A 1,153,433-nucleotide genomic window follows, 5' to 3' on the forward strand; every position below is an offset into this window, starting at 1 on the left:
CTTCAAGGAAAAGGTGACAACAGGTGGTACCAGACATCTGAGCTGCAGAACAAAGATGGTTGTAAAGTGCACAGAACTGTTACAAAGCCTTAAGAGCTACTATAATCCATGATTATTAAATAACACCACATACTATTTCAATTAGCATTTGCCAAGCTTGCTTTCCTTGTCATTGGATTAAAAATTATACCCGGATTTTCAAGTGTATTCTATTTGTGACAATATGCATTGATAATTTCTCTCCTCACACTGCTGCACTCTCACCTCCGTTCCCAGATTAGCTCCTGGAACTCGAGATATTTTTGTGGCTAGAGATTGCTTTCTTAATGTTAGATTTTCCTTACAATTCCATATATAGTCAAGCATTCCATGCATGGTAGTTAATTGTTTGCTTAATTTGGCAACTGGGATATTAGAATTATGTATCATTAGGCAGTGATATTTTTGTAAGGTTGTTTGCTAGATAGATCCTATTTCATTTATATTAAGTCTTGGGAAGATAAACTTTATTTTTCCAGAGCCTAGCAGTGACTGACACATATTCGAATGAATGAAGGTAGATAGAAAATGTCTATATTCATTTACGTAATGATTAGTTAAGGAGAAAAGTACTTCCCAGCATAAAGATTTCTGGCAACCCTTTGCTTATTTGACTTTTCCCTTCAGGCAAGTTCAAGGCTTGTGAAATTCCTAGAAAGGCGAGGGGAGAGAACGCGTGACACAGAAAGGGGCCGGAGTTCGGGACCCTACGCAGTTTTGGGACGTTATGGGCATGGAGGGAAATGTTTGCTTTGGAGGCTTTGGGTAAGCTAGGGATCCGACAAGCCCTGGGCGCAGGGAGGAACGCTGCCCTCCGGCCTCCAGTCGCGCTCCCCGAAGCCCAGCGCCAGCGTCGCGCAACCTGCCGCAGGGGCGGCTCCCGGGCCAGGCAGCCAGGCGCGCCCTCGCCCCACCCGGGAACGCCAGGCCCGCGCAGGGAGGGGCGGGGCTCCATGGCGGCCCCGCCCCGCCGCCCGGAGGGTCACAATGTAGGGTTAGGGCGGCCGGCGGGCGGGGCTCTGCGGGGGAGGAGCCGCCGGGCGGGGGCGGGGATGGCGCGTGGGGGAGGGGAGGGAGGAGGACTCGCGGAGGGAGGAGGACAACGCCATTCCGGGCGGCCGCTCCCTCCGTCCCCTCTCTCCCTTCCCCAAAGCAGCCCGCGGACCGGCAGCAAAGGAACGTGCGAACGCGTGACGCCGCCCGACTGGCTCGCGCTCTCCCGTGCCCCGGCGTCCTCCGCCCGCTCATGGCCCGGGCCGCCGCGGACGAGCGGCGCTGAGGCGGGCCGCGTGGAGACGTGAGGCGGCCGCCGTGGCCCTCACAGTCGGCGTTTCGCCGCCTGCCCGCGGTGCCCGCGCACGCCGGCCGCCATCGCCTTCGCGCCTGGCTGGCGGGGGCGCTGTCCTCCCAGGCCGTCCGCGCCGCTCCCTGGAGCTCGGCGGAGCGCGGCAGCCAGGGCCGGCGGAGGCGCGAGGAGCCGGGCGCCACCGCCGCCGCCGCCGCCGCCGCCGCGGGGGCCATGACCGTGGAGCAGAACGTGCTGCAGCAGAGCGCGGCGCAGAAGGTGAGGCGAGTCCGCCAGCCGGCGGGCCCCACTTCTCCTTCCGACGGGCTGTCCTCTCCCGCTGCGGCCGGGCGCCCCGGCCTCGCCGCCGCCGCCTTCCCGGGCTTCCTCCCCGGTCACCCCCGGCCCCTGCCCATCGCCTCGGGGGCGTCGCGCCCAGAGCCCAGCTGCGTGTGGGAAGCAGAGTGTAGTTTGCGGGCTTCAATCCACTTCCTTCTGCCGATTGTTTTCCCGTAGCAGACGGTGCCAGGTATTGAGAGCGACCCTCACATTCCTACAGTGCTCTGTGTGGCATCTTAATGAAACTTTATTCTCTCCCCTTAAATGAGAAAGAATAGCTAGTTGTCATCCTTTCTGAACCGATTTTGTCTTTCAAAGGTAGTAGTGTACCAGGCCTGCTATTTTGCAAAACGGTCTCCACCAAAATCGAATTACCTGCCTCGCGGGGCAGGCGTGTTGACCAGGTGGACTCTAGAAGTAGGTGGTTTGCTTGGTTTCTTTTCCTTTTAAGGTTTCCCTTTCTTCTTCTTCTTTTCTGTTTTTTTTTTTTTTTTTTTTTTTTTCAATATAGAAACTGTCCCTAAGAGAGGAAACCTTTCTGGCCATGTTATTCCAGGAATCTTTTGTCCCCTAAGTTTGACCTTGTTCTTTCGTTCACCCTTTACTCTTGCATCAGTCACACATTCAAATGGTCACTCACTAAAGAAAACAATTAAAAAACTGTTTGTGAAACTTTATATCTTTAAAGTGAATAGAGATCATTCTGCTATTTTAGATTTTGCTTTCAGAATCTTAAGTGCACTATCATGGCTTGCACCATGTTCTGAAGAGTAGTTGGCCATGATTTAACTTCTTTTTTTAATTTTTAATTTGCGTGAAAAGCATTTTGGGCAAAAGAGTAAACCGTGCCTTAGTTGTGTTGGTATTACGGGGACAGTTAGGGTTTACTGTGATCAACCACCAGAGTTATGTTTGGTTTATCTGGGTGAGTAATGAATGCCCCACCCTGTTGTAGATTTGGTGTAGATTGCAATATTCTACCTGTGCTTGACTTTAGAATAAGACCTGTTCTAAAATGGGCTGTCTACATACAGCCTGCTAAATTTTTGCTTTGAGATTATTTTTAGAATTTTATGATACTGCTTTAAAGTAATCGAAGATACTCAAGTTTGGAAAGCAAGGATAGTGCATTGTTATTTTAGGCACGTTGGGAAAGTTGTTTTTGAGACTTGTATGTTAGTTGATATTATTGGTAAAGTTAGAAGGATATTGCACACTGCACTTTATTTACAGTGAAATAATTCAAGATTTAATAATGAGAATTTAAAAGAGTTTCCTTCCTAATCCTCCCTATTCTATTTTGAATACCTTCAAGTTCAATTTTTAAAGACTTAAGGCTTAGGAAAGAGCACATGGTCATGTGAACGCTAAGCAATATTTAATATGTATGGTACCATTTGTTTATAATTGTCTTCAGTGTTGAATATTAAAGTCTGTTTCAAAGTGAGAAATACCAATTTTTCACTTCCTAAGTTTGAACAATGGGAAGAACTTTGTAAGTTTAGGATTTTTTTATTTTCATTTGATTTTGACTAAACTGTATTAAATAACTATGCAGGCTCTATTGTATGGTTCAGAGGTTATGCATAAAATTGTAGAATCAAGAATCAAGTTAACGAAAGTGATCTTGGCTGTCGAGTCCAATTTCCTACTTTAATGAATCCCCTCCACACACAAAGGGAGTAGTAGTTAATTCAAAATATTATCATTATGATGCTACTTTTAGTATGGCTGTGTTTTAGATCATTTCATTGTTATTGGGGATTTTTTTTAGAGAAACTTTTATACTTCCATAATATTTAGATTGTTTTACAGAAGAAACACTTAAATGTGTTTGCTTTCCGTATTAATACACGATTACTTTGTTACTCATATTAGAACTATTTAAAAATATTTATATGGATACAAGTAAACCATCTACCTCGATAAGTTGACAGATTTAAATCCGTCAAGCTAGTAACCAGGAAGCGGACTTAAAGCTGGTAACTAGGAAGTGAACTTCACACTTAGAAGAAACAAAAGTGAAAGTCTGTTTTTACTCAGACACTTTATGGGTTATCTAAAAGGAGAGGTGTGTAGTGTATATTGCATAGCCAACATTTTAGCCAGTTTTCTTCTCACCTTAAAAAACTGTGTGTACATATGTGTTTTTAAATTTTAAGTATTTACTATTTAAAATTTAAGTATTTACTATTTAGCTATATTATTTTCAAGATTTTTAAAACTTTTATTTTGCAGATGGATGTAAGTTTTTTTGTTGTTTGCAGCACCACACTACACAAAACTTTCATGATTTTTTGGTTCGCCTATAGAATTCATTAGTCTTTGTCACAATGTAGTATGATGAGGCAAGAGGCTGCCTTTCCCTTTTGATGTGTTCTTTGCTTGATTGCTGGAGTTTGGCCAACCCAGGGACTTATGAGATGTAGTAAAACTGCAGAAAGCTGCTTTTCTGAGGTTTAGGTATTTCAGGTGAGGTGCAGTTGGCAGCAGATGAGTTAAATTCTGTGATAATTTTGGTTTTGGACATATATCTTCAGCCTTTGTGCTTCATGTTTACCAAAGTGTAGGAGCCTTAGATCTCAGAAATTTGATACATAGATTCAAGTTCCAAATGAGGATACTCCACGGCGCCCCCCCCCCCCCCCCCAATCTATCTAACCCGATGAACCAAGCTAGGATTCTTTAGGGCAGTTATTATTGGGAGGAGTTTTGCTCCCAGGGACCAAATTAATTTACAGAGTGAAATGAACAGGATACTATTTAATTAAATGTATCCTTCTGAGTTGAATAAAATATATTGTTTCACTCTAGGGCTTAGAACAGTTCTTTACACATAGTAGGACTCAGCAAATATGTGATGAATGAAATAAGTGACTGGTTTCCAAAAGGAGTGTAGTACTTTGTTTCCTAACTGAATCTTGGAATTTAAAAATTATTGAGAAACAATGAGGCTGGGCATGGTGGCTCATGCTTTAATCCCAGCACTTTGGGAGGCTGAGGTGGGAGGATCACTTGAAGCCAGGAGTTCAAAACCAGCCTGGGCAACAAAATGACACCTGCCAGGAGTGGTGTCTCAAGCCTGTAATCCCAGTACTTTGGGAAGGTGAGGCAGGCGGATCACGAGGTCAGGAGTTCGAGACCAGCCTGACCAACATGGTGAAACCCAGTCTCTACTACTAAAAATACAAAAATTAGCCAGGCGTGGTGGCACATGCCTGTAATCCCAGCTACTCAGGAGACTGAGGCAGGAGAATCGCTTGAACTCGGGAGGCGGAGGTTGCAGTGAGCCGAGATCGCGCCATTGCACTCCAGCCTGGGCGACAGAGCAAGACTCCATGTCAAAAAAACAAAAAACCAAAACAAAACAATGAAAGCTTGAAAAACTGTGCGTGCTCATGCTAGGAGAATAGGCAGTGGTACTGAAAGACAGGATGTGGGATAGATCTCAACCACCTTTTTGTCACCTTGGGCAAGTCATTAAGTGCTTCTGAAGGTTCTTTCAAAGCAGTAATATTAGTATGTTAACAGTAGTATGTTAAGGCTTTAAACTTTAGCAACTTCTTTAGATTAGATTGTTTAATGGTCCTAAGCAAGTGTTCTGTATAGGGAGAATAAAAAAGAAACAGTATAGAATGGAAGCAGAGGAATCTAACAGATCTACAGTCAACTTTCACTGAATTCCTCCAAAGATGAGGGTTAGGTGGGAAGGTTGTCATAGATTAGCCAAGTTCAAGAGTTAAAACTTGAAAAACAATGCAGACTGGATTCAGGGTAAATTTCTTACTTAAAATAACATGTATTTTCCAATTTAGGATTATCTAAGGTTATAAAACTATACCATGCAGCATTTGATAGTTAACATTACTTAAATCACTTTAAATGTTACTTAAAGGAGGCATTCTTTATTAGGAATCAGTTGATTATCTTATTATTAGTATAAGACTTGATTTGGGCAGAGAGGTTTCCAGCTGTTTATTCCTTTTCTTATTCTTTCCTTTTCACACCTACTTTTGACTTGTAGACTCACATTGTATCCAGTCTTTTAAATGAATTCACATCATTTCTAATAAATATTCTGTTGATTTTCTTCAATATTATATGTATACAGTCCATATCCTTTACAAATACTTAATATTCTGACCTCTTTCTTGTCATTATTTTTACCACTTATTACTTTAAGATGACAGAATGCTACTACAATTTATGTTAGTTTCTATTATATATTGTTTCCTTATAATATGGAAATTTTCTTACATTCCTAAGTTTTATAAATGTTTCAAAACTAGATTTAGATGTTGACTGTCATGTCTTTTTCTTTGCAGTGAATGATATTTTATGTCAGTAACATAAGAACCATTTGTACATACGATATATGAATATTTACTATATAATCCGTGTAAGGCGCTGTGCTGAGCCTTCTTACAAACTTTTTTCATTTAATCTTTCCAACCACCTTATGAAGTGAGTGCTATTTTTCTCCTTTCTTATTGAAGCTGAAGAAACAGTATTGGAGAACTAAAGCAACATTTCATCTCTAGTATGTATTAAGGGTTGGATAAACTCAAAAGTCATGTGATACACAAGCCCCTGCTCTTAACCACAATGTTGTATCGTTTTGGCTGTCCTTGAATTCCTGATAAAACCCCATTTGGTCATGTTGCTTTACTATTTTAAATATGTTTCTATATTTAATATAATAAATTTAAACCTAGAATTTGGTATACAATTGGCCTTCTGTATCCACAGGTTCTGAATCCATAGATTCAACCAGCTGTGGATTGAAAATATTCTGGAAAAAAAAAGCATTGTTGCATCTGTACTGAACATGTACAGTCTCATTTTGGTCATTATTCCCTAACAATACAGTATAACAACTATTTATGTAGCATTTACATTGTGTTAGGTATTATAAGTAATCTAGAAATGATTTAAAGTATGCTGGAGGATGTGTGGATGTGTAAGTTACATGCAAGTATTATACCATTTTATATAAGGGACTTTGACATTCGCAGATTTTGGCCTCTGGGGGTCCTGGAACCAGTTCTCCTTGGATTCTTTAATGAGATTGCTTACAAGGTTTGGTGTGCCCATGAGGGCTATTAAGATAAGGTTAGCTCATAAAATGATTAGAAGGCTTTCTGTGTTTTCCTGTGCTTTTGGAATTGTTTAGTGTAGGATTATGTTGAGTCATTCAAAATTGGTGGTGTATGATCTTTTTTGATTTGAAAAATTAGATAGCGTTCAACTGAGGTACTTGTTACTTTGAAGATTTGGTGAACATGACTGTATCAGGGCTGAGCTGCTCATTTAGAGCAAATTTTAGGTAAAGTTTCCAAATTTTGCTTATTGTCTTTTAAATTTTCTATCTTTTCTAGGGTCAAATTTTAAATTTTTTTAGTTCTAGAAAATTCTAAATTTCATTTAGGTTTCTGTATTTATTGGTCTAAAGTTTTGTCCTAAATCTGTGTGTGTGTGTGTGTATGTGTGTGTGTGTGTGTGTGTATGTATGTACATATATATATATGTATGTAGACATGCCATTTTTTTTATCCCTGCTTGTTTTGTCGTCAGTAGTGTTTGCCAGATGCTGATCTTATTTCCTGCTTTTTTTTTTGAGACGGGGTTTTGCTCTCTCACCCAAGCTGGAGTGCAATGGTGCAATCTCAGCTCACTGCAACTTCTGCCTCCCAGGTTCAAGCAATTCTCCTGCCTCAGCCTTCTGAGTAGCTGGGACTACAGGTGTACACCACCACGCCCAGCTACTTTTTGTAATTTTACTAGAGAGAGGGTTTCATCGTGTTGGCCAGGCTGGTCTTAAACTCCTGACCCCGAGTGATCAGCCTGCCTTGGGCTCCCGAAGTACTGGGCAGTTTCTCTTTGTATTTCTAATGGATTCAATCCAAACTTGTGTTTTTGTCTTTTAGAATTTAACCATGCACATGTGGTGATAACTGATAAATTTAATCTTTTTATTGTCATCTGATTATCCATTTATTAGTCTTGTTTTCTCCATTCAGTTTTGATGGATAGACCAAATTTTCATTGTATCACCACCCCCACCCTTGTCTTTAACGTTTTCTTTTCAATTTTGGCTCTTTTAATTTTAAACAAATATATTTTTATAATATAAAATTTTGATAATATAAAACATTAATAGCTTTTTTCGGTAACATAAAAAATTAACTTTTTTCTCCACCCATTTGCCCCAAATTAGGTAAGACATTTTAGCATGTTTTTTCTTATGGTATTCCTAGTTTTGTTGGGATAATATAGAATTGTAATTCTAGGTGATGAATTTTCTTAGTGTTGCAGATGCATTATTAGTAGCTAGTTTTTTTTAATTAACTATTTAATTTTAACTGTGTTTTTTGGTCTGTTGTATAATGCTTTTTGATGGTTTGATGCCACTCTGCTTTTTTTTTTTTTCCAGATAAGTTAACTCTCTGTGTTACCTTGTAAGATTTTACTCTTTGTTTTTAAGAGTTCAGAAATTTCACTTGCGTGTGTTTATGTATGTATCTTTTTAATGGTCCTGCCTAGGATTTTTCGTCTGAAATCTGTGTTCTCAGGAATTTTTCTTCCACTCTTTTCCTCATCTTCATTTAAAACTACATTATTTGGATTTTATACGTCACTTATCTTTCTTCCTGGCTTCAAATGTTTCTTCTCTCCCATTTTGTCCTGTATGCTGTGGTAACTTTTTAGTTTGATTATCTAGATTATTATTTTTGTAATGCCAGTTCTGTATTTACTACCCTTATATGTGGTCAGATAGTTTACAAAGAGTTTGTTTTTAATAATATATATTTTTAGTTTGGTTCTGAAGTACACATAATTGAATTAATTTTGCCAATTTTCTCATGATCAGCTCTTCCTGCAAATATATTTTCATTTATTTGTTAAATTGCTTATTTTAAATAATAAACACACACGAACCCCCTATTTAAAACAAAAGCTGGAACTTCGATAATAACCTATATCCCTTATCCTATCCCTTTACTTTCATTTGAGTGTATCATCTTGAATCCTCTGTTCATCTTCCTGTTGATTTATTGCATCTATATCAATGGCTGAAGGTATTTTTTTTAATGTTAGTTGTTTTAACTTAAAAATTTTAAGAACTTTTCCCTGCTACAATATCTAGAAGGTAGTCGTCTGTATTTTTAACCAAGAGTTTTAAAGTTATATTTGCAACATTTTATACTCTTTTTCATCTGTGCTTGAGTTTTGTATATGGTGCGAGGTAGGGATACAGTTTTATTTTCATCATATACAGATTGAATCTCTCATATCCAAAATGCTTGGGACCAGAAGTGTTTTGGATTTTGGACTTTTTTTTTTTTCCCTTCAGATTTTGGAATATTTGTATTTTGCTTACCTGGGTTGGGTAAATATCCGAAATTTGAAAATCTGAAATCTGAAATAAGCCAGTGAGCATTTCCTTTCAACATCTTGTTGGTTCTCAGAAAATATGGAGTTTTCAAATTGTGGAGCATTTCTTATTTCTGGCTTGGAGTTTTGGGATGTGCAACCTGTAAATGATTTTAAAAAGTTCTTTTGTTATCCTTGCTTTATTGAAAAGTTAATGCTCTCTTCTACTGAATTGATAGGCCATCTTTGTCATATATGCAAAAGTTTAATGCAAAATTTTTTTCCCTTTCCTTGACTTTCATCATTCATTTTGTGAATATCATCCTGTGTTCATTGTTGTTGCTTTAAAATAATCTCTCATACTGGAAAAGAAAGTTCTTTGCCTTTGTTCCTTTTTTTCAGAAGTAACACTTGACTTTTCCTTAGAAATTTTAGAATGATCATACCAAGCTCTCTCAAATCCTCTGTCTTTTTGATTAATTTGATTGAATCTGTAGATCCATTTGGGATTATTAAGATCTTTATGATACAGGATGAGCAGGATATACTATTTTTATTAGGTCGTGTTTAATATCTCTTGTATGGTTTATAATTTAACACAAAACTATTGTACATCTTTTGTTTCAGGTAGTTGATAATTTCTGATAACTGTTATATGGCAGTGCTTTTAAAAATTTGTTATTGGTGTATGCAAATGCAGTGGTCTTTTGTATGTTAATTTTATACCTAGCCACCTTGCTAAATGTTTCTAATACCTTTTCCAGAGACAATTTTGTACTTTCTGTGTAAAAGATCATATCATTAAGGGAGGAGACCACGCCTCATATTGTCTTATGCCCAATTTCTGCCCTCAAAGAAAGAAAAAGTAAAAACTAAAAGGCAGAAATGAAATCCACAAGCAGACAGCCCAGGGCCACACCCTGGGCCTGGTAGTTAAAGATCGACCCCTGACCTAATCAGTTATGTTATCTATAGATTACAGACATTGCACAGACACTGTGAAAATCCCGATACTGTTTTGTTCAGATCTAATTACCGGTGCATGCAGCCCCCAGTCACATACCCCCTGCTTGCTCATTTGATCATGACCCTCTCACACGCACCCTCTTAGAGTTGTGAGCCCTTAAAAGGGACAGGAATTGCTCACCCCGGGAGCTCGGCTCTTGAGACAGGAGTCTTGCTGATGCCCCCAGCCGAATAAACCCCTTCCTCCTTTAACTCGGTTCTGAGGAGTTTTGTCTGCGGCTCGTCCTGCTACATCATGATTAAAAAGTTTTATGTATAATTTCAGTTTTTGTGCCTGTACTTTCATTTTTTTTCCTGTACTAGCAAATACTTCCAATAAATATTGATTAGAAGTGATAACAATGAGTATTTTTTTGTTCTTGCTGATCTAAAAAGGCAGTTACCTACTTTTGTACCTCATGCATTTCTGAAATATTTACATGTGTTAGTTGTGCAGATTTACAAAGTAGGTTCTGTTTAACTAAAAGATATTGTAGTATTTTCAGTCGTGATGCTTGCAGGTATTTTTTCTTTGGGTACTGGTGACCTTTGTTTAAGCTTTCACCCTAGGTATCCTGGGTGTGGTGGTGGAGGGGTGCTGGTAGTTTGTCAGTCTCTTCTCTGTCATCCTAGGAACTGTGAAGTCAGGCAGGGCACTTTTTTTTTGTATTAGTGGCCCTCACTAATTTCCTTCTCCAGGGGCCACTCCACAATTGATTTCTGCCCTGATGTGCTTAGAGTAAGGTGTCTACAGGGTCTTTCTTCCCCTGACACTGGCATAATTTTACTCTCTAATGTCATAGAATTGCTTTAAGCACTGACCTGCAGCAGTGGCCTGCCTTTTTCCTACAATATAATCACTGATTTTTGTTATGTTTGAAGGACCAAATTTGGCTTGTGAAAGTGAGTTTAGGAATGTCACTATATAATGTGAGCAAGTAGATGATGTGAAAGTTGAATTTATAAAAGGATGAGGCCTTGCATTTATTTTGGCAGACTTTAATTAATTTCCAAGGACATCATCCTTGTCATGACATCTTGTTTTATGTATGTAGTAAGTAATTTTTCAGTTTTTCTCTTTTTTGCCCCTTGATTAACTCTGCTTCAGTACAGACCATCTGCTTTATTTTTAGTTTTTGGTTCTCTGAACTGCTGGATATTTTAAATGCCCAGCAATATTTTCCTTAGTCTTGTTACTATAGGTTTAGATCAGTTTCGTATAATATGGTTTTTATGGACTGTCTTAATTATCTGTAGTGCTTGCTAAAAGTGCAGACTTCTGTGCCTCACCCTAGACGTATTGTTTCAAGATGTTGAGGGTTGGGCTAAAGCCTGCTTAATAAGAATCGCAGATTATTCTTCTGCACTTAATGTTTGAGGATCACTGGTTGAAGTTAATTAGTATTCTTAAAGGTAAAAGTGCCTTGAGCACTGTGTAAATTGACTGCAGGGGTCCTTTAGGGATTGAATTATCACAATACACCAAATTTAATATGGAAGCAGGGTCTTTGAACGGACATTGTTTTTTTTTGTTTCAGGTGTTTCTCTCCATCAGTGCAGCAACATGTTTCCTTGTAGAGGAGCTGTCTCCTCCCTCAGGCTTTTCTGGCCAACATCTCTATGGAAACCCAAAGCTTCAGGTGGCTAGGTGGGATACTTGCCCCTCTTACTCCTGGAGGCACAAATAAGTTGAATCGATGGATTAAGGAGTTGGAAAGTGATTGTACATGCTAAAGTTGTAATCTTCCTGTTTCTTTCTGGCTGTTTTTTTTTTTTTTTTTTTTTTTTTTTTTTTTTGGTATGTGCGTGTGTATTTGTGTATGAATAATTCCTATAGGATTTTTTTGTGGGGGCTAACCATAGCATATGAAAACTTATGTACAACTTAAATATATTAAGATTAGTATTCTTTGTACAATTTTAGACATGAAATAGAATATCTTATTGTCCTGGAAATTTCCTTTGTTCCTCATTCATACTGTCCCTCTTTTCTACACCACCCCCCACCCCCACACTACTGCTATCTTGACTTTTTTCAAGTTAATGTTATCGTGGTATGATTTACACTGAAAGTGTGTAATTTGATGAATTTGGCCATACAGAACATTTCTGTCACTCCACAAAATTTGTCCTGTATCACCTTTCTCATTAATTATCAACACCGTCATTATTTCAGGCAACTGTTGATCTGATTTTTATTACTGTAGATCAGTTTTGGCTGTTCTGGGTCTTCACATCGATTTGTTTATACCAAATTTTTTTTTTTTCTCGCATCTGACTGCTTTTGCTCAGCAAAAAGCTTTTGAGATTCACCCATGTTTTATTGCATGTATCAATATGTTTCTTTTTACTATGGAGTAATATTATATAAATATTCTCACATCTGTGTATTCATGTACCTTTTGATGTACTTTTTTTTTTTTTTCCAGTTTTTTGACCCATATATAATGTTATGTGTACATTTGTAAGCAGGTCTTTGAGACGTATTTCTATTTCTCTTGGGCAAATACATAGGTGTAGAATTGTTATAGTACTAAATTGTTATCCAAATTGATTGTATCATTGTACATTCTCATTAGCAATATAGGAGAATTTCAGGTGGTCTACATTTTTGCCAACACCTGGCATTTTTAATCTTTTATGTTTTAGCCATTTGGTGAATATGTGGTGTACCTCATTGTGGTAGTAATTGTATATTTCCCTAATGACTAATGATTTTGGATGTCTTTCAAGTGCTTGTTGGCCAGTTTGAGGATGATTTTTTTTAACATTGCTTCTCATACATTATCCAGTTTTAACACTCCTACACGATAGGAATCACAGTAGCTGCATTCTTCCAAGTCTTAAAATGGCAAAAATGTCAGAGATGTAGCTAAAGGTAGAACACTCCAGGACCAAGTGCTAATATGTTCACAAAACAAATTGAGATTGCACAATTTTTTTTGTTTGCTTGTTTAAACTAACACCTGATAAAAAGGTACATTGCTGAAAAATGGGAACTCATTTCTTCATCATGCCTCAAAGTAAATATTAAATTTATCTCTTTAACAATTAATTGCACACATACATGAGAAATCTTTATGATACATATTTTATTACACCGTGTACAAAAATAATTTCACATTTTAGTTGGGTTGGAAGTTTGAAAAGAACATAGTGCAGTTGCAGGGGTGGGATGAACTGTGGTGAGGTAAGTAAATTGGACAGAAATTGGGCAGAAAGATACTTCCTTTTTTTTTTTTTTTAACAGTTTTTTATCTGTCTGAAGACAGGGAAGAAGAGGAATCTGAATTGGAAAACCCCCACTATATCTGTTGGGTTTTTGTTGTTGCTGTTCAGTCTGGAAATGGGTGGTGTGTGGTGAGAGGTCATTAGGTCATCAGGGCAGAATTGTTTGCAGAGCTGGGAGCTACATCCTCACGGAAGTGGGATAGATGTGCTGGGGAGGGGTGTGCAGAGAGGAGCCAGGAATGATGTACCATTAGTGGCCAGGGCTTGTTATGGTAACACCAATGTTGAAACCAACTGTGCATTCACATATACAAAAGTTTTGTGTCTTAATTCATGCCAGAATACATGCATAATCAAATGTCTCAGTTAAGGTGGAGCTACAGAAACACTGGGCTGAATGAAGTTCTGGGGTTTTCTTTGTCTTCGTGTGAGGCCTCTGGGCTGGGTCTGGGTGTCTGATCAAGAATGCCCTGAAGTTTTCCCATGGGGCTTTGGAGAACGGCTTTGGAGCTGGGCAGAGCTGAGGATGAGCACAGAAGAAAGGAAACGAGAAATGGTCCACTACCTGAGGTTTAAAATCCTCAATTTTTGGAGGGAAGAAGTGACACAAGATTTTATCGGTGCCACTTCACCAGCAAGAAACCTCTAAGGCCAGCAGTGCCTCTGCCCAGGCTTTGCTTACACTCACTGGGCTCGCTCTGCCTGCTCGGCCCAGCAGGGTGCTCTCAGCTGATCCCCAGCCCAGATCCCACGACCACTGCCACTCCGTGCTCAGCCCATGGCGGGACTGGGTATACCGCATGTGGCTTCCACAGCTGGACTCCAGCATTCAGATGAGGGGAACGTGGTGGAACCCAGAAACTCGGAGACGGCAGCAACCGTGGAGCCCCAAGGGGGTGTCATAGCTTCTGCCTGGGGAGTCCCGAGGTCTGAGCCACCAGGGAATGCCACAGCCCTCTCTTGTTCCTGCCGCTCACAGCTCCCTGAATGGGGGTGTGTTAGAGCTTGTTTATTCCTGCTGCGCATGGCTTTGTGAATGGGGGTGTATTATGGTTCTAGTTCGAGGGGTCCTGATGTTTGGGCCCCCAGAGGGGTCGCGGCTCATCACTCCCATATTCCAGCAATTGGGAGTGTGTAACAGCTCTTTTCATGCCCACTGCCCACAGCTCCAGGAGCCAGCCAGGTGCGTGTTACAGCCGTTCTTTGTTCCCACCGTTTGGCGAGTTCTGGGTTTTTGTCCAGTGACCAAGAATAATGAGGTACGTGGACACCAGAGAGTGAGGAAGGCAGAGAAGAATGTTATTGAGCAACAGAAAAGCTCTTGACAATGAGAGGGGACGTGAAGTGGATAGCCCTCTGTGTGAGGGGGCCCCAAAAGCTGGTAGCCATCTTTGCAGTTGAGTCCAGGGTTTTTTTAGGTTTGGAATGAGGAGATGTGGGCTGGAGGTAGCCTTGGAAAAGGCAACATTCAATTGGTTTAAAAGCATTATTCGGAAAGAACCAATTGGGAAAGAGTAGGCAAAAAGAAAAGTTTTCACTCCAGCTGTGGACTCTATCTATATCTAGAACAGGCAGCTTGGTAGGCTTTAAACTGTCTTTGGTTTGAAGGTCAGGTTTCACCAGGGACCTGTCCCTGCCTGCCTAGGAGTTGGTCTACTGTGGCGCCTGCCTAGGAATTGGTCTACTGTGGCGCCTGCCTAGGAATTTGTCTACTGTCCCTGCCTGCCTGGGAATTTGTCTACTGTGGCTATCAGAAACAGCTCTGCGCAGGCCTCCTGGGGTCAGTGGACACTCTCTTTACCAATTTTGGTAGCATCATGCAGATTTGCAGAACTGGCTTCTAGGCTTCTTCCCAAGTGAGGCAGGAATTGAAGTCACTTAGAACAGTGGAACTTACAGAACTGACAGTGTTTCCATTCTTGCTGGGTGGCGCCAGGAGGAGAGCACCAGTGTACCTGAGCATGTCGAACTGTAGCAGAGTAGCTGAAAGCAGCATATAAGATGACCCTGGTCAGCTCTGTGGTTTCTATGGTGTAAAGTGGGTAGGGGTTTCAGGCCTTTGGGGTTACAGAGATCAGAGCCACTCCCTCAGGTCATGGGGTCCTGTGCTAGGAGGTGTGGTCCTAGGGCTGTGTGAACATTGGTGGGGTTTGCCATTACTTTATTTTTGTCCATCTTGGTGTTGGCTTAGGCAAACCTTAGGGTCTGCGTTTTTTTGTTGTTGTTGTTATTTTTGAGACAAAGGTCTCACCGTGTCACCCAGGCTGGAGTGCAGTGGTGCAATCTGGCTCACTGCAACCTCTGCCTCCTGGGTTCAAGTGATTGTCATGCCTCAGCATCCCACATAGCTGGGACTACAGGTACACGCCACCAGGCCTGGCTAATTTTTATGACGGGGTTTTGCCATGTTGGCCAGGCTGGTCTTGAACTCCTGACCTCAAGTGATCTTCCTGTCTCGGCCTCCTAGGGTCTGCAGTTTTGTTGTTGTTGTTGTTTTGGGGCAGAGCTTCGTTCTTGTTGCCCAGGCTGGAGTGCAGTGGTGTGATCTCAGCTCACGGCAGCCCCCACCTCCCAGGTTCAAGCGATTCTCCTGCCCCAACCTCCTGAGTAGCTGGGACTACAGGTGCCTGCCACCACACCCGTCTAATTTTTGTATTTTTACTAGAGATGGGGTTTTCCATGTTGTCCAGGCGAGTCTTGAACTCCTGACCTCAGGTGATCCACCTGCCTCAGCCTCCCAAAGTGCTGGGATTACAGGCGTGAGCCACCGCACCCCGCCGGGTCTGCCGCTTTTGAATGAAAGTAAATGCTCTTCCAAGCATTTCTTGCATGAGCAGAAGAGTGTGTAGAATTCTCTCGGTTTGCTGTCTAAAGCAAGAGGGCTGACTGACCACTTTAGGGCCACGGCCTCCATCCCCGCCACTTCCCCTCCCTTCCCCTCCCTTCCCACTCCTTCTTTTCCTGAGTGCTGATGTTGTTCTGCCTTAAGCTTCTAAGCAGGGGCATCTTTTATGGTCGGGGGGAGGGAGGTGTGGGAGGCAGGCAGGGGATGTTGCAGGAGAGCTACTGATAACCCAGGGCCTCTGTCTTTTCCTTATTGACCATTTTTATGTCTTCTTTTTAACATGTTAAGATTATTTCCCAATTTCTTAGTTGGGTTATCTTCTTGCTGTTGAGTTGTAGGAATTCTTTATATTTTGGTTGTCTTTTATCATGTATATGTAATTACAAATACTTTCTCCCAATGTGTGGCTTGTATTTGCATTTTCTTAACAGTTTCTTTGAAGTTGAAGTATTTTAATATTGATTGTTTAATTTACTTTTATGGTTAGTACTTTAACCATTTTCTTTTTCTTTTTCTTTTCTTTTTTTTTTTTTTTTTTTGTGACGGAATTTCACTCTTATTGCCCAGGCTGGAGTGCAATGGCATGATCTCACTCACTGCAGCCTCCGCCTCCCTGGGTTCAAGCGATTCTTCTGCCTCAGCCTCCTGAGTAGCTGGGATTACAGGCATGCACCACCACGCTCAGCTAATTTTTGTATTTTTAGTAGAGACAGGGTTTCACCATGTTGGCCAGCCTGGTCTCGAACTCGCGACCTCAGGTGATCCGCCCGCCTCGGTCTCCCAAAGTGCTGGGATTACAGGCGTGAGCCACCACGCCCGGCTGCTTTAACCATTTTCTTGAAACTTAGTTTGTAAATTTTTTCTCCCTGTGTTTTGTTCTAGAAGTTTTGCCATTTTAGGTTTACGATCCATTTGGAATTCATTTCTGTGTGTGTTCTGAGGTGTCACTAAGTCAAGGTTCATTTATTGCATGTGGAATCTAGTCCCAGCACCTACTTTTGAAAAAGCTGTCCTTTCATCATTGAATTATATTGGTACCTTTATGGAAAATTAATTGATCATGTATGAGTGGGTTTATTTTTGAACTCAGTTCCTTTCTATCCTTATGTGGTGCCGTTCTTTCTTGATTACTGTGGCTTTGAAATGTGCCTTGAAGTGGGTGAATGTAAATTCTTCAACTTTGTTCTTGTTAGAAATTTGTTTTGGCTATTCTAGAATTTTTTGTATTTCCATATACAATTCTGAGGTACTTTGAACAGTTGGACAAAGAGCCTTCTGGGGTTTCTGAGTAGGATTGTGTTGGATGTATGGATTCTTTCTGACTGTTTGGACATCTTTACAGTATTTTAGCCTTTCAATCCAAGAACACATATATTTCTCCATTTATTTAGGTTTTGTTTTTTAACGGTTTAAAGGTCTTTGCATATCTTTTGTTACAGTTGACTTTTTTGATGCTATTGTAAGTGGTATTTTTTATTTTTATTTTTATTTTTTTTGAGACGCAGTCTCACTTTCACTGCAACCGCCGCCTCCCAGGTTCAAGCGATTCTCCTGCCTCAGCCTCCCTAGTAGCTGGGACTACAGGTGTGTGCCACCACACCCGGCTAATTTTTTGTATTTTTAGTAGAGATGGAGTTTCACTGTGTTATAGCCAGGATAGTCTTGATCTCTGGACAGCATGATCCACCAGCCTCGGCCTCCCAAAGTGCTGGGATTACAGTTGTGAGCCACTGCACCCTGCCAGTGGTTTTTAGTTTTTATTCCAATTGTTTTTTGCTGGTATATAGAATGTGGTTGATTTTTCTGTATGAAGCTTGTATCTGCGACTTTGCGAAATTCACTTATTCTAATAAATGTATTTACCACTTTTATTCATTTTAAAAATTGTGCTTTTTGGGGTATTCTCTAAAATGTTTAATAGAAGTGGTAATGACAGACATCTTTGTCTTGTTCCCGATTTTGTATGGAAAGCAGTCTTTTACTACTAAGTATGGTTTTAGTTGTTGCACTTCTTATTTTGTTAAAAATGTGTTATTGTTAATTTATACTTCTAGATATACTACAGCTTAACCATTCTACAGTTAAACTATTTGTTTATATATCTTTTTATATATTTATGGTCCACTGTGATTCTTTTCTGTGAAATTGACATTTGTTTCTCTTGCCTGTTTTTTCTTTTGGGCTATTTATCTTTTTCTTTATGATTTGAGGTAGTTCTTTATGGTTTAGATACTACTTTTGTTTTTCTATTTACAATAGTCCACGTTTACTCTCATGGAATGTGTTCCAAGACCCCCAGTGGATGCCTGAAACTGTGGCTAGTATTGAACCATTTATAGAGTATATTTTGAAAGAGACTACATTCACATAACATACTGTATATGTTTTCAAAATATTTGAAATAGTATACCATATATAGTATGGTTCAGTACTATATAGAATATAGTATATATAGTTTTTTCTTATCTATATATACCTGTGATAAAGTTTAATTTATAAATTAGGCACTATATAACTATATAGTACATATAGTTTTTTTCCTATATATAGTATCTACCTGTGATAAAGTTTAATTTATAAATTAGGTAATTTATAAATTAGTAGAGACTAACAACAATAACTAGTAATGAAATAGAACAACTATGATAATATAATGTTGTGTGAATGTAGTCTTTTTCAAAATATCCGATAACTGAGATGGCTGCTGACTACTAAGTGGGTAGTATACACAGTGTGGATATGTTGGACAAAGGGAAGATTCATGTTGTGGGTGGCATGGAGTGAGATTTCATTATGCACAGCACTCAGTCAGAATAGTGCACAATTTAAAACATCGTTTCTGGAACTTTTCATATTTTTGGACTACGCTTGATCATTGGTAACTGAAACTTCAAAAAGTGAAACGAGATAAGGGGAAACTACTGTATATGTTTTGCAAATATTTTCTGTTTTCACGATGTCTTTTTATTCTCTTTATGTACTTTCATGAGTAGACATTTTTATTTTTAATTTAGTTTCATGTATAATTAGCTTCCTTTAATATTTGAACTTCCATGTCCTGTTTCACAAAGATAGTCTCATTTATTGCCCTCTAAGTGTTTTCTTAATTTGTCTTCATGCAGGGTTTAAGTTTCATTCCACTTGGGTTTGATTTTTGCATGTTGTTTGAGTAGATGTCAGAATTTTTCCCCTCTGGAGAACCAGCGACTTTATTGAACAGTTCCTCCTTCCCATTAATACTCTGCCTGACAACAGTATGTATACTTTTTAAATTCTTCAGTTGGGACCATTGTAAAGAAAAACAGGTGTCAGGAACTTTCGCCCTTGAATTAAAAAATATATTTTTGAGACAGAGTCTTGCTCTCTTGCCCAGGCTGGAGTGCAGTGGCATAATCATAGCCTGCTTCAGCCTCAAACTCCTGGACCCACACTATCCTCCCTCCTCAGCCTCCCAAGTAGCTGGGACTACAGGTGTGTACCATCCACCCAGCTACTTTTTAGTTTTTTTTTTTTTTTTTTTTTTTTTTGTAGAGATGGGGTCTCGCTCTGTTTCCCAGGCTGGTCTTGAATTCCTGGTGTTAAGCAAACCTTTCACTTTGGCCTTCCAAAGCATTGGCATTACAGGCATGAGCCACTGTGCTCAGCCAAATTAAAATATTTTTATTATGGTTTTACTGAAACTTGTTTAAATATAAACTAGGCATACATTTATTATGTTCTGTTGGGTAGCTCTTATGTAATAAGATGAAAAACCAACTACTAACTTAAAGGTAACCAAAACTACAAAACTGGAGAAATTCAGAATAAAAAGGTTAGCTTAATTTGACAGATGGCAGTGTTTTGCAGAAGCTAATTTGGCATTTGTGGCTTCAACTAAGGAAATCGGTATATGTATTTCAGGATATTGTAATATGTTAAGCTTTTGGAAGTAAATTTTATTTCTGTTGTCAACTATACTGCATTTCTGACTTGATACCTAATTAATAACCATTATTGTAGAGTGAGTGGTATTTTTGGTCTTTTTATTGTAAAACTGTAACAGATATGCTCTCAAGTGTGTTTTTTTTTTTAATTTTTTTTTCTTAAGCTATAGCTCAGTAAATGCCGATATTTCCATGTTGAACTGAACAGGTTGTGTGATTTAATGTAGAGCAGGATACACTTGCTGTGAATAAGAGGTAACAATTATAGCTTACCTATAAGTTAGCGCCAAATAAATATTCATCAGAACTTGTGAGTACTTTGCCTTGTGTACATATTTGAGTGCCTGGGCAATCAAGAGAGTGACATACTATGCAGCGTGATAACTGCTTTTGTAGACATTGTGAAATAGTATTCTTATACTGAAGTAATAATTGTATTCTAAATATTGCTTTATTGCTAGTATGTGTTTCTGCTTATCTGTGGGAATTTTCCAAGGTTTGTCTTTGATTTTCTGATTTCTTTGCAAGCTTTACCTTTGAGAGATTATATATTTTCCGAGTCATATATGTTCATTACTATCAAGTATGTGTATTGAAAATAAGTGTAATGTTACATCTTCACATAAATTCTAGTTTTAGGTTTTCAATTGCATGTGTACATTTCTGCTTAGTCATCACTCAGTATCATGACCGTTCATTTATGTATTCTTTGTTTTAAGCAGACTGAGAAATAGATAACATACAAAAAGCTTTTAAATTGGTAGTGGCTAGAGCCAGAGGTGCACAGATAATATTGAAAGTTAAATAAAGTATTTGTAGGTAGAACTAAGAGGATCTAGGAAGACTAGGAAAGATCTTATAAAGGAGGTAATAGCTGAAATAAACTGTTGAAGATTTGTAGGCAGGTCGAAGTGTTATTCCAAGTAAAGAGAAGTCTATGAGCAAGGGACAAATCTTCAATGATTTAGTGCCTTCTGTTATCTACACATGGTTTTATTTGGCTGAGTGTGATATAATAATAAATATTTGGTCTTTTTCCCTTGTTCCTGGCATGGAGCCCCTAAAGCCTTTGGAATTTACTCTCTAGTCTGTGCTAATCAGATGAGTGGCGTGGGTCTGGGTGTTTGGGGAGGAGAGGCTGTGTAGCTTCCACTTCAGGGTGGGTACTCTTTACCACTGTAGTTAGAGGGTGAGAACTTTCAACCCCAGTCCAGCATCCGGGGAGGGAAGAGGGGCTGCAGATTGAGCCCAATCACCAATGGCCAATGATTTAATCAATTATACTTTAATGAAATCTCCAGTGCCGTGTGTGTGTGTGTGTGTGTGTGTGTGTGTATGTTTTTTTTTTTTTTTTTTTTTTTCCTTGAGACAGAGTCTCACTCTGTTGCCCAGGCTGGTGTGTAGGAGTGAAGTGGCACAATCTTGGTTCACTGCAACCTCCGTCTCCCTGGTTCAAGCAATTCTTCTGTCAGCCTCCTGAGTAGGCTGGACTACAGGTGCATGCCACCGCGCCTGGCTAATTTTTGTATTTTTAGTAGAGATGGAGTTTCACCATATTGGTCAGGCTGGTCTTGATCTCCTGACCTCAGGTGATCCACCCGCGAAAGGCTCCCAAAGTGCTGGGATTACAGGCATGAACAATTGTGCCCGACCCCTTATATCCTTTTAATAAGTGTTCAGTAAATAGTAGTTCTATGATAATGCTCAGCGTATATGGTTAACTTTTTCCCCTAATTCTTTTTTTTTTTGAGATAGAGTCTCGCTCTGTCGCCTAGGCTGGAGTGCCGTGGCGTGATCACGGCTCACTGCAAGCTCCGCCTCCCAGGTTCACACCATTCTCCTACCTCAGCCTCCCCAGTAGCTGGGACTACAGGTGCCCGCCACCACGTCCGGCTAATTTTTTGTATTTTTAGTAGAGATGGGGTTTCACCGTGTTAGCCAGGATGGTCTCAATCTCCTGACCTTGTGATCCGTCTGCCTCCGCCTCCGCCTCCGCCTCCCAAAGTGCTTGGATTACAGGCATGAGCCACCGCGCCTGGCCCTTTTTTTCTCTTAAAACTGTAGAATTATATTATTAATACACTGTTAGTATACAGAAATTGTTTTCAAGGAATTTGTTTCAGGGTCCAGTGAGGACAAAGAAAGGACAAAAAGTAGAACAAAGGAGATTTGGTGTAAAGAAGTATTGACTAGGAACAGATGATTGGCTGCTAGAGGGTAAAGAGAACTCTAAAGTAAGAAATGAATTTGGGAGAGGCCCTTCAGAAGCCCCAAGACTCTGAGAGATTGGGTTCTTGTTGGAGAGGTTGTGAATGGAGCCCACTGGATGGCAGAGCAGTTTATAGAAGTGCTGTAGCTTGGGACATTCCTGCCAGTAGCTCTTTTGAAGTGGTGTAGAGTATGTGCTTTATCGTATCTAGATGAATGGAGTTTCCAAGAGACCATAGGACATATTATATAAGTAATTAGCATGACCAAAAACTGTATTTGCTTTAAAGAATTGTGACAAATATAACTGCTAGGAATTATATAGTATTCCAGTTTCAGAGTTCTACTTAGAGCACGTTTATTTTGTTTTATTAGTATAAGGGAGTTTATTTTTGGATTATAAGCTAATTAGGCAAACAAGTACAGAAACTAGAGATGCATAAAGATTTAATTGGACAAGAGAGCTATAATAGGAATCTGATTATTAGCATCAACAAGTTAAATACATATTTTATTTAAACTGCAGACATAGTGATTTAAGGATATGATTTGATTCATAAAAGTTTTGTTTACCTACTTGTTTTCCAGAATATAGGCACTCTAATTTAAAAACAGACTGTGTTCCAAAAGATTTTGCAAGTTGGGTTTTTGGAACTGAAAATACATGTTCCCATAGAAACCATGTTTCCTGGTGGTGTGTTCTTATTTAGAAATGTAACTCTGTGTGAACTTAGCTTATAGTGCTGAGTAACAGTATTTTTTGGGAGAAATACATTTAGAGTTTCTACTCATGATGTATTTATTTTATCTACTAATTAATAGGGATGGGGAATACTCTTTTACATTGTAATTAAAAAAATTTTTTTTAAGACAGAGATTTGCTCTTGTTGCGCAGGTTGGAGTACAATGGTGCAATCTCAGCTCACTGCAACCTCCGCCTTCTGGGTTCAAGCTATTCTCCTGCCTCAGCCTCCCGATTACAGGGATTACAGGCATGCGCCACCACGCCTGGCTAATTTTGTATTTTTGGTAGAGATGGGGTTTCACCATGTTGGTCAGGATGGTCTCGAACTCCTGACCTCAGGTGATCTGCCTGCCTCGGCCTCGCAAAGTGTTGGGATTACAGGCGTGAGCCACTGCACCCTTTTTTTTTGAGATGGAGTCGCTGTTGCCCAGGCTGGAGTGCAGTGGCGTGATCTCGACTCACTGCAACCTCCACCTCCCGGGTTCAAGCAATTCTCCTGCCTCAGCCTCCTGAGTAGCTGGGACTACAGGCGCCTGCCACCATGCCTGGCTAATTTTTGTATTTTTAGTAGAGACTGGGTTTCACCATATTGGCCAGGCTGGTCTCGAACTCCTGACCTTGTGATCCACCCATCTTGGCCTCCCAAAGTGCTGGGATTACAGGCGTGAGCCACTGCACCTGGCCCAGATGGGGAATACTCTTAAGGGTCATAAACATGATGCAGATATGGTTGAAAGGTTGGGTGACAGGTAGGAAAAAGGACTCTGTGGCAAGGGAGGATGGAAACCATCATTTATCTAGGACTAACTATATCCATTGTTCTTTGCTAGCTATTTCTCATAAAGTATCTCATTTCTTTTTTCTGGATTGCATGAATGCTTAATGTTTTAGCTCTGGAATTCTATAAAAAGTAGGAAGAGACTTAAAATTTAGAATTCTTGGCATTTTTAAGCTTTAATGGAAAGGGTATACCTTCAGATTTATGTGCCCATAGAGGTATATGAGTAATTTATTTTAATGCTAAAGTGCTGTTAATCCAAAAAGATTGAGAAAAACTTCAATCTGTGACAGTAGGATATGCAGCATACCTGAACCATTTGTTACCCGCCAAAAACTTGAAAACCAGGATTAGTTGCCTGGTGAGTAATAAACAACTCTTCAAGAGAATGCAGGTTTTGGTCAGTAGGAGTTTTACTACTTGTCACAAATAAGGAGAATACTTGGAGTATTCTTTAGGGCATTGTTGCCTCTAGGGAAAGTGACAGGGAGGTTTTATGGGGTGATGGAGAGGGGAGAGGGTGTGACATCACATGTAGAGGAGGGGTCCCAGTGGTGCAAATGCAGTGAGTCACTATGTCAGCAGGTAGGTCACGTGTTATGGTAATGAAGCTGTAGTTCCCCCCCAGGGTGCTGACTTTAGCATGATAATGAGGAAAGTTCACTTGGGTTCATCTGCATGTTGCGAGGGTCTGTCAGGAGCTGGCTCCAACTGACTAGGTGAGAGCTCATTCCTCACAGGGTTTGGGAAAAAACAGGTGGCAAGGTAGGAGGTTGTAAACAGGCCAGTTACTTAAGTTGATTAAATTCCTATAGTCCCGGGGGACCCTCCTTGTCTGCTTACACATTCATGGGACTGTCATATAGATTATTTGCAATAGGGAATTTCAGTAATATTATATTTTATACAAACCTTCAAGTGAGATTGACAGGACCAGAACTGGGAAATTCTAGATGGAATGTAGGAGTGTAGAAAGTTTGCTTAGTAAGTGGGCCTGACTTATGTCATTTAGAAGAATTCTTCAATTTAGAAGAATTAGAAAATGTGCTTATTAGTTGGCCTGATATATGTATGCTTCTCGTTCCTGTATGAGAGGGAAAAAAAAAAAAAGGCTTCTCTTTACCTTTCTAAGTTCTTTGGCTGGACTAGAAATTAAATTGACAAGAGGCAGATTAACAGGAGAAAACCCATTTTAATTACATAGGTACTTACAGGAGTCCCACAAAATAAGAGACTTGAAGAAGGGTCACATGATTGAAGCTTATGTAGCATCCAGAGCTACAAAAAGTGATAGGGGTTTGGGGCTTCTGGGAGGGGTGGCAACACAAGTTATGAGAGGGTGGGGGAGGAAATGTATGGTGAATAAAGGGTGTCTTGTGTAGATAAAAAGTCACTCAAGTAATAAAAGTTGTTGCAACCCTCTTGCTGATACAGATACTTTTTCTAATGTAGATTTCCTTTAAAAATGGATTTTTTTTCACAAAAGGACAGTTTTTCAAGGTTACTCTTGTGTCCGCAGTTTCTCAAAATAACTACCTCAAAATATGCCAAAGAAGTATATTTTTGGGTGGCATATTCTAGTCGCCTGCAGTCTTATTTGGAGGTGGTGTGTCCTGAGCCCCAGCATTCCCATCTCCAATAATTAGTTAGTGCCTCTTTTCTGTGGGATAAGCTTGTCTTGTGATATGGCTTGTTCCAGCTCACATCTGCAGGCTCTGCTGTATTCATTTATTCAGTCAATGTTGATTGCTTGCCATGTGCCAGGCATTATATGTATGTACCAGGAGTACAGTGATGAACGAATTATGGTCTCATTGATAACTTTGAAATGATTAACATTTGGTGCCTAGCAGTGCTTTAGTGCACGTGCTTCTGAAGTTTAAGAGTTCTTGTCGTCTTTGGATTTACCTTGTGATTAACCATAGTGTATTATTATAATTTGTGGTGAGTCTCACAGAAGGCACCTACATGTGCAGAGACCTTTGCATTATGAAGGAGAATGGTGTTCTGTAGACCCTGAATGAAAGAGAGGGAAGAGGAATGCCAGGGGGAAAGCAAAGCAAGTTAGTGCTGGGGACAGAGGTAGGGACTCTAGCATGCAGAGGTCCTTTAAGCTGTGAGGACTATACTATAGGAAAATTCCTCAGACAAGTCATAGAATATTACAGTTGAGGGAAATGAAAGATCCGGCTTACACATTAACAAGAAAAACATGACTCAGGAGATTTTTTCTTCTTCTTTGCTTTCTGGCTATTTAGAGACTGGTTTGGACTTACAAACATGAAGGATGTGTTATGTACTTGAAATTCTTGGACAGTGAGTATTAGAGGTTTCTTATGGTAAGAGAACATGAGCTAGAGCAGTGTAGTGTTAGCAGGTAGATGCAGAGGTTTTTGCAAAATCAGGTGTGTGTGTGATTACTCACTTTAAAGACAGTATAATGAATTAATCTTGTCATTGACAGGTAACTTTGAAATGCCTACATTTGGTGCTTAGCAGTGCGTGTGATTCTGAAGTTTAAGAATGTCTTTGGAGTTTCTATCAGTTTTTTTTTTTTCCTCTGTTCTTAGAAAATTTGGAAGGTTTTTTTAGAGGTCATTCTAAGAGTTGCGCCCCCCGCCTTACACCTATCCCCAAGGATGGAAACCTTTGACTTTCTTTTCCTGAACCAAGTTTCATTTATATTTGGAAATTTAGCTGAAGGAGCCAAGGACTGACTTAATGAGTCACCCACCGCTTAACACAAACTGTTTTTCTCCTTTGTTGTCAGTGGTGCTTTAGTTTTCTTTTACCATTTTATAAGTATTTTACATCAACATAATAGTGGATTTTTGCACTGAGTTTTCATTTTTTATTGAATCTTTAATCTCCAATGTTAGATATCCTAGAGTTGAGAAAATATGGCAAGGACATGGAATTTGAACGACCAAGTTTCAACCCTGTCTCTGCACTTACTAATGTCTTGAAGTCTGTGTTAGCTATGAAATGAGAGTAACTTTCTAGAGGGTGTGTGGGTATGTCTGTATTAAATGAGAGTATATATTGGAAACATTGGAAACAGTCTGGTATAGGGAAGTTTAAACCTTCACTCTGAAAGTTCGATTAATTGAGTGCTGAAATAAACTGACAGTAAACAGATTAGCAAGAGAAAGTGCATACAAATTTATTGACATGGAAGCATGGGTGGGAGCTACAAAAAAAATATGAGGCTCTAAAAAGGGCCAGATGATTGAAGCCTGAATCCCCTCTTCATAAAGGGAGAAGTGGAGGATGCAGGCAATTTTAGAGGAAGAGTAAATGATTTCAAGGGGAGATGAGTGTGCCTGAAGAGCAGACAATGACCTGGAACAAAATTCTTCCGGGCTCTGGGAGAGATGGTGGCAATTTTTTGGGAAGGTGAGGGGCAGAACTGTACTGCAAACAAAAGTTGTCTTTGTTATATAGATAAAGTCTCTGAGGTAAGAAATAGCCCTTAGAAGAATAGTCAAAAGAATAGGTGAAAAGTCTGTCTGGGTATGGTATGCCCAGGTGCATGGCAATTTTTAGTTTTCTTTCCTGCTATAGGAGTTAATCTTCTCTGGTTTATATAGATTCCAGGGAATTATCCAAGACAATTTCGTTCCTTCTGGATGAACGTCCCTCAGTCAGATAAGGGAACTTCAGAGAAAACCTCTCCCTGTGCTTTGGAAGGGAAAACGGGGAGGCAGGAGAATGTTGGAGAGAGACCTTGCTTCTGAGTCCTTTCAATTGCTTTTGTTCAGAGCACTCAGCAAGCCAGAATGCCATACTTTGGGGCATTGTTTTCGTAACCTCAACATTGATATACAGCAAGAGTATAATAAATTCATATTTTCTTGCCTTGTCTTGGGCCAGTGATCCCTTTTTTTGCATCCTCAAAAAGTTATACTGATGTTAAATATGCCCTCTTTACTGAAACAGATTTTAAAAATACCCAGCATTAAGTGGGGTCACCTGAGAAGGGAAAGAATTTCTATGAAACTCTCAGGTTTTTAATTTATATTGAAATTACCAATATTTCCTTATATCTGAAGTGCATAGTACTGTATTTTGCACATAGTAGACACTTAAGGATGTTATTGTGCAGTAAAAATAACAGGAAGGAATCTGAAGACTTGTAGGTAATCTTGACTTCTTTGCTTATTAATTTTTGTGGTGTTTGCAAGTAACTGAATCTCTTTGGACGTTGCATCTTGCCCCTTTGGTTTAGCAGTGGGAAGAGGTTGAACCCACCTCCCTGTACTTAACTAGAGAAAAAAAATCCATACAAGGAGCATCTCAGAGCCCAGAAGAGGAGCTCTAGATATGGAAGTGGATTGGATGGGAACCACCTTGGATTTGGAATTGCTGGTCAGGGAGAGGACCATATTTAGGACATTTCCAGTTGAGGATCAGGGCGTATCACAGGTCAGAAGTTTCATAAATGGGAAGGTACAAACCTTGAAAAACAGACTAGGGTCTTAATCACAACAGAAATGGCAACAAAACCCCCACATAATTGCAGGAAATGAAGGTTCAGGGTTTCAAATACAGGAAAAACACAACTGGAAGATGCCAGTAACAAAGGGAAAAAAACTTTGCAAATGAGGTGGCTTCTCTAACTTAAACTTAGGATTTTTCTCATTGCTCACCTCTTCCCATTTCTCTCTACCTAGGTTTAGCTAAGAAAATTCTTTCACTTTTTTTGTTTTCTTTTCCACCTGGCCTTCTCCCCGATCACCAGTTCTTTTCATTGTTTCATTTTCAGTCAAGATTTATGAAAACATGAACCATACTAGAGATACACCTGATTTTTTTCTAGGATATTTGTCTGAATTTATAGTAAAAGATAAAACAGCAAAATAACAGTTTCAAAGACCTTGCTCTTCTCCATAATATACTCAGTATTCTTATTGCACTTTATCAAACCACCATAACAAACCACCTCAAAACCCAGTGGCATACCAAAATATTGTCACTCACACTCACAGATTTGCTGGTTGGCTGGGTTGACTTTTTTCACATGTGCCTCATTCTTCTTAGGCAAGTGGGCTACCAAGTCATGTTCTTCTTAAGCAGGTTGCAGAAGTTCAACTGGGCTAGCCCAGCGATGCAGGTAGTTTCATGTCTGCTTGCATGCTGGCTGCTAACATGCCATTGGTCAAATCCCATCATCCATGACAAAAGGAAATACATCATGTGTGAGGAAGTAAAAGTGGCAAAGAGTATGAATACAGGGATGGGAGAATTGGGAGGCTAGCATAGGCAGTGTAATCTTTTCTGGGATTTATATTCGTGTTTGTATTTTACTTTGTGGTTATTAATTTGTGTATATACTATTTTGTATTCTGCTTTAGCGTAATGTGATTTTGTAAGGAAAACTTCTGTATAGATTATATATTTTTCACTTAAATAGTTGTATGTGTAACTGAGACTCTGCTTCTAAGTTGATCTGCATCAAAATCATTTGAAGTGCTTATTAAAATGCCGATCCCTAGACCTTAACCCAGACCCTCTGGAATCAATCTCTGGGGATGAGGCCTGGACATCTTCATTATTAGCAAACTCATGGAGTCATCCTTCTGTACATTAAAGTTTGAGAACTACTTTCTTAATGGAAGGACATGCATTTGTATTAGTCTGTTCTCACGCTGCTATAAGGACATACCTGAGACTGAGTGATATGGTTAGCCTTTGTGTCCCCAACCACATCTCATCTTGAATTGTAGTTCCCATAATCCCCATGTGTCATGGGAGGGACCAGGTGGAAATAATTGAATCATGGGGGCAGTTTCCCCCATCCTGTTCTCATGATAGTGAATAAGTGTCACAAGATCTGATGATTTTATAAAGAGCAGTTCCCCTGAAGATGCTCTCTTGCCTGCCACCATGTAAGATGTGCCTTTGCCCCTCCTTCACCTTCAGCCGTGATTGTGAGGCCTTCCCAGCCATGTGGAACCATGATTCTGTTAAATCTCTTTCCTTTATAAATTACCCAGTGTATTAGTCTGTTCTCATGCTGCTAATAAAGACATACCTGGGACTGGGTAATTTATAAAGAAAAAGATATTTAATAGACTCACAGTTCCACATTGTCAGAGGCCTGACAATCATGGCAGAAGGGAAAGGAGAAGCAACGGTGCATCTTACATGGTGGCAGGCAAGAGAGCATGTGCAGGGGAACTTTCCTTCACAAAACCATCAGATCTCATAACCCTTAACTCACTATCACAAGAACAGCATGGGAAAAACCCGCCCCCATGATTCAATTACCTTCTACCAGGTCCCTCCCATGACACATGAGGATTATGGGAGCTACAACTCAATGTGAAATTTGGGTGGGGACACAGCCATTTTTAAATTTTTATAATTAATGGCCATCAACATTTGTACAAATGACTGATTTCCTTGGGTACTAAGTAATTTTTCTCTGAGCCATGATTGAATAATTTTCAGTTGAGGAAAATAATACTTTATATATGAAATCAGATTTGGAGTGCTGGTAGCAGTGACATTACAGACTTATAAAAATTATAAAGGATTTTATATTAACTAAATGAAGACATTGAATTGAATAAAGATAATTTCTGTAAAACTTTTATGCCTTTAATTCGTAATGTTGGGTATTGCATGGCTTATTCATGATTCCATTGCTATTTATTAGTAATTTTCTAAATGAAAGTAGTATAAACCAAAAAGTATCTTAAGACAAGTCTCAATCAATTTAGAAAGTTTATTTTGCCAGGGTTAAGTACGTGCCTGTGACACAGCCTCAGGATGTCCTGACAACATGTGTCTAAGGTGGTTGGGGTACAGCTTGCTTTTATACATTTTAAGGATACATAATATATCAGTCAATTCATGTAAGATTCACATTGGTTCAATCTGGAAGGGAGGGACAACTCAAGGTCTGGTCACAGGGTGGCTTCCAGGTCATCGGTAGATTTGAATATATTCTGATTGGCAATTGGTTGAGTTATTATCAATAGAAAGGAATGTCTGGGTTAAGATAAGGAGTTGTGGAGACCTAGGTTTTATCATGCAAATGAAGCCTCCAAGTTGCAGGCTTTAGAGAGAGTAGACTGATAATGTTTCTTACCAGACTTAAGGTCTGTGTTTATGTTAATGCTGGAGAGGTATACTGAGGCATGTCTACCCCCCACTTCCAGTCATGGCCTGAACCAGTCTTTCAGGTTAAATTTTAGAGTGCCTTGAAGCTTCAGATTTTGTTTTTGGTTTACGGTATAAAAACTGATAGGTTTAAAGATAATTTTATTTTTCTCAATTCGGCTCTGTAAATTTGGCAGTTTATTCATCCATTTTGATACTTCCTGGCATTTTATATGACTTTGTTTGTGTACTTTATTATGTATTTTATTTTTAGGTAGCTTGGTTATCTCAGCTCTGTAAAACCATTTTTATGGAAGTGAAATTCTTTGGTGGCATGGCAGACACTGCCAATGCCTATCCAATGAACATTCTTTTCTTTTTGATAGCAGAACCCTGATTTCATTTTCACAGCAGCCTTTGCCCACCCAAAAAATTCATTTCCCAATCTCCTTTGCAGCTATGAGTGGCCATGCAACTGTGTTGTGCTTTGTGAGGCTTTTGTAAGTGGAAGTTTGTAGGTGGGGCTTGTTAAAGAAGTCTCATTCATTTGGGAGACACCTTTTGTCCTTTGCCCTTCTCTTTATCCTACCTAGAACTTGGACAGGATGATGGAGGAGGAGACCATGCAGTGACAAACATTCTGATGCATGTTCCACTTTAAAGACTTGATGTTGGGTGTCCCTACTAGGTCTGGACTGCCCATTGTGTCTTCTAAGTTAGAAAAGAAAGACACTCCAGAGTATTGAAGCTGCTGTTTAGTTGGGAATCTGTTACATGTAGCTGAATATAGTTTCTATCTAATACATATGATTTCTGTAAAAGATACTTGGGCTGCAATATCTCTTAAACCTTTCATGTAATTTGTTTAGGACTTTTTAGACTTCTGAAAATACATATTTTATACATAAATTGTCAAGCATGTTTTGAAATGCACATTTTACAATTTGATGTCAACAAAGCTGAATGCAGAACATTTTAAAACTTTTTATTTTGAAATTTCAAATTTAAAGTTGCAAGACTTAGTACACAGAACTTCCATAACTTTTTTTCTCCCCAAACCATTTGATAGTAAGTTGCAGGCATCATGCCCCTTTAGCACTTAAATTCTTCAGGATATATTTCCTAATAAAAAAGATACTCTCTTACTATACTGGAGTTATCAAATTCAAGAATTTAATATTAATGAAATGTCATTACTAAGCTGTGCATATTTATATTTCTCCGGTTGTCTCAATATCCTGCATAACATTTGGTATGGGATGCAGTCAGTTCCCCCTTTGGCTCACATGCTTCTTTAGTCTCCTTTAGGGTGGAGACTTCACCTGCTTTTCATGGCATAGACATTTTTGAAGATGATAGAATAATTATTTTTCACAGTGTCCTTCAGTTTGGGTTTGTGTGATGCTTCCTCAAGATTAGATTTCGGTTGTGCATTTTCGGCAGGGCTATCTCACAGATTATAGAGTGTCAGGAGGCACGCACTGCCATTTTATCCTATTATTGGTAATACTAACTTTGATCTCTTGGTTAAGGCAGTGACTGTCAGGGTTTACACTGTTGTTACAGTAGGTAGCTAGTCAGACATGAGCAGGGCAGAAGGGGGCCTCCCCCCCAGGAATGTCAGGCAACCATTAGGCGGTGGTCAGGCTGTTATTAACCATCTCTCTGAAATAATAATTGGTCGCAGCCGGTGCCAGGGAAAGGCAGTCTCCCAATAGATAGAAACACCTGAAACTGGTGATTAGCAACTTCCTGATAAGATTCCAGGATTTGAGTGAATGGGCTCAAGCATATATGCACTAAGAGGCAAAACGGTGGAGTTTAACTGACATATGACCTTTGTTTAGGAACACCCAACTGGTAAGGGAAAAACGCCTTAAGTGAGCACATGCACAATTTCAGTAAACACACTGTGCGTGCAGCCCCTCCCCAGTGCTGGCAGGCCACTGCACCTGTGGACAGCCATCCTGTAGGAGGAATCAGGGGAGAAGAAATGCAAACCCTGGAAGCATGCCAGTGTATAAAACCCCAAGTCAAAGGTCAGCTGTTCACTTGATCTTTCAAGTTGCCCGCTTGGCCCCCTTCCAAGTGTACTTTACTTCCTTTCATTCCTGCTCTAAAGCTTTTTAATAAACTTTCACTCCTGCTCTAAAAACTTGCCTTGATGTCTCTCTCTGCCCTATGCGCCTTGGTCAAATTCCTTCTGAGGAAGCAGGAAGTGAGCTTGCTGTAGACCTGTACGGGTTCGCCACTGTTAACACAATAAAGTTATTCTTTCTCCCTTTATAATTTGTGGAAGAGAATTTAAAATGATGTAAATATTCTGTTCCTGATCAAACTTTCATTCAGTAGTTTTATCATCCATTGAAGATTCCTGACTGAATTATTGCTGAGATAAATGTGAAACATCTTTTTAAAAAAGATTTCAATAGATCCTATTCTATTGACTAGGTTTGCTTTTCCTATCATATCCATTGTGATTTTTTATTTCATGGTACTGTTCTATAGTGTTGGGAACTTCAAGAAATACAGAGATGTAAGGAGGAAGTTGGTTTTTATTTAAGGGCCATCAGGGGAGAGTTTGATAGTGAAATCCTATCTCTCTACCTCTTTTCCCTTCCAGTACAATGCAGTCAATTTTATAGGCCAATAGCATATAAAGAACTGAAGCAAATGGGGGCAAATGATCTATTCAATTTAGAATCTTTTATGACAGATTGGACAGTGAAATGATCTTCTTTTTAAAGTAGATCTGAAGATCTCCGTGGTATAATTACCCACCGAGTTATGTCTTGCCGAAAGCATGTCTTTTCCAAAGGTGTTTCTCTCCTTGTGCTTACCATCATGGATAAGGCCCCTTTTCTTGTTAGGTGGCATAAATGAGGGGATGAAGAAAAGGACAGAAACTGCTAATTCAGTAAGACTTATTGGGGAGTAATGTAGAGAAGTTACCTTTTCGAAACGTGAGAATGAAATAAGGGTTCTCCACAGCATGATTCATTCTTTCTAAAAGAATGAAGTTGTTTGGCCTTTCTCAAGTTCTTTTTCCTTTTTTACTCTAGTTTACTTTATTCTGTTTTTTGTTTGTTTTGGAAAACCAAAGGTGATTTGTTTTCTTTTCCTAGTATATTTTCAGAGTTGAGAATATAATGATTTTGGGTTTTTCCTCCCTCTAGCACCAGCAGACGTTTTTGAATCAACTGAGAGAAATTACGGGGATTAATGACACCCAGATACTACAGCAAGCCTTGAAGGTATGGCCTCTGTTTTATGATATACAGTTTGTGGTATATGCTCATCTCTAGTGCGTATTATATTTGATAGTTGATTTTTTTTTTGGGGTATACCATGTGGTAGTTTTAGAGATACAGGAATGGACTTTGTAAAGTAAAATCCTCAGTTAACACACTGCGGTTTTGAGGATGTTAGCTTTCAGCAGTCTGATGTCCATGATACCTTAGAGTGACAGATAACCTCTTTCTATATATGAAATGCTTTTTGTGCAAGATAGTGGGATGTGAATCCTAATTCTAATGGATGGTTTTACTTACGAGCTGTGATTTTAGAGTTTAAATGAGGGTTCAAGGTGGGGTGTATTAGAGGATGAGGTGTAAGAGAAGGGAAAAGTAGAAAATTAATAGAAGTCTGAAAACTTACATTTTTCTTCTCCTGAGAAGCAGAGATATAAATTTGCACCCATTCAGCTAATTACACCCTAAGTTAAACATTCAATTTCAAACTCTTCAGTATAGGCAACAACTAAAATGTATCATTTTGGTCATATCTTAGTTGGACCTTCAGTTTCACATCGACATCCAAATGAGTCATATCATATGGATACTCACATTGAAAAAGAGTGAATGAAAGCTATTTAAGAACCAGAACTGTACAGTATTTTAAGCTTATTTGCATATTACTACTATAGGCTAAAAACAATATAGCATTTTTGCCACTGCAGTCATATACACAGCTCCAATCCTTTGGAACTTGATTTCAAGCCTAGAGTTCTTTATTTGTTTTTAGAAATAATCTATTAGATGATTATAATAAAAGTCATTATAACAATAAGTAGTACCGATTAAACATTTAGTACTACCAGGCAGTATTTTAAGTACTGTATGTGGGCTAGCTCATCCTAATAATAAATAACTCTATGAGATAAGTATTAGTTTCATCCCCTTTATGAAAAGATGAGCAACAGAGAGGTTAAAGTAACTTGCCCAGGATCACACAGCCTGTATGTGGAGAAGCTTGGAATAGAAACCAAGGCAGCCTGATCCCAGGTGCCACACTTAATTTATGCTTCTTTTACTAGAAGCTTTGCTTCACCTTATTCCCCCATCAGGAAAATCATGAAATAGTAGTGTTTAGAGCATTAATGCGGGGTGTATGAAGCCACTGTAAGTATTTGGAGAGGAAGCAGAAGTGCTATACCTCAATTTTTATGATTATGACGTTTAGATAATTGCTAGTCCCTTTTTATTCTGATAAATATCATTACTAAATTCCATGTTTGTTTTCAGAAACTGCCTTTTTCATTATGTATTACTGAGTGTGAGACCATAGCCTATCACCTTGCCAGGGTAAATTTGGGGAATTTGCTTTTTTTTTTTTTTTTAAACTTAGAAAATATGTAGCTCGAATGAAGTCTTATCCACATTTCCTTTGATAGAGGTTGTGTGAGCATAGGTATTTTTAATTTTCCAAAATTTTTGTTTCAGTTACCAGTAGCTAGGGGAAAAGAGTGTATTTAAACCTTAATTGTTGCCCATTATAAATACTGACGAGAAGTCTACTTTTGAGCACTGTAATGTCATTGATTAATTTCAGTACTTTTAATTTGAGAACATATTTTTAGCTCTAAAAAGTAAATGAACTTCAATTTGTGTAAATTCCTGCTGTGTTGTTTTAAATTATTATATGAGGTAATATATGAAAAACACTTAGCACATTTCTTGGCATATAGTAAGTGCTCAATAAATGTTAGCCATCATTATTGCGCTTTATTTTATTGTTAGATTACTTATTTAACAATAGTGTATCTTACATTTTGGATGAGTCACTTAGGAATCGTCTAATGATCATGACAGATAGCATTTTTGAAAGTGGTGGTGCCTTTGAAACTGCATCCTTACTCCTTTTGTCACTGACTGCTACAACTGGAATTGGGGTAGGTCTTGGGGACTTTATTCTGCCAGCTGCTCAGTCCTTAAATTTTGGAATCATCCTGATCCTACTTCTGTCATGTCCCACATTTAATAAGATAGCAATAATATTGGATGCTGTCTTCTGCCCTTTCTCTCCTCTAGTCTATTCTTAATACATGGAGTAAACTTTTTAAAATGTAAGTCATACTATGTCATTCCTTTCCAAAACACTCCACTGGCTTCTTATTACACCCGTGTGCATGTCTAAGTTCTTAGGGAACCTACAGAGCCTTCCATGTTTTGGTTTTCTGTTACAAAGATAGCTTCGTTGTGAATATCTGGGTTTCCTATGTTGTTTTGGTTAACTGTTTTAGAGCTAACGTTTTACTTGCTGTCAGTTGTGCAGAGAATATAAAGATGTAACTGGGCAAGTCTCTTCTCATTTTGCTGTTTTAAATTAAAATTCTTATTCTGGCATCTGCTTTCTTCTAAATAAACTTTAGAATAATTTTATTCAGCTATACTTTTGATGAGAACTATGCAAAATGTATCTATTTAATTTGAGCAGGATTGTCATCTTGACAGTATTGAGTATTTCTGTCTAGAGTTCTGTGTGTCTTTCCATAATTCCATATTATCAAGCCCTTCAGTACATTTTGCCATTTTCTTCCCATGAGTCCTTGACATTTTGCTTAAGTTTGCCCCTAAGTATGTATCCAGCACCCAGATTAAAAGGAATATCTTTTATTGTCCTTGTTTGTAGAAGTACTAATTTTAATACCCATTTTGCACTCTTTCGTATGGCAAGTTCCAGAAGACCTTTTTTAGTTTATTTGTTCAAAAGTATAAGTTTGTGATTCACTTTTATTAAGCAGATAGGAAAGTAATGAAGACTAAGAAATTAGAGATGGATTTTTACATTGTATCAGTAGTTTTAATTAGTAAGAAAGGTATTACTATTGATATAGTATACTTTATGTATGATGCATTTACACTATAAAATTAGAATCACATATAGATTAATTGCAAATTTAAAGCAATTTTGTTCTAGAGAGTTATGGAGAATATTGTATAACTTTTTTTGATGGATAAAATTATTTCAAAACACTTGATACTCCTTTCTTGATATTTGAAGGATAGTAATGGAAACTTGGAATTAGCAGTGGCTTTCCTTACTGCGAAGAATGCTAAGACCCCTCAGCAGGAGGAGACAACTTACTACCAAACAGCACTTCCTGGCAATGATAGATACATCAGTGTGGGAAGCCAAGCAGATACAAGTAAGTTTTCTTTCTTTTCTTATTATTTTAATAGAAACATACTGAAAAACTTTTCTTGGTGTAATATATTAATGTTGCTTAAGGAGAGGTAAAGAACCAAAAAAGAACTCTATTAACCTTGGTTCTTTTTAATGTAGTTGAAAGGAACATACATTATCTTTTTCAGATTATAAGGAAAAGATTTTATGTAAGTTATATAGTTTTTCATAGAGCATTTCATATAGAATTTATTGTTTTGAAATATGGAATAGCTGCAGATATATTCATAAAAGGAAGAACTAGAATTTTTAGTGGGCACAGTTATTTTGCAGATTTTAAGTGCTGGTAGAGGCTTTAGTATTTCTTTTGAGGTTAAAGTATTATTTCTAATTACTGATAGGTTTACCATTTAATAAAATTTCCCTTCCCTTTCCCCCTGCTTCCAAATAAAGCTTTGGCAAAGAAGTTTATTATTGTGTAATGAAATTGCCTTTCATCCAAAAGAAAAAAAGAAAAGAAAACTTGGAAAAAGTGTTTTGGAGATACAAATACGTACATGTGGAAGATTCTATGTGGGACTTAAGTTTTTCTTCATAATATGAATACTTTATACTTATGTAGCGCACAGTTTTTCAAACTATGTTCAGTTACCTTCATATCTCATTATAGTTTAATAATTGTACTACATAAAAATAGTTACTTTTATGCCTTATGGATTTGCAAAGTTTGATTATTAACATATATTTGGAGAGAATTTCTTATTTTGTTTATAGACATTCTCAAAGTTAGGAAGCAACCAGAAAAGAGTTCGTTTACATAGATGTTTATTAATGTTTATTGATAAAATATTTTAATTTTTAGTTTTCAGGATAATCTTAGCATTTTTGCTACATAGATGATCTTGTGTCAGAGAAAACTAGAATACTCCTGTCTCACTTAGTTAATAGGTGATGGGAGAATGTTTGTAGCATATATAAGATAGACCTGTTTACTTAACGTCTAAGTTCAAGGCAAGCTGTGACTGGGCCCCCATCCACATTTCTAGCCTCATTTTCCACTGTTTTCCTCCTGTCATTCAACACTGTGATAATACAGAATGGCTTGAAGTTCTCATGTACTCAGTGGTATTTAATTTCTCTGTCTTTACATTTGCTGTTCCTTCTGTTTGAATGCACTCTGGCCTTTTCCTCCCTAGCCTAATTTGTTCTGGTCTTGAAAGATTTAGCTAAAGAGCTGCTTGCTGGAGAATGTTTTTCCTGGCCTCTAGCTAGGACCAAGTGTTTCTCCAGCATCCAGGGCATGCTTCTGTCTTAATGAATACTCTGTTATTTTGAAATTATTTGCTTGAACATTATTGGTGCTCAAAAAATGTTCACTGAGTTATGTTTGATAATATGTGCAGTAAAGCTCTTTCAAAACCAATGAAAGGGAATGAAGTTGAGAAGCTTGTTGCAAAAAGTTGAAAGAGAAGTGGTATAAAGGTCAGAAAAATGAGTACTTAATAATATTTTGGATATTTCAAAGTTCCAAGACTCGAGGGGAAAAAGAAACTAGATGGGTGATAAAAGGGAAAAGGATAATTTTGACTAAAATGCTCCTGGTTTAAGTGAAGCAAGCAGGAAATTGACTAAACAGAGATCATTGTTGTTAGTTGTGAACTCTTAATATAGATGGTATACTTGGTGACATGACATGGTATATTTATAGAAAAGGGGAAAATTAGGATTATGTGTGTCCTGCACAAAAGAAGATATTTGCTGTGCAAAGTGAGAAAATACTGCATAAGGCAAATGGTTACACCTGTTTACGATTTTAGATAGGGAATAGTGAAAATATTATGGAGGACAAAAAAAAATTTTGAATAGGTTCCCTTAGGGAGAAGGCAGCCTAATTTCAGGAGGCACGTGTCTCATTTGCTGATAATTAAAACTTTTTTTGTGTGTTTGTGGATCTCTTGAAAAATATTCACGAGGTAATTTTATTTTCCACTTGAAATAATGTAGAGAAATGAAGTTTCTGATGTCATCTCAACCGATTGTCATATTGAGTAAATTGCTTGCTGTTGTGGTTTCTTTATCCATAAAACACATAATACGTAATATGTATCAAGTGCTTTCCCTCTAATCAGGGTGCCAATTGAGATAGTGTGTCCATAAAGTTGGTTAGAGGTTATTGACAGCAAACAGTTGTAGGAATTTAATGTGGCAATTGTACTATGATAGTATCAAACCAGAAAAAAATTAACTGTTGGCGTAACAGTAATACTTTTCCATTAAACATTCCTGCCAGTAGTGTCATAATGCAGTGTTACTGGTTTAAAACTGAGAAAGTGGGGAGATGTCATGCATTTCAGCAGGTATTAAAAAAATACTCTTTAAGTGACTGTGCAGTTACTGTTGAGAAGAAATGAAGTCGTGTATTTTTAATTCTTGGAAGATGTGGTAAAACATGAGGGAAGGAAAGACAAAATAATTACAAATGGATATACATTCAAATGCAGGCCTCTATTTAAAAAAATCTACCTAACTGCTGTAGGAATGTAGAAGAATAGATCAGAGTGTGAGTTTTCAAGGGATTGTTGTAGATATAAAAACCCTTTTTGAGCACTTTCTCCATTTTGTGTGAAATACATTGTTATTTAAAGGTTGACCACAGTTTCACTTAATTCTTTCAAATATGGCAGGGATTTTTATTTTCAGTTTTTTTCCATTCTTCTTTTTGAGGTATAAAATCTCTTAAAACCAGGGCTAAAGCAGAAACAAAGTCATGCTAACTTTAAGTGATACACTTGGTTGCAGTGCTGACAAAACGTCTGTCTTCTGAAATCGAAATCTCTAATACCAAATACATATACCTCTTTGTTGATATTAGCTGGAATATCACTGTTTACAATGGACTGTTTCTTTTAGAAGGAATAAATTTTTTTTTTGCTGACTAGAAAAATTTAGTTTTTAAACTAATATCACATGGAAGTTATATTTGGGGCATATGGAGAAATTTTTGTTTATGCATACCTGGTGTGTCAGAGGCTAAACTATATTATGTCACTGGATTTGAAAAACAATTTGTGAGCCTTCCTTTAATATTGAAGAAGTAAATATATTTTCAATAGTTAGTAGGACAATTATATGCCTTTTTGGTGTACTTTTTACCTTTCACTTTTGAGAGAAAAAGGAGACATATCAAAGAAATCTTGTGCTCTGCATAAAAAAGAATTTAGAAGTCGTACACCTCATGTCTTTACTTGATTACATTCCATACTGTAATTCTGTTGAATTCTGGAAAAAAGCCCAAATCATTTGTACTATAATTAGCAAACGTACTAGGTAACATTTTTTATTATTTGGACCTCTGTTCAGATCAGATCAAATATTATAGATTGTCAAATGAGTGCCTGTTGTCCCTGGCTTAAATTGAGAATAAAATTGTTTTGGAGTTTTGCTGTCAAAAACACAAATGAAAATGAGACCAGGACACGATACCCGGTATTGAGCATTATAGGTGTGATTAATAGTCAGAGGAGAGATTCTGCCAAGTTTTTGTGTCACGGCAAACTCTGTCATAGACATGACCATACAGCTCTTTTGCCCAATTTGAAGTCTAATAGTAATACTTTTTATTTTGTGACCATTAAATTCTTTCGAACATTTTTAAAACAGGAAAAAAACAGTATATGCTCTCCAGAACAAGATGTGCTACAATTGAGCGATCAAAAGATAAGAGGGATTTGGGTAGGTAATTTTAACACAGAAAGTAATGCCACATATTGACTCAAGTTTTAGAGAAATTGGTATAAGACTTGAAATGAGTGACAGGTGGTAAGACTCTTCAAAAATTTATAAGCCGTTTTTTTTTTCTTTTTTTCTAAAACACCTTGAATTTGAAAAGATGGCATAGAAAGGGAGAAAAACCTTGAGGTTCTATCCTAGAATTCTAGTTATGGCTATCTTGCTTGGCCACAGTAATAGTGATTTAAACTGTGATAAATAGATCCAATTCTAGTGCTTTTATTCTTAGGATAATTCTCTTATGCTAAACAGTTTAGGATATTGTTAATTGAACACTGATACTTTTCCCATTGCCCAAGTAACTTCAGTTTTTCCCTAGAAATTTCTAATATGTAAAACGATTTTTGATGACTCACAGAAAGTCAAGATGAAGCCTAAAAACTGAGATGCTAAATGGTGTGAAAATTAGTTCCAACTGATGGGTGCAATTAGGAGCTTCAGATTGATTAGATGCATTTTATTAGATATGAACTGTAGAATGACTTGTATAACTTGATGAATTTTCTTTAGTTTTGGGTTAGAATGATAGCCATGGTCTTTGTACTTTTGTTGACTAACATGGGAGATTAATTTTACTTTTTTTCACAATAAAAATTGAAAAACATAGTAGAATTAATGACAAAACTCTGGAATGACTCCCTTACTACTTACTCATTTTCCTTGCTTACCACTGCTGCCACTGTGATTTTAGCAGCTATTATTAAAAACAGAACTAGACCATTTAAAGCTGAGCTGTTCAATATAGTTGCCACTAGTCACACATGGCAATTAAAATGAAATAATATTGAAATTCAGTTTCTCAGTTGCACTTTAAATGTTTAATTCTGGTGGCTACCAGATCAGTGCACATAATGCTACATTTCCATTATCACAGAAAGTTCTAATTTACAACACTCTTTTAAGAGAATCTGAGTTTAACAGTGAGAATATTGAAAGAATAGGAACATCTGAAGGAAGCTGAAAGCAAGGGAAAATGGGAGAGTGGAGTGGGAAACAATTTATATTGTTTATGTCTTCTGGCTTTTAAGATTCTTGCAACATGATACCTTACTATGCTGTCTGCCCTTTCACTTGAAAAAATTTTGAATATATAAAAGATATGTTCTCATCTTCTAATTAGTGCCATTATGAAGATGACTCACCAGTTTTTATCTCTATTCTGTATTTCTTTAACAAATATTTATTGTCTAATATGTAGCAAGTACTTTTATAGACCATTAAGAAAGCATGCAGAGCCTCAGTTTACATAGAGGAAAGACAGTACACAGTAAACAAACAGTATCAGATAGTAATAAGTCGTTCATGAAGAACAGTAGACCTGGATATAGACAAAGAAGTGATGGGGGTGTGCTTGTGGGCTGGGCATAGGATAATATGTGATTTTAGGTAGTGTGGAAGAGCTCATATTTGAGGAACAGTAGACCTGGACATAGACAAACAAGTGATGGGGGTGTGCTTGTGGGCTGGGCATAGGATAATATGTGATTTTAGGTAGTGTGGAAGAGCTCGTATTTGTACAGATACCTGAGCGAAGTGTGAGCATGAACTTTTGGCTCTCTGAAGGTTGTGCGTCCCAGACCAGGGCCTGATGGGGCAGTGTGCTGGCCCTCGAGATGAATAGTGAGGACACAGCCTTGTTGAAGCTGAATGAGCGAGGGTAGGAATGGCAGTATTCTCGTTTCTGATCTCTTGCTGCACATCCTGATGTTCATATTTGCCTTTCTTTCTTAAGGGTATTTCCATTCTTCTGGTGGTCCAGGGTATTTTTTTTTTCTTTTTTTTTCCTTTTAATAGCTCTTCTGTCAATCTCCCAAAACAACCATTTGGTTTGCAGATCTGTCAGTTTTTGTATGTAGACTTTTCCCTTCAGTTACTCCTGCCCTGCTACATATTCTTATTGCAACGCTTCTCAAACTCTTCACTACCCAGTTTTTTTCTGTCTTGCACTCCCTTGCTTAGAAATCTTTGCTGACAGTAAATATAAACTTGGCTTATTTTTTTTAAAAAAAGTATTTCCTCTTGGTTTAGCCTGTGTAGATAAGGAAAAACAATGGAAGAACTCTTTTTTTCTTCTGAATTCAAAATATTTACATATATAATAGTTCAGCTAGATTATGGGCCAACTAGGCTTTTGTGAACTTACTTAGAAACCTGAGGTTCAAGTAAGATTCACTTACATAATTCACGTTCCTATTTAATATAATATTTTCATGGGAAAGTGAATTATGAGTTATAAACAATGCATATATTTTGTTTGAAGTCTAGTTCATTGATAAGTTGATGACTAGCATATATTTTGGAGTTAGCAGAGAAATGTTTGGTAGTTGGTGTATAAGTTTTACTCATGGTATTCCTTTGTAAGTGAAAGATTTAGTAGGATGAGTATCACGTTTTGATATATATTTCTCACTTTACAGGAAAAATGTTTTAATTTGGACTCTCATAAAAATGTAGATTACTGCTTAGATGCATTTGTAACATGATTTTATACAGTGGCACCCAGCTAACTGTTCCCATGTGTGTGCTGTTGAATTGTATTCACGCTAATACTAGAGGGAGAGTTGGTTAAAAATAATGTTTTTAGTGTTTTACCAAGGTCTTGCCTTGACACAGATATGAGAATATTAATAATGCTCTGGCATTGAGATGGAAGTTTTACAAAGGCTAATTTTCTGTAACTGACTTTTACCAGTTAGAAGTTGTTTATAGCCAAAGTTATTCTGTTTCTTTTGTAAGCATGTGAGAATATCTGAGCGCTAGTTTTTATTATAAATTGATAATTCGTTACATGTTTTACACAAATCATTATTCCACTAAGTCCAGAAAAAGAATAAATTGGGTTTAACCAGTCTGTTGAAATAACATTTTATTTTCTTTTACTGGTCTTAAAATCATGTGAATTTGGTATGTGAGGTATCTTTCAGGATTGCATTTGATATGTGAGGCATCTTTCAGGATTGTATGTGTGGACCGTATGTGAGGGATCTTTCAGGATTCAGCTATCTTTCAGGATTGTCATATTGTTCTAAAATACCCTGTGAAAAGAAGCAGTTTTATGGATTAATAGGAAGATCATGGAAGAAAATTGTTACAATTACAATGAAATTAAAATAATAAGTAAACCTCCTCCATTGCTTAAAGGAAAAAGTCCCAGCTTTTCAGTTAAGGATTGTTAGTCTCTGGTCTCAACCAACTTTTCCAGCATTAAGGACTACTATTCCTCTATACCAGGGATTGGAGGCTCAAATTCCCAGCTGGGGTACAGGTGTGCCTATATGCTGAACCCTCCGCTATTGGAGATGCCTGGAGTGGCTGGAGCCATTTAATATGGTCGTTCTAGCCACAAGCAGCTTTATTCTTTTACACCCATGTGAGGTACAAGATATGCGAGGATGCAAGGGCAAGGAAGGTAATGTGAATGTGTGTGGCTGGCCAAGTTGGGGGCGGGGGCAAAATGAAGAGTGAATATTCTATCTAAAGAGAGCTGCTACTACTACTTTTATTACACTCTGGCTTTGTCACAATGATTATTGCCATGCAGGAATCGTGTAACCAGGTCTTCTGGTTTTTTTTTTTCCTCCCAGAGCGTGAGGGAAGTAATACCTATTATTGTACACATACAATCTCCTAATCTTTATCTTTTGCCAGTTATTTCAAAAAATTTTGAATGACATTGTAAAAACCAAAGAAAACCATTTTCAATTATGATTTGTTTCATAAAAAACATGTCTAAGAACATGGAGTAGATGGTGATTCTTGTTATTTTTGCTCTCAGGACCCCTTTACACTCATAAAAATTATTGAGAACCTCAGAGCTTTTGGGTACATAAAATTTACTATTTTAGAAATTAAAACGGAGAAAAGCTTAGGCTATTAGTTCATATTAAAATGTCAGTCTATTATGTTTGAATAACATATTTTATGAAAAACACATTTGCTGAAACAAAATGGTTAGAAGATTACGTTGCTTTACATTGTTGCAAGTCTTGAATGTCTGCCATATTAGAGGAGAACTAGAGTCTCCAATGTGCTTCTGAAGGTTTGCATTCTATTGCAATAAGTTGTTTTGGTTGAAGTTTGTGAAGAAAATCTGGCTTTACCCAGATAATAATTTAGAAAAGGGAGGAGTATTTTAACTGATAATCAGATAATAATGGATATTCTTTTTAATGCTATACCCAAACTTAACAGATGGTAATTTCTTAAAGATTAGTTGCAATGTGGAATTCGAAATCACATCAGTTATTCTATGGTGGTATCAACAACCTTTTCATGTTATGTTGCATTAAAATCCATTAGTGTTTCTTGCTTTTTGGATGGATCTTTTACCCATGCATGAGTTTGTAACACTGTGCATTGGTAATTTGAAAAGATTTCTTTTTAAATGCTTGAAGAATGTCTACTATAAGAAAAAGTTGAATTTGTTAATATCACCACTCATATACAAGCCTTTAAGTATTGAGAAGATATCAAGCTCACAGTGGTAGAAACAAGTTTTTCAAAGTTTAGATTTTTGCTTGAAAATTCCATATTAATCATTGTCAACAGATACATTTGTTTTCCTTAAAGCAACAGGCTCACTTTTTTTTTTCCAGACAACATCTGCCAAATACTGAAGTCTGAATAATTCTAGTTTGTAGTTTGTTAGTTTTTCTTTTAAATAAAAATTGCATTCCATGGGAAAAATCAGTTTAGCTTGTAACTCATTTTACACTAGTTGTTAGCAACAGCATACTCTGGATATATCGCAGAAGTACTTTATGTGTACTTCTTATGTTAGAATTAAACATAAATCAAGGTTTGAGGTTTAATAAAATTAGGTTTAATCTTTTCGCCAAGAACATAATTCTAAAAGAAACTGGCTTGGCTTCTGTTTAAAACAGTGAGTGTGTATATTTGTGACTAATACAATGAATTATGCAACTTGGTGCTGCTGCCTTGATTTGTGCTAAGATGCAGCAGTTTTATTCAATATCGTTTTGCATCATTGGTGCAAATGTGGCTACAGTACAAAAGGCAAATAATATCTGAGTAGTATTATTTTTTTATTTAAGGACTTTCCTCCCTTTTTTCAAAGGGGCCCTGGGGACCCCAAGGATCAATGGACCATATTTGAAGAACTGCTAGTAAGGCAGAAAGACCACTGGATTTAAGAGTTAGAAGACTTAAATTTTGAAGCCTGTGCACCATTCTCGCGTCTTATGATGTGCTTCATTTCTCAGAATTTCAGTGATTTCATTTATAAAATATATTTGGGGAAAAAACATCTTGTTTTTTGCTTTTTTGTTGCTTGAATTACAATTGATGAATTAGGAAAAGCTGTAAGTGTAAGTTGTTGCTATTTTTAAATTAGTTTCGGCTATAGCCCATTTGTTTTACTTGTCAGTCATGATACAGTAAACATTCTAGAAATTTTCAAATAAGGAATTTAATACAGGGGATTAGGTTCTTTAAAAAATCACTGGAAGGACTGGAGGAAAGCTCTAGCTCAGACTTCTGAAATGACTCCCACATCATTGCAGGACTGACCAGTCAGGGAAGCGACCAGTCAGGGAAGCGGCTACTTCTGTCACAATTAGGAAAGCGGCCTCTTGGACTACTGAGTTCAAGAACATACTTCTATAGCTGCAGCCCAGGAAACAGGAAGCCAGGATTAGGTACTGCCTCTGAGCTATGCCTGGAAATTGGAATGCAAAGTCTAGTTGCCGCTTATATTCCATCTCTTGACATTCTTAAAGCTGGAAATTGGAGCCTGGAATACTGTGGAACAACTTAAATCTTTTCAATCAAGCTAGAGAAAACAGCCAAAGGCAACAGGATAATGGTTGCCACCCCCCCCCCCCCCCGCCCCCGCTGCACTCTGCCTTCCATGTCTCGTGTTAGTGCATTCTAATGGATGAGGCCTAAGTTTCATCCAAAACCCTAACTGCCAGTGAATAAGGAAGATAGTTTTTCTGTTTTTTTTTATGTTTAGTTTCTATAATTGAAGAAAGTAAACTTAAGAGAACGAGTTAATGGAATCTGACCGCTAATTAATCACACACCTAAACCCTGTTTTTCTGCTTCTCTGTGATTTTCAAATTTTTTCCACTTTTCATTATCCTTTCTCTACTTAGACCTAAGTTCTAGCCATTTTAATAACCAAGATAGCTTTCATTTTTATGAGGCATTCCATACCTTTTTAATCCTCACTGCTTCATCAGTGTTTATGAATGTTCAGTTCTGGGTTACACTCATCTTCAGCTGTGGTCTGGGTGGACTTGGATTTTGTAACCAGACTTGTAAAACCTTTGGCCTGCTGTTGCCTGTAAAGTGATTCACCATTTCAATTACTATGCTATATAAATCTTTCACATTTTACTTGCCTGTATTTTTGGGGGGCCCTACTTAATACACTTTTGTGAGGTTTTATTATACTCTCTAAAGACATTAAAAAAAACACCACCACTTCCTTCCATGATCAGGTATTCTTTCTCATATTTTAAATCTTCTTACAAGCTACTATTTGGAGAACGTGTGGATAAAAATAGAAGTAGACTCTGGAAAATATCAATATACATTACTTTTTTTCATTAAATATATAATATGCTTTTCTAGTATTTATGTAAAACCTTATAGCCATATGGTAAAATAAAGCCACCTTATCCTCCCCATCCTCTATCCTGTTTGTTTTTTTTTTCCTCTTCTAAAATTGTATGATTACAAAGAAAATATTTTTAACATGTCTAAAATACACCAACCTGGGCAAGACGCAAAACCTTGTATCTACAAAAAATTAAAAAGAAAATTAGCCAAGTGGTGCATGCCTGTAGTCCTAGCTACTCTGGAGGTTGGGGCGGGAGGATCACTGGAGCTCAGGAGTTTGAGATTGCAGTGAGCTGTGATCATGCCACTGCCCTCTAGCCTGGGTGACACAGTGAGACACTGTCTCTAAAAAATAAAATTTAAAATAAGCAAATAACTAAAATGAAGGCAAAACGTGTCCAAAATACAAATAAGCATAATCCCAACCATGCAAAGATAATAACAGATAGTTTCTCTTTCTGATCATATTATTTTGTAACCTGTTACCACTTCCCTACTTAGCAATATACCATGGTTTCTATCACTGTTGAAATGATAATGGGAGTATTTATCATTGGCATCATCTGGGTTAGGGAAATTGACCAATATATATTGGGAAATTGGATTAAAAGTCATTTTTATTGAAGGCGGTATTAGTTGTAACCTTTTTTGGAAAAAGAATTAATACTTAATAGCATCAAGGCTATTTTTTATTAGAAGAGGGCTTGTTTCATTCACTTGTATATTTCATTTTTGTGAAATGAGAATCTTGTTTTAAATTAAAAGGACTGCATATTTATTAAGCAATTCAGATTGTATAGAAGTATTTAAATAGAAAGTGAAAGATTCTTATACTTCTTCCTCCTATAACTCCTTTCCTCAGAGTTAACCACTGTTAATAGTTTGGCACATTCTTTCAGAATTTAAAAAATGTATGTGTAAATGTACATCTCTGGTTAGTTTCTGAAACATCAGTTTTTAAGAGTTCACTGTTAATTATTGTAATTTGATAATGTCTAGATGGTAGTAGTATGGACAGAATTTAATACGTATGTAATCGGGTTAACTTCAGAAAGCAGAAATGTCAATGTTTAATTGTATTGATTTCAATTTTTGTTGATAAACCATTCTCAGCAGTCTTTCTGCTTATTAGCTTTTAATAAGAGACCTCATAGTAAATACAGAGATTCTTCTACAGTGAAATATATTTCTGCTTACTGCTTTAGGTATATTTTATCAAAAAAATCATTGAGTTACTGAGTATGACCAGTTAAAAATATGTTTGCATTTATTTTTAGATAGGCTTTTAGAAATACAAAATTAGTTGGTACTGACTGGTTTAAAGAGTATATTGGATATAAAATCTCCATAATAAAAATCCTTTCATTTTGTTTTACTTTTAATTTTGAGAAAGATAGTTTTGCTTTTCAGATGTGATTGATCTCACTGGAGATGATAAAGATGATCTTCAGAGAGCAATTGCCTTGAGTTTGGCCGAATCAAACAGGGCATTCAGGGAGACTGGAATAACTGATGAGGAACAAGCCATTAGCAGGTAAAAACATAATTTGTATAAAGCAGATATAAGTACTTTTAAAAATAGAAATCATTAATTGGGTTAAATTAATTTTAAGAGGTAATAAGATATACTTTGTTACTCTAAACTAGTAATATGCTTGTGTATTTTTAAATTTTATGTAACCAAAATCTTCATATTTAGTTTTGATTGCAATTGGGTTTAGATTTTTAAGATTTTGGGATGGTGTTATGAGGGATTACATTTAGGTGCATATTTTAATATTTCTTTCATTTTTTTTCTTCCCCTAATCTTTTTTGGATGCACTGTCCAATTTGCAACAATTTATAGCAAGGGTCAGCATCCTTTTTCTGTAAAGGGCTAATAGTAAATATTTTTGGCTTTGTTGGCTATAGGGTTTCTGTTATAGCTATTCAGCTCTGGTGTCATAACGCAAAAGCAGCTATAGCTGATAAATAATATAATGAGCTTGGCTGTATCCTAATAAATCTTGATTTACAAAGGCAGCCAGTTGGTTTTGTCCTCTCGGCTGTGGTTTGCTGACTTCTGATCTATAGCATGATAATATGTTTATATATATTGTTCAAATAAATGGGCAGGGCTCCAAGATGTGTGCTAGAATGCAGTTTTTCATTTAATAACCAAAACTTTGTAGTTTGAAACAGTTTGATTCATCTAAGGACTAAAAAATACATTTGGTTTTCATAATACCTCTAAAAATGGAGATATAATAATTTAATAAGCCATAAAGTTGTAACTAACTGTAATCCTCTAAACAACTATTTGAAGGCAGTGGTAACTCTATGTTACTGAAGAAGAAATTTACTTGCAAGAGGTTAAATGTGCTTTTTCCAAAGGCACACAGCTCAGATGCATCTTAAGACTTAAATGTTCTTTTCCTTTAACATAGTCCTTTGGTAACAGAATGTACCAAATTTCTCAGGTAATTTTTCTTGGCACAATATCAATAGGAGATTTCTTTCCAAATAATCAGAGATTACTATATGGTAGGAAATGTTTCAAAATGCTATGTTTAGCAAAGGCATATAATTTTTTATCTTAGTGCGACTTTTTAATGTCTTTAAATGTTACTTTGGAAACTACTTTGTAAGACATTATATTATGTAAAGACTTAATTAAACTCTATTGTCCCCCTCATTAGTTGTGGCTAATATTTATTGCCAGGAACTTTAAATGAAAACCAAAAAATACGTAGTTAGGCTTATTTTCTGAAGCATTTGAGAAATTATATGAATTGGGCTTTTTCTTTTTAAAACGTGTATTGCAATGCATAATTGTCTTGAATAATTATGAAACAACAATACTTAAACTTTGAGAAATATTTTAAATACAAAACACATGAGTTGGATTTCATATGTAAGGGGCATGGTTTTATGTGAAAAGGGTTATAAAAAGAATGTATACTTGATACAAATATTATTTTTAAAATTATATTTTTGTTTATATGAATTTATATGAGTATATGAATATAAAATATATGTGAGCTTATATACCCAATTAGTATCAGTCGTTCTATTATGTGTTTTCTAATTAAAACAACAGGTACTAATTATATAATAAAAGTAAGGTAATATAAAAAGGGATGAAGGCTGTTCCTAATTTGATATTCAGTTCAATGTATATGTTATATTATTGTTTTGGATAGTTGTTTTTATCCAAAATGGCAAAAGAAAATCTCTTCAGATAATGCTGTTTTTTCATTCTAGGTCTTTTACATTTTAATATAATTTAAAAATAGTAAATATTTGGTAGATATTATTATTGTAGATGACATAGAGATTCGGCATAATGTAACATGCCATAAAGCTATGCTCCCTAGAAGTAAAAGAGTCATATTAATTATGTGTAAATTCAATAACCCGCAATGAGCAAATGGGTGTTCAATGCAAAATATGCATTTAATAAACTTATATGTAAATCATATTGTATTAGGAAAAGAGGATGTGGAGAGTTCTAGCTAAACATTATCAGAGATATATTTGCTCATATGGGTTTATTAAGGTATAGAACTCTAAATTCAAAAGAGAAAATGATGCATTTTAAAGGAAGACATTTATATATTATGCTTAAAAGTAAATTAACTCCTTCTTCATTACTGAAGTTGATATAGGGAAAATCTTTGCAAATAAAATTCCAGAATCATTTGCTTATTATATTTTAGTAGACATAATTTAATGTGAAGTTACACATTAGGATACTACATTGTGTGTAATTTGATGAGATAAAGCCTGTCTTTTTACGTCTTAGAATCCTGTGTTTAGGCATTTATACGTTTCATGCTAAAATTTTTTAAGTAGAACGTTTTTAAAGTATTTCTTTATACACTTTTTAGTGTCAGAATTGGGTGTATTTATTATCTCTTGATTATCACTGCCAGGACACAAGTGGAGTATGGACAGTTGAAATTTGTTAATAAACTACATTGTGACTGGTTTGTGTCTATGGCATATTTCTTGTGAAAATGGCTTGCCTCATGAAATAACTTTGAAGTGCCTCATTAGAAGATAGTGCTAAGTTTTCTAGCTAAAATTGTTACAAAGAGCACGCACCTTCAACAATTTCAAGAAGTAGTAGACTACAGATTCTTTTTTTCCTCATTACTTCTGTGTTTCAACTAGTTATTTCTTGTTATCTTCAGCCTGGAGTTGCCATTGGGGAAAGAAAGAAGGATCATGTCCAGGAATAGTCAGGGTGGAATTCTGAATTATTAAAATAGGTCTGTATAACTCCTACATTTTTTATCCTTATCATTACTGAGGAAGCAGCTGTGAAGGGGAACTGTCTAAAGATGGTGTGTGAAACAGGAGTGGATGAGGGAGGCAGAGTTAGAAATCTTTTAAAATTGATCTTTGAGGAGGATTTCGGTGCTCAATAATTCCAGATACTTGTGGATGCTAAGGAGCATGGAAGGGCCATCGAATAACCATCAAACCATTTAAGGTGTGTTATGTCAGATTATAGATGATCTGGAAAAGTAAGAAATATGACACAGATTAGTTTCCTGGGCTACAAGGTTGTGGCTGCAGGTGACTGATGAACAGCAGCAGTGTAACTTGAAAAAGTATCAGCAACAGTGAGGTACCACTGATATCCCCAGGAAGAGGGATCAACTGGTCGATGTAGTCAGGCTGTCCGTGTGGCAGGAGCCACACCCCATGCAATGTGGGCTCTCCTACGGCCAGATACACAGGTCAACTTTTGGTAGGAATCACATGTCTGACAAGTAGTGGTAGCTTCTGTGTTAGAAACGTAGAGTTCCTTAATTTGTACTCTGTATACGATTGTGGATGTGATTCCATTTTGGGTATTGTGATTGTGGCAGTGGTGGTGATCTGGGTTGTGCAAGTTTGATCAAAAGCTTTATTCTGTTCATCTCATTGAAGAACACATTAGAGCACTCATCCATCACAATGGCTAAAATTAAAAAGACTGATGGGAAGTGATGTCAGCAAGATCGCCAACTAGAGTTGCTTGGCTATCATTTCCCTCACAAAAAAGGAACCAAAACAACGAATAAGTTTATTTTGTCTGGAGTGACTGAGGAAATGCCCTGGAGAGTACCAAGAGAACAGCAAAGTCCCTGTGGAGCATAGAGTCAAGAATAGCTCCACAGGGAGGAGACCAAAGTATCCTGCCTCTGCCATACTGTCTCCCCTGCGAGGATTGAATCAAAGCCAGGGGGTTCCTCTTCTTATAGGAAGAAGGTAAGCGGAGAATCATCAGTCCTCATCACCACCACAGGTGCCAGCAGTCACTGCTACAAGAGAGTTCCCCAGTCCTCACAGGTCCCAAGTCCAGCATGAACAGTTGCTGAAAGTGCATGTGGCTACATTCCCCCACAGCAGGAACCTCTTTGACACCCTGCACCCCTGCAATCCAAGCAGCTAAGGGATGACACAACTGTGAAACCAAGCCCACATCTGGAGTGCTTCCTGACCTGGAGGCCAGTAGCCACCCTGTATCCCAGAGGCATTGCCCTCATTCCACAAAGTTCACACAAGTGCCTCTAGCACTAATACCTTGGCTACTTGGAGCCTAGGCTCAAAGGCACAACTGGGGCCCTGATACCTAAACCCACAAGGCTCCCTATTACCCAGGGAAGCAGGTGGGCCTGCATGGCCGGGCAGCCCCATGCGGCCACCAGGCTAGTGTACATCTGTCCCTGGCTCTAGCTGGCCTGGAGGTGGCCCCACCCCAAGGGAGAGAGTAGTATACAGCCAGTGGGCCTGTGTGAACTTGCTCCCAGCTTGAATAGCTGGCCCAGAGGTTGTCTGCCTGTACCACTGGAGGATTGTGCACAGCTGCCGGGCCACAATTTCCTGCCTTTAGTCCAATAGCTGGTTTGGAGGCACTCTTTCCGCAGCTCAACCCTACATCACCAGAGTCATGCACAGCCTCCAGACCTGTGTGCATCCACCCCTGGCCTGATAGCCAGCCCAGCAGTAACCCTGCTGCCATTCAGGAGAGACAGTCGTACAACCTTTCTGGCCTGCTGCATCAGCATGTGCCTGACCAGCAACCAGCTTGGTGCCAACTCCAGAAAAACCATGCCACCACAGTCATGGGCTTCTGCATACTAAGTCACTGAGATAATCACGGACATCGCAGGTGAGGATTCCAGCTGAATAATCTGTTTGGACACCACAATACTGAGTCCACCCTGAACCAAAGCCACCACACGCCATTTCCAATCAGCACCCTAGGACCCATCAACAGGAAAAAACCTCTTCCTATGAAAGCTGCTCGTTAAAATTGGAAAAAGCAATTGTCCATTACATGCACAGGTACCAACATAGAGACAGAAGAATCATGAAAAAGCAAGGAAACGTGTCACCCCCAAACCTGGCACCACAATGCATCTTTAGTAATGGAATCCAAAGAAAAGAATATTTATGAAATGCATGAAAAATAATTCAAAATAATGACATTAAAGAAACTTTTGAGTTGTAAGAGAATACAACAATTTAACGAAATTAATAAATTCATTAGCTGAGTGAGAAATTGAACAAAGATAGATATTATGGAAAGGAACAAAACAGGAATCTTGGAGCTTGAGGAATTAAGTGAATGAAATTAAAAAAAATACAATTGAGAGCCACAGTAACAGACTAGAACATGCAGAATAATACATTTCTGAACTTGAAGACAGATCGTTTGAAATAACCCATTCAGAAGAAGAAAAAAAAAAAAGAATAACAAAGTATGAAGAAAGCCCATAGGACTTATCAGACACCATTAAGCAAACCTATATTCATATTATGGGAGTGCCAGAGAAAGAATAAGTGAAGAGAGGCATAGACCACCCATTTGGTTAAATAGATTGCCTGTGTCCTTCTGCACTTCTTGGAAGGAAGTCTTGGAAGTTATGGACATCTAGGAATGAAAAGATCCCCAATAAAATTCAGCCCCTCAAAATCCTCTCAAAGGTACACAATTCTAAAAGCTGTAAGACAAAAACATTACGTCACATATATGGGAATTCCCATTAGACTGTCAGTACATTTCTCAGCAGAGACTGCACAAGACAGGAGAGAGTGGGATGACATATTCACAGTGCTGGGAAAAAATAAAAATAAAATATAAAAATAAAAACTGTCAGCAGAGAATATATCCGGCAGTGCTATCCTTAAGAAATGAAAAAGAAGGGCCGGGCGCAGTGGCTGATGCCTGTAATCTCAGCACTTTGGGAGGCCAAAGCAGGCAGATCACGAGGTCAGGAGATCGAGACCATCTTGGTTAACATGGTGAAACCCCGTCTGTACTAAAAAAAAAAAAAAAAAATACAAAAAATTAGCCAGGCATGGTGGTGGGTGCCGGTAGTCTCAGCTACTTGGGAGGCTGAGGCAGGAGAATGGCGTGAACCCAGGAGGCGGAGCTTGCAGTGAGCCGAGATCGCGCCACTGCACTCCAGCCTGGGCGACAGAGCGAGACTCCGTCTCAAAAAAAATAAAGAAAAGAAAAAGAAATAGAGACGTTTCCAGACAAGCAAAGGTGATGGAATTCATCACCACTGGACTGGTCCTACAAAAACACTTAGAGGAAATAATAGGAAATGAAAGAATGATTAATACCATGAAAATATGTGAAAATACAAAACTCATCAATATAGGTAAATCCATAATCATATTCAGAATACCCCAGTGCTGTAATGGTGCTGTGTAATTCCTTCCGTCCTCTAATATGAAGGTTTAAAGTTAAAAATGTCAGAAATATCAACAGCTACAATTAGTGGCTAAGGAACACATGAAAGATAAAGATGTGGCTGGGCGTGGTGGCTCACGCCTGTAATGCCAGCACTTTCGGAGGCTGAGGCTGGCGGATCATCTGAGGTCAGGAGTTTGAGACCAGCCTGATGAACGTGGAGAAACCCCGTCTCCACTAAAAATACAAAATTAGCTGAGCATGGTGGTGCATGCCTGTAATCCAAGCTACTCGGGTGGCTGAGACAGGAGAATTGCTTGAACCCGGGAGGTGGAGGTTGTGGTGAGCCGAGATCACGCCATTGGACTCCAGCTTGGGCAACAAGAGCGAAACTCTGTTTCAAAAAAAAAAAGATAAAGATGTAAATTACAGCAATCAAAACACTAATCATGGTGGGGTAGGGGAGTGAGGGGAAAAAGTCTAGATTATTTTTGTGTGACCAAAGTTAAGTTGTTATTAGCTTAAAATAGTCTGTTGTAACTGTAAGACTCTTCATGTTAGCTCCATGGTAACCACAAGAAAAATTATAGTAGATAGACAAACAAGAAAGGAAACAAAGCTTAGCATTATAGAAAACCACCAAACCACAGAAGTAAACAAGAGGGAAAGAATCAAACGAGGAATCTTCATAATATTGAGAAAACAAACTAGCATGAGTAAATTATTACTTATCAGTAGTAACCTTGAATGTAAGTGGATTAAATTCCCCAATTAAAAAATATAGAGCAGCTGGATGGATTGAAAAAAAAAAAGACCCAACTGTATGTTGCCTACAAGAGACACACCTCATCATTAAATATAAACATAGACTGAAAGTGAAGGAATGGACAAAGATATCCCATGCAAATTCAAACCAAAAATGAGCAGAAGCAGCCATACTTGTACTAGATACAATAGACTTTAAGTCAAAAACTGTAAAAAGAGACAAAGTCATTATGTAATAATAAAATAATCAATTCACCAAGAAGCAAAACTGTAAATATATAAGCACCGAACACCAGAACATCCAAATATATAAAGCAAATATTATTAGATTTAAAGGGGGAAATAGACTCCAGTACAACAATAGTAGGGACTTCAGCATCCCACTTTTAACAGTAGACAAATGATTTAGAAACATGAGACTTAAACTACACCATGGACATTTACAGAACATGAACAGCCGCAGAATACACATTCTTTTCAACTGTGCATGGAATATTCTCCAGTAAAGATCGTATGTTAGAGATGGTATCAAGTATTTTACCAGATCACAACTATATAAAGCTAGAAATCAACAACAAGAAAAACGTTAGAAACCAACAAATACATGGAAGTTAATATGCACCTTAATAACCAATGGGTCAGTGAAGAAATTAAAAGGGTAATTAGAAAGTTCCCTGGGACAAAGGAGCGTGGAAACACATACAAAAACCTGTGGGACACAGTGAAACCTGTTCTAGAAGTTCATGGCAATAAATGCCTGCATCAGAAATGAGGAAAGATTTCTAATAAACAGATTAACTGTGCAACTCAGAGAAACCTGAAAAGCAAGAACAAATTAAACCCAAAATTGGTAGGATGGAAATAATAAAGCTTAGAGCAGAAGTAAACAAATAGAGACTAAAAGAGCAATTCAAAAGATCAGTGAAATTTTTTTGAGAAGATAAACAGAATCAACAAACCTTTAGCTAGACTAAGAAAAAAGGAAAAAAAAAAAGACTCGAATAAATAAAACCAGACATGAAAAATGAAACATTACAAATGTATCACAGAATTGGAGGATCACAAGAGACTATTATGAACAACTGTATACCAACAAATTCTAGAATATAGGAAAAATGGATAAATTCTTGAACACACACAACCTACCAAGATTAAATTGAGAAGAAATGGAAAAAATAAGCAGACCACAACGAGTGGGAGAATTGAATAACTGCTAAAGCCTGACATAAAGATCCCTAGTTTCTGATGGCTACATTGCTGAAGTGTGTCAAACATTTAAGGAACAACTAATATTAATTCTCAAACTATTCCAGAAAATTAAAGAGGAGGGAATACTTCCAAACTCATTTTATGAGGCCAGCATTACCCTGATTCAAAAACTAGACAAGGACACAACAAAAAGAAACAGGCCAATATCCCTGATCAACCTAGATGCAGAAATTCTCAACAAGATTCTAGCACGTCCGATTCAACGGCATATTAAAAACATCATCCACTATGATCGAGATTCATCCCAGAGATGGAGGGATGGTTCAACATACACAAATCAATAAATGCGATACATCACAGTAACAAAGAGAACGGAAACCATATAATTTCAGTAGATACAGAAAAAAGCACATTACAAAGTTTAACATCCCTTCATGATAAAAACTCTCAAAATAGATATAGAAAGTATGTACCTCAACACGGTAAAGACCATAGTTGAGAAACCCACAGCTAGTAGTATACTGAATGCAGAAAAAAATGAAAGCTTTTCCACTAAGATCAAGAACCTAACAAAGATGCCCACTTCCACCAATCCTATTCAACATAGTACTGGAAGTCTTAGAGCAGTTAGGCAGGGGAAAGAAATAAAAGACATCAAAATTGGAAAGGAGAAAGTAAAATTGTCTCTGTTTCCAGATGATATGATCTTAAATATAGAAAGCCCTAAAGAGTTCACCAAAAAACTGCTACAACTCATAAGTGAATTCAGTAAAAGTGTAGGACACAAAATTAACACACAAAAATCAGCACTTCTATATGCTAACGGTGAGTTATTTGAAAAAATAAGAAAACAATTTCATTTACAAGAGCTACAAAAAATCTAGATACCTAAGAATAAACTTAACCAAAGAGATAAAAGATCTCTACACTGAAAGCTATAAAACATTGAGGAAAGAAATATAAGACACAAACAAATGGAAGTAGATCGTATGTTCATGGATTAGAAGAATTAATGTTAAAATGGCCATACTACCTGAAGTCATCTCCAGACTTACTGCAGTCCATGTAAAAATTCCAGTGACCCTTCAGAGAATTAGAAAAGACAATCCCAAAAATTCATGTGGAACCACAAGAGAGCCCAAATAGCCAAAGCAAGCCTGAACAAAAGGAACAAAAGGTAGAGGCATCACTACTTGACTTCCAAATGTACTGCTAGAATATAGTAACCAAAACAATGATATTGGTGTAAAAAACAGACACATAGACCAGTGGAACAAAATAGAGAGCCCAGAAATGGACACACCTACAGCCAACTGATTTTTGACAAAAACTGTTAACTGGAGTAAATCTAAGAAATGTACAAGAACTTCCAGGAAGAAAATGATTAAATATCATTAAGACACATTAAAGAATACATAAATATTTTGAAACATTCGCTGTTTCATGAATTGGAAGACCATTGTTAAACTGGTCGGTTCTTCTTAAATTGATTTATGGGTTTAGTTTGATCCCAATTAAAAATACCGTTAGTTTTGTTTTTGCTTTTTTAGGAAATCAAATGAGATGTTTCATTACCCGCCGCCCCCTTTTTTTTTCTTTGTAGTTGATCTATACAGCTTAAAGTGTATGCATGTTTCTCAGTGAGTGTAATACTTCCCAAAAAGGGGCTTAGGTGAGCTATGAAGTGGGATATTTTCAGTATTACTGCTATAGGCAATTTAACAACACAAAAACAATAAAATAATAACACCCCCTCACCCCCCCCCCAAGTAAAACCACCGTGTAATAAAATTTAATGGAAACATGATGATCTACCATATGTAAATGCTTTAAACATTTAGCGTAGTGTGTGGAAGGAAAAGACGCAGCAAAACATTTTGTCGTCTTTTTATATTGCTTACTACCAAGGTCATGACCAATTTTGAGAAGATAAAGCAAGGTGATAGGTCAGACTCGTTTTTGGTATGTGGCTTGCGAGTTTACCCTTCAAACATTTTGTTATAGGCTATCTCTGAAATTTGCCTTTTTTTTTTCTCCTCTACCAGCTGGTAATACCTGGATTTTAGCCACTGCATGTCTTATACTTAAGAGCTTGGGTAGTATCATTGGAAAGGCCAGGGGAGGAACCCTTATGCAGGATTTTGCTTTATAAAAAGTTTGGATTTATGGTGCCAGTACTAGATTATAGAAGGGGATCAGGTGGAGCAATAGAGCAGTATTGGAGCTAGAGATTGGCTTTTGCAATCAGTCAGTCAATCAATAACCAAGAAGTAGCAGCATTTAATATCTTCATCATCCATTTACTTTAAAAACGTGTTTATCACTCATTTATAATGTTTGCTCTAGAGGTAAAGCAAATTCTTGTTTCTACTTTTCAGACACTGATTGGAGACACTGGTTGATATTTTTGGCACAGTGTTAAGTGTGTTTATTAAGTTCTTTAGGAACCAAGAGGAGATGGTAGGAGGAGACCTACTGAGGCATGCTGTAAAATTCTGGTGATAAAATATGTTTAAATTAAGAGGGTCAGGAAATCATGGCATTCCCCTTTCACCTACATGCTTTTTTTTTGCACCACAATTCTACCATGTGGTATGGTTAAGGTGTATTGTGATAAACCCATTTCTTTAAAACCCATACTTTTGTTAACAGTGAATGACAATATCTACCATATGACTGAATTGAGCTACTTGGGAAATGGCTATTATTTTTAAATCTTAGGTGACTTTGAGGAGCAATCATCAATTACATGTATCTCTTGAACTTTAATCAAAGTTGTTACACTTTGTGCCTCATTTGATCTCTGCAAAGAAAGTTATATAGGAGTGCTGGGAAGATGTTGTCTTGGTTCGTATCCCTAACTTTCTTGCCCTTCCAACTTCCTTTTTGGAATGGTGTGACAAATGGTTCAGGCTTTACTTGCTCCTAGAAAGTACATTTGAGGCCACACATTCTTGCAAGTCCTGTGTGGGGAGAGAGAAGGCAAAGGAACTAAAAAGCTTACATTATCTCAGTATATCAATGTGATGTTTACATTAAATATTTTGTATGTAAACATGCCAATCAAGTGGTGTATATTTTTTGGTAGAGCAGAAGACGGGCGTAAAGGAATTGACTATACTTAAAACATTTCAAAAGACCTTCCTGGGGTTTAGTAATCTTAGCCCAGATCTGGAATGTGAAAAATGTACTTAGGGTGTATTGTGCAGAAATCAGATGTCCTCAAGTTTTCTGTAGCTGATGTATGTATGAACCATTTCCTGCTTATTGTGATATGTGTGATCTGCTCTGTTGACATTATTAAGAAGGATTTGTTTCTTGTTATAATTAGTAGTTAAATATAACGACAGATGTTCATATGCTATAGATTCAGGATTACGTCTGGTTCTTTTAGACTTTTGAGCAGTTTATATTTTAGAATATGCTGTAGAATCCTCTTTTTACATATTGTCTGTCTGCACTGGTACTAGTCAATTGCTGGGTACCTCTTCTATCTCTTATATAGGATCACTGGTACTATTTGTTTTATGGTATCGTTTTTATCTGCCTTTCCCAGAACTTATTCCATGTTTTAGTCTATTTATTTCTGACTACCAAGATACAAATAAGTTTGCTGTATCTCAACGTCTAAATATACATATATATTACAAAAGGAACAAAATTTTCAAATGAGAATACTGCCATTTATAAAAGTCAATAAAAAGTTAAATATCCCCTCTATATAGGGCAGTCTTTTGTATTACAGTTACTTTTTATATACTGTGCATTAACCTTTCTTTTTTGAGCATAAACCAGTCTTGAACAAATTCAGTTTGTTCAGGTTATTATTATTCTGCTGAACTGCAAAATTTAACTGTTAGAAGGTCTTTAGGACCTCCTGGGTCTCCAATAGGAGAGTCAAGTTGACTGTCTTTCTATCTCTCCCTTGTATTCTTGAAAACTTGCTTTCTGGTAACAGTAGAATGTTCTAGATATTCTTTGGTTTTCCTCTGCCCCAGTTCATCTAACTAAATGTCTTTCAAGGAGTTCTATGTCTTTTCGTGAAACAAGCCTAGAGTCTGGGGTTGCCTGTGGGAGTTGGTTTTTGGGCAGAGAGTAGTGCTGGCCAGTCGGGTCACTCTTAAGTGTGACAGAAGTAGAAACTGTTTACTTTTCACTATATGAGTTTACATTTTAACATATCATGTTGTTACCAGTTTTTCAAAAATGTGTGTTTTATTGATTCCCAAAGACTGACTTCTGTATTCACATGGATATTTTAGATTTCCTTGTATCTAATGTCTTGTGGTAAATATTGCTGTTAAGGATAAAATAATAATATTTTGACATTAATCTGATAGGATAAAATCTTTAGGATAAAAATGGTGTGAAATGAATGAGATTTTCTTGATAAACCAAAAAGTTGAAAAAAACTAATCTTTACTCAGGTTCTGGTAATTAACACAAAGTGGTTAAGATACCTGAATGTTATTTATGCTGATTTAGAATAATAAGTAACAAGTTTCTTTTTTTTTTTTTTTTTGGCTGAAGCCAAGTAGCAAGTAACACATTTCTTGAGCAGGCAAAATGCTTGGTTAGATCCTATGTGGGAACCAGGGTTTTCCAGTTATGATTATACTTATGTTGTTGCATGCTCAGGAGCAAGAAACATCATTAAAGTAGCATTACTTTTGCCATGTTTAGATATACTTAAGATATTCATAGGTGAGTTTATTTTGGAAAGGTTAACTATCTTTTGTTATTCTAATATGTATTCTAATATTTATTTCATTAAATTTTCCCAAAGGCAAACTTTTGGGCAAGGCAGTGAACATACAGGTTTTCTTTTCCTTTACTTGGCTCTCATAGAGGCATAGATCTCAAGAATTGAAAGGAATCATAAAGTTTAACTCACTGAACTTTTTTTTTGTAGAAGAAGAACTAAGTGGTCGGTGATAAAAGTGCAACTTGTTCAGTTTTTAATGTTTTCTTGATTCAGAGTAATTGTTATAAAAAGTGGTCATCATGTTATATTGTAAATATGTACTTTAATTGTTATTTCTCAGAAAATTCATCTAGATGGTATATTCCTGGTACTAATATCTAATTTGTTGAAATGTGATTTATTGTACTTTCTATTATATAAAACTGCCATTTTATGTTTGAAATTTCATTTTTCTTAGGAAAAAAGACTATACTTCTCTATGTATTAGCATTGACACTGCTAAAACGTGTATTTGAGTAAAGTTAGTATTAAATATTATTTCTTCAAATACATTATTGAAATCTTATGTAATGAAAATGCTTTTAGAATGTGTGATATGCCTGGGATATATACCATTATATAATGCTGCATTTTTTTCCACCATTGATTAAGAGTTCTTGAAGCCAGCATAGCAGAGAATAAAGCATGTTTGAAGAGGACACCTACAGAAGTTTGGAGGGATTCTCGAAACCCTTATGATAGAAAAAGACAGGACAAAGCTCCCGTTGGGCTAAAGAATGTTGGCAATACTTGTTGGTTTAGTGCTGTTATTCAGGTAAGGATTTTTCTTTATTCAGTTCTTATTTGATGTGTGTGATAGCAATGGAAAGTGAGTTGGTTGTGTTTAAGTTGTGTACTTTAAAGATAAGTACAGATAAGTTTTTAATATACTATTTTGTCTAATAAACTAGCTTGGGGATTGAAGTATCCTCCCATCCCTCTTTGTTTTTCATTTCTAGTATGTATTTTTTAACAGTAGATCACTACTTATGCCTTTCACTTATTTGGAATCAATTTATCCTTTCCTTCTGCTTTTAGGAATTGTTGGGGTGGAAAGAGTTTTGTATATATTTCCCTGCAAATTTATGGAAGCATTGTAACCAAGTTTGAAACTAGAACTGGCTTTCTGTGGGTCAGATCAGATTTATTTGTATATACTAGACAGTGTTATTTATAGAATTATAGACACTTAGTATTTTTAATAAGCATTTTGTTTGAGGTTGGTATAGATTTGCAAATCTGAGTTTGCATGTGAAATGATGTGATGAATAAATATTGATAAATCAAGAATAACACATTGTCTTTTTTTACTAAGAAATCCCTTAATGATACATTTCTTGATCTGCTTATTCTAAAATAAGAGACATATGTATGTGTAGATATCCCTCTTTTCAATTTGGAACAGTTTTCTTTTACGTGTTTAACAACTGTTATCAAAATTCTTTATCATTCTCGGTTGACATTGATAATGTTATCCATCAGATTGCAAAACTTTAAAACAATTTATGAATAATATGTCCTTAATTTTTATTACTCCTTAGGAAAGTTAACTAATGTTTTGTGTTCGTTTTTGTGTGACAGTTGAATTATAGCTTATTATTTCATGTTCGTGATGAATGCTTTTTCCTTCATTGGACATGCATGCTATTTTTTGTATTCAAAATATATCTTCATTTTGTAACTTTCCAAACCTGTGTGTATGACAGCTTAAACTTTCATATGATATTAAGGCAACTAACAGGTTATTTGGTTCATTTTCTACAAGTTAATTGTTTTTGCTAACTTGTAATTTTAACTTTTTTTTATATACTTCAGTGCTAAAATTTTCACCGTTTTCTCCCTTTTTGCTTCTGGTGCATAATATCATATAATTTGATTTTCTTTGTTTTTCTGGATTTACCTCACTTTTTAATATGCTGTGGTGCATCCTAATAAGTAATATGCTATGTTATTGGCTTTCCCAGGACATGAAGATGCTAAGGAATACCTGGATTAACATAAATCTATAGTAGTATCTTTGCTTCTAGCCTTGATTATACGTTGTTTACTTACATGCCAAAAAGCAATATCTAAAATATTGATACCTTAGAGATTCTTAGATCATCTTAATAGGCTATCTCACTTTACTTGCGCTATCTATTAAGAAGGTTTGTGCATATGATAATTTAGACATAATTTTAAAATATTAAGTATAGTTTTAAGGCTCTGAACTGAGTGCTCATGAACATGTTTTGCTGCCTGTGTTTGGTCAAGTAGATGCTATCTCAGCACTATTATGGCAAATACATGAGGGTCATTGATTAGAAGCTTTTCTTAGAAAGGTATAAGAAGAAAGAAAGTATTTGTAAATAATATTGTTAGAATAGTTGCTTTTTATTTCTCTATCCTGTATGTGTAGGGAAGTTCTGTTTGAAATGATAAATGCTGATATAGGGATAATGACCTTTTGTTTTAGTAGGATAAAACTTCTTTCAGCAGCTCAGTTTAATCTTGATACAGTTACAATCTGTTTCTACCCTAAGTTTGCTAATCTTAGCTTTTCTAGCTTTTCTTTTTAGCTTAGATTTTTTTTTTTAAGAAGGAGGGAATGGGCTAGAAAAAAATTATCTTTTAAAAAAATGCCTAGCTTATTTAAAAACTAGTAATTGTACTAGTTTTAAAATTTTATCTAAGTTTAGTGGCTGCTTAACTCCTAACATAGGCAAGTATAAGAGGGCTTGAGTTATTTATTTTTTCTTTTGGTGAAATCTAAACATCTAGGAGAAGTAACCTATAAGCTTAAAAATTCAGGTTATAATGGCCTAATAAGATAATGGCTTTTGAGGGAGTAGAAAACACTAAGCATCAGATTGTGGAAAATGATGAGTGGGCAGAAAAATTTGGCTAGAGATCACCTGAAGTTTTATTTTTTATGGTAATTTTAAAATCTATCAAACTATTTTAAGTAGCTTTTAACTTTTATCTTTGGTAGAGTCTTCTTAAAAATTTTCTACCATTATTGCTTAACTCTAAGCTATAAACTGAGATATAATACTTGGCCATCATAAATTGACTTTTTACTTGTGAATGAAAAGTTGGGCCAAAAATCTACCATAGTGTTGGAGGTTTTGTTGTTTTCCACAGTGAGTTGGAACTTACTCAAATTGTGATGTAAATGTACTGTAAAGTTTTGATTACAAAATTTTCTCGGGGATGGAATTTACTTAGTAGGACTAATTTGAAACATCTGGGAATTCTTTTTCTTGTAAATATATTGACCAGTTATAGAAGTTTGCTAGTAATATCACCCTTTAACTTCAAAGTATATAGCTGGGGTAGGCTACAACAGTTATAGATAGCTTTGCATACTTATTATTTTAGATACTGAGACCAATATTTTGGTAGAAAGGGGGAACAGAATGTAAGAAAGGGAATATAAACAAAGAGAAGATTGTACAGATAATGGCTTAAATAATCTTTTGGCTGCTGGCAACATTAGCCTGTCTTTAGGTTAGACATCAACCCCACAGCTAGTCAGGATTATTTTTGTCCTATTCACTTGGTACTTTTATGTAGAAAGTACTGATTGCAGCTGTTCCCCACTAGGGTGTCACTGAATGAGTTAGCTATTTGGAGGTGTATGTTCTTCTCTGTAGCTCTGGGACATGTCGTTGAAGTGGTATGGGTGCTCATGATGATCCTTAGCCCCTTAGCACCTTTCCATTTGGATGCCGAGAAGTAAGGTGCTCATACTTCTCAGTTTGCTTGTCATAGTCCCTTTTACTCCTATTGTAGATCTGTTGGCACCTGTCACTTAGTCCTAAAGCCCTGCTGTGTATGATGGTAAAGTATGTGGTTACCTTACTCATAAATCATATAACTGCAGGTTGACTAAAATACAGGCACCCTGAGGGCAGAGAGCACATTTAGGGTACTCTATATTATATATATAATACAGGGTCTGGCACATTGGAATAGCCCATCAAGTAATTATTGCATGAATGGATGAATGAACCAAAAGGGAGCATGTATGGAGTATCTAAAGTAGTACGTGAGGATATTTTAAAAAATGATGCATATTGTCAGAACATTTCAGGATATAATTTAAAATGCTTATTCATACTCCTTGCTCTTCTCTCTTTAATTTTCATCAAAGAAAAAATCATGTGGCACTAAAATGCTTAAACCTGTCTGCTTCCTAGTCCTGCCCCTTGAAAGAGACCTGTATCTAATCCATTTCTTCTCTATCTTCATTTTTCTAAATGACATGCCTTCCCACTGAGATAGATGAGGAATTTGCTCTTTCAGTTCACCTGCCTAGAATTGCCTTTTGTTTCATCTCTCAACATGGTTATAATACAAATTAAAAATAGTAGGTAGTCAGTATTTTCATTTTTTATAACTTTGTAAATGTTACAGTGATTCACTAGGTCCTCCCATCTATAGTACTTTGTTATCCTGGAGTTGTCAATTGCTACCTTTTTCCCCTATTTTCTATATACTTTAATATTTTCTAAATGCTTCAACATGTTTGTTATGGTCTTAATAATATATTCTGTATGCCCACACATATTTGCTTCATTTTTTTGTTTGTTTGTTTTTGGAGTTCTGTCCCATAGACCATTTCTCTGTTTCAAATTTGGGGTGAATTCTGATTCTTTGTGGTTTAAGCATGATCACTCGCTTTCTAAAAGTAAGTCTAGAGAAATGGGATTGGTCGATGTGGGTATCAGTTTACATGTTTTTACTTAATCTTGCTGTTTGTAGCTCTCAATCATCTCTCCTTTGTACTGTGACATACAATTTGACTGATTTTTCTGAACCTGAGTCATTTAAGATCTCCAAAGACTAAATTTCCTATACACCCACAGAGGGGAGGCAATTGTCTGAATGTGCTGGGTCTGGAAAGCACATGGGGGTTTAATTGTTCTGTACATAGACTTGTGGTTTCAATAATGCCATCTATTTTTCAATCCCTGCCTCACCATGAAACTTATGTGATACCATGCTAATTTTTTTTTAATCCTCCGAGGAGAATTTATCACGCTTCTCAGTCTTCTCCACTGTAGGCAGTTTATGTTTCATTTCCTCTGCACTCTTGCCATCACTTCTTTCTTTTTCACAAATTATTTGAACTCTTATCCCCCATTATGTCTTTGTTATTAGCAAGAATCTAACCAAACTTCATTTTCGTAAGTGCTTTTCAAAATTCACATATTAGCTTTGGACTGAATGAAAGGATGGTTATTTTCAGGTGCATTAATCAAAAACACTCTTCAGGCAGTAAAAGTTACCCTTTCTTACCTCTTTTGAAGGAATACATTGGACAGTCCTCATATGACTTTGGTGAAGGATATAGGGTCTTTGGGACTTGAAAAACTTAATTTTTATGATTTGTTGTGATAATCAATGGTGATGAGTTTCACTGAGTAATGGTAGATGAGGTTGTTTTAGACCATCTGCCTTGTGATGTTTTGCTGGATTCCAAAACAGAAATAAAACCAACCTTTTGAGGGCATCACAGAGTACTAAAGCAGTGAGGAATTTTGAGTAAAGAAGGATAGTCATAGAGTGAGCTTGTTATTTTTGATGGATTTTGTCCTTTAGGCATCTCCAGAACTGACTGCTGCGTAGTTGAGGAACTAAGAAAATTTTTGCACAAAGTTTGAGCCCTAGTAAAACATCTTAGACTGTGAGTTGGAATTCTAAATGGTTAGAATGTAGCATTAACTGAGAACTGAAAGTTAAGACAGGCTTCCTAGTTTCTGAATTATATAGTTTTAAGTTATCTCAGAATTTATTGGATTAAGGCGACCTGAGACTGTGACTCTAGTCTCCCTGCCTGCCAGAGCAAATGTAAATTCTCTCTTAGAAGATAGTATTATCTGGAACCTTTCCTCAATTTTTCATACACAATGTCTAGTACTCAGGTCAGTCATACCAGAAAATAAGATGTGTGTGAAAACTAACACAAAAAAATGGACAATAGAAAACAGCACAGGGAAACTGGAATACTTGTCTGCCATAATAATAATTAATATGTTCAAGGAATTAAAAGCAAGATTGCGAGTCTGAAGAAAACTAAAAACTGTAAAGAACAAAATGTAAATTTCAGAATGGAAAAATATAAATGAAACTAAGAAGTCAGTGGATAAATTTAGCAGCATTATTAGACACAACTGAAGAGATAATTAGCCAACTGGTAAATTAATCTGGAGAATATTTTTCAGACTAAAGCTATGACATAAAGATGGGAGCATCAAAGAGATACTTTGGATATGGTGAGTAGTACTAACAGTGTATTTGTAGTTCCAGAGGGAGAGTAAAAGGAAATAGGGCAAAAGCATGTTTGAAGAGATTACTCACAATATTCCAAACTTGAGAAAGATCAAGCCATAGATTCAGGAAGCAATAGGAATCAAATAGTATAAACATAAAGAATACTGCACCAAAGTACATCATAATAAAACAAATAACTATAGACAAAGAGAAATCCTAAAAGTTGCAAGGTGGAAAAAGATACACGTATAAAGGAGCAAAAACAAGACTAATAGCTGACTTTGATACCTTTAAACATCAAGTCACACATAAGCAGAAATAATGTCTTTAAAGTGCTAGAAATAAATAACTGGCCATCTTGAATTTTATACCTAGCAGAAGTCTTTAAAAATGAAGAAAAACTAGCTGAAATAATTCTTCACCAGCACACCCACACCAAAGGAAGTTCTAAGTATCCAGGAACAAGGAAAATTCTCTATCTACAATGGGAGCTCAGAGAATAGAAGTGGGATTGAAATTCTTCTAACCTGCCAAGATTCTCTTTCCTCTTTAAATTCCTCAAAAGAATAGTCCATGGTTTGTCTCCCCTACTTAACAGTAGTCCCCCTTATCTTTGGTTTCACTTTCTGCTGTTTCAGTTACCTGCTGTTAATTGTGGCTGAAAATATTACAGTACTGAGAGAGAGAAGGAGAGGGAGAGAGGGAGAACACATTCATATAACTTTTATTACAGTATGTTTTCTTTACAATTGACCTATTTTATTATTCGTTATTGTTGCTAATCTCATACTGTGCCCAATTTATAAATTTAGCCATTATAGGCATGCAAGGAAAAAAAACATAATATATATGGAGTTCAGTAATATCTGTGGTTTCCGGTATTCAGAGGAGATTTTGGAATGTATCCTTTTTGGATAAGAGGGTGCTACTCTGTACCCCATTTTCCCATTATTTAATGCCTCTGTTCTTCCTCTACCACTCCACTGCAAACATGACTTTGCAGTTGCCAAATCCAAAGGTTATTTCTCTGTCCTTAATTTATTGGAAGAATGTGGCAACCTTTCATGATATTGCTAATCTTGTCCTCCTTGAAATGTGCCAGCTATTTTTTGATGTACAGCAGAATCTTTTGTGGAACTTTGTATCTTTATTGAGAGTCCCCTGACACAGCTATTTTTTAAAGCTCCGCAGTTTATTAGAATACACAAGTATGTTTGAAAGCCCTTGTTTTCTCCACTCGTTTTTCTTCTGTGATTTCCCTTAGTATTCCTTTCTCTTTTTCAAAACTCTTTTTCTTTTTTCCTGTGATTTTTAAATGGTGCTTTCTCCCCAAGGTTCTGATCTTGGCCAACTGTTAATGTATTCATATCCCTTCTGGTTTATTACTTCTACTCTTACTGTTTTAAAAAGCAGTCACAAGACTGTAATCCCTACAAGGGCAGAGACTACCTTCTTAGTGTCTGGCATATAGTAGATGCTCCATAAATATTTGTTAAATGAATGAATAGATGATTTATTTTATGTGCTTATATTGTTGAATAAATCTTTCTAGATCACAAGATAAAATTTTTTTTTACAGTTTCTGTTACCAGCTTTATGGTTTTACCTTTCATATTTAGGTTGTTAATTGATCTATGTAATCTGGCTCTATTTCTTTATATGTAGTTTTCTCAATACCCAACTGTTGATCAAAACCTTGTTTCCTCATTGATTTGTGGTGCCACCTTTACCTTCTGTCAAGTTGGCTGACTCACCTTTTCTAAGATTTGAAACATTATCACTTCCTGTATAGTAATTTTCAAACTTTATAAACTGTGACCCAAGAAAGGAATATACTGTATATTATAAAACATTTTACACATACACAAGTGTGTAAAATATCTACAATGAAAATTTTGCAAGAAAATACTCTGATGTATTTACTGAGTATGATACATTGTGATATTTTCCATTGTATTTTATCTCATTTTAAAGAAATGTTCAGTATGATGATAGTAAATGGTTGCAAACTACAGTTTAAAAAACATACTCCAGGAAGCCTTTCCATGGGCATCCTGCATATGCTCCATTAGATTCTTGTGTAATTATTATCACTGCATCTTGAAGTCACGACATTTCTATTACATGTCTGTCTCCTTTCTAAATTGTGTACTTCCTTGAGCATTGAGATAATATGTAATTTCTTTGTGTCTCTATTACCTAGGATCTGATGAGTAAATTTATTTGTACTCCATTTTTCTAGTATTAATGATACATCTAGATAATTCATGGTAAACATAGCAGGTCTAAAAAGTTTTGGACTTGACATTTGCATACTCTTTATTTTGAGGAAACTGCTTAAGTGCATATAAAAAGAGCTATTAATAATGAGTAGTATATTTAAAAAGTTGTCCAAATATAATCTTGTGCACTATCAAGTATCAAGAATGGTATGTCAAATAAAAGAAACTTGACTTTTTCTCAGAAGTATGTCCTCCTTGTGCCAGTTGCAATGATTCTGAGTATAAGTAGTACACAGTTGTAAAAAATAAACCTCCAAGACTAGTCATTTTTACATTCTGCTAATGGAATTTTCCCTCAGGTTATGTTAAATTGTTGTTCTTTTTCAGTCATTATTTAATCTTTTGGAATTTAGAAGATTAGTTCTGAATTACAAGCCTCCATCAAATGCTCAAGATTTACCCCGAAACCAAAAGGTAAAATTCAAAAGATTTTTTTAAGCAGTATATATACTCTATATGTTCTCTTATATGTGATTGATTTTTGGGCATTTACTTGGCTCATCAAATCTGAAACTGTCAATTTGAATGTCAATTCATTAATCTTAGTTACCATAGCAAGTTCTTATCCTTTGTTAATATATTATAAATACGACTTTTTTCCTTTACCTGTCACAGTAATATGCCAATTTTTGGTGTCGCTTTAGTAATTTTTTTGGGGGGGACTGTCAAATTTCAGTAAACTTTATAGGCTATAGTTTACAATTTAAGGTCTTTCCTCAGTTGTCTCCTAAAAAATTTTGTGGAAATCGAAATTTCTTTTCAATTGATCGTCTTGTGCAGCCCTTTAAAAAATGCGTTTTGCATTCATGTCTTTGCAGTACAAATCTGTATCTTTCATTTTGGAAGTGACTGTCATAGATGGGTAATATAAAGTGACAACACACACACCAGGGCCAGATTGCGTGGGTTCTAGCTAGGGACCTAGAGCTGGTTACTTGATTTCTCTCTGTTCCATTTACTATCTGTAAATCATATATAATAATAGTAATTATTTCATAGAGTTGCTGTGAGCATTAAATGAGGTAAAACATGTAAGGGGCTTAAAAGTGCTTGGTACATAGTAAGTACTAGGTGTCAGCTATTGTCAGTTAAACAATAAAAAAAATTAAAAAAAAAAAAAGACTTATTTTAAAAAGAACCAGTTTGCACACAGAATTTATACCTAATGGAAAAAATTACTTATGGAGATGATATAGTTGCGTGTAGGGCTTTAGTGGTTGATCTTGTCATAAACAATCTGTAGTCCTAAAGTGGACTTATTGCCAAGGCAAGGGAGTTAGTTTTAGGTTTCAGTAAACTGCTGAACTTTTTTGACCTATTTTTAGTAGGAGTGATGAAATATTAAATTATGTTTTCGTTTTAGCGTTTAATTTTTAAAACCACTTTTTCTTTTTCTGTAAACACGTGAAACATTTATAATGCATGCTAGTGGGAAGATAACTTGATTTATAACCAGCTTTTCAGGTTATAATCTCTGGGCTGTAGAGTGTCAGGCTGATAAACAACCCATTTTCAAAAGGGAGTCAGGATCGTCTGACAAACTCTTATGTCTCCAGAAAAATTAAGGAAAACCCTTTCAATCATTATGGTTTTTACATGGAACTTTCTGAACTATTGCCTCTGTCATTGCAATTTGTTAATATCACAGTTCTTCTCTCTTCTCATATCTCAAAGTATATGTATAATTTGTGTGAAATGGTTGAGAATTATCATTTCTAGTTAGGTATGCATGTATGTATATGCATCTTGACCATTTATGGTCCTGGATTTTAATGTTTTACAGAGCTTTAATTTCTTTTGTTCTTCACAGAGTTGAATGAGGCCATGTTAGTTTGTATTCTTATTTAAAAAACAGTTGCTATATTTATGCTTATATATCAGAACGAGTTGTGAATACTAGAGAAATGTGTAATTCCAGTCTTCAGCACCTTTCTAGAGAAGTTTGTTTCTTGCAATGGGTTAGCCTCTCCAGGTGTCCCTTTAGCTTAAGGAAATAAAAGAATTTCTCACTTCCATTCTGAGACAATTACTTAGAATACTGTGCAATTTTATATGATTATTCCACAAATGTGACTCTAATTTAGTATAGTGACAGCAGTACACACTATACCTTGACATCTTTGAAGCAAATGGATTTATAGATAGTTATCAGCCACTGAATGGTCCTATATTCACTTGAGATGGTGACAGCAGGTTTTTAAAAAAGGCGTGAGTGTAACTTGTCACTTATTTAATAATGAATTTACCGCCAACTCGTGACATGTCTACAGCTACATTCAATTTGAACACTTTGTCTTAAGTTGCAGAATACATTTGGGATTACTTTGATCACATCACAGAGATGCCATTTGTATGCACTTTTAAACAGGATATTTTTTGCTAGCAAAATTTGCCACAAATATTACATACATATTGAGTGAGATTTGAAAGAAATCTAGTATTTGAAATTAGTATGTATTTTAAGTAGACTTGGCAATTGCTTGTAGAAATTGAAACTAATTTTAGACACTCAGGTTTCTTTGAACTGTTGGTAATTTCAGTGTCTAGGAGAATTGTGAGGTCCCTGGAAATATAATAATAGATCCTTGATGTAATCATCCCCTCTCCCCTCACACAGATATACATTTGGTTTAAAATGTTTCAGACTGATGGCAAAGCATATTAAATGTTGAGAAAACAAAGATGCACATGTATAATATTTAGTGGAAATCATCATGTAAATAGCTAAAGCCTTATTAATTGGAAGGTTATATTATTTAAAGTCTTGATTTAGGACAAATATTTCAAAATAAAGAAATTTATCACTTTCCACTACTTAAAGTGAATGTCATCAGAAGGAAATGGGTTTAGTTGAGTACCATACTGTATTCCTGGAGCAAATACCTGAAGGAATTTTGAATTTTACAAATAAAAGGGGCATTCTGAGATTTCTGCCATTAGTCATGAAGAAGTAACAGGAGCTGGATTTATAAGTCTCAGTGCATCTTAGAGGATTCAAAGCATACAAAATACCTTTTCTGATGAAAATGGTAGAAATCAAGGTAGAAATCAACAACAGAAAGATATACAGAAAATCCCCAGATAGTTGGAAATGAAGTAATTCACCTCTAAATATCCCAAGGGACAAAAAAACAAATCAAATGAGTAATGTCAGAATATTGTAAGCTGAATGAAAATTAAAACATGACATATCAAAATTTGAGGATGAAGCTAAAACAGTGATTAGTGGAAGATATCTTATAAGAGACATCTTACCAGACATCTTATTAGAAAAGAAGAATGGTTTTCAATTAATGATAGCAGCTTGCATATCAAGACATTAGAGAATAAAGGGCACGTTAATCTCAAAGCAGAAGTAAGGAAATAATAAAGGTAATAGCAGAAATCTGTGAACCAAATATCAGAAAAACAATACAGAAAATTATGGAACCAAAAACTGCTTCTTGAGAAGATTGGTGAAATTGATGAACTTCTAGGTAGACTAAGCAAGAAAGAAGAGGGAAGACATATATTACAAATATAAGGAGTGAAAAAGGGAAACATCACTACATACTCTGTAGACACTAAAGGGAGAATAGTGGAATATTATAAACAGCAGACAAGTATCTTGAAAGTCACAAGCTATCAAAGCTCACTAGTGAAGAAATAGATAACCTGTGGTAGCCCTACATTATATTAAAGGAACTGGAACCTGTCCACCAAAAAATTCAGCAGCTAAATAGTTTTACTTGTAAATTATATTAAGCATTTAAAGAACAAATGATAACAATTCCCTATAAATTTGTACAGATACTTAAAAAGTAAAACTTCCCAACTCATTTTGTGAGCTAAGCATTACCCTGAAATGAAAAGTAGGAAAATACATTTCAAGAAAAGCAAACCACACACCAATATTTCTCATGAATTTGGAAGCAAAGAATTGTAGCAAATTTTTGAAAAATTAAATCCTGCAATTATATATAAAGGATAATACCTCATAGAGAAGTGGGGCTTATCCAGGAATACAAAATTGGTTTAGCTTTCAAAAATAAATCAGTATACTTCACCATATCAACAGACTAAAGAAGGAAAACCATATTATCATCTCTGTGGATGAAGAAAAATGATTTGACCAAAGCTAAAATCTCATTTATGGTAAAAATCTTCTAGAAACTAGGAAGCAATTTACTTTTCAAATATGCTTCTCAGCAGAATTCCACTAATTTCCAAAAATTATTACTTCCAATTTTGTTACTGGGAATGTCTCAAAAAACTGCATTGACTTAGGTGCGGTGATAAAGAAACTGATCTCAGGAAATTAAGGGTACTTTTGAAAGTAATTTTGTGGATTAAAGCTCATAGTCTTTATACTTTTAAAACCTATGTCTGAGGGCATATTTGGAACCAGTTTTATTCCCTCTTACCTATTTCTCAGGACTCTTTTTTGGAATCTATTCTAGAAGCAATTCTTTCTATGTGGGTTATACTATTTTGGGCAGCAACTATGTAAAGATACACCCCCATCCCAGACCCCTAGAATTTTACAGTGTTGAGAATGCCAACTGTGTAAATTTGGAAGAAAATTTTCATGTTTAATATCTAAATTTTTTCCGTTAAAATTGTTATTATAAGAACTAAATATTATAAGAATGGCTTGCCTGGTTTGTTGTCATGAAACATTTCACTAAGTTATGTGAATTATGTTATTTTTTAAAATTTCCTTCTTGTTTTAAAATACATTGTTAGTGATTGGTAATGTGGGTTGTTTTAATTTCTTTCTGGAGATTTTGCTTTAATGAGCCAGTAAGAATTGAATGCTTTGTGTAGTAAAAAGTTGGGGAAAAGATATAGAAATTCTTGTCTTTGAGAATCTTATAGTCTTATTGAGAAACAAAAGTAAGATTTCAGAGGAATATTAGGAGGGTGATATATTAGTCTCCTATTAGGATCTGGTCTAATTATTAAATTAATAAAATTAAATAAATTTAAATATTGTGATTGAATTATATTAAATATAATGTTCGATAACTTTAGATATAAAATAAATGAGTATAAAATAATTTTATAAGTAATTTTTATTAAATATAAAAACAAATATTAAATTTCTAATAATCGGGTGAGGTTCTAATATTAGTCTAATAATTAAGATTGTCACACCACAGTGACAGTCGGTGATTCATTGCTCAGTGAAAGGCATTTATTTCAGTAGATGTGGAATTTGAAGGTATCGTTGACTTGAAGGAGTCTGGAAAGGCTTCATGGAGGAGTGGAGATTTTTGCTAAATGGGTTTATTGAGATCAAGCACTTAGAACAGTGCCTGGCATGTAGTGAACACTCATTGAATGTTGGCTGTTATTATTGCTCTGAGCAGCAGCAGCTGGGCCTTGCTGAATGGGAAGTATTATGAGAAGCAGTCTTGAATGAGGAAGATATTCTTGGCTGAGTAATGACATGATTTGCTGTGAATATGTGGCATTCATGCTGAAATTGTGAGCCTATCCTAGGTCTTCTGCCTTTTTGTGCTGGACTTCTTTGAGTCTCTTAGATGGCACCAACACTCTACTTTCTTCAATTATGATAGAGTGCTAATTCATCCCTAAACTATATTGGCTAGTTTAATTTTTGGTTACTGTTAAAATGAATATTTATTAGTAAAAATTTTCTTAATCTTCAGTTAAGGTGTTTTTGTTTTTGTTTTTTTCCTTCAATAGGAACATCGGAATTTGCCTTTTATGCGTGAGCTGAGGTATCTATTTGCACTTCTTGTTGGTACCAAAAGGAAGTATGTTGATCCATCAAGAGCAGTTGAAATTCTTAAGGATGCTTTCAAATCAAATGACTCACAGCAGGTAGTTCTGTTGCACTGACTTGTTCATTAACCATTTGTATTTAATCTGAACAATATTAAGCACCTTTCCCAAGAATATGAGACTATTTGAGATGCATGATTCTGCTTTATTAAAAATAACCTGGAACCATTTAAAACATTTGGGAGACTTTTAAGAGAAAAGTGATCTTGAAGGTGTTAAAATAAAGTTTTAATTTATATTATGATTGAAATGAAAACGATGGATACAATTAAGATTATTTACAAATACATAATTAAACATGTTCACAAATGTGTGATAACAGAGGATCATTATAGTACACATGCTTTTGATATTCCTGTGTTTGCTGGCAGGGAGTACTTTTCCTTAATTACCCAGAAATGGTTTTTGAAAGATGTTATCTTTGTTATTGTTGCTTTTGTCTTTTATTCTTTATATAGTGTATTGTGGTAGATTTTTATCCATTACCTTAAAAGAATATTGGTAATTTTCTTATAAAAAATACAAAATATCTATAAACAAACCAGTATTTTCACATATAATTGGAAAAATCAGAGAAATTAAAGAAGGAAAACAGAGGAAAAAATACAGTGGCAAAGAATAGTAAGTGTTCAAAAAGATAGCGGCAATGTGTAATGGCAGAAGTTTCAAAAAGCCACTAAGCTTGCAGCGTTGTTTTTTAAAGTACATACTTGGATGTGTCTCTGTTTTGTGATGTATGGAGAGGGCGTTTGGAAGAGGAAGGTCTGAGATTCTCTCACCATCTTCCTTGTGCTTTTTGTTTCTGCTTTACATTTACCTTGTATGGCAAATGTGAATGAACAAAAAGGGCACTCACATCAGAGTTTCTTTTATATGTTGTTGCATTTTTAAAAAAAATTCTAACAATGCTCCAGTGCCTTTTAGGCTTAGTATCTACTCAGCTTTGTTTCTTACTCGCTCTGTCATGGTAACACTAACACAAATCAAAAGAAAGAGAAATAATTTTACAGTTGATTCCAAACCATCATTTTCGGGCATTCAGCATTCCTTCTGGTTCTAAATGTGTTTTACTTTTTTTTTTCTTCTTTAGTATGCATAGTATCTTTTCCAGTGATTCTGAGTATACAATTAAATTTTTTAAAAGATTACTTCTGTTCTCTGACTTATCTTTCCTTCTGGATGGCTTTTTCCTTGTCTTTTTTCTGGTTTCTTTTTTTTTTTTCTTTCTTTTCTAGAGATTCATGTTGATTTTGGGGTATCTTTTCACATTTAAAGATGAGGCAGCATAGACTTTGTCTGGAGCCATGTATGTACATAGGTGGGCTTTTCAGTTTGAGTTAGAGTTGAAATGGATACAACTGGCGGTTAAGGCCACAATATAAATGCTTTTGCTTCAGATTAGCAGTGTAGACTAACTTTTGAAATTAGTGATTCTTTTTCTTTAGAGGCCTTTTAAAGTAGATGTGCATCAATTAAGGTTGATAAGTTTGATTCTCTTCTGTTCCCTAAACACTTGAATTTGAAGTCTACAGGAGTAATTTAGTGAATCTGTAAATGTAAGCATCATGATTTTTTTAAAAGTGAATTTATATTTTCATTGTATCTTCTTCCTAAATATTTCAAATACATCATCTTTTGAAGTACACAGGAGTCTTTTGAGACACCCTTTGGTATGTGATACTGTTAGTTTTTTCTTTTTCTTTTCCGTGTTTGTTTTTTTTTGAGACACAGTTTTGTTTTGTCACCTAGGCTAGAGTACAGTGGTATGACAATGGCTCACTGCAGCATCAGCCTCCTGGGCTCAACCCTTCCCCAGACCTCAGTCTCCCAAGTAGCTGAGACCACAGGCACATGCCACCGCGCCTGGCAAATAATTTTATTTTATTTTTATAGAGACAGGATCTCCCTATGTTGCCAAGCCTGGTCTCGAACTCCTGGGCTCAAGCTATCCTCCTGGTTTGGCCTCCCAAAGTGCTAGGATTATAGACATGAGCCACCACACTTGGCCCCAATTGATACTGTCAATTTTAATCATACCTTTAATTGTTTTATTTTATAATTGTCAATTTTAGATTGATTTCTAAGAAAGATAGGGATTAACTTCTGAAAAATATTGTGTTAGCTAGGAAACCTTATTTTTTGTTGGATGTAATGTTTAAGTGAATTAAAGTTATACAAAAGTATGAAAAGTTGTTTTAAGGTGTTACAATAGTTCCTAAGGACAGTCGTAACAAATTACAACAAATGGAGTGGTTAAAAACAAAAGGTTATTCTCTAATAGTTCTAGAGGGCAGAGGTCCAGAGTAAAGGTGTTGGCAGGGCCACACTTCCTCCATTGGCTCTGAGGGAGAATCCTTTGCTTCCACCGTACTCTGGTGGCTGTTGGTGTTCCTTGCCTTGAGGCAGCATAGCTCCAATCTCTGTCTTCCTCTTCATGTGGCTTTCCCTCATGTGTCTGTCTGTCTTCTGGTTTTCTGTTTCTTACAAGAACACTCACCATTGGATTTAGCCCCAGCCCTAATCCAGGCTGATCTCATCTCAAGATCCTTACCTTAATTATATTGACAAAGACCATTATTCTAAATAGTGTCACATTTTGAGGATCTAGGTGGACATATATTTTTGCAGGCTACTATTCAACCCGCCACAGATGTTATGAATGTTTACAGCTGGATTTTTGCGTTGCGTTTAGTCCTATTTAACTCTACAGCTTTGGAGCAGTTTACTTAAGCTTCCCAGACTTTAGTTTCAACATTTTTTTGAGGTTAATATAAAGTTGGCCTACATGCTCTTTAAGAAACTGCTGGCTGAAAAAATATATGATAGTAAGTTTGTTTTGTATTTGGGGCTATTTTGGTAAGTAAGGACAAATTGCTTACTACTGATTCATCTGCCTGTAAGCAGCCTCAGTAGAGTTGATTTATTGTTTTTCCCTTATGTTCTATTTATTATTTTCTGTGTTCCAACTCACGTTATTGAAAGAATTATGGTAGTTGATAACACAACTGCCACAACCTATTCCTGTTTTTCCGTGTTGGGAGAGCAAAGACCAAAGGCATGGTGAAAGGTGATAAATGGGCTGGTTCTGAATGATAGTAAAGGTAGATATGGCTTAAAAAGTTGTGTGTGTAAGTTGAATTAAGAAAAGTGAATTGTGGAAAGAGACTAGTCTTCCTTCTAAGAGAGAAGCCAGTCATAATTCTTTATAAAACGAAGAACTGTTTGCTAAGATGATTTCTTCATTTTATAAAGATTCATTACAGAGCTCTTTGGGTGGGGAGTAATGATTATTTTTTAAAAATCTCATTTGTAAGTTTGGTTTTTGATTGTGTGTGTGTGTGTGTGTGTGTGTGTATTTTAAAGTGAAACCCAATAATTGATTATCATATAATGCTTGTTTTTTCAAATATCTTATATCCTGGTTAAATTATAAAAGTTTCTTGCATTTCGTGTGAAACATTTCACTTGTTATCTTTGTAAGGAGTTGGTAATTATATATTTCAACAACTGGCTCTAGGTTTGATGTTACAACATCTAGTATTTTTTTTTTAGTAGGCTCAAATATCAACAGGCTTTTTTCTTTTCACAGCAAGATGTGAGTGAGTTTACACACAAATTATTAGATTGGTTAGAAGATGCCTTCCAAATGAAAGCTGAAGAGGAGACGTAAGTTACCGTGAAGTTTAGCAATGGGGTTTTAGGAATTCATTAGATAGCATGTATTAAATGTCAACAGAGAAATAAGAAATCAAGACAGACTTATGGGAATCCCAGTATTTTCTGTATTATTGACAAGCTGTTTAGAATTTGCAGGCACAAATAATAGTGTAACCAAAAAAATCTAAAAAGTGATCCCTGGAAGAGCTAGTCTTACATGCCCAGTTCCTTTTCTTAGATTCAATAATCACTTTTCATGACGAGGAATGAATTTGCGGTGGAGAAAGATGTCAGGAATGTGAATTGTGACAAAATCCTTTTACGTAGAAGCATGAAGACAGGGATATGAAGTAGCAGTGCATGTGAGCAAGTGGCTCTGTTTTATCTGTTCACTCAGGGCCCCGAGGTCACCTAGGTTTCTGGGATCTTGCTGGCAGTGAAAATTATACTGTGTCTCTAAGTTTCTGCCCAGAGGTGACACACATCACTTCTGCAAACATTTTGTTGGGCAGAGCTATGTGGCCTAACTTCAAAGTGAGTAGGAATATCTCACACTAATTAGGATGGCGGCTACGAAAAAAAACGAAACACCCCCCCCAACCCCTACTGACCCAAGAAAATAACGAGGGTTGGCAAGGATGTGGAGAAATTGAAACCCTTGTGCAGTGTTGGTGAGGATATGAAATGGTACAGCCACTGTGGAAAACAGTATGGGGATTTCTTAAAAGATTAAAAATATAATCACCATATGATCCAGCAATTCTGCTTCTTGGTGTATATCCAAAAGAATTGAAAGCAGGGTTTCAAAGAGATATTTGTACACCTGTGTTCATAGCAACGTTATTCACAATAGCCGAAAGGTGGAAGCAAACCAAATGTCCATTGATAGGTGAATGGATAAACAAAATGTGCTGTATATACATACAGTGGAATATTATTTATCCTGAAAAGCACAGAAGTTCTGACATATGGTGTAACATGACCCCTTGAAGATATTATGCCACGTGAAAGAAGCCAGTCACAAAAGGACAGGTACTATAAATCACTTATGTGAGGTATCAAGAGTTATCAAACTCTTAGCAACAGAAAGTAGAATGGTGGTTGCCAGAGGCTGGGGGGAGGGGGAGATGAGGAGTTGTTTAATGCATATAGAGTTTCAGTTTTGCAAGAGGAAAAGAATTCTGACATTGGTTGCACAACAGTGTGAATATACTTAACATTACCGAACTGTACAGTTAAAGGGTTATGTACATTTTATCACAGTTTTAAGAAGTGAGTAGGACAGTGTATCTTACCATGCACCTGAACGTGAAGGGCCAGAATTTTTTTTCAGTAGCATTAAAGACTGCTATACTACCTACTGGGGTTCTTGTAAGAATTAAGAGAAGTACTTATCAACATTATTCTAAGGATTAAATGATGACCCATTTATCAAGAGAGATGGTATCCCCTCTCTCCCTTTTTAAACAATACTTCACAAATCAATTAATATAAACACAAATTAATACAGAAAAATCTGTACACAATTGTGGATACAACGCATTTCTATACAGTAAGGCAAGGATAAACTTTGTCTTTTTAGGTCACACAAACCATAAAAAGACAATTTAAAATTTTCAACTTTTGTTTGCTCCAAGCAGAAAAGAAAAAAATGAATTTTGGTATTAAATGACTTGGAAAATTTGTAGATGACTAATTCTACCAGCAGTGTGAAACTTCACAAAAGAATGAAGTAGCTGTTCAGCTACTTTGGGTGAAAAACTGGTACCTCGTTCCCTCCCTGGTGAGGGTTGTTGTTTTTGGATTTTTTTGGACTCTTCCATGTAAATACAGGAAATAACCTATCAAAATTTTGTAGAAATGTATTCTGATTAAAAGTGGCTTTTCTTCCTTCCCATGTCCAAATAAACGTGCACTACACAGAGTATGAGATTGAAATGTGTAATGATGATAGGAAGAGCAGGCACTTTGTGCACAAACTGTGTCAATTTCTCTTCCAAGTTCATACACGTAGTAGCTCATTTTAACTCCTATGAGAGTCCTGTGGGTGCAGCTATCATAGTTATCCGCAGTTGACAGGTAAAGAAATGGAAGAATAAGTACCTTGTGCAACGTGGCACTGTAAATAACAGAGCTAAATGCAAGTGCGTGATAGCCACATAAGTGTTTTTGTCTTGTCATATGTTATAGTTCTTTAATATTTTCTCTATTTATAGGTCCGAAAATTGTAATCACATTTATATTTTTTAACATACTTTAGGGATGAAGAGAAGCCAAAGAACCCCATGGTAGAGTTGTTCTATGGCAGATTCCTGGCTGTGGGAGTACTTGAAGGTAGAGTTATACATTTACTTTTTATTGCAAGTGAAGAGAGATTATTATTCATTCATTCGTCTCGATAGTTACTATTTTTTTAGTGGACTTTATTTTTAATTTGATATATTCTGTCTAGTAATTTTTGTTGGATTGCTACTGTTATTCACATAAAGCACAGAATTGAATGAAGGAAAAGGAATGTACAGAGTGCATTATCACATACTAATTAATACTTTATTTTATCCTCATGTTTTTTCCAGTGAGAGGGCTTCCATGATACAATTATGTTGGAATACAGGGATTAATGGGATGGTTGATAGATCCTTTGAAGATAATATTGGAGTTAAATACTGGGCTTGATATGATGCTCACTTTCTTTTTCATGTTGAAAGCTGAATTTAGCAACTTAGCATAGTCAGGGTATTATAGAGTTCTCACTTTTTCAGTGATTTTAAATGTAGATATTAGTTTTCAGGAAAAGATTGTACTCTATCTTTTGAAAAATCAGTGAAGAGTGATACTACTCCATTTAAGCTAAATACCTGTTTCTTAAAATTTGGCCTAAGTAGTTTCTGTTTGGGTTCCCTAACAAGGGAGGAGACTCTTTAAATGTAACTTCATGTAATAATATTAGGTCCCAAAGCATAAACTTTTGAAAAATTGTTTTTCTCACATCACCCAATGCATCAACTTTTGAAAGTTATCTTTTTCCAGATCAGCTAAAGTGTAAAATTTGAAAAAATGCTTTTTCTTCACGATCTTAAGTAGTGGATTCCCTGAAGTTCTGTTTGAACGTAGGTGGTTTGGGATTCAGAAAAAGACAATACTAACTCAGATGTTGGCCCTTTAAAAAGTCTTAGTGACATGTTCGTACGTTTTTGTTTGTTTCAAGTGGTAACAACTTATATATAAGTTGTTTTATATATATATGCACATATATATGAGTTAATATATATAAGTTTATATATATATGTAGAATATTTTACATAGTACATTTACGTTGGGTCATTCATCTTAATCATTCTGATTTTATTTGAAGTAGAACACTATCTGATGCAGCGAGTAGGTCTCATCAGGTCATGACTAGGCACTGTTTATAATACCCTGCATGAGCATTTCTACCTGTATTATATTGATTCCTAAAATTGATTGTTATTAAAATATTTAATTTGTTGGCTGGGTGCGGTGGCTCATGCCTGTAATCCCAGCACTTCGGGAGCCCGAGGCTGGTGGATCATGAGGTCAGGAGATCAAGACCATCCTGGCTAACACGGTGAAACCCTGTCTCTACTAAAAATACAAAAAAAAATTAGCCAGGCGTGGTGGCAGGCGCCTGTAGTCCCAGCTACTCAGGAGGCTGAGGCAGGAGAATGACGTGAACCCAGGAGGCGGAGCTTGCAGTGAGCTGAGATCGGGCCACTGCACTCCAGCCTGGGAGACAGAGCGAGACTCCGTCTCAAAAAAAAAAAAAAAATTAATTTGTCAATCCAGTGTTGAAGTCTTTGTACTTGGTATTAGTAAGTTGCTTTAGTGATTGTGTTATATAAAGGTGGCCTTAATACGTTTTCACTTGAACTATGTGTTTGCTTCAGTAAAAGTAATTTATTTCAGAGTACTTTCTTATCACTTTTTACATAGATCTTCCTAATACTTTCTTTCAAACCAATGGTTCTTCATTAGGGATGATTTTTAGTTTGTTTGCCAAAGTACCCCCACTGCAAAAGTCCCTCAACTTTTTGAGAACTTCTAGTTCATTGTCCCCTCTCAGCCCTTCTCTGTACTTCACTCCTTCCTTTTTCATCTAAAACCTAAAACTCTCTTTCCCCCCTTCCCTTCTGGCACCCCCTCCCTGTTCTCTAACCTTCATTAAGCTGTTCATCTTTTCTGTGTCTGTACTGAGTACCTGAAGATTGCTGGCAAAAAGTCACAGAAATGGGCTAACTGTAGTGGATCATGAATTTGAGTGATACTGAGCTTCCGTGCTCCCAATCCTATAACCCAACTTGTTCTGTGTAATCACCATTCTTTCTCTCATTTACTGCAATAAATATTTTCGTTTTTTCCACTCATTTCAGATCTAACTTATCTCTTCATTCTCTGAGAAAATCTTTACCTCAGATTTCATAGATTTACTGTCACATTAATGAAACTTAATCACAGGTTTTGCCCAGTCCCCGAATCTAATTTTACATTTGTAGTTTTGTATCATATTCTAAAAACACAACATTCCCAAATATATGAGCCTCAGGCTCCATAACCTAGATCTATCACTACCTCTACTATATTTTTACCTGCTCCTACATATAATAAAGGAATTACCCAGTTTTATATCAAAAGACTGTTCTTTATACGTGCTCAGAATTCCCTCCCTTCATGCTTTTACTCAGACCTTACTTCATTCGTTTTTTCTTGGCTTTTGAGCTTCTCCCACTCTTTCTTTCTCATCAATATTTACACATTGTCTGGTATCTCAAACCTTAAAAATTAAAAACGTTATCCCCTCCCATACTCTTTTTCAGTTAATACCCTCTCTTGATTCTTATTCAAAATTAAGCCCCTTTAAAGAGAGGAGTTAGTTTCAACTGATTACTCCCCATTTATTAAACCTAGCCCCAGTTTAGTTTCTGGCTTCAGAACTTGTCTAAAAGGGATCTTGCTAAGGTTATTGATTTTCTACATGTGGTTAAATCCATTAGATCCCTTTCAGTTTCTGATATAGTTTGGTCATGTCCCAAACCGAATCTCAACTTGATTGTATCTCGCAGAATTCCGTGTGTTGTGGGAGGGACCCAGGGGGAGGTAATTGAATTATGGGGGCTGGTCTTTCTCGTGCTATTCTTATGATAATGAATAAGTCTCCTGAGACTTATCATTTATTAAAGGCACTTCTTCCATGGCGGCGACAAGAGAAAATGAGGTAGAAGTAAAAGTGGAAACCCAGGATAAACCCTTGAGATTTATCTGGGGTTTCCACTTTTACTTCTACCTCATTTCCTCTTGCTGCTGCCATGTAAGAAGTGCCTTTTGCCTCCTGCCATGATTCTGAGGCCTCCCCAGCCATGTGGAACTGTAAGTCCAATTAAACCTCTTTTTCTTCCCAGCCTTGCCTATGTCTTTATTAGCAGCTTGAGAATGGACTAATACAGTAAATTGGGTCCGGTAGAGTAGGACGTTGGTGAAAAGATACCTGAAAATGTGGAAGCAACTTTGGAGATAGGTAACAGGCAGAGGTTGGAACAGTTTGAAGGGCTCAGAAGAAGATAGGAAAATGTGGGAAAGTTTGGAACCTCCTAGAGATTTGTTGAATGGCTTTGACAAAAATGCTGATAGTGATATGAACAATAAGGTCCAGGCTGAGGTGGTCTCAGATGGAGATGAGGAACTTGTTGGGAACTGAAGCAAAGGTGACTCTTGTTATGTTTTAGCAAAGAGACTGGTGGCATTTTGCCTCTGCCCTAGAGATTTGTGGAACTTTGAACTTGAGAGAGATGATTTAAGATATCGGTGGAAGAAATTTCTAAGCAGCAAAGCATTCAAGAGATGACTTGGGAGCTATTAAAAGCATTCCATTTTGAAAGGGAAACAGAGCATAAAAGTTCAGAAAATTTGCAGCCTGATGATCCAGTAGAGCAGAAAACCCCATTTTTTGAGGAGAAATTCAAGTCGTGGCTGCAGAAATTTGTGTTAAGTAACAAGGAGCCAAATGTTAATCCCCAAGACAATAGGGAAAATGTCTCCAGGATATGTTATAGGTCTTCCTGGCAGCCCCTCCCATCATAGACCCAGAGAAGCCTAGGAGGAAAAAATAGTTTCGTGGGCTGCCCGTGGTACTCATGCTGTGTGCAGCCTAGGAACTTGGTGCCCTGTGTCTCAGCTGCTCCAGCTTTTGCTAGAAGGGGCCAAGGTGTAGCTCGGCCCATTGTTTCAGAGGGTGCAAGCCCCAAACCTTGGCACCTTCCACGTGGTGTTGAGCCTGCGGGTGCACAGAAGTCAAGAAGTGAGGTTTGGGCACCTCCACCTAGATTTCAGAAGATGTATAGAAATGCCTGGATGTCCAGGCAGAAGTTTGCTACAGAGTTGGGGTCCTCATGGACAACCTCTGCTAGGGCAGTACGGAAGAGAAATGTGGGGTTGGAGCCCACACAGAGAGTCCCTACTGGGGCACCACCTAGTGGAACTGTGAGAAGAAGGCCACTGTCCTCCAGACCCCAGAATGTTAGATCCACTGATAGCTTGCATTGTGTACCTGGAAAAGCTGCAGACACTCAACACCAACCCGTGAAAGCAGCCAGGAGGGAGGCTGTACCTTGCAAAGCCACAGGGGCGGAGCTGCCCAGGACCATGGGAACCTACCTCTTGCATCAGTGTGACCTGGATGTGAGAGCTGGCATCCAAGGAGAGCATTTCAGAGCCTTAAAATTTGACTGCCCTGTTGGATTTCAGACTGTAACCCCTTTGTTTTGGCCTGTTTCTCCCATGTGGAATGGCTGTATTTACCCAGTACCTGTACTCCAATTGTAACTCTTCTCAGGAAAAAAATCAGTCAGTGTTACAGTTTTTAGGTTCAGGTGAGAATCCTTACATAATCTTAATTTTAGTAGCCAAAAGGCCATGTTGAGGATCATTAATTTTCTCCCTTCTTATAGGGAGTAACTAGCTTGCTTTTGATATTACAGGCTTGTAGGCGGAAGGGACTTAACCTTGTCTTAGATGTGGTTTGGACTGTGGACTTTTGGGTTAATGCTAAAATGAGCTAAGACTTTGGGGGATTGTTGGGAAGACATGATTGGTTTTGAAATGTGAGGACATGAGATTTGGAGGGGCTAGGGCTGGAATGATGTGGTTCAGCTGTGTCCTGATGTAAATCTCAACTTGAATTATATCTCCCAGAGTTCCCACATGTTGTGGGAGGGACCCAGGCGGAGGTAACTGAATCATGGTGGGGCAGTCTTTCCTGTGCTATTCTCATGATATTGAATACATCTCATGAGATCTAATGAGTTTATCATGGGTTTCCACTTTTGCTTCTTCCTCATCTTCTCTTGCCTCTGCCATGTAAGAAGTGCCTTTTGCCTCCCGCCACGATTCTGAGGGCTTCCCAGCCATGTGGAACTGTAGTTCCAATTAATCCTCTTTTTCTTCCCAGTTTGGGATGTGTCTTTATCAGCAGCGTGATAATGGACTAATACACTTTCCATATTGAATTCTTACCAGTTGTTAATGCTGATGACTCTTAACCTCTTCTTCCTCCTTTTTCCTATTCTTTCCTTAAAAACACATTTCTCTGGCTTTTGTAACACCATATTCTTGTGGCTTTTTTCCTGCCTCAGTGGGTACTTCTAAGAAAAGTTGTATTTATAGTCTCTTTTTGCATATAAAGGTAGCAGAACCTTAGGACTTTGTTTAGGCCCATTTCTTCTTCCTGTCCCATCCCCTAGGCATCTCATTCAGTGCCTTAATTTCCTGCTGTCAATAAGCCAGCAATTCTATCTTTATTCCAGAATGTTAATCTTAGTTACAGATTCATATTCAACTGTCTTCTCAAATTGAAATCTCATGGATCATAATGAACCAGTGATTTCCACTGCTACCTCAAAACTAAAGAAAAAAAAAATCCTGTGTTCTTACTTAAGTGGTGCCATTTTCAGTCCATAATCTGCCAGGCATGATGGTTCATGCCTGTAATCCCAGCACTTTGGGAGGCTGAGGCAGGTGGATCACTTGAGGTCAGGAGTTCGAGACCAGCCTGGCCAACATGGTGAAACCCCACCTCTACTGAAAATACAAAAATTAGTCGGGTGTGGTGGTGGGCGCCTGTAATCCCAGCTACTAGAGACGCTGAGGCAAGAGAATTGCTGGAACTCAGGAGGCGGAGTTTGCAGTGAGCCGAGATCACACCACTGAGCTCCAGACTGGGTGACAGAGCGAGACTCTGTCTCAATAAAAAATAAAATGTCATCATCATCATCATCTAGTTGTTCAAAAAAAAAAAAATAGTAATCATTATCATCATCTAGTTGTTCATGCCAGAATTCTGTTATTCTTGATATTTTCCTTCTTACCTATCTCTTATCCTGCTCAGTCAAGTCCTGTTGGTGCCCTTCCTTGCATATATGTATAAATGTATATGTATGTAATTTTATCTCTTTTCTGTATTTTTACTTTTAACAACCTTCATCCATGCTACCTTTATTTCTGGATAGATTCTGCAATAGTCTTTTAACAGATGACCACCCACTTCACACAGGGACTTTAAAGGTGTTTCAGAGACATAAACCTGAGCCTGTTATTCTTAGATTTAACCATTCAGTGACTGTATTAGTCCATTTACATGCTGCTGATAAAGACATACCCGAGACCGGGCAATTTGCAAAAGAAAGAGGTTTAATGGACTCACAGTTTTACATGGCTGGGGAGGCCTAACAATCATGGGCTGGGGAGGCCTAACATGGCAGAAGGTGAAGGGCATGTCTCACTTGGTGGCAGACAAGAGAAGAGAACAAGAGCCAAGCCAAAGGGGAAACCCCTTATAAAACCATCACATCTCATGAGGCATATTCACTACCACGAGAACGGTATGGGGGAAACCGCCCCCATGATTGAATTATCTCCTGCTGAATCCCTCCCACAATACAGGAGAATTATGGGAGCTACAATTTAAGATGAGATTTGAGTGGGGACACAGCCAAACCGTATCAGTGACTTTGCATTATACCCAGAATGTGGTGGGGAAAAAAATTCTTAATAGGACCACAAGACCTTGTAGATTTTAACTCACTGCCTGACTTTTCATTGTAATCTCTCCCTTGGTTCCCCAAGCTACACTAACCTCCTGTTAGTTCCTAAACATATCAACTTCTTTACTGCCTTAAAGTCTTCATCATGCTGTTCCATGGCCAAGAATACTCTATAGTCCCCCAGCACTCTGGCATGGCTAACTCCCACTCATTATTCAAGTCTGAGCTTAAATGTCCTTTGCCATGGAGGTCTTCCCTGCTCTCCCCACCACCTCCAAGACTAAGCTCCCATTTTTATACCTCTCACATAATTCTGTCTCATCACAACTTTCTTTTTATAACAATTGTAATATAATTATTTGTAATTATTTGTTTATAAATATATGTGAAGTTAATGGGTATAATGTTTTTTAAATGAGGCTGAGAATTTTCTCAGCTCAGGGACCATATCTCTCTTGTTCACTGCTGTATATATTCCCAGTGTTCAGTACAGTATCTTGCCCTTAGAAAATGCTTCTTGCGAGAAAAAATATACATACATATGTGTGTATATAATTACATATATGTGGATGTGTAATATCTATGGCTGGGTATAAATGTACATTTGCACATGTGTATAAACCAACAGGAAAATTAACACTAACACTTCTCAGGAATGAAATCAGTCAGTGTTACAATTTTCAGGTTCAGGTGAGAATCCTTACGTACTCTTAATTTTAGTAGCCAGAAGGCCATATTGAGTATTATTAATTTTCTCCCTTCTTATAGGTAAAAAATTTGAAAACACTGAAATGTTTGGTCAGTACCCACTTCAGGTCAATGGGTTCAAAGATCTGCATGAGTGCCTAGAAGCTGCAATGATTGAAGGAGAAATTGAGTCTTTACATTCAGAGAATTCAGGAAAATCAGGCCAAGAGGTGAGTTTAACATTTTCATTGTCCCCTTTCTTCCCTAGGTCTTTCTTACAATGCTATAGCACAATGTAAGGTTCTAATTATAGAGCTACCTAATAATTGAGAGAGAATACTCAGAGAGTATGTTTGGATTTAATTGGTAATTTAGACATTCAGGAGACCTGTCCAGTCAATATGGCCTATAATCTATGTCAAATTCTCACTTAAATAATTTATCTCAGAATTTTAAAATCTTAGGACATTGTTCAGTCTTTTTAGACCTTTCAATCAAGGTACCAGCCATTAGCAGCATGCTAGTTCCTCGATATAAAGAAGAAAAATCCTGATATTACAGTGGATTTTAAAACAGATATATGCTACTTATATCAACTGTTATTGGAATTTGTCCACGATGCCCAGATTCCTTTTCTTGTAAAATTGCTATGTGATTGCATAAGGTCAGATGGAAGAACTTCCCTTCTCAAGGAAGAAATCATTTTTATAAAATATTGTTAACTTATATGTCTACCTCAACTAGTTTCTTTCTTTCCAGCCATCTCTGTTTCTTTATCCATCTCTGTAGCTGCATCTGTGTAGCCATTCATCCATGCATTCATCTGTCAGGGAGTTTTGGCACTGTAATAGTAAGCAAAGGACATACGTGCTTCCCCAATCAGTTACTGTTAAGAAATTGCTGATAGTTGTCTAGCTGTTAAACTCCATGAATGTGGCTAGAGGTCTTTATCTGTGTCATTCACTATTATATCCCTAGTGGTAATATGGTAACTGCATACATAATACTTATTGAGTGAATGAATGAAATGTCTTGGTGCTTATCAAACAAGTTTCTGAGGTCTTTATACTGAATAGGTGCTTAATAAATATTAAGTGATACGATGTCTCTGTGTTTATCTAAAAGGAGACTTTGTTCTTGTGTTTTTGAGAACAAATTGCTTTTGTCTAAATTTTAATTTTTTTTTCTTAAAGATGCAGTTAACCCTTTCCTGTTTCAAGTGCATACTCATTTTTTTCCTCTTCCCCCCCACATACATAAACAAACAAAAATATGCTTTTCCTGTTAAGAGGAAGAGATGTATTTGAAATAGTCTTTCTCTCTACATCGTAGATCATCTATTTCAGTGATTCTCAATAGAGAATAGCCAGACTTCAAAGTTATCCAGGCAGGGTCTACGATAGGGATGTGGTATATGGACACAAGAGCTGCACAAGTAATTCTGATAAAAACCTCTAAATAAGAATGTTTAAATTCAGCTTATTTTATTGATTGGGAAACAGATCTCTTAAGAGTGGGACTTTACCAGTATCCCACAATGGAATAAGAAAGCAGACTCTTAAAATCCGATCTGTTTGCTGTTAAATGAAAGGATGATTGGGGTAGTAAGGCAGGGATGGTACTTGTTTTTATATTATCAGAGTAGCTGAAATACACTATGGTTTATTGGTAATCTTTCTCACATATTCCCAGCTTTTAAAAATTTTTATTGTACACAGAATTGAAATTTTATTGTTTATTTAAAATATCTTAGATTTGTCCTCCATCTTTTTATTGGTTTTATACTCTGAATGCCCCTATGTTGCAATATAAATGTTCTGCCTAGGTTTTTTCATCTAGCCTAGGGAATATAATGATTTATGATGGTTCTCTATTTTAGCAGTTTCTAATCTCCACTACTGTGGCAAATTTGATTGCCTGTGATTCCTGCTACCATTTTTCTAGATTTGCTGGAGGCTATAGTTTCAATAATAATTCAGCTTGATTTAAGAGACTGTCACTGACTAAAGTATAGTATCAGTTTTTAAAAAATAACATATTTAAATTATAGTCTTATTATATCCTTTAGAAAAAGTATTCTTGAATCTCTAAAAGCCAGTAAGTAACATTACAGACTATTTCTAAATTGGCATAATCCCTGATAACAATAGCTTTTTCCTCAATCTATTAAAAATTGTTGATTTTATTTTGGCCCAGAGAACATCTTATTTGCTGAAATAGCTGTGGCCAACTAATATATAGGAAGACCTCCAGTCTTCCAAGCTAAAACATCCAATTGGCTATAAGAGTTTAAATTTTGTGGATGATATACTAAGAGACAACTGAATAAGTTAAACATGATTATATCCAAAATAACTGCTTAAATATTTTTTAAATGATACATTTTAACTTTTAAATGGTATGCAATTTGTAGATGAGTCAGACTCTCCAGGAAACATGGAGATATTTTTTGATTGTCTGTTGGAGGAAAAAAATTTCAGATAGTAAATACTTCACTTGTAGTGTGAGTATTCACTACTACCAGTGTGTGCTGTGTGTTCTTTTAGACTATTGCTATGCACATATAAGTATTTGCATCTGTCCACACTGCCCCGAAAGTTGCATTTTTCACTCAGCAGTATATCATGAGCATGCTTCTAAGTTAGTGTAGAGCTTTACGTCAGTGTTTTTAAAATCTACATAGTGTCACATAGTCTGTATTTATAAAATTAAATTGATTTAATTATCCTGTAAGGCAGTAACTCGAAAAAGAACTATTCTGAAGAATGTCTTTGTATAAATACCCTTGCGCACTTAGGAATGAAGTATAGTTAGAAGTAGAATCTTTGGGTCACAGGGCATACTCATTTAGATGTGTTGGCACTGCCAAATTTCCCTTCACAAAGTTGTACCAAGTTATAATAAAGTGCTAGAAGGAGTTTTTACAAAGCTTTAAAAACAAAATTAGAGAAACAATATCGACATGTACCATATTAGACATCTGTAGAGGTTATATGGGGAACTTAACTTTTGAAATCAAAGGGCAAATGAGTCAAGGCAATTAAATGACTGGAGCTAATTTTTTAACTGGAATAAAAAGTTTTTGCTTCTTGTGCATAGTTTACATCCTGGCTTGGTTTGATATTCCGTGGGGAATTTGAAGTGATAGGTGTGTTTTTTCTGTTGTTTTTTTCTCTCCACATTTGTGTAATCCTCTCATAAAAGCAAGGTATCTTATACACTTTAATAGAAAACCAGCTATTAAAACTCATAAAAATGACATACTCTTTAGGAACTACTTTTGTTAACAGGTGAGATTTCTAGAATTGTGATGAATTTAGAAGCACTTGTGCTGCCAATACTGATTATGTAAGTTCTTTATTCACTAACTGCAGAAATCTATTCCTCCTGTAGTTTCATTATCTAGTAAAATAATAATATGTTTAGAGATATGGAGAATGACCTCTGTCTCACAAGCATGGCATACTAGTTAGATTGTAGACAAGTAGATATAGTTTTTTGTTGAATGGAAATATTTTTTTGAAAGAAAAATTTCTCATGTTTCGTATTATTTAAAATTCAAATTATGTACTGCTATACTACAATCCAAATATTGCAGAGCTAGACATACCATTAATATTTTAAAACATGAATTTACAGAATGTCTGGTTATCTCATCTTGTCCCCATCAGCTTTAGAATGAGAAAGTGAAATCCTTCCACTCTTGTAGTAGGAAAAACCTGCCATCGCTGATAGAGGAAAATGCATTCATAACAGAGACATATTACATAACATTTTTGAACATCCTTTTGTAAGGTATGGAAGCTATTTATATTTCCTGGACTTTTCATGGTCTACAGAAAAGTGTACCCCAGTTTGGGTCATTTCATTTCTTGTGGCCATTGTAGATTTCCATGAATTAAAATATGTAACTATTTAATTTTAATGGTGACATTTAAAGTATTGCAATAAAATATGAAAGTGATAGTTCTTGAAATCTACTTTCTTGTTTGAGTATCATAAAATGGAGCAGAGAATATTATCCTAAAGAATCAAAAGTGTTCTTTCTGATGTGTCTGGGGTAATGTTTTAATTCTTAATAATAATTTTATATGTGGATTAGAACTAACTCAAAAATTCTTGCCAGTTCCATGTGAGATCAAAATGAGTAAGCAAACTTTGCTAATCAAATTTTAAAACTTGAGATGTTTCTTATATTTTTCATAATTTTATTTAATCCGTTTCAGGTATTATCCATATAAAACAAATTCCTTAAACTTTAGCTTTCAGTAAAAGATAACCATCCAGCTCAGGAAATCTCAGTTCAAGTAATTATAGCATTTTGAAAGAGAAATAGTATTGAATACCATTTGCTTTTATTTGCTGTAGAGAAAAGTAGCAACTTTCCAGATCCTCCTCAGATTCAGTTTGCCAGATGTGTGCCATTCATGCTTTTTTTGGATGTTCAAATTTAAATTTGGTATATTCTTAACTTATTGACAGATGTGTGGTGGCATTTTGTGACACTTGAAATTATCACACACAATAGATTATGCAGCAGTTTCGCATATTGCAGTTTATAATAAGCACTTCAGAACTATTTTATACTTCTGTTCTTTGTTGATTTACATACAATCTTTCTTTCTCTTTAAATACATATGCTTATGTATAATTTGAGGTTGTATATGAAAATAATTTTCTTTTAAAAATGTTGAATTTCATGCTTAATTGAACAGTTACCAAAGCATGTATGGGGATTAGGGGCTGGGGGTAGGGGAAGGAAATTACGGCTATACTCATTATCAGAATTTGGCTCATAGCAATGAGACATTCAATTCTTTAAACACTAGTTATTTTAAAAGATTTTAAGTAAATTACTCTAAGTATTAACTTTTTGTTAGTGATATGTCTTTTTCATAAATTAGTATGAAATCCAGCAGAGGAGCTAAAGCTAAAACAGGAAAACACCATTTTTTCATTTTTAGTATGAGAGTTGTGACGATTTATGATATAAATTTTTTTTTGAGTACTCCCTCTCATAAGTTATTTTATCACAGGATTTTGATGCTTTGGTTAAGTATAAGTGCCATTCAACATCACGTTGAAGAAGACAGAGAAGACTTGAGCTACTAAGTCATGGTTTTAACCAGTGTCTTTTTCTTTGGGCTAGAAATTCTAATGTAAAGAATTATTTTCGAAGGATAGTTGTGAGATTTCTTTTTTTCCTGATCATATATTATACCCACTCTTGGAATTTTCAAGAGGTGTGGAAAACTTTTAGAAAGAGGTTGAGTTTTAACTAAACTGTGTACCCAGTTACTTGTCAGGTCCGCATTGTGGTGATACATATAACAATGTCAGTGCCCACATCCTGTGCCTAAGATTGCAGTGAAGAAAACAAAGGTGGTATTAAAGTTTTTGTTATTGTTTTATTTCCTTTCAGCATTGGTTTACTGAATTACCACCTGTGTTAACATTTGAATTGTCAAGATTTGAATTTAATCAGGCATTGGGAAGACCAGAAAAAATTCACAACAAATTAGAATTTCCCCAAGTTTTATATTTGGACAGGTATGGTTTGATATACTGCATGACTTAGTTTGAAACAGTTTAGTAAGGGAGAAAATATTGTTTAGAGGAAAATTCTGCATAATTTTCTTAGAATTAATTTCTACTTTTGCATAATATACCTAATACCATTTGTCAAGGTAGATGAAATTTACTTTGTATTAGAAAAGTATAGTTTTTGGGAATAATGTTATAAGGAAATTTAAAAAAGATGAATTTTGTAATCTTAAAATTCAGAATTTTAAAAAATACCATTTTGTATTATCTACCTTACATCTTATACAATTTTGAATGAATTGATGCTTTGTGGTGATGTCTGTACTTAATATTGTATCTATCTATCTTTCTGTCTTTCTTTCTGTCTCTCTGTCTTCCTGTCTTTCTGTCTTCCTGTTTTCCTGTCTTTCTTTCTTTTGTTTTTTTCTGTCTGTCTTTCTGTCTATCTTTCTGTCTTTCCTTCTTTTTTGTTTTGAGACAGAGTCTTGCTCTGTCGCCCAGGCTGGAGTGCAGTGGTGCGATCTTGGCTCACTGCAAACACCATCTCCTGGGTTCAAATGATTCTCCTGTCTCAGCTTCCCGAGTAGCTGGGATTACAGACACCCACCATCGTGGCTGGCTAATTTTTGTATTTTAGTAGAGACGAGATTTCACCATGTTGGCCAGGCTGGTCTTGAACTCCTGACCTCAGGTGATCCTCCCGCCTTGGCGTCCCAGAGTGGTAGGCCGGGTACGCTGGCATCTGGCCATATTGCATCTACTTTCATGATATTCGGAAATGCTAATGATTACCTTTTTCTGATAGATACATGCACAGAAACAGAGAAATAACAAGAATTAAGAGGGAAGAGATCAAGAGACTGAAAGATTACCTCACGGTATTACAACAAAGGCTAGAAAGGTATTTTAACTTTTATGAAATTAGGAGATAATTATCAGAAACCATGTATTTGGTGACTAGATTTTTAATTTCAAATTTGCTTTGAGTGATTTATAATTTTAGGAGTAGTTAATATTGTGTGAATAGTTTTGAGTTTTGCTTGAAACTAAAAATCTATAGTAGACTTTAAAAAATTATTCTAGTGTTTAAAATTAAATATCTCATTGTCAACAGGTAATGTTCCTACTGCTGAAAATAGATACAAAGTTAAATGAATATAGTTTTGACCTTCCTTTTTGCATGAAACTAAAGATTACTCTTGAGATTTTCATTAAAATGAATGGTATCTGAGTTTTTCTCCTTAAAACAGGATACAAACTCAGCTGCCTACCAAGTCTTCTCAGCAGCTTCGTAAAGGAGGAAATTGTGTCAGGTGTAAGATGGTATGTGCCGGGAGCCTAGAGAGCAATCTGTGTGTACAGGGAATGAATGCCATTCCATACCAGTGGATGGTACCATGTATGAGTATGGCCTCACTGTTGTCTATTGATTTGGATCATTTCTAAAAGACGTCAGAATCTGGACTGAGAAATGTTCTACAGGCCAGACAGAAATCTAAAGGCTGAAATGTCACAAGTCATTTCAGTTTGCAAACCCCAATCTGCTCTGCATTCCCCTATTTTAGGAATTTTCAAATTAGTAGTCTAAAACTTCTTACATCAAATAGTATATTGTATTTTAATGATTTTTATTCTTAAAAAGTATGAATAATCATATTGAAACATGATTAGTGGTAAAAGATAGGAGGATAGTACACATCACTGTCTTGATCATGAGACCAGATGCCAGATCTAAAAATAAAAACAGTCTCAGGAGATGTCAGTTTTCATCTTCCTATTGAGTTACAATTTAGAACAGCATTTACAGATTATAACAGTATATACTCACATTCAGTCCCAATCGGCCTTGGTTTCCTGTCTTTGGGGAACTTTTAATGTTTTTCTTAAGTGTATATTCAGTTTTACCATCTTCGTTTTAAAGCAAATGAATTTTATTGCTGAGGAAGTTTTATTGAAGTATCGTATCACGTTTTATAATAATAATAAAGGCCCAAATATGCTGTATATAGAAATAAAAGCATTTGTACATTTTATGATTAACAGATATTTAAGCTATGGTTCCGGTCCCAAACGATTCCCCTTGGTAGATGTTCTTCAGTATGCATTGGAATTTGCCTCAAGTAAACCTGTTTGCACTTCTCCTGTTGACGATATTGACGCTAGTTCCCCACCTAGTGGTTCCATACCATCACAGACATTACCAAGGTAAAAAGTAATCCTGATGCAAGAGACAGTTGTTACCTTTATTACACAATAATGTAACTGCTGCCTTTAAAGACAGTTTCTATAAAATGTATGCTTTGATTTACTTCAGTGAACTCCTAAGAGTAGATTCACTTAGAAGACTGTATGTCCTCTGGGAGTTTTTTTATTATTTCAGTAGATTTTATGGTTATGGATTAAAATTTTAATCACATTTTTTTTCAGTTCAGAATTATACTTTAGCATGTTTTGGTATGTACATATATAAGATTCAGCATTTTATGATCCATAAAAATAGTACTATCAAATTAGAATTTGTTTCTGTAATGTAAGCTGATAAGCCAGGGAAAATAATATCACCATGCGTAAGATTTTCTTGTTTTTTAGAAATAAATATGATTAAGCTGTTTTAACTCTAAAGCTACAACTTCATCTTATAATAATTTAGTTCTTATGTATTAAAAATCTCATTTGGATGTTAGATCAATCCACATATTTCTTTAAGATTTTTTCTTTTGAATTACAAGCCAATTTAATACTGTGGGTTTGGCACGATCTTTGTCAAGAGTTTCAGCTTGAAAGGTTAATAAGAAATACTCTATGCTTTGATACAGCACAACAGAACAACAGGGAGCCCTATCTTCAGAACTGCCAAGCACATCACCTTCATCAGTTGCTGCCATTTCATCGAGATCAGTAATACACAAACCATTTACTCAGTCCCGGATACCTCCAGATTTGCCCATGCATCCGGCACCAAGGCACATAACGGAGGAAGAACTTTCTGTGCTGGAAAGTTGTTTACATCGCTGGAGGACAGAAATAGAAAATGACACCAGAGGTAAGAAGTGTCTCATAGCATGGTTACTGTCACCTCAGATGGATATGTGTAATGTTAATATTGAGAAGGGAAATCACGTCTGGATTTTATATTTAAATATTATAGTCATTTTTCTTTTCCAGAAAGGGTTTTAAGATAAACTAGTTTGGCTCCCCATTTTTATAATCTCAATATCAGGTTCACAGGGACCAAAAGATTTTCCCTGGATTGCTTAGCTGATTAATGACATAGCAGATGGCCTGATTTTCTAGTTTGCTGCTCTAAATTTATATCAAACTGGTATTCACAGTTACTCCATTGGAGAAATGTCATACAATATCAATGTTTGTACATATCAATTAGGTACTAAATCTAAGTTTGCACAGGGAGTTCCGGTGATTAAAAAATTTTCTTTGGGCTTAAGAATTAGAAATGTGAATTTTAATTTTTAATAGCTCTAACAGATTTATGAGTATCTATGATCCCATTACTAGTCTGTAACAGAGTTTTTACTGGCATGCAGCAAAATAAGAAAAATAAGGACAGTGCTCTGGGTGGGGTGTGTGCACTTGTGTGCGTGTGCGTGTGTGTGTGTGTGTGTGTGTGTGTGTGTGTGTGTGTGTCAAGTTGCCATCTGTCCTTTCTTGGAAGGAACTCTCTTTTATTCTTTTCTATTCTATTTTTTCTTTTTTTTCAGAATAAGTTATTCTGAACTTTTCTCTTTCCTACTTTGCTGCTGTTAAAGTGTACTTAAAAAAATGGATTATGGTAGATTTTATTACATTTTTTTCCTTAAATGTGAAAATATAATTCCCTATTATCATTCCCCAATTTTATGCTGATTTATTGATTTTTGAAAAAAATGAACTATGTGACATGGTTGGAATTATATTGAACAATATTGATTGTTGGATATTATATGACCAACTTAACTCTTTATAGACAATATTTGAAAAAGAATGGCCCTAATTTAGTAAGAAGTACATAAGGTATGATGGTGACTAACAGCATTAGTAGCTGTCAAGATTTTCTTTAGTATTTTTCAAATAAGAGGGAATTTTTAAAAATATTTGAACTCATTAACAAACATTAATCAAGCAAATAGTGTTGATGAAGCACTATATTAGGCGTTGGGTAATTTTCTACTCCTCATGGCAGGTTGTTTTTAAAAGATTACATTCAGAGGAGTGGAAGCTAGGAAGCTTTTGACACCTAAGTAGTGGCATTGAGGGAGGGAAGAAGTGAATGTACTTAAAATACTCTTTGGAGACAACTGACAGATGTGGGTCATTGGCTAGAGGTAAGAGAGAGGGACGAATCGAATGATTCTCTCAGTTCATAATGGTATGAATAACCAAATAGAATGTATTTTGGAAAAAAGGTAAAGCAGTGGGCAAAGAGGTTCCCACTCAGGGGAGGAAAGAGAAATATGATGAGTTCTCTTTTGGCCATTTTAAGTTTGAAGAGCTTTTTTGAGACGGAGTCTCGCTCTGTCACCAGGCTGGAGTGCAGTGGCATGAACTCGGGCTCACTCCAGCCTCTGCCTCCCAGGTTCAAGCGATTCTCCTGCCTCAGCCTCCCAAGTAGCTGGGATTACAGTTGTGTGCCACCACACCCAACTAATTTTTGTATTTTTAGTAGAGATGGGGTTTCACCATGTTGGCCAGGGTGGTCTCAATCTCTTGACCTTGTTATCCGCCCACCTCAGCCTCCCAAAGTGCTGGGATTACAGGCGTGAGCCACCATGCCTGGCTGTTAAGATTTTTATATGTAATACTATGGATCAGGAAAGAAGGTTTTCCTCAGGATATTTTTTTTCTTTCTTTCATCCATATTGATGTTAGCAGTTAGCATTATTTTGTAAACTATTGTGTAATATTCCAACACACGGGTATGATGTAATTCATTTAATTCCCATATTGATATTTCCTAAATAGTGCTGGTCTTCGATATACATATTTATACACTTCTGTAAGTAGGATATGTTCTTTTTTATGTTCAGGGGTACATGTGCAGGTTTGCTATAAAGGTAAATTACATGTCTTGGGGGTTTGGTGTAAGATTATTTCATCATGCAGGTAATAAGCACAGTACCTGATAGGTGGTTTTTCCATCCTCACCCTGCTCCCACCCTCCACCCTAATGTAGGCCCCAATATCTGTTGTTTCCTTATGTCCACCATTTCTGGTTCAGAGTGTGTATATTTTAAATTTTGACGACTGTTTTAAAATTGTCACTCCAAAACATTAAACCAGTTTGCATTCCCACTGTGTGAGAGAGCCTGTCTCCCAGTATCCTCCCTAGCCCTGGACACTTTTTAGTAGTTTTTCACAATTGAAAAACTGGTATTTTAGTGTTTTGATTTGCATTCCCTTAGCTTCGAGTGAAGTTGGATATTTATATTGTTCTGTAAATTTCTTGTTTGTGACATTTGCCCATTTTTTAAGTATTGAGCTATTTGTATTTTTCTTATTACTTAATAGAAAGTTTAATGTATTGTGGATATTAACACTTTACCTATAATATCACATATGCTGCAGATATTATTTTCCCAGTTTTTCATTTGATTTTATGTTGGTTTTGTTTTCTTTTTATAATGTAGATTTTTTAAAGTGTTGGGCAGGGAGGATCTTATCTTTTCCTATAAGGTTACTAGTTTTCTGACAGGCTTAAGACAGGTCTTTCCCCACTCTAAAGTTAGCCAGTTTCTTTTATAGTTTTTCAAGGTTTCTTCCTGATTGGTTCAGCAGCTTCACAATATGATGTGGTTACAATCTAACCGTTTCCTTATTGACAGATATTTAGGTTATCTCTTTTTTAAAAATTATTGTGGACAATATGACTGTGAACATCCCTATCTGAACAATTTTGTAGGATTATTTTCTACTAGAAGTAGAAATAATTGTCATGGGAGTGCCATAATTTTATTTTCACTGGTGATTATAGTCGATTTTTATTCAGTTATGTGTGTGTACAAGATATGTGGTGAACATGTTTTACTTTGTTCTTAAGTTTACTTGTGTTATAGCAATATGTAAGGAAGCTTAGCTTTCATTTTCATTGAAACTCTCCTTTATAGATTTGAACAAAATTCACTTTTATTGGCTCTGCACATTTTCTAGATAAATCATATTTGTGTTGTTTTTAAAGTATGCATTTGTACTGTGTCTTTTATTAAGAATAACTATAATTCATTTTCTACAGATTTCAAATGGTAATGTTTTTTAAGAAAAGTTTTAGGAAAATTTTCCTATTCCTCTAACATGTTTGTAGGAAAAACATTAGTCCTTATCTTATAAGTAGAAACACATTTGCTGTTAATCATTAAATGACACCTTATATCCTTAGATTTGCAGGAAAGCATATCCAGAATCCATCGAACAATTGAATTAATGTACTCTGACAAATCTATGATACAAGTAAGTGAAATTTTGAGCTAGTAATCATTGTCAAAATTATTTACATATATTTTAATTTACCTTTACATTATCTTAATCTAATTTTTCTTTACATGTTTTGTTTTAAAATTTTGGCAAATCTTATTGTAAAATAATAAGGGCTTGCAATATGTACAATGTGACAGTTCATCTGAATGGGGAAACTTTTATAACAAATTTATAACAAAATTCATGACAAGTTTTCCCCATTCAGTTGTATTTTCACACCGTATGTGTTGTGTACCCTTACTATTTTACAGTAAAATCTACCAAAGTTTTTCAAAAGGCTATAGCATCTTTAAAAAGTCTTATGGGAGAAAATCTATGGTTGTTAAAGGATATTAAGATTTGGGAAGAAACTTAAGGACTCCATTACATTTTAACTTCTGGTGTATATCATATAATCTATTTTGTTAACCGTCAATTTAGAATTCTGAAGATGTAGACACATTTGCTATATGTAAAACTGCCCACTATAAGCTTTTTATTCAAATAAACAATTAGGCCAATGAGTATGTACACAATAAATACATTTTTAGTTTTTCAAAAATCATCTTTTTAATCTATCAACTTTGCATATCTTTAGCTTATTCAGATTCCGTCTTTTTAAAGTTTTATAGTTTAGTTTTTTTCAAACTTTTAAGCCCAGCCAGTTCTCTCTCATTTAAAAAAAAAAATGCTCTTATGGTTTTCTCCAAACAGGTTGTTTGTGGGTTTCATGGAATGTGGTATATAGTAAACTACATAATTGCAGTTTAACTCTTCTTTTTTTCACATTTAGGTTCCTTATCGATTACATGCCGTTTTAGTTCACGAAGGCCAAGCTAATGCTGGGCACTACTGGGCATATATTTTTGATCATCGTGAAAGCAGATGGATGAAGTACAATGATATTGCTGTGACAAAATCATCATGGGAAGAGCTAGTGAGGGACTCTTTTGGTGGTTATAGAAATGCCAGTGCATACTGTTTAATGTACATAAATGATAAGGCACAGTTCCTAATACAAGGTAAGAATATATAGGGTGGTGTGTATTTTTAAATAGTCATAAAAGTGGCTCTGGTATGTGGTGTGATTAGTTAAGTGTAATTCACTCAGACGATGAAGGATGTGGTTAGGAAATGCTACTGGGTTTTGACAAGACTGAATTGAAAAGTAATGTCGTCAGGGCTAAGAATTCGTATATATTTTGTATTCCAAGTCAACTATTAAAGGTAAATATGACCTTTTTCGTCCTTGCTAAAAATGCTTTAGTGACTGTTCCACAGATTGACTCACATTTAATATTTAATTCCTTAGCCTAACATATATGGCCTCTGTTCTTGGCCTCTGATTATCTCCCCACCTTCATTGATCACCAGTGTTCCTTTTGAATTTATATCCTTACTGAACTTCTTGCTGTATCTGCTCATATCAAACCATTTCACACATTTATGTTTGCATGTTCGTATATGTTTTATTTTTTGCTAGTAATTCTTTTGCCTAATTCTTGTTTATCTGTCAAGATTCAATTCAGGTGTCATTTCCCCTGCAAACTATTTCTTGATCTGCCAAAAAGTATCTCTCCTTATGCTGTCCTGGCATCTGTCTACTGGGCATTTACTGTTGTGTATTGGAACTGTGTGATGACTTGTCTTGCACATTTCTCTCTTATCTGCTCAGAGCCAGAGATCATGTCATACTATGTCTGAATCTTTTTAATGCTGATATTCTGATATATGCTTTGCATATAGAAAATAATAAAGGTTTATTGAAACTGATAAAAATAATCTTTTTATATTTAGTCATTCAGAATCAGCTAGGCAGTCCACTTCTGACTAAAAAAATGAAGTTATTTTTCTGTGTGTGTAGTAGAAGTTCAGTAATTCTTCTGAATACTCTATTGTTTTTAAGATCTTGCTATATTAATTTTCATAATTGCATATTTAAGTCTACTTAATTTCTTCATATGACAAACAATTTTCATTTTATTTTGAGCTAATAAGGTTAACATGATTATGAGTTGTTTACATTTTGTGAAAAGTTTTACTTTTTAAGTGATCAAACATCTGGTATTTTCCAATAGTGGCAGAAGTAGTATTACATCACTGTTAGAGTAGCAAAGAAAAAAAAAAATGGCCGGGCGCGGTGGCTTATGCCTGTAATCCCAGCACTTTGGGAGGCCAAGGTGGGCAGATCATGAGGTCAGGAGATCGAGACCATCCTGGCTAACACAGTGAAACCCCATTCTACTAAAAATACAAAAAAATTAGCCGGGCTTGGTGGTGGGCACCTGTAGTCTCAGCTACCCGGGAGGCTGAGGCGGGAGAATCGTCTGAACCCGGAAGGCGGAGGTTGCAGTGAGCCGAGATTGTGTCACTGCACTCCAGCCTGAGTGACAGCATGACACTCTGTCTCAAAAAAACAAACAACAACAGCAACAAAAAACTTGGCTTTGGCTTTGTATTTTCTGTCACTTCTACTCTTAAGATAAAAAAAAATCTGAGACCATTACCTATGATGGATTATCAAATATTTTCATCATTGTTTTTCTGAGCATTTGTTTGAGTTTTAAAAAGTTTTGTAGATAATAATTATTTGCTAAGCAATAGTAATTCTTAAGTAATATGATTGGCTGAGTGGTAATAATTCATAGTTTAAATTCTATTTGAAATGCAGTCTATTTTGAGCTTTGCATTTTCCCTTTAATTCTTAATTTTATACTAGTTTTTGAAATATGATTTGCAGAGGAGTTTAATAAAGAAACTGGGCAGCCCCTTGTTGGTATAGAAACATTACCACCGGATTTGAGAGATTTTGTTGAGGAAGACAACCAACGATTTGAAAAAGAACTAGAAGAATGGGATGCACAACTTGCCCAGAAAGCTTTGCAGGAAAAGCTTTTAGCGTCTCAGAAATTGAGAGAGTCAGAGACTTCTGTGACAACAGGTTTGTCCATTTTTATTAAGTTGTGTTTGATTATCAATATTATTTTTATAATAAGATATGCTCATTATTAAAAAGTTTTAGCTATCTTAAAGTGTGAGGAAATCAGTAGAAATCATTTCAAATTCCATCACTCAGATTATCACAGTTAACAATTTAGTTTACCTTTTTGCCAGACACCACTGTATATATTTATATGTTTTTCAAGATAAATGAGATAATTCTGTTGACTTTCCCTCTACCTACTCTGCCTGTGTTGGGTGGGCTTGAATTTTCTTGGCAAGTAGCAGAGAAAGCTGTGAAATCAGCAAGAAACCCAAACCAATTCACTAAAGCTATCAAGAGTATCAATTCAATAAAGCTATCAAGAGTATCAATTCAATAAAGCTATCAAGAGTAGTAATTTTAAATTTGGCCAAAATAATACTACCGGTATATTCATATATACTTTGTGCAATAGTAAAATACTACCATTAATAACTATTTGATGTTTTTCGGAATTCTTAAGATTAAGAGAAAATTGACCAAAACTATTTAGTATATCACAGGTAAAAAGTAAGTGTATAGACCTGTAAACCAAAGATATAAATGCATAAACATATAAATATTTAAAAACATTATTCTGAAATGAACTATTAGCTGATGAAATCAATAAGTCAAAGTAAACACTGTATAGGAATTAAGAAAATAGTTTCTAGTAAAATTGAAAATATATTGTCTTTTTATTTTCTTAAAAGATTACTCTTCACTGAGTTGCAAATATGTTTTAGGGCAACATGTTTTCTGGTATAGAAAATGCTATTTCTCAGAGAAGCTATAAATTAAGCGCATATATTTTCCTCAAACTCATTTGTCTCTTTTTATAACTGCTAGTGGATATTATTGAATAACTTTTTTTTTTTGCAAGATCTGCATGTTTTGTGTTTTAAGGAAGTAGTTCCAGCTTTTGTTTGTTTAATTTCATCTTTCGCAGACAGAGGTTTCCTTGCAGCATTACCTGGTTGGGCTTCAGCATTATCATTTGAACTTTAGAAGGAATTATTACTTCAATAGAAGATTGTTTTACAGTGCTACAATGTAGTATTGTGACTGTCGCAGGCATGCACAAATCTGTCCAGATACTTAACTTATTTTCATGTAGATCAAATAATTGTCGTTGATTTTGATCCTGAGAGGCAGATAATTCAGCATTTTTTAAAAAGATAATGGTATCACAGCAACATTTGGATACTACAGTGCTATGGAGAATACCACCATTATAGTGGCTGGTGAACTCTACCATTATGTAGGGCTGCACTTTTCCCCCACGTGTACAAGGCTACCGCGTAGAGCAGGTGAAGCTATGTGGGTCCACAACAATGTAGTTTTTAGTAGATGTCAAGAGGTATCTAAGCTCAAATCACAGTGTAGTAACTATATTATAGTTCCTTTCATTTTTAAAACATTTCTGTCCCTTTGTGATTTCATGCTTTGCATTCTGTACATATTCTTTCCAAATCACTCCTCAGAACCTGCCCCAAGATGGAGCTACTGTGTTATTGTTCCCTTAACATTTACTTATTCCATTCACATGTGACTATTCTTGTTATTAGTGGGAGGAAGGGGCTGCATAGTGTACTATAAGCAGTTGTGGTACCTAAGCTCCCAGACACAGGTGAATCCTCCATTCATTGGTTAAGCTCCAGTTTTATTCTTGGCTCACCTATATTTTGTGATACCAAAATATTAAGTTCTATATATCCTCCTCCTCTTCATCCTGTCTGTTTCTCATCTCTCCAAATTTTCAGAGTTAACATATTTTATTTCTGCTTAGTCAAACGAATACATATTTCCAACTAATATTCCTATCTATTAAGGACTAGCCTTGCCCCATCCTCATTTTACATTTGTCATCTTTTTTCTTTCTCTGTGAAAAGACCATGTGTGCATAACTGCATCCATTTTCATGATCAATACATCTGACCATACACTTTACATGGTGTTTTGTAATTTTTAAAAAATGCAGTACTAGGTATTGGACATATATTTTCATGTCTGTTTTTACCATGCAAAATAATCTTAGAATGTTGATATATTTCTGGGAGGAACCAGAATAAAAGATGAAGAGATGGAAATGGTCAATTCCTATTCCTAGATAACTTTTATAGTTACCTTTCAGCGTGGGTTATTTAGAAAGCAGTGGTAATACTACTTCTGTAGGAAACATTGTATCCTCCATAGACTTGACGGAAATATGCACTTGGTTTGAATTAGTAGAAGTAGAACATGCCAAGTCCATAAATTTACAGAGTGAGATTGTTGTTTAAAAGATTGGTTTCTATTACTGTTATCTTTGAGATTATATTAAGAAATTTGTTCTCTGTTGCAGGATAGTTTCACATATCATAATTGAATAAGACTAATGTTTCATTAGAACCATTTATTCCCTATTATTAATAGGGAAATTTTATTTTAATGTCCATGCCATCCTCTTCTGATTCTTCTCATGGTTTTCAAAGTAAGTAATTTAATTTGGTATAATACTTCCAGGATCTCAAAGCAAATCTGTATTTTAATCTCTCAGGTGTTCACTAGTATTACCAGTGACTAGTGGAAATAATAAAAGGAAATCTTGTTCATAAAATCCAACAGAATGATTTTTTTCCTCCCTGCAAAATCTTCTCGTTAAAGCTGAAACATAAGACCTCATAAAATTCAATTTCTACTGAGTGATATTCCAATTAAGAGTACTAATTCATATTATATTAATCAAATTAGTATTTGTTCCTCTTCTGCTAAAATGTGATCGAGAAATTCATGCGTATCAGTTCACCAGCACCATTCGTTCCCTACTGAGATAATAAATGATGGGAAAGTATTTTTTGGTTCATTTCATGCTGCTTCCCTAGATCTGCTTACTGCAAAGGCAAACTTACCTGAATACTTTTGTTGAGATTTTCAGCCAGCCATTCTTTGCTGTCAGTGTGGGGATCAGAATGAGTAGGGGAGCAAACTTACCTGAATACTGTTGTTGAGATTTTCAGCCAGCCATTCTTTGCTGTCAGTGTGGGGATCAGAATGAGTAGGGGAGCAAACTTACCTGAATACTGTTGTTGAGATTTTCAGCCAGCCATTCTTTGCTGTCAGTGTGGGGATCAGAATGAGTAGGGGAGCAAACTTACCTGAATACTGTTGTTGAGATTTTCAGCCAGCCATTCTTTGCTGTCAGTGTGTGGATCAGAGTGAGTAGGGGAGCAAACTTACCTGAATACTGTTGTTGAGATTTTCAGCCAGCCATCCTTTGCTGTCAGTGTGTGGATCAGAATGAGTAGGGGAGCAAACTTACCTGAATACTGTTGTTGAGATTTTCAGCCAGCCATCCTTTGCTGTCAGTGTAGGGAACAGAGTGAGTAGGGGAGCAAACTTACCTGAATACTGTTGTTGAGATTTTCAGCCAGCCATCCTTTGCTGTCAGTGTGTGGATCAGAGTGAGTAGGGGAGCAAACTTACCTGAATACTGTTGTTGAGATTTTCAGCCAGCCATCCTTTGCTGTCAGTGTGTGGATCAGAGTGAGTAGGGGAGCAAACTTACCTGCATACTGTTGTTGAGATTTTCAGCCAGCCATCCTTTGCTGTCAGTGTGTGGATCAGAGTGAGTAGGGGAGCAAACTTACCTGAATACTGTTGTTGAGATTTTCAGCCAGCCATCCTTTGCTGTCAGTGTGTGGATCAGAGTGAGTAGGGGAGCAAACTTACCTGAATACTGTTGTTGAGATTTTCAGCCAGCCATCCTTTGCTGTCAGTGTGTGGATCAGAGTGAGTAGGGGAGCAAACTTACCTGAATACTGTTGTTGAGATTTTCAGCCAGCCATCCTTTGCTGTCAGTGTGGGGATCAGAGTGAGTAGGGTTTTTTTTTCTGAGTGTGAACAGCACACCCTACCTAAGGCCACTTAAGAGACACTGGAGTCAGAATCTCTGGAGAAAGGATCTGATACAGTGCTATCTTAAAGAGATCTTCAGATAATTCTGAGGTTAAGCAGCATGGCTCTAGGCTGTATTTATAAAACAGAAATTATGCTGGAGAGAAGAGCGTTGTCCGAGTTACTATTTTACTTATATTACTCTTGTCTTATCCAAGAAGTATCTGAAGTCCTTACAATATAGCACACCCAGATTTCTTTAAAAAATAAGGAAACACTAGTGAAGATTGGAATGAAGTGTATTGCGTAAGGTTTTATAAATTTCTCTAGAGGAAGCAGGCAGAGTTGGCTCTGGAACTTCTCTACACTGTCTACAAGTTAAAAATAAGCTGATGTTCCAGGAGAGTACGGTTGGATCCTGAGAGTAAGACCTGGTAGAATAAACAGTATCGTCAGTGTTCTCAGATTCCTTGAAAGCAGGAACTAGGTGATATTCTTTTTTTTTTTTCTGAGACAGTTTCACTTTGTTGCCCAGGCTGAAGTGCAGTGGCATGATCTTAGCTCACTGCCTGCCGGGTTCAAGCAATTCTTGTGCCTCAGCCTCCTGAGTAGCTGAGACTACAGGCATATACCACCACACTGGGCTGATTTTTTTGTATTTTAGTAGAGACAAGGCTTCACCATGTTGATCAGTCTTGAACTCAAATTCCTGAGCTCAGGCAGTCCTCCCACCTCAGCCTCCCAAAGTGCTAGGATTACAGGCATGAAGCCACCATGCCAGGCCTGGTGGTGTTCTTATTTATATCTCCAGCATCTAGTATAATAAACGACATATGATAGATGTTCCTTGAAAGTTTTCTGTTAATAAGTTCATTCCCTATGGAGATTTCCAATAATGAATTTCTTAGGGGTGATCCTCAGTGTAGGAGAACATAAAATTTTAAAGTAGAAACAAAATAGTCACACAATAAGGAGGCAGGCCAAATACATGGGGTGAGGATGTAGCTCTTTGTCCCGGATAAATTTATGGTTTGACTCTGGTTTCTAAACCTCTCTCCCCCACACCCCTCAGACTTTCTTCGGAATGGGGCCCAGGAATCTGAAGTTTCAAAAATTCCACCAGCGATTCTATGCAACCACCTAAGCGTGGCTCTTTGTAGGCTCTTACAGGGTATTGTGGACTTTTAAATACATTTCTAGAAATGGATGCACTGTGTATCTCTCAAGCAGTCCGCTTTAAATCTTCTTCAGTGTGAACGTAATAAGTATTGACTTACTAGTAAGTCAAAAAAATAAAGACTTCTGAAAGATATCAGAGATGTTGGTCTTATTTTTATAGTTAAGAGCAACCCTTACTCTTTAATAGAAAGCCAATTGGTGGTAAAGTTGACCTTCTTAAAAGATTGAAGACCATAACCAGGAAATATGCATAAGTAAAGCACCCCCAAACCTCCTCAATAGCCTGTTTCAACATGAAGATGGACAAAAGGAGCAGACTCAGAGTTCCCTCAGAATGTTGAGTTGTCTTCTATAACAGCTAGAGAAGCATGGCCGGAAAATCACTCTGTGGAGGCCAGTCATTTGAAAATCCTAGAGAAATACCCATAGAACAGATGAGTGATTGGAGAGAGACTTTAGGAATAAGGATATTATTTACCTCCATAGAGAACTGGTCATTCATGGTGAAATGAGTGCATTTAAATTTTTTGTTTGTTTGTTTCCAGTCTCCCAGGGTTTCAAACCATTGTGGGTTTACCTACCGTGACTACAACACCACTCATCTAAGTTCCCTGGGAGGTATATACACAGGGAAAACCCTAGAGAAAATTGTTCTGTATGGCATTTAGGGAATTTATAGCTGTGGGCCACTAGTGATGGGGTTTTTAATAGGGTTAGAGGATGAACAACAATTGTATTATATGGTAAAAGCCGAACTTGTTCTGCTGTTGTTCCTAACACAGAAATAGAAATTACTAAAGTGTATGGTAGGGTATTAGTTGCGTGAGCCTTCCATACAGAACAACACAATATAACCAGTACATGTTACATTGAATAGAGAGTAATTCTTTTTGTTTAAAAATATGAGTAGGTAGGTACAGTCTGGAAATAATGTATCAGAAATATTAATAGTGCTTATCTCTGAGTAATGCAAAGAGTTTTAAATTTTCCACATTTTTCTTGTTTGTTCTAGTAAACATTTTTATTCTTTGGTTTGATAAATTGAAGACAAAACCTCTTTTTTTGTCTTCTTTGACAGTTTTTTTATACGGACTTTATTTTATAATCTGATTCCCTTGTAATTCTTCTAAGACCACTTCCCTGTGAGTAGCCTGTGTTTCATCTACACCAGATTACTCATCGTTTCTATTGCATATAGGAAATTTTCCTGTCATTATGGCATGTTCATGAAGTATCCTTCATCTTAAAAATGTTCTTTTATCTTTAGTGTTCATGAATTTTTTCATATTCTTTAAGATCTTCCTCATATCCCAGAGTCTTTGTGAGTTTCTCTGAGAGCACTTCTCTAGTAGCTATTGTCTTTTCCCTCTTAATTCCAACCTTTTCTTACTACCAAATGTATTATGTTCTTCTCTATTGTACTTATATTTTGGCTTGCCTTCCAGTGTAGAGTCTCATATATAGCAGGGATTTTATGAATCTTTGATCAGACCTTACAATGTGCTATTCCTTCTGCCTGGAATCTTTTCTATTCTTTTCTCCAAGATAATCCTCTACAAATCCTTCAAGACTCATCTAAGTTAGCACCTCTTCTAGAAAGTGTTTCTTAACAGGCAGCATTATCTCAAGTATGTGTATTGGGTCCACAGTGCTTTTATAAAACCTTGTGCGTAACTTTTATTGAATTTAGCACATTGTATTATAATAGAATGTATATTTATCAGATTTTACTCAGAGTTCCTTAAAATTAGTGAAGTATGTAATCTTTTTTGTTTTTTATATTTTTAATACCTAATATAGTACTGAAAATGGCACAGGTTCAATAAACATGTTGGGAATGCAATTTGAATTTTTTGTTTCCAATCTCCCAGGGTGTCAAATATTGTAGGTTCAACTCCCGTGACAACGAAACCACTCACTTAAGTTCCCTAGGAGGTATATACATAGGGCAAACCCCAGAGAAAATTGTTCTGTATGACATTTAGCCAGAAGCATTCAGTGTTACTCATAACGTTTTTGTACTCAAACTCCTTTATGGAAGGAAACCTTGGCCCTGGTGACCTAAGGTGGATTTGACATGTGTTGATCAGATAACATTACTCTTGGTCCTAAGAACCAATTTTACAAAGATTCTAGGTTTCAGTGGGTCATTAGACCAATGTCAGACCAGATGGATTTATTGCTTTAAGTTCACATCCAATTATTAACCGTTGACATTATCTGCTATGGTGAAGAGAGGAAGAGTGCCAAACACAAGGAAAAGTTTTATCAACAAGGAGTTTCTCTCCCAGCCCTAAAGCAGCTGGCATGAGCCACCTATCATGAAGTCTTCCAGAAGCAGAAGTATTGCTAAGCTGATGGTAGCCAAAGATTTTCTTTATCTATTACTCATGGGCATTGAAAGGCTATTGCAGTCCAAAATCAGGAAATGATTTAATGAGGACATTAAACTTCTTTTAACTTCTCTCCTTCCTTTTTGTACACATTGTAAGCATCCTCACCTCTGGTTTTCCTTATCACATAGTTTTACCTCCATGATCTTAGTTAACTCTGTCAAAAACTTGGTGTGTTCATGTGCAGTCTCCACACCTTTGTGTCCAAAATATGTCTTGATTCTAGCCAATTTTGTGTCCCCCTGTTGCTCTCTCTCTTAATCAGAAAGCACATTTATTTCTTTTTCATGTTGCTCTACTGCCTTCTATTACCTTCACCGATCTCTAGTTTTACTTTCCTCTCTAATTCGTTCTTCACAATATCCCCAGAATAATTTTTTAAAAACTGCTATGTTGCCATTATATTATGTACTATATTATATACCTGCATCATCTCTTGCCATTTCTCCACTCTCATACTGTAGTCCAGTCATATTATTCTTTTTTTTGAATGTAGTCCATGCTTACTGCATGGACTCTCCATTCTTCCACCTGGAAAAACAGCTCATTCATTATTCAGCTTAATAGGTCACTTTAGGTCACATCCAAATTGCTCACATCACTTCACTGCCATTGTTCCCATATAAAGTGTTATAATATTGTCAAAATTTATATATATGATTATTTGGTTAGTGGTGTTCTCCACAGATGACTGTGAGCTTCATGGAGACAGAGACTGGCTGCTTTGTCAGAGACTCACTGAGATAAACCCTTTAGGTCATGTAAGGATTTTGGGCTTGTCTCATCTAGGGAACACCCAGTGGATGTTCATTGTACATTGTTGGATATATAAGTCTGGAACTCAAAAGATGGATAGGAGATATCGTGAATTTTTATTGGTACCAGTTTGCCTTTCCTCTGACAACACTCAGCTACTGGGGCAAGTACAGAAAAGATGGAAGGTTAGGTTCATTCAGGGTTAAGATTTTGTCAGGAAGTGTGAAGGAAGATGCTGTGGCCAGAGAAAAATAGCTCCTGTGCACTCTATGGAAAGTCAGCCCAAGATTGCTGTTCAAACCAAATTCTTTTGGTAAAATGCTGGCAATTTTCCAAAATGAGCTTTTGTTATTTCTCATGGCAGAAAAATTTACTGTGAATTCCTTACCATAAACTATAATGAGAGCTTTCTTTCATAATTATTGGAGTACTCTTAGTTCTGGGTTTTTGTTTTTTAATAAATTCTGGGAAGAAGTGCTATACGTGGAAAGATATATTTTACTTTGAATGGAAGACTAAAATTGGTTCTTACATAACTTCAGACATAGAAATGAATAAAAGATTTATCTTAGTATAGACTCTGTGGTTTATATTAGATATATAATTGATTCTTTTCTCATGAAGCACAAGCAGCAGGAGACCCAGAATATCTAGAGCAGCCATCAAGAAGTGATTTCTCAAAGCACTTGAAAGAAGAAACTATTCAAATAATTACCAAGGCATCACATGAGCATGAAGATAAAAGTCCTGAAACAGTTTTGCAGTCGGTAAGAACTTTTCTTTTGGCTCTCTGAACATAGCCATGGTCACGACATTTCCTCCAGTATAGTGGAGAGGGACCTGTCAGGGAGTCAGGAGAGACGGGGCCCAGTGATGGCTCTGCCATGGGCATGATCAGTGACCATGGGCAAGTCATCTCATGCCCAGGCTGTGATTTCCTCAGCTGTGATTTTAAAGACACTTTTCTCTTAAGTTTCTGTCTTTCTGCTAGAGAATTCTAATGAATCATAATCATAGATTAAATTGACCATTTGATCTGGAACTTAAAAAGAGAAGTGTAAAATTTAGCAGTATTTCTCCTGTCTCTCACCCATTCCTCCATCTGTAATCTGATTACATGGGAATAGTTGAGAATTTAAGACCTAATTGTCATAATTTCATGAAATGTGTTTAACAATAAAACTACTAGATACTGTAGATTAGAGTATTATTTAAAACTACTAGATACTGTAGATTAGAGTATTATTAGAAGGATAAGTAGGATGTTGCAAAACTGTTTGTGAATATTTTAAGAACGTCCTGTGCAAAAACGTCATTAGGCTACTCTATTGTAGTTTTCAACTACATCTTTTTATAGCGGTAAATTGAGCATGTTTGGTGTTATACTGTGTTATCAGTGAATATGGCATTCTGAGAGAAGCTATTTCAAGAATTTGTTACTACTAAACCTTTTAGTTCCTGTAGTCATTTATCTTTTATTAGTGAGCATAAGCAGCTCTAATGCAGATTTTGTGGTAGTTCCTTTTAATATTTGAAGATTCCCCTTGACAACTAAAAAGAGTACGACATATCATAATTTTACAACACGTAATTTTCTGCTTAGTAAGTGAATTCAGTGCCAGCAATAACCTGCTAATTGCAATGAGGCCTTAAATATATAATAAGACTTCCTTTAGCCAAAATGTTCAAGAGATATGGTACTCTGTTAATTTTGTTTTGATGAACTAAATAACAATACAAATTATTTTTTGTTTGAACAATTTTGAAAATGTATTAATATATCATCTTATTAAAATGTATTAATTTAAATAGATATTTGATGATTCCAAATTTTGCAAATGCCTTAGAAGCTTTAAATGAATTTGATGTGAACATCACTAACTCTAAAGCTTTTCCTGGAAAATGCTTTGTTTAGTGGATCTGGGATGTCTGCTTCTTGGGTGATGGTAAGAGGAAAACCTAGGGAAGGAGAAAGAACAGAGGAGTAGGTACAAGGGGAAATAGTTTTGTCTGACAAAAACTGCATTTGCAAGGCCTCTGCTAATTAGAACTTTTATTTGTTAAAGGCCTAAATTATGATTAATGAGTGTCACTTTTTAAGCTGGTATTAGAAAACCAAAAGCATTACTTAGCTTAATGTAGAATCCTGATTTTAAGTTTGGAAAATCATATGGAATTTAAATTTGCAGAAGTCAGCTAAATTTTGATTGCTCAGCTTCATAATATGGATATCGTCTTATAAGGTAGCAACCTACTACCTCATCTTTACTTCAGAAAGGAGGATGACAGGGAGACTATATGATATAGACAAATACACTATTTGTCTATTCATTTAATTGTTTTCTGGAGTGGCATCCACAGTTAGCCCCATTGCATATGTAAATCCTGAAGCAAGTCTGAGAATTCATTAACCGTGGCTTGATCTTACAGTCAGTTGCTTAGCGTCATGGTAACTACTTCATAGCGGTTTTTTTCATTTAAACTTAGCGTACACTAGAAGCTAAATTGCACAGGTGAAAAGTATCTTCAGACTTTGGGATTAAACATTTCTGGATTTTGGAATATTAGTTTTATTTATTATGAATGCAACCTTGAATAAATTGCCAAATTTCTCCAGATAGACCTCAGTCTTCTTTTCCATAAAATGAAGGTAATTGTAGGATTAGTCAAGAGCATTATTTGTAAGTGCCTGGCATGGCATGTAGTAGGCACTGAGTAACTGTTGGTTTCCTTCTGTTACATCAGTCCTAGCCGCTTTTCAAATATGCAATATATTAAAATCAACTTTAATATAAGAAAAATTTCCTGGAAAGCGTAGAATCATGGAAATTAGAGAAAGTCTTCAAGTGTTTAGGCACCCTGCTTTTTAGAAAAATGTCTTTAATTTTAAATGGAATACTTAGGATATTTTCAATATAGAAGAGTAGACCCTGAGAAAAAGTCATGCATAGTCCCACTCACTACTCATAGTTAATTATTGTAAATATGTTGGTATTTATTTCACTTTTATTTTAATATGTAGATTTGGGATTTATTTTTATAGTTGAGTTGCATACAAAATTTTGTGTTGCCTTCTTTTAATCACTTACCTTTTATAACCATTTCCCCATGTTGTAAACTCAGTGAAAACATTTAGTGGCTGAGTATTATTCCATTGAATAATTAACTTCTTGTTTATGTATCTGCTACTCAATCGTATATTTGTGTCTACTTTTACATTATAAATAGGCTGCTAGAAATGAAAACTTTTTTCATATTTCAGGTTATTTCCTTAGAATAGATTTCCCATGCTAGAAATGAAAACTTTTTTCATATTTCAGGTTATTTCCTTAGAATAGATTTCCCATGGTTGAATTACTAGCTTAAAAGGTAAAGGCACATTAATGTGGCCGTGGACTTAGATAGCTTTTTTGTCACCCTTCTTATGAGACCACTTTTTAAGAAGTCATATAATTAATGGATTTCAGGCAAGTCATAAAAATCTTCGTATTTTAATTATTTTTGCAGCATATTAACTGAGAAACTTATTTTTAACTCTTTTCAAGTTTAGCCTTTGTTAATGTATTCATATAAGACCTGAAAACAATAGAAAAAGATAAATAAACATGTATTTTACTCTAGTGAGCCCTTAAATTCTTTACATGGAAAATTTTTATGGTACTTTGGGATATCTAAATTTGGCAAATGATACTACAGAATTATTATATGTGGCAAAGTTTCTTCCCCCTTTCAGCTTTTACCCATGTATTTAATCAGCATTATGCTGTTGAAATTCTTCAATAGTAACTGAAAAGGTTTATAAAACATTTATGTTCCCTAAGTGCAATTTTTTTCCCCCAAAGGGAATCTGTTTTGTAAGGATTAATATTCTAAGTGATAACCATTTGCTTCAAATTTATATTTTCTTTTCCTAAGATAGAATTGTTTTGGATTGGTTTGCTAGTGAGAAATCATCACCACAAACTCCGAACAGATTTCTGAATTTACCTGTTTATATTTCACTCTTGTGTACAGAGACCTAGCACAGTTCGTCTCTTATATGCTAGAAAGATTAAAAATCCTTAATTAAATGTCATGGACCAAGCACATCTCTGTAGAATGTGTGTGATAGTAGTATTAGGTTAAAATTATTCAAATATAAACAATTTAAAGTAGCACAACAAAGTAGTACAATGACTCATAGCTGTCATTTTATAGAACAGCCGTTACATACCTGGTGTTGGCTTAGCTGCATATTATCTCTCATGATCATGATACCTGTTCATGCTGATCATTTCCTGTTGAAAAGTTGTGGATTTTGATAAATTAAGGATAAGTTGTGGATTTTGATATATGTGTGTGTGTGTGTGTATATATATATATATATATATATATATATATATATATTTTTTTTTTTTTTTTTTTTTTGAGACAGAGTCTTACTCTGTAACCCAGGCTGGAGTGCAGTGGTGCAGTCTCAGCTCTCTGCAACCTCCGCCTCCCAGGTTCAAGCAATTCTCATGCCTCAGCTTCCCAAGTAGCTGGGATTACAGGCATGTGCCACCATGCCTGGCTAATCTTTGTATATTTAGTAGGGACGGATTTCGCCATGTTGGCTAGGCTGATCTCCAGCTACTGACCTCAAGTGATACGCCCATCTTGACCTCCCAAACTGCTGGGATTATAGGTCTAAGCTACCACGCCATGCCAAAAATAGTGTTTATTTTAAAAGGGGCAGTACCAGTTGCAGCTATTGGTTTTGTTTTGTTTTATTGTTCAGTTAAACTCTTTTTCTATATATGCTTCCAGGAAGCCAGGAAATGTTCACATTGCTAAAATTTACCCATATTTCTAATGGAAATGAAACCTCTTTAATTGCTGTTATAAAAATGTTTTTTGTAATATCAAAACAAAAGTTTATCTTTGTGTATGAAAACTTATGCAATTCAGTTACTTAAGTTGTTTTCAAGCACCTTCAGTACTTTTGGCTTTTTTAATAGGTAAATAGTGGATATGCTAGTTATAAATATGTTGAATAAGATAAATAAGTATGTAAACATCTGTATGGTATTTTGAATGAATCATATTAGTGTCATGAAGTTTTGAATGAAATTTTCTGAATTTTACACTGACTTCTGTATTAGTGTAGATTACTGAAATACATAGAATTTGTTAACAATAAAAAGAAAAAAAGGAATAAATCTGATTGAGTTGTTAAAAATGGGTATCAGCTTCCAACAGCTTTTTCTTATTTTCAGCAGGTGTTTGTTGAACACTTAAGATATAAATATACTGGAGCCTCATAGGCTGTATATAATAAGTTAAACAAAATAGAATATGGATATTAACTGGATACACAATTGATTACCAAAAACAATAGAAGGATAAAATTATAAGGAAAAAAACCCTACAAATTCTGATGAGTTTAGAGGAGGTCATATCTTATTTTGGTTGAGATATCAAGAAAGGTTTTTGGGAGCTATTGGACTTTTTAAAAAATTGTCAGCTATACAGACAATAATAGAAAATACAACTCCACTATTTTTTATCTTAAGTACTTAAAGTTCTAAATACTTTCAGGGAAAAATGTAATGATATTGGTAATACCCAGTTTGAGGATGTAAAGGGAAAACTGCAGATTTTGTATTACTACTTGATGAATGCATTTGCTTCTGATGTTCAGTTTTAAGTGGTTTCATTTGATACCAAGTCAATGCAGGTATTTTTAAAAGATTTAAGAGTATGTGCTTAAACAGTTTAATAGTGCATGTGCGTTGGAACTTTTAAAAATAAGTCATATGGATACAGGGCTGCTGCTTAGGGATGTGCAGGTTATACAGTTGTGCAAGGATGCCATTGTTCTCCACTGTTCTCTTTTCTAATGTTTATATTAATGATTTCCTTCTGCAGAAACCTGAAAATACTACAAGCCAACCACTTTCTAATCAGCGAGTTGTAGAGGTGGCGATCCCTCATGTAGGGAAATTTATGATTGAATCAAAGGAGGGGGGGTATGATGACGAGGTACCTTTTACAGCCCTCTGCACCATTGCTACTTAACTTTTGCTATTTAATACAAATACTTTGGGCATGCCTGCACCCTCATACTTAATGTCTATTGCCACATAACATACAGCTTTGCCCCCTCATAGTCCAAAATTACTTTACCAATTATTAACAGAACTTTGAATTTCAAATGAAAATTTAAGTAGAAAACTTATGGAATTTGTCAAAAGAATTTTCTGTTTGTGGAGTTAATTCTTTTATGCAGAAATAGTACCAGTTTACTTCCAGGTTGGCAGATTACAATAAGATTTGTTTAATTAGTACAAAAATTTTTTGCATTTAAAAATAATTTTTTATATTCCATTCTTGTTTTACTGGAATTACTTATAATCCTTTTCCCACTATCTCCTGCCAGAAAATCCCACAGCATGATTGCAGGATGGATAATTGATATTTTTGCTTCTACAGCCTCTCCATGTGACTGTGAGTGGAGTAAGTCATCACCGTTACTGAGTGCCTACCGTTAATAGGACCTCCATGTTTATTCTTATCTCTTCACTGTTAATTCTCATTTACTTAGTTTTCCAACAGTATGGAGGCATTTTTGTTTTTCATGATTTAGTTCTTTGGAATCCAGATGAAAATGATCTATTGTCTTATTCTATCAGATGATTTTCTCCCCTTTTCCACTTTTCTCTTGAGACACTTAATATTACTCTTTTTGAGGAACGGCCAGTAAAGCTGTTTTTGAACAGGAACACAGAGGAGGCCGTAACTATTGGGTAGTGGGGGAGGGGGGTGATTTGGAAAAATGCTTGTTGGATTCTAGTTTTTGTGGGTTTGTATAAGAATTGCATTTATGTTAAGTTTTTTTTCACGTAACTTTTTTTCTGACTTACTCCAATGTTACTATCATGCTAGAGTTAATCACCAAAGTCAGAAGTGTCATAAAGACATATCACTGTACCAGTGTAAGAAATCACACGCCATAAAGAGAATAAGCAGATTTGTGAGATAAACTGGTCAGAGAGTTTTCTCAAGCAGGTGTTAGATATATTGCAATTCTCAGTATATAATCCAAAGTAAATACAATGAGTAATAGGTTCAGTGAATCAGAGGTGACGGAGGCAATCTCTTGATTTCTGTAAGATAGCTTCATAGGGCTTTGAGTAATTTCACTTTGCAGATATTTTAAAATGTAAACAGCTAAAAATAATAAGCTATTATGAAAACAAAAAAAATGCTTAAGTATTTGTACTTAATGGCTCTACATTGTTCTAGTTAACTATTTTATAAACATGCTGGCTCTTGAAAATTATGGGAACTGGCATGTTTTTAATAAACCTATCAATTTATTGATTAAGCAGTTAAGTACTTGTTTTAGGATGTGCCCTCTCTCATTTAAAAAAGTTGAATTGTGATTAATCATTTAACACTATCTTTTTTGCAAGTGCTTATGTGACAGAGTTGTGTGTTTTGTCGTTTTTTAAAATTTATTGCAGTGACAGTTTAACAGTGCATGTGCATTGGAACTTTTAAAAATGAGTTGTTATGGATACAGGGCTGCTGTTCAGGGATGTGCAGGTTGTACAGTTCTGCAAGGATGACTAGACAAGGGGCAGAAGTGGGAAGCAAATTGAGTTCATGATGAGCTCTCTGAGGCTTGAGGAAGAGGTACCTTTTTTAATTGGTAAAAAGGGATGTTGCTTTTTCTAAATAGTTCACTCAGAGGATAGCACATTTTTCTAATTTGTTTGTCTAGAAGCAGGGTGCCTTTTTCAAATTCTCCAATTCAGAGAGGATGCCTTTTTGCAGTTTGCACAAAGGCTCCGTATGAGCCAGCTGTGCCCTGTATGGATGATCTTAAAAGGTGCTTACATGCATATTGGATTAAATTTGGTATTAAAAGTGCAACATTTGATTTATAAATATGGAAAACAAAAGAGTTTCAGCTTGCATGTGAATAAATTATTTTAGTTTAAAAACCTTTTTTTAATGTTAACTATCTTCTGTGGCAGATCATGATGACACCGAACATGCAAGGTATTATCATGGCGATAGGTAAATCCAGGAGTGTATATGACAGGTGTGGCCCTGAAGCAGGGTTCTTTAAGGTACAATGAACATTTTCATTTTCGTGTCTTTTCTTTTTCAAAATTAAACTTCTTAAAATATTTTATTTCTTTGAATTCAGTTTGGTTTTCTGTATAATTTCTCTTTTCCTATCTTAGTTATGGCCACCGGATATCCTAGGGTTTTATTTTATGTATTAATTAACCTAATACTGATTGTTTTTCTCTTAATCCAGGTAATTCAAGAAAAAAATCTTTTTATTTGAGTCACTCTAATAGTGTGCTTTTGATTTGTCAGCAGAAATTTGAATTGTATTTTTTATTTGAAGGGAATGAGGACATTAATGAACAATAATAAGAACTGAGTAAATTGCCCTGGTAATAGTTTATTTTATCTTCATTGTTCATATTATTGGTCAATATCATAATATTCTTTAATTTTATTATCATTAGGTACTAAATTGCTTTTTCGTTTATAAAATGATTTATTTATTATATTATTTTTGTTATGTTTCCCCATAATTAATTTTTGATAACCTAGTCAGTTCAAGACATGTGAGAACATCAAGCTGAACACGATTCCATGATTTACCCACATCTTTTTCCCTCTAATATCAGAGCTTTACAATGTTTTGATTACAATTTTTTCCTTTTACAGATTTGAAAGATGAAAATACCATGTATGTTTTGTCATTTTATTTACATTAACTGAAAATCTTCAAGTTTTTTTTTTTTTCACTCTTTTCAAACCCTTCTTAGTGGTTTTAAAAAGCAGCTTTTTTGAGGTCCAGTTTGCTACAGTGAACTATGCATTTCTTTCTTTTTGACATTAAAAATCTAACATTTTTCATTTTCTGTATTTTGCCATTATCCAACTTGGTCTTTCAAAAACTGGTTCTTTTTTCACTGTTTCTTTCAGTATACAGTACAAAACAAAAGCCTTGTACATAGTAGTAGACCTATCAATAAGCATTTTTGAGTTTGCTAAGATTAGGGTGACTAACTCTCCTGATATGCCCGGGACTGAGGGATTTCCTGGACTACAGGATTTAAAGTGCTAAACTGGGAAAGTTCTAAGCAAACTGGTCCCAGGACAAGTTGATCACCCTATTATGATCCCATAAGAAAGGTTGAAAATCTACTTCTAAAAAAAGAAGAAAAATGTATTTTTTATAGTTTTCTGTTTTAATACATTTCTTTATAGTTTCTAGGTTTCTAACTGGCTTCCTAATTTTTACCATTAGAAATTCCTTCTTATGCCCAGATAGTCTACATTTTCTTTTCTTAAAAAAAAAACACTGAATATATGTCCTCTAAAGTATTTATTTCTTGTGGAAAAGTTATTTATGATTTACAGTGCCATTGTCATTTCTGACCAGATTGGGTCTTCTTATGTTGAATTGCAAATCTCATTTTTATTAAGTTAATATCTGCATATAAATAATCACCTAATTGTATATATTACAACAGTTAGTAAGCCCCCAGTGGATAATGACTTTCAGTTATTTAATCTGTTTGGCATTAATTCATATCTTTAAATAGAATATTTGGGTTTTTTATTCACAGTTTACACATTACCTGTTGAATTTGCTTCTGTGGAATATGAATGATGAGCTCTCTTTCTTTTCCTGCGTCGCATACATACACTGAGAGACACAGCTCCTATCCCCCATACACACACACACACACACACACACGTAAAATCTTGTAATTTTGATTATATCAGAATTCTGCATTTGTAATATTATTATGTATGCTATATGTGATTGAGTTATATTATAAATATTACTACTTTCTGTTTTTCCCTTAACTTTTGTTTTCCTTAAACTTAGTTGTTTTGTTTTTTGGTTTGCTTAGTTTATGTGTATTACTGATTTAGTTCAAAGCTGTCCACTGCTTGTTTAAATCTCCTCTCATTCTGCCTTTACCAGTTTTATCTTCTTGGGACATCTATTCTGGAGCTTTATGACCTGCCCCAATCTGTATTGGTTTTTCTTTTCTCCTGATCCATAACTAGTAACTTGAGATCTCCTTTCACCATCATTCTGGGGATTCCCTTTGCATCCTTTCCTTTGTGTATTTTCCATATTTCATATATTTTTCTTTATTGGTTTGCTCTATGATTTTGATAGTACAGCAAGAAAGCATGGGCAAGAATCAAGTTTGTGGAAGAGGGACAGAGCATTTTCTTAAATAAGTTATGTTATATTGCAACTCTCAGCACATAATCTAAATAAATACTGTGGTTAATAAACTTCAGTGAATCTGAGGTAAAAGTTTTCAAGTTGCTTTGGAGATTGAGTCGAATTTGACGTTTTACTCATAGCATAAGGAAACTGTGCTCTTTGTCAGATGTTAAAAATAATTACTACAGAATTTCTATTTCACTAACCATTCTCCTTACTATCATCATACTCCCTTTCTTGCTTTTTTTTTTCTGCTGGAAAAACACTTACAAGAATAGTGGGAATGTACATTAGGAAGGAAGTAGTTTATATGTTGATATTAGCAGCCAGACTGCCTGGGCCGACTGCTTTCTAGCTTTGATTTTGGGCAAATTATTCAATCTTTGTATCTCAGTTTCCCGAGGTGTTAAATAACTATTTATTTTATTGAGTCATTGTGAGCTTTAAATAAATTGTATCAATGTTACGCTTTTAAAGTAGTATCTGGTTGATAGTAAATGCTCAGAATTTAGCTGTTATTGTTGTTAGTATTATCACGAAGCTTATCTTATGTGTCCAGTTCTGGTCCACATATAGTCGGAGATGAAAAATGAGAAAAATGAATGTGCCATATCTGTGTCAAGGACCTTTATTTGCTAATAGAATTTTTTTAACTCATTTGTTAGAAATTGTCAGTACCATTTTGGAGTAACAAAATTAGCAGTTTTGTTTGGCTTAACCTAATAATTACTATCATAAAACCCTCTTTCTACCTTTTTATGTCTTTAGTGTGTGTATATGTTTATAAAATTTCTGAAGTTTGTGTACATTTGCACCTATCTGTGATTGAGTAATACATGAGTGTAACCCCTTTATGTAAACATACATCAAGTTGTTTCTAATTAATGCATGTTTTTGGTAAAGGTAGAAGCATTTGGACACAACTCTAGCTGATAATATGTCACCTTAAAAATTTTTTCGTATAAAAAATGAAAGTAATGTATACAAAATGCAGTTGTATTCAGTAATATAGAGGTGTCTAAAATAAAACTAACAATGACAGTCTCTGCCACTGCCATGGCCCTATTGTAACCATTCTTAGCACTGTGTATCTTGTTTTTTTCTTTTTGTTTATAACAATGCACATATACAGAGACTTAAAATTTTTTTAATGTAGATTTTACTGTTCATAATATTTTGTAACTTATATCACTCAGAAATCTATTGTGGGCTTAAAGTTTAGACAGTATCACATTATCTTTACTAGCTGTCTGTATACACACATACACATGTGTACACATGTGTACACACAGGTACACACATGTACACGCACACGTGTACACATACATGTACACACACATGCACACATGTACACCCACACAGTATTCCATGCTATAGATATATTCTCATTTCTTGTATCTTACCCTCTTTATGGACATGTGTCCTATATTTTCTCCCAGTCTACCATTTCTATTTGAATTAGTTTAGAGTACTTTTTCTTAAACAGGTTTTAAAATAGTATGTTCGTTTTCCTACTTTATGGATTTTTTTTGCCATATTAAAAGATCTACTCTTACCCAAAGTTATATAAATTTTCCCACTACTTACTTAAAATACTTTTCTTAGTAAATTTTTATTTTTTAAATTCAAATGCTTACTGTTTAACTCATTAGCATTTTATTTGGGCTTTCTGCGTTCTGTATTAAATGAATTTGGTGTTTTTCTATTTTGTGCTGTCTTCATCAAGTTTGCAATTAGGGTTATGTTAGCTTTGGTAAATGAATTTGAGAGCTTTCCTGTTTTTTTTAATACTTAACCGTGTTAGCGTTGGAATGATCTGTTCTGTTAGTTAGAACTCACTCGTAAGATCATACGAGCCTAGCGCCTTCTTGCGGGGTAGATCTTTTAACACATTTTTTTGGTTCATTCCATAGTTATTGGCATGTTTAAATATTCTTCCTTTTTTTGATTGATTCTAATCATCATCATCATTCAGTATTAATTCATAAAATATGTACACACCATAGAATCTAACATATGGTTGCTGCTTCTGTCTTCCTGTTTCCCCTCAATTAGATATAGTATTTTTAAATTTTTGTTCTTTTTTGTGCTTAGTGTATTATAAATTGAGGGAAAAGTTGTTTGTTTTGTTTTGTTTTGTTTTGTTTGAGGCAAAGTCTCACTCTGTCGCCCAGGCTGGAGTGCAGTGGTGCGATCTTGGCTCACTGCAACCTCTGCCTCCCAGGTTCGAGCAGTTCTCCTGCCTCAGCCTCCTGAGTAGCTGAGACTACAGGGGCCCGCCACCACACCCAGGTAATTTTTGTATTTTTAGTAGAGACGGGGTTTCACCATATTGGCCAGGCTGGCCTCAAACTCCTGACCTTGTGATCTGCCCTCTTCGGCCTCCCAAAGTGCTGGGATTACAGATGTGAGCCACCACGCCCGGCCGTGTTTTTGTTTTTTTTTAATATCTCTTCTGTCCTGCCACGTCCTGAAAAAATCTTGGTCGGGTCTATTTTACATTAGCTTTTTGGCTATGAAAGAAAGCTTTTTAACTCTGTGCCTGTTTAGGTACTTCTGAATATGGATTTCCTTATGTATTATGATTAGACCAACTTTTTAATACTCTGAATGTTTGCTAGTGATAAGAATAGTGATGCCACTGTCAGCCTTGTTATAAGAAACTTAGGTCTGAGTAAGTGGACTTGCTAAAGTTTAACCTCCGAATTAGGAAGTTACCAACCCAGTCATAGGAACTCTTTCAACCACAGGCCATCATCCCACGTGAACGTCTACCCAATAAGAATGCAGTATGAAAAAGTTAATAGGCAAAGTTGATCTGGAAAAAAAAATGCAATGGGCTACACTACACTAACTTGAGTCCTTCTTCAAATTGACTTTAATGGTTAAAACTAGTTTCTACTATAGAAAATCCCCAAATAATAGTGGCTTACGGAGAGAAGATTCTGTTGTGTAAAAATGAAATTCAGAGGAAAGCAATACAAAGTTACTATGATAAGCAAAAATAAAAGCCAGAAGATAAAAACAAAATATTTTCAAAGTACTCGTTGCTTGTATATATGTGTAGAGGTGGGAGGGTCATATTATAATTACAATTATGGGATTAGTGTAAGTTTTTTCATTTATTTTAAAAGACATTAAAATTTCTTTTTTTGTAAAAATTTTGTCGGTATCAAAGTACCCTTAGGGTTTTATTGAAGTAATACTTTTGTATTATAAAAATTTTTTCTTAATAGTTGTTTCATTGCTTCATAATAATGGTGTCCCTACTTGCCGTAACTTTATCACCCTTTTTTGCTTTTGAAATGTCTCTTAATCACCTTGTTTATTCAATAGATATAAAAATGTTTATTAGAATATAAAACATGTTGAAAAGTACAACTCGGTGAATTTTTTTTTGAGTGATACTTTCCTTATTTACATGGCCTTTAAGGAATGTGAAGAGGAAGAATTATTTATCAACATGGTATTAATGAAATCTTGTTCCCTAAAGGTATACGCAGGCCTAAATCGTTAATGCAAAAAATATACTTCTCCATGCATCTTGTTAAATTCAAGACAGCGGTCCAACATTTCCATGCTTAGCCAAAGAAGACTCTTTTCCTCTTGGTTGTGTACATTTGTAGCCTGAGTTTTAAGTGCCACATCTTTCAAGTCAGTTACACATCCTGCCTTTAGGCTCTCAGACTTGTACTTCCAACTCTGGGTTATCACAGTGTGTGTTTACCCATGTGACCACCAACTAGGCCAAGAGGTAGAACAGGAGTACTCCAGAAGTACCTTTTTTCCGCCTTCCCATCACTACAGTCTGTCCGTACCCAAAAGTAGCCATTATCTGGACTTCTAACAACATACGTTAGTTTTCTTGTTGGCCTTTATACACTTGGCATCTTTTACTCTAGGTCCTTTTTTGTCTGACTGCTTTTACTCAACAGTGTGTTTGGAGCTTCATCCATGTTATACAGTTGTCATTTCTTCCCTCTCATGGTATTTTGTTGTATGACTATAATTTTTTTCTATCCTTCTGTTGATGGACATGCTAAAAAGGTATTGCCTGTTTATATGCAGGGCATTGTCCTAAATCCAGGGATGTAGCTGGGATAATGATGGACTGAGTTCCTACCTTAATGAACCTCATTTTCTGCTAGGGAAAGAAACATTAATTAGAGTTATTAGTATGATAAAGAACCAGTGTAATGTGGAAAAAGAACATAAAATAAGAAAACAGAGCTAGTACCTAGAGGGCTTCTTAGAAAAAGTGACTTGTAAACTAGTAATACATAATCCAAAATGTAGAATGTAAATGTTTTTCTCTCACTTCCTAATTCTCACTCCACAGTGAGCATCTATTCATTGTTTCTTGTATATCCTAGAGAGATAGATGAGACTGGCTTACATTCAGGCATTCATCCTGTATTTATAATTTAAATAAAAGTAGGAGTATACTCTTTCTTTTTTTTTCTTTTTTTTTTTGAGACGGAGTCTCGCTCTGTCGCCCAGGCTGGAGTGCAGTGGCGCAGTCTCGGCTCACTGCAAGCTCCGCCTCCCGGGTTCACGCCATTCTCCTGCCTCAGCCTCCCAAGTAGCTGGGACTACAGGTGCCCGCTACCACGCCCGGCTAATTTTTTGTATTTTTAGTAGAGACAGGGTTTCACCGTGTTAGCCAGGATGGTCTCGATCTCCTGACCTCGTGATCCGCCTGCCTCGGCCTCCCAAAGTGCTGGGAGTACAGGCGTGAGCCACCGCACCCGGCCAGAAGTATACTCTATTTGCTTCTTTTTCTTGAGTTTATTTTTCATGTATATGTAATTATTCATATCAGGATTTGTAGATTTATCTCAGTATTTTTCCTTTGTTTCCTAGGGTTTATCAAAATTTATTTAAATATTCTCCTAGAATAGGGTATTCATGTTACAACAAATTTGAAGAAAGTTAATACATTTCCACCCACCATAGAGGCTGATGGGAGCAGTATGTCAGCACACTGATAACTTACTCATACTCTAATTTAGGAAACTGTCTCCTACTAGCTGTTACCAGCAAGGTCTCCATAGTCCTAGGTTTAAATCCTAACATTATCATTTAATAATTGTGACCTCAGGCAATTTATTAAATTATCAGAACCAGTTTATTCACTTATATGAGAAGTTATCTTGAGAATTAAATGAGATAATTCACGTGGAACTCTTCAGGCAGTGTCTGTCACATAAAGAACACCTAAGTTGTTACCTATTCTTATTAAATTTATCAGCATTGTTGTTGCTGAATATTTGAGTTATTTTCAATATCGTGAACATTTTTGTGCATATATTATTGAACACTTGCGTGAACATAGCAGAGTTGACAAGTCAAAGTGCTTGCAAATTTTAAATACTAGTATTATCAAATTGCCTACATGTAGTTATATTGATTTATTCTACTATTGATATTTGCCTAAAAAAAGACATTAAAAATGTAATCTCATATTTCAAAATGTATTTCTTTGATCTTTGTGAGGGTCAGTTTTTTTCATAAATATTTTGGCAATTGGTATTTATGTTGACTGTCATTCATCTTTATACGTTTATTACACTGAGTTTCTTTTAGTTAAGTGAACATTGATCTTCTAAGACAATTGATTCATCTGTAATTTGCAAATTATATTTTGTGGTTTATAATTTGTCTTTTAAATTTATTTTTTGTGTCTTACTATACATAATTTTTTAGATCTTATAAAATACAGCAACTCTTTTTATAGATTTGGTCCTGTGATCACTTATAAAATTATGCAAAATTTTAATTCTGCTGCTTTCATGGTTTTATAATACTTTTTGTTTTGATTACAGGATAGAAGATTTTAGTTTTCTCTGAATAGTAAAATATCCAGATAGTCTAAACATAAAATACTGACTAATGCCTCCTTTTCACGCTGACTTGACACATATACTAAATCATACCTATACTAAATCCCTTATCAGGGATTTATACTTAATGATATACTAAATCCCTACTTATAAGTAGCTCTAACTGGGTCTCTGTATTCCACTGATCTAGTTTTCTGTTTTTGGACAATACACTGAATACCAGTGATCTTATTGTAGATCGTTTGTAATACACTTTCACATTTTGTTAGAAGAACACTTAGTAATTTTTGTTCTTTTATAAACAGGAAGTTTGGCAAGCCTCATTTTTCTTCTGATGATTTTTAAAATCAATTGCCACTTCCTTTCCAAATCCTTTTAGAATTGTATTTATGTATTAATTTAACATGAAGCAGATAATTTTTTTTTTAGTATTTTGAGTCTTGCCCAAAAGGAACATGATACGCCTTTTCACTTTTATTGTCTTCTGTTGTGTTCTTTAGTGAGGTTTTATAATTTTATTTCATAATAGTCTTATGTCCTTTTGTTTAATTTATTCCTACATAATTTTTTTTGCCTTTATGAATAGGGTCATTTACTTCCATTTTTTTTTTAACCAGGTTATTGAAAGGGTAGGTAACGGGATAATTAATTTTACATGTTTATGTTGTATTTAGTTAACTTTATTGAACTCTTTGTTTTCTAATGGTTTTTCATTTTATTTTCTTGATTATTTCAGTAAACTGTCTCCCAAAAATTATTTTCTATATCTTTATTTCTTATTTCATTTCTGGTTTTATTGCGGTGATCAGAAATTTTTATTACATATTCTCAATATTGAAATAATGGTAGTAGGTGCCTTTGTCTAGTTTCTGATTTTAATGTCTCCAGTGTTTTAGTATTATGTATAATGTGTAGTTTTGGTTCCGCTTTATGAATTTTAAAATACTCTCAAATTAGTAGATAAGGGTTTCCAGCTAAACTGATTGGTATTGAAATTTAGAAATTTTATAATATACCTATTAAGATGCTGAATAGATTTCTCCTTCTTAATACTTGTAAACCCTTAATTCTTAATAATTGTAAAGGTGTTAACTTTGATCTATGTTTAAAAAAATTATTGTAAACACTTTTTGTTATCTCATATATTTTTTGTACACCACACTGTTTGTTTACCAAAAGTGGGTGTGGGTGTTGGCATCTGGGTACATAGACAAAATTGATCTATAGTTTCTTTCTTTATATTTGTCAATTTTGGATATACAAATTATATATATATAATATATCTATATTATATAGCCTTTTATAACCATTAAGGAGGCTTTCTCTTGTTTTGTTTTGTGTTTTTTTTTTTGAGACGGGGTCTCGCTCTGTCGCCCAGGCTGGAGTGCAGTGGTGCCATCTTGGCTCACTGCAGGCTCCGCCTCCCGGGTTCACGCCATTCTCCTGCCTCAGCCTCCTGAGTAGCTGGGACTACAGGCTCCCGCCACCACGCCTGGCTAAGTTTTTTTTGTATTTTTAGTAGAAATGGGGTTTCACCGTGTTAGCCAGGGTGGTCTCAATCTTCTGACCTCGTGATCTGCCCATCTCGGCCTCCCAAAGTGCTGGGATTACAGGCGTGAGCCACTGCGCCCGGCCGCTTTCTCTTGTTTTTCTGGCTCTGTGGCAGTTTAGATATCACAGAAATTATCTGATCCTTGAAGATTTGACATAACAGCCCAGCTCGAAAACATCGTGGGCTTGATATCTTTCGTGTTACCAGATTTCTAGGGCAAACTTTTAAGTTTTACAGAGTCTGTTCAGTTTTTCTGCCTCTGAAAGCAGTTCTGGTAGTTTATATTTTTCTAGATTATTATCTGTTGGGATACTGTAGTCTATTAACAAAGTTATATGTGTTATTCTTCAAGAAATTTTAAAACATTTTTTCTGTATTATCACCTTTCTTATTTCTACCGATGAGTTTTCTTCCCCTTTTTGGTCTTCCATCCAACTTTTTGGAAAGAAAAAGCCTTTGACTATCAAATTGTTACATTATATTTTATTTCTCCTACTTTATATTTTATTTTTCTAAATTCTTGAAATCTTTTCTATATTTAAATTGGATATATATATGTATATATATATATATATCTATATTTTTTTTTTTTTTTTGGATGGCGTCTCGCTCTGTCGCCTAGGCTAGAATGCAATGGCACAGTATCGGCTCACTGCAACCTTTGCCTCCCGGGTTCAAGTGATTCTCCTGCCTCAGCTCCCAAGCAGCTGGGATTACAGGCTCCCGCCACCATACCCAGCTAATTTTGTTTGTTTGTTTGAGACGGAGTCTCACACTGTTTCCCAGGCTGGAGTGCAATGGCATGATCTCAGCTCACCACAACCTCTGCCTCCTGGGTTCAAGCAATTGTCCTGCCTCAGCCTCCCGAGTAGCTGGGATTACAGGCGCCCATCACCATGCCTGGCTAATTTTTCCTATTTTTTAGTAGAGACAGGGTTTCACTGTGTTGGCCAGGCTGGTCTTGAACTCCTGACTTCAGGTGATCTGCCCACCTTGGCCTCCCAAAGTGCTGGGATTACAGGTGTGAGCCACTGTGCCTGGCCTGGAAATTTTTTTGACTAACAGCCCAATAGGTTTTGATATCTGATATTCCCATATTAGTATAGTTTTTTATTTCTTTGGCTCAAGAATAATTTAGAGCCATATTTTAAATTTTCTAAGTATTTAGGTTGGAAGATATCTCTATTTATAATTCCTATTTGTATTACAGTGTGGTCAAAGAATATGGCCAATATTATTTCAGTCCTCTGGAATTTGAAGTAAGTTTTCTTCATTTCTTGGCACTGTCAGTTTTTAAAAAATAGCCCATAAGCATTTTAAAATACACATAAACTCTCTTAACCAACTTTATTTTAGAGATAAGAGCAATCAGACTTAGAAGATTATGTGCCTTATTCTATGTCACAATTAATTATAAATGATGTATCTAGCTTTTTGAATTTTAATCTCATCAGTTTCCCATTAGATTTAACTGCCTCCAGAATATAAATGTTTATATTTTTGGTATCCACATACTCACATATATATATATTTGGTATCTTCATATATATATATATATATATATAGAGAGAGAGAGAGAGAGAGTTTACATAAAAAATTAAGTCCATAAGAAGTTATAAATTTAGAATATGGTTTTACAGTATTACTTAGAAAAGTAGAAAAAAGTCTAGGTAGAAATTATTTGCATCTTTAGAACTGAACAAGGTCTCAAAAGCATGACTTAAACTAATTTTGCTGATGGGTCATCTGTAGGTAGATGGGGAATGAACAAGAAAGGATATCACACATATGGAGAACTTAAGAAACAAAGGCATGTGTGCATTTGTGAGGAGACAAGCCTAACCTAGATAGGAGGGAGATCCTTGTTGCAGGATGATAGGAAATAAGATTGAATAAATGGCATTAAGCCTGATTAAAGGTCTAGTGAAAAAGTTAAAAAAGTTAAAAAAATTAAATAGCAGTTCTGTCATCTAATGACTAGTATCACATTTCATTTTGCACATGCGTGGTGATTTCATTGCAGTGTCTGTGATAATTAACTTAAAATAATTAGCATAGACCGCCAAAAAATATGGGCAAATATAATTCTAGAACAGGATTCTGAGGAGGTAGTATGAGACAAATATAATGTTAATTTACTCATAATGGCAGATTGTGTAGAACTCTGCTAAATATACTAGCATGGAACATCTGTTGAGAATTTGAATAAATATGATTCCAGTATATTTTAAAAGCCAAAAATTTCTTAAGGAAGTGTGTAAAAAATAGTTAAGGAATGCATTTATGCTAGTGAAAATGTTTTTTTGTATGTTTGAAAAACAGCTTCTAGAAATTTAGAAGGTAATTTCTTAAGAAGGAAGTGTATAAAAAATAGTTAAGAATTGCATTTATGGTGGTAAAAATGTTTTCTTGTGTGATTGAAAAACAGCTCCTAGAAATTTAGAAGTGTCTTTCTACCTCTGCTGGTTTAAACACCTATATACTGAAAAATACTGTGACTTTGGCAATTTGCTTGTGAAAATTAGGAGAGTCTTAAATTCAGCAAAATCAAGAGGTGAACATATAATCTTAGAGTATAAGAGGTTATATATTTCAGTTCTATAATAGAAATCTGCTATTTATTAAAACAGCTTCTATTTTGAAAGTAGGTAGGGGAATGATGACCATTTAGTGGAATCACTCCGTGCATGTAAACCTGCAATATTAATTTAAGAGACTCAGTACAAATTTGTTTTATTTTGGTCATGCTATTTTGTACTAAAGTATGATATACGAAATATTTGAATATTCTAAAAGTCTATTACAGGTTGAGTATCCCAAATCCAGAATTCAAAATCTGAAATATTGCAAAATCCAAAACATTTTGAGTGCCAACATGATACTCAAAGGAAATGTTCATTGGAGTATCATGGATTTTGGATTTTTGGATTCGGAATGCTCAACCAGCATAATGCAAACATTCCAAAATCTGAAAAAAATCTAAAATTGGAAACACTTCTGGTCCCAGGTATTTCAGATTAGGGATACTCAACCTGTAGCCTGTGACAATCATTATCGAAGGTTCATATCAACAAGAACAGTAATTGAATTGTTAATGTTTTAGATTTATTCTCAAATTCTTCCTACTTTGATTATTATGTTTGGTCTCCCCCCTTCCCCGTTTTTTTTTTTTTTTCCGAATTTGGATAATAGGAAGATTTTTAAAGAGCTCTAAGAGAAGCTTATGTGTGCTACCTAGGCACACAGTAAGCGTTGATAATCTTAAATATTAAAATACAGTTGATATTTATGGCTGTTATTTATTCACATAAGACTTTGGAATGACATGTATATCCTCAAAAAAAAAAAAGTCAGTTTTTTCAAGGGAAAAGTATTTTAAAATAATTTGTTCTCTTATTCTATTTATAATCTTATGCTGCATAGAAAGAACATATTAGCCTTCCTTTTTAATGAGTATGATATTACATAACTAGAATATTTCATTTAATGTTTATCAGTTATTTTTTCTCCCATCTGTACAATACAACCATATAGATCATAACATCTAGACGTCAAAGAATTACTTAAGAAAGGCATGCATTTTTTAAATTAAAAAAACTTTTTAATTGAATGGATTTTTTGTAATCTTGCCTGAAGCCCAAAATGTTTATGCTTATTAGAGCTAGAATTTACATATAAGTATAATATAAATGAATATAAAAAGCTTTATCTTAATCATATGGTCCTCTTGTACATAGCAATATGTACAATATGTGTAAATCTATACATATTTCTATATGGTCAGATATTTTCTAGATTTTGCTTGTATATTAAAACATGCATTAGTATTTGTTATTTCCCATTATTATTTGTATATTATGAGGTATTTTTGTTTATAAAGAAAAACTAAGTTTAAACCTTAAGGTAATAATAGTGATAATATATTATCATTATTATTCTTACATTAATAAAATGTACGTACTGTTGGAGCAATAAATACTTCTTTTTGTGATAATTATAACCCCGGGGCTTGATGTTGCATTCCTTATTTGTGGGCTATTCAGCTAAAAGTTAATTGCAATAATACGACTATGCATTTAAGAACAATTTTCTTTCAGATTTGAGTATTGTTGGGAGCTATATATCAACTCTAGAATTTTAGTGTTCAAACTGATGCTTAGAAAGGTAAAACAGAACGGGAAAACTTACCATCTCCATCTTATGATGTCTGTGAATAGACTTTGACTAGGCTCTGATAAATTTTACAGAATTACTCACATTGTAAGTTTAGACATATTTTACCGCTTTCATGTGTGGAAGCAAAAAGAACGTTTATATAGTGAAGGGATAAAGAAGGGCCTTTGTGGCCAGGCACGTGGCTCACGCCTGTAATCCCAGCACTTTGGGAGGCCAAGGCGGGCGGATTATGAGGTCAGGAGTTTGAGACCAGCCTGGCCAACATAGTGAAACCCCATCTCTACTAAAAATACAAAAAATTTAGCTGGGCGTGGTGGTGGGCGCCTGTAATCCCAGCTACTTGGGAGGCTGAGGCAGGAGATTCACTTGAACCTGAGAGGTGGAGGTTGCAGTGAGCCGAGATCACGCCACTGCAATCCATCCTGGGGGAGAGTGGGAGACTTCTTTTTTTTTTTTTTTTTTTTTTAAAAGAAGGGCCTTTGTGGTCAGTTATTCAGAAAATTCCTTGAGTCTATGGAACATGGGACTGTGTTCTTAGTTGTACTGCCTTGTTTGTGATACTTTAAAAGCCAAAAAAAAAAAAAAGATTTAAATGCAAGAAGAATTAAACTCATAATATTGAAGGATTTTTTGGTGTTCAAATAATTAACCAAAATTATCATTTTCATTGCATTTTCCAGGCAATTAAGTTGGAATATGCAAGGTTGGTTAAGTTGGCCCAAGAAGACACCCCACCAGAAACCGATTATCGTTTACATCATGTAGTGGTCTACTTTATCCAGAACCAGGCACCAAAGAAAATTATTGAGAAAACATTACTAGAACAATTTGGAGATAGAAATTTGAGTTTTGATGAAAGGTAATTTGAAAGTATAAAATTCATATGCTCAAATCGTTCTTTTTTTTTTTCCTGCAGATTCCCAGGATAATTTTTTGAGTATTTATTTTATATATGCATGGGCACATATTTTAATAAATACGTAACAAAATTTGAACTCAATGTGACTAGTTGCTGGAGTCTGTGGCCTTTTGAAGTTTGAACTGAAAATAACTTAGATCATTTTAATAAATTTTAATTGTGAATCAAGTAATCACTGCACTTATTACACTCAATATTTTAGAAACAAAAATGGGCTTCTCAACCTCTGTACTATATAGACAGTTTAAATTAGATAAATCTTTGTTGTTGGGGCTGTCCTATGATTGTAGGATATTTAATAATATCCCTCATCTCTTCGTTAGATGACAGTAGCAGCTCCCAAGTTGTGGCATACCAAAATATCTCCAGGTATTGCCAAATAACTCCTAGGGGAGCAAAGTCACCCTTATTAGAGAATCACTGGAGAAAAGTTTTCAGTCTTGCAGATAAAATAATTAAACATTCTTTGACATAAAGAGGAGGCTTAGAAGGGTTAAATTAGATTCACGCAGACATATTTTCTCTGGAAAGAGAAAATATTCTATAGAAATTTCTGTAGAATTTCTGTAGAATATAGAAAATATTCTATAGAATATTTCCAGAGAATGTTTTCTCTAGATTATATTAGTAGTTTTATAAAGAATTATTCAGAAAGTCCTATTAAACTACTAATGTTAAAAATCACAATTTAATTAGAATGAGTGACACTAGAAAATAATTTCAGGGCCCATGTGAAATTTTAGAGTATTGAAAGTTATTTTCATATATAAAAACATTTATGCTGTTGCAGTTCATTGTAATTTTAATTCTGAAATGATCATCCTTTTATGAGTGTCTCAAAAATACTGAGTTAAAAGTGTATAGCAAAGAATATGAGGGGAGGCAAAGCATCTGGATTGATCCTACCTTATTAGATATGTGCCGTGAAATGTAGGATTCTGTGCATAATACAAATAAATAGTTGTGAACAATATCTGATAGGTGGTTGAATGCTCAGTGAATGTTGGCCACTACTGTTTATATTAGTAGCAGTGTGGACATCATTTATTTTGATACATGCGACTGCAGAGAGTTCAGAAACAGGGTTGTTGTGACCCTCGTTATCTGTGCTATCAGTGTACTGAGTTCCATTGGATCTATGCTGTTTAATTTGGAGAAGATATTAATGGAGTAATCACATTGACTTTTCAGTCTTTTGCAGTTCTCTGACTATAACTAGTTAATCTGTTTTGATAACCTGACTTGTGCTTGAAAGACAGAGTTATGCACATGTGAATAAATACATTTCGTGAGGATTTCTTTATCACTGATTCTGATCATAAAATCCAGTGGGATGTTTCCATTTTTACCTGAGATGATAGGCACGTTTTAGACTCTTTAGTATTTAAGAATAAATAATACCATGTGGGGGGAAAAGAAGATGCAGTGTCTCTTGAGCTTGCTTAATAGATGCACATTATTTTTTAAAAGTTTCATTTTTTTCCTATGCAAACTGTGTTAATTAGAATGTAATTTAAAAGCCATATATCAATACAACACAGTAAATTTGAATTAGAATTATTGCTCCTGTCTTCTTTGTAATTCCCCAACATTGGTCCCAAAAATGTTTTTCACTTAAGGTTATTTAGGAGTTGTTTCTATACAAAAGTACTGCTGTTTTTGCTCAGTGTTTATGGATTTTGCTTTTGATTTACAAATATATATATATATATATACACACACATACACACACGCTCATATGTATGTGTTTTTTTTTAAGGTGTCACAACATAATGAAAGTTGCTCAAGCCAAACTGGAAATGATAAAACCTGAAGAAGTAAACTTGGAGGAATATGAGGTAATGTGCTTTCTTAGAGGTTAAACTACAGATTTAGGGATTCTGTAATTCACTGATATTCCTTTCGTTTCAGCCCAACTGAAGTTGAATTTGTTATGAATGATGAGTAAAAAAATTAAGTTTCCAAGTCAATGCTCAAGTAATTAATAATTTTATATGTGATTTTAGGATTAACATGATATGATAGCATGTAGACCAAAAAGTTTAAAATCAAAAAAGGAAGATTTTTGGTTTTTTATTTCAATACTAATTCTCAAGTACTTTTTAAATGAACTTTTCTAGCTTAAAAACAGAATAACAAATGCATTGTTAATTTTGAAATCAACTTAGAAATTGCTGTTACATAATACCAACAAGTAATATTTATCAAGACCCTACTATATGCCAGGCATTTGTCTAAGCCCTTTACATATATTAACTGATTTAATTCAGACAGTAACACTGTAAGATAGGTAGTGTTCTTATTCCCATTTGACACACGAGAAAATAAGGCATAGAGCAGTGAAGTAACCTGCCTAAGGTTTTCACAGCCACAAGTTTACAGCTTGGCTAATAGAACCTACATTCTTAACTGTTGCACTACACTGTGCAACTGTACCCTGTGGGCTGTATTTTTTCCTTCACTTTGATTCATCAGATATATTTTGGGGAAGTTAATTCATTTTAGTCCCTATATGCCATATATGTTTGTCATGAGACAGTGTTGTGTGTGAGAGAGCACTTACATAGGTACTTGTACATGTGCTTGTGGGATTTTTTTGTGCACAAAATTATTTTTTGTCAACTTTGGCTTTAAAATATTCTTTATTTTAATTGATGAATTCATACACCTAGTATTTCTTCACATTTTTAAATTTAATCTTATGCATTGTCTTTTTTTTAATTTATAAGTCTAGTAAATTTTAAGTTGTTTTCTTGGGTGCCTTTGCTTAATATTTAGTTCCATTTACAAACTTAATTATGGTACTTTAGATTCCCTAAATAATTAGTGTAATTCACTACACAAACAGGGAAGAGGAAAGAGAGAGAAAACACTCATTATTGATGAAAACCTTAGCTAGTTTGGCGTATAAGGTAACTACCTTAATTCACTAAAGAGTGTCTCTAAAAACAAAAATAGGAAATAATAAAACTGCAGCAAATATATAGAATTGTGAGCACTGAAAGCTTAAAATTTTTGTTGTCAAAAGCAAGGCAATGAAAATAAGCGAAAAGTAAAATACTGGAAAAGAAGAAACAAAGACATCATTATTTGTAGTTTTTTTTACCTTGAAATTCAAATAAAATCTACAACTGATGTATTAGAACTAGTAAGACAGCTTTGCAGCATGCAAACTTGTGTCAGACATCAATTTTATTCCCTTTTGCCAGTAAAAAAAGTATGAGAAAGTATAAAAGTGAGACCATTTACAATAGTATCTGAAACTATGGAGTATATAGAAATAAATTTAACAAAAGGTGCGTGTGACTTCTGTGGGGAAAATTATAAAACTTATTGGGAGACATTAACAAAGACCTAAATAAATGGGCATACATATGGTATTTGGAAAACTTGATATTATTAATATATAGATATCACTTTTCCCCCAAATGCTTTATAAATTCAGTGCAGGCTGTATGAAAATTCCAGCAAGATGTTTTATGGAGCTTGATAAGCCAACTGAAAAATGTTACGGAAATGCAAAGATCCCAGTCCACCTCCCATCTCTGACAAGCAAGTTAGTGAACAGTATAAAGACTTTTTAATAAATGGTTCTGGGAAATAAATAAAATTTGATTTCTTCTTTATTCCATATGCAAAAATTCATTTCAATTGTGAAAGACTCCTGTGTAAAGCTGTTTAGAAGTCAACATAGGTAGAAGCCCAAAGACATTCATTTATCCATAAGAGGCACTCACTGACCAGATATTTTTGACCAGGATATGTAATCTAGAGCCAGAGAAATTCAAAATTTGTTTTCTCTTGACCCTGAGGAGCAAGTCAAGTCATCTTTTAGCTAATAATGACTCCAAATCTGTGCCCTCCACATTGATTGAGAGCTCTTCCCTTGTCCCCAAGATTCGTGTTCATGGAACTTGATTTTTAATTGTGACTTGATTCTGCAATGCTTCCTTCAGTTTGCTTCAACAGATTGGACTCATTATGTTTTTTTTCATAAAATCTTCTCATATTCTAACTGCAGGGCTGTTAAATCATACAAGTATTTAAATGACTTGTTTTTAGATTCTGCATATTCCTCCTATCTTTGTCTTGCTCTAAGTTCAGGGTTCAGTAAACCATAGCCTGCAGACCAGCTTACCACCTGTTTTTGTAAATAAACTTTTATTGGAACATGGCCATTTGTATACATATTGTCTGTGGATACTTTCACACTGCAGTTACAGAGTTGAGTAACTGAAGAAGATGAGGCTTGCAAAGTCTAAAATATTATCTGGCCTTTTACAGAAAAAGTTTGCCTACTCACAACTTCTAAGGTGATTCTAATGACAACAAGGAATGACAGTTTGAATACCTTCCCCAGAAAAGCTAACTTCATACTTGCAGGACAAATTTTACCTTTATTTGTTATGAAGATCTACTAATAGCATGAAAATTATGTCTTGAAAATTAAAATTAAGACTGGATGTGGTGGCTCATGCTTATAATCCCAGCACTTTTGGAAATCAAGGCACAGGGAGTTGTTTGAGGCCAGGAATTTGAGACCGGCCTGGCCAACATAGCAAGACCCTGTCTATACAAAACAGATTAAGTAATTAACTGGAACTGGGAGCATGCACCTGTAATTCAAGCTACTTGGGAGACAGAGGTAGGAGGATTGCTGGAGCCCAGAAGGTCAAGTCTGCAGTTAGCCGTGATCGTGCCACTGCACTGCAGACTGGGCAACTGAGTGAGACCCTGTCTCCAAAAAAAAAAAAAAAAGTTTATATTCAAGGAGAATATCGTTGGCTAATAACTATGTTTCTTATTTTTGTTTATAATGTTTATATAAAAGCCTTAACACTTTTGTTATCAGTATTCACTTTCCAATTTATCCTACATTGAATTTCAGTTATTTTTCTTGAGTCAATTATTATAAAGTAAGCTAAGAAAATCTTGACTTTGGTATCACCTTAGAATTATTTAGTCCTATTACATGCCCTATAGTTGTTTTGGGGGTGGGGAGGGGCATTGAAATGTGAACTGCAGTTATTCTTTTACCATATCTCATGTAAATAAACTATTCGCCTACACACTTAAAGTCAAATTTACCACATATTTGCGAAGTTAAAAGGTTAAATAAATCTAACTTTTTTTAGTTTCTTAAAATTATGTATTAAGTATGTGTCCAAGCTTTGATTCATACTCAGCGTAATATTTCATTTTCTTCCATCAGTTGATGTAGATATAATAATAGTTCAATAATATGATTTTATACTGATGAATTTTTGAGATGACCTGATTGATTATCCTGCCTTTATATTTCTGTTATCTGCTAGTAAAATCTTTATTGTTTAAAACATTTCATATCCATGCCTAATAATTTTTAGATTTAATGTTGTATTAATAAATAGTCTTGTGTGCCAGAAAGTAAAGTCTTGTTTTAGTTCTGATGTATCTTCATTTTGAACTCTTTATTTCTATTAATTCAGATAGTAGCGAAACAGTGCATTACTTTTTGTACAGTTTCATAGTACTTTTTAAATCTTACTCTGAACATTTTTAATATTTTCTTTCACCTACAGGAGTGGCATCAGGATTATAGGAAATTCAGGGAAACAACTATGTATCTCATAATTGGGCTAGAAAATTTTCAAAGAGAAAGGTAAGGCAAAGTGGACAAATATGAAAAGAGCATAATTTTTGCACTTAATTCTATTCAGGTGTGACCTCATCCATGGAAAAGATTTTATTCATACTCTGTATTTTTAATAAATGTTTTATTTTAGATCAGTTTTAAATTTACAGAAAAATTACACAGTTGATATAGAGACTTCCCATATACCCCACATAAAATATATTTTCCATTTAAAACTCCGTAAGGTTGGCATTAGTGTCTGTGTTTATTAGCTCTCAAACACTACCCTTGAAGCTGAGTCTGATCTTGATATCAAGTCAGAGATAGTGTTTGCAGTCTGTCTTTGTGAACTTTCAGGTTCTGTAAAAAGTGTAGCTGTAGAAAATTTTTGTGTACTGTGACTTTAAACAAATTTTGGATTAATTTTCATTTAAATTAAGGATGGTCTTAAAGGAATATCTACTTATTTAATTATACTATTATTTTAATTGTTATTAAGAAGAAAGGATACATTTTGCTTTACTTACATTTTAGGTTATTTACTAGTTTGCATGTATTTCTCCACATATTTCTTAATGCGTGTTGTTGAACATTAACTTCCCTAGTGATTGTTTTTTGAGAAAATGCTTTATTTTCAATGCAGTGTATATTGCAGCCAAGTAAAAGGGATATTGAATTTTTCCTTTCTTTTTTGTTTTATGAAATTTAAGAAGCTCCCACTTAGGTAATGATGCTTCTTTTTCAAAAAAAGAAACAAAGATCAGTGTTTAATTCTGGAGCTATGCTGTCCAACATAGCGGCCACCTGACAAAACTTAAATAACTAAAACTTTTAAAACCAAAGTTCAGTTCATCGGTTACACCGGCCACGTTTCAGTAGTTCAGTAGCCTCATGTGGTTAGTGGCCTCTATTTTTAGCCAGCACAGAACATTTCCATAATCACAGAAATTTCTATTGGACAGTACTATTCTAGAGGACAGTACTTTCATTTTTATATTAATAGTTATCAAAATTTTTAGTTATCACACAAAAGGAAAAATTAATGTTTTACTTAACAATTTGTCTTAAGTACTTAAGTACAAATTATTTAAAGTCCTAGTCATTGTGCTATTTATAAGATAATTTCACTTTAGTCATTGATGTAGAAAACTTACTTTGATCAATACCTCCAATTTATGAGTTATGTCAATCAAGATTTTATTTCTTTAATAGGAATATTCAAATGTACTATTAGAATTTATATTTGTGCTGATTTGAGAAAAATAATGTGATCGTATAATTCAATAGAGTGAGATATAAAAAGGCATTTCAGTGTTACAGATAAAGAAATCAGACTTCACAGAGATGTAGTAACTTTGTCAAGGTCACACAGCTAACTAGGAGAAGAAAAATTAAAATAGAGACCTCGTATTCTTGTATAATTTAATGAAATCATGTAAGTACAAAATGTATTCATTTATCTCAATAAGAATTAAAAAGATGAAACTGTCACTTTGTACCTATCCGGATAGCTTCTGTATTAGTTGTTCCCAGTTAACATACATTAAAGGAATTTGAGATATAACTTGGAAATATGTTTAAATATTACAATTTGCTTGTCAGTTTTCAAATACATACTTATTCAGAAAGTTAATATTCTAGTATAGTAAATACTTACCAAATTAGAAGGATTAACTAGAAAATCAATAATGGTGACAGATATTACTTGTGGAATATCTTTTAAAGAAATATTGGTGTGTGTGCGACTGTGATCCCAGCTACTCAGGAGGCTGAGGCAGGAGAATCACTTGAACCCGGGAGGCGGAGGTTGTGGTGAGCCAAGATCGCGCCACTGCACTCCAGCCTGGGCGACAGAGCGAGACACTGTCTCAAAAAAAAAAAGAAAGAAATACTGTTTTTTTTTTTTTTTTTTTTTTTTTTACTTTAAATCTTTAAATATAGCAGTTATTGTAGCTAGCTGTTTGTAAAATATTGCCAAAAGATTCTGTCAAAATTGTTTTTAATGAAAATGTAAACATTTAAAGGCTTGAATGAAATACTGATGGACCCTTGTGAGTCCTGAGAACAGTGAAGTGAAATCATGGTTGCAAGAACCATAATTTTATAGAGTGTACCAGGCTACATGATCTTATTTTATCTTAGATAAGAATATGGTAATTGGACTGCTAAATCTTATTCTAAATTTATTTGAATATACATTCGTAAGCACTTTAAAGTTTGATAACATATGGAACATTTTGCGTACCTCAGTAGAGAATTGGAACAAGGTCATGGTTTCAGAGCAATTCTCAAAGAGGTGACTCAGGTCTAGAAAGCCAGATGTCAGTGTCATTCAGGAGAGATCTTCTTAACAGGAAACTCAGTAGCTATAAAGGAAAAGATAGATGTGCTAGTTACTTATTAATTAACGAACTACTACAACTTAATGTTGTAAAACAACTTTTAATATTATCACTTCCTTCGTTTTTCATAAATAACATCTTTAACTGAGAATATGTTTATTAACCTAATATCATTTCAAAATAAAATGTTATACTTAATCTCAAAAACAAATTCCTAGAAAGCCGTTTTCAAAAAATGTATAAAATAGACCTATTTATCATGACACCTTCAGGTGTGTAATTTGATTTGCCATGAATGTATACATTAATTTTTAAATAATTTTACATTTAACATTTGGGATGTGGAATGGATTTATTTTGTATCTAAGTACATGAATTAAGTAATAAACAGTAATTATTGGCAGGAGCGTCTAGAGTTTAAAATTGTGTTTCTTTACAATATTTCATTTTTTAAAATATATTTTTCCATATTAATCTGTGAAAAAATATATTAATGAAAAACTGACGCAAAGGAAATATTTTAAAATAATATTTTTTATTTCAGTTATACAAATACTTGGCTAGATATAGTTTTTATTTTGACATGTTAGAAGGATAGTTTTGAGGTAAAAGTAATTCTTTATTAAATATTTTTTTCTTCCATTTTTGTTTTGTTTTGTATTTTTGAGTTGGGGTCTTGCTCTGTTGCGCAGGCTGGAATGCAGTGGTATGATCATGGCTCACTACAACCTCTTACCTTCTCAGCTCAAGAAGTCCTTCCTCCTCAGCCTCCTGAGTAGCTGGTACTACAGGCATGTACCACGATGCCCAGCTAATTTTTTTTTTTTTAATGTTTTTGTAGAGATGGGGGTGTCAACTATGTTGGCCAGGCAGGTCTTGAACTTCTGGCCTCAGCTGATCCTGTCACCACCACCTCCCAAAGTATTGGGATTACAGGCATGAGCGACTGTGCCTGGCCCCTTTTCTTCCCTTTTTAAAACCTAATTTGAATTTCATAATATCTAGACTTACATTAATATAACACATATGCCTAATTCTATCACTTCTTTTTTTTTTGAGACGGAGTTTTGCTCTTGTTGCCCAGGCTGGAGTGCAGTGGCGTGATCTCAGCTCACCTCACCCTCCACCTCCCGGGATTCTGCTACCTCAGCCTGCCGAGTAGCTGGGACTACAGGCATGTGTCACCATGCCCGGCTAATCTTGTATTTTTAGTAGAGGCGGGGTTTCTCCATGTTGGTCAGGCTGGTCTCGAACTCCCTACGTCAGGTGGTCCGTCTGCCTCAGCCTCCCAAAGTGCTGGGATTACAGGTGTGAGCCGCCGCACCCGGCCTCTATCAGCTTTTTTATGTTTGCAGGCTTTTTGTTTTTGCTTTATTCCACTAGGTTTCCCAGATTTAGAAGAAATCTTTCATTGTCCACTTCCTCTATTTCCTTTAGATATTCTTATTTCTATTTTTTTTTTACATTTTTCTCAGTAACTAAAACTGTCTGCACATAGAAAAGAACCTGTCTAAGTTGTCATTGAACAAACCAAATGATGTTTGTGATCATTTACTTCATATAAATGTGACATTGCGTTAAACAATTAGATTGTTGGCTTTCACATTAGCTCCAATTTTGAGTTTAAATGGAAGACATCAGGAAAATAAATACCAAGGAAAACAGAACTATCTGACTTTATCAGTTATTGCCTCTTTTCCCAGATTTTTTCTTAATTTATAGCTCTTCTTTTTTTACTTTTAAGATAACTATCTCTGGGTTTCAGATGTTGCTGTTGCTAAAAAGGCGCTCTCAAGCATACACTGCGTCAGATGATATTTTTTATTATAATGTAGATTATCAAAACTTAAGCATATACTTAAAATGTTTCATAATTATAGCTGACTTTGTTTCTACAAAGGTGAAATACTAATGTTATATGTTTCTTTTTAATTTTCAAGTTATATAGATTCCTTGCTGTTCCTCATCTGTGCTTATCAGAATAACAAAGAACTCTTGTCTAAAGGCTTATACAGAGGACATGATGAAGAATTGATATCACATTATAGAAGAGAATGTTTGCTAGTAAGTTGAATGCATATAGTATGATCTTATCATTTTGTCTGACATTGGGCAAGTTTTCCAGACTCATATATAAGTGATTGACTCCATAAACTCTGAGGGGATAAGAACATGATGATGTCTATAAACTGGTTCTAGTCCCTTCAGATGGAAAAGTACACTCAGTACTTTATTCTTTTCTCTTTATGAATCCCAAGTACTATAGGTGATAAATGAGAAATGTTCTTAAAATAGCATCAGTTTGTTTACATTTCTGTATTTAGATTTCGTCATCACACTACCACTCCTTTTTTTGGTGGGAGAGGAAGGGATGCATAGATAAGCCTTAAAAAATGTTTTATGTAAGTCTATAAGAATATGCAGGCTGGCGCAGCAGCTCATGCCTGTAATCCTAGCACTTTGGAAGGCTGAGGCTGGTGGATCACAAAGTCAGGAGATCGAGACCATCCTGGCCAACGTGGTGAAACCCCATCTCGACTAAAATACACAAACACAAAAATTAGCTGGATATGGTGGTGTGCGCCTGTAGTCTCAACTACTCAGGAGGCTGAGGCAGGGGAATCGCATGAACCTGGGAAGTGGAGGTTGCCTTGAGCCAAGATCGCGCCACTGCATTCCATCCTGGCAACCAGGTGACAGAGCAAGACTCTGTCTCAAAAAAACAAGAATATACATAGAATGTATTAGAGTAATTTGTTTAACTTAAAAAATTGAATTTTCAGGTACAAGAATAGTATAGCTGACTTTAAACATACATAGAACCAAAACCTGATGGTTCCTCTGAAACCTTCAAAAAATGGTATAATGTTTCTCATCATTTTTTGTAGTAACCCAGCCACATTTGGTTATTTGTTTTACATAGGAATTGAAATGAAACCTCGTCAAGATTACTTTAGTGTTCCTTTCAGATTTTTTCACGTTGTATATTTACAAAGTGTCAGGTTCTGAGGGATACAAACATGAGTAAGATGTACTTCCTGTCCTCAGAAAACTCAGTCTGGTAGGAGACATAATTGTTTGTTCTGGAATAAGTGCCATTATGAGAAATATGCACAATGATATGCCTGAAATATTTGGGAAGAACCTTAAGAGACAAGGTAAACCTCGTCTGGATCTTGATGGATAAATAGAAGTTTTATTCATGATAGAGAAGGGAGAATATTCCAGTACACAACAGAAAATCAAGATAAATTCACTGTGGCTATCCAGGTTATGAGGAAGTGGGGTAAGGTGGAAGTGATGAAGCTGACAATACTTGTCGATGTCAGATGATGAAGAAACTTAGATGACATTCAAATGAGTTTGCACCAGTGTAAGTTTGATTAGGTTTGGCATAATGAGGTTTGTTTTCAGAAAATAATTCTGGTAATAATAATAGCATTCTAGAGGATGAACAGGAAAGAAGTAGATTGAAGTCAAGAACCTTAGAGGGGAAAGTCAAGGGACGGAGAGTGAGGACCTCAACTCATGTAGTACGGTAGGTATGATGGTGAAGGAAATGAAATCGGCATGTCATAGCTGTTGGGTGAGTGGGAAGAAGGAAATGGAAGAGTCAAAGCTGCCAAACTTACTAGTTTTTCGTTTAATATTAGGGAGTCTAATAGGAGGAACAAGGTTGGCTTTGAACATGTTTTATTTAAGAGATTTCCAGGACATTCTTTGATTCAGTGAACTTAACATTAAACTTGTCATTAAATTTTATATATCATTTAATGCATACTTCCAAAAATTGTAGTAAATACTTGAAGATTTATCTCATTTTATTCTCTTAACCCCTATGGTTGGAAGATAAAATACCCTATTATTAATATAAAGAAAGTGAAGCTAACAGATTTAGCTAATCTGTTCACGATTGGTGTATTAGTCCGTTCTCACACTGCTATAAAGATACTACACAAGACTGGGTAATTTATAAAGGAAAGAGGTTTAACTGACTCACAGTTCCACATGGTTGGGGAGGCCTCAGGAAACTTAAAATGATGGCGGAAGGTGAAGGGGAAGCAAGGACCTTCATCACATGGTGGCAGGAGAGAGAAGTGCAAGCAGAGGAAATGCCAGATGCTTATGAAACCATCAGATCTCATGAGACTCACTCCCTGTCACAAGAACAGCACTGGGGAAACTGTCCCTATGATCTGATCACCTCCCACCAGGTCTCTTCCTCAACACCTGGGGGTTACAATTCAAGATAAGATTTGGGTGGAGACACAAAGCCTAACCATATCAATTGGGTAATTGATTCATGGCCAAGTTGGACTTAATAGCACAACCATCTTTCCAAAATCAAAATAAATTGCATAAGAATTATGTGGTGTAAATCTAAATATATAACTTTTTTTATTTGAAATTCAGCTTAAAAGTCATGTTTATCATGCTGTAAACATAAGATTTTAAATAAGAACCCTTAAATATTATAGGTCTTATACCTGTATTTATCTCTTATGTTTCTTATTGCATGGATTTCTCTGTTCTACTAGATCAGTGATCAGCACACTATGGCTTGTGCTCCACCTACCACTTGTTTTTATAGATAAGTTTTATTGAAACATAGCCATGCACATTCATTTATATATTGGGTATTATTGTCTTTGTACTACAATGGCAGAGTTGAATAGTTGCAACAGAAACTTCATGGCCTTCAAAGCCTATAATAGTCCTCGTCTGGCCCTTCACAGAAAAAGTTTGCCAATCCTTGTACCAAATTGTAAGCTCCATGAGAGTTTTCTGTATTAATCACTTGAGTGCCCCTGCATCTGCAGAAATTTCTGGCACGTGGTGTTGACTCTGTAGGAAGTTTTTGAAGGGAAAAGTGAATTGATTACCTTTATATTTCTGTATCAAGGAATACAATAGTATATATTCAGTTGCCATTAATGGAGATGAGTTTTTCAAAAATTAATATGGATTCTGAATTTCTTTATTTTTAAAACTATTTTGAGTGCTTATACAATTTTATAATTTGGGGAAGTTAATCTCTAGAGAAGAAAAAATGGCCCCTGTGTTGATGATCGGCATAAGCCAAACATGACTGAAAAACACAATAATGTTTTCTCCACCGCTGTTGCTTTTGTTTCTGTTGTTGCCATATGCATAGCTTTTTCTAAAGAGAGATTTTCAGTTCTAGATAGGTTGAGATTGTTTTCTCTAAATACCGTTTGTTCTAATACTGTTTGTGAACATATTTATGTTGTCTTCCTTATTAATACTTACAGATCCTTAATTTAAAAAGGAAACAAAAACCTATTCTTTTTTTTTTCCTGCATTGCATTAAGAAATTAAATGAGCAAGCCGCAGAACTCTTCGAATCTGGAGAGGATCGAGAAGTAAACAATGGTTTGATTATCATGAATGAGTTTATTGTCCCATTTTTGCCATTATTACTGGTGGATGAAATGGAAGAAAAGGATATACTAGCTGTAGAAGATATGAGAAATCGATGGTGTTCCTACCTTGGTCAAGAAATGGAACGTAAGTTTAAACAATGGTAGTAGGCACCTGAGATGTCCGGATTAAATGCAGTTAGAATTAGATGTTATTTATTCTTGCCATTTTTTATATTAAATACAATATTAAGTATTAATATTTTCACATTCACATGATTACTCTTTTTCCATATTGATGAACTAAGCTGTGTGCATTGCAGTTGCCATTTATGTTTTTGTCTCCCCAAAATGGCAATTATCTTACCTATTAGAGTAAGTTAATATTAGTAAATCATGTTGACAATGATCGTGTAATAATTTCTATCTTTAGTTAGATTTAATTGTTTGTATTTGCAGCACACCTCCAAGAAAAGCTGACAGATTTTTTGCCAAAACTGCTTGATTGTTCTATGGAGATTAAAAGTTTCCATGAGCCACCGAAGTTACCTTCATATTCCACGCATGAACTCTGTGAGCGATTTGCCCGAATCATGTTGTCCCTCAGTCGAACTCCTGCTGATGGAAGATAAACTGCACACTTTCCCTGAACACACTGTATAAACTCTTTTTAGTTCTTAACCCTTGCCTTCCTGTCACAGGGTTTGCTTGTTGCTGCTATAGTTTTTAACTTTTTTTTATTTTAATAACTGCAAAAGACAAAATGACTATACAGACTTTAGTCAGACTGCAGACAATAAAGCTGAAAATCGCATGGCGCTCAGACATTTTAACCGGAACTGATGTATAATCACAAATCTAATTGATTTTATTATGGCAAAACTATGCTTTTGCCACCTTCCTGTTGCAGTATTACTTTGCTTTTATCTTTTCTTTCTCAACAGCTTTCCATTCAGTCTGGATCCTTCCATGACTACAGCCATTTAAGTGTTCAGCACTGTGTACGATACATAATATTTGGTAGCTTGTAAATGAAATAAAGAATAAAGTTTTATTTATGGCTACCTATGTGTTTGTAAGCAGGTATATTGTATATTAGTGTATTAGTAATACTAGATAAATGAATTTTGTCTGGGGATTAAGATTGGATAGTTAATAGATTAATACAATCTTTTAATTCTGCTCTAATGCTAGCAAATTGGAAAATGTTTAAGTCTTTGACACTTAAATTTATCTATATTTTTAACAAAGTTCTTGAACTTAGTATGGCACCGGAACCTGTTTTGAATTCAGTCAGGTTTTTACTCAAGTAAGTGGTTGATTTTTTTTAAGTCAAACTACACTGAAACTTTTATCCTTTTCTTAGATTAATCTTACTTTTTAAATGTATTTACAATATACAGCAAGGTGATTATTTCAAGAGAATCCCAAAGTACTTGAATAAGGGCTATTGTAAAATTTAAAAGAAATATTTATATATACACATATATACACATACACACATGTATATATATATTCTTCATAATGGAGGACAATGTTTTGCAATATATAAATCATTCTATTTTTGTAAATTGTATATCACTTTAATTGAAAATGTTCTCTACTAATTAATACTGTGAAACAAAATTGATGTTGTTTAACTAGAAGTTATGAGTATCTTAACTGCCTTTATTCCTTTTCAAAAAGGAAAAAGCTGTAGAACATTTTGTAGATGAAACTACTGTTTAAGATTAATGAATTAATATTGTGAATGAAAATCAAAATCCATACTTTAAAGGTAATCATGTTACTAACAACCTATTTTTGAATTCATAAAAATTTCTTTATAAATGATGTTTTGTGAACATAGTAAAATAGACCATTATACTATGTGTATGTTTGATACAGCGTCGCCAAAACTAGTGTTCTTTATTAGTGCCTCTCACAAAAGATCCTGGATGGAGGAGTAAGATGAAATATTATGCTATTATATGATGCTGTTTGTAAAGGTATTAATGTACTAGTAAGGTGTTAATGACAAGGAATTAGTACTATTCCTGTTGTAAAGTTAGATTTTGCATATTGTATCTATCAAAATATGTTTGGGTTTAGATTTTAAGTTGTCTACTGAGCAGATTTCTGCATTGGTTTTCCAGTCCTGTTAAAAGTTTAGAAACTTCATATGTGTCATCACAGCTTTTGTAAAGAAAGTATCCTTAATATTTTATGACATTCTACCACAGTGGTAAAGTTGTTTGTGTTTGTGTATAATTGACTGCTGAGATACAAAGTGCCCAAACACTATATGGAAATTATTCCTTCAAAGTCACATCCAGAGAATCATGTCACTCTTGTGCTGAAGGTAAGTATTATAATTGTATTTACTATGTACTTAAAAACCAGATTATTTATTCCTAGTAATGAATTTGAAATAACTTATTTAAAGAAAAGTGACCTTTTTCAAGACCTACAGAAACAACTTATTTTAATATTGGTTTTTAATCTAATTGTAAGGTTTAGATCATTGAAATTTCTTTTTTTTTTTTTTTTTAAATTTCCAACTTTTAAGTTCAGGGGTCCATGTGCAGGACATGCAGGTTTCTTACAGAGGTACATGTGTGTCATGGTGGTTTGCTGCACAAATCATCCCATCACCCAGGTATTAACCCCAGCATCCACTAGCTATTCTAACTGATCCTCTTCCTCCTCCCAGCCCCCACCCTCTGCCAGACACCAGTGTGTGTTGTTCCTTCCACCATTGAGTCCAATATGTTCTTATCGTTTAGCTCCCGCTTATGAGAACATGCAGTAGTTGGTTTTCTGTTCCTATGTTAGTTTGTTCAGGATAATGATCTCCAGCTTCATCTGTGTCCCTGCAAAGGACATGATCCCATTCCTTTTTATGACTGCATAGTATTCCATGGCGTATATGTACGTTTTCTTTATCCAGTCTATCACTGACTGGCATTTAGGTTAGATTCCATGCCTTTGCTATTGTGAATAGTGCTGCAGTGAACATACACGTGCATGTTTTTATAAGAGAACAATTTGCATTCCTTTGAGCATATATCCAGTTACGGGTTTGCTGGCTCAAATGGTATTTCTCTCTTTAGGTCTTTGAGGAACCATCACAGTCTTTCACAATGGTTGAACTAATTTACACTTCCACCAACAGTGTAAAAGTGTTCCTTTTTCTCCATAACCTCGCTACCATCTGTTGTTTTTATGACTTTTAATAATAGCCATTCTGACTGGTGTGAGGTGGTGTCTCATTGTGGTTTTGATTTGCATTTCTCTAATGATCAGTGATACTGAGCTTTTTTTCATATACTTGTTGGCCTCATGTATGTCTTCTTTTGAGAAGTGTCTGTTCATGTCGTTTGCCCACTTTTTAATGGGTTTTCTTTTTTCTTGTCAATATCATAAGTTCTTTATAGATGCTGCATATGAGACCTTTGTCATATGCACAGATTGTAAAAATTGTCTCCCATTCTGTAGGTTGTCTTTTTTACTCTGTTGTTAGTTTTGCCATGCAGAAGTTCTTTAGTTTAATCAGATCCCGTGTGTCAGTTTTTGCTTTTGTTGCAATTGCTTTTGACACTTCGTCATGCAATCTTTGCCCATTCCTATGTCCTGAATGGTATTGCCTAGGTTTTCTTCTAGCGTTTTTATAGTTTTGAGTTTTAAATTTAAGTCTTTAATCCATCTTGAGTTGATTTTTGTATATGGTGTAAGGAAGGTGTCCAGTTTCAGTTTTCTGCATATGGCTAGTCAGTTCTCCTAGCACCATTTATTAAATAAGAAATATTTTTCCCATTATTTGTTTTTGTCAGGTTTGTAGAAGATCAGATGGCTATAGGTAGGTGTGTGGTCTTATTTCCGAGTTCTCTATTCTGTTCCATTGGTCTCTATGTGTCTGTTCTTGTAACAGCACCATGCTGTTTTGGTTACTGTTGCCTTGTACTGTAGTTTGAATTTGGGTAGTGTGATGCCTCCAGCTTTGTTCATTTTGCTTAGGATTGCCTTGGCTACTCAGGTTTGGTTTTTTGTTTCGTTTTGTTTTGTTTGGTTCCATATGAATTTTAAAAGTTTTTTCTAATTCTGTGAATAATGTTATTGGTAGTTTAATGGGAATAGCACTGAATCTATAAATTGCTTTGGGCAGTATGGATATTTCTACAATATTGATTCTTCCTATCCATGAGCATGAATTTTATTTTCCATTTGTTTGTGTCCTCTCTGATTTCCTTGAGCAGTGGTTTATAGTTCTTGAAGAGCTCCTTCACGTCCCTTATTAGCTGTATTCCTAGGTATTGTATTCTTTTTGTGGCAGTTGCGAATGGGAGTTCACTTGTGATTTGACTCTTGGCTTGCCTGTTTTTGGTGTATGGGAATGCTAGCACTTAGTGCACATTGATTTTGTATCCTGAGATTTTGTTGAAGTTGCTTATCAGCTTAAGAAGCTTTTGGGCTGAGATGGGATTTTCTAGATACAGGATCATGTCATCTGCAGACAAAGATAGTTTGATTTCCGTCTTCCTATTTGAATACCTTTATTTATTTCTCTTGCCTGATTGCTCTTGTCAGAGCTTCCAATACTATGGGGAATAAGAGTGGTGAGAGAGACAGCCTTGTCTTTTACAGGTTTTCAAGGGAAGTGCTTTCAGCTTTTGCCCATTCAATGTGATGCTGGCTGAGGGTTTGTCATAGGTGGCTTTTATTATTTTGCAGTATGTTCATTTAATACCTAGTTTATTGAGAATTTTTAACATGAAGTGATATTGAATTTTATCAGAGGCCTTTTCCACATCTATTGAGGTAATCATGTGGTTTTCGTCTGTAGTTCTGTTTATGCAATGAATCTCATTTATTGATTTTTGTATGTTGAACCAACCTTGTATCCCAGGAATGAAGCCTACTTGATCGTGGTGGATAAGCTTTTTGATGTGCTACTGTATTCAGTTTGCCAGTATTTTGTTTAGGATTTTTGCATCAGTGTTCATCAGGGATATTGGCCTGAAGTTTTTGTTGTTGTTGTTGACGTTGTATGTCTGCTAGGTTTTGGTATCAGGCTGATGCTGCCCTCATAGAATGAGTTAGGGAGGAGTCCCTCCTTTTCAATCTTTTGAAATCGTTTCAGGAGCAGTGATAGCAACTGACCCTTCTTTGTACCTCTGGTGGAATTCATCTGGGAATCTGCCTGGTCTTGGACTTTCCTTGGTTGGTAGGCTGTTACTACTGCCTTAGTTTCAGAACTCATTATTGGTCTGTTCAGGGATTCAATTTCTTCCTGTTTCAGCCTTGAGAGGGTGTATATGTCCAGGAATGTATGATTTTTTTCTAGATTTTCTAATTTATGTGAATAGAGGTGTTCATAATATTATCTGACTTGTCTTTCTATGGGGTTAGTGGTAAGAGCCCACTTATTTCTGATTGTGTTTATTTGAATCTTCTCTCTTTTCTTCATTAGTCTAGTGGTCTCCTAGTGGCTCACGCCTGTAATCCCAGCACTTTGGGAGGCCAAGGCGGGTAGATCACGAGGTCAGGAGATTGAGATCATCCTGGCTAACACAGTGAAGCCCTGTCTCTACTAAAAATACAAAAAAAAAAAAAAAAAAATTAGCCGGGCATGGTGGCGGGTGCCTGTAATCCCAGCTACTCGGGAGGCTGAGGCGGGAGAACGGCATGAACTCGGGAGGCAGAGCTTGCAGTGAGCTGGGATCGTGCCACTGCACTCCAGTCTGGGTGACAGAGCGAGACTCTGTCTCAAAAAAAAAAAAAAATTAGCTCCTGGATTGTGTGATTTTGATTTTTTTTTGAAGGGCTTTTTTTTGGGGGGGTCTCTATCTTTAGTTCAGCTCTGATATTGGTTATTTCTTGTTTTCTGCTAAGCTTTGGGGTTTGTTTGCCCTTGGTTTTCTAGTTACTTTAGTTGGGATATTAGGTTGTTGAGATCTTTCCAGCTTTTTGATATTGTCATTTAGTGCTATAAATTTCCCTCTTAACACTGCTTTAGCTGTGTCCCAGAGATGCTGGTATGTTGTATTTGAAATTTCTTTATATAATTTACCATGTTAAATATAACTTATAGCTAATAACTTCGGAATTTGAACCTCATAGAACTGTAGTCCATAGCAGATTTCATTTGATTTAAATGACTCTTATTTTGGTTACTATGTTATTCCTTCCTACCCCAAAAAAGTTACGTTTTGAAATAATTCAGGGTAGAATTCATATAGATAGAACTTCAGACATCTCAGGAGACCAGTACGCATGAATGAACATGTAGGGACCCCTCTAATACGTTTCACATCCATTATGATACAACAATGACCATACACTTTAGTAGTTCTCAGTGTGTGTTCTCCAGATCAGTAGACAGCTTCAGCAGCTTGGGAACATGTTAGAATTGAAAATTTTTGAGTCCCACCTCAGAGCTGCCAGTTCAGAAACTCTTCACGTAACCTGTGTTACAACAAGTCCTTCAGATAATTTTGATGTTTACTAGTTTCAGAGCCACTGCACTAAATGAAACTATTGGTAGCATTTGTGCACTGTAAATTGATGCTGTTTAATTTTCATTCACTTGTGCTCTGTTGGAAGCTTTTTTGTGTTTCCTTCACTTGGGATTTCAAGGAAGTATCTAATTTTTTTTTTTTTTTTTTTGCTCAATTACATGTAATTGAGAATAAGATAGGTATCTGATTCTCCAAAAGTTCAGCATCTTTATTTTATGATTTAAACTTGTCGAGTTATGCCTCTGGGTCCTGTCATTCTCCCAGCGAATAAAAATGTGGATGCTTGGGGAAGTGGAGGTGGATGGTAAATGGGAATACTCTTGTTTGAATTTTTAAAAATTTACATTGTAAATAACATTAAATACCATTTGTTGTGCCCATGATAACTTCATCCAAAATATATATATTAGTCTGCTAAGATATGCCATAACAAAATAACACAGGCTTGGTGCCTTAAACAACAGAAATTTTTCTTCTGGTTCTGGAAGCTGGAAGTCTAAGATCAAGCTGTTGGTGGATTTGATTTCCCCTAAGGCCTCTCTCCTTGGCCTGCAGACCACCACCTTCTCTCTGTGTCCTCACCTAGCCTTTTCTCTGTGTCCTCACCTAGCCTTTTCTGTGTGCTGCATCCCTGGCCTCTCTTCCAGTTCTTATAAGGACCCCAGTCACATTGGATTTGAGCCCCATCCTTATGAACTCACTTAACCTTAATTATCTCTTTAAGGGCCCTGTCTCCAAACACAGTCATGTTAGGGGGTTAGGGCTTCAATTTATGAATCTGGGGGACAATTTAGTAAAAAAAATAGTATGTGACAGCCCAGTTTATATACCTGCTTTCCAGAAACAAGAATATGGTTGTTAATGTCTTCTCTTTAGCCTCAAGATACAGTGCAAATATCTGTAGTTCCGTTCTTACGTAAGCTTTATTTTACTTTTTCTAAAAACTATATTGAAAGTATAGCAATCCGAGTTAGAAATTGCTTATAATGCATTCATCTAATCAGCTCAGTGTTCTTACTGAACAAACTTTTATTTCCATGTTTACTCATGTTTATTTCATCAGTTTCACCTGACATTATACCATGAATATATTTCTGTTTTGCTAGTGTTTTTATTCTTACTGATCACATGTCCCTTTTTCGTCTTCCATACCACTCCCAGCCTAGAGTTAATGACCACTAACCACCGTAGCCACATACTTTTCCATGTTTGGATAACCTTATGCAGCATATACACCTAAAGGGTGGTGGTTTTTTTAGGGGGTGGTGGTGGAAGGGGGGAGACGGTCATTGTTTTTACAAAAATTAAATTTCATCTATTTTACACATCCTTTCCCCTGTCTTCCCCTTGTACTTTCCAACCTTCAGTTTCTTCTTTTTCTAATTAGCTTTGTAGGAGTGACTTAAAATATAATAAAGTGAAATAACATAGCAGTGATAATAATAGAATAAAAATAAACGAAACGTGATTGGAGAAACTGCACACATGCACACCAAGATTTCAGATATTCTTATTCCTTCCATGTACAGTTCTCAGTGGGTATTTCAGACCTTCACTCCCATCCTCAGCCTCTCCTATTCAGTGCCAGCTTCTGTAACGCTGGATGATCTTTTCTTTGCCTAACGAAGAAAACTGGAGATGTTAGGTATGATCCTCCTTTCAACTTTTGTGCCTCCTATCTAAATTAGTTGTTAACCAGCTTGTAATGAAGGGATAAACATTGATAACCCAATATTATTTAGAAAATAGAAATAGAATCAGAATATACTATGAAATGAGCTTACAAATTTCAACAAGTGTCCACTATTTTGGGAGTGTGTTTGCTCTTCTCCAGCAGTAATCCAGAAAGCTCACTTTTTCCCCCGAGACTATCTCATACAACATGTTTGCCCTGTAGCAAACAGCTCCTTATTTTTTCAGTAATGTAGAGCTAGACCAGTATTCTTCTGTTGTTTTTATTTTGTGGAGTTTTTGTGTGTATTTTTAGTTTTTTGAAACAGGGTCTCGCTCTGTTTCCCAGGCTGGAGTGCAGTGGTGCAGTCTCCTCTCATTGCAACCTCCAACTCTCTGGCTCAAACAATCCTCCCACTTCAGCCTCTGAAGTAGCTGGGACTATATGTGCAAGCCACTGTGCTTGGCTAATTTTTTAATTTTTTGTAGAGATGAGGTCTCACTATGTTGTCCAGGCTAGTCTCAAACTTCTGGACTCAAGTGATCCTGCCACCTCCGCCTCCCATACCCCTGCGATTACAGGTGCAAGCTACTGCACCTGACCTAGACCCATATTCCTAACCTAGTTCGTCAAAAGCATATGAGGAACTTTTTTTTCTTTAAAGTGTCCAGATGTTATCTCTCATGTGTATTACAGGGCTTCAAATGTGAGAATTGGAGTTTAGATAGTTGTTTTTCCAATTTTAATTTAAGATTTGCCTGTGGCCCTACTATGTGATTGAGCCTAGCTAAAGTAGTGTGGAGGAATTTGCTTTTTACAGTACTGTATGTCACATGAAAGGGCAGGGGTCTTCAGATTGCTGATGTTCCCTCAGCCATAGACCATGCCCACTTTTGACGTGCTCTAGCCAAAGCTGCATGAAAATATTTTTCAGTCCCTACTGGATTTTTCTCTTATGAATGGTTAACAGTGCAGGTTCTGGAACCAAACTACCTGGATTCAGATTCTGGCTCTGCCGTTTATTCGCTGTGTGTTGACCTTGAATGAGTGATTTAACTTTTCCGTGCCTCAGATTCTTCATCTATAAAATGGGCATTATGACATAACACACCTTAGAGGATTTTTTAAAAGATTAAATGGGTTTCCAGATATAAAACGTTTAGAAACTGTCTGCCACATTAAGTATTCAATAATTGTGAGCCCTTTTTATAGTTTGTCAGTATTGTTTACTCCTGTTCTGGTTTTGAGGATCTTTAGCTTCCATCCTCTACCTGCATTCCTAGTGTTTTTTTTTTTCTCCCTACTTCTTAAAGTTGTGCTCAAGGTTTGGTACTTGGCCCCTTCCTCATGCTTTTCACTTTTTCTGGTTGTGTCTGTTAGTTTGTCTTCTTATTCTGCCTCCATGAATCACAGGTCATTGTTTTCTAATCATACCCATGTGAGTTCTAAACCAATACATATTTGCAGTTGTCTTTTCATCACATATACCTGGATGTTTCGCAGACACTTTCGACTTGGCACATCTGAATTCATCACTTTTTCCCAAATCTGATTGTCTCATACTCCCTTGATGAAATGATGTAATAATCCCAAAATGAATTATTCTCAATTCTACTTTTACCTCCCATTGATTACCAAGTGTCAGCATGTCAGATTTTTTAATACTCCTTAGTACTATGGCTGATGAGGTCCGTCATCTCTTAGTTTGACTGTTAGATTTGTCCCTGAGTAGCACTGTCTTTGATTTTGCCCCTGAAATTCATCTTCACACTGTTGACAGAATAATCTTTTAAAGTGGTTTGTTTTACATGTCTGTCTTCCACTGCTGGACTGAGCTCTTAACAGGAGATTGTATCTCTTGTTTTTGTAATCCTAGCACCTGTTAAAATAACTAGCAACTTAGAGGTGCAGTCTTGCAGGTTTTCTGACCCTCCAGTCACCCTAGACCTGCACTGATACAGTTTTCGTTAGCCATTTAAATTTAAATAAAATTGAACATTCTGTTAATTAGTAATACTAGCTATATTTCAAATGCTCATAGCCACATGTTACTGTTGACTACTATATTGGACAACATTTTAGAACATTTCGATTATCATAGGAAGTTTCATTGGACAGAGCTGCCCCAGCAGACCTTTGCTGATGTGGATGTCTTTCTGTATTAACATCCTTTTAACATTCAGACACCTCCCAAATGCTAACCTTAATAGATTGGCCTTCAGCATTTATGTCTCTCTATCTTGATCCTGCAATTGATGACTTTACTATGTCTGCTCTGCAGAGAGCACCACTACCAGCATGTGTCCAATCAGGAAAGCCGACACTACATATTTCAACAGAGGAGATGTGAGTACAGAGGCATTAGAGAGTAACCCGGGGATCACAACTGTAGGATGCAGCTACTAGTCCTAAGGGTAAGAAAACAAATGGGAAAAAATTGGGGCTGCCAGAGCCTTAAAGCTCCAAAAAGGGTCATCATGGCATTAGTGCTCAGACCCCTGAGGAGGCTTACCACCTACCTGCTCATGGTAATTCTGAGGGGTAAAGTAACGACAGTTCTAGAAGTTTCGAAGTAGTTGAAGGCTGGAATTTGCTGCCGTTATTACAAAGCTGATAGGACTAGCCATCAGAGATGAACTAGATCTTTTTTCATCTTCCTGCCAACTTCCCTGTAGTACTTCCTACTGGCAGAACCTAATAAGCAGCAGTCAGAGGGGTCAGAGAAGTGTAGTTTGCAGAGTCCCGGCCTCAGCACACAGAGCAGAGGACAGAAGGGTGGAATTGGAGCTGAGAAACAATAGATGAAGAACCAGCACACTGGTTTCCTTCAAAGACTCATTTTTATCTAAAGGTATTAGTCCCTAAAACGCCAGATACTCAGGAATTTGTAGAGAAATTCTGGGCCCTCAAGAATAAGTGTACTAGTTCGAATTGAAATCTTGTTACTCTTTTCTGTTAAACGAGACTGTAATGCTGCTATATAGTGCTTAACTTTTAAAATTGACAGTGGATGAATCTGCATATTATAGTCAGGTGTTCATGTCCATCCATTCATTTATTGAGTGCCTACCACATGCCACACAATCTATCAGGTGGTATGTATATAAAATAAAACTTAGATAATAAGACAAAAGTAATAATTCACCCAAATTCATCTATAAATCCAGACTTAGGGACTGTTGACATTTTTGTGTTCGTGCCTGTGGACATCTTTCTGTGCATATGCATGTACACACATCACAATATCATAAAAAGTTTATAAATGCAGATGTTTCCAAGAAAGTGTGTATTCATCTACCTCTCTCCTGCTGTATAGTATTTGATTATAAGGAGAATGCTCCATTACTATTTACCTGTGGACATAGAGCATAGGCTGCTACATATGTCTCTATATACTTTATGCACTTTGTCTTTCCACTAAAATTTCTCAAGGTATAATTTCTGTCTGGGTCACTGAATATGTAGATTTAAAATTTTGAGCTACATTTTTCAAACTGCCCTTCACCAAAGATGTTACAGTTTACACTGCCACCAATAGTACATGAGACTGTTCTTTCATACATTCAATAACAGAATATTATTGACCTTTAATTTGTTTGATAGCCAAAAGTGTGTTCTTCGCATTTCAAAATTTTTAGTGAGAGCATATTCCAATATGTTAATTGACTATTTGTATTTCTTGTATAGTTAACTACCTGTTTACATCCTTTACACTTTTTCTTTTGGGTGTTTATGTCTGTAACTTGGCAGTAGCTCATATTAGGAATCATTATTATACACGTTGCAAATATTTTTACAATTAGTTTATTTATTATTGCATTATAACCATGCTTACGTAGTGGTGCTCTACTATTTCTGCCTTAGGTATAATGTTTAGAATTTTCTCTGGTCAGGGTTATAAAAATACTCATGTTTCTCCTGATATTTTTATGATTTCATTTTTAGATCAGTCTTTAATGCAGTTGACAGTTACATTAAAGTAGTGAAATAGTCAACATTTTCTGTCAGTATTATCTGGTTGTCATAATACCATTTATAAAATAATTCCTGCTCTTCCTCATTGATCTAAAATGTAACTTCCACTAGATAATCATATTTATGTTTGATATTTACAAATACTATTCAGTTCTATTTTGTCTGTTCAGCTACTTTCACTGATTTAATTATTGTTGCTTCTTGTTTGACTATATATTTAAAATATTTGTTTTATAACTAATACAAGGTTTCATACCTAATAGGTCAAGTATTACTTCCCAACACATACACCCTTATCTCTTTCATAATTCCATACTCTTTTACAGATAAACTGTAGAATTATTTAATCTTCCTTCAAATACAGGTTCTATTGGTATTCTGATTATAATACAGGATACATAGATACATACGACATTGCATGGGTCACATAAATTGTGGCACCTTTTCAATATTAATATTCTTATTCATAAAGAATATTGTTTGTCCTATTAGGTTCATATGCCCCTCAGTAAAGTTTTTAGATTATTTTTCTTTAGTCAGGTATCTTAATGTGTTTTAATGTTCTTGTATTTATGAATGTGCTCCTTTTTTCTCCCCCTTTACAAAAATGTTTTCTAATTGAATATTTTCATTTTTTAAATCTCAGAACCTCTTCACACAAATTAGTAAGGGCCTCAGAGAACTTTTATGTTGGCAGGTATGTCTGCTAATATTTACCACTTCAGAAATTAAAAATGTAATTGAAAAGTGACATGTCTATGTAACATTTATGTTAGCATAAATATTTTAAGTGAAAAATGGCTAAATTTTTTGCCTAGCCCTTCTTTTGGAGGCTTGTAGGGAAATAAAATACTGATTATATCTGTCCCTGTACTCACACTTCAAGAATAACACATAGAATTAACTTGGAATTTGGACTAGCAAAGACTGAATTATTGATCATCTTAAAAATGGATGGAAATCATTTTTCATGGTAGTCGTATGATTTCTTGGCAATTAGCTAATTTCTCAGGAAAATTAAGGGTGACAGTGTGGAAGGTAGGCATCTCCGTCAGTGTGGAAATACCACCCTCTAAGACAACTGCTTTATGCGTGGGTTGTACTTCCCTTGCCGCATAGTTTGAAAATGTCTCCAGGAAGAAAGTTTACCGGGTGTGCTTTACTGCTCTCAAGTATTGCAGCCTTGTGCTATCCATTGTCCAGACACTGAAAAGAATTGCTTCATATATTTTTACCCAACTTTGATTATTAATGGCAGGAAAGTTATTCAGATACCAACTGTTCCATGATGGTTAAATCTCAGAAATCTATAATTCTCATAGAAGATACCATAGGAGAGTATCTTTAAATCTTGGAATAACAATGGGTCTCTTCATACACACACACACACACACACACACACACACACACACACACACACACAAATTAAACATGGTGGAAATTTTTGACAAATTTAACCACATTAAATATTCTGTCCATTAAGATTCCCCAAAGATGGTGGAAAGATGGCAGGTTAGTGGGAGAAGATATTTGCAGCATGCAAGGCAAGATGACAATGCACTAATAACAAAATTTCATAAAACAATGGACTTGGGGCTTGGGAAAAATAATTATGACATGCTTTCTGAAGTGTCCCCAGATAGTTTCATAAAAAATGGAGCAAATAGGCTAAAGAAAAACCCATAGACATCATGTTCAAAAGAACTGATGACAAGGCATGTTCATAACCCATAAAATACAAGTGGATGCAGCTAAATAACTGCAATACTTTTGAAAGAGTTTGGCAGGTTTCGAAGATGTGAGGAGCTACAAAGCAGATTAAAAAAAAAAAAAAACCTACCACACATACATTTAAATCAATACAAACATGCCTGATAATTAAAACAAAAAAGGCTTGAACAAGCACTTTACCAAAAAAAAAAAAAAAAAAAAAAACAACGAAAAACTAATCAACGTGGAATGGTGTTCAGTCTTATTAGCAGCCAGGAAAATGCAAGTTAAGGCCACAAGGAGATAACACCAAACACATGTAAAACTGAAAAAAAACATTTAGCCATCCTCACTAGCAAATGTTGGTGAAGATGTATCTGTAGTAGTGGGAACACTCATTATACTGGTGTGTGTGTAATTCAGTCCAACCACTTTGGATTACTTTAAAAATCTGAAGTTATGAGTATATTCAGCAATTCCTAAGTATTTTTTCTAAAGATATCTAGATACATGCGTATCATTTTACATGTACAAAATGTTCCTGGAAGCGTAGTTTGTATTAGCAAAAACTGGAAACAAATATCCATCAACAGTAAGCACATATTGCACTATATTCATATAATGGAATACTGTACTGCAATAGAGAGCAAACCACGGTGCATGTATCAACAGGAGTGAAATAGTATTGAATGAAATAAGACAAAAGCACATATAGTGTAATTTATTTAATGTTCCAAAAAACCTTAGGTAAACCCAAAACATACAAGAATGCACTCATGTATAGTAAAACGAAAAAGACAGAAGGATTGCCATGTAAGTTAGATTAATCATTACTTGTAGGAGGGAGGAAAGATGTATGGTTTGAAAGGGACATTTGGGAGTGGCTATACTTGCTTCTAATATTCGATTTTGTAATCTGTAAGTTTGCAATTGAAGTTATACACTTGGGATTTAGAGTAGGATTGTCCCTTGGAGATATAAAGTTAAATACAAATATAAATCATCAGCTCTGAGATGCATTTATAGCCAAGGAAATTCATGATACCATGTAATGAAATGATAACGAAGAGAAGGGCCTACGACGAGTTCTGAGGAGCACTGAAAGGTTCTATGTTGGAGGGAAAATCTGCAAAGGAAATAGAGACGAATATTGAATGAAGTAGGAAAGTCTGTGTCTCTCAGGAGAATTCTTCCAAGCATAAGAAGTAGGCACCTGTGTGAAGTGCTTCAGAGTAAAATGAGGATAGATGAGTAGGCAATCTTGACAAGGGTTATTTCCGAATGATGGGGACCAAGGCTCGTCAGAGTGGCTTCAAGAGTTCAGTGGGGACTTCTTTTCCCAGAAGCATGCATCATACAGCTGGAAAACACTCCCGTTAACAAGACACAGGATTGAAAAAAGTATTAATATTGAAACAGTTTTCATGCATTCCTCAGACTAAGAAGGAAGGAAACAATATTCTTAGTGGCCAAGAATCAAGGAAACCTGAAATCATTTTGACCAACTGATCTAAAAGGAGGAATAAATTACTTTTCCAGTCTCCCCATAGGAAATTTTACAAAATTATTAATATGTGAAGGGGTGTGGCCCAAAATGAATAAAATTACAGAGACTACTGGATTTAATGATATTTATTGGTATTTGTCATATTTTTGTAATTTTAATTTTCATCCTAAATAACTTTCTTCACAATTTTACATTTTAAAATTTAACAACTTGTCCTCCCAGTATAGATTGGATCGTTAGGCCATGAAACATAATTCTGGTGAGTAAGCAGGGGAAAAAAAAAAAAAGAGCCTAGGGCCCATGCAAAAGGCAAAATTATCAGGAAAAAGGGAGAAAACTTTCTCCCCCAAAAAAGACAAGAAAACAACTTGCGTTTTTTTATAATTTACTCTAGATGAAGGGAGCAATTCATACAAGCTGAGTATTTGGTTATGTGTGTTTGAGGCTAGAGTTGACATTGCATAGATTATCTGAAACATCTCAAAATGAGTACTTTCAAATGGCTCCAGGTTTGTAGTGATCCCAGGAACCTGGCAGTAACAAAATTAAATCCTTTGTGAGTTTAATTGTTAAGTGTTGGCTTTGAGGAACATAATATTTTATTTTATTTGATATATATAAGCTGTGACCAAAAGGTAAATATAAACATTTGTAGAAATTTACCAAAAAAAAAAAAAATTATTTCAGATGTGGATGGTGTAAAAGAATTGACAGAAATAGCATGATAAATATAATCATGTTTATCAAATTAATCATCCCAAAAATGGGGCCTAAATTATCTTTAGAGCCTCTCTCTAATTTCATGGTGAGTTGGTTTGGGAGAGGAATCTCCCAGATCCCCGTTCAAGGGAGCGTTTCCTGCTGGCACATCCTTCAGGGTCTACCTCAGCTGCAGAGGGTCACTAGAGGGCTTACTTTTCCTGCGGTCTCCCACATCTTGGGCCCATGGATGCATGAATAAGTGGTCAAGCCACTTTGGCCCAATGCAGGGCCACGTATGCCCTAGAGTCCTTCACTGGGTTGACCATGCCATTGATCATCATAGTTGTACTTCTCTCTCTACCCAATCCTAACTTTCCTAATTCTGTCCACAGATGCTGATTGATCTAATCTCGGCTTGTGGAGGACGAACCTCTTGCATACACTTACCCAAATAATTTACTGTGATTAGGTTTCTTAGGTATACCGATGCAAAAACAGAACGAAATTCATCTTGCAAGCAACTGTCTCTCATTATAGGTTAGTAAATGAGTGTTTTGTTTAATAAACATATCTATTAATTTTATTAATCCAAACTAGTTCACCTAATAGTACTCAAAATAGCAAAGATAAATGGTTAAGCTAGAGGCTTCCCTAACATGAAAATTGACTAATAATTTTGTTAAATGTCTCTATGCTGTCACCAGTGTGTATATATTGGCCATTCTTTTGATCACTTTATTGATATATTTTGCTTGCAGTTGAAAAAAAGATAGTTATACTTAGATAACTTGATTGCTGTCTTCTAAATTCCCAGTAGGTGGTGTCATAATACTGTATTTAGGGATTTTTTTTTATTTATTTAATAAAGTGGAAAAAGAAAGTGCAAATGTGTTTACTTAAGTATATGTACTTGCATTTTAAAAGTGTTTTGGTTTTATTATGAGATGACACTGTTATAAACAACTTAATTCCTTATATGTTTCTTCAATTCACATTTTTACTAGAAAATATGTACTGACAGTTTTATTCTTTTATTCTCTAGAATGATACAAAACTACCTAGTCAAAAGAACAAGATGGCCACAATGTTTACAGAAATATTTTCTCATGATCTTTTTTTACTCTCATATCTTAGACATATGAAAAAAAAAAAACCGTACTTGTCTTGGAAGTCAAACCAGGATCTGTCATTATAATTATTGTAACCTTATTTACACTCAAAATATTTTCTATTTTTGGCTACACTTTTCAAAAACTCTCTACATCATAAATAATTCACCTTTTTGGAATTTTGGCTATTTCTAGTTGAGTTGTAAGTAGTTCTAATTTTTCTACCTTACATTTTAGTAATCTTTATATGTTTACTTTCACAATACAACATGTGCTCAGATAGTTACAACTCAGATAGTAGTGTGGCCTCTATGCAAGGATGACTCTCAACATTCCATGAAACATTCCATGTTTTTAATGTCTTCCCAGCTGGGTCATAAGCCTTTTGAGTGTGTGGCCCGCAAATTAGTAGGTTCTTTTGTTTTTTGTTTTGTAATCACCGAAATGCCTATATATAGTAGTGTTTGGTAAATACATATTGAATAAATGTGATGCTATGTAAGTTTAAATAATTCTCCTTGACTCTCCCTGTACTCCAGAGATTAGGTGACTTCAGTGTGAAATCTATTGTTTTGCTAATTTAATGCTTGTGATACTTCAGTAGTCAAGAATCTGAAGATCTGTACTCTCCACGGGTTGATTTTTAATGGAATGATGTAAATTGTTTTGAGTAGAAAGTGAAACTAGGCTGAACTTGGCTGATGCCCACCTATGTTGGAAATATTTAAACCAGCCCTAGCCAGAGAGAAATTGCCCATCTGGTGGTCAGAACTTGAGTTCTGGCAAGACTCGCTGCCACAAGCTAAAGTGCTCTGGTGCCCTAAATTAACTTGAAAGGCAGTCTGGTCTAGGTGAATCCAGGTGCTGAACTGGCCTCAGAACCACTGGACTTGGCGGTGGAGGGGGGCATGTAACTTACTGAGACACCAGCCAGGATGGCTAAGGGAGAGCTTGTGCCACCACCCCCCAAACCCCAGGCAGCACAGCTTGTGACTCCAAAAACCCCTTCCTTCCACTTGAGGAGAAGGGTGTGGGGCTGTAGTAAGGAGAGCTTTCTCCTGCATCTTGGATACCAGCTCAGCCACAATAGGATAGGGCACTAGTTAGAGACATGAACCCTCATTTCCAGGCCCTAGCTCCTGGGTGACATTTCCAGACACAGATCAGAAGGGAGTCTGTTGCCTTGAAGGGAAGAGCCCAGTCTTGGCAGGATTCATCACCTACTAACTGAAGAATGCTTGGGCCCTGAATAACCAGCAGTAATACCCACGTAGTATGCTGTGGGCCTTGGGTGAGACTCTGAGACTTGGTGGCTTCAGGTACCAGCTTGGCCACAAGGGAGTAGTGCACCAAATGGGCTCTTGGAGATCTCTGATTTAGGCCTTGGCTTTTGGACAGAATGTTTGGACCTGCCCGTGAAAAGATAGGGAAGAGTGAGAAGAACTGCATCTCATTGTTTGAGTGCCAGCTCAGCTGCAGTAAAATAGAATTCCAGGTAGATGTCTCAGATTTTTGACTCCAGTCCCTGGCTTCTGGATGGCACCTCTGGACATGCCCGAGGCCTAGGGAGCTCACTGCCCTAAAGGGAAGGACACATGCCTGGCTGGCTTTGCCATCACCTGATTTGTAGAGCCCCAGGGACTTGAGTGAACATAGGCAGTAGCCAGGTCGTGGTTACAGTGGACCTTGCATGAGACACAGTGCTGTGCTGCCTTCAGGTCTAACCCAGGGCAGTCCCAATAGTAGTGGCGACAGGGGTGCTTGTGTCACCTCACCTCCAGGTGGCTCAGAATGGAGAAAGACTCTTTGTGAGAAAATAAGAGGACAAGAGTCGCTGTCTAGTAATTCAGAGAATTCTACCAGATCTTTTCCAAGACCACCAAAGTGCTACATCTACAAGTCTGCAAGAACCACAGCATTACTGGGCTTGGGGTGCCCCCTAATGCAGATATGAATTAGGTCACAACACCCAAGTCCTTTTGAATGTCTGGAAAGCCTTCACAAGAAAAATGGGTAAACAACAAGCCCAGACTATGAAGACTATAATAAATACCTAACTCTTCAATGCTCAGACACAGATGAGCATGCATAACCGTAAAGACCGTCCAGGAAAACAACCTTGCCAGATGAACTAAATCAGGCACCAGGGATCAATTCTGGAGAAACAGATATGTGACCTTTTGGACAGATAATTCAAAATAGCTGTGTTGAGGAAGCTTAAAGAAATTCAAGATCACACAGAGAAGGAATTCAGAATTCTATCAAATTCAACAGAGACTGAAATAATTAAAAGGAATCAAGCAGAAATACTGGAGTTGAGAAATACAATTGGCATACTGAAGAATGCATTAGTCTTGTAATAGCGAATTGATTAAGCAGAAGAAAGTGAGCTTGAAGAGAAGCTATTTGAAAATACACAGAGGAAGCAAAAGAAAAAAGAAAAACAACGAAGCACACCTACAGGATCTAGAAATAGCCCCAAAAGGGCAAATCTAAGAGTTATTGGCCTTAAAGAGGTGATAGAGAAAGAGATAAGGGTAGAAAGTTTATTCAAAGGGATAGTAGAGAGCTTTTCAAACCTAGAGGAATATATCAATATCCAAGTACAAGAAAGTTATAGAAAATCAAGCTGATTTAACCCGAAGAAGACTACTTCAAGGAATTTAATAAATCAAACTTCGAAAGATCAGGGAAAAAGAAAGCATTCTAAAAGCAGCAAGAGAAAAGAAATAAATAACATTTAAAGAAGCTTCAGTACATCTGCCAGCAGACTTTTCAGGAGACAGTAGCATGATATTTGTAAAGTGCTGAAGGAAAAATTCTCTTACCTTAGAGTAATACATCCAGCAAAAATATCCTGTAAACATGCAGGAGAAATAAAGACTTTCACAGACAAACAAAAGCTGAGGGATTTCATTCACACTAGGCCTATCCTACAAGAAATGCTAAAGGGAGAACTTCAGAAAGAAAAAGACATTAATGAGCAACAAGAAATCATGTGAAAGTATAAAATTCACTGGTAATAGCAAGTACACAGAAAAACACAGAATATTATAACACTGTAACTGTGGTGTGTAAACCACTCTTAAGTAGAAAGACCAAAAGATGAATCAATCAAAAATAATAACTACAACAATTTCCAAAACATAGTACAATAAGATATAATTAGAAACAACAAAAAATTTAAAAGTGGGGAGACGAAATTCAGTTGTAGAGTTTTTATTTTCCTTTTTCCTGTTTGTTTATGTTGTTACATAACATAAACTTAACAGTGTTAAGTTGTTACCAGCTTAAGATAATAGGTTATAAAATAGTATTAATATTTGCAAGCTTCACGGTTATCTCAAATCAAAAAACATAATGGATACACACGCATAAAAAAACAAGAAATTAAATTATACTACTAGAGAAAATCACCTTCACTAAAAGGAAGACAGGAAGGAAGAAAAGGAAGGGAAGACCACAAAACAACCAGAAAACAAATAACAGCATGGAAGGAGTAAGTCCTTACTTATCAATAATAACATTGAATATAAATAAAGTTTCCAATCAAAAGTGGCTAAATGTATTTTTTTAAAAAAAGATTCCATGATCCATTGCCTACAAGAAACTTCATCTCTAAAGATACACATATACTGAAAATAAAAGAATGGAAAAAGATATTCCATGACAATGCAAACCAAAAAAGAGCAGGAGTCACTATACTTCTCTCAGACAATTAGATTTCAAGACAAAAGCGATAAGGAGAGACAAAGATTGTCACTGTATAATGAAAAACGGGTCAATTCAGCAAGAGGATATCACAATTTTAAATATATATGTACCTAATGCTGGAGCACCCAGATACATTAAGCGAGTAGAGGTAAAGAGAGCGATAGACTCCAATACAGTAATAGCTGGAGACTTACCAACACTCCACTCTCAATATTGAACAGAGAATCCAAACAGAAAATCAGCAAAAATGCATCAGATTTAATTTGTACTGTAGGCCAAATGGACCTAATAGATATTTACAGAATATTTTATCCAATGGCTGCAGAATACACATTCTTCTCTTTGGCACATATATTATTCTCAAGGATAGACCATAGGTTAGGTCACAAAACAAATCTTTTTTAAAAAATTTGTATTTTGGGTTTGGAGGTACATGTGAAGATTTGTTACATCGATAAACATGTGTCATGGGGGTTGTACATATTATTACATCACCCAGGTATTAAGCTCAGGATCCAATATTTCTCTTTTCTGTTCCTCTCCCTCCTTCCACCCTCCCCTCTCAAGTATACCCCAGAGTCTATTGTTTTCTTCTTTGTGTTCATAAATTCTTACAATTTAGACAAAACAAGTCTGAAAGCATTAAAAAAAGAAATAACATCAAGCATCTTCTCTGACCATGATGGGATAGAACTAGAAATTAATAACAACAGAAATTTTGGAAACTACACAAATACATGGAAATTAAGCAATATGCTTCTGAATGAACAGTGGGTCAATGAAAAAAATTAAGAAGGAAATTGAAGAAATTAAGAAGGAAGCATATGTGCCTACATCGAAAAAGAAGAAAAACTTGAAATAAACAACTTAACGATCCATCTTGAAGAACTAGAAAAGCAACAGCAAACCAAACCCAAAATGAGTAGAAGAAAAATAATAAAGATCAGAGCAGAAATAAATTTGAAATTAAAAAAACACAAAGGATCAATTAAACAAAAAAGTTTTTAAAAAGGTCAACAAAATTGGCAAACCTTTAGCTAGACTAAGAATAAAAGATTCAAATAAATAAAATCAGAGATATACAAGGAGACATTACAACTGATAGCACAGAAATTTAAAGGATCATTAGTGGCTACTATGAGTAACTTATGCCAATAAATTGGAAAACATAAAATAAATGGACAAATTCCTAGACACATACAACCTACCAAGATTGAACCATGAGAAAATCCAAAATCTAAAGAGACCAATAACAAGTAAAAACAAAAGCCATAATAAAAAGTCTCCCAGCAAAGAAAAGCCTGGGATTCAGTGGCTTCCCTGCTGAATCCTTCAAAACATTTAAAGAACGATCAATCCTACTCAAGCTATTCCAAAAAAATACAGGAGGAGGGAATACTTCCAAACTTATTCTACAAGGTCAGTAATAACCCTGATATCAAAACCAGACAATAACATCAAAAAAGACAACTATAGGCCAATATCACTGATGAATATTGATGCAAAAATCCTCAATAAAATACTAGCAAACCAAATTTAACAACATATTATAGATAATTCATTATGTCCAGGTTGGATTTATCCAAGGGATGCAAGAATGGCTCAACACATGCAAATAAATTAATGTGATACATCATATCAACAGAATAGAAAACAAAAACTATATGGTCATTTCAACTGATGTGGAAAAAGCATTTGATAAACTTCAACATCTCTTCATGATTTAAAAAAACTCTCAAACAACTGGCTATAGAAGGAACATACCTCAACATAATAAAAGGCATATATGACAGACTCATAGCTCTTATCATATTGAATGGGGTGAAACTGAAAAACCTGTCCTCTAAGATTGGGAACAAGATGAGGATGCCCACTTTCACCACTGTTATTACACATAGTACTGGAAGTCCTAGCTAGAACAATCAGACAAGGGAATGAAATAAAGGACATCAAAATTGGAAAGGAAGAAGTCAAACTATTCTTGTTTGAAAATAATATGATCTTATATTTAGGAAATCCTGAAGACTCCACCAAAAAACTATTAGAACTGATAAATTCAGTAAAATTGCAGGATACAAAATCACCATAGAAAAATCAGTGGCTTTTCTATATGCCAGCAGCAAACAATCTGAAAAAAAATTCAAGAAAATAATCTCATTTACAATAGCTACAAATAAAATAAAATACCTGGGAATTAACCAAAGTAGTGAAAGATTTCTACAATGAAAACTATAAAACATTATGCAAGAAATTGAAGAGGATGCAAAAAAATGGAAAGATACTTCATGTTGATGGATTGGAAGAATCAATATTGTTAAATGTTCATATTACCCAAAGGAATCTACAGACTTAAAGCAATCCCTATCAAAATACCAATGATGTTCTTCACAGAAATAGAAGAAAAAAATCATGATATTTATATGGAGCCACAAAAGACCCAGAATAGCCCAAGCTATCCTGAGCAAAAAGAACAAAACTGGAGGAATCACATTACCTGACTTAAATTATGTTATGGAGCTATAGTAACCAAACAGCATGGAACTGGCATAAAAACAGACACATAAACCAATGGAACATAAGAGAGAACCCAGAGATAAATCTATACATCTACAGTGAACTCATTTTTGATAAAGGTGCTAAGAACATTCATTGGGGAAAGTCTCTTCAATAAATGGTGCTGAAAAAACTGGGTATCTATATGAAGAAGAATGAAACTAGACCTCTATCTGTCACCATGTATAAAAATCAAAATGGATTAAAGACTTAAATCTAAGATCTCAAACTATGTAATTTCTATAAGAAAACATGAGGAAAACTCTCCAAAACATTGGTTTGGGCAAAACTTCTTGAGAAATACCCCATAAGCACAGGCAATCAAAGCAAAAATATACAAATACAATCAGGTCAAGTTAAAAATCTTCTGCACAGCAAAAGATGCAATCAACAAAGTGAAGAGACAGCCTACAGAATGTAAGAAAATACTTGCAAACTACCCTTCTGAAAAGGGATTAATAGCCAGAATCCATAAGAAGTTCAAATAACTCTTTAGGAAAAAAAGTCTAAAAATCCAATCAAAAAATGGGCAAAAGATTTGAATAGACGTCACTCAAAAGAAGACATGGAAATAATAAATATAAAAATGTGCTCAACATCATCAATCATCAGCTAAAGTGCAACTCAAAACTACAATGAGAGATGTCTTCTCACCTCAGTTAAAATGGCTTGTATCAAAAAATCAGACAATAACAAAAGTTGACGAGGATGTGGAGAAAAGGGAAACCTGTACACGATAGGAATGTAAATTAGTACTACTATGGAAAACAGTTTGGAGATTCCTCAAACAACTAAAAATAGAGCTACCATACAATGCAGCAATCCCACATAACCCAAAATAAAAGAAATCATATATTGAAGAGTTATCTGCACTCTCATATTTATGGCAGTATTATTCACAATAGCCAAGATTTGGAATCCACCTAAATGTTCATCAACAGATGAATGGATAAAGAAAATATGGTACATATACATAATGGAGTATTATTTGGCCACTTAAAAAGAATGAGATCCTGTCATTTACAACAACATGGATGGAACTGGAGGTCATTATGCTAAATGAAATAAACCAGTCTCAGAAAGAAAAACTTCACATGTTCTCACTTATTTGTGGGAGATAAATATAAAAAAAAAAAATGAACTCATGGAGATAGAGTAGAAGGATGGTTACCAGATGTTGGGAAGGGTATTAAGGAAGGTGGGGTTGGTGAAGTGGGGAGGGTTAATGTGTATAAAAAAAAATAGAATAAATAAGAACTAGTATTTGCTAGCCCAACGGGGTGACTGTAGTCAAAAATAATGTAATTGTATATTTTAAAATAATTAAAAGTGTATAACTGGATTGTTTGTAACACAGAGGATAAATGCTTGAGGTGATGGATAACCCATTTACCCTGATGTCATTATTATACATTGCATGCATGTGTCAAAAGATCTCATGTAACCCATAAACATATACACCTACTATGTAGCCACAAAAATTAAAATTAAAAATTTAAAGAAAACTATATCCTCTGTGGGCAAAGATACATCATCCAGACCCCAGTATGGTCTCTTCAAACCCTACACATTCAAGCAAAACAGACAACAAACACTAGTGCAAGAGAAGGCATGACTTTGAATTAAAAATGACAGTCATTTATAAAAAGATGCATTGGAGATCCAGATCAAAAGTCAACTTTAAAATAAGTGTGATAAATAGGTTCAAAGAACTAAATGGCCAGACAAAAACTTTATCAGATCACTGTAAAATAAAGAATCAAATGGACCTTGAGGAACTAAAAATTACAGTTACTAAAACCATAGTGAATGGATTTCATTGTAGAGTAGACACAACTGCAGTGAGCAGTAGTGGATTACAAGACAGTTGAGAATAAATGTTCTGATTGAAACAAAAACATACACAATACGTTTTTTTTTAAATACAGGAAAGGTTATAAAAAGCATGGGATTTAACAAAAAAGGCAAACATACATTTAATTGGAATACCAAAAGAGGAATAGAGGCGAGAGTAAATGAAAAACAACACTTGAAGAAGTAATTGTTAAGAATCTTTTGGCCAGCACGGCGGCTCATGCCTGTAATCCCAGCACTTTGGGAGGCCGAGGCAGGTGGATCACGAGGTCAGGAGATCGAGACCATCCTGGCTGACACGGTGAAACCCTGTCTCTACTGAAGATACAAAAAAATTAGCCGGGCGTGGTGGCGGGCGCCTGTAGTCCCAGCTACTCAGGAGGCTGAGGCAGGAGAATGGCGTGAACCCGGGAGGCGGAGTTTGCAGTGAGCCGAGATCGCACTACTGCACTCCAGCCTGGGCGACAGAGCGAGACTCCGTCTCAAAAAAAAAAAAAAAAAAAAAAAAAAAAAAAAAAAATCACTTTAAAACTAATGACAGAGATAAAGACAGATTTGAAAGGCACTACAAACACTAAGCATAAATAGAAAGAAAATCACGTCCAGGCACAATATAAACTGCAGTGAACAACAAACGTGAGAAAATCTGAAAAGCAATCAGAGAACAAAAGGCAGAGTATCTCAGAAGCCAAATAAGACAGGTAGCTGCTTTCTTACAATAAACTCTAGAAGACAGAAATGATATATTCAGACTGCTGAAAAAAAATTAAGTACATAATTTAATATAAAGAAAATATACTCTTTGAAAAGGGAGTGAAATGAAAGCCACGTTTAGACAAAAATATCTGAAAAAAGATTTTGTCATCAGAAGATTCACACCAAAGGAAGTATTAAAGGATATTAATCTTCAGGGTGCAGGAAAGTGATCTTAAACGACAGAGGTGCAAGGAAGAATGAAGGGCAAAATAGTCTATGGGAGAAGAAACATTTCTGGAATGATAGCGTAAGGACCTCTGAAAATCTTTTTTTTCATAAAACACTGGAAAAATTATCAAAATCAACTTCTTCAGAACTCTGGAAATTAACCAAAGGCTCGTGAAAATCTGATGAATGTTTATTCAAGAAAAGTTACTAAATCTAAGTAAGAAGAGCAAGCTTTGTGGGATTTTAATTTGCCTTATTTGCAGTCCCCTCTCCCAACTATATGGTAGCTCTGAAAACCATGGAGATAAAGATCCTTTCAGTCTAGCAACCACTGATGGAGTCAAAATGGATTTGGTGCTTCCCCAAAAGCTTCATCTCCAGATAATTGTTACTTTTTGACTCGTCTGTCAGTTCACAAGGAAAGTCCAATTCACAGTGTTTATCTTTATTGAACTGACTCAGAACATGTTCAGTGGGAAAGGTCCTGTTACAGTAGGACACACTGCGCATGCTCGCCTCCCAAGCGCAAGCCTGGAACTGTGCACGCAGGCAGCTTACCCTAACGGAAAAATCAAGGGAAAGCCGGTGAAAGACACTGGAAGTGGGCCACCGTATAAAATCTTAGGTTCAAGGTCAAACAGGGCACTTGACCTCCAAGATGCCTGCTTGGACCTCTTCCAAGTGTCCTTTCTTTTTTTTTCATTCCTGCTCTAAAGCTTTTTGATAAACTTCCTCTCCTGCTCTAAAACTTGCGTTGGTGTCCTTTTTCTGCCTTATGCCCCTCAGTCAAATCTTTGTTCTGAGAAGACAAGAATTGAGGTTGCTGCAGACTCATACGTATTCGCCACTGGTAACCCGGATAACTTCCACCGCTAATACTATGTCCAGGGCATTTGTGAAAACCAACAAACAAAAAACAAAACAAAACAAAAACAGCAGCAGTTATTTAACACCTAGCCGACTGAGCTGGCAATACTAGTTAGGGCAAATAAGAGACTGGCCAGAAAACATCAAAGGAAAATTTTGAGTGGAGTTTTTATTTCTGGAAATGGTATAATCAGTTATTTCAGAGTAATACTCTGAAAAACAACAAAGACACAGGTGTACAAAATAAAGTGCATTTATCAATTTGAAGGCATTAGAAAACTACCTAATTGGAGAATGAGATGTCCATATGGGGCTTATCAAAACCTCTGATATATACCGGGGGATCTACAAGACCATACACGTGGGTATGTCTGTGGCCCGACCAGGACAGACCTAAGCCCTTACTCTCTCACAGAAAGGAACACAAGCAGAGTGTGGTGGCCTTGTTAGCTTGAGAAGACAGAGATTAGAGCACAGAAGCTGAAGGGCTGGAGATTGTGCTGAAGAAAACTCGAGAGGAGGGAGCCATTATCATGTGTTCAGGAGTTAGAGATGTGGATATGGAGTTTTTTCTCTGGCTTCTTCCCTTTCAGGTTTTTTTTTTTTTTTTTTCCTACTTCAGTGGTATTTTTCTCGAACCAGTTTTCTGGTTCCTCAGGTAGAAACACAGTGGGATTTTTCACAATTACTTCCCACATTGCTGGGTGGCCTCAAAGACTAATTAACCCTAGGCTAAAAAGTCATGAAAAAATAGAGGTGCTTAATGTTTACCACTCCACTGCCCTGCCTGGAGGGTGTATCCTCATCTGAGCCTGTCTGCTTTCATTCCTTCTTCAGTGCCTTTTGGTATTATGTCTAAATTTTAAAGTTGCTTCCTGATAAGTGAGTGAGTGCTCTGATAGGATCTTCCTCCATCATTAGTAGAATCTTTCTGACTGGTTAATCTCTAGAGTTGCGAAAAAAGTTGATACTGATAAATACCTGTTAGAAACTTAATTTCTAAACATGTAACATCTGTTCTACAAATATTTACTTTAAATCTAAAGGCGATAATAAGTTTGATGTAAATATGAACCAATAGAATGTAAGATAGACTGGGTGCAGTGGTCTGTGCCTATAATCCCAAAACTTTGGAAGGCCAAGGTGGGAGAATCACTTGAGGCCAACGGTTCAAGACCAGCCTGGACAACATAGTGAGAACTAGTCTCTCAAAAACAACAATAAAAAAATTGAATGTAAGACATATCAAATATGCTCCCATCTCTAGTTGGCATGTAATGCCTAGCCTGCCATTCCCTGGACAAGAACAACATTATAGTCTCTGCCTCTTTCTGGAGTACACTGATCTTGCTGGAAATAGTTAAGTGAAGTTACTGTGACCGCCTAACACAGGATGGGATAGAGAATTCTTGCGAACAAAGGGTCAGCTGGGAATAAACAACAACCTAAGGAAACAGAATGACCAAATAATAGCATAAGGTAGGACATCCCATCCCTATCAGCTGTCATAGCTTGTTTGCTTAATTGATTGATTACTTAGCTTGTTGAATGAAAATAAATATATTTTATAACAAAAGATTGTGTTCTTGGACATCTCATTTAATTGACATCCTCAACCAAGTCTTAATTGTAGCCCGAGGTAGAATCTAACTTAAAAATGTATGCTTACATTTAATAACTGGCTGTTGCCTCAAATACAACAGTATTGCAACATATGTACTCTAGCCATCCAGTATTTTAGTTCCCTTATTTTTTTAACATCCAAAATTAGATATTACTATTATTAACTTATACAAGCAACTTGTTTTATATTTATATATGTATTTTATTTTACCTGAGACAGGGTCCCACTCTGTCACTCAGGCTGGAGTGAACTGGTATGTTCACTGGTATGTTCACGGCTCACTGCAGCCTTGACTTCCTTTGGCTCAGGTGACCCTCCCACCTCAGCCTCCGTAGTAGCTGGGACTATAGGCACACGCCACCATGCCTGGCTAATTTTTAAAGTGTTTTTTTGTAAAGATTGGATTTTTCCATGTTGCCCAGGCTGGTCTGAAAACTCCTGGGCTGAAGTGATCTCCCTGCCTTGGCCTCCCAAAGTGCTGGGATTACAGGTGTGAGTCACAGTGCCTGGCCCATTTATTATTTTATTTGTTCAGTATTTCTTATGTCCCAGCTGTCTTCCTGTACTAAATTTTCTTTTCTGATGTACCTCTGAAGTTCATTTAGTTGAGATGATAAACTTTCAAAGGTTTGGTTTCTGAAAATGCCTTTACTTCACTCTTGTTCTAGAAATAGAGTTTGGCTATATACACAATTCTTGGGATATGTATTTTCTCTCAACACTTTAAGAGCTTTCCACTCTCCTCTTGCTTCCTTTGTTACTCTTGACATTCCTTTTTTTTTTTTTTTGAGTCAGGGTGTCGCCAATGGTGTGATCTTGGCTCACTGCAACCTCTGCTTCTGGGGTTCAAGTGATTCTCCTGCCTCAGCCTCGCAAGTAGCTGGGACAATAGTAGGTTCACCACCACACTCGGCTAAATTCTGTCATCTGTCAATCATCAATCCATCATTAATTACCTATTATGCCTTTATAGATGGTCTGTCTTTTGTAATGATTTTAAGATCCTCTTTACGGTAGTTCCTTGTTATCCATGGTGGGGATATGTTCCAAGACCCTAAGTGAATGCCTTAAACTGCAGACAGTACAGCACTCAGTTGCTGTCCATCAGAACACACTTCTGATCATCTTTTCTTCCACCTGCAAATTTAATTCCTTTTTCCATAACTAAACACTTATCATGCAGTGTGGTTGTAGTTTTTTGTTTGAGATGTGAGAGCAAAAATAGCATGACTTTTCTTTCTTCACAATCCACAGATAAAAGATTCTTTCTTAACCAGACATGTTAGAGCCCTCAACATACAATTTTTTTCCTTTACGTTAAGAACTTTCACTTTTCACTTGAAGGAAGCACTTACAGCTTCTCTTTTCATGTCTAAAATGCCAGCATCATTAATCTTTTTTTTTTTTTTTTTTTTTGAGACAGAGTCTCGCTCTGTTGCCCAGGCTGGAGTGCAGTGGCGTGATCTCGGCTCACTGCAAGCTCTGCCTCCTGGGTTCACGCCATTCTCCTGCCTCAGCCTCCCAAGTAGCTGGGACTACAGGCGCCTGCCACCATGCCCGGCTAATTTTTTTTTGTGTGTGTAATTTTAGTAGAGATGGGTTTTCACCATGGTCTCGATCTCCTGACCTCGTGATCCGCCCACCTCGGCCTCCCAAAGTGCTGGGATTACAGGCCTGAGCCGCCTTGCCCGGCCCAGCATCACTAATCTTGCCAAATAAGGTAGAGCCAAGTGAGGTTACTTGAACACAAGCACTGGGATAAAACGACAGTCAGTCTGATAAGCAAGATGGCTGCTAATTGACTAGTAGGTGGGTGATGCAGTATAGTTACCCCGGACAAAGGGATGATTCATGTTCAGAGTGAGACACAGGCAGATGATATGAATTTCATCATGCTACTCAGAAGAGTACACAGTTGGAATCTTATGAATTATTTCTGGAATTCTCCATTTAATATTTTCAGACTGTTTTTGGCTGTGGGTAACTGAAACTGTGGAAAGTAAAGCTCTGGATAAGGGATAACTATTATATTTCTTCAATGTTTCCATTTTCACCAAAATGTTTCTAGATATATGTTTCTTTGTATTTGTCCTGTTTGGATATGTTTACAGATACCTTTTCTCCATGTAATTATTGACGGACTGTTTTATACAATTGTTAGAATCAAAATGAAGTCTCTGGTGTTAAAAACTCTGACAAATAGAGCCAGGGAAGGCCATGGAGTGAGTGTTCTTACACACAAATGCCTAACAAGGACTATCACAAAAGACAAGTCAAAATCTTCAGCCCAATATCTTGAGCAGTAATATAAGGTATCTCTAAAATGTTTCCCCACCTGCTTTGACTAGTCAAGCAAACCAAACTTGCAAACAAAATAGCAATTTGTTACTGAAAAATTCAAGGCTATTTGCAGACTTTCTTTTTATTCTACAATTCAGCCAATCTTAGCTAAAATGTAAATATTTGAATATTTAACTCTAAACTTTTTAAAAACTAAAAATGGAAAAAGGGGTAAAAGGAGCTTATTTCAAACTGCTATACTTTATTCAAAATTTTGGTCCACAGTTTTCATCAGATTACCTATTGGAACAAATAAAATGTTGTCATGTGAACAAGTCTCATTTTGTCAGAAATTTAACTTGGATCCAAGCATCCTTGTATAAACTAGTGAAGTTGTATTACCAGGTTATACTGTCTCATGACTAAAATTCTATAATGAAAGCTATCTTTATTTGTGTGTGTATTTATGTGTGTGTTTATGCACGTTTTAAGTTGTGTCTACAAGGTAAAATCTAGCAAAGTTGGTTAGAAATCCCTTAAGAAATTTTATTCACATTGGCCTAGATAAATAAGTACTCATGAAATAAATAGCTGTTAAGCAGAATGACTTTTAGTTCCTGCGACTTAATAAATCTTTGATAATAATCTGGTTTTAAATTTGATAATAAAATACAAATAGAAATGTCTTCAAAATTGTCAGCATACATTTTTGCCTGGTTTTTATGGCCAGACAGTTTTATATTTGTCTCTGTTAGATATAAATGATTTAACTGGTTTAACTATAAACATAGCCTAAAAACAGAATAATCTTTGTGTAATAATATTAATATTGTTGGTTTAGTTAAAACAACTGTGTCTTCTGAGTTATTGACAAAATACCCATATATTTAACTTTCTTACTTAGGAAAACACTTGATATTCACAGGCTGTCAAAGTGCTTAAAATTATGACTAATTTTGTCTAATATCTCAGTTTTTATAAGTAATCTAGGTATAGTTAATAAAAATAAAAAATTAGACATTAAATTTCTTAAACGTTTATAAATAACTTTATGTAATTAAATATCTTAAATTTATGTTAAATTAAATGTTAGATACTCATTAAATGTCTGGGTCATTTTCAAATCAATAAAATGTTAAATATAAATTACTGAACATAAATATAACTGTGTCCTTGGCTTCTTAAATGTTATAAAAGGCTATATTTGGGTCAATTAACATGAAAAGTATGTTATAATAAACATGTTTCTAAAGTTATAAAGTGGTTCTGATATATAAATTATTGACATGTAATAAGCAATTCAAATTTCTTTGTTCTTATGTTTTTACTAAAATTAGAATTACTGAGAATTAAAAATTATAATTAATATATAATTCTGCATACAAAATGTAACAAAAACTAAAATGTTTTTGTTTAAAACATTATAAAAAGACAGATATATGTTTTTTGTTGAAAAATAGTTGTATCTAAATTCAGCAGTCCCTAAAGGTTGTTGCAAACTATGGAATTAGGAAAAAATAAAAACAATAAAAAAACAGTAAATAAGTGAGAGAGATGTTTAAATAGCTATACATAAAAAGATTTGTTTTTGATAAAGAATAAAAAAGGTTGAAAATTTTTGCATGAAAAAAATCTTCTATGATAAATTTTTGTCCCCAACTAAAATGACTGGTTATTTTAAGAAAAATAAAATACAGGACACAACAAAAGGTCTAAGCATGCTGTGAAATGTCTAAGTAATAAAAAATTTTGTGAAAAATAAATTTGCAAACAAAATTTTGCATGTGATCAATTTGACTATAATTTAAAAAATTATTTGTCTTTTTAAAGATTAAGCTTTGGTAAATGTACATGCTGATTTAAAACTAAACATTTGGTCTCTATATTAGAACAACAAAGATTTCATAAAATATTTATTTGCTTGTAATAAAATTTACAAAAGGTTTTGATTTTATTTGAGATCTGTTTCTTTAAATTTTCTTTTTTTTTTTTTTTTTTTTTTGAGATGGAGTTTTGCTTTTGTCACCAAGGCTGGAGTGCAATGGCACAATCTCAGCTCACTGCGACCTTTGCCTCCCAGGTTGAAGCGATTCTCCTGCCTCAGCCTCCCAAGTAGCTAGGATTACAAGCGTGTGCCACCAAGCCCAGATAATTTTTGTATTTTTAGTAGAGATGGAGTTTCACCATGTTGGTCAGGCTGGTGTCGAACTCCTGACCTCCAGTGATCTGCCTCGGCCTCCCAAAATGTTGGGATTACAGGCGTGAGCAACCGTGCCAGGCCTATTTTTTTAAATTTTCAATCATCCTCTGCATGGCAGCTTTACAATTTAGAGAAACGTTTTCCCCAAGTAAAATTTAATTCTGCATATTTAACTTTTCTTGTCTGAATCATTCTTTTCTTTTTTTTGTACTTTTATTTTTTTATTATACTTTAAGTTCTAGGGTACATGTGCACAACGTGCAGGTTTGTTACATAGGTATACATGTGCAATGTTGGCTTGCTGCACCCATCAACTCGTCATTTACATTAGGTATTTCTCCTAATGCCATCCCTCTCCCAGCCCTCCATCCCTCCGGCAGGCCCAGGTGTGTGATATTCCCCACCCTGTGTCCATGTGTTCTCGTTGTTCAATTCCCACCTATGATTGAGAACGTGTGGTGTTTGGTTTTCTGTCCTTGTGATAGTTTGCTGAGAATGATGATTTCCAGCTTCATCCATATCCCTGCAAAGGACATGAACTCATCCTTCTTTATGGCTGCATAGTATTCCATGGTGTATATGTGCCGCATTTTCTTAATCCAGCCTATCATTGATGGATATTTGGGTTGGTTCCAAGTCGTCTTTGCTATTGTGAATAGTCCGCAATAAACATACGTGTGCATGTGTCTTTATAGTAAAATGATTTGTAATCCTTTGGGTATATACCCAGTAATGGGATTACTGGGTCAAATGGTATTTCTAGTTCTAGATCCTTGAGGAATCACCACACTGTCTTCCACAATGGTTGAACTAATTTACACGCCCATCAACAGTGTAAAAGAGTTCCTATTTCTCCACATCCTCTCCAGCATCTGTTGTTACCTGACTTTTTAATGATTGCCATTCTAACTGGTGTGAGATGGTATCTCATTGTGGTTTTGATTTGCATTTCTCTGACGACCTGTGATGATGAGCATTTTTTCATGTGTCTGTTGGCTGCATAAATGTCTTCTTTTGAGATGTGTCTGTTGATATCCTTTGCCCACTTTTTTGATGGGGTTGTTTGATTTTTTCTTGTAAATTTGTTTAAGTTCTTTGTGGATTCTGGATATTAGCCCTTTGCCAAGTGGGTAGACTGCAAAAATTTTCTCCCATTCTGTAGGTTTCCTGTTCACTCTGATGATAGTTTCTTTTGCTGTGCAGAAGGTCTTTAGTTTAATTAGATTTTACTTGTCTATTTTGGCTTTTGTTGCCATTGCTTTTGGTGTTTCAGTCATGAAGTCTTTGACCATGCCTATGTCCTGAATGGTATTGCTTAGGTTTTCTTCTAGGGTTTTTATGGTTTTAGGTCTTACATTTAGGTCTTTAATCCATCTTGAATTAATTTTTCTATAAGGTATAAGGAAGGGATCCAGTTTCAGCTTTCTGCATATGGCTAGCCAGTTTTCTCAACACCATTTATTAAATAGGGAATCCTTTCCCCACTGCTTGTTTTTGTCAGGTTTGTCAAAGATCAGATGGTTGTAGATATGTGGTGTTACTTCTGAGGCCTCTGTTCTGTTCCATTGGTCTATATATCTGTTTTGGTACCAGTACCATGCTGTTTTTTTAAAATGTAGCCTTGTAGTATAGTTTGAAGTCAGGTAGCATGATGCCTCCAGCTTTGTTCTTTTTGCTTAGGATTGTCTTGGCAATGCAGCCTCTTTTTTGGTTCCATATGCATTTTAGAGTAGTTTTTTCCAATTCTGTGAAGAAAGTCATTGGTAGCTTGATGGGGATGGCATTGAATCTATAAATCACCTTGGGCAGTATGGCCATTTTCATGATATTGAGGCTTCCTATCCATGAGCATGGAATGTTCTTCCATTTGTTTTTGTCCTCTTTTATTTTGTTGAGGAGTGGTTTGTAGTTCTCCTTGAAGAGGTCTTTCACATCCCTTGTAAGTTGGATTCCTAGGTATTTTATTCTCTTTGTAGCAATCGTGAATGCGAGTTCACTCATGATTTGGTTCTCTGTCTGTTATTGGTGTACAGGAATGCTTGTGATTTTTGCACATTGATTTTGTATTCTGAGACTTTGCTGAAGTTCCTTATCAGCTTAAGGAGATTTGGGGCTGAGACGATGGGATTTTCTAAATATACAATCATGTCATCTGCAAACAGGGACAATTTGACTTCTTCTTTTCCTACCTGAATACGCATCATTTCTTTCTCTTGCCTGATTGCCCTGGCCAGAGCTTCCATTAATATGTTGAATAGGAGTGGTGAGAGAGGGCATCCTTGTCTTGTGCCGGTTTTCAAAGGGAATGCTTCCAGTTTTTGCCCATTCAGTATGATATTGGCTGTGGGTCTGTCATAAATAGCTCTTATTATTTTGAGATACATTCCATCAATACCTAGTTTATTGAGAGTTTTTAGTATGAAGAGCTGTTGAATTTTGTCGAAGGTATTTTCTGCATCTATTGAGATAATCATGTGGTTTTTGTCATTGGTTCTGTTTATGCGATGGATTACATTTATTGATTTGCTTATGTTAAACAAGATTTGCATCCCAGAGATGAAGCCGACTTGATCATGGTGGATAAGCTTTTTGATGTGCTGCGGGATTCGGCTTGCCAGTATTTTACTGAGGATTTTCACATCAATATTCATCAGGGATATTGGTCTAAAATTCTTTTTTTTTGTTGTTTCTCTGCCAGGCTTTGGTATCGGGATGATGTTGGCCTCAAAATAAGTTAGAGAGGGTTCCTTCTTTTTCTATTGATTGGAATAGTTTCAGAAGGAATGGTACCAGCTCCTCTTTGTGCCTCTTGTAGAATTCGGCTGTGAATCCATCTGGTCCTGGACTTTTTTTGGTTGGTAGGCTATTAATTATTGCCTCAATTTCAGAACCTGTTATTGGTCTATTCAGAGATTCAACTTCTTCCTGATTTAGTCTTGGGAGGGTGTATGTGTCCAGGAATTTATCCATTTTTTCTAGATTTTCTAGTTTCTTTCATAGAGGTATTTATAGTATTCTCTGATGGTAGTTTGTATTTCTGTGGGATTAGTGGTGATATCCCCTTTATCATTTTTTATTATGTCTATTTGATTCTTCTCTCTTTTCTTCCTTATTAATCTTGCTAGTGGTATATTTTGTTGATCTTTTCAAAAAACCAGCTCCTGGATTCGTTGATTTTTTTGAAGGTTTTTTTTTTGTGTCTCTACCTCCTTCAGTTCTGCTCTGATCTTAGTTATTTTTTGCCTTCTGCTAGCTTTTGAATTTGTTTGCTCTTGCTTCTCTAGTTCTTTTAATTGTGGTGTTAGGGTGTGGATTTTAGATCTTTTTTGCTTTCTCTTGTGGACATTTAGTGCTATAAATTCCCCTCTACACTTTGTTTTAAATGTGTCCCAGAGATTCTAGAACGTTGTGTCTTTGTTCTCATTTGTTTCAAATAACTTATTTCTTTCTTTTTTTTTATGGCTTAACATATTTTTAATACGTTTAGGTGAAAATAGTGTTTCGTTTCTATGAGGCTGCATCTGTTTTTTGTTTTTGTTTTTGTTTTTAATTTTATTATTATTATACTTTAAGTTTTAGGGTACATGTGTACAATGTGCAGGTTAGTTACATATGTATACATGTGCCATGCTGGTGTGCTGCACCCATTAACTCATCATTTAGCATTAGGTATATCTCCTAATGCTATCCCTCCCCCGTCCCCCCACCCCACAACAGTCCCCAGAGTGTGATGTTCCCCTTCCTGTGTCCATGTGTTCTCATTGTTCAATTCCCACCTATGAGTGAGAATATGCGGTGTTTGGTTTTTTGTTCTTGCGATAGTTTACTGAGAATGATGATTTCCAATTTCATCCATGTCCCTACAAAGGACATGAACTTCTCATTTTTTATGGCTGCATAGTATTCCATGGTGTATATGTGCCACATTTTCTTAATCCAGTCTATCATTGTTGGACATTTGGGTTGGTTCCAAGTCTTTGCTATCGTGAATAGTGCCGCAATAAACATACGTGTGCATGTGTCTTTATAGCAGCATGATTTATAGTCCTTTGGGTATATACCCAGTAATGGGATGGCTGGGTCAAATGGTATTTCTACTTCTAGATCCCTGAGGAATCGCCACACTGACTTCCACAAGGGTTGAACTAGTTTACAGTCCCACCAACAGTGTAAAAGTGTTCCTATTTCTGCACATCCTGTCCAGCACCTGTTGTTTCCTGACTTTTTAATGATTGCCATTCTAACTGGTGTGAGGTGGTATCTCATTGTGGTTTTGATTTGCATTTCTCTGATGGCCAGTGATGATGAGCATTTTTTCATGTGTCTTTTGGCTGCATAAATGTCTTCTTTTGAGAAGTGTCTGTTCATATCCTTCACCCACTTTTTGATGGGGTTGTTTGTTTTTTTCTTGTAAATTTGTTTGAGTTCATTGTAGTTTCTGGATATTAGCCCTTTGTCAGATGAGTAGGTTGTGAAAATTTTCTCCCATTTTGTAGGTTGCCTGTTCACTCTGATGGTAGTTTCTTTTGCTGTGCAGAAGCTCTTGAGTTTAATTACATCCCATTTGTCAATTTTGGCTTTTGTTGCCACTGCTTTTGGTGTTTTAGACATGAAGTCCTTGCCCATGCCTATGTCCTGAATGGTAATGCCTAGGTTTTCTTCTAGGGTTTTTATGGTTTTAGGTCTAACGTTTAAGTCTTTAGTCCATCTTGAATTAGTTTTTGTATAAGGTGTAAGGAAGGGATCCAGTTTCAGCTTTCTACATATGGCTAGCCAGTTTTCCCAGCACCATTTATTAAATAGGGAATCCTTTCCCCATTGCTTGTTTTTCTCAGGTTTATCAAAGATCAGATAGTTGTAGATATGTGGTGTTATTTCTGAGGGCTCTGTTCTGTTCCATTGGTCTATATCTCTGTTTTGATACCAGTACCATGCTGTTTTGGCTACTGTAGCCTTGTAGTATAGTTTGAAGTCAGGTAGCGTGATGCCTCCAGCTTTGTTCTTTTGGCTTAGGATTGACTTGGCGATGCGGGCTCTTTTTTGGTTCCATATGAACTTGAAAGTAGTTTTTTCCAATTCTGTGAAGAAAGTCATTGGTAGCTTGATGGGGATGGCATTGAATCTATAAATTACCTTGGGCAGTATGGCCATTTTCATGATATTGATCCTTCCTACCCATGAGCATGGGATGTTCTTCCATTTGTTTGTATCCTCTTTTATTTCATTGAGCAGTGGTTTGTAGTTCTCCTTGAAGAGGTCCTTCCCATCCCTTGTAAGTTGGATTCCTAGGTATTTTATTCTCTTTGAAGCAATTGTGAATGGGAGTTCACTCATGATTTGGCTCTCTGTTTGTCTGTTGTTGGTGTATAAGAATGCTTGTGATTTTTGTACATTGATTTTGTATCCTGAGACTTTGCTGAAGTTGCTTATAGCTTAAGGAGATTTTGGGCTGAGACAATGAGGTTTTCTAGATATACAATCATGTCATCTGCAAACAGGGACAATTTGACTTCCTCTTTTCCTAATTGAGTACCCTTTATTTCCTTCTCCTGCCTAATTGCCCTGGCCAGAACTTCCAACACTATGTTGAATAGGAGCGGTGAGAGAGGGCATCCCTGTCTTGTGCCAGTTTTCAAAGGGAATGCTTCCAGTTTTTGCCCATTCAGTATGATATTGGCTGTGGGTTTGTCATACATAGCTCTTATTATTTTGAGATATGTCCCATCAATACCTAATTTATTGAGAGTTTTTAGCATGAAGGGTTGTTGAATTTTGTCAAAGCCCTTTTCTGCATGTATTGAGATAATCATGTGGTTTTTGTCTTTGGTTCTGTTTCTATGCTGGATTACATTTATTGATTTGCGTATATTGAACCAGCCTTGCATGCCAGGGATGAAGCCCACTTAATCATGGTGGACAAGCTTTTTGACGTGCTGCTGGATTCGGTTTGCCAGTATTTTATTGAGGATTTTTGCATCAATGTTCATCAAAGATATTGGTCTAAAATTCTCTTTTTTGGTTGTGTCTCTGCCCGGCTTTGGTATCAGGATGAAGCTGGCCTCATAAAATGAGTTAGGGAGGATTCCCTCTTTTTCTATGGATTGGAATAGTTTCAGAAGGAATGGTGCCAGTTCCTCCTTGTACCTCTGGTAGAATTCGGCTGTGAATCCATCTGGTCCTGGACTCTTTTTGGTTGGTAAGCTATTGATTATTGCCACAATTTCAGAGCCTGTTATTGGCCTATTCAGAGAGTCAACTTCTTCCTGGTTTAGTCTTGGGAGGGTGTATGTGTCAAGGAATTTATCCATTTCTTCTAGATATTCTAGTTTATTTGCGTAGAGGTGTTTATAGTATTCTCTGATGGTAGTTTGTATTTCTGTGGGATCGGTAGTGATATCCCCTTTATCATTTTTTATTGCGTCTATTTGGTTCTTCTCTCTTTTCTTCTTTATTAGTCTTGCTAGTGGTCTATCAATTTTGTTGATCCTTTCAAAAAACCAGCTCCTGGATTCATTAATTTTTGAAGGGTTTTTTGTGTCTCTATTTCCTTCAGTTCTGCTCGGATTTTAGTTATTTCTTGCCTTCTGCTAGCTTTTGAATGTGTTTGCTCTTGCTTCTCTAGTTCTTTTAATTGTGATGTTAGGGTGTCAATTTTGGATCTTTCCTGCTTTCTCTTGTGGGCATTTAGTGCTATAAATTTCCCTGTACACACTACTTTGAATGTGTCCCAGAGATTCTGGTATGTTGTGTCTTTGTTCTCGTTGGTTTCAAAGAACATCTTTATTTCTGCCTTCATTTCGTTATGTACCCAGTAGTCATTCAGGAGCAGGTTGTTCAGTTTCCATGTAGTTGAGTGGTTTTGAGTGAGTTTCTTAATCCTGAGTTCTAGTTTGATTGCACTGTGGTCTGAGAGATAGTTTGTTATAATTTCTGTTCTTTTACATTTGCTGAGAAGAGCTTTACTACCAACTATGTGGTCAATTTTGGAATAGGTGTGGTGTGGTGCTGAAAAAAATGTATATTCTGTTGATTTGGGGTGGAGAGTTCTGTAGATGTCTATTAGGTCTGCTTGGTGCAGAGCTGAGTTCAGTTCCTGGGTATCCTTGTTAACTTTCTGTCTCGTTGATCTGTCTAATGTTGACAGTGGGGTGTTAAAGTCTCCGATTATTAATGTGTGGGAGTCTAAGTCTCTTTGTAGGTCACTCCGGACTTGCTTTATGAATCTGGGTGCTCCTGTACTGGGTGCATATGTATTTAGGATAGTTAGCTCTTCTTGTTGAATTAATCCCTTTACGATTATGTAATGGCCTTCTTTGTCTTTTAGGATCTTTGTTGGTTTAAAGTCTGTTTTATCAGAGACTAGGATTGCAACCCCTGCCTTTTTCTGTTTTCCATTTGCTTGGTAGATCTTCCTCCATCCTTTTATTTTGAGCCTATGTGTGTCTCTGCACGTGAGATGGGTTCCTGAATACAGCACACTGATGGGTCTTGCCTCTTTATCCAATTTGCCAGTCTGTGTCTTTTAATTGGAGCATTTAGTCCATTTACATTTAAAGTTAATATTATTATGTGTGAATTTGATCCTGTCATTATGATATTAGCTGGTTATTTTGCCAGTTGGTTGATGCAGTTTCTTCCTAGCCTCGATGGTCTTTACAATTTGACATGATTTTGCAGTGGCTGGTACCGGTTTTTCCTTTCCATGTTTAGTGCTTCCTTCAGGAGCTCTTGTAGGGCAGGCCTGGTGGTGACAAAATCTGTCAGCATTTGCTTGTCTGTAAAGGATTTTATTTCTCCTTCACTTATGAAGCTTAGTTTGGCTGGATATGAAATTCTGGGTTGAAAATTCTTTTCTTTAAGAATGTTGAATATTGGCCCCCACTCTCTTCTGGCTTGTAGAGTTTCTGCCGAGAGATCCACTGTTAGTCTGATGGGCTTCCCTTTATGGGTAACCCAACCTTTCTCTCTGGCTGCCCTTAACATTTTTTCCTTCATTTCAACTTTGGTGAATCTGACAATTATGTGTCTTGGAGTTGCTCTTCTCGAGGAGTATCTTTGTGGCGTTCTCTGTATTTCCTGAATCTGAATGTTGGCCTGCCTTGCTAGATTGGGGAAGTTCTCCTGGATAATATCCTGCAGAGTGTTTTCCAACTTGGTTCCATTCTCCCCGTCACTTTCATGTACACCAGTCAGACGTAGATTTGGTCTTTTCACATAGTCCCATATTTCTTGGAGGCTTTGTTCATTTCTTTTTATTCTTTTTTCTCTAAACTTCCCTTCTCGCTTCATTTCATTCATTTCATCTTCCATCACTGATACACTTTCTTCCAGTTGATTGCATCGGCTCCTGAGGCTTCTGCATTCTTCACGTAGTTCTTGAGCCTTGGCTTTCAGCTCCATCAGCTCCTTTAAGCACTTCTCTGTATTGGTTATTCTAGTTATACATTCGTCTTAATTTTTTTCAGTTTTCAACTTCTTTGCCTTTGGTTTGAATTTCCTCCTGTAGCTTGGAGTAGTTTGATCATCTGAAGCCTTCTTCTCTCAACTCATCGAAGTCATTCTCCGTCCAGCTTTGTTCCGTTGCTGGTGAGGAGCTGCGTTCCTTTGGAGGAGGAGAGGCACTCTGCTTTTTAGAGTTTCCAGTTTTTCTGTTCTGTTTTTTCCCCATCTTGGTGGTTTTATCTACTTTTGGTCTTTGATGATGGTGATGTACAGATGGGTTTTTGGTGTGGATGTCCTTTCTGTTTGTTAGTTTTCCTTCTAACAGACAGGACCCTCAGTTGCAGGTCTGTTGGAGTTTGCTAGAGGTCCACTCCAGACCCTGTTTGCCTGGGTACCAGCAGTGGTGGCTGCAGAACAGTGGATTTTCGTGAACCGCGAATGCTGCTGTCTGATCATTCCTCTGGAAGTTTTGTCTCAGAGGAGTACCCGGCAGTGTGAGACGTCAGTCTGCCCCTACTGGGGGGTGCCTCCCAGTTAGGCTGCTCAGGGGTCTGGGGTCAGGGACCCACTTGAGGAGGCAGTCTGCCCGTTCTCAGATCTCCAGCTGCATGCTGGGAGAACCACTGCTCTCTTCAAAGCTGTCAGACAGGGACATTTAAGTCTGCAGAGGTTACTGCTGTCTTTTTGTTTGTCTGTGCCCTGCCCCCAGAGGTGGTGCCTACTGAGGCAGGCAGGCCTCCTTGAGCTGTGGTGGGCTCCACCCAGTTCGAGCTTCCTGGCTGCTTTGTTTACCTAAGCAAGCCTGGGCAATGGCAGGCACCCCTCCCCCAGCCTCGCTGCCACCTTGCAGTTTGATCTCAGACTGCTGTTCTAGCAATCAGCGAGACTCCCTGGGCATAGGACCCTCTGAGCCAGGTGCGGGATACAATCTCCTGGTGTGCCATTTTTTAAACCTGTTGGAAAAGCGCAGTATTGGGGTGGGAGTGACCTGATTTTCCAGGTGCCATCTGTCACCTCTTTCTTCGACTAGGAAAGGGAACTCCCCGACCCCTTGTGCTTCCCGAGTGAGGCAATGCCTCGCCCTGCTTCAGCTTGCGCATGGTGCACTGCACCCACTGTCCTGAGCCCACTGTCTGGCACTCCCTAGTGAGATGAACCCCGTACCTCAGATGGAAATGCAGAAATCACCCATCTTCTGCGTCACTCACACTGGGAACTGTAGACCGGAGCTGTTCCTATTCGGCCATCTTGACTCCAGCCCCCATAACTTATTTATTTCTGCTTTCATTTTGTTATTTACCCAGTAGTCATTCAGGAGCAGGTTGTTCAGTTTCCATGTAGTTGTGAGGTTTTGAGTGAGTTTCTGAATCCTGAATTCTAATTTGATTGCATTGTGGTCTGAGAGACAGTTTGTTGTGATTTCTGTTCTTTTACATTTGCTGAAGAGTGTTTTACTTCCAATTATGTGGTCAATTTTAGAATAAGTGCATTGTGGTGCTGAGAAGAATGTATATTCTGTTGATTTGGGGTGGAGAGTTCTGTAGATGTCTATTAGGTCTGCTTGCTGCAGAGCTGAGTTCAAATCCTGGATATCCTTGTTAACCTTCTGTTTCGTTGGTCTGTCTAATATTGACAATGAGGTGTTAAAGTGTCCCATTATTATTGTGTGGGACTCTAAGCCTCTTTGTAGGTCTCTAAGGACTTGCTTTATGAATCTGGGTGCTCCTGCATTTGGTACATATGTATTTAGGATAGTTAACTCTTCTTGTTGAATTGATCCCTTTACCATTACGTAATCGTCTTCTTTGTCTCTTTTGATCTTTGTGGGTTTAATGTCTGTTTTATCAGAGACTAGGATTGCAAACCTTGCTTTTTTTTTTTCTTTCCATTTGCTTGGTAGATCTTCCTCCATCCCTTTATCTTGGGCCTATATGAGTCTCTGCACGTGAGATGGGTCTCCTGAATACAACACACTGATGGGTCTTGACTGTTTATCTAATTTGTCAGTCTGTGTCTTTTAATTGGGGCATTTAGCCCATTTACATTTAAGGTTAATATTGTTATGTGTGAATTTGATCCTGTCATTATGATATTAGCTGGTTATTTTGCCAGTTAGTTGATGCAGTTTCTTTGTAGCATCGATGCTCTTTACAATTTGGCATGTTTTTGTAGTGGCTGGTACCGGTTGTTATTTTCCATGTGTAGTGCTTCCTTCAGGAGCTCTTGTAAGGCAGGCCTGGTGGTGACAAAATCTCTCAGCATTTGCTTGTCTGTAAAGGATTTTATTTCTCCTTCACTTATGAAGCTTAGTTTGGCTGGATATGAAATTCTGGGTCATTCTATGTAACCAGGAAATTTCCTCTTATTTTACTAAGAACCATGACTTTCTCTGCTTAAGGTGTTACTTGTTTTTTCCCATAAAATATGGTATACACTCATAATCTTGAATACGTGCTTTTCCTGTGTGATGAAATTCAAGTACCTTTTAATCAGCTTTGACTTCTAACTTATTTAAATTAGCTTCCCAGGAAGGGAAACAATAACACTGGAGAAACTTTTTTTTATCTTTGTGGTAAACGGCCTAAAAAACAAAGACTTTGCAGTTTTATCAGATAATTTCCTATGTTTCATGTTCTCTTTGTTGAGTTTTTTGATTAGTTAAGAAAACTGAGCTTTAAAAAGTTTAAGTCTTTTTTTTTTTAACATCTGTATAACTTTCCGTATTGCTTTTAAAGTATTTCATTATCACTTTGGGTAAAAAAATGACTATAATTTTACAGATACCTGTTATATTCTCTTGATAGGGTGTGTTTTAAACCTTTTGTAATCTTTGACAGGGTTTCTATGTATTAAAATAACTAAATTAAGTCTTTCTGCCTTAAAATTACTTTGGAATATTTCAGTTGGGCCCCTAGAGAGGATCAATGGACATATCTCTCATCTTGTACAGATATTAAGTGATTAGGTTTATTTAGTAATTGTATAAAGAAAGTCAAATGATAAGTGATGTTAGATCTTTTAATTACATTTACAGGTATGTTATTGATATGACGATCATAAAATTATATAATATTCTTAAAAATCTAGTATGTCATTAGTCATAATTCTGGTTATTATATTGAATGCCACAAAATAACCGAATTTCCTTGTCTACTGCTTCACTTCCATCAGATTTTTAACTATGGCTATTCTAAATCTCTGTCATCCATAGTTTTTACTTCCTTGAATGTACACATAGTTTATCATGGGACTCTTATTTCCATTGCAATGCCTTTTCCCAAATATTATTTTTTAAAGAAAGTCTTTATTTCTGGTTGTTATTTGGGTTGACAGTTTCATCCATTTTGTTGTATCTCTATGATTTCCTTTTCATATTATTAATACAGCCAGCACAAGGGAAAAGAGACTGTTGGGAAAGCACACTAGCCTCTTAAATTATTTGGCCCAATGTGACATACACCAATCATTTTCACTCACCTTTCATTAGACAAACACTAGTCACATGGCTACCTCTGGGAGCTAATGGGGCTAGGGAAATGTACAACCTGGTTGGGCAGCTGCTCTATAGCCAATCCTTTTATTTTCAGCCATAGAACACATTTGCCCTCTACTCAAGGAAAATAATGCAAATTCTCATTCCCTTCTTATATCCAGAAAAACAGTCCAAGCTCTCTGGATGATGTTCAGTGTAGTAGGCTGAATAATGGTCACCCAAAGATATGACATCCTAATTCCTGGGACCTATAAATGTTACTCCATAAGTAAAAAGCAACTCTACAGATGTGATTAAGGATCTTGACATTGGAGATTAGCCTGGATTAGCTGAGTGGACTTTAGATGCAATCACAAGTACCCTTAAAAGTGAAAGGCAGAAAGAAATTTGAGACAGAAGAGAAGACAGAAAAGGAGAAGGCCACGTGAAGATGGATGCAGAGATTATAGGATTTGGATGCAGCAAAAGTATGCCATTTACCACCCAAACTGGATGAGATAAGGAATGGTCTTCCAGAGCCTCTGGAGGGAACACAGCCTTGCCAACACCTTGATTTCAGCCAAGGAAACTGATGTTGAACTTCTGACTCCAGACTATGAGAGAAAACATTTTTGTTATTTGAAGTCACCAAGTTTGTGATCATTTGTTACAGAGCCATAGGAAATGAATGACTGACAGTGACTCTTCATGATCATTTGAGCATGTTTTTGAGTGGTCCTAAGGACAGTTAAGCAATCAGTAGATCTTCTTTTTCCTTCTTGGAAGGGGAAAAGGACTTTTTAGCAGTGGATACCACATTATCATCTCTGATACTTTTGGTCTGATGAGATAAAGATTGATATTAGTTCACGGTGAGAAAAGCACTGGAAAACATACAAAGATGGTCTGCCTTTTCAGAATCTGCTTTGGTGTTTCCACAGTCCTCTTTTAACATAGATACACAAGAGACTATGTTTATCAGAATTTCACCCATTACAATCAATTACTGTTTGTGTGTATTCCTTCTGTGTGCCTTACCTGTTATCAGTGGTGCTTAAGGAATGAGAGACTTGACCTAAAATATTTTCGTGGTGACAAGATTTTTTGATCACCCTATATCTTTTCACCCCACTCCAGCTAATATCATCCTGATTTCTATTGGGTTAGTTAACTCTCCCAATTTTTTAGATTAAAACTACAGTGCTCTTGTCTTCTCTAAGCAAGGAATAGGTATATGACCTAAGCTTCAGATATTGGGCTTACCTTCCAAGGACTTTGACTTTTAAGCAGAAGAGTGGTAAAGACAGAGAGTGTTTGGATGTCATTACTTTCTGCAGTTATCTTTTGCAGGATGATCAAGTTGTGCCTGCTGCCTGGAACTCTAGAACAACTCTTGATCCAGATTTTTCCTGAAGTTCTCTAGACTTTCTGTCAATCGTGTATGCTGCCCAATAGCATCAAAATAAATTTTTTTCTAGTTTTTTTCTTTAAAAATTTTACTTAAAAATTTTCCCCCAATCATCAGAACCTATGAATAAAACAAATTTTATACTTGCTTAGGTTGGACATTGATATGGTTTGGCTCTGTGTCTCCACCTGTATTAGTCCATTTTCATGCTGCTGATAAAGTCACACCTGAGACTGGGCAATTTACAAAAGAAAGAGGTTTAATTGGACTCACAGTTCCATGTGGCTGGGGAGGCCTCAGAATCATGGCAGAAGGCAAGGAGGAACAAGTCACGTCTTGCATGGATGACAGCAGGCAAAAAAAAAAGAAAGTTTGCTCAGGGAAACTCCCATTTCTAAAACCATCAGATCTCATAAGACGTATTCACTATCAAAAGAACAGCATGGGAAAGACCTGCCCCCATGATTTAATTACCTCCTACCAGGTCCCTTCCACAACACATGGGAATTCGAGATGAGATTTGGGTGGGGACACAGAGCCAAACCATATCGTTCCGCCCCAGCCCCTCCCAAATCTCATGTCCTCACATTTCAAAACCAATCATGCCTTCCCAACAGTTTCCCAAAGTCTTAACTCATTTCAGCATTAACTCAAAAGTCCACAGTCCAATGTCTCATCTGAGACAAGGAAAGCCCCTTCCACTTATGAGGTTGTAAAATCAAAAGCAAGTTAGTTACTTCCTAGATATTATGAGGGTACAGGCATTGGGTAAATAGAGCCATTCCAATTGGGAGAAAATAGCCAAAACAAAGGGGCTGCAGGCCACATGCAAGTCCAAAATTCAGCGGGACAGTAAAATCTTAAAGCTCCAAAATCATATCCTTTGACTCCATGTCTCACATCCAGGTCACGCTGATGCAAGAGATGGGCTCCCTTGGACTTGGGCAGCTCTGCCCCTGTGGCTTTGCAGGGTATGCACCCCTTCCTGGCTGCTTTCATGGGCTGGCATTGAGTGTCTTTGGCTTTACCGGGTGCACAGTGAAAGCTGGCAGTGGATCTACCATTCTGGGGTCTGGAGGATGGTGGCCCTTTTCTCACAGCTCCACTAAGTGGTGCCTAAATAGGGACTCTGTGTAGGGGTTCTGATCCCACATTTCCCTTCTGCACTGCCCTAACAGAAGTTCTCCATGAGGACCCTGCCCCTGCAGCAAACTTCTGCCTGGGCATCCAGGTATTTCCATACATCTTTTAAATTCTAGGTGGAGGTTCTCAAACCTCAGTTCTTGACTTCTGTGCACCCATAGTCTCAACACCACATGGAAGCTGCCAAGGCTTGGGGCTTCCAATCTCTGATGCCACAGCCCAAGCCGTAACTTGGCCCCTTTTAGTCACAGCTAGAGCTGCTGGGATTCAGGGCACCAAGTCCCTAGACTACACACAACATGGGGACCCTGGGCCTGGCCTTTCAAACCTTATTTTCCTCCTAGGTCTCTGGGCCTGTGATGGGAAGGGCTGCCATGAAGACTTCTGACATGCCGTGGAGACATTTTCCTTATCATCTTGAGGATTAATATTCAGCTCCTTGTCATATATGCAAATTTCTGCAGACGGCTTGAATTTCTCCTCAGAAAATGAGATTTTCTTTTCTATCATATTGTCAGGCTGTGAATTTTTCAAACTTTTATGCTCTGCTTCTATTATAAAAATGAATGCCTTTAAAAGCACCCAAGTCACATCTTGAATGCTTCTGCTTAGACATTTCTTCTGCTAGATACCCTAAATCATCTCTCTCAAGTTCAAAGTTCCACAAATTTCTAGGGCAGGGGCAAAATGCCACCAGTCTCTGCTAAATCATAACAAGAGTCACTTTTGCTCCAGTTCCCAGTAAGTTCCTCATTTACATCTGAGACCACCTCAGCCTAGATTTCATTGTCCATATGATTATCAACGTTTTGGTCAAAGCCATTCAACAAGTCTCTAGGGAGTTCAAAGTTTCCCATGTTTTCCTGTGTACTTCTGAGCCCTCCAAACTGTTCCAACCTCTGCCTGTTACCCAGGTCCAAAGTTGCTTCCACATTTTTAAGTACCTTTTCAGCAATACCCCACTCTACTGGTACCAATTTACTGTATTAATCCAGTTTCATGCTGCTGATAAAAACATATCTGAGACTGGGCAATTTACAAAAGAAAGAGGTTTATTAGACTTACAGTTCCACATGGCTGGGGAGGCCTAACAATCATGTTGGAAGGCAAGGAAGAGCAAGTCACACCTTATGTGGATGGCAGAAGGCAAAAAAAAGAGCTTGTGTAGGGAAACTTCCATTTTTAAAACCATCAGATCTCATGAGACTTAGTCACTCTCACGATAACAGCATGGGAAAGACCTGCCTTCATGATTCAATTACCTCACCAGGTTGTTCCCACAACACGTGGGAATTCAAGATGAGATTTGGGTGGGGACACAGCCAAACCATATCACCACCCAAATCTCATGTTGAATTGTTATCTTCAGTGTTGGACAGGAGGCATGGTGGGAGGCAATTGTATCATGGGACTTGATTTCCCTCTTGCTGTTCCTGTGATAGTGAGTGAGTTCTCATGAGATCTGGTTATTTAAAAGTGTGTAGCACTTTCCCTTCTCTCTCTCTCCTGCCACCATGTGAAGTCGTGCTTGCTTCCCCTTTGCCCTTCCTCCATGCCATGATTGTAAGTTTCCTGAGGCCTCCCCAGCCATGCTTCCTGCACAGCCTATGGAACTGAGTAAATTAAACCTCTTTTCTTTATAAATTACCCAGTCTCAGGTAGTTATTTATAGCAATGTGAAAACTGACTAATACAGACATCATAAATGTCTGTTGTTTGCAACTAAATAATCTTAAATCTACAGGAAGTGATGAAAGTAAGTTCTGATATCTCGAGGGAATTTTCCACTTGGAAGAGAGGAAGGAATAGCACAGTTAAATGGATAATTTATAAAAAGAAGTGTTGACCTACATATTTATTTAGGTAATGGAAATACCTTAATATCTCTGAAAATTATCTAGTTATTTTGACCTATGTGCTTTTTAAAATGTCCATATTGATGATAAGGAGTGGCTTTTCATTCCGGTAAATTCATTCTGCTTTGAATTATGTAATTTAACATGTATTCAAATTACTTCTATTTAAAAGTACACAAATTGATCTCATTTTCACTTGGCATTTTAATTTATCAATACCTGTGTGGATATTTCACAGTATTTTCAGTACAGGAAATTTCCTTCCAAACAGTAGAGATTAGATACATGTATTGTATAAGATGGTATATTTATATTGCCATAAATGGATACGTTAAAAATAATGTCTACTTCAAGAAAGATTGTGGGACTTTATTTTGTTAAAGTAATATTTTGGATTTCCTACATTTTTATGTCATTATTTTGAAACAAATTTATATGCGTACCATTAATTATTATTGAATTTAAAACTGCTTGAAGATGTATATCATTCTGGGATCAATTAGGATACAAGACCCACATTGTAATTTTAACAGAGAAAGTTTAATATAAAAATTAATAACTATAACCTACCTACGTTACCAACCAAGTGAAAAAAGAACTCTAAACAATAGTGGAATTGTAGATATAGGAAACAGCCATTACCTGTGGGCCTAAGGCAAGAGCATCAAAGGAAGAAACAAATCTGGAGTAAGTACCCTTCTCTGCCATTTGAGAGGCTGGGGTCACGGCCATGGCCCATTGATTAGTGGAAAAGTTCTCTGAGGAATATTGCCAGCAGAAATTGCTAAGAAGTTGTCTTCTGGGATGCTTGGGAAACTATCCACAGGGGCAGTTGCTTCATGGAATTTGCTAGTAAGCTGCTTGAAGGGAGGCTGCCCTCTGAAATGCCAGGGGAAGCTGCCCATGCAAAGGTGCCATGCAGCAGAGCTCACTGGAGGGTGGCCCTACTGCATTTTCCGTGCCCTGCTATATGCTGTGTACCACAGGAGCAAGCAGAGAAAAACACTGGAAACAAGCCCTGTTTTCCTTCAGTGTTTCCTAGAGCCATCTGCTGACAACACGAACATTGGGCATCTGACAGAGGAGAAATATTTATAAGGTTTAGCTCCAGTATCACAGGCAGAGCAATGGAGGATGGATTTGGAGCTGCAAGGCAATAAACTGGTAACTGAACAAAGTAAGTAGAATTGCTTTTTTTTTTCCTAAGTGAAAACAAGGGGTCTTGCAAGACTTGGAATTCACAGATTTATCCAACAAGGGAAAACAGTAAAATTTTACATATGGCTTCATATAGTTGTTTAAACTTCATAAACAAGAATCTAGTTAATGTTTAGTTTTTGGAATATTCCTTTGAAATATTTAAGTGCATTTATGCAGTGAAAGTGTCAGAATTCTCAGTTTTAGCCTGTGAATATGCTCTATTGGAGAATTTTTTTTTAAATAAAAGATACTGCCTGGTCATAAACAGTTCATTCCCTAGGGGGAATGTCTGTGGTTTCTTAAAAATTGAGTTGGGGTAGTATTTGCATGGTTCAAGCCAAGCTGATTTTGGTGTATTGCTGAATCATCCAAGACACGGAGTTGTATTCCATTTAACCTGATTGGATAGAAATAAACATACCATGTGTTGAGGTTGCATCTACAATACATTGTAAATTGTAAAGTGCTATGTAAATCTACTCTAGAAGTATTTCTGTTTTGACTCTACTTTTTCTAATGTTATATAACTTTTATAACGTTTAAAAAATTCTCTTTGTAAAATCATTCTTAACAGCTGTTGAAGTGATATCACAGAGCTCATCAGAGAGACCAATTCAAAATACTATTTATAACTCTCTGTGACTGTAGGAGTTTACTATAAAATAACAGCTTCTAGATGTCATCTAGAGGAAAACTAACTCTTTCCCAAGTGGGCCTGAACGTTATTAGAACTTCAGATAGCTGTCACCCCTTAGGCATTTCTGCAGAAATACCGTCATTTCATATTACACTTGTAATGTTCTGAATCTTTATTGTCCAGAGTTTGTTTTGCAGTGGCTGTAGAACCAATCAAAGAGGAATGAAATTGAAGTAATGGCTTGCTATTTCCCAGTGTATTCCACAGAAATATGATGAAATCCTATCATCAGAATGAATGTTTTATAAAATTGAGTTTATTTTTGTGCTAAGATTTCTAGAGTTTACCTTCTAACATAAGGTTCCAGCATATCCCGAATTTAATTTTAAAAGGCTTGGGAGTTTCCAAATATCATTACCATATTTTCCAATCATGCACAACCAATTTGTAATTTAAGCAGAAAAGAAAATAGAGCATGAGTAAGGCTGAAGTGTTTGCATCTGATACACCTGCCTAAACTGTGTAGCTGAAAGAGTGGATATTTCAGATACCACAGGGTGGAGCATGGGCCACTCTGTAACTCTATTGTAGAAACTGCTTTTTAAGTTTTCTGGAGTAGAGTTGTTATTTAATTAAGTAATATAGATCCCCCTCTAAAAATTAGTCCCCTCCCAAATTCCTCATCTCTTAATTACTGTAAATACTGGTTTCATTTTGCTTGCAAGTAGTTTTCTGCTTCCTACATTTTTGAGGTTTACTAATTTGGAAAGAATTATAATTTGTGTACTCTACCTCATATAACTCGGTAATACTACAGAGTCCATGGTAGAAAAGTTTCATTTTCCGTGTTTTGGTCAATTTTCAAGAACTCTTATTCATAACATAGTCAGTTTTATTTGCTTTATAAGACAATAATTTCTTACAAATACAAGAATGTTAGAACTGCCATTTAAGAGAAAAAAGCTTCCTGTCTTCCTTTATTTAAATATTAAAATTAGAAAATCCCTTTTGCCTAACAACATTCATCCCTGAGATTCAGATACCTTCAAATAAAACCAATAAAGGTGGAAAGTGACACATTTATCCTTTTACATTTGATTTAATGGAAAAGTTAGTCATCCACAATTTTTTTTCTCTTGAAAATAAAAACCAGACGAAAAAATCATGTTAAGGCAAATGGCCACACAATTTCAGATATTCAATGGTTTTGAAATCTCAATGGAGTCTTTCAATTGTTGCTTTTAAGAGAGAAAGGTTTACAAGAACTTTTATAGTCTTATCTCACAGGGAAAAATATTCTATAAAAAGGCTTATATTGCTTTTGAATCATGCCATTATCTCATAAATAAAGACTCAATAAAAATTGACTAAAAAAGAGAGAGAAAAGAAACAGTATTTAAAGTGAGATGGTATATTAAAAATGATCAAATTCAATAAAACCTTTTTGGGCTTGTTTTTCAAATAACTAGATACTAAGAACTCATTAAGGAAGAAAGGTAGTTCAGAGCAACTAGAAAATTAATTAACTATTTAACTTAAAGTTTGATGGGCACTTGTCTTTAAGGGTTCCATTCTCACAAATAATATTCATAATTATGTTTGACAATATTTGAATAATCCTGATTTACAAGCAATTAGGTATATAGGCACTTGTAAATGATTATGGGATGTATGTACAGGGATTGTAAGGGATGGTGAAAGAAAATATGCAAATGATTGTGGACAAATGAACCCCAATCCATAACACAGCTGACAATAATTGGTATACATGGAGTAGAACACATACATTTTTGACCCTAATTCTTAAGTTTTTAACCTACATTCCAGTCTCATGTTGTAAAAAGCCATTATTAATTGCTGTCATTAACTTTTTTTTTTTTTTGAGATGGAGTCTCACTCTGTTGCCCAGGCTGGAGTGCATTGGTGCTATCTTGGCTCACTGCAACTTCCGCCTCACAGGTTCAAATGATTCTCCCACTTCAGCTGCCTGAGTAGCTGGGATTATGAGCGTGTACCACCATGCTTGGCTAATTTTTGTATTTATAGTGGAGACAGGGTTTTACTATGTTGGCCAGGCTGGTCTTCTAACTCCTGATCCCAAGTGATTCACCTAACTCGGCCTCCCAAATTGCTGGGATTACAGGTGTGAGCACTGCATCTGGCCTGCTGTCATTAACTTCTTAGTGGTTGGTGCTGGGTGACCATTTGCATAAATACATTTCATTAAATGGGAATTATAATTCATTAGCTATATTGAGCTGTCCCACTTCACCAACGTTTATAGTAAATCTGATACATAATAACGACTATTAAATTCTTTGTCAGATAACTCCATCTGTGCCAGTTTGTTCTTGGCATCTATTGATTGTTTTTTACATCGTTCAAGTTGAGATTTTTCTGGTTCTTGGTAAAAGGATTCATTTGTGACTGTATCCTGGACATTTTGTGTGGTACGTTGTGAGACTGGATCTTATATAACTCTGTTCCACAGGTTCCTCTGAGGCTGGCAGGGGATGTGACAGGATCTCTTCATCACTGCCATGTGAAAACCAAATCCAGGTTCCCCACTAGGCCTCTGTAGACACCATGCTGGAGGGAGGTGGCAGGGAGGGGGTACCTCATTACTTCTGAGTAGGGTTGAGAATTTAGGCTTCCTATTCAACCTTTGCTGACACCTGCCTGGCTGGAATGCCTTCTTATTGCTTTCTTCACAGCTTCCACTGACACCACAGGGCAGGAGTGGAAGTGGCCTCACCCTTCTGCGGGCAGCGGGGAGAGTTTGGACTCTCCACTAGGCCTCCTCTGACGCCACTAAAGGGTGGAGGGGAAGATGCTTTAGTGCCACAGCATGAGGGTGTAAGTCCAGGCTCCCCATGTGCTCTTTGCTGACACCTGCAGAGTGGGGTGGGGTTTCTTATGTTTGATGGAGATGAACTTCCCAAATTCCCACACAGCCTTCTCTGACCACCCAGCAGGAGTGGAGTGTGCAGAGTGCCTGAGCAGCTGGGTCAGAGTGGAAATCTAGTCTTCCTACTCCACATTTGTTGATCTAAGAGGGGGTGAGACCACAGTTTTTTCTGGCCTATTTGTTTGGATGTGAGCTGTTATTTTTTAGTTTCCTTTTTTCTTATCCTTTTGGTGGAGAAAAACAGGCTTTTGTAGAGCTCTACTGTTTGTGACCATTAGCATTTCCTGATTGCTGGCATCTTCAGTTTCCAATCTGGAAAATATGAGGCGGATCTATATAATATATGAGACTCAGGTGTCTCACCATAGCACCATTCTTTGGGTCCATAGTCCTTAGCTAGTCTGTCCTCTCTCTGCCTTTGAGAGCCTTCTTATTTTGATTTATATATGGTGTTGAAGATATTTAGCTTTACTTAGTGGGAGAAATAAGGAAAAGTGCCTCTCCATGTTTCTAAACTGAGAAAGAGTTTTCAGTGATCCATAGTAGAAATAATAAAAGAAAATAAAGCTTTAGCTATATGGGAATAGGATGGAAGAAAGGTACCAAAAAAGGCAAAGACAAAACAAAAAAGGGGGAGGGGGATGGCCATTGATTTGACTGAATCTGGTTAAACTGCACTTTGGCAATGATAACAGCATGTTCCCACAACAGTATTTTCCAACCTCGGCCACACTGTCCTCAAATATGCAGACTTACCCCATGCTATCCCCCAGGATTGTGGCAGGCCAGGTTTCACTAACGCAGGCCTCCGTGACAACTGTTTCAGCACTGACTGAGTGGTTAAGTTAAATATTAAAAGCTAAAAAAGCCAGTGCCCTTATACAAAGGCTGGAATGTAACAAAAGCCCATTAAGAGTTTTTCCCAGACCTTTCCTGGGCCTTAAAGCGTGACAAAATAATGAAGGAATTCCTAACAGTACCCATTTAGGTTTAAACACGTTTTACTGGGGGTCTGAAGAAACTCCCCAAACCTCCGTGATTTAGCAGGAGACAAGATAAAGGTAATCACCCCAGCACCTGGACCCATTTAGACTAAATTTACTGAGGCTCTAGAAGCAGGTCTTCAGGCCTCAGACCTTAGTTATAGATGAAAAGAAGTTAATCACTTATGTCTTTAGATGAATGCACACTTACACGTAGACATATAGCTTAGAAGGTATATAAGCTCTGAAAAGCTTTGTAATTTTGAGTTGGTCTGGCGATCATTTCCAGGCCTTCTCCCTGTAACTGGTTACAGAAATAAAAACTCTTCCTCCCCATTTCATCTGCATCTTGTTATTGGGCCCTGAAAAACAGCAGCCCGACCCTCAGCTTGGTCTGGAAACAGGATGATAGGACATGAATGCCCAAATCTTTGGGGACAAACTGGCTGAACGATTGACTGTGGCTCACCGAATCTTTCTCCAGCATTTTTGCATAAGTCCTGGGTGGATCTGGCTTGCAGTGTGACTGCCTGCTTTTATGGTTGTGTGATAAACAAACTTCATTTGTTTATTTTCTTTTTTCTCTACCCATGCGCAAACTTGGCTTCTCTCATTATGGTTTCAGGCAAAAGCAATGTAAAGCTTGGTGTCACCAGAAATTTCATTCAAGACAGAATTTTGTGGTTTGACTAGACTTGTGAGCTCTGAGATTTTTTTTTCTTTTTTTTTTTTGAGACGGAGTCTCACTCTGTCACCCAGGCTGGAGCACAGTGGTGTGATCTTGGCTCACTGCAACCTCCGCCTCCCAGGTTCAAGTGATTCTCCTTTCTCAGCCTCCTGAGTAGCTGGGACTACAGGAGCGCGCCACCACGCCCGGCTACCTTTTTTTTCTTGTATTTTTAGTAGAGATGGGGTTTCACCATGTTAGCCAGGACGGTCTTGATCTCCTGACCTCGTGATCCACCCACCTCAGCCTCCCAAAGTGCTGGGATTACAGGCGTGAGCCACCGCGCCCGGCCGAGCTCTGAGATTTTGTTAGCCCACTGCTTGTAGCCTCAAAATATCCCAATCCAGCCAGGTGCAGTGGCTTATGCCTTTAATCCCAGCACTTTGGGAGGCTGAGGTGGGAGGATCACCTGGGGTCAGGAGTTCAAGACCAGCCTGGCCAACATGGCAAAACCTTGTCTCTACTAAAAATACAAAAATTACCCAGGCATGGTGGTGCACACCTGTAATCCCAGCTACTCCGGAGGCTGAGGCAGGAGAATTGCTTGAGCCCGGGAGGCGGAGGTTGCAGTGAGCTGAGATCATGCCACCCAACTCCAGCCTGAGCATCAGAGCAAGACTCTATCTCAAAAAAAAAAAAAAAAAAAAAATTCCAATCCATGAAAATTAAGTTGTTTTTAGAAGGACATTTTCAAGAAATCTAAAAATCCCCTATCCTTCAACTTTCCGATGTTCTGGCATCAAAGTCACAATTCCCATATTTGTTACATTAGAATCATACCTGATATTCATTTCATGCTCTCTCAATTTACCCAGCTGGGGTGAGACTTTGGGAAATAAGATTGATGTTTAAAAACAAGATAAAATCATGACAGAGAAACCAGTAAATACTTATTTTACAAAACTTAACACCCAACATACTACCTTGGATCAGTGTTGGAATTTACTCCGCATATTCAATCAGGAAACTATAGTTTATTCAACCATGTGCCAAGTCTATAGTTTCAATATGTGCTTTTTTGCTCCACTTTAAAAAGTGAGGCAGGCCCTGAAAGAGTTCGAGGCAATTTCATTCACTATCTGTGTCCTATATCACAAAACCTTGTGAATACTCTCTGCAAAGGGTGCTGAGATAAGGGAAAGTATCTTAAGTCAAGATCTGGACTGGAAAGGCTCATGATATTAATTTATTTCTAGTAGCAATGCAAGGAGAACTACACTTATCTTTTCACATATGAGTTGGGGCACATCGGGAACTTCATGAGAACATTTGTGAACAACTTCAGAAGCTTGCAATGGTCTCTGTCTAGTTTTACCATCTCAGTAGGGGTCATGCTTGAAGGACGAGGGTTACCTCCATTGAGTATTTGCATTTTGGAAGAAAATAGAGATAATTGGTATCTCATTACATTTTAACACCTGTATCAGTGATTCGCACATAGTAGGTATTCAGTAGCATTTGTGCATTGACTAAATGCCTCATTATAAAAAATAATGGTCATTTTCAAGCATCACAGTCCCTAAAATACTAGATAGGACTCAAGCTGCTTACTGAGACCCTAAGAGATAACACAGCTCTTGGATATTTGGTCCAGTTGACAAACAACTGTAAAAGTCATGGGGTAATATTATGAAATATTAGAAGATGAGAGAGATTCCCTCATCGTTGCTTTTCTTTGTACTCTTTGCTTTTCACCCAATTAATCAACTACAATATTACTTATATCCTTACTTATTTCCCAAATATTAAATTACTGGCATTTTAGTCTCTTCCACATGTTTTTTTTAAAGAGTATTTTATGAGTAACACAAAACTGTCTGCCTGTCTATCAAAGTAATAAAGTTTCCTGGAGCTGAAGAAAAGAGATGAGTAAGATGGTGAAGCAACAAGTGAATAAATAGTGGGAGTCCCTTAGAGAAGGGAAACTTCACCTCTCCCGCATGAGGGATCATTCAGACACTCCAGATAGGTTTAGAGGATTGTAACAGAAGGAGTGCCTCATTTCCTTTCCTGTGTACAGCCCATGCAGGCATCAGTCTTACAGAATAGAAACCATTGTTTAACATACTTAATCAGATGGGTCTGTATATTACTTATACTATACACTAGCCCATAATAACAGACCCAATCTAGTAATGGCTAGACAAAAAAGAGAAGTTTATTTCTTGATCAGCATCAGTCCTATTGGGTGTTCCAGAAGATGGCTTTCTAAATCATTCAGGAAGCAAGGTCCTTTCCAGCTTGTACAGCTTGTGTCTCTGCAACCTCGAGGGCTTTTCTTGTCTGTGTCATGACAACAGAAGGGGAAATAACACAGAGTAGTGTGGGTCGGGGTGTGGGGCCAGGCCTGGAAGTGGTACCAGTTATTTCTGCTCATATCTCATTGGCTAAAACTCAGTTACCTGTCCACACCTCCCAACAAGGAAATATGGTATCTTTGTCCAGGAAAAAGACAAAATGGATTTAGATGGACAACTATCTCTGCTAAACGATTTGGGCAACGATCTCTGCCAAACTTAAGATAACACGCTTTCCTCACATCCCAGCATGATACCTGAGAAGTACGAATATGCCCTGAAACTAAGAGGAGTAAGGAAACAGCGAGAGATTATAGATAGCCTCATCTTGTAAGTCTCTGGCTGTGTGATGAGGAACGGGAGGATGATCTCATGGGAGTCAGCACTGAGAGAGTGTACCTGAAGAAACCCTGTGAATGGGGGACCAATGACTTAGCAGTGACCTGTTTGGACAGAAATCTACAGACCAAAATGAATGGTGGATTTCTCAGCAGATCTCAGGAGATGCAAGTACAGATTATGACATGAGGGCCAGATGCCCTGCTCCTCTCACCCACCCCAGCATTTGAAACCCAATGGTAAGGCCATTCAATGGATATCAAATTGTTGTGATCTAACTGCTTGGAAGCTGGTAATAGAAAACAAACTAAGTATAGAAAAATAAAATTGTATTATGTGCACATCTGAATTTTTATACTGAGTTTTGCATCCACCACACGTATCTACTTATTATTTAAATCATATTGCAAAAGCAATTAAGGATCTCTTATGATTTACTGCTTTGAATACACTAGTCTTCTAAATGTCTTTATTAGTTTTTAAGAAATTTAGCTGCCATAAACATCCTTGAAATTGCATAAAGTAGTTATAGACCTTGATGTACAGATGTTCCTTATTTCATAATGGATAAGGATAAAAGGCTCCCCACTTCCACTCAAGACTGATTCTTAGGCATATTATGTAATAACTTTGTGATTTGGGGTGAGTTACAATATTTTTCTGTGCTCCAGTTTCCTTATCTGTACAATAGCAATATTGAACTACTTAATTCTTAGGATTAATGTGAGAATTAAATATGGGAATATATTAATGTGTGTTCTATTTGTAGCCTCAAATTACCACCTCTTACTCCTACTTCAGCCTTTCTTCCACCTGAAATTATTATATTTATTAATTCTCCATGAGAATATACCATCTTGTTTTCAAAATGAGACAAACACTCTCTTGGCTTGTAAGTTTTGACAAAAATATATACCTGTACAAACACCAATCTTATCAAGATATAGAACATCATCCACAAAAGTTCCCTTCTGTTCCTTTGCAGTTAATTCCTCCCCACCCACCCCAATACCAGGTAGTCACTAACTTGCTTTCTGTCACTGTAGATTTGTTTTGCTAATTATATAATCTCATGTGAATGGAATCATACAGTTCAAATACAAACATTCAGGCCATAGCATCTGTCTTATTAATCAATTTTATAGGTTGTATAGGGCTAGCTCATTAGAGTTTCAATTTGCATCATTTTGATGATTAATCATGTTGAGTATTTTTTTATGGGTTTATTAGGCCATTTATATATATTTATTTGTGAAGTATCTTTTCAAATTTTTACCTTTTAAAATATTTTACTTTACTATTGAATTATAAATGTTCTTTATATATTCTGGATGCATGTGATTTGCTGGATATATGTATTGCAGATTTTTTTCTCCTAGCCTGTGGCTTTCATATTTATTTTTATAATTGTATCTTTCTAGGAGAAAATGCTTTCAAATCTGATGCAGTCTTTTTACGTTTATGTCTGTGATCCATTTTAAGTTCATTTTCCTGCATGGTATGAGATGAACATTGAGAATAATTTGTCCAAAACTGATATCCAGTTGTTTCGGCCCTGTTTATTGAAAGAACTATCCTTTCCATGTTGAATTACCATATGCATTAGTCAGGGTTCTCTAGAGGGACAGAACTAATAGGATAGATGTACATATGAAGGGGAGTTTATTAAGGAGTACTGACTCACATAATCACAAGGTGAAGTCCCACAATAGGCCATCTGCAAGCTGAGGTGCAGGAAAGACAGTCCAAGTCCCAAAACCTCAAAAGTAGGGAAGCTGACAGTATAGCCTTCAGTCTGTGGCTGAAGGCCCAAGAGCCCTTGGCAAACCACTGGTGTAAGTCCAAGAGTCCAAAGGCTGAAGAACTTGCAGTCTGATGTTCAAAGGCAGGAAGCATCCAGCACAGGAGAAAGATGAAGTCCAGAAGACTCAGCAAGTCACATCCTTCCAAGTTCTTCTGCCTAGTTTATTCTAGCTGCGCTGGCAGCTGATTAGATGGTGCCCACCCAGATTGAGGGTGGGTCTGCCTCTCCCAATCCACTAACTCAAGTGTTATTCTCCTTTGGCAACACCCTCACAGACACACCCAGGAAGAATTCTTTGCATCCTTCAATCCAATCAAGTTGACAATATTAACCATCACACCTTGGTATATTTCTTGAAAATCAATTGATTATATGATATATGAATCTATTTTTAGACTTTCTATTTATCTGTTCTTTCAGTTCAACATTCTAACTATGGTAGTGTATTATAAGTTCTGAAATCAGGTATAAAACTCTTTCAATTTTGTTTCATTTAAAAAAATTGGTTTGGCTATTCTATGCCTTTTACATTTTAATACTAACTTTTGAGTCTTTTCAATTTCTGCTTTCCACCTCAAGTTATTTTCTATTTGGGATTATGTTGGATCTGTGTATTAATTTGAGGAGAATTGATGTTTAACAAGATTTATTCTTCTTATACACAAACATGCTATATAGCTCCACTTATTATTTAGGAAATCTTTAATTTCTCACGTCATAGTTTTATAGTTTTCAATGTTTGAATTTTGCTCACGTTATTAAATTTTTCCTGAAGTGTTTTTGTGATAAGTACTTCATAATACATTATTACTATTTTTGCTTTAACCAGTCAATTATCTTTTAAACAATTTTAATTGTGATAAAATACACATAAAAATATTCTGTGTTAACCATTTTTAAGTGTACAAGTCAGTAATGTTACATATATCACATTGTTGTGCAAAGAATATCCAGAATGTTTTTATCTTGCAAAACTGAAACTCTATACCCTTAAACAACAACTCCTGATTTTCCTCTCCCTTTAGCCCATGGCAATGACCATTCTAATTTTAATTTCTATACATTTGACTATTTTAGATATCTCATATGAGTGGAATCATACAGTATTTACCATGGCTGGCTTACTTCACTTTGCATAACGTCCTTAAGGTTCATCCATGTTGTAGCATGTGACAGGACTTCTTTCCTTTGAAAGACTGAATAATATCCCATTGTGTGTGAATATATATATATGTATGTATATATATATGTGTATATATATATGTATGTGTATATATATATGTATGTGTATATATATATGTATGTATATATATGTATGTATATATATGTATGTATATATATATGTATGTATATATATGTATGTGTATATATATGTATGTGTGTATATATATGTATGTGTATATATATATGTATGTGTGTGTATATATATATATATATATATATATATAACATTTTATTTGTTCATTCATTCATTGATTGACATTTGAGTTGCTTATACCTCTTGACCTTTGTGGATAATGCTTCAATAAATGTGGGTATGCAAATATCCCTTCAAGATCCTTCTTTCAATTCCTATGGATAAATACCTAGAACTGGGATTACTGGATCATAGTTGATAATTATCTTTTAAAGACATTTTTAAAATAGTAAAAGAAAATAAATTGTAATTATCTACATCTTTAGCATTTTTGGCAGCTTTTATTCCTTTGTATAAATTCTAGTTTTCATCTGATATTATTTTCCCTCTGCCTGAAGTAGTTCCTCTAATAATTCTCATTGTGTGTATCTGCTGGCAATGAATTCCCTAAACTTTTATTGTCTGAAATATTTAATTTTGTATTTATTTTTGAAATATACTTTTGTATAGAGAATTCTAGGTTGATGTGTCTTTATTTTCTTCTTAGAATGAGATATCAGTGGCTATTTTGTTTCCCTGGTTAGCTCTATAAAATGTGGAAGAGTCCTACACAAGAATGTAAGTACCAGAGAATGAGATCTTTAGAAGTCATATTGGAGGTTGGCTACAAACAACTATCTTTTGGTTCCCAAAGAGCCACATCCTCACCATATGCAAAATACAGTTGTGCCCTGCTAAAGCCTCCCAAACGTTTCATCCATTGCAACATTAGCTCAAAGTCCAGAATGTCACTATATAAATCAGATCTAAGTGTGGATGTGTCCCTTAAGATGTTACTCCTTAAGAACAGCTCCTCTTGTACAGTTCCTCTTTATCTGAACTAAAGAGAAGTTACGTGAGCCAAATGTACCAAACATACTGTGGCTGGAAAGGCACAGAATATTTGCTATTGATCCTCCTGTTCAAAAAAAGGTGAAATTGGAGGCATATAGGGATTACTAGTTATAGAATTTCTAAAATCCAGCATGGCAGTAGTTGACTGCTACTTAAGACTCAAGGCCTGGGAATAATATGCCATAGCTCTTAGATCCACATTCTTGGCTCTTGGTTGGCCTTCGGAATCATCCTTCCTATGCAGTAAAAGGTTTCTCATATTTTCAGCAGAGTAGTTTTTTCTGCCTGCTTTCTGCTTGTAGAAGTCTGGGAGTCCAAAAGCCTCTATTCGCTTTGTACTGTTTCTGTGTCTTTCAGTCCACACAAGCAGTGTTTGTCAATAAACATCTTAAATATTTTGTTCATTAGATAAAAGCCACATCCAAAAATCTCTTTGAATTAGGCCATTCTCTACCTTGAGCTTCTGGTGAGATTGCTGAAGGACAATGCCCTTAAGATTTTTAGACTTCCTGTTATCTGACTGAATGGTTCTTCAAGTCATAATCCTTAGGCTTCCTAAGGTCTTAATAAAGAATTTTACAGTTATACTTTGGCCTTGTCTTTTGACCATATTTTATTGAGGGTGTCCTAGCTTTGGTCTTTACCTGGAAGCCTTTTCTTCATTTTATCATCATTTGTCCTCTGGATATTCATATGCAGCAATTCCAGGATCTTTTTTGTTTAATATTGTTTTCTTTAAATTATCTTTCTCCTCTCACATTTTAATTTTAGCAGTAGGAATAAAGAAGGTAACACTTTCCAAAAGAATCCAGTGATACCTTCAAGACTATCAAATAAGATTGTCACTTAATATTACTATCCAAAAACAATCAGCTATAATTATTGCTTAATTAAGGGAGAACCATAATGCTCAATAATAATTTTGATGAATAAAGTAAATTGTTGAGCTTAGATAGAGATTTTTGAAGGGTTTGTTTTGGGATATACTGATGACAGAGGCAGGAAAAAGTTATCTTTAACATTAGCAGCTTGTTTTGTGCTGATTACAAAGGACTGATCATTAAAGTGAGGTTTCAGTCAGTGGTTAAACAGGTTTAAAACAAGTTCTAGAATATTTGTTATTATAGATTTTATTTTCAAACTATGTAAGCTCTAAAGCCTTTCAAAGTCATATTGTCAGTATTCTAACTTCCTTATTGTTAACAATTTGATTTAAATCCCTTTACTATCGTACTGTTTCTTTTTAAACGTTTATCCTTTCCTTCATGCACCCAGGCAAATTTCTTTAAATTCATAATATCATTAGACTATTTTTATTCACTTTTCCCAGTTCTTTTTTTTTCCTACCACTCTTTATGAAACAAACAAAATCCATAGTAGGTCTTTCATTTATTTGGTTTCGAGCAGCTCAATCCATGATCCTTCTTCTTCAGCTCTGAAATAAGTTTAGATAGGTCTATGGGTCACCAGACTATATTTTCAAAGATGAACATCATGCTACGACAATTTGCTTGAGAATAAAAATGTGATTCTATTAATCACATACTTCTAAAGTTTTCAATATGGATATAATACAGGCCAGAAAAACAATACAAAGAGACAAAAACAGGGGTCACCAAACTTTCTGTAAAAGGCCAGATCATAAATATTTTAGACTTATAGGCCAAGGGAAAAAATCTAGGATATTATAAAAGCACTTATATAACACTAAATAAAAATATTTATGAATTATTTCATTGATGAAATTTAAAATATAATAATGATTTAGCAAACAATTTTGTAATGTAAGTTTACTAATGGGAGGAATTGAGTTTTTTTGTTAGGGGAGCCACCACTTCACTTAACTGAGTTTTGATGTTAGTGTTTCTGCCTTGAAAATTGATTGCAAATGTTCATCTGTTAATGCAGATATGTAATGACATTTTATGTATTTCATCTTTGGAAAGATCTTTTCAGACAGATAGTTACTACCAAATACAGATGTCAATCCACAAACATTATTTTAATTGAGCATATTCATCATTTGGAATGCATTCAAAAAATTCTATTAGATTCTTCTCTTAATATTTACCTTTTAGCATGTCATTATAATTACTTCCAATTGAAGATGATATGGAAATTCCTCAATTGTACAGCTGGAGTTGGAAGTATGGAAATTACCTTTGCACAGATATTTAAGGTCAGAAAAACACTCCTGGAAATGTAGATTCAGTTTGGAAGTTATACATGTTGCAAATTTTTGTGTGCATGGAGGTCTCACTTTTTTTTTTTTTTTTACTTTTGGTAAATGTAAAAAACAGCTGGACATTATTCGTGATTCAAACAAAGTTAGTTGTTATTAAAATAATTGTACCACACTATAAGTGTTTCATAGAAACACTGTAATTTTAGATTGAATTCATTAAGACACACTATGAAGTCTGCAGCAAAAGCTACTCTCCAAAGCATCCAGTATTTGCTAATGGTGGTTAAGGGTGGTCCTCCTCATTTAGAAATATTTCAATCTCAATCCTCACCTCAAAAATTCACAATAAAACTTTACCACCATGAAATTATCAAACTGATGTGTGGTAGGGAAATCGGGATATTCGGTTCCTGTTTGTGACAAAAGTTCACAGAACCGATGATGGCTATGAAAGCAAATGAAGTTCACAATTGAAACTACTAGTCAGTAACATAGGATTGACTTCAACATCTTCTGCAAATTACTGGCTGTTGACTAACACAGTACACATCCAGAGTCTTTAAGTACTATACATTTTCACAAGCTTTGTAAAATTTTCTTTCTCCACATATATTTTTACCAATGTTAGTGGGTAAAATTTGCAGATTCTGCTTCAGTTTGTACCAAGTTAATGTTTTCTCAAATTATTTGAAAATATCATTGCCAGTATTTGTTCCACATAGACTATTTGTATAGGCTGTTCTTTAGTCACCTCAAAGTCAGCATGACTCATCCAGTGAACAAGGACTGGACGGTGTTCATAGTCTTTGCCCATTCATCAAGAGCCAAAGAAAGTCACTCAAAGTCATTTACATTGTTTTTAAACTCAGAATTGATATTGCTCCCAGTGTTCTTCACTCTTTGAGCAAATGTTCTCACCTAAAGTCTAATAGTCTTAATGTAAAACCATTTAATGGAAATGCCATTCTTAGCTCCCAGGCTGTACAATAATAGGTGATCTCTAGGCAAAAATATTTACCAAAGAAATCTCTTTTGATTAAAATGCAGCCAATTACCAGGTTCACAGTCCTGGAAGAATATAGTTTAGATCAATGTGACTAATCTTTTTTAAAAATAGTTACATCTCTTTAAAGAAAGAAATACATTCACAATCTCTGAGAATTGATTTATAATGTTGTTTTCATGATGCTATTTATGTACAGTAATCAAGGGAGGCATACATTCTTACAGTTCTTCTATAATTATGAAATCCAAAATTTGGCTGGAAATTAAATGGAAACAATATGACAAAGCCAATGATATTCATATAAAATTAACTTAAAAGTGACAGACGATTTCTTTTCCTGAAACTAAAATGTTGCTTGTTATGAGAGTATAATTCTAACTCCTACAGTATATTAAAAAAATATTTAACATGTCTTCATTTCCATGATAAACAGATTCTCCCAAGGCCCTTCTCTCTTTTCAGAAAACTTAATTCATATGGTATAACTTGATATAATTTGGCTTTTACTTTGTGTGAATGCATCAGTTAAGTATTATATGGGTATCTGTTTTCTCATGAGCTTACACAAGTAAGGTGGTATCATTAGAGCTTCCATATAAAGAAATACAGACCAGAAACCAGTATTGGTGCTTATGCAACTGATGATTTTTAGATCATGATCAATATGATAATAAAACAGTTAACAATCTAAAAACAATATTCAGAGCACACAGAGTCTCTGATGAAAAACTCATGTAGATTGCATTAGTGTCAATTATACATAGAACAATATAGACCATCATTTCAAAAGGTAGTTATCCATATTTGATGGTCAGTTTTTCCTTGTATTGAGGTGACTCTGAAATAGACCAATTGCTTGGTAAATCAACTATTTTATTTTATTATTTTATTTTCCATAAGTTATTGGGGTACGGGTATATTTGGCTACATGAGTAAGTTCTTCAGTGGAGATTCATGAGATCCTGGTGCACCCATCATCCAAGCAGTATACACTGCATCATATTTGTTGTCTTTTATCCCTTGCTCCCCTCCCACTCTTCCCCCCAAGTTCCCGAAGTCCATTATATCATTTTTATGCCTTTGTGTCCTCATAGCTTAGCTCCCACATATCATTGACAACATATGATCTTTGGTTTTCCATTCTTGAGTTACCTCACTTAGAATAATAGTCTCCAATCTCAACCAGGTCATTGCAAATGCTATTAATTCATTCCTTTTTATGGCTGAGTAGTATTCCACAGTTTCTTTACCCACTCCTTGATCAATAGGCACTTGGGTTGGTTCCACGATTTTGCATTTGTGAATTGTGTTGCTATAAACATGAGTGTGCAAGTATATTTTTCAAATAATGGCTTCTTTTCCTCTGGGTAGATACCCAGTAGTGGGATTGCTGGATCAAATGGTAGTTCTATTTTTAGTTCTTTAAGAAATCTCCACACTGTTTTCTGTGGTGGCTATACTAGCTTACAATCCCACCAGCAGTGTAGAAGTGTTCCCTCATCACTGCACCCACGCCAACATCTCCTATTTTTCTATTTTTTGATTATGGCCATTTTTGCAGGAGTACGATAATTTTTTGACTATGACTTTTTTGCAGGAATACAGTGGTATCACTTTGTGGTTTTGATTTGCATCTCCCTGATCATTAGTGAAGTTGAGCATTTTTTCAAATGTTTGTTGACCGTTAGTTTATCTTCTTTTGAGAATTGTCTATTCATGTCCTTAGCCCACTTTTTGATGGGATTGTTTTATTCTTATTGATTTGTTTGAGTTTGTCGTAGATTCTGGATATTAGTCCTTTGTCAGATGTATAGATTATGAAGAGTAAATCAACTACTGACCCTTATTTAGGCAGTGTGGTTTATATTCTGAAAATGACTCACAGATTTTGAAAAAATTACATAAAATTTTTATAATTTTATAATTTTATTTCCGTCACACTTTCTCTGCATTTTTGCCATAAAATTTTCTTAAACTAAATGAATTTGAATAACTGCCCTGTGATTTACTTAGGAAAATTGCTTGTGTATCTGTTTCCTCATTTGTAAAATAAAAATAACAAAACCTTGTTCTTAAGATTGTTTAAAGGACTCAGTGAGAAACATTTGAAAGTCCCTATAATCTGGCAGATGTCAGAAATATGAGTTTCCTTCCTTTCTTGACACCAGTGAGTGTAACAGAAAAGTAATAGAAATAATGCTTTAGTTAATTTTGGTTAGAAATAACCATGACTTTTGTCTCTACAGATCCTTGAATAGATGAGTTTTAAAGTCTGATTCATTCTTTAAAGTCTTTATTAATTCAATGGCATAATAAAAACCTCACAGATAGAAGCCATCTTTTTATATCTCGCATTTTGATACCGTATCAAACCATTTTCCAGGTACCATTTAACTCACTCAATTGAGAAAGACTGCATGCCTAGATTGCTGAAGACTTTTATTCCTTTCACAATCAGTTAACATTGGGAAGAAGTGCTTCGCAATAGTATACATGATGTAGTGTAAGGTAGAATAGCACTTAACCATGGCATAAATTCAATTATAATGTGTCTTATATTATAAGGTATAACTAGGCAAAAATTAGATTCTAATTTTAGTTTATATAATTACTGTGATAAAAGATGTATTATAATGTTTAAGTACTGAGATTTTTTTTCTGGGTTTTTGCATTCCGATTCTCTATTATAGTTTTTTCTTCCCGTGGTGGTTTTCTGTCCTATCCTCCCTTTATAAAGTTGCAATACACATTTTAAAATGCAATTTCTGCATAGTTCCATTTTCTATGAAAGAGCAAACAGTTCAGCTAGGAAAAGAGAACAATATCAGCCTTTAGATAGTGTGGGCAAAACTGAGAGTCACTTCCCTTTCAGCTCAGCTTTGATTTCAAGTTACTTAAACTCTACCTGAAAACGCTTTTGTGTCATATACTTGTACGATGTAAATATCATCCAAATTAAAAATGTTAAAGCCTCAATGTCTTCTTTAAGTATTTATGAAAATAAAACAAGAAACTATTTCTGATTATATTATCAATATTGAAAAGGAATGGTCAGTAAATATATGACATTTTATAGTCTTTGATCAAGAAAAGAGGAAGGTAATTTGAAAGTGTTTGTGTTGTATTTCTAACCTTATCTGCTGGAATTTATGTGTTATCTGTTGGAATTGCCAGCACATATAAGGCTATATGTTTTAAATAGCTGATTTGTTAAAGAGCCATCGAAAATATGAGTTTGAAAATAACAAAGGAATTTAATACTACTTAATAAATATTTTAGGGTTAAAAATAAGTGTTACATTTTCTTTAGTGGCATATTTAAAAAGTTTCATCTCTTATTTATATCTCACAGTTTCAACACTTTACTGCAAACTTTAAATACTCATGGCAGGAACTTAGCATGAACAAAACAGTTTGCATGTCCTTATTTCCATGATAAACAAATTTTCCCAAGGCCCTTCTCTCTTTTCACAAAACTTAATTCATAGGGTATAACTTGATATCATTTGGCTTGATATCATGTTCTATGTTTATCTTTTGTGAAGTTCCAGTCATATCTGAGTAAACATTTTCTCTCTTTTTAAAACCATTTGACAGAATTAAATGCACTGGGTTTTTATTCCTTCAATGTGTTATCACAATCTTTTTTTAAAAACTTATTCGATATCTAAGATCTGATGTACTTTAAGAAGTTCTTTTATTTGTGTTTTTGGTCATCTGTTTGTGTGTGTGCATGTGTTTTGTTTGGTTGTTTGTTTTAGCAAAACCTAAAAACTTCTTTGACTAAAAGAAACTTGCCTTGACAATAAATAAAAGATTATTTAGCTCTTATTCAAATTTTAAAAAACAAGTTTTGAAGTCAGTCCTTTTTATTCTGTTATTTGGTAATTATAGTAATACATTAAATTAATTCAGTCTTTATTTAGATTTTAGAGGACTCTTAGAAGTATTCCTTTTTTAAAACATGCACACTTTTTATGGTCATTATGGCTATTTTGTAATAAAGAAATGAAAGTGTGACTTGTTTGTAGTTACATAGTCCTGATTAGTGGAAAACCGGTCCTCCGATTCTCAAATCACCTCTTTCCACAAGACTTCACTGCCACGTCTGACCTCCAACTTGTTTTTGTTGCAAAATTTCCTTTTCATGTCGCCGGGTAAGCAAGGGTAACATAGCTCTCTGTGTTTTTGCAGCTTAGGGAAGTGAAATGAAGGGGTCATCAGAGTCAAGATGACAGTGGGATACTTAGTGCTTTCCTCATCAGGCTGCAGGTTAGCCCTTTCAGCCCTGCTGCCTTTGAAAACACACTTGAAAGTAACCCCTTCCACTCCAAGTGTTCAAAGATGAGCAAATCTTGTGGCGTTTACTAAACATAAAGAGTCATCAGCTTTACATGGTCAGTTTGCAAAGAGAAAAGGGTGTGTAAGAGAAAAGAGTGTGTGTTAATGTGTCTCTTATGGCTTTGAGAATGTGGTGAAAAAGAAAACATGTAATCACAAGTAATTAATAAATATCTATGCAGATAAAGGAGATAACAAATGGATAAGGGGGTGATTAGTGGTTACCCTGTTTTCTTTTGTCTCAATTATTAAAAAAAGTTTTTTTCATAAATAAATGGAAGAGCATATTAAAATTTCTCCACAATTATTTTCAACCCTCAAACTGTATTGTTAGGAAAGTATTTTTATAAAACCAGTAAAGGCACTAGAACTTGTTTACAGAACTAACCTATTTAGAATGAATACTACAAAAACATGCAAAAGAAATGTGTATTGTTCTGAAACTAAAGCTCAGGAACAATATAAATGAAGAAACATCAAAGTAAGAAATGTTATCTCAACCAAATATGAGTCACTTACCATAACTTTGCCTATTGGATTTTAAAACTAGGGTTCTCTCACGTGTGGGTAGCAATTTAGAAAGCAGCACTGTGTCCCAAAAGATTTCCTTTCCAGAAAAATATCATTAAAATATGTCTTCCTAGTAGAATCCCTGCTAATAAGATTAGAATACACCAGATAATTGTAGTAACTAATAAAGTCATGTTTTATATGGATACTAGCAGATTTCAGTAACTAAAGACTCATGTGCAATAAATATCCTAGGCAATTGAAGTCTTGTAACTGTAAACTCATGCATCTTTTCAAAGAAAATTCTAGCGTAAAGTATTGATTTTATAAACAATAACATCTTTATACACATTCATGGCATTGCAATTCAATTTTTTCCATATGTAATATTTTATTTGCTGAACTGTCAGAGTTTAAGTGCTGTGCAAAGCAGACATTTTCTGAAATTCACTTTACAATTTAAGATAAACTTCACTCCTCTTCTTCCCCACTCTTGTATCCATCTATTTTTGTCCAAATCATTCAAATAAAAACTATTTAGACTGAACTAAAGTTAAAGAATAAAGGAAGAATGGGTATGGTTGACAAAGGCAGCCTCTGTCCCATTATCATTATTCCTCTAAGTCAGCTTTTTGTACTATCCTTTACTCAGATTCCAAAAGTACAATTCCTGGATCCTATGTTGGTTACAGGTTTAGTTCCATTAACAACTGCCAAACTGTTTTAAAGAGTGTTTGTGTGTTTTTTACATTCCCATCAGCAATGTATGAGTGATCCTGCTTCTTCGCATGCTTGTTAATATTTGATGTCACCATTTTTTATTTTAGTCATTCTGAGAGGTATGTACTGATATTTCACTTTGATTTTAATTTTTATTTCCCTAATTGCTAATGATGTTTTCCTATACTTATTTGCTCTCTCTACATGGGATATACATACGTATCTATATATTCATATCTGTTATCTGTTTTCTGATTGGGTTGTTTTGTTACTGTTGAGTTTGAGAGTTGTTTATATATCCTAGATACTAAACCTTTATTGGATAAGCAGTTTGCAAATACTTTTGCCCAACTGTAGCTTGTCTTTTCGTTCTAACAAAGTTTCTTAACATAGGAAATGTTTTTAATTACAATTTGGTCTAATTTTGTTTTTATCTTTCATTTTTAAGTTCAGGGATACATGTGCAAGTTTGTTACATAGGTAAAGTTGTGTCATGGGGATTTGTTGCACAGTTTATTTCATCACCCAGGTATTAAGCCCAGTACACATTAGTTATTTCTCGTGATCTTCTTCCTCCTTTCACCCTTCACCCTCCAATAGACCCCACTGTGTGTTGTTCTCCACTATGCATCCATGTGTTCTCATCATTTAGCTCCCACTTATAAGTTAGAACATTCAGTATTTGGTTTTCTGTTCCTGTGTTAGTTTGCTAAGGACAATGGCCTCCAGCTCCATCCATGTTTCTGCAAAGGAAATGACTTTGTTCTCTTTTGTGGCTGCATAATATTCCATAGTGTACATGTACCATATTTTTCTACTGCAAAAATGTTCTCCCATTCTGTAGGTTGCCTGTTCACTCTGGTGACAGTATTTTTGCTGTGCAGAAGCTCTTTAGTTTAATTAGATCTCATTTGTCTTTTGTTGCCATTGCTTTTGGTGTTTTAGTAATGAAGTCTTTGCCCATGCCTATGTCCTGAATGGTATTGCCTAGGTTTTCTTCTAGGGTTTTTCTGGTTTTAGGTCTTACATTTAAGGCTTTAATCCATCTTGAGTTAGTTTTTGTATAAGGTGTAAGAAAGGGGTCCAGTTTCAGCTTTCTGCATATGGCTAGCCAGTTTTCCCAAAACCATTTATTAAATAGGGAATCCTTTCCCCATTGCTTGTTTTTGTCAGGTTTGTCAAAGATCAAATGAGTGTAGATGTGTGGCATTATTTCTGAGGCCTCTGTTCTGTTCCATTGGTCTATATGTCTGTTTTGGTACCAGTACCATGCTGTTTTGGTTACTGTAGCCTTGTAGTATAGTTTGAAGTCAGGTAGTGTGTTGCCTCCTGCTTTGTTCTTTTTGCTTAGAATTGTCTTGGCTATTCGGGCTATTTTTTGGCTCCATATGAAATTTAAAGTAGTTTTTCTAATTCTGTGAAGAAAGTCAATGGTAGCTTAATGGGGATAGCATTGAATCTATAAATTACTTTGGGCAGTATGGCCATTTTCATGATATTGATTCTTCCTATCCTTGAGCATGGAATGTTTTTCCATTTGCTTGTGTCCTCTCTTATTTCCTTGAGCAGTGGTTTGTAGTTCTCCTTGAAGAGGTCCTTCACATCCCTTATAAGTTGGATTCCTAGGTATTTTATTCTCTTTGTAGCAATTGTCAATGGGAGTTCACTCATGATTTGGCTCTGTTTGTCTATTATTGGCATATAGGAATTCTTGTGATTTTTGCACATTGATTTTATATTCTGAGACTTTGCTGAAATTGATTATCAGCTTAATGAGTTTTTGCGCTGAGACAATGGGGTTTTTAAACTATACAATCATGTCATCTGCAAACAGAGATAATTTGACTCCCTCTCCTCCTATTTGAATACCTTCATTTCTTTCTCTTGCCTGATTGCCCTGGCCAGAACTTCCATTACTATGTTGAATGGGAGTGGTGAGAGAGGGCATCCTTGTCTTGTGCTGCTTTTCAAAGGGAATGCTTCCAACTTTTGCCCATTCAGTATGATATTGGCTGTGAGTTTGTCATAGATAGCTCTTATTATTTTGAGATATGTTCCATCAATACCTAGTTTATTGAGTGTTTTTAGCATGAAGGAGTGTTGAATTTTGTCGAAGGTATTTTCTGCATCTATTGAGATAATCATGTGGTTTTTGTCATTGGTTCTGTTTAGGTCTCTAAGGGGTCCAGTTTCAATTTGCATATGTTGAACCAGCCTTGCATCCCAAGGATTTGCATATGTCAAACCACCTTTGCATCCCAGGGATGAAGCCAACTTGATCGTGGTGGATAAACTTTCTGATGTGCTGCTGGATTTGGTTTGCCAGTATTTTATTGAGAATTTTTGCGTCAATGTTCATCAGAGATATTGGCCTGAAATTTTCTTTTTTTGTTGTGTCTCTGCCCAGTTTGGGTATCAGGATGATGCTGGCCTCATAAAATGAGTTAGAGAGGAGTCTCTCTTTTTCTATTGTTTGGAATAGTTTCAGAAGGAATGGTACCATTTCCTCTTTGTACCTCTGGTAGAATTTGGCTGTGAATCAATCTGGTCCTGGGCATTTTTTGGTTGGTAGGTTATTAATTACTGCCTCAATTTCAGAACTTGTTATTTGTCTATTCAGGGATTCAACTTCTTCCTTGTTTAGTCTTGGGAGGGTGTATGTGTCCAGGAATTTATCCATTTCTTCTAGATTTTCTAGTTTATTTTCATAGAGGTGTTTATAGTATTCTCTGATGGTGGTTTGTGTTTCTGTGGGGTCAGTGGTGATGTCCCCTTCATTATTTTTTATTGTGTCTATTTGATTCTTCTCTCTTTTCTTCTTTGTTAGTCTGGCTAGGGGTCTATCTATTTTGTTGATCTTTTCAAAAAACCAGCTCCTGGATTCATTGATTTTTTTGAAGGGTTTTTTGTGTCTCTATCTCCTTCAGTTCTGCTCTGATCCTGGTTATTTCTTGTCTTCTGCCAGCTTTTGAATGTGTTTGCTCTTCCTTCTCTAGTTCTTTTAGTTGTGATGTTAGGGTGTCAATTTTAGATCTTTCCTGCTTTCTCCTGTGGGCATTTAGTACTATAAATTTCCTCCTGAACGCTGCTTTAGCTGTGTCCCAGAGATTCTGGCATGTTATGTCTTTGTTCTCATTGGTTTCAAAGAACTTATTTATTTCTGCCTTAATTTCATTATTTACCCCGTAGTCATTCAAAAGCAGGTTGTTCAGTTTCCATGTATTTGTGCGGTTTTGAGTTTCTTAATCCTGAGTTCCAATTTGATCTCACTGTGGTTTGAGATGATGTTTGTTATGATTTCTATTCTTTTATATTTGCTGAGGAGTGTTTTACTTTCAATTATGTGGTCAGTTTTAGAATAAGTGCGATGTGGTGCTGAAAAGAATGTATATTCTGTTGATTTGGGGTGGAGAGTTCTGTAGATGTCTATTGTACACACTTGGTCCAGAGCTGTGTTCAAGTCCTGAATAACCTTGTCAATTTTCTGTCTCCTTGATCTAATATTGACAGTGGGGTGTTAAAGTCTCCCACTATTATTGTGTGGGAGTCTAAGCCTCTTTGTAGGTCTCTAAGAACTTGCTTTATTAAAAATAGTCATTCTGACTGATGTGGGGTAGTATCTCATTGTGGTTTTGCTGTGCATTTCTCTAATGATCAGTGAAGCTGAGCTTTTTTTTCATATGATTGCTGATTGCACGTTTTGTCTTCTTTTGAAAAGTGTCTGTTCATATCCTTTGCCCACTTTTTAATGGGGTTGTTTGTTTGTTTTTTCTTGTAAATTTGTTTAAGTTTCCTATAGAGGCCGGGTATTAGACCTTTGTCAGATGCAGTTTGCAAAAACTTTTTCCCATTCTGTATGTTGTCTGTCCACTCTCTTGAGAGTTTCCTTTGCTCTGAAGAAGCTCTGTAATTTAATTAGATCCCATTTGTCAATTTTTTCTGTTGTGGTAATTTCTTTTGGTGTATTCGTCATGAAATCATTGCTGATTCCTATGTCCAGAATGGTATTGCCAAGGTTATCTTGCAGGGTTTTTATAGCTTTGGGATTTACCTTTACATCTTTTAAACCATCTTGAGTTTATTTTTGTATATGGTGTAAATAAGGGTCCAGTTTCAATCTTCTGCATATGTTCATGTCTCCCACGATTATTGTGTGGGAATCTACATTTCTTCGAAGGTCTTTATGACCTTGCTTTGTGAATCTGGGTGCTCCCATTTTGGGTGAATATATATTTAGAGTAGTTAGATTTATTTTGTTGTTAAATTGAACTCTTTACCATTATGTAATGCCCTTCTTTATCTTTTCTTATTTTGTTGATTTAAAGTCTGTTTTGACAGAAACTAGGATTTCAACCCCTGCTTTTTAAATTTTCCATTTGCTTGGTAGATTTTTCTCCATTTTTTAAATTTTGAGCCTATGTGTGTCATTGCATATGAGATAGGTCTCTTGAAGACAGCATATCAATGGGTCTTGGTTCTTTCTCCAACTTGCCACTCTGTGTCTTTTAACTGGGGGCATTTAGCCCATTTACATTTAAGGTAACTATTGATATGTGTGGATTTGATCCTGTCATCGTAATATTAGCCGTTTATTTTGAAGACTTGTTTATGTGGTTTCTTTATAGTGTCACTGGTCAGTGTACTTCAGTGTGTTTTTGTAGTGGCTGGTAATGGTCTTTCCTTTCCATAGGTGCTTCCTTCAGGAGTTCTTGTAAGGCAGGTCTGGTGCTAACAAAGTCCCTCAGCATTTGCTTGCCTGAAAATGATCTTACTTCTCATTTGCTTATGAAGCTTAGTTTGGCTGGATATAAAATTCTGGGTTGGAATTTATTTTAAGAATGTTGGATATTGGCCCCCTGTCTCTTCTGGCTTGTAGGGTTTCAGCTGAGAGGTCCAGTGTTAGTCTGATGGACTTCCCTTTGTAGGTGACCTGTACTTTCTCTCTAGCTTCCTTTAACATTTTTTCTTCCACTTTGACCTTGGAGAGAATCTGATGATTATGTGTCTTGGGAACGATTCTGGTGCCTGGCTGGAATTCCAAGCCAATGGGTCTTACCCTGTGAGGTCCCATGGAAGTGGGCCCTGCAGGCTGTTGCTACTCAGCCCCCTGGATTCAGCCTCTATCTTGAGAGCATGTATGGGGGTCTACCATCCTGCTTTGGTGAAGTTGCCACTAGTTTAGCTGGGAAGCATGGAAAACCAGAGTATCTAAAGCTCCTGGGTCTCTTCACATGCCTGAGTGGCTGCTCTGTTGAGACTCCATGTAGCTCTGCGTGTCCGACTGAAGGCTTGGGTTCATGAGGGGCTCTCCAGACCGGACAGTTGCAAAGATCCATTGGAGAAACATGGGTTCCTGAGGATGCACATTCACCCACCACCTCCCTGGGTGGGGGAGGTCCCCTTGGTTTTGTGTCACTCTCAGGTGGGCCATTGTCCTGCCTTGCTTTTCTCCACTCTCTGTAGGTGTAGTCATTTCCTTGATTAGTCCCAATGTGAGTACCTGAATGTCTCAGTTCAAGATTCTGTATTTTACTTACTTGCCCCTTCTGTTCCTCTCCATGAGAGCTGTACACATTAGCTGCTTGTAGTCAGTCACCCCAATTTCTTAATTTTTCTATTTATGGATCATTCTTTTGGTATCAAGTCTAAGAACTCTTTGTCTAATTCTGGATCCTAAAGATTTTCTTTTATTTTATGAAAGTTCTATAATTTTACATTTAAGTTCCTGATCCATTTTAACTTAATCTTTGTATAAGGTGTGAGATTTAAGATAAAGTTTAATTTTTTTTCCTATGGCTGCCCAATGTTCTAGCACCATTGTCAAAAATGCTTCCTCCATTGAATTGTTTTTGCACCTTTTCATAAAGTCAGTTGGGCGTATTTGTGTGAGTCTATTTCTGGATTCTCTTTTGTATTCCTCTTTATCTCTCAACCAATATTATACACTCTCTTGATTACTATAGCTATACGGTAGGCATTAATATCAGGTAGACTTACTCATCATATTTTATTCCTTTCTTATTATTGTTTTAGCTATTCTAGGCTGCATGTGCCTGTCCATATAATTCTTTTTTTTTTTTGAGATGGAGTCTTGCTTCACACATGTTGGAGTGCCATGGAGTAATCTTGGTTCACTGCAACCTCCGCCTCCTGGGTTTAAGCGATTCTTCTGTCTCAGCCTTCTGAGTAGCTAGAATTACAGGTGCCCATCACCACGCCTGGCTAATACTTGTATTTTTAGTAGAGACCAGGTTTTGCCATGTTGGCCAGCCTGATCTTGAACTCCTGACCTCAGGTGATCTGACTGCCTCAGCCTCCCAAAGCATTGGAATTACAGGTGTGAGCTGCCATGCCTGGCCCCATATAAATTTTAGAATAAGCTTGTCTATGTCTACAAAAGGCATTACTGAGATTTTGATAGAAATTACATTAACCTATGGATCAACTTGAGCCCATTGATTTTGTTTTTTACTTTTTAAAGAACAGTTTCAAGGAGATATAATTCATGTAATATACAGTTTGCCCCTTTAAAGTGTACAATTACATATATTTTCGTGTAGTCATAGAGTTGTGCACCATCACCACAGTCAATTTTAGAACATTTTTATTGTCCCCCAAAGAAACCCTGAACTGACCAGTAGTCATTTCCCATTCCCTACCCACAATCCCCTCAGACCTAGGTAACCACTCATATACTATCTTTCTCTAGTTTATCTGTTTTGGAAATGTAATATAAACAGAATCAAACAATATGCAGTCCTTGTCACTAGCTGCTTTAACTTAGCATGATATTTTCAAGGTTCATCCATGTTTTACAATATTTCCCTTTTTATGACTGAATAATGTTCCATTGCATGTGTGGTGGTTAATACTAAGTGTCAACTCGATTGGATTGAAGGATGCAAAGTATTGATCCTGGGTATGTCTGCGAGAGAGGTGCCAAAGGAGATTATCATTTGTGTCAGTGAGCTGGGAAAAAGGCAGATCCACCCTTAATCTGGGTGGGCACCATCTAATCAGCTGCCAGTGTGGCTAGAATATAAAACAGGTAGAAAAACTTGAAAAGACTAGACTGGCCTAGTCTGCCAGCCTACATCTTTCTCCTGTGCTGGATGCTTCCTGCCCTTGAATGTAGGACTCCAGGTTCTTCAGTTTTGGGACTTGAACTGGATGTCCTTGCTCCTCAGCTTGCAGATGGCCTACTGTGGGACATTATGATCATGTGAGTTAATACTTAATAAACTCATATATATATATATATATATGTCCTATTAGTTCTGTTCCTCTAAAGAACCCTGACTAATACATCATGGATATACTATATCTTTTTATCCATTTATAAGCTGATAGACATTGAGTTGTTTCTGTATTTTGGCTCTTACAAATAATTCTGCTGTGAACATTTGTGTGGACATGTTTTTATTTCTCTTGGATATATACCTATGAGTAAAATTACTGGGTCATATGGGAACTCTATATTTTACATTTCAAGGAACTGCCAAACAATTGGCTGTACCATTTTACATTCCAACTAGCAGTTTCCGAGTGTTCCTGCTTCTCCACATCTTAATAAATATTATTATCTGTCTTTTTTATTATATTAATGGCTATTCTAGTTAGTGTGAAATGTATCTCATTATGCTTTTGATTTGCATATATCTAATGGCTTATTATGTTTAGCATTTTTTCATGTGCTTATTGGTCATTAGTATATCTTCTTTGGAAAATTGTCTGTTTAATCCTTTGCCCATTTTTTGCTTGGGGTACTTGTCTTTTTATTATTGAGTTATAAAACTTCTTTATATATGTTGAACTTAATTCTCTTATCATATATATGATTTGCAAATATTTCATTTCATTCTGTAGGTTGTCTTTTTACTCTCTTAATGATGTAGTGTGCAGCACAAAAGGTTTTAATTGTTATAAAGTCCAGTTTATCTGATTTGTCCTCTATCTCTTGGGCTTTTGGCATTGTATCTCTAATTAGGTTTCGACTAATCCAAAATCATGATGCATCCTATGACTTCTTCTAAGAGTTTTATAGTTTTTATTTTTAAACCTAGGTCTATTGTCTGTTTTAAGTTATTTTTTATGTATGGTGTAAAAAAATTTCAACTCTGTGTATCTTGCATGTGGATATCCAGGTGTCCCAGCACCATTTGTTGAAAATACTTTCCTTTCTCTATTGAATGTTATTGACACCCTTGTTGGAATCAACTGACCATAAATGTAAGAGTTTATTTCTTGATTCTCAATTTAATTCCATTGACTTTTATGTGAATCTTGAAGCCAGTACTGTAGTGTTATGATTAGTGTAGCTTTGTAGAAAGTTTTAAAATTAGAAAATGTGATTTTTTCCAACTCTATTCTTTTTCAAGATTATTTTATATATTCTGGATTCCATGCAGTTCCACATGAATTTTATGATCAGCTTGTCAAATTATAAAAAGAAAAATAGCTGGGATGTTGGTAGGGATTGTGTTGAATCTGTAGATGAACTTTTAGAGTATTTCCATCTTAACAATATTATGTGTATCAATTGATTTTTGACAAATATGCCAAGATAATTAAACTGGGAAAGTCTGGTCTTTTTAATATATGGTGTTGTACCACAGACTTAAATACCATAGCTAAAACTATTCTACCTCTAGATTAAAACACAGGAGAAAATCTTCATGACCTTGAGTTAACCAAAGACTTCCTAGATATAACATCAGGAATATAATTCATAATAAAAAATTTGATAGCTTGGTCTTGAACAAAATTAAAAACTTTTGATCTTTAAATTATACCATTAAGGAAGGAATAAGAAAAGTGACAGTTTTGGAAAAATTATATCTGAACTTTTACAACTCAATAATATAATAAAACACCCAATAAAAATCCTTGGTAAAATATTTGAGTAGATATTTTACCAAAGAAGATATGAAAACATTAAGTAAGGAAAGAAAAGCAGTCCCAGGCTTCCAAAGATTGGAGAGAGTGGGTAAATGGATTTATGGGGAAACTAACGAAGTTAAGTCTGTTTGCAGATTCCTCTGGTGCCCCTCTCTGAGCCTGTAAGCATTGTCTGCAGTAAAGGAAAATTTACATTCTGTCCTTAGGTAGGAAAGGGGGAGAGAATAGAAAGACCTTTTATCGTTGTAACTTTCTGCCCAACATTTAGGCTAACAGAGGGAAGGCTAAGAGATCCCCCTGCATCTTGTCTTCAGCTCAACTATTTTTCATATTCTAGCTTCCTTCAATATTATAGCAGCATTTCTTCATACTATCCATCAAATAAAAAAACCCAAATGTCCAACAATTATTGTATGGATAAATAAAATGTAATATATCAATACAGTGGTATTTCATTATTTGCCAATAAAAAGGAATACATACAACAACCTCAAAAACAATATGCTTAGTGAAAGAAGCTGAGCACAAAAGACTACTTACTGTGTAATTTCATTTTTCTGAAATTCCAGAAAAAGCAAAACTATAGAGACAGAATCAGATTGGTTTCAGCCTGGAACTAAGGCAAGAGCATGGATTAATTGTATTCTGGCATGAGGGACAATTTTGGGTTAATAGAATGGTTCCAAAACTGGATTGTGATGATAATTGCACATCTATATAAATTTAATAAAATTAAACCTCAAAACAATAAAGAACGGAAATATTACAGAACTATAGCTTACAATTTATAGGAATTTCAAGTAAGCTGTTTATTTGCTGATATCAGTAAGCAGATCTTCCTTTTGGATGTCTCTGTCTCTGTCTCTCTCTCTCTCTCTGTTTTACCTCCTGAACTTTGCTAGCACGTGGGGAGTATTCTGTTCTTTATCTGCTTCTTTATCTGTTTTCACTTATGGATTCTGGGTTTTCATTTAGTATCCCTGAATCAAAAGGAAGTCTAGTTCCTTTTTATTGACTGTTGTTTAATTATCTCACTATTTTGTGTTTTAGTCATTTACTATACTTCAATTGATCCTCTATCTGTATGTTCTTGGGAGACTCTTCCCCGTGAGTTCTTATAACAAAGATTAGTTTAATATTAGTGTTTAAGCAATGTTCAACACAGCTGTAGCCTAGCCCCTTAAATATATCCTGATACACACACACACACACACACACACACGCACACACACACACTCATATATATATATATATATATATATATATATATATTCTATTTTTTTAATGATGAGCATGGTTTGAGAGGTAAGTGTAATGTGTATGTTAAGATCAGGTTATAAAGGCCGATTTTCATAGATGAGTGTTATGTTTTGGATTTCAGCTGTACTTCTTCTCCAAATACCTGCCACTATAGTCACTATTCAAGTGCCCATCTCTTTTGGAACATGCCTCCTGGGCACATATTTTGCCACAGGCTTTGCTTAAAACTACAGCTCAATAAAATTTCTTATAACTACAGAACATTCAGTTCTGTTGGCAACAGTTATTTTCCACCTATTTTGTATTGCTTGTGACTGAGTTCCAGCAAATCGCTTCACATTTTTTTCTCTGTTGTTATACTTACCCATTTTTATTCTCAATGCTAGATGTGATATTTATCTTACTGCCAACATTTTATACGTCCAACTCCATAGTTTTAAGTTGTTTTCAGACGAGCAGCTACTTAGTAATAGTAGACCAATAATGACAATATTCACAGATACTCAGAAGGAGCTGCAGACTGACATTTTTCTTCTCAATAAGCATTAAAAAAGCACATATGTAAACTATACGTCTTTTATTGTAGTCTTATGATTTAAGATAAATTCATAAAATAATTTAAACATCTTAGCTGATTTCCACTTTAATTTTATGTTTCATTTTGGAGGTTAGTCCTTAAAATGCTAACTTTACATGGCAGGAGAGTGCCATGGCTGTGGCTTAAGGCAATGGCAAGATTCCAGACGGTGGCTCCTGGTTATAGATTATTTGCTGTATCTAGGATGATCATGATAGTGAATATTATGATGATGATAAGGAATATGACAGTGATGATGAAGATGGTTTTTGCTGTCAGAGAGTGGTGATATTCTTGACTGCCATCTTGAAAACTCCTCTTCGGAATTAATGAGGCCAGAAAAATATGCTGCTAATATATGTATAAATTAGGCACTCGTCACCAGAATAATGAAATGTATGCTATATATTTTAGGTTTATTGCTTTGAATGGTAACATTTTAGTTCTGTCTTTATATATGTCTCTGTATAATAAAATTAGCTACATTAAATTTTTGCCAGGCAATTAAGTCAATGAACACTGCTATCCTACTGGCTTTGAAATGAAGGCACACCCCTTCAGAGTGTACCCTATCAGAAAGAAAGAAGAGGAAAAAAAATTATAATTATTAATTCATGATGCTATGCAGGTAAATTCTCTACCTTATCATTCTGCCACCCAACACTTGACTTAGGGTTTGAGCGTCATGACAGATGGTTTCTGTTGATGGTACAGTGATTCAGGCACCTTATTTTTCTCCCTTAAATCACTTTGGGTTGTGAATACTATAAAAACTTCAGTGTTTGCTTGATGAAGAGAAAATATATATTACAATGAAAATTTCCAAGATATGGCATTTCTTACATGTGATTCTTTTTTTTTTTTTTTTTTTTTTTTTGAGACGGAGTCTCGCTCTGTCGCCCAGGCTGGAGTGCAGTGGCTCCATCTCGGCTCACTGCAAGCTCCGCCTCCCGGGTTCACACCATTCTCCTGCCTCAGCGTCCCGAGTAGCTGGGACTACAGGCGCCTGCCACCTCGCCCTGCTAATTTTTTGTATTTTTAGTATAGACGGGGTTTCAACCGTGTTAGCCAGGATGGTCTCGATCTCCTGACCTCGTGATCCACCCGCCTCGGCCTCCCAAAGTGCTGGGATTACAGGCGTGAGCCACCGCACACGGCCCCATGTGATTCTTACATGTAACAAGTTGTTGAGTATTTTGGACTCTTGTTAATAGTTACTCACTGAAATACATGAGCTGTTTTTAACTAAGCTCGAAAAGGTAATCCATTATATTTAATATGCGAAGATTGATTGTGGTGGAACATATTATGAGATTTTGTTTTGTTTTGTTTTTGAAAAAGAAATATTGAATAGAACCATAGATTTTTTACTCTGCTTTTAAAAGGTATGATTTTTGACTAAAAACAAATGTTCTCAACATATTCCCTTCCCTTCCCTATGATGGTGAATGTGTTGGCCAGTTGAGGTGGGACTAAGATTTGGGTCCCAAAACTAATGAGCTTGATTCTTGTGTTTATTCACAGTAAATGATGTTGACAATGGCCATACATCATAAAACAGGCTAGATTAACAAAATAAAGTTACAGTGAAAAAATACTAACCCATATAGTGGATAATTATTATAGAAAAGTCTTTCTACTTAACAATAACAATGAAAAATCTACCCTTTTTCTTGTATTCTGATCACGAATACTTCATTATTGTGCTATCATATTAGGTGGGGGTATAACTTGAGTCCCATAAATGCATACTTATTTCCTTAACAAGCTGTTGCTATGAGAAAGGCTTAAACCAGTAAATTACCTTAGATGATGAGGCTTTATGAAATCACAAATACCTAGTAATTAATTTTGAACAATCACAAATTTTTTATAACTTTAATATTGTGACATTGTAAAAATAAATATTCATTGTAGAATATTTAGAAAATGAAATTAGGCAAAATAAAAATCCCTAAAAATCACTTATAATCCTATTACCTAGAGACAACCACTATCAACCATGCCTTCTATATTATTAAAGTTTAAAAGTAGGCACCTAATCTCCTCTAACAAAACTGGAATTGTAGTGTATGTGTTATTTTATATCCTTCTTAGAAAACAAAAATCAAACTTTCATTAAATTCAGTTATCTTCAAAAGTCGTTTACTTGTGGGTGCAGATGTGAGTGTGGTAACCTCTCTGATTTTTCTGGCTTTTGCCTTCACCTTCTGGATAGAACTTCAAGTCCTGTTCAAATGGTGACAAAGTTATGTCTGAGAATAGTCTAATCGTTACTTCATTAGTTCTCAGTACGTTCTTTTGTGTTCCCTGCCACGTAGTCCTTGGTGTCACCATATCCTACTGGTGCTACCACATCCCACCAGATTGTGATGGAATGTTGCTGTGCCCACCAGGCTTCATTGCCCCACTGGGCATTACCACTAACATCCTGGGAACTCATGGGGCAAATTATGCAGGCCATTTAATGGCACAGTGGAAAAGCCTGCCTTTGCCCTCTTTGTGTTATAGCATGTTAGAAGAATGCTAAAAGAATACTTTTATACCCAATGTTACAAAAAGGAAATAGTAAAACAGTCCAGAGTAAACACATTGAATAAAATGAAGCCACTTAAACTGATACTTACAAGGACTATGTTTTATATAATATTAACAAGGCAAACCATGTGTATCATCAGGCTTTGTGAGGTTGGAGGTAACTGCTATTGAAGAAATGCTTCAGGCCCTGGTCAACACAACGAAAGACAATGAACAGAAATCGCCATTTGATGTGAAGAGTGACTGTAAAGGAAGACAAGAAGAAGGCACAAGGAGATTTGCTCCAAACTAGTTCTTCCCATAAAATCTCTGCCCCGGCCAGTTGCAGTGGCTCACGTCTGTAATCCCAGCACTTTGAGAGGCCGAGGTGGGTGGATCACCTGAGGTCAGGAGTTTGAGACCAGCCTGGCCAATATGGTGAAATCCCATCTCTACTAAAAATACAAAAATTAGCTGGGCGTGGCGGCGGGCGCTTGTAATCCTAGCTACTCTGGAGGCTGAGGCAGGAGAATTGCTTGAACACAGGAGGCGGGAGGTTGCAGTGAGCTGAGATCGCGCCATTGCACTCCAGCCTGGGCAACAAGAGCGAAACTCTGTCTCAAAAAAAAAAAAAAAAAAATCTCTGCCCCATCCTCCAACATTGAGTAGCCCCTGTGTCTCTGACCACTCCCTTGTCCTCTTGACCTTTTTTGAATTTCTGTTGATGCATTGAGAATTTTAGGAGAGACTTCAGATTGTCCTACAATTTACTTTGATTAATGCAGACCTTAAACCTTGCAGTTCACATTAAATGGTATTTTTTTCCAGGTGTTTTCCACAGATCTTTGCTAAAGCCTTTATATAGTGACATTATCCTCCCAGATCAGGTTCCTGATGATAAGTATTATTGAGTTTCTTTTTTTTTTTTAATTTTTGTGAGCACATAGTAGGTATATATATTTATGGGGTATATGGGATGTTTTGATACACGCATACAATGTGTAATAATCACATCAGAGTGAATGATGTATCCATCACCTCAAGCATTTATCTTTTGTGTTGTAAACAATACATTACACTCTTTTAGTTATTTTAAAATTTTTGGTTTAACAATACATTTCTATGGCTTTTCTCTGAGATTGGTGCATCAGTAGGTTGGGCATGTGTTAGGAAGCATTCTGAGAGACACTGATTATTATCAAGCAAGTTTAGAAAACATTGTCTCACAATTCTCATTACCTTCCCTTTTCTTGTAGACCTCAATTTACAGCTCTGGGCTTTAGAACCATCTGGACCTCACTCCCAGAAATGCTAGTTTAATTGGTCTGTGTAAGGGCCTATGTGGCAGTGATAATTCTAATGCTCAGGGTTGACAACTACTATCTTAGGCAAAAAATCAGATGCTTTTGTAATCACAGCAATTGTTCTACTATGAGTATCCTTTGAAGTATCTAATATTCATTTTTCAGACTGTTAAGATTACCTTTAGAAATGAAATTTGTTGGGTGAATTTGAAGCTTTTTAAAATCATTTTTCATGCATTTTTGAAATAAATTGCTGTTTTTCTTTCCTCATGCCTAAATATGTTGGATTTCAAACTATCTTTGCTTATCTGCTGTGCTTCCAGCTTTTTATAGGAAAATTGGTTATGTTTGCTTATTGTGCTGTTAGATGGGAAATTATGTGATTAGATTCATTTTAGGATTTTTAGGATGAAAACATGTCTGAAATAGCTGTTATTTAGGTTGCAGCAGCAGGCATAACTTAAAACATGCAAAACCACAATGAGGTGATTTGAGGACTGATTTTTTTCCACTTGCTGTTGTTGGGATCAAGTCAAAATTTGTCAGTCATTGAATGGGCCCTGTGGACATATTTGCTCTGGCATTGCTAACCAAGTGAAGTCTACTAGTTTGAGCAAAAAGCTCACTACATTTATTCTTACTGGTTGACAGTTTTATTTGTGGTCTCTGTTTAAAATGGAGAAATTGAGCCCAGCCCTTAAACTTTTGGCTTTGGCAAAACTGCTTTGGACAACATACAGAAAGCTAAAGAAGGAGCAGCTGAAATTTTTTCCTTAATAAACCTTTCCTTTATAAAGTTGGCAAACTGTAGACTACTAAATGGACAAGTTTAAGCATGTTGTTCGATGCCAGCATGACCTAGAATTTCTTTACCGGTAAGCACACTAGCTCCTTGTCACAGACAGTGTTGGTACTTTTCAGCCACATATTCCAGAAAAAGTCCTTACACTTTTGAAGTTTTATAAATATCAATTTGTGGCCTTGGCGCACGTTAGAGGAGCAACGTGTGGCTTTGTAAGTGCTTAACAGCTATTTGCAAGCTGTTTTCTTCTTGGTGCAACTTAGAATAATCAATCAGCAGTTAGAAAATGTTAAATAATAATCTCAAAGTGAACAACTTGTATTTCTAACAATGAGAAGGTTTTCTCTAATTTTTACTACTTTTCATCTCTGCATTTCTGGCGTATGAACACCAAGGTAAAAATGGTTTCAGTAAAAAAGACAAAAATGTTAAGTCACGAACTGAAAGTTTTTTCAGAAAGGAAGTGGGAGCCAATGGAATGGCAGTAGAGAAGTAATAAATATTTCATTCAATTAAGCATAATTTTTATGACTTTTCAAAACATAAAGGGAGAGTTGGGGAAAGGAATTTATGAGTGAGACTTATAAACTGTCCTATTTTCTTTTAGGAATTTGAAAGGTGTTGATTTTTGGTAAGATTTTATAAGATTTTATAAATACAAGATTGACCTCATTTCACCAATACCTATTGAGCAATACTTTCTGTATTTCCAGACCAGTCCAAGAAGATTGTATATAAGAGACACCTGATAATTTCAAAATCCTAGGCCCACTTCCTGAGCTGAGCAAGGTAAATTGTGGACTTTTTAGACCTCCACTTTACACAGACACCCTCTGTGTTCTATCAGACTCTATCTTATGAATAACTTTTGAAAAAATATGTGGTCTTGATAAGATTAATTCAATGCTTTACTGATATTGATAATGTATCTATTTACTCTGAGCCAAGCACTGTTCTGAGCGCTGGGGATTCAGACCAAATCAATGAAACTCACTTTCTTGTGAAGATTATGTTTAATAGGGAAATAGAGTGACAACACCTAACAAATATAATATATTCATCAAGTATAGTAAATAAAAAATATAGGAGTTGCAACATTAGAATTTAGCAACATTAGAAGTTGCTAAATGTTATAGAACAGAAATTGTGCAGAAACAAGGGTGATTAAGAATGCAAAAATGGTGGTAGTTCTCAATGTTCAATAGAGTGCTCAAGAGTAGGGGTCTTTTAAAGAGCAAAATATGGCAAAGACTAGAAGAAGGGGAATGAGAGAGCCGTCTGGATATCTAGGGATGCTGTGTTTTAGACAGAGGAAAAAGCCATACTTGAGGTATGAAACTGCAAGTTCCAAGTTTCAATGGCATGAAAGGAAATCAAGGGCTTAAAAAGCAGCTGGTTTTATGTCTAGCTGGGTCTTAGAGGACAAGTGGAGAAGGATAGGCAGAAGCCAGATGATTGAACACTGTGTATGCTCTGTTAAATTGTTTACACCTTATCCTATAGAGGTCAGTTTATCTTTCACACAGGATAGATTCATAGATAAGGTACTCTATCTGCTGAAGACCTTAGGATATAGGAGATTATCAATAAATGTCTAATGAATTATAACATGCTTGATTTTAAAAAAAGCTTCTAGTAGTATAATAGTGGCAAGAATTATAAGAAATAGTTCTTTTTCACAAAAAATTATATGAGTAAATTTTATCTGTAATAGTTTCCTATTGCCGCCATAACAAATTACCACATTAGTGACAACACAAATTTATGATCTCACAGTTGTATAGGCCACATGGCCAGGATTGCTTAACAGATTTCTTTGTTCCAGCTCTCACAAGGCTGGGATCAAGATGTCAGTGGTCTGGACTGTTATCTGGGGAAGAACTGGCTTCTAGGTTCTTTCAGGTTGTTGACAGAGTCTAGTTCCCTGGTTTTAGGACTAAGGTCTCCATTTCCTTGCTGGTTGTCGCTGGGGTTTGCTCTTATCTCCTAGAGGCCCTTCTTAGGCCCTTGCATGAGGGCGCCTGTATCTCAGAACCAGCAACAACTTGAAATCAAATCCTTCTTGGGATTAGATTTGTTCTGACTTTCTCTTTTCTTCCTCTTTCCCCATTGCTCCATCTCTTTAAACTGATTCTCTGCCTTTCTTTTCTGATTTTAAAGGACCATGGAATTTCACTGAGCCTACCAGATAATCCAGGATAAGCTCCCTATTTAAGGTGATTAGTAACTGTGATGTTGTGAAATACATATTTGGTCTTTGTCCTATTTCCTGGCATACAGCTCCTAAAATCCTTAGAATCCTCCAGAGTAGTAAGAGTGTCCTTTTTATGCTAATGAGACGCCTGGTGGCTGGGGCCATCTAGATTGCCTCATGACTGGGGCTGGTCATAAGAAAGACCAAGCCATGACTATGGGGTTGGAACTTTAATCCCATCCCCAACCTCCAGGTTGGAAGAGAAGATAAAGGATAAATTGATCACTAATGGTCAGTGGTTTAATCAATCGCACCTATGTAATGAAACTTCCATTGAAAACTCCAAAGGACTGAGTTCTGATGGCTTGGGGATAGCTGAGCATTTGGAGGATTTGGGAGGGTGGTGCACCCATGGAGGGCATGGAAGCTCCGTGCCCCTTCCCAAATGCCTCACCTTATGCATCCCCTGCATCTGGCTGTTCATCATATTCTTTGTCATATTCTATTTGATATTATTGTAATTTTATATTATATAATATTGCAATAGCATATTATAATATTACAATATTATTTGAAATATTCTTTATAATAAACCAGTGTATTTGTGTCCCAGAGTACTGTCAGTTGCTGTAGTATATTAATAGAATCCAAGAAAGCAGTTGTGGGAAGCTAGTTCGTCAGAAGCAAAGGTAAAACAACCTGAGGCTTGTGATCGGCATGAAAGGTAGCGGCAGTCTTATGGGACTGAGTCCTCAACCTGTGAGATCTCATGTTGCTTCCAGGTAGATAGTGTCAGAATTGATTTAGAGGACACCCAGCTAGTGTCTGCTGGAGATTCATCTGTGGAATTGCTTGGTGTATGTGGGAAGTCCCCCCGCCCCTTGCCCCGTCGCATTGGTGTCGGAAGTATTGAATGAGTGAATGATAATAGGAAAAACACTTCAGATTTCTGCATTCTTACAGTAACCTTAATTGTATCTGCTAACAGTGCCTAGATTCATTTTGAATAACTAGAGGATGGGGATCTTGTGGGAGACATCTTTAGAATTGTTGCCTACCACAGTGCCATGTCTTGGGATGACTCATGCTCAAATAATGATGTTTTTTTTTTTTTTTTTTTTTTTTTTTTTTTTTCTACAGCAGGATACAGTAGAAGGGAGCTAGGTGGTAGCACAGAACCTATTCTCTGGGGAAGAACTGACATAGGAGACGTGACTAAGTTGCAGTTGACAGTAAGGGGGTGGTGAATTGGGGGGCTCAATTTTTGAGGAGAGTTGCAGTCTAATTTTCAAGGCAGAAAAAAGTCATTTCCAGTTAAGTCCATAGTGAGTAAACAAGAAAGCAGGGGATACAGAGAGCCAAGTGGACGGTGATTATCATTCATAGAATTGATCTGTCTGTAGGCGTAGGTCTCCTTTGCTGGGTGGGTTCAGGACAGGGCTTCGGTCTTCAGGTGGTGAAAGACGATGGGGTGATCATGGGGTTTTAGGCAGAGGACAGGTCAAAACTAACTTATAGGGTTAAAATAAAACAAAAAGACAAAGAAAGCAAATGTGGAACAAGGGCAATTTAGGGACAAGAGCCAGCTGCATGCAATCCTTGATGATGACAATTTCTGGCACTGACTTGATGTAAATCATTTTTACAAAGAAGCCTAATGGTTTATCAATAGTGCTGTATAAATACAAATGTCTAGTCTAAATCCTTCTGCCTTTAGAGCATGTCCCATTTCTCCTCTTGTAAATGCAGTGGCATAGCTGACAATATATAACAAGAGTCGGTAGCTTACTATGTTTCAGAGGTGGAAGCGGGCAACATTCCTCAATCGGCTTTTCCTTTGTTCTATAGATTAAATATATATATATTTTTTGCCAGTTGGTTTACTTTTAGCACATGTTACAAAGAACTTTAGAGAAGAGAGACAAAATGTGAACGCAAATAGACATTTACAAAGATTGAAAATAACCTTTTTTCCCTTTTCCTAGTTTTAAATACTTTAAAAGATTTGTTTTTGGTCTGAGAAAAAGAGAATATTTCTTGGTAACCTAGAAGGGTTCTTGGATCTGAAAGGAGAACCTTAATTAATCCTTTGGGGAAGACATCATTGAGACCTAGGGAAGCAAAGTGAAGATTTTCAGAGTGTTTTTAGAGCTCTTTCCCAGGCTACATTTGCTGGACTCTGCCTGTTGTCTTGTGGCCAAAGACCTTCATGCCAGATAGCCATTTGCTATTAGATGTGAGTGTATGTGTGTCTGGTTGGGGAGAAGTTGGGGGAAAATGTAGTAATTATTGACTAGCATTACTCTGGTTTTAGTCAACTTGCACCTCTATAATAAGCAACTTTCTGCTTCACATTTTTCCTCCATCTAGCTGACCTGGCTAAAACTGAACCTAGCAGATGATTGACCATGGCATTAGCCGACACCATACTGCCTCCAGCTTCCTGTCTTGGGTTTCCTCTCCTGGGTTTGTTATATTTCAAGTCTGGTTCTTCTCCAACCAGTTCACTATCCCAAAGATTGCTTTAGTTATGACATGAGTGGGCTATATGTGAGTTAAGTGTCAGAAAGATGAGAAATTCTTCCCTTTATTCATTCACTGATAGTCTTTGCAAGTTACATAACCATCTGTATTTGAATCTATATATTTGTTCCACGAAAAGGGAAAATAAATGCTTTAATTGGTATGAACTAATCTTTTAGATCATCATGCAGATACAAAATGCTGTGCATTTTGCTACAGATTATCGATGTTTTTGCTAAGACAAACACAATGGCTATGATTAGTGTAGCAGGTATTTGAAATAGAACACAAACAATAGGAAAAAGGCAATGATTTATAAGACACTGAAGGGGAAGTGGGATCTCATCATTGTCTCAGGACATGATCGGGATTCCTGGAGAGTGTGTGGTACATGATGGCCAGTTATCTGGCTCGGGTTGTTTTTGCTAATCTGACTCCCACACTTGGACTCTGTATAGATTTCAATGAAGAACAGCTTCATCTATCATTGGGAACTACTGTGTATTCTTTTTGGGGGAATGATGGGTGAAGCAATATTAAGGTCATGTAGAGGAAAAGTATCTCCTTTTCTCTTTGTTCAGTTATCATCATCATCATCATCATCCACCACATTGTGAATTACAAGTGGTGAGGAGTGTGCCTACAGTTTGAATAATGGCATGATCAATTCCCTTTACTTTTTCCTCTCAAAGTCTCTATATACTCCTTGTGTAGGGATAGAACAGAACCTAGATTACTTGACTATAGAAGCTTTCATACCTATAGAACTTTTTGTAGAGAGAATGGTGTATTCAGGGGAGAGCCAGCATTCAACTAAGGTAAAAAGAGAGTTTATGCCAAGTATTTCAACATGCGGGAGGGTTTTATTTTAGATGAAAAAGGCAAGGAAGCATACTTGCAAGAGAATGCATCTATAATATTTGGAAAGGCAGAGATAGGATATGCCAGATGTGAGGGAGTGGGTTTGGGTCAAAAGTATATGTAGCTGAAGAAGGTTGTCTTCTGTTATATGATAAAGTCCTCAGGAATAAGAATTATATTTGGGATGACCGTGGCATGCTACAAAATAATTTTAGTGTTAAATATTTGCCCAACATTGGCAAGTAAATGATGACATGTATTATATCATAACTTGACAGAAAACAGTTTGAAAGAAGGATGTTTTAATATGGTATTTTTCTATGTTTGAAGATTGGGGCAAATGATTTAAAATTCTGCTTTTGAGAGTTCTTAATTTAGAAAAATAAGTTACTGTGCTATAGGAGTTTATTTTTATTCACTTTGGAATTTATATTTTAATTCACTTTGGGATTCACATTTACTTAAAATAACTTCTTGACATTCATTTGAAACATGAAATGTAATAAATAATTAAAATTTCAAGAGAGGATTTGATAAGTAAGCTTATATTCCAGCTCTAAAAAATTCTAGTATTCCCCAGCTAATACTGGAAACCATCTGTGATGGTTAATACTAAGTGTCAATTTGATTAGATTGAAGGGGATACAAAGTATTGATCCTGGGTGTGTCTGTGAGTGTGTTGCCAAAAGAGATTCACATTTGAGTCAGTGGGCTGAGGAAGGCAGACCCACCCGTAATCTGCTGGGCACAATCTAGTCAGCTGCCAGCGAATATAAAGCAGGCAGAAAAACGTGGAAAGGAGAGATGGGCCTAGCCTCCCAGCCTACGCCTTTCTCCTGTGCTGGATGCTTCCTGCCCTTGAACATCGGACTCCAAATTCTTCAGTTTTGGGACTCAGACTGGCTCTCTTTGCTCCTCAGCTTGTAGACAGCCTATTGTGGGTTTGTGATCGTAAATACTTAATAAACTCCCTTATCTATCTATCTAATGTATCTTATCTATCTATCTATCTATCTATCTATCTATCTATGTATCTAGCCTATTAGTTCTGTCCCTCTAAGAAAACCTTGACTAATACAGCATCATTTTGATTTCTTTTAGAAAGTAGGTAACTTTTTTCCCCCATGTTTTATATTTCTTTCTTTCTATGTATGTTCATGAAAACAATGTCACTTTTATTTTTATGCTAATATTTGTAATCTGTTATTATACTTTGTTTTAGATATAAAAATATGAGGCATTTAGCTGAATCTACTCTGACCCTGAACTTCCTTCTTGAATAAATTCCTCATTTGAACTTAGTTGAACTTCATCTTTTCATCAGTAAATGACAGAATATTTAACTTCGTGATCTGTGAGCAATACATAGTTAACTGAATCAAAGGATGAAACAAACTTTATTAAGCCTGCTTTTTTAGAATCAGAAAATTATGATAGTCACTGTTTTGGTCAGTGTCCTTTGACATTTTATCAGCATTCAGCATGTTATTATTTTAGCAAGAGTAATTGCTTCAATCACCTAATCAACCTCACTAGCTTCATAGTAAAGGAGGTATAAATCATCATCCTGCAAAGGTTTAAGACCTTCTCTGTAAAGAATGTGAGAAGTCAGGTTTCTTTTTAAAAGTATATGCAGTGCCTACATTTCTGTTTTTTGTCTCCTGGGATTACTGTGATTCTGGTATTTCACAGTGCCAGATTTCTGAGTTCTACGTGGATATGTGAAGTCTTACTGCCTAGAAAACTGTGAGCTGCTAGATCATCACCTTAACAGGGAAAAGCTAGTTTCTATGAAACCATTTTCCTCACTTGATCATTTCAATTAGAAAAATGGAAGATCATTCTTTGAAAATAAATATTTTTAGGGGGTTCCATCTTCATTTTCACATTTAGAAAGATAATTGAATGTAATTTTTCATTGCATATTTTACCTGTAAAATTTTTAGTTATTATTATATTTTACTCAGATGGAAACATAATAATACTACAGATAGCATCCAATTTTACTAAATACAAGCACCTTGAAAAGCCAACACCTTTAATGGTACATGAAGGAGTGTGTCAAATTAAAGAAAACAAAACTTTATTATTGTTCTCTTTTTTGTTTTTTACAGCATGCAACCTCAAAGAGAAAAGTTTGAGGAAATCACTTCAAGGACAAAAAATTGCAATGTAAAGAGAATTATTTATCTCCAAATTCCAGATTACCCCCCTGCCCAACCCCTGCCAGCAGCACCGTCCACATGGTTTCTCATTTAGTTTTGTGTTAGTTTAACAAAGTAGACTCTGCAATCTGGATAAAATAGTAAGTCACCTCAGGTAGGTGCCAATAGGATGCTCCTTTGGACATTGCAGATTTTAAGTACTGTCTTTTTATAATACAGGAGGCATGTACAAGTCTGTCATATGTGGAAATGTTGTGAACCCATCATATATACAATGTGCTGTTTTAGAAGATAGATTGTCCATTTAGGTGTGTTATAACAACCTAGATGGGAAGTTACTTTCCGGTGTGTTCAAAGTTCCTTATCTGATTCTGCAGAGGCTGGGATCTGAGCAGGTCACTCTATCTCTGGAGGCCTGTTACTTGATGATAAATACTAATAAACATCTCCCGTCAGACATCTCATCTTTTTGTGGATTCCTGTAGTACTCTTACCCTTTCTACAAACATGTAAATACCATCCATTGATATAATTTTTTTTTTTTTTTCTTTTGAGAGAGAGTCTCCCTCTGTTGCTCAGGCTGGAGTGCAGTGGCACGATTTCGGCTCACTGCAAGCTCTGCCTCCCGGGTTCGCGCCATTCTCCTGCCTCAGCCACCTGGGTAGCTGGGACTACAGGCGCTCGCCACCACGCCTGGCTAATTTTTTGTATTTTTAGTGGAGACGCGGTTTCACCGTGTTAGCCAGGATGGTCTGGATCTCCTGACCTCGCGATCCGCCCGCCTATATAATATTCTTATTTAACCCTTGGTTAATATATTGGCATCAGTTTGTTTTAACAACAATAACATAATTATCCCTAATAATCAGCATTATAAAAGCTATCATAATCGCTTACATAACTACAACTATTATCTAGACAATAATAGGTTAGATTAATAAGAATTCAGTGTTATTCAACACATTGCTAAAATGTTTCCATGTACTTTTATCTTATAAGCTAAATCTTAGGAGCTGTTACTCCTGGAATAGAACAATATTTCATTAATATATTTAAAATTTTAAATTAGTAAACATTTTTCTGAGAGATTCTGATTCTATGGAGAAAAAATAATGTGATCAAGAATTTCTATTGCTGGAAACAAACTAACAAATCATTTAGTTCGAAAGCCCCTCTTACAAATGCAGGAACTGAGCTGATTGACTCTTCATTTAATGATAATACTATTAACAGGTAATGCAGTTTTGAAGGAAAGCACAGGCTGAATACAGAAATCTCTTTCCAAGAGGTGGTGAGTCTTTACGACAATTGAATACGTGTTATTTTTATTCACTAAAATTTGGCTAAGATTGAAAGGGTAAACTTTGTGGGTCTTTCAGGAGATCTTTTACTAAAATAAGTAGGGCCTTAATCACTGCTGAATGAACTTTGTACAGAATGGGCCCACAGGCCTCATCTGTTGTAGCTGGGATTGCTTTGAGAGAAGTGGATTTGTTGAAAAGTGGATGGAAGAACACAGGATTTAGAATTGGCATATTTGACTATAGCTTCTGCATCCACCTATCTCTGCGCTATAGAAATGATTAAAGAGAAGTGGGAAAAATTCATAAACTTTATGATTATTTTTAATTTTAAGGAGGACATGGGACCTTTATTAAAAAAAATATTCCCATATATGAAAGATTCTTATTTCTATAATGGGGAAATGGCGAGACTATGAAAAAAAAAAAACAAATATGTAATTGAACTTTAATGTATAATACCAAAATAAACTATAGGTCACCTTTGGCAGTATATATGTTTAAAAATAATTTCGACGTTTAAAATGCCTTAAGAGAGGACCATTAAGGTCAGATTGAGAAGATAAAAGAATTGATCTTTTAGGGTGCCATTCTACTCTATAGCTCTGTAATTTCTATGGTTATGATGGTTCTCTTTTGTTAAATAAGGACTTATAGAAATTATTTATTTTATCTGTTTGTATTTATTTATTTGCCTGTTGGTACTAGTCAACTGCTTCCCCTTACTTCCCTCCACTTGCTACAACTAATCAAATGTCATATTTTAAGATTATTTACCAAGGTTGCTTTAAATTTTTGTCTCCTTTTTAAAGTGTGAAAATTATTTATTTTAAAGTTAGCATTCATTTCATTATTCCTTCTTTAATAAAGTATTTATTGGCCGGGCACAGTGGCTCACACCTGTAATCCCAGCACTTTGGGAGGCTGAAGCGGGTGGATCACAAGGTCAGGAGTTCGAGACCAGCCTGGCCAACATGGTGAAACCCTGTCTATACTAAAAAAACAAAAATTAGCTGGGTGCAGTGGTGCACCCCTGTAATCCCATCTACGCAGGAGGCTGAGGCAAAATCGCTTGAACTCGGGAGACAGAGGTTGCAGTGAGCCGCGATCACGCCACTGCACTCCAGCCTGGATGACAGAGCGAGATTCTGTCTCCTCCGTCTCAAAAAAAGAAAATAATAAATAAATAAATAAATAAATAAATAAATAAATAAATAAATTCTTTATTGAATGATGGAATTCATGTACTTCCAAAGTTCTGAGAGGCAAAACATGGTGATGGCTGATTCTTTGCCTGTAATATCTTGCTATGTTATCAAAGCAAGTCAAATATATAATTATAATATAGTTTAAGAAGTGCCGTAATAGATGAACAGTACTACTATGGGAATTCTGAAGAAAGGAATGCAAATCGGACAGGGGGAAGAGAAAATGTTTTCTGTTTCTGAATAGCCAGGGATATTTATGACATTGGACTGATAAATGCAGAGATCTCATTCATGCCTCCCTGAGCTAACATGTATGTTTCCCTTACTACTATGCAAACTTCAAGAAGGGAAACGTTTTCTACAGTATCTAGAATAGTTTTTTGCATAGAGTAGACATACATGAAACAATGATACACATTAATTACTTTCTCAGTAAGCTTGATAAAATGGAAGATGCTCAATAACAGTTCAGTTTCTTGTCCCTTGAGAAGTGGTGCATGAATTGTAGCCTGGGTAAGTTTCATGTCTTTGTATGCTTTTGTTTCTTTTTTATGTCTAAATAGTAAATCAGGAGGAATTTCTTGGATATGCTGGTGGTTAAGACTTGATTCTTTGGTTTTAATAATGTTAATATATTGAGGTTTAGTTGTGACTGAATATAAAATTCATTGTTTTTAACTTAAAACTTTAAAATCAAATTGCAGAAGCCTTGGCCAAGGAATAATTGTATAAAATACAGTGTCTGAACTTGCAAGCTGTTCTTTTATCTGATTTGTGAACATTTATTAACATGACCTTATGTATTAGAATGTCCTATACAAACATGTCAAACAATCAAAATTCAAAGCTTTTCATTTTCAAAAGCTGCCTAAAATGCCACTCTCTCTAGACAATCACCCTGGAAGTAATGGTCTCTTCTCTGAACCATCATAATTCTCTGGTTCTTTCAAGAAAGAGTTAAATGCTTTCCAGTAGTTTCTTTCTGATCTTGATTGTTCTCAGGGGTCTCCTCAGAGTTATTTTATATATTTTCCTTGAAATTTTAAAGAGTTATTTGTGGATGAATTCTCATAGAATATATTTAATTATGGAGGTTCTCATTATGCTTCATACATGGGAAGTAATTCTGAAACAAAGAAAGTAAAAGGCCGTAAACTCTCTATGGGCTGCTTTATTAATCAAAGGAGATATAGAATTAACCCATTAGAAGTACTCTACTTTCTCTGAGGGGAACTTCTTTGTTCTGTAGATTGGTATATAAATTGAAATGTAATTATTTGCTCAGTTTTATTAACATATTTAAAAAGTAATTGAATATTTGCAGATGAGAGAGAAAGAAGCAATAAATCAAGCTACTAAGCATTTATTGAACATAGACTTGCTCCTTTAAAAAAATTACATTCCAGTTTATATAATGAGAATGCAGAAATGTTCCCCATCTTTCCAAGTCTTCTTCATCCTTCAGTTTAAAGGAAAGACATCAAGTTGACATTTTGGGAAGATGGAGGCAGTAGCTTACATTTTGATTCTCCCTAAGTGTTTCTATTATGCAAATACAGAGGAAGAAAACCAACTAGAAAGTATGGCAGTTTTCTGAGAATAGCACTCAAAGCTGGATCTCAAATAGCACTCAAATTAGATCTCAGGATCTAATTTGCTGGTTGGTTCATGGAGACCACAGTAAGATATGGATCCTAAGAACTCTCATACTATAAATCAGAAACTCTTATACTATAAAACAGACGCTCTCTTCCAGGTCAAAGCTTTGAAATAGGAGACACTTTTTGGACTAGAATTCATACTGACCAGGATAGTGACAGCAAGCTCAAAGGAAAATGTTGGTCCAGGAGTCAGGAGTTGGCAAACTTTTTCAGTAAAGGTCCATAAAGTAAATTTGCAAGCTCTATTGGGGTCCACATATGGTCTCCTGTATCTCTTTTCTCCCTCTCTCTCTTCTTTCCTTCTCTTTTATTTTTAACTCTTGAAAAGCCTAAAAAATATTCTTAACTTGTGAGCAATGTGAAACAGGCCCAAGGTTCATATTTAGTCCACAGGTTGTAGTTTGCTTGAACTCTGTAGAAATGAAAAAGGGAAGCAGAGGAAGCAGGTCTCAGAAAGTAGGGCTCCACAGAGGGCGCTTTAGAGCCACAAAGTTGGAAATGCTGAAAGGGCTCATCACTCTTTTCTAAAAGGACATGAAAACTTATTTTACTTAAAACAGAGCAATAGAAAAAGGTGAGTCAAGTCTTATACCAATTTAACATTGGGAAAAAAAGAATAAGGAGTACCAGAAATCCTTATAGATTAAAGAATACTTGAGAGACATACTCTCAAAGAAATAAACACTGTAACCTAATATTTGAAAACAAAATATGTTAAGAATATGATAAAAAGTGTGAGTGACCAACGCACATTAGAATAATGAAAACACAGAAATGTACTAAAATACACTACTCTGAAGAAATGTTTGCAAAGTTTTTTTGTGTATATGCACGCATATATAAAATAGGTTTATTGAATGAATGCTGATTTCCATTGTCAAATGTGAGCCTAAAAAATTAACCCTCCCTCTTTATGCTTTTGCATCTAAAAGAGGTTCTCTGGGTTTTATAAAGCATATAATGAGATACTGTCTTAATTCTCTGTCTCTTATCAGGTATTTTGTCTGAGAGAATTTCCTGATTTTTGAAGCCATCTAATAATTGGAGTATGTACTAAACAGATAGGAATTTATTTTGTGAGAAATTTTATTGAACAGGTACATGATAATAGAAATAATGTTTGTAAGTTCAGAAGTTAGAATAAATTAACCCTATTTTCAATAAGCAAATTATATGAGTGAGATGGATATTTTCTTACATTCATTTCTTCATTATTGTTTTGATCGAGTCTCAAAGGATGATTAAATCTGTTGAATTTTATCAAATTTATCATTTATCTGAAAGATGACCTTTTCTAAACTACATAGTGCACTTTATGAATGTGCACCATTCTGGGAGGAGAGGATTTCCACTTTTCTAATATTACACTTCTTGTAATCAATGCTGTTCTCTGGAGGATTTTTGTTTCATGGACTAGATGTTCTTTGTAAATTCTCAACATGACCTAATATAAAAATCAATACATCTTTAGGTAAGTTCATTTCTATTATTAGATCTGGCTGTAGCTTCACGCTAACGTGTTTCGAAATATAAGCAGCTCCCTACCACAGGGCATGGCTTTTTCCCGGTAATGTATTAAATTTCATTATGGTAGAAACCATTACAACAAAAATAAAATCCACTACAGTCTCCCAGCTCTAGCAGATTGCCAGCAATGTGTTTGCTTTAATGTTCTCATTACAATATTTATCTTGATTAAGGCAAAAATGCTTTTGTCCAGGTCGTATCTCTATTAGTGATCTCTCTCCACAACAACAGAACATGGGGTTCCTGGCTTAGCAAGGACTGAAGGAAACACTTTACCGTGACACTTGAGTGAGGACAGACAGGTAAACGACTGGGAGCTTAGAGCAGAAGGAAGGAAAGCCATGCACACAGCACTAGTTACAAGATAGATTAGCATGAACAATGTATTTCACAGACTAAGAAAATGATGATTAATTCTACATTTGGCCTATTCTTGAAGAAACTTGCCCAAATTGAACAAAAGGTGCCAAAAGAAGCCCTGGGGACATTTGAGGTCTGCTTTATTTTATTCCCTTTTTGACCAGGGAGGTGATTAAGTAAGCTCCAACTTGGTTTTTTTAGCCATCATTAGAGCATTCCAGCACAAGGAAAGAATTTAGAGGCTCTTTGAAGTGGTTGTAGAAAGATTTGCATTGAACTATACTCCTCCTAGAATTGAGAGTATTTGGAATACTTTAGTGACTGAGGTTTCTATTCATCTTACTCTTCCATCAGAGCACAACTTTTTGTAATTCTTATGTGTATTTGGATGTGTGTGGCTTTTTATTGGTCACCCACATTTTTCATTATCTATTAAAAATCTCATTCATATTCTAGCTTCTTAATGATGTGTTTGATTGAAATAGTCAGGCTATGTTTTTTCAAGTTTAGCATAGTGAAAAGAGAGATACTTTTGAAGCAAAATTATTATGCATATGCAAGGGAGCTGTGAGTCAGCAAGTTAGCAGAAATTATTGGGGCCTGATCACAATGGCGGTGTGAGAGGTGTTCTCCAGGTGAGTTGGAAAGGGGCAAAAGGGCAGTTATAGGACACGATGGAGAAAATCAATCTTCAAAGCTTCATGATAAAATTTCAATATTTAGTTTGAATTATTTCCAGAATAATAGACGTGCTCAAAATAACGACACTAAAAATAGTCTTTAAAGACATGTAATTCTTGGATTGTCTGCAAGTTGGGTTAATAAGAACTGTTGTGTCCTTTGATAAGCACTGATAATTTTATTCCATTGTTTAATCTAATTCTCATGTTGGTGTCCCATCATTAAGATTTTGTAACATCACCTTGAATCTTAAAAGCAAAAGTATTCAAGATGGGTCTTAAAATTCCATTGCTGTGTGCCATGAGCATTTTTTTTGACATTTCATGTTCTATGATGCTTAAGGGGAAAACATCATGAAAATCATTACCCTAATATTATTATCCAACATGGCTGCTCACAGGTTAGGAGGAAAAGCTCCAGGATTGTTGCAAGGGGATGGGGACTTACCTAGTGAAGAAGTAGACTAAAAGTTGAGAGTTGTTTTTTTAATCTCTTAAAGAGTTCTTTTTTTCACTCGCGTCCACGTGAAAAGACCGCTGAACAGGCTTTGTGTGAGCAACAAGGCTGTTTATTTCACCTGGGTGCAGGCGGGCTGAGTCCGACAAGAGTGTCAGTGAAGGGAGACAGGGGTGGGGCCATTTTATAAGATTTGCATAGGTAAAGGAAATTACAGTCAAAGAGGGGTTGTTCTCTGGTGGGCAGGAGTGGGGGTCACAAGGTGGTCATTGGGGGAGCTTTTTGAGCCAGGATGAGCCAGGAGAAGGAATTTCACAAGGTAATGTCATCAGTTAAGGCAAGGACTGGCCATTTTCACTTGTTTTGTGGTGGAATGTCATCAGTTAAGGCAGGAACAGGCCATTTAAATTTCACTTCTTTTGTGATTCTTCAGTTACTTCAGGCCATTTGCATGTATACGTGCAGGTCACAGGGGATATGATGGCTTAGCTGGGGCTCAGAGGCCTGACATTCCTGTCTTCTTATATTAATAAGAAAAATTAAAATAGTGTTGAAGTGTTGGGGTGGCGAAAATTTTTGGGGGTGCTTTGGAGAGATAACAGGCGATGTTTCTCAGGGCTGCTTCGAGCGGGATTAGGGGTGGTGTGGGAACCTAGACTGGGAGAGATTAAGCTGAAGGAAGATTTTGTGGTAAGGGGTGATATTGTGGGGTTGTTAGAAGAAACATTTGTTGTATAGAATTATTGGTGATGGCCTGGATATGGTTTCGTATGAATTGAAAAAAGAACGGAATAAGACAATGAGAAAAACAGGTAGTAAAGGACTAAGAATTCGGAGGACCTAGAACATCCAATTAGAGAGTGTCTAAGGAGGTTCAGCATAGCCCTGCCAGCAAAGATTATTTATTTACTTTAAGAGGGAGTTAAGAGTGGTGGTTTGGGGATAGCACCAGGAGATACCAGCTGTGATGGCTTGGAGAAACAGTGTAAACCGGCAGTGTAAACAAAAGCAGGGCATTTATGAGTAGTTGAGAAAGGTGAATAGGAGTATGACTAGACAGAAGATAGTAGGGATGACAAGTTTTTTTTTGGGGGGCTCAGTCCAAGTTGGTCTGGTGTCTGGAATGAGACTGGGGCCTAATAAAAAGGAGCGTCTATACAGGAGCTCAAATGGGCTGTACCTTGTAGCATTCTGAGGACAGGCCTGAATTCTGAGAAGGGCAAGTGGTAAAAGTATTGTCCAGTCTCTTTTAATTGATGGCTGAGCATGGTGAGGTGTGTTTTAAAAAGACCATTAGTTTACTGAATACTAAGAACCTGAGAAACTACTTGGGTGATTTGACTAATAAAGGCCGGTCTGCTATCGGACTGTATAGAGGTGGGAAGGCCAAACTGAGGAATTATGTCTGACAGAAGGGAAGAAATGACCGTGGTGGCCTTCTCAGACCCTGTGGGAAAGGCCTCTACCTATCCAGTGAAAGTGTCTACCTAGACCAAGAGGTATTTTAGTTTCCTGACTCAGGGCATGTTGAGTAAAGCTAATTTGCCAGTCCTGGGCAGGGGCAAATCCCCGAGCTTGATGTGTAGGGAAGGGAGGGGGCCTGAATAATCCCTGAAGAGTAGTAGAATAGCAGATAGAACACTGAGAAGTTATTTCCTTGAGGATAGATTTACACAATGGAAAGGAAATGAGAGGTTATAAGAGGCGGGCTAGTGGCTTGTACTATAGCATAGCCTACCTTTGCTGGTGTGTGGCAATTAGGCCTGGTGGAACTGCCATCAATAAACCAAGTGTGATCAGGGTGAGGAACAGGAAAGAAGGAAATATGGGAAAATGGGGGTGAATGTCAGATGTATCAGAGAGATACAGTCAGGAGGGTCAGGTGTGGTATCAGGAATAATGTGGGAGGCTGGATTGAAGTCTGGGCCAGGAACAATGGTAATTGTGGGAGACTCAACAAAGAGTGAGTACAGCTGAAGGAGTCGGGGAGCAGAAAGTATATGTGTGAGGTGTGAGGAAGAAAACAGATTTTGGAAGTTATGAGAACTGTAGAGAGTGAGTTGAGCATAGTTTGTGATTTTGAGGGACTCTAAAAGTATTAGGGCAGCGGCGGCTGCCGCACGCAGACTTGAGGGCTAGGCTAAAACAGTAAGGTCAAGTTGTTTGGATAAAAAGGCTACAGGGCACGGTCCCAGTCCTTGTGTAAGAGTTCTGACTGCATAGCCCTGCACTTCGGCTGTGGGTAATGAAAAGGGTTGGGATGAGTCAGGGAGAGCTGGGGTGGGGGCAGTCTCTAAAGCTGTCTTCAAGGAATGGAAAGAGAAGTGGGGAAAGGAATTAGGATCTATGGGGTCAGCTAGGTTTCCTTTTGTGAGTTTATATAATGGTTTTGTTAGGATGGCAAAACCAGATATCTAAAGTATCCAACCACGCCTAGGAAGGAAAGGAGTTGTTGTTTTTTAGAAGGTGTTGGGGTTTGAGAGATCAGTGGGACATGATCGGCAGGGAGAGCACGTGTGTTTTTATGAGAATTATGCTGAGATAGGTAACAGATAAGGAAGAAATTTGGGCTTGACTGAAGTAATGGGAGCTGTCTGTGAAGCCTTGTGGCAGTACAGCCCAGGTAATTTGCTGAGCCTGATGGGTGTCAGGGTCAGTCCAAGTGAAAGCGAAGAGAGGCTGGGATGAAGGGTGCAAAGGAATAGTAAAGAAAGCATGTTTGAGATCCAGAACAGAATAATGGGTTGTGGAGGGAGGTATTGAGGATAGGAGAGTATATGGGTTTGGCACCATTGGGTGGATAGGCAAAACAATTTGGTTGATAAGTTGCAGATCCTGAACTAACCTGTAAGCCTTGTCTGGATTTAGAACAGTAAAATAGGGGAATTGTAAGGGGAGTTTACAGGCTTTAAAAGGCCATGCTGTAGCAGGCGAGTGATAACAGTCTTTAATCCTTTTAAAGCATGGTGTGGGATGGGATATTGGTATTGAGTGGGGTAAGGGTGATTAGGTTTTAATGGGATGGTAAGGGGTGCATCATTTGTCACCAAGGAGGGAGTAGAGGTGTCCTATACTTATGGGTTAAGGTGGGGAGATAGAAGGGGATGATGTGAAGGAGGCTTTGAACTGGGGGAAAAGGCAGCAATGAGGTGTGGCTGTAGCCCAGGAATAGTCAGGGAAGCAGATAATTTAGTTGAAGTGTCTCGGCCTAATAAGGGAACTGGGCAGGTGGGGATAATTAAAAGGAGTGCTTAAAAGAGTATTGTCTAAGTTGGCACCAAAGTTGGGGAGTTTTAAGAGGTTTAGAAGCCTGGCCGCCAATACCTACAACAGTTATGGAGGCAAGGGAAACAGGCCCTTGAAAAGAAGGTAATGTGGAGTGGGTAGCCTCCGTATTGATTAAGAAGGGGACGGACTTACCTTCCACTGTGAGAGTTACCTAGAGCATCTGTGATGGTCCTGTAGGCTTCTGAGGCAATCAGGCAGTGTCAGTCTTCAGCTGCTAAGCTGAGAAGATCAGGGAAGGAGTCAGTCAGAGAGCCTTGGGCCAGAGTTCCAGGGGCTCTGGAAGTGGCTGCCAGGTGAGTTGAACAGTCTGATTTTCAGTGGGGTCCTGCACAGATGGGACACAGCTTGGGAGGAATCCTGGGCTGTGGGCATTCCTTGGCCCAGTGGCCAGATTTCTGGCACTTGTAGCAAGCTCCTGGGGGAGGAGGTTCTGGAGGAACCCCTGGAAGCTGTGGTTCAGGCGTTTGGAGTTCTTGTGTGCTGGAGATGTGGCTGGGGTTTGTCTCACAGTGGAGGCAAGGAATTACAACTCAGAAATACATTGCTACTTGGCTGCCTCTACTCTATTATTGTACACCTTGAAGGGAGGTTAATTAACTCTTGTTGTGGGGTTTGAGGGCTGGAATTTAATTTTTGGAGTTTTATTTAATGTCGGGAGCAGATTGGGTAATAAAATGTGTATTAAGAATAAGACGGCCTTTTGACCTTTTAGGGTCTAGGGCTGTAAAGTGTCTCAGGGTTGCTGCCAAACGAGTCATGAACTGGGCTGGATTTTTATATTTTATGAAAAAGAGCCTAAATGCTATCTGATTTGGGATAAAGAAAAAGGAGCATTAACCTTGACTATGCCTTTAGCTCCAGCCACCTTCTTAAGAGGAAATTGCTGGGCAGGTCGGGGAGGGCTAGTCTCGGAACGAAACTGTAAGCCAGACCGGTGTGAGGAGGGGAGGTGATAAAAGGATTATAGGGTAGGGGAGCGGAGGCTGAGGAAGAATTGGGACCTAGCTCAGCCTGGCGAGGAGCAGCCTGGGGAGGAGGGGAGAGGTCAGATGGGTCTGTAGAAAAGGAAGACTGGAAAGAGGAAAGACTCAGCGACGCTTGGGGTTGGGACTGAGGGGACAGATGGGAGGGAAAGAAGGAAAATTTGGACAAGTTGCATTGGGAACAGAGACTAGGGAGGGACCCATGTGTAAAAGAATGCCTGGACATCAGGCACCTCAGACCAGACCGTTTGCCTATTTTATGACAAGAATTATTTAGATCTTATAGGATGGAAAAATCAAAAATGCCATTTTCTGGCTATTTGGAACCACTGTCGAGTTTGTACTGGGGTCAGGCAGCATTGCAGAAGAAAATAAGGCGTTTAGGTTTTAGGTCAGGTGTGAGTTGAAGAGGTTTTAAGTCTTTGAGAACACAGGCTAAGGGAGAAGGAGGAATGGAGGGTGGAAGGTTGCCTATAGTGAAGAAGGCAAGTCCAGAGAAAAGAGAGGGTAGAGACATGGAGAGAAGGGGTGGGAGGTGCTTGCCCCCCAGGAAAGTGGAGAAGGGGTAGAGACATGGAGAGAAAGGGTTGAGGGGTTCTTGCACCCTAGAAAAGCGGTACTTGCCGCAAAGGGTGAAGGACCAAGGCAGGCGTCCCGGCGTGGTCAGACACCTTTGAAATGTGGGTGAATGATCAGGCAGGCATCCCTGCGTGATTAAACACAAAGGAAAGACTGTCTTCCCGAGTCTGTGAATGGTGCTGGAGTTTTGGGTCCACAGATAAAACGCATCTCCTGTCTTTACGAGAAAAGGAAAGAAACTGAAATTAAGAGAAGGGAGAGATTGAAGTGTGGCGCCAAGATTGAAAGGAGAAAGAGATTGAGGGATAGTGAGAGAGGATGGAGAAGAGAGTAAAAAGAGGCCACTTACCTGATTTAAAATTGGTGTGATGTTCCTTGGACTGGTTGGTCTGAGGACCCGAGGTCATAGGTGGATCTTTCTCATGGAGCAAAGAGCAGGAGGACAGGGGATTGATCTCCCAAGGGAGGTCCCCCAATCCGAGTGACAGCAGCAAATTTCACTCGTGTCCGTGTGAAGAGACCACCAAGCAGGCTTTGTGTGAGCAACAAGGCTGTTTATTTCACCTGGGTGCAGACGGGCTGAGTCTGAAAAGAAAGTCAGCCAAGGGAGATAGGGATGGGGCCATTTAATAAGATTTGGGTAGGTAAAGGAAAATTACAGTCAAAGGAGGTTGTTCTCTGGAGGGCAGGGGTGGGGGTCACAGGGTGCTCAGTGGGGGAGATTTTTGAGCCAGGATGAGCCAGGAGAAGGAATTTCACAAGGTAATGTCATCAGTTAAGGCAAGGACTGGCCATTTTCACTTGTTTTGTGGTGGAATGTCATCACTTAAGGCAGGAACAGGCCATTTAAGTTTCACTTTTTTTTGTGATTCTTCAATTACGTCAGGCCATTTGCATGTATACGTGCAGGTTACAGGGGATATGATGGCTTAGCTTGGGCTCAGAGGCCGGACACTTTTGTATAAAGCTTATTTTTCTGAGGAGTGGTGAAGATTGTAATGATGGTCCCTTCTTGTACTCTTCCCCAGTTTTGCATGACAATTGGCTAGCAAATTTGTCAATATGGTGCAATTAGTCTTGATCCTCATGAACAAATAAATGAGAAATAAAAAAGAATATTGAAATATAAATCCATAGACCATGCAAAACTGAGAACTATGGCCCATCCAGTGAGAGACCTAGATGCTACAGGACAGATGACAGTAGCTACCTAGTTGAGGGAAACTTCTATTCTGTGGAAAGAAAGTAAGAGTAGCCTTTAGGTGCCCAGTGATATTAATCCTAATCTGCCAATTACCAGTGACATGACCTTGAGAAAGACCCCCAAGTTTTCTGGATCTTCATTACATAAATGGCAAAAAAAAAAAAAAAAAGGATTTCTCAGATGACATTTCATTATAACACTCTGTGAATGGTTTTTATTAATTATATTCTTATAAGGTTTGTATATTTTGGTTTATAAGGAAAGATCTCATTTTTATGTTATGCAATTAACCTAAGGAAATACATAAAGAAAGGAAGACACAGCCATAAACAGTTCTGAAGGGTCATTTCTGTACGTGTCTCTTCTGGATTCTTTATAGATATATTTAAGAGAACAAAAAGAAAAGATCAAGAAGAAAACAAAGACCAATGTTATTTAGTTACACATCTTTCAGTGTCAAAGAATTATTTGACATCTTGAAGATATTTTTCGCTAGGATTCTTGATTGGTCAGAGAATGTTGTTAAATACAAGATTTTTCTGGGAAAAGAATGACTTTTATGATAATCAATGTTCTTTGTTCAATTCCTGGACAAAAATCTTAGCCCTTCAATAACGGGCTTTTCTAATTCTGTTTTGTAATTGCAGTAAAGCGTCTTGGAGGATTTATCTCTAGTGATACAGGCCAGCAGTATGTGGCCTTTTCTTGAACCCGTCAGAACTGTGACTTTTCTTTGAACTCTTGGCTGCTTGGTGCTACTGACCTTGTTGCTCATTTATAACTTGGGTGCCATTTATCACTCCCAGACTTACAGATATTGTTGTGGAAAGAGACTGAATGCAATCATTCATGCCATTGCCTCTTTCTGGTGGTGCCTTCCAGCTTCCTTCCTTACAGGATAACTGATAGGGAGAGATTAGTGACAAAGCTGTAATTCTATTGAGGGATTGTGATGTAACTGTATCATAAACCATGAAGTGAGACTCCAGAGATTTGAGATCACCAGAATGCTGAGATTAAGTTACAGCAGCCACAGTCAATCTCTGTCAATATGTGTTTTGTGAGGGTTTGTAATCTGCCTGTAAAATACTAGCTACCTGTAGAAAATTCCTCTTTTTATAGTATTGACTTTATATAATTTCTGCAATTTCAGAGCTTAAAAGAAATATTGATTTTTATTTTTACAAATACATACAGACATTTTAAAGACCATTAAGAAAGCTTGCTCTGAGTTGGTAATGTATGTTTTAATTCTGTGAAACTTTTTGTTGGTTTCTCATATGCCACTTGAAATATTTAGGTTTTAATATTTTGAAATGAAATCTTTTATGTATGTATAAAATTTTAAAAACTAATTTATTGAGGTGAAATCTACATAATAAACGATTTTAAAGTAACAATTTAATGGCATTTCATGCATTCACAATGTAGTAGAACCATCACCCCATCTAGCTCCTAAACATTTCCATCACCCCAAGTTAAAACCTTGTACCCATTCAGCAGTTTCTTCCCACTTGTCCCTCTTCCTCATCCCATGTGTGAAATTTTCAAATTAAAAATAAATGAATTGACTTGATATTTTCTTTACTTAACACTTAAAAGGAATTAAAGACATTATGTTTGATTAATCGTTTCAGTAAACTTATGCCTCTAGCCACATTTTCATAAGCCATTTGTGGGGTGGGGCTTGACCAAGTAATACAAGTCTTTGGAGGTTTTAATAGATATGATGTATTACCTTTGCCAAAGAAACTGGAGATGCTAATATAAACAGATTTCCTTACTGGAGGATTTTTTGTAGAAACCTTTCATGTGTCAATGAACTCTCCTTCTCTCAAGTCTACAGCCACAGTGTACAGCACTTCCTGAATTAATTGCCTCTTTTTTCTGGAGTATTCTGAGTCTACTGCTAAGACTCATTCAATGTAAAAAAAAAATAATAATAATCTAGGCCTAATTATGATATTGTTGGAGGATAGTACCAGGAAATAGGAGCTTTTTACTAAAGGGATTTAAGAAATCTGAATCTGACTTTTAAAACTAGTATTCACATTATATTCTTTGTTAAAAAGAGCAAAAGTCCTGAGATACAGGGTTTCTGAAATTTCATCTAGTAAATTAAAATAGTGGTTAATATTTTGTTTTTTTAATTTTGTTTTATATTATTTTATTTTATTTTTAGAGATAGGGTCTTGCGTGGTTGTGGTTAACATTTAAAAAACTTTCATACATTATCTACATTTCTATCAGTAACCCTGAAAGCCAGGATTATTGTCCCAACTTTATGGATGGATAAACTGAAGTGCATGAGTAAATTAACTAACTACATCAAAATATCTTCCTCTAGGGTTAAATGATTTGCCCAATATCCATCCCACAGTTCTAAATGGTGGAGTAATGATGTGGATTCAGATGCCTGTGCCTCCAAATCCTGCAGTCTTTCTTTGTACCCTGCAGCACTGCTGTGTAAGCATGAGTTTGGACTCTAGTTTTCTGGGACTTCGTTTTCATATTTATAAAAATGAAGAAACTGAATCTTCTCTAAGGTCTCTTCCAGGTTTGAAATTATATCACTTAAACCCTGTACTATTTCCTAGTCTGTTTAGAGGCTTTAGAGAAAAAAAAAAATTCATATATCAAGAATCCCAAGATCTCAATAAAAAGGTTAAACTACATTCTTGAATAAGTGAACAATTACAACAGCTGACCTTTATGTAAACCTCCCAGAACTCAGAGTGAATTATAGAATCAAAGGAGGAATTCTGCTCCATTTTTATAAATATAGTTAAGACCAACATAAATACATGACTTGGCTTAAACACTAGGAATTCTTAGACATAGGTTGAACTTGCAAAGAAGGTATGTGTGTGTTAGCCTCTGCCTGGCCATCCTTTATCAGATAAAGAGTTAATACTGGAGCCTAGGCCTGTGTTCAGGTGGGAGGGGAATATTAATATAAATCTACCACCTTTAGAACAGCACAGTTGTTATTTTATTAGAGGAAAAGGTGAGAGTGAATAGATGTGGTCAAATGGATTTTGTTATTTTTTCCTTTCCTACCAATAAAATATATATTTTTTCTGTTTATAAAGACCAGGCTTTTTTCCTCTTTTTTAAAAAACCTACATCTCAATTCCCAAATTTTCCTTCTTTCTGATTGTGGTAAACCCTGTTAAAATCACTGTATCATATACATATTACCACCTATGAAAAAGATTTTATAGCTTTATTTTCTGTGGTTTGTATTATTTATTCCTATGGAACTATGAAATACTTTTTGTGTGCTTTGGAAAATTTCAAATCTCATACTAAATACGGTTCTCAAACTATATATCTCCCTTTTCTTCATCTTTTACCCTGATATTCTGCTATCACCTCTCAGCCTTGTTCTATATTTCAAATTGTGGTTAAGTGAACTCCTTAGGCTATAAAGTAAAAGTTTTGTTCTCGCTTCATTTTCGTAAGAAGGACTCCTCTCCATTATTGAATGAGGAAGCTGAAAACAGGAATTCTGCCTAGGGGAGAGTTATCTGGTAATTAAATTTGCTGTAGGTTATCTGGATCATGAAAGGAAAGGGAATAAACCCTCAGCAGATTCTATTGTTTTCAATATTTATGGCTACTAAAAACAACAGACTGCTTTTGAAGACCCAAGTGGGCTTTAACTTCACATGTGACTTTTATAATTATGAAGAGAATCATATTAAAAAAAATGGAAACTTCATAACTTTTCCCCAAATCCATTCTTAATCTTTTGATATTTAGCATTTGCTTTTGAGGCAATTGTCTTTTCTTCAGTAGTTAACTAGAGTAAGCCAGCTAAATTTTTCACTGCCAGTTTCTGTCCATAAAATAAAAACAGTCCTCCAAAATCACTTTCAAGAACTTTATGAACTCTCACATCTTCTTCATAATTTGTAATTTCACTTAGCAATCAATTTCCACTGTCAGATTTTTACAACTCCTGAGGAGAAACTGATAGACAGGTTCCATTAGGTGGTTGATATGATGAGCAGGAATGGAAGTTAGCATGAGGTGGAAAGGAAAGTTTCAGTGAAGTCTAATTGGTTAAGACATAATATTTATGTTGAATTTATTTGTATGATGTGGCTTCATGACAGTGGTGGGCCAGAAAATAAATATACAGGTGTCACAGACCACTTTAAACACCATAGCCTTCTGGAAAAATAATTTTATGCACTATAGTTTGTTCTTTGTATTTGAACGTTTTTCTCCTAATAAAATTGATTTTCTTCTTAGATGTATCACCACCATCCAGATTAAGCATTTGATTCCATTTGTAAGCCTACCCACATTTATCCCTTGTCCATCCACAAAGAGAGAGACATGAGAAGTGAGTATAGAGTTAGCGTCACCTATAACTAGCTCTCCTAATATATCCCAGACAGCTTACTAACCATAGAATAGGTCAAATTCTTCCTATAGATAATCTTGGATATTGACCCTCCTGTCAATGGACAAGCGGCTGCTCAACAGCACCTGGAGGTCTATGAAATCCTCTTAGGAACATGTGGCTTGTTCTGACACAGCAAACAGATCTATGCAAGGACTCATAAAATCTGACTGATTTATCCTAGGCAAACACTAGGATATTGCCCCCTCTGGTCCATTCTATGTGGTGGGGGCACATAACAGGCTATTCTTGCTTTTCATCAGCGATGTTCATGGAAATTGTCATGACTTATTTCATTGTCAAAAAGATTGATTTTTCCCATAGGAACAACTGTAATAGGTGGTAGATGTTGTATTTCTGACCAAGGAAGGGAAAAGCATACAACTATAAAAGTCTGCAATAATTTAAACTAGCAAAATTGTGCTCAAATCCATAGACTGGGGAGGAATGCATTAAACATACCAGTTATATAAATAAAATTTTGTTATAAATTTGATATAGAAGTATAGTTGTGATAAACACTTAACTAAATGACTGTTTTATTTGCTTTCTTAGAAATTAGAATGTTTTTGAAATGATTTGTTTTTTTTCATCTAGCTTTACAAGCTATCCAGGAAAACTGAGTCAATGTCTTATTTTTTCTTTCTACATATTTTTCTGAAGCAAGCAGATATGTTTTGCAAAAATAATTTACAGGTTGTATTTTATTTTATTATTTTTATTTTTGCCAAGCCTGTGTATCATTATGTATTGAGTGAGACTTCCAAGAGTGTCAAAATTGAATAGTTAGTGGTGAAATTTACCAAACGCAGTTAGCTGATGGACCCTGAGGGCCTCAAATAAAAATATCCAAGGAAAACCTCTTGAAGCGAACTTTTGTGTTTCTTCATGATGGATGTGTTCTTTGAGTATGGCATGTTCAGGTTTCCAGAGCCCTGTCTGAAGATGAGGAGACTTAAAGAGGCTACCAGGTTAATCCCTCCCTGTAGGCCTTGGCATTTCTTTCTCAGACCTCCTCGCAGTTGAGCATGTTGGCACCATCTCAATGCCTACTTCCTTCCCACCTCAGGCTGGATTAGAGAGGATTCTCTGTGATAGACACTCATGAGCCACAGACATTCTTCTCTTCTGGTCCTTCACTGCCATACCTCTTTCTAACGCAGAAACATGTGTTCCTTGTCTAGGCCAAGAATCTGGCTTATTCAGTCAAATGTATGCATTCTAAAGAAAGAATTGGTACACAGTAAATGAAGTGGGAAGTGTGAGTTAGCTTCAGAGATCATTTTACATGTTAAGCACTGAAGCATGGAAAGAATGAATGTGAACTTAGAAGCCTGCGTGAAGGATAGGACACTAGCCTAGAACTCAGGAAAGGTGTGCTACGGATGGTTCTGCCACTTATTTGCTGTGTATATTTGAGAAAGTGTTTAAGCTCACTGCATTGCAGTTTCTTAGCTGTAAAGAGAACCAACTTTAACATTCCCGATTGTATGTTTATAAATGAGGTTTGCCTTTATTCCTTTCTGCTATATCGGAACTAGCAAATACCAAACATACAGACCAAATAAATACATAGGAATATTCAATTAACATGCTCATCTTAACTAACTTATAAAATTCTATCTTGTTTATATCTAGTTGTATTAATCAGGGTTCTCCAGAGAAACAGAGCTAAAAAAGTTCAGAGAAACAGACCCAATAAATCATACATAATGTGATTAATATTAATATATAAAAAATCATATAACATATCATGATATATATTAATATATTTTATTATATATTTATATATCATTATATATTACTATATAATAAATCATAGTATATGTAATAAAAAATTATATATTATGTATTATATAATATAGTATATATTATAAATCATATAATATATGTAATTATACATATAGAGTATAGATGTTAATATATGATATATATACTGTATATAATTATATACATACTATGTACATACTCTATATTATAATTATATATAGTATATATGTTTATATATGATATTATATCATAATATATACCAAATATGATACTACATAAATACTATACATTATTGTAGTATAGAGTATATATAATATATATATCATAATATATACTATATGATTTATTATAAGGAATTGGCTTAGATTGTGGAGGCTGAGAAGTCCCAAGGTATGCAATCATCAAGCTGGAGACCCAGGAATAAAGATGGTATAGTTCTCATCCAAAGGCCAACAAGCTCAACACTCAAGAAGAGCCCATGTTTCAGGTTGAGTCTGAAGGCAGGAAATGACCAATGTTTCAGCTCAAGCAGTCAGGCAGGAGCAATTCCCTCTTACTCACAGAAAGGTCAGCCTTTTTGTTTATTCAGGCCCTCAATGGGTCAGATGAGGGTCACCCATACTGGGGAGGGTGACCTGCTCTCCTTAGTCTACTGATTCAAATGTGAATCTTGTTTAAGAACGCCTTCAGAGACACACCCAGAATAATGTGCCACCAAATGTTTGTGTACCCTGTGGCTCAGCCAAGTTGATGCATAAAATTAACAACTCACTACTCAGAAACGGAGATATGTAGGAGGTATGTATTTGTCTCTAAGCTTTGGGGTTAGCTACTGCTGTTTATTTTCCAAGGGGCTTTAAAGATGTTTGAGAAACTAAGAACACTAGAATCATATGGCTCATCCCAAAAGCTCATCCAACTCAGGAGCCTCCAACTTTCATAGGACCATTCATGTGGGGGGGGTGGCAGCATTTTTCTTTGATGTGTGTCACAAAGAGTAGAGATTGAAATTCAAAGGTACGACTTCCTTTTGATAAGGCTCTCTCATCTATGAAGTCATCTACAGTTTTCTTGAAACTCTTTACTTTCATCTCTATTACCTTTCAGGGGTTTCAAGCTGATGAAGTCCATTGAGTAGAAGTATGCATTCATTTTCCAAAAAATGTTTTCTTCAAGTTTCAAGGACATGCTTCCTTTTTGGCTCATCCTAGATTTGAAAATGAATATGTCCTTCATGTTTATGTATTCTTCTCATGATCTGTACTTTTACAAATGAAAAATCTTAAATTGCCTTTATTCTATTTTCATCTAGAACTTTGTCTTCATATGGATTACTTCAATTGCCCTTGTGTTATAATAACTACAATTGCTACTGGATATGAATAGGTGAAAATAGGAAAATGGGGATACTGGATAACTAATGGGAAGAGAAAGATGGTGATGTCTTTTTGTCTTTTTTTTTTTTTTTTGAGACAGAGTTTCACTCTTGTTGCCCAGGCTGGGGTGCAATGGCGTGATCTCCGCTCACTGCAACCTCCAACTCCCAGGTTCAAGCGATTCTCCTACCTCTCAGCCTCCCGAGTAGCTGGGATTACAGGCATGCGCCACCACACCCAGCTAATTTTTTGTATTTTTAGTAGAGACGGGGTTTCTCCATGTTGGTCAGGTTGGTGTTGAACTCCTGACCTCAGGTGATCTGCCTGCCTCAGCCTCCCAAAGTGCTTGGATTACAGGTGTGAGCCACCGTGTTTGGCCGGGTTTGAACTTTTGCACAAGTTCTTGCCCACAATCTTCCTTACCTTGTAAATACTGAGTTACTTTCTCAAAAGTCAGCTCCAATATTCACCTGTCTTATGAAGCCTTCCTTCATCTTCCACAGGCACAGATTTCCTTTTCACTTTTCTATAGAATAAATGCATATTTATTATGATGCAAAAGATAGTTCAATTGCAATTCGTTATGATTTGAGTCTCATTCTACCCATTGTAATTACTATAGTGTTTTTGAGATAAGACTAAGGGGAAATTATTACAGCTGCAATTTGAAAATACTTTTTGGAATGTTTTGATACAACACATAAGAAATTATAGATTCTTGATTGAAACGTATATTTTAAAAAGTGAAACAAATTTACAGAAAAATTAATTGAGCATGAAACAAAAGCAAAAAAGGTCAGGAATAAATTTAATTAGTTTTTTTAATAATGAGAAGCAAATTGCATCAAAACATGTTTAAGTCATAACTAAACTAATAAGTCATGAAGAGAGAGATTTATTTTTTCAGGGTAATAGAACTTGAATGCTAGAGTATTATTAGATAATCAAATTAGCAGAAAGGAATGAGTCATCTGAACCCATGGAAAAAGACTTAAATTTATTGCTGATTAAATGTGATTATTGACTTTAATGAGGATAACATGAAACTCCTAATGACATCAAAGCAATGAAGAGATCTATGACAAACAGGCTAATAAGTGTTGTCAACTCAGCATGTTAACTAAGTCAACTTAGTTTCATACTCATATACTGTGACATTTGGCAACTCAGTCGACGTGCAGGAGGAACATTTGCAATACCTGAAATCTTATTTATATGAAAGAAACTCGATAACTTTGCCAAATTGGAGAACAATCACAAAAATTTTCATAACTACCAATAAGTTGTGAAGATGAAAGTTTCCTAAACTATCAATAATTTTTAAGTTTCAAATATTATGCTAAAGAAAAGACGGAGTTTGTTGATATTGTGATATTTTCAGCTTTTTAAATTTCAAAATTTTTATGATTTTTTATTCTAAATATTCATATACATGAGTAACTTTATATTTAGTACGTTTATATTCTCTTTCTTTCTTTCTTTCTTTTTTTTTTGAGACGGAGTCTTGCTCTGTCGACCAGGCTAGAGTGCAGTGGCGCGATCTCGGCTCACTGCAAGCTCCGCCTCCCGGGTTCATGCCATTCTCCTGCCTCAGCCTCCCGAGTAGCTGGGACTACAGGAGCCCGCCACCACGCCCACGTAATTTTTTTGTATTTTTAATAGAGACGGGGTTTCACCGTGTTAGCCAGGATGGTCTCGATCTCCTGACCTCGTGATCCACCCACCTCGGCCTCCCAAAGTGCTGAGATTACAGGCATGAGCCACCGCGCCCGGCCATATTCTCTTTCTCAAAGAAGGTCTTTTAAACTGAGTAAGTTTCAGGCCCAACAAAACTTGGACCAAACTGCAGAACACACTTTGCAGATATTAGTAAGCATTTATTTTATTTATTTTGTAGTCTGTTAATTCCTTATAGAAGGAAACCAGGATGTTTATCTTTAAAACCTTTGGGCATAGCACAGTGCGTGATATGCTATAGTGGAAATTGCTTAGTAAATGATTATAGGATGCATAAGTATCTAACAGACCATGAGATATAAGAAACCCTCTCAGGGAGGTTCTGAGTCCCCTCTTTTACTAGCAAAATGCTTGAACTATTCAGATGAAAACTATTATATGATAGCAATTTATCATTTCAGAAAATTTGGAAAGTACTACTTTGAGTAGTCCAACTATCCAGTGAAAGCATAGCATCATTTGGCTTAGAAAAAATGTTTTCAAAGGTGTCTGATTCCATCTTTCCCTAATTGTGATTTAAAACACAAAATTTATCCCAAAAGTAATGATGACCATTTTGAATGTCAAAAGAAATTTCTATCAGAAAAAGCCTTACACTTTAACTTTCTTTCAACTTTGAGTGCAAATTATAAGTAAAATGAACTCCAGTCAGATCTTCATTTAACTTAAGAGTATGTTTAGAGGTAGCTATTATTAGTGCTATAATTGATTTTTCTCCCTTTTGAATATATCTGGAGCATATAATTGGATGGATCAATACTTTTAGTTATGGAAAGTTAAGGAACAAAACATGAACTAAAGACTCTGACTCTTGTTTCAATAAAGATGTGATACTTTCATTTTCAAAGAGAAGAACAGTCATACTGTGAATAAATTTAGTTTATTCTGTTGCAAGTAAGTTTTAGGAAAGGAATGATGATAAACTCAAATATGTTTGAGCTTCGTTATTTTAACAGAATGATCATATTTTATACTGCAATGAGTAATAAAATATGAATTTTTGTTGTAGATGTATAAATAAACTAAATGTGTGACTTTTCTTGTCATTTTCTTAAGATTAGACATATAAATAAAATGAAGATTCTTTGAAATTTGTCATGTACAAAGTTATGTCTTTTTATTTTCTTTAAATACTGTGATTTAGAGTATGCAGTAAAATGATGTTTCATAATAGGTATTTTGTAGTTTGTTTCTCATTTTAAAAAATATGAAAATAAAATCCTAAAATGAGAAATTCAGGTGAAGGCTTTAGGGTAGGTTCTCATTTACTTGTGCAGACTTTAATATGCTTCTGCCCTTAAGTGAGACTGCTAATTTCCTAATGGTCCTATAGAGGATATGATGCCTTTTGCAGTTCCCCAAGGAACATCAGAGAGAAGAAGAAAAAAATACTGCTTGGGTTTCAAGATTGAAGAGTGAAAAATCTAAAAAAGCTCTCAATAGCCTACTGTAGAAATAATCCCCAGTGGTTCAAACTGCTTAGCTAGATGTAAAAAAATAAACATTCTCTTTCCCAGCATGCCTGCCACCCTGCAAATTATTTTATACAAGTCTCACTCATTTGGTCGGTAAATATTTATTGAATAACTAACTCTGTGAGTGCCAGGCATCATGGCATATTATCATGAGGATATGAAGAAACAGATTAAAAACTTAACTTGCTCTTGATAAACCCTTGGTCTAATTTGAGAAAATAGATTATGAAAAATGGTCATGTTTTCAGCAAGTATAGAGTGCTGTGGGAGCAAGGTGGGGCAAGGGACTATTAGAATCATAGAATTCTAGAACTGGAAGGGGGTTTAGAGATTATTAACCCACATTTGGACACACATTTTTTAAAAAAGATTAAAGAATCAGTGCAGTCAAAGGTGAAACTTTTCATTGATTTAGTCAACGAACAATTTCTGAGTAATATGTGCCCAGCATTGTTCTAGATGCTGGGGTTAAGACGGTTAAAAACAACAGCAAAGGCTGGGCGTGGTGGCTCACGGCTGTAATCCCAGCACTTTGGGAGGCTCAGGGAGGCGGATCATGAGGTCAGGAGATAGAGACCATCCTGGCTAACACGGTGAAACCCCGTCTCTACTAAGAATACAAAAAATTAGCCGGGCGTGGTGGTGGGCGCCTGTAGTCCCAGCTACTCAGGAGGCTGTGGAAGGAGAATGGCGTGAACCCGGGAGGCGGAGCTTGCAGTGAACCCAGATCGCGCCACTGCACTCCAGCCTGGGCGACAGAGCGAGACTCCGTCTCAAAAAAAAAAAAAAAAAAAAAAACAACAACAGCAAAAATTCTTGCTCTCATGGAAGTTACATTTTAGTGGCAGTGAAAGTCGCACAACTAAAATTGATCTAAGACTAGCATTGAGAACTACGTAGGTAGAGTAACTAGAAAATAATTAAAAATGAAGATCATGAAATGCACCAGGTTGTAGATGTTTTTACATCTGTGTCTCCGCACAACAGAAGAAAAAGCATGACCACTGATTCACTGAAATATCTGCAAAGTAGCAAGTGCGGCTCATTTAATTTCAAAAGATAACCAAATAAATAACATTTATTTTCATTATAGTAGATTTCAAGATATTTGCTGAATCCTTGCAGATCAGAGAAGAGTATTTCTAAAGAAGTAATAGGCAAGTAAAAAGTCAAATCTTCTGGAAAACTATTTTACAGTAGGGAAATTAAATGGAAAGCTCTTTATTTGGAAGACTAATTAGAATAAAGGAGCACTATACCTGTGTTATAAATGGACTCTCTTATGGAAAAGTTTTTGTAATTCTATATAATACTATAATTGTATGGAGTATATGAGGTATATTTGTATAGAGTATACATTTGTATACAATAAATTTGTATAGAGTATACAATGTGTAAAATGCATAGTGGTACTATAATTGGTTAAGGATTAGCTACACTTCGGAGGAGATCTAGTTTACAAAATGACCAGATTTTGTCATTAATCCTTTTTATAGAAGTGCTAAAACCTGGGCTCAAACACAAAACTTGACCTCCAACTCTGAAACCTTTGCTCTGCAGAATTGTTGGCTCATCTCAGTAAGTGGTAGTTGAGTACACAGGAACTTACAAATAATTATGAAAACCCTTAACTTCTCAGAGTTGCTGAACAAAATGGGATTCTTAACTCCTCTACATTTGTGAATAAAAAAATTCTTCATATTATGCAAAAATTAATATGCCATAATTTTAAAAATCATAAGGGTACGTTGGCTTTCATCAGCCTGTAGCTTGCACATAGTTTATGAATCTAGCAAAGGTCATGTTTAATCTGTGGAGTTGCTAGTTTTCATACATGTGGGAGGGAAATATTCAAAGGTGTTTGAATCATTCAAACTCTAGAGATCAATTCTGACTATTTTCTGGAATGTTTTTTCTTCTTCTAGTTGAGTTTTTCTTCTCCTTGGAAATATCCATTTCACAAGGGCATTTTTTTTTCTCTATAATGTTCAACTATTCCTTTCTTTTTCCGTTCTCTTCTCCATTTCCTTTTTATTCTCTATTTCTCCGTTTTTGTGGGGAGAATATTTTATCCCTGCTGTTTTCTGTTATGCATTGAGGTTCACACTGTAATAGTATGTGGCAAAATCAATTAACTGGTACTAAAACAGCTTTTTAAAAATGAAATAGAAGGGAAATAGGAGGATAATACCAGATTATCTACTGTATGTAATAAGAACAGACATTTTTTAAATGAAACATTATGAATCTGTTGTGTGTGTGTTTATATATATGATACTAAATGAATTTTTTACTGGGAGTCATAGTAAAAAGTTAAAAAACCACTGGATTAATGAGTGTTAAGGACTTGATAAAATTGTACAGAATTATTTCAAGTAACATATTTTAAAAACTGAACAGAGCATAAGCCATAAGCCAGGGCTTATGACTGTTTTCCCTATGGTGATTATTTGTTTTAAAATTTTTGTGGTAGCAGAATTTGGCCCTGTTAACATTTACTATAATGTTCATTCATATTAAATATATTCAGGTTGGAATGGATTTACTTCACAGAACAATCTGGCCCTCAGGAAAAAGGTGAAATGAGGGGAATTTTTTTTTTTTTTAAATATTCATACCCAGGATCCCAGACAGCTTTCTCTTTTGGGATTTGCCTTACGCCTTCCTATCCAGTATACTCTTCCACATAAGATTTATCTTAAAAGTCATTTTCCTCAAGAAACATTTTCTTACCAATAATTCATGTACCAACTTACTAATAACACACTTAACATAAAAAGGACAGATGTGGTCTTCTATTAATAAAATGAGAGACTTGCCTGCTCTTGTTTTGGGATTAAATGTTTTATTATTTCTTTTTTTTCAATCATTCTTTTACAGTAATTGTGTGGGAACAAAAGTGATAATGATTTGTAAAATTCTTATTTATATTTAAGAAATCCATTTCAGAGTTCTGTCTGAAGTAAAAAGAGTAAAAGCTCCACATGCCAAATAATTACTTGGTTATTTTTAAGCTAGTATAGAGATTAATCAAGAAGTTACTGGGAACTTACTGTTTGAAATTTATAGATGTGTATTCCCCATTTGCCCTGGTCGACCATTCCCATTCGCTACCAACCTTATAAATCCTTTGAATATGTACTCGCAATGAATAAACATAATGAATTATTACTCTGGGGGTACTCAAAAAATTTTGTTGGGAAAATGGACTTCTTGTGCCAAGACTCAATCAGTGTTAGCAGAAACCACAGAGAGACACAGAATATTTGAGTTTAAATGGCCTCAGAGATCTTAACTTAGGGATTTGGACTTTGTGACCAACAGCTCACAGGTTCAGGGCCTATCCACGGCCATGGACTCAGAGGAAGAGTGGTCCTCAAACCCAGGACTTCTGAGTTCAGTTAAGGACTAGTTCTAATAACAGTTGTTTCAGATCTCCCGAAATACTCTCAAACAGGCTGTGATAATGTACCCCCAAGATAAGAGCACAGCCAGGTGTGGCTAGCCACAAACACAACTATGTAGACAAATATTCTACCACGAAAGTTTATACAAATGTGCACATACTTAATGGTGTTTCTAGATACTTTCAATTACATAAGATTAGCTAAATCTTAGATGCCAGGAAAGTGGATTGTAATTTTTTTCTGACTTAGTGAACCCCCAGACACATGACTGCGTAACTCTGTGAGTGTGTATACGCAGCACCCATTGGTAACTTAACCTCCTGGTGTTGAGAAAGAACAGGCAGAAAATGGGTCATCTCCCTTTATTGCAAGATGATACTTATTAGGTATAGTACTTAAAATGGAACATCCATTTTAATGAGTGTCTAATCCTGATAATCTTGTAATATGTGATGCTCTTAAACTTGTGCTGGATCATGTTACACCAAATTAAATTTTTAACTGGTTCAGTATACTTTTAAAAGTATATTTAATTCATACTTTACCTTCTACCTATTTTTCAGTTGCTATATTCTCACTCTCTCTTGATTTCGGGGAACCAAAACATATTTGTATGATTTTCTGAATCTCTAATAAACTCTACTTTGGGCGAACACATCTATCAAAAGAGATGCCCTTTCAAGATTGTATTGACTTGCAACTATCTGTAGCAAGCTTTGTTTGTAAATCATCACTAACCTTTTTCATGTTTTAATTTTTTATGAACTGTTTTTAGTGTCCCTCTAGGATTTCAAATATTGCAGGAGAACAAATGAGTTATGATGTGATTCTCCGGGCTAAGAAACAAAACATACTTTTCAAGGTTCTGTCTAAAGTGTACTCTTAAGCCAAATCGTAAGAACCTGAGTCTTTTAAAAATGTTTCCAAAACTAAGTACTCACAAAATGTGCTGTACTTGTCCTATCTTAGCACTTGTCACACTTTATTGTACAGGTTTCATAATAGTGAGTGTCTTGTAAGAAACTTTACAACCTATGACCTTACCAGGAGCATGTTTTTCCACTCTACCATTTGCACCTAATATAATACCAAGCACATTACAGGTATAAGACAAATGTTTTTAGGTTAATGAGAAGTGGTTTGACTGTTGATAAGATTTTACTTAATATTGTGTGTATTGTTTGTGACATAACCATTATTTGAGAAGCAGCATATTTAGTAATTAAAGACAATAACAATATACGTGCATTTTTTTAGATTTCTTATTGCATTACTTAAAAAGCTCTGAAAATATATGGTGTCCAAAGCACATAGCTAGCTCTACTATCAGGTGGATCACTGCTCAACAAATACCCTGAATAGGTAAGATCTTCTAGGACCCTTACTGATACCAGTGGGACATGCACTTAAGAATACATACAACATTGATTTCATATATGGTATTCAAATTTACATCTCTAAAAATGAAAATATATTTTCTTACTACTTAATGTTAAAATTTATGGTAGATAAAAAGGAACGAGATCATGTGCTTTGCAGGGATATGGATGAAGCTGGAAGGCATCATCCCCAGCCAACTAACACAGGAAGAGAAAACCAAACACCGCATGTTCTCACTTATAAGTGGGAGCTGAACAATGAGAACACATGGACACAGGGAGGGGAGCAACACACACTGGGGCCTGTCAGAGGGAAGTAGGAGAGGGAGAGCATCAGGATAAATATCTAATGCATGTGAGGCTTAATACCTTGATGTTGGGTTGACAGGTGCAGCAAACCACCATGATACACGTTCACCTATGTAACAAACCTGCGTGTGCAGAAGTACGTGTGTCCCAGAACTTAAAATTAAAAAATAAAAAAAAATTTATGGTAGAACATGTGTGTAATTTTCAAATGAGCATAATATATTGGGGAAATGATTTTTTTTGACAAATATGTGATTTAAAAAAATTGAATATTACTGTTTACAAGACCATCATTAATATATATCCAGAATACTATGACGATGCAAAATATTGAATGATGGTTCAGGAACATGTTTACTCTTCATTGACATAAGTGCAGATGATGTAAACAATGCACTGTAAATATGCACATATTTTAAACTACCATTTGAGATCACATTATAGGAAAATTCTGGAAGTTACAAGCAAATGACAGATAAATAGAAACCAAATAGAATTGAGGAACTTGAAACACAGGTGAAGTAGAAAGCCAATGAAAAAGTGAAATTGCCTAGCAAAACTGCAAAAAAACTACTCAGACTGGCATTAACAAGAGCTTGGCTAGAGTAGTCTATGAGGTTGTTGGCAGGATAGTTTATCGCTAAGCTGCAAAGCTGGGCCAGTCAGAATGGCCAGTTGGGATGTGATGGTGAGCAGTATCATCAACAATGGAAGCTAGAAATAGGAGAATATTATCTTCAAGTAGTGAAGGGAAATAATTGTTCATCTAGAACTTTCTGTCTCCAAGCCTTTAAAAAAGAAGGACAAACTCAAGATTTTTGCAGAAAAATAAATATAGTGGGCATTTCTCATCAGCAAACCCACATAAAAAATGAAATGACTTCAAAGGAAGTCTGAGATGCAAGAAGATATGGTGAGCAAATAAAATAGACACATGTTTGTAACCGTAAGGAAACATTTACCAGGTAAAAGAATTACAACATTTTAAAACTAATGGGATAAAAATCAAGAAAAATAAATGTGAAAGAAGAGAATATAAATTGAGAAATGACTGATGAGATGAAAGCTTTCTGAGTTCCTTTCATTATTCAGGAGTAGTGTAAAGAGATTGATTAGGCTGGGCGCGGTGGCTCACGCCTAAAATCCTAGCACTTTTGGAGGCTGAGGTGGGTGGATCACCTGAGGTCAGGAGTTCAAGACCAGCCTGGCCAGCATGGTGAAACCCCGTCTCTACTAAAAATACAAAAATTATCCAAGCATGGTGGCGGGCGCCTGTAATCTCAGCTACTCGGAGGCTGAGGAAGGGAGAATTGCTGGAACCCAGTAGGCAGAGGTTGCAGTGAGCCCAGATCCTGCCATTACATTCCAGCCTGGGCGACAACAGTGAGACTCCATCTAAAAAAAAAGAGAGAGATTAACTTTAATATGTAAGTGAAACATCATGTTAAATTTTATAAGAAAACAGCTAATAGAACAGAAACAATGTTTATATACCAAAGCATAAAGAGAAAAAAAAAAACCTTGGATTTTCAATGAAGTGATTTAATAACTATTTAGTTAAAGATGCAAAATTAAAGTACTGACAGTAGAGGGCAGGGTATCCCTGATGCTGTGCTGATAATTTCTTGAAATTGCAGAGTATCTCATGTTATCCCTAAAGTCATATATTTCATGTATTGAGCCAGATATTAAAGATTTTATGTTTAAAAAATACTGATAACACAATTTACTTTTTATTAAAAACAGAGATCTTGATATGATCTGTGTAATATGAAGACCTAGCTTCTAGACAGGAAATGGTATATTTATTTTCATTCTCTGGATTTAGAAAATTTATTGAGTTTTGCTGATACATTTTGAGAGTCATTTTTTTTTTGCATTGAAAACAATTTTGAAGTCTCTTGGTTAAAAAAGAAAAAAGAAAAAAAGTAACTATACAACAGGATAGTGACCATCCCAATATCCAATCTCTAAATAATGGCCAATATTATTTCTGGATGTGATTCTTTAGCTATATGCTTTCCGATCCTATAAATAACTTTTAAAATCCTTCTTTGATTCTGAATCCCTTACAACATCTTTGTGGTTTAGTGCAGACAAAACTGGATCTTATATCCTGTTTTAAGCAACTGTGTTAACATATACGAAACACTCAAATGCTTGTTTCTTTGTGAATAAATAAGATGTTTTATGTTGCCGCCCTCTTTATGTTAATTATTCTAATTAAATTGTCAAAGTACAGAGTGTAACTGGACTTTAACATTTTATTAATTAGTCACTTAGGAGAGCCTAGGTTATTCTGCTATTAGTCACTGATATTTAAGTCACTTGTTATTACTGGATAACACTGATATCATTGATACTTAAGTGACTTAAAATACCAGTGACTTACAGCAACAATATTTTATTTCTCATTCTGCTACACGGTCCTCTGGGTTGATCCTAGTGTGATTCCACGTTGTCTTCACTCTGGACTCCAGCTCATGGAGCAGTGTTTCTCTGCAATATTCTAATCTCATAGAACAGGAGTAAAAAGAAAGTGCCAGACTACATAGTGGCTCTTAAAATTTCTGTTTGCTGGTGACATGTGTCACTTCTGCCCACTTTTCACAAGTCATACGACCAAGGCTGATATTAGTCAGTGAGGGAGTATAATCCTTCCTGAAAGCTGGGCTGTAAACACTTGCCAAAAGTAACGCCATCTACTACAGTATCTTTATGATATTTCTGAGAAATCGAGCCAAAATTTTAGTCAACCGGTTGGTGTAAACTACTTATACAGATGTTCTGTACATATTATTATTGTTTAGTCTTCAGTCCCTGAGGATTCTGACGAAAGTGCTCTAGGAATCTAGTACATTAAGTCCTGACTTAATACTGTTAATAGGCTCTTGGAAACTGACTGAGTGAAAAGATGAATGAATGGGGAAACCAATCTTCCCACAGGCTACTTGGTATAAACAAGAGTTAAGTTCCTACAGCATATTTTGATCACAAAAACATCAGCAAACTTCTAACTAAAGACTAAAACACTTCTAATTTTAAATATTATAATAAATGTGAGCAATGTATACATTTAAGAAAGAGTGATAAAAACAAGTAAGACAATTATTTACCCATTTATTTCAGTTCAGGGTTGTGGGTGTCCAAAACCTATGCAGACAGCTTAGAGCACAAGACAGGAACCAACCCTAGACGGGATGCCATCCCATCAAAGGGCACACTGACATAAACACACACACACACACACACGCAGACTGGGACCATGTAGGCATCCCAATTCACCCAACATGCACAGCGTTGAGGCGTGGGAGAACACTGGAGAACGGGGAGAAAACTCATGCAGACATGAGGAGAACGTGCGAACTCCATTCAGACAGTGGCCCCAGCTGGGAATCAGTTTTCTTCTCATCAACATTATAACAACATGATTTTATTTGAGGACCTGCTGTGGACTGTATATTTTATTTAGGAATGACTATATCTTATGTTGGTGATTTTTTTTTTTTTTTTTTTTTGAGACGGAGTCTCTGTCTCTCGCCCAGGCTGGAGTGAAGTGGCGCGATCTCGGCTCACTGCAAGCTCCACCTCCCGGGTTCACGCCATTCTCCTGCCTCAGCCTCCCGAGTAGCTGGGACTACAGGCAACCGCCACCACGCCCGGCTAATTTTTTGTATTTTTAGTAGAGACGGGGTTTCACAGTGTTAGCCAGGATGGTCTCTATCTCCTGACCTCGTGATCCACCTGCCTCGGCCTCCCAAAGTGCTGGGATTACAGGCGTGAGCCACTGTGCCCGGCCTATGTTGGTGATTATTAATGGTAAGGAAAAATTTTAGAAGGTCCTGAAAAATGAAATAATGCTATGATAATGAGTTTACTTTGCTTTTTCACAAGGATGGGATGGCAAAGAGAGCTCCTGGTCTCTCCTTCATTCTGTTTCTGGTGGAAGGGATTATAGATCTATGAAGGAGAGAGGGAACAAAGAAAACAAAGATTTTTTTTCCTTGTTAGAATCAACTGTAGGTCTTAGAAGACTACTTTCGTGAATATAGTGTTTTAAATTTACAAAATAATTTATGATTTTTTTTCATAAAACTTTTAGACTAAGGCTGGTAAGCTAACAGGTGATATGATTGCCATTTTCCTGTGGAGGATTCAGATTTAGAAATAATTAGCTCAGGTAATGAATATTGTAAAGACTGAGAATTTAAATTTTGTGACTTTTTTTTTCTTTTACCCATAGATTATGTAGCTTTTCAATTATTGTAGAAGTCTTAACGTTATCTTTAGTCATGCTGTGTTCCTAGATGTGACTCTCAAATAAATTCTGGTGAAAACTATTATTTAAAAAATGAAATGACTGACCTAACATATTGATTATTTTTCAACTCTGCTTTATAACTGTAAGAAAAACTAGATATGACTAAAATATCTTTCCCTAATATTTGAATTTTAAACAACTTAAAGCATGTATAGCTATCTTGTCCATTATTATTATACTTGTGAGACAAATTTGCAAAGTAACAATATTTTTGAAATTAAGAAAAAATATAGATCATAGGACTTGTTAAACTAGATATTTCTGTATTAAAAAGAGCTCAAAGTCAGCTCCTTTTTTCCCCTTTCATTTTAGAAGGCTGAATACTGATCAAATTTCAGGTCTACAGATATACTCTGAAATAAGGTTATTAAATTCACATCCTGCTAGGGGAGCTACCTACCTTGTTTATGCCCCCTGGGCATCCAGATTTTTTTGTTCACTAAATCATGACAAGTAACAATTCACATTACCTAATCAGTTTCTTTAGAATAGGACCATATAGACAGCCAAAATAATATTTGAGAATTAGTGAGCCTGCCCACACTGTAGAAAGAGAACCGTATTTATTTTATTTTCTCTTATTGTATGGCAGTTTAATTATTAAAGGCATGGTATTGAGTTTGAATCTTGGTTTATTGCCTTTTAGATCAGGGGTTGGCAGACCATAGTCTGCCAACCAATTATTGGTTGGTCAGTCATTTCATTTTTTAAATAATAGTTTTCATTTTAAATAATGAAAACTATTATTTAAAAAATGAAATGACTGACCTAACATATTGGCCCCACCAATGATTTTCGCAACACAGCTGTGTTTTTTGTGTAAGTATTGTCTATAGATGCATTTTCTCTATGCAGCAACAGAGTTGAGCAGTTGTGATGGAGACCTTAAGGCTGGCAAGGCCAAAATATTCACTCTCTGGCCTTTCAAGAAAAAATTTACTGATCCCTATTCTAGGCGGATGACTTTGCCCAAGTTATTTAAGTTTCTTTGCCTCATCTTCTAATTATAAAATGCTAATGATAGTCTCTACTAAGTTGGGTTTGTGTGAAGATTAAATGATTTACTTTATACAAAAAATTAGCATAGTGATAGATTGGAAATAAGTGCATCATAAAGACTAGTTATTGATGAAACTATCATCTTATCAAGAAATATAGACTGGCATGTATTTCCTTGTCACTGGAGGAAATATAAGGAACTGGTAAAAGCTCTTATAAGAGAATGAATCTTTGGTGATATTTCATCAAGAATCTGGATTCTTTTGTGCTGAATCTCTTTTCTGGGTTCCACGGAATTCTAGCCTCTTGCAAGCCTGCTCTGGAGTGCCCCTTCTTGTAGCAGGCCCTTTCTTGTTATCTGTGGGGCTATCTCCATGTCTACATCTGGAATTGCTCAAAGGTCACTGAAGTATTGAAACTTTATTAATGGATTTGTTCCCCTCCAAATTGCTTTCCACAATGCCTGCAGCCAGGAGCTTATAGCTGGGGCATGGCTTTTCTGTCTGATTTTGGAGACCTCACTGCTTTGCCCTTTATTTACCTTCTCAGTGAGGAACAAAAAGGTTTCATTCTGTTTGCTATTAGACATGAAGAGTTTTCATGAGTTAACAAGTTCTTTATTGGGCAAATGTATTTCAGTCCAGCATGTTTAAACATTACAGATGGGAGCAAATTTTAGGGCTTTCTGATTTACAATACTATGTTCAATATCAGGTAAATTGCAAAATATGTGAAGACTTATTTCTTTAGCTTTGTGATTGCCAATATTCTTAAGATTGTTTTTCAGATTACAAGTAAAATATGTAAATTTTAGAAATTTTAACAAATATAGAGAAAGAAAAGTCTGCTTTAAGCCTTTTCCTCAATTGTGGCACTTTCTGTCTTGTGTTCTCTTCACACACACACACAGACACACACACACACAATTGTACTTTATATAGTAATATATCATATCATTGATATGCTTTATTGTGTCTTGTATCATGTTTAACTTGATACAGTCCCAGGCATAGTTTCCTATATGATTAATTTTTGCAACATAGGATTTCAGTCTGTAGAAGTACCACAATTTATTTAAACAGTTCATATTCCAAACTTAGGAAGAGAGTAAATTGTTACAACTTTTCTAAAGGTTAATCTGTTAATATAATGTGAAATTTTTAATTTAGAGTCTCTTAGACATAGAAAATTGCATTTCTAGGAATTTATCCTAGGGAAACTAATAGGAAAACCTCACCTAAATACAGGTATTGAAATGCTCACATTAGAGTGTATAAGAGTGAAAATAGTTTTGTGGGCTCAATGTCCACGAGTAGAAGATTGTGTAACTACTTTATGGTGCACGCTTCCAATGGAATGCAGTCTGGTTAAAAGTGAAGGAGTTCATTTTTCTTTATGTACATTAAAATGCTTTATGCTGTTTTAAGTGAAATAGAGCAAATGAAATGAAAAGAATAGTTTAACAGATCTTAGTTTGGCAAACACACACACACACACACACACACACACATAAATCTGGATGAATACTTGTCATGATACCTACTGTAATTAACTCTAAGTACTAGCATCATGTAGTATTGTTTCTTTTTAATTTTTTCTTTGTAACATTTGTCAGTGATCCATGTATTGCTTTTGTGATCTGGGAAGAAAAAAGATAACTTCAAAAAGAGAAAAAGGATTTATTAGGTATGAGACACTTCATAAACCTGTGCTTCCATTTATTTACAATAGTTGAGAAGATATTGGGAACAATTCTTACTTTTTAGTGGAATCTTCATTTTTCAAGTACTCACAAAACTTGGGAATGACTCTGCTTACAGTTTAAAGGTGCTATGGAAATATTTTTATCCAAAGATTGTCAGACTCATGGACAAATGGGGACATTAGGATTTCTCATGCAAGGTGGACAGTCCTGTGGGTAAAAGTACATGCTTCTAGCTTTTGCTTAATATGATTTCTTCAGACAGCTGCTCAATCCATAGGAAGAAGGAAGGTGATAACAATGGAACTGAATAGGGGACCTCATGCTGCTAACACTGAGAAATCTTATAATCAGTAGAGAGGTTGTAGGACTTTTTGCGCTTGTTACCATTTTGTTCTGCCAGTAAATAATGGGGCTATAAAAGTGCGCAGTTTTTATTAAATAAACTACTATTATGGCAACCTAGAATTATTATCTTGCTCCTAATTCATCTATAAATAGCATTTGACTAATTAGAATTTAAAAATTCAAACCAAACACATGTCCTTAGTAAGAATTCCTAATTCTAATTAAGTCTCTCTCTCTTTGTATATACATACATATATATAGAAATACATATATGAATTTATATATTTCTTATATATATAAGAAAATATGTATATATACACACACAATTATATATTATATGTATACATATTATATATTAATATATGTATTATATGTATACATATTATATATTAATATATGTATTATATGTATACATATTATATATTAATATATGTATTATATGTATACATATTATATATTAATATATGTATAATATGTATGAATTTGGCCTTCAGATAGTTTGTGAAATTTATGTTAATATCCTCTCCTTCTCTCTAGTCATGTATTATGGTATTTAATTCATAATGTTGTAGGTAAAAATAAGAACGTTATTGTTTTCCTTTGCTTTTTTTACTACTAGTGTGGTTGAACATTGTTTTCTTATTCTATTTATTGAGTAGTTTATTCTTGTTAGAAATCCTCTTACAGTTCTTTGCCCTTGTTTTCATTAGAGCAAGGGGTTGTAAACTCTGAGCTGCAGACCAAATTCAACCTGCTACCTATTCTTGTAAATAAAGTTTCATTGAGAAATAACCCTGCCCATTTATTTACATATTTTATTGTTTATGTTTTTGTGGTTGTTGTTATAACAGAAGGATCAGATAGTTGTGGCAGAGATTCTATGGCCTGGAAAGCCTAAAGTATTTACTCTCAGATTCTTTATAGATAGAGTTTATGGGATCCTATCTCTGTATTAGAGAGCTGGTTTATAAAAAATATTTTTATCAATTTGAATGAGCTATTTATGAAGTAAAAATTTTAACCTTTGTTTCAAATACTTTTGCAAATATTTTAAGTATTTTGCTTGTCTCATTAGGTCCTGATGGTTTTTCATCTCTATGAGATTCCTATTTCCCCCTCTTTTGATTTCTCAGAATGCTGGGTGCTGGAGTGATGGATGTAGTATCCAATAACTTAGCACGGCTGCCACTATCCTTTTTACCACGATTCCTTTTCTCCTTTGACTTATCTCTCTTTCTCCATTTTCCTGCCCCACTTCTTACTGTTTCCTGACTTTGCTGTTGTTCGATCGTCTGTTTTCAAAGTGGGATCATTAGTTATGAAGGAAGATTTTTCATGAAGAGCCAATTAGATTGTTATATAGCTTTCTTGTATACATTATTAGTCACTAGGTGTTTTTATAATTAAAAAGAAATGGATGAAACTCTTTCTTCCCATTCATAGTCATAATCCAATATTTTGAAAAATGTTTCTCAACAATGGTGGTGATCAAATGATGTTGCTATGGCTTATTCCCATGTATCTAAATATTATAAATACAGGGAGATGGAAATCACTAGCCCCCATGATAATCATTATTTCTCTCCTTCCTAGGCCCATGTAAAGACTTCCCAACCTCCCTTGCCATTAGGGCAGGGGCATGCATCTAATTGTAGACTAAGGTTTTGAGAGGAAGTGCCATGTGTCACTTTAAAAGTATGATTGTAAATTCCTATTGATTTGGCCACCTCAGGATCCAAAAGTTGAGACAGCGACTAAAAGACAGTGATACAACCAGTATCTTGGTTCCCTGAATGACTATATGGAGCAGAGTTCCCACATAAACTGAACATTTCATGTGAACAAGAAATTAACCCATGCCTCCATAAGCCACTGAGATTGTGTGATTAATTTGTTACCACAGTATAACCCAATTTATTCTCACTAATCCAGAAATGGATTTTAGAAATTGAGTTTTGCTATCACAAAATCCTTTATATGTACTCAGCAGGCAGTAGACAAGTGTTGAGAATGTTGACCCTGAAGCGGGCAAAGAAGAAAATTAATGTTACATGGTAGTAAAACATTTGGTGAAACTGTGATAAGTCAGGACTTGGAAGGCAGACCATAGGCCTAGGTACCTTTTAGCTCCTGGATGAAAGGGGGAAACTAGAACCAAAATAGTAGATGTTAACTGCTATTGGCTATGTTTGGCAAGGTACCGTTAAAACAAAAATGAATTCAGGAAAGAATCAGCTGGCTCACAAGCAGAAATGAGAAGAAATAAAGAGGATCTAGAAATGAGGATTCCTACAGTATGGGAAAAAACAACTGCCTCTTGACCCAAAGCAGTAAGCAAAGGGATTTTACAGAGCATTCAAGAAAACTGTTTGGTTGATTAAAGACCTTAAGTTGACTAAAGTCCTTAATAGTGAGGCCTTCCCATAGGTTATTGCAGATATGTTGAAGGTCGCCCCATCCAATTGAGAGAAAGTGACATGGGGTTGAGAAAACAAAGAGCTCTCTAGGAGATCCAAGAACCAGGTATTTGAAAGTGTGAGTGTAGTTACTGGCACAGGGCAGGGACTGGAAACGGGTGGAGAAGAAGCCTCTTAAGTATTTGAGGGTAATGTGCTGCCGAAACGACCACAAGCCAGGACTGAAGAAGCCTTTGACGGTATGAGGCTGAAAATGACCTTTGTGCACTGAAGCTTATGTGAGCAAAAGGGGGCTGGCAAAGCTGTGGAGTCTTATTTTCAGATACAGTCACAGAAGGGAATGGAAAAAAAAAAGAAACTGTCATAGGGTAGAGACAGAAGCCACATACCGGTGGGGAGCCTTTGCTGCTTGTGCTCCGCAGGACTTCAGGATTTAAATGGGCTGAGACGTATGTCCTGTTCCTCTCCTTTCTAAAAGTGAGTATTATTGTAATTATTCTGGCTCTGCCACCCCTTCATTTAGAGTGTGTGTGTGTGTGTGTGTGTGTGTGTGTGTAGGACAGGCAATTTGGCTTTTAAATTTAGAGGTCTCCAGACCAACAGAAACAAGCTCTGGACTTGGGAGGGATTATTGCATTCACGTAGACGCTCTGGACTTTGAGATTAAGGGACTGACTGGATGGGCTTCAGGCTGTTTCCCATGTGGTAGTGCCGAGTATGCGTTATGTGTCAGAAGAATAGCAAACTGAAAACTTAATGAGTAAGAGGTGGTAGATAATAGTCTTCACCATAATTGATTTTTCTCCTTTTGCCTGAAAATTTCCTAACACTCCTTAAAGTACTCAGGGACAAAATTTGCCAATGAGCTGTGAACAGAAATAAAGTGCTTCTCATAAGAGTGGCTGTGAGTTCTCTAAGCTCTTCCTTTGCTATAGCAAGCGTTAAAGCCATGTGTGTTTGTGTGTTCCAGCATCACAAGATAGAGAAGTCTCCCTCAGCCCAGGTTCCAAAAACACCATGAAGAAGAGAAACCTTTGTTAACCCAAGCCAGACACATGTGCAAGAAGAGATCTTTTGTTGTACAAGCCATTGAGATATGAAGTTAACATTTTAAAAAAATCAATGTTACAACAAGTTCTCTATTTGAAAAGCTTACCTGGGATTAGTCCCAGGTTAATAATGGTGTAGAACACTTAAATAAGAAAGCAAAGGCTGCTCAGAATAAAGACTACTTAATATACATTCAAGTTAAAAGAAAGCTGAAAGATCCTATTTGGCAAATTCTGATCCCCTAAAAACTGTATTTCATGCCCTTAACAATTGTTCATAAATTGTAAGACATAAATTATTTGATTCTAAACATATTCCTTTTTTTTTTTTTTTTTTGAGATGGAGTTTCATTCTTGTTGCTCAGGCTGGAGTGCAATGGTATGATCTCGGCTCACTGCAACCTCCGCCTCCCAGGTTCAAGTGATTCTCCCATCTCAGCCTCCCAAGTAGCTGGGATTACAGGTGCACACTGTCACTCCTGGCTAATTTTTGTATTTTTAGTAGAGATGGGGTTTTTCCATGCTGACCAGGCTGGTCTCCAGCTCCTGACCTCAGGTGATCCGCCCACCTTGGCCTCCCAAAGTGCTGGGATTACAGTTCTGAGCCACCGCACCAGGCCAAAATATCCCATTTTTAATGTGAACTACCCCAAAAGACCAATGAATGCTGTACATATTTTCTTTTTAGTACAAGCTATTATTTTCACCTATAATCATGGACTGGTAGAATGCTACATAGTACCCGATTTAATTATGCTTTTCTCATTTTCTAAGTTAATTTAGTTTTATCTAAGGACATCAGAGTAACTTCTTTAATATTTTATAAGATTCTCAACAAACAACAGTGCTTACATTAGGGAAATAAAGCATTCACTAATTAAAAAGTTCTGAGGATATAGATCTACAGTTAATATAAATTATGTACTGGTTTAATGTGTGGTGATAAGTCAAGAAACTTTATTTAAAATATGACTATATCAAATTATTTACTTTCCTGCTTAATTGTTGGTACAAACTTTAATGAAGATTGGAGTTTCCTAGGAAAGGTAAATGAGAGTTCTAAAATTGAATAGCGTTCACTGCAGGAGAACTTGGGAAACTGAAACTTAGTTTTATAGAGACAAAGAAAATAAAACTAAGTAGATAAAACTGACCTGTAATGTATTTCTTAGGAAATACGTGCATGCATATCTTTTTTGTTTCTATAAACAATCATTTCTACATATTCTTTTTATAATAATGTGGGGATTGTCAAATTTTCATGTTTGCAAATTAAAATCTATACATGAAATTGCCTGAATTGTGAAAAACTATAGCTATTCCTGAAGCTTTTCAGTTAATTTTACAAACATTGAGTCTTATTTTCTTGTTTAAACTTTGCTCTTTTCTTTAGAGTACAGTCTTTTTATGTCTCTCAAGCAGCCTCTGATCTTGCACTCGACCTGCCCATAAATATGAGACAGATGGAAATAAATAATCCACTCGAAAATCCACTTGACACAAGTACTACATTTTATGTCTTACAGGACTGGAAATGGCTCTGAATTTAAAGTCATTTCAGGACTCTATGACACTTAGAGAAGATGTCTTTTGATTTTTCCCATCTAACTAGAAATTTCTGGCCTTCTTCAACCTTCATGTAATAGTGAATTTATTGATACTGCATTTGCAAGGTTGACGTTTCATTTCTAAGAAAAGAATGTTTACTACAATTAGATGAGAAGAGTCTCTTCTGGTCAAAGAAGATCTCTTAAGAGTAGTTCACATGGGGAAAAGAAAAGTGAGTATCGTTTATTTTTAGTAGTGGGCTTGTATTGCTGTTTTGCATCTGCATTTGTAAGTAGCTTTAAAAATCCAATATCCATGCCAAGAATGATTGTAGAAACACATACAAACCTTATTTTTTTATTCCTTACATTACTTTAATTTCAAATCATTCGTATGTATTTCCTAGTAAGGTAAGCAGAATGGTTCTTTTTCACGGCATCCCACAAATTCTCAGTGTAATTCAGTAGTCCTCTCTTATCCGTGGTTTTGCTTTCTGAGGTTTCAGTTTTACCCACAGTCAACTGCGATCCAAAAATATTAAACGGAAAATTCCAGAAACAAACAATTTAGAAGTTTAAATTGCGCACCATTCTGAATAACGTGATGGAATCTTGTGCTATCCTGTTCTGTCCAGCCCAGGACATGAAACATCCTTTTGTCTAGCATATCCACATTGTGGAGGCTACTCCGTCCTCAGTCACTTAGTTTCTGTCTCATCATCAGATCGAAAAACACAGTATGTATCAGGTTTGGTACTCTCTGTGGTTTTAGGTATATACTGGGGGTCTTGGAACACATCCTCCTAGGATTAGTAGGGACTATTGTAATATTGCATTGAGGACAACTCTTTGTCAAGATAATTTTTTTTCTTTTTTTTTTAAATTATACTTTAAGTTTTAGGGTACATGTGCACAATGTGCAGGTTTGTTGCATATGTATACATGTGCCATGTTGGTGTGCTGCACCCATTAACTCGTCATTTAGCATTAAGTATATCTCCTAATGCTATCCCTCCCCCCTCCCCCCACCCCACAACAGGCCCTGCTGTGTGATGTTCCCCTTCCTGTGTCCATGTGTTCTCATTGTTCAATTCCCACCTATGAATGAGAACATGCGGTGTTTGGTTTTTTGTCCTTGTGACAGTTTACTGAGAATGATGGTTTCCAGCTTCATCCATGTCTCTATAAAGAACATGAACTCATCCTTTTTTATGGCTGCATAGTATTCCATGGTGTATATGTGCCACATTTTCTTAATCCACTCTATCATTGTTGGACATTTGGGTTGGTTGCAAGTCTTTGCTATTGTGAATAGTTCCACAATAAACATATGTGTGCATGTGTCTTTATAGCAGCATGGTTTATAATCCTTTGGGTATATACCCAGTAATGGGATGGCTGGGTCAAATGGTATTTCTAGTTCTAGATCCCTGAGGAATCGCCACACCGACTTCCACAATGGTTGAACTAGTTTACAGTCCCACCAACAGTGTTAAAGTGTTCCTATTTCTCCACATCCTCTCCAGTACCTGTTGTTTCCTGGCTTTTTAATGATCACCATTCTAACTGGTGTGAGATGGTATCTCATTGTGGTTTTGATTTGCATTTCTCTGATGGCCAGTGATGGTGAGCATTTTTTCATGTGTCTTTCGGCTGCATAAATGTCTTCTTTTGAGAAGTGTCTGTTCATATCTTTTGCCCACTTTTTGATGGGGTTGTTTGTTTTTTTCTTGTAAATTTGTTTGAGTTCCTTGTAGGTTCTGGATATTAGCCCTTTGTCAGATGAGTAGATTGCAAAAATTTTCTCCCATTCTGTAGGTTGCCTGTTCACTCTGATGGTAGTTTTTTTTGCTGTGCAGAAGCTCTTTAGTTTAATTAGATCCCATATGTCAATTTTGGCTTTTGTTGCCATTGCTTTTGGTGTTTTAGACATGAAGTCCTCGCCCATGCCTATGTCCTGAATGGTATTGTCTATGTTTTCTTCTAGGATTTTTATGGTTTTAGGTCTAACGTTTAAGTCTTTAATCCATCTTGAATTAATTTTTGTATAAGATGTAAGGAAGGGATACAGTTTCAGCTTTCTACATATGGCTAGCCAGTTTTCCCAGCACCGTTTATTAAATAGGGGATCCTTTCCCCATTTCTTGTTTTTGTCAGGTTTGTCAAAGATCAGATAGTTGTAGGTACGTGGCATTATTTCTGAGGCCTCTGTTCTGTTCCATTGGTCTATATCTCTGTTTTGGTACCAGTACCATGCTGTTTTGGTTACTTTAGCCTTATAGTATAGTTTGAAGTCAGGTAGCATGATGCCTCCAGCTTTGTTCTTTTGGTTTAGGATTGACTTGGCAATGCGGGCTCTTTTTTGGTTCCATATGAACTTGAAAGTAGTTTTTTCCAATTCTGTGAAGAAAGTCATTGGTAGCTTGATGGGGATGGCATGGAATCTATAAATTACCTTGGGCAGTATGGCCATTTTCACGATATTGATTCTTCCTACCCATGAGCATGGAATGTTCTTCTGTTTGTTTGTATCCTCTTTTATTTCATTGAGCACTGGTTTGTAGTTCTCCTTGAAGAGGTCCTTCCCATCCCTTGTAAGTTGGATTCCTAGGTATTTTATTCTTTTTGAAGCAATTGTGAATGGGAGTTCACTCATGATTTGGCTGTTTGTCTGTTATTGGTGTATAAGAATGCTTGTGATTTTTGCACATTGATTTTGTATCCTGAGACTTTGCTGAAGTTGCCTATCAGCTTAAGGAGATAATTTAAATGACTTTCTTTGCTATAGTAGTAATTAAGGCTTAGTGATCCACAGAGTCTTTCAACCATTGGAAATAAGAGCAAACACATTGAAATTTGGGACAAATATTTCACTAACACTTTTCATCCTAAAACTTGAAATGAAAGCAACTGATAAAGACAATAAGCCTACTAAAGAAACATGCCATGGAACTAGCTGTAGGTAGATGGACAAGGGTTGAGAGGGAAGGCAATCAGATGGCTAGAGTGGTAAGTTTTCAAAATATTGGCATTCACCTTTCTTAGCTTCCTCACTGCTGCTTAGTGGAGTATTTTTTGGCAGATAATTTCTCTGCATTTTTATGTGTTTAATGAGAAACATCTTTATATTTTGAAGATGATTGAGATAGTTTCTCTTTGAGGGCTATTTTATCTGTGCTCCAAAACCCAAATAGAAGCTTTTAGCTGATTAATGTGAATATTGAAAGCATAAATACAAATTAAACTTCTCTCCCTCTGTGTCTCTTAACCCAATCTTTCTGTTTAACTAACAAAATAAGCAAAAACAGCACACGTATTTTTATTTAGAAACATTATCAAAATTAAGGCAAGAGTTCCAAATGCCAGCTGTGCCATGAACTGTAAGTAATTTCTGGAACAATTATTAGAAAAAATAATTTTGTTTAATAAATTACTTGAGAGGCTCAGAATATGTCTCTTATGACTTTACATATTTACATAAATGAGAAGTACTAAAATTGAAGTCATTAAAAGATGTTTATTTACTTCAGAACTCTACACCAATAATTTACTTGATTCCACCGAACGCAGTCTGTTCTCCCTGCCCTTAGGTAATGACATGTATGCTAATCGCTCATTTCGCTGGAACATTTAAAAAATGTATTTTAGATTGCTTTAGAAACTCAATTTATAACTTCTTCAGATGCTCAAAGCCAAGTGCAGGACTGTAATACATCTTTAAGAGACAGCGGCGTTTTTGTGAAAATAACTAAAAGATCAGTAAATAGAAAACAGAAAACATTGAAGACATTTCAATTCTTTCACTTAAGGAAGAAATATTTACACTGTCAAATGTCCCTGAAAGGCATTGAGGAGATTTACATAGAACGTCAAATATTTCTGATTATGAAATGGGTTATTTTTAAAGTGGTCTTTCTCTTTTGTAGCAGAATTATTAGTAGAGGCAGTGCTGGTATCAATGGTAGCAATGTCTATTGAGAGCTTACTAGATACCAAGCACTGTACTAAATGCTGTGCAAGATTTCTCATTTAATTGACTCTTCCCTTGCTGAAATCCTGAAGTTCATTTTATTTGTATTATACAGATAAGGAAACTGAGTCTTAGATAAGTTCATTTGTTAAAGGTCACAAAGCTAGAGGGTTACTGAGCTGAAACTACAGCAGCCAAGCCTGTAAATGTTACTTAAATTTTCTGAGTCTTAAATTTGTTTTCCTAGGTAGAATAAAAATGATAAGACCGATCTCTGATAATGCTTATTATTACTAAATGAGGTAACAAATGTGAAGATACACAACACATGTTTAATAAATGTTACTTATCCTCCTTAATTAGCTATGCACATGTCACCAAAACGCTGCCATCTATGACATTACATTTAAATTATGTGTATATCCTATTACTAAACTATGAGCTCTGAGATGATTTGGATGGAACCATGTTTTAGTCCTCCAGTATCTCCTTATCTATTACCACATACACACCCCAGTACGTTGTAAGCATGCAATCGATGTTGACTATTAAAAAATGAATGGGGGAGAGCGCAAGGAATGCACCCATGTGATATTGGTTGGAAGGCAGTTGGACAATATAGTTTAGATTTTGAAATGTGCTTACTCTTTGGTTTAACAATTCCACTTCTAAAAAGGATGGGGCTTGTGAACTAAGATATATTTCACCTATAGTCATCACAACATTGTCTTCAATATGGGAAAGTCAAAAACATCCTAATTGTCAATTTAAAAATTGTAACAGGCCAACCATGGAATAGTATGAAGTCATTAAATGATGTGCAAATGCACTTAGTGGTGAGAGAGTCTCCATTTGAGGGTAGAGGGTAGGGGGAGCGAGAGAAGCAGAAAAAGTAACTATTGGGTACTAGATTTAATACCTGGATTTGTTGTCATTATTTCACCTGTACAACACCCATGACACGAGTTTACCTATTTATGAAACCTTCACATGTACCCTCTAACCTAAAAGTTTAAAAAAGATATATTTGTTAATATGTGAAAAGGGATGTGATATAAATATATGATCATCTTCCTGATACACACATGCACACTATAAAATTAATAAGTCAAAAAATAGTTATATCTGGGTAAAGGATCACAAGCTATCTTTATTTCTCACACTTTTCTTTATTCCTTTAAAATATTTTGTAGAAAGTATGTATATCTTAATCTGCAGAAAAAAGTAAGTTACTTTAAGAGATGAATGGCATCATTCTCAATAATTGGGTTTTTGACATAAGGCTTCAGCAATGGATGGTATTAGGTTTTTAAAATATTGAGCAAGCCATACCTTAAAAGAATCATTTGGTATTAGGAAATTATTTAAAGCAATGCCTTTTAGGCTATTAGCAACTTTTTTTTACTTCGTTAATAATTAAATATAGGAGGCTTTAAGTCGTTTCTCAGATTACTTCTTTTTCTACCCTTTGTGTTTACATGAGGTTAAACATCTAGAACTTTGAGATAGAAGATTTGTTTGTGTTGTTTGATGACGGGGAAAGATTCGGGATGTGTGTCTTTGTCCATTCAGGCTACTATAATAAGTTACCATAGACTGGGTGGCTTAAACACACAGAAATTTATTTCTCATAGTTCCAGAGGCTTGGAAGTCCAAGTCAACGCATTGGCAGATTTGGGGTCTGGTGACGGACTGTTGCTTGGTTCATACGTGACTCCTTCTCACTGTGTCCTTATATGGTGAAAGGGGTCAGGCAGTTCTCTGGGGCTCCTTCTTTTTTTCTTTTTCTTTTTTCTTTTTTTGGTGACAGAGTCTCACTCTGTCACCAGGCTGGAGTGTAGTGGCACAATCTCGGCTCACTGCAACCTCTGCCTCCCGAGTTCAAATGATTCTCCTGCCTCAGCCTCCCAAGTAACTGGGACCACAGGTGCGTGCCACGACGCTCAGCTAATTTTTGTATTTTTAGTAGAGATGTGGTTTCACCACGTTGGCCAAGATGGTCTCGATCTCCTGACCTCGTGATCTGCTCATCTTGGCCTCCCAGTGGGGCCTCTTCTTAAAGGGCACTAATGCCAATTTTAAAGCCTCTTCCCTCTTGATCTAATCATCTCCCAATGGCCCCAACTCCTAACATGGTCACATTGGTGTTTGGGTTTCAACATAAACATTTTGGAGGGATACAAACACCCAGACCACAGCAAAATGTTTGAAAACCTTCTGTTAGATAAAACTACAGGAAACTCCAAGATGGTTCATTCTATGATTTTTTTTAAATGTGAGTATACATTAATATTAAAAGGGAAGATCTGTTTCTATGTCAGAGAAATATCAACAAGGGAACACTTGGTTCTAAGCAGGTTGTCTGTAAGCCTACTGTAGGAAGAAGTTATTTTATGAAAAGTAAAACAATAAAAATAAAACTTTCATGTTCTATCTTGGGAGAGAGAGGTATCTTGACAACTGCTGTTTGTCACAGTAGACAGAATGAGATTCAGAATGGCAGACCCAAGAAGAGGGGCAATAAATATAGAAAAAACTACATATGACATGTGAGTATATGAGGAAATGTGATTCTGGAGATCAAAAGTGAAATCAGAATATGAGATTTCAGGAAATCTAGCCATCTTGAGGTAGCTATAGAATAATTTTTAAGCATCCATTTTTAATTTTCATGAGTCTTAAATGATTACAAATGAGCCTCTACTAGCAAAGGTCTGGGAAAAATTGGACATGATTGCCCTGCCATGATTGCCCTGCCTTGTCCATGATTGTCCTTAAAGAGAATTTCTTTCCTGGTTTATTGTTGTCTCTTATGATCTTTGCAGTTGAGTATTCCTAAATGAGGTGAAGCAACTAGAACACAGAAGGACTGAATATGGCTTGGAAGAACTTTGTAACAATGGTGGTTATCTACTACGTAATTACAGTTTTCTTGTGATTGCAGCTTTTATAAAATGTATTTCTCTCACAGAAAGACATTTTATATAGAGAATACCAAACTTAGTTTTGGGCATTAGACCTAAATTCTATACTGAAGACCACCGGGTCTCTTTCATTATGTGAAATAAATGAGATTTAGCGCCCAGTAGGGTCTGTGATTATTCAACTCTACTAAAAGTTGCTCGAGACTTTGATTTTGCAGAACACATTAATATTAATTTTGTTACTTGAACATTTGCTTTTCATATAACAGAATCCACATGCTTGGTTAAGGCCAACATATGCTGTTTATTATGCAGGTTTATCTGTTCCTGATGATACAGCACATAAATCAAATCTAAATTAAACCAATACCACTTTTCCCCTATGCCATGATATTTGGGGACAATATTGTTGGCTAAGGAATCATGAGAAAATGAAATACTTTTGCTTGTTGAACAGGACACAGTATATTTAGAATTTTTTTGGGAGATACTCCTATTGACCTCAATAATAACACCATTATTGAACAGGAATTTTAGGTATTCCCATTGTAAGTCCTGCTGTTGATGCAGTTATTTTGCTTAGCTTTTAAAATTTTTCTAGTAGTTACATATGATCTTCCAAGCCAATGAAATTTAAAAAATTAAATTGGCTTAGTGGGACTATGACTTTTTGCTTATTTGGTTGGTTTTTAAATCTGGGAAAGAGAGTATGACATTAATCATATACTGCACATGTTTGAAAAAGTTTGGGGCACTGATTTTTGTTCTTTTTGTCTTCAGTGGAATAAAATGTTGGTGCAACAACATTCAGATAAATGTTGGGTAATTTCTTATTTGAAAACGGTTTATTAAACTACAGCATGGAAGGAATATGGAGAGACATCTTTGTTAATGGTTTTTAAAATTGTCTTTATTACCAAACCCCTTATTTTCATATTGAGCTGTACTGAAGAAAGCATTTTTGTGATAATTTTTTGTGTTTCCATACCCTTTATTCAATGAGGAAATATTTATCAAGCTCGTAAACACAATACACTTTGAATTGGCGACTGTAAGCCTAATCCCAAGGCTCTCAAACTCCCATCATAAAGATAGACATATTGGCACAACTAACTTGTCAAATAGATCAGTACATCTAAGACTCAGCTCACATATTACCCCCTCTGGACAGCTTTCATCTATTCATTGAGTTTGTTTTATTCATTTGCCTGTTTGTTTCCTTCCAGAGCTAGAAGTTATCTTCCCTGCCTGTCAACTGTCATGGCAGTTTTTATCTCTAAGCTTTGGTTGCAAGGAACAGATTCATTCAATTCACCTCAAAGTAAAGGCAAGATTCTTACAAGATTTCTAAGGGTTTGGAAGTGGAATCTCCTCAGGACTAGAACAGGCGCTCTAGCTCGAACTGCAACTCACTCTGGGGCTCAGTGGTCTCTCTACTTGGCATTTTCATCCCTCTCTCTCTGCTTTGCATGATCCTTGGCGACACTTGCTCTACTTCCCTACATCACCTCTTACTGACCCCACTGCTGGGTTTCTTGGCTCTAATTCCCAATGTAAGACCGGCTACTTTACTTTCCATGCCAGCTCCCCTCCAGGGGTTGTGGCAAGTCTATGAAATGCTTTCTGACATTTGTCCTGTAGTTTCCACTCATAGCTGGCACTTGGATAAGCAAGACATGATGAATATTGAATCATTCTGTGAGTGTCTAATAAGTGGAAGGTGAGTTTTTAAAACACATACTAAAAATGAAGTGTTCAGGATTTCTGTTTCTACTAAAGATTGTCAGAAAGCTGGAGAAAGGAGCATGATACTCAAAATGGGTTTAACAATGCATCAAAAATATTGTCTCATTCTTTTCAACAGAAATTAAAGTATTTCTGCCTGAATAATTAGCAAGATAATGTATCAAAAGACCATATGTTATGAAAATATAAAAAAAGATTCAGTGAATTCTGTTTGATCCTCATCATATCTGGCCTGTCTGTATTTGACAGCATTGAACACTCTTGTCTTCTTTACCCTTTATTCTTAGCTTCTAGAATACCCCGTGCCTTGTGTCTCTTCTTACCCATCCCCCAACTAATTCCCTCTCAGACTCCTCTGTTGGCTTCTCTTCTCTTTTCTCTGTCTTTTTAAAAAACCTGCTTTTCAAGTATTGGTGACATTGAGGCGATTGTTCTTGGATATATTCTCAACTATCCAACCACCATGACCAATATCCTTCTCTCCCATGAGATTATCAGTCAACTGTAATCATAAAAGCTATGTTTCCATCCTCAACTTCTCTACTAAGTTCCAACTTACAGGAATTTTCCGTATGGTTTACTGGACTTTTCCAGCTGGAAAAGTCATATGTAATCCTGCCTTGCCAAATCCAACTATTTGTCTCCACCCCTCTCCCTTGACACTTTTTCTGACTTTTGTATTTTTTATGTCAATGAACATTTCCAACTAGTCACCCAAGTCACAAAGGGTGAATAATTATCTCCTTCCTTGTTCTAAGTCCCGGAGTAAATCATATTGTCTAGTCTACTATTTTTACTCATTCAGGGCTTGTCTCCAGTCTCCATTCCTTCTGCTCTTAGTTTAGAACTTCCTTGTATCTCCCATGACTCTTTTCCCTATTTGGGGATCATTCTTCTCTGTTCTATAGTCCTCATTGCTTCCAGAGTGAGTTCACTAGAATATAAATATGTCATGCTACTCTTTTTAAAAAAAGCCATTTTTAAAGGCTTCTCAATGCCCACAGAATCAAGCTCATACTCAACTTGATGTCATCAAAGATATTCAGGGATCATGTTCCTCCTCTCTCCTTTGTTCTTATCCTTCCCTTTCACATGCTTCTTCCTGTACCTGTACCTGTACCTGACATAAACACATAAAGTAAGAAGATCTGGTTTGTATAGAAGATTAAATAAAACACAATCTTTCAACATTCTTATGAAGTCTGTGAATTAAAATTATCACTTTAAAATTTTATATTAATCCCCTATAAACTGTGTAAATATTTTTTACTTCTGATAAAACACATAAGATTATTTTTAGTAAAGATTGCCATAATACCTGGCTTAGCAATAGAAGGAGTAACATATATTTTTGGTTTTGAATCAATTAAATGACAAATAAAATATGCTACTGTGTGACTTATGACCAATAAAAGGTGTAAATTGTGTAACTTGAACCTATGATATCTTAATTTATGATATAGTCATATTAGCAATGGATTGGCATTTTTTTGGTTGCTCAGAAAAAGCAAGAACAGGCCAGGCGTGGTGGCTCACACCTGTAACCCCAGCACTTTGGGAGGCTGAGGCAGGCAGATCACCTGAGGTCAGGAGTTCGCGACCAGCCTGGCCAACGTGGTGAAACCCTGTCTCTACTAAAAATACAAAAATTAACCAGGAGTGGTGGTGGGCACCTATAATCCCAACTGCTTGGGAAGCTGAGGCAGGAGAATTGCTTGAACCCGGGAGGTGGAGGTTGCAGTTAGCCGAGATCATACCACTGCACTCCAGTCTGGGTGACAGAGCAAGACTCTGTCTCAAAAAAAAAAAAAAAAAAAACAGGAATATATCATACATTTAGGAAAATAAATGGAGTCCGACGTTTCAGTGCTCCTTCTCCTGAGTGATTTCAGAGACTATTTGGGAACATGATTTACTGACATATGACGTGGACTGTAAGAAGAATCTGTATAGAAAAGTGGGGTTGGCTGAGAAAAATGGTTACTTTCTTCAGTGTGAAGAGTTTTGAACTAGATAATTTGTAGGAAAGGTCAGAAATTCAATTTTGGCTGCTTAAAAATGCCTTTGTTCTGTTTCAATTGCATCATCAAAATATGATTTTTCTCCCCTATCATATAAGTTCTGTATGACTAGTTGGACAGAATGATTGTTAAAATTTACCAAACTAATTTTAAGGTTTCTAGTCGATTTGATATCATGTTCCTTGTATAATCAATAAACTTTAGATGATTGGTGTTCTTCTAAAGTCAACATCGTATAAGAAATAATAAATTCCTTCCTGGAAGAATATACTCAGACCATATAAAACAATCACTGAAATTATTTTAATGAGAAAAGGTAAATATTTTCAACATGTTTATTTCAGTAGGCATAAAAATGAATTGGCCAATTTAAATAAGTATAATTTATCAAGTTAACTGTGTAAAACCCACAAAAAAGTTAAACAACTAAAGATACTACTCTATTTAATAAAATAGGTCTATCTATGAAAGTCTGTCTTTTGAAAGAGATTACTATAAGACAAGATATAATAAAAATGTAAAGAAGACATAATAGAACAATGTCCTCCTTTCTCTTGTTTTTTGTTTGTTTTCATTTTATATATCTCCTTTGTGTATCATGATGTATATATTAAGACTGGTTGCTCTTTCTTATTTTTATTTCCTGGAAAGACTTTGTTTGTTTTGTGTGTCTCTGAATTCTGAAGAGTGTTGTTATTTTTTTCTGTCACTCTTTCTTAAATCGGTTTTCCCATAAAATTCATTCAGAGAAATAAAATGCAAGCAGCTCTTTCTAATACTATGCCTTAGGAGGAAATATTACTCTATGTGACTTCAAAATTTGGTCTAGTCTATTCCAAAGGCTTAAACAGAAAATGTAAGTAGATACATGGAAGATACATATGGCACTGCATTAGCTCACAACTATAACATGTTTTGGTCATGTGTATTGGTTTCCTATTGTTGCCATTACAAATGACCACAAACCCCAGTGTAATTATCAGGTTCTTAACTACTTATGTCACACTGTTAGAATGACCATGGATTAACATGGATTAGTTTGTCACAATATGTATGGTTTTCTGGAATTGTAGAATATTAGGATCAGTGCCATGTATAGAAGAATACTTGCTTCTTTGAGAAGTAGGAGCTGTCTGTCCATTTCTGGTCCAGGGACTAAAAGGGAAACTAATGAGGGAGGACTGACTATAAAGGTAACATAATGTAGTGATTAATTTTGTCCTAGCCTAGGGCCTAACGTGTGAGGAATTATATGGTCTATTTGTAGAACTATACATAGAACACTTGATCGTGCTTCTCAGAATAAGACAAAGGCCTCTAGGAAGAGGTATTTGCTTCCTCATTTTCTAGATCTTAATTTAAGCAAGCCAAGGAGTCAGTGAGATGTCCCCACAGGATCCGATGGTTAGTGGGAACACCGTTTAACACCAAATCATCAAATTGTAGAAGTTTGATGCTAGAAAGGATCTTGAAAGACCATGTTCTCTACCATTTTTAACATGACAGAGTGTATACATTAGATAAGGAAAATAAAAAAAAGGTGCCGAGGGTCCATCTACTCATTATAATGGGCACAGAACAGCAAAACTACAGGTGGACTGTTCTCCACCTCCTACCTCCTCACAAGTTGCTAACTTGTAGGTTAGAACTGTACTTGGAAACAGGCTGTATATAATACTTACATATAATTGTATTCAACTAGCTATTAAACATATATAAATAATTTTTATGTTTTTCTCACCACATAGCTTTATAATTCTTTTTTTTTTTTCCTTTTTGAGACGCACTGTCGCTCTGTCGCCCAGGCTGGAGTGCAGTAGCGTGATCTCGGCTCACTGCAAGCTCCACCTCCCAGGTTCACGCCATTCTCCTGCCTCAGCCTCCCGAGTAGCTGGGATTACAGGCGCCCGCCACCACGCCGGGCTAATTTTTTGTATTTTTTAGTAGAGATGGGGTTTCATCGTGTTAGCCAGTATGGTCTCGATCTCCTGACCTCGTGATCTGCCCGCCTCGGCCTCCCAAAGTGCTAGGATGACAGGCATGAGCCACCGCGCCCGGCCATAGTTTTATAATTCTGAACTGGAGTAGCCAAAGTCTTCCTTTTCTGTCCTTCTATTCCTTTCTCCACCACTAATTTGTGTGATTTGGTCTGAGCTGAACGAGTGCTTTTGGCTCTAAGACCCTAGTTACTGATAACAGAATTTTCTCAGTTTTTGCTCATGCATTTCCCCAAAGTACAGCTTGGAAAATCAAGTCCTGACCAGCGAATAGCCTTGAGGTTGGGCTAATATGTTCAATGAGTATTGTGGCTCTTCTCTACTGAAGTTCTCTGCCTTTCTGTCTATGGTGCACAGTGTCTACACCCATGCTCTCTCTGGATGCTTTAGTGTCATGATGGGTTTGGTGTTCCAGGGTGTCTGGGTCACTTCTCACTTGAAAAATAAATTGAAAACATCCTTTCGCCACTCTGAAGTGTGATGCTACTTTCCACGTTTTATCTTTAAAATTTGTTCTAAAAGAATGGCTGGGCCGGGCGCGGTGGCTCACGCCTGTCATCCCAGCACTTTGGGAGGCCGAGGTGGGCGGAACACGAGGTCAGGAGATCGAGACCATCCTGGGTAACATGGTGAAACCCCATCTCTACTAAAAATACAAAAAAATAGCTGGGCATGGCGGCGGGCGCCTGTAGTCCCAGCTACTCAGGAGGCTGAGGCAGGAGAATGGTGTGAACCCGGGAGGCGGAGCTTGCAGTGAGCCGAGATTGTGCCACTGCACTCCAGCCTGGGCGGCAGAGCGAGACGCCGTCTCAAAAAAAAAAAAAAAGAATGGCTGAGGGGTGATGACATTTAATCAATGTATATCCAATAGTGGGGGAACTACACATGTGCAACATACAGAAGAATGAAATTCAGAAAAACAAGCAGATTAAAAAATATACACTCACTACCCAAACACATTTTGGTATGCAGACTTTTGCCATATTTTTTAAGAAGTTTGATTTGGCTGTGATCTTACTACTTTCGTGCATTTTTGTTTTTTCCACTTATAACACATATATCTATTCCTCATATTTTAAATATTGTCTCCTTATTATTCCACAAAGTCAACTTTTCATAACATATGTGGTAATCTTTCTAAAGAGTTCGAGGAGTTGTTTCTGCTAATTTTACTGTAATAAACAACTTTGTGCATTGTCTTCCCAGCCTTCATATTTAAGATAATTCCTTAGAACTATTGTCAGAATCTATGTGGTAGTTTGCAAAATTGGCCAGATTTTTCCATACTTCCTGCACTTACGCCCCTTTGCAATGTCATTGAGAAATTTTTCCCATCAAGAGTGAAGCCTGTTTCTCCACTACTTGAATCAGAACTTGTGACTCGATTTTACCAATAAAATGCAGCAGAAGCCATATTCAGTGGCTCACATCTGTAATCCCAGTACTTTGGGAAGCCAAGGTGGGAGGATTGCTTGAGGCCAGGAATTTGAGACCAGCCTGGGCAACACAGGAAGACACTGTCTCTACAAAAATCTTTTTAAAAAATATCCAGGCATGGTGGCTCATGCCTGTAGTCCCAGCTACTAGGGAGGCTGAGGCAGGAGGATCACTTGAGTCCAAGAGTTTGAGGCTGTAGTGAGCTATGACTGTACCAATACACTCCAGCCCTGGTGGAAAAGTGAGACCCTGTCTTTAAAAAATTAAATAAAATAAACAGAGCAGGAATGCCAACTGTGCTAGTTCCAAACCTAGGTCTTAAGAGGTCTTGCAGCTTCTGCTCTGATTCTTGGGCTCCTTCCAGCTAGAGGTTCAGAACTCATTTGCCCCTGTCACTCCAGCTGATTGTCAGCCAATTGCAGAAGCAGGGCTGCCTTCGTGATTGACACGTGATACAAGTGCACAAGTGAGCCCAGCATGACCAGAACCACTCAGTTAAAACTATAATAATAAATTGTTGTCATTTTATTTAAGTTTTGAAGTGGTTTTCACAGCAAAACCAACTGATACAACCTATTTGGCCAAAAAGAATAAATATATTTAAGCCTTATAATTTGTATTGATGAGTTGTTTCCCAAAACCGTGGTAAAAAATTGCCCTATCAATAGTTTTGCTGCCTTCATCAGCCAGGCTTATATCATTGTAAATTTTTGCTAGTTTGATAAAAGATAATTAGTATTTTGTTTTAATTTTAAGTGCAACATTTTAAAACCCAGTTTCTTCTTACCCCAATGAAATAGTTACTAATTTGATGTCATTTCATTAAAACAAGTCACATTTTGCTGTGAATCTTTTTCCAAATTATTTTCCTAGAATTAATATAATATTTGTCAGGTTTATTTCCTCTTAGAAGATATAGAGATTGCAGCACAGATTTTAATTTTTAATTTGCTAAATAATTCTTTATAAAGTCTAAGTTGTGACCCTTTTCCCAGATATTTTTAATTCAATAACTATCAAATTTATGAAAATGAAGTTGGTTTTATTAAAGTTTCTACTGACATCATCTTACTGCATTGGATGTTGATCTCAGTGATTGCGACTATTCTAAGTTGTTAAAAGCCATGTAATCATTATTGGCTCACAAGCAAGCAAATGAGGTAATTGTATTCAAATTGGAAAATTTGCTTCTAGGTAAAGTGTATGCACAGAAAATATAGACAAAGTATTGGCCATTATACTTGACAGACTTTGAAGTGTTGCCATCACCCAATGAGTTTTCATTGCATACAGAATGAAAGAAAAATTACATCATTTATGTTGTCTTTGGCCGTAGGTAACAGAAAACCCACTTAAACAGCACTAAATTATGAGACTCATTGGTTGGACTGATGGTTAACCAATTCATATCTGGATAGGAAGAGTAGTTTTTAAAAACTTGAAATACTTTTTCACTGATTGCTAAAAAAAAAAAAGAATAATAGTAACTTCAATAAGTAGTAAAATTAATAAAAAGAAATTAGTAAATAAAATTGCACCTGCTGCCTGTGGCCACAAGAACTCAGTGATATATATTAATAAAATTTATTTAGCTTATGGTTTTATGAGATTCAGGTATTTTCGTGTGAGCTCAGCTAATCTCAGCTGGGTTTGTTTCTGTGGCTGCTGTTAGATACATGCCAGCTAAGGTGTCTTTCCTGATTTGGCTGGCCTTGCTCACATATGTTGGGGCTGGCACTGGCTTTGATAACTGGAGTAATTCAACTCTGCTCCACCTGTCTCACCTTGTAGAAAGTTAGTCCAAGTATGTTCTCATAGTAAAGGCAGAGGAGCAAGCACATGCCTAGTCATACATGTGTTTTTCAAGCCTCTGCTTGGACACGCTTACTAATATTCCATTTGTCAGGTCACTTTGTGGGTCCCAGAGACAAAGTGGATGGCACTGCAAAGGTACATGCCCCAAACACACAGATGAATGGAGTGGTGAAGTGGTAAGATCATTGATAACAATCAAGCTACAATAAACTTACTGATTCAAGTGAATTGTCATAGGATGCTATTGATAAATAGTCCTCTACTTGGAATGAGATCCAAAACATTAGCAGTTCCACTCACCTGGTGTAATCATGTCATGGTAAGAAGCATATGCATTCTCTAAAAAGTGTTCTATGTTTTAGGAGAATCAACATTTTCATCATCCTTTAGTTAAACAAGCGCCATTGTTTGGAACTACACATACTCATAGGAATTTATTGGGATAATTGAGAGTTTGAATAGCAATAGATGCCTATGTAATAAACATGAATCTTTAGAATTTGTGAGAGCACAGCAAAAATATAATGAAATAAAATAATAAACTGCCTACTGGGCCATCTTCTGATGCTAGGTAAAAATCAGAAAGTGGAATATGTTTTGATAATGTCAAGAATTAATATAAAATATAACAAATCATTTTCATTTATTGAATAAAAACAATTATTTCAACAAATGTATAAGTAGCTTACCATTGCTTTTAAGCATTAAAATTGCTTAAACTTTGTGTCAATAATAGATGAAAGTGCTTAACACATGTATTTCATTAGTATGTTGATCATGTTCCATTAAAGCTCATAGTTGTAATGAGGAAAATTTGCAAACATCAAACAGGGAAAATTGGCAAACATCAAAGAGGAAAATTGGCCTCGCATGGTGGTATGCATCTGTAGTCCTGGAGGCTGAGGCAGTAGGACCACTTGAGCCCAAGGGTTCAGTGCACTGTGATCGCACCTGTGAATAGCCACTATACTCCAGCCTGGGCAACATAGCAAGCCCCTGTCTTTAAATTAAAAAGAATAAAGAAGGGGTGGATCATCAATCCTTTCAATTCAAATGAAATTGAAATTATCAATTCCATTTCATATATCACATCAATCACTTTCACATAATAACGCATTTGAAATAATATCAGCTTTCAAACCTTTTTTAAAGAATATCAATAAAGAATATAAAAATTTAGAAAGTACCATCCAAACTTCATTTTACATTAGAAATACTCAAGCATTTCTAGATATAAAATATTAATAGTGCATAACAAAATAATATTATGTGCATATTATTATAGTCCAGATTTATGTATGACTCACTTGGAAACATACTTTTGGAAACAGTTTATGAAACTTTCCCACTTTTGGAAAAATGTGTGTATAAAGACTAGAATTTCAATTATCACTGATGAAGCTTCAATTATTTCACGTAAAAGTGATTAATAATTCACTTAAAATGTGAAATTCAAGACTGAAAATAGTTTTATGTCTTCTTATTCATCATGGAACTAGAAGAAATACCAGAAATAATAATATATCAATCTTTATTTTCTTTATTCAAGACAAGTAATTGGCAAATATTTGCATAAAAATCTTATGATATATTTTCATGTAGTTGTGTTAACAAAATCTGAAGGACAGGTTGGAGTTTAGGCTAAACTGTCATAAAAGTTTTTGGATATTTTTATTTAGTACCACATTGTTATATTCAATTATTTCTGGGTGAGGTGATAGAAGATGTAAATAAAATTAAATTCCTTTCTTGATGGATTTTATACTATTATCATATATTAGATAAACATTAGAATTAAATGATATACTAACTGGCTGGGGGAATTGACCTAATGAAAATTGAGTCATATACCTCTATTTATAGCCTGATTCACTAGAATAGCAAACACAGTTTGGAAATTTTATCAAATGTTGAATATTCAATAGAAATTGTGAAGTGGAAATAATTAAGAAATTGGAAAGTGGACTTTTAAAAAAAGATTTGGGTTTAAATTATTATAGTTTTATAGCTTTCACTACTTTAACTTGAAAAATTTTTGTTAAAGCTGGCAGATTAATGCATGATAAAAGTGATTAAGCTTATAAAACTAAATAATGCTGTGAAAGAGAAGATGTAGAAATAAAGGCATATGATTTAACAGTTGAGGCAAAATAGTTATAATAAAAAGACTGTTACATACACTTAAATTACGTAAAACTGATATCACAAATGAAATATTTAATAAATTTTATGACCTTTCAATTTATTGGATCCTGACATTTTTCCAAGTAATATTAGGTAGATTTATAGTTTTAAGATTAACATACCAATAAAATTAGGCTAAGTAATTAAATATGATATTCTAATAAATATCTTATGAATTAGTAGTACATGAATTTAATATGTAAAAATCAGAGTATTATAAAAACTAGAAACATTTTGGATATAATTTTTGGTAGTTTACCAGACATGTAGAGAAGATCCAGTATAATTAATTACATTTTGTGTGTGAAGAAAAATTCCCTACCTGTTTAGACTATATTACATAATAACTAACATTTTTATGAGGAATTTTTGGAAGGAGTTGATATAGTTTCTTATGTCAAATCATGACTCAAAAAGAGACATTATTTAGCTAGAGGCAGTCACATCAAAGAAAAGATCATAACACTCTAAACATCAAGAAGCAATTTAGAAGTTATTAGAATGATTTGATGAGTGATATGTACTGTAAGTTATCTATAAGTTACAGCATACATCACTTAATAAAGTTTCAGGCTGGGCACGGTGGCTGAGGCAAGCACTCTGGGAGACTGAGGCAAGCAGATAGCTTGAGCTCAGGAGTTTGAGACCAGACTGGCCAACATGATGAAACCCTGTCTCCACACAAAATACAAAAGTTAGTCGGGCGTGGTGGCACGGACCTATGGTCCCAGCTACTTGGGAGGCTGAGGTGGGAGGATTGTTTGAGCCTGGGATGTGCAGGTTGCAGTGAGCTGAGACCACGACACTGCACTCCAGCTCAGGTGACAAAGTAAGACTTTGTCTCAAAAAGGAAAGTTTCATTACATATATGTACACATATATGAGTAGTTTATTATATATTGGCTTATATGTACATATATAACATACTATACAAGTTGTTTCATACTCTTAATATCACTCAGCTTATTGGCCCCTGTACCTGGAGTCCAGAGACAGGAAGGGACTTGGGGCAGGCTCAAGCCGGCATTTCCACCTGTTTCTCTCTAACCCCTTTGGTTCCGCTCTTCTCCGTACGGACTTAGTTCTTTAGCAGAAGAGTTCCATATTGGTGGCAAAATGGTTGAAGCAATCCCAGGGGTCATCCTTATGTCATGACGAGCAAAGAAAGATTATCTCCTAGCAGCTTTCTGTCCAGAGCAGTTAAACTTCATCCCCATAACTTTGCAAGAAACCGTCGCATCTTGCATCTTGTTCCAGACTGAATCGTGTGCATGTTCTAAATCTTGTCTCTGTGGTCAAGGAATATCACACACAGTCTGGTATAGGCTGATTTCTTGAACAACTCCTTGCTCAGTCGATGGTATGCTCCCAGGCCTGACAGGTGCAGCCCTGAAGTCTAGGTGATGCAATGAAAGGGGAGTTGAGTCTGGCCTCTGGTCACATCCAGGGCAAACACCCTGAGTTAACATGCAATACCTACTGTGGCCCACTATCAGCCTGAACTTCTAGCTGCAACCCTTGCTGCTATATTGCCTGCACGTTAAACCCCGAATCACTCTGAACCAAGTATTGTTCACTGAATCAACACAGTAGAATAAAGCCTGTAAACCCCTTTTTCTTCATCACCTCAATCTGGAATGTTTTCTACTTCCAGTGCATCAAAATCCTATTGCCCCCTTTTGTCACAAAGTTGACTTTCTTTGTGATCTGAGACTGTATGACATAAAACAACAGATTGACCCTTTAGTTACAAAAAGTTAAGTAATTCATTATTCATTGTCTTGGAAAGAGTGAAGATCATTTGAATCTGCAAGGATGGTATGAAATTGCTTGGTTTATTAATGTAAATTGAATTGAGATTTAATTTTGGTTGTTTCCTTGAGAAAGCAGAAAAATGGTTTTCCTACTAAATGAGTATTTCCTACTAAGTGAGGGAAATTTAGATTGGATCACGTGTGCCTAACATGGGCTGTTAAATGAGGAACACCTAGAGCTTTGAGAAATATACGGTGAAATGTTAGGATTTTTTTTTTTTTTTTGAAATTTCACTTGACCGAGATATGGGGCCTGGGGAGAGTATAAGGAAAGGGCTGTGTCCTCTCCTAGAATGAATTAACTAGGAGTGGGTCACGGAGCTGTTTCTGGACATAGTGCAGTCCATGTTATTGTCTGATATTCAGATTATTCACAGTAATTTTTTTTAATTAATAACCTTCTTAACTATATATAATTTTTTATCCTTTCCTTCCTATACACACAACACCTAATATGGTGTTCCACTTTTCCTTTTCCCCATATAATTGGACAAAACCACGTTGCCTCTGATTCTTCAATATTGGGTGAAATTCAGTCCTCCAATTTTACTCCAGGTTTGGAAGGACGAGAGACAGGAATCCAGTTTCAAGGGACTAAATGCAGGGCCGACCAAAGCCTCGGAGGCCCTCCCTCTATTAAGTATCTTCTCTGTTACCCAGTTCTCCAGCAGTTAACTGGTTAACTTGTTAAGATGTAAATCTAAAAGAATCCCTGGGAAAATGGAACAGTGCGAATCTAGGGTTCTAAAATTTGTATTAGCAAAGGGTCTAAAACTCCTTTGTTTACATTGTCTTAATTATTAAAGAATCCAATAGCATTAAACAGCTTGAGAGAATGTTTGCCCAGGGGAAGTCTATATTTTTGGCAAGCAATAAAATGTTGAATATAAATGAAAGCTATCCTGAATCCTGGCATATGTGTCTCTACTATGTTATTTGCTTCCAGATTTTTTCCAAATGGATACTTTTAAACATATTTATCAGAATACTAAACTTATGCATCTCATTTTTTAAATATGTCTTAAAATTTTCCCCTTAGTTGCTAGGGTCTTCATAATTATTATTAAATATAATCAATTTTCCAAGAAACACTCTCCAGTTTTGTACTGCCTAAACAACCTTGCATTGTGATCTTTTCTCCTTTTGAATGTATTTTCTTGGACTACATTTCCAGAAATAGAATTACTGAATAAATGGTTTGGAAATATTTACAGCTCATAATATGAAATGCCAAAGTTTTTCAAAAAAGAGTTTAAAACAATTTCTATCTCATAATATAGTATGTATATCAGTTTTGGTTATACTCCACTATTATGCATTACATTTAATTATACTTTCTTTAGTCTTTGTATTTTACTGTCCCACTTCCAGACTCAAAGAAGATCATAGCCTCCTGGAGAACTAGGAGAGTGTATTTATTACTTTTGTATTTATTTACTTCTCTATAACATTAGAACAAGGACTAACACATACTAAGTAAACATTAAATGTTTGTTGCATTGATTTGAATTAATCACGGGAATTCTTTTTGCAGTTACAGTAACTGCCAAATTACTTCATGTTTTGGTGAATTACTTTATTATGATTTTAGCTTTTTTTCATTAACTGAGACTCGTGTTCCTCTTTTTAGTGCTTTTTTGTTTTTAATGAAATGCTTCATGATTTTCTGTGTCATCCTTAAAAGAGGACATGTTTATTTTCTCTGGATTGTGCCAATTTTAAGATATTTTCTGCCAAAGCATGCATCATTTAATTTAATTTTACTCTTTCAGTAAGCAATTATATGACTGAGTTTACAGTTAGTATTTGAGATACAATTGAGGTTAAACATTTTTAATGTGTGTTTATTAAAATGATATTCTTTATTTAGTGAGTTGTTTGCTCTTGAGTTTGCCCATTTGAATCTGGAGTTTTATTTGTAAAATAATTATAATTAAATTTTAAACTTTTCCTATTACATTTTGCTCTAGATGTTTTTTAGCTTTTTTCAATTTTTGTTTATGGCTAAAATTCAGAAATTTCAAAATTTTATAGTCTCATTTGTTTTGAGGGGAGCAGATACCTCTTTCTCTTAGATAGTTCAAAGGTTATTGACTACTACTTAGCACTGCCACAATAGGCTAAATGTCCAGTTTTATTCTATTTGAGGCATTCTGGATATTATTAATGCTTTGTATCATGATATATTGCACTTTTAGAGTGTATTTAGGGATGGGATATTATTAGTTTGAGTAGTCCGCTTAGATTTTTTTTAAACTGGGAAAACAATTATCTATTCATATATTAATTAAAAACATTTTATTTTGATGTATGGGTCAGTTTTTAGTTTTTTCTACTTTTCAATATGATGTAATATGTTGATTTTTGTACCATACTCTTTCACCTATTGATTGTTCAGCATATATTTTAATATTTGCTAAGCCTAGTTTCTCCCTTGTTTGAGACTATTCTGAAATATTTTTTATTAATTAATTATCCAAATAAAATTTGTCACCTGAAGGCTATAGTCCAAAAAAGAGCTTATAATTTTATTTGGGATTTTATTAAACGTTCATATTACTTTGGGAAGGTCCAAAATTATATATGACTGTTTTTCCATCCAGGAGCATGATTATGTGTTTCTACTTATTAGAGAATAAATTTCTTTCCAATAAAGCTTTATAATTTTTGTAAAGTATGTCCTATATCTCTCATCTATGTTTTCAAGTTAAGATTGCCACTTTAATTACTATTGTGATGAGATACTTTTTAAATTTTTTTTTATTTTTTTGAGACAGCATCTCACTCTGTCACCCAGGCTAGAGTTCAGTGGCAGATGTCTGCTCACTGCACCCCCACCTCCCCAGTTCAAGTGATTCTCATGCCTCAGCCTCCCGAGTAGCTGGAATTACAGTCACGTACCAACCCACCATGCCCACCTATTATTTATTTATTTATTTATTTTAGTAGACAGGGTTTTATCAGGTTGGCCAGGCTGGTCTCAAACTCCTGACCTCAAGTGATCCACCTGTCTCAGCCTCCCAATGTGTTGGGATTACAGATGTGAGCCACAGCACAAGGCCTAATTTTTTTATTTTTTTAAGGCAAGGTCTTACCCTGTCGCCCAGGTTGGAGTGAAGTGGTATGATCTCAGCTCACTGCAACCTCCGCCTCCTGGGCTCAAGCGATCCTCCCACCTCAGTCCCCCAAGTAGTTTGGACCACAGGCTCTCACCACCAGGCCCAGCTAATTTTTTTTTGTAGAAATGGGGTTTTGCCATGTTGCCCAGGATGGTCTCGAACTCCTGAGCTCAAGCGATCCTCCCACCTCAGTTTACCAAAGTCCTGGGATTATCCGCATGAGCCACTGAGCCCAGCCTGAGTGTTATTATTATTTTTTTAGTGTTATATTGTTATCCTGTCTCATTCATATATTTGATTACATGTAATAGCTCGATTTCTTGAAAATGATATGCATCTTCTTTTCCTGTAGGTATAAAATTTCCTTTCAGTATATGTTAACAGTTGCTTCAGGGTAGACACTATCATGACAAGTTATCATGAGAATGTCCTTCCATTGAACAATTGTGGGATTTTTGAGCTAAATTTGCTAGGTCATAATAGATTAGCCTATCATTCTATTCAATCTCATATACCATTTTTTAAAGATCTGCAATGAAGCAGAAGGCAAAGTAGCTACAATGAAGTTAGAGGTTTGCTCAAATATTTCATGGCCTTAAGCCAAAATGCTTATGGGAACTCTGTCTGCTGCGGCAATGCCTACTGACTTCTTGCATTTCCTGAAGGGTGGTTAGAAAGGGATGCCCATCATTTCTTGTGGGTTGGTCAGATTTCCCAACACTTCCTACCTGATGTAGGTGTCTGGGTATGGTTGGGGTTTGGAGGAATGTTCTCATGATCTAACAGTCAGACTTTCACTTATTTCCCTTTGTGCCATCCAGCTTCTTGTCTTTTTTTTATCAGCGGTTTCTCTATGCTATGGCACAGCTTATCTAGAACTCTCAAAGCTGAAAAAATTTTGTTGCACAGACTAAAACAGGAAGCTGGGGTTCGAATACTTTTGTTTCAGACTTTTTAAAGCAATCTTCCTGTTTTATGCCTTCACCTCCCCACATCCCTACTCCCTGTCCTCTGGAGATAGTGGTTACGTTCGATTCCTGAGCCTTTCTGGAGTTTTATGGCACAAATGGACTTATTTATCCTGGCTTCTTTCCAAGAATTCACTTACCTATCTGTTACTATTATTCTATCCATAAGTCAGCTTTCAAAATTTTATTGGTCTCATTAGAGTGCTTTTGTTTTCTCATCTTATTTGTCCTTGTGGGCTAATGATTTTATTTTTTTAAACTATCTGAGTGTCATTTTAGTCAGGTTTGGGGAGGGAGCAGAGGTGCACATGTCTGCCATGTTTTTTAGGAAGTCTCTGTCATGATATATTTTTATACTGTCTGCAGTGGACAGAGCCAATGAACTCCCTGGCATCAGTTTTTCTGTACTCATTGTTAACAAGACATCAGATTACCAACTATGTGATTTTGGAGGAGTAAGCTGTTATTAACCCAAACTAATCATCATCATTGTAGGCGAAGAAGGTGAAATGTTTTCCAGCTCTTGGCTTTATTTTTCCTTGTGGAGGGACCTCAGGTGGAATAATGCTCCCCACTTCTCACTCAGTCCTCCTTAAGGAAAAGGAATGACATCTGATTATGAGGTAGAAAAATAAAGTAAGTGTTCTCCAGTCAGTCCCATTTCTTCTTATTAGGTTTTCTCCCCTCTGCAAGGCAGCTTGGAATAAACTCAGTGGTACAGGCTTTGTCTCGATGAGGGTCTCCAGACATCTATAGTTGAAATGTGAGCAAATTCATTTGGCCATGAGCTAAACCATGTTTCCTATCCAGCCAGTCAGTAAAAAGGCTTACATCTCCATAGGTCCATCCCCTGTGTTTTATTTTTCACTTGTTTCTAAACTTGGGCAGGAAAGAAAAAGCTATTATATATCTACTTTCATCTCCACCCTTGAAACAAATAAACAAAACCCAGACCAGCAAGTTAATCCTATTCCTCATGCAGCAATATTTGGTTTAACAGTGGACATGGAGTCTGGGTCTAAGCCATTAGTGCTTAACATTCCTCTGACAATGGCGATCGGTTCAGGGTTGGGCAGCATCTATGTTGCTTCTGCAAAGTAAAGACCATGACTTTCCTTTGATTTTTTAAACATCAAAACATGTTTATTCTTTCTCTGGATGGTTTTGTGAGAAGCCATTATACTGGGAAAAACTGCAGCAATTTTGCACCCATGACAAACCCAGCAAGCACATGAAGGACAAATTCTCCTTGGAGGAAGAGCAGAGGATGGAGACAGAACCCGGATAGAATTCCATGTGAAGTCTACACTACTCCTAGACTTTTCATTTGTGTGGTGTATTAGTCTGTTCTATGCTGTTAATAAAGACACATCCAAGACTGGGCAGTTTATAACGGAAAGAGGTTTAATTAACTCACAGCTCTGCAGGGCTGGGGCAGCCTCAGGAAACTTACAATCATGGTGGAAAGGGAAGCAAACATGTCCTTCTTCACATGGTGGCAGCAAGGAGAAGAATGAGGGCCCAGCAAAGGGGGAAGCCCTGTATAAAACCATCATCTCTCATGAGAACTAATTCACTATCACAAGAACAAGACAGGGGAAACCACCCCCATGATTCAATTTTCTCTACCTGGTCCCTCCCGCAACATGTGGGGATTATGAGAACTACAATTCAAGATGAGATTTGGGTGGGGACACAGCCAAACAATATCATGTGGGTTAACACATTTCTTTCTATGTTTAAACTCACTTGAAGTGGGTTTCTTACCATTAAGAGCATCTAATCACTGCATTATTGAGTTTGCTTTTCTAGGATTTCTGTAAAATTGTCACATTTTAATTACAAATGAGTTTCCAAACAGTGTTTCTCAGAACATAAGCGTTATGCCTAGTCTGCTCAAGCAAAATCTCTGCTCTTGGGTTCAGATTTACTTTCACAAGTCAAAATTGGTTTCATCCTGGATTAAGTTTACCTAGCCTTAAGACAGGATACATGGTAGGCCACATGGCATGAATGGCAACAACGAATCAGAGGAATTAGGAGACTTACTTCATTGCTAAAATGGACATAGTCTCAGGAGATGAGACAAGATGAGCATGAGCCACCTCAGTTCATGGAAGCTGCATGCTCTGGTGGCCCTGTCAGCTTTTACACCTTGTAAGATTCATAACATTCTCCTCATATTCACATGACTGGCCCTCATTCTCCAGTACAGTAGAATTTCACTGATACTTGTTACTCAGTAAACAATTTCAGCAATGAGGATCAAATGTATGGTCTGGAATGTAGTAACAACAGATGAATTCTCTATAATCTAGGGTCTAGTCTGCTCCTGTGACTCCTTTAATTAATATGCAAGAAAGATTTTAAGAATACCAAATCCTATCAATGAAGTAAGTCTCTTAATTCCTCTGATTTGTTGTTGCCATTCATGCAATGTGGCCTATCATGTATCCTGTCTTAAAGCTAAGTAAACTTAGTCCAGGCTGAAACCTATTTTGACTTGTAAAAGTCAATCTGAACTCAAGAGCAGAGACTCTGTTTGAGCAGACTAGGCATGGCACTAATGTTCTGGGAAACACTGATCGGAAACTCAACTTGTAAGTAAAAATGTAACAAGTCTACAAAAATCCTAGAAAAGCTAACCCAAATCCTCAGCTATCTCTGAGGCTAACGGTTAAATTATGGACCTACTTTTAACTCTATTCTAAATTAGTATCCTGTGAATATGGACAACAAGAACAATAATATATGTCAGTTATTTAAGTGACACCAATTAAAGTGCTTTGCATATTATTGTGTAATAAATAATTTGGCTGGCCTTTTTTCCCAGTTCCCGGGAGTTATCTTTTAAAGCCTTAGAATTCCCTGAGTGACAGGAGAGTTTTTGCTATTCATAGTATGTTCTGATAGGTTATGCCAATGAGGCGACTCATGGTGAGCTCATAGATAGTTTATGCTAACAAGATGACTCAGGATGGTGTTGACCAATCCAGAGAGACTAGCCATGTTTTTAGAGGGTTGGAACTTCGAACCATGTGATATTAGCCTGACCTCCAGGGAGGGGAGTAGGAACTGGAGATCAAGTTCAATCACATGGCCAGTAATTCAATATATCATGCCCACAAAATAGAACTCCAATAAAAACTTAGACACTGAAGCTCATATGAGTTTCCTTGGGTAACAATGTGTATTGTTACACAACAATGATTGAAAGGTGATGTGTCCTGACTCTGCAGGGAGAGAGGACATCAGAAGCTACACATTTGGGACCTTCTCAGGCTTCACCCTATGCACCTCTTTTTGCTGATCCTGATTTGTATTATTTGTGCTATAATAACACTGTAATTATATGTATAGGACTTTCCTGAATTCTCTGTCACTGTCAGTCTATTAAATGATTGAGCATGAAGAGAGAGTAGGAACCCCTGAGTATTTAGCTTGTTGGTCAGAAGTGCTGGTGGCCTTGGAACTCATAAGCTTGTGGCTAGTTTCTGAGGTGAGTGAGAGGTCTTGTGAAGGACTGTGCCCTCAGCCTGTGAAGTCTGCCTAACTCTGGCTAGTCCATCGCAAGTCACTGCACACGTATTAATTCAATCAGCTCTATGGTGTGAGTATTTTATTACTCTCATCTTACATACATAGATTAATAAAGATTCATAAATAACATTGATAAATTGCTGAATAGTACATTTCATCTCTTCGTTTTATAGGTTATATAATAAATTTATTTTCATATTCTCTCAGAATTTTTACAACAAAAGAATTATCTGAATTTTTTCCTTATGTGTCTTTTAGAAATTTAAGTTGTATTGCTGAGTACATTTTACTTCCTTTGGTAGAAACATTTTTATCTTACTTTAAGTTCTGGGATATCACTTCCTTTTTTAATTTGCTGTGTAATTTTTTCTAAGTCCAAAATTGTTTGGAAGATTTCAAAGGAATACAGTGGAATACATTTAAAGGCTGCCAGACCTCAATTCAAAAGCTAATGATTATGTTAAACCAATTTACAATTCTTTGGAGCTTCAATTTCCTCATTTCTGAAAATAGAGATAATTATACATATATAGAATAATGCTATGAAGAGGTACGAGATAACATATGTAATAAATCCGGAAAATATATTAGGTCAATTTCCCCTTTAGATTCAAACAGCCTCAGGGTAAGGGCAAGCAATCTACATATTTTTATTAGTATAATTCTTTTAGGGATGATAAAGTTATAGAAAGACATTCACTCTTCTTTCTTCTCTTCCTTGGGGGTTAATTTTTCAGTGTTTGATATAATCTCAGAGCAGTGTATGTCAGCGTATGGGGATGGGGCAGGGGAGAGAGAGAGAGAGAACTCTTATTTTAAAATAATTTCCTAACAAGAGAGCTTTTGTAAATACCAGCCTAAATTGTTATTAATGAGACTTTCTTATTTCCAAAAGCCTTCTGAAGAATGTTGTGGTGGTCATGGATTCACAGGTCTCCATTTATAGAAAGCAGAGCTAACTAAGGCACGCAAAATGTGTTGCCATGTTTAGGATGAGGCCACACTTCCTATGTGTTGCTCCCAGCCAATGACTGAGCACAACAAGTCTACTAAGTCAGTCAGCTTCCCTGGAGAAAGGGGACTCTTTGATGGCCATTTTGCTTGAATTCTCCATTCTTAATCTGTGGTTGCTTTTTTCTCTTTTAGCTTACTATGGAAATGGAAAAGAACTGCTGCTTTGAAAGTTGATATTTAAGTAATTGGGAAAAATTTGAGAACATTTATCTTTGAAATCCTTTGAAACTATATTATCTAAGGATTTAGTGTTTTTATTTTTGTCAGTAAGTAAGGTCTATGTTTATGTTTTGGTGGGGAAATGCAGTAACAAGCAGACAGAAAATAACCCTTAATATTCCTCATTCTGAGTTACTGGCACAAGTAAATATTTCACATGCCATCCCTTTCATATAGATATATTAATTTGTGAGCTATATTAATTCTTGTTATGGTTAACATGACCCTATTTTCTCACCACTTCTGTCAAATTAATAAATATACCTGAAATTTAAATATTGTTCCCTCTATGTATTACAGGTTTTTCCCATGATAGTGGGGTTGGAGGGTAAAAATAACCTGTCCTTATCTTTTAGCTAACCCAGGCACAACAGGAATACAACCTTTTACTACAGATGTGGGATTGTTCATGTCATCTACTAATGCAAGGTACACAGCTTTTTGACGGCGTTGTTCTAAAAGCAGCTATTTCTATAGCTTTAAATTACATGCTTAAATTTATATTTTGCAACCTATTAATGTCAGAAGTAAGATAGTATTAATTTCCTCTACGGAATTCTAGATAATTAGCACACTTATATTTCCTCTTATCTTCCCCTCCTTCCTTCAATGTCATAAATTTTGTTAACATGCTTTAAAATTTGTGCCTCAGTTCGTCTAATTAAAATTATTATTTACCAACTGACTTTTATATAGCATATGTCATTCAGTTATGTGAATATTGGCATTTTATATTATAATCATTTTAAATTTTTACCTTTAAAAATTAATTCAATACCTGGTTGCCACTGTAAATATTTCTTTTTATCACATGGTGAGGCAGACATAAAACATAAGGCATAAGAAATAGGTCATAGCTATTGAGAAGTATCTGCAATAAGTAGTTGATAAGGGGAACAGAGCTATGGGACCAGGCATGGGGTATATTAGAATTCTCCAAAGAAACAAACAAATAGGAGATACATATATTGAGAGATTTATTATGGGAATTGGTTCCTGTGATTGCATAGTCCAAGAAATCTCCAAAACTGTTGTTTGCAAGCTGGAGACCAGGAAAGCAGTGGTATAATTCAATCTCACACCAAAAGGCCAAGAACCAGGGGAGCAGATGGTATAAATCCCAGTTACAGTATGAAGGCCTGACAACCAGGTGGAGAGAAGTGGATGCTGGTGTAAATCCTGGAGTCTGAATTCCCAAAAACCAGGAGATTCAATGTCGGAGTTTAGGAGAAGATATATGTCCTAGTTCAAGGAGTGACAGGGAGAGAAAGAAAGAAAAAATAGAGAGAGAATTCACCCATCTTCTGCCTTTTGTTCTAGTTAGGTCCTCAACAAATTGGATGATGTCTGGCTACATTGGAGAGAGTGGATTCTCTTTACTCGGTGCTAATGCTAAGCCCTTCCACAAACATCCTAACAGACTGACCCAAGAATAATGTCTTAGCAGTTACTTGAGCATCCCTCAGTGCAGTCTGAAAGATGTGTACCCCCTCCACACCTGCCAAACCCTTGGAAGGTTGGTGGGAAGGCTGGATGACTGTCTCTCCCAGGTCCTATGTAACATTCTTGTTTTATTCCTCCGAGTTTGTGAGGGGTATTAGCGGAATTTGATAAAATTATCTCCACTTATTTACCATAAAATTAAAGTACGTTCTTGCGAAAAGGAGTTGTGTTGCAGCTTATGTTTTGTCAGTTGGATTCAAATTGTGTTGTATCCGATAATTTTTTTTTAAGTTTGTGACATGTGGTTTTAATATTATACTTTCCTAAATCCAGGATTGAAGGAGTTTCCCTTTCTCTTCTAGCTTCTATTTGATCTTTTTGGTTCATTTTTAGCGTAGAGTTTGTAAGTCGGGTTCTTACATTTCTCTTATTCCCAGAATTTCATTTCATGAATTGCGTGGACAACTTTCTGAAACTTTTGTAGCATGACATGTCTGGATAATGACTTAACTTACCTCAAATATCTTATTGGTGTTCTTATTTTATAATGTCCTTTTTGTGACACAGTTTGTCTTGCCTTAATTGCTTATTACTACTTAATTGCCATTACTACTAATTGTCCAAATGAATAAGAATGAGAAATGAAAATGAAAAATAAATGAGAAAAAGACATGTGAAATCTCTTCATTCCCATACTCTTATCAGCAAAACAATGTTTCAGGTTATCTGTTCCCCAACATGGAATTCTTCCTAATTCCCTTTCTGTCAGGCTGAGATTATTTCTTGTGCACATAATTCCTCCTGTGGTCTCATTATTGCTGCAAAATATTTTAAAATATATGTTTCATAGCCTGAAGTATTAGGGAAGTGTCAACCAAACTGCTCCTGGGAAATAAAATGAAGTATATTTGATTTTAAATACTCTTTTTTAAAAACTCTTGCTTGTTCTCAAGCTCTAGTTAGTTGAAATCAGTGTATAGGCAAAACTAACTTTTTTTGGTCTGTTTTGAAAACCACTGTCTTTTTAGAATACAACATCATGTAATTCTGTAGGTTTAAGAAAGATTAAGTATAACATAGCATTTGTATCTTTATATAACTAAATTCTAATTATTAATACTAAAGAATGGGGTTGAGGAGATTTCATTAAGATGAGTCAAAACTTACTCCTATTTTTGTGTTGTTGTTATTGCTTTTGTTTTTGTTTTGTGTAACTTTATCAACCAACAGTATGCACCAACCTCCTTTTGGCAAAACAGTGAACATTATATCTCTCTTAAATGATAGTGCTTTATTATTTGAACTTTTTTCAAAAGACAACGTTATTTTAACATGACGTAACTTAATATTACTGGAGAGTTTTCATTTTTAGCAGTTTCAGAGCGCTTTATGTTAGGGTTTTATTAATTCCCATAACACATTTATAAAGAAAGCCTTGGAAACAGCCCTTCACCAAGAAACGGTTACCATTCAGGGCTTGCTTCTGTGAGAAAACACCTCACCGAGAGTCTGAAATGACCAGCATTTAGCACCAATAGCCTCACTCCCCTCTCCCACAGTAATTATTTATGGATGAGCACTTAATGTCAGTATGGCTCACAAATTTGGGGTGAGGTTCTAGAGTTGCTGTCTCACAAAATCTTACATTTTCTCATTCTTTGCAATAGTTTTGCTATATTTTCTGCAATTGTTCCTATAATTTCTGCAATTTTGTTCCTTGTATTCTTATATGTTTTTTAAAATTTAGTTTGTGTAGGATTTTTTTCTTTCCAAACCAAGTGGTTTCTGACAAAGACAACCTCAAACTCGGGTAAGAAATCATGTGTTGTATTCCCAGCCCTGTCATAAATTTGCAATAATCTTGCCATAAAGAACTAGGTTTTTCTTGTCTCTCCTCCCCAAGTATTATTCATAACTCTACAGCGTTATTTCATCTATATACTCTAATTTTTTGATCATCTGTCTTCCTTAGAAGAAGCGATTATTTTATTTTTATCACCTTGATATCTTCAGCATCTACTATTGTGGTTGGCTCAATAATGTGTGCTTGATAACTTTTTGTTGATCAAGAAACAAACCACTGACTATTTGGAGTACAAGTCACTTTATAATTCTTGGATGCAGTTTGCTTAGAAGGAATCAGAATAGAGAATTTCTAAAGTTTCAACTACTAAAATTTTACCGGCCAGGCGCGGTGGCTCACGCCTGTAATCCCAGCACTTTGGGAGGCCGAGGCGGGCGGATCACGAAGTCAGGAGATCGAGACCATCCTGACTAACACGGTGAAACCCCATCTCTACTTAAAATATAAAAAATTAGCTGGGTGTGGTGGCAAGCGCCTGTAGTCCCAGCTACTCGGGAGGGCTGAGGCAGGAGAATGGCGTGAACCCGGGAGGCGGAGCTTGCAGTGAGCGGAGATCGCGCCACTGCACTCCAGCCTGGGCGACAGAGCGAGACTCCGTCTAAAAAAAAAAAAAAATTACCATTGATCTCTAGTTTCCTGTGGTTGACATGGACATTTTTGGTTTTCCTTTTCTGTCTTGGATGTTGTTTTCTGCAGCTAGCCCTTTCTTGTCTTTTGCATGTATTAGGAAACAAAGTCTAGCTTTTTGGATATTCTTTTCTTTGTTTCTGTCTCTCCACATATATTTATTTTTAGAGGCAGTGTCTATGTTTGGGCTTCTATAACAAAATGCCATAAACTGGATGGCTCATAAACAACAGTTTTTATTACTCACTGTTCTGGAGACTGGACGTTTAAGATCGAGGCATTGACAGGGTTGGTGTTTGAAATGTTTCAGCATGCAGTGCTAAGGTTTAAGAATTCAGTGCTTCCTTTTAAAGAGTCACATTGGTTTGCAATTAAGTATTAGGAAATGAAGTTCTAATACTGCTTTGATGTAAGCTAGTGTGCTTGGCAATTTCTAAATACATTAAAATTGATTTCAGCAAGATGATAAAGATTTGTAGAAAAAGGCAATTATGTTTGCAGTGTCACAAATATCTTTTTATTATCCTTTTAGTCATTTCTCCTGAGTGACTAAACGCATTTCTCCTGAGTGACTCAACGCATTGGTTGAGTTGGTGTTTGGTGAGGGCCCTTTTCCTGGTTCGTAGGTGGGACCTCTGTGAAAGCTCTTATAGGAGCTTTCTGGGGCCCCTTTATTAGGGCACTAATCCCAGTCATGAGGGCTCCACCCTCAGAATATAATCACCTCCCTAAAGCCCTACCTCCTAATGCCCTCCCACTGGGGATTAGGTTTCAACATATGGACTTGAGGAGGACATGTTCTATCTACATAGCAGGTGATTTTTAAAAAATGCTATAGAGGTCCTACCTTTAAAAGAATTTAATAAGACCGTTATTTTATAGGTGATTAATACGTGAGATACAAAAATGTAAAAACACTCATGTACTCATCCCCCAGTTTCCACAATTATCAACACGTGGCTGATTGGACTTCATCTCTACTTTACTCAATCCCCCAGCCCTGCTGGGTAATTTAAAAGCAAGTATTAAACATCCTATCAATTAATCTGTAAATATTTTAGTGTGCAACTCTAAGGTTTAAGAATTCAGTGCTTCTCTTTAAAGAATAAAATTGGTTTGTAATAATTTAAGTATTAAAAATGAATTTCTGATATTGCTTTGTTGTAAACTAGCGTGCTTAGCAATTTCTAAATAGAAAAAAACTAAAATATAATTGAGTTTAGCAAAGTGACAAATATTTGTAGAAAAAGGCAATTATAGCTAAAGTGTAGCAAATATCTTTTTGTTATCCTTTTAGTCACTTCTCAGTTTCTAGTCTCTTTTTTCAGTGCTTGGCTAAGATCAGTAGAGAACTGCAACTCCTCTCAAATGCTATGCATTCCATCCTAGTGGTCTGAGATAATTCTCCAAAAGTTACATCAAACCTTAAACTTTATAGCAAATCTTACTCCTACATAATAACATGGATTCATGTTACACTGAGCATAGTCCCTAAGTATTACCCTGGGAAGTCTTCATCCAGCTGTTTCAAATTATTTTCATTTCATACGTCATGTTAATAGCAGGGAGGAGACTATTGCTAATGGTTTTTTCTTGGAAATTAATCTGTCAACCTGGTGAAAGTATAATGTTTCAGCAGATAAGAAGGGACCCTTCAGTTTAACATCCTAAGCATATTAATACACTTAGCAAAAGCATAGCAAGATTAAGTAATCGATTAGAATTTCCATTAAGAATGCGGAAAGAGCACATAGAGCGGGGGATTAACAGCCCTTCAATGTGATGTAGTCATAAAATGTTTAAAAAATACATTTAGATTTTAGGTAGTGATGGTTGAATTCTAATGATGTGCCTTGGGCCTGGGGGTAGATGTATATAGGCAGTGTAGTGGCCAGAATTTAATGTAATATTTTATGATGTAATATGCTATACTGAGCCCGCATTTGTGGTGTTGGAATGGGGGGAGATTTTTCCGGTGAGCCATGTATAAAATAAGCTTATGATTTCTCTGATGGTAGTCACTCAAAGGATTTTCAAAAGTTGTTTTATGACTTTGTAATTGAATAAGGGTGCCCAGGATTCACAATGTTTTTTATTAATGAGTTAGGAGAAATCTTCCATTGTGCGAAAACACAGATTTTAATCACAGGTACAGATTGTTATAGAATCAAAGACAAAGAATGTAATGGTGTATCAGTCCTGGAATGTATAACCTCAAACAGATTGCAATATTTCTCTGCCTTTGGCTGTTAATGTACTGCTTTCTCCAGCATTGAATATGCCAGATACTTGTTTTTCACTTCTCATCCAATAATTTATTTCATATCCTTTTTAATTCACTCGTCTTTTCACTCTTAATGCAACTCTCACACTGTAGCATAAACTTAAAGCTGCCATAAATTACTTTCAATTTTGCATATATATTTTTCATAATTTTAATAGCTTGTGAATAGACTCTAAGTCAGATACTTATAACATTAGAGTTCAGCAGAGGTGAGCTAATTTTTCTCTTGTGATATATGGATAGATCTCCAGTACAGATAATGGTTATATTTCTATCTTTTATCTCTATCTGTAGCAACAGATACTCCCTCCAGATATTTTTCACTGTATACCTCAAAAACTTATTATATTTTTGGATTATTAGGCCTCCTACTGTAAAGGAGTATAAAATAGAGAAATCTTATTGTACTGAGAAAGAGGCAGATCTTAAATGTCAGAAGGGAAGATGTCATTACTCTTTCCCATCCTTAGGTACCAAAAGCGGATGCTTATTAATAGATAAAAAGTAGAGTGTTCCTAATACATATTAAGAATTAGGCAAATAAAAATGAAAATTGTTTTCCCACTTACACAGTAATTCCACTTCAGAGAATCTAAGGAAAACAGATAAGGGAGAAAAATTGAAGCACAGGATAAGTTAATTACAGAATTTTTATGATAGCACAGAATGAAAATGTCCTAAATGTTTCATTAAAAGTATTAATAAATGGTTCAGTAATGACAAGTAAATTTTGGAACACATATTCAATTTGCTATAGAGGTATATATTAATTACTCATTTAAAATGACAAGAAAAGTTATGTAATTTTATGGAAATTGCTAAAGATGGGATAATTACTATTATAGAAAACATCCACAAGACCTTAGACAAGCAAAACAAAAATATGTTGATAAAGACTCAAATCTAAAACCTCAATCTATGAAACTACTACAAGAAAACATTGGGGAAAATCTCCAGGGCATTGGTCTGGGCAAAGATTTCTTGAGCAATACCCCACAAACACAGACAACCAAAGCAAAAATGGACAAACAGGATTACATCAAGTTTAAAAGCTTTTGCACAGCAAAGAAAACAATCAACAAACTGAAGAGACAACCTACAGAGTGGGATAAAATATTTGCAAGTTGCCCATCTAGCAAAGGACTAATGACCAGAACATATAAGGAGCTCAAACAACTCTATAGGAAAAAATCTAAAAATTCAATCAAAAAGTGGACAAAAAATTTGAACAGACATTTCTCAAAAGAAGACATACAAATGGCAAACAGGCGTATGAAAAGGTGCTCAACATCATTGATAATCAGAGAAATGCAAATCAGTACTACAATGAGACATTATCTCACCCCGTTAATATGGCTAATATCCAAAAGGCAACAACAAATGCTAATATCCAAAAGGCAATAACAAACGCTATTATCCAAAAGGTAATAACAAACGCTTATATCCAAAAGGCAATAACAAACGCTAATATCCAAAAGGCAATAACAAACGCTAATATCCAAAAGGTAATAACAAACGCTTATACCCAAAAGGCAATAACAAACGCTAATATCCAAAAGGCAATAACAAACGCTAATATCCAAAAGGTAATAACAAAAGCTTATATCCAAAAGGCAATTACAAACGCTAATATCCAAAAGGCAGTAACAAACGCTTATATCCAAAAGGCAATAACAAATGCTAATATCCAAAAGGCAATAACAAACGCTTATATCCAAAAGGCAGTAACAAACGCTTATATCCAAAAGGCAATAACAAATGCTAATATCCAAAAGGTAATAACAAACGCTTATATCCAAAAGGCAATAACAAACGCTAATATCCAAAAGGCAACAACAAACGCTTATATCCAAAAGGCAATAACAAACGCTAATATCCAAAAGGTAATAACAAACGCTTATATCCAAAAGGCAGTAACAAACGCTAATATCCAAAAGGCAATAACAAACGCTTATATCCAAAAGGCAATAACAAACGCTTATATCCAAAAGGCAGTAACAAATGCCTGTATCCAAAAGGTAATAACAAATGCTTATATTCAAAAGGCAATAACAAACGCTTATATCCAAAAGGCAATAACAAACGCTTGTATCCAAAAGGCAATAACAAATGCTTATATCCAAAAGACAATAACAAACGCTTATATCCAAAAGGCAATAACAAATGCCTGTATCCAAAAGGTAATAACAAACGCTTATATCCAAAAGGTAATAACAAATACTTGTGAGGATGTGGAGGAAAGAAAACCTTTGTACACTGTTGGTGAGAATGTAAATTAGTACAACCACTATTGAGAAGAGTTTGGAGGTTCCTCAACAAATCTAAAAATTGAGCTACCATATAATTCAGCAATCCCACTGCTGGGTATATATCCAAAAGAAAGGAAATCAGTATATCGAAGAGACACTGTACTCCTACATTTGTTGCAGCACTGTTTACAATAGCTAAGATTTGGAGGCAACCTAAGTGTCCATCAACCGATACATGGATAAAAAAAATGTGGTACATATACACAGTGGAGTACTATTTAGCCATAAAAAAGAATGAGATCCAGTCATTTGCAACAATAACATGGATGGAACTGGAGATCATTATGTTAAGTAAAAAAAGCCAGGCATAGAAAGACAAACATTGCATGTTCTCACTTATTTATGGGATCTAAAAAAGCAATTGAATTCATGGACATAGAGAGTAGAAGGATGGTTACCAAAGGGTGGCAAAGCTACTGGGGGTTGGTATAGTTAATAGCTACAGAAAAGAAGTACTTAGAAAGAATGAATAAGGCCTACTATTTGATAGCATAATAGGTTGACGATAGTCAATTACGACTTAATTTTACATTTTATAATAACTTAAAGACTAAAATTGGATTGTTCTTAACTCAAAGAATAAATGCTTGTGGGATGTATTATTACCCCAATGCTATTATTACCATTTTCCATGATGTGCTTATTTCACATTCCATACCTGTATCAAACATCTCATGTACCCTATAAACATATACATCTACTCTGTACCCACAAAAATTTAAAAAATATGTATTGAAAAAATTTTTTAAGCATTTATAGTGGTTGCATTTGGTGATAATACAATGGTGGTTTATTTCTCCTATTTGCTGTGTTTTCTCAGTTTTTGATTACACAGATGCAGCACCACTACTTAAACCATGTCTTGGGAAAGGTTAAACAACTTAATGTAAGTTAGTGACATCCTGTAAGCTTAATTCAATTTATGTGACCTAAAACAGCATTCTGCTATGAGAAAGAAATGTAATTAATTATTTTGAGATATATGTTGTAGCTATTATACAGTAATAAAATGTTAGTGAGAGAAGCTAGGTGTGGTGGGATACACTTATTTATTGTAAAATTCCTTCAACTTTATTGAAAGCTTGAAATATTTTATGATACAATGTTAGGGAGGAACAACAAAAATATGCTCTGAGTTTCTGACAACCACCTTACAGTTAAGCTTTCAGAGCATCATTTCTACGCAAGTCGGAGGCAGTCAGTATAAGGTCCATTATTCATTCGTAATTCTGTTTTTCCTGGTATAATCTAATTAGATGTGACATAGTCAAATATTGGGGGTTATACAAATTGATCTGTTAATATGTAATTTTTTTCTTGTGCTTATGGCCATTTTTACTCTAAGTTTGATTCTATGGGTTAACTATAATATTTTATTACTCATTCTCCTAAATATTATCTCTTCTATTATCTGCCCTTAAAATTTCTTAATATGTTGATGTAATATTTGAATAATTTATTTATAGGGAAACAAAAGTACATTTTTCATAAATAATATTACTATGTATATAGTAATAGAAGTCTATGTATTCACATGTATGTAATATATATTTTTTCCTTACCACAGTGCTGTTTTATATTTTTAAATAACCTAAAGTTTTTTTTTCTTTTTTTTTTCTTTATTATTATTATACTTTAAGTTTTAGGGTACATGTGCACAATGTGCAGGTTAGTTACATATGTATACATGTGCCATGCTGGTGCGCTGCACCCACTAACTCATCATCTAGCATATGTAATATATTATGTGTTATATAGTTATACAATTAAACATTATTAAGAAGATGGTAACCAGCTGTTCTCCTTCTTCAGTGATGCAACAGAGCTAGAATGAATGGGGCTGGGAAAAATATAAAGCAGAAAGAATTTCATTATGCACATGTATTTAATTTGGGAACAATACATGTTTCAGTGAAATGATTGTGTGTATGTATATGTATAATATAGGAATATAGAAATAATTGCCTTGAGAAGGTCTATTTGAAAATGCATATGTACTAAGTTAACCTAAAATATAAAAATTTTCTTTTTATGAGCTCATGAACTGTAAAAGGCTACAGGCAATATATATTTATTATCCTGCTATCAGGATATTAATAAGATAAAATATAGATCACTTCAGGTGTGTGTTTCCTTTGTAAATTTTTAAATTTTAGCATTTTTTAAAGCACATGGATTAAAAAGGTGAATTAAGCTAATTTCATCAAGGAGACAGAAGATCTATGCAAAGCCTCCTAGAGTAGTCTTTCTGAACTGACATTTTTCTTTGGTCAATATTTGCTGCTAACTTTTAGATCAATCCTTTGAAATTATACATTTGTTGGGATTTTTCTTTGGTCAACATAGTGACAGGAAATGAACCAATGATATAAATTTATGTTTAACTTTCCTAAATTCAACTTTATCTAGAGACTTCCTTTTGGTTCCTTGCTTATAAACATATCCCCTTGAAGTTATTTACAGTTTAACTATCATTATGATAAAAATCCTTCTACTTATCAAAAAATATTTTATATATACAGAGCTAATGAAATATATCGCCTCTGTGTGTACAAAATATGAAAGTTAATATGTAATGCAAAATATATTTCTGTTAACATTAAATCAGATTACAAGTAATAGAAAAATCCAAATAGTGGTGATTTAAACAAGACAGAATTGTATTTCTTCCTCAAATTTATGAAGCAGAGAGATAATTTCAGGCTCGTTTTGGTGTTCAAAAGACACTGAAATTCCTTTCATCTTGTTCTGTTATATATGGTTTCCACTGTAAAGGTTAACTCTTAATCCAAGATAACTGCTGAAGTTCCAGCCATTGCATCTGCATTTCAGCCATCAGGATGGAAGAAGGCAGAAGGGCATGCCCCTTTTATTTTAAGGCACACTTCCTGAAATTTTTACAGAACACCTCAGTTTATATTTTATTAGCCAGAAGTTAGTCACATAGTCACACGTAGCTATACAATAGACTGTCAAATGTAGTCTTTATTTCATCTGGCTATGCACCAACCTGAAAATCATGGTTACCTCACTGTGGTAGACAAAACAGTAGCCTCCCAAAGATGTCCATGTCTTAATAATTTTACAGAGCAAGAGAGACTTTGCTAATGTGATTATATTAAGAATCTTGAGACAAGAAGATTATCCTGGATTGCACAGAAGGCCCAGTATAATCACCAGGGTCTTTAAAAGAGTGAAGTTCAGAGGAGATGGGATGATGGAAGCAGAGATTGGAGTGAAGTGTGTGAAGATGGAGAAGGACGTAAAAACCTAAAGAATGCAGGTGACCTCTAGAAGCTGGAAAAGAAAAGGAAACAGATTCTTCCTGAAAGTCTTTGGAAGGAACCAGTCCTACAAACACTTTAATTTTAGTTCTTTAAGATGCATTTAGATTTTCAACTACCAGAACTGCAAGAGAATAAATGTGTATTACTTTTAGCCACCAAATTTGTACTAAATTTCTATAGGAACAGAAGAAAATAAATATACTTATGAAGGAAAAGGGGTTTATGGTTATTAGGCCCCTTAATAGTCTACCATACATTTTCTTTTCTTTTCTTTTCTTTTCTTTTTTTTTTCTTATTTTTTTTTTTGAGACGGAGTCTCACTCTGTCACCCTGGCTGGAGTGCAGTGGTGTGATCTCAGCTCACTGCAACCTCTGCCTCCCAGGTTCAAGCGATTCTCCTGCCTCAGCCTCCTGAGTAGCTGGGATTACAAGTGCCCACCACCACGCCAGGCTAATTTTTGTATTTTTAGTAGAGACGGGGTTTCACCACGTTGGTCAGGCTGGTCTTGAACTCCTGACTTTGTGATCCACCCGCCTCAGCCTCCAAAAGTGCTGGGATTACAGGCATGAGCCACTGTGCCCGGCCTACTCTACCATACATTTTCAGTGGCATATCCATAATTTTGGTCCTTGAATCTATCTATAGTTTTTTCATATTTGGATTCAGCAGTCAAGTGTCATTGGCAAGTGGGTAAGAACTCTAAACAGGCTGCCTAAGTACATAGGGCTCAGTTTAAGCACTTGGTAATTGAGAACATCTATTACACAGCCACCAGTACTGTGGGAGAAGGCCTCCCTCAAGTGCTTTGTCTAGTATTTGCATGCATATTCCCTCAATCCTAGCATACAACAATCAAGTAGTAAGGCCTGGAATTGAGGCCAGAGAGAAAGAGAGAACAAAAAACCTGGGTGTGTTGAGGAGGAGGTCCCAGAGAGTGGCCTGTCTCTATTTGATGTCCTGGTCCTTTCTCTTAGTGCCTGGTAGTCTGTCTCCTAGGTCTCCCCATCTGTCTGAGTTCACCCTCCATTGCCACTTCTCAGGTTGATGATTTCTGTCTGATTATCTCACCACTCATGCTGATCACTGCTTTCTAAAGGGGATTTTGGTGTTGTTCTTGACCCTAGATTATTCTTCAACTCAAGTTTTATACATTGGCTGAGTATTAATTTTCTTTTGTTAATTTGAGACTTGCCCTCTGTAGTAGATAGAATAACGTTCCCCCAAAGATGTCCATGTTCTAATCCCCAGAACCTGGAAGTATGTTGCATTATGTGGCAAAGGAGATTTAGAATTGCATATACAATTAAGGATGCTAATCAGCATATGCTGAGATTACCTTGGATTTTATCTGAGTGGGCCCATTGTAATCACAAAGCCTTAAAAATAGAAGAGGGAGGTGGAAGGTTTCAGCATATGAGGGAGATATAACTAGAGAAGAACGATCTGTGAGATGCAACACTCCTGGGTTTGAATCTGGAGGAAGAGGCCACCAGCCAGGGCATGTGGGTGCCCTCTAGAATGTGGAAAAGACAAGGAAACAAATTCTTCCTTAGAGCCTCCAGAAGAAACACAGCACTGCCAACACTTTGATATTAGCTCACAAAAACCCATTTTGAACTTCTCACTTCCAAAACTGTGAGATGATAAATTTGGCTTGTTTTAAGCCAATAAATTTGCAAACATTTGTTACAGCAGCAATGGGAAACTAATGATATATCCGCCAACCTGTTTAAAAAAAAAAGACTTGAGAGATTAGAGGTTAAAGCACTGAATAAGAGGAGACATTTATGGGAGAGAAAAAAAATCCCTCTAACGGAAGCAGAGGCAGCACAATTTATAACACTTGTGCAACAAATTTTGCTTCACATTTTCTGGCATCAAAGGCAAAAAGAGAAAGATCTTTGGTTACATAGTTTTCATTATCTGATGACAGCATATAAATGCACCTGAAAATGTAGCATTTTTCTTCCAAATGTACTAGAACTGAGATTCATTGAAGTGTCCTTGCTTAGAAGACACTGGCAAAACTGAGGGCCATTCTTTGAACCATGGTTTAGGAAAAGATAGAGTTTCCACTGGCTCCTAAGGGAGCAAAGACTGTGTTGTGATTTTGAGGTCATCTGAGAGAGGCTCCAGTTATGTATGCAGAGATTTTGCTTTTTGAAAGTCTTAATGTAGAGATATCTCCTGAAAGAAGTAGCTGAAAGAAAAGTTAATTTAGCTGATTAAACACCAATTTTCTGATTGCAAGGAGAGTAAAGCAGCTGTGTTCTCCTTTGGAGAAGAGGTCTTTTAGACAGAGACAGGCTTTAATGAACTTGAATAAGTCCTGTTTTAGGCAAATCTCAGTGAAGAAGAAAAGTAAGGGTTCAACAAAGAGGTAAGTTCAGGGCTGCCATTCCTCATCACAGCAGGCAAGGTAGCCTGGATCACTGCTGCCAGGAGGGGGATGCTGCCCACAACCGCGGCCCCTTTCCTATCTGCCAAGGGTAGGAACCCAAGTCCCAGCAGGTGAAGCAGAACTGAATTGAATAATTGTCATATATAACTGCTTTATATATAATGCTGCAAGCTTTATCCACTCCAGGCCAGAGTTGGATGGTATGAAAAAAGAAAGTGTAATTGCATAGTGGTGGCTTTCTATTGAGACACTTGGATGGATGCTAATATCAGCAACCTGTTACCAAGATAAACAGTTAAAAAAAAAATAAGTCCTGGAAGAGTTAACATTGCTCTCAAAATTCAGAGTTGTAAGATAACCTTTAGCCAAACTCTACCTTGTTGATTCAGTCGAGAATCACACGTTTTCCATAAGATTGGTGGGAGGCTGTCAATGCAAGAGCCAGATTTGCATCTGTTTCCCGAACTATATCTGCCTTAGAAGATTTCACAGCAGGGACCAGTTTATCTCATATGTATTTTTAATGCTAAAAGAATTTTAAAGTTTTCTCAGTTTTTTTTTAAATACTTCCCCACCACCAGGGTATATTGATCTTCAAAATTCTGCATCATATAAACAGCAAAAAACGATTTTTTTTTTTGAGATGGAGTCTCGCTCTGTCACCCAGGCTGGAGTGCAGCGGCGTGATCTCAGCTCCCTGCAACCTCCGCCTCCCAGGTTCAAGCGATTCTCCTGTCTCAGCCTCTCGAGTAGCTGGGACTACACAAAAAATGATTTTATTCTAAGTGCTATTTAGATTAGGATATTTTCAGGGAGACTGAGGAAGATGACATGCATCGAGTACATTTTTGGGGGCTATACACCAAGGAAGATGTTTTAACATGTTACTTTATTTCATCATTGTGACAACATTCTAAAATAGGTTTGATGATTGATCTCTGTTTTATAAATGAATAAATTTCATCTCAAAGCAGAAAAGCCAAGATTGAAACCTGTGCTTCCTCCCAAGCCTGTGCTTTTCTTACTACCTTACTTTGCTATTTAGTTTATTGAATTTTCACCTCAGAAATACACAGTTAATTTTTTAAGAAAGAAATGAATGTAATGTGGGGAAGTTCTTTAATCTCTGTAACTCCATATTGAAGGAAGACACCACAAATGTAAACACTCATTAAATATTAACTGAGGAAGTATCTACATGGTCTTCACCATCTGGAAGAATGTGGGAAAAACAAGTGAATAAGCCAAATGTTCCTGAATATCTGTACATTTGGCATCATGTTGCTAAATGATGCATATGCTTGGTGTCATTTCTTTTTAACATTTTATTTAGTTATATTTGTTATTAAAAATACAGTTAAAAGAAAAGGTCCCCATTTCCTTTCCCAACCCATTTAATAAGGAGTAGCAAATCTTAACACATTGGTTGGTATCTTCCCAGATATTTTAAATTCTGATTATAAATGTAGTATTCATGCATGTGCATGTGCACACTTGTACACAGAATTATGCTTATTGTTCTGTGCTCTGCTTTTTAAGGGAATTTTGTCAACATTTTTCTGTATAGATAACTATCTTATTTCCTTTGTGACATTGTTGGATTGCTAAGTGTCATTTACACAGAGCTCAAGATGGTATAATCTTGTAAATATTGTGAAGAAAACAATGTACTCAAAATCTCGTTCTATTTCACAGAAAACATTAAGATAAGTAAAAACAGAAAAGCATTATACATGATTTATTAAGTTTTATGTCAAAATGCACTTATGAATTGTAGTGTTGCTAAAGATGGTACTTCATTTAGTGTGTAGTTTTGGCAAGTTTTTTGACTAATATTAAGATTACATAAGTTAGGATTGTGTTTTATTACATGTAATATATGGCGACTTTAAAATATTGGAGATTATTTTGCTCATTTTGGGAAAAACTACTCACGGCCCAGCTACTGAACATCTGTTCAGGAATATGAACTAGGGGAGTGGGTACCATAATTTATTCGTAGCTCAGAAAGGCCTATTCCAGTTCTCAGGAGAACGTCAAGGCAGGACACTTGTGTGGAGTGAACTGAGGATGGTGATCAGGCAATAGTTCACAAAAAGGAAAGCAGGCTCTTCATCAACCCATAAAAAGACAAGGTTCAAGCTGACATTAATTCCTCAGTACAAGAAAACAGGACAATGGCAAGAGGGATCTCTGCCATGATCTTTATCTGTTGAGTCACACTATTGCCATCTGGACATGTTGCCTCTCCATGTCTAGAGTACAAATGTTGTTCTGGAATCTCCCTTTACCTTGGAAGGAAATCAAGATTTCTGTCACCTCTCTTCTATTTTGGGTTCCATGACACTGGCATCTCATATCTCCCTCTTTTGCATTTTTTTCTTTCATTTTGGTGAAGCTTAGCTTCCACTACATTTTTTTAAAGTTTATATTAGATTGTAACATATATACAGTAGACAAAATCTTAAATGTGCATCTTGATAAAAACTCACACATGTACACACTTGTGTAACTGCCACCCAGATTCAGATATAAAATCTGGGTTTCCTGAACCCAAAAGATTCTCTTGTGCTCCTTTTTAGTTAACATTCTTTTTCCCAACCAAGGAAACACTATTCTGACCTCTATCACTATACAGGAGTTATACTTGTTCTTAACTGTCATATAAATGGAATCATATGGTATATATAGTTTTGTGATTGACTCCTTCGGCTCAACATTTGTGTTGTTTAACATGGAAATAGTTCACCCATTTTTATTATGTGTGCAATTATTTTGCCCATTCTATCATTGATGCACTTTTGGGCTATTTCCCAAATATTCTTATGCATGTCTTTTGGTAGAAATACCGTTCTGTTTTGCTTGACTGTATACCTTGAGGTGGAATTATTGGATCACTGGGCGTATATATATTCAGATTTATTTGATCTTGGCAAAGAGTGGGTGTACCAATTTATAGCCAAATTAGCAAAGTACAAGAGGCTTGATTGATTCACTTTATTGAAAACACTTGATATTGTCACGGGCTTCCTGGGTTGTTGCTTTGCCAGCCAGACACCTCTGCGGCTGGTGGCACCTTTGCCCAAATTTTGCTTGAGCCCACTGGACTCATTCTGCCCACTTAGCCTGGTAGGCTGTGCTTGGCTTTCGCTATTGGCCGAGATTCCATGTCTGCCAAGGGCGAGCCAGGCACAGAGAAGTGAGTGAGTGAGTACATGAGTACATGAGTGAGTACATGAGTGAGTGAGTGAATGCAGGGTCCAGCCACTACATTCAGCTAGGCATGTGAGCTGCTGTGGGGTGGGCAGCACCAGGCGCTGGCATGGGCTCTGGTTCCCTGCTGCAGCTGGACCAGGTGTACTGCAAGAGGCTTCCACTGCAGGCACCAGGGAACATGGTAGCACCTGGAAGCTTGGAGACAGCAGGAACCACAGAGCCCCAAATAGGGTGATATAGCCCTGGCTCAGGGACCTCCTAAGTCTGGGATCCCTGAAAGGCCTCAACTCTTCCCTTTCCTCTCCTTCTCATCACCTGTAACATGGCAAGTGAGGGGCATGTTTCAGCCCTGCTTGTGTTACAGCCTTTTCAGTCCTGCCATTTGGTGGATCCTGAGTTCTTGTCCTACATCCTGGAAGAATGAGGTACACAGACAACTGGAGGGTGAACAAGGCAAAGATGTGCTTTATTCGAGCAACAGTACAGCTCTCAGGAGATCCAAAGTGGGTATCTCCTTTCCACAGGCAGGTTGGCCTGATGAGTGCAGCCCTCAATGGAGAGGAGACCCAGAATGGGTAGCTCCTATCTGCGCTCAGGTTATCCTGACATCTCTCCAGCCCTCAGTGGAGAGGAGACCTGGAGTGGGTGGCTCCTATCCCTAGGCAGGTTGTTCCAACGTCTCTGCAGCCCTCAACAGAGAGGAAACCTGGACTGGGTAGCTCCTATCTGCAGGCAGGCCATCCCATTGTTTGCCTGAGTCTGGCTGAGTCCAGAGTTTTTATGGGCTTCAGAGGGGAGGAAGTGCATGTTGATTGGTTCATGGGTGGCCATGGGCACACCTGGAGAAAGCACCGTAAGTTTCCACTCTGGTCTGTGGAACCGGCAGCTTAGCCCCCAGGCTTCAGGCCATCTCTGGCGTGAAGGTGGGGTTTTAATGGGGATCTTCCTGTTTCTGCCCAGGAACCTGTCTGCCTCCTGCTACCATTCATGATGCCCAGGCTGTTTGTGCCCTCGCCAAGTTGCCCTAAGCCCCACCTCGGCCTCCTTCCCATGCTCCTCAGTGCCCAAAGTTCAGAGGAGGCCTAGGGGGCTGGGTGCTGGCATGTCAGTACCGCCCTAAGCGTGTACACGCCTGGCTGGGTCATGACAGTGCCCAGGTTTGGCCACAACTTTGCTCTGAAATCAGAGTGGGTGCCAGGAGTGGGGAGATGCCAGGCAGTGGGAGCAGGCACTTCCAAGCCTGCAGGGGCAGGGGGGCTTCCTGGGCCCCAGAAGCACAGGATGCCTAGGTCTGAAGCCGTGGTTATGTGGCTGCAGCCGTGCCCAGGTGGGCGGGCTCTCACCACACCAACTTGGGGGAGAAACTCCCACCTGTTCCCAGCTCCCACCAGCTCTGCTCGAGCACGCGGCCCCAGCCGTGCCTTTCCCCGCTGCAGCCAGCATCTTTGCAGCAGCAGCTTCATATGGGCCACTGCTGCTATCAGTAATGTTAATCTTCTGAATTTTTGCAATTTTGTTAGCTATGTAGTCGTATCTAATTGTAGCTTAAATTTTTATATCCTTGGTGAATTGCTTATTTCTATTTCCCATTTTTAACTGGGTTGCCTACATTTTTTCTTTACTTATTTGTAGGAATTCTTTTTTTTTTTTTTTTTTTTTGAGACGGAGTCTTGCTCTGTTGCCCAGGCTGGAGTGCAGTGGTGCCATTTCGCCTCACTGCAAGCTCCGCCTCCCAGGTTCACGCCATTTTCCTGCCTCAGCCTCCCGAGCAGCTGGGACTACAGGTGCTTGCCACCACGCCCGGCTAATTTTTTGCATTTTTTAGTAGAGACGGGGTTTCACCATGTTAGCCAGATTGGTCTCGATTTCCTGACCTTGTGATCTGCTCACCTTGGCCTCCCAAAGTGCTGGCATTACAGGTGTGAGCTACTGCGCCCGGTCAGGAATTCTTTATATATTTTGAATGTGACCCCTTTATATATATTGCATGGACTGAACCTTCTTGCAATATATTTCTTGCTATATAAGTTATCTCTTTCCATAATATTGTCAAAAAACAGACAATAAAAAAATCCGGGAGTCACAGAGCAATAGCACTTATTTAACTTGAGATTCTCTAAGTTTCGGATGGTTTCATGCTCTCTCATGCATTTGTGGTCATCTGTGGGAAAACAAGCTGCTCTACCGTTATTAGCTGGACTCATTGACACGTCTGGGTTGGCTGCCTATTGACTGATCTAGCATGGCTGTATCTGGTGAAACTGAAGCAGTTTGACTCTGCTCCACATGCTTCATCTTCCAGAAAGCAAGTTTCAGTATTTTCTTATAATCATGGCAGACAAACAAGAGCTGAAACAGAAATGGTCAGCTCTTTCAGCTTCCTTTAGCTGTCTGTCATATCTGTTAACATCCCATTGGCCAAAGCAAATCAGAAAGCTGATACGAAATTAAGGGTTGGAGTAAAATCTCTACCTCTGTAGTAAGAGGAATTGAAAGTTTCATGAAAAAGCATGAAAAACTGGGGACATTAATGCAATCAATCTTTTGTACTTGCCTTTTTACTCTATTAAATGGTGACTTTTGATGAATATAACTTTCTTATTTTATACAATATAATTTATTATTCTTTTATTAACAATATGGCTAGTCACTTTTTGCTGTTTCTTAAATATATGTCTACCCCAAGCTTATAAAAAAAACTGTCCTAGGTTTTTTAAATAGAAACTTTCTTTTTTTTTCTTTTTTCCCATTTTGGGTCTATAAGTCACTATAAATTAATTGTTATACAGGGTGTTAAAAACCATATATATCTAATTGTTTAACACAATCACTGGAAAACTTCTCTTCTGAATAAAAAGAAAAAATAATATTTATAGTATATTATCAGATAATTGTTTATGAGTAGATCTGCTTTAGAATGCTATTCTGTTTTATGCTGTTTTTTTTGTCTGCCCTTGCACAAATACAATACAGTCTTAATTAGTTTAATTGCATAGTAATTCTTGATATCTGATATAGAAGTCTTGATATTATCTTGGCTATTCTAAGCCTTTTACTTTTATATATAAATTTTGGAATCAACATAATTTTCACCAAAACGTGGTGATTTTGATTTTGATTTGATAGAATTTATTGATCAATTGGACAGAACTGATGTGATTCTAATATTAAAAATCAGAATCCATAAACATGACATATATCTTGATTTATTTAGGTTCTTTAAAATTTCTTTCAGTAATATTTTAAAGTTGTCTGTCTAGTACTTTTTGTTGATTTATTGCTAAAGATTTATTTTTATGGTATTGTTAAAAGGGAATTTTAAAATTTTAAAATTTTAATTGGTTTCGGTATATAAACTACAATTGATTTTTGTAGTTTGACTTTATATTCTGATACATTTACTTATTAATTCTAATAGTTGATTTGTATGTTTTGGATTTCCATTATGCATCATCGAGTCATCTCCAAATATTGACAATTTTACATGAAACTTTGATGTATTTATACCATTTTTCTTGACTTTTCCTACATGTTAAGAACTGCACAATGCTGAGCATAAGTGACAATAGTGGAGATTATTATCTTGTTTCTGAAGTAAGGGGAAAAGCATTCAATATTTTACTTTTAAGAATCTATCCATCTATTACCTATCTATCTATCTATCTATCTATCTATATATCTATCTATTATAAGCTAAGAAAATATCTTCATTTTACTAGTTTGGTAAGAGTTTTTATCTTGAATAAATGTTAAAGTTGATCAAATAAATTTTCTGCATCTATTAGGATGGTTGCATGGTTTTGCTTCTTCATTATTTAATGCGATGAATTATATTGATGCTTTTAAAAAAGTGAAAACATTTCAGTCCTAGAATAAACTCTACTTGGTCAGGATGTTTTATCCTTTTATATATACATGACTTCAAGGCATGAATTTTTTGATTAGAAATTCTGCTTAGATATTTATGAAAATATTGTTCTGTAGTTTTCATTTTTTGTGTGTAAAATTTTTGTCAGGCTTTGTTATCAATGTTATGCCAGACTCACAAGACGTTTGCAATTGTTCCATCATTCTCTGGTTTCTGAATGATTTGGTATGGGATTAGTATTGTGACTATCTTAAATTTTTGAAAAATTTTACCAGTAAAGCCATTTGGTCTTGGAGTTTTCTTTCTAGGGAGGTGCTTAATTCAGGTTCAATATGTGATTATTCATGTTTTTTGTTTTCTTGTATGCCAATTTTGGTAAGTTGTGTTTTTTAAGGAATTAATCCATTTCATGTAAGTTTTCTAGTTACTGGTGCAATGCTATTTCTAATATCCTCTGTGCACCTTTTTAATGCCTTTAGTGTCTGTAGCCATGTTCTCTTTTTTCATTAATGATGTTGGCATTATCTTGCTCCTTTTTCATAATATATGTTTGTTAGGAATTTATTATTTTAAATTATTTTCAAAGGACCACTATTTTTCTGTACTGAGTTTCTCTATTTTATGACTGCTTTTTGTTTCATTGATTTCTGCAGTTAATATATATTTTTTCTTTTACTTTCATTGGGATTAACTTGTTTTTATTTTTCTAGCTTTTTTAAATAAAAGCTTAAATTTTAGTGTTTTAAAAAATATATATATTTACCTCTATAGTATTTTTTAAATCACTGTTACAGTTACATGCATTTCACAAATTTGGCAGGTTGTATTTTATTACTATGCAGTTAAAAACATTTTCTAATTTTCATTTTGTTTTCTTCTTTGACACATGGGTTAATTATAATATGTTACATAACTTTCAATTATGTAGACATTTTTGAGTTATTTTTATGTGTTGTTTTCAAATTATCTTTATAGTTCTACTTTTGAATTATCTTTATAACTGTTTATCTGTTTAATTCTACTTTGGTCCGATAAAATATATGGTATAATTACAATTCTTTGAAATTTGCTGGTACTTACGCTATGGTCCAACATCTTTTTCAATTAAGTATTTGTAAAGATAATATTCTGCATGTAATTATAAAAGGATGAAATATATATGCTGAAGTTTTTTATTGACATGTTCTCTATATATTGATAAAAGTCATTTTGGTTAATTTTGTACTTAAAATAATCCTTCTAGGAGATGACCAGTTTTTTCCTAAAATATTATAAAATTATGATAGTAGATTAATATAAATGTAAGCTGTTATATCTTCCTATTTAATTAACGTATTTGTTATTACAAAATGCCCTATTTGTTTTCTATAATTTTTTTCCTTCAATTCTTTGTCTCGTATCATTGTAATCTGTTTCTTTTTTTTTAATGTAGTGTTTGGGGATTTCTTTCTTCATCTTTTTTACTTTCAATTGGTCTCTATACTTATATTTAAAGTTTGTCTCTTATAAACAGCACACAGTTAATATGTTTTTATACTTAGTCTAAAAATCCTTGAGTTCAATATTTATGAACATATTTAATGTAGTTACTGAAAAACTGGCTTTAAATCAATACTCTTTTGATTGTCTTTTAGTTGTTCCACTTATTATTTCTTCTTTTGCCTTTCTTTGGATTAATCAGTTTTTAAATTTTATTCATCTTGTTAACAGCTTTGCAGTAATAAATTCCTATGTTATTATTTTAGAGATTATCCTACATATCATGATATCATCTCTGACTTTCTAGTCTTCCTGACTTTAGTACTTTCACCAGTTTCCCACCAAAGCAATAATTTTATCACAGTTTATCCATTTAGGTAATCTAGGAAAATCTCCCTATTTTAATGTCAACTGATTAGCAACCTTAATTCCATCAGGATCCTTAATTATCCTTTGCTACATAATGTAATATATGCAGTTTCTAGGGATCAGGATGTGGAAAATTTTGGAGGACCATCTATCTGTCACCTAAGAGGAAATAACTCAGAAGAGGCTGTTGAAACCAAAAAGCAATGAGATAAATTAATTGGCAAATTTAATTTCTTCTCCTTATCCGTAATTACACAGTGGGGTAGAGCATATAATGAAAATTAGATCACTTTTAGAAAATGAAGAAGCCATGTTTCCTTTGCGCATCTGTGGTATACAGTGAACAATTTTTTTTACTGCCCTACATGCAGATTGTGAGATACAATCTGACAACTTTCTTGTTAATCATTAATTTAATAACTACTGCTTAATATAATTCTGGACTTAGTCTATGGCTTGAGCTTGAGTAGAGCATGTCTTTCTTTTTCTTTTTTCTTTCTTTCTTTCTTTCTTTTTTTTTTTTTTTTTTTGACAGAGTTTTACTCTGCTGCCCAGGCTGGAGTATAATGGTGTGATCTTGGCTCACTGCAACCTCTGTCTACTCGGGTTTAAGAGATTCTCGTGCCTCAGCCTCCCTAGTAGCTGGGATTACAGGCGTGTACCGCCATGCCTGGCTAATTTTTGTATTTTTAGTAGAGACAGGGTTTCACCATGTTGGTCAGGCTGGTCTCGAACTCCTGACCTCATGTGATCCACCAGCCTTAGCCTCCCAAAGTGCTGGGAATACAGGTGTGAGCCACCGTGCCTGGCTACAGATAATATTTCTTTCTAATTCATCTGGATATTAAAAATAATTTTTATTTGCATGAAAATCATTACTCTGAGACAATGAGATAGTCCTAGATACTTGGTGGCAACTTCTCAGATGAAAGGTTTTCATTTTTCTTTCTAAATTTCTCTGCTGTTTCTTGTATGTAGGAAAAGAAATCATAGTAATTATAGACCATCAGATTCAAGTTAAAAGTTGCTGAAACCTGTGGCTGTTTTTTTCTAATAAAATATTTCTCATTAGCTGGTTAATCTGCTTGAAGATTTTCTTTTCCTTTGGGTATTTAGATGTCATGATTTATTATGTTATCTTTATGAAGTAATTGTATCTTTAGTAAATAATCCCATTAAAAGAGTTTGGGAACTTTGCAAGAGAAGAAGCCAGTTTTAAAAATTGAGGTGCCATGTTTTCCCACAGGGATACACTGTTCACCTTTTGGAGGTCAATATAAACAAGATCAACCATAACTGTGCACTGAGAAGTGTTTTTTGGTATCAGAATGTAGACTAATTGAACCATCAATGACACCTTTAAAATTCTTATGCCTTTCACATCCTATAAAGATGATCATTATTAAATAGTTCAAGGGTTGTGTATTTGAAATCCAAAGCATAAACACTGAATTTTTAATCTATAAGTTTGTGGGCAAAAAGCAGTCAGATATTTAGGGCCATTCTGATGATGAGCTGCATCTTGTTCTGTCATCTGAATGCTTGTCATTTTGTAGATGGGGGATAAACAGTGGTCTCTTCATGTTAATGAATATTTTCCATACTTATTAAAACTAAGTTTTTTTTAATAAGAATAAGTCAATGAGCAGACAGACAAGTTGCTTTTTATTATTTTTGTGTCTCTTTTCAAGTTCACTCTTCTTATAGAATGCATTGTATTATTCATAAAGTTAATGCGATTGGCTGCTATTTCACATTCTTACAGCCAATTTGTGCAGACTTCACTCTTTTGGTGAGATCATCATGATTGTATGTCTCAGGTTGAGCTTTTGATCTTTGTAAAGAAGTTTGCTTTCCTTCATCCTGGGAACATAGATGACGTTTATATTCTCCATACAGTTATGTTATAAATGCATGTCTTTGATCTTATGGGAGGAGGTCATAAATTCCTTATCTATAGTAAAACTCAACCAATTAAAAATATCCTGACAGCAGCCGATCAGAATCGTATTTTAATTAAGGATAGCAGCATGATAGGGTGGAAATACACTAACTAGTTACTAATTTTCTTTGGATGTCCTATATAAAAGGATGGTTTAAATTTCTAAGGTCTACTTTTTGATTAACTTACCTAGTAAAGTGGTTCCAAATAAAATTTTATTGCAAAATTATTTCAAATTTGAGTAGTATATTAAAATTTCATCATTGCAATTTGTGTTTGGGATCTGAGAGGGCTAGTAAAAACTGGATAGTAGAATACCATAAGAAATGCAATATTTTTTTCGAGTATGTCTAGCAACTCAATGGCAGAGTGTTTCTAAGTAGGAAGCCTAGCTTGTCTGGTTTAATGAATTGTAGTATTTAAGAAAGGCCTCCCATATTTTTAGTGTTTGTTTACAAATACTATTTTGTGAAATGAGTCAGATATGAATCATCCACTAATCTTGTTTATGAAATTAATATATTCAGTAAAATTCTTTGAATAACAGTAGTTTCCAAACACATTCTATGTGTTAGTGGGATCTAAATCTATGTGATATTATGACAGTTTGAACTCTGTTTTGATTTTTACTTAGCAAAATGGTGAACTCACAGTTAAGTATGACCTCTTTGATTTTCCTAAGCTTTTTTTGTTGTTGTTCAGTGTCAGTTCAAAGAATTGGGATGAGTGGGTAGAAAAGTCACACATTCTTATGAAATAAAAAGGACAGCCACAGTTTTATACATATGTGTATTTACATATATGACATATATGTATATGTGTATGTACATATGTATATATATATGTGTGTGTGAAAGTGAGGGGGAGAGAGGAATGAGGTCTACATAATTTAATTTTATTACTAGTACATTTTTATGGTTAATTCAAATATTTAGGCAAATTTGCCTTTAATAGGAAAATCATCAAAAAGGCAAGGCAAGTAGTTGCATAAGCTTTGCTTTTTTCTGAAATTACCTGCATTCACTTAGAGAAAAAAGGATTTTACATTATCTATCAAGCAACTAATTTACATATATGATTTCAGGTATTTCAATTTCAATGTGTGTAGCAGTTCAGGAATAAAAATGCAGTATTTTCTTATATTATTTGTGTTTTTTATGATTGAGCCGTACGATCTTTTGGTTTAGTTAGGAATTTGGCTTCCCCATCCCTCCTATTAAAACTTGATTTTTGGAAAGTATAGATAGAAGAGCTGTGCTTTTCTTTTAAAATGCTTATAAAATTCAAAAGCAACTGGAATACATTTTATGATACCAATTTTACATATATTTAAAAACCAGGACTACAAAATATAAATTTATAAAAAATTATAAAAAATGATTGGGATTCTTTCTCTTTGGAATGATTATATGTTATAAACATACAGCACCGTGAGTATAAATAGGTTACTGTTTCTCCTAATGTGCCTACTTTAATGATGAATTGCATTCCTGATTACAGAATCATGAGCTATCAAAATACACCAATAAATACAGGCAAACATTGGTAAAATTCCGACTTAGAAAATAATCAAAGCTTAAAGCTTAGCATTCTGATTTGGAGCAAGAAATATGTAAATTGTGAAATAATGAGCAGCTTCTGAGCACATCCCCTTTATTTTACCTGCAAGGACCTGAGTCAGAAGTCTGCATTTCAAAATGCTTCTTTTTTTTTACAGTGTGGATGAATGGCCACGAATAATACAAATTGGCTTTACTTTCCAAGTTTATTATACTTAAACATTTGTTGGCAGGTTAGCGACATCATTTATTATATAATGAGGTAAACCCCAAATGGAACCCCCAAACATCTTCTCTTCCTGGTCATCATAGGCTGCCATTCTTCCCCTAGAAATTAATACATCTGTATGCGGGATCGTGCCTTCTCATCCCCTGCTGCAGAATCCTCGGTCATAACAGCTTTTGTGTTCATGAATATGTAAATGTAACATGCATAAAATAAAATAAAAAAGCAGACAGTTTCTACCACAGACTGCCTAACTCTGTTGAACTAATACACAAAAAGCGAAGATTTAATTTTTCAAGCATTTTGAGTCAGTGTTTCAAGGCATGACATAATTATGTAATATAAAAATACATAAATTAGGCATATGCAGATGTGCATGACAGTTAGACTCAAAATAAATCGGCATGTAGTCATGGCTATAGTGATTCATGCAGATTCACTTACTCCTTCACTCTGATGCCTAGTAATACGGGGTAAATGCCTTAGGTATTTAATGACCTTGTATTTACTGACTAGATTCTACTCCTATACTTCACCCCAATAAATGACTAGGAAAATGTTTAATTAATATGTATTATTTGTATATGTATGTATATATATGTATTATACACACACATATGCTTTTTTCTTTTGAAGGGGAAAAGCGATGGCTATCTTCCACTGAAGTATTCTGGAGGAAGCTGTGGGAAGAAAATTGGTGGATTTTATTATTGAAATAAGCAGGCATGTTCATGCATATTTTTACGGCATGCATGGCTATGCGCCACTCTGTGCAAACAGTGCTATTGCAGCTTGTGCGCGGTAATTAGGTTGATGTAATTATGGTGAAATAAAGGCAGTCGCACTGATAATTTCACAGTGAATATTAAAGACATATGTGCCTTCCAGTGTACAATGAATGAACCTGAACTGCTGTCAGGGTCTAGGAGGACAGTGTGGCCAATGCACCTATTGTGTCCCTGCTGCAGAAAGGAGCCTGCCGATTGGCCACTGTCTGCAGCACATAGCACTGGCTGGTTATAAAGGACTTGTCTAGGGGAGAGCCTGTAGGTACTCCATTGTCTGGTAAAGTTCATATGACTGCATTCTTTTTGCAAGGGGGGTGGAGGGAGAGCGGGGAAGGAGGGGGTGTCAGCTCAACTGTAAAAGCTGCACAGATTTTTTTTCTTTCTCTCTCTCTGCCTCTCCATAGATTGTTTCTGTTTCATGCCCTGTCTCATTTCGCATAGCTAAAAAAGAATGCTAATTAAGATCCCTTGTCTTAACCTGAAAAATAATGACTCGGCTGTAATTAGAAATCTGGTGAGAGTTTAAAAATTCTGGTAGGGGACCAAAAACATCAGTTACGGTGCTTAGGAAGAAAATGAAGAATTATTTTTCTGAAATCAAGGTAAACATGGGAGAGGGGGGTTCCCCCCATCTTTTTAACCAATTTTAACCAATGGTGTTCTACTGCAGATGAGAAGATACTGTATTTCAAAAACTATTTTAACCATCAAATTGAAGGAACACAAATCAGTAGCAATAGAAGCCTTCTTAATCCTCCTTAGGATGCAATTCAGATGAAAGAACTGCTTTTTCTATTTTTCTTTTTGTGTGTGTGTGTTATAGATGGATCTGAGAACGCTGTCTGGGCTTGGTACCAAGAGCTGGTATTTCACAGCAGCGACCGCCTCACAGACGAGCTGTGGGAAGCAGGAGGGAGACTCTCTCTTAGGGTGCCACTACTATGGAGACACAGCTGGGCTGAACAAGATTTGCTTCAAACGACAACAAGAGAGACAGAAAGTATCTGGTTCAACCGCTGCCCGAGCAGGCAGGCACCAGAAGAGCTAGCAGCCAATCCGGCCATGCTCGAAGCCAGCTCTGCAGCTCAGCCAATCAGTGACATCATTGGTGAGAAACTCATTTACATCATGCAGTAATGAACTTTGTTTAACATAGACTTCCCCCTTTCCTGTCACCCCCCCCCCTTTCCATATTAGGTCCTTCCATTAATTATTCTGCTGGCATAATTTAAACCGCTATGCAAAAATGTGGCTACATTCTCTCTGATGGCTTTTACCTCCCCCCCCCCCCCCCCCATTGGTGTCTGCCGTCACTGAAAGTGATTCTGGGTACAATTCTATTTTGTTTTGAACTTGCAAAAATTATCTTCTCTTTCTTAAAAAAAATTCTTAACAACATTAAACCTCTGTTTATATTGTCTGATCCCTCTTCTTATGAATGAATACATGCTTCTCCAAGTTGGGGTTCAGAATTGTACAAGGCAACAGAGAATAAGGTGTGCATTGCCATGGAAGTTGCAGGTTTTTCAAACAATCTGTATCTTAGAACTTCCTTTAACGTTTCCAGATTTTATGCTGCAGTGGCCATTTTACATACAGTGCTTTATCCAAAAAGCACTTGTATGCATCTGTCACATGGAGGAAAGTTCACTCTTGTTATATTTCATTCTCCACTGCTCTCAGCCAACATTGTCATTTTATTAATGAATAGAACTGAGGTCATTTCTGGACAAATCTCCCCCTTCCCATCCCAGCACAATGCACCTGATTTGCATCCATTTACTAGAAAAAATGAATACAAGAACCAGCTTGAAAAGAAGTTAAGGGACCAGCTTACGTATTATTTCAGAATATATTGCAGTAATACAGTTTGTTTTTTTAAAATGTGTAATATTTAACATTTGCCTTAGTGTTTCTATAAAAATGCCTGCTATCCATTTGCAATGTAATACCTTTAGCAAATTTATAGGATTGTTACATAACCAAAGTAGATCAAATTAAATAACGTTCACAAATGAGTTCATTTATCTGCAGAAAACCTGTGGAAATACAATTTTGCCTTGCACATTTGTATTTAGTTGTCAGGGATAAAGTCATTTTTTCTATAGATAACTTAAAGAGGCTGGAACATGTGGCATGTGAAGATTTCAGGTTGCTTTATAAAATCCCAGAGAGCAAAACTGGGTCACACTTCAATGCAATTTCTATTAAGTCATATCTTTATTGCATATTTGCGTTAAAGGCGCACAGTTTTCTAGCAGAGAAGGTGAAGTTTCATTGTCTTTCTTTTAAAAGGATGTTTTGAATATAATTATTCAAAAACATGGAATTTTAAAAATATTGACAAGGGTTTCATAATAGTGCATGATTCATTTAAGAAGCTTAGAGAATGCAATGATAGGCATAGTCACTTTTTAAAGCATATGAAGGATTTAGATGGGAAACCATGGCCCTTTTAATTCATGAGGTATTCCATCATCCCATCATCAGTATTCAGGGGGCGACTGTCCTGAATCAGTCACGAGCTCCCCTGCTGCAGATCCTGTAATTTGAATCATGTGTAATAATATATTATCCTACTGGGGGCCTTCTTTCAGTAGGAGAATGGTTTATACATTCTGCTGTAAGAGAACTTTTGGCTTCTAGCCGACTCACAGCTATTACTCACATAGGCAATCACGATCGTCTTCCTTAAGGAATAACATCTGCACAACCTCCAGAGCCAAAAATCTGCAACCTCCCGCACAGTATGAATTATGATTTCTTGGAATTGGGAACACTTGACAAACTGAAGTAGAAAAATGGAAGGTTTAAAGGAATGGATCAACATTTTATTGAGTGTGCCATGTGGCGACAGCGCAAACTCCCATTCCTTTGAAATGATGGAGAATGGTGAGGAAAGGGGGCCAAAAATATACCTACATGTGTTCATTTGATTTTTAGACACAGCCGAAATGTAATGTGTTTTATGAAGACGTGGCTGCCTCTGTGTTTTTCTGTGGACATCCTAGCAAGGTCCTGTAAAGGGCGTAGCAACGTGGAGAAATAAATGGGGGGCGAAGGTGGTCGTGAAAGCAGAGAAATTGTCTCCCCTCGAGAAGGAAGCAATGTAATGTAGCAGGAACCATTTTGACCCCGGAGTTAAAAATTATAGTGTACCTCCGACTCTTTCTCTTGTTATCACCTTGATCAGATCACTTAATTTCTTTCCATTTTCTCCTGCATTCAAAAATTCAAGACAATGCCAGCATAGAGATTTTCTCTTTGTGTGAAATGCCTTCCCATTTTTTAAGAGTCTAGATCCTTTTTTGCTTCAAGGACCAAGTTAAATGTCTCCTCTTCTGTGAAATCTCTCCAAATCATCACGACCAGAATCTCTCACTTCTCCACCCCTTTTCATCTCCTTTATTGCCTGTGTGCCAGTCAGTATTGCTGTAGGGCCACATGTGTGTACGTCTTTGCCACTAGACTGAAAGCCCCTTGGGGACAGAGACCACATTGAATTCTTCCACCCCCAGCTCTAAGAATAATGAATGATGCTCCTAAGGTTCAAATCCATGTTTTAATTAATGAATTATAAGTACATTATAAATTGCAGAGGGAGGGTCATACAAATTCTGGGGATTACAATTATTGTTGTCAACTATTACCACTATGTACCAGTTGATGTCAGCTTTACCTCATCAATGTTAAGCCTTTTATTTCACTGGCCCTTCATAATAAATCTCAGATTAAATGGTCCTTGTATTATTTTTCTTAAATAGCCAGTCATAAGGAAATGCAAATCATTTTGTTTATTAAATATAAAATTGAGCCAACTTAGTTGGTGTTTAAAAACTTAAAAATAGGTGAAATTTATGTAGATTCAAGCAACCATGATAAGCAAATTACAGTATCCAGCTCTACTGTTCATGATATGAAAAATTACTTGGAAAAGGTAAGCAGTTAACATGGAATGTTGAAATGCTTTACAAAGCATAATAAATCAGGAAATATAGAATCCCATGTCAGCGTTATAATTAATGTATGTATTTTTAATCTGTAAACTAGTACAATAATCTTGAGTGATTTCTAGATGTTTTTGATATAATCTGATAACATAATGCCAAAGCATGATTGATTTTATGTTAGTTATCTATTTAAGTTTATACTTTTGGTTATTATACTACTGCTAAGAGGAAATTAATGTTTTGGCAAAAATGATATTTTTGTTAATGTTTGAAAATCGTCTTTAGATTTAAAAATATATTTTAAACTGTTTTTCACTACCTTTTATGAGAAGAGAATGAAATAATTAGAAAATATATATATCTTTACTTTTATATCTGGAAAAATAGAAATTTCAGAGCTTGAAATCAGCTTAAGTCTTTATTTTGTAAAAGTATTAGAGAGGAAAAGTATCTCGCCCAAAATACGTACTTTCAAGTTCCCGGGACAGCTAAGACTGGTGTCAAGAATTCGGAAAGACTGGGTCAATATTTTTTTACCCTACCAAATAATCTTCATGTTAAAAACCAGCAAGATAGGATTATACAATTTTATAGTACTAACATAAATTACATTTACTTATGTAATCCAATACTGTATGTAGAATTCACATATCATAGGGAAAAATGGGAGACTGGACCTTATTGAGCTGTATTTTTCCACTATCCTACAATAATGCAATTGGGTCCTAATAAATAATCATTTATATTAGTATTCTTTAAAAATAATTATGGTTATGATGAAGTAAAAATGGAAATGATATCTGGGTTCACTTTGCTAGCTCTGAATTCAGTTAACACAGATATTATATCTTAATGACAAGATTGGTTAAATAGATTTGGGTGGGTCAGTTTGAACTTTTTTTAACCAATGAATTATACTGTTATTCTTAATCTTTTTTATTCTGCTTAAGTCTCCAGTTATCCCAAAGATGAGATATTTGCATCTAGCCAATTATTTAAAAATATAATTCTGGACCTTGTAAATACTGAGAGATGAATTGTGCCCACTTAGAAACGAATGTTTCTCAAAGACAATAAAAATAGTAGGACTGTCCAGCATCTTCTGTTTAGAAAATTACAGTTAAGAGTTCAGAGAGTGACTGAGAAAATGTAAAGCATCTTAAAGAAAATGTTACTTTACTTCCTAATTTAAGACGTGGTAACTGACAGCCGTGTGCATTTGAATACTATTTTGTTTTTCTAAATTTATTAAAGTAATGATAAACAAGATAGAAATAATGTAACACCCCCCCATACTGGTACTTATTGATACCATAATTGTACGGTCCTTATTCCAAAATTAATTATTGAATTAGGAAAGTGGAGTAAATATTAGGGCATAGGCTTACACAGCAAAACTAGTAAGTTTGTGATTGAGAATTGCTTATTTGTAAGATGGCAAAGAAATAGATAAAACTGACCTAAAACATTTGCATATTCTGGCTTTTTTTCCTGCTTAACCCTTACGACATGATTTAAAAGCAGTATCAATATATTTCGGTGTTTACCGAGTATTTCCACGAACTGAAGATAACACATCTTGTTATTGATCAGTGAGGTTGCTCTGTAACTGGTTGCTGAACCAAGAGGAGGAACAAAAGGCTTTGAGTTAATGGCTAATATTTGCTGGGGCCTAATATTTCCACTATATGCCATATGCTACACTATGTGCTATGCACACATTCTTTCATTTAATTCTCAAATCAATCCTTTGGTATAATTACTATCCTTATTTTACAAAACTGAGAAAATTGAGTTTCAAAAAGGCTAAGCCACTCCTCAAAGTCACATGACTAACAAGCAGCAAAAGAGGGATTTGAACGAAGGATTCTGACTTGAGAGAATGCATTCCTAATCATTCCAAACTGAATAATCAGTACATGTGATTTTGCTGTTTGCTGTAGAAACAGATTTTTTATATATATTACATTCATTAATGGTGTATCTGGTTCAGTTTTTTAAATGTTCACATATATTTTTACCTTAGCATTTTATAGGTCAGTTTGAAAGCTATTGAGTTCGCAATAATATCTACATTAATATTTTCTTCATATTTTGGTATTTCTGCACCCAATCAGATCATTTAGGTAATACATACCAAAACAATTTCTAAACAGTGACATACCAGACAAATGTAAGGTCATGTTAGTAGTAAAATGTCTTTGTAAGTCTGAATTACTAAAAATAAGTATTAGACTAAATGTTTCCATTTCCTCTTTTTCCTAGATATTTTACTTATTAAATATAACACCTATTTTATGACAAAATTAATTCTCATTAATTTGGCAGTTGCAGAATGTCACTTTGGCTTATTTAGACCCTGACTATCCAGACATGTAAGGTAGTTCAGGTTCTCACTCCTGTTTACACATCTTGTGTCTACAACCCACTGCAATCCACAGGATGTTAAAAGAATCTTACAATTACTGAATATGTAGTAATATATTTTATGCCTAATGCTAGATTTTTTAGTTTTTATCTACAGTGGTCAAGACTAGAGGGCATAGCTGACAAGTTGTTGACTTTCAGGGAATCAGCTTAATTTGGGGAAGGGAAAGGAGAAAACAGAATTGTGTAGTTTCTTAGCTTCCTGATGAAATGTTGTCCAGTTTCTTTCTCAATTTTCTATTTCTTTCTAGAACAATGTTGTACACTTACCATATGTCAGAAACTGTGCAGGCAATAAAATGATCCTCTCATGAACTCCAACTTCAACATTGTTATTGATTTTCATAATGAAAACACTATATCAATATATGTTCATGTATAATTGAGGTGTTTAGTTTGGTTACATAATTTATGGTACCCTCTTTTAAAAAAATCTAGAAAAGCAGAAGTTTTGACCCCTATGATTCTCATTTGAATGAAACTCCACTCCACTGTGCTCTCCACTGTGCCTTTGCCTCTTCTATGATCCTGATACCTAGAACTCAATACACTGCTCCTTGGAAGGTTTGAGGAATGCAGGGTGAAGGAGGACTATCATCTCTGTGTTTGGGGGCCACTAGGCCCATGGATGTGGTGCAAAGACCTCAATAGCAGGTTTAAGGATCATATTCTGATTTTGCCCATGCCTTACGCTATTCTCGGTACAGTTAGAATTTGATATTATTTTTTCTCGCAAGATTCCTTGATGTTCGCATTACTAATAATTACCTTTGTGGGAAAGAATCAAGGTCAACATAGCAGTTCCTTTCATTGCTTCTGAACTTACTGAGAAAGCACTTAAAGTATAGGACTTAAGCACTAGTAAAGTACTTAAAACATTTATTTTCAGAATGTTAATTTTTACACAGTGAAAACTAGAGATAATAGTGTCAATGACTACTTAGTGATCACTTAACTCCATGAGGTACTGTGAGAAGTGGTTAGGAGCATAAAATCTCTGTACAGATGCCTGGTTCTGATTCTGAACTTCATGACTTAGTAGATACATAACCTTGGACAAGTTACATAACTTCCCCGGGCCCCAGTTTTCTCATCTGTGCAATAGTACATACCTTAAAAGACTGTGAGGATTCTAGTGCATTTTTGCAAAGGATGGCATTATAAAGATGTGCAAATTCATGTTCTTTACTCTTCGAAGTATGGAATGTAGAGAGTATGTGTTTGTATATATTTAAATAAATATTAATGCAGTGTAGTTAAGTGCTATACCAGAGATGTATTTATGCTTCATAAATACTTTTAAAGTTTAATTTTACTTCACCTCTTTAACCAAGTTTTGTTTTTATTTGAACAAGTTGTCAACCATTGTTATAATCATCAGTTTTATCCCATCAAATATTGGTTTCATTTAAAAAGTTGTTTAAAAAGACTCTATGTTATTTTAATAATATCTATATAAGTTTACAATTTCAGGCAACTAATAATATTCAATCCATTGATTCTACTTTTTCCTCCATTGCTCAGTGTATATATCAGAAAATACAAATGTCCGAAGTCACATGTAAAAATACATGAAACCATTTATTCTGATTTTTGCAAAGCTCGATGGTAGAGCTAATATTTTAGACCATGATACCCTAGAATGACCAGAGGTTAGGTTCCTAGTTAGTGGCATTCTGTAAAGACAATTAATCCATAGTCCAAGTGTCTAATGTTCAAGAATCAGATACTTGATCACGTAGACTGTCCTTTAACAATCTCCATTGTACTCAGGAAGAAAATAATAGATTCTAATCCGAAGACCTGACCTAAAACCCTTTGTAAGTGCTCCAAGCCTCACTTTTCTTATTATGAAATGGGGATAGTAATGCCTAACTGGAAAGATAATTGTGTGGGCTAAATAAGAGGACCTGTGGAGTACTGTTAGGTTTTCTCTTCTGTAAGTTTTGCAAAGTCTGTTCAAGTGTGTGTTTCAATGTCAATGAGAGCAACAGGACTTCAAATAAAATGCAAGCTTCTGAGGAGGCAAACTCTAGTATGATGTATTCTATAGAATAGAGAATGACAAGATTCTTTAAAAATATTTCTCATTAAAACCCCCATTAGTTCAAATGATTTCAGGGGATTGTGAATGCAAGTTAATTAAATCAGAATTCTTTCTCATCTTATCCTGGGAATGACTGAAACTAAAAATGGTTTCATTTTAAAAAGAGGTTCATGAGCTCGCTCCCTCTCTCCACCTCCATCTCTATCTCTGTCTTTCCCTGCCTCTGAGAGAAACTGACGTATTTGGGTAGAGAAGAGCATCAGTAAGTGTTTCCAGTGATTGAGGCAGAGGGATGTTCAAAGGCATGAGTATTTTTAGATTAATAGTAACGATGCAACTAATTTTCAGGTGTCTCATTAAGGTGAAAAATAATATACTATAAATAGCATCATATTTGGACACCTATGTGCCAATTTTATGATGCTTTTACAATTTCATCTAATCTATTACAATTTGTTATTACTCCCTTCAAGTTTTATCCATGCTTTCATGGTACTAATAATGAAGATGACGATCAACTGAACTTTGCCATGATATTTTGTAGGTGTACCTGTTGTTTGAACTATGTATATAAATCATAAAGCAAAGAAATTACACATTCTGTTTGGGATATCTTATAGTAATATTGCCTTTTAATAATCCCCGTTTCTCCTTTTATTTAACAGCAATTACCCAACATCCTATTAAACATCAACAGAGATCGTCTTGCATGTCATTATAGTGCAATAAGATCTGTTTAGCTTTTCAGCTCTTACAAGATATTCATTTTGCAGTGGAGTTAAGCTTTTCTATTACCTTCCTAGGATGATGGTTTAGGAGTCTTTAAAAATTTTTATTAAACTCATTTTAGTTATTTTTTCCCTTTGTTAGTTAATTGATTTTTCTAGGACTGAGAAAGTGGGTTTTTAACATATCTCTTCTCTAGGGATAGGCTTCAGTATGGGGGCTGTTGGAGAGACCATATACCCCATTTCTCCGGGGATATGTCTAGTTTATGCCTATTGTACCAGGGTAATTATTGATGGTGCCCTCTTTCATTTTCAGTAGTGACCCATTTTTCATTAGAAATTATGTGGCCATTCTATAATATAAAGTTAATTTCTGAATGTTTTGGTAAAGATTATATTTTTGGATATGCAAATCTGTTGTCATCATGAAAGTATTTGTACTTTGCAGATTGTGTAACATGAGTTTAGGTTTTGCAAATGTGGTCACTACAGTAATAGATAATTTTGTTGATATGTGTTAGACATGCAATGAGTAATTGTTGATCTAAACTCACTCATTTGAGCATCAGATTTCATTAGTACTCTAGTCTAGACTAACAGCAGGAAGAAGTCCAGCATGTCAATTCATTTAACAAATATTGGTTGAGCACTATGTGCCAATCATTGCTATAAGCACTGAGGGACACAGCAGTAAAGCAAATAGACAAAGTCCGCTGTGCTCATAAAGCTTGTGTTCTGAGGTCCTTTATAGGGTAATAATATATATTTATTAAGTTATACCAATGACATTTTGCTCTCTTATACAAATTGCTTTGACAAAAGGAAGGTTTCATTTAAAATCCAGCCTGTTTTTATTCAGACTGCTCCATGATGTAGGCTAACTTTATACCATGAATTCCTACTGGGTACGTTTTTCTTTCTCTCACTCAGTAGCTTACCTGACATCTTAGGCCCTCCTGGAGTTGATGGTGCCAGCTGCCCATGATTTTTATGTTTTATTTAGTCAAGAAGCAGCTCAGAAATCCTAATAACTTGAGATCTTCTTATGTTCTAGCTAACACACAAAGGTACATGGAAAATGTACTACCTTATTTGTTTTTGGAAACTTTTCTTTTCTCCCTGAGAACAGGTTATTGTCATTTTTGCCTATATATATAAAATTCATGTTTTTAAATGTATCCTCGAGCTTTTCAAGTGATTTCTCTCCTGTGGAAGCACCTTCTCTTGTTATTTGGCTTTTTATAAAGCCCACGAATATTTTAAAATTTTAAATGACTTATGTGCATAAAAAAATAAGCAATTTATATATTAAGAATACATATTTAAGCAATTTATCTGTTAAGAGTACATATTTAAAATGAGAACAATTATATCATAAAACCAGAACTGTTTGGAGTTTGACATAGACTTGAGACAATTGTTTAATTCCTTTATTTTTTAAATGTGCCCAGAAAATGTGTAAAGAAATGGTATTCAACTTGCTCAGATTTACAGAGTAGTTTGTGATAGACTCAGAAAAAAAAGATTTTTTAAAATTTGAATTTTTAAAGTTTTGATTATAAAAATATTTTCTCTGCTCTAAATTTGAAAAATTTTAGAGTTATATGAAAGAAAATTGAAATATTTAGTTATTTTACTCTGTATAAATTACCATAGTTGCACAAATTCTAAAAATACATATGTCTTTTGAATAATATTGAAGTTTCACTATATAAATATTTATATCTTGTTTTTAAACATGAAGAGAGAAAATATTATGTGGTATGATATAAGGGATGCACATTTAGATGAAAAATAAAGGAAGAAAGAATTGATAAGACAGGCATTTAAAAACCTAGGTATTTTTGAATTACAACTTCACAAATTATATGAGGCTATATAGGATATATATAGAAGTGAATATGAATATGTCAATGTCATTTCATAAAAATGTTTTGTGGTACACTGAAGAGAGACATGTCAAAGTGACAATGCTGTCATAGATGTGGATGCCCTTTCTTGCTCCTGGGAAGTAGTATCTCTTCCCTCCACATATACTCTGGGTTATACCCTCTCTTAAATCCTCATGGAATTTTTCCATCGATGATCCTTCTCCTGTATCATCACCTTCCTCTCAACCAGTTCTTCCCTCCCAGAACTCAAAAATGACCAACTTTCACTCATCCTAAGTAAACAGATGAGGAAAACAATAATAGCCACCCCCCATAAACCTATTTCCTCTTGTATCTCTTACTTATCCATTCTGTTGCTGGACACGAAGTCAGGAGAGCTGAGAAAAGACTCTAACTCACTCGGGACAAGTAGTGTAACTTCTTTGCACTCCAGCAGAATTGATAGTTTTATATTTCATAAAATATAAAACGGTGTTAAAAAGCTATAGTTTTTTTTTTTCCAAAAGTACTTTGTCCACCTTGAACACCACATAAATGTAAAGGAGAAGAGAGGAAATATCCTCTACAAGCTACTTTTTAATTGTTATTTTTAGGGAGCTCTAAAGTAACTCTAAAGGTGTTTTTGACATAATATAATTACCATTTACAGCCATGATCTCATTTCCATTTATTTATTTTGAGATTCTGTTCCCACTCAGGGTTCTAATGGTGCAGGGGTGGTAGTAGGGTCAAGTTATTTTAAATAACGATCAAGGAAACAATCTATTTTTAAAGGAAATAAGCTCTTTGTGCTATTGAACAAAGATCGCTGCACTTGAAGTCTATTTGTTACTCCAAAATTATTTCAATGAGAGTAGGAATCAGATGATCTCATATCTATTGCTAGCTATGCCACTAGTCATTTGTGTGACATTGGAAAACTGGTGTTTATTGGTTTATCAGGATGGACAGGAGACCAGATCAGGACTTTCAACAACTTTTCTTAAAGTAGAATTCTTTCTTAAATAAAATCGACTCGGAATCTCAAAATATTTTTAGAAAGTGCAATGACCCTGTTTGGATTAGGGTTGGGAACCTCAGAGCTGTATTCTTTTACTCCTCATGCACTTTAGGTGGTGCCTAAGATGCCCTCATTACAGCCTCGTAACTCCATGAGAATAAAGCCACTAGAGTAGATAATTGTTGACATTGCTTAGAGTTTGAAAATTAGACTGTTTTTTTTTTGTTGTTGTTTTGTTTTGGTTTTGCTTCTTTTGGTCAGCCATTAATTAATATAAATTAAACTTCCACTAGATGGCAGTAGATCAAATCTTTGATCTTGACAATCTTCAGTCTAATATTTAAAAGCACATATTTGGACTTCTTACACAAATTTTAGAAGAATTTTATTGTCTTATATTTTAAACTTTAAAATTCTTTTTCAACCTCTGAATTTTCACTTGGTATTCTGTTTTCAAGACATTACGAACTATTGGTTAGTCCAGTCTTTATGATGTCTGGTAAAAAATATTACTTGCTCTGATTATAGAAATTTTTAAAAATTGCATAATGTTCAAGTGAACACATTTTCATGAGCATCTAAATTTATTATTCATACAGTCTTGATTTTACAGCTTCACTGGAAGGCTAATTTTTAACCCAAAATTTACAGTGACCTGGTCATTCATTTTGCTATCCCATAACGCCCACTCCCTTCCACAGCAATGCAATTCCAATGATAGTCTGCATTGTGTATACTCTTAACTTTGCAGAGAGGGGATGCTTTCAAATTATATTAGATGATGGGAATTTGTGATAAGGATAACTAGCGAAATGAGGTATCTCAGGAAGCTGCTTCATATCCCTAAGGTTAAAGGTATAGTAATTTCTTGGAGGTACAGAGCAACACCTTCCTTTGGGATTCAGCAGGTCCTCCTGGAACCCAACAGCTCTGGTACCCTCATGCCAACAATGAGCCTCCCAGAAGTTGCCTCTGCTCCTCTTTTTGGATACCACTTATTTATACTCCCCAGGAAAGAAGAACTGGTTGAGTCAGTTTGTTGTAGTTGTACACAGATCATCCCTTAAGTGCAGTCTCTTGCTAAGTAAGTCCCCTGAGTTGGTTAGACCCGACTGAGGACAGCTTATTCTTTAACTAGTGTATTAGTCTGTCTCATGCTGCTAAAAAGACATCCCTGAGACTGGGTAATTTATCAAGGAAAGAGGTTTAATAGACTCATAGTTCCACATGGCTGGGGAGGCCTCACAATCGTGGCAGAAGATGAAGGAAGCGCAAAGGGACGTCCTACATGGTGGCAGGCAAGGGAGCATGTGCAAGGGAACTCCTCTCTATAAAACCATCAGATCCCGTGAGACTTATTCGCTATCATGAGAATGGCACAGGAAAGACTCGCCCCCATGATACAATTACCTCCCATCGGGTCCCTCCCACAACACTCGGGAATTATGGAAGCCACAATTCAAGGTGAGATTTGGATGGGGACGCAGACAAACCATATCAAATAGCCAACATAAAAGGTCAAAGTTTATGCCTGTTTTCCAGGTGAAACTAGTGATAGCTCTAGCTCCCCATTTTACTCTCAAAGTGATCCCAATTCAAAAGCTCAATGATATGATCACCTGAACACACAGTTATCTTTACCTTGAGAACTAAGTCTGATCTTCAAGCCAGAGTCGTAGACACAAGACTTGTCTAATGAAAATAATTGTCTGTGGCAACTTTCTTAGGAAGGAGCTGTGGGACACAGGTATTTAGAGTTGTATGAACTGCCAATTATGTAGTCCTTAGAAGAAAAGAAAAGAGAAATTAAAGATGAAAGCTAACTTTAAACTCAAATTCCTACCTCACTGGTTCAATTTTATCCACTAGATACCATCTTTTTCTAATGCATTGTGGAAAAGAGTATTATTTTCATTGTTAAGGATAGTATAAAACTAGAAAAGAAATTAAGTGGCTTGCCTGTATCACATTGTAAATATCAGAGAGAATTCCAAAATTAGAACTTTAGAGATGGTTAGTCACAATCTATTAGGCATAAGTAGTAGACTGAGTCTTTTAATTATCACTCTGTATAATAATTCACATGCCACCAAATGTATTGGAAATAGTTATCTTTCCATCAAAACTATTACCCCCAATTTTTTAAGTAATCATATTTTTAGATTTTAAATACATTTTCTCCCACATTAGTCCTCTATCACTTTAATGAGTATAGTTAATATGGTGAATCGTAGATTCTAAAGCCCTTTCTCTTTTTTTTTGCCCTCAGAACAGATTTATAATGAAAAAAAAACTTAAGTGACTGAAATGTTCAACCTGAGGAAGAGAAGCCAGACTCACTGGTCCCATTCCTCAGAATGTAGTTTCTTTCAGAGAGGGCTGTGATGAAATTTTGGCCTATCTCAATGTACAACACCAGAAAGAGAGATGATATTATAATTTGAGACATTTTGTTTAGAACGATTTCATGCATTCTTCTAATCAGAATGGGCTATTGAAAACATTTGTGCTAAGCCTGTCCTCTGGAAATCATTTATTTCATTTGTGGTATTTCAAACATCATCGTGCTGAGTTGGAGGGCAGTGGCCATTATAGTCATACAAATAATACTGTATCACTTTGTTTAAAGTATAGAAAGACCCGCTTGTTGGTTGAAAACCTCCTATGTCTTTCTGAAAGATTAGCTTCTGTTCACCAAATTCCATGTTATTTTCCTTCTCCTGAATACAAAGAAAGAGTAGATTTCTTAGCCGCTAAACGGTTAGGTGGCAGCATGTGACTAATTCTGGCTCATGAAATTTGATCAGAAGGCATCAGAGTCACTTCACCGACTCTGGCCTGTGTCCTGAGATGGCCAAGCTCCAGCATGGAAACAGCCTGGATTTCTAAGACTCTGCTTGGAAAGGAGCCGCACCAAAGTGAAGGATGAAGTGAAATACACTGAGTACTAAGTGAAGATGAAAGATTTTTATGACATAAGTTACTGAAATTTCAAGATTCATTTGTTACCATTGTATAGCCTGGATTTTCCTGACTACCATAGGAAATATATGAAGTTTAGCTTTATAATTTAATTTTATTTTTCTGACTTAGCTTAGTCTTTGCCGTAGCTGAGATTCTTTCAAGCAAGTAGTGAGTGAGATGGATCATTACTTAAGTGTTCATTACTTAAATGTTCATTCCAATATTACACCGAATTGGATGATATCTTGTATCATATGTTTATGTGGCCAGACTGATCAGTGACAGTTTGGAAGACATGTATCTGGTGCAGCTAAATTTTGTGAGCCAGAATTAGTCACATTTCATGAGCCAGAATTAGTCACATGGTGCCACCTAACTGTTTAGGGGCTAAGAAATCTACTCTTTCCTTGTACGCCGGAGAAAGAAAATAACGTGAGATTTGGTGAACAGTACAAAAGACATGAATTGAGATTATCATCCAAATCATTTTTAACCTGCCTAAAATATGAGAAATCATTTAGAACATATAGAATCTGTAGGCAAATGTAAGCTGTAAATCCGTATAGTAAGAGAAGGAAAAAGGCAGTAATATTTTGTAGTTTGTGATTTTAAAAAATCAACGTATAATCTTAGAGTTCTCAGATTTTATTTGTAAAGTAATAGTGTTGTGGAACTAGCAAATAATCATTAAGTTTCTGTGATACATTAACTCTTTCAGCATAAGAACATGTGAATATTTGCCTTGTAGATACGGCGATGAGAGGTTCTGGTTTATTTGGGGGCAGTCTCAGTTTATATCTTTTGTTTCATTACAATTCTTAATAGTGTCGCTTTTCATTCAAATATTACACTGAATTAGATGATATCTTGTATCATGTGTCTATGAGGCTAGACTGATCAGTGACAGTTTGGAAAACACGTATCTGGTGCAGCTAAATTTCTTTTTTTTTCCTCAGTTCTGTGGAACATAATACGGCATGAAAATATCATTATATGAGGATGTTACCACATCCCCATGTAATGGGATCAGCCCACAAAATATTTTTGAATCCATAACTTAGTGAAAGCATTGTGATGAGTACATCTAAAATAAACATTTCTAGGTTTCTGTGGATGGACTCAGGAACCTAATCATCAGGTATATAAAACATTAAATCAAATGAAAAGTGCAGTCTAGTTTTCAATAACTAACTTGCCAAAGAGCTTTAGGACGTAACTGTTTGTCATTTCAGCATAAGCAGTGGTTTTTAAATGCAGCTTTCAGTTGTATTAATTGTGTAGGTATTTTATTTTTTATTATGGAGAATTTTGAAAAATACCAAAATTACATAATAGTATATCAAACTACCTTGCAGCTATTAACCAGTCCAAATAGACATCAACCAATTGTGAGTTCTGTCCTATCCATACCCCCATCTAAATTTCCCCCTATATTATTTTGAAGTAAATCCAGACATCATATCATCTTATTTTTACATATTTTAGCATTTGTCCCCAACAAGATGTACACTTTGGTAAACATAGTTTTATGTGGTTTCTGTATAATAGCATAGATTGAACAAATATTTGTCAAAACAAATTTGGGTTGAAGTTTAACATGTCAGCATTTACCCACATTAAATAGTCATTATCTCTTGGACTAACAGTTTCCCAATATCACCTTAATCAGAACAAATTACCTTTAAATATTCCAAAAGTAAACTCTAAATTTCCCTTTAGACAATTTAGAGGGGTATGTATACGCTCCAATCCAGAGATCAAGGAGCTCTGAAATGGATTCTGCAGCTGTCTCCCTTTGAAATTCTTTGCTCTGACACTCCAGATAACAGTACGACTTAGCTTTCCTGGGAAGCAAATAGGCTGCTCTTCAAAGGGTGAATACCTTAGACTGACAGGTTAACTTCAAGAATGTAATTCTAATAAATGGAATTTATGGGGCAAATGTTAAAAACACTAAAAAATACCTTTTATTGGCCTGTTTATTGAGACTAGGAAGGAACATCATGTTACAAACAAATTCTGTTTTCTTTGTGCTAAAACATTCCTATGTCATCTTTTAATAAACTTAACTGGATTTATAGGAAAGGAAAAGTATTCCCTTTGTTTTATACTTCAGAAAATAATTAAAACACATTTCTGATTTGTATGAAAAGAGAAAGCCAGACAAAATTTTTAAAATTTATCAAATGTAAAATTGAAAGGAAAAGAGGAAATCTTGGTACAGGTTATATTTGTAGCAAAATTAGAGAAATTTGGAAGGTTGCAACATATTGTTTATGTATTGTACCAGTTTCCTGGAACTTACTATCTATATACATAATATGTTTTTTATTTGTATGTAAATGATGTAAAATGATTAAGATGGTAGAGCTAATACGGTTTCTTGAAGAAGGAGGACATTAGGGTTAGAGCTTATATTAATTGAATCACAGGTCTTTTTTTGGCTCCTTATATCAGTGGATATAGATGGCATTAACTTAATTTAGGCATTTGATTTAGATTACAGTGCAGGAGTAAGAAGCATATTTAAGGGAATAGCTCTGTTTTCACCACTTAGCAGCCATATAACCAAGGTTAAACCTTGCTTCTCTAATTATGTAATGATAGTAATTTAACCTATAAAGGGACTGCAAGGATTAAATAGAACTGTCTTGGTAAATATTTTTAAAATGAGCTCTATTTTCATGTTTATGCATAATAAAAATACTCACATTTTAAGTGTACAATTTGTGTCCTTGGCAAATACATATAGTCATGTAGCCAACATCATAATCATGATGGAAAACATTTCCATCACCTTGGAAAATTCCCTTGAGTCCCTTTGTGGTCAATCGGCTCCACCTACCCTCAGCTTCTGCAACTACTGATTTGCATTCTGTCATTACAATTTTGCATTTTCTGGAATTTCATGTAAATGGAATAACACAGTATACAGACTTTTGTGTCTGGCTTTTTCTACTTAGCATAATGCTTTGGAGATTTATTCAGATCCTTGAGGGTATCAGTAGCTCATCTGATTTATTGCTGAGCAGTCTCCTGTATTGACTGCATATATGACAAGTGGATGGACACTGAGATTGTTTCCAGTTAGGGAATGTTATGAATAATGTTCTGTGAACATTAAAGTATAAGGCTTTTGTGGATAAAGCTCTGATTTATCATAGCTAATTGTGTAGAAATGGGATTACTGGGTTGCGTGTTAAGTTCCTGCTTAACTTTTTAAGTAACTTACAAGGTATTTTTTTTTTTAATTGGCTAAACCATTTGCAGTTCCCTCAACCACATACCACTTGCTCCACAACCTCACCAACCATTGGTATTGGTCATTAAAAAAAATTATCCCTTCTAAAATGTGTATGTAATGGTATCTCATTGTAGCTTTAACTTGAATTTGTTTGGTTTTCAAATCAGGTAATTTGGACTGATAAAGTAAGTTGAGAAGTATTTTATTTTCTATTTTTCAGAAGCATGTGTGCAAAATTGATATTATTTTTCCTTAAATGTTTAGTAGAATTCACCAGTGTCATCTAGGCTAATACTTTGTAGACTAATACTTTCAGCCTGTTTCCTTGTGCTTATTGTCCATTCGAGTATCTTCTTCAGGATGCTCATTTTTACTGCATCTTTTTTCTTTCTGTTGGGTTTTAAGAATTCTTTAAATATATATGACGTAAATCTTTTGTCATATATATGTCTGCAGATGTTGTTCCTAGTCTGTGGCATGACTTTTTATTACCTTAACAGTGTTTTTTGATAAATGAAAACCTTTAATATTAATGATGTCCAATTTAACAATTGATATTTCATAATTTGCACTTTTTGTGTCCTGGCCAAAGATTGTTTGCCTAAGCCAACATCACCAAGACCTTCTCTTATATTTCCTTTTACATGTTGTATAATCTATTATGTTTAATTCTATGAACGATTTCAGGTTAATTTATGTATATGATTTGAAGTCAGGGTCGATGTTCATTTTATTTGTGCATAAATACTCATTAGAGTATTCTTTGTTGAAACGACTATGCGTCCTTTGTTGCATAACCTAGGCACGTTTTTCAAAAAATAAATTGATGAGAGGCCAAGGCAGGAAGATCATTTGAGGTCAGGAGCTCAAGACCAGCCTGGCCAACATGGTGAAACCCCGTCTCTACTAAAAATACAAAAATTAGCCAGGCCTGGTGGCACACGCCTGTAATCCCAGCTACTTAGAAGGCTGAGGCACAAGAATCACTTGAAGCAACCCAGGAGGGAAAGGCTGCAGCGAGCCAAGATGGCACCTCTGCACTCCAGCCTGGGTGACAGAGTGAGACTCTGTCTTAAAAAATAAAAAATCAAATCAAAATAAATAAATAAATGGATAATATCTGTGGACTACCTATTCTGTTGTATTGATCTTATGTCAATTGTTAAACCACATTGCTTCGATAATTCTAGCTTTATAATACATCTTAGAATCAAGTGGTGTAAATTTTCCAACATCGTTCTTTTAAAAAATTAAGGCTATTTTGGATCTATGCCTTGCCATTTGATTTTATAATCACCTTGTTAATTTCTGCATAAATGCTTGCTGAACTTTTCATTGGGATTTCATAAAGCTATAGATATATATGGAGAAAATTAAAACCTTTTCTAGTGTTGTATCTTGTAATTCGTGAACATGATATCCCTCTCACTTTTTAAAATTTTTTTAGCTCTCCTTAATTCCACCAAGCCATATTTTGGAGATTTTAATATACAGGCCTAGCATGAAGTTTAGTAAGTATACTATCCCTATATGCTTCACGTTTGTTCATTCTATTTTAAAAGACATTTTAATTTAAATATTTAGTTGAGCCTTACTAGTATATAGAAACATAACTGATTTTTGTGTTTTCATCTTGGATTCCATGGCTTTACTACGCTCAGTTCCAGTAACACTTTTTATGGGTGTCTTTGCGTTTTCAACATAAATGATCATCTCATCTGTAAATAATGTCAGTTTCATTTTTTCCTTTCCAACATGTATTACATTTTATTTATTTATCATACTTTTAATCATATTATTTTTGCCCTATTGCACTAATTGGGACTCCCAATATAATTTTGAAAAAACACTGGTAAGAACAAATATCTTCACATTGCCCCTGATCTTAGAGGAAATCATTCAGTCTTTCACAAAAATGATGTTAGCCAATTTTGCTGGATGTTTTTATCAGGTTGAGGAAGTTGCTTTCCATTCATAGTTTGGAGGTAAATTTTATTATGACTGAATTGTGAATTTATCAAATGCTCTATTCTTTATCTGTTGAGATGAGCATATGCTTTTTCTTTTTTATGTAATAATATGCTGGATTATACTGATTACTGGATATTAAATCAACCTCCATAGGGCTGAGATAATGTACTATTGTTTTGTCTTTTTTTGCATTTTTGGATATTGTTTACTAAAATTTTGTTTGGGATTTTTGCAACTATGTTTAGGTGACTTATAGGTCTGTTTCATGTAAATATGTATACATGTATTTATTCATTTATTCAAATATTGCCTTTGTTTGGTTTTCAAATCAGGTAATTTGGACTGATAAAGTAAGTTGAGAAGTATTTTATTTTCTATTTTTTGGAAGCATGCATGCAAAATTGATATTATTTTTCCTTAAATGTTTAGTAGAATTCACCAGTGTCATCTAGGCATGGAGCTTTTTTTGTAAGAAGAATATCAATTATGAATTCAATTTGTTTAGTAGTTTTAAGGCTATCTATCTAGTTCTCTGTGACTTGTTGAGGAATCTTTTGTCAGTTTATGTATTTCAAGGAGTTAGGCCACTACATCCAAGATGTTGATAAGCCTATAGTTTGCTCATAATATTACCTTTTAATCATTTTAATGTCTGTAAAATCTGTATTTATGTCCATTTTCTTCATTATTGATGTTGGGTATTTATGTGTTTTATTTCCTGATTAGTCCAATTAATGCTTTAGCATTTTTTCCCTCTGTTCAAGGAACCAGATTTTAGTTTCATTGATGTACTTTATTTTTTTCTCTTTTTCTTGATTTTTTTCACTCAACTTTATTGTCTTCCTTCTAATTACGTTGGGTTTAATTTGTTTTTCTATTTTTGTTTCTTACAGAGAAATCTTAGCTCACTGGTTTTTAGATCTTTATTCATGCTGTATAGTTCCCTTGAAACACTTATTCAGCTGCATCCTACAAATTTCATATAGTATGTTTTCATTTAGCTTACATTTTATCTCATTTATTCTTACTTATGGTTTATTTACAGATGTGTTATTTAATTTTTGGACCTGATGATTTCCCAAATATTATTGATTTTTAAATTAAATCTCATTTATTTATTTATTTATTTTTTTGAGACGGAGTCTCCCTCTGTCCCCCTGGCTGGTGTGCAGTGGTGCGATCTCGGCTCACTGCAAGCTCCGCCTCCTGGGTTCACGCCATTCTCCTGCCTCAGCCTCCGGAGTAGCTGGGACTACAGGCGCCCACCACCACGCCTGGCTAATTTTTTATATTTTTAATACAGACGGGGTTTCACCGTGTTAGCCAGGATGGCCTCGATCTTCTGACCTCGTGATCCGCCCGCCTCGGCCTCCCAAAGTGCTGGGATTACAGGCGTGAGCCATCGTAAATTGATTCTTTAGTGACCACAGAACTTCATATGATTTCAATTTTCTTAAATTTATTGAGACTGGTCAATCTTTTGTTCAGGCACTTTATACCCTTGCTAATTTTCTGCCTTCTCTTTCTATCAACTACTGAAAGTGTTCATATCTTCAATTATAATATTGGATATGTGTAGTTCTTTTTCAATCTTTATCAGTTTTAAACCTCTGGTATTAGTGTATCCACATTTAGGTTTTTTATGTATACTGATGAATTGATCCCTTCAAAATTACGAATATCATTCTCTGTAAAAAATATTTAATTGACCAAGATTGTAAATAAAGTGTACAGCACAATTATCATATATGTATACCTTATATAATGATTACCACAATGAAATTAGTTAACACATCTATTACCATCCAAGCCGTATATTAGATTTGCTGGAATTGTTCATCTTATAAAGTTTGTATTTTTATAACATTTCTTGTTATAAACTCTACTTTGTCTTATATAAATATGAACACTCTAGCTTCTTTTTAAAAGTGTTTGCTTTGTGTGTTTATTTTAATCCTTTTGCTTTTAACCTATATGTCTTCATATTTAAAATAGGTTTCTTCTAGATAATGTCTTAGGTATTGGTTTTTGATTCAATCTGACAAGCACTGCTTTTTCATTGTTTTTAATTGAGATGTTCAGACAATTTAAATGTATCATTATTTTCAGTATAGTTGTGTTTACATTTATGGTATTGCAGTTTTTTTCTACTTGTCTCGTCCATTCTTGTTCCTTTTTCTCTTTTCCCTTCTTTATTTTTGATTAATTAAGATTTTAAAATTTATTTTATTTTTACCATTAGTTTTACTTTTGTGTTTTTTATTGGATACGCTAAGGTTTCTAATATACATCTTTACCTTGCAATAGTACTTTTCCAAATAATATTATACCAGTTCATGTATACAGTAAGAATCTTATAACAATATACTTCTATTTTCAAACTTTCCATCGTTTCTACTATTTTTGGTGAAAATTTTATTTCTCTGTATACTACAAACACCACAATATATTTTTAAAGCACACAATTAATTTTATAGATTAAAAAGTGTTTACATTTACTCACTTTATTTCCATTTCCAGTGCTCTTCATTCACTTGTACAGATACAGATTTTTGTCTGATTTTATTTTCCTTCTGTCTAAAGAATGTCCTTTGACATTTTTTGTAGTGCAGTTCTATTGAGGGTTAATTCCCTCAGTGGTTATTTTTATGGAAAAAAAAAAGTATTAATTTCACCTCAGTTTTGAAAAAATTTTCACTGGGTAAGACTTGTAGGTTGGCAGTTTCTTTTTCTTATGCAGTATTTTAAAGGTTGTGTTAGTTTTAAGTACTTTCTAAGGAGTTTGCCGTAATTCTTATCTTTGTTCCTCAGTATGTAATGTGTCTTTTTTTCTTCTGACTGCTTTTAAGAGGTTAACTTTAGTAGTAATTTTCAGCAATTTAATTTTGTAATGTCTCAATGTGCTTTTCTTTAGTTTCATTCTGCTTGGGACTTGTCGGGCTGCTTGGATCTGTAGTTTGATAATTTCTCAGCCTTTATTTCTTCAAAAATCTGTTTTTTATTCCTTCTAACTCTTCTCCTTTTGGTACTCCAATTATATGTAAGATAGACTATGCAATATTGTCTTACAGGTCACTTATTTTCTGTTCATTTTGGTTCCCAGACTTTTTCCTCTCTGTGCTTGCTTTATTTTGAATAATTTCTGTATAATGTCTTCAATTTCACTGACCTTCTTTTTCTGCAATGTATAATCAGCTATTAATCTTATCCCTAATCTCAGCTCACTGCAACCTCCGCTTCCAGATTCAAGTGACTCTTTGCCTCAGCCTCTTGAGTAGTTTGGATGACAGGTGCACACCACCATGTCCAGCTAATTTTTGCAGTTTTAGTAGAGACTGCTTGGCTGTACCAAAGCCAGGCTATTTCCAACTCCTGGCCTCAAATGATCCACCCACCTTGGTCTCCCAAAGTGATGAGATTACAGGCATGTAATCTCATTCCTTGGCCTAAATATCTTTATTTTTATTTATTTATTTATTTATTTGAGACAGAGTTTCACTCTGTCACCCAGGCTGGAGTGCAGTGGCGCGATCTCAGCTCACTGCAACCTCCCCCTCTTCGGTTCAAGGGATTCTCGTGCCTCAGCCTCCCAAGTAGCTGGGACTGCAGGTACGTGCCACCATGTCTGGCTAATTTTTGTAATTTTTAGTAGAGACAGGGTTTCGCTATGTTGGCCAGGCTGGTCTCAAACTCCTGGCCACACATGATCTGCCTGCTTTGGCCTCCCACAGTGCTGAGATTACAGGCATGAGTCACCACACCAGGCCTACGTATCTTTAAATAATGGATATGTGACTGCACGACTGCAGCATTTGTATCCAGATAGATAATCAATTCATCTATAAACCAGCTATCAAGTAACTGTCTAAATATTTAAAATACAGTTCTTGTTTAGCTCATTCTTAGTTTTGATCACCTTTTTTTGTTGGGTGGTGGGGAGCCCTGCTGGTCACTTTGAAAATATACTACGGTCAAATCTTCTGATATCCTGAAGGTTTCTTTCAGCTGGACTAAGCTCCCAACTCCAGGCAAGCCCAAGTTTGTGGCCTCCCGCATTAGTGCTCTTTCTATCTACCAGAGTCGACAGTATTTGTTCGGCTCAGTATCTGAGTGTAGCTCACTCCAGTTAACTAGAGTTGTTGACTTTTGCAGAAATAGAAGCAGTGGGATCCAACCGATATTTAGCTACAATGCGAAAATGAGTGCAGTTGGTACCTGATGTCCAAGTACAATGCACTGAAGTGTCAAGATTTTCACATACTTTCTGATAAATTGATTCTCCATATTCTGTCCCATCATTGACATTAATGTGTAGTTGAAAGTCTCCAGTCCTGTATAGCCCAGCGAGAAGTTATTCCTTGTCAGCTTTGATTTGACACTGTCAAAGGTCATCTGGTACCCAGCAAGCCAGCCTCATCACCAAAGACAGCCAAACCATGGATTTGAAGTCCTGAAAAATAAAAGTCAACATCACAACCAAAGTGTATATATTCTCCTTGTAACAGGACTTGATCTTATCACTTTTCTCTCCTGTGTTTGGTGAGAAGGTAGTATCTAATGTCAGTTTCAAACCTTGAAAAACCTGGTCTTTAACTGTGATTTCTGTTCCCAGAGTGTTCTGTTCCCAGAGTGTTCTACTTTTCTGTGAAAGTCAGATCATAATCACACCATTTATATTTGGTCTCCAACGTCCCAGTAATTTTACCAGTGTCTGTATGAGATGAACCAGATGTTGAGAATTCCATGCCACTGCGTGACTTTTTTTTTTTCACATCCAGTTTCACCAACCCTGAACCAAATCCTTTGTGGAAAGTATCTCTGACAGCTATGCCAAGGTCAGCATACGATGGAGGAATACATTGGCCACACTGAGGTCTGTTTGTAGGTCACCATGGTGAAGACTTGGGAAGAGATAATCTGGTGGTCTCCAGATGGGGGGTGCTCCCACTGCTGTGCTCACAGCTGAGGCCACTGGGTTTGCCTGCTGTTGGGTCACAGCTGCCTCGACTGGAGGACAAAGTGGAGGCACATTTCCACTTGCAGCCTGAATGTTTTCCAAATGTAAAAATATTTTTGAGCTGTATTAGTCAGTGTTCTGCTTAGAAACAGAATCAGTAAGATAGATAGCAGTAAGATAGGTAGGTAGATAGATAGATAGATAGATAGATAGATAGATAGATAGATAGATAGAAGACAAAATGAGCCAGCCGTGGTGGCTCACACCTGTAATCCCAGCACTTTGGGAGGCCAAGATGGAAGGGTCATGAGGTCAGGAGTTAGAGACCAGCCTGACCAACATGGTGAAACTTCGTCTCTACTAAAAATACAAAAATTAGGTGGGTGTGGTGGCGGGCACCTGTAATCCCAGCTACTCAGGAGGCTGAGGCAGGAGAATCGCTTGAACCTGGGAGGTGGAGGTTGCAGTGAGCCGAGATCATGCCATTGCATTCCAGCCGGGGTGACAGAGCGAGACTCCGTCTCAAAAAAAAAAAAAATGAAATGTATTATGGAAATTGACTCACACAGTTATGGAGGTCAAGAAGTCCCACGATCTTTCATCTGCAACCTGGACAACTAGGAAAGTCATTGTTGTAATTCAGCTTGAGTTGGAGGGACTGATTGTGTAAATCTTAGTCCAAGGCCAAATGGCTGAGAACCAGGGGCCTCCTTGGTATAAGTTCCATGCCCAAAGGCCTGAGAATCAGAAGCTCCGATGCCCTAGGGCAGCATAACCTGGATGTTCCACCTTAAGGAAAGAGAGCTAAATTCTTCCCTTCCTCTGCTTATTTTGTTCTATCTGGGCCCACAAAGTATTGGATGGTGCACATCCATATTGGTAGGGGCGGATATTCTCTACTTAGTCTACTGATTCAAATGAGAAGCTCTTCAAGAAACACCCTCACAGACACACCAGAAATAATATTTTACCAGCTATCTGGGTATCCCTTAACCCAGTCAAGTTGACTTATAAAATTAACCATCACGTTAGCCTTATTTCTAGTCGTAAATTCTTGGTAAATATTTGTTGAATGAACAAATGTCATATTCTTTTCCAACAACAATAGCTATGTTTCTAATAATAATTGTTACCGAGTGTTTAGTAAGTACCAAACTCTAGACTACGTTTTTATGATTGAACCTCATTTAGTTCTCACAACTAATTGTGATGGAAAAAATGATAAGGAAACTGAGGCTTAGAAACATGAAGTAACTTGCCTGAAGTTAGACAACTGATCAGAAGATTGACCCAGAGAGCTTGTCTCCAGAATCCAGTCTGAATCACAATCTACTGTGCCTTTATTTTAGCCACTTATGAACAAATAAATTTAGTAACCCTCTTGCTAAATATCTGGCACACATGGTTTGGTTGTATAGGATTGAAAATTTTTTTTGTACAGATATCACTTTTCATTAGAATTGTTGTAGTGATTAGCATGCTTATATTTTCCCAAATGTGCCATCTCTCATCTCAAATTCTAAAGTCAATGAGTTGTCTTTAGGAGAAAGAACTGGTTTATATCTTTTAGGCTCAATTCTTGGAGTGATCAATCCTGCTAATGCTCATCTTCTTTCCAGTTAGTAAGGTCTGGGTCCTTGCACTTTTTTGGATTCTCTTTTTAAATGTAATAGAAAAGAAGTAGCTCTGGGCTTCGTCCAGTATGTTCCTGAATTGTGATGCAGTTGTCTGTAGTAAGGATATCAATAACTGTGGAAGTGGCGTTTCCCTCTAACCTCCTGGGAACAACATTTTTCACTGTGTGGGTTTGTCTGTGATGGAGAGAGCTGCAACAAAAACTGTGGTTGCCACCATTTTTACATAGGATGGAGGGATAGATACTTTTCATTGCGATTCAAAATAAGTAATTTCTGGCAGAAATAAAAAGGATTCTCTTGCTGTACTTATTCCATAGCTAGTGATTAATATTAATATTACACCTCCATAACCAGAGGCCTTTACTGTGCATGACATTGGCAATGATACATCCTAAAAAAATTTGGGAAGTATGAGGATGCTTGAGATATGCCATGTTTTCCTTTTTTCCTTTCTAATTTTCTGCTTTCCTCTCTCCTTTTCTTTGTGGGCTGTGTGTGTGTGTGTTTGTGTGTGTGTGTGTGTGTGTGTACACTTTGGTGTGTCTCTTAACAAAGTCTTTTCATCTCAAGCTCCCTGATATATGTGGAATTTGTCCACCCCTCTCTGCCTCTGTTTTCTCTCGTAGCTTCTATCATTCCCAGCGTGAACTATAACCTCCTAACTGGTGTCTTCACTTGTGTTCTGTTTCCCTATTGTTGATTCACCGCATATCATTTAAAAGATGTTTTACAAATGAAAATCTGAGCATTCCTGTTGCTTAAAAATATTTGGTGGCTACCTCAAATCCTTAATATTTCTAATCTTCATGATTATGTTCCTGAAAATACTCTCTAGCTGCATTCATTTACTAGATCATTAGATTTTGTGTGTTTTTGGCTGTCATCATAGTAAGATATTTGTGTCATCAGTACATATACACACACATACACACACGTGCCTAAAACAAAAGTTTCACAAAAATACCTACCTTTTCTACACACACATATCCACGTACCTATGTGACATAGATGTATAATATATGTGTGAATATTTAGTATATATTACTCCCCATTACATGGGACCAGGAAATATGTTTGTCCTATTTGGGTACTTATGGCCAACATTTTGAATTTTGCCCAGTACAGAATAGGTACTCAGGATATATTTGTTTTTAAGAACCCATAAGCTAAAATAAACTTTACAAAAGAATGCTATGTTAAGAAGCCATAAGCTAAAATAATCTTCATAAAAGAATGCTATATAAGTGTTTCACCCTCAGGAGTTTCCAATAAAATAATTTTTTGTAGGAAAAGCAAAGCTAAGAAAATATTCTCTATTTCTATTTATTGATGTGATTTTATGTGTTAACTAAATGTCACACTTATAATAATTTTCCTTTGAAATCAATAATAGTAGTTATTTCAGTGATAGAGTTTCACATATTGCAGATTTTAATATATACTATACAAATGTAGGAAAACAAACCACATTAAAAAATGTATGTGTTGCTTTGTTTAAGGTAGAACATTACATTCATTTTGTTCTGATATGTTTGGCTTTAGGCAGAGATATATTTTCATTTACTAGACAAGATTCATCATTGTAGAATCCATTAACTAGGCACTGAGTACCTAAAAGCTTTAGGTGTTTAGAGGATGTTTGGAAAACTGATGAAATGGGAATCTGAGCTGCACAGGTAGGATCCATTTAATTTGGGGCATGCAGGAGTCAGCCTTAAGGGAGATTCATTATGATGGTTAATAAAACCATCTAGCATATGTAATTGGTGTGGGATTGTATTGATAAACTTCCTTTCTAGAGTATTTGAGCTGGCTATTGAGCCTTTCAGCTTTCAATGTTGGATAAAATTTATATTAGCCTCAAGCATTAAAACCAAGTAGCTTCATGTGTTTACTATTTGTTGGTCTTTATACAGTCCAACTTTATACCAGGATTTGAATAAGGCAAAAGTGCATTATTTAATCTTCAGAGATATCAACATATATCCAGTATGGTGATTGATAGATTTCCTAAAGTCATCTATTATTTGCTTTTCTTAATATCAACTGTGGCTATTGTCTCTTCTAAAATTATTTAAAAGAAGAATAGGATTATTTCTTAGTGCTTTTTTATAATTAAAAAAACAAAAGGAAAATAGACTCAAAAATTGATAGTAGTTGGGGTCCAATCTTTGCATTTTTCTATTAAACTCTTGAACTCATATGGATAACATGTTCTTCTTACAATTACTTACTAGTTAGGAATCGACTAAGTTGCAATGAAGAGATTTTTAAATTATGGAAATTTGAAAGAATTCTTGAAAACAGTTATTTTAACAATTATCCCAGTAAATTGAAATAATTTATAGCATGCTTTTCTATTTCCTGCCCAGCCTTTAAACTTTTATTTTGCAGTAATGGTATTATTTTTCTTTCTCAGCAAGATATGGAGATGATAATTGTTTATTCCAGCCATGATCTTCATATTTGTGATCCTTCCCTGACCAGCTGTGCTAGAGTATGTTGTTAGTGCTATTCTGGGAATCATGTAAAAGACTTGGTCACTTAATGTCAGGAGGTGATCTTGGATAAAGTCACTTAGAAAAAGGACAAGGCAACTCCTAATCTTAAGAAAAAACAGATGAATAAGAGTATAATATATACTCAGTATATAACAGCTGCCTTTTCTCTCAATCTTGCCAGCATTTGATATTTTTTTTTTGGTCTTTTTGCTAGCCATTCTATTTGTAGTTCTCTGATGATTAGAAACATTGAGCATTTTTTTCATATACCTCTTGGTCATCTTTATGTCCTCTTTTGAGAAATGTGCACTCAGATCCTTTGCCCACTTTGTAGTAGGATTATTTGTTTATTTTTTGCTGTTGAATTATTTGAGTTCCTTGTATATTCTTGATATTAGTCCCTTGATGGACACATAGTTTGCAAATATTTTCTCCCACCCTACAGATAGTGCAATGCCTCCAGCTATATTCTTCTTGCTTAGGATTGCTTTGGCTGTTCAGGGTATTTTGTAGTTATGTACACATTTTAGGATTGTTTTTTCCATTTCTGTGAAGAGCATTATTGGTATTTTAATAGGAATTGAATTGAACCTGCAGATTGCTTTGGGTAGTATTGTCATTTTCATGGTATTAATTATTGTGGTCCATAATCATGGGCTATCTTTCCATTTGTTTGTGTCCTCTTCGATCACTTTAATCAGTGTTTTCTACTTTTTTTGATAGCGGTCTCTCACCTCGTTGGATAAATGTATTCCTAGGTATTTTTTTTGGTAGCTATTATAAATGAGATTGCTTTCCAGATTCTTTTTCAGCTGGTTTATTATTGGTTTTAAGGAATCCTATTGATTTTTATATTTTGATTTTGTATCCTACAATTGTACTGATTTTGTTATCAGTTTTAAGGGGTTTTGGTGCAGTCTTCAGGTTTTTCTAGATATAAGATCATGTTGCCTGCAAAGAGGGACACTTTGACTTCCTCTTTTCCAGTTTGGATTCTTTTTATTTTTCTCTTGCTTGATTGCTCTGTCTAGGACTTTCAGTACTATGCTAAATAGGAGTGGTTAAAGTGTGCATTCTTATCTTGTTTCCAGTTCTTGAGGAAAGGCTTTCAGCTTTTTCCTATTCAGTGTAATGTTAGCTATGGGTTTTATCATATATGGCCTTTATTGTGTTGAGATATTTTCCTTCTGTGCTTAATTTGTTGAAGGTTTTTATTAGGAAGGTATGTTTGATTTTATCAAATGCTTTTTCCTGCATCTATTGAGATGATCAGATAGTTCTTGTCCTTTATTCTATTGATTTGATGTATCAGATTTGTCAACGTGCCTATGTTGAACCATCCTTGCATCTGTGGGATAAATTCCATTAGATTTTGGCACATTATCTTTTTAACATGTTGTAAGATTTAGTTTGCTAGTATTTTGTTGAGGATTTTTGCATCAATATTCATCAGGGATATTGGCCTGTGATTTTCTTTTGTTGTTGTTGTTGTGTCTTTGTCTGGTTTTGTTTTCAGGCTAATACTGGCCTTATAGAGTGAGTTAGAAAGAATTCCCTCTTTTTAATTTTTTGGAATAGTTTTAGAAGAATTGGAGTTAGTTTTTCTTCAAATGTTTGGAAGAATTCAGCAATAAAGCCATCAGTCCTGGGCTTTTCTTTGTTAGGAGACTCTTTATTACTTATTCAATCTTGTTACTAATTAATGGTTTGTTCAGGTTTTCTATTTCTTCCTGGTTCAATATTGGTAGGTTGTATGTGTTCAGGAACATATCCATTTCCTCTAGGTTTTCCAATCTGTTGCCATGTAGTTGTTCATAATAATCTCGAATAATCTTTCTTATTTCTGTGGTATCAGTTGTAATGTATTTTTTGTTTCTGATCTTATTTTATTTTCTTTCTCTTTTCTTAATCTAGCTAGCAGTTTATCAATTTTATCTTTTTTAAAAAAACAACTCTTCACTTTATCTTTGTATTTTTTTAGTCTATACTTTGTTTAGTTCTGCTCTGATCTTTATTATTTATTTTCGTCTAATTTTGAGATTAGTTTTTTCTTGCTGTTCTAGCTTCTTGAGGTGCATAATTAGGCTGTTTATTTGAAATCTGTCTACTTTATTGATGTAGGTGTTTATTGCTACAAGCTTCCCTCTTAGCATTGCTTTTGTTGCATCTCATAGGTTTTGGGATGTTGTGTTTCCATTTTCATATGTTTTAAGAAATTTTAAAATTCCTTCTTAATTTCTTCATTGATCAATGGTTGTTCAGGATTATGTTGCTTAATTTACACACATTTGTAAATTTCAAACGTGTTTCAAATTTCCTCTTGTCATTACTTTCTATTTTTTTCCATTGTCATTTGATAAGATGTTTGATATGACTTAGATTTTTAAAAATTTTTTGAGACTTTGTCTTGTGGCTTAATATGAGATCTATCCTGGACAAAAGCTCTAGTTTCTTATAGGTGGACTGGAGACAGAAAAATCAGTCTTTGGCAAAGACAAACAGAGCAGATAAGTAGAAAGAAGTGAGCAATATTACAAATTCAGAAAGACAGAATGAGTTGCTGGTTTCATTGTTCCCCATGACTATGTTAATTCCTCTTGAAAGGTATGTGTATAATCTAGAAAACATGAGATATTTCTGAATCCAGAAATAGTAGGAGTAGCTTCCTGTTGCTAATGGCGCTGTGCTGTCAGCTTACTAATCTTGGTTGCTAACAAATTATGTCAGTGATGTTGTGATCCTGGAGCAAGCTGTTATACTGAAACTTTCCAATTTTCCAGACAGCTTTCTGTCATAGAAGAGGCTGTAGTTTCCTCCATGGTGCACTTCTGAATTGTGACGTTAGGAGTTCTTCCTGAAGGCTCTGCCTAGAATATTTTTGTTCATTTCTCCCAGTGATTCTGTAAGTCATTTAACACCCTGTGATACACAAGTTGGGTCTGAAAATACCAAGTGTGGATTATTTTCTCTGAAACTGAACTTTAACAAATACAATAATTATAGCATTTAGAAAACTATAAGGTGATACTATGTATTTATTCATTCATATGTGCTTGAGAGTCATTGGTAAACAGACAATACCCTCATGGAATTTACATGCTAGAGGAATAAGACAGACAATAAGCAATAAACAGAAAAGAATAAGTACATAATATATCATGTGAAAAGGTAGTAAGAGCTAAGAAAGAAGAAGTGGAAAGTGTATCTGTAGTTTTAAATAAGGTAGGCAGGGTAGGTGACATCTGAGCAAAGACTCAATTGAAGGAGATTTTGTATTGTTATTTCAATATTGTTTCATTATACAAGCTTCAAGATGAAACTTCAGTTTCTCTTTAATATTTTATCTATAATAACACTATATAACCTTTTAAAAATTTCATATTTGTCTCATATTTGTCAAGTGTCTTCATTCATCTTCTTCAGATAACGGATATGCAGGCTTTAATACAAGTATTTGCGCAGATTATCAGGTGGTTAGATTTTCCTTTCTTATATCTCATTTACAGCCAGAGCAATTTAAGAGTAGGTTGAAACTGATAAGGAATTAAGTAAAGACCATTAGGTAACAGTTATAGAAGTAATACTTTAAATTTTGGCGATCATAACAATAACAAAAGAGAATTTTGCATAGGGTGAAAGTTTCAGATGATTATGAGTAGCAAGAAAGCTCAGAAATCATAAATGTTGACAATTCTTAGAACGTATGAATCTCTTACATAACAGCAAAGATCATTCCAATTTGTCAAAACCTCTCCAAATGGAACAGATATTTTATTTGTGATTTACTAAGGCCAATGAACATGAAGTTTTTACTTTCTTTGTTGTGGCCACTCCACCTTTATTTGCATGGCTTAAAGTTTTCACTAGATATTTTCGCCCTTTTATCACACGTCACATTATTGACCAATAATGAACTTCAAATTTACTAAAAACCCTGTCATTGGTACTTACTCAACGGTGCCTTTCTACATATTTGAAATTTTAATTTTGCAAATTCTAATAGCTGAATTTTACTTTTTTCATTAAATTTTATCTTGTTAGATTGGAGTCATTTTTATGACTATTGAATCTAAGTAATCCCTGACTCTTTTGTCAGATAAGCAATTTTTGGGTTCCCTTGTTGTCTTCTTTACATTCTTCTCTACTCTCATTCATGAGACTAATGAGTCTTCTTAAATGTATCAAAATGGAAGACTAAATCTGGCAGCAGACACCAGAAATGTTTCACTGACTGCCCATCAAAATCCCACACTCATAGGAATGATACTCTAGACATTTATACATCGCCCAGCCATTTGTACGTAAGAATGACCATTCTGCCATTTATACATTTACTGGTGTAAAGTAGTGTTCCCACTGAGTGAATGAACTTCTGTGTGATTCACTTGTGTATATTTGCTACAGCATTTTTTCTCTTTTTAAAGTGGAGTCATACCATAACCTTGAAATGCTATTAGGATTAAATAAAATAAGTTAGTAAAATAATCCCTAATATATATTAAATGTCTTATGAATTTAAGTTCTCATTTCTCACTTTCCCTTCTTTTTTGTTATATAAATGTCTTCTTTGAAGAAACGTTTATTCAGGTCGTTTGCCCATTTTTTTATTGAGTTGTGTGAGTTCTTTATAAATTTTGGATATTAACCCCTTAACAGATATTTTCTCCCAATCTGTAGGCTACCTTTTCATTTCGTTGATTATTTACTTTGCTGTGCAGAAGAGCTTTTCAGTTTGATGCCATCCTACCTGTTTTCTCTTGTGCGTGTGTTTTTTTTGTTTTGTTTTGTTTTGTTTTTTGAGACAGAGTCTCGCTCTGTCGCCCAGGCTGGAGTGCAGTGGCACAATCTCGGCTCACTGCAAGCTCCGCCTCCCGGGTTCACGCCATTCTCCTGCGTCAGCCTCCCGAGTAGCTGGGACTACAGGCGCCCGCCACCACGCCCGGCTAATTTTTTTTGTATTTTTAGTAGAGACGGGGTTTCACCATGTTAGCCAGGATGGTCTCGATCTCATGACCTCGTGATCCGCCCGCCTCGGCCTCCCAAAGTGCTGGGATTACAGGCGTGAGCCACTGTGCCCGGCCATTTTGTCTTGTTTTGTTTGCTTTTGTTGCCTAAGCTTTTGGTATAATATCCAAAACGTCATTGCCAAGGCCAACCCCAAGGAGCTTTTTCCTAATTTTCTTCTTGTAGTTTTATAATTTCAGGTTTTACATTTAGGTCTGTTATTTATTTTGATTTGATTTTTTGTATATGGTATAATATAAGGGTCCAATTTTAGTGTTTTGCATGTGGATATCCAGTTTTTTCATCACTATTTATTGAAGAAACTATCCTTTTCCTATAGTGTCTTCTTGGTGACCTGTCAAAAATTAGTTAATCATATATGCCTGGGTTTATTTTTGCACTCTCTATGCTGTTCCATTGATCTGTGTGCCTGCTTTTATGCCAGCACCATACTGGGGTTTTTTTTGGTTTTGTTTTTGTTTTTTTTGTTTTTTTTTTGATGGAGTCTTGCTCTGTCACCCAGGCTGGAGTGCAGTGGTGCGATCTTGGCTCACTGCAACCTCTGCCTCCCGGGCTCAAGAGATTCTCCTGCCTCAGCCTCCTGAGTAGCTGGGACTACAGGCATGTGCTACTATGGCCAGCTAATTTTTGTATTTTTAGTAGAGACAGGGTTTCACCATGTTGGCCAGGCTTGTCTTGAACTCCTGACCTCAGGCAATCCGCCCACCTTGGCCTCCCAGAGTGTTGGGATTACAGGCGTGAGCTACTGTGCCCAGTCCATACTGTTTTACATACTATAGCTTTGTAATATAATTTAAAATTAGGCAGTTTAATGCCTCCAACTTTGTTTTTATTTCTCAAGTTTGCTTTGGCTATTCAGTGTCTTTTGCAGTTCTATATAATATTAGCATTTTTTTCCATTTCTGTGAAAAATATGGAAATTTTGATAGAGATCGTATTGAACCTATAGATAGCTTTAGGTAGTACAAATATTTTGGCAATACTTACTTTTCCAATCTTGTCCAAAGTGAAAAGGAAGAAGCAAAATTATCCCTTTTAGCAGATGACATAGCCCTGTATATAGAAATCTTTGATGAATCCACAAAAAACTGTTAGAACTAATAAATGAATTCAGTAAATTTTCAGAATTCAAAATCAACATAGGAAAATCAGGTGCATTTCTTTACACCAACATGAAACAAAAATATTGAAAATGTATTTTTTCTTTCAAAACTTTTACTCACTTTCTCATCTTACAGCAATTGATTATTAACTGAAAATCCCAAGGCACCTAACCTCATAGCCTTATTTATTTTCTAATTATTTTATTATTGAAAAATTAATACATGAACAATCAGACATACAATGAAAATAAATCTCACTCTTTGCTATAGAACCTCCATCCCTCTCCTCCTAGCAAAATAAAATAAGATTTTATTATGCTAGACCAGAACTATCTAGTGGTCTTGGAAGTCACTAAACTGTAAAAGGAGGGGAAAACGACATAAAGATAAAGAAGATAATCTGCTAACTTTGTTGCTTTCCTAAACTGAGACTTTAATTAAAACAATTAGACCTTGGGAATTTAGCCTATCAGTCTCTTATATATTGACCGAACAATGTCAGATATAGACATTGGTTTGCAGATTAAGTTCCTACAAACATATGATTAAGAACCCCTTTAAATATGCTCTTTTGTATGAAGCACTTTTCAGCATAGGTACACTATTTTTTTGTTTTAAATTTATAAAATAGAACCTCATTTTGTTTGTTTTCAAATAGAGCTCAAGCAAAGAGGTTGCCATGATTCTTACAGGATCAGAAATAGAGAAAGCAGAATCAGATTGAAGAGAGTGGTTGGCTGAGATACATTTATCAATTTGATTGAAGAGACACTACAGTTGTATTGTTTAACATGATGGTTTTTGGAAGTACAATATCAGGATAAACCATAATAGGTATCTCATTCTAGAAACCATCTTTGCAAAATAGTTTTTCCAAAGTCTAGGGAATTAATTCATTATGGATTTGTGTTTTGATTAGTTAAAAATAGTATTGTATTTATCAGTTATAGGTACAAACTGGGAGATTCTTCGTTTGATTTACTGGTTTTAAAACAAAGATCTTTGGAAAGATTTATCTTTCTAAAACAACAGAAAAGAAAGGGAAGATGGGGGAATACGTGGTGTCTTAGCCTGTTTTGTGTTGCTATAACAGAATATCAAAGATTGGGTAACATATAAAGGAAAGACATCTATTTTTTACAATCTGGAGGGTGGGAGTCCAATAGCCGGGTGCTGGCATTGAGGAGGGCCTTTTTGCTGTGTCATCTCATGGCAGAAGGCAGAACAGCAAAAGAGCACAAGTGCTCATGAGAGAGAGGAAGGAGGCCAAACTCATCCTTTTATCAGGAACTCACTCCTGTGATAATGGACCCAATCCGATGATAAGGGCATTAATCTATTCATGAGGGCAAAACGCTCATGACCTAATTACCAATTAAAAGTCTCACCTCCTAACACTGTTGCATTGGGGATTAAGTTTACAGCACATGAACTTTGGGGGACACATTCAACCCATAGTGTATAGTATTCAAGTAAAATCTGAATTCATTCTTATTTAGTTAGAAAGTCAAACCAAAACATTTCCACCAATTCATTAAATATTTTTTTGGCCATTTTTTCTGACTTTTCAATTTTATATCTTAACCAGAAAGGGATTGATCTAAACAAACCTTAAAACACAAAGTGAATTTTGACAAAGTTTATGAGTGTTTGCATATTTTCTACAAGGTTGTATTTCTTCTTCCATCCACTTTTAAATTAATTAAATACATCTCTTTCTTTCAATAATTTATTCAACAAATATTTACTGAGATTTCACAATATTCTAGGCACTGTGAATACAAATAAGAAAAAGCTGTTTGCCCTCATGAAGCAAACAGGAGGAAGAACGATGATCACCATACATACCAGTAAAACATATAAGGAGACAGATGCTGATAAGTACAATGGAGAAAAATGGAGCAAGAAAGAGAGAAAAGGGATTGGAATGACGGGCTATTTCAAACAGGTTGGTTTGGAAAGACTTGAGTGGAGACTTAACAGAGGTGAGAGAGTGATGCAGTGCTGAGGAGGAAGGCTTTGCATGAAAGAGAATAGCAAGGGCAGGCCCTGACACCAAAGAGGGCTTGGCAAGTTTAAGTAACAGCAAGATGGCCAACGTGGTTGTAAGGAAGAGCTGCCAAGGTGGACTCAAAGAAATAGCCAGGGTCAAACTGCGGAGGGTCCTGTAGGCCACTGTCAGCACATTGACTTTTATTCTGAGGATCTGAAGAAGTGACATTATCTCACATATTTTAGAAGAGTCAACCTGGCTGTTGCATTGAGTGTAGAGCACAGAAGCAGACATGAGGGTAAAACTAGAGAGACACACACACAATTGATCATCAATATTTGCAGGTTTCATATTTGTGAATTTCCCTACTTGGTAATAACCCCCAAATCTATACTTCATACATGCATTACAACACATGCATGTACAATGTGTTGAAAAATTTGAGATGCACAATGCACATGTTCGAACAAGGTGATTCTCTGCCCTGCTTTCTGGTTTTAGCTCTCATGCAGTAAACAAGTGTCCTTATTGCAGTCTATCTGGGGCCACATTTATTTTTGCATTTTCATGGGATTTTGTTGTTTAAAATTGCCCTGATGCAAAGTGCTGAAGTGCTGTCTAGTGTTGCTAAGTGCAAGAAGCTGTGATGTGCCTTACAGAGAAAGTATGTGTGTTAGGTCAATTTCATTCAGACATAAGTGATAGAACTGTTGATTATGAATTTAATGTTAATGAATCAACAATGCAGTATGCCCCCAAAATAGAGGAAATTCACTAATATGCACATCAGGCCACAAAAATGATAAATTAACACTTATGTATTGAAGCTATGGAAAAAAACTCAATTTGTGAATTCATAAGATGATGACCAATAGAAAAAGCATACGGAACAACATTGTTGCGTGGCTAAATGAAGGCCATAGAAAATTTATCATCACATTACACAGGGTCAGGAGAATGTTAAATTCTTCTGGGCTAGTGCTGGCTAACTCACAGATTTCAGAAAATGTTAAACTTGCATGAGATTCAGGTTCTGCAGATAAGGAGGCTCAAGAATTGAAAAATACCTGCTGTGTCTTACGCAGTAAAAGGGTCATGTGAAAGAATAGGTTCACAATGCTGATAAGACTGCTTGTTTTATGATGACATCAGCAAACAAACCTATGTAATGCAAATGCCCTCTAAAGCCCAGGCTTTAAATCATTCAAAGGCCATGCAATGAATTATTTGTGAGAAATATGTATTAAATAAAGTGTCTTTAAACAGAAGCACACATAAAACAAGGTTATGAATTGATTGTTTGACAAAAACATGACCAGCTACTGAAACCTAACCCTGTATTTTCCATAGAAGCAATGGTTCTATATTTGTTCATTCAGCATCTGCAATAACTTTTTAGTACATGACTACTACAACTAATGAGAATCAACTGTATATAAACATATATATTTTTGTATATGTGTGTTTTGGACTCAATTGTTTTGCCAGCCCCCAACCAAATTCCTGTGTTGAAACCCTAATCCCCAGTAGGTCAGAATGAGACTGTATTTAGAGATATGAATTTAAAGACACAATTAAGTTAAAATGAGGCCCTTAGGATTGGCCCTAATCCAGTCTGACTGGTGTCCTTGTAAGAAGAGATTCTGACACACAAAAGAGACATCAGAGGGGCACACACATACAGAAATGACCATGTGAGGGTTGACCATCTGCAAGCCAGAGAGAGAGGCCTGAGAAGAACCCAACTCTGCCAGCACCTTGATCTTGAACTTCCAGCTTCAATGACTGTGAGAAAATAGATTGATTTTATTCACCTCGTCTGTGGTATTTTATTATGGCAGCCCTAGCAAACTAAGTCAACATCAGGCACATCATGTTGGTGTCATTGAACAGCCATATGTTTTATGGTGGTGGTGTGAAATTTATGAGACACGATTAAATTTGTGTATATTTTGAAAAAGGAGCTAAGGGGATTTTCTGAAGAATTGGATATAGCTTATTAGATAAAAATGGAAGTTTGCATTCAGGAGAAAATGTATTCCTATTTTGTTCTTTCTTACTATTCACATGTTGCACCATTTTTTTCCCAAAGAAAAACAACTAAGAAAGGAAAAAATCTTATGATGTGAGGATAAAAAGACTGACCACCCTAGTCCTATCACTGAAACATTTCCAGTGGAATCAGTAAAGGCATGATGTGTTTTAGGAAATACGATAGGGTTGTTTGTGACAATGTAAATGTAGTTGTTCAGGGTTCAATTTTAAAAAATTTAATTTTAAAACACTTAGTTTTGAAGAGTTAGAAATATTTGCAAGGAAAAATGGTTTCTTATTTTTGATTAATATTATTTTTCATGGTTCTCTAATAAGAAGAAATCAAACTTAACTGCATAAACTATAATTAAATTCAAGAGTAAATGAGTAATGAATAAGTTTTAAGATCTAATGATATATTTACTCTACCCATGACACAATTATCTGAAAGCAAATTGATTATTGGATATAAGGACTGTTTTAGGGAACAAAAGCGTTGAAAATAAATATGCAAACACTTTCTTTGTGTTGTGGATTAAACCTTACTGTTTTTAAAGTATTATAAAAGTTCAATAATAATTACATACTTAGAAAAATGTACTTTGAAAAGTAATTTCTGTGCATTTTATTTCTACCATTAGTGTTCAATTTCATTATTTGGATTAACATTTTAATGTAATAAAGATATATTTTTGCGAGATAGTATCTTGGGACAACTTTTAAGAGAAAGACATTTTCATACATTCAGTTTATACTTTTTTGTATTGAAATGCAATCTACATGTTTCACTTTAATAAGGAACCAAATAGAGTCTTAACTTTGCTTTTGTTTCCTTATCTCCAATTTTCATTGTGGTTCTTATTTATATTAAGGGGATTATGTGGCTACTGTAAAATATTCTTTTCATAATAATTGTCCACATTCTAAGGCTGTATTCTTCTCTTCATGTTCATATATTTTGTATTTGTTTCATAGTATTCCATTTCTTTTATAGTGAGGAAAAAATCTGTTTGAAGTATCTAAGTCTCTAACCCTATGATTACCTTGGCAAATTAACATTTTTAGCTGCAGAATAGTTGTTTTCTAACAAATTCTTCTTCCTTAATTCTTTTCATAAGTTACCAAGTATCTCTTACAGCTCCCAACAAGCCCTACATCTTGAAAATATTTAAATATTTTCAAGATCTTAAAATATTTAATTGATATTCAATGATATCAATTAGAATTTCTGATCAATGTTATTTTGAGAAATAAGAGCTGCTTGATTTCATGTAGCTAAATGTTACTTTTATAATTTTTATTTTTTGTTTTTAATCTTTTATCTGAATTCAGACATCTACTTTTCACTCTTACAGCTAGCTTTATTTACTCCTTGTTTTTGCTCTTTTTCTGCCACAGATTAAGTTTTATTTCTGTTCTAGAAGGAGCTTGTTCTTGAAAGGCTTACTGTCTATTGAGTTATTATTCACTTCTGATATTTACATGTTTAATTAGCAACACTTTATAAATTACCTTCATAAATATTATTTTATTTGAACCTGATTGATTTCATCCTGTGAAATGAATGGGAGATTATTATCTTCAATATGTAGATAAGGTGACTGAGGTTCAAAGAGATTCTATGACTTACTTTGGGCACACAGCTGATGGAAGTGGCACGGGTAGACTTAGGAATCACCCAGTGCTTCTCCCTTACAAGTCTTGGGCTCTTTCCACTACCATCCTATTACCTTTGCAGGCAATTGAAGCTTAGGTATTCTGCAATAAGCAATACTTGCAAGATTATCAATCTTTAGTATAACCATGAATATAATTCTTAATAAATAATGCTATGTAAATTAATGTAGGCATATGTGAAAGTGTTTTGTGAATTATGTCTATGCATACACAGCATATTAATATTTCGTCTGGCAAAATAGCACTAATGTAATTAGATATAATTAAGAAATACCTGATGCCTTCAAAATTATTTCGGGCCAGCATTTCTTTATTTTCTTATAAAATATAATTTTGGTTTATATCAATAAATCACACATACCTTAAAAAGATGTATTTCTACAAAGCTTATATATTAAGTAGAATATAGGCTTACATTATTTTAACAAAGAATAAAGGGATGATGGATTAAACAAATCTCATGTCTCTCTCATGTAAAAGTGCAAGATGAGAACCTGTTGTGGTTGCATGGGACCGGGGAGGGAAGGGATAGATAGGGAAGCTCTGCCCCTTGAGGTCATCCAAGATCCCAAATTTCTTCTACATTGTTGCTTCACCAAGCGTTTCCCTTGTCCGCCTAGTCAAAACTCGTCACTACAACCACAGTCCAACACAAGGGAAGGGAGGAAGAAGTCAAAGTTACCCGCAGTGGCACAAACCTCTTCTGCTCCACATCCAGGAGGCTGTTTCTTATTTGCATAGCTTTTCCTAGCTGCCATGCATTCAATTAAATATTTAGGGATTCTGTTACTAAAAGAGTAGGATGAGAGAATGGGTATTGGTTGATGAATACCGTTATTTCCTAGCCTGATCACTCAGATACAAATGAGTCATTTATTTATTTTTTGATACATTTAAAACATACTTTTGGACATACAGTAATCCAAAGTATTTTTATATTACTTGACATAGCTCAAGGAATGTATAATTCTCTCTTTTGGGCCAGTTAAATCTAATTGTTATCTGGCAACGTATACACTAAAAGGTGAGTTATTAATCACTCCTCCCCTGACTTACACACAATCACTTGTATAGTGGGACAGGATACCACAAAGATACTTCTTTTCAGAAAAGCCAAGAATATTATACAAACTAAAGTCATTGGTTCATTAGAGTTATCAAATCCTGCTGAGCAGTCAGTGCTAGCTCTTCCTAAACTAACCATCATTATTCTGCCTTTGGGGAGTAACTATTTTGTTCTAGTTTTCTCCGTGGCTCCTGGATTTTCCATTTGGGAAGTTTTTGTTTGTTTGTTTGTTTTTTTCTATTATTCTCTATGGATTCCTGTTAGGTGAGTGTTAGAGTTGTCTTTTCCTTCTTCGGAAAAGACAAATTTCACAGTCCATTTCCTGCTAGTACAGATTTGGAGACCTAGAGATTGCTTTGAAAGTTTAAAAGACACAGGCTTTTTGAAAATTTCCCTTGTGGTTTCTTTGAAAAGACAATTTCCATCAAAATGTAATCGTTTCAGTCAGTTCCATGTGCAGGTAAGCACAAGCAGAGATTTTATTTAACCATAGATATTAATTCTGAAATCTCGTGTTTATTTACTAGTCCTGTCCAGCTACCAACCCACAGCTGACATTACAGCTACCAGGAAAAGAATGACAAATTACAAAAATAACATTTGTAAAGGTATAATACAACAGTAAGGACTCAATATCAGAGAGGGCAGAACCATTCTGAAGTGATCTGAAGATCACCAGCTGCTTAAAACTTCCTAGAGGCATTGGCCAATTCTGAATCAGGGCAGAGAACAAGCTCAATGCAAGCCGAGGCTATGATTAAGGAAAAAAAAAATCAACAAAGCTGTTAGTTGTCATGGAAAGCTGACTGACAAGTTATAAACTTGAGAGGATTCTAACACATGGCTGAGTTCTGGGACTACTCAAGAGGTCAAGGAGCCAGATCAAAAGGGAAAACAAAATTTTCTACAGATCTGTGAATATTAAGGAAAAAAAAATATCACCAAAGAGCGAGAGTGGCTTACTCAAGCACACAGCTAATCTCCCTCTGAATAGAAGTGCCAGGATTGAAGGTCAAGTGGCTAAGAGCTGACCTTGGAACCTGTGACAGTAGAGCTTGATCTTAAAATCTTTCAGGGTTGAAGAGAAGAGTACTTGGTAAAAACCATTTGTCAAAAGCCCAGGACACCATGACTGAGGAGTAGGAATTAATCAGATGTAAACAGAGGCTTAGCAAAACTATTACCAAATCCCAAAACTGTTCAGTCTCTAATTAGTTGTGATCATCAGTTCCTTCTTACATTTGTCTAACAAAGGAAATGGGCAACCCTCTCTAATGGAAGATAACATCATATGGAACCTCTGTGGTTCTTTCATGACAATTTCCAACATATAATAACCATTACTAGATATGTACAAAGGTAGGAAAATATGACTGACAATAAAGAGAAAGAAAAATGATCCAAGCACACCCATGGATGATCTAGATATTGGAGGTAACAAACAAGAACTTGAAATTAATTAAGAATGTATAATTATTTTAATTATACTTAAAATGCTTTCCAGGCATGGAAGCTTATGCCTGTAATCTTTTGGAGGCTGTATTAGTCCATTTTCATGCTGCCGATAAAGACATATCCAAGACTGAGCAAATTACAAAAGAAGGAGATTTAATTGGATTCACAGTTCCACATGGCTGGAGAGGCCTCACAATCATGGCAGAAGATGAAAGGCACATCTCACATGGCAGCAGGCAAGAGAAGAGAGCTTGTGCAGGGAAACTCCCCATTTTTTTTTTTTTTTTGACTGGAGTCTTGCTCTGTCGCCCAGGCTGGAGTGCAGTGGCATGATCTTGGCTCACTGCAAGCTCCGCCTCCCGGTTTCATGCCATTCTCCTGCCTCAGCCTCCCAAGTAGCTGGGACTACAGGTGCCCACCGCCACGTGTGGCTAATTTTTTATATTTTTAGAAGTGGGGTTTCACTGTGTTAGCCAGGATGGTCTCGATCTCCTGACCTCATGATCCACCCACCTCGGCCTCCCAAAGAAACTCTCCTTTCTAAAACCATCAGATCTCATGAGACTTATTCACTATCATGAGAAAAGCATGGGAAAAACCTGCCCCCATGATTCAATTACCTCCCACCAAGTCCCTCACACAATGTGAGAATTCAAGATGAGATTTGAGTGAGGACACAGCCAAACCATATCAGAGGCCAAGGCAGGAGGATGGCTTCAGCCCAGGAATTTGAGACCAGCCTGGGCAACACATGGAGACCCAATTTCTACAAAAATGTTTTTAAAAAATTAGCCAGGCATGGTGGCGCATGCCTGTAGTCCCAGCTACTCAGGAGGCTGAGGAGGGAGGGTCACTTAAGCCTTGGAGTTCCAGACAAGCCTGGGCAACAGAGCAATACCCCATCTCAAAATAAATAAATACATACATAAAATGTTAATAAAAATTGAGGAAAAGTTGGAAAATAAATGAAGGATGTAGACTTTTAATATAGAAATGCTATATATGATGGTGAAACCTCATCTCTACTAAAAACACAAAAAATTAGCCAGGCATGGTGGTGCACACCTGTAATCCCAGGTACGTGGGAGGCTGAGGCATGAGAATTGCTTGAACCCGGAAGGCAGAGGTTGCAGTGAGCCAAGATTGTGCCACTGCACTCCAGCCTGGGTGACAGGGTGAGACTCCACCTCAAAAAAAGAAAAGAAAAGAAAAAAATTCTATCTACGAAAAGATTCAGACGAACATTCAAGAGCTGAAAAAATGCAATACTAAAATTAAAAATCAATAAATAGTCTTAATAGCAAACGGAGAAAATCATAAAATAGAAGATATTTCAATAGAAAACATCAAAACAAAAGCATCTAGAGAGAAAAAGCTAAAAATGAAATAAAAATGACAAAAGAGATGTGTGTAACACACTCAAAAGATCAACTTAATGAAAGCTACACTCTGAAACCATCTGAAACAGAGAACAGTCTTTTTAACTGATCTTTCCTCATGAGAACAAATTGCAATGTGACTGAGAGAGGCTTGGGAGTCCCATCTCATCTTTTGCTGTTTGAGATACAGGAGCTGGCTAGTTTTCTAAACTAAGTGAGGCCCCAAGTGAAGTTGTCTTCAGCCAATATAAATTGAAGGTAATGGGATGAAAGACATACATTTTAGCAAAGTTGTATTCTCTTTTGTCTCTCCTTTCAAATGAAGTAAGTCTTGCGAAATTTATTTCTTTGCGACCTCTTTTAAAGTGGCAACAAGCAGCCAAGAAGCACCACCATTTTGACTTTTTCCAATGTCCTTGACTAGAGCTGTGCTGTCTAATACGGTAAGCAGTAACTATTTGTGGTTACTTAGATGTAAATTATGAAAATTAAATGAAGTTTGATATTCAGTACCTCAGTTGCAGTAGTCACAGTTCAACTGCTCAATAGTATCAAACAGCACAGATGTAAAAAAATTTCCACCATTTCCTATATTGATATAAGGTTCTATTAGATAGCAGTAACCTAAAGTTATACACTCAATAATCATACAATTTTCCTTTTAACTTTTACTGGATGCTTACCATGGCATAGTTACCAGTTTTTTCCAGCTTTTCAGCTGGAAATACTAAGTTAAGAGCTTTACTTTAGAATAACTGGCCAGGGGTGCATTGGTTTTGCTGGAATTTAACTATCAGAAACTACATATCATTCCTTGAAGGTCCATGTTGGAAGAGATGATTCTTTCATTTTTTTTCCTGGTATAATAAGGATGGCTGCCACTTTTCTCAGAGCCTAGTAACAAGTGAGTTTGGTGGTGTGGAGGTCCACCAATCAGCATAAGGTGGTATTTAATTTCTCTATTTTCAGATGCCACCCAAGCCTTCCCTTCTGTACACTGTTTCTGAGTTTAGTGTCCTTTTAGTTCAGCCCTGCCATAGAGCAGTCCTCCATTTTTGAAAAAGAAGAGACTAGTGAGAGCTGATCACCAAAAAATCTAGTTGCTTTTCGCGCAGATTTTCAACTAGTTTCCCTATTTTCTATTTCACTTATTCTCTGTTTTCAGGGTTCACCCTGTCTCATTTTTGAGCCTTTTTTTGGCATGTAGTGTATGATGATTTCCTTTGGCTTTCTTTATGCTTTTGGATATTTAGATTTGAGGTTTCTTCTATATGTTGCCTTTCACCACTTGGCCACCTTCTTTTCAGCTTCATTATTTTATTAAAATTTCCTATTCGTTGCCTTCTTCTCTGGTATTTTCTTGTCCTCAAGGGGACCCTCAGTCTTTTTTTTTTTAACCCTTTCACAGACATTTTAGAATTTTTAAAGGGAAAGGAGGTAAAAAAAAAATGTTTACTACTCCAGGTTGAACCAGGAATACTGCATTGTTTTATAACTGAGCTGTGAATAATAGGCATGTGAAAAATTTGTGTTGGTAGGAACTGATATGTACTATATAGTCAATATATTCTGGGAACTCACATTCTTTGAAATATAAATAATTCTATGCCATACTTGGTATTTTTCACATGAAAAAAACTGAAATTCCAATAGATTAAATCATATCCTGGAGGTGCAAGAGCTTAATAAGTAACAATCTGTTTATACTTGATTTTGTCATGCTTCCTTATATCATAATACAGTGTTTAAAGGCTCAAGAATTTGTGCCTGGGTTTGAATTCCAGTTGTACAACGCAATAGCTGCACTTAATTTCACATTCTACTTAATTTGTCTGTGTCTAACTTTTGTTTGTCTCTGTGTGTAGAATATTGATAATATAACAGCAGTATCTACCTCATAGGATTATTGGAAGGATTAAATACATTAATATATGTAAAAGATTTTGAATAGTGCTTGACATACAGTAAGTTCTATAGATGTGTTAGTAATTTCTAATTGTATTACTTTGTGCTCCATCTATCCCAAGGAAGAAAAGATATTGCTTCTGCTTATAGATGGTCTTTTAAAGCTAGGAAATACGACATTAAAGGTGTGACGTCTACTTGCACTTTAAAAACTCTCGCCTTTCTAGAACTTTCTGTTACTAAAGCTTGAAAATGAAAGAACTGTTACTGAGTGAGCTAATGAAAGAAAAACATGCTGATTTCTTCTACTTTTAAAGGGGAAATGGATGATGTAAGTTCTGAAGATAGATCTCTACGATTTTTTTTACATCCTCTAGATTACTTTTAGTGGTTTTTCCATACTATTTTCATTCTACTCATTCTAATTTCAAAAGTCCTTCTAATTTGTATATTTGAATTAGTATCCCTAGAAAACATTTTCTCCATAACCAAATTGATGTAGAACCATAGTTTTCAAAATGTTATTGCATGGGTCATAAAAAGTAGTTGTGGGGACTTTAAAACTATCTTGAAACAATCTTCTTGTTTCATATAAAAGCCAATCTTCTTGGCTTTTATATTTCAGATTAAATCCAAACCACTCATAGCTTGAGTACCATCAGCTGTTGGCAAAACTTAGCTTCTTGGTTCTATGTAAAAGTGAATCATTTTGTAAACACTCTGACAACCAAGATATAAATCCTTTGGTTTACACAGGTGACCTCATGAATATTCTTTTCCACCCTTTGTGTGTGTTAGAGGGAGAAAATACCGCAGGCATTGAATATTGAAATTTTTTCTAATCATTGTAACTGGAAGGAGACGCTGACAGATCCATTCTCTGGACATGTGTTTTAAAGTTAAGGAGGAAAAGACATGAAAAAATACCGTATAGGCTTTGCTGAAACCAAAGCATTTGGAGCACAGTTTAATACGTTTGCCAAATTTTAAATACAGCTGGGTTCTCCCACAGTTTCTTTAATTGGAAGCAGATTTCTGTGCTAATTCTGTAACGTGAAGAGAGCTCTAACAGTATTTCTTTCCTAAAAGTAGGGCATATATTTGCAGTGACCACTTCTAACATCAACAACTCCTTAAAAATATCCGACTTAGCAATTTTCAATGCGACTTAGAAATTTTCAAGAGTTTTCAGTAGATTTATTACCTCATGTGGTTTTATATACTTAATAGTTAAGTGTATAAATAATTAAAATTATTTAATAACTGATAATTAAGTTCACTGGGTATTTTGTTTTTAGAAAAAAGTGGATCGTATCTAAAGAATTAAAAATATGGAAATGTTCATATTGTAAAGTAAAAGTCCACATTCTGCTTGAATGTGAAAGACAAAATGTTTGTTTCTTTCATAAGTTTAAAAAATTTACCAAGTTCTTAACATTTTAATATGATAAAATTTAGTGGAAAAGGCTAAATTGAAACAAAAATGTATTTATATTATATACTACATATATTCCATTCAAAACTACAATACTAGTTTCTGAGTCACCAAATGTGGAAATTAATGTCAATATGATGAAAATACAATTTTGGAAAATTTATCTGTTTTTAATACCTATATATTCACTTTAACACTCAATATATTACATTTTTAATAAGCACTAATGATATTAATAGTAATTTGAAAGAAACATATTACAAAGTTTTATAAAGAAAGCATTAAAATAGGTTTTTGGAAGATTAACCTTGAGGCATTATTTCAGTCTGCTTTCCAATTACATATTGGAAAGAGGGGTACAGCATCTACTTTTTAATGCTGCTCTTACTTTGGTAAGAATCTAGGTAGTGGGTAAAAAATAAAATCATTTGAAATAGTTTTTTATTTATTGAACATTTTTTAGGCTGTACCTATAAAATATCTTTATAGCAATAAATACTTTTATAGCAATAATCTACACCAGATGTGTTCATCATGACTTTTTAAACTTTCTACCCTTTCAAAATTACATATCTGGTTTTTGTTGACAGTACTATTATAACTTAGAGAATTTACCTGATTTTAATAGCACAGCAAAAGAGCTGTTTTAGGAGAATGAGCATAATTGAAATATAGGCATTTGCTAAGGAGAGTCTATAAAGACCATTTTCATTAAGACACAAAAAGATTCCCCAAATATTAGTGTAAGCTCTAAAAATTGTGCCAGCAGTGTACCCTGAGAAGGCAGTTATTTCCTTATTATTATGCAGGCACCTAAATAAAAGGTCGATGTATGTATCAGTTTTTTCCACAAGATCTTTATTGCTTTCTCTTGGTCTTTGTACTGTTCCCTTTGCTAATACTGCGGTATCTTAATATTAATCTATTTTATTGTAAGCTTTGATATCAGTTGAGCTAGCCCTCCCATTTTTATTTGCATGCAAGCGTACTTAGCTATTCATGGCTCTTTCAATTTCATTTCCATTTTAGAATCAGCTGTATAGTCAAAAATTCTGTTGTGATGTTGGTTGGTATTGCACTGAGTCTGTAGATCAATTTGTGAAGGACTGACATATCTATATTGCCATTCATGAACATGATATATATCTCCACTTGCATCATTAATTTCTCTCCATAAACTTTTAGAATTGGTGCATATCTTTTCTTTGATTTTTTCCTTGTTGCCTAATTTTTGTACACTATGATAAGTTGTACCTTATATTTTGTTACTGATGTTTAAAAATAAAATTGATTATGGTATACTGGTTTTATAAAAAATGGCCTTGCTAAACTCTTATTAATTCCATCAATTTGTAGATTATTTCTATTTTCTATTTCAAAAAGCTACATCATCTGCAAATATTGACAGCTATCAATACTGACATGTTGAATAAAAATGGTGGCATGAATATCTTTGTCTTGTGCTTAATGTCTTACCATTGCAGATTTAGCATTAAGTAATTGCAGAAAATTCCTTTTGTAGCTACCCTTTGTTATATGGAAGAATGTGCCCATTTGTTTCTAGTTTGTTGAGTTTTTAAAAAATCATAAATGGATGTCGAATTTCAGTAATAGCTCTTCCCTTTAAAATGTTTACGTGGCAAATTTTATTGATTGATTTTTCAACATAAGCCAAATGTATTGGTGAATGTAGTAACTCATTGCTTTTTTTAACTAGAATTTTCCCCATTATGAGTGAGGTTGAGTATCTTTCTTTTAGTGTGCTTATTGGCTATTTGGATATCCAGTTTGTAAAATGCCTGTTCAAGTCCCCTCTCCCTTTTTACAAAATCAGGTTGCCTGACCTTCTCGTATTGATTTATAGATGCTCATTATATATTCCTGATATAAGCCCTTGTTAGTTATTCGAGTTACAAATATCTTCTCCCTCACAGCAGGCTTGACTTTTCACTTTGTTAAGGATGCCTTCTGGAAAATGTTACTTAATTTTAATGTGATGAAGTTGCTCAATTTTTAAATTAATGGTTTTTCTGGTAATGTTTAAGAAGTTTTTTCTTTCTTTCTTTCTTTTTTTTTTTTAGACGAGTCTCACTCTGTCGCCCCCAGGCTGGAGTGCAGTGGCCTGATCCTGGCTCACTGCAACCCTCTGCCTCCCAGGTTCAGGTGATTCTCCTGCCTCAGCCTCCAAAGTAGCTGGGATTACAGGCGCCCGCTACCACTCCTGGCTAATTTTTGTATTTTTTGTAGAGGCGAGTTTTCACCATCTGGCCAGGCTGATCTTGAACTCCTGACCTCAAGTGATCCACCTGCCTCGGCCTCCCAAAATGCTGGGATTACAGGCGTGAGCCACCTCGCCCGGCTGAGGTCTTTTCTTACTCTGAGGTCCTATTGATTCTCTTCTATATCTTTTAGAACATTTACTGTTCTTCCTTTTAAATTTACATATATAATCAGTCTGGAATTCATCTATATGGTATGAAATGGAAATATTTAATTTCATACATATGTATATTATATATGTATATAAATTATAAATATACATATATATGTAAATTATATATAAAGCATAATTTCCATTTTATTTTTTTCCAGAGGATTGTTTTTCTTTAATCCTTAAGGATTCAGCTCCTTACAAGGGTTTTGTTGGAGGTCATGGGGCAGCACCAGGAGGTCTAAATCATGGTGGGTGCATTCAGTACTTCATGAGATCCATTCTCAACTAACATGCTGTGAATGGCACAACTCAGGCATTAACGTAGCTTCACATATACCTTGGGAAGCACGCAGGAGTCGAAGACACTCCCTTTGGAAATGTCTGATAGCTGCAGCCTCTTCTGTTTTGAATGACGAACTTCTTAGTAGCCTTGTCCTTGGGCATACATTGGGCACAGTGTCTGCAGCAAATAGGCTGCATGTGGCTGTGCCTCTTTTTGGCATGACATGGTTCCTTCTTTTCTTTGTCATCTTGAAAGCAAGAACCTGAGACTAATTTCATATTTTTTTTTGTAAATTACATAAAACACCTTTATTATTGTTTTACAAGGTCAGTGTTTAATTACATTTATCCACATTTCCATCCCCCTTTCTTTTCTTTTCTTTTTTTCCTTTTGAACTTTTATTTTAGATTCAGGGAGTGCCTGTGCAGATTAGTCACATGGGTAGATTCTGTGTCTCTGGGGTTTGGTGGACAGATTACTTCCTCACCCAGGTAAGGAACATAGTCCTGATGGGCAGTTTTTTTTTTTTTAATTCTCACCTTCATCCCTTTTCTTGTGCTCCCTTTCCCTTTGCCTCTCTTGAGCTTCCGTTTGGGCTTCAGGATTACATTCATCCTTGCTACTGGTGGGGCACTGGTTCCAGGAACACCACTCCCCTCTCTCCCACGTGGATACCCAAATCCCAGCATAATCAAATCGTGTAGTTGAGGAACCCTGGAATATCGATAAGAGGAACAACTGTGTTTATTGCAAAAAAATCTGCCTATAAGTGGACCGCACAGTTCAAACTTCTGCTGTTGAAGAGTCGGCTGTATTTTTCTTATGCTTGAAGTCTATCATTCAGAATTTCCTTTAATAGAGGCTTGATGGTTGTAAAGTCTCTTGCTTTTTGTTTCTTTGAAAATGTCTCTTGCACCTTCATTCTTGAAAGCCTTTTTCATTAGATATAAAATTGTCAATTGAAATTTATTTTATTTTAGTACATTGAAAAAACATATCATATAAATAGATATATCTTTAAGATTTCCTCTTTGTAGTTTTCTGAATTTCACTATGATTTGTCAGCTTTTTATCTGCTTGGGTTTCATTAGGTTTTTGAATTTGTGGATTGATATATGTTTTAATTCTGGAGAATTCTCAGCCATTATCTACTTAAATATTGCTTATACATTGTTCTTTTTCTCTCTTTCTGAAAACTCCAATAAAATATATGTTAGATTTTATTATTGTATCCTTAATGTATCATCAAATCCTTTCCCCAACAGTTTTATATTTTTGTCTTTCTGAGCTTTATTCTTGATGTTCTTGATATTTTTTTTCTTAACTATTTTGCATTTCACAAAGTTTCTTCAATTGGATCCAATTTGTTCTCAAATCCATCCAGTTTCTTATTTTGGTTACCATGCTTTTCAGTTCTATACATTCTATTTGGTTCCTTTTCAAATACGCTGTGTCATTTGAAAATACTCTGTTACATTTTTCCAGCTTGGCTTTTATTTTCTTTTAAATTCTAAGTACGATTATTTTATAATTATTATATGATAATTCCAATATGTGAAGTGTCTTGAGTATGTTTCTGTTGGGTTTTATAAACGGTGCCTTTCTCTTGAGTACCTAGTTATCTTTGACTGTGGGCTAGACATTGTATTAGAGAAAACATTTTAGAAAAGTATTGAGGCCCAGTATAACATTATGTTTCTACACAGAGGATTTTGGTTTGCTTTTGCTACATGTCTAGAGGTGCTAGAAAACCTAGATGCCTGTGATTCCATTTCAAGGCTTCACATTTTCTAGGCCTTTATAATGCAAACTTGAGCTGTAAAGTACGCACATTGGGTAGTTTATTTCTGGTTCATTTGTCCTCTTAGGAAGCAATCCTTTGGAGTTGTAACCCTGGTATGCTTTAGAAGGAGTGCTTCTAAGCCCAATATAGCCAATCTTTGAGGATCATGGACACCACAGTTTGTATTTTGACCCCTGCAAGGCATTTTCACTACTCGTTTCTCAGCTTTTTCTTTATATTGGTAAGTAGCCTCAATGCAAAAGTAGCCTTAAGTACTGGGTGTGGTTTTATGAGTTCTCATCCTTTCCTGAATCTCATCCCATATTTCATCTTGAATTTATAAGTTATTTGATAAATTAAAAAAGAATTCTTTTTAATAGTTTATCAAGCTATTTTTAGTTGTTCTTAGCAGGAGGACTGATCTGAATAGCCTACCATCAGCAGAAGCTCCTGATACTCTCTTTTCAGTGTAATTTCACTTCAACAGAAGTTGTTGGAGTAACGAGGATATGGCACATCATCATTTTCCTTAGTCCCCATACACACCGGGAGATAGGCCTAATCTCACCAATGACAGTGAATTCAGAAAACACATTAACTTTGAAATCTATTCATTTAAGATCAAATGAAGGCTGTTAATAAGTAAGTATTCTGCTTACACCCAAAAAAGCACATTTTATGAGTTTTATGCGTAGTCTTTCTAGTGAACTATTTGGAGATTTTTTTCTTCTGTTTTTTCTTGTTCAATGCATACCACAAGGCCAGATAACTTATTATGGACAAATGCAGTTGAGTTTGAGCACATAATTAGAGTGACTGTTTAGCAATTTTAAATTGATATAAGACATTAGCAATTGGAAAGTAACTAGTGAAAATCTGTCTGACCATAAGGTGCATACAATGGCATTTAGCCTAAAGGCCATATTCTAAGTTACCCAAAATTAATTACGAACTTAATAGTATAACTATTAGTGCATTATACTAGTATAAAGAAAGTGATAAAATGTGTTATTAAATTATTTAGATTGTCATCAGTTTAAAATTATAAATAAAAGTAACAGTGGCATAGTATGTCCTCAGTTAACCAGAAAGCTTGGGTAAGCATATCAAATTACTGGTAATAAACTTTACTATATGTCTCAATCATATTTCTTTGTTCCTTCCTTGTCAAAAATGTAGATTATCTGTCTAACTGCTTGAAAGGAAAATTTTCTTAATATTTTCCCTTAGGACATTCCTGTTTTATTTTGTGTCTATTTTTTTTTTTAACACTCCATAATTTTTAAAGTAACCTGGCAGGAGCCCAAGTGCATGGAATGAAAAGTCATTCTTGGACCTATTCCATATTGCAACACCAGTCTCTTAAATCACTTTTATATGTAACATTTGTATTCTATTCAGCAAATGGTCATATTACTTACTATTCTGTTGAAACATTGCATAGGTATTTGCTTAAGACATGCATTACTCAGAGGATAATAAATTTCTTCTTGCTTAACATGTAGCACAATGCATCTAAATACTTGTATTTTTATTTCTCAAAGCTAAAGTCACTGTTTCTCTATCAGTTCTTTGCCTTCAAATACAAAAGAGGAAAATGTAATTAATGAACCAGTAATTTCGGAGTGATCATCTTTTCTCTTCCTTAGCTCACAGATATTTGCTGCTATCTGTTTTACGCTTTCACAATAACTTCCATTTGCATCACTCTTTACATGACTACATCTGAGAGAAGTGTACGGTAAGAGTTAGAAATATTACTCTTGTTTAGTAGTAGCAAAACTCAAGTGCAAGAAGCTGAGAGTCACATGGCCCTGTTCAGCTTCTGGTCCGGTACTCCCTCCAATAACCCTAGTTTGTCTTTTTCTCTTCATTTTTACTGATTTCTATCCCACCCGTGCATTTGTTTTGAGATTTCAGCTCTTGTGACATCATCTCTGCAAATTATGCATTGAGATTTTTGAGAGATTTCTTGAAATTTCTGTTTAATGAGTGGTGTTAATGTAACATATAGATTTTAATATCTGGAAAACTTCATTTTTTATCATCCACTACTTTCTCTTAATTAATTTAACATCATTTGCCTTTCTTACTGGTCATAGTATAATTCTGAGGTAATAAGGTGGCATTTTTAATTTAACTATTCATAGAACTTCTGGGAGAAATTTTATGTCTAGTTCAGAAGGCATGGCAGCATTTTAAATTTGATTGTGGAGTATTCTAACCAAATCTTCAAGAGCCGTAACTCGAGGTGAAACCTGCCAACAGTAAGTTCTTCTCGTAGCCCAAGGCTTGTTTGGTTTTGATTAGTTTTACTAGACTTCATTTGGTTTCAATTAAACCTTGAGACAGGCTAGTGACTTTCATGAAACGTGGGTTTCTCAAGTTAGAAAATAATTCTTTTGTGTGGACGAGTGTAACGTTTTCTTCACTGAAAGAAAATATCTACTCAAAGATAATTTTGGAAGATTTTATAATCACATTGCAAAGAGATTTTTATACATTGAACTGTCTCATATTATGTTTCTTAAAAATTATTATATTGTATTCTTAAATGGCAAAATGAAAATCACTCCATATGCTTCCAAAGCAATAATAAGAAATATTTAACTATATAAGTATAACAACATTTTATATTTAACTGCATATTGTTAATTTGATTTTAAAATAAGCAGCTATTCTGGGGAGTTCCAGAAATTTTTAAATTCATTTATTTTTCTAAAAGGCTTTCTTTTAGTATTACATTATCTTAGGTCGTGTTCAAATGAAATGATTTTCCTGAGTCGCAAGTCCTTTATTACTTAAAAACTGTAACAACATAACATCACTGGATATGAGTTGAAAATCGTGCATAGTATTTTTATGCAAAGGTAGAAGGAGAAGCATAAAGTTATAAACATATTGTATACCCTAAACAAAGAAAACTGTGGTCTGTAGTCCTCAGAGAAAAATCTCAGGTGTAAGTTCCTTTTGTATTCCAAATTTTTTTTGATCCTAAACAAAATCCTTTATTAATCCTTATTAAAAAAATTCCATGTTGGGTAATAAAGATAAATAGAAAACAAACTCAAAAGTAGTGTTTGAAGTGATAGAAGATGTACATTTCTCTTTCTGTGAATTCATAAACCCTGGCTTCAGATACTATTGATTTTTACCCAGAGGCATCATTAAATACCCCACCATCTGTTTAAGATTATGCCAAAAATATTGCAGTTATAAATATAGGGCACGTGTATAAAAATTAGATGTATCAAGTTAAGGATATTATCATAATGCTCTTCTATATTCTCAGCATGAAACAAAAATATTAATAAATATGTGAATATTCTGCTTGTAAATATGTCTGTAGAATTTAAAACTGATAAATAAATTTGTTCAGAAATGTAGAATTTAACATTTACCACTCGGAAAACAAGAGCAGATCACCTCTTGAATAAGTGTCTTCCAATTTTGTTTCTAACACAGCAAATATTTTATATTTACAATTTAAAAAATTGAATTCTCCAAGTATTATGTTCCAAGATTTAAATAAGATTAACGACCCCTTCAAATATTTTTGTTGAGAGCTGTTTATTAATACCTTATGTGGTCACATCAATTAAAATTAATGACATCTGGTATACAAGTGAATAATTTCTTTACATATTTTATCATATTTGAATAAATAGAATGAAGAACAAAGCACTGACTTTTTATTCATACTACCAGGTTTGGATTTGGATTCTGCTATGAATTCATCATGTGCCTTTGGGATCTTTTCCTTTCTGGGCTTACCTTTCATCAAATGGAAAGAACTAGAAGCTCTCAATGGTTCTTTCTACCTTTAACATTTTATTGGTTATTTACAAATTATAAACATTTAGTTTGGTTAGCATAGGCTGTATGTTTATATATAGGCTATATAATTATGTGCTTTATATCTCTAGTAATTAAAAATTATTTTTTTTACCTTGTAAATTTAAATTTATCATGAAGGAAGCAGAACTAGTTACATTGGTAAATATGTTCATTCACTATTACACTATTACTTCTGAATGAACACACATTATTTTCTCTATAGACCAAGAACTGTCTATTAATCTATTAAAATATATTTTCTCAAAACTGATCCCAGGGTGCTAGGGACACAAAATTCAAAGATAAATAAGAAATTAAATTTGGCTGTGTGATGTTGAAATGTAAGTAAGCAAATAAAATAAAATGTGATCAAACTTTATCAGTTCGAGTTTTTATTACCAGCAAATTCCAATTTTATTGACACAGAATTATCTCAGATTAGCAAAAATAAGTGGTGGTACTTTTTTTCTTTTTATTTTTTTTATTATACTTTAAGTTCTGGGGTACAGGTGCAGAATCTGCAGGTTTGTTGCATAGATATACATGGACCATGGTGGTTTGCTGCACTCATCAACCCGTCATCTACATTAGGTATTTCTCCTAATGTTATCCCTCCCCTTGCACCCCATGCCCCGACAGACCCTGGTGTGTGATCTTCCCCTTTCTGTGCCCATATGTTCTCAGTGTTCAGCTCCCAATTATGAGTGAGAGCATGTGGTGTTTGGTTTTCTGTTCCTGTGTTAGTTTGCTGAGAATGATGGTTTCCAGCTTCATCCATGTCCCAGCGAAGGACATGAATTCATTCTTTTTATGGCTGCATAGTATTCCATGGTATATATGTGCCACATTTGCTTTATACAGTCTATCGTGGATGGGCATTTGGGTTGGTTCCAAGCGTTGCTTTGTGAATAGTGCTGCAATAAATGTACGTGTGCATGTGTCTTTATAGTAGAATGACTTATAATCCTTTGGGTATATACCCAGTAATGGGATTGATGGGTCAAATGGTATTTCTAGTTCTAGATCCTTGAGGAATCACCACACTGTCTTCCACAAAAGTTGAACTAATTTACACTTCCACCAACAGTGTAAACAAGTTCCTATTTCTCTACATCCTCTCCAGCATCTATTGTTCCCTGCCTTTTTAATGATCACCATTCTAACTGGCATGAGATGGTATCTCATTGTGGTTTTGGTTTGTGTTACTCTAATGACCAGTGATGATGAGATTTTTTTCTTATGTTTGTTGGCCGCATAAATGTCTTCTTTTGAAAAGTGTCTGTTCATACCCTTAACCCACTTTTTAATGGGGTTGTTTATTTTTTTCTTGTAAATTTGTTGAAGTTCCTTGTAGATTCTGGATATTAGCCCTTTGTCAGATGGATAGATTGCAAAAATTTTCTCCCATTCTGTACGTTGTCTGTTCACTCTGATGATAGTTTATTTTGCTGTGCAGCAGCTCTTTAGTTTAATTAGATCCCATTTGTCAATTTTGGCTTTTGTTGCAGCTGCTTTTGGTGTTTTAGTCACAAAGCCTTTGCCCATGCCTATGTCCTGAATGGTATTGCCTAGGTTTTCTTCTAGGGTTTTTATGGTTTTAGGTCTTACATTTACATCTTTAGCCTCCAACTTTGTTCTTTTTGCTTAGGATTGTCTTGGCTATATGGGCTCTTTATTGGCTCCATATGAAATTTAAAGTAGTTTTTTCTAATTCTGTGAAGAAAGCCAATGGTAGCTTGATGGGAATAGCATTGAATCTATGAATTACTTTGGGCAGTATGGCCATTTTTGAGATATTGGTTCTTCCTATCCATGAGCATGGAATGTTTTTCCATTTGTTTGTGTCCTCTCTTATTTCCTTGAGCAGTGGTTTGCAGTTCTCCATGAAGAGGTCCTTCACATCCCTTGTAAGTTGGATTCCTAGGTATTTTATTATCTTTGTAGCAATTGTGAATGGGAATTCACTCATGATTTGGCTCTCTCTTTGTCTATCATTGGTGTATAGGAATGCTTGTGATTTTTGCACATTGATTTTGTATTCTGAGACTTTGCTGAAGTTGCTTATCAGTTTAAGGAGTTTTGGGGCTGAGACGATGGAGTTTTCTAAATATACAATCATGTCATCTGCAAACAGAGATACTTTGACTTCCCCTCCTCCTATCTGAATATCCTTCATTTCCTTATCCTGCCTGATTTCTCTGGCCAGAACTTCCAATACTATGTTGAATAGTAGTGGTGAGAGAGGGCATCCTTGTCTTGTGCTGGTTTTCAAAGGGAATTCTTCCAGCTTTTGCCCATTCAGTATGATTTTTGGCTATGAGTTTGTCATAAATAGCTCTTATTATTTTGAAATATGTTCCATAAATACCTAGTTTATTGAGAGTTTTTAGCATGAAGGAGTGTTGAATTTTATTGAAGACCCTTTCTGCATCTATTGAGATAATTATGTGTTTTTTGTCATTAGTTCAGTTTATGTGATGGATTATGTTTATTGATTTGCATATGTTTAACCAGCCTTGCATCCCAGGAATGAAGCCAACTTGATTGTGGTGGATAAGCTTTTTGATGTGCTGCTGGATTCAGGTTGCCAGTATTTTATTGAGGATTTTTGCATTGATGCTCCTCAGGGATATTGGCCTGAAATTTTCTTTCTTTATTGTGTCTCTGCTAGATTTTGGTATCAGGATGATGCTGGCCTCATAAAATGAGTTAGGGAGGATTCCCTCTTTTTCTATGGTTTGGAATAATTTCAGAAGGAATGGTACAAGCTCCTCTTTGTACCTCTGGTAGAATTCGGCTGTGAATCCATCTGGTCCTGGGCTTTTTTGGTTGGTAGGCTGTTAATTACTGCCTCAATTTCAGAACTTGTAATTGGTCTATTCAGGTATTTGACTACTTCCTTGTTTAGTCTGGGGAGGGTATATGTGTCCAAGAATTTATTCATTTCTTCTAGATTTTTTAGTTTATTTGCATAGAGGCATTTATCGTATTGTTTGATGGCAGATTGTATTTCTGTGGGATCAGTGATGATCTCCCCTTTATCACCTTTTATTGTGTCTGTTTGATTTTTCACTCTTTTCTTCTTTATTAGTCTAGTTAGCGGTCTATTTTGTTAATCTTGTAAAAAAGTCAGCTTCTGGATTCATTGATTTTTTTGAAGGGTTTTTCATGTCTCTATCTCCTTCAGTTCTGCTCCGATCTTAGTTATTTCTTGTCTTCTGCCAGCTTTTGAATTTGTTTGCTCTTGCTTCTCTAGTTCTTATAATTGTGATGTTAGGGTGTTGATTTTAGATCTTTCCTGCTTTCTCCTGTGGGCATTTAGTGCTATGAATTTCCCTCTAAACACTGCTTTAGTTGTGTCCCAGAGATTTTGATACAGTGTGTCTTTTTTCTCATTGGTTTCAAAGAACTTATTTATTTCTGCCTTAATTTCGTTATTTATCCAGTAGTCATTCAGGAGCAGGTTGTCCAGTTTTCATGTAGTTGTGCAGTTTTGAGTGAGTTTCTTAATCCTGAGTTCTAATTAAATTGCACTGTGGTCTGAGGGACTGTTTGTTACGATTTCCATTCTTTTGCAATTGCTGAGGAGTGTTTCACTTCCAATTATGTGGTTGATTTTAGAATAAGTGCTATGTGGTGCTGAGAAGATTGTATATTCCGTTGATTTGGGGTGGAGAGTTCTGTAGATGTCTATTAGATCTGCTTGGCCCAGAGCTGAGTTCAAGTCCTGAATATCTTTGTTAATTTTCTCCCTTGATCTGTCTAATATTGACAGTGGGGTGTTAAAGTCTCCCACTATTATTGTGTGGGAGTCTAAGTCTCTTTGCCGGTCCCTAAGAACTTGCTTTATGAATCTGGATGTTCCCGTATTGGGTGCATATATATTTAGGATAGTTAGCTCTTCTCATTGCATTAATTCCTTTACCATTATGTAATGCCCTTCTTTGTCTTTTTGATCTCGGTTAGTTTAAAGTCTGTTTTATTAGAGACTGAGATCGCAACCCCTGCTTTTTTTGTTTTGTTTTGTTTTTCATTTGCTTGGTAAATCTTCTTCCATCCCTTTATTTTGAACCTATGTGTGCCTTTGCACATGAGATGGGTCTCCTGAATACAGGACACTGATTACTCTATTTAATTTGTCAGTCTGTGCCTTTTAATAGGGGCATTTAGCCCATTTACATTTAAGGTTAATATTGTTATGTGTGAATTTTATTCTGTCATTATGATGCTAGCTGTTTATTTTGCCCCATTAGTTGATGCAGTTTCCTCATAGTGTCGATGGTATTTACATTTTGGTTTGTTTTTGCAGTGGCTGGCACCGGTTTTTCCTTTCCATATTTAGTGCTTCCTTCAGGAGCTCTTCTAAGGCAGGCCTGGTGGTGACAAAATCTCTCAGCATTTGCTTGTCTGTAAAGAATTTTATTTCTGCTTCGCTTATGAAGCTTAGTTTGGCTGCATATGAAATTCTGGGTTGAAAATTCTTTTCTTTAAGAAGGTCAGATATTGGCACCCACTCTCTTCTGGCTTGTGGGATTTCTGCAGAGAAACCCACTGTTAGTCTGATGGGCTTCCCTTTGTGGGTAACCTGACCTTTTTCTCTGACTGCCCTGAACATTCTTCCTTCATTTCAACCTTGGTGGATCTGATGATTATGTGTCTTGGGGTTTCTCTTTTCGAGGAGTATCTTTGTGGTGTTTTCTGTATTTCCTCAATTTGAATGTTGGCCTGTCTTGCTAGGTTGGGAAAGTTCTCCTGGATAATATCCCGAAGTGTGTTTTCCAACTTGGTTCCATTCTGCCTGTCACTTTCAAGGACACCAATAAAATGTAGGTTTGGTCTTTCCACATAGTCCCATATTTCTTGGAGGTTTTGTTCATTCCTTTTTATTCTTTTTTCTCTAATCTTGTCTTCACGCTTTATTTCATTAGTCAATCTTCAATCTCTGATATCCTTTCTTTCACTTGATCGATTCGGCTAGTGATACTTGTGTATGGTTCATGATGTTCTCGTGCTGTGTTTTTCAGCTCCATCAGGTCATCTTGGTTCTTCTCTAAACTGGTTGTTCTAGTTATCAATTCCTCTAACTTTTTATCAGGTTCTTAGCTTCCTTCCATTGGGTAGGAACATGCTTCTTTAGCTTGGAGGAGTTCGTTATTACCCACCTTCTAAAGCCTACTTCTGTCAGTTCATCAAACTCATTCTCCATCCTATTTTGTCCCCTCACTAGCAAGGAGTTGTGATCCTTTGGAGGAGAAGAGGCATTCTGGTTTTGGATTTTTCAGACTTTTTGTGCTGGTTTTTCCTCATCTTCGTGGATTTATCTACCTTTGGTCTTTCCTGTTGGTGACCTTTGGTTGGAGTTTTGAGTGGTCATCCTTTCTGTTGATGTTGATGCTATTGCTTTCTGTTTGTTAGTTTTTCTTTTAATAATCAGGGCCCTCTTCTGCAGGTCTGTTGGAGTTTGCTGGAGGTCCACTCCAGACCCTGTTTGCCTGCGTATCACCAGCAGAGGCTGCCGAACAGCAAAGATTGCTGCCTGCTCCTTCCTCTGGAAGCTTTATCCCAAAGGGGCACCCACCAGATGCCAGCCGGTGCTCTCCTATATGAGGTGTCTGTCGACCCCTGCTGGGAGATTTCTCCCAGTCAGGAGGCATGGGGGTCAGGGACCCGCTTGAGGACACAGTCTGTCCCTTAGCCGAGCTTGAGCACCGTGCTGGGAGATCCTGCTGGGAGCCAGCAGGCAGGAACGTTTAAGTCTGCTGAAGCTTCACCCACAGCTGCCCCTTCCCCCAGGTGCTCTGCCCCAGGGAGATGGGAGTTTTATCTATAAGCCCCTGATTGGGGCTGCTGCCTTTCTTTCAGAGATGCCCTGCCTAGAGAGGAGGAATCTAGAAAGGCAGTCTGGCTACAGCGGCTTTCCCAAGCTGCCATGGGCTCTGCCCAGTTCGAACTTCCCTGAGGCTTTGTATCCACGGTGAGGGGAAAACCGCCTACTCAAGCCTCAGTAATGGCAGACACCCATCCCTCCACTAAACTCTAGTGTCCCAGGTTGACTTCAGACTGCTATGCTGGCAGTGAGAATTTCAAGCCAGTGAATCTTAGCTTGCTGGGCTCCGTGGGGTTGGGATTTGTTGAGCTAGACTTGGCTCCCTGGTGTCAGCCCCCTTTCTAGGGAAGTGAATGGTTCTGTCTTGCTGGTGTTCCAGGCTCGACTGGGGAATGAAAAAAGCCTCCTGCAGCTAGCTTGGTGTTTGCCCAAAGGCCGCCCAGTTTTGTGCTTGAAACCCAGGGCCCTCGTGGTGTAGGCACCCGAGGGAATCTCCTGATCTGTGGATTGCGAAGTCTGCGGGAAAAGCATAGTATCTGGGCTGGATAGCACCATTCCTCCTGGCACGGTCCCTCAAGGCTTCTTTTGGCTAGGGGAGGGTGTTCCCCAACCCCTTGTGCTTCTCGTGTGAGAGGACACCCCACCCTGCTTCTGCTCACCCACCATGGGCTACACCTACCGTCTAACCAGTCCCAGTGAAATGAACCTGGTACCTCAGTTGGAAATGCAGAAATCACCGGCCTTCTGTGTCGGTCTCACTGGGAGCTGCAGACCGGAGCTGTTCCTGTTTGGCCATCTTGCCCAGGAGCCCCCAGTGGTACTTTTTTCAATGCTTAAAAGAATGGAAACAATCTATTTAGAAAGTGAACATGTATTATAGATTTCAGCATGTCCATTAGAAGATGGTTTACTAGAACTATTTCTTTTTGCATATAGAGGAACAAACTTGAACAGAAAACTCTCAGTCTTTGTACTGAATTTCCTTGTCTTGAAAGAAATGAGGAGGTAGTGACCAGCATTTTTATTAGAATGTCAGAGGTGCCTCTCATAAACTACTTGAACGCTGACTTCAAGAGTTGCAATGATCAAAAAAAAATGCAGAAAATGAACTAGTAGATAACTGTGGGAGATGGAAGGTGTTGATGGCATTCACCACAGGTATGCACTTGTCCACTTATTTTCTTGGCTGGATTAATGAAAGGATGAGGAACCTGTTTTTATTTTTTATTTTTTTAAGGCAGAAAGATCTTCGCAACTATCAATATGGTGAAATGAAAAACAACTACCCATTTTCTTGTCCTCTTTTATCCTTGATTGTAGTTATGTAAAAAGCTTTACTCGTTAAAAAAAATTAAATGTTTGGCCAAGTCATGGGATCAACTCAGGATTTTATTATAACCCAGATCTTGGCTAACCACATTTTCTTAAAATGTCCAGTAGACTGAATTGCACCCGTGGCTTCTAACATGAACGGCTGGAGCCAAGAATGCTTGCGTGAAAGCAGCCAGCCACCAAAACACAATGGGATTTATTCCTTCATTCTGGGTTTAAAGAAAGGATCTTAAAGATCCAACCTTTTAGCCTAGAAAGCTTTGTAAACCTTTTCAAATACCTCTGAGGAATCTGCATACTTTGTAGCTCAACTTATTAGTCTATTTCATTCACACGAGGAGATTCTCCACTCTAAACACTCTGACTTGCAGAGGATGGAATACCAAGTAGGTGTACTCTGGATTGGGGCTTTGATAAAAACCTTTCAAAGAAGAACCATAGTACAACAGTTTTTGGGATACAGTTTCTGGAATAATGTAAAATGGTGAAATGTAGGCAGATTTTTGTAACCCTGCTAGTAAGCTAATTAAGAGTATGTATTTCTGTATTGGTTGAAGAAGTTTTATTTTTTCCTTTAAGAAATTTCTATGAAATGCAAGCTATTATAATGAGAAAGAATTGTTCCTTTGCCAATTTTAAAGCCTTTGGAGACATTAGTGTATTAACCCCACATGGTATCTGAAGGGAGCATTGAACTGGCAGCCAGAATTCCTGAGTTCTGGCCTTGAAACTGGTATGTGCTACTGATATTATCTTGAGCATATTCATTCATCTGTCCTGGAAGAGATCATGAATGCTAATCAAATATTCCATGTGTTCATCAATATTTGCAAGCATCCCCTGTGGCTATGTTGGGGTCATGTGACAAGTGCAGGACATAAGTCCAAGGGATGTTTGTCTTCCAGTTTGAAGGAGTTAAGTGAACCAGGATAAATTTTCAATAATCTTTGTCATCTGCAAAGCAGCAAACAAAGGTTTTAAAATGGCCAAGTTGCAAGATGGGAGCAAGGAGATCTCTGAGTTGTAAAAAGAAGAGGAAAGCCATTTGTTCATTGCGACATGAAAAGGAAATAAATATTTGCTGTATCAAGCTACGTGAATCTGGGGGTTGTTTTGTGCCACAGCATAGCAAATCCTATGTTGACTAGCGTCTCTCCAGGAGTCATCATAAGCTGAGGGGTTTGGAGACTTCTTAATTCTGTTCCAGTTTGTATTCCTGAAATTGTCTTTGGGCATATGACCTTCATTTTACAAAAGAAAGAACAGAGAAGTTTGGAGATAACTGACTAAAGTCACAAAGTAAGTTTGTGGCCATGCTGCACGATGTATTTCTCTGGGACCCTGTAGATTCATATTCCCCAGGTATATTTCTCCACAACCTATGAGATTAACTGTGGGATCATTCAAATTGACCATTAACAAAATGCTAGATTGATTCTCTTCCTGTCTACTAGGTTTTGTTCACTTAGACATGATGTAATTCTGTGATGCAATGGATAATACGGCATTCAACATCCTGACCTTAATACCAGAGACTTATCTATCAGATTATGGAGTCTGATAGTATACATATTATGTCTATTTTCAACTGGGGAAAAATTCTACCTCTGTGTTTAGTTTTGAGGTGGTTATTGAACAAGAACCTATGATAGACCCCAAAGCTATTTTCACAAAACTTGAATTTAGAAATTTAATGCAGGGGTCCCCAACCCTCGGGCCATGGACTGGTACCAGTCCTTGGTCTGTTAGGAACTGGCCACATAGCAGGAGGTGAGTGGCAAGCAAGCAAAGGAAGGTTCATCTGTATTTACAGCTGCTCCTTATCACTGGCAATACCACCTGAGCTCTGCCTCCTGTCAGATCAGAGGCAGCATTAGATCCTCATAGGAGCGTGAACCCTATTGTGAACTGCACGTATGAGGGATCTAGGTTGCACACTCCTTATGAGAATCTAATGCCTGATGATTGTCACTGTCTCCCATCACCTCTGGATGGGACCATCTAGTTGTAGAAAAATAAGCTCAGGGCTCCCACTGATTCTGCATGAAGGTGAGTTGTATTATTCTTTCTTTATATATTACAATGTAATAATAATAAAGTTCACAATAAATGTAATGCTCTTGAATCATCCCGAAACCATCACCTTAGTCCCAGTCCATGGAAAAGTTGTCTTCCAGGAAATTGATCCCAGGTGCCAATAAGGTTGGGGACTGCTGAATTAATGCATTTGTAACTACCTGGTAGTTTCTTGTCTTTGGCATCCGGGATGGATATAATTGTCCTCCCAATTGTCAAGTGTCAAAATGTAAAATATAGTACACATAAACAAATATTGATGAGGATAAAATGAGTTAATATCTGTAAAGTCCCTAGGACAGAGCCTGGCATAGAATTAACAATATACAGGTGTTTATTAAGTAACACAAAGGTGATTATGATGGATCATGAGACACTGTGAGCTAGGATCTAGTTGACATCTCCTTTAATTTTCCTCTTATAGAACCCCAGATACATGTCATCCGATTTCTATTTAACCATATTTTTGTGCTAGGAAATATGATTTTGTAGTACATGGTAAAATATTTTTACTTAGGACCCATCATTATCTCAATTAAAAATAAGAAAACAGGCTAAGAGGAGTTAAGAGGTTTACCCAAGTTTACAAAGCTGTCAATGTCCTTCACTATCTGCCTAGGAAGTTCATAATCTTTCCTAGGCAGTCTTCTATATCACTGTCTCCATTATTAGTAGGAGTAGCAGTGCCATGTGATTTGAGCATGGCAGCCCACAAGTTCCACTATTAACTTTCTGCAGGGTAGGAATCACTTCAGCCAAGATCTGGAGCTCAAGCAATTTCCCTCTGGGTGAGCAGCATTTATTATTCAAATACACTTATTTAATAAACTTAATTATTACATATTCAACTATTTAATAATCTGTGCTAGCATTTTATCATGGTTTCACATTTGTTTTTTCTCTGACCTTTTTGAAGCTTTTTTCCTAGCAGCTAAGGTGTGTCACACCAACCATCTTAAAGACAAGGCCAGGCACATGGTGAATATTTGTTGATTGTACAGTTGCTAAAAGGAGACAAGTTCAAATGAGTCACTTATAGAAGCATTTGGACTTCAACAGATCGTCAAGTGTTTGAAAACTCTTATCACTACCATGTCTTGTTTCTGGGACATTTTGGTTTTCTGCATTAGGAAAACATCAGATACCTCAGTTTGAACACTGTGGAGCTTGCAATTTACTCACACTATTATGTCACTTATGTTCTTGTGATCATTTACTGGAAATTATGTCATTCTACTTCTCTCTGCTTCATAGGGGAATCTTAATTCCAATCCATCCTTCTACATTACTTCTAATAAATCTAATTTTTGCTTTGTTTTTGTTAAGGAGTATCCTGCCACCATTGTACTCTAGACATAATCTCATTCATAGCATCAGAGATACTCTGCAGATTGTGTATTTGCCTTATTTTAAAAATTGAAGTTTTTTAAAAGACTCTATTTAAAGACTCTAAAGACTATTGTATGCATTGCTATTGTTAACAACTGAAACCATATCATTCTTGCCATTATTTTAAGATAAGACAAATCATTTGTTCCCTGGGATGGAAATGAGCTCCTTTTCTTGTAGGTTTGTGTATTTTTCCAACCCATATATGATTATAAGTTTCTTCCAGTAACCTTCAAAATTCTTTATCTCCTTAGGGTTAATATAGTGAAATAATTACTTGGGAAAATGGGAGGCATAGCTTTGCTTTTGAAGTCTAGCTTTACTACTTGGTACCCACGTAATACTGAACAACATATTTAATCTCCCTGATCCTCATTTTCCTTTTGGGTAAAAGGAGAATAATGTGCATATAGAATAGGGATTAAAGGCATGGACTCTCAAGCTATTTTGCCTAGTTTGAAGCTTCACTGTGCCCTATTTTGCCTATGATATCATTGGCAATTACTTAACTCTTCGTGGTGCAGTTTTCACGGTAAAAAATTAGGGAAGCAATTGGATCTTCTTCGTATGGTGATAGAAATATTTTTATATGTGCTTTTTCTTTCAGATTGTAATGGAGGTTCGAAATAAAGCTTGCTCAAGTCCCTCCTATCAAGTGGCATAGTATTTGTATATAACCTATGCACATCCTCCCATATACCATAAATCATCTCTGGATTACTTATAATAACTGATACAATGTAAATACTGTGTAAATACAGTCAGGTGCTACATAAAAACTTTTCACTCAATAATGCTCCACATATATGATGGTGGTCCCATAAGATAATAATATAGCTAAAAAATTTCTATTCTCTAGTGACCTTGTAGCCATATGCATTATTCACATGTTGGTGGTGATGCTGGTATAAACAAACCTACACATACGATTACACACGGTACATAATACTTAGTAATGATAGTAAACGACTACGTTACCGGTTTATGTGTTTAGAGTACTAAACATTTTATGGTTATTTTGAGTGTACTCTTTTTACTTAAAAAAAAAAAGTTAATTGTAAAACAGCCTCAGGCAGGTCCATCAGGAGGTATTCCAGAAGAAGGCATTGTTACCATAGGGGATGACAGTTTCATTGGTGTTATTGTCCCTGAAAACCTTCCAGTGAGAAAAGATGTGGAGCTGGAAGAGAGTGACATTGATGGTCCTGACCTTGTGCAGGGCTAGTCTAATGCATTTGTTGATGTCTTAGTTTTTAAGAAAAACATTTAAAACATAAAAAATTAAAATCATAAAACAAGTAAACGAAGAAGGAAAATATTTTTTGTGTGGCTGTAAAATGTGTTTGTGCTTTAAGCTAAGTGTTGATTCAAGAGTAAAAAAGCTTAAAAATTAAAAAGTTTGTAACATAAAAAAGTTACAGTAAACTAAGTTTAATTTATTATTGAAGAAAAACATGAATTTAGTGTAGCCTAGGTTCACAGTGTTTACAAAGTCTACAGTACATACAGAAATGTCCTAGGCCTTCACATTCACTCACCGCTCACTCACTGACGCACACAGAGTAACTTCTAGGCTTGCATGCTCCATTCATGGTAAATGCCTGTATTAGGCTGTTCTTGCATTGCTATAAGGAAATATCTGAGACTGAGTAACTTATAAAGAAAAGAGGTTTAAATGGCTCCAATTCTGCAGGCTTCACAGGAATCATGGTGCTCGCATCTGCTCACCTTTGGGTGAAACCTCAGGGAGCTTTCAAGCATGGTGAAAGGTGAAGGGAGAATAGGCATGTCACTTGGCAGAAGCAGGAGCAAGAGACAGCAAGAGGGAGAGAGAGACGCAGACAGAGAGACAAAGAGACAGAGTGAGTGAGAGGAGGTGCACATACTTTTAAACAACCAGATATCACAAGAACTCACTCACTATGGCAAAGACAGCACCAAGCCATGAGGGACCTGCCCCCATGACCCAAACTCTTCCCACCAGGCCTCACTTCCAGCACTGGGGATTACAAGGCAACATGAGATTTAGATGGGGACAAATATCCAAACTGTATCAGTGCTCTAGAGAGGTGTACCGTTTTTATCTTTTATGCCTTATTTTTAGTGTTCCTTTTCTATGTTTAGATACACAAATCCTTACCATGTGTTGTAATTGCTTATCGTATTCAGTACAGTAACATACTGCACAGGTGTGTGGCCTATGAGTAACAGGCTATTCCATATGGCCTAGATATGTAGTGGCTACTATCTAAGCTTGTGTTAATACACTCTATGATAATTTCACTGACAGAATCACCTGAGCACACATTTCTTAGAACGTATCTTTGTCTTTAAGCTGTGCATGATTGTAGTTGTTGTACTGCATTGTTTTTAAAATTTGTATCATTTTTACAGCTATATTGTTATTTTTTATGGCTTCATTTTTTTCCAAGTGTTTTTGATCCAGAGTTGGTTGAATTTGTGGATACATAACCTTCTGATAAGGAGGGCTGACGGTATGTCTTAGTGCTTTGATTATACTTCAGAGGTCTGTAAACTTTCTATAACAGGTCAGATAGTAAATTTTTAAGACTTTTGGGACACCTATACAAGTCTGCCATTGTATAGCAAAAGTCATTATAGATAATGTATAAACAAATTGGCGTGATTTTGGTCAATAAAACTGTATTCACAAAAACAGCCTTAGGCTGGCTTTGGCCCATCAGTCATACTTTGCTGACCCCTGATCTGACTGTTGGTTAACACAAATTTGATCCCATCAGGCAATTTTGCCTTTTCTTCCCCAGATTACAGATACTCCGTCTCTGTAGCTCTGAATTTGTACTTTATTTCTCTTGCTCATCTAAAAGCATTCAATTTTCAATTGTTTAACTAACAAGCTTTTTGAGCTGCGTGCCAGAGCAGAGATCAATTTTAGTGTTAATTCGTAGTCGTTAAATAGAATTAGGAATAAATTTTTAGAATCAAATATACTCAGAATAGAGGAAATTTTCTACTTTCATCTATCTCTCTTGATGGACTAAGGTGAGAATATACATCCTCAACTTCTCCCCATAGGTCCCTAATAGATACCCAAACTTGCAGTATACAAAATCAAACTCCTTATTTTCACCCTCTAATCCATTCCCCCTGCAATCTTCTTCTTCCTTGCAGTTCTTCAGTTCAAAATTTTTAGGTCATCCTTGACCGTTTGCTCTTTGACATTCCACATGGAATTCAACAGAAACTTTCTCTGGGACTGTCTTCAGCATATACCCAGCTCTGGCTACTTTGCACAACCATTGACACCACCACTGAGTGATGGGGAAGAAACAAAATATTTCCACAAGTAACCTTTTTACTCAGTAACTCAGGATGTTTTTCAATTTGAGAGACGATGAAGTATAAGGCTAAAATTTAAACCATATCAAGATCATTTATTATTAAGATTATTCTATATATAGTATGTTTATTGTCCTTTTGAGTAAGTTTTGTTTTGTATTTTCCAATTGGGTTGTGTTGTCTCATGAAATGGCTATTTACTTTGCTGTGTCATGTATTTAGGCCATTTTACTCAACATTGAAAATAATTTTCTTAGTGTCTTTGGCATTTTTGGAGCATAAGTCTTTCTTCAAGATGAAATTTTCTTTTCCCCTCCAATATAGGCATTTCTTGTTTTATTACACTTTGCTCTATTGCTTAGCAGATATTGTGGATTATTTTTTTCAAATTGAAAGTTTGTGGTGACCTTCTGTCAAGCAAGTGTAGTGTCATTACTTGTCTTCTTTTTTAAATGTATCTTTTAAGTTCAGGAGTACATGTGCAAGTTTGCTAAGTCAACTTGCGTCATGGGGGTTTGTTGTGCAGATTATTTCATCACCCAGGAATTAAGCCTAGTATCCATTTATTATTTTTGCCGATCCACTCCCTCCTTCCAGCCTACACCCTCCAAAGGACCCAATGTGTGTTGTTCCCCTCTATGTGTCCATGTGTTCTCACCATTTAGCTCCCACTTATAAGTGAGAACATGTGGTATTTGGTATTCTGTTCCTGTGTTATTTGCTAAGGAGAATGGCCTCCAGCTCTATCCATGTTCCTGTGGAGGACATGGTCTCATTCTGTTTTATGGTGTAAATGAACTACATTTTCTTTATCCAGTCTACCATTGATGGGCATTTAGGTCGATTCCACGTCTTTGCTATTGTGAATAGTGCTGCAGTGAACATACATGTTCACGTGTCTTTATAAGAGAATGACTTATATTCCTTTGGGTATATACCCAGTAACGGGATTGCGGGGTTGAATAATATTTCTGTTTTTAAGTCTTAAAGGAATCATCACACTGTCTTCCATCTGGCTGAACTAATTTACACTTTAATCAATAGTAGTTTTGATTTGCATTTCTTTTTTTTTTTTTTCTTTGAGATGGAGTCTTGCTCTGTCGCCAGGCTGGAGTGCAGTGGCACGATATCCGCTCACTGCAATCTCTGCCTCCCAGGTTCAAATGATTCTCCTACCTCAGCTTCCCGAGTAGCTGGGATTACAGGTGCACACCACCACACCCAGCTAATTTTTGTATTTTTAGTAGAGACGGGGCTTCACTATGTTGGACAGGATGGTCTCGATCTCCTGAGCTCATGATCCACCCACCTCTGCCTCCCAAAGTTGAGTTTTTTTCATGATTGCTGACTGCATGTTATATTGTCCTTTGAGAATTGTCTGTTCATGTGCTTTGCCCACTTTTTACTGAGATTTCTTGTTTTGTTTTCTTGTAAATTTGTTTAAGTTCCTTATAGATGCTGGGTGTTAAAAACTATGTTTTGTCAGATGCATAGTTTGTGAAATTTTCTCCCATTCTGTAGGTTTTCTGTTCACCCTGTTGATAGTTTCCTTTGCTGTGCAGAAGCTCTTTAGATTAATTAGGCATCATCTATCAATTTTTGCTTTTGTTGCAATTATTTTGGCATGTTCATCATGAAATCTTTGCACATTCCTATGTCCAGTAAGGTATTGCCTAGGTTGGCTTCCAGGATTTTTATAGTTTTGGGTTTAACATTTAAGTCTTTAATCCATCTTCAATTAATTTTTGCATATGATTTAAGGACAGGATCCTGTTTCAGTCTTCTGCATATTGCTAGCCAGTTACTCCAACATCATTTATTGAATAGGAAATTTTTTCCCAATGGCTTTTTTTTGTCAGGGTTGTTGAAGATGAGATAGTTGTAGGTTTGTGGCCTTATTTCTGTGCCCTCTATTCTGTCACATTGGTCTAAATGTGTGTTTTTATACTGTACCATGATGCTTTGGTTACCATAGCCCTGTAGTATAGTTTGAAGTCAGATAACGTTATGCTTCTAGCTTTATTCTTTTTGCTTAGGATTGCTCTGGCTATTTGAGCTCTTTTTTGGTTCCATATAAATGTTAAAAGAGTTTTTTTCTGGTTCTTTTAAGAACATCAATGGTAGTTTAATAGAAATAGGATTGTATCTATAAATTGCTTTGGGCAGTATGGCCATTTAAACAATACTGATTCTTCCTGTCCGTGAGCATGGAAGGTTATTTCATTTGTTTGTGTCATCTCTGATTTCTTTCAACAGTGTTTTGTAGTTCTCATAGAGATCCTTCACTTCCCTGTTTAGCTGTATTCCTAGATATTTTATTCTTTTTGTGGCAGATGTGAATGGGATTATGTTTCTGATTTGGCTCTCTGCTTGACTGTTGTTGGTGTATAGAAATGTTAATGCTTTTTGCACATTGATTTTGTATCCTGAGACTTTGCTAAAGTTGTTTATCAGCTTAAGGAGTATTTGTGCTGAGACTAGGGGGCTTTTTAGATGTAGGAGTATGTCATCTGAAAACAGGGATAGTTTGATTTCCTCTCTTCCTATTTAGATGCACTTATTTCTTTGTTCTGCGTGATTACCCTGGCTGGACTTCTAATATTATGTTGGATAGGAATGATGAGAGAGGACATCCTTGCCTTGTGCCAGTTTTCAAGGGGAATGCTTCCAGCTTTTGCCTATTCAGTATGATGTTTACTATGGGTTTGTCATAGATGTTTCTTATTATTTTGAAGTATATTACTTTAATACGTAGTTTATTGAGAGTTTTTAACACGAAGGGGTGTTAAATTTTATCGAAAGCCTTTTCTGCATCTATTGGGATAATCATGTGGTTTCTGTCTTTAGTTCTATTTATGTGATGAATCATATATATTGATCTATTTATGTTGAAAAACCTTGCATCCTAAGGATAAAGCTTACTGGATCATGGAGGATGAGCTTTTTGATGTGCTGCTATATTTGGTTTGCCGGTATTTTATAGAGGATTTTTGCATTGATGTTCATCAAGGTTATTGGCCTGAAGTTCATCAAGGTTATTAGCCTGAAGTTTTCTTTTTTGTTTCCGTCTGTCAGGTTTTGGTATCAGGATGGTGCTGGCCTCATAGAATGAGTTAGGGAGGAGTTCCTCCTCCTCATTTTTTTGGAATAGTTTCAGCAGGAATGGTACCAGCTCTTCTTTGTACATCTAGTAGAATTCAGCTGTGAATCTGTCTGGTTCTGAGCTTCTTTTGGTTGGTAGGTTATTTATTACTGATTCAATTTCAGAGCTCATTATCGGTCTGTTCAGAGATTCAGTTTCTTGCTGGTTCAGTGTTGGGAGGATGTATGCATCCAGGAGTTTATCTGTTTCTTCTAGGTTTTCTAGTTTATTTCCATAGAGGTGTTCATAATGTTCTCTGATGGTTGTTTGTATTTCTGTGAGGTCAGTGATAATATCCCCTTGTTGTTTCTGATTGTGTTTATTTGAATCTTCTCTCTTTTCTTTATTAGTCTAGTTAGCAGTCTATTTTATTGATTTTTTTAAGCCCCTGGATTAATTGATCTTTCAAATGGTTTTTCAGGTGTCTATGTCCTTCAGTTCAGCTCTGATTTTGGTTATTTCTTGTCTTCTGCCAGCTTTGGGGTTTGTTTGCTCTTGTTCCTCTAGTTGTTTTATTTGTGATATTAGGTTGTTAAAGTCTTTCTTACTTTTTGATGTGGGCATTTAGTGCTATAAAATTCCCTCTTAACACTGCCTTAGCTGTGTCCCAGAGATTCTGATATGTTCTATCTTTGTTCTCAATGGTTTCAAAAATTTCTTGATTTATGCCTTAATTTCATTATTTACCCCAAAGTCATTCAGAAGCAGGCTATTCAATTTCCATGTAATTGTATGGTTTTGAGTGAATTTCTTAGTCTTGTTTTCTAATTTGATTGCACTGTGGTTCAAGAGATTGTTATAATTTCAGTTCTTTTGTATTATTTAAGGAGTATTTTCTTTCCAATTATGTGATCATTAGAGGATGTGCCATGTGGCAAGGAGAAGAATGTATATTTTGTTGTTTTAGATGGAGAGTTCTGTAGATGTTTATCAGGTCCATCTCATCCAGTGCTGAAGTCAGGTCTGAATATCTTTGTGAATTTTCAGTCTTGGTGATCTGTCTAATATCGTCAGTGGGGTGTTAAAGTCTCCCACTATTATTGTGTGGGAGTCTAATTCTCTTTGAAGGTGTCTAAGAACTTGCTTTATCAATCTGGGTGCTGCTGTGTTGGGTGCATGATGTTCCCTCAGTCTTTGAAATTGCTGACCTTTGGATTATTTTCTTTTTCTTTTATTATATTTTATGACCTTGAGGGTTTGATTGTGGTGTAGGGTGGATTCTGCCAACTTGCTTCATTTCCGGAAGATCCTAGGGGGCCAGTGGTCAGCTCCCAACCACTGGACTGTATGCTATCTTTGGGGGACTTGTATTGGGCCCTGACTTTGTTCTCCGGCTCCTTGAGGTTAGGAATCCACTGCGCGGGAGGGGCTGAGGGGTCCCAAGATCAGTGGTCACTACACTTCAATGAGTGGTGTCAGCCAAAGCATTTCAAAGTGTGGGGACAGCGGGATTCATCCTCCTTTGCGAATGCCCACAGCAGCAGTAGCAACAGCTGTGGCAGAGTACTAGCGGGTATTGTGGTGCCTGCCTCCCTGTGGATGTTTACCACGGTGGCAAAGGCAGTGCAGCTGGGGAGGGGGTGGGGCCCCTGCTGGTGACTGTGTGCAGGGTCCTGCTGGAGGTGGTATTGGCTCGGGGACAGGGTGCCTGCAGGCACAGGTCTAGGTGCCTTTTCTGTGCCCCGCAAGCAGGAGCGATCCCTCAGGGCAGGGGAGAATTCTGCTGTTCTTTGTTCAGTGTTAGTGCAAGGTCAGGGAGCTGGCAGGGGCAGGGATGGCTGGCTCTGTGCCTGCAAATGTTCCATCTGCAATGGTGGTCCGTCGGGGGAGGTGGGGTGGTCTGTACTCCCATGTGCTGGCAGGGCAAGGAAAGCAAAATCTGCTCTCACAGATGTGAGCCAGCAAAGTAATGTGAGGAGTTGCCTTGGGCCTGGGAGAATCTACAGTATGTGGGTGGGAGAGTTTGTGGGCTGGTGTGTGTCTGTAGGGGCCACCCCATTGGAACTCTCCACCAGTCAGACATGGCCCACCAGCACAGAAGCTATGCTGTGAGTCCCCAGGGCAATCGAGACTGCTCTGCCAGGAGGCATGGCCAGGCTGGGGCCCTGAAAGAGGGCAGCAAGCCAAGGGGTGCTCAAGTCGTACTTGTTATGTCTGATGTTCAAGGCTGCCTTGCAGAGTTCAGGTCTGACAGTTCCTCTAGGGCTAAAGTCTCCTAAAGGAGCAAGTCAAGTCTAGGGGGTGACTGTCCTTGGCTGTGCTATGTTATAGATGCTCTCGCATCAAACTCTCTGGGTTCCACATCAGCTGTCTTGTTGCCCCTACCACTTCTCTAAGCAGCTCTCCCTGCCAACTCAAATGCCCTTGATGGTCGAGGGATTTCCTCCTGCTGGAGTCCCAGAGCCCTGCGGTGAGGGTGGGTTGCTCCTTGCCAGTTCAACTCATCCATTTCCCTGGAGCCATTGTGAGCCAAGAATGAGTCCTGCTGCATGGGAGCTCCGTGCCAAGGTTCCCAGTTTTCTTCCCCTTCAGCTTAGCTTCTGTGTCTTCCCTCCACTCTTGGTGCCTTCGCTCTGCAGATCTGTTAGGAACAGATCTGTCTCCGTCCCTAGGTGGGAGCTGTTTCACCTGGCTGCGTCTAGTCAGCCATCCTACCCTCCCTCCTTTCTTGGCATTATTTTTCTAACAACATGTGCTTACTTTGTGTCTCTGTGCCACATTGTGGTGATTTCCTCAATATTTCAAACCTTTTTATTGTTATTATATCTGCTATGGTGGTCTTTGATAAGTGATCTTTGATATTACTATTGGAATTGTTTTGGGGCACCATGAACCTCCTGCATGTAAGAGGGCAAACTTAATTGATAAATGTTCTGATTGCTTCATAGCCTAGTCGTTCCCTTATCTCTTTCCCTTTCTTTGCTCTTCTCTATTCCCTGAGACACAACAATATTGAAATTAGGGCAATTGATAACCCTATAATCACTTCCAGGTGTTTGAGTGAAAGGAAGAGTCACACATCTCTCACTTAAAGAGCTAGATTAAGCTAGATTAATCTTAACAAGGAAGGCATGTCAAAAGCCATGACAGACTGAAAGCTAGGTCTCTTGCACCAAACAGTGTGCCAAGTTGTGAGTGCAAAGGAAAAGTTCTTAAAGGAAGTTAAAAGTGATACTCCAGTGACCCCAGTAATGATAAAGTGAAACAGATTTATTGCTGATATGGAAGAACTTTAGTAGTCTGGATAGATCAAAGCAGGCACAACATTCCCTTAAACCAAAGTCTAATCCAGAGCAAGGCCCCAACTCTTCAACTTTTTGAAGAACGAGAGAAATGAGAAATCTTCAGAAAAAAAGTTGAAAGCTGGCAGACAGTGATTCCTGAGGTTTAAGGAAAGAAACCACCTTTATAAGATAAAAGTGCAAGGTGAAGCAGCAAGTGCTAATAGAGAAGCTGCAGTAACTTATCCAAAAGATCTAGCTAAGAGCATTGACGAAGGTGGCTACATTAAACAACAGATTTTGAATGTAGATGAAACAGTCTTCTATTGGAAGAAGATGACATCTAGGATGTTTATATCTAGAGAGGAGAAGTCAATACCCAGCTTCAAAGTTTCAAAGGACAGGCTGACCCTCTTGGTAAGGACTAATGCAGTTGGTAACTTTAAGTTGAAGCCAATGCTCATTGACCATTCTGAAAAGTCTTAGTGACATTAAGAATTATGTTAAATCCACTCTGCCTGTGCTCTATAAATGAAACAACAAAACCTGGATGACAGCGCATCTGTTTACAGCATGGTTTACTGAATGTTAAGCCCACTGTTGAGACCCACTGCTCATGCACAGAGAAAAGATTCCATTTAAAATATTTCTACTCATTGACAATACACCTGGTCACCCAAGAGCTCTGATGGAGATGTATGAGGAAATTAATGGTATTTTCATGGCTGCTAACACAACATCCGTTCTGTAGCCCATGGATCAAAGAGTAATTTCAACTTTCAAATTTTGTTACATAAGAAATATATTTTACAATGCTATAGTTGGCATATATCATGATTCCTCTGATGAATCTGGGCAAAGTAAATTGAAAACCTTCTGGAAAGGATTCACTCTTCTAGATGTCACTAAAAACATTCATAATTCATGGTAGGAAGTCAAAATATCAACATAGCAGGAGTTTGGGAGAAGTTGATTCCAATCCTCATGGATGACTTGAAGGGGTTCAAAACTTTGGTGGAGGAAATAACTGCAGATATGGTAGAAATAGCAAGAAAACTGGAATTAGAAGTGGAACATGAAGCTGTGGCAGAATTGCACAATTTCATGATAAATTTGAATGAATAAGGTGTTGCTTCTTGTGGATGCAAAGAAAGTCATTTTTGAGATGAAATCTACTCCTGGTAAAGATGCTGTTAACATTACTGAAATGACATCAAAAGATTTAAAATATGACATAAACTTAGTTGATAAAGCAGCAGCAGAGTTTAAGAGGATTGATTCTCATTTTGGAAGAAGTTTTACTGTGGGTATAATGTTATCAAACAACATTGAATGTTACAGAGAAATCTGTCATGAAGAGAAGAGTCAATCTAAGTGGCAAACTTCACGGTCTTATTTTAGGAATTTGCCACAGACACCTCAACCTTTGGCAACCACCAGCCTGTTCAGTGAGCAGCCATCGACGTTGAGGCCCCCTGAGGAGGTCCCAGGCTGTGGCAGGGGTTCAGGCTGGTGGAAAAGTGGGAGAGAAGAGTCAGGGGACAATTGGGAAGTGTGATGATATGGGGAAAGAGGGATGGAGTGGAAGCCAGAACCCATTGCTTCCAGTATCAATCTTTTTCACTAGCAAAAAGGTTATAACTTGTTAAAGCCTCATGTGATTGTTAGAATATGTTAGCAATAAAATATTTTTAATTAAGGCATGAGCATTTTTTTAAGATATAATGCTATTGCACACTTAATAGACTACAGCATACTGTAAACATAACTTTTTTGTGCACTGGGAAACCAAAACATTCATGGAACTTGCTTTATTGTGATATTTGCTTTATTGCAATCGTCTGATACCAAATTGACAATATCTCTGAGGTATGCCTGTATTTTATCTTTATTTGTGATAAGTTCTTACACATTTGATAAAACAAGTTATTTATATTGAAATGCATTTGATCGTATCTCTTATTTAAGAAGAAAATTTGGAATTTTCCGTGAAAAAGCCTGCTGAAGTAATCACCCTCTGCAATTTATAAATATTAGAAACATTGGTCAAGTTTTAGAATATTTTATTGCCTATTAAATGTTATGTGACTGTGTTAAATTATTATATATTATTTGCATAGTGTGAAAGCTTACTTTTGCTTCACGAATTATTTTAAATGGAAAAAATTCTCAGTTATACTTGGAAGAGAAAAATCACATGTCCATTTTGGAGTGCATTTTAAATTGTGCTACAAAGAATGACAAAACACTGCAGTAAATGTGACGTTTGAAATTTTATAAGGAGTATGATATAAATACCACTTTTTAATAGTATTTATAAAAGTGGAGCCATGATACATTCTGGCTATAACAACCATAACAATATTCCATATTTTTAATAATATGAATGTTTTTAAAAATATTTTTCCATAGTTCTTAGAACAACTTTAGAATTCCTCAAGTACTTGTTTACATTTAGGTGTTCTGGTATTTCCTGTTTACATTTACCCTTTGCGAAAGGACAAAATCAAGACTATGATACCCTTTTCTCAGCACACCTGTCTCGTGTTGGATCTGTCTTCCCCTGGAAATGCTTCTTTTTTTTTTTTTTTTTTTTTTTTTTTTTTTTTTTTTTGAGACGGAGTCTCGCTCTGTCGCCCAGGCTGGAGTGCAGTGGCGCAATCTCGGCTCACTGCAAGCTCCGCCTCCCGGGTTCACGCCATTCTCCTGCCTCAGCCTCCCAAGTAGCTGGGACTACAGGCGCCCGCCACTACGCCCGGCTAATTTTTTGTATTTTTAGTAGAGACGGGGTTTCACCGTTTTAGCCGGGATGGTCTCGATCTCCTGACCTCGTGATCCGCCCGCCTCGGCCTCCCAAAGTGCTGGGATTACAGGCGTGAGCCACCGCGCCCGGCCGAAATGCTTCTTATTTGTTAGTGTGGCAGCGATGATAACAGCACCCCCAGACACCCTGGTAAATCGCTTCTCTCGAGCGCTTTGTTGTGGTCTTCGTTGAGTTCTGAGTGAGGTGTGAAATCTGAGAAGACAGAATTTGTTTTCATTCTTCAGTAAGTAAGTTAGCATGTGGTTGTGCCTAGCAGAGTATCTGGCACTTAGCGGGCCAGTTAAATAAACCTGGATTTAAAACCAGACTTCACAAAATTTGCTGGGAATCTTTTTTTTTTTTTATACTTTAAGTTTTAGGGTACATGTGCACAATGTGCAGGTTAGTTACATATGTATACATGTGCCATGCTGGTGTGCTGCACCCATTAACTAGTCATTTAGCATTAGGTATATCTCCCAATGCTATCCCTCCCCCGTCCCCTCACCCCACAACAGTCCCCAGAGTGTGATGTTCCCCTTCCTGTGTCCATGTGTTCTCATTGTTCAATTCCCATCTATGAGTGAGAACATGCAGTGTTTGGTTTTTTGTCCTTGTGATAGTTTACTGAGAATGATGATTTCCAATTTCATCCATGTCCCTACAAAGGACATGAACTTCTCATTTTTTATGGCTGCATAGTATTCCATGGTGTATATGTGCCACATTTTCTTAATCCAGTCTATCATTGTTGGACATTTGGGTTGGTTCCAAGTCTTTGCTATTGTGAATAATGCCGCAATAAACATATGTGTGCATGTGTCTTTATAGCAGCATGATTTATAGTCCTTTGGGTATATACCCAGTAATGGGATGGCTGGGTCAAATGGTATTTCTAGTTCTAGATCCCTGAGGAATCGCCACACTGACTTCCACAAGGGTTGAACTAGTTTACAGACCCACCAACAGTGTAAAAGTGTTCCTATTTCTCCACATCCTGTCCAGCACCTGTTGTTTCCTGACTTTTTAATGATTGCCATTCTAACTGGTGTGAGATGGTATCTCATTGTGGTTTTGATTTTCATTTCTCTGATGGCCAGTGATGATGAGCATTTTTTCATGTGTGTTTTGGCTGCATAAATGTCTTCTTTTGAGAAGTCTCTGTTCATATCCTTTGCCCACTTTTTGATGGGGTTGTTTGTTTTCTTCTTGTAAATTTTGTTTGAGTTCATTGTAGATTCTGGATATTAGCCCTTTGTCAGATGAGTGGGTTGCGAAAATATTCTCCCATTTTGTAGGTTGCCTGTTCACTCTGATGGTAGTTTCTTTTGCTGTGCAGAAGCTCTTGAGTTTAATTAGATCCCATTTGTCAATTTTGGCTTTTGTTGCCATTGCTTTTGGTGTTTTAGACATGAAGTCCTTGCCCATGCCTATGTCCTGAATGGTAATGCCTAGGTTTTCTTCTAGGGTTTTTATGGTTTTAGGTCTAACGTTTAAGTCTTTAATCCATCTTGAATTGATTTTTGTATAAGGTGTCAGGAAGGGATCCAGTTTCAGCTTTCTACATATGGCTAGCCAGTTTTCCCAGCACCATTTATTAAATAGGGAATCCTTTCTCCATTGCTTGTTTTTCTCAGGTTTGTCAAAGATCAGATAGTTGTATATATGCGGCATTATTTCTGAGGGCTCTGTTCTGTTCCATTGATCTATATCTCTGTTTTGGTACCAGTACCATGCTGTTTTGGTTACTGTAGCCTTGTAGTATAGTTTGAAGTCAGGTAGTGTGATGCCTCCAGCTTTGTTCTTTTGGCTCAGGATTGACTTGGCAATGCGGGCTCTTTTTTGGTTCCATATGAACTTGAAAGTAGTTTTTTCCAATTCTGTGAAGAAAGTCATTGGTAGCTTGATGGGGATGGCATTGAATCTATAAATTACCTTGGGCAGTATGGCCATTTTCACGATATTGATTCTTCCTACCCATGAGCATGGAATGTTCTTCCATTTGTTTGTATCCTCTTTTATTTCATTGAGCAGTGGTTTGTAGTTCTCCTTGAAGAGGTCCTTCATGTCCCTTGTAAGTTGGATTTCTAGGTATTTTATTCTCTTTGAAGCAATTGTGAATGGGAGTTCACTCATGATTTGGCTCTCTGTTTGTCTGTTGTTGGTATATAAGAATGCTTGTGATTTTTGTACATTGATTTTGTATCCTGAGACTTTGCTGAAGTTGCTTATCAGCTTAAGGAGATTTTGGGCTGAGACAGTGGGGTTTTCTAGATATACAATCATGTCATCTGCAAACAGGGACAATTTGACTTCCTCTTTTCCTAATTGAATACCCTTTATTTCCTTCTGCCTAATTGCCCTGGCCAGAACTTCCAACACTATGTTGAATAGGAGTGGTGAGAGAGGGCATCCCTGTCTTGTGCCAGTTTTCAAAGGGAATGCTTCCAGTTTTTGCCCATTCAGTATGATATTGGCTGTGGGTTTGTCATAGATAGCTCTTATTATTTTGAGATACGTCCCATCGATACCTAATTTATTGAGAGTTTTTAGCATGAAGGGTTGTTGAACTTTGTCAAAGGCCTTTTCTGCATCTATTGAGATAATCATGTGGTTTTTGTCTTTGGCTCTGTTTATACGCTGGATTACATTTATTGATTTGCATATATTGAACCAGCCTTGCATCCCAGGGATGAAGCCCACTTGATCATGGTGAATAAGCTTTTTGATGTGCTGCTGCATTCGGTTTGCCAGTATTTTATTGAGGATTTTTGCATCAATGTTCATCAAGGATATTGGTCTAAAATTCTCTTTTTTGGTTGTGTCTCTGCCTGGCTTTGGTATCAGGATGATGCTGGCCTCATAAAATGAGTTAGGGAGGATTTCCTCTTTTTCTATTGATTGGAATAGTTTCAGAAGGAATGGTACCAGTTCCTCCTTGTACCTCTGGTAGAATTCGGCTGTGAATCTATCTGGTCCTGGACTCTTTTTAGTTGGTAAGCTATTGATTATTGCCACAATTTCAGATCCCGTTATTGGTCTATTCAGAGATTCAACTTCTTCCTGGTTTAGTCTTGGGAGAGTGTATGTGTCGTGGAATTTATCCATTTCTTCTAGATTTTCTAGTTTATTTGCATAGAGGTGTTTGTAGTATTCTCTGATGGTAGTTTGTATTTCTGTGGGATCGGTGGTGATATCCCCTTTATCATTTTTTATTACATCTATTTGATTCTTCTCTCTTTTTTTCTTTATTAGTCTTGCTAGCAGTCTATGAATTTTGTTGATCTTATGCTCTCAGTTTTCTTGTGCATAAAATGGGAATAATAACTGCCTTCTGGAATTGTAGCGGGAAATAAATACAATTGTAGCTCTCGGGTGCTAAGCACAGGGCTGGGACCTAGTAAATGCTCAGTAACTGCTCATTACTCTTTTTTCTTATTTTGCTTCCTTTTTTTTTTCTTCACTGTTGTCTTTTTATTTTCTATTTTAAGGATATTGGCTTAGTAAAAGAAACTAAAATACATCTGCATATAAATTAAATAAATGCCTCATTTTTAAACATTCTGTGAGTGTCTATGTATAGCTGGTACCTTAATTGTAGTTGTTCAATAAATGATTTATCTTACTTTGGGAACTTTCTTAAAAAGCTTAAATCCCTCAATGTTAATAATAGTGAAAATCTTATGTTTGAAAAAATGCTTTTGAAAAACATATATTGGGTTACCCTTTTAAAGAAATATACTTAATATTGATATGAGTAATTTTTTAAAAGTAATCAAAGCTTTAGAGAGTAAGAGAAGAAATAAAAAAAAACAAAAACATTATGACAGTGTTTATATCCCTACTTATTAAATTCAACATGGAAAACAAGGAAGTAGAAAGTACTTTGTAAAATACCTAAAATGCCTGAATATAAGAAGTATTTGGATATTATAGATAACATTTTCTATACTACAATGTCACCTCAAATAGTGTACACACACAGTTATGAGGATATGATAGTCACTTAGAGGATTCATGCTGGGATTGAATAGTAGGACCACACATTTTAGGAAATTTTAAGCAGAAATGCTTTAGAAGAAATAGTCTTTATTTATTTATTTTTTTAAAAGAGCTTTTAAATTACTGAGTTCAAATACAGAAGAAGGCCTAAGTTTGAATTCATGGCGTATTGCTATAATGCACTATTAGACTAATCCTTCATTTTCTTGTCAATTAAAGACTTACCTTTATTCACTGATTCACTTATCAGTAATTCGCTCGGTATTTTAAAGCTGGCTGTTAAAAATCCCTTTGTTTATGGCAATAAGGCACCATTCATTTTGTGAACTTTATAAAACCAACCTCTGCCAATTTTGCTCTTTGAGAATAGCTCTAAAGATGTGTTCCCACAGTAATTACTGATTCCAGAGATGTTCATTAAAGAATGAAGTCAGAGGCAAGTGTTTGAAACAATTGTATCCCACCAAAGCCAGCTTTACTGCGCACCTTCCCAGAATCTACAGTTTCTCCACGTTTAAGAAAATCACTGAACAACTTCATACAAAATTTGTACTTTTGAGTGCTTTTACCTGCAGTAGCATTAAAGATGAGTATTATTTTTTACATATTTGTATTGAAATCAGATGCAGGGAAAGATGGAGGGAAAGCTAGGATGCTTTGAATGTGGGCCCAGTTGTCCGTCATATAGCTTCTGTGAATAGTATGGGTCAATCTTGTGTTCCTGCTCTATGTTGCCCACTTACCCAGAGTGACCAGGGTGAGAAAAGAAAAGGAGGGGAGAAACTTCAGTGAAGCCAGCCAAATCTTAGCAGAGAAAAATAAATAAATAAATAATAAATAAATAAATAAATAAATAAAATGGTTGTGGAGTTGAATATTTCTTTTAAAATGGATTTGTTATTGCAGAAGAGTAGGAAGAAAAGTTTAATTCTTTTATTAGCTTATTATCAGAACCTGAAATGCTGGAGTGTGTTTTAGGTACTGCATAGCTATCCTGCAGTTACAGCCCAACCTCCCACTGAGCCATAATGGGCAAAGGAAGAGAGAAAATTCACAGTGAGAGAGCAGGGAGAGAGAGATTTTGCTATCAGCCTGTCAGTGACAGATCTGAATGATAAACGCCTTACAGAAATGAAGTTACATTTATTTTTATTGCATGAAAATATATAACAGACAAAGGAAGGAAGTCAGAAAACGGGATTAGGTATATTTTCTAAATCTTTAGGTGTTAAACAGACTAGAGACCAGTCACTTGTAAATGAACACATTCCTTGTTTGGATGCAAACAACCCAGCCAAATTAGTTTCCTAAGTGCTTGGAAACAGCTTTCTGTTTTTGGCTTCCAGACCTGAGTTCTTTCATTCATACTATTTTTTTTTTCTTTTTGTTCAATCCTTATTAATCACCAATATTTCAAATACTTTGTAAATATAGATTGGTTTCATTAGAGTTAATGTATTTGGGGGCCAACAGGTTGAATGAATGATTTTATTTTAAAATTCCAAGATCCTGCCTGATACCTGGAGTATAATACTGAGCATCCTGAGGAGAAATGTTGCAATAGCAGGCTTTTGTGAACCATATCCCAAGAACTGCAGATCCTTGCACTGTGGTGACTGGGAACATTTACTCAGGATTCAGCCTGCTAGCATTTGAACACTGAGAGATTGTGGAATCTCTGTAGGCCTCAGCTTCTTCATCTGTAAAATGGAAAAGCTAATAATACCTACTTCAACATTTTTGTTTATTTTTTGACAGAGTCTGGCTGTGTTGCCCAGGCTGGAGTGCAGTGGCATAATCTCGACTCACTGCAACCTCCACCCCTCAGGTTCAAGCAATTCTCCTGCCTCAGCCTCCCTGAGTAGCTGCGACTGCAGGGGTGAGCCACCACAACTAGCTAATTTTTGTCTTTTTAGTAGAGATGGGGTTTTATCATGTTGGCCAGGCTGGTCTCGAACTTCTGACCTCAAGTGATCTGCCTGCCTCGGCCTCCCAAAGTGTTGGGATTACAGGAGTGAGCCACTGCACCGGGCCAACATTTTTGTTTTCATAAAGGTAGATTAAATGAGATTTCCTATAAACAACTGTGAGATCATTGCCTGGTGCATAGTAAGTGCTCAATAAATGTTAGCAATTAATATTACATACTGATGACTGGAGCACCTTTTTAAAAAAGTTATGCTTATTCCTAAATAAAAAATAATTCACATACCTATTACCAAAAATTCAGAAAAATAGAACTATAGATATAAACCGTATTTAGAAAATAAGAATCCAGTGTTATCTTACTACCTGACTGTATCTATCCACTATCAGTACAGCTATCAGATGCCTTTATTAACATGATCCCATTCAGGCTGGGTGTGGTGGCTCACACCTGTAATGCCTCTCTTTGGGGTGCTGAGGCAGAGCAGATTGCTTGAGCTCAGGAGTTCAACAACAGCCTGGCCAACATAGAGAAACCTCATCTCTACAAAAAAATACAAAAATGAGCCAGGCGTGGTGGCATGTGCCTGTAGTCCCAGCTACTTGCGGGCAAGAGGATCGCTTGAACCCGGGAGGTGGAGGTTGCAGTGAGCCGAGATCACACCACTGCACCACTGCACTCCAGCATGGATGACAGAGCAAGACCCTGTCTCAAAAAAATAAATAAATACATAAATAAAATGAAATAAAGAAAAAAGAAAGAAAATTCCTGTTAAAAAACACTTACTGTGTTTATTACAAGTTAATTATTTACTGCCAGTTCATAGCCATCTTTCCATCAATAAATATAGATGTACCAACTGATTGATGTTAGTGTCTTCATCATGCTCCATGCTCCATAGTGGTCCATAATTTAAGTAGTCACCCCTGGCATCTTAAATATTTTTTGTAAATATAGATAATAAAAATGCCTTCAGTCAGCACATTCTTGTTTGCTGTCCCTGGAGTGTTTGGATGACCATTAAAAATGGCAGAAGGCTGACTTGGTTTTTAGGCCTGAATTACAGCCCTGCCATCTACAAGCTGTGTGACTGTGAGCAAGTTACATAACCTTACTGTATCACAAGTATTTTTTTTCTCATTTATAAAATGATGATAATAAGAGTATCTAGCTGACATGATTGCTGAGCAGAGAAAGATGTTAAGACACATAAAGCTTTGGAGACTGGTTTCTGGTCTATGATTTTTACTCAGGAAGTATTAGCTTGAGGCTATGTAAAATCTTGGCATTTCTCCCAAATCATCAAAGGTAAATTATGTTATTCCTTTGAATTAGCTAAATTGTATTGCTATAAAAATTTACTTGCAATCTTAACATTTCACTGCAATATGTATGCATACTTTGGGATGTTTACATGTGAAAATGCACATTATCCTACACACTTCAATTCTCAAACCATGTTGGTTAGAGAAGAGATTAATAGTTATTTCTAGACACACTATACACAGAACAATTTGGAGAAAAATCACCATTGGACAGTAGCAACTAGTTTAATATTTGGCGTCTTTTATTTTCTCTTTTAACATTTCCAAGGAATAGGGGACGCTCTTGTCAATGACTTTTTTTTTTTTTTTTTGAGACTGTGTATCATTCTGTCACCCAGGCTAGAGTGCAATGGTGCTATCTTAGCTTACTGCAACCTCCGCCTCCTGGGTTCCAGCGATTCTCCTGCCTCAGCCTCCTGAGTAGCTGGGATTACAGGCATGCACCACCATACCCTGGTAATTTTTGTGTTTTTAGTAGAGAAGGGGTTTCACCATGTTGGTCTGGCTGGTCTCGAACTCATGACCTCATAATCCACCTGTCTTGCCCTCCCAAAGTGCTGCGATTACAGGCATGAGCCACGGCACCTGGCCAGTGACTAAGGTTTATTACACCACCTGGATAGATGCAGGGCTAGGGGCATGAAGACAGGAAGGTACTCCCACTTTTCAAGGACAGAATGTGGGGCGGGTGGTAAAATCTGAAGAGATCCTGAAAAATTGTCCTCCTTTAGGTGTTGTGATGTATTGCTTCTGCAATGGCCATCCAATCTTAAATACCTAAGTCTAGATATGGCATCCTTATTATGTAATTCTGGAACAAAAGTTACCCTAATAAAGAGCTTCAAACCCGCTAGGACCCACTCAAAATAGGGTAATAATACTCCAAGACATTCAGAAATTTCCTCTGTTCCCAGTGGGCTAGTCAGGACAGGGCAGTGAGAGCCCTCAGGCTAGCTCCCCTGGCCTCAGCAACTCCATTCACTTCCCCCAAAAGGGTCCTAAATAAATTTAAATTTCTCTATGTACCTCGACATGAAATAGTTGGAAAGCACACTCTTAAATGCCACTTTACTGACTGTACTGGCTAAAACAATGAGCTGTGTACGTATGAAAAAGAATGTTCATGTGTTTTCTTTGTCAATTACATTAATTTATACCCTTGCTAGTGTTTCTGAAAGAGACTAATAGTTCCCTCAAATACATTTAATGACCCAGTTTGAGAAATACTGTTCTAGAAATTAACACTAGTAATAATTTTGTGCTCATATGATTACACATACAAATATAAATTCTTGCAACTTAAACTCCATAGAAAAACTTGGATGTAACCTGGCTATGTGGATGAAAAACTGCTAATGTTAATATGTCTTTTAGCAGATGATCAAAATAAAAACAATACAATCTAATAATTCCCATAAACATCTGAAATCCTCTAAAAACATGTCTATGTAGACCATAAGGTAATATTATTCTAAAGCAATGATTCCCAGAATGTGCTCCCAGGGCAGTAGATCTGTATCATCTAGAAACTTATGGAAAGCTAATTCTTGTGACCCACTCCAGATTTACTGAAACAGAAGATGTGGAGGATGGGACCCAGTCAACTGTAGTTTAAGAAGCTCTTCAGGTGATTCTGATGTGCTCCAGTTTGCAAACCACATAATGAGGCTGAGTCCTTTTCAGTCATTCCACACCAAATGAGCACTGTCGTATGTTTACCTTAGGAAACATACCCTCAATTGAGTGGGGCTGCTGATATTTCAATTCCTTTTAAAGAGTTTGTCTCAGAGCCAATCTGTAACAAAAGAGAAATTCAGTTTCATTATTTTATAGTCAAATCTCATTAAGTAGTTGCTGAGATGTTTGTATGAAACTCAGATTTGACTTTGCCCTGCACTGTGAACAAAGACGATGAAACATTTTCACATTTGGAATGATTAGTCATCAGGAGATGCAGTCACAAAATTTTATTGAAAGCCTAATATTTATTCAAAAGCCTTTGATAGACTGCTTTTGGAACTTCTGCGACATTCTCCACCATAATATTGTTTAGCCTCTAACTCTCCCTAAATTGCCTTTGGTCAGAAAAGTTAACGTGGTTACTGCTTTGTTTATTTGACTTTCCTACCTCCTGATTCAGAGTAGAGTTAGCTTTGGAAGGAGACTAAGAGTCAAGCGCTTGCCTGAGTAAAACCTATTTTTGGCCAAGAGAACTCAAAACCAAAACCTTATATATATCCACCTTATTGCCCAGCTAACTTGGCTACTAATTTCTCTGCTACTATGAAATTCTCTTTCAAATTCCTAATTCATAGTCAAGTCTCATCTTGTTCCAGAGCAATTATGGTGGTTGGGAAGCCCAAGATGAGAAGGGTAACACAGGAACAAGGAAGCTGAATCCTAACAGTCAATCCTGCTTGTTCCTACTATCTCATACCTTACCAGCATTCCATCCTGAGGACTTAACTACCAACTTCAAGCTAGCCCATGTCTCATCTTGTGGTTCATCATGTCTCGTCATTTTGTGGCAAACTGTCCAGGATGACCCCCATTTTTTGCAAAAAAAGAAGACACAGAGGGGGAATAATCTTGGTTTTTCTCCAAACCCTAGATGTAGCTCATATCTGTGTTTCCTGAAGTTTTCTCTCTAGTACTCTTGCAGCCTGAGGCTTTTTCCAGAATCCAAGGGAGTGGGAAGAAAAAATGAGGGAAAGTCATGGTCCCTGAAGAAAGAGGGACGCTCAGTAAAGTCCAGCAGACAGAGCACCAGCCAGGGATGTGGTGGGCGGAGCCAAGGACATTAAGCTAAAAGAATATGAAACTTAAATCTATTGCCATGTCCCAGGGAAAAGTGGTGATGAAATTTCAATGAACAAAGCTTACTGTTATTTATCACTTTGTATGTACCTTTACTTTTTTACACAAATGAGATCATATCACATATTTCTTTTGAAACTGCTTTTTTTTATTTAAAAATTTATGACAGGCTGGGCCCGGTGGGTCATGCCTGTAATCCCAGCACTGTGGGAGCCTTAGGTGGGCGGGTCATCTGACGTTGAGAGTTCAAGACCAGCCCGGCCAGTATGGTATAACTGCGTCTCTATTAAAAATACAGAAATTAGCCAGACATGGTGGTGCATGCCTGTAGTCCCAGCTACTTGGGAGGCTGATGCAGGAGAATCCCTTGAACCCGAGAGGTGGAGGTATCAGTGAGCCAAGATCACGGGACTGCACTACAGCCTGGGAGACAGAGGGAGACTCTGTCAAACAAACAAACAAAAAAAGGAGACAAATATTTTTTAGGTCATAAACTTCTTCTTCTTCCTCCTCTTCTTCTTCTTCTTCTTCTTCTTCTTCTTCTTCTTCTTCTTCTTTTCTTCTTTCTTCTTCTTCCTCCTCCTCTCCTCCTCCTCCTCTTCCTCTTCCTCTTCTTCTTCTTTTCCTTATTCTTCCTTCTTTCCTCCTCCTCCTCCTCCTTCTTCTCCTTCTTCTCCTTTCTTAGTATATCTTTTTCTAAGCCTTCACAGTATAGGTTGAGCATTCGTTATCCAAGATACTAGGGACCAGCAGTGTTTTGGATTTTCGATTTTGGAATATTTGCCTATGCACAATGAGCTATCTTCCAGATGGAACCCAAGTATAAGCACAAATTTCATTTATGTTTCATATGCACCTTATATACATAGCCTAAGGTTAATTTTATCCAATATTTTAAATAATTTTGTTCATTAAACAAAGTTTGTGTCAAGTACTTACATGCGGAATTTTCTTTTTTTTTTCAGATCTTTCTTTTTTTTAATTTTATTATTATTTTACTTCAAGTTTTAGGGTACATGTGCACAATATGCAGGTTTGTTACATATGTATACATGTGCCATGTCAGTGTGTTGCACCCATTAACTCGTCATTTAGCATTAGGTATATCTCCTAATGCTGTCCCTCCCCCCTCCCTCCACCCCACGACAGGCCCCGGTGTGTGATGTTCCCCTTCCTGTGTCCATGTGTTCTCATTGTTCAATTCCCACCCGTGAGTGAGAACGGAATTTTCTACCTGTGGCATTGTGTCAGTGCTCAAAATTTCAAATTTTGGAGCATTTCAGATTTGGAATTTTTAGATTAGGAATGTTCAATCTGTATTCTCTTGTTGTATAAGATACCTATAAAAACCATCTTCTATACTTATTGCTTTCATTTTTTTTGACCAGACTCTTTTTAATGTTTTCCCATGAGTACTTAGAATAAAACCCTAAAATACCAGCATGAGCATTTGCACTGTTTTATTTGTTAATTTTAATATTTATTTATAACAATGATACTTTAAAATTTTTCAAAACCAAGACTATATACAAATATATACTGAGATGTTCCCTTTCCACCATTTTTATTTATTTATTTATTGAGACAGAGTCTCACTCTGTCTCCCAGGCTTGAGTGCAATGGCGCGATCTCTCTGCCTCTCGGGTTCAAGTGATTCTCCTGCCTCAGCCTCTGGAGTAGCTGGGATTACAGGTATGCACCACCGTGCCCAGCTAATTTTTGTATTTTTAGTAGAGATGGGGTTTCACATGTTGGCCAGGCTAGTCTCGAACTTCTGACCTCAGATGATCCACCCACCTTGGCCTCCCAGAATGCTTGGATTACAGGTGCCCAGCCAATTCATTTTTTTTCTGTAAAATTAATGCTACTCTGATGGCCCCTAATTCTGACTAAACTCCTTTCAGAATCTAGGATTATTAATCATCTTAATTTTTTTCTGAATTATAATAAAGTAGATAATAATCTGGGCATCTCAAATGCCATTTCTCATCCTATAATTCTGAAAAATATTGTTTAGTTGATGCCACACAATTCCTGGTAATTCTTTGGAAAAAGTTAATATGTGGGACAATATAATTGTCAAAAATAAACCTGGGATTTTTCTTCCATGATCTTCCATAGGTAGCAAAGGAGAATTAGTACAATTTAAATGTAGGCATGTTTCTGAAATTTAGGTTGTTCACCCATGGATACATAGTCTTACTAAATATCTTATTTCATATTATAACATTAAAGGGATTTATAAAGATTGAATATTATATTCTTACTTGAACCGATATTTTACTGCTTTTTTCTTATTTTAATTAGCATGTCAGTAACTGTAGAATGGTATCAGATAACCTTTAGTCTTGTTTATTTCCAACAAAACTTTTCTAATTCTTGAAAGATTAACATAATCTTGCACTAATTTGCATTCTAGTACGATGCTTTTCAACCTTGACTGCACATTAGAGTCACCTGGGGAGAGTTAAAAAATTCCAATGCCAAGGGCACCACAGACCAATTAAATATAAATATTTGATGGTAGGACCTAGGCCACAGTATGTTTTAAAGCTCCCCAGGTAACTCCAATGTGCCGCCAAGCTTGAGAAACACTGCTCCTGGGAAAGAAATAATTATCTAGTTTTTGTTCATTTTTTTCCAATTAGAATTTATTTCAGCATGCTTTCCTGGAAGTATCCGTTTTGTTAAATTTGGCATTGAAAACCAAAAACTAAAATAACAATTCTTTGTTTTTAGATTTGATGTGAAAAGAATAAATTCTCAGTAAGAGAAATCATATTGTGTGTAGAGTTTCAGTCTACATTTTGGAGTGTTGGGGAGAGAAGTTCATAGCTTTCTTCAGATTCTCAGTGTGATGTTTCTGTGGTAGGTAGGGAATTGACTGCAGGAAGAAACATGTTTTGTTACTGGTTTGTACCTGACCCTTGTCCATGTAAACACAGAATGCCCCTCTCTGAAGTGGTTATAATGTAATCTGAGTCGAGCATTGAATTCTGTGAGTGATGATTCTCCGCTCACACTATAGCAAACTATAAAACTTCCATGCACACTTTTAATGAAACAAACTAGCCACATGCAAAAGAGGGCAAATGAGTTGTGATTCAAAAGACAATCTCAGAATGTGGGTAGAGCTGGCATTATTTCTTCCTTATGATTGAATAGCTCATTATTATTCATGGGTGAACTAAAAAGTAAAATCTAGTAGTTTGGAGAAGTTTTTATCCAGCTGTGGAAAGTAGCTCAGTGGGCAAAAACTCTCCTCTGTCCTGTTAAAGAAGAAATGGGGGCTTTCTAGCATAGGGAAAAGATGGTTGTCATCAGAAGTTGGGGCTACTTTGTCTTTAAATATAATTTTTCATGTGTATACTTCTGAGAGAAGTTATGTAGTAGAAAATTCATAGAATTTTAATTTGAAAAGACATGATCCAGTGGCTAGTGAGAAGAAGGAGATCATTATATAAAAATTTTGGGGTGGGGCTTGAGGGGAGAACAGAGTTGGATTTCTGATTCTCAATTTTATTTCCTGCTATTGAATAAGATACTAGATAATATTCATTGGATTACTTTAATATTTATGGGTTTTTTATATAATAGAAAGTGTTTTTTTCCCCTCAGACTTTTCTTGTAAATCCTATAGGCCATTGATTTTTCCATTCTTTGTGAATTGGATATTTTACTAGGAATATCCTGGTAAAAGTCTAAAGATTTATGTGGTAGTCTACCACTATCGTATGGCTTCACTCACTGAGGTTTCAGCTACTCACCGCCGACCAGAGTTTGAAAATAAATTATTACAGTAAAATAAGGTATTTTGAAATAGAGACTACATTTGCATACCTTATATTACAGTATATTGTTTTAATTCTTCTATTTTATGATTAGTTATAGTGTATATAGGGATTGATACTATTTTATTAGTAGTCATCGCATATATAGGGTTTGATACTATTAGCGGTTTAGGTATTCGCTGAGGATCTGGAACATTTCCTCCACAGATAAGGGGGGGCTATTGTAGCATTCTTCCTTAAGCTACTGCTTTCTCATACACTCTCCCAGAGTACATGTATATTTTCTCTTCTTTTCTTTTCTTTTCTTTTTTTTTTTTTTTCTGGGAGGGAGTCTTGCTCTGTCGCCCAGGTTGGAGTGCAGTGGCGTGATCTCGGCTCACCACAACCTCTGCCTCCCGGGTTCAAGCGATTCCCCTGCCTCGGCCTCCCGAGTAGCTGGGACTACAGACGCCCACCACCATGCCCGGCTAATTTTTTGTATTTTTAGTAGATACGGGGTTTCACCATGTTGGCTAGGATGATCTTGATCTCTTGACCTCGTGATCCACCCACCTCAGCCTCCCAAAGTGCTGGGAGTAGATGTATATTTTCATTACAAAAGCAATTATATTGGCAAGGTGATGTATTGAATCCCATGATAGTTATTCTTTAATTTAGAGGACATAATGTTACTGATTTTTGTCTGGAGCCTCAAACATACCCAATTACAGGACAACCTGCATTGTTACTTTTAATGAATTACATTTGATACCAGGATTTTCTTCCTTCAGACTTCTTAAAGCATGCTTTCAAATATACTGGCCTGCCAGTAATTTCACCCAATTTGTTCCCTTAGATAGGGTAATTTCATCAAAGTTTTCCCGCATGGCCAGAATCTGTATTAGCTATTTGGTGTGCTATAAATTTAAAAGCTAGTAGTATTCTTCCCACTGCTTATATACAAACAAAAAAACAGATGTTGTGATTACACTGTAATGTTCCTGCCTAAAGTAAATTTAGATGTAAGAATATCGTCTTTATAGGTATTGTAGCAAAGTATGTCATTCTTTCTCATTTAGCTTAAATGGAGGTTTAATAAAATTGCTACTTATCAAAAGAGAAACTCCAGGGGAAGACTAAATAAATGAGGTGATATTTTAAAAGTTAATGAATGAGGTGCCTTGATCTGTGGTTCCATTATACTCTTTTCATTGCTTCACAGAGCTCTTAAAACATAAGATGTGATGAAAAGAGTAGGTAAGCTAATTTGAACATTGCCTTAAAACGTAGGCAGTGAAACACTCTTATTATGCCTACCAAGGGGCTGAGAGTAGAAAGTCCATTATTCTAGAAAACATTAGGAGGCAAAATGTAAAATGCAAATTAATCTTCTTTATAATATAATGAAAATTAAAAGTGAACTGTGTTTAAAGTGAGTAAAGCTGTAAAAATTTGGTGAAACAAACTATAATAAAACATATTTTTAAAATTTACTTTAACCATTACTTTGATGATATTACTGATAATTCTACTTTACAAGACTCATTTGTGTTATATATTATGAGCATAGTTTTATAATCAGTATAGATCACACTACTAATGCCAACTTATTTCACATTGGTGATTCTGAAACTTCTTTATTTTGGATGTCTATATGGCTGGTTTTAACAAAACTACTAAAACATCCTGTACTTAATTAGGACTCTTTTTTCACAAGCAACCAATTCCAATTTGAGCAAATTTAAACCAAAAATATATGTATTAAACAGCTGCTGGATTATCTCATGTCATCTAATAGTAAAAAAAAAAAAAAAAAAAAAAAAAAAAAAAAAAAAAAAAAAGGCTTGTTCTTTAGGAGAGACAGAAACTGGATCCTTAATGTCTGCTGAAATATTTTCTCTGTGCTCGGTCTCTGCTTCTTTCTGTGTGTCTATCTCATCTCTGTTTCTATGCCAGCTGTTGATTCCAATCCTCAGAGAAGCTGGACTAGGGTTCCTCCACATTTATGAATTTACGTCTATTTCCAAAGACTTGGATTAAGCTGAAAAAGAGTTTCTCAATTTTAATTCTACATTCCTTGGAGAAAGAGTGTGATTGATCCAGCTACATCAAGTCAGCTGGGATTAGAGGAAAGAGTTTCACTTGCTCGTGGGCACCCATCCCTGTGGATGGAGAAAGTAGTTATGACAGAAGAGGAACTGACATGAAATCCCAGGAAATGTTCATTACCACCCCGTTAGATAACTAAGAAGTGTCAGTTTAATGTTTTCATTATTTTAAGTGAATTAGCCACCAGAGAAAATCTTAGTTTTTAAGATATAAGATAAATTAATATAGTGTTTTTTTCATTGAATAACCTTTTCTTGTACTAAATAAACTAGTTCATACTATCAGAAAATCCTTAAATTCTTATATCAGTATTCTGTAACTTGAATAGTTGCTCTTTAATTTTTTTATATTCTTGAGTATGCTTATGGACCATTGGAGAAGTGGAAAAGTAAATTTTGGATTTGGATTACCAGGTAAAACTTATCCTCGTTCTGATATGAATTAGGTAATTTTAAAGTGGCATTAAGTAAACTACAAAGTGTATAGTACATAAATGCCATTTAGAGGTAAAATATTATTCAGAATATGAATACTTAGAAGGAGAATTAGAAATTATCACATCCCAAACAATTTAATAGGTATGAATAAGTAAGTAATGCTCAGAAGGGTACAGAGTCTTTTATTCAAAGTTACAAAAACTGTTTAGAGAAAACTTTTAACGAAGAGCCCTATCTTCAGATTCTCAACTTTACGTTAGTTGCTTAGCCATATATGAAAACCAAATGAACCAATCTGAACTGCTCCTGTCAAGGAGATGCACTCTCTTTCCATAAAAGAGAAACTCTAGGACCTTAGGAGATAGTAATGCAATGTTTATCCTCATATGAAATTTAAATAATCGTCTGTTTTACTGATTCGGAAGTTTCTGGTCAGTATTGCAACTGAGAAAGATACACAAAGGCATATTAGGGATATACCTATTAGAGTATCAGGTAGTCTTCTCATAGAGTCCATGTTTTCAACTCATTCACATCTCTATATTACTTAAGAAGATGACTTAAGAAGATTGTGCGAAGTGAGTTCACAGAATAAATAGCTGTCAATAAGGCTCACCCAGACGACTGGGTGTGTGTGTGTGTGTGTGTGTGTGTGTGTGTGTGTGTGTGTGTAAAACTGTTATGGTAAGGAATATGCAAAACTTTATTTTTTCTGATAAAATCTTAAGATAAATCCATTTCTTTTCAGGACTGGTAATTATATTTCTAGTAGGATTTACTTATTCATAATTGCCTTTAATTTAGATTTTGAAGTCTTCCATTACAGTGAGTTAATAAAGAGAATGAGAGTTGCAATATCTTCATGTTAGTAAAGAGTTTTTCTGTTTATGCTCTTTATTTTAGGCATAAATGATTTGTAATAGTGGCCATGGTTTCAGTAATTCATTGGCACTTAAGGGGCAGTATTAAGATGTTATGGTGATTAGTAAACTTTTCTCTGTAACTTCAGTGCTGCTTAGAAAAGTGATCGTGTTAATGAAGGACTTGTATAGGATTAGTTCATCTGTATATTTATTTTTAACAACTCAAATTATCTGCGTAAGAACATTTAAGTACCCTTATATACAGGTGAGAGCCTGCTTGTTGGGAAAAAATAACGTGAGATTAGGTATATTTAGCTCTTTCTCTACTACTATTTTGCTGTGTACCATTGAAATAAATGACTTTATCTTCCTAGGCATTACCTGTTAAATGTAGAGTTTAACATTAAATATCCAGGGTATTTTCTAGCTCTGTTTATGTTTCTATAATAAATGTTAATTGTACATATAAACATAAATCCAAATTTCATAGATGATGATATAAACTTAGGTCTCATTGTTTTGAAAATTTAAAATAAATAACTATGTAGCAATCAATTGCCTCCTATTATTAACTATCTTTATTCTCTCCTTAGTATCATCCCACTTTTGGTAATTCCAAGAACTCATGAAAAGATTTCACAAACCAATAATCAGCATTGATTTTTAACACACTAGAAGCTATAGTTACCCAATGTTATTTTCAATTCCTTTCCATATTTCATACTCATATTAGTATTCTGAACTTCAAGTAATAAGTATGGAAGAGTCAAAATTAAAAAGAAGAGAAAAGGGGAACATAAAACATTATTTTTAACTGTGGGGAAGGCCATTGTTTCCAAGGAGAAAATAAAATGCTGACTCCCAACATTCTGGGGCATAGATGATCTCCTCCCTTCCTCCACATCCATTTAGATTTGTTTTTTATGAATGGGTGCATGAAAAAGGAACTAATACCATATGGCATTTTCAGGTTCAGCAATGAAAAGTAAGGAAGGCAAAAATGAAATATTGGAATAAACACTCAGAGCTTAGGAAATGGGAGTTCCAGATCTGGTGCCTTGTACCAAATTTCTGGTGATGTTTATTAAATCTCTTTATTTCCCTACCCTTTCTTTCAATATCTGTAAATTGAGGAGTTTCAGCTACACTTACTCTAAGCTCACTTTAAACTGTAAACATATTTATTTTAGGATGTATTTTCTTTATGTGTTTATAAACAAATACTTTTCTTCATGTAGTTGTTAGCTTTTTAATCCATAAACATTTTTCAATACCTTTACCCATATCATTTGGAATATGTTCAGGGGATACAAATAATTTAAATATTTTTAAGCAAATATTTCAAATGTAAATATTTCAAATATTTGTTTAAGCAAACTATAGAGAGAAATGTAAAGTTTTGATGGCACTTTCTTTTTCCTGTGTTATCTTCTATCCTTACTAATGCATTATAAGCAAGGTTTGTTTTTTAGATAGTCCCTCAAGTCAGTTTCTACCAATGGATTAAGGCCTAACAGAAGACCATTGCTCCTTAAGACAAAACAAATACAAATCATAAAACTAACAAACACAACGCAAGAAAATTCTGCATTAAAAATTAGTTGGAGTAATAAATCACAATAAATGAAAAGGCAAACATGGGAATTATTTTCACAAGATGATAAATAAGCCAAGATTTTGCTCTTTTACAATCTCATTTAAGCTGTAACATACACTCTTGCAAAAAAAATCGTCACGAATAGCCTACAGGCAATAAAGAGGGTGGGCCTACTTAGTTAATTTTAAATTGTCAGCTCTTTTTTTCCTATTCTTTCAGTAAAATAAACTGTTTTGCTGAATAAGAGGGTTAAGAAAAGGCCTGAGTGAGTCACTCCAATTTGTTTCCACATTCTGAACAGTCAATAAAGAAATTTATTGCCTCATTAGGCATTTTGAGTAGATTTCTGGAAACCTGGGTGACGTAAGACAGAAAAGTAACCTCGTAAGATGTTTTAAAAGTGATTGCAGCTGAATTTGTTTTTGAAATTGCAAGTTGCCTGTTAGACTGGAATGGCATCATGATTTGTTTCAAGAAATGGTGCCAGGCAGTGGGCTGGTTTCAAGGAGAGGAGGAGGAAACTTGTGTTTTCAGCAAGAACTGAAAAATACTGTAAATACTGGTTCTGAAAAATACTGTAAGATGAGAGAAGTGAGATGATTAGAAGAGGGCAAGGTCTCAGTAATCAGATCAAGAGTAAGCTTCTTATGAGGAAAAAAAATGAAAGCAATGAAAATTGGAACATTAAACTGAATGGGAAGCAAAAGCCAGCAATGTACCCACTGCATGTTGCATCCTAACTTCTGCTTAGCTGATAGTTAGCTCTCTGTTCAAATGTGGACACTTAAAATCCTATGTGTCCCTCAGATCAAGTCATCTCTAATCACTTTGTATCTAGTTTTGGGCTTCAAAGACTTATTAGTAGCCGAATGAAGGTAGCTACTTTCCCCACACTCTATGCTTGTAATAATCTTGAGGCAACCTGTCTTAACTTCTTTTAAAATGACTGAAGGTTATACTGGGGGTTGGTTGATAAAGTATTATTATTTTTTGAATGAAGGAATGTTGACTTTGCTCCAAAATGTAAACAACCCAGGAGGCAAAATTCATAGAACAAATGACTTATTAACAAGTAGAACACAATGGGTTGCTTGCCTAAACTAACTTTCTTTTTATTCTTTTGGCAGGTAAACACATTAATCATAATCAGTCTGATCTGTATTAAAAAATAACTTAATAAATTAATCACAATCAGCCATAGAACAAGTAACTTTCAGGGAATTTTTCAGATACAAGGAGGTAAAATATTGGTTTCCCAAAATGAATATATATATTCATGTGTGTGTGTGTGTGTATGCATGTGTATACACATGAATGTGACATTCTATTTAAGAGATTTGTTTTCATAAAGGAAAAGGAAAAAAAAAGGAATAAAAAGGGAAAATAAAGTTTTAATCAGAATTCTCTTCCTGTTAGTCAAAGACAGATTTATCAGCACTGTTTCATTCTCTTATTATAAAATATTCTAACTTTAGGAGAGATCTTGAAATGTAAAAAGAAGGAAATATTTTCTCCATCATCCATTCTTTCAAACCTCTCAACTGATACCTTGCTACTGTTGTTCCATTGAATATCCGGAGAATAAAATTTAAGAGAGAAAAAAATGTGGTGACAGGATACAAAGGGAGAGGCATTGGGAGAAGAAACCTAGTACTCATCTCATCTTTGCAAATCTCTCTAGAAAGTGTCTTCATCTGCAAAATGTGGGGTTTGAACTGGATGACTTTAGATTGCCCTTGAATTTTAAGGGCAATGATGAGTCTAACTTGGTAGCCTGGAGGAGATTAAAATCTACTTAAAACGTTAGAGAAAAAGTTAAGAGCGGCAAAATGGTGCTGTGTTTCATTACTCCCTTTTTAATTAACATTATAAAAGTTCCAGATCTGAGATCCTGCCAAATTTAAAGTTCTACTTTTTGACCTATCCAGACATAGCTCAGAGATATTGTGGGTTTGGTTCCAGACCACTGCAATTAAACAAGTCACATAAATGCTATGTTTACACTATACTGTAGTCTATTGGGTGTGCAACAGCATTATGTCTAAACAAAATATATATTTTAATTTTAAAATACTTTATTGTTAAAAAATGCTAATGATCAACTCAGCCTGCAATGAGTTGTAATTTTTTGTTAGTGTAAGGTCTTGCCTCCCTGTTGATGGCTGCTGACTGATCAGGGTGGTGGTTGCTGGAGGATGGGGTGGCTGTGGCAATTTCCTAATATAAGACAGCAACAAACTTTGCAGCATCAACCAACTCTTCCTTTCACAGATTTCTCTATGGCACGCAGTGCTGTTCGGTAGTGTTTTACTCACTGCAGAATTTCTTTCAAAAATGGAGTGAGTTCTCTGAAACACTGCCACTGCTTTACCCACTACGTCTATGGAATGTTCTAAATCCTCTGTTGTCATTTCAACCATGTTCACAGTATCTTCACCACGGATAGATTCCATCTCAAGAAACATTTTCCTTTGCTCATTCATAAGATGCAACTCCGTAGGTGTTCTTATACTATCATGAGATTGCAGCAATTCTGTCACCGCTTCAGGCTTCACTTCCAATTCCAATTTTCTTGCTCTTTCTACCACTTCTGCAGTTATTTCCTCCCTGAAGCCTTTTTTTTTTTTTTTTTTTTTTTGAGATGGAGTCTCACTCTGTTGCCCAGGCTGGAGTGCAGTGGTGTGATCTTGGCTCACTGCCAGCTCCACCTCCCAGGTTCACGCCATTCTCCTGCCTCAGCCTCCCGAGTAGCTGGGACCACAGGTACCCGCCACCGCGCCTGGCTAATTTTTTGTATTTTTAGTAGAGGCGGGGTTTCACCATGTTAGCCAGGATGGTCTCGATCTCCTGACCTTGTGATCCACCAGCCTCGGCCTCCCAAAATGCTGGGATTACAGGCGTGAGCCACTGCGCCCGGCCTCCTCCCTGAAGTCTTGAACGCCTCCAAGTCATCCATGAGGGTTGGAATCAACTTCTTCCAAACTCTTGTTAATGTTGATATTTTGATCTTCTCCCATGAGTCGTATATGCTTTAATAGCATCTAGAATGGTGAATCTTTCCCAGAAGATTTTTAATTTACTTTGCCCAGATACATCAGAGGAATCACTATATATGGCAACTACAGCATTATAAAATATATTTCTTAAATACTGGGCTGCAGAATGGATGTTGTGTTAGCAGACATGAAAATAACATTAATTTCCTCATACATCTCCATCAGAGCTCTTGGGTGACCAGTACATTATCAATGAGCAGTAATATTTTGAAAGGAATATTTTGTGTGTGTGTGAGCAGTAGGTCTCAACAGTGGGCTTAACATATTCAGTAAACCGTGCTCTAAACAGATGTGCTGTCATTCAGATTTTGTTGTTCCATGTATAGAGCATAGGGAGGATAGATTTAGCATGGTTCTTAATGACCCCAAGACTTTTCGGAACGGTCAATGAGCATTAGCTTCAACTTAAAATCACCAGCTGCAATAGCCCCTACCAAGTAAGTCAGCCTGTCCTCTGAGGCTTTGAAGCCAGGCATTGACTTCTCTCTAGCTATGAAATTCCTAGATGACATCTTCTCCCAGTAGAAGGCTATTTCATTTATACTGAAAATCTATTGTTTAAGAAAACCGCATTCACCAATGATCTTTTGAATAACTTACTTCAGCTTCTCCATCAGCACTTGCTGCTTCATATTGCATTTCTATCTTACAACGATGGCTTCTTTCCTTAAACCTTATGAACCAGCCTCAGCTAGCTTTAAACTTTTTTTCCTGCAGCTTCCTCGCCTCTCTCAGCCTTAATGAAATTGAAGAGTTAGGGCCTTGCTCTAGATTAGACTTTGGGTTAAGGGAATGTTGTGTTGTTCCTGGTTTGAACGTCTATCCAGACTACTAAAATTTTCTCTATATCAGCAATAAGGCTGTTTCTTTTTTTCGCCCTGCCCCGCCCCGCCCCCACCCTTTTTTTTTTTTTTTTTTTTTTTTTTTTTTTTTTTTTTTTGGCGGAGTCTCGCTCTGTCGCCCAGGCTGGAGTGCAGTGGCTCGATCTCGGCTCACTGCAAGCTCCACCTCCCGGGTTCACGCCATTCTCCTGCCTCAGCCTCCCGAGTAGCTGGGACTACAGGCGCCCGCCACCACGCCCGGCTAATTTTTTGTATTTTTAGTAGAGAAGGGGTTTCACCATGTTAGCCAGGATGGTCTCAATCTCCTGACCTCATGATCCTCCCGCCTAGGCCTCCCAAAGTGCTGGGATTACAGGCGTGAACCACCGCGCTGGGCCCAAGGCTGTTTCTTAGCATTTGTATATTCACTGGAATAGCACTTTTAATTTCCTTGAAGAACTTTTCTTTGCATTCAAAACTTTCCTCTTTGGCACAAGAGGCCTAGCTTTTAGCCTGTTTTGGCTTTTGACATGCTTTCCTTGCTAAGCTTAGTCACGTCTAGCTCTTGATTTAAAGTGAGAGACGTGTTAACTCTTTCTTTCACTTAAACACTCAGAGGCCATTGTAGGGTATTCATTTATTTTTGAGATGGAGTTTCACTCTTTCGCCCAGCCTGGAGTGAAGTGTTGCCATCTCGGCTCACTGCAACCTCTGCCCCCCGGGTTCAAGCAATTCTCCTGCCTCAGCCTCTTGAGTAGCTGGGATTACAGGCACGTGCCACTATACCCAGCTATTTTATTTTATTTTATTTTTTTGTATTTTTAGTAGAGACAGGGTTTCACCATGCTGGCCAAGCTGGTGTCGAACTTCCGATCTCAGGCAACCCACCCTCCTTGGCCTCCCAAAGTGCTAGGATTACAGGCGTGAGCCACCACACCTGGACCATTGTAGGGTTTTTAATTGGCATCATTGTAATATTATTATGTCTCAGGGAATAGAACAGCCTGAGGAGTGGGCAAAATTTGGAGAAACCATCGGTCAGCATAAAAGTCAGAACACACACAACATTTATTAAGTTATCTGTTTTATATGAGTGGTTTGCGGTGCCCCCAAACAATTACAATAGTAACGTCAAAGACCACTGATCACAGATCAGCACAACCGATATAATGAAGAAAGTTTGAAATATTGAGAAAAATACCAAAATGTGTCGCGGAGACACAAAGTGAGCACATGCTGTTGGAAAAACAGTGCTGATGATAGGCTTGCTTGACACAGGGTTGCTACGGACTTTCAATCTGTAAACAATTTAATACCTGTGAAGGTCAGTAAGTGAAGTTCACTAAAATGAGTTATGCCTGTGTATTTTTCCACACGTTAATTATTGCTTTTTGAGAAAGCATAAGGTGTTATCTTTTAATGATTATTTATTGATTATGATGTTTACTGAGGCTCTTGTGGATGGTTCGGTTCAACAAGTATTTGATTCATGGCTACTATGTGTTGAGAAGTGAGCATGGGAATAGAAAGTAACTCTCCCGCCCCAAATCAAAATGACAAATAGTCCTAGGTTTAGGGAGTTTAGAATATGCCTGGTATATAATAGGTACTCAGCATACATTGTTCAATGATTGAATAAATGCACTAAGGGAAACAATTAGAGTATAATATCTGTGCTTAAGTATATATATATATTATCTATATATCTCTCTATATAAACATTTATATCCAGATATTAAAATGCCAATACTTTCTAAATATTTCCATGACCCCCCCAAGCAAATCTTTGCCTACTCCTCTATCTATCTGTATAGAGATCTCTATCTATATAGAGAGATATGTAGATAATATATATACTTATTTGTTACATCTATCTATATATAATATAGATAATAAATCTATATATAATATAATCTATATATGATATATAATATATCATATATAGATATATAATAAATATATTATCTACATATCTCTCTATATAAATACATAGTTATGAAGAGAAGTAGGCAAAGATTTGCTTGGGGAGTCATGGAAATATTTAGAAAATATTGGCCTTTTAATATCCAGAAGTTAGAATACATATATTTACAGTAAAGATGGCAAGGAAGCATATTAGTTGATGTATTTTAAGAATGGGACAGATCTGCCAGAAAAAATTAGAAAGAACAAAAGTTAATTGAGGAATATAATCAATAAACTGGATTTTTTGGGTATGTATATATGTAACACATGTGTAATAATTTTACACATATGTAGAGAAAACTTCATACTCTCCAAATACTGCATATTCATCTTTTCTCTGTGTTCATAAAATATACATATTTATTGAAGAACAAAAAAATAAAAAAACAAAGAAAGTATTAACATTTGAGTTGGCATTCCAACAACAAATCAGATTTTAAACATTCATTTTAATCAGAGAAAGCATTCTAGTTTACAGCATGTTTGGGAACAATTAACATGTATATAATGAGGAGTGGTCACAGATCACAGGAAGTGAGGCTGGAAAGGTGGCTGGGGCAAAATTGCCAAGACTTTTTAATTCCAGGTGAAGTGGTTTAAACTTCATGCTATGAATAGTTAAAACTCCATACTATAAATAATGGCATTTTGTGTGTCAAGAACAGAGTGAAATGACCCAGGTTTGTTTTTGTGACTCCTGATCCTTTTAGTGTGCCCAGCCTGTCCGGATTAAACTTTTAAAGAACTCATTGACCTATGCTCTAGCAATCTAATGGAGCCAGTCTTTAACTTCTAAAGTAATGTACTTTCTGTTAGTAATTTATGATATTTAAACTATGGAACTGAACATATTGAGTAGGGCTTTTCAAATGGTACATCATCCTTCAAATTTCTGAAAATTCTGTTGTCTTCCTTCTCTCCCTAGTCCCTCCCATCCCCTCATGCCTTTCTACCTCTGCATTTTTTAGGCTTGGAACATATTAAATGGACGCAGGTGTTGTTCCCACTTTAACACAAACCTTAGAGGCACAAAATAATAACCAATTTTATAAACAAAAATAAAGAAAATAATAATACCAAGAGCCAGGAAACAATAACAATGCAATGTAAGCTCTCGATCCAGATGGCTGAGGTTCAAATCTTGGTTTTGCCACTGATTGGCTATGACCTTGACCAATTTACTTAAACTCCCTGCAGCTAGATTTTGAGGAATAATGTTACCTTCTCTCCTAGCAATGTTGGAGGAATAAAAGAGTTAATAGAGATTATGGCCTGATGTATAGTAGGTGGTGCATAAATATTGTAGACGTCATTGTTGTTATCGTATAGCAGGGGAAGTTGGTATAATTTTTGTTTGTCCCTTATGTTGTTTTCTGACCTGGAAAGGAGTAACGCTGCTCCTTTTAGGAACAACCTTAGTCCTCACTTCATACATAAATCACATGTTCTTCTCTTTGCCAACACCTATATTTTGATAAGACTCAATATCTGAAGCTAAAAACACATTCAAATCTCCTTATGTTACTACTTCTTGTTCTAACCAAACACCAACATTAGTACTTATTCTATTTTCTTGTCCTGTCTATTCATACAATAGTGGCTTTTCTCTGTATCTGCTTTCTGCTTGTATATTGAGTCAAGGACTTTTTCCTCGAAGGCCTGTTTTGTGTGTAGCAGTTCAAGGACTATCAAGTCAGTCCTTTATCTCAACATACTCCACAATTTGAAAAAATAAATCTCATTTTTATTAGTGTGATTTTATAATTTTTTTATAAGACTTTGTTAAACTTTATGAATCTTCTCTAGATTTCTTTATGGTTTACATTTCCTTGTAACTTGTGAAGACCAGATGGAGGTTCAGTTAAGTTAGGGGGATTGGAGCATTGCTTAGAACATCAAGTCCCAGACTGGGCCAAGAGTTCTGAAAACAAGCTGGCTTTCTGCTTATCCAAATGAGTCATTTGGGAAGCCATTGCCTCCTTTGCTAAAGACACTTTCTTCATCATCAACTTTGATTGTGGTTTCTTTTCAGACCTATTTTGACTATAAAATAAATCTGAAAAATGCTTTAGACAGAATATCACTGCAAAATGTAAGCTATTCTTCACATTAGGCTAAATTTAACAATGATCCTGAATTTAAAAACCAGAGTTAAAAATGACAAAAAAAACTGTGATGGATTTATTATTGACATTACTGAATTGACATGGTCAGTTAGGATTAAAATATTATGAGTAATATGAATGTTACGTTATTTAAAATAAAGAGATATTAAGAGACTATTTGTTTTTATCATTTTATGAGAATAGCTAGTAGCTTCCCCTCTACCCCTTCTTCAATAAAACTAAGCAGTTCAGGACATCTTGTATTAATGCAAGAAAGTTAGATTAATATTAATGATAATATAGTGTTTTCATGTTGTAGTTGTTCATCTGAACTGAGCCTTCAGTATTCTTTAATTTTACTCAGTGAAAATAAACTTTGTTTATCTCAGCTCTTTAAAAATAAATGGCATTGCAGGATTGGGTAGAACCCTGGGCACTTTGTTTGGTCTTATATTACTCTGAATACCAAAATTATTTTTTTTCAAGCTAGTTAAATCATCATTTGAAACAGAGCTGCAAGACTAACATATGGACTACAGGAGAGTAATAGATGTGTCATATACCAAAAACAGAAAGATCCATTACCCTAAATGTGAAATTGTGAGAGGGAAGGAGAATACACAAAGTAGGATGTCTGGAAGCCTTTTTTAGACTGTATTACCATCCATCTAGAAAAATGTTATAGGTAAATAAAATATGTTCTTACTGAATAATAAGTATAATATGCGCAATTTATCCTCATTACAAAGAGATTTTATTGTGTGTGAAGAATTCCACAGAGAGCCATTACAGATCCATTATAGTGTTTTTAGTGATCTGCTCTACTTCCCAAACCGTGGTTGTTTTATGCAGTATCAGATGTATAATGTGCATTTCTATTTTTTTCCTGCTCCAAACTCGCTATGCTTACAAATAATTAGGCAGGAGGGGTTTTGTTGCCTTGTTGGCCACTTCTTAAAAGCATAGTATAATTTATTGGAACAAAATATAGTAATGCACTTTAAGGAAAGTTCTCTTATGTAAAAGCTCAATCTCAAATTGAATGAAGGGTAAATTTTTATTCGCAAGAATTGACACATTTCCAATAGGAAAGGCTTCATAGTTGCAGTATTTTATTATGATAATTGAATTTTATAAGAATAGCACCATTTACTTCTATGAAAATTTATTCTCCTTGTTCTGCTCCAGAGCTTTATTAGCTTCCCAGTATTTCCCCACTCTTCCACCTGGAATTCATGGGCCAGGCCCCAACTTACATTGTTACTTCTTTTATATATAATTACTTTTGCACATAAGCATTTTCTTCCACTCAGCCTCCATCTTTTCAAGAATATGTGTGTTCCTTCACTTCTTGGATTCACGCTTTTACTTTCTCTACTTTTCCTACTGCTCCAATTTTTTTTCTTGTTCTAAAGGTCTTTAAAATTTTTCCCATCTCTATAACGCTATTTGTGGATGTGTGGGTCTTTTTCTTTCAAATAAGGTACACATCTGCTGTGCTGAACTGCTCATCTATCTGTAGAGCAGAAAGGGAGGGTACACCTGTTGAATGTCCAGAGTTCTCCATGGATTTTTCTAGGTCTTCTACGTTATGTACCTCATTTAATTCTCTTAACAACCAGGCAATGAAGAACTAGCATGCCTGTTTCATGGGCGAAAAAACTGAGGCTTAATGAGTCCAAGCAGCTTCTCTCAAGTTTCTTTGGTAGAAAGCAAAAGAGGATAGATTCAAATCCGTCTTTTTCACCAAACCTGTGTTTGTTTGTTTTTTAGCTTTCCCTATGTGTGTGTCTATTTCATTTTCCCATCTCCTGATGGCAAGGACTCTATCATGGGCAATTTTATCTTTTAGGTAGCCGTCACATATCTCAATTCTGCATTTACCTCCTTGTGTAGCTCAGGTGCCACATTTTCCTTCACAGTGTTTTTCCGATTTTTACTTATTAAAATGATTTGCATATTCATAAGTAGAAATGGTATATTTTTCCTTGTTAGCAAAAAAAAAAAGAAAAGAAAAGAAAATAGTCATGTGACTAATGAAAACTCTTTCAAGTTGGTCTATAGTTTCAAGTTGGTCAAGAACATAAAAGAACATAAAAGAGTTTTTTATGTTTTCCAAGTTTGATTTCTATCAACTTTATATTCTGTGTGTGGTTGATAATATTTCTCAGTTTATACAGCTTTGTGTTCTCTTAAAGAATAATACCCACTTTTCATAGACTATTTAAATCTTCATTGGGAAAAAATATCAAAATTTATAAATTATATGAATATATTTAATTAGCACATGTGCCCCAAAACTATGTACATCTATTATACAGCAATTTTAAAATTTTAAATAAAAGGTAAATGTAAAAAAAGTACATGAACTTTGAACCAAATTTAGACATGCTTAATAAAGCCTATGTTTATCACTTTGAATTTGGTATTATTTATTTATTATTATTATTTATTACTTTGAATTTGGTATTATTTAAAAAGGAATCCAGTTTTTAAAACTTTAAATGAAATAACATGTCTGAAGAGAGTTTCTAGATGCAGCTTACTCATCTATATAGGGAGCAAATTACAAATAAAGTCTTTAAAGAACCCATAAATGTTGAGATAACGTGGAATTACTGATAAGCAACTCAAAAGCTGCTCCTTAATATTGTTCACCTATTTATCACCTTATTCTAAGCCAAACTCCTAAACAACTGAAAAAGAAAGCTTAGATAATTGGATAATATTTCTTCACAAAGTCAGCTTAAATTTCTGTCTAAATGCATTATAATACATGAAGAAGGCTTTTAATATTACTTATGCTAAAGGAAAAAATATGCTGGTTCTTTTGTCAACCTTCTTTTGTACTAATTGTGTAAGTTTGAAGCGAGGGCTGTAGGAAATTAAAACAGAAAATAGAAGTCCTGATTGTGGGGCCTGTTGAATTTGCAGTGTAACACAGGAGATAAGGCATCAGTTTAAACAAACATAGACACACACATATAACATCTCAAGATCGCATAATACAGCCGCCAAGATGGGGTCACAGATGAGTTCAGTAAATAAAGAATGTCATGGACTAGTATGGTCAGAGAAATTGTTACCAAGGAGGTGCAATTTGAAAGGACACTTCAAAGAGGGGCAGGATTTTGTTAGTTGGAAAGCAGGTGACACAGCAATTTGGGCAGGAAGGAAATCAAGTTGCAGAAGTTGCTTAGGGAAAGTAGGTTTGAAGGAAACATCAGAACAACTAAAATAGAAGCTTTGCTCAAATAACAAAGTCTCGTTTTATTTTTATCTGTTTTTTTTACTTTACCTCTATCAGTTTGTCACTCTTTTCAGGCTAGTACAAACTGTCATGTTTTAAAATCTCTGTACTTTTATTAGTTGTAGGATGTAAGCTTTGAAATAAGCTTTGCAACTGTGGAGATTAGTGTCCCATTCCTTTAAGGGTCTGGCCAACCTAGGGGATCCACAGATATTAGCTGCTAGGTGGTCGATCACCTTGAAACACCATCCTGTTATGCTGTGTCCTAATAGCTTGAGAAGCTGAACCAGAAGTATGCAGTTCACTTCTACACATTCTGCAGCTCTTCCTGAACAACTTCATTTTTCATCTATTTCACGATGAACAGAAATATTCTCAGAAATTCTTTTTTTCTTTTAGCTACCAAGATTTGGGCCTGCTTTTTTATTGGTTATTTCGTGAGGGTAATGGGGCATTTGACCATTCTAATCCGCTTTTCTGAGAACCAGCACATTCTGAAAATTGTCTGAGCCCTCTCTCCTTTGACTATCAATAAGGATCACTTTTAGATAAGTCGAAGAAGAGGCCAGACTGAAACAGGAACCTGTGAGGCTCCCTGTTGCATGTTTTTAATTCACACACCCACATGGCTACATCCAACAGAGGTGACCTGAATTTTACTCCTTTGATGTTGCATACCATAAATTCCCATAGCAGGTTTGCAACAAAGGGGGTATTTTAAAGCTTTTTTCTAACATCGCCTTAGCAGATACTGACTGATCCTTTCCCAGGAACTGAGAGGGTCCCACCCATGCTCCTGATTTTAGAATCATAAACATCAGTAGGACCAAGATGCTTTTAGAGGGATAAAGTGACTTTAATTTATCTTGGGTGGTCAAAACACAGCATGTGCAATATTTTTACAAACTATGATTCAGAAAGCACATAGTTCTAGAGCGTTTTGTTTTTTGTTATGTTGGTGTCACTGGAAACAGTTGTGCTTCCTGATGTCTTACTGAGATGGCCTTTTTGGTCATTTTGGGCCACTTTCCCAAGGATACTGCATGTTGCCTGACCTGTATTCCTGAGGAAATAAGGAGGACTTAGATTGATCTGTTTTGGACAGCGTACTTTCTCTAAGAATGGCGAAAGGAAAAACATCAGACTAGGATGCTCTCCAGAAATAATAACTGAGAATCTCATCCTGTTGTGTAAACTCTCCTTGTACTTTGCTCTGTGTGTGTTTGGTGGAAATATTATTTTTAAACAGCCATTTACTCTGAAAAAATATGATTTTGCATTAAATTAGTTTTAAAGTTAAGGGATATATATAAGACCTTTTTATTAACAAGTTGATGAGATGAGCATTAGTATACCTATAGGAAGTTTTTGAATGAGTGCCAATTCTGAATTTACAAATCAACATTTCTTCTCTCCAGCTTTCTTTAGCTTGCCCATGGTGATGTGAAGATGAGAAGAAATAGCAAGGCCCAACCAGTTCTTCATCTGGAGACAGTTCAACGTTCTGCAAACCAGGTAAAAATAATACAGACGATTTTAGGAATGCATAGTCACTTTATAAAATAAACTATTTTCTTTCTCAAGTTTGATCTACAGATTTTTGCAGAAGCTATATTTATCATCTAATGTATAACTTGTTAATAAACATGACATTGTATCAATTTCGATTATCTGTGAAGAGCAGAGTGACTAAAGCATGCATTTGTGCATTGACTCATTAATAAAGTTATAGTTGTAGTATAACTTACTTTTATAAAAATATTTTAAAGAAAAAAGAGGACATGTGGCTATTTGATTTGCTTGTTACAATTCTAAACAAAGTAAAGAGAGGTATGGGCTAAATAAATTTAATATTTCTTTAAAAAGTAACTTTTACCAAATGAATACATGTGCATATATTTAAAATTCAGGTAAATTTAAAGGCTAGTAACTAAAGAAATAAACCTTTTGGCACAACTGCAGGAAAGGAACCACTTTCAAACTCTTTAATTTTTATTTTACTTTTGTGGTTTTAAATAACATCTATAAATCTATCTCAGGATTTTTAGAGTTAGTGCTCTAACAATTGATTTCTTGTTGCTATAGATGTGGATTTAAACTTCCTTAAGACCTCAAAATTCTTGATTCTCCCAATATAGCTATATCACTATTTTTATTGTTTTAATTTAAATCTGTATCTGAATTTATAGTTAGTAAGACTATACAAATAATGTTTACTGCTGAGACTGGTGATGTGATATGATTGCATTCTCTTTACTGTAGTAGAATTTTCATTTTCTCTTGAAGTCAGTGCCCTTCCTTCCTTCCTTCCTTCCTTCCTCCCTCCCTCCGTCCCTCCGTCCCTCCCTCCCCTCCCTCCCTCCCTCCCTGCCTCCCTCCATCCCTCCTTCCTCCTTCTCTCTCTCTCTCTCTTTCTTTCTTTTTTTTGATGGAGTCTCTCTCTGTCACCCAGGCTGGAGTGCAGTGGTGGGATCTCGGCTCACTGCAGCCTCTGCTTCCTGGGTTCAAGCGATTCTCCTGCCTCAGCCTCCCGAGTAGCTGGGATTACAGGCATGTGCCACAAAGTCTGGCTAATGTTTTTGGTATTTTTATTAGAAACAGGGTTTCACCATGTTGGCCAGGCTGGTCTCGAACTCCTGATCTCAAGTGATCTGCCCGCCTTGGCCTCCCAATGTGCTGGGATTACAGGCGTGAGCCACCTTTATTCTTCTTTTGCTCAGTTTCTCCCTCACCATCTCCCTATCTCCCTTCTCCCCTCCTTCCTTTTTCCCTCCCTTCCTCCTATTCTTCTTCTTTTTATTTTTTTTCTAGGTCTTCCCGAACCCTCCATTATCTTTATAAAATGCCTTTCTATTCAATTTTCTACAATGACAAGCTGGTCAAATAATCTAGAAAGGTCCCCTTCCCACTACCCTTGGAGAAATCTCTCCTGCTACCCTGGCTCCTTCCAGATAAAAGTAGAAAGAGACAGGAGACTTTTATCTCCTTCCACTTTTACCTTCCACTTTTATCTCTAGTTGCGCTCGAAGGCTTCTTATAAAGAGATGTCATTTAGGGTTTTGTTTTTGTTTTTATTTTGGCTGTCGCCCTAGTTTATTCTTCCATTTTATGATGTGGTAGGTGTTTTTTTTGTTGTTAGTTTTTGTTTTTGTTGTTGTTTTTTGTTTTTTTTCTAGAAATCATGTCCTCTTTTTACTTGGCTCTGCCAAAAAGCTTGATTTTACCCCAGTAAAACTGATGTTAAGTTTCTGGCCTCCAGAACTGTAACGGAAGAAATCTCAGTTGTTTTTAAGTCAGCAAGTTTGTGGGAATTTGTTATACAAGAAAGAAACACAATTTGCATTAGAGTTTCTTTTTCTTCCTCATTCTTTGCAATGATTTTTGGAAGTAGAAAGTTATGGAAAGATTATTTATTTTACCTTCTTGAAATTGGAATCCTTTAGTTATCTGATTTAAGATAGTTTTCTTTTTCTTTGCTATAAAGGTTATATCCACCTTCAGAACAATGATGCATTCTCAGTTGTGGAATTTTAATAGAGTCTTCATTCCTCTCCTCGTCTTAGTACGTTATCTCCTGTCATATCATTCTCTCCTCTTCTCCCCTCCCCTCCCCTCCTGTACTCTCCCTGCCCTCCCTTCCTCTCCCTTTCCCTCCCCTCCACCCCCTGCCCTCCTCTCCCCTCTCCTCCCCTCGTCTCCCTTCCTCTCCCTTCCTCTTTTCTCCTTTTCCTTTCCCAGTAATCCAGCAGTTGCCTACTGAGTGCTAGATGTTGTGACAGGCTTTGGAAATACTGAAACCAATAAAGCAGTTTGATGCCTCCATGAGGTCACCATCTATTGGTATAGAGGAGGGACAAAAGTAACATTTGTTTCGTGCAAGACATAAAGCCAAAAGCAGAAATAAAATCAACAACTAAAATACTGTACTAAATACAAAATCAGGCCAGGAGCAGTGGCTCATGCCTGTAACCCCAGCACTTTGGGAGGCCGAGGCAGGCGGATCACGACGACAGGAGTTTAAGACCAGCCTTGCCAAGATGGCGAAATGCTGTCTCTACTAAAAATAGAAAAATTAGCCGGGCATGGTGGTGGGTGCCTGTAATCCCAGCTACTCGGGAGGCTGAGGCTGGAGAATCGCTTGAACCCAGGCGGTAGAGGTTTCAGTGAGCCGAGATCGCACCACTGCACTCCAGCCTGGGTGACAGAATGAGACTCTGTCTCAAAAAAAAAAAAAAAAAAAAAAAAAAAAAAAAAAAAAAAAAAAAAAAAAAGAAAGGAAGAAAAGAAAAGAAAAGAAAGAGAAAAAGAAAAACAATAAAAAACCCAAAAAACTAAATTAGATACATGAACAAAATATTGTGACCTCACATAACATTTAGCAAATCGCTCTGCTTGGCAGAGACTGGGATAATTTATTGAAGAGTGCTTGTGCAGCATCTTAGGAGATGAATTAGCATTTTAGAAAGAACTAAATGGGAGAAAGGCATTTTATGGCAAGGAACTGGCTCTGTGGAAGGCACACACATATTAAGGAGCACACGTTTCTTGAGCATGGCCAGATATTTAATGTGCCCAGAACATAGATTAAGAGTGGTAGGAGTGTGGGCTAATGAGACTATAAAGGTCAAATTATGATGAATATTATTATTATTATTATTATTATTTTTGCTGTGTTAAAAGTTTAGGTTTTTATTATTTTGGAAATGAGGGAAACTAAAGGTGTTGAGCAGAAAAATGGCATGTATTTTAGGAAGAAAATTCTGGCAATATTTTGATTATTGAGCTGCTGGAGAGAGGCTGGAAAACCAGGGAAGGGGCTTTGTAAGAAACCAGGTGAGCAGTAGATGACAATTACCTGAGTCAAAACAGTAGAGGCACTGGGACAAGATCAGAGAATGGAATCAAGAGATATTTCTGAAACCAAATTGGCAGAGGGATGAAATTTCTACCTTTTAGTGAAAGACAGTAAGTGCAATGCTAGCAGTCACAGAGAGCAACTGGATGCCAGGGGAGAGGGACTCAACTGGGTCTGGGCAGAAGCAGAGGAGGTGACATCTAAGATAAGTCTTAAAAGAGAGAAGAAACAAGCTACATGAAAAAGAAGAGAAGCCAGAAAAAGGAGAGAAAGCAGATTGTGGCTGCAGGGCTCTCCAAACACCAAAGACTCTCTAGTAAAAGGCATGGCCATGACAAACAGAGTGGCTGCTGGCTTTGCTTTAATTAGCATATAATTATTGGTGGAGAAAGTCTGGTGGGAGGTAAGGTGGGAAGGAACCAGTCACTGGAGGCTTCTGGTTAATGTCCCCATCCTTTCTTTCCCTAAACATCACTCTTACCCTGTGTAGCTGGGACTACAGGTGTGCACTATCACACCTTTGTAACTTTATTTTTTTGTAGAGATAGGATGTCACTATTGCCCAGGCTAGTCTTGAACTCCTGGGCTCAGGCAATCCTCTCTCCTCAGTGTCCCAAATTGCTGGTATTTCAGGTGTGAGCCACGTGCCCAGCCCCTTCTTAAATGTATACCAGTCTTTAGGCCTAAAACAATCTTTTATCAACTGCTAAGACTTCCTTCTTTTAAAGATATGATCAGAGCTTTTGTCTTTCACAGCAGGCATCCTAGTTTCATGTTTTCTTGGGAAATTTGTATAGATTCACACTCACTACAAATGTTATTTTCAGCTGTTTTATAGATGTATAATGCACCATTTATTCATTCAGTACATATTTAGCAAGTAAAAGGGAACAACCAAGATTCATTCTATGCCTTCTTTTGTTGGAATTCAAGCACACTAACAATGTGCTCTCTTGTTGGACAAGCATGAAAGAAAAAGATACCCTCCTTGTCAGGTCTTCATAGTTCTCTGTGCTTACAAGAATCCTGCAACATTTGACGATTTCTTCTCAAGCTTTCCTTCCTGAAAGGAAAAAGGGCAAGAAAAGAATAAACTTTGTAACATGTAATCTGTATAATATATTCCAAAATGCTTTAGCTCAGATATTTTGGATACCTTTCTGATCACATGCTATAGTTAGAATCAATTTTCTTTCTTAAAAGCTTGAAAGTTAATTAATTGAGCTATGACTTGGGGACAAAATGAAAACAATTCCCCCATCCAATTCAACAGAAAGTGGGATCTGTAAAAATAGCTCTTCTTGAAAATTTTAGAACTAGAATCATAGAACTTTATTTGCTTTTATATTCATTATCCCATAATATCCTCTTATAAATGGAAGTTTAGTTCTGATCATTTGGATATTAGCTCAGGGAGCTCAGGAAAGTAGTATGCTGCCGTTGATTAACTCTTCAGGATGCTCTAACTCAACAGGCAAAGTTTCAGTAACAGCATAGGCACCCACAGTTTTAGGTACTAGTGATTTAGGGCCAGTTGTTTAAGAGTATTAACTCAAATTCGGCAGCCCTGCTCCTGAGAGGCTTGCCTTCTTTGCCAACATCCTCTGATTCAGAATATCCTAATCTAAAGCCTGAAGACAGTCATAAGGAGGTGAATACGATCTTTACATGTACTATATTTTATTTTTGTAGAAGTTCCAGAGATAGTATTTTACCCATATACAAATTAGTGTCTTGGTATGGTAAGGATTTTTGGCACCAAAATCTCTAAGGGGATTTTTAGAACTAAGGAGGGCTAAAGGGAAAGATAATTTGAATAGGTTGGCCTTTCCACACTCCTTGAGTTGTGGCATGTGACATGCTTTTCACTATCTGCTGAAGGAAGCCCTGGTTTATCTCAGAAACATTCTTGTATAAGTGCCAAATACAGTCTTGTTTCTTGTTCTTGACTCTGCCACTCCATGTGGCTGTAATATGCTGGAGCACATTTGCCTAATGCCTCCGGTATCTTTTCCTTGGTTAAAATTGTTATTAATTCCACACTATCTTCCTAGGTCTGTCTCTGGGGCCCAAGCAGATTTGGTCACCCAACAGCTAGAGCAACCACTTGACTGGGTGAACTCTATTGGCAATGAGGCATATGGGGGCCAGGCAGTATCATCCACGATAGATGAAAGACAATCTGGGTATCAGGACCCCAGTTAAGCCCAGGCCTCACACACAAACGATCCTCCCTTGAGGAGCTCAATAGTTGCCCCTCAAATAGTTTCCCATAGGATTAGACTTCAGCTTTGACCTGTCACTATTGTAGACATGCTACCTGTGCTTACTTACTTACATTAATGTAGCAACACCAGTGAACACAAGAATCAATTATACATGTGCATTTCATAACACCCCTCCAGGAGCCATTCTTCCTCTTCCTTCCCAGCTCCCATTCTAATCATTTATTCATTTTTTAAAATTATGGGAGATCATCTAATATTCTCTCTCTCTCTCACCTTCATATTTACTTTCTTTATTTGTTTTAGTGGGTTTTTTTGTTGTTGTTGTTGTTTTAACAAGAGCTTTGAAAGGCAACACCCAGGCAGTATGCTTTATAGATTTATCAAAACAAAACTTGTTGAACTGGGTGCTCTTGACCACCCTGCTCTCTGATTCTCAACATGAGATTTCACCTGCACATTCTGATACCTTGCTGAGCTTTCACTTTTCATTAATGACCTAATTGTATAGTTTTCTCTGTGTTGGCATGCTTGTTCTCTTCCCTTTCCCTTTCTCCTTCCTTCCTCCTTTCCTTCTTTCCTTTCTTTCTTTCTTGCTTCCTTCCTTCCCTCCTTCCTTCTCTTTCTGCCTTTCTCTCTCCCTTTCTTTCTTTCTTCTTTTTCTTTCTTTCTTTTCTCTCTCTTTTTTTTTTAAAGCAACCTCACTCAACTCCCAGTTGCTCACCCATTTGGCTACATGTATCCTCGGCTGCAGTAAGATACTTTCTTGCTTCCCAATCCTTTGGGATCTGTACAGATAGGGAGAGTCTCAGACATGAGTTATTTTAGATTGTCTGAGAAGATCTAATTAAGGGTCAAAGTAGTAGATGTTGTGGGAGGGCATTTGTCACTGGATGAGATGACTGTCACCATATGCTCTCGAAGGAGAAAACAAAGGCTATAGACAGAGATGAACATGATTTTATAGATTTATTTTTAAAATCTTCCTGTGAATCTAAGCAACAGAGCAGAAGCAGTGAAATTGAAGGGAAGGGGGAAATTTCCATTCCTTAAAAAAGAAGAATCATTTCAAATTCTAACTAGATTTGGGAAAGTAAAATATTTGAAAAAATTAAGGGCTTTAAGATGTGTGATAAAGAGAATGCTGAAATTAATGATACAGCAAAGTTGGAATGTCTGCCTCTCCTTTGTTTAATGTTTTTCTTTTATTAAAAAAGATACTTATATGTTTTTTTAATTTAGAAAATATCAGAAAGTAAATCCAATATTCTACTATACAGAGATGATAGTTACTGTCAACATTTTGATACCTGATCTTTTAACTATATTGAAAAATACTCGTCTTACAAAATTGGAATCATACATTATCTGCAGTTTGTTTCTTTCCCCCTGCTTTTGCTTACCTAAAGTTTACATCTCATGACTCTTGAAAATACCATTTTTAACCAATATCTAATATATCATAAGAATTGATATACTCTATTTTCAGTTTTCCTGGCAGTTATAAACAATTTTGTACAAAAATGGTGCACACATTACACATACCCCTATCTCACTAATGAATTTCTTACAAAAGGGCCCTCAAAGTATCACTGAGAATCGTGCCCCATCTTAGAGCCTTTCACTGGTACGTCCCTCTCCACAAGTGCTTTTCTCCCATATATTACGTTAGACTCCCATATTACACTCAGATTATTGCTGAAATGTTACCACACCAGAAAGACATTTCCCTGAACCCGTATGTAAAATGTCGTATCTGCTGCCTCCGAAGTTATTTGTCTTATCCTGCGTTATTTTTGTCTTAACGTTCAGTAGTACTTAATATGTAATGTTTATTTGTCTACTTGTTATCTCTACCTCATAGAATCGAAGATAAACGAGGCAGAAATTTTGTTTTGTTAAATGCTTTATTCCTAGCATCTGAAACAGTGCCTGAGACATAGTACGTGATCAATAAATACTTATTTGTTCAACAAATAAATACATAAAAACAAAAAGTACAAAACTTTTGGTACATATAAATAAGTTGCCTTCCAGAAAGCCTGTTTTAATTTGTATACTCATATGTAATGTATGACGATACTCATTTTACAACAGAATAACCCACTTTGAATATTAGTTTTTAAATGATAAAAAAATAAAAATGTACACTATATATCAATGTTGCTTCAGGTTTTTTTGTTTTGTTTTGTTTTTTGTTTTTTTTTTGAGATGCAGTCTTGCACTGTCGCCTGGGCTGGAGTGCAGTGGGGCGATCTCGGCTCACTGCTACCTCTGCCTCTCGGGTTTAAGCAGTTCTCCTGCCCACAGCCTCTCGAGTAGCTGGGATTACAGGTGCCTGCCACCACGCCCAGCTAATTTTTTTGTATTTTTAGTAGAGACGGGTTTCACTATGTTGGCCAGGCTGGTCTCGATCTCCTGACCTTGTGATCTGCCCGCCTCGGCCTCCCAAAGTGCTGGGATTACAGGCATGAGCCACCGCTCATCTCTTCCTCTTCTTTATCCATTCTTTTTAAATTAAAGTGTTTGCTCCTTTTTTTCCTTTAAAATAATGTGCAAGAGCTGTTATGCATTAATAATGTTGAAGTTATTCACATTTTTATAGACATGTTTCTCTCTTTCATAATATCATTTTTAAGTGATATCGTAATATCATTTTTATTTTAGATTCGGGGAGTACACGTGCAGGTTTATTACATGGGTATAGTGTAGCATGCTGAGTTTTGTGTATGAATGATCCTGTCACCCAGGTAGTGAGTATAGTACCCAATACGTTTAGCCCTTTCCTCCCTCCCTCTCTTCCCCCGTCTAGTGACCCCCCGGGTCTATTGTTTCCATCTTTATGTCCATGGGTACCTGGTCTTTAGCTCCCACTTATAAATGAGGATATACAGAATTTGGTTTTCTGTTCCTGCACTAATTCGCTGAGGATAGTGGCCTCCAGCTGCATCTATGTTGCTGCAAAGGACATGATTTTATTATTTTTCATGACTGTGTAGTATTCCACGGTATGTATGTACCATATTTTCTTAATCCAGTCCACCACTGATGGGTATCTAGGTTGATTCCATGTCTTTGTTATTATGAATAGTGCTGTGATGAACACACAAGTGCCTGTGTCTTTTTGGGTAGAACACAGAATATACTTTTAAGTTTTCCTTATGTTTTGTGACATTTTAGATTTAAAAACATGTGAAATCAAATATTAGAAGATTTCTTCCAGCAAGCTTACCTATATTGTTGCTACAGATTTCAAACACATCTCTTATTTTTTAAAGTTTGTCATTGATTTCACTGTTGTAATTTTCCAGTGTCATTTATCATCCTTACTTCATTTTTTTTTAAATCCATTATGGTTTCTTTCTTTTCTTTTTTTTATTTTTAAGTGTATACCTCCGTTTCATTTTCTTCCTTTTATTTTAAGCCATTTCCTCCTTCTTGTCCTGTATGATAGGGAACATGGCTTTGTGAATTTTATTTAAAATCCCTGTTTTCACCTGTTTTAATAGTAGTATATTTACTTATTGCTCTCCTTTTAAAAATGTTCTTATCCCATTTTCTCTGTAGTATTTGTGTATAGGCTCCACCTTTATATTTGTTTTTTTATTGGCTCAACACTCTGGATTAGCTTAGATCTATCCAATGTCATGTTTACAACCAGATAACTCCTGTTGTTTTCTTACTATTCACTTCTTGCTGGTTAAATCCCATTCATGCTGATTAAATCCACTTCATGTTGCTCCAGCTGGGTGACACGTTGGTGTGTGGACCTCCCAGCAGCTAGAGACCAGGACACATCTATGCAATCTGACTTTGCTCTCAATAGTAAGTAGGTCTCTTATGTCCCAAACCTTGTTATATCACAAGGATGAAAAGCTACTATTCCTAGTACAGTAAGTTCATTTCTTCACCATCTTCCTCTCTCTCCTACTGTATAACTCATTTTAACTAATTTTGGGGGGATGTAATGTGTTACATGCCAGCCCTCCCTGCCCCGTCCTCCCCCAACTCCACCTCGCTGCAACTTTCTGTTTTTGGGTACTAATGCCAAAATAGGAAGAGATAGTGATATAAGGACACCGCACTATGTACCCTAAGAACCAGCACCTTCTATTGATACCTGATGTAATTATGGCAGTCCAAGTTTTGGTGGAACAGGCCATAAATATGACTGCAGTTAATCAAGAATTGTTAAAAATACCTTCTTAATTTTCAGATGGATAGGACTAATCTTTCTACAATGCAGACCACCTGTTTTTCTTAGCCCAACATCATTAGCTTTAGAAGAATGGTAAAGATATTACCGCTATTAATCTTAGTTTTTAGAATTGTTGAGAGATGTACTTTTCAGTTTAAGTATTTTAACAAAAAGTTAGCTGAGACCACCTTGTGATGGTGGACTGCTATCCAGATGTCATGGAAAACTAAAATTTTTATGGCAATATTTTTCAGGTCTTTGATTTTAGTTCAACTCTTCCTTCATCCCAAAATGACTATCTTCCAAGACATTCCAAATGATTGGACAAATGCATAGATGCATAATAGGATTAGAGTAGAAAATATCAACATGACATAATAAGTAGCAAGTATTTTCTTTTATTATGTGATGTTTTGAAATTATGTCTTTGTAACTTCATATATTATTATTATGTCATACCATTTTGAATGGCCTTTTATTTAATTAAAATATAATTTTAATTATTTTCATATTTATTCTAACTTAGCATCTCTAAATACACATCATAGGGTTTTAGTGGTAGAATTATCTAAGCTATTGAGATGTTTTTCAAGTTAGATGAACTTAGTGAAAAATGTTCTGCAATGTTTGATAAAATCACCACGGCATCTAGAGCAGTGGACAATATCCCCGTGAAATGATGGTGGAAACCGACCAACTTTTTTCAATAGCATCCTGGTAGTGATCTTTTCAGTCACTTTTAAAATGGGATTTTTTTCTGTAACCCGTATGTAATTCAGAATGTCTGTGGTTGTTTTAGTCAACTGGCCATTAAAAAAAAATACATTATGGACTGTGAACTCACCAAGGCCCTTTCAAGTGCTGATGTATGTTTTATGTTTTATGTAGGTTATTAGTGACCTTTTTTGCACTTTTATCAGAAAGTCCTTTGTTTTGTGCATGTAGCTCTGTCAGAATAGAGGCCAGATCTTCAGGTGTTTAATTGCAGACTTCTAATGCATAAGACCTGCTGGCCTTGTTGACTTTTAGAAGTTATTTGTTAGTCTCAAATGAAAGAAACAAGAAAAAAAAAAGCTTGCTCTTTTTATAACAGAGTAAGATGAAACATGCAATGATAGGGTGGTGCTGAGTTGTAGAAATTTCTAAAAACTAGGTATTCCTCAAACAGTAATTAGAATTTTTGATTTTCTACATATCTATTGGCTAAAGAGCCAAAAATGGTTTTCAATAATGCCTGTTTTCAATATATAAAACGTCCATAACAGAATCACTAAAAGACATCAAATTATTATTATTTAAAATTTATTGAGAGGCAATGTCAATCTGTTTTTTCAAACCTATCAGTGACTCTCTATTGTATATTGGAGAAAGTAGAAACTCTTAATTTCTGCCCTAACCCCCACCCATAACTGATTTTAACACTCCTATTACCACATTATTTGTTACTGCAGTTTTTAAAATTGACTCTATCCATCAGACAGTATTATTTGGCCGCTGTTTTTTTACACCTGTCTTATTTATTCTTGATTTTTTTTTTTTGGTTTGTCTGTTTTATTTATGTCACTGTCCACTTTGCAGACAATTTAGTTGGCCAGGTATCCATGAGGAATATTGCCATTCCTGCACTGTGCTGAGTCAGACATGCCTTGTGGCATCATCAAGTAACAAGGTTGAGAAAACGTGGGTGTGGCAAATCCATTTCTGAGTAACAGCCTTTTTGGAGGGAAGAGATTGGCTAATCCAATCAGTATCAAAGCCTGTGCTTCTTAATTGGGTTGTATTATTCAAAAGCATGGATTTAATTTGAAATAAAATTGCCTGATGTTTCTGTATCATTGATTTATTGATGGTGGCGGCTACTATTTTTTAGTGTTTTCAAGGAATATGAAAACTTACAGTATGAAATTTACACAAATCTGTAGTTTTAAAATATTACCTTTTCCTTTAGTGTTTCTCCTATTTTCCGTTAGTTTGAGTTCTCATTTTAAAAAAATGTTAAAGAGAAAAAACATTTGTCTGACATAGAGCTCAAAAGGAAATTCTCATTAAAACAACTATGAGAATGAGAGAAATCATGATACTAAGATAGTATGTAATCTTTAGAGTTTAAAATAGTTGTTCCTAGCCCCTAAAGTGATATTATTTTGACTTCCTTAAGCATAGAGAACTTTGTTTACAGTAGTTCTACTCTGCAGTTAGGTGTAATAAACCAGCATTCTTTACAAAACTCAAATGAGACCTTGGAACCTGAGCTATATGAGTAACACATATATGATCCTGTGATCTATATGATATATTATTTGTCATTTCTCTATTCCCAGCTTGAAATTTAATATAAAAAAAAGTTTCACTGCTTCATTCTAAATCCTGTTTGATCCAACATGGAAAACATTGTTTTAGATTTCTTAATGTAAAAAAAAAAAAAATATATTTGACTGGATTAGATAGTAGTTACTGCAAAAAGTTACTGCAAAAAAAAAAAAAAAAACTCGGAGTTTACCTTTAGTCACATCTTCAGTACATTTTCTATTAAAGTATTTCTAGATTTTAGTGTCTGCTTGGTTTTGGTTATCTAAGCTGTAATAAGTAGCCTTGGGACCCCTGAAGGCACGCCCCACACACTTATGCTGTGTGACCTAAGGTCACAAGTAATGGCTGCAAGCTAATTGATTGAGAAAGGGTTGTCTGGCGGGGCCTCTTTGCGTCCTCCCTTTACATTCCTAAGTTCTGTGAAAGAGGCACTAGTAGCTCAGGCTAGCAAGGAAGGAAAAAAGAGGAAGTTTCTCTCTGCGTTCTGATTACACTCTGAATTCCCTTGTAGTGAGCTTACTTCTCTCCACCCACTTCTTACCAAGAACTCCTTAACTTGAGGGTGAACAACTTAAAGCTTGATCCTACAGTTACCTGAAAAGTGATTTGAGTATTCATTGAACTGAAAGAACAAATCGCCTACTTCAGGCGGTGGCAAGCGTATGGAAATTATATTAGAACTTCAGCAAAGTGCACAGCTGCATAATAGAGAAGCCGGCACTCAGATTGACAGGCAAATAAGCCAGCTTGTGGAAGGGGCCTCTGGGTGGCAGCTCTGGGCTTTTGGGTGTTGGACAACCATAGGCAAAACTGAAATGGAACAGGGGCAGAAAATAGCACACTTTTACTCTACGCAACTGTTGCTTTTTCATGGTGAGTGCAGATTTAAGATATTATATTTAAAATATACTTTCTATGTTGTAAAACAAGTTAAGAAATCTGTTGTGCTTTGAGGGAAATTATAGCAAAAGCATTTCTTAGAAGTTCTTAGACGATGTGGTTTTGTTTCTGCTTGATTTCACACTAACCTTGGTGATGCAAACAGAAAAATACAATATTTGTATTGTCTCGTGTGTCCTTTTTCTGAAAATTGTCCTTTGGTTTAAATCATGCTTCTCTTCAACTTGAATCAGCATTGTTTTAGGCAAATCATGTGTGGGATAGATGATGAAGGAACAACGGTGTGACAGAATATATGTAAACATTTCATTTAGTTCGACTTTGTGTCACTTCTCCACGGCTTCATGTTTTGCCGCCTTATCTTAGGAATATATAGCGCAGTCTGCATGAAAAGAGCTTTGTGTGAGAATTCCTGGCCAGTTGAAGGGTCAGGGCCTGTGCGTTATCTGACTGCCAGCAAGATCACTGGTGTGTCCTCTTATTTTTAACTTAAAATAGGAAAAAAAAAAGTGCATCTTTACATATTAAAAAGTAAGTGTGTTTGATTTCAACAGTTCCCTTCTTGTAGTATGTGGATGTTATTCCTGGCAAAGAATTGTTTAAATTTCTTTTAGGAAGCGGCATGCAAACTTCTTTTGTTTCTTTTTGTCTTGTTTGCTCATATTTCATTGAAACTTTACACACTTTAAAAAAATTTGAAATGGTACCAAGTAGTTTTTATTTTGGTGCAAATATTTTGAAAGTTGCTAGGCTTATGTTTTCTGGAGAACAATGTCTCAGAGTGTAAATTTTGTTTAACTCCCCGTGTAGTCATACTTATAACTCTACTTTAAATGTGCTTCTTATTTTAAAAATATCAGAGCCTATAGAGACTATTCCTAGAAATGTTAATAGAAATGTTTTTCTTTGGCAAAAATTGCAGATTCAGTTTTACAATTTATTAAGTGCCAAGATATCATTGCTGTTGTTGACTTTGCTAAAAAAGCAATTTTATTAACAAGGTGACTGCATTAGATGTTACCAACTGAGACGAAGTGAAACATGTGCTTTCACCCTGTTGATCTGATGAAATATAGAGGTCTGTGTGGTTACTTCGTGCGTCACATTCATTTAAACTTTTTAAAGAGCAGCTGCGTAATACAAATTTTGTATACTCACTTAAAAAATAAAATTTACTAGAGTAGGCTCTTGTTTTTGGAGACTTATACATTCTGTTTGCTAAAGTAAACTAAGAAACTGAAAAAATATATTGGAGTTAGAAGCTCCAAAACTCTTCAAAGGGAAGAAAGCTTTTAAGAAAAAAATGAATGTGCTTTCAGTTATAAGGCAATTTTGAAGCATTACTTAGCTCTCTTTTGCAAAGATTTAAGGAAAAATCAACTGTTGTGGAACTAAGTAATAGGCTTGCCTTTATACAAAAATTATGTATAAAAAGAATAATTATTTTCCGAACTGTTTCTATGATTTGATACAAGCTTCCTTCAACAATTGCAAAATGTGACTGACAAATCCTTTTCTAAGAGAACAAGTTCATTATGCTCTCGTCACCTGTTACATTCATTCTCCCTTGCCCACATACACAGTTCCTAGCTGTTTATTAGTGCTGCAGGAAAGTGAAAATATTTTTTTTGAAAGAAAATGTCAAAGATTTTATTTGCATGAATCTTTTGAGCTTTAAAAAATTGTGGTCTTATCATAATTGCCCAAAGTGTTTTGTTAATAAGGTCTTTTGTTATTATCTTAATATGAATAGTCAGGAAAGGACATATAAATCATTTTGGATTTTCTTTCACTATATCTCAAGTAAAGTTAAGGTGTGGCTGAGGGTTTTTAAAAGGCCAAGAGATTAGACCTTTGAAAGTTTATCCTTTTTGTATAAAGATGTTTTAAAAAATGTTTACCACTTACCTATTCCCTCCAAATGAATGTAAAGACCAAAAATTAAAGGGAACTTTATTATTTTACTTGGTTATAAAGTCTAACCACAAGGCAGGAAGTTACTAGGCTTTGGAGAGACGCTACAAAAGAATGAGCTTCCCTCTAATGAAAGTACATAAATCGTGAAAAACTAAAGACCTACTTCTTAGTTCTCCTAACATTTAATCTTAAACTAGTAACGCCTGTCTTTTCTTTGTATATTTACTTATTGATTTGCTGCTGAGACAGAGGCATCTTTTAAAAACTGAAGTCAACCACATAATTTTAATACCATGATTTTAAGAAGGTGTATATTTTCTTATGTAAAGCTAGTCTTCCATAGATGTTTAGATTACGTATTTGATTACTAGGAAACAGTGGCTATATGGTCACAGATTAATATATGCTGATCTCTCTTATCTATATATAAAACATATATTCACATACAAACATAAACACATATCTTGTGCTTAGGCCTCTAACATCTTAAGGCAATGTCTTTTCCTCCTAGTTATGCACTTAGTTTTGAAGACATGTGTAGATGAAATAAAACGAAAGAGTCTTCTGACAAGTGTTCTGAATAAAACAAGAAAAAAAAATGCTTCACCAATGGTGTGAAGCGTAACACCAAGCGCTTGTTACAGAATATATCACTAGTGGGTTTGTTGCTTTTCTTATGTATTTATTACCATATTGATGATTACTTCTCCTTTGCCTATAGACCAGGTTGGTGGTGTGTGTGTGTGTGTGTGTGTGTGTGTGTGTGCACTTATGAGCTCACATAGGGATGAGAGAGTAGCCTGGACATGTGCCAGGGTTATGACACTCTTTGATTTACTTCTTCAGTTCTCTTGGTCACTAAATTTCAGGCTCTTCTGTACCCTTGTAGCAGTTGACAGCTGATACAGTGAAATCGTGCCTTCTCTTTAAGAGTACATATTATATCAGCTGCATTCTTTCAAATGGATTGAACAATTTATGTTAAAGATGATTTATTCCATCAAAATATAGAAAATAATCTATAGGACTAGATCCTATCATCCCAGACAAATTATGGGTCCTTAAAGACTTTCCTAGAGAGTAGCAGTATAGTTTTATTCTTCTTCTTACTGGGTAGAGAGCATAGAGTTTGTTCATCTTTCTAGACACTTTGATCTTCCTGAAATTATTTCCACAATTTTGATCCCACAAAGCACAAATATTGCTTTTTTTTTTTTTTTTTTTTTTTTTGACAGAGTCTTGCTCTGTTGCCAAGGCTGGAGTGCAGTGGCGGGATCTCGGCTCACTGCAACCTCCCCCTCCCGGGTTCAAATGATTCTTCTGCTTCAGCCTCCTAAGTAGCTGGGACTGCAGGCACCCACCACCATGCCCGGCTAATTTTTTTTTATTATTATTTTTAGTAGAGACGGGGTTTCACCATGTTAGCCAGGATGGTCTTGATCTCATGACCTTGTGATCCGCCTACCTTGGCCTCTCAAAGTGCTGGGATTACAGGCATGAGCCACAGTGCCTGGCACTGCTTCTTTTAACATTAGCTCTAATCTCTTTTTCTGGAACTCCATAATAGATATATGTTAAAGTTTCATAATATACATATTTCTTAAATTCTCTTTCACACTATTTTATATATCTATCTGTGCTGCACTTTTGGTGAATTACTGAGACATCTTCCCATTTACTAATTCTTTTTTTGACTATGTCCACTCCAGAATTTATTTTTTTGACAATGTTTTTCTTTTCTGGAAATTTTAATTGATTCTCATCGCCACTTCAAATGTTTTATTTCTACTTACTTTGTTACACATTGTATTGATGTTATTTCTTGTCTCTTCCAAAATCCTAGCATGCTTATTTTGAAGTTATTCTGAAACCGCTCTATTATTTTCATGTCTTCTGGAATAACTTCACTGAATGTTGTTTTTAAAATTTTGCTGGTGCCTTTTTATATCATTCTCTCATGGCTTAGAATTTTGGTTTTCAGGCTTAACTGGAATGAGAAGGATTTAAAAATTCTCTCTCTCTCTCTCATTGCTAGCCCTTCTGCACCATTCCTATTGTCTTAGTGTTGGCTCTGTACCCTCTCGTTTCCCAGTCTATAATCTCTGCTAATGGGGATATCAAAAACCTAGTCACTAAATCAAAGAGCAGTCTGTCCCAGGATGTGACTGTGAGATTATGGCTGCTTGCTTTGGCCTCCCCAAGAAAGCAGCTCTATGCAAGCCGTGGCTCCAGGAAAAGGGAGGTGTTAGTCAGTTGTTCGGCTTCCTCTTGTCTTACCTTCAGGTTTTAATCAGTAAGCTTGGCACTGATTATTACTCCCTGTGGGACACATGTGGCATCCAGTTACTTTGCAGATACAAGGATTGGCTTGCTTCTCATTCTAGACACCATCTGGTGCAGTGTACCTCACTTTGTGTTTATAGTTTATTTCTGGTATGTTTATCTTGTTTTTGACTATTACTTTTCTTTTATATCACCTCTTTTAAAACTTATCTATTATTGTTACATGTTGGAAGCAAAGGCACGGGGCTCAAACCATATTATTGCAATGCCATCTTGACAAGAGTTTTCAAAGCCGTGGGCTTTGGAATCAGAAAACTTGGTTTCAAATTCTGACTCACTTATGATCTATGTGTTACCATAAGCAAAGTCTTTAATCTATTATAAACCTCCTTTTCCCTTGCAAATATTGATAGTAATGCCTACTTCGTATGACTGTTGTAAGCATTGAATGTGAAAAGATGTGGAAAGTAGTTAGGCCTGTGCTTAAACATTCTGTGCGTGCAAATTCTGGAGGTGGAGAAAAAGCAATTAAAACCAAAACAAAACTAGATGTTACTGATTATGTAATTAACAAATGGTAATTGGAGTATCAAATAGACTTGCTTCTTGTATTCTGAGTGAAAGTAACACTATCATTTTTGATATCTAAAGCACATTTCTAAAGATGACTGCTGACTGCATGAGTTTCCACAGGTGGATCAAAGCTCTGTTACACTATCCACCTACACCATTCACCTAATTCAGAGAATCTTAATAAAATGAAAAGCATTCTTCAGAATGACCCTTTAGGTATGGTTCTCTAAATCCATGTCACTTAAGACAGATGGAAAAGAAGAGAGAAGTGGCATGAGAACATGCTTGTGGCTTGATGAATAGTAATATATATACCACCCAGGTTGGGTTTCTGTAATAGTGAAAATGGGGAGGAGGGTGGTGATCTTTTGTAAGTGTTTCAGACAGTCTTGTTTTGTTGCTTTGTAGCTACTTTGTAATATTGTCTCTTTTAAAAACATATATTTTGATGACCTAGCATTCAAATTTATAGCATCAGCAAAGGGTCGGTTTAGTTGAGTGGGAAATGAAATTCTGAAAACAAAAAGTTTTAAAAATAAGAAAGATGGGGATGAAGATAAAGAAGCAGTAGTAGCAACTTGGAATTTGTCTTAGAATTTGAAAATAGAAACAGGTTTCTAAGAATCAGTCTTAGTCCATTTTCTGTTGCTATAACATGATACCACAGGCTGGGATAAATTATAAACCATAGATATTTATATGGCTCATGGTTCTGGAGGCTGGGAATTCCAAGAGAATGGCATTGGTGGAAGCAAGAATGTGAGACAGATGACAGCAGAGAGCCCGAGGGGTAGAGTCCCTTTTTTAAAAAACTTTTTTCTATTTTAAGTTCTGGGATACATATGCAGGAAGTGTAGGTTTTTTAACATAGGTAAACATGTAACATGGTGGTTTGCTGCACCTGTCGACCCATAACCTAGGTATTAAGCCTAACATTCATTAGCTATTTTGCCTAATGCTCTCTCTCCCCACACCCCATCCCCCAGCAGGCCCTGGTGTGTGTTGTTCCCTTCCCTGTGTCCATGTATTCTCATTGTTCAGCTCCCATTTGTAAGTGAGAACATGTGGTGTTTGGTTCTCTGTTCCTGCCTTAGTTTGCTGAGGATAATGGCTTCCAGTCTCTGCAAAGGACATGATCTCATTCCTTTTTATGGCTGCATAGTATTCCATGGTGTATATGTACCACATTTTCTTTATCCAGTCTATCATTGATGGGCATTTGGGTTGATTCCATGTCTTTGCTATTGTGAATAGTGCTGCAGTGTACATATGCATGCATGTGTCTTTGCAATAGAATGATTTATATTCCTTTGGGTATATACCCAGTACTGGGATTGCTGGGTCAGGTGGTATTTCTGGTTCTAGATCTTTGAGGATTCACCACACTGTCTTCCACAGAGCTTGAACTAATTTACATTCCAACCAACAAAGAATATTTAAAGAATAAGCAGAAGATGCTCCTACAAATGGAAATGAAAGGAAGAAGCTAACCTGGTGGAAGGAAAGCCAGTGGTTTGGCCATACTGCCCGAAGTATGGCCTTACTGCCCAAGGATTCCCTTTTACAACAACCCGTTCTTACAATAACTAACCCAGCCCAGCAATAACAATCCATTTATGGAGGACTCCACCCTCATGACCCAATCACTTCTTACTAAGCCCCACCTCTTAATACTGTTTCAATGGCAATTTAGTTTCCAATGTATAAACTTTGGGGGACATATTTAAACCATAACAGAAGCTATTGTCAATATGTCCTCAGGTAGGACATTTATGAAATAAGCATTTTATTTTTCTTTCTTACCACTGGGTTTCCTTCCACCAGATTAGCTTATTTCTTTCATTTCCATTTGAAGGCACATCTTCTGCTCATTCTTTAAATATTCATGAACTTCACTGCTTTTTCCTGGGTTGCCCTCTCTTACTTTTCTTTCTCCTTTGTTCATCTCATCCATCTCCGTAACTTCAGATACCATTATAAGCCCATCTCTAGCCTGTTTCTTGCTCTCAAACTTTAAGCCAGTATATTCAGTTAGCCACAGGCACTTCATCCTCAAGACGTCTGAATTCAAATAATCATCTTTTTGCCAGAATCTTTTACCATGTCAATCCATCATCCACCTGGTTGCACAAAACAGAAACAAGATACGAACTTTGTCTTCTCTCTTTCTGTCTCTACAACATTTAAGGCTTTTGAAATATTGATTTCTAACCATTTCTATTTTTAATCATTTTTTTAAATCACAGCTACACATTTCTTACTATATGATTAATGGTGGACCACTTCAGAGTTGTATCACTTGAGGACAAGGAAGCTGGGGTGTGTATCTGAAACTCCTTTCTGTCATTGGTTGAAGGTTACTCCTGTGACCATGAATTCTAGAATCCCAGCCCATCTCAAGGCAACCCTAGCATGTTCTTGGCTAGAGAACACCCTCAGGCAGAGAGTGGCAGGTGCTTGCAGTAAAACATCCTCAATGTGTAAGGAAAATATAAGTGCCAAGGTTATATGAGAACACCGAAAACATCTGCATTGCACATTTCAGAGGCATTTAAGTTGTTTCTATGTGTTTGCTATTTCAAACAGCATTGCAAAGAACACAATTATATATGCACCCTTGTGAACATGTATCAAATTTTTCTTAGGATAATACCCAAAGTGGAATTTATATGTTGTGAGATATATGTGGTCTCAATTTTACCACTTTTCCAATCACTCTCTAAAATACTGAAATTTCTCTCCAAGGGTAGTGGACAAATTTCTATTTCCATCAGCAGTTGCTAGCATTCCCATTTGCCTCAGTCCTTTCCAATTCTTTTTTTTTTTTTTTTTTTGAGACGGAATTTTGCTCTTGTTGCCCAGGCTGGAGTGCAATGGCATGATCTCAGCTCACTGCAACCTCCACTTCCCAGGTTCAAGCAATTCTCCTGCCTCAGCCTCCCAAGTAGCTGGGATTACAGGCATGCGCCACCATGCCGGGCTAATTTTTTTTTGTAGTTTTAGTAGAGACGGGGTTTCTCCATGTTGGTCAGGCTGGTCTTGAACTCCTGACCTCAGATGATCCGCCCACCTCGGCCTCCCAAAGTGCTGGGATTACAGGCGTGAGCTACCACGCCCGGCCTCCAATTCTTAATATTGTCCAATGTTTTAACTTTTATTTGTTGGGTAAATGATATTTTAAGGCTTTTAAAATTTTCATATTTTTGATTCTAAATGAAAACAGAAAGATATCTAGTAAATCTCTGAAATGAAGTGAGCGATGGAGACCTTATATACAAAATGCAATACATTCATCATTTTTATTATAAATGTATCTTTATTTATTCAAGTGTTCTCTTCAGTGAAGTGCTTCCTTATAACTTTGACAATCTTTATTAAATTGTTTATCTTTTTTTATTGACTTTTTGGCATTTGCTATATACATTCTGAGTGCTGATACTTTGTCTTATATGTTTCAAATAATGTCTCCAAGGCTATCCCTTGATTTTAAACTTTTGTTATGTTTTTCTTATAAAGAAGGTGTTAGAAATTTTAATTATTTTTAAGATAAACATATTCATGTTGAAATCACAAAAGTAGACAATATATAGAGTGAAAAGTCTCCCCACCATCCTTGTTTCTCATCCACTCCGCTCCCACTGGCCCCTTGTGGGGTTCTTGACTATAAACCAAATAAAAGCATACAATTTACACCTCCTTCAATTACATACAGTGTTTTAAACCCTGCTTTTGTCATGCAATGTACTGTGGAGATATTTCAAGATATGTAAGGAACTGTGCTTCATTCTATGAGGGATGAAAATATGAACACAATACACAGCCTATCCACTGAAAGATTAGTCTGTCATACCATGTTGAGAGAGTCATAAAACACTGGGAATTCCAAGGGGAGATATTTCTTTCCAACTGAAAGAATATTCTTCAGAACAGTTGAGAATCATGCATCAAGGAGATACAGTTTACTTCAACACCAGAATTTTTTTTAATCCAACATCTTTCCTTTATTTTTTTCTCTTGAGACAGTGTCTCTCTCTGTCACCCAAACTGGAGTGCAATGGCACAATCTCAGCTCACTGCAACCTCCGCCTCCCAGGTTCAAGCAATTCTCCTGCCTCAACCTCCTGAGTAGCTGGGATTACAGGCACGCACCACCATGCCTGGCTAATTTTTTTTGTATTTTTAGTAGAGACAGGGTTTCACCATGTTAGTCAGGCTGGTCTTGAACTCCTGACCTCAGGTGATCTGCCCGTCTCTGCCTCCTACAATGCTGGGATTACAGGCATGAGCCACCGTGTCTGGTCTCCAGCATCTTAAACATTAAGCTTTCTATAGCTGAGAAAAGTGTAGCAAATTTATAACTGAAGAAAATATATATTAAGAACCTAGTACATATCAAACACTGTGAGAGGTATGAGGGATGTAAAAGTGAACAAGGCAGATAGTCCTTGATTTTGTGGGAGGTAAAGGCTGAGAGTTGAACTGCAATGAAGATATGGTGGATAAAGTGTGTTAATAAAAAGGTATTGGGGGTGTAGCATGTGGACAGGGTGCATGGGTTTCAGATGGAGTCTTGTTGAAAGAGTAGAGAGATATGTAAGTGAGAGTAAGCAATGTTCCAGGCAGAGGAAAGAGATATGAAATATTATAAAATTGAGAGTCTGGTGAGCTTGAGAAACTGCAAAAAGTTTAAATTGTATGGAGCACCGAGTGCTGGGAGTGGCAAAGGGCTGAGAAGGAGGTTTGGAGATAAATACTGGCTCCCTCCTGAAAGGTCTAGTTTGGATTATCCTAAGGGCACTAGAGACAAATCTAAAGGGTTTAATAAGGTTGGCAAATGGTTGTATATTTTCTTTATTTAGATAGGAAAATATCCTGGAACATGAGTGGTAGTTAAACCAAGATAATATGTGCCATTTCTCAAGAATTTTTTTTAATGCTGTTACTGTAGTTACTTAGAGGATTCGAAGATAGGCTTCAGAGTTATTAAAAACTACCAGCGTTTATATGCTGTATAAGCACTAGTATAAAGAAGAATATATGTACATATCCTTTATTAAATTCTCAAACATTTCATTGATTGAAACATTGAAAAATCACTAGATTAAATTAAGAACAGTGGTTGACCAGAAAAGTACCCTTAAGAACCTTTAAGAAAAGAACCTTTAAGAAAATCTTTAAGTTCAGAGAAATAACAGAGAGAATCATGGAAGCCAAGTGCATGAAAGAAGAAAAAGATTCCAAAATTAAGTCCTTTACATAAAACAGTTAAATTCCCTCATGGTACAAGCCAGCCTTTCTGTGCTAATGGGGCCGTTCTGCTCCTCAAGGTAATTCAGGAGCCCAGGTTTCTTTCACCTTGTTGCTCTCTCATCCCACAATATGTTGCCTTTTAGGTTGCAGACATCACTGAGTTCACATATGAAGAGAAAAAGAGCCAAGTTTCGGAGACCACAGCCTGTCTTTAACTTGAAGACAGCCTAGAAATTAAACACAGTATTTCTATTCTACTCATCTAATTGTAGTTACACAGTCACAACTGCATATGAGAAAAGTTGGGAAATGTGGTTTCTAGCTGGAAAGTCATGTCTTTAAGAAGAGGGACAATGAATTTTAGGTGAATAACAAGCAGTTGTCACACCAACCTTTTAAGTTTCAAAAACTATTGAGTGATTAAATAAGTTTACATACTCATTAAACAAGTATTTATCAAGTGATTGCTGTATTTGGTTGATTATTCTATGTGATAGCAATATAGACTTTTTTTTTTTAAGAAAATCATTACCAAGTGGTACATATTTTAGAAAGGAGAGATAGGTGTTAACCAAATTACCAAATAAATATGTGGATAAATTAAGAAGTAATAAGTATTAAGAAAAAAATAAATTTAAAGAATAGAGGGGCTGTTTTCAGATAGAATAGTTAGAGAAGGGCTTTAGGTTAAAAATTGCAAAACGTTCTTTAAAGGATACAAAATTGAGATCTCCCTCCTTGGTCGAGATTTTGCAGTTGAGTTGCAAGCTTAGAACAGTAGTTGAAATAGGGCAGGGAGCGTAGCTCATTGGAAGGAGATTCAGAGTTAAAGTCCAAGGAGTGTTATCTTTTTAATGAGTTTGGGGGCCGTGATTACAGCTTAATGAACAAATGCATGCAGAAATGAGATTGTTGAGATACTTGTGCTGACAGGAAGGAGGGAATGATGGGTAAATAAGAAGTTAGCAAAGCTACTGAGAGTGAGGGTTGTGTGGACTGATTCCAGTTCTTGATGTAGTCACATAAAGGCACGGAGTTGTTATGGAAACCCTCCAGGAAGTTGAGAAGTCCGAGTCTAGTAGGGGAGGTGTGTCATGAGACTGAACCTGTGCTAGGGCTTCTCTAGCTGTGTGCACTGGAAGGGTACCTATACTAGGTAAAGAGGAGGTGGCAATGAGAGAGGTTTAAGTGAGGAATGTAATGTCTATTCTACATAGCAAAAGAAATAGTCTTTCAGAAGAGAACTGACTGGGAGGCGGGCATGTGGCTCATGACTGTAATCCCAGCATTTTGAGAAGCCGAGGTGGGTGGATCACTTGAGCTCAAGAGTTTGAGACCAGCCTGGCAAACATGGTGAAACCCCATCTCTACTAAAAATACAAAAATTAGCTGGGCCTGGTGGCGCATGCCTGTAATCCCAGCTACTGGGGAGGTTGAGGCAGGAAAATCACTTGAACCCCGAAGCCGGAGGTTGCAGTGAGTGGAGGTGGTGCTGTTGCAGTGAGCTGAGAATGTGCCACTGTACTCCAGCCTGGGCAACAGAGAAAGACTCTGTCTCAGAAAAAAAAAAAAAAAATGTGGCAGAAGAGAACTGACTGGAACCACATGCTCCAGTTCTAGATGATGCCTGAATTTGTAAAGAGACTAAAAATGTGTTCCAGATTATATTTTTCGTGACAGGTTTTTTTCTTTTTAATTTAATATTTAAAATTCTAAACTTTTAATTTAGTTGACTCTCTTGATTTTGTTGTGTGGGGATTGTTGTGTAGAGCTGTAAATTCATGGTCACAGTTATAAAGTTAGGTAGATAAGTCATAAAAAATATTAAGAAATTAAAACCCTCAGTGAATCTCTATTATATTCTGCATTTTTTTTTGTTAACATCAGCCGGTTCCTAGTGGATTTATTGATTTTATTTCATGTAATAACTAGGGAAACATGTATTCCTGAAAAAAATTAAATAATGTTTAAAAGCTATTTATTGATATAGTTCATTTAGCATCATATGCATGATCTTTTATAGTCCATTCCTCCGTAGATACTACATCATAGAGCAACCAGCCTTCTTGGCTAGTATATTTTTCTTGATAACTTGGTTTCAATTTTTTTTTCGTCCTTTATGTGTGGATATTTGCATATTCCTATTTCTACTTCCATCTTTGTATTAGAAATGACTTCAGATATAAAGAAACTATGGCCAGAGCTATAAGGATTTTTGCCTTTTGAAGGTAATACCTTGATATCATGACATTTTCTATGATTTTAAGCTTTTTAGTTTTTATCATTTTATATAAAGTATTAATCATTTCTGTTTATTTGCTGGTTCTTGGATTACTCCAAAAATATCTAATATAGACCTTTTGAGGCATTGCTATTGTTGTTTACTTGTTTCTAAGCAAGCCCATTTTCTCTAGTATTTATTTTTTATTAGTTATTTGTTAAATAACTAATAAAACTGTTATTTATTATTTATTAGTTTGTCTTTCCTCCAAGGACATGAACATGTCTTTAATATTTTCTCCTGTTCTTTTTTCAGTTGCATTAACTTGTCTTATTTGACTTCTCTTACCTTTCTTTCTGCAAAGTGTAGCTGATTTCTGCATTCACGTCTCATAATTTGTTACTTTGGAGTGAAAGTCCTGTTTGCCTTCAGCTCTTAGCAAAATCTGTCTTTCATTACCCTATTTGTATTGCCACTTCTTGGTGCTTTAAAATTCTTCTACACTGTTCCCCATTGCTGACACAGTTCCTCTCCTCAGCAGAAATTTTACTCCACTCTCTGTAAAATATCTGTCTCAACAAAGAAGAGGTAAACGTTTTAAATCTTGAAGCTCAATATGGTATTCTTTGACATCAGTCTCTTCTATGTTAAGTTTTGATATCTTATAGCAACATTTAAATGACTTTCTTATTGTTCTCATCTTCTCAATCAATATTTTCTTGTCAGTCAGATTTAAATTAGCAAGATTAGATTTCATATATTCTTGAAGGCAGGATATCACAAAACAATTTAGCAAGCTGTTTGCAATCAATATTATTTATATATTCACACACTAGAGATTACATAGGGACAAATATAACAGGAATATGGCCCAAATCATCTAGATTTAGAGCCCTTTAATCAACATTTAGAATTATTTACTTCTGTGGGTAGAAGAAATTATCGATATTTACTAAATGTTATTAACTTTTTAATCACTGTTACGCCTTTAGCAAATAAATTTATTTATGTATTGGGTGATTAGAAATGACTAGCTACAAACAGATATGTAGAAAAGGGACATTAATACTATACACATACACACACACACACACACACATGCAAAGACTAATAGTGACAGATACATGTACATAGAGAGATATACACATATCATACTTTATGGAATGCTATATTCCATATTTCATCTGCATAAGTCACTGATATACTTTAAGTTAAATCATGACAAAATGAATTGTATGGTTTGAAAGTTCCAGAATGCACCATTAAAAAGGAGGAATCAGAGTGTGTATTCATTGGAATTCTTATTTTAAAGATTAATTATTAATGAATCAAGTAATTTCAAAGTAATATTAATCCTTTTTAGGAAAATTTGAGTGGGCTGACTTTCTTTAATATCTTTGAAGCCAGGGAATTCAGTTTTTTAACATAGGGAAAATTTTGTATTCATCATCAATTTTGGAGCTTCCAATCTTTCCCTGGTACTTGCTAGTTATAGGGGCTCACAGATAACTAAGATGGTTGTATCTTTTTAGTCCATTTCATTTTGAAGAATGTGTGACTATTGCTTTTCATGACACTGTGTCTCATTTATTTTTAATTTTTTCAAATAATGACAATCTAGATGAACTTTTTGGGATTAGTGGGTGTTTAAATTTGTTTTAAGAGGGGCAATGCTACATGTTGCCTATCAGCAATCCAGAATTTTTTACATGTCTAATCACTTTACAGCCACTATGGAAGGTGCTTTGGGATCTAGAGCCAACTATCTGAGCTATAATTCCTATTCACACATTGCTGAGTTGCAGTAGGGAGGGTTAACTAAGAGAGCTTCCTTAATGCTTTATAGAAAAAAGCAGAATATAAATAGGTTTATTCAGAGGATAAAAGATTACCAAATGAATGTTAGAGATGTAGGAAGCAAGGCAAGAACATTCTGGATTGACTGATAATAAACAATGTATGTGAGAGCAAATAATGTAAGAGCAAAACATTTGTTTGACTTTGAGTGATGGCAAAGATTGGAATATATGGCTAGGAGTTTAAAAGTTTAGTCAAATGGATTTAGTGGTCAGTGAGAAGGTCTGAAGAACCAATTCCATACAGAGGTAGCAAATCCCAGAAGAGTAACAGTGTCCAAATGGAGAAATTGTTAAATCTAAGCAGCAGCAAAAGGCTGGGTTCAGCATTGGAGGAAAGACGAGATGGCCATGCCAGCCAAGGTAAAGTCGTTCCAGCCAAGTTATCCCAGACTAAAACCAGGAGAAAACAGAAGTAAGATTTAGTTCTAAGGGACAGGATTGTAGGGAACAGTTATGACCCCTGTTATATATAAAGTATGGACTGGGGACCTTCTAGTTCACAGACATTTTTGCCAAATTGGTAAAAGTTCTCTTATAAAATCTTTAACTCTAGGAAAATATAATTCTCAAACACATGAGGGTAAATTCTTCTGTTCTATAAGATGATGGACATAGAAATTATGGGAAGCCAAGGCCAGGTATGGTGGCTCATGCCTGTAATCCCAGCACTTTGGGAGGCCGAGATAGGCAGATCACTTGAGGTCAGAGCTCGAGATCAGCCTGGGCAACATGGTGAAACCCCGTCTCTACTAAAAATACAAAAATCAGCCACGCAAGTTGGCGAATGCCTGTAATCCCAGCTCTTGGGAGGCTGAGGCAGGAGAATAACTTGAACCCAGGAGGCGGAGGTTGCAGTGAGCCGAGATCGCGCCACTGCACTCCAGCCTGGGCGACAGACTAAGACTCTGTCTCAAAAAATGAAATAAAATAAAATAAAATAAATTCTGGGAACCCAAAAGAGATGGGTAGAATAGGAAGATTCACCTTTTAAAAGTGCATTCTGAGGGAAAGGAACGTGATAACTTGACAGAGATGTTTGACTGCTCCTCCTTCTGAATCCCCTGCTAAAAACTTCAGCTGACAGTTTCAGTCTCACCCAGTTCAAGGGCAAAGGCTACTGGGCCAGTGGCTCATCGACTTATTGTTTCCAGGGGAGACGTAAGACAGTCTGGAGGATGAGGAGTTAGTCTGGAAAAGTGAAGAGGGCCTGCTATAGATACAGAAACTGATGGGTAGCATCCATAGTTGGAGCACAGGTGCAGAGGGTGTGTTCCTCTGACACAGGGCAACTTGTGGTGGAGTTTGACTTAGAAGTGAGATTGTTTGGGGGATGAAAAGGGAAAGATAGATATGAAAAGAAAATTTCCAAATAGCAAATATATTGGTCTTCTGCTGAAAATGGCTAGAACGGACATATAAACTCTGAGAAACAGGAAATTCAGGAAAGGAGCTAATGGTAGAGAGACTAGAGGAGCTTAGTTTGGGAAATAATAAGTTTGTGAGGGGTGATAAGAAAGCCGAGAGGCAAGTCCTTTTGGCAGTTGCAAGCAATGAAGGAGAGAAGTCAAACCTGGAGATGCGTATTTTAAGAGCCTATCTCAAATGTGCAGATCATACTGGTTTTCATATATGATTTTAAAAAAAGTTAAGAAAACATACGTTCTTTAAAATGCAATAAGGTTGTATAATATTCTCTCTGGACCAGTAATTCACACAGCCATCACAACACAAGTAAAACATGCTAATATCTTCTGGTAAACTACCTTTCACAATTCAATTAGATAGGTATTGTACCAGCTCCATTTCTTAATGTGTTCGTTTATCTCAAATGCAACAGTGTGGTAGGATTGTATGTGCCTGGAGACCCTGAGCATAGAAACAGGGGAGAAGAGAAATGCATTAATAAGTACAAGGCTTAAACTAAATATAAAGAATTTCAATATCACGAACATATAATAGCTTTAATCATGCTTGTTCTCAAACATTATTTATGGCAGTGGTTTATGTGATTTTACTTAATTAAAAATTAGGTAAACTGATTTTTAAAAATGTATATATAAAGAAAGCAAGCTATTATTTCTTTGAAAACTGAGCTTTTGCTTTGGCAAGTCTTGATAAAAGTAAGTCTCTAAGAAGTATTTCCATTGCATAAAGTATGGACAATACAAATGTAAAAGACTACACAAATTATAAAAATTCAGATGTCTGTACTGAAATTTTTTTCTCTAGTGACTAAATTCTCCATTCATTTAAAAATATATTAAATTCAAAATTATTGATGGGGCAGTTTATACACAAAAAGCAATAGCAATAAAATTATGCTTGATGGGCACACAGGTAAAGAAAACTTTAACTATATAAATATACACATATATACATATGTCTACATTAATAACATTATTTATTATAGTCTCCATTGTAATAATTGGCTGACCAATCAGCAGACTTGCTGTGTTATAAGGATATATCAGCTGATGTAATAGATAAAACCCCAGCTTCTTAGAGGTTCAGAGCTTGTTCAGATTACAATCCACGCAGTATGCCTTGGACAGTTTTTTACTCCCTGATTCAAAGACTGAAGTTCTTTCCATCTTGTAGCTCCACCAATAGCAACTTCCACAGTTGCTATTGAAGTATTAGTTCACACATGGGGAAATTTTATGGTCTGGACCTGGAGCAGACCCATATATACTCCACTCTTCAGTGCCCAGCCACATGGCCATACCTTGCTCAGGTGAATCTGGGCAATGTCATCTCTCTGTGTCCCTCATGAGAGCCAGATAACACACGTAGGATAACTTTGGTTGTATGTACAAACTCTGAGCCAGGCACTGTGGAGAGCACTTCTACAACCAGTATACATTTTCTACCCTCTAGATTCTTAGTAGTTACGGAACAGAACTTTCCGTAAGTCAGTGTTAATGCAAGGCTGGATTTATTAGCTTATACAGTAGAGGGATAAAGACTTTCTCATAAGGAGAAACTTTTTGCAAGGGGCAGTATTGGAACAGAGCTTGAAGCATAGGCAGGGACTCGTCATCAGCAGAGATAGAGGCTACAGCATGAAAAGTGACATGACAACAGGAAACTATAAAATGGCCAGAGATGAGATTCTATGATAGGGGCAGAGATAAAGATATCTGAAAGATATTTGTGGACTATCACATGACAGGCCTTAAGCACCCTATTTATAGTTCAGGAGTCACTTCAAAATCTTCAGCAAATGCTTGAGAAAGAAAGCAGTGTTCAGAACAAGTAGAATGGAAAGAAATTAGGAATGGGAGTAGTGCAGAGCAGCTTGAACTAATGCACTGGGAATGGAAATGAGAGAACAGGCAAAACATTTGAGAAAGTCGATTTGAAAAGGCAGATTGTTTATGTTGGTGAGTAATCCAGAGATTTTGTATTTCACTGACAGAGTGTTCTCAATCGTTAATCCTTGGGAATTATTTGATGAGTTCCAAAGGGCACTAACAGCTAACAGTCGATCTCATTAACTAAGGATCTGTTAAAACCTGCCAAGGCAAGAATTTTTTCTGGGTTTGACAATGACGTCTCTGAAAGCCTTGAACTTGAAGAGAAGCACAGTAAAAATATCTTCTGTTATAGCCACAAGTTACCACATTTTGCAAAACAAAACTGAATAATAAATTATATAGGATAGACCATGCCCCCACCTTTTTAAAAACTCATTAAAAAGTCTTTTTTATCTTTGTTTTTCCTTAACCAAAATTATATGGCTCTAATCTTCATTCTACATTCTCTTCTAGAGTTATGGTCAGGGTATAGATATTTTTTGAAATGATACTGAAAGGTAACATTTCAGAGAGTTTGAAGGCATTATGAGTCTTGATTCTGCTAGACTTCAGTGAAGGAAAAGGTAATATTGGAGTTCTTCTTCAATGGCACCTGTAAGTCTCATCTGCATAATCAAGAATACTGTATTCACACCATAAAGGGCACTCTTGAAATAGGGTTTTGAGGGCCATTCTTTTCTCATTTTTATGATGCAGGGGAAGTATTTAAACGTTTGAGGAGTAAAATAGCCTCTTCTATTCCCATTAGACGTAGCTGCAATTTACCACAATGTAAAACATCAAATAGTGTTGATGTAGAATATGTGAAGTCTCATTTTCAGGTATTTGACTTAAGAATATTTTTCACTGGCAACTGAGACTGTTAGTCCTCCAAGAAGATAGCCTAAGTCTTGCCAAGTTCAAAATGAAAGATCCTCCTCAACTCCGTCAGAGAAGGGGTAACAAAGTTTAGATGACAGCCATAGAGTCATAATTAACATGTAACTTTTAGATTGATAATTTAAATTATTCCAACTTTCAGAAAAATTGTCTTACTACCCTCAAACATATTATGTGCTATGTATAATTGTTAAGCTTAGAATGGCAATTGGAAATATAGTGTGGTAGCAGAATTCAAGTGGAAGTGCATTAATTGTAATAAAAAATTGTATCTAATCATGTGGTTTCCTGTTATAATGGGTAGTAGTATTTATGTGCTCTTTAAACACTTTGATCTAAGGTGTAGGTTTCCTTTCAATAATGGATACATTCCAAAAATATTTAAAAGGGAAGAAAAAGACATATTAAACGTGTTTGAAATTTACTTTTATTATTTCCTACTCGTTGATGGTATTGAGAGAGTGAAGAAAATTTTGATTAAGCAAGAGGAAAAAGGACTAAGTTACCAGAAAATATGGGTTTTAGCTTAGTTTCCCTCCTTATTGGCCATGAAACTTGTCTGAGTTTTTAGTTTTTATCCACATAACCATTCTATCCACTTCACAGAGTTATTTTGAGGGCCAAATTATTACATGTTTTACATACACAAACAGTGTATAAAATCATTTCCCTTCTGAGGTCACTCTAGTATTTTTATAACATCATGGCTTAACTCCACTGACATAAATCCCATGGCCTATTGTTGCGACTTTCTGATCACTCATGAGTCTGTAGAGGAGTCTTGGTCCTCAGCCTACCGATGAGTCTGTAGAGGTGTCTTGGTCCTCAGCCTACCAGTCTCGGCTTTTAACACCTGGGAGAATGATACAATTCCAGCAATTCAGTAAGGTAAAATATTAGGGCAATGACTGAGATAAAAAAAAAAAGAAAGAATATAAGTTTTACCCTATAATTGGTTGCTGCCAAAGGATTATTTTTCTACATTGCAATTCTTATTACATCACACCACTCTACTTAAAATTATCTGTTAATGTTTTTTCAAGTCTCTTGGTTTTTGATTTTGGCATTTCTTCAAATCTATCTCATGTACTAGAATCTGTGATTTGAGAATTTAGGCTGAAAATGTGTAAGAATCAGGTGCTCTTGTTAAATTTTGTTGAGTTGGAATAAAACCACAACAGAATACTTTTGAGTTTTTAAAAAATAAACTCCCACTGATTTTTAAATAGTATGCACTTGGAGGGAAAATTTTTATTTTGTTTTGCTATGCCTCATCACCATTTCTTTTGCTCTGCAGGACAGTACTACAGAAGGACTAAGTATATAGGAAACTTGACTTATTTAAATAAGGCAGTGAAAAAAATAGAATATGGGGAGTAAAACAACCTCTGAAGCTAAGTCTGCATATATAATAACTGGGTAAGTCTTTCAGTGAGTTTATTGATTAGTAACAGGGGTTTGATACGTAAAACAGAGCAAATTGCATATAGGTATGATTTGAATGGGCTAACATACTTACAATTAATATAAAATATTTCCAGATTAAGAATTATAAGCACACATTAAAATAAGAATAAAGAAACTTTTTCAGGTGTCTTGAAGACCCTGAAGGATTTAGTGAGTCATCAGTGAGACATATTAATAAGGATGAGTATATGTATGAGTACCTGTTGGGTTTGTTTTCCTATCGTTTTTTCACTCTAAGTAGTAGCATGTATTTTCTTTTTTCTTTTTGAAATGGAGGTTTGCTCTTGTTGCCCAGGCTGGAGTGCAATGGCATGATCTCAGCTCACCGCAACCTCCGCCTCCCACGTTCAAGTGACTCTCTTACCTCAGCTTCCCAAGTAGCTGGGATTACGGCCATGCGGCATTACGCCGAGCTGATTTTGTATTTTTTTTAGTAGAGACAGGTTTTCTCCATGTTGGCCAGGCTGGTCTCAAACTTCCGACCTCAGGTGATCCACCTGCCTCGGTCTCCCAAAGTGCTGGAATTACAGGCTGAGCCACCGCACCTGGCAGGTAGGATGTATTCTCTAGTTCTTTTACAAAAGGAGGATTTTCATTTACCTGCACTTTTTGTTCCCCAAAGAGGGAGTCCTGGAGTCTCTTGGTGTGTATAGAAAGGCTTAAATATTTTAGCCAGTCCTTTGTAACTTTTTCCTTGCTTGTCAAAAGCAATAATATTGCCATCATTGAGAAATGGTTTCAATGATGGCGACACTTCACAGATAAGAACAAGCTTATTAATCTTGGGAAACTCACAAATGATTATTGAGTCTCCTAGATTGCTAAAAACAAAGAAGAATTAATTTTTTGTCCTGAAGATTTAAGGTAATTGTCCACAGCTTAATAATCATCAGGAAGAGGATAAACTCAATCACAGGAAATACAACGTAGTAGTGAAATTTGTTCAATTACAGAGGAAAGTTCCATCGGAAATGGTGGAAATCCTGGCACTTGGAATAAGCAAAACCAAACAGGACAAAGTACTAAACTACAATTAGTAAGGTTCTAATACAGCTCTAAAAAGGAATGCTTCCTATATTGATGATAATTAGTTGATGATAGATTACTGAGCTGAAAACTTGACATTTGATTGCTACTTTTAAGTGTTAGGCAAATTAAGAGGTATGGAAAATTGGACATATCATAGTGTAAATGAATTTATTTTCTCCATGGCAGGATTTGGTTGCTTGTGAACATATAGCAGATTCTCTAATACTCATAAGGCTCCCTCTTTCCTTTAATACGAAGGATGTAGGAGAAGTTCAGCAAGCACTTATTTGTTAGGTTGAATTCTAAATATGGACACAGTGCAGTCTTAAATTATGTTAGAAAAAGGACATTTGGCTTAGTGAGACACATTAATCATAGTGCAGTCTTAAATAGATCTGAGGACTTACAACAGTGCATAGATATGTCTTTAAATCAGCAGAAATTCAGAAGAACATGGCAGGTTAGAAATGATAGGATGATAACTTGGATTTGATTATGGCAAGATTAACTAAGCAGCTGTTGAGATTGGATAATGATATGTGAGGTTCTCATCACCCTGTAACTTGTTTCCACTAATACAGATTAAGAATGTCTGGAGGAACTATAATTATCTCTGTGGCTCGTGCATAACATAATTATGTTTTGCCAGTGCAAAGCATTTTATTAAGTGGAAAATGATTTTTAAAAAGTTATACAAGTGGCTACAAGAACAAATCAACTAAGAACAGAAACATTGGCACTTCATAATAGTAATGTGAAAAATACTTATCTCTTTTTGTTATATGGAGTTTTCAGAATTTAAAGCCTTGTTTATATGACAGATACATGAGGGATTATTTCAGTGATGTTGACCCTCTTACTGAAGTTTGTGCCCCAGGTGTCCAGACCACAAAATAGAAAATGCAATCTTTGTCTGCCTTACATAAATACAGTACTGAGATCAGCTTGTCTTTTAAATGTCTGATTGCTATTTAATTACAAAAAATTTGTCTTTAAACAGAGCACCCAAAACAACAAAAAAACAGTAAAGAACTCATTTCGGAGCCTTGTAATCCACCCTACCACATAAAAAGAGGGTGATATGTCTGACAACTCTCTGTATAATCAGGTTTATTAAGTGATAGTCATTATGCATTTTATAAACACTACCCTAAAATATGTAATGTGAATGTATCTGTTAATCAGAAAAAGCTAACTAAAACTGAATGCAATGTACTCATTTCCATTCTGGTGGCATTCTTACATAATGATTTTAAAGCAACTGTGATGAGATAGAAAGAGTGTTAAAGCTGTAGTGAACAAATGGGAATTCAAATTCCAGCTCTGAAGTGTTCCGGCTGGCTGAGTTTCTTATACTTTCTGAGCCTCCGTTTATCCAGTAGTAAAATGCAGCTATGAATTTCTACCCCAGTGGGCTGCTGAGAGAATTAAATGAGATAATTTATGTGAACAATCTTCTTAGAATATGTTTATTTAATCTGACCTTGAAAAATAATTCACAAAAAATGTGTCAGAGTAAGTTTTCTCTCGTCTCAAAGGAGAGAATATGAAGTAGATTAAGTGACATTTTTGAAAAAAGTTCCACATTTGAAACTTTTATTTATAAAATTGTGAATTTATCTTTAGTTATAGAATAACTTTCCTCTTCCTTTGATCTTTTTAAGCGTAATATTTAGCCCTCTCTTTATTACTCTGAGAGAAGATGAATATTTTAAAACTATTTATATCACATGTCTAAAAGTATTTCTCATTTTTTTCTTAAGCTCTTTTTTGAATATTTATAATTTCTTTCCCTTTTATTCTCATATTTCACACCTAGTATTTCTGCTTTCATTTCATTAATCTTTTTTTAATAACTTGGCACCTGGGCCTGTTTTGCAGCTATGTGCAGCAATCTTAAGTACTATGTATAGTTTAGTTTTCAATCAGTTCCTTGCTGTTACTTTCTGCAAATAAAAACTAGCTTAGCTATGCATGTGATTAACATGGCCCAGGTATTCCTATTACTAGGTCTTTCTATTACTAGGTCTTTCTTTCCTTCTGTGTTATTTAATATAAGGCAAAATAGGACCCTGCCGCTTACCAAGCTTTCAGGATCCTCCATCTTCCATCTTCCACTAATCCCTTCCTATGTCTCTATGAAAAATATATCTCTAAGATGGTGGTTGACAAGAGTGTGAGAGTCAAATGGTAAGGAATATTGCTTGGAAATAAGGCTGAATTAATAATTCCAGAGAAACATTGTGAAATAACTTATAGGTACATAAATTCACTATATTTAGATCTGCCTCATACTTTTAAACCAGCAGCATGATAATTCATAGCATGGACTTATCATCATACCATATATTGAAACATTCCTCTATTGTTGGATGGTTATTTCATTTCCTCTGCTTCATTGTTTTGAACATCCCTATAATAATCACCACTGTATATGCCATTTTTTGCAGAAGTGGAATTCCTAGTTAAAAGTTGAATTTCAAAATTGTTCTTGACAGTTTATACTTCTAGCAACAAAGTCTCTAAGTCTTACTATTAAGAGAAAATGCAAGACTTAGAACAATACATTTTATAAATGACATGTATATTAAAAAAGATCTATTATGTGAATGTATCATATAACTTGAATGATATACACTAAACACTTAACCTCTGGGGAGGAAAATAAAATTAAGAAAAGGTGGGGAAGGAAAATTTACTTCAAATACATTTGTATTGTTCAGATTTTTTACAGGAAAGATGAGTTTATATACTGCTATGTGTGTATATATATATATAACATATATATATCTATATATATATATAGATATATATAGATAAATTTTTTTTTTTTTTTTTTTTTTTTTTTTTTTTTTTTTTTTTTTTTTTTTTTTGGAGACGGAGTCTCACTCTGTCGCCCAGACTGGAGTGCAGTGGCGCAATCTCGGCTCACTGCAAGCTCCTCCTCTCAGGTTCATGCCATTCTCCTGCCTCAGCCTCCCGAGTAGCCGGGACTACAGGCGCCCGCCACCACGCCTGGCTAATTTTTTTTTGTATTTTTAGTAGAGATGGGGTTTCACTGTGTTAGCCAGGGTGGTCTCGATCTCCAGACCTCATGATCCACCCGCCTTGGCCTCCCAAAGTGCTGGGATTACAGATGTGAGCCACCGTGCCCAGCCTACTGCTATGTATTTTTAAAATAAAATTAAAATAGAGACACAAAGGTATTACTATAGTGGTATCAAAGTAAACAGTGTGAAAGCATCCAACCTGAATTTCATAGCTGCAGTGTGATGGCATTTTTATTCAGCTATTTCTAGGCATATTTTAAGGTCTGAGACTCACCATATGCACTATCATGTAAATTTATTTTTATAGGTAAAAACTGTAAAGTAATAAAACAGTCTCAGTTTCCAGAGCAAATCATATCCATCTGTACTGCTGGGTAAATGTAGTTCTGATTCAACCACATGAATAAGATTACACGTGTTTTTGAAAATCACTATTTGCTGAAGATCATAAGCAATTCACATGCTTTGTCTATGGTTAATTTTGGTAATAAGATGCAAGACAGCTCACAGATCTTTAAGCTATATCTAGAAATAGTGCTGATTGAATTTAAGCTGATTATGCAGCTTATTTTGGTCGTTTGCCCTCTTCCTAAATTCTAAAGTTCAAAGTTTAACGTGAAATAGTTTTCTCAAGTTTAGCTCTAGCCAAAGTCCATGAAATGGCTTATGTCTGTCAATAGTTGACCTAATAGATTTGTCCTATGTTGACACTTTGTTCTTTTCATACTAGACTGTGCGTATCATGTAGGTATGTTATTTTCAGTGTGCTGTGCTTTAAAATGGGATTAGAAAGTCATGGAGAATTTTTTGAAAATGTTTTGATGTGTTAGTGTTTTTTGGTAGGGTTTTGGGATACATCATTTATTTATTAATTAATTCATTATTCTGTATTTATTCTAGAATGTCATCAGTAATGTATTGAACTACCAATCATGTTAGTGGAGATAACAAGGCAAGACCAGTATAGTGACATTAGAGGCATAAAATCAATGGGTTCTATAAAATATTTGAGTTGCTTTATAAGAACTGTGTATCAACAGGAGTAAAGTCATCAAGAAGAACCTCTTCTACCAGTGCCATCAAGAAAGGGTTCATTTATATGGGGAAGCTCCAACAGAATCTGGATAGACAGAAATAGGATTCTTTTTCACAGGCAGGGATGGAGATATGTTTTAGACATGGAACATTTGAGAGGATAAAAGAAGCATGAAACCACATGTCTGGTACCTGTGACTACTAAGGCATGTAAATAAGGCATGCTGAGAGATGAGAATGAAGGTAAGGTGGTAAAGCAGGGGTAAGATTTTGGAAACCATTAAAAACCATGCCAAAGTTCATGAACATTTTCCTTTAGGCAGTGAAGATCTTTTAAGGGGTTTTCAGCAGGAGAGCAACAGAGCTGTACATTTTAGAAAGAGCCCTCTGGCAGAAATGCAGGGGATGAATGGGGAATGCACAATAAGAGGCGTTAAATGATTCCTTCTGGTAATATTGGGACATAAAATAAAGCCTGAATGGTGGGGATAGAGAGGAAAGGATTTGATGCAGTATATGTTAAGGAAGTAGTAGGGTGTGTGTGTGTGTGTGTGTGTGTGTGTGTGTTTTCTTTCTTTCTTTCTTTTTTTTTTTTTTTTTGACAGTTTCACTGTGTTACCCAAGCTGGAGTGCAATGGCACAATCTCAGCTCACTACAAGCTCCACCTCCCAGGTTCAAGCAATTCTCCTGCCTCAGCCTCCAGAGTAGCTGGGATTACAGGTACATGCCACCATGCCTGGCTAATTTTTGTATTTTTAGTAGAGACGGGGTTTCACCATGTTGGTCAGGCTGGTCTCGAACTCCCGGCCTCAGGTGATCCACCTGCCTGAGCCTTCCAATGTGTCGGGATTACAGGCGTGAGCCACCACCCCTGGCCAGAAGTAGTATTAACAAGTCAAAGTCAATGATAAAATTTGGATGATGTGGAAGAGGCAGTAGATTCCCAAGCATCTGTCTTGGGTTAATGGGTAGATGGTGATGCTGTTCACCAATAGGAATAGGAAAAGAGGTTTGGGAGGCAAGAGTGAGAAGTGGTTAGTGTTCAGTGTTTAGCTATGTTTTGTTTGGAGTGTTTATGTGGCAGCCAGGTGGAGATTCCAAGTATGCAGTTCAATATGTGGGCCCAAAGGTTAGAACACAGGGACGAATTAGAGATGTAGATTTGTTGGTCATTGACGTTTCATAAATGTAGTGTTAATATCGCACAAAGCAAAATGTTTAGAGGAGGAAGAATAACATTAGGAATAGCAACCTGCCATATATATATATATATATATATATATATATATATATATGACTTACCAACATAATCCATAGGGTGTCACAATTAGGAGTTTATTAGGGACGTTTGTGAGACCAGTCTCAGTAACATAGTGGAAGTATAAGTGGAGCACCCACTCAGTGCATAGTAGAATAAAATACAAATGAAAGAGTTAAAATGAACAGGTTCATGTTCTTTTTTGAGGAGCTTAGCTATGTAGGGGAGGGGAGGACATTAACTGGAGGAATTCACAGGGTAGAGGGATGCATTAATTAATTAGACAAGAGACACAAAGGCATTACTAATAGTCTATGGGAAAATAACTGGTGGAGTGAGAGACTGAAAATGTAGAAGAGATAGGAATTACTCACAAGGCACAGATACAGCAACTCTCAACACAATGCAGCAGAAAAAGGGCAAACTGGCTATTCTTATTATTGAGAAAATTGTGGATGATAAAATAGAAATTATGGTATATGAAAGGACAGCCTATTAACCACTTATATAGCAATGTTTTAAACCTGCATAGGTAAAACGGCCGAAATGGTAGTCTTTCTTCCAAATCTCTTTCCCTCCACCATATGCTAGACACACCCTTTTAATAAACAGCACCACAGTCTACCTTGTTGCTTCAGCTGAAGACCTGAGTTGTCCTTGATTCTCTTTTCCACAGTTTATTCTCCAGACATCTCAACTTCCTATGTTCCTGTCAATTTCTACTACTGCATTCTAATTGAAAGTATAGTTACGTTATCCCCAGACTACAAGAGTAGCCTAACTTTTCTCTCTGCTTATCTAGAGCCACTCCAGCCCCACTCTTCCATCTGTTCTCCACTTACCAGCCACAATAATATCATAAAAAAGTAAACCAAGTCATGTCACTCTCTGGTTCAAACTCTTCAATAATGCATAGTGGGCATGTGGTAAATTATGACTATTATAATCATAATTAGAATTTTCCTTTCTCTTTCTCTTTCTCTTTTGGTTTTCTCTTTACCTTCATTTAACTCTATAATAGCAAAGACATTTAAAAATTGGCCAATCTATTCTAAACATATGATTACTGGTAGATTTATAGAAAACATATTCAGCACTAATGTGACTTATTTCTGTCATAAACATTTGACTCCTTGCTGTTGCCTTATTTGAAAATGACAAATGACAAATAAGTAAAACGGTGTTTCTGTTACTTGTGTTTTATTTGACCCCTCAATTCCCAGTAATAAGTAAGATAATACTTTAAACAATCTTTGACATTTTTTTCTAATTAGATGACAAGCAATCTCAATGCATGCACCACGTGTTTCAAGGATATAAATTAGAGTGAATACTTTAAAAAAATAGAATAAAAGCGGGACACACTGATATTTGACATTTTTGAAAATCTCGAATCTCACATCCCTGATTTTTATAATGACAGTGATTAGGAAAAAAAAGCTTAATGTAAGACAATAAGCTCTGAGATTTTTCTTAGAAATGTACTAAATTTGATTCTAGGAGGAGAAGGCACTTGAGAAGAGCCTGTTGAAGTCTCATCTGCTGGAGAAAATTTACTCCAAGAAAATAGGATGAAAGTGTCAAAGACAATAGTTACAAGCCTTGGTGGTGCAATTGATTATGATCTTGTAATGGTATAATTCTGAAACGATGACACAGATAGTGTCTTTATATGATGGAGCTGGTCCCTAGAAGCAGAAGGCACAGTTTTCAAGTTCAGAAATTTCTAATTAATATCATGTATATGGTGAATTACATATATATGTAATAATATGTAATATAAGGTTCTGTAATATATGTAAGGAGTTTTATTTTATGATATATACCATAAAATGTTCCTTATGTCCTAAGTGTATGACAAAGAATAAAACACTTCATATCATAGCTATGACGTTGTGGAAAAGACACAGAACTAGTAGTAAAGGAGCATGAACCAGATTCCATTCTATCAATCACCGACTATGTGCCTGGGTTTGTCTCCTCTTTAAAACATAGAGAATGCTTCTCCTCAGGCGTTCTCTGATGGGTCCATTCTATGAGCTGATTCTTTTTGGTGAAATCAGTCACTAATTCAGTATCCTGAATGCCATATTAAGGAGGTTTAGAGAAAATCTGAAAGGTAACTATGCTAAAACAGAGGCATTTCTAAGTGAATCAAGTTGGTAGTCACATTCAGAGGCTTTGGACTCGGTCACAAGGAAGCCTAACCAATAATCACTTCACACTGAGTAACCATTCTACATATCTTTCTGTTGTTATAATTTTAGGAACAACTGTAATTTTAGGCAAAACTTGGCAACTTGGCCTTATGTTTAGTAAATTATTTTGGGCTCTTTGTTTTCCAGATTTCAACTGATGTTTTTATAGTGACAAAACCATCCCAATTTGCCTCATGTGAAAGTCATTCTAAAATAATTGATATCCAAAGTCATTAAGATAATGCAACTAAACAGGAATGTAGTTACTTATATCTTATTGGTAGGGAGCATAAAAATGTAGGCACGAGAAAGGTGTTTTAGTGATCTAAAGATCCAATCTGTTATTTTTAAACGATGCCATTCTATTTTGCAAATGCCTACTATAAGCAGAACAGCTGAACTCACTGCCAAATATGAAAGAGTAGTTAAGAAATGATTTGCAGAATGGATCTCAAGGTCTTTATTTTGCTCTTGCGTGTGGAATCTATTTGCTCATTTGCACGTGTGGAAATTTTAATCTCTACAGCATGTTTTTAAGCGTCACACTGAGCCTGGAAGTTAACACAGAATCAGATCAGTAAGTAAATAAAGCATATCTTTGAAAACATGAAATGGAAAAAAAATACTTGTTTTTTGAAAGTTTTATCTTTGCACAAAATGTCTATCTACATGTCAAAGATATTCAGATGTTCAGCTAAGCACTTTGTAGGTCAAAAAATATATTTTTTGCATTCTGAACTCTTGGCATCTTGGTTAAACTTTCATTCTATATTAATTATACGGATGGAAGAGTTTATTCAATACTTTAATGAACCAAGATTATTAGAATTAAGCTTCATGAAATCAGGTTCTTTGTCTATCATGTTCATTACTGATTCCCCAGTGCTCAGTTAGATGCTTGGAATATATTACAGCTTTAATAAATATATTTCAAAATAATGCCATGGAAAGAGGCATAAAATAAAGCTTTGAGACTTAGCCTGGCCATAGCACTGCTTCTAAGCTTAGATCTTAGCCAAGCCATTTCTCTTTCCTTGAGTTTCATTTTCCTCATCTTCTAAAAATAAGGATTTTTTTAAATTGATGAGAGTTCTCTGGTCTTATAAAAGTACTTGACAATTATTATACCATGTCTGAAATAACGTGCTAATCACAATCTTAAAATAAATATATTTCCAGAGGTGATATAATTGCCAAACATACAAATTAGCTCACCTAGTATATAGACTCAAAAAGTTCAGAATGTAGATTTCCTCTGATCACACTTGAAGATTATAGTGCAATTTTCTCCTACAGAAAGTTTGTGAAGTACCATTAAAAATTATGAGTGTAGGTTGTGGGGAAGATAGCCAAATAGGAACACCTCTGGTTTGCAGCTCCCAGCTAGATCAACACAGAAGGCGGGTGTTTTCTTCATTTCCAACTGACATACCTGGCTCATCTCATTGGGACTGATTAGAGAGTGGGTGCAGCCTATGGAGGGCGAAACAAAGCAGAGTGGGGCGTTGTCTTACCAAGGAAGCACAAAAGGTCGGGAACTCCCTCCCCTAGCCAAGGGAAGCCGTGAGGGACTGTGCCGTGAGGAATGATGCATTCTGGCCCACATACCCACAGACCAGGAGACTCCTTCAGGTGCCTATACCACCAGGGCCTTGTGCTTCAAACATGAAACTGGGCGGCTGGTTGGGCAGACACTGAGCTAGCTGCAGGAGTTTTTTTTCATGCCCCAGTGGTGTCTGAAATGCTAGCAAAGAGAACTGTTCACTCCCCTGGAAAGGGGGCTGAAGCCAGGGAACCAAGTTGCCTTGCTCAGCAGATCCCACTCCACAAAGCCCAGCAAGCTAAGATCTACTGGCTTGAAATTCTCGCTGCCAGCACAGCAGTCTGAAGTCGACCTGGGACACTCAAGCTTGGTGGAAGGAGGGGCATCTGCTCCTACTGAGGCTTGAGTAGGCAGTTTTCTCCTCACAGTGTAAACAAAGCCACAGGGAAGCTTGAACTGGGCGGAACCTACTGCAGCTGGGTAAAGCCACTGTAGCCAGACTGCCTCTCTACATTCTTCCTCTCTGGGCAGGGCATCTTTGAAAGAAAGGCAGCAGCCACAGTCAGGGGCTTATAGATAAAATTCCCATCTCCCTGGGACAGAGCACCTGGGGGAAGGGGCGGCTGTGGGCGCAGCTTCAAAAGACTTAAACGTTCCTTCCTGCCAGCTCTGAAGAGAGGAGAGGATCTCTTAACACAGCACTCAAGCTCTGCTAAGGGACAGACTTCCTCCTCAAGTGGGTCCCTGATCTCCATGCCTCTTGACTGGGAGACACCTCCCACCAGGGGTCGACAGATACCTCATACAGGAGAGCTCCAGCTGGCATCTGGCAGGTGACCCTCTGGGACGAAACTTCCAGAGGAAGGAGCAGACAGTAATCTTTGCTGTTCTGCAGCCTCCACTGGTGATACCAAGGCAAATAGGGTCTGGGGTGGACCTCTAGCAAACTCCAGCAGACCTACAGCAGAGGGGCCTGACTGTTGGAAGGAAAACTAACATACAGAAAGGAATAGCATCAAAATCAACAAAAAGGACGTCCACACCCAAACACCATTTAAAGATCACCAACATCAAAGACCAAAGGTAGATAAATCCACGAAGGTGAGGAAAATCCAGCACGAAAAGGCTGAAAATGCTAAAAACCAGAACGCCTCTTCTCCTCCAAAGGATCATAACTTCTCATCAGCAAGGGAACAAAACTGCACAAAACTGGATGAGTTTGATGAATTGACAGAGGTAGGCTTCAGAAGGTGGCTGATAACAAACTGCTCCGAAATAAAGGAGCATGTTCTAACCCAACGCAAGGAAGCTAAGAACCTTGAAAAAAGGTTAAATGAATTGCTAACTAGAATAACCAGTTTAGAGAAGAACATAAGTGACCTCATGGAGCTGAAAAACAGCACAAGAACTTCGTGAAGCATACACAAGTATCAATAGCTGAATCGACTGAGTGGAAAAAAGAATATCAGAGATTGAAGATCGACTTAATGAAATAAAGCAGGAAGACAAGATTAGAGTAAAAAGAATGAAAAGGAATGAACAAAGCCTCCAAGAAATATGGAACTATGTGAAAAGACCAAACCTACGTTTGATTGACGTACCTGAAAGTGACAGGGAGAATGGAACCAAGTTGGAAAAAACTCTTCAGTATATTATCCAGGAGAACTTTCCCCACCTAGCAAGACAGGCCAACATTCAAACTGAGGAAATACAGAAAACACCACTAAGATACTCCTCGAAAAGAGCAACCCCAAGACACATAATCATCCGATTCACAAAGGTTGAAATGAAGGAGAAAATGTTAAGGGCAGCCAGAGAAAAAGGTCAAGTTACCCACAAAGGGAAGCACGTCAGACTAACAGCGGGTCTCTCTGCAGAAACCCTACAAGCCAGAAGAGAGTGGGTGCCGATATCTGACCTTCTTAAAGAAAGGAATTTTCAACCCAGAGTTTCATATCCAGCCAAACGAAGCTTCATAAGCGAAGGAGAAATAAAATTCTTTAAAGACAAGCAAATGCTGAGAGATTTTGTCATCACCAGGCCTGCCTTGGAAGAGCTCCTGAAGGAAGCACTAAATATGGAAAGGAAAAACTGGTACCAGCAACTGCAAAAACATACCAAATTGTAAAGACAATTGATACTATGAAGAAACTGCATCAACTAATGGGCATAAAAACCAGCCAGCATCATAATGACAGGATCAAAATCACACATAACAATATTAACCTTAAATGTAAATGGGCTAAATGCCCCAATTAAAAGACACAGACTGGCAAATTGGATAAAAAGTAAAGACCCATTGGTGTGCTGTATTGAGGAGACACATCTCACGTGCAAAGACACACAGGGGCTCAAAATAAATGGATGGAGGAATATTTACCAAACAAATGGAAAGCAAAAAAAAAAAAAAAAAAAAAGGGTTGCAATCCTAGTCTCTGATAAAACAGACTTTAAACCAACAAAGACAAAAAAAGACAAAGAAGGACATTACATAATGGTAAAGGGATCAATGCAACAAGACAAGCTAACTATCCTAAATATATAAGCACCCAATACAGGAGCACCCAGATTCATAAAGGAAGTTTTTAGAGACCCACAAGGAGACTTTTACTCCAACACAATAATAGTGGGAGACTTTAACACCCACTGTCAATATTAGACAGATCAACGAGACAGAAAATTAACAAGGACATTCAAGCCTTGAACTCAGCTCTGGACCAAGCAAACCTAATAGACATTTACAGAAGTCTCTACTCCAAATCAGTAGAATATACATTTTCTCAGCACATTGCACTTATTCTAAAATTGACCACATAATTGGAAGTAAAACACTCCTCAGCAAATGCAAAAGAATGAAAATCAAAACAAACAGTCTCTCAGTCCACAACACAATCAAATTAGAACTCAGGATTAAGAAACTCACTCAAAACTGCACAACTACATGGAAACTGAGCAACCTTCTCAATGACTACTGTGTAAATAATGAAATTAAGGCAGAAATACATAAGCTTTTTGAAACCAATGAGAACAAAGACACAATGTACCAGAATCTCTGGGACACAGCTAAAGCAGTGTTTACAGGGAAATTTATAGCACTAAATGCCCACAGGGGAAAGCAGGAAAGATCTAAAATCAACACCCTAACATCACAATTAAAAGAACTAGAGAAGCAAGAGCAAACAAATTCAAAAGCTAGAAGAAGACAAGAAATAACTAAGATCAGAGCAGAACTGAAGAAGATAGAGACACGAAAAAGCCTTAAAAAATCAATAAACACACGAGCTGGTGTTTTGAAAAGATTAATAAAATAGTAGACCCCTAGCCAGAGTAATAAAGAAGAAAAGAGAGAAGAATCAGATAGACACAATAAAAAATGATAAAGGAGATATCATCATTGACCCCACAGGAATACAAACTACCATCAGAGAATACTATAAACACCTTTACGTAAATAAACTAGAAAATCTAGAAAAAATGGATAAATTCCTGGACACATACACCCTCTCAAGACTAAACCAGGAAGAAGTCAAATCACTGAATAGACCAATAACAAGCTCTGAAAGTGAGGCAGTAATTAATACCCTACCAACCAAAAGAGCCCAGGACCAGAAGGATTCACAGCCAAATTCTACCAGAGGTACAAAGAGGAGCTGGTTCCATCCCTTCTGAAACTATTTCAAACAATAGAAAAAGAGGGACTCTTCCCTAACTCATTTTATGAGGTCAGCATCATCCTGATAACAAAACCTGGCAGAGACACAACAAAAAGAAAAGAAAATTTCAGGCCAATATCCCTGATGAACATCGATGCAAAAATCCTTAATAAAATACTGCCAAACCGAATCCAGCAGCACATCAAAAAGCTCATCCACCACAATCAAGTTGGCTTCATCCTTGGCATACAAGGCTGGTTCAACATATGCAAATCAATGATGAAAAACACATGATTATGTCAACAGATGCAGAAAAGGCCTTTGATAAAATTCAACACCCCTTCATGCTAAAAACTCTCAATAAACTAGGTAGTGATGGAACATATCTCAAAAAAATAAGAGCTATTTGTGACAAACCCACAGCTAATATACTGAATGGGTCAAAGCTGGAAGCATTCCCTTTGAAAACTGGCACAAGACAAGGATGCCCTCGTGCTCAAAATAATATTGGAAGTTCTGGGCAGAGCAATCAGGCCAGAGAAAGAAATGAAGGATATTCAAATAGGAAGAGAGGAAGTCAAATTGTCCCTGTTTGCAGATGACATGATTGTATATTTAGAATAACTCATCGTCTCAGTACAAAGTCTCCTTAAGCAAATAAACAACTTCAGCAAAGTGTCAGGATACAAAATCCATGTGCAAAAATTACAAGCATTCCTATACACCAATAATAGACAAACACAGAGCCAAATTATGCATGAACTCCCATTCACAATTGCTACAAAAGGAATAAAATACCTAGGAGTCCAACTTACAAGGGATGTGAAGGACCTCTTCAAGGAGAACTACAAACCACTGTTCAAGGAAGTAAGAGAGGACACAAACAAATGGAAAAACATTCCATGCTCATGGATAGGAAGACCCAATATCATGGAAATGGCCATACAGCCCAAAGTAATTTATAGATTCGATGCTATTCCTATCAAGCTACCATTGACTTTCTTCGCAGAATTAGAAAAAAAACTACTTTAAATTTCATATGGAACCCAAAAGGAGCCTGCATAGCCCAGCCAATCCTAAGCAAAAAGAACAAAGCTGGAGGCATCACCCTACCTGGCTTCAAAATATACTACAAGGCTACAATAACCAAAACAGCATGGTACTGGTACCAAATAGACCAATGGAACAGGACAGAGGCCTCAGAAATAATGCCACCCATCTACAACCATCTGATCTTTGACAAACCTGACAAAAACGAGCAGTGGGGAAAGGATTCCCTATTTAATAAATGGTGTTGGGAAAACCAGCTAGCCCTATGCAGAAAACTGAAACTGGACCCCTTCCTTACACCTTGTACAAAAATTAACTCAAGATGGATTAAGGACTTAAACATAAGACCTAAAACCATAAAAACCTTAGAAGAAAACCTAGGCAATACCATTCAGGACATAGGCATGGGTAAAGACTTCATGACTAAAACACCAAATGTAATAGCAATAAAAGCCTAAATTGACAATTGGGATCTCATTAAACTAAAGAGCTTCTGCACAGCAAAAGAAACTATCTTCAGAGTGAACAGGCAACGTACAAAATGGGAGAAAATTTTTGCAATCTATCCATCTGACAGAGGGCTAATATCCAGAATCTACAAAGAATTTAAACAAATTTGCAAGAAAAAAAAACAACCCCATTAAAAAGTGGGTGAAGAATATGAACAGACACTTCTCAAAAGAAGACATTTATGCAGCCAACAAACATATGGAAAAAACCTCATCATCACTGGTCATTAGAGAAATGCAAATTAAAACCACAATGAGATACCATCTCATGCCAGTTAGAATGGTGATCATTGAAATGTCAGGAAACAGCAGATGCTGGAAAGGATGTGGAGAAATAGGAATGCTTTTACACTGTTGGTGAGAGTGTAAATTAGGTCAACCATTGTGGAAGACAGTGTGGCGATTCCTGAAGGATCTAGAACCAGAAATACCATTTCACCCAGCAATCCCATTACTGGGTATATTCCTGAAGGATTATAAAACATTCTACTATAAAGACACATCCACAAGTATGTTTATTGCAGCACTGTTCACAATAGCAAAGTCATGGAACCAACCCAAATGCCCATCAATGATAGACTGGATAAAGTAAATGTGGCGCATATACACCATGGAATACTATGCAGCCATAAAAAAGGATGAGTTCATGTCCTTTGCAGGGACATGGATGAATCTAGAAACCATCATTCTCAGCAGACTAACACAGGAATAGAAAACCAAACACCACATGTTCTCACTCGTAAGTGGGAGTGGAACAATGAGAACACATGGACACAGGGAAGGGGACATCACACACCGGGGCCTGTTGGGGCGTGGGGGGGCTAGGGGAGGGATAGCATTAGGAGAAATAAATGTACATAGGTTTCACAAACCACTATGGCACATGTACACCTGTGTAATAAACCTGCACGTTCTGCACATGTATCCCAGAACTTAAAATATAATAAAAAAAATTATGAGCATAATGGTACAGTCTCTCTATTTTGTTTAAGGGGAGTATCAAGTCAGAGTTTAGAGTGAATTATTTCTTTTAACTGCACAGTGTGATTCGTGAAGGTCAGAGTTGAGGTTCAGTGCAGTCAGGCTGGAAAGGTAGCTCCTGGCAATAAGAAGAGTGTGTGAATAAATAAAAGACGTGAGCTGTTTCCTAAGTTTACTTAATATTCAGATTAAATGAAAATTATGAGCCTGAATGTAGGAGTCTGGAATGAATATGAGTCAAAGATCACATGGAATTAATGTATTATAAAATGATATACAAGATAGGTTTAATTAATCTTCCTCAATCATTCTTATTTTTCAGATCTTCAGGAATTTTACTGGGATAATTATCCAAATAAATTGCAAGCATTCTATCCAAATGGTAAGCAGAACATCTTATTATGTAATCATATTTGTTTATCCATAATTAATATAACTTTCTGAGTATTGAAATGAGAAACTTGATTTACTCTTCTTCACTCATGTTTTAATTTTTTTATAAGAAAAACTAGAATCACTAAAGAATTTCTTTTTATTTTATTTAAAAATTATAATCCTGAGATGCAAATATATGCCATGTAAGCCTGGGAACTATTTAATCACTTTACTCTAAAATCTGGTAAAAGGTAAAATTTCTGAAAATAGGTGACTGGCAAACATTTTGTAAACAATATATAAGAAGAATTGTATATCAAAATATACACATAAAACTATCTTTTCAGATAATTATGTATCATTTATTTTCTTATAGCGAAATTATAAAAATACAACCTATAGCCTTCCATAGATACATAATTAACTATGTTTTGAAATGATATCCAATTCAGTACCCTCATACATTTGAAACTTTGATAAGCTGGTCTATCTTCACTTTGGGGATCTTCTTCATTAAGAGTTTGTTTTCTCAAGTTTTGAGGTAGGATACATGAAGTCATTCTTCTTCTTTATAATTATGTGGCAGGAACTATCTCCCTGAAAACTTTATGCTTAAGTTTTTGACAATCACACTGTCAGTCAGATGGTGCAAAGTCTTTTAATACTTTTTAATATAAGAGAGTTGTCTAAAATACAGATAGTTCTCCATCTGAGCTCATGACCCAAGCAATGTGCTTCAAAATTGCATTTATTGTATTTTTCTTATTACAAATGATACTATGTTCATAATGGATAGATAAATTAGATACACATAAATACAATTAAAAAGCATATTCTCACCACCTAATGTAACCTGTTAACCTTTTGTATAAATTGGTGAATGGTTTCAGTATATGAACACACAACCTACTGTAAAAATTCAAGAAATGAGTGTGATGATGATGTAAAATGCAGGTTCACCTTCTCTGTCCCCACTTCCTCTGCAGCTTGGGTATAAATGCCTGCTCCACCACCTGTTCTCTGTGTGAACTTTGGCAAATCCTTTACACTCTCTGGGCTGTCCTTTCTCATCTGCAAAATGGAGCTAATAATACATACCTAGCTGAAGGGGTTGTCTTGAGGATGAAATATGTTAATACAAGTTAGGTGTATAGAACAGTGCCTAGCTCATAAGTGTTAGATATTACAAAATTACCTATTGTATTTGAATTATTTTTTAGAATTCTTAAGATGTGCCTATTTTGTATACTTATATCTCATTTAGCTCTTTATTAATGGCAATTATTCTTCAGTTAGTTATTTTGTGGTTCCAGATAGAATATCATATTTTCTAAAAACAATAACAATTTTAGATACTTTTATTTTTTTCCTTTTTAGCATCATACTTTTTTCTATTTTGAGTTCACTACTTATTGCCTTGGCTATGTCTTTCGGTGCAACATGAAATAACTGAATAATTCTTTGTTCTTTCTGATTTTATTAGGAATTACTTTCATGATTATAATTTGAGTACTGTGTTGACTATTTGTATAAGTTTTATTCTTTTTCTTAAGAAGTAATTATATTCTTAATTAACTATATTTGATGATCAGAAGTTCCTGTTGATATTCTATAAATCTCAATTAAATATAAATTAATGTTTTAAAATCTGTTGAGAAGATGACTTGGTTCTCCTCTCTAGGTCAGCAGATTTGCTAATATTATGTTACTCTTGCATAGCTGGAAGCTTACTTTTATTACATACCTTAGCTCAATTCCTTTTTGTTTACTTGAGAATTCTAAAGAATATTCCAAAGTAAGAATGATATATACTATTTTTTATTGCTTGATATCTATGTGGTACTATTAAGGACGTTATATCCACATTGAACTTCACAATATTTTCTGTGGAGTTACATATATGTAAAAATTACAAATAAAATAAAAACCTTACTGGTAGAATATTCAGACCACAGAATCTATTTTGGAGGTGAAATTTAGAAAAAATGTTTTATTAATTGTTCTTTGAATTTTGTAGGAATTCTACCTTCATTGAGTTAATTTCTAGTCTGACATTTAAAAAGTATTGCTCATTTTGTTAAGTTTTTCATTTTACTGCCACATATTTATAAACTATAGTCTTTTGGTTTGCAAAGTTATTGTTGAATAGGTTTGATAGACTCCTCATCATTTCTAATTTTTATGTGTTTTTCTTCATTTTTCACTGATATTTGTGTCAGAAGTTTCCCTGTTTTATAGCTTCTCTCAAAAAGCCAAAAGTGGAATTATGTACTTGTTTGATATATTTATCTTCCTGATTTATTAATTCTGCTTAATACCTAGTGTGTGTGTATATATATATATATATATGTATGTATGTATATACACACACACACACACACATATATATATATTTATTTATTTATTATTTTTTTTGAGACGAGGTCTTGCTCTGTCGCCCAGATTGGAGTGCAGTGGCGCAATCTCAGCTCACTACAACCTTCGCCTCCCAGGTTCAAGCAATTCTCATGGTGCCTCAGCTTCCTTGGTAGCTGAGACTGCAGATGTGTACCACCATGCCTGGCTAATTTTTGTATTTTTAGTAGAGATGGGGTCTTGCCATGTTGGCCAGGCTAGTCTCAAACTCCTGACCTCATGTGATCTGCTCAGGTTGGTGGATCAAAGTGCTGAGATTACAGACATGAGCCATCATGGCTGTCCAAAACCTAGTCTATTTCTAATGCCATTTTTTAAATTCTGAGATTTATTTCTATGAAAATATTTCTAAGTGTATCAGGTTGTATACACCAGGGTTTGAATATGATTGATTTTTTAAATGTTTTGGAAATATTTGAAAACAGTATGTAATCCTTGTCATAGACTTATTTGGATATAGTTCTATCAGTTCAGCACAATTCATCATAATATTCAAATTTCATGTTCTTATATTCTATTTGCTGGACAGAGATGAGGCTAGTTTGTGCAAATTCTTAAAATGCCCAAGTGATCCATTTGGATTTATACAGTAGGCATAAAACTATTGAATATAAGCTGGTGAGTTATATGAGTAGACCCTATATAGGAAGATGAATCTTTGGGGGTATGAAAGATCAACTACAGTGGCGTACAACTAAGGCCAAATATAAGATTTAAGGATCTGTTTATTTCAGCATTTCTACTTTTAGGAATCTGACCTTAGAAATATCTTCCAGTCTTTGAAGGAAGGGTTTAGTGTTCTTAATCTTTCCCAAGCCAATTCCCGCCATCTTCTACTTTTCCTTCATCCAGTCCATTTCCTCCATCAGCTTTCCTTCTCAGTCCTTTTGTGACCTTCTGTGACATCAACTTCTTAAATGTAAAATATAATGACTTTCTTGTCTCATGAATTTTATCCCCCACTTTTATTTTTAGAAACTTTGATATAGCTTGTAAAAGCCAAGACAAATTTCTACCAGAATTAGAGATATGGCATTCATCCAGCCAGCCATCAAACATTTTTGAAAACCAACTATCTGCTAGGCACCATGCTAAGAGGTAGAAAAAGCTGCCTCCCTACAAGAGATAGAACCTTTAACCTCCATACGAAAGAGCTCTTAATCTTTTGCTTGAATTCTCCAAAGTTCAGCATCTCCAACTGACATTAATATATTTTTGATTCGATGACCTGAAGACAACCAAAACTTTAATGAGCTCAGTCTTTATCCCTAACCTACCTCTCCTACTATTTCCTCTCCTGGTTGATGGCTGATATTAATCTGTGCTAGAAACTTAATAGGCTGTCAATATATAATCTTTATTTAATTAATATTTTATGCTGTATCTTTACTCTGTCCTATCCTTAACCAAACTTCATAAAAGTCCTATTGATCACATCTTTACATGTATCCCAAACTTCTCTTTACCTCTGTATTTATTACCTCAGTTTTAGGACCACAACATATGCTTTTTGATTTTTTATAAACCACTAATTATTTTTATATCCCTACCTCTTTTGTCCGTCAGCTACACTCCTACCAGAATTTGCATATTATCATGACAGTCACCCATTGAAAAGTTTTTATGATTTTCGTTTGCTTAGAGGAAAAAACCAAAATCCTCAGGATGCATTCAGTTTTCTTCACAACCCAGTACCAAGTTTATCTCTTCTCAATTTATTCCCTTTCTCCATCTCCATCATCCTCATTCCCCTGAATTTCATCACATCTAATTAATGTGCATCATGGCTTCTTCATACTTAGACCATGTTCTCACACATAGTGGGTATTCAACCAATGTTTGCTGGTCATTATTTTGAAAAGGCAAAGGGCTAGATTAAGCAGGAGCATATGATCAATCACCTGAGTGGGTCAGACTGAGAAGACAGTTTAGTTGTTTAGTTGATAACTTATTGGAACTCTTGAAGTTTTATATTAGAATACCATGGAAATGGAATTCATAAATACAACTTAGAAATGACCTAGTCTAAGCTATGTTTCCTGAATGTTGAGACCTGAAGTATCAGGGACTTGTTCAGAATGATAGTTGCAGCTGTTTAATACTATGAGATTTACTGCTCCCGAATCTGCGGCAACTGAGGTAAACAATGGTTTGAGTCCTGAGTAGGAATTTAAGAGACATGATGAACTGTAACTATTATTGATAGAAGTAGATTATTCTGACTTGATTCCAAACTGATTGCATACATGTAATTTACCTCCAAGGGTGTATAATTATGATTTTGCCTGAGGTATCTATATGGAAGTATTTATGAGGATGCAATTTTCAGGGTTTTTTTTAAAAGCATGTAATTGGATATTTGATTTGTAACCTCTAAAATTAAGGTTAGAAATAGAGTCATGAGTGCTTCATGGAAGACTTCAAATGGAGAGAGAGTGAATTAATTTAGTAGCTGCTTCATACAACTTGGCTCAAATAGAGATTGTAGTCTTTCTCCTAGTCTTTATCATATGAAAAGCAGCCAGGATAGATTTTCCTTGTTATATTTTTGTATAGTTGAAAGTTTTGAATCAAATTTTAAGTCTTTACAATTGCCTTTTTAAAATTTTAACTGTTTGTTCTTCGTTACTTCTTTCTAAATGTCAAGGTATATTTATTTACTCTTAATAATGTGATATGTAGTATTCCACAAACATTGTCAGTGACAAATCTTTTGAACTAAAGAATAGATTGTTTGACCATTCCAGTAATTAAGGAAACTAGATTAAATATACAATGGTTGCACTGGTTTTTCAAACATTGATGAAGTAAACATTATTCTCAATTGACTTAGTAGCCAGACATTCTTCTCCCAAGTCTTGAAAAATAAAATATTCAACTTTCTGTTCAATTGAGTGGGGAGAGCTATAAATTTTGTTTCATAGCTTTGTTTATATTGTCTGCATTTCTCTAGATTTTATAGTTTTAGAACATTATAAGCCTTAGAAATTCAAATGCCGTTTTGCATTTAAACTTATGAAAAATAATTTAGGCCCACACTGAAGATCTGTGAACACTTTTCTTCCAAAGAGGGGTCGTACTGTTTAAGTTTGAGAAACACTGTATGAAACTAGTAGCTTAAAATATCCCTTTTCTAAATGTTAAGATGGTTCCTATTGTACAAGGGCAAGTTTCTGAATATATAGTTATAAAGCCTATTGATATATTGGGTAGTGTTTTTTTTTGTTTTTTTGAGTGCATCTAACCCAATGTCCACATTGTATAAAGTGCCAGAGAGATTGAATGAATTATCAAGTTCGTGGACTAGTCAGTGACTGACAGGACACAACTATAGTGATAAATATATACAAATAAACATGACAAAGTCATTCATAATAACTTTAATTATAACGAGAGAGTCGGGTCTAATCAAATTACATACAGGAAGAGTTAAAATAACTATCTGAATATTAAAAGTAAGATAAAATTTTGCTTGATGTAGGCTTTCTGGAATATTTAAATAAACAAAATTCTGAAATACCCTCTAATAAGTATTTCTCTATAGAGAGGTAATTATATTTAACAGCAAAATTAACATTGATCTATATTCACTGTGATATATTTTAAATATTGTTTTGAAATACTATTGTATTTATACAATGCAAAGGAAAGATCGCTATTTTTATTAAAAGAATGTTTTCAAAAAATATTTTAAATTTTTATTTCAAAGTGACAGTTATTCAAATGTTGAATATGATAAGTGTTTTGTCATATAACAATGTTGTAAAATATAAATGATTTTTATATATAAATAGAAATATGTCATTCATCAAGTTATATGTAATTGGCCACAGCTAACTCTAAGTGGGAAGATTTTTTTCTCATCCTATTACTTTTTTCCTGAGTATCTCAAGACATAATGCTTGTTTCTGTATTTAGACTTTTTTAGTTTCCCTTGTATTTTAGTTAGAATTATCTAATTGCTGCTCTCACACAAATGATGTTATGTGACTAGAGAGAGGAATCACGACTTACCTCTTTATCTCCCTGTAGCCCCCTGTTTCTCAACTTTGGCTGCATGTTAGAAACACTGCAGAAGATTAACAAATAATCATGTATGGGTGATAAATCTTGATTTTACTGATAGCTTTACATGTATCCACAACTTCTCAAATTATACACTTTAAATATGTGCAGTCTTAAAAAAAAAAAAGGAAAACATACACTTATCATATGACCCACTAATCCCCCTACTTGGGGGTGGGAAGGGGAAAAGTGGGAGGGTTCAAATACTCAGGTCCCATTTGCAGATATTCTAATGTAATTGGTCTTAAGTGAGGCTCAGGCTCTGATATTTATTAGAAACTTCCCATGAGATCCTAATGTGAATTCAGCATTGAGAGCTTCTAGTGAGTACTTTGCATATAAGTTCTCAAAAATAATTGTTCTCATGTTTTTATATATATAATGTGTATATATATGTGTGTGTCTATATATATATATACACATATATATGAGAATATATATCTATATCTATATATATATATGTGTGTGTGTGTGTGTGTGTGTGTGTGTGTGTGTATATATATATACATACATTTTTTTTTAGACACAGGTTCTCACTCTGTCACCCAGGCTGGAGTGCAGTAGTCAGACCATGGCTCACTCCAGCCTCAACCTTCTGGTCCCAAGCCATCCTCCTGCCTCAGCTTCCCAAGTAGCTGGGATTATAGGTGTGATATGATATCACATCTGGCTAATTTTTATTTTTTGTATAGACAGGGTCTTGCTATATTTCCCAGGCTGGTCTTGAACTCCTGTCCTCAAGCAATCCTCCTGCCTTAGCCTCCCAAAGTGCTGGGGTTACAGGTGTGAGCCACCATACCTGGCCTGTCCTCATATTTTAATTGAATATGTTTTTTCTTTAATTACAAGTAATGTAACTTGGGCAACATGGCAAAACCCCATCTCTACAAAAAATACAATATAATTAGCCAACCGTGGTGGTGCGCTCCTGTAGTCCCAGATACTTGAGAGGCTGAGGTGGGAGGATCACTTGAGCCTGGGATGTCTAGGCTACAGTGAGCCATAATCATGCCACTGCACTCCAGCCTGGGCAACAGAGTGAGATTCTGTCTCAAGAAAAAAAAAATTACAATAAAGCCTTGAATACATACATTGAAAAGCCTTGAGATGTATAAATTATGCCAGAGGAAGTCCAGTAAAAGAAGTACTCCCAAATAGCTTTTTGCAAATATAGACATGCCACAGCCTTATAGGCATACATCTTTACTAAGACACATCATAAAAACACATCTGTGTGGTACTTTTGGTGCATTTTGAATAAGGACTGAAAAAAGTTCACAAAGATTGGTCAGTTTGAAGTATGGAATTTAAATCACAGTTGTCATCTTATTAATGGCTACTATTTTTCTTGAAATTTCCATTTTATATGATATAGTAGTTTGCAAATCACTTTCATTTACATAGTATACGGTCATTTGAGTCATATTTATTTGTTTTGAACATGGACTTTGATGGAGACATTCCCAGTTTTTTTTAATATAAAATTCATTTCTTTAAACATCAGTTTATAATTGAAAATTTCAGTTTTATTGAAGTTTGGTTCCAGACAGTTAAGGTTTAGTAGTGTTTGCATTTTTGTCTTTGTAAAAATATTTGCACATTTAATTTATGATTCAATTTAATTTTTCTGTTATGAACATGAGTGGGTAGCAGAAAAAAATTAGAGTGTAGACATTGGTAGTTAGAATTGTGGGTCTCAAAAATGGGGTATAATTGAGTTGACAATCTCATACTTTGTATCTAGAAGAGAAACTGTGGCAAGAAACATTTTATATTTATTTTTTGTTCTTTGGGTATAACCTTTATAATGTTAACCTTTTGGAATGTATATATTTTGTGAGTCAGAATACTATAGACTATGCTGTAGTAATAAACCATCCCCATATTTCACTGATTTATCTCAACAAGGGTTTACTTTTCCTTTCTTTCTTTCTTTCTTTTTCTTTCTTTTTTTTTTTTTTTTCTGACAGTCTTGCTCTGTTGCCCAGGCTGGAGTGCAGTGGCATGATCTTGGCCCACTGCAGCCTGTGCCTCCCAGGTTCAAGTGATTCTCGTGCCTCAGCCTCCTGAGTAGCTGGTATTATAGGCGCCTACCACCATGCCCAGCCAATTTTTATATTTTTAGTAGAGGCAGGGTTTCACCATGTTGGCCAGGCTGGTTTCGAATTCCTGACCTCGAGTGATCTGTCCACCTCGGCCTCCCAAGGTGCTAGATTTACAGGCGTGAGTCACCACCCCCAGCAGGTTTACTTTTCATTTATAGAGCAAGGGGTACTCAGCATGTTATAGTTACTTGGAGCCCAGACTCAGGGAGGCACCGTATTGACTCATGTGACAGGGAAAGGGACACTGATGAACAGCAGTTCACTGTTAACACATGTCACATGGGTACTTCTCATTCAAAAGGGGTGAGAAAGTACATTCCTACTATGTGCCTGGGAGGAGAGGAGAATTGGAGTGTTTGTAAACGAGTCCTAGAGAGACCCACAAACGTCTTCTGATGGATGAGATACCGGATGACAGCGTATCTTTTTCTTCTCAACATAAGCCTGTATTGTAAGGAAGGTAGAATCTTATCATTGCACCTTCTCAGATAGGAAGTTGAGAATCAGAATGCCTGGACAGCGTCACTATACACCCACAGCTAGTGAGTAGAGGGATCAGGTTTATTATGTCTTTACAGCATAATTATGTCTCCATATATTTCATTGATATGAAACCTGTACTGTGTTCTGCTACTTTACATTCTATGATCCTTTTATATAATTGCTACTTTATTTTATAATCAAACAAAGAGCCAGTTTATGATAAGCATAGATTCTTAGGTTTAAGTGTGTAAATTTATAACTATTACCATCGGTTTGTCTTTTATACTTTCCTTTAAATAATATTTTTTAGTGTTAAAAATTATTCCTACCTTCAGTCCACCTTTACATTTTCGCTAAAAAATATTCTGTTAAGTTGAAAAACGAAGCAAATCATTGCCACTGGACACCATATTTATATCACTGGGAATGATGTTGTTTCTCAATAGGATTTGATTTTATCTGAAATTCCAATGTTTCCACCGACAATATAAAGAAAAAACAAAAACAAGAACAATCTGCTAATGAACAGTTTCTGAAGGGACAGAAGGGAAGTTTTCCAAATGCAAAGCTCAGCCAAAAGGGAGAATTTATTGTTGTTGTTGTTTATTTGTTTCCTGAGACAGAGTCTCACTATGTTGCCCAGGCTGGACTTGAACTGCTGGGTTCAAATGATCCTCCTGCCTCAGCCTCCCAAGTAGCTAGGATTCTAGGCAGGTGCCACCAGACCAGCTCAATGGGGAGGTTTACTAATGCAATTTTGCTACACCAAAATGGTGGCATCTATTTATTTACTTATTTTAAATAGGAAGAAGTCAGAAGACTTAATGAATCAAGCATTACTTATAATTATATTTTTTAATACAACGCTTTGAGCATGGACTTAAAAATGCAGAGATGAAATATAAGAGCTTCTTGGAAGCAAACATTGTTGGACAGACTTATAATGTGTCAGGATTTTCAAACTCATTTTCTATAACTTTCCAAAGATGCTGTCAAATGAAGGATGAGTCAGGTTTTCCATAAAAACATCATTCTAATTTTGTAAAACGGTGTGGCTCAAAACTATAAATTGGGCTGCCAAACTATTTCTCTCAAATGTTTGATGGTTTGGGAACATGTAGAATCCATTATATTTTCTTCATTAAAGGACTCCATATAATAAAGTGATTTATTGTGACAATTTAATTTATTGTGATAATTTAATGTTTGTGATTCAATGGAAAAACATCATTCTTTTCATAAATGTGATGTAATAACATAATATTCATCACTGGGTGCACAAAAGAAGTTTATGGATATATGACTCTGCTGCTAAGCTATCAGAAGGATTCGTGCCCCTGTCACTCCACACACGCTTTAGAAAGATAACAGCCATGATTTTTGATATGTAAAGTCCCAACCATTGTGTGTTCAGGAATCTGTCTGCATCATGACACAACGGTGGAACTAAGCCATAATGAATGATTTAGCTCTGTTTCCTCTTTCTTCACAATGTGCCCATGATTCTCATACCAATATGCCTTTCTTGGACTTATCTCTGAAGTCTGTAGGAGATAACTTCCTCCCCATTACTAGCCAGCAGGGTGGCCTGAGTTTCCTTGTCTGGAGCTGCAGGATATTTGTTCTATCCTGTTTACAGCCAATGGGGGGCCCTTTTTCTTCCCTACAGTGAGCCTTTTCATCTGCACAGAGGGAGATACAAAATCGGAAATGATCTTAATTAAATGTTTTCCGTCCAGAAACAACTAGTCCACTACCTTGATCTGGCGGACCTTCTTGGAGGTGCCCCTTCCCACCTCCCTCTGTGGTGAGATTGCAGGTAATAGACCTTATGACAAAAGACAAGGATAAATATTTATCAGGGCACCGAAGAATTTTTGAGTATCTACAATTATTTACATTCATTCCTGTGAACACATTTAACCATGTGAGGTGTTATTAGTACTCCCCGCTGACATTTTTTCCTTTATAATATTTTCAAATAAAATTGTATCCCCTGAACAAATTACAAAAGTGCCTTTAAATATCCAGAATAAATATTTTGAGAATATTCATTTTAAGGTTCAAGTTTCTAAAGTACCCTATTCGATGCTAAGTTATTGCAATATCTGTCGTTTAGAGGAACTTGTAGGTTTATTAGCTCTATAATGTCAACATTCGCAGATATGAAGCATTTTATATTTCTTAGTGATGTATAAATGTATGAGGAATACATGAAAATGCAACAAGATTTTGGTTGGCTTAATAATGAGTTTCTTTCTTAAAGATCAAGATAAAAATTCTGAATTTCTATTGTTCTGTTTTTAAAATTATAAACTTAAATGTATCTAGCTCCAATGTAAACTCTACATTGCCAACTTTTTGGAATATGAATATAATGAAAGTTTATATCTGGTTAGTTGTGAAAAAAATTATTATTCTATCATGTAAAGAACATAGAATTTATTAAGGAGATATTACTTAATTGGTAGATTATTCACAAGTTTTAGCTGAATTGATTTTTTTAAGGAAAAAATTATGTGAGGAATTTAACATATTTGTTTTGGTAGAAACATGTTTTGACAGAGGAATTTTATACTTAGATAAAATATCAGTTTCATATAAACAAATCATAACTTTTAAATTATAAGTACATCTTATAATTTTTATGTTTTCACGTCCATAGATTATTTATTGATAGATAAATAGATGGATAGAAAAATTTGCAAAGTTCAGATTTTTTTAGTGATAATCTAATTTTTTAAATAAAATGATTTAATATTTGCACAGTAAATGTGATGAAAACTTTGTGTACAGATATAAGGTCCTGTGGTTTGGGGTTTCCTTTTTGTCCAAAAGGCATTGTTCTATGTGAATTAGACATACCGATTTAATATTCTAATTCAATGCCTATAAAACCAACCTTTATTTAATTCTCTGCTTTCTGCAATTCCTCAAGGAGTGAAAAAATAGACTGTGACTTCTTTAAAAGAGGCATTTTGTTAAAAGAATAAAATGTCTTTTGAAATATTAGTGAAGTACTAGTATTTTAATACCCTTTTTTAAAAAAAACAATTAAAGAATCCTATGATTATTTCTTTTCCCTATCTCAAAACCAAGCATATTTTCAAGTAAAATTAAATATATTTGAATCTACACTTTATAATATTACAATAAAGGAAAGAAATAGTTATCATTACTACATTTGGAGATTTTTTTAAATGTAGTTTCTCGTTGAAAGAATTTACTTTCAACCACAAGAAGTTGATTATTCTGTGTGTTTTTATCAGATAGGCTTTATATAATTTCTTGTATCTCATAAGGAAGTCCATGCATAATAGACAAAGCATCCAAGAACACAAACTTAATGAAAAACCAGCTTTTGTTGAGATGGTTTCACTCCAGTAACCTTGGAAGTGTTGGCGAGTAATTTGAGTTTTAGTGACAAGATTCTGTTGCTGCTAGGGATGGTTTTGGCCATTTGATAGGCTGAGTTTTTACAAGAATAATTTACTGTGTTTACAGACAGCTTAGGTCTTATTAGGGAATATTAACCCTTCCCCCAAGTTTAGGTTCTATGTGTGCGTAAATTAAGAGATCTATTTCTGTTTTGGAAAGCACACAGTATATTTTAAATATAATTTTTAAATGTAATTTTTAAAAGAAAGGCTCTATTTTAGCCTTCTAAATTATATCTTCTATATACACTTGGTATTGCTGAATAACCAAAATTAGCTTTCGCTTTTCTTGCTGGAAATTTGTAATTTTCTTAACATATTCTTTCTGTTCTGAGTAAAAGTAAATAAAGGTAATTAAAATACAGTATTTTTTTAAAAACTTTTGAAAAGGTTCATCTTTTAAATTCTTCAATGATATGTAAAAGTTTCTACCTATGAATTTATTTTTTGTTACTGATAAATTTGTATTAAATAATTGATGCCTAAAATATATATTTAGTAGAATAAAGAAATTAGCTATAAAACAAAATTAGAAGAGCCACAAACTAGACAGGGCACTGTGGCTCATGTGTGTAATTCCAGCACTTTGAGAAGCCGAGGCAGGTGGATCACCTGAGGTCAGGAGTTCGAGGCCAGCCTGGCCAACATGGCGAAACCCTTTTTCTACTGAAAATACAAAAATTACCCAGGCATGGTGGCAGGCATCTGTAATTCCAGCTACTTGGGAGGCTGAGGCAGGAGAATCACTAGAACCCGAGAGGTGGAGGTTGCAGTGAGCTGAGATTGTGCCACTGCACTCCAACCTGGTGACAGAGGGAGACTCTGCCTAAAATAAAATAAAAATAATTAAAAAAAAAAAAAGAGCCACAAACTAAAGTCTGGTTGGGTTGGGTTCCATTGCCTTTGCTCAGAATGTAAGCTGCTACTATCTAGGTACATCAGCTGTACATATGTCTTGTAGCCCTTTAGGGTCTCAGATTTTGTCTCTGAAAATAAGAGGATTGGATAAAAAAAAAAAAAAGCTCAGTACTATTTTATAATTCCAGATGACAAGCTGAAGGATCAAGTCTTTAGCTTCTTAAAATTGTTATAGAGGATATTGAAAATGTTATTACTAAATTTGGAGTGAACATACATGAAAACATTGATTCTTTTTATTTTTGTTTTGAAAATAGTTAAAAATAAAAACAAGGGGAATTTATTATGTCAATCTCACAATTTATAAAGCTTGATATTTTGAGTTGCAAGTAAAATTAAATATAAAAATCTTTATTAATTCTGTCACATTAGTAGAGGTCTCAATGCTGTGAAAGTCCATGTCTAAATTATGACAAAATTATTTTCAACCATATCAGCATTGTTTCAGAAGAAAAGATCACAACTAAATTTACTTACAGCAATCTTACAGGTTTAAGTTTTATTGCGATTTCAAAAACAAAATAATTTCACTATCAAATTAAAAACAATTCATTCTTTTATCCAGAAAGATAGACATTAATTTGAATTAATAACATATTTCTGTTTTTTATGTTGCAATTTCTTTCCTAAAGATATAAAATCTTGTGCCAACTGTCAGAAAAAGGAAGGATGAGATTATTAATATGTGCAATGTGAATCAAAAATGATTCAAGAGAAATTATATGTATATCAGGAAACTTCTTGTTCTTTCTTATTGATGCTAAAGCAGGGTGGTGATGACTTGAGGTATAATTTAGTTAACACTATTTAGATATATATTGTCAAATTTAGAAACACATTTGTAGTAATATAATATATCATATATGACATGCTTTTCTGAGGGATTTGTGATAATAGTAGGTTTCATGAAAATCTCTCAAGAAGACATTGATTTTTTTACCAAAAGGTAAGGCTTTATATCTATAGTATGGGGATGTAAACATAATTATCAAATGAATATTTGATTCGAATGATTTATTTGATATTCACATAAATCAAATGATTTATTTGATATTTATGAATGTGATATTCATATTCATCAAATAAATTTGATATTGATGAATATCAAATAAATGGCAAAGAAAATATTTATGATGAGATGAACTTTTTTTTATTCACATCAGATGTTCTATACCTAGTATTATTACCTTTTGTCACTCATCAACAAAAGGTAGTATTGAGTTGTTTTCTTACTGGCACTTTAAAATATTATGCACTATTAATTTTCTTCAGTAAAATTTAATCTACTTAATCTGCTCTTATAATTATATTCTGTGATGTTTTCCAATACAAATAGTTATTCCAACCACTTTTAGAACTTGTTTCCTTTCCAATGTCCTTTCATAGCATCTTTTAGTATAAAACAACCTTTGGGATAAATATTAATAACATCAAGTCAACACACAGAGTGCCTATTCATCTTTGTTCATTATATCACTTGCTCTATTTAGATGAAAATCATATAATCAAAAATGCCAATATATTGTCTGTGTGACAAAGTGTCTCCAATGACACATTTAGTATAAAAGCCATGTTGTACTAATCTGAGAATAGAATAGATCTATATCTCATTCTAATAATAATTCTCAATGAATAGTGTGGCTCTTTCAACTGATGCATTAAACAGATAAAGATATTTCTTGGAGAGTTCAGTCAGTTGGCTATGCCGCCAGTTATAACAGAAACCAATTTTCAAGCCGTGAGTTCTTGTTTTTTGTTTTTTACCAAAGGTACTGTTTCCGTACACTGGTATTAAAAAAATGGATTATTCTTTTTGATATAACTAAGATGAAACATTTTTTCATTTTTTCCTGTGATTTTCAGTTTGTCATTTATTATTATATTTACCAGTTTTCGTTTCTATGTGCCTTACACACAACTCTCACAAACTTTGTTTCTCCATTTGCTTTACTCTTTTTTTAATCAATCTGTCTAGTTTGTCCTGATGAAACCAAGTACCATAGACAGGGTGGCTTATAAACAACATAAAGTTATTTCTCACAGTTCTGGAATCAGGGAAGTGCAAGATCAGGGTACCAGCATGGTTGGATTCTGGTGAGGGTCCTCTTCCAGGTTGCAGACTGCCATCTGCTCATTGTATTCTCACATGGCAGAAAGAGGACTGGAGGGCTCTCTGGGGTATCTTTCATAAGAGCACTAATCCCACTGACGAGAGCTCCACTTTCATGATCTAATTACCCCCCAAAGGCCCCAACTCCTCATATCAGCACATTGGAGGTTAGGATTTCAACATATACATTTCTGGGCAATGTATACAATTCCATTGGACAGTCTTACAATCTTTTCAGTGTTTACATGCATAATTTACTGCAAGACTTGGAATGAAACTTCTTAGCTTTGCTTGGTCTATATAATATGCTTCATCTTAAGCAAGCTCTACATTACTAGTGATGTTAAATTTCAGTAAATGGAAAAATTCCTTGAGAATACTATATTCTCTTTCATTATCCAAATACCTCTAATTTTACAATTTGATCAGTGTTCCTGCCCGTGTACAACCCAATTGAATTACATTGGATGTAATTGCCAGTTTTTAAAATATATCTTTGGATTAAAAGATAAATATTATGAAGGACCCTGTCTCATTGTGCCATCAGTATATCATGGCTGAGACTATCTCAGATAAGATAATGTATTAGTCGTCTGCTTCCTAGGAAAATGAACACTAAAATGAAATATGGAAGAAATGGATTCTGAGTGTTAAATGTGAGAAACAAGGTTTATACTGAACATTCTAAGCCATTGCCAAATGTCAACTTTAAACTTCAGATCAAGAGATTCAGAATTCTACAGTGTCAGGTATGGTAGATGTTCTCACACCAAGGTGAACACAAGAATCAACCGAGTGATTTATTTAAAAGAGAGTCCTGAGTGCCACCCCCAGAAATTCAGATTTTTAAATTTTTAAATAAATCTGAGTGTGTCTTTTAAACTTACATTTTGTACCAGCAACTCCAAGTTATTCTAATATAGGTAATCCACAGATAAAAAATATTTGTTAGAACGTATTTTTTAAAAATATTGTTTAGACCATAAATATTTTAGCCTTTTCTTTTTTTTAACAAAATATAAATTTATACTTTTTAGACAGCAAAAAAAAAAAAAAATTGTTTAAAGAAACTCTGGCCGGGCGCGGTGGCACACGCTTGTACCCAGCACTTTGGAAGGCCAAGGCGGGTGGATCACCTGAGGTCAAGAGTTTGAGACCAGCCTGGCCAACATGGTGAAACCCCATCTCTACTAAAAACACAAAAATCAGCCGGCCATGGTGGTGTCCGCGTGTAATCCCAGCTACTCAGGAAGCGGAGGCAGAAGAATTGCTTGAACCTGGGAGACGGAGGTTGTGGTGAGTCGAGATCGCACCACTGCACTCCATCCTGGGCAACGGAGAGAAACTCAGTCTCAAACAAAACAAAGCAAAAACATAAACTCTAAATTCCATTATGTATGTATGTATGTATGTATGTATGTATGTATGTATGTATTTTTTGAGGCACAGTCTTGCTCTGTGTTGCCCAGGCTGGAGTGCAGTGGTACAATCTCAGCTCACTGCAGCCTCCACCTCCCAGATTCAAGCGATTCTCATGAGTAGAATGCCTCAGCCTCCTGAGTACCTGCGATTACAGGTGTGCACCACCATGCCCAGCTAATTTTTGTATTTTTAGTAGAGACGGGGTTTCACCATGTTGACCAGGCTGGTCTCGAACTCCTGACCTCAGATGATCCACCCACCTTGGCCTCCCAAAGTGCTGGGATTACAGGCGTGAGCCACCTCACCCAGCCTAAATTCCTTTAAAACTATATTTATTTCTTAAGAACCTGATCACTAGTCTTTCTGTCAGCTCTTTCTCTTTTTATTTTTTATTTTTGGTCATTTCTGGTTTATATTTTAGAATGTGCTACTATAGATTTGCTGGGATGATTCTGATTTTAATCAATTTTTTTTCCTTCTTGTACCATAAAAAATTGAAATGTCCCAGAAATTTTGAATACATCTAGAATCTAGACTGTATCTCCCAGATTCCTATTCATATAAAAATTTTCAGGCAAATTGTCCCTCTTTGGGGTTCACAAATCATGATTGCAAGAGCTAGAAGTAAACCACTGTAGAATATTTTAGAGGCTAATAGTTTAGAGGCTAAAGATGTCTCAGAGAATATTGGTCTACCCCTGTCCTATGGATGAATTCACTGTTTAGCAAAGCACTGGACGTGTATTATGTCCTAGAGTATCCCAAAAGGGTATACTGAATCATTTCTAAAAACAGTCAGTGTATTAGGAATCCATGTGCAAGTAACAGAAGTCCTTAGTACAGGAGCATAAATAGAAGCATATTTACTTGTCTCATACTACAAGGAGCCTGAGATTAGGCCACAGGCTAATATAGACACTCAAGAGTGCCTTCAAGATTTCGGGCTCTTTTTTTTTTTTCTGCTCTGTATTGCGCTGACTACTATTACCCTCATGCTAACTCCTTCTTAGGTAGATGATTGCTACACTTCTAGGTCCCATATCCTCAGGATAACTACCTGGGAAAGAAGGAAAGAACAAATTAGCGAAAAGCAATGCTCTGTTTTTCAATTTGGAAAGAGATGGCCCTTTCAACTTCATGTTATTACCCAAAACTGTGTCACTTTATCTGCTCTGGCTTTATGAGAAGCTAAAAAATTGAGTAATTTTACCTGGGTACATTGATGTCCCAAACTAAATCAGGGTTCTGACAGGAAAAAAGTAGGAATACATACTGTATCAGAAACTGGAATTGTTTGCTACAGATAGTATATCTATAAAGAAAAATGTGTAAGAAAGACTCAGAACAATTAATGTAGACATAAAGATGTAGATTATTATTTGCCTGTTACATGTATTAACCGTTTGGTAGACTATTTTTTGGGAGACATCGTTGTGAGTCTTCATAATGCTCATCTCACTCACCCATGACAGCAAAATGGGGGTTGGTCGCTAATTATTAGGTAAAACATTCTAAACTAACAGGAAAAAGGAATCCTTGAGTTAATCTTGGGAGGATAACAGTGGGTGAAAGACGATGATAAATGCGCAAAACTGCTAAAGTTTAAATGATTGGCACTTTCAGGATGGTAGCAGTCAATAAGAATATGACTGCTGTGTAGTTAACCTCTGCACTTTTTTTCTTTTTTCTTTTTTTTTTTCTTTTCTTTTTTTTTTTTTTGAGATAGAGTTTCCCTGTTTTCACCCAGGAGTGATCTCGGCTCGCTGCAACCTCTGCCTCCCAGGTTCAAGTGATTCTCCTACCTCAGCCTCCTGAGTAGCTAGGATTACAAGCGCCCACCACCACACCCAGCTAATTTTTGTGTTTTTAGTAGAGATGAGGTTTTGCCATGTTGGCCAGGCTGGTGTTGAACTCCTGACCTCAGGTGATCTGCCCCCTCAGCCTCTCAAAGTACTGAGATTACAGGCATGAGCCACCATGCCCAGCCTCTGCCCTGTTTTTATCAGTTTACCTTTATGACTGACTGAGGAAGTCCTGAAGTTGCAGCTGCTCCACTTCTGAGTGATCCTGGTTTTTTTATTTCTTGTTGTCCCACAGCAGACAGTTATTAAAATATTGAAATAATGAGAATCCTCAACAACTCTAGTCACCTTTGGCACCTGCAAAATAGAAGTTTTGCTATAGTGGTCTAGGGTGAGAGGTACCCCAAAGAGGTATATTGAATCAGTTTTAAAAGCAGTCAGCTTGTTAGGATTTCATGTACAAATAACAGAAATCTCTGCTACAGTGGCTTCAGTAGAAGCATACTCACTTGTCTTATACTATAAGAAGCCTGATATTAGGCCACAGAGCTAATACAGAGGCTCAAGGATGTCCTCAAAATGAAAGGTTTCAGTGTTCACTGGCAGAGTTTCCTCTGGCAAGCCTGGAGGGGATGGGCAGAGGCTGGAGTGGAATTCAGATTACTCAGAATTAATCAGGTCAGAATTAATCCTGGTTATTACTTTATACCATGGTTCAGTTACTTTTATAGGTGAAGATGTATTTTGTGCCTAATCCTACAAAAACATCCACCCCATAATATGTCAAGAGCCTGCATTTATTCTGGGAAGAATAACCATAAAACCTCTCAAGAGAAATTTTCCACTATAAAATACAAAAGTAATTTTATGCGATACACAGATCAATATTACTTGATAAATATATTACACAATGGTCTTGAACATTGAAATATATGTTAATAATACTTTGGTGTACATAATACCTGTATTTCCCATATGTATTAACATCATTTTATAGAAAAGATCATAATTTTAAAAAAAGGGTTTGCAGGAAGGTACAGTTGGGACCTGTGCACACATTGCATACATACAGGGTCTTAATGGAAAGATAATTCAATACCTGCTGAAACCATAACAGATCATTAAGAACTTTTAAAAAGACCCGTGTCTGTATTGAAATAGAGAACCTAGCTCCTACTTCAAATTTACACCAGAAAATGGAACAATTGATATTATTTTTCCATTCTTTAATTTCTTTTTGCTTAATTGATTTTTGTTTTGTCTTAGTTATCAGTTTGTCAGATAGCATGTGGTTTGTTATTTTTAGAGAGCTCAGATTTTCCAAAATAAGAGTAAGCTTCTTTGTCATTATTTTATATTACCATATATATATATATGCATATGCACATAGATATATATGTGTGTGTCTTTACACATATGTTTACTATAAAATAAAGAAAGCAATATTTTACATAATAGTTTTAAATATTCTGTAAGTACCATTTGGACTAGAATTGGTAAGATTTTTTTGTTTTTGTTTTGTTTTGTTTTGTTTTTTTGTTTTTAATTTGAGACAGAGTCTTGCTCTGTCGCCCAGGCTGGAGTGCAGTAGTGCGATCTCGGCTCACTGCAGCCTTCACCTCCCGGGTTCAAGTGATTCTCCCGCCTCAGCCTCCTGAGTAGCTGGGTTACAGGAGTCCACCACCATGCCTGGCTAATTTTTGTATTTTTAGTAGAGATGGGTGATAAGCATTTTAAACATATTTTTAAAAAATTATATAAATTTAGGGGTACAAATGGAGTTTTGTTACATGGATATACCGCATAGTGGTGAAATCTGGGCTTTTAATACAACCCTGTAATATCAGTTTTGTCAAACTCTTATCAGTCCCACAGTTTATGAAGAGTTTTGAAGTTTTGTTATGGTGTGGATTACAGAATTGTAATATTGTCGTTAACACCTATGGGTCTTTTCAATGACCATAAAAAAGTTTGGAACCTGTATTCATTAAGGAAGAATTTCACTAACCTCAGAAGGAATGAGATATGGTTCTGAGACAGAGAGACCCTGATGAACTCTAATACACAATGGTAGTTCCAGCATAAGCATAATCATATATGGACAAGCTAATTTCATTCCACCCTTATGGAAATCTGCCAAACTCCACTATACTTTCAATTGCAATAAAATAGCTTCAGGCAAATCTGACTTTTTATCTACTTCTTTGTGTACTGTAAAAATAAAACTAAAACAAGTTTTTACTCTGAAAAGCTTGTCGTTTCAAAATGTATAGTATTAATAACTATGAAGCCATACAGTTATCACTACCATTACTTGGTGTTTATTTTCATTTATTTTTTCCTGGGTATTGATTTTGCATAGTTGGAATCATAGCACAAAATAATTTTGTCCATTTTTATATAAAAGGGCTATTAACCTTTGTTAATTTCATTCCAGTTTGGTAATTGGCTTCCACTTCATTACTGTTATATGGATGTTTATATAACTGTGATAATTGCTTGCGTGCAAGACAGAGTAAAGAAATGAGAAGTTTTACAAATTTGTAAAATTTGTGTCAGTGATTGAGCCTAAAATGGAATCTTTACTTCAGCATATTTGACCCTTAGACTTTTTAATGTTTATGAAAACAATTACTAAAATTATCCCCATTTTCTACTTGATCCAGTGTACCTCATGGAAAGTTAAATATGTTTGAAGGTAGTGAAAGTCTCAGCAAGACAAATGCCATAAAATGATTCTAATATTGCATTCAAATGTTTCTATCATGTATATAGATATGTATGTGGGTGGTCTGAATGTATGTGTATGTATATGGAAAGAGAGAAATGATTCATAATAGATTTTACATTGAAATGTACTAAGCAAAATAATAGAAAAGCATGCTGCAGAATATAAAAGCAATAGAGACAAGCAATAAAAAAAAAAGAAAATGTACATATCAGAAATAAAACCCACTACATGCTTCTGTATATTTGTGAATAACCAGTACTCACTGTCATGTACCAATTAAAAATAATAGGAAATTTTATAAACCCTATAAATATTGTGTTTAACTTTTTATAATATAGGACTTCAATAGAAAATAGACTGCATAAATTACCTTTTATAGAAGTTTAGTTGTTAATGATCATTTTTAGGGTCTCATCCAGAGAGGTTCAACACATTGTTATGGCTGATTTAAATTATGATTACAATTATGAAATATTGTGTCTGTGAAGTTCAAAAATTTACATACCACAGTCAGCAGTGAAATCTATTAGAAGCTCTAGTGCGTTTGTAGGTCTAATGTGAATTGATATACTGGTTCAATTTTAAAACATGTTAATTCAGTCCCCTGTGCCATGCCACTGGGATTAATATTATTATAATATGTCATATCACTTAAAATTAAATTATGGTATACTCTTTTGTGATAAAAATTAACTAAAGTGCATGAAATTGTTTCTGAGTCTCTAACAAAATTACACATTCCTTCGTTTTACGTAATTTAAAATAATATGAAAAATGTCAATATTTGGAGCTAACCTCACATCATTCAAATTATAGCTAAAAACATAGAATTGCTACATTATTTCTTAGATTAAACATACTTTTCCTTAATGTGAAATTGATATTGAAATGTCATCTAGACAATGCTATGGATATCTACAGCTTTTTAAGTTTGCATCCGTTCTAATAGATTATTTGAAATGAATAATCATCAGCTTCTTTGAGACAGTAGGGGAAATCAGAAACTTCACAGATGTTTAGTGATCTTCCAAGGACAAAATAATAGAAGTAATTTAAATTGCTAACGTATTGGTCTGTTTTCGTGTTACCATAAAGATACTACCTGAGACTGGGTAATTTATAAAGGAAAGAGGTTTAATTGACTCACAGTTTCTCATGGCCGGAGAGGCCTCAGGAAACTTACAATCATGGTGGAAGGGGAAGGGGAAGCAGGTCACACCTTACATGGTGGCAGGAGAGAGAGAGAAAAAGACGGCAGGGAAACCTGCCATTTTTAAAACCATCAGATCTCATGAGAACTCCCTCATTATAAGGAGAACAGTATGGGGGAAACTGCCCCCATGATGCAATTACCTTCTGCCAGGTTGCTCCCTTGACTTATGGGGATGACAATTCGAGGTGAGATTTGCTTGGGGACACAGAGCCAAATCATATCAACTAGTTTGTCATTTGGATTATAGCACTCATTGGGAGGCACAGTATATTATGTAACTTTGAAGTATAACTTTCAGTTAATTTTTTTTTTTATCATTGCATTTGTACACATTTTTGCCAGGGAGGCTAAAACATAGGTTAGGTACCAATATTTAAATCTATGGACTGCTTTCCACTGGGGGATACGTATTTTCAACGGTAAATAAAAGAAAATAATTTTCATTTCATAGTCCCTTAAATTTTACTTGGAGAATAGATTGCCTGGTAATCACTCTATCACTCCTGTCTCTTTTCTTAGAAGCAGGCAAAGTTGCCCAGCTACCATAGTGTGGACCTTATGGGACAGCTCTGGATATGTATGTCACTGATACCCTTGTTCACTGTCAGGTTGACAGACCTGATGGAGGTACTCTGTACCACCTGTATCACAGGATTTTCCTGCAAATTGATATCAATCTATCAATTGAATAGAATTGAATATTGAATATCCAATTCCCCTCCCTAACATAATAAAATACACTAGTAACGGAATTTCAGTCCCCCTGGAAGAGAGAAGACATTTTGGGGCTGGTATTATACTTAGGACCTTCCACCAATGAGTCCCTCCACGTTAAAAATTGTCAGTAAGAGTATCAAATAGATCACTTATATTAGCATTTCTTCTTCCTTCTACTGTGTAAAGTCATCAAAGATCATTTTGAAGACTGATTCATATATTATTAAATGTAGTATTATTTTACTATTTTTTACTAAATTTGGGAAATGACTCAGAACTCTTTAATAATTTTGAGAGGTATGAAAAATAAAAGTTTTTTTCCCCATATTTTTGTGTTGGTAGCCCTCTTTAAAATAGAAAGTATGAATTTATTTAAGCCAGATCAACCCAGCAAAAAACAACAAAAAAAGACTTTTGACTTTATCTTGTGTTATTTTTGTTACTGCTGGTGGAGAATTTGTTTCTCAATTCTTCCACTTATTTTTATAAACATGAATAAATTCCTCATTGAAAAAAGTTCCTGTATTTCTATTTTTTAGTGCTACCACGTAACTTATTTTGAGTGTGACATTTGCCAAAATAAATAGTTCCAATAAAGTTCCAATGAATACTTGTTCACAAGTATGTCCAGCATGTCATCTATGCTAAATAGTTTCTTTAAATGTCATTTCTTCTCCAATCATACTAGGTACTAAATCATCTCTATTTTCTACTGCCACTGGAATAAGTTACATGTACTTCAGTTTACATCTATCTGGTATATTATTAATGGCAATTGATGGCTTAGGAATGAAAAGTTTTGTGATTAAAACTTAGGTTTAGCCCGATATGAGAGGCACCAACATGAGTGTTAATACAATAGATAGGTTATCATAAATTATTGCTCTTAAAATGTCAAATTTGTTAATTCCATCGAAAGAAATAGCTTGAAAAAAAGAAAGCTAGCCAATTGCCTTTCACTGAAATGTAATGGTTTATCTGTAGAATAAACAGAATTAGTTTCCCTTCGTTTGAAGATTTTGTGGGAAATACATTTCATTCATTGTGTCCCATCCTGAAGTATGCTAGTCTATGATTTTTATTATGCCACCTTACAGAAATTATAGAATACAAAACAGATATAATCTCCTTTTTGTGCAGAGAATAAATAGAAATGCATATAGAAATATAAATATTAAATAATCCAGAACTACATAAAAAGCAAGTCCAATTCATTCAACATACTTGTGTATTACTCACTGATAATATCCATGAATTGGACTATTTTTCTCCAACTCACCTGTCTCATGCTACACAGGAGCCTATTTTGAATGTTTCCCGTGGGAAAGAAACCTCATGCATTCATTTCAATTAAGGCAGTGATTCTCAACTGGGGGATTGGTTGTATAGTTTATAATAGTAATGGTACAGAGAATTTCTACTATACAGAAATGTTAGTGATAGAATCCTTAATGATGTTAAACTGTTGATGGAAGTATGTCATGTCTGTCAGGATTCTGAGATGGAAAAAGATTGGCAAATACTGAACTATAATATTGGTCACTGGTAGTAGCTTGGAAAATTCTCTTCTAGGAATTTTGCATTTGATAGGGAATCATTGAATATCCAATTCCCCTCTCTAACATAATAAAATACACTAGTAAGGGAATTTCAGTCCCCCTGGAAGAGAGAAGACATTTTGGGGCTGGTATTATACTTAGGATCTTGCCACCCATGAGTTCCTACATCAGGTACATGTTTACTTGACATTCAGTCATGAGATTCCTGGGCCAATCTCCACACTAACATGCACAGTTGTGTGTATAGACGAGACACATACATAGTAGGCTTAAGAGCAAATGTCTACCTTTTCCTCTGTTTTCAACTCAAAGTGTTGGTCCTGGGTAAACAAAAGTTTTGATTATACAGTTTTTATCAGTAGATACCCCCAATTTTTTTTCCATCTCATCTCAAATGATTCATTGCCTACCAATAAAAATAGACTGTCCACTGGCAGTAACTTCAGATCTAATATTTATCAATTGTTTAACAGTGTTGTGGGATAATTCCGCCGTATTGTTTACTATTTCTCTTTTCCCCAAGATCAGATATGTTTGTCTCTAGTTGCATATATTTAAAACTTTCTAGTTTATATTTTCAATACGAAGACATATTTAAATACATTAATTTCCATAGCCTGAATTAGAGTAGCATTTGTAATAGCATTTTCATCTCAGTTGATATTGATTTTCTAAAATACATTTGCCTCAGAAACATTCTTTTTTTCATTTGGCATTTTCTTTACATTGAAAATTGAAGAAATGCAGTCATTAAATTATCATTTTCATTTAACTGGATCTTGTTCAAATTTCAATCAGGTGTTCTACAAAAAGTTAATAGTTTACCAGACATTTTCACATTTCTACTGTATGCAATGGGCTATTAGTTTTTTTTTAAAAAAGAGAAAGCTTACACTTTTTCTCTCTATGATTTGGCTTCATTTATTGCAAAAGATTGCAAAGTAATTGAAGGAAAATGAAAACTAAATGAAATAATTAAATAAGCAATCTAATTTCTAGGTGTTAATTCAATTCTTTTTCTAAGCAATTTTCTGTATTTTAAACTTCATTTGCTTTCTATCTACTTTTTGCCTGCAGGCTTAGATGTCTCAAATTATGGGATGGATACATCCCTTAGTACTTAGCATGATGACACAGGGGAAAATGCCACTCAGAGGACTAGACTAACACATTTAACAGTTATTTCATTATTTGGTGGCCTCAAACTCCAGATGGCCATATCTAGTTGATTTTATTGTCTTTGTCGATTAAATACCTGTATTGTAAAATTGTATGACTATAAAAGGATAAATTTTGATTTACTAAAGGTGATCTTCTGAGATATTTTGAGGGAAAGAGGTAGTATACCAAAATGGAAATACTACGCAAGGTAAGTGAAAACCTTTTTAATGTATCTTGGTCAGTAAATTAAACCAAGTTTATATTGATGCCGTTGCCAAATTTCCATGTCTTTTACCAACACAGGTTCAAATCTGGAAAAAACATTTACTGAAGAATTCACTGATTTGGCTTGTAAAAGCCTTTTCTATAAACCATAGGATCAATTGTCAGTCCTGTCTTGAATGATTACTTATCTCTAAAGCTAACAGAGTTGCTATTTAAGCTGAATACCTTCCTTAAAAGCAAGAAAGATAAGTAGGAGTACACAGGACACTGTTTGTTAGCATTATAACAAATATCCTCCAGCATAAGTGATCAGGATGTTAAATTTATGGTAATTGAATTCAAGAATTTTTGTCAGAAAAGTATTTTCAGATATGAATAGGTAAATTCTTAGCAAGCTAGTCTTCTTTGGAAGGTGCTTATATTTGAATAAAAAGGATTTCTTTAAAAAAATTGCTTTTAGGATGCCATTTAAAAGAAATAGGCAAACTTCAGAAGCCTTAATGGATTTCTTACAGAAAACAAACCCTCCATAAAATTCCACCTTAGCTTCTTGCAGCCCTGAATTCATGAGATGTTAACTAAATTAACCTTGACTGTCTTTTATTGGTCTGTTTAAAAAATTAGAAATAATTAATTTAAATTGTCATTGCTTGGTTCTAAATATCTTTGCTGGCCATGTCTATAGAGAGTAGGGGAGCATTTTTGAAGATAATCATTAGCAAATTTCCTAGATTCTTCCTTACTACTGATTGCTTTATTATAAAGCTAATATTCATAGTTTGATTATATTAATGCGATCTTGTTTTCTTAATCTAACTGCATGAAAACATACATGGAATGACAGATCTACCTGTCATTTACAACATACTTAGGAGATTGACCAATTTCTAAATAGTGGCCTAATTAAGAAATAATGGACATTAAATCAAACTGTGTGTATATGTATCTTCACATGTTTGTAAATTATCACTGTGGCAAGTTCTTTATAGCACATCAAAGATCTAGTTCTTTATCACTCCTCTGCCCTTGGAGTTTTTATGCATACCTTTGCTTCTCTGTGGCTAAGCACATACCCTTAAATTATATGATTGCATGTGGCAGCAGTCTCTCTTATCGACATCTTGAAGACGGATGAAGTGAAGCTGGATTTGTGGATTTTGCCTTCATTTGTGTCAGAAACCAATGCCCTCTCTCCTTTGGGAGCCAATGCCAGTTATGAACAAAAAGCCGTAAGCAGTTGTGTTTCCCCACTCCCATATTCTAAGTGATCAGAATGTGGGATTTCAATGATTTATCGTCTTCCAAGGATAGGTACATTTCAGGTTTTTTAATCATGTTGAAAACTTCCAAAACCCATTACTGCTGTATGATATTTACACGGTTCTTTACTCTGATAGGGCCTGTTTTATAAGGCTACCGTGTCTAATAGTAAGCTTGCTTTTAATTGTGACAGTCTGAAAGCTTACTTTGAAAGCTGCTTCTAGAGAAACCTAATTATTCCTGGTTGGGAATGTTCTTCTGGTGATACCACTAGCCTCCTGGGTACTAAGCATGTCTGATGATAGGTGATTCATAAGCTCAATGTGACATTTCCCAATGAGTTGTTTTGTCACGGGTTATCCATTTTGTCAGACATGTTATTTCATCCTGAGCTTTAATGTGACTATCATGTTGCTGGGCAAGTAGCTGAGAGTGTCATATAGCTTGTCAAAACCGTAACACCATTTGAACCAGAATATGTAATTTTAAAATCAGAGCTGTGAAATTTAAACGAGGATCTTGCTAAGTCACAGCTAATTCCTTTCTTACTTGGTAACCTGGGGTCTAATGTAAGAGTATTAGGTTGCCGTCATCAGCCTTTGTAAATAAGTTAAATCAACTGAAGGACATAGTTTCTGGCTAGGGCAGGGTCTGTCACCTGTTCTGGGTTAAGTTACTGTGGGGTGCATTTGAAGATTTGAAGAAAGCAGTCTGTTGAGATGACGAACTTCTTGAATCAACTGTGACAAATGCAAAAACCCATCTGTGTTTTTTTGAGTATCATTCTAGTAGTCATGCCTCTAGTGTTGCTTTACTTACTCTCCAAACATGAAAGTTAGCACATCTATTAAAAAGCAAATCTGTAATATTAGTAGAAATCATTCTGATATAGTAACTTTGCATGTTCTATAAATTCAGAGGAGTAGAAGATTACAAAATTCCAACACCAATACAGCATAGCTATCAAAGCTGTTCTTAAAAATAGTTTGTTAATATGACTACATTTTAAAATAAAATTAGAAGTTCTTTGTCCACATAGAATTCCCTTTAGTTAAATTATTTTGAAATTAGCTAGTAAAAAGGCATTTACAGAATTTGAATTAGTTGACAGCACAATTTTAATACATTCCTTTGTGTTGGTATTTGGAGTTTGTTTCCTTTTAAAATGTTTATAAATATATAGATATACACACACATATATATACACACACACATATATTTACACACACATAGATAATACATTATATTTACTATATATATGTATATTTGTGACAGTTACAAACTTTTCTGAAACATGTATATATATATAGTAGTGGTGCCTGAGTGTTTCTAAAATCATTGTAACAATACATTAAGCCAATTAGTAGTTGAATCAAAATAAAAAAGGCAGAAAAAGAAAGACTTCATAAAAAAATAGTAAGCTTTGCAAATATTTAAATATAAAATTAATACTTAGCAATCAAGGGTAATATTGTAACAGAGGTGTACAAATGTTTAAACCTAAAGAAGATAAGTATAAGAATATTCATTTTAAAATTAGAAAGTACAAAGAGATGACGTAGGGACATGTGAACTGCTGATGTCTTCATATTTTACAGAATCCTACAGAATTATACCCTGTATTATAGAGTTTTAAGATGGAAAATGACATCACTTCTTAATATTTTAAATAATTTCTTAAGCAAAAAGGAAATTTAAAGAAATCATATCTTTGTTGGTAAAGAAATATTAGAAATTCACCACTATCTTTAGTGTTACTTCAGATTTATTTTGTTATAATCTATAAAAATTAAGTTTAAGACTTAAAAAAGTGTTTATAATGATTAAATATTCATAAATGTATCATTTACCATCCATCCATCCATCCATTCATCCATCCATCCATATCTACGCACAGAAAAATGCCTGAAATGAATTTCCCCTCATATCAATTCCAGTTATTTCTTTGTTAGGATTTTGTGTGTTTAAAAATATTTTGCTGTACTTAAATAATTTTTTGAGGTTTTTTTTTTTTTTTTTTTTTTTTTTTTGCAGTGAACATGACTCCTAGTAGGAAAAGCAAGGAAGAACACTAATAAAAATATGCTAAGATATTATTGATGGTTAACTCTAGATGGTAAGAATATGTATGATATGGGTGCCCTTGTTTACTTCTTTAAACATTTTTAGTATCTTTTCAATTTTAGGAAATATAACTTTTAAAATTAAGAGAGACAAACCATGGTAGAACCTATTATTAGCAAAGTATGGTATTTAGAAGAAAAAATAATTGAATAAATTGTTTTCATAATGTGGAGTTATGTGCTGCCTGTTAAGACAGCAATCCCAATAATGTTTCCATTCCTTTAGGAAACACATTATGAACCTTATAAAATCGGGTGGGATTTTCCATAGGGATGAAATTCATTAGAGCAATGTCTGCATTCTATGAAAACATCTGGTGGTTTTGGTCATTCTGTCTTGTGTTTTGGCCTAATTTTCTACCACGTTGTAAGGCACAGTTTTAAGAATAATTCACACATTTTTCCATCTAGAGATTTTTGACCAAAAAAAGTATATTTATACTGATGGACTAAACAAGTTGCATTATAATTGTGACAGTTACAAACTTTTCTGAAACATGTGTATAGTTTTTTTTTTTTTTAATTTTAAAAGTAGATGTCACACCTAAAATGGGTAGGTCCATTTCATTTTATAAGGAAAGCACCCAGAAGGGTCCATATGTATTTGTGCTCGAAAAGGAAGTAATTGTGTGTGTCATTTCCGCCCCCTTTTTATCAATATTGCCTAATATCAAGGAGAATCAGTAATAATAGAATTATTAATAGCAGTAATAGAATCAGTAGAATAAGAGTGGTAGAGTTAGTACTCATCAGTGAAAAACTAATCAACCTTATTACTTTGAAGGGAAATCTGGGAAGAAAGAGAATAGAATGAGGTACATGTTAGAAATGGAAATGGCGAAGTAAGTAATTTTTCTGATTTTCATAATTCTGTTTCACTAGTTAAATCTATTTTCCACTTTTCTTTCCTTCCTTTATCTGGCTCGGTTCTCACTTTAGAAGGCAAAATTTTGATTATTTGCAAGAGTGCTCCCAACTCAAGTCTCTTAGTCAACATTTCCTTCCCTCAGGCTTCAGTCTATGATATTTCATGTAATAATTTGTAAAATATAGTTCTCATTGCGGGACTCCTCACTTCTATTTTAAGATATTTTTCTTAAATTATTTTATTTCTATTGCTGCATGCATTCATTGATTTGAGATAAAATTTTATAAGTTTGTGGAAATCATTGAATAGGAACTTCTCAGTCAGCGCTGAAAGAAATTTTATGAATGAATAATACAATTCCCTCCTCCTAATGAAAGTATTGTACATCTCACATTTAGTTTATATTGATTGCTTTCTGACATGGAAATAAAACAATCTTTATATTATGCAGAGTTCCTGTTAGTGGTACTATCAAGAATATAAATCTGCCCTTGTGACTTCTATTTCTATGCTTTTCTCCAACCTGAAGTAACCCCAACCAGGTTTTTAATTAAAGTAATGTGAGTCACTGAGTGTATCACCCCTTTTATGCATGATCAAGTTACCATAGCATAAATATATTCCAACTCTTTTGTAAACTTGAATTTTATGGATAGGTAATACAATTCTTCTTTCCAAAGTTTGCAGTTTTACTTCCACCTTTAAAAAATGTTGTAGTCTCTTGGCAGTGCTTATATAAAAATATGTGAAGTGTGGGTAATACTAGATATAGTATATAGATGTACTAGATATGGTTTGCAAAGGTGGACTTGGAAGCCATTTTCATTTTTGGCCTATTTAGAAAATTAAATGATACTACTTTTTCCTATACAACTTATATTTGGTGGGATATTTTTATTTACTTAATTTGAAATTTTAGACTGAATAGTCTTAAATTTCCAGCATAAATATTCTATATTTTAATCAATGTTTCCTTGTATGTAGCATTTGTACAGTTAGTTTTTTGAAGTTTTTAATTTTTTTTTTGTTTGAGACAGTGTTTCACTCTTGTTGCCCAGACTGGAGTGCAATGGGCGACCTCGGCTCACTGCAACTTCCATCTCCCAGGTTCAAGCGATTCTACTGCCTCAGCCTCCCAAGTAGCTGGGATTACAGGCATGTGCCACCACGCCCAGCTAATTTTGTATTTATAGTAGAGATGGGATTTCACCCTGTTGGTCAGGCTGGTCTCAAACTCCTGACCTCAGGTGATCCGCTCACCTCAGCCTCCCAAAGTGCTGGGATTACAGGCGTGAGCCACCATTCTCAGCCTGAAGAAGGTCTTTAAGAATATCAATGAACATTAATACCAGTAATATCAAATGTTAGCCACACATCATGAATATTACCATATATAAGCACAGATGGTAATATCGGGTAGGGCTTAAGAGTGTGGTGTTTGGAGGCAGACCAACTTCCAACACTTACTGGCGTTAGGACCTTTAACAAGCCTTCCCAAACCTCAGTTTATTCATCTGTAAAGGTGAGAATAATTATATTACTGCCTCTTGGGTTTGAGGAGATTAGAGATAATGCAATTGCTGCAGGGCCTGACTCAAAGAAACCACTCTAAAATGTTAACTAGTCTCATTAGTTATTCATTCATCAAATGACAAAATCTGTTTTGCTCAGTTCTAAATAGGAGGCCTCAAAACTTTTAGAGGATGGTTTAGGAACTTGAGTATAGTACACTAACCAAAGTTCTTGGCTATGGTCTTATACCAATTGAGGATTCTTCAGAAGGGCTTCAAAAATAGGCAGGTGTCTATGACAGGTCTGTCCATAGCTCAAATTATTTCAAAAAAATTCCTTGCGTTTTCCTTTTGTTCTGCCATAGAAGATGATTATTTTTTTTCTCCATGATGTTGTCTTGTTTTTCTGTTAGAGGGCTGTCATGTGGTGTGCTAAACTTTTAGATAGCCAGAGATTAGCTATCTAAAAGTTTCAGAATGACTGAAATAGTTATTTTTTCTTTCTTTCTGTTTTTATTATGTGTCTTTGCAAAGGTTTGTTGAGGGAAAATTACCAAATAAAGTTTGAAATAGTATTAGTACCTTTAAATGTTTTCTTTAAAATATCTTAACGATAGATAGATAGATGATAGATAGATAGATAGACAGATAGACATAGAGATATATGGAATGCTTCATTACGCATACTAGACACTTGTTGATTTTTTAAAAGGAAATGAATTTAGAAAGCAATTTTCCTCGAAACCAGTTTTTTTCTTCTTTGGTAAAGGATAAGTCATTCTTACAACTCTCAATGATGCAAGGTGAAATTTATCCAATTTTAAGTAGGGATGCTAAATAATGTAGAGAAGACACAAGCACTTGTTTTGGAGACAGAATATTTGCCCTCTGGGCCCAGATGTGCCATTTAAAATTGAGTGTTCTTTCATTCATTTATTCATTCTTGCCCTTGTTTGGTAAAGGGTATTGGGAAAGATCTGTAATTAAAGATAAAAGTGTAAAAAGAAAGAAAAATTGCCTTGAAAACAAAACAAAAGTGCCAGCAACGGGGCTAAAAAGATAACATAATGTTATATGCCCTTGCTATAAATAGGTCATAATTTTTGTTTCAAGATTTCTAGCAGCCAATGCAAAAAAGGAAATCCTGGTGAAATTACACAAGTTTAGGATATCTTCCAGACCACGAATCAACCAGTCACAAAGAATATGAATACTTATTTTCTTAATATTAGGAACAGAAATCTCCCATGGGTCCTAGTAAGGAGAACATGGAAAGTAAGTGATTACGTCAATTGTAGTATCTTTTAAAAGCAGTATTGAGTTTTATAAGGAAGTCACTTCTTCTTCAGCCTATACACTTCCATAATTTGGAGATGTTTGGGCTTCCTTTAAGGTTCCTTTCAGTTTCAACATACGTGACTCTAAGCTGGAACCCGATGAGATCAGTGAGTTGTTAAATGTGAACATGATCAAACTGAATTAAAAAGCTGTTAAGAAATTAGATATCTCATCTTCAGTTTTTGGACTTTATGATTTTTCTTTCCATTCCTAATGTTTTTTCTATCACAGAAAAAAAGTCTCATGGTAACTGCTTTTAATTTTGACTATTTTCTATTCTTCCAAGAAAATCATTTATTTTAAACATACAACTTATCTTTTTTAGCATATTCTGATTGATGCAAATACTCTTGTATAACTTTCAATAGTCAATGAAATATTGGATAAAATGTATTTCTAAGAAGATAGCCATATATGTGTACTTTTTCAAAATTGCTGCTTTTTGCCTATTATTGTTTGCTCGTTTGTCTTTTGGTTTTGCCTTACTATAATAGAAGACTTATTAGTTATATTTAACTTTCCTCCTTTGAGGAACTAATCATTATCCAACTTAATTCATAAACTTCACAGATGGCATTTCTTCTTAACTTAGAACTATTTTTGTCTTACTATTCTGATTCTTTCTTCTATAAGACAGCCTCATGAAACCTAAACACCCAACATGGAAATATTAGATGGCAAATATGTTTTCCATTTTGTTTGGCCTTAATTTTATTCAGGTAAATAATTGGGTTGTGCTTAACTTACATGGAATACTGCAGTTTATATGATGTGTCATAACATCAAAGCTAAATTAAGGAACAAGGGAGAGAGTTGTGCTTTTTTCCAAACTAGTACAACTTATAATGTTATGCTGTTTTTTAAAATTATTGTCAGTCTTGTTTCTCTTATAGCACAAGGTCTCTCTTAATTATGTAATTTAAAAAATGTATCCTTCTCTTCAAGACCAGCCTGACTAACATGGTGAAACGCTGTCTCTACTAAAAATACAAAAATTAGCCTGGTGTGGTGGCACACACCTGTAATCCGAGCTACTCGGGAGGCTGGGGCAGGAGAATCACTTGAACCCAGGAGGCAGAGGTTGCAGTGTGCCAAGATCACACCACTGCACTCCAGCCTGGGTGACAGGGTGAGACTCCGTCTTAAAAAAAAAAAAAAAAAAGGTATCCTTCTCAACATTTCTGAGACTATATCTCTTAAATTTGTTTTGCAGCTCTCCAAGGACCAGTTGTTTCTCAAATAACTGGTCCTTGGGGAGCTCAGTGGATTGCCTGAAAAACTCTGATTGAGTTGGGGAAGATTTCTAACAGGATGGAATATTTGAGATTTACATAGGAATTTTCCAGGTGAAGAAGGGGAATATGCCATTAGATCTACAAAGACTGTAATCCAGTAGTTGGGTACTAGAAGTAGAGATGAAAATTTCATTGGCTGTTAAGTTTTCAGCATCAATAATTAGAAGCACACTGATACAGCCTGAAACAGGTAACAAGGACACTCACATAGAGTGGATCAAACAAGATAGAAATTTACTTCTCTTTCCTATCATGTCTGGAGGAAGATAGGCCAACGAGAGCAGGCATGTGGCTCATCACCTTAAAGATATCTACCGCCTCAGATTCTTTCTATCTTATTATCAACCGTTTTTACATGAATGCGTGAAGCTTCCTGAACTGTCTGTATATTATGGCAGTAATAGACTATAAGCAGAAATTAATGATCATCTCTCTTTTTTTGTTCACACAAATCAGATTTTGAAACTTTAAGGTTTCTTAGGGAATTTATAGTTCTACAAAACACTTAGAAATGCTGCCTTCGGTTACGGTATCTCCATTAGGTTCCAATTCTTTGGTGTCAGGACAATTTCTTACGTGTTTTGGAGCCCCTCTGCTATATAGCAGACTCTCAAAAATATGTAATAATAAGGGGAGAAAGAAAAGTAAGGAATATGACTTTCATGTAGATTTGAAGTTGTAATTTCATTGATCTCGAAGAGTTGGAAGGATTTAGGTAATCTTATGCAGATAATGGTAATTTTAAAGAAAAGGTCTCATTATGTCATAGTCACTATGTGGACTAAATAAAAGGAAATAAATGAAAAGGTTGTGTTACAGTTATCATTCAAAAACATCCAAATGAAAAAAGTATTTTTTAAATCAGATATGCATTTATTTTGGGGTGGATTTTGGCATTATGCACAAGTGTTCTCTTGAAAAGCAATTCATAGGACCCTAACTGAACTTTTGGATTATAACAGAGGTAATGTCATTCTGCCAAAACACACTGAAATTAGCAAAAGCCAGTACCCTTACTAATTTGATTCTTATTAAGGGAATCCAAGTGATTGAAAACCTGAGATGAGATTTAACTATTTCCGTCATCAAATTCATAACATAAAGGGGAAGCATAACATTGCCAGTTAGGAGAGGGTAAATTCAATTTGGAATTTTCCAGTAGTAGGACAAAAAATAATAAACTCATTATTCTCTTCAGATTATTACCATTATTGCTGCTGTTGTTTTGAGTACAATGACTGCTTACTTGTGCTCTCTGACAGTATATAACCAATTAGGGGATTTGAAATATAGGGAGTCATTTTTGAACAAGGAAAAGGCAGCATAGAATCTATCTATTTGCATATCTTCAAAAGGATTTATTTTTATAGCTAGTTTACCCATTGCCTATTTACATACATGAGTTTGGACCAAATAATGTTCTAAAATCTATCCAAGTTTTTAAAAAATTCTGTTTGGAAATCAAATTTTGTACTAATTTTGTCAATTATTGTTGTAAAAATCTGAAATGCCAGACCTTTTATTTAAAATATCAACATGGGTATGAAAAATAATAACATGGGAAGATGGTATCTATCATTTGACGGGCTTTCATCAACCCTGTATGATACACTCCAATCCTATCATGAGCTCTTTGAAAAGGATTTAGTCTCTTTTTGTCAGATGAGGATAACCCCAGACATTTAAGGAGCTGATGTTTTCTCAATTCCAGAAAAAGAATTGGAACTCAAATCTGTGAGGCACGAAAGTCCCGAAGCCCTCATTCTCCACTGTTACAAATTTGCAGAAATCTGAGTGATATGAAAAATATTTATTTTTATTGATGCTTTATACACATATCCATATTACTTTACATACAATGAATACTTGTGTAAAATTATTTAAAATAAGGTGCTTCATATGTTCAGTGTTTTGTTTTTGACTAAATAAAATATTTATTGAATGCCATTTAAGAGCCCTGCTACATGTTGGGAATACAGTTGTAGGCACAAAAAGGCATGATTCTTACTTTTGGGGAGTAAATGGTCTTTAGGGATCATTTGGTTTTTGCACCATAGGTGAGCAGAACACCCAAAGCAATGAGTCAAAGTGGATGATATAATTTTTCTTATTCCCAAATGCAAATAAAATGTATCTTCAATAAAGTAGATCTGTAGTATTTCCAAGGAAAGTGTTATTTTCATTGAAAAACACATACCATGCTTTCTGTAGACTCTTAAATATCAATCTTCAAATTAAAAAAAAGGTTTTACTTCCACTGCCCTCCCCAACCAGCCCATGAACATGTGGCGCACACACCAGCAGAACACATACATACATAGAATCTGAAATAAACCTACATGTGAAATGACCAAATGGTGCATCTGGATTAGAGTTTTAGACAGATCTGTGCTATTATTTAATTTGTTAGCATAATTATATTTTATGTTTTATTTTCTTACACTTAGGAATTTTTAAACTGTAAAAACCTTATATTATATCATTACATTATTACCGACATACCTCATTACATTTATCAACTGGTTTTTTTTTTTCAGAATTTTCAAGAGTTGTAGCACATTCATAAGATTTTGTGCCTGTTATTCTGTCTTGAATATTGGTGCAAATTTTGTATTTTCATTGCAAAATGCCAGCCTCTTAAGTAACTGTAACTCATCATATGACAGGTGGAATAAAATGGCTACCAGTAATGCAGAGTTAAGCTAGGAAATAGTTTAGCTTTTAGTGTTAATTTTACTTCAAGGAAATTAGAGCATTTTATACATTTATAACCATCAGTCTTGGCTGAAATACTTAATGGAGGCATGATAACATATCTTGTACCTTTATAGATGTTGTAGCTCAAAATTATGTTTAAAAGTTGCTTTTCCAATTAGGAGATCCTAACTTCGTTGGCAAAGAAATAATACACGGTAAAACAAACAAACCACCAATATAGGCATTATGAAAGAGGAAAAACTTAATAATTGGCATTGCAAATGGGTAATTATCTAATTATCTACAGAAGAAAATGTTAAATGACATAATAAACAGAATTAGAAAAACTGGGCAAGATACAAATATTAGCTTTTCAGGTCAGACCATAGCACAAAAGGAGATAGCAAAGTAAGATTTCAGTTTGGGATTAAAACCTCTTAAAAAGGATTTTAAAAAGATCAATTAAATTTGGGCTTCAATTTCTCCATGAAATGCTACAATGTATGGGATTAAATATATACATTATTGATATGACTAGTTTAAAACTGTTCATGACATCTTACCTGAAGTTGTATCCCTCCTGGAAGACAAGAATGTAACAAATATTCTGAAAAAACTTCAGAAAGTATATTATTATTGGAATTATAATTATTTGATGAAATTCAATTAGTGTTTATTAATAATGAGCTTGACATAGAATGCATTATATAGACGGTCACCCAAGTGTCTAATCTTACACACTAAAATATACATGCTGGGAAATGAAGATAGGGAAAATATAATGATGGCAGAACATAACATTACCAAAATATAAATTGTCTCTAGAGATTATTGTATCTTCCACTGTTCCACAGAAAGAATAATTTTGATATTCTATTGCACATTGATAGTCATGGGATCTCTTCAGGAATTTTTTTTTCTTATGATAATGCTTGTGTTCTCGTCTTACAAAATTTTAAGAAAATTTCTTGTGAAAATGTGCTACTCTCTAAGACAGGCTACTGTCTAATTGTTGCCAAGCACAAGCTATAACTATGATAATGAGATTGGCTTATTTCCTTTGTGTTTGTCATTCAGACCTGTTTTAAAATCTTGCAGTTTTAGATGTCAAATAGTCTGTGATGTAAAATCACCTAGATGACATGTTTCCACACTTGTCATCAACATGAAATAATCATATTTCAGCACAGCTCCTCTGTCATATGAGAATTATGTGCCACAGAATCCAGATCCTGGAAAACTACAGGACCCTAATGTGTGTGTTATCAGATTAAAACACCTGAAAATTTAGAATTTATGCATAATTAGCCATTTCAAAGACTTCACAGAATGAAAATAATCTACTGGGCAAAACATAATATATATATATATGAAATCAAACATTGAATGAACACATGCTTTGTGTCAGGCATTGCTCTAAATACTTTAAATATATTCTCATTTAACCTTTCAAATTCTTTATGGGTTGAGTACTATTATCATTTCTATGTTATAGTTTGTAAATAGCTTCCAGAAGGTAAGGTCTAAAGTCACATTGCTAGTTTTTGGTTGAAAGGGACTCTGAACCCAGGCAAGCCAACTCCAGGGTTTGCACACTAATGTATAGCTATACTTTTAAGAAAACTATGATTACTAGATATTTCAATTATATTTCAAAGGTCTTAGGTAAGTTAATTGTAGAATTGGGATAATGTCTTGGGTTCTTGGAGTACACTGCAATCACCATGTTCAGCTCTTTAGGATAATATGACAAATTCTAGCCTGTGCACAACTGTTTCTCTGCCGGGTACATTTTCAGCTGTTTCTCTCCTTAACCTCTGCAATAGTAATCCAATCACCCTGAGATTCCTCATAGGTATTATAGCACAGCATTAAACACTAGCCAGTTTCACCAGGGCTTTACAATTCTTGTTATGCTCTATCTAGGAGAAAACAGAACCAGTTTTTTTTTCTTTTAACTTTTCATCACTGATAGAGGCCTGGTCTGAAAGTTTTTTATCATTTGAACCTACAGAACTGGATTCTAGAATTTATAGTGCCTGCCAAGTTGTGTGTAACCCTCGTGCTGGTTCTTGGGTTCTAATTGCTGCTGCATTCAACCCAACCTCCTGGCACCCCATTTGGACATTCTACATGGAACAATCAATTTCCCACCTTAGAATCTAAATTCTGATTATTTTAATCCGTGTTGGCTCTCCTTGTCCAGGCTCCCCCTGCCCATGGTTCTGATGTCCCAAAAGGCTTTCATACAGAATGCTGCTACGTAGCAAAATAACTTTTATAATAGTTCTTGACTTGGATCTGCTATTTGGCTGTAGGTCTGTGAACCCTAACATTACCTGCAACATTATATGCATGTTCATAAGCACATTTTTTTTTTTCTGAGCAGGGCCTAGAGTTTTAATTTTTTTCTTTCAAAGGTGTCTGTAATCCAATAATACTTAAAACCACTGCTACTAACAGATACAAAGCAAAAGAGAAGGGTGGTTTCTTGTTTTGACACCTGTGTTAGTCCATTTTGTGTGGCCATAACAAAATAGCACAAAGTGAGTAATTTATGAAGAACAGAAATTTACTCTCTCAAAATTCTGGAGGCTGTAAGTCCAAGATCAAGACTCCAGCAGGTTCAGTGTCTCTGACGGCTGCTGTCCATTTCCAAGATGGTACATCCTTGCTGCATCCTCCAGAGGGGAGGAACACTGGGTCTTCATGTGGCAGGAGGCTGAAGGGCAAGAAATCCTAATGCTACATGAAGCGTTAATCCCCTTAATCCCATTTACAAGGGGAGGAGCCCTCATGGCCTAACCAGTTTTTAAAGTCCCTACCTCTTAATACATCACATTAAACATTAAGTTTCAACATTTAAATTTGGAATTTTGGGTAGTATATATTCAAACCATAGCAACCCCTGAATTAAATTATTTAAACATAAAGCAATATGTTCCTGAAATTACTATTTCACATGTTTAATATGTGCATGTGACTAGTGGCTAACGTATTGAACAGCACAGCTTATAGCAATAAGTGATGTTGTGCAAGTTTAAAATATGGTGGCAGAGAGTAATATTGCAACTGGGCTTTTGATTGTTTGTGAGAACCCAGTATTAACAGTCATATGAACAGTAGAGTATGCCTACTAAGAAGGTATAGTTAAACATTATTGTACATGTTTGAGTCTAAGAAATGCTAGCTGCATTTGATCTATATCAATGCCATATGGGTTTTTAAAAATCATGTATTGAATGTGATTTTCAAGTGGTTCAATGATGTAACAGTGTTGGTAGGGTGATACTTTATAGAAATAAAGTAAATTGTGTAATTGAATTCAGTAGGAATTCATAAGTTCTGAAAATGTGGTAATAGTCTACAAACCTTGAAATAAAGTGTAAAATATCACAGCTTTAAACAATGCTGGAATTGGTAAATATTGTTATGAAGACAGTAACAAAACATACTAAATAATTGATAAAGCTATAAAAACAAATATGAATATAGTATGTTATAAGTAGTGGTTACTAGAGAGCAGATGATAATATACATTATATTTAAACATATCTCTATAGAGTCAACAAAATAAAATAAACATTTTGGTAAAAATTACGTAAGCAACAAAATGAATTAGAGTGTATCTCTGCCTCATTACAAGTATAACAATAAATATTTTACAAACAACTGTTAGAAATCATGTGATAAAATAATAGACGTTAAGGAACTGCAATATTTTCATCCATATTAGTAAATCAGGAGCATCAGGAAAAAAGAGAATAAGTGTTAATCAAACTGATAGATCATTGGATATCCTTATGAAGGTTGTATTTGCAGCATCAGGTAGAGTTCAGCTCTTCCTGTGACGGGTAAAGTCTTTATCTCTATTTTTCTCCCAAGTGTTGACCTTCCAAGATATTATTCTGCAAATCTCTTAGCAAGCACATTTCTGACTTGTACAGCATTGAGCTTAAATCTGTATTGGAACAACATTTCAACCGTATTTGAGTCATAGATTATGTTAGTAAAATGTTTATGTTTAAAATTTTTAGGGAAAAGCACCATTCTACTTCTAATTCACAGTGTAGGTGATGACTTATATTTGTAGGAAAAGTAAAGCTACAGCGCGGTGTTTTCTCTAGTATTGCTCTACCGTCAGAGAGTATTACCCTATTATTGTTCTCTTTAAATACAGGGTAATATTTGGCTGTGTTCTATAATGCCAACAAATACTTCACCTTAAAGGGCATTTTGGAAAAGTTCTTGTCAAGATTGGTTGACATTATTATAATCAAATTAAAGTTTTCCTTGAATAAAAACATCATATACTGAGAGAAAAGAAAAGGATATTTGACGGATAAATGTTGCTTCCATCTTGTTAAAGAGTCTTTACCATTCCTTTTATAAAAATCTCAGTATTAAGAGTCATGGTCTCTTTAGAACATTGCCTTAAAGTTATCTGTAACAATAAGCATTCCTATGAACTATTAGTTTTAAATAGAGTGAAAAGATGTTTCTTTCAAATAATTTTTCTTTGTTGCCAAATTCCCAAACTTTCTTTCAGTCAAAAAAAAAAAAAAAAAAAAAACCACAGGGCAACACACACACAGAGACAGAGAGGGAGAAGAGAGACAGAGACAGAGAGAGAGAGCGAGAATTCACAGAGGGACTGAATGAATGTCCAAGATCTTGATATAACGCAAGGGAAATTGAACTGATAATCTTCACCTGTTTGTCCTGTCAGTTTACAAAAATATAGGCTTTGAGCTCAGGCACCATGGATTGGGATCCCATCTCTACCTTTTACTTACTGTCATTTAACCACTATAGGTCTCAGTTTTCACACCTTTTAAATGCAGAGAAAGTAGTAATTCCATCATAAAGGCAAAGATCTTATGCCTTATTTATCTTTTCCTAGAGGTAAGTACTCTATCTAGCATATAATATGCATGAAATAAACAGCAGTTAAATAACTGAATAAAGGGCCGGGCGTGGTGGCTCACGCCTGTAATCTCAGCACTTTGGGAAGCTGAGGTGAGTGGATCACCTGAGGTCAGGAGTTCGAGACCAGCCTGGCCAACATGGCGAAACTCTGTCTCTACTAAAAATACAAAAATTAGTTGGGTGTGGTAGCGCATGCCTGTAATCCTAGCTACTCAGAAGGCTGAGACAGGAGAATCACCTGAACCCAGGAGGAGGAAGTTGCAGTGAGCCAAGATCTCACCACTGCACTCCAGCCTGGGCAACAGAACAAGACTCTGTCTCAAAAAAAAAAAAAAAAAGTTGAAGAAAATATTATGGATATTTATGAATATAAATATTCATAATAAAATAAAATGTTTATGAATGCAATTGAATAACATAACCAACAGATGCTAGGACAACAGCCAACAGGTGACTATTTGGTAATAATGATAGTTAATTATGCTTCCACTTACTAAGTTATTCTTGTTAATTTAAGCATCGTTTAAACTACATTTTGTATGAAATGGGTGTATTATTTTATTTCTTACATTCTACTTCAACTGGTTATCTTATATTTATATTGTTGTGTTTCAGCTAGATATGCTGTTGTGTTAGAACATACACTGTTATACACGATATATCTAGAACCTGTATTTTAGCAAACTTTTTGTTTCAGAAAGATAATAGAACTTTTTTCATTATTATACATAAAGTATGCTTTTTTTCTCCTGTGCTAAAACCTAAAGATTCTGCTTTAATTTTGGCTAAATTATTTTTTTCCCATCACTATCTATATTTAGAGCTTACTTCTGAGTTGTAGTTGGAAGAATTAAATGTGGGAGAGTATGTTTTGCCAAACCCAATCAGAAGGACTGCCTGGACTCTGTACATGAGCCTGTTGTGACCTGATTCTCATGTATTCTCGACACAATGCTGAAGGTCCAAAGCCCTGGCACTTCTAGGGAGCAAATACCTCCAGAGTTGAGTAAACCTGAATCAGGAACACTTTCTCTGACTGAATTCTACCTCAACAATATGCATATTCAAAAAAGAAAAGGTAACATCCTTGGAAAATATGTGCTGGGAACTGCCATATTCAAAATACTTCTAAAATAAATGGAGAGTTTTTTTTTTTTTTTAAACCAGGAAAAAAACTCTTGTGAAGAATTAGTTTCTAAGTTTTTGGTTTCTAAGTAGTTTCTAAGTTTTCTTTGTATTTTATTGATCTCAAATGTTGTTGGGTTTTATACATCACGTAACTTTTGATGTTACTTACAGAATACTCTAATTCTATCATTAGATGTGTTTATTTCTGAAAAGTGAGTGATTGTTGAATAGAATCCCATTAGCAACATTAATGTTACAATTTAAAGACAATAATTTCTTGTAGAACTATGACGAGGATACAAGTTTTGCAATGTTAAACATTTTTGGAGGTGTACTTCCCTTGAGTGGGCACAGTTTTAGTCATTTTGATCTATTTTTAAGCTTCAGTTTGAAAAAGTCATACCTCATTTGTCCTTATAAATATTTATGTCATCTTATAACCAAATTAACTCCTAGATTTTCATTTGAAATAACTCACTTTGGCTGAGTGCAGTGGCTCACGCCTGTAATCCCAGCACTCTGGGAGGCCTAGGTGGGCAGATAGCTTGAGCTCAGGAGTTCAAGACTAGCTTGGCCAACATGGTGAAACACCATCTCTCTTGAAAATATAAAAACTATCCAGGCATGGTGGTGCATGCCTGTAATCCCAGCTACTGGGGAGGCTGAGGCACGAGAATCACTTGAACCCTGGAGGTGGAGGTTGCAGCAAGCCAAGATTGTGCCACTGCACTCCAGCCTGGGCAACAGAGCGAGACTCTGGCTCACAAAACAAACAAAAAAACCTCACTTCAATAGTATACACTGCAAAAGCATAACTATAAAATGGAATAAGACTTTATATGTTTTGCTTGACATTTTATATGCCTTATATATAACTTTTTTTACTTAAATGAGAATAGAATACAATATTTAAACCAATAGCAAGGATGGACTATATGTACAAATCTTCACTATGAGCTTCAAAGGAATGTGTACTAATTGGAAAAACAGAAATAAGGCTAGACATAGAGGATTCTGTTATGTCTCCTCCGAGTGACTAAATGGCTTCACAATATTACATATAGAACCTGCAGATGTAGCCCATTATTGACAAATATTATGGTTATTTTGATATAAATATTTTGATATTATTTTGGTTATTATCATTTTGGTATCATCTTTATGGCTCAAATAAGTTTTCCAATTTTCCTTGAAACATCTTTAACCCTCCTTAAACATCCATTTATAAGCAAAGAAGCATATCGTCTCCCATTACCATGTTGGTCCACCTTCAGAACATTAAAAATAACTCATTAATGTAGTCTTCCACCTAAAGAGTTCTTCTCTAATTTTCTTTAAAAAGTTCTTTAATAAGTTGAATTACTTCACCAGTTAAATTTTAATGTATTTGAGGGCGAACCCCATATTCTTCTTTTTTTTAGTATCTATTATGATCAATGAAATGTTTCTGTTTCATTGATTATATTAGACTTTTTGTTCGTATGGTGCCTATTTAAACACTGTATTAATAGCAGTTAATATATATTGAATGGTTAACATTTCCCAATAACGTTCTGGCATCTGTAGTAACTGACTTAATTCTCACCCTAATCCTTTGAGATCACACCTATTTTACAGACAAGAAAACCAATAAGAAGGATTATTAATTTGCCCAAAACCAATCAGCTATTAAGTGGCCATACTTTTTTTGACCCCCTAGAGTCTGGTTCCAGGGCCCCATGCTTTTCACTGCCTTAGTGTTTCTAAATTCATCTTCCTAAATATAGGACAAAACCTGAACCCTCCTGAAAGAGCAGTATAAAGTACAAAGGAGAGAGAAAAGATTGAGCAAAGGGAATAAAACTGCGAGTATGCCAGTTGAGCAAGCCACACGGTAATTTAACATAAGCCACCTGAAGCCAGGGTGAAAATCAAGGGTGGAAGCACACACACTTCTTGTGATGTGACAGGATGATTCATACCAGTCACTTTTAAAGCACTGTGTAATGAGCAGAGTCCTTAGAAACATCTTAGCATCAGATCAAGATACTGCTATTCCTCATACTGATTGATCTTTACTGATGTTTTAGACATTATATTTTAAAAATTCTGTGAAAGTGATTCCACGAGGGCATTAAGATTGTGCAAATCCAAATATATAGACTTCTGCTGCCTTTATTAAACTGAAAGAATTTTAGGAAGCCTAGAGAAATGTGATGAAAATGATGATGTTGGTCATGGTCATGATGAAGAATCTTGCCAGTTTACTAGCATCAAGTATAAATTACAATCTTTTGATGTCAGTGATGTTATTTTAGAGCTCAGGAAACTGGATCTTGGACAGGCCAAGGGGCACATAAGGTCAAAGAGCAAGTAGGTCCCTGAAGCTCAATCAGCATCTAGACCCTTACTCAAAAATCTATACTCTTCATCCTTACACTATAGATTTTTTCTCAAATCGGAATTTTGAAGGAAAATAACTACATGAGAAATTAACCATTATACTCTCTAGTTTAGGTATGTAATTGATAATTTTGATTAAAGACAGATCTACAAGCTATCCAGCAGGTGGGTGGTAAGGTTAACATTTTATAACAGAAGCAGGGACAAATATTGAAGTACTTACCTACTTCACCTGGCTCTACTGGAAGGGAGAAGATACCAAGCAAAACAAAATTATCCTTAGAATGAAGTTCTGGTTTATTTCAACTTGCTATTGTTGTTATTGCTGGTTTTAACATGTGATAACATTAGTTTGTTTGGGCTGCTATAATTGAATACCATAGATTAGGCAGCTTAAACAATAGAAATTTGTTTTCACACGGTTGTAGAGGTTAGAAGTCATGATCAAGGGCTTTGGTTTCTGGCAAGGGCTCTCTTTCTGGCTTGTAGATGTCCGTCTTCCTATGGCCTCATATGGCTTTTCCTCCATATGTGTGTGCACAGAAAGAAAAAGAGTGAATTCTCTCTTGTCTGTTCTTATAAGGACGCTAATACTGTTGGATCAGAGTCCCATCATTATGACCTCGTTTAACCTTCATTACTTCTTTAGAGGTTCCATCCCTGCGTATAGTCACACTGCGGGTTAGGGCTTCAACATGTAAATTTTAAGAGGATACAAACATTCAGTCCATAACAATATGAAAACCTCAACTTGTCTCTAGGTTTATCAGAGGCTCTCTAAAAGCTTTGTTAAACCTCGTAGCATGGAGTCACATTGCTATCTATATTCTCGTTGTAAATACACACATCCAGATTCAAGTTGTCAATTGCTTCCACCCTTTACCACCTCCAAGCTATTCTTGGGGCCACATTCTCTCGCTTTGGCTCCCAGAGTTTCAGGCAGAAAAGAGAGTGCTATTGGTTGCCACTTCTCAAGCCCTCCAGTAACATCTACATTCAACTTTGCCTCCTCCTCCACCTTGTTATGAATTGCAAGACCCCATGAAAATCAATGGAACACATCCCTTAGAAAAAGAATGGGGAGCCCTACTCTAGAACTTCACTAATATTTTGAAGAGCAAATTCTTCAAGGGAATGGTCAAACCAATAATTTCTGCTTCTCAGAAAATACTTGTCACAATAGAAATTGAGGTTTGATAATACAGATTCTGTCCTAAAATATTATGATTCCTTTGGTGATTAATGAAAGTAAACTATCACATTAACATTTTGATGTGATATAACTCATTAACATATAGTCTTATGAAAAAAATTATTGATTTTTACATAGCCATACTAAATATTAAACTCACTACTATAAAATTAGCTTATTGTTTAATTATTCCACAAAAGAGGAATATATATTTCAGATCATTTTCCATTTTCTAAAATAGCCCTTTTCACATATTTGCATAACTGCAAGTATGTCTTCAGCATCCATTGATTTACTGATTTTATATATTTAAAGGCAAATTTTTTAGGTATATTTGAAGAGCCATTGGACTTTCTATGCTTTCAGAAACAGTAGAATGCATATTAATTATAATAATAATTTATATCAATGCTGAATAATAATATTGAACTTTATATTACAATTATGGTTCCAATATGTATTTCATAAATTTCTAAATCTTAATACCTAAATAGAATGCTATGAGGCACTGGAATGTTTAATACACAACTAAATTTTCTTTCTTTTGAAAATTTGTCAAATTTCTGTGACTCAAATTTGATAGAAGAGAATTCTTTGACCTACTGGTTCCTATGATTCACATACGAAGGGTGATACCTATGGGTATAGAGCAAATGCGTGTTTTATTTATAATAGCAACTTTGTTTTAGATAAATTCAGTGAAATAATAAATGTATATGACTTTTTTATGTGAATGGTTAAGGAATGATTTTATGTTTCTTTTATTTTACCTCTTTAAAAAAGAAATCATGTGTTTGAGAGTTTGTGCATTTCTATCTTCTTAAATATTAACAACATTTCTGGATATATGGTTATAGAGGTTTGCATAATATTTAGTCAAATCAGATTTATTTATATGTACTTTAGAAGTATTCTTTTTAAACAGTATTCAACTTTCTCTGACATATGCAGCTGCAGCAAAAAACGTTTACTGAAAGATACCTTGGAATCATTTGTGTACAGAGTTTAAAAGTTAATGTTGTCTTATTTACCAAAATAAAATAAGAAAATAAAGATTTGATAGGGCCAGAATGTTAATTAGACTAGAAAATGCAACTTTTTATTCTGTAAATAGATCAGAGTGTGTTAAAGCAATCTGAAAATCTGAAGCATAAATGTAGAAAAAATTTTAAACTTCTTTACTCTTTGTTAACTCATCAAGTTGAAATGAAAGTTAAGTGCATTTAAAGGCATTTTCAGTAGAAAACAGCTTTTCTTTGGGAGCTGCTGGGCAAACATCCTTTTTTTAATGAAATAGATATTGTATATATGATAAAGGTAAATAAATACAGATAAAGCACTTAGATGAAAAAAATAGACTGCAAACACTGTTATACATTCACTTGTAGGTTCTTAAGTCATTTTTTTTGTTCTTTTGTTCTGTAATTGATTGCTAGCACCCCCTTTAACCCACCTTAAAGGGCAAGCAGGAAATTCATGTTTTCGTTCATCAGCCCATCCCTCTGAAAAGCGTTCGATATTAAAACAGTTTTCAAGGAGCAAAAGCAGAGGAAAGAAGAGGCCCAGCTAGACTGTAGCAAGGTTAGAAGATACACGCAAGATTGCCTGCCACACACATCGGGTCTTGTTCCTGTCCAGTATTTGCATGGAGATATCAAGTTAATTAGGGTAGGACTCTGTTCTTCGCTTTCTATGTGACCTTTTATTATATCTGTGGCTCTCTAGTTCATATGGTGTCATAAAGCTATGGGAAAGTCTTTCTAGTGTTTGACACAAACTGCAAAAGAAATAAGCATTGATATTTCCCTTTGCCTGAAGGTTTTTACAGCAGCAAAATACTGCAGAGGCAAAGTTGATATTGTGGTAGATTTGCTGTGGGTGTAAGAATGTTTCTTTTGTCTTTCGGCTCCCCGCTTCCCCCGATGATGATCAGGTGCGACCTAGAGAGTTGTGGAGAGGAATGGGGTATTGGTTGGGGAGGGGGTGCGGGTTAGTTCAGGAGGAGGTTACATGGCGGAATTCCCACGAATGCTGGCGAAGGATGAAAAAGATGAAGAAATCTTGTTTTTCTGAACGAGAGGATTCTCTGCATGACTTCCCCACTGTTGGGGTGATGAGCTTTCAGGCTGAGATTTTATTAACAATTCATATGGAGATTGAGGGCAGTGGAGGAGCAGATTCTCACATAAACTTGATCTGTCCATGAATGCAGTTCTCTGTTTGCCCTGACCCTGCATGGCTTAAGACACTGCCTGTGAGGCCAGTGTGCCAGACACAAAGAAAGAAATGAAAAGCAAGCACATTCCAGGAGTCTGCACAAAGGAGCCCGGCCGTTTCTAGTCGTCTCCCCAGAGAGGATCTTATCTCTGCACAGCCAAAAACCTCTAAAATGTTTATTTGTGTACTTAAAGTTTTAAAATCCATGTGGCTGTTCATTAAGCAACAGTCAATAGAGAGGTTTTGTGAGGTTTTAAAATGTTGTTTTCTGAACTTGTTGAAACTGGAAAAATATTTGCAAGGGTACATTTTCTGAAGTTTAGCTTTAGAAGTCACTGGCCTTGAGTTGTTTTTACTTTGTCAATTGGTAGGTAGCCTGCAAAATGAGTCCTTTCCAGCTTTGGGAGAGGCCAGAACAACATCTTAAATCTTGATTTGACTTCGTAATACATCCTGACACTGCAAGCTCTGAAACTTGTGGCAGAGAGTTAATGCATGAGACAAAACTGACCTGGGATCACAAGTGGACATCCTCACGCTCATGATCACAGACCACAGTGTTACATTAGAAAAACTATGGGAGAAGCAAGTGCAGAGAAAAGTTTGAGTGAGAAGAAAGAGTGAGAGAAACTAGGAACTTTTATTATAATGTTTTTACAATTATTGGCAGTTCACTATCTCTAGAAGCATTATAACAGGATAATGACAAGCTCTCACAAGACATTTCTCTGTAACTTAATATAATAGGTTTTATTGTTTGACAAATGCATTGTCTGAAAGTATGACATCTTTAGGTTCAGGGGATAAAAACTCGATATACATAATTCTGCTGCTCAAATACATGTTTCCACAGATACTTAAAATTCAGAAAATCCAGATACACAGGCTTTTTAATTTTGCATATGTGTTTAGCTGTTCAAATTACTTCAAACTTTTATGGTTCATTAATTAAATAACCAGTAGAGGAATGCAGACAAATGCCATTAATTATGATAGGTTTTGTTCCTTTCATTTTATAGTGGTTTTATTTCCATGAAATTAACTGTTGTACTTAGGCTAATTGTCAGTAATTGGTGACAAAATCACTTCATTGTTTTTCTATAGCATGATACTAATGAGGATATTTGCAATATTGGCCCAACCATGTGTGTATTTTACCTTCTGTGTTTAGTCAGTGGTAGATAATATCAAATGCAACTTTTTAAGAGAACCATGAGATAAAACATTTCTATTAATAATTAAACAAGTCTTTTAAACAGCCTGTCATAAATTAATTTTAAAACATCGAGATTGAAGGAAGCTTTTATTTTAGGTTTAGTTGGTTTCATGAAATATCAACTAATTTTCCTGATTTGAATTGAATTGTTTTGGAATCATCTATGCAATATCGCAATTACAAATCTCAACTGCTTAGCCACATGTATTTTTATTATTCTATTTGTGTAGGCAATGCTAAAATTAGCATTGCTAAACATGCTTTTGTGAGGTATCACAGAGCTGAGTGGGATTGCCTTTCTTTTCACACCTGATGGTTAAATTCTCATAATATATAGCAATATTACTTATTCTTGTTTTCTAACAGTATTTTCCTGTTTCATTTTGCCACATGAAAATGTTTTTCAAAACATTGTATTTCAAATGAATATATATGAAACAGTTGAGATCATGAAAGCTTGGTTTTATGTATTTTTTTCAACATTAAAAAAATATACTTCCATGTAAGTAATGGGTTATAAAGAGAAAAAGCAGTGGGAGAGTATTCCATTTTGTGAAGTGAGATTTAATGCCAATGGCAGAAAATATTGCAACACTACTTATCCCATTAAAACAATCACAGCCAATACTGCTTTGCTCACTTCGTTCCTTAAAAGAATTCTTCTCAATAGATTCCCCTATGATTTTTATGAATTCGTAAGTTACAAAAGTTTTCTAGTACTTTGAAGTACAGTCTTTTTGCTTCTTTTTCTTATTCTAAGATGCTTTTACCAATCAAGTGCCATTTTACAGTTTATAGCCCACTCTGTTTGTTTTAAATGCAACCATAATGTATACCTTAGAGCTGAGTGTCTCCCAATCATCCTGAAAAAAGTTTTTACAAAGCAATTAGAAAAATAATTGCCTATTAAAAGGTGAAGATTGGTTTGAGTAGGGAGAGCAGAAACTGAACTCTGAAATTGAAAGCATTCATTGTTAGAGGAAACATATGCACCAAATCCAAAATTAAAGAAAACTCACAAAATACGTATCTTGGCAAGGGGAATTGTTTGAATTTTCTAAAGCTGTCAGTCCATTTTCTCTACTTTTTTTCCGGTAAAGAAAAACTTCAAATGGAAAGCTTCACCTTTTGTACAAAGTTGAAATGTTTTATTATTGCAGAATTGTTCTACACTGTACAAAACCAGAACAATTCAATAGCTTCCGGGGGGCCAGGGGATGGGGAAACAAATGAGAATCTTTCCATCATTCTAGAATACCCATAGCAGAGCAAAAATAAGTATAAAAATCTATGGTCATTTCCTTGAAAAAAAGAATCTTTTGATTACAGCAGTTATTTGAATACCCATTCAGGCTCTTTTGTGACATGTAATAAGTGCTCTTCTCCCAAATGAAAAATACTCTTAGGGAACAAAAATCAAACATAAACTACGTTCAGATGCTGCATTTCAATAGGTGACCCCATAGGATTAAGCAAAGGTTATTTTTCTTTTTTGCATGTGCTCTAAAAAATAAATTCCCCAGAGTTAAATTTTGTTTGTTTGTTTTTCATCTTACTGGTGTATTTCCAATATGTTTTCTTGCTTTTTGTCAGTTTCAAATATATAGAATGTGAAAAATAAACAAGGCGGGAACTGACTTCAAGTTTTAAGAGTGATAAAGTATTGTGAAAGTTACTTAGAGAAGATGATTTTTCTCTGATTTATCCTGCCATATTATAGACTCTGGAGAATACAATAATATGGAGGTTTTTTTCTCTTTCTTGAGTATTCTAACTGTTCAAGGAAAATACTAGAAAGAAGTAGGACTCTGGTAATACTATGAGCCATATCCATGGGCATCTAAATCCTGTAGAAAAAAATAATAAATACAGTTTGCTTCTCACTTAATCATACTTGACAACCATATAGACACTGCTGGGGCCATCATGAGTAGCAGGCGGTATGTTTGACTGTTTTGGCCCCAGAAGTCTTTATAATTGTAATCAGTTTCTTCATCAGTCCATGCTGTGCCAATACCCCTAACTAGCCATAGTGTCATTTTAAAAATTAAAAATAACCCACATTCAATAACATCAACAACAACAACCACCCCTCAGCATAAACTATGTTCTCTGTGTGAACTCACAGTACGGAGCAGTTGCATCCAACCCCTGGGCTCTGATTTACTTGGCACACTTGGGGTTAATCAAATTCCCCCACTGTGAGGTGCACACACATTTAGAGGACTATAACACACTCTAATGCTACCTAACTCTGCTGTCATTTTTAATATTTTCATGAGTTTTTTTTAAGTGATGTGCATAGCAGAAATAGCCTGACTTTTTCTTACTGCTAAATAGAGTGCCCACCAACTAAAGCAAACAACAATAAATTAAATAAAAAATGATCAGATGTAGAACATATTTATTCCAAGATAGTTTTAGTTTCTGTTGCCCAAATAAGTTTCACATTCTATGAAACTTGCCTTTTCCCAGGGGTTAAGCTCCTGCAGCACTTGAGATAGTGAGCAATGGCTTCATTAAAAAACATAAAGCATAACAAAACGATGTGGTAAACCTTGGGGTGCTTTTGTTTTTACTTATTTTAGAATGTACTAACAATTTTGTATGCCTCACAATAGAGGCATCCATGTATAAAGACTTGTAACTACTCTTATTATATTCACATTTTCTGGGGCCTTAATTTCATGGTGAACAATATCAATCTGTAACTGGGGCAAATTTACATGACATCACATACAAGGCCCAGCAGGTCAAAGGTGGATGAAACAGGTTCACTGCTGCATGCCATGTGTCTTACCTGGACAGGCAGCCATCAGCTCCTGCTTCAGGTGACCACTGTCTGCAGGTAAAACCAAACTCTGTACATTTTGCTCTTAGTGCCTTATGACCAGTTGTTTTCACTCATAAATAATGTTTGAATTGTAAGCTCTTTTGCTCTGGAATCCAGAAGCAACCAGTCACTAATGATCATTTTGCAAACTACCTAGTCATCTACCAGCTAAGAAAATAATGGCCTCTCACTCTCTTTTGTGTGTGTGTGTGTGTGTGTGTGTGTGTGTGTGTGTGTGTGTGTGTTAGAGCTGTTAGCATTCATCAACAACCTTAGTTGTCCCTACCAACATAGGCTTCATCAGAAACTTTTCTTTTTTTTTTTTTAGTAGCAAAGATAGGCTACTTAAGATTTTATCTCCAAGTATGAACATAGAAAATATAAAATATTCAAGCTCTAAATCATACTTTGGATATACCTTCTAATTCTCACTTTGAACTACCTGTGATAAGACGTGACATTTATGTTTTGTCATATTATTCAACATATAATTTAAAAATAATTTAAAATCACATCTAAAATTTTAAAAGAACTTAGGCACTAATATGTTTTGTAGTCTTACATTATTATTTAAAATAATAAAAGAGTAAAATTTTATAGAGTATATTTGTAGGTACATATTTTTCCTTGAAGGGTTACATGCAATGGAAAGAAGATAGATTAAGAAAGAACAGTCACCTATATGTAATTAAATTTCAAAATGATATAGAAAAAATTTACTGGAATGAAGAAAAAAATCTGCCTTTTAGACAACTACATGGAAGGTTTATTTTTATTTTGTAATACGGACTTTTGTTCCCGGATAACTTGTAACAAGCTCAAGATGTGGAGTATTAAATGAATTATTACAACATATAGCCTAGAAGTAGGACCGCATTGTAAACCATCAAAGGTATAACACACTAAAACAGGCCATGTGATTGTGGTTAACGCACTCATAGCGAGTGCAAGCAAACCTTAACCTTCTGGATTTTTACATGTTATGTTTTACTCTTTGGTTTACTTCTTCCTGTGATCAATACCCGGGCAAAGCCAGAGCTCTTCAGGAGAAGGTTGAGATTATAACAATGTCAGCTTTTGCTTTTAGCGGAGTGATGAGGTTATCAATAATGCATTGGAGATCTTGGGAACCTTTGACATACACATATCACAGCTGCCCCACGTTTATCGTAGGACTTGCAGGTCTGAGCTGAGTTGTCACCTCATCTGTGTTTGAGCCAGCCATTGATGCAGTCAGTCTCAAGTAATCTTGGGCACCTAGGGAAAGCTGTTGAGATTATTTAACTGAAACATTGCATTTGAGGAAGTTATTTAGGAGTGAGAATACATCTATGAAATGGCTTTTATTAAGAAGCTTGTTCAATATTCCTTTAATAACTTTTTGTCTCCCTAGCTCCCTTCTAATGTTTATAAGTCTTGTTGTTTCTGTGACAAGTTTATTCATATCCTAACAGCTTGTCTGGCAGCAGGGTTCGTGTTTTTTACTTGAGCTTTCTGGTCACGGTGGTGGCTGAGAGTAATGGAGGGGGAATAAGTGGGTGTGGAAATGCAAAGCTGTCTCTTGTTACATTTTATCGATCTCATTCTGGTGTCATTCAATTAAGACAGAAATGTGATGGATAGTCTCTGCCCAGATTCCTGGGTTGCTCTCCATCCCTTGCAGATACAGCTTTTGTGTTTTATTTTGGGGGAAGGGATGGGGAAAGGGCACGGGCAAGTGAGAGAAATCAAATATGCTATGTGATCTGAATTACAAATCAGTGTCTCTCTAAGGATGCTCCAAAATGTCAAACATGCCATGTTTATATTTTCACATACACAGAGTACTTCTGTTGATGTATGAGATGGGTTACTAGAATTTAAGTTGGGGTTAATTATTGTTGATTTATTTTCAAAGACCTGTGAGCTAACATCACTCTTCTACCAGCTCAAGATAATTAAAAATGAGCCACATAGAAAAATACTTGAGTCCAACTCATGCCATTTTTGAAGTTTGCAAATGAGAAATTATTTTCTCATTTTTTTTTTATGAGACTGTGATTCTAAGTTGACCTTTCTGCAAATAGACTTTCAGGCTGATAAAATGAAAATAGTAGGTATTTTTTTTTTTAGTTTATAAACAATTCATTCTAATTGTTGCCTATGTTATCAAGAAGTGTACTATTGTGAGTAAATTTCAGAATTTAGGACTGTGTGAATTCTGATCCTTACCCTTGATGATGTATTTTCCCTTAGCTATATCACTACCTTTGTTTGCTACCAGTGTTATAATGAGGGTTGTAGGAATTCATGGATGTGAGAGGCTCTAAAAGTAACAGTTCATGTATGCAAAGTTTTTTTTAAAAAGACATTAAAATCGCTACTGCAAGCACATATAATAAAAGCAGGATATGTTCAACAAACTCCCTTGCCCTTCTCAAAACAATGCCAGATTCAAATTGAGCATTCAGAATTTTCTAATCGAGGTTATGGCTTCTGATAATTAATCCATACTAAAAGGGAGTATGGAATAAAAATATAAGCAGGAGTTTTAACATTAGATCAATATGTTAATGTCCAGGCTCCCCTATATACTCAGTATATGACCTTGGGAAACATGCATACAGCCTGTAGTTTAACCTTAATTTCATTATCTGAAAAATAAATAGCATTGCTTTGAGAATTAGGAGACTCAGAATATGAAAATGATTGCTCCATGCTTATCCTGTGTACTTGGCCCACGGGAGACATCCAACACGTTTAGTTTTATTCTGAATCCCCCTTTATGGTTTTGACACTGAGTAATTTGGTCCTATAATAAGCTTGCTCAGTCATTTGGGAAAGGAATGTAAGCAAAGAAAAATAATACACTTGGGTCCTACCACTGTGAGTCAAAAATATTCCAGATCCTAATTCACAGAAGCTAATTTACCAATCTGTGTGATTTTTTTTAGTGATTTTATTAAAAAAACTAATTGTCATTAAAAAGTTATCCTAAAATTTTGTTTATGGAAGGCACTCCGTGTGTTTTGTCTTAATCCAAATTTATCAGTGATTTTAAACTATCATGCTTTCATCCTAAAATTAAAGAGAAGCTGCTGGTTAAAGCAGTTGTTTACTAATTTTACAAAAATTATAGGGCACTTGGAAATGATTTAGGTGGGAATTTAACTGATAACCCACATTGTAACCCACTCAATAGTGTAGAAAAACACAAAATCTTATGCTGCTGGTATATGTCTTGTAGGTATTGTTAAAAACTATACATATATATGTGAGGTGGGACCTGGCTATCTTTATTTTTACTGTTTCCTTCTGAGGTTGTAAATTTTTAAATTGGATGTTTAAAAAAATCATCTTCATGAGACAAGGCTTACCAGATATACATCAAAGTATAATTGATATCTATTTAAGGAAAATACATCCATAAGACGTAGGTAGTAAGTAAAAAGTTTTTCTACATGATCCAAACATAAGACATAATTAGAGCATGTCTGGGAAAAAAAAGGATGTATCCTAAATATTGCACATGACTTTTTTCAATATATACTTGGTGTGTGCTAAGACTGCTTAATGCATGCTTTATGAAAACACTACCAACACTTTGGTTGAAGATGTAATGAGAACAAATTTCTACACTCACATAATCATTGTACACTCAGTAAGCATTACTGCATAATGAACATATTTGTGTGCTTGTGTTGGGAATTAATGCAAACCATTTTATTCATTTCACAAAGGGTATGAATAGTTCTCCTTGATGTGCTAGGATAATGTTATAACTTTTCCCAGATAGGGTAGGAATTGCAGTGGTATGTTTGGTCATTCTCTTATCCTTTGAGATAGTTCAGGTCTAAATCTGGGTGTGGGGTGCTTCTTCACTCTCTTGGATCCAAGAAGGTGCTACTGAAAAGCAACTTTCCAAGTTGTACTACATTCCACAGCTAACTGATGGAATTTTAAATATTTCATAAGGTAGACTTAAAAAAATCACAAGTAACTATGATTTACAGAATTTATAGAAACAGAGGCTCTAGTTTGGGGTCATACCTAATACACTAAGTTTCAGTGTTCAATTCCAGGAGAATACATAACCAAATCATGGTGACAATATTGCCTCCCCTTAAACTCTTAAAGAACTCTTTTCGTGGCAATTTACAAGATAGTTAAGCACCAGTTGTCAATGATATATGTTTTTCTTTTTAAAAATTCTTTGCTGCCTGTAGTTAATATTAAAAACTTTGTTGTTGTTTGCGTTCTATTTCTTTATAGGCTTTCTTTCCAATTAGAATGTAAGCTTTGTAAAGTAAAAGGCAATTGGAGATGATAAATGAAGGTTGAAGTAATCATGCTGACCATACTTAGTGCGCTGGAGAAACAGAAGGTTCCTATATTCGCCATTTTTATTTTCTGTTCATCAAAGAGGATTTAAAGGAAGATGCCATCCCTTAGACCCTGGCAGTTCCTTCTCTTCAACGTTTAAACCTCCACTTTACATTATTGAACTAACAAGATGTTCTAGGCATTCTATTGCAGGCAAGGTATGAACAATTTCAAATTTATCAACAATCAAAATCATCAACAAGATGATGTTAAGTTTCATAATCACTCTGCGCCTATCTTTGTGTTTGCAAGATTCTGACTGGTATCTACCTCCATTGGTTTCTCTGTCTTTGTCTTAATATCTTTCCTGCATGGCTTTCTGGCTATAGCAGCATGGTTTGAAATACTCCCTCAGTAGTCCACTACCATTTATCTCAAATAGATTGTTCTTTTGAAACGTCAAAGTATTTTTTAATACCTTTTTTGTTACAGTTACAACCTAAGACAACTTCAAGTTGATATTCTCCAAATGAGACTCTGATTCAATGAAATCTGTTCTCTCTATTAGCTCATTTTCTCTCAATCTCTATCTCTCTTGCTTTTCACACTTTACTCATCTCTTCCTCTCTAATTGTATTGGAAACTCTTTAGAATCCTAACATTGGAGTTTTGGATATGGCGGGAATCTTAGTGGTCACAGACTTCATCTCTGTGCTTTCACAGATGAAGGTCCCAAGGCTCAGAAAACCTATGGGAGCTCAAATCTAAGAGGAAGTCTAGGAAAGGTCTTTGCCCTGTGGAGGCCTCTAGGTGTCTTACTGAGGGTCAACCCTATCATCTGGTCTTAGAGTTTGCTGGGCAGAGTTCCTTGTCTTATTTATCTTTCTGCCCACAGTGCCTGGCACCCTGGAGGAGGCTAACGTATGCTTGTTAAAATAGTCAGAAAACTTTATGCCATATCTGAAGATGTTTTTAACATATGATGAGTTAAATTTCATCTTCCCAAATGCAGATGCTAATTATGCGTTCTGAGCATGAGAAGGAATTTGAATGTTTTATAACTATATGTTGATAATTTTCTCTTTATAGAGATCTGTTACTCCAGAGGAAGAATTTGGGGTCCTGTTTTTCTGTTTCTCCTCAGATCATTTCTAGAAATTAGTATTAGCATTAATATTCTCATAATTTTTATATTAGAAGAAGGTACCTCCAAGCTTGTTTTCTGAGTAAGATCCTTTTTGAGAATAACTGGGTGTCTGCTACATAAATTTGACAAGCTATTTTGGTGGTGAAAGTTTAAACAATACTCTGCTAAGAATAGAAGATATACCCTCAAATCACACATTGAAAAAGGTAGTCCAGATGAAACCTAGAAATTCTTCATGTTGATCAACCTTCTCACTATATTCCCACCGTAGCATTTTATCTTTCCTCTCATCAAAATCTGATTAATCTCTTATGGGCTTTTTGTTTTGTTGTGTTTTGTTTTCAGTCATTAATGAGTATAATGTCAGCCTTTTGGCTATCACTTGAATTACTTAGTTGAATATTTTTTTTTTTTTGAGACGGAGTCTCGCTCTGTCGCCCAGGCCGGACTGCGGACTGCAGTGGCGCAATCTCGGCTCACTGCAAGCTCCGCCTCCCGGGTTCACGCCATTCTCCTGCCTCAGCCTCCCGAGTAGCTGGGACTACAGGCGCCCGCCACCGCGCCCGGCTAATTTTTTGTATTTTTAGTAGAGACGGGGTTTCACCTTGTTAGCCAGGATGGTCTCGATCTCCTGACCTCATGATCCACCCGCCTCGGCCTCCCAAAGTGCGTGGGATAACAGGCGTAGAGCCACCGCGCCCGTGCCATTATATTAAATATGGACCCAAATTTGTCTCTGGCCCCCAAGCACAGCAAGTTTTCTAAAAGATTGCTTTGTCCCAGATTGAATTACGAGCGTGGGACAGGGCATTGGAATAATCTGGGCAAGTGGGCCATTGAGAATAGGGGTAAAGCAACACAGCCATGCTACTTTCACCTGTCACTTGGGAACAATAATTTTGGAGTGTTTACCCATAACTAAAGATGTCTGGAAAATATAGACATGCACTTCTTTGCTTGTTTCCTGTCATGTTATATTGTAAAGCTCACTGTTTTGAGCTAAGCCATAAAAATCCTCAGCTGGGTCCAAGTGTTCCACGACTGTTGAATTTGGTCAGGAAGCTTATTTGGTCATTGTACTCAAGGGTGATAAAAGTCCTTGAGGATTAACTCTCACATAATCAAGTTTACAGGAAAATCAACAATAGAAAAAAGAAAACAACCATGGATAAATGAAGGATGTATATATTTGTTAGCTGATCAAAACATTTTCTTTCCAGTAGAATAGTGAATTCAGGAAATCATATTAGTGCTTATATGACCATTACAGATTATAAAATCAAAATAAATTGTATACATTAATCCTAATGATTATCACCAGATAACTATCACCTGAATTTCCAGTCAAGTGAGGAGGAATCAGGAGTCTCCAACATGGTTGGCGGGAAACTCCTTTCAAATGGACTCTGCCGTCTTGTCCCTTTTTTATCCTCATGCGAATTATCATTGCTTATGAGTAAAATAAGTCAACGGAATGCTTGGTATCGTTCAAAACAGATAAAGGTAACTAAGCAAAATATCATCACAAAAGAACAAGCTAGTTAGCAAAAGAAAGCATGCCGCTTATCAGCATAGATGTCTGTTCTTGTCCTCTTTGTTTATCGATCTGTCTGGTTTTATTTTAGCAAGTAACAGTTTATCTAGCAAAGTTTCAAATGCAAGTAAAAAAAAACTGTGGGATTAGAGTACCTGTAATTTTGCTTCCAGACTTCACAAATATAAGAAAAAGTCCCCAAACAACTCTACGATTTTGCAAACTTTCTATATTTTGGAAGATAGGTTTTCTGATTTTCTTTTATCAGCAAAAACTAATCAAAGTTGTCTTAGGTGAGCACTATGCTCAGTAGAGAGTGACGTGAGTGTACAAAAGACCACTTTTTACCTTAAGCAGTTTGCAATACAGCTAGGTAGAAAGCATCTTGAAATGGAGGGAAGACTAAGAATTTTAAGTCAGTTCTGAATGCTAAAAAAGTGATACAAATCAATCCTCTTCAGAACTTCAAAATAGAATTGGGCATTTTTTTTTCTACGTAGCCCAGAGCAATGAGAGAAAGATATTTGGAGGAAATGTGATTTGAGAATTGTTCTAAAAGAAAGTTAGAGACAGACAAACCAACAGAGAAAAAAACATCCCAGAGAACTTTGTATCTCTGCTCCCAATCTCAGGACCGTGGAGACGTACTCATGGATGGAGAAAATGGACCCACAGAAGATTGCCTCAGGACATCACAGGGGTTATCTAGAGCAAAAAAAAAAGGACTAACATTCATTGCATGTTCTCTGGTTGACTTTAATCAGTGGTTTCATGATCCAAATGAAATTACATGTCTCAATGAATAAATATGTAGCTATAATACAAAACAATAGGGGCACTTTTGTATTTTGGGCAGGTGGGTGAGTGAAAGTATGTAGGGAAACATTATTTTCACATCTTGTATACATTCTTGGGAGGTACCTATCTGCCAACACCCTTTAGATCTTTTTTGATGTAGACTAAAACATTATACATTCAAAATGGGAGAGAGATGTATAAATTGTCATAAGAAGTAATGACATGTGTGAAACAGGCCTCATATTTTCCCACTCATCTACTCCTGAAATCCTGCTCCTTTCCAATTTCCTGTCTCAGTAAATGGTACCAACATTCACCCACCCAGTAACTCCAGTGTAAAGGCAAGGTGTGATAGATTTCTCTTTTTTTCTGACACTCACATTCTTTCTATCCTCAAGTCTTGCCAACTTTACTTTCAACTCTGTTCCAGTACAGTCAATTCCCCATACCCCCAGAACTACCGCTTTTTCTGAAGCCACTGTCATCTGCTACAATAGCCCTCTAACTGATATTTCTGTTTTCATTCTTCTCCCCCTAGAGTTAATTTTGCTCACACCAGTTAAGGTGATTTTTCAAAACTGTAAATTAGATAAAGCTTTTCTATAGTCTCTCATTAGAAGAAATTTTAACTGCTTACCCTCGACTGCTTGAGCCTACATTTTGAAGCTGCTGCGTATGTGTCTGGCTTCATTTCCTACCACTCTCCCTTGCATATCATGTCCTAAAGACACTGGCCTTGAAGATGTTCCTCTAACGTGCCTTAATCCTTCTAACCTCAGAGACTTTACACTTACTCTATCTGCCTGGGACACTCAGCCTTCATATGGGTTTCTCTTTGTTACATTCAGGCTACCACTAAAGCATCTCTTCCTCAGAAAGACGTTATCCAGCCTCCCAACCATTACTTCCAACTCATTACTCTCATCTCATTATCCTCATTTGTTTAGCATCATGGTACTTGTCAATACCTGGACTCACATTATATATTTCTGTATTTGTTTGTTGTCCTTTTCCTAACATAAGTCCAATAATAGCAAAGGCATTGTCTCTTTTACTTAACCCCAGGATCTAGAAGAATTCAGGGCACAAAAGAAGTATTTGATAAGTATTTGTTGAATGAATTTATTAAGGAAAGTGGGACATAGTTTGCAAGACTTTATCTGAAGGAGTGAAAAGTTATTTTGTAGCCAGGAGGACCTGGATTATAATCTCATTTTAGACACATGCTTTCCTTCTGGACTTGGAGAAATCACTAAACACCCCAGTTTTATCCTATAAAAAATGGAAATTACCTATAAGGCTGGTTTGCAGAGGGAATTAGAGATAATAAACATTATCAACACAATAGTTGGCCAATAGGAGATGTTTACTGATAGAATAATAATACAATAGTGAATATAAGTGTAATAACCCCAGGAGGCTGAGACATGAGAATCTCTTGAACCTGGGAAGTGGAGGTTGCAGTGAGTCAAGATCGCGCCACTGCACTTCAGCTTAGGTGACAGATCGAGACTCCATCACACACACACAAAAAGAGTAATAACTCAGTGCCCCGAATTGTAGCCAGGATACTTCACCAAAGAAACATAAAATATAAACACCCACCCCCCAACTCTTCAACTCATTATCAGTGACTTCTATCAGACTCTTGAATATGCACCCTTGGGAAATGGAGTAAGAACCATAGCTTAAATCGTTTAAACTCATATGGGACAAAACGATGAAAATATGCAAGAGGGAACAATCTTACATTGGAAAAGAAATCAAGCCAATGACCCAATATATCTTTTTATTATTTCTTGGGAGAACCTGTATGTTTAATTCATGGAATTCTTCACTGTTTCTATGTTGAAATACACTTATGTGAAAATTGCACTCCTATTAATAAAATAGGACTTTAAAAAGCCCAAGGATTTTAGTATCGAAATGTTTCTGTGCAATATATTAACATTCATTGACTATGTGAATCCCCACCTGTACTTCGTGTAAATTACCAAAGGTGCCCTTTCCTCTGTGCACATGACACGTGTGCCCTTGCCGGTGTAATTGGACTCATGCTTAGGGCTTAGTGAGAAGAGCCTGGGCTATATTTCAATCTCACTCACCACCCTGGCCAATCTCCCTTTCACAGGGCTCAGTCCAAACAACCATATGCAACATCCTGTAAATGTTAGATAATGAATACAAAGACAGAATAAGATTCCAAATAGAGTGAACTGAAGATAGACAAACCTCAGCTATGCCTTTCTTCCATCGGAAATTTTGAACAGCATGTAGAATAAAAGAGACATGTAGTTTCTCTGACAGAAAAAGCAATTACAAGCATGTCACATTTAAATGTGGATCACTGATTATTATTGACCCAAACTCTAAAAAAGCACTATTGTCCAAGTAGCATGCTTGTCAATATTTTAAGCCTAAAAACTAATTTGACAAAGTTGTAGTAAGCTTAGGGTAGGAAAGGGAGGAGTTCATCAGGAACTGAGTAATCCCTGCTTTTTAGAGAATACCTTTGGTTTTAAACTTAATTCTAATGATTTTACTGAGTATCCTCTCCTCTGTTGGACATTTCGAGTTGTAGAAAAATGTATGCAAGCAGTTTTGGACCTTATGGAAGCAACACTTAGGAGCACCATATCAGTGTATGAGTCACTGTAAAACAGAACACAGAAATACAGAAGCCATGACAACAAAGAAAGCAGGTCCAAGGAGGAAAAACCTACATATCGGCAGGTGGATCAGAAAAGTTGCATGGGAAAAGTGGACTATTGCATTGGAAGCCTGTAAAGGGCAGGACCACTCTGTCATCTTAACTAGCTTGGTAAGCAGATCCTGGGTTTCTGTATTAAAGCTGGTCCTTTGAATGAATGAGAGCACTAATATTTTCAGCTGGAGGAAAACAACATGAATAAAAGTAAAAATGGAAGAGTGTAGGGCCTTTTTAGGGAAAGTAGACAATCCACTTTGGCAGGAGTGCAGGGTGTATACATGGAAAGATGGGGTGTGAGTTGAGATTGGAAAGATACGAAAGTGTTCACCTGTAGACTAGGTTCTAGGGGAGTGTGTTGTTTTTCTATTTTCCTATTGTTTTCCAGATAATATATTTCTTTTGAAGTCTTTTGACCATAATCAAGCCTATAATCTATGAAGAATGAATTGCCATATGTATGTAGAAGGTATCATTTGAGTCAAGGAGTGTGAGAATGATATGTAAGAGGATGTTCTTATGTAATATGTAAGAGAAGCAATAAGGACTTAATGTGAGACAAAAGTGAATATAATGAAGATGAAGTTTTGGCATGACTTAGGAAGTGTTTGGGTGAAACAACAACAAAAAAGGAAGCAGAAGGGTTAAAGACAACTGACATTTTGTGCCTGAGTAAATGGAAAAATGGTGTCGAGTTAACAGATTAGGTAAAGCTAAGAGGTTTTCCTAGAACTCTGGAAATTTATTAAATATTTTTTCTTAACGAAAAGTGTAAACTGGCCCATAATGTAAGCAAATTTTGACTGAGATTCATGGTAGATTCTTAGCTCTTTTATAATTATTTAAGTAACATTAACTCTTGTTTATTCATTAAGCTCCAAGTCATCTTATGTAGTCATATATTTGTGTATATATTCCTGTCTTATCTTATGTAATGCAATCAGATTTGATTTGCAAATGTAAATGAACTCATGTATTTAATCAAGAATAAAGACATAACACTGAATAACAGCCCTTAATGCTGGTATTTGAATATCTTTCTCTTTCAGAGATTTTGTATACATATACCCCTTTTAAATGACCTCACATTGCTGATTTTTAAAATTTTTTTTTTTTTTTTTTTTTTTTTGAGACGGAGTCTCGCTCTGTCGCCCAGGCTGGAGTGCAGTGGCGCGATCTCGGCTCACTGCAAGCTCCGCCTCCCGGGTTCACGCCATTCTCCTGCCTCAGCCTCCCGAGTAGCTGGGACTACAGGCGCCCGCCACCACGCCCGGCTAATTTTTTTTGTATTTTTAGTAGAGACGGGGTTTCACCGTGTTAGCCAGGATGGTCTCGATCTCCTGACCTCGTGATCCGCCCGCCTCGGCCTCCCAAAGTGCTGGGATTACAGGCGTGAGCCACCGCGCCCGGCCAAAATTTTTTATTTTGAGATAATTTTAGGCTTACAGAAAAGTTACAAGATAGTGTACACAGTTTTTATATACACTTCACCTTGCTTTCCTAATGTTAACATATGATGTAACTGCAATCCAGTGAACAAAACTAAGAAATTAATGTTGGTTCTGCTAATTGACTTTAATCCTGTTTCTCAATCACTTTTATAAAAATGAAACATATATAAAAATACAAAACTAGCTGGTGTGGTGGTGCTTGCCTGTGATCCCAGCTATTTGGGAGGCTGAGGCAGGAGAATCGCTTGAACCCGGGAGGCAGAGGTTGCAGTGAGCTGAGATAGCACCATTGCACTCCAGCCTGGGCAACAAGAGCAAAACACCATCTCAAACAAACAAACAAACAAAAAACATAAATACAGAGAAAAATAATATAGTCTACTATTTATGGGCTTGGAATGCTATTTTAAACTTTCAGACAATGAGAACTAACATGACGGATTGTACTCTAAATTGTTAGCTAATTACTATTAACACAACCTACCTCAAATGATCTTAGCACTCTGTAACAGTCTCCTTTTGTGCTATTTATTTTAAATTCCAACAACTTTGACCATTATAGCTGATGTAAATGTTTTAAGTAATAGATTGCAAAACAAACAAAAAGAAAGCTAAAAAATCTGAGAAAATGTATTGCTGGATGTAGAACAGCAAGTGTAGTAGAGGCTGGGGATACTATCAAGAAAATGGTAATGAAGATAGTAAAAACAGATCATTGGCAATTAGGAATTGATGCAAATTCTTTGACATTATTAAGGGAAATAGTCATGTCCCTGGAGGCTGGAAAGAGTGGCCAACAATTCTGCAAGGAATAGGAAAGGAAATTTAGGTTTGGGGAGGACTCGTACGTTCCTCGAATAGAAAATTCTGGAGATGCTGAGTTTCCGGCCTGGCATCAACCCACTCTTGTTGGATTTCCAGCCTTATTTTACTATCCACCCTTGTTAAATTCCCTCATCCACCCAATTGCTCAGGCCAGAAACCCAGATGTCATACTTGACCTCTCTTTCTGTAATTACCCCAATCTCATTGATCAACAAGTGCTGTTACTTTTACCTCACAAATATATTTTTAAACCATCCCATTCTGTTTATCTCCATTGCTACCACCCTAGAATGCGACACTCTTCTCTCACAGCAGAACTATTGCAATAACACCCCAAATGTTCTTCTTCAGTTTTTAATCCTTCTCTTTCTCTATCCTCTTTCCCATAGGGCAATCAGATTGATATTTTTAACTCATAGATCTGATAATGTCATTCTTTTCTTAAAACCTTCCGAAGTCTTTTCATTGCACACAAATTGAACTTTTAAAAGAGGTGCAAATGTCCTGTATTAACTGGCTGTTGGTCATCCCTCTTGATACGGTTTGTCTGTGTCCCCACCCAACTCGCACCTTGAATTGTAGTTTCCATGATCCCCACGTGTTGTGGAGGGGACCAGGTGAAGATAATTGAATCATGGGGCCAGTTCCCCCCATCCTGTTCTCCTAATAGTGAGTTGGTTTTCACGGGATCTGATGGTTTTATAAGGGGCTTCCCCTTTGGCGGGGCTCTCATTCTTCTCTCTCCTGAGCCATGTGAAGAAGAACGTGTTTGCTTCCCCTTCCGCCACGATTGTAAGTTTTCTGAGACTTCCCAGCCCTGCAGAACTGTGAGTCAATTAAACCTCTTTCCTTTATAAATTACCCATTCTTGGGTATATCTTTATTGGCAGTGTGAGAGCAGACTAATATACCTCTCAACTCATCACTCCTTTTGCCTAGATGGGATCTGCTGCAGGCAAGATATTCCCGGCCTCAGAAGCTGAGGGGAGAACCTTCTGTTCTTCCCCACCTTCGGCTTGCATTCCTCCTTCAGCATCTTCTTAAGGACAGTTTCTACTGCACAGTGATCAAAGTTGCAGAGGGGTGAAGTGTGGATATCCAGGAACCCCCATTTTACTGTTACTGTCTTTACTGCACTTTCCACTATCCAGGGAGGGTAGTTTATGCCCTTTGGGTGCTTTTGGGTGCGTATCAGAGGAACCCACTGGGAACATTCGACTGTACTTCCTATGTGTTGGGTAATAGAGTTTCCTCTCATTGTGTGTCATCCTCAGCTCACCTTTTTAGGGATCTATTCCACACAACTTTCTCCCTTATGATGTCCAGTATCCTTCCAGGTGTTCTGTTAGAGAGCTTCTTTTCATGCTTGGGAACACAAATATGGCTCACAGGCTATATTCATCTATTTTTGCACTGACGAATTCTGGGAATTTAAGCAGATTATCAACATTGTAGGAAGCTCTTCTTGAATCGAAGGCTGAAGCAGTTAGCTAATCCAAGTGTGACATTTACATTGTCCAACAGGATTCAAAGTCAATTCCACTCTGTCTTCAAACTTCAGCTCCCCAAGTGGTCCTACTGAAATCTCTTTCATTAAAATTGAGTGGAAAGGCAGGCCCAATGCTCCCCAAAGAAATCTTCCTCAGAAAACCCTCTCACGTCTCTTCATTTCAGGCCTTATATAGTTTCAATGTGTTCACAGCCACCTACTTTGAAATTCCTACTTTGCCACTTAATACCTCCTATATAATGGTACTCCAATTAAACACTTTTAATGTAATGCACTGATATATACCCAAAATAAATAAAATCTTATATAAAGTGACAACTTTAACTCTGATTTTAAATTAGACTTATCAAATTGAACACCAAAAGAGCATTTCAGTATGTAATTATTGGTACAGATGACCCATGTCAAAAAACTTTTAAATTAAAGCCAAAGTATCTAATGCACTTAGAAAAGTGGACCATCGCGGGGCGCGGTGACTCACGCCCGTAATCCCAGCACTTTGGGAGGCCGAGGCAGGTAGATCACGAGGTCACGAGTTTGAGACCCACCTGGCCAACATGCTGAAACCCTGTCTCTACTAAAAATACAAAAATTAGCCGGGCGTGGTAACTCACGCCTGTAATCCCAGCACTTTGGGAGGCTGAGGCGGGTGGATCACGAGGTCAGGAGTTTGAGACCTGCCTGGCCAACATGCTGAAACCCTGTCTCTACTAAAAATACAAAAATTAGCCGGGCGGGGTGGCATGCGCCTGTAATCCTAGCTACTCAGGAGGCTGAGGCAGGAGAATTGCTTGAATCCAGGAGGCAGAGGTTGCAGTGAGCTGAGATTGCACCACGGCACTCCAGCCTGGACGACAGAGCAAGACTCTGTCTCAAAAAAAAAAAAAAAAAAGAAAAGAAAAGTGGGCCATCAATATTAAGTACAAAATTCTACCCTTAAGTGTATTAAGCATTCTTTGTAGCTTTATTTTCATCTTCTACATGATTAAACATAAATTTCCAAGAAGGGGTACATCTGTAAATTAGACTTTGTAAAGGAGCAAGATACTTGTTTCGGGAGAAGTTCAGTAAAGGGAAGCCACCGTTAAAAATGTCAACTATTGTATATCCATGGTAAGTTTGAAACATGTTGCTTTTAATCTTGTGTTCTAATAGCCAGAATTTACAGTGCTGCAACAATTTGTTTTTAAGTGGCTGGAAAAATGTAGTGAAACTTGTTATTAAGTATCTTATTTAGCAGAAACACCTTGTAATTTGTCTTAATAGTTGTGTTATTAATTTCTTATCCTGCTTGGGCCACAGCCTATTCAGAATGATCTGAACTGCCTATCCAATCTTTAGAGCATTTAATGAATACATTTTATCTTCCCAAAAGAGATCTAAACAGTTAACTTAAAAATTTTTCTTAAAAACATAAATTATATTATAATTGAATATTCTTGGTTGTTAAGTAGAAAATAGTATCATGTCTAATCGTAACATAAAGAAGCAGCATACATGTATGCTACTCAATTCGTTTAGTTGCTAGTATACTGAAACTACTTGAGTCAATCCTTTTCATGTATAATATGATGCCCTTAAATTTTGTGGTTGAATACTTAGACAAAACATAGAATTAAAGGAAATAATATCATTGGTGAATTATTTTGCCGTATAAGTAGGTAAACTCAGAGGACACACCTGTTCTTGACTGAGAATGTTAGGTATATATTTGCTACCAGAATCACATACCTCAACCAATAGCCAAATTGACCTGTTAGCATTAACCTATAGGAAGGAAATGGTTTCATTTGCTCTTGAGAAAAAAATCATAAACCAGTGTCCGAAGTATGCAAATTTTTCAGTTAAGCAAAATGAGAAGACCAGATTATTCACCAAGTAATGCCACAAGGATTGTTTATGATATTGTTAATAATTATTGCCTAATATATTGGGTTGCAATTGATGGTCCTCAAATCTAAGGAGATTTTAAAAAATGTTATATCCCACATCTCATTTCTGAGAGATGGTGGTACCTCGGGTGTCTAATGCCTTGGGAATAAGATCCTAGCCTCTCCTAATATGCTGAGTGCCTTTCTGCCTTTGGTCCCTCACACAAGCTGTTCCATCTAGTGCAGAAACCTGGTGTGTTCTGATTCCCATAACGGGGTCATTCTCATTTTAAAAACTCATTTCACGCATTGCCTTCTGTTGCCTTCTGAAGACCTTTTCTCCTGGCCTTTCCTGACCATTCTGTCTATGCAAGAACTCTTTCTCTTCTTCATTCTCATTATTCTCTATCATAGCATATAATCCTCTGATCATTTAAAATAATCCATATTGCGTTTTTAGAAGCTTGAACATTGCTAAATAGATATATAGAAAATATATGTTGAATGAACAAATTTCCTTCAAACCCAGGATAGCATAAAGGCAATTAAAAAATGTTAGTTCGGCCGGGAGCAGAGGTTCCTGCCTGTAATCCCAGAACTTTGGAAGGCCAAGGTGGGTGGATCACTCGAGGCCGGGAGTTCGAGACCAGCCTGGCCAACATGGCGAAACCCTGTCTCTACAAATGTACAAAAATTAACCTGGTGCGGTGGTGGGCACCTGTAATCCCAGCTACTCGGGAGACTGAGGCATGAGAATTGCTTGGACCTGAGAGGTGGAGGTTGCCGCTAGCTGAGATTTGGCACTGGGCAACAGAGTGAGACTCTGTCTAAAAATAACAATAATATGTTACTTGAATGAATGATTGGATTTTAGACCAAAGGACTATTTGATGTAAAATGTTGTCAATGTCTATACTAGTTTATGAGTTACTTCAGAAATGTCTTTTGAGAGCAAGGCCTCTAATAAAACATCATATCCCCCAAAGAACAGTTGCCAATTTATTGCAAGTTTTTATAGCTTATTATATTTATCTTTCAAACCATATATATATAAACATATGGTTGTTATCTGACTGTCTGGAAGAAATAATGCTCTCTAGAAATATTGTCATGTTCCAACTTTCATTCAATGTTTTTTAAAGTAAAATATGCTTAGAGGGCAATAGTTTTCCATTTCTAGAACAAGTTTCACAATTATATGTATAAATTGAAGTGTATTGGCTTTTGATAGCAAAAGCTATAATACTACAAATGTCTAAATTGTATTTTGACATTATTAAATATAAATTGAGAAGTGTGAGGCAGTGCACTGGGCTCAAGATTTGAACTTGAGGCTTTGCTTTAAAGAACAATATAAACTAAGATAGATTTTTTTTCCTAAAATCACAGTGACATGTATTTTCTTGGATTAGTGAACAGTGTGGCTCATAGATGGGGTTTTACTTTTAGTCCAAAGCAACAATGAAAGCATATAAAGTTTTCATTGCCTATTTAGGATATATTATAAGCATATTCAGCATGGGGCTATAATTTTGTGACATAAAATATTATTTATAAAGTCTTGACATTTAAAAATAGTTTTAAACACTTTCTTTAAAAAAAACATTAACTCAAGCTCATTACTTTTACCAAAATGTAGTATAGCTAATGGAAAAGTAATACAAAATTATGTTAATTAGATTGTTTTAAAAATCCCTTCAACATGGAAAAGTATCATGTTTTATGATTTGATATATGAAACTGAGCATCTGTGAACAAATTTAATTTTAAAAAGAAAAGTAAATCATATTTAGCCCTCTTTTTTTCAAATGTTAGAGAAAAATAAAAAAGCTGAGGAAATACAGCTAGTGATTTCTGATCTTCCTTTAGGAAATCCTGACATTCCAGAGAAACTTGGATAGACTCTGAAGGATTAACCCATTTCTGACTTTTCAGGAAGTTTATCTTTCATTTAAAAGGATATCTGATGGGGTGGGATACAAAACTTAAAATAAAGAATATGTTAAATGCCATCTCAGGGATGCAAGTTTAACAGCGGTGGTATTGGGCTTTAGAAACATATAAAAACATGACATTAACATAAAAAAATTACAAAAAAATATTAAAATGAGCATATAAGTGTTTTTTGTTTGTTTGTTTGCTTGCCTGTGTATAAACACGAAAGTGGTACATCTCTCATTTAAGTTATGGCCCATGTACTTGAAACAATTTTTTTGCTTTCTAAGTGATTGTATAATGAATGGCCTAAGCTAACATTTACTTTAGCATTCACTCTGTCCTAGTCTATCCGTGTGTCAGCTGAGTTACTGTCAGAGGCTTGCTTGGCTTGTCTATCTCTGACCTCTGCATTCTGAATTTGCTCTGATGAAGTTTTGTGGCCTAGAGCATGATTTCTGCAAGTCATCTGTGAGTGTGGCGCCTGCTCAGTCTAAGGACTAGAGTCTGATAGATCAGAGAGAGGCAAGAATAGACTCAGATGCCGTCAGTTTTGGAGGCCAATGAAAAGAAGGAAACAAAACTGAACAGCAGCTGTGTTGAAGGCTGTGCAAGGCCATCAGAAATTGGGTTCTTGAGGTGGATTGGAGGAGAACAGCCTCTGGATGTCTGCTGGGCAGTGACGATGTGTCTGGAGGCTTTGACATTGGATTCATTAGGCATTGCTAATGTACACAAAAAATGTAGCAAAAATGATGCCTGTTTCTGGGTGAGAACATCTGGAGCACCATAGAAGATGTGGGAGTACCTTCACGTCTCAGGCATTATCCATAGGCTTCGCTTGAAAAAAGTTCAGTTTACTTCTTATCACTAGAAAGAGAGTTTCACTAATAATAGTTATTATAATAAACAGATTATTAAAAGATGACAGAGAAATGTGACATTATAAGGTTTTGCAGAAAGAATAAAATATTAAAGCAAAATTTGAAATTGTTTTTCTAAGTGGATAAAACTTTTCCAAACTCCAAAATTTCAGGATCATATGATTTGCATTAAATGACATAGATTTTTTTAATAAAACCACCAAATTATTTAATTTAAATTTGAATTATTCCTCATCTATGGAAGGAGCATACTGCATTTTAAATAAGGAATATATTTCAATATTATAACTCAGAGAGCTATAAATTGTGATTTTCTTGAAGACATTCATTACATGTTGGAGAAAATCATGAGACTGTAAATTGAAATGTTTAAAACTGATGTGAAAAAGGAAAAAATCCTTATTTCTAAAATAAAGTGAGGGAGGAATGGGAGACGGTGAAAGTATATAAAGCGTAAGAATGAATATGTTCCGGAGATCTATTTTACAGCATGGCAACTAGTTAATAATAACGTATTGTATTTTGTACTCAAAAAATTTTACAAGAATAGATCTTAAAAGTTCTCACCACAAAAATAAGTATGTGAGGTGATTTAATCATTGTACAATGCATTTGTATATATCAAAACATGAGACTGTATACTATAAATGTATACCATTTTTAAATTTGTCATTCTATCTTAATAAAGCTGGGAAAAAATAAAATAAAGGGAAAATAAATCATTGAACCACCATTAGTGTTGGTATACAGTGGATTATCTGTGCTTTCTAATAATTTACATATATGAAGATTATCTTACGTTTAGTGCTTAAAAAGAATTTAAAATAGTGATTCTATTATGTGTAAATGGAGTATACAGTGGGCATATTTCTTTTGTTTACTGGGATATGCTTTGTGCAAGAAAAAATCTAGAAGCAGTAATCTTGGTCATTTTGATGTAAAGTAAGAGTAATCCAAATAAAGTCATTTTGCTGAGAGATGAGAGGAAGCTGGTATTTTAAATAAAGGATTTCTTATGCTAATTTCAAGGTAGAAGTTTTGGTGTGTGCTAATTTTGCTTGAAATATCAAAATGGCTATGTCATATTAGATTAAAAATAGAATTCTTTCTCCTATGGTTTTTATTGTTTAAAAAGGATTTTTTAAAATGCAGCTTAAATGAAGAGAGTACTCTCCATTTTTGGTTGGATCCTACATTGCAATACTCATTTAGGCATATTTGCTTTAAATGACCAGGTACACTAATTAAAAAGAAAACAATTTACCAGGAGCTGTATCAAGTACAGCCCTGCAAACGGTATAAGCTTTTTCCGAGAATCCATATTGTCCTTGGACTTGGCTGTTGTATTATACTTTAAACGGAATTGATTGTATGGTTGTAATGAAAGTAGCAGATTGATTTTTATCCAGTGTTACAAAGAGTAAATAGAAAAATGTTCCTGTCTTGACCTGCATTCGTAACCAATGGGATTTGCTGGCTTTAGACCCAATCTTTAATAAGAGATAACATGCAAATGTAATAAAACTGGCTTCGAAGTTTAAGGATCTTTTCAATGCTCATCAAAGATGTTTGTTGAGGCATTTAAATGTGTTGTATTGATTAGATCACAATCACCTAGGAAATGTTACTTTCTTTAAATGTTATTCATAATTTATTATGTAATTAGCATTCATAGAGTTGTGCCTTTATACACATATTAAGATTATTGAAGTGCGGGTTATGACACAATGGTATACCTTTTAATTGTCCTTAAAATTGAATTGTCTTTTATTGTTATTTAAGCAAATGATGATGGTTTAATGACTGATTATTTGTGAGTAAATTTTTACATTGCAAAATATTAGAGAAAGGTGTAATTGGCTTACTATAGCAGGATATTGTAGCAGTGTTTCTTGAAGGGTCTATTCCTGCTGAATTCAGAGTTATTGCATTATTTATTAAAAACTGAAATACTTGTTTCCAATAGTGAACTCAGTCTTTTTTCTCCACCTTTTCTTGGTAATTTAGAAGTTAACCAAATATGCGTGTTATAGTTACATTTTAGATTCTAATTTTTAGGACTTCATGAGCCTCTATTCCTGTTCATCATTTTGTAAACAGAACTCAAGCCCACAAAACAAGGAATTTAAACTATAAAGTGCAGTTGATAAATTTGCTTTGCTATAAATGAAGGGATGCAAAAAAAAAAAGTAACAATTCATTTGTAAGCAACAGTTTCTTCACACATTATGTGACTTTTTTTGGATTTGTTTTATGTTTTGGGTAAAACAGTTTAGTATAATGATGCCTAAATGAGACAAAACAAAATAAATTAAAAAACAAAACAAAAACAAAAACTAACACATTTGACTGCCGATGTTTCTCAGTTGTAGCTTCCAAGAGCTCTCTATTCTTCCCAGCCCACTTGATACCCTGCAGGTTGTGGCAGACAATTCACAGGAAAAGCTTAGACATCGAGCTTGCACGCTTCTTGACTCCATTTTAAACCTTTTGTTCACACCAGGGTGGCATTTTTTCACACCGCATGTGGCAGTTTTGACTCCTATCCAACTTGTCTTATAAAATCAAAGTCTGTGATTTTTACATTCACGGGGCTGCTTCCTGAACCGCTACTACTGTTTGTGTCTTTCCTAGTGATTGGTGCAGAAGTTTATAGCAAAATGTGTTTTAGGGAGAGGGAGGAAGAAGAATGCAATATGAAAAATGTTCTGGGCCTGAAACACAGGAAATAAATTTTGAATAAAACAGAGGTTGACTCTGAAAAGATCATACCCGAAATAAAATACACTGGCCTCTATTTCTATTATTTTTTGCAGCACTATGCTGGGTGTTCAGGTAAATTCTTTATGGAAACAATACAATGACATCATTTTCAGGTTGCATGATGTTATTTTTAAAAAGCTGTCATGTAATTGCAAAACAAAGTCTTATCCTCAGAGCCGTACAGTTATTTTCTTATATAATATTTTATAATATTCAGTGAGTGCAAATGAATTTTACTTTTAGATAAAACCATTTGGTATGCTCCACTTAACTATGAACAAAACAAAACCTATTATTTTAAAAATCTATACTATAAACCACACATTTAAACAATTTCAATAACAACATCATCATTCGGAAACTTTTCTTCTTTCCCCTATGTTTAATTAAAAATATCACTTCAGTCATTTATACTTTCTAAATATAAGTTGTACAGCTATTTCAAATAAATTACATGAAGAGGATAGTCATAAAATAACAACAGAAGTGAAAAATTTTACCAAATACCAAAGTAGGTAAATTGGCTTTCTTCTGTAATTATTAGGAAGACATAAAACTATAGATAGGAAATCTCTGCAGACAATCTGACAGTAATCGCTATATAAATCTTTATATTTTTCCTTTGAAATTCTTATTTTGTTAAAATATCATCTTTTAGTTGTGTTAGCAAAAACATAACGAAAGAATATTCTAAAATATTTGCAAGGCATATGTTTAATTCAGTTATTTTTTTGTGTAGGGAGGACAGAGGAGGATTTCTGCTTTCATCAACAAATAGAAAATCATAATTATATTATTTTTTATATTTTTGCAAGTTATAGAATAAGCACTCTTATTTTTAAATTACTACTTTTTAAACATTAACAATTCATTCACCAAGAAATCAGTCAATAGAAGTAAATCTTTATGAAGTAATAAGTATTTGTGAACAGTGGTAAACTTCAAGATAAATATTATGACGTATTTAATTTAGCTTTTAGCTACAAAACCAACTTAATGAAATCATTTCAGCTAATTCAAATTGTATAATTGGTATATCAAAATAACCAAATTATTGTATTTAAGAAAAAAATAACAAATAGTTGTAGATTATAGTCTTATTCCTCCTTCCAGGGAATACCTAATTAAATTAAGTGCATTTGAATTATTCATTACAATATTTGAAATATGAAATGGATCCAATAAATTGAGAAAGACTTCAATTTAGAATTTAGATTTTTTTTTTAAACTTTCTGGACAAGAACATAGGGAAATAGCATTTTGTTGTAAGTCTTGTAACAGTAGGCATACTAGCAGACAGAACAACTGTACACTTTCCCTTTCACAGATAGAAAACTATTTCAACTACAATTTCTATAAAGTATTAGGGAAGAAAATACAAACAATTTTCAAGAATAACTAAATCCAAATGGTTAATGTAAGTAAAAATCTATTTAAAACAAATGAATTGCAATAAATGTTATAGTCTGGGATTTCTTTTTATTATGCACAGATATTTATCAAGTACAAGTTTTTGCCCCTCTTTTAGTTAATTTAAAAATTTGACCTCATAAGAAATAGAAAGGAAAATATTTTTTGTATTTGCATATACAAATTTTATAAAGATCAAATAAAATCCTTGTCATTAAAAGCAAAACAAACAATTGAAAGCAAGTGAAATATTCAAATAAACATATACGTATTTAACCCAAGTTTAATATTAAGCCCTCTTATAAAACTAAACGGCATCTAGAGATCTCACAAAGCATTTGAAACTAAAAATATGAAAAACAAAGAAAATCATCTAAAGAAAGGTAAGTTTATGAAATAAAATTTACCTACTTTTGCAGCTGTTGTATTTGTTGAAAAAAAGTATGACTTTATTTCATGTGCATGCCAAAGAATGTAGAAATACTGTATATTTAGTTCATCATTTCTCATTATCTAGTATAGAAAACCCACAACTTTTATTACTTTAAATTTCTTATTTTCTACCCTCCCCGCCTATGCCCTCGATGTCTTCAGAGTCTCTTCTGGCCAGCATATCTTCTGCTTGAGGTGGATCAAAATAAAGCCCCCAAACAGACACACACAAAATAACCACCATCCAGCTGAGGAGAAATAGTTTTTCTGCCTTTGCCCTATCCTTATGTGTTAATAAAATCAGCTCATACATTCTGCCACAAAATTCAGCTTGGAAGTAATCCTCTGCTACTTAGAGCTGGATGAAAAGAGTACTCATTGTGAATTATGTTTCATCTGTCACAATAACCTTCTTTATTCTGTCAGGGACCTCCCCTTTGCCTGTGGCAATTAGAGAAAATAGGTATGCGTTGAAGTATGAAATAGTGGGTTCTTAAAATGAAACAAAACAAAACAGAAACTGATGACACATACAGACAGTACTTGCTAAGCAATATACTGCAGATTAGTAGAGGAGGCATTTTAAAGTCATTCTGATTTTACAAGAACACAGTAAAAGAATGCTTTTTAGAATGAGCAGGTGTTATAGTTGCTATTAGTTATTGTCAACATTAGTTATTGATGACAAGCTGTGAATTGTAATTGTACTAAAAATGAAATGTGAAAATCTTTTTATATTGTGTACTTTCTAATTAAATCATGCCATAAGATATATATCATAAATATATAGTATTTATTTAACATATGAAATCGCCATGATTTTATATGCCTTTCACAGATCATAATGAATTTATGTGCTTTTGAGTCTATTTTAATGCTCCAGAATAACATTTTTGCAAATTTTTTAATGGGCAAAAACAAAGAAAAACTTTCCCTTGAAACAGAGCTTATCAGACAATTTTGTTTAATTTAAAATCAATGTGATTATTTGATTTACTTACTCTTACAAATCACTGAAATTACCTGGAGGCAGTTCAAGTTCACCTTTCTGGAATAAACCTGTTAAATGATAGACACCATCTCATTATCTCCTTGAAAGAACACCTCAACTTTTTGGCTTCATAGGTTACAGTCAAAGTTATACTATCTCTAGTTACAAATGAATTAATCTAGAAGATCTTAAAAAGCTTAAAAGGAAAACAAACATAGTTGACAGAAAAGAAAATGCTCCTTCTAATACCAAAAGAAAGTCACTGCTGACGAAGTAACTGAAACGGTCATCGTAACAGTTGGATAAAGACATATAAATAATTTAAGCTAACACGAAATTCATAAAGTCTGAAGAAAAAATTCTTGAGGCTAAAAGGAAAACCTTTTGGCCCACTGCACAGGTTGGGCACAAAAGTGCTTGCTAAGCTATCTATTTCACACATGCAACGACAGAAGGTTCGATATTCATTCGATCGATGAGTGAAAAGGCACAATGGCAAAATCAGACAGACTTCTTTTCAAATACAGATCTCCAATGTCCCCCTCCAGTCTGCAGATGCACGGCTGGTGGTGTGGCTCAGACGGAGCAAGGGTTACATCAAGGCTATTCTCTGGACCGTGCAAACAGTCTAGACCAATGACCTGCAGCATCATGTCCTTTGAAGAAGAGGCAAGTTCGGTCATGATGAAGAAAAATCAAGGCGTACCCCTTTTAACAATAGGGAGCAGCTCGAGGCTGCAAAGAGGTAAGCAGGGTGAGAAGAAAACGGCATCTGCTTCCATGGTTACAGGCCAACTATGAGAACCTTGCTTTTCAAAGGAGTCTGTTCTCAGGCTCCCTCACAGGGTATGTCATGCATTATAAGCAAAGGCAGGTTGAGCTGAAATCCGCATAGTTATTTCAGAGTAAAATGATACGGAGCACATGGCTGGCAGAAAAAACAGTCACATGACTGTTAAGAACCAGACTTGGGCTATTTCAGAAAAGATTTTTTTTTTTTCTTATATCAGTTAAAGAAAGACAGTAAATTTGTATAAAACAAACAACCATGATAAACATGATTTTCATTTCTCAGGCTTTTATGTGAGCAGAGGTCAAGGGTCAAGACACCCCTCCACTCCAATGGCAGGACCATACAGCTTATTGTTAATATAGCTTTATTATGGATATCATTTTAAAATATTTTCCTCTTTTGGGCGGACCATAACATAGAATTTGTGTTCTTGTGAAATTTCTCTCTCTGACCTGATTCTCTTTGATGTGCTCCCCAGGATTTTCTGTGTTTTAGATCTCATGTTCATTTCCGTTGTTAGATCTCATGCGGAGAGGTAGAAGGTTTGGTGAGAAACTTCCTTGTTGTGTGGTTACTCCTCTAAGATAGCGCGAGCTTGCCTCTGCCTCGTGAAATCTGCTTATGGATAATTCAAATCTGCAGCAAAATCATTCGCCTCTGACAATCGTCCTGTTTCTAATTCATGCCTTTGTAGTTTATTCGATGTGTAATACATCAATGAGTCTATAGATTCTAATATCAATGTTTTTTTCTTTTCTGCAAGATAAAGTTGAATTTCATAATATGATACACTAGCAGCTAATGTTATCTGAATAAAAATTTGACAAGCATGAAATGTAACATATTCTGTATTATTAAGGAAAGACCATAGTATATAGTAACCACACAAAATGCACACATATATAAAATTAACATGGATAAGACATTCCTCTGACAATGTACCACAACTCAATATTAGAAGAATTAATATTGGGTTATGTTCTAACTATGCACAATTAACTACAGATGTTCCATGCAGTGTATCCTTTGAGCAATTTTTGTTTGCAAGTATATTGTTAAAATTAGGGAGTGAAAAAGGAAAGAATCTTTCAAAGGACAAGGCATGAAAACAACTTTCATTAAATTTATTTTTCAGAATTTATGTATTTTAATATAAATGGGTACCATATAGTTTTGTGTGTAGATATTCATTTCAAATACTGACCTTGTAGGAAAATATCCTTATAGCTTCGCAAAAGCAATGAAGTGTTGGTGATCATGGTAGAAACAATTTTACGCTTTCAATTAAGAAACCAGAGAAATATTTGCTGGTATGTTTCTCATATAGATGCCTTGATTTGAGTTGGGTTCATGGGCAAACATATGCTTATTGTTTGGTTTCTTTGAATGTGTTGAGGTACATTAGTTTCTATTCTTGCATGGTGAGAATAACTTAAGGTCTAAAAAAAGTGAGCTATTGGAATGTCACTATTATAGTATAATAATCTATACACTAGTATAAGCACTGAATGTATTATCTTAAAGTAGCCATGTTCTATTTGCTTTAAATAATTTACATACTACCAAAACAATTCAACATCAGAGTTTCTTTGATGTAACAACGGATCACACTTTCTCCCAAAGGTCAAGTGGCAAATATTTCTCCAATGAAAAATCTACCTGTCAGTTCTCCAAAGGAAAACAAAACAAAACAAAAACAAATACACGAAGGTTTATACATTGCATGATAATTTGTGAGTTGTGATTAAACGGAATTGTGTCTATTACCTGAAATCTGTTGCAAAATAGATAGTTGGATTCTTGTTATTTTTTCAGTTAGCATTTAGCCTACTCCTGCTTTTTTGTTTTTCAAAAACATGTTCAGTGTTAGGAATATTTACATGTGACCATAAATTAGATGAACTTGCTAAGTGTGGACATGTTTAAACACTTAGAAACATTCTAATAGAGTCAAATTGGTGGTTCATAAAATGCTATTATTTAAACATTTAACAACCAGGTAAAAATATTTAATATTGAGTATTTAGTGGGAAATGACAGCTTCTTGCCTTTAAAAAATTCTCTATATCTGAGTTATCAAATAGCTGTGTATTATGTACATCCTGCATATAGTTTGCAAAACCTCCACTCCTAACATGTGTTAGATTTAAATATTCCTTTAAATTACATTTTAGATTAATTATTGAGTTTTGCCCTCCTCACTTCAAAATTTGTTTAAAAAAGGAAAACTAAACTTGGCCTTGCCTAATGGAGCATTTATCCTTAAACGTGAAAAAAGAGTCTGAAATGTTTCAGTGACTTAGTGTCCCGATAGTGCTCTGAATATAGTATATGCTCAATAAATACCTCTCTAATAAATGAATACAACTATGGTTGCACCAATGAAACAATTTTCAGAATAATCCAGTCTCATGAAAATCAGGAAATAGTCCCTTCTATTTATTCATATATCGTTTCTAACCTTTTTCGTATGACCGTTCTATATGCATGAATCCTTCTTGTCAGTAATTTGCTATTAGTAAATGACTACTTTGTGTCCAGTATGACTAGAAGTGTGTGCCTACAGCCACATTTCCCAAACAAGGTCCTGTGAAGCATTATTATTCTGAAACATGTTGGAAGGTATTCTGAGGGAAAAAAATCAAAGAGTCAAATAAATGTGAGAAAGATGCTATGTTAAACAATGGAAATTAGGTTTCTTATGTACAATAGATTTTAGGACATTTAAAAGACTAATGTATATAGTGCATACCTAAGAAGGGTGTATAGTTGACATCATTTCACAGAACTATTTAATCAACTTTTTTCAGAAAATACTTAGTAATGTAATATGACCTAATTTCACAGATGTGCTCAAGCTGGCTTAAGCCAGATTGAATAAACCAATTTTAACTATCTCTTCTTATATTCCATTTTCAGTGACATCATTTTCTTAGCTTGAAATCAGTTGTGGCAGGAGTATTTGCACCATGGAAATCAGCAAATGCTATAAATCAGGGCTTTTTTTCTTTTTCCTTTTTTGAGACTGGTTGTTGAGCATTTACCAGCACAGCATTGCCTCATTTTGTCTCTGAATCCATTTTTGTAGGTAAGCTGTGCACTAAAAGGTCAGTAAGTTCAGAGGCTTTCTATTCATCAGACTGTCTAAAATACAAAACAATTTAAAGCAAATTGTGAACATTAGACATAAAAGAAAGGGATAGCATTAAAAAATATTGGACACTCAATTTTTCTTTTAAGATTTAGCGGTTATATCAGGATTTCAAAGAGTTTATGTTTCTGATTTCTTTAAATTACCTGGATAAACATCTATGTTTATTCATTTATCCCTTTTCTATCAAAACATTTACATACACTGGTATGTAATTGTCTAATCATATTTAAGTGAGTTCTCAACATGAAAGCTCTGAAAATCTCCAGACATCCTTTAAAAGTGTCTCTAACTCAGACCCACTTCATACGAACTTTGAGTTCGTATAATGCTGAGATGAAGCATCTTTAATCAGGATATACACTTTATTGCATATCATGTAATTTACGGCATTTTATCAGACATGTTTACCTGCCTGACATCTTGGGTGAGATTTTTAGGAGAAAAACAAAAATGGAAAATCTATGAATAGAGAATTTGAAAAACACATTTTAAGTGATAAATCAATTAATTCCCAACTAATCTTTTACCTACTAAATTTCTGTGAATAGGTTAACAAGTAAAATCTGTAAATATAGGTAGCGTATAAGTATAGATATTGGCTAAATAAAAGATGTAAAATCATGAATGGATTCTTCCTTGGCCTTATTGCTTGAAGCCATGAGTTCTATGGTGACATGTTTTGAAGGGCCTCTGGAATCTACTTTGTGACAGTATATGAGATGATTTATATGAGGGTTCTAATTTACCTTCCCAAACCCAGGAACCCAAAGCACTAGGCACTTCAGTTTACAGAGCCCTCAAATTAATTAATCCGAGTGTCTATTTTGAGCCAAGTTTTGTGTTATTTATCAGAAACTAAAACATGACTAATACATGGTTTCTGTCGTTGTGGAGCCCACAGTCAAATGTGAGAAGAAAGCAGCTGAAATGTGTTATCACAAGAGAAAATTTTCTGAATATAACAGAATATATATATATTTGATCTAAAGTGATATATCTATCAAATTTAAAGTGATAAATATATGTGTGTGTGTGTGTGTGTGTGTATATATATATATATATATATATATATATATTTAACTCCCAGAATTCTTCTGGTTTAATCCCAGAATCTCATATACTTTTTGGATTCTACTCTCATCACATAATAGGTATTGGTACATCACAGAGAGCTCCATATTCACAAAACATTAATGAATAGTACAACCAAGATGGCAATGATATGATCCTTAATATAGTCTTGAGTGAGGAGTAAGTACAGGTTGCGTTACAGAATCTTGCTGTCCATCCTGTTTGTAAACATAGGGAAGAATTTCACATAACGTCAAGATTCTCAAAGGATACTTCACTATTAAAGATAAATACAAGCAATTCTAAACCCAGTGAAAATTCTCACAGACATTCAGCTTAGATAATACTGTATGCCTGTGTGTTTATGTATGAAATACATATTTGAATACTCATTGGATAAGATGTTCTTTGTATTTGGAAAAAAATCTTTTGGACATACTAACATTATACTTCTGAAAACTCTGAAGCCAATATAAAGTTGTAAAAGGCTTTACTTTTCATTATATCAACCACGCTGGAAATTCATACACAATTTTATCACTGGAAAATTTTCTTCTCTGTGCCATAAAACCTGGAACTCTTCTTTCAAACAGCACCTCCCAAATTTGAAAACGTATTACTGTAAAATATTTATATATGAAAGGTTTTTAAATGAATTATTGAATGTCAGATATTTAATAAAAATACTTTTGCTATTTGATAGATAAATTTATAAGCACTATTATCTTTCAATTTTAGATAAAATAATTTTATATATTTTTAAAGAACATATCTCACATATCTCTGCTCTTGATAACAAATAGTGTTTTTTTTTTAAGAATTTCTATCTAGAAAATTTAATTCATTTTTCTGGGCCTAGTTCAACTATTCTCTCTTTTGTATGTCTCTTCTCACTGGACTATCTTCTCTTTCTATCTTTCCCCCTTATATATACTCATCTGCTCTTCACTTCTGTTCCGCTTATATTTTTGCTAAGGTAGGAACAAATAATGGTAATAAATAGGTGGCAAAGGGAAAATTTTAAAATATATACAGAAGATCTTTACATTGGAATGCTGTAGTAATTGAGTCTAAAACTCAGCTCTGAACTTTGAACCACTTTTTTAAAAATGCTGTGTTTGAACCTTAAAAAATGTAAAATAAAAACAATCTCCCTCCCTTCTGAAAGGGGAAATGACCTTCTTACTCCTGTCCATTCTTTTATCTGAGCAATGAGGGGTGAATGTGTTTATAAAAAGCCATGTTTAGGCTCTATATTGCCCTGCTTTCCAAAAATTATTGTTTGTTTTTACTAACATAAGATCACCCAAAGCAATTTCCTTTAATTAGCATGTCATAACCTTCCTATTTTTGTTGAGTATCAAATCCATTTGACTTAGCCATGGTGTGTCTCTGTGTATGTGCAGACCCCCTAATGTTAACATGTGTTAAAGTAAGCATCGCTCAATACTTTGTTTTTACAGATGGATGTCAACTATTGTGCTTGCTACATTACTTTGTGGCCTCTTTTGTATTCTTTTTTTCTCAAATGATTGACTCCATCTTCATTTACTTCCACCAGGCTGTTCAATTTTGCTTCCATTAAAAAGAGGCTCAATCCTTTAAATTTCTTTTTTTCTTTGAGGGCCACATCCATGGACCTAAAATATGTTTTTTTAAATTCATATTCATTATCATATATTTTATATAAATCATATTATCAGTTAATAATATATATTGAGTATTCTTTATAGGATATTATTTATTGCTTTGTTAATTATACTTATTTAATATAGAAATAGTTATATTAATACTCAGTATTAAGTAAGAATAATTCTATGTGATAGTGTTACTACTTTATATATATATATACACATATATCAATATGTATGGTGTGATGGTTCTTCTATTGCTATATACTATACATACTGCTATACATATGTATACATGATGAAATATACAGTTTTCTATATATACTGTCAAATATTGTCAAATATATTTAGTCAAATACATATAGTTTGACTATATATAGTTATATTCATATATAGGATATATGAATATATAAATATAGAATATATTTATTCATATATATCCTATATATAAGAATATATATAACTATATGTAAGCCAAATATATATAAAAGTAACAAATATATTTTACTATATATTTGAATATATAAATGTATTTGAATATATATGTATTTGAATATATAAATTTATGCAAAATAAAAACATAAATAAAATATATATAGTCAAATATGTATATATATAAGAATAACATTTCTATGTGATGGATCTTCTATTGCTGTCTGTCTATCTAGTCAAATATATATCATCATGATATATATATTTGAAGGCAGATAGGTTCTCTAGTTTTATACCAGTTAAGCAGTTAACTTTAGTAACTCTAAGTGAGAGTAACTCTTCAAGTGAAACTTTGAAAGAGTAACAGCTCACAGGAGTGTAAGTGTTTCTCCTTGAATTTTACAGTGCTCCTCCCTCTTCTTTGGGATAAAGGATTGGAGAGGGTGATTCTTTCTGCCTCTTTTCGTCCTCCTTTAAATGAATTATTATCTTTTTACTCCAGCATTCCAGGACTCAGGGTGTACTTTTTAACAACACACCTAAAAGTTGTTTTGTTTTACCAATTCTTTTTTAAAAACCCCAAATCATCCAGAAAGCAGTTGCTCCTCTTTCATCCTGTAATGAACCTGCAGAGTAACCTGGGGATATTGTTAATACTCAATTAAGATTCAGGCATCTGGGGTGGAGTCTGAGAATCTGCATTTCCAATAAGACCCCAGGAGGTGATGATGATGCTGGCCTATTGGTTGAGGTTAGAATGTGAGAGTTAGAAGACTTTGCTTCAAGTTTTCGCTTTGTCCCAATTCTGATCTTAACCTAGAGACTTAACCTCCCTGATCCTGTTCCTTATCTATAAAATGGGTGGAATCATGTTTCTTCTGCCTGCCTACCCATAGAATTGTTCTGTACTTCAAATTAAATTAAGGAGGAAAGCACTTTATAACAAAAGAACAGAAGAGAAGGTAATGCAGCAGGATATTTCGCCTTATTTCTTGAAGAGTATATTTTATACCAGTAACCTAATTTCCTTTAGAGTTTGCCCAGTTAGCCTAAAATGATGACCCCTGTTTTAAAGTTATCTTCAGTAGTTCTTTATCCTCTTTTACTCTCCTCTTTTTGTTCATTTATTCATTCATCAGACACTTATTGTGTAGCTACTATGCACAATACATTGTGCCAGCTGCTGTGGTTGCAATTGACTCTTTCCATTTACTTCTACTTTTTTCTCATTCTTTCAAATACTTTGATTTATTGATTTCACTCTGTGCTCCATGTCTCCCATATCTTTTACTTCTGCCTTCAGTGGGATGTTGAAATCACTAATTTGAAGGTTGCATTCGTCTCTTTGAATCAATTGTATTTAATTTCACAAATATTTACTGATTCCCCATTATATGGCAGAATCTCTACAAAAAGAATACAGAATTGAAGAACAGTACTTTTTTTTAGGAAAAAAAAGTTTATATCCTATTTGGGAAATAAGATTTTTAATAATTTTTCAATGAACTATAGTACCAGGCAGGAGATTTTTGGTGTCATAAGAAACACTTTAAAGGAGGAAGTCACAGCTGACTTGAAGGGTTTGAAAAAGACTTCTTAAAAGATGGCTAAATTGTGACAGAAATAGATGAGAGGAAGAAGAGGATAGATATTACAGGTGGAACAAATTATACCTTCCCCTCTCTTTGCTTTCATTCATGGTGAGTGACTTGGGAAAATGGTCTGGTGTAGGCAAAAAGGTCTTAAAAGTATATGAGGGAAAGCTGGAAGCTCTTATTGGAGTCACACTGTGATAGCCTTGGATGGAAGCTATGGGAGTCTGTACTTAATTTGGGGGGCATTAAGAAGTCTTTGAAAGTTAATGTTACTGTTGACCTTCCTGCCATGCATTCAAAGTCAACCTTTAATTCAATTCTGTGGAATTTAAATGTAAGTCAACTGTCGGGCTCTGGGTTTGTACAGAGCAGATTGGCAACCTCCAGGTAGTCTTTTGCCAGTTTTCATCAAGGCAGCATATCATAATGGACACAATATAGTGGACTGCATGAGGACGCCCGGCTGCTAATCCTGGTTCACTAACTTGCTAGCCTTTTGACCTTAGAGAAGGCATTCATCTGTCTGAGTCTTCAGTTCTTTCTTATAATGATGGGAATAACAAAATGCCTGTTTTCAAAGTTTATGATGAGAGATAAATATGAAAGAAAAATAAATTTTGAAAATGTAAACTTTGAAAGAGCAACAGCTCACTGGAGTATACCGGTTTCTCCTTGAATTTTGTAGTGCGCCTCCCTATTCTTTGGGATAAACGATTGGAGAGGGTGATTATTTCTGCCTCTTTTCCTCCTCCTTTAAATGAATTATTATCTTTTCACTCCATCATTCCAGGACTCAGGGCGTACTTTTTGAGAACACACATAAAAGTTGTTTTGTTTTACCAGCTCTCCTTCAAAACCCCCAAATCATCCAGAAAGCTGTTGCTCCTCTTTCATCCTGTCATGAATTTTTGTTCATGGGAGGTTATATTAACTACATTGTCATTCTGACCTTAGCTTAAATATCACCACTTAAGATATCCACCACCCCTGGGCACAGCCACAGTGTCCCTCATGGAACCTCTCACCATCTTTTTATTTTCCTTATGGAATTGCCTTCCTCATTTATTTGCTTGTATATTGCATGTCTCTTTAGCCAATAAGATTTTATTAGTTCATTATGTGGCAGACACTGTCACAGGAACTGGGAAAATGTGAGTGGGTGTGTCCTTAAAGAAACAGACACATAAATATTGATACTAATAATGATCTATTTACCTATGTGTATAAATGCCAGTAAGTAAAAAGTGCTATAAAGAAAAATAAAGCAAGCTGAAGGATTAGAGACTGAAGGTTATTATGCCTTTTTTTTTTTTTTTTTTTTTGGTCAGAGGTTCAGGGCATGGTTCCTTGATTAGGTGCTATTTACTCAAAGACCAAGAGGAAGTAAGAGAGTGTGCCAAGCCTGTACCTAGAGAGAAAGTGGTCCAAGCACAGGGAATTGTGAGTGCAAAAGCTTTAAGGTGGAGTCATGTGTGGTATGTTGAAAGACAAGGTAGGAGGCCAGGGTGGCTAGAGTGCAGTGAGCCAGCAGACAGCAGTAGACACTGAGGCCAGAGGGTTAGAGGACAGGGCCTGGGCACCATCAAATAAGCTTTGGAGTTCCTGTTAGGGTCGGAGATCTCACTCAGTGTGACATGGGGAGCCTCTCCGGAGGCTTTGGGCAGAAGAGTGGTATCATCCCACTCAAGTCACGTCGGCTGCCATGTGGTGATGAGGCTATTAGGTGGCTAGTGTCAAAGAAGGGAGAAGCAGCGTTATATCGGAATGGGCTCCTACCAACTCAGCAGAAGCCATGTGTGCATCTCTTCCTGAACCATGCCCTCATGTCACTTGAAATTAGCCACGGCGAAGGTAAGTCCATGTGGAAATCTGCAAATACTATAGAGGATTTCTTCTCCCTCCCTTGTCCCTTCCCCTTCTCGTCTTTCCTGCATTTCTTCCTTTCTTCTTCTTCTTCTTCCTCCTCCTCCAGTTCCTTCTTTTCTCTTTTTTTTTACAACATTATATATACTTATTTATTGTTTATAAGCAAAGTTGTTGATAAACACTTACCAGCACATCTCAGAAGAGACTTTTAGAAGTGTATTGCAACCATTTATGTAAAAGATGGTGGTGGCTTAGACTAGCATGGTAACAAAGGAGGTGATAGGAAGTGGTGAGATTCTGCAAGGAATCTTCAAAGGAAGCACGGACAGGTTTTACTGAATGACTAAGAAAACGGTGGAGAAAACATTCCTCGACAAAATAGTAGAGAAAATAATGAGTGAAGCCTGGCTTCCAGGTTTTCATCTTAGTATCTAAAAGAATAGTTATCGTGGATTAAGATGGAAATGGCTTCAATAAATGAGCAGTTTGTGAAATGAGTGTTAAAAACCTGATTTCAGACATATAAAGATTGACATCTTAAGGTGTAGCCAAGTGGAGATATTGAGTAGAAAGTTGGATATATGAGCTTCGTACTCAGGAAAGGAGTCTGGATTGGAGATATCAATTTGGGAAGTATCTGCAAGGAGAATAGTATGATTCTGTTCTCCCTAATTTAAATGGGGGCTGATTGCATATCAGAACAGAGAGGCAATGCCACCATACTTCCACTGCATCTTTTGCAGACTGCTGAGTCAGGTGTTTTTTTGATGCTTTTTATAATTTTAATATAATTTGAGCAACCAAATGAAAGTTGCTATGGATTGATTGAACCCTTACTTTTTCTGCAATTCATTTTCATAGTTATGCTTCTTGCTTCCTGGAACCAATCAGCTACAGCATCACTTCTCAAAATGTGGTCTCAGTACTGCCTACATCAGATTAAATAGGTGCATTGTAAAATGTAGATTTCTGCATTCCAGTGTCAGACCTATTTAATCTTAATATTAGTCCAGGGACCCGAAAATATCCATTTTACAAAACAAATACGCATTGTCTTTATTATGCAAATAACAATTTGGCCCCTCCTGATGTAATGTTTAAATATAAAGTTTAATATCTATCGTTTTGTAAGGATTCCCATGGCAAAAAAAAAAAATTGTTTATATCATTTATATATTTAAACCTGCCTGTACATATTCTAGGTTGTTCAGATTAAAATAGATTTAATTTCAGTCATATAGATTTCAATCTTAGTTAAATAGGAAAACCAAATTTAATCATCTTTTTTTTTTTTTTTTGAGGAAAAGTGTAATTTTAGGGCATACTGTAGATATACTGTTCAAAACAGGAAACCTGAGTTTTCAACTGTAGGTATTGGATTGCTATGGTAATTTAAATAGCAAATATTTCTGATTTTCTCATGTTTTGGGTGACAGAATCGTGTTGCATTTCCCAGCTCTCGTGATTTAGATGGTATAGAAAAGTAATTGTGACCAAGTGTGCCTGGGGCCAGAGTATTTAATTTCCAGTGTTCCTTCATCTTACTTGTGTCTTTCTCCACATTTGAGGTGGAAGCTGCCCTGTTATCCTGCTTAGCTAAGATGCTACAGTCAGCAAAGCTTCCCTGCTAACCTGTAATGAACGTTTAATGTGAGGGAGAAATACTTTGTGATTTTAAACTGGTTGGTACTCCAGCATAATCTAAAGCATCCTGACTGATTGTGACTTTCTCTAGCAAAAATGAACTGCTCTAACCTGAGTTATCTCCTATTTAACATGCTGACAGCGGGAATTGATCTAAGGTAATTCATTGCCCCAACAAATTAGGGATTTTTTTGTCAATATTTTGACCTTTGACAAATGAGAGATAGGTAGGAGGTAAAGGTCTCTTCTTTTACAAATTTGCTACTAATTAGGTTGTTTCAAAAACAAAAACAAACCAAGAAACAAATGTTACCGATCGATTTCTGCAAAGGTAGAGACTTTTATTAACAATCAGGTATGAAACCAAATAGCTTGTTCTGAATAATCTGGAGGGTGTCTCTGTTCCTTGTCTTTTTAGGTATGCCATCCAGCACTTTGTAGAAAAGGTTCACTGCAGAGCAAATGCAACTGTATTCTAGTAGCAGGAGCAATGAGCCTTCTAGTAGTACCAGGTGAAGGACCCTCCTTATATGTCCAGGAGTGGGTAGCAATTCAAATAGATTTTAGATCAAAGGTACCACTTCAAAGATGTTAGACTCACAACCTTTTCCTGGGGTTATTTTACTTTGTTCCCACAGTGGGGAGATTACCCAGTGTTTCTTGCCAATCACATATCTTCATCATCATTTTTCTCATCAATGAAAAATTATTTGTAACTGTCTTGTAAATTACCAAGCTCCCATGGGTAGTTTCACAGTGCAATATTTGGAGACTTGAAGCATTTGCCACAGGTGCCCCTAGAGTATAAACTACTGATTAGGAAATGGTAGATCTTAACCAATGTAAAGAGTGGATCTCTAATTAGATTTCTTTAAATCTTAGCTAACTTCTTCTAGTGTGTACATTAAAGAAAAACCAAGGTACTGTGAAATCTCTCTACTGGAGCATTTTAAAGTAAAGTATAGGCACTAACAGAATTAATTACAGATTTTTGTTTATTTTCCCCTATGTTCTACTAGGACTACAAAAACCATAAAACTCACCAGAATCTTACATTATTTTATTCAACAAATGTAGAAGTATTGCTTGATCAAGTAATGTGGTGCTTGATTTTTAACAATTTACTGTAGACTTTGTTATCAATATTTAACTAGTTTACTTCAATATTAAACAGATCAATAACCATTTGTTATTTAAACAAATGTTTAACCACAAACATACCTATATGTATATGGATGTGTGTGTTTGTGTATGTATGTATAATTGAGCTGCTTATATATCATGTAGTTTTTTAAACAAAAAAATAGATAATAGCATCTTAAAATTAAATCTTGAGACATTGGGTTATAAGTTTCAATTTTGCTTTTCTTTCTGCGTATTCATGGTCTGTAGAGGAGACTAGACTTCCCTAATGTTTTAGTTTCCAAATATTTTGCCAAGTATGAATGAACTAGGTCAACGAAGGAAAACATTCTTTCTGAAGCCTACATTAATATTCTACTGTTTGAAAAACTGGGCTAACCCTTCAATCATTTTGTTAATATTTGTAGCTTCTCACAGAGTTGTAAAACCTCATAAGTAAACATAGGTTTTTCAAATCTTTACCTCATTTTAAATTCTTTTAGTTACTGTTGTGAATAAAGAATTTCTGGATGGCTAATATCAGCTAATAAGATTAGTAAGGAATGAATTGTAAATAGAGCATATAAAATTACTTATTTTCAAATACTTCTTAAAAACTTGAAATAGTGTCTCTAGTATTATAATTTTATACATTTGACTTTTTATGATATATTTAATGGTAACATTTAAAATAAAACTGTTTTTTAAAAGTAGCATTTTACTAGCCCAATGACTGAAAAAAAGTTTGTAAATTTATAGATTTTAAACAAATTGAATGGTGCTAGTTTTTCTATTCACTTTTGTCTCTAAAATATTTTTGGTATTTTGTAAACAGCAATAAAAATAGCAAGAGTAAAATTTGACTTCATGGAAACTTAACTGTGACTGGACCTCTTTTAATAATTTTTATTAATTTTGACTCCTGTGAATTTTGATGTTTGGAGGTTATATATTTCCAAACTTAAAAAACAGACCTACAATAAATTAGATTGATTATTCCTAGTGAAGTACTTTACTAATATTATTGATATTATTGTGTAGTAGTTATTAGGGAGTCTAAGAGGAAGACTATTTTTATTATAGGGAGGATGGTTTCAACTGACAGGTTTTAAACTAAAATGTTTAAGCATTTTAGACATTCTATTTTAATAAGTATGTTTTAGTTTTAATTTTTTTAAGAATAAATGTGAAATGAATGATTTGGATATAGGTTAGTTTATGGAAATTTTTGATGATGACTATGTATTGATTACTTTTCATTTCAGGTTATTGATTATTAAAATGGCATTATAAAGAGATAGCTCCAAAATAACAGTGTCTTAATTACTTGAAAGACATGTTGTTTTAATATTGCACTGTAACATACCATACCATATTTGGTGATTTTTTTTCTCTATTCCAGTTTTGTATGCTACTGTAGGGCATAGAATGTGAGTAGCACCCCTAGAACTCAAAGTATATTTTTATGTGAAGCTGAAATGTTTTTAACTTGACTCAGCCAGTTAATAATTTTTGGATTTGGCAAGCTTCAGTACGGTCCTATTTTTGAGAAAAGCCAACAAAAGTATTTATCTTCTAATTCAATGTCCTTTTTTCCCTTAAAGAGATTTTTGTGTGCAAATGCTTATAAATGTATTGTTATTACAGTAACACTAACATATTCTATTTCTTTCTACGGTGCTAAAAATAATTAACATTTATGGTACATTTAAACTTTTGTCAGTCAGAAGATCTAGTTATTAAACCAAATGAAATAGGTATAACAATACCTTCTGTATTGGAGTTAGATTATCTCTGAAAGTAATACACACATCAGATGTTATATGGTACCACCGCTACCTCAAAACCATGCATCCTAATATGTTTATTTATAATAAAAATTTTAAATCAGTCATACATTTTCTTCTGAAATGCATACATAGCATATGCAATGGACTGGTGGAAATACTGTACCATTTCTCATTACTTATTAGAATGACTTAAAATATTGGTTTTGGCTAAACAACTAATCAGTATTTTAGTGGAACAGATTTACAACCTTTCCTGACAGTAAAATACACTTTTTGTATATAACATTTCTTACCCAAAGACAGTTGGCACAGTAGTAAACTTAATAATCACCTCCAGAAATAAAACATGGAAAAACAATGTTAAATTAAAAACAATTGGCAACTTTAGATATACGTATATGCTTGTGTGTATGTTAATGTGTGTATATTATACACACAGAGTTTATACAGGCATATAATAATATACCATTATGTATTATATATATATATAACATAGACATATAATATATATTTAAATAAATTATATAAGTATATATAAGTAAATTATATAAATACATATAAATATGTAAACATAATTATATAGATATATAATTATAAAGGCAATAGATTCTAAAACTCAAAACAGACACATATAAAGAGAAAGTTACTAATCATTTCCTCCTGTCATCCTGAGGCAGCCAATGTCAGAGTGTGGTGTGTGTTTCTTTACCTCACTCATGAGCTTCTCCAAGCTCAGAAAGCACAGATGCACGTTTGTACATCTCTTTTGTTAGAAAGAGAGATGTGGTTTTGTTTCTGTGGTTTGTTTTTATACAGAAACTATCAAACACATTGCTCTTCATTTTGTTTTTTATAGATACCCCTTCAAATTAATATACAGAATATTCATATTAAGGCATGCTATTTTTAATTTAAGGAAATAAAAATCTGGATATTCATTGTCTTTCTTTTATCATAGCCATAGTAAAAAGTACCAATATTGTCATGGACTGCAAATCTCAGGGATATTTTAACTCCAGATCTGGTAATCGCATGAAAATGACTCTGATGTCTATGGGAAAGCAGGAAACCAAGATTTACAAAGTGAATTGCAATTTGGTAGACAATGTTCTTTTACTGATCTACTTGTTATCTAGTGCTATCTATCTCCAAAAATACCTGATCCTCATGGTAGAATACATGCTTCACTATGATATAATGGTTGTAGTTTTCAGACACCGTATTTGGTGAAAAAAATCACATTATAAAACCATACGTCAGTAGAAAGGAATGAGTTAGGGAATAGATTTGCTAAGCTTCTACCAATGGTATAAAGGCGGATGCAGGATTTTCTTTAGATTAAGACTAGGTATAATGAAGAGAGCAAAAATAAGTTAAGCCATGGATTAATCCAAGTGAATACAGTTCAAGGAAAATAAACATGATACAATCATATGTAAGAGTAAATAATATTCCTCAATGAAAACATTATAACAATTTTGTTTAGAATGCCATAGGCCATCAGAAAGCTGTATATATATATATGTATTATATATTGTATACACTCATCTATTACATATTTAACATGTATTACATACATATTAATGTTTATTATATATTCATATTTCACGTAGTATACTGATATAGTATACCTACCATACTGTTAGGTGCATCTGACTTTTTCCATCTTAAATTTTGCATGCACAAAGTATATTTCTTGTACAAAATTTAAATCCTAACAATAATATAGCAAAGGTAGATCATGCTTTTGAGAAGCTTTTTAAATTAACAAGTGTTTAAAAGTCTTTGTATATATGTCTGTTACATGTGTGTGCTATGTGTGTGTGTGTGTGTGTGTGTGTGTGTGTGTGTGTGTGTTTAGCATTGAGCCTAAGTTCCAAGCAACCAGTGTGGGTCAGGCAGATTTAGTTCAGCTGGAACGTAAGGAGAAAATTGACAAGAATGATTCAATTCAATCTATCAACATTGATTAAATGCTTACTATACACTAGGTACTCTTCTAAACGTTCAGGTCATAGTAGTGATCACAAAAAGTCCCAAGCAAACATGGTTCTTATATTCTACAGGTGGTGCTGGGGGCACATAGAGAGGAGGAAGACATTAAGCCAAAAACCAAACAAATAAAAAGCATCATACTGTTTTTGACAGTGTCAAATAGTGTGAAGAAAAATAAAGTTGGTTGGGTGTCTATGGGGAGTGTTTCTTCTATTTTTGGTTGCAGATGATTTTTTGCAGTTGGTAGCATCTGAGAAGAGACCTGCAAGAAGTGAAGAAGTATGCTACCAGGCATAGCCCGGGAAAGGGCAGCCCGAGGCAGGGAAAAGAGCCAGTGAGGTTTTCAAGGAGAGCAGAGTGTGGCATATTTGAGTTATACCAAAGACAATAAAATGGTGAAATAAGGCCATGAAAGGCCTTGTTGGCCATATCAACAATATTGGATTGTTTTTCCTAAGTCAGTTGGGAAGCCCTTGGAGGCGTTTGATCAGTGACGTCTCAGTTCATATCATAGATAAGTGAATATGCATATTTTAAGAGTTCACTCTGCGGCCGGGCGTGATGGCTCACGCCTGTTATCCCAGTACTTTGCGAGGCCAGGTGGGCAGATCACGAGGTCAAGAGATTGAGACCATCCTGGCCAACATGGCAAAACCCCATCTCTACTAAAAATACAAAAATTAGCCAGGCGTGGTGACCCACGCCTGTTATCTCAGTTACTCGGGAGACTGAGGCAGGAGAATCGCTTAAACCTGGGAGGCGGACTTTGCAGTGAGCCGAGATCACACCACTGCACTCCCGCCTGGTGACAGAGTGAGACTGTGTCACAAAAAAAAAAAAAAAGAGAGAGAGTTCTCTCTGCTACATAAAAACTAGCCTGAGAGGAAACTGGGAAATTGGTTCAACGCTTATGGCAGTACTTTGGAAGAGTGAACTTGTAGACACTAGGTGCTTCAAAACAGAATGATATTAATAACATAATATTTGATTTATAATTTATCTACTTCTCACAACAGAATAGAATAATATGTGTAGAGCTTTAAAGCAATACTAGCATACAGTAAGTTCCATGGAAATTCTAACTATTAACTTTATCCTCTGTATCATCATAATCACCATCATCATTATCCAAATCCTTAATAGATGCTCTTGGGAAAAAGGTCATTTTAAATGATATTACAAATATGACCCTCTTTTCCTCACTAAAGTCAAGCATAAGTTAAAGGATTTGAGGATGTGCCCTATTACAGAGTTGTTTAAGAATTTTACGTGTAACATCCAATGTTTTTTTCATCCTTAAGTTGTTGCATGAGTTATAATTAAACCTAATTTAAAAAAACAGCTAAACTAAATTGGCATTGTTTCTATTTACATTTTAAAAATTAAATCCTAATCAAACTTTTCCTCTTCATTTATATGAAAATTTTGTCTCCAAATGTGTACATTTATTTTCAGCTGACTTTTCCCAGCCTGTTCCTCTTAGATAGAAATGTCTTCTCTGTACTATTGTTTTTATATGATTTTTTTCAATGCTCAACCCTACTTGATATACATACATATACACAACCATGTACAACATTCACTGTACTCTTTGAAATTCATGGCTTAGCACATGAAAAGTAGCATATTAAACTTTAAAATAATACAAATATATTTGGTTATCCTTGAAAAATATAAACATTCGCAAAAAATATCACCAGCCGCACATACATATATTCATATAAAATAATGTATATTAATAAAAAACTTATATAGGCAATGATACAATCATTAAGTGTTAGCTTGGAAGTAGATGGTATCAGAAAATTAGAAAATAGTTCTTGTGTAAGTTATTCTTCTACTAATTGGTTCTTAGTTTCCTGAGGACTGCTTTCTTAAAAACAGATTTACATGGTATGCAGATCAGTTTTGTGTAGTGTTTTTGTTTTGTGGTTACTATTATTTTGTTTGTTTTATGTGTGTATTTTTTAAAGTCTGACAGAGTGATAAATGGTGCTAGTTTTAACTTGAGCTTCAAATACTGATTGATATTTTTTAAACATACACCTTTGATACAATAACAAAACAAATAAAAACAGAGCGTTAAGTCAAATGGAGAAACTAGCACAGATAAAATGTTCTAGTTTTCTGATCTATGCCTGGCAAATAAATGTATGTACTTAGGGAAATTTGGTGTGTTTTCCTATGTGATACATAAACTGGATAATTTTAATATATTCCCCATTTTGGACATTATATTAGAGTGAGAAAAACAGAAAATATATTTAAAATCATAAAAAGTATTAGTAAAGTTCTGAAATTAAAATAACTCCATGAGTATTTTTTTAAGAAAATATTTTCAATTTAGTGATAAATGAGTTTGTATATATACGGCCAAATCCAAAATAGTCTAAAGCTAAGATTGAGGCCTGTCTCAGCTAAATTACATAAAATCAAATGATAAAAGTTGACACTTAACTCATCTTGGACTTTGGATGTAAAACATATGTTGCTGATGTTAGTTTGACATGTGTCAAACACCTTCAAAATGTATGTATGAATATTTATATTCTTCATACATACCTGTTTATGGGATAATATTGAAATTAAATAACATTCTTAGAAAATTAATGTGACAATATCCAAACAGAATTGAGATCTCAGACACAAAACATCTGAGTTTAGGCCTATTTGCCATTGACCTATTACTAAAGTGCTTCTGAAAAATGTCCTCACAGAAGGTTGTTTGGCCTTTCATCCTGCTCCAAAGTGGGTGAGCATAGCTCAGCTGATGTCTACAAACTGTCAGATTCTATGAGCAGAGATCGTGTTTTTCCTTCTAACAGTATAAGTTGCCGTTGTTTAATCTTTTGATGTGGCTCTGGAAGAGAATATGGTCATTGGTACTCACTCTAGGGAAGAAAAAGAGCAGTTGGGGGTGGAGGGAGGAGGATGCAGATTGAAAGACGTAAAATAGTGGCAAAAGACAGTGTTCCTTCTCCAGAGGTGAAGACCTGAGTCCCAGCTGGGAGACATGTATCAGTTTCTGTGCCTGGGAACTTCACATCTTTGGCACCTATCTTGTGCTCAGTGTAAGTCCAGCATTAAGATATATGTATTTTTCCTACTGCATAGCATCTAAATGGAAACCAGTCATATCATTAACTGGTTAATTAACAGATAACAAAGAAGCCAAATTAAAAAACAAAAATAAAAATTCTGCCTTTATTAGACTAATTGAGAGGCCCCAGGTTTTCACCATGCATGGTTGCTTTAGAACCTAACTCCCCAGGAAGATGTGGCTCCATTCTGCTAGGAAGCAGTCTAGAGCAGCACTATGCAAAGTGGGGTCCATGGGCCAGGCCCTTCTGAGAACAGTTTGATACCCATTAGAAAACATGGAAGTACAAAAATAGAGAGTAAGCCTTTAGAAAATTTCATAGAAAATCAACCCAACATTTGTCTGTTGATTCAAGTAATAAAATATGAATGTTTTAATGTCAGTTTTTACATTTAGTTTCTCTAGTTATCCACTTTTACTGTAAATTGGAAAACATTACTTCATGATTTAGGAAAAAAATAGTCTGGCTTAGACCACAGTTAGTTTGAGAAGCACTGGGGTAGCACTTTTAGAGTTTCAACACAGATCAATATAAGACAAGTGTGATCAATGGCAAAAGTATTTTCAATCCCTTGAAACATCAAGGCAACAATGAGGTTGCATAATTATATCCCTAAAGAAATTTACATCTTTATTAATAAGCTTTGTCCTCTCTCTTTTCTTAAGTATTCATGTAAAAACATTCTGAATGCAAAAAATCATATTTAAACACTAAATAGAATGTCAGTAGAATTGCATTTGTATGTGTTAAAATCCTATTGTCATTTTACTATAAACTTCTTCTCTCCTTGCTGTTATTGCCTAACTTCTACAGGGCATTTGTATGTGGCCTTCTTAAAACATTTACTGGAAAGAAACTTAATAAAAATAAATTTATCAATCCAAGATGTGATTTCTCATGAGAATCTTGAATATCTGCATTTAGAAATTATATATATGGTCATTTATAGAAAAAAGGAAAGATCTCCTTAAAAACTGGAATAAGAAAATGATTTATATAGTCATGCTAACAAAATATCTTATTTTAGCAACCACCTGTCTATCACTCTTACCAGTGAAAATTATTCATAAAATAGCTGCTCCTTATAACTAGGGGTAAGAGATATGCAAACAAGACTGCTTTTAATCTTGAAAAGCATGCAAAACAAAATTTAAACATAGACATCAAAAGAGAAAAACTGTTCTCCAATTTGTCACCAAGTCATTGCTCCCTATATTAAGTCCAGCAATTCACGAAACCCTCACTCATTGTTTGCAGTGCCCTGTAGCAAGCTGGAAGTGTCTTTATATGTATTATTAAATTGCCGTTACTGCCATCTAGTGGGAAGAAATACTCCCTGTCACTATGTCAGGGATTGTACATAAAGCCCTAAAGTTCTAAGTGTAAAGGGAAAGCCACAGTTTGTGTGAATCGCAGAGAGCAAAATGGCAAACTGAAGACACAATCTCATGACAATAGAGACATAATAGACATCTATTCACCGAATAAGTTAAAGAGGTATGTAGGACGAAAAGAAAGGGTGTGGGGAATGCATGCATTCACGAGAATTCATTTTGTGTACACCCAAAATTACATCTAAAGTATTATTTCTTATTGAACACAGGTTACCTGAACCAGGACATTTTATTACATGTAGACTTATTTTGTCTTTACCTTTTGAATGTAGATGGATTGTTTTGCATGTGCTTATTAAGTCTTAAAAATGAAGACAGCTTAGATCTGTTCTTAAAAGGTAAGGTTCATACGAAACACTGTAACGAGGGAATCTTGTTACAATGCAGATTCAGACTCCCCGGGGGTCTGCATTTCTAGCAGCTCTTAGGTGATACCATGCTCCTGTTTATAGTCAGATCATACTTTAGGCAGTTACAGGCTTCGAGTGGGTTACCAAAGGGAAGGAGTCCAGAAATGAAGCAAACTCCCCCACAGAGTATATTTCACCGCTTGTTATCTTGTTGTTATAATGTAATAGACTAGTTCATTCAATGGCCTATACAGTCAAATTGCCAAATTCATTTCTTGAGTTTGTTACTTAACTATGTAGGTAAACTTGGACAAGATATTTCACATCTCTATGACTTAGTTTCATCATCTGTAAAATAAAATAAATCATAACTAAATATATCTAAATAGACATACATAAATAACTATCTCATGGTTCTTATGGGAAATAAATGAGCTAAAATCTCAGGATGAGCCATATGAAATTGTCCTCTTTATAGATGAAAAATAAACATCCACAATTTTATATAGTTAAAACTAAGTATGTAAATTATTTAGTATAATATGTAGCACCTAGTGAACAATAAATGTTAGTATCAGCAACAATTGTCACTGGGTAAATTCATAGACACATGAATGTACTAACACCCTAAAAAGTTTCTTTCAATGAAGAAAATTTTGACATCAAATACACATTATGCAGTAGCACATATAAACCACGAGGACATAAAAAAAAAACAAAGACTCTGGATAAAATTAATAATATGATAAACCTGTTCTGGGGAAAATAGGCCATGAAAGTATCTATTGTTTTCTAAATTATTAGAGCAAGCATACTTCATGTTTTTGAATTCTTTGTCGTTCTTACGCTGTAAACATTTTTACATGATTTCAAGCTATGTTACATTCCTTAGTTGTATGGTGAATCATAAAATGTGTGATAAATTATTTATATTTATAAAGTTTTGCCTCAAATAATAGCATTTAGCACTGTGCTTTGATGAAGGGACATTCATTTGTATGAAAAGCAGTTCTGCTTCTTTTGAGTACATTTAGTCACTTTGCTTAAATGAATAGATATTTCCTAATTTTGACCCTCAGGTTTTAAACTTTGCTTGAAGTGTACTGATTTTTGCTCTTGTGAAGTATTGTTGGTGAACTACAGAGAAGCATGTAACATACTATAAAACTATAAACTTTAAAATTATGAGTTAGAATCTGGTTGGTATTAACTTAAATTGATGTTAATGGTTACATATACAGGCTATCAACTGAGATATATTGTAATTCTTTCTAAGGAGTCCTTCTTTTTCTAAAATTTGAAATCTTTTCAACCTTTTGATGTATATAAAATATTTGTTATAAACCTGTTTTATAATGAAAGTAATTTTTATTACCACGTAGTTTAGAGACTAAACTTGTAAGTTTCAAGGTTAGTGGAAGAAAGAATTTAAGCCACTATAATCTATTCCACATGGGCAACAAAGTACATTTAAGGAATAAAACTATTAGACTATATTTATTGAATGATGAAACTCAAGCTGGTGTTATATAAAGTGATGAAGGAATTACTGAATTCTCTTTTTTTCGTTTTTTGAGATGGAGTCTCGCTCTGTGGCCCAGGCTGGAGTGCAGTGGCACTATCTTGGCTCACTGCAACCCCTGCCTCCTGGGTTCAAGTGATTCTCCTGCCTCAGCCTCCCGTGTAGCTGGTATTACAGGTGCCCACCACCATGCCTGGCTAATTTTTGTTAAATTCTCTTTTCCAAAGATGCGATACTATTATTCTGTTGCAGCAACAAAAACTGGGTATACACACAAAATAATTGAAAACATGATATTTATACATCTAGGCTCATGTCAGCATTATTCACAACAGGCAAAAGATGGAAGCAATCCAGATGTTCATTGGAAAAATAAAATATGGTGTGTACAGACACTGGAATGTTATTCAGCTGTAAAAAGGCATGATATTCTGATACATGCTATGGCATCAAAGATCATTGAGAACATTATGCTAAGTAATATAAGTCAGACACGGGAAAACACATGTTTTGTGATTTTAATTATATAAGGAATCTAGGATAATTAAATACATAAAAGCACAAAGTAGATCAGTGGCTACCAGGAACTGAGAAGAGGAGGAAATGAGGAGTTAATATTTAATAGGTACAGAGTCTCAGTGTGAGATGATGAAAAAGTTCTATAGTTGGACTGGTGATGGCTGCGCTTTACACTTAAAATGACTAAAATGATACATTCTATACTGTTTTGTATATTCATTTCAGTACAATAAGAATAATTTATAAAAGACGCTAATGAGCTCCTAGTCATCATATGACACAAAGGTGTCTTTTAGGAACCATGAAATTAATTTAAAAAAAAAGTCTACTCTCATACCTACACAGCTATTTTCCGTCTGTTATGGTAAGAAACAGAAGTTAAGGTTGTTAACAAAAATAATTTGGAAAGCAAGACAGGAGATCAACTGTTTGCATCACTTTAGGCGAAGTTAATTGACACTCAATGTCTGTCTTTGTCTTTTCAGGCTGCTAAAACAAAACATCGTAAATTGTCTGGTGAGGGCCTACATTCTGGTTCATAGATGGCATCTTTTCACTGTGTTCTCACATTGGTGGAAAGGAAGAACTCTGGTTTCTTCACTTCCTTATAAGGGCACCAATCTTATTCACGAGGGCTTCACCCTCGAAATAATCACGTCCTCAAAACCCCCACCTTCTAATATTCTAATACCATCACGTGAGGGCTTAGGTTTCAACATAAGAATTCGGTGGTGGTGGGGTTGGGGGGAGAGGGAAACAAACATTCAGACCATATCAATGCTTTATTTTTCTCTTTTTAAATCTGGCCATTGTGAGAATTACAGGAGAATTAAAGGCATCTGTCATCATCCCAGACACATAGTAAGTTCTTAATATGGGTGGTTATTGTTATTTTTTCTGATGTTGTTATTGCTTGAACTTTCAAGATGTAGGGACAAAAGTTTTATATAAATAACAAGAAGTTCAACTAAACACTGTATTGTACATCCTGTAAATATGTAGAATATGGAGGCACAAAAATGAGCTTTAGGACCAAAATACAAATATGTTAAAATAGTTTAGACTCAAGTGTTAATGCTAGATGGTCAGTCCTGAACTTTGCCACCCTACTATTATCAGAGAAGTGAAAAATAATAATTTTTTTTTCTTTTTTCTTTTTTTTTTTTTTTTTTGAGACGGACTTTTGCTTTTGTTGCCCAGGCTGGAGGGCAACGGTGCAATCTCGACTCACCACAACCTCCATCTCCGAGGTTCAAGCGATTCTCCTGCCTTAGCCTCCCAAGTAGCTGGGATTACAGGCACCTACCACCGGGCCCGGCTAATTTTGTATTTTGAGTATAGACGGGGTTTCTCCATGTTGGTCAGGCTGGTCTCAAACTCCCGACCTCAAGTGACCCACCCGCCTCAGTCTCCCAAAGTGCTGGGACTGCAGACGTGAGCCACCATGCCTGGCCTCTAAGAATAAATAATAATCTTACCAACTATTCTATATAAGCATTTTTGGCCCACTGAACACTGTGATATGTAACTTCATTGCACCTTCACATCAACCCCACCAAAATATACGTAACAATAGGCTAACTTTAAAATTCCCAACTAAAACAAAAATTGTGACCAGTAAATTACAAAGTTAATAAGAGACACAGTCAAGGTTGAACACCAGGTCTTCTGACTCTAAGTCAAACTCTCTCTTTATTCCCTGTTGTGTATCATAGGTTGCTGTAGACCAAGTATTGAAAATCTTGTGTTTTCTTCATTTTGCATTCTTAGTTTATGGGATTATTCAGAAAAAATTAGGAGAGAATACAGTAATTCAAAATCTACAGATTTTTTAAGACACAGATTTTTGGACATCAGTGTTCAAATCAATAGAAAGTCATGCTTCCCTTCAGCAGCCTTTATTTTGACAATTTTAAGGGGCAGGTACACTAAATTTCTGCTGATTAGATGGAATGAATCCTATCCTTAAATCATAAAGAGTGTTAATGAATCTGGTAGCAAAAGTTGATTGCAGACTTCTTACAATGACACCATGGGATGACAACTGTGTTAACACAATTTTGAATATCTCATTAAACATTTTTTCTCTGCATGTATATTTTTCCTTTTTTTTTTTTTTTAGACGAGTCTTGCTCTGTCGCCCAGGCTGAGTGCAGTGGCACAATCTCAGCTCACTGCAAGCTCCGCCTCCCGCATTCACGCCATTCTCCAGCCTCAGCCTCTCGAGTAGCTGGGACTATAGGCGCCCGTCACCACACCCGGCTAATTTTTTGTATTTTTTAGTAGAAATGGGGTTTCACCGTGTTAGCCAGGATGGTCTCGATTTCCTGACCTCGTGATCCACCCCCCTCGGCCTCCCAAAGTGCTGGGATTACAGGCGTGAGTCACCGCGCCCGGCCTTCTTCATACAAATTTGTTCATGTAATATATTAATTGCCTGCCTACCTTCCTATTACAGGTTTCTTAAACTTTGGTAGATTCTCTTTTGTTTCTGTTCACCAAGGTCCTTCTTCATACGAATTTGTTCATGTAATATATTAATTGCCTGCCTACCTTCCTATTACAGGTTTCTTAAACTTTGGTAGATTCTCTTTTGTTTCTGTTCACCAAGGTTTTGCCAGACCAAGCTACAGGCAGATTTTTACCATTAACAGCTCCTTCTAAAGTTATTCACGTTTGGTCAGTACTCTGGGCTGAAATTCCAACCATCAGTACTCTTTCACTTTGAAAAATAAGCTTGTTTGACTTTATTTGGAAACATATAACTGGATTGCTGTGCTGGATGCTAGTGAGCAATGGTTTAAGGACCCCGTTTATTGTAGGAAAGTTTATTACATTTTGTTTTCATACTGCTTTACAGGGTTGGAATTTTTTGCAGCATTGGTATATAGACAACATGTCATTTGTTTTAGTTGCTACATGACACCTTAAAGTTTATTTTTTCTCCAAAGGAAATGGCAACTGTATTCTTTAAAAACACCTATGTAAAAATGAAATAACTAAACTTGTTTTTAGAGTATTCTATATTCTAGATGGATAATGCCGGAAAAAAAAAGATGCATGTGTACAGCAAAACTTGTTTTATGAAACAACTCCATGGGCCAGGAAAAATTAGTTGCCTAAGAAAGATGTATAGTTAACTGAAAATTAAACACATATTGTCTTTGAAATTTATAAGACATTTAAAGCATCCATTTAACTTATCGGTGGTCTCCATATCTGTATAGTTGATGCCAGAAAGAGAGAATAAAAGATTACCTAGAGAAATGGACTTTAGGTAAGATTTTAAGATATGAAACATATGAACAAAATTTAGTTTTCCAGATGATTTGTATAAAATACTGCCAGATAATTTGCTAATTATATGGCACTGGGGACAATAACAAGGATTAATGAAAATGTTCTAACTCAACAGATTTTTAAATAATATTTTTCTTATACAAATAATAAAGATTTATTGTAAAAAATAGAAAATATAGATAAGAAAGAGGGAAATTATTCATAATTTCTGCTTTTTAATATAAACTATGCACATTTCAGTATATCAACATCCATACATTTTTCTATGCATATATACACTATTGCATACTTGAATTAGTCCATATTGTACACAGTCTTTTAAAATTCACACCTTTAACATAAATATTGAAAATACCTTTTTCATGTCATAATAGTTTTTGAGAAATTGAGTATCATTTTAAAATAAAAGCAATGTCCTTATTGTGGAAAAGCCTAGCTCCTCCCTGTTGATTTTCACAAAAAATCTATGTTTGGAAATGATAGAAAACAACATTGTATCATAGTGTTGTTTTTCTAGCAATACCACATAAGCTCCTGGTGTACAATCTAGGCACTTGTGGGTGTAACCTTTGAGCATGGCTTCATGTGTTTAAGCCTTAGGGCCTCGAGCACGTCCTAGAACAAGTATGGAGAAATGACATTGGGTATGCTAAGGGGCTGAGACCATGGTGAGGTGTAGAATATAGAAGGGCTCAGGAGTAGGTCTGGCTCAGAAGTCAGTGTATGGGGTCTAGGAAGCAGCTCAATGTAGGAAGGATGTCCTTGAACAAAAAGGTCAAAAATTGGATAAACACGAATTCTCTGAATGAGCACGCATCCATAAACTTTAGGATAACAAAAGGCCAGGCTGCAAGAGACTGTGAAATGGATATGGATCACAATAATCAATTAAAAAATCTTTGACATACATTAATTCCACTAATATTTATTAAGCATAGGATAGTTTTATACACCATTCCCAGCTTAAGACAGCTTATAACATACACAATATGGTGAGATGATTGTTAAGTAATAAAAGGCAATATGTAATTCATATGGTCCAAGAATAAGTGCTATAGGGATTTGTTTATTGGAAGGTTTGCTTCTGACTTTTGCAAAGTAGAAATTTATAATGATAATAGCGGCCGATATTGGCAAGTATTTTATAGGCCTTATTTTTATGTTCACAACAACATGTGCATAAATTATTATTTTCAGGAACACAGTGCCTATGGTGGTTACAGTCTTGGAGCCAGACTGTCTGAGTTTGAATCTCAGCCACTTACTTTGTGGCTTTTGGCAATTTATTTAACTCTCTATTTTTCAGTTTTCTCATCTATAGAAAAGAAATAATGGTAGTATCTATTTGATTTAGTGATTGTAAATACTAAATGTGTTTATATATAATACTTATAAATAGCTCTACAAATGTTAGTTATTGTTATTAATTTTATTTTCGTGGTATAGAAATGAAGGTTTGGATAATTAAGGTGATATACCTAAGTTATGCAGGTAGTAAATGTTGGAGCCAAGGGTGAATACAGCTCTCTCTTACCTGAACCTGAGTTCTTAATGTAGCCACTTTGATGTCTCAAACTTTAAGCATGACAAGAGTGAGTCAAAGATAGTTTGGATTTTGATTATGGATGACTGGAATCATTCGTGAAATAGGGAAGTGACTAGGAGAGGTTGTTTTTATTGCTATTGTTGGATAAAGGAAAGGTCAGATTTAAGATGTCTTGAATTGGAACTGGTGAGGAGGCATTCAGGGTGAAATATGTAGCTGTGAGATAGAAATCCTGGACCAGAACTCTGTGGAGAGTTGGAGTGGAAGCTGAGATTAGGGTAGTATCTATGTTAAGTTAATAATAAGATTGGCAGGGAGATAATATTTTAAGAAGCAACATATATAAAAAGAAGGACTACGTCGAGAAGTCATAGCATTATTAACCATGGGGAAGAGAAGCTATTAAAGAACTCAGAAGCAGAATTGATAGGGTCCAACCAGAGTCAGTGATAGCCTGTCAGCATGCAAGATGAAGTCCAAGAACTCCACTAACAACAGGGTGGAACTCTCAACTATGTGAGTAGAGAGGAAAGATTTTTCTATTTTTTTGATCATGAAATTGCTTATGAGGTACAGGCCCCAGGTGTTATGAAGAATATGACTTGGTTCGTTTGGGGCACTGAAGGTACTGGGGGAGGCGCTACTTTTAGAGCGCTCAAATATGCCACGATTTCATTTCATTTTGCTTTCTCCAGGCCTGTGACATACTAAGGCAGTTTTTACTTAGGCATCGATATCATTTTCAATTTGGATCATTTCAAAAGAAAGAGAAGGACTTCTATGTGTGTGTGTTATATGTTTTTTGGCTTTTCTTAGTCAAGTATTTCCGAGGATATTCTACCATTCCTTCTTTTTAATTTCCTGTTTTTGTTTGTTTATCAAATGCACCAGACAATTTATCTTTCCCAGAAGTTTTAATTTTTGTTCCTATCTACATAGGAAAGAGCTGGGAAACAGAGTTTTTTTTTTCATATTTAGATTGACATTAAAGGTATGGCAGGTTCTGTTTGGGGAGCAATTTTATGATAAATAAAACTAAATTGTGCTCCTAGAAGTTCATAGTGCTGATCAAATGACACTTATATGTTGGTCTTTCTTTAAAAATTTGTTACAGAAAATAATAAAAATTCTAATAAAATTAATTCTACTTCTAATTAAAGTCTAGAAATAAATCCACTATGATTATTTTGTCAGCTTTAGCTGAGGAATAACAAAATGAAATAGGATAATTAGCTGGAGCATGGATTTTCTGAAATAGAGGACAGTAAACTACAGTTTTGGAGAGAAATATCTAAATCTGAAGCACAAAAAGAAGCAACAAAGTTGTTGGAAGTTCTGTTCTAAGCAACTATGAATTTTTTTGTAGTTGCTCTGCTGATTTCTAGGGTATTTCTCTATAGCTAATACTTGGAAAGATACTTCCTCATTGATATGTGTTTCCTAAAGGCATCATTGGAAGTTGCTTCCTATTTGTCTGATGGGTTCAGGTTGGTATGTTGAATCCAGTGATGCTGGAATTCAGGGGCCTAAAGTTCAAGGCAGACTTTAGGTCCCCAAGATTAGAAATGGATTATCTGTTTGTGTAGTCTGGAATTTCATATTTCAAGTTGTATTTGAAAATTCATTCCTCTGTTGCATTATATGACTTTTGGCTCTTGGATCATTCAAAACTCTGTCATCGTCTTGGTCCTTTGTGTCAATTTGTTTGGTTATAGGTTTTCACAAAACATGGAGTAGCTATGCTGCACAATTGAGATTTTTCATTTATTCTACATCTTTCCTCAGCCAGCACATGATTATGTGATTGGTTCAATAGTAGGTCCTCACCAAGACTCTTCACATTTTATGTTGCCTCCACTAGTGTCATATCAGTGTGGCTTTAGTATCAGCCAAATTCAGATCCAGGATTTTGTTGCTGAAAACTTAAATTTAGAATCACATGGTGTATATTTAAAGGAACTCTTAGATTCTCCTTTTAAGGAAAGATGTCTGAAAATTTTAAACATAGGTGTCTGTCATTGTTATGGTTTGGAATTTATACTATGGCTGAAAATATCATTAAATATTGGATGGGTATGATAGCAGTATTGTCACATCTTTAGCTCTTTTTTGGTTATATATATATTTATATAGGTTATATATATATATTTATATAGGTTATATATATGTGTGTGTATTTTTGGGGACATCTTGAGTTCTGGGACAGCCTGCTTTGGTGAAAAGAGCCCCAATTTTGGTGTCAGACTGAGTGTGAGTGTAGGCTACATTCAGTTCTATCCCTGCTATTTTCCAACGGTAGACACTTTAGTTAAACTTATTTTCTCTGAGCTTCAGTTTCTCAACTAAAAATGGGGGTGCTACATTGTCAGGCTGCTAAAAGTTTCCAATGAGGAAATGCTAGGAAAACCATCATAGTATTTAGTAGAGTGGAATCGTAATAAATACCAGCTGCCTCTCTTCTCTCTGCCTTATTCCAAATTATGTACACCAGGATGATTTTTAATGCAAATGAATACCAAATTTTAGCTATCATCCAATTCTTCCACGATCATTCAATCCCTGTTTAGTTCATAGAATCATAACAGCTTGGACTTGAAAGTGACTTAAATAGCATCTAGTGTAATCTTTCACCTAAAAGGCATGGAGTCTTCCAGATTATGGTTGAATATTTCCCATACTGAGAACTCTACTTCACAAAGCAACCCACTATAATTTTTAAACTTGATCTTCAATAATAGCTTAAAATCAATTCCTGTAATTATCAAAACCTTTTGCATATCTAAAACCATCTATATTACCATGCTTTAAATATTCACATGTGAAGACTTCCCACTATCTTCTGTTGTGTCTCATGTGATAAATTTTTCAGATCCTTCACCACTCTACTAATTTTCACTTTTAAAGTAGTGTGTTTTAAAATAAGTTGGACATTTTTCCCTGTAAAATACGATTGTTTCTTGCTTTCCTAATTCTAATAAAGGCATTCACCTTCTCCTGGCCACACAAGAAAGTACAGTTAGAATGTACCCATGCCAATGTTTCTTCTATACATCTTTTGAAATAAAAGTCCCTAACTTGGATATAATATTATACTTTATATCAATAAGGTGAACAGAAAAGAACTTGGAAAGCACCCCCATTCATGCTTTCACAAGTGGATATTATGTACTAGCATTTTAGAAGGCACATTAAAATAGTCAAGAATTTATTTCAGCATTCAGCAGTTCGTGAATCCAGCAGCTCCAGACCACAAACTGCTCAGGGCTCTGACAAAGGGGTTGGGGAAGACTTTTACAGGGTGAATGTAGAAGCAAGGCAAATAAAATATTTGATTTGTTAAAGTACAGCAGTAGCCTTATTTGGATCATTCCAGTGGGAATCCCTAGTCAGAGGTATGATTGACTTAAAATATGACCATTTACACTGAGTGGGGTTTTGACTTGCTTACATAGGAATCAAGGGCGCTGGAGCCACCTCACCCCGCTGGCCTCCCAGTTAATTTTTTAACAAGAGAAAACAAAATGAAAAGATATTACTTTTGCTAAAGAACAAAATGTCTATTTGGGAAACCAAGAAAAATAACACAGTATTATCTTCTCTAATATAGTGCTTCTCAAACTACTTGTGGTGAAGGAAAGTTTAAAAAGAAATTTTAATATCTGTACAGACTAATACTTTTGGGAAATACAAAAAAAAACGAATTACTAGAAAAAGTTATGTTTAAGATACAAATCTCTATTTGTTGTTTTAATCCACAAATTATTACTTTTTTATTATTTTAAGTTTAGAATCTTGAAAAAGCTTCTAAATTCTTAATTTGTATACTTACTTTGTCCCAGATAGGTAATGAATAGTTTGCTGAGAGGCACCACTCTCAGTCCACACTCAGGGTAACACTGTATTAGTGCACATAAAAATAAGGTACAACTGAATCAAAAAAAAGGATCTTGTAGATGCTAGAGATACAACAGTGAACAGACCAAAGGTCCCAGAGTAGAGAATGACAGATACTAAACAAAGTAAAATACATAGCTATAGAATTTATAACCATGCAATGGTTATAAATTCCATAGAAGAAAAAATAAAGCAGGCAAAAAGGATAGGAATAACATATCGAGGGTTGCAAGAAAAATTTAAGGCTATTTCTTTTGATTCATGGTATAAGTTTTTTTTTTTTTCTACAAGCGAACGTCTAATCACTTATCTGTGATGGTGATTACATGAGGTTAGCTCTTGTAATCAACTATTTTGTAAATGATAAAATTAGGTTTTCTGAGGAGAAAATAGCCTTTTATTCACAAGGGTAATTTTTATTTTTAATATGTTAATTTTAATATTTTAAAATAGATTAATATGTTTCTGATTTTGGCTACTATTTGTTTTAAGATATTTTACCTATGGTCATAAATGAAATTGGGCTATAAATTTTTTATTGTGTTCTTCTTATTGGTTTTACTATAAAAGCTGTATTACCCTTGTAAAGAAAATTGGATGGCATTCCATCTTTTTAAAAAAATCTGTGAGGCGGTTTATGAAAAATAGAGTTTGTATGTATTCTTTGAAGAGAATGATGAAATCTACCTATAAAGTTGGGTAAATTGATGAGTGTTATCATTCAGTTCGCTATTTCTCTCTTTAATTGGTATCAAATCTATAATACTTTCTATCTACTGAGGCTTCTATTTTAATGTCTGTATTATTAGTTTCCAATATGTCTAATTTTAAAAATCAGCCTATTTTTATTCATATCTGCTATTATAAGCTCTTTTAAAAATGGATATTATTAAGCATACTTATTTTTAGTCTTTGTTAGGTTGTTACATCAAATAAATTCAAAGTAAATTAAAGTGACAATTTTGGGGCTGTTGCTTGTCTTTTCTATCTATACTAGGTCACTTGTTTAGGTACTTAGGTTTACAAGCTTATTCTGAGTGAAAAGGCAAGTTAGAAGACTTTCCTCCCCTCCTTACTCACTGTCGGCATTTTTGCAGTTGCCTAGCCCAGACCCTCCCCACATTTGAGTTGAAGCCACTTCATCCCAATTGCAGAAGCTGTTGGGTTGCCTGGTTCAATTTCTGACTAAAATTTATCTGTATTTAAGCCCCTGTCCTTTTATAAAGCTAACTCCCCAAATAGCTTCAGCTGTGAGTATTTTGTTTTGCTTATTTCTCTTGTTCAACCTCTCACTCAACAAGGGAGCTCTACCTCAACCTCTGGTTTCAAGCAAACAGCATGAATGTCTCTGGTCCCCCAACTCATGTGGAAGATACTTTGTTTCCTCCTTTTACCACAGGAGGCTGAAGTTTTGGCCACCTGTGTTCACTGTGGGCTTAGCCCTGCAGCTCCACTTGCCGATTTGCATTTCTCTGCTGATTTTCAGTCATTGAGTTTTCATTCTGTTCTTAAGCCTGGATTTGTCTTTTGGATTTTTTTATTCTTATACTTTATTTACATTGCCATGTGTTTGAAGTGGAAATAATATTTTAAATTATGAATGCTGTACCATCTTGACTGGAATTCTCCTTTTGTACAAATGAAATCTATAAATGTTTTCTTAAAAAGGACTGTTTAATTGGGATCTCCTAAAGTATAGCTTCTTTAAGTAAAAAAATTGTATATTTAACCGGATGGTAAGTGGGACTTTGCCTGGTGAACCAGAATTTTTAGTAAGCCTCCAAATCTGAAACAATGTTATGGGTGCCCACACATTCTAAAGACATTACTAGATCCTCAGATTGGACACCAGAGAAAGAAACCTGGCTGTTTCATCTTGTTTGTTTTAGAGTTAAAAATATATAATTTATTTTCAAAGTAATTATAAGAAAAACAATGATCACTTCTCAACTATTACAAAAAATTATGACAGGGTTTCAGAAAAGGTGTTTTTTTTTTTTAATTGAGATAGTGTGTGACATTTTAGAGTTAGATTTTAAATGGATACGAACAGAATGTAGGAATCAACAGGAAAATGTAAGCAGCTGCACCAAACATAATCTCTATTTCTTTTGAAGTCATTGCCCACAAGAACTCACAAAAACTACCCCATGAGAAGTGGCACCAACACGGGTTACAACTGCACTAATTAAATAAGATTCTCTCTATGCCTTAAGTTCTCCATCTCTCTGCTGTAACCATGACCCAGCATAATGAGTAGGGAGAAGGAACTCAAGCTGTGAATTGTGGGAAGATGTGACTATGCACACCTTTCCCTCTTTCTCTGTTACTGCAGTTCCTAAGCCCGTCAAGCCCAGCAGAAGAGATAAAGGTATTAGACTGGTCTGTAAATTTCAATGCCTAAAAATATCCACCAAGCTGTAGATCTTCCCAAGATATTTTTCAGGAACGAAGCATGTAAACTTACATGAGTGAAAGACAGTGGTAAAAAAAAAAAAAAACAGTCTATTTTGGGCTTTGGCTCCTACCTAAATCTAGCTTGTTCAATAAACCTGTTCATTAAGTTTTATGTTAAACCATATTCGTGCATTTTTCCTTGCCATTATACTTAATAATGCAACTTTAAAAATCTTAAAATAAATGAATACTTGATTTGAAATGTTCATGTGTGTACAGACTTTTTGATTGAAGCAAAAAATATTTAATGAAATCAAACCTTCCAGACTTTAAATTGCAACCCAATTCACATGAATACAAATGAGCTTAAAAATAATATTGCATATGTATAAAAAATCAAATAAGGGAAATATAAATCAACAGCTATGCTTGTATCGGTTTAATTTTAAGGCATGATACAAGAATTACTCTGCTGCGGCTCATTAACACACTACTAAAAAGCAAATCATATCTTTTCTCCATTTTATGTAACATTTTATTTTGCCTGATTATGTGTTCTCATAAAATAGGCCTTCATGACTTATATAAATGTGGAAAGAAGTTATTTCTGAGAAATGTTATTGGCAATAAGGAATTGGCTTAGGTAAACTATTTTAGAATTGGTAAGAGCCTATATGGAGATCAAATGTATTACCATGTAAATTCATATACCATATACATTTCATTTCATAGCTTTGCTGTTATTGTTGTTTCTTATGTATATAGCCCAATACATATTTTACTCACATTCTCCAGTTGTCTGATATCTTCGTCAGATTTTTTTCTCGGGTCTGTCTTTAAGATTTAGATAAATTGAATGTTATTAGCGGTACTCGTTCAATTAGAATGTTTTTATGAAACCCATAAAACATTACACTGCTAGAGTAAATGATTCAGCATATGATTCAAACCAAACTAAATTTCCCTTCAACCCAAAATAATCTCTAAGTCATAGTGGTCTATACAGAATTTAGTCATATTTTGATATTTATAAATATTAATCATAAATATAATATTTAGAGTTAGTACTGAAATCATATTTAGTAATGATAAGAATCTACTTGCTTATTTTGAGATTAATCACTGTAGCTCCTATTGTCAAATATCTACCGACATAAATAAAAATAAACATGAGTTTGAACATGTTAAATGCACAAAGATCATCTGAAAGTACCAGGTTGAGTAAGAAATGATTAAAGACATGAATGAATATTTATATTTTATAGAACTTTAATTTCATAATAAGAAGAAAGAACTAGGTATAGTTGTATTATTTGGCCTTTATAATGAATAGTTTTTCTTAATATCATTTACATGTAATATGAAGATATTCTGGGATGTTGAACAGTCTTCCAGATAGGTAAAAGGAAGGGATTCAAAAGAAAATTTGAATACATATTTCATATTTATCTTTTTGTGAGCTTCGTAATAAACCACACAAAGCTTTCATCTGGAATACTTATTACTAAAACTTGCACTGTAGCTGTAGATTGACATTAACAGGGAAAAATAAATATAACCCATTTCCCAAGACACTAAAATATGCTAAATGAAGTAAAAAATGTAAAGTAATTTTGAAAACTTAAATTGATATTGAAATGTGAGTTAGTTTTATCTTAGTCAACATCATTGTTATTGAAGAAAGGCAGATTTTATTCACCGGAATTATTTATTTTAGTTTAGATTAAAAGCTGCTTTCTGACATATGAGTTGACTCCTGTATCTACTTTTCTGAGATACTATTGGCTGAAACATGTTGATTAAATTTTGTAGTAACTTAATTACAAGATTCAGAGATAGTAAAGCTTTTAATGTAGGTTATAATTTTATAATATGAACTGACATTTCTCTAGTGCTCTGCAGTTTTCAAAATGCTTTCATAAGCATTATCTCTTTCCATTTCTACAACAATTTTGCAGTAGGAAATAATAGTATCCCTCTTTTAGAGATGGAAAAGTTAAAGTTTCAGAGAGAATAAATCACTTAGCTACTAGATGGCTGAATCAGAACTCAAGCATGTGAAGAGAGGTAGTATATAGCATATCTTAAGAATCTTCGTATCAAGATTAACAGCCTTGGAGACAAAAGGTCTTTGTTTAAATTCATACTTTACCCTTTGGTTGTTGCGCGCTCTTGGGCAACTGAGAAATCTGATTGGGTCTCAGTTTTTTAATCTGTTTAATGGGATAGCAAAGTTCATTATTGGGTATTGTGATAAGTAAATGAGTTGACACCTAGAACGTACTTAGACTGTACCTTGTATATTTTTAGTGGATGCCCAGTAAAAATCCATTGATTGTTGTTGATTAGTACCAATTCAAACGTGAAGTTGCAGATTGCAGTTATTTGATGTTTTGGTCTGAATTGTTGTCTTTAGTGAGAGACATCTAACTTAAAATAGCTTAAGAAAAAAAAAAGGGTGACTTATTAGACCACTGAGTTGGGAAAAGTTGCTATACTTTCATACATTCAAAGGAAAACCTGAATCTTGGATTAAATGGCACTGAAGACTCAGTTCTTCCCCAATCTATATCTCTGTTCATTTCTTCTTTCTGCTGTCTCTGCTTCTTCATGGCCTAGCCTCGTTATCTTCTACCATAGATAGGCTTTGTCCAGAGTGTTCATTTTTCCATCCCAGGGAAGGGCTCTGATTGGCTATGCTTAAAATTTGCACTGGCTCTTTATTTCCAAAAGTATTGTTAGAGAAAATGGGGATATGGATGTCATATGGATATCTCTGTGTCTAAGGGATTGGTATGTTACCAGAAGCAATTGAAACAACATGGCTTTTGGAGAAAAACTGAAAAACCAGAAACAAGATGATAATGAAAAAGATACAAAGTAGTATATTCTATCTGACTTTCTGCAAATCAGAAAGAAAAACTGTTAAAAACTAAGAAAACTTGGTTTTGAACTGAGTTTTGAGATCAGTTTTAAGAATTAAGTCTTAAAACTAAGAACACTTAGTTTGGAAAACCTTTGAATATAAAGCTGCCCTATAAGGTTTTCAGAGGATTAGTGTTCCCTCATGCCACCATCAGGCTAGCACCAGGCAGAGGTATCTAGTGTTGCCTGACAGTGATGTGCAGGGGAGAATATTGCTACAACAACAGACAGAAAGGATGGTGATGGTCTGATTTCAAAAACAGATCAGTGTAACTATGTAGCTACTTAGTCAATAGCAAATTTCCTAGACATTCTTATGTTTTGCTAAGATGGCAGTAGAAGCTTGACTCTGACAGTTGCTCCAAATGAAGTAATAAACCTAACATTCTAGTTACCTTGTCATTCATCTGTCTTCAAGGTGGAATACATATATCACCTTTGAGTGAGCATTCATATTGTTAAAATATTGAAATGTCATCCAATGCCATAATTTTCAAAGCATGAAATTTAAATAAAATCCTTTGCCCAACCTCTCAAATACCTCTGTGGTCTCTGGATGACACTGTGCAAACCACAAACCTATAGAAATTTCAGGGGAGGTTGAATTAAAGAACTATCGAATTAAAGGGTTGATTTGCAGTAATTAACATTTCACTTTCTGAAAACCCCATATATTTAACAACACTATTATAATAAGTTAACATGTGCTTCAGCTTCTTTCTCACTCTACAACTGGTTTAATGCTTAAACATTTCTTCTCTATACTTGGTATGATTTCCTCCTTTTCTTGCATTATATAAGTTCTGCACTTGTTTTCAATGTCCAAACTTGAACTCATCACCTGTCCCCAAAACCTGTCTTCCTTTTATTATGTCTAGCTCAGTAGTTGCGCAAATTTGAAGCCTGGATAACACCCTTGAACTTTTTCTCAACCCATGAATTCATCTTTAGTCAGTCAGTTGACTCTAATTCTTAAATAGCTCTTAATTCTATCTATTTATGTCTAACATGATGCCTCCATTGCACTTTTAGCATTAAGTTTAATTTCTTGACTTGAACTTCTAGGTCTTTTGTAATTGGTTCTTGTTCTGAATCTGAAGTCCTTCAAGATGCAATTCAAATAGTGTTAAAATATTGCATAGGTTGTTTACATAATTTCACAGAAACTTCTGACAAAGAATATCCTCAACATCATGCAGGTAGAAGCATCATAAAATACCACTATATGATTAATCTATAAGGGTTCATGAAACAATTTAGTTAAAATATGCCTATTTTCACATACTTAGATAAATTCATTAATTAATTTTTATGTCACTATCTTGCCTGGTATAAAGTAGGAATTTGGTTTCCCCCCAAAAGAATAAGATAATGAATATAATATATAGCTGTAAAATGAATATACAATTGGGACCTGGTTAGTGTTACTTCTTTTTATGGTCATCCCCACTTACTATAGCTGACAAACACTGGCACTTGCTTCTGTTTCTTTTCACAGTTAATATTCATTACTGCTTTGTAATATAGGACTTTCCAATAAAACGTTTTCAAATAGAAACTATCCTGGAATGCTCATATGTTTTTTGTTTTCTTTTCATATATACAAGAGCCAACAAGTGCAGTCATTGTAGATACTTTTGATCATTGCAGATGGTCAAAATGATTTTTCAATAATTTAGAATAATCTATTCATTTCCTGAATTAGGGAGGCTAGTAATATCAGCTATGTTTATTAAGCGCTGGAGTCAGTTCTATTTTCTTGTAAAGTTTAGGTATAATGATCATTAAGAATCACCATATTCTCCTGAATTTCCCCCAGTCTTTATATAGACTTTTATTTTATTATTATATGTATTTATTTTGAGACAGTGTCTTGCTCTGTCATCCAGACTGGAGTGCAGTGATGCAATCACAATCCACAGCAGCCTTGACCTCCATGGCTCAAGTGATCCCCCTACTTTAGCCTGCTGAGTAGCTGGGAATACAGGTGCACACCACCATATCCAGCTAATTTTTAATTATTTTGTAGAGATAGGGTCTCACTATCTTGCTCAGGCTGATCTCAAATTCCTGGGCTCAAGTGATCTTCCTGCCTAGGCCTCCTAAAGTGCTGGGATTACAGGTGTTGGCCACCATGCCTGGCTGAATGAATTTTTAACGTAAATGTATAAAACATGAATCTCCTCTGAACTTTCAACTGTTGATTCCCTGGAAAATGAAGGTTGTTGATTAAATGCGGTAGTAACATATGTATGAATAAAACATACTGTATCTGTTGGTGCTATATAGGACCTTGAGAGCACAAGATTTTTCCTAACTATTCATTCTTCACTTTTTTAGCTTTGTTGCTTAATATCTATTAGTACTTATTTGATATTTTAAAGCTTAAGGGGACTGAGAAATGTATTGTTAAAAATAATTTAAATTAAATGTAACAAAAGATATTTTATTATTTCTGATCTTATGCAACAGATTTTATTGGAGGTGGAATGAAGTTTGTTGGTAACCAATAAGATCTATTTCAAAATGTATAGTATGAAATATTTTAAAGAAAAAAGAAGGAAAACCAGAAAAGAAAAATTAAAAAAAAAAAACAATGTCTTGGATATATTATTTTTTATTTTTTGAGATGGAGTTTCACTCTTGTCACTGAGGCTGGAGTGCAATGGCGGGATCTCAGCCCAGTCCAACCTCCGCCTCCCAGGTTCAAGCCATTCTCCTGCCTCAGCCTCCCAAGTAGCTGGGATTACAGGCATGCGCCACCATGTCCAGCTAGTTTTTATTTTCTTTTGTTTTCAGTAGAGACAGGATTTTGCCAAGTTGGTCAGGCTGGTCTCTAACTCCTGACTTCAGGTGATCCACCCACCTCACCTCCCAAAGTGCTGGGATTACAAGCATGACCCACCACGCCTGGCCTATCGTGGGTATTGTTATTAGTGGAACTTTCCTTTCTTCAAAGTATATTGCAATAACTACTAATTTTCTCCATGTATCTAGCAAAGATAACCCCAATAAAAGGTATTAAATTATAAAGTAAAACCTAGCTATTGGAAAGAATTTAAAAATAGAAAATTAAAGCTACCCATAATTGTATTACCTAGGAATAAACAAGATTGGATTCCATTCATTCTAGCCCTTTAAAAGTAAATATGTGCATGTTGTCTTAGTTTGGGCTGCTATAAAAAATTAACATACACTGGATGGATTATACAACAGAGTTGTATTTCTCAAAGTTCTTGAGCCTGGGACATCTGATATCAAGGTGTCAGCGTGGCTAGGTTCTGGTGAGGGCCATCTCCTTGCTGTATACTCATGGCAGAGAACAGAGAAAGAAAAAGCAAGCTCTCTCTTGTCTTTTCATAAAAGCACTAATCCCACTCGTGAAGGTTTCACGGTCATGATGAAATTACCTTTAAAGGTCTCAAATCCTAATATTACATTGGGAATTAGCATTTCAAAATATGAATTTTTGTGGGACACAAGCCTTCAGTCCATAGCATTTTTTCATTGCCCACACCCCAAATTTATGTTCTCACATGCCAAAGGCATTCCTTCAATCTTTACAGCCCTGACGTGCCAGTGTTACCTCTAAAATTTAAAGTTCAGAGTATTTAAAAATCATCTAAATCAGATATGGCTGAGACTCAAGATACTATTCATCTAGAAGCAAGGAGGAAAAATTGGGGTATATATTAGCCTTTTGATCTTAACATAGTTACATGAATGTTGATCATTGTCCAATATTCTATTATAATGGCTATATAATTGAATATTTATTGCTCTATCATTCTTTATTTTATAATTCTCCAATTGCTGAATATATTAAGTTTATTTAAGTTTTTACTATTATAAATAACACTTTGATGAACACATATGCATGTAAAGTCTATATTTATACTTCCTTAACATGGATTATTAATACCTGGAAGGAAAATTACTATTTCAGAGGTAAAGTTTTATCAATATCTTCACTTCTGGAAAACACCAGTGTATGTGGTGAGAAGGGATCAAATTGCTACCCTGGTATAATTAATATGATATATTTAGGTTTTCATTTTCATTTATATTTCTTATGTCACAAAAAACAGACCTTAATTATTATGTAGGTACTATACGAGTGAAATGCATGTGTTGTTGGTATAAAGAGATCTTGGAGCTAAGATAATTGGCTAGAAGTATTGTCTTCTTGATTGGAGCTTGCATGATTCATTTCAGATGGTTAAAGTGTTTATAACTGCTTTGAAAGTTTACATAAGAGATTAGCTTCATTTAATTTGTTCTAGAGTTTCTCAGAGTATCTTCACTACTTTCTTTTCTTTTCTTTTCTTTTTTTTTTTTTTTTACAAGTTTCTGTTGTATCTCTATTGATATGGTTTGGATCTGTGTCCCCAACCAAATCTCATCTTGAATTCTAATCCCCATATGTCCAGGCAGGGACCTGTAATCCCCATGTGTCGAGGGAGGGAAGTGATTGGATTATGGAGGCAGTTCCCCCCATGCTGTTCTCATGACAGTGAGTGAGTTTCATGAGATCTGATGGATTTAAAGGTGGCAGTTTTTCCTGTGCTTACACTTCACTTCTTTCGCCTGCTGCCATGTAAGACATGCCTGCTTCGCCTTCCGCCATGATTGTAAGTTTCCTGAGGCTTCCCCAGCCATGTGGAACTGTGAGTCAATTAAACCTCTTTTCTTTATAAATTACCACGTCTGAGGCATTTCTTTATAGCAGTGCAAAAACGGACTAATACATCTACTAAATAGAACACTTATATAAATAAGTTCAATTAAAAATATAGTAATAGTGTTATAGGTAGATAGATAGGCTTGAATGGGGAAGGGGAGGGTTCTCCCCCCACCTTCACCCACTAGAAATGTCAAGGGATGGTTCGGCAGTTATTACATTGCCTGTCTAAAAGTGATACATTGACAGCCAGTGCCAGGGATAGGCCATTTTCTGAGGGTCCACACCTGTTAACATTAAAGTGTCAGTTAAAGACAGGCCTCGGGGGAAACAACTTGCTGGGCATGCATATTAAGAGACAGAAATGACGAAGTATGATCTTCCAGGTACCCTCCACTGGAAAAAGGAAGAAAGCCTTAGATGGGCATGCTAACAACTCCCTAAACACACTGCATGTGCTCAATTCCCAAGGGTAAGGAAGGCACTGTGCATGCGGGAAGCCCACCCTAAGGGAAGAATCATGGGAAAGAGGTGAGCCTATAAAGTCCCAGGATCAAGGTTAAAGCTTCTCCTTTGTTCTCCCTTTTACCTTCAGGCACCCACTTGCATCTCTTCTGGGGGTTCTTTCCTTTCTTTCCTGTTCTAAGGCTTTTTAAATAAACTTCCATTTCTTCTCTGAAAGTTGCCTCTGTCTCTTTTCCTGCTTTATGCCCCTCAGTTGAATTATTTCTTCTGAGGAGGCAAGAATTGAAGTTGCTGCAGACACATATGGATTCAACGTGGTAACCTTGGAGTAACTTGGATCTCTTCCACTGATAAAAATAACATGGCTGGTAGCACATTTGTTTTTAAGGTTTAGAAGAGTTTTGATGATGTCACTTAATAAGAGGATAGAACTGATCAATTTTGTACATAACAAGTCATAATGTTGAATAACTGTATTTGGAAAGAAGGCAAAAATCCAGAATTTCCACTTCCTGAATTGGTACTATTTGTCTTTCCATTTAAGGGTTGATTTGATCACAGATCAGGGATTCTTAATTGTTGGTCAAGAATGGTTAAACTCATCTGTTTTTTCTAGTGGGTGTCATGATTATTTAACAAATAAATTAACTTGCCAATGATGTACATTTAAAAAAAAAAAATACCTGGGTTCTGGGATTGGAAGAGTGATCCTGGTATGTTTGTGAAGACACAGGAGAGTGGTTATGGGTAGAGCAGAGGAAGCAAAAGGAGTACTAATAGAAGAGAAAATAAGAAAGGTAACAGGAGGAAGTTTTGTCAAGCCTACTGGCTTTAAGGAATGGACTTTTATTCTGAATGAACTAGTACACCATTAGAAGTTTTGAGCAGAGAAGTGGCATGTAATTTCCATCTTTTTTTTTTTTTTTTTTTTTTTTTTAATTTTTAAGACAGAGTCTCGCTCTGTCGCCCAGGCTGGAGTGTGGTGGCGCGATCTCGGCTCACTGCAAGCTCCGCCTCCCGGGTTCACGCCATTCTCCTGCCTCAGCCTCCCGAGTAGCTGGGACTACAGGCGCCCACCACCGCGCCCGGCTAATTTTTTGTATTTTTTAGTAGAGACGGGGTTTCACCGTGTTAGCCAGGATGGTCTCTGTCTCCTGACCTCGTGATCTGCCTGCCTCGGCCCCCGAAAGTGCTGAGATTACAGGCGTGAGCCACCGCGCCCGGCCGTAATTTCCATCTTAAAAGCATTAGCTTAGCTGCTAAGTTGAGAATATGCGGTCGGAAAGCAGGGCAGTTTTAGTAAGACATGTTGGAAATCTGCTTTTCAACATGTAAGATGGTGATGTATTGACCCAGGTTGTTAGCAGTGCAGGTGTTGAAAAGCAAGAAATAAATTTTGGAGATAGAGCCAAAGTTTTTACTAGTGGATGAGGTGGGGTTAGGTATGACTGCAAACTTTTTAGCCTGAGTAACTGGGAATATAGAGTTGCAGTTATCTAAGTTGAGGATTGATATGGTTTGGCTGTGCCCCACCCACATCTCAACTTGAATTTTATGTCCCAGAATTGCTATGTGTTGTGGGAGTGACCCAGTGTGAGGTAATTGAATCGTGGGGGCCGGTCTTTCCCGTGCTATTCTCCTGGTAGTGACTAAGTCTCACGAGATCTGATGGGTTTATCAGAGTTTGCTGCTTTTGCTTCTTCCTCATTTTTCTCTTGCCCCTGCCATGTAAGAAGTGTCCTTTGCCTTCTGCCATGATTTTGAGGCCTCCCCAGCCACGTGGAACTGTGAGTCTAGTTAAACCTCTTTTTCTTCCCCATCTCAGGTCTTTATCAGCAGAATGAAAAGAGATTAATACAAGGGTGAACGCAGTAATGCAGGCTTAAGGGCTGTGGAGAATCACAAACCATATCTGGGCATGTTAGGGTATCTGGCAATTTTTAGTAGGCATTTACTTGGAGTGTGGAATTTAGGAGAGGAGTCCCTGCTGGAGATATATACTTGGATTTTGTCAGCTTGTAGAGTGCATTGAAAGCTACAAACTGAAGCTATTAATATTACCATCATTAGATTCAAGAAATAGTAAATACATGGACTCATAAAAAATATTTTTTGTATAGTAATACTGTCTCAGCAAGTAGACAGTTGGAGAAAACAAGTTTAGATTTTGTGTCATCATTATAGAGTCCCATAATCTGACATGGATTTATAGTTAAATATTTATGTGAAGCACCTATTAAAAACAATGGTAAGATTTATTAGAATGATATAATTTAGGTCATTCAAGGTTGCCTTGTTCCCCTGTACCATCTGTTTTCATTTTAAGGTGTATATAAACTCTAATGATATAATTTTCAAACTTTATTTATTTTAGTTTTGCTTTCTTGTCTTTCCAATGTGCAACACATTCCTATTTGTGATATCCCTCAGTCCAGGTGAAAGTGTGTGGATAAAGATCTTCCCAACTCACATGCCCAACCTCCTTCCCCACTTCCACCCTAACCCTCACCTCTTTAATAGCCCTTTCTCTACTGAAAATATCACTGATAAAGTGACTAGCTATTTTACTATTGCAGTTCTCAAACAAAAAGCACAGTATGGTGGAGAGAACCTTTAGCTTCATGGTGTTTTGATCCGTAAATTTAATCTACATTTTTGTATGTGCATTTACGAGTGCTTCATGAATGTCTCCTTTTTCATTATTAGGTGCTATAGGTTGAACATAGAATATTAGGACTAGCATATAAGCCTTGTATTATTTAGTTAGTTTGCAGTTGTGACCTTATTTCTCGAGTGCTTTCAGATATACTTCTTCATTAGATGCTCATAAAAGCCATGTGAGGTAGGCAGGATGTGGGAACCCCATATATACCTTAAAAAACTGAGGCTCCAAGTGTTTTGGTCCCGCTGAAGGTACAGAGTTTCATGACAAAATGAGAACCCAGGTCTTTTGTATCTAATAAATATATATGTAGGTGTGTGTATAGTGGAAATATACACATGCACATTTGTGAATGTATATATATTTCAATATATGCCTATGTGAGTGTGTCTCCTCATAACAAGACAGATGGTAATATATATAGTGAAATGTGCCAGAGGAAAAAAAATATATTGTTATCTGTTTATGTAAGAATGCTAAAATGTTTGCAACTGTCTACAAAGAAAGAAATTGTTAATGTTTTTAATTAACATTCAAACAATTTAAATTTTCATTGTGTGATTAGTTTTAATAGCTTATTTTATATTACTTGAGAATCTAATACATATACCTATTAAGTCATTAAATTCAAAATGACTATTCAGAAGATGCATATTTAATAAAATAAAATAACCAAGTTTGACAGGTTATTTTAAAACACTTACAGACCAAGATTTCCAAAGGTGTGTTTAAAAAGTAATAGATGGCATCAACTTTAACTGTCAGCAAAGTCAGTCCTTATGGAGTTGCCTAAGAAATGTGATTCATTTGAAAGTCATATTTGATAATTCTAGGGTAATATTCAATCTAAATTTAAATTTCATTTACATTAAGTGAAAGCTCAAATTTTTATTTTTGTTTTTAATTCTGTGGTATAACTCTCTCCTTTTTGGAAACTACCACTTGGCTTAAGAGTTAATCATGATTTTGAGAGCACTCTTAGTTCTGAGATGGAAAGTAATATAGTAGTACCTTCTTCTAAAGAGTTTTTTTTATGAGTGAATTGAATGTCATTGAAGGACAGCAGTGGACATAGTTGAGAAAAGGAATAAAGACAAAGATTGGTTCACAAATTTAATCTAATGCTAATGAGACTTCTTATTTAGTTTGTGTAAATAAAATAATACATGTAATTAGTGCTGAGCAGCATATGGAACCCATTGGGAATGTGTATTTCTATGTGTATTTCAAGGGCACCAGAGTCATTTTGTTTACAAGTACATAAACTGTAATGTAACTTTCCACTACAGGCGGCAACATCTTAAAATATTTCACACATATCTGTTTCCTGATGTATTTTAATAATCTTCTTCCCCAAATATTAAATTTGAATTCTACTCAACTTTCAGTTGGACTCTACTCTTAAGTAATATTAAAATGTTTCATGCCCTTTTTTTTTGAGATGGAGTCTTGCTCTGTTGCCCAGGCTGGAGTGCAGTGGTATGATCTTGGCTCCTTGCAAATTCTGCTTAATGGGTTCAAGTGAGTCTCCGGCCTCAGCCTCCCGTGTAGCTAGGATTACAGACTCACGCTACCACACCTGGCTAGTTTTTGTATTTTTAGTAGAGACAGGGTTTCGCCATGTTGGCCATGCTGGTCTAGAACTCCTGACCTCAGGCGATCCACCCATCTTGGCCTCCCAAAGTGCTAAGGGATTACAGGTGTGAGCCACCGCTCCCGGCCTGTTTCATACCATTTTATTTATTATATCTGTAAATGAACTTATGCTAGTTTCATGCCTGACCCTCCATATGCATTCAACAGAAGCTTGCATACATGATGAGAGAATGAATTCCTATAAACATTGAACATTCTTCTGTAAAAACTTCTTGATCTTGCAGGTTATTATAACACTGGTATTTCAAAAGACACTGGCTCTAGTTAGTTTTGGACGTCAGGTTTTTAGCTCCTAGGGCACCATATTCCTCTCATTCCTAATTTTTTCTGTTTCATTGATATTTTACTGTACTATGTTTATCCATTTGTGAAATATGAATTAAACATTAACTTTTGATATGATTTGATCAACATACTTACTAATAGATGTCAATTGGAAGTGAAGATAACACACTTTTGATTGTAGAGGAATGTGATAGTCATTGGTTGACTGAGTGGAGGATTTGAGTTATAATAAAAAAAAGATTACTATCTTTTATTTAGAAGACAGATTCCTTGGGAAGCAGAGGCAGGTGGATCACGAGATCAGGAGATCAAGACCATCCTGGCTAACACAGCGAAACCCCTTCTCTACTAAAAATACAAAAAATTAGCCGGGCGTGGTGGCGGGCGCCTGTAGTCCCAGCTACGCGGGAGGCTGAGGCAGGAGAATGGCGTGAACCCTGGAGGCGGAGCTTGCAGTGAGCCGAGATGGCGCCACTGCACTCCGGCCTGGGCAGCAGAGCGAGACTCTGTTTCAAAAAAATAAAAAAGAATCAGTGCTTCCACATTTCTCACTGTGTCATGTAAAGGTAATCCCCACTAAGAGTCGTGTAAGTAGCTAACTCACTAAAGTGCATGCAATCTGTTGTTGAACCTCAAATTTTAAGGAAGCAAGAGATAGTCCTTTGACTCCTCAGCCGTGTGGGGTGTGTGTGTGTGTGTGTGTGTGTGTGTGTGTGTGTGTGTGTGTTTAAGCACATATAGGTGATGAGTATTAGAAGGGGGAAATCTTGCAAAGCCACACCACATCACAATAAAAAATGTGCTATTCTTCTGAGTTGACTCTAATGGTAGGGTATAGATCCCGGGGAGTCTTGGAAGAACATCTTTATGATTTAAGATGTCAGAGGTTTTCTGAGTAAAGGAAATGTTCCAGATCATCATTCTCTTCCTTTTTCTATTGAGCTCATCATTCTCTTCCTTTTTCTATTGAGCTCATCATTCTCCTTTCTCTATTGAGCTCGTTAAAAGAGTAGTTCCCCGCCTTTCTATAAGATCACGTTAATATAATCAGAGACTCCACTTCCAACAGGATGATGAAAATATATGTTTATTTGTTTTAAGCTGGATTTCTAATGTTTGCATAAATGAGTAACCTTGAGGAAAATAGCATTACTATTCATTCTCCTTTTTCTTCTTATTATTTTTTTCTGTTTTGAAAGCTGGAAATAAGCCTCAGACATAGCCTTCCCTTCTAGGTTTTCTTAAATGGCTGTATGTTAGCACATCTTTATCTACAAAAGTAGATTTAGGAAATTAATAACCCAATTAACATTGTAAATTAAAGGTGGTAACACACTTGTTCAAATCTGGATTGATTCTAAGTCTCAGACACTTAAATTTAGAGATTTTGGCAAGAACCACCAAGTGGCTGAAATAAATGAAGAAAACAGGAACAGTGCCAATTAGAACACTGGAAGAAACCCAGAATTCAGTCATTTAATGAAGTGTTTAATATTGCAGAGCATGTTATTGTGATATATTTTATGTCAAAGTGCTAAATATATTTGATCATTTCAAATGATCTCTGCCACCATTTTATAAAGTGTTCATGTTTGGAACACTCATTTCACCATACATATTTGTAGGTTCTGTAAAATTTGAAGCCATTAATTAAGATTGCTAATTTTAAATGAAGTATTTTTCCCAGCTTATTATACTTTCTAATCTAAACCTCATATAAACTAAGAAATAGACCCAACTCCAAAATAATATATTTAGAAAGCCAGTATATTTAGAATCCAAATATATGTTTATTGAACTAAATTTGACATTAATTTATGAACAAATTTGTGAATATGTGAAATATCCAGTTTTTTAAAGTTTTATTTTATTTAGAATTTTCACATAATTGTACATATTTATGAGGTACAGTGTGATATTTCAATGCATGTATACATTGTATAAGGATCAAATCAAAGTAATTAGCATATCCATTACTTTAAACATTTGTTGTTTCTTTGTAGTGATAACATTAAAATCCTTTCTTGAAATATACAATACATTACTACTAGCTATAGTCACTCAACTGTGTGATAGAACACCCGAAATTATTGTTCCTAAGTGTAACTTTGTACCCTTTGACCAATCTCTTCCTATCTCCCCATGCTTTCCCCTCCCTAGCCTCTGGTAACCATTATGCCACTTTCTGCTTTTATGAGATCAACTATTTTAGATTCCTCATATGAGCGAGGTCATGTGGTGCTTGTCTTTCTGTACCTGTGTAATTTCATTTGTTATAATATCCTCCAGATTCATCCATGTTGCCACAAATGACAGGATTTTATTCTGCTTTATGGATGAATAGTATTGCATTATGTATATTTACATATTTTTTTCTTCATTCATTCATAATTGGTCACTTAGGTTGATTTTATATCTTGGCTTTTGTGAATAGTGCTGCAATAAAAATGGAAGTGCAGAATCTCCTTGACATATTGATTTCCTTTCCTTTGACTATATATACCCAGTAATGAGATCGCTGAATCATTTGATAGTTTTCTTTTTAAGTTTTTGAGGAATCTCCATGTTGTTTTCCATAGTGGCTGTACTCAGTTACATTCTTACCAACAGTGTGTAACAGTTTCCCCTTCTCCACATTCTCATCAAATTTGTTAATTTTTATCTTATTGATTACAGCCATTCGAAGTGGGTTGAGGTAAATACTTTATTGTGGTTTTGATTTGCATTTTCCTGATGATTAGTGATGTTGAGCTATATATATATATAATGTTTATATATTATATATATTTATGTATATTATATATAATATTTATATATTATATATATTTATGTATATTATATATAATATTTATATATTATATATATTTATGTATATTATATATAATATTTATATATTATATATATTTATGTATATTATATATAATATTTATATATTATATGTATTTATGTATATTATATATAATATTTATATATTATATGTATTTATGTATATTATATATAATACTTATATATTACATATAATATTTATGTATATTATATATAATATTTATATATTATATATATTTATGTATATTATAGATAACCTAGAAAGATATATATTATATATATTTATATATTATATAATATTTATATGAATATTATTATATAATATATATAATCTTATATAAAATATATTATATATAATATTTACATATAATATATATTATATGTAAATATTATATATTATATATAATATAATACATTTATTATATATTATATATATAATATAATTATATATTATATATAATATATAATATAATTATATATTATATATAATATATAATTATTATATATGATATATAATATATAATATAATATAATATATAATATAATATATAAATTGTATATAATAATTTATATATAATATATAATATATATTAATATATTATATATAATATATAAATATAAATTATTTATATATTTTCCGATTGTATGTCTTCTTTTGGGAAATGTCTAGTCAGGTCTTTTGCCTATTTTTAATAGGGTTTTGTTGTTGTTGTTGTCGTTTTTCCTTTTTTTTTCTGTTGAGTTGTTCGAGTTGCTCATATTTTGGAAATTAGCACTTGTCAGATACGTAGTTTGCAAATACTTTCTCCCATTCTGTAGGTTGTTTCTTCACTCTATTGTTTCCTTAGCTGTGCAGAAGTTTTTAGTTTGATGTAATAGAATTTGTCTATTTGTGCTTTTATTTGTGCATTTGAGGTCTTATTCAAAAAATTATTGTCCAGACCAATGTCATGGGAGCTTTTCCTTAGTTTTCACCTGGTAGTTTAATAGTTGGGATCTTACATTTGCCTTCAATCCATTTTCATTTGATTTTTCTAAATGGTGAAAGATGAGGTCTAGTTTCACCCCACTGTCTGCATGTGGATATTTAGTTTTCCAGAGCCATTTATTGAAGAGACTGTCCTTTCCCTGATGTGTATTTTTTGGTGCCATTGTAGAAAATCAGTTGGCTGTAAATGTATGGATTTATTTCTGGGTTTTCTGTTTTGTTCCATTGTTGTATGTATCTATTTCTATGCCAGTACCATACTGTTTTGGTTACCATAACTTTGTAGTGCTTTTTGAAGTCAGGTAGTGTGATGAAATATCCAGGTTTAGAAGGAAGTAAAAAGTAGAACACAGGATATTATGGACTGGGAAGGTTAGGAGAAAGGGAATGATAGAAAATTTTTAAAGACTATAAAAATACAACTAGACAGCAGGAATAAGTCCTAGGGTTCTATACCACAATAAGATGACTATAGTTATCAATAATATATTATATAATTTTAAATAGCAAAAAGGAGGAATGTTCCCAACAAAATGATAAATGCTTGAGATGTTGTATATGCTAATTACCCTGATCTGATCATTATACACTCTATGTATGTACACATCTCTATATACCTAATAAATATGTACAATTATGTTATTTTTAAAAATAAAATACAATAATAAAAAATCACATGTAGCCCATAAATATATATAATTATTATGTATTGATAAAAAATTTTAAATAAAAAAATGGTATTCACTATTTCTAGGTCTTAAAAAATTTTTTAAATCTTTAATTTTATAGAAAACCCAACAAAATATTTCTTCAAAAAATTTGAAATGACTATTTAATATATAGGTACAAAATATCTGATATATAATTCATGAGAACACCAGACACCAGTTTGACTTATAATTTGTCTTTCATATTCTTTTTTTTTTTTTTTTTTTTTTTTTTTTGAGATGGAGTCTCGCTCTGTCACCCAGGCCGGACTGCGGACTGCAGTGGCGCAATCTCGGCTCACTGCAAGCTCCGCTTCCCGGGTTCACGCCATTCTCCTGCCTCAGCCTCCCGAGTAGCTGGGACTACAGGCGCCCGCCACCGCGCCCGGCTAATTTTTTGTATTTTTAGTAGAGACGGGGTTTCACCTTGTTAGCCAGGATGGTCTCGATCTCCTGACCTCATGATCCACCCGCCTCGGCCTCCCAAAGTGCTGGGATTACAGGCGTGAGCCACCGCGCCCGGCCTCATATTCTTAATTCTATAACAATTACAACAATTCATGGTATGTTGTTATTAAAGTGAGTTTTATAGAGGAAGGCTGTTACAATATCTCATTTTTAACCCATGTATTATATATAGTTATCGTTTTAATAGTAACTGAAAATAGGAAAGTTTAGATACATAAGTAAATATGTGCACACACACATGCATACATTTATAAACTGCCTTTTCTTAAGTGAGAATTTCACATTTTCAAAAAAATAATTGTGTATGTAAGAGTTTTGTTTTTACCTTACTGTCAAGAGAGTTCGATCATTATCATCTGGACAATGGGCTAAAATGTAGGAGTTGTTCTGTCTTATAATATCAGAAAAATAAAGGACCTATTTTATTTCATAGATGAATTAAAACACAAAAATATATTAATATAGTAGCATAATTTTACCAGGGGCCTGTTACTTTCTGAATTGGAGTATCTAAAGGAAATTTGGGGTACTGTGTTCTATTTACAAATGACTAGCAAGACTGATTCCGGGATGAATGACCCTCCTTTATTCATGTGCTCTGTATAAAGGAGAATTTTGTCATTAATAATAATGATTGTAATACTGTGTGTTGAATGTAAACCATCACTACTTTACACATTAAAACCTATCCTAATTTAATTAATAAAATTAGCCATCGCTGCATCTTCAACAAAAAATTATAAAATTCTTATCTGGATTGATTAAATTTAGTTGAGCCCTTAATCCTGATCATTCTGCTTGTTTTTGATAAATAATTTGAAAATAAATTCAAATTCATTCAAATTACACCTTGATTTCAAGTAGGAATAGTTTAATAGTGTTCCAAAAAAAGGAATGTTAAACTATTGAGGTATTCTTGACAACTCTTAGAGCTGATGATAAGAAGGTTCATAGATAGGAAGGCAGGAATGACTTATTATTAAGTCATCTGAGTAAATCTGTCATTGAAACCTAACATAGCATAGTACAACTTTGAGCAAATCAAGACTCTGCTGAATGCCCTCAGTTGTAAAATAATAGTGTTGTACTTTACAATCACTGACTGAGCCCCATTTTAGTTCTTTCATAATTATTTTTGGAAATAGTGATTTTCATTTTGTTAAAAAAACACTATTGGCATGTATAACAAATAATTTATAATATCTTCCCCAAAAGCTCTCACATTAACCCAAGGAAGGCATTGAACATGCAAATAAAATATAATTCAAAGTCTGTGTTAAATCTTGAGACTCAAAGCTCCTATGTCCCAAATGTGTTGGGTCTGTGACACATGGATTGTCAAATTCAGAATCAGAGTAATGTTTTGTACAACTAGTAGCTCCAGCACTGTTCCCTGTGGTCTCTGGATGGAAGAGGCAGTCAAACAGATGGGTCCTAATAGCCTTCTAAGACGTGAATCAAGGAGCCTCATCAGCAAGGCTGATGGTTGCCTTTTACATTATCCTTGTGATGAACAAAACCCTTGGGCCTGACTGGCAGCTTCTTCTTTACCTCCCTTCACTTCAAGGCTTTCCAGGATACAATTCCCAAAAGCCCTGAATGTACTCTTCCGCAGAGGGAAGGCTGTAGAAGTCTTTGCAAGCTTCATACAGAGAAATACAAAAGGTGTGATGCCATTAACTGGTCCTTTCTAAAGCATTAGGAATTTAGTGAAACTCTCAAACACAAAACTGAAAAGCCATTTGAACAAATCTCATATACTTGTAGATAAGCTTTTTTTATTTAAAGCATACAAATTCAAATCTTTCAAGCAGAAAATTCAGTCAAGTGAGATCCATTGGTGGTTTGAGTTCAAAGTCAGTGAGCAAATGGAAATCATTGCGGCATCTCTCTCATTTCCCTAGTGGACATTAGACCACTCAAAATGTGTCACATAATTTACAGCCCCTTGGTAGTAATTGAATATACACGTTGAGAGTGCACTGGCAGAACACTTAAGAAAGATTGAATGCAGGAGGACCAGCTTACGTTATTTTTGGCTCTACTCTGGTTTTTGCTTTTAATGTTTTTTCTTGAGATTAATTTCAATTGGGTTGTTCCATCCTATTCAAACAAATGCTTTGAGAGAAGAGATGAACAGCAGCATCAAATAAATTGTGATATTTAGTTTCAGAGACATCAGGTGTTGTAATCAAATAAGACAGAAGGACAAAGTAAAATCTGTGATTTGCCATAAATGAATTTAAGCTGTAAGAATAGCAGAATTGAGAGGTAGATTAGCAATATGACTTTTGAACTATTATCTAAATGTAGGGTGAGATTTTCAAGATTTATTTTAATATATAACATTTTTGCTAATATTTAGGAAAACAAAGAATTTTGTAGTTAAAAGTGTGAAACATTAAAATTATCTGTCTTTAAATATTAATTATTCTAAATCTCTCTTTTGTGTATCTGTTACTAGACACTTTTAATTCTTAGACACATATTTTATGAAGAGTTATTCTTAAAATGGTATGCTTTGTTTGCCAGTCAACATGGAATCTCCCTAGGTATAACCTTTAATATTTAAGAGAATACAGATCAAAATAGTAGAGATTTCAACTTGATTTTATAAAGACGTCCAAGTATTCTGAACTTATAATAGGAAAATGAGTCCTGATAGAAATTGTCATTTGAAAATTTCCTTCCTTCTCCTCTTTCTCCTCCTCCTTCTTCCTCAGAGCGAGTATGTGGTATCCACTGTGTACACGCACACAACATAAAAAAATGGAGGTCCGTGGTACAATATGTGCATGTGTGTTTGTATGTGTGTGTGCATATATGTATACACACACGTATATATATATATACACAGAGGTATATATATACACACACATATATATACACTAAAATTTCATATATATTAAATATAAATTATATTAAATATACAACATATATATTAATCTTTACAATCTGTTACACTCTTCCTTTGAGTGCCCAGATTAACTGGCTACTAACATTTACTTTAATATATTGCTTTTTATTGAGACAAAAACAGTGGAAAAAAAGTAATTAATCACAAACTACTTATAAAGTTAATATTTTCCCATGCTGAAGATAAATGAGAACATGTGCAAGCAACTTAATAGCAATACAAATCTATGTGAGTATTCACAAGGAAGAATTTCTCTCTCAGATATTTTGTCTGGATTTCAACTTGCTAAGTAGACTATATACCTAAAAAAATTTTTTTAAGGCACGACATTTCTTTTTCTGCTATTTAATATGTAAATAATTGCATATTAAGAAATAATTTTTTGCTTTTGCAGATAAAAGGATGAAAACACAGACTCTTAGCTATCCAAAGCAATCTTATCATATTCATATATTTATTTGCTATATCTAAACATACATACATATTTACCTATTAACTTTATCTTACTTCCAATTTACTTTTGTTTTTCTCCTGATATCTTAGCCCCTTTATCTTTAAAATCTTAATATTGTTTTCTTCTAAATCAGTCTGGTGTTTTTTTCCCCTTTCCTCAAGTTTTTTTTTTTTTTTTTTTTTTTGAGACGGAGTCTCACTGTTGCCCAGGCTGGAGTGCAGTGGCGCGATCTTGGCTCACTGTAACCTCCACCTCCCGGGTTCCAGAGATTCTCCTGCCTCAGCCTCCCGAGTAGCTGAGATTACAGGTGTCTGCCACCATGCCTGGTTAAGTTTTTTGTTTGTTTGTTTTTTTGTTTGTCTTTAGTAGAGACGGGGTTTCACCATGTTGGACAAGCTGGTCTCAAACTCCTGACCTCGTGATCTGCCCACCTCAGCCTCACATAGCTCCTCAAATGTTTTTAATACTTGTTAACCTGTCACCAAACCAAAAACTGTCTTTCATTTCATATGTGACGTACCATCATTTTAAATCTTTTATATGTATTACTTTGCTTTCCATAACAAATTGGTGTTTATATGGTAGATAGAAGTCATTGTTCATGACATTCGTCATTTAGTATTAAGAGCATCTTTATGCGTGCTGTGTATAATTCATAATAGTTAAAACCAATTCATAATAGTAAAAAACTGGAACATTTCTCAGAAAAAGTAATATCACCCTCCTTTTTAAAACAAAGCTAAATCCTGTTAATTTTCCCTTGGTGAGAAATAGCACCACACATTACAGCCTTTAATGGCTTAAATAAACATGTATAATGCACAGTATAAATTTGAAAAGTAGTCAAAATCCTCTCTATCCTCCATCTTTGAACAAACTGTGCTGCCTCATTTGCAGAGATTTGCAGTAAAAATCAAAGATGGCTTACATTTTTACACTATGTCAATATTTCTTTCTCTGTTTCCTGTTACTTACATCAGAATGATGGGCTCTTTTCGTAAAGCAGTGACTGAAGGCCAAAAGGGAACTTACAAAAGGGCATTATACAAATTCTAAATATAAAACTCCCCAAAAAGGGAAAATGATGTTCAGATACAATAAAAATAAATTATAGAATAAAAATGAGAAAAGTTATAGTCGTTTTTTGTACAATAATACAGTGTATAAAGGCTAACGTCAGTAATGTCAACTTTGTTGAATGGAAAATCCTGAACTGGCAGTTGACTCTATTTCTGTCAAATCCTGCTTTTATGTTATGTCACTCTCTGATTACTCAGACCTTTCTCTATCCTACTATGAAACTGAATGATTCTCAGAAAGGAACCAGGACATTCTATCACTTAATGCCAAACACGTTAAAACGAAAGCTATGAACAGGCTTCCCAACATTTTGTAGGGTTAAAAAAGAAAAAAGAAAAAAAAACTTCAATTAACTCAAATTGAATATGTTCACAAATCTCAAATGCACAAATGAACATTTTTTATAACAGGTTTATTCTAATAAGTCAAATCCATCCCTCATACAGATATCTCCATGCTTTATGAATAATAGAATGATGTGAAAATATAAAGTAGGGTTCATGAAGGTGAAGCTGAATGCAACTAGAAAAGCAACTACCAAAATAAAAATACGGAACACAGTGGTAGATAGACATTACTATGGCAACCTCCGATCCTTACTAAGAAGTTAGTGATCATTGAGATCTTTCTGATAACCTGATTGCTTTTGTTTTCTCATTCACCTGGACAATAAATACTTACTGAGTAGATATCTCTCTCGATTATAGCGACTGACTACCTAGTCATGGTTCCATGCTCTCAGGGAGATTACAGTCTTGTAATGGTAAACGCATTTTCAAAATAACAAGAAATTCACCTCCGGGCTAAAATTATTTTTTAGCTATTGATTATTGTTTTTATAGTTCATTCTAAGTAGAGGGGACAAGGTTATTATCATATAATGTGACTTGTATTAAGATTGCTAAAAGCAGGGGGGCTGATTTCATTCAAAGAACTGTGGGAGAGAATGCCTCACTCTCAACTTAGTGACATGACTTTTGTTTTCATTACATTTAAATACAGCTTTGTTTTCCTATGGCGGTAACCCATAACAGTATGAAGCACAGACAGTGCATTATTCAGGTTTAATTTGGGCATGGTTGAACTGCTGGGAGTGACTATCAATTACACTGGTATTTTAACATTTGTATGAAGAATTATGTGCCAAAATATTCTAAAATTTAAAATTTCATAGAGAAACTGCTTGAATAAGTGTTCCATATACTCACTCACTCTGAATTTTTTGGCATCTGAATGTGTAGAAAGTTTGCAGGTGAACATGTGCTTGTCAATACATTGTCACTGACCTCCTCCCATTCATGTTGCTGGTCATTGGCAATTTCTTCTTCTGGATGCTGGAATTTTTTCACTGAGTCCTATGAGAAGCTATTAAGGGGCCAGAGACCCAATGTATTCGGTCTACTACCCACTGTCCCATGTTTTTCATCCCTATCAGTGTAAGTGATCTGTCCTGAGAGCACCGTCATCTATTAAGCGAAATGCAGATCCCCGGGACTCCAAGTAAAGGACATTCAGGCATAATTGAGGTGAAATATATGGTTATGGACAGAGACTCTTTGAAATTTTACTGAATATTTTGGATTCCTAAATGGTTACCTTCAAGACACTGTGAGTAGCATATACATGTGTGTGCTTGTACATTTGTACAAGCACATGAACACGGAGGTAACATAAATGCATTTCATCCCAGAAAAACAAGGATAATAATAATGATAAGTCAGAAAACTAAAAGCTAAGTAAATACTTTCAATAATGAACTTCTAATATTTCAAGCACTGTTTATTAATTAACTTTATCTTCAACAGCAACCTTGTGTTAGGTAATAGCATTACCATTCTGTAGAGGAGTAAACTGAGACGCAGCAAGATTAAGTTATATGTGCAAGGATAAATAGGGAGTAATGGAAGAGCCGGAGTTTGAATCTGAATAATCCAACTTCAAAGTGTTAATCACCACTCCAGGCTGCCTCTCAGCCAGTTGAACCTCATAAAATTCAAGACTATAATAAGTGGTCAAAAACCTAAGACGAAACTCTGCTTACATGGTTATTTAATATTTGATTGACAATGAAAAATAATTTTAATGCATAAAGTCATGTTGAATGTAACTACAATATTAAAGATCATAAAGAGTAAAGTAAGTAAAATAGAAAAATCAAAATAAAATAAAAATAATTATGTTTAAGAAAGAGGATTATGCTGGGTGCAGTGACTCACGCCTCTAATCCCAGCACTTTGGGAGGCTGAGGTGGGTGGATCACTTGAGGTCAGGAGTTCAAGACCAGCCTGGCCAACATGGTGAAACCTTATCTCTAGTAAAAATACAAAATTAGCTGGGCATGGTGGCATGTGCCTGTAATCCCAGCTACTAGGGAGGCTGAGGCAGGAGAATCACTTGAACCCAGGAGGTGGAAAGCGGAGGTTGCGGTGAGCCGAGATTGCGCCACTGTACTCCAACCTGGGCAATAGAGTGAGATTCCATCTTTAAAAAAAAAAAAAAAAAGGATTATAATAAATTCAGCTACAAAAGAAGGAACTAACTGGGTAAAGTTTAACAGAGGAAGGAAATTTCAAGATACTAAAAGCTCATCAGGTAAACAATTTTCTATCTCAAGAACAAATGATACCAGTGCACAGGAATGACAGAAAGAATAACAAGATACTAAATTGGCTATAATCAGAGACCTGAAAGTCAAATGCCAAAGCCACAAAGAGTGGAATTCAAGCCAGAGCCCTAAAGAAAAAATAGCGTAACGAGAGAGAGCCAGCAAAAAGCAAAATGAAAAAGACGCAACTCTTGTCATAGCACACACATGCACCGAAACAAAACAAAACAAAATGCAGGAAAAACAGTAAAAAATTATCTAGCTGTAAAAATTACTTGGCTGTACAGCCTCAATTGTTTGCTCCCTGATTTAGAAATTATCATATTTGCCAAAAGTTTGAATGGAAATATACTTTTACTTAGCAAAACTTCCATTATTAAAAAAAAAAAAAAAAAAAAAAAAAAAAAGCTGGCCGGGTGCGGTGGCTCACGCCTATAATCCCAACACTTTGGGAGGCCAAGGCAGGTGGATCACCTGAGGTCAGGAGTTTGAGACCAGCCTGGCCAACGTGGCGAAACCCCATCTCTACTAAAAATACAAAAATTAGCCGGGGGTGGTGGTGGGCACCTGTAATCCCAGCTACTCTGGAGGCTGAGGCTGGAGAATCACTTGAACCTGGGGGGCGGAGGTTGCAGTGAGCCGAGGTCACGCCACTTCACTCCAGCCTGGGTGCAAGAGTGAAACTCTGTCCCCTGCCACCCCCTGGCCAAAAAAAAGCCAAGGTAAAGAGTACAACATTTAAGAAGAAACTTTCTGTAAACATTGTAAGAAATCTATTTAAGAACTAACAGTTGATATGCAAATTGCAATTTAGAGATCCTGAATGAACTAATTAATTAACAAACTCTCATTTGTTAAGCTGAAGTTAAGTGATATGCTTAATGAAAACCACAGTTATACTGAAGAGGGGAACTCTGTGTTTAAGTCTTTTCATTAAACCAGACAGAGCCTAATCAATGAATATGTGTAACATTGCTGTATAGGTCTGATTACATGTTTCCTTGTTTTTCTAAAATGCTTAACATTTTATTCTGATCTTATACTTTAACAATTGAACAGCAAGATGGGCTGTCTATAATTCAAATTTAATTGTCTTTAAATCCTAATCTCTAAACAGTCTGTTAAATAGAATGCCATTGATTAAGTGATCTACAATTAAATCAGTGACATAAAATCCATATCAGAATTTAAGGATTTAACCAGGAGTTCTCTAATAAGTTTATGTCAAATATAATTCTTAACAAATGCTTTCTGTATACTTTTAAGTTATCTCAAAATCTTGAATTTGAAATCTTTAAACATTTACAGGTTCCAGGCATGAGAATTTTCCTGGGGGATGGGGGAGGGAGAACAGGAACCTGGGTGAGTAAATAATATGATGCTCCAGGTTTGTTTCTCCTCAGCTGACATTTATCTCTTTGGCATGATGAAGGGTAGATCAACGTTGACTGTAAAAACAAACACGATTAGCACTAACGCAGCATATGTTAACACTGCTGCAGCCTAATGATGAATGAGCTGTAAGCGATCCCAACACCTGTTCTTGATGATGATGCGTGATACCCAACCCCAGTGGAGTAATGAGAGCGAAGACACAGCGGTGCACATCTCACCGATTACAGTGGTTTATGGAGGCGTTCTGGTAGCATTCTCACTTTCTGTCTCTCCATCTCTTCTCTGATTATTCTATATTCGTTCATTCATTCATAACTTCAGAATTGGCTTTAAGCTATAGAAATCCACATGTGAGGTCTTACATGTATTAGCCACATGAGACGTATTAGGTTACCCAAGTCCTAAGCAACTGGAGAATATGTTTTTATACCAGAATAATTCTTTCTAAAACACCATTGTTAAGTTAGCCTACTTGGTTCTAACGTTGATTGACATTATCAAGCATCTCAACTCGATTGGCTCTAAATTTGGCAATGCCTGAAGAGAGTTTGATAATCTCAAAACAGAATACCTGAACTTGTGTGATGGTGTCTTTTATATTTAATACACAAAATACTGAACATAAGTATGAATATTATGTAAAGTGACAAATTACGAACAATGGAGTTCTGATATTATCCTTCGGTCTTGTTTCAGCAAGGAATAAATGATATTCCTATCTGCCGCTTCTACGTCATTTAATGTTCTCTGTTATTTTATATATGGTGCCAATGTCCCATATGATGTTTCTATTACTATGACTATATAATGTGAATTACTTCTTCTATTCTTAATTTTATTTCTGGTTATCCTCTTCCTTACTGCTTCAAAACTTTGTTGTTGATAAAATTTTCTTTCCTGTTCTGAATATAATTCCTTTACCTGTGTTTAGATCATCCTTACCTGGAAGGACTTGTGTATGCATTATTTCTTCCCATTTTGAAGCTTTTACTCTTACTTTCCAGCTGACACTTTTGCTCTATTTCCAAATTTGTCAGAGCCTTCCATTCTTAAAGAACATTGTGTTTCTAATTCTTGTCTTATTTTTTGATGTTCTTCTTCTTATTAGCAATTTCTCAAACAAATGGCCAAATTCATTGCTCTTATGTCCTCATATTTTTTCTTTTTAACTCATTGAAATTATTAAAGAAATGTCAATATTTCAGATTATTAAACATTTACTCTTGCAAAATTTGTGACCATTGGCTTTTATTATATTTTCTTATAGTTTTGCTTAATATTTATTTTAATGATCAAATAATAAGTTCTAAAAATAAGGACAATATTTGTTTTATTTTTCAATATTTGTTTTATTTTTATTTTTTAAAGACCTATGAAGTAGATGATAAAAGTGTAGGTTCTGGAGCTAGATTCTGTAAGTTCAATACCTTGTATTGCCATATACTAGCTGAATGATCATGGGGAAGTTTCTTAATCCTTATGATGTGGATTGTCTCATTTGTAAAATGGCAAATAACAGGCCAGGCATGGTGGCTCATGCCTGTAATCCCAGCATTTTGGGAGGCTGAGATGGGCGGATCATATGAGGTCAGGAATTCAAGACCAGCCTGGACAACGTGGTGAAACCCCGTCTCTACTAAAAATATTACAAAAATTAGCCAGGCATGGTGGCAGGAGCCTGTAATCCCAGCTACTCAGGATGCTGAGGCAGGAGAATTGCTTGAACCCACAAGGCAGAGGTTGCAGTGAGCCAAGATCATGCCACTGCACTCCAGCCTGAGTTACAGAGAGAGACGAGACTAGTTCACCAAAAAAAAAAAAAAAAAAAAAAAAACGACAAATAACAACGTATAGTTCATAGAGATATTATGAGGAAAAATAAATTAATATATGTAAAGAGCGTTGTGTAGAGAGTAACACATAGTAGGTGTCCTATGTATTTTAGCTAATGTTGTTATTTAGCTCTTGTTATTGGTACCACCTCTGTAATCCTTGAAACTAGCACTGTGCCCGATATATATTAATTTTTGACCAATATTTTGTGGAGGAGTGAGTGAAATGAATTAATGAATCCTGCATTTAACACAACTGATCATTATACATTTTTAGAACAATTGTGTCTTTTGACTTCCACACTAATAATAGATATTACTGGTTAAAACATAACCTTTGCAAAACAAAATTTCATTTCTAACTCTTCTATGTTAGTCAGTAGAAAAACTACTCTGCAAGTCACATCCAGGGAAAAAGGAAGATATTTAAGAATGGCTGAAGATAAAGTTACTGTGACAATTGCCTCCTCTTCCATTCTTATAACGTTGAAAAGCATTCTCCCAATGGCAGCCAAAATAATCATTTAAAAATATAAGTCAAACAGACTTCTAACTTTGCTTAAGCCCTCTTGTAGCTTCCTATTGTAATAAGAAGAGAACCCAAATTCCATCCATCCTGTCCAGTCAGGCCCTGCTTATCCTGGCCCTGCCTATTACTCTGGATCTATTTGAAACCATAAGTTTCAGCTGGCATGCAGCAGAAAATCACAGTGGCCTCTGTGATTTGAAGAGGCCAAACTTCATTTCTGCCCTGGACACTTGCTATTCTTGCCTATAATGCTTTTTTTTTTTCCCCTTGGATTTGGATTTGGCTGACATCTTCTTGTCATTCAGTTTCTGTTGAAATGTGCTTTCCTCAAAGTCCTCCTTGATCCACCACCTCCCCCATTCTATTATGCATTGTTCCTGCTTGATTTTCTTCGTATCACTCGTATCACTGTCTGACATTATCATTTCAATGTGTTTGTTTATTTGCTTCTCATTATCTGTCTTTTTCACTAGAATGCAAGTTCCATGATGAAAGGAGCCTTCAGTGTCTGATTCATTATTTTGGCCCACTGCTTAGTACATTATATGTTATTATTAATTATCTGTTAATAAATTAATAAATTAGGCTAGAGGCAATGCCCTTATTACAAAGAGCCTTCTTTGTCATGTTGTAGAAGTGGAATTGTATTCCAAAAGTAACAGAAGCCATCATAGATGGAAAGTTGAGGCTGGGCACAGTGGCTCACGCCTGTAATCCCAGCACTTTGGGAGGCAAAGGTGGGTGGATCATGAGGTCAGGAGTTCAAGACCAGCCTGACCAACATGGTGAAACCCCATCTCTACTACAAAATACAAAAATTAGCCCGGTGTGGTGGCACGTACCTGTAATCTCAGCTACTCAGGAGGCTGAGTCAGGAGAATCGCTTGAACCTGGGAGGTGGAGGTTGCAGTGAACCAAGATTGCACCACTGCACTCCAGCCTAGGTGACAAAACAAGACTCCATCTCAAAAAAAAAAAAAGTTGAAGATTGGCTTATGCATGTATGAAAACTTTACACCAGACAAAGGGTTTGAGTTGAAGAACAGGTCAATTTATGGAGAAGGGAGAGGTACATTCCGGGGGGGGGGGGTCTTAGAGTGACAGGATGCTCAAAGATGCCATAAGGGGTGATGTGTGTTCTGGACATGGTGAATGAGTAGCTGAATCTGCCTATTGCATAAGATTCTTTTAAGCTAGTAGTGGTAGAAAGATTGAAATGGCGGAAAGGAGTTACAATATCGGCTATTCTTTCTGGGCAAAGTGATTTGGAATTGTCCTCCAACAAGCATTTGTTTTTTGAAAAGTTATTCCACTGAAAGTTGACATAATGAAAATCATAAGAAAAATCATCTATGGGTGTACCAAAGTCCTAGCGGTTCTTTAGAGCCCAGCTTAAGAACTCCATCCTTCATATAACCCTCCCCAATAAGAATGCTGCAAGAATGTCCAACTCTTTCATTTTATATGAATCCAGATTCGAGAACGTACTGATATCCCCAAGATCACAGATGATTAATCTAGGGTTAACAGCTGTAACATATATGTTCAGAGTATAATATTCTTAAACAGAATCCCCCAAAACTTGTCAGCATTCAAATTAAAACACACATACCACACACATACACACAAACTCTCATGTCCCATTGAAAACTTCTCACTAAAACATACATCAAGTTTCCAAACCACTTCACTGGTGGTTTTGAGTCATATCAAGAACCAGATGCCCTCTCAGTAAAAAAACCCAATGAACATCTTATTCATAATGGAGATATAGGGGTACTAGCAATGGTCCAGGCATGTCTGTCAAAATAAAGTGTCTTTCCCCTTTAAATATCTTTGTAAGGAATAATAAATAGTTCTCCTAATAACAAATATTGGCCATGGAAAGTTGTTAGGGACCACCCACACTATGTAAATAAATATTGTAAAACTAGCATCAATGTTTGTTTTTGTAATTTTAAAAATTTTATTGGAACATCTGTGGAATATAAAGTAACAAAAGGCTCAAAAGATTTTCCATTTTAATTAAGGGAGAAAAGATGCACAAAAACTTCATTCACAAGCAAAGGGATGTGTATATATTTATGATGTGTAAAGGAATTTCTTGACAATGAATATCTACTTGTCCTTGCACAAAAATGATTGTGCAAACTTTAATAGCATGAAGATAATATCTTTTCTTTCTAGTGTTTAGTGCAGTTCTTCCTTTCTTCAATTCCCATATGTAGGTAAGTACAAAAACAAACAATAGAACCAAGCACATGTTTTAAATTTTCTAAGTGTATTAGATCTTTCATCTTATTTGGTCTTTACACAAGGAATACTGTAGAACCCTGTCTGCAAGAACCTGAAAATTCCTCCATGTGACATGGTGACCTCCCAGGAAAAGCACACCTAGCCGACCCTGGATAACTTTTGCTTTTGTCTATTTTTATTTGTGATTTCTAAGTAACATGTAATTTAAGCAAAGGGACTATTCACGTTAAATGGAAAAAAAAAAAACCCCACTTGAAAAGCCCTAGTGTAGAAGGAGAAGAACTAGAGCAGTTTCTTGTTGCATTTGGGATCTGGTCTGGCCAGCCTTTCCACTGAAGGTTGCGTGATCTTGGGCACGTCTTGGAACCTGTCTTTCCCTCTGACGGTGCTCTCTCAGAGAGCTGCTAGGGGCGGTAAATGGCTACGATATCAAATTGAGCTAAGGCAGTCTACCAGGTGGGTCTTTATAAATCTTGACACTTTTAACCATTTCATCAGACTTTTATTTTTGTAAGGCAGATGACTGTAAAGAAAATGAAGGTAGGGATTGTATCTGCCTTTTTCTAGTATGTGTCTAACAGAGTAGATACTTAGACATTTCCTGAGTGAACTCATGAATGAACAAAGGCAATAGCATTTGACATGGAAAGTTGGGAACAGATATAAAATCCTGGATTTAAAATGTCAGTGAGGGTTGAATATCCTACTGTGGCTTGAAGACGCCTTACTGCTATGTCACATGCCCATATTCCAGTGCCAAGAGGCTAAGAGACTTCCACCTTTTGAGTTTTGGCAGTGGCAAGAAGGATCCGCTGGGGAAAATGAGTCGAGAAGAACTTCCTTCAGGAGCTATTGTGGTAGGGCTCTTCATCTGCCTATTACATATCTGTAGGGAAAGAGCAACTATTTTGATCAATCAGGACAATGGTATAAAGTTTTCCTCTGTCTGAAAAAATATGTTAGGCCTTTCTGTGTTCATGAAGAGAGCTTTCCATCTAGCAGATAATATTCACAGTCAAATATAGTTTAAAATATACCAATTCACAGAGGAGATTCATCTGTCTTTTGTGGCCCTGGTGAGTGCGTCATAATTATATAAGCACACAAAACTTCTTCTTTGATAATGATTTGCTTCCTGGCCTTTCCCTGGAAGTAGAATTTCATGCAGCCTCTTGGAATTTGTTCTCCTGTTCTCCATTTGTTCAGCCTCACTTGTAACTGAGAGAGTAAACATCTTCCATAAACCCCAATGTTTATGACTGACTAGTCCTCCCAACTTGCTTGTCAGTTGTATTGATTTTATACTCCAGGCAACCAAACCAATCATATCTTAAGGCCTTGCTTTAACAATATAACACCAGATAAAACTGCTTCTGAGGACTTGTGGTTTTTAATCTCTAAGATAGGCATGAGGCTTGAACGTATAGAATATGTTACTTTCACCTTCTTGCAAGTTTCATCAGCAATGGTACACAGTACACTAGATACATCTAAATTATACCCGTCTTAGGTTGTATGTTGCTGCTGCTCAATGTTACAATATAATTACATTTCTGTTTTCTTCTTTTTCCAACCACATTTAACTGTTTGGGAGTTAAACTCATTATTCACAGGCCATTCCAAATGCTTTTGGAAAAACAAAATTCTTCTCCCTAATAACAGTATATATTCATAGTACCAGATTTAACAACCATTCATGGCTGGCATCATCATTATTCACCTTTTATACATGAGGCAAGGGGGACTCAGGAAGTTTAGAAGTCTGTACTACATTTTTCTGATAATGAATATTTGCTATGGAAAATTATTAGGGGCCACACACACTGTGTGACCAAATATTACAAAACAAGTAACAAAGTTTATATTCACAATTTATTTTATTTTATTGGAATAACTGTGGAAAACAAAGTAACAGAAGATTAAAAATAGAACCTAGCAGAGCAAAAACCAGACCCTGTTTCTCGCCTCTAGAGAGCATTCCAGAGTGTCTAAAGAATGTCCCTGTCTTCTCACTGTCCCTGAACAACCTTTCCCTGATAACTGACCAGCTCGCCCTCATTTTCAAAGAGCTAACTCTGTCAACCAAGGGAAAAAGATCTTTCAGTATAATTTTCTACACTGACCACCTGTCTCTTTCCATATTTAGACATAATTTGTGCTGCTAAATAAGGTTGCCCCCTAGCCATACAGACTAAACTCTGAATTTCAAGCAGATACTTTGTTTATAACTGCCTTAAGTCATTAGTTCTCAGGATGAGAAAACTAGTTATTTTAAGTACCAAAAATTTGGTAGCAGACCAGAGAGAATTTTTCCTCTTTATTTAACGCCCATGGGCAAAACCTCAGGATGCTGCCATTTGAATGCACTGCCATCGAGTCAGGGCCTTCACCAGAGGCGCTTTTGTGGCTCTCCACCAGATGAAGTCAGGCACTCCAACACTCTAACCACGGTCCGCAGATGGTGGCCTGCCACCACCACATCTGAGCTCCCAGGATTTAAAGGACTCAACTATGTTCCATTCCTGCCCTTTTGTGGGTTTCCTCCTTCACCACCTCTGAGAAAGCCACAGTGTCCAGAAGAAGGAGGCAGTCCAGCATCAACAGTCAGAGCCCTCTGCAGCCTCTCTCACCATCTCCTCTCCACTCTACCCCTCAGTCTGTAGGTCAAGAATACAGAATGAATGGGAAAAAAAAATCTCCCACTAGACCAAACCCCGTCTGTGATTTTGGCTTTCTACATGCTGTTAAATTTTTGCAGAAAATGTTCTTTTCTCTTATTCTATTTCCCCTCTTTCTACCCTGTATTAGGACTTGTTTGAGTGTCTTTCCAAGTGGGGATCCAACATACACACGTCTGTATTTGAGTGTATATTGTACATGTGTACACACACTTACAGACACACATATATACAAAAACATAAATGTGTGTATATATGTATATGTGCACATATACACACAAATATGTATACAAATGCATGTGTGTGTATATACATACACATATATATAATACACACTCAAATATAAAAGTATACAGTCATTGATTTTGTTAGGATAACAGCTATTTTTAGACTCCTATTCTGAAGGCTAACTTGTGGTTAATGTCATTTTTTGTCCAATGACAGAATTACAACAGCCTGCCCATTTAGTTTAGTGTCATTCCAGAATGTTTATTTTGGGAATCATATTATCCTGACTTCACTCTGGTAATGTGAAAGTTTAACAATAACTCTGCTACATTAATTGTGTTATTTATTTTTTTAACACGTCAGAGCTAGAACTGGAAGGTTTAAATGGCTAAGAGACAATAAAGAGAGGATGTGATAACCATTTCTAGGTGCATCCCTATGTTAATCTCCAATTAGAGAGACTGCGTAACATGAACAGGGACCCAGGACATGTACCTACAAAAAATAAGGTACATTAGTTAGAGTTAAAGTCTGGGTTTTCTACCTATTAGGAAGAGGTAAGGAAATAAAAGGCCCTTAATATATTTATTCTACATAATTCAGATGTAGTCTAAAATAGTTGCAATTAGTGTGAGAACAAAGAATATTATCCTTAAAAATTCTGAAGGAGAGACAGAATAAATGCATAGGTCTATTCTAAGCACAAAATTGGAAAAATTTGAATACTGTACTGTGATTAGGCTTGATAAATGCTAAGATGATTAAAATACAGTTCTCACCCTGAGAGAGTGCACGTGCTGGTTTGGGGGAAAAAAGTAATGAGTAAATAATTACAATCCAGCCATATGACCCAAATTCTTGAAAATATTGAACAAGAGCCATTAACTCTCTCGGGAAGGTTATAGGATATTTTCCAGAAAGGAGTTATATTTAACCTTCCTGAAAGTATGTGTGTCAACAGAGGAAGAGCAAGGGCAGCTCCCTGCAGAAGACATTCCTTCCTCTATAGACTACAGAATTAGAAGTGTCTCCTGAAAAGACACTTTCCTTATGCGTGCCACTCAGAGGAGCCATTTTGCTCCAGCCTTCAACTCCTCATTGCTAGTAATTTCAAATACTTTTCCTGGAATTTTGTGGTTCTCTCAGTGATTACTTTCATATTGTTTTCTCTTTTCTGTCCCATTTCTGCTTTGTTTAGCAAGTACCAGTACCAGTAATAGCTTACTTTATAGCAATTTATTTTCACAAAAACCCGTCAGAGACTTTAATAGCTATGTATATGTCCTCTATCTTTGTATTCATGGCTTCTAGTCATTTTCAAGATAATTGCATTGATCCAGTTATTGAGCTGTGTGCATTCAGGAGAACATGTACTTTAACCCCAACCTAATTAATAAAAGCTGCTTTTGGTGATACTGTGTGATGGAGACCATAGAGACATGGTTTTGTTGTAGTATTGTTGAATCAGAAGTTCTCGTGAACATGTATAATACCTCTCCGGGGATAACGTTGGTTCCACCAGCATCTGTAAGAGGAATGTTCTACTTTGTCTGAACATTCTGCACCCCAGCACAGAAAGTGTCATGGAGATGAGGTTTTGTACAAATAACTGAAAAAAATTAGTTGAGACGAAAACACGATAGACTAAGTTATTTATACTTTTCTAAATACTTAATCTAAGCATACATAAAAAATTTTAACTAAGATTTATTTAAAGCTATTTAGTCACTTTTTAGTCTTAATGTTTGCTACTAATCCCTTCATTTATGATATTTATAAAACATTTAGCCAGGAGCTACTAGGAGACAAAGCAAAACAAGCATTATTTCCCTTTTCTATGTTTCAGGTTGGTGCAAAAGTAATTGCGGTTTGTTTCACTGATTTGTTTCTGTGTCCCCAGTGGGTCCTCTTGCTATGCCCAATGTCCTTGGTGATATCCAGCTCAACAAGGGGCAGGCACATGTACATGTTTTACATGTAAGAAAATAATACAGAACCCAGATGATACCTAGTGAATTATACTAAGTGTATTGTACAAAGTAATGAGATGAGAACTTTGATGAATTAAAAATACTGTTTTAAACAAAGATTTCAAGTTAAAACTTATATTTTATTCTCTCACTATTAAACAGTCCTGCTTTTGGAGAGGTGACTTTTTTTTTTTTTTTTTTTTTTTTTTTTTGAGACGGAGTCTCGCTCTGTCACCCAGGCTGGAGTGCAGTGGCACGATCTCAGCTCACTGCAAGCTCCACCTCCCGGGTTCACAGCATTCTTGGAGAGGTGACTATTGATTGATTGTTTAAGTATTTCAATTCCCTTCTAGTTTCTAAGCTGAAATCTGCATCAGTTCAGGGGACGTGGCCATCCTTTGTGGTGAGGCTTTTCTACTTCACAATAGTGCTCATTAATATATTAAGGACTCTTCTCTTTAAAAAGAACAATTATGACAAGATGGGGCATTTAAAGTAGAGTGCACTGTGGTGCTTTGTGCCTCATCGCTGTCATGTTTTCAACAAGAGATATTAAAAGAAGTAAATGCCGGGTGGTCTCATGAGGATATGGCGATTTAAGCCTTTGAACCTTGGGCATCCAGTATGACAAAATGGCTGGTTGCTTTGATGTTGCAACATGAGAAAATCTGTTCTTTTATTGTTTGCAAATGCTAGAATTCTTTCACATTGAAATGATCACTTTGCATATATACCACAAGTTAAAATTTAATATGTTTTGAGAAAGATACCTCTGAACAATATGGACATGGCAAAAATTTGAAAGGTTCTTTTTGTGTTTTTCCCCCTAAATCATGACCTTGGATACACTGAATTTAAATTGTTTGGTTGTAGGAAAGTTATTAATAGTACACATTAATAGTAATGTATACTCATACTTTGCTCATAAAGTACCTTTTAAGGTAAATTTATAAGATATATTTACCAAATGTATTTGTTTTTAGGAGTAATGTCTCACCAAAGGTTGTAATTTCAGTTATTGAAAATATATTTATATGGGATATAGATGGTATTTGTACTGATGTTTGTTAAGAATAAACTCTATAAAATGGTTCTTAAATGATTAAAAGTATACATTGTAAATTGGTAACTGGTGACAGCGTGAAGTAAAAACAAATTGTAGATAATTTTTGAAGGTTAGTCTATGTGAATAAGTACATAGCTGCTAGAAGTTTATACAAATAATGTAAATGCAGTTTTTTAAGTAAAGAACTCCTTTTCTATTAGAAAAGAAGACACGTCAAGTGACAGATAATTTGTTTCTTAAAAAACTGTTTCCTCCTAAACAAAAGATGGGTAAAACATACAGCAAAGAGAACTATCTCACCTGTGTTCCAACCAATATTTGGTACATAGCTAAAAGCTGATTTAATTGAATTTTAAAATGTGAGATTATGAGTGCCACCATTCTGATTGGGAGAAAAGCAGGAACTTGTGTTACCAAAACAAGTTTCTCTGAAATGTATTTTACCTGGATTTAGAACAGATGTTTATAGGACATGTCGATTTCTTATTCTCTCTGGAATATGAATGTATGATCTAAAAATTGACATCATCCCTTTTAACTTAATCCCCTCCCGAAGGTACCCTTGCTCCTGTTTATGGCAGAGGTAGTTTCCAAGTGATTGTCTATCCTGAAAGATTTCTATGAAATTATTCTGGATTTTGTTTCATCTACTTGCATGTAGTATGTTCTCAGAAAGGCTTTTAGGTACACTAACATTTTTGTTGTTTGACTTTGATTTTTTATGCTGAAAGTTGGCTGAAATATCATCTACTAAACATATATAATCAATTAAAAGACATACCATGTTCCCAGATTGAAAGATGGTACATTAATCTATTACTCAATGCAATCTCACTAATTATCCAAATGTGATGTTTTAATGAAACTTAATAAACTGCTAGTAAAATTTTTAAAAATATATGTATATAATTAAATTTGTGTTAAATGAAATTATATGAGTAGATATGACATTTTTAAAAGTGGCTCAAAACTTAATATAGCTCCATTCATTCTACTCTTAGCCTTTAAAGTTGCATTCCTTAATTAAAAAGAGAGCATTTTAAACATGCCAATAAAAATATTGACCATCTTAAAATCTTTAAATGCCTAACTACTCGGCATTTATTGCTGAATAACTAACATTCAAGATGGTTTACATATTTTAAATAGTCACAACTCTTTTCAAATCGGTCATGACTTAAATGCAGCTTTCATATCAGTTTCTGTTTTATGTTTTGGTAAGCAATTTTTGCTATTGATAAATATCCTTACCATTTTAGTCTGATTTCTCTCTTTGACTGTCAGACTCCGGTGGCCCTGAACAATGTTTAGATTATTCTCCAAAACTTTTGGCTAAGGAGATAATTTTGGAAGTAAGCTTAATTCCTTCACGTTTTGAATTTAATTAGCAGAGAACTGTTTTTGAGTGAAAGGCAGGTGTTTTATGATTTTCATGGTGCTATTCCAAATATAAGTATATTAAATATCATTATTTCAAGAAATTGTATCTCATTGCTATTTGAGGACTTCACAAATTCTCTTTCAGGAAAAAGTAGCATGTCCCTGGTAATGGTTTTATATCATCCGTTGGAAACTGCATCATATGTTTTGTATTTTAAATCCACTGCAAGAATCGTCGCTCCTGGTAAAAAATCAGAGTGCTCTCAGGATTCTAATATAATCACATGTTTAAACTGTGCTGCAGACTTCCCAAGTGTGACTCATTGGCCTTTTGGAAGTCCAAGCCTAAGCATGGAAGCTACTCAACATACGATGAGGAAAAAAATTATGAACGAACAAATTCTATGATCATACAGATATTTAGCTAAAGTACATTATAAACTTACATATAACAAAAATTTAAGAATAACCCAAATGTTTGACAATAAAGTTTCTTTAAGTAAATTTCATATTGTGCAAGTATTAATGATGTCGAATATCATTTTCCTAATTTTGATATTCGATATATAAAAAAATTAAATGTCTTTGAAAATTGCTTCCAAGATAGTGCTTTTGGTTCCATAGTTGTGTGTCCTTTGTTTGTAAAATGTGACTTCTCCTTCAACTTTTAAATTAGAACTTCTCATGATATCCTAAATGACATATTATTGTAGAGTAAGTGCTGGAAGTGCTCATGTCTTTTGCTTGTTTCCTTAGTGTCATTCTGTAGAGCTCATTGACTTGAAGGTGACAGAGACTTACTTCTATAGATACTATATGTAATACCATATGTCAATATCTATAGATTCTATATTTGATACCATACATGAGTCAATCAATCAGTCAACACATATGTAATCAAAGTTGGCAGTGCATTTACTCCTGAGTTAGATGCTGTAGGGCCACTGTTGTGTGTGATCTTGCCTTCCAGAAACTTACAACCAAGTTGAAAAGACAAGAGCCATAAAATAAAATAATAGCAAATTAATATAAAACCTGGATAAAGAATGTAATAACTAGATGACCAATTTGAGAGTGCTTATTGGGACTTATGAAGAAAAAGAAATTGAAAAAAGGTGAGCCTGTGTTTAAAATTTAGAGGGGTATAGATATAACACAGACTGTTAATGTTTTCTTTCAATATCCATTTTGTTTTACTATTCTTTTTTAAGGTGTTTTATTTTAGTTGTTTTTACACGTTACATGAACATTCATTCATCGTAATGCATATTTTATCACATTTTATTGATTGTCCAATATTCATTTTATTGTTTATCCATTTTATTGATTGTCCAGTGCTGACATCTCCCTATGTCAGCATTTAATAATTTAATAATTTCTGTTGAACTTTTAAAGGGCTTTGGGTATGTAATTTCTGTTGAACTTTTTAAAGGGCTTTGGGTATGTAATTATTTAACAAAGTGCACCAACTAGCAGAATTATCTGTATACATAGAAGCGATTTTTTTTATAATGATGATGATTTAGTCATTCAATGATTATTTATTGAGTACCTGTTATGAGCCATGGACTGTCTTAGGTGCTGGTGATATAGAACTAAAAGAAAAAGACAAAACTCCTTATCTTTGTGGAGCCTACATTTTAATTATGTAAGTAGGTAATAAATAATATAAGTAGCTAAAGTATACAGTGTGTTGATAATGATTAATAATAAAGAGATGCTGGGTACAGTGGCTCATGCCTGTAATCCCAGCGGTTTGGGAGGCTGAGGTGGATGGATCGCTTAGGCCAAGGGATTCAAGACCTGGGCAACATGGTGAAACCCTGTCTGTACCAACAAAAAAGTACGAAAATTATCCAGGCACACACCTCTAGTCCCAGCTACTTGGGTGGCTGAAGTGGGAGGACCCATTTGAGCCCAGGAGGTTAATAACAATTGTAGGTAGGGTAGTTGGTGGTAGTTGGTGAGAACTTCCCTGAAGAGATAATTCTTGAGTAACAACTTGGAAGACATGAGGCTAATATCATCTATATCTGGGGGAAGAACCTTCCAGGCGGGGAAACTGAAGGCTGTTTTCTTCACTGCAGGTGGCTGCCACATAAGGCTAGTACTTCCCTTTCAAGGTAGGGAGTATCGAGGAAGAGGCAAACACTTATTGCTCAGAGAAGAAAAAAGGACTAATTTTGCTTTAGCAAACCTGTTATTTTTGTACTCTAAATAATATTATATCTAACCATTCCAATATTTTGAAATCAAGTATTATATAATTCTGATCATTAATCTTTACTAAAAACTTTGTATACATACTCTGACAAACAATCTTTCTTCCTCATGAGTTTGCTGAGTATTGTGGAGAGTGAAGATTAACAAAAATCGTGAGAAAAAATAATGTAATAGCAACTTAGAGATAGTTGGAGTGAAGTTAGGTACATTCTTATTAGGAGTAAGAACAATCAAATCCAGCACTTGCCTCAAGACTCACATCTTTCTAAAACATGTCACTTCTGGACAAGAGGTGACTACCCCAATTAAGTAATTTATTTGTGTGGGAGGATCTAACTCCAGAACTCTGTAAGAAAAAGAGGTGCTTTTGGATGCTGATAAATCCCCCAAATGAAAAGTTATATTAAAACATACATCTTGATTTCCTTTGAAGAGTGTATGGTGTCTGTCCCATGACTGGCAATTCTTATCATCCACTTGAGAAGGGATAATCTCACTGTTTGTCAGTTGAGATGGCTGTAAACTGAAAATTATTATGTAAGCAGCCTGACGAAAGTACCAAGAAAACTTTAATTAACACTTGCATGATTAAGAAATGTAATAAATATGATGGTAGATATGATAAATAGCTTTAATCTCAATCCCTATTACAATCACAAAATTTAACTTCTCAGAGAAACAATCTGATGACTATGTACTGACATTTTGAAATTAAGTTTGAAATGTTAATGTTTTTGGTTGAGTATCACTCTTTCTGCTGCCCCAGATTCTAGTGTTAGACATTTATATGCTTTTCACTTCTCAAGCCAGAGAACCATAACATGATTGGCATAGATATCTATTCTGTTTTTTAGCTTCTAATATCTGAAAGTCTGAACCAATTCCAAAGTGTTGACATTATACAGTCATTTTTCATGGATGTACATGTTATGGCTGGCATGTAGTAGGACCGAGAAAACTGTGAAATATATAAATATCTTCAAACTACTGTTCTATTTCTTATACTTTTTGAAACTGATCTAGTGATTTGCTTTTGATTTCCTATTGCAGTGTTTGATTGTCATCTAACTGATTATTTTAAGTGATTTAATTATATTATAAGATGAATAAAATTCAGGCTTCCAGTTAACTAACTAGCTTTTGTTCCCTGAAGAAATTGGCAGAAAAGGACATATCTATTTATGATTTTTTTTCCTCACCAATTTCTACTTTAAGAGACATGTTCTCAAGTAGAGAAGATTTTCCCACAGACGGCATTAATTGGAAACGTTGTAATGACAATAACAAGTATGCAGAAATCTAGTTGTTTAGAAGAAATTTTCTCTTTCTTCATGAATATTTGGACAAGCTATTCCGTCAAATGTCTGATATATTTAAAATGAGGCCAAGAAGACATGCAGTTGGTTCACAGTTTTCCAAAGTGTGTGTTCTAGAACACTTTTATCACTAGATTTCTGCTGGGTTTGTGTGACAGTGCATCTTATCTCCCTCTTCATTAAATACCTTATTTCTCATTCATTGTTTCAAGGTTTTTTGCTTGTTTGTTTTTTGTTTTTTTGTTTTGTGTTGTTTTGAGATGGAGTCTTGCTCTGTCACCCAGGCTGGAGTGCAATGGCACAATCTCGGCTCACTGCAACCTCCACCTTCTGGGATCAAGTGATTCTCCTGTCTCAGCCTACCGAGTAGTTGGGATTACAGGCACCCCACCATAACCGGCTAATTTTTATATTTTTAGTAGAGATGGGGTTTTGCCATGTTGGTCAGGTTGGTCTCGAACTCCTGACCTCAGGTGATCTGCCCACTTTGGCTGCCCAAAGTGCTGGGATTACAGGCGTGAGCCACCGCGCCCGGCCTTTCAAGGTTTTAATATCTTCTACAGCAAAGAAATCTGATTAACCTTGCTTAACCCAATGTTTACCAAATGTATTTACTGACAGACCAATTACATATTTACATCAGACCAATTACATTTACATCAGACCAATTAACATATTCTGAGACTAGCATTTCGGGAAGCAAATGCTGCTAAAACACCTTAGCAATTTCTGTGAGAATGAAATCCATATCCAGTTAACAGCGTTTTTCAGTGTTGTATAACCTTGTGGACAATTTGATACTGGTTTAGGTTCTTGAATTATTGACCTTTTAAGAAGTCTGCAGGTGAATAATAATTGGCCACATACACAGCAATGCACTTAGAGCATTATTTTAAGTTCCGCACTTGGAAATTTGCCAGCACTACTTTGGAAATGGCAACTAAAGCAAGCATTTCATATATTGGATTCTATGGAACTTTGCTGAATTTGGAGACAGAAATGCATTAAGCAGCATTCAATATAACTGGTCTTAAATGTGGGAGGGCTTCGTGTTTATTTGCAACACATAATTTTTTGGGAGCCTTAAGGCTCTTTAGACTCCAAAGTGTTTTCCTCACATCCTATCACTCAATGAAATTCCAGCTTTGGAGCTCCTCCATCTTTCATTGGAATTAGATAATCAAAACAACCCTGTCATTTTCTATCCTATGCCTCTGCTTAGCCTTTTTCTCTTCCTAAAATGTCCTTCTCCTTTATGCCTCAATCAGTGCCCTTCATAATTCTGTGCTACCTTCAAATGACCCTTCCTCCCTCACACCTTTCCTCATTCTCACCATGGTGACAGCTGTTTGTCCAGGCTGTGCTGAGGTAATCGAAATGTTTCCTCTTTTCTCTGTGTCTAAACGGGACTTTGCTTGCCTCTTTGTCATAACAGATTCTATGAAATACTGTTACTGGGAAACACGTATAATATTCCACCAACGTTTTCATAATCACAGACGACGTTTTGCTTATGATAACTAGTGTCTTTCACGGAGTAGAAATGCAAAATCATACGGCATGGCAACTTAAAAATTGGCCTTGACCATTTCTTTTACACTAGGGGAGTCACATGAAAATGCAGGTTGAAAATCACATTTTGAGTTTTTTTTTTTTAATTTATTTACTAAGATATACTCTGGCTACTTCACATGTAAACAAAGAATTTATTTCTTGAGGATCCTGGCATTATTGGTACATTTTCTTGTTGTCACTTGGTTTTGGCCATTTTTCAACTGGTCAAAATTAAAAAAAAAAAAAATTTCAAAGCAATATGACACCTACAATTACATTGTTAATTTTGGCTCTCCTTATTCTTTCCAGATAATTGTTCTTCATCCATTTTATTCCTAAGTTAGAATTCTTTAAAATAAACTTTTAAATAATTTCAGACTTATGAAAAAGTTTCAAAAGTAGTACAGAAATTTCCTTACAGTTTTTAAGCAGCTTCCTTAAAGGTTAACATCTTACATAATCAGGGAACAGATATTGAAAACAAAAGATTAACATTGAAACCATCCTATTAACTCATCTGTAGACCTACTTAAGTTTCCTTAGTTGTCTCCCTGAGGACTTATTTCCTCAGTCTAGGATCCAATCCCTGATCCAACATTGCAGGTAGCTGTCAGGCACTTTGCCTCCAATCTGATATTTCTTCAATCTTTCTTTGTGCGTCGAGAATTTGATATTTATCAAGAGCGTTATCCAGTTATTTTGTAGAACATCAATTTCAGGTTGTCTGCTATGTAAGTAGCCATTATATCCTTTGAAAAATAGTCTTAGGCATATTTCTGAAGATTACTTGTGTGGAAAGCATTTGTTTCCCAAATGCTTTGTTGACTTGCATCATTACTTTCCATGTGAAAAAATGCATGTTTTAGCGTCTAAAAAAAAAAAAAGGCAGAAATATCTTATTTTCCCCTTTCCTGATGATTTGTCCTATAATAGTCTTTGGAAAGATTTATAATGAGATTGAGTTTCAGAGCTTTGTAAGCCTCTGTTCACGAGTATACATCCTTTATCAAAAAATATTTTTAAAATGTGAAGTTATTTATATTAGCATTCTCCAGAGAAACAAAATCAATAAGGTATATATGTAGATAGATATATGAGAGGTAATTTGTTAGGGGAATTGGCTCATGTGATTATGGAGGCTGAGAAGTCCCATCACAGGCCACCTGCAAGCTGGAGATCCTGGGATGCCTGTAGCGTGACTCAGTGCAAGTCTTCAATCCTCAGAATCAGCGAAGTCGAGGGTGGAACTCTCAGTCTGAGGCTGAAGTCCTGAAAACCTGAGGAGCCTCTGATGCAAATACCAGGGTCCAAATGCTGGAGAGCCTGGAATTTTTGGTGTCGGAGTGTTATAGGAAAGGGGTCCTGATCCAGACCCCAAAAGAGGGTTCTTGGATCTTGTGCAAGAAAAAATTCAGGGTGAGTCCACAGTGCAAAGCTTTCAAGTTTATTAATAGTAAAGTGGTGAAAGTACAGCTACTCCATAGATAGAGTAGGGTGTTCCTGAAAGTAAGAGGAGAAATGCATCCACACTAGATACAATACTTGTTTATGTATAGTATAAAAAAAAATCATGGGGACCTGTGCTCTGCTACTAGGGTTTGTGATAAAGGATTAATTTTCTTAATTAGTATATTTTGCAAGAATCAGTATTATGATCTTTAAAGCAAAATTAGGAATGCTTCTTTTCTCAAGATAACAGGATATCAGGACACTCCTAAGTCTGGGTCTGTTTAGTAAACATTATCAATCTGTTCCCTTGCCCGTAAACATCTAGAGGCTAGGAATACCTAACTTCCTGGGAATGCAGCCCAACAAGTCCCAGCCTCATTTCCCTAGCCCTCACTCATGATGGAGTCACTCTGGTTTGAAAGCCTCTGACACCAGGTCAGGAGAAGAGGGGTGTCCTATCTCCAGGAGAGAGAGGGAATGAGAATTTACCTTTCCTCTGCCTTTTCCACCTATATTGAGGGTGGATCTTCTCCACCCACTCCACCGACTCACACAGTAATCTTCTCTGGAAACATCCTACTAGACACACCCAGAACTAATGCTTTACTAGCTCTCCAGGTAGTCTTTAATCCAATAAAGTTGACACCTAAAATTAATCATCACAGTCTTTTTTTTTTTTTAAACCACACAAGTTATCCATTTTCTTTCTTAGTGACTACTAGGTAGGAGTATTAGACAACTTGAAATGTTGAAATTTAATTGTTTCAAGTTATCCATTAATTATCCTGGTTAGAAAATCAGGCTTGATTGGTGTACCTCTTTAATGAATAGCGCAGAGAAATCACATTAAAATGTGATACTGTTAAACCAATGTGTTAATTCTTTGACACACTTGCTTTCCTTCTTTCATTTTCCAGTGTGCCTCTCTCTCAAAGTTTCCAGACTCTGCTTTTTCACTAACTTCCTTATTCATTTTGACCAATTCCTGCCTTGACTAATTTACCCTAATCAATTTGCAATCTGATTTCTTTCCCTACCACTTCATGAGACTGCTTTGCTCCCTCAAGAAGTGCAAATGACTTTCTAAGCTAAATCTGCTACTTGCGTGCATCATTGACAATGCTGGCCACTTTCTTTTTCAGTGAAATTCTTACCCTCTTGTAACATCTGACAAACATTATCTCTTGGTTCCCTTGCTGCTTCTCCAAACATATCTTCTATTCTCATTTTTGCTGCTTGTCTTTTCAAATATAGGCATTCCACAGGTTTATTCTCCAACCATGCCGTGTTTAGAGAATGCTCAAATGCTCCCAAAACTTCAGTTATCACCTTCGTGCAACTGACTCAATCTTTACCTTGAATTTGCATATTCATCCTGAACTTTTTGTTCTGAATTTCCCATAGGTACTACAGATTCAACTAGGCACTAAACTGAGATTATTAGTTCCCCTTATAAACATCAATTTATTTCTCCTACTCTCACTCCCTGATTTGGGCTGAAGTTAAATTCAGTGTTTAGGTTCTCCCATCCCACTTGTCCTCTGCCTCCTAAACCATATTATTCTTTTAATCTGGACTATTCTCTCCCTCTGTCACTTTATGTTTGAACATGATAATTTTTCATTTAGGTACAGCTTGAGTTCTATCTCAGTGATACCTACCCTATTCAATTCAGAAAGAATGAAAGAACTCTCATGTAATTAACTTCATTGCATCGTGTTTCATCATTAGTTGTAGACATGTCTGTATTGTTTTCCTCATCAGAATGTAAGTCTCTCAAGCGATCTTTGTGGAACTTGTAAGTCGGTCATTACCTTCTTTCTTTCTTTCTTTTTTTTTTTTTTTTTGAGACAGAGTCTCGCCCCGTCGCCCAAGCTGGAGTGCAGTGGTGCAATCTCCACTCACTGCAAGCTCCGCCTCCCAGGTTCACACCATTCTCCTGCCTCAGCCTCCTGAGTAGCTGGGACTACAGGCGCCCGCCACCATGCCCGGCTAATTTTTTGTATTTTTAGTAGAGGTGGGGTTTCACCTTGTTAGCCAGGATGGTCTCGATCTCCTGACCTCGTGATCCGGCCGCCTCAGCCTCCCAAAGTGCTGGGATTACAGGCATGAGCCACCACACCCGGCCGCTCATTACCTTATTTCTATAATGATTTGTGAATTGGCCTGAAATAACTCATCCCTGCTTTGTTGTTGTTGTGTTGTGTTTTGTGATTCAGCCCTGTAAACGGCATGCTCCTCCCAGGAATGATAATGCTACACTGTAACACAGATCATTGGTGTTTCAAAAAACCCATCCATCCATGTCTTCATTTATTTGCAAAACAAGGGCAGGAAAAACTAGAATTAAATCGTTAATTCTCTCTCGGTCTCTCAGGGCAATATGTTGGGCAGTTACTTGAGTGAGATATTTTTTATCAAACCAAATATGCTGAGGCAGGAATAACATCAAAGGTGTTTGTGATGTACTGTTGCTCTCATTAGTTACCTGCAGATCAAACAGGTATCTGTTCTAACACTTCGATTTTGAAACTTAATGCTGTGTTTGTTAAATTTACTTAATTAGGACCTCTTAACACCTCAGATAGTCGCTTAAAACAACAACAACAAAAACAACAGTAATACCCAGCTGTTAGCCCTGCGGATGAAACAATAAATGCAAAGTTAACACTTTTTAAAGGTGAATATGTACATTTTGATGCCTCGACAGCATTCAGTAAAAATCAAGTGTGCTTAGAGATAATCTACTAAGTTGCTGATTGTTTCTGGACCTGTAACTCTTAATAAATATTGCAAATATCTAAAAGATATGGATCATTATTTAGGGGAAATGTATGTGTATGCATAAATGCAATCTTTTATAATCTAAAAATACTTTTCAGGAGCTCTTTCTGAGATGAAGAGAATTCTCAATGTCAAGATTTGAACAAGAAGAGAATGGAATACACAATATGGTAAGTGACTTGCAAAAAAGATCAATGTGACCACATTTCTAGTGCTCCATTGGGCAGTTATCACTTGTAAGTTGCATGCATAGAAAAATGCATACTTATGGTAGTCACTGTTGCAAGCAGTTCTGAAATATTAACACAGTTGATCAAAATTGTTCCACTCCTAAAAGCTTATTTTGATAAACTTGGTGTAAAAGATACTTGGCTATCACTCATGGCAGGTGATTTTACTCTAATTTTTAATTAGGGAAAATTAAGGTTGCTTATGTGATTAATGTCACGCACGTCCATGTGAAGAGACCACCAAACAGGCTTTGTGTGAGCAATAAAGCTTTTTAATCACCTGGGTGCAGGTGGGCTGAGTCTGAAAAGAGAGTGAGCAAAGTGTGGTGGGATTATCGTTAGTTCTTATAGGTTTGGGATAGGCGGTGGAGTTAGGAGCAGGGGGTAGATCTCACAAAGTACATTCTCAAGGGCAGGGAGAGTATTACAAAGTACCTTTTCAAGGGTGGGGGAATATCACAAAGTACCTTCTCAAGGGTGGGGGAATATCACAAAGTAACTTCTCAAGGGTGGGAGAATATCACAAAGTACCTTCTCAAGGGTGGGGAAATATCACAAAGTACCTTCTCAAGGGTAGGGGAATATCTCAAAGTACATTATCGCAAGGGCGGGGAGGGTGTATTGTCATAAGGTCAATTGATCAGTTAGGGTGCGGCAGGAACAGGTCACAATGGTGGAATGTCGTCAGCTAAGGCAGGACCTGGCTATTTGCACTTCTTTTGTGGATCTTCAGTTGCTTCAGGCCATCTGGATGTATACATGCAGGTCACAGGGGATATGATGGCTTAGCTTGAGCTCAGAGGCCTGACATTCCTGTCTTCTTCTGTTAATAAGAAAAACAAAACAAAATGGTGGTGAAGTGTTGGGGTGGCAAAAATTTTTGCGGGTGGTATGGAGAGATAATGGGCGATGTTTCTCAGGGCTGCTTTGAGCAGGATTAGGGGCAGTGTGGGAACCTAGAGTGGGAGTGATTAAACTGAAGAAAGATTTTGGGGTAAGGGGTGATATTGTGGGGTTGTTAGAAGCAGCATTTGTCATATAGAGTGATTAGTGATAGTCTGGATGCAGTTTTGTAGGAATTGAGAGATTAATTGGAAGACACAAGGGCCAAGTAAGAGAAAGAGAAAAACAGGTATCAAAGGACTAAGAATTGGGAGGACCCAGGACATTCAACTAGAGAGTGCCCAAGGGGGTTCAGCCTAATTATTTGCTTGTTTGATGAGTTTTTGGGCTCTATCCTTGCATTTTTTTATGTTGTCATATACCAGGCCAGACTGATTTAGGTAAAAACAACACTCTTCATTTAAAAATACACAGAGTCTTCCTTTTTCAGCAGTGAGTAAGTCAAGGCCTGTTCCTGTTTTCTTATATTAATAATAATAATAAAAAAACAAAATAGAAGTAAAGTGTTAGTGTCATGAGGGGAACAGGAAGCTGTTCGGTCCTATTTGCAAATTGATTTTGGGGGTAAGGCTAACTAGTGTACATGTGCCTGTCTAATTAATAGGTAGACACATGTAGGTGAAGGAGCCACAGAGGAGGAAGACATCTTTTTTATTATTATTATTATTATTATTATTATACTTTAAGTTTTAGGGTACATGTGCACAATGTGCAGGTTAGTTACATATGTATACGTGTGCCATGCTGCTGTGCTGCACCCATTAACTCGTCATTTAGCTTTAGGTATATCTCCTAATGCTATCCCTCCCCCTTCCCCCCACCCCACAACAGTCACCAGAGTGTGACGTTCCCCTTCCTGTGTCCATGGGTTCTCATTGTTCAAATCTCACCTATGAGTGAGAACATGCGGTGTTTGGATTTTTGTCCTTGCGATAGTTTACTGAGAATGATGATTTCCAATTTCATCCATGTCCCTATAAAGGACACGAACTTCTCATTTTTTATGGCTGCATAGTATTCCATGGTGTATATGTGCCACGTTTTCTTAATCCAGTCTATCATTGTTGGTCGTTTGGATTGGTTCCAAGTCTTTGCTATTGTGAATAGTGCAATAAACATACGTGTGCACGTGACTTTATAGCAGCATGATTTATAGTCCTTTGGGTATATACCCAGTAATGGGATGGCTGGGTCAAATGGTATTCCTAGTTCTAGATCCCTGAGGAATCGCCACACTGACTTCCACAATGGTTGAACTAGTTTACAGTCCCACCAACAGTGTAAAAGTGTTCCTATTTCTCCACAACCTCTCCAGCACCTGTTGTTTCCCGACTTTTTAATGATTGCCATTCTAACTGGTGTGAGATGGTATCTCATTGTGGTTTTGATTTGCATTTCTCTGATGGCCAGTGATGGTGAGCATTTCTTCATGTGTTTTTTGGCTGCATAAATGTCTTCGTTTGAGAAGTGTCTGTTCATGTCCAAGAAGAGAACTTTGTAAGGCAAAACTGGAAATGTAAAGTGAAAAGACAAGAGGGAGCACCAAAACAGGTGTCTTGCACCCAGACTCTTAGGGATTTAGTAAGGGCAGCAGCCGTTAGAGGTTGTAATGGGGATTGATGGAGCAACTGGGTAGAAGGGGAGGTTTGATTTTTATGGTGTATGAGAAAGTACAAAGTGTCTACGAGTAACCGTTCACTGCTATTCATGGGGCTGGGTATAAGCAAGCAAGAGGAGGGGCTAAGAGGAGAGTCCAAAGAACAAGGGGAAGGTAGCTAAGGATGGAGTGAAATGCAGGGCAAATGTCTTAAAGGAAATGAGAGGTTCTAAGAGGCGGGCTAGTGGCTTGTAACTTACATGGAAGAGGTTATGAAAAGACGAAAGAATGGACTGAGCTTGTGAGGCAGGAAGGATGAGTTTTCCATGATCTAAGAACCACTTGCCCTGAGTTGGAAAAGACTGGTAGAGCAGGTTTTCAGAAGAAGAGTAGGTGGGAGTGATAGAGGAGAAAAAAAAATACTGGCCCTCCGGAGTGGGGGCTGGAATATTAGCGGGTGTGGAGGCATTGGTTATTTTTTTTTTGCAATAAGATCAGTAGGTTTCTGGTGTCCTTTACAATGAATGATTCCAGCCTTGGCTGGCAGGAGAACAACCTTAAGGGCCTCTATTAGGGAGGCATTATTAGTGGAAGAGCTTTGTGTGGTAAGGAAGCCTCTTTTGACCCAGATGGCAGCATGGTTATGGAGGATGTGGAAAGCATATATGGAGTCAGTATAAATGTTAATGTGCATTCCTTTAGCTAGAGAGAGCACACGAGTTAAAGCAATCAGTTTGGCTTGTTGGGAAGTGGTGGAGGGAGGAAGTGCAGCAGCTTCAATAATAGAGGTGTGGGACATGACAGCATATCCAGCTTTAGCTGGTGAAAATTGATTGGGTTTAGAAGAACCGCCATCAATAAACCAAGTGTGGTCCGGGTTTGGAATGGGAAGATTAGAAATATGAGGAAAGGGAGAAGATCCTATGTGTGTTAGGGAAATACAGTCATGTGGTTCAGGACTTGTGTTGGGTGCTAAATGAGAAGCTGGGTTGAAATCAGGCCCATGGGTAATAGTTACTATTGGAGTTTCAACAAAGAGTGAATAGAGCTGGAGGAGTTGGGGGGCAGACAATAAATGTGAAAGGTATGAGGAGGATATTAATGCTTGAAGGTTGTGAGAGCTGTAAAGGGTAAGTGGAGCATAGCCTGTGATTTTTGATGGCCTCTAGAAGTATTTAAATGGCACAAACATGAGGGCCAGCCCAGAATTGTGAAGTTGAGTTGTTTGGATAGAAAGGCTATAGGGCACGGTCCCAGCTCTTGTGTAAGAATTCCGACTGCACAGTCCTGTACTTTGGTTGTGTGTAATGAAAAGGGTTGGGATGAGTTAGGGAGAGCTAGTGTGGGAGCAGCTTCTAGGGCTGTTTTTAAGGAATGGAAAGAGGAGTGGGGAAAGGATCTAGGATCTATGGGGCCAGGTAGGTTTCCTTTTGTGAGTTTATGTAATGGTTTAGTCAGGATGGCAAAATCAGGTATCCAAAGGTGAAAGTACTTAACCATGCCTAGGAAGGAAAGGAGCTGTGGCTTTGTAGAAGGGGTTGGGGTTTGGGAGATTAGCTGGACATGATCAGCAGGGAAAACACGTGTGTTTTTATGAAGAATCATGCCGAGATAGGTAACCGATGAGGAAGAAATTTGTGCTTTGGAGGGGAATATGTGATATCCCTTTGAGAATAGATGTTAGAGGAACAGGAGGGTGTCCTGTTGAGAAGATTTTGGTGGGGGGGGGCAGCTATAAAGTAGAAGGTCGTGAAAATATTGAATAAGGTGAGAAGCAGATGGACAGAATGAAAGTAAATCATGAGAAAGGGCTTGACTGAAGTAACGGGGGCTGTCTGTGAAGCCTTGCGGCAGTACAGCCCAGGTAATTTGCTGAGCCTGATGGGTGTCAGGATCAGTCCAAGTGAAAGCGAAGAGAGGCTGGGATGAAGGATGGAAAAGAATAGTAAAGGAAGCATATTTGAGAACCAGAACAGAATGATGGGTTGTGAAGGGAGGTTATTGAGGTGTGGCTGTAGCCCAGGAATAGTCAGGGAAGCAAATAATTTGGCTAAAATGTCTCGACCTAATAAGGAAGCTGGGCAGGTGGGAATATCTGAAAAGGAGTGCTTAAAAGAGTATTGTCCAAGTTGGCACCAGAGTTGGGGAGTTTTAAGAGGTTTAGAAGCCTGGCTGTCAATACCCACAACAGTTACGGAGGCAAGGGAAAAGGCCCTTGAAAAGAAGGTAATGTGGAGTGGGTAGCCTCCGTATTGATTAAGAAAGGGACAGACTTACCCTCCACTGTAAGAGTTACCCAAAGCATCTGTGATGGTCCAGGAGGCTTCCGAGGCGATCGGGCAGCATCAGTCTTCAGCTGCTGAACCAAGAAGATCTGGGAAGGAGTCAGAGAGCCTTGGGCCAGAGTTCCAGGGGCTCTGGGAGTGGCTGCTGGGATAGTTGGACAGTCCAATTTCCAGTGGGGTCCCGCAGAGATGGGACGCAGCTTAGGAGGAATCCCAGGCTGCTGGCATTCCTTGGCCCAGTGGTCAGATTTCCGTCACGTGGAGCAACATCCTGGGGGAGGAGGTCCTGAAGGAACGCCTGTCCTCTGCGGTTTAGGCAATTTGAAGGTCTTGTGTGCTGGGGATACGGCTAGGGTTTCTCTCACGGCAGAGGCAAGTAATCGCAACTCAGAAATATGTTGCCACTTGGCTGACTCTTTTTTATTATTGTACACCTTGAAGGCGAGGTTAATTAAGTCCTATTGTGGGGTTTGAGGGCTGGAATCTAATTTTTGGAGCTTTTTCTAGTATCAGGAGCAGATTGGGTAATAAAACGCATATTGAGAATAAGATGGCTTTCTGGCCCCTCTGGGTCTAGGGCGGTAAAGCATCTAAGGGTTGTTGCCAAACGGGCCATGAACTGGGCTGGGTTTTTATATTTGATGGAAAAGAGCCTAAACACTAACTGATTTGGGAAAGGTCTGATAGAGAAAAAGGAGCATTAACCTTGACTATGCCTTTAGCTCCAGCCACCTCTTTAAGAGGAAATTGTTGGGCAGGTAGGGGAGGGCTCGTCATGGAATGAAACTGTAAGCCAGACTGGGTGTGGCAGGGGAGGTGATAGAGGGGTTGTAGGGTAGGGGAGCGGAAGCTCAAGAAAAGCTGGAGCCTGATTCAGCCTGGCAGGGAGCGACCTGAGGAGGAGCAGTGTGGGAAGAAGGGGAGAGGTCAGATGGGTGGGTAGAAAAGGAAGATTCAAAAGACTTAGTGACGCTTGGGGTTGGGACTGAAGGAACAGACAGAAGAGAAAGAAGAAAGATGTGGGACAAGTCGCACTGGGAGCAGAGACTAGGGAGGGACCGATGTGTGAAAGAATGCCGGGATGTCAGTCACCTCAGACCATTTGCCCATTTTTCGACAAAATTATCTAGATCTTGTAGGATGGAGAAATCAAAAGTGTCATTTTCTGGCCATTTAGAACCATTCTCGGGTTTTGGCACCAAATGTCGCGCACATCCATGTGAAGAGACCACCAAACAGGCTTTGTGTGAGCAATAAAGCTTTTTAATCACCTGGGTGCAGGCGGGCTGAGTCCGAAAAGAGAGTCAGCAAAGGGTGGTGGGATTATCATTAGTTCTTACAGGTTTGGGATAGGCGGTGGAGTTAGGAGCAATTTGTTGTGGGCAGGGGGTGGATCTCACAAAGTACCTTCTTAAGGGCGGGGGAATATCACAAGTACCTTCTTAAGGGCGGGGGAATATCACAAAGTACCTTCTTAAGGGCGGGGGAATATCACAAAGTACCTTCTTAAGGGCGGGGGAATATCACAAAGTACCTTCTTAAGGGCGGGGGAATATCACAAAGTACCTTCTTAAGGGCGGGGGAATATCACAAAGTACCTTCTTAAGGGCGGGGGAATATCACAAAGTACCTTCTTAAGGGCGGGGGAATATCACAAAGTACCTTCTTAAGGGCGGGGGAATATCACAAAGTACCTTCTTAGGGGCGGGGGAATATCACACAGTACCTTCTTAAGGGCGGGGGAATATCACAAAGTACCTTCTTAAGGGCAGGGGAATATCACAAAGTACATTATCACAAGGGCAGGGAGGGTGTATTGTCATAGGTCAATTGATCAGTTAGGGTGGGGCAGGAACAGGTCACAGTGGTGGAATGTCATCAGCTAAGGCAGCACCTGGCTATTTTCACTTCTTTTGTGGATCTTCAGCTGCTTCAGGCCATCTGGATGTATACGTGCAGGTCACAGGGGATATGATGGCTTAGCTTGGGCTCAGAGGCCTGACAATTAGAACATACATATTTGTGATCCTACAACCATGGAGTTTCTTAAGATGACATTTAGGATTATAATACTGGTTTTAATAGCAAGCCAGGAATTTACAGTGTCTTAAAATGTGGCTTATTTCTTATTCAGACTATTCAACACACATATGCGACAGTTAAATAAATATATCCTGATATTTACAGGGCTTTTTATTTGTTTACAAAAGTAAGTTAGTTTTATGTAGTTTGTAAGAATCTTTAACGTGTTATTTTCTTTTCTTGCTGTGTTTACTACAGTGAGTATATTAAGAATGTATTTATTAGGTAAGTCTCTTTTTTACTTCTTGTGCTATTCAGGGTCTCCCAGACAATGAGTAGTAAGACAGTTGAGAGAGTAAAGAAAAAATAAGAGCAGAGAGTTCCAGAGTCATTTGTGGTGTGTGAATATAGACACGTTGCTAGCTGTGTACTCTACCCCTCCCACTACCATCCCACCCCATCAAGGGCCCAGGAAAATGCTGCATGTTTACAGTGTCATCCAGGCACAAACTACCTTTTTCTGTAGTAGTCAAATTTCAAAAGACATTTGTAGGTCCTACTTTATTTAGTTAGAAACATTCTTCTATACTAGAAGCCCTTAAATTTGGATCAAAGAGTAAGTTTTATACAAAATAATAAGTAATCACTCCGAAATTATATGCGATACATTGTGTTTATATTTTTTTTTCCTGTGGAGACCATCAGTTGGTTTTTATTAATTGTTCAGCGATAGTGATGACAGAAAAAGTTGTCTAAAATGGTTTTACAAATTTAGAATAGATGTGATTAAAATGAAGATTTTGAAAGAATTGTGGAGTTTGTTTGTATTTTATTATCATGAATTCTCCAGATTGTGTTGACTGTAAAATTTGTACACTTATGACTCATTTTAATGATTTTTTTTAGAGAAATAAAAACATTTCAAAAGAGTTTAGTTCCTACTTTCCCTTTTGTCATTCTCTGAAACCTAAAACAAATTTGCATAGTTATTCTTGCAAATAAAAAAAACATAAAATTTTATTCATGTTTGTTCTGTAGTCATTTTACAAATTCCTAAAATAGGCTCTTAGTTAACCTGTGGCTAAATGTATATTTTTTAAAGATATCTATTATTTTACAAATATTCCCATGATATTGGCTTTGTTATCTGAATATTGATCTCTATTATCTCCAGATTATTTTGTTTTTTGTTTTTTGTTTTTTTTGCTTGCTTTCTGTCACAATTATAAATAGAAAAACCAGTTCTGACCCAAACATAATTTTTCTTTACTTACCTGGAAATTCTGGAAATTATTTGTTTTGTCTCCTACATAGTATCTCTCTCCCTGCTAATGCCAATGTATGGCCTCCTACCTCTGTTTATACTCATGAAGATACTTATTCTTTAGTATTACAGCAGCATATTTTATCTTCATCAAACTCTATTAACAAAGATTCTCCAGCCCATGTCTACACTAACTGATCACCAGTTTTATTCTCTTTCATTAGATATGCTAATTATAAAGAAATACTCTAGATATTTTGACGATTTCTTTGGTGGGGGAAAAGAGGAGTGTAAGGATATAGAAGAAAATAAACTCAGATTCTCCTGCTATACTCTCACAACACAGAACATGTCTGTGACCAAATGTGTGTGGATTTTTTTCCCCACACACACTAAGCAATTCTCCAGCAATTAATTCTGCAGTGGACACCAGCTGGGTGTCCTCTAATTCTATTCAGTTCTGACTCTCAACCTCAAGATAGTTTCTGAGCCCACAAGTTGAGGGCCCAGTCCTCTTACTGACCCCACACACTACTTCAGATACCAGTCACAAGTAGTAGAGCCCATACTTCTGACCAACTGTCTGTAAATCAGGGTTCCCACGATCTTCTCTCTCTTTTTTTTTTTTTTTTTGAGATGGAGTCTTGCTCTTTCACCCAGGCTGGAGTGCAGTGGTGCGATCTCGGCTCACTGCTACCTCTGCCTTCCTGTTTCAAGTGATTCTTCTGCCTCAGCCTCCCAAGTAACTGGGATTACAGGGGTCTGCCACCACGCCTGGCTAATTTTTTTAATTTTTAGTAGAGACAGGATTTCACCATGTTGGCCAGGCTGGTCGCGAACTCCTGACCTCGTGATCTGCCCACCTAGGCCTCCCAAAGTGCTGAGATTACAGGCATGAGCCACCATGCCCAGTCATTGTTTTTTTGTTTTTGTTTTTTTTTGAGATGGAGTTTCGCTCTTGTCACTTAGGGTGGAGTACAATTCGCAATCTCGGCTCACTGCAACCACTGACTCCCAGGTTCAAGCGATTCTCCTGCCTCAGCCTCCCGAGTAGCCGGGGCTACAGGCGTACACCACCACTCCCACCTAATTTTTGTATTTTTAGTAGAGAGATGGGATTTCAACATGTTGGCCTGGCTGATCTCAAACTCCTGACCTCAGGTGATCCGCCTGCCTCGGCCTCCCAAAGTTCCGAGATTACAGGCGTGCACCACCGCGCCTGGCTGATCTTCTCTTTGAGTTTGATTAATTTGCTAGAGTAGCTCACAGAAGTCAAGGAAACACTTATGTTTACTGGTTTATTATAAAGCATATTACAAAGGATACATATCAGTGATCAGACAAATGGAAGAGATGCAGAGGGCAAGGCATTCAAGAACAGGTGCAGGCTGGGTGTGGCCACACCTGTAATCCCAGCTACTTGGGAGGCTGAGGCACAAAAATTGCTTGAACCTGGGAGTCAGAGGTTTCAGTGAGCCAAGATCATGCTACTGCACTCCAGCTCGGAATAAGACTGTATCTCAAAACAAAACAAAACAACAACAACAACAAAAAATACAGGTGCAGAGCTTCCATGCCCTCTTTAGGTGTGTCACCCCACAGGGAACCTCCACTTGTTCAGCTATCTGGAAGCTCTGAACCCAGTCCTTTTAGATTTTCATGTTTCATGGAAGCCTCATTATATAGTCACGATTGATTGAATTATCTGCCATTAGTGATCAACTTAACCTCCAGCCTTTATTCTATCCCCCAAAGCTGGAGGGGCAGGCAAAAAGTCCAAACCCTCTAATCATGCCTTGGTTTTTCCTGTGACCAGCCCTGTGGTCATCTTATTTGCATCCTAGATACTCTTATGACTCTAGAGATTCCAGAAGTTATAAGAGCTATATATCAGGAAACAAGGATGAAGAACAAATATATATACAAGTGACCATGCAAAAATGCAGGGGTTAGGGGTGGCACAGTAAAAAATCCACTTAGAAATTTTGAGTCCCCAAAAGCTTAATTAATAGCCTACTGTTGACTGGAAGCCTTACTGATAACATAAGCAGTCAATTAACACGTATTTTATTTTATATGCATTGTGTATTGTATTTTCACAATAAAGTTAGCTAGAGAGAAAAATGTTAGGAAAACTATAAAGAAAAAATATATCTACTATTTATTAAGTGGAAGAGGATCATCATAAAGCTCTTCATCGTCCTCATCTTCACATTGAGTAGGCTGAGGTGGGGGAGGAAGAAAAGGGGGTGGTCCTGCTGTCTCAGTTGACAGAGGTGGAGGAGGTGGGGAAGGTAGAAAGAGAGGCAAGAGAGGCAGATACACTTGGGTTATGAAAAGACATCCTAACTGATGTCTAATTGCTTTTTAATTTCTCTAAAAATGTTTCTGTATGGCAACAACTCTTCCACCATTTTCTTTAATTTTTCCGCCCCTATCACAAAACAGTTTATGTCATAAAATAAGTCAAAATGGGTCTAGAATAACCGAAATCCCCCTGCCAAATTGTCTACTGTCAGTTTGTTTTCTGGCATTACTTCTTCTACATCTTCTTCCTCATCACCTGGTACTGGTTTGGAACCACTTACCTCCATCAAATCTCCTTCCATTAATTCCTCCTGTGTGCTGTCTATTAACTCCAAGATTCTCCAAGATTCATATCTTGAACCCCCCTCCAACACATCATTTTTGCCATATCCGCTATCTCTTTCATGATTTGTTTGATTGTCTCTGTTGTAAGTCCTTAAGGTCATGCACAACATCTGGACACAATTTTTCCAGTAGGAATTTATTGTTTTAGGCTTGATGGCTTTCACAGCTTTTTCTGTAGCAACAGTGGCATCTTCAATGGTGTAATTCTTCCAGACTTTCATGATGTTCTACTGGGGTTCTCTTCCATAGCACTGACAATCCTTTCCATAAATTACCATGCATAATGAGCTTTAAAGATTCTTATGACTCCCTTGTCTAGAGGATGAATTAGAGATGTTATGTTTGGGGGCAGGTAGGCCACTTCTACACCATCAGTGTTGAACTCATGGGGTTCTGGGTGGCTGGTGTCATTGCCCAGTATCATGAGAACTTTAAAGGCACTTTACTGGCAAAGTACTTTCTGATTCAGGGTCAAAGCATTGATGGAACCAATCCAGAAAGAGTGAAAGAGTTCTTGTTGTCCAGGCATTCTTGTTGTACAACCAAAAGACTGGCAGCTGGTGTTTATCTTTTACCCTCAAGGCTTGGGAGTTAGCAGCTTTATGGACAAGGGCAGTCCTAATCATAAGCCAGACTGCATTTGCACAAAACAGTAGAGTTAGCCTATGCCTTCCTGCCTTAAATTGTGGTGCTTGCTTGCTTCTCTTCCTTACTGAAAAAAAAATGTCCATTGTGACTTTTTGGGCACTTTTGTCTGCATTAAAAACCAGTTCAGGCAGAAAACCTTTCTCCTCAATGATTTTCTTAATGGTGTCTGGGAGCTCATTTGCTACTTCTTGGTCAGCAGAAGCTGCTTCTTCTTCTGTTATTTTATTTTATTTTTTTATTTTTTGAGACGAAGTCTGTCGCCTGGGCTGGGGTGCAGTGGCATGATCTTGGCTCACTGCAACCTCTGCCTCCCAGGTTCAAGCGATTCTCCTGCCTCAGCCTCCTGAGTAGCTGGGACTACAGGCATATACCACCACGCCTGGCTCTATTTTTAGTAGAGATGGGGTTTCACCATGTTGGCCAGGCTGGTCTTGACCTCCTGACCTCAGGTGATCTGCCCGCCTCGGCGTCCCAAAGTGCTGGGATTACAGGCATGAGCCACGGCACCCAGCCTTCTTCTGTTATCTTGACAATTTCAAGCAACACCTCATTCTGAAATTATCAAGCCATCCTTTGCTGGCATTAAATTTTCTAGTTTTACCTCCTTCACCTTCCTTTTGCTTTAAGTTGCCAAATAATAATTTCACTCTTTCTCAAATCATATTAGTGTCTATACATATGTCTTTCTCACATTGATCTTAAAACCACATAAAAGGTGCACGTTCTATACAATATAAAAAAGTATTTTGCAGAAAGTACTGGTGTAATTGCAGCTATAGCTTAATGAATTTTTCTTTTTTTGCAATGGTTGTTAAGCTGGATTCATTTCTCTTGAAACGCTGGGCAACTGCAACTGCAGACCTCAATCTATGATATGTATCAAACAATTCAACTTTTTCTTGTAATGTGGTGACTTCTCTCTGTTTCTTGGGAGCACTTTCAGTAACACTAATAGCACTTCATATGGGCCCATGCTGTTATTCAAGGTTTACAATATTGCGCTAACATGAAAAATACATGAAAACTACAAGAGATATGTTTACTATGTAACATATTTTACTGGAGAAAGAACTGATCACTTGAAGATGATTAGCTTCACATGGTGCTTTAAATGCATACTTGATCCTTTCAACATGAATTGGCAACAAAAGATGGCTATAAAATTATTAAAATAGTACAGCTTATATGACTTAATTTTATGCAGTTATATAATACAGCATCTTTATGTTTGGTTACATTTCTCTGGACTGCAAATATCTTTGTAAGTGTTTGTGTTTGTACAGTTTGGTAAATTTTAACTTTTAATTGTAGATTTGTATCTATTTTATAGTAATAAATGATAAAATAGAGCAGTATTTACATATATTTTATGCATTTTCATGACATATCTAACCTTTTCTGAATTTTTTCAAAATTTCTGTGCTACACTGTGAGTTTTTTCAAATTGTCACAAATTTCACAAAAAAATTCAAATGTATCTATTGAAAAAAATCTGCATAACAGTGAGCCTTCACAGTTCAAGGCTGTGTTATTCAAGGGTTAGTTGTATATGTTATTAAAATTCACAATCTCACAAGGAGCTTATGCTGCTTTCTGACAGCCCAAGAATGCTTCCCATGCTAGCTCATGTCTTTATTTGATAGTAAATATGTTCCCCACCTAAAAGATGTCTGAAGCCCATTAGCTTTACTCATGGTGCCAGAAGTAGTGTAATATTTTTTCTTCTCTTAGTGAATTTCTTTTCCAGAAAAAAGAGTTGAAACTTAATAAGATCAATATAGAAGGCCAAAAGTTGTCCTGAGCAATGGGGTTATTTCTTAACCAGATGCTTGTCTCTTCTCCCCAGCTGCAACATTCCTCTGTACTGAATTTCTTTAGTGCCAAGGGGGATAAGTGGAAAGAGATGAAAATATAGCTGCTGTTGCATGGATGACCCCATTCACTCTGACTCCTTCAGCAAGTTTCATTTTTCCTTATAATTCTCGGAGGAATGCTTTGCCTAACCACCTACCCCAACATCTAGGATTTACTTTTAAGATGGTCAGTTAATATTGCTTGAACATAAACTTTTGGCCAGAGTAACTGGAAATTTAAGTTTATTAAACTTTTACATACTTAACTATGGTCTACAGGGTATTTTAAACTCTGCCATTTGGGTTTAGATCTGCTTTTTTACCCCCACCCCCAAATGTGCAGCAGTGTGAAATGTATGAGAACTAATTGGATAAAGTAATTTTTTTAAGACCTTGGTATCTTATTTCTGCCAGATAATAGAGAACAAATATAAAATATTCCCATGATTAAACACACCAGATACAGCTTGAATTTTTAGAATATTAAACAGGAGTGATAATGAGGAAGAACTTAGGTCCCTAATTACAAAAGGTTTACACACACACAGACACACACACACATCATATTAAGAATGTAAGTAAATCAAGTTACAACACAATATATGCAGTAAGATTTCCTTTCTTATAAAGCCAACTATATCAAGCAAATTAAAGTCACATATATGGAATATAATTTAATCTGTTTTACAAGTGAGGGCTGGGGGTGGTGGCTCAAGCCTGTAATCCTAGCTCTTTGGGAGGCTGAGACAGAAGGATAGCTTGAGCCCAGGAGTCTGAGACCAGCCTGAGAAATATAGTGAGACCATTGTCTTCACAAAATAAATAAATAAATAAATAAATTTCTAAAAATTAAAAATAGGGTAGGTACGGTGGGCCACGCCTGTAAACCTAGCACTTTGTGGGGGCCAAGATGTGCAGATCACTTGAGGTCAGGAGTTCAAGACCAGCCTGGCCAACATGGTGGAACGCTGTCTCTAATTACTTGAACCCAGGAGGTGGAGGTTGCAGTTAGCCAAGATCGCACCACTTCACTCCAGCCTGGTCGACAGGGCAAGACCCCTGTCTCAAAAATAAATTAATATTACAAAAAAGGTACAAGTGATTATGTATTTTTCATACAATGCATATTTCCTGAAAACACATTCAGTTTAGTAGTTACATTAGGGGAACAGAATACTATCATTATGGAAAGGAAGGCATCTTTATTTTATGCTTTGTATGCTTCTGTATGACTAGATTTTTTAAACCTCATGAAGGTATTACCTTTCCAAACAGTCTGCTATGATATTTATTGAACAAGTATTCAAATGTTTCCTTTGCATAGTTTACTACTTGGTGGTATTCTGCTTAGCAATGTCTATTGGAAGGTCCCAGTATATCCAATATAAATAAATGAAATAACATTGTACTATATTATTAGACTGTATTATTGGATTACATAAAAGTTTTTTTCTGATAAGAATGTCTGTTATATTTTTCTCTTCTTATTTCACAGTGATTAGGCTGACTGACTTTCTCTTTCACTTGCTGTTAGGATTTCTGGGGACATTACTTCCCATCTCCCTTATCTAGTCAGTTCAGTTCACCATTTTGCAACCAGGACTATCATTCACAAGCCTGGCAAAGCCTGACTGTGAAGTCTGTACCTCTACTCTCGCCTACTCCTTAGATGAAATGACCTGGAAGTAACACTACTTCTTATTGATCCTCCTGGCTATCATATCCCGTTCACCTTCTTCCAGGTTTATCCAAGATACCCTAATAATGTTTCCTATGCAAGGTAATCTTTTAACACAAGTCTAACTCCCACTTTCTGATTTCACACCTTCTACTGAGACTGAGCTTCTGATAGTATCAATACTCATATATAAGTTATTTTAACATGCATACATATATATTCTTGGAGGAGTAGACAGTACACATTTTTTATAGACTCATGCAGTGGGGTTTAAATACAATTTAGCTATTATGTAATTTTTGGCAAGTTTCTTAGCTTCTCTAAATCTTAGTTTCCAAATATGTTAAAAGAAAGTATATAAAAATTACCAACTTACAATTTCATTTTGAGGATGAAATGAATTATTGTACCCAAAGTACTTAAAGCAGCACCTAGCACAGAAAAATATGAAATAAAGATAGACCATTTTGATTATTTCATAGAAAGAAATGTCATGGTATTACTTATTATTAATGAATATGTTGAAGGAATAATTAGTAAAAATGAATATATGATATATATTGCAGTGCTTTGCATTGATGGCCTGATGCAAATAGCAGTAATTACTTACACAGGATGGCTAACATTTCTGGGAAAGACATTCTAATCAATAGTTGCTATCTGTGGTAGGTTAAGTGTTTGAATTAAAAAAAAAAAAGCAGTAATTCATTGTGATACTTCCAAATGCACTGTTCACATTTTAAGTTGGAGACAGATTATTACAAGAAATAGGAAAGATAATCCTAAATCTTAGTCAATTTTTTTTCTCATTACAGATTTTAAAAAGTGACTAGTAAGGGAGAATTTTGAGAGTCTAGAAAACCTGGAGGGAAAGAAAAAAGAGGGAAGGAAGGAGAGAAAAAAGGAAGGAAAGAAGGAAGAAAGGAAAAAAAGGAGGAAGGGAGGGAGGAGATAAAGGAAAGAAAAGGAAAAGAAAAAAGGCAGAAAGAAAAGAGAAAGAAAGAAAAAGAAATAGAAAGAAAGAAGGAAAGAGAATGGAAGAAAAAGAAAAGAAAAGAAAAGAAAGAAAGGTAGAAAAGAAAGAAGTAATGGAAGAAATTTGAGTATTAACAGAGGGCACTCAGGTTTCCAATTCAATACATCTCCTATGCATATTCTACAAATTAGATTGTCAAATATTCAGCTTCTCTCAGAAATTTAGGCTATTAGCCATTTACAACTTACTTTGAATTAATTTAATCAGATTATCAGATTAGGATTTTGCTTAGTGACTGCCAAAATCAGCCACCCTGAGGAAATTGGAGTTTTGATTGAAAAGTGGAACTGACAGGAAGTTTGGTTTGAAAGCACAGGGCTCTTGCTGGAGGAGGAGGGATTGTGGGTGTTCAGTGAGTTAGAAGAGCCTGAGATAGCCAGAGGGAAGCATGAGGGTACTGGATGCCTGGGCAAAGATTAAGAGAATTTGCCAAGAGGTGGGACATTTCCAAGACAAACAGCATACTTTACACTTTGGCTAAAGTCCCTCATGGCAGTACTCATTTTTGATATGTGCTCTCACTACATTTAATCGCAGTGACAGTTGTGAGATTAGAGGTACCGCTTTCTTCAAAAGGATCATTGAAAGTTGTGGGTTTATCCTTGTGTTTCTGTTTAGTTTTTTATCATACTAGTTTTATTTGTAAACCAAAATGCATTATATTTTAGACCTTTGCTCCAAAAGGCTAATGTAATAATTTTTTTAATGGACTTAAGATTTTAACTCTAAAACCTCATCAACATTCCATATATTATGATTCACATGGGACTTGTAAAAGACAGACTCCACACTTCAGAACTGCAATGGGCTTTTTGTTCCCACTGCTGAGTATTTCCGACTTCTTTTGAAGGTTATAAATTTACAACTTAGTATGTTTTATGGTGTGGTGAATATTGCGGAGAATGATCTGGCCAGATGAAAATGGGATTCTGTTGGCCCTCAATGTTCTTTTCTTGAGAGACCTACTCTGCATTTTAATACATGTTATACTATCTTCAAGTTTTAACCAAAATGTTAATTTGATTTTTTTTTTCTTTCAGTCAGGAACTTTTTGATGACATATTTGTATTCCACATTTCTTCACTTGTCCCAGTGTTTTATTGGGAAAGTGTTGAGGTGTCTTGGGATCTCTTCTGACTCGTTAAGCATGGAGAATGATTGGTTGTTAAACGCAGTAGGGGAATATTAGTAGGAAAAAACTGTTTTGGTTTTATGAATGGAGATGGGTGCCTGTCGACATTTAGAAATAAGGTTGGAGCACTATACTGGTGTATGTGCTGAAGATTTGGAGGTCATCAAACAACCTATATGTAAGAGTCAATGAGATTTAAAAGAATTGAAAAGAAAATCAGATATAAGAGAAGAACAAAACAGGAGAAACAATGTCATGGAAACTAAGGGAGTAGTTTTACTACTTTAATGTATATTTCTCAGAAATTGCTTTTTGGACATTACTTCCATACTTGAGAAAATATTTCTGTAACATACCTATTCAAGTGTTTAGATTAATTATTTTTTTCTGATTAAAACATTTTGCTCATGTATCTTTTAATTTTTAATTTTAGTACAATTGTATATTTACAAAATTATTGAAAAGATAATACAGAGAGCTCCCCACACTCAGTTTCTCAAATCTATCATATTAGTATGATATATTTATCACAATTAATGAAACATAATTGATACCTGGTAACACACCAAAGTCTATATGTTATTTAAATCTCCTCAGTGTTTCCCCAACACCCTCTTTCTATTCCATGATGATGTGCAGGGGTACCACATTCCATTTAGTAGTCGTATCACCTTAGTCTATTCTTGGTTGTGACAGTTTCTCAGACATTTCTTGCTTCTAATGACCTTTATAATTTTGTGGCTTACGGGTCACTTGTTCTGTGTAACATTCCTCAATTGGAATTTATCTGATATTTATCTCAGGCTTAGACTGGAGTCATGCATTTTAAGAGGAGGACCACAAAGATAAATTGCCATTCTCATCACCTGTTATCAAAGATGAATACTATCAAAATAACTTATCATTATTGATGTTGACATTGATCAGCTAGCTTGTGGAAGTGTTAATCAGATTTCCCCACTGTAAAGCCAATTATTTTCTTTCTGTCTCTTTCAACATCGTGCTTTTATATATATGTGTGTATATATATATATATATATATATATATATACACACACACATATATATATATACACACATATATATATATATACACACACACACACTATATATGTATTTTTATTACACTTTAAGTTCTAGGGTACATGTGCACAATGTGCAGGTTTGTTACATACGTATACATGTGCCATGTATACATATGTATACATGAGCCACGTATACATGTATACATGATACATGTATACATGAGCCATGTTGGTGTGCTGCACCCATTAACTCGTCATTTACATTAGGTATTTCTCCTAATGCTATCCCTCCCCCCTCCCCCCACCCCACAACAGGCCCCGGTGTGTAATGTCCCCCTTCCTGTGTCCAAGTGTTCTCATTGTTCAATTCCCACCTATTAGTGAGAACATGTAGTGTTTGGTTTTCTGTCCTTGGAATAGTTTGCTGAGAATGATGGTTTCCAGCTTCATCCATGTCCCTACAAAGGACATGAACTCATCCTTTTTTATGGCTGCATAATATTCCATGGTGTATATGTGCCACATTTTCTTAATCCAGTCTATCATTGTTGGACATTTGGGTTGGTTCCAAGTCTTTGCTATTGTGAGTAGTGCCACAATAAACATACTGTGTGCATGTGTCTTTATAGCAGCATGATTTATAATCCTTTGGGTATATACCCAGTAATGGGATGGCTGGGTCAAATGGTATTTCTAGTTCTAGATCCCTGAGGAATCGCCACACTGTCTTCCACAATGGTTGAACTAGTTTACAGTCCCACCAACAGTGTAAAGGTGTTCCTATTTCTCCACAACCTCTCCAGCACCTGTTGTTTCCTGACTTTTTAATGATCGCCATTCTAACTGGTGTGAGATGATATCTCATTGTGATTTTGATTTGCATTTCTCTGATTGCCAGTGATGACGAGCATTTTTTCATGTGTCTGTTGGCTGCATAAATGTCTTCTTTTGAGAAGTGTCTGTTCATATCCTTTGCCCACTTTTTGATGGGGTTGTTTGTTTTTTTCTTGTAAATTTGTTTGAGTTCATTGTAGATTCTGGATATTAGCCCTTTGTCAGATGAATAAATTGCAAAAACTTTCTCCCATTCTGTAGGTTGCCTCTTTACTCTGATGGTAGTTTCTTTTGCTGTGCAGAAGCTCTTGAGTTTAATTAGATCCCATTTGTCAATTTTGGCTTTTGTTGCTTTTGTTGTTTTAGACATGAAGTCCTTGACCATGCCTATGTCTTGAATGGTATTGCCTAGGTTATCTTCTAGGGTTTTTACGGTTTTAGGTCTAACCTTTAAGTCTTTAATCCATCTTGAATTAATTTTTGTATAAGGTGTAAGGAAGGGATACAGTTTCAGCTTTCTACGTATGGCTAGCCAGTTTTCCCAGCACCATTAAATAGGGAATCCTTTCCCCATTTCTTGTTTTTGTCAGGTTTGTCAAAGATCAGATAGTTTAGATGTGTGGTATTATTTCTGAGGCCTCTGTTCTGTTCCATTGGTCTATATCTCTGTTTTGGTACCAGTACCATGCTGTTTTGGTTACTGTAGCCTTGTAGTATAGTTTGAAGTCAGGTAGCGTGATGCCTCCAGCTTTGTTCTTTTGGCTTAGGATTGACTTGGCAATGCGGGCTCTTTCTTGGTTCCATATGAACTTTAAAGTAGTTTTTTCCAATTCTGTGAAGAAAGTCATTGGTAGCTTGATGGGGATGGCATTGAATCCATAAATTACCTTGGGCAGTATGGCCATTTTCACGATACTGATTCTTCCTATCCATGAGCATGGAATTTTCTTCCCTTTGTTTGTGTCCTCTTTTATTTCATTGAGCAGTGTTTTGTAATTCCCCTTGAAGAGGTCCTTCACATCCCTGGTAAGTTGGATTCCTAGGTATTTTATTCTCTTTGAAACAATTGTGAATGGGAGTTCACTCATGATTTGGCTCTCTGTTTGTCTGTTATTGATGTGTAAGAATGTTTGTGATTTTTGCACATTGATTTTGTATCCTGAGACTTTGCTGAAGTTGCTTATCAGCTTAAGGAGATTTTGAGCTGAGACGATGGGGTTTTCTAGATATACAATCATGTCATCTGCAAACAGGGACAATTTGACTTCCTCTTTTCCTAATTGAATACCCTTTATTTCTTTCTCCTGCCTGAATGCCTGGCCAGAACTTCCAACACTATGTTGAATAGGAGTGGTGAGAGATGGCATCCCTGTATTGTGCCAGTTTTCAAAGGGAATGCTTCCAGTTTTTGCCCATTCAGTATGATATTAGCTGTGGGTTTGTCATAAATAGCTCTTATTAGTTTGAGATACGTCCCATCAATACCTAATTTATTGAGAGTTTTTTAGCATGAAGGGCTGTTGAATTTTGTCAGAGGCCTTTTCTGCATCTATTGAGATAATCATGTGGTTTTTGTCTTTGGTTCTGTTTATATTCTGGATTACATTTATTGATTTGCGTATGTTGAACCAGCCTTCCATCCCAGGGATGAAGCCCACTTGATCATGGTGGATAAGCTTTTTGATGTGCTGCTGGATCCCGTTTGCCAGTATTTATTGAGGATTTTTGCATCGGTGTTCATCAGAGATATTGGTCGAAAATTCTCTTTTTTTGTTGTGTCTCTGCCAGGCTTTGGTATCAGGATGATGCTGGCCTCATAAAATGAGTTAGGGAGGATTCCCTCTTTTTCTATTGATTGGAATAGTTTCAGAAGGAACAGTACAAACTCCTTCTTGTACCTCTGGTATAATTTGGCTGTGAATCTGTCTGGTCCTGGACTTTTTTTGGTTGGTAGGCTATTAATTATTGCCTCAAGTTCAGAGCCTGTTATTGGTCTACTCAGAGATTCAACTTCTTCCTTATTTAGTCTTGGGAGGGTGTATGTGTCCAGGAATTTATCAATTTCTTCTAGATTTTCTAGTTTATTTGCATAGAGTTGTTTATAGTCTTTTCTGATGGTAGTTTGTATTTCTGTGGGATCGGTGGTGATATCCCCTTTATCATTTTTTATTGCGTCTATTTGATTCTTCCCTCTTTTCTTCTTTATTAGTCTTGCTAGTGGTCTATCAATTTTGTTGATCTTTTCAAAAGACCAGCTCCTGGATTCATTGATTTTTTGAAGGGCTTTTTGTGTCTCTGCCTCCTTCAGTTAACATCATGCTTTTTGAAAAGAGGTCACTACACTCAGCCGCCAGTTAACAAACAAGTGAAAAATTATGTTCTACCTCTTTAAGAATATATATATATATATTCCTAAATCCTATATATCACAATCATATATATATATATATATATATATATATATATATAGAGAGAGAGAGAGAGAGAGAGAGAGAGAGAGCCAGGTGCGGTGGCTCATGCCTATAATCCCAACACTTTGGGAGAGAGAGGTGGGTGGATCACTTGAGGTCAGGAGTTCAAGACCAGCCTTAGCAACATGGTGAAACACCATCTCTACCGAAAATACGAAAATTATCGGACTTGATGGCAAATGCCTGTAATCCCAGCTTTCCAGCTACTTGAAAGGCTGAGGCAGGAGAATCAGTTGAACCTGGGAGGCGGAGGTTGCAGTGAGCTGAGATTGCACCACTCACTAAAGCCTGGGCAACGAGAGTGAAACTCCATCTCAAAAAAAAAAAAAGCAACAAAACAATTTTCTGCATGGAATATCTGTTTATTCTCTGTATGTTTATTGTTTATTCATCTAATCATTTACTTACATCAGTATGGATTCATGGATATTTATTTTATACTTGGGTTATCAACCAATACTACTTTACTTTGTTGTTTAAATTGTTTCAGCATTAGTAATTGGGACTTCTTTCAGCTGTCACTTATATGCTTTTTTTAAATATCCCACCATTGTTTATTTTTATTTTATTTTTTAGCACTTACTTTCTTTGTGGCACTATGCTCCAGGTCCACCTTATATATTTCTTGTCAAGTCCTAGAATCAAGCATTTCTCTAAGGAGTCCTAGTGTCTTTGATTGGAGAATGGTATTAGAAACTAATATCTGGTTTCTAGGTATGCTCACTTCCACGGTGCTGTCATTGCTTCTAGACCTTCTCAGCTGACAGAACATGAACATAGATTTATTTTGATCTTCTTTAATTTTTTTATCAGTGTTTTGTAGTTTTGCACATATACATGCCATACATATTCTGTTACATGTATATCTAAGTACATAATGTTTAGATTCTATTATGAATAATATTTTTAAAATTTCAAAAGTCAAGTGTTTATTTCTGGTAAAGGGGAAAGCATTTGACTGTTGTGTATTAAGCTTGTGTCCTAAAACCTTGCCAAATTGGCTTTTTTTTTTTTAATTTCTTTGGGATTTTCTATATAGACATATCATGTGTGACTAGACAGTTTTATATATTCCTTTCCAATATTTATGTTTCATTTCCTTGTCTTGTATTATTTCATCAGCTAGGACTGCTGGTATGATGCTGAATAGGAGCAGTGACAGGGAACATCCTTGTCTTTTCTCTGTCTTGGGGGAGAGTATCTAGTTTCTCACTGTTAGGTATGATGCTAGTAGCTATTTTGTAGATGTTCTTCATCAATCTGAAGATGTTCTCCTCTATTTTTAGTTTGCTAACAGTTTTTATCCTGCTTGAGTGTTGGATTTTGTGAAATGTTGTGTCTTGTGTCAATTGATATGATCATATTTTGTGTTGACTTTCAAAAATTGAACCAACCTCGCATATATGAAATAAAGACCACTTGGTCTTCGGGTATAATTATTTCAATACATTGCTAAATTATACTGGCTAATGTTTTATTAAGGATTTTTATGTCTACCTCCATGAAGGATAAGGGTGTACAAATTTCCTTTCTTGTAATATATTTATCTAATTTTGGCATTAGGAGTAATGCTGGCCTCATTCAATGCGTTAGAAAGCGTTCCTCTGCTTTTATGTTTTGGAGGGGATTATGGGAAACTGATGTGAGTTCTTCCTTAAATATTTGGTAGAACTCACCTGTGAAACCATTTGGATCCAGTGGTTTCTTTGGGGAAAGATTATGAATTATTATCTCAACTTATTTTAGATATATGGCTGTTCGTGTCATCAATTTCTCTGTGTGTGTTTAGATTGTTCTTAATCTTTCTGAAACTAAAAAATATATTTGATAAAATATAAAAGTGCCTCTAGAGATTCCCTCAAAAAAAAAAAGCAGATTTATAGGCTTAGAAAATGGAATGAAGCTGGTAATGTTTAAAAAAAATTATACTGAGAATGCAAAATCATTTTTGAAATTCTGGTCAAATTAATAAGATAGATATCTTCCCTCCATTACTTCAATGTACCATATTTTTGTTTGTTTGTTTGCATGTATCTGTGTGCCTCTCTGTTTGCTAAATTAAAAAAATTTCTATTTTGACAATTACATGTCATATTATGTTTTATTTTAAATTATTTCCATATGACCTTTGTGGAGAAGATTTACTTAATCATTTAAGCTTATTTTCTTTATAATAGTTTGAGTTGTTTCATGATCACATTCAACTTAATTTAACTTTATTTGAAATTGTTTCTCAATGTATTCTGGTTATTCTCATTAAGAAATAGGTGTTCAAAATACCATGTCATTATTAGCATATCTTGCTTAAAGTGAAAGCCATTGTAGCATGGTTTGCAATTTACTTTGGAGTAACAATGGGGTTTTGTGAAGAAAGATTATGTCTCAGATTTTATTTTAAAATGTTAGAATTTCAAGAGATAAATAGTCTTCTTGGTCTCAACTAGCATGAGAAGTAGAGGGGAAATATTTTCATAAAAAGTAAAAGAGACTAACAATTGTAGTTTCACGCAACCAATATTATATTAGTTGTTTTAAGACAATGACATCATGTAGCTGTAGGATGACAAAAAAAATGGCATTTTTCAAATAGCACCTTTCTCCATAATTTGTTTATTATAATTATTTGAATATGTGATAATTACTAATATTGTCATAATAGTCTGCCACATTTACGAAAACACTGGACGTTACCACCTCAGCATTTTAATTGCTCACCACAGTGCCATTTTCTTTAGGACTGGTTGTTTTGCTTTCAGTTTGCTTCCTAGACTATCATCATGAGATCAAAAGCTGTGTTTTTTATACCACATGACAGCCCGATGCCCCACACAGGGTCAGCATTAAACTGAATTTTTGATAGGATCAGGTGAGCCAAAGGATGAATAAATGAGTACTCACGTTCAGGTGGCATCAGGTGGGAATTGTGGCTAGGTAAAATGGCATCTTGTTACAATGGTAATTTCAGTCACCTATTCCTTACCTCTTCTGGGCAGGCGGATTGATTTGCAATTGGCTTCTTTTCTTCTTTCTCACTCTACTAATACTAGATGGAAATCTCATTGACTCTTAACAACAAAGCAATTATCTTACCATATTCACAGGTTCTACCCCACCTACTAGGGAAGTAAAAGTATACAGGTAGTGGAAATCTTGGGGCCATCTTAGAATCCTGCCCACCACAAGCAGCAAAATATTCCTACTCCATTATGTTTCCCATAGCTACCTTGTGTCTTCCAACTTCGTGTGAGTGGTGTGTTTGTTGCTTTGCTTATGGGCAAAGATGATTTTTTGGGGGAGATATTTGATTAACCTTCTAATTTCTTTTATCTTTGACACCTTCAGTCTTCCTTCATTTACCTTTATACAGACTTTTTTATAAGGCCACTTTTCTTTTCCTTTTTCCTTTAGGGTCTCTTCCCTTTGCATAGATTATTGGAACTCTCCACTTACAAAGACTAGCTTTTATGCTTCCAACTCTTGATATAAAGTTTTTATCTAGCATCAGAACTTGAATGTGAGTTGTCCATGTGTCAGAACTGTCTTTCAAAATCAAAAGTTTCACATACCATTTTCAATTAACCCAAAGGAAATGCTAGGCACCTATTTATTCCACAATTATTTTTAAAGTCTGTATGTATTAATTGTGTACATACTATTTTATTATTTACAAAGTGAGTTAAGCACAGTATTCCTGTTCAAAATATGAAAATAAGTATCATGGAAAAGTGGCAAATGTGTCTTGTGTTCCTTCATTTTTAGCACCTTGTTATTCCTTTTATATAAAACTCTGGTGTACACACAGTTTTTCCTCTTTTCTGGAAAATGTGAATAAATTACATTTCCTTTGTACATTCCATGCTGTCTTAGACAAAATCAAACACTTGAGTATAGAAATGAATTGTATTCCAGTAGTAGATAGGACAATTTTTCACTCCTTTCAACTTAGGCATTGTATTAGTTTTCTACAAATAACAACTATAGACTGAACGACTTAAACAACAGGAATTTATTTTTTCACGATTCTGGAGGCAAGGAGTACCAGCTCAAGGTATTGGCAGGGTAGGTTTTTCCGAGCCCCATCCTTTGCTTTGCAAATGGATATCTTCTCCCTGTGTCTTCACATGGTCTTCTCTGTGTTTTTGTGTCCTAACCTCCTCTTCTTATAAGGACACCAGTCACTGGATTCAGGCCCATCCTACTGATCTCCTTTAATTTAATTACCTCTTTAAAGACACTAACTCCACCTACAGTCGGATTTTGAGGTACTGGGAGTAAGGACTTCAGCATCTGAATTTGGGGGGAGACAATTCAGCCTGTAACAGTCATGATATGAATTAACTGCTATTGTGCATGAGATGTCTAACGAAAAGACAGAAAAGAAGTGTAAAGAAGTGATTACTGAGATCAACAAATGTTGCTATAGGACTGCCAGTCTATAGCTACTGCAGATATATATATATATATATATATATATATACATAAAACAATGTGATAGTGGGTGATTTGTAGATGGTAATAGACCATTCAGAGAAACAAGCTGAATATTTTCTTACATTGGAAAAAAAGGGGGACACAAAAGAAATGATTTCCCAGCATTTTATTAGATTCCATAAGAATTCTGAGCATCAAACTATACACTGCTATATATGAAGCCAGATCCAATGGGAATCTTTTGATTTTACATATCGATCACTTTCAAAATAAGGATACTAGCCTTATTTGCTGTGCAATATTATCATGACATATATTTTTAATTTATTGGGTCTTTCAGTTTTTGTGCATCTATAAAGCCTAATAGTTCAGCCTCTCTGTAGGCATCTTTGCTACTTCCTATCTGAGGAAATAATGTTTTATTATAAAATTACAATTTTTTGTAATTTAGATCTCTAGTTTCTAAGATAAGAAAACAGATCTATCATTTGGGGCAAGAATAGAAACAAAATAAACTCTCCTCTTAAAGCAAGGGAAACAACTTTCTGAAAAAAAAAATTGAAGACACACCTTTCATGTATTTTAGGAACATTTCACTTTTGCTCATCTTCTGACTGCATTGTGAACCATCATAGCTAGATCAAAATTAGTTATGTTAATAAACAAAAACAAAAATTCTGTCTATTTGCCTTACATTAAGAGATATCCTTTTGCCTGATGCAACAACAGAAACTAAAATCTCTAACGAAAAACATGCTGGCTTCTCTCACCATCGTTGTCCAATAGGAAGGAATTTGGTCAGGAGTAAAAATAACTCAGTTATGATCCATGTTATTACACTCCTCTGAGCTTCTTTCTCTCTTCCACATGTTGAATGACTTACTGGTTTATTTTTGCCACATACATAATGTTTGGCTCCTATCTCATGTGCAATCAATCTTAATTATTGGATCTCTTTCCCCCCTACAATCAGATCATTTTGATTATTACTTTAATTGTACATTCCCTAACTAACTTCTCTCTAGTTTGTTTTTAACTTCAGGCTACCTGTGGGCATAACGTTGTACAATTCAGAATGTGAATTTTACACTTAGCCTAATAACTAAATAAGCTTAGAAATTTAGGTACGGTAAATTAGGTCACTTGGTACCTTTTCGTACAAGGAAAGCAAACTTCTTGTGTGCCTAGGTGTTGCTTTTGGAGAAACTTTCCTGAGCATTGAGGAGTCAGTGCTAACTCCTGCAAGCATGTGAGTCTCTCCGACTCTGTGATGCCAACTTACCATCTTGCTGTAGTCGAAGAGCTTTAGGTTGGAGTGAATGGGTACCATCTTTGTTCTTAGAGGTGGACTCTAAGGACCTTGTTTTTGTAGGAACACACAAGGGCTATTTTAGTGTTAATTTGAACACATCAGAAGAGTTTACATCAGAATTTCAAAGAAACGTAGGAATCCTTGTTACCTTTAAATCTCAAATTTTCTCCATGATATAAAATATCAGTCTTCTTTTAAAAGATCAGAAATTACCCCAATGACCAGATCCAAATGCTGAACAACAAACAGTCCAGATTTACCATGAGGAATAGGGTTAATATTTGCTCCCCAATGACAAATCCCAACCCGGAACAGATTTCAGCCAGGCAGCTAGCAAAGCTCGCGGGTGAACTGCACAGGCCATGGTGGGTGCAGAGCTCAGAGCCGGAAAGCAAACAGCTGCTGTAGCCTGATTTGAGTTAAAATAGTGTGAGTGTTTAGTCTGGCGCACGGCTTCAGGGGAGATTGGCAGCTGGGTCAAACAAAGTCCTTCCATTGGCTCCCTTCCCAGGCAGCTTCTGCTAGTGTTTAGGTACTAGTGCAGTGTAGAACCCTTTTCTCAGGCAAAACCTAACATCTGACCGCACCCTTTTTGCTATTAAAAAAAAAAAAAAGCTTCTATTTTTTTCCTCCTGTCGTTAAGATAAATTCTCCAGTAGACAACCTCTCCCACTAATTGTGTATTAGCAACGTATTTTATCTTGAGAGCTTGTACACTGGGCTCTCAACGTGGTGTGGAAGGTAGCCTGTTACAGTGCTGGATTCATAAAAGGGCCTTTATGGTTTGTGAAAGAATATCTGTGTGCTTAGGGAGGAAACTTTTTGATCTGCAGAAAAGCCAGAAGACATCTAGGTAAGGCTACGATATCAAATCTACTTTTTTGGGGGAAAGTTGGGCAGTGAGACTGCTTAATCGCAACCAATGTGAGTTTAGAGGGTGCATGTTCACTTTTGTAGAAGTTCAAAATGTACTGACGATTGTTTGCTTATTTTTTGTTTGTTTGTTTAAATCTTAAAGGAATACTGTCGTCTGCGTTTTTACGATTTTGTTTTCTTCTATTGAACCCATTACAGTGGATATAGAGTTTTATTATATAGCGAAATCTTTGTAAACTGCCACAGAAAGAAAGTGTTATTTAGAAGGGAAATTGACAAGTTTTAAAGAGTAATTGTACAATCATTTGAGGACAGAGGAACACTGCATTATACTAATAAGGGTTTAATTACCAAAAAAAGTTTAATGTTGCTTTGGAAGGAATATTAAGTAAGTTGTCTTTGTCTCTTACTTTTTAATTTTAGTCGCTGATTTAGCCTGTTGGGTCACATTTTTTGTTAGTGCTGAAGGCTGCCATGAATCCGTAATGAGGCCCCTTTGCACATGATTTTGGCACTTGGCCAAAATCAACTTCCCAGCGGCAAGCTTTCTCTAAAGAACCTGGAGCAATTTCTTTCTTTTTTTTTTTTTTTTTAAATCAGGAATCATGTCTGAAAGCTGCCACAACCAGTTGTATAGGCATGTCAAAATGACTTTATACAGTCAATATGAAACAAGCATTAAATATTTTTTCTCATGTTGTTGCTTTTATCATTATGAATTCCTTGCTTGTTGCCACCTAAGATACGATGGAGCAAGCACAGTCTTAAAGAAGATTTGCTGATTTTTTGTTTTTCTCAGCAGACCAGAGTAGGTATGATCATCTTATTGAGAAGTATACAGTGCAAAAAAGGTTTTTCAAAACACTACAGGATAAATAACAAATGAATTCTTAAAACTGTTAATCTCTGTAAGTAATACTCAGTGAACAGTAAGTAATGGAGTTTTCTAGAAGTTTCATCGTGCGCGCAATTAAGCTTAACATTTTTATAGTGTTTTTGTCTATGTTAAAAGGTAGCATTTGGGATTTTTAAAAATGTCAGCATTTGCTATATAATTTTAAAAACGTATTAACACCTTGATATTATTTCTAACAAATGTTTTAATAGAAATGCTTGGTATATAAACATGGCTGAATAACTTTTAAGTAATTGTGTTTAATTGCTGTTTTGCAATAAAAGGATAATTTTTCATGAAATAAATTTTGAAGCTCAAAGGTACTTAACATCCAATTTCTGGAACTGTTATTAATTTTGATATTACTATAACTGAATTTTGTTCTGTAAGCCAATTTTATACTCTAGTGTTTTAAGAGTTAAATTCACGAGTGGCAATGAAATACTATAGCAATCAAATATTAACACCTCAAATTTTCTATAGCCATTTTCAATAATATCTTTAGACATTAAACATAGGTACTCTACAGAATAATTAGAAGTAGAAAAGTGTAATATCAGTTGCTCTATTTTGTTTTTTTAAAAGAAATTTTATTATCACTATCGTAAATACTATTATGCCTTGTGTGTTAATCTGTAGTAATCCAGAGTGCAACTTTATTTTACTAGAAACAGTCATATTTCTCTTTAAAATATTGATGAGAATCAGATACATTATTTTTTAAGAGTGACCTAATTAAGAGATTTCTTAATAGGCATGTTTATTCTGTATTTGTCTTCCCTTTACAGTATAGAATATTGCAAATTTTGGTGATAGAAAAAATCATATTAATTTTAGGTAAATTTTAGGATTAGAAATTGCCTCCTGATTTCCTTCAGGTCATTTTTTGTAAATATACAATTTATATTTGTTTTGCTGTGGACCAAATTATGATACTGTAAAAACCTTGCTATTAGTTTAACCGAGGAATGGAGTGTTTGGAATTTTCATACTAGTCAACATTAAAAGCCATAGAAGTTATAAATTGTTATTAATAGAAATTTACCTAGATAAGGTCTCTTTGTATGTGAGTTTACAGCTGAATTCTTATTTAATGTAATCTTTGTAATTTATATAAAAGCAGTTAATAAAGGTAAATATTTCAAAACTTGGATTAAAAACCAAACATTTTCACATTTATTATCATGAAACAGGTGCAGGAAAAATAAGATAGCTTCTCTTGTTGAGCATGATTCTCACTTAAAAATTAATTTTGAATTCAATTTTAATTTTAATTTTAGCTCTTACACACATCTTCTGTTTTTATTTTTTGATTATTTTGAATCAGTTGTTGTACTTAGCATTTGAAATTGATAGATTATTTTTCTAATATTTACTAAGAAATGTTTTAACTGAAAATTATAGGGTATTCTTTGTTAATCAGAGCCCATAGCAAAGTAAATGCCATCAAATATAGAACTTTTGGAGTACACAGAAGTGTTAGTTTGCGAGTTCAGAAGAAACTTACTTGTACACGATTACTGACAAATGTTTTTTAGTTGAGGTAGAAACAAGTAAGTATTAAGGACAATTTAAATTATCTTCCTTACTGAAATAGCTAAAAAAATTGCTTTCTTTTGCTATGGCAATGCGTTGTAATTATTTCCATAATCTAGGCTTTTTAGCAGAATTATTAGCTAGTTTTCCTTAGGACCAAAAATGCAAAACACTGATTACATTTCCTTCATTGAGTTAACATTTTAAAAATACTATATGGAAATGTAATTACTTTTAAAAAGAAAAATATTTTAATATTTTTGTTGAATTTCTTCAATTTATAAAGAATAGCTCGAACAAGTTTTTCGTTCATCTTTTCCCCCATACTTATATTGGAAATATTAAAATCTATGAAATTTTACAATGTGGAATCTCTTTTACTCTTCAGAAAAAGTTAAATTCATTTATAGTTGTCAATTCAAATTATGGACTTTTACCATTTTAAATGTGACAGGGTTTTTTGTTTGTTTATTTTAATTATGCAACAGGCACTTAAAATACTTTCTTTCCCTCCAATTAAAAGAGACATTAAATAATTAAACATCAACTTTTATTCTGTATTGAAAAGAAAGCTTTACCATTGCAGTATTTTATCCACAATTGTTTAAATGTGAGAAATGTTTACAACAGGGTATTTTAGGTGAGCATTTATCATTTAAATGAAGTGCTTTGTTCTGAGGAGTCTAAAATTCAGCAATAAGATAAATGCATTGCTACATTAGATTGAACATCATTGTTGAATTTTTGGCACAACTTCAGTGACCTCGGCCATAAAAACTAGTATAGTCAGGATGATTTGGAATTTGCAGTAACAAAACTAGATATAGAAGCACGTGAAGACACCAACCTTTGTTGTTTTGGAGAAAGTATGCACTAAAATAAAAGATGATACCTTTCATATAAACTGCTAATAATAATACTTTGTTATTTCATTAATACAATAAAAGTGAAATATTAAAACAGTAATTATAATCTGTAATGCATTTGTAAGGCTTTTCTCATAAAATTAACTGCCATATTTTACTCTTTTATTAGATGAACAAATGTCATATTTCCAAGCAGCCAACATAGAACTATAGCTTATATAACCAAATAATTTTTTAATGTTACTTTGATTTATATACAATTGATATTGTATAGAAAGAATCACGTTAGCTGATTTTAAGTCTTGTTCAAATAAAAGAAGCATTGATTTGCACTTGTTGCAATTTTTTTACTTTATATTGGTTTAATTTTAAAATTATCACAAAGTAAATATTACTGTTTGATATCATTCTTAAACATTCATTTTACAAGCCACCTGACCTATTAGCTGTTTAAACAATGATGATTTATATCTTGCTATAAATTCTTCTCTCAAAGTCAAGACAAATAGATCAGTAAAAGAACCTCTTTTTTAATGCTCAAAATTTTTTCTTAAAAAACAAAGAATTTTTTTAGTTTTCTTTTGTTTATGTGTTCATGTGTATTTGCCAACCTGTGTTTTTGCCTACATCCTGAAATATATGTCTTTTGAACTCGAGGTTGGAAAGTCTGATAGCAGGCTCTTAAGTTTATTCTTATTCCATATTATTTTTTATAAACAAATTTATTGAGTTTCTTACTGAGAGTAAGTCGATATATGAATCAATATTAATGATCACATCAAATCTGAGGATTTGCTTCCTTTAAAGCGCTGAATATTCAGCATAAATTTGTGCTAATTTACGTGTTTATAGAGTGATTCTAAATATTTGATTAGTATTCGTTTTAAAGATTTACTAATTCTTTGAAAATCTGGAGAACTATCGTTTGCTTAAAAAACTAATATCTACTAAAGTTGTAATTGTCTCTGCTTTGCTATTATTGAAATATTACATAATCTCTTGTTTAAAAATATCATGAGACTAAGCTATCGTGCCTTTCTTTCCATTTCTCCCACTAACATCTGAGGTCAACGTCTGTAAGAGGAAATATCTGAAAATATTTCAAAAACATTTTCTTTCCTGTGATAATCAACTGCTTTATCATTTGCAGAGATTTTGAAAGGAGTAACTGTTTTATTTGAATGCTTAGATAAATGTGAGGAATATATGGGCTTTCTGTGGACTTCAGTTTTAAAACTAAAATAGAAAGTAAGATGGAGAGTAATAAAATGATATATTTTATAGCAACTAATTACAACTTGCTGTTCATACATAAACAACACGCTGGAAAGGTAGACAGTGGGCTTTGAGAGCAGCTTTCATTTACTCAGTCTGTAAGAACTCGTGAAAATGGTGTCAAAGGGATGGTGGTGATCCATTCTGTATGGTCCATGGTGCTTTAAGCTTATACAGTCATTTACCATATTTAAATCCCCGAGTCTTGCCTCAGAGCCCCAATCACCAATCTGAGATATTTTTACAAGGAGAGAGGAGTTACACACTCATTCTTGTTCACTGGAGGATCTGTGATAGCGTTTCCTTGGCAGAAGCAGGGTTCTTCTCTGTATAGTGATTTTTTTTAAATCCCTGTTTAGGTAGTTCAGCTCGTTCAGTTGGACAAATCAGCATTATAACCAAGCTGACTCAGCCTTAGCAAGGATCACTAGTTTTTCATTTTGCCCTAAACCTGGGCATTTTCCTGAAGAATATGGACAGTTGTGCATGAAAGGTCAAGTTGCTAAAAATTATAGAACATGCATGTTCTACTTATGAGTTACTAAGTTGTGTTTTGTGTTCAAAATAGTATATATAAATACATGTTTTGTGTACAGAATATTTAAACAGTGATAGAAACAGTTGTTCTGAAATTTAAGTTATGGGATTGGCTTTATTCCAATTCTACTTGAGATGTCATCCAAAATTACTTTTCGAAAGCACTGCTTTGAAAATTTCCTGTTACAGTCTTCATGAAGTATAGTGATCTGGATATGAATTTTCTGCTAGTACAGGAGTTTGGGAAAAATACAAGTATATGACTATTGCATGTTCTGTGGGATTCTAATCTGATCACATGCTCTTTCCTCTCCATTCCTTGGGCCCATTCATAAATATTCTATGGAGAGTTATTTTTTTTTTCCTGTCAACAGCCAATTTTAGTCTTTATTTTAATTTATTTCTTTTTAGAGATAGGATCCTACTATGCTGCCAGGCCTGGAGTGTAGTGGCTCTTCACAGGTGTGATCATGGCCCACTATAGTCTTGAAGTCCTGGGCTCAAGAGATTCTCCCACCTCAACCACCAATTGTAGATGTATTCAGATAGCATGACATTTGAAAAAGTTGATGGAGAGAAAATTCCTACTGAAGTGTGTTATAGATATCTCTAAAACATCTTTGGTTGTCAGGAAATGAATCAATGATATAGAAACAAACAATGATTTGTAATCTTGGCAGATAAACAGAGAAATAATCAGTTCAGAATATTTATGGAATGATAACATTTTCCTGTTGATATATTTTTGTGCCAACAAATTTAATTTGGAAACTGGTATTTGTTACTAGAAGGCAGTAATCAATTTTGGTAATCAGTAGTTTTAAATGCTTTATTCAAGACCAAGGGCTGATTTATTGAATGAATAGGTCTTAGATAAAATGTAAGCTATTGGGCCAACCCATATCTGGAATTTGTTTTTATTTTCAATACCCAAGTCATTAAGTGTAAATGTAATAGTATTTGCATATTTTCAACTTTCAGATTAGTCATGTCTACCTTTGAAATTTGTTTTCTCCTTAGATAAGTAACTTATGAGTAATCAAATATCTTGCAATTTCCATTTTCCATCTTAAAGCCCGTGCAAGATCAAATTTGCAGTTGCTAAATCACATAAAAGTCTGGATTAATAGCAAAATGAGATTATGTAGCCCAAAATGAAATTATAAATAAAGTGCAGGTGTTTGCTAGGATTTGTGTGGTCAGATATACAAATAGAATCACAGGTAGAGTTTCTCATTTCTCACTTGAGAAAAGTGCAATTAAAAGTAATTTCCAGATGTTCAAATGCACAGCTGCTTTCTCCTAAACTAAATTTTGCAGAAATGAGCTAAATTATAATGGGTTTAAAAGTCACTACGTTTTAATGGTTTTTAAATTGAATTTGAAACATCATTACTAGGTTTACCAGATGAAGAGAGTTAATGCTTATGAGTACCTGGTACAATTTTCATTTAGGTGGCAGCAGAGCCATTAACGTATTGGAAATTATAATAAGACCAAAACTTACATTGGGTTTGAAAAAATTGATTAGTATGTGTGTTGATACACTCCATGCCTTTATGAGATTTATATTATATACTCTATGACACTATGAAAGTTATTCAGCTATAGGTGAAAGAAACGTGTGTATATGTTCATAAAATGGTATGTGTGGGGGGGAGGTGTGGGTGTGTATGTGTGAAAGAGATTTTTACATTTTCTTTGCCTAATGAAAAGGAAAATAGCAAGAATAAGATGCAAGTACACTGTTTGAAATATGCAAGTCTATTAAATTGTTTTTACATATCAAATTATAAGCAATGACTATGAACCTACATATCTGTAATATCAACTTAAAAAAATCCATCTATTTTACTCAGAGTTACTTACATGCCCAATAGCAATAAGCTACTGTCATAAATATTATCCCATTAAGTAAAGTCCTGTTCTTGACTAAGTTTTCTTGGGCTTGAAATAGGCTTTTCTTTGCAGCCAGGAATAGCCAAGTTTTTTCTAAAACTCTTACGGGAAGGCGTGTGGATGGTTAAACGAGGAATGGGAGGTAAAAAGTGGGGGCATTGCATTGGAATAGAGAATTAAAGAGCTTTTACCCTACGTAAGCTCAGAAATTTATCATTAAACAATCCATTAGTATTTCCACAACAGTTTTCAAAGCGCACTGCTGAAAGAATTTCAAAAATTTGACCTTGGAAGTGATTAGAAAACTGACGCATTAGTTTTGAGTATGATGGTAGAACACTTTATCCTATGTACGACGTTCTTTCAAGTGATTGACTCGTGCCCTTGAAAGCATTATCCATGGCCAGTGATTGATGGACTTGTTCAGGTCCTATGCAGAGTGCTTCATATATCTCATCTCAATCCTCTAAATAACCATGAAAGTTGATGATTATCTCATGGTACAGATGGGAGGCTAAGAGTGTTTAATTTTCCCCAAGTTCCAGTGCTAGTAAGTGTTGATGTCTGGATCTGAACCTGTGTTAATGGTGTTTCTAGTCGATGCTGTTATCTGTTGCACCACATTTTGAATAATCTTGGACTTTCAGAGTATGAAGGACGATTAAATATAACCCTTTGGTATAAATGTTCTCTCTCTCACTCCTCTGTAACAATTGGAGAAACAGAGTTCTAACAATATTAAAATCAGCCATAGACAGAGAGTAGTGAGAAATATACTTTTTTTAATACAGAAGGTTCCCTGAAGTACTTTTAGTATTATTCTAAATTAAGCAATAACCAATGAACAATTTTGGTCATAAGCAGTTTCTCTCCAGAAAAAAAAAAAAAAAAAAACAGATAATATCCATGAACAAAGGTTCTATAATGTGAGTCTCTTTTGCACATCAGTGGCTTAAAATAATGAGTAGTGGAATAGCATAATAGGGGGAAATACCTCTCAGACAGGAAATTGCACTAGCTTGTTTTGTCAACATATACATTACTATACCCAGAGACATACAAGAGTTAGAGACTCACGGTGAGTTTTCACTGTGGCCATCTGTGCCATCCCGTGCAGGACTCTACTGTGGCATTCCACAAAAGCAAATCCTCAGAAGCCTTCTCAAAGTGCTTAACTGCCTTGAAACAGGTGTTTCTCACTAGACAACAATGTCCGTTTACTTTAAAATTCAGAATTTCCCCATATCACATGCTTGTGAAGAAAGAAATTTGAACTCTATTATAGTCTAGTTGTTGGCAATTGTTATAAAAATTAGATTTCTAACCTCTATTGATAGCACTATACTTGAAATGAGAATGTGGGCATAAAATACTTCTTATAAACTTGTTTTTAAGTTTTATGTAATGTTGGCTGTTACAGGTCAAGATATGAACACTGAAAATTTTGGGCCAAAGTCACTTTTTCAACACTGGCCCATTTGAGTTGTTGATTTTAGAGCTGGGATCATTGAATGTTATTTTTTCATACCTTTATTTTATGCAACAGAAAATGAAGGCTTAAAGAGGGAAAAATGGCCTTTCTGCTCATGGTCATAATACTAGCGCCTGGAGAGTTGGCTTTGATCACAGATTTTCCTTCCAGTTTTCTATTCCTTCATTTATATAAGGCCATTTACCCTCTAAATCATTTACATCTAGTTATAAAATATCTTTTTCTTTTCCTAAAACTTTAGTAGTACAGAAATACAATTGAAGGAGATTTGGCTTCGTTGGTAAATGTAGAAATAACTAATAAGAGGTATTGAATATAAACTTACCCATAAGTTATTGTTTCTGTAAATGCACACGATTAAAATGTCTAGTTTGTAATTTCATTCTTGATGTATATTCTAGGGCACGCTGACATTTTAAAGAATTTTGTTGAAACGCCCACTGAGCGTGCTTTCTGAAAAATGAAGATTATCTTTTGTTTTTTTTCTTTTTTATGAGCTTTAAAAAGTTTTAAATAAAAGTTTCTAAGATGCATGATTCTTAAGCATACATCTGGATGAATGTCTTACATATGCATCCATATGTAGTTATAAACATTCGTACATCTTCTCCCAGATACCAGAATATAAAAATTTCAGCACTCCTTAGGACTCTCTCATCCCCCTCTGACACCTGTCACCATATATATTAGGTTTACCAGTCTTTGATTTCATATAAATAGAATTGCACAGTATGTATATATTTTTGTCTGGCTTACGTTACTCAATATTTTGTCCATGTGATTTTCCCATCTTGCATATATTGGTTGGTTGTTCTTTTTTGCTTTGCAGTATTTATTTGTGTGATTATGGCACAATTTTAATCTATTGTGCTGTGTTAGTACACTCGTTGGGTGTTTTCAGATGTCTGTTTACATAATTTTTTAAATGCAGAACTGGTACCAAAAATATAGTAGTCAGTTGTTTTCTTTAATAGATGAAATATAAAACTAGAATCACTTTAATTAAAGTACTACAGGCAGTTATTGCTTTACATGGTCCCATGCTAACTGAAATTCATTTATATTTGAACTCTGAAAAGTGATAACTCAGTATTTCTGAGTTATCTATGAAAAAAAATCCTGGAAAAAAGAATTAGTATGTGTTATCCTAAGTAGATGCTGAAGAACCAGTCCTGCAATATTTAAACTTTATCATCACCCATTTGCTCCTGTTATTTATTACATATATACAACTGTAATTATAGTTTGGACCAAATATCCATGTAGTTAAACTCAGTTGTCACTTTATTTTCTAAAACTCCTTCTGGATGGCAAAAATTTTCTGGTTTAAAGCAAAATAATTAAGCCATTGCGTTTTACATAGGATAGTTAGGGATGATTCTTAAATTTTTTTTTTTTTTTTTTTTTTTTTTTTTTTTTTTTTTTGAGACGGAGTCTCGCTCTGTCGCCCAGGCTGGAGTGCAGTGGCACGATCTCGGCTCACTGCAAGCTCCGCCCCCTGGGTTCACACCATTCTCCTGCCTCAGCCTCCCGAGTAGCTGGGACTACAGGCGCCCACCAGCACGCCCAGCTAATTTTTTGTATATTTAGTAAAGACGGGGTTTCACCATGTTGGCCAGGATGGTCTCGATCTCTTGACCTCATGGTCCACCCGCCTGGTCCTCCCAGAGTGTTGGGATTACAGGCGTGAGCCCCCGTGCCCGGCCAATTCTTAAAAATTTTAAACTCAACATTTTATGTACCATATGAGTGAAATGAGACCCAATATTTTTGACAATAGGGATAAATATTTGTTTGAAAGTAATGGGAATAGTTTTAGAGATATTTTCTAACTATTTTCTGTGATATTTTTTAACGGTTCCACCGTTGGTGTTACTATACTCAAATTTAAGATCTTTTCCTCTGCTAGGATAACACAAACATTGCTAATACAAAATTGTAAGATTTTTAAATTTTTCTTTTATTATGGAAAAAAGATTAAGTTATTTAGAAGTTCTTAAGTCACCAATCGAATATATTTATAAGCTTCTATTGAGTGTATCATCCAAGAGCTAATGAATATATTTATTACATTGACTATATTGATAAACAGTCTGGGGTTGTCATCTGGATATTTTTCACACTTGCTAGTAAGCAACTGCTTTAATAAAATAAATAACATGAAAGTAGTATATTACAATGTGGTTTGCAAAGCCGTTTCACATATACATATACACATTAACATTGAGAGGGAGAGGATATCACAGTCTTCCACCCCAGACAGTAAAATAATTAGTATCCTGTAGCTAAGAAAGACTGAGCTATGACCTGCACTGAAATTATTTTTCTACTGTAAATCTGTCATCTTTTATTGCAACAAACTACATCTCTGTAAATAATGGAACTTCATACAACAGATCCGTGGTGAACTAGTGGCTTAATATATCTCTCAAAATATTTTTTAAACAAAATATATTTTTTATTTGTATCTATAATGCTACAAAATTCTCATATGATCTGGAAATTTTCAACCATATATGATAAATGATTTATTTATCATTTAACACATTTTCTTGGAGGTTGTGTATTAAATACATTTTAGCCCCTAAAAATGGTAATATCACTTTCTAATTTTTTTGTTTGTTTTAAATAATCAGTTCAAAGTTGGCCAAGGTCAATGATTCTTAAATCCTATTATTATTTTTTGACAACTATACAATGCCTGATATTGATTCCATTCCTGATATCAGCTGGCAGTAAGCTTCCCTCTCAGATGAAGTGATAGATGGCCTGTTCATAATTCATACATGCAGTGGACACTACAAAATTCCACTGCTAGGCTTCTCCTTAATTAGACGTATTTGCATCTAATAGGAAGAGAAGACTAACTTTCCACCATGCTTTGTCCCTGTAATTGTATTCTAGGTATTAAAAACATTTTTAAACATGCGCAGTGTCTGAAGACCTGAATTAACAAACTCATGTGGACATTTGAAAATGTGTACCTGTTTGTCCTACTACTATGCTACATATGTTTGGTTTTGTAAAAATATGGGTGAATTCATAGTATTGTTCTTTTTCACTCTGAATGTCACCTTGTATCTATTGGTTTTTACTGACCCATGAAAATGGCTGGAGTTAGTCTGATCTCACCATGTAGAAAGGTCAGGTTCATGGCTTGGATTTGAGAACAGCAGAATGAATCAACTTTGAGGAAGAAGCTGATTTAAAAAAAAAGAAAATGTCTATTTACATTGAGCTTATAAGAAATAGGTAGAGATCAAGAAGAAAACAAGTATGGAATTACTTCAGGATATTTTAAAAGCACTTCCATTTAGGTATCCTTGACTAAATCTGTCAACTTTGTATCCATTTTCTCATGAAGAAAGTGTTGAACTTTTCACTAGAAGTACTTTTTTTTATTCCTCAGTTAAAACATGCCTGTTATTCTTTTTGTAATACTTAAGCAATTTTTTTTTAAAGATATACTACTTAGTTCATCCGTCTCCACTTGTTTTTTTTTTTTTTTTGCAATTATGTGTTTGTTTCCTTTAATACAACTGCTATAAAAGCAATCATGTTCATGGAGAAATAAGTATAATTCATAAAACTAGCATGCCTTGCAGAGATACAAGTAAAAATATAGTTGTGTGTGTGTGTTTATTTACTGAGATGAATTTAATTCCTGGAGATTATTTTAAGCTTTGGAAATGATCTCTGGAGTAAAGAATAATATATTTCACTTTTTTATTAATAATAATTTTTATTTTGAAACATTGATATTTATAATCTGAAAATCCTATTTATTTGTTTGTTTGATATATACCAAGAAACAGTACATTGATAGGTGATCATTTTTTTCACTGTATTTATTTATTTTTGGTAAGAGAAAGTAAATTGATATTTAATTATGAAATAACTAAATATGTTTTTCTTTTGTCTAGACTAATTGTGAAGTGATAAAGTACATTTCTTACCAAATATAACATTTTAATGCATAGAACTTACTATCTATAATAGCTATCTTACAGTCATGATAGTTATTAAGGTAATTTATCAATAAGCCTTCTTTTGGACAGAAGGGATACATCTAATTTTTAAAAATTTCTCTTTGTCTTTTACTAAGAAAGCCTCATTTATAGAAAACCAAATGAGAATTCTGGTCATCATGGACCCTAAGAGCTCTCAAATCCACTAAGAAAATTGCCATATGTGAAATATTCTCTTGCCCAGTTAGAACTATTCATTCATTGTAGGCTCTGATACCCATTTGATAAGAAATAACATTCTGATGCATGGCTAATTTGAATCATATTTAAAAATTAAGTAAAATTTGAGCCATAAAGGATTAAAGAGATGTAGATTATCTCATTTTGTAGCAGGAGATTTTTAAAATTTGATTACAAAGAAAACCAAATACTCCTATAATAGGAAATGTTACAAAATTAACTGAGAATCGTTTTTACCCTATTTTGTTATTCTAGTCTCTGACTGGCGTGAAAAAGCTACTAGTTAAATGATTCAGGAAAGAATAAGATAAACAAAGGGCATACACTGTCCATACACCGTAGTAGTTCCTAACTTCTCTCTGGAATAATTAAAATCAATTTACAGTCAGAGCAGTTAACCAGCTCTCAGTAGTCTTCCATGTAATGAATACACTTCTGTACCCTTATTAAAACACGATTTGTCAGTGCTTCTGTCCTCATGAAAATTATAGCTTGGTTGAGAATATTAAACAGAAATGAACCAACATGAGAAAAATGGAAAATAGGCTAAATTAGTTTAACTAAGCAGCTAGATTTTCTTTATCATGTGCCAATCATGGGCAAAAATTGAAGCCAGCACAAATCTCTCTGAATGGCTTTCTAGGGAAAACACATTTTTAATTACCACATGAGCCTGTTGGAAGGTAACCGAATTCAACAAAACCATTAATTGATATTTTATTTGAAACCTTTCCTGATAATGCTTCTAGCATCTATCACCCTATTCCTATTTCTCTTGAAGAACAGAACATAGCATATAATAGGTGCTCAACAAATATATGTTAAATGAATACATGAATGAAAAACCCTAATAAAGTGAATATTTGTATCTCTAACTGAGTTTCTCTTTCTCAATACGGCTCATTTCCTCAAATGCTAAAAGATTCTTAAAGCTCCTTCTGGGTCGCTTATCTTTCAATGATTTAGTTACTTTACAAAGAAATAACATCTAATTAAATCTTAAGCATCCAGAGAAATCACTTTATCATTTTGTAATAATATCAGTCAATGAACATGACAGTTTCTGAAGATATATGTGTGGTAACTCGTGATCATTGTGCTTATATCTGGTCCACAAGGGAATGAAGATTGTTACCAAGGATGTAATAATTTAGTGTGCAATACAATTTAAAAATAGATTAAAAACTGAGATGTAAAAATGGCACTCAGCCTGTTTTTGGTTTCTTTGTGTTGTATTATAGTCTCATATTTTGTTTTCAAAAGGTAATTGTCTGTCAATGTGTTTAGTCATTTCTTTGGGCATTTTTTGAACATGGTACATATAGACCATATCTTCATAAAACCAACAACTTTTATTTTTGCCATTTATAAATTCAAGTGTACTCATAATGTATATATTTGTATTCAGTTATTCAGAAACCTTAGTATTTAATGAAGATGTACAGAGAAATGGCATAATCAATAATGAATTGGTATAGCACCTATGTTGGAGCATCTTTTATTTAGTGCAGTAAAATGGAGCAGATGATTTCTATTCCTAAAAGTATTTCCCCACTTGATTTAATGGTAAATCCTCCAGATCATAGTATTACTATTCTAGCATTCATGTCTGCTGCCTTTAGCTTTCTGTGTGAAAACTTCTCATCAGGAAATTTCTTAACTAATCACCAGGAAGATTTAATCAAAATCAGTTTAGTTACTAACTAATGTAAGCTTAGGGGAAAGAGAGAAGGGAAGTGTATAACGATTGAATTATTTGACTACATATTGTTAACACAGATATAAAAATCCATGACTTCTCTCCCTTCCTCCTCCACTAAAAAAAGAAATTGAAGATAGTTGGGAACAAATAGTTGTTAACAGCAAAAATTAAAAAGAATACTAGCAGCTACCACTGCCTCTAGAGAGTGTACTGGGTTCTAGTAGACAAGTAGAGCTTTTTTAAAAGAACTGATGCTGGAGACGGTAACACCAATTCAAACCTCACCTCTACCACTAACCAGTTATCAAATCTTGACGTTTTTTTCTTACCTTTGTTTTTTATCTGTAAATTGGTAATAATAACAAACTTGATTTCATAGTATTTGTTAAACAATCAAAAATTAATAATGTCTCTTCCAATTAAATGAAGATGTATACAATTTAATCCAGATTTAGGAGTGAACATGAATGAAATGGGAAAAGAAGCATGTTCCTTTGAGATGTTACACTTTTTTAGTATAACATCATTGAAAAAAGCATCAAAGTATTCAACATGTTGCCATTATGAAGGTAAAAACAGAAAACAGAGTGGCAAGTTTCTGAGAGTATTAAAAAGTAGTAAATGTTGACTGCTTCATGTTTCTTTAAATCATCATTAACTGGAGGGTATGCCAGCCATATCTTCCATGAATATTTTCTTTTGAAACATTTCTTCAAGGAACCTTAAGTACATTAATTAAACTAGGGCAAAACTTCAAAAGACCTACTTCACTTTTCTTTGTGCAAGTTCACATAAGAAAAAGCAATTAATTTAAAATCCAAGTTTCATGTATTCCCAGCTTTCCAGTTGGGAGAAGATGAAATATACATCCTCAACTCTCCTATTTCTTTCTGAACTCAATCTTCTCATTCTCTTTTTTCTTTTTTTCTGGCATAATGGGTTATTTTGATTACTATTAAAAGGCTGAATGGTGTTGACAATTATCTTCTTTTTACTTCTGATGCTAATTCCATTGTTCAGTAAATTAAGGGAAAGGAATACCAGATGAAACTTGGTATGATTTTTAAAGTCTGGAAAAGAAATCAATATTTAGCTTAATTATTGTCTTTTATGTACAGGTCTGAGTATTTACATTTGGAACAATCCTTGAGCTTAATTCTGCTGTTTAGACATGAAATAGAGTTCCAAAATCAAGTTAACCTATTTCTCATTAAGATGTATTAGTTTCAGTGTATCTTGCCCTGCTAAAAACAATCTTTTTTAATGCTCTATGTTTTGATCTATTTAATTTTTTTAAAAAAAACATAATAGTAGTTTCCAGTATGGAAAATCTGGTTGTCTCTAATTCAGTCTCTTTATACTAAGTCCAGTAGATCCATTTTAAGAGCAGGATAGACCTTTTTAAGGTGAATATCTTTCAGAGGGGAACACAGTGTCTGATGTATGCTGATCTAAATCTAAGAAGTTTTTTCCAATCTGAGATCTCTTGCCTTACAGATACTGAAAGCATCAGTGTTTCTCTTTTCTAAAATTTTCACACAAATTTCAGTCCTGATGGTGTGATTTTTTTTTCTTTTGCCTTCAAGAGCTAACACAAGACATAAATCAGAAACAAATTAACTGAAAGGAAAACTCAAAAAAAAAAAAGAAAAGAAAAAAGAGGATGCTTTACGAAGGGAGATGATTTGATGGTGGGTGAAACTGTAGACTAGGTTAATGCAACCAGGTTAAAGAAACTAGAGGGTTGAAGTACAATAAAGGGTGTCCAGAATTCTTAAATGCAGTAAAACAAACAAACATGTAGCAGAGGGGCCTTGTCTAGGGTATGGATGTTTTTCGATTTAAACAAAAAGGAGGAAAAATAACCAAATGATCTAGCAATTCCTTAGAACGTCTGTATACTATCTATCCAATGTAATAATTAATCCAAATCATCTGTCACTATGCACTGCCACTCCATTCTGATAACAACCCTCTAACCATGTCTCACCAGGAAATAACATTTTTATTCATACAAGTTGCAGGTTATTTTCAAGACAGACTTCCTCTGTGCTGTTCATCATGCATACCTTAGCTAAAGTATTGTAGCTAGAATATAGCAGCAATTTTCCAACCGATCTTCGAGTCTTTATTCCTTCAGGTATGTTGTGTGTACTCTTTCCATTTGCCTAAATTTTCTCTCAAAAATTAAGATCACATCTCACATTTTCTAGGAATCTTTTATGACTTTGTTGCTTTGATGTCCATGTCCCAACTGCACAGGTAAAGGTTCATCATAGCCTTACCTAAACCCTCTTTCTGGTCTTATTTCTCTGATGGTTATTTCCACAGTTAGAGCTGCAGGAAGCCACTTCTTTCTTTAACACATCATATCAACTTCCATCTATTTTAGTTCATGCTGCTTCTGCTATAAAAACTCTTACTGCTCTTTGTCTTTACCTAAAATAATTCCACTTCTGATTTTTATTAACTATATCAGTTTGGGCAACATATTAAATTGCTTCGTGCCTCACTATGAAACTCTTTGGTTCCAGATGTATTTAGAATAGTTTGAATTTTAGAAAAGTTAGAGTGGTTATGCTATACATTATGTAACATCCCCAGCAAGGTCTTGGGTGGCCAAGGACATTAATATGTATGAATAATAACATTAAAGTCAGTAAATAGATAGTATAAGTAGTTTTTGCTTTAATGTTAATTGATTCCAAACTTGAAAAGTCTTTCATGTTTAGAAATTATTGTGATTTGGAATTTCAGAATCCAAAAGGAGCCATGTATCTCTAGTGCCAATCTCACAGACTTGAGGTAAAGATTAAGTGAGGCGACACATTTAAAGAACTTGCAGGCTATGTGCAGTGGCTCATGCCTATAATCCCAGCACTTTGGGAGGCTGAGGTGGGTGGATCACCTGAGGTCTGGAGTTCTAGACCAGCCTGGCCAACATGGTGAAACCCTGTCTCTACAAAGAATACAAAAATTAGCCAGGTGTGGTGGTGTGGGCCTGTAGTCCTCAGTTACTTGGGAGGCTGAGGCAAGAGAATTGTCTGAACTTGGGAGATAAAGGCTCCAGTAAGCCAAGATTTTGCCACTGTACACCAACCTGAGCAATACAGTGAGACTCGGTCTCAAAAAAGACAAAAAAAAAAAAAGAAAAAGAATTTGCGAATGGTCAACAATCATTATCTGTAACTGTTATTATCACCATCACCTGTCTGGTGTTTCATTTAAAAACCTTGTCGCCTGCAAAAATTCCTTCTAGCCAATCAGAATTTATTATACAATTCTTATAAGAACATTACAGATGTTACTTTTTGCCTGTTTGTGTGATTCGTTTTTTATATGTTTGTTTTTACCTACCCCAAACTTTAAAATATTTGATAGCAATAGTAGTTTATGTTTTCAAATCCACATCACATTCCAAGCTGCATTCCATAGCATCTCTATCTCTTCCCTCTGGATTTGTCCTCCACTTCCAGTGAAAAAAACCAGTAATATTTTGGCTTTGTAGAAAAACTTATTTTTATTCAGAGAAATTGTGACTTCCTCCATTTTGCCTCTTACGGACAGGAACTTGTCATTAATGTGCAGTAGAGGCAAACATTCCTTCTTGGAACAGGATCTCTGCTTCTGGCTGATAAGCTAGGTGCTGCTAGAATGTAAATGCCTTCTAACTTGGGTAATAGTTCTTAGTACCTTTCATAAAGTCCTCTCTTATTTCAGATAAAATTTGAAGGAACTGTCACAGATATTTAAAATTATCAAATAAATTATACCAGAAAAACTGCTTAAATTTTAATAAAGTTTGTTTTTAGTTGAGAGTGTAAAATATGACATTTTATTTTCTTAATAAGTTTATGTGGACTTAAACTATGAAGGTCTAAGTTTTTTGTTTTCCTCATGTGTATAGACCTCCAAAATTCTTTGAAATTTTAATTTGGGAGAGTAAAAAATTTGTTCAGGAGAGTAATTTGGTTCAGAGTATTAAAAAAACAAAGGTAAATTTAGAACTTTTGTGGTTAACATAAACAAAAATCCCTTGATTCATTGGATTTATAATAACGAAGAGAAAATTGAAAATTAGTTAGGTTGTTTGGAGTTAGGAAGGTAGAATGATGAGAGAGGAAAATGGAATTCAACTAACTTTTTTGAGGACATAACCTTTATTTTATTTATTTATTTATTTGAGATGGAGTCTCGCTCTGTCACCAGGCTGGAGTGCAGTGGCGCGATCTCGGCTCACTGTAGCCTCCACCTCCTGGGTTCAAGCAATTATCTTGCTTCAGCCTCCTGAGTAGCTGGGACTACAGGTGCCCACCACCATGCCCGGCTAATGTTTGTATTTTTAGCAGAGATAGGATTTCACCATGTTGGCCAGGATTGCCTCTATCTCTTGACCTTGTAATCCACCCACCTTGGCTTCCCAAAGTGCTGGGATTACAGGTGTGAGCCACCATGCCCGGCTTAACCTTTATTTTATTAATATTTGTTTCTTCCCCAAAACTTGCATGATGAGTATCATTAACTGATAATACTAAATTGATCTTGGAAGGACTTTCTGTGAGGAAACATTACTTAGTGTTGCCTATAGGTATTTATAAGCACCTATAATAGCTCAATTGAAATGTTGCAGAAAAATTCTGAAAGACCTTTACGAGGTGTATGGAAATGAGTGAAGAATAAAGTTGAGAGAGAAAACTGATGGCATTCTGAAAGGGAAACACATTGTATGGAATTTAGTGGGTTGTTTGTTTTCTTAACCTGGCTTATTGAATAAGCTGAACTTTCCCAGCCTCCATCCTTTAAAATATGAACACCACAAATAACAGGAAAGATAATAGCATTGGTTTCCAAGAAGAGCTCTACATGTAAGCCATGCATTGGGTCTCTAAGGCCAGTAACCATAGCTTTTGAAATTTCAGGAATTCTCTTTAGAGTCACCATCTTCAACCTTAAAAATATGAATTTAAAGACTGAAAAGAATAAGAAACTCTTTAGTTACCATAACACAGAAATTCTGTTGTGATTTTAGTTGTATGTTTATTTTTTAAGAGTTCAAATTAAAAAAGACAAAATTCCCATCATTTCAATAACATTTTTCTCATGGTTATTTACTCTATAAAGAAGTTATTGACTAAAGTATTTCAATGCTAATAACTGCAACTCTAACATGATAAGTATGTATTATTTGAACTCACTATGCAATTGTAATCCAGAATAATGCATTTTAAAATTTCTAAAAATCAAATGAGTCTGCTTGTAAAATATTTTTGCTGGCAGCCTTTATAGAATATTGAAAATAATAGATTTAAAGTGAATATTCTGATTAATAATAGATGTCAAACTTGCCAAGAAAAGTCAGTAGAGGATACAGTTTTTGAAATCTTATGTTTACAGAAAGATAAAATGAATAAAACAGGAAAACAAGCCTTACCATTCTGGACTATCACATTTGTCCACATTAATGTCCACATTAATGTCAAATTTAATGTCTACATTAAAATGCTCGATGTAGGCTGGGTGTGGTGGCTCATGCCTGTAATTCACACTTTGGGAGGCCGAGACAGGGAGATGGCTTGAGCCCAGGAGTTCAAGACTAGCCTGGGCAACATGGTGAAACCCCACCTCTACAATAAATTTAAAAATTACCCAGGCATGGTAGTGTGCGCCTGTGGTTCCATCTACTTTGGAGGCTGAGGTGGGAGGATCATCTAAGCCCGGAAGGTGGAGATTGCAGTGAGCCATGATTGCACCACTGTACTCCAGCCTGAGCAACACAGTGAGAGAAAAAAAAAAGTGTTCAATGCAATTTAAATAACTTAAATGTTATTGGGGAAAAATAGTGTTCTTCAGATATCATATTTGCTTCAAGCAAAAAAATAACTTCAGTTAGAGCTAGCTGGAATAATGACAGATTTCTAGATTATGGTCAAAATAATGCCATTACCTTGTACCTGATTGCTGCATGTAATTTTTGAAAACAATACAAATTGTTTTACCTGACCTTTTGGGTATCAAAGCCTTCTCCTATCTAAATGCAATGATGATATTAGGTAAATGCAGAATAATTCTGAAGTTATGTTTTAGACTTAAAACTGTATGTATTTAGAAGCATGACCAATTTCATCTTTAGTAAAGCAATACCTGAAAAGGGGGGTTTTAGTATTTTAAACATTGTCATTTGAGCTTAGAAGTAACATTTTTTCCTTCTCTTATTTATTTATGTATTTATTTATTTATCCTTTATAGGTCTTATTCAATACCAAGAATTCCTCAGGATGTCCATTTTTTTGTTTTGTTTTGTTTCTTATTATCTTTGTTTTTTTTTTTTTTTGAGATGGAGTCTCACTGTGTTGCCCAGGCTGGAATGTAGTGGCACAATCTTGGCTCACTGCAACCTCCACCTCCCTGAGGTTCAAGTGATTCTCCTGCCTCAGCCTCCCAAGCAGCTGAGATTACAGGCACTTGCTGCTGCACCCAGCTGATTTTTGTATTTTTAGTAGAGACATGGTTTCACCATGCTGCCCAGGCTGGTCTTGAACTCCTGACCTCAAGTGATCTACCTGCCTTGGCCTCCCAAAGTGCTGGGATTACAGGCATGAGCCACCGCACCCGTCCAGGATGTTCGTTTTTAAATAAGTCACCACAGCTTCATATTTAAAAAAAATCTTTAATTAAATTTCAAATCTTGAGCTGAATTTAGTATAATATTAAACATAGTTTAGTAATTACATATCATTTATTGTTGATAGTTTTGCATATGAATCTATGTATAGCTCATTTAAAAAATGGCTTTAGCATGAAGTATAAACAGTTGAACAAATAAATGAGAAAAATGCTTGCTTAGAAGGAATGGAAATTGGGTCAGCACAGCCTTGCCTTTGCCCAAGCGGTGGAGTTGAGAAAGTATTTTGTCTACACAAAAGCCAGACAGCTACTCTAATGCCCAGTGAATTCTGACAGTATGTTACAGTTTAATGTGATGAATGATGTAAGGACCCGCCTAAAATGCTCACGCAGCTTCCCAATGTCTTACCCTGACCTACAAACCAGCTCATAGGTCTCCATGCATGTGTTGTAGAAAGTGATGTAGATGGCCAGGCGGGGTGGCTCATGTCTGTAATCCCAGCACTTTAGGAGGCTGAGGTGGGTGGATCAGGAGGTCAGGAGTTTGAGACCAGCCTGGCCAAGATGGTGAAACCCTGTCTCTACTAAAAATAAAAAAAAATTAGCTGGGTGTGGTGGCAGGCGCCTGTAATCCCAGTTACTCGGGAGGCTGAGGCAGGAGAATTGCTTGAACCCAGGAGGCAGTGGTTGCAGTGAGCCAAGATCGCGCCACTGCACTCCAACCTAGGTGACAGAGTGAGAATCTGTCTCAAAAAAAAAAAAAAAAAAGAAAAGAAAAAGAAAAAAAGTGTTGTAGATTAGTTGAGGATATATATAGGGAGAAGTTACTTCAAAAATGTTATTTTTTATAAAAGTCTTTTTGACTGTGTTTCTCACCCACTTAAACACCTCCAGGGTAGAGACTGTTTCTTATTTATATATATTCAGTCTTGTATATAGAGGATCCTTTCCTCATGAATGTTTATAGAATAAAGTTAGACATTAGAAACAAGAATGAGCCTTTTGCTTCTTGTTGCCTGCAGGGCTAAGGCGAAGCTCATGGAATAAGTCTAGGATGTTTGTTTTTATATGAACTGTGGTGTAATAGAAAGAGAGCAAGAAAGAACAGCAGTAAGTAGGACAAGAATTAGAAGCTGATAAGTTAGTCCTTCTACTTTAGCTTAGCATTTAAAGCCCATCCCACTATTCTTCAGCATATGATTCAGTTGATGTGAAACTCTCACTGGCTTTTCATAGCTCTATACATTTGCACATACTGTTCTATATGCATAAAAATTCTTTTATTCCTTTTTCACCTGAAAAAAAATATCTGCTGATCCTTTAATACTCTGACACCTCATTTGAAAAAGCTTGCTTTACTCCTCCAGGCAGAGTTGATTGTTCCTGTCTGAGATGTTACCTATCTGTATCATAGTGCTTTTCACTTTGACTTACAAGTATTCATTTACATACATGTCTGCTCTCAGGCTAAATTTTCAGCTCCTCACAGCCGGGACTATTTCTTGTTCATTTCTGTATTCCAACCATCTTTTATTATGCCTTTCACAGTTGGCATTCTATGAAAGGCTGGTTAATCTTTCTAAGCATTAAACCAGCCTTTTGGAAAAATAATGTAATATATTTACAGAGAAATGATATATGATGGCGAACAGTAGTTTATGCTCTCTGTTGCCTTGTATTTCTCCACAAAAGTAAATAACAATGACAAAAACACAATATCAAATTTAGAAATGAAACAAGATTTGTTTGAAAGCATTTATTTGAATAACTTAAATGAAATAGTCAGAGCAGTATAAATAGCATACTACAAGAAAATAAAGTCATAAAGAAATTTTCAAAACTCTCTGCCAGCTTTTCATAGACAATAGAAAATTAGAATAGAAAAAAATCATTATAGGACATCCTATTCAATTACATCATGAATGGACATTGAATAAATAAATGGATGACTGAAGCCTAGAGGCTAGAAATAACATCCTAAAGTCACATTTGTTAGCATCTGTGCTAGGATTAGAACCCAGATCCCAATGCCAAGTCAAAAGTAAAATCCTCACTTTTAAAGTGCTGTGTCTTTTTTAACTTTTATTTTCATGTAATAATTATAGACCTACAGAAAAAGTTGTGCAAATAACATAGAGAGTTTACATATGTCCTTCACCTAGTTTCCCCTAATGGTAACAATGTACATAACTATAGCATAATTATCAAAACCAGAAATTAATATAAAATTCAGGATTCCACATTGCCTTTTTTTGTTGGGTCTCCATCTTCTCACTATGTTGTAGTTTCTCAGTCTTTGGCTTTTATGACATTGACACTTTTGATGAGTACTGATCAGTTATTTTGTAGAATGTCCCTCAATTTGGGTTTGTCTGATGTTTTCTCATGAGTACTTTGTTGTTGTTTTCTTTTATTATTATACTTTAAGTTCTAGGGTACATGTCACAACGTGCAGGTTTGTTACATATGTATACATGTGCCATGTTGGTGTGCTGCACCCATTAACTCATCATTTAGCATTAGGTATATCTCCTAATGCTATCCATCGCCCCTCCCCCCACCCCACAACAGGCCCCAGTGTGTGATGTTCCCCTTCCTGTGTCCAAGTGTTCTCATTGTTCAATTCCCACCTATGAGTGAGAACTTGTGGTGTTTGGCTTTTTGTCCTTGCAATAGTTTGCTGAGAATGATGGTTTCCAGCTTCATCCATGTCCCTACAAAGGACATGAACTCATCATTTTTTATGGCTGCATAGTATTCCATGGTGTGTATATACCACATTTTCTTAATCCAGTCTATCATTGATGGACATTTGTGTTGGTTCCAAGTCTTTGCTATTGTGAATAGTGCTGCAATAAACATACGTGTGCATGTGTCTTGATAGCAGCATGATTTATAATCTTTTGGGTATATACCCAGTAATGGGATGGCTGGGTCAAATGGTATTTCTAGTTCTAGATCCTTGAGGAATCGCCACACTGTCTTCCGCAATGGTTGAACTAGTTTACAGTCCCACCAACAAGTGTAAAAGTGTTCCTATTTCTCCACATCCTCTCCAGCACCTGTTGTTTCCTGACTTTTTAATGATGGCCATTCTAACTGGTGTGAGATGGTATCTCATTGTGGTTTTGATTTGCATTTCTCATGAGTACTTTGAAGTTATGCATTTGGGAAAGAATAACTGCTATGCCCGACTCAGTGCGTCCTGTCAGCAGGTACATGTTTTCAACACATCTAATTACTGAAGATGTTAACCTTCAGCACTTGAGTGAGGTGGTTCCTGTCGGGTTTTTTCCATGTAAGGTTACTATTTCTTCCTTCATAATTAATATATTTGCAGGAAATAGTCTGTTTTTCTTCCATCTTTCACCTACTAATTTTAACATTAATGGTAGATCTTGTCTGTAACAATTATTAATCTTGTGTTTGCTTTATGTGATTTTGTTATGTTCTTCATTCCTTCTACATTTATTAATTGGGATTCTTTTAAAGGAGGTGGTTCTTCTCCCCCATTTGTTTGGTTATTTAATTATATAATTTACATCAGTGTGGACACATAGCTGTTTATTTATTTTAGGGGTTATAATCCCTAAATAGTATCATTATGTATTTTGTTGTCAAATTATTTCAGCTTCTGCCATTGAGAATGCTTTTCAGGCCGGTTTCAATATCCATTCAACATGTCCCCCATTTTTTCTAGCACTTTCTTACTCCTTGCCATCACAAGATATTCCAGATTCATTTTGTATTTTTCCTGCCCAGTCTTCTCTGATTTTATTCTAATGGGATAGATTAATTCTAGTCTTCTGCCTTTCCTTGTTTCTAATTTTTTTCAAACAATGAAAAATTAAGCTCTCATTATCTACAATATGTTTACTTATTTGTTCAATCCCGGTACACACATCAAGTAGTTACAAAGTTGCTAAACCTTGTCTCTGTAAAAACAGATCGACTGATCATAGTAATGTAATAGAGTACAGTATATTCAAAATATTTTTACTAAGTGCTAATATATTTAAAGTAATAGTTTGTTATTTTCTTCCCACCCCATTCAGTGTGGTGATGTCATTCATTTATAATATAGCTAGCTTCATTTTTTACTATTTGTATTCCACTCCATGTCCACCTGATATCCTGGTTTATTTTGATTTTTTTAAGTTTTGGGGGGATATGTGAAAATCACTATGGTTCTAAGATGCAAAACTATTTTTTAGAAGTGACACCCAGAAAGGTGTTGTTCCCTGTAGCTCCTTCCCTCCGTGTTCCCATTACACCCTTTTCCCTACTCATTTCTCTTCCACTCCCTGCAGCTTCTGGGCTTTCCTTCCTGTATTTCTTTTGCACAAAGGAGAAGATACATATTTATTTTCTTATATTCCTTTCTTTCTTACACGAAAGGTAGCTACAGTAGATACTCATTTACAATTTGCTTTCTTCAATTAAGAGATTATCCTGGAAACCACTCCAAATCAGTTCATAGAGACCTTCCTTTCTTTTTTACAACTGCAGATTACCCTGTTGTGTTGATTTAACATAACACAGTCATGCACTGCATAATGATGTTTTCGTTAACTATGAACTGCATATATGAGAGTGGTACTATAAGATTATAATGGAGCTGAAAAATTTCTATCACCTGGTGACATTGTTGCCATTGAAATGTCATGGCACAAAGCATTACTCAAGAAGTTGTGTTGATTCTGGTGTAAACAAACCTACTGTGAGGCCATTTGTATAAATGGGTAGCACATTCAATTATGTACAATACATAACCCTTGATAATAAACAACTATGTTACTGGTTTATGTATTTGCTGTACTATACTCTTTCTCATTGTTTTAGAGTGTACTTCTTCTACTTATATATTTTAAAAGAAGGTTAATTGTAAAACAGCCTCAGGCAAGTCCTCCAGGAGGCATTCCTGAAGAAGACATTGTTATTACAGGATGAGATGAGAGCCCCATGCATGATATTGTCTTGAAGACTTTTCTATGGGACAAAATGTGAAGGTGGAAAACACTGATATTGATGATTCTGATTCTGTGAGAGCCTTGGCTAATGTATGTGTTCACATCTTCATTTTTAATAACAAAATTAAAATATAAAAAGCTTAGAGAGCGGTGATATAAGGAAAAATATTTTTGTGTAGCTGTACGGTGTGTTAGTATTTTAAGCTAGGTATTATTACAAAAGAGTCATAATGTTTAAAAATTGTTTATAAGCAATAAAAGTGACAGTAAGCTAAGGTTCATTTATTATTGAAGAAAAAACTATTTTTAAGTAAATTTAGTATAGCATAAGTGTACAGCGTTTATCATGTTTATAGTAGTGTACAGTAATGCCCTTGGCTTCACATTCACTCACCACTCACCCACTGACTCACCCACAGCAACTTTCATCCTACAGCTCCATTGATGGTAAGTGTCCTATATATATGTGCCATTTTTTATCTTTTACACTGTGTTTTTACCGTATCTTTTCTATTTTCATGCTCTTTAGATGTACAGATACCATTGTGTTACAGTTGGCTACAGTATTGAATACAGTAACATTCTGTACAGATTTGTTCCAATGGGCTATACTATATAATCCATGTGTGTAATAGGCTATACCAATAGGTTTAAGTAGGCTATATTAAAGTAAGCCATACCAATATGCTTAAGTATATATACTTAAGTAGGCTATACCAGTATATTTAAGTATGTATACTTAAGTAGGCTATAGCAATAGGCTTAAGAGGTCTATACCAATAGGTTTAAGTAGGCAATACCAATAGGTTTAAGTACACAAGTATGATGTTTGCACAATGATGAAATCACCTAACAACCCATTTCTCAGAACATATTCCTGATTACTTGAGTGATGCATAACTGTATATTCAACAAAATTCCTTTCCATTAGCAATAGGTTGTTTCCAATATTTGTCAATGAAAAACAATATTGCAAAGTATATCCTTGTGTCATGTATTTTCTAATTGTTTACAATATCTTTAAGATAGAGTCTTAGAAGTTGGACTGATTTCTCTCCAAAAGGGTTAGACCAGTTTGTATTTCCACCAATAATGCTGGGAGTGTGTATGAATGAGTTAATGATGCTTAAAGACATAAAAGTAGACTTGAGCAAATGGAAAAGACATACTCTGTTTAAATCTACTGGTATAGCTATTACTACAGTGCCTGTTTTCCCACAATCTCATGAACAGAATGCAATGTCACTAATTTTGGTTGATCCGAGAATTGAGAAACAATATCGCAGTGTTTTAATTTGCACTTCACTGATTATGATTGAGTTCACATATTTTAATATGTTGGGGGGCTGGCTAGACTCAGTGGCTCATGCCTGTAATCCCAGGATTTTGAGATGCTGAGGCAGGCAGATCACAAGGTCAGGAGTTTGAGACCAGCCTGGCCAACATGGTGAAACCCCATCTCTACTAAAAATACAAAAATTAGCCCGGTGTGGTGGCATGCACCTGCAATCCCAGCTACTCGGGAGGCTGAGGCAGGATAATTGCTTGAACCTGGGAGTGCCACTGCACTCCAGCCTGGGCAACAGAGCAAGACTCTGTTTGTATACCTTTTGTAGAAATTTTCAGTTTGTTTGTTTTTCCAGTTTTTATGTTTTTGATGCGTTTTTTGCAATTTTTAAGAATTCTTGATAAATCGTGGATATTAGCCTTTTGTCTGTGGTTGTGAATATTTTCTCCCAGTTTTTCAGATTTATTTTAACTTTGCAGATTTTATCCTGCAGATTTTTATATTTTGTATGTAGTCAAATTTATGAATTTTTTATTTCATTGCTTCTGAATTTTGATTTGTATTTAGAAAGCCTGTTTTTAATCCAGTTCATATTCATTCATATTTTCTGGTACTTGTGTTGTTTCATTTTTGCATTTAGATCTCTAATTTGTTTGGAGTTTATTTTAGTGTATACTATCAGATATGAACCTAATTTTATCTTTTTTTCAATGGCTAGCCAGTAGTTCTAGCACCGTTTATGAAAAAGTTTATCTTCACCCTAAGGGTTTGAGATGCCACCTTTAACATGTGCCAAGTTTCAGTATATACAAGGACTGTTTCTGCATTCTATTTTTTTTTGGATTATTTTTCTATTTATATGCCAGTACAACAGGCTAGTATCAGAGACTTCATAGTATATTTGAAAGTATAGTAGTGTTTATTCCTTTTATAGTTTTTCTTTTTAGTGTTTTTCTGGCTATTTTTTCATGTTGCCTTTTAAAATAAACTTTAGATCAACCTAACTTCATAAAATAGCTTGCTGGAGGTTTTATTGGAATTTCATCAAGTTTACAATTTACCTTAGAACTGAGATCTTTATAATGTTGAGTTGTGTTAGACAAAAACAGGATATGTCTTTTCCATTTGCTCAAGTCTACTTTTATGTTTTTAAGAAGCATTAAAAATTCCTTAAATTAATATATTAATTCCTAAATATTAATTCCTAAGTACTTAATCTTCTTTATTGACATTATATAAAGGATTTCTCTATCATTACACTCTTTATTCATTTATTAGTATATTGAAGCTACTTATTTTTATATGTTAATGTGCATCAAGCTACTTACTGCTTCTTTAATTGAGTTTGCTTTAACATTGATTTTATAGGGGTTTCATAGTATACTGTCATATCATCTGGAAACAGATATCGTTTTTGCTTCTTCTTTACCGATTCTTGTGCCACTAATTAATATCAGTTATCTAATTATATCGGCTAGTATTTCAAGTACATTGCTGAATATCCATAAATAATGGCCAAGCTTACCTTTGTCCCAATTTTAGTGGAAATACTTCTTCTCTTTTCTCACTAAAGAAGATACAGGTCTTGGACTAACATATATATGTGTGCGTGTGTGTGTATATATATATACACACATATATATTGCTTCTGGAATATGTGTGTGTGTGTGTATGTGTATATATATGTGTGTATATATATATGTATATATATATATATACACACACACACACACACACACACAAATATGTATTAGTCCAAAAGCTGTATCTTCTTTAGTATAGGTTTTAAAGTATTCCTCCATTCCTATGTTCTTCAATATTTTTGTATCATAAATGGTTGTTTAATTTTGTTGAAGATTTTTTCAGCATCTATAGAGATAGTCATAATTTTCACCTTTAGTTTTCTAATATAATGTATGACAGTAAGAAATGTTTTTACATTCCTGAGATAAATCCCATTTAGTCACAGTGCATTATTTTTAAAACATATCATTGAATTCTGTTTGTTAATCTTTTATGTGGAATTATTTATGAGTGATAGTGGTATTTTGTTTTCTTCCTTACAATGTCTTTATTTTTAGATATCACTATTATACTTGTTTCATAGAAGGAATTATGAAATTTTAATTCCTTTTCAGGGCATTGGAATAATTTTTAGACTCTTCAGGCTATATGGTTGTTGAAATTAGTTAAAAATCTCCTGTGAAACCATCTGGGCCTGTTGCTTTTTTGTAAAGTAATTCTTTGATAGCTCTCTTTGTTTTTATGCATTGATCTGCTAAGATTTATAATGGAAGTTGAGTCAATTTGGTAATATCTGTTTCCCTAGGGAAACTATCTAGCTTTTCAATTGTATTTGACTAGAGCTCTGAGAAGCAGTCCTCCGGGGGCGTGTGCATGTGTATGTTTTAATTTCTTTACTTTCAAAGATTATTTCCTTTTTGTCATTTCTTATTTTGAATGTTTATATGTTATTGCTGCATTTTCTTGATTAAGTTAACTAGTAGTTTTTCTCTCATTTGTTTTCCTTAAAAATAGGATAATATATTAGATATAGTTTTTCAATTATCTTATTCTCAAATCATTTTCTTCTTTTATTTTTATTATTTCCTTCATTATGATGCTTTGTTTTTGTTTCCTTTTTTGTTCTTTCTTAAAGCTTTTTGAGAAGGGAATTTAATTCATTGCCTTTTATTATTTCTTTGTGATTAATAAAGCCTGACTTTTCTTCGTAATTAATTAATCTTCGTAAGGATTTTGTTAAAGATGCAGATGGATGGGCCCCACCCATGTATGGAGACTTAGTTTCAGTAGGCCTAGGTGTGACCTGAGGACCAGAAGCAGAATATCTAGAACTACACTGGAGAACCGCTGATGCAATATTAAAATTTTACAAATGTTCCTCTCAAGGAATGTTTAATTCCTTATCCAATCATTTTGTTATTCAGATGCATTCAAACATGTTATGGTGTTTTGCTGGTAGGTGTCCTCCTTCTAGACCTGTGGTATTTTGACTTAATAATCGTGACTCATATTCGACCATTTAAAACTTGCTTAGGTTGACAATAGGCAATACCAAGAGTCTCCCTTAGATAAAATATCACAGTTTCCTAAATCTGTCGCTCTTATCTTCTAAGGCAACAGAGGTCAGAGGAGCTATACTAAAATCTTAACTAACAAACATTTTAAAATACAACTGAAGAATGTAATTTGTAACAAATTTGTTCACAATAATTTTTAAAAATCCCTTTGTATGTACACTAAGTAACTGAACATTTTAGAAAGACTATCAGTGATGAGAAAAATACAAATAACATGAAAATAAATTATTTGGAAAATTATGCTACAAAACTATAACCACTGAACTCATTCAAGCATCAAAAATATTAGTTAGAAGCCTTGCTCTAATGTTTTGGAGGTTTCCCAAGACTTTCAAACTACTAATCTCACTTCTTAATATAAGGTAGAGCAAGATTCTGAAAAGTCTTTGAGTTTTTAGTTTTGCTAAAGCTGTTGTTTCAACTGAGCCTAGGTTATACAATTGTTAGGCTGAGGTCTCATCAAATAACTGAACAAATGGACTAATGAAAGCACCTCATATCTATAATTATCCACAGAACACAAAGGAAAAGAATGGGTAATTTCACTGTCTATATTACATTGGGCTGGTACTTTTGTTGTGAAGCTGGAATATTGAAGATGCAGTGTAATAATTCAGAGGTTATTTATATATCCTTTAAGACTGATACTATCTGTACATTGCACATTGGCATTTATTTCTACAGATTTATTTTGGTGTAGCTGGTATGGGAGCCATAAAGTACCAGTGTTCATTTTTCCAGGGATGAAATCAGAAGAGTGTTAGAGAATGGTCTTCTTCCTCAAGCTATCAGTGTGAATCTCTGAGATAACTAGAGTCTGAAAAAGAAGTTCAAATCTGTCTTAATTTTTCAGGCCAGGATTTCTCTACAAAACTAATCTTCAATTTAGATAGATATATGACCCTTGATTTTCTTTCATAATGTTTATAAACGTAGAGCCTCTTTTGTAATTTTTTCAGAACTCCTCACCTTATGCTATTGGGGACAAAGCAAAAGTCAGGAAAATTAGACTAATTTGGAAAATGACCACGTTACTATTGCTCTGGAGTAGGACACAGTTGGAGTTTATCACCAAGTCATTTTATGTCCCCTAGTAATGTTCCCATCTCCCAAATCCTCTGCTAATATTCCTGTATCTTTCAGAGAAGAGAGAAGCAACTCTATAGAAGAATTATCAGCAAAATTGCTCTATGCAACGAAAGTATCTTAATCCACTGAAAGTAAAGCAAATCTTGTCAGTTTCTACTTTGATTTAGAAGATTAAAAAAAACAAACAAAGTTATACATAACAGATATTAATGTTAATGAAAGGAAGAATTACAAGCTCTTTCTGTAATTTGGAATGATATGAAATGTCTGACCATTATTTTGTTATAATTCTTTACTATAAATAAGACTAAAGGAGGATCAAAAAATTTTTCACTTAAGAAGTAATCATACATTTCTATAAATATTTAAATATCAATTAAAGTACAGGTGTTTTGCTATTCAACAGATGCCTTATAAGGACATATACAACACAACTGCATTCATTTCAGGGTTTTGAATGTGTCAAAAATGTCCTGGTACCTTGCTCAGTAGTTACAACTAGTAAACTGATTTTCACAAAGATCTGAGTCAAGGTTGTTGTTACCAGATCCTTGTTCAAAGACACCAGATACTGTAGTTATAATATATTATACACATTTCAGCAGTCTTTTAATTTAAGAAACTATTTTGAGCTGTACTTAGTGCAAAGGGCAAGCGATAGTGACTGTTACATTGTTTCTTTTAGAAACAAACATTGTAGGCAGGAACACACTAAATACAATTTTAAGCAATACTGGAACTAAATTTGGTCATGTATAATTATTTTTGAAACATTAGGTTGGTTAGTTGATGTTCTAGATTTACAATAAGCAGTGTCTATTAGAGAGAGTTTCAGGGTTTTTTATTTTACTGTGGAGGGAAAAGAAAATTTGGGGGTGCCTAAGTCCTGCTATGATCATAATTAGTTGTGTGATTGTAATCATAATTTTGAGAATAGTAATATATCAGTTACCACGTATTCCATATTTACTTGTGGCCAGGCATGTTGCTGTATACTTTAGATTGATGATGATGGGATTGAAAAACCAAAACTAGTATTATCTTAGACATTTTTCACATGCAGAAACCAGTTTCAAAAAATTAGGTAACATCCAAGGTTAAACTTCTACATAATTTAAATTTATTTCTAATAATGACTTCCTTTCTTTGTTAAGCTAAGTTTTTGAAAATCTGCTTTGATCATGCAATGTAATTGTGCTGTAATATGGCAGGGTAGAGTCAATTCTTTGGTCTTTCTGGATAATAGTAAGAAAATTACTCTAAACAGGGACATCTTTGGACTCTATCACTGAGTCCAGTGTAATTGGGAGCAACTTGGTAATGGGCTTTGATTGTACCTCGTTTTCTACATTGCTATAATGAACAGGACTGTGTATTTGATGAGAGTCACAATGGTATGATGAGATTGGAAAACATGATATTACAGATGCTGTCATATGCAAACCATGGCAGAAGTACTTAGTGAACAATGACTGTAAGCATTTTATGTTGCCTTTCATTGAAAATGTTTTATAAGAAAAAATTTTTGCATTCCATGAAGTGATGATGGAATAATTACATTTTCGATGACAAAATTGCGCAGCAAATACATCGCATAAAAGCTAAAGAGATGACTATAAAATTGAGTAAAGATGCCACCTTCTCTACATTTGTATATGTATGAGTACCTTCTCCAATGTTCTCTTTTTGTCTAATTGAACTGTGGGAAAGTGTAAATATCCACTGAGTTGAGTCAATATTAATGTGGTTCCTAGTTTCTATTTTTCATTTGAACTCAAGTTATTGAGAGGATGATGTTAAAGTCTCTAACTCATAGCTTTGACTTTAAAATAACTAAAAAAATTGTATATGCTCTAACTGTATTGAGTACCAACTCTGCTATATACTCTGCTTGAGACTTGAGGACAGAAATAAATGATTTCATATATTGGTTGAGATATACAAGTATATAATTGATTATCCAAGTTTTTTTACATGAAGTGTATGGTCTATAAATAGGTTTCAAGGCATTCACAGAACCCTAAAATTGTATGCAAATCACTTTCTGTCTATGGATGTGAACATTTTCATAGGCAAGGTGTTCATGGATTTCATCAGCTTTTTTAGATTCTCAAAAGGTTCATTATGTTAACAAAGTTAGAAGTTATTAAACCTCTTTCTCCTTGGCAATGGAAATAACCTAGTTTGAGGGGTATATGTTTTCATATGTGATGAAATTTTGGTTCAGAAGTTTCGTGACTTGCCTAAGGTCAAGTAATTGTTTAATGACAGATCTAGAATAAGAATAGTAAGTTGTCTTGTCACCTAGTCCAGGCTTGTTACCCACCATATAGTTTTTATCTCATTGACATTATCTCATTGTTTCTTCAAACGCTAGCCATATAGCCTGAAGCATTTGTTTTCTGCATTTTCCTATACTATTAAATGGAAACATCGCCTTTTATGTGCTTTCATGTTTAATAGGGAAAAATTCCAAATTGCATTAGAAAACCAAATCGTAATTCAGTTTTTATTTTGGCTCATTCTTTATAAGAAGCAAATGACAACCAGAATTTTCCAATGTAATTTCCCAGGGGAGACCTAGTCTCAGAACATTGTTTACCCAAATCACAGTATCTTCGACATCTAATGATCATTGATTATCACAATGATAAATCACAAAAGAAAAATTCCATTGTATTTACTGTATGCTCTACCATCTAGGGCAAGGGCATAAAGAAATGATTTTGGATACTTCAACAGAATTGGGACAAGATATTCTTGTTAAGCCTCTACATAGGTATTATTGTAAACCTGAGGAGTCCATTCTCCATGCATTCAAGTCATAGGTGCTCTGGTTTTCCTTTCTTTCTTTTTGGTTTTTTTTTTTTTTTTTTTTTTTTTTTTTTAATCACTGGGGTTTGGTATCTCTATGGAAATAATTAAAAACTCTCAGGAAAATGGCACTTCTCTGCTCTCAGTTCAAATGATAGTAAGTCAGTGCATTCTTATATGACTTCAGAAGCTCACTTTTAACAATGCATGTGTGTATATATGTGTGTGTATGTGTGTGTGTGGGTATACACTTGAAGGTTGATTAACTCATTTATAATTCATATATGAACACAGTACCAAAGCGTTTACTTATTTTTAATTAAAAATTGGAAGGCATGATCTTCTCACAAAAGGGAATGTATCACTCCTATTTTTTCATTAGGAGAGGAAAATTCATGCTACACTTTATGTGTTTATCTAACATTTTGTAATTCTGGGGCTGAAAAATAGAAGGAAATTAGGTCAGGGTTAGCCTTTATAAAAGACACTTTTACTCTGACATACCACTGGGTGGAGTACATTGCTAGCCCAGAGACTAATATTACTCTATTGAAAGGTAAGAATTTCTGTGCCAGAAGAAACTCCTGATCAGTTTTGAGGTTTTATGTATTGCTTCTAAAATCTGGACATGTTTAACAATGGCTAAGTGACTAGAATATAATACCAACATTGACTATGCTCTGGCATTATAACTTTCAAGTTTCAGTCCATCATCCCTACACCTTTGGGAGATATGCCTAGAAGACTCTGAGAGAATTATGTGGATGAAGGCCATTTTATATTCTAGTCAAAAGAGCAACTGCAGTTTGGTCTGAATTAGTGTTTTAACTCTACATGGAAAGGCATAAAGCTTCTTTTTGATAATGAAATCAAACTGTACCCAGGTATTGAATTTGACTTTTTATTTCATGTTGCTTTGATATAGCTTATTTTGGAGCTGAGCCTAATCTTATAATAAAATGAGCTTCTCTACGATGCCCTGTGGGACTATTATTGTCCATAGCATTTGCCTGAATTTGGCCTTCAGGACTTTATGAATGAGAATAATTTCCTAGTAGGCATTAGCTCTATATTATTTTCAGTTTCCCCCCATTCCCCTCTCCTCTCTTTAATTTTTTCTCTCTAAGTGCTGGGAAAAGGAACTCTACTAATCAAATCTAAAAATCTCCAACCTTAGAAATTTATTGTGCTTTAAATTTTATAATCTAATAAAATTGAGTCATTTTTACAGAACTATTTAGGATCTATAATTCTAAATATATGTCTTTATATTTCAAGTAAAGATTATGTTATATGAAAGAAAGAATTCTCACATTGATCATTCTTTTGCCTTGTTTCTTTTATTCCTTTAATTTCATTTTCCTGCTCACAGCACCCCTTTATTTTTTCTTAGCTTCCAGCTCTCAAACCTCGCCCTATAGCTTTTATGCTTCTAAACTTCCCCTCCTGCCCCATTTCCATTCTAAATGGAGTTCTCTTTCATCTTTTTTTTTAACAACCTCATATTCTGCACTTTACTTAATTTTTCTTCCCAACGCTATTAAAGATTCTTTATTTCTCCCTTCACCCAAGTATAGCATCTCATCTATTTCTCTATACTGAAGATGTGGTTTACCCAGGGGAGGAAGTTTCTCATGCACACTGCTCAGTGCTGGGATGATTTCAGTGGTGCCAGCATATTTTAACCACATCATTATCATGTAGTCCCAAAGCCTTGCTCACTGAAAACACCATCTTTAAAAGGATTTAGTTTCCATTAATCAATTTCAGAACTTGAAATTCAAGCACGGAAAGCATTTATTAGAATGTTCCCTACTTGTTCCCACATTCATTTCATTCTCTTGACTATCCAAGAAAAAGGAATTGTGCAAAGGTCTTTTCTCTCTCCGTGCTTACCTCTCCTTTCTATAACCCACCGAGCCCCCCAAGTCTATTCTTTCATACAGTAGTTAAATCAGAGCATGCGGCAGGAAGGCATTGTGTGAACTGGTGGCCACACAAGTACTTTGTATTCACTAGAGGTTTAGAAGTACAGCAGCTGCATATAAATATGCATAGTTGAGAGATTCATGATGGTGCCTCCTCATTCTAGTGCTGGTTGGCTGCAGTGCAGGCACTACAAATCAATGAACATTTTCCCCATCCATCAGCTGCTCGCTTGCAAGCAGACAAAACACTTACAATGCCAGAAACCCACAGAGAGCTCCTTAGTGAACGAAACCTCACTGTCACAAGATTCAAAATAGCCTTCTCCCTCCCACCCTCAACCTCCACAGCTCTCGACCTCAAATGTCTTTTTTTTGTTAATCCAACGTGGATCGCAAGTACTTAAAAAATGATGCCAGGAAAGAAACTGGAAAAACAGGAGCAATGATAGATCAGAGTTTTGAGGGTCCTCACATCACACTTGTCACAAAACAAAGGCTTCTTTGAGATTTAACCCTTTTAGAAAATAAAACCCATCATAAAGATGAATCTGCTTATGTTGACTGTACTGCTTTACAATTGTAGGGTTTGAGCGTTGAAGCATTTAAGTATGCAAAGCATTATGCCAAGCTGTGTCAGACATTTGTAATTTATCTATAGTTACTAGATGGCTTTGGGTATTGAAGGAATTATGATTGATGATATGAGAAGAATAAATCATAGATATATTTAACAGTAGAAATCATATTTCTCTCTTTGAGCAATTTTTTGCAGAGAACTCAGATGTATTTATATTGTGACAATTCATGTAGAAACTTTAATAAAGCTTAACGTCACTTAATAAAATTTCATATGCAATATATTAGTGAATCAAATGTATATTTCTTGGTGAAAAGATATACATTCATTACATCTTGAGAACAAGTCTATTTCTCATTTTTAGATAAACATTGGTAATAAAAATAGTTTATTCTTGTGTAGCATGAGCTATTAAACAATTTACAGTGCTTTATCTGACAACTTGCCAACCCATCTTCCAATAACAATAATAATAAATATAATTTTTCATTCATTTAGGTTTTCACTACTTTGTAAATACACACCATAGCACCATGATGCTATGTGATACATACTATATGATAATATCTGTAGTCCCTGTTTTTAAGATGTGAATGTTCTGATTGGGGATATAGGAAATACAGTTACAAAATGACCACGTGACTTTCAAGTGTTAGGAAAGTCTAGTTCAGTGTTCAGTACGTTGAAGATAGTAAATATTTTTTAAATGTATGACATTTATTTAAAACTTATCTATCCAGTTAATATGTTTTGTTACCATGTTAAAGCAAGGATAAAAACAAATATAGGCAAGATAATTATAATTATACTTAACTGTGGCTCAGAGAAGCTGACAGACATGTCCAAATTTTATTTGCATGTGTGCAGCAAAACCAAAATTTGAACTCCTGTCTGCTTAACTTCAGAGCTCATCCATTCACTTCTACTAAGCCATGTAGAATTACAAGGCAGAATGTGATAATTGCTCTAGTGGATCAGAAGAGGTAAAGATCGCTTCCAGCAGGGAGGACCAAAGAAGACATCATTAAGAAGGAGTAGCATTTGAGCAAGCCTTTGAAGAATGGGCACAGGAACAGAGGAAAAACTGCAGACAGGGGTTAGCATTGGTGAAACCTTATGACTCTGGAAAATGAGTTGCCAGGCAGATGAAGGACACCACTTTGAATGAAGTGGATGCCGTAAATAACACTACTATTTAAAGAATCGCCAGACGGACTTCTTAGTTATTAGAAATGGAATGCAAAAATAGACTTATATTTCAGGTTTCAAATGAAAGTCAGTTAAACTCTCTGGACCTCGGTTTCTTTGTTTCTAAAGTGAGGACTTGAACCTAAAAACCACTGAAGACTCCTCTTAGGAGGTCCATTTTGCAATACTTTCATTTTCATTTTTTTTCGGAATATAAAAATGTTAGTAGTAGTGAATTCAATGTGTAGTAATTATATAACCTGTATATATGTAATTCGTCTTAAAACAAAAAGTATACCTATGTATTTACATATTCTTTTAAAACAAAAAGTATACCTATGTATTTACATATTCATATCTCTATATACAAACAAGATATTTGCATTTGACTGGCTTATATAAGCTCTCAACTTCATTTCAAGAAGGCTTTTTTTTTGGCCGTGTATTTATCTCTAGTTTGCTTCTTAGTGTTTGAGTGCAAACTGATTCTTATAATAATTTAGTCAATACATAATAAGAAAGTATACATGTACTAAGCAAGTGATAAAGACAAGATTTGGGGATTATGTGCTCTCTCATGATATCTGTATATTTCAACCTTTGGAGGGGATGTGGAGACTGAAATATTATATATTAATTCATCAATATAATGGCAAATTTTTGTGATGTTCAAATGCTCTTGAGTAGATTCACAAATTCCACTTTTCTATCCTGTAACCCATGCAGAAGTCAAAGTAAGATTTTGGCAATGTTTATGAAATGAATGTGCGTGTGTGTGTATGTGTGTATACACTTGAATGTATATATACATATACATATATGTTCAAGTATATCAAATACATATACATATATACATTCAAATATATATGTATTTGAGACATATATATATCAAATCAATATAATGTGTATGTGTGTACATGCTTGCACATATATAGACAATTTGAGGAACCATAAGAACGTAAAAGATTAATACAATAATGCTTATTTTTTTCCTGACTTCAAAGCATTTTTTTCCATTAGTACTTTTTCTCTCTAATTTCCCTTTCCAAATAAGAAAAGAGAACCCGAAAAACAGGAGTATTTTGTTTGAATTCATGGTGAGAAGAAAACCAAACATTGTTTTTTTCCATAATTTTTGCAAAGGTTTCTAAGGGATTTTAGTGGGGACCTCTTCCTTGAATAGAATTGCCCAGGATGGAATTCCATCCTGCCATTGTTGCTGCCAAACCCATTCAGGGGAACTTGATGTTGTGAGAGTTCCAGACTCTTTCATTTTCCATCTTACACTGTCTCTCATGTCCTAAAATAGTATGTTTTGGCAAAAACTGATTTGGATTCCAATGTATTTGGAATTGATCTTTGGATTTGGATTCCAATATGTTTGGAATTTATTAGGTTTGTTTTAATGATTTGAATGAAATTGAACCTCGTTGGTAGCAAACAATGCAGTGCTTTGATCATATTAATTCTGAGGCTGATCTTAAGTAGGGATAGTTTAAGCTCATTTTGGTTAAATCAGTTCATGGTCAAATTAACTAATCTTCTTAACAAATATTTACAGAGCACTAACTATATTCATTAGTGTTGAGTGTTGTTAAGATGAACGGAAATATAAAAAGGTTTCCAACCTTCATGGTTTGTATTTTATGTTGAGAAATAAGATTAAATCTTTGAAAAGTTAACCAATTTAAGGTCTTACATACATAAATACTAAATGAGTGTTAGAGTGTACAAGTTCTTTGGAAATTCAAAGACCTGGAATTTGTGTGAACCCTCTGATTTTGTTAACTAGGTAGTACCAGCACCGCTTTCTAATGGGAGAAAAGTCTCAAGATGAATTTGCCCTCAGGTACATTCTGAGCAGATGGAAGTTGAAAAGCAATGAAAGTAAATGAAAAAATTGAACTATTTTCACTTAATAAAGAGAAGATAAAACTGGAGCAATAGGGAAATTGCGGTAAATTTTACTATTACAACAAGAAAATCCTTCCCTTCAGAAGACACCAGTGCAACAATATAGGCTGATCTTAAGTTAGAAGCATTTAATTTCATATAGGCATTTCTGCTGGGAAGACTGGGTATAAGTCCATTTTCATGCTGCTGATAAAGACATACCCGATACTGACAATTTACAAAAGCATGAGGTTTAATAGACTTACAATTCCACATGGCTGGGGAGGCCTCACAATCATGGCAGAAGGCAAGAAGGAGCAAGTCACATCTTATATGGATGGTGGCAGGCAAAGAGAGAGCTTGTACAGGAAAACTCCTGTTTTTAAAACCATCAGATCTCATGAGACTCATTCGCTATCACGAGAACAGCACAGGAAAGACCCACCCCATAATTCAATCACCTCCCGGTTACTCCCGTAACAGGTGGGAATTGTGGGAGTTACAATTCAAGATGAAATTTGGGTGGGGACAAAGCCAAACCAAATCAGCCAGAATTACCTTTAAAGAGGATATTGATTTACTTGAAATAAAATTACCAAGTTTATATCATGTAAGAATTAAGAGCAAATATTCATTTGTAATCCTAAAAATCAGTCACAGAATTGAATGCTTATATTTCAAGAAAAATGAATATTAATAAATATCAAGATAGTAAAAAAATCTTAAGTCCAGAACTTGAATAAAATGTTAACCCAATGACCCTTAAATATTCCTTTTTTTTAAGGTACTATATATAAAATATAATAAAAATGATCTGGTTGAGAAATATTGGTCTGGAAAATTAAGATAGATTAAAACTTCTTTCCCAGCCTCTAGTTATTGCAAAGATTCACCCTGATTGCCTGAGGAAGAACATTCTCTCACACTATGGCTAGAAGAGAAGTGAAAGGAAATTAAAAATAATTACAAAATCAATCACTAGGAAAGATTTAATTGTGGACAAAATAATGAGAAAATAACACAAATTAATGATTAGAAGGTAATTGGTGAGTTTTAATGTTTTATTGGGCTCTGGATTCTAAACCTTTTCTAAAACCTAAGTCAATTGAACTGGTTGAAGAACAAATGCCTTAAGATAAAAACAATTTTTATATTTAAAACCTACCATTGATTTCACAATAAAGTGCCATATAGCAGGAATATGATTAGCTAAACAAACATATATTGGCTGAAAAAAGTTAATTTTGATCAAATTTTGATCATTCTGTTGTCAGTGTCCATGCTCTGCATACTCAGCCTTCAAATGAAATGTTGATCATCTCCAAAATTTAGGTAACAGGACACCATCTGATGTGGTTTGAGTTTGCATTCCCACCTAAATCTTATATTTAATTGTGATCCTCAGTGTTGGAGGAGGGCCCTGCTGGGAGGTGACTGCATCGTGGGGGTAGTTTCCAATGGTTCAGCAGCATCCCCCTAGTGGCTGCTCATTTAGAAGTGTGTGGCACTTCCCCATTTACTCTGTCTCTTCCTCCTGCTTCAGTCACGTAGGATGTGCCAGCTTCTTCTTCATCTTCCTCCATGATTGTAAGTTTCCTGAGGCCTCCACAGACAGGCTTCCTGTACAGCCTGTGGAATGCTGAGCCAATTGAACCTCTTTTCTTCATAACTTACCCAGTCTTAGGTAGTTCTTTATAGCAATATGAGCACGGACTAATACACCATCTAACCTATAGAATGATTCATTTGTTTCTTCATAGGCTACTTGGATCTAGGTGATAATTTGGAATGCTATTCATCTCTGATTTGAAAATGATTTGGGTTGCTTGTAATTGGTCATTTCCTAACTCACTTACTTCCTGGTTCTCATGCACAAAGCCAAGAAATATCCATCTATGTAGTCAGAGTAATTCTTTGGGTCTTAGAATCAGACTTAAAAATCAATGAGAATAGACTTATAGATATTTACAATCCTATTTGCAAGTCTCCATCATTTTATAGGTAAAACCTAAATTCTTCCTTTTAAAATTTCATATAGTTCCTTTTTATTCTGTTCTTAATGGAGAATATATTATATATGTTTAAGTAAATCCGATGCTTTTCTTTTTTCCATCAAAGAAGTCCAAAATTCATCTTTTTTGTCTTTGTTGATTTCTGTTTCCCAAGTTCTCAGAATGCAGCTTAAATGAAAAGCACCAAGAAAGGATGATTTAACAGCTTAGACAAATTTGTATTTAAGAGCAGATGAATCTGGGAGGGGTTGGATTCCTTAGAACAGGAGTTCTTGTGGGAGTATTTGTAGGGTGGGTGAGGTGCTGCAGCAGAAATAGGATGAATATTTTCAAGAAGCTGTCCAACCCTCTCTTCCTGCCCTTTATAGCCAACCAAAAAGTGAAAGATTACTTCCTCAGGTAATGTGCTCTGACTCCATAGACTAGGCCATGTCTCCCCGTTAAAGCGCTCACAGCTCCCTGTATGACATTTCTCAATGATGCCTACATTATGTTTCATTCTCCTTTACTGACAGGGAAAGTATTAATTGGTATGTGGGTTAAACACGGTAAAAAATAATGATGATAGTGATTACATTTGTGAAAAATCTTAAAGCATATTATGGATCAGCGAAACACCAATATATTAGAATCTCTCTCTTTCTCTATTTGTATCTCTAGCTCTTTAAATGATTGTATTATAAGCAGTTCACCCTTTCTGTGATTACTAGAAATACAGCTTCCCCTTCACCAGGAAGGAAAATATGTTCTGCTGCACAGACACACACACACACACACACACACACACACACACACACACACACGCATTTTGCCAGTGGATTCTCCCACAAGGACAAGTGTAGCTGACTACATTTCAGGGAATTACATGGGGAGAGTAAGTGAGGAAGTGAAAGAAGGGAAGAGGGGACACGTAGCTGTGTGTTCATCTAGACCCACCTAAAGTTCCATTTTATCATTCGAAAAAAAAGGGTGTGGCTAAGAGATGGGCATAATTAATAAACTGTTTTAGTCTTTTGGCCATTTTAAATGAAACAATTCATGTAATATTTAATATTCTTGTTATTGAAATTATATTACTGTATGTTTTTATATAGTTCTTACAATTGTAATATGTTTCTAAATAGCTTGTGTAATATTGACTAAATTCAATTATTTTAAGTCCACCTTTTAAAAACATGCTATTTGTTTTGTTTTATCTTGGTGTACCACTGATGTTGTTTGGCTCTGTGTTCCCATCCAAATCTCATCTTGTAACTCCCCTAATTCCCACATGTTGTGGGAAGAACTCAGTAGGAGATGACTGAATCATAGGAGTGGGTCTTTCCCGTGCTTTTCTTGTGATAGTCAATGGGCTTCAGGACATCTGATGGCTTTAAACATGGGAGTTTGCCTGCACAAGCTCTCTTTTTGCTTGCCACCATCCACATAAGCTGTGACTTGCTCCTCTGTGCCTTCCACCATGATTGTGAGGCTTCCCCAGTGATGTGGAGCTGTGAGTTCTCCATTAAACCTCTTTCTTTTGTAAATTGCCCAGTCTTGGGTATGTCTTTATCATCAGCATGAAAATGGACTAATACAGTAAACTAGTACCAGTAGAGTGGGGAGTTGCTGAAAAGATACCAGAAAATGTGGATGTGACTTTGGAACTAAGTAACAGGCAAAGGTTGGAACAGTTTAGAGAGATGAGAAGAAGACAGGAAAATGTAGGAAAGTTTGGAACTCCTAGAGACTTGTTGAATAGCTTTGACCAAAATACTGATAATAGTATGGTCAATGAAATCCAGGCTGAAGTGGTCTCAGATGGAGATGAGGAATGTGTTGGGAACTGGAACAAAGGTGACACTTGTTATGTTGTAGCGAAGAGACTGGCAGCATTTTGCCCCTGCCCTAGAGATTTGTGGAACTTTGAACTTGAGAGAGATGATTTAGGGTATCTGGCAGAAGAAATTTCTAAGCAGCAAAGGATTCAAGAGGTGACTAGAGTGCTATTAAAGGCAATCAGTTTTATAAGGGAAGAAGAGCATAAAACTGGAAAATTTGAAGCCTGACAATGCGATGGAAAAGAAAATCCCATGTTTTTGAGGAGAAATTCAAGTTAGCTGCAGAAATTTGCATAAGTAATGAGGACCCAAATGTTAATCCCCAAGACAATGGGGAAAATATCTCCAAGGCATGTCAGAGGTCTTCATGGCAGCCCCTCCCATCACAGGCCTGGAGGCCTAGGAGGAAAAAGTGGTTTCATGGGTCTTGCCCAGGGTCCCTGTGCTGTGTGCAGCCTAGGGACTTTATGCCACTCTAGCTAAAATGGGCCAAGGTACAGCTCAGGCTGTTGCTTCAGCTGGTGGAAGCCCCAAGCCTTGGCAGCTTCCATGTGGTTTTGATCCTGCGTGTGTGGAGAAGTCAAGAATTGAGGTTTGGGAACTTCCACCTTGATTTCAGAAGATGTATGGAAATGCCTGGATGCCCAGGAAGTTTGCTGCAAGGGCAGGGCCCTCATGGAGAATCTCTGCTAGGGCAGTGAGGAAGGGAAATGTGGGGTTGGAGCCCCCACACAGAGTCCCTACTGGGGCACTGCCTAATGGAGCTGTGAGAAGAGGGCCACCATCCTCCAGACCCCAGAATCGTAGATCCACTGACAGCTTGCACTGTGTGCCTGGAAAAGCCACAGACACTCAACACCAGCTTGTGAAAGCAGCCAGGAGGGAGGCTGTACCCTGCAAAGCCACAGGGGCAGAGCTCTCCAAGACTATGGGAACCTAGGTCTTGCATCAGTGTGACATGGATGTGAGTCATGGAGTCAAGGGAGATCATTTTGGAGCTTTAAGATTTGACTACCATGCTAGATTTTGGACTCACATGGGACCCGTAGCCCCTTTATTTTGGCCAATTTCTCCCATTTGGAACAGCTGTATTTACCCAAAGCCTGTACCCCCATTGTATCTAGGAGGTAAATAACTTCCTTTTGATTTTACAGGCTCATAGGTGGAAGGGACTTGCCTTGTCTCAGATGAGACTTTGGACTGTGGACTTTTCAGTTAATGCTGAATGAGTAGAGAGTTTGGGAGACTGTTTGGAAGGCATGATTGGTTTTGAAATGTGAAGATATGAGATTTGGGAAGGGCCAGGGGCAGAATGATATAGTTTGGTTCTGTGTTCCCACCCAAATCTTATTTTGTAACTCCCATAATTCCCATGTGTTACGGGAGGGACCTGGTGGGAGATGATTGAATCATGGAGGCAGGTCTTTCCAATGCTGTTCTTGTGATAATGAATGGGTCTCATGAGATCTAATGGCTTTAAAAACAGGAGTTTGCCCGCACAACCTCTCTTTGCCTGCCACCATCCATGTAAGATATGACTTGCTCCTTGCCTTCCACCATGAGTGTGAGGCTTCCCAGTCACATGGAACTGTGAGTTCTCCATTAAACCTCTTTCCTTTGTAAATTGCCCAGTCTTGGGCATGTCTTTATCAGCAGCATGAAAATGGACTAATACAGCCACCCATTTGACTTTTGCTTAACTGGGAAACCTGGAAGGTTACAAACTGAAATTTTAGAAACAGTAGCTGAAACCTCGCAGAGGTGCTCCTAGGATCTCTTTCAGTTTCCTACCAGAAAAGTGGGAAATTCATACCAATCTGTTGCCCAACTTGTAGCTCTTCTAGTCCAGATGAAGAAAAGTTTCATTCGTCTGTGGATGAAGAAACTTGAGGAATAATTCTATCTACATCAAGACTTTTTTTATAATAAATTAAGAATGGGAGCTGTGATTCTGTGGGTAAGCAATCCTTGCTCCCATGCAGGACACTAATTTTTACCTACATTTGCACATCAGAGCTGCCTAGAGAGCCTTTGTGAAATGCATGTGCCCTGGACCTAATCCTGGATGCTTCTGTAGGCCTGGAGAGGGGCTGTGCCATGTGCATTTTTACAGGACTTGGAGGTCATGCTGATGTATTTTCTGGATCAGTAACAACAAACCAGGGCTTTCTTCTCACAGTCATGCTGTAAGACCCACTAATATTTGAAGGATTCATTGTTGGACAAAATGTCCAGAGACCCCATTCTCTAGAAAAGTGACCTGCTTCCCTGTGAGCTTTGGATGTAGATTGACTTAGCTTGGCCTGCCTGTCTTCATATTTTTACCTATGATTCAGATGTTAAAAAAAATTAAAGCCCTAAATTTCTTGCCCATGTTTAAATAATATTTCAAAGGTAATTTTTATAACATAAAATATCTCCAACTTCTAGTTCAAAATATTTTGAAAGATTATTGTTTAAGTAATACATATTAACATACCCTGTATGCTTCTTTGAGAAATAATTTAGAGAGTATTTTCTAAAGGCAATAATAAGAAAACCAATAGTCATAAATAAATAAATAGTAAACACATAATAATCATAGGCATACAGCATTTTCATATCTGGTGTCTAACCCACTTGACTATAGGTACCTTGAAGCTCATAAATATTTTCATTAACATATGATGTATCGGCTGCGTATTTAAAATGGCATAGAAATGAACTATTTTCAAATTAATATTTTATTCATACAAGGAACAGACCATAGCCTTTCTTTTATTTATTCCATAAACATGAGAAAAATGTTTTTCTTCTTGCTTATATAGACACTGTATTAGAATACATTCTAATATATATTATGTGTATATGTGTGTATGTATGTATGTAAGATGCTATTGAAATGACTCCCATATCTATGTTCACCTGAAAAGCTCTTAATTGTGAAACCCAAGGGGCATATGTAGTCTTTACTTTATTGGACTTCTTCGACGTGTTTGACTTGGTCTGCCACCCTGTTTGAAATTCCCATGGCTTCTGTGAGTCTCTCCACTCTTTTCCTTCTAATCTTTCATCATTGCTCCTCTCTGTCTTCTTCAAGGGCTGCTTTCTCCTATGAACGATTTATTATTTATCATTCTGGGATTCCTTATCCCCTCATTCTGAATACAGGTTTTAGCTGAGCAAATCAATTCCGTCATTTCAACTCTTGCTAGTATGCTGCTATTTCTCCCAATTTTTGTCTCCAACAAAATGACTTCGTACCTGAGCCACATGGCCATTTCCTCTAGGTAGCTCTACTAGTATATCTTAAATCTCAAAGCCATACCTCAGCATTTTCTTCTTCAAGTTTATGGTTACTCTTATGCTGGCTCTCCTAGGTGATGACTTCAGAATGAGCCAATTTACCAAGCTGATATTTAGGAGTCATCTATGACTCCTCCTTAAGCCTCATTACCCATATCTGACTTTTTCCAATATAGCTTCCTAAATATTTCTTGAAAATTTCCCTCCTCTCCCTGTGTATTTCCACTGCCTTGTTTAGGACTCTCATCATCTGCCTTCTGAGCTACTACAAAGGCCTCTTATTTTTTTCTCCATTCCAACTCTTGCCTTTTCTATAATCTATATTAAAGAAAAATCTTGGCATAGTAATTCAAACATACACTGAAAGTCCACCATCCCTGTATGGCAAAAATAGCACATATAGCATCAATGTCATGACTCCCTATTTTTGTATCTATGAAAAATATTACTAATTAATTAAAATATTCTATTTTGTTGTTTTAATATTTATTTAGAAAGATTCTAAGGAATTCTCAAAACAGAAGCCACCCAATCACATCATGTAAGATTTGGCAAATAAGAGTAAATGCATTTGCCATATTGATTAGGATAAACCCCATAGTGCAGCACTGTGTCATCCATGATCTTACCTTGGTCCGATTTTCCTGCTTTGTCTCCAGCCATTCCCTGCATCATATTCTGTGAAACACTTTGGTGACAGCAGTTTCTTGCTTACACCATGCTGTTTCTTCTTTCCGGGCTTTTACTTATATTGCTCCCTTTGTTTGGAGGCTTTCTCCTTACACTCCTACCTTTTTGCCAATGCCAATTCCAATTAATTTTTACCTGTGTCGAAAAGAGTCAGCCCAGTTCTCACCCTTTTCTTGAGTCCAGCCAAAGATTATGACTCTAGTCCATATTCCTGTAATAATCTATGCATATCTCTATCAATTCCTGTTATTGTTCTTAGTATATCTATACTTAGTCATTTTTCCACTTATGTGTTTGTTTAGCCTACTGATAGACACTGAGAAACACAATTTTATTAGTCTAGCAATTTTCAGACAACTTATATAGTAACTAGCACATCAGCAAGCACTGTATAAGATGAGTCAATTAACTTTGAAAGTATTGCTGCACATGTAAAATATCAGATTTATTTAGGAGAGGTATTTATTTGTCTTTTCCTAAAGCACAGTTCACAAACTTCTATCATGCACTCTTCAGGCAATCCAGTCTTCCCTTAATCCACATAATTAATTTACATTGCTAGGCTGCTGTGGGAATTTAAGTTTTAAACTCCTGTGTAAAGCATAGAAATACTAAATACATTTTCTGATGAAAATGATGTGTTTTAAAAAATAAGAATAGTTAAAGACTGTAGAGAAAACCAGCTTTTTTTGGGAAATTGTTCCCAAACACCTAAATTCTGTTTTCTTTTGTCATGAATTATTACTATATATTATATATTAAAGCCATGTATACTTTATATTTATTTTCCTTCCCAATGTTTAAAAAACACATATTCACTGTATATACTATTGATTCACCACAGAGATATGCTTTGGTTTTATATGGTTGAGAAATATCTAATAAAAGTGTTTCAAAATTGTTTATACTGTAATTCATACTACTTTTCTGGTCTTCTTAGTCATAAACCAAAGACATGATTCGCAGATTTAAAAGTAGATATAATATCTCTATATGGGTCGAGCATGGTGGCTCATGCCTTTAATCTCAGCATTTTGAGAGGCAGAGTTGGTAGATCACTTGAACCCAGGAGTTCAAGACCAGCCTGGGCAACATGGTAAAAACCCATCTCTACAAAAGAATACAAAAAAAGTAGCCAGGCATGGTGCCATGTGCCTATAGTCCCAGCTACTTGGGAGGCTGAGGTGGGAGGATTGCTTGAACCCGTGAGGTTGAGGTTACAGTTAGCCGCAATTGCACCACTGCACTCCAGTCTGGGTGCTTGTGTGGCAGAGCAAGACACCATTCCAAAAAAGAAAAGGCAGAAAAAAACAAAACAACTCTATATGTCCTGGAGAAATTTGCTGTTAAAATTTATTCTTATATATCAATATGTTTTAGAGTCCTTAGGTTCTAAAACTTTTTTCTCAGTTTTCTTGAATTTTACTCATTTGGTTTTTATAAACCTAAACAGAAATAATTATATGCTGGTAAAAGGATTTCCGTATTGTCCGAGTCTCAATTATCAATCAAGGTGTGTATATGTGCATGTTGTGTATGTGTGAGTACACATTGTTTGAAAGAAATGTAAGAAGAAAGAAGCCAAAAGAAAAAGGGCTCAGTGTCAAAATATAAATGCTCTGTAATGTGATCCAATAATATGAAAATTTGAGCAGGAACTTATATGAGCAGGATCCCATATTTTTCATGAAATTTTTTGAGAATCATGAGACAGCAATTTGAAATATTTGTACTTGATTCCCTGAAACATCAGTAAATAGCACAAAGTAGTCTTCTCTTAGGTGCCTGAATATAATTTGGTGACTACTAGATTTAGAAGGTGTTGAAATAAATTTTTTTGCCTTAAAATACGAAATACTGTGTGAACTGGTCTACTCATAGAGATGAATGGAAAGCTCCCCAGAAGTATAATAAAAAATTATGCGGAAAAGTAGTCATGTGGTAAACAGAAATAGTACCTTGTTATCCTTGTTTCAGGTTAGCCAGACACATGAATTTCATCTGTAGGAAAATGGAGAAAAAATATCTGGCCATGGGTTTGACTGATTCCTGTTCTTATTAAGTATGTATCTTCATGTGAGAGAGAAGAGACAGGAATCATTTCTTATATATTACAGCTTAATTCACTCATCCACTAGTGTTTCCTGAGCACTTTACACATGCCAGGAATAATAAACACAGAATTGACCACTTTTGTAGAGCTTATAGTCTAGTGGCAGAAGAGGCAGATTATTCAGTACCCACACAAACAAAAGTAAAATTTTTACTGTCACAATTGCTGAGAAGTGCACAGTAAACAGTGAATAATCAGGGTGGTGGGGAAGGCCTGTCTAAGGAGGAAACACTTTGGTTGAAATCTGGAGGATGGGTGGACGTTAACCAGGCAACAAAAGGAAAGACAGCTGTGCAGTAACTTTATTACGGATACACACTTTCTTAGAAAGTTAAAAGCTACATATACAAAGCACATATGCTGACTTCAGACCGTTGTTGGTATTTGCGTGGGATAGAGGGGAAAGGGAATGCATTGGGTGAAACTTTGGTTGTAGTAAGACATTTATTCAGCTTGCAGCTTACATTCTGGAAAGTCAGCCAGATAAACATTTTATCATTTAGCAAATACGTAACATAGACAGCAATAAACGATACAAAAAATAGTAAAGCAGAATAAGAAAATGAAAGGTTAGGAGTGATGTCGTTTTAGATTGACTGTTAAAGGAAGTCCTTTCTGAGAAGTTACCTGAATGAAGTGAGATAGTAAATAATGAGCTAGGTTCTTTTAGCTTTTTTTAAGAGATAGAGAAAAAGATAATGAAAGCGAGCATGGCAAAATGGTAATACCTATTCTAGATTTCATACTTACAGCCTATTTTTTTTTATTATTTTTGACTCTTCTGAGCTTTTGCATTTTGAAGTATTTAAAAAGTAATTTTATAATGCATATGTTTGTGACCACTTGGGGCCACATTCAGCCTAGATGAGCGATTGAGGAGTAGGCTAGGACTTTGTGTAGTTGTGTTTGGTTGAGTCCGCCTCAGCCGCCTATTAGGATGGATAATATTGCTATAGACAGAGGGAAGCTGGTGTCTGTTAGGTCCTGAAAGAATCCAGTTCGGCATTGACAGGTAAGAGTTACATGTGAGAGGAAACTAAAGAATTGGGTAGGCAGTAAGCCAGCAGGTCCTTGTAGATTGTTAAGAAGTTCAGTCTCTTTTCTAGGAGCAATGGGAAGATGTTGAATGGTTTTTCTTGCAGGGGTAAAAGTGATATGATTGGTTTTGCATTGAAGAATTTAACATTTTCCATTCATTCAAGAAATTTTAAGCTTGCAGCTACCATTTGTCAGGTTCTGTTCCAAATATGTGGACATATATTTGTAAAAAACCAGATAGGCCTTTACACTCAGAAAACTCGAAGTGCAAAGGTAGGTGAAGTTTTTGCTGTCATCTATGGATGAACTTACTAGCTAAATATTTTGAGATCTCCTTATAAGCTGCTTTGCACCTTCAACAACCCATATAATTATCACCTTTGACAAAGATTGGGCAACCATCTTCATTCTAATGACTGAGAATTTTGATAACTCACTAGTTTGTTCATTGTGAGAAAAATCTTTTTGTGTGTGTGTAAAGTGGTTTCTTATATTGTTTTGTCTGTTTCCTATTGTATCTGCAATGGTTATGTGATTCTTTTCCAAGTTTAAGGATTCTAATATTTTAAGGTCAAGAAGGCCTGGGCCAAGGACAGAAGAGCCACATGAGTTGCATGTTCATTACTAAAGCCGAGCCAAAAAACACAGTCCTTCAGAGTGTCATTCGAGAACTGGAATTTTCAGCACTTGCCAAAAAGAGCATTTAAAATTCAAGTATTAGTGATAGGTATCCTTTTAATATTTTGGAGGTAGTCTGTATCTTCTGTACAAGAAACGTGTTCTAAGTGATTAGTTATTATTGGGGACTTGGAAGAAGTGATAAAGATCCATTCTCAATGAGGAAACATGAGCATAGTTAATGCCATCCAGTTTAAAAGATTGGCTTAGTAATTTCCTTTGAGCAGTTCCCTCCGATATTTCCCATTCATTTGACTTCATTCTCCTGGAGTTTTGTCATTTTCCACAAAACTTAATTGATCTATCTTTAGAGACAAATGAGGTCCATTGTTTGCCGTGGAGACAATGTGGATGGTAGTCAAATTTGATTATTGACTCTTTCTCTTTAGTTACATAGAAAATGGGACTACCAGGTTACTCTAGTATCTCAGTGGTTTATCGGACCTAAGTTGGTAGCAACTAAAATTTTATGTAAGTACTTCAAATTGCTCCCTATATTTATTGTAAAACAAAAGCAGTTATCTTAATATACGGCTCTTCTAACATTCAGTTTATCATATAATGAAAAAAGATGTTAGTGCTCAGACCGTAGTATCTATCAATGAATTCTGAAAAAGAAGAAAAAAGCCAGTAAGTATTTATGCTTTTCTTAATTACCAGTTTGATAACTGCAGGCAGATAAATCTTCTTCGTTTTTATAGCCAAGTAATTAAATGTTTTTACAACAAATCTGGCGTGCCAAATAAAGACAAAATTGTTTTTAAAATTTAAAAGAAATGTTAGTTTTCAAGGGATAATATATAAATTTAGGAGTCAATTTAGAGCTTAATATTCCTTTGAGTTTATCTTTCATTTTACATTACTAAATTTCTTTTTAGTTATAAATATTAGTATTTATATTTTAAAATTATATATTTATACAATAATATAGATGTTTGCTTTTAAGATAACCATGGGTGATAGAAACAACAAATCATATATATCTTTGCAAATGCCAGAACATTAGCAGAATTGTACCAAGTTGAATTATATCAAGTCTAGCACTGGTAGAATTACATTGAGGACAACTTTATGTGTTCCCAAATTAGAATTGATTAAGTTGGTTTGTTTGATTTTTTTGTGTAAAGTGGTTTCTTATATTGTAAAGGAAGAGTTAAATGAGCTTATGAGAGATAAAGAGTGAAAATGCTAATTTTAGAAAATGCAAGAACTTGATTTTCAATTCTTTTATTTGTTATTACAAAGGTTCAACCCCAAGGGAAAAACAGGATTGAGTGTCTCATTCGGAGAGGCTTTGCCTCACTTTTCTGTTTGAAAATGGCGGAGCTGGGGAACTGGGCTTGAGAGTGACAGGGACCCAGGTCAAAACTCTGCTGTTCTCCTTTACAATCTTTGTCATGTTAGGAAGTTACTTAATTCTCTTAAGTATCTGTTTCCTTATCTATAAAATGGAAATAATACTTACAAGTTTTAACTAGTATATGTAAGTGTCGTTAAGTGTCCAAAACTCAGTGAAGCTTATTATGCTATGAAACTTTTCCAGTCCTTTCTCTAATCACTGTGTTTATTTTACTTTTTAAATTTTTTATTCTTAATTTTATGACTATATAGTAGCTATACATATTTATGGGGTACATAAGATACTTTGATAAAGGAATATAATGCATAATAATCACATTAGGGTAAATGAGGTGTCTATCGCCTCAAGAATTTATCATTTGTGTTACAAACATTCCAATTATATTATTTTAGTTATTTTTAAAGGTACAATAAATCTGTGTTAACTATAATCACACAATTATGCTATCAACTACTAGATCTTATTCATTCTAACTATATTTTTGTACCCATGAACCAGCCCCATATTCCCCATCACTGTGGGTTTGTTTTTAGATATTTACCTATAGTATTTGATCAGATATTTAATTTAATATTTTAAATAGAGATGGGATCTCACTATGCTGCCCAAACTCATCTCAAACTCCTGGGCTCAAACAATCTTCCCACTGTGGCCTTCCAAAGTGCTGAGATTACAGGTGTGAGCCACCGTGCTCCCCCATCAGATATTTTGCAATCAAGCATGTGTTAAAAATTTTGCAAAGTGTCTGTTGTTATCCATTTCACAGAAAGATCAGATGGTGACATAAAGGAGAATCTCAGGTCCAAATGTCCAAAATAGCAGAAGCAAGGTGATAATTGATAGCCTTTAGGAAGCATTATGACCTCGTATTTTGTTCTTTTCCTTCGTAATCTTCCTAGTTCTTCTAAAAATGTGATCCCAACCCCTCACTTCCATATTTGCCTGTATTATTTCTTTTCATAGCACTTCACCACCATTGATGGTACATATTTATTTATCAATTTATTACTTTTGGTAGTATATAACGTCTGTAAAGCAAGAGTTTGTTATTTTGTATGTAGTCTTCTCTTAATAAAAATTATTAATTATTTTGTATTTTCCATGATATAATTTGGGATAATTTTTAGAAATGAAATATCATACATTCCATTAATTGCGGTCAAAAGAAAATGCATTTAAAGAGGATATATGCATGTGTGTTTTTCAACAAGTAAGGTTAAACTTACTTTGTAACGTATAAAATAAACATAGCTAAAAACTATACTAAAAGTGTGATTTTAAAACTGTGATTTAAAAATACAGCACATTTTACTTAAATGGAGATTTTTGTTCTAGAAAGATATTGAACATGACAATCTGACAATCTGTCCTTGGGACACTGTCACTGCTATTCTCAGATCAGCTGACGAGACCTCAGCTGGGCCTCTGCAAGTTGCTTAAGAACACTTCTAGAACCATCCTAATGGGCATGTTCCAACTGTCACTTGGAAAAAAATGATCACTTGAGATCAATCTGTACAGCAGGTCTTCTGGCAGAAAACCAGTCATATCATTCTCTCCAAAAGAGGCTTTGTGGGGAAAAGGCCTTATCACATTCCTTGGACATGAAGTTACTGTTGGAACCATGCTCGTCTCAAACCATTCTATCACCATGCCAAAAAGCTGCAGCTTCTGAAAGGTCAGAAATGGCCTTATAATGACTTAGACCATCTTATGATTGTTAGGAAGTGAAGATAGTTATAATACTATAAAAGCTTTGGGTCTTTTACCCTTTCATGAGCAGAAACTGTGTGTTATTAACTAAACCACAACTTCCTGATATAAATATCAGAGAGACCAAAGCTAGGAGACTAATATTAACTCTAATCCTATCCTGGACTTGGATTCAGAGTGTAGAATTGGGTTATTCAAATTGTAGAATATTAAAGAGAAAATGGAGTGCACAAAAGGCTAAGAGGAAAAAATATATATTTCTTATGAACAAAAATTCACAATTGTTGCATATGCATTGTTAATAATGTGGGGAAATTTATATTTTTTAATTAAGCTTTATTTTTTAACCTGGTGTTTATTCTTCTGCATTAATTAAATAGAAGAATATATGTTTTGAATTTTAAAATATACTGCTAGTAGGCATTACTTGATTTGAATCATGAAGAGGAGCTGGGAGGTGAATCTCAAAACTGAAAAATTGGAGCATTTCAATAATCCTCATTTTTAAAGTGGCAATGCCAAGCTTTGCAGAAAATCAAAAGAAAGCATGTGCTGTGATAATAAAATTAGACTTTACTCATAAATATTATAGTGCACATCTTAATTCCTTTATGCATCTGTAAAATAAGTGGACTTATCTAGACAATCAAAAAGTTTTTAACTCAGTTAACCTACGAATGATAATATATTTAAAAATACTGTTTTAATAAACATGTTAACTATAATTTCCTATGTATTCATTATAAAGAGTATGTTTGTTTTGTGTCAAAGGTGCATAGTATAGACATTGTAATATTGTTTATTTGCTCCTATGCACTTTTGTAAAAATGCTAAGGTCTATTTTGTCCCTATTCTTCAACTGTGAGCAACTTGCTTTCCTTGTAGAATATCAACTTCTTATGACCGCTTATCCTGATGAAAAAGCTAAAGCTTTTTGTAATGAAAGATAGAATACAGTTGCACGATATTTTAAATTCTTTTGATTGTTCAAACGTTGATTTTCTAAACTAGGAGATTGTTAATTTTTTAAATAGGACATTGTTTTGAAGATACTTTTGGTTGCATCTTCATAAACAATTCTCTCTTCAGTGAAAGAGAAAGGGAGCAGAGAACAAGAAGAGAGTTTCTAAGTAATTTATATAACAAACTAGTAATTTGATTTATCTCTTTGTCCTTCAACTGTCTGCAAAATCTTGCCTTCCACATTCTGCTAATCTTGTCTTAAATTGGTAGTCACTTACACCATGTATGTCACTTTGAAACTTGCAGGTGTGTTTATTTTCCATCATCTTTATTTTGGAGATAGTGAAAAAGCCAAAAATCTCACCTCCAATTAAGAAAAATATTCTTCTAATGCATTCTAATGCATTATGTGTTTTATGTTCTCAAGTACTCTTTTTTTTTTTTTTTTTTAATTTTTAAGACAGAGTCTCTCTCTGTTGCCCAGGCTGGAGTGCAGTGGCGCGATCTCGGCTCACTGCAAGCTCCGCCTCCTGGGTTCACGCCATTCTCCTGCCTCAGCCTCCCGAGTAGCTGGGACTACAGGCGCCCGCCACCACGCCCTTCTCAAGTATTCTTAGCTTGAGATGATGGATTAGAAGAATAGATTTCAGTGTTTAAGCACATTTGCTTGTGCAAAGCATAATTGTGTCCACCTGCAGTAGTGTGTGTATGTGCATAAATTTATATATCTATAAAATAAGAATGCTGAACTATACTCACATGACTGTTCATAGAAAAATGTAGACACACTTTGTGCTTTACCAATTACTGCTATTTCAAAAAACACATTTCTTTATAATTCATTCTGTGACTTTATTCCTCTTAAATATGGTTGGGTCAAGTTACTTAAACTTTGGCACAAAAAATGTTTGTCTCAGCATTCTTTTTTAATGATTTAGGCAGAATTGAAAAACTCGAGTCATAAGATCCAGTGAATACACCTCATTATTAAATAATGCTGTTTCTTGTTACAGCTACTAGCTGCTCTAGCTGGGTACCCTGGCTCGAACTCTCAAATCATTTAAAGCCTACATTTTAAAAACAGTTTTAAATCTAATCTCTTTTTTATATCTGATATGACTTTTAAGCTTACTACATTCATCCTCTGACATTCTGCAAGGGAAACATGAATTAATCATTGAGTTTGTCCAACAAGGAAAGATGCATCTTACTGATACTGTGAGCTTCCAGTGTGGTACACACAAGCTGTTTCTGAGATTATAGCACAAGCAAACATTCCCACAGCTATTGTGTTGCTGTTTGCTCAGTTCCCAGTCTCTTAGAATTCCAGGTTGTGATAGTACAGCAGTGGAATCTATGCTTATGTAGTGTTGATTCTGTTATTGTACTCACTGCAAACCTAGAGGTTACTATCTGTTAATAGCAAAACAAACTTGGCCAAGGGTTATTATGATGTATCTTCTGAAAGCATTTACCAGAAACAGTTTGTTAATTGTTACAAAAATTGTATTTTATTTCATAGTCACAAATGTTTATATATTTTTAAAAATATGAAATGTAGCCAGAGAGAAAATAATAATTCCGTTATTGCTTATAATTTGACAGATCAATTTAGAATGAGGAAGCATATTTTAAAGAGCAAATGGTACATTTTCTTTGTCTGAAGTCTGCCTAGAAAACAGATTTTATGTGACGGACTACTGGGTGGCTTCTTTCATATCCAGCTAGTAGTGTTATTGACTGATTTTGCCAGCTCTGCAGCTCATGTGCTTTTTAACTTAATTTTTGTTCCCGCTTTCTCTCATTGATTTGTAAGCAGCTTAAGATCAGAATGCTGTCATCTAATTCATTGGTATCTCCCTCCAAGGAATGGAGTTTTATTTTATGTTAAAATTTTTTTCTGGGTACAGAGTAGGTGTGTATATTTATGTGGTACATGAGATGTTTTGATATAAGCATGCAATGTGAAATAAGCACATCATCAAGAATGGAGTATCTATCACCTTCATTGAGCTGCAAACAATCCAATTACACTATTATTTTAAAATGTTATTCTTCAATATAGTCACCATGTTGTGTTATCAAATAGTAGCTCTTATTCATTCTTTCTATTTTTTAAAAAATGTTTTTACCCATTCACCATCCCCGCCTCTACCCACAATCCCCCACTACCACTTCCCAGCTTCTGGTACCTATCCTTTCTACTCTCTCTGTCCATGACTTCAGTCTTTTTGATTTTTAGATCCCCAAAACAACTGAGAACATGGGTGTTTGTCTTTCTGTGCCTGGATTATTTCACTTAACGATCTCCAGTACCATCCATGTTGTTGCAAATGACAGGATATCATTCTTTTTTATAGCTGAATAATACTCCATTGTGTATATGTATATGTACCACATTATCTTTATCCATTCATCTGTTGATAGACACTTATGTCGTTTTCAACTCTTAGCTATTGTAAATAGTGCTGCAACAAACATAGGTGTGCAGATAGCTCTTCAATATTCTCATTTCCTTTCTTTTAGGTATATAACCAGCAATGAAATTGCTGGATCATGTAGTAGCTCAATTTTTGTTTTTTGAGGAAACTCCAAACTGTTCTCCATAGTGGTTGTACAAATTTACATTCCACCCAACAGTGTACAAGGATTCTCTTTTGTCCACATCCTCGCAAGCATTTGTTACTGCCTGTATTTTGGACATAAGCCATTTTAACTGAGGTGAGATGATATCTCATTATAGTTTTGATTTGCATTTCTCTGATGATGAGTAATGTTGAGCACCTTTTCGTATGCTGCTTTGCCATTTGTATGTCTTCTTTTGAGAAATGTCTCTTCAAAACTTGCCCATCTTTTGACTGGATTATTATTTTTTTTCCTAGAGTTGTGTGAGTTCCTTATATATTCCAGTTATTAATTCCTTATCACATGGGTAGTTTGAAAATATTTTCTCCCATTCTCTGTGGATTGTCTCTTCACTTTGTTGATTGTATTCTTTACTGGGCAGAATCTTTTAAACTTGGTGTGATCCCATTTGTCCATGTTTGCTTTGGTTGCCTGTGCTTGTGGAGTATTGCTCAAGAAGTCTTTGCCTAGACCCATGTTGTAGAGCTTTCCCCCATGTTTTCTTGTAGTACTTTCACAGTTTGAGGTCTTAGACTTAAGTCTTCAATCCATTTTGATTTGATTTGAGAGAGACAGGGGTCTAGTTTTGTTTTTGCATATGGATATCCAGTTTTCACAGCACTATTTATTGAAGAGACTGTCTTTTTCCCAGTGTATGTTCTTGGCACCTTTGTAAAAAAAAAAAAAAAAAAATGAGTTCACTGTAGGTGCGTGGATTTGTGCCTGAGTTTTCTATTCTGTTCCACTGTTCTATGTGTCTGTTTTTATGCCAGTACCATGCTGCTTTTGTTACCATAGCTCTGTAGTATAATTTGAGGTCAGGTAATGTGATTCCTCCAGTTTTATTCTTTTTGCTTAGGATAGCTTTGGCTATTCTCGGTCTTTTGTGGTTCCATATTAGTATGAGGATTGATTTTTTTCTATTTCTTTGAAGAATGTCATGGGAATTTTGATAGGGATTACACTGAATCTATAGATTTCTTTGGGTAGAATGGACATTTTAACAATATTGATTTTCCAATCCTTGAACATGGATTTGTTTTTTCATTTTTTTTTTGATGTACTCTTCAACTTCTTTCATCAATTTATAGTTTTCGTTATAGAGATCTTTTACTTGTTTGGTTAAGTTAGTTCCTGCATATTTAATTTTATATATGATTATCATAAATGGGATTTTTTAAATATTTCCTTTTCAGATTGTTCACTGTTGGTATATAGAAATGCTACTGGTTTTTATATGGTGATTTTGTATCCTGCAACTTTACTGAATTTATCAGTTCTAATAGTTTTGGGGGGAGTCTTTAGATTTTTCCAGATATAAGATCTTATCATCTGCAAACAAGGATAATTTTACTTATCCTCCTTTTCAATTTGGATGAGCTTTATATCTTTCTCTTGTTTGATTGCTGTAGCGAGGATTTACAGTGCAATGTTGAATAACAGTGATGGCAATGGTCATTCTTATATATTCCCAATCTTAGAGGAAAAATTTTCAGTATTTCCTCATTCAGTATGATACTAGTTATGGGTCTGTCATATGTGGCTTTTGTTATGTTGAGGTATATTTCTTCTATGCCCAGTTTTTTTAGGGTTTTTATTATGAAGGGATGCTGAATTTTATCAAATGCTTTTTCAGCATCAATTGAAATAATCACATGGTTTTTATCCTTCATACTCTTGATAGGATGTATCACATTGATTGGTTTGCATATGTTGAACCATCCTTGCATCCCAGGGATTAATGAGTGATTTTTGTAATATATTGTTATAATGATTGATTTTTGTAATGTGTTGTTGAATTCTGTTTGTTAGTATTTTATTGAGAATTTTTTCATCAATATTCATCAGCAATATTGGCTTGTGGTTTTCTATTTTTGATGTGTCTTTGTCTGGTTTTCATATCAGGATAATACCACCCTCATACAATGTGTTTGGAAGTATTTTCTTTGCTTTTATTTTTTAAAATAGTTTGAGTAAGATTGGTATAAGTTCTTTTTTTTAATTTCAATAGGTTTTTGGGGAACAGATAGTGTTTGGTTACATTATTAAGTTCTTTAGTGGTGATTTTTTGATGCATCCAACACCCAAGCAGTGTACCATGTACCCAGTGTGTAGTCTTTTATCCTTCATCCTTCTCCTACCATTTTCCCCAAGTTGCCAAAGTCCATTGTATCATTCTTATGCCTTTGCATCCTTATAGCTTTGCATCCCACTTATGAGTGAGAACATACAATGTTTGGATTTCCATTCCTGAAATATTTCGCTTAGAATAATGGTCTCCAATTCCCTGTGAATGCCATTATTTCATTCTTTTTTAATGGCTGAGTAGTATTCAATGGTGTGTGTATATATATATATAAATTGTGGTATATATATACACACCACAATTTTTTAATCCATTGGTCGATTAATGGGCATTTGTGCTGGTTCCAATTTTTGCAACTGCAATTTGTGCTACGATAAACTTGTGTGTGCAAATATCTTTTTCCTGTAATCACTACTTTTCTGCTGAGTAGATACCCAATATGGGATTACTGAATCAAATGGTAGTTCTACTTTAGTTCTTTAAGGAATCTCCACACTGTTTTCCATAGTGGTTGTACTAGTTTTCATTTTCATCAGCAGTGTAAAAGTGCTCCCTTTCCACCACATTCATGCCAACATCTATTTTTTTTTATTTTTTGATTCTGTGAAGAATGATGGTGTTATTTTGAAGGAAATTGCGTTAAATTTGTAGACTGCTTTTGATTCTGGCCATTCTTGCAGGAGTGAGATGGTATCGCATTGTGATTTGGATTTGCATTTCCCTGATCATTAGTGATGTTGAGCATTTTTTCATATGTTTGTTGGCCATTTGTATATCTTCTATTGAGAATTGTCTATTTATGTCCTTAGTTCACTTTTTAATGAGATTGTTTGTTTTCTTCTTGCTGATTTGTTTGAGTTCCTTGTAGATTCTGGATATTAGTCCTGTGCTGGATGTATAGCTTGCAAAGATGTTCTCGCACTCTGTGGTTTGTCTGTTTACTCTGCCGGATGTTTCTTTGCTATGCAGAAGCATTTTAGTTTAATTAAGTTCCATCTATTTTTCTTTGTTTTTGCTGCATTTGCTTTTGGGTTCTTGGTCATGAAGTGTTTGCTTAAACCAATATCTAGAAGGGTTTTTCCAATGTTAACTTATAGAATCTTTATGGTTTCAGTTCTTAGATTTAAGTCCTTGATCTATCTTGTGTTTATTGTTGTACGAAGTGAGAAATGAGGATTCAGTTTCATTCTTCTACAAGTGGCTTGCTAATAATTATCACAGCATCATTTCTCAAATAGAGTGTCTTTTCCATACTTTGTGTTTTTGTTTGCTTTGTGAAAAATCAGTTGGCTGCAAGTATTTGGCTTTATTTCTGGGTTCTCTTTTCTGTTACATTGGTCTATGTGCCTATTTTTATACCAGTAGCATGCTGTTTTGGTGACTATGGCCTTATAGTATAGTTTGAAGTCAGGTAATGTGCTATGCCTTCAGATTTGTTATTTTTGCTTAGTCTTGCTTTGGCTATGTGGGCTCTATTTTGGTTCCATATGAATTTTAAGATTTGTTTTTATAGTTCTGTAAAGAATGTTGGTGTTATTTTGATGGGAATTGCATTGAATTTGTAGAGCTTTGGGCAGTGTTGCCATTTTCACAATATTGATTCTACCAATGCATGAGCATGGGATGTGTTTCCCTTTATTTGTGTTGTCTGTGAATTCATCCAGCAGTGTTTTGTAGTTTTCCTTGTAGAGGTCTTTCACCTCTTTGGTTAGGTATACTACTAAGTATTTTATTTTATTTTATTTTATTTTATTTTATTTTATTTTATTTTATTTTATTTTATTTTATTTCATTTCATTTCATTTTATTTGCAGCTATGGTAAAAGGTGTTATTTCTTATTTATTTATTTATTTATTTATTTTTTTGAGACAGAGTCTCGCTCTGTCACCCAGGCTGGAGTGCAGTGGTGCGATCTCGGCTCACTGCAAGCTCCGCCTCCCGGGTTCACGCCATTCTCTTGCCTCAGCGTCCCGAGTAGCTGCGACTACAGGTGCCCACCACCATGCCTGGCTAATTTTTTGTATTTTTAGTAGAGATGGGGTTTCACCATGTTAGCCAGGATGGTCTTATCTCCTGACCTCATGATCCACCCACCTTGGCCTCCCAAGGTGCTGGGATTACAGGCGTGAGCCACTGCGCCTGGCCAGGGGTTGAGTTATTGATTTGATTCTCAGCTTGGTCGATTTTGGTGTATAGAAGAGCTACTGATTTGTGTACATTAATTTTGTATCTGGAGACTTTGCTGAATTCTTTCATCAGTTCTAGGAACTTTCTGGAGGAGTCTTTAGGGTTTTATAGGTAAACAATTATATGATCAGCAAACAGTGACAGTTTGACTTCCTCTTTACTGATTTGGATGCCCTTTATTTCTTTCTCTTGTCTGATTGCTCTGGCTAGGACTTTCAGTACGATGTTGAAGAGGAGTGGTGAGAGTGGGCATCTTTGTCTTGTTTCAATTCTCAGAGGGAATTCTTTCAACTTTCCCCCATGCAGTATTATGTTGGCTGTGGGTTTGTTACACATGGCTTTTATTACATTATATGCCAGTTTTGCTGAGAGTCTTAATCATAAAGGATGTTGGGTTTTGTCAAGTGCTTTTTCTGCATCTATTGAGATGATCATGTGATTTTTGTTTTTAATTCTGTTTATGTGGTGTATCACATTTACTGACTTGTGTATGTTAAATCATTCCTGCATTCCTGATTTGAAACTCACTTAATTGTGGTGGATTATCTTTTTGAAATGTTGTTGGATTTGGTTAGCTAGTATTGTGTTAATGATTTTAACATCTATGTTCATCAGGGACATTGTTCTGTAGTTTTCTTTTTTGGTTATGTCCTTTCCTGGTTTTCGTATTTGGGTGATATAGGCTTCATATGAATAGAATAATTTAGAGAGGATTCCCTCTTTCTGTATCTTGTGGAATAGTGTCAATAGATAGTACCAGTTCTTCTTTGAAAGTCTGATGTAATTCAGCTGTGAATCCAACAGGTCCTAGACTTTTCTTTTGTTGTCGGCAATTTTTTTTTTTTTAGCACCATTTCAATCTTGCTGCTTGTTATTGGTCTGTTCAGAGTTTCTATTTCTTCCTGGTTTAATCTTGGAGGGTTGTATATTTCCAGGAATGTACCCATCTCCTTTAGGTTTTCTAGTTTATGCATTTAAAGGTGTTCATGGTAGCCTTGCATGATCTTTTGTATTTCTGTGGTATTGGTTGTAATATCTCCTGTTTCATTTCTAATTGAGCTTATTTTGGATCTTCCCTCTTCTTTTCTTGGTTAATCTCACTAATGGTCTATCAATTTTATTTATATTTTTAAATAACCAGCTTTTTGTTTCATTTATTTTTTGTGATTTTTTTTGTTTCAGTTTTATTTAGTTCTGCTCTGATTTTTGCTATTTCTTTTCTTCTGCTGGGTTTGGTTTTGGTTTGTTCTTGTTTCTCTAGTTTTTCAAGGTATAACCTTAGATTGTCTATTTGTGCTCTTTCAGACTTATTGATGTAGGTATTTAAAGCTGTGAACTTTCCTCTTAGCACTGCCTTTGCCATATCTCAGAGGTTTTGATATGTTGTGTCACTATTATTCAATTCAAAGAATTTTTAAATTTAAATTTCCATCTTGATTTTATTGTTGACCCAGTGATCATTCAGGAGCAGGTTATTTAATCTCCATGTATTTCCATGGTTTTAAGGTTTCCTTCTGGAGTTGATTTCCAATTTTATTCCACTGTGGTCTGAGAGCACCTGATATAATTTCAGTTTTCTTAAATGTATTGAGACTTGTTTTGTCTCAATTATTATATGGTCTATCTTGGCGAATGTTCCATGCACTGATAAATAGAGTGTACATTCTGCAGTTGTTGGGTAGAATGTTCTGTAAATTTCTGTTAAGTCCGTTTGTTGTAGAGTATAGTTCAAATCCATTGTGTCTTTTTTGACTTTCTGTCTTGATGGCCTGTCTAGTACTGTCAGTGGAGTATTGAAGTCCCTCACTATTGTTGTGTTGCTGCCTATCTCATTTCTTAGGTCTAGTAGTAGTTTTATAAATTTGGGAGCCCCAGTGTTAGGTGCGTGTATATGTATATGCTAGGTGTGTGTGTGTGTATATATATGTTATATATATGTTATATATGTTATATATTATATATATGTTATATATATGTTATATATATGTTTTATATATATATGTTAGGTGCATATATGTATATATATGTGTATATATACAGGATTGTGATATTTTCCTGTTGCACTAGTTCTCTTATCATTATATAATGTCCCTCTTTTTCTTTTTAATTGCTGTTGCTTTAAAGTTTGTTTTGTCTGATATAAGTTTTATAAATTTGGGAGCCCCAATGTTAGGTGCGTGCATATATATATATATATATATATATATATATATATATATATATATGTTAGGTGCACATATATATATATGTAATATATATATGTTTTATATATATATGTTATATATGTTATATATATGTTTTATATATATGTTATATATATGTTTTATATATGTGTTATATATATGTTTTATATATGTGTTATATATATGTTTTATATATATATGTTAGGTGTGTATATGTATACGTATATATGTATACATATACGTATATATACATATATATACACATATATATAGGATTGTGATATTTTCCTGTTACACTAGTCCTCTTATCATTATATAATGTCCTTCTTTGTCTTTTTAATTGCTATTGCTTTAAAGTTTGTTTTGTCTGATGTAAGAATAGCTATTCCTGCTTGTTTTTGGTGTCCACTTGCATAGAATAACTTTTTCCACCCCTCTACCTAAAGTTTATGTGAGTCCTTATGCATTAGGTGAGTCTCTTGAAGACAGCACATACTTAGTTGGTGAATTCTTATCCATTCTGTGATTTTGTGTCTTTTAAGTGGAGCATTTATGTCATTTACACTCAATGTTAGTATTGAGATGTGAGGTACTTTTCTTTCCATCATGCTAATTCTTGCCTGAATCCTTTGTTTTTTCAACTGTGTTTTTGTTTCATAGGTCCTGTGAGATTTATGTTTTAAGGAGGTTCTATTTTGGTGTATTTCAAGGATTCGTTTCAAGATTTAGAGCTCCTTTTAACAGTTCTTGTAGTGCTGGCTGGCTTGGTACTGTCAAATTCTCTCAGCAATTGTTTGAAAAAGACTATTTTTTCTTCCTTTATGAAGCTTAGTTTTGCTAGATACAAAATTCTTGGCTGATAATTGTTTTGTTTTAGGAGGCTGAAGATGGGGCTCCAATCCCTTCTAGCTTGTAGGGTTTCTTCTCAGAAACCCTCTTAGATATTGGTCTTAAAGCCTTGCCCTTGTGAGGGTATTTTCCAGATTCTGTATGCATGCTTTATTGTTTTCTATTCTTTTATCTTTTGTCTCCTCTGACTGTATTTTTAAGTAGCCTGTTCTTCACACTCACAAATTTGTTCTTCTTCTTGATCTATTCTGCTATTAATGGACTCATGCATTCTTCATTATGCCAAATGCATTTTTCAGCTCAAGAATTTATGCTTCTTTTTGGTTATTTTGATCTCTTTGTTAAATTTTTCTGATATAATTTTGAATTGCTTCTCTGTGTTATCGTGAATTTCTTTGAGTTTACTCAACACAGCTATTTTGAATTCTCTGTCTGAAAGGTCACATATGTCTGTTTCTCCAGGATTGGTCCCTGGTGCCTTATTTAGTTCACCTGGTGACATCATGTTTTCCTGGATGGTACTGAAGCTAGTAGATGTTCTTCAGTGCCTGGGCGTTGAAGAGTCAGGTATTTATTGTAGTCTTCAGTGTCTAGGCTTATTTGTAGCTGTCCAGAATTCTTGGGGAGGCTTACCAGATATTTGAAAGAACTTGGGTGTTATGACCTAAGGCGTTTCTGGTATAGGGAGCATCCCAAGCCCAGTAACTCTGTGGTGCTTGCAGACTCACAGAGGTACCAACTTGATGGTCTTGGACAAGATCCGGGAGAATTTTCTGGATTACCAGGCAAAAACTCTTGTTCTCTTTCCGTGCTTTCTCCCAAACATACAGTCTCTCTCTCTGTTCTGAGCCACCTAAAACTGGGAATGGAGTGACACAAGCACCCCTGTGGCCACCACCACTGTGACTGCACTGAGTCAGATGTGAAGACAGCACACCGCTAGGTCTTGCACGGGCCTGCTGTAACCATTCCCTGGCTACTGCCTATGTTCACTCAAGGCCCCACAATCAGCGGGTGGCAAAGGCAGCCAAGAATGGTCAAGGAAAGGAGTTTTAAATGAGGTGGATACAGTAAATGTTGATGACATAGATTATTCAGGCAGAAATATGATGTTTCATCAAGCGGATGGAACTTATCAAGAAGAAAATACATAATTCTACTTCCTTTACTTCTTTCCAATCTTGGAAATTATGAAGGGTTAAAAAACTTAATGTTGTGAAATGGGTATGAGGAAGAGAGATGGAAATTTTACCCTTAGTTCTGCCGTGAACTAGTGATGTGACGTTGCTTTGCTTCTCTGTAAAGTGAGGAAGTTGAACCAGTTGATTTTTAAATTACCTTCTAGTTATAAGACTAATGCTGTTTTAATGAAGGGCATCATAATTTTTAATAATAATTCTCTACACCAGATAATAGTCTGTTACATTTCTAGAATGTAAAACTTGGGCCACTTAAGCTGAAACCTTATGATCATGTCCACATAATGGATTTCAATCTCAGCACCTATTTTTTTAATAATTTAAAAAGATGTTATTAAATCTAAAAGTCTTAGTTTTGTCATTTTGTTATTTTTTAGCTGTTATTTTGTTTTATTGTAGCAATATGGAGTGATTTTTCTTTTTTCTTTTTACCTTTACCAACTGTCAATTTAAACATTACTAAATTGACTAATCGTTTTGAATAACAATGAGTCTTTTTTTTTTTTTTTTAAATTTTGAGATGGAGTCTTGCTCTGTCACCCATGCTGGAGTGCAGTGGCATGATCTCAACTCACTGCCACCTCTGCCTCCTGGGCTCAAGTGATCCTCCCACTTCAGTCTCCTGAGTAGCTGAGGTGCCACCACCATGCCTGGCTAATTTTTGTATTTTTGATAGAGATGGGGTTTCACCATGTTGCCCAGGCTGGCCTTGAGCTCCGGAGCTCAAGCAATCAACCTGCCTCAGCCTCTCAACATGCTGGGATTACAAGCATGAGCCACCACGCCCCACCAAGAGTTTTAATCATTACATTCATGCTCTACAGAGCACAAACATGCTCATGCTTTTATTCTAATGCTCATGTGCCCTTTGTCACTATCAGTGTTGCCAGTCTCATGTATGTATGAGAAGGAACAGAGAATGCCTTGCCACAGTGTATCGTTACCAAATACACCACTAACACTCACTGTGTATAATAATGTTAAAGCAGTTAGCTATTTTTTTAAATTCTCTATTTCATCTATTTTCTGTTTCTTTTCCAGGACATCCATAAAAATTCATCAGAGAGCATTTTACTACTGAGCTGCAAAGGTAGGAAAAATAAATTTTTTTTGGTTAGAAAATATACTTCTTTCATCTGCGTTTCAATAATTTATTCCCCTTGTTAGATATACATGGAATTGATATTGCTTATTCTGACTAAGTGAAAAGTGTTATTTCTACTTACTGCTCAATTAGAAACATGTAGTGTTTAATTGTCAGTTTGAATTTTTCTTTCATACTATTACAGTTTATATTTTACTATAGGCAGAATTTCCTCTTTATCCTAAATTTTGATATTCTCCATAATTTCATCGTGCCTTGACATTGCTGTATATAATTTCTATACATCAGGAAGGCAATTCTGTGTGCATGTGTGTGTGTATATATATAGTTAGAAGTTAGAAACTGAAACTCTTTTTTGTCTACCATCATTTCATATTTTTCTTGCTATTTCAAACCTATAATTTTTAAAGAAACGACTAACGTAATCATTCATAGAATATGCTGTCAGTAACTTAACAATATAAATGTTAACATGGAGGCATTTAGTTCAGCATTTGCTTTACTTAATAGAGTGCAGAAAATGTGGCCCTTTTCTCAGTTAGGGTGTATGTGAAGATAAATTTAGAATTTCTAGACTAGTAAATACTTCTCTGATAATAACTTAATTATAGCTATTTCAAACCAAATTGTTTAATTGTGGTGAATCATATGTAAATTGTTCAGATGTAGGTCAACACCCACGCCCACATTCTAGCACCTCTTTCCTAATTCAAGACAACTTTGCAGTGCCTAAAAGAGCTGAACAGTGCAGATTAGAGACATAAGACAAAAAAAAAAAAAAAACACAAAACAATGGTAACATAAAAACCAACCGTGTCAGAATGGTAACACAAAAACCAACCAGGAGTCAGAAAGTCTCTGTAATAATGAATAGGCAGGTTGTATTTATTTAGACTTTGCTTGATTATTTCTTAGGCTTTATATGTTTGTAGATAACAGTTTCCTCACTGCTCACGAGATTTGTGGCAAGCAAACTCATGGTGCTTCTAGGATATTAAATTTTCTCATCTGTAAAGTACATGCAATAGCATCATTATTGTCTACTCATTGAACTGAAATAAGGATTAAACAAATCAAGGACTGTAAAATGAACGTGTGACTCCTCAAATCCCATACGGGAAGAACATGCTGTTTTTCTTGATCTGGTTGAGTCAAAGATCACTGATGGCAAGAATGCCTTCTGTAGCTGCAGGTGAGGACAACTGAGATACGGTGCAATTGCAGAAAGTAAATAAACTTTTTATTTTTTGAGCTGTTACATTATAGTTCTAATCTATGGATGCCTTTGTGATGCAGCATTGTATCATTTTCTGATGAATGGCTAAGGTTTTATGATTCTATTTTATCTTTATATATTGTCTGCTGTATTTTCAAATATTTTATTTCCATTTATAGATGCATTGAAAAATCATAAAGCACATTGCATAAATGTGTTACATTTGTTTTTGCTTATTTGTTTATTTGAGACGGAGTCTTGCTCTGTCACTCAAGCTGGATTGCAGTGGCGCAATCTCAGCTCACTGCAACCTCCGTCTCCCAGGTTCGAGCAATTCTCCTGCCTCAGCCTCCCGAGTAGCTGGGATTACAGGCACCCGCCACCATGTCTGACTAATTGTTGTATTTTTAGTAGAGACAGGGTTTCACCATGTTGGCCAAGCTGGTCTCGAACTCCTTACCTTGTGATTTGGGAGGCCTACCTCAGCCTCCCAAGTACTGGGATTACAGGCGTGAGCCAGCATGCCCAGCCTGTTGTTGCTTATCTTTAGGTGATTATTGCTGATGTTTTTGGTATATTGACAGAAAATAGTCTTGCTGCTTGTTGATGTATACTACTTTTTGGCTTTAATGATAATAAAATTATAATTTTGCCTTAATATAAACTTAATTTTTATTGTCACTTATCACGAGAATTTGTTCAAGGATTTGAACTTATATCTGCATATAATTTATGATTTTTGACATTTTCTAAAAATTAATTATCGAAAAAAGTGGCAATTGTTTATTTTAATTCTTAGAGGGGTAAAATAAATGGTGTATCCTTTGCGCTTCTTTCAATATGAGTATCTTTGTTGTTTTAATTATTTAAGATAAAAAAATAAGAATTACACTAAACATAAAATGATATATCCCTCAAAGTTAGCTACTACAAAAGTTTTCGTATTTATTCTTTCAGATTCTTTCTTTATATACAGAAACATCAATATCAATATGAGCATATAATGTTTCCATATCATATATATGATCCTCTGGATTTTTTTTTGGTGTTTACCATTTTAATTATGGGCATTCTTCTAAGTCTATGTATGTTCTCTATTTCATCGTTTGTAATGGCTGCACATTAGTCAATATTTTGGATGTATCATGATTTATTTAATAGGTCCTCTAAGCTTTTGTTTAAAAAATAGAACTTTAAAATAGAATAAAAAGAGGCCTCTCTTAATTACAGGTTTGGCAGGCATACAAAAGAATAATTCTCACTTGTATACTGAATCAAGAAATTAAGGAGTAAAGAAAAAGTGTTACAGTAAAGAGTCATTGAAAATAGTATTGAGTAAGTGTGTATTAGTGGGCTGGGTAAAGGAAAGCTAATAATATAGATATTCATGCAAGTGTGTTGTAGGTGTGTAAAATGGAACAGCTACCCATTTCTTCAGAGTTTATCTCAAATGGCACCTCCTTCCATAAGCACTCAGAGACTTTTCCCTTCATTCCCACTCTCACCAGTTGTCTTACATCGCTATAAAAATTCAGGGAAAAATAGACCTTTTCATGTTATGTCCCATGTACAAATTCATTTTGTATGCATCTTTTTTTTTCCTCACTAGGCTGTTAACCCCTAGAGGGTAATGACTGTGTGTTATTCATCTTTGAACCTAATAGATGCAGAAAAAAATATTCATTCAATTAAATTGGAACAAAGTGTAAGAAAAGAAAGTAATCGGCAGGGCACAGTGGCTCACACCTGTAATCCTAGTACTTTGGAAATCCAAAGTGGGTGGATCACCTGAGGTCAGGAGTGTGAGACCAGCCTGGCCAACATGGTGAAACCCTGTCTCTACTGAAAATACAAAAAATTAGCCAGGAGTGGCAGCTCACACCTGTAATCCCAGCTACTTGGGAGGCTGAGGCAGGAGAATCGCTTGAACCCGGGAGGTGGAGGTTACAGTGAGCCAAGATCGCACCACTGCACTCCAGCCCGGGCATCAGAGCAAGACTCTGTTTCAAAAAAAAAGAAAAGTAATCAAGTAGAACTGTTAAATCTTACACAGATTTTATAAGATGCCACTATATGCCTTGCTATTATGCCTGGAGTAAATTATAATCAATTCTCCTGATGGATGAGACACAAATAATATAAACACATGGGTTTGATATATAATGGAAATTATTTTAAATTGAATTTTAGTGATTTTTTGTGGTATTTATGTTCAAAAAGCATACCGACAAGTCAAGCATTTCAGAAAAATGTTTATAAATGTATGAAAAAGTTGTTTGTGTGGTGCTGAACTTGGATATATATTACTGCATATCAATGTGAAAACATTGTGTCAGCTTCAAAGCATTGTGCATATGGAAGACATTATTGCTATTGTTAATACTGTAATAGAATTGCCTCTGCGGATTAAAAATGTAGATGTTTATGTACAAAATAGCAGCAATAAGTAAAAGAAGAAATTATTTATATGGATTCTATTAAATAAAAAGGGAGTACTGTTTTCAGTACTTTGTGTAATGCAGATTGCTACTCATGCCATTTAAATCTCTGACATTGTCTTACCATTTGAATCATGCTTGAAAGAACCTGTGTCCACTTAGTCTGATTTCACTGGTAAAATAAATTAGGAAAAAAAACAAAAACAAAAACGAAACAGTGAACAGATGTAACGATTGCAATTTAATTTAAAGAAAAATTAGAAAATAGTGGAAGTAAAATATCCCTTTGAAACAGAATGTAATGCCTAGTGAGTTCTTTTTCTTATCTCACTTGCAAAAGTCACTAGCTCCAACTCTGATTTCACATGCCTATTACTGAGCAGGTCAATAAGTCATTGGGAAGAAGGCGAGTATCTTGGTCAGTCTTTTCTAATTTATTTATTTTTTTTAGGCTGTTGCTGAGCTTTGTAAACCCAGAGGCTGAAACTTAGTGTTTCAAATGCATATCTTAGCAATGCTTTTTTGTTTTGTTTTTTTAAAACAACAACAACAACAACAAAAGCTCTGATCTCCTCATTGTTTTCTATTTTGCTAGGGATACAAATATAAGTACCTCTAGCCCCTATGGCATGCAAAAAAATGAGTGTAACAACAAATATCAGATAATAGAAAATGGTGGGTACTGAGGAACAGGTGATCGTATGGTTAACATCTGTGCTATAAGGGCTACTTCTAGAATACTATAATGAACATTCTAGTCAAATGTTCTGACAAATTGTGTGTTCCAGTGGCTACCACTTCTGAAGATTTAGGAAGTTGAGTATCGGAATTTTTATGTAAAATTTCATGATTTTGAATGTTGGCTCAAAGATAGAAAGGAAAAAAGAAAGAAAAGGAAGGAAGGAAGGAAGGAAGAAAGGAAAGAAGGTAGGTCGGTCAAGGACTAGGGACTAAATTATGCCCCCTGCCTTGCAATTCATATGTTAAAGCCCTAACCCCCAATGTGATAGCATTTGGAGGTGGGGCCTACGTGAGATAATTAGGTTTAGATAAAATTATGAGGGATGTTCATGATTAGATTATGGTCCTTATAAAAAGAGATACAAGAGGGCTTGTTTCCTTTCTCTTGTTTCCCACGTGAGGGTGGAGCAAGAAAGCCATTGTTAGCAGGCCGGGAGAATGCTCGCTGGGGTATCTCATTGGCCAATATCTTGATCTTGGACTTTCCAACTTCCAAAACTGAAAGAAAAAAAAAATACTGTTGCTTAAGCCACCTAAGCTATGGCATTGTGTTATGGAAGTCCAGCCTGCCTGGAAATAGCAATGACTACCATCTAATCCTTAGATTCCATTCGAGTTTTATGGGCTGTCCAAGTGAATTCCGATGACTGTCCTTTAAGGTGTAAGAACTTGTTTCTGAGTGATGTGCGCTGTTTAGTAGTCATGTTTTATTAGTTTCTGTCAGTGTAGGAAAGTGCCACAGACTTTTCTTGAGTTTCTTGACCCTGACACTTTTGAAGATTACATGCCAGCTGTTCTGCAGAATGAATTTAATTTGGGTTTAATTCAGGGATCAGGTTTTATGCCAATTTGGATCCTAGTGTCTGGGACAGTGTCTGGCATAGAGATTGTGTTTCATAACTAATTGAGGAATGGATTATGATTGAAAATATCTATTGTGCACCTCTGAATCACCAGGCTAATGCTAAGTATTTCAAAACTTTCTAAATAAAAAAAATGTCAAAAATAGAAAACACACAAGTCTAAAATCAGAAAAGAAACCCTCAAAAACACAGACTCTGGTGTCTTCTCCTAGCAGCACTGGGATCTGTTCTTTAATGTATATAGTGAGCAGGCAGGTGCTAGCCACTGTGTAAGTGAATACTAGTTTCTTTAGAGCAGGGCTTCTGAAAGTGTGGTTTGTGGTCTGCTTCCAGGTCACAAGTTGTTTCAGATTCATGATGACATAAGAAGAGAAATTGGAAATGAGAATTTAGAAATCTTTGAGCATTTTGACAAAATAATTTTGTTTTTGCTATCTAATAATTCCAAAACCATCTCACATTTTATCTGTATTTTTATTACACTAAGCTGATTATTAATTTACATTGTATTTTTCCATTGTATTGATCCATAATTGAGTGGAAATTTTAAAATGTAATTATTTACCACAGTTGGTGGCCATTCTTCATTGCTTTAGGGGGATTAAAGTAGAGTGGTGTAAATGTGATCTAGACCATGGTGGGATTTGACATAGACCCCAAAGAATGGATAAAATCCACCTAGAACATAAAGTATAGAGCTCGACAATTTATGCACAATAAAATGTTAGAATATATGTGTATGCATATATGTGTGCATGTGTGTACTTGTATGCCTGTTTGTATGTGTGAACTTTCTTTTATGCACTGTTATCTGTGCACATGTACTCTTGTGTATGTGCACATATATCATACATGTGGGTGCACATGGGTGCGCATATATATGTTTGCATGGGCATGTGTGTGTATTTGGGAATGTGCATGATATGTTCATAGAACTGGGTAATCATGATCTTGACTAGTTTTTTAGCTGTCCAGTTTTGGACATTAAATTTGAGGTGCCTGTAGAAGAAGAGAGAGGGGGCCGGGCACAGTGGTTCACACCTGTAAAGCCAGCACTTTGGGAGGCCAAGGTGGGTGGATCACGAGGTCAGGAGTTTGTGACCAGCCTGACCAACATGGTGAAACCCCATCTCTACTAAAAATACAAAAATTAGCCTGGCGTGGTGGCACATGCCTGTAGTCCTGGCTACTCCGGAGGCTGAGGCGGGACAATCGCTTGAACCCTGGAGGCGAAGGTTGCAGTGAACCAAGATCACGCCATTGCACTTGCACTCCAGCCTGGGCAACAGAGCAAGACTCCATCAAAAAAAAAAAAAAAAGGAGTGAGAGAAGGTCAAACTGGAGAAATGTATGTATGTACTTTTGTATGTATGCATACGTAATATACAGCTTATGCATATATCTCAAGAGCTCTGTGTGCCAGTTCTGCCTGTGCAGAATCATATGGAGGCTTTACTTTCTCATTTGTTGCTGTCACATTAATTTATTGCGTGAACATATCATTTGAAACTCCAGTAATTTGTCCCATATTTCAAAATGTAGTATGGACAGAGAAGAATGACATAGCTTAAAACTGGTTCCAGACGTGTAAAAACATCTTGTGTCTCTACTACCAAAGCAAGGAGGAAAATTGTGCCGATTAAATGCCTGAACCTGTTTTGGTTTCAATTACCTGGATTATTGAGGCAGAAACAATCTTTGTGCCTGATATATGCTTATAATTGCCTTAGTCTTCAGCTTTGACTTGCTTTGGGAACATGCGCATGTTCTATTAATACCATTGTTAGAAAGGAGAATTTATTTCCTTTTTTGATGGTTCCATAAAAGCTTTAAAATATATTTTACAATTCAGAGAACTAACATTTTATAAAGCCTCCATAATGGAGAATAGTATACGGAGCAAAGGGAAAAGAGTTAACTAGTATTCACTTCACAGTCATCATGTGATAGTTGAGTTACCTCTTACTCCTTTTTCACAACAAACGTTAGTGATTCAATCTTATCTGTAGTGACCTTTGAGCACCTTCTGATTTAAGACATCCACGGAAACCAAACACACTCTTGAATTCTCCATATATTAGGGTCAGTATTGTGAAGATCAAGCCTCCATTCAATTCAAGCACTTTCGAGTGAAGCTCAAAATGAATTAGAATCCATAGGAAGAGAAGACTCACCTCTCTATCCCCCAACCACAACCTCAGCTTTTCTATTTAGCACCCAAAACCTAAGGACTTCAACTAAATGGAGATTTTTCAGCACAGACATTATTATACACTTCATCCATAATACCTACTTAGTATTTTTATTTCAACTCAGTTAATGAAAAAGCCAGAATAGTAAGGTAGTGCATGAGTAAATAATGACCATCTCAAAATACCTTTTTGGACCTTTTTTCTATGAAAGAAGTAGACAAAATTTATGTAATGACACTCCTTTTCCCTGCACAGTCAGTAAAATAGATGTCAAGTTTTAGTGGTCAGCATCACTTAAATATCTAAAATGTATAGAATCCAACATATATAAACCTAAATTGAGCACCTTAAAAATCAAAAATATTTAACATTCCTATTTCATAAAACATGTAGGTAGTCTCCACCATTTATTTTGATCTACTAAAGTGTCTATTAATTTATGAGTTAAATCAAAAAGCATTGAGCATAGACTACATATTAGGCACTTTAGCAGGCTCTGAAGACTCAGTAGGTATAAGTTATATTATCTGTCCTAGAGGGAAGTGCATTATTCCTAACCTGGAGTGAAAGCTTCAGGTGTAGCCTCTCAGAGAAGGGAATGTAAAGGAAAAGATTTCAAAAGTCAGGCATTTGGTCCAAATGGATAAGGGAGCTCCGAGCATCATAACAAATAATAATGGCACTTGAGAAATAGCAATACGATGTGTTTGAAATGTAGAGGGCAGGAGGAGGAGGGACAAGATAAGTAGGAACATGCCAGATCACAAGAGCTTTACATGCAATAACAACTTTGAACTAAAATTTAAAGACAGCAAGGAACAAATGAATACATTTAAGAATGAGCATGAATTGATCAAATTTACATTTTAGACTGATATCTGGAAGTGTGTGCAATTGTGATAGCTGTGTAAGTTGATCAAGCAAGAAAGATAAAGGAAGAAGAGCATGGTCAAAGAAGAGAAGAGTGAGAAGATAGAGTTGAGTAGGTTAGCCAAGAAATGTATTTTAAATATCAAATTGACAGTACTTTACCATTCATGTGTGGTAGGTTAGCACAGCTGTAAATCTTAAAACTCCCAAAGGTTTGCAAGAAAAACTGGGTAGATGAAGGTGCCAATAAATTACTACAAAGAACAGATTTGGGGGATAGATGATTAGTTCAATTATGAACATATTGAGAGGTTGGTGTGTCTAGGGTATATTCAATTAGTTATTTAAGTAGATTGTTCTGAATAGACAAATCTGGTTTCTTTCTTAGAGAAACTTAGACTGTAATCATTATAATGATATAGATGGAAGTTAATTCATTGATGTAAGTGGATTAATTCAGCAGTATGTATATGGCAGGAAATGAACAGAGCTTGAAACCTGGTAAGCCAGTAAATTACATAAAATTACAAATTCAGGACCAATGTGACAAAAGTCTCAACCATAATCTTAATGTCTTCGAATGTTAATGTGGGATGATTTCTTTAATAGATGCCTTGTATTTTTAAAGACAAAAATGCAACATCTAGGAAAAATATTTTTTAAATAAATGGACGAGTACCCAAATCTTGATCTTTGTCGTATTTCTGCAAATCTTATTTTTCTTAAATCCACTTTTATTTTGACTTGCAAATTTTCAAATCAGTACTGTTCAAATATGAGTTTAAACATGAAAACATGATTAAAATTTTCTCAGCACTCAGGATATCACTCCTTCCTACCAGATTTTTTTGTTTTTTTATAATTTTATAGCACTCAACTTGCTTGAAGAACAGCCTTCTCAAAGTGTGCAGTTTTCAGTGATCTAACCCGGATACAGCAATGTTTTCCTGCATTAGCTCATCGGAAAGAATGCCAATGATATAAAAATAAATTGGAGCAAAAATAAGTTAAATATTTGACCTTAATAACATATTGCTCAACTCTTATTATGTTTATGTCACCTTCATATGAATTATCATAATTGACAAATAAGAATGATTTTATTTTCTATGCTGTAAAACAAAGTTACAGTAAGGTTAAATAACCACAGAAAGAAATGCACTCTGAGAAGGTATTTTTTTCTTTGAGAATTCTACAGGTTTTAGGCAGTTATTACATCATAGAAAATATACTTTAGGCCAATATTTTATTTAAGCTATTGTTAGACTTTTGATTAGATCTGTAAGCATTAGTGAGGTCTCTTTGGGGTCAATATTAGTAAAGGAAAATGGAGTTGAGTGTAACAAAGATGAATCAATTTCATTGTCTAGAAGTCTTTTAGGATTCATTATCACTTGGATTTTATTATAGTTCATCATCATTGCCATATTATGCAAGCAAATCAATGAACTTTTAACAAAACCGGAGATAAAAACCTAATTACTTAATTTGATAATAGTTATTTTCTAATTTATACTGCCAAAAAATTTATATCATATTTTATTACAGAATTGTCATTTTAAAATACATATGTTGAGTCATGTCCAAGTCATAAAGAAACATATAAAGCCTCTGTCTTTTATAAGTCATTTTTATAGTCACATTCAAAAACTGAATTTTTAAAAATTTTACAATACAAACAAAATAATATATTTTGAGATAATTTGAAGATCAGTCATAACTCATGAGCACATGGGATTGGTAGATCTTTTATTAACCTAAATCCTTACCTCATTCCCCTTCAAGTCCTATCCCCCTTCTCCCTTTAAGGAAGTATTTTCTTGACCAAACAGAACAATAGCTCTGACGTGTGTATGGCCAACAAATATCAAGAGCATTTGAACGCTTTCAAAAGACAATTAAATATGTTTGTTGGCCATTTGTATATCTTTTGTGAATTGCCTATTCATGTCCTTGGCCCACTTTTTGATGGGATTGTTTGGTATTTTTCTTGCTAATTTGTTTGAGTTCCATGTAGATTCTGGATATTAGTCCTTTGTCGGATGTGTAGATTGTGAAGATTTTCTCCCACTCTGTAAGTCTGTAGGTTATCTGTTTACTCTGCTGACTGTTCCTTTTGCTGTGCAGAAGCTCTTTAGTTTAATTAAGTCCCACCTATTTATCTTTGTTTTTGTTACATTTGTATTTGGGTTCTTGGTCATGAGGTGTTTGCCTAAGCCAATGTCTAGAAGGGTTTTCTGATGTTATCTTCTAGAATTTTTATAGTTTCAGGTCTTAGATTTAAGTCTTTGATCCATCTTGAGTTGATTTTTGTTTGAGGTGAGAGATGATGATCCAGTTTCATTCTCCTACATGTGACTAGCCAATTATCCCAGAACCATTTGTTGAATAGGGTGTCCCTTCCCCACTTTATGTTTTTGCTTGCTTTCTCAAAGATCAGTTGGCTATAAGTATACAAATGCCAATAAACATATGAAAAAAATGCTCAACGTCACTAATGAGCAGGGAAATGCAAATCAAAACCACAATGCAATACCACCTTACTCTTCCAAGATTGCCAGAATCAAGAAGTAATGGATGTTGGCATGGATGTGGTGAAAAGGAAACACTGCTACACTGCTAGTGGGAATGTAAACTAGTACAACCACTATGGAAAACAGTGTGGAGATTCCTTAAAGAGCTAAAAGTAGAACTACCATTTGATCCGGTAATCCCACTACTGGGTATCTACCCAGAGGAAAAGAAGTCATTATACGAAAAAGATACTTGCACAAACATGTTTCTAGCAGCACAACTTGCAATTCCAAAAATATGAAACCAGACTAAATTCCCATTAATCAATGAATAGATAAAGAAATTGTGATATATGTATGGAATACTACTCAGCCATAAAATGGAACAAATCAATGGCATTCATAGCAACCTGGATGGAACTGGAGACTATTATTCTAAGTGAAGTAACTCAGAAATGAAAACCAAACATCTTATGTTCTCACTCTGAAGTAGGAGCTAAGCTATGAGAATGCACAGGCATGAGAACGATACAATGGACTTTGGGGACTAAGTAGAAAAGGGTGGGAGGGGGACAAGGGATAAAAGACTACAAATTGAGTTCAGTGTCTATTGCCCAGGTGATGGGTGCACCAAAATCTCAGAAATCGCCACTTACTCATGTAATCAAGAAGTTACTCATGTAACCAAATACAAACTGTTCCCCAAAAACCTATGGGAAAAAAAATTTTTAAAAGTAACACAATTAAAGAAAAAACTTTTCTAAAGGAGGAAATTCTCTTCTGCAAGAAATTTGACTTTATTTTTATTAAATCTCAACATAATTTTTATTTCAGGTTCCCGTTTGTCCTCAAGGTAGTAAAAACCAGCCACAGTCAATTCAGGCTTTCTCCTTATTTTGCCTGATGTCTAGTCTAAGTTCTGGTAGGGGACCTCAGGTCCATTCAGTCATCTGTCTACTCAGTTATTCACCAAGGATTCCATGATTCCATCATCTGGTTCTTAGTCACTAATTCATGATTGTCATTTCTGAGAGGCTTCTTTCTCCCATTCCTATGGCCGTCCCAGGCCTACAACTCTCTTCATGTCAGTGCAAGACTCCGTCTCAAAAAACCAATCAACCAACCAACCAAACAAACAAAAACTCTCTGATGCTGTTTTGGGCTTTACATACACATGCAACATGCCCATATTTAAGTTAAAGGAGGAGATTAAACAAAAATTATCTCCCTCCTCTTCTTCTAAACTATCAGATGTTGTTTTCAGGAGGACAGGGCAGGGGTCAAGAGAAGGTGGAACAGTATAGTTGTTTGAATGAATACTTAACAATTATGTCATTTAAGACGTATTTTTCACGAGTTTCTTGATGCAATATATAATTAAGATAAGTGTTTGCTTGTTTTAATATTGCTTTGATCTACTTTTAGCAAGAGACTTTTATCATATTTTTATGGAATATGTCTTTAATTTAGTATCGAAACATAAATCACTCCTTAAATTCAATTACTAACATATAATTCCAGCTAAGAATTTCAGGAGCAAAAAAAAAGTTTGTATTTTTAATGTCAAGAACACATTAAAATATAAATGCTTTTGATATCTTAGATTTAAAATAAGGAATTTGTGTATTCATGAAAAAGATAAAAATTTCCGAGAAGACTTTGACAATAAGTTACATGAAGAAAAGTAAATGTTCTCTTTAAAAATTAGATCTTTCCTTACATCCAAATGAATCAGCTATCTAATGTTTTTGGTTTTTTGTTTTTCTATTTGTGTACTCTACTTATATTATTATGAGAAATTTGTGAGATTTCCAAATTTACCTCTCTCCAATATTGGAAATTCTCATAATGTTTAATGTCTGCTAATTAGATGAGTATTTAAAGTGTGTAATTTGTCATTTTAAACTAGGTTTCTGTCATTTATGCTAATTAATGGTAAATTTTAAACATGTTTTACACCATTTTCTGTGATGGTTTTCTAGCCTCCCGTCTTTCCACTTACTGCCTCTAATCCACTACTTCCACAAAGCTCTCCTTACAGCACACTCTGACTGCATTGTGCAGAGAATATCAATGATTCCCAGTTATTCACAAAACAAATTCGAAATGCATGGTCCAGATGACCTGTTCTTTACAGCCCAGTCCCAATGTCCTTTCTTGTCACTTAATTTCTCAACTCTTCCTCCCATGCCTTATAACTGTGTCAAGCTGGTATAATTTTCAGTCCCTTTCCCTATAACTTTATTTTTCCCATTTTACTAATTGAAATCCTACCTATGGTTTAATATTTGGCAAATATGCCCCAACATTTATGTAAAATTTTGTCTTAGTCTGTTCTGTGCTACTATAACAGAATACCATAGGCTGGGTAATTTATAATGAACAGAAATTAATTTTTTCACAATTCTGGAAATTCTAGAAAGTCCGAGATTAGTGTGCCAGCATCTGGTGATGATCTTTTTGCTCATCACGGTGGAAGGTGGAAAGAAGAGAGAGAGAGAAGGAGAGAGACAGGCATTTTAAAAGGCCATTGAAAGCATGTTCAACTGTTGTTAAGATTTAATTTACAAACCATTAGATTTCTTTAATATTTTGTGTTTTAAAATAACCTCAGGTCTACATGTCCAGAGCTTTTCAGAAATGTTTATAAAATTTGGTTGCTGCGTCACCAAAAAATAGCTTAAAGGTATATAACTTTAAGCATTTGAACAAATTAAGATTATTTAAAATAATGTATGTATGGTTGTTCTACATATATCTACATTTAAGTTTATTTTAAAAATTATGCAAACTAACTTTGCATAACCGTAACCAAATAGAAGTCATTAAACCCTATTTATTTTTGTAGTATTCTTGGAATACAAGTGTTTTATTCTTGATGCTATGCTTTCTGTTCAGCCAAACATATGTTTGTTCCCAAAGAAAAAAATTGAGAACATGATAATTAAGATATGCACTCAATTTATAAGTAAATAACTGATGAAAAAATAGACCAATTGCTTTGATAATCAGTTCTGTTAGCTTATGTTTAGGGCTGTCACTTCAAAACTGGAAAATGAATCAAAAGGTTTTTCTTTTCCATCTGTTAATATCATCTATGACATTTGGATACATATCTATATTTACATTTGCATTTTTACATATACTTATGTCTTACTTAATATAGTATTTACATTTGTTAATCAGCAAATTGTGGTAGTCCTTCTTTTAATAAACAGTGGTAGAGTTTGAATTTTTGAAGTGTTTATTAATTTATAATAGTGGACTAAAAGAAAGTATAGTTATTTATTTAGATTATCAGACCATATGATGAGTTATGAGGATCCATATTTATTAATGGTTTTGCCTTGTCAAATGTAAGTCTTGATTACTCTTAGCTGGAAAGAAGTGATGTTTTTATTATTTAGCTTAATTCATCTAAAATAAAGAAAATGGCTTTCTGGCAAGACATGACTTCGCCTTTTTGATTACAGCATTTATTTCCCGAGTCTTCAAACACCTCAATCACGCAAGGTTCAATTCCAATTGAGTGTTCAGACCACACAAATAGTACAATGTTTAATACTTGGTTTAACAAAATAAGGGCATTAGCACTCACAATTTTGATTCTTTACATATTGCCTAGGCTCGTTAAGGCAAAAGATCAAAGACTCTTTTTTAAAAAAGGGAAAAAAGAAAACCTCCATGCTAGAAAATGGGGAAAAGCTGAGTCTGAAATTAAATCCTAAGCCTCATAGGTTGGCTTTTCAACAGTTCAAACCTCAATTTTTCTTCGCTGTAACTCCCATTTGAAACAAAATGAAATTTTCCAAACCTAAGTACTGTGTTTTGCAAATCTTTTTGGTTTTCTTCATAACAGCATTTCTCTTTTTAAACAGTCTATCGCCTGCTTTTATTAGTTTTTTATCTCTACTCTCTTAATTTTACTCCTTTTCTATTTAGTCTCTTTTTTCCATCACCCTTTTTCTTCAGCTTCTCCTATGTCTTCCTGCTTGAATCTAATGATTAGACCTCCTTGCGTTCTAGTACTTTTGTCTGCTTGGAATATGCATACACAAACAAAACTGTTCAACTTTCTCAGTTCCGTTTCTACTATTTTCGTAATTTATGAAACCACAGTAGATGTAATTTGCGTAAACATTCTCAACATACAAATTTCGTTTCCTGTAATTCTCGGTATCAATTTGGAGTATTGTTTATCTATATCCTCAAATTTGACAAATGTTGATTATTAGAATCTTTTCCTACTTCTCAAAGAAGCAACAGTTTCCATCTTTAAATTACAGATTTCTGGCGCTTTATCTCATATCACTATGAATTACTTTTGCTTTATTTAAAAAATTTAAAAAAGATATTATGTAGAAAATACATTCTGGACTCAGGGAATATAGAGAGGTCTGAGAGCTTAAGAAGAATAGAAACTCATCTGGCTAGATGGCACCAAACTGCATCACTTCAGGCCACACAATGTTCATTAACACTTAAAGGACTTTTTTTTTTTGTATATAAATTATATAGCCAAAAACAAAGTAAAACATAACCCACCAAAAATATTTTGTTTTACCTCTTGGTTGGCAATTTTGGCATCAAGCACACATACTTTAATCATAGTAATACTTTTCTTACAGAGACATGGAGGTTGCTCGCTAAATAGAGCAAAGCAAAACAAAACAAAACAAAACAAAACAAAAACACACCTTTCAGAATGAACAGGGCATTCATACAGAAACTGTGGAGGTGAAGTTGGCACTTACTCATCTCAAAGGACATTGTCTTTTGGCCAAGGCTGCCATCCTGTCTGCTTTGACACTTGGAAATGGCAACTGAGTTCGTAACACAAAACTGAATGTTGCCCTTCTTAATGTGAGGAGAGAATGAAATAGAACACAAAAAAAATGGCATTCAAGAATATAATCGCCATGGTGGCTCATGCCTGTAATCCTAGTACTTTGGGAGGCTGAGATGGGTGGATCACCTGAGGTCAGGAGTTCGAGACCAGCCTGGCCAACATGAGGAAACCCTGTCTCTACTAAAAATACAAAAATTAGCCGGGCGTGGTGGCATGTGCCTATAATCCCAGCTACTCAGGAGACTCAGGCAGGAGAATCACTTGAACCCAGGAGGGGCGGAGCTTGCAGTGAGCCGAGATCACACCACTTCACTCCAGCCTGGGAGAAAGAGTGAAACTCTGTCAAAAAAAAAAAAAGAAAGAAAGAAAGAAAAAAGGATATAATTATAAGAAATATTGCTGGGAGCAAAACAGACTCATCAGACTCATTGCTACACTAAGTCAATGATCTGAGTTTCAGAATAAAAAGAGAATTTTAAATTTAGCACCCAGAGTAATTTGAAAAAGTATGAAGAAGACATATTTTAAATAGGTGATTGTAGATTGATGGGATTTTCTTGATTTATTTCTGTACTTGAGCTTTTTCTCTGCAGTAAAGTTTATAAAAGATAAACAGTACCCCTGTATTCTATGAAGAAACAGATAATACCCCCACTTGAGGTTGTTTTTGAAAATTATTAATTGAAATTTAAAGTGAGAAAAATATTAGGTTTCTGGGAATAATCCTACAACATTGAAATGAATACATAAAGAAATAAATTGGTTACCACAGCTCACCTCTTTATTTTGCACTTTTGTATAACATACATCAAAAACCATATTCCATTAGTTTCCCTAGACCATCCTATGACTTCTACCTTTTCCTTACATTTCATATTTTCATATCAGATCTCATATTTCTCAACCCCCACTTCTATGTGTTTTGACCAATTTTTAAGCTGCATTTCTTTACAGAGTACTAGGCATCTCACTATTTTATTAATATTAGGCATATTAATAAAATGTCTATCATCAATATTATCAATTATTAATATTGTTAATATTAACTATGTTAATACCAATATTCATTATGTGCAACTCTTAAACATGCTATATATGCATAAGTATTTGGATAGACAGATTCGATTGTAAAGGAAGAATGGACAGGATAAAGCCATGTGTACAGAGTGCAATAGTGAGGTCCAGAAAAGCTGGATATTTGTCTAGGAGAGTTTCTAATGCATGACATATTCGGTTGGTTGGGATAATTTGGCAGTAATCCCTGTGCTTTTAAAGTAGTAACTACAAAATAGAAGTGTTGTACCTTTTGAATTTAGTATGTCACTTCTTTAAAAGTCTGTAAAAATTTTACAAGAATTTCAATATAAGTTCTTTTCTGGAAATGTAAGTAACATTTAAAGAAATGTACAGACAAAATAATACACTAAGAATTTTACACACACAAAAAAAAGTTCTAAATGTTTAACTCTATCCAGTACCTATTATTGCAGTTTAACAAAAATTGATCACCCTTGAGGTTTGTGGTACTGTTACTCATCACAGAGGTTGAAAAACCTTAATTGCTAGCTTATTTGGTTCAAAAGAATAAAAAGAATCAGAAAGAAAATAAATATTTTTCAGAAATCCAAAAATAATTCTTTAGTGCAGAATTATTAAATGTTAATTTATTGCCAAGTTCCTTGTATTTATTGAAATAGTTGTGCTACTTTGGGGAAAATAGCAAACATTGTTAAGTGATGTGTAGTGTTTGGTTGCCAGTTTCTACATTTTTAAACAAGGGACAAATGTATCTCTTGGGGTTAGCAGAAATTAAGCTGTTTACATATCTTCTCATTGCTCAGAAATTTTGAGCCACACATATGTATGGAAATTCAAATGTTTTTATATATAAGAGTTTTAACTCCTATAGTACCTTGTAACAAATATTAACTTCCATAGCAAAAAATATTTTGTTATATTTTGCAAACCACTTTTATTACTGGAAAAGCAAGATGAATTCAGAAATAGGTAGAAATATCATGTTCTGTTTTTTATTGCTTGTGACAATGCACTATAAGTGATGAATAATTTTTGAGTGCTTGCTGTATTTCCACACCATTTTTGTCATCATAAAAGTGACTGATAATTAACATAGTTCTCTTCAAATGTGTTTTGATATAATTATGGAAATGTCTCTAAAAGACATAAAAGGATCTTGCATATTAAAAAGTCATTCACCAGGAAGTGATATTAGAGTTACAGGAATTGACAGGAGGTGGAGCCGAATGATAGTGGCAATAATGAGCGAGTGCCTCATGGAAGCATCAGGGTTACAGTATTGAAGATTATGTAGAACTTTATTAGAGAGACGAGGGTAAAAGTGGAGGGCACTTTGTATGAAGGCAAGCTCATGAATGAAAGAATGCAGTTTTCAATGATACAGCAGTGAGAAGGTAACCCTGAAGTATTTCTTGGTATGTTCCAGTAAAAATAAATAAATAAATAAATCAGATGAGTATTATGGAAACAGCTTATGTATGGCTTTGACATCTAGATAGAATAGTTTTATGTTTGATGTTGTCTGAAATAGGGCACCATAATCGATTTTTAAGCAGAGTTACAATATAATGAAAGCAGCATTTAATATGGATTATTCCAGAAGTGACAGGCAATATATAGGTGACAGTTGGAGGGTGGAGAGAGAATCTGGAGGCAGCTCAAGCTTTGAAAGTCCACAGGAAACATTTCCAGGAATGCAGGTGTGAAGTGAATGATAAGCTTTTAGCTTTTGGTGGTGGCAATTAGAACACTGAAAAGGAGAGGATACCTGAGGCATTTAATTTATAATAACACTGTATATCTATATTTTAATCTTATAACTACCCTTATATGTTTGGTGTTACAGTTGTCAGTTTTGTTCCATGGGCAAAATAGGTTACCATTAATGCATTCCTTATCTTTCTGTTAAAGGCATTATTTAAAAATCCACATTGTCCTGCTTATGCAAAGATAGTACTACATAGTACTATCCACTATTATAATCCACTGAGAGCATGTACTTTGAATTATTTTCCAACAGTTGCAGAAAAATTTGCTGAAACAGACACATGCTCTCTCAGTCCATCCTCATTATAAACAATAGCTGGTACTTTTGAGATTCTTAGTAAGAATTGGTGAACCATTTGATGGCTTGGGACTGAAAGCTCTGTATCCATCATATAGAAGAAGGCAGCTGATACATAATGGTTGCCATCTTCCAATAGTGTTATTAATGCCATCTACTAAGCAACTGAACCAATCTACTATGTATAGTATGGAAGGTAAGCTAGCTGCCAGAAGATGGCAGAAAGGTAAACTAACAGAATTTGTCTTTGAGTTCTGTGTTGATGAACACTTTTGAACTTCTCACTAATTCTGTAGATTGTCAGAATACGAGGTCCAAATTAAACTTATAGCAAATTTGATGAAGACATAGAGTTGATTCTGATATGAATCTTACGAATGATAAAGGAGTACATTTTATATATTTAGAGTATTGATTCATACTAATTAATTGGAATGCCATTTAGGGGTCATTTATGATGTTATGGGGTTCAGCAATACAAGCATGAGAATTCCTTCTATTAAATAGAAAATTTATTTCCTGCTCTTTGGAAGGGTGAGGCCCATTTTGTAATTGGAGTGTGAATGTTGTAAACAATATTTGCTATTGTTTGATTGCTTTTAGAGCTGTATCAAAGAGCCTTAACCATTGTGTGTTATTTTTTGCTTTATAGCCTCTAACCTAAGCGTCAATATATATTGTTTTCACGTATTGTATTGATTGTATCAATGTCACGTAATTTTGTCAGCAACAGCCTAGTCAATTCCATCTGTCCTGTTTTGATGACTGATTTCCTTATGTCAATAAATTGACAACTAAGTTATCCAAATGAGCAATCTAAAAAAGATTGCTTTTAATATGCTTTCTTCCCCTTGGACATTTAGACAACTTTATACCAAGTCTCTGTGCATCCATTATTAGTATATTCTGGCCAGCTAAGCCTCTCTGAAAAGCATGATTTTTACATAATACATCTTTATTTGTTATATTGCTGTAATCAAATTATCTCTATGTTGTTGATCAGGGAGGAATTCTAGACATATAAGTAAAATATTGTGTGAATTTTATTGAATGAAGCAATTAGGGCTCTTTGACCTTCTGGTTGCAACTTCTATTTTAGAAAGACATTAGAAACCCACATTTGAAAATGTCTAGGAATTTTCTCTTGGCAATATAGTGCTTTCATTTTTAAAGGCGGAGAAGAAAACTTCACTTTCTGGGTTGTACTTGTCTACAGAAAAATTGTACTGGAGCTTTAGTATGATCCTGACAAGTAGTTTAATCATCCCTGGCTGTAAAATACCTAACAAAGCTTGAGGGGGAAGATAAGACTTAAATTTTATAGAGAGTTCATTGTTTTGGGTACAATTTGTCTATTATTTTCCTGCAGATATGATGATAATTATAACATAGTCATTAAAGCGGAGGTTACTTACCTAAAGAACAAAACAATACTTCTTTGTTAATGATGAAGAGAAAGTTGTAAGTAATTTAGAGGTGAACATAAAGATGGAAGAAGTGAAGCTGTGCCGGGATCCTGGGGATGAGGGAGAAGACATCACAGGCTTCTGTAACACTCAAAATAACAAATGATGCATAAATAGTACAGCAATATTTAATAAGCATTTTGATATCTTTGATGACCACTTCAGAAAATGAACATTATTGAACAAAGTATAAAGCATATTTAAAATATTGAATCAAATGACAAGGACCAAGAATTGACAGTACCAGATTATACATACTAAAAAGAAAACAAAAAATTAAGTAATTATTTGAGAGAAAAAGTCTCAAAATGGATGTATCTTTAAAAAACTACACTGAATTAATAGAAGTTGGTATAGATTCAAACCAGGAACTGGAAATTCTTTTTAATTTATTTTTTTGTTTTATATTTTTTTGAGACAGAGTCCCACTCTGTCACTCAGGCTGGAGTACAGTGGCACAATCTCTGCTCATTGTGACCTTTGCCTCCTGGGTTCAAGCGATTCTCATGCCTCAGCCTCCTGAGTAACTGGGACTACAGGCGTACGCCACCACGCCCAGCTAATTTTTGTGTCTTTAGTAGAGAGAGGATTTCACCATGTTGCCCAGGCTAGTCTCGAACTCCTGGCCTCAAGTGGTCTGCCTGCCTCAGCCTCCTAAAGTGCTGGGATTACAGGCATGAGCCACTACACCTGGGGGAAATTCTCACCCTAAACATGAGCACAAAGTTTATCTGATAATTGCTCATATAAATAATCTACTTCCATGCAAAAAGTTTAGATCAGTGTGAGAAACTATATTTAAATTTCACAAGTTAGAAATTTTAAATACAATTTATTATATTTTAATTATAATGTACTTATTTATAATTTAATTTTCATTCAGAGAATATCATAAAAAAACTTGTATGTGTTTCTTAAGCTCAAAGGGCACAAAATCTTATTATTTTGTAATCAAAGAACAAAATAGGAAAAACAAAACAATGTATATGAGTACAAGGCATTTTTCACCTTCAATTTAATGCTTATAATGTAGTCCAGGTCTTCAAAGTAGCCTAAGCACCATGGTGCAACCACTTAATATATTTTGATTTATGTTTATTTGTTTCTACAAATCACACGATGTGTAGATGAGTATTCTCAGGACACTGTGTCAGTAGTAATTTGTATTGGAAAAATTATTTTGCTAGATTTATTAACATTTACTACATTTTTTTCAAGAAATTGTTCATTTTGTCATAAAAGAATTTTTCCATCAGTCTATAATATCAAGAAGAAAGAATGCAAAAACAGAAATAAAAAGGTGCATGGTGAGTGAATGAACAAACTGTAGAGTGTAAGATTTTTAGGAAGAAATTAAGGAACTGATTCATAAATAAAAGAAAATGGTAATGAAAACAAAGTGAATTGATTGCAAACATGCTGTTGATATAACCATAGAATACTGGATATCCATGGGAGAGCTTATAAATGCTACTGGACATTTGTACACAACTGTGTGTATATGTGTCTGTGTGTGTGTCTGTGTGTGTGTGTGATGAGGAGTGGGGGGAGAAAGGATGCATCATTGTATTTTTTATTCTAGGTTTGTTTTTTATTTGTATGTAGTTACCACAATGATATTCAAATTTTAGGGGAAAATGAGAATTTTTTTACTTCTGCAAATATATTTAATACAACCCATCCAAATTTATTCTAAATACATTTTGATACAATTTGTCAACCTATAATTCTTCAAGAAGTGGAATCAGCAGTTGGTAATAATTGCACATCTGTGGTTAATTAGCTCAGTTGGTTGAATCATGGAGCTAATGAGGCCAAAGCCTGGGTTTGATCTCTGCGTGGGCTGGTGAGTTTTGCTCTATTCCTGGGTCGTAGACTGCAGTTCAAACCCAGGCCAAGTATCTCATGGATGCATGCCACTGACCATAAGAAACTGGGCAAGAGAAAGTAACTTCAACAGGTCCGGAACACATCTTCAAACTATATACAGCATCTGCTTGTTAATGTATGAAGAGAAGCATTAGTTATGAACTCAGTACTCTCACAAAAAGACACACAGGAAACTTTCTGTGGCCTCAAATGAAACATTGAGGAATAAGTAATATTAGGAATTACCTAACGAGCACATGGGAAATAGCTAATTCATAACCACAAATAGAATCTATTTCAAATGGCAAGGGAAGCAAAATCCCTGTCATTCCCACACATTGATTTTTCCTTGGTAGATTGTAAAGGTCTTTAAGGTGTTGGATGAAGAGTTCTGAATCAGCTGTGAAATAAGACAAAAGAGGGAGGAGAGAAAGCAGATGGAAAGCCAAAATGTCACATTCGTTTTAGATAAAGACTAGAGGATGTAGTTTAGACCCACAGGTAAGTGGGCTCCTTAACACTAACCTCAGAATTAGAGACATTTCCCACCAACATAGAGTAAGAAAACACAGGTCTCCCCAGTGCGACCAGCCTCACTTTGTGGCCTGATAACGCTTTTTGTAGGAAGGTCATCCCCAAGGAGAAAAAGGGAAGAGAAAGGGAGTGTTGTCATATATGGACAGATCGTTTTTCTTACAAACATATAAATCAGATTGGGCCACTGGTTAACACTGAGTGAGAGAAGGAGAGAGGCCTGGATTGTTCCATATGAAAAAAAAAATCAAGAGTGGAAAATAATTCCTGCCACCTCCATCTTCAACTATATATTTTATTTTTAAATTGGATAAATGGCCAGTGTAAGATGAAAACCAAGAAAAATGCCAGAAACTGAGACTTAGACTGTATGTCCATTGTGGTAGATAGAAACTTGTGAACTTACTAAGAATCAATGTATCTCTGTTGCAGTGTGATGGTCTTTCCTCATGGTCTCCCAAATTTCTAAGGGTAGTTGGTTCCCAGTATGTCTGCCACATTGTGATCACAAATATCATGATCATGAAGAAATGCTTTGTTTGGAAATGCCTACAAATAATGATGGAAGGGCCCAATTGAAAGTAAATATTTTGCTGAAATTATCCATTTACCAATTCATTATCATTAACAATGAACTCAACATAACATTAGTCTAATGAGATAGCTCATTTTTTTTTTTAAAAGTTATGTGTCGAATATATCCTTTAAACATGTCAGATATATTCCCTTTAGGGATTCACAATGCACTTCGTCTCTTTAATGTTTGACTTTATCACAATGTTTTTCATACTTTGGTAAGTAATCCCATCTAACTGCTGTTTGATAATTTAAGTTTGGGAAACACTAATCAAAACCATAATGTGAGCAAGTTCTTTGTAGTAATATTTTATGATGTTTAGTTTACTAATAATTATGAATAGATAATTTATCTTTCAATGATGTTTGCTTTTAAAAAAGCTATAAATTCATGGCATAGTAAGTTGAAATAACATTTTAGTTGTAGAAATGATAATTAACAGCTTTTTGTAGATGCTGTTTTGTATTTTTTTTACTCTGTTATGGTCTATAGAGAAAGACTCTTGGAGTGCATTTGCATTGCTGCCATTGTGATTTTCTTTTTTTATTATTATGCTTTAAGGTCTAGGGTACATGTGCACAACGTGCAGGTTTGTTACATAGGCATACATGTGCCATGTTGGTTTGCTGCACCCATCAACTTGTCATTTACATTAGGTATTTCTCCTAATGCTATCCCTCCCCCAGCACCCCCTGCAACAGGCCACAGTGTGTGATGTTGCCTGCCCCGTGTCCAAGTGTTCTCATTGTTCACTTCCCACCTATGAGTGAGAACATGCGGTGTTTGGTTTTCTGTCCTTGTGATAGTTTGCTGAGAATGATGGTTTCCAGCTTCATCTATGTCCTTGCAAAGGACATGAACTCATCCTTTTTTATGGCTGCATAGTATTCCATGGTGTATATGTGCCACATTTTCTTTATCTGGTCTATCATTGATGAACATTGGGCTGGTTCCAAGACTTTGCTGTGAATAGTACCACAGTAAACCTACGTGTGCATGTGTCTTTATAGTAGAATGATTTATAATCTTTTGGGTATATACTCAGTAATGGGATTGCTGGGTCAAATGGTATTTCTAGTTCTAGATCCTTGAGGAATCACCACACTGTCTTCCACAATGGTTGAACTAGTTTACACTCCCACCAAGTGTAAAAGGGTTCATTTTTCTCCACATCCTCTCCATCATCTGTTGTTTCCTGACTTTTTAATGATTGCCATTCTAAATGGCATGAGATGGTATCTTATTTTGGTTTTGATTTGCATTTCTCTGATGACCAGTGATGATGAGCATTTTTTCATGTGTATTTTGGCTGCACAAATGTCTTTTTTTGAGAAGTGTGTGTTCATATCCTTTGGCTACTTTTTGATGGGGTTGTTTGTTTTTATCTTGTAAATTTCTTTAAGTTCTTAGTAGATTCTTTAAGAATCCTACATGTTATTTGTGGCTTACAAAAAACTTTAACCTTAGCTTATATAGAGATATTGATTGAGTTTAGATCTCAACCTCAAGATTCCATTGAAAGTGGTTATACAGACATCTAAGTTCATTTATTCCTCTTTAATAATACATACAGTCCTATTATTATTTATACAGTTAATTTATCTTCGGGGAAGTCGTCAACAAAATGACATCACAAAAATTAATCAATTACATTCAAATGGAATAAAATGTAATCATGGAGATTCCAAATTATATTAAAAACATCTGTATACAAAATACTGTTTAAAATTAGGCCTTTTGTTGCAAAAAAAGAATTTTTAATTTGTCGCCCAGGCTGGAGTGCAGTGGCAGGATCTTGACTCACTGCAACCTCCACCTCCCTGGCTCAGGCAATCCTTCTAACCTAGGCCTCCTGAGTAGCTGGGACTACAGGTGTGTGTCACCATGCCCAACCAACATTTTTGGATTTTTGGTAGAGACAGGGTTTTACCATGTTGCCCAGGCTGGGAAAATAATTCCTTTTTTAAAAAAGCCATCTTTTGGTATGTTTGTTTATTATGATTCTACTTAAATTCTCACTGAATTCTTTTCCAGAAGTTATTGCAAAACAGAACTCTGAACATTCTTCCTGTTCTTTTCTGCACAAGCAAACAGTCCATCCAGATAATCCGGATTTCGCCAAACTCAAACTTTACTTTTACTTATTGTCAGTGAATTTTACTCCCCTCTTAAAAATCTAGTGATCTAAACCAGACTAAAAAAAAAGTGTTCTATAAAATTATACAGGGAAAATCATTTTATATTGTATGCCTCCTCTTATCTTCATCACCCTCATAGGGGCAGGCAGGCTGGAGCGAGAGAGAAATAGAGGAAGAGATAAAGGAAGAAAAATGCAATAGAATGTATGTTTTCCCTGAAAAGCACACTCAGTGAACAAAATTAGCCCTTGGGTTGCACGGACCCTGGGTTTTACATCATGGCTATTGTTTATTACTTGGAAGTAAGTATTATTTCAGTTTATTGATTTGTAAAAGAGAATAATAGCATCTACCCTGCTAAACTTTCAAAGATATTAACTGACATAATATATGTAGCATCATATAAATGTACAGTCATGTAATATGTGCATATAGATGTACAATAATGTACATGATATAAATGTATAATGGTAGCATCATCGCCCTTTTTAAGAAATGATGCTGAGAAATTTTTCTAGATAGCTTTCTGTTTATAAATATTTTCAATGTAGGTATAAAGTCCTGAGGTGTAAAAAAATGACTGTGATGGCTAATATTTAATTTTTAGTATGTGCTAGACATGTTCTGACTCTTTTAGATGAATATATTTTTATTTAATTATTTCAATGACCCAATTAGGTAATTATTTCCTTTTATTCTTATTGCAAAGGAGAGGAAAGTGAACACACGTTGACTAAATGGCTTACCCCAGGTTACAATGCAAAAAGGGGTTCAGGTTATCTCGTCTACCCTTAGTTTTGACAGGCAATCTCTTCTATAGAATCCTTTCACACAATGTTCCAGCCTCTTGTGAAATTTATTCCGGTAAATGAGGCAGGGCATGCTAGTATGCTCATTTTTCTGTGCAGACTCCCTTCCACAGTAACTCCATAGATTTAAAACAAACTTTTGTCCTTTTTTTTTTTTCAACTTTTATTTTAGATCCAGGGGTAACATGTACAGGTTTGTTACCTGGCTGTATTGCATAATGCTGAGGTTTGGGGCCAAATGATCCCATCACTCAGGTACTGAGCCTCGTACCCAATAGCTAGTTTTACAGCCATTGACCTCCTCCCTTCCTCCCACCTTTAGAGTCCCAAGTGTCTATCATTGCCATCTTTATGTCCATGCGTACCGAATATTTAGCTCCCACTTATAAGTGAAAACATGTGATATTTGGTTTTCTATTTGGCAAAAAATTAACTTGGGACAGTGTCCTCCAGCTGCATCCATGTTGCTGCAAAGGATAGGATCTCATTGTTTTTTACGGCTGCATAGTAGTCCATGTACCACATTTTCTTTATGCAGTCCTCTGTTGTTGGGCCCGTAGGTAGATTCCATGTCTTTGCTATTGTGAATAGTGCTCTGATGAACATGCCAGTGCATGTGTCTTTTTCATAGAATGCTTTGTTTTCTTTTGGCTATATAGCCAGTAATGGGATCGCTGGGTAGAATGATAGTCCAGGTTCTTTGAGAAATTACCAGACTGCTTTCCACAGTGGCTGAACTCATTTACATTCCCATGACCAGTGTGTAAGTGTTCCCTTTTCCCGCAGTCTTAGCAGCATCTGTTGTTTCTTACTTTTAGACAATAGCCATTCTGACTGGCCTGAGACAGTACCTCATTGTGGTTTTAATTTGCATTTCTGTGATGATTAGTGATGTGGAACATTTTTTCATATATTTCTTGGCCACTTGTATGTCTTTCAAGATGTGTCTGTTCATGTTTTTTGCCTACTTTTTAATAGCTTTTTTAATTATTCAATTGTATAAGTTCCATATAGATCCTGGATATCAGGCCTTTGTTTGATGCATAATTTGTAAATGTTTTCTCCCATTCTGTAGGTTGTCTGTTTCCTCTGTTGATAGTTTCTTTTGCTGTGCAGAAGCTCTTTAGGTCCCACTTTGTCAATTTTTGTTTATGTTGTGATTGCTTCTGAGAACTTAGTCATAAATTTTTTTCCCAAGGCCAATGTCCAAATGGTGTCGCCTAGGTTTTCTTCTAGCATTCTTATAGTTTGAAGTCTTAACATTTACATTTTTATTTCATCTTGAGTTAAATTTTTGTATATGGTGAAAAGTAAAGGTCCAGTTTTATTCTGCTGCATATGGCTAGCCAGCATCAAGAATAGGAAGTCCTTTCTCCCTTGCTTACTTTTCAAATCAATTTTGTTGAATATCAGATAGGCTGTAGGTGTGCCACTTTATTTTTGGGGTCTTGATTCTGTTCCATTGATCTTTGTGTCTATTTTTCTACTAGGACCATGTTGTTTGGTTACTATAGCCTTATAGTATAAAGTCAGGTCATTGTGATGCCTCCAGATTTGTTCATTTTGCTTAGGATTGCTTTGCCTATTTAGGCTCTTTTATGGTTCCATGTGAATTTTAGAATAGTTTTTTCAAATCCTGTGAAAAATGACATTGGTAGTTTAATAGGAATATCTCTGAATCTGTAGATTGCTTTGGGCAGTCTGGCCATTTTAACGATACTGATGCTTTCAATCCATGAGCCTGGAGTGTTTTTCCATTTCTTTGTCTTTTAGTAGTGTTTTGTAGTTCTCCTTGTAGAGATCTTTCACACTCTGGGTTAGATGTATTCGGAAATATTTTATTTTTTGTGTGACTATTGTAAATGGGATTGCATTTTTAATTTGGCTCTCAGCTTGAGCTTTATTGATGTATAGAAATTCTACTGGTTTTTATACATTTATTTTTTATCTTGAAACTCTATTTAAGTTATTTATCAGTTCCAGGAGTCTTTTGGTGGCCTCTATGGTTTTCTACTAGTTATAATGGAAATAACTATGATTATTAAAATAATCACTACTATAATAATTATGATTCTAATAAAGAATCATATCATATATGAAGAGAGATAGCTTGACTTATTTTCCTATTTGGCTGCCTTTTATTTCTTTCTCTTGTTTGATTGCTTTGGCTAGCACTTCCAGTTGTATGTTGAATAGGAGTGGTGAGAGCGGGCATCATTGTTTTGTTCTACTTCTCAAAGGGAATGCTTCCAGTTTTTGCCCATTCAGTATGATGTTGGTTGTGAGTTTGTCATAGGTAGCTTCTATTATTTTGAGGTATGTTCTTTCAGTGTCTAGCTTCTTGAGGGTTTTTATCATGAAAGGATTTTGGATTTTATCAAAAGCTTTGAAGAAGCATTTTGTTGAATTAAGTTGATACTTATTTTTTACTTATTACTAACAAGCATAAATACCTGAAACTGTAGAATAAAACACTTCTACAATATATCACTTCTATTGAAAAAAGGAATTTCAGTAATAATTTGGACAAATGATAGTGAAGGGAGTAGGAGGGGATATTTCTAAAAAAAATTCTGATACATCACAACAAGACTTTATAAGTGTAAAATTAGATGCTGCTTATTATGTACATGGAGAAAGGCATTTTGTAGTGTAGTCTGAGCAATAACCTTTTGAAATGAAACATATTAATCATGCTTGCTCAACATATGTAAGAAATCTTTGTAAACACATATGCACGTGTTATCATTTCAGAAGCTCAGGCTAAATAGTTAAATAGATCCATTCTCCACATCCTAGATAAATTTCTGGGTAAATAAACTATCATCTAGATTTATCTAGTTACATTTTTAGATAAATTTATCTGGATACATTTTTAGATAAATTTATCTAGATACATTTTTAGATAAATTTATCTGGATACATTTTTAGGTAAATTTATCTAGATACATTTTTAGGTAAATTTATCTAGATAAGTTTCTGGATAAACTATCATCTTTATCAAATTCACATATCTGTAGTTAAACACTATGATCACAGATCCATTGTCTGTAAAGTAAATAATGCAAATGAAATTCAGAAGTCAATTCTGACCCCAGCTCTACTATAGACAAAGTTGTTTCCAAAAACAAGTTTGATTTCAAGTTGTTGGATTGAAAAAAACAAAAAACAAAAAAGTATATACTCTGCATATCTAGATATTACTTTTAGCTTTGCTAATCTAGTTCTCTTTTCTATCTTAAAATAACAAATAGAAAGATAGTCTTCTTTTTAAATTGAAAACATAATATAAAAAGTTGTAATTGTTTAACTGTATACATACACACATATATACATATAGACATGCACAAATACATTTATGTACACACATTCTTCCCTTTTCATATCACTTTCCATTTTTATTTTTCTTTAAAAGCATTTTTTGAGACATGGCTATCACTGTATCACCCAGTCTTTAATCAAACTCATGGGTTCAAGTGATCCTCCCACCTCAGCCTCCCAAGTAGCTGGAACTGCAAGGATGTACCACTATGCCTGGCTCCATTTTCAAGTAATAAGGAAACACAGATTTGACCAAGTAGTGCTGGGATTTGTTCATTAGAAATCCATTTCAAAAATATTTTGAAAACATGGTCAAGACACATAATGCACCTGATAGCGTACTTGAATTATTCTATCAAAAATATGCAAATAATAAATTTATTGATGTATATACATTACACCTAGCTTTGTGTTTTCTCCTTTCTATCTTCTGCCCAAAGTGGGATATGTTACTGCCTATGAGCCACCATAGAGCAAACACTAGAGTGACTGCTTACTTTTTTTGTAGCCTTCTAGATATTACATCATTGGAATGTCAGACAAAGCCTTGAAATTCATACTCCATCAAGTATGTGATTTTTGTAATACTTTAGGAACAGAATAAATTTTAAAATATTTCACAGGATTGTGAAATTTTTACCCACCAGTGTCTAGGTGTACATGAAACTCTTCAGATTTTGTTTTCACCCCTTCTCACCCAACCTCCTTTTTACAACTGCTCTCAGTTATGACCAGCACTTTACACTTTTAAAAGTACACATGACTTAACTGTCATAAGCCATCAGAGGAAAAACATTTGGCCTTATGTTAAAGAACTTTTTCACATGTTTTATCATTTCTACAAGATTTTAAGCTTTTTGAAGACATGGAACTATTTCTCGTGTAGCACTTTACACATATGCAGTACTCATTTTTTATTAAATATTAAAGGAGTGAAAGCCATCTTCACACTATTCTATGATTGGATTATCTGTATGTTTTTTCTGGGCCACTGAAGATTAAGTTGAATAAACGAGGAGCTGGCACAAACCCTGACAGATAGTAGAAAGTTGACATCCTAACAGAGACAAAGAAAGAAGTATAAATGAAGATAATGAAACTCAAAATATAAATAAAAAATAAATATAACATAATATAATAAAGAATATAAAATATAAAGACGATGTAGATTAGGGGTAAATAAATTCTATTTTTTAAAAACTGTATGGACCTTCTACTTTGGGCAGTAGGCTACATAGACATTGAATATTACAGCAATTTAAAGGATCATATTCTTTTTTGTGAAAGACTATCTTGTTCCATTAAGGAGATGGGACACTCTGTTCAATCAAAGTGCAAAATCAAAGCCTATAATCATGACACCTAGAAAACTAAATTTACCTAGAAAGCTAAAATTATGATAATGTTTTCTGTTTTGTAACTCCAAATATGCAATAGTTTCTAAATATATATAATATATATATTTAGATACATATATTTAGATAAAATAATATATAATATATTTAAAAACATATTTTTTATTTTAAAAATTATTTTAAATAGTCTTTGGTTAAGTTAATTTCTAGGTATTTCTTTGGTTAGTTTCTACATACTGAATTTTATGTGTGGCTTTTGTAAATGGAATTTTTTAAATTTCATTTTCAGGTTGTTTACTGTTCGCGTATAGAAATGCTACTGGTTTTTGTGTATTGATTTTGTATCCTGCGATTTTACTGAATCAGTTTATGTACAAATCACATACATTCTTTTTTTTCTTTTTAGTTACACAGGTATTTTGTAAAATGAAGTTATTCTTCACAAACATAATATGAATGAAATTATCCTTGCATTACTCTAAAAATGAATGTTATAGATAAACAAAAATCAATGTTTTCACCCATATTAGTATGGTAATCTAGAAAAGTTTGTATGCAGAACATGGACAGTAAACTCCTTCTATAGTCCATGAGATGATTGCAAGTATAAATCTTACGAGATTTCCATTTGGTTCTCCTGGAGATAAGGGATGCTTAAAAACTGACGTATTCAGTCCAGTGGCCATTAATATGGGGATAATCTGGAATATTCCATTGTGGATCTGGAACAAATTTAACACAATTCACTACAGACGGCAGTGTATGAATAATCCATGTGTTTTGCTAATTCTGCCTGCTCTTGGTTCAGTGACATGCTTTTTAAGGAGAATCTGTCATTACACATGCAGAAGACATTCAGGCCTGGGGGATATCACTACTCCAGCATAACCTCAAGTTAGTGGGGAGATTAAAGTCTGAAGTCAAAATTATTTCATCTGAAGTCAAAATTGTTATAAAATTGAAAACACATACTTGAGGGTAAAGTGAGGTCATAGAGTGACTTTTCAAAAGCAGAATATACTCTCTATAACTGAGAAAAGACAGAGGAAGAGTGCCTGGTGGGCTGTGGTAAACAGAAAACCGAGGTGCAGCTCCTTTTGTGCACTCAGACACCATACTGGGTTGTTCACTGGATTCACTCTACCTTTCTAGGATGGCATTAATTAATTATTATTCATTTTTCATTCTTCAAAACACCCACATTTGCACCTAGATATTGCTTGAGCATATTCATTTGACTGTGGAGAAACATACTTATCAAATAATCCAGTTGCAATAAGGGAATAATGAACAGGTATTTTCAGTTCTGGGGGTCATGCCCTACCCAGCAGTACTCCCAATTAATGGTTCAAATATGGGATTGGCTCTTCACTGGGCAGCTCTGGCTCAAGCTTCACTTCTTTCCAAAGGCTTTTCCACTTACTTGAGGTGATGCAATTGATGATGTCATATGTACATTTGATATTGAATCAAGAAAGCCCTGATGATGCCTCCCATTAAATAGAAAGAAATGTCTTGAATATTTATGATTTTGTTATTTAAGTCTGAATAAAACCTTTCATTTGCTAAATGGTTGTTCTTATAGCCCATCCTTTCCTTTAAATCTGAAATTAGTTAATACATAAAATATAACTCCTAAGTGGTCAAGAAAGATGCCAGACTTCCTAGACTGCTATACTTAACATGCAAACCTCACTTGGCATGTAAACCAGAAAATGAAATATTGTGAATGGTTACCGTAAATGTCTTCTTAAACGAAGTCCAATTAATAAAACAACTAATAGTTTTACTGGTCTGCAACATCTTTGACTACCCAAATTTATTCATTTTAAACTTGACGTGATTTATCATTTTTAACTCAATACAGCACTAGGACCTCTTTAAAATTTCATAGAAAGAAAGGATTTATGACATATATTTAAAATTTATTGGCTAATTTTTTTTAAAAATTTCAAATCAATTTATTTCAGGCCATTGTAATCTGGTTTATATGGTCCCAGAGGGATGACTGTGGAAACCCAAATTCTTAGACCAGTCAAAACCCCACTGAATCTGCCAGACAAAGATTGAATGAAGACCTGAAGGCCAAATCTCTAGATCTGAGAAGACAAAATATCTAAAAGCAGCAGAAGAGGCATTATACAAAATTACTTAGAAAAAGCCCTTATATTAAAAATTACATATTATTCAGTTTCTCTGTTTTGGAAAATTAAAAATTAAATGTACAATTTTTATATTTATTACAAAAGTAAGGGTTAAAACCCTAAACCACTTAAAACACCAGTTTTACCACACACTTAAACACAGAACTCTTCCCCAATGCGTGATGGGTAGCATTATACTAGCAAAGATAACCGTACTTTATGAACTTCATACTTGTGTAAGTTGATTAGGGAAACTATTTTTAGAGTTATCAATCGAATCAATTCACATAAATTGCTTGGCACAATATCTGTACTTTAGAGGTGCTTAAAACTATTATTATTTTTCTATTTGTGTGTGTGTGTGTGTGTGTGTGTGTGTGTGTGTGTGTGTTTTTTGAGATGGAGTCTTGCTCTGTCGCCCAGGCTGAAGTGCAGTGGCATGATCTCCGCTCACTGCAAGCTCCGCCTCCTGGGTTCACGCCATTCTCCTGCCTCAGCCTCCCAGGTAGCTGGGACTACAGGTGCCCGCCACCACGCCCAGCTAATTTTTTGTATTTTTAGTAGAGACGGGGTTTCACCGTGTTAGCCAGGATGGTCTCGATCTCCTGACCTCGTGATCCGCCTGTCTCGGCCTCCCAAGGTGCTGGGATTACAGGTGTGAGCCACCACGCCTGGCCCTATTTGTGTTTATTAACTAAAATGTTTTAACTATAACTTTTAAGTGTGTTAATACATATTGACTCATGTCAGTAATGATAAAACCTCATTTCACTTTTTGGTTGGTGTTTTAAGAACTTATGTTTATTTAAAATTCATCATTCCACTATGCAGCCATCAAAAGGAATGAGATCATGTCCTTTGCAGGGGCATGGATGAAGCCATTATCCTCAGCATATATACATTATTACCTCAAAATATACATTATTACCTACTATCATTACCTGCATTTAGGCCTTGCTTTTAAATTTCTCTTTGTGATCGACATGGTTTTCTTTCTTTCTGACAAATTAATTTCAATATCCTTATTATTGTCATCAACTACTTTACCCTCCTGCTTTGCATGCCATCTCTGCCCCTCCATCCATCCCTGTCAAGTGCCACCTACAACCACAGCACACCATACCACAGTGTTTCTTATAGGCTTTTTTATTTTTTTCTGTTGCCTAGGCTGGAGTGCAGTGGCACCGTCTCAGGTCACTTCAACCTCCGCCTCCTGGGCTCAAGCGAGTCTCCCGCCTCAGCCTCCTGAGTACCTGGAATTGCAGGTGCCCATCACCATGCTCAGCTAATTTTTGTATTTTTAGTAGAGACGAGGTTTCACCATGTAGGCCAGGCTGGTCTCGAACTCCCAACCTCAAGTGATCTACCTGCCTCAGCCTCCCAAAGTACTGGGATTACAGGTGTGAGCCACTATGCCCTGCTTCTTATAGCCTTTTTTATTAATCTATTTTTTCCCAACTTCTTGGTCTAAATAAATCTGAATTTTTCAACTAGTTTGCCTCATGCAATTTTCTCCTCTATTGATTCTCAAGGCATGAATCATCAAAGCGGTCTTGTCAAAAGGAAACATTATTTTTTTACTAAAATTATGAAGAAATTGAAGCAAATGTGATTTCAAAGACCTAACTTTATCCAATTTTCTACTTTTTTCCAAGCTCTACATTTTCACAGTAAAACTTCTGTTTTATCTTTTAACAACATGATAAAGAAAAACACAGATGGAAGAACATTGAGGGGGAATTCCTAAATGGGAGCAGTTAGCAGCTATGAAAATGTAGATATTCAAGAAGAAAAGAAAAAGTAAGCAAAACTGAATCATGAGACCATAGAAGAGTCAAAAAAATGTCAATTTATCTCAGCTTTCTGCAAACTACAACCCATGGGCCAAATTCAAGGTCTGTTTTTGTACAATCTACACATTAAGAATGGTTTTTACAATGATACGTGTTAGAAAAATGTTTAGAAAGTCATATTTTATGATGTGAAAATTGATAAAATGTTGTTGTCCATAAATAAAGTTTTATTGGAACACCATCACACTTTCATTTATGTATTTTCTATGACTGTTTTTATGCTGTAACAGCAGAATTAAGCAGTTGCGACAGAGATCATATGACATGCAGCATGTAAAACATGTATTATCTAGCCCTTCATAGAGAAGTTTGCTGTCTCCAGATTTAGAACATTCCCCTAAGTTAATTTTCCCAGCTGATTACATCACTGTTTATTGAGTATCAGCTCTGGAATTTCAAGTTCAAATAAACCAAGGAGTACCTTCAGATTTTTTCATTAGAGTTTTTCTTTACAGTAACACAAGGTGGGAGCAAATAACCAGTAAGAGCAGTTACCTTCGTGTATCTGTCATTTTACAAAAAATTAACTGTTCATTTTGGGATAACTGTAGACTTATGCAGTTGTAAGAAATAAAACAGAGTTAGGTTAATCTTTATCCAGTTTCTCCAGTGCTAAAATCTTGAAAACTGTAGTACAATTGGAAAACAACGAAACAGTTGTACAAAACAGTACAACTGAAAACAATATTATAGCCCAGATGTTAACATTGATATAGACAAGATACAGAATGTTTCCATTACTATTAGAATCCCTTGTGTTGCCCTTCTATAGATACACCTGCTTCTCTCTCAATCCCATCTCTGCCTTCACTCCTTAGCAACTTACCTGTTTTCCATTTCTATAATTTTAACATTTCAGGAGTATGAAAATGTAATCACAGAATGTGATCTTTGGGGATTGGCCTTTTTCACTCAGCATAATTCTCTTGAAATCAACCACATTGCTGAGTTTATCAATAGTTTGCTTCTTATTGAGTAGTATTCCAGGGTATGAATATACTACATTTTAACCACTCATCAGCTGAAATACATCAAGGTGGTTTCCAGTTTGGGGCTATTGTGAATAAAGCTTCATGTATAGATTTTTCATGTAAATAGAAATTTTTATTTTGGGGGAATACATTCCCATGAGTCAAATTGCTGGACCATATGTTAAGTGTTTGTTTCATTTTTAAAATAATTTGGCAAACAATCCCCAGAGTGGCTGTATCATTTTACGCTTTTGTTAGTAATATATGAATGATCCAATATACTCACCTACATTTGGTGTTGCCACTACTGTTTTGTTTGTTTATGTTAGACCTTCTAACAGGTATGTGGTGATATCTCATTGTGGTTTTAATTTGCATTTCCCTAATGTGCTTGTTTGTCATCCATATAGCCTCTTGGGTAGAATGTGTCTTATATGTTTTGCCCATTTGCCATTTAGACTGTTTGATTTTTTGACTGTTGAGTTGTGAGAAGTCTTTATGTTTTCTAGATACTGGTCCTTTTTCAGATAGATGGTTTGAAAAGATATTCTTCCAATCTGTGGCTTGTCTTTTCATTCTCTTAATGGAATTGTTGGGTAGGAAGTGTAATTTCTCCTCGACGCTCATAAATTCATAGTTCAAACAGACTTCAGTAGCAAAAGACAAACAAGAGAAAAACAATCAAGTTTATTAATATGCACAGTGCCTATCACTCGGGAGAAACTTCAATGAAAGGTAACACAAGGGAGTGGCTTAGAAATCTGGTTTATATAGAATCTTCGACAAACAACAATGTATTTTAGAGAAATGACATGACAAAGAAAAGCAGTTTTAGGCTTCCAGAGGCAGGAAGCTGTGGGAAGTTAAATATATAGAAAAAAACTAATGGAGTAAGATTTGTTTGTAGATTCCTCTGGTGCCATCTCTCAGCTGATAAGAGTTGTTTCCAGAAAGGATTTATACCTTCTCCTTACATGGAAAAGGGTGAGGATAGACAGAGCTCTTCCTTTGTTGGCTGTTTCGTGATTGCCTTTAGCTCAACAATATTTGTGTCACAGAGGCACATTTTGGGGTGACATCTCTGGTTTCCTTCAGAGTATTTTATGGAGCAAAAGTGTTTAATTTTGATGAATCAACTTACCAATTTTTCTTTATGTATAGTGATTTTGTTATGAATTCCAGTAACTCTTTGCCTAGTTCCAGGTCCTAAAGATCTTGTTTTGTTATTTTCTAAAAGTTTTATAGTTCAATGTTTTACATTTAGGCCTGTGATCCATTTTGAGTTAATTTGTATGTAAGATGTGTTATGTAGATCAAAATTCTCCCTCTCTTCCCCTTCACTCCCCTCCTCTCTTTATTTGTCTCTCTCTCTTCCTCTCTCTCTCTCTGTCTCTCCTGTGGCTGTCCAATTGCTGTGACACCATTTGCTGAAATGACTATCTTTTTTCTATTGAATTGGTTTTGGGTCAGTCATGGCTGTAATCCCAGTACTTTGGGAGGCCGAGGCGGGTGGATCATTTGAGGCCAGGAGTTCGAGACCAGCCAGGCCAACATGGCAAAACCCCGTCTCTACTAAAAATACAAAAAGTTAGCCAGGCATGGTGGCACACGCCTGTAATCTCAGCTACTCGGGAGGCTGAGGCAGGAGAATAGCTTGAACTTGGGAAGTGGAGGTTGCAGTGAACCAAGATCGTGCCATTGCACTCCAGCCTGGGTGACAGAGCAAGACTCCGTATCAAAAAAAAAAAAAATGGTTTTGTATCTTTGTCAAAAATCAGTTGTTTCTTGGGCATGTATATACGAGCCTCGTTCTAGGTTCCCTGTTCTATTCCGTTGATTGGTGTGTCTGTCTCTCTGCCAATACTGCCACACAGTCTTGATTAGAGTCACACAGTAACCTACTACTATTTTTATTATTACTAATTTATTTTACATATATTATTAGGTCTAATGTTAGTATATTATACTAGTTAAAAATCAGTCTTTACATCAAATAGACTAATTCCTGCTGCTATATATTTTTTCCCAAAATTGTTTCAGTTATTCTAGTTCCATTACATTTCCAAATACATTTGGAATACTTTTATCTATATCTATAATAAATCTTGCTGGGGTTTTGGTCAGAATTGAATTAAACGTGTATATCAATTTGGAGAGAACTAACATCTTTGTTGAGACTTGCAATCCATGAACATAACAATATCTCTCTCCAGATCTCTTAGGTTTCTTATCAGCATTTTGCAGTTTTCATCACACAAGTCCTGTACATGTTCTTTTATCTACACCTAACCAGTTCATTTTTTTAGCAATTCTAGATAATATTGTGTTTTTATCTTCTTGGCTTATTGCTGATCTTAGGGAGAAAGCATTTAGTTTTTTACCATTAAGTATAATGTTAATTATAGGATTTTTTTTGTAAAAGATCTTTATCGAGTTGAGAAAGTTCACCTGTGTTCCTAGTGGTCTGAGAATTTTTAGTCATGAATGGGTGCTGAATTTTGTCAAGCGCTTTTTTTTAATTTTTGCTTTGATTGATATTATTATGTGATGTTTCTTTTTTAGCCTGTTGATGTGGTGAATTGTACTGATTGATATTTGAATATTAAACTGGCTTTGCATCCCTAGAATATACCTCACCAGGTCACTGTGTACTAGGTTGGTGCAAAAGTGCTTGCCATTTTGGACCATGAATTTTGAATCATTAAAACTAGGCTCAAACACATCTGTATTAATCAAAGTAAGAACCATTACAATCAACACAATTTTGCCAACAAGAAATAAGTTTGTTTACTCCTGTAGCATAAAAATCCGTGCTTTGAGATTCGAGGAACTTTTGGAAAGCACTTTCTGCATCCTGCTGGTTGTGGAAGCGTTTTCCCTGCAAAAAGTTGTCAAGATGCTTGAAGAAGTGGTAGTCGGTTGGTGAGAGGTCAGGTGAATATGGTGGATAAGGCAAAACTTCATAGCCCAATTAGTTCAACTTTTGAAGCGTTGGTTGTGCAACATGCAGTCAGGCATTATTGTGGAGAATAACTCGGCCCTTTCTGTTGACTAATGCCAGCTGCAGGGATTACAGTTTTCAGTGCATCCTATCGATTTGCTGAGCAAACTTCTCAGCTATAATGGTTTCACCAGGAATCAGAAAGCTGTAGTGGATCAGACCGGCAGCAGACCACCAAACAGTGACCATGACCTATTTTGGGTGCAAGTTTGGCTTGGGGAATTGCTTTGGAGCTTCTTCTCAGTCCAACCCTGAGCTGGTCATCACAGGTTGTTGTATAAAATCCACTTTTCGTCACACGTCACAATCTGATCAAGAAATGGCTCATTGATGTTGTGTAAAATAAGTGAAGATGACACTCCAAAACGACGATTTCTTTGATTTTCACTCAGCTCATGAGACACCCACTTATCGAGATTTTCACCTTTCCAATTTGCTTCAAATGCCAAAAGACCATAGAATGGTCGACGTCGAGTTCTTTGGCAACTTCTCATATAGTTGTAAGAGGATCAGCTTCTCAATTGGTCATTGTTAACTCCCAATGGCCAGCCAATATGCTCCTCATCTTCAAGGCTCTTGTCTCCTGTGCAAAACTTCTTGAACATGACTGTACTGTAGGCTTATTAGCAGTTCCTGGGCCAAATGTATTGTTGTCGTTGATGTATTACCCATTTTGAACTCAAATAAGAAAATTGCTTGAATTTGCTTGTTGATTAATGTTATTTCCATAGTCTAAAATAAATGTAAAATAAACAGCAAGTAATAAGTCATTAGTAAAAAACATAAAGTGAGAAATGCCCATTAAAATGATGTATAACATAACCACATTTATTTAAGAATGTATTTCTTTTTTTTTTTTTTCTTTTTTTTTGAGACAGAGTCTTGCTCTGTCGCCCAGGGTGGAGTGCGGTGGCGCGATCTCGGCTCACTGCAAACTCCGCCTCCTAGGTTCACGCCATTCTCCTGCCTCAGCCTCCCAAGTAGCTGGGACTACAGGTGCCCACCACCACGCCCAGCTAATTTTTTGTATTTTTTTTTTTTTAGTAGAGACGGGGTTTCACCATGTTGGCCAGGATGGTCTCGATCTCCAGACCTCGTGATCTGCCCACCTCGGCCAGCCAAAGTACTGGGATTACAGGCGTGAGCCACCAAGCCCGGCCAAGAATGTATTTCAATACAAATGGCAAATTCCAACCATGTACTCACCTAATATAATTCTTTTTTATATATTGATGAATTTTATTTGCTAATATTTTGTTAAGAAATTTTGTGTCCATATAGATTCCTCCTCTTACACTGTCTTGTCTGATTTAAGTATCGCAATAATGTCAACTTCATAAAATAAATTGTGAAACGTTCCCTCTTCCCTATTTTCTCAAAAAGTTTATGTAGAATTGGTGATAAAACTTTCAATAATGGCCAGATGCAGTGGCTCATGCCTGTAATCCCAGCACTTTGGGATGCCGAGGCAGGTGGATCACCTGAAGTCAGGAGTTCGAGACCAGCCTCGCCCACATAGTGAAACCCCATCGATACTAAAAATACAAAAATTAGCTGGGTGTGGTGGCGGGCGCCTATAATCCCAGCTACTAGGCAGGTTGAGGCAGAAGTATTGCTTGAACCTAGGAGGCAGAGTTTGCAGTGAGCCAAGATTGCACCATTGCACTCCAGCCTGGGCAACAAGAGCGAAACTCCATCTCAAAAAAAAAAAAAAAAAAAAAAAACCTTTCAATATTTGTTACAATTATCCAGCTAAATTATCTAGGCCTGGAGATTTCTTTTTGAGAGAGTTGTTAAATTACATATTCAATCTCTTTCTTTCTTTCTTTTTTTAAAATAGAGACAGGGTCTTGCTTTGTCACCCAGGCTGGAGTGTAGTGGCATGGTCATAGCCCACTGCAGCCTCAAACTCTGGGGCCAAAGCCATCCTCCCACCTCAGCCTCCTAATTAGGTAGGATTACAGGTGTGCATCACCACAACTAGCTAATTTTTAAATTTTTTCGTAGAGATGGTGTCTCACTATGTTGCCCAGCCTGGTCTCAAACTCCTGGCCTCAAGTGATCCTCCTGCCTTAGCCTCCCAAAGCACTGGGATCACAGACATGAGCCACCATGCCTGGCCTTCAGTTTTCTTAATAGTTATAGGACTCATTTCATTATAGGGATCAGTCAAGTGATCTAATTCATGTTGAGTGAGTTGTGGTAATATGTGTTTTTAAATAATTGGTTCATTTCATCTAAGATATTCAATTTATGTGTTTAGTGTAGTTTGCAGTGTTCCCTTATTATGTTTTGCTGTGTGATATGCCCTGTTTCATTTCTGATATTGATAATTTGTATATTCTTATTTCTCAGTCTTGCTGAGGGGATGCCGATTTTATTAATCTTTTCAAATACGCATGTTGTTCATCGATTTCTCCCTGTTGTGCTGTTTTCATTTTTGCGTACTTGTGCTCTTATTTTCTTTCTCTTCTGCTTTAGGCTGATTTTGCTCTTCTTACTCTTGTTTTTTGATATTAGACCTTTGATTATAGATTTGAGACTTTTCCTCTTTTCTAGTTTATACATTTATTGCTATTACTTTTGCTGTGAGCACTGCTGTAGCTGTGTCCCACAAATTTTGATATGTGGTATTTTCATTTTCATTCACTCCAATTTCTTTTTCTTTCACTTGAGACTTCCTCTTTGACTCATTAATTATTTAGGAGTGTGTTAATTAGTTTCCAAGTGTTTGGAGATTTTCCTGTTATCTTTCTGTTATTGATTGCTATTTTGATCATATTGTGGTCTGAAAACACTTTCTGTATGATTTCAGTTATTTTTAATTTGTTGAGATGTGCTTTACGTGCTATATAATGTGACCTATCTTGGAATATGTTTGTTTGTGGGCACTTGAAAATAATGTGTATACTTCTGTGGTTGGGTGGTATGGTTAATAAATGTCAACTAGATTCTGTTGATGAATGATTTGTTGGATTCTATATCCTTGATAATTATCTGTTTAATTGTTCTGCCCATTATTGGGAGATGTGTGTCAAAGTATACAACTATAAATGTGAACTTGTCGGCCGGGAGCGGTGGCTCACCCCTGTAATCCCAGCACTTTGGGAGGCCAAGGCGGGGGGATCACGAGGTCAGGAGTTGGAGACCAGCCTGACCAACATGGTGAAACCCCGTCTCTACTAAAAATACAAAAATTAGCCAGGTGTAGTGGCATGCACCTGTAATCCCAGCTACTCAGGAGGCTGAGGCAGGAGTATTGCTTGAACCTGGGAGGCAGAGGTTGCAGTGAGCCGAGATTGCACCACTGCGCTCCAGCCTGGGTGACAGTGAGACTCCATCTCAAAAATAAAAATAAAAATAAAAATAAAAAAATAAAAATAAATGAAGGTGAACTTGTCTGTTTCTCTTTTCTGTTTCATACTCTACATATTGAGCAGCTTTGTTTTGGTGCATACACATTCAGGGATGCTATGTCTTCTTGCTGGATTGTTTCTTTTATCATTGTGTGATGTCTACCTGTGTCTCTGGTAATTTTCTGTCCTTGGAAGTCTATTTTATTTGATATTATTAAAGACACTTCTGTTTTCTAATGTTTGACTAATATGCTTACTTTAATCATTTTACTTTCAACCTGTTTATATTGTTATATTTAAATTTTCATTGTAGACAGCATATAATTGGGCCATGGTTTTTAAATCCACTGTGCAAATCTCTGCCATTTCATTGGTATATTCAAACAATTCACATTTACTTCAATAATTTATTTATATGATTTAAGCCTGCCATTTGAATAGTTCTTTTTTGTTTGTTCTTTCTGTTTTTTATTTCTCTGAGTTTTTTCTCCTGCCTTTTTGTGGTTTACTTAAACAAATTTTAACATTTTTAGAATTTTGACATATCTAGAATTTTTTTTTACTAAATTTCGTTATGTAATTTTTTAGTGGCTGCTTTATGTATTATGTTACATATACATAACTTATCACAGTCTACTAGTATCCTCATTTTACCATTTCAAGCAGTTAAAAAATCTTACCTACTTTTGTACCTTCACTCTTACCCATTTATAATATAATTAATTGTCTTAGATATTTCCTCCACATGCGTTTAGCACTATACCAGACAGTGCTCTATTTATGTTTCCACAATCAAACATAATTTAGAAAACTCCAGAAAAGGAAAGTCTGTTCTATTTATCCATATTTGTATGTACTGAATTCTTTCTTCCTTTCTAAACTTCCAAGATTCCCTCTTTTGTCTTTTCCATTCTGTGTGGACAACTTCCTTAGCCATTCTGTCAGGTTAGGCCTGCTAGTTGAAAATTATTCTAGTTTTCTTTATCTAACAATGTTTTCCTTTCCCCTTCATTTCTAAAGGATATTTTCTATGGATATAAAACTCTAGGTTGATAGTTCTTTGCTTTCAGCAAGTGAAACGGTCATGTCCTTTCCTTTTGGCTCCCATGGTTTCTGATGGGAAACCCACTGTCTGAATCATTTTTCCTCTATAGATAAGACTGTGTTTTTTCCTGCTCTTTTCAGATTTTTTCTTTAAGTTTTTGTAAGTTTGACTATGATATGCTTTGGTATAAATTTCTTTGGTTTTATTCTGTTTGCGGTTTGCTCAGCTTCTTGAATCTGTGTCCTTTTTGCTATATTTTGGAAGTTTCCAGCCACTATAGCCACTATTTCTTTGAGGATATTTTAAGCATTGCCCTTTTTCTCCTCTCTTTCTGGGATTCTAGTGACACAGATACAAATGTTTTATTTTTTGTTATAGTTTCACAGTTGCCTAAGTCTCTGTTTTTAAGTATAGTTTATTTCTGTTGTTCAGATTAAGTTATTTCCATTATTCTTTCTTCCAGTTCACTGATTCTTTCTTCTGCCTTCTCCACTCTGCTGTCAAGTACATCCTCTTAGTTTTTGATAATTTCAATTATTTTATTTTTCTGTTCTAAAATTTTATCTGATTATTCTTTGTATCTTCTATTTCTTTGTCAAAACTTTTACCTTTTTCGTTTGTTTCCACTATGCTTATAATTGCCTCTTGGAGCATTTTCATGACAGCTGCTTTAAAATCTTTGTCAGATAATTCTAACATCTCTGTCATCTCAATGTTCACATGTATCAATAGCCTTGTAAAAATTCAGTTTGAGATCTTCTTTCTGTTTTGGGTGACAAATGATTTTCGGTTGAAACCTGGACATCTTAGGTATTAGGTATGAGGTTCTAATTCTTATTTAAACCTTCTGTTTTATCTGGCTTCTTCTTACACCACGCCGGCCGGGAAAAGGGAGCATGCCGCCTTGTTACTGCCAGATATGGATAGAAGTAGCTCCTGCTCTTCAATGAACCTCCGTTGGTTTCTGCTACCAAACTGACCTCCACTGATATCTTCCTGGCAAGAAAAAATGGAGTAGTTTGTTGCTGCTCTTATTGTGGTCTTCACCAGTGCTTTAGAAGTTGAGGGATAGCATGGTAGCCTCATTACAGCTGGACAGTTTCAAATGTTCTCAATCTCCACCAAACCTCCTCTCATACTACCTCAGTGGAGAGGGAGATGGATACCTCATTATTGTTGAGTTTGGGGTGGAAGTCTAGACTGCCCATTTAGTCAACATAGACACTGCATGTAGGGTAAGAGAAGAATCTTGCTAACCCCCGGCAGGGATGAAACTCCTAGATTCCTGCTCAGACTTCTTTTACACTACTCTGGGTGCTGGAAGGAGAGGGTGTTGGAATACCCTGGCAAGGATCAGCGTCTGGGCTTGCCACTTTGCCTTTGCAGGTGTACATGGGGATGGGACCATAATTCTTTTTGTGGTGTTCAACGAGAGCAAAATGATATTGCTTTCTGTCTTTCTAGGCTGCCCCTTTCTTGTTCCTTTGACTAGAGAGAACAGCCTTTCGTTGGAACTTGGTTTTTTTGTCTGAACCAGTTGGCATTTCTGGGTTGCAGGCTTCTTCAGCTCTGAGGTTTTGATGTATAAGGTAAAAATTTTAAATCCATGTCATTCCTTGAGTCCTTCAGTCTCTAGCTAGTTTTTCATCTTCTCTCAGCTTTTCAGAGTCTCTTTAAATTTCTTTGATATGTAATGTGGAGAGATTTTAGTTGTACCTAGAAGGGGAATTAGAAAAAACTACGTCTACTCCATCTTTCTACAAGTGAAAGTCTCCCATTACTTTGCTTCTTTTTAAAAATTGTTTTTAATTGGGAAGACAGCATACAATTTTCACATCAGATTCTTTCAGGAAGTTCAACAGAATTATACAAAACTAACCATGAATTTAGTATTAAAAAGGAAACCTTCAGACAGAGAAAACATCTCTAATTTATTTTTTAATATCCATTTTACTTCCACTTTGCAATTTCCATCGGTTTGTTTCTTGACAAGTTTGTCTCTTTTAGGACCTGCAACATCTCTGTTTAGTAGTGAGCTTTTCTCATTTAAAAGTACTTACTGAAAGACTCCCACATGGGAGTCACATCAGTTTCTTTCACTGATGTTCTCCTATGCCTATCAGAAGGCCTGGCACATACTAGGACTTAATAAATAATCTGCTGAATAAGTGAATGAGAACTGGAAATTTAAATTTTTATGTCAATGAATGTGTCATCTGCTTTCTTGTTTTGCTGAATCATGGGGCTTAAGTTTCTGCCAAGCACTCTTTAAATATGTGCTTAGGACACTAGCAGATTTGTCCAGAATTTTGCAATCTAGAAAAAAAGCAATTTTAATTTTAGCCCGTGTGTAAATTTTTAGTTTATGGTTTAGAATTGCATTATTTTGAATTACAAATGGGGAGGACGACATGATGGTTCTCACGTGTGTGTATGTGTGTGTACACATTCACTCCTATCGTTGCTAAAGAAAGTCACCTGAAGGACATGGCACAAAAACAACCACAAACCATTTTTAGTTATGTTTCCTAGATGCCTGAATCATTTTTCAGATTTTTTTCTATTAGACAAGTCACAGTTTGATTATCTTTGAAAGTCATTGTTATGTATTGTGCAGTGTATGTGTTTACACATGGAAAAGGGGCAACATTAATCCATCATTTGGGGAAGACACTGAATATAATGTTAAATTTTTTGCAAACAATCATACTTTAGATAAAGATTCTCCAATTATTGCAACATTTTTAAAAAATAAAGTTAAAGGACATGGTTCTTTTTAGTGCCGCTCAGTATGTTTGGTTTCTGTACTAATAATGCTTGCTTTCCTGTTTGGCTTTAAATTCTGCTTAAGGAAATTGTGAAAAATTTAATTCACTCTACTTTTGTTAGAAAGTATAGAAATGTTCGTGCATGGGATTCATTGCCTGCTAGAATGGAAATTCATTGGGGAGGGGAACCATTTCATTTTACTACCTAAGAGCTGTTGACACAGTCCCTGCATCTTTCAAAGGCATCTTTCATGCCACGCGGGCAAACTGTAGCCAGCGAAGAAACAGAAAGAGCCCTTCTCACATATGTCAGTCTCAGAAAACTTGCATAGCAGCTGTGCTAGGTACCGATGAGGATTACTATAGACCCAGTTGCAGGGTTTTATGTGGATAAAGAGACAACTGGCTTTCTCAGGGGAGCACTTTGTTGGAGATTGCAGCAATAGTGCATCCCTGCTGTTGCTAGAAGACATTGTGACCATGTAGTACAAAATCAGTGCCAGATAAAATCAGAAAGTAACAAAAAGCAAGAAGAAAACTCGGAGTTTTTTTAAATCTTAAAGTGAGAGACGAAAACAAATGTTCTGGGCTTGTTTCATTCACTTGTAAGGAAAAGGAGACAGATGAAGGGATGCCTTTAACTCAGAAAACTTGAAGGGCTTTCAGTCTTTTCATTTGAGAACCATTTGGGTGTGTTGAGAAAAAAAGTTGCCAGAGTAGGCATGTTCAGACCTTTATTTGCTACATTTGGTAGGAAAGATTTTTTTTTTCCCCTCTTAACTACAAGAAGCCAGAGTTTTCTGTGCAAACGAAACAGGCGTTGCAAGAATCAGATTCACTTTGGACGACTCTTCACATTCCAAGTCATCATTGCGTTAGGCAGCACAATTCCATCTCTGGTTGATGGGCAGAAAAAGTGGGCAGCTTGCCAGGTAGACGTTTCCATGACTCCCAGCCCCCAAAGGTGATGCGTTTTTCAGCTAATTCAATGAAGAGTGGGCTGAACTTTGGGTCTAAACGAGACAATAGCTGCCTTCGCAGTATCAGCAGAATGGTTGATGGGAGTGCACTCTACATTTGGCAGAGAATCATGTGACCTTACGACTGAGATTTTGTGATGGTGCCAACGGAGACTTGGAAAGCAGCAACCGTCCTGACTTTTTTCTTCTTTTCTAACATGGCTCAGAAAATGGTGGATCTTAATACTTGACTTTAGCCAGACTCAGCAAGCGACTGAGCTTTGAAGCACAACTTCGCCTTTATTCTGGGTTTTTGGCAGGCCACCAGGAGGCTGTCCCTTTCACGCCTGATAAATTCTGCTGCTTATCTCTAAATAGAAAAAAAAAAAAAGGAAAATAATAATAGAATATTGAGGCATAACAAGTGAATTCTAAAATTGTATGTGCTTTTTGTTTTTTTTTTTTGTTTTTTTTGCCTTTTCTGACTGGTGATTTGTATTTTTGTTTTATTTATTTATTTATTTTTTAGGTTACTACCTTTCTGCTTGTAGAAGAATCCAAGTAGTTGGGTCTTTTTTTTTTTGGTTTATAATGAACAGGCATTTGAACTGGGCAAACAGGACGACAGCAGCAGTGAGCATGAGATCATTGCATTGCAGCACTGTAGCAAACTGGCACCCTGCCTTTGCACCCCTTTGGTTCAGGAGACAAACGTGTGTAATCCTCATTTCTAAAGTCAGCACAGCCTGGAAGGATTCCTGGTCTCTCCCACCTTCTACCATTCTGCTGCCAGTGACGGCAAGGATTGGTGTAGCTTCTGCGCAGTGCTTTGTGCCTGGAATACCGAGAAGGAAGAAAAAGAAGACAAGCACCCTGGTCCTTTTCTAAGAAATTACAGGCGCCCTTGAAGAAAAAATCTGAGTGTGTCCTACTACATGCAAGAGTGCTGGAAAAAAAAAAAAAAAAAAAAAAAAAAAGAGACGCTCCTGCTCAAAAACAAAAACAAAAGCAAACAAACAAAAATCCAAACCAAAACAAACCAAAAAAAGCAAACATTGGCTGTATAACTACAGAGACATCGGGCTTTGTAAATCAGCTTTTTAAGGCAACATAACCAAATGAGCCTTCTTTATTTTTATTATTTCAAACCATATGGCATAATTAGCAATATATTGCACTTGGTGAAATCGCACCTTTCATATCAGGTATAACTTTTTTTGTTGTTTTTCTTTTAAAGGCTACTGTTATATAAAAGGGAATCCTTGAACTTTTAATTTACTTTTATTTAACTCATTGCCCACTTTACTCTTATTAACTTTTTCCTTTTCCTCTCTTGCTCTAATCTTGATTAAAATAGAAACTTAAGGAAAGATAGAAAAATCTCTATGAAAAAGACAATACATGTTTTTATGTGGGGTATACACAGAAGTTTTGGAAAGATATTAATATATCTGTGCTTTTTGTGTCCAGTATTAGTTTTTGCTATCTAAGAAAAGTGAATGTTTAGACCTAGTGGGTAAAAAAAGTAAATCTTTCATGTGACTTATAATTTGAAATGTGAAAGAAGAAACTTTTTAAACTTGTAGAAAAGGGTTATATTAGAATATGCGTTGAATGACTGATAAATAAGATTGCTTTTGGGGAAGTTATATTCAAATTATTTACAAAGATTTCAGTAGAACAAAAATAGGAATGAGAAGAGCATGTTCTCAGTTGCTAGGTAGAAAAGAAGCTTCTTTCATAATAATATGCTCTTTTAAAATACATTTTAAAAGAAGTACTTGTCCTAGAGCAGTTGCAAAAAGCATTGGAAATATCAAGTGTATTAGAAAAAGTACATGCAAACTTGTTTTAAGTTCAGAGCAATGTATTGGCTCAGCAGATAACTGCATTGCATTATAATTATTTTGTCTGTTTGTAGAAGTAAATTGCTAAGCAATTTAAGCATTTTATTAAAAAAACAGTTTTGCCTGGTTCAGTGTGAAAGGATTAGCAGATGCATTCCAGCTATTTTAGTTTTGATAAAAAATGTTTCTAAACAAGTGTAAAAATAATTTTTAAAAGAGAATGCTTTTGAAAAATTCAGCAAGTATCAATGAAAACTATAATTTGCATACTAAGAATTGACGTTATAATATTTCGGTAAAAATATACTTTGGTAATCTGTTATGCTTTTAAAATCATATTTTCTTATATTACAAATATGTAGGGTAAACAATGAAAAATGTAGAACTGATTAATTCTGCCTTTGTGTTTGCTATTCTATGAACAATTACAGGAAATTGCAAAATCCCTATATACTGATAACATTCAAATAAAACGTTCTGTTGGTTATTGTTCACTAATTATTTACAAAATAGCTCTTGTACCTCCATGCTGCCTCAGCTAATGGTACACCAACTTTCACTGGCTTAATTAATATTGATAAACCTGTTTCCATGTTTCAAGATCCGTTTAAAAACATTATTTTAAATGTTATTTTTAGCAGCCATTAATCTCTACACTCTTAATTATCTTATTAAGCTCCATGCCAAATCCAAATCTCTTTTCAGCTTTCGCTACTTCATTGTGCAAAACCTAGTCGCTTCTTTAACAGCCATCGTCCTTTCACTTTCAAAACTGTTACTGTGAAAACAACACGAACCAAAATGAACGCATAAATGCAAACTATGAAACCACTTTATATGTCATATGAGTAGCCTGGGTGGGGCCCTGTGAGTCTTCCAAGGCTTTAAAAAAAAAATACTTTAAAAGGTTTTGCCCATTTTGATATCGTGTTTTCTTCTCGATCGTCTACCCTCATTCCCACGATCCACTCAGATGCTCCTCCTAGACAGCAGTTGTCTGATATTTCTCCTTTTGTGGTTGTTTTAGGGAAAAACTTAAAATGGATATGAAAAGTGAAGAAAGTGATCATAGGAGAAAACCATTTCAGGTAAAAATAAAAAACAAAGAGCAAATAAGATTTACTGTTTTTAAAGAAAAACAACATTCTTTTGACTGTGTTTTGTTATAAGAATTAATTTCATATTCTTTATGAGTGTAACTGTTGAAATTTTATTGATGGTTTTCATTTGAAAATGTGTGCTATGACCTACCTTTGTGAAAAATTTCTTGTGGTCAATTGGGCAGTTTGTGTCCCATTGAATATATGTCTGTGTATCCATACGCTTAAGATAGGTGCAATACGGTTTACTAGAAAGCTTTATAGGAAAAGAAAAAAATTATATTTTCTTATTTGTTGTACCATATAAAAGGAAGTGAAATCAGGAGGAGGGGAATAAGGTCATGCTTTTTCATCTTTTTTACATGACCTGATAAGACAATGAAACCAAAACATGCTTTCTTATAGTTATGGTAAAACTAAACCCAATGCTGCCTCTTATTTCACATTTGCATTTATAAATATATGTTGAAATATTTTTACTACAACTGAATGTATGATTGTTGATTATTTACTATAGTTTTTAATAATTATGAGGACAATTTAAGAATAAATAATGGTTTAAAATTATGTAGAACACATGATCTATATAAAGGCTATAAAACGTATTTATTTCAAAATATGCAAAATCACTAAGCAATTAGTATGTAGTATTATTTTACACAATAAAGATATAATTAGGAAATGCTAAGTGATTATAGATGTGAAATGATTAATGATTGTACAACTTATCATTTTGTTGCAGTTGAGTTTACAATCTTAAAAAAACGTGTATGTGGCTGGCTTTATGTTTACTCGTTTGTGTGTTTGCTTGTTGTCTGGTGGTTTAAAACATTTTTTAGTAATATTTTATTTTTGCCCAACCTGTTGACCAGATGAGAGTTGTATGTAGCCATGCATTTTAAGTGTATCTTTTTTGAACAATAAGTTTAAATATATTTTATTTAGGAAAGAAGATATCCTATGTCATGTAATACATCTGGAGTATAAATGTTAGTGTGGAGTATTAGTAATCATGCCATTATCGTGCCATTTAGTTTAGTTTTATATTAACTCATCCAAATATTGTAAATTTTAGCACCATTCCGACTATAGACACAGATGTATATATTTAAGGCTGATAATAACTTCCTGTATTCTCTAGCTAGTGAACAAGATCTTACTGTTTTATGAGAAAGTTATAATGTTACCAATTCCTTGAAACCAGTAACTAAACTAGTTTTATAAAAATTAAAATAAGCACGGTCTAACTCATACACAATTAACTTAATAGTTAATTTGGTTTTAATTATAGGCTCGTAATACTACATTCATGCCTCACAATTATATAATTCATACATGCATGTATGGATTCTTTTTTCTTTTAAAACTCAATTAGAATAGTTTAATTCCAAAATATTTACTATTGAAACAAAAGCAGTTCGTGAAAAATTTTTCAATAAACTACTTTTTAAATTCTCATGCATATAAATTTGTATTTAGTTTTGAATATTTATGAAGGCCTTTAATGGAGAATATGCATCCTTAGAACTCAGCATTTAAAACATTTATACTAAAGGATCAATATTATTTTTGACTCTTAATTGCATCAGATATTTACAACAAATTCTATATTAATAGGGGGCCCATGCAAGATGTTGCCCATTGGCATAAACCCGTAGATCCGATCTTGTGGTGAAGTGGACCGCACAAGCTCGCTTCTATGGGTCTGTGTCAGTGTGGTAATCTGACAAAATGCTATACACAGTGCCGTTCAACAATAGTTCAGTAAAATCCTGTTAAACTCCAGTTGATTATATACTTTTGAAGTCATTATATTTTCCTTTGTTTTTAATGTTTATTTTAATCATTGTCTGTCTTACAAGGCAGGCTTCAATTCTCAACAACTTGGAAGCGTTTATATCACACCCATTCAAGTTCGATTCCATGTACAGTAAATTGCATAAGAAAGTTGAACCTTTATAGCAGGGTTTGGACCAGGATCTGAATAGATTCTGTTCAGAAACTTCAGTGCATACTGTAGTGCTTAGTGTACCTCTTCAACTTCAGTAAGAAAATTAAAGACTACCATTGGATTTATATGTTTTTATTGAGCCTATTTCTCCTGAAAAAATGAGGCTGAATGCAATTGACTTTTACTATTAATTGCGACTAGAACTATGGCAGGTTAGATGGTCAGAAGACATTTTACGTGACCTATGCTGGAAACCCAAGTGTTTAGGTTAGTCCTATGAGAAACAGTTAGCAGCAAAGTTTACTGGTAAAATGTTAGAATATTATATCTATATCCTTGCCAAGCCCTTAGGTGTATGGCTGCCATATTTGGAGGAGCTGACTGAAGATATGATAAGGAGTTTGAAGCAACATTGGAAGCTGTGTGCATCCGGGTTGAGGTAGTAGGTTGTATGGTTTAGAGTTACACCCTGGGAGTTAACTGTACAACCTTCTAGCTTTCCTTGGAGCACACTTGAGCCGTCGAGGAATTCTTCATCACTTTAACCTGATTGAGCCAATTTGTGTGCAAGAAGGTAATGTGTCATGAGTATCTTGGATCATTGATTTGGGCCTTTATTACATTAAAATGATCATTTCAGCCCTATTAGATTATTCCATTTGTATCTGCTTATGAACAATGTCAAAATGGTATTTCTAATGGGTTGTCACTCCATGTTCAAACATTTTAAGAAAATTGTAGGTAGTGACTTAAATTGCATTAATATTAAAGCTTTTTATCATCTATAGATTAACAAAATTCAGACCTTAATTTTCAAATGGATCATTGGTCTATTTATATTGGCTGCTTAGACACTATAATAAAAAATGTCTGCTAGAGTTAATAGCTCCCATAGCACATTATTTGCGTTTTCCTTATGACACATCACTTTCTACCTTATGTTATGGCTATTTATGTGCTTGCTGATTTTTTCCGCACTAGACTGTAAGCCCCTTGAGGGCAAAGTCCATGTTTTATTTTTCACTGTATCCCCTCCAATGCCTTACTCATAATGAGCACTAACTATTTATTGGATTAGTGAATGGAGTGTAAGACCTCACTCTGTGATGAGTTTCTATTGAATATTTGAATGAGTTATGGCAGTGGTCAAACATCTGAGTTTTATTTATTGCTCCTAAAACTGTTTAAATTTAATTCCTGGACTGCTCCGCATCAGTAATACATGTGTCGATTTTTGACTGTGTTGAATGTGTTCATTCATTCTAAACAGATAAGTTAAAATTTAGAAGTACTTTTTATCTAGAATAAAAATAATAGAGTAAATTCATTTTTACTAATTAGTTCATGACAGTTTATGATCCTACACTTAGATAATTCATATTTCTGTTGAATTTAAATACCTTTCTTTCCAGATGAATCGTTTTTCTTTTAGCATCAATTTCAACTAAATATTCTATTTTAAGTCTCATTTAACAATATGATTTTTAAAAATTAGATTTGTGTCTTTTGTGTATTTCCCTCGTCTCCTGCCCTTTATTTTTGTACAGCTATATCTGTTGAATAAACCAGAAGCAACTAAACCAGAAACATGTCAATAAATTAATAATAAATATGTATATAAAGTATAATTTGAGAATGTGAACACATTTTTGTTTAAAGGAAAGGCACTTTATAATATTCTTTGTGTTACAAAGCAAATGGGACTCTTTGGAACCTTAGTTTGCTGTCAACTTTAGCAGCTGTTAGTGGTGTAATTTGTGTAGTGAGGCTATCTTACATAGATCATCTTTCAGACACAGGATTAAGTAGTTGTTGATGTTAGAACTTTAATTTAAGACTCCAAATATGAAACATGGAATTCATTAAAGAGACGTTTAGATGCAAATATATATTAAGGACCTCAAGATACTGGCTATGTGGTGCTGACCTTTCTAGAATGCTCAGGCATCCAAAATATCTTAATACCTAGAACTTGCTAACAATGTAGTGAAGAAGGAATGGCTACCCCCAACACGTAGAACATGTGAGCCTTAGAAAGTGAATACCAGTCACTTCAAGCAAAATAATTTGATTGGTCTACAGTAGTAAAGACTCTTTCTCTCTGTGAAAGAAAAATATTTGCAAGGACTAATCAAGAAGCAATGAATAAGAGGCAGTAGACATAGACCTAAAACAAACAAACAAAAAGACATGAAGAGATGAAAAGGAAAGTGACTCATAGCAAATAGGAACACCATTGTGTCTAATGATGGCAGTTCAACCCACGGATGAAAGAAAGGGACAACTAAATGGGTAAACAATTGTATCTTTATAAATAGTTTTTTCCTTGAGAGCCTAGGATCCCTTTCCTATGTGTTTCTATGTATGTATCTCCCAATACTAGGTGTATTTATTTAGAAGCCAAATCTATTGATGGGCCAAATAGAATATGATTGCCAATAAATGTCTATTTCCTTACAGTGTAATGGAGTTAAGTGCCTCACAGAGGTCAAGTAAGATGTGCAGTTTAAGGATAATCTTACAAAAGTACTATAATGAATTGTTAGAATTACAGCCTCTTTTATATACTATCACCTAAAGTGAATGAGTATAATAGAAGAATAATTGAAGAATGGTGAAGATGTCTCTATGATTCATTATGTTAGTTATGTAGAAATCATAAGAAAAAATCTGACCAGGTGTGGTGGCTCATGCCTGTAATCCCAGCACTTTGGGAGTCTGAGGCAGGTGGATCACTTGAGGTCAGGAGTTCGAGATCAGCCTGACCAAAATGGTGAAACCCCATCTCTACTAAAAATACAAAATTAACTGGGCATGGTGGCACACACCTGTAATCGCAGCTACTTGGGAGGCTGGGGCAGGAGAATAACTTGAACTCGGGAAGCGGAGGTTGCAGTGAGCCTAGATCATGCCATTGCACTGCAGCCTGGGCGACAGAATGAGACTCCGTTCTCAACAACACAAAACAAACAAAACAATAAGACAGAAAAAAACCTGCAAGGTGGAGGATATAGTTAGTACCAATGAAGAAAATTTTTAAAACTTCTCTGTAGGACAAGAACACTACGTGGAAGAATTGTATGTTTGCCTTTGATTCATAATAAATTTTGCTACTCCAGGTATGAGGGCTATGTAACTTGCTACAGGTTTATAAATAAATGGCAAATGTCAGATATAGAAATTGATAGGATTTTTTGAGAAACCAAGATATAGGACCACTGCTGATGTCAGTAATTAAAAATAGTTAAATTATGTCTAAGAAATCAAAGCGAAAGATTGTTCATATAGAGGGCTTATGTTCAGCTATGGGGAAACAACTAACCAGACTGAATAATTTCCTTAAGAATTTTAAGTGGTCAAGTTTAACTGTAGACTGGGGTTTTCACATCTGGTAACAGAGTATGACAATTCAGGAAATTATTAAATATCAGTGAATCATACTTCGTTTAACCAATATTTCTTTTGATATTTTGGGGCACAAAGTTGGATATGTCTTTATGTTCATACTGGTTGATTTACCTCAAATGCTTTGTGGGATGAGGCAGGAAGGAGTTTTAGAGTGGGAAGGGAGGGAGGGAGAGAAGAAGGGAAGGAGGGAAGAAAAGTAAAATCAAGTGCAAAGCAATCGATTGAGCCTCACCAGAAAAGTCCATTATTAGATTATAAGAACTAATGAGAGAAAGTAACTATGAGAGAATCAGATAAATTACTTGGCAATTGGACTGGGTCTTTTTGAAAAACATCCAATAGTCCATGAACTATGTTATTAGAATAAATGAATGATTTCTGTAAATAATAATTTAGATTCTCTTATTCCCTATTATCAAATGCTGACTAATGAGCACAGGTGATTCCTCAAGATTACCCAAATGATCTGATACAGGATTCCGTCTTCCTGAGCATTATTTCACACCCATGGCTAGTTTCTCTGCTACAGGATAGAGGAATAACTCCTGAGGTAACTTATCTTAACTCTACCTATACTTGACCTCTAAAACCCTTTGGGAATGCTTGTGAAAGATATACCAGAAGAATACTTTATTCTTACTTTAATGCCTACTGCCCAAGCAAAACTAATACCTGTTATTATTATGTCATTTAACATGATAATATCATGTTCACCTACAAATCCTTTACTGATTCTCTAAGATAGAATTTCTCAGTTTTGAATCCTCAAGGCCCTTGCCACTTTCATTCCCACAGGGATTTCTCTGACTTCTATTAGTAGTATTTACAAGTGTCCAAAGGGACTGTGACTTGCCTTTGTACCTCTTGTAATGTACATGCTTTACTTTTTTAACTATGGATATATTGAATCAATGCCTGTCGTCTTGAGTTGAACTTTAGATCATTTATGGGCAATGATGAGAACTGCTACACACCTTACGATAAACTTGGTTTCAGCAGTAAAGTCATGGGTTACCCAAGACATCTCTAGACTCTCCAGAATGTATTGTCATGGTATTAGGAGTATTCTAACGGTGCCTAGGTCTGCAGCCCACTCTTGATTAAGCATGTGATATACCAGTGGAAATGATTTAGGCAACCAGCCAATCACTATAATTTGTAGTAAATCTAAGCCCCTTTATGTAAGAAATCCATGTCTGTTTCAAACTGACAGCTCCTACCATAATGTTTAGCTTATAGGATCCATTCACCACTCCATTTTGGTGAATGAGCAAAAATTTTTTAAACAAAATAAAAAAGTGTTATATATTGGAGCAATTCTATATTTAAGTAGACTTCTTCAAACTTTTAAAGTTTAGAATTTAAAATAAATTAGAAATATCACTTTTGGGGGGAATTCTGTTTGATGATAATTCTTTTTTTTTTTTTTATAAGCCATAATTAATATAGATTTAATGCATTTTTCCATGTATTACATGATTTAAGTACAGTCTTCAAAAGTGAAGGAGTCTTTACTTGAAAGATGTTAAAGTGTATATGTTTGTGACTCTAGAATTTTCTTTTTTTGTTGTTTTTTTTTTTTTTTTTATTATACTCTAAGTTTTAGGGTACATGTGCACATTGTGCAGGTTAGTTACATATGTATACATGTGCCATGCTGGTGCGCTGCACCCACTAATGTGTCATCTAGCATTAGGTATATCTCCCAATGCTATCCCTCCCCCCTCCCCCGACCCCACCACAGTCCCCAGAGTGTGATATTCCCCTTCCTGTGTCCATGTGATCTCATTGTTCAATTCCCACCTATGAGTGAGAATATGCGGTGTTTGGTTTTTTGTTCTTGCGATAGTTTACTGAGAATGATGGTTTCCAATTTCATCCATGTCCCTACAAAGGATATGAACTCATCATTTTTTATGGCTGCATAGTATTCCATGGTGTATATGTGCCACATTTTCTTAATCCAGTCTATCATTGTTGGACATTTGGGTTGGTTCCAAGTCTTTGCTATTGTGAATAGTGCCTCAATAAACATACGTGTGCATGTGTCTTTATAGCAGCATGATTTATAGTCCTTTGGGTATATACCCAGTAATGGGATGGCTGGGATAATTCTTGATCTCTTAAAATTGGCATTGTCTTGTGTGTCCCTTAATTTTTAACCTTATTCTATGCTATGTGAAGGCGTGAATTAAATCATATTTCTCTCCTACATCCAATATCTCTTAAATCCCAATTTTGTTTCTCTTCATCTGAACTCTTAGAGTACTTATTTGACAACAATCATAGTCAGTCTGTGTTTCTAATTACTTTTTATATGTTTATATAGTATATAAGAAGATTAGATCATATGCTGTATAATTTGTGTAAATTTGTACACAATAGGCACTTAATAAATTGTGCTTTATTGAAATTAAAAATAAAATTGACACTTATTAATGATAAGAACCTTAGAGATCAAATGGCCCATTTTCCAGATGACCAAACTGAGGCCCAGTTTCTTTAATGATTCTGCCAAGGTCAATCTACTAGTTACGGACATAACTCAGATTTCAAACCATTTCAGTGACCTATCCAAGAAGAAATATTTTAGAATTGCTGTCATTAGATTTTTAGTTAGTACTCCATTTTAATGTGTCATTAAACAAATTTTAATAAAGTTGATTGAAATTAGAGAATAGACTTTTGTTTCCGAAAGGCTATAAATCACATAGTAATTTAGCTTCAAGCTCAAATATGATAGACATATAATTAAAATGATTTAAAATAAACTCATCCCTTCAATTATTTCTTTCCAAGTACCATTGCACCCTCATTCTTCTAGGCAAAGAGAGGAAGTTATCTACCTCAGTTACATTCTGATATTTCTCCTCCTTCTAGAACACTTCTCCAAGAGAGGAGAGTATGGCCTAGCAGTTGGTGGTGTATCTTAAGCAAAAAGGAAAAAAACAAACTATATATTGTTCAATCTGTTAGCACTGTGTTGCTCAGAAAAATGAAAGTTAATATTAAATGGTAACCGTAACTAAATCCAACTTCAAGTTTCAATTGTTCATGCCCTCCATGAGATAGGCAAGATATTATGTAAGGTGCTTTCACAGGGATCATAAACTTAAGTAACTTCTGGGTCCAGGTAGTATAAGCCAGACTTTTAAGACAAGGGGAAGTAATGGGGACTGTGGTAGACCAAAGAAGGCATATTTACCTTTAAGATATTTCAAAATAGGCCAACGCCGTGGCTCACGCCTGTAATTCCAGCATTTTGGGGGGCCGAGGTGGGCGGATCACCTGAGGTGAAGAGTTCAAGATCAGCCTGGCCCACATGGTAAAACCCCCTCGCTACTGAAAACACAAAAATTAACTGGGCGCGATGGTGGGCACTCGTAATCCCAACTACTCAGGAGGCTGAGGCAGGAGAGTCGCTTGAACTGGGAGGCAGAGGTTGCAGTGAGTTGAGATCACGCCACTGCACTCCAGGCTGGGCCACAGAGCGAGACTGTCTCAAAAAAAAAAAAAAAAAAAAAAAGATATTTTAAAATAACTCTTGTTAGTATGAATTTGGATCCCAAGGGCAGCCAGTTTTCCATTTCTGATATGAAGGTATCAGATAGTAAAGCAAAATTTCAAAAAACTTATTATTTTGATGAAGCTAACAGCATCTTTTCATAAAGTTAAACTAGATAATTTGGGATCGTTTTACTACTCTCAAGTCATTATAAAGTTCATATAAAAGACAACTTCTATGCTGACATTGTTATTTCAAATAGATATGTATGTTGCATGACAGTCGACATGGTTTCTTGAATTTAACTGACTAATGAAAAATATTCATTCATCAAGCAATAATTAGCAACCACAATATTATTTTGATGTCATTTTAATAAAAGAAGTGTAGTAGTAGTAGTAATTGTAATATTCTTGGTAGGAATATATAATTTTCAGTTTGTATTTGCATATAAACCGCAATGTACAAAAAATGAAATTCTTATAATTCTTATGCTCAGGTAATTGATGCTATAGATGGATAAATATATAGCATTTTCAAGTTAGAAAAAACAAAATGTTAAATAGAATGAAGACTAAGTTCAAGTATTCTCATCTCCATATAAAGTCGGGCAACTGAGTAGAGTTCAAAAGTAAAGAAACATTGGTATTGTTAATTATATTTTATTGTGTTATAATTAAAAGACCAATTATACATAAATCTGGAATTAGATCAGGTTCCTGTCCATAAATTTTCGATATAATTTAATCCAGTGAATCTAAATGTGTAAAAGAGAAATGACAAAACCACTTATGAAAACACAGAGTTTCTAGTAGTAAAAAAACATGTATTGTCAATTTTGTTGTCTGTTGTAGAAGCCCTCTTATTTAATATAATTGGGATCAATAGTCAATGAGTTAATGCACTCAGATATTAAAATAAATTGATCTTAAAAACAAATACATACACACAACCTACATTTTATTTAAATTTTAAACACTTGATTATATATTTATTTGCCAATAATTTTATGTAAACCAAGAACTTTTTTTTTTGGTTTACGTTGTTGGTTACAGATTATAGTCATCCTTCCTTTCAATAAATCCTATAATGCATCATATATGATTTCTAATTTTTCATCGCGTCATGAATGTCTTTAAGTAAGTTCAAATCCAATGCAAAGAAATCTAAGAGCAGAATTCTACTTTCTCCAATTTTTTTCTAAGCTTCTGAAATTGTCTTTCCCACATGTTATTCTATAGCATTGTGGGTTTTTTTAAGTGACTGAATTTTATTAAATCTTCCCTAAATATTCAACTTAGAGGTATAGAACAACAATTCTCATTTTCTTTACAATTATATTTCAATTTGTTTATGTGATATTTAATTAAATTGTGCAATTCGGTATATGCAAAACTGGCATAAACTGGTTTGGGAGCAAACGTAATGGACTCCAGGGAGGCATGTAAACCACTTGGTGGGAGCAGACATGTTCAACTGGGTGTTCCAGAAATCTTGATGGCGACGGAACTGTTCTCTCTGCACTGTCCAAAACAATAGCCACTGGCCACATGAAGCTATTGAGCACTTGAAGTACGTCTAGTGTGACTGAAAAATGAATTTTAAATTTTAGTTAATTTTAGTTGACTCAAATTTAAATAGCTACATGTGGTTTGCAGTTAAGGCAGTAGGCTGTGCAGTTCTAGAGAGTAGCTCACTTGCATTTAGCATTTAGCAGCCAGGATATCTGTTAAGAATATCAGATAATCTGCAAAGTGGCTAATGGTTAAGAATACTACTGTAGTTGAATTAAGATACACTTAGGAAATGCAGATTGATTTGGAATGTGTTTGTTTTGCTTTTTTTGTTTCATTTTATCATCTTTTACATTTGTCTTTTTTTATATTTGAGTCTAAATTTAGTTTTGAGGAATTTTTTAAACTTTATTCGAAATAAGGAAGCCAATGAGTAAAACGTTAAACACTACAGAGATTTACAGCTCTTTATGTAGCATTCAATTCAACCGAAAACTAATCAGAAAGTAATGACATTCCTTCTCATATTGGCAAAAAAAAAGTTCTTAATTCAGCATAATAGATCCATAGGAACCATAGGATGAATTTGTTGAGTCTTTAGAACCTTTGAAATATTTATATTAATAGTTTAAATGTATGCGAATGTGCTTGTGTTTGTTTTGTTTGTTTGTTTGTTTTTGAGTTGGAGTCTCACTCTGTTGCCCAGGCTGGAGTGCAATGACACAATCTCCGCTCACTGTAACCTCTGCCTCCCGGGTTCAGGTGATTCTCCTGCCTCAGCCTCCTGAGTAGCTGGGATTACAGGTGTGTACCACCACACCCGGCTAATTTCTGTATTTTTAGTGGAGATGGGGTTTCACCATGTTGGTTAGGCTGGTCTTGAACTCCTGACCTTGTGATCCACCTGCCTCAGCCTCCCAAAGTGCTGGGATTACAGGCGTGAGCCACCACACCCTGCCCAACGTGCTGGTATTTCTAAGGAAAACCCAGGCTCTGTCAGATTTTCAAGAGAGTGCATAATTTCCTCAAAAAGTTAATAATAACTCCATGAGGTTACTGTTTAATACTTTTTGAGGTGCCTGAATTTAATTCAGTGTAAACTGTGATAGAATCGAAAGCCTTCATTTACAAATATTGTAAATCTATCAATCCACATATATGTTAAATTATAAAATGTATACATGTTATTAAATATGTAAAAATTTTATGTATTGCACAATATATAATTTATATGTAATTAATAATACATTTATAATTTAATTACTTAGATAAACCTGTGGAACAAAGTTGACATAAGAAAAAAGGTAGCTTAATTCTTTGGAAGGACTAAATTAAATTGGATAGGTAAAATTGGTATTATATTAAGTTTGAACATTTAACTCTAAATTACTGGACATATCATAAAAATGTAGACTGAAGCCACACATGGTGGCATGCGCCTGTAGTCTCAGCTATTCAGGAGACAGAGGTAACAGGATTGTTTGCGTCCAGGAGTTTGAGGGTGTTGTGAGCTGTCATCTCCAACCTGGGTGATGGAGGGAGATCCCATCTCTAAAAAAAATAAAATAAAATAGATTGAGCCATCTCTCAGTTTTACAATATAAGTACATTTACTTTTTATTAATGAATAACTGGGCTTATTAAAGTGGTGCTTTACGAGTGAGGTTTATGAAACATAAAAAGATAGTCATCAGTTTCATGCTAAATGAGAGAACTTGCCTCATGTGAAAACATCGGGAAAATTAGAAAACTGTACTTTTATATGTTTTTAAAATAAAATATTTGTTTTAATGTATTTGTATGTTTCCCTTTTTAATCACAGTTGGTCCTTGAACATCACAGGGGTTAGGGGTCCTCACCCCCGGATGTAGTTGAAAATTTGGGTATAACTTTTGACTCCTCAAAAGCTTAAGTACTAATAGCCTACTTACTGATAACATAAACAGTCTTACTGATAACATAAACAGTTAATTAACATATATTTTGTATGTTATATGCATTATATACTATATTCTTACTCTAAAGTATACTTGAGGCTGGACACAGTGGCTCATGCCTGTAATCCTAGCACTTTGGGAGGCCAAGGTGGGAGGATCACCTGAAGGCGGGAGTTTGGGAGTTCGAGACCAGCCTGACAAACATGGAGATACCCCATCTCTACTAAAAATACAAAATTAGCTGGGCGTGGTAGCTCATGCCTGTAATCCCAACTACTTGGGAGGCTGAGGCAGGAGTATTGCTTGAACCCGGGAGGTGGAAGTTGTGGTGAGCCAAGATCGCTCCATTGCACTCCAGCCTGGGCAACAAGAGCGAAACTCTGTCTCAAAAAAAAAAAAAGTATTCTTGAGAAGAGAAAATGTTATTAAGAAAATTGTATGAGAAAATATTCCACTGCTCATTAAGTTAAAGTGGATAATCATAAAAGCCTTTATCTTAATTGTCTTCAAGTTGAGTAAGCCAAAGAGGAGGAGGGAGAGGAGGAATTGGCCTTGTCGCCTCAGGGGTGGGAGAGGCGAGGGCAGAGGCAGGAGAGGCAGGCACACTCGTTGTAAGTTTTATTGAATAAAATTCACATATAAGGGAACCTGTACAATTCCAACCTGTGTTGTTCAAGAGTCAACTGTGACATTTTTAATCTATCAACTACCAATTCCAAAGACATCAAGTAGGATGGCTTCCACTGCAATAGTATTAGTCTTCTTATAAAAGTGAGAAAACCAGGGTCAGGGAGTTACACATATAAATTCCTTACAGCCACATAAAAGGTAAATCCCAGACTGAAGCAGATATATCTTACTCCAAAGGATTTGATTTTAATCATCTTGTTATAATGTCTCCTGTGACAGAGAATTAGAAACTTGAAAGCATTAGGTATCCACAGTAAAAATTTGCAAGTAAGGTTTTTCTCTGTTTTATTTAGAATGAATGTGCAGCCTCCCCAGTCCAACTGACCAGCTTCCTGTGCTTTCAGAGACCTTTTCTAGACCAGTATTACAATTTGGAGATCCACACAATAAAAGTTCAAGGAGCTGTCTTCTCTTTCTGAGTTTTTAAAATATAGACTAGCATATGGTTACTAAACCTAACCTATCTAAAAACAGCAAATATATTTGCTTCTAACTGGGGATTTATCAGGTTAATGTGGTAATATGTTTATTTGAGGATTAAAAAAAAATTGTGCATTATCACTCAGTCTTTTAACTTCAGATTATTTCCATTTAAAAATTCTAAGTATTTCAAAACATGGGAGAACAATAAACTTTACGTCACAGACTACTTGAGATTAACTGACTAATATTTGGGAAGCATCTAGATAACACAGTTTCTTACATAATATAGGGGCCCAGAGAAGACTCCGTTTTTCCTTCCCCCGCTTAAGAATTAAGAATCTTAAGAATTAAGAATGATTAAGAATCACTTGACCCTCACTTACTGTTTTCCTTCCTGCTCTGGGTTTTAAGACCTTTTAGAACAATGACCCTCAGCTGGGCATGAATGGGAGGGGAATGTGAGGCGGGAGGTGGGTGTGGTTGGAAAAGTCTTCAATACTATTCAGATTTTACCTCTGCATGGGCACCCATTTCGGTAAGAATCCATTCTGTGATATTATTTCAGAGGCGAAGGAAAGGCTACCCCTCCTTCAAAATAGCTTGGTCTTACATTGCACATTTAACTTAGAGCACAATGACTATCCCTTGTTCTCCAGTAATATAGTGGTTGAACTCCACCCTGGAGTCAGGATCCCTGAGTTTATAGTGAGTGTGAGTCAACACCAACTATAAAAGCTGACCTTTTCATCAGTGCTTTGTGGTCTTTATCTGTAATGTGAAAATTATAACACCAATGTTGCAAGATTTTCGAGAGAATTAAAAGATTATATGCACATGACCTTTAGCAACCATGATGCCTAGTAGGTAATAGGAGTTGAATAAAAGGTAATTACTATCATTAGGCATATTAACTGAGGCAGTGTATTGTTTGCTTATAAAGGTTCCGCATGCTCAGTGCTGCAGAATTTATATAGGCAGAGCCGTCGCAAGAAATGTTGGGAGGTGGTTTTTTTTGTTTTTGTTTTTGTTTTTTCTGACGGTCCTCTTATCTTCAAAACATCATGGCACTGCTGCCTGGATTTGCTGGTTTGAATAGGCCACATTTCAGCTATTCTTCTCATTGTCAGGTCATGGCAAATAATAAGTCTCACCTTTTCTTTCTGAAATTGCATTCCCGCTTCATTCATCTGAAGTTAATTCTTTTCTTTTTTGTATCATGCTTATTTTGCAAACATGAACAATCTTGTCACTACCGTGTATATGCAAATAAAGTGAAATGATAAATTGCTTAAGTGTCTCCGTTTTTCTATCTGTAGAATAGGGGTCATAATCCCTTCCTGTTGCACTTTTCCAGACAGTTGAGAAAATAAAAACACGTAATGTAGAGAAAAGAGCATCAGTATTCTCATAAATAGAAAATTAAGCCATTTAGACTATGTACAGGAAGTTTGATAAGTAGACTTCCAGAAAAGAAGTGGCAAAGTATTCTTTAATTGTTCATTCCCTAAGAAAAAGCTGTCTCTCTCAATCTTTTGATACCTCTGTCTTTCTTTCCCTCTCTGTCTACCCGCCTCTGTTCTGTGTGCCTAGATCCTGTTAATATTTTCTCTCCTCTACTATTTTCATGTCTGCATGTAATTTTTTTTCATATCTAGCCAAGTGCCAAAATAACATTATGTTTGATATATCAATTAATTTTTTAATTAAATCAATTAATGAGAACAGCTAGAGAAATGTAGATTTTAGTTCACATGAAACTGGAGGGTACTGGCTACGTTGTAATTAATATATTAATAGTTTGTCAGTCTTGGTCATTGTCTTGGTCAGAGGATGCCATAGGAAGCTAGATCAGTCCTGTAATTTCTTCCTATTTTTTTTTTTTAAATAAAGCCAATTATTTCCATATAAGCTAGGTATGCACTCCATACCTGTTTGATAAGATTGATTACATTAAACATTTCTCACAGGAAAATGAGTCTATATTTTATGTTTAATTTTAATTTTCACTTTGTAGAAACTAAGTTCAGTGTGCCGTGCTGATCCAGTGAAAGCATGTGCAGTAATTTCATTGTAACCAGTTTTCACTTTAGATAGTGGCCAGGAGATGTTTGAACCGGGTTATGAGTTTGTGAGGTTTTGAGCATGGTTCTTCCTTCTTTCCCTAGGCTGGATAGAGTACTATAGCAGGGTATTGGATGGTTTCCCAAAGCAGGATAACTTCCAGGGAGGAAGCATCACAGATGTCTGAAGTTCAGTGGTATAATGCACTTTTATTACTCCTCTGTTCCTGGCCTACAAATCTGCAGAAAAGACATATGAGGGCATCAATACTCTCCAAGAAATAGCATCTTTTTTTTACACCCCCTTTTTTTTTTTTCTTTTTTGAGATGGAGTCTCACTCTGTCACCCAGGCTGGAGTGCAGTGGTATGATCTCGGCTCACTGCAACCTCCGTCTCCTGGGTTCAAGCGATTCTCCTGCCTCAGCCTCCCGAGTAGCTGGGATTACAGGTGTGTGCCACCACACCCGGTTAATTTGTTATTTTTAGGAGAGATGGGGTTTTGCCATGTTGACCAGGCTTGTCTCAAACTGCTGACCTCAGGTGATCTGCCCGCCTTGGCCTTCCAAAGTGCTGGGATTACAGGTGTGAGTCAACACGCCTGGCCGAAAATAGCATCTTCATCCACTTTTATCTAAGCTTAACATCTATTCTGTTTATGGTGTTGTCAGAGATTTGGGGAACTGGGATAATGAGTTTGTCCATTTCAACTGTTGATTATTTTACTAATGGCTATGAAAGTGCTATGATGTTCAGAGCAGGTCTTTTCACATTTGATGGATAATTTTGGGAGCAGGGAAGATAGACCTTATTTCCTTGCTTAGAGTTTCATTTCAAAACATGGATTTTAGATATAGGACTGCCAGTTTAGCAAAATAAAAATATGAGACATGCAGTTAAGTCTGAATTTTAGCTAGACAATAAATAATTTTAGAATATTAGTATGTCCAATATGTCATATTGTTTTTACTGCTTATTGGAAATTCAATTTTGACTATACATCTTCTATTTTTATTTGGCAACTTTATTTAGATAGTATTTTCCATAATGAAGTGTCTTACTCCTGTTTCTCCATATATTTCCACTCACAGTAAGTAAAGGAATAGAAACTAACGAATAAAATTCATGTATGAAATATCAGGGGAAAAATACAAAATTAAAATAATTTATATTAAATTAATAGAAAATCAAAGAAAATGCCCTTTTTCTAAATGCCAGAATCATATAAAATTTGTATTAGGCTATGTTTATTTTATATGATTAAACAAAATGGTTTAGCAAATGGCATTTAATAAACAAAAGCCAGTTTATAACATTAGCATAAACTTCAGAGGATTAAAAATTTGTTACAGTGTCTAAGCCATATTTCTGGTGGGTTTCTGTGATATTCTATGTGGTCTTTGCATTAGTTACTACAGAGTATTTTTCGGTGCAAGTTCTGGAGGGAAAGTTTTCTAAGAAATGAACATTCCCATTAAAGGAATTTCACTCTTCAATTAATAGAAAGCATCATTTGTTTTTCACATGATCTGTTGCTATCGGTTCCTTTAAAATGTTTGTTAGCTTTTTAAACATCTGTTGCTGTAAGAAGATAAATCTTACACACATTACTTGTGCTGTGTGTTTGCCCCAGAGTCAAGTCAATGTTTTACATGGCGCCTAGAGATCTGTGATAACAGCTCACTGGCTGTGTTCCTGCACGTCATAATCTAACCCTTTCCCGTATCCTGATCTCTTCCTTCCTGACCATCCTCACCATCCTCAGCTCAGTGGCTCTCCCCATTTCCTGTTTTGCTCAGACCCTCACCAGAGCCAAGCTCTCCAGCCAGGTCTTCTCCCTACATTCATCAGCCACCGCCCTCCGTCCGCCCGGCTGCGGCAATTCTGTCCTACTTTTGCAGCCTGAACCCTGAGCAGAGAATAACAAACCTGGAAACTTTCATAGTGTCACCCAAAGTCACACCGCACACACATGTGCTTGGCCACGTATTCACACATAATGATTTTTTTTTAATTTAATGAGGGAATTGTTATGTAAATTTGGCACCATTTCTTTTTGTTTTATATGGATGGACATGAGCACTTAAAGATTAAGAGGTTATTTTCGGCCGGTCGCGGTGGCTCACACCTATAATCCCAGCACTTTGGCAGGCCAAGGCAGGTGGATCACCTGAGGTCAGGGGTTCGAGACCACCGTGGCCAACATGGTGAAACCTCATCTCTACTAAAAATACCAAAAATTAGCCGGGCTTAGTGGCAGACACCTATAATCCCAGCTACTCAGGAGGCTGAGACAGGAGAATCGCTTGAACCCGGGAGGCAGAGGTTGCAGTGAACCGAGATCGCGCCACTGCACTCCAGCCTGGTCAACAAGAGTGAAACTCCTTCTCAAAAACAAAAAACAAACAAACAAAAAAACCCAAAGAGGTTATTTTCAAACTTGCATAGTCACACGTCAAGGCAGGAACCCAAGCCCTGCCATCAAATCAAAGTTTTGAGATTTAAGTTCTTCCTCTGTAATACAGGATCGTATGGTCCCAGAGTTAAAATAGAACTTAAAATACCTAGCTGAAGTGCTTATAGTTATCAGAAAATGTTTGTTTCTTCCCTGCAATTTTCACTAAAGTGAAGAAGACGTGTGAGAGACAATTTGTGAGACCTAATTCTGGTTGAGGCTAAGAATTCCATTCGTTTTCCAGTCACTGACAAATTTATTTAACTCTTTTGCTTTTGGACATGTTTCTTTGTCACACAAGGTTGTTCTGTGATTATATGTTTCTATAATCTTTTCAGTTTAAAATTTGACTTAATAATTAGCATATAGCAAGTCAAGAATTTTTTTTTTTTGCAAGTCAACAATTTTCAAATGAATAAATGCATGAGTAAATGGTGGTATCCCTTGCTTTACTACAAATAATACAAAATATTTTGCAATTGTTTAATGACACATTTGAGAGTGACATAGGTATTTTATTGTTTCTGTGGATTTTTGTTTGTTTGTTTTTCTAGATGGAGTCTCGCTCTGCCGCCCAGGCTGGAGTGCAGTGGCGCTATCTCAGCTCACTGCAGGCCCCGCCTCCCGGGTTCACGCCATTCTCCTGCCTCAGCCTCCTGAGTAGCTGGGACTACATGCGCCCGCCACCACGCCTGGCTAATTTTTTGTATTGGTAGAGACGGGGTTTCACCGTTCTGTGGGTATTTTAAAGTAAACTCTAGGACATTTTTAAGTAGTTGGATTTTTAAAAATTGTCCCACATACTAAGTTACATTTTTTACACAGTTGCAGCACAGTACTTACCTTTGATCCTCGTTTGAGCCTCTGGCTTTCTTTAGCCTGCTTAAGCTCTGTCCTCTCTCTCTTTACTCTTCTATTCAAAGAGTAGTATGTATTTTGTAAAGATTTTGTAATCTTGCCTACTAATAAAGTTTACATTCCTCAGCAGGAGAGTAAGGAACTTTACAATCTGCTTCCAATGCACCAACATAAACTCGTATCAGGCTGTCTCTTCATCTCCTGTGTCCACCATTTCCCAGCCCCTACGTGTACACCACTACTTTATATTTCACTCACACTGGGGCTCCATGCACCAACGTAGCACATGAGCAGTGGTGTGTAGCAGAAGGCAAGAAAGTCCATAAGCGTAGGCTTTGGAATGAGGCAATCAGAGCTCAAATGTAGCTGTAGCTGTATCATTTTGTAGCTACACGGCTATCTCTGTCTCCATCAACCTCACTTGTTTTACCTATGACTAAAATAATATGCCGGGCACGGTGGCTCACGCCTGTAGTCCCAGCACTTTGGGAGGCCGAGGAGGGCAGATCACAAGGTCAGGAGATCGGGATCATCCTGGCTAACACGGTGAAACCCCATCTTTACTAAAAATACAAAAAATTAGCCGGGCGCGGTGGCGGGCGCCTGAAGTCCCAGCTACTCGGGAGGCTGAGGCAGGAGAATGGCGTGAACCTGGGAGGCGGAGCTTGCAGTGAGCCGAGATCGCGCCACTGCACTCCAGCCTGGGCGACAGAGCGAGACTCCGTCTCAAAAAAAAAAAAAAAAAAAAAAAAAAAAAAAAAGATAATAACACAGTATAGAGCTCCTATAGGATTAAATGATATAACATAATTTAAATTATGTTATGAAGTGTTTGGTACAGGGAAGGCAATAAGTGTAAGCTATTGTGATACAATAAAGATGGACATGAAAGTTTTTGCTTATTTTGGTTATTCTGTCTAAAAAGGTTTGAATTACTTTTATTTGTGGCAAAATTGCATAATCTTTGAGATCTGCTAACCTTTATATTCACATTAAAATGTAATTAATAATGATTATGTTGCATGCCACTCTCTTATTTCTTAGTTGACATTGTATCTTTTCCTAGTCTGACTTTTCTCCAGATTAACACTTTAAAAAAAGTCATACGCAATCAGAGTAAAGGGAATTTGTCAGTCATTTACTCCAATATCCTCATCTAATAATTAACAAAACTGAAGTTCAAACTCGTTGATAACTAACATATTTTTGTGAGATTGTTGTATAATGTCTGCCTTCGTAGTAGCCTGTGAATTTCCAAAAAGTAGAAAACCACGTCTGTGTGAATGGCTTAGTATCAACAATGATTGATATAGGGTGAACTCTCAGTGATGAATATTTCTGGAATAAGAGAATGTTGTGGAACTACTTCTGGCCAGACTTCTTAATTGTAGGCTGGTGCTTTTTGTGTTATACTATGTTTCTTTTCACTCAAACCTCATCTTGTTTTGCAGATTCACTTATTAAAAATCTCTCCTGAAAGTTTTTGTATATCCTGGAGTGGCCCACATAAAACTGATCGTTATGAGATCCAGGAACTCTCCTGGTTGTATAATGTGATCACCTGCTTTTGGAGGTCTAATGATGCATACCCCCAGAGACAGACCAAGGAAAAAGTAAAGCTGAAGCAATAACTTATTTATTTACTTACTTACTTACTTACTTTTTCCTGGCTAAGATGATCTAGACATGTGGATCTTCTATCCTTGGCATCAAATTTGGTGCTCCTTTCTTGTGTCTAACAATTAATTGCTTCAACCTTAATTTCACAGTAGTACCAATTTTGTGTTAACCTTGGCTGTCTGCAGACTACTTTCATTCTTGTTGCTTATTTCTACTCTTTAGTAACCCGGAGAGAAGCAGAAAAGTTTATAGGACTTGTGTTCTATAAATGAGGGAACTAAGGCTTTGTCTGAATTCAGATACCCTCTCTGCCATCATACTGTTTTTACGTTGTGCAGTTTTGCCTCCCTTCACTGGGTTGGGGCTGCCTTAGAACTATGGTTGAGCTAAGGATGAGGTGGCCTCCACCTGTAATCCCGGCACTTTGGGAGGCCAAGGAATGTGGATAGCTTGAGGTCAGGAGTTCGAGACCAGCATAGGCAACATCGTGAAACCCTGTCTCTACTAAAAATACAAAAACTAGCTGGGTGTGATGGTGCATGCCTATAGTCCCACCTACTTGAGAGACTGAGGCAGGAGAAGTGCTTGAATCTGGGAGGCAGAGGTTGCAATGAGCCAAGACTGTGCCACTGTACTCCAGCCTGGGCGACAGAACAAGACTCTGTCTTAAAAAAAAAAAAAAAAAAAAAAAAAAGGAAACTGGGCCTCAGTTTGGTCATCTGGAAAATGAGCCAGATGGTCTCTAAGGTTCTTACCATTAATAAGTCTCTTCCAAAAATACAAAAAAATTAGCTGGGCATGGTGCCACACACCTGTGGTCCTAGCTACTCTGGAGGCTGAGGTGGGAGGATTGCTTGAGCCCAGGAAGCAGGTGTTGTAGTGAGCCAAGATCATGCCACTGCATTCCAGCCTGGACAACACAGCAAGACTCTGTCTTAAAAATAAATAAATAAATAACTATGGCTGAGATATTTTACCACAGTGAAAGAAATCTAACCATTCTCCCCGTAAGTTCTAGCAAAGTTCCTAGAGCAGCCTTGGGCTATAGGACCACTGAATTCCCATGCTAAAGTCCCCCCCCACACCACCCCCCATGGAGTCCTGAAGTTAAACAGCTGGCTAGTTCAAATTGTGGTTTAGGGCTGCAAGGTCTGTGTTTAGTAATTAGCACTTGAACCTAGCAATAACCTTCAATGAGTCTCTCATTTTCCTGCTCTGGGGAGAGAAAAAATCAACAAATACAGACTAAGTGTGCTCTAGTGTCAGATGGTCAGAGTCTGGATCACTTGTTGGATGTATGGAACTAAACAAGTTCTTTCATTTCTTTGTACTTCAGATGCCTCATCTGCAAAGCAGTGTCAATCTCAAAGTTTCTTGGAAAGGGTAAATGAAATTATAAATGTAATAGCACGGGGCCTGACTCATAGGAGTGCTCCGTAAATATTAGCTCCTAATCATTATTATTATTCAGTACTTGGCAAAAATCAAGTTACAGTTTCATCTAATCTGAGTTGATCACATGCATATTTTTCTTTATTTAAAAAAAATTTCTTTACAAACATGAAATAAATGGGGTGGAATTTACTTTCTTCATTTATAACTAGATGATTTCAATTAATTTGATTTTCAGCAAAAGCATCTTTATCAGTTTTGACCATGTTGGAAACTGAACACAGCCCATCTGGCATTATTGGCACCACATTGGAAATGTATATAATCTTATGGTGAAAGTACAATTACAAGTGTAATTCTGTCTTGACGTTTGCTTGAAATTCATCTCTTTTGGGTTATATGTTAATAATGAGGGCGGAAATTTGCTGTGAGCATTTACATTTGATCTAGACACAGGCTAATATTGTTTGCCTGCAATATATTTAACATTCCAAAACTGCTTTCTGATTTATCTTATGTATCTTAAAACTTACAGCTATTAATTCTTCTCATTTTTCCACTAAAGCTAGCATACCACAAAGCAAAATATGAATATATTCTATAAGTTGTAGAATTTCTTAAGATTTATCTCTACCATTGGATGAGGCATCATAGGCCCTTTTCCTCAAGGAAGTGGAAAATATTCTGTGCCAGTAGTTGTCAGTAAAAGAGGATATCTGTCCCTAAAGTTTATTTCATATGAATATTAATATTCCTTATATGGCCATCATTTTCAGTGTTTCATTTTCCAAATGCACTTTCTAAAAACATGTTAAATTATGGTCCATTACTAACCACTAATGGATGATTTTATGACTGAATTCTGCACCAAAAATGATTATTTGCTGTGTGAGGACAGATTTGCAAAACAAGATGTGGTAGCATTTAAACGGCCACTTATTTTTAGTAGAAGACTGCCCTGACTGTGGCCTAAAACTTAGATTTCCATTTCATGGCATCATTATCTTCAGACCCAGATGGGCGTCTCTTGCACTTAAGGAGCATGAGGAAAACCAATTTGATTAAAATAAGCTGTTTCGTATCATTAGGAAATTTGGAGATGGAAAAATAAAGATTTGTGTAATAAATGTATGATCTGAAGCCACGTTCATCCTCCAAGGTAATTAGCAATTCTGTATTTGCAGGAACCAGGAAGGCAACAGATTTTTCTTCAGGATGCTCTTTTTGTGGAAAATTGTGGGTATAATACTTGATGGGTCAAACTGAACAAAGTGAACTATTTGATTTATGGTGTGAATATTATGAGAATTATTCTGTAGTTCATTTCTTCCCATCAATTCATGAAATCAATCTTTTAAGCTTATTTTGCAATCAAAATTCCTAAAAAAAAAACCTAAGGATCTTATCTTATAATAACATCACAATTCTTTCTATATTATTTTCATTCAATATACTGCATATCTAGATCCATTAAAGTAATTTTAAAAATTTCTTCTATTGATATGGCTACAGTCTATTTCAAATATTGGCACCTGAAGATAATTGTGAAGTCAGCAATGATTCAGCAAAACAGAATTTAAATAGTGCTGAAAGCATAAATAGTACCCAAGGAGATGTGGGTCTTTTCTAAAAAAATTTAAGATCTAGGATTTACCCATACTTAAATAAACTTTAAGTATTTATTTTTTAACTAATCTCCACTCAAAGCTCCTTCAAACGCTGTTTCCATGTTGTTTACAGTGTAAATGAATAGGATAATGAAAATAACTATTAAATAAAATAGAGGTTAAGTGACCTGCCTGCAGCCACAGAGTTAGTTCATGGCTATGCCAAGAATCAAACTTAGATTTTCTGGTTTGCCCATGTTCTTTTAACTGCTTTTTTTGATGAAGTCAAGGCTTTGAGATAACTGACCTCAATACATAGTTCAGTATCTCCGTTTGTCAGCACAAAATACACTTCATGCTATTGTGGTGTTTAGATAAAATATACAAAATATAAATGCTAATGAGATGCCCAATATGTGATGATGAATCGCAAAAAGCAATATAATGTGACAAATATTTATTAAATAGCTAATTCTGTCAATATAAATATTTCTGAGGAGAGTATTCTTTTCACCTTCAGAAAGCCGTATAATACCAACAATTTATGAGGGGTGAAACCAATCAATGGTAAAATACTTTCGGATTTTTAAAAACTAATTTAGTAATTGGCAATATATTCAGGAACATTATTAAGTTGGTTTTTTTGCATCACAAAGATTGAATTCTGCTATTTCTGTTGATAGAACATGTACTAAATGATAACACTGATTAATAAGGGTAAGTTAGGTAATTTTTAGAAGTGCGGTTCCAGGAAGAAAACTTCCTAAATGATGGAAGAAAAAAATAAGTTAACTTAGATATTTTTCTGTACAATTTAGAAACAGACGAACCACAGATTACAAAGCATGACTTCATGATCTCTGGAACAAGGCTATGACATGAGGAATTTAAGAAGCTCCCCTTACATACATTGTATCAGACTCTTGCCCCTCCCTCCAGGACCTTGTGCTGCCTGTTCCATTGCCTGAAATATTTATGTGACCCAAAGAAGACTGGGTCTTAGATGTTAGATTCTCCAAGAATCCTCCCCAGACTCCCGGTGTCTGTGGGAAGGATGGTCCAGTGCGCCCCTTAGAGTCTGTACTTTGTCAGCCTTTGTCACAATATAATCAGCACATCGAATGCTGTGGGCTGTTTACCTGGCGTCATTTCGCTGGAGAGACAACTTCCCAAGAACAGGAACTGAGTGTCCAGTGGTCTAGCTGTGTTTCACCCATAGTAAGTGATCAACTCTGATTGAATGAAGGGATACTCAAGTTAACTAGTCCCTGTGCAAGTCCCTATAGCGTAGAGTCACAGGCTCTCTTTTGAAGCTCTTTACTACACTTTATTTCACTCAGATGACAGGCAAGGAAACTGAGACTCAGGCAGGCTAAGAGATCACACACCATAAATGGCAGAGTGAGGAAATCAAGCCCATTCTCTTTCCTTGCTTATTCTTTCATTCAACACATTTATGCTGAGCATCCTCTATGTGTCAGACATTATGTCAAAGCTGAGAATCCAAAGATAAATAGGTTAAGATTTCCTGAAGCTCCCTGCCTAGTCAGAGATAGACTATAAACAGTAATTATAATTCAATATGATAAGGGCTTTGACAGAACCATGTACTCTGTGCTGTAGAATTTCTAAAGAAGGAATCAGTGTCTGTGCATATTAAATCGCTCCATTTTATTTTAATATTCTTTTAATACTCTTTTATGTCTGACTTTAGTATATAACTACCCTCATTTAGAAGAAGGTAGGCAAAGGCCTATTCAATTTAATGAAAGTTTAAATATTGCAATGTTATTTCTAAACTAATTAGTTTTCATGATTGTTCATATTGTACATTAATTTGAATATCAAACAGAAGTCTAATAGTTTTAAGTGGATTGCTTAGAAAAATTAGTATTGTCATTTATATAACTTGGAATCCAAAGAAGATTCTCTGAAGAGAATGATCATAAGCACATTACCAGAGTAGATGAGTGAAGAACTGGGGTAGGAGTACACTATGGCATGGAGATGGCTTAGGGTGAATCAGGAACTAGCAACACCCTTCGATAAAGCAGCTGTGTGCCTGAGTTTTGATCAGAAGTTCATCTGCTGTTGTTAAAGATCTTTTAAAGAATAACTGGATGAATAGTTATTTTACTTCTCATAGTTGCCTGGATTAATAGATTTATTTTACTTCTCATAGTTTTTAAATTATTCTTCAGACAAAAGAAAATAGCCATGGCAGATTATGGCATTTAATAATGGTAATTCAAAATATTTTATCAAATGAATTTAAAAAAAAGTAAATGTCAATAGGCAACATCAGTTTATTTCCATTTCTTAATAATCACCAAGCTATTCAAACCGAGAGCAATGAGAAGCTCATAAAAAACAAGCCATGAACCTACCAGGAAATTCGAGGGAGGGGATCTCCCTTTATCAATCTGTGTATCTCCAGTGCTAAGCACGATGGCTTATCTCATATGTGGTTGAAAGGCTTCAACCACAACAAGAAGACTCCCAACTGAAGACTTTTTTTTTTTTTTTTTTTTTTTTTTGGGATGGAGTCTCTGTCGCCTGGGCTGGAGTGCAGTGGCATGATCTCGGCTCACTGTAACCTCCAGCTCCCAGGTTCATGCGATTCTCCTGCCTCAGCCTCCCGAGTAGCTGGGATTACCATGCCCAGCTAATTTTTGTATTTTCAATAGAGACCGGGTTTGGCCATGCTGGCCAGACTGGTCTCTAACTCCTGACCTCAAGTGATCCACCCCCCTCGGCCTCCCAAAGTGCTGGGATTATAGGCATGAGCCAACACGCCCGGCCTAAAACTTCGTTCTTTAAAAATAAGTAAACAAACCAAAAATTGAATAGACATAAACCAAATAAGGATAAAAGAAAACTCTGCTTTAAAAGCCTAATTCCAAAAACCTATGAGCTGCAAGTCATCAGTGATTAAAAGCTAGGAGGCACACTGGATGTTTAAAAGTAGTACCTGTGCCCTTCTAAAGCAGCCAAACCAGTGAAAATGGGTAGAAGCCAATAAGGGGGCATTCACCCCTTTCAAGCATCTAAGGAATGCACATTCAACACATTCCAAGCACACCTCCCCCGCTGCAGGCTGCTCAGGCCAGTGGCCTTCCACCTCTAGCCACATTGCACAAAAATTAATAGGAAAACAAAAGAGATGCCTTTCTGGATTTGTCACATTGCTTCACACTGGTGCCCCTTTCTCTTGTAATCAGGATAAAGAAAGTCTCTGCCGGGCGGGGTGGCTCGCGCCTGTAATCCCAGCACTTGGGAGGCCAAGGCCGGTGGATCACCGGAGGCCAGGAGTTCAAGACCAGCCTGACCAACATGGCGAAACCCTGTCTCTACTGAAAACACAAAATTAACTGGGCGTGGTGGTGCATGCCTGTAATCCCAGCTACTCAGGAGGCTGGGGCAGGAGAATCACATGAACCTGGGAGCTGGAGGTTGCAGTGAGCAGAGATCACACCACTGTACTCCAGCTTGGGCAACAAGAGCAAAACTCCGTCTCAAAAAACAAACAAACAAACAAACAAAACATTGCAGCCCCATTGTGAAAAGCAGGAATGTGTGAACCCAAAAGTTCTGACAAAGGAAGTGGACGGGGCAGCAGGCATAGATGAGGTAGCCCGTGTAGAAAAACTCCAGAATTTGCTAGGTATTTTTTTTCTTCTGGTCACTATTTAGAATTCTTTGCTTAAACTCCCACTTCCAACTTATTGTATATATATTGTCAGCTCAAGAATGGAGAAGAAGGTGTTTAACTCTAGATTAGACTACCCAACCTGTGGTTTAGTAGGGTAAATAGAGTTCATAAACAAAAAGCCCTGTCCTTACCAGTGTTCATCAACCACCTGCTTGGACTAATTGTACTATGTCACTCGTTTTTACTATACAGATATCTGTGGATATCTCTCCAGAACTTCATGTATATGTAAGTGACTTGCTCCCAATTCTTTCACATTTTATCAATATCAGCTGTGTTTTGCTTAAAAAATGAGCCTTACCTAACTAAAATTTCTACTGTAATAAAGCAAGTTAATTGTAGTGAAATCTAATTATCTGTTTACTATGATTTCATTATAAATCTTGTGGGTTTTTTTTTCTTACATTGTCCTTATGTATTAGCACCTGTGGTAAGATATATTGATCACAGTTTCATCAGATAGGCATACTGCTTCAATATTGTTTGAAAAAAATCTTTATCTTTCAGCTTCATATTCTAGGAGGAACCAAATGTAACATTTACTTTTCATTTTGATTGCATATTAACTTGAGGTCATAATCTTGCTTTAACAATCCATCTCTTCTAATTATAGATATAGGAGGTATGGAAGTATGTGTTTGCCACAGAACAAACCCTGGATATATTTCCATCTTGCTTATAAAACTTGTCTTTATGTAAATGTTTAAATAAGATATTTTAGGATAAATGGTTTTTATCATTGCCTATTATGTCATTTTCTATTAAAAGTGAATTTTATACTTAATTGACTCTGATTCTTAAGGCATTAAATTCTAGTCCATTCTTCTTATGAGATAGGGTTAGTAAAATAAGTTAGTTTTATGGGATCAAAAGCTACAAACAGGCTGGGCATGCTGGCTCATACCTGTAATGCCTGCACTTTGGGAGACTAAGGCAGGAGGATCGCTTGAGGCTAGAAGTTTGAGACCAGCCAGTGCAATATAGCAAGACCCCTGTCTCTATAAAGAAAAAAAATCAAGTAAAAATATCTAGAAATATACTTTCCCCAAAATGTGTATATTTCCTTATGCCATTCTGCCAATTAAAAATTGTCAGTTCCTGGATGTTACTTGGATGGTGTTTTCCTAATACTAAAGCTACTTATTCTAGGCATTTGTGAGTTTTATCATTCTCAGGAAGAATAAATTAACTCAAGTGTCTTGCCTTTACTAATAATCTATAGAAGATATAATACATTACAAAACGAGATCTTCAAAGGCAATTTATCTATGTCTGTGGGTCAGCGGAGAGACATCAAGAGTTAGGAGGGAGTGTACCTGTAACATTCTGAATAAGATTTTGATGTTAAAACCAATGTGGCTTGTTAGTCCGATATGTCCCCTCTATGCCACTAAAGATGGTGCCTACTCCTTACCACTCATACTTGCCATATTCTTTACCCATTTTTACTTGACTTTGTACCCCAAAGTTCCTCTTGTGGGCTATGTGTGGAATGTGATGGCTTTTAAAAACATAAATTGGGGAACAAGTGTGAAAATAAATATATGGACAACATTTTAAATATTCTAAATATTATAATTTAAACATCAAAAGAGTTATTGTATATGTTCAAGATTGAAAGTTAAAAAGTGAATATAAAATTCTAAATAATAATAACTATTTCAACATGAACCTAAAACTGTGCCTGTTGAACAGTGCATAGAATATTAAATAGAATTAGTAAAGAGTTACTTGAGTAGTGAATTACATCCTGCATTGTCAGCCTATGATATCTATGTCCATATATTTTGTAGCCTAGATTCATAAAATGTATATTTTTTAAAATCTTAACACTTTTCATCAAATGGAATGATTTGTTTTTAATTTGATTATGGATCAATTTTTAATTTGATTCTAGAGCCTACTTAATCATTGCTTTAGGTTCTTAAATTTCTTTTATAGAACATAGGTGAGCAGATTTTTAGGGTTTCCTTTTAGATGGTTCTGAGGTTTCTGTCCATGTTCAATACTATGAGTTTATAACTTTACAATATTCTTTTGTCACTTGCCTAAAAGCAGGTTTGTTATTTTTCTTTTTCTCAAGGAAAGCTTTAGAGAGAGAATCTAGATCTTTTAAATTTGAAAGGCATTCATGATACCCAGTTACTTCCTCTAATGATTGACTACTGTTGTGAAACCTAATGTTAATATTTAAGAAGTGGAAAATTATGGATTGTATTGTAAAATAGTCAATTAAAAGAAAAGTATTTTTGTGTGTGGGAATCTAGCAACTTTCATCCCATAATCCTTAAATCAAGTTTAATGTATACTAAAAATATCAAGTTTTACTTTGAACTATTAAGATTAATACAAGACTCCCATGTTTTTTCAGATTTTCCCAATCTTCAATGTTCTAAGGGATTTACTCTGAGACTACTTAAACCTTAACATTTTTGATGTTCTCATTTACTCACTGGCTGTTAAAATCTCAAACCTTGTGCATCAATACTAGGAGCTCTTACTTAAAATGATTAATTGTAATGTTTTCAACAGTGAGCACTAATGTTTTTCCTTGGGGGAAAAAAAATCTTCCTTATATGTTTATGTGGTTCTCTTGCCTCTGTAGTTGACTTAGATTAATTTCTTTGCTAATTTTCTTGTTCAGTTGGATAAAAGAAAGCTTCGGGCTTTGTATTTCTTGAAAACCAAGAAAAGTAAGTATTACACATAAGAAAATATCCAATTTTACCACTTCTTCCCTTGGGCAGTTGACCCGTGTGCACATGTGCATGCATAGCAATCTTTTGCAATGAACTCAGTTTATATATGAGATCTGTTTTTCAGTATTGTAGAAAGATATCTAATCTATTTGAAAATACATTGTCAGCACCTAGTGTTCCAAAACATAGATTGAATTTAGTGTGGGAATACCGCATAGTATTGGAAGAAAAGTAATTAAAATCATTTAGAAATTGTTTTGAAGAATGCATTGCTGCAAGGTGTCATAGCCATATAAACATGACACCACCATCTTATGGAATGTACAGAAAAGGGGTGTCTCTTGTGCCAAATAAACATTCTTTAATTAACGCTTCACAATATGTAGTGTGAACTTTCCTAGTCTGTGTTTATCCCTCCTGGGGCTGCTACTTTTAATGCCTCAAAAACTGTTGCCTGTATATATTCTCTTTCTGCTGGATCTTGGGATGAAGAATTGATTACAGGTGCATTTTCTCCTTGAATCTGTCTAATAAGCTGAACTAAAACTACACTAATACAAGAAAGCAACAAGAAAGGTCTTCTTATGATGAATTAGTTGTGCTTATATACATATAAGAGTTAGTGAGGGCCACAAGAATAAACTGGCACAATAAACTATTTGTATTTGAACACTACTATTTGTATTTTAATATAATAATTACTTTGAATTCCATAATTAATATACCTATACGTGAAACGTTTTCCGCTCAGCAAAGTCATAGACTTTGGGGGGAAAATGTTATTTTATTTTATTGTGAGGGTTTGAATAGGCATTTTGCTATTCATTATCTATTTGCAGGGAAATGACAAGTTTTCAAAATGAAACAGTCTTTGTTACCTGTCTCTTTTGAAAGACTTACTCTCATGTTGTTTATTTAATTGTTTTGTTGGCATTAATCTTGCTTTTTTTTAAATAATGCATATTCCTTTTAATTATGTCTACTTATTTAAATAAAACTTTTAAATTGTGAATAGCTATGAATCACCATATCCATATAACTAGAATATGAAAATCTTAAAAAATTAATGTGCTGATAATTATAATATTCCTGTTTCTTGCATTTGTTTTACATTAATACACATTCTGAAAAAGAGGAAATGCTTATCTTGGGAGTGGCTTAAGTTGTTTTGGGCACTTTTTCTCAGTGATAGTCATATATTTTGGAGCAGCCAAAATTCATATCTCTTTGCCAGTGTACAGACCCAAAATGTCAAGTTATTATGCACTAGTAGAAGGACATATTTTCTTCACACTTTATTAATTAATCTATTTCGTGAATTTTTCTTTTCAAATGTCTATCACTGTAATTATCTTTGCTTATACCAAATTCAGTTTCACTGGATTACTTAGAATGCTGATATTCAAATAGTTTTTTGAAGCTCAGATTTCAGGCTTTGTTCAGTTCTACTTACAGTATTTATTACGATTAATCATTATTCCACCTGCCTCTGAGCACCTTTTACCTAGTAGTAGCAGAGGTGAGTCCAGTCTCGTGCAGGAAGAACAAGGATGTGTTTGGCAGGTAAGCTGATTAGTGAGTCTACATCAAGTGATTGAGTCAACAGTTCATACCAACATAGCTAGAGCAATGCTTTTTGAACTATGGGCAGCTGTCCTTCCTCTTGATGCATGCCTCTTTAATCATTTCCAGCATTTTCTTTTCCATTTGTTATTTTCACCAGGGAAGAGAGAGCCTTATAATATTAGTCTGTTATGTTAGCTTTCCATAGATGTACACATTATTTAAATCATATGTAAATTAGATCCATCCTTCAATAAAAATTTTAAAACTAGTAAATCATCTCCTAATAATTTTTCAAAATTTAAATTACTGTTAATTTCAGATAAGGCTAATAGGCAATGGTTTTCTTGTTCTACAATACTCTTAACCTAGAACTAAGCCATGTTCTCTAATAACCAGATCTCAAGGTATATGAATTTTCTTTCATTATTGGAAACATGGTTAGAGTGACCTAAAGCTCCAACTTATTATTACATACATGGAACCCAATCTAGCTAGTTCTTTCTTATTTAAATTATCTTTCCTTAGAGCCCTTTCATTGTTCCTCTTGGGGAGGACTTAAAGGTTTTCTTGGTTCTAGTCACAATCAGAAAATATATAATGAATTTTTTACATATAAGGTGAAAGAAGTAGAGGTACATTATTGCTTGAAAACAAGGTGTAGCACATTTTTAAAAATTACTATGTTAAATAGAATCAGCATATGTAAACAGAACACCAGCTAAACTACCCCCACCTAAACTTTAAATGAAGACAACTGAGTAAAATGAGTAAGATGTTTTCTGACGTAATCACTGAAGTCTCAAAGGAAAACAGGACAGTCACAAAATTACCAGGTCTGATGAGTTAACTACTTAAAAGTGTGATTAAAAGCCAATGGAAATGATAGGAATGGCAGCAAAAAAGCATCCTGAATGTAGAAATAGAGGTACATTCAACTGGCCAACTGGAGTAGGATTTCTGTTATCCAAGGCTGCGTTAAGTGATTAAGAATGCACACTAGAAGGCATGGTTTTCACATTATCTCAACACATCTGCTCAGTGGATGAGTAGTGGATGATATGGAGGTTGTCTGGTAATCTTAAATGGAAGAGGATATAAGCCATGAAACAGGAGAGTGAGGAATGTGATAGAAATATGTTTGAACCTCACATGTTGTTAAGTTCTGAAGCCCTTAGGAATTTCATCTTTTAAAATTATTATTATGTTCCATTGTTATTTCTCCTCAAGAATAGACTGTGACTTTTCTTTCTTATCTTCATATTTTTAAAAATAGTCTCTAACACGTTTTGTACAAAATCTCTAAGGAAATTTTAGGGTTTCTTTAAATTCTTAACTCAGTATTTTTCAAGGCAAACCATTCCGAATAAAGGAACACAACATTTCTGACATATTTGAAGTATGTAAAAACTCTAAATTACGTGGATCCTAATGAATCATAGTTGCAGTTTAGGTAGCTATCCTAAAAATTAGGAAGGTCAAATACTACCTCTTTGTTTGGAAATTCCACCTCCGTGATTTGTTCATGATAGCCTTTTTGTGAGAAGGGTTTTGACTGTAAAGAATGAATGAATGAGTAAGCAGTTTTTATTAAACAAGCTCAACTTTGTTCTGTTGCTGCTGTCTCTTTGTTGTTGTAATGTATGCTTCTAATTCACGCAATACCAACATGTTTTCCCTCTCTTCAAGAAACAAGCTTTACTAAAATACTTTCACTTCTAAACAACGTGATACATATATTTGAAATTTTCTTTGAGTTAATAGAGGCCTACTTTAGAGTGTTGTCTAGAATATTGATAAAAATCTTTTTAAGTATCCTCAAAGCTGCCTGAACAGGGGATGAAGGGTAGTCAGAAATAGAAATATGCCTTCTATTTTCTCATACTATTTATTGAGTATTTTCTAAATAATAAAGGGGGAAAGAAGATATAAATATTATCCAAAAGAAATACGAAGGAGAAATGCTTGACGTGATGGATACCCTGTTTACCCTGATGTGATTACACAGTGCATGCCTATGTCAAAATATTTCCTGTAATCCATAAATATATATACCTACTATGTACCCATAAAAATTAAAAACTAAACAAATTTTTCCAAGGTATATGGGCGTATACTTTCACTTTACAGTTGTAGAAGTTGGATGCCTGAGGTTTGGATAAATTACTGCTTTCACAAGTCAGATTCCTTTAAAACTGGTTGGGGATTTTGAGAATGCATCCAATGTATCTGCTCCTGCTCTAGTGAAGAAGTCCTCGGCTGCTGCTACTCAGGACAAAATCATCATGGTGCATGGAAGAAACCAGTAAAAGGACCCGTAAATATTAGATTTTTCTGACTTGTTCACTTGCCTCTTCCTCCTTCCCATAAGTGTACTCTTTTTTTTAGGGTCTATGTGCAAGCAGTTTTTTTTAAATATAATCATAAAAGTTGCTTTTTCAAAGGAGTCTAAAATGCATTTCATATTTGTCATTGTTTTCTTTAAATCTAGAACTCTTTTGGAAGGGATATGTAACTTGAGATGGCATTGTTATAGTTTGGAAACTGTATTCATCTGCTTCTTCAACTCAAAATAACAGTGCCTTCAGATCCTGAAAACTTAACTACTTGTCTTTATTTATTTTTACCCCACTACAGCTTATGTACCGTAATCAATAGGAGTTCAGACTTTATCCTCGTTTTTGCTGCATTTCACATCTTCAAAAATCAACAACTCTGTCAAAGAATTCCAGACACATAAAGCCAAGTTTAAGAAATAGTCATGAATTGGGATTTTTTTTTCTCCATTTAACAAAATTTACTTTAAAAATAGCAGGGAAAATAACTCCAAATCAATCTGTTACAAGGAAATGTTATTTTATGTTTGTATGGCGCTTTTTGTTTTCAATGGTTTTAAAGTTGCAAAATTGATGTTCCATTCCACGGTGGTAGTGTAATGCATTTTCAAAGGAAGAAACCGAAGCCTTGAGGTGTTAAGTATCCTGTCTGTAGTTGCACAATGAACATGGCAGAGAGAAAATTAGAACTCAGTTTCTAAGTTTTGTTTTCTTTCATCTGTCTCTCTTTCACATATTAAATTCTCAAATTAGAAGTGTGATGTGCTTTCAAATTTAATTTAGACCCCTAAAAAATACTTTTTCTGTGATACATTTATGCTTACTTTTCTATAGTCTAAGTGATTATTTTCAAAAAGTTTAAAAAAGTAGTTAGAAATATGAATGACCCAGGAATGCAAAAAGAAGCCTCCAGACTGATAGATTTTATTCTGGTAAAACTAAAACGCTCCTGGAAGTTTTGTTATAAATTTTTTTCCAAGAACTGACTTTATTCCTCTGGAAATGACATCATGATGTATCACTAAGTGGTCTACTTTGTCATGAAACTTGAGACTACCACATGGGATAGAATATTTAAGTTCCTGAACTTCTTAATGACTTAAGTTTTCTTGAACATTAAGGTATTCAGTGACTACTCTCACAGGCTTACTAGATAATGAAAAGTCTAATCTTTAGCTGAATCTTCAGTCATATAATGTGTAGTCAGATAAGAAGTGAATAGACAACACAATAGTTAAGTAATGAGCCAATGGAAAAATGAATGAATGAAACTGACAAGCAAAGACTTGAATGAATTCATATTAGATATTATGGTTTTATGCTTGATACATTATAGAATTCAAATAAAAATGGAAAATATCTCTAGGATATCAATTATTCAGTTATGCCAAAGTTATTCAGCTGCTTTAAATCATTATAACCTTCTCACTTCTACAGTGTTATACAAAGGAGAGAATTCAAATAGAGGAAAAAGACACATGGAAAAAAGTATTCATTTTAACACTATACATTTGATCCCCAATATTTTTGGGGGGTGGGGGGGACGGAGTCTCACTCCGTTGCCCAGGCTGGAGTGCAGTGGCACTATCTCGGCTCACTGCAACCTCTGCCTCCCAGGTTCAAGCCATTCTCCTGCCTCAGCCTCCTGAGTAGCTGAGACTGCAGGATCGTGCCACCACACCCGGCTGATTTTTTGTATTTTTAGTAGAGACGGTGTTTCACCATGTTAGCCAGGATGGTCTCGATCTCCTGACCTCATGATCCACCCGCCTCGGCCTCCCAAAGTGCTGGGATTATGGGCGTGAGCCACTGTGCCTGGCCATGTTCCCAAATTTGAAGCCTTAGAGATTCTCAACATTTGCGAATTCGTTAAACAAATACATTCCTGAGATGAAATTTTTCACAGCTACTTAAAATATTGATTAGTCCAATAGTAACATAAAAGAAAGAACATGAGCTTTGAGATCAGAAAAACCTATATTTGCGTCCTCTGTCACTTGCAAAATGTTCCAAATATAAAGAAACTCCTGGAATCTGTGCGCACTGTTAGTTTCTTTGTAGAATCCTCTCTGACCTGACACAGACTACTTATCCTATGGTGTACTGAGATTTAACACTGTGCTTGCAGAGAGACCAATTTAATTTTGGGAGGTAATCTGACTGAAGACTTAAGAAAGGAATGAATGGAATCAGATAGGCCACAATCAAATTCTGGCCACTTACTAGTGGTAACACATTGGGTACATTACTTCTTTGAAGCTCAGATTTCTTGTCAATAAATTGCTAACAATTAAATACTGTTTACCCAGTGGATGATAAAATGCCATTATATGTACTAGCACCGAGCTAGGTATGGATTTGGTATTAACTACATAGTAATTGTTAGCATTGTTGTTGTGTGTCTTATGCTAATCTAAAACTTTTACTCAAAAAGATTTTAGTCGGTCATTTATGCCCAAAGTATTACTTCTTAGTACACCAAACACCCTGTCTGACCAAACCCCCAATCCAACTGCCTGGCCATTTTTCCTAGTAACATTCCTTGTATAAGCCAGCATTTTTGCAGTTCTAGTCATTTCCCCCAAACTGTGTGAATTCCCAGCCTGAGCCTTTCCTCCTGCTCAGCCCACAGACTATGTCTTTTCTCCCTCTTCTAGATTTTCCTGTTGAACAGTCCTTTTCCTTCAAGGTTTAACTCAAGTGGAGCTTCCTGCTGGAAGCCTTCTATAAAGCACTCAGTATTTACTGTCTTTTTCTCCTGTGCTTTTATAGCACTTTGCATTTGATAGAATGCTTCACACTTTCCATAGATCATAATTTCTATATCTGACTCTCTACCATATATTAAACTTCTTGAAGACAGAAGCTATTTTTCCCTTCATTTTTGTAATTCTTTTAGCAACTTGGTAACTTGTGCTCAGTGGATATTTATAAAATATATGTCAAATTAAATTCAAGTGACTGAAAGCTCTAGAAATAACCTTGTGTAACCCTTCTTGACACAGATGTGCCATTTGAAGTGCCCATTTGAATATGATTTTTTAAATTTTTACATATTGAATTTTCACATACATAAAGTTGGTTCTAAAAGGCTAAAAGTACTGGTATACTTGACACAGAATCTCTCCCCCCTCACATTTCATTTTAATTTATTGCACAGATAGAAAACTAATGGGTACAATTATATGGATATAATCTTTCCATCTGGGCTAGTTCATGAACAAAGCATATTAGGTAATTTACAAGCTATATCCTGGCTTGCTTAAAACAGTATCTGTAACATTTTGGGAAATTTTACTAGTTCAAGAGAGGGAGAGATAAGTGAATTGATTTACATGGTCGATTTGGAAGACTTATGGATCCTCTGGAAAGAAAATAAACTCAAGAGTTTTCAAATATAATGTCTTACAATTCTCTCTTTAGAAAGGAAGAAATTGTAGTTCTTTAAAACTGATTAACTATGAGGATGGTAAGACTGGGGGAAAGGATAGGCCAAAACTTGGCCTGAACACGAGTGTCAGCTGATCTTGAAAGAGTTTCTAATTTTAGTGTAATTAAAATAAAAATTTTTAATAGCTTCACCTATTGCCACATAATATTAATTAGGCCTCCAAAGACAAGAAAAGCTCCTCTATGAACCACTTTTACGGGAATCTCTGTGCCCTCTTAGAGTTTCAAGTGTGCGACTTGAAAGATTTAAACTACAAAATTCTGTGTGTATGTGTGTGTCTCTCTCTCTGTCTCTCTTTCTCTCTCTATGTGTGTGTGTCTGTCTCTCACACAGACACACACACAGACACAAACACACACACACACACACGTAATTTTCTCCCAAAAAATTTACACCCAAATTAATGGCGTGTTCCTTTTTGACAAAGACTTTGGCTAAACCCTCTTGTAAAACATTCTAAAATGGCTAGTGATATCTACCTACTGACAAGGAGTCAGTGTAATCAATAACCCAATCAAACACTCAAAATGCTTAACTATAATCTTAGGATTTTTAAATATCCTGATCATTTTCACTTGGTACTTCATATTGAATGAATATCACCAAGATCCAACTTGATAGGCTGGGCGCAGTGGCTCACGCCTGTAAATCACAGCACTTTGGGAGGCCGAGGCGGGCAGATCACGGGAGGTCAGGACTTTGAGACAAGCCTGGCCAACATGGTGAAACCCTGCCTCTACTAAAAATACAAAAATTAGCTGGGCGTGGTGGCAGGCGCATGTAATCCCAGCTACTGGGAGGCTGAGGCAGGAAGTCACTTGAACCCGGTAGGCGGAGATCGCAGTAAGCCGAGTTCTAGCCACTGCATTTCAGTCTGGGCAACAGAGAGAGACTCCGTCTCAAAAAACAAAACAAAACAAAACAAAACAAAAAAAACAAAGATCCAACTTGATTTAAAAAAAAAAAAAAAAGGTGGGGCTGGGGCTGGACTGGCCGGGCGCAGTGGCTCACGCCTGTAATCCCGGCACTTTGGGAGACCGAGGTGGGTGGATAACCAGGTCAGGAGATCGAGACCATCCTGGCCAACATGATGAAACCCCGTCTCTACTGAAAATGCAAAAATTAGCTGGGCATGGTGGCTGGTGCTTGTAATCCCAGCTACTCGGGAGGCTGAGGCAGAACCCGGGAGGCGGAGCTTGCAGTGAGCTGAGATAGTGCCACTGCACTCCATCCTGGAGACGGAGCTAGACTCCGTCTCAAAAAAAAAGTGGCTGGACTTGCCAGAGTTGGGTTGGCAAAGAAAACCCATCCAATTTTAAAATGATCAAGGTCATTGTAGACTTTGAAAAATCTTTATTTCTGTTTGTATACAATGGTGAACTTAAACAATTCGTGAGAATTTTGCAAGTCAGTATAAGCTCCAATTCTCCTTCTTCAGAAATGGAGAAGAACTTTTTTAATATTACATATTTTTCTTTAAATAATAAAGAGACAAATTAATTCCTATTAAATCTTAATTTGGAAGTATTGTTTGATTGTGGAAGATTCTAGAATGCATGTTAAGAATCTGATTTTGTCTATGAGCTCCTTCCCTGTTTCCATGGTTCTCTCCAGTTCTACCTTCCAATATTCTCATCATGTTATACTTTATCCAAAAAGACTAAACTTTTCACCCTTCTCTGAATATACATTTTCATTACTTTCCACCAAACTACTTTTAAATATCTAAAATTCTACCACTTTCCAAGGAGACTTATGTGCTATTACAAACAAAATAGGCCTATAAACAAATAACTAATATAAATGAAAGCTGCCTTAATCATTACAAAACCATTATTAGGATTAAAAAGCCCTTACTAAATAGTAATCAAACATAATTTTAGAGCTAGTTTAATGGCAATTATATTTCAATACATACTTTAAAAATGTATGTTGTGTCTCTTTAACACCTAGCTCTAAGAAATTAAAATTATTATTATCACAATATTTTATATATATGACTAACAAAAAACTCGCAATATTAATAAAATGCCATGTTTCTCTACTCTTTAAAAAGAGTTAAGCTAATATCAATGTACTAAGTAATAAGAGTAAAATATGTTTGCAAATGGACATGGAATATTCACCTATGTTAGAACTTTCTCCTTCAGTCTACCAGCTCAAATCTATATGAGAAACCTATTTTTAGTTCTTGTAAAAGAATAAAGCCTGGCACCCATTTTTAGTTTAGCAAGCTCATAGTGACACATAGAGCATTTTTCTATAGCGTTTTCATAGCATATGTTGTATGGATCACATACTAAATATTTATTTTGTAATTTACAGTCTAGAGGAATTATGAAAAAAGAAACTGGGTAAAAAATATTAGATCAAACTTTGATAATAATAAGTTTAAGTAAGAAACTAACTTTTGAAATTTACATGTTAGCTGGGCATATTTCAAGATATCATCTGTTGGGAAACACCTAAAACAAGTTGTTTTCTAGTAAGATTTACCCCCCACCGCCCCCGTTTTTTTTCTTTTAGCTGAATTGTTATGTTTTTTTCTGAACAAGTATTTGTGTGACAGTTTCTACTGCTACTGGTTCAGCTGACATTCTATCATAAATAATAAAAATTCTTGGATATTTTTACTCTTACAAATATAGTAAATCTTCACTTATATTAATATATGTAAATTGTACATATATAATATATGTAAATTGTACATATATAATATATGTAAATTGTACATATATAATATATGTAAATTGTACATATATAATATATGTAAATTGTACATATATAATATATGTAAATTGTACATATATAATATATGTAAATTGTACATATATATGTAAATTGTACATATATAAGATATGTAAATTGTACATATATTATATATGTAAATTGTACATATATAATATATGTAAATTGCACATATATAATATATGTAAATTGTACATATATAATATATGTAAATTGTACATATATAATATATGTAAATTGCACATATATTATATGTGTAAATTGTACATATATAATATGTGTAAATTGTACATATATAATATATGTAAATTGTCATATGTTACAGATGCTTTAGAAACATTGTATATTTGAATAACTATACATCACAGGACCACAGAATTCTGGAATACGTGTGAATTAAAATCATTAAAATGTTTATAAACTGAAAACTCAGTCATGTGAATTTACTTATGAAGAATACCTTAATATCACAGTAGAGAACAGAGTATGGGAGATGTTTAATTTTAGTCCAGTTTTAAAACAATGATATGTTTAACTGGCTGCTTACTTTTAAATGATATATTCATAAAGTTTAGCAATGTTCATTCACAAATTTTCCCTGTAAATTTAACTTTCCCTGCACTAATCAACAATATAAGTTAGTAGACTCTAGTTACTTCTGGATTGCTTGGTTCATATCTTAAAAAGGAGAGATTTTTTTAAATGGTGTTTACTCAGAAAGTAATGACATCTTTTAAGGGAGAAAATTTGGCATTTTACATTTCAGAAGCAACAGTATTGGCAGATGTATATCAGGATTTTAAAAATTCCTTGCAAAAATATGCATATTCCAGCCAGCTGGAAACAACATGAGACCTTTATTCTACGGGAGATCTAGAGAGGTTGTGTGCCTCTCTAGATCCCCTTCCTCCATATCCTACAGTGAGTTAATAACCAGTGGTGGGCAAGAATGCAGATCACCTGCCTTTTGGGTAGGTGTAATTTTTCATTACCTTGAAAGTCTTAAAGGTAATCCTCGAATATCGAATACTTTATTATTTATTAAATCACATTTCTAACTGTTCCAGACCATGTTTCTATAGCCTGTGTACACAGTGATTGACACATAAAAATCAGTCACATTTAACAAGTGCATGAACTTAAACATCTTTATATGAATTTAATATCTAATTGTGAATTGCTACTCACTATGTGATCGCCATCTGTCATTCAGCATGAACTGAGAACTATACATTATCACTATTTATTGGTTCAATCTTTTTCAAGGCACAATGCCTAAGGAAGTTACTGATTATTGATCCACCGTAATTGAAATGCCCACACATTTGAAAAAAGATGGTTAATGAAAATAACTTGTTTCCCTGTATATTGATTTAACTAAAGAAAGTAAAACGCATTTGTGATTCGCTTGTACATTGTTTTCTAACCACAATAAAAACTGACTTGAGAAGTTTGTCAGACGTATATATTTATTTCACAAATAGGTATCTTTTTGATGGCTTTTGTGAAGAAAATGATGCATTGGAATTGATATATTGTGCATAATATAAATGCCAATAATACACTTATTCTTCTAGATTTTTATTTATTCTAAGTTTATCCAATTATTATGTAGGGCTGTTTACATCAAAGATTGACTGCCTCTGGTTTTGCTCTGGGGAGTCTTAGCTTTTGCCCTATGTACAGCTCTGTGCTTCTAAGGCAGAGCAAAAGTTGTTGGTGCTCGTGGGTTTCTCTCCTTCTTGTGCCAGAATCACTTCCCTGCAAGACTGCTTATGGAACATTCCTAACCCACATTTGTTTCTCCCAGGACTCTGGCTCCTTTGAGGGATTTGCCGGCCTAGCTGGATGGAGGTATTCCAGCTCTGCTTTCTTTCAGATAATATTTCTATTCATTTTATCTAAATAAAGGATTATATTAGCTAAAAACGATTGAACTTGAGATATGAGTAGGTACCTTTCTAGTATCTGGTTTTGTTACAGGTTCTTATGGTTGATTTTCTGCCTGTAATGTAGTATTTTAATAGAACCGTCTTTAAATAGCAACAACTCCTAGGAAAAAGTTTCGAGGAAACCTATGCAAGCTTTTTGAAAGAAATTGGCATTTAAGTGCTTAATTCAGTTAGCAACTCATAAAGTCTATATTGACTGGGATGCAAATAGCCTTTATAAGCATTAATTTCATGACATGAACATTTTGTAGAAGTGAATGTAGAGTTTGTAGATCCTTAGGCAAATCTTCACTGTCAGTTGAATTTATTTAAAGAGCTTTTCTGGTCACCTTTGAACCTCAATGATTTCTCCAGATGTACAGAAGTGAACAATGTAAAAATCTTGCTGTTTCAGCAGAACTGATTCCAGCTGGCTGGGAACTGGATCTGCAAGTCATTGGTTACAGCTGTGTTTCGATTTATGTGATGGTTGAAAAAATAAATTACCCGATTAGATGGCTGGAAAGAGGACTCTTTGTTTAGCCCTTGTGTGGGGACTGAAAGTGTTTATGGTGCTGTTTTCTACGCAGTCTTTGCAAAGTAAGCTGGACAAATAGACTTATTCAATGCTTCTAAGAAATGTTGCATATTCAGCTTTAATTCTTCTACTAAAGAAACTGTATTTTTTTATAGTGCTGTCATCCAGCAAATGTTTTAAAGGTCTAGCATTTAAGAGAAGCAGTACGTTTTCTGTCCTACTGAGCACTGCATTTAGTAATTGAAAAGCAGTTTTCTTTTGTTTAATGTGTACTTTAAAACATGTCTTTGTCAGGCACGGGAATGGGAATACATTTTCTCTTAAACTCAATACTTTATAATAGCAAAGTATCTGAACATAAGTTCTAACTTAACCCTTTTCCTCAGTGAGTTATGGCTAGTGTCACATAAGAGAAAATACATTAATTAAATTGCTGTATAAAGAAATATAGTCAAACATTACTGTAAAAAATTAACATGCCTGTGGGCCACTTAGGCTATTAGGCTTTTGAATTTGTGAATGTTTTATTTGTTATAAAAGTAAAGTTTTGTATGGAGAGTTTGGAAGAGCGTTAATCAGCATATAACTTTCCAGGCTAGTAAAAGTCAAAATGCTAACTCTTGGAGCTTTGGTATACAGAGCCTAACAAAATACCTCCCCAAAGAGACTAATATACTAACACTATCTTGTGTGAGGAGTTTTTTGTTTGTTCTATTGCATTATTTTTTTAAGGTAACTTAACTTGGATCATTCTGTTTCCTAAGTTATAAGCTGTCAGAACCAATGAATTGTTTACAGCTCACCCAGTTCCACTGTGGCATTAAAAAAGTGAGCGGTGGCTCTGGAACAGATAGCTACGATGATATGTCTTCATCATTATTTTCTCAAACACTGATTTGCTAAATGATTTCAATATTTTTTGGAAATTTATTTTTTTCTTTAATGCTTTCTAAACTCCTGAAAAGGGCCCACATTCTTCAGTGAACTTGAGACTGAGGCCAAGCACTTGACTAGGTGTCACAAGGTCTCCTAAGTTCAGTAGCAGTTCAGTGTGGGGAACACCCAGGAATGTGTTATATTTTCCAAGAAAATAGACAATTCTTTGCTATTTCCTTTCTTAAACAGCTATATATTATGGAATTTAAAGATGCAGAATAAATAAGCATAATATATCTAATAGGAGACAAAGGTGGGATTGATCTGTCTTGAATTGAAAGTCAGTTTTGCTATGTTACGCTATTTTCTTGATCAATGAAAGTATACCTTCTAACCCTTAACAAAATCAATACAATTGATTGGAAAAGATAGAACAAAGCATGAGAATGCAGAATACACTTGAACCTTCATTATTCAGAAATATTTAAATGATGTTTATAATGCTTAGAAGCATTTTCCACTAACTCCATGTAATGGAAGCTTCTTTAACCAAGATTGAAGACCTGAGTAATAGAGTTTGAGAATATGCTATAGTGGCATCCTTCATAGAATAACATGGTTTTTGTTTTTTTTTTTTAAGTTAAACTCATCTCACATTACTTATACTTCTAAAAGTGAGAGCAATTTCTATTACTGAGCATAGAGATAGCAAAGTGAAATTCAATCTTGAAAATAAAGTATATAAATTAATATGAAAAACTTAGAAAAGAAAAAAGTATCTATAAAGAGAGAGCACTTTTTAATTTAAAATAATTTACTCTATATTTTGTGCTCCTGCTAACTGTCATAATTAGTAGATAAAGCATTTTCTTTTCTTATGAAAAGAACCCTACAAAATTAGCATATTTTTTACATGAAAGAAAACTCTAAAAATCTAGAATAAAAATGATTATACACAGTCAGTATAATACCAATCCATTAATAACTTTATTCCCCTTCAATTAAGGAGCACTTGAAAAATGAATATTTTTTGAAACCAAAAAAGATGTTTTTAAAGTTTTTGCAAGTTGATAGAGAATTTTTAACCTATGATTCACCTGTTTTTCTGGTTTCCTTTGTATTCCAAATTTCAGAAATCCACTTAAGGAGGTTTTATAAACTATATATCTTATCCTGACAAATTTTAAATGCCTTATTAAAGCTAAAGTGTGTCTATTAGATCAATGAATCCTAAAATGTTTTTTTAATCCACATTGGCTAATTTTTGCAGTCATCCAATGAAATTATGAGGTTTTCTCCCCAGTGCCTATGCCATAACTGTGTTTACACATTTTTAAATCTTAGAAAATTACTATCTAGTTATAAAATGAAAATACTTTATATAGTATTTCAAATAATTAAAAATTTCAGTGGGAATAAAGTAATCTACATAAAAGATCTAGTATAACATTTTGAAGTTGCCATATTATGCAGCTAATGTGAAATGGTACAATTTTTTTTTTTTTTTTTTTTTTGAGATGGAGTCTCACTCTGTTGCCCAGGCTAGAGTGCAGTGGCCTGATCTCGGCTCGGTGCAACCTCTGCCTCCTGGCTCAAGCAATTCTCCTGTTTCAGCCTCCTGAATATCTGGGACTACAGGCGCACACCACAACGCCCAGCTAATTTTTGTATTTTTAGTAGAGATGGGGTTTCACCATATTGGTCAGACTGGTCTCGAACTCCTGACCTCAGGTGATTGACCTGCCTCAGCCTCCCAAAGTGCTGCAATTACAGGAATGAGCCACCACGCCTGGCCTGAGATCATACACATTTTTGAAATTCAGCTACTAGGTGAGATACCACAGGGATATAGGAAGAGGCTATGTTATTAGCTTTACTGGGGATAAATGTTACTGGACAGTTATTATGAGGGTTAAATTAGATAATTATGTAAACAGATATCTAAATAGCAGATAGTAATTACCAGGATGTGTTTCCAATTGTACTGTCCTTCCATTGCACAGGATTTAGGGCTAAATTGGGCTTTGGAGATAACCTAGTCCTCTCTCCTCATTTTAAAAATAAGAGAACTTAGGTTCCAAGAGTTAAATGACTTATCCAAGATGATAGACATTATTAATTACAGAATTGGCACTAGAACCAGTTTTTCTCACTCTTAGATCAGTTATTTTTCTACTTTCTCACTTCGTTTCATGGTGTTGTACATGGCCTACCATATGGAAAATAGTACTTTTCTATAGTTACGTTACTTAAAACATAAATTTTTATTGATCCTGTACCATAATATTCACAGTCTAAATACAACAGTGATTCTGAAGTCATTTGAAGGCTTCTCACTTATATTCATTCTTAAAAAGCCAGGATTAATTATTTTCTCTCTCACCTGTTAGGAAGCACATCAACCCAGCAGAAACATTACTTATTAGTATGTACAATATGGAGAACTATTGAAAAATACTCTTCCAGATTTGTGTGTGTATATATATATATATTTTTTTATTTTATTTATTTATTTTTTTGAGACAGAATCTCGCTCTGTTACCCAGGGTGGCGTGATCTCGGCTCACTGCAGCATCTGCCTCCTGAGTTCAAGCAATTCTCCTGCCTCAGCCTCTAGAGTAGCTGTAACTACAGGTGTGCACCAACAAGCTCGGCTAATTTTTATATTTTTAGTAGGATGGGTTTTCACCATGTTGGCCAGGCTGGTCTTGAGCTCCTTACCTCAGGTGATCCACCCGCCTCTGCCTCCCAAAGTGCTGGGATTACAGGAGTGAGCCACCGTGCCTGGCCTCAGATTTGTATATAATTTGTTAGGGTATAATTTTTGTGGTCTCCAAATTGCCCCTTATTATCATTCCCTGCCTTTTCCCTGAAAGAGAAACACTCCACCAGCATCCTCAAGACCTAGTTGTTCCTATGTGTGGTTGCACAACAAAGTTCACATCACTTTTAACTCAAGACCTTCCTCAAGTTCCTCTTCTTGCTCTGTTCCCTCATCTCAGTGTCATCTCTGTAGTGTGCTTTGAATGAGGTCCCCTTGTGGATACTGGTGACTAACAGACTAGACTGGAAAGTAGGTTGTACACTTCCGGAGAGCAGAAGAGGGGAGAGGGCAAGAGGAAAGAAAACAGGGAAGGGAAGCCATGAAAAAGAGATTGCTACAATGAATTACAACTTTTTTGTATTACTAAATGCAAGAATGAACATTAGATTTTTACATGCCAGGATCATTCCTAAAAGGAGGAGAAATCTCTGATTATTTGTTTTTCCATGGTAGTTGTGATATTCTACACTTACATATATCAAAAGAAAGAGAAAGAAAGTAATTTCAGGTTGGCAAACCTATTGCATCCTGGTCATAAAGTGCCTGAATTTAACACTGAGTCATTTTCTTGTCCAAATACAAAAATCTTGAAAGAAAATATAGGTCAAGTTTTTTTTTTCCTTGTTAAAAACCAATGATCTCTTTCATCGTGAACCTTTTAAAGTAATAACTCATATAAATTTACATTTTACATTATTTAATTTGGCTTAAAATAATTATTAGTTCTAGAATCTGATTTGTAAATCAAAATTGTCATACCAAGGTACACACACACACACACACACACACACACACACTCACAAACACACTCGTATCATCTGGGATTTTTTCTCAGTTAATTCTGTAGAAAATTCCTAACCAGGGCTGGGAGTGGTGGCTCATGCCTGTAATCCCAGCACTTTGGGAGGACGAGGTGGGCAGACCACAAGGTCAGGAGTTCGAGACCAGCCTGGCCAACATGGTGAAACCCCCGTCTCAACTAAAAATACAAAAATTAGACAGTCATGGTGGCATGCTCCTGTAATCCCAGCTACTCACGAGGCTGAGGCAGGAGAATCACTTGAACCCGGGAAGCTGAGGTTGCAGTGAGCCAGATCGTGCCATTGCACTCCAGCCTGGGCGACAGAGCAACTTTCCATCTGAAAAACAAAAACAGAAAAAAAGAAAATTCCCAACCAGTTCATCCTAGTCCACAAGAATCTGATTTTTGTCTCCCTTGTCCTTTAATTACTCTTCCTTGTCTCCTAAAAAAAAAACAAAAAAAAAAAACAAAAAAACAGTTTTGTATGCTCCTAACTGCTGATTGCTCCTTATTTTAACTGGATTTTTAGAAAAGACTTTTTTTTTTTTGAATTTTTGCTACTCACACTACTATTACATCACTTCTTTATTGAAAGCAGAAATATGTAATATGTGTTGTTTGGCTCTAAAAAGAGAATGACTGTCATTTCTGGAAAAGTTAGACAAGTAAACACCTCATATTTATTCGGAGACTTTAGCTTGAGTAGTTTTTTTGTGTCTTCTGATAGTATTGTTATCAACTATTTCAAAGTTAGTATCTATATACCCTTTTTCCTTAAGTAATCATGCATATTTCCAGACTATTAGTAAATAAAAATAATAGATACTCTTCAGTCAAAAGAAATTCTATTTTAGATCTTCAAATAAATCAACATAGTTTCATTCTCTTAAAAGAGACTTGAAAGAAAATATTGAGATCCCATAATCAATTATGCTATAAAACTTTTCACAAGGAAAATTTAAGTCAACAGTCTCCTATAAAACTTTCTGCAGGGTTGGAAATGTTTTATATCCAGGCTGTTCAAAATGGTATCCACCACCATGTGCCCTTCTACACATTTGAAATATGGCTAGGGCAACAGAAAAAAAAATGAATTTTCACTTTAATTTAAATTTAAATAGCTACACGTGGCTGGTCACAGCTTATTGGAGAATGCAGGTTAAGTAAAACAAAGAAAAAATGCAAGTAATAAACAATAAATTCTGCACATCCATGAATTTTGAGTCAAAATTTGAACTGTAGTTGATTTTTTGTCTTTTGTCTTCTATCCTTCTTACTCCAAATCTCACTAAATAATTTAAATATGATCCCCTTCTTAGCACTGATTTCAAATGGCGTTTATAAGAAATAAAAGATTCCTGCCTTAGTAGTCAGGTAGAAGGCAGGTTGTATTAAAGTATTTCAGAGTAGTCAGTTATTACTTCCTTTAACTGAAAATATTTTTTGACATTAAATTCATATCTATCTTACTTATTTTTTAGAAAGTTAACAGAACAAATCTCCAAAATCACAAAAATAGTTGATCTAGCAAGGCAATACTTGCATTATACTACTTAAATTAAATGTAAAACAGCATCAAAATTTTACTTTGTAAATATTTTAGCCATAGTCAAAGTATAAACTCTGATTTAGGGATGCTTTTGTATTGATGATAAGATGTTAAGAATTAGAAGAGACCTTAAACCTGTATATATGACAGTGGTAATTGGACTAATTGATTGCAACATCTTCTTTCAAATAAATATTGATTTAATCAAGTCTGCATTCCCATTGGCCTTAACGGAAGTCCTACCAGAAGCCTGTGCACTCGGATCTGGCTAACCTCTATCTGGATATAAATATTTTAAATGCATGGCCATTCAGTTCTAAGTATGAATTTTTTGGCGAGTATTTATTCCTCTTGATTTTCTAAATTCCTCAGTTAACATTGTTATGCCTTCTGTAAAGTTAAGGCCTGTGTGTGTGTATATCTCTGTATGTAATAGAGAGATAGCATGGATTAGGGGAAAAAAAAGTTGTATTTGCATTTGTTGTTTCTGATTCACAGAGCTAGGAGTGCAGTGTTCATGTGGAGTCCACAGAGCTGGAATATCAGTAGGCAGTTGCTGTAAGCACATGTTCAATTATTAAAATAGTCAACATTTTATGTCTGATAGCCATAGCGAGGTCATGACATTAATTTATCCAAAGTATTGTGGGCAACTGTCTAGAAAAATAAATAGCATAAAGGACACAGATGCCAGAGAACTAAAAAAGAAAAAAAAAAAAAGGTGGGTCTGAGCAAAGAGAGATTAAGAGATGACCAATTTATTTAATCCACATAGAACAGGAAGAAGTCAGCAGGTGTCTCAACGTTAATGACAAGTATTTTAAGCTATGCTGCACATGAGTTAATTTTTGCTTTAGTTTTTCATTAGATTCTAAGCTTGTTGAATACTACTCCTATTCTTCCATGTCAGAAACTTAATTTCATATTTTATTGTTGCTTCAATGCTTAGGGATTCTTTGCTACCTGTTTCTTTCTCTCCTTTTTCATTCTTCCCTTCCCTCTTCCCATTTCTGTGTTTCCCTTTCTTCTTCCCTGTTATTATTTTCCTTCTTGCTTTTCTCTCTCATGAGAGTATATTCTTAATTCTGTTTCCTTCTGGTGCCAACTTCTTTTTCTATTTTTATTCTTGCGTTTGAGAGGTTTCTTTTTCCTTTTGCTTTCAAATCAGGAGCCTGTAGGAACTGATCTTAGAGATACATACCCTACTACCGATGCTTCTATCTCTTTATAGGTTGTGTGATGTTTTCTTTGGAACCTCTGCGAATGGTTGTCCTTCTTGTTTGTTGCCACAGATCTGTTGCCAATCTGCTACCTTAGTTGAGCCTGCAGTGCCGCACTGCATGCTGGGATCTGTCTGTGTGAGTAAACTGAAATTTCTACAGCACCAGACAGCATTAGAGTTGGCTTGAGAATTGCCGTACTTTGCTTCCCTTTGTATGTATTTCTTGTATGCTGCCGAGTCACTGATGGCTAGCTCTGTCTGGCAAGTAATTCAAAAATGCTGTTTATGTAGAAAGGAAAGGTAGGGACTTTACCACACTCTGTCATTAAAGGGAGCAATTGAAGAACAAAGGAACTGAGTAAATACCTATATATTGCCTTTTGTGTTGCGAAACACTGTAGCACAAACACATTTGTGTTCAGCCAAATGTTTTACTTCCTTTTGTAATAACGCATATAGTAGGTTGTCTCCACATATGTACAAGAATCCATATTTTATTTAAACGTATATAGTCAATTGTTCATATTTATAGGCTGCAAACATTTCTCAATCTCAAAGACTTTTACATATCCACTCCCACACAGCTATTTGTTATTATTTTAAAAGTTCTTAAATTAAAAAAAAAAATAAAATATACTAATATCTCTGTTGGTTGATTTTATTAAGCAACTTAGGATTTCAACACAGTTTAAATCATATTGATGACTCAGATCCTGGCAGGTCTTACAATTCCTGTGAAATGAGAGCACAGCTAATAAAAATATTAAGCAATTACTTTTATTAAAATCATAGGGTTTTTTTCATTATCACATAGAAATGATTGATCTATACAGATTGGTCTCACTCATGTGTCTTTTGGGCTGCTTGGGAGCTTCATGTAGAAGTGGAAAGTCCCCTTTGCTCTTCCTTCGACCAAGGTGGGGAAAATGAAGGCATAGAATACAATCTAGGGCTATTAAAGAATTGCTGGCATTACTTCTCTCTATCACGTGTGAGCCTGGCTGCCTGCTTCCTGAGGTAGGGGATCCAGGATGAGACTGTGCCGGAGCCTGTTTCCACAACTGCATTTGGAGATCCGTCTTATTGATTAGCGGGGGAAAGGGGTGGGGATCAGGAGTGTGAGGTGAGGGGAGGACCAACTGACGACTGGCTCAATGAAGCACAAGACATTTTCTTCCGGAAAGATGTCAAACAACTGAGAAACAGCCAGAGAGGAAGTAGAAAGGTGGAAAAATGAGGAGACCCTGGAAGAAATGAAGGCATTTCCTATGAGACAGCCTTGGGGCTTTTTTCTTTTCTTTCTTTTTTTTTGCTTCCATCATCTGACCTGCAAAGGCTAGAGTGACAGCGTCATGCAAATGCTGCAGTCCAGCAGGTCTGGGAGAGGGTGGATGCTAGACTGTGAGTTAATGTTAATGATGAGCGCAGTGAAAATACCAGCCGCTGCCACCCCCTGCTCACAGAAGCGCTCTGAGTCAGCATCAGATGCTTTGCCTCGCCTCTCGCTGTGTATCTGTATGCCTGTGTGCGCGCGCGTGCTCGCTCGGGCATCCGTGTCTAGCCGAGGGGAGGGGGTGGCGTGTGAGTGCGTGGAGGGTAAAAGCCAGTCAGTCAGTGAGAAGCAAAGGTACGTTGGAGAGCAACTAAAATCTGACTGATTTCCATCTTTGGAGCATCAGATGTATTCCCTAAGGAGGATGGGTCTCCGTGATGGGGGTGGTATAATTATGTTAATGTCATTTTTATGGAGGGGTGAGATTTTTCATTCTGATAATTGGTTGAATGCTATGGTCAAAAATTGTAAAGCCATATTCAGTTTTAGGGAAAAGCATGGACTTAGATCTAAGGGCTGTTTTATTTTTTCGCTTTTTGTGAGTGCTGCTTTTTTGTTTTTTTGGTTTTTGTTTTTTAACTATTTATTTTAAGCCATAAGTGATTCAGTATGGGAAATCAAATGATAAACAGAAAGAGATCTTATATAATGATGCATTACATCATGGAGCAGAATATTTAAAGTCTTACAAGGCAGAGTAAAGATCTGGACAGGGGGTGGGGGGTGGTGGTTGGAAAGGGGTGTGGTACTAGGGTGGAGGAGGGGGGCCAATTACCAAATATTTTGTGCAGTATAGCTTTCCTTGCAGCTTACTTGGAAATGGATGATTCACCTGTTCTACAGGAAAACATTCTAATTCTTTCCATTTTTTTTTTTTTCCTCCTCTTTTCCCTTTTAAGATCAACCACCTCAGAAGAGCCAGATTCCACTTCTGTGGCCAGGACTTTTACATTATGGCTGGTCCGATTGTTTTACCCTGCGTTCTATGCTACTAAACCTTGGATCATTCCTAAAGTACAAATTCTGTTCTCGAACCACAAACAAGGCTAAAAGATCGGAGGAAATTCAGTGAATATACAGGATTGGGGTTGTGTATTTTTAAAAGTATTGAGCTTTATAATGTAATTATTCAAGAAATAGAATCATGGTTTTTTTATGATGTTGCCAGCATTTTAAATTACATGTTTATTAAGTGGCATTGCTCAAATAACTACAGAGTATGCGTGGAAATATTTGCTGTCTGAATAGTTTGGAGATTCAAAGAGAAAAATCAAGCTTCAGAGGTATTAAATTATGACATGCAGAAAAGTTTTTGTTTTGTTCTTAACTGCAACGGTATATATTTAAATCCGATTTAAAGTATTATATGTCCTGGGCCCACCTTACCAGTTGTGCTGTATAGCAGTGTAATGGGAAGCAAAATTTCAATTAGGGTCCCATTAACTGGCATATAATCCTTCTTTAATGTAATAGAGGCTATGGTGTTGCTGTACAAATCTGCTAGAAGCAGATTTTAACCCATGTTTAGTCTCTTTCTTTGGATCTAATGGAATGACTCTTAACTGTTCATTGTCTGCATTGTTTCTCATATTCTTCATTATTTTAAGGTCTGGAATTAGTCTATAAATGGTCGTCGTGATTACTCAGCTCATCCTAACTTTTATATATCATATATATTTCTACTGAAGTATTTTAAATAGTATTTAGAGGTAAAAGTCTAAGTGAACCCAACTGTAATTTCTAAGCTATCCTTATTTCTGGAAGAAGAATTCTACCGCATCAAACCAGACTTTTCCTAGTCCCTGAGACCCTAACTTGTGAGGTATTTTAGTAACATCACAAGTCAGGCTCTTGGGACCTAGGCGGAGGGGAACCAGCAGCTTTGGACCTTATTGATTGTCTGCAGTTACCACCAGAACAAAAGAACATACATAGATTCTGCCTAGGAGAAAAGAACAATGCTTTTCTTTATCATCAGCAACGTTTTCACCATGACCCATCCCCAAAAATACTATTGTCAGAAACTGTACTCTAAAGTGATTACACAGTTGCACTGAAATAGCGTTTGTATTATAACGATCATACAAAAGCAATATAAGAAACCTGTGTAAGAAGCAAAATTAAAATATAAGTGTTTTAAAATGCTTCTTTTGGTGCATTTTAAGGTGGCTAGTATAAGAGGATATCTCTTCAGTTAATGAAGAGAGGGGATTATATTTATAACTTTTCATATGCATTGAAATATATACATTAGCTACTTAAATAAATCCTGTATGCCTCCATATAACTATGGCTCAGACTATGTCATATACAGCTATAAGCATGCTTGAGGCCTAGAAATAACATGATTTACAATCTTCTTTATTGACCCTATTAGATTTTACTACCGATTTAAGAAGAATGCTGTTTTATACTTTGTATTTATTGCCAGGGCTTTTCTGAGTCTTCTATCCAACCAACATACTTTATATGTCTTAACAATTCTAACAATTATTTTGTTACGAGAGTCCAAGAGTGAAAGTTTCACCAATAATCTGGGAAAATATGTCTTTTTAAAATTTTTTACAGTTTACTGTGTACATATCATGGGCCTACGTGAGATAAAACAGTAAACGCCACCTATGAAGTCAAACTGCTTTGACTAGCAACTGCATATGAACTGCATAGTTTTAGTTTTATAAGAATTTTAGCTTTATCGGAGGTAACTATTCCAACCATAAGTAATATGTCATATTTGAAAGTTTAATAGCCATTGCCACATCAGATATGTCTTTCTTGGAGATAGAATCAGTATGCTAAATCTATTTAAAAATTTTACAATAATGTTACAAATATCAAGATTCAAAATGGAGATGACAGACTTTCCTTAATAGAAGCAACAAAGTGGCTTCATTCTTTTAACTATTGCCTTAGATGGGTGCCATAAATTATGTGTCTTCTGCATTGTTAAAATAAATTTATGAATGTATTTTAGAATACTGTACGGAGTCTTTGTTCATCTTTTTAAAAATTTCTTATAATACCTACTTGAAATATTACAGAATACAAATCATCTATTAGTCATAGTTATTAAAAATTACTATAACAATATCATAAACATACACATCTATATAAAGCATGCAGAATATGTTTAAGCATGTATGCACACTGTACCTATTCAGATTCTTTATTTATATCATCTACTTCATTTATCTAGAAGTTCTGAAATTTTAGGTGTGTGTATGTATATGTATAAATATAAGTTTTAAAGCTCCAAATGAAAGGAGGTAATATAAACAGTAAAGAGCTTTGGTAGTATTTATCTTTTATTTCTTTTGACCTCATTCTCATTGGAATTGAGTATTTTTTAAAACCATAAGTTTCTTAATACAAAGAAATCTATGTATGTGTGTCTACATGTACACAGAAGCTTGATTACATTTAATAGCAATGTTCACACAATGGATCTGAAAGTACTTCTTGTAAAAAAGAATATCACATACAAGTATGTGTTTACTAACATCTGTTTTAACATGATCATAAATAATATCTGTGAAAGGTTCCATCAAGTTAGTTCCAAAACAATGTAAGGGGTAGATGTTTATTGGCTATAGTGATATCAGATATAGGTTATTCAAACGTGAAAATTTTTTAATGTTATCATATTCATGAACCACACTATATATTAACTTCTGTCTCATAAAAGAAATATACCAAAACTGAATTGAGAATGCAGTCATGTTTGTTCATTTTCACCATAAACATATAAAATGTTTTTTACTGATAATCCTGCACAATTGGAACTTCTCTATGTAACCCTCCTATATGAACAGTCTTTCAAGAGCGTCATTGACAAAGCTTTTCTTTTACTTCATAAAGGTGTATATAGATTTAAGTGGGTGACTTTGCTTATGTAGGCTACTTTATGCTGTATGTGCATAGACAGATGCCACTTTTTCTGCATTTCTATCTCAGCTGTCACAGGATAATATTGTTTTAGGGCTTTATGATATGATTTGGAAAATCAGATCATACTAAGCTTAAAATAAAAAGGAGAGATCTACAACAAAGAGCGAGAAAATGATGTGTGTTGCATGCAAAAAAAACAGTGATATTAACAATTCGATGGCTTCCTGGTTGGGAGACCAGCCTGAGCCAGACGCATATATTAAGGGCTGTCTGCTGCCGATGTGAGCTTGCTCAATGCGGTGGAAATGAGGAATCATCTCCTTTCTGACACCAGCTTATTTGTACATTTTAATTTTGAAATAGCCAATCACTGTTTTACATAAATATACTAACCCCTGCCTGATTCATTTTCTTTCCCATATTGTTTGTTAATTTACTGTGAACTTCAAGTTCCTTTTTTTGGCAAAAAAAATCATCATTCAACTTCAACATCTACCAAAGACCAATGAAGTATTAGCTTTTCTTTTGTCTCTTTTGTATTGCTCTGATAATATTGTGATATTCATGCTTTTAACTTTTAATCTCTGTAAGGAAAACATCAATTTTCCAAAATAGCATTTTTTAAAGCCTTTTAGGATCCATCAAGGAAGCCACTCTGGAATTTTGCCAAATCTAAATATGATTATATTTCATTTCAGGGTTCATGGGATCAATATCTTTTTCAGTATAAAAGTCCCAAACACTTTAGTATTCCAGTGGAGCTACAGAAGAGGTGTAGAGATATTCTTAAATCATTTAAGCATTAGGCTACATTAATAGTGTCTTGAAGAGAAATAAGTATCTCAGGAGAATTATAGTACAAGTTAATTACTAATGAAATTAGAAAGGGTATGTTCTGCCTTAAACTCCTCTTCAAATGGACAGGCTGGTACATGTGCCTAGGCTTGGTCTAATACACCTTAAATATATAAACGGTTTTACAAGCTGTCATGTTTGGATGAGTTTGAGAAAAGCAGTATATAAAGGGTTAGCTAACGCCCAAATTTTCTTGCCATTTACACATGCAATGCAGCCTACATTTCTGTAGGCAGCAAATGCAGGCATCATTTTGATTGCTTGAATTCTTTTGTTTAATTTTTTACTAGACATTTAACTTAGCACTCAAATCCCACTGATCCCTTAGAGACTGCATTTGGATAAGGAAAACAAAGTTCCTAATATAGAGAAGTTTAAAAAAAAAAAAAATCCTGGGCCCTTGTAAACATTTGAGAAATAGACTTTTAGTGTAGCGCTGCAAATACATATTTAGAGTGCAGAAACTTAGGTACCTTTATTATCTATCATCATCCTGGTTTTCTTATCTTTCAGTGACCAACTATAGAGTCGGTCACATATTTATTTCCTATATGTCTTTATTTCTTGAAAGGTTTAGTAAAAACAGTGTAAAAATTGACATATCTTCATAAAATGATTCACACCATTTCTTCAATGAGCTAGCTTCAATTTTCATTAAATGTTGCTTTTCTCCACGTCTCTACATGTTAAATGTAACTTTATGAAGTACATTAGCAGCCAATAATATTAACTTGTATGTAATAGTTTACTTGTAGGAATTTGAAAGCAGGTGGAACTTGAAGGTAATTGAGATTAAGTGAATTTAAGATTAAATAGCTTCATTTTATATAAACAGTTAATTTCATGCATATTTTATGGACAACTTAAAAGTGAAAAATTCTGATAAGGTGAACTAAATTTTTCATTATTGATATAAGTAACGTGACTTTAAATCTGTTACCTTAATAATTAATTTCTAAACAAACAAAACAGGTATAAAAATAATCATGGACTATATTCATTAGGTCAAGTAAATAAGAATAAAAACTTCCTAGGTTTTGTCTTGGCCATATAAGGTCTTTGAGGTGTTTTGGGTTCTTTTGTGTTGATTGATAGATTTAACTTTGCCTCTCTTCTGAGAAGTTTCTCCCTCTTTGTCAATAGGTGTCTGATGATTTGTGAGCCTCAAGTGACTACTCTGTGGAATCATCTGTCCTTGCCTTTGAATTAGCTTTCCCTAGGCCATGAGTCAACATTAGTAGTTTATACATCCAAATTGGTAGGTCTTTATGAAATTCTTCTATGTATTCGTTCTAGACATATAAGTGAAGTATAAGAAATTATAGATTTACATTGTGGTTGTTTTTACAGCTTCTGGACATCTTTGAGAAAATACTTGGGTGGCATTGAAACACTAGCCAATGGAAGCATTTGATTTTGTAGAATTTTGAAATGTAGTGCCTTACTCATAGTACACTTCCTAGTCTTGGGGGTGGGAAGACCAGTCTGTAGCTAACTTATTACTGTCTTATACATCATGCTAAAGCCCAGCCTGGGCATTTGTAAACCTCGGGGAGGTTTCTACTTTAGACAACAGTTTTTGTTGAGGGATTACACCACAGTCAGTTCCCTCCATTTCTCCCTCTCTTCCTGGCCCCCCTCCCACCCAACATGGAGCCTTTTCAACTCTTCAAAGAAGTGGGAAAAAAAAGTAGACTCTTTATTAATGGCAGAAAACAAACTGGCTGCTGTACTTCCGAGGCAGCTCTCTAATAATAAAGCAGAGTAGGCACTGCAACAAAGAATTCTTGAATGTACTAAATATATAGGGAAGCCTATTTAAATTCACCAGAGGGGCTTAGAGGACAAGCAGCAGAAAGTTTAGAATTCAATTCAAGCCATGCCAGAAAATGAAAATGTACTTAAAAAAGGATTTCTGAAACAATTGTTCAAAGAAATGTCAACTTTTAAGGTTCTTTCTAGAAGAATGAAATTTGTACTCTAATTTATGTGGTGACTTTTTCAATTAGAGAGGAAAAGTGATTAACAGAATCTCAAAGGAATTGTATCTTATGTTTAAAGAAAACGTGTTTTCTTTCCATAGGATGTTCTCTAGTGAGGGCCACCTAGTGCACTGACTAAAAACAACCAAATATATTTATGGGACAAACAGATAATGTATTTTTTTTTTTTTTTAGCAATTAGACATAACAAATGCTCATCTTACTTTGACAGAAAAATATTCAACTTTATATTCTTTCTAGTTCATTTTCTCACATTCAGCTCTACGATTTAAAATATTTTAATTGTAACTCTGAAAGAGCAATTTGCTGATAAATAATAGGACTATGTGTTTCTAAATTTAAGAGATAAAAAAGTGATCCCTACCTTATCTCTTAGTGATTGAGTCAAGAAATTATCGTTGCCCATTATTTACCTATCTATAAGACATGTGTTTCTATAAGGAATACCCACATCTATAAGAATATATATTTTATTAATCACAATGTTCACTTTCTTTATAAAAACTGCTTATAAAGATCCCAGCACTTTGGGAGGCCGAGGTGGGCGGATCACGAGGTCAGGAGATGGAGACCATCCTGGCTAACACGGTGAAACCCCATCTCTACTAAAAATACAAAAAATTAGCCAGGCGTGGTGGCGGGTGCCTGTTGTCCCAGCTACTCGGGAGGCTGAGGCAGGAGAATGGCGTGAACCCGGGAGGCGGAGCTTGCAGTGAGCCGAGATCGCGCCACTGCACTCCAGCCTGGGCGGCAGAGCGAGACTCCGTCTCAAAAAAAAAAAAAAAAAAAAAAAAAAAACTGCTTATAAATTTTATTCAAGGCCAGTATGGTCTTGACTGATGAATGAAATTTCATACAGGCTTTCCTTAATACCTTCTTTTAGAAGTAACATAGATATTGGAAAAAAAAGATCGTTTTTCTTTGTCCTCAAGGATTGCAAGTTTTAAAGAGAATGGAGGCTTGGACTTGCTAGTGACCATCTTTGTTGCCATTGTGGAGAGATTCTACCTGAGAATGAAACCCACATGGAATTCATCAGTTCCACAGTATAATTTGTCAGCTTAAAATAAGATATTTATTTATTAATGCATCTATTCTTCCCACCCTCCCCCAAGTTCTCTCTGCTGGCTCTGCCTCTCCCTCTCACCTGATATGTTCTCCCTCTTTCTTTCTCTTTCTCTCCAGTGTTGACTTCATTCTCAGGTAAGCTTTCTGAATGTGGTGGCAAAGATGGCCACATACAACTTCAGACTTGCATCATGCGTCATCCTACAGCCTGTGAATCCAGGAAAAATAAACAAACAAAAAGATTCTCTTTATGCCAACATCAATTTCAGTTGTCAGAAAATCTTGGATTGGCTCTGTTTTGGTGACATGCCCATATGTGGATCCACTTATTTGATAAACAAGGACTACTCTGATTGGATGGCCAATGTAGGGAGGCAAAAGACGACTAGCCTATCAAGGTCATGAGGAATGAGTGAGGGTCTGTCAGTCGTAGAAAGTGAAAGGAATTTAAAGCAGGCGGGAATGTAATGGAACACACAACCACCACTACACATTTTTTAATTACTGAGTATAATGATGATTGATAGGCTTTTGAAAATGTTTGTCTTGGTAAACTCACTGGTACCTATCAATGTGTAGGCAACATTAGTTTATTTTGCCAAATGTCCTCTTACAGCATGGAAACTATAAAACATCTGCTGCAGCAAATCTCAACCTTGAGTGTCATGAGATTAATTACTTTTATTAACACTTTCCATAAGCATGTAATATATGACATATACCAGGAAAGTCAGCATTTGGTCTCATTTAGGAATTTGAAATTTTAAAAATTATTTAAGATTACTAGAAATTGTTTGGTAAAGAAGAGATGATTATTTTTTTCTGTAGCCTATTGTGTCTATCCTTAACCACCATATGATCAGACCATTTCCTTACAGCAAATTTTATATCCTCCCCACTTTTACCTCTAATGTTAGAGATAATTAGTGCTGATTCTTGGAAATTTTTATTTTTGTTTATGAATTAATTTCTTCCTCTACTACTATTATACATATATATATGCATTATATATACATATGTGTGTGTGTGTTTGTGTGTATGATGTATATATGATGGCTACAGTTATAAAATAAGGATGTTAGATTCTTATTCCATATCCTTTACCTTGTTGCTCTTTTGTTTATCATAGTATGACCTGGGTGGTTTTTAACATTTTACCATCAAGAACTACTATTTAGGAATCTTTCTCAATGAAAAAGAGATTAATTTACTATGAATAATGGTTCTAATGCAAAACATTTTGGGCTTTTGTTGTGATGCAGATGAGCAAAGCCATAAATATAATTTAGAGAGTTTGAAAATGTATTTTAACATTCACAATTCTTCTTACTAATTAATCAAATTACAAAATTATGCTGTGGCTTCCAGTATATTAAAATAAGTTGTCATATTTGGAACATCTGTTTATGGTCCTATTATGAATATGTATTTCTAAAGGGCTGAAATATAGATTGCCATAAATAATGTTTGCAATTTAGTCCGTGGAAAAATGATACCTACTTCCCTTCACAATGCTTGTTTATTTCCCACGAAGTAAATCTTCCAGATTGTATTTTATCATTTTCTTATCAAGACGGAGGAAAAAAGACTCGGGTCTTACTTAAGCCTTGCTGATTGGTTAAGAAAAGAGATGGCTGTCATCGGCAGCCTTGCCAGACACTGTACCGTGGCTCCAGACAGTCAGCTGGTACTATCGCTTTGTCTCAACTATAAATCACAGTCTCGTAATGGCCAAGGCTGACACCTTGACATTTTCAAGAAGAGTAAAAGACCTGATTTGAATGGAAATCAATTTCATTTCACAAATCTTGGGTGACTACTCCAAGCCTTTTCTTGTGTCTTCTTGAGACTTATTTGGGATTTTCATGATCATCAGAGGATTATTTGAGTGTTATATTATGACTTTTTAAAGCTATAAAACCATATTCTTACTTCCTTCTTCATTCCTAACATGAGAAAATTGATTTTTAAAGTTTTATGTAAGAAAAATCACTAATAAGCACTGATAGTTTTTAAAATGGCAATAGCAGCCAATGCTGTTTAGTTTTGCAAAACTTTTGTAAAATGTTCTCTGATTTAAAAGTACAAGCTGTGTACACACGTATCCAGATTAACCTTTGATTACCTGATAATAAATATTAGCAATTATCAAGTGATTTTGCACTTCAATCAAGCAGGTCTCAATGAAACTTAAAATCTTTTGAAAAGTATTTTCACTTTTACGTTCTTAGACATAACAAGAAAGTTTTAAGCCTTAAATTTTAAGTATTCTAGAGCCAATGATGAGTAAAAAGTACTTAATTATGTTAGATGGGACCTTGCATTAAATTGCATCCGATCTTTTGACCATTCGACCCAAGTGACACAGAAATAATTTCATACTTTACTAGTATGAAAAGAAATTCTTTTTGGGGCTTTTAGGAGCTTGGCATTGAATGTTTAAAATGTTTAATATACTTATTCTGTTACATCTTTCTCCTTTAGAAGAATACTACCATTTCTTTAAAAGCACGGAGGGGAAGACATTTCTTCTTTCCTGGTATTTTGTCTTGATCCCTCTCCAAGAGTGATCTAAGCTCAGTAAAGCCTTGGTCTTCTCGACACAATATTAATGGAAAATGTTAACCTTACCTATCTCTCTTTTTTAAGTATGGAGGGATTACCACAATGCCTTGTGATGATTTCTCTTCATCTTCATTGTTAGTCCTCAACTTTGTCTCAAATCATAATTTTAAACAGATAAACTTTGATTGTTAAATTCATTATTTTGTAAAGCCCTATGAACGAGTGAAATTACACACAGTTACAAACAGGATTCCCAACCCTTAAATCTTTTTATTCATCCTTCTATCCATCTACTCATTCATTCATAATCTATACAGAACATGATCCTACTGAGGTCATGAGTTCGAGACCAGCCCGACCAACATGGAAAAACCCCATCTCTACTAAAAATACAAAATTAGCCAGGCATGGTGGCACATGCCTGTAATCCCAGCTACTCGGGAGGCTGAGGCAGGAGAATCGCTTGAACCCAGGAGGCAGAGGGTGTGGTGAGCCGAGATTGCGCCATTGCACTCCAGCCTGGGCAACAAGAGCAAAACTCCATCAAAAAAAAAAAAAAAGAAAAAGAAAAAGAAAAAGAAAAAAGAACACGATCCTATGCTACGTAGGTGGGAAATACAAAATAAAATTAGAATTCTTTCTTTACAAAATACGTTCTTATGAGAATTTGTTTAAAAAACAAAAAAGTTATCAAGTCAGAAAGTGATCTATCCACAAAGGAGATGTAAACACAACGTTCTGATGTTTTGGGATTCTAGAAAAGGCATTTTTTGTTGTTGTTTTTTTTTTTGGTTGTTTGTTTTTTTGATGGAGTCGCTCTGTCACCCAGGCTAGAGTGCAGTGGCACGATCTTGGCTCCCTTCAACCTCTGCCTCCTGAGTTCAAGCGAGTCTCCTGCTTCAGCCTCCAGAGTAGCTGGGACTACAGGCTCCCACCACCACACCTGGCTAATTTTTTGTATTTTTAGTAGAGATGGGGTTTCACCGTGTTAGCCAGGATGGTCTCGATCTCCTGACCTCATGATCCGCCTGCCTCGGCCTCCCAAAGTGCTGGGTTTACAGGCGTGAGCCACCGCGCTGGGCCTGAAAAGTCATTTATTTTAGTCATTGAAAATCAAGGACAATTCCTTGGTGGAGGCTGCATTTAGCTGGTCCCTAGATAGGAAGGATTTCTAGAGAAAGTGATGGAAGGGCTTGGGTTTCTGGGAGACTATACAGTATATACAAATGTGCAGGAACAGGAAAGCTGGGCTATGTTTGGCAATGAATGTTGTTGCAAAGTTAGGTGCATTGTTGGAAAGTTAGTAATTGAGTGCCTAATAAAAAGTAAGCTGAAATCAGTTGATGGAGTAGCTACAGAGTTCAGGGAGGTTGTCCTGGGGATTGTGCAATTTTACAATGGAGTAGGCACTGAGGACCTTTTAAATATTTGGGGACAGACGCAAGGATGTAAAGTGCAAGATTAATCTGTTTCCAGTCAATATGGCTTAATACTCCAATCCAGAGGACCTGTCAGAATTACTGAGCAAGCTTTATGTAGACACACCATTTTTCCTACCCCTTAAATTCTGACTCACTAGGTCTGGGGTAGAGAATGTGCAGGTGTGTTTTGTAAAAGCTCCTAGATGACTGGCTAACACACAAATTGAGAAAGAGTTGGATAGAGAATGCTGAAATGAGAAAATATAAGGGATTATTAGATAGAAATAAAGACTATTGCAATGTGTAGGAAGAACAAAAATGGAGATATAAACCAGGGTTTCCTAACATGAATTTCACATGCCCCTAGACTTTTGGGGTTTTATATTCCTATGAGAGTGCATGTAATATTTTGAGTGTATGTCTATTTTTTTTCTGGAAAAGGTGATCTAACCATGTATATAATATTTTCAAAGACTAAAATCACCCAAAATTAAGAACTACTAGGGCCAGTTAGTATGAAGTAAATGGGAGAAAGTTCATGAATCTACAATTGGAAGTATTTAATGACAGAGTAGATTGCATAGGGATGAAATTTGTGGCAAGAAAGAAAGGCAGAGAAGATTTCATAAAGTTTTTCTACCTGTTGATACTAAAAGAATTAGAATCATCATATTCCTTTTGTGAATTAGCATTAACTTCCTCTTACACTTGTATTTCAGTTAATAGAACTTTGATATTAGGCATGGTGTGAATGTGGCACCACAGGAAGTTGTTGAAGCAGTAGTGAAAAATTTAGAGATGACTACATAGCTTCAGAAATCATTCTTCTAGAAACATAGTTGAACACTTTTGAAGTTAGGGATCAGGTTGCTTCCATCTTGTTGCTCTAGTAGAAATGCAAGGAGAAAAATAAAGGCACTGCACTCCCTTTTAAGGAAACAATTTGGATTTTTATAAACAGAATCTACTATGTCCTTAGAACTTAATCACAAGTTACACAAAGTTTTGGAGCGGAGGGGTGCATGAAAATGCAGACTTAATTCTAGGTAGTTATTTACCCAGCTAAAAATCAGAAGAAAAAAAGCAGTAGATATTGAAGAAAAACTATCAACCTGTCATAGTGAACATCAACAATTTTGAAGCATCTGATAATAAATGAACCCAACCATAATATGAGGACATTTATCTCAACCTTCTCCTTAAATAATATATTTTGCTTAGAAAGATGTACAGATTTCTTTATAACATATCTTATGACACATTTTAACACCTGTCTTATACAGGTGATTCATATCCTGAAAAGATTAGAACACTTCCATGTTCAACTGGAAAGATAATATTACTGGTTGCAAATGCAGTTAAACCTATTCCAATGTTACTAAGCCTACTAGTCTTGAACCATTTTAAAACAATTTAAGATATTTTCACATTATCTAAAGATAACTAGGTTTTTTACAAAATAAAGTCTGGGGAAGGACAAAAGAAAAAGTAACAAACTCTTAGAGATCGATGATAGCAAATCTTCATTTTATAAAATTATAAAATGAAAAATTCCAGACTAAATAGAAAAACAAAAACAACTATTAGTCTCATCAGCCAGAGAATATCTCCTATTATCATACAATGTAAACTCATGTGCTCTATCTCTCTCCACCATCACATACATGCACTCAATATTTTTATAATCTTTTGTAACTTGTTTTTCAATTGTTATATACTGAATACTTTGCCACATATTATTTTATCATATGCTTATTATGTTATTGTTTTATGATACACTAATATAATTTATTTAACCAGTCAGCTCACAGGTGTACATTGAATTTACTTTCACCTTATTTTTAACTAATATAAACACTACTATGTTGATAAATACACATACATATAATTATATGTAGTGATTCCCTGGGTATATTCATTGGAACAGATGATAATGGCCTGAATGAAGGTGATGGCAGTGGGATTAGCAAGGCAAAGAGGGATCAGAGAAAATTTAGAAGGTAGAATTAACAGAGTCAAGTGATTGACTGTATAGTTGAATGATATCTGGAAAACTTAAACCAAAATAATTACCTCCTAACATTATGCTGTTGCTCTATTGTTCTCCGCTCATTTGATCTATAACATTTCTTTCTTTCATGGGAAGGAAGATGCAATCAAGAATAGAATAAACAGAAGATTTGAAGTGACTGGTAGATTATTTTTTAAACTTATAGCAAGTGTAATGAGCTCTAAACAAATTGGTCTGGTTTGGAAGAGATAGACTCACAAGAAAAAAAAATGGTTTTACTTTTAATTTCTAAAGTTCATGGCCAGAAATATTAGCCTAATCCTAGAGACCTGGATCATAGAACTTATCATAGTTAACTATCAAATAGAGAAGACTTTAGGATATGATCTGAAGGTAGTCATCCATCATATAGAACACCATGATACTTTCTAGACTGGGGTCAGTGAAGAGACTAGTGTCCTAGAGAGAGAAGAAAAAATTGAATATAGGCAAATATTCCTTATTTCACTCCTAGTTTTACACTAGTGGTCGTTAGTGTCCTAGAGAGAAAAGAGAAAATTGAATATAGGCAAATATTCCCTATTTCACTGCTAGTTTTACAACCTCTAGGGGAGGGAGTGAAAATCAGAGATGTGTAATTCCACCTTTATTATACACTAAATTCTCATACATTCTAGAATATTCTAGTCCATTTTAATATTGTAGATACAATAGTAATAACTATTGTTCTAGATTTTCTTTTCCTTTTCAAGATTCCTTGAAAACTGGAATCTTTTTTTCATGGAGCTTATCCAGGGGTAGCATAGGACATAGTCTTTTTTGTTTTTCCTAAGTTTCATTCAGACTTTACTTTTTCTTCTGTCTTTATGCAGATAATCAAGTACTTGATCCTTAGCAGATAGGCTCATTTATTCACTTAGTCAACAAATACATTAAATACCTTCCATATGGAAAGCAAATTATTTTAAGTTGTAAAATTAATTTCAGCTACAATTTATTGTATTACATTTTTTTAATGTTAATTGAACATATCAAGGCCTTTATGCGGGTTGGAGCATATGCTTCACACAGATCGCACTTAGTATTTTAAGATTATAATTAGAAATAAACAAAGCAGGCCAGGCGCAGTAACTTATGCCTGTAATCCTCGCACTTTGGGAGGCTGAGGCAGGTGGATCACCTGAGGTCAGGAGTTTGAGACCAGCCTGGCCAACATGGCGAAACTCCATCTCTACTAAAAATACAAAAATTAGCCAGGCGTGGTGGCGCATGACTCCCAGCTACTTGGGAGGCTGAGGCAGGAGAATTGCTTGAACCTGGGAGGCAGAGGTTGCAGTGAGCCAAGATCGCACCACTGCACTCCAGCTTGGGTGACAGCGAGACTTTTAAAAACAAACACACTACAACAACAGAACACAAAGCACAAACACACAGAGACACACCTACCCACAAGCCTGTAAGAAATATTGATGATGGTGCTAAAGAAAATGTGTGAAGAAACAGTTCAGAAAGACTGTCGTGGCACATCTTTTCAAAATCATTGACTAAACACACCAAGAGAAAAAAAAGAATGATTTATTTGTTAGTGCTTCTAGTATCTTTCCCAAGAATTCAAGTGGAACAGAGAATCCAGTGAAATTTGGTGCTTTGCATCATTACTAAACTCATATCTGCAAGGTAATCATGTGTGATAAGGCTAAAATGTAAAAGCATTTAAATCAATAGCTCTTTCAGATGTTCTTCTGATAAAATTGCTTCATTTACTTTCCTAACTAATTTATGTAAGTGAAAAGATTAAGAGAAAAACTAATATTAGGAGTAACAGGATCCAAAGAATGTATTGAACTTCATTGTTTTAGTTGGCATCTTTGCGAGCCTTTTAATGATCTGATCTCAGAAACATCTATCTTAGAAAGGGGTATACTTTCTGGCTTCATTTACTTGAAAATAAATTAAGTTAGGGTCATAAGCAGAGGTTAGGTTACTTCTACCTGGAAATTAATCAGAAATTTGATTTTGCCCTTTGTATTGCTTTTCTGCCCCCACATCTCAACACACCTTCTGTCGTACAATCCTAAAGCTCCCTTTCTTGCATCGTGGCAGTTTAAAGGAATTTGAAGTTGTGGATTTCCATATTTACATAATTATATACTGAATATATAATATAATAGGGTAGGGTAAAGTGTTTTTAAAAGATGTGACATCTTAAAGAAAATCCACAGATATCATAAGTGAGTCTAATTTATTGGCAAATTTCAGGCTATGTTCTTAGTCATATTTCTGCTAGAAGAAAACTACTTTCCATTTTGTGTTTTCTCATTTGCATTACTGCAAAGTTATTCATGCATATGAAAAGGATATTATTCATCTCTGTATTCCTTTCTCTCCTTATTCCAAACCCAATGATTTTATGAGTTATACATAAAGAAACACACTGCTATATCTATATGTTTATACATAGATATCTATGTGATTCAAATTTGGTATTACAGCTGGATAGCAACCCCAAGTGATAACATTATGTGCTACATGTGTCTTATTACATCATTAATGATATACCAAAATTGTCAAATATGTTGAAATCCAACAATTGTAACTGACAAGCTTTAGCATGATTTGCCTCCATTGGGAATGAAAAAGAGATAGAGGAATGTATTTCTGAATTCTTCCTCAAAGTGCATATGGCTGTACGATAAGCTCTTGTTTCTTACCTGCTAATATTTTTAGTGAGATGCTGTTGTCACAGTATTCATGGTAACTGGTTTCTGAAGTTTTTATGTGCATAAAGCCATATCATCTCCTAAATTGAAATTCCAGTGATATTCCAGAAGGAACTATGAAGGTGAACTGGCAAGAAGAAAGATGACCAACCTGACAGGGCTTTTTCCTTTCTCTAATGTTTGATTCTTCTTATCTCAATATCCCAAGGAAATTATTTCACTTGAAAGTTTAGGCAGAATCCGCAGAAAAAAAAATTTCTCTTTTCTACTCTCCAGTTCTACTCCTACCCCTTAGAAAAGCAAATGGTATTCCTTCAATTCTTGAAAGTTTTTCCTTAAAATATCTTGGCATTTGCAAGGCAGAGGAAAATAGGGTTGACAGTGAATTTCATGGACACAAACCTCATTCATGACAATGATGAGGTATTCAAGATTTCTCACCCTTTGTGTCCTGCTTTATGTGTATTTAGGGATGGCATGAAGGAGGAGAAAGAGGAAGCTTATACTTTTTTCTTTAAAATTAATTCCCATTTAGCCGTTAAAGAGTGGAATCGTTTTTAAGCCGGGAAGACATTGTATTTGCATTTTCCTTTTCAATAATTGTAGCAGATATGAAAGTGAATAGACAATGGCAGTCACATACAGAATAACCTGGTTTCCTAGATGGACCCACTTGTCGGAGATCAAACGGCTACAGCACATTTAGGGTTACACTCTCTTTCCCTTCCTCCTTATTCTCAACTGCAGTGGAGCTTGTTCCAAAGTTGCCATGGTAACACTATATCTGGCTGCTAGCTCTGTCGTAAGTTATTGAACTGAGACTGGCTTTTGGTTTAGCAGATAATTAGGTTCTGTCTCACAGGTTCATTTTCCTGTGACTGGGACGTGAATATGACCTACAGCTGGCCTCAATTTCAGTGTCACAGACAAAACTTTAACCCTTCCAAGCTCCTCTGGCACACTCCTAAGCACCGCTTGTGTGGTAGAGGAAGTCCAGTGTATGTCACCCATACCTTGAGGAGGATTACCAAGTCCTCATTTTATTTTTTATCTTTAGCATAACACTAAAGAAAATATAGTGAAGGTTGTACACATAGAGCATTTTCAAAATAAAAAATATAACAATGTGATATATAGTTATGTATTTTATATATACTACATGAAACTTTTTGTAGTCATATTATTTCCTTGAGTCTCTAATAATTTTTAAGTCACACTGAAATTTCTTCTGTTATAATTAGGAATCCACAGAATTTCAATTTCAAAACCTCTGTTCTCAGAAATATTAGGTGGGTACTTTTATTCTCAGCTTTGAGAACTGTCTGCCAGTTCATTGACACTCCTCTCTCTGCTCTTATATACCCTGAATTATAGCTGACATTAAAAGGTTCCATTGGAGTCACAGGCAGACCCATATGACAGGAAACACCGCTACCACTCTACTAAATGCCAAAATGCTCACTCAGGGCTTAAATCTTGCTGGCTTGGAAAACCAGCTACTTCTTTTGCATGTTGTATTTGGAAGATTTCAATCAGTTAAATAGCTGCCCTTTGTTTAAGACAAAGAAAGAAACATAACTTTGGGAACAGATATTGAATTCACAATATCCATGGCAACACAGAGAGCTGTGGAATTGCTAAGAGAAGATGTACCTTTGTATGTCAAACAATGGGAAAGACCTTCAAGGAAATCTGTTTAAAATTTTTAGTGTATGTCACCTAGAAGCTTAACATGAAAAGGTAAGAAAGGAATAGGGAGAGTTGAGTTTACCAGAATTAAAACATGAGTTAAAGGAATTCCATACCCTAATTGGCCGAAGGATCACCTAACCATGTTAATAGTGACAGGTAAAATTTGTGAAAGGGAAGATTAGAAGATTCAACAATTGCATATTGGACTTATGATGTGTGTGTGTATGTGTGTGTGTGCGTGTGCGCATGTGCACAGGCATATGTCCCGCATAGACTGTACTCTATTTTAATCCGTGCCTTTCATTCTCAAACTCTAGATGACAAGAGCACCTCAAAGGCAGCAGCCTCAAGGAGCAGCCATGGCCCCAGACTTGTCGCACGGATGCAGAAAACTTAATGGAGGAGGCTGAGGTCAGAATGGGAAGAGTTTTTAAAAAATAAAAAGGGGAGCTAATATGTGAGGAACTGATTGCTGTGCATTATTTTCCACTGAACAGACCTTCTTTTAACTTCTAATCTCAAGCACATAGCAGCTGTTGTTTTCATATTAAAGATCAGTAAGTGTTTGTTGAATGAATGTATAAATTCTTCCCCAATCTCTGTTCCATGTAATAAGAACTAAGTTAGCATTCAATTATAAAGAGGACTTAGAAAGTCTGCAGACATTTTTGATCAAAAATCCTTTTAACTGTCTTCTTATGGTTCCCGGTAACACCTAAGCCCAAAAAACTCAGGTCATTTCTTGCCTGTACTGTTGCAATAGCCTCATAATAACTAGTCTTCTCCTTTATCAACCACAGTCGTCTCCGCTACACAAAGAAGAGAGGGTGCTAATCTAAAGTGTAAATTATTTTAAATCAGCACCCTTCTTGTAATTTCCCAGTGGTTTTTCCTGTCATAAGAATAACATGCAAAATTCCTTGCTTGCAAAGCCAGGTATGACCTTGCCCCGTCTACCTTACTGGCATCGTCTCTCATGACTCTTCCCCTTTTTCACTCTCCATCTTGCCTTTTCCCAACCATGCCTGCTAGTGAGCCTTAGCCCTTGTGTTTTCTCTGCCAGGGATGCATGACTGGCTTCTTTACTTTATTCTGATCTCTCTGCTCAAATGTCATCTTTTTAGAGATAGCTTTCCTAAACATCTTTAAAAGTACCCCATGAACTGTGAAACACCTTTCCTGCTTTTTCTTCATAGTACTTATCACTTCCTGATATTATGTTAGACAACAAGCAAATAAGTATATGCTGTTCCCACTAAAATATAAGCTCCATTTGAACAGGAGCCTTGATTATTCCTGAGTATACCCCTAGTGCCCAGAACCTAGTAGGGCTTTAATAAATATTAGATTCATTTGTTGAATGAAAAAATGAATGAATAATTGAATAAAGATATCCAGGTAGAGTGTCCGGGCAGCCCAACCTATGTGAAGCCAGTACAAGAATGTTTCTGTGACATAGTGAGCGCAATTATTCCTCTAAATGATGAACTTGCATGAGTACACAAGGATAAAATTAAGCACGTAGTTTAGATTTCTGCAAGTCTCTTCCTCAGATTGAGGAAAAACAAAGAAATTGAGCTTATTCTCACCTCATTCTTACATGAACTAAATCCAGAATAAAGCATCATTTAAATACCAAGCACATCCCTACCTCAGCCACTCATGGAATACTTTATCTGTAAAGGGACAGATAGATAGTAAATATTTTTGGCTTTGGGGACCGTACAGTCTGTGTCGCCACTACTCAGCACTTCTGTTGAGGTGTGGAATCAGCCCTAGACAACACATAAACAAATGGGTGTGGCTGTGTTCCAATAAAATGTTATTTATAAAACTAGGAAATCAGCAGATTTAGTCCACAGGCTGTAGTTTGCTGACCCTTGAATTAGAGAGTCTTCCCCAAATCCTCTTCCCAAGTTATTGAAAGAATGCCCATAGGACCATAGCTCCCTCACCTGGTTCTTTCAAGAAATGAGACAAATTCAGGGATGGTTGGAGGGTGGAACGCCTACCTGTGACATGACTATTGAGCCTGATTTCTTTCCTTTTATCTCTTTAAAGTGAGTCAGGTCTTAACTTTAAACTGTCTCTAAAGTGGCAATAACTGGGCCATGTCAAATACTCCCAATGACAAAATTTCTTCTTGGAGAATGAATGAGGGTTGCATACAGTGGTGTGTTGGTAAATGTTTAGCAACTGGCTCTCTTACTGATTTCTGTAGTGTAAATTCTCCCATCCTGGCCATCTGAAACTACCAATATGATGTCACTTGATGTAGAGTTGGGAAAAGACAGTCTCTTGAATAAGTATGAGCTGGTTCCAGCCCACTGCTGAACACATATTTAAAAGCTACAATAGCTCTGCTCACTGCCATTGCAGAGTCTGGAGGAAAGAGTAGCAGGCTTGATAGGAGCAATTGGCTGAATAATCTTTTGCAATGCCAATAAATAATGAAAAAGTATATAAATATAACGCTGTATAGAAAGCTCTCAAGTTCAGTGTTTGGTTAAAATACATACTCAGTAAATGGTAGCTATTATTGTCTTAGTTTAAGTTATTGCAAGCATTAAAATTAAATGTTTAGCTACAGACTCAATCCAGTTTTAATGTCATTGTGTTAATAAGGCCTCTTAACATTGAAGCAACAAAGATAAAGGAATTTTTTTGTAGCTATTCACGATTCTGCCCAGCTCAAGGTAAAGATAGCAACAAAATACTCCAACCAGAATAAAAGAAGTCTCCACTTGACTGCAGCTCTTCGCAACACTTCACAAGGGTCAAGCTGTGTTAGTTTCCTTCAGTGTTAAACAGAATGCATCTTAAGAGAATAGTTCAATTATTGATTGAATAGTAGGTTCAAGTTGACTATAATCCCAACTAATACACTCTAAGACCAGGGATGGGCCGACAGAAGGGTAAAGTTTTCCACTCAAGTCTCGAGGCAAACACTCAGATAGAAGTAGTAATATGGATGCCTTCTATTATTTGGTCACATACAATACTGTTCCAGCCCAGTTGTGCAAAACTGGTGAAATAAAAGGCAAAAATATTGACAACAGTTTGGGTAACTGGATTCCAAAATGGGCATCCATCTAAGAGAAATTAATGAAAAAAAAGCATATGGACCTTGAAATACATTAATACACAGTTTAGGTTTAAACACTCAGTTTTTATTAGAAAAGACTAACTTATCCTGTTTTGAACACTACAAAAGTGCTTTCTGAACCATTTACTCTCAAACCTCCTCCACCCATTCCCCTCCATCTATAACGCTTTCTGCACATCTGTAAAAGGTATGACTTAGTGTTTGGTCTGTGAAATAAGGTTAAAAAGGAAGCATTTCTTTTTACATTCTAGCTAATGTTGATATTTTTCTCATGCTTCTATTAGCACATAATTCAGATACATTAGTTTTGAAGTTTTGAATCTTCTCTGCTTCTTGAGGGCTCTCTGTTCTAGATCAACATGATCTGTGGAACACCAGCCAAGTCCTGGGCAGAACCCTCCCCGTTGTCCAAATATTACTGAATCAGTTGAGTTTTCTCTGTTGTCAATGAATTATTCCACATGTTTCTTTGGCTACATTTTTTTTGGCTTTCTGTTCACAGTAAATATAGCCTTTGTTTTTAAAAACTTCTATTATGAAAATTCCAAATATATGCAAATTAGAGAGAATAGCATAATGAACCTCTATGTGCTTATCACACATATAGGTTCAACTAATTAAATTATATCAATTTATGGCCAATCTGGTTTCATTTATAACATCATTCGCTCATTCCTAACTCCCTGGATTATTTGATTGACATGTTTCTAAAGTTCCTTTTAATCTGTAGGTTCCCCCTCTCATTTAATCTTTTGCAACTTATTCATTGATGAAACTGGGTTATTTGTCCTTTATTGTTTCTCTCATTCTGAAATATGCTGTAATGTCATTAACCATATTCTTCTTTCCTGTATTTTCTGTAAGCTTTGAGCTAGGCAGAAATATTTTAATCAGATTCCTTTTTTTTTCTTTTAGCAAGATTTCTTCATAAATAATATTGTATGTGTTCATGAAAATAGAAATAAAAATAGAAATAAAGAAGAAATAACAGAAAAAGGACAGAAATTGTTAAAATTTTTTTATGAAAACAGATAGTAAATAACATTGTAATAAATCCCAACAGAACATAGAGAACCTGACTTTATTGACGTTAGTGGGAGGAGGTTTGTGATTTTAAAACTATATATTATGGTTATGTCATCTAAAAATCAAATATTCAAGCACATATATTAAAATTAGTCATCATTACATTTTTCCAAAATAAAAAATAAAACTAAACCAACATTAACCATCAGTGATTCCATCAACTGAGCAAGTTTGAGTAGCATTACCCTAGTGAATATCAGACTATCGATTATTCTATTCATGTACCTGAAATTGGATAACAGTATGAAGAATTTCCTGAACAAATACAAGATACATATTTAGACCTTCTCCAGTCTAGAGGAATACTTGCTTCTTGTCAGAATGAAGAATGAGGAGTATTGTTTTAGAACTGGACTTCTTTGATGACCCTTAAGTAAACCAATATGGACCAGATAACAGGAGCATTTCAAAGCATCAGAATTTTGGGGGATTCTTGTGGTGGAGCACAATGAGGCATTCCAGCCTACTCTAAGAAAATAGTTCATCCCTGTCAATATCCTGGGAAGCAGAGTTCAGATAAAACTATGAAGACACAATGTAAAATGTCAGTTGTCTTTGCAAAACATTAAGTATATGTGTATTCTTGGGAATGGGGGGAAGTATGTAATTATTTGTGGCTTTTCAAAAATGAATGGCTTTTGAAAAGCCACCTCTGTAGTGCCTTTTTGATTCCTCTTACGAAAAAAACAAACCTGGAAAAATTAGTAGTCTTTAATTTATAGTTAGTTAGCACATTATGACAGAACTTTAATCTCATATCTCACTAGGTAGAAATGAAATAATACATTTTCCCATTATATATTGATTGGAGTTAATTAAATATAGTTAGTATTCCATTTACATTGATGCTTTTTGTTCAAATCTATGGTATTATGTATAAATATGCCAATTATTCAGTAAAACATCACTAAAATTAAACCTATATTGTTATGAAGCTGTTAGAAAATATCTTCTTTGAATTCTGAGAGCTGTATTATATTAGTTTAACTAGTTATCTTGAAATTCTGAAGTTCCTTGAATCTATTTTAATTTTGTATCAGGAATTGGAGAGGTTTTTCCAGAAAAGTGTTACTTAAATGCATCAAATGCAATGTGGGAATTTTGACCCACTTCTTGTATTTCTATTTTCCTGCTGTTTTTGCCCCCAGAGGAAGAATATAAACATTTTGCTTATTGTAACACATTGCTTCATTATGATATATTATTGTTACCATTTTTTTAAAAAAAGAATGTTTCTAGGTTTTAATTAAGCTCCTTCACCTAATATGTAATTTTAAAGTTATTATTTCATATAATATCTAACTTGCCACAGTTAGGAACCTGGAGCAGACTGAACCTTTGGACAAAATGATGCCGTTATTATGAAAACAGAAAAGCATAGACCAGGTGTGGTGGCATATGCCTATAATCCTAGCACTTTGGGAGGCTGAGGTGGTTGGATCACTTGAGGTCAGGAGGTCAAGACCAGCCTGGCCAACACAGCAAAACCCCGTCTCTATTAAAACTACAAAAATTAGCCTGAAATGGTGGTGGACACCTGTAGTCCCAGCTACTTTGGAGGCTGAGGCAGGAGAATCGCTTGAACCCGGAGGCAGAGGTTGCAGTGAGCTGAGATTGTACCACTGCACTCCAACCTGGGCGACAGAGTGAGACTCTGTCTCAAATAAATAAATAAATAAATAAATAAATAAATAAAATCATAGCTGTAGGCAACTTCAAGCTTATAATTTTGCAGAGCAATAGCAGTAAGATACTCTGTACAAAGTTAAGTCAAGGATTATTGCACATCTCATATGATGGGATTCTTTTTTTAAAAGTTTTATTTTATTGTAGTAAGAATACTTAGCATGAGATCTACACTCAACAGGTTTTCTAAGTGTACTGTTTATTATCACTGATGATAGGCACAACATTGTACAGCAGATTTCTAGAGTTTATTCATCTTGCTTAACTAAAACTTTATGCCCATTGAATAGTAACTCCCCATTTCCCCTTTCCCCCGCTTCTGACAACACGATTACCCTTTGGTTCTACAAATTTGACTATTTTAGATACATCATGTAAGCGGAAGCAGAAAGTGTTTGTCTTTCTTTGACTAGCTTATTTCACTTAGCATAGTGTCGTCCAGGTCATCAATGTCATCCCACACTGCAGAATCGCCTTTTTTTTTTTTAATGGCTAAATAGTATTTCATTGTGTATACGTTTTTTTATCCATTTCACCTATTGATGGGCATTAAGGGTGTTTCCACATCTTGGCTGTTGTGCATACTCCTGCATTGTGCTATTCATGGGAGTGCTAATATCTCTTTGGGATCTTGATTTCAATTCTTTTGGATATACAGCCAAAAGCGATATTGCTGGATCATATGGTAACTTTTTTTTTCAATAGTTTTAGGGGTACAGTGGTTTTTGGCTACATGGATGAATTATATGGTGGTGCAGTCTAGGCTTTTAGTGTATCTGTCACCTGATTAGTGTACATCGTACCCAATATGTAATTTTTAACCCTCACTCCTCTAGTTTTATTTATATATATAAATACAATTTTTTTGAAATGGAGTTTCTCTCTTGTCACCCAGGCTGGAGTGCAATGACGCAATCTCAGCTCACTGCAACCTCTGCCTCCCAGGTTCGAGCGATTCTCCTGCCTCGGCCTCCCGAGTAGCTGGGATTACAGGCACCTGCCACCACGCCTGGCTAATTTTTTTGTATTTTTAGTAGAGATCGGGTTTCACCAATTTGGCTGGTCTCGACTCCTGGCTGGTCTCGACTCCTGACCTCAGGTGATCCACCTACCTCGGCCTCTCAAAGTGTTGGAGTTACAAGCATGGGCCACCGCACCCGGCCTATTTATAATTTTTTGAGGAAACTTTGTACTTTTTCCCATAGCTGTACCATTTTGCATTTCCACCTACAGTGTTCAAGAGTTCCAGTTTCTCCACATCCTTACCAATACTTGTCTTTTTTTTTTTTTAATAGCCATCCTGGCAGATGTAAGGTGATATTTCATCACAGTTTTGATTTGCATTTCCCTGATAACTAATGACATTGGACTTTTTTTTATATATCTGCTGGCCACCTGTATGTCTTCTTTGGAGAAACATCTATTCAAGTTTCTAGTTCATTTTTAAATTGGATTATTTGCTTTTTGCTATTGAGTTGTTTGAGTTCCTTATCTATTTTGAAGCTTAACCCTATATCAAATGGGATTCTTATATTTTTGTTTCATATTTTGTAATATATCAGGTCCATGAAATTAGCTATCTTAAGTAAGTTGCTTTTGTGTTGTTTCTTATGACAATTCTGATTAGAATATTAATACAAACGTGAAATGCAGCTTTTACCAACAAATGGGCTAGTTTTTATTGAATCAATAAAACCCATATTTTGAGAGTTTTACTCAAAAGAACCTAAAATTCAGTTGAATATAAAGAAATGGGGTTGTTTGTTTTTTTCTTGTAAATTTGTTTGAGTTCATTGTAGATTCTGGATATTAGCCCTTTGTCAGATGAGTAGGTTGCGAAAATTTTCTCCCATTTTGTAGGTTGCCTGTTCACTCTGATGGTAGTTTCTTTTGCTGTGCAGAAGCTCTTTAGTTTAATTAGATCCCATTTGTCAATTTTGGCTTTTGTTTCCATTGCTTTTGGTGTTTTAGACATGAAGTCCTTGCCCATGCCTATGTCCTGAATGGTAATGCCTAGGTTTTCTTCTAGGGTTTTTATGGTTTTAGGTCTAACGTTTAAGTCTTTAATCCATTTTGAATTAATTTTTGTATAAGGTGGGCGAAGGACATGAACAGACACTTCTCAAAAGAAGACATTTATGCAGCCAAAAAATACATGAAAAAATGCTTACCATCACTGGCCATCAGAGAAATGCAAATCAAAACCACAATGAGATACCATCCCACACCAGTTAGAATGGCAATCATTAAAAAGTCAGGAAACAACAGGTGCTGGAGAGGATGTGGAGAACTAGGAACACTTTTACACTGTTGGTGGGACTGTAAACTAGTTCAACCATTGTGGAAGTCAGTGTGGCGATTCCTCAGGGATCTAGAACTAGAAATACCATTTGACCCAGCCATCCCATTACTGGGTATATACCCAAAGGACTATAAATCATGCTGCTATAAAGACACATGCACATGTATGTTTATTGTGGCACTATTCACAATAGCAAAGACTTGGAACCAACCCACATGTCCAACAATGATAGACTGGATTAAGAAAATGTGGCACATATACACCATGGAATACTATGCAGCCATAACAAAGGATGAGTTCATGTCCTTTGTAGGGACATGGATGAAATTGGAAATCATCATTCTCAGTAAACTATCGCAAGGACAAAAAACCAAACACCGCATGTTCTCACTCGTAAGTGGGAATTGAACAATGAGAACACATGGACACAGGAAGGGGAACATCACACTCTGGGGACTGTTGTGGGGGGGGGAGATGGGGGAGGGATAGCATTAGGAGATATACCTAATGCTAAATGACGAGTTAATGGGTGCAGCACACCAGCATGGCACAGGTATACATATGTCACTAACCTGCACATTCTGCACATGTACCCTAAAACTTAAAGTATAATAATAATAAAATAAATAATTTTAAAAAAAAGGCCAACTTGTGAAGCTAAAACCAGCAAAAAAAAAAAAAAAGTGTTATTCAAGAGTAAGAATGAAATAAAGATTTGTTTTTGGATAAACAAAAAAAAAAGAAAGAAAGAAATGGCAATTACTTAGAGAGGCTTGGAAGGTATATTTCAGAAACCGATGTGACAGCACTTACTGATAATTACAGTGTTAAAAAAAAAGTTTCTGTTTTGAATGTTCATGTAAATTTGCATTAAATTTAATTGTTGTCAAATGTGTAGTTTATGTTCTAGTGTGACAATTTTTAATTTTGTTTATATTCATTTATGATTCATTTGAAAGGGTTTTTGTGTAAATTGATTGATTTGTAACAAAATGCCAATTCTCATGGTACATTATTAAAATTCTGTGTTAGTGATAGAGCTGCTTTTTATAAAAAGGATACTTTCCATTAACATTTGAAAGTAAGTATTCCTCACTTTATCCTGATAATGATAATGACAAAAACTTGTATGGGAGGATGTGAACCAGCACTACACAACTTCTAACGTTTTGTCTTACAGTGCTTCAATTTTCTATCTTGTAAACTTATATTTGTCCAGCTAATTGGATTACATTAAGTGATCTGGTATTTTTAAGCAAAACAAAATAACAGATCTTTGTAAGAGCCAAATCAAAGACTTTGGCCTATTATACATGTAAGCTAGGCTTTATTTGTTGTCATTTTAAAGAAATAGTAATGGTGACCAAAAAACAGCAGAATCTTTTTTTTTTTGCGGGGGGCGGTGGAGTCTAATTTTTTGTATTTTTAGTAGAGACGAGGTTTCACCATGTTAGCCAGGATGGTCTCGATCGCCTGACCTCATGATCTGCCCACCTTGGCCTCCCAAAGTGCTGGGATTACAGGACTTGACCAAAATAGCAGAATTTTTTTTTTCTTTTTTTTAAAGACAGAGTCTCGCTCTTTCGCCCAGGCTGGAGTGCAGTGGCGTGATCTCGGCTCACTGCAGCCTCCGCCTCTCGATTCAAGCAATTATCCCGCTTCAGCCTCCCAAGTAGCTGGGACTACAGGCATGCACCATCACGCCCAGCTAATTTTTGTATTTTTGTATTTTTTTTTTTTTCTTGAGGCAGAGTCTCGCTCTGTCACCCAGGCTGCAGTGCAGTGGCGCGATCTCGGCTCACTGCAAGCTTCGCCTCCCGGGTTCACGCCATTCTCTTGCCTCAGCGTCCCGAGTAGCTGGGACTACAGGTGCGCACCACCACGCCCGGCTAATTTTTTGTATTTTTAGTAGAGACGGGATTTCGCCGTGTTAGCCAGAATGATCTCGATCTCCTGACCTCGTGATCCGCCCACCTCGGCCTCCCAAAGTGTTGAGATTACAGGCGTGAGCCACCGCGCCAGGCCAAAATAGCAGAATCTTAAGAGTTAGAAGACACGGTTAAAATCACCCACCCTCTCTTAGGCTGAAATTCCTAAGCAACACATCTCTCTGGCTTATAGCATTTTAATTAAGGAATTAACATTTTCTAAGGTAAGGAAGTTACTACTTTCGTAGGCAACTAATCACATTTTTGCATAACTCTAATTTTTAGGAAGTTCTTTCTTATTTGAACCAAATTTTATCTCTGGACTAATACCAAATATGTCTATATGACAGCACTTTGAATATTGGAGGTCTGTTTTCATGCCCTTCTCCCCAGACAAACCTTTAATTTGTTACAATAAATTTTTAAGGATCTCTGGAATTACGGCATTATTGTTATACATCTACATGGACTTATGATAAAGTTTTCCAGACCACGAAGTCTGCCCAAAATTTTGGAGTTTAACTTAACGAAATTAGAATCCAGCTACAAAGTTAAAGAGAAGACCACCTTTACTTCTGACACCCAACCACAAGTTCCATATTGCCCCAAACCACCTTCAGATTCCATAATTTACTAGAAATACAGAACTCACTGAAACTTATTATACTCACAGTTTTATTTATTACAGGGGAATGATTCATAAAATCAGTCAAAGAAAGAGACACATAGTACAGAGTCTGGAAGGGTTCCAAATGGGAGATTTGTGCTGTCTTTAGGATGTATTCCTCTTCTACTACTGATGTGTGATGGTACATTTTTGGCCCATTTTGTGTTGGTATAACAGAATACCACACACTAGATAGTTTATAATGAACAGAAATTGATTTATCACAGTTCTGGAGGCTGGGGAGTCCAAGACCAAGCAACCAGCATCTGGGCCTTCTCAATGTGTCATCCCGTGGCAGAAGGTGGAAGGGCAAGAGAGGGAGAGAGAGTAAAAGAGGGACAAGAGGGTCAATCTACGCCTTTTATAACAAACTCACTCCCATGATAACAGCATTAATCCATTCACTTTGCCCTCATGGACTAATCGCCTCTCATTAGGCCCTACCACTCAGCACTCTGGAATTGGATATTTAACTTTTAAATGCATGCTTTTTGGGGGACGTATTCAAAACACTGCAATACACATGAAGAACTATCAAACAGGGAAGCTCAACTGAGCTTCTGTACTCAAAGATTTTGTTGGAGTTTCAATACATAGGCATGAGTGATTGATTAACAATATAGCAAGTTGTCCAAAGAGCCCATGATGAATAACAAAGACATTCTTATCACCTGGTGAATTTCAAGGGTTTACAGATTACCTCCAAAGAACCAGATACAAAGACTGGGCCTCTCTTTGAGTGAGGCCAAATTTCTTTCTATGCTGTATCATTTGCTATTTTCTTGGCCCCAAATACTCCAATTTCTTCAACTTACATGAGATACAGTTTATGAAGTTCAACATGTCTTGGATGTGTTTCTCTAGATAATCTCTAACATTTCAATTTCCTCTTTTGACATACATACTTCCTATTGCTTGTCTTCAGAAGCTATCTCTAATTTAAAGTATTGGAACCCCACTAGGAAGTGTAAAATAATACTTTAGGGTCAGCCAACTTGGAGAATCCTGACATTTAACAGCTGTTAAAACTTGGAAACATTAGATGTTCCTTCTGAACTTCCAGTTCTTCATAGATAACAGTGTTACGAATAATACCCACTTCATATTTTATGGAGGCTAAATGAGATCACGTGTAAAATTTTTCATGCATCATAGGAGCTTGATAGATATTAGTTATTTTTTGGGACAAATACTGGACAGTCTGAATTTGTGTGTGAAAAGTATCTTAAGCACTGCTTGCTTATCAAGTCTTCTAGACTAGATGTATGCATACATTATTAAAAACATAATTCAATTCAGTTCATTAAATATTTATCTAAGTTCAACTGAGAAGTGCACAGCATTATGCTAGTGACTGAGAGAGAAGAAGACAGTTTCTGCCTTTCTGGAGTGATGACATTTTCATAAATATCTCTGATGTAAGTAGATTGGAGTAGGTGTTAAATTCAGATACAAAACTAGTACAACAATGGAAGTCCAAGACAGAAAAAAATATCTGATTGGGGTCATTGGAAGAATGCATCTCCAAGAAGGTACTATGTCCCTGAAGGCCCAGTAGTGAGTAACTTTGAGAATTTCTGAGTGAATTTACTTGGTAAAAAAGTAGATTTAGCAACAAGATATAAATAAATTAATCATGAATATAGAAATAAACTTTAAACAAAATTATAACAGAAATAAGAGCTCTCTAAAATAATTAGCAATGTTAAAAAAACAAACATAACTTTTAGCCATGAGTTTAATCTTTGCATGAAAAATATTTTATTGATTTTTACTGGAATGCAAAGAGATTTCTTCTGTGCTTCATGCTTTAAACATCCAGGAAACTTTACCCAAGTCTGAAATTGATTACGTCAGTTTTTTATTTCAAGGAAAATATGTGTAGATTTTATTTGAGGTAGTTTTGTTTTGAAAACTATGAAGGAATTAAACATAAATCATTTATTCCTCAAACAATTTATTCAACAAATATTCATTGCATGTATGCTGTGTGCCAGGAACTCTTCCAGACTCTGGGAAATATGTCTCCAAGAAAGCAGACAATACCCCTGCCCTCTGTGGAAGACTGACAAATATACAAGTGCATATGTATATATAGACTGTCAGATGATGTAAGTATGATGAAGAAAATGAAAGCCATGTAATGGGTGATGGAGCGGGGCATAGAAAGGTGCCATTTGCTATTTTATAGAAGTAGATCAGGGAAGACCATGTCATGGTAGATATCTGAGCAGAGACCATTCCAGGTGTGGGAGCATGTCAGAGAGGTATCCAGGGGCAACAGTTCCAGGCAGAGAAAGCATGAAGAGCAAGGTGCCCAAGGCCAGAGCATGTGTGCTTGGCATTTTCCAGGAGCAGCAAGGAATTTAGTGTGGCTGAAGGAGAATGAGCAAGGGAGAAAGCAGCAGGAGAGTGCACATGAAGCCCTGTGTGCCATTACGAAGACTCTGCTTTTTTTTTTTTTTTGAGTCGGAGTCTTGCTCTTCCGCCCAGGCCGGAGTGCAGTGGCGCGATCTCGGCTCACTGCAAGCTCCGCCTCCCGGGTTCACGCCATTCTCCTGCCTCAGCCTCCCGAGTAGCTGGGACTACAGGCGCCTGCCACCTCGCCTGGCTAATTTTTTGCATTTTTTTTAGTAGAGACGGGGTTTCACAGTGTTAGCCAGGATGGTCTCGATCTCCTGACCTCGTGATCCGCCTGCCTCGGCCTCCCAAAGTGCTCACCCTCCCTACCTTTAGCGTCTGCCTCACCTCTTGTCTCTGTGTTCCTCTATACCTGTGCTGTCTTGTATGGTCACCACTAGCCACATGTGTCTACTGAGAACTTGGAATGGGGCTAGCCCAAATGGACAATATGAGAAAAATGTAAAATATCTCAATACTTTTCGTATTGTTTCATACGTTGAAATACAAATAGTTTGAATATATTTGATTAAGAAAAATGAATTCCATATTTCTTTTCTTGTAATTAACATTTTTGTTTTGAGATAATTCTAGATTTCCATGCAGTTGTAAGACATAACACAGAGAAATCCTGTGTACCCTTTATCCAGTTTTCCCAATAGCAATATCCTGCAAATCTTAGTCACAATATTGCTACTAGAATATTGACAATGATACTACCTTATTCATATTTTCCTAATTTTAATTGTACTCCTTTGTGTGTTTGTGAGTGTGTGTAGGTGTTTAGTTCTGTGCAACTTTATCACATGTGTAGGTTGTATCTACCACCACATCAAAATACAGAACTGTTCCTTCATCACAGATTCCTTATAGTTCCCTTTTATAGCCACTCTGCCCTCCTTCCTGTGCCCTGTCCCTGCCCAGCCCTGACCCCTAGCAACTACTGGTCTTTTCTCCATTTCTAAATTTTTGTCCTTTAAAGAATTTTGTGTAAATGAAATCATACAGTATGTAAACTTTTGGGATTGCCTTTTTTTTCCTTAGCATAATTCTCTGAAGATTAATCCAAGTCATTTTAACAGTTCATTCTTCTTTTTTTGCTGAGTAATATCCCCTGGTAGGGATGTACCACAAATTTTATTTAACTACTTGCCCATTGAAGTACCAAGTTGGTTCCTGTTTTTGCTATAATCATTTCTGTACAGGTTTTTGTATAATCATGAATTATATTTGTCTAGTTTAAAGGCTCAAGAGTCCAATTGCTAAATCACATGGTAACGGCATGTTTATTTTATAAGATTGCCTGATTGTTTTCCATGGTGTCTGTACCCATCTGTTGCATTTTGCTCTTTTTCACTGTGGCTATTAGACAATTTAAAATTACATACATAATTTTTCACATTTGTAATAATTTTTCACATTTCAAAAGAACAGCACCCAGACAGTTCTTGTTCTCAAGAACAGGACTTGAGACAGTCCTGTTCTCCAGTACCAAGCTCTTACCACCTCAGGCTTTCCCAGGTGCCTCGATTTCTAGCTGGAGTGTGTTCTCATTATTCCCGGACAGATGCACAGACTTCTACAGCACAGTGAGTGGTTAAAAAAAGAATCTAAAACTAAGCAACCTGGGTTTGGATGCTGGGTCTGTCCCTTACTGGCTCTGTGATTTGTTAAGGTATTTAATGCCTTTGTTCCTCAGTTTTCTTATCTGTGAACAGGGTGACTGTAGCAGTACTGATGTCATTAGGTTGGTTTGAGGGTTGAGTGAGTTAGTACATGTAAAATTGGGTCCCATTGAAACCCTTCTAACCCTTTACCCAAGAGTAGGTTTAAATCCTCATATAGACTTCCATTGCAGTCAATGTCCTTGTTAAAATTGTAATTACATGATTGTATTAGTCTGTTTTCATGCTGCTGATAAAGACATACCCAATACTGGGCAATTTACAGAAGAAAGAGGTTTAATGGATTTACAGTTCCACATGGCTGGGGAGGCCTCACAATCATGGTGGAGGGCAAAAAGGAGCAAGTCACGTCTTACATGGATGGCAACAGGCAAAGAGAGAGCTTGTCCAGGGAAACTCCTGTTTTTAAAACCATCAGATCTCGTGAGACTCATTCACCATCATGAGAACAATGCAGGAAAGACCTGCCCCCATAATTCAATCACCTCCCACCAGGTTCCTCCCACAACACGTGGGAATTGTGGGAGCTGCAATTCAAGATGAGATTTGGGTGGGGACATGGCCAAACCATATCAATGATTGTTTCATATTTTTCTCCACTACTGGAATCTAAATACCTATGAGGCCAGTGACCTCATCTATCTGATTTAGTGCTGTATCCTCATTGCTAGCACAGAACTAGTTAAGAGAAGGCACTTATCACTTAAGAATGAATGAATGAATGAATGAATTTCCTTCAATGTAAACATTTACTCACTATTTACTTAAAGTACTATTTTGTTTAATTTATCCTTTCTTAATGTTTAAAAGATCATGTATTATTCATGTTTCTCTGATTCGGAAGACTAGGCCTCTAAGTTATCTGAACAGTTTTTACATGAAGATCCCATGTATTCTGAAATAAAAATTGTTCCAGTGTAATGACAAAAATCAAATGAAAAAATAATTAGACATATCTGTATGATACTATTTGATTGTTAGTTTTGTTTAATGTGTGTGGCTTAAATAATCATTTTATTGTTATACTAGGATAGGTTGACAGAATCCATGTTACTTAACTGCTTCCTTTGGCTTTATGGGCCTTTTGAAGTCTTAGCCCCCAAAGCATCAGTAGGTGATATTGACATTGAAGTACTTCTTTATCTCTCTGCAGATAATTTTATCTCATTATTTCAATTATTTATGGCTTCAATTAGGTAACCTCCATGACATTCTTAGGAAATTCAGAAAAAAACATGGCACAACTTCGATGATTTTCATTTAGCCACTCTCTAAGACCCAAACTGTGTACCAACCATCATGATCAACAGCATATGCTTTTACACACACACACACACACACACACACGTGCACACACACACACACATTTTGTTAGTTATCTACCTTTACTTCCTCATACTACTGAGGGCAGTTTCTGTAGTAGAAAGAACACTGACTTATGCTTATTCTGAGCTAGGGTGAGTTAGGCTCTTGCTCTACCATTTTTATTAACTCTGAAGTCTTGAAAAGACCAATTAGCATGTTTCAGCCTTCATTTGCTACATACTGGGAATCATACCTGGAGGAATCACATTGATGACAAAACACAAGAGTCCATGTATAGAACCGTAATAATAAATAGCTCCATATTTGGATAGTACTAGCCCACGTGCTGAATCTCAGGGACATACTTACAGATGTACGTTTCCTCCAATTTCCCCTATATGCCCTCAAAGGCAGGTATCATTGGGCCAATGTTATACATTAAATATGCTGAGTATCAGAAGTGAAATTTAACTTCACACAGTTATGTGACAAGACTGTGCTATAAAACCATGACTAAATCCAAACTGATCCATAGGAGGGTAAAATGTCCGTTTTCTTCATTAAAACTTCTCAGCTCAAATTTATACTAAAGCATATCCAGGAATTAAAAAAAAGGTTTTGATGATATTTGCTTTCTAGTTTAATAAGTTTTAATACTGAATAGGTTAAATTAATACAAAATAACATAAAATGCTAATATTTATTGAGTATTTACTTTGTACCCACTACGATCTTAAGTAATTTACTGGGATTATTTTATTTTAGTTTAACAATGCAGGTAGCTACTATAATCGTCCCTATTTTACACTTGAGGAAACAGGCTAAGAGAGATTAAATTAGTGGCCCAAGGTCAGAAAGCTCGTAATTCTTGAAGCCAGGGTATGATTCTGTGTAACGTGAGGGTTCAAGCCTTTACCAGTGATGCATGTTGCCTCTTATTTCATTAATTTAAATTGGTCATTTGGGTTAATCACATAGAAGGTGACGTTCCATTTTGTTTTTGTATGACTTGCATTCTTCAACATTTTTCATCCACAGTGCGATAAAATAATATCATGTTCATTCTCTTCTATACCTTTACATTTGTGTTTCCCTATGGCCTTTATAAATAAAACAAACAATTTCAATAGCAAATCCTTGCGTGAAGTGAGTTAGTGCATCTGGCTCCTCCCATTTTCCTGTTGCAACCCAAGGACTTTGAGGGTCATCATCATATCTACCTATAGGCCAGCAATAATTTTCATGATTGGGTAACTCTAGTACTATGGATATGAAAATGTAATACTACATTTCTTAAAAAATTACTTCTATTTTAGTAGATCTCTATATAACTACCTTCTGGAATAACAATATTATGTGGATTATTTTTTCTAATTAAAATATTAAATCTTTATTTAAAGACTGCTGTTCATTTGGCTATTTATTTACACATTACATATGAGTCTCTGTTTGGAATTTGTTAGTTTCTATACATCTGCTCCATGAGCTATTTGTGTGTGAAAGTTGCTGCTTTATAAGAACATTTGCCTTTACGTGTTGCTATTTTATTATTGCTATATTTAATTGGAATGCCTCTATTGTGTAACCAGAAAGAGTTTTCCAAACTTGGGAATGTTTGCATCACATAGTATAGAGATGTTTATTTATTTATTTAATTTCATTTCCCTAAGATATCAACTTTGATTAATAATTATATACAGGCTTTGTTCTTCTTATCTGGGTGTCAACAGTAATTGGAATCCATATCCATATCCTACCTTGCAATCATGCTGCAAAAGGCCAATAAATTCCCGCTGAGTGTGTTACTTGTTAAATTTAGTGCATTACATTCAGGGTAATGAATAAAAGCAGTGGACCGTTACCGTCTGGCTGGCTGAGGAAGGTTAGAACAGCCAGACTCCCCTGAGGCCTTGAGCCAGCTTAAAAACGGTGACAGGCAGAATCAAGGGAGTCCCCAAGCATCACAGTTCAGTTTGTCTCCCTTAATTTCCTCTTCTGTAGAGACTCAGGCTGTAGGGAGGTGAGGTAATCTTATCCATTAATTCACCACACTTTCATAAAATGCTGCGTGCTCTGGTTTCATTAACAAGCAAATACAGTTTAGATAAATAGTTATGTATTTACATTTGAGTAGGGAAGTGAGAATGCTACTGAATGTAAACAAGTGGCTACAGCTTCATGCAGTTCACTTTGCATATCCACATATGTCTATTGTGTATTCATTTGTCTGTATTAAAAATGCACATAGATATTTTTGTGAGTGAATAATCAATAAAGCAAGCCCCATAGGTATATATGTCTACCTACCTCCATCTCATATTTATTAAACACATGTAAGCAGTCACTGAAAAAAGGACTACAACATTGCTAAGGCTACTTACAACTGTTTCTTAATAAATAAATACATGCTTCATATAAAAATATTATTTTTAAAACTGTAATGTAAAAATTTCAGATGTATGGTAAATATGCAAATGCAACAATATTAGAAAAAACTGGTCTATATTCTCAGTTTACTGTTTACAGTTGTGAGAACTGAGTGAGAGTCCTTATTCTCCCAGTGTAATAATTATTACACATTATGCTTCCTGCCAAAACTAGCTGACTGCCTTAGTCCTTTGAGTTGTGAATATCAGTATCAATTCAAAAACAACTATTTAATAACAACTTTCTTAAAGAAAGGAAGAAAATATAATTTTATGAAATGACCACTTTTATTATTCTTGAGTGTCTCAGAAAATTTAGTGTAAAGTGTCCTTTGCTATCCAGGATATAACAGCTGGTTCCAGATAACATGGTATGTCTCATTAGAGAGATACTAGATCTAATTATGCAACATATAAGCAAGATCATTATAGAAACATTATCTCGATGAGGTAAGTAAAGTACATGTGAAATCTAACTCTGCTGTTTGAAAGAATTTTTGAAAGCAAATGTAAGGAATTAATAATTACTTAAGTGTATGAAGAAAGCTGTTGCAAACTACTTATGAATCTTTGACATGTAATGAAAAAATATAATAGAATGATAAGTACCCTGATTATTTGTGCTAGAGATAAAAATGAACTTCTGGGCAAATATCTTTTGCTACCGACAAATTTTTTTTCTAAACAGTAAAAATGAGTGCCTTTTCATAGCATTTCTACTGTGTCAGAAATTCTCAAACTTTAGAGTGTAACTGAAACACAGAGAGGGCTTATTAAAACAAAGATTGCCGGTCTCCAATCTCAGATTCTGTTCAATAAGGCTAGGTAGAGCCAGAAAATTTGCATTTCTAAAATTCCCAACTGGTGTTCATGTTGCTGGCCCAGGTCCACTATTTGAGAACCACTGCACTATGTGAAAATCACTAAAGAAGACGCTTAACTTACATTATCTTCTTGATTATTTTTCTTTAAGATGCAAGTCCATGGATTCTATTCTGTTAGGTATTTTGCTTTCTTTCCTTTTTATTTTTTAGAGACAAGGACTCACTGTGTTGCCCAGGCTGGTATTGAACTCCTGGGCTCAAGTGGTCTTCTCACTTCAGCCTCCCAAAGTGCTAGGATTACAGGTATGAGCCACCATGCCCAGCTTGCTTGATATTTTTCAATTAAGCTATCTATCTATCTTTGAAAATCTAGATTCCTTTACAAATAAATCTATCTTCAAAATATAGTTAAGACTATATGCCGGTCGGGCGCGGGGGCTCATACCTGTAATCGCAGCACTATGGGAATTTGAGGCTGGCAGATCACGAAGTCAGAAGTTTGAGACCAGCCTGACCAACATGGTGAAACCCCGTTTCTACTAAAAATACAAAAATTATCCAGGTGTGGTGGTGGGCACCTGTAATCCCAGCTACTCAGGAGGCTGAGGCAGGAGAATCGCTTGAACCCGGGAGGCAGAAGTTGCAGTGAGCTGAGATCGTGCCACTGCACTCCAGCCTGGGTGACAGGGCGAGACCCCATCTCGAAAAAACAAACAAACAAAAAGAGGCTATATGCCAAGCATTAGGCATATTTATAATAGCATATTGATAAACAACAGCACAAATAATAAAATGAATAGATATTACCAGCTTAATATTTGACTTAGCAAGGAAGAGGCCAGGAATAATTAGAAGTTTCAGCTCTACAAAGCCAATTTTGCTTACTCTTGTCTGTAGACATTGTCTTTTTCCTAAGAAGACTGAGTTTGTTAACTAAGTTTATTAATTCTGTTCATATCAATTTTAAATTTATCAAAAAGTAGCTACTGGGTCAAAGTCTTGATATTGAAAAACTGGATTATGATCTGTTTTCCAAGTTGATTTTAACTAAGCGATTTGACTAACTCTTGTCTCCATCTTCACAGCAAAACAGAGCGTGACACTCCCAATCATCTGCATGCTGGAAATGAGGAAATGGTTATTGAATGATACAAGTGCTTTTCGATCATTTAGAAAGTTCTGTTTCCCAAGATCTTTTTTTTTTTTTTTTTTTTTGAGACGGTGTCTTGCTCTGTCACCCAGGCTGGAGTGCAGTGGCGCGATCTCGGCTCACCACAACCTCCACCTCCTGGGTTCAAGCGATTCTCCTGCCTCAGCCTCCCGCGTGGCTGAGACTACAGGCATGTGCCACCATGCCCGGCTAATTTTTGTATTTTTAGTAGAGACAGGGTTTCACTATGTTGGCCAGGCTGGTCTCAAACTCCTGACCTCGTGATCCGCCCGCCTTGGACTCCCAAAGTGCTGGGATTACAGTTGTGAGCCACTGTGCCCGGCCTAGCAAGATCACTTTTTAAGTATCCAGAAAGCTCTTTCTTATGTTGAATTATGTCCAGAGGCATAACTAGACTGAAGGTTTAGACTCCATTCATTCTCCTATGTTTTTGTTCTTAACTGCATTCTGCAGTCAAATCAGGAGCTTTAGAAAATACTGATGCCTGGCTCTCAACCAGAGAGAACTGAACTGAATTGGTCTGGTGAGTAGACACAGGTCATTAGGATCTTTAAAAAATCTTCTCATGTGATTACAATGTGTAGCTGAGAGTTTGAGACCAATGTTTACCGTTATTTACAGGTGAATTCATTAAAAGAGCTAACAACAATGAAGTTAATGTACGCATCTCACCTCTCAAGAGTATTAACAGGCCAGGCGTGTTGGCTCATACCTGTAATCCCAGCACTTTGGGAGGCCAAGGCGGGCGGATCACCCAAGGTAAGTTCAAGACCAGCCTGACCAACATGGTGAAACCCCGTCTCTATTAAAAATACAAAATTAGCCAGGCATGGTGGTGCATCCCTGTAATCCCAGCTACTCGGCACCTGAGGCACAAGAATTGCTTGAACCCGGGAGGCAGAGGTTGCGGTGAGCTGAGATCCTGCCATTGTACTCCAGCGTGGGCAACAAGAATGAAACTCTGTCTCAAAAAAATAAATAAATAAAAATAAGTATTAACACATGGGAAATCATAAAGTTTTCATTCTGAGCAGTGTGTCTTTGAATGTTTTGACCACGCAGAGATGGGATTATCATGGTAAAATCCACTCTATGGATTTACCATAATCTTGGTGGTAACGTGTTAACAGAAGCAATATTTATTATGAGAGTTAAAGTTTCATTTGGTTTAGGTTCATATTTTCTTTCTCCTGTCAGTCTGCAATGGCTCCCTAACATAATTCCAGAGAGCATATGATGTGCTAGGCTCTGTGTAGGGGACAGGAGCACAGTGGTAAACCAACGTAAAGGTAAGTTTCTAGAATAATTAGTAATATGTTTAGAATAAATACAAATATGAAAATCATTGGAAAATTAAAAGAGTTAAATGTTTAAAAAAGATTTACAAATCAACAATAATTTGATGTTAAAATATAGATTATATTGACAAAAAGTAGAAAGGGAATGTGGATGTGAAGAGAGGGAATAAAAGGAGTACAAAAGGAAAGATGTATTCATATTTTTGTCCTAATTGGGCAGGGAAAACTGTGCTGCTTCATTCTTGGCTTTGATACTAACACAGGTATAAAGTATAAGAAATATATGTAGACATTTTAAGGAGACGTACAAAATAAATATAAAATATAAACATTGTGTATAATTATCAAATCACTAGTCAAGAATCATATAATTTAAATAACTAAAATCAAGGCAATAAAAGTCAAAGTTAATAACTGTTATTTATTAACAGTTATTTAAGGACTTGTACCCTATAAACAGAAACTATACATTTTTCAAGCATCTATGATTTACCAAAATAGACTAGTATTAGTTAAGAACAAGATAATAATAATAAATAACAGAAATTTCAGGAATTACATAAGGTCACAACTTAATAATACAAAAAAAATAATCTTTTCATAAAAACATTCCCCAAAAATATTAAAAACAAACAACAAATCAATAACAACATTAAAATAAGCAAACCATTTGCCTAAATAACTGTTGTGACAAAAGGCAAACTAAACCATAACTGTAGGCCATTTAAGAACCTACTAAATTACAGCACCACGTTTCAACACTGATGTATTACCAAAGCTCTTCTTAGAGACAAATTCATAGGCTTTAACAGTCTATTAAAAAGAAGTATAAAAGAATCATGTCTTTATCACAGGAACTTAACTGGACTACAATAAAGCAAAGATGAAACTTAGAAAGAACACAAATTTAATTGCATTAGAGAAATTGGAAAATCAACAAGTAAATCACAGAACTAATATTTTTAAAGAAAAAAATTCGTTACTATTTTAAAAGGAATAAGCAGCAGGAAAAAAATGAGAAAGAATACAACACGCAGAAAATTTTTAAAAAATACTGAGGGTAATGTTTAAGAAGGTAATTGCAAATTTCTAGAAGAAATGCTAGCAAATGTAATTTGTATAGGATGTTAAAACAATACTTAATAATGCAGTACTACATTATCTTAGCAATACATAGATGATTTCAATAATCAATTTATAATATTTGACTATATATAGCAGCATTCTATCTCTCCATGTATTCAAGTTTTCTTATAGGACTCATAAATATGTTTTAATAGACTTCTGGCAAGTTTATACTTTTGTGAAAATTAGAAAGATTTTTTTCCATTACATTTTTTACCTGGTTATTGCTGGATTGGAAGAGTCACAAAATTCCACGCACACAACTTGGATGTAAACAAAAAATACAGCACACATAATCTGGTCTTTTTCTGAATTCCACGTCCAAAATTTGGCAGAAAAAAAAAAGTGTTCAATCTCCTGTGAATCTACTCTGATCTGCTATACTAAAAAATACTTAGTCTTTTTGTGCTGCATTTTTCCCCCCTTCCCCATTATCTCCTCCTAAGCCTTGCCTGGGAATTGCAAGCCCACCAGAGATCCTATTCTGTCACTAAGCAAAATCTGATTTACAATTTTGGCTGAGGAGAGGGAACATATTAAAACATATCAACAATTTTAGAATCAATATTATTAAATTTCATGTAGGTTTTAGAAATGTTTTACTTGTATACTTTAGACTTCATTTTATAAAATTACATTTTTAAAACTTTTTACATTTTTAGGAAATACATGTTAGCTAAAAAACTGTGTTTTGCTCCCTGCTACGTTTGCTTATCCTATCCTTCATTACTCCTTGGATTTTAGTCTAACTGGTCTTGGGACATGCCTCTTCCCCACAAACACCCCCACCACCATACCACATTGCTGTGACACATTTAGCTTGTTAATGTGGTAAGAGTGGAGCTCACTTACAGAATTTTTGCAGACTAGACCTTAGGCTACAGGTCTTTACCATGGAGCAGAAAAGTGGTATCTCAAACCTCATCCACAAAGGTTGATCTAGTCCAAGCCCCTCTCCAGGTTCATGTCCATGTACAGCTTTGTTCTTATTGTAACAACCTACATTTTAGAATAGGCAACGAAGACCATTACCAAGAGCAGTAGGAGGGGCAACCTTCGGCTGTTTGTTTTTCAGGATCTCAACTTGTGAACTTACTCTTCTCTTCACAGAATGGGATAACTGCCTGGCACTCACCAAGCTACACTTGAAGAGGATCAATCCATGTCATCATGTCCCCAATTTCATAGCACCAAGTATTTTGTTTATTCACAAATGCCCTATTATGGACATCTAGCAAACAATGATACATCAGAAAAGGAGATGTGCATAAATTTTCATGGAATAAGGTATAAAGCCCAACTCTCAATACATACTAATCATAACAGGAGTCTAAGAAATATTCTGAAATAAATGGGAATGCAGAATGTGTCAGGCCTCTGAGCCCAAGCTAAGCCATCATATCCCCTGTGACCAGCACGTACACATCCAGATGGCCGGTTCCTGCCTTAACTGATGACATTCCACCACAAAAGAAATTAAAATGGCCTGTTCTTGCCTTAACTGATGACATTATCTTGTGAAATTCCTTCTCCTGGCTCATCCTGGCTCAAAAGCTCCCCAACTGAGCATCTTGTGACCCCCACTCTTGCCTGCCAGAGAACAACCCCACTTTTTCCTTTACCTACCCAAATCCTATAAAACAGCCCCACCCCTATCTCCCTTCGCTGACTCTCTTTTTGGACTCAGCCCGCCTGCACCCAGGTGATTAAAATCTTTATTGCTCACACAAAGCCTGTTTGGTGATCTCTTCACAGGGATGCGCATGAAAGAATGTGCCACAGAAAATGAGACACATCAATGAGGGTAGGTTTGAAATACCAATTTAAAGCAGACTTTCACCGTTTGGCCAGGCTATAAACATTAAAAATCCATAACTAAGATCTTACTATATATTCAGGCATTTTAAGAACTCTGCATATATAATTACATTTGACCCTTCTAATGCCTTTATCAGATAGGTTCTATTATTGCTCTTTTTTAAATAAAGAAGATAAACTTTGAAGAGATTAATAAATTAATAAATTGGTCCTCCATGACACAGATTAATAAATAGCAGAATCTTGATTCAAATTCTATTTTGTCCTCGATTTTAACTTCATAATCATAATGTTATAATGTTGTTTCATGTTACTTTTAGGGATTGCAAAAGGTTAAAACCCAATTTATATTAGTTTAAGAAAAAGCAGAAATCATAGAGGGTACCGTTAGGGTACTTCCCCCTTTCTATGAGGCGTTTCATAGAAACCAAGTACAGGAATACAGCTGTGCCTCAGGAATATCAGAATCCAGGGAATAAAGACTGACCAAACTTAGTTTCCACCTCTGCCCCAGCCACCTGACCCCCTTCCACCACACTCCACTAGCTCCCTCCACCTCCGCTCTACCCCCCACTGTCTTACTTCCATCCACTTAGTAGAAAACATAGTTACTGTGAGCTTTATATCTTTTAGTCCAAATATTCAATGCCCAAAAACAGTTGCTTGACCTTTTTTTTTTTTTTTAATCACAAACAACACTAATTGTGGGGATGGAACACTTTGGCCAGGTTTAGGTCATTGTCCATTCTAAAACAATTATCTATTCAGTCTCTTAAATCAAGAATATTTTGAGAATGTTTTTATATGTCTGACACTGTCTTTAGTACTGTGAATCCAGCAGTGAACCAGACAAACAAGATCTTATATTCTATAGAGAGAGACAGGGAATAAGTAAGTTAAAATATATAATAAATATCCAAGAGGCAAATACATATATAAGATAAATACATAAGCTGATTTCAAATAGTACTACATTAAAACAAGGTAATATATAGCAAAAGATTGATGGGGCAGAGGAGTGGAGGTCAATATTAGATATATAAGAGAATATTTATCTGAGATAACATCTGAATAGAGACCCAGATGACAAGAAAAAAACAGCCATCAAAAAATCTAGAAAGGTGATGGCAGGTAGAGAGGATGAAAGGTACAAACACAATGAACTGAGAATATTAGACAGCCAGGATGGCTAGAACCTAGTAAGCAAATGGGAAAAAATGTAGGGAATAAGTTAGAGGCAGGGAGGCAGATAGGGACTAAAATTACATATGGGAGGCTCTGTAAGGCATTTGAATGTTATTCATGTGGAAAAAGTTATAGCCAAAGGGAGGATGCTATGATTTTCTCAAGTTGGGTTAGGTACCCCTTGGGTTATGTTTTAATTTGACTGCTTTTGTTGCAGCCAGAAGGTTGTAGAATGAGGTGGAGTATTTCCCATGGGAGCTGTGGTTCTGGGCAGATAAAACAATGCACAATTCTATTCTCTTCACAATTCTGTTCAAGTACTTCTGTTATAAATCCCCTTAACAGTAAGTGCCCCCATTGTCAATCACAGTGGCCACTGCTCTTCCAAAACCAGCTTTATCTAGGTTTTATTTTCTACCAGTTTTCAATATCTTAAATTTTCTTCTCTTTTATACAATTTTAAGGCTGTTTAAAAGGGCTAGCTCAATTGGAATATGCATAACTTTCCAATGTTGGAAAGTGATCTTTGCTATGCTGATCATTGATTGATTACCTGACAGTCAACACCTATTTGAATCACTGTCTCTTGCCTCTAAGCATTGGCTTCCAAGTAGATTTCACTGGGCTTTGTATTTTAAAGTTTCCTATTTTCCAAGCTCTGTTATTTGCCATGCTTCTTTTCAGTTTTCTTAGGAAAAAAATGATTGGATCCTGGGGGCATTTGCTAGATATCTGGCAAGGAGCATCACACAGGTATAAAAGCAAGTCAACCTAACTGAGGAAAATTGAGTAAAATGGAAAAGGATGCCAGTAGAAAGGAGAGAATCTGGGAGGAAAAAAAAAAGGGAAACTATATACAGTCAGGTAGTAGTCATATCAAAAAACAAAGGAATGCCCCCAAAGAGTTATGAATTGCTGCAGGAGAATTAATGAGATGGAAAATTTCTCAAGGAAAAAGAGCCAAGTATATATAAAGGGGAGAAAAGCATAAAATGAAGAAAAAAAAAAAACAAATAAGGCAAAATAAAAATTTTTAAAAACCCCATAGTGCAGGGTGAAAGAGTAAAACAAAAGAAAGGATAAATTAGGAAATGGTGCATTGCATTAAAGCAAATGTATTCTGTTTTCTTTATTCTTATCTTTAACTGGCTTTGCATTTCTCGGGTAGCAAAGCCAAACTGAAAGGATAATTTTGTTTATGTACCCAATTTGCATAATTGTGCAATATAAATTACAATGCTAATTAAGGACAGCCCTTGGGCTTCTGGAATTGGGTCAAAGTGGCTCCCCAAGTGCAGGGAGGTTGGGGCATTGGCTCTGTCCCCTCTCCCACTGCAGGGAAGCTGGGCAAGAACCTCTCTGACAGTGTGTGAAATCTTGTCAGAATTTGTTGAAGACCCAGAACTGTATGTCTCACTCCCAGACTTGGCTTTTAAAATCATTTTTGTGTGATTCCGCAATGAAGCTCTTGAAAGCTAAAATTTCTTCTAAATGCGGTGTTGGTTATCATTTTATGAGTCCCCTCCCATTTTTTTTTTTTTTTTTAATTCAGAGAATTTTGGTTGAAACACTAGATAACTGAGCATGAAGCTGGCATGCAATATTTTCTCACTGGACTCTTGCCAGAATTGTCTCAAACCAGTGTATGATATACTCTGCTCAGGCTTTTGTGAGCCGGGGGAGATGACAAGCTGATTTCTGAGCTTTAGTTAAATCCATGTCCTTGAAACTAACTAAACAATTGCACCATAACTACATCAAATTCAGTCCCAGAGCATTTATTCCCTGCACTGTTCATAATAGATGATTGAAAGGAGTAGGGTTCTTACCATCTTTAGCATGGGTTTTTTCAAGGAAAGAATTATTTCTGAGTTACTGTTGTGAAGGCTGGCATAACTACTTTGGAGGAACCTCTGTTTAGGCCTGTTTTGGAGGTGGTGTTTGGCAAGCCTTTGGTAGCCATTGAAACTTGACCTCAAGCAAGTTGTATGCAAAATAGAAACAAGCAGCTCTCAAACACTCAAGTACTTGAGCCGACGGGTAGGGAGGGAGACCTATTATCCTGTCTATGTCGTCTCTATTCACGTTCCTTTTTCTCCTTCACCTTTTGAGAGAGTGTAAGCCCCTTTTATAAGAGATTGATTACCTCACTTGGGTAACAGCTTAACAGTCAAGGCTGCTAGTTGTGTACACATGATTTTGACTTTGAAATACCAAGAAGCTCTTTCCACTGGGATAATTATAGGAGTGATTGGAAAATACGTGGCCTGTGTTACTTTGTTTGCTAGAGCAATGTTTTCCAAACTCTTTCATATCCAGACATGAAAAAACAAAAAGATAACTGTGTGATCCTGGGGTGCTATAGTCTGAATATTTTTGTATCCCCTTGGTGGTAAAGATAACCCCCAAGGTAATGGGATGAGAAGGTGGGGCCTTTGGAAGGCAGTTTAATCATATTAGTGGAGCTCTCATCAATGCAGTAAGTGCCCTTATAAAGGAGGCCTAAAAGAGACTCCTTGCTCCTTCTGCCATGTGATATTTCAGTGAGAAGACAGCTATTTATAAAGAAGTGGGCCTTCAGGAAACTTGGAATCTATAGTCCCTTGATCTTGGACTTTCCAACCTCCAGAACTAGGAAAAAAATACTGTGTTGTTTTTAAGCTACTCAGTCTATGGTATAGCAATCTGAACAGACTAAAACCTAGGGTAAACTAGAGGAGAATTGGGACTGTGGGCAGGGCTGCTCATGTTCCAAGGTGACTGGATCTGTGGCTTTGCCCAACTCAACCTTCCAATTTCCTGAAACTAAGGGTTTAATATCTTGTGGCACATCAGTATATCTCGAGCAAGGTTCCACACTGTAATCCATGCAGCAACAATGTTCAAGTGATCATTCATAAGGAGTCCACGGTCAAATCAGCATGGGGTAAGTTGGGTTAAACACACAGACTTAAACATGTTTATCACAAGAATTGTGACATTAGCAACCCTTATTTCTACCACTTCTCTTTTCCCTATGGAATCCACCTCTCTGCACTTTCACTTTTCTCCACATGGTTTGGGTGGAACTGGCCTATCCTTGGCTATAAAGGAGGGCACTTGACCTGTTCTGGTCAGTGAGAGCAGCTTATCCCCCAGGCCATAGGGATTGGTTCAGGCTGACAGTAGACTAGAGCATGGCAAATCAGAGTCAGACTCAGGAACAATGGAAAAATTTGGCAAATTCTTGGTAGTATTTTTTGAGCATGTAGATAAAACTATGAATGAATTTTCTAAGTTACTCCTCGTATCCGAGATAACATACCTCTCATTTTGCTGAAGCTAGTCTGAATTGAGTACTATTTTCAACTGGAGAAGTCTTGATTGATATTTACTTTTATTTCCTAAGATTCAGCTCTAATAGATCATGTTCCTGCTTAAAAGTCTCCAGGACTCACCATTACATAGGGGATAAAGTCTAAGTAATTATAACTTAATATATAGGTTTTACCTATAATTGCAGTAAATATGGGGCGGGTTCTCTCTCACTGGTTTATTGATGACAGTGTTAGCTAAGAGTAAACAGGGTGGTCAGAGTCTGTAGTCTAGTTAAGTATCCTTTTAATACATTGGTTGAGGGGTCCTCAACAAACAGATTGCTTTTTGCTCCTAGAGTTGATCATGCTTTTGGGTATATTTTTTTTTTCCTTTCTTCTGCAATTGTTCAGGTGCATTTAGTAACTCCAGCCTTTCTCTCTGGCGTATACTTTGTTACTAATTATAAAGGCATAATCTTGACAATGTAGACATTTTAGAGAATACTCCTTCTGATGGTTGTATATATATTGAGAACAGTTACCGTAAAGCAGTGATTCTTAAAGTGTGGTCTCCGGACCAGCATATTGTCACCTGGGAAATTGTTAGTGATGTAGAGTCTTGGGCCAAACCTCAGACCCATTGAATCAGAAAATCTGGGGATGATGGCCAGCAATTTGTATTTTAATAACAAGGTGATTCTCTTGCGTGATAAAGTTTTCAAACAGTTGACAAGAAAGGTCAAAGCCTGGAGAATATCTTGGTCGAGGACTTCCTAAAACCTTCTATCTCATTACCCCAATATACTTTCCTCATGCCTTTTTAATTGCTATTTCACTAGAGTTTTTACTTCTCTCGGGAGCTCATCCTATTTAACCGGGTTTTTAGTTTTACAATTTCATGCCCACTCTGCGTGGATCTATTGTCAGGTTCTCACTTTTCTTGATAGTTTTCTTGGAAAATTAAAAGATCAAGCCAACTGGATTTTTATTATTTCAACTGCCATTATATCTTCTTCAGGGTGTTTTAAAATTATCATATACTTGCTCCCCCCTCCCAACCCCTTTACCATCTTGTTGATTTCAGACTAGTATTTAAATCATATTTCCTAGACAGGCAACTTATGCCATTGTGAGATACAAAATAGTTCATATAACATAGCAAGGGGATATCATTCTAGAATTAAACTCATGTTACAGAAATTTCATCACGAAGGTAAAACACATTTGTATAAATTGAACTTTGACTATATTTGCATCACAAGCAGTAGACCAAGACAGACACTGTTTAATCATTTAGAGCATCAGCTATAAAGTCAGACTTCCTGAGTTCAGATATAACCCACCACTTGCTGATTATGTGACCTTGGGCAAACCCTCTGTGCCTCAGTTTCTTTTTCTGCCTGAATAAGGAAAATGCTTAGTAAATTTTAGTTAATGCTACAGCTTTTGAGGCAACATCCTGAGAAAGATGCCCACACGTAATAGCAAGGCAAGGTTTGTCTAAACTAAAATCCTGTCTCTGTGAACACACATAAAGGCTCATATTTTGAAGACAAAGAGAATTGGTTGAGAATGATTAAACCTATACTGGTAAATGAAAATAACAAACAATTCTTATAAAACTTGCAGAATGTACTCAAACTTAACATAACTTTAATTAATATGCTATCAGATTTAGTTTAGTTCACATTAACCCAAGCCCAGAGACTTACACCAATTTTAGTTAAGATAATAGTCTCTGTTTTTTCTAATCTAGTCTCTTTTTATTTGACTAGAAGTTCTTACTTTCCTTTTCTGAGGGCCTAATTCTCTTCTAAGTCCACTAACTCAGATGTTATCATCATGTTTATAAATGGATCAGTCCCAGGTGTTGTTACTTCCATGCCTGTGAGCACATATTATCGTTTGTAAAAAAAAATGTTCTAAAGTTTTTAAATAGCTAAAAATTCATGTTAAAATTCTTGCTATACAGCAGCCCAGAAGAGGTATGGCTTTTCTCCACTATGGCTATGATGCCTGCCAGGAATTATTAGTTGTTCCAGTAATGTCCCTAATACCTGTCTGAATAATCTTTGGGTGACTGGGTATAGAATTTTACACTCTATAGCATACTGGCTAAATTTGCTTCTTCACAGTTATACCCATCATATACTGTCTGGTCTTAAAAATTCACTTACATATTACATGTATACCTGCATTTGCTTATTTAAAAACTATTAAATATCAGGTACTGTTCTAGGCATCAAAAACACAAGGTTTACTTAAGTCCCTGCCATTATGATGCTTACATTAACAGTGAAATAAACTGTAATCATTCTAGAAGGCAGAAACCGAAAGTTTTCTTGTCTGCCTTTTTCTTAGTAGAGTGCTGGAAACATAAGTAGGTGCTTAATAAAGACTCCTGGATTATTAAAATGCATACTATACTTAAAATGTTAGGAACTTATGGCCGGGCACAGTGGCTCACACCTGTAATCCCAGCACCTTGGGAGGCCAAGACGGGCGGATCACCAGGTCAGGAGATCGAGACCATCCTGGCTAACAAGGAAAAACCCGGTCTCTACTAAAAATACAAAAAATTAGCCGGGCTTGGTGGCGGGCCCCTGTAGTCCCAGCTACTCGGGAGGCTAGGCAGGAGGATGGCATGAACCTGGGAGGCGGAGCTTGCAGTGAGCCGAGATCGCACCACTGCACTCCAGCCTGGGCGACAGAGTGAGACTCCATCTCAAAAAAAAAAAAAAGAAAAAAATATATTAGGAACTTCTGAGGAGCCTAGTTGAAGAAGGAAGCTCAGCAAATGCAGGCTTATGGAGTGGAAGATTATTTGAGCAGCAAATCACTTTAGAGAATACCTAGTAGAACTGCTTACTTTTTAGGTGAAATAACAGAAAATACCTGTTGTTTTAGTAAGGGAGAGACCACCCTTCATATTGTCTTATGCCCAATTTCTGCCTCCAAAGAAAGAAGAAGTAAAAACTAAAAGGCAGAAATGAAATCCACAAGCATACAGCCCTGCGCCACACCCTGGGCCTGGTAGTTAAAGATCCACCCCTGACCTAATCGGTTATGTTATCTATAGATTGCAGACATTGTATAGAAAAGCACTGTGAAAATCCCTGTCCTGTTCTGTTCCATTCTAATTACCAGTGCATGCAGCCTCCAGTCACGTACCCCCTGCTTACTCAATCGATCATGACCTTCTCACGTGGACCCCTTAGAGTGGTAAGCCCTTAAGAGGGACAGGAATTGCTGACTCGGGGAGCTCAGTTGTTGGAGAAGTGAGTCTTGCCGAAGCTCCTGGCCAAATAAAGCCCTTCCTTCTTTAACTCGGTGTCTGACGGGTTTTGTCTGCGGCTTGTCCTGCTATATTAGCAATTAAAAATTAACTGTACCATACAGTCAGTTGACTATACCATACAGTGTACCAACAGTATACCCCCCTGCCCCCTGCTGACATAGTGAAGACTTGTGGGAAGTATCAGAAAGAGAACTGGAATTAAGGAGGAAAATCAAGATTTGTGACTTTAGCCAAATGTCTTGGGTTCACGAAACCCACATAAAATGGCTCATTTTGGGGGATATTGTGAGAATTAAAGGAATAGAATATTTGAAAACACTTTGGTACATTTTTCTAGGCAGAACAGAATTGAGTTTTGGGGAGGGTGTCTTGAGTTAAAGATGGTGATGAAAATAATGAGTCATTGAAATAGAAGGAAACATCCTAATTTACAGTCATTAAGGACTGCCATGAAATTCCACCCCATGAAAATCTGAAATGGGTATATATACCTTCAGGAATGTGTAGCTTGATCATCAAGAGATTCAAGTATACTGCCACAACACACTTATAGTTTAGACCATGATCGTGTGGTAGAGACAGTTAAAAATATTTAATCTCTCTTATTCTCAAATAATGAGTATAGGAAACAAATAAGAATTTAAATATTTCTGAAGATCATCATGAAAATGTCTAGCATATTTTGTAAACAACAATTTCTTGGATTATTAGATACTTTGCTGTTTGCTTTTCAGTAGGCACAAACATATTGTGAGATGTTCTGTATTTATGAAGTTACAATAAACTGTGAAAATAACAGAATGCATTCTGGGTAAGCTAAAGCAGTAGTCCAGATATTTCATTAAAATTCAGATCCATACTTTGGGTTGTATTCTTATTCAAAAATATTTTTAAAAATATTATTGTAAGTATGTTTCTTATCGCCAATTTTTAATTTTCATTTGTAGGTTGTGGAAAATGCACTAGAATCAACAAACATGGGGACTAATTCAACTCGGATATCATGTCTTCAGAGAAGTTTCTCCTGCCCTCCTCTCCCTGTAGAATTAAGTATTCTTCCACTGTGCCACCCTCTAACTTGTGCTCATATCTTCCTCTATTGTAGTTATGTGTTCACATCCCTGTTGTTTTTGTACCGGCTTCTCCCAAAGGGAGACATTTAGTCTTATTCTTCTTGGTAACTTTAGCACAGACCTGGCAGATTGTTGACACTCAACAAATGTTTATTGACTCAAATGCATTCAGTTGAACATTGACCTTTGATCAACTCTGGGAAAAGTCTGCAAAGCTAGTTAGGACATTCAGAAATTCATTTCATTTCAATCCTAACTAAATAAATTATTGAAGTCTCAGAACTTCTCAGTACTTGATTTAGACACATAGAAACTTGGGTAAATAACACCTATATTGTTATATTCCTCAAGAAAAAGTTTATCTTTTCATGAAATGAATCTACTGAGGATATTTATAGAAACTGAATGTAAGTGAGCAGAATAAAGTGGTGTGTGTGTGTGTGTGTGTGTGTGTGTATGTAATTTGAAGAGTAGGTGGGAGAAGGTTGTGATAGGATAGCAGATCTTGTTTATGATAGTCACCAGCTATAACAGACACTGCCTGATGCCTTTCCAATATCCACTTCCCTTTTCTTTTTTTTCTTTTTGGAACAGAGTCTCACTCTGTCCCCCAGGCTGGAGTGCAACAGCACGATCTCGGCTTACTGCATCCTCTGCCTCCTGGGTTCAAGCAATTCTCATGCCTCAGCCTCCCTAGTAGCTGGGATTACAGGCTCTCGCCACCACGCCCAGCTAATTTTTGTGTTTTTAGTAGAGACGGGGTTTCGCCATGTTGGCCAGGCTAGTCTTGAACTCCTGACCTCAGGTGATCCACCTGCCTCAGCCTCTCTAAGTGCTGGGATTACAGGCGTGAGCCACCGTGCCTGGCTCTCTTTTCTTACTTAATGTCTGTGTCAATTAAATAGAAATGTATCAAGTTAAAAACCTTGCCTCGGTAGCTTCCAGTGCAAATAAAGGTACCCATGCCACCCCATTCTGGCCAGCAGTAAAATTGATGGAAGCCTCTGGTTGGGGCTTCAAGGAAAGCTTTATCAAAAGATAAACTCACTGGCTTTGTCCCTTAGTTCAGTGGTCCCCAACCTTTTTGGCACCAAGAGACCAGTTTTGTGGAAGACAATTTTTTCCATGGACCAGGAGGGTTCCGGGGGATGGTTTTGGGATGAAAATGTTTCACCTTAGATATCATCGGGCATTCAATTCTCATAAGGAGCCTGCAACCTAGACCTCTCACATGTGCAGTTCACAATAGGGTTCATGCTCCTATGAGAATCTAATGCCACTGCTGATCTGACAGGAGGCAGAGCTCAGGCAGTAATGCTCACTAGTTCCGTTGCTCGCCTCCTGCTGTGCAGCCCAGTTCCTAACAGGACACAGACCAGTACTGGTTCGCAACCCAGGGTTTGGGGGCCCCTGTCTTAGTTCCTTTGCCTTCCTTCCAGATGGATGCCTGGAGGAACAATCATCCCGCAATTGTGAAAATTGAAGCCATATTTTAAAGTTGGTTTCAATTGTAATACAGAAGAAATCTGGACCTTGATGACATTTGAGCTAGAGTACTAATCTTGATCTTCCTATTCATGAGCTTGTTGCAAGAGACAAGACTTTTACTGATTTAACTCATTGTTGGGATTTCTTGGAACTAAACACAGTCATAATACATTTTTTCCTTCCCAGGAAAATGGTAGAGCATGACTTTTCAAATCTAATAAAACTCATGTGTAGCTAAAACCACTCTACTGAAACAATTCCATCTCAGCCCATGGTACAAGGGATTTTCCTGAATGAAAAATGGTGTCTGATCATTTTGTTGGTTTCTTTGTTGGTTTTTCCTGAAACTTAGGGTTAAAGAATCCAGGAAAGTTGTCTTAGATAGAGTTATAATTTCCGTGGACATCAACTGATAAATGCAATTACAGTTTGTATGCCTAGGTTTGGCAAAAATCATATAAGCAACATCCCTCACATAATATTGTTTTAATTAAATTTTATTTCTTTCTTGGTATGAAACATACTGCAGAAGCACAATCAATGAACATTGGATAGTTTCCTTAAATCTTGCTCTTTGTCCTATTTATATAATTTATTGTGTCAGTGGTTCTCAAGTGGTATGCTCCTGCAACTCATCATCTGAAAATCCTTCCCAGATGTGCTGAAAAATTTTCATTAATTTGTATATTCTATTTTATTTTTATAACTAAGTACACATGCTTGTGACTGGAAGAGAAGACACCCCTCATTTAATCCCAGAGGAATATTTGGCCTTGATTCATGCCCTGCTCACTCCACCCCATTATTAAGATAGAGATCGCTGAAGAAATCCCTGCTCTATAAATGTAGCTGATCCAAAAACAAAATGGAAATTCATTATTTTAAATATTTCTACAAGATCTTTGTACAACTCTATTTTTTTTTCCTATTAAGAATTACATGATTCTAGAATAAGTTCCAACCCTAAGTATCAACACTGGAACACAATTTTAAAACAGGAGGCGATTATCTCTATAGTGAGATTTAACTACAGAGGTGATAGCTCTGGTTAGTGAATTTCAGGACTAGAAATCAGGCCTGCTGTCTCTTAGCTTAGAGGAGGTATAATAAGAAGAGGATTAGAACTACTGTGTATATTAACAAGAAGAACTCTATTATGTTCAGCTATCATTATATATGATATTATGTTTCTTTTTATGAACTATAGTTCACTGTCTTTAAGCATAATGTTTGCCCAAGGTGGGGGTGTTGGTGTGTGTCTGTGTGTATATGCATGTGTGCACATGTGTGTATGTATAGTTGATTCATTCATTCTGACCTACTGAATTTACTGAAGGAATAAGAAGAAATACCTTGAACTGAGGGACCTGGCTTAGCTCAACATCTGTACCATCTACCTTTGAGTATCCATTCCTTTACTATGAAGCATGGATGCTAAAACTAAAATTGCATTTGCTAAACTACTTTGTAGCTAGATTCCTGGGTGAGATTAGATTTGGTCAATTAGATGTTCTTGTGTAACATTTAGAAGGTGATAGTAAGGCAAAGGTCATGTGACTGGCTGATTTTATTTATGTTCAATGATCTTTATTGGGGTACACTTTATATATAATAATAAATAATGCACACATTTTAAGTGTACAATTTGATGAGTTCTGACAAATTTATATGCATGTATAACCAGCATCAATATCAAGATATATAATGATCCCCTCATTCCAGAATAGTCTCTTGTGTTCTTTCCAGCCAATGCCCCACCCCTGGATTCTGGCAACAATTGATCTGCTTTTTATTACCATGGATTATATTTGTCTTTCCTAGAGATACAAATAAATGAAATAATGTAGTGTGTCCTCTTTAACTTTGGCTTATTTCTCTCGGCACACTATTTCTGAAATTTGTCCATACTGTTGATATGGCAGACAGAATTTTAAGATGGTTCCTAAAATTCTTGCCTCCTGGTATGTATAATTTTCTCTCGGTTTTCCGCTGAACACTAACCTAGGTGCTATTGTAAAGGGATTTCTCAAGTGTAATTAAAGTCCCTAATAAGTTTATTTTAAGTTAGAAAAATTTTCCCAGGTGAGCTTGAGCTAAGTGAGTGACCTAAGCAGGTGAGTTGTTAGAAAAAAATTAAGAGATATTTGAAGCGTAGACAAAATTCTGTTGGCTTTTAAAAGAAAACTTCCATGTGATAGAGAAAGCCAGATGATAGGGAACACAAGGTTACCTCTAAATTGACAACCAGCAAAAAAGCTGAGACTTCAGTCTTATCATCATAAGGAATTGAATTCTGTCAACAGCCACGTGACCTTAGAGGAGGCCCCTGAGCCGCAGATGAGATCATGGCCCTGGCCAATACCTTAAATTCATCCTGGTGAGATATGAGCAGAGAACTCAGCTATGCCATGCTCAGATTTCTCACCTGTAGAGCAGTAAATTAATAAGTGAGCATTATTTGAAGCTGCTAAGTTTGTGGTGATTTGTTACACATCAAGAGAAAACATATGCTGTATATATTATTAGATTTTTCCTTTATATTGGTGGGTGTATTTGTTATCTATTACTTCCTAACAAATCGACAATAATTAAGTGTCTTAAGACAACACATATTTATTACCTCATAGTTTCTGTGGGTCAGAAATCTGGGCATGGTTTATGTGAGTTCTTTGATTTAAAGTTGTTGGCAAATCTGTAAACAAGGAAGCAGTCAGGACCGAGGTCTCATCTGAAAGTCAACTTGGGATGGGTCTGCTTCCAGCCTCACTTAACATAACAGCTGGCAGGATTCAGTTGCTCTTGGGTAGTTGGATTGATGGCCTCAGATAACTAGGTAGCTATTAGCTAGATTTCACCCTCAGTTTGTTGCCGTGTGGGCCTCCCTAAGGTGGCAATTTACTTCATCAAAACCAGCAAGGGAGAGAGTTGGCTACAATCTCTAGTAATGTAGCTACAGAAATGACATCCCCTTAGCAATGAGATATTTTATTAATTAGAAAGAAATTACTCAACAGGAGGGGATTACACAATGTAGTGAATACCAGGAGGCTGAGATCAGAAGGAGCTAGTGTAGAAGCTGCCTACCACAGTGAGTAGTATTCTATTACATGAATATACCAGAATGTCTGAATCCACCCAACTGGGCATAGACGTTTGTGTTCATTCAAGATACAGACTATTATTATTTTAAAAATAAAAGTTACTATGAACATTTAAGTATAAGCTTTTGTGTGGGCGTGTTTCATTTGTTTTGAATGAAATTGCAGGGTCGCATAGAAAATGCATATTTAATCTTATAAGAAGCTGCTTAAAATGCTTTGCAATGTGATTTTACCATTTTACACTCCCAACAATGTATAGCAATATATCATAGATCTAGTGGTTTCATATCTCCACAAACACTTGATATTGTCACTCAGTTTAATTGTAGCTACTTAAATAGGCTTATAATGGTACTCGTTATGATTTTAATATGCATTTCCCTAATGCCTATTAGGGACTAATTATGTTAAGCATCTTTTCATGTATTTGGAGGCCATTTGTGTACCTTCATTTGTAAAATATCTGTTTAAGTAGCTTGCCCATTTGGATTGCTTTACATTTTATTATAGAGTCATAAGCATCCTTTATATATTCTGAATATAACTCTTTTATCAGACATACATATATATCAAATATTTTTTTCTAAGTTTGTGGTTTGTGTTTTTACTTTTTATACTGTTTATTGAATAGTAGATTTTATATTCATTTTATCCATTCTGTTATGATCGATATTTTTTGAACTATGAAAATATTGCTATGTAAAAATAAAAAATATATTTTCATCCCGAGTTTCATAATTTTAGCTTTCACTCTTATATCTGTGATTCATTCTGAGTTTTCTTGTATAGTTTAAAGTCAGAGTGGGTGTTTGTTTGCTTATTAATATATTTATAGATATTTCTAATTCTTTCTAGCACCATTTATTAAAAAGTCTCTTTTTTTACCCATTGAATTATTTTTTTTAAATTGTTATGTCTAAAATCAAATTACCAAATACACATTGTCTATTTTGAACTATTTATTCTGTTTCATTGATTTTTATGTGTTCCTTTACACCAATATCATTGTCTTAATTACTGTAGATTTGTTGGAAATATGGGAGTCAAATTTAAGGATTTCAATTTTGTCCTTTTATCAAGTTGTTTTGGCTGTTCTAGGTCCTTTGCATTTCCCTATAACATTTGGAATTAGGTTGTCAATATTTCCCCAGAATAAAGCCTGCTGGGATTTTGAACAGGATTGCATGGAATCTATAAATCAATTTAGTGAGAATTAATAACATATTAAGTACTCTAATTGATGAACATAGTATCATCTTCCATTTATTTAGTCTTTGACTTCTCGGAAATGTTTTATAGTTTTCAGTGTGTAGGTCTTGAAGTTTGTAAAATTCTAAGTGTTTTATGGTTTTGACTGTAATTGTAAATACCTCCCATTGTTCATTGTTAGTACATAGAAATAAAATAAATTTTGTATTAATTTGTCTCATGCAATCTTCTATACTCACTTCTTTCCAATAGTTTTATGTGGAATTCTTAGAAGCTTCCACTTACATCATCATGTCATTTGGTAATTAAAACAATTTTACATCCTTTTCTTATATCTGTATGTCTTTTTTTTAATTTTGCTTTATTGCACTTCAGTACAATGTTGAATAGGAGTGTTAAACACTGATTCTTCCCTTATTCTTAATGCTGAGGAGAAAAGTCTTTCACTTTTAAGTGTGATGTTAACTGTAGGTTTTTATAGCTGCCTTTCATCGGATTGAGAATGTTCCTTTTTATCGCTAGTTGACTGAGATGTTTTATCAAAAATGGAATTTTGTCAAATGCTTTTTCTGGAATGGTCTGATGGTTCTTCTCCTTTATCCTGTTAACGTGGTGAATTATAATGATCGATATTCAAGTTAAACAGTGCATTCCTGGAAAAGCCCTATAGGGTTATGATATATTCCCTTTTAAAAGATTTGCAGGATTAATTCGCTAATATTTGTTCAGGATTTTGTGTCTAAATTCATGAGAAATATTTGTCTATACTTTTCTTGTAATATCATTTTAAATCAGGGAAATGCTGGCCTCATAAAATGAATTAAAGAATGTTCCACTCTCCTATAATTTTCTGGAACAGTTTGCATAGGACTGGTATTATTTTTCCTTAAAAGTGTGATAAAATTCACCAGTGAAGCCATCTGATCTGAGGATTTCTTTGTGGAATCATTTAAAATTATAATTCCAATTTTTAAATTGGAATTTTAAATTGATTTTAACTCAGATTTTCTATTTCTATTTCTTTTTGAGTCAGCTGGGTATTTTTTTTCCGTTTAAGGAATTTGTTCATTGAATTTAATTTTTCTAATGTATTGGCTTAAAGTTGGTTATAGTGTGCTCTTCTTGTCCTTTTAATGTTAGCAGAATTTAAATTGATATGTCCCCCCTTTTTTTTCATTTCTGATATTGTTAACATTTCTTCCCATGCGGACTCAGTGTATTTGTGTTTGTGCTGCTTAGGGTTCATTGTGATTCTGTATATTTAAATTTTTCTTAAATTTGAACAAATTGTTCATTTTATCTGCAGATATTCGCTCTGCCACCCCTTCTTCCTGGGCCTTAAATTATACAGCCATTACATTGCTCAGTGTTATCTCACAGCTCACAGAAATGCATTTCATTTTTTTTCACTCTTTTTCTCTCTGGGTTTCATTTTAGGTGGTTTTTATTGATAGTCTTCAAAAATTTACTAATATTTTCTTTTGCAGTAAAGTTTACTAAGAGTTTTTGTCTGCAGTGTCTAATCCTGTGTGGTGAATTTTTCGTGCGAGATATTCTAGTTTTTATTTCTAGATAATCTAGGTTATTCTGTTTAAATTTCTTCTATCTATTAACATCATGTTTTCTTTACTTAATTGAATAACACTCTAACAGCTATTTTAATATCCTTGCCTTCTAATTCCATCACCTCTACCATTTATTGTTCTGTTTCTATCGCCTAGTTTGTCTCCTCATTATGTGTCTCATTTTCCTATTTCTTAACATGTTTAATAATTTTTGACTGGATGCTGGATGTGTGAATTTTACTGCAGTGATGGTCAGTCATAGTCATTTTTGTCCTCTGTTGAAACCTAGTAGTGTGTCGCCTTTGTTCTAGAAGGCAGTTAAGTCACCTGCATTTCATCTTGCTTTTTTTGAGGTTTGTTTTTACTTTTTTTTGGTTATGGCTGCAGCAGCCCATATTCTAGGTATAATCAAACTCCACTACTAAAGATGGATTTTTTTTTTTAACATCACTATTGAATTTTGAGAGTGATCAATGAGGATGCTTCACTCTGGCTGGAATAAACCCAAGGATCCCCAGCCCTGTGTGAGCTCTGGGAACTGCTCACCTCACAACTCTGAGCCAATTTCTGCTTATTCTCATGGGGTTTTATCCTATGCAGATATATCTCACAGCTAAGTCTCAAAGGGGCCTCATTAAGATTTCTGATGTTCTTTTTCTGTATGACTTCTTCCTCTTTGAAACTCAGATTTTTATTCCAAATATGGTTGTATTCTGGGATTCCAGGTAGACATATCTTTTGGGGCCACAATTCAACCTACTATGATACCTAATGAAAAGTGTCATTTAGTATGGACCTCTTAAATTTCACGTTACAAACTACAGAGAACTGTGACTGTGAAATTCAACTTTTCAGAAGTGACTATAATATCCTGAAATAAAGTATATCTCTGTCTTCAAATGCTTTTACTAGATTCCTTGCACACAGATTTATGTGGTGTACTATAATCATCACAAAAGAATGACACAGTACTCTCTTTCAGTATGTTTACTGTTTTTCCAGGAAGATAAATCAGGAATATACAAAAAAATCAAACCCAGTTTAAGAGAGCAAATTAATAGACATCCAAAGGCAGTAATTGAGGGGTTATAAAATAGGTGAGTGCATAAGTTTAGAGAAGAAAGCTATCTGAGGTCTGGATTCAATTGAAAAGGTTTCATAAGTAATAGGGAGCTAGAGAAGGAGGTTGGAGAATAAAGAATGGAATGGACCACATTCCAGGAAGTTGAAAGAGGAGATAAACCACAGTGAACTAAGGGTTGAGGTAGGCAAGTGACTGGTGATCAAGAGGAAGAGGTGGAAAATTGAGTAATTCGAGAGCAAACCATGAATTAAATGTAGAATAAGAGCTTGACTTTTATTCTACACTAAGTAAAAATCCACTGATTTTTGAAACATGGGTTATGAGTGAGCTTATCTTTTCTAGCTTATTTTTTCTACTGTCTCTCTTCTTCCTTCTATTTTGTTCCAGGATAGTCTTTCCAAAACTCTACTCTGCACATCAAAAATTCCTTCCAATTTTTTTTTTTATTTCTTCAGCTCGTCCCTCAAACTCATTATTTTCTCCCATTTTTTCCCTCTAAACTGTTTTTCTGAAAATTATCCTAGAGCTTCTTCTGTCATTTTGATGTGCATATTTACAAACAAGTGGGCCTTACACAAAAGTACAATCACCTGCCAGACACTTTTTTGCACTTAAACCTACAGCCTATTTAGATGTCAATTATAGTTGAATATTCCTTTGATTAATAGCTAAGGTTTCTATATTTTATACAGATTTAATCCTACTGTAATGACATGCAAAGCAGATTTAAGTTTATATTTAGCAGGGATCTGTTGAAAATGTGAATGAAATTCTGTCTGAGCTGGAACCACGTTGTGCAGAGCCCGTGGTTCTTTGCTGGTGAGGCCCTTAACCCCTCTGGCTACAGAGTTATTTTTCTTTGGCACCCAAAGGTGGAGCAGGGACAGATGATGAAGGGGGCAGCAGTTCAAACATGCTGTTCTATCATGTAAATATTCTCTAAGCACTAGCGCTGGACTATTACTCTCAGCAGTTTATTAGTTCATAGGAAAAATACAAGTAAATGTGGAAATAAACATTGCAGGCAAAGTTGCTTTTAATAGTGTATCTAGTCTTAATATTCCCAATTTAGTCATTTCTGGAAATCAACACAAGTGAAGATTACAAGCTCCGTTGCTATATCTTTACAATGATTATTTCTAACACAGTGAAAACAGATTGACGGCATCATCTACAGAGTAAGCTGTGGTTAGTTGTACGTTTCCATTTCCCTTTCTGTGTCTTTTCCACTATAAATCACCTGACTGCAAATAGCCAAGTATCATAGACACGCTTTGTTTTCCAAGCCTTGTACATGTTGAGTAGAACACTTTTAAAATGTCCCACATTGTAGAGTATAGCATAGCATAAGCTTCAGGAGAAATACGACAGCATCAGTTGGTTGCAGTAGGAAAACCATCCCAGAGCCACGATTAATAGAGAAAAGACACAGACAAAATTAAAAATTTTGTGGACTTGCTAGACAAACTTTTTCTGAAATGTCTTCTCACCTTTCAAACAACACAAAGAAAAGTATGAGTGGCCTCTGATTCTGGATAAAGAAGAAGAATATTGTAGCTAATTTACACCAAAGTCATCCACATCTCTCCAACACCCAATCCTTCCTAAAAGGTAACTAAACCTATCCAGTAACAGTAAACTTGCTCCTAGGTGGACTCATCTTCCATTTCACTCCCACAAATGTCAGGAAGGATTCTAAGGTTCTGAGGAAGAAAACTTATAACAAAAGGTAAGGGGTATTAGAGTTGCTGAGCCTAGAGAAAGGCAGAAAAAGCACAGGTATAAGAATAGCCTTAGGATGTGAAGGAGCAAGGCACTTATTCCCATGAGGATGAAAATTGTGTCTAAATTAATCTTGCCTCTGGCATGAATTTTAAAGACTCTGGTACTTTTACAAATGCGGCTGCTGCTATTATAACTTAGCTGATGCATGTATAGAATAAAGGGTTTAGGTTAGACAGTTTAAATAATTTGCAGATTTTAGACTTTACAACGGGAGGCCAATTTGTTTCTGCGAAGGGACAGATAGGACATAGTTGATGCTTTGAGGGCCATAGTCTGTCACAAGTACAGAAATCTGACACTGGAGCTGGAAGACAGCAATAGATCATGGGCGTAGCAGGTTTCTGCAGACCACACATTGCCAACTCCTGCTCTAAATTATTAACATTAGTTGCTAGAACTGAACCAAAACATCGTTTTGGAGAAGTGGCTGATGTGGAGGTTTATTGACAAAGGGGAAGGCTAAACTCCGACTCCCATAGCTCCTGTTAGTAAACATCTTTCTAAGAAAAAAGTTCACTTGCAATGCAAAGGGAGCATCAGTACATATTCCATAGGCCTCCTTCCAACTAAACTGCTGCCCGCATGCTCCACCCCATAGCAGTGTTGCAACTTGCATGGCACACAAAGATACGGAAGGTGTTTACTTAACAAAGGGAATAATTTAAGTGTCCTTTCTGAATGTTGGGGATATTGCTTCTCACAGCCAAATCAAAATATTTTCACAGTTTCAATAAAACTGAATTTTAGTAGTGACATTACATCAGTGGTTCTCAAGTAGGGTTTGATTTTGCCCAGCAAGGGACGTTTGAAAACACCTGGAGATATAACTCCAAAATTGTCATAGCTGGGAAGGGGTTGTTACTGGCATCCACTGGGAAGAAAGCAGGAGCTAAGATGTTTAGCGGGAATGGGTGCTGCTAAGCATCCTACAATGCACAAGGCATCCCCCCACAACAAGGACTTATCCAATCCAAAATGTCAATAGTGTTGAGGTTGAGAAGCCCTCCAGTAGTACTTTAATAAATTCTTCCTTTTGCGAAAATAATTACAACATAAAACATAAATTCATTTTTGGGAGGAATCTTGAGAGCCATCACTGCACAACAGTTTTCAGAGCAAAAGCTTTCCAAATAGTTTGCAGAAGGAACTCTCATGAAAATATTTTGCATTTTGCAAATTAATACAGGAAGTAAAAGGAAGCCTAATATTTAAAGATCTGAATGCAGTATCTTTGAGAGTATGGCTTAAAATTCTTGCTTTGAAGAAAGGTGCTGGAATTCAGAGTGTTTTGTAGTTTAATTTCTCTAACCCTAGTGTTGGATATAAAATATAGATATATTTAGTTTTTCTATTATGAGCATGGTATAGGCTGGAATTATATCACGCCTGAGCAATAACTTACCAGGTTAATGCTGAGAACTGGAACTATGGAAGAGAGAAGGCTTAAAGTACATGATAAAATAGAAGCAATGCTTTTGTAGAGTTGGAAAGAGATTAGTGGAGACTTGGAACTGCCTAAGAACCGTATGTTTTTCTGTAGGGAAAGCGGTAGCTAAGATGTAGTTGAGGCTGGGCTGACAGAATCAGGTCAAAGTGTTCTGCTCCATTTTGATGTGTCTTAATATGGAGTTACTCAGATGAAGTTAAATCTGTGTAAGTCCTGAGTTTGGATAAAGGAAAAACACTTCAGTGAACATATGGAGTTCCCTTCAGTAATTTAGTTTAGTCACATATATTGATCAAGGTTACCCCAAATAATCAGAAGCTATTAAAACTTATCGAAGCCTCCAAATTATTTAATGACAACAGAGTTAGGAGGCAGGAACCAACCAATAAATTCTACATTTAAAAAAATCAAACTGGTTATTTGTGGAAATAAATATGAAATTCCTGCTACTGGTTTATTTATTTATTTTAATGTAAAAATTAACTTTTTACTTTAAACTTAGATATACAGAAAAGTTTTCAAGATAGTACAGAATTCCTAGTACGTTAGTATGGCACACCTGTCACAAGTTATGAATCAATATTAATACAGTATTATTAACTAAGGTCTATACTTTATTTAAATTTTCTGTTTCCCTAACATTGCTTTTTCTGTTCCAGAATCTCATGCAAGATACCATATTACATTTGTTCAGTATGTCTTCTTAGGTTTCTCTTAGCTGTGACAGGTTCTTAGACTTTCTTCGTTTTTACTGGTGAGATATTTTACAGTATGTCCCTCCATTGGGATTTGACTGGTGTTTTCTCATAAACTAGGCTGGGGTTGTATATTTTGAGAAGAAGACTACAGAGATAAAATGCCAGTTCTAGAAAATCATCTCCAGGTTACACACTATCAACTTGACAGATCACTCGATAGAAACCTCGCATCATCTAGCGAAGGTAGTGCACATAATTCAGTTTTAAACTGAACTTTATTTATATATTGAAATTATATATAATAAATACCACATATTATGTAAGATCGTTTGGGAAAATGTTAAGACAGATATCTTGCTTTAATTTTTAAAAAATCATTCTGTTTTCTTGAAAAGTGTTCACTAAAATATTTAACTGAAACCACAACTGTTTACTGCTGTTAACACCTAATCCTAGACTAACTTACAGCTAGTCTTATTTATAACACTCTTTAATTTACTTCTGTGAAATAATATTGAAGGTCATATTTTTTCCTAAAGTGGAAAAAACACTACTACTCCTCCTAATAATATTTTTAGTAAAAGCATCTTATAATTTTTATAGCATTTTCATGTATATTATGTTTCCGGAGTCTCATAACAATCCCATTAGATAATCAGTGGATATTATTTCTTTAGTCATAGTAACTGTGTTTTTGTACTTTGCTATCAAATATGACAACTATTTACATATTGTATGTGTCTTTATTGCATGAGTGCAAAGATATATTAATAGATAAGGAAATTTACCACTCTTCCTTCCCTGAAAAATTTACATTTGTACTTATTATGTGTCTATATATATTTGTAAGAGGAATCTATCCATTCAATAATTTCCATTATAAAGAAAATATTGGGTTTTGCCGGGCGCGGTGGCTCACGCCTGTAATCCCAGCACTTCGGGAGGCCGAGGCGGGCAGATCACGAGGTCAAGAGATCGAGACCATTCTGGCCAACATGGTGAAACCCTGTCTCTACTAAAAATACAAAAATTAGATGGGAGTGGTGGCACATACCTGTAGTCCCAGCTACTTGGGAAGCTGAGGCAGGAGAATCCCTTGAACCCCGAGGCGGAGGTTGCAGTGAGCCAACATCGCGCCACTGCACTCCAGCCTAGTGACAGAGTGAGACTCCGTCTCAAAAAAAAAAAAAAAAAAAAAGAAAGAAAATAATGGGTTTTCCTATTTGCTAGCAGTTAGTAAGATTTTGCATTTTACTAAAATTAGTTTTCAAGCCTAGTGTGCCAATAAAAATAAACATTTTAATAGGCAAATGCCAAAATTATCCTGACACCTATAAACGAAGTTATCAGCTGAAATAGATGAAATTATTTTAGAGATTATTCTGAACATCTGATTGTTAGATTTCTAAAATATATTTAAATATTATACTGTAGTTAAGTTACTGTATAGGAATAGAAGAAATAAGCTATTATTTTTCTTTTCTTGGCATCTGCTCCCTCTAATTTGGACATTTCATCTGTTGTAATTACTTTTCAAAAGCTAATAAAACTAATATTTGCTTAAAAAAGGTTTATTAAAACAATTTGTATATGGAAAAAGACCAGACTTTTCTTAGGACAATTTATATTAATAAGCCATAATTGTTTAATGTTTGTGTTAATAAAAATAATCTTCAGGCAATATTATGGGCTAGATGGGTAAAGAAACTCTCCCAGTACAGAGCGTCTAAATATGCTGATAAAAATATTTTTAAAAAGCTTTTCATAAAGCTACTTGACTGATGTAAATTAATCTTAGTCCAGAAACAAAGATAAAATATGATATCATAGGGCCAAGAAATTATTAAAGCCTATTCTAACCCAAAGGGCATCTACTGATCTCTGGTGGCTTAGAGCCTAGGTTTTAAAGGGACACTGAATACAAAGGACAAGAGACAGCTTGTGGGCCTTGTGTGGGAGGTCAAGTTTGCCTGCCAATATGGGACACAGAAAGATTAGCCAGGCAATAGGGGTACACACACACATACAGACATACACACATGGAAGCTTATATAGTTTATCTGACTTGGGCGAGGCTTGGCATAGAGTAGAAAAAAATAAAGACTCGCTTGAAAATTCATGATCATAAACTTACATTCAAGCACATATGGGTAAGTTAAAAAAATCCTTTTTGAAAATTTAGTTTAACATAGTCTTGGATTGTGCCTATAGTTACCTGACTGAAGCAAAAGTAAATATTTCATGGAGAAATTCACTCTAAACACAGTTCCTAAATAATTCTTATGTCACATGACTCCATTATACAAAGAAATTACAAAACACATAAGAAACAAGCCACTGATTATGAGTAATCATTAAAAAGTCTGGACACAACAGATGCAGGCGAGGATGTGGAGAAATAGGAACTCTTTTACACTGTTGGTGGGAGTGTAAATTAGTTCAATCATTGTAAAAGACAGTGTGGCAATTCCTCAAGGATCTAGAGCCAGAAATATCATTTGACCCAGCAATCCCATTACTGGGTATATACCCAAAGGATTATAAATCATTTTACAATAAAAACACATGCACACGTATGTTTATTGCAACACTATTCACAATACCAAAGACTTGGAACCAACCCAAATGCTCATCAATGATAATCTGGATAAATAAAACGTGACACATAGACACCATGGAATACTATGCAGCCATAAAAAAGGATGAGTTTATGTCCTTTGCAGGGACATGGATGATGCTGGAAGCCATCATCCTCAGCAAACTATCACAAGGGCAGAAAACCAAACACCACATGTTCTCACTCATAAGTGGGAGTTGAACAATGAGAACACATGGACACAGGGAGGGCAACATCACATGCCAGGGCCTGTCGGGGATAGAGGGAAAGGGGAGGGAGAGTATTAGGACAAATACCTAGTGCATGAGGGGCTTAAAACCTAGATGACAGGTTGATAGGTGCAGCAAACCACCATGACACATGTATACCTATGTAACAAACCTGCATGTTCAACACATGTATCCCAGAACTTAAAGTAAAATAATAATAATAAAAAAAAAACAAACCAACAAACCATTATGAACAAGAGTTACCAGAAACAGTAAATTGCATGCTCAGACCCATGAATATTATAGTCATTGGTACTGGTAGATGCAGAATATAAAATCTATGTGTCTTACATATTTAAAGGAATGAATAAGAATTTAAAGGATAAACAAGAAATACAAGGCCATCCCATCTGATAAAGCAGTTTTAAAAGTGTTACCAACATAACTGGAAGGAATTAAAATATGTTTATGGAGGTAAAAATTTAATAAGCAAGTTTTGTATCAGGTCAGAGACACTTGAAAACCGATTTAGTATCATGAGGACTTCCATTTTTATAATATAGTGGAATGGGTGCCAGGCCAGTCATGTCACCTAAAACATCTTGCAATAACACATGAATTTAGACTGTCAAATCAGACTCAAATGAATCAGAGATCTAACCCAGAATCAAGAATTACTAATTATTTTATGAATACAACTAAATTTAGGGCACAGGCAAAGTGAGAAGAGACCTGGGATCATTATTAGAGCTCCCGGTTCTTGCTTTCTATATCAGACGCACTCTGAACCCAGACTCATATGTGAGGTCTCTAAATGTGTGCAGAAGAAAATATTTCAGATTATGAAACATTTCCATTTTATATTCGTACAGTTACATGGCCTTTGTGACATCTTCCATTTCCCGTGCCACATAAATCCATAGATTCCAAATTTGTTTATGATAAACCAGTCTATGCAACCAAGAATATACTATTACAAGCTTTCCATAAATAACGGCTCTCCTGCTAACAAATACAATTTGCTAGTTTTCAGGAAACTAGCTAGTTTTCAGGAAATTCAAACTTTGGAATTTGTAACCACAAACTAGTTCTCATATGGGTTTATTGCCCAAATTTATAGTCCATGAATGGCCCGAAACAACCCAAGCTGTGGACTTAGTTGAAATCCTAGACTAGTACAGGAATATTACTAAAACAAAGACAAAAATGGTATGATAGACCCTACATTTATCCAGGACTCCTCTATCTCTCCCAAAGAATTCACAATTAGCATTCCAACAAAAATAGTCAGAAAACTATTAGAAATCAACAAATCCACAGGTAAACACATCAACCATGTGCTAGAAAAATTATGGTTGGAAGAACAGAAAACAGGATTCCAGCCACAAAATTGATAAAATTGAATTACCGAATACATAGTATAAACTATATGATTTAATATATTTGAGATATTAATAAGAGGTTTACCTTGAATAAAGAACTTGTAAATTTACAAATGAGCTATTAGAACTCTTAGACTTGGAAAATATAGTTGAAGTGAAATATTTAAAGGATTTAATAGCTGATTAAGTTTGGTTGTAAGGAATTAAAAAAACTGATAACATTTTAGAGAAGTTATTTGGAAGCAACCCAGAGAAAAGAGGTGGAAAATAGGAAAGAGAAGATAGATGACAAGGAAGCTAAAGACAGCAGGAAGTGATCCTAAGACAAAGTAAATATGTGAGTAAATCTAAACAAATACTGACTGTATGAAACGATGATATTAGTATCGTAAAGAGACAAAAAATAGTTGAAAATAATAGCAGAGAAATCAAAAGGCCATTTCTTGGAATTGTTTGGGAGTAAAAGACCCATTACTTTTTATCATTTGGGAAAGTTAAGCATGCATAGATACTTTCTAGGATAACAACTAAAATAATAGAAATAAAAACTCCAAACTAGTAGAAAAATACGAATAAGAAACCATAATCATTTTCCTAAAAAGGACAAAACACAAGCAAAAAATAAAACCAGGACAAATTGTTTACAATAAGATAGTAGAAATACATTTTTAAAAATCAATATTTGCAATAAATATGAAAAGATTAACTGCCTCAAATTAGTGCTGCCATGCGGAGAAAAAAGAATGCTTATACACTGTTGGTGGGAGTGTAAATTAGTTCAATCATTGTGGAAGACATTGTGGCAATTCTCAAAGACCTAAAAACACAAATATCACTGGACCCAGCAATCCCATTACTGGGTATATACCCAAAGGAATATAAATTGTTTTATCATAAAGACACATGTACATGTATGTTCATTGCAGCTCCATTCACAAAAACAAAGACATGGAATCAACCAAAATGCCCATCAACAGTAGAAAGGATAAAGAAAATGTGGTACATATGCACCATGGAATACTATGTAACCATAAAAAAGAACAAGATCATGTCCTTTGCAGGAACATGGATGGAGGTGGAGGACACTATTCTTAGCAAACAAATGCAGAAACAGAAACCCAAACACAGCATGCTCTCATTTATAAGTGGGAGCTAAATGGTAAGAACACATGGACACATAGACTGGGGCCTATCGGAGGGTGGGAGCAGGGAGAGGATCAGGAAAAATAATGAATGGACACTAGGCTTAATACCTGGGTGCTGAAATAATCTGTATAACAAACCCCCATGACACAAAGTTTACCTATGTAGCAAACCTGCACATGTATCCCTGAACTTAAAATAAAAGTTAAACACACACACACACACACACACACACACACACACACACACACACACAAATTAGTGTTGCGAGACAAAATCCTTAAGTTTTTTATGGATCTCTTATAAACAGAACACATAAACATTTATGAAAATATAACAAAACTTTCAGGCAGAAAAAATATGAGTTCATTCATTAAACAAGTATTTATTTATTCTCTGGTATGTGCCAGGCACAGTCTGGCCTTCTGGAGACATCACTGCATAAAACAGTCAAAATACCTGACATCGCGGAACATTAATTTACAACTTGTGGAAATGGATAAATAACTAACTAAATAAATTACATTGAGTATTAGAGGACTGAAATAAATGCTATGACAAAAGATAAAACAAAGCCAAAAAGAAAGTTTTGATGCTTTCTTTGGAAATGGGAGACATGTATACACTGGGATGTTTATGCTGAAAAAATAAAAGGCTAAAAATTTATGTGCTAGACACCTAAGTTTTTAAAGTAACTTAGAAAAAGAACAACAGAATAAGCCAAAATAAAAATATAGCAATAGAAATCACTTATTTAGGGCATATTATATGACAGGCAAGGTTCTAAGAATTTCCCTTATGACCTATAAACTCAACAACATTTATTAATCTATTGCAATTTTAAACTACAGCAGTAAAAAGGAAACCATTTATAATAGTAGCAGCAAAAAAGGAATGCACGTAGAAATACATCTTACAAAATGTGTTAAAATATTGTGCAAAAATTACAAAACTATCGTGAGATAGCAAAGATTTAAATAAATGAAGATATTTATCATTTTATGAATTAAACCATTCAATATCAATAAGATTCCAGGTTTCCCCAAACTGAATGAACTATGGATTTAGTATAATGTTAGTCAGAATCCTAACAGAATATTTTGGGTAGAAATTGTCAAGCTGACTTTACATTTGTATGAAAATACAAAGGAACAGCCAGGGCCATCTTGAAGAAGGCAATTTAGAAGACTTATCAAACATCAAGCCTTGTTAAAGGCTTAGAGCTTTAATGAGCCTTGATGTTTAATTAAATAAGAGTGTAGTGTTAGTAAAAATATAAATTAAAAAAATAGAACAGAATAGAGAAATTAGAGCCACACATATATGGTCATTTGATTATTATTACAAAGTTCCCAAAACAATACAGCATAAAATATAGTCTTTCCAAATAATGATGTAGGATAAATTAAACAATAATTTAAGTATGGGGAAAATATAAATCTTACTTGTATGTTATAATAAAATATTAGTTTCAGTCAGAGTGTAATTCTGAATGTGAAAAACAATGCAATAAATCTTCCAGGACAATTTTGTTCTGAATTTGGGATTCCTAATGGTTATAAATCAAGAATCATAAACTGGACTTAGTTAAAATGAAAAACTTCTACCTATCAGAAGCTACTGAGGGCAAAAAAAAAAAAGTTAGCTGCTGTATAAGCAAGCATGTTTGCAATAATTTTATTTGACCAAGGACTTCTGCTTAAAATAGATGAAAAAATTCTACAAGTGAATGAGGAAAACATAATTCAGTTTTAATAAATGACTTGAAGTCTTTAGCATTTCACAAGAAAAACATGGAAAGGACAAAGAAAGGTGCTTTAACATCTTCACTAATAAGAGAATGTAAAACAGTAGATGCTGACGAGACCAGATATCAAGTGTTAGTGAGGATGAAAAATAACTAGAACTTTCACACAATAATACTGGGAGTCTCTATTGTAATAACCACTTTGGAAAACACTTTGGAAAAACTTGACTAATACGAAACATATATCTACTCTATAACTCAGTAATTCAGCACCCCGAGTATAGCCCTAACTTAGTTGAGTGATATACCTACCACCAGATATGTACAAGACTGTTAATAGAGGCTTAGCTTATAATCACCTAAAACTGAAAAATCATCCAAAAGTCCATCAATAGTGAAATGGATAAATAACTGTTGGTATATTCATGTAATAGAATACTAAGTAGCAATAAAAAACTAACTGAATTCAATAACATGGATGAATAAAAAAGGCCGGGCGTGGTGTCTCACGCCTGTAATTCCAGCACTTTAGGAGTGCGAGGGGGGTGGATCACGAGGTCAGGAGTTCGAGACCAGACTGACCAACATGGTGAAACCCCCGTCTCTACTAAAAATACAAGAATTAGCCAGGTGTGGTGGCTGGTGCCTGTAATCTCAGCTACTCCGAGGCTGAAGCAGGAGACCCCGTGATCCCGGGAGGCGGAGCTTGCAGTGAGCCAAGATCGCGCCATTATACTCCAGCCTGGGCGACAGAGCGAGACCCCATCTCAAAAAAACAAAACAAAACAAAACAAAACAAAACAAAAAAAAGATATAATGTTGAGTGAAAGTATTCATACAAAAGAGTATATACCATTTAAATTTATTTATATAAAATTGAAGTACATGCAAAATGAATTTGTGCTAATAAATGTGAGAATAGTAGTTATTGTTAGAGGAGGTATTGATAGGGAAGAGGAAAAGTGGAAGCACTTTGTAATGCTTGACATATATATCTCGATGTTAGTGTCAATTGCAAAGATATATACATATGGAAATATTTATCAAAATGTAGCATAATGACTTATGTGCTTTTATACATGTTTATCATACTCTAAGAAAATATATTTAACAGGGTGACAGAGATAACAATTGCAATGCATAGCCATGCTTTAGACCCTGACTCAAATATCCTTTAAAATATATATTTATGAGACAGTTTAAAAATTAGATACTTACTGGATACTTGAAGATATTAGGGAACTATTAATTTTGATGTGTAACAATTTAAATAGAGTTCATATATCTTTATTTATTATATCTTAAGTTCTGGGGTACATGTACAGAACGTGCAGGTTTGTTACATAGGCATACATGTGCCATGGTGTATGCATACACGTGCCATGGTGGTTTGCTGCACCCATCAACCCGTCATCTACCTTAGGTGTTTCTCCTAATGCTATCCCTGCCGCAGCCCCCCAGCCCCTGACAGGCCCTGGAGTGTGATGTTGCCCTCCCTGTGTCCATGTGTTCTCACTGTTCAACTCCCAGTTTTGAGTGAGAACACATGGTGTTTGGTTTTCTGTTCCTGTGTTAGTTTGCTGAGAATGATGGTTTCCAGCTTCATCCATGTCCCTGCAAAGGACATGAACTAATCGCCAAAAGAGTTGTTATCTTTTAGAGATGCATACAAAAATAAATACAGATATAATAATGTGATGTCTGAAGTTTTCCTTAAAATAATATGGGGGGTGAGGTGGGTGCAGGTGAAGTATTCTTGGCCAGGATTTGATAAGTCCTGAAACTGAGAAAGAGGAACATTGGAGAGCTTTATACGGCTCTAATCTGTATATCCTTGAAATTCTCTGTAATTAAAAAATATGTTTAAAAAAAACTGTTGAGAAAACCAAATACCATATGCTTTCATTTAAAAGTGGGAACTAAGCATTGGGTACACATGGATATAAAGACGGAAACAATAGGCCCTGGGGACTACTAGAACGAGGAGAGTGGGAGGGGGCAAGGGCTGAAAAGTTACCTATTGGGCATCATGCTCACTACCTGAGTGATTTGATCATTCGTACTCCAAACCTCATCACGCGATATACCCACATAACCAACCTACACATGTACTCCCTGAATCTACAATAAAAGTTGAAATTACTAAAAGAGTAATAAAACTGCTGGGAACTATCAGCATACATGTTTCTTCTATTAACTACTTATTATTAAAGAATCAAATTGAAATTCTAGAACAAAAAACAAACAACAACTGATTAAAAGTGCAGTGCATGTGTTTCATAGGGCATTAGGTGGAGCTAAAAGAGATTTAATATAAAAGAATACATGGCTAAGAAGAAAACGTCTGAACTGACACAATGGGCAAAGTGTCTATAACACACACACAAAATGAGCATTATTGGCAAGTAGGGCACCAAGATGTAACATATGTGCAATTGGAGTTTTAGAAGGAGAGATTAGAGAACATGGGGTAGAAACACTATACCTAATGTTAATGCTAAGAATTCCCCAATTTACAAAATAAATAATACAAGATTTAATAATAACTACAATCTTCAACCAGGATACATATAGAGGAAGCTATCAAATCATAACTGCTGTAAACCCCAAACCAAGTAAAAATCCCAAAGTGGGGGAAAAAGACACGTTATATTCAAAACGAATAGAAACAAAAACAAAAACAGACTGACTTCTCAATGGAAATAATTGAAATGAGCAGATTGGAGAATGTTAGGCTTAATGCTGAAAAAATGTACCAAACATTCTATATTCAATAAAACTTTGCTTCAAAAGTAAAGATGAAATAAAGACAATTTGAGATAAAAGTTGAATTTGTCACAAAAAGACCTTCACTAAAGGTCTTATTTGGCACTTGGAAAAGACCCACAATGGCAGCTTGAGGTAGACAAAAGAGCGAAAAGCAATGGAAAGTTAAACTATCTGGATAAACTTTAATAAATATTTACAGCATAAATAATACTGATGACTTTTGGGGTATAACGTAGATAGCATATTAAAGTACAATAAGAACACATAATTAGGGAGGAAAAAATAGAAGTAAAATTCTGAAGTCTTTTCATTTTTCTAGAAATATTTTAGATTTATGTCAGACCTTATAAGAAAAGTATTTGTTTTGCAATCTCTATGTAAAACAAAAAAGTAAACAAAAAAGCTCAAGTAGACCTAGAAAAATGAAATAGCAAGAGAATGCAAAAAAATTCAAAAGGATGCAAAAAAGGAAAATAAATTAAATTTTAAAATAAATAGTATATTTGAAAAATTAAACCAAATTAATTATTATTTTACTCTTAAAGGAAATAAAGGCTCCAATTAAAAAATTGTCAAGGAGGGAAAACACCAAGATGCATGTAACTTACGAGAAATATAACTTAAATATTAGCAAGCAAAAGAGATGCAAAAAAAAAAAAAGAATAGAAAATATGATCATTCAGACAGTACCAAAATAAAGCTGGTTTAAGTAATACTAGCGAAGAAGAGTTTCATGCCAGAAGCATAACTGATAATGAGAACATTTCATAATAATCAAAAACAAAATCTACCAAGAATATATAGCAGTTCTAACTTTGTAATGAGTAAAATTCAAAATATATGAAGTAAAAGTAAAACAAAAAGGAGGAAAAAGAACCGAATATGTAATCATAATGAGGGATTTCAAAATTCTTCTCACCCCATAAATATATACACCTACTAAGCCCCCACAATCAGTTAAAAAACCATCCTTTTCTCGTGAACTGATAAATAGGCATTTAACCTCATATGCTAGTCCATGAAACTAATCAACAAATTTGAAAGAATGGCAGTCTTACAGAATATGTAAGCAATTAGTGGAAATCAGCCAGAAATAAGAGCAAAAGATAACTAGAATGTTCCCACATGTTTAGAAATTGTCCAATACATTTCTAAATGGTCCTTGCATCAAGAAAGAAAGCAAAATTGAAATTAGAACATATTTTGAATTGAAGACAATAAAAATATCAAAACATGTAGGATGTATTGAAGACTATCCTCACTGAAAAGTGCATTGTCTTAAATTTCTACATTGGAAAAAAACTAAAGTTTAAAAATCTGTAATCTAAGCATTCAATTCACAAATAAAATTCAAATGAAATAAAATATCTAATGAAATCCAAAGAGTACAGAAAGAAAGGAATAATAAGACAAAAGCAGAAAAATATCAATTATTTCTGGAGTAATTGGGGCTTTTAAGAAACTCTCAATAAGGATATGTTAAAGTTGATGTAGGAAATAAGAAGTTAGATATGAAATAACTAACAATTCTTCACATTTAAAAATAGTTCACATATGATAAAGGTTAAGTACCTTCATTTCTGCTCTAAAAAGGAAAAAAAGGTAAAAATAGCAAAAACCAATGGGAAAACAAACAAAAAGAAAATAACCAAACCACAAACCACAATATGGAACATCAACAAAGCTAGAAGTTTGTTCTTTGATAAGACAAATAAAATTGGCACTCTCTTTGCAAGATAGATCAAGAATAGAAAGAGAAAACACAAATTCCTAATATTCAGGAATGGATAAAGTAAACTCAATATAGATCCTAGAGACATTTAAATGATAATAAAACATTTGACATGCATTTATGCCAATAAATTTCAAAATTTTAATGAAACAAGACAAATTCCTAAAAGTACAAAATTTGCCAGTGGAGGCAGGAATGAATAAAAATCTAGTCAAAAAAATCTTTTTTTGTTATTATACTTTAAGTTCTAGGGTACATGTGCACAACGTGCAGGTTTGTTACATAGGTATACGTGTACCATGTTGGTTTGCTGCACCCATTAACTCGTCATTTACATTAGGTATTTCTCCTAATGCTACCCCTCCCCCTGCCCCCCACCCCACAACAAGCCACAGTGGGTGTTTCCCACCCTGTGTCCAAGTGTTCTCATTGTTCGATTCTCACCTATGAGTGAGAACACACAGTGTTTGTTTTTCTGTCCTTGTGATAGTTTGCTCAGAATGATGGTTTCCAGCTTCACCCGTGTCCCTGCAAAGGACGTGAACTCATCCTTTTTTACGGCTGCATAGTATTCCATGGTGTATATGTGCCACATTTTCTTAATCCAGTCTATCATTGATGGACATTTGGTTTGGTTCCAAGTCTTTGCTATTGTGAATAGTGCTGCAATAAACATATACATGAATGTGTCTTTATAGTAGCATGATTTATAATCCTTTGGGTGTATACCCAGTAATGGGATCACTGGGTCAAATGGTATTTCTAGTTCTAGATCCTTAAGGAATCACCACACTGTCTTCCACAATGGTTGAACTAGTTTACACTCCCACCAACAGTGTAAAAGCGCTCCTGTTTCTCCACATCCTCTCCATCATCTGTTGTTTCCTGACTTTTTAATGATCGCCATTCTAACTGGTGTGAGATGGTATCTCATTGTGGTTTTGATTTGCATTTCTCTGATGACCAGTGATGATGAGCATTTTTTCATGTGTCTGTTGGCTGCATAAATGTCTTCTTTTGAGAAGTGTCTGCTCATATCCTTTGCCCACTTTTTGATGGGGTTGTTTGTCTTTTTCTTGAAAATTTGTTTAAGTTCTTTGTAGATTCTGGATATTAGCACTTTGTCAAAAATTTTAATCTGTAATTTAAAACTTTCCTATAAAGATAATCCCAGGAATAGACGGCTTTACCAGGCAATTCTACCAAACTTTTAAAGAAAAACTAAAATGCAAAAGGCTGATAATAACACATGTGGACAAGGATGTGGACTAACTGTATTTCTAATAAATGAATATTGGGAATTTAAATGGGTACAACCACTTTGGAAAACTGGCAATTTTTAATAGAAAGCATTTGCAAATGAATTTTGTACACATCCATTAGAATTCAGTGCCATATTGTTTTTCCTGCATATAGTTTGATTCTTTTGCTACATTTTTAGGAAGAAACCCTTGCCATAATTCCACCTAGAGTACTTTTTCACATCCCACACAACTTTTTTGAAACAGCACCATTTTGGATGTTTTTTTCATCTATCTCAATGCATTACTATTATTATGTTTATAAGCTACAAAATTTATATTTCTAATTGTAGTTTCCTGTGATTAGTAAATTATCATTACACATTGTTACATTTCTACTTTGTCTTGAAGTCATTCATATTAAAGAATTAATTTCACTTTAGAAATTAAATACGGCTGAGGTTTGTTTAATGAGGCCATTAAAAGGCACATGCAGAAAAAAAAATAGATCCTGTTGCTGTTCTTTCTATTCATGGTGATGGTGAGCAATGAAGTGGTTTGTATAGGCACAAACTATGAGAAAAATGTGTTTTTAAAATATTTTAATGACATTTTAATATATGACATGTTAAAACCCTCTATCACATCTTCACCCAAAACATTCAGGAAAATATTTATTTTAATATTTGCATTTCTTGGGTACATTTTTCATCAACATAATGATCCCTGTTTCAATGTCAGGAGGTTAAAAATAAAATATGCCCACAAGAAGCCGTCAGTATCATGATTACTACTAGAAATAACAGTACAGAAATATTTCTTAGAAAGCATCAAAGCAAGGATAGCTTGATTTTTAAATCCTCAGGCAGTAGTGTGAAAACCGTAGAATCACTCGTTAACCAACAGCAAATTATCTAGGCTTTAAAAGCAGGAAATAGACTTTTTCTTGCTGACTTTTAGTTTACAGCCCTGTCCCTACGTCCAGAGCTCTTTATTCCACAACTTTATCAAATTCTGCCTTTAAAAAACAATCTTTGTTTTCAAACTCATCATGGCCCGAAATTACTAACACTAGAAATAAAATCCCAGCTGATGTCAATGTTTTCAAAAATGTAAAGAGGCTTTTCTTAGAGACCCTGGATGAAAAATGCCTATTCAAAGATTCAGGACGCTTCAATTGACCCTCTCTGCACCCCTTATATTTCTCAACAATTCTGGGAAAATCTGTTATTAAATCAAGTTATTTTTTCCAATTGAATCTCTAATTAAACTCTTTGATACAAAGTCAAGGGTTTCTGCAAAAATTTGTGTACTCTTGAAAGTCTCTGAAGTAGTAAAACTGTAGATTCATGAAATTATTACTATTATTATTATTTTAAAGTTATGGAATTTCTTTGTTTATTGTGCTCATGGACTTTCCAGAGAATTAAAGTTTCCTTCGTTTTAATTGAGAGATTTGTATGACAAATCAAATCTCACTGACCTTCTTTGAGCCTTCTTAGAAATGTGAATGATTTGGTAGTTTGATATTGAGAATCATATCTTACCTTCTTAATGGATTATTATGCCTTCTGTTGTCTGAGGTGGACAGACAAATTGATTGCTATTTGGAAGGATTTTAATTTTTTGTTTTCTTATTTCTAAGAGCAAATGTATTCTCTGAAGACAGAAAAATATGTGAAACAATATTCGTTCTTATCTTACTTGAAAATTTAATTAATTGATGAGTGAACCTCACCATAATATTTACTTGCTAATCTTATTTTAATAACAGGCCGCTAAAAAGCACAAATCTATTCATTTCAGGTAATAATGAATAGTTCACTTTAGAATGTGTCAAGGTATGTCCTAGTTCCTTAAATAAGTTCTTAAAAATACATTAATGAAAAACAAGTCATTGTTTATTCTGAATTCAGTAGCTACTGAAGAAAATAACTGTATTTGGTTGCGATGTTCCTTTGTTCCACAGTTTCCTGTTTCTGAAGTGTTTACTTTCTCCTTTCTGGTCATCCTACATACATCCATTGTTAAAGGGCCAGCCCTGGACTCCTCCCTCCATTCCTGGGTAGCTTGCCATACACAGAGCAGTGCATTCCAGGACTTTGTACTGTTTGGTGTAATAGATTTCCTGAGTTCGTGTCTTCTCCCTTCAATTGGAAGGCAACAACAATTTATTTTGCTTCTTTTATATTTCCTGCATCACCTACAACATCCTGAACATTTTGTCTCTCAGAGGTTTACATAATAAAATGAATACCAGCCAGGCGCGGTGGCTCATGCCAGCAATCGCAGCACTTTGGGAGGCCGAGGCGGGCGGATCACGAGGTCAGGAGATCGAGACCATCCTGGCTAACACGGTGAAACCCCATCTCTACTAAAAATACAAAAAATAAGCCGGATGTGTTGGCGGGTGCCTGTAGTCCCAGCTACTCGGGAGGCTGAGGCCGGAGAATGGCGTGAACCCGGGAGGCGGAGCTTGCAGTGAGCCGAGATCGCGCCACTGCACTCCAGCCTGGGCGACAGAGTGAGACTCCGTCTCAAAAAACAAAACGAACAAAGAAAATGAATACCTGTTGACTGATTGTGTGACAGCAAAACTCCTCTATGATGACACCAGGATGATATGATACAGTGATTAAATGAATCTCTGTGTGTCAAGAGAAGTACTGAGCTCAATTCTAATATAACGCATATAGTCCAGTGCTTGTATAATATGCTGCTTAATATAGATTTCTTTTCAATTCAACTAAATTTAACAAGTATTTACTGAGCACCTACTATGTGTCAGACGCTATATAGGTAGGTAATTGGTAGACAATAGAGTATAGAACTGACAAAAATCTCTGCTCTTATAAAGCTTATATTCCATGGAGATTAGATAATATCTGGTTATATCTGACAGAATCATTCTGGACAAGGAAAAGATCAAGTGTAGAGACCCTGCGTGGAGAGTGTTGAGACTAGCAAGGACGAGGTCACAGATAGAGCGTGAGATTACATAAAGCCTTATGGGTGTTGAAGGGCAAATAGAAGCCTTTGGATGATTCTGAGCAGAGGAATAACATAATATGACTTTAATAGCACCTGTAAAGATACTGGATTGGATTTAAAGATTACTTGAAATTTCTCCTATAAACGAAATTCTGTGGCCCTGCGACTTTCTCTTCTATGTGGGGTTCACCCTAAAAAATATATTAATTTATGATCCACATAACGTGACAGTCTTTCTACTCATACCACATATGTTTTATACATGTTCATCATACATATGCAAAAATAAGATAATTTCCTTTTACATGCTTACCCAAAGAAAACTAAAACCTAACTTACAGATATTCAAATGCTTTATATATGCCATTATTCTTAGCTTCACACAGAACTAGTTCTGTCTCTTAAACAGGCTGATATTTAAACATAGGAGTGTTTCCAGAGAAGCTCTGAAAGTAAGCCAACATGATTTTTTTAATTATTATTTTTTATGATTATAGACATAGTTATTTTCTATGCATATGTTTCTAACTTAAAATAAAAAAGCAATCCTTCCTGTCACCAATTAACATGTATGTCCTTGTGTACATGGATATATACAGAGCTAATTACATGTGTGTGAGTTTATTGGTTATTGTACATATACATATTATCCCTTTATGCTGAGTCTTCAATCAATAACAATCCCAGTAGTAACAAACATACCCAGAGCCCAGATCTTGGTTTCTACATACCATTTTTTATTGAAAGACAGCAGATACAGCTGTTTCTAGGGTTGGGACAAGAAAAATACAAGATGAGCCATCAGCATCTTGTAGTACCAAAAAGTAAGAAAGTGCCCAAAAACAAAAATATGGGGGTGTCGTCAAAGGGATAAAGAAACCCACATGAAAGATTTCAATTGCCAAAGCAACAAAAAATGTAACCAAAAAAATAGATAATGCATTATTGGTTTATAAAGCAAAGAATAAAATAAATACACCTGATTCCATAGTGGTATAAATAAATGATTGATAAGCAAATAGAGAAGGAGACAAATCTTCTTTACAGAATTTCAAACAATATATATAGGGGGTGGAGCTTAATTCTCATACCACTCCCTACACTTGACGGTGGGCTTAGTGACTTGCTGCCAAAGAGTAGAGTAGGGAATGGGAAAAAGGCAAGTTTTCAGTGGAGTAACCTGGTAAACGCTACTTTATCCAAATAGTTAAGGTTAACATTGTTAGTGATTTCATGTGACTATCATCTAACGCCTGATACGATATGACAAAAATGGTGCTTTACCTCGTTAGTATTTTTTAAGACTCATAATCCCAATCTTATCTGAAAAAACATAAAACAAATACAGGTTGAGGAGCATTCTACAGGATACCTGAAAATTACTGCTCAAGACTGTCAAGCTCTTGAAAAACAGACTGAGAAATATTCACAGAGCAGAGGAGAATGAGGAGACTTGGCAACCAAATGCAATGTGGTACCCTTGATTGGATCCTAGAACCCAGAGAGGGAATTATGGCATTAAAAACTGATGAAATTCAAGTAAGTCTGGAATACAGTTAAGAATAATGTATTAATGTAAGGAAATTGGCTGAGGGGTACATTTTGCAACCCCTTTATGCTATCTTTGCAACTTTTTCGCAAATCTAAAATTATTACAAAATAAAATGTTCGTTTAAAAGGTAAAATTATGAATTGCCATTTTTTATTACAAAGATGCTTTTGCTAGAAATAAAGATGATTGTGTTTGTTTGAATCAAAATGCATGGAAAATACATGAATACATTCTGCTTAGTTTCTTCTTTTTCGAGCACTACAAAAATGAGTGCCGAATCTCTCTTTTCATCCCTTAATGTGGTTCCTTCACTCCCAATATGTATCTGAAATTAGTAGGAAGAGACAAAGGAAGCACTGGCATTTTTACTTTCATAAACATTAACAGATGCAGAGTCAGGAGGTCTTTCCAGTCACAGCCGGTGGGTGGTTTCAGTATTTTCTTCCCAGCATGGTCTTACGTGAATAATGGTGGCAAATTATATATGACTTTATTAAGCACCTTTCTCTTTTTGGAAGAAAACTGCTTTTCATTACACGTAAAATAATAATAGTTATATTCATAATGACACCAACCATCCATCACAAGGACCATATTCCTTTTTTAAAAAAATTTACTATAGAAATCACCTCAGATTATGTGTTGAGCTTGTTGCAAAGTCTAAATGCAACATAAATTGTCTCCAGTATGACCTTTCACAAATGTGAGTGCAAAGTAAAAATAAAATCCTGGGACTAAAAGCCTCAGCTCACAATCTAGAGAAAATTTCAAGTAAAAACATAGATTAAAATGGTTTTGTTTTTTTGAAAAATTGATAATTGAAAAGAAAGGATGAGAAGTGCTGCTGAAATTTGTTGGTACTAGAAGCTAAGCAGATTTATGAGACAGATTCAAGGCATGATTTTTTAAATCCCAAATAATAGTAATAACAGTAATAATTGTACAAATCAAGCGTTGGTGAAAAAATCACTACAAAATTTATTACCATACTTTTAACTCTCAAAAATTACACTGTTGTTACTTCACTCATATTCTTGACACTCTGCAGAAGGTTCTTCTTTGAAGAACCTAAAATATGGTATATTAGGGGATCTCTGGGAATTGAATTGCTAGAATTATTTGTGCTTCCTATTGCTTAAACTGATGCTGCTGTGAACAATTAATTAAACAAGTTAGCAAAATAAATTGAGCCTTTAAATCTTTTCTTTACTTGGCTTATATGTGTTATACTTTTCTTCGGTAATAAATAAGTAGGGATTTTGTAATGCAAATTAGTAAAAAATATTTTATTGAATGCCTTCCATTCATTTGACTGATAAAATAGTGGTAAATAGAAATATTGCTCATTAATGCCCACACTTAGCTATAATTCTAATTTGGGGATCTCTGAGCTTAAAACCAAACTATACATATTTGGAAAGAAGATAGCCTATGGCCTTAAAAATAAACAATGTGAACTGACTGTCCTGTGTCTTTTTATTGTTATTTTCTTGAGACACGCCTGTTGCTACAACTTTCTTTTTCCAGCTAATTTTCACAATTGCCAATAAAATATCTTTATTATTTTAACTCTAAATCAAGTAAGAACAACATAGTTTTGTGCAAAAATCACAGAAAATTCAACATTTGGACATTTCATCATGACCTCCAGTGCAACTTGTATGATGTTAAATTCATCATTTACTAATTTCCTTAAAAGCTACAAACCTGTAAACAACACCATATTCTATCCATATTCTATTCTTTAAAGTGAGAAATCTTGGCAATTTTTTTAAATCCCCTTTCCCTCAATCTTTTAAAAAATAATTAATCACCAAAGTTGCTCATTTATCTTTTGAGATATCTTTTGGAATCACAGCTTCTTTGCCATTTTGTCCACAATCACCATCATCCAGTTACTCACGTCTAGATCTCCAGGTGACCTTCCTGTTTTCAATCTCTCTATCAGAGAATTCATCCTGCAAGAACCTCTATTGCCTACCAAACTACAGCCAATGCCTTCTGCTAGAATTTCAGGATAATCACATTGCCTTTTACTTACTTTTCATTCTAGCCAGGTTGTTTTTCTCTGTCCCCTGGATATATCACACAATTTTAGTTTTTGCTTCTCTTGACTCTACCTAGAAATTTATCTTAACTCTCTTCTATTTGAACTCTCATATCAACCCTTTTACCATTCTGTCTACTCATACATACATAAAACAGAAGCATTATATCTATATTTACAAAAGAAAGCAACAAAAAACATTTTGAGCTTATAGGAAATTCAGGGAACATTGTTCTCAGGAAATTTTCTTATAGAAATTAGCAGAGAATCAACTTTAATCAACTAAGATATAAATTGATACATGAATGTATCATGCACAGTACTGAACATGAATAAACCAAGGAATTATATTTACAGGAAGAAATATCAGTATTAGAAACCTGATAAGGCCAAAATGAGATAATAATATTTAGTTTTAAAAAGAGAAGAAGAAGGTATACATAGTATATGTACACTGTTTTCCTAATCTTCCTGGCTAAAAATCTAGAGAGAATTTGTTATCAAAAAATCAAAGAATACAATTACAAAATCAAAGATCAATAACATGATCAACTAAAATCATGCAGTAGAAAAAAAAGAAAGAGGAAAGAAGCAATGTATAGTGACATCATTGCTTATTGCAGAGAGTTCATAAACCCTGCCTGAAATACAAAAAAACTTAGTGTATTACTAAAATAAGCAATCAGCTCTGGCATATTTATTATGAAGTTAATGAAGCTTAAACTGGAAGGCACCTCTTTTGCACAGACCCCTTCTACTCTTTGCTGTGACTCCTTTCTTAATTCTAAATAATTTTTTTCACTTGCCTGGTTACTTTTATTTTATTACTTTCTATTCTTTTCATTGAAGAAGTTCTCTCTAATTGTGTAATCTTTAGAACTCACAAAACCTGAACCTACCCCTGATTTTAAAGATACCTCAGAAAAAAAAAATAGCACAGTACACACACACACACACACACACACAGCAAAAACAATAAGCAAACAAAAGAGTCAGTAAATATATAAAAAGACATTGCTTGAAAAACAAAATAAACAGAATAATTATAAGAACAGAATTAAGTTGAAACACAATTTTTAAAAATTATACATCTACAACTCATTGAAATAATAACACTTTCATTTATATCATTATAAATATTCATCTACATAGTGTGTACCAGAGAATCTCCTAAAACCAACTGACTGAGAGAGATTAAAAAAAAATGATGGGAAACATATAGCAAATTCAAACCCAAAATAAAGCAGGAGTCACAATATTAATATTTCAGAGAAGGTAAAATCTAAAGGAAAAAGCACTAAACAACATAAAGTGTACCACTATATAATAATGACTTAATCCATTCAGGCTGCTATAACAAAATAACTTAGACTGGGTAGATCATAAGCAATAGAAACCTATTTCTCAGAGTTCTAGAGGCTGGAAAGCTGAGATTAAGACACAGATTCAGTACATGATGAGGGCCAGTTTCCTGGGTCATAGATGGCACCTTCTCACTGCCTCCTTGCATGGTGGAAGAGGCTAATGAGCTCCCTTGGGCCTCTTTTATAAGGGCACCAATCCCATTCATGAGGACACTGTCCTTATGATCTAATCACGTCCCAAAGGTCCTACCTCTTAATACCATCACCTTGGGGGTTAGGATGTGAACGTATAAATTTGGGGGAGGGGACACAAATATATCCACTAAAGCAATGAATAAGGATAAAATCCACAGTCAACACCTAACAGATGAATTTCTATGCAGGAAAGGATATAGCATCAACAATCATACTGAAACTAATTTTAAAAACACTTGAAGAAAGTTATATGAATACATTAGTAGTAACTTTTATTTTCCTAAGTGCATAATAGATCAAGCAGTCATAAAATCAGTACCTATATAAAAGACCGAAGTATCATAATTAATGAGATAGTAATAATTAGTATTAATTTAACTTTGTTCCCTGAATATAAAGAGCAAGTCTAGTTTTCTGGTATCCTCAGAACATTCACATTAGGACACACACACGCACACACACAACCCTTGGGCTGAAACCAGAGTAGTAAGTAAATGAACAGCCGTTATTATCCTGAGGGAAATGTTGTTATTGGAAACTGAAGTTTTGAGGAAATTAGTGGCCAACCCATGTGGGTCTTCACAAGACATACAGCTAAGCCTGAAAGCCCTGCACAAAGCTGGGAATATCTAAGATACTATAAACTCAATGAGAGTCTTAGTTATAACAACAAATATGCCCACAAATGGAACCAGAAAGAGACCTGCTTGTCTCTGCTATAGCCCTGGATGGGGTAAGAATAGTATTTTCCACACATGATAAGCATAGACCTACCTCATCAATTTATACTACCTGAACAGGTCAGGAACCCCTCACGTTGAGAAATCAATTTAAAGTTCTAGGTTGTTAGCATTCTTTGGTACCAGCAGAGGCAATTTCAGTTCTTCTCTGGAGATTCTTAAGCTACTAGCTCAGGATTTTCCAAAATTAAAGCTAACATCTAGATTTAATTATTATCAAATGCCAAATACATGTCCCCAAAAACCCAAAAGCAAAACCAAAACAAAACCCAATTATCATGGTCCAAAGATAATGGAACCACAGAAAACAATTTGGTATATCAGATATTGGAATAACTAGAAAAGATATTTTAAAACTAAGTATAAAATATTTAAGGCAATAAAACTGAATGAGAAAAATAATCATATATCAAGAAACTACAGTTGCTAAAATATCCAATTACTTATGAAGAACCAGAAATAGAGGGCCAAAAATATAGGTACTAATGGTAAATATAGGATGCATCCTGGCATTAGAAAAATTTCAAAACACAAAATGATAAAGAAATCCAACTACAGGACTCTGTAAACCAGACTTTGTATGGCAAAAACAAATCTTTTCCCTCTGCTGCTACTACACAAAAGTTCAATCCTGCTACTTTTCTTCCAAGAGGAATTGGTAATCACCTATCTGGGAGAATTGCCCTTTGAAACTGCAATCTAAATGCTAGCCTTTGCTTACTCTTGACAAATTTATCTAAAAACTGTGTAAAGGTCATTTTAACGTTACCAATGAGACTAATGATAGACGTGTACCCCCTTGGCTATAGTCATGGCTACTACTACCTGGGATATACATTTTCAACTTTAAAAATGGTTTATGAGTGTGTTATCTGTCCAACAGTTACATCTGTTAGCAATGTACTATATAAACTTTACAGTTGGTAGAAAAACTTTAATAAAGGCTTTTGTATACTGAGATTACATGGGAAAGGAAAATAATATTTTAGTGTTGAAGGCCTTCTGGGCCTCTTTTCTTTTATTTCTCTGAGTCAGCAGCATGTGCAGGCTCATGTATTTGAGTGGTTAGCCAAACTCTGCCAACATTTTGCCCAACGTGAAATGCCCATGTAACAAAGAATCTACGTCCTTTTTAAATTTAAAACATGTTGGTCCATGTCTACAGATTTAAAAGCAACAATACAAATTGCTCAAATGGAAAATCCTTAATTTAAAAATACAATCAATGCAAGCCACAACTCCTGCATACAATCTTTGAGGAATTCTCCCCTTCCCAGGGATCACATTTAATGAACTGGCAATAGCTGGATTCTGAATGATACTCCCAGAAGTAGCACTGTAACTACGTCTTGAAACCTCAAGTGTTTAGGTTGGCTTTTCTTGAGATAGTTATCTAATAAGTCGGCCGTGTATGATTTTCTTTCATCTCCTATCATGGAAGTCTAATGGTCAGATATTCTGTCTTCCTGTTTCTGGCAGTAACACTTTGAGCATTTTACCTAGTATGGAATTTGTAATCTTGGTGTGACCAAGAGCTAGCTGTGCCATTGAGAGTCTAGCTCTGCCGCCTTGTGTGTTCCAAGAAAGCCCTATCCAGGACAGCAGTGCCAGGGTGCATCCCAACCCGACTGCTCTGGGGATGACAGTCTTGCTGTTTTCCTGCAGGCTTTCCTTCCTTGTTTCTTCCCCTTGTTTTGGTGTTCCCATATATTGTGCAAGCTATCAGACACCCTTCTAATATGATCCTTTCAGGCCAGACTAGAGTCAGTTTCTGTCACTTGCAATCACGAAGCCTAACTGATATAATATCTCAACTAAAAAGTCAACTCTCAGTTATGAAGATTGCATATCTTTTCTCAGCCATTTGTTCCAGGCAATCCAAGTGAATTTACTGTATGTAGGTACCATTTCTCTTTATCCTCATCACTTCCAGCAGTCTCATTTCTGAATTTGTATATCAATAAGGAGAGTGCAAAATTAAATTAGTCTAACATCTGCCTAGCTTCTCTTTTTCATTGTTGTGCAGTATATATACATTGTTGTGAAGTACATAGTACAACGGATATGGGCAAAACCAGAGATAGCAGTTATTAGGTTTAAATCCGTTATCTAGTGTTCTGTGAATGTATTTCTCTGGGGCAAAATAAAAAATATTTGGAATAGTTTCACTCTGAAGTCAGCTGCTTCAGAAATTGCAGACTGTGTCAGATTGAACTCTCAAAGGAAAATATGAAGCACAGAAACAATGGTAAATGACAAGTAATAGAAAAAGTTGTATACATTCAGTAGAAGTAAATAAACTTTAACGTTTTCCAGATAAGATTTAACTTTTTAAAAAGTGTTTACTTGGTGTGAAGCATTGTGTCAAGTGATTCCAGTCAGGGTTTCTCAAACTCAGTTCTGGTGACAAGTGGCGTGGGAGAAAACTTTCTTACGGGAGCTTTCCTATGCATTTTAGGACTGCCGGCAGCATCCTTGGCCTCTATCCATTAGATGCCAGTGGCACACAGACAGACACACCATTTACAATAAACAAAAGTGTTTTCAGGCATGGCCAATGTCACCTTGGCTGGGAGTTGTGGGGTGTGGCGGGGAATCACCTCTTGTTGAGAACCACTATTTAGATGACGTAGTTATTTAACCTTCAAAACAAACCCATGAGACAGGGATGATCATTATCTTTTACTTGTAAAAGAGTTATCATTACCCTTTTACAGGCAAAGAAAAGGAGACACAAATATGTTTCATTAGTCAACCACAAAAACAGCTAGTAAGTGGAAAAGCTGAGATTCAAACCTAGGCAGTCTGACTCCAGAATTTTTGTTCACATTGTTTGTCTGTGGCACCCAAAATGGTTGGGCTCAAGGGAGAATTAAATCCAAAGATTTATTAAATTTATCCAAATATACAATTCAAAAAAACCTCATACATTCTGCTTAAATACTCTGATTTTTTTTTCAGGAACCCCTTTAAATATTCAGTGCCAGGGAAAAATTCACAATACTTAAGCTCATATTTAAGTCATTGTTCCTGGATTTTAGATATGCTTAAAAGAAGCCTGGGTAGGAAAAAGATATGGAAATATGACTTTTAAAAGTAAACATTAGTATCTTCTAAAGTTAAACTAATAGCACATAGACAGTTCCCATCCCTCCTTTAAACATGCTATAGATCTGAGCTATGAGCCGACTCAGTCCCATCCCGTACAAGCCCACTTCACATTCAAGTCCATGCTTGTCTCCAGACAGCTCAGGTAGAACCAAAGTAGCCCTTGGGTTTTGGCTTAAAGCAGTCTGAGTGGGAGCACCTACAGAGCTTATGGGAGACAAACTTTGAATCTATGGTATTTTCATTTATTTTTTAAATTTTCAAAAGGCTTGGTTTTCCCCCTTACCCCCTCCTTCAAAAGCATAGGCTGTAGGTACAAAAAGGGAGTGAAATATGGAGAAAAGGGAAATGTGGGAAGAGAAAGAAGGTCAGGAAAAGAAATTTTTTACTCAGAAGCATTTTTTTCCCTTTAGAATGTGTTTAAATTTGTAAGTATGATTTTTAACTGAAAGTTGAAAATTATAACTTGAGTCAGCAGAGTAATTACCTACATTGTGTCAGGAATTCTGCTTCTAGGAAACAAATGAATTCATAAAATGTCACTTTTCTTCCTAGACACACAAAAATTTATACCTGCAACCTTAATATATTGAAACATACAACTTGCAGACATACTGTGTAAGTGTGTAACTTTCTAACTTGGCTAGGACAGAGGAGCAAGCTGGATGGAAATTGAGCTGTTCTTGCAAATTTCGGAGAACTAGTTCATCAGAGATGGAAATTCCAAACAGCATGCTGAGGCTAAATGGAATTGAGGGGCTATGGATTCAATGCAGACCATAATTGAGTTTTATTTGCCCTTTCAAGGACTTATGCAAAGCTTTATTCCCTTAGCACAGTACACACAAGGTGACATTTTTCAGCAGTCTGACTTTTCAATTATGGATCTTTTGGAAAGCTAATGATGTCAATATTGTTAATACTGCCAACATTGTGTCAGTACATTGAAGAACCTGTGATATTAAATATGCTGATGTAAAAATATATGTTATTTCTGCTCAGCCGTGTGCAAACAATCTGGCTGAAGTGCTAGAATTATAGGGAAATCCTCTCCAGAGATAAAAGCAGAATGGAATTCGGTTGAGAGCAGTTAAAAAGCTCTCTTGTTTTAAGTGGTTTCCTGAAGTACTGAGGCCAAAATTTTAGAAGCTAATTGCATGGAGTCTCTCACTCAAGACTTCTGGTTAAAGTTAGAATACTCTTACCATGTTATTTGTACTTTAGGGGATGGGGAGAGCATCATAATGTCTAAAGTTTTAAAAAATTTATACAAATAGAATTTTTGAGTAAATGATTGATGATATTAAAAGGTTTAAGAGAATAACAACTCTTCAGGCAGCAAAGGGTCTAAGACCAAATATTTTCCATCACACAATTACTATAACAAAGCCAGGATCATATTCTTCACAGTAAACCCTCATTTATTAGTTATGAGCATTGGTGATTTTTCAGTGTGATGGGTTCCAGATGTCTAAATACAGTGACAACCCATTGATAAAAGGAATTATAGTGACCGCAGTAACAAAAGCACATTCTCCTTAAAAGTAAAAGGAATAACAAATGTGATATTTAATTACATATTTAAGATATTACCCTTCCAGATTCTTTTCTCCATATTTTTATTACTTATTTCAAAATCTCTCGCCTACTATATCTCTTCTAGACAATAAATTCTAACAATGATTTTATTTCTCATGTATGAAAATGTCTATCTGATATTTCCAGAGAATAAAACCTTTTTGGCATGGAATTAAAATGCATGCTAAACTTAAGAAAAATTTCATTTGCTGGTAATGTCCAAATGAAACAAAGTATTTGGTGTTGAATAGGAAATCTGTAGTGGTAACAACTAACAATAGGGCAGAAAGGTTTTTATTATAAAGGAAACCCAAGAAATAACTTCTTGGAGTAGTATACTCCTACTATCTTAGAATAGTAATATTCTAGTATTATTTTAGAGGTAGTTAAGAAAAGTATGTGTCAAGAACTACATAAACATTATTCCATAGGCCATCACTATAATATAAATGTTAGAATACATTATCTGAGACTATTATTTAATATAATCTTTGTCATGTTTCAGTAAATAACTTCACTTATATTACAATATAAAAATAATTAATATTGCCTTTCAATCTATATAAATTTTAAGGTGATCATCTCACATATAAATTTCATATAATAATGATAATAAGTGTTTATAAAATAAAATAAAAATAAGCATGAATTAGGAAAAGGAGACTTTTCTCTAGGTTAAGTTCTGTGTTATTTGTATTTGTTGATCCTCTTGTACATATTTTGCAGCGAAAGTGAGTTTTATGATGTTTAAAATGATGGTGGAAAAGTGAAGAATAAGCACCCATCTATATAAAGAAAGACTTAAAATTGATCATTGTATAGCAAAATTCAAAATGAGTATTACCTTTAAAAGTAACTTGTAATGATAGAATATTTTTATACTAGGTTGAAAACAATACTTATCTTTTTTTTTTTTAACTACAAAAATGAGAAGGGTGATAAGTAATTCAGGTCCTCGAGCAAAAAGCAATATAAAAGTTTTGACATAGAAATATTTTTGTAGGAGGGAGATTTTGGAAGAAAGGGGCAGATGCACATGAAATTATGGTTTAAAACTTTGCTAATCCTCAAACTTAAAAGTGATTCAACTTTAGGAATAGCCAAAAATCTAGTAAATATTTGAGCACACTAACTGGGTAAATTTTTATCCTCTTTTATTTTGTTGTTAATGGGTGATGAGACTAATACTAATTTTTGCATGATTTATAAAGTGCTGCTAAATATGACTCTAGATGACTCCAGAAAGTATTTGAAGTCATAACATAAAGTGAATTTCCTCTTTGAATAATTTGTCTCTTTTGAATCAGTTTTCTGTTGCTGTGTAATAAATTCCACAAATTTAGCAGCATGCAACAGTATCCACTTATTAGTTCATGGTTCTGTAGTTCAGAAATAAGGACATGGCATCATCAGTTCTCTGCTGAGATCTCAGAATACTAAAAATCAAGGTGTCATCTGGTGATATGAGTTGGCTGTGTCCCCACCCAAATCTCATCTTGAATTGTGGCTCCCATAATTCCCTTGTGTTGTGGGAGGGACCCAGTGGGAGGTAATTAAATTATAGAAGAGGGTTTTTCTCATGCTGTTCTCATGATAGTGAATAACTCTCACGAGATCTGATGGTCTTATAAAGGGCAGTTCCCCTGCACATGCTCTCTTGCCTGCTGCCGTGCAAGTCGTTCTTTGCTCCTCCTTTGTCCTCCACCATGATTGTGAGGCCTCCCCAGCCCTGTGGAACTGTGAGTCGATTAAACCTCCTTTTCTTTATAAATTACCCAGTCTCAGGTATATCTTTCAGCAGTGTGGGAATAAACTAATACATCTGGGCTGAATTTTTTTATGGAGCTTGAAATCTTTTTCTAAACATACATGTTTTGGGCAAGTTTTAGTTCCATGCAGTTATAGCACTTAGGTCCCTGTTTCCAGCTCTCAGCCAGAGGCCACTCTCAGCTCCTTGCCAAGTGGCACCTCCAAGTTCAAAGCCAGCAGCATAGTATTTCTTTTTCATCCAATCACCCTCACCTTCAAATCTCCTTGGCCAAGAATACAGCCAAGTGGATTCCCTGATTAGGTTCATCCCTCTCAAGATAATCTTCCCATATTAAGGTCAAATGGTTTGGAATCTTAATTACATTTGCAAAATCCCTTTGGCATATAACACATCATCAGTGAAGTGATATCTAATCATATTCACAGTTTCCACCCACACATATGGGTAAGAGATTACACAAAGGAGAGGGTCATTAAAGTCATTTTGAAATTCTGGCTGCCACAACCCTCCTAACTGAGCTTTCCACTTCCTTCAACCTCTAATCTGCTGCCAAATAGTTTTTTTTTCCTAAATGCAATTATGAAGAAGTTATTCAATACCACCATCACTATCATCTGTACCATTAATGTTTAAAGTATTTTGTTGGTTTTCACTTGTTCATTCTTATGATAGCACATTTGGGTATTGTTTCTTCAAATATTTTCTGCCTCTCAAATCTTCATACACAGTGCTCTAACTCCATTTACCTAGTTTTAGTACCTTTTGAAGACCTATTTCCCCTCCAGACTCCCTTATCCTTAGAGTTTGTATTTCTCCAAACCTACTGCCTGTCTCTCAACTTCCGCTTGTTTCTTTAGGTTCATTAAGATTCAGCTTGGAAATCATATCTTTCAAGGACATTTTCTAGTACCTTTCCCCATCCTTAGCCCCTTCATTTTAGAGAGATGCCTTGTCTCTGCAATCTCAGATAACTTGCATGATTCTCCTAACTTCACTCTGTATTTTAATTGCCTGCTGTTTGCTTTACTCCACTGGATTGTGACCCTGTTGAGGAAGAAAGTTTCTAAAGTTTCTTCCATATCTCATTTATGGTGTTTCTGATGTCCAAAATAGTTCCTGTGACCAGAAAAGAAAATTGTTAAAATTCATGAAACTCTGACACTTTCTAATTTTGAGACCATTTCTGTAAATGACAAATAATTTGACTTTTCTGTATTCTGGTTATTTCAGTTACCTTATGGGTTAGACAAAATCCACAGTGTATTAGTCCATTCTCACCCTGCTATAAATAAATACCCGAGACTGGGTAATTTATAAAGAAAAAGACTTTAATTGACTCCCATTTCCACATGGCTGGGGAGGCCTCAGGAAACTTACAGTCATGGCAGAAGGCAAAAGAGAAGCAAGGACCTTGGTTACATTGCAGCAGGAGAGAGAAGTGCAAGCACAGGAAATGCCAGACTCTTATAAATCCATCAGATCTCATGAGAATTCACTATCACAAGAAGAGCGTGGGGGAAACCACCCCATGATCCAATCACCTCCCTCCCTCTACACGTGGGGATTACAAGTTCCTCCCTTGACACGGGAGGATTATAATTTGAGATGAGTTTTGGGCGGGGACATAGAGACAAACAATATTACACAGTATATTGGCTTTTATAATCAAGTGAAAGTTTAGGGCTAATTAAATAATGGTCTAGGTAAATGGATATTGTTTAGATAACTGGAAACAGGGTCTTAATTTTATATATATATATATATATATATATTTTTTTTTTTCTTTCTTTTCAGTTAGTATAACAGAAAATGCTGGAGCATGGATCAAAAGGCAGAGCAACCATAAGGACCCCGTAATGGGACATAATTAATGAGGCAAAAGTATAAACTTCTAATAAAATTACAAACTCAAATAGATTGGCATTGTTTTTGCATTAAAGTATTATACTTATCTTGGCTGTGCTTTATATCCTAATTTGTAGTTTTCTATTTTATTTAATTCATTATTTTAAAAAAGTTTCCAATGTTAGAAAATTTCTGTAGGAAACTTTAAGTCTGCCGGCCACGCAAAAACATTTTTATAGTTTCTTTCATCAACATTAATTAAATGGCTACAGATGCCCTGTTAATTTTCTTATGAATTGCACACTTATTATACCATTTTATAGGCATCTTATCAGTCATGAGTACACATTGAAAGGTTTGCATTAGTTTTGCTAACAAAGTATTTATCCTAAAATGCAGATGGTAGAATTATAGATATGATTCTTAAGGAAAATACCGTGCTTGAAAAATGAAGTATCAAATACAACACACTCTCTCTCTCCCTCTGTCTCTCTCTCTCTCTCTCCACCCACATTTAAAAAACATATACATTAGGGAAAAAATTCCTGTTGATACTGGAGAATGAGAACATATCCCTTTATACTGAATCATTTTGAATGTAGAAAATAGGATATGTTTCTGAACAGAAAAAATACTTTAAGCATTAATTAGCATGTATAAATTAATTTATAAGAAAAAACTCATCCAGTGTTTACACAACACTTCAATAAGCTGCACTAACGGAACCATACAAACCCTTTGCACAAGTGTAGAAAAATACTTAATGGTTTTCATTTGACTTCTCTCTGAATATATTATCAAGTCTTAAAAATAACACTGTACCTTTTGGTGAGAAACATACAATAGTCCTGAAATAGACATTCATTTTCTACATTTCACTTTTAAGCAATTAACAGTTTATATTAGTTGTCAAGAGTTTGTGTTTTAAAAAAAATTCTAAGTAGAATAAACATTTATAGGTGACTTTTAAACACTGGAAAACATTTATTTGAGAATCGATCATGTTTTTTAAAAGTGCTGTATCTGACAAAAAAAAGTGTCTTTTTCCTTTTCTATCTCATTTTTATATAAGAGAAATAGAGTTGTTCCAAGGATCATCTTAATTGTCATACCTGCATTAAAAATAACTTTATTTGGATTACAGTTTTTATCATCTGCTTTTTTAAAACGGAATAACATTGACCTTGAAACTTTCACTTTTACAATGAGAATGACAGTTTTCTTCTGGGAGATATTCACATGTAATTATTAGTTGTTCTTTGCTTTGAATTTATTAAAGTACATTCAAGGAAGTCTATTTCAAGACTCAATTTTTTATATTACATTTTTAAAATTCAATGTAGAAAACATCAAAAATGTGAAAATTATACTGATGTCTTTCTGACCCAACAAAACACAAAATGCTATTCAGTACTTCTCAGCCTTGGCTATTTACTGGAAGCACCTGGGGACGGAGGTGAAGCTCACGAAGGTCCTGATGCCCTGGCTGCCCCTTGGATCATTTATATCAAATTGAAGTGTGGGAACTGGCAGCGATATTTTTAAGAATTACCTGAAGTTTCCAATGTGCAGACAAACTTGAGAAATACTACTCAACTAGTGGCTCTGAATTTGTTTTACATTCTAATTACCTGTGGAGGTTTTTAAACTTTGTTTAAAAGTCAAAACCACACTCCATACCAATTAAATCAGGTAGAGTGAGACACAAGGAACAGCGTTTAAAAATGTTTCAGCTGATTACAGTGTTCAGCTAAGTTTGAGAACAAGTGCTTTAGGTTGGAAATCAGTTTAGGCATATTGCTGTTCTATGTTTGTGGATTGTTTCAGTTTGTGATAGGGAGGTGGTGGGGAAGATGACAAGAAGGGAACAAATACTACTGCATTTTTTAACCAACGCTATTTTGTAGATTCTACGTATTTAAAGCCATTTAATAAAAACTTAGCCTATATTAAATGTGAAGCACATTAACGAAAGAGTTGCATGAAAATATAAAACTGTTTAATGAAGATCTGGTAGCTTTCCCTCAGAATTGCAAAGGAGAATGTAAACTGTTGTATCGTGATTCCTTTATCTCTTCCACAGAGAAAATACACCATAAAAGTAATAAGAACATGCTAAAGCAACTGTTAGTTAAATATGTATTTCCTTTTCTTACAAATTGTGCCCTTTGTTGAAAAATTGCAAAGTGATAGATGGCTTATTTGTTTATATTGTTAGGTTGTATAAGATGTACTCTTTTCAAAAACTGTTCTAACAATTTGGTCTGAATTGAGCTTGGATTCTTCCAAATTTTATTGCCATATACATTAAGTTTCAATCCAAGCTTTAATACTTACTGTTATGCCTTTTTCAAAAAGCATTCCAAAGAAAAGTTACAGTCAGGTCAATTTGCTAAAATATGCTAGAATAAAAAGCCAATATAATCATGAACTTTTGCTCCATAATCATTATGTTTATCCCTGTATATGTCCAAATAATATTTGAGGTAGTTCACAGTCAACTGGGATAAAGGAGGGAGAGATGCCCAATATTGTCTTTGTGTTATTCTTTCTGTAGCAAGTAAACTGTCAATTCATTACAGTGTAGAGATACATAAATGCTAAAATATGGAATACATTAAATGTTGAATAAGTTTTTATTATCTAGTGATAAGGTCTGTGAAAATTATATATTGAAACTTGAAACAAAAGCAAGAGTTTTACTAAATAGTTATTCTTGTTCTTAAATTTCCATTTCTACATGTGACATCAAAATCGCAATCCAGTCTTCAAAGGGATGTTATAATTATGTAGGTACAGATACAGAACTCCTACATCTCCCACTCACATACCCACACACACCCACCTAAACATTTCTTAACAATAATTTCTCTACAGGCTTTTAAAATTATGAAGGTAATTATATTTCCACCTCCTGATTTTCACCATATTGCAGTGATCAAACATTGTACAAACAGGATTAAAGCATTTATGTTTTGATCAAGATCATTTCCCTGCTGGAGCTATCATTTGCGTCAAGGGCAAATGTATGAACACAGTTTGAAAATCATGCAAGAAGCTAGAATCCGTGGAAGAGTAGTTAACCAAGATTCTACATCATCAGCCAGGAACAACGTGTGTTCATGACTCTTTGTGGTGATTTATTCACATACTGCCCGGTTACATTGGATTAGTTTTTCTAAAGATAAGTTTCTACACCAGATGACTTTCTAAAGCCTTGTTGAGTATGCAACTCAATGAGTTAGGAGTTTCCTTTGTTAGCAAACCTGTCTTTTCTTGACAATGAAAACTCTCACTGTGAGTGTTAAACCTAGTCTTGTCTGCTGTGAAGCTGTAGTTGAAATCTTGTCTCACCTGTGAGGCATACTGGATATAAATTAGTGAAACACAATGCTTGAGGAACAGTAGTAGTACTTTGAGCTAATGGATTAACCAACTCTAAGTTTAACTTCTCTGCTCCCTAGTTTTTGAAAACAGAATAGTCATCAAAGATGGAGCTGTATATACGGCTCCTGAATATAGATGTAAGGAATTCATAGCCCAATTCAATCTAATTATGTGGGAAATGTCTTATTTGTAGAAAGAACATGAGTTTTGTTTGAGATTACCCGACAGCTCCATTACTGACTAGCTCTCTGACAAGGGGCAAATAATGTGACTTCTTAAAGCCTTAGTTTATTCATCATAAAATGAAAATAATAAAACTACCAAAGGGTTTGTAGAGGCAATTAAATAGAATAAAGCTTGTAATACACCTAACAGGGCAAATTACACATAGCAGTCACCAAAATAATATCCATTTTCCTTCTGTGTAACTGTGAGGAAAGAAGTCTGGGTCCCAAGAGTAGGCTGACATGACAAGTGACAAGATAAATAATATTATCATAATAAAAAACTATAAAAAGTATTGTTTTTCAACTTTTCCCTCTAATTACATTACCTCTCCTTCCATGACCCCTTTGTTTTTCTCACTCATTTAGAAGATTGTACTTCCTTTTATTCAGCCTAACCATTCTGCATACACAGATACATCATACTTTGGACATCATGCTTGAAAATATTTTTAAGCAAATGTATGAATATTAGACCAAGATACACACTTATAATTGTATATGAATTATTTGACCTCTTAAAATGTATTTTTACACCAAGCGGTAACAACAAATGTGATAAATCAAGAAAATTAAGAGCCACCGCACATTACTGGCTTGTCAAAAAGCACATATATTCATGCTTCTGATGTGGTTATATAAACACATCACTGCACTGTTTCCAAGCAGAAATTTGTGTGGCTTGGCAGTCCTAGAAGGATTGAAAAAGTTAAAAAGGATTATCACAGTATCCATTATGAAGCTCTATTGGAGATGTTTTGACATAACTACTATTTTACTTATTTGATTAACAAAAACTAACACTGATTTTTTTTTAAATTTTGACTCAAGAATATTATTAGATTAGTCTTGCTTTTACTGTAGGTATTTGCAGAAACTCATTCAACTTTCTAGAAACTTTTGCCTAGAATAACTCAAAAATGGCTGCTTTAAAAGAAAATTTGCTGAAAATTTGTTCAGCATTATCACCTACAAAAATGGTTTTGTAAGCCGGGCGCGGTAACACACACCTGTAATCCCAGAAGTTTGGGAGGCCAAGATTGGCAGATCTCTCAAATTCAGGAGTTTGAGACCAGCCTGGGCAACATGGCAAAAACCTGTCTCTAGTAAAAGTACAAAAATTAGCTGGGTGTGATGGCGCAGGGCTGTAATCCCAGTACTTAGATGGCTGAGGCACGAGAATCCCTTGAATCCTGGAAGCAGAGGTTGCAGTGAGCCACAATCATGCCACTGTACTCCAGCCTGGGTGACAGAGTAAGACTCTGTCTCAAAGAAAGAAAGAAAGAAAAAAAAGGTTTTGTGATACCATGTTCTACATACCAGTTATGATGGTGATGTCTCAATTCAGATATGTTCATTTCGTTAACTTTCATTTAATTTTTTTATTTTTATTTTTTATTATTATTTTTTGAGACCGAGACTCGCTCTGTCACCCAGGCTGGAGTGCAGTGGCGCCATCTCCGCTCACTGCAACCTCCGCCTCCCAGGTTCACGCCATTCTCCTGCCTCAGCCTCCTGAGTAGCTGGGACTACAGGCGCCCGCCACCACGCCCGGCTAATTTTTTGTATTTTTAGTAGAGACGGGGTTTCACCGTGTCAGCCAGGGTGGTCTCAATCTCCTGACCTCGTGATCCACCCGCCTCGGCCTCCCAAAGTGCTGGGATTACAGGCGTGAGCCATCGCGCGAAAATTAGCCTGTAAATGGTCATTTCAAAATGCTTCTATCTGATCATGGAAAAAAATTATACAAATCCCAGTTAAAGGACATTCTATAAAATATCTGACTGATACATCTCAAAACTATGAAAGTCGTCAAAAACAAGAAAAATTTGAGAACTCTCACGGTTGAAGCAACATGACTGCTCAATATAATATGCTATACTGGATGAGATCTTGGAACAGAAAAAGATTAGGCAAACAACAGAATAAAATATGGATTATAGTTAATAATGTGTCAATATTGTTTAATTGATAATAATAGATGTACCATACTAATATCTTAGTAAAAAGAAATCTGGATGTGGGGTATATGAGAACTCTCTATATTATCTTCAGTTTTAAAATTAATTCTAAAACTATTCTAAATTAAAATTTTAATTTAAAAAATGCTCCCTTTTTGAAATTCATGTTGGGTATTTGGTGTCAATTTGAAATCCCATAATAGTGCTCAAATTCAAAGCAACAAGCGACTTTTAATCATTCAGCATTGAAAATTTCCTTGCCCTTAAAATTTGCTATCTTGTGCAGATAACATATATAAGCAAGAAATATTTGACGAAATGACACAAGAACAATATACAATTAAGGGATAAAATGAAGAGATAAGACAAAGAAGAACTCTTGGCATTGAGAAGTAAATGTGCAAAACAGTTAACTGTCTCAGAAAAATCAGGGATGTAGAACAGTGTTGTTCAATAGAACTTTCTGTGATGATGGAAATGATTGCATGTGCTGTATAATATGTAGCCACAGCTACCTGTAGCTATAGAGAACTTGAAATATGGCTAGTGTGACTGGGGAAATGAATGTTTTATCTTCTCCAGTTTAAATTGAATTGGATTTAAATAGCGACATATGACTAGCGCCTACTGTATTAGTGTGAAATTAGTGTTTGAGCTAAACACAGAAGCCCAAGTAAAACTTCGGTAGATAGCCCATTTCAGTGCAAGGACACACTATAGTTAATAAAAGACACCATGCTTGTGGAACAGTGAGTAGATCCATGAGCTACTACATCAATCAACCTTCAAATCTATCCCACCTCTGTACTTCCTGTTCTTTGATCCAAAACTCATTTTCTATGTAAGCCAATTTTAGCTCTTCATATGAGCTATGCATCCAAATTTAATCTTCTCTTTAAGGTTTTTTGTTCTAGTTTAAACTTGGTCTTTAGAAGAGAAAATTGAGAGAAGCAAAATCATAAAAGAGAAAGAAAAGGTATATCTGATCCATGAGGGAGAACTTGCTTTTTTATGTCTCTGATGTTCTAATCTGATTTTATGCCGTACTAAATTGTGATGAGTCCCATTTAGCTTAACCTTATTTTTATACTCGTGCGTTGCCAGCCATAGTTTTTCGATTAGTTAGCTGGAGTTCTTATAAAAAGGATATCACGGCCAGGCACAGTGGCTCACGCCTGTAATCCTAGCACTTTGGGAGGCCGAGGAGGGCGGATCACGAGGTCAGGAGATCGAGACCATTCTGGCTAACACGGTGAAACCCCGTCTCTACTAAAATACAAAAAAATTAGCTGGGCTTGGTGGCAGACGCCTGTAGTCCCAGCTACTCGGGAGGCTGAGGCTGGAGGATGGCGTGAACCCGGGAGGCCGAGCTTGCAGTGAGCCGAGATCGTGCCACTGCACTCCAGCCTGGGCGACAGAGCGAGACTCCGTCTCAAAAAAAAAAAAAAAAAAAAAAAGGGATATCACTTTCATCTCTCCTTACAACTCTTATCTACTTCCATTGTATAAAGCTTGAAGAGATGAGTTGGATATGAGATAAAGCTTCTTCAACAGGTGCAGGCACTCAACAATCTTAGCTATAAGTGAGAGAAAGATGCATCAGGTAGGTGAGAATTACTTCTACCATGTAGTTTTCCATCAACCACTCTAAAATTGCCTAGAAGCCTGAGCCTAAGAAGAAGATTATAAGTATTGATTATTCATCTTCCCATAAAAAACCATTAAGAATAATTCCATTACATGTTTATATCATTGACCACCAAAAGTTCAATCCTCAAAGGTCATCCATCATCATCTGAGCACTTACACCTAAAGTCTCTATGTACCTCTCCACTAATGTGACCCTCTATCCCAACCCTCCCCAGTGCTGCAGACATTTCCATTAAAGCTCCTAGGAATGTACTGTCATCAACAAAACTGCCTGTACACTCACAATCTTTTATGAGCGTTAGCTTCACTTTCTTGCTTTAATTGAAGTCTAGTGATTTCTGAGGTCACTTATCTCCTTGAAGATCTCTCAAACAGAGAATAGATTTACTCTATTCTCTGAGAAACCTTCAGGTGGTATCATCCTTGTTTCTCATTGCTGGTCAATGGGTTGGCAGATCTATGCACTTCCAGAATGCTTATCAATCCTTGTCTCTCAATCAAGCCAGCTACTTTGAAGCACATGCCATCAGATTACACCAACTCTTACCCTTCCTTGTTTATTTTCCAAATTCCCAGTCACTTTCACTCATTGAAAATTTTAGTGACTGGTTCATGTGCTTCTCTTCAAAACTACTTCAGTTATTAGTCTCTGAAATAATAAATTCTAAATAGAAAATTAATCTATTAATAACATCTAGGCTCAGTCACTTTCAGTAACATATTTTTCTAAAATCCCCTTCAGTCACACTATTTTGTAATCATACCCTAAAACTTGGCATTAACTGTAACAATATTTGCAGTTTAGCCATCTCTCTGAACAGAGATTCTTATTATTCCAGGTTTCTAGTATCCCATCCCAAAAATTTTATGAGGCCATCAGAGCTGCCAATCCATTGGTCATTCTGTCATTTTTTCACCACGCATTAATCACCTAATATCATTATTATCCTCTTTACCTAATTTAAGTCAATGTTCAATCACTATGATTACTCTCTCGTCTTTACTCACAACTCCCTTACCTATAGTTACTCCATCATACTTCTTGGAAAAATCCTAAACAAGGTTAAACCCTATGTTCTGCTGTAATAAACCTTTACTTAGGAAGTGTTGAAAAACATACAACTGTGCTGATTGGGCTCCCTTTTAATTCATATGTTACAACGCTAAGGTTGTTCCTTTTTAGAGCCTGTAAATCATGTTACTCTTACTTTTCTCATCTCTCAAGTGATTCTTTCAAATCTTTACGTATGTTCTGTTGTGAAATACCAAACACTTGCTTTTATTCCAACTGCTAACTTCAATTTCTATTTGCTTGAAGACAGAAGCAATTAGGAGAGAATCCCTTTATTGCTTTCCCACTATATTTAGCAAACTCTTGGTATGTAGGCACACTGTCTTCTGTGTCATGCAAGAACAAGAGACTAAAATGCTAATGCCTATTCTTCTGCTTCTGCACCTGACCTCACCTCTTCTTTCCTATACAAGGACTTTGCTCTTAATCATTATTCCTCTTTCCTAAATTATCTATTTTTTCTCTACTGTATCTTTATGATCAGTTCAAAAATTACATATATGCATAATATGAGCAACTCCCACATGGTAGCCTCTTTCACTCATTGTGGTATTCATTCAAGAATCCCCTCCACAGAGAGGCCTCCCCTGACTACCCTATCTAAATACAGTGTCTAAACATATCATTTTCTCTTGCTCTAGGCTGTTTTATTTTTTCTTCATAGCTCTAGTGATTACTGGAAGGTAAACTTACAACATTGGTGGTTTAGATGGTTGACTCTGTTTTTAAAGTCAGGGATCAAAACTGTTGCACATTGGCACCTCCATTGTCTCATTCAATTCCTGGATCACAGTAGATTTTGATTATTAAAAAAAGCAAAAGTTCAAATTAATTGACTAGTCTTAGGCTTAAAACCATGGACTTAATATAATGTTACATTGCATGATACTATTGTTAGTGTCCTGAGGAAATGGCAGCCCACAAAAGAACACCATGAATGACAGGTAAAGGTCCTCGGTGCTACAGTTAAGATGGAAGTTGGTGGAATTTGACAGAAAGGGAGTGAAGCCCTCTTTTCCCCATGTGAGTTTAAGTCAAGTGAGAGAAAGTAAAGAGATGGGCAAATGAAGCACAAACATTATTTTTATTAAACTAGATAGTTTATATGAATAGCCACAATGGGTTTCCAAATACAGAAGCTCAGAATTATCCAGACTTTCCATTTGTACTCAGAGTGAGTAAACAAAGATTCCGCCCTGTAAATAAAAGGGAAAAGAAATGTAAGTTTCCTACAGGCAATAACTCCATGATCAGTTCTTACTAAAAATTCTCCAACTGGAATTCAATTCTCCTACTCCTGGAGGATGCCAGTGAATTAGTAAAGAAAGATCATGAGTTTTACACTAATGAATATCACTCTACATGAAAACACAAAGAATGGAGCATAAGGACTCCTTAAGAATAAGACCCAAACCGTGAAAGACAAAATAATATTCTTAGTTTGTATACCTAGAGAACAAACAGAGCCTCAACTAAACTTTCTACTGCAAACTGATTAGTATATGAAAATATTTTAATATCGGTGAGAAAAAAAGAAGTGAGAAATTATCAACGGACTTTTTTGATATTAAATAATCTGGATATATTGTCTTTGGAAGAACTTATGTGCCAGTTATTTATTGTCACAACAATACTGCAGTGATAACACCATAGAACAAACAACCACAAAAGTGTATGTATAATTAACAATAATTAGTCATTGTGCATGTGTCTGTAATCAAGTGGGGGTCAGTTAAGGGGATCCCCTGACATTGTTTATGCTTGCTTAGATACCTGGAGCTCAGAGGGCTGTTGAGGGAGGTAGGCTGGCTTCTGCCAGAGTGACCAGGGCAACTGGACAACTGTAATGTGACACAGGCCCAGTGACCCAGGCTAACTGCGGAGACACAAGAAAGAATACATTGAAATATGTCAGACCCCTTAAGGTCTAGGTTCATACTAGGCACCTTCTCTTAAAAATCACCCTATAGATCAAAGCAATGTGTATGTCCAAGTTTAGGATGAAGAGGTGAGTGAATATGCCCCATCTCTTTTTTGGAAAGGATTGCAGGATCACATGACAAAGGGTACAAATATAGTTAGGGAGGAAGAATTAGGACCATTAATGCAGTCTATCACAGTGTAACATTGAGGCAGTGACTAGATTTTAAAATTTAGTTACTGACAGAAGAAAGATGGCATACATAGCCACATTACAATTGAGTTTTCCTCATTTCTAATATTTGCAACATATCCAATATATATCAGTATCAATATATTCAATATATTATACCATTATCATCTTCTGCATAATTATTGTTATGTAAACAATTCATCTTGGTGTGAGATACATTGTTTAGAAACAAACTGCTCTTTTAGGTTGTAAAGAATTTGTCACCTCATAACTACTCACGAAAAGATGTAGAACCACTTGTTAGTACAACGAGAACTCAAAAGTCATGATGATTCCTAGTAGGGAGGTAATCCTACTCAGGGGCAGCTTATGCAGAAGAATATAAACCAAACCCAGTATGTCAGGAAAATACCTATAAGTGCAAATGAGAGGCTTACAATTGATTGAGTCACAGGATAAAGTGGAATAACAAACACTGTTTGTTCAGGTTGGCAGTCCCAGGTAATAATTTAGTAGCTCAACTACAAGAGACATGAGTCTGGCTCACAGGACTCAGATTCACATGTGGGAATCCAGAGACCCAGACTGTCTATGGTAAGGAAATACTGAAGATCTTAAACAGCAAGCACTGGTGTCTCTGCTACTCCCAGACCCTAACTTATAAATTATTAATTCCTTCACCTTCGGCTTTCCTGCTTTTCTAAATAGTCTTCACATGAAATCTGTAGTTAGATTTTACTTAGTGCTATAGAAAAAGATATTTACCAAGCAAATGCTAACATGAGAAGATTTTGAGTGCTAAAATTAGGAGTGCACTCATTGTATTAATCTGTTTTCACACTGCTATGAGAACTACCTGAGACTGAGAATGGGTATTTTATAAAGAAAAGAGTTTTAATTAAATCACAGTTCCACAAGGCTGGGGAGGGCTCAGGAAACTTACAATCATAGAGGAAGGCAAAGGGGAAGCAAGGCATGTCTTATATGGAGACAGGAGAGAGAGCGAGGGAGGAAGTGCCAGACTTCTAAACCATCAGATCGCATGAGAAAGGACTCAGTATCAGGAGAACAGCAAGGGGGAAGTCCACCCCCATTATTCAGTCACTTCCCACCATGTCCCTCCCCTGACATGTGGAGATTACAATTCAAGATGAGATTTGGGTGGGGACACAGAGTCAAACCATATCATTCCAGCCCTGACCCCTCACAAATCTCATATTCTTCTCACATTTTAAAATAAATCATGCCTTCTCGACAGTGCCCCAAAGTCTTAATTCTTTCCAGCATTAACTGGAAAGTCCAAGTCGAAAGTTTCATCTGAGACAAATCAAGTCCATTCCACCTAGGAGCCTATAAAATAAAAAAACAAGTTAGTTACTTCCAAGATACAATGAGGATACAGGCATTGTGTAAAATGCTCCCATTGCAGAAGGGAGAAGTTGGCCAAAACAAAGGGGCTACAGGCCCCACACAAGTCTGAAACCCAGCAGGGCAGTCATTAAATCTTAAGTCTCCAAAATAATCTCCCTTAACTTCACTTCTCACATCCAGGGCACATTAATGCAAGGGATGGGCTCCCAAAGCCTTGGGCAGTTCCATCCCTGTGCCTCTTCAGGAGACAGCCCCCGAGGCTGCTTTCACCAACTGGCGTTGATTGCCTGTGGCTTTTCCAGGTGCACAGCTGTTGGTAGATTTACCATTCTGGGGTTTGGAGGACAGTGGCCTCTTTCTCACAGCTCCAGTATGCAGTGCCCCAGTGGGGATTATGTGTTGGGGCTCCAATCCCACATTTCCCCTCTACACTGCCCTAGTGGAGGGTCTCCATGAGGGCTCCACTTCTGCAGCAGAATTCTGTCTGGACATCTAGGTGTTTCCATTCATCCACTGAAATCTAGGCAGAGGTTCCCGAACCTCAGTTCTTGTCTTCTGCACACTTGCAAGAACAACACCATGTGGAAGCTGCCAAGGCTTGGAGCTTTTACCCTCTGAAGCAATGGCCTGAGCTGTACCTTGGCCTCTTTTAGCCATGGTTGGAGCTGGAGCAGCTGGGACACAGGGTGCCATGTCCTGAGGCTGCACAGAACAGCAGGGCCCTGGGCCGTGCACATGAAACCATTTTTTCATCCTAGGCCTCAAGGCCTATGATGGGAGGAACAGCCATGAAAATCTCTGAAATGCCCTGGAGACATTTTCCCATTATCTTGGTGATTAACATTTTGCTTCTCTTTAATTATGTAAAGTTTTGCAGCCAGTGGCTTGAATTCCTCCCCAGAAAACCTGGATTTTCTTTTCTACTGCATGATCAGGCTGCAAATTTTCCAAACTTTTATACTCTGCTTCTCTTTTAAACATAAGTTCCAATTTCTGATAATCTCTTTGTAAATACATATGACTGTATGATGTTAGGAGCAGCCAGGCCACATCTTGAATGCCTGGATGTTTAGAAATTTCTTCCACCAGATACCCTAATTCAGTTCTCTCAAGTTCAAAGCTCCACAGATCTCCAGGACAGGGGCAAAATGCCACCAGTCTCTTTGCTAAAGCACAGCAACAGTGACATTTACTCCAGTTCCCAATAAGTTCCTCATCTCCATCTGAGACCACCCCAGCCTGGACTTCATTGTCCATGTCACTATCAGCATTTTGGTCAAAAGCATTCAACAAGTCTCTAGGAAGTTCCAAACTTTCCCACATCTTCCTGTCTTCTGCTGAGCCCATCAAATTGTTTCGACCTCTGCCTGTTACCCAGTTCCAAAGTCGCTTCCACATTTTTAGGTTCCTTTATCACACCTGGTACCAATTGTCTGTATTAGTTGGTTTTCCCACTGTTATAAAGAACTACCTGAGACTGGGTAATTTATAAAGAAAAGAGATTTAAATGACTCACAGTACAGTATGGCTGAGGAGGCATTGGGAAACTTACAATTATGGTGGAAGGCAAAGGAGAAGCAAGACATGTTTTTCATGGTGGCAGGAGAGAGAGAGTGAAGAGGGAAAGTGTCACACTTTTAAACCATCAGATCTTGTGAGAACTCCCTCACTATCATGACAACAGCAAGCAGGAAGTCCATCTCCATGATTCAATCACCTCCCACAATGCTCCTCCTCCAACACATGAGGATTACAATTCAAAATGAGATTTGGGAGAGGACAGAGTGCCAAACGATATCACTCGTTATGAATGAGGTAAGAGTATAGCAAAGAAGATAAAGAGTCAATGAAAAGTGCTCTAGAAAAGAAAGAGAAAAAAGGAGTGAAGACTTAAAAGAGGGAAGATGAATAGGTAGAAGAATCAAATTAAACTAGGACATGAAGAGTTTTCTTCATATGTATAAAAATAGGATGATCGATTGGTCTTTTATTGCTTACATTTTTCTTGTTGACCATGATAGGGAAGAAAAATAATGGCAGAGGTTTTAGGCAAGTGTGTATCAAGGAAATATAGATCAGCTTTTGTTCCAAGAAGTATGGACTTTACAAAACTCACACTGTATATACTCATTGGGTTAGTAAGTTTAATTCCAGTGGATGTGTTATATATCAATGAGTGTGTAGAGTAAGTATATAATGATAATGTATTATGCCTATGAATATGTGTTATGGGTATTCATTGCAGTGTTTTATGACATCAATGGATTAAACTACCACTTGCTTGCTTTCTCCAAATGAAAGCCAGCTAAAACTGTCAAAAGGCACATCCAGGTCAGTTGAATAGATCAGTGATAAGAACTGACAAAAAGTGCAGCTTTTTCATTCTGCAAGCAATATTTACTCTAAAAACCTATCTAAATAATTTGGCTGGCTGGGAACGGTGGCTTATGCCTGTAATCCCAACATTTTGGGAGGCCGAGGCAGGTGGATCACCTGAGGTCAAGTGCTCGAGACCAGCCTGGCCAACATGGTGAAACCCCATCTCTACCAAAAATACAAAAATTAGCCAGGCATGGTGGTGGGCACCTGTAATCCCAGCTACTCAGGAGGATGAGGCAGGAGAATTGCTCGAACCCTGGAGGCAGAGGCTGCAGTGAGCCAAGATCATGCCACTGCACTCCAGCCTGGGTGAGAGACCAAGACTCCATTTCAAAGATAACAATAACAATAATAATAATAATTATTATTATTTAACTGCTGACTCTATCATAAGTAGAAAGAAAAACTAAATTTGTACTTTTAAAGCCAGAGAATGTAACTGAAATTCTTAAGCACTCTCTGTCCAGTCTACACCATTCAATTCCCTTTCATCTTAGAAGAAAATTACTGTGGTCAAAAGTCATTGCTTTAAATTCCTATATATATGTTTTAAGACACAGAATGCTAAATTCAAAAGCTGTTATCAAGTTTCTGATAAGGGTTTTGTGATAGGAAGTCTAATTTTGTATGGTTATAGTTATTAATGAGCATTGTGGTGATTTAGGCTCTCACTCCTACACATGGATTGCTGATCCAGTAGAAATGTGCTACAACTAAGTTCTCTGGGGTTGTACCTGAATCCTTTCTCCATGGCATTATTTTGGCTTAGTCTGTCTCAGGAAGTTATACTGATATGTTGCTTCCCAAGAGTGTCAATGTGCTTTCTCTTTCATGTGTTTGCTTGGAAATACAGCCTGTTGAGAGAAACAACTGTCAGCTTCTACTTAAACATATTTTACCTAAAATCTACAAAGCATCCATCCCTTTGAAGATTGTTACAGGTTTATGTGTCAATTTAATATGCCATATTCTCCTGGAAAGGCTGGTACTATTTCAAAGTAATCCCATATTTACAAAATACAAGTAGAAGTTGACAAGAACTTAAACATAACCAATTTTCTCTTTCGTAAATGCGTAGATCAATTGTGATGATAAATGTATTCTGACATTATTTAATCCGAATTTATTTTTGCCTTTCAGGCATTCTTGAGAATTCATATGCAGATTTTGCATTTTGTAGCTTTTATAAAATAAATGTTCTATACCAGGTTGATTTGGATGAGCATATAAGGGAAGCAGAAATTTTTCAGTAGATGAATGTGTATTCATAATGAAAATGGGCATTCTAATCTTTGATGGGTTGTCCAAGGAAATGTCTTATATTTGCAATTCTTCGAAGCCAACTCCATGGTTCTGTGGAATATGAGACATATATTGTTTTGTCTTATATTTATTTGTTTCACAGATTATATTGAGTAAATGACATGTGTCAAATATTTGTTAATCAATAGAATTGAGGTCTTTTTATTCCCAAGGTCTTTCACAGAGCCCTATCATAGAGGATGTTTAAAATGCTTGTGGTTGTATTGTCTCCCCTTCTGTAATGTTTAGTTGCTCTATGCTTATTATTGTTACATTTTATGGAAAATTACGTTTTTGGAAAAATCACGCTAAAAAAATCTATGCTACATTATAAAGCCAAATAGAAATTTTCTCATGACTTGAAGCTATTGTGGAATGTTACTGCCACTGTACTTTTTCATGAGACTAAATTATTGAGAAGCAGTAAATTGCCTCAACAGCCTGAGATTTTTCCTCCTATGATTGCCTGATCACACATTTTAAATTTAGGTCTGTTTGTTTCTGCAGGAGTAAATCTACTCAGGTAGTCCTAGTGAGATTTGTTAAGTATTAGAAAATCTATCCTGCTCCCACATCATCATAGCAATACCACAGCAGTTAAAATGAGTGTCATTAAAATTCCTCTCTTTGAGGTTAAAACTTTCACCTAAAAATGTCAGTTTTGAAATGAGAGTACCCCCAAAAGTAAATTTCTTTTCTTATCCTTAACACAGTTATAATTTGTCAAGTAGATGAAAAAGAAGAGAACATAGATCAAGCAGAAAAATTTAAATAATCAGTTTTATCGAAGAATGTCTTACATAAAGTTATTTCACTCACTTTATTAAATTGAATAAATTTTGTAAAAGGTATTACTGTGTTTCTGCCACAGTCAAGAAACAGAAACCCTTTTTACACCCAAAAAGGATATCTCATGGTCCCTGATATTGAAATGCATATTTCCATCCCCGGTTCATGGGAGCAGTGCTCTTTGTACCTATAGTTTGGTCTTTCATAGAATTTCTTATCAATTGGATCACACAGAATGTGGCTTTTTTCGCTCAACATAATATCCATCCATTATGTTAAGAGTATTGGTAGTTTATTTAACCATTTATATTTTGATGAAACATTAGTATTGTGTCCAGGTTTGGGATTTTACAAATACAGCTGCTATGCAACTTCTCGTATGAGCCTTTGTATGTTCATATGTTTTAATTTTTCCTGACAAATACCCAGAATTGGGATTGCTGAGCCATATGGAAAGTGTATGTTTAGCTTTGTAAGAAACTGTCAAACTGTTTTCCAACATGATTGTACAGTATTACATTTCTACTAGCAATCTATGAGAATTTCAATTGCTCTACCTCCTCACCCACATGTAGTATTGGAAGCCTTTAATTTCTTCTATTCTGGTGGGTAGATAATAATGTCTAATTGTGGTTTCATTTACATTTCCCTGGTGACTAAACACGTTGATTATCTTCGCATTTGTTTTTTGGCCATTCACATACTATTGTTAGTGAACTGTCTGCCCATATCTTTTGCCCATTTTTAAATTGAGTCATTAGTCTTATTATTCAGTTATGAGAGTTCTTTATATACTCTCCATACAAGTCTTTAATCAGATATAAGATTTATAAATATTTTCTCCCAGTTGTGACTTGCCTTTTCATTTTCTCAGCAGAGACTTCAGCAGAGCAACAGTTTTCTTTTTTTATTTTCTTTTTTGGATGAAGTTCAATTTATAAAATTTTCCTTTATGTTTTGTTCTTTTGGTATTCTAGCGAAGAAGTCATTATTCACCCCAGGGCCAGAAAGAGTTTTTCCTATGTTTTCTTTTAGAAGTAGTATAATTTTAGCTCTTTCTTGTGTTTAGTTGTGAGGTAAAGGTCAAGTTCTCTGTATGGATGTATGTATATATGTATACTACTTTGTATATTGATGTCCATTTCCTCATGTACCACTTGTTGAAAATATTACCTTTATTTTATTATTGAATATCATCATATTTGGATGAGTCCACGTACTGTTTATTGTGTTTCACTGATTATGTTTATCTTCACATCAATATTTTGATGACAATCTCAATTACTACATAACTTGAAATTAGATACTATAAATTATCTAATTTAGTTTCTCTTTTGTTAAATTGTTTTGATATTTTAGTTCTTTGCATTTCTACTTAATTTTAGAACCAGTGTATCAATTACAACAACAAAGCTTTGTGGAAATTTGACTGCAATGAGTCCACAGATGAATTTAAAGAAAATCGACATCTTAAAAACCTTGATTTTTCTGATCCATGCATATAGTATATTCCTCCATTTTGGAGTCTTCTTTAATTTCCCTTAGGAATATTTTAGTTTTCAGTGGATGTCTTATACATATTTTATAAAATATATCCCTAGGCATTTTGTAGTTTGATGCTATAATTAATGACATTATTTAATTAATTTCAATGTCTTCTTATTTATTTTTAGTGTATATCATTACAATTGACTTTTGCGTAATGACCTTACATCATACAACTTTTTGAACTTACTTTTTGGCTATGAAAAGTCTGCTGTAATTATTATCTTCTTTTCTTTGCATGTGTTGTGTCTTTTCTCCAGCTTCTCGTCATTTTTAATTATTGATTTCTAGTAAATTGATTATAATGTATCATGGTGTGGTTTTGCTTATATTTGTTCAACTTAGTATCTCTTTTTAAATGTGACTATTTAAAATGTTTTTGAAATATTTTTATTTTTATTTCTTCAACTATCTGCCCCGTACCTCTAGGACTCCAATTTCACTTATATATGTATAATGTGATATGTCTTATAGGTTTCTGATGAACTACACTTTTCATTTTTTTTCTCTTACTGTGCTTTATTTTGAATAGTTTCTATTTGTAAGCCTTCCAATCCATTGGTGTTTCATTCGGTAGTGTCTAATCTTCAATTAGTTGCCTCCAGTGTATTTTTTATTTTGAATATTATATTTTTCTCTTTCTCTAAAATTTCTCAAGTTTTTACTTTTCTACTATCCATTTCTCATTTCATGCTTTTCTTAACTTCCTCAAGTGTATTTATAATGTTTAGACCGCATTTTCATCTTACCATTCCAATATTTTTGTTATTTTGAGTTTGTTTCTATTGATATTTCATTCTCCTGATGATATGTCATATAATCCCGCTCTTTGGTATCCCTGATAATTCTTCATTAGATAAAATACTTTGTAAAATGTGAGGTCTTCAATGGTGATTTTTTTTTTCTTTTAATAGTTTTTAACTTTTTTTCTGGCATGTAGTTAAGTTACCTAGAACAAGTTCAATCCTTTCAAGGATTTTTGTTTTTGTTTTTGTTTTTGTTTTTTTGAGAAGGAGTCTCACTCTGTTGCCCAGGCTGGAGAGAAGTGGTGCCATCTTGGCTCACTGCAAGCTCCGCCTCCCGGGTTCACGCCATTCTCCTACCTCAGCCTCCCGAGTAGCTGGGACTACAGGCGCCCGCCACCACGCCCGACTAATTTTTTTGTATTTTTAGTAGAGACGGGGTTTCACCGTGTTGGCCAGGATGGATTCGATCTCCTGACCTCCTGATCCGCCTGCCTCAGCCTCCCAAAGTGCTGGGATTACAGGCGTGAGCCACCACACCCCGCTGACCCCAACTTTTTCATTGAAGTTTCAAAACAGCCTTCTAAAGCCATTGCACAGGCATGTATCTTCTGAGGACTCTACCCATCACTGCACGTGTGAAAACATTTAACAAATCTGACTGTTGGGAACACAAATTCTTCTCAGCCTTAGGTGATATCCAGATAATTTTCAAAATATTATTTTCTAGTTTTTTTTCCATGGCTTTGTAAAATATTACTCCATGCATTCAAGATTTCCAGTAAATCAAAGACCCAAGAAGACTCAACTATAAACGTCTCAAATTCTCTCTCTGAGTGTGTAAAACTTCCGCCATTTAAATATTCTGCCGCACAGAATTTAGACAAATTTTTCACTGAGCTCTAATCTTTGTCTCTCCAACTTAGCTAGATTGTTAGGCCCAGTTTGAATTTTCCCTTGGTCCACTGTGATCTGCAAACTGCCCTCGGTGTATAAACGGTACATTTTAAGATTCACCTAATTATTTCACCTAATTTTTCTAATCTCAGAGATCACAGTTCTGTACTGTGCTATTGTCCTATGTATGAAGTCAGTTGTTTTACATATTTTGTTCAATTTTATAAATTTTTTTGGCATAAAGGCAATTTTCAGAGCAGTTCCTCTTTCATAGATGATAGTGGAATTTCAGATCAGTTTTGATGAAAGTGAGAGATGAAACATTTAGAAGAAATGAAAGTGGGAGATAAAACATTTAGAAGAAAAAGCATGGTACTAAGGGGTAATGCCGAGTAGAGAATTGAAGCAGGGAATTTTGGAAAACCACAGGATAGCAATGAAGGGCAGTTATGAATGAAAGCAAAAAGACAAGTTTTACTTACTGCCCTATATTTTAAATGTAAGAATACTCTATTTTAGCCATGTTTATTTCCATGGAAAATTCTATGAAGGATTCAGCAAAGTTCCATAAGGAATCATCATCCTAAAGTGACTTTTTACAACTTCTGAACTGCTGTGGGACAGAGTCTGGGTTTGGCCTTTAAAAAATCTCAGATTGGGTAAATTTTTTTCTCCATCCAATTACTCCTTTTTCAGCTATGTGTTTACCCAGTTTGGCACCTCTGTCCTTTCTGTCCCTTGCTCCTTGCATTAAAGATGTAAAATACCCTTCCAAGGTTCTATTACCACATTTAAACCTATTTCTTCTCTAAGAAGAAATCATTATCTACCCACTAGAAGAGAAGAAATTAAAGGCTTCCAATACTACGTGTGGGTGAGGAGATAGAACAATTGAAATTCTCATAGATTGCTAGTAGAAATGTAATACTGTACAATCATGTTGGAAAACAGTTTGACAGTTTCTTACAAAGCTAAACATACACTTTCCATATGGCTCAGCAATCCCAATTCTGGGTATTTGTCAGGAAAAATTAAAACATATGAACATACAAACGCTCATACAAGAAGTTGCATAGCAGCTGTATTTGTAATACCAAAACCTGGACACAATACTATTGTTTCATCAAAATATAAATGGTTAAATAAACTACCAATACTCTTAACATAATGGATGGATATTATGTTGAGTGAAAAAAGCCACTTTTTTAAAATTATACTTTAAGTTCTAGGGAACATGTCACAATGTGCAGGTTTGTTACATATGTATACATGGGCCATGTTGGTGTGCTGCACCCATTAACTCGTCATTTATATTAGGTGTATCTCCTAATGCTATCCCTCCCTGCTACCCCCACCCCACAACAGGCCCCAGTGTGTGATGTTCCCCTTCCTCTGTCCATGTGTTCTCATTGTTCAATTCCCACCTATGAGTGAGAACATGCGGTGTTTGGTTTTTTGTCCTTGTGATAGTTTGCTGAGAATGATGGTTTCCAGCTTCATCCATGTCCCTACAAAGGACATGAACTCATCTTTTTTTATGGCTGCATAGTATTCCATGGTGTATATGTGCCACATTTTCTTGATCCAGTCTATCATTGTTGGACATTTGGGTTGGTTCCAAGTCTTTGCTATTGTGAATAGTGCCACAATAAAACATATGGGTGCATGTGTCTTTATAGCAGCATGATTTATATTCCCTTGGGTATATACCCAGTAATGGGATGGCTGGGTCAAATTTAGCTTTGACTATCAAGACTAGAAAGCAAGGATAGGAAGGACAAGAGATTCCTGGATTTCAATGCAAGATTTTAATATCTTTTTTTTTTTAAGTATACATTGATTACTTTTGTAAAGTTTATAAAACATTATAAATAACGTAATTCAAAAGGAAAAAAATACTCTCTGCCTTGAAAAACAAGTACATCCCAAATGGAATGAGGATCCTGGAACTATGGGGAAGTACAAAGCACTCCAGAGAGTCTTGAACTTCGGCCATGTGATGGCACAGAAGGAATGGATATTTTCCCCTTGACTTCAAGTTTATTCTTTCTCCTTCCACAATGGTCTAGCATAAAGTAAATCCTCTCTGTGTTTTTATTTAAGTGTATATGCTAAAATAAATTTTGTGGAAAAAAGACAAATATCTTTTACATAGTCTAGTGATAAACTGACAAAAAGAAAATTTTTAAATACTTGGGTGATAAATTATATCAGATGATTCCTAATGAATAATGGGCACTGATACAAACAATTCCTAATGTATAATGAGGCTGATTGTTTTCCTTCCTTTGGTTTCTATAATTAGGTTTAAAATATCCCTGCAAGGTGAAGGGAATTATACTTTTAATTTTTTAATATAATATTGAGCATATTCAATTAAGGGTGTCAACATAGCAGAGTTGATTCTATGCCTGCTATTTGGAGACTCGCTATCATGGACTTTGAAGAACATTATGTTTTACTTTAAGAAGAAGATTTGTGTTACTAAATACATGGAGACACGAGGGAGAAGTTGAAGATTGGGTTAAAGAATGTAAATGTTCACTCTGAATTTACCTACTGCTAAAGACCCAAGTTAAGTAAGTGTATTTTCATGTATTAAATACACTTTTTATTTAATGTATTAAAGTACACTTAGTACATTTAGCTTAAATAAGACAAAATTTGCCTATATGTATTATGACTTCATTTTGAAACAACTTTCTGATGTAGTATTGTTCCAAATATTCTAAGGAGAAGGAATGGTTCATCTTGAACCACTTTATCCCTGTAGCTCTAAGTTAGAGCAAGCAACACATCTTAGTGATCAAAATTTATTTCTTGATTTAGTGATACTATGCCTTCTCTTCTATATTTGCTTTATAAAGGCTCACATACTTGTGGTCACTGTATTTCTGCCCTGAGACTTCTATTTCTTATAACAAATACTTCTGAATTCATTATATTTCTTAAAGTTTATCCTTACCAACACATATTGTTTTCTCTTCAGCTTTTTGAAGTCAATTCAAGCAAATCAATGTAAATAGACTGCAAAATTTGCCATCTTCTTTGAAAATGGCCTAGCCAATTGTGACAAAAATTTTAAGTTGACATTCTTATTTTCCATTGGAATATTTCTATTTTTATTGTAGTATAAGAAAAACCAAACATATGTGTGATATTAATGTATTACATTTGAGACTAAAAGCCTATTATTTCACTTTGTTTCTGCCTACAAAATAGATGACAGTAGAAGTTCATTTTCAGGATTCTAAATATTAGAAGTATTCAAATATTAAATTTTTTGAAATTATTTTTAAAATGATTACCTATGAAAAAGTGTTGGCTGTATAATAACTGAGGAATCAATTGTAAAAATGAAGAACCAAAATGTTTGCACTAGAGAGCCAAAAGGATAGATGAAGAACAAGGTGGTAGAAAAAAGATTGCATTTTATGTCATTTCAATTTGTGCACCATATGATGTACTACGTATTTAAAATAAACTGAAAGGCTTATGATGGTGGTATTAGCCACTCTCAAAAAAGCTAAAAATGAATGGTAGGTGTTCGCTCGGTGGCCCAATCTGTGTGACCCAGACAAGGTGTTGTCTTTTTAATGATGATTGAGAGTGTTATAAAAATTGCATAGATTTTATGAAAGATAATTTGTTACAAAACTGGAGATACTCCAGATGTACAAGATGAAAGAAGTATTTGAAAAGGAAAGACGTAACAAGAGGAAGCAGATGACACTGATGGATGTTTTTTAAAATGCGCTCGTAACATCCGCTCCTTTGGTTTCACACATGCTGTTAGAACTATTCCTGATGAACTGTTTTCCTACAACACTATCTATAGATCAATAAGGATTCTCTGGGAAATAAAGTTTCTTGCTTTTTTTTGTTATTAAGCAAAATGCCTGTTGCCACTTTTAAGGGGAAAAAACCAATATTGCAAATTTATTTTCAAAATGGAATATTTGCAATGCAATTATTTTTCCACTTTTATTAAATATTTAGAATTTATTTCTCTCTACTTTTAAAGAAAGTATTTTAATGTATGTAAAATACAGATATTTAATACATTTTTCTCCTGACTTACATGATATGTTTATGGACAACACAAAGTTGTTTGGAACAAATATTATCCATAAATTATTGACTGCTTATCATAAATCCATATTATGCAGATATATTAAAAACCACAATACCATCTTTATTTTTTATTAGTGTGTTTTTTAGAATCCACACTATCAAATCATAAAAACATTGCTAAAATAGAGAAGGGCTAGTCCTAGACATCAAAGTTAAGTTTTATGTGTATATAAAAAACTTTTTGTTTAAGATGGAATCTCGCTCTGTCGCCCAGGCTGGAGTGCAGTGGTGTGATCTCAGCTCACTGCAACCCCTGCCTCCTGGATTCAAGCAATTATCCTGCCTCAGCCTCCGGAGTAGCTGGGATTACAGGTGCCCACCACCATGCCCAGCAAATATTTTTTGTATTTTTAGTAGAGACAGGGTTTCACCATGTTGGCCAGGCTGGTCTTGAACTCCTGACCTCAAGTGATCTGCTCACCTAGGCCTCCCAAAGTGCTAGGATTACAGGCGTGAGCCACCGTGCCTGACCTAAAGTAATATTTTAATACAATGTAACATCCTTCCCAAATATACTACAGTCTAATTTAAATTTATATTGAACATTAGGAAATATAAAGTTTGAAATTACTCATTTTTCAAATGAAGAAATTAAATGGATAAAAGTCTAATGATTTTATCAACACCACAGGACTAGCTAGTAGACTGAACACAGGAATGGAAGTTGCTGTCTTTTAGCCCAGTGTTCTTGCTTCTAACTCATAAACTCAATTTGCTTTTTGGAAGACTCTTCTAATGGTTATGAAAATTTGGAAATGAATTTGACTATATCCAGCTGATCTTAAGGCATCGTCATGTGTTTTGACATTGGATTGGATTTAGTTTTGAGACACTGTTCTTAATTCAAGAATGTTCACTACTATTGGATATAGGACTGATTTCTGGGCATTCCAAGATTGGAATCAAAGGATAAAGAAGTGTGAGAAAAAAAGCAATAGGGAAGTATTTTGGAAAACATTTCTAGAGCAAAACAAAACACAATAAAGAATTGAAAAACTCAAGAAAGAAGATGAGCTGGAATACAAAGGCAAATGGTAAGCAAAGAAACAAATACAACTTATATTTAGTATCAACTAAATGTTGATGTGAAACACAGACTGAGTAAACTGAAACTAAATTGCCAGATGATCTCAACATGTGTATTGGTATGAGTGACATGAAACAGGAGGCAATGAAAGCATGATAACATTTTTGTCTCATTTGGGGAGTGGTTATAGATGGTGTTAAACTTTAGATATTGATATAAAACTACACTGGGATTAAATACTTGTACTCACAAAAGAAATCGGAAGAATCGAGATAGGATATATAATTTCCAAACTGCCAGATAAAAACAACAAAAAAGTGAGTCAAATGAAATACAAATAAAAGGATGAAATGTGATAGATGAGGTAACTGTTAATAAAACCACTGTGGATTGAGAAATTTTAATGTTATATATTTAATGTCTAAATATGAAAATGAAAGATTTTTTGTAATAAAAAAGTTACAGTGACAAAAACACTAGAATAAATTAAAAATTCACAATTGTTAACTAAAGATTTTAAAATGTTTTTCCCAAATCAATAGAACAGTTTTCCCAGTCATTTCATGTCATACAGTAGCTTTACATGAGATAAATTTTATTTTACATATATGTATTTATTTGTATGAATTAATTAAGTATTTTGTACCCAATATTTTTAACAAAGTAGACTGGACCTATGTATAATACCTTAAATTATCCTTACCCTTCATTCACATTTAAATCCATTCCATACGGTACCATACTGGAGTAAAGAACTCTAAATGTGTTGCACTGTTTGCTATTGTCTCCAACAATGAATTGGGGGGAAGGAGTGGGTGGGCAGGAACAAACCCTACTTCAGAAATTTTCAAATTATAATGAAAAATGTTTCATTCTTGCTCAGGATGTACATAGCATTCATGCGAATCTGGAAACTAACCAGTTTCTTTACAAGGAAGGCTTTCTAAATATGTAACAAGAGCTACAACTGCCAGATAATTCTAAATGAGAAGCTAACAGTTTTCTTCCAGCTCTAAAAATACTAAGAAATCCTTCAGTGTTTCTGTTCTAATTTTCCTCATGCTAATTAGATGAGATTGTCATTTTAGAAACCACCCTACTATGTTCTTTTTCTCCTTTAATTAGCACATTAGATCATTATCTGTGCTTTAATGACCCAAAAGGGTGACAATTACAGCTGTTACATTCAAGCCTCACTGGAATGCCCTACTTGGGGCTCATGCCACAGGCCCACTGGAGACAAAGTCAGCATTTATGAGTCATAGCGTCCCTGTAGGATATTAAACTGCTTTTCAGCTGTGTCCCACATGTATCTTGTTCTCTGTCAGGAAAAACTCAGAATCCAGAAAAACTTCCACAAAACAAATGTCATCTACATTGTAAGACTCATCTGACTGGATCATACAAATTCTTGTCCTGAAGAAATAGCTTTCTGTAAGATGGAGAGTTGTCATGATAAAATTCCCATTAACATGGATCACATCCTTGCACTAATCAGTGTACTCTTAGATTTAAAACACTCGTAAACTGATAGATGTAATGTCCCCAAAATATTTGTTCCTATTTATATGACTTTTCTGTTGCATTATTTTTTGAGTAAAGAGTTGTTATGAGTAATTTCTTTCATAATAAGAACTTTTGAGTTAATACACTGAACTTATCCCAATGCAGCTAAGAAAGAAACAAATCATTTGTATTAGCCCATTCTCACGATGTTAACATGGTGGAAGGCAAAGGAGGAGCAAGGGCATGTCTTACATGGCAGCAGGCAAGAGGTCATATGCAGGGAGCTCCCCTTTATAAAACCACCAGATCTCATGAGACATATTCACTATCATGAGAACAGCACAGGGAAAACCCGCCCCTATGATTCAATTACTTCCCACTGGGACCCTCCCATGACAAGTGAGGGTTATGGGAACTACAATTCAATCTGAGATTTGAGTGGGGACACAGCCAAACCATATCATAATTCCTGGTGAAAAATCTAAAATATGTGTTTCCATTAGTTTTGAAACAATGGAACTGTAATGTAAATTGATAATCTTAGAGTCAATTATTTTTTCCTGAATGTATAATTTGGGAATCTTAATAACAACAAAAAAAAATAGATTACTCAGTTACAAAAGTACAACAAATATTTTGGGAGGCCGAGGAAGGTGGATTGCCTGAGGTCAGGAGTTTGAGACCAGCCTGGCCAACACAGTGAAACCCCATCTTTACTAAAAATACAAAAAAATTGCTGGGTTTGGTGGCAGGCGCCTGCAATCCCAGCTACTCAGGAGGCTGAGGCAGGAAAATCATTTGAACCTGGGAGGCAGAGGTTGCAGTGAGCTGAGATCGTGCCATTGCACTCCAGCCTGGGCAACAAGAGCGAAACTCCATCTCAAGAAAAAAGAAAAATGGATTGCTCAGTTACAAAAGTACAACAAATCCCCATGACACAACTTTACCTATGAAACAAACCTGTACTTGTACCCTGGACCTAAAATGAAAGTTTAAAAAAAAAGTACACAAACACTCATGGACATATATTTAATTTAAAATAATTTCACATACCCCCACACAATGAAACCTGTTTTAATATTAAGATTATTAAGGATCTAGCTTCTCAAAAGTCTTATAATCTTTAAATTGTAAACGTCTGAATCTTGGAGGCCTAGCAGATGGGCGAGGAGAGAACAATACACAAAGCCAAAAAAAAAAAAATGCCTGGAATGTGATTGATCTTTGGAATTTGTGCAAACACATAGGGTGGTGCCTACTGAGGAGGCTGCAGAAAGGGAGTATAATAAAAAATCATATTTTTCTGCTTTAAATCAATAAAATTAATTTTATAACAATGTGAAATAATTGTGGATCCAGCTGACAGTTTGCTCAAGGGTAGTTCACTTTAAATACTCAGATACTTCCCTTGCCCTTATCATCTTAACTGGTCACTCGCCCAGAATGGGCTGTGTTTGTAAGTCATGAGATGCTTCTTCCATGACTTTAGTGGCCTCTAAACTCATGTGAAATTTATACGTTTAAGTCTGGTCCAAAATGAATCACATCTGTTTTTTTGGAAACTGTGGCCAACTTAAAACTTTCAAAAGAAAATGAGAACTAAAAACGCTTCCTCTGTCTTAACAGAGCAGAAAGAAAGGATGTGAAAGAATATACAACCTTGACATTATGGATATTACTTTATCCCCTTATATTTGCAGTTTTTATATAAGAAAAAAGTTCTAAAACTAACATTTGGATACATGTCACTGAGTGGCAGAGTTGTTTCAATCATAACTGAAATAGAGAACCATTCGTTCCTTTTTATAACAAAGACGAATTCTTCATTCTGTGAATGAGAATTAACAACCAAGGTTTTCAGGGGCTTAATGTTACAGAAGCTGTCATTAATTATAATGCTTATTATAAAAACGGAATTGTAATAAATCAGGCTGCAGTCAACCACCTTTGAACAGCTAGAATACTTACATACTCGTAGTGTTTTGCTTTTTTTCTTCTCTTTATTCCATGTAATTACTTAGATCATCCTTTTTATTTCCTGATTCTTTCTTGCTTATGGTATTTTTTTGCATAGGGAATGACAAATGAAGAAAATATTGTAGTATTATATGAGTTTTGGTAGGGCAGTCTGGGTTAACAAATGTACTCCATAACATATAATAGACCAAAAACAATAGACATGTATTGCTCCTACCCTTAATAGTTCAAGCAAGGGTCTACTTTTCAAATGGCAGCTCTCATCTTGTGATCATTCAAGAACCCACACTCCTTCATCTGTGACTACCAATCCAGAGGCAAGGTTCTTCATATTTTTGTTTCTGTGCCATGGACTCATCTTTCACTCTGGTAAAGCCTAAAGAAACTTTCTAAGTACAATGCTTTAAAATACATACAATAATAATAGGGCTTAAAGGAAAACAATTATATTGACATACGTTTATCAAAACATGTATATGAAATGAATTTGTGATACAGCAATATATGTCCTTTTTTTTTTTTTTTTTTTTTTTCCAGAGGCAAGGTCTTGCTCTGTTGCCCAGGCTGGAGTGGAGATCATGGCTCACTACAGCCCCAACTTCCTAGGCTCAACTGATTCTCCTACCTCAGCCTCTCGAGTAGCTGGGACTATAGGCATGGGCCACCTTGCCTGGCTAAGTTTTTCTTATTTTTGGAGAGATGGGATCTCACTATATTGCCCAGATTGGTCTTGAACTCGTGGCCTCAATTGATCTTCCTTTCTCAACTTCCAAAAGTGCTAGGATTACAGGTGTGACCCACTGTGCCCAGCCCTATGTGTGTTTTTAAATTAGTATTAGATAACCAGATCTTGCAACACAGTGCTAATAACCACCATAATTTTGAAGTAGTGATGAAGGCAAACAGTATTTTGAGATATCTGCAGCAGAAGAGCTGATACAAAAATATCTATGATTTTAACTGGGAGCCAAGTCACAGGTACTACTATGCCACTGGGATTTGTTGGCTGCCATCATAAGAGAAAGAAATTATAAATTTCAGTTAGATCCAGTTAAAATAGAGATGTAATTTGTTCCCATCCAAGTTCATGAACTCCCTGAATTCTATCCACAAATCCCCGAAGGCTAAGAATCTCAGCCCTTGTCTGCCAAAGCCAGCAGGAGGGAAAAGTGAGCATGGAAGAGCATTTAGTTCTAGTACTTGGTGCTGATATTAACTACAAGTATAATGGAATCAAATAATATCCACAATGTCAATATCGTATATCCTTCCCCTGTTATGAACTTTGTCCCCAAAATGGCACATATAACTTCCTATTGACCATAATTCAGACATATAGGGAAGTAGGAAGGGAGGGAACAGATTCTATGAAAAATATATTTTCTTTATTTTTATTTTACTTTAATTTCTGGGATACATGTGCAGAACATGAAGGTTTGTTATATAAGTATACATGTGCCATGGTGGTTTGCTGCACCTATGAACCTGTCATCTAGGTTTTAAGCCCTGCATGCATTAGGTATTTGTCCTAATGCTCTCGCTCCCCTTGTCCCCCATCTCCTCACAGGCCCTGGTGTGTGATGTTCCCCTCCCTGTGTCCATGTGTTTTCATTGGTCAACTCCCACTTATGAGTGGGAATATGCAGTGTTTGGGTTTCTGTTCTTGTGTTAGTTTGTGGTGAATGATGGCTTCCAGCTTCATCCATGTCCCTGCAAAGGACATGAACTCACTCTTTTTTTAATGGCTGTACATGTGACGTATTTTTTTTTAATCCAGTTTATCACAGAAACACTTTTACACTGTTGGTGGGAGTGTAATTAGTTCAACCATTGTGGAAGACAGTGTGGCAACTCCTCAAGGATCTAGAACCAGAAATACCCTTTGGCCCAACAATCCCATTACTGGGTATATACCCAAAGGATTAAAAATCATTCTACTGTAAAGACATATGCACACGTATGTTTATCACAGCACTATTTATATTAGCAAAGTCATGGGACCAACCCAAATGCCCATCAATGATAGGCTGGAAAATACATTTTCTAGTAGTCGACTCAATTTACAGACCTGAAAGAGGCAGTCCAATTTAGTTCCTGTTAAAACTGTTGTGATCAGAAGGGTAAATTATCCTTGCTTGTTAAAAGTGTCTCTGTCTATGTTCCCATGCTTTTACTGTTTTCGTTTTTTTCTTTTCTATGCCCATTTTGGTTTATACGTCATTGTCACAAAATGTACTGACAAATGGGATTTAAATTACTATTATAATAACATAGCATGTGGAACAAATATTAATTTCTAAGCTCATGAACATCATATTTCTAGATCTAAGCTGACTTTTTACCTAGTAACCATACATTAATGACTCATGGACAGTATGTATTCTATATAAGTGCCACAGAAATCAAGTGAGTGTCTGATAAAGCCCAACTCACACCTCATGGCACACCGCGGAGGAAGGGAGTGACTCTCCTTGGAAATCAGAAAGATTTCTAAGTGAAGGGAAAGCTTTTCTGGGAAGTTAGGAATTCGTAGTACTTCAACTGGTGGACCTAAGGAAATTTTGTCCCAGAAAACATTGTGAACAAAGGAGAGGAAAAGCATGTTCTGAAAATGATTACTATCTTGGGTTGACTGTAGCATAGGGTCATAAGGGAAAATAAAACGATAGTCCACTCTAAAAAGTATAAAAGCATCAGAGTATGAATAATCTTGATGTTCTGCCAAAATTGGCAGAGAGACTGGTTAGATAGCTATTGTAAAATTCAGAGAAGAGTAAGTTCTCATACAATTCATTGGCTAGGGAAAGGGAAATGAGTGGATTATTTTGAAAGATAATTTAGATTTAGAAATAATAGTTCATTACAGAGAATCTGTTTCAGGAACAAATGTGAGAGAGGAAATTGAGAGAGTAGCTTCTGATGGTTAACCTAGAGGATGGTGGTGCTATCTAAACCACGGCAGAAGACAAAGGCAGTGGGGCAGACTGAGGGAAAGAAGATAACGGGCTCAGTTTGGGACATTTTAGGTCTGCTGGATGAGCAAGACATGCATTTCACACTCAGAGAAACAGTCTAGGGTGTAAGCCTGAAATGTAAGAGAGGGCCAGTATTTGAGTTATAGGTCTCCTGGGAACCAGTTAGGACATATGAGTAAAATCAATTAGGAAAGGACTGTCAAATAGAACATCAGTCAATTTTAAAGCACCTAGAAAAGCAGTTCCACACAAGAATCAAGACTTTCTCATACTAGCTGCATTTTTTATTGCATTCAACTAAATGATGGATGAGAATAAAAAACATCAAAAGACTCATAAAAGTAAGATTTTAAAAATATGCCCTGCTGCATTTTCAGGGACAAGATTAAAAGTAAGGGTTTATATATTTATTTCTTTTATATATTTCTTTTCTTATATATATATATATATATATTTCTTTTTATAGATGATGAATGACAAGTGTGTCATTGTTAATAGGTTCTCTCAAATATTGAAGAACTTAGAACTTCTATTAGAAAATACCTCATAAAGCAAAACTGGGCCACATGTCCATTTCTGATCCAATCACTGGCAGGGGAAATGGGATAACTCCTTGGATTATTAGTCTCTTCCTGGAGGATGAATGGAATTTACTTATCAAGATACTTAGCTATGTGTATTAGGTGTGGGGTAGAGATTACCTGAAAACACAAGTCAGAATGCTCTTGGAAAGAAAGGAGGAGTGGATATTATGAAGGCAAAAGTAATGTCTATTGTATCTTGATGATCTGGCTGATTAAATAACAATAACAACAACGACACGTTTTCTTTTTAACCTTTATTATTTCGTATTATTCTAAAAAGTATTAGTTCTTCCTCCTTAATTGAATACAGTTTATAAAGGATTTTGCCCTCAGGGTTATCATTCTGAATTAGCATGAATCATCAATATCAAAAATATACGTGTAAAAAATGTAGATAATTGAGCCAAATACAAACAACATCAGAAAATATATTGGAAGATATCTGATGAATTTTTATGATACATTTATATTTTTAAAATGTAACTTTACAATGGAGAGATGTTGTTTGTCATGTTTTCCGGTTAATGTCCAGTGCCTAAAAAGATGCCTCATACATAGTAGGCACTCAATAAATATGTGTGAAATGAATAAATGATGAAAATCTTTATATCACTTAAATTGTGATTTTTATCTTTCTCTGAAAACAGAATTCTCCGTAAGTATTTTATTTCCGATGACTTTCATTCTATTATTCCCTTTTGTAATATTCTTTCTAAATTTCACTATGTGTAACCTCATTTGCCCTTCAACTTTATCCAAAGTTCTGGATGTATTCATATTGACTCCTTCTTTCCCTTTTTGGCTTTTAAATATCCTGGCATAATTTGTTTTGACTGGGTAGAACTGTGTTCTTTTGGACAGCCAACTTCCTTGAACTCTGCTTTCTAAAAGAAGCCCAAGGATTCATCGTACTAATTTTCAAATTTGATGCAATTAGCTTCATAAAGTTAATTTTCTTAATTCTGCTGACATTTCCATTTCCTTCCCTTAGGGAAGAGAATTCGATTTCATTAACTTGTGATTGTTTCCTCAAGGTTTCTTTCTACTATTAGAAGCCCATCTAATTTTTCCCTATGAGCAAGAATAAAATCTGATATCTGCCCTAGGAATTTTACCTTTATTACAGAAGATCAAGCCATGAGATCTCATTGCTTCAGAAATACTTTGTCATCAGTATTCAGTTTGATATGCGCCTGTCAATGCTTCTTCATCTTTATATAAAATTGCTTTAAGTCAACTAAAAAAAACCTTATTAACCTTCTTTTACTGGTTTAGTGATTTATATAATTTACATTTTTATAATGTGGTTATTTTCTGTGTTCTTACCATATTAACTTTAATCCAATTATTATTTCCAAACAATTCCATTGCTACACCTTTATTCTGGATATAAAAAAGCATTAATTTCACAAATAATTATGAAATGAGTTCTCTTTTCTAAGCTCATCCTCTAGTTCCAAGTGCTATTCTACTCATTGTCAGGTATGTTAATAACAGCTTAACTCTGGCCCTGAGATGGGGCTTCCAGATATTCCTGATTAATTCCATCATTCAAAAGTCACATTGAAGCCTATTTGCATAGTTGTATGATTATTTCCTCACAAAAGAATATAGTAATTAATAGATAATGAGATATTTAAAACATATTATGATGGTCATTGAAACGATATATGTCAGTGTTCATAAGTTGATAATTTTATTTAAAAAGTTTTAAAGAAAGTGAGCAAATGAAGTGATAAAAAACTAAAATCTTCCACTGGTTTGTATTAGAAAGAAAAAACAAATGGTAAAAGAGTTGGTGAGAACCCAGAGAAGAGTTAAACAGATAGCTAAACCTACTTATTAAATTAAGCAGGAAGATATCAGTTGACTAAAGTGACAAGATGGTTATTTTATAAAAACTTTAAAGTGCTTCAAATTATGCCTTGTTAATTCTTTTTATTTCTTCAACTAATATATTTTGAGTGTTAGTATATGTGAGTTATTACAGAACTACTGAATGTGAGCCAGAGAAATTGGATTAAAAATTACGGTATTGCATTTGAGCTGTCTAAGGGATGATTAGGGTAGGCCTCCACAGGTAAACGAAGCACCTATATAGGTAGTTATTTAAAGAAATATAGTCTATGTGTCTGTTTTTGTGCCAGGCCCATTCTATTTTGGTTACTGTATCTTTGTAGTATAGTTTGAAGTGCCAGCTTTGTTTATTTTGCTTATAATTGCATTGGCTATTTGGGCTCTGTTTTGGTTTTATATGAGTTTTAGGATAGTTTTTTCTAATCCTGTGAAAAATGACATTGGTGTGATAGTAATAACATAGAATTTGTAGATTACTTTCAATACTATGGCTATTTTAATGATATTGACTCTTTCAATCCATGAGTAGAGAATGTTTTTCCATTTGTTTGTGTCATCTGTGATTTCTTTCAGCAATGTTTCATTGTTTTCCTTGTAGAGATCTTTCACCTCCTTGGTTAAAAGTATTCCTAGGTATTTTATCTTTTTTTGTGACTATTGTAAATGGGATTGTGTTCTTCATTTGGCTGTCAACATGAACATTATTGATATATAGAAATGCTACTGATTTTTGCACATTGATTTTGTATGCTGAAACTTTACTGAAGTCATTTTTAAGTTCCAGGAGCCTTTTGGTGGAGTCCTTGGAGTTTTCTAGGAATAGAGTCATATGGTCAGCAAAGAGAGGCAGTGTAACTTCTTTTCCCATTTGGATGCCTTTTATTTCTTTTTCTTGTCTGATTGCTCTGGCTAGGACTTCCAGGACTATGTTGAATAGGAGTGGTGAGAGTGGGCATTCTTGTGTTGTTCCAGTTCTTCGAGAGAATGCTTACAGCTTTTCCCATTTGTTATGATGTTGGCTGTGGGTTTTTCATAGATGGGTCTTATTATTTTGAGGTGTTTCCTTTGAAGCCTAGTTTCTTGAGGGTTTTATCATGAAAAGATGTTAGATTTTATAGAAGGCTTCTTTTGCATCTATTGAGATAATTATATGGTATATGTTTTTAGTTCTGTTTAGGTGGTGAATCATAGTTATTGATTACTCTATGTTGAACAAACTTTGCATCCCAGTAATGAAGACTAGATACAAACAGCTCACAAACATGAGAAATGCTCAACATCACTGATCATCAGAGAAGCATAAATCAAAACCATAAAGAGATACCATCTCATACCAGTCAGAATGGCTATTATTAAAAAGTCAAAAACAACAGATGCTTGTGAGGTCATGGGTAAAAGGCAACACTTATGCACTGTTGTTGGGAATATAAATTAGTTCAGTCACTGTGTAAAGCAATTTGGAGGTTTCTCAAAGAACTTAAAATGAAACTACCATTTGACACAGCAATTTCATTACTGGGTATATATCCAGAAGAAAATAAATCATCCTACCCAAAAGACACATACACTCATATGTTTATTACAGCACTATTCACAATAGCAAAGACATGGAATCAACCTAGGTGCCCATCAAAGGTGGACTGGATAAAGAAAATGTCATAAATATACACTGTGGAATACTATGCAGCCATAAAAAAGAACAAAATCATTTCCTTTGCAACAACATGAATGTAACTGGAGGCCATTATCCTAAGTAAATTAATGCAAGAACAGAAAAACAAATACCACATGTTCTCACTTATCAGTGGGAGCTAAACATTGGTTATCATGGACATAAAGATGGCAATAACAGACACTGGGGACTACTAGACATGGGGGAGAAGGGAATAGTATCCAACTGACAGTTGGATACTATTTTCATTACCTGGGTGATGGGATCATTCATATAAAAAACCCTCAGCATCACACGATTCACCCATGTAACAAACCTGCACACGTACCCCTGATCTAAAATAAAACATAAATTATTTAAAAAATAATTTAAAGTTTTTTTAAAAATTAGAAATAAAGATAAATTATTTGAAGAGAAACATGGTAATTAGGAAATGGGTATTCTGTTTAATTAAAATTTACCAGTGTGTATTATGTATCAAAATACTTGATTTAAATTTTGTTCACGGCTTTCATCTCAACAGTTCTACTTCTAGCAATCAGTCTAATGGAAATAACTTATAATATCCACGAAGAATTACAGAAAGGACACTATTTGAACTGCTTAGATCTTCCCACCACTCCAGGCAGAGCCTGAAACAAGGACTTGTAATAGTGTAGTGATATCAGGCTGCTGGAATGAAGGATAGGAGAGATTAAGGGAAGGAGAAAAAGCTATAATAATGTCTATTGTCAAGGTCACTAAAGAGGGCAACTGGGGCTTGGCTTCACCTGACATCTCAAAAGCCTATAGAATGCCTCTAAGTTTTTCTCTGGAGGATCAACTGAGAGATGCATTCCTCCGTGAAGGCTTATATCTCATTGGCTGAGGGCTACTCTGCAGGGGTTACCTATGTTATCCACCCCCACTCCACTCCTGCTACAATATGCATTAATTAGTGCCAATTCTTGGGCATTCTTGGCCACAGAGTGAGGGAAAGAAATCTGTTTTAGGAGAGATACTGTCAGCTTACAGTGAGTTGAAACCCACACAAAAATATCTACTGCACTTGTTGCCGAATTCAATGGGGAGACTTGGCAGGGGAGATAGCATGATCACGAAGGTGGTTTTCCCAAGGCAAGATTTATTCACTGCACTCTGGATGTGCTGACCCCTACGATTTCCGCCCAATGGGGAAGCTTGACTGCTTAGTTTGTTGTGGCAGGGGACTGTGTTCACACTTTTCCCGGGTCTAAAATATTAAACGACAACAACAACAAAAAAATCAATGGGGAGAGCTAGGACATGGAGGCAGGACATTAGAGCCATTTGATTTAAAAAATCATGGTGGTTATTTTAAAATATGTTCAAAAATTGGGGTTGGCCAAATAAACCAAATATACACAAAAATGGAGTTTGGTTATTATAGTATACAGCTAACCTGTATGACAAAATATTTTGTAGCTACCTAAATATTTTTAGAAGAATATTTAATGCTTTAGGAAATTGTTCGTAATATTAAGTGAACAAAATAAATAATAAAGTTATACATGTATTATTTATATGTGCATAAAATTATTTGAAAATATATATTAACATATTAACAGTGGTGACTTGGGTGTAGTACAATTATGAATTATGGTTTATCTTCATTTACTCTTTTGTACTTCTTCATATTTCCTAAATGGTTTACAAAGATCATGTATTATTTTAGTAACTAAAAAATCAATGGAAACAAATTTTCATTGCATTGACTTCATTCTATAGTTCCACTTTCTAGGAATTCCTCCAGGCTTTGTGAACTATGGACTCACTATAAAATCTTTTCTCAACCAAATGTTCAACGTGCACCCTAAAGCCTCATTACAAATTTGACTAACTATGATTTGGTGATGTAGCCTCAGCTCAAGCCTCCTGTCTCTCATTGACTGACCCTAAAAAGCAATACTGTGTACTTGGAGATCTTCAGAATCTTCAGTGTAGATAAGAGCACATTCACTTAATTGAATTATTTATCCTTGATTCAGCCAGCAGAGACAGAAGAGCCAAAAAGAAAGAAAGAATGTTGAGAAAAACTAAGCAGTCACCAAACACATTTTGTGTGGAAAAATGCTTACAGAATTATTTATTTGTTGAGAAAGAAACTGTATCTGGAAAACTATAAGGGAAACATTGTGGTTAGTTTTGTGGACACTTGATGCTCATTTAATGCGGAGCAGAATCTAATGTCACATGACACAGCACTCATGCTACCCTCTCTGGCTCATTTTCTGCTGCTTTTTTCTAAACATTCTCACATAATAAATTGTGAATTGAGAAGATACACAGTTCATCTGAAGATTTTATACATAAGACATAAATGATGCTGAAAAACCAAGCAGATAGCCTATGATTAAGCAAGTGAGAACAACTAGTTTGGGTATGAAAAAGCTACATTACAGCTGAAAGCAACAAAATGCCAGCTGTAACCTGCTGAGAAAAGAACAATGGCTGGTTTGTAGTAGTTGGAAACAGAGTGGCTTTTCCTGAGCAGAATTAAGACTGATGGTGAACTTAAGAGGGGGAAAAAAATTAAAAATCTGTGGCCAACAAGCATGAAAAAAAACTCATCATCACTGGTCATTAGAGAAATGCAAATCAAAACCATAACGAGATACCATCTCACGGCAGTTAGAATGGCGATCATTCAAAACTCAGGAAACAACACATGCTGGAGAGGATATGGAGAAATAGGAACACTTTTACACTGTTGGTGGGAGTCTAAATTAGCTCAACCATTGTGGAAGACAGTGTGGCTATTCCTCAAGGATCTAGAATCAGAAATACCATTTGACCCAGCAATCCCATTACTGGGTATATACCCAAAGGATTATAAAACATTCTACTATAAAGACACATCCACAAGTATGTTTATTGCAGCACTGTTCACAATAGCAAAGTCATGGAACCAACCCAAATGCCCATCAATGATAGACTGGATAAAGTAAATGTGGCACATATACACCATGGAATACTATGCAGCCATAAAAAAGGATGAGTTCATGTCCTTTGCAAGGACATGGATGAAGCTGGAAACCATCACTCTCAGCAAACTAACACAGGAACAAAAAACCAAACACTGCATGTTCTCACTCATAAGTGGAAGTTGAACGATAAAAACACATGGACACAGGGAGGGGAACATCATACAGCAGGACCTGTCAGGGGTTGCAGGGGCTAGGAGAGGGATAGCATTAGGAGAAATACCTAATGTAGGTTACGGGTTGATGGGTGCAACAAACCACCATGGTACGCGTATACCTATGTAACAAACCTGCACATTCTGCGCATGTATCCCAGAACTTAAAATATAATTAAAAAAAAAAAGTTAGAGTTGGTGCCAGATTAAAAATATAACCCAAAAAATTATTATCAAATTTTTGAAAGAACAGAAAAAAATGCTTATCTGAGAAATGGACTTTTTTCTTCTGCTACATTTTATTATTTTTACAGAAAGTTGACCATCAGTAAATCACCACTGCATATGATAGAAATTTTGAAAATTTCAAGAGCAATAATTTGTCTTGTAGTATTATCATATTGGTAAATTTCACTTCTCTATGGAAATCTTAAAATCTATGTTCTTTTGACAAGGAAGTGCCTTCCAGTCTAAATTATAAATTCATATATTCAACACATATTTCTGCATATCTACAAGGTACCAGATAGCATAATTGGTTCTGAAGACACAAGGATAAAAAAAGTAAAATTTTTGGTTATGAAGTTTGTTATGAACTCCCAGTGTAAAAGAGGAGATAAAGATGTAAAGACAATATTGCTGTACAATATACCAAATACAAAGGTCAGAAGGAAACATTAGAGTGGAGTAGTAATTAACAACATAGACTCAGGAGCCATTTGTCTTGGTTCAAACTCCTCTTTCACCACTCACTGTAATGGGTACTTTTGGAGCATTTACCTAAACTACTTTTGTCTCAGTTTCCCCATCTATAAAATGAGGATAATAATAATGCATCTGCCTTTTACGATCTAAATGAAAACAAAATGAATCAATATATGATTTATGTATATGTAAATCAATATATGTAAAGAACAGGGTCTGATACGTATTAGGCTTTAAGCAAGTGCTAGCTAAAGCCATAAATGTAAGTAGTTGTGAATGACGAAAGGAGAAAAGGCTGCTGGGAAATTGTCAGGGAAAGGCTTGACAGAGGAGTACTCTGAAGATGATAGAGAATTTGTGAGATTGAATGACAAAAATCTGATCTAACACTATTCTAGGTCATGAAAGTCATTTTTAAGCAAAAAATGTAATAAAATACATTTTAAAAATCTAAAACTAGTCTTGATAGGTGGGGTTGATACTTGTGTGTGTGTGGAGGTCAAGCTATTTCTATAATACAAATAATCATATATATTGCAGCTCATCTTTCACTGGGAGAGACTAAGGCACAGATTAATGTTTACCTCTCCTGTTTTTACAATGACTTTCCACCCTGCTTTTCTCTAAACTTCAGATTTCTTAATAATTTAATCTGATATTTTTAATGTTTCAGCCACCTGGCCAGTATCTGTAAATTTACTGAATTTGTTTCTTAAAATGTCTGTGATCACTAATGAGCTATTTTATTCTGGAAGAGACTTTACCAGCTTTTGTTACATTTATAAGAATTGGCTCCAGAAACTTAAAATAAAGCTTACTGAAGAGAAAACTCCTTAAGGGCTACAATTGTGTGTTTTTCATCTTAATATTCCATTTAACAAACACCCACAATGTGCAGGTACTGTATTATGAACATTTTAATGTAACAGCTACCAGTTGAAACTATAACTAGATGTGGAGTAGGTGTTAAAAGCATGTATGTTATACTGCACTACTGTTTGGAGTATGTTGATATATACGAGTGTTTTACTACTGTTATCTTCCTTCAATTTTTCCAGTTATTTTGATGATTATGGGATTGGGGTGTAGAAAACTAAAAGAAAATAGACTTTAATTTGGACCAACAGCTGGTGGTTACACATGTAATTAATGGGGAAGGCTGTTTACTGGTATTTATTTTAAAACTGATCCCATCCCTGCCAAAGAAAATGTCAGTACTGAAACTTCACATATTCAAACAGCCAAATTTGTCTGCCATGAACTTGTGGCTTGATAGATTTATTTAATTTTTTTATACTGCTCATGTACGAGTCAGAATTTATATAGGTCATAGCATGTTATTTTCATTTGATAATAATCCTCTGTTTTTAATGCAGACTAAGTGAACTTCATGACATATACTTTGGGATATGAAAATGAATGTCTTAAAATATATTTCATTTGTGTTTTCCCATACTATTGAGACATTTCAGTAGCTAATGGAAACCATAAGTTAGTCTAATGAAGTCCATGTATAATTTTATACCATAGTCTGTGCAACTTTGACATTTTCATAATTAACCAAAGTCTGGGAATTTAGTTCTAGATTGGTCTTTTGCCCAAGCATTCAATTCTTGAATGTGATTAAGAAGCTGAATTTTATATTTGAGTACTTGGCTTCAGTTCCTAGAAGCCATGCTACTGAAATCATTTGGTTTCTAAGCATTTCCTTTTGGAGGGAATAATTTCCATAAAATAGTGTGTTTCTTAGATATGTTTTGGTTCTCTAGTCTACATAACACTATTCTGTGTATGCAACATTCCCTTGCCTTTGTGTGGTTGGTTCTTCATCATTTTCCAGATTTTGGCTTAAATATCACTTCCTAAGTGACCTTTCCTAAAGAATCTATGTACTTTCTACTAGAACATTCTCTATCTCAGATTATTTTAACTAGTCATATATTTATCATTTGTGATATCTAGTATTAACTTGTATCTTTAATATGCCCCAGATATATGGAAACTGTCAACTGCTCTTATTGTTTCTGCTCTTGGTGGGTGATTCAGATAATTGTTTATTGACATTTTGAAGTTGTACCCTTTCCTGACCCTGTGGAATACTAGAAAAGATTAATACAAACAAAGTAACTTTTTCTTATTTTCTTAGCTGAATATGCAAGGTCGAAGAATTTAAACAACTAGAATTATTTATATTTGGTTATATATTAGTGTATATAAGATTTTCAAAAGAACAAATCTTCAAAGCCTCTGATACTATTCTTCTTTTCAAATACTCTCTTCTTTTCTCCTCTCTCCCTCCAGAGACAGTGAAACTGCTTCCCTGCTCTGCTTCGGGACTCTGCATATTTGCTCTTTGTTGTCACACAGACTTCTCAAATTCAACATATTTAAAGCTGAAATCATCATATGCCACCCAAACTACATTCCTAATGACTCCTCTTCTGATGTGCCTTACCTTGATTATTGCTACCACCCTTCCACCACCTTTTCTGAGCCAAGATCTGAGAATGGTGTATAATTCTCTCTCAACCTACCAGCCCATAAGTCACCATACATAGCTATATGTCTATGTGTACATACATACATATAGATTTGTAATGTCTATCTCTATCAATCGTCTATTTACCTGTTTATGTTTATATTGCTCTTTCATAAAATTCAATTGAGTTCCATCCTCTCATCTCTACCACTTCTGCCACTTGCTGAGCTCTGGCCATTTTTTTGATCTGACTACTCAATCAACCTCCTGTATCGCTCCCTCCAGTTCATTCTACCATCCCTTACTGATTTTTTTCTGAAAGTCTTCCCTTACTACTTTTTATATGCATCTATCCTTCTCCCCACTTTGAGCTTTCCACATATAAAGGAGCTTCTTGTAATACTTGAATGTACTCTTCCCTTCCATGTCACCCATATGTTGTATATTCATTGTTTTTTTTCTCTGAAATTGTCCCAATACTTTACTTATTCCAGTTAACTACTGTGTGCCCTTCAAATTTTACCTAAGCTACAGTTTCATCTCAAATGAGTTTTTAAGCCTCTCATTTCAGGTGACTGTTTTCTATCTCCATAGTGTCGTGAATGCCGTGTCAGTATTATTACTCTGTATCTATTGTTTTTATTTTCTGCCTCTTTCACAAGGCTATAACTGTATTTAAAAGAAGGATTATGCTCTTTATCTAAATCTCTGGTATACAGCATGGTGTCTGGCTCATGATCTGTGCTCAACATATGTAGATAAAGGAGAAATAGCCATGCAACCAAGAACATTGGCTTCTATTTGAAGAAATGTTGTGGCTGGAAAAAGGCGACGTAAAAATAATTGGCACATAAACCTTTGCTTCAGGTTCTGCTTCCTGTATGTCAGGAAATGTTCTCGGTGTTTTTTCATGTATAAATGCATTTGATCAGTGCAGCCATCCCAAGAGATAAGTTCTATTATTACCCATTTCCATATTAGGAAGCTGAAGTGCAAAGAAGTTAACTTACCTAAGATCATGCATTTTCTTAGCCTGGGTTCCTCTGAAAGCTGAGTCTGTGGCAAAGGTTTATGTGCTAAAATAGTGTTAGAATAAGGAAAGCCAGGGAAGCAGGGGTTAAGGAAAAAAAAATTGGAACTGGAAAGAAGAGATTCAATATGAGGCAGCATTACTGAGCTGATCAGCACCTGGTGTCTAGTGCAAATGATGGGGATCTTTCTGGAACACCTTTTGACAGGCCTTGTAATGAATACATCTCAAGACTACCCATCGAAGGAGAGGAAAGGGGAAGAATGATCCATAGATTCATGTGTCCCATAGGTCAAATGTTTTTCTCATATTTATTTTTGGATCATGCAAGCACAGTTGTGTTTAGGATCTCCTGGCACTTTGTTTTATCATCAACAGGGATGCACCAAAGAAAGGGGCACAGGGTGTAATGCAGGAGAATGATACAAGGTAGAGTTGATTTGCCTCGTTCTGAAGTCATTTGAAGCCCGTGCATAGCACATTGTGGCAGCAATGGTTTAGATGAAATGGCAGCCAAAAGCCCTGCAGAAGTTCTGGCTGAAAGGATCTGCAGAGATGCATTAGGAAAGTCTGATATGTCCATCTAATAAATGGTGAAACCCTAATTCAAATGCTAGAAGTCTGACTCCAGATCCCGTAGTCAGCGACACTCTTTAGCCAGGACAGAAGAGGCCGTTGCCCAGTGCTTTGGCTGGCCATGTATCACAAAGACACACAAAAAATAAAATTATTGAAGAATACGTGGATACCTCTGTTTCTAGCAAAACAACACTTTCAAGCCAATATAGTCTTTCTCTTGACTGTATACTGCTTAGGCCTCAGAGAAATGCTTCTCCACATCTCTTTTTCTGTCCCATACATCCAATGCCAGCACTGAGATTCATGGGGTTGCTGACATGAAGATGGACACGACTCAGATTATGAAGAGGATGTGAACAGCTGAAGCACTTAAGTAAAAGACAAAGGAACTTGTCAAACTCTTCTTTCGGATAGAATGACTACAAGAAATTATTACCTAACAAAATGTCATTTCTCAGCGTTCCAATTCGTAGTTTAGAGGTATTCATGGAGAAGCATGATATTCTCAATAGTTGTATATAAAGTGTAAGGGATATTTTGATGATTCTAGTTCTCTACATGGCCATCTGGATTACTACTGAATGTTCTGAATATGAGTAGTTTTATTTTTATAAAATTATTAGGATTCAATTAAAATTTTTACATAAACACTCAGCTGTATTATATAACCTAATTTAAAATTTTCCTATACATCTATTATAATTTGTATTCTGTTCCTCAATTTTAGTAGATAATACTGAATCTGTTAGAGGAAAAATTACTTCTGAAGCACATATAAGATAAAATTTTATTTTATTTTTACATTTAACTTAATGCATATTTCTTGATAAAAATGAACTCTTGTGACCTCTGAATGTAATTCAATGCTATTATTTTAGTTCTTTACATCTTTAGATGGCATTAGAACACAAATTATGCAAAAAGCTTGATAATAGTACAATTCATGATTTTGCAGAAACAAAGGCACAAATAAGTTCGTGGAATCCACATATAATAATTTGTTAATTGTATGTGCTTATGGAATATCTCTGCAGACCTCATAGCCATCAACAAAGTACCAGCCACGTGCAATAACAATAGAATTTAGTAACCTCTGGCATTTGGCTGACTCAGTCATTCAAAAAACATAAAGATATTTTCTAGTTTGTTATTACTCGGGTGTATATAACACATTTTATTTTAACAGTTGGTTAGCTAGAAATATAACTTTTCCATATTTAGATATAATGTATGTGTGTCTCTATTTGTACACTTGCCCCACAAATATTAGGAGTAGCTTTGCCCACGTTTACAATAAATGGCTGTGCTCTGCTCCACCGTACTTCACTTTACCCTCTTCCACTCTGCAGAGTACACGCTTCTCTCTGTTCTGCTCCACATCTCTACCACCCTGCCTCCTGATCGTCTCATGGATTGATTCCATGGAGCAACTTATTCCAGTTAAGCAATGGATACTAAACTGACAATACTAAGGTATTGTCGTAGCTCACTTAAACTGTACTATGTTTAAGTGTCTATATACAAATATGAAAACAGTTACAGGTGACAAAAACTAAATTTTCCAAGCTACAGTACAGTACACCATAATGCTTTGAGTTCTTGAGGAAAGCACTATTCAAATATCAGCTCCCTCCTCCAGCCTTTCGCAGGATTTCATTTAAGTCATCTTATTTCATTGTTCTTCCTTGTTTTGTTCTTCCCTTACTGACGTAGTAACTCAGGTAAGTTCCTTGATACTATAAATTTCATAACGCATTTGCTTATTATTTCATTTTTGTTTATGACCAAATGCATTCTAGACTTTTAAAAATTTTATTGAGTAGTGCTGAAAATATTTCTAAAGGATTGTAGTTTTCTCATTTTATATATTCTCTTTAAAACGAATTTCCAATAAGGAGCTTCTGGGGAGGGAAAAGGTAATAAAGTGTTGGATCATTTTTTACCTTAACTGCTATTTCATCTCTACTTTCTCTGTTGACGTCACAGACATTGGGCAGTACTTTTAAAAGAGAAACTGTTGGCTTGACACTTAGATATTGTTTTTATTTTTTTAACCTCATAATCACAATTTTGGCATGTTATACTCCATAAAAATCAGATTATTATAAAATGTTCCATTCTTCATCTCCCTGGGTGGGCCACAGAGGAAGATATGGCTGCTATAGAGCTACCTTGAAGGAGTACCCTTACAGTAATATGCTCATTTAAAACCACAGAGTAATTTAAACATGGTTTTGTTTTTCCTTACAACCATATTCTCCAACTTCTTCATAGAAATCTCCCATGATGGCCGGGCGTGGTGGCTCACGCCTGTAATCCCAGCACTTTGGGAGGCCGAGGCCGGCGGATCACGAGGTCAGGAGATCGAGACCATCCCGGCTAAAACGGTGAAACCCCGTCTCTACTAAAAATACAAAAAATTAGCCGGGCGTAGTGGCGGGCGCCTGTAGTCCCAGCTACTCGGGAGGCTGAGGCAGGAGAATGGCGTGAACCCGGGAGGCGGAGCTTGCAGTGAGCCGAGATCCCGCCACTGCACTCCAGCCTGGGCGACAGAGCGAGACTCCGTCTCAAAAAAAAAAAAAAAAAAAAAAAAAAGAAATCTCCCATGATGTAAATTTTGATATTTTGTGTTTTCGTATGATGGATATTTTGTATTTTTAATTTCTTATATATGACAACTAAAATAAAACCTCCCATTTCTTCTTCTTTAGTTCTTATACAATATTTGGTTATTCAAAAGCTCTATTTCCACTTATATGTTATCTAGTTCTCTTAATATGTTCTCCATTAAATTCAGAAATATAGAATGAAATCCTCAATATATTTCCTGAAGTTTAGTAGAGTTTAGGTCCATCATACGAGATAGCAAAGCTATCCATCAGATAAGCATTTTTAAAATAATTCAAGTAGTCACTCAAGTATCCATGCCAATCAAACAAAAAATTGGCATAAATAATTAAATATTTATAAATAACCTGCTTTGCTTTTTGTGGCAACACAGATGTGTTATTGATGCTAAATCCTCACATGGGAGGAAAATCAGATGTCCAGGCATGACAGACTTCTCAGTATCAAGCAGCTCTATGTCTCAGAAATATGTTCTTAACCTTACTTGACCCAGCTGGAAGCAGGACAGCAGCTGAGAGGAAAAGCACAGTGGTGAGGGCAGAAAAATCTCCTACCCTTCTGGCTGAGTTAGTTCTACAATGTATATTTTCTACTACAATTATCTGAAAGTTGAGTAAGAAGTCATGACATCCAGAAAACATATCTCTTATAAAATCCTCTTTGGTCCAGAGACCTATACAGATTTCTTGCTCCAAGACTGCTTGATGTTCATGATCATGACAATTGGTGATACTCACTTGACCTCCTCAAACTACAAATATCCAGGATATCTGGCCCTAAAGTAGGAACTTTTCAAAGCAAATTAATAATTTCTGTGGAAAATGTTAGGGTATTAAAAATGTAATGTGTGTATGTGTTGTTGCTTCTGATGCTCTATACATCTCATTTATTTAGAGGTGGTAAAGTGCCTTAACCTCTAATGTTAATAATATGTACCTTAAATAGCTATTATTGCAGTTATCTAAAATGACCCTTTTATCTGTAGGAAAAATGACTGCAGACAAATGGGTTATGGTTATATATTTTAGCAACAGGTTGCTCTTTACAGAAACATGTTTTCGAGAGCTGGCAATCTCCTACTAAGATCAAATAGCTTTTAAAGTCAAGTGGTGAAATTAAATGACTGTGAAATATTTGGAATGCAAGTTGCTGCTTAGAAATGTACAAATGAGAATAGTTTAGAAGATACTAGCTAAAATCAAAATGTTTTACTGAACACAGAAGTAAAAGGGTAGGCAACGTAAAGTGCAAAGCACTTGAAGCAATATGCCTCTACAGCCAAAGAGTAGATTTATTTATGAGAAATTTGTGGAACGATATGACAATTTACTCAACTGTGGGGAGATTACTTGTGCTGTAGTTTTCAATATATGATAAATTCAAAATATTTTCTAATCCAGAATATATGGAACATCTCAGAATCCGTAGCTATTCCATTAAATGTCATGAGTTTTGGCTATATTGAAATGTTTTTACTGTCCTCTTCTCTACCTCTATGATTTCCACACAGAAACTCCTCTGCTTTTACGCCTTTCCCCTCCATTTTTTTTTTTTTTTTTTTTTTTTTTTAGAGGGAGTCTCGCTCTTTCGCCCAGGCTGGAGTGCCGTGGTGCAATCTCAGCTCACTGCAAGCTCACCTCCCGGATTCACGCCATTCTCCTGCCTCAGCCTCCCGAGTAGCTGCGACTACAGGCGCCAGCCATCACGCCCAGCTAATTTTTTGCATTTTTTTTAGTAGAGACGGGGTTTCACCGTGTTAGCCAGGACGGTCTCGATCTCCTGACCTCGTGATCCGCCCGCCTCAGCCTCCCAAAGTGCTGGGGTTACCTGCGTGAGCCACCGCACCCGGCCCCCTCCTTTATTATTATTATTATTATTATTATTATTATTATACTTTAAGTTCTAGGGTACATGTGCACAATGTGCAGGTTTGTTACATATGTATACATGTGCCATGTTGGTGTGCTGCACCCATTAACTCATCATTTAGCATTAGGTATATCTCCCAATGCTATCCCTCCCCCGTCCCCTCACCCCACAACAGTCCCCGGTGTGTGATGTTCCCCTTCCTGTGTCCATGTGTTCTCATTGTTCAATTCCCACCTATGAGTGAGAACATGCAGTGTTTGGTTTTTTGTCCTTGCAATAGTTTGCTGAGAATGATGGTTTCCACCTTCATCCATGTCCCTACAAAGGACATGAACTCATCATTTTTTATGGCTGCATAGTATTCCATGGTGTATATGTGCCACATTTTCTTAATCCAGTCTATCATTGTTGGACATTTGGGTTGGTTCCAAGTCTTTGCTATTGTGAATACTGCCGCAATAAACATACATGTGCATGTGTCTTTATAGCAGCATGTTTTATAATCCTTTGGGTATATACCCAGTAATGGGATGGCTGGGTCAAACGGTATTTCTAGTTCTAGATCCCTGAGGAATCACCACACTGACTTCCACAATGGTGAAACTAGTTTACAGTCCCACCAACAGTGTAAAAGTGTTCCTATTTCTCCACATCCTCTCCAGCACCTGTTGTTTCCTTTTTTTTTTTTTGCTTTCATTTTTATTTTTTTATTATACTTTAAGTTTTAGGGTACATGTGCACAACGTGCAGGTTTGTTACATATGTATACATGTGCCATGTTGGTGTGCTGAACCCATTAACTTGTCATTTAACATTAGGTATACCTCCTAATGCTATCCCTCCCCCCTCCCCCAACCCCATAATAGGCCCCAGAGTGTGATGTTCCCCTTCCTGTGTCCATGTGTTCTCATTGTTCAATACCCACCTATGAGTGAGAATATGCGGTGTTTGGTTTTTTGTCCTTGCGATAGTTTGCTGAGAATGATGGTTTCCAGCTTCATCCATGTCCCTACAAAGGACATGAACTCATCATCTTTTATGGCTACATAGTATTCCATGGTGTATATGTGCCACATTTTCTTGATACAGTCTATCACTGTTGGACATTTGGGTTGGTTCCAAGTCTGTGCTATTGTGAATAGTGCTACAATAAACATACATGTGCATGTGTCTTTATAGCAGCATGTTTTGTAATCCTTTGGGCATATACCCAGTAATGGGATGGCTGGGTCAAAAGGTATTTCTAGTTCTAGATCCCTGAGGAATCGCCACACTGACTTCCTCAATGGTTGAACTCGTTTACAGTCCCACCAACAGTGTAAAAGTGTTCCTATTTCTCCACATCCTCTCCAGCACCTGTTGTCTCCTGACTTTTTAATGATCGCCGTTCTAACTGGTGTGAGATGGTATCTCATTGTGGTTTTGATTTGCATTTCTCTGATGGCCAGTGATGATGAACATTTTTTCATGTGTCTTTTGGCTGCATAAATGTCTTCTTTTGAGAAGTGTCTGTTCATATCCTTTGCCCACTTTTTGATGGGGTTGTTTGTTTTTTTCTTGTAAATTTGTTTGAGTTCATTGTAGATTCTGGATATTAGCCCTTTGTCAGATGAGTAGATTGCAAAAATTTTCTCCCATTCTGTAGGTTGCCTGTTCACTCTGATGGTAGTTTCTTTTGCTGTGCAGAAGCTCTTTAGTTCAATTAGATCCCATTTGTCAATTTTGGCTTTTGTTGCCATTGCTTTTGGTGTTTTAGACATGAAGTCCTTGCCCATGCCTATGTCCTGAATGGTATTACCTAGGTTATCTTCTAGGGTTTTTATGGTTTTAGGTCTAAAGTTTAAGTCTTTAATCCATCTTGAATTAATTTTTGTATAAGGTGTAAGGAAGGGATCCAGTTTCAGCTTTCTACATATGGCTAGGCAGTTTTCCCAGAACCATTTATTAAATAGGGAATCCTTTCCCCATTTCTTGTTTCTGTCAGGTTTGTCAAAGATCAGATAGTTGTAGATATGTGGCATTATTTCTGAGGGCTCTGTTCTGTTCCATTGGTCTATATCTCTGTTTTGGTACCAGTACCATGCTGTTTTGGTTACTGTAGCCTTGTAGTATAGTTTGAACTCAGGTAGTGTGCCTCCAGCTTTGTTCTTTTGGCTTAGGATTGACTTGGCAATGTGGGTTCTTTTTTGGTTCCATATGAACTTTAAAGTAGTTTTTTCCAATTCTGTGAAGAAAGTCATTGGTAGCTTGATGGGGATGGCATTGAATCTACAAATTACCTTGGGCAGTATGGCCATTTTCATGATATTGATTCTTCCTACGCATGAGCATGGAATGTTCTTCCATTTTGTTTGTATCTTCTTTTATTTCATTGAGCAGTAGTTTGTAGTTCTCCTTGAAGAGGTCCTTCACATCTCTTGTAAGTTGGATTTCTAGGTATTTTATTCTCTTTGAAGCAATTGTGAATGGGAGTTCACTCATGATTTGGCTCTCTGTTTGTCTGTTATTGGTGTATAAGAATGCTTGTGATTTTTGCACATTGATTTTGTATCCTGAGACTTTGCTGAAGTTGCCTATCAGCTTAAGGAAATGAGAACACATGGACACAGGAAGGGGAACATCACACACCAGGGCCTGTTGTGGGGTGGGGGGAGGGGGGAGGGATAGCATTAGGAGATATACCTAATGTTAAATAACAAGTTAATGGGTGCAGCACACCAACATGGCACATGTATACATATGTAACTAACCTGCACGTTGTGCACATGTACCCTAAAACTTAAAGTATAATAATAAAAAAAAAGAAAAAAGAAAAGAAAATAAAAGACACAGACTGGCTAATTGGATAAAGAGTCAAGACCCATCAGTGTGTTGTATTCAGGAGACCTATCTCATGTGCAAAGACACACATAGGCTCAAAATAAAGGGATGGAGGAATATTTACCAAGCAAATGGAAAAAAAGCAGGGGTTGCAATCCTAGTCTCTGATAAAACAGACTGTAAACCAACAAAGATAAAAAAAGACAAAGAATGGCATTACATAGTGGTAAAGGGATCAATGCAACAAGAAGAGCTAACTATTCTAAATATATATGCACCCCATACAAGAGCACCCAGATTCACAAAGCAAGTTCTTAGAGACCTACAAAGAGACTTAGACTCCCACACAGTAATAGTGGGAGAATTTAACACCCTGCTGTCAATATTAGACAGATTGATGAGACAGAAAATTAACAAGGATATTCAAGACTAGAACTCAGCTCTGGACCAAGCAGACTTAATAGATATCTACAGAACTCTCTACCCCAATTCAACAGAATATACATTCTTCTCAGCATCACATTGCACTTATTCTAAAATTGATCACATATATGTTAGTAAAACACTCCTAAGCAAATCCAAAAGAATGGAAATCATAAAAAAACAGTCCCTCAGACCACAGTGCAATCCAATTAGAACTCAGGATTAAGAAACTCACTCAAACCTGCACAACTACATGGAAACTGAACAACCTCCTCCTGAATGACTACTGGGTAAATAATGAAATTAAGGTAGAAATAAATAAGTTCTTTGAAACCAACAAGAACAAAGACACAATGTACCAGAATCTCTGGAACACAGCTAATGCAGTGTTTAGAGGGAAATTTATAGCACTAAACACCCACAGGAGAAAGCTGGGAAGACCTAAAATTGACACCATAACATCACAATTAAAAACACTGGAGAAACAAGAGCAAACAAATTCAGAGGCTATCAGAAGACAAGAAATAACTAAGATCAGAGCAGAACTGAAGGAGATAGAGACATGAAAAACCAAAGAATCCAGGAGTTGGTTTTTTGAAAAGACTAACAAAATATATAGACCACCAGCTAGATGAATAAAGAAGAAAAGAGAGAAGAATCAAATAGCCACAATAAAAAATGATGAAGGGGATATCACCACTGATCTCACAGAAATACAAACTACCATCAGACAATACTATAAACACAGAATACAAATAATCCAGAAAATCTAGAAGAAATGGATAAATTCCTGGTCACATACACCCTCCCAAGACTAAATCAGGAAGAAGTCAAATCCCTCAATAGACCAATAACAAGTTCTGAAATTGAGGCAATAATTAATAGCCTACCAACCAAAAAAAGCCCAGGACCAGACAGATTCACAGCCAAATTCTAACAGAAGTACAAAGAGGAGCTGGTACCATTCCTTCTGAAACTATTACAAACAACAGAAAAAGAGGGACTCTTGCCTAACTCATTTTATGATACCAAAACCTGGCAGAGACACAACAAAAAATGAAAATTTAAGGCCAATATCCCTGATGAACATTGATGAGAAAATCCTCAATAAAATACTGGCAAACCAAATCCAGCAGCACATCAGAAAGCTTATCGACCACAATCAAGTCAATTTCATCCCTGGAATGCAAGGCTGTTTAAACATATACAAATCAATAAATGTAATCCATCACATAAACAGAACCAATGACAAAAACTACATGATTACCTCAACAGAGGCAGAAAAGGCCTTTGATAAAATTCAACACCCTTCATGCTAAAAACTCTCAATATACTAAGTATTGATGGAATGTATCTCAAAATAGTAAGATCTATTTATGACAAACCCACAGCCAATATTATACTGAATGTGCAAAAGCTGGAAGCATTCCCTTTGAAAACCAGCACAAGACAAGGATGCCATCTCTCATCACTCCTATTCAACATAGTATTGGAAGTTCTGGCCAGGGCAATCAGGCAGGAGAAAGAAATAAAGGGTATTCAAATAGGAAGAGAGGAAGTCAAATTGTTTCTGTTTGCAGATGATGTGATTGTATATTTAGAAAATGCCATCATCTCAGCTCAAAATCTCCTTAAGCTGATAAGCAACTTCAGCAAAGTCTCAGTGCACACATGATACAAAATCAATGTGTGAAAATCACAAGCATTCCTATACACCAATAATAGACAGAGAGCCAAATCATGAGTGAACTCCCACTCACAATTGCTACAAAGAGAATTAAATACCTAGGAATACGACTTAAAGGGATGTGAAGGGCCTCTTCAAGGAGAACTATAAACCACTGCTGAAGGAAATAAGAGAGGACACAAACAAATGGAAAAACATTCCATGCTCATGGATAGGAAGAATAAATATTATAAAAATGGCCATACTGCCCAAAGTAATTTATATGTTCAATGCTATTCCCATCAAGCTACCATTGACTTTCTTCACAGAATTACTTTAAATTTCATATGGAACCAAAAAAAGAGCCTGTATAGCCAAGACAATTCTAAGCAAAAAGAACAAAGCTGGAGGCATCATGCTACTTGATTTCAAACTATACTACAAGGCTACAGCAATCAAAACAGCATGGTACTGGTACCAAAATAGATATATAGACCAATGGAACATAACAGAGGCCTCAGAAATAAAGCCACACATCTACAACCATCTGATCTTTGATAAACCTGACAAAAACAAGCAATGGGGAAAGGATTCCTTTTTTAATAAGTGGTATTGAGAAAACTAGCTAGCTATATGCAGAAAACTGAAACTTGACCACTTCCTCACACCTCATACAAAAGTTAATTCAAGATGAATTAAAGGTTTAAACATAAGACCTAAAGCCATAAAAACCCTAGAAGAAAACCTAGGCATATCATTCAGGACATAGGCATGAGCAAAGACTTCATGACTAAAACACCAAAAGCAATGGTAAGAAAAGCCATAATTGACTAATGGAATCTAATTGAACTAAAGAGCTTCTGAACAGCAAAAGAAACTATCATCAGAGTGAACAGGTAACCTAGAGAATGGGAGAAATTTTTTGCAATTTATCCATCTGACAAAGGGCTAATATTCAGAATCTACACAGAACTTAAACAAATTTACAATTAAAAAAACCATCAAAAAGTGGACAAAGGACATGAACAGTCACTTCTCAAAAGAAGACATCTATGCAGCCAACAAACATATGAAAAAAAGCTCATCATCACTGGTCATTAGAGAAATGCATATCAAAACCACGGTGAGATACCATCTCATGTCAGTTAGAATGGTGATCATTCAAAAGTCAGGAAACCACGGATGCTGGAGAGGATGTGGCAAAATAGGAACAATTTTACACCGTTGGTGGGAGTGTAAATTAGTTCAAACTTTGTGGAAGACAATGTGGCGTTTCCTCAAGGATCTACAACCAGAAATACCATTTGACCCAGCAATCCCATTACTGGGTATATACCCAAAGGATTATAAATCATTCTACTATAAAGACACACGCACATGTATGTTTATTGTAGCACTGTTCATAATAGCAAAGACTTGGAACCAACCCAAATGCCCATCAATGACTGGATAAAGAAAATGTGGCATATATACACCACAGAATATTATGCAGCCATAAAAAATGATGAGTTCATGTCCTTTGCAGGGACATGGATGAAGCTGGAAACCATTATTCTCAACAAACTAACACAGGAGTAGAAAGTCAAACACGCATGTTCTCACTCATAAGTGGGAGTTGAACAATGAAAATACATGGACACAGGGAGGGGAACCTCACACACTGAGGCCTGTCGAAGGAGTGGGGGTAAAGGAGAGGGAGAGCATTAGGACAAATACCTAATGTAGATGACGGGTTGATGGGTGCAGCAAACCACCATGGTATGTGTATACCTATGTAACAAACCTGCACATTCTGTGCACGTATCCCAGAAATTAAACTATATATATAGAAAAAGAATACATCAGAGCTTGTTATCAAGATAATGTAAAAGAAAGTATGGGCAAATGAAGAGTCTGCTACATACCTCAGTGTTACCTTATTCAATGGCATCCTGACACTTTTCAACAAAGCCTTCGATGATAGGTTTTAATTGAGCATTCCAACTCCAGGAATAATGTTAGGGAATTTTAATACAAGTCATCTACCCATAAGTGTTCAGCATGTTCACAGGATTTTTCTTGAATATTCCAATGTCTACAAGCACAGTAAGTAGCAAACTGGAAATGTGTGCTGATTTACTTTGAGCAAAAAGAAAAGACAAAGTTTTCTCCATATAGCGATATCATGCTTCAAAAGAAAACACATTATTCTGATTCTTAAATCACTGCTATTTCTACCAGCACATCATGCTTTCCAGTATTACAACAATGATTTTCCTTACACGGTTATAAATATTAGAAATTTATCATATACTTTGCATTGTTGAATAAACAATGATAAAAACTCTTCACATTATTTCAGCTCTTCTCTTACAGTTTACAGATGTTTTTAAACAAATACAGAGTTGTAGAAATAGATGATAGATAGATAGATAGACAGAAAGATAGATATATAATTCTATATATAACTACTCCTACCCTTATTTATTTCTACTTTCATTCAGGAAAGAAAACTGAGAAAACTCAATAATCCATTTTGTAATGAGATGGTATTTTATACCAGGACAACTATATCAGTCACTCACTGGCTCTATGCTCTTTTGCATTCTGGTCTAGCCAGCATACCATTCCCAGACAAATATTTCCAAAACTCGGCTTTCATTGCTTAACCACCTGATGAAGAACCTGTAATGAACTCTTAATTCCTATCACATCCTGTGCACATACAATCAGCCTGAGTTCAGGTCTCTGTATACATATTACAGCCACAAGCATCTCACTATTCTAGAACGAACAGCACTCTTCCTAAAAGGATGACTCCTTCTTGGCCTTCTCCCTTTACTTGTTATATTTATTTCCAGTTCTGTTATTTTGCTTTTACTGCCACCCCAAACCGGGGTGCTCTGTTTTTGATTTTGAGCTATTTAAATAAAACTATTATTAATGACTCATCTTTTCCATGAAGACTTCTCTGAGTTTTCCTGGAAACAGGTGAGAGTAGCCATCTCTCTAGAGTGTAGCCTTCTCTTACAGTTGATCATTTCATCATTGGCTAAGTTTCTCATGATGATCAGTTTTTTCTTTCCCAATTTATAATCACCTATTGGTAAGAACATGTCCAGCTAATGATTATGTGTTTTTTTGGGTGCCTGCTACTGGCTCTAGCAATTAGGAGGACCTCTATATGCATTTTGTTTTAATAAAGATCTGACTTATTTAAGAAAGAAATTAATAAGAATCTCTCTCTCTTTTTCACTTTTTCTGTCTCTTAATGAATTGCATACATTTTGGGGTCAGGCCGACAAAAGCTACTCATGTAGTTTCAGATTAGTTACTGACTAATTACTGAAACCCTTTAAGCTTGTTTCCCCTTATAGACAATAGAATAGAATCTACTCATGGTTTATCTAAGGAGTATTAATATAGTATATGTGAGGTCATTAGCATTATTCCTGGCATATAGTAAGTACTTAATGGTATTTTTTCCAATTAAGGAGAGAGAATCAGTCTAGTGATTAAGAGAACAAAACCTAAGAAACACACAAACCTGGCTTCAAATTCTAGCTCTATTATTTATTAATTTGCTAAGTTCTCTTAAACTTAGATTACTTATTTTTCTCATTTCCAAAATTGGTGATACTTATTTTTCTCATTTCCAAAAGCTGAATAATATTTTCTGTAAAACTTTGGGAAGATTAAATAGGTAATAAAGATGTGATCCATATGTCAACAAACATGATGTGTGTGCACTGTGATCACTAAAAAAAAATCTAATGGAATAGTGGGAGAGGATATAACCATCTCCTGTCCCTGGAGGGAAACTCAGGCAGCTTCCCTGGCTTTTCCTCTTATTATTAGTTAAAAAGGAAAGGAAACCTAACTATTATTTTACACTGAAAACACACACTTGATTCAGTCATCAGAATGTTCAGTTAAATTTAATAGTGAAAACCCTAAATCTGACTGAACATGCATGTCACCCCTCAACCAGATGGTATCTGTTTCAGGCTGGGACTTACAATGGTGCAAGGGCTCTGCTCTTTCTCTTTACCTGCTCACAGTGTCTCCCAGTCCTCATCTGCACTTCTGGAGTAAAGTCGGGGAGAGCATGAAGAGAAATTGCCTGCGTGGCTTCATGCCTTCTGGTTTTAGCACATAGCTAAAGCTGGCAGTTCTTGGTGGAAGAGCCTTGCAGATGATTACAGATGATCTCAGGATTGCTGCTACAGACTGTTTGTACATTACCAAAATTCTATGCAGAATCCTAATCCCCCATGTGTTTGTATTTGAGATGGGGCCTTTGGGAGGTAATTAGGTTAAGATGAGGTCATGAGGGTAGAGGTCCCATGATGGGATTAGGATCCTTATAAAGGGACGAAGAGCTCAGAGCTTTCTCTCCACCCTGTGAGGAGGTAGTGTGAAGACAATTATCTGCAAACCAGAGAACGAGCCCTCACCAAAAGCCTGAAGATGCTGGCACCCTGATCTTTAACTTACAGCCCCCAGAACTGTGAGAAATAATCCTTTGTTGTTTAAGCTCCCCAGTCTATGACAGCTTGTTATAGTAGCCTGAACTGACTAGGACAGTTGCTTCAGGAAACTCTTTGAATGTTCTCTTTAGCCAATGTCTCTGGATCCCAGACAGATCCATCTCTATTCCAGGATCTCAAGATTCTTGCCTCAACTCCTACCCACAGGCTGAACATTTTTCCCCTGGGGTCTCCTTATGTCTTCAGCAGCCCCAAGATAGACCTTGGAAGACCTGAGATAATTCTATACCAATGCTCTCTTCCAGATGGCCCATAGCTGACTTATGCATTATCCCTCGTTCCATTAAACTAGATCACCTCCTTTTGATTTCCCTATTTTAGCCCTACTCTTAGCTCTAGACTTTCCAAGTATAAGTTAGATCTAAGCCATAGTCCATGATAGCTTTCTCAGTCATGACTATCAGTAATTTACACCCCCCTTAAGTTCTTATCTTTCATATAAAAGGGAGGAGGAATTGGGAGATACCTTCACACTTTTTTTCTCTCTAAACCTTTTCTTAAACCCTTGATCTGACTGAAGATTCTAACATCCTGACATCTGTCCTGATATCGATCCTGTCCTACCTCAGTCAAAATTGAGGAGGAAGTTATCCTTCTAATATCTTATTAGTATTTACAACACATAGAGAAAGGCTCAACATGAGGACTGGCTACATAATTTGCTGGGTCCAGTGCAGAATGAATATTCAGGTCCTCTTGCTCACAAATTACTAAGAATTCCAATGACAGTAGCCGAGCGTTAAGCTGCTCGTTGCAGCATGGAATCCTGATGGCCCAGGTTACATGCCCATGGAGTAGGCTCTAGAAAACAGATGGTAGAAGTACTCATTGTTGTTAGTCCATCGTTGTTAGTCCCTTGGCCCACCTCCCACATGATACCACTTCTCTCCGATGTGCCTGAGTGACCTCAGCAGCACTGAGATTCTTACTAATAATCCATTACCAAAGACTCCACTGTGGCTCATTTGTGCATGGTTCATAACTGATTTCACGCTGAAACAAAAACCGGTCAATTTAGATCTGAGCAGATTTTCCCCAAATTAACTGGCCACTTCCCCGATAATGAAATAGGGCCTCATTAATATCCTTTGTAATTTTTTTTTCCAATTTCATTCAGTTGAAGAAAGCAAAAATATCTAGAAAAATGTGTAAAGACTACTACGTGTACCAGTAGCCTCTTTATTTTAGCTTTGAAAAAAAAAATACTCAAGTAATAAGACAAAAACAGAGTCTTATAGTCAGGAAGTTTGAGGATGAAAGTACAATGTGCAATTCATCAAATATCTAATGCGTGTCATTATTTCCATTAAGGTATTTTGTGTTGGGAGAAAATAAGACAGTTCTCGGAAAAGGGAGGTTTGTTTTTCTAATTCAATGGCACAGAATCTAACATCCCTGAGCTAAGGTTCAGCAGGAGCTCATAGAGTCAGCGTTGAGATGCAGACACTGCAGATATCATCCATCTCTCTGACACACGCAGGGCCTCATTGTGTGGCTGCCAGACACAGTCCGCTGAGATGAGAACGTCACAGAATACAGAAAAGGAAGCAACGCTATTGGGCTCATTATTGCTCTTATCTATGAATAGCTCCATAAAAAGCAGCTCTGGAGAACATTGTTCTGAGATGAAGAAATGGAGGTTTGGTCCATGGCCATCACGATTAACATAGACAGTCAAGGAGTTAAGTGGACAGTGCATGGGGAATGTGGGAACTCTACATGTTAGCCAGGGAGTGAGGGGACTATATCTTTTTCAGAGCAATATTTTTGGTGCAGGAGCTGACTCATCAGATTAGCAGCCTCTCAAGATTGATGATGTTTCTGCCTTGCCTATTCCTCTAATTCTAAACCAAAAGTGATAAAGAGTACCCAATACAGAAGACATCACTCAGTCATCACTGAGAAAAGCCATTAAAATGGCAGTGTGTGCATAGAGTTGGGCAGAGTACAGGTAGAGAAACACCCAGTTACAGTTCATGCCTGAGCCTTCCTCAGTGTTTAAAAAAGAAAACAGCAAAGAGAAGATTGTCACAAGTAATCTGGAACAGGCAGACCCTATAAGGACGAAGGGCTTTGTCTAGATAAACATAACAAAACAGGGTAGCATACGGTCATTTATGTTCTATGACAAAGAAGAGGTTTGGGTCAGTTCCAAATGAGAAACTTTTGGGGTGAGGTCAAATGCACACCTTATTGTCTTTTACTGCCATATATGAGAATTACCTGGTTTAGTGTAACACTTTGGGATGCATAATTTGACCCATGACCTTGAAATCTGCATAAAATAGATTATTCTTGAAAGGATCTCATGCCATAAAAGATCCACACCTCTCATCCACCGCCCCACCCCCACTGCCTTTTGTTTTAAACAGAACTTCTTTTAGGAAAGTAGACAATTAGTGCAAAATCTATCAGAAGGCGTCTCAACCTGTCCTGCAGTCTCCAGCCAGGAACTCCCTGGAAGGAGGCCATGTAACTCATTATTTGTTAGGCCATGGCCTATTTTTTCCAGGCTGTTGTATAAGGCAAATCCATTGCCTCATTTCTCATAGCCTCTCTACAAAAGAAAAAAGCAGACAGATCTTCCCAAACTCAGACAGAATATTGTGCACAGCCAAGTGGGCTGAAAAAACATGCTGCCAAATTGGCTAGCATAGCTCCATGTATTGCTCTCTTTCCAGAGTTTCAGCAACAACAACAGAGATGCTGACCCCAAATAAATGCAAGAGAAGACTCATATGCTTCTATTTGGACAGAACCAGGACTCTAAAAAGCATGCAAGAGATATTTCCACCAAGCCTCGGTGCTCCTCAGAAGTATCACAGGGAAGTCTGGTAACTAACATTTAAAAAATAAATAAATCTGAGCCAGAAAAAGTTCGTGTAAGATAGATAAATACTAAAATGGGCCAAACCATCACCACATATGGGACAAGTCAATTACACACACAGATGGGTCCTAGGTCAAGTCCTGCTGTTAAAGCATTATCAACATTCCCTACAAGCATGTTATAATCTTCGTAATCCTAATAAATAATTAATAATAGCTATCATTTATTGAGTGTTTGCTAAGTTTCCGGCTCTGTGATAAGGACTTTACATGACCTAATTCTGACCACAACTCTGATATCATTCCAACTTACAGATGAGAATATGGAAGTTCAGAGGAGTTCAGACACTTGTTCCAGCTGATCTCAGAACAGGCTGATTCTAATGTCTTTTGCTACTACCTTGCTTCCAACATCATTCAGTTGCCTTTAAAATAAACAACTTCTGGCTTTTCACTCGCGTTGTTTTCACCAGCACTTACCACGTGTAGAGCAATGAACATCTATGACAAATAATATTGATATCACTTTTGCCCTTAGAGAATTAAAAAAAAAAATCTCTGAGATTATTGACAGTAAGGAAAGAATAGAAACAGAATGTCTACAGGTCAGATATTTCTCTCGTCCTAGTGGTACTCCTTTCCTATCCCAGCAGTTGATTCTCTCTCTCTCTCTCTCTCTCACTCCCCTTTCTCTCTCTCATTTGTTTGATCACAGCAGTCCTTATGGCCATGCAACACAATGTGAAGGCCGACTCCCATCTGCCCTCTTTTCTCATAGACCAATAGAGAGGCATTCAGATTGTAAGGACCACATTCCCAGAAGCTGCAGGGCCTCTGGTGGTGGTCAGGAGATTGGAAACTCTATGGCCTCAAAACACTTCATCAAGCCATTCAGCCAGTGGCATTTCACATAATGCTACATGATTAAAGACCATGAAGGTTAAACATTCTAACCAGACACATATGTCTAGCAAGGGTCTTTTGAAAACCCCCATTCTGAGGAACCATCTGGACATTCCAGGTGATCTCCATGCCTACTGATGGGAGTTTACTCCATCATACATAATTGTTTGGGCAATCCAGCAGAGAGTGTATTTGATGGCCCCTTTTGTTTTAGCTTCTTTAAGAAGAGAGCCAAAGATTGACTTCACTTTCATCAAAAGAATATTAAGTTACACATAAAGAATGTCCTGGCTCTTAAAGGGTGTTAGAATTTAGAACTTGTTCCTGAGCAGTGTAAAGATTCAGATTCCAACTGAGATTCTGAAGACTGAGAAAGAGAACTCAGAGAGTGGATGCTGAAATTACAGAGGAGTAAGTTTTAGCTGCACTCATGGAAGAATTTTCCAACAGCAAGTACAATGCATGATTTGAATAGATTCTCTGGCTTTCAGGAACCAAGATATTCATAAAATCAGAGAGCCAGGTGAGATGTTAGTAGTTATCTCTCTAGCACACTCCTTTATCTGAAGAGGAAAAGGGTCCGAAGGCTGGCAACGTGAAGATTGGGCCCCAGACTCTCAGACTTCTGACACAGGATAGAGCATTTTCCTCAAAACGGGCTGGATATGTTAAAACAGTGACTTGATAAATAACCGTTTGGAAGGGTGCGGTTATGATTCAATGTTTAGATGGGAGAAAGGGGGTCAAGTGTTATTTTTAATTCTAATAGCTTAAGATATTATGGCTAACTACTCAGGATAATTAGTATAAGCCTGCTAAGTGACAATATACTAGATAACCTGAAGATCCCTTCCTCATCCTGAATATATATGGAAAGAGGCATCATCTTTGATAAAGAAAAATCATTCAGGATACATTCGATAAAAAACATCATTTCACATGAGCAAACTTTTGGTAGTGATGAATATGTTCAATATCTTGATTGTGCTGATGGTGTCAGAGAGAAATCCATAGGTCAAAACATCACATTATATGCTTTAAATACATACAGTGTTTAAATGTCAGTTATCCCTCAATAGAGTAGTTAAAAATGTTTTAAAAAATCACTTCCGTAGAATGCCACATATAAAACACAGTTTATATGCTTATATGTAGACGTGTGTGTTACTGCACAAAATTGTGAAATACAGAAGCAAAAAACAATGCCATCCAGATCATTTTATTAGATTATCTAAATAAACATTGTACTAATATCAGTACTCTTTTCACCTCCCTTTTAGGAAGTAATTTTTTAACATATTTTTTGTCTTTTGCCCTGTGGTATAAGGTCTTCCAAAGGATATTTAATTTGATTGGAAACTGACTGATTTATGAAACGCAAAATGGTCTTTTATAAAAAGTCTCTGGAACGTGAATGCTTTACAGCAGACCACAGCTCTCATTTATTTCATATTTGAAGTTTGGGACCTTCAGAATATATTTGACTCTGGAGATCCACACTATTTTGTGATGTACAATTTTGCTCAATCATAAAGACAAGGGTCACTTTGCAAAAAAGAGTCACTTAAGAGGATAAATGAGATTGTGTAATAAACACATTGCCATGATTCAGTTGAATTCATCCAAGAGTTTTTGAAATTCTATTCTTTGGCATTATCAGCTAATCAGTATTTCTCATTAAGCCTCTGAAGGACCACTTACAATTCAGTATTGCTTGATTTCATTTTATATGAACATTTATATGTCACATTGGCAGTCATGAATTTGAGATTTCTTGAACAAATACAAACTTAGCCCTTGTGGAAATCCGAGGTCTGATATTAATTTTGTGATAATAAAAGAAGGAAGAATTTAGGATTAAAGAGCATAATCTTGTCAAGGTTTTTGGCACTTCATTCAAACATACATACCACATTTTTACTACCCTTTCCTTGAAAAGTTATGTGTATGACTCTGTATACAGATTGTGAATGGATGACAAAATATTGCCAGTGATTCCAGTATTTACTAGAGTTAAACTCTCCCTGACATAGAATAATACTGAATAAACCTAACATGTGATTTGTCAATTTCTACTTAAATTTCTTTCTCTTCATATGCTGTATCTACTTGATTTTGCCTACCTTTTTGTTTGCATAAACTGAATATAACACTCTCCACAAATTAGTTATCATTGGATATTACATTCACTATATTTTTTAAAAATCTTGATTTTCCTAGCCCTGGTCAGATTTAACCATAATCGAAAGAGGATCTAACCTAACCCTGATAAGAAACACTGAATCAGACGGAGAGAGAAGGCCCAGAGTCATAGATTTGGATCCTGAAACACTGGATCTAAACTGTTTTGCACTCTACTCCTGATTTGGTTTTTTTGTTTGTTTGTTTCTTCGTTTGTTTTTTCCTAACCACTGTTGGTTGTCAATATCATCAACATCTCCATTTATAGTGTCCTTTGTCCTGCCAGTTCGGCCAAGGAGCCCATTCTCTTGATTCTTAGTTCCCTTCCCTGCCTCCATTTTACTACACAATGTCCAGAGAGGTGCGGGTTACCTCAAGTTTAAAACAAATAAAAGTCAGATCATACCCTCCTATGTCTTCCCTACTGAGAAGTAGGACCTAGACCAAGACTATTTGATATTTTAGGGTCCATTCAAAACACAGTCTAAAGCTCCAGGATTTCTGTAGCCACCGAAGAGGTTTACTCTGTGACAAATATAGAAGCTACGGCAGTTAATTCTACGGTTTTATGATTTTAAGGAGAAAATAGTCATCATTATTTAATTTCTATAAGGACATAATTTGTGTTAGCAACGTGTTTTAATGCATTTGATTGTGCTTGTTTCTTCTGTTATTGCTTTCTTCCTTTTGTTATGTATTAGCTTGAGGAGAGTAAGGATTAAATGATTTAGAGAGTTTCTTGTCATATGTTTAATATCAGATGGCATTATACCTGACTAGAGCTATACCCTGGTTGTTAGTTAACTAGTGATCCAAAGGATGTTGACAACAGACTTTTTCCCAATTGGCTTTTTGCTTTTAAAGTAAAAGAACAATTTAAAATAAAACAAATTAACTTTGTTCCAGTTTTTGATATTTCAAATAATAATTATATAGACGAGGACTCAGAATGGTTAATTTAATTGAAATGTCTAAGCCCAAGGCTACTAGACCTTAAAAAAGTGGATAGCTTATGCAGATACACAGATAATGGTTTAATAATATGCATTATCTCCTTCGAAGTTGGTACACTTGCATAAACAATGGCTCAAAAGCTATCAGCCAAACCGAAAGTGTACTGGTGTAGAAAGTGCTGAATGCTTCCATTATGCATTATTTTAGCCGAGGTAATGAATATTGTATGATCCTTTAATGTTGAGGTAGTTTGTACTATTTTGGTGTCTGTTATTCTTAGAGGAACCTTAAGTAATGTAATGGAGCTAAGCTTAAATGCTATTTTGCTGTTTAGGTCATTATTGTTCCTTTTTTGTCTGCACTTTGGATTATATAAAATCCTGAAAAGGCAAGAAGACACTTTAAAGATGCGACAGAATCAATGCTAATTTTAAAGTAAATCTTTCCCAGGAGAAACACAAAGCATTTTCACTTATGATTTCTAAATAGAGTATAGGTGCCTGAAAAATGGCCAAATATTTAATTCCTGGAAAAGGCATCATAAATAAACATCATTATAATCATGAATTAGATGAGGGAATTTAGGGGATTATAAGATTAGGTGACTGCCTAGAACTAAATATATGTATATGTGTGTATATATTTATATGTATATGTGTATATATATGTATATGTGTATATATATACACCCATATATACATATACACTGTATATGTATATATATACATATACATATGTATGTGTATATATGTATATATATACATATACAGTATATGTATACATATACAGTATATATGTGTATATATACATATACAGTGTATATATGTATATATATACATATATACAGTGTATATGTATATATATACATATATACAGTGTATATGTATATATACATATATATACTGTATATGTATATATACACATATATACACATACATATATACATATATACGTATATATATACATATATACTTATATATGTATATATATACGTATATATGTATATATGTATATATATATATGAAATATAAAAAGGGAAGGGAATTAGACATTGAGTACCCAATATGTACTAGGAAGTGACGTAAATGTTTCATAAATGAGACTTCATTTCGACCCTCCTCCACGTGTTATGTTTTCCAAGCATTAAAACTTTACAGTATTCAAAGCTACTGTTATCACGTCAGTTCAACCAAAAGGACAGTTTCCCAGTCATACCTGAATATAGTCAGCTACCTTCCCTATTGATATAGTTTGAATATTTGTCCCCTCTCAAATCTCATGTTGAAATACAGTTCCCAATGTTGGAGGTGGGGCCTGGTAGGAAGTGTTTGGGTTATGGGGACAGATCCCTCGTGGCTTGGTACCGTCCTTGCGATTATGAGTGAGCTATTTAAAAGTGTGAAGCAGGTGGCTCCTTCGCACAATGGATAGTGCAGTGGACTTCTAAAAGTGTTATGCGCCTCCTCGTCTCCTTGTTCCTGTGCCCACCGTGTGATGTCCCTGCTTCCGCTTTGCCTTCCGCCATCATTGTAAGCTTTCTGAAGCCCTCAACCAGAAGCAAATGCCAGCATCATACTTCTTATACAGCCTGCAGAACCGTAAGCCAATGAAACCTCTTTCCTTTATAAGTTACCCAGTCTCAGGTGATTCTGTATAGCAATGCAAGAACAGCCCAATACACCTACTAATCAGACAAAAGCACTCAAGTAGCAATTATTTGTACTTGTTTCTGTGACTCTCTAGGGAGCCTAAAGTCCTCTGAGGCTTACTAAGCTTGGAAATGAGTCCACTGACATATGTTCCAGATATTCAGAAGTCTCCTTCTTTCTCTCTCCATCTCCAATCCACAGTGGTTCTTTCCCCCACTGTCTTATTTTGTCACTGCCACATCTATCAATAGCTGTGCACACAATATTCACTTCGGTTAATTATTTCCTTCATTAATTGGTTCCTTTTATTATCGAATTGTAATAACAATGTTTATTCAGGAGTTTCATCTTTGAAGATAGTGGATTAGAGTCTATACAGTCACCTTCTTCCTAACACAGCTAATTGGTCTTGCTACACATGATTAAACTCTTTCTCCACATGATTGTTTTATGTAGTGATCATTCTTTCCTAATCTGATTTTCTACATTTTCTAGAACTGGTTTGCTTATTCACTTTTACCAAGTGAATAAAGAAGAAGCAGATGAATTGATATCTACATTTTAAATTCCTTATTTACACAGAAGCAGATGAATTTATATCTACATTTTATAGACAGCTATAAATATTTGGGGTTTTTTTTGTTTTTGTTTTTGTTTTTGTTTTTTTGAGACGGAGTCTCGCTCACTCACCCAGGCTGGAGTGCAGTGGCACCAACTTGGCTCACTGCAAGCTCCGCCTGCCGGGTTCACGCCATTCTCCTACCTCACCTTCTGAGTAGCTGGGACTACAGGAGCCCGCCACCACGCCCGGCCAATTTTTGTATTTTTAATAGAGACGGGGTTTCACCGTGTTAGCCAGGATGGTCTCGATCTCCTGATCTCGTGATCCGCCCGCCTCGGCCTCCCAAGACAGCTATAAATACAATCTTATAAAAGAATACCTTTATAGTTCAACAGTCCTACTAATTTTGAAATTAATAAAATGAATACACATTTCATTTTGTTAATGTTTTCTTTGTATTACAACTACATTTCATATGCTTTATGTTAAGCCAATTACTATTTGGTTCTAACTATTGAGTCAAAACTTTGAAAAAATTATTCATTTTCTTTTGGCTGAAATCAAACTTTTGGTACCCAACTTGTCACCATTAGATCTCTACTATGTTTAGAAATTTACTTTAGACTCATTTCTTTTTCTGATCTCTAAAAAATGTCTCTATTGCTTTCAGGGGACTGTTATACAATGGCCCAATATCTTGGGGCTAAATTGACAGGAAGATAAATCTAGAAGCAATGTTCATTTGGTGACAGTTTTTAAAGTAATGAACTGTACTTTCTCTAGTCACTTGCTTTCTTTTTCTTAATGAGATTTTAAAATTCATTCTCATGTTCTTTTTGATCTCAGTGATTTTCTCTTTCCACCCCCCCATGCTGCATATTGTCACTCTAAGCCATGTGTTTTAATGACAGTTTTCCCTAAAGATCTAGAAATTTTTTATTTTTTTATTGTAAGATTATATTTTATTTAACTAAATCATAAAGGAACTTGTATGGTTCATTAGTCATCCTCCTCCCCTTTCCCTGTTTCTTATCCCACTCTGGCTTTGGGGAAAAGTAATATGCTAATAAGGATTATAATTACATAAGAATGCATACGTAGAGTATGCTACTGTTGAGTAATGCCTACATATTATTTCTTTTAGGCTGGTGGCTAAAGCCACATAGAGTGATTCCTAGGTTTAAACGTCCAGATATATCTACTAGTTAGTTATTTTAGTAGTGACTAGCTCCCTGAAAAAAATACTTCCAGCCACTTCCCATTGCAAAGTAGCAGACTGAATACAAATAAACTTATTTCTGTAAATCAGATTCTCTATTTCTTTCATATTTTGCTTTTCCTGTTATTGTTATTATTATTTTATCATAGGCATCTCCAGTGTTGAATTTTACTTCTTCAGAGGAGCTTCTATGTATGCACACAGATATTTAATACCTGTTTTGAATAATCTTATCAAGCTAAAGTGCAATAAATTTAGTCCTAAGAATAATCAGAAAGAAACATGTCAGACAATTGGATAGCATCCACCTTGAGATCATATAGCAGAATGTTTTATACACTCTGTAAAAAGTTTACAACATTGCTTGCAATTTTAAATACCAATATACAAAAGATCCAAGCACATGAGCTATAACTTATTCAAATTTTAACACCATGGTTACATTGCACTTTGCTATTCCTTCATATCATTCCAAACAATCTTCACACATTTAACAAGGTCTTGAATTTTTTTGATTCAACTAAAGCAAATCCAGGAAATTTAGAAAGTTACAGTTAGTTTGGTTTGATTACAAACATCTGCCATGGCATGAATTAGATACAGCTTACCTATGCCTTCACGTTAGCACCCCATGGTAGCTGCATTGCCCCATTAACAATCAGATGAAACTCAATCATCTTGAAATATTTTTAAAGTTTTGGTTTTATATTTTAGTATGAGTAAGCCAACTGCATATTTTTTATATAACTTGACACTTTAAGCTTAGCAAAAGTTCTGTTTGGGGAAATGTTGCCATGTAAGGAAACTCCCGTTTTTACTTTACCTATTAAATTTTTATTAAGGTGTTGTCAGTTCCAGTTCAGTTAAATAACTTTATTTTTAATAAAAGCTTACATTATTGAAATTCAGAGTTAGTCATGTAAAATATATTGCTCTGTATTAGTTTTACTCCAGTCATAAAATATTCACAGTCACCCTGAGAAATGTGTTCTTTGATCCCCTAGAGAGAGATAAAGAAAGTGAGGCTTAGAGAAGTTCAGTAACGAGCCAGGCAACAACAACTGCCATGGGGCATACTAGGATTTGATTCTAGGCCATTCTGACTCCAAAGACATACGTCCAGGTTAAATGCAATTAATATCTCTGTTCTCGTCTACTTTTTCACCTCTGAGTGAATTAGTCACCATATGAAAACTTCTCCAATGTACTGTCATCTGTAGAGATTTCTCTGTTGTAAAATGTATTGAGGGGATGGATTCTTCTAGTTTCTTTTGCTGCTCCCATAACTTCAAAGCCTAGGTATGCTTTGCTACTTAATCAAAATGCCTAGTGATGCCACTAATACTAAATTTCCCTAGTATATATAGAATAAGTTAAATGCTATCTAACCACTATGTCAATTTCAATAGGACAATTCCAGGCCTATCTACTGTTACTCTCTACTCTTTTTTTTTTTTTTTTTTTTAAGCGAAGACAGCTAAAGTTGAATTAAATAAAGGGCACTGTTTTCTTTTCTCCTAGTTCATGAATGTGTCCTTGATTTGTAAAAGGAGGTAAAATATCACCAGAAACCTAAAAGAAGAAAGTCAGCTGCCTGCCTATTGAAGATGGATATAGCTGACTCATTTGGAAGCTTACTAGGAGGATTTTTTTAAAAAACAATTCTATAAATTAGATTGGTGACAATCTTGGCTGCAGGTGTTATCTTGGTACTTTCCAGATGCTTTTGTTAGAAGGCAAGCAGGGATTTACAGTGACGGAGTGCCCTATATCTGTCTTTCATGGGGGACATTTGGAGAAAAAACCTGTTAGCACTTGTTGGTTAGGAGTCACCACAGAGCTTTCAGCTGTGGTTTCTAACTAAGGATACATCAGCAAGATGCCAGCTATTTGGTTCCTGGAAAATGTTTCAATGTTTTCATTCTGCCATTGACATATAGATTTGAAATTTATTATTTGTGAGCCATAGGAAAGAATTGCATTTTCTAACTGCCCAGATATAATTAAAACCCAAACCTTATCCAGAAAAAGTAACTGAGACTTTCTTAGCCAATGAATTATTTCAACAGTTGGCCATTGAGGGAACAGGACAATGTTTAACCCATAATCATGCTTTGAAATTTGCCAACTGCCCTGTCCCTTTGATCACTCTAAAAAGAAATATGTTCTTGTCTTTTTGAAAGAGAACCAGATACAATGTGCTTTGGCTGCAGTCCCTGTGCTTGGTCACCAGATTTATAAATGAAGTTGTTTAAAACGCAAATAAATAAAGGAAAGGGGAAAAAGATGTTGGAAATTTAGAAAAGAGTACCTGAAAAAGAAAAAAAAAAGTTTCTTATGAATAAGTACTATAAGAAAAAGACTCACGATATACTATATTTGTGACTCAAAGAAGTTATTTCACAGAAATATTACATGTGATGTTCTTTTGTGCCAACAAGAAAGAAATTGACCACAGTTGTTCAAGGAAACACTTTATTTTTTTTTTTGGTTCAAAAAATTAAACTAATAAGAGATAATTGGAAGGAAATTTTGACATTTGCTCATATTTCCAGAGATACTAAACTGAAAATGCTGTTTGGAAGAGCATCAGAGGATGCTTAAGAGCAACAGAGTGTTTTCTCAGTGGAATACAATACACAGACATAGACATTGTGAAGAATCTCTTTGATTTGAAATCTCACTTTCTGGATGAAATGTCCTAAAAAATCTCTAGTTTAACCCCTTGGTACTAGCTCTTCATGGAAAAAATATTTAAAACATTTGAAAGCATTATTTTAGAATAATTTATTTTTTCCTCACACATTTAAAAAGCTTACAAGGTGAAATTAGTTAAACTTTAAAAGTGGGAACAACATTGAAGCATATATAAGGGCTTAAAGTAGCATGAAGCAGCCTGGAAGCTAACCATTAAACATTTAATGTCTCTGTAGCTTTCATTTATTTTCTTCCATTTTTCTCTGACCCTTGTCTGGATGCGTTTCTGTGCCGTTCTTCCAATGCATATTTAAAATATAGCTCTATTGACCTTGGAAGCTGAGAGGAAAATCTATAGTATTACTGGCAAAAGATGTGATTAACTAAACTAGTTATCAATGCACTCCCCCCACACTAAGGATTTGGGAGAGATTGTTCCAGATGTAAAAAAAATGGCAGGGCTAAATGATTACATTCTTGGGTTATATCAGTGGGTTCCATTAAACATGTTTAGTTTGAGCGTAGGGGAATGATAACCTACTGTTACTAAAGAACAGTCAGAAGTTTCAAGGCAGTTCTAAGAAAAGCATATTTTCTGTTAGGTAGCTATTTCTTGGTAGCTATTGCTACTTAACAAATGACCCCAAAACTTTGCATCTTAAAACAACAAGCATGTATAATACCTCACAGTCTGGAAGTCAAGAATATAGTGACTCAGTTGGGCAATTCTTCTGATACCTATGGTGTTGACTAAGACCACCAGGTGCTATTCACCTGGCATATGGGCTTGTTTGGAGGGCCCAAGACAGCTTCACTCGCATATCTGATGTCTTGATTGGGATGACTGCAGCACTGGGTATTGCTGGGACTCTTAACTAGAGCACCTATCTGTGGCCTCTCCATAATTGTGCTTTCAGCATACTCAGATTTCTTGCATGGTAACTTAGAGTTTGCAAAGAGAATCTTCTAAGAAACAAAGCTGGAAGCTTCTGGTTTCTTAAGTCCTGAGCCCCCAAATTGGCACACTATCATTTCTACCATATTCAGTTTTCCAAAGCGTATTCAAGAAGAGAGGACACTGCTTCCACTTCTTAACTGGAGGCATTTCAAAAAATTTGTAGTTGTCTTTACTTTGTCATGCTTGTGATTACTAAAATGAAGTGAAAATATCTATATATTCTTAGCTATCTGGTATAGAGACATAAGTTATGAGATCTGTTATTGAACAGATATACTTTTTTAAACACATTACTATTTCCATAATAACCAAGTACAATGAGTGGACTTTATTTGGATCCTGAGTTGAATAAACCAACTGTAAAAATAAATTTAGATAAGAGAGGAAATCTGAATATGGAGTAGGTATTGTATATTGCCTGGATGTTCAATTTTCTTAAGTGAGATAATGTCAATGTGGTTGTGTAAGAAAATATTCCTATTGATATTTCAAAGAAATATACTGAAATATTTAGAAATTAAATGACTATTTTGGGAATTTGTTTTAAAAAACTTCACCAGGGAAAGTGGGTAGATAGACAAAATGAGTATGCCATAGCATTGATTATTGATGTCAATGATGGGTGTATAGGGTTTATTGTACTCTCTACCCTTGATTGTGTTTATACATTTTCCAATAAAGAATAACGAAATGTTCTGTTGTTTTATTAGTGTATATGTTTTATAATTTCTACTGATTCAGAATCAGTTGCTTATTGGGGAGATATTTTAAAAGTCATAGCACATTTCTGAATATAAAGTTATTGTTGAGTCATTTTTAAATTATTATGCATAGGTTGTCTCAGGGTATAATTCCAATTCTACCTACTAACGGATACCCCTGAATCCGTTCTTAGCAGCATATTTGTATTAGCTTTCATCAATAACATAGCGTAATTTTCTTCATAGGTATTCATGTCTTCCATCACATGTATTTCTTGAATGCCTGCTATGTGTCAGACACGTGCTATGAGGTAGAAATAGAGTTTTGAACAATATCAATGAAACAGACCTACTTATTACCTTTAATGAGTTCACAATATAGAAAAATAGACAAAATTTAAAAAACCCTCAACAATAAATTAGCATTATCACAAACTTTGATATGTGCTTTCTAGGAAAAATCACATTCTTTTGAGAGTAAGGGGACCTGACCTTACCTAGGTAGTTACTAAGACTTGACATAAAACGTAATAATTAATTCAAATCCAAAAAAAGGAATAGGCGTCAATTAAAGGAGGAAAGGAAGGGTGGGTATATTTCAGGCAGAGAGAAGACTGTGTGTAAGGAAATTGTGAATGAAGGAAGCACAGTATGTCTACAAAATAAACTTAAACAAGGGATTTGGGGCTAGAGTGCTGAAAGCCTGGGGATTGAGAAGCCCAAAGTGTAGTCTGGAGCTAGGTATATAGAGTTTTGTAGTTCATAGTGGAGTTTTCTTTCTTTCCTTCCTTCCTTCTTTCCTTCCTTCCTTCCTTCCTTCCTTCCTTCCTTCCTTTTCCTTCCTCCAGGGTGGATTCAGGGTGAGACATGGAGACAGTTTAAGAGGTAAACTCAACAAAATTTGGTGATGGGTTAAATATGAAAAATGAAAGGGCCTGAAAATTAAGTGCTTCCTGTTCACAAATAACCATTATCTCTTGCTTTAATAACATTCACTTTAACCTAAAAACATTTAAGTATACCAAGCACGGTTCTAAATGCTTTATAAATACTTTCCTGGCCAGGCACAGTGGCTCACATCTATAATCTCAGCACTTTGGGAGGCCGAGGCAGGTGGATCACCTGAGGTCAGGAGTTCGACACCAGCCTGGGCAACATGGTGAAACCCTTCTCTACTAAAAATACAAAATTAGGCAGGCATGATGGCGCATACCTGTAATCCCAGCTACTCGAGAGGCTGAGGCAGGAGAATCGCTTGAACCTGAGAGGCGGAGGTTGCAGTGAGCCGAGATCACGCTGTTACACTCCAGCCAGGGCAACAAGAGTGAAACTCTGCCAAAAACAAAACAAAACAAAACCAAAACAAACAAACTTTTCCTACAAATATATGGGGTTATGCACATTTTCCATATGAAGGATTTAGGACCTAGTACACAGAGAAGCAAAAATAACTTGCTCGCGATCACACAGTTGTTAAGTGGTAGAACGGGGACTTGAACCCAAGAAGTCTGTCCCAAGGGTCTATAATTTTAGCCCCAAACCATGCTAGACCATTCAGGTTCATGGCCAACCACCTAGATATTACATTTCTCAGATTACAACTTCTTTGCAGTTGATGTGTTCTTGTGACTAATTCTGGCCAGTGGTATGTGAGCAGTAATATGTGCCACTGCTTGGATCATATGTTTTATTCCCTGCCTTTTCCCCTTTTCCACTAAGAGATGATGAGCAGTGGAGCAGCTGCCTTAAACCCAGAAGTGGACGTTGTGTGCTGAAGGTAGCAGGGCTGGCTGCTCCAACAACCTGAAACCACTTATTTAGAAACAATGTAAAAAAGATATGTGCTTTTGTGTTATTTATTTAACCTATACCAAATTAGGGACTATTTGTTACAGCATATTAAACTCTTCCCTACTTAAAGTATGAAACTGTCATAGAATACTTCTCTTTTTTTGGAGTACAGAAATGGAGGCATGAGGGGGCCATTCACTAGGAAGAGGAAATGCAGAAGAGGGAGAGTTTGGGAAACAATCGTGGAGTTAGTTATAAACGAGATAAGTTGAGATGACTTTAAAGCACTCAGGTAGCGATGTATATATGGGTATGCAGCTGAATAAAAAGAGATACAGCTGAAGCCATAAGTAAACTCTTTCATTATTACAGTTTTAATACCAGCTTCACAGCAAATGAAAAAATATACGTTGTTCTGAAATAGCTTGTAATAATATCAAGTGCTAAAGGATAGGTTCTCCCCTGAATTTTATTAACTTCCAACATTTATCTAAAAATACATTTTAAGATTATGAATGTTTGAAATAGATTATCCCATTTTATTTTATATTTGTGAATAAACACTTGTTTCTAAAAAGCTAGCCTTTGAAAAGCTAGTTTAGAAATTTATGTCAGAAGAAATTATAACAAACTATCTCTCAGACCACGGTGCAATCAAACTAGAACTCAGGATTAAGAAACTCACTCAAATCCGCTCAACTACATGGAAACTGAACAACCTGCTCCTGAATGACTACTGGGTACATAACGAAATGAAGGCAGAAATAAAGATGTTCTTTGAAATCAACGAGAACAAAGACACAACATACCAGAATCTCTGGGACACGTTCAAAGCAGTGTGTTGGGGGAAATTTATAGCACTAAATGCCCACAAGAGAAAGCAGGAAAGATCCAGAATTGTCACCCTAACATCACAATTAAAAGAACTAGAAAAGCAAGAGCAAACACATTCAAAAGCTAGCAGAAGGCAAGAGATAACTAAAATCAGAGCAGAACTGAAGGAAATAGAGACCAAAAAACCCTTCAAAAAATTAATCCAGGAGCTGGTTTTTTGAAAGGATCAATAAAATTGATAGACCGCTAGCAAGACTAATAAAGAAAAAAAGAGAGAAGAATCAAATAGACGCAATAAAAAATGATAAAGGGGATATCACCACTGATCCCACAGAAATACAAACTACCATCAGAGAATAGTACAAACACCTCTGCGCAAATAAACTAGAAAATCTAGAAGAAATGGATAAATTCCTCAACACATACACTCTCCCAAGACTAAACCAGGAAGAAGTTGAATCTCTGAATAGACCAATAACAGGATCTGAAATTGTGGCAATAATCAATAGTTTACCAACCAAAAAGAGTCCAGGACCAGATGGACTCACAGCCGAATTCTACCAGAGGTACAAGGAGGAACTGGTACCATTCCTTCTGAAACTATTCCAATCCATAGAAAAAGAGGGAATCCTCCCTAACTCATTTTATGAGGCCAGCATCATCCTGATACCAAAGCTGGGCAGAGACACAACCAAAAAAGAGAATTTTAGACCAATATCCTTGATGAACATTGATGCAAAAATCCTCAACAAAATACTGGCAAACCAAATCCAGCAGCACATCAAAAAGTTTATGCACCATGATCAAGTGGGCTTCATCCCTGGGATGCAAGGCTGGTTCAATATACGCAAATCAATAAATGTAATCCAGCATAGAAACAGAACCAAAGACAAAAACCACATGATTATCTCAATAGATGCAGAAAAGGCCTTTGACAAAATTCAACAACCCTTCAGGCTAAAAACTCTCAATAAATTAGGTATTGATGGGATGTATCTCAAAATAATAAGAGCTATCTATGACAAACCCACAGCCAATATCATACTGAATGGGCAAAAACTAGAAGCATTCCCTTTGAAAACTGGCACAACACAGGGATGCCCTCTCTTACCACTCTTATTCAACATAGTGTTGGAAGTTCTGGCCAGGGCAATTAGGCAGGAGAAGGAAATAAAGGGTATTCAATTAGGAAAAGAGGAAGTCAAATTGTCCCTGTTTGCAGACAACATGATTGTATATCTAGAAAACCCCATTGTCTCAGGCCAAAATCTCCTTAAGCTGATAAGCAACTTCAGCAGTCTCAGGATACAAAATCAATGTACAAAAATCACAAGCATTCTTATACACCAATAACAGACAAACAGAGAGCCAAATCATGAGTGAACTCCCATTCACAATTGCTTCAAAGAGAATAAAATACTTAGGAATCCAACTTACAAGGGATGTGAAGGACCTCTTCAAGGAGAACTACAAACCACTGCTCAATGAAATAAAAGAGGATACAAACAAATGGAAGAACATTCCATGCTCATGGGTAGGAAGAATCAATATCGTGAAAATGGCCATACTGCCCAAGATGATTTATAGATTCAATGCCATCCCCATCAAGCTACCAATCACTTTCTTCACAGAATTGGAAAAAACTACTTTAAAGTTCATATGGAGCCAAAAAAGAGCCTGCATCGCCAAGTCAATCCTAAGCCAAAAGAACAAAGGTGGAGGCATCACGCTACCTGAGTTCAAACTATACTACAAGGCTACAGTAACCAAAACAGCATGGTACTGGTACCAAAACAGAGATATAGATCAATGGAACAGAACAGAGCTCTCAGAAATAACACCGCATATCTACAACTATCTGATCTTTGACAAACCTGAGAAAAACAGGAAATGGGGAAAGGATTCCCTATTTAATAAATGGTGCTGGGAAAACTGCCTAGCCATATGTAGAAAGCTGAAACTGGATCCCTTCCTTACACCTTATACAAAAATTAATTCAAGATGGATTAAAGACTTAAACATTAGACCTAAAACCATAAAAACCCTCGAAGAAAACCTAGGCATTACCATGCAGGACATAGGCATGGGCAAGGACTTCATGTCTAAAACACCAAAAGCAATGGAAACAAAAGACAAAATTGACAAATGGGATCTAATTGAACTCAAGAGCTTCTGCACAGCAAAAGAAACTACCATCAGAGTGAACAGGCAACCTACAAAATGGGAGAAAATTTTCACAACCTACTCATCTGACAAAGGGCTAATATCCAGAATCTACAATGAACTCAAACAAATTTACAAGAAAAAAACAAACAACCCCATCAAAAAGTGGGCAAAGGATATGAACAGACACTTCTCAAAAGAAGACATTTATGCAGCCAAAAGACACATGAAAAAATGCTCATCATCACTGGCCATCAGAGAAATGCAAATCAAAACCACAATGAAATACCATCTCACACCAGTTAGAATGGTGATCATTAAAAAGTCAGGAAACAACAGGTGCTGGAGAGGATGTGGAGAAATAGGAACACTTTTGCACTGTTGGTGGGACTGTAAACTAGTTCAACCATTGTGGAAGTCAGTATGGGGATTCCTCTGGGATCTAGAACTAGAAATACCATTTGAGCCAGCCATCCCATTACTGGGTATATACCCAAAGGACTATAAATCATGCTGCTATAAAGACACATGCACACGTATGTTTATTGCGGCACTATTCACAATAGCAAAGACTTGGAACCAACCCAAATGTCCAACAATGATAGACTGGATTAAGAAAATGTGGCACATATACACCATGGAATACTATGCAGCCATAAAAAATGATGAGTTCATGTCCTTTGTAGGGACATGGATGAAATTGGAAACCATCATTCTCAATAAACTATCGCAAGGACAAAAAACCAAACACTGCATGTTCTCACTCATAGATGGGAATTGAACAATGAGAACACATGGACACAGGAAGGGGACCATCACACAGCAGGGCCTGTTGTGGGGTGGGGGGAGGGGGGAGGGATAGCATTAGGAGATATACCTAATGCTAAATGACGAGTTAATGGGTGCAGCACACCAGCATGGCACATGTATACATATGTAACTAACCTGCACATTGTGCACATGTACCCTAAAACTTAAAGTATAATAATAAAAAAAAGAATGGCAAATATGCACATAAAAAAAAGAAATTTATGTCAGAAGAATTCCCTGATTTAGTGAGATTAGGTTATTGGTAATTATATTAGTTATCTACTGATGCATAACAAATTACTCCCAAAATGTAGTGAGTTTAAACAAGGAACATTTGTTATCTCATAGTTTGCATGGCCCAGGAATCTGGGCACAACTTAAATGGGAGCCTGAGGCTCAAAGTCTATCAGGAGGTTGTCAGCAAGCTGCAGGTCACATCTCAAAACTCAACTGGGGCTCAAAGATCTGTTTCCAAGCTCTTTGAGTGGTAATCAGACAGCTTTAGTTCCTTGAAGCCTGTTGAATTGAGGCACTTATTATTCACTATGCTACAGGGGGCTTTCCACAGGGCTGCTAACGACATGGCAGCTTGCTTCCCCCAGCATGAGTAATGAGAGAAAGAGACACTGCAGAAGGAAGGTACAGCCTCCTTAAAATCGTATCATGGACGTGCCATCCCATCACCTCTGCAGTATTCTAGTCATTAAAAATGAATCTGTAAGCTCAGCCCACTCAAGGGGAGATTATATAAGGATCAGAATATCTGCGGCAGAAATTATTGGAGGCCATTTTAGAGGCTGACTACCACAGTAATCAATAATGATCCTAATGAACCAAGAAGAAATTCAGACCTGGCATGGTGGCTTATTCCTATAATCCTAACACCTCAGAAGGTCAAGGCAGGAGAAATTGCTTGAGCACAAGAGCATGAGATCAGTCTGGGCCACATGGAAAGACCCTGTCTCTATAAAAAATAAAAATAAAAAAATTAGCTGGGCCTGGTGGCATGCACCTATGGTGGTCTCAGCTACTCAAAAGGTTGAGGTGGGAGGATCACTTTAGCATGAGAGGTTGAGGCTGCAGTGAGCCATGATCATACCACTGCACTCCAGCCTGGGTGATGGAGTAAGATCCTGTCTCAAAAAAAAAAATAAAGAAAAAAAATTCAAAACCTCAATGTATGAATAACAAGTAACGAGATCAAAGCCGTAATAAAAAGTCTCCCAGCAAAGAAAAGCCAAAGACCTTATGGCTTCACTGTTGAATTTTGCCAAACATTTAAAGAAGAACTAATACCCATCCTACTCAAAAGTATTCCAAACAAGAGAGGAGGAGGGCATACTTCCAAACTCATTCTGTAAGACCAGTGTTAACCTGATACCAAAACCAGACAAAGATACATCGAAAAAATAAAACCACAGGCCAGTATCCCTGATGAACATGGATACATAAATCCTCAACAAAATAAATAGCAAACCAAATTCAATAACACATTAAAAAGATCATTTGTCCTGACCTAGTGAGATTTATCCCTGGGATGCAAGGAAGTTTCAACATTCACAAATCAATCGATACGATGCATCATATTAACAGAATGAAGGACAAAAACCATATGATCATTTTCATTGTTGCCAAAAAAAGCATTTGATAAAATTCAACATCCTTTCATGATAAAAACCCTCAAAACACTGGATACAGAAGGAACATACCTCAACACAATAAAAGCCACATGTGACAGACCCACAGCTAGTATTGTACTGAATGGAGAAAAACAAAGCCTTTCCTCTAAGATCTGGAACATGACAAGATTCTCCACTCTCACCACTGTTATTCAGCATAATACTACTGGAAGTCCTAGCTAGAGAAATCAAACAAGAGAAATAAATAAAGGACATCCAAATTGGAAAGGAAGAAGTCAAATTATCTCTGTTTGCAGATGATATAATCTTATATTTAAAAAAACGAAAAGACTCCACCAAAAAATATTAGAATTGATAAACAAATTCATAAAGTTGCAGTATACAAAATCGACATACAAAATTCAGTAGCATTTTTATATGCCAACAGCAAACATTTTAAAAAAGAAATCAAGAAGGTATTCCTATTTACAACAACTACAAAAAAATTAAATACCTAGGAATTAACTAAAAAGGTGAAAGATCTCTATAATGAAAACTATAAAACACTGATAAAAGAACTTGAAGAGGACACCAAAAAAATGGAAAGATATTCCATGTTCATGTTGATGGATTGGAAGAATCAATGTTGTTAAAATCTCCACATTACCTAAAGTAATCTACTGATTCACTGCAATACCTATCAAAATACTAATAGTTTTTCAAGGAAATAGAAAAAGAATATCCTAAAATTTATATGGAACCACAAAAGACCCAAAATAGCCTAAGCTATCCTAAGCAAAAAAAAAAAAAAAAAAAAAAAAAATGGAGGAATCCCTTTACCTTACCTCAAATAATACTGTGGAGCTATAGTAACCCAAACAGCATGGCACTGGTATAAAAACAAACACATACTTCAATGGATCACAATAAATTGCCGAGAAACAGATCCTTACTTCTACAGTAAACTCATTTTCAACAAAGGTGCCAAAAACATACATTGGAAAAAGGACAATATCTTCAATAAAAGGTGCCGGGAAAACAATATTTTTATGCAAAAAAAAATTTTACCATTTACAAAAAATCAAATCAAACTGAATTAAAAACTTAACTATAAAATCTCAAACTGTGAAACTCCTACAAAAAATTATTGGGGAAACTCTCTGGGACACTGGACTGAGCAATGATTTCTTGAGTTATATTCCATAAGCACAGGCGACCAAAGCAAAAATGGACAAATGGGATCACATCAAGTTAAAAAGCTTCTGCACAGCAAAGAAACCAGTCTACAAAATGGACAGACTGCCCACAGAATGGGAGAAAATATTTACAAATTATCCATTTAACAAGGGATTAATTATTAGAATATATAAGTGGCTTAAACAACTCTATAGGGAAAAATATTTGATTTTAGAATGGGCAAAAGATGTAAATAGACATTTCTCAAAAAAGACATGCAAATGGAAAACATATATAAAAAGGTGCTCAACATCATTGCTTATCAGAGAAATTCAAATTAAAACTACAATGAGATATCATCTCACAGCAGTTAAAATGGCTAATATCCAAAAGACAGGCAATAACGAATGCCGGCAAGGATGTAGAGAAAGGGAACCCATATACACTGTTGGGTTGGTGGGAATGTAAATTAGTATAGCCACTATGGAAAACAGTTTGGAGGTTCCTCAAAAAACTAAAAATAGAATTACCATATGACCCAGCAATCCCGCCGGTGGGTGGGGATTTTATACCCAAAAGAATGGAAATCAGTACATTGAAGCGATTGCAGTCCCACATTTATCGCAGCACTACTCACAATAGCCAAGATTTGGAAGCAACATAAGTGCCCATCAACATATGAATGAAGAAAGAAAATACACGTATGCACAATGGAGTACTATTCAGCCAAAAAAAAGAATGAGATCCTATCATTTGCAGCAACATGGGTAGAACTGAAGGTTATTATATGATGTGAAATAAGACAGGCACAGAAAGAAAAACTTAGCATGTTCTAACTTATTGTGGGAGCTAAAAATTAAAACAATTGAACTCACAGAGATAAGACAGCGATGGTTACCAGAGGCTGGGAGGGTAGCAGCAGGGAGGGGCAAGGGGGAATGGTTAATGGGTACGAAACATAGTTCGATGGAGTGAATAAGATCTAGTATTTGATAGCACTACAGGGTGACTACAGTCAGCAATAATTTAACAGACATTTAAAAAATAACGGAAAATATAATTGAATTGTTTGTAACACAAAGAAAGGATAAATGCTTGAGGGAATGAACACTCCATTTACCCTGATGTGATGGTTATGCACTGTATGCCTGTATCAAAATATCTTATGTACCCCATAAATATATATACCTACTACATATCCACAAAAATTAAAAAAGCATGTTCCTAATAATATTAATATAGATTTATAGCCTTACTTCAATTCTCCCAGTTTTCAATTTTGAACAGTTTCAATCAATACTAAATTTAAATATACATACACACATATTATGGTAAGCATTTTGTAGAACACAAATATAAAATAAGTCATGGGACATGTCCTCTAATAGTTTCTGTTAAAACATGTGGGCTACTTACTTCCCAATTTGAAACTTTATATTACTTTTTGAGCTCATGTAAGGTATAGATAGGTACAGCTACAGAGATATATAAGATAAGATATAGATATAGGTATACATGATATAGGTAAGTGTGTGTGTGTGTGTGTGTATATATATATATAATATATATATATGCACATATATATATTTTCCACATGACAAAATGGGGTATGAGAGAGAAAATACTACATTTTTTCTTACATGAAGATAAATCAAATAATGTCTTTTGTTTTGTTTTGTTTTGTTTTGTTTTGGTTTTGAGACGAAATCTCACTCCGTCACCCAGGCTGGAGGGCAGTGGTGCGATCTCTGCTCACTGCAAGTTCCACCTCTGGGGTTCACGCCATTCTGCTACCTCAGCCTCCCGAGTAGCTGGGAATACAGGCGCCTGCCACCACGCCGGCCTAATTTTTTGTATATTTAGTAGAGATGGGGTTTCACCGTGTTTGCCTGGATGGTCTTGATCCCCTGACCTCGTGATCTACCCGCCTCGGCCCCCCAAAGTGCTGAGATTACAGGCGTGAGCCACCACTCCCGGCCCAAATAATGTCTTAATATTTATTGTTATTAGAACATTTACAGTGTCAAATATAAACAGTTACATCATATTTAAGAATTGATGTTTTTAATGTTCACCAATAAACATTTTTATTCTTAAAAAATGGGAATTAAATTTTTTTTAATATGAAGATGAAGAATGTAACACACTTTTGTGTTTCATATATTTACAGTGAAATTCAGGCGGTGAGTAATGATAAGCCTCTGCAAAGCTTCTTAAAAAATTCATTGCAGATATGATCCCATTTGTTAAGTATTAAGATTAATAAAAAAGCAATTAAATTAGGATAATTAACACAAAATTCAGTATTCATGCTCAGTAGGGTTACTCTATACTGGATTGTAATTGAAAACTGACATCTTCTTAGCCAGCGTACTAACTAAGGGCTTTTATTTTATCTTGAGAAGATTACCTATCAGTATAAATCCAGAGATTAGAAAACTCTTCGTAATTACACAAATTGCCTCTGTAATATCATGTCAGTTTGAATGTTACACAAAGATAGAGCAACAAGGCTAAAAAATTAAAATAAACAGCCATTCTACTGCTGGAGAAAAGTCTATTAAAAGGTCATACTCTGTCCTCTACTAAGAAAATATCAAAGAGTTTCAATTCTTTATTGATCAACTCATTTCCATGATGTGAATTGCTATAAACTATTGACATAGGTAAAAGGGAAAAGATAAATTTAAATGTTCAAATAAATGATTATGCTACTCCCATCCAAATATAAAACATTTCCTATACCATTGTTTTGTTTATCCTACATATCAAACTACTGTATATGATGAGAGAGTCCATAGGAGCATCTTATATATCAGCACTACTGTCAAAATGTATACTCTATCAACAGTCATATTTAAAATCATTGTCCTACAATTTAAACAATAATCATGTAGAAATAACTGAGTAAAGTGTTAACTCATTAGGTAGAGTTAATGGAATAGGCAAAAGATTCTTGGGCAGGTAGAGAATTTCTCACAGCTTGTCTAAGATGAGCAAAAAATAATTGCACCATTGTTTGGATATATAATATCCAATATTCATTCATCAAGATTCCAGCAAACGTTGGTTAAGCTTTTCTTATGCAACAGATACTGTTCTAAGCACTCTGTGGGATACAAGGATAAATAAAAAGATGATAATATAAGAAGTGATGCATGAAGCACACTGCTTATAATGTCATAGAACCTAACCTCAAATAGTGTATAATACAACATGAGCATTATTTATTTCCCACTTCGAAACTATATTACTTTTTGGAGCTCAGATAAGAAACTATTAAGGGAATTTCCCTTCATAAGTCAGCATCTTTCTTTTTCCTCTGCTAGAAATCATGCAAAAGTTGCAATGATAATAAAGACCTCTCTAACTGCATTTTCAGGAAAACTAGAACGCAGAATTGAAGAGTTAAATATAAGAAATTGCAGGAAATAATATGAGAGTTATAAAATTGATCAGTGGCAGCATATTTCAGAAAGCATCAGCAAAAGTATATTTCCTGAAGGTGAGTGTGGCTCACTGTGAATTGTGAAATTATATCTCTTTTTTTTTGCATTAATGGAAGTGGGAACTGGTCTGAGCAGTGCTGATGACAAGTCTGCCCCCATCCCTATCCAAAGTCATTTGGATGAAGAGAACACAGGTGAGAGGGTTACACAAAACTCTCCCAGAAGAGACATTTTAGCAACAAAGCAACAAACAATCGAGAGATATATTTGTCAGCAGAGGAAAGAAAATTTGGACTTTGAAATCTAGAAGATCCTCTGGAATATCTAACCCTAAAGAAACCTCCTGCAAATAGCTTGCCCAGGAAAATTTCAACTCATTCAGTGATGAGTAATATGAAAGGGACTGGAACTGCATCCATACACTGATAGTACACAAAATGAAGCACAATGCGCACCACAGAGTCAAAACATTGTCATGGTGCCTGTGATAGTTAGGGACAAATATCTCAGCATATATTGAGAAAAACAACCTCATTAAACAACAGCCTTCATGGCGTTAGACTGGAAACACAAATAGAGAACTCAGGCAAGAGATGTCGAGGAAGATGTGAGCTGAGTTTTGATCTGTCTTATCTCAGAAAAAAAAAGTAGATAATATGAATTTTTGCAAAAATATAGGGAAAGAAGACCACAAAGAAAAATTGTTGCTATAAAAAATATAGTGAGATGGAGAATAGAAAACTAAAATATGAAAGAAAAAGACAAAAATAACTTAAAATGTTAGCTATTTAAATTAGGTAGTATAGGCATAATTGGAGTCCCTGTTGAAGGAAGCGAAATAAGAAAACCAAATAATGGAAAACTATATAGAAAGGTATAATTTTTAAAAAATTCATGGACAATCACAAATGAACAAATATGGTACGATTACACTTATGTGGAATAAAAGAATCAAATTCATAGAAAGTAAAATGGTGGATGGTGGTTGCCAGGCGCTGTGGGGAAGAGGAAATGAAGAGTTATTGTTTAGTGGGTATGGAGTTTCAGTTTGGGAAGATGACAAATTCTTCAGACAGATGCTACTGATGATTGCACAACAATGTGAAGGTACTTAATGTCACTGAACTGTATACTGAAAAAAGATTAAAGTGGTAAACTTTATGTTATGTGTATTTTGCCACCAAAAAAAAAATTCATGAAAGAAGAACAGACTTGACTTTTCATAAGAAAAAGGATCACCTTCTGGTATAGAAAACTGACCTAGAGCAGGCCAAGACATAGTCTATCAAAAATGTTGGACATTAAAGATAGACAGGCAAAATATTAAGACAGTTGTAGGGGGGAAGCAAATAAGTCTAGCCTCAGATTTCTCTATGGAAATTGTCAACACCAGAAGTCAGTGGAACAACATCTAAAAGATACTTAAGGATAGGAAGCATGAACCCAGGATTTTGTATGCAGACGAGCGATACTCAAGTATAAAGTTACAGATCATTGTTTTAAATATGCAAGAAACTGGGAATTTTATTCCCAAGAGACCATCTTAAGACAAACACTAGAGGAAGAGACTTCAGCTCATTAGGAAAGATTGATAAAAACATGACAAAAGAACTGGCAGAAAACTTTGAATATGTTTGACTGTAAAATAAATGTGACAATTATGGTTAAGTGAGAGAAGGCAAAGGTATATTCTCTGACAATGAAGAAATAATAAGAGAAAAAGTAGGAAAGAGAAGGTAGGAAAAGACTGAAAGAAGAATAATTTTCTGATTGTCTCATCTTGGAGTCAAAGAAGGTCATTTACAGTTGACCAATAAAATACAAATACAGAGAATATATATTTGCAATGTTACACATTTATATTTTACCTAATTGTTAGAATAATGCACAAAATCAGGAGTTAAAACCATAACTAATTTTCAAGAATCTGCGGTTTGGCTGAGGCAGCTCTGCCTCAGGAGGCAAGTCTGTGGCTCCAAGTCTTCTTTATGTGGCTGTAACTCTTTTGGAGATAGAAACTAGCTAACCAGGCGTGATTTTATGCTGATGATAGAGGCTCAAGAGACCAAGTGGAAACACATAATGCTTCTTCCCTCTTAACATTGAAATGACCGTCACTTTTCTGAGCTCACTTTTTTTTTTTTGTAATACCTTCTCATACATAACCAAAAGCAACCAAAACATGCTTCTGACATTCTAGAACCATCTTGTTCAACCTTCCATTCTGCCTGAAATCACAAGATGATTGGCTGCATTTTATAATTTTTGATCTAAAGTAAGTAAACCTTTTGCTGTCTACCTTTTATAAACTTTTAACCGTGTGAGTATAGTGGCTTTACAAAAAATTAAAAAATACTATTTAGAGGGAGAGCATGATTTTGGGAAATAAATTAAACCATTAAACAGAATATTCGGGTTTTGGTTCAGATTCAGTTACTAACTTGCTTGTGACTGTAGATGAGCCACTTAATCCCCTGAGCTTAGTTCCCTCATCTGTAAAAATGATGGGGTTGGATTAGGCAATCTTCAAGTTTCTTCCTCCTTTAATATTCGGTGGGTCTATGATTTAATACAGTGTTCACCAAACTGTGGCCCAGGAAAATAGCTCTGGAGTCCAGCCATTATTCCATCTTTTTATCGGCACTTCCGTCCTCTGCTTTCCTGAAACACAGGAATAATGAATAACTGTTTTCCCAATCCTAAAATTATATAATTCAAGTCATGTAAAGGATAAATATTAGGAAACTCAAGAAACAGCATGCTTTCAAAGGCATTCAAAACAAATGATGACAGGAAAATTCCCTAAAAGACTTACATTGAACCATTGTTTTATCTGTTTTTTGTTTTGTTTTGTTTTGTTTGAGACAGAATCTCGCTCTGCCGCCCAGACTGAAGTGCCGTGGTGTGAACTTGGCTCACTGCAACCTCCACTTCTGGGTTCAAGAGATTCTCCTGCCTCAGCCTCCCAAATAGCTAGGATTACATGCATGTGCCACCACTACTGGCATACATATATATATATAGTAGTTTTAGTAGAGACGGGGTTTCACCATTTTGGCCAGGCTGGTCTTGAACTCCTGACCTCCAGTGATCTGCCTGCCTCAGCCTCCCAAAGTGCTGGATTACAGGGGTGAGTCACTGCACCTGGCCTGAACTGTGATTTTAGACATCATAGAAATAGTAATAAAATCATGAACATATTTTAACATATGCATTTAATATAAATCTACAAAAATTACCTTTTCTTCATGTATAGATTACAATATGGAATTTGGGTAAACCCCAGGAAATTTTCTGTTCATTGTAAGATTAAGCTCAATTAAAGCTGAGAGTGAAATATTTCTTCCCCCTGTTGTCTAGCAATTCATGATTAACATGACTTATGTTAATCTTACAGTTATGTGCCTACATTCTGTGTCCTATCTCTGCATCTTATAGAAAGTAAGATACCACTTACTTCCTCAGTAACTTCCACACACACTACAGCACTGTGTACACGTATGTGCTCTAATATGGTTCTATTTTGACTGGCCCATGACATGAGGAAACAGATGAGGCGGCAGGGCAGATGTAGCCCTCTTAGATGACGAAGAATTCTAAATTCCCCCTCATTAATATAAATGAACAAATGAAGAAAATAGGCAAAGTAGGCAAAGTTTTTCTGTCCATTATGTTAGCAGCCTTTTCCAAAGTGAATCAATGTCCCAGGTCTGAGAACCTACATTTATACAGTGAAAATATTTGCACAATCAAAAATATAACAGTGGTATTTTTTGCTCTCCTATCCAAGGAGGATTTGATACCCAGATATTTCCCTTAACAAGAAGGGAAGGATGACTGTGCCTCTTTGTCTCAAAACGCAGGTTGAATGAAGCTGTGGAGAGTAAGATTGCAACATTCAGTGCAATCTCCATACATCCTCTGGACACATGGAATATGCCTAGCTGGTGTGCCATTTTAGTAGTGTCTTACTACATTTCTTCTTTCATTAATCTAAGTGTACTTTTTGTTTTCCACAGGAACTTTCTGGAAACCACAATTTTTCTCATCTAAGAAATGATAGATTTCTTTCATATCTTGCACTGCAGTCAGAATCAGCATTCCTTAAATAAATGGTCTCACATAGTCCCAATTCTATATGATGACATCATCCTTGTTCCCTACACATGAAAGTATGTGTTTTGTGATTTTTTTAAAGTCAGTATCTCCTATGAAGCTGTATAAACCACTAAAATCAGACTGGCAGAACTGAACTTTTTTTTTTTTCAGTCAGAGAAGGATCATGTAAATACAAACAAGATTCAGTTAGGGCAATAAAACTCCATCTCATTTTTTTGTAGGTCTGAAACAGCTGCTTTATTATGTGAGCCAAGAGAAGTTTGGGTGGCTCTACTCAGAGGAATTCTGTCCTAATTATCCTCAATCATCATGGATATCACCTGTTTTGACATCCTTGATTCAAAACTGGTCTTACTTCTTGATTAATTTTCTATTACAGAATTTGTGTTTGCATGAAGCACATCAATGATACATAAAGTGTATCTGAATGTTATTTTATATGTATCTTCTCTACTCTTTTTATTGTGTTAAATGACCACATTATTCCTTTGTAAAACCTATTACAATTATATCCAACTATAATAATGTAGTATAATATTATTAAAAGCAATCCCCCAAATGCAATACTACAGTAATGCTTTAACAAATTATTGTTTCTTCTCTCAAATTATATAAGATTTTCACTGACTAAAAAAAAGTGCCTCCATTTCCTTAATTACATATATATTTTCTCTTGCTTTCGTCTTTCAAAAGTCATAAAATTGAACTGAAAATATCATTATTTGGATTAGTAGCCTTGTAGAAAAATGCTTTACAATATTACAATTTGGATTAGTTGTTTTTGGGAAACTGAAATCCCACCAGTTCCAAAACTATTGCTTTCACTCCTGAGAAATAACTGAAAATAAAATGCTATTTTACAGTGCTATTAAAATTGGGTAGGAGTTGATATGAGAAGTGAAATCAGTCGTTTTTCAAAGAAGACCAGAAACAAACACAAGAAAATCTAAGAGTTTAAAAATATTAAATATATTAGATTCATAAATTAATCATGACATTGGTCCAAGAGGACCTCAAACTAAAAATACATATTGTGCTTGTTCTACTCCTACTGACTCCCTGTTTTCCATTTCTAAGATGCTGTAGTATTATCTCAATAAAAAATTTTCTGGTTTTGTCAATTTTCTTTAATGTGGGAAATCATTATGATGTATATTTTCAAAGCATTTTGAATTTAAACTTAGGTACCCTGGTGTTTTCAGAGGTGATATAACCTTTGAGATATTGCTACATTACTATTTGTTATCACTTAAAACCACTCGATATTTCCTGGGATCTTGGATTCCAAAATTAATGAACCAGCTTAGCAAAATCATTGCAGATCACCAACAGCTGTTTTTATTTCACAGGACACCTAAGTTAGCAAAAGCCTTCTGGGGATTTCATATTGTCAGAAAGAGAACACAGCTTGTCTGGAATATCATCATGCCAGCCACCAAGTTCATAAAAAAACTCTAAGGCAGAAGAGAATACATCCTTTAACTCTTTTTGCCTCTGAAGTTGGAGAGGTGATTTGTTTTGGACTTGAGGTCCCGTAAAACAAGCAGACAAGATTGGGTGCGGTGGCTCATGCCTGTAATCTCAGCACTTTGGGAGGCCGAGGCAGGTGGATTATGAGGTCAGGAGATTGAGAGCATCCTGGCTAATATGGTGAAACCCCATCTCTCCTTAAAAAAAAAAAAAAAAAAAAAAAAAAAAAAAAATTTTCCCGGGTGTGGTGGCGGGTGCCTTTATTCCCAGCTCCTCCAGAGGCAACAGAGCAAGATTCCTTTTCAAAAAAAAAAAAAAACCAACCACCAAAAAAAAAAACCCAAGAAAAAAAAAAAAGCCGACAAGAATAGTTTTTGAGACCTACATAACTTTTTTACCAAGTCTACTCATTCGTCATTCAACTTCAGGTGCAAGACTCTGGATTTTGTGCAGTGTAAATATATAGAAAAAAAAACTACAAATTTTGTCCTGAAGGACCTATTAGCTTATGAATGGAAGTAATGAATTTACACAAACACCTGGATAAATGGTGAAAACTAAACTCACCCAATTCCACTGGTACCAAACCTATGCCTTCTCATACATGCCCTGTTTTAGTAATGTTACCCACTCCCCTCAGAGACAGACACCTAGCAACCTTGCTAACTCCTTCTTCTGCCATTACCTTTCTATCCCTGCTACCCAAGTTTTAGATGAGAAATCAATCTCATTCCCTTTCCCCTCAATAATTGTCTGACTGGTTCCCCTCATTCCACAGCTTCTTCGAGATGACATTTCTAATATAAACATCTGATCACATTCCGTACTGATAACCTACAAGCTAAGCTCCAAACTCTCATTTGGAAAGTAAGGTCTTTGCCATCTGACTCCTGACTGTCTCTCCCATCTTAGTCCTCATCACTTCCCTCCATGCCATGCAAGTTCCAGCTACTCTGAGCTACTTAGTTATCCTCAAACATGTATTTAAGCACATGCCATCGCCTGTGTCCGTTCGTCTGGAATGTCTTGTGCCATCCCACTGTATACCCTGTGTGGTTCACTGTGAACTCATTCACCCTTCATTCTCAGTCCAAGCATCTTTTTCCTGTAATATATTTCATAATGCCTCAATAATTATATAGCATTTTATCTACATAATAGTATCAGTTGTCCTATGCTTTCACTACCTTTCAACATGACATTGTATTTATTATCATGTCTGTCTCACCACGAATTTGTGAACTTCTTGATGGTAGAGACAATATGAATTTTTTTTCGTGTTCATATCCCCAGTTCTTAGTGCAATACTGAACACACAGTAAATACTCAATAACTATTCAATTAAAAATACAATTATAAAGTAATAAGACAAGTCAGAACGTGGAAAATGCCATATCCCTAATAATAGTTAGATATGAGTTAAGAGAGAGTATATAAAGATGAGAAAAACAGGAAAAGCTTTATGGTGTATGTTGCACTTGAGCCAATCATAGAAGAATGCAAAGAATTTGCAAACACAAAAATGGAAGGGAGAAAAATTTAGCTTGGGGAATTGCATGACTGGTAACAGAAAGTTGAAAAAAATATTTGCTGTGTATGAGGAACTGGTTTGAATAGAGAATAAGGGCAAGAAAAAAATTATAATAAATAAGGTAGAAAAGTTACCTTAGAGAATAGATTCTTGGAGGTCATGAATATCCAGTTAAAAAGTATAAAATTCATATTTTATCTCTAAGAAATAAAGTATAAATATATTGAAAAATTGTCTTCACACACACATTGTATCAGGCAAGGGAACTATAATAAATTAAGTAGAAAAGTTAGCTTGGGAAAATATGGAAGTCCACATACAATTATTTTTCTCTAGGAAATATGGATATATTAAAAGATAAATAGAGGATTCTGCTATAGTTTTTATATAAATACAGTTATAGACATTGACATTGATATCCTGGCAAATTAAGGCCAAACAATTAAATAGAATACAGACAGTGTAGAAGAATGATTTTGACAATCTGAATTTGGATAATTGAAATTCAGAGTATATAAAATTTTAGGAGACATAATCTACATAATTTGGTACCTGGATAGAGGAAATAGGTAAGGAAAAGGGGAAAGACAAGGGAGAGAGATATCAGTCAAATAACCCATTGATTGAGCACCTCCTCTCTATTACCTTGTACCATTAATTTGCTTCCCTTGTATAAGCCAGATAAGTTTACTGAAAATGGGGCCCTTCATTATCTGTTCTGAAACTCTACCACTCAGTTGAGGGTGTGGTTTATTTGAGTTAATCAACAAATTTTGAATGGATCTAACTACAGTTGAATAGTTAATAAGACTATGGCTTATGTTAAGTTTACCAGTCTTTGGTTTATCTTATGAAGGGTAGTCAACAATCAAATCTGTACACTGTGCCTTTTGAAGACCTGGGACTACATAACATATAGCTCAATGGGTTCTTATAGTTCAGTGGCCCCTGCTGTTTAATCTTAATGCACATGGAAAAAAAAAATGTCAGCTTGAGGAAGAACTCTCTTATTGTAACAGTACATACACCGTTTTATGCTAAACATAGTGAGCCATACCATGTTTGCCAACAAATTATTCTTGGCAAAAATAGCAACAATTGTGTATTTAAAGTTCCCCCCAAAATACTGTTTGTCGTTCAAATGATGAAATGTAAATTTAGAAAACCAAGGGAATTAAGACACTGAATCTTTTATGCCCTCTTTATTACGTTTTCTCTGTGGAAAATAAACTGTGCTGTATAAAGTATCACCTTGAGAAAAAGGAATACAAAAATACTTTGGCTGCCACTTTACAAAAATTCTGTTAGCTACTTTTATTTGCACATTTTTTTCTTTTTTCTTTCCTAATGGTTTTCATTATAATTTAAATATATAGAGAAATTACCTCCCGGGATATACTAATCTTGAATACTTCCTTGTTATGTCTAGAATAGGTTATTACAAAGCTTCTAAAAATCCTTGATATTTCTAAGGAAATATAGGAACTACCAACAATTATGGTTTCCTCCCCGTTTTCTCTGTAAATTCTAAAGTAATTGGATAGCATTAGGCCAATAATTATCTAATTTGAATTTTTAAAATATCAAAGTTGTCAAGGAATTGTCTTTCTGCGATGTGGGGCATTGAAAGGAAACTTGTGAATTACTACCCTTCTTTTCTGTGTCTATACATGACAGGATCTACTGTTCCTACAGTTAATTCAGTCAAAGAAACCATTTGATCTGAATGTGTGACCGAATGACCAGTGGTTTGACTGAATTCACAGCCACCGTGGCTGCTCTGCCCATGCGAGTCCACAAGGGCTTTGTTTGCTTGCTGGCAGTCTCTGCACAGAGAACACACAGCATATGCCAGGTGGCCATGTGTCTGAGGCAGAGGGAAGGGAGAACAAAGCAAAAAAAGATTCCATTTGGACAGAGATGCTTTAAGCCATCCGACTGCCAGTAACATATTAAAGAGAGAAGAAAATGCAATGATGCTTGAATATACTCAACAGTAAACAACTTTAAGCCTGAGCTTCAGATCACAAATCTCCCTCTGCCGCTGCTGACATGCTCAGCTTGAACGTGGTTGCAGGAGACAAAGGAACCTGCTCCAGGAAGAAAACAGAAGAGAGAATTCTCACCCTGATTTTAATCTATCTCAGATGAATGTTGAAGAACCAGTGATACCATAACAATTGTATTCTTATGTCAAAAACCTGTTCTGTTGAAGGTGAGAATAGAGGAAGAAGGTTCTAGAATGGCAAAAACGAGAACTCACTTTCCTGTCCACCTCTTTTTTCTTTATGTCAACCCTCCATTTGGCACTTATCACACTGCTCACCACTGGCTTCCCAACAAACCGTGAAATGAAAAAGACAGATGTTAATGCCATCTCAGAAGAGTTGGGAGCTGCAAACTATTATTTTAGAAAGTCAGCAGGGCAATGTGGATTCCTTTAAAAGTGGAATATCATTTCTCAAATAAGTGTAATATTGCCCCCATTCCCTGCCTCATGATTTAGGATAAATAAATTTTCTTTTCTGTATTATTTTCTCATTACTCATTAATTGAGTAGCTGATATGGGCTAGATAGTGTGCTAGCAGCCTGATCTTCATTCAGTATTTTCAGTCTTCCCAACAGTGCTACTGAGCCCCACTGTGTTCATCTTACAGATGGAAATACTGACATTCAGAGGAGTTAGTTAACTTGCCTAGGTGATTCAGCTAATAAGTGCAAGAAAGATTTCAATCCAAGGTGATTTGATTCTGAAGCCTGTGCTAATCACATTACACCAAGCTACAACTTCATTTATAAATAATAAGTCAGCTTTCAAGGGCCTTTCAGGTGTCCTGCACTTCTACAAGCTGTGCCATTTAGTGAACACAAAATGAGCCTTCTGATGAAGTAGTCTTTTCATTATTTCAGATATTAGAACACTAAAATTCTTAGCTGCCAGCTGATTGAAGGCTGGGACAAAATTCAAACATGCATCTACAACAATATATATCTCAATGTTAGTCTCCAAATTCTATTGACTTCAACTCAAGAGAATATAAAGAGCTAGTCTTTATACACTCTTTAAGGTATGATATCATCTGGAAAGTAACAAAATTGATGCAAATTTGAATGAACTTTATCATGGTGTATTTACACAATGTGTTTCTTCTCCCTGCAATGTATTTCTTTCTCTAATTCCTTCCATTTGATCTTTCATACACAATCTGGTTCTGATGTATGTTTTTTGGATGCACTTTTCAACTCCAAAAGACAGAGCTAGTTACTTTCTTCCTGGTGCTCCAAGCACTGTATTTGTATCTGTATTCAAGCCCTTTGCAATATTGTACTGGATCATTATTTCACCTCTAGGATGGCTTCCCCAGGCAACTTGTGTTCACCCAGAGACTACATTTTGTATCTTGTTGACCTTTGAACTTCCACCAGTGTCTAAAAATAATATGTATGCAAAATTACTTGCTATGAGAATGTATAATTAAACAATATAAAAAGGAGAAGCAAGGAGAGAAACACAGGTGTGTATTTGTGTTTGTGTGCTTAAAAGGCAGTGTGGAAAAGGAAGAAATGCCATTTATAGTGAGGAGACAAAGTTATATTACCTCTTATCTGGCTTTTAAGGAGATTTTGCTGAGCTAAAAATCCTATATTCATAGAAAAGCCTTACCTGAGTTGCCAATACCATCTAAGATTATTCTTTAAAAAGGATTTTAAAGATCTAATTTACTTTTTGTCATGCACTGCTTGCTATTTGCATTCCACTCTGGCTGAACATTGAAATGAGACGAGCCTTTATCACCTTTGTGTCTGGTCACGTCTGCTTCCTCATCTCCCTGTGCTAGCACAGTGCTGCAGTACCAGGCTATAAACACAGCAGCAAAATCGTTCAGGAAAAGAAAAAGAAAAAGAATCAGAAAACAGAAAGCTGCTTTTGGTCATAATTGGATGAAAATATATGTAATAAAAACATTTCTATCGGTAGCAGGTTTTTTTAATAAGTTCTTCTTTTCTTTATAACTAAATTTTTGAAAATGCAGACATTTGGCCTTAGATATCTCATGGATGTAAAATTGGCATCAGATCAGTACAGTTTGCTAGCCAAGCTTAAAAAGGAAAATATAATGGGAAAACACTGTGATTTTATAGTTCTTATAAAAATGAGAAAATCACAACCTGCACAAAAACCCCAAGTTGAACATCCCTTAAATCTGCCACGAAAAGACCAAGATCCATGTTTTCAGTTTTGAGGATGACCTTAGAAACCTACGTGGGGTTTACTTTAGTTTACCCTAACGTAACTGTAGATCCATCTCAGCAAACAGATGTGCAGAACATGAGCTGTACATTCATTGGCTCAGGAAACGGAATTGAGAATTTAAGCTGATTTCCATTTTTATTATGTAGTATGACTTTTGCTTCTTTGTTCTCTCATAATAAACTTCAGTCCCCTTGAAAATACCCTAACTGATAACCTCTAACAGGGTTAGATTGTATGAGCTGACTGTAGACTTGTTTATGACTGCCTTACTCAAATATGCACCTGACATCCTTTCTCTCAGTGGAATAACAAATCAGATCTTTCCAGAGCAGAAGAGAGGTACAAGCTCTTCCTAATAAAATAAATATAGTACCACTTGTGTATGGTAGAATCTTTTGAACCAAATTAAAACTGTATTTTTGAGACAGACCTTTAGCATGGAAAACTCAGCATCTACAACCTTGCTAAAAAAGAGATTGCACTGAAAGATTCGCCACCTCCGCGGTGGGCATTTGTACCAACTCTTTATTTTTTACCCACCAAACCCTTTTACCTCCCTTGTCTTGTCTCTCTGTGCTCCCAGAGATGATTGTTGTGAATTCATGTCCTCAGCTCTCCTGCAGGCTGGACTTCAGTTAGGTTTGGCCCACAACCCCACCAACAAAAGAGGGTGGGAACACTTACTCTACTTTTCCTTGCTGCTTTGGTGCCACAACTGTGGCAGTGACTGTGTCCCTCTCCAGTTATGCTTTTATCAGAGAGTCCTTTTCCATGGTCCTCATTCCAGTGACCCACCATCACTCCAGGTCGTTCCTGTGTCCCTTTCGCCCTTGGAGCGGCCACATCTTCCTAATATTGCTGGTATTTGGATGTCTGACCAACTCTTGTTTGCTTTCTTATCCCTGTTCACACTCTAACTGTTGTTTCTTTTTTAAAAACTTTTCATATGAACCACCTGTGATGAATCCAGTGTCCTGCTTGGACCTTAATGCTAAAGAATGCAAACATTTCTTTCTTTAAAACAAAAATCAATGCTTACTTGAACAAAATAATCTACTAGACAGTCACAGATGGATTCTAATTGGCTTGCAGTAGTAGGAAGGCCACTGTGATCAAGGTTATCTAACTTCCTTCACCCTTACTCTCTGTGGCAGAGACTGATAGAACATGAAGCAACTAAAGTCTGTGTCTTCTAAGAACTTCAAGGAAGCTGTCAAAAGTCTTCCAGAGTCTTTAAGGAATCTGCTAGATTGAGTGGAAATATTTCATATTGATGGAGGCAGAGAGGGCACATGTATATTCTCCTGGCTGAGACACAGCATAAAGTCAAGGAGGAAGGGGACAGAGAAGATCTACCAAAGTCTAGTCCCCTTTAACTTGAAGTGGCAAGGATGGCTGAATTCTAGGACATCTCAGTAAAAGAAAAAGGTTTCTAAGACATCTTTTTGCCCAGAAAATAAGGACATCCTCACAAAATGAGCTGAACATATCAGGACAACCCAGGATTTAAAGATATAAAGGGGATCCCACTGACCAAATCTGGACATTTGAGCTAAAAAAAAAAAGTAGTGATAATCATTTATAACTCACTGAGTTACATGAGCATCCCTGAGTTCATATGGAAAGAAAAATAGAAAGAAAGCTCTTTCTTACAGTAAAATGCCAACTAATACATGTAACATCATAATGGAGTTAATAATCTAGCACTAATAATCAATGGATTTCAAATTAGTGGGTGAAAATTTGATAAAGAAGAGGCTATTTCAGAGTGTCAAAGAATGTCCCCACCAATTGCTTATTAATTACTAAGAGAAAAATAACAGTTTTACCATGGAGAAACCTAACAGATACCATGGAAGGGTGGCAGAATATGCCACCCAAAATATGCCGCTTTGGTATAAGGATTCCTTTGAGTTAAAGAGACTTTAAAAATAAGTAGCAGGTGCAGGAAGGACACTCTGATCCTCCTTTTATTCTTCCTGAAAATAGGAGATAAAAGCCCCATATGGAAGATGTCTTGCCTATACCAGAAGGAAAGTAACATTCTTATCATCAAGGACATGAAGTTGAGACTGAGAGAGTTCTGTACAAACAGACCTTGTTAAAATAATTCTTATCTTCCTTCAGCAACATTCCCCCACCCCGTGTAGTCTAGTTACTTTTCCACAATTGCCTCTTTTTCAATCTAATATAAAAACATTTAGGTTTTGCTACTTCTTTGGGTCATCATTTTCTTATGAGGACTCCTGTGTTATGTAAAACTTTTATGAGATAAATCTGTATGTTTTTCTCTGTGAATCTGTCTTATGTAAGTTTAATTCTTTGGCCCACTGAAAAACTAAGAGGCAAGAGGTAAAATTTTGCCTCCCCTGAACCATCTTAATCAAGGGTTCCATCAAAGTTACTATCACCAATATAGCAAAAAGTCCTATTACGTGCCTCCTGAGATGATATGCGAGAATAAACAACTCACTTTTTTTGTAATATTCTTGCTGAAACTGAGTGATGGACTCCTCTGTTAACTCAGGGTTCTTGATACAGAGAAATCGCTCTTGCTTTCATGTTGCTCACCTGACAGAAACTGCAATCTCATGTGTTGGAAAATATGTACCTGCTGAGATGGTACAAGGGGAAGCAGAGAGAGAGAAATCTTCAAAGACTGTTGGCATTCCAAAAGGCTGTGCCTGAGGCCACTAATGTAAAACTGAAGACTGTGAGAAGGATGTAACTAGAAGAGAGGGTCTGAGAGATGATGAAGAAAGAGAACAGAGCTGGGTGTGGTGGCTCATGCCTGTAATCCCAGTACTTTAGGGGGTTGAGGCTGGAGGATTTCTTGAGGCCAGGGGTTCAAGACCAGCCTGGGCAACACAGTGAGACCTCATCTCCATAAAATATTTAAAAATTAGTCAGGTGAGGTGGCATACACCTGTAGTCCCAGCTGCTGGGGAGGTTGAGGCAGGACAGGAGGATCTCTTGAGCCCAGGAGTTGGAAGCTGCAGTGAGCTCTGATTGCACCATTGCACTATAGCCTGGGTGACAGAGGGAGATCCTGTCTCAAAACAGAAAAAATAAATAAAATAAAAGGCAAAGTGGACTAATGGAAGACCATAGATCTACTCTTTTTTTTTCATGGATCTACTCTTAAGTCATTTTTTCTTCTTGCCTTGACTATGAATATTCCAGAACTTCTGCTTAAATAGAATATTTTATTTCACTTAGAATCTGTGGCATGTCTACTAAACATTTTCTTTCTCCGATTTTTCATCTCTCAAGCCTTCTGTGAGACAGGACCCCATTTATTATATCAGATATTTAAGCTGCCAACATTTTCAACTTGCTCATGATTTCTCTATTATTATTCAAATGTTAACATCTCATTCAATTCTAGAGCCCAGTGTTTGGTGAAATTCCTTCTTATATCAGTATCAGTATTGGCTGTCAAAGAGGTTTCCTTTATTTGTGTTTCTGTTTTTCTCCTGGCAATTGTTTCAATGTAATATATAATATTCATCTAGTTTGGATATCTATTTTGACATCCAACTCAATTGTATACCAACTGTGCTACTACGAATTCCATTACACTTCAATCTTTGACTCATACTCAATATAAATATATTTTAAATGAAGGTTAGAGCATGTAAGAACTTTAAGATGTCTTTTTTTTAAAAAAAATAATGAAACCACATATGCCCTTGTCCTTTTCTTCCTTTGGATTTAGAATGAGAGGTACAATCATTTATCAGAGAACTTTAGTTAGCAAGTAGTGAAGCATCTATAAAAATATATTGCCACATATACTCTTAAAGTTGCTACTCTTAGCATCTCTATTTAAAATAAGGCTATGGGAGGTGGTTGGCAGGATGGCCGAAAAGGAACAGTTCTGATCTGCAGCTCCCAGTGAGATCAACACAGAAGGTGGATGGTTTCTGCATTTCCTACTGAGGTATCCAGCTTATCTCACTGGGACTGGTTAGACAGTGGGTGCAGCCCATGGAAGGTGAGCTGAAGCAGGATGGGGCTTTCAGAGGAAGGAACAGGCAGCAATCTTTGCTGTTCTGCTGCCTCTGCTGGTGATACCCAGGCAAACAGGGTCTGGAGTGGACCTCCAGCAGCCTCCGGTAGACCTGCAGCAGAGAGGCCTGACTGTCAAAAGGAAAACTAACAAATAGAAAGGAATAGCATAAACATCAACAAAAAAGACCTCCACACAGAAACCCCATCCAAAGGTCACCAACTTCAAAGACCAAAAGTAGATAAATCTATGAACATGAGGAAAAACCAGCTCAAAAAGTTTGAAAATTCCCAAAACCAGAACACCTCTTCTCCTCCAAAGGATCACAACTCCTCACCAGCTAGGGAACAAAACTGGATGGGGAATGAGTTTGACGAATTTAAAGAAGTTGGCTTCAGAAGGTGGGTAATAACAAACTCCTTCAAGCTAAAGGAGCATGTTCTAACCCAAAGGAAGGAAGCTAAGAACCTTGAAAAAAGGATAGACGAGTTGCTAACTAGAATAACCAGTTTAGAGAAGAACATAAATGACCTGATGGATCTGAAAAACACAGCACGAGAACTTCATGAAGCATACACAAATATCAATAGCCGAATTAATCAAGTGGAAATAAGGATATCAGAGATTGAAGATCAATTTAATGAAATAAAGTGTGAAGACAAGATTAGAGAAAACAGAATGAAAAGGATGAAGAAAGCCTCCAAGAAATATGGGACTATGTGACGAGACCAAACCTACATTTGATTGGTGTACCTGAAAGTGATGGGGAGAATGGAAGCAAGTTGGAAAACACTTCTCAGGATATTATTCAGGAGAACTTCCCCAACTTAGCAAGACAGGGCAACATTCAAATTCAGAAAATACAGACAACGCCACAAAGATACTCCTTGAGAAGAGCAACCCCAAGACACATAATCGTCAGATTCACCAAGGTGGAAATGAAAGAAAAAATGTTAAGGGCAGCCAGAGAGAAAGGTCTGCTCTTGAATGACTACTGGATAAATAATGACATTAAGGGAGAAATAAAGAAGTTCTTTGAAACCAATGAGAATGAAGACACAATGTACCAGAATCTCTGGGACACAGCTAAAGCAGTGATTAGAGGGAAATTTATGGCACTAAATGCCCACAGGGTAAAGCGGGAAAGATCTAAAATCAACACCCTAACATCACAATTAAAACTAGAGAAGCAAGAGCAAACAAATTCAAAAGGCAGCAGAAGACAAGAAATAACTAAGATCAGAGCTGAACTGAAGGAGATGGAGACATGAAAAACCTTTCAAAAAATCAATGAATCCAGGAGCTGATTTTTAGAAAAGATCAACAAAATAGACTACCGGCCAAACTAATAAAGAAAAAAAGAGAGGATAATCAAATAGAGACTATAAAAATGATAAAGGGGTTATCACCACTGATCCCACAGAAATACAAACTACCATCAGAGAATACTATAAACACCTCTACACAAATAAACTAGAAAATCTAGAAGAAATGGATATATTCCTGGACACATACACCCTCCCAAGACTAAACCAGGAATAAGTTGAATCCCTGAATAGACAAATAACAAGTTCTGAAATTGAGGCAGTAATTAATAGCCTACCAAACAAAAAAGCCCAGGACCAGACGGATTCACAGCTGAATTCTACTAGAAGTACAAAAGGGAGCTGGTACCGTCTCTTCTGAAACCATTCCAAACCACAGAAAAAAAGAGACTCCTCCCTAACTCATTTTATGAAGCCAGCATCATCCTGATACCAAAACCTGGCAGAGACACAACAACAACAAAAATTTTAGGCCAATATCCCTGATGAACATCGATGTGAAAATCCTCAATAAAATACTGGTAAATTTAATCCAGCAGCACATCAAAAAGCTTATCCACCACAACCAAGTCAGCTTCATCCCTGGGATGCAAGGCTCTTTAAACATACACAAATCAATAAACATAATCCATCACATAAACAGAACCAATGACAAAAATCACATGATTATCTCAATAACGCAAAAAAGGTCTTCAATAAAATTCAACACCACTTCATGCTAAAAACATTCAATAAACTAGGTATTGATGAAACATATCTCGAAATCTTAAAAGCTATTTACGACAAGCCCACAGCAAATATCATACTGAATGTGCAAAAGCTGGAAGTATTCCCTTTGAAAACCGGCACAAGACAAGGATGCCCTCTCTCACCACTCCTATTCAGCATAGTATTGGAAGTTCTGGCCAGGGCAATCATGCAAGAGAAAGAAATAAGGAGTATTCAGATAGGAAGAAAGGAAGTCAAATTGCCCCTGTTTGCAGATGACATGATTGTATATTTAGAAAACCCCATCATCTCAGCCCAAAATCTCCTTAAGCTGATAAGAAATTTCAGCAAAGTCTTGGGATACAAAATCAATGTGCAAAAATCACAAGCATTCCTATACACCAATAATAGACAAACAAAGAGCCAAATCATGAGTGAACTCCCATTAACAATTGCTACAAAGAGAAAAAAATACCTAGTAATACAACTTACAAGGGATGTGAAGGACCTCTTCAAGGAGAAATACAAACCATTGCTCAAGGAAATAAGAGACGACACAAACTAATGGGAAAACATTCCATGCTCATGAATAGGAAGAATCAAGATCGTGAAAATGGCCATACTGCCCAAGGTAATTTATAAATTCAATGTTATCCCCAGCAAGCTATCATTGACTTTCTTCACAGAATTAAGAAAAAAACAACACTTTAAATTTCATATGGGACCAAAAAAGACCCTGTATAGTCAAGACAATCCTAAGCAAAAAGAACAAAGCTGGAGGCTTCATGCTACTTGACTTCAAACTATACTACAAGGCTACAGTAACCAAAACAGCATGGTACTCTTACCAAAACAGATATATAGAGCAATGGAACAGAACAGAGGCCTCAGATATAATGCCACACATCTACAACCATTTGATCTTTGACAAACCTGACAAAAACAAGAAATGGGGAAAGGATTCCCTATTTAATAAATGGTGTTGGGAAAAACTGTCCAGCCATGTGCAGAAAATTGAAACTGAACCCTTCCTTACACCTTATACAAAAATTAACTCATGGTAGATTAAAGACTTAAATATAAGACCTAAAACCTTAAAAACCCTAGAAGAAAACCTGACAATACCCTTCAGGACTTAGGCATGGGCAAAGACTTCATGACTAAAACACCAAAAGCAATGGCAACAAAAGCCAAAATTGACCAATGGGATCTAATTGAACTAAAGAGCTTCTGCACAGAAAAAAAACAAAACAAACAAACAAAAAAAAACTATCATCAGAGTGAACAGGCAGCCTACAGAATGGGACAAAATTTTTGCACTCTATCCATCTGACAAAGGGCTAATATCCAGAATATACAAGAAACTTAAACAAATTTACAAGAAAAAAACAACCCCATCAAAAAGTGGGTGAAGGATATGAACAGACACTTCCCAAAGAAGACATTTATGCGGCCAACAAACATATGAAAAAAAGCTCATCATCACTGGTCATTAGAGAAATGCAAATCAAAACCACAATGAGATACCATCTCATGGCAGTTAGAACGGCAATCATTAAAAAGTCAGGAAAAAACAGATGCTGGAGAGAATGTGGAGAAATAGGAATGCTTTTACACTGTTGGTGGGAGTGTAAATTAGCTCAACCATTGTAGAAGACAGTGTGGCGATTCCTCAAGGATCTAGAACCAGAAATACCATTTGACCCAGCAATCCCATTACTGGGTATATACCCAAAGGATTATAAATCATTCTACTATAAAGACACATGCACACGTACGGTTATTGCAGCACTGTTTACAATAGCAAAGGCTTGGAACGAACTCAAATGCCCATCAATGATAGACTGGATACAGAAAATGTGGCACATATACACCATGGAATACTATGCAGCCATAAAAAAGGATGAATTCATGTCCTTTGCAGGGACATGGATGAAGCTGGAAACCATCATTCTCAGCAAACTAACACAGGAGCAGAAAACCAACACTGCATGTTCTCACTCATAATTGGGAGGTGAACAACGAGAACACATGGACACAGGGAGGGGAACATTACACACCAGGGCCTGTTGGGGGATGGGAGGCTAGGGGAGGGATAGCATTAGGAGAAATACCTAATGTAGATGATAGGTTGATGGGTGCAGCAAACCACCATGGCATGTGTATACCTGTGTAACAAACCTGCACATTCTGCACATGTATCCCAGAAATGAAGGTATAAAAAAAAGAGTTGATCAGTCCAACTTTATTCAACTAGAGGTGTGTTCAAGGTGTTTTTGTCATATGGTAATGACAATCTTACAGTGCATTTCAAAAAGTTACTTCTACAAGAGCTATTTGTATTTAAAACTATAATAAAAAGTATAATAAAAATGAAATAAAATAAGGACATGGAAATGTTTTCTAAACATGGTTCTTTGATGTAAAAGAGATCTATTTAAGCAATTTATATATATTCCTGTAAATACAAATATACCCTTGTTATTAAGGGCTATAATCCAAATTTTATATCAAATAGTCTTGAAATAAAATCTAATAAAAAGAGGTAAAAGATTGGACCTTTCTAACTGTATTTTAGTGTAGAAGTTATTCAGAATTCCTTTATTTTTGTTATACTTTTCTTTTCCCTTTGGAATCTGTGAAAGACTTTGAAGAACTGAGGAACTTTTCCAAGGTGGTCTCAAATGTTTTGTTTCCCTTAGATGTTCTTGCCTACCCCGTCTTGCAGACAAACTTGACCCTTAGCTCTTCCTCCTCAAGAACAATTCTTACCCCTTCTGAGACCATCCTTGACCAACTATTCTCTGAAACTAGCAAGGCTTGACATGCTTTTCCTGCTAAAACCCTATAAAGCATTCTGTCATTTTTCTCAAGTTAGAATTTTCCTTGACAGCTTTCTGATGCTCAGTATTTTTGAAATTTGCTTAGGCTAATGGTATTCTTGCTGCTTTTCTTCCATGGAATATACTATGTATGTATGTATGTTGGTATATGTATAGTTGTGTGTGCGTTTGTATATATATATGTGTGTGTGTGTGTGTGTGTGTGTGTGTATACACATATAATGAGTTTAACTGTCATAATGGTTTAAAGTCAATGAAGTGTTTAACCTTAATTCTCCATTTAATCGTTATGGCAAAGAATAATATTCCCCCCTGTGTTACAGAAGGGAATGTAGGTTCAGGCAGGATATAGTAGGAAATGTGGTGTGGGAGACAAGATAGGGAATGTATAAGTAGGATAAGGTTAAAATAAAATGTGAGTTCAGTTCTGACATCATGAGTTTAAAGTCACTCCTCTGAGGTATCTAAGGGCAGATGCAAGTAGTTTGATGTATGGTCTGAGGCTCAGTAGTTAGATCACAGCAAGACTGGGAATCATGAAAAGATAGAAATTGAAAATTTTGCTTAGGGGCAATTCCACTATGTAAATTAGTTTAAAAACTAATCATAAACTTAGCCCAAGGAATTTTACATCATGGAATACCCTACAAATAGACGTAATATTTCAAGCCTAGTATCAATGTTCTACTGAATCCTCTTGCAATGGACACAGTAAATCGTCCATTACAAAGAACTTGGAATTATTCATATCTGAGTAGGCCTATAACACGCTCAATCATCATAATTAACTTTCCTTCTTCATGTTATAAAAATTCTCTTAATTGGTATAAAAATTCTCTCATTTCCTCAATTGAGTTATGATGTTTCACTTTAGGGTTTGTGAAGTGATCACAGCTATACCTTTTCTAAGTTATGAACCTAAAACTAATAAAACCATATGGGATTCTGTCAGTTATTTTTCATTTTCTGTTCCAACATCTTAGCCTACTTGAAGGACTTTGCTAAATATTAGATTTCTTAATCTTATCTTAAAATACTATGCTTTTATTTTGGAGAAGCTTCAATCTCTAACAAATAATCTGATAAACTCTTTAATATATTTCATAATTTTACCAATTACTAAGCCAGAATTTAGATGGCCCATTTGAAAGAGAATGTTTCCTTACTAAGCAAATCTTTACACTTACACCTCTATCTACTCACCATATCCTTCATTTAACCCCCCAATTGCTTCCTGTTTGTTCCCTTTGTTTTATTTCCGTTTTTCACCAAATATAGTTTGAGGAAAATTTTCTCAGACTCTATGGTGAATTTTTACCTCTACAGAAAGCTGAACTAAAAAGACTGCAAATACTTCCTCATAAAGAACCAGTCACACTACTTGCAGGGTGTGCCTCAACCAGCAATGAATGACCCCACCTTCTGAGACAGCCTGACAGCCCTAAGGTTGTAGGCTAAATCCTAATGGGGTACAGTGTTTATATAGCAGACCTATCAAAGACTAAGATTCCTCTTCCAGAATGCCACAAAATGGGTTTTCTATGAGAACTTCACTTTCAGGTTATTACATTATCTAATTAATTGTTTTAAAAAATTGTAGTCACTTGCAATATTTTAAAGTTATTTCTTTTCAGATTATAAAGGCAAAATAAATTTAACAGAATTACATATTTTTTCTACAGAATCTTTTTATGTTTTCATTTCACTTTACTAAGTCTCATGAAGCCTGTGTGCTAATTTTGACAACAGTTTCTATCCAGATCTTATCAGACAAGATAACTCAGACAGTGGTCAAGGGATTCCCTAACTCTTATTACAGTGGAGTTTCTAGTGCTTCTCTAATATGTGTATGTACTTCCTCCAAAATTCTGCTTCCCTAACAGGTTCGTTTTTATTCTGTATGGCCAACCTAAGGATGTAGAAAAGCCAGAATTATATTTAAGACTTTCCCAACTGTCAGTTTTGTACCCAAACAAACTAGTCATTGCTGTCCCTCAGAAGGAAAGCTGCCTCTCACATATAAAGAACCTTCCTCTTGGAAGATTCTGTATCTTAAAAGGTTGTTTTGAAATGTTGATGTACCATATAAGTAAAAAAATTCTCCAGGCAGATTAAATGCATATATAAATTTATAATAGCCCACTGACTCCAGTTGGCAGAATTATAGCTTTAGGATAAGTGGCAAAACACTTTCCAAAGAAGTTCGGAGACTCTTTTTTGTCTGTCTGCCAAGTCCTCCCCACCGAATCTCACACACTGACTAATGCATATGCTTGGTGGTGTAAGATTCCAGGGAATGGTCTTTACTGAGGCTGGTAGGTGAGAATACTTTCAGTCAAGACCTATGTGAATTCTTGACTTGGGCAGGTTTTGGCTTCCACTATATTTGTAAAGGCTTTCCTGTTGTATACATACCAACATCAGCAAAATGGGTGTTCTTCCGCTTCTAATTCCCATTCAGTCATCTCAAATATGAAGTATGTTTTACAATTTTAAAATGTTAATTGTGAAACATTTTGCAAAATACATATTGTTTAAAGATAAGAAAAATAGAAGTAAATTTCCCGCTTAGTTGTTTTTAATCATTTCTACTCATTACTCTAAAGAGTATTTTTACGCCTTGTCCTTTTTTATTTATCCATTAATGTTGGAAAGTATCTACTTGCTCCCTACTCTATAAATGAAAAATTAAAATTCTAAAATTTCCTTTAACTATTCTTACTGACCTCTCACTTCTATCAGACAAAAACTTGCGCTTTTATGTTATCAGTGTTCACTGTAAGTAATTGTTATTATTCACTGTTGCTAAATATTCCATTATAAAAATATATTATAATGTATTGATTTATTCTCCTGCATATGATGAATAATTGGGTTGCTTCCGGTTTGAAGATATTATAAAGTTACTATAAAAATTTTATGTACTTTTTTTTGTTGCCATAAGCACTCATTCCTATTACATATCTAACTCAGAGCAGAATTGGTTGTGTATATATTCAGCTTTTGTCAATACTGCAAAACACTTTTCCAGCAAAGTGATTATTGAGTTATGGAGTGTTAATTTGTATAATTTTTGAGAAATCTGTTTAATTCATATTCTCACTAACACTTGGCATTTTTAACCTTTAAAATTGTAGTCATTCTTCTTTATAGTGTCCTTTTTTAAAAAAAATTAATTTTGGGCTGATGACTAATGATTCCAACCACATTTTCTTATGGCTACTGGCCCTTTGGCTATCCTATTCGGTTAAGTGACTGTTAAAGCATCTGGTTTATTTTTATTTTTTAGATACTATCTTGCTCTGTCACTCAGGCTGTAGTGCAGTAGCACTATCATGGTTCACTGCAGCCTCAAGCTCTAGGCTTAAGCAATCCTCCCACCTCAGCCTCCCACATAGTTGGGACGATAGGCGTGCACCACCACACCCAGCTGATTTTTAAATTTTTTAAAGAGATGGGAGTCTCACTATGCTGCTCCAGCTTGTCTCAAACTCCTGGGCTCCAGCAGTCCTTCCACCGTGACCTCCCAAGGTGCTGGGATTATAGGCATGAGCCTCTACACCCAGCCCATTTTTAAAATTATTCCTTTTCTCATTGATTCATTGGAATTTTTTATACAACTAGTCTGACTATTCACACTATTAAAGCTATCTTTTAGTAAACAGAAGTAGCTAATTTAAATTATCTTGTTTATTAATCTTTTCTTTTATACTTAACAATTTAGAAATCCTCCTACCCTAATATTGTGAAGGCACTTTCCTAAGATTTCTTCTAGAGAAGTATTGTTCTTTGGACTTCTACATGTATGTCTAAGATCCACTGCAAATTCAGTTTTGTAAGCGGTGTAAGTTAAGGTACAGATTAATTTATTTTTCAAACAGATATCCAATTGATGCAACCATTTAGCAAAGCCACCATTTTTTCCACACTGCGGTGCTGTGACATCCTTGTGATAAATCAGGTGATTATATGTGTAGGTTAGCTTCTGAATATCTTATTCCGTTCTATTGGCCTATTTCTTTACTTTTACATGAACACGGCACTGTTTTAATTACTGCACGTTTATAATAAGACTTGATCTTTGTACAGTTCAGCCAGATTTGTTCTTTTTCAAGATCGCCTTGCTATTCTAGATCCTTGGCATTTCCACACGTTTTATTTATTTATTTAGAGTTATTTATTTATTTTGAGACCGAGTTTCACTCTGGTGCCCAGGCTGGAGTGCAGTGGCATGATCTTGGCTCACTGCAATTTCTGTCTACTGGGTTCAAGCGATTCTCCTGCCTCAGCCTCCTGAGTAGCTGGGACTACAAGCGCCTGCCACCATGCCTAGCTAATTTTTGTATCTTTAGTAGAGATGGGATTTCACCCTGTTGGCCAGGCTGGTCTCAAACTTCTGACCTCAAGTGATCTGCCCACCTCGGCCTCCCAAAGCGCTGGGATTACAGGCTCCATACATGTTTTAGAATTAGCATGCCAATCACCTCTCCCCAATTTAAAAAAGGAAAAAGAAAAATAGCTTTCTGTTATATTGATTGAGAGAACATTGAATCTATGGATCAATTTGAGGAGAATTTTCATTTTTATGATATTAAGACTTCCAATGCAAGAAAGTATATCCCTTCATTTATTTAGATTTAAAAAATTTTTCTCAGAAGTTTACTTGTGCACAACGTAGAGGAGTTGGGTGTCTCTCATAATTATTATTTTGGTATTTGAGGTTTTGATGTGTGCTCTTGTAAATAGTATTTATTGATTTCTTTCTTAACATGTGCTGCTAATTTATAGAAATGTAAATTTTTATATGTTGATTTATTATTTTGCATGTACATATGCCTTTTTTTTCAGTGAAAAGTTCTAATTAACTTTAAGCAATTCATTTCCTTTTAGAGTGTTTGCTTGTTTGTTTGTTTTGTTTAAGAAATTTAGTTAGGTGTGTTAGTTCTGTGATTCAGTAGACTTTTGCCTAATGAGATTATTCCTTTACCTTTCTACCAATAGAAGCAAGAAATAGCAAAAGAAACGCAGATGAGGAGGCACTACAAGATCCCTACCATAGATACCACTAGTTGCCAGCCAGTAACTTTTTCCTAAGTATCGGGTAGACATGTAGCTTACAACTCTCGAATAAAATTGAAATTATAGAGTTTTTAATTCATGGACGGTATTACAGAATACATACGCTGCTTTAACGCAATTAAGTTCCTGAGATTTGAAAAGGACAAGTACAACTGCAAGGTCTAACTCACATCCCAAGTAGCTAATTTATTCATCTAGTTGAATCTGGCTCTTCGAGTTTCATAGTAAGCAGAACTTTGCCACTGAACTCACTTCTAAGCTTTAGCAGATTTGTTTTATTGGGAAAATGAGCTATTTATATTTTAATAGTATTTTATGTCTTTTAATTTTTTTTCTGCCTAACCAACTGGAATAAATGTCTCTCAAGATAACCAATGAAATTTCAAAGCAAAACCATTTATCTTAGTTCCGTGGAAATTTAACTTGACAAAAATTATCCCTAAAATGTTATTGAACTCCTTCCAGGGCCAATAGAAGCAGAGACTCCTTCTTTTGCCTCGGCTTCCAGGATTCCGGTATGAAACCGCTGCCATTTGCACTGCACACTAATGACAAGCTGGATGTTTGCATGAAAGCCAATATGTTCCTACACTGCTTTTTGAGACAAGTAATAATCAGTCTGTCATCAATGTCATGCTGCAATCAGGCTTTGACAAGGTTTGCAAATAACTTGAAAGGAATTGCTCATCCCTGAACACTACAGATCAAAACCAGACCTGAACAAAAACTAGAAGTCTGCTGAGTGTCAGCTGCAGAGTCTTAGGAAACGTGCTGTGAATAAGCAGAAGCAACAGCAGAGGGAACAACCAAGCCTTAGCCACCCGCAACCCATGTTTATAATTAAAAAAAAATTTTTTTTTTGAATATAGCTTTTTTCAGTGACTAACCCTGAGAACTCGCTAGTCAAAATGACAATGTAGCCACCAGAAACACCCAGCCTGGTTAGAAGTACCACCTGTATTATTCTTGAAGATGACTGGAAAAGCAAATAGCATGCCCATCTTCGTGTGGTTTGTTCTCTCATCTCATAGACTGCAGCAGGCAGGATTTTGGGTCAAACCCAGCACTCCCATCAGTGAAGAGATTGTGTGCACAAAGATTGAATCACCAATTGCTTTCTTTTTCTCTCCTCCCTTCCTAAATTCTTCCCATTTCATTGAGGGAATGAAGTATGTATTGTTTGTTCACTGCTGTTCCTGATGTATGTTAATCTGCAGGCCTATCCAGTACTAAGAAACAAGTTAAATTTATATATAAAAGTTTTGAGAGCAAGATCCTTTGGAAGAAAATATTAAAGATTTTTTTTTAAGTATCAGCTGGTCACAGTTCTGCTCAGAGCTTCAAATCTTGTTTGTACTTCATGTTTGTATATATAGCGGGACAATCATGGTACGTATGTACTTAAGCATTCATGAATTATGCCTAATACATGAGTACAGACTTGAGATGTGAGTTCTTGTTGATTTTATTGTAGCCCACAATAAGAAGTTATTTCAGAGTTATCTTGGTGATCTTTAAAAGGAACTCTGAAAATCAGGTGCTATTGACACTCAAAGTAAAGATAGCAGTGAAAGAAAAGAAAATCAGAATGAAGTTAAGTGAAAGTCCACATTCCAAAAAGAAAAAAACTATAGACACATTTAAAATCCCATATCATGTGATTACAATCTTTTGAGATTGTAGGCCATATAGTCCTAAAATAAATGTCCAATAAAGTATCCATTTTATAAATATATGCTGAGCACCATAATATTGGCTCAGCACTATGTTAGCTATTATGAGAGATAAGAATGTTGTGTAAAAATTCCTGTTTTTCAAGGAGTTTGTGATCTGGTTAGGGAGAAGATATTAATGCACATGAACAAGTATCAGTAGCTTTTGGAAAGTTCATAATGTAAGCACTGAAATATGAGACAAGAAACACTCTTGAACTATACTGAGGACTTGTAACAAATGTCTATAAGTATATCGTTAAGCCACATTTGATTATCCTCTAACTTTTCCTGTCTTCTGAGCTTACTTATCCTGTACCATTTCACAAATACCTAAGTCTCACCCCCATAAGAACAGAAATCCAGACCCCATTTCTGCTGTTTCTGAGGTCCCACAGTGAGTGTGTATTGTAGGGGTGGCAGTCATTTGTCATTTCTCAATTTTGTCTCTAGAGCTAGGATTCTTCAGCATTGTCTCAGTCCATTCCATCATTGGTTCTCTTTGCTGAGCCTGTTCTGTCTAGTCAATTGCCCCTCCAAGACATGGATATGTATCCACACATTGGCTTCCTTACAGCAGCTTACTTGATACCACATTGGTTTAACAAACTAACTTGAAGTTCTAAGGATTGCATTAAAAAATTACAATGCAGGGGGAAAGAACCTTAAAATTGATTATAAAGTAGCATGTCTCCTGGAGTGTATCAGCTATGCCTGTCCTTTTTTTATTCTAAGGCCCTTTTCTCTTCCCCTGAAATCTGAGACCCTTCTGTCCCAAACTACCTAACTTTCCAGCCTCTTTTCTCTGGTTTCCTTAGTGCAAATCCCGAAATCAGTTACAACGTGACAACGTTTCAAGTTTGTGGTTCTGCTCAGAATAAAACCAGACTTTTACATAATTGGCAGAGCTCTCTATACTCTCAACTCAAATACATGCTATAGGGTAAGCTCTGGGCCTTATTTAAATTAAATATGTTAAAATGAGGGGGAAAAAAACCCTAAACAAGATTTGTTGAATTCTGCTTAAAAATGTAGTAATATTTATGCATTTTGTGAAATTAGTCACTCAAATACACCACAAATCTACTTAGCAATTTTAACAATTACTATGTATCTTTAATTGCTGAAAGAATTTACACAGGGGATGATACTCTCTGTAGAAAGAAGAAGTTTTAAATTACTATTCATTTTATGATTGAAGCCCAATGTCTTAATTGATAGATAACAAGTTTTTTCAATAATTTACCTTCCTGAAAACCATACATTCTCATTCAGTGACAAAGCTCAGTGTAGCAAATTTGTGTACCATTTAACAGAAAAGTTTTGTAGTGCTCTAGGTATAATATGGAAGCCCATAAATAAATGTATTTATTCTTTCCCTGCTTCCTAGACACATTTTTGCTTCTCTTTCCATGACAGTACTGAAAAACTTTCAGTTAACCAATAATTTCCATTAGAAAATCATCTTCCTCATGGAAAACTAAAATATGGTTATAATTTAGATATCTTAGAGAAGTCACAAGGATATCATATTCTAAAATATTAGGTATGAGTCTCTTTAATATTGTGCTTCTCAATTCCATTTCAAATAGCTTACCAAGCTTTCAAAAAAATCTTGAAGAATAGCCAAATGTTTTAGGAGACTCAGAAGTAATTGAGCTCAGAATCAAGGACAGAGTTCTGTGGCATACACTGGAGATCTCCTGGTGGACTCACTGCCTAAGTCATTTGTTCAAAAAATATTTGCTGAATGCCTACTACGGACACTGCTGTGCTGGGAGCTGGTGAATCAGCGATGAACTATGGGAGCTGGTGAGTCAGTGATGAACCGGACAGCCAAGTACTGACCTTTAAGAATCCTATGCAGTAACAGAAGAGAAAAATGATGACCAAGGACACAAGAAAAAAATAATAATTGAACATTGTATTGAATGCAAGGAAGGAGATATCCACAAAGTTATGCTGCAGCAGAAATAAATGTAAATGTCCTTAAACATATTTTTTAAAGTTTCAACTTCAAAAATAGAAAAAAATTAATTGAAACTACAGTGACAAAATTTTTCGCCTATCTGATAAAAATTGAAAAGTTTGATAGCACATTCTGTAAGTAAGAATGAAGGAAAAGGGCATTCTGATTGTAAATATAAATGAGTTTATCCTGTGTGGAAGGCAATTTAATAGTATCTATCAATATATAAAAATATACAACTTTTGTCCCTTAATTAGAAATAGGAATATGACCTATTAAATTTGTTCTTATTTGTACAAAAGAGTGTCATGTACAGGATTATTCACTGCAATTGTGTTTTTAGTGAGAGAATATTGGAAAAATATCTAAACATGCATCAATAAATGGTCACTTTCTTACATTATACGACAAAGATAAAATAAAATGCAATGTAGCCACAACGCAGAATGTGAACATAGCTTTTTGCTCATTTGTTTGTTTGCTGATATGGGCCCATCTACAAGATAGTGTTGAGGAAAAAAATTAAGCTTCCGTATTTGTATAAGATGTTAAAAAGAATGTGAGCACTTATATGTGTATATGCTTAAAATATCTCTGAAAGTGGAGTGAGTTTTTTCAATGTACATATTTCCTTTTGTTCCTTTTAAATTTTGAATTATGTGAATATATTCTCTTTAAATCATTTAAATATTTTGGTAAAGATAAAAATTTCCAGTAGTATCTATTATGGGATTCTCATTACCATCTCTATAAGCTGTAGGGTTTGAGAGCAAAGTTTTTGAAAAATTTATTATGTCAGATTCAACTGAAGTAATATGTATCAGAAGCTACTGGGTTCAAGCCACTGTGCTTTTGAGAAATAAAATTAAAATAAAGACCTTGTACCCAGAAAATGCAGTTTAATGGATGTATCTATTTTTATAGAAAACATAAATTGTGATAAAATAATTAGTAGGAGAACAAAGACTTAAGTTTTCCTATACCTTTCAAAACTTTTCCAGAGTAAGCACCAAGTACTGGATTTAAATAATTACTAAAAGTTTCTAGCATCTTATTTGTAAAACTCAATTTATTTTATGTAAATCCCCAAAGGATTGTTTGGCATATCCTTTGAATATTATTGACATATATGTGATGAACACTACTTATTAAAAGATTATGGAAAAGGTGTTCTAAAAGAATCTGCATTAGACATCTATTTAATTAAATTTATTGTTAAGATTATCCAAAAAAGTCAGAAATCTGATGTGTTCTTTGGAAATCACATAGACTAGACTCTAAAAAACCATGCTAGCAAAAAAATGCACTATGTTAAAATGTCTGGATCTGTCCTGTTTATTTTCTATTATCTGCCATTTCATTTCCTACCTATAATTTTATTAAATGGCTTTGAAACTACAATGATGCATGCAAACTGCACATTTTTTGTTATTGCTGTTTAAATATGCACAAGCCTGGAATTGATGGAGAATTTATTATATCCCCCAAAATGAGAGGAAATAAAACAGACATGAATATTCAAAACAGAACTACAAGGTTAGAAGTCTGAATGTCATAATATAATAGCAACAATAAGTGATCACACAAGTCATTCATGTTCCTTTTCTTTTTAGGAGTGGATCCAGAATTTGTGGAATTTAAAGCTTACATAATGGTGAGAGGGGGGAGTAAGGATTAAAAAAAAAATTTACAAATGCAAATTTAGTTACAGGGCCTTAGAAAGAGCCCTTACAAGAGAGGATCCTTGAAGATGAAACTTATTTGCTTCACAGAAATTTACTTTGCTTCTCTTAGCAAACAAATTTCCTTAAACTTCATTCTCTGGTTTAGTATGAATATTTATTTGGGATGGTGGCAGATGTGCATATCAATAAGTCATAAGTAATCAAAATAAGTTTTCCATATCACTATCTAGATGACATTCCCATTTATTAGGTTTTCCTCATTTGAGAAAGAAAAATTAAATCTGCCATATCAGATTCAATAGAACAGACCAAAAATTTCCTCTCACAGAACATAGCATCTTGCAATGCAATTTACATACTGTTCTTTTAGCTTACTTGTGGAAAATTCAACAATGATTTTTTTTATTTCTCAAAAGCTGTCTGCAATTGCAGCTCTGACATTTAATTCTCTCACCATTGAGTATTTATTAGTATGATAGCATGCAGCTCTTTCCCTTCTGCGGGATCCCTCTCTATTCAGTCTTGACTGCAGATATATGCAGAATTTCCCTTGAGGTAAGAAAAAGGCAGACATGTCTAAGTTTTCTCCTTTTCATTATGCCAGGGGGAAACCAGTTTCTGTTAATTCTGGTAACCATGTTATCTAACTCTCAAAACAGGAAAAATGATGGGGAAGAGCGGAGGCAGAAGTTCTGAGAAGCATCCCCTGGTTATTGTTGCCAGGGCAACTGAAACTTGGCATCCTCCAAATAGTCATCGTCTGTCACACTAGGGGTATAATTCACAGGCATGCAACACTTTTCAGTGGATCTTTAAAAAAATAGTGGGGGAGGGGTGAGGAATAAATGAGAATTTTAAATAGGCAAGTAGACAAAATGCATGCCTAATATTTAGAGAGATAATAGGCATAAGAGAAATACACTTTTGAAAAATGTAAGTGTCACTGTTATATATTACTCTGTTTCTTATTGCACAAATTAGCCACTATGCAATCTCAATAATTGTCTACCCATCTGGCTTCTTTTACGAGAACCCCTTCTTCCTCCAAATAATAGTCTTCTGTAGTATGACTTCAGACTAAACATATGCAGAGATTTAGATGTCATTTTCTTTTTCACAGTCCTTAAGAAAGCCAAGAATATTTTCATACTTTTCATTGTTTACCAGAATGTCTGACGTAGAGGCCAGCCTGGTCTTGCTATAAGAGAAGACAAAGTATTTATTACTCCACTATTCATTGAGAAAAACAGCCTTGAGCCTTGAAATGCCCTTGGCTAAATCTAAATTGTACAATTCATTTTTCTTATGTTTGCATTTCTTAGAGCCAAGGTGTCTGCTTAATCTTTCTAATCACCAACTGGCTTTCTTGACATTATAGAAAATGTATTTTCTACATTTAAAAAAAAAAAAAAAAAAAAAAAAGAAGAGGTACCACTCCTCAAATCATATAACAGAAAGGAAGCCTTAAAAATACCTGTCATCAAAGTCACATAAAACCCTGACAGCTTCAACCTCCTTTTAGTATTTGCCAGTGTCAGCCTCATAAAAATGTGAAGGAAACCCATATTAATGTATCACGTTTACAAAATGGGCTTAATGGCCAATGCATTTTTGGAAGTAAATGGAAGAAGGAGAAAGAATATTAACCAAATTGCACTGGATGAGCACGAAAAAATCATAATGGATTAAAGAAGGAATAAAAATCAGAAATGTAACTTCTGGCAATGACTTTACTAAAAGGTTTCCTTTCCTCTTAGTATTGCTAAAGTCCTCTCATGAAAGCCAAATATATACTTTCATATAACCAAGATAATGAAACTAGGCACCAAAGCAAATAAAAAATACTTCCTTAATTACTGGGCTTAACATTTCACATTGGCTCAGCCAAATCACCCCTGGCTTTGGTACTATTTTACATACTGTTTTTAATGTAATCACCCACATTTCGTGAACCAATACACCCACTACTTGGAACTCCAAAGAAGGAATAATCACATAATGGCATCCATAATAAAAATAATGGCTCATTTTTGCTAAGCATTTATTATAAGCCAGCCACTATCATATATACTTTACAGAGATTACCTCATTTAATGCTCACATTATGAGACTCTGAATTAAATTATTCTCATTGTACAGATTAAGGAATTAAGGCACAAAGAAGCTATGTAGGCTCAAGTTTGCATAGCAAGAAGATGGCGGTACCAGGATAGAAGATCCGTTTTTTACATTAGTGTCCCTTGCTGTGGCAATTTGGTTGGATGCCCGCTCTCCACTTGGGCCTGTGTTCTCCTCTTACCCAGAGTATTTCTGTGAGTTTGGGCTGCAACTTTTCTACCTAATCCTTACTTTTTATGTGGCAGATGCTTCTGGTTACCTTCTTTCTGGATCTCTTGTTCTCATCCAGATCCCTTTTTATATTTATGTTTGCATTAAACTCTAATATTGTAGCTTGAAGCAACCAAGAGACTCATCTGTGTATCCTAAGTTTTATTTCTTCTCTTGACATTCTCTGATGGTATCATCGTGCCTAGGTAGATATCTAATCCTGAGCAATATCTTCTACTACTTCCCACCTTGCTTTTTTGGTTTATGTACCTTGGATATGGGACCATTTGAATTTGCATGTACTATGGTTTGCACCTAGGGAATTGGTACCTAAAAAAAATCTCACTGCCCCCCATCCCACATACAGACTCACAAATGGATACTCTGCCTCTCAATGATTTTTATCCATGCAGAATAAAATTGTGCAGAATAACCTGACATGTACCATGCTAGTAAACATAAACTTCCTGAGAGAATAAATTCTGAGCATCTTGACAGCAAAGACGGAATGTTGCTCATTTTTATACTTGCATCTCAAGTAAATAACTAGTGCTGTTCATTATATACAGATCTCAATAACCAATTAGAAATTAAATGAGATCATATGCCGAGAAACTAGCATTATAATTTGCATTAATGAGTATACTAGTCAGGCTATGCTAGGCTGTACTGCACTAACAAGCACACCCAAATCTCAGCAGCTTTTCAAAACACAAGTTTATTTTTCATTCTCCTTGTCTGTGCCTTGAAGGTTAGCATGCAGACTCTGCTTATCATAGTCATTCATGCTCCAGGTGATTAAATCTCCATCTCAACACATGTTCTCATGTGGCTGAGACCAAAACAAAACAAAAAAAAGAAATAAAACAAATATCTTGTTTAACTTTCTGTCCAGAAATGACCGATATTATCTTCATTCACCTATTATTGGGCAAAGTAAAACAATATGGCCATTCCTAACTACTAAAAGGGCAGGTACATGCAATCTTTCTGTTGACTGGGAAGAAGAAATGAACAAGAATATCTGGGAACAGCCCAAATGACTATGGTAAGGAACATGCCGTTTATGCCTTTTCTCCAGAGTAATTCCTTATATTAGTGCATATGTGCTCAGTTTATCATCTTAGCCCAGAAATTGTGTGGCAAGCAGTAAGGAGAGAAAAGGCAGTAATAGGGGGGCAGATATCAAGGATATATCAAGTTCAAGCAGAGTGGCACCGTCATAGAGGAGGAGAGGAGAGAGAGGACCACAAAAAGCAGTCAACCCCAGTCAGTTTTATTCAGGGGGAAAGAACCTAGACTCTGTGGCAATAATTTTAAGGAAAGTAGGATATTGGTCACACTTCATTGCATAAAATGTGGAAAGATGTTATCAGTGTATCCAGGAAGTAATGTGCCCTACCCAATACATCCCAGAGAGAAACAAGAATACATTGTCTAATTTCCATTTCCTTTTTGACACATCTGTGAACTTTATGAGGTCAAGTGCCCTGTTTGTGTCTAACCTAAAACCTCTTGATGTGTGTATGTCAAAAAAGGCCAACAGTGTACCTGCAAAAATAATAATCTTGTGTATGAATTATATGTTCTGGATGAATCCAAACAAAAAATTTCACTCATAAAACCTCCCAGTAATGAATACAAGCTGTACTGACTTAAACAAAGTGTGGATAGGATGCAGTATGTTCAAATTTAACAGTAGGAAAATCACTTAACTGAAGATCACATTCCTACCTAGTGCCATGATTCATTCACACATGGTGTGGAGAGTCACTGGTTCCAAGATGATCTTCCCGAACAGTGAGCGTATTACAAGAATTACAAAGGGTAGGAGATAGGTCCTTCTTTCCTCTATTAGTACTATCTTTAAAAAGTAATTACAAAGCATTGCAGATATTCTAGAATGGGGAAAAAAGTAAGTCTATGCTTACTTTTATACAGTCATTCTTAGTTACTTGATTTTTCTATAGAATGAAATCTTTTCTGTTTTCCTTGTAGCTTCATATATAATTTCTGAGATAGATAATGGGAAATTTAAATACTCTAGTAATTATCTCCACATATCACAACTTCTGCCAAAAGGATTACCACATCCTTTATCCTGCCTTACAGGGTGTATCTCTATTGTGATTACACCTGGACATTCAGGCATAACTGATCATTGTGGGGATTATTAATGAGACAAAACTGAAAAACATCTATTTGCATGGAGAGTGAGAATCCTCTGAGGAGAGACCTACTCTTGAGGTAACAGGAACTTTGGAATCCTGAGTCTGAGCTAGTTATAAGAACTTAGTTGTCAGAAGGGAATAGAGATTCTTAGTACCATACAATGGCTCGTGTATAAGTCTGATGCTGGGATACACACTTGCATGCATATCTATATACCAGAGAGAGAAGCCTTGAAGTATAGCTTAAGGCTTCCTCACAGTGTAATGTTAAAGTATATTTTTAGGCTTCTCTCTTCCTAGCATAAGGGGCAGGTTTACGGAACTCTGTCACACACCAGTGCCCAAGAAACTATGCTCAGATCTCACAAAGAAGAGAGGAATTTTCTCTAACTCCTTCATGATCTCCACAGGCTTTGAGATCCCATGGGCTCAAGAAACAAATGAAAGAGAACATCTCTGCCCAGCCATAGAAGAAACTACCAGACTCTGAAGTGGAACCACTTATACCAGTGCATCTACACCAAAAGGTGGAATGAGAGTGGCTGCTTTTCTGGCAGCGTGGAGACGAACATTAGAAAGAAGATGCTGGATTTGGGTAGCATGAAGCAGTGACCGTGTGCCCCACACCCAGTGAGCAGCAAGAACCCCCTCTAGGACTGGTGGAGCTGGAACCATCATTAAAGGATAAACTGCTCATCTCAAACCAGAGGCAATTAAGTGACAGAGGGTTCTCGATCCGACGACTCTCAGCTTTTGACAGTGGCCATAGCAATAAAAACAGCTATGCCATGCAGAATTGTCTTTGGCATTGTCAGTCATGTGTCTACACTTGTACCTACTGCTGAACATTTGACAGACCCTCGGAGACTAACATATATGAGTCTAGAGTCTTTGCAGGAAACTAAAGTACATGTGTTATCAGTAGATGATAGTAATGATCTTTCTTATTTACTGAAGCCTGTATATGACCTCATATATATTCATAAATTGCTGAGATTATGAAAGTTCAGATTTCATAGTGTCACTATTTTCAAGCTTATAAGAAATTTTATATTACATTATGCTTCATATTTGTTAATGGCAGTTCAAGGAGCAATTCGGTGCAATCATAGTTGTTTGTAGAGAATCCCGGAGGATGGAAAACTTTAAGAAAGGTCATATTTTGAAACTAATCTCAAACATGTTATATGGATCCTTCTCATTTTAAGTCACAAAGAGCAATCTTTCCTTAAATAATAAATTTTGTGATTTCTGTGATCTGTTTCAGTGATCATTTGTCCTAATAATTTATCTTATTAAATCTTGAGAATCTTTTGAAAATATAATTACTTTAATTTTCTAAGAATCTGCCAGATAGTGGTTCTTGAACTTTCTTTGTTCTTTTTCTTTAAGAGTCTGTGTGTGTACTTCACTCTCAGCAGTAAAATTTCTTTAAAAAAGCTACAAATCCAAATATGGTGGGAAAATAATCTCTGAATTTCTTGTGAAGTGACAGTTTTTGGAAATAAACCCTCCCTACAGCATAAAATTATTTCCTCATGATGTTGCGCATACTAGGAGCTCAATAAACATTTGTTGAATGGTGGAATCATATTTTTATGAATGTAGTTTGGGACTAAATTTATATATCACCTGATATGCATCACTAAGTGATACATAAATTGCCTTCATGTTCCTCAATTGATAAATTTAGTCCCTAAAACCAAGAAAAGGTATGAACGCCACTGTATCCTTAAGGCTTTTAATTCTAATGTGTATTCTTTTATCTGAAAAAGAATTCCTGCTTATACAGAGCTGGAAATTTGCCTCTCTGAAACATTACATTATTAGGTTTAGTGAGTTTCTATAAAGCATTACAGAGAAAGCCTGCCACACAACCTATATAAGATAACTTCAAATATTTCAACACAGCCATTGTGTGCCCTCTTAGGAGTCTCTTTTCAGTGTAACATTGGTTTCTTTTTCAATCATTCTTTCCACACATTTGACCATTTATTTAAGCCATTCTTTCCTCCATTGTATCTAATTTGTCATGACCTTCTTGAATTATGATTCTCAGAATTGAATACAGAGTTATAAATATAAACTCATCAGCATTCATTGTTCAAACCTTCAATAATATTTAATGTACGCCCACTATAATCCAGCTAGTGTAGTGAGCACTAGTGGTTAAACAAGAAAGACATAGTCTTTACTTGCCTTAGGAAGCTTGGAGTCAAAGATGATGCCAAGATTGTAGTGGAGATAACCATATTAATACTAAATTATAAGTTTAGTAAGATTACAATTACAATAGATGGATCAAATGTTTATCTATGGGCATCACAATTATATTATGAAAATCAAATATCATGTTTGCATTTTTAACATCACATTAAAATTTTTATTAAAATAAATGTAGCGATCATCTCTGTTTTCATATATTTGGCTAATAAAGCCATTCAGAAAATTAGGCACACTTGACATTGATTTTCTCAGAATGAAGAAAAGAAGAAAATACAGAAAAGCAAAAGTCTGAGTTAAAAAATGATATAAAAGCTCTGGAGTGCTGATAAATTGTAGCTTGCAAAAAGAAAGGATATGCTTAAACAAAGATCCAAAAGTCCAGAAAACATATACTTAAAAAACAAAAAAAATTATTTTTCTTTAAAACAATATTTTTACAGTAGACAGAATACTAAAATAAAAATTAGAAGACCGAATATGAATTCAGGTTGTTTAAAGCAAATCAGTTATTCTCCTTTAGGCTTAATATCTTTATCAGAAATATGGAGTTTAAAATTTTCCTTCTTCCCTACCTATCATAAGTTATAATTTATTTGATGGTATTTTGAGAATACTGTGATAAAATAATAATGCTTTGTAAAGAATAAACCACAATGTAAAGATACCTACTTATTTTTACAGAAGAAGGAGCAAAATTATGGTTACAGTTAAGATAAAATAACAGTTGTTGGACTTACTCTCTTACCATATAAAGCTGTAAAATGATGCTATCATACACAGATAGTTCAGAGCTCTGATCCTTTAAAAAGGAAAATATGAGTTCCACATTTGCCTCAGTTTCTTCTCTGGTGACACTCTCCAAACTGAGCCATAGAGAAGTGGAGACAGATACAAAGCAATAGAATTACTGGGTAGACAAACAGAGATCTGTAGGATTTGGGGCTGCTGAGGTGGCTAAAATTTACGGGACAGAATTTTGGAGAGGAGAGACATATAACATACTGAGAAGGAAGCCCATAAATCTGCATGTGGTCTATCTTGATTCTTTTATGAAATATTAAGCTTCATTTGCACAGGCTGAGACATCATAATGGTTTCTGAAAGAGATCTGAATGGAAGTTAAATGAAAATTCTAGAGACTCCTTAGGGCTAAGAAGACTGAACCTCCCTAAAAACCATCAACTTCTATTTCAGACTTCAGAAAGACCAAGTTTTAGGATGAGCAGTATTTTAGACATACTCAAGTCTTGACACCAGCAAGCTGATCTGTGTGTAATCACTTATCAGAACAATGAATAATATTCTTTAAAGAAGTTTACAAATTCAGATTTCAGCAATGTAGCATCCACAGTGTTGAGCATACAATCAAAAGTACAATGTTTGTAAATAAATAGAGAAAAATGTAGAATAAACAGTCAATAGACATAGACACAGAGATGACACATAGAAGACGTGAATATCAGCATTATGACACAAGGTTCTTCATATAGTTATGATAAATATACTCAAGAAATTCAAGGACAAACTGGATATAATAAATAAACAGATGAAAAAAGGATGTTCTAAAACTGAAAAATACAATATCTGAAATGAAAAGGGAATCAGAGATTGGGCACCACTGAAGAAAAGTTCAGGAAACTGAAGACAGACCATAAAACTATCCAAACACAAGCACTAACTGTAAAAGAATGCAAACCCAAAAAGCATCATTCATGTGTAAAGTACTTTAAAATACTTTAATACTCATCCCATAGATCCAGTAATCTCAAAGAATTAGGATAAACACAGAAAAGAACATGTGGGGCATGTCACTGTCAAATGGCAACAACCCAAAAATAAAGAGAAAAGTCCTAAAAGCACTTAGATTAAAAAGATACATTATATACAGGAAAAATGTAACAAATGGCTTCACTTGCAGAAGGTGATAAAACAACATTTTAAATAGCTGAGATAAAATGTCAATGTAGAATTCAATGCATTGCAAAAATAATCCTTCAAAAATAAAGAGAAGATAAAAATATTTTTGTTAAACAAAGCTTGACAGAATTTGTCACCCACAGACTTAAAGCTCAATCAATAATAAAGTTCTTTAGGAGAAATAGGTGCCACTTAGGAATTCGAATGTATTTGAAGAAATAATGAATAGGAATGGTTAACATGTAATTAAATATAAAATATGCTTTTATCCTTCTTAATTTAAAAAAATGACTTTAACGCAAATAGTAATAACAATGCCTGTTGAGGTTTATAACATATTTAGAAGTAACTAATATGATAAAGTAACACAAAATAGAAAAGAAGTGATGAGAAATATATTGTCATTAGATTCTTATATTATATAAGAAGTGACAGAATATAGTTTTGAAGTAGATAGTGATAAGGTAAAGATGTATACTATGACCCTTAGAACAACAATTAAAATTAAAATAATAAATAAAGGATATGTATTTAATTAGATAATATATGAGATAAAGTGGATTTCTAAAGCCACATGAATAATACAACAGAATGCAATTTATTTAATGAGTCAGTACACCCTTGATACCAAATGGTGGGAAAAAAGAAGAAATAAATAGCAAATGGTATTACTACTATAGAAAACAAATAACAGGATTAAAGACTTAAACCCAATGATAATTAATAATTATATTAACGCAAATGCAAATACTATATACTATGTATATACTATATACATTTCAATTAACAGATCGATAACATGCAACCTGCCAAAAATAGAGAACAAACCCTCAGCCCCCAATATGGCACCATTTCACTAGGAGACTGAACAGACGCTCAACAGCAATTTGACCACATTAGACCCCTTCACTCTGAAAGGGACGGTGATTAATCTTGACTCAAACTGACATATATTCTGTAGATAGTGTTGCCTTTTCTGCTTCACAAGACCTCAGCCAGCACCAACATCTAAGAGTTTAGTGTTAGATTTATAAGCACAAAAATTGCATGAAACCAAGGGATTTATTTTATAGCAACACGTATGGCAATTAGCACACAACAATGGGATCCACTGGTCCTAATAATGCAGGCACCACCACTCAGAATCTGTCAGACTGACCTTCCAGTAAGGTGGCGTGCTGAAGTTGCAGCTGAGGTACCAGCTCAGATATGATACTATGTGAGGATGAGTATCATGCTCAAGGATGAAATATATACTCTTAGTTTGCAACTAATATATGGTGTTATGTCTTCAACTGAGAGAAATCATGGATCCAGAAACCAAAATGTGAATGTAAAAGTGGTCTTGGTTACTATCATTTTTTTAAATCCATATTCATGGTGCCTTCAACACTGCACTCTGAAAAGGTCTTTGTAAATCCTAGTTATCCAAATGGTTAACATTTCCAATTAATGACCCAAAAAGAGTCTCAACAGATTTTATTCTTTGGCTATTGCCTGTGCACTCTGAACTTCAGCAAAGAAACTAGCAGAAACACAGAAGATTCAATGACCTGAAGTGGGTAATTGTCCCTGATTATCACAGAGATAGTGCTGCTGTTACAAAATTGAGGAATAAGTTTGGCACTCAGATGACACACTTGAACATTTTTTCTGCCTCCTTTGCACATTACCTGTTAGTGGAGTGTAGCAGCCACATCTTAAGAAGGTCATGATGATCAGGTCTTCAGCTATCTGAGATATGAGGTTCTTGGTCTTACCCTAGGTAAACCTCCTAAATGAGCAGAGTTGCTATCCAATTGTGAATGGACTCTTGAATGGCTAATAGACAGTAGAGATAATGAGTATCCTTTGTGGCCAAGAGAACAGCTTCAGTGGTAGAGGCTATAGTTCATCCCACTAAAATTCATTTTACAAATTTCCCCTGGGAAATAAGGCCCACCAGAGTCCTGATGGATTTTTTCAAGAAATCCTATGAAGTAAGTGGACCCAAGAGGCACAAATAATGAAATATAGTGGATGGAGTCCTGTGCATCCTAGTACTCCAGCACCCTAGCCCTCTAGTTCTGAAAGAATTATTCTCCTAACTGCTGGAAGGGGTGTTGGCAGATAGGTTTCATATATGAGCTCTCTCTGCCAATTACTCTCAGCTAAAGAGAGTCATTTCACGTAAGGCTATATCTTCTCTCAGTACAGTCTGAAACCAACCACTACTTAATACAGAGTCATAACAGTCCAGTTTCTTTGCTTCGATTCAGCATCTTAAAGGGTAATTCTGGATTTTGATATTCTTATCAGATAAACTGACACATTTGTTGTGACTGCATTTTATCACAACTTCTCCTAACTAAACCCACTACCAACACTTTCATGGTAGGTAGATAGTTATCCCAAGAGAGAACTCTGCAATAAATTTTCTGAAAGCCAATGTGTCTCAGAATCTAACCTGTAATGCCAACACATGAAAACCACAAAATCTTTGCTGAAAATAAATTAAAGAATACCTAAATAAGTTGGAAAATATATTCCTAAAGCACAAGGCACAAAATTGCTAAGATGTCAAATATACCCCAAAGTGTCCTTTGTATTCAATACAAGCCCATTAAAATTTTATAGTTGTTTTTGTGGAATTTGACAAAGATGTTAAATTGTATATGGAAATAATAAGTATGTAGATGATTCTCAAAAGCAATCTTTATGAAGACAAATTTGGAGTATTTACAATACTTGCCTTTAAGACATAGAACAAGGTACATTAAGACAATTTAGACTGCTGGAAAGAAAAATGAATATATTTAATAAACCCAAAGAGTTTTCTTAGAAATATACCCAAAATGTACAATTAATTAATCTTTTAAAAGAACTCCAAAAAATAATATTTTAATTAATCTTTTAAAAGAACACCAAAGAATTAATCTTTTAATTAATTGATCTTTTAAAAGAACACCAAATTACATTTAGTTAGAAATGAAAATCTTTCCACCAAATGGTGCCAAAATAGGCAAACACAAACATTCATATGGACAAAAGTTGAACACTGACCCCTCCACCAGTACTTTTTCACACAAAAACGTTAATTCAAAGTAGGTCCTATATCTAAATGTACACACCAAAATCATAAGGCTTATACAAGAAATCATTAGATAATATCTCCAAGCTCTTTAAGTCTATTAGATAGAACAGAAAATCTGTGGACCATGAAAACAACTAATAAATATGATCCCATCAAAAATTTAAGAAGCTCCTTCTCCAAAAACATCTGCTCTTTAAACAGTGAAAAGGCAAAGCCACAGCCTGCAGAAAATATTCAGAACATTTCTATCTGGCAAAGGACTTGTACCCAGGATATATAAAGACCTCTTACAACTCAGTGAGAACAACACAAGAACCAAAATTACTTAGATGGGCATAAGACTTGAATAGAAACCTCACAATGAAGATAAGGAAGATATACGAAGGCAAACAAGCATAAGAAAAGGTATTATGTGTCATTAATCATCAAAGAAATGCAAATCAAACCACAGTGAAATGTTTGACAACCTGAAATATAGGCTATTTGGAGTGCTATGGCTTGAATGTTTGTGTCTCCCCAAAATTTGTATTTTGAAACGTAATTATCAATGTGATTGTGTGAGGAGGTAGTGCCTTTAAGAGGTGATTTGGTCATGATGGCAGAACCCCCGTGAATGGGATTAATTCCCTGATTAAGAAGACTCCAGGAATCTCCTTTGCCCCTTCCACCATGGGAGGACACAGCTAGATGATGCCGTCTATGAACCAGAAAGCAAGCTCTCATCAAACACTGAATCTGCTGAACCCTTGATCTTGGACCTGCCAGCCTCTAGAACTTTGAGAAATAAATTTCTGTTTTTTAATAAGCCACCTGATCTAAGGTATTTTGTTATAGCAGCCTAAATTGACTAAGACATGGAACAACCATAATTTTTATACATGGCAGGTAGAACACTGGCAATTTCTTATAAAATTAAACCTCCACTGGCCCTATAATTTGTGGTTCCATTCTTTGGTATTTAATGAAGTAAATAAAAACATATATCAACTAAAAGTTTCTAGAAGAATATTTGTAGGACCCTTATTCTTTGTAGCTCAAAGCTCAAAACAACACAGATGTTCCTCAACAGAAAAATGAATAAACAAATATTTGTGTAATGGAATATTACTCAGTAACAAAAAGAATGAACTATGATACATGCAAGAACTTAGATAATTCCAAAAATATTTTATTTATATTAATTTCTAGAACAGAACAAATTCATCATTATAAGAATCAGGTAACAATCGCCTCTGAGGAATTAATTGACTGGGAAGTGAAGGGAAGAACATTTCTGGGTTGATAGAAATGTTCTATCTTGATAGGAATGTGGATAACACAGTTGTATGTATTTGTAATACACTCTAGAAATATATACATTTGTCTTATCATACACAATGCACTATAGATTAGTGGATTACTGTATTCCACTGTATAAAATTTTTACCTCAAAAAATAAGTAGAATTATATATCAGGAAGCTACTAACAGGCAGCACATGGCAGAATTTCTGGGAGGTCAGAAGCAAATTACAAATTGGTTGTTTGTAGTGACTACACAACTCAGTTTTGTCTTCTCTTCCTCCTTATAGAATGTTTCTCTTTTTCTTGTCAGTTAGCAGATAAATATTTAATGAGCGTCCATTATATTCTAGGCACCATAATCTCAGTTTCTCTACATCTGACATGTCATGGCAGCTAGCTAGCTAGTTAGTTAAGTTATAAATTTGAAATTAATGTTCCCTTTTCTTTATAATTTTTAAGAATGTGGGAAAAATTGATATAAAAAAACAGCTGTTGGAAAATTTTCTGTCAGTGATGAACTGGTGGTGGGGAAAGTTTTTGTTTGGGAAATTCTTAGTCCTCATGAAAAAATTGAAGGTTTGTATTCTTCAAGTTGAATCTTTTCCAACTCTCAAAGAGTTTCATGGAAATACACACACACTAAAAGGACAAATTCAGGGTAGAGTTTTACTTTACTGTATCTTGTAGATCATGCCTTGCTGGCTGTTTAAGCATCATCTGAAGAGTTTGATAAATATGCAGATTTTTGAGTCCTAATTTTGGAAATTCTATTTTAGCAAAGCTATACAGCCAGGTTCTTAAAATATCATTATAGACAACCGGGTTCTAGAAATACATACACAAAAACTCTATGAGGAAGAGACAGTATATACGAGGGATCATCATAGGCAAAATGAAAAAAAAAAAAGATGGCTGTATGAGTGATTCCCCTTACACCTCCCTCTTGGTTCTAATTTTGTCTTCACCACAGCCTCCAGGGGCACAGAGTTGGCTCTGTGTTACAAGACCCAGAAATAAGCAAAACCCCTTTCCCACCTTGCAAGCGGCAAGTTATTTTCAAATTTTAGCTTTTTCTTTGCTAAGAACCCAGGAGAAAGTAAAAGAAAATGCAAAATTAGAAAAGGCTTAGCCTAATAAAATACAGATTTCTGAGCCAAACATAGTCAAATTGAAACCATAAGTTAGCTGGTCCAATTTACTGACATTCAGGTCAGTTTGCTCAACTTCCTCCAACACATTCTACTGATTAGAGATTCATCTGGGTTTAGGGGTAAAAAACCAAAAACCTCCATTTAAACTTATAAATTACTTCTCAGGAAGGTTAAGTTGATCATAAATTTTAGTCAGATAATCTTATGTTTTTTTGTTTTGGTTTGGTTTTTGTTTCTATCTAATACAAAGCTACAAAAATGATGGACATTTAAGGGATGGGAGAAGAACTGAAATTACAATTTTTGAGCAAGAAACATAGGGAAACAAGTCAGCATCTGAACTTTTAGCAGCTCCTTGCATGCGCATGCTGCAGGCCCCAAGTGCCCTTCACAAATCAATCAATCCTTCTTTTATCACTCAGAGTTTCTCTCTAGGTCCCCACCTTCAGAAACTATCCCTCTATTCTCCTGGCTTTTTTCTTCTCTTTGCGTGGTCCCCTCTGAACCTTGACTCAATTGGCCAATCCTTGACTTGGCCATACCTTACTCTTCTGTAGGTTCCCTCCCATTTGATTGTCTTCAATCCCTACACTCTGGCTTCTTCCCTCATCTTGATCTAGACTCAAAAACACTGCCCCTATGCTCCGGGGCTCCTTCTTCTCTGAAAGTTGACATCAAATGCATGAGGGGATAAATGTAGAATTCAATGCCCTGATATGGTCAGAAGCCCTATCAGGGCATTGAGAATAGATAAATATTATTTATCTGTTTACACATTTTCACACAATTTTGGCCCTATGCTATGGACTTCTCACTCTACAGTCTAGGTTCAGCACTATCTCTTTCATTCTCTTATTTTTTCTTGAAAATGAATATCATGACCTATGACTCCCAATAGCTATCTTCCTATTGCTGATAGAATTATTTGCTGACAAATTATTTGGATGACTTTACATCCAAAGCATATGTTTTCTTTTTCCAGCCTCTTACACATTGCCATCTGGTGTCTGTTCCTGCCTTATCTCCATCTACATGATCTCTTAGACCTCTTTGATGCATTAAAAAATATAAAGCCTGCTTTATTAAAGACCATGAAACCCTTTCAGTAAACTTACCTCCTTCCTAGTTTGCTTAAACCAAGTGGAGCAGGATTATATTATGAAGAAAAGTAGTACCAGTAAGACTAGGTACAAATTGGAAAGCAGCTGCCCTCCCAATTCAAGGTAACATACTTTTATTGTGGCCTTTCTGTGTCCCAGAGATTTTGTTTAAATGCTAGATAAACAAGTTAGGGGAAAAAGATAAATTGTTGAATTCTTGAATGATTGAGAAATTCTTGAATGATTGAGAATTTCTTGAAAAGAACATGAAATTCTAAGGAAAGCTTTATCTGGGTGAACCTGAGTTCTAAAACTCCATTTGCAAAGACCTAACAGAAATATCTTGCCATAATCTTAATATCAACAAAACTAAACTCACTAGTCTATTTTTAATTGTCCCTGAAAAACGACATTTTATGTTTCAGTCATCCAGCTCCCTTATTAATACTTTTATTCCTTTTTTACATTGCTTCATGTACAATCAACAAGCTTTTCCTTTTTTGAGGTCTACATACTGGACTGTTAATACCTGTCATAGAATTTATTTATTGAGCTGAATTTTGCTTCATAAGCCTACATAACAATGCTATGGCATCATTAATGTTGGAAAACTAAAATTTAAGATAAAATCAATAGAAAATACTAATTGGGATAGTTCATGTTGAAAAAGGAAAAATTCTGCCTATGAAAAAAATTAAAGAATTGTAAAACTTTTTGAACCTAACAAAGGGGAAATTAACATTTTTACAATTATAATAAAAAATTTAAGCATACTTTTCCCCAAAACTAACATAAAATAAACCAAAACCCAGCAAGACAAAGAAAAATTTGCATAACATAAATAATACAGTATTTAAAAGGTAACGTATATTCAGTTGTAACCCACTTGCAATATTTACCAAAAAAATAAAAATACAGAGGTTACAAAGCAATGCTCTCAAAGTGAAAATGAATAAAACCATTTCATGCATACTGACTATATTTACTACTAAAGCAAAGAAATCATAAAATTCAATAACCTTTCAAGTGAAACAAACCAAATCAAAACAAAAAAATATTTTAGCAAACTGGAAGGATAATAAAACTCTTTTATTCTGATACTGCATGTTAATTGGAAGCCCATCATGAATATCATCCTTCAAACTGCTAATAAATAACATTACACACTTTCCTGCTAAAGTCAGAAAGTTATAATTTATGTTATTACTACTACTATCTATCACTATACTATAGGTCTTAGCCAATGCAATAAGAGGTTTTTTTAGAAAATTAGATTGGAAAGACAGAATTTTAAGCTATTATGAATAGTTGTAAGAGGGAAAACTAGAGTATTTATAATAGTACCAATAAGGGAATTTAGCAATATACCCAGATTGAAATACAATGTATAAACATTAATAGCTTTTCTAAATCCTGCCAATGTAAGACAGGAACAATTATTTTCAAAATAATAACAGCAAATATAAAATACTTAAGATTATACCTTATAACAAAGATTTCAAAATAATGAGTAAAGTGTTCACCTCATAGCAGATAAAACTCAGGAGGGTAAATTATCAGCAAATGACTTTAAAAGATACACTAAAATCTATGAAATTAAAAAATCAAAGATAACCAAAAAGTTAAGCTGAGTTCTTTGAAAAGTTTAAATTAATAATGCAAAAATGAGGTAACACTGATATAGAAAAAATAAGAGAATGCTTAAATAAAATACTAAGAATGAGAAAGAGATATAGCTAGAGATGGAATAGACATTTTAAAATCACAAGAGACTATTTTGACTTCTAAAGAGAAAATTGTAGAAGTTTACTCAATAGCATAATCACTCCTGAATAAATGAAGAGAGATCGTTGCGGATGAGAAGTCTCGACATGTTTTTTTTTCTTATTTAATATAAAAATTCTTTGCAATGTAAATCAATATCCAATAGGATTTTATAGCATTTTGTAGGCTGATTATAAATTTCATGTAAAAGATACATTTTCAGGAATAGATAATAGCTGTCTGAAGATGAACAGAAAGGAAAACATGTCCTACCAGATGTAAAATCTTAAAAAGCATATGTCTTAAAGAACTGCAATGTTGACATAGGATAGGCAACAAAATCTGTAAAACTAAATGTAACATTCAGAAGGGGACCTGTAGGAATAATTGAATATTTAGAAAAAAATGACATTTCAAATCAGCGAAGAAAAGAAAAACAACTCAATAAATGGTCTTAGAGTTTTGGGATAAATATTTAGAAAGATAAGTTAAATTTCATTTTACAGTCATCACAAAAAATAAATTCTAGATTAATCCAATAAACATAAAAGAAAGTTCTACAGGGTTATAAGAAAATATAGCACAATGCTTTCTTTGGTGCAATGTGGGGCAGTTAGGTAAATAAGACAACAAAGCCAAATTTATAAATAAAAATATTGATGCATTAACTAAATCAAAATTAATAGCAGGAGTTCCATTGCTAAATGATATTTAAATGTCACTAGTAAAGCTAAATGGTAAGCAAACACAGAGAAAATATTTGTAATTTTTATGATGCTAAAGCATCGAAAGCAGTACTTTTCAAACTCTCCATGGTGGAGGGCCAACTTTTTTTTCTATTTTTAATCTTTTATGGGCCAATACATTTATATAATACAATAAAAATGAATTACCAGAAAAATAAAATTAAAAGAACATATAACATGTAAGTCCTTTTCTTACATGAGATTGAATAGTAATAAAATTACTCAGTCCACCTACTTTCAATTTCTCTGCCTACCTTGTAGTGGACCAGCAATAACCCATCGGTGGAGCAACACAGATCCACTGAAGACACCATGAGCTAAGCGGATCATAAGATGTCCCACAAATCAGTATGAAAATGGCAAAAAATCAAACACAAAAACACGTAATTTTTACTTCATCTTATGCTCTGGGGAGAAAATTGCACACATGCAGCAAGAGATACTCATAAGGATATCCATATCATGATTGTTTATAAAAGCAAGAAATTGAAGGAAAAAGTCCATCTCCTAATCCTTGCTCTAAAAAACACTTCAGTATTTAACTCTGCTGTCACTTTCCTGGTCTAAGTGAGCTCCTGAAATAACCTAACTCTAACGCTAACCCTTACATAAATGTCTGCTGCTCTTCCACCATCCAGTCTTTCCCTACGCATTAGCTAGAGTCTTCTCTCAGCATGTAAACAGGATGCCTCACACTCTCCTGAAAACCTTCAGTGGTTTCATTTTACACTGACATTAAAATTCAAATTATTTACAACTCCTTGTGTCTTCTGGCCTCTGCCTGCCTCTTACATTTGATCTTTAAGCCATGCTTTCCTTTACTAACTATTCCCCATATACACTGACCTTTCAGTTTCTGCTCTGAAATTCTGTTCCTCGCATTTTATCCTGGCTAGTTCCTTCACATGCTTTTGTCCTCAAACTCAAATGTCATTGCTTTATATTGCTTTCCATTGACCCAACCAATCCAAATTAGGCATATCTCTACAGCCTGCTTTTCTTTATAAAACTCAGTTCTTTTCTACATTCGGTTTTGTGCTTCTTCTGCCTCCCATACTAACTACACTGGGGGCTACAAAAAAGTAGAGAGTGACTTCTCTATTCCCATAACCTGGCTCAGTGGTCAGCAGCTAGCAGGTGCTCAATATGTATTAATTAATTAAATAATTGAGTAAATGAGAAACGGAGGTTAAGAGAGGAGCTCAAAGCTAAGAAAAGAAGAAAGGGATTGTGAGAGGAGAGAATAAAGACAAAATAATGAAGAAAAGAAAAGAAAAGAAAAATTGTGTTGAATTTGAAAAATAAAAACAATAAAGATAAATTTGGAAAAATTATAGTACTCGACTTAGTTAACAGCAATGAAAATATTTTGTAGATAAATATGTCATGTCATAATTCCATAACTGCCCTTCTTTCAGAATTATAAAGACAAGATAGCATCCTAAAATCTTTTTTCTAAATATATAACTATTCCTACTATATCATACATCAATACATTATTTAAATACAAAAAAATTGATTTATTTGCATCGTACTTTCTCACAGTAGAATAAATGGAATTTTACATTCTCTAGGAACTTTTTTGAACCACTCAAAGAATTTCACTTTCTTGGATGTGAGGTGAGACCAGGTGGTTCCTGAGTAGATTTAAAAAAATGCTAGAAAAGAATAAAAAGAGAGAAGAAACCAGAAACTTGAGTTTGTAATTTACTTGTGAAATGATATAAATAATGGTAATGTGCCCTGTTGTTCCCGCAGGCACCATTTGGAGCCTGAGAATGGAGACCCAAATAATTGTTCTTTGTGGGCACATAAAGTGAGTTTTTCTTCCTTACCCGTCTTTTTGTTGTGTATCTATCAGTCAGTGTTCAGTTGCAGGTAAAGAAAAGAATCTACTCTAGCTAGTTTAAACAGAAAGGGTTTATTTAAGGGCATTAAATATCACACAGGATCATTAGGAGAACTAAAGATCCTAATTCTTGTTTGAGTTTTCAGGAATCATTCATGAGGCTACATTGCAAAATTGGGCTATCAAGGGAGCTACAGTTCCTGCCACAGTCCTGTAAAAGGAGAAAACTGCATGTGAAATCAGAAAAATGTTGCTACAACCTTTTATCAATTCCAGAACCACATTGCATTTATCATGGATACCATGGATTTGATACCCTGACTCCCTAGTCACATGACTGTGTGAAATAAAAATTTTGTGCTGGTTCATCTTATCAAAAGACTATAAATCATATCTAGAACACTAGCCACAATAATGTCGAGGAAATGTTGTTTGTTGTTTATTTTTGTTTGTTTCATACGCTAAAAGGGTGTTGGAATGCCTGTTGAGCAAGTCATTTATAGTACCTGTCATATACAGGATGTGCACCTGTTCCTTTCTACCAGTTAAGTGAGAATAGATATGTGAATTAAGATAGTAACAGTGAGGATATGGAAATTCTAAGAGATATTTAATATGTTTCTGTTTGGGCTAATAAGAAAATGTAGGTATTATTTTAGAGATTCAGGTGGATCCTATATATCGTTATTGAACTACGTTATTGATTAAAATACCAATAATTTCTTGGATTTTTACAGAAAATATGAAGCTTCTAACAAGTTAGTTTAAAATAATTAAGCCTTGACTCTATTGATGCTTTGAGTCAGATAATTCTTTCTTGTAGGAGGCTACCCTGAGTATTGTGTGTAGGTATTTAGCAGCACAAATGGCCTCTACCTACTAAATGTCTATACCACGTCTTTTCTTCAGATGTGACAATAAAAAATGTCCCAGATGTTGCCAAGTGCATGATTGTGTCCAGGTTTGAGTCACTAGTTTAGATGATCACATAAGGGGAAGAGTCCAAATCTTGCTTTTAAAAAATAGAAACGAAAAATAACAACTTCCAGAATACATAACTATTTCTTTTATTATAATTTTCTGTTTTTCAATTTTAGAAGTATATTTTCTGTTTTTTTTGTTTGTTTGTTTTGTTTTTTGAGACGGAGTTTTGCTCTTATTGCCCAGGCTGGTGTGCAATGGTGCGACCTTGGCTCACTGCAACCTCTGCCTCCAGATACAAGCTATTCTCTTGCTTCAGCCCTCCCGAGTAACTGGGATTACAAATGTCCGCAACCTCACTTGGCTAATTTTTTGTATGTTTAGTAGAGACAGGGTTTCACCATGTTGGCCAGGTTGGTCTTGAACTCCTGAATTCAGGCGGTCCACCCACCTCGGCCTGTCAAAGGCTGGGATTACAGGTGTAGCCACCACGTCCGGCCTAGAAGTATAAGTATATATATACATTTTTTTTTTTTTTTTTGAGACGGAGTCTCGCTCTGTCTCCCAGGCTGGAGTGCAGTGGCGCGATCTCGGCTCACTGCAAGCTCCGCCTTCCAGGTTCACGCCATTCTCCTGCCTCAGCTTCCCGAGTAGCTGGGACTACAGGCGCCCGCCAACAGGCCCAGCTAATTTTTTTGTATTTTTAGTAGAGATGGGGTTTCACCGTGTTAGCCAGGATGCTCTCAATCTCCTGACCTCGTGATCTGCCCCCTCGGCCTCCCAAAGTGCTGGGATTACAGGCGTGAGCCACCATGGCCGGCTGGATATCCTATTTTCTATACGTTTAAAAATTATATAATTTTTATATTTCGTTAATATTTTTAATTTATTGCATTTTCCCATTTTTATTGCTTAATTTCATTTTTAATATTCATTACTTAATTTCAGCAGGTTTTATAATTTCAAGAAACTAAAATTATCACTTACTTGTAAATATACCCCACTTTCTCACAAAAATAAATCTAGAAATCTAGACATTAGAAAAACATGGTGAAACACTTATTCTATTTCTCACAAATGTGGGAAAAATATTTATTCATTAATATCACCTTTGCTGTAGTAGTGACAATGAGGTAAATTGTATTTCTAATTCCATCTTCTGTTGTTAGTTCCAAGTCAGGATCTTTCTCTATCCTTAAAAAACTGAGATTGAGGCTCTCAAAGTTTTCTGCCTCAAATTCCTTTAATTAGTGATAATGGCCCCAGATGGCTGGGTATTTTTCGTGGAATGAGGGGGTTTCGAAACAAGTTTCAGTCAGGTGCAGTGGCTCACGTCTGTACTCCCAGCACTTTAGGATGCTGAGGTGGGCAGATCACTTGAGCTCAGGAGTTGAAGACTAGCCAGGGCAACATAGGGAGATCCCGTTTCTGCAAAAACTAATAATAATAAAAAGCCCGGAGTAGTGGTTCCTGCCTGTACTGCCAGCTACTCAGGAGGCTAAGGTCGGAGAATTGCTTGCCCAGGGAGGTCTAGGCTGCAGTGAGCCGTGATCACGCCACTGCCCTTCAGCCAGAGCAACAGAGTGAGACTCTGTCTCAAGAAAAAAAGGAAGAGAAAGAATGAACGAAACAAGCTCCTCCATGAAAGGGTTTTCAGTTTCTCGACTGTGGTTGCATGTGACAGTGTCTTCAATATCACATACTAATGTCTAGAACTCATCCATAGAGAATTTGATTTAATATGCCTGAGTGGGGCTGGCCATAGGTATTATTTTAGACCTCTCTGGATGAGTCTAATAATTGAGAAACATTGCTGGAAGGAAATACTGTTCAACTATGATCAAGCTATATATAGTTTTTGAAAAACTCTCAGATAATTTTCATATATCATTTTTAAATGGACATGTTCTTAACAGTTACAAAGCACATCCTGAAAATTAATTATTCATGATCCAAGAGTCAGTTTCTCTCTCTCTCTCTCTCTTTTGCTCATTCTTTCTCTCTCTCTCCCTGCTTCCTCTGCTTCACCTCAGAAACGCTTAACAGGTACCTCCCAATGCAGAGTTGGGAAGATTTTGTGTGGAATAGGATGCTTTCTTTAACATTAGAACTAAATCTGGAAAAACGATGTCCAGTGTCATTTTCAACTGGAAATTTTCTGAAAGAATATGGAGCCAACAGACAAACCTGTGGTGAGGAAGATAGCTTTACGTGAGTCTTCCCATTCACAAATCCATCCAAGACACTGCATTCTTTCTGCCTTACTAGCTTATGTAGCCTAGACAGTAAAGGTCACTCTGAGAGCCCAACTTTACTAGCTGCTATGCCAGCTCCCAATCCCATTTTATGTTTGCTCCAGATTACAAAACTACTTCCTTGCAGCGTTGTATGACTACAAAAATTTGGTTAATATTTCTGCATCTTTTATCTCATCCATAAGATGAAGTAAATAGACTTGAGAGGCTTTAAAATCTACTCTTGCTCCAATAATTTATTTCCTTCTTTGCAAGACATTTGGCAAAGTGTTTAATTACTGTTAGGAGCTTTAAAACTCCAACGGTATATTTTAAATTAAATAAAAATGTTTTGGATATTTCTTTGTTTTCAGTCAATCATGAACCCTCCTCTTCTCTTTCTCTTCTGTTTTTTCTTGGCATTTCCTCTTCTGAGATCGATAAGGTGATAGATTATTATCTTTCTATAGACAGAAATTGATGGGCTAAGTGTGAAGCACAGAAGATAGGGAATAACAAATTAAGTAATAGAGAAAAGAGAGAGGAGGAAGTGAGATCATAGATCCAAATGCTCATGACTTTTAAAGATGGGAACCTGTGATAATGAGGTGTCAGCAAGGTAAACTAGGTAAGTACTAAACTTAGAGGATTCTGGTTACATCGATCGGCCTTGTAGTTTGTAAGTATATTGCATACTTTCTACCAGTCCCCAACCACAGAAGGCTGCCACATACTCTCCTTCTCCTTTGACAACTCCCCTTAGGCCTTCTCCTCCTACAGAGAGTCATGAGTTATAACCCCAAAGCCCCTGCACAGACGTCTCTCACCCCCACTGTGGGCAGGTGCCATCATTCAAAATATACACAGATTCCATGGAGAAAACATATTATGACAGCATCACAATCGATCTCCTTACTCCTCAAGAAGTTATATCCAAGTGACCTATATTCATGTACAAATTAGGTCAGATGGGAAAATGAAAAGTAGTTACAATAAATCACACAGTAAACACAGGAGTTCATAAATAAATAAAACCCGTGATAGGAAACTCAGAGTTGAAATAAGAATGCCTAATAAATGAAAAAGAAAAGAATAAAAGTTACAATCATAATATAATATAAAACTTTGGGAAAACTGGTGTGAAAAATTTTTTAATATCTGTAAATATACCTTTGCCCTGGATAAACTAAATGAGGGAGGTTGCAAAGGGTAACTAAGTGACAGATATTACCTAAATTTAGGGATTGAATAATTCTGTATTGACTGAATCTTTAAAAAGTAAAGTAATAGCAATAGTAAAAAAAAAAAAGAAAGAAAGAAAGTAATAGTAGTATAGCAAAAAAAGTTCCAATGTGTACAAGCAAAAAAAAAAAATCCCTTATTTTAGCCTTTCTTAGTTTCCAGTAGTAACCACTGTTACAAACTGTTGTGATTATATATAAACACACAGACACACATATGTATATACACACATATATATTTCAAATATGTTTATATTTCACATATAGTTATAAATATAGAGCTATATTTGCATGTATAAATGCTCATATACTTTTGACACAAATGGGTTCAAATTTTACATCTTTATGCACATTCCCCTATTTATTTTTCCACTAGTTACAGTCCTACTTCCTGGTGCTAGGCTTGGCTCCAACACTTAATACTTGCATGATCTTAAAATGTGCTTGTTGCTCAAATTCTCTGTGCCTCAGTTTCTCAATAAACAATGGAGATAATAGTAATACTTGACACTTAAAGTTGCTATTAAGATTAAATGTACTACATTACAAGTCTTAGAATAGTGTTCAAACATCAGAAGTGCTGTGGAACTGTTAGCTTTTATTTTTATTGTCATCATCAATATCATCTTCATCATTATACATAGTGGATGGTGTGGTACTTTGCCCAGATCCCCTCTTCATGTTACTTCTGATGACTTACCACCATGCCCCTTACTGGTAATCACCCTTCACCACAGGGAACAGCCATGCACAAAGTTATGTTCACATTCCAGGGTACATTCCATAGCCAAAGACTGGCTGATGTGGGAATACAAATGCTCAGCTGCCCTAGCCACAGTGTGGGTAATTCTGAGGGCCATCCCAGATTCAGAACTCTTTTGTAGGATTATGAGACAACTTTCTTTGCTCAATCCTATTTTCTACATTCACTTTATACGTATACATGTAAATTCTGAAACTACCAACAATAAATGTGCTTCATGAAATTTACTATCTCAGAGTTTATTTCCAAGGAACCCCCAAATCTAAAACAATTGGTTCCAGAGGTAACCCTAGGGGACCTGTTCTTTTGTGTTGTTTTTGTTTTGAGACAGGGTCTTGCTTTGTCACTCAGGATGGAGTGCAGCGGTGTGAAGCCAGTTCACTGTATCCTCCATCTCCCAGGTTCAAGAAATCCTCCCATCTCAGCCTCCTGTGTAGCTGGGACTACAGATGTGCAGCACCAAGCCTGGCTAATTGTTTCTTATTTTTTGTAGAGACAAGGTCTCACTATGTTGGTCAGTGTGGTCTCAAACTCCTAGGCTCACGGGATCCTCCTGCCTTGGCCTCCCAAAATGCTGGGATTATGAGCATGCGCTACCATGCCTGGCCAAGGGGGCATACTCTAATATAAAACTTTTTATTTGTATTACCACTGATCAAGCAGTACTGAAGACACTGCAACTTGTGGATGGTGGTGTATGGATAGCCTGTACTGTGTTGTACCGTTTGGTGTTAAAACTTTCACTGGTGATGAACGGGATGTGATACCTGTGAAAGGTGATGCACCACCTAGTGCAATTTCTCTTGGTTGTGTGATATATGAGAAAAATGGTAATTACAAGGTTAATGAAACTGGGTGACTACTGTTGATTTCCACTGAGTAGTTTAGAGAGATGAATATAGCTTAGCATGATTAATCAACCATTCAAGGCAGAGTGTGAATGACTACGAGTAGCTTGTAAGTGGCTACATTTAAGAAAACCCTAATCTCCTGTAGCTGGAAGGCAGGGAGAATAAAAGACCACTCTCAGGGCTTAAGTAAAAGTGGAACTTCAGAGAAAGTTGATGTCTTAGTCCCAGAAGATCTCCTACACCAAGGAATTTATCTTCTAGTTCTGGAAGGAATGGGACTTGAGAATTGTAATGGTGACATCTAAATGGGTACATTTGAGAATCTTAAACACCCAAATTCCCTTAACCTTTCTGGGTTTGCCAAAGCAGCCTCCTCCTCCCTGTTAGTTGACAACAGTGCTCCCTTTTCTTCCTCTCACCTGCCGCACTGACTTGAGATCATGCAGAAGTCTCATATAAATCAGAGACATTATAAGACAATGCTTACTCCTTCAGAATATCCTAACATCCATACCTCTAATAAGGACCAAATTCCAGCACAGTCTAGTTAGGGAGTCATCATGCATTCTCTTCTTTCTTCTTTCTTCTTTCTTCTTCCTTCTTCCTTCTTCCTTCTTCCTTCTTCCTTCTTCCTTCTTCCTTCTTCTTCTTCTTCTTCTTCTTCTTCTTCTCCTCCTCCTCCTCCTCCTTCTCCTTCTCCTCCTCCTCCTCCTTCTTCTTCTTATTTTCTTTTCTTTTTCTTTTTTGACAGAATCTCACTTTTTTCACCCAGGCTAAAGTGGAGTGGCACGATTTTGGCTCACTTCAGTCTTGACCGCCTGGACTCAAGTGATCCTCCCGCCTCAACCCCTAAGTAACTGGGACTACAGATGTGTGCCACCACTCCTGGCTAATTTTTGTATTTTTTTGTAGAAAGGGGGTTTCGCCATGTTGCCCAGGCTGGTCTCAAACTCCTGATCTCAATTGATCCACCAACCTCGGCCTCCCAAAGTACTAGGATGTCAGGCATGAGCCACTGCACCCGGCCACATTCTAAGGAAGATAAGAACACTGTACTGAAGTTGCTGAAAGATCTGGCTAATATGTTTTGGTAGGAGTAGGTATGTAACTGGGTCCTGAGGGTTCTGGATCAAAGGGGCAAAAAATAAAGTTGAAGATGAAAGAAACACGTATGAATATAGGTCCAGTCTATAGATCTTAATACCATGTCAAGCACCACTGGAGATGGTCTTTGCTAGGAAGGTCTTTGAAAGCTAGGAGAAAGTAATGATTCATAAAAATGGGGGAAAATGCTAGAAAATATTATGACAAATAGAGAAGGAGGGGGTCAAAAGACAAAAACAGAGCATGCTATTATAGAACGGATACTATCTAAGGTCAGAAAACTCTACAGACCACAATGTTCATTGGAATGGTCCAGAGGATACTTCATTTATTACAGCAATAGGGATTGTGCTGATGAGAGGGATAGTGGCATTGCTGAGAAGCTGAGTGGTGGGGATCACCTGTAGGTCAGGGTAAAAGGAGGAGAAGCTGTCACAGAACTAAACTTCCTGATAATAATGAAGATAACAGGATTGTGAAAAACCAGTGTTAGGGCAGTGCCATGAACTGTCAGAAGCATGGCGCATGCAATCATTGCATTAAGTGAGAAGATTGAAATAGTAGCCAGGGGGGCTGATCAGCAAAGCTATGAATATGGCAAATGAAACATAGTATCCCTAGAAATACTGACAAGAAATACATGCTTAGGTTTTGTTTAAGGAATCAAAACTATATGTATGTTCAGGAGCTGGTGGGTGGAAGCCCCAACAAAAATCATGATCTCTTATCAAAGCCACAGTGCATAGAACACGACAGCAAACATATTCAGTAGTAATTTCTTCCATCTTTCCCAAAAGGGACCTATGGCCATTTGCTCAGGCAATCATGTAAATTAAGTCTGAATTGACATTGGTATTCAGGGACCCAAGCACCACTATTGCACCCTGTAAAGAGTAGGGGTGTGGGAGGTGCCAGATGATAACTAAAATATTGGCCCATATGAGGATTAAGTGATCCACTGGGTCCACAGACTTGTCCAGTGATAATTTGCCCAGTCCCTGAATGCATAATTGGAATAGACATACTGATTATTAGCAAAACCTGCACACTGGTTACTTGATCTGTGAAATAACTCTCTTAAGAAAGACAACTGGAAACTTCTAAAAGTGTGACACTTCTTTTCAAAACAATACAACATTACAGAGGAAATTCAGAAATTAGTGCTACCCTCAAAAACTTAAAGAATGCAACTTGTGGCTCCTTTCATACCACAATTTAATTCACCAGATTGACTCTTTAAAAAAAAAAACAACAACAACAAAAGATGAACCGTAACAGATGACCATGGATTATTGAAAACTGACCCAAGGAGTACTCCAATTTTCAGCCTCTGCCATATTGTTGATAGAGCAGATTAACATAGACTCTAGCTACAGAATGTGGCCATTGACTGCACCTGCATTCTTTTCTATCCCAATAAAGAAGGAGATCAAGAAGAAGATCATTTTCATGTAGGATGAACAACAGTACACATTTTCTGTCTTGGCCAAGAGCAATATTAATTTTCCCTCCCTCTGACATAATATAGTCTGAAAGAACTAGACCATCAAGGGCATCTAGCAGAATATCACACAGGTCCACTAAATAGATGACATCATGCTAGTCAAACCAAGTGAGACAAAACTGGCAAGTACATTGGAAACATTAAGACATACGTGCCAGAGAGGACAGGAGATAAACCCTCCTAAGATGCAGGGGCCCTCCACACCAGTAAAGAAGTTTTTAGGATTCCAGAGGACTGGAAAATGCCAAGACATTCTCTCTAAAGTAAAAAATAAATGATTTTCTCTTAAAACTTCTACCACTCAGAAGCAACACGATAATTGACAGGCCTCTTTGGAGTCTTTGGAATATAAAAGAAGTAAATTTAACAATTTAGAATACTGTTTCAATACTAAAAAAAGAAATAAAAATAAAACAAAAGAATACTGTTTCAATCCATTTACTGGATGACATAGAAGCCTGCTGGTATTGCGTGGACTCATCCTAATACAGATACAGAAAGGAGTCTGTATCTGTATTAGGTGTTCTTGCTTTGCTAATGTGAGATATATATACATATATCTGATATATATATCTGGCTCATATATATCAGATATTATAGATATAGATAGATAGAGATATAGATATAGATACAGATATATAGATATAGATATATATCAGAGGCCAGTCACAATGGCTCATGCCTGTAATCCCAGCACTTTGGGAGGCCAAGGCGGGGGAATCACTTGAAGTCAGGAGTTTGAGACCAGCCTGGCCAACATGGTGAAACCTCATCTCTACTAAAAATACAAAAATTAGCTGCACGTGGTGGTGCACACCTGTAATCCCAGCTGCTCTGGAGGCTGAGGCATGATAATTGCTTGAACCCAGGAGGCGGAGGTTGCAGTGAGCCGAGATCAGGCCACTGTACTCCAATCTGAGCAACAGAGTGAAATTGTCTCAAACAACAACAACAAAACCTGACTGGGTAATTAATAAAGAAAGGAGGTTTAATTGGCTCACAGTTCTTCTGGCTGTACAGGAAACAAGATGCTGACATCTACTTGGCTTCTGGGGAGGTCTTAGGAAACTTACAATCATGGCAGAAGGCGAAGGGAAAGCAAGCACATCACATGGTGAAAGCAGAATCAAAAGTGAGGGAGGAAGGTGCCATGCAATTTCAGCAACTAGATCTCAAAAGAACTCATTCACTGTCATGAGAATAGCACCATGAGGATGGAGTTAAACTATTTATGAGAAATCTGTCCTCATAATCCAATCACCTCCCACCAGGCCCCACCTCCAACATTGGGGATTACAATTCAACATGAGATTTGGGCGAGACACACATCCAAACTGTATCAGCATCAGACCAAGACTGCAGTTCAAACAGCCCTTCCACTTGGAACACATTAACTAGAAGACCATGGTACTAGAGGTTATCTGTGGTGGAAAAAAAAATCTGTCATATGAAGTTTACATCCAGCTTTTATAGAAAATCACAATCATATGCTCTGTAAAACCCACCGCTATGGTCTGAATATGTTGCCCCAAAATTCATGTTGAAATCCTAACCCCAAGATGATGGTATTAGGAGTTGGAGCCTTTTAGAAGGTGATTAGGTCACAAGAGTGGGGTTGTCATGAATGAAATTAGTACCGTTATGAAACAGGCCCAGGAGGCTTATTCATCCTTTCCATCATGTGAGGGCACAGTGAGAAGTCACTATCTATAAAGTAGGAAATGGGCTGTCTCCAGACACTGAATCTGGACATTCCAGAACAGGGAGAAATAATTTTCTGTTGTTTATAAACCATTCAGTTAATGGTATTTTGTTATAGTAGCTCAAATGGACTAAGACATACACCAAGTAATAAGACAGATAAGACTTTGTAACATTGATAAATCAGAGATTGGGCAAAAAGAAAGCCAAAGGGCATGAATAAAGTGTGAAAAGAGGAATAAACAATGTAAGAATACACATTCATGGGCAGTGGTTCATCTGATTTTTTCAGGGTCTTGAAAAGAGACAAATTGTAAGACTGGGGACAAGAAGTTCTGATGAAGTGGTAAGAGACTGCGTAAAAGAGGAAATTACGTGTGAATACTTTTATGCCATTTGTCAATTCTTTCCAGAGAGCATCTACTATTAAAGACTCTAAAGAATCAAGTGGACAATATATGTCATTACCAGTTTACATCAGCCAATCCCTGTTATCAGCCACTGTGTTTAAACAATAGGTGTATGAACAAGTGGCCAAGACAGCATAGAGGGTATGCATAGACCCCATGCGATGGGCTCCCCTAAACAATTCTATCTTATCTAGCTACTGTCCCTGCTGAATACCCAATGTGCCAGCAACAGAGACCAAAGCTGAGTCTCCGTATTATTGGATGGCTGAGACCACCCAATCATCTACTTTATGGCAAGTTGACTACCCTGGAAGCAACAGAAAATCACCGTGCCTTGTATTGACAAACATTTTTTATTACATGTTTATTTTTTCTCCTCAGAGGGCTACATTTAATATGAGTTTTGAGGACTTCCAGAGTATTTAGCCACCAAAATGGGACCCCATATAGCATTGCCCAGAGTTTAAAAAATAAAAAATACTGCATTAGAATAAAAGTGGTGTATAAATAGACACACAGCTGTGGGGTCTACTTATTTTGTCACACATTGCACAACCCAGAATTTGTCAATCTGATAGTTTGGCATGTTTGCTTCTTTAAAACACAGCTAAGATTCCATCTGTAAGTTGATACTCTCTACCTGAAAAACCCTCATCCTGGATCAACCTTATTACTTTCATATTTAGCATTTGCAATTAAGCTGTGGAAAGACAGTGCAGAATAGGACAATTTTGTTTCATTATAAATTCACAATCACCATAGAAAAGGAACTCTTAAGATAGCACAAAAACTTCTGGTCAATTTTATCTCCTAAAAATATCTCTTTGTCCATTCTTTTCTTATGCCCTTTAATCCATACTCAAAGTTTTCATTACCACCTGTACATAGAAGACTCTCAACTTTTATTCCTAGCTCAAGATCCACATATACGATGGTGTCTTCAACATCTCCACTTAGGTAGCTCAATGTAGCAAGATTTTATATCCATGCTTTTCCTTCCTGCTGGCCCTCAGTCTGGTCTTCTGTGTTTTCTTTTACTCCAAACAACATCACCACGTATATGCCGATGAAAAACCCATATATGCTTGAAATTTGCCTTTTTATCACCTATCATATCTAATCTATTACAATTCTTTTAAAATTATACATTTTTGTCTCCCTGGAACACCTACTATCTTTTTCCACTGCAGCAATTTATGTGAAGTCACAAAACATTAGCGTGCTGGTACTCAGTGCAGTATTAATGAGTTATTACCTCATAAAATTAAAGATGAGCACGTTTCACTCTTCTTAGGAAATGTCTCGCAGAATAATTTGGGGGTAAACACTCATTTGGGGTGGAAAGGAGTCATATTACATAAACAAAATAACCATTTGAAATACATGTGATTTCCAGTTGAAAATGTGTATTTAAATTATGGCTTCAAAGAAGATGGAACTTTGATCACTTTATCTTTTAAAGATGTTTATGTTTCTATATATAGTTATATAAATATAAATCTAGTTTTATAGAAGTGATCGCTACAGCAAGTACTTTTCAGGAACGATAGGCTATAAAATAAATACCTCATCAAAAGGATTTGCTCAAAGCTACAAATAAAATCACGGCACAATTATCTCTAAAGAACCCAAATCGAAGGTGGATGGGTGAGTGACATAAGTGGCAATAATTCTGGTGTGTGGAATAGTGTAATGGCAGTAAGGCTATAAAAATATACCCAAGTGTCTGACTTTATCAAAATGTACTTTATAGAAGCTTTTCATTTTTATATTTTAAAATCTAAATAACTCGTTTAAAGTTGTTGATTTATATGATGCCTTTTTTTTTTTTTTTTTTTTTTGAGACAGAGACTCGCTCGTCGCCCAGGCTGGAGTGCAGTGGCACGATCTAGGCTCACTGCAAGCTCTGCCTCCTGGGTTCACACTATTCTCTTGCCTCAGCCTCCCAAGTAGCTAGGACTACAGGTGCCCGCCACCACACCCTGCTAAATTTTTTTTTTTTTTTTTTTTTTTGTATTTTTAGTAAAGACGGGGTTTCACCCTGTTAGCCAGGATGGTCTCGATCTCCTGACCTTGTGATCCGCCCGTCTCGGCCTCCCAAAGTGCTGGGATTACAGGGGTGAACCATATATGATGCTTTTATAAACATATTATTTATTTTAGACTTTCAGCAGCCTTGGTGACATACATGCTTTCCACTTTAACGTGTTGCCTAGTACTTTTTTTCTTAAAATTTGAGAAAAGAATAAGAGCTTGATGTAATCCCTGCTTCAACATTTTTTTGCTGCATAACTTTGGGTAATGTTGATAACGCATCGCACTTCTCTGAGCCTTGGTTTCCAGCTGTATAGTTGGAACAATGGGAATGCTAATGCTTACCTCAAGCTGGTTATTGTGAGGGTAAAAAATGTAAAAGATTCCTAACAGTCATTACTTAGGCACTCAATAAGTAGTAGCTCTCAATGACATTAATATTGATCTTTTGTTTTTGAGCCTTTGCTTATGATCATGGGTAAAATTATACTGTTTAATTTTGCAAAGCCAAAAAATATAATTTATAGGAATAAAATGAGATCAAAGCTTAAGTAGTTTTATTATTATCTATAGAAGGCAGTGGTTTCTAAGGTTATTTTATTAGACAGAGATAATTTGGGACATGAATTTGAATCTATTGAATGAAGCAGTGAGAGTTCAAGTGCAACATTTTATGGCAGATAACTGATAAATGAAAATTTAAATTCGGGAATGTTGAAATTGAATAGAACCATTGGGACAACATAAACCATGATTTTTCAGAATGTAACACTTGAGCCTAAAGAAGTTAATTAATTTCACATAATCACATAACAGATTAGCAAAAGAGAAAGTAAAAAATATATTTTTAAACTCCAGTCTTAGGCTGTTTTTAATGCTGCATAATGAAATGAAGAGAAAATTAATTTCCAGGTTATTTCCTTATTTTATAGGCAGAGTGCTTTGGATAGAAAATGTCTAAATTCTTTTTATATCATCACAGAGATATAAATCATTGGCTGTGCTTGCAAACATCATTCTACGTATCTGTAAGTATTCCTGGAGAAACTTAGGTGTTGGCTAAGCTTCTGGGTAAAACTTTTTAACTGCACTCACTTATTAGTTATGACCTGGAGGAAATGCATAAGCTTCATTCAGCATGCTGTTCCAGTGAGAATAGTCACTTCACAATATAGATCCTGTTTGTGTGCTTGGTGTAGAAACATATGTGGCCATGACCCTTGCCCTCTAAGAGTACATGGTCTAATGAAGAGGAAACCCATAAATGGATCAATGCAATTCAATAAAGAAGGTGCAGAAATATGGGTATAAAGGAGGTATTATGACAGTACCTAGCAGCAATATTTACCTGTGGTCAAATTACTACTGACTAACAGATTTTCTGGTCAAGAAATTGCAGAAACAATAGCCAGATGTCTATGCAGATGGTAATAAGACTACCATCACCTTAACTTGCTTTCATTAGCAAAAAGGGCTGTTGGGAAATAGTACTCTGTTTTCAGAAAAACAAAAATATGTAATAACATTACCATAACCGTGTATCATTTCTGTATACTCCTTTGAGAAAACAGAGTGAGAATCTGTTTTCTAAACTTCCAGCTAGCAAGATTTATACTTCCACCTTCAGAAAACACACCCAACTTCAATCAAAAAAAGGTTATTTTCCATACTTCCTTTCTTTCACAATATGAAAAGAAATTCTAAGCAAGAACAAGAAAGAAAGTCAGGCAGCTGTTTGGACCATTACTGAATAATCATGGTGCTCAGCACTATTGTTTCCTTTTAATGTTAATTTAAAATATGCCAGGCTCTGTCAAACACACTGGTAAATGCAGCATTTTAAGGAAACTTTGGGCTGAAACACATAATATTTTATTTCAAAGAAATAAAAGGAAAGCAACCAGATGCCACATTATAATTTCCTGTCGGTTTGCAGGGAAGTAGCAGTCCATTATTCTGGAGTAGAAAAAAATAGTGAATGGGATGTTCTAGAACCTCCCTGAATCAGTTATATCTCATGAAATCACCACAGTAAACAAATGTAATTATTTTTCCTAGAGCCAACATTGTAGCCTTCTTGCAGAGATTTGTGCTCTTTGTGAGGTTCTTTTATTATGACAAAATAACAATAAATGACACCATGTAATAGCTAATAACATTGTTATGTCCCTTTATTATTTTTTCAGCATGACGAAATGTAACAAAGTATTAACATTCATCTAAATCAAAAGATAATTCATTTGAAAGTTTTCAAAATTTTGTTGTTTGATATTTTATCTTAATTGAAGCCTTTTAGAATCCATCAAAATCAGTGTATGTCTAAGCTCTTCAGTCAATATTTTTGTCAAAAACATTCATTTATATGTTATACTTAACAATCATTACATTCTTTATAAAAGGTATCGGTAAAGGAATTAAGTACAAAGAAAAAAACTGGTTAAGGAAGATTTGAACCAGAAAGTAAATAGGAAATGTTTTCCCCAAATGATCTTCCCTTGTATAGTCAGGATGAACGGAAGATTGGGCAAAAGACATAAATCTTAAATTTGAAAGGAATGAAAAAATACGAGGGTAGAAAGCAACACACAGCCTGAGTTGAAAATCGGGTTTGCTTTTGAAATTAAGATTTGAGTAAAAAGAAAAATAATGCCTTTTCTTGGATAACTCAGTTGTTAATTTAACAATATGCATAAACCATCTACATATGCTACACGGTGTTCTAATCTATGTAGGTTCAGGAAAAAATAAAACCCCAATTCCTGCTTTATGGACTTTATAGTATAGTGGGTGGACAGAGACAATAAAGAAATTGAATACATTCCACTATGTCCGGGAATTATAAAAACAGCAAAAAAAGTGAACTCCGGGAATTGAGGGTCTGGGTAGGAGTGTGTAGATACTGTGGTCTAGGAAGACCTCTCTAACGAGATACTCAAATAAAGTGAGGGAGTGAGGTTTGCTGATTTATGAAGTGAATGGAGATTAAGAGCTTCCTCTTATGGGAACCAAAGAAATATGGAAGTTTATATGTAACAATTTTCAAAATAGGAATCAAATACAAACAAGGAACAGGTAAGAGGACATTTCAGCATTTGTCAAAAAATGGATATATCCATATGACTAAATAAAGATTTAAAAATTAGGCTGTGAATAAAAATTAGGTTGTGGAAAAACAAAGTTTTATAGATGTAATAATGGAATTAAATTATACATACATTAAAGTAATATCAAAATTAAAATATTTCTATATATGTACATAAACTTATATATAAATAAAAATAAAGGACTATATAATATATATAAATGGAAATGAGGCATATTTTTGTGCCTTCGGAGCCAATGATCATCTTCCTAATAAGGATATCAAAATTAATTCTTGAAGAATGTGTGTGCTGATTTGTTTTCAGACTATTGTTTTCCTACCCTCTTGAGAAACTTTAAAATATGTTATTTTTTTCATCTTTAAAAAACATGCAGTGTGAGGTTGAGAGACAGAGTAGCTTGTTCTCAGCAGCTGTGCAATGCTAACATGTTGTGAATATTCAACAAATATTAAGTGACATTGAAATATGAATTGATGGATAATGAATCACTTTAGGGAATTATTCTGCCAAAATGTTTTGGAAGATCTATGAAATGTTTGACAAATCCAAAAGATCTTAAGCTTTGCCTTTGCTGAGATTTATTTATTTATTTATTTGGAGGGATGGGGAGACAGGTTCTTATTTTTCATCTGGCTCATTATGTCCTTCTGTTAGAGAGTAATTCATGTTCAAATCATATTACTTTAACTTTTGTTAAGCAATTGATTTCTCAGTGGTTATATAATTGGAAAAACAGAACATCTAGAAAAATTGCCTCTTTTTATTAAGTAGAGAAATAAAATTGATTAAGCAGAAACTTAATTATAGTAATGGACTGACCCAGACGTGGTGAATGAGCACCAGGACAAGACACAAATGTTGCATTTAGAGAGTTTATACCTAACGGCATTATCTTTAGCATTACTTAAGTAAGGGGAAAAAATCCATAGCTTATAAAATAATTTTTCCTCTATTTTCTTCTGTTACATGCAAGTTAACAGGATCTTTGTCTAAGATCTATATGGCTATTTTAACATAATAATTATTTAAAAATTATCTCTCTTTAAATACCAAGTAATTTTAGCCTACTCTCGGCTCCTTTAACATCCCAGCCACATTTGTTCTGTGTATACTAATCACTGTAGTTACATAAAGCTTCTTATAATGCCTGTAATATGAAAAATTGTATGGATTAGTCAGGATTCTTAAAGTTGAAAATTAGAAAAGCCAGCTTAAGGAAAAAGAGGTGACTGCTCATTAGAATATGGGGATTTATAATAGTAAAGAAAATAATGCAGCCGAACGTCAGATAGGGCAGGACGCAGCAGTAAAAGACTGTTGGCAACTGGATCATTCTTTCACAATTTCTTGATCCTGTTTCTCTCTGTGCATTGGCTTTATCCTTCTCTTTTGTCAGACTGCTTTTTTTTTCTTTTTTCTTCTACTCAATCCACATGATGGCAGAAAAATAAAACAGATACCGTCATATATGGTAGAATTCAAGCCATATGAAGATATGAACTCTTTTGATCTTAATTCCTAATTCTCAAGGAAGTGACTTGAGCCCAGACAGGGTAGAATGTACAATTATTTTAAGAGGCCATTGCATAAATATGGCAGCTAAGTGCTAACTGTATGGCTATCAGTAGGTCTGAAGTGGATGTGTGTAATTAAGTGGATCGTTGTGAGTTGGAAGATATTCAACAGAGTCCACTATGTCACATAAGTGAAGTTCTGTCTAAAAGTGTCCTTCTCAAGTACTTTACTTTTCATACTAACTATAATTTTTAGGACAACATCTTCATGGTTCAAAATCAATTTTTCAATCTATCTCTTAAATCATGTTAAAAGAGAAATGATCAACAAAGCAATTCTCCTAGATATAGCTATAAAATGGAAAAAATTATTAACATAATTACCTGCAGGTTCAGGAAACTGAAGTATGACAAGCAGATTTGGGAGTAGAGACAAGACTTGGGGAAAACAATCACGAGAACAGGGTGACTGCCTCATTTTTTGTGTGTTTTGTTTTGCAGCTTTGCCCTGAATGGAGCCACAGTCACAGTGGCATGGTGTAGGGATAGCTCAAACTCTGGTAGAAAGTCCACTGGCTTACTGGCTACCAGAAATAGGGCAAGAAACAGGGCAACCAGAGTCTCCAGAGAGTGATAGGAGAACATCAGAAATGAGAGAGTTAGAGGAAGAGAACCCCAATGTTTGCATTTAAACTCCACACAGAGACTGGGGCACAAACTGTGACTAACCATTCAACCACATATTGAATGGGAAAAAATGGAAACCAGCTCACAGCTATAATTCAAGGAATTGAATTGAGATCAAAACTGCAGCCCACCGCAGACATACCTGTTTGCACTTTGAGTCTAACCAAGTTAATCTCTTGCTAAAACAAAAGCATCAACACTTTTTGGAACAATATACAGAATCCAGATTCTCCACAACCTAATATTCAGAATGTCCAGGATACAGTCCAATATTATTCACATACAAACAGCCAGGAAAATGTGATACAGTTTCAGGGGAAAAGACTATAAACAGATGACAACAGATGAGGTTAGCAGATGTTGAAATTATTAGACAAGTATTTAAAGAAGCAGTTATAATTTTTCACAGTGACATAAAGAATATAGACTTGCATTGAGTGAAATAATATATCTGCAAATATTTAAAAAATTGAAAATTTTAGAGCTAAAGATCTTAGTATTTAAAATAAAAAATCCACTGGGTAGGCTTAAGAGGCTACTGGAAATGGAGATAAAAGGGTCAGTAAATCTGAAAACATATTAAAAGGAAGCAACCAATATAAAGAATGGTAATCCCCCCCAACATACTTATTAATTTCAAAGGGAAAAGGGTAGCTTTATAGTGGGGAGACAGTAAGCCACAACTTAACAAAGTGATTGAGTTGATATCACCAGTAATGAGACATAGTGATACCTTCTGCCTTCTAATATGATACACTGGAAAGGGTACAGTGTTACTTCTATGGTTTCCTTTATAAAAATGAATAACTGAATTTAACACGGGGAAACATCAGACAAACCAAAGTTGAGAAATATTCTACATAACAACTGGCCAGTACTTTTCAAACGTGTCAAGGGCATGAATAATAAAGACTGAAGACCTCTTCCAGAATGAGAGATTAACTGCAGTGTATGGCCCTGTATTGAATGGTGAGTCAGAAAGAGAACACTATAGGGCAAAAGATGAAACTTGAATAAAGCCTACACATTAGTTGGTAGTGTGTTATCAATGTTACTAGTGAGATTTTGCAAATTGTATGTGCTTATGAATGTATTGTTAAGAAATTCATTTTCTTTAAATAAATTTGTAATTCTAATGCAATCTAACTCAAAACCCCAGCATGTTTTTTTTTGCAGAAATTGACAAGTTGATTCAAAAATTTATGTAAAAACCAAATGAACAAGAATAGACTCTTTTAAAAAAGAGAAAAAATGGCGGAACTTAAATGATCTCATTTTATGACTTACTACAAATAAATAGTAATAAAAGAGGGTGGTATTGGAGAAAAAAATAGACAGATAAATAAATGGAAGACAATAGATAGCCCAGAAATAGTTCCAAATATAACTGGCTGATTGATTTTTGAAAAAAGTATTAAAGAATTTCAATGGGGGAAAGAAATGCTGTTTCCAAAATGATGTTGCAACAACTTGATATTTATATGGAATAAAATAGACATTGAATTTTACCTAACACTGTATACAACTTTTAGCTAAAAGAATTTCATAATTACTATCAAAACTAGGAAACTCCTAAAAGAAATAAAGGAAAAAGTTATTTGTCTTCTTGAGATGAGCCAATATGTCTTCCATGGAATACAAAATGCTTGAATAATTTTTTTCAGAAAGGATCAATTAGACTTGATCAAAGTTAAGACATGAAGCTTCATAATGGGGATCAAGTATATATTTATATAACCAGGGAGTCCTCATCCTCCACCCCGACTTTCTTCATAATGTTTTTCATCTTTAAGGCCTAATTATACAAAAATCCAATTTGGTAGGTACTGCCAAAGCAATTTTTGCTTGTAATTGACAAGAAGTAATGTTTCATGAGCTACATTTACCTGTATGTTGGGTTGCTTTATATTCACTTCTGTCTAAGCTGAATGTTTAGGAAGGTTACTTTCTACTCAATACACATAACATTCTCACTAAAGTTAAACCATATGGGAGTCATTTCCACTGAACATATAAAGACTGGAAGGAGACAAAAAGCAATAAATTTCCTATTTTCTTTCATTTGAGGGCTTAGCATGACCAAGGCACCTGTTTTGTGGTAAGACAAAGGCTCAAAAGTGAAGTGTGGAAAAAGTTTTCAAAAAATGGGAGAGGTGGCTCTCTGAACTGGAAAACCTGGAAATGTGATAGCTAATAATCTCAGGATGGTCTAAGCTAATATTAGTAGCATGTAAACCTAAATTAGGCCTTTCTACAGCGGACTTATGCTCCTGAGAAAACATTTCTAGCAAATGGCAACATGTTGAACAAAAAAATCCCCCATTACATCTCTGACACTCTCACAGTATTTGTCAATTATTCAGCTCGACAGCAACTCACAAAGCTTTTGCACAAGCAGTTTTTCAAAGTTTTGAAATTCTTGTGGATGTGGATGTAATTCTCATTTTTGACTCTTTATGTTAAAACACCAGAACACAGGAACTTCTATTTTTAAATAAACACAATTTAGATGTCACAGATCCTGCTGTGTATTTCTTAAAGTTGTCTTTTCCTTTTTGGTTAAAAGCTTTATGCTGTTTTCCTAAGAGCAAACCTATCCCAATATTAAAAGGTTCCAATTAGAAATGAAACTCCAAAGCCATGAATTTTGAGAGGGCTCTGAACTTGCCAAAACAATTTCTTGTAAGACTTGATAACTTGGATTACACACTCCCACTGCATATTTAAAAGCCTTTACTATAAAGGTTCCTATAACAAAAGGGAGACAAAAAGATACTATAATTATTCATGGAACATATTCAAGCCATCATTGCTGATGAAATATGATATCTACAACATTCCTCTACTGTAAATAAGGCAGTGATTCAGAGTAGTGCCATTAGCTACAGAAAACCCATTCTTATCCTTATTAACACATAAAACAATAGCTTTTATCTCAGACTATGCTGCCTCTCAGTCTCAAACATACTAAATCTAGCTCTTTGGGAATAACATTTAAATTACAGGTTGGTTTCAGCTTTTTATACTTTTAATTCCAGTGGAAACTTTGGGTGCCTCTCCTCTAATGAGATGGTCAAGGGATTAGTGTTCACTCCCTGGAAAACAAAAGCCAATAGTCTAAGCAGCCAGGTCCATTCTTTAGGTGGACCTGGGTTGGGAAAGTAGGTTGGAGACGAGCTGACCTCACCAGTGTGCAAACTGTCCTGACAGTTCCTTGTGAGTACTCCGAGGCATAGATAGCTCTCATTACATGCAGTGTTGTAGAAAGCCACATCAATCCTGAATTGGATACTGAACACAGAAATTAGAGTGAAGTCCACAGAATATATAAATGCAGTCTGCAACCTGCAGAGTGATTGCTACCCTTGCATTCATTCTGAAAGCCATCCTTGAGACTGCATATAAACATATTCTGATAACAACAGAAATGCTGGTAAATGGACAAACAGTTGATTAGAGGAGTTTCACAGCTCCCTGTATGATGCTGTCAGAGCATCTGCCTTTGCCACCGGCAATCCTTTGAGGAAAGGACTCCTGCACATTGCATCTCTTGATTTAATAAGGTGTCTAAGCTGCCATTGAAATTATTAAGGCTTTAAAAATTGCCATGAGTAGCTTCAGTGCCCAGAGATCTTCTCCCTGATTTTGTCACAACAAACTAGTGTATAAAAAAAGTGAGGCAAAGGTGGCAAATTGACCCACATGCCATTTCTCCTATGTCATCAGAACCTGCTGCTGCGTAAGTTTTCCTGAAACTGATGGTGTTATTAGGCATGACCTCGTCAGACTTAGAAAACCTGCATCTATTTTAGCCACTTACTGAAAGCACACAGAACTGCTGAAGATAAAATTTCCAAGAATATATTAAAACAAAACTGCTAACCCAGCCAAATTTCCTACACACTTGGAAAGCCTGTAGAACAGCAGGCCAACATTAATACACAGAAAGACGATAGTGTAACTAAGTAGAAGCTGCTGTTTAAATGTCAAGGTTTTGAAAATTAGAGGAATGGAATGTTTACATGAGTGCCAGCTATCTTTTAGTGGCCACATGAGTTGTTTCAGCTTACCTTCAGGTTATTTTTAACATGAAAATTTGAGTTGCAATTTGCTGAATATTTCAATTTTTTTTTCCTAAATTAAAGAAGTAATTTTGTTAATAAGGTTTAGATTTCTGAGAAACCATCATGTGCTCCAATTGTAGAAAAAGATCCATTCCAAATACTCTCCCGAACTGAGAAATACTGTAGGTACATAGACAGCAATCACATGAAACTCACTATTATTGATATCAACAAGTATCTTGGGAATTGTTCAATATCATTCTGTCTTGTTCTAGGCACTGAATTTATAGTAAATCATTTCTACCTACTATTTACTCATCCTCCAAATATCTTCATAGCTCAAAAAGACTTTACTCATTTATCCCCGTATGAAATGAGTGACCCAGCTCTTCCCTAGCATGGCTATAACTGTTAGGTTCTAAGTTTCTTGCATAAACCCACTGGTTTATTCACCTCCACATTCCCTGTGTCTAATACTGTTCTTAGCAAGTAGTGGTCACAGAAAAAATGTTTAACAGAACTAGAAATTACATTTCTCATGTGATTTATTTTTATATTAGTCTGAAAAACACAAAGTGTAAAGCATGTTCAATTATTCCACAAATAAAATATGATGAGTTTAACAACTGTTTTTACTAGTAGAACATGTTTAAACCCCTTTGACTTCTATCTTGTACTTTTCTTAAATGTGTTGTGGCAGATTTTGTGTATGTATATGATTTGCCCAACTGTCTGAAATGAGTAACTCTATCATATGTGTTTTTCCCCCTAAAAACCCAGACCAGGGCTACATATTAATTCTGTTGAACTAAGCTGAAATCAAATTAAGGAATTTAGAGTTTTCTTCATGAAAGATGATCTTTGCCATTTAAATAAACATTAACAGAATATGTCGATCACTTGACTTGATAATCCATTTTTTAAAATTACCTATTAGCCAGCCATTATTTGTGAGTTAAGAATTTTTTATCTTTATCTACATAAATAGTACTTACATGAGATTAATAAGCTTTTTAAAAATGTCTTCGGTATTGAGGAGAAAATACAACAGAAAAAGATAAAAAGCTCTCTGTGAATTAATTACACACAACATTAATTTTAAAAAGGAATATTGGTGAATTCAAAATTAAAAGAATATTATCAGCAACGTATTAGATTTCTTTATGTTTAAGAATAAAATGAGGATATTTTAGGAAGTAAGAACTTAGATTTGTGAAATTTGACCTTTCAGCAAAAAACAAAAACAAAACAATAGAAATTGTCCTAATTATAAATAGATTTGCTAGTCTAGATGTCAGATTGTGTCACATTGATGACATTTTAGCCAGGGATATTGAAATTACAAATTATGCCATAAAGAATAAGCATCCATCTTGGAGTTCAAATATCTGTATTATAATCTAGCTCCTGTCACTAACTAGCTGTTGAGTTTGCATAGTTTTAATCACTGGCTCTTAGTTTCTTTCGATGTGATTGAGTTATCAAATCAGATGACCTATCAGTTCCTTTCTAGCTGTAAAATTTTCCAATCTTTTAGAAGACCTCAATTCTACTTGGTAATGAAGAACTGATTAAGTATGGTAAAAAGTTATGTTTAGCATTGGAGTTTTCCTCTATTATTACTATTACATTAGATGATTTATCAAAAGTGGTTTTGGAAAATTATGTCTGAAAGTAGACAGTGGAAAAAAGGTTATGAGAAATCCATTTGGTTTTGCGTTACCCGTTTATGTATATGAGTGTGTGTGTTATGTATGTGCATTTTGTACGTTCTTCTGTTTGTTTATTTTTTTGACTTTTTTATGCTCTTTAGCATTTCTTACATTCAGAGTCTTTCAAGTGCCAAAAGAACCACATTTATGTGAAAAGATTTTTTTGGAGCATTTTTGCCAACCTTCATTTGAAGCTGGAGTTTACAAAATCTTCACAGAGCCTATTTTAATGAGGTTTCCAGCATTAATAAGAAGAGTGTGGTTGCTTAACTGAAATGACCTGCCAAAACTTTCTTAGGTTCATCCATGGTTACACTGAATATTAAAACTACTGAATAATAGATTGAAACAAGAGCATAAACATTCATCTAGAAAACAGTGCATTTTCTTCAACCTTTTACATTAAGAACAAGTCTTCTCAGAGCATATGTAGCAACAACTAATAATTCTTATTAAGCAACATTTACCACAGGTATAATATGTGGTAGTTAATATTGTGTAAAATTGAATTTGCTTCAGAGTTTTGATTAAAAGTATTCATTTCAGGCTCTGTGAATAAAAGAATGCTAGTAAAAGTGAAGATTTCGCAAGTTGCTAAAACAAACTAGCTTTTGTTCTTGAAGTCTGAAAAAATACGACAGCATATTTGTTTCCAGATGGAAGATAATTAACACAAAAAAATCTGCTTTATCCATAAATATGGTTCCTTTTTAAATTTCAGTAAGTTCACCAAAATATATAAATTCCCTTGGAACAAGTTAAAGTAAAGCTGGTATTGGAGAAAAATTAAATAAGTTAGAACTAGGTTTCTTTTTTTCATTTTATTCAAAGCATGGGAAAGATGTGTATTACAAGTTGAGAAATCATGTCTTTGTTAGTCTCGTTATTTCTTTGTTCAAGGTGTTTGTTAGAATGAGAATCAGGCTGTCTATTGACAAAATTATGTGACAATCTGCATAATTATGTTGCATATGTGTGAAGCTAGTTATGAATGATTAGATTTTTGTTCAAAGTTAGAATGTCTTTATTTTATAAAAGCCAGTGACTGTGAAATGAATAGGATTTTTCATGGCAGCAAAAATATTTCCAAATTTCAGAATTAGACTGCCAGTATCAAAAGGACTTAGACTGAGTAACATTATTTACCTCTATCCATTAATGATAGAAGCTAAATGAAAGAATTTGCATAAACACAACAGTATAAGTCACCACTAAGTATGGTGTAACTTAAATTATTTCTGTTCAAGTGCATTTAAAGTGTCAATTAATTGCCTCCATTTCAAATGCACACCTTTTCCCCAATTATCAAATTAAAATTTGAGCTGAATCAATGAGCACAATGATAGTTTAATTATATTAAACCACATGAAATAAACAGTGAGGAAGTGTTTGTGCAGATGGCCACCTGAGTCTGTCACCTCCAGGCATAGCCAATGACAAGTATCACTTCCTTGGTAAATAAAATTGCTTTATTTTACTGTCACTGCAGCATCTTTACTTTTAAAAGAGAGGAGAATGGGTTGAGAGAGAAAGATTTAAGGGAATTATAGAAGGAGAAATTGCAGACACAGATGTATTTTTTTTCTAAGGGCACCAGGTGTTTTAAATGCCACCAGAAGGGTGCTCCAGGCGATTCTGTGCTGTCCAAGATAGCTTGGCATAGATTATCTGAAAGCTTTTGTGTCTTTTCAGCTTTTGATTAAAGGCCAGTGTCAGGACTCCTCTGGGCTTTTGCTTGGTACAGTAAAGCCGAGGGATTTTTTTTTAAGCTGTTGCCAAAAAGATGCCAGTTAGGATAATTACATTTCAATTTAAATTGGTAATTTTATGAAAATTTAAACCAGAATATGTGTCACCCAAATCTCCTTACTTTCATTCCTCCCAAACATGCACACACACACCCCTCTTGTTTTGGGGGAGACAATGACAGCAGCCCACCAGAACCTTCCCATGACCCAGAGATATGTGCCAGGAATTAAACAGATGAGAGAAAATTGAACAGAGCCTGTTTTCTCCGTCCAAATGTATTTTCTAGCTTGGATTTAACACTAGTGTACATTGGAACCATCCCAGGGCATCCTAGCTTCTAGTATCTTTTTCCCGTGGACTCCAGCAAAAGAAGCTTTGGACCATAACTATAGTATTTAAGACATTGTTTTCCATTCACAGTCAAGCTTTGTATTTGTTAACAGGATGTAGAAAAGGAATCAAACCTACTTACAGTCTCTCACCCTCTTGGTGAAAGGACTAGGGACACAAGTGGCCAGATGAACCCTGATTTTTCTGTCTGCCACTTTCTTTTTCCAGGACACATACGCAAGCTTGGCAGCACCAACAAAGTGGAAGTAATGTTCCTTTGTTTAGAATGCAGTGTGTACGAACATTTACATAATAAAATACACACACAAATAACAGATGGTGAAGAGCCACTCATTTCGCCACATGTTGTAAGCACGATATCGTTCCTTGATGATCTCATTTCTTACTTCTGCCTACAGATGTCTACCAGCTATTTAACCTCAGGGGTTATTCAAATGGTGAAAGGTTTGAAGACAGGCACAAATCTGTCTACAGAATTTTCCTCTTCCATCAGGTGCAAATGCCCTTTCTGGGTGGAGTTGTCAATCCACAAAAATGCTGTCTTCTGTCTGAAGCACTAAATAATAAACTTCATTTCTCATGACACTTGTTGGGCAGACAGTGTCTACGAAAGAGCACAATAAATACTGCCAATATGCTGACTTTGAAAGAGGTCTTTTCCCTTTAACCTTTTGTTCTGAACAGAAAGTGTATTAATAATTTTGGTTATTAAGTGAATAGCCTTCTTTTATAGATGTGAGGAGGGGCCTTCGGAAATGAGTGGAAGTCTCCCAGATGCTGTTTGCTCACATGTCCAATCTGTAATTAGAGTTAAGCCTCAAATGTGTGGTAATAGATACGTTGTATAGATTTAACTGCCACTTGCCACTTAGATAACACTTAGATAACACTTCTCCTCCCAAAAGCACAAATTACATTCCTTTTAATTAGCTCCCAATGTACTTTGTTAAAGTACATTGAGAAAGCGAATTACTAACCTATTAATTTATAAGCATACATTATTCAAAAGCACATAATCATTAATTAAATATCACAACACATAAGGAGGCAGCATTATCATACCCATTTTACAGAAATGAATGCCTGTTAAATTATTTGGACTATGACTGATCCAGAATAAGAATCTGTGTTGATCTGTCTAGGATTCATTATTTTGTCCAAGAGGACGTATCTTTGACTCAATTCTATTTCTTCTTATATAAAATGAATCATAATTTTCAAGCAAAAATCATTAAAAAAAAGTGATGAATTTAAATCAGTTAGCACTTTAGGGAAATCTCATGTTTTAGCAAGTACATGTATCTTACATTTTACGTAGGAGAGTGTGTAAGAAGGACTTAATATCAACACTAGAATAAGACAATAAATGTGGCTATTAAAAACAATCTACCAAACAAGAACTATCTCAAGAAAAGAACAATGAACTTCACTCAAAATGGCTGAAAACAAGCAAACAATCTTATCTTTCAGAGAATATCTAGACAGTAATATTCAGAAATAGGGTTAGTGACTGGCTGGAATGTAAATGAAAAGATTTTAAGAGATCAGAATGATTTTTGGAAAAGGAAAATAAATAAACAAAAAAGAGAGTTCATTTAGCTGTATACCTGAAGGCTAATTAAGGCACACTAAGTGATCAACTGAACATAAACATATTCCAGAATTATCAGATCATTCATCCACAAGCAGAAGAAGAAACAGTGGCCACCATAAGGAAGAAAGGGCTAGAGGATAGACGGGCAGGAAAGAGCAGATAGTAAGGTGGTTGGACTAGGTGGCAAAAGAGCCTTTGGCACAAAAAACTGTAGGACAAAGGAAGAAAAATGTAAGAGAGGTCAATTAAACGCTTGTAAAAACAGAAAAGGAAAAAAATGTTGATAATCTGACAAAATTTACCGGCAAGCACCAGATTTGAGAGCATTGCAATCTCCAAGAATATGATGTGCACTTATAAAATTATGACCTTACAGAAAAAAATAATAATAAAAAACAATATATTTCTGAGGACAGGTGCGTATTCAAGTGACCTCACTTGCTTATTTTAATCACATTTTAATCACATCATGGTGTTTTTCCAGTTGGTAAGTAGCAGAAGACCCTTGCCCTAACTAAGGTTTTTCCTATCCTCCATACTCTCCTTGCTCTATCAAGTTCCACATGTATAGATCACCCATGTCTCTATGTTCTCATCATTCTTGCTCTTTACTGGTACAGCCAACAATTGGGATAAAACAGTCATAGTAGACTGTTCCATTTGGCATACACCTAAGTCAAACCACCACCAGCCGCTATATTCTGTCACTATATTCTGTCATAATAGATGACAGAAACTCTGAGCTGTGACACTGATATACCAAATACTAGATAAAATTATAGTTCTCAGCCTCTGGACTCATTTATGGCACCGGAAATGAGCAAGGAAAGCTGGACTGGTAAGTGACGCCTATGGAAGGAGCCTAGCAGGAGCTAGGTAAATTCCCAACCATAGGCTGGTCCTCCAGTGACTTGGGGCCTTAACAAGTTGAAAATAAAGCAAGTAACAATTTTTCTCTCTGTGGAGTTTACAGGGAATCCTAGCAGGGCAAAAAATTGCCCATTGGTATCTTCACAAAAATTTTACTGCCAGTATACTTTTCCTTAACCTGGAACGTCTTTTTTACCACTCTTTTAACCTTTTTCTCCCCCGTCCTGATCTCAGTCTCAAAGAAAGAAAGTTCCATAACAAAAATATTTGTGGGTTGAATATCTACCTAGATGCTAAATGCTAGGCTAATTGTTTACATGTGTGTTAATTTATTTACTCCTCTCAACAATGTCCTAGAAGAGGCTTCCTTAGAGTCAATAATGAGGAAAGTGTATTAATCTGCAAAAACCTGAGTTCAAGGCAGGGCCTGGATCAAATCTATAACTCTCTTCCTAATGCAGCTACTCTTACTAAAGTGTTAACAGTCTTCTTCTGTTTGAAAATCCTCAGTCACTCTTTAGTTTCCTTAAGATTGATATGTTTGGAGCATCATTTTGGAATGCATTGAACTCCCAGACACCCACCCCCAGCACACTCCAAACTCTAACACAACTTAACCTGTAGGTCATAATTTGCCACCTCACAAAGCTCCTTCCTTAGGCTCTTTTCTTCCCCTTATCCTTCCTGCTGTTCTGAATTCCAAAAGTATTTCTTACATTTTCTGGACCATCCACTTTAAGTCTTTTTTTCATAATTGCCTCCACAGCTTCAAGACAGAGATGGGCCTTTTTTTAAAAAAAAAAAAAAAAAAAAAAAAAAAAAAAAAAAAGCTTTCCCTGCCCTTAAAACTGAAAAGAAAAACAAAAACCAAAAAACAAAAAACATCGGTTTATCACAGCCGTTATTTTTCTTCTTCCTTTTTTTAAGACATGGGGTCTTGCTATGCTGACCAGGCTAGACTCAAATTCCTGGTCTCAAGTGATCCTCCTGCTTCAGCCTCCTGAGTAGCACAGTTTTATTTCTTATCAATAAGATATATAATATCTGAATGGCAAATTGAGGATGTAGAATATTCATCGTTGTTGAATTGTATTAAATAGTTTCATATTGCATTTGTTTGTATGAAAAAGAAAAGTTTTACTTAACAAAAGACACAAACTAATGACTAGTTATTGCCAGTTGACAGAGTCTTAGTCTACTTGTTGCTGCTATAGTAGAATATCACAGACTGGGTAATTTATAAATAATAGATGCTTATTTGGCATATGGTTCTGAAGGTTGAGAAGTCCAAGATTGAGGGACTGAATCTAGTCAGGGTCGTCTTACTGTGTCATAACATGGCAGAAGGCATCACATGATAAACATGTGAGACAGGAAACAAGAAACCAAATTCATCCTTAATAGAAACTCATTATATAGAAACTCACAATAACTAAACCACTCCTGTGATAACAGTGTCAATCTATTCATGAGGGCTATACCTCTTAAAGGTCTCACCTCTTAATAGTATCAACAATGGTAATTAAATTTTAACCTGAGTTTTGCAGGGGATATTCAAACTATAGCAGACAGGTGCTATACTATGTTCTCGATAATAGTTACATACATATATGTGTGCAGACAACTATACACACACACACACACACAGACATATGGCTTGACAAATCAAGGATTTCTTGAACAAACATACAACTAATGAAAATCAGAAATGAGTTGATGCTTTATACTGACACTTAATTTGTACTTGATTCTCATTAAGGATTACCCTTTCTTTGTTTTCAGTCTCTGCTTAGATTTTACTTAAAAATATTTTCCTAATTTATTTCCCAACATCTTTTCCTGCTGGTATTTCTTTTTTTCCATCATTTATTTATAATGAAGGCTCCTCCAAATACTACTTGGTCTGAGTTTCTGGAATCCTTTTGGCAATTTCTTTGCAAAAGTAATGTTTGGGATTATTGTGTAGCTCTGTTGCCCAGTTGGAACTGAACATAGCATCAAGCTATATTGACTACTACATTTTATTTCTTTTTATGCTTTTTTAAAAATAAAATAACCACTACCTAAGGAAAACTATAGCTATCTTCAATGTAGGGCTCAAGTCAAAACTCTGCAACTCAGGCTGAACTGAATTCAAAAATTAATTTAGCACTTACTTCTTTGCCTTGCAATAAATATTGATAGCGACCTCCACTTTGAGAGAGATTCTCAGGCAGAAACTTTAACTCTAGAGATACTATTAGGAAATACTATAAGTTCTTTTGCTTCCAAGCTTCCATCTTATGATTTGCATTTTATATTTGTCCCTAGAGATCATTTTCCTACACTTTTCCAGCTTTTTCTACACTATTCTGTGGCCAAGAGACTGGCCTCTATCCGTCACACCATGCTGACTCTCTTACTCTGCATTTCTTGTTGGTTCAGCTATGGGAGAAAAGAGAGGTTAAAGGAAAGAGAAACAGGAGTATTTACTCCCTCAGCTCCCTCCTTGTTTGACTGAGGGTTAGCTGAGGTTGTTTTCCACTCACCAAAAGACACTTGTTTGCAGATGTTCCTGTCTTATAGTTACAAGTCTCACTGACATTCAATAACTGCTCCCTCTCCTCATCCCTTTGGTCTCAGGAGTAATAAAAGCTTCCTAAAATATTGGTAGCCGTTAAGATCTATACCGTAAGTCATCACTTACCCAGTATTGTTTCCTAATAATTGTAAATAGTCTATTAAACTCATTTCTAGTACCCTAATTTGAGTGTGCTACCTCCTTCTTTCTGAGACACTAGCTGATACTTGTGCCTTTTTCTTAACCTGCTCAATTACTTGTCTCACAGACCTAATTCAGTATTAAACATTTATGAAACTAACTAGTAATCACAATTTTTAAAATATAAAAATAAAACAATCACAATTTTAAAAAATCATTCTGTTTAAGCCACAAAACCCACAACTATCATTTCCTTACTTCCTCCTCTTGAAACTCTAATAGGCATCTTTCTATGTTGTGTTCTTATTTTAGTTAGTCTAATAAACTTAGCTTTGCTTTACGAAGAAAAAGTGAGCATAGTCTTGAATGCTTGAAAATGTAAGTTGAAATTTTAAAGACTATAGTTTTATATTTATTTAAATAATTGTTACAATTTTTCCCACTATAACTTGTATTAAGAATGACCCCCTCCACATAGCTAAAAGTATGTGAAAGCAATATAACATTTCATAGTTGCTATAAAGTGGCCAAAGTACTTTTTAAATTAATGGCTTGAAAACTAAGAGTGACATGACATTTGATATCTAAAATTTATTTTTTTCAAAAATAGCTCATCTGTATACCCACCTGCTTGTTTGGAAAACTAAAACTCAAAACATTCATCCTCAAGAGAGATGGGTGACTCCCTCCCTTTATCATTAATATTATATTAGTGACTATGCAATTGCTTTTGAACTTTAAAGGCAGATTATCCAAAGAGAATCAAGTTTCCAAGAAAATCTCTGCATGCTTCAGTCGTAAAGCAGGTAGAATCTTTAAATATTTTGTGTGGCTATTTTGTTGAGGACATACCTTTATGAAAGTAGTCTTAAAAACTTTCAATCCTTGAAAACTTTCTTAGAGATTGAATACAGATAACATCACTGATTTAATGTTTTTCAAGGGATTCATCTACATTTTTTTCTTTTCATCTGAGAATAATGAAGAGCCTTGAAAATGCTTCATGACTACGAGGGCTTCTTTAAAAGAGTTACATTAACTAAAACTGAAATGTAGTTACCACACAAAGGCAAGGATAGAATAGGAAAAGACAATGAAGAAAACTCCTTGTAGGCATAGGCTCCTTATGAGGTTTGGGCTTCTTTCTACCCACTATATCATAACAGTGTAAGAAATGTTCTTTGATACACTTCTCATTCTTTTCTCATTCTCTTCCCTGTACTGATTTTTCTCCACGTGTCCCTTCCAGATTCATTATCTGCCCTGCACCACCCTATGCTTTGCTCTAGAGGCTAACAGCACAAATTACAAACCCTGGGCATCGTTGCCCTCTGATTCCAGGATAGGCCATAAGGTGGGAGTGGACTGGGTACCAGCAGAGAGCACCCAGGGTATTTCTGCCCCCACTCCCTCTGTGGTTCAGTTCTACGTCTGGGGATTTGCTGTGTCCCTCTGTAACTGTAAACTTGCCAGGCAGCATTTCTCCAGGTCTTTGGCTCTGACTGCCCTTCAATAACAGTTTCCTTTGCTTGCCTGTTTAGGACTAAAGGCAGTGATGGCCTCCCACTGTTGTTAGTCCCTGAGTACCTCTTGGTTCCCTTAACACTGCCCTGTAAAAGGCCTCCAGAGTTTGATCCGAGTGAGCCCTATTTCAATTCAGAATTCTGACTGATATATCCCCTTTTATGCCTTCTCCTGACTCCTTCCAGGTACCAATATGTTCATAGTCCATGACCACTATCCACAGGATGCTGTAATGGACTTAATGTGTTTCTCCTGCATAGATGTATTTTCAGATACAGTTGTATATATGGTGGGTGCTCAACTATTCTGGTAGAAGTAAGAAGGTGATCATTGTTTACCAAACTGGACCTCCTAGAGTTCTAAGATTTTCCCTCTGTGGTATCACCTATTCATTTGCCCATCAGTTTCCCTAGCTCTTATTCCCTTGATTCAAACTGCTGTGGTTAAGGATTCAAAAGGATGAATGACTTTTATATAGCCAGAAAAATATCTAACAGCTGCCAAAATGAACAGGTCAGCACTGTAACAGAACCACGAAAGTTCTAGTCTCTGAAGAGTAGGTGTCCAGAGGAAAATTTCAAAGTAGATAATTGGTCTCCTACCTTTTTCTGTTTTTCCCCTTGCCTTCTCTATTTTCTAGTGACCCGTATGTGACATTTAAGAAGGTAAACACTTGCTTGTGAAAAAATAAATGCCTTGGTGAGAAAGTATGGCAAAGTCACGTCTTGGGAGGAGGAGGAGTTAGAGCGCAGTGGACATAGACATTGCATTCTGAGTTCATCCGAACCATTTGTTTTTTGTCTCCATTATGCCTCATCCTTTTGTAAAAATGTGTCTGGTGACAAAATGGAAACATAGAGACATACAAATCCTTCTGGTCTTCTTTTTCTTTCTTGCACTAAACACAGTGAGATCAAGAGACCCCACAGGGCTTAAAGTTATAGCTGCCAGTCCACTATGAACTTGTCACGTACGCCATTAGACCTGTGCTGGAGAGTAAATTCTACTTCTCTGTAGTGGGACCAGACTCCTAGACAGGTAACAAAGACAAGACTCAAACTGAAGACACTTTGTATTCAGTAGACTGATGAGCCAAAACTCTGTTCAGCCGACAGCACATTACAAGAAAAAAGGGAAAGACAGATTTCTAATATGACTTTTCTAGAAAATATGATTTTATATTTTTATTTATATATTTCATATAAGTATACATAATATATAAATATTTAGATATATTTTATATATTATATAATATATAAATATTTAGATATATTTTTATATACTATATAATGTATACTTATATATTATCAACATACAGTATCTTCCTCTTTCTTGTTCTTTGCCTGTATAATGTGTCAAAGGCCTCAAATTCTTTTCTTTAATACTACCCCATTCATTGATACTTGCATTATCAATTACAATTTGTCTTGTTTAAAGCATCTACATTACTGATTTATCAACTTTGAAAATTGTATAGCTTTAATTCCACAGATTTGCATAAAGTTAGTTATGACCGCCAAAAGTATAAGAAGTTCGTACACTGAGAACAGAATACATCAATATATATTATTAGAGGAGGTAAAATGCAATGTTTAAGAGTCCAAGTTCTGCAATCATGCTTCCTGCATTTGTAGTCAAATGCTCTACCACTGGGCTATACCCTGCTTGCTGCTTGTATTTGAATCCTGGCTCCACTACTTCTAGGTCTGTGGCCTTAAGCAAATTACTTTTCTGTGTATTAATTCTACCTGTACAATGAAGATAATGAGAATATCTGCCTTAGTATGTTAAGTATTAAATTTGTTAGAACAGTGCCTGAAAATAGTACCGAAGGAAATAAATTTATCTAAAAGGCCTTAGGCCAACCTTCAAACCAATATTATGATTGACTCCCACACAATAAGTAATGAAGGCTTAACCTAACATTGCCTGATGTCATCCCCACTTTCACCTGTAGGGTGAATGTTAGAATAAAAGTCTTTAGTACGTTTGCTCCATTTGCAAAGAGCTGCCAATGTAACCCTACATCAGGGAGGGTAAGAAGACAGAAGCTGGGAGCTTGTGGCCATAAAGAATATCCTGGCCCCTTTCCTGATTTTCTATACTTATTATTGAGACTGTCTTATATAATATTTATAAATATTTATGATTTATAAAATATGTTGTATATTAACATACCATATGTGATGTACTTCAAAATATATTTACTATTTATAAAATATCTATGCCCTAAAGGGACTTGTCCATTAAATGATCAGGTTTTAATCTTTTCTACTTTAGCATGCTCATTCTTTTGAGAATTGAGGAATGGCTGGCCCGAGGTAAGAACTCAATATACAAGCTGACATGATGCTTCTCATTTTTCTCTCTCTTCTAATGCAGGTCCAAGTTATGAAAGAAATAATTGAGGCCATTGTGCATTACTCTTATTCTAACACTGCCTGATCTTGGGAAGGGATCAATTGCAAAGTTTATATGAATTGAGCTTGGAATAGTGGAGTAAGCTTGAAGAACCTATCTTGGGAAGGATTCCATTTCATAGGCCTTGTTTATTAGCTCAGGAGATATGAGACATGGCAAACCTATGAGTGATTGGAAAATACAGAGTAGCATATCCAATTTTGGAGAAGTAGTTTTCCCAAGGGTTAATGTCTTAAAAATTAAGAAGCTAAAGATTATTTCAAAAGATTATAGGTGAGCAATACAAAGAACAATCCATAGAATAGTCTGGATATATTAGGTCAGAGAGTAATTTAATTGTATTGTGTATTTCTGGAACAGACTATAGAGAGAAGATTTAATATTATATTTGTAGACTGTCCTGAAGCACAGAAGAAAAAATAAAGAGAAGGATCCGTGTTGGATGGAATTGGGATTCATAGATGACACTCAAATTCAGATTGGACTATAAACTGGAGGGGTGTGTGAGTGTCTTGATTTTTTACGTTAGCATATATTGCCTATATGATAATTTATTTAAAATGTATAATGAAAGATAAGATCATTATCTAATCGATTGAGAATTATAGCAGAAGAAAAATATATAAGGAAAATTTATGAATCTTGGAGTAGACTCGATTTTACTGAGTACTTAGTAAACATTCAAATTTCCAGAGTAATGATAAGGGCTCAGGTTCATTGACCCTTGCAAAGACAATACCGGGATACTACACAGTTTAAGTTGAGAACAATTGATCTATTAAAACAATACCCTGGTTAAATCACTATAGAGTATTCTGGAGCAACTAGCTGGAAAATGCCTGAAATAGATCTGATTAAGACTCATATACACTGGGATTTAATGTTAAGCCAAGATAGTATGTGAGGAAGATGCAGTCATTTTTCTAAAATGTGAGGAAGTATATTGAATCTTGAAAATTGTAAAAGGTGCTGTGTGGAGGACTGCTACACGTCCCTCTGACCCATGTAAAATAACAAAGCAAACATCTGATCAAAATACGACTTTTGAAGCTCTCTTATGCAAAGAGACAGCCTAACTTCTCTGGTCTGCATGTTCTCTTTCTCTTTGTAGATGATAGCTACATAAGTTGCTAGTGTCTCTGGACATCACTTTTTGAAATTCCAAGTTCAAATTCCCTTATTGTGCTCTCGTGTTGTATTGCTAACCAGCCTAAGCATAAGAATAAAGGTGGGTTAGGTGTTCTTCCAATTGTTACCCATATCTGAATTCTGTTATTGCTCCAGTCTTAAACAACGTGAGGGTCTAGGCATAGAAATTTTGTCAAAAGTAGCATGGCAGCCTGAGGCAGATGAAGAATAAAGCCATAGTAGAAACAATATAAATTTTGAAAAACAGCTACAAATTAGGCAATAAAAATATTTAGCTGGTTCCTCTGGAGGCCAAAATAAAGAAGAAACAAAGGAAGGAAGGGAAGGAGGGAAGTAGGGAGGGAGGAAGGAAGGGAAGGTAAGAAAAGGAAAAGGAAGGGAAGGGAAGAGGTTTCAGCTATTATTATTGGGATGTAAAAATTCTACACTTGGATTGCCAGGTAAGATAATGATTTTCTTGGAATTCAAAAACAGTCAGAAAAACCTTGACTCTAAGGATATGTCTGGCCACTATTAGATATGTACCCTCTTTGATTGACATTTTCTTTTGGGGGATGATAAACCTCATAGAGATTTTCTGTGATTTAAGTAAGTAACATTTGAATAAGAAGTCTTTCATGTAGCAGACATTCAGTGAACTCCAGTTCTCTTGCCTATAACCAATTATAAGATACTGGTTGGATGTGTATTTTTTTTTCACATTCACTTCTTTAGGCCATTAGATAATGAAGGAAAATTTATAATGTCTAGCTGGGAAATCACATAAATTTTAAATCACAGAAAATGGATTCAGGCAGCGTGATAAAGATCTTATATTTAAAAATGAATAGACTACTAATGCACATGTATTAAATTATGCCATTAAAACCTAAAATTCTCTCTTATTTTCTAACAATAACATTTGTATCTGGCATTATAAATCTTCATCATATATACCCAGAAACTGGGGAGTGTTCACGTAAGTGGGAGTTGAAATTTATTTTCTATGTAATGTAAAAATGTACATTTTAAAGGATGGGAGGGAAAAGGTAGGATTTTTCTGAAAGATACATGCCAGTATAAGAAAAAATTATGATCAGGGTAATTCCTAGAACATACAGAAAGAAGAGATTGCTGCAGAATTCATTTTTCAGGAATCTTTTGCTAATGCTTGACAGTAACTCAGAAGATGAAAATGGAGAACAGAAGAATACATGATTTCACCAACTGATAGAAAAGGAATTAAGAAGCTTTTATATACATCCAAATAGGCCATAATCCTTAATTCCTGTGCCAGAAAAAATACCAAGATGAAAAAGTAAACATTTCCACCTCTTCCTTGGCTACACAAGTATTGCTTATGTTATTCTCTTCTGTAATATTTTTCAAGTATCTCTAATGTTTACATATGTAAAAATAAGTTTTAAAATACTGAGCTCCCAGACCCAGTCAGTTATTCTTGGCACTAAGGTATAACTAACGAAAAAGAGAAAATAAGATACTCACTTTGTAGCCAATTACTCATACATGCCCAGAAACAGAGGAGCTAGTCCACACCTGTCTACATGCATATCATGTCCTGGAGAATTATCTTATTAGATGTAATCATATGAAGATATATGGCCAAATTAAAAGTATATGTACTTCCTTAATTATTTCAAATTACCCCATATTTTATTTGTTATAAAATATAATTTGAGTCTACTATTTTTAGATAGCTGAATGAAATAACTTTTCTATAATGAAAATAATACAGTTAAAAGTTTGCATGTAGAAAACAAGGAAGTTTAGTATTTTTGTTTTGTTTTTAGTTTATTTTTTAAATTATATTTTAAAAACATAAAATTTAACATCTTAACTTTTTTTTTTTTTTTTTTTTTTTTTTTTTTCTGAGACAGGGTCTCATTCTGTCGCCAGGTTGGACAAATGTGTTGAGCATATTTACATTTTTGTTACACAGATTTTCAGAGCTTTTTATCTTGCACATTTGAAAGTCCATACCCACAATTACATAAAATATCTTAAAGTTATAGCATTCTACTTTAAACCAAAAACATCCTACCTTTAATCACGTAAAATAACTCTACTCCTTTATGGTCTAACCCTCCACACTTTATGTTATTGATGTCACAAGTTATGTCTTTATATGCTGTATACACATTAACATAGAGGTAAATTTTTTTTAATGTTTTTTACATTCAAATCCATATACCAAATTTACAATAGTACAGGTTAGTTAATATATTTGTCCATGTATTTACCTTTACCAGGCAACCTTATATTTTCATATGTTTCATGTTGCTATCTACTATCCTTTTATTTTTCACTTGAAGGACTGACTCCCTTTGGCATTTCTTGTAGAACAGATCTAATAATAATAAACTTTCTCAACTTTTGTTTAAAATCTTAATTTCTTCTTTACTGTGGAAGAACATTTTTCTAGATACATAGTCTTGGTTGACTTTTTTTTCTTCATCAGCATTTTAAATATATCTTTATCTTCTTTCTGGCTTGCAAAGTTTCTGCTGAAAAATCTGCCATTAATCTTATGGAAGATCCCTTGTATGTGATTAATCATTTTCTCTTGCTGCTTCTAAGATTCTCTTTGTTGTTGACTTTAGGTAGTTTGATTTATGTGTCTTGTTGTGGTTCTCTTTGAATTTATCTTTGAACTTCTTAAATCTGTATGTTCATTTCTTTCCTGATATTTGTAGAGTTTTCATGTTGTTCCTTCAAATAAGCCCTCTGCCTTTTTCTCTTTCTCTTTTCCTTCTGGGATTTTCATAATGCATATGTTGATCTGCTTGATGGTGTCCATAACCATGAGTCCCTTGAGTTCTCTTCATTTTTCTTCACTGTTCTTTCTTTTTGCTTCTCTGACTCAATGATTTCAAATGACCTGTCTTGAAAGGCACTTATTTTTTTTCTGCTGTTGAAAACTCTGATTAATTTTTTCATTTAGTTACTGTATTTTTAGCTCCAGAATTTTGGATTCTTTTTGTAGTTTCTATTTCTTTGTTGATATTCACATTTTGCTCATGCTTTGTTTTCCTGAAACAAGATATTTTCATTTTGTTTTCATTTCAATTAAATAAAATTAGCGTCTATGTTCTTTTTAATTTAAGCATCTTCATGAGAGTTATTTTAAACTCTTTGTCAGGAAGCTCATAGATACCTGTTTTCTTAGGGTCCATTTCTGGAGTTTTATTTTGTTCCTTTGATTTGGCTATGTTTGTTTCCTTGAAAGATTTATAATTTTTTGATGAGATTTGAGCATCTGTAAAAATGATCAACTCACCCAGTCTTTGCATCCTGGCTTCCTGCAGTGGAAGACCTACTCCAATCAGCCCAACTAGAGGAGCTAGGACCTCTTAAACTTTTTCCAATCTATTGCTCTTCCTGGCATCTGTCTGCAGAACTGCAACTGTAATATGCTGCACATCTCTGTCTTCAGCAGCTTCCAAACTCTGACACTGGTCCTGTCAGTGCTCCAAGTCATATAAGATAGAAATCAGTCTCTTTACCATCCTCCAGAAAAGCCAGAACATTGAGTGCAAGGTCTAGTCATTTGTTTCTAACCTGAGGGTCCAGCGCTAGTATGGGAGGTCTCCTCAGGGTTGCTTCCTACTGTGCCACATAAGAGAAAGGGCACAGGCACAAATTGTGCACCAAATGTGGTAGATCTTTCTTGTCCTTTTGCTGGGACCCGTTCTTGGTTTTATAATGGTCTGGGTATTGCAGATTTTCAACTGCTCTCTAGACTTCTCACTAAAGTATTCTGGTCCATATATTATGACTAACATAGTGTCTCTGTGAGGGAAGGAGTGTCTGCTACTTTCTAGTCATCATTTTACTGATTATCACCTCAAGCTTTTTTTTTTTTATACCAAATACTTGGTCAATAGGTTAACTCAATAGAAAATATATTTTAAAATGTTTTATATTCTTGTAACATGATATCACAAGTATCAAGTTTGGGAGAGGCTATAGTCAAAAACAGATCTCCAGTAAACATATGATGATTGAACACTAGTTAATGTTGATATTAGCCACCTGAGCTCTTTGCAATATTCTTACAGTGAGTAAAATGATCTCTTCAGTAAAGTTATGTAAATGTCTTTTCAGTAAGGAAATAGAAAAGTTAGAATATTTTTTTAAATCCTTCAGGAAAGTACCAATAAGAAACAACTGAGAGGCAAAAAGTGACAGAGTATGGGAACAGAAACTTGATAAAGAAAACATGTTATAATAGAATTTTCTAAATTGTATAAGGAAGCATGGAATAATAGAGAGCCTTATCAGTGAGTAATATTCAATAAATCATTAAGCCATTCTGAGACTTACCTCATCTGTAGAGGAAAATATAGATATCTATTGGTTGACTATATGACAGTTCTATGAGGTTCAAAGGAAAAATGTGTGAAAATATTTGATAAATTATCATACTCATTTTAATCACATGATCTCTGCACTTTCACTCTCTTCGTCTGTTAAATACAAAGTAGGCATTGAAATTCTCTGGTCTTCTCCCTGTCTTATCTTCCTCAAACTCGATTTGACAAAACCTTAAATCTGTAAAGAAGCCAGTGCTCCCTACTCACCTATTCTGTGGAAGAATTTTTCTGCTACTTACATGAAGCATTTAGTTTCAGATGTTCTAAAGGTCTTCAGGGAGCTTGTAGAGCTCAACATTTTTGCAATGCTAAGTCTGGGACTATTCACAAATGTCAATTTGAGTTTCGGAGGCATTTTAGACAGATTAGCTATAAGCACAGTTTGACATTATTTGATACAATGGAATCAATTACAATTAGCTCTTACAAGACTGACTCTACTCAGTGCTACATGCTACCACTGAGGAACATTGAGGAGCACAAAATATTTATATCAGGTGACATAACATGGAATAAGCATAAGTAAAGGAAGTGGAGTAAAAAGCTAATCATTGCTGAAACTATTCTTTATGACGGTCCCTAAGAGAAGTTCTTAAGCTAGGTATTTTTGCAACTACTTTATAATGTAGGCATTCTAATATCCATATCACTGTACATGAAACCAATACTAGAAAAGATAAAATAATTCATACAAAGTTTGTAAAAGTAGTTAATAGAAAACCAAAGACTTGAACCCGTGTATGTGTATCTTAATTATATTTATCTATATTTTAAAATGTAGATATGAATAGTTAAATTTTATAAATTGAATATTTCCCATTAAAAATAATTAGAAAGTTAGAGATAAAACAGATTTCAGACATGATAAAATTTATTCAAAAAAATAGTATCTTTGAAAATCACATTTAAAAGAGTTCTAATAACCATTTAACAACATTCAGTTGAATCGAATGTTAAGAAGAAAATACTTACTATTAAATATGAGAAACTGTGGTGTTTATCGGTAAGATCCACGAAGGAAGAAGTTTTAAAGAAAAATACTTTAACCGTGGAAAAAAAAAACTTTAATGTCTATTATCGAATAGGGGCCGTAATTACTTTTGCAAAATAAAAAAACAAACAAGACTAGCTATAGTGTAAATGTAATCTGTATGCTTTTTAATGAAACAATTAAGTAGGTTGCCCATTTACAATTAGCCTGATTTTCTCCTGTGTGGTATTATGTGTACTTAACAACAGGACCCAGTGGAAATTCACTCATTTAACAAAGTCTGCCTACATGGTTTCAAATATGGGCCTAACTTGAAAATTCAGTCATAATTAAATCTAAGGACTAAAACAAATCTGTATAAAAAGATTCTGCTAAATAAGGGAAAATTCAAGTCTAGGGCTACATTCTGAAAGATATTGAAGTAGAACCTCTGCAGCAAGACTAGGCTTGGAAAGTGCGGGGAGGAGGGAAAAGAAACAGATTAAACTTGATATGCAGTAAACATAAAGGAGCAATTTTGTTCAAAACACATAAATTTAGCAAGATCACCAGACTGCAAATAATTGTAATGGTTACAAACAAAAATATGTTTTTCATAGTTTTAGTGCAGAAAAATTAAATCCGTCTTTTTAGCTTGGATCATGAAATCCTAGCAACTTCATAAATGGTAGAATGATTTTAAAGGAAAGCTGTGTAGCTATGTATCACACACAGAACTAAATATGGATAAGCATCCCTTTTGTGTAGTTTTTGTTCATCCTGTGTAATTGTTTATTGTTTCTCTATCCCTCTCACATCCCTGGCTTTTGTTGTCCTTTTTATTCTTAATGAAATTTTAAGTACAAGTTCACAATAGAGGGCTATTTTGAAAATAATTGTTCTGTTAGCAAATGATCTCTTGTAAAAATATTTATTTTTGGCCGAGTGCGGTGGCTCACGCCCGTAATCCCAGCACTTTGGGAGGCTGAGGCGGGTGGATCATGAGGTTGGGAGATCGAGACCATCCTGATTAACACGGTGAAACCCCGTCTCTACTGAAAATACAAAAAATTAGCCGGGCGTCGTGGCGGGCACCTGTAACCCCAGCTACTTGGGAGGCTGAGGCAGGAGAATGGCGTGAACCCGAGAGGCGGAGCTTGCAGTGAGCCGAGATCGCACCACTGCACTCCAGCCTGGGGGACAGAGCACAAGACTCCCACTCAAAAAAAAAAAAAAAAAAAAATTATTTTTTAACCTTATGGTTGTGTAAAAAATGACTTTTTTTCAAACAACAAATCCTGATACCACTAGAGCATAAAAAGCAAACTTTTCAAATATAGAAGTATTCTCATTATTTGTTTTTCAATATAAAGAGGATAAGAAAATGTATAAAGTGATCTACTCCCATATGGCCTATAATGAAAACTTAGAATAAATAAAAATTAAATTGGGTAATAAAGGGCAGAAATGCACCATAAGTCAAGAAAAGGAAAAAATGTAAATAGGCTTTGTGAAATAAACCATATACAAATATCACTGAAAATTAATGATCCTTAGAAAGACTTAAGGGCTAGGTGCTGTGGCTCATGCCTGTAATCCCAGCACTTTGGGAGGCTGAGGCAGGCTGAATGTTTGAGCCTAGGAGTTTGAGACCAGCCTGGACAATATGGCGAACCCCGTCTCTACTAAAAATACAAAAAACTAGCTGGGAGTGGTGGCACACACCTGTAATCCTAGCTACTTGGGAAGTTGAGGTGAGAGGATAGCCTGAACCCGGGAAGTTGAGGTTGCAGTGAACCGGGATCATGCCACTGCACTCCCATCTAGGTGACAAGAGTGAGACCTTGGTCTTGTACCATATTTTTGCAATTGCAAATTGTGCTGCTATAAACATGTACGTCCAAGTATCTTTTTTGTTTAATGACGTATTTTCCTTTGGGAAGATACCTAGTAGTGGGATTGCTGGAGCAAATGGTGGATCTACTTTTAGTTCTTTAAGGAATCTCCATTCTGTTTTCCATAGTGGTTGTATTATACTAGTTTACATTCCCACCAACAGTGTAAAAGTGTTCCCTTTTCACCATATCCATGCTAACATCTACTTTTTTTTTTTAATTTTTCAGTTATGGCCATTCTTGTAGGAGTACGGTGTCGCATTGTGGTTTTGATTTGCATTTTCTTGATCATTAGTGATGTTGAGCACTTTTTCATATGTTTGTTGGCCATTTTTATATCTTCTTTTGAGAATTATCTATTCATGTTCTTAGCCCACTTTTTGATGGGACTGTTTTTTCTTGCTAATTTGTTTGAGTTCTTTGTAGATTCTGGATATATTAGTCCTTGGTCAGATGTATAGATTGTGAAGATTTTCTCCCACTCTGTGGGTTGTCTGTTAAATCTGCGGATTATTTCTTTTGCTGTGAAGAAACTTTTTAGTTTAATTAAGTCCCACCTATTTATCTTTGTTTTTGTTGCGTTTGCTTTTGGGTTCTTGGTCATGAAGTCCTTGCCTAAGCCAATGTCTGGAAGGGTTTTTTCCAATGTTATCTTCTAGAATTTTTAAAAAGATGACTAGACTGATGTCTCATACAACTAATTTTATTTTGATATTTTCTCATCAGCCAAGTTCAAAGTTCCATAGCTTTTTACATTTTCTACCCATTAATGAAGTTGCCATTTAGTTTCCTGGATTACCTGCTTTCCTTTTCTTTTTTTTTTTTTTTTTTAATGTCCACCCTTCTTCAAAACGTGGTTCAAAAGTTAACACCTCACAGAAAAATTTTCTTCTTATTGTCTTCTGACATTTATCACTCTTTTACTGCATCTCAGTCTGCAACTTACTCTGTTCGTGGATGTTGGTCAATAAGTTTCTATAAGTGTGTGTGTGTCTGTATAAGTATACATATGAATATGCATGTGAGTGTTTTTACGAGCTTTTCAGGGGACTATTTCTACCGTTTTACCCCTACCTCCTAGAATAGGGCTCTAACACAAAGGAAAAGCTAAATAAATGTTACTAAACCACTGACTGCAGTAACAATGATTTTAGTTATTAGGATAAAAACATAATTAGCACTTGTAGATCACATTAGGGCTTAACAAAAGCTTTCAGATATATCAGCTAATATGTTCATTATTTTATAATATATAGTTTAGTTTATCTGCTGACAATTAAAGTGTATAATAACAATGATTTGTATTTAGCTTTGAAGTGTGGGGATTTCTTTTGTATTTATGTATGAAGATATCCTGGGAATTAATAACATTGCAAACTAATAATGGATTCTTTAACTAACCAGCTGAGCAATCCCATTATGCTTCTCTGCTTCAGACAGTTCTACTATGTACACCATCTACCTCCATTCTGTTTTCTTATTTGAGTCAGATTTCTTTCCATCCTTGAGTAACAATAAAGATTTCAGTTTTAAAAAACTTGAACGAAAGCTATGCTGTAAATATCCACACTCCCTTCTCTTCTACTCCTCCTAGGCTTTAGGCAGTAGGCAGAAGCATCAATGGAGAAGATAAGAAAATCAACACATTTACCCAAGTCTCAATGGTGGCTATTGAAAGGCAATACTAATGTAGGCTTACCTGATAACAAAAGCTGGCATTTGATGAAGAAAAGATTAACAGATTGGGGTGCAGTTGGAGAAAATACTTTCTAAACTCAGCCTAAAGGCATTTCATGATTACTAATACATGTCATAGTATCCAGATCTTAAAGTAGTGTAACAATACCATTTTTAATGGTCCTTTGTTAAATGGGATAGAAAATTGTTTTTTAACAAATCTCTTTGTTTAACCCTAATTAAGAATAACAATAAATGTTTAAACCTTTCTCAAAAAGTATTGCTTAGAGAGAAAAAAGGAGCAGTGTTTATGTGTAGTTTAACAAATCACCTTAATAAATGTTATGTTGATGTACACAGACCCAGAGGCCAATCAGTAATGTTAGTTTAAAGTTGAATTCTTTATCATAAGAAAGTGAAAGAAATGTTGAGTCATGTCTCATCTCTTAACCCCACTCACTCTCAGAGAGTAGAGACAGTGGTTTTGAAAGAGGAAGACAGAACAGTGAATTTGGGTTCTCAGACGAAGAAAAGCTAACATATTTTAAAGAATGATAATATTTCACATTCACATTTTTCTTGAAGTTTTATTTTATTCTTGAATAGTTAATACATTCAAATGTTTTAAAATTCAGAATAATCTTACTATTTTATTTTCCAGTTTTTACACAAATGATAGAATACTATCTATATTTACACTGAACTATATTATTATTTAATAGCAAATCTGGGAGTTCTTCATATATCAGTATATAAAAATTTACCTTATTCTTTTATATGACTGAATATGTATACTCTATTGTCTGTGAAGGGGCTTTACATTATTTTCAGTTTTCTGACCCTTGCAAAACAGTTACTCACTGAATAGCTGGATATACTTATTATCTTGCCTATTAACACACTTAGGCATAACATAAAGTCTTAGAAGTGGAATTGTTGGGTCAAAAGCTATGCACCTTTTTAATTTTGGTAGATATTGACAAATTCCTCTTTTAAAGAATTATGCCAATTTAAACCTTCACAAATAATATGTGAACTGCTTGGAGTTTTGTTGTTGTTGTTATTACATCTTCGCCGACACAATGAATAATTAAGACGAGATCTTTGACAAACTTCTAGATGCAAGCAGTAAAATAGTATAATTTGTATTTATTAAATGACAAATGGTATTGAGAATGTTTTCATATTTACCAAGTTTCAAAGTTTGTAGAGTTGATTTCCTGCTTGCTCAGACCTGTAAAATGGAAAAGTTCTTCCTTAACACCTTATTGCCTTTCTGGACTTTAACTACTTGCTAACCTCCATCCTACTTTCATATAACTTCACTCTTACCACAACCCTCTTCCACCACACCAATCACTTCTGTCCTGATGAATTCCAGAGAGAGGGAAAACCGTTGACACAGAAGTTTCTAGACACAAAGTGCCTACTGAGTAGGGTGAGGAGGGGAACTTATAAAGACTAAAATATGGAACTCTGTGCAGCTACTCTGGACATATTGATGTTGGTATACACATATAATATAGCCTTCTGAAATATAATCTGTGTTTTATTGTGTTAAAGGTTTGGCATTCCTATATTCAGAGATGTCTTTTCCTGGTTTGTTGACTTTAAGTATTTTTTGGTTGTTGCTGTTTTTACCATGTAGAATTTCCTCATGTTTCTGATGTGGAAAGTATAAGAATATCAGCCAGAGAATCTTCTGTTATATAATAATCACTCTGATGATTTGTAGCAGAGTTTACTAAAGAACAAATGTTCACAGTATCAGGTTATGAGTAATAAAAGGCCTAGGTTTAGAATGGGCCTGCTTTCATTGTATTGCCGTAAATTATACTGTTTATGTGTAATATATCTGGTCAAGGTTATATTTATTTCTGAGCAATCTCTAATAGATATTCCAAATTACTGAAGAGTTGGCTCATTCTCCATTAATAAGATGTTATTGAGCAACCTGTCTTTAGAGAAACTTATTTATTTGCTTGATGTATGGATGATGCAACCAGTTCAAGTGGCAGAAAGAGTATATTAATACAAAATCATTACAACATATCACCTACTGATTTGTTAAGAGGTCCAAGTTTTCTTAAACTAAAAGGAAGTAATTCCTTGTGGTTTATCTTGCTTTTAGAGTCTGTTGTTGTCTGAGTTTAAGTCATCTATCACCATGTCCGTTTTAAAAGCAGAGGCTTTTAAAAGGTCTGATGATAAATGTCTAATATTGATATTTAGAATATAAAGCTAAGAATATAATATCCTTTGCCTAGCTCATTTTTTAATAATTGCACAATGCATGCATCCAAGTAAAACCTAATTATAGCTTCTACCCTCATTTTCCAAGGTTTTTCTAGCATGAAATATAACCTGACTATTTATCCAAGCTAAGTGATCAAACACATTATTAGACCAGAGTCCTCTTCAGGTGCAGGGCGCCTTGTTTTCACACCGGTCTCAAATGTCTAATGCTGTGTTAACAAAGACTGAACATTTGAAGATTGAAATAATTATGGTGTCTCAGATTGAGAAATACGAAATATAAACAAACTCTCTGACTATGCATTATACTGATAATACAACAACTCTACAGAGATTTTCACTAAATACTCATTACATTTTACATATTATTATTCATTCCAGAATATTTCTACCTTGTAATAAAAAGCATTTAAATAATATTCTGTGTGAACAAGACTGATTTATCAGTAATTTCCTAGTTACAGTGGTAAAATTTTAAAAGGGGGCTTTAAAAAAAACCAGGGGTGCTTTAGATGGTGATCCTTTAAATAAAGACTATAATTCACAGACAATGACAAAGACACAAGTTAGCTTTAAATCCTCCATGCTTTTTAAGACCAAGTAGTGAAGAAATTTATTACAGCTCAAGAAAAGAGTTAAGGGCAACAATAATATCTTGCTACTCCAGGTAAGAAAATACAAATTTTAATGACAGAGAAGACTGGTGACCATTGTCACCAAATGTGTACTTTCCAGAAAGCACAATTATTTCATGTATAGATCTTGGAGACACAGAACTTCATTATAACCTAAGAGGATCCCTCCTAAGAACAGGTATATAAGAACAGGTATATAGAAATAAGTACCTAAATTACACCCAATATTGAACTACGATTTTTGTCTTTATTTATGTATAAAATAAGTAAAATGATACTTTTTAGTACCAACACTAATATGGATAATTTGATTTAACTTATGAGAAAATACCTCACTGGCTGTTCAACTTTAAAATTCAGAAGAAAAACAAAACTCACTGGCCAGATAAGACACTTAATAATATTTGGGGACTAATTATGGCATAGAAATTGTCAGTGGAGTTAAGAGTGAAAAATAGAAAACTTATATGCAGTTTAAACATTATTCCTTGAGTTGACTTATCCTTTAGCTTGTCTTTTGTTATAGTTTGCTGCAAATTTCGGATCTATATCTTAAATTCCTAGTTTTTTAAATAATGAAATAAGCTTATCAAGATCTCTTAAAATTCACACTAGTATATAGTGTGTAAATTTGAATTTAGTTGTCTTTTTTAACCCAAGGATGACCATGTTATGTGCAGAGGGTCATGTGATTGTCCCAAACTAACTATCAAGTTATTCTGGAGTGTCCCATAAATATTTTTTAATAAATACATTTTTCATGCTTTCATGCTTAATTGTACGCACTAAATAACTCATAGTAGTTTTCCTAAACTGACCTGGAAACATATAGCATCTTGATCCATGCTTTCCTTATTAAACATTTATTTATACTAGGGACATGTCAAGGACACAAAATTCCTTTCTCACAGAAACAAAAACCACATCCAGGTGGCCAAAGTCTCTTCCAGGTGAATAGGGTTAGCAGAAACACAGATGAACCATAAGAACAAAATAGTGTCAATAATTTGTCAAAAGAAATCCTCTATAAAATAATTAAAAGAGGCCTGGGAAATCAGCAGAACCTACCTGATGTGTCTTTCCCTTGTTCCTGATGTTTGGCCAGCTTTTTGGCTGTTGGAAGTACCAGGTCTCTTGTTTCCAAAGAGCTGCCTGTGTTGGCCTGTCTTTCAGACTATCATGTTACAAAATCTGAAGTTCTGTTGCAATAAACACCAGATTTCAAAGGAAAAGCAATGGAAATTGTGCAGATTAAACTTCATTTTTATAGCAACAGTCAGTAGTACATAACTATGTGTCTAAACAATGCTTCCTCTTCCAATATAATATTAGATTGAGAAAGACACTGATTTTGAGGGTGCATTCAGAAAAATATATATATGTTTAGGTTTGGGGGGAAAAGGGTTGTCTTTCTTAGAAACACAATAAATTTATCCTTTGAATCCCTCCTGAATCAACCATATGCAAACAGATAACTTTAGAACTGTGTTATTCTAGAGTAAGCCTCAGCCAAGTGTAGTTGAAAAGTGGTTGGGCATAATGAGGGCAACCCTGACACAAACATAGACAATATGCTTCCCGAGAAAAAGAATTTTAAAAAAGAAAAAACAAAAAAAAAAACAAAGTCAAATGAGAGCACAATATTTCAGGAGTAACTCTTTTCTCTTGATGCTCATTTAATTTGAAATTAGTTACAGGGACCTCAAATAACAGTACCTCAAGAATTACTTTTTTTGATCTTTCAAGGACATTGCCATTAGCACTATAGTGTCTGTAACCTTCAAGGTTCAGGGGATAATGTTTAAAGAAGACTATGAAGTTAAAATATCAAAAAGTCAAGAATATGCTCATAAGCTACTGAGAAAACCCATAAGAACATGGCCAGGGTACCAAGGAAACTGTATCTTCTTTTTGGGGGGTAGAAGGTATCCTTTACATTTTAACTCACTATTTTTTGTCTTAGCCTCTTTTCATTCCTTCTTGGCTTTATAGGGCCAGTGCTCTCACGATGTAATTGCTATAGAAGTGAAATCTCTCAGATACCTATCATAACAGAATGGTAGAGTTATAATTTCAGTGCACATATTTTACAGATGAGAAAGCTGAAGCTCGATAAAGTTGTGATTTGTCCCAAAGTGATAGCTAGCTGTGTCAAAATGGAGGGAAAAGTCCAGTTCTCCTCATTATCAGGAAAGAGCATCTTTTCTAGTGTACTGTGATTAAACTTTCCTGGGTAAATATCTCTTAAATAGTCTAACATTAGATACATTGGAATGGAAGACATGGCAAAATTAAAACTAAGGTTATAACAAATGATACAGATAAATTGGAGACTTGGCTGAGTCAATGCCGAATAGTATATATGGTGGTTGATGGGGTGTTGACATTCTTTCTAACAGCAAATGTTTATCTGGTGTTGCTGGCTGAAACTGCATTTAGCATGGCTGAATTTACTTGGAATATGATTCCTGTAGAAATGATCTTAAGCCTTCGCACAACAGTTGCGCTAGAGAAAATTCATTCACAAACACTGGTCAATATAGATATCATGTGGGTAAGATGTATTTTCCTTCAGAATTCACTCTCTCGATTTTTCTTTTTGCACTACTGGCCATGACTAATTTTTCATAACCTTTGGGACTGATGATGTTACTTTGATATTTTGTCTATTTTTCTACTCCTCATGAGACTAGCAAAACTATTTGATATATTTATTCCTGCTAGAATGTCATCCCAGGGATCCCCTATTGAACTTCTGTGCCTTCCCCTTTCCCCAGTATAAGGCCAACCACATGGAAGTGGGTTGTGTTGGAGAGTTGGGGTGTTTGAGTGTGCATGGAGATCAACCACAAGGATACCTGCAGGATAATGCAAAAGTAGACCAAAACATCAGCCAACTGTTACAATAGGATGGCAATCACTATGGCTAGTTTAAAAAAATAGAAAAAAAATGGTTTTGGTTCTTTTCCTCTAGACCAAAAATAAAATGTTAGGATAATTGGACAGTTAAAAGCTATAAAATGTTAAGACTCATTCAGGGAAAAGAAAATGCAAATTTTAGTAGTTTGCAGTGGATCATAACCTGCTGAGTCAAAACTGGGACAAAAAGTAAATCAAGCCAGGCATAGTGGCTCAGGCCTGTAATCCCAGCACTTTGGGAGGCCAAGGTGGGTGAATCACCTGAGGTCAGGAGTTCGAGACCAGCCTGGTTAAAATGGTGAAATCCCGTCTCTACTAAAAACACAAAAAAACTGGGCATGGTGATGTGCACCTGTAATTCCAGCTACTTGGGAGGCTGAGGCATGAGAATCACTTGAACCCAGGAGGAGGAGGTTGCAGTGAGCCAAGATCATGTCATTGCACTCCAGCCTGGGTGACAGGGTAAGACTCCATCTTAAAAAAAAAGGAAGAAAGAAAAGAAAAGCAGATCATAGACATATAAGCCTTTAATCTTGTGTTTACCATTAGAGTGAATAAAGAAACCATGGTTTATTTTTGCATAATTTATAAATACCAATTTTGTGACATTTATTAATTTAGTTATTAATTTAAAATAAGAACATATTTGTATATTGCCAAACTGTTAATAAAATGAGTCCCTGTTATAAAAAGATCACAAAACATGAGTTGATATTCCAGTTAAGAGAAAATTCAATTAAATGATCAAAATATTTCTCTGGCAAAGGTAGTGTCCACCCTGAGGTGAGTCCCTCTTAATGGAACCATGGTAAATGACTTCCTTTTCAACTCAAACGTAGTCCCTCTTACCTATCAAATGGATAATGTCATATTTTATAGTCATGAATTTGTGTTTGCATTGTCATTTAGAAAGGATTATCAAATCATACATAGCTCCAAATTAAAATTGGCCACAACCCAGGGACACTGCAAGACAGAGGCAAACACGTTAGCTCACCACAATGTAATATAACTCCTATAGTTCTGAAATATTCAAGGGATTGTGTACTTCCCCAATAAATAGAATAATAAATCAGTAAGTAGAATAACACTTTGAGATCAGTGCCAAAATAATATGTATTAGTTTAACTTAAGAAAAGTTCAAATTCAGAAAGACAAATTTGTATGTCCTCACTTCTATGTGGAAGCTAAAAATACGGAACTCGCAGAAGCAGAAAGTAGAATGATGGTTACCAGAGGCTGAGGGTGGGGAAAGGGAAGACGATGATCAAAGAATATAATGTTTCAACTAGATGGGAGGAATCAATGATAGTGTTTGAGGTGATGGATATTAATTAGCTTGAGCCAATCATTCCACATTGTATACATATATCACAGCATCATTTTTTACCTTATGTTTTTACCTTACAGTTATAACTTGCCAATATCCAATTAAAAAGTTTAAAAAATATATATCAAGAGGCAAATTTTTCTTTTGAATTATTTTGTACAAAGGAAAATCCTTTAAAAAAATAGTTTCTTGCCATTTTTTCTGTTAGTCTCATTAACAAAAAAACTTTCATGAATGACAGTAGCTGAAAGGGCATGTTCCAATGGGTCACCAAGACTGCTTATGGGAGAATGTGCAGCCAGGAGTCCACAGAGAGGCAACGTAATCTGCGGGTCATGAAGGAAATATGAGTAAGTCAGATATGGCCTTGACCCTGGCTTTCATATGCAATCGCTGCATGTCTATTTTCATCTCTGAGCCTTGACTTTCCTATTACTAAAGTGGATATTATAATGGTATCTGCTGTATTAATCCTGTTGAAAGAATTACATGGTGTAATACATGCAAACAATTAGCAAAGGGTCCAGGTTTTCGTAAATTCTAAATAAATCTTAGATTTTATTTTGTTTTTAATATTTTTACTATTACAAAAGTGGCCCAGGTCAGAGCTTCATTATAACTTGGAAATTTTTTTTATCACTGAGCTGACATGTTTGAGTCTTTCATTAAGGAAGAATCGTTTTCACAGGTAGGTGACTACACAGAAAATTTGATGACAACTGAAGTCACAAAAAGAGAAGAATTTTTTAAATGTTCTCATGATATTGAAGCAAAAGGAGCACCAGACAGGGAGATGGGGTATAGCAGCGCTAGTCCTGAATCTCTTACTAAATTGCTGAGTGATGTACAAGTCATTTGGGGGCCTTAGTTTCCTTAATCAATAAACAGATTTTTATTGTCACTTCCAGTTCAAACATCATATGGCTGGGTTGTATAGGACTGTGAAGTTAGAAAACTCTTCCTTTTGTTTGGTACATGGAGAACTTGGCCAATTTCTCTGTCATCTGTCATAGAGAGGGTGCCCTGGAAGCACTTCTTATCATGGAAATTCTTGTGCAAGGGATTTTTCTTTTTATGGGAATGCTCCTAGGAAAAATGTGTAAGAGAGTAAGGAAAGAAGGAGAAGGAAAGAGAAAGAAGCTAAGTAGCGATATGGTTTAGGTGAAGTCTAGCTCCAGACTGACCTTGTGTGGAACTCTGGAACATAAACTATACCACATCTACCCCACTTTTTAGATAAGAAAGGACTTTATCCCCACAGAAGTCACCTGGATGCCCAAGGTTGGGAGCAAGGCGGCTCCAGTTACCCAAGATCTAAGCAGTGGAACCTTTATCAACCAGTAAAAGAAATTGCTAAGTATTCAGAAGAGGCACCACCAGCCACTTCTATTGCATTGCTTGATGTACTGCATACTGAAAGCACTTGAACTTACACAACAGCTTCCATAAATCAGCCTCATCATTATAGGATATCATTGTGCAACACTTCCTGTCTTACTGGACAGATGCTATAAACTTTTTAAATTGTTTGCTTGATCTTTCCTAACTTATGATTACAAAGTTCACCATCTCCTCTATTTTCTGAGGGTCACAAGGCCCTTCAGCTGATTGCAAGGCAATTTAGGGAGATGATCTCTGGATGTACTTGTGTGTTAGAAAAATCTAGACATTAAAACCAAAGTAGGGTGTGGAAACCCTTAGGAACTGACCATCAGTCACGTCCCTCTTTTCTTGCTGAAAAGCAATTCTTATATTTTAATTCTAAGACATTATCTTCCTTTTCAACAGCAAGTGTCAGCTTCATCAGAAGTATACATTATGCTAAGAAAGTACCTTTTGAAAGAAAAATATGAAACCCAGACATCAACTTCAAGTTTTTCTTTTAAAATAGGTAAAGAGGTAGATGCTCATCTTTGAAACTAACAAGTAAAAAATCATTTTTGATTCCAAGATCGCCACTCATTTTACTGTAACACACGATCTAGTAAGAATTGCATGGTATCTCAGTGGCTATTAACTTCCAGCTTCTCTGGCCTAGCATAAATCCTGAGAGAGTGTGACACACTTTTCTCTTAGGCTTCTAGAATAGAATATCCCTGGTGTTCATTTTCTTTGAGATAAATTATGTTACTTTGGACTCTCTTACATTATTTCAGTCAAAATGTCTTCCTTCAAGTACTGATTTATTTCCATCATTGTGGCAAGAAATAATAGATGACAAAAGTTAAGAAGCTTTTACCTGTAAAACAAATTACTGGAAGTTTTTCTAACAAGAAGGGGAAATTAGATCCAAAGTTACATCATCTTTTAGACCTAATATGCCCTATTAATAAAATTTACATAAAATTTTTAAAGAATTTAAATTATATCTAAATGTATATAATTTAGTCCTGATTTGGTTTGAGGGGTAGAGTTTTTATTTATTTATTTAACTTGTGGCAATTATTTTCTCTTCTTCTTTCTGTTTTCTTTCTTTCTCTTCTTCTTCCTTTCTTAGGAGACACAAATTTACATAAAGAATATCACTACTATTCAGTTTTTAAATGTATTAACTGTAAAAGCTTTGAAATATTAAGCAATGAATTTCATTTCATAGTTTATGAACAAATGTGAGTTTCACAGTTACTTTGATGTGTAGGGTTTGTTTTCTGGCTAAGAAATTTATGGTAAGTTGAATGCTCACTGTGCAGAGTTAATTCTTTTTAACTACATTAAATTTTCATTATAACTGCTCATATAAAACTAATGCCACTTTGCTATAGCAGAAAGTGCTAATATCACAGTATGGCCCACAAAACTGTTTCTCTGTTAATATCTTACCTTATTTTCAGGCACCTATAAAATAGTCATGGACATTTATTCAATATTGAAATATAACAAATATCAATCCAAAAACAAGTTTTATTTTTCTTAACCTTCAGTCTTGAAATCAGAAAGGGAAAAAAAGAGATGTCTTCTCCCCCAGCAGAGCATACTCCAGAAACAAATATGCTACATCTGTTTTAGCTGGCATGGATCGGGCCCTGCAGGGTAATACACTACTTCAGATTTCAAAACTGACAGTCTTCAGGCTAGTGGTTCTCCATGCTGCAAATAAAGATTTTATTTTCCAATGATATTTATTTAGGATTTTTTTTGCTGGGTGAATCGAGCTTGTGAGTTTATGAATTCTACTAAAGCAATTATCTCCCCAACTCAGAAGGAGCTGCTGGAATCTCTCATGTGAGTACCACACAGCCAGCAGGTTCCCTCATCACAGATCATCACAATAGGCATTTTGGTGGTTTATTTGGAAGGCAGTTTTATGCTAAATCCCATTTTTCAATACTTTGCTACTTCTTCAAAAGCTTTTCTTTAGCCTTAATGTGGAGTTAAGAGCAATTTACCCATTTTTTGAGAGATTGATGCATGAGTAAAGTATTTCTCAGGGTATTTGAAGACTGGATAGTATCAAATCAGGTCATGATAAAATATAGTTGAAGGCAGCATTTTAAATTGAAGAACCACATGAAAGCACTGAGTTCAGATATTTTGATTCTGAAGAATACACAGGGAATATTTCGCATTCACAAAGGATTTTCTTCCTAACCCCTCTTTCCCTATATCCACCATTCCCCAAACACAAACATGCACACATTCTTTTGAAGTATGTGAAGGTGAAATCATAGCAGGCATACCCCTCAGTCTATGCCTGTGGGCATGATTTTAAACAGAAACCTTGAGGGGGTTTATTTCTGTTAAAATGCATAGACAGGACCATGGTTTTTTCAAATTTGCACACAAAAATTCAATACAAGGGGAGTCAATACATGTTTATATGTATGTACTAACATATACAGGAACTTATTAATATATAATATATTTATGCTACTGGCAGAGACAGGCAATTAAACAATGTGCAATTGAGCATGTAAAACTGAGGTCCGGTCACCAGATGGAAGTGTATTTGGGAATAAGCCTGCCAACTTGTGCTATATGCAATATGCTTATACTCAGAAAATACATCATCCATGAAAGGAATAAAATGAAAGTTTGCTTTCTTCATTCAGTTTCAAAAGGAGTAGTATTTTGGTGGATTTTCTTTTTTTGTATTTCTTTCATTACAGGAGAAAAAGAATAATGACCTAATTGCCAGAAAACGTGCATACAACATGAGACTTGGGGATCTGAGCTCTTGAAAGCCATACCAGAGATTTTCTCTAATACCTTTATTTTCAAAGTGTCTTTCCCCAAGGGGACAACATATCTCTGCAGACTTCATCTCATTGATCCTCACATGATCATTGTTAAGGAGTCAGGAAGGCTAAGACTTCTGTAGATTCCACCAGTGAAACAGACAGACAATAGCCATTAGAATGACTTGATTGAAATTATAGAGTAAGTTGGGAGCACAGCTGGTGCAAGAATCTGGGTCTGCTGTTTGCCAGAGCTTTCTTCTATCTGACAGAACATATTGCCTAAAGCTGAGAATCCCACAGTGTCCTTGATTACGTATTCTCAAATTATAGCTCACTTTAGAGATTCCTATTAAAAATGGAGTATGGCAGCAGGCCTGGAAATCATTTAGGAAACCCCAGGTTTCAAGCGGGTGGGAGATTTAAGAAGCAGGGCTGGAAGGATGAAATATCTAAAACATGGGTGGGGATGGATGTCTAAATGGCTGTCTACTGGATCTTTCTGTGGAGAGGGCATCATGCTAGGTGTTCTGCTGGTTAATCAGAAAGATGCAGAAGGTATTCCCTAGGAGTTTATTTACTTACTTGACAAGGGTCTTCTTGTGAAAGCCTCATTTCTTGCGAAAGCCTTCTTGTAAGTTGCTGGAGAAGGCAGATGAAGAATAGGAAGATGTATAGCTGTTTTAGAAGCCCAAGGGCAGCTTGAAATGAACTCCCTCATAAAGTAGAGGGGAGAGCTCTCTTGGGAAGAATTCAGTAGGCTCCCTCTTGTCTCACTTGGATTTTTTAAAGATGTAGTCTAGTAGGAATAGACATTTCCCTCATGAATTATTGATACCCTAAAGCAGTTTTAATTGTTTTTCCTTTCAGTGCTATATAGAGAAACTCCATAATGATTCTCACTGCAATATTAGAATATATTTTAAGCATGCCATAATACCGAGGGAAAGCATCTAATTTTCCTGAAACAATATGCTTCTTTAACTTCGAGAAATATGATTTAAATTAGCAATAAAGACGAGAAGTAATCCAACTTAGATTATAAAATTGCTTTCTGTACTGAAATATTCTGTAGGAAAATAAGAAAAGAATACATTTATGTACAATTTAATCATGTGAAAGCATGGTTAAACATTGAAATATGGGATTTGTAGATATAAGATAAATTTCACTACTGCATGAGGGTCTTTTCTTGGTCACAGATTTTAACTCTTTATATAACATTTTTTTCAAGCATGAGTTGCACAATATAGTGAACCTTTGCCACAAAACAACAAAAAAATGAAAAAACACTGAAATATCTGTAAGTAGCTATAGTCCCACTGTCAAAAATAACAACTCTAAATATTTTGACGTATACTTCTAGTCCTTTCCATTTTACATACGTTTATTTTTAAATAATATTCTATTATACTTTAATATTTTATAGTCTGCTTCTCCCTCTTATTAACAGACTGTCAATGGCTTTCCATTAAAAAATTATTCTTCAATGGGATTTTTACACTGTGAATTGCAACGTATCATAAGGATGTTTATAATTTACAAATTATTCTTCAACTTAGGTAAATTATTCCAGTTTTTTTTACTATTGTGATAAACATTATTAACTGATCCTAGTACATATTTCTTATCTCTTCTAGAATTCCTTAAAGTAAGTCAGTGTTATAAATACCAATATAGAAGCACGTAAATACGTGGCCTTCTGTGAGTTTATGTCAAATTATTGATTAGGGAGAGACTTCTGCTTCCAAAATGGCAGCATAGAAGCAACCTGGCTTCACTTTCTACAACAGAAAACCAAAAACAAATATATAGTGCTGAAATTATCACCAGCAGTATCCCACAACTCAAATATGATAAGGCAACAGTGCCTGGACCAACAGAGACATGAAAAAACTTTGAGTAGATGGTAAGAGAATTAGACTTTCATCTCCACAACACCTTTCTTCCCAATCTGCCCAGCACTAAGTGCACAGAAAGCTTCTTCCTGACTCATGGTTTTTACATTTGAAAAAGGGAGATTAAGGTGGACAACTAGCTTCCCCACCAACTTGGGTTCCTTGGCAGGAGACCTGTCCCTGCTTCAAACCAAAGAAAGCATGGCAAGTGCCTGAAGGGTGAAATATGCCTGAGGACAGACAGAGACAAAGGTGGAAGGTGGGACTATCATTCCCAGCTCTGAAAGCTCTGCTCTATAACTCAGCCAATGGAGAGACATTAAAAAAAATTCATTAACCAGGAACAAGTGGGCTTTATCCCAGGGATGCCAAGGATGGCTCAACAAACACAGAACCAAAAATAAAACCACATGATCATTTCAACAGGTTCTGAAAAAGCATTTGATAAAATTCAACATCTTATGGCAAAAATCCTAACAAAACTGAGTATAGAAGGAACATACTACAAAATGATAAAGGTCATATATGACAGACCCACAGCTAACAACATACTTAACTGAAAAAAATTGAAAGGCTTTACTCTAAAATCTGGAGCAAGATAAAGATGCCCACTTTCACCACTTTTATTCAAAATAATACTGGAAGTCCTAGCCAGAACAATTAGGCAGGAGGAAGAAATAAAGGGCATTTGAATTGGAAAGAAAAAGTCATATTAGCCTTGTTTGTAGATGACATGATCTTACATTTAGGAAAACCTAAAGACTCTACCAAATAGTTGTTAGAACTGATAAATGAATTCAGTAAAATTGCAAGATACAAAATTAACATAAAAAATCAGCAGCATTTATACATGCCAATAGTGAGTAATCTAAAGAAAAATCAAGAAAGAAATCCAACTTTAAACAGCTACAAGGAATATAGAATGTTAGGAATCAACTTAACCAAAGAAATGAAGGATAACAAGCAAAACTGTAAAACACTGATGAAATAAATTTAAGAAGACATACAAAAATGAAAAGATATTCTGTACTTATGAATTAGAAATATTAATATTATTAAAATGATAACACTACCCAAGAAAATTTACAGATTCAATGCAATGCCTATCAAAATACCAATGACATTCTTCACAGACGTAGAAAAAGCAATCCTAAAATTTATATGGAACCACAAAGACTATGAATAGGCAAAGCAATCCTGAGCAATAACAACAAAAAAGCAAAACTGAAGACATTACACCACTGGACACCAAAAAATACTACAAATCTGTAGTAACTAAATCAGCATGGTATTGGCATAAAAGCAGACACACAGAACAATGAAACAGAAGAGAGAATCCAGATATTAATCCATGCATTTCCAGCCACCTCATCTTCAACAAAGACACCAAAAACATGCAATGAGGAAAGGACAGTCTCTTTAATGAATGGTGTTGGGAAAACTGGATAACCATACGTAGAAAAACAAAGGTAGACCTCTATCTCTCACTATATACAAAAATCAACTCAAAAATTAACTAAAGATTTAACTCTAGGCCTTGAAACTTTGAAATTACTAGAAGAAAACATTGCGGAAACACTCCAAGACATTGGTCTAGGCAAAATTTTTTGTGTAAGCATAGGCAACCAAAGCAAAAAAAGACAAACTTTTTATCTATTTATGTAAAACTGAAAAGCTTCTGCACAGCTAAGGAAGCAATCAACAAAGGGACAACCTGCAGTATCAGAGATATTATTTGCAAACTATCCATCTGACAAGGGATTAATAACCAGAATATATGTGGAGTTCAAACAACTCAGTAGCAAAAATAATGATAATAATAATTACCCACTTGAAAAATGGGGGAAATATCTGAATAGATATTTCTCAAAAGATGACACACAAGTGGTCAACAGATATATGGAAATATGCTCAACATCACTAACTATATCAGAGAAATGCAAATCAAAACCAAAATGAGATATCACCTTACCCTAGTTAAAATGCTTTTATTAAAAAGAAGGAATAACAGATGCTGGCAAGGATGTGGAGGAAGGAGAACTCTAATACACTATTGGTAGGAATGTAAATTAGTACAGCCGCTATGAAAATTCCTGTGGCGGTTTCTTAAAAAGCTTAAAATAGAGCTCCATATGATCTAGCAATTCCACTCATGAGCATAAAAGAAAGGAAGTCAATATATTGAAGAGATATCTGCACTTTCATGTTAATTACAGCACTATTCACAATAGTCAAAATATGAAATCAACTTGTGTCCATCAGTGAATAAATGGATAAAGAACTGTAGTATATATAAGCAATGGAATATTTTTCAGCCACAAAAAATAAAATCCTGTCATTTGCAGCAACATGGATGGAACCAGAGGTCATTATGTTAAGTGAAAAAAGCCAGGCACAGAAAGAAAAATATCATGTTTTCACTCATGTGTGGGAGCTAAAAAGTGAAGCTAGATATTAGATTGGTGGTTATCAGAAGCTGTGAAGGGTAGCGAAAAGGGGCTAATAAAAATAAGTTGATTAATGAGTACAAATATACAGCTTGATACAAGAAATATAACCTAGTGTTAGATCAGTAGACTGACTACAGTTTACAATAATGTTGTATATTTCAAAACTGCTAAAAAAGAATAATTTGGATGTTTCTAGCATAGAAAAAAGACAAATATTTAACGTTATAGATATCTCAATTACACTGATTTGATCTTCACAAAGTATATGAATGTATTCAATTATCACATGTATCCTGAAAAATATGTGGATCAACCGAAAAATATTTTATATATTTTTTAGGGCTCAGTCTTAAGCCTTATTATGGTCTCCGCCTACACTCTCTCCCTGAATGATCTCATCTACCCCCTTAGCATTATTACATCTACCAAATGTGTATATCCAGCCCTGAACTTTCTTCTGGATACAGACTCATGTATCCATCTCCCTATTTGATGTCTCCACCTTGAGGTACCACAAGCACGTAAAATGTGACATGTCCAAAACTGACTCTTGATGTTTCTCTTTTCCTAAGTCTTTTCCTTTTTAATGTTTTTCTTACCATTAATAACAGCTACGATTTCCTCTAAGTTGCTTAAGTCAAGAAAATGGAAAACATTTTTGATTACTACCTTTCTCTCTTTTCCGGGAGTCAATCCATCTTAAGCCGTCTAATGCTATCATTGTTTTCTGTATGCCATTGCTTGTTACTAAGAAAGTCTCTCTGTCACCTTTACAAAATGAAGGAATTTAGATTCGTATAATCCAAGGGCTGTAATTGTATTGTCTTTGTGTATTTCCTGATGCCATTTTCTTTTGGAAGTATTATTAAAATGTTATAAATCATAGGAATTTCATTTCCATATACTCTAAGGATATTTAATTAAAACAGGCAGATTTATTATCAAAAAGTAGAAAGATTTGTCAATAGTCAAAGGAAGAGAACTGGGTTAGGTATGGCTTATAGAAAAATGAGCCTTTCTTTGATGTTAGCATTTGTTTAAAGGAACCTGAAAGCATAATGGCGTAAGAAGGTAAAAGGAAAGGGAATGATCTGCTTAATTGTACAAAGCTTCATGAGCTTCTTTTATTACTATTATTATTATACTACTCAAGAAACCTATAAAGTGTATAGATCTTTCCCTCTTGTAACTAAAAAAAAAAGAAAAAAAGTACGTTTTAGTGATAAACTCCTTACCCCATTTTTTTTTTAGCTTAATGCATTCTAAGTGTCCACAGCTTAATGCTAGGAAAAATAAAATATTTTGGAGGGAAAGGATGACATATAAGTCTCCTAGCTTGACCAAAAGTCTGATAAGATTATTTCATTGTACAAATGTTAAATATTTATTGAAAAAAACCTAATTGTTATACTTTTGTCTTTCTCAGAAGGAGACTAATATACTATGTTGTCTAGTTTATTTCATTTAAAAAAGATAAGTTAATTTTTTTTTTGCTTTGAATGTGTTGTTACTTAAAGAAAAAAAGTTCTTCTCTGCACTTTAAGAAAAATCGAACTATGATGATAAAGTTTGATTGCTAAGCATGAAATAATGTTTTGAGGCCAGGTGCCGTGGCTCACGCCTATATCCTAGCACTTTGGGAGGCCAAGGCGGGCAGATCACAAGGCCAGGAGATCAAGACCATCCTGGCTAATACGGTGAAACCCTGTCTCTACCAAAAATACAAAAAATTAGCCAAGCGTGGTAGCGGGTGCCTGTAGTCCCGGCTACTCGGGAGGCTGAGGCAGGAGAATCATGTGAACTTGGGAGGCGGAGCTTGCAGTGAGCAGAGGTCGCACCACTCCACTCCAGCTTGGGCGACAAAGAGAGACTCCGTCTCAAAAAAAAAAAAAAAAAAAAAAAAAAAAAGAAAGAAATAATTTTTTGAAATAGTCATTTGGCTATAACTCTTTTAATAGTCATTAAATGAGCTAATGGAAGCTTCTTTGAGGAACCCAGGCAGCCCAGACAAGTGGGCTTCACACAGCAGCACACCCTCTTCACCAAGGGACAGCCAAAGTGCTTTGTTAAATGGGTTCTGGTTCCCATGACCCCCAACTGAGTGAGATCCCCCAACAGGGGTAACCAGATACCCTATACAGGAGCCTTCTTACTGGTATCAGGTTGGTGCCTCTCGAGGTCGGAGATCCCAGAGGAAGGAGCAGGGTGTTTTGCTGTTCTCCAGCATGCTTGGGTGACATATCCAGGTGCAGAAGCAACCCAGATGAATAGGGCCTAAAGTGAACCCCCAGCAAACCACAGAAGCCCTACAGAAGAGGAACCTGACAAGTGAAAGAAAAATAAGCAAACAGAAAGCAACAACAGCATCAATAAAAAAAGTCCCCATAAAAACCTCATCCAAAGGTCAGCGGCTTCAGAAATCAAAACTAGACAAACTCATGAAGAAGAGAAAGAATTGATGAATAAATGCTGAAAACCCAAATGGCCAGAGTGCCTTTTCTCCTCCAAATGACAGAAACACGTCTCCAGCAAGGGCACAGAGCTGGATGGAGGATAAGATGGATGAATTGACAGAAGTAGACTTCAGAAGGTGGGTAGTAACAAACTTCGCTGAGGTAAAGGTGCATGTTCTAACCCAATGCAAAGAAACTAAGAACCATGATACAAGGTTAAAGGAGCTGCTAACTAGAATAACCAGTTTAGAGAAGAACATAAATGACCTGATGGAGCTGAAAAACACACTACGAGAACTTTGTGAAACATATACAAGTATCAGTAGCTGAATCGATCAAACGAAAGAAAGAATATCAGAGCTTCAAGACTATCTTGCTGAGATAAGGCTGGCAGACAAGATTAGAGAAAAGGGAATGAAAAGGAACCAACAAAACCTCTGAGAATTATGGGACTATGTAAAAAGACTGAACCTATGACTGATTAGAGTACCTGAAAGAGACAGGGAGAATGGAACCAAGTTGGAAAACACACTTCAGGATATCTTCCAGGAGAACTTCCCCAACCTAGAAAGACAGGACAACATTCAAATTCAGGAAATACAGAGAACTCCAGTAAAATACTCCATGAGAGGATCAGTCCCAACACACATAATCATCTGATTGTCCAAGGTCGAAATGAAAAAAAAAAAAAAAATGTTAAGGGCAGCCAGAGAGAAAGGCCAGGTCACTTACAAAGGGAAGCCCATCAAACTAACAGTGGATCTCTCGGCAGGAACCCTACAAGCCAGAAGAGAGTGGGGGCCAATATGAAACATTCTTAAAGAAAAGAGTTTTCAACCCAGAATTTCATATCTGGCCAAACTAAGCTTCATAAGCAAAGGAGAAATAAAATCCTTTTCAGACAAGCAAATGCCGAGGGAATTCATCACCACCAGGCCTGCCTTGCAAGAGCCCCTGAAGGAAGCACTCAATGTGAAAAGGAAAAACCAGTTCCAGCAACTGCAAAAACAAATCAAAATACAAAGATACTATGAAGAAACTGCATCAACTAGTGCGCAAAATAACCAGCTAGCATCATGATGACAGGATCAAATTCACACATAACCTAAATGTAAATGGGCTAGATGTCCCAATTAAAAGATGCAGACTGGAAAATTTGATAAAGAGTCAAGACCCATCAGTGTGCTATATTCAGAAGACCCATCTCACTTGTAAAGACACACACAGGCTCAAAATAAAGAGATGGAGGAATATTTACCAAGCGAATGGAAAGTTAAAAAAAAAAAAAAGGCAGGGGTTACAATCCTAGTCTCTGATAAAATAGACCTTAAACCAACAAAGATCAAAAAAGACAAAGAAGTGCATTACATAAGGTAAAGGGATCAATTCAACGAGAAGAGCTAACTATTGTAAATATATATGGACCCAATACAGGAACATCCAGATTCATTTAAAAAACAAAAAGTTATTTGAGACCTGCAAAGAGACTTAGACACGCACACATTAATAGTGGGAGACTTCAACACCCCACTGTCAATATGAAACAGATCAATGAGACAGAAAATTAACAAGGATATTCAGGACTTGAGCTCAGCTCTGGATCAAGTGTACCTGATAGATATCTACAGAACACTCTACTCCAAAACAGCACAATACACATTCTTCTCAGTGCCACATAGCACTTATTCTAAAATTGATCACATAATTGGAAGTAAAACACTCCTCAGCAAATGCAAAAGAACTGAAATCATAACAAACAATCTCTCAGACCACAGTGCAATCAAATCAGAGCTCAAAATTAATAAATTGACTCCAAACCACACAACTACATCAAAACTGAACAATCTGCTCCTGAATGAATACTGGGTAAATAATGAAATTCAGGAAGAAATCAAGAAGTTCTTTGAAACCAATGAGAACAAAGACACAATGTACCAGAATCTCTGGGATACAGCTAAAGCAGTGTTAAGAGAGAAATTTAAGGCACTAAATGCTCACATCAGAAAGCTATAAAGATCTCAAATTGACACTTTAACATCACAACTAAAAATACTAGAGAACCAAGAGCAAACAAATCCAAAAGCTAGCGGAAGAGAAGAAATAACTGAGATTGGAGTGGAACTGAAGGAGATAGAGACACAAAAAACCCTTAAAAAATCAGTGAATCTAGGAGCTGTTTTTTTGAAAAAATTAATAAAATTGATAGACTGCTAGCTAGACTAATAAAGAAGAAAAGAGAGAAGAGTCAAATAGACACAATAAAAATGAGGAAGGGGATATCAGCACTGATCCCACTGAAATACAAACAAACATTAAAGAATAAACACCTCTATGCAAATAAACTAGAAAATCTAGAAGAAATGGATACATTCCTGAACACACACACCCTCCCAAGACTAAACCAGGAATA

General features: G+C 35.6%; 1 protein-coding gene, 1 long non-coding RNA gene, 4 other non-coding genes and 5 pseudogenes across 39 annotated transcripts, besides 17 other annotated features; 6 read left to right on the forward strand and 5 right to left on the reverse strand.

Annotated features, from left to right (window-relative positions):
• Window positions 752–1,711: a silencer, noted in NCBI's record as "silent region_13219". NCBI's record gives its function as "represses an Ori minimal core promoter by ATAC-STARR-seq in GM12878 lymphoblastoid cells {active_cell/tissue: GM12878}" and the evidence as "EXISTENCE:reporter gene assay evidence [ECO:0000049][PMID:35858748]".
• On the forward strand, window positions 1,147–151,229 carry USP25 (ubiquitin specific peptidase 25). 19 transcript variants are annotated; one of them, NM_001283041.3, is made up of 26 exons: window positions 1,147–1,603; window positions 34,056–34,133; window positions 37,162–37,306; window positions 49,069–49,192; window positions 62,667–62,829; window positions 70,922–71,008; window positions 76,286–76,423; window positions 79,974–80,050; window positions 82,302–82,375; window positions 89,863–90,011; window positions 95,204–95,331; window positions 96,131–96,226; window positions 97,369–97,530; window positions 98,142–98,368; window positions 101,696–101,766; window positions 102,566–102,794; window positions 104,513–104,713; window positions 113,563–113,705; window positions 118,828–118,941; window positions 120,942–121,037; window positions 135,433–135,611; window positions 137,431–137,509; window positions 141,233–141,312; window positions 145,568–145,691; window positions 148,961–149,156; window positions 149,468–151,229. In NM_001283041.3, the coding sequence occupies exons 1-26, from the start codon at window positions 1,559–1,561 to the stop codon at window positions 149,638–149,640; spliced, it is 3,378 nt and encodes a 1,125-aa protein (NP_001269970.1). In that variant the 5' UTR covers window positions 1,147–1,558; the 3' UTR covers window positions 149,641–151,229. The 19 variants fall into 19 exon arrangements, with proteins under 19 accessions (NP_001269970.1, NP_001375230.1, NP_001375231.1 ...); XM_047440745.1 differs by lacking the exon at window positions 1,147–1,603 and adding an exon at window positions 2,168–11,690 and having other exon boundaries at window positions 37,167–37,306; NM_001388301.1 differs by lacking the exons at window positions 118,828–118,941; window positions 120,942–121,037 and adding an exon at window positions 93,453–93,576.
• Window positions 13,472–14,116: an enhancer, noted in NCBI's record as "H3K27ac-H3K4me1 hESC enhancer chr21:17114626-17115270 (GRCh37/hg19 assembly coordinates)". NCBI's record gives its function as "activates a minimal SCP1, AML or CMV promoter by ChIP-STARR-seq in primed H9 embryonic stem cells {active_cell/tissue: H9 hESC(primed)}" and the evidence as "EXISTENCE:reporter gene assay evidence [ECO:0000049][PMID:30033119]".
• RBPMSLP (RNA binding protein with multiple splicing-like pseudogene) lies at window positions 15,169–15,493 on the reverse strand (annotated as a pseudogene).
• Window positions 24,108–24,733: an enhancer, noted in NCBI's record as "OCT4-NANOG hESC enhancer chr21:17125262-17125887 (GRCh37/hg19 assembly coordinates)". NCBI's record gives its function as "activates a minimal SCP1, AML or CMV promoter by ChIP-STARR-seq in naive and primed H9 embryonic stem cells {active_cell/tissue: H9 hESC(naive and primed)}" and the evidence as "EXISTENCE:reporter gene assay evidence [ECO:0000049][PMID:30033119]".
• Window positions 24,235–24,529: an enhancer, noted in NCBI's record as "tiled region #8522; HepG2 Activating non-DNase unmatched - State 7:EnhWF, and K562 Activating DNase unmatched - State 5:Enh". NCBI's record gives its function as "activates a minimal TATA promoter and a strong SV40 promoter by Sharpr-MPRA in HepG2 and K562 cells {active_cell/tissue: HepG2 | K562}" and the evidence as "EXISTENCE:reporter gene assay evidence [ECO:0000049][PMID:27701403]".
• Window positions 111,775–112,069: a silencer, noted in NCBI's record as "tiled region #15533; HepG2 Repressive non-DNase unmatched - State 15:Elon". NCBI's record gives its function as "represses a minimal TATA promoter and a strong SV40 promoter by Sharpr-MPRA in HepG2 cells {active_cell/tissue: HepG2}" and the evidence as "EXISTENCE:reporter gene assay evidence [ECO:0000049][PMID:27701403]".
• Window positions 256,124–256,625: an enhancer, noted in NCBI's record as "NANOG hESC enhancer chr21:17357279-17357780 (GRCh37/hg19 assembly coordinates)". NCBI's record gives its function as "activates a minimal SCP1, AML or CMV promoter by ChIP-STARR-seq in naive H9 embryonic stem cells {active_cell/tissue: H9 hESC(naive)}" and the evidence as "EXISTENCE:reporter gene assay evidence [ECO:0000049][PMID:30033119]".
• Window positions 263,428–264,627: an enhancer, noted in NCBI's record as "CDK7 strongly-dependent group 2 enhancer chr21:17364583-17365782 (GRCh37/hg19 assembly coordinates)". NCBI's record gives its function as "activates an origin of replication core promoter dependent on BRD2, BRD4, P300/CBP, MED14 and CDK7 cofactors, with strong dependence on CDK7, by STARR-seq in HCT116 cells {active_cell/tissue: HCT116}" and the evidence as "EXISTENCE:reporter gene assay evidence [ECO:0000049][PMID:35650434]".
• RNU6-426P (RNA, U6 small nuclear 426, pseudogene) lies at window positions 306,578–306,674 on the reverse strand (annotated as a pseudogene).
• MIR99AHG (mir-99a-let-7c cluster host gene) lies at window positions 341,653–902,892 on the forward strand. Of its 16 annotated transcripts, NR_136541.1 has the most exons (10): window positions 341,653–341,732; window positions 342,279–342,563; window positions 452,756–452,852; window positions 502,221–502,280; window positions 662,779–662,850; window positions 758,655–758,703; window positions 878,159–878,252; window positions 898,881–898,950; window positions 899,049–899,186; window positions 901,961–902,892. It is a non-coding gene; the product is annotated as a mir-99a-let-7c cluster host gene (long non-coding RNA). The 16 variants fall into 16 exon arrangements; NR_136542.1 differs by lacking the exons at window positions 898,881–898,950; window positions 899,049–899,186; window positions 901,961–902,892 and adding an exon at window positions 865,505–865,619 and having other exon boundaries at window positions 878,159–881,942; NR_027790.3 differs by lacking the exons at window positions 662,779–662,850; window positions 898,881–898,950; window positions 899,049–899,186; window positions 901,961–902,892 and adding exons at window positions 808,544–808,604; window positions 865,505–865,619 and having other exon boundaries at window positions 341,687–341,713; window positions 878,159–881,942.
• Window positions 365,354–366,637, reverse strand: VDAC2P1 (VDAC2 pseudogene 1; annotated as a pseudogene).
• On the reverse strand, window positions 392,408–392,830 carry RPS26P5 (ribosomal protein S26 pseudogene 5; annotated as a pseudogene).
• Window positions 416,547–417,047: an enhancer, noted in NCBI's record as "H3K4me1 hESC enhancer chr21:17517702-17518202 (GRCh37/hg19 assembly coordinates)". NCBI's record gives its function as "activates a minimal SCP1, AML or CMV promoter by ChIP-STARR-seq in primed H9 embryonic stem cells {active_cell/tissue: H9 hESC(primed)}" and the evidence as "EXISTENCE:reporter gene assay evidence [ECO:0000049][PMID:30033119]".
• Window positions 417,048–417,548: an enhancer, noted in NCBI's record as "H3K4me1 hESC enhancer chr21:17518203-17518703 (GRCh37/hg19 assembly coordinates)". NCBI's record gives its function as "activates a minimal SCP1, AML or CMV promoter by ChIP-STARR-seq in primed H9 embryonic stem cells {active_cell/tissue: H9 hESC(primed)}" and the evidence as "EXISTENCE:reporter gene assay evidence [ECO:0000049][PMID:30033119]".
• Window positions 452,274–452,568: a silencer, noted in NCBI's record as "tiled region #14289; HepG2 Repressive non-DNase unmatched - State 24:Quies". NCBI's record gives its function as "represses a minimal TATA promoter and a strong SV40 promoter by Sharpr-MPRA in HepG2 cells {active_cell/tissue: HepG2}" and the evidence as "EXISTENCE:reporter gene assay evidence [ECO:0000049][PMID:27701403]".
• Window positions 465,001–465,761: an enhancer, noted in NCBI's record as "H3K27ac hESC enhancer chr21:17566156-17566916 (GRCh37/hg19 assembly coordinates)". NCBI's record gives its function as "activates a minimal SCP1, AML or CMV promoter by ChIP-STARR-seq in naive and primed H9 embryonic stem cells {active_cell/tissue: H9 hESC(naive and primed)}" and the evidence as "EXISTENCE:reporter gene assay evidence [ECO:0000049][PMID:30033119]".
• Window positions 512,484–513,473: an enhancer, noted in NCBI's record as "OCT4-NANOG hESC enhancer chr21:17613639-17614628 (GRCh37/hg19 assembly coordinates)". NCBI's record gives its function as "activates a minimal SCP1, AML or CMV promoter by ChIP-STARR-seq in naive and primed H9 embryonic stem cells {active_cell/tissue: H9 hESC(naive and primed)}" and the evidence as "EXISTENCE:reporter gene assay evidence [ECO:0000049][PMID:30033119]".
• On the reverse strand, window positions 555,861–555,933 carry SNORD74B (small nucleolar RNA, C/D box 74B). The gene has a single exon (NR_145757.1). It is a non-coding gene; the product is annotated as a small nucleolar RNA, C/D box 74B (small nucleolar RNA).
• Window positions 580,006–581,646: an enhancer, noted in NCBI's record as "VISTA enhancer hs1304". NCBI's record gives its function as "enhancer in: neural tube[5/5] | hindbrain (rhombencephalon)[5/5] | midbrain (mesencephalon)[5/5] | forebrain[5/5]" and the evidence as "EXISTENCE:transgenic organism evidence [ECO:0001131][PMID:17130149]".
• On the forward strand, window positions 810,254–810,334 carry MIR99A (microRNA 99a). The gene has a single exon (NR_029514.1). It is a non-coding gene; the product is annotated as a microRNA 99a (primary transcript).
• MIRLET7C (microRNA let-7c) lies at window positions 810,993–811,076 on the forward strand. Its single transcript, NR_029480.1, has one exon. It is a non-coding gene; the product is annotated as a microRNA let-7c (primary transcript).
• Window positions 834,801–835,355: an enhancer, noted in NCBI's record as "H3K27ac-H3K4me1 hESC enhancer chr21:17935956-17936510 (GRCh37/hg19 assembly coordinates)". NCBI's record gives its function as "activates a minimal SCP1, AML or CMV promoter by ChIP-STARR-seq in primed H9 embryonic stem cells {active_cell/tissue: H9 hESC(primed)}" and the evidence as "EXISTENCE:reporter gene assay evidence [ECO:0000049][PMID:30033119]".
• Window positions 849,857–852,504: an enhancer, noted in NCBI's record as "VISTA enhancer hs1441". NCBI's record gives its function as "enhancer in: somite[7/9] | limb[9/9]" and the evidence as "EXISTENCE:transgenic organism evidence [ECO:0001131][PMID:17130149]".
• Window positions 858,192–858,886: an enhancer, noted in NCBI's record as "OCT4-NANOG hESC enhancer chr21:17959347-17960041 (GRCh37/hg19 assembly coordinates)". NCBI's record gives its function as "activates a minimal SCP1, AML or CMV promoter by ChIP-STARR-seq in primed H9 embryonic stem cells {active_cell/tissue: H9 hESC(primed)}" and the evidence as "EXISTENCE:reporter gene assay evidence [ECO:0000049][PMID:30033119]".
• Window positions 861,402–861,490, forward strand: MIR125B2 (microRNA 125b-2). Its single transcript, NR_029694.1, has one exon. It is a non-coding gene; the product is annotated as a microRNA 125b-2 (primary transcript).
• On the forward strand, window positions 990,163–990,322 carry RNU1-98P (RNA, U1 small nuclear 98, pseudogene; annotated as a pseudogene).
• Window positions 1,065,636–1,066,835: an enhancer, noted in NCBI's record as "P300/CBP strongly-dependent group 1 enhancer chr21:18166790-18167989 (GRCh37/hg19 assembly coordinates)". NCBI's record gives its function as "activates an origin of replication core promoter dependent on BRD2, BRD4, P300/CBP, MED14 and CDK7 cofactors, with strong dependence on P300/CBP, by STARR-seq in HCT116 cells {active_cell/tissue: HCT116}" and the evidence as "EXISTENCE:reporter gene assay evidence [ECO:0000049][PMID:35650434]".

Source organism: Homo sapiens, chromosome 21, assembly GCF_000001405.40.
Source record: "Homo sapiens chromosome 21, GRCh38.p14 Primary Assembly".
NCBI lineage: Eukaryota > Metazoa > Chordata > Mammalia > Primates > Hominidae > Homo > Homo sapiens.

What these genes read in the sequence shown, in the direction of transcription:
- USP25 (NM_001283041.3), top strand. Translation starts at nt 1,559, where the DNA reads ATGACCGTGGAGCAGAACGTGCTGCAGCAGAGCGCGGCGCAGAAG. An exon ending in CCATCACAGACATTACCAAG is followed by an intron (nt 97,531 to 98,141) that starts GTAAAAAGTAAT and finishes GCTTTGATACAG; the next exon opens with CACAACAGAACAACAGGGAG. An exon ending in CTGAAGCAGGGTTCTTTAAG is followed by an intron (nt 121,038 to 135,432) that starts GTACAATGAACA and finishes TGCATTTTCCAG; the next exon opens with GCAATTAAGTTGGAATATGC.